Source organism: Ambystoma mexicanum, chromosome 7p (assembly GCF_040938575.1).
Source record: "Ambystoma mexicanum isolate Mex_15411 chromosome 7p, UKY_AmexF1_1, whole genome shotgun sequence".
NCBI classification, from domain to species: Eukaryota; Metazoa; Chordata; class Amphibia; order Caudata; family Ambystomatidae; genus Ambystoma; species Ambystoma mexicanum.
Window position 1 is genome coordinate 228020619 of NC_090939.1, and position 1153433 is coordinate 229174051.

The 1153433-nt window shown below is 46.5% G+C and overlaps 1 protein-coding gene across 1 annotated transcript; it reads right to left on the minus strand.

Moving 5' to 3' along the window:
* Window positions 1-426205: 426205 nt before the first annotated feature.
* CHAF1B (chromatin assembly factor 1 subunit B) lies at window positions 426206-967628 on the minus strand. Its single transcript, XM_069636112.1, has 15 exons — window positions 967397-967628; window positions 886369-886482; window positions 778516-778642; window positions 742581-742713; window positions 711331-711454; window positions 661512-661615; window positions 660028-660124; window positions 659510-659594; window positions 587336-587429; window positions 509578-509647; window positions 509405-509496; window positions 508580-508739; window positions 507920-508366; window positions 460313-460401; window positions 426206-427312 (listed from the first exon to the last, which is right to left on the minus strand). The coding sequence occupies exons 3-15, from the start codon at window positions 778639-778641 to the stop codon at window positions 427191-427193; spliced, it is 1743 nt and encodes a 580-aa protein (XP_069492213.1). The 5' UTR covers window position 778642; window positions 886369-886482; window positions 967397-967628; the 3' UTR covers window positions 426206-427190.
* Window positions 967629-1153433: the final 185805 nt, after the last annotated feature.

The following is a 1153433-nucleotide window of genomic DNA, read 5'->3' on the forward strand; positions in this document are numbered from 1 at the left end:
GTGCAGACTGAGCACCGTCCGATGAACCAAATTCAGATATGTTTTCCTTTGTATTAAAATAAAATAAACAAAAGGTAAACTAAAATAAAAGGTTTTCTTAAAACAAGAAGATTCAACTACAAAAATGAAGTTACGTTTTCCAACAACTAGATGGGGAATTTGAGTGCGGATTTCTCTGGAATGAAGCGCACAAGGCCCAGAGTTGTGTGTCTGTGCTTTTCCTGCAACACAATGGCTCCAGTCAGCAAATGATGTCCCTATTGCATCATATCCGTAGACACCGGTATCCCAGGTTTTTGAACCATTTTGAGCTTTAGAACTAAAGGGTTCAAATCATCTGAACCGATTCGAATGCCTATTGTTTAGAATCTGCTTATAGCCAGCGTTCCCATCCCCATTATCAACCAGTGCTGATCATGGCCGGTTTATTACTGTGGGGTTTGCTTCAGGCCACAAGAAAGGACAACCAACAGAAAATAAACTTGCTGTGAAAATGTGATTTGCAGGCCAGCAGAGGAGCACTTTCAATGACTACTGTAAAATGGGCATTGCCAGAGGGAGGCAAAACACACATTGGGAAGGAGGGAAAGACACCAATTGGGTAGGAGGACAATTTCCCACCCTTGCATCCCCCTCCCCCCAGGTTAACCTGGGACACCACCTGTTTTAGATTCCTCCACATTACTGCTTTACAAGTATGTGTACCTTTAGTGGTATTCCAACTGCAATACCGCTGGCAGTTAGTACCTCTTTACTACTTAGTATTTTTACCTTTACCTAAAAGGTGGAGGTAAACATTGTAAAATGTCACGTGAACTGTTTTTAAAGTTTTTTTTTTTTACTGTACTGAAGGGAAGTAGTGATTCCCTTCAAAACAGGAAATACACTGCTGTCATGGTGCCATTGGAAGGGGTATGTGAAAGTGGGTAACTTTAATGACCACTATCTCCCCACCTTTCACATGTAATGCATACAGTGATCAGAAGTGAACCATTTGTGCATTGAACACATGTGAAACTGCGTCATCCCATGAGCCGGCAGCCCACTTTTCCTGTCAGCTGGTCGGCTGCCGCGACGTGGAGAGCACGTGTCCTGCAGGGGTACAACAGCTTCTACACAACACAGGTATTCTCTTCTTATATTTTAACCGTTTCAACCGCATATATTATAAATAGTTTCTCCTTTTTTCTTGCTTTTTGTGCTTTTTTCACACTTATGTAGTACTTTGGACTGCCTCATCTTCAAGTGAACTTATATATCATATAACAAAAGGTATTTTCCATCTTTTTCTCTATTTTTTCTTCTTAAATTCACTTCAGTTTAATGGAATATCATTTAGAAAAAGCACATTATAAGCTCTGCAAAACATTTTTGAATGGAGTTTGTTGATTTCACTGGACTTGGTGATTTTTGAAGCTGAAAATTACATAATATTGCAAAACATTATTAATTATGCCCAGCTTTAAGGTTTTAAGCCACAATTTCAGAGACAGGTTTGGCTGAGACTGTCCTAGGTTGCCTAGAAAATGTGTTATAAGGATATAAAGGATAGGGAGAAGGAAAACTAAAGACTCAAGTTATTGAAGAGGAGAGATATATTTCTCCGTTTGAACTAATTTGTTCCTATATCCCCATATATATATATATATACATAAGATGGATACTAAAAAGGGACAAACTAAAGAGGCATGTGTGTCGTCTCCCACTACCCTAAAGAGACAGAAAAGTGAATCTCCGACACCTAAAGAAGATATAGCAGACCCAGTCATGCAGACCGGAAATTAACAGAAACAGAAATTAGAGCTTTAAAGCCCTTTATGCTAAGCTGCAACTACTAGACAACAAATGGTCTGCTTTTGACTCTTGCATGAATGAAGTAGAAAAACGTGTTAGCAATGCTGAAGATGTGTCCAACAAAGTTACTAACCTAGAAATGCAAGTCACCTCTCTACAACAATTAACTGAAAACCTTGAAAACCGGAATAGAATAAATAACCTACGTATTGCAGGCCTTCCGGAGGGAATTGAAAAAGATGATCCTACTGCATTTCTATATAACTTTTTTCCACAAATTCTTAGTTTACCGCCCTCTGTGCAGCTTAATATCCAAAGAGCACATCGAATTGGCCCCAATAACTCACCCTCCATTTCTCGTATCCCTTCCAGATTTAGCTCTTCTTGACTTTACTCACATTACCATCATCATGCAGAAGGTCAAACAACTTTAACAGCTAACGTGAGAAGGTCACAACGTTTTCATTACACAAGATGTGTCCAAGACTACAGCTGCAAGAAGAAGAGACCTTCTTTCTTTTCATCCTGCCCTGAGACAACTAAATGTCAGGTATGGCATTATCCACCCAGCTATTCTGAAAGTTACTTTAAATGGGCAAACCTCAGCCTTCCAAAATACTACAGAATTAAGACAATATATCCAATTTCACAAAATATCTGATAAGGATACTTCTAATCCCATCACATGAATACATTTTACAACTATGTGCATTCTTCATTTTTAAAACTTATCCTAAAACGTATCAACACCTTCATCAGAGCGGAGTATGGTTGGCCGTTTCTTTTCCTTGGCTCTCCTTCCGCCATCTTTTCATCTTTGGTGGACATGGGTTGGTGTGGCTGGTTCCTGTTTGCCACTGTTCTTTGGACCTTTTTTGACTACAATTATTTTTTTTACCAATTTCCATGTCATTTTTGTTTGTCTTCCACAGCCATCTTGTCTCACTCCTTTCATGTTGTCCCATGCTTTATTGGGTACTTATCTATTTATACATGCTAATAGACTGCTATGCATTAAAGTTACTGTTGTATCTGAATTATGGTCCATGTTATTATATACTTATTCCTTTTTGTAAATAATGCCGCTCAATATTGTATCATGGAATGTTAAGGGATTACATAATCCCATTAAAATACAAAAAGTGCTTTCACACCTCAATAGATTAAAGCCCTCCATAGCCTGTATACAAGAGTCACACCTTTCTGTTAATGAAGCAGCAAAACTCAAGCGACTTTGGGTGGGCCAGGTCTTTTCAAGTGCTGCTAATGGGAAAAAGAATGGTGTCATTGCACTCATTAACAAATCCCATAAATGTAAAATTATATCTACGGAATCTGATCCGTTGGGAAGATGGGTTATCCTTAATATATCAGTAGAATCTACGATCTATACAATTCTAAATGTTTATGGTCCTACATCTGCAGATCCCTGCTTCTGGAAACAACTTGGAAAACATATACTATGGAGCAACCCCCTCAATTTGATTGTATGTGGAGACTGTAATCAAGTTATAGATCCTTTTACAGATAGGAAATCTGATGTGCGGTATACTAACACGACATCCCATACACAATTTATTAATTTTATCTCTGAATCGGGTTTCAGTGATGCGTGGTGGATCCTACATCCCACAGATTTAGAATGTACCTTTTACTCTACACCCCACAACTCCCGGTCATGACTTGATTATATTTGTATCCCTAATTCTATGGTTAGTCTTCTTCTTGATGCCCAGATAGAATCCATCACAATATCTGATCACTCTCCAGTGCATATCAAAGTTGCTACCCCTATAAAATCTCACTACACTTGCAGATGGAGGTTTAACACAAGCCTATTAAATGATGCATCTTTTACTCAGTTTATCATAGAACAACATAATAATTTTTTCTCGGAGAATAAAGATCACATACATCTATCCCCAATAATTGGGACTGTTACAAAGCGGTCCTTAGAGGTCATGTTATCTCCTATGTAGCGAACAAAAAGAAAATCCTTAAAGCGGAATCTGAATCCATTCTCAAACGGCTTAAACCATTAGAAACTCAATTTGCCCGCACTAACTCTTCTGTTATCTTAGAGACATTATGAAACTTTGATTCCAAAATAATAAGCTTATCACACAATACTCGTGTTCCAATCTGCTTAAATATACACATTTTCCAATAAAACTAGTAAAACTTTGGCTTCTTACCTTAAACTTAAGAAGGAGAAATCTAGAATTGTTGTGATTAGAGATCATGTGGAAAATAGAAAAATGTGTGATAAAGAAATTGTGCAAGTCTTTAAAGAATTTTACTCTAATTTATACACTTCTGAAGCCCCCCTAATAATACTGCTATTCATGATTTCCTATATAATACACCTCGTGACTCCTATTCTCAAAATGACCTCTCCTCCCTTAATGATTCTATTACACCTCCTGAAATACACCTAGCTATTAAAAACCTAAAAAAAGGCAAAACCACAGGACCGGATGGCTTCCCTATCGATTTCTATGCCCACTTCTCTGGTCTATTAGTCCCTAAAATAAGTAATCTTTTTTCTCATTTCATTTTAAATAACACTGCCCAAGGTTCGTTCTTAGAAGCTATGCTAATAGTATTCCCTAAACCTGATAAAGATCTAGAACTCCCCCAAAGCTATCGTCCAATTTCCCTTATTAATACGGACTGTAAAATCTCTGCAAAAATTCTCGCCAATAGAATTCTCCCTTTCCTACCCAATCTCCTCAAACAAGACCAAGTAGGTTATGTAAAAGGTAGAGTTTCCTCATCCCATATAAGGCTAATCCTGGATGTTATTGACACCTTGAAAAAATCAAATGACCCCTTTGCTGCTATAGCTTTAGACGATGAAAAAGCTTTCAATAGAGTTGAATGGAACTTTATGTTCCAAGCGCTCAAGTGGCATGGTTTTGGCCCCCCGTTCCTTTCTATGATTAAAGTCCTATATTCCAACTCCAAGACTGCAATCTTTAAAAATGGACACACATCCTCATTTTTTTCCCCTATTCCAAGGAACACGCCAGGGTTGTCCTCTATCCCCTATCCTGTTTATCCTCGCATTAGAAGCTATAAGACAAAATTATTCTATTTGAGGAATTCCATTTGATAATTTACATATTAAAACTGCTGCTTATGCCGACAATGTACTTATATTCTTTAAAAAAAAACTATTGGGAGCCCAACACCTACTTACTATTATCTCCAGATTTTCAGGTGTGTCAGGATAGAAACTTAACACTGACGAATCTGAGATTATTCCACTTAACCTGCATTGCACCCCATGTCACACTAGCACTCTAGGCATGAAATGGTGTCCCTTGGGATCCACATATCTCCCTCCATCAATGGTATTCGTAAACATAACTCTGATAGCGCATTAGCCATTAATATCTTTTAATATTTAATTTAATAGCAATTCATATCTTCTTGGTCCCCCCTATATCTTTCCTGGTGGGGTAGACTAGAATCGATCAAGATGATTATCTCTCCTATAATTCTCTACCTCCTCTATATGCTGCCTATTCCCCTTTCTCCTTCCTTCTTTAAATCTATAGATTCCTGTCTTAGAAAATTCTTATGGGTATAAAGAAACATAGAATCTCGATGAGCAAGCTCAAAAAACCACGCTCTCAAGGAGGGGTTGGTTACCCCGATTTAAAAAAAATATCATCTAGCCTTTACTGTCAAGCAAACACAGTGGTGTTTTATGCAGGATATATAATTTCAGGTGCCTCACTGGCTTTGCCTGGAGAGAGCGATGGCTTCCCCAATGTCCCTTGCGGACCTTTACATAATTAAAGGGAAAAACAAATTTACCAAATACTCCTGTCTCCGTCAATCCATCCTGTCCCTTCATACATTTATGTTTCCATCTATAGCTAAGCAATCCTCCTTTATTTCCCCTTTCATTTGGCATAATCCCTTGATTACAAATAGAGGTAAATCCATTTTCTGGAAGCTGTGGCTCTCTAAAGGCATTACATTTTGTAACCAACTATTTAAAGGTGGTGTCCCCAACACTTTTGATGAATTTATTGTCAAATGTAATATGCCTCGCTCTGCCCTGATGCAATTTCTTTCAATTATTGCTGCAATAGTAGAACACCTACAAACACTGCTGTATAATTCTAATAATCCTGAGGCGCTAAGACTCCTTCATATGGTCAACTCTAATATGACAGCCTCTATCTACTACAACATTGTACTTAATTCTGCATCTATCCTGAGGATTGAATGTCTTCATAATAACTGGAGAGAAGATTGTATAATGTTGGATCATCAGTTTTGCTGGCCCCATCCCAACGGCAAAGAATTAAAAAAATTATCACCTCTGCAAGCCTTATCCAAACCCTGTTCTTTTTTCACCATAGAGCCTTCATCGCCCCTGCATCCCCTTTCAAATGTGGTCCATCACCCAATGACAACTGCTGGAGTTGCTTACATGTTCGAGGTTCTTTTAAATATATGTTTATAGACTGCCAATATGTTAAACCATTTTGGATCTCTGTGTGGAACACCATCAAATGTATTTTTCATTTTACTATAGATTTTCGTTTTGATTTCCTCATCTTAGGCAGCTCCATGCTTTGTAACTGCTCAATCAAAAAACAAGTATTTCTTTGATTTATATTTAATGGTGGCAATCCAGAATATCACACCTAAGCCAAATTCACTATAAATATTGGTGGAATTCTTTACGTAATATTCACAGATTGAATGAAGGTAATGCTTCCACCCCTGATTTACAAAACAAGTTTCAATTGAAATGGCAATTATTTGATGACTTTGTATCTGTGTAAATTTGCGCTAGTAACACATGTATCAACATCCTGTTAAGAATGCATGATATATTTGTACCCCACCCTTCACCCCCTTCCCTCCTTCCTCCTTGTTTATGTTCTGTCCAGTTTGCATCTTGTTTCGATGTTTGACATTGTTTATTTCCCCCCCAATATCTTAAAATCACTAGCATACGTTTGACAAAATTTGATAGAAGTATAATAGGCTTACTTTGTATTAATCCTCATTATATCTTGTTATATTTTTCCTTTTGCCTTGTATACATAATTTTATTCAATAAAATCTTTAAACTAAAAAAAATAAATACCCTTTGCACAGTTCCATGAATCAGGGTTTGTATCAGCAGTGCAAATTCACTTTGACCCGGGCAAATATTCCATGAATCAGGCCCAATGTAATTACAAGTGTCAGTATGTGTCCCCAAAAATTCACCGGGACTTATCTCTAAATCCAGAAAAAGGCTGAAGCTGTTTACATTCCCATACAGTTGAGCGAATTTCCCACAGAAGAGATGGAATCGAAGAGTACACTTTGTTGGTTAAATCCTTACAGCGTCTACGTACTGTGATAAGTGTTATTTTACCCAACTTAATGGTACCCAATATGGCCACGTCATGGTTCAAACTTGCAATGCATAGGCTTGTCCTATGCCAGAGACAAACACTTAACCTGTGAGTTATCCACCCAGGCATATAAAATGAAACATCTGAGGAAGGTGCAGGCATAATTAAATGCATAGAGGCATAAACTACCCATGTTGCAGGCTGGAAGCTTGCCCTGACAATGCTCTGTTGGCTCTGTTCTGTTTACCAGGCAAGTGTCTACTGCAACATATGAAATGGCTCTAATTGGGATGAAAGAGCAGAGGCGTTGCTAGGGGGAGGCTAGGGCCGGCCTGGACTGGCCAATAGGGAACTCTGGAGATATCCCAGTAGGCCTCTGCACCCTGGGCCTCTTTTGTGTGCTATTTCCACATTTACTCTAAGGGAAAGTGTTGCGCTTGCTCAAAATGTGTCTAATTTGGGGGCACTTTGAAAATTATTTCCAGGGCCTCTTTTGGTTCCCAGTCCAGCCCTGGGCGAGGGGCTATAGCCCCGGGTCTTTTGCTTGTATCCCCAGGTAGAAGTGCAGGGGCTACAACCAAAAGGCTAGCTAGCCCTGAGTCCTGACGGTCCTGACACTAGCCTAGCTCCGGATCTTTCCCAGATCTAGTAAAAAGAGTACATTGTTATAGGGAACAGCACATTGGAGGGATCCAAAGGACAGCTGGAAATATGCCAGAGATGGGAAAAGCCATAATCAAATAAGAAAGAAAGGAGAAAAGAGGAGCAAATGAAGAGGAAGCAAAGGGCATTGAAAATGAAGACGGGGCAGGCTGTAAGAAAGAGGAGAGCCCAGTGCAGATGGCAGAGGAAAGGAAATTGAAAGGGAGACAATAGGAGTAGAAGAAAAGATACAATGGCAACGGAAAGAAAGGACAAAATAAGAAGAAAGGCAGTGAAAAGGAGAAATAAAATGGAGGAAAAGAAAGCAAAAGAGAGAGCCAAGGAGAAAAGACTGACGATAAGAAAACATAAGAAATAGACAGAGAGATTGTGACAGTGACGTGTGTTGCCCATTCTACATTCCCAAATAGTGTTACCGGAGCAGGGAATAAGTTCAAAACTATGGAACCAAGTCTCCTTTTCACCTTTGCGCCATGAGTCTCACCAAGGCGCTCATGTATAACATCCTACACTTTGAAAAATAGAAGAGCAGCTTCACTTCAAAAAGTGCTGAACATGGAAGTATAATGTATAATTGAATTGTAGTGTTATGGTTATAATGTGTTACTGTGTATTTGAAAATCTCTATTAAATTAAAAGCTGGGGACTTTTATAGAGGGTTTTTACTCCAATGTTGCTGCTAAGTCTGTGCTTTAAATGAACTCTAACTGTTCTTGAAAGTTGATTTCTTAAAATAACTATTGAGCAGTGACCACAGGCACTGAAAGCTCTTTGCTCCAAGCCTCTATTCATCTGCCATCGATGGCTCCCAATTATCTCGCTCCCATTGCCCGAAGTGTGACACATTTCTCTTAATCTGTATTTTACGTTTCACGAATTTTGAAATACGATGTCATCAGAATAAGTAGCTATTTTGTTATTTCCTTTCCCAGGGCCAGCTCTGGGGCAGACTGTTTACCCAGCAGTTGAGAAAGGAGTCATGGCCGCACAGCGCATGCAGTTTGGAAACCAAACTTTTTTAATTTCGTACCATAAAGCAGCCTTCTAAAGTGTTTACGAGTGTTGCGGAATTTGCACAGGATATTATTCTTAAAACTGTAGCAGCACATAAATCTGTGGACGCTCCACACAGAGCCTGCCCATCGTGTATGTTGTGCTTAATGGCAACCTTCCTATGGTTCCCCCCCCCAGCAAGTTTCCTGGACCAATGGGCTTCATAGAACGTCAGGCGTGCTGCAGGTCACGTGGAGTTTTGACACCAGAAGCTTGTGCGTCATCATTTGGTACTTGCAGAGAACATTACGTCAGGGCTTTGGGTTAGAAGCTGCATGCCTTCTAGGATCATTGATGTGTTTATTTTTCAGACATGTTGGGCTTCTTAATTAACAAAGAGGTCTTTTTGTTAAATAACCCTCTGGCATTGTGTTTTTTCAGCCCCACATATAGCTTTACTTTTATCAGACGCTTTTTTATGGAAAAGATTCATTTATATAGCCTTATAGACTGAGCGAGAAATCATTATCGCAGGATAATGAGCCGCCCACAAGATATAGCCTGACGCGAAGCTGAGGTACATAAGCTGGGCAAGGGTCCATATCCCAAGTGTTAATGAACCCGCACAAGGTTGTTAAGGTTATTAGTAGTGATAATAGCAAAATTGGTTTTGGAGTTAGTTTAATAGTGAGTAAAGTAAATAGACAAAATGTGTAAGTATAATAAATGCAATTTCATTTTTTAGAAACAGGAGGGAAAATGTTGGAAGAGCTGCTTTATGACTTGCCTCCTTTGTGATCTTCTGAGGATTGATGCAGAAAAAGGTGGGAGGAGTTTTTAATTACGGTATATTGTGTGCTTCTGAACTCCAGCATTCTAATTGGCTGAAAGGCGGTCAGTGAGGATTTCCTTGTGCTAATAAGAGAGAAGCAGTGGTCTAATGGTTTAGCTGAGAACTCTGGAACCAGGCAACCTGAATTCCAATTCTTGCTTACTTGGTTGTACATGCTAGATGGGCAAGTTTGTGGGTGTTTTGTTGATGGGTTGGGAAGTGGCTAAACAAGGCTGTGGATGGGTTAATTCATTTTGTCATTTGTTATAGCACCTTTCACCATAATCATGGTCCCAACGCACCTTTGGTTGAACGCCTTTGGAGGGACAATAGTCCAAAAATGTAAAAGGTGATATTATGCATGTGTGTATTTCAGCCATTAACGTTACGAGAGGGTGGCCACAACCCTGCTAGTCACCCATGTCCAAATGGAGTGTTCATGGGCGCAGCAGAGGTATACTATGGACTAAAGGGGAGAGGGGGTGTTTATGGAGACCAAGAGTTATGTTGGGAATCTATAGTTCAATTTTTTGTTGTAAAAAGCAGCTTCATTCTTTTGGCAGAGGGGATGTGCAATAGTGTGTGTGTTATATGTAAGTGCCGGGTGTGTAGGTGGTGAGTCAGTGCCTTCCGCTGAGTTGTGAAGGTGCAGTGTGCAAGAGGAGGAAAGGGTTAGCTGTACAAACAACAATGTCTACTTCCTGGGTATCATCTATGTAGACGAAGCAGTGCTACATTTCACAGGCGATCTAAGTGCTAGATGAATGCATAATACCTTACACAATTAGGCTAAATGCGAGATATGGCTGACTAACACAAGTGGGCTAAAAGCAAGGTAAGGCTATCTCACACAATTAGTCTAAATGCGAGATATGACTACCTTAAACAAAAGGGCTAAAAGAAAGATAAGGTGACCTTGAGGAGATGAGAAGGAGAAAAATAAAAGTAAAGCAAGGAAAACAAGATGGGTGGAGGGGGCACTCACCTGCAACAGAGCAGCTACAGTAGGGCCCGTTTACAGGGGTCCTCTGGAGATCACAATGCCGCTTCTGGCAACGAGGCATCGGAACCTAAGGTTACCTAGAGCCAATAGCAGGCGAGGGGTGGGTGGCTGGAAGAGGGAGGGAAACAAAGCTTGGGGAGGGAAAGCAGGGATTAGAGCAAGTGGGTTTGAGGAGATGATAAAAAGAGAAAAGAAGAAGAAAAGCAAAAGCAAAGCAGGAAATCAAGATGGATGGAGGGCGAAGTGGGGGTACTCACCTGCCAAGGACCGGCTGCAGCAGGGCCAGTTTACACGGTTGGTGACAGTTATGCGGTTTTGTGCATTGGTTGTTGGGAAGACGGATAGATTATTGAGTTCTGAATGTGTGCACAGGTGGCTGGATGAGCCTGTGTGGGAGTGATTGGGTGAATGGGTGGTGTGTGTGTGTGTGTGTGTTTCTGTGGATGGGTTACCAGGTAGAGGGAAGGGCGACTTTTTGTTTGCAAGACAGTTTCAAATATGTGTAGCCATTTCTGAGACCTTCCTTGGCTCGAGTTGTCCAAATCAGATTTTAATCAATAAATCGTGATATGCCGCAGGTATGATCAGCAGCTCTTCTGTCTCTTGTCTGTGTTCTTCTGCGAATGCCGGATGACCAGTGACACTACAATCCACACTACCTTCCCACACCTTAACCACGTTCACACAACACTCATTCTAATACTATGAAGCAGTGCAGTGTCTCAACAGGGACTCCTAAAGACAAATGTATTTTCCAAAGAAAATAATCCAAGATGACTTAAAGATGGCTGCATGCTTACTTCAGAATGCCTCACGTTTCTCCGACAGTGCATTTGGCTACATTCATGTATTTAAAGGGGTTTACGGTGGACCAGGTGCATGTGGACCACATCATATGTCTTTGTCAGGAAGAAGTTTGTAGGGGAGGAGCCAAGTACCCCCACCTCAATCGACCCGCCCCTTTTACCTGTATGCTGGGAACCAAAGTATGTGACGTGTGCGGAACAGTTGAATCAACAAAGAGCAGAATGTGGACTCTGTGCAGTACCCATAAGGGTACCAGTACCTAAAATAATCTGTGAGCCAAAGTACCCATTTAGAAAACCATATCTGCCTACAAAGAAATATGATGACCATTTGAATGAAATCCCTGAAGATGCAGAGCCAATAAACAGCAAGGATGAATGGTAGTGTCAGTAACCATTGCCTTTATATGTTACATGGAGCTGAAGATGAAGTACATAAAAGAGATGCAGTGATCAGAGAGTGTGGATACACTATAAGGCATCAAGAAAGCAATAAGGATAAGTGACATCTTGGGCTCAAGGTGAAGAAGCTTATGCCACAGAAACAGATGAAGATATCAAGTCATTTTACACGTGTTACAGATGCAGAAGAAACGCAAGAAGCAAAGTAATCATGAAGATAGCTCTAAGCTTATAGTAAATAAACTGCAGCAAACGCCAACGTATACATACATAGGAATGAGAGAATTATGGATGTTTCCACTAAACCTATTATAGCAGGTTGGACATTAGCAAAAGGCCTCCGTTCAGTGTGTCGCAGTAAAAAGCAAATTGAATTACAAGCAGAATATCAGCAAAAGACAAGGATGAGTGAGCCAAGAAGACAAGGTCTTATCAAAACTGGAGTGAACTGACTTTGGATACAAAATCGTATGAAAGAACAAACCTCCTGTTCAAAAGGCATGAACATAACAAGGAAGATGTCAGAAGTCTAGTAGAAAATAATATTAAATACACGAAAAGGCTCGATTTCATGGTCTTTAGCCACGTGGAAGCATGAAGTTGGATGAACAAGGTGGTCACACCTACGCACAGAGCCAGACTGTGCTTCTCACTCCCTAATTTTCTCAGAGCTAAGAACACTCTCAAGGGTGAATTTCAAAGACCTAATTGACAGTAGGGTTCTAGTTCAAAGTTTCGAATGCAAAGGATCGAATAACCAAAGGGTCGAATCAAAAGGACCGAAAACCAAAGGGTCGAATGTTATTTCTTTTTTTGGGGGGTCCCTCTCAACCCCCTTTTTTGTGGTAAAAACCACATTTTTCCAAAACGGAAACCCCAAAAAAAATATAAAAAAATAAATAAATTGGACCTGTTTGTTTTAGGTAAAATTGACACTCACCTTTGGCATTCGATCCTTTTGAATTTGGTACTTTAACTGGACACCGACAGTAGACCACTGAGGTGATGATGGATTGATATGCTAATTGGTGGGAAGCTAAAGTTAAGGCACCCTCACCAGCATCTGGATGGTCAGCCTGCAGGCTGCTAACGTAGGTGGAAAAGTACTCAAGGTGGATAGAATCCCAACCAATTGAAGAGGACCTGTGTATTTAGGGGTCTTATAGTGTGTAAACCAATGGGACGTCATGTATTTAGTGACGTTCATAGTGGTCATTTTGAAGGGAGGGCTTAGTTGCCCCACCTGATATTGAGAAACCAATCACATAGTTACACTTTTTTAGACTAGTATGGATCATATACTTAGATGTTCACTCAGAACCAATAGTCCATGCTTATACGTTTTTGTAGTTCGCCACGTAGGACGTTAGTACACATGTGATTTAGACGTCATTGATGACAAATTTTGCTTATAAAAGTACAGTTTATTCTTAAAGGACTTTGAGTTTGAAGATCGAGCGATTGCGTTGATGTTCGTTATGCTCCCTGTTTCAGATAATTGACATTAAAACTGTTTGCATTTGGTCAACATCCTGAGTCGGCTCCATTATTGATGTATGAGTAAGATCTACATCCCCAACCATCTCAAGGGTAATTGCTGCTCATCAAAGGAGCTGGGCTATCCTGTTCAAGTTACATTTGGAAGTGACAACAGATTGCGCTTGAAGGTCTGGGAACAAGGTAGAGAAGGAAGGAGTGAAAATCAATAGTGGGGGTAGAGATAAGAAGCGGGAGCGCAACGTGTCTTTGTCAGCTGTGACTTGACTGGAAGGGTTTTCAGTTTGCTACAGTCCATAAGTTAGTCAAGATTCCTCACCAATTCTTCAGTAAATTTCACGGTGGCTTTAATATCGATTAAATGCTATAACCTCTAGTTCACACTGCTTACGGCTTTCTGGGGCTACTGCAAGATCACATTAGGAATGTTCTGAATGAATTTTCATTTCATGATGAATTCTGATGGATTCACATAAAAGGTATACTAGATACAATAACCTGGATCCAATGAGCACTCAGATTGCAGTATGGGTCTTCTCTTGGCCGACAGCACTTTGTCCATCATAACCTATGACAGACCATTATCCGCTAGCAACTGATGCACTCCATTATGCTTACAAAGTGCCTCATAGTATTGTTAACTAGGACCTAGAATAAAGCAGTATGCTCCTAGCAGACTTATTTACACACTTATTGCATGACTACAAAGACATACCAATGTGAGATGTGCACTAACCAATTGTCAGTAACATAACATAAACAAGGCAGAGCAGGCACGTATTTGCACCCCAGTTATGTTTTCCAACTGAGTTGGAACAGAAGATGGAAGAATAAACTTAAAAAATGAACACACTAAGTTTTCTTCCTGAGGGAACAGGAAGGGTTGACCATGAGCCTTTCCCCGTTGGCGTAGGACTCATCACAACTTATGTAGTGGAGAACCAGCACAGGCTTTGCAAAGGAGGAAACAGAAGCAGGAGAAGTTAAGTGGCATATATTTGGGTGGTGCAATGCAATAAATTAAAAACACAATAAAGATGCCAATAACATAAAGCAAAGGACCAACCTTTAAAGAACGTGCACTAGGCTCTGAGTTTAAACTCTCAGTTCTTTTTTTTACTATTTGTGCATTAGTTTAATAAAAATCTTATACAATTCATTAAATCATTCAACAAGATTCATATATCAACTCTGAAAACAGTAATTAAAAATCGTCAACCGTACAATTAATTGTAGAGGACATACATGGCGTCAAGTTTAGCCTATAAAGGAATTTTATAACAGCAATTGTCAGTGAGATGTTATTATCAGCAAATAACCTACCCCATAATTGATTACTATTAAGCCAATGTGCATTGGTATAGCACAACATGTGCCCCCACCCCTGCAAGCCATGGTGAGGGTCTTATATCTCCGCTCCTCCACGCTCGGCAACAAATCATTGGTTGCGCCACACTCTGGGCCGGCTAGACTACCACACTTACACAATACACACAATGATCATACTGCTGCAGGGGCACGCCACACATTGCACTAGGAGAAAGATATAAATATGTATTTTAATGCAATATAGAGCACACCTTATGAGAAAAAATGGCTAAAAAGCCAGAATGTTTGCAATTGTTTTGTAGGGTAACACCAATCCAAAAATCCATTACTTGCAAGTCACCAACAATGCACAGGAACATAAATGCTTTAATTGAATACTTTGCTGTTAAAAATGCCTTGCCGCAATGAAAACATGTCCAACTGGCTGCATAATGTAGACCAGTCTAAACACATAGTAAACATATTACAGTAAAGCTTGCCATGCCACATTAAGACATACCTAGACTGGTTGCACCAAAATGCCAGTCGAAGCAATAACAGTTACCATGGTTATTTTATATAACAGATGCCCAGAAACATATACAATGTGACAGTAAGAAACGTCTAGACTGGCTGCACCCAAATGCCAGTCTAGACAGGTAGCTACTCTTATCAGGACTGCTTTATCAGAGATGGCCAGTAAAAGAAAAGTCAAGCCAAAGTAAGAAATGACTACACTTGCTGCACCAAAATGCCAGTTACTGTTATGGAGTCTTATAATGTGCGTATGAATAATGACCATGCTACACCCAACGCTATGGGCCTCATTATAAGTGAGGCGGTAAGGGGTTAATGGTGCCGGTAAAGGTGCCGGCGCTGTTAACCCCGTACCACCTCATTACGAGGTCCCCACACGGGACCCGCTCTGGATGTCTGGTCCGAGTGGCCAGCATGCTAACAACGGGGCCATCATTAACGGGCCCATTGTTAGCATGTTCCCCAATCCCATTGAGCCCTATGGGGGCTTAAATGGGAATGGGGATGGTCCGGGTTCAGGTCCCCTGAATGGGAAAATAATGGACCCTCCAAAGTCGGAATGGCCCGGTATTTCCCCAATCAGGGACCACGGACCCGGACCCGAATTTGGAGGCAGCCATGCCCTTACTACGGGCATGGCTGCAACTCGTAATGAGGCCCTATCTCCCTAAATACCTCCCTTCTAGAGCCCTTTGTTCCTCACCCCTTCTTAAGTGAGAACCATCACAACTCATCTTCCTTCGTTTACCCAAAAAACCTCTTTGCACCACCGCAATCCTACTCTTGTTCCACACTTGTCCACCACTCACATGCACTGCACTCTTGAGGACAGCTATCACACGTACGGGTTCAGAATTTAGTAAGTTTCCCTTTCTCCTAACCATTCCTTTCTTTACTCTCACCCAATCAGCGCACTCCACTCTCAATTCCTTCTTTCCCCCTCTCATATTGTCTCAAATCACCCACTTCTCTCTCTTTTCCTTTAGACTTTTCCTCACTTCATCCACCACCCAATCCGATTATCTCTCTCTTCCCAACCAAGGCAGGCTTATCTTGTTATTGGCCTTGTGGCCTCTCATGAGTTCAAAACGACACACCCCTGTTGCAGAGTGAGGTGACATGCACAATGCATATAATCTCTCCTGGACAGCCACATTTTTGTCCATACCACATGCTCCTGCCATGCAAATGGCATCCATGACACATCTATTCATCTTTTCTACCATACTGTTCCCTTCTGGATGATACAATGCACATCTTTTATGATTCACCCCACACTCCTTCAATTATTCCACAAAACACCCTTGTGCGAATTGTGTAAGCATACTCCTTGGGATACCTTCCGTTGCATACATTTCCTGAATTAATTCCACTATACTCTCACCGCAAATGATTCTTACAATCTTGAATTCAGACCATTGCGAGAACAATTGCACAAGAACCAAAATATACTTTCCATGTCCATAACCCATTTCTACGGGCCTTAAAATATCCATGGCAACCTCGTCCCACACTTTTCTAGCAACATCAACTCTACAATGGGCTGACCCTTTGCTTCTACTCCTTTGCCCACTTTGTCACATTGCACACAATTGTCCAATCCTCGCTCAACATCTCTGTCAAAGCCGGCCACCAATATTCGCTCCCCAATATCCCTTTTGTCCTTGTGATACCTACATGCCAACTGTGAGCTAAGCCAACTATCCTATTCCTGATATCCTTGGGAACCACAGAGGATTCCCACTGAAATAAAACATCATCAAGCAAATTCAATTCTCCGTGCACATCCCAATACGCTTTCGCATTTTGTTGTAACTCCACCTTTTTGGCCCATGCAGACCCCACAAAGGCCTTCACCCGCATAAGCACCAAATCCCTATTCATCGCTTCTATCCACTCCTCTTTGCTTACTATTCCTTCATGACTGACAAAAACCATTTCTGTTATGACATCCTCTTCAACATCCTTTCCACATGTGCCCAACCTTGACAGGCAATCAGCTAGAACATTGTCTTTCCCTGGATGGTATAACCTGCATATCAAATCTGTGGCTTTGTAATCTCGTATCCCAACTAGCTACTCTGATACCTTGTCCAAACCTTTACTCTCAAATATAGCTTTAAGGGGTTTGTGATCTGCTCTAATAAAGTCAGTACTCCATAAAACATTTCTACATTTTTCAACGGCCCAATGACATGCCAGAGCTTCCTTCTCCAGAACAGAATAATTGTTTTTCTGCTCCCCTCAATCCTCTTGATGCATGTGCAATAATCTCCACCTCCTTGGTTTTACTCTCCTGGGAGAGTACGGCCCCAATACCATTGTCACTGGCATCTATAGTAACAATACTCTTCTGTGGGTATCAAAACACCCCAAGGGAATGGCCAAATCAATTTCCTATTTTATGGCATTGAACTCCTCCTCACATTTTCCATTCCAAATGAACTCCTCACCCTTCTTTAACAGTTTTCTCATTACAACAACTTTGTCAGCATAATTCTGCATGAACTTCTGATAAAATTCTATCATACCTAGAAATGAACGCATCTCTCCTTTCGATTTCGGGCTAACCAACTCCCTTATGGCATATACCATACTACTTTTAGGTTTCACACCTTTCACTGATACTTCATACCCAAGATACTCTACTTTGTCTACTTTGAACTCACATTTTTCCTCCCTCAGCGTTATCCCCTTCTCCTCAAGGATGCTAAGAACTTCATCCAAAATCCTATCATGCTCTGCTTCTGACTCCCCCGCACACCAACACATCATCCTGGAAACAAAACACTCCTTTCACCCCTTTGAACAACTTATCCATTACGTTCTGGAAAACGGAGGATGCCAAAACCAGTCCAAAAGGCATCCTTCGAAACTGGAATACTCCCTCATGAGTTATAAATCCAGTTAACTTTCTACATCCTTCCTCAAGTTCAACTTGATGATACACTGAAGCCATGTCGAATTTTGAGAATACACTCCCTCGACCCACCAGAGTCAGCATTTCTCCCATGTTGGGCAAAGGATGTTGATCTATCATGACACACCTAATCAACTCTTGTAAATCTACACATAGCCGCAGCTCACCCGAATATTTTTCTACCACCACCAAAGGGGATGTCCATTCAGCTCCACCTGCTCTTTAAATGATGCCCGTTCGTTGCAATTTGTTCAACTCCCTTTTTACACCATCTCATAGTGCTAGTAAGTGATCGTAATTTTGCTGTGACAGGCACACTACCTCTTTTTAACACAATTTGGTGTTGCATGCCATTCAATCTCCCGACTCCCTCCTTGAACACATTTCTGAATATATCGCTCACTGTGGACCCCACATGGAGAACTTGGTCATCTGTATTGGGATCCAATCTTATCATACGTTTTCTGTTGATCTCGCCACCCCAACAGCGTCAACCCTTGCTTGGTTACGTAAACTTTCCCTTGTCCACATCTCCCTTTAAATTCAAACTTTACTTCAAAGTAGCCAAGAAGCTCTATCTTATCCTGGTTATACCCACCAGGATCGGCATCAGGTTCCAACAAATTTCGAATGTCACCACCCATGTCTTGCTCAAAAACCAATCTTGACATTAGTGATATTTCTGAACCAGAAACAGCCATCATAGATATTTATCTTTCCTTCACTCTCACATTCACAATTGGGTGTTCACACTTCTCATCCACACCCTGGATCATATTCATAGTGTTAACTGTAAAATTCGCAACGTGGCACCCTTCTTCCTCCTCAGAAGATCTATGGCCTTCTTCATCATTCACATATATCACTGTTTTTTATTGAACTGGAAGTTCTTGCAACAGTTTGCATAATGTCCATGTCTTTTGCATTTTGCACACATGATCCTTCTTCCAGGACACACCATTGATCCGGAAGTGGGAGTTGCTGGCACACTGGAAGCATAAGCATTCTTCTCTTCTCTCTCCCATTGTTCTATTATTTCTGGCTTCACTGAGCCCTTTCCCTCCGGGTTTCTCCTTTATCTCCTTCTGCATCGCATCTCTTATACTTAGGACCTCTACTTTCATTTCAGGATTCTCCTTTTCCGACAATTTGACAACACACGCTAAAGAATGTTCAACCCTCTTTGCTATTTCTGACACTTCATCCAATGTGGGTTCATCTTTCAACCATAGCTCTTCTAGCGTTTTATTGAAATTGCAGTGGACAATAAACTGATTGCAAATGTGTTAATTGAATGAATCCTTGAACTTGCATGGCAGTGCTGGGTGGCGTAGGGCCATCACATACTCCTCAATGGTCTCAGCGTGTTCTTGAAGACGGATGCCAAAATTGTACCAATTCTAGAATGGTGCTTGTTCTGAGGTTAAAATGTAAGTCCAATTTCTCCTAGTTCGTTTGCACATTCACTACTTCCTTCACTGGGTAGGGGAGGTAACGTGTCTAAAATGCATTGCCCATCATACCCTAAGAAATGCATTAATCAGGATAATTTTCTATCATTTGAATATGAACTTGAACAGGCAGCTTTTATATAGTGCATGAATACTTTTTCCATTGTGCCCATTTTATTTTTGCAGGGCCTGGAGATGGCATAAACATAGGTGGATCAGCTACACCCAGCATTGCCATTTCTGTTTCTTGGCACAAGAGCTCTCTTGTTAGCACACCTTGCTTGGCTGGTTGGCTTCTTTGTCCTTTTTTTTATATATACACTTCCTTTATTTGCTCGTCTTTACAATGTCCCTTTGGCTCCTATATCTGTTGGATCGTTCCCTTATCCGACTATTTCCTTTTTCATGAGCTTTCCTCACAGAGACTTTCTTTGACCCACTGTTCCCACTTTCCAGTCCCCTTTCCACATAAACTCTTGATCATGTGGAGATGGAGATACTGCTGTGGGGCTCACTCTAGCCTTCCTGCTATGTGAGTGAGCATGCCGCGTGTCCTTGCTTCATTACAAACGTGGCCGGTCCCTCTGCGCATGCGCAAACCTGCCTGTCCTTGTGCTCATCGACAAAGGCAGAGTGCGCATGTGCGGAGCCCGCAATCTCTCCAATTGCTTGTGGGAAGCACAGCAGGGCACGCGAGGATGGTGCGGTGAATGAGGCCTTGAGGGATAGCGGTTCTTGCCAGTCCCTGGGGCGAGGGAATGTCAGTGGGTGTAAGCTGGAGCGGGGCCTTTCCGGTCGGGGTCACTTACTTGGGGAAACACACTCTTGCAACCGTTGGCCGCTTCAAGGTCCGGGTGGGTGGAGCAGTTTAGGAGGATCTGGGAACCCTGTCTCTTCTTTCTGTTGGACAATCGCAGCGCTGCTGCTCGCCGGGTGGGTATCAGTGCTTCAGCTGCCGAGTTTAGCTGCCTCTTCCATGACAGCGCCCCTCAGCGCGAAGACAGGGTGGATTGGTTGCTCTTCGCTGCAATGAAGGCAGTTCTGTGTCCGTGCCAGGCGTCTGAGCTTTTAAAACCCTCATTGCCAATGTTAGGATAAGAACCATGGACTCCGGATGGGTTTCTTAATAGTTTATTTCAAGAAAAGTAGTAACAGAAACCCCCAGCACAGCCTTCCCCTTAACCACACTCTACCAACTTCTGTGCTTAGAACCAACAACAACAAAAAACATTCTACGTCTAATATCTAGAGTGTTGGTAGCAGCTCACCCCTTCTTAAGTAAGAACCATAATAACACAGGGTAAGATAACAATTGGGCAAAGTAAGTTGAAAAAGACAGCAGAGGGGCGAAAGCAGAGGAGGAGAAGGCCCTGAACAATAAGGAGGAGCAGGTAAGGCAATAAGGTCACCAGGCGGGAAGACATGGAAAGAGAATGCTCACCTGGAGACTAACCCCAGAAGAAGACATGGAAAAAGAAGGGTCACCTTGGCAAAAACCCATGACAAAATTCTGAAAGTATTCCTGTACCGTGTTGGGATTAAAATTAAAGGCTCTTCTCCTTCATTTATGTTGGCAGTCCAAGATAGTTCACATTTGGTTTTCCTCTGCCTACTATTGATACATGGGAGAAAGCTAATTTTAAAAGCAACAAAATATGCTCTGAATTTGTTGTACAGAGCCCTGATAGACATGTTATGTTATAAACCGGTGAATATTTGTTTATGTATCATTTAAACTAATTTAAATGTAAGCTCTCAAAGGTGCTAGAAATGTGACTCCTAAGCTATTATGTCTTCCATTCACCATCGACGCTATATGGTCTGGATTAAATGAGAGATAGAAATGCAGGACATCCGGGGCATAAAAGTCATAAAGATATCTCTGCAGTTTATTTTGAGTTGTTGTCCTTCCAGCCTTCGTTTACCAAGGCAATATTCTGCATCCAGTAGGAAACTTGTTAATGATTCTTTTGAAATGCTTTTCAGAGCCGACATTGCTTCTAATTCAATCAGCTGGATTGCACGGTCCATTAAATCAGTGTATTGGGAAGACCTTTGGTCGAAGTCTCGCTTTAATAATTCCCTAATTGTGCCTGGAGCAGCATGCAAAATTGTAAATCTTAATTGCAAATTTGTTGCATTCCTACTATATGTGAGAATGCAAAGCCCCAATACCAGGCTTAAAGCTTGTATTGGATGTCCTTATTCCTAATAGGGTTTTCCAAATTTTATATTGGCATACAGCAAGAATTAGGGGATGGGTCTTGGGATTCAAAACCTTGTTTAATGAGCTTAGATTCCTAGGAGGCTACTTAAGAAATATGTCTTCAAGCCTCTGCTATTGGCAGTTGCTCATGTTGGAATCTCCTTTAGGTCGTTTTCCAAAGAATGTGATTATGGAATTTGGCCACCAACCTAGTCAAACTGCCTAACTATTTCCTAACATTTGGAATCCACTTTACAAAAATATGTTTACTTAGATATTCTTAAATTTGAGAACAATGGACCTGATGGGAGTTTGATCCATAATCGCTATGTCATTGCTGTAGACTAAGATTTGCAGTAGACTACTTACAAACACAGGAGAGAAGCAAAAAACTAATATTAGTGGTTTTGACAGCCTAACTAGTGTGAGAAACCTAGAGGTATCCTCCCATTAAGACACCAAGAGTCCTCGATTCAGGTGGTCAGAGGAGAGCCATCACTCTTAGATCCCAACCCTGGGGGTGGACGAGCGAAGGAGGATCACTTGGGTAGGGGAATCCTGGATCGCCTTTGTGGGAACGCCCCCGGGAGACGCAGTATTCCGACAGGGTGACAAAAGAGAAGGAGGAAGTCCCGGATATCTTTATGAGATATGTTGATTTCCGTCACCCTAATCCAAGTCTCATTTTCCCTAAATCCAATCCTGTCATTAATGACCCAAGTGGGAGGGGGAGGAAAAAGCCAATTGTCCAAGGTGGGGAAGGAAGAGAAACCAACTAAAATCAAGCCAGGAGTCTGATGTCCATATTCATTTATCCACTACCAATTTAAACCACAGGGCATCCCATCAAAACCCAAGCTTGTATAATCAACCATCAGGAATATGGAAGGGGCAACCATCCCCTTGAAGGAAAGTCAGGCTAAATGATTTCCCTATGTCCATTGTCGATTCCCTGATAAAAGAATGGGAAAAAGATCTATTCTCCAAAATCCTTTCATCAACCCCTCCCCATTTCAAACAAATAATTGGACGAGGAAGAGGCAACCAGGAGTAATGAAGATTTCCCTTACGAACAGCATGGGGAATGTAAGGGAAACCGGCTGTAGAAAGAACCTGTGTTGTGCCATTGATAGAGTCAGGCAGAGTCAGGCATTTACTAATTATCACTGACACCTGACTCCACTTGACTCTTTTTCCAACTATAAAAGGTGTGGTTCTACACAGGTGAAAGAGCGAGCTGGGGACGTGGTTTTGACCAGAGGAGCAGAGAGCAGCAGGATCAATGGCCCAGAGGAGAACGGCATGACGAGTTGCTGGCCCAGCATTTGTAAGGGGCTGCAGTGTGGCAGGGAGCTGTGTCTCCAGTGAGCAATAGTCTGCTATTGGCAGTCAGATAATTGATCGTTCCCTTGGGACCTGTGCCAGCCCCAAGGGTATCTGAGGGGCAGGTGGTGAGACCCTGACCTCAGGCACGCACAACCAGAAGGGACCACTTGTCACTGTGTTGCTGCCAGGGTGAGTCTTGTGAAAGTAAGAGACAGAGAGAGAGAGACTCGGGGGCATGCAGCTGACTAAAGCGGAGCGGGCGAAAGGAATGCATAAAGCGGCATGGAGCGGAAAAGAGGGAAGAAATGAAAGGAAACTAGTAAAGTAATAAAAATGTATAGAAGAAAGACAAGATCAAGAGAAAGTAAGAGAAAGCAAGAAAAGCAGAGCGTGCAAGGGGCGTGAAGTAAAAGAACTGTAATAAAGAGGGCGCAAGCGACCAGAAACGAGAGAGCAGGGTGCAAGCGACCCAGCAGAGTGGAAAGTATGGAAGTGAGCACGGAAAAGCTGAAAAAGGTGCCTGTGGGCACGAAAAGGTAAAGATGGTGCAAATGTGCATGGAGGATGTTAAAGAAGGGTCCAGTGGGCAGAAGAAGGAGAAGAAAGTGCAAGTGTGCAGGAGAAAGAAAGGTGCCAGTGAGCACGAGAAAGAAGTCAAGAAAACAGAGGGGAACAAGAAGGGGTGCCAGAAGCCCCTGAAGGAAAAAGATTAAGATAAGGAAGAGCAGGAAATAAAAGAGAGGGTTTAAAACTCAGAGTAGTCGTGCTTAGGAGGAGCTAAGAACCTGACATTCTCGAAACGTCTCTGATGTTACCCCTTGAAAGAACTGTATGTGAAAGAATGGTAGATTATGACAAAATGAACCAGTGTTTTGAATCTCAGGAGGAGCCTGAGCTTAGTTGAGCTTGTGTTTGAACTTGGAAGAGGCCTGAGCTTGGGAAAGGGAATCCTGAGAGACCCAAGAATTGGATTTGTGTCTGACTTAAAGAGAGGCCTAAGCACGGGGAAGGGAACCCTAAGAAGAATATCAAAGTAGAATTTTGATTGTTTTGTGTTACTGAAGATATTAAAGCTTGGTGAAGGGAATCCCAGAGATGCTTGAAAAAAGAACTGTGTTTTTTTTGGTTATGTTTTGAACATTAAGGGAAGAAAGCTTGGGGAAGGGAACCCCAAGGCATTACGAACATTGACATTGTTTAAACTACAAAGGTCCTAAGAACAGTCCCTTTTTCATGGAGCTCATTCTTTTGAAGCTGACCAACCTTCGCCTGGTGGGAAGACCACCTGAAACCAATCCTGGTTTCTTATTTTTGTTGCACCACCACTTTTGACTTTTGAAAGACTTCCTAACACATTTGTATCAAAGAGTGAGGACAAGCATAGGCTTAGACACAGACAGACTTTTATTTTGGACTTCCAGACTTCGACGGCCCTTAGAAACATCAGCTGTGGGCACCATCCCTTTAGTGTTAGGGCCAGTTAGGCATTACAACAACCCAGGAACTTTAGTAAATAAAGGTTTTGATACGATTATCTTTGAGTCTGTGTCTCTCTTGCTACCATGCCTGTCACATATTAAGTAAAGGGAGAACAAGAGTGGTGCAAGTATGCACCCATGTTTTGGACCGCTAAACATTCCAATTGTTTTAGTATTAAACCCAAAAGCAGTTAGCTGTACCTTAAGCCCCATGATTATCCTGTTTAGTAAGGAAGATGTAATTCCCTACTTGGAGCCAAAGCCATAACATGACTCTTTCAACACTATTATGGTTTCCTTTCCATGAGGAATCAAACTACAGAGAATGAAAACTTCATACACTGCAGTATAGAGGAATACACCATCATATGATTTGTATTAAAAAGGTTCAAATACTGTTGGAGCCTTTTTAGCAAGATGGTCAGTTTTTCCACTTAAGTGAGATGATATGATATGATATGATATGATGTTCTTCTGACCTTCACTCCTCAACAATTCAGAATGTGCAACTACCTCTCCCTCCCTTCCCACTAACTTCCCCCTTCTTCCAGAATCGTGTGCCAAGAGACCACTAAAATGGCAGAAGTCATGCTACATATGACTACTTTTAATGTACTTACTGTTTCTTTAAGAAACTAAGAATCTTCAAAAAATATTGAGTAATTTAACATTGAGCTTGATCAGCAGTATAATGGATAGTAGGATGTTCGTACTCCCACACCATTCATTTGTATGCTTTGCTCTATTATGTCCCTCACCATTTTGTCTACAGACGTTATAGTTTTGAATGGGATTTTGCCAAAATATTTGCAGAAATGGCTAGGATTACCACCATAAAAGTCTCAATGAAGTCTAATTTCACATATTGAATCTGGTCCACACTGGGTACTTGAATCATCTGTTTAAAAAATTCAAACAATTATTTAAACCCAGCTGCCGATATGACCTCAATAAACTGTATCTCTAGGAAAAATCCTCTTTTTAAAGGGGAAGTTCTCTGAGGAATTGTATTGGCCCAATGGATAGGGCATGTATTTTTTAGCATATTTTGATCTATCAGATTTCTTTTTTCAATGCATTTTACCTTCAATTTTCTGACATTTACACATGCGAAACTCACAGGTCCGAAACCGCCATCTTGTGATAATCATCCATTGATTCATCGACCTAAGTTCAAGTGCCATCGCGGAGATAATCAGATCACCGCCCCTTGGCACAATGCCAGTGCCCGTCCCATTCGAACGTCCTCTGTGAAAGATAGTGAGCTAAAGACTCTGGGTAAGTCTCTCGTAACCAGGACTAATGTCCGGCAGAAGGACTCCCAGGACCCCCTGTAACGCTCACCTGATTCCCACGGAGGCGCAGGTCGTGGCAGGAAGGTGTCTGTGACTCGAAAGGTGATGTGCAGGACTCGATGGGCTTCTGGGGTCGAACCTCTTCGCACTGTGTGACGAACTCGTAGGGTGAGGTTTCTGCAGGTGAAAGAATATAGGGGTTAATGGTCTGGGTTGTCTAATGTTTCTCTTCCTCTCTCTCCCAAGCTTCTCCGTAGAGCCCCCAGGTCAACGTGCTCACCTTAGATAGGTGAATGCTGGACTCTCCATCTGCGTCTGATGCAGGGCGCTGTTGCCAGTTCCTTCACTGGTGAAACATAGGCCTCTTGGACTCAGAGGACCTTTACCGTCGTTAATCGCACGAGCGGTGAGCTTCCAGACACCTTTTTAGTCTTTATAGTCTTTAGAGTCTTTAGGTGCAAGGCACGTTAACATTGAACAGGACTTCGTATGATGCTTTTCTCCCCTTTTGCTTGCAGGACTCTTGAGGAAGATGAAATAAAGCGCCTGGAAATGCGTGAGTAAATGCAAGCGCTCTAACTGTTTTTTCCCTTGCAGCGTGGTTCGTGCTGAAGAGGCACCGGAGTATTTGCAGGCGTTCTACTGTGAAGAGCGCGATGGGCGTAAGTAAATACCTGTCTAATGTCTCTTCTTTTGTCTTTCAGAAGCTTGTTTGCAGCGCCGGAGTCCGTGGAAGGCCCGTAAGTAAATACAATGCTCTTATCTCCGCAGTTGGCGATGCAGCGTGAAGAATTCCAGAGTTCACGGAGTGCCAGTAAGAAATGACAATGCTTTTGTCTTCACAGGCGAAAGTACAGCGTGCCGAAATGACCGCAGCCGATGGATCAGGTGAGTAAGCACTGCGAGTTAAGACTGCCTTGCTAACCTGCTGTTTCTTGTCTCTGCAGATGCTGCTGTCGACTGGATACAGGAATGGTGAGTATGATTCTTGCAGATTGAGGAAGAAAGGCTGGAACAGACTCGGTGAGCGTTCTGCTGCAGATGCAGAATAACGCTAAGCACGTTTCATCAATCGGGTGTGGTTTAAATAGCCTTGGAGTGATGAGGCGTCTTCTTCCACGGCCCCGCCTAGGTAAGAAAAGAGTTCCAGTTCCATAAGCTTTCCCCATGCTGAATCCAGGGAATGGAGCTGCCCCACCCAGGTAAGAAAGTAGTTCCTGTTTACAGAGGACTTCTAAGTGGCTGGTAAGTAAGCAGCATGGTCTGCTGCAGGTAAGTCCACCAAAACATCTGCACACATATTATGAGCCCGGCGCTTCCAGTGCCGGGACCGATGATTCTGATGAGCCTGGTGCCACCGGCGCCAGGACAAGGTCCAAAAGGTCCCCGTGGGGACCGGCTGGTGCCTAGGATTAGGGTTAGGGGCCTGCTTCCAAGGACGTTGGGCTGGTCCTGGCTCCTTGGAAGCAGTGATCATGACAGTACCCCCCCTCAAGGCCCCTCCTAAGCGTGTCTTCTCCAGGGGTTTTGGCTTGTCGGGGTGATTCAGATGGAATCTCTTGACCAGACGAGGTGCGTGGACATATTCTGAGGGTTCCCAAGACCTTTCCTGGGGACCGTATCCTTTCCAATCAACCAGATACTATAATTTAGATTTGGAGATTTTGGAGTCTAGGATGTTCTTTACTTCGAATTCGAGTTCTCCGTCTACCAAAACGGGTTCTGGGAGTTCAGTCAATCGAGTTTCTGGTTGTACTGGTTTTAATAGGGAGACATGGAATACTGGATGTATTTTCATATGCGTAGGTAATTCCAATTTGACCGCCACCGGATTAACTATGGTAGAGATGGTGTAGGGTCCAAGGTATCTCGGGTTGAAGGTGCGGGATCCTTTTAGAGGCAGGTGCTTAGTGGATAACCAGACCTGGTCTCCTACTGCGTAGTGAGGGGCCTCTTTACGGTGTCGATCTGCTCCCTTTTTGACTTGAGCTTTAGCTCTTTGCAGATGGGCAGTGGCTTCCTTAAAAGCACGGGTAATCTCAGAGTGTAAATGATCCACAGCTGGTGTTTCGAATTCTTGGGGAGGATCCAAATTAGAGGTTCTAGGATGATGTCCGTATAATAGGAAGAATGGAGTCTTCCCGGTTCCAGAATGAGTCGAATTGTTGTAAGCGTATTCAGCGATCCACAGAATATCCTTCCAAGGGTTTTCAGTTTGTTGGAGCATGCAACGCAGATATTGCTCTAGAGTCTGATTTGTCCTCTCGGTTCGTCCGTCAGTTTGGGGATGGTGACTGGTTGAAAGTCTTACATCAATTTGGGCTAGACGACAGCAACTTCGCCAAAAGTGGGAGATGAATTGACTTCCCCTATCGGAGATTAAAACCGAGGGAAAACCGTGTAACCGAATGATGTTTTCTAAGAATTCTCGGGCCAATACCGAAGCCGAAGGTAGGCCCTTCAGGGGAATAAAATGAGCCATCTTGGAGAATAGATCCACGACTACTAAAATGGTATTATACCCTGAGCATGGAGGTAAGTCCGTGATGAAATCCATGGACAGGGTATGCCATGGACAGGGAGGAATATCCAGAGGGTGTAAAAGGCCGGCTGGTTTCTCCTTCTGACTTTTATTCTGGGCACACACACCGCAGGAGATTACAAAGTCTCTAATATCCTTCCATGATGGCCACCAGAAATATCTCTTGATCTTTTCCATGGTTTTGGTAATGCCAGGGTGACCCTCCATCAGAGAGTCGTGATAACCGGAGATTATTTGTTTTTGTATTTTCTCACAGGGCAAGTACAATCGTCCTTGGAAATATGGTAGGTCTTGATCCACTGAGAATTCTTTTCCCTTTAATTGCCAGTCCTGCAAATCGGCCGAAGTTAGGAGTGACTTGACTGCAGTCTTGATGTCTTCAAAGGATTGAGTGCTGACTAACCCCAAAATCCTTTGTTCTGGGATTATGGGTATTGGTTCTGGATTGGTCAAATATTCATCTACTCCCATCCGAGAGAGGGCATCTGCTTTTCCGTTTTTACTGCCGGGTCGATAAGTAATTATAAAGTCAAACTCAGCCAGAAACAGAGCCCAGCGAAGCTGTCTGGAAGACTGAGCTTTGGCCGTCTTCAGATATTGTAGATTGCGGTGATCAGTCATTACGGTGACTGTGTGTCTGGCTCCCAAAAGATAATGTCGCCAGGCTTTAAAGGCCGATCTGATAGCTAAAAGTTCCTTGTCTGTAATGGAATAGTTGATCTCGGGAGCCGAGAATTTGCGGGACCAAAAGGCTACAGGATGTAATTGGTGTGTGACCGGATCTCTTTGTGATAAAACTGCCCCCATAGCAAGACTAGAAGCATCCGTTTCCACGATGTAGGGGAGTTCTGGGCGAGGATGTTTCAGAACAGGTGCAGAAATAATTTAGCTTTTAAGTCCTGAAAAGCTTGTTCTGCTTCAGTAGACCATTCAAAACGTTTGTTCTTTTTTAACAAAGCGGTGATGGGCTGGACTATCCGGGAAAATTCAGGAATGAATCTGCGGTAAAAGTTAGCGAATCCCAACATGCTTTGAACTCCCTTTACCGAGGTTGGTGATGGCCACTTGATGATTGCATCGACTTTCTTCGAATGCATATGAACCCCATTAGGTGACAATATGAATCCCAGGAACTCAACTTCAGTTACGTTGAAAACGCATTTTTCAAGCTTGGCAAAAAGGTTATGTTGACGCAGTCTCGCGAGAACCTTTTTAACGTGTCTCTGATGTTCCTCTTCAGATGATGAATAGACAAGGATGTCATCAATGTAGACAACAACACACACATCTATGAGTTCTCTAAGGACATCGTTCATAAAATACTGGAAAGCGGCAGGAGCGTTACAAAGTCCAAAGGGCATCACTTGATATTCAAATAGCCCATACTTGGTGCGGAAGGCCGTCTTCCATTCATCGCCTTCTTTTATTCGTACCAAGTGGTAGGCTCCTCTGAGATCCAATTTTGTATATATACATGCTTCTTTGATTCGGTCCAGGAGTTCAGGGATCAAAGGTAACGGGTATCTGTTTTTAACGGTGATTTGATTCAGGGCGCGGTAATCTATACAAGTCCTAAGGTCTCCTTCCTTTTTCGGAACGAAGAACAAAGCCGAGGAAGCTGGAGACTTAGAAGGACGGATAAACCCGTTAGCTAGGTATTGGTCCAGATATTGTCTGAGGTGAAGATTCTCTGGCTCGGTGAGGGCATAAATCCTACTGCAAGGAGGAGTTGTTCCGGGTATCAAGTCTATTTGACAGTCGTAAGACCTATGAGGAGGCAGGGTGTTAGCTTGATCCTTCCGAAAGACATATTGGAATTCCTGGTAGTCGGGAGGTAATGTAGGAACCTCAGAAGAAATTGCTGCCCCTGAAACTTCAGGCCGAGGATAACAAGTGGTAAAACATTCTGGAAACTGAACCGTCTTTGCTCGCCAGTCGGTCTGAGGATTGTGTTTCTCTAACCAAGGGATTCCCAGAATGATCTGGAACTGAGGGGCCTTGATCACATCGAACACAATTTTCTCCCGGTGTCCATCTTGGCTCACTAGCGTCACTTCTTGGGTGGCGTGCGTTACTGGTCCGGAGGCTATCTCCGTGCCATCCACTGTAGTAATGACATCCTTTACTGCCTTAGGGACAAGGGGTAGATTCATCCTTGATGCCATTTCACGGTCCACATAATTGCCGATTGCTCCGCTGTCGATGTAAGCTTCAATTGCATGCAAACGATCCGGACGTGCTGGACTAATGAGGACCATGGGCACCATGAAATGCGAGGTCACGGGACAGATCTTAACGCTCGGCAAGAGGACCTCTACACTTGCCGGGCTAGGTCGTTTCCCTGCTTTGAACTTGTGGCACTGGTGTCTGCGGCTCCTACAGCCTTCTTAGCTGGTTTCACTGGACAGTCTCGAAGAAAGTGCCCTGAGTTCCCGCAATAGAGGCATAATTGCAGCTGTCTTCTTCTTTCCCGCTCCTTTTGGCTTAAAGGACCTTTCATCCCCCCTATTTGCATAGGTTCCACAGTGTCAGCTCCCTTAGTAGAAGTTTGTGGTTTAGAAAACACTCGGGTATCAAATTTAGAACGATCAGCCTTCCTGTTCTGTAATCTGTGGTCCAATTGGACGACTAAGTCAATATAGTCTGAACATTCTTGTGGAGGGTTCACAACTTGAGCTAACACATCCTTGAGCTCTCCGCGCAGGCCTCTGTAGAAAAGCGTTATTCTCTTGTCCTCGGGCCATTGAGTTTCCACTATGAGTCTGTTGAATGAGGCTATATAGGTCAAGAGGTCTTGATTACCCTGTCGTAATGAAAGAAGTTCATGGTCCAAGGCCTGCCCTTGTTCATGTCTTGCAAACAGTTTCTCCATACTGGACTGGAAGGCCTGGAAATCATGCAGAACCGGATCATCCTGGGTGACTAAAGGAATCGACCAATCTGCGGTGCTGCCACTGAGATAAGAAAGCACGAAAGCCACTTTGGTCTGATCTGTTGGGAATGCAGCTGGTCGGCATAAGAAATGTAAGTGGCACTGGTTGATGAACACTGCATATTTCTTTGGGTCACCAGAAAAACGTTCGGGCGGAGCCAAGGGCACATTACCAGGTAGATTGATTTGCACTGGATTTACAGATGGTGCAGAAGGATAGCTTCCTCCTGGAGCGGGCAGAGGTGTCTGTCCGGCCTGCGTTTGTAGCAATTGCCTAGCGAGGTCCTCTGTTCGCTCCTTGGAAAGTATCAGTTCTCTTCTTAGAGAGCTTGTTTCCTGACGAGCTGCATGTACTTCTGCTCTTAATTCTCCGAGCAACTGGGCTAAGTGATCAGTGTCTGAGGTTTCCATTGCGCCTGGGTAGGAGTTTTGCGGTGGGCTTCGCGTTCTGTAACGCTCACCTGATTCCCACGGAGGCGCAGGTCGTGGCAGGAAGGTGTCTGTGACTCGAAAGGTGATGTGCAGGACTCGATGGGCTTCTGGGGTCGAACCTCTTCGCACTGTGTGACAAACTCGTAGGGTGAGGTTTCTGCAGGTGAAAGAATATAGGGGTTAATGGTCTGGGTTGTTTAATGTTTCTCTTCCTCTCTCTCCCAAGCTTCTCCGTAGAGCCCCCAGGTCAACGTGCTCACCTTAGATAGGTGAATGCTGGACTCTCCATCTGCGTCTGATGCAGGGCGCTGTTGCCAGTTCCTTCACTGGTGAAACATAGGCCTCTTGGACTCAGAGGACCTTTACCGTCGTTAATCGCACGAGCGGTGAGTTTCCAGACACCTTTTTAGTCTTTATAGTCTTTAGAGTCTTTAGGTGCAAGGCACGTTAACATTGAACAGGACTTCGTATGATGCTTTTCTCCCCTTTTGCTTGCAGGACTCTTGAGGAAGATGAAATAAAGCGCCTGGAAATGCGTGAGTAAATGCAAGCGCTCTAACTGTTTTTTCCCTTGCAGCGTGGTTCGTACTGAAGAGGCACCGGAGTATTTGCAGGCGTTCTACTGTGAAGAGCGCGATGGGCGTAAGTAAATACCTGTCTAATGTCTCTTCTTTTGTCTTTCAGAAGCTTGTTTGCAGCGCCGGAGTCCGTGGAAGGCCCGTAAGTAAATACAATGCTCTTATCTCCGCAGGTGGCGATGCAGCGTGAAGAATTCCAGAGTTCACGGAGTGCCGGTAAGTAATGACAATGCTTTTGTCTTCACAGGCGAAAGTACAGCGTGCCGAAATGACCGCAGCCAATGGATCAGGTGAGTAAGCACTGCGAGTTAAGACTGCCTTGCTAACCTGCTGTTTCTTGTCTCTGCAGATGCTGCTGTCGACTGGATACAGGAATGGTGAGTATGATTCTTGCAGATTGAGGAAGAAAGGCTGGAACAGACTCGGTGAGCGTTCTGCTGCAGATGCAGAATAACGCGAAGCACGTTTCATCAATCGGGTGTGGTTTAAATAGCCTTGGAGTGATGAGGCGTCTTCTTCCACGGCCCCGCCTAGGTAAGAAAAGAGTTCCAGTTCCAGAAGCTTTCCCCATGCTGAATCCAGGGAATGGAGCTGCCCCACCCAGGTAAGAAAGTAGTTCCTGTTTACAGAGGACTTCTAAGTGGCTGGTAAGTAAGCAGCATGGTCTGCTGCCAGTAAGTCCACCAAAACATCTGCACACATATTATGAGCCCGGCGCTTCCAGTGCCGGGACCGATGATTCTGATGAGCCTGGTGCCACCGGCGCCAGGACAAGGTCCAAAAGGTCCCCGTGGGGACCGGCTGGTGCCTAGGATTAGGGTTAGCGGCCTGCTTCCAAGGACGTTGGGCTGGTCCTGGCTCCTTGGAAGCAGTGATCATGACACCCCCCTTGTTAATTTGCATTTTTAAGTAACTTTGGGTCTCACCCTAAATTACTTGGGGAATCCAGACGTGCACCCCTTGCTGACTATTCTTAGGGAGGCACAGCTCCATCCTACTAATGAGGTCCAACCAGACTGAAGCGCGTGTCTGGGGTTGCTGTTAGTACTCTTGTTCAGAGGAGAATTGCCTAACATTTTGTTGCTGAACTGCCCCAGGGCAGGACAAAGACTGATATGTTTGGGATAGTTCTTCTCTGTGAAAGATAGTGAGCTAAAGACTCTGGGTAAGTCTCTTGTAACCAGAACTAATGTCTGGCAGAGGGACTCCCTGGACCCCCCCTTGTTATTTGCTTGTTATTTGCTAGCCACAAACAAACTTCATTTCTTTAAAAAATAAATGAAATCCCTGGCCCAAAGAAATTGTTTCCTTTGAGGTCAACAAATAATGATGCACCATACAACACAAATCACATTTAACATGAGTTAGTCTTCATTAGCACAAGCCCCAGCATCAACTGTATCACTAACCACAGGCAAAGGGACACTCCTAGATTCCTGGTGATCCATCAATCGCTATATCAAATCATATTTTACACCCGAGGATGACCATCCTCAGTCGAAAAACAATACTTTTTCACATTATCTACCTTGAGAGCAGCAAGAGTAGTCCTGGTGAAAGATTCCATTCTATTTCAAGAGTAGGCAACTGTTATACAGACCATAGCCTTACAATTACAGTGTTCTGTGTAAACAGAATTATAGCACTATACAAGTGAAGGAGATTGGGTACCCAAGACGTTATCCTCAGCGCTGAACACCAATTTGTTATGATGGCTTTCTAGAATCTGGCCTGGTGGACAGATTTTAGGAGGCCATCCTAGTTATAGTGAACAGAAAGCTCTAAGAGGTGAGCCAAAACCAAATCAAGATAGCAATGGAGAGCAGTCCAGGCTTATTCTAAGGAGATTGTGAGTGGGGTCAGAGGCCCTCAATGGGTCCACACATTATGGCACATAAAAACTCGATGTAGGCAGTCAAGTATAAAAATACAGTTATTTATTATAGGCCATCTGAACACATTGAAAAATTAATCTAGTAGGTAGTATTATCACACAACACTCTATGATACAAATATATACTGTCGCCATGGGTTCAAATATGCATCACATAAGTAAGCAGCTAAGTATTTTAGATGCAGTCAATGATGGAACCAGATCACAAGACAATGGGCCTCATTACAAGTTTGGCGGTAGCCTTGCAGGCTGCCGCCAAACTTGCAATATTTTCCGGAACTCGTGAATGGACCATTACCGGGTCATTACGACCCGGCTTGACCCGGTAATTGCCCATTCGCGGGCACCAGAAAAACTATGCTTCCCATTCCCATTCAGCCCTATAGTCCTATAGGGCTGAATGGGAATGGGGAGGTTGGATGCACTGGCACTGTTTATAACTGTGCCGGTGCATCCGACATGCTGTACTCGCAGGTTCCTTTCTGGGCAGAAAGGCACCCACGAGCACAACTCGTAGTTTGCCGGTCTGGGAACAACGGTACCGCCAAGTTTACCGGTACCGTAGTTCCCAGACCGGCAAACTTGTAACGAGGCCCAATAACCTAGCTTAAGAAGTCCAAGCCCTAAGATGAATGGGCCTTGTGCCCAAACGTCACAGGAGGCCCAATGTATCTCACCAGAATGAAGTCTCTGTTGGTAGGTTTCAATATGCTTGTGTTGGTTATAGTTTAAAAGTTCTACAACCATTTTAACAGAGGTAAATATGTGTTTTCCATTCTTCCAGACCCCAAGCTAACCCAGGGGCGGGATACTCGACCCAGGTTTGACAAACAAAAAGTGAGTGGAATGAAATAAGGCAACAAACGGACTTATTCCCAATGTTATCCTATGGGAGGACAGAAGGGCGGGGGGATAGATACACTGAGTTTACTTAGCCCCTGACTTGATTTTTCCCAAATGACATCATGACCGCCCGAGGGTCACTGGCATCTGCATCTTCCATGTTGGTTCCGGTGAAAGGTGCCCAGGAGTCGCAGGTTCAAGGATTCTTCCGTTCGGGTGCAGCTGCAAGATGCAACTTCTGTCGATGAAGAAATGCAAGAACCACCAATGCAGGCCTCTTCAGGACACTTCTCAGGTTGGAGGAAGAGGAGTACCAGCAACGGACTCTGCACACAGGTGACGACAGGCATCTTTATAGTCGCTGTCACAGGAGCTGCTCCAGGACAGGATCCCTGGACGCAAAGATGCTCAAATTCTGGGAGAAGGTGACTTGTGGCACAAGCTGACGACCGTTGAGTTCTGGACTCAAATTCAAAATGCTGATGCTTCTGGCAAGGTAGCCCTTGAGAGAGCTGGTCAGTCCACTGTGCCTCCAGGGACCCTTCTGGAGACTCAGACGGGCAGAATTCTCAAGAACTCATCAAGACTAGTTAGTCCCACTAGTCCACGGGCTGAAGAACAGCTCAGTGTCTTCAGAGATCAGGCAGAGGAGCAGGGCTTCTCCAGGCTGGCTACTGGAGGGGAGACCGGCCCACTTCAGGAGTCATCTTCAGATGTCAGCAGGCTGCTCTTCTTTGAGGGATTTTTCGTTCAAACGATGATCTCCAGAAAAGACTGCAGAGTTCCTCTTCTTATCCAAAAGCCAAGCTAGAAGCAAGTCCAAGCCCACCAATGGTAAGGATCTGCACCATTCAGACAACCAGTAGTTGTCCAATCAGGGACAACTACTGGTTTCGTGTTTGCCCCAAACCTGGACTTTCTGGCACAAGGGATGTGGACAGGGACTAGACAGGCCCACCCCCTTTCTGTGCCACACACACACACAAATGTATCACTACCCTTTGGAAGCAGCACCTTTCCCGGGCAAGCGCATGGGCATTATAAGGGATGTCCTTGCCTGGCAAGGCAGGAAGAAGGCTAAACAACAATAAGGGCAAAAAAGTAAGCAAAAATCTCATGGCCCTGCCATTTTAGGGCACTAGCCACGTTTAGTAGCCATATGCGGTAAACACGAAAGTGCATACCAAAAGTATTGCAAACATTGTAAAAATGTATCTGCTGCCACCAGCGTGTCTTTAGACACTTACAAAGGTAAATACAAATCCCAACTGTAAAACGCTAGGCTGATACAAAAGTATCCCCATTGCACTGCACTGCAAGGTGCTGAGTGCAATGTTAAACAGTACACAAATTCAAACGGGAAACATAGTTTCCCAGTGCTGATAGTCTGAAGGACTGATCAGTTTCTCCATAACAATGAGCAAAAGGCTTGGGAAGTGAAGCTGAGGCTTTACTTCCCTGCAAAAAGTCAGAACCAGTTTCAAAACACAGCAAAAAGAATGGGGGTCCATAGAAACTACAGAGGAAAGGTTGCATAAAGAGAAATCTTTCCTAACACTCATCATATACGCAAGTATTTTTTTTATTATATCGTTTTTTGCAGTTTCGACAAACAATGAGATCAGGTTCCCTCTAATGAAAAGGCTAAGTATGTGAGAAAATGCTCACGTTTCCACTCAAATGATGGTCAATTAAATTAATTGATTAGCCTGTCATTAAATGAATACACATTTTTGGTGTCCTGGTAATTTGATCATTAGCTGGATTTACAGTCAAATCGATCGGCCCCACAATACGCTCTTTCTGCCCCACAGTACGCTTTTTGCAAAAGCTTAAAAAGAAGTGAGCTGAAAGCAGAGCATCTCCGGAACAGAGCAGGGGTAACACACATATATTCTATTGTTGATGTTACATCACCCATATGCCAGATTGCCCTGTTGGAATGTCACTAGGGACATTACCATTACATATGAAAATCCCAAGTGTTTAAAGTGCAAGCTCACCGTTTACCCAAGGCAAGTATTTGGGTGCAATCAAAAGAGGAACAAAAGTTCTCTACCACACAAGGGCAAAGATCATCAATAGGGCATGTCAAATTAAAATCCCCTCCCAAATAACATCACAGTTATCCGAAATCGAAACCATTCCTCCAATACAATATCAAGATTTTTGACAAATGCAATGTGCCGGTTTCCATTAACATTGACTAGCTTTTGCCCGCAGCTTTGCTCGTGTGGATTTTGGGATTTGGTACAATAGGGGTTCTCCCATCAGTTTCTAGGATCACCAGGGAGTTAGGTGAGCTCACTCTGGAGCAGGTCACATAAAACTGCCCATGCGGGAAGCAGTCTTCCCTTGGATCGATCTTTGCTACCTTTAAAGTCTGGCCCTGAGATTTGTTGACGGTCAAGGCAAAACAAACCTTTAAGGGGAACTGAAGTCTTTTGAATTCAAACAGATATTCTGAAGGTATAAGAGGAATTTGTGATATAAACACGGACTCCCCCTGGCCAGAACCGGTTCAAAATAAATTCACCCCCCTTTTCCACCTCCGTTAACTGGAAATTCAGAAAATGATAAAACACGCGTTTCTCTATTTTTGAAGAAAAATCTACATACCAATGTTCACGTCTGTAACAGCTTCAGTTTTTGAAATATATGTATCCTCATAAAATAATTCACCCCCCTTTATTCGCCCCCTTAGGAATGGAATTTCCAAAGATCCTTCCTTAGTAGATGCCTACATCATGAAAACAATGCACCATCCAAATTTCACGTTCCTACGTGAGAGGGTTTGAGCTTGGCGTTGATGAGTCACTCAAAAATGCACCACCTCCTTTACACCCCTGTAGGGACTGAATTTCCAAAAATCCTTCCTTAGTGGATGCCTACATCATGAAAACAATGCACCTTCCAAATTTCACGTTCCTAGGTTAGAGGGTTTGAGCTTGGCATTGATGAGTCAGTCAATCAGGCAGGACTTCTTCTTATATATATTACAGGGCCTGCGGTAACAGCCGTGTAGTTATGGTTAAGTTGCTCAACTCACAGGAAGAGCACTTTTTGTGCGGCTCATAACTTTGCTCCCCGTGGACGAATCCTCATCAAACTTAAATAAGTATATGGCCCGCTCTGAATGTTTGGTGAGGTTTCATCAAGGGAGGGTCAAAGTTATAGAGAGGGTCCCAACATTTTATTTTTTTCCATAGACTGAATGGGAAAAAAACTTTGCTCATGCCTACAGCTCAAACCGCTGTAAGGATTTTCACCGAATTTGCGGAGTAGCGGCGGATTGGTCACAGAAGCGTGCTTATGTAAATTTGGTGAACATCCGTCCAGTAGTTATTTTTTAAACAAGCAAAACGTAGGTCCCAAAAATGTATGATATCTGGCTCTGCTCCGCTGACCCATTTCCCTGTTCAGTCCGTGGATCGGACTCCGATTGGCCTAACACGCCCGCTGATTGGCTTCTGAAAAGCGTGAAGTGCGTCAGATTTTTGGAAACGCCCGCCATGTTGGATTTGCTGACATTCACCGGTGTCCGCGGACACCACGGTAAAAACATATAAAATAACACAACATTGTACTTGGCAAACTTATCAAACAATCTCTGGGTAGGTAAGGGGAGTTGAGGATGGGATATGGCAATAAGAAGCCAAAAACCGGGTATTTTCTGCCCCAAAAAGTCTGTGAACACTGCAGATGTTCGGGGGCATCTGTGCCTATTTCTGCATTACAGGGTTGGTGAAAAGCAGTTCTTGGATGGCTTCTAACTTTGGCGCCACTCAATGAAACTGCATGACATTTTGGAATTCTATTCTAGACCTGATTCTGGAAGGTATTGCAAAGTTTGGTAGGATTCTGTGAAGAGGGGGTAAAATTACACGGGGGTCCCAAAATATTGTAAAGGCTTATAAATGTCGTGCCATTTGACAAATCGGCACAAATGTTTGCAAAATGATTTTAAATCTAGATATAAATGCTTTTGTTATGTTTGGTGGGACTTTCTCAAGAGGGGCTAATTTAGAGGGGGGTCTCAACATTTTTAGATGGCTTATAGCTTTGTTGCTGTTTGTTGAATGTGGACAAAGGTTTTCAGAAAGATTATAGACCAACCTTGAATGTTTGTGTAAAGTTTGAATAGATTTTGTGAAGTTGGGGGCTAAGTTATATAACTATTGTATGTAGATACATTTTGACACTTTGAAAAAATAAAACATGGGCGGATTTCAAGCAAACTGAAACCATGGTTTTGAAAATGTCCCTGTGTTTTATTTTTTGACAAGTGTCATAATGTAGATAATGTAGATACAAAAAATCGTGATATACCTTTGGTGACTGAGATATTGCGTGTGGCCATGGGCAGTGGCCAGATTGTCTGTGTCATGGTATAAGGTCATGACTCGGACAATCTGGCTACTGGCCATGACTGCGAGGGATGAAAAATTGGTTTAAAATGCCCATGTCCACCTGGGACCGGCTATGTGGTAGAGTTATTCGAAAGTGGGATAGGTTAGAAAGGGGTAAAAAAATGTGCTTGTGGTAATATGGTCATAGGGGTCTGTCTTCGCCTTCTGCAGGCTGCCATGGAAAGGGAAGAGGGAAATAAAATGTGCTTGTGGTAATATGGTCATAGGGTTCTGTCTTCGCCCTCTGCAGGCTTGCATGGAAAGGGAAGAGGGCCTCTGTATGCAGCCCTGCCTTCCCTTTCCATGGTGGCCATCTTGGAAAAGGATGTTCCTTCCTAGGAAGACGAATCTATTTTTTAGCACCCCTGGTTCCTGCTTTGGGAACAAGGGGTGCTAATGGCCTTTAACCCCCATTGCAGGGCTTGGAATGGAGGATGATGGTCCGGAGCCTTCGTTATTTATTTATTTATTTATTTATAATACACCCAAGGCATCAGGGCGCACACAGACACACTTTGCTTGGGCCGATAACGTTGGCTGCCGGGCTGTTATCCCCATTACAGTCCCTCGAACGGGGGATGAACGCCACATTATTCCCATTAGCATAACACAGAATGCTAAAGGAAATGTTGGAAAACATATTGAGTCTATGTACTTTACTGAGAAATGTAAAGTAGATGGAGTCTATAAGATTTTTTTCTTAGTTCTATGTTTTAACTGTGAAAGTTGGTTCCTAAAGGAACCTTCTATTTGTTGTTTTTGAAAAAAAAATGTTTGTAAGAGAGGTTTGAACGTAAGGAGGTGAGGGAAATGAGGGAAGAGGCACCAAGCACTAATATGGAGGGGCAGGCGGACAGGGGAAGATGTTGCGCGTGTGTTACTTTTAAGGTAGTGGGCAGTGTTTCTCATGCACCTTGATTATAGCTTCAAAAGCACTTTGAAATTGCTTCCCCCTGCAGAGTGGTGTTTGCAGTATATACAGAGTACCGTTGTCTTCAAAATATATGGATCAACAGCCTCTGTTATTGCTTGCAAGTTAGCTGGTGGGATTTTGTGTCCCAAAGAAGTAGGCTCTGTGGTTACAGTATTGATTGAGGAAGATGATGTGGAGGAAGACAGGCTACTACTTGCTAAGAAAGGAACAATCTTTGCTTAGCTTACCATAACTGCCGAATTGCTGAGGTTTTTCGGTTTTACTTGTAACCATAACATCCCTTTAGTAATTTTTTTTCATTGAGTTTCATATGTTTTTATTAGTGCAACTTAACCATAACATCCCCTTAACAAAGTTTTGTTCATTGAATTTCATAGATTTGTATTAGTGCAACTTAACCATAACGTCCCTTTAACAAAGTTTTTTCACTGAATATATATAGATTATTAATAATCATGAAAAACTATTTTGTTCAAAACAAAAACTTATTGCAAGAATGCCCAAAAAGGAATCAAATTGTCTAGTTTGTTTTACTCCCAAAGTGTTTTTCAAGGCAGTAATCAGACCACCTGAGGGTCTGTGCCAAGATTCAATGGTAGCAGACTCGAAAAAGATGTGAAAGCTATCAAATGTGGTGCAATCAATCAAGCAAATGTCTTGCAATAAGATTATAGAAAAATCACTTAAATCAGAGCATAACTATTGATTGTTTAGTAACTGGAGATGACCTAGAAAATTCCATGACACAACTTCTGTCAACTCATTCCTACTAAGGACGGTACAATTCCCTCATAGAGGTAGTAACAGTAGGTAGTAATGCTGCAGAGAGGCATGTCCAGGCTGTTGTGCCTGTTAATTGGGCATTTCTAGTATTCGTAAAACTGACTGATCGAGTATTGCCTAAACCGCCCTGACAGGATATAGTAATTTCCTCCATGCACTGATTTTTTTCATGTCATTGTTATAGGAAATAGTCTTTGGATTAGACTCATCATAGGGTAACAGAACATATCCGATTTGTCAAAAGGTATCAGTCACCCTCGCAAGCATTTTGTACACTATCTTGGACGGAATGTCCAGGTAACAAAGTTTGTCCTTGTTGGACCAATACATTTGACCAACTCAATGTCTCGGGAGGTGATTAATCATAATCAAGGAATTGAAAACAAAAGCATTAGGATGATAGATCCATTGAGAACAACCTTTATCTCACCATCAAATAGGTATTCCAACAAAGGTCTTGGGGGTCGATATGAGCAGTATCCTGTATGATTTGGCATTGTGGTATGGTGCATTCAATCATTGTTCCTATGTGATGATAGAGGGTGTCACTGTGCCAGATGAGGAAGGGCATTAAACGTTTGGGGACCTTTCAAGCGAGTACATTCCTTGTTGACAGCTGTACACAGAGTAGTAATTGGTTGAGGCACTACAAAGATCACATCATGTGGGGCAAAATATAGCCCCTGAATGCCAGAAATAAAGAGACCAGAGTGATTTGTGAAGTCCCATTGAAGTATAAGGTCAGCACAGAAATGATGATGTCAGACATGAAGCCTATTGAACCAAAAACAGGCTTAAATCTCAAAGGAAAGAAAGTGTGCTTAAATCTCAAAAGTGCGAAGATATGCACAATGCATTGCCGCAAGGAAAAGAAAGATCTATGGCTCACAATGCTGTTTTATTAAATCCATGGAAAGTTACACTTTTTACTTGAAGAGACAGATAGTAGTGTGAACATTATCTTCAATGTAATACCAGATTGTGATCCCGAAATCTCCATTGAAACCAACCTTCTTGCATTTATAAGAAATAAAAGAACACCCTTTTTCCTCATCCTAAATCACAGTACGCAGAGAGAAGTGCCTACTTGGGTTTAAGGTGAACATGGTTTTGTCATATAACTGTCCTATACATATGGACAATCCAGATGGGATACTCGTGTCTTTTGCAACTGTGAGATTAAAGAAGTACATTACACATGGCTATAAGGCCCAGGTGCCTTATAAAATGTCATGTAAAATGCATTGTGTGTGGGTTAAAAGCCATTTCTTGCAGTAATCTACATGCAGATCAGTTCTTCTGAAATGAAACTTCAACCTCAAAGACCTTTCCTCTGCTGGTCCTGGAGAGGGAGGTCTGATTGTCACCAATCAAACAGTTCCATTGCTTAAAAATATAAAGAAATACATAAAGTGGCAGCTCAGGCCATTACAAGGCCAGGAAGGGATAGGCTAAATAAACATGAGCCCGCATCTGGCTGGTCACATGCTTAAGTGGAAATGCTGAAAGAGAACAAAGGTGGGGGCCAGAGTGAGCGAGGCATGTGATGCTGGAGTTAGTTAATAGAAAAAAACATTCTTATTGCATGAAAAGGGAAGCGTATAGGCCATAATGCTCAGGACAGACTTTTATTAAAGGTGACAGTAACCCTCTTTGAATCATGACAAAACGAGTTTTGTGTGATAAATATAACAGACGTTATTAAGGAAAATTTGACTTGGGCCTTCCCTTAATTCCAAGAGATTTGAAAGTTGGTGTGAGGGTGAAAGACAAAATTAACATGAGAACTATGAAGTGGCACAATTTTCACTTATACGGCTCCTGAGCAAATGAAGAAAAACCGTATCTCTGCATAGCAAGGGCATGCCGACTGCAGATTAATATCATCTAATTGGCCTTAAAATGTAGTTCTTAAAAATGTATCCATACATATAAAGATTTGAAAAATTAGGGTACTTGCCATGTTGATAGATTTTCAGAGTTTGAACATGCCATACCCACATGTCAGTTTGGGATGACAGAGCTTTCTCCTCCCACAGCTTTCCTAACTCACACCAATCATCTCCTTGTCCTATTAGCACACATGTGTAAGGTGGGTAGAGAAAACCAACCAATCCGTTATGCGGTAATCATGATGTTTGTGATGTCATTTGCCCTTTACGTAAACCAGTTTGCATCAGAACTTGGCTTTTTCACTTATTCTGGGAGGTAACCTGCTGCTGAACTGTTGGAGACACGGATCAGTAGACATAGAAGATGACTTGGACCCCTTGGAGGAGCCAAAGGGGACTATCCTTGACTGACATCCTTGATGTCCCAGAGGTTCCCTGCTGTTTCCTTATGCCCATTACAAGGCCTCTCCTTTAAGTAAAACAATCCCAAAGCCATAGATTGTGTAGGCCCTGCATTTTTCTCAAGTATTGTTATAATATTTCCCCATAGTAAAATATCCTGTTTGTCTGTGTAGATCCTTAGCATATTTAATTAAATTAAATCAATTAATTCCCCTATAGAAATCACGGGGTGTGTTTTGTTAGCATTAGAATCTAACAAGCTCCTCCCAGTGTGTTTTGAGCCAGTATAGACATAAAGATTTGCCAAAAGAATGAATCCCAAAATCCTGTTTCCACGTGAGTGTGCAGGGTGCTAAACGAAATTCCCCATTGATCCCCTTCATTTTAAATCAGAAGTGTGAAGCCTTGCATTTCCTTTGTTCCCATTGTTCTCTGACCCAAACCACAAAGCCCTGCCTGTTTTTTAGGTGTAGCCAAACACATGTCCCCATTGCTTTTCTTTACCTCATATTGCATCTGTGGTAATAAGTGGAAAAAAAGATTTTTCCCATTGAATCCCTTTTCCAAAGAGTGCATTTCTATCAGAACCCAAAACGATTTTCCCATTGTGTTCCCACACTCTGCCACTGGCCTTCAATTCAGAGGGGTCAAGTCCAATTGATGTTTGGAGGGTGGGGTTGCTGGGAGAAAAAAGTAATATAACCAAATCATCAATTAATGTGTGTCTTGAATTGTTCTTGTTCTGTATTGGTGGGTGATTTCAAAAGAAAGCTGCAGGAAATTGTGACTGCATATCTCAGTATTATCTCTGTGTTGGTGCCATTACGGAAATCATTTTTGTTCTTGTGTTGCCAGAGCATAGGTGACTGATGTTAATCAGTTTGTCAAATTTGGTTTAAATAAATGTATAAATCTATATTCTTACCACACACCAGCCTGGTTCCTAGTCCATTGTGGCACCAGGTATTTGTTGAGGTTGGGTGCGAGACGGGTTGGAGGCCTTACCAAACTGAACCTGAATCAAAAGCATAGTGATTTGTTGTGCAACATCTTGACTGGGGGAAAAAGAACTCCCTGAGTTGAGTGTGACCGTGTAATAAACTGCAACAATCATTATTAGCAATTAGCAATTATCTGTCACAGTATATTCCAAAAATAATACAAGTCTCAGGGTGAGGGTTGTATGTCCTTGTATTCAAAATAAATCCAGCATTATTTCAAAGAGAAAACATGGAGAACATGATATCAGATTTACAACATTTACAGATCTATAAATTCAATAATCCTCTTCGAATATCTGAGCACCCAATTCTTCCAACAGTCGGGATGCAGAAAAAGGTATATAATAAGTGTTTAGTGAAATAATATGAGTTAGTGTACTCATGTAGCACAATTAGTGTCACATGATTATTGCTCTGCTATTATCATAATAGGGAGCAACCTCTTAACTCCTTAGAATCCTGTATGATAACTGGCTTTAATTGCTTACATTATTGATAATGGCCCCTTGCTAGCCTGCCTCTGCCTACTCTTACTCCCTCATGTTCCTAGCGACAGGTTGTCTGACTGGGACCTGAAGCCCTCGATCACAGCTCCTTCATTTTCTACAGCCCCTTTCACAACTGTACATTCGGTGGCAGCCATCACTGAATGGACAGGCTTCCTACCTTAGTAGCCTACATCATTTGCATTGGTAAGAATGACAGGCAGAAGGACAGGCAGCCTAGTAGCTCTGAGTGATTCCATCTAACCTCACATCTGAACATGCCATTTCCTGTATATCACTTCTCAATATCGGTACGCCAATTCTCAATTCGTTGATTAGTTGCTTAACTCTTAGTTTTAAGGCAATCTGTTCAATATCTGGCATTTTGCTTTCTATATGATTATGTTGGTCTTTGGCAGGTCACACCTGACTTTCTGTTTTCAAAGGGTTAATTGATGGTACTAGACCTGGCCACATATACACACATTTACTGTAATGACACTGCATTGTGGGATGTATTTACCCATGCATCCGAGCCATACCTCAAAACTGTGCAGTACTGACATGGAAAACATCATGATGGCCAGAGCTTCCCAGAAAATGCACAGGGAAATGCATGAAGAATAGGCTGCCATTCATTTTTGCCGATGTTATGGGCACAGAAGGAAACTGCCTAAAACCACCATTGGACTACCCGCACAGTAGTCTGAAAGCATTGGGAATGGCAATGCTGATTGCCAAATGCAGCCCATAACTGTTGGGAATTCATTTTCTTAAATCCCAAAAATGGGTGCAGTACCAGTACTCACCACTATCCAAAAGCCGGCAGTTTAAAACCACCCTGTGTTTCTCTAAAGGCAAGCCAAAGTGCCTATTTCAAACATTGCAATATGTGCAAAATATTCACTGAACACCAGCAGACATTTGGTAGAATGGAGTTTTGTGTGCCTACAAAATCTGGGAAATGAAGAGCCCAGAAAAATGCTTATAACAAGACTGGCTGCGCTGTGGATTTCAGCAGTTTAAGTTGCATTGGACTGAAAGACACTACAAATCTAAATGTTCAAATTGACTGAGTGACCTACTTTTGAGTGTCACATAGGTTGAAATTGTTTAAATGTCATAGTTTTAAACTTAGAATCAGCCTTCTAGATGCATATGTGAAAATGTTTAGTTTTATTTGAATGCAGAAACTGGGGAACAGAAATGACAGCTTAAAGAGATTCCAATTTGCCTGGCAACTACCCCCATCAGGAGTGAAACTTGAGTCACCACTGTGTTCCCAGGCCAACCTTCCTTTTGCTGCCCACACTAAGGATATGCCATCTATCTGATAATTGAATTACCTGTGCTCTGCAGGAGAGTGAACAAAGCCCTCTTCACTCAGGCCAAGGTTTTTATTACCGCAGTCGTAAAATGTAGCTTCCTCTTGGCAGGAGCTGGGAGGGGCACTGCCTGTGAGAGCAAGCTGGCTTGGCGGAACTGGAAAAAAACAGAAATTCAACCTTGTGCTGAGGGTAAACCACACCCCTTTGGAGCCAGAACATAACTTTAAAAAGATGAATAACTCATAGAGCGGACATGTGAAAATTTTATAAATGATACCATAATTCTTGTGATTTTTCTGCCCACATTTTAAGAGGTTTTTCGACCCGGTGGCGTGTTCAGGGGGGTTTCAGCGGAAAAGTGGATATTACTCTAACTGTATGCATGTTAAAAATCTGAAACTTCTTCAGTTAATGTCCATACTCCCTGCACACATCTATGTAAAGTTGGGTCAATGTCAGAAATTGAAAAATCAGTTAAAAAGTGAAATATGTGCCATTTCTGAATGCAAGCTCTTAGAAACAGCAGATTTGGACAGAGACATGGCTAAATTCAGCCACACCATGTATATGTAATTTCAAGCAACTGTGTAACTGTGAAATATGTCTTTTATTATCAAATATAGAATATGTGCAATCTGACAGAGGAGTGTCCTATCTGCAAGCCATAAAATGACATCCCTCTGACTCACAGTTCATTCCCCAATCAAATGATAAATGGAAGTTTGACCAATTAGAAGCTGAGAGAGAGGTAGGGTCAGTGATGCTAGAACACACCCACATTCTAAACACATAAAAGCAGACAGACAGGACAGATAGGGACCTTCAATTCCATTTGCTGCAACGCGCTCTGCCGGACCATACAACATCCAGAGATCCATACTTTACCTCCATCAAACCTCCAGAGAGCCAAACTAGAGACTTCAATCTATCCAGAACTAGAGACCAGACCAGAGGGAGAAAGCAGTGCTGTACCCAGAGAGAAAGCAGTGCTGTGCCCAGAGAGAGAGACCCGAGCCCAGTCCAAAACCCTGACCAGATCCATGGCGAGGCCCATTTCACTCAAGAATATAGTGTGAGTACCTAGAAAACTGTGCAGAACCGATCTCCTAGTTAAAATAATATAATTCAATCCATTTTTAACCTAAGTAGAACTGCAGCTTAGCAATTGTGTTATCCTGCCATCATTTTTAAAGCTGAAAAAGTGTGCGTTTAAAATTTCAAATCTGAAAAACGACCTTTATTCAATCGTTCATATCTCCGCAACCGTTTGTGCTAGAGACTTGCAGTAACTTTCATTTTGAAGCTGAGATCCTAGGCTTTCCTAGGACCCCAAAACGATAGAGATAGTCCTTGTGGTTCCTCTGTAATAGCGCTCGGCGCATCCGCGAATTTTGCCGCGATTTGCAAATTTCTTCACATGTAAAAACTGCTGCTGCTTGCCTTCCATTTGCCAGAAATTCGTTTAACCTGCTAACTATCCCTGCCCCATTGCTAGTGTGAGCCTGGACTAATATTAACTAGATACCACTCACCCTGAACCTCTGAAAGGGAATTAAAAAGCATTTCCGGCATATTTCTCATCCATTGCTAGCACATATCAAAGCATTTGGGCCTGTGTTTTCAAAACTCCTATCTGTGTTTTAAACTTCTGTTGTCTAAGCTTGCTGGGGTGAACTGAATTACAGTTGATTGCATTTCTGAGAACTGTGTGTTTCCTTCCATTTCCTTGCATTGTATCAAGGGGGGGAGGGGATTGCCAGAGAAAAGTGATTACATTGTTTGGTTGAAATCATATTGAGTATTTTCTGTACTGCATTCATTGAATATTGCATCCACCTGAGCTTACATAAAGCATCCTCTACCACATTATACTTTTGTTCCTATTTACCAGTGTGCTACCTTATCCATTTCATGTCAACTCATTAGTGATTATAAGAAGTGTGCTAGTGCCAGATTCTCCGTTGTTGATCTTTATCATATCAGATTAAGTGTGCTATTCAATTATTAATTTATTATAAAGTGTGATATATATATATTTTAAATTATCAAATAAACCTTTTAAACTTGCAAAACAGAACTACTTCTTGGCTCAGTGGGGTCAGGGGGATTCCAAGAGAGGGGTGTTATATAGGGGTAGTCATCCAGAACGCATGAACTGGACCTAAAGATATATCAATAAGGGTTTTCATTCAGTATTATAGACTAGGCGTTGACTTAGCTGTAGTGTTAAATTGAATCCTCTTACAAATTGGGGGCTCGAGCCGAGACGTTGGGTTAGATTTACCACTTGTGCAGCTTAATACAGTGTGCTAACTGACGGGATACATACATCCGGTCGGATCACCACGCTGCATTACGCTGTGAAGCATTCCTCAAAAGGGACACTCCAAGAAAAGTTCTGTTCTGCAAAAATAAAATACAAACTTCTGTAAGTCAGGACAGAGACCAATCTCTAGAATGACGACCTTAGTTGACATGAAAATAGCCAGAGAGCACCTCTTGCATAAGCTATTTGTGAGAGGTGAATGGACCGAACAGGGCCAGGATGCCTGGTTGCAGGCCATCACGCGACAGGTCACTGAAACAGGGTCAGATATATATAGAGATCAGGGTCCCTTACATGTGGCCCTGAGTGAACTATATATGGCTCCTAAAGCCAAAGAGGAACACAATAAGATTGCCAGGATAGCAGCATACCTGTACCTATATATGGGAGACATGCAGGATAGATGTGCTGAAAGCCAAAATCTGGCAAATAGGCAACAGATGGTGTTAGAGAAGGTCCAATCTGACCTGGTCTCTTCTGAGCAGAGGCTGCAGAGGAGCCAGGAGTCAGAAAATGACAGCAGACTGTACATCACTAAAATAAAGGAGGATATGGATGTGCTGCAAAAGGAAAAGTCAGAACAGGATACCAGATTTCTGGCCTTGCAGAAGGAATACCAAGAAGGTTTGGACTCCCTACTGCAAAACCAGAAAAAGCTGGAGCAACAACTGGACTTCAACAGGGTATGTGCTGAGCAGGTAGTCACCCTGCAAGGCCACCTAGATAGAGTGAAGGCGGAGAGCAACAAACTAATTCTGAAAGACCTGGATACCCAGGCAGAGTTTGATCAGGAGCGCCAGAATGCTGGTGCCTTCCAAAGGCAAAGGGAAGACCTGGCGGCACAGATGCAGGCTCTTAGTCAGGAAAGGGATACCTTAGGCCAGGAAGTCTGCCATTTAAAAAGAAAAATGGAAGAAAATCACCTGGCCCACCAGGGACTGGGTGACCTCCAAAAAGAACACCAGAACTTGCTAGAGCACACCAGGAGGGTGGAGGATGCTCTAGCAAGAAAGGAGCAGGCCAATAGGGACACAGCTCAGGAGGTAACCCTCCTGCAGCAAAGACTGGCCCAGTTCTCCAGGACCAACCAGGAAGCACAGAGGGAAAATGAGGCCCTCTGTCAACACAATGATAGGCTCCAACAACAGGTAGCGATGCAGGAGAGACTGATAGAGTCGAGTAAGGCCTTAACAGAGGAACTGAAAGCACAAATGCAGGCTCTTGCATTGCAACAGGGAGCAGGGGCGGATAGAGATGAGGTCCGCTGGGAAAGAGAGACTCCTGACCATAACCGCAGGAGCCCTAACACCAGGGGCCTTCATCTCCCCCAGTACCTGGACTCTACCACCCCCATGTCCCCTGGCGCACATGAGCACAGGGCCACAGGGATGGCAGATTACTATCCAGCTAAGAGTATGGGGCTCATAGGCCAGTACCACTCAGGAATGGAGGGGTGGGCATCCGGGTATGGGCACCCAAGTACAGTACAGTTCAATGGGGAACCCCAGGAGAGTAGGCCCATTAAGGGCATCCTGAAAACCTCTGCCCAGTTAGGTCAGTGGAGGGGGTACCCATCAAATCCTGGCAGCAAGGAGGAATCTGAAGACTCCTCTGAACTGCGCAGGACACAGGAGACCAGGTCCCCACATTCTGCCAGCCATTCCCAGGCTCGCAGAATCCGGGAAAACCTGGAAGAACAGACGGGAACCTCTGGGAGCAGTGCCTCTGAGTCCGAGGAAGAATGGACAAGGGTTACCCGAACCAAAAAGGCCAATAAGGCAAAAAGGGCCTTGCTTAAGGACCCCTTAAAGCAGATTAAGGCGATCAGGAGCGTCATCACGCCTTACCATAAGAACGCTAAGTATTCTGTTTGGGAGCACTTAGAGTTGTTTGAACAAATGATGGAGACTTTCCATTTGAAGGACAGCCAAAGCTGTATTCAATATGTAAAGTGGACCTTCTCCCCGGAATACTCCAGTTTCTTTGCGGGGCTGGAGGACCAAAATCATTTAAGATGGTCCACCTATAAGGCGGCCATCTTGAAACATTTTTCTGTTCACAGAAATCCTCAAGAGGCTCGCAAGGCAGCCTACAATTTGCAATGTGGGGAGGATCAGGCCCCACAAGAATTTGTGCAGGAGTTAAAGCGTGCTTTTGCACAGACCACAAGAAGGGTGCGCACGGATAGCAGGGAATTTATAAATACGTTTTTCCATGCCTTGCCCAAATATATCATGACCCAGCTCGTGAGGGATTTTCACGAGAAAAGATCTTTAGACTGGGTCATTGAACAGGCTACCCGGATCTATGAGGTGCAGAAACCGATAGATAGCAAAAGTAATGCCCAGAAAAACCCCAAAGCCAACAGCACCCCTGCTGCTGCCAAGGTGGCAGAGGTAAAGGTCACCCCCGTTTTGGATTTGGAGATGGGGGGGCCTAAAAACCTACCTGCACCTAATAATGCTAGGCCCAGAAGGTCCTCGGGCCAGTCACAGACCGGGAGCCAAGGAGGCAGCCCCACAAATGGGGTCCCTCGCTCTCCGGATTATGTAAGTCCCCGTTACAAGGGAAATCGACCCATCCTGGGTTATGTGTGGACTCCTCCAGCCCAAGGGGGGGGATCCAGCCAAGCACGTAACCCAGGGAACTTCCCTCCAAACTTCCTACAGGAGGGCAGAAATTTACCAAACCCTGGGCAGAACTTTTTCCCCAGATATCCACCCGACTTTCAGCCCCAAAACCATCCATCCTTCTTTCCCCAATTCCCTGAGCCCAGACCACTGAATCCGGGAGAGGGGAGGTCAAGGGTGGAGGGGTACCCAAATCTTCCCAACCCGGGGTATTACCAGAGGAGGGACAGCTACCCTTCCCGGGATCAGCCCAGGGGAGAAAACAGGGCCCCGTATCAGCCTGAGCGGGTTTCCCAGTTAGAGCGCCAGGTTCAAAACATGGCGCGGGACCTGGGTCACATACTGAGGGCTCAGCAGAACCCTCAGATGGGCGTGCCGGCGCAGAACGCACCCAACTCTGGACCTGGTGCTCCAGAACAATGACGGGGGCAGCACCCCGATAACTCACCGGTTCCCAGGGAGGAGGCACAAGGGGAAGGGGGGTGTAAAGCCTTGGAGGAAGCTTCCTTCCTCACTTGTAAACAGCCCCTGGAAACCCAGGAACCGGAAACAAAATCTCTTGCCCCTGAAGGTCTGCCCCCTAAGGAGCAGAGGGGGGGTAGGAGAAACAAAAGACCCAAACAGACTCAATTTGAGGAGGAGGTACAGATCTTCCAATTTGAGGGAGAGGGATCCTCAGAGGATCCTGGGAAAAGGATCTTCTCCTTCAGAGAGGGGGGAACTCCTCCCAAAGAAAAATGGGTCCCTAGGGATGCAAATCCAGACTGGGGAGATGTGGAGACTGAGCTACCGCCGCCCACCATCTCATCCCAGAACCAACAGCAAGAAAATCCCCTGGTTCAAACCCATCCTGGTGACTGCCTCCAAAAAGGGGGGGGGCGGCCCGGAACCGGAGCCAGGGGAACCCACAATGGCTCTGATCTCCAGTTGCCAACTTTTTCTTTCAGATTACCAAGGCTCTCCACAGAATTCTGCCCAAAATTCTTCTCTCGCGATGTCCAAAACCAGAAAGTTAGCCCACCAGTTGTCCAAAAATGTACATTATCTGTGCCCCCTTGAGGAGAAGGAGGGAAGATATTATGCCCCGGTACAAGTACAGGGGCAGGGTACAATCTCGGCACTGGTGGACACTGGATCTCAAGCTACCCTTCTGTCCAGAAGGGCCTTTGATGAACTGAATGCAGGAAGGGGAGAGGATTACCAAATTCCTCTCACCTCTCTTCCTGGACAACTGCAGAACTTTGACGGGAAGGAAATTCCCGTTGAGGGGCCTGCAGACTTGGACATTAAGATCGGGCGACACAAGTTGAAACACCCGGTCATAGTTGTGACCCCAGAGGGCACCCCTTGTTTACTAGGGAATGACCTCCTGAGAAGGTTGTCACCCCTAATAGATTGTGTAAACGAGGTCCTCTGGACCCAGACTAGCCGACCAATAAAATTAAAACAGAGTGTCAACCATGTTAGTTTAAACGGCACCTGCCACATGGTTGAACAAAAATCTGACCAAGTAGAATTTCACTTCCAGAATAGCCAAATTCCAGACGTGACAGTAATAGCAGTAGGACAACAGACTGGTGATGGGGGGTCCTCTCTATTTCTGAAAATCAACCTTCCTTCCAGTCTAAAGTGGTACTCCACGCTGGAAGGAAACACTCTGAGATTCTATACTAATCCACAATCAGAAACTCCCACTCCTATAGTCCAGAAAGATGTGAAATCAGCTCAGAGCCTGGCTGATATTCAGCAAATTGGAGAGCAGTTGTTCATCCCTGTTCAGTTAAATGATGGGAAGGACTCTGTTCTCGCTTGAGTGTGTGTGAACAACGGTAAGAGCTTCATCAGCGAAGCCATGTTTCGCCAACTCCCAAAAGATCCAGCCATTCCCCCCTTCAAACTGATAGACAAATGGGAAATGGACCTGGAAGCACCTAATTCCAAACATCTCCTGCCAAGCAGGTGTATGCTCAAAATCTCCATTGGCAACAAGAGCATAGTCCACAATTGTTGGGTCGTGCGAGACGTCCCTGCCGCCTTTTACTTAGGCAGTGACATTCTCAATCGCTTTGCCATTAGTTTGGACCTAATAAACTTCAAAGCTTGGTCCCGATTAGCGGATAATCCCATGGGCTTTGTTGATCCAGAAAAAGCATTTAGGTCAGCTCAATTGCTACCTTATGCAGTCGAAATTCAGGTTAAAGAGGAAGTCACCATCCCAGAAAGGACCCGACAATTCTCCCTGGAAGTGAAAGTTAAAAGGGGACAAGAGTTGAAAAACCCTGATGCTTACATACATCTAAATGCTTCTCTCCAACAGCAAGGGTTGGGGGTAAACCCAACTCCATTAGTCAACATAGAACATGACACCATTCTAATAGAGGTGGATAACAGCGACTTAAAGAGTATTACTCTAGCCGCAGGCACCATTATTGGAATGGCGGTTGATGACCGACATTTCTCCATTGATCTTGTAAATGAACTGTTAGGACCAATCCCCAAGGACTGTGTTGACAGTGACAGTGAGGACAATACAACACCAGACAGGATTTTTACCCGGCATGGGGGGAACTTCCTGGTGTACACTTCCTGCCCCTATGGTAAGGAAGATGTGACGTGTGACTTCAGGAGGGATGAGGTGATTTTCCAGGTACATGAGGGCTGCCTTTCCCACCTGAAGCCTCCGGTCCAAATCAGCACTCTGTCCAGGGACTTCTCCACCCAGCTGGAGGAGGCCGCGGAGATAGCCAAACCAGAAGTCTTTCCAGGCTTCAGGCAGATGGTGGAAGAGAGAGTCAACCTAGCTGATGCCTGTGTGACTCTGGAACAAAAGCAAAAGTTGAAACAAGTTTTCTTGGATTTCCAAGATCTCTTTGCGGTAGACTCATATGACTGTGGTCGCACTGACATCCACACAACAACAATCCCCACGGACCCTGGCATGACTCCAGTGTTTGTGAAGCAATATCGCTTGCCTCTCGCATCAATGGAGTCCCTTACTGAAATAATTAAGAACCTTGAGTCCCGGGGAATAATCCGTCCAGTCCACAGCACCTTCAATAATCCGGTGCTGGGAATATTGAAGCCGAACGGCCAGTGGAGACTCTGCGCCGACCTCAGGGAGCTCAACAAACGGGTCCATACTTCCCGATGGCCTCTGCCCTACATTGACCAAGGGCTGGCCCAGATCCAGGGGTCACAGGTATTCACTGCAATAGACCTGACCAATGGATACTGGACTGTGCCTGTCAGTAAGGAGGACCAATACAAGCTGGCTTTTACCTTTGGGGGCCAGCAGTACACATGGACCCGGACTCCCTTCGGATACCTCAACTCCGGCAATGAATTCAACATTTTTCTACACAAAGCCATGCCTGACTTGGGTGCAAGGGGTAACCTGGCTTATGTAGATGATGTCCTCATCAAAAGTTCATCTGTGGAGGAACACATAGCGGAGATCCGTTATGTTCTGACACAGTTGAGGGCCGCTGGAGCAAAACTTTCCTTTCAGAAAGCACAGTGGTGTAGAACCCGTGTTAATTTCTTGGGGCATGAGATTACTCCTCAGGGCCTCTGTCCCCAGGAAAAGAAAGTGGAAGCACTTCAGAAACTGAAAGACCCCACAACTCTGCGGGAACTAAGGAGCCTCCTTGGACTGACTAATTACAGCAGAAAGTTCATTGAGGGCTACGCAGAGATCACCAGACCCCTGATTCATCTCCTGAAGGGGGGGGTCAAGTGGGAATGGGGTCCAGAACAAGCCGAGGCGGTAAAACAACTCAAAAGAAGCCTCTCACAAGCGCCTTGCCTAGCTTACCCTGTCAGAAACAAGGAGTTCTTCCTGGAGACGGGGTTCTCTGATACGTGCTTGACGGCAGTATTATACCAAAAGCATGACAAGGTCAATAAAGTAATCTCCTATGCGAGCAAAACTTTATCCTCTGTGGAGGAAAAATTCAACGATTGTGAGAAGGCACTCCTGGCAACGGTGTGGGCATTGAAGAATTACCGCCCGTTTATCCAGGGGGAACACATCATAGTGGAGACTCCACACCAGCCTCTGCAATATCTCCAAAGTGACAGAATCCGGGCCGGAAATGTGAGTAATTCCCGAATTACTTCCTGGATTCTGTCAATGCAAGGTTTTCCTGTGGAGGTCCGATATGGCCAAAACAAGAAGAGTCCCCTCGCGCAAGGTCTGGCTGACTTGCATGATTGTGCCAGAGAAAACTGTCTCGAGGACGAAAGTCTAAAAATAAAGGACAACACGGAGGCATACCTTAATTCCCCACACAAAGTCTTTGAAGAGGACAAGTGTGAGGGAATGCCCACTGTCTATGTGGATGGATGCTCTTACCATGTTGACAACAACGGGGAGAAAGAACTGGTGGCCGGCGTAGGGAATGCATGGGTGAATGAGTCCCCAGAACCTTCCGCTGGATACAAAATTGGTCCCCGAAGTAGTCAGGTGGCAGAATTGATGGCTGTGCATCAGGCCATCCTCACTGCTGTCCAGCATCAACTCCACGAACTGGTCATAATCACAGATTTGGATTATGTACGGAACGGGTTCGTGGAGCACCTGGTTAATTGGAAAACCAGAGGCATGTTATGTGCTAACAACAAACCCGTGAAACATGGGAAGTTGATCCAAAAAATTGATGATCTGGTCACATCGAATGGGATGACCATCTACTGGAAAAAGATTAAGGGTCATTCCAAAGTAGAGGGACCAGACAAAACTGGAAATGACTTAGCCGATCAGCTGGCCAAAACCGGAGCCATCCAAGGGGATCTAATTGAGATTGAGTCCCTATTGGGGGAAATCCAGGTCACTGCCATCACTAGGTCCCAGACAAATGCTCACAACGACCTTTCAATTGCACAATGGAGTAAGGAGACCCCTGATGCTGATTTGATTACTGCTCAGAAGGGGGATCCAATTATTGGTAAATTTTACCAGCACCTTGAAGACCCTGAGATCTTTCCCCTGATGGATACCGATTACATTGGGAAAGAGGACCTAAGAGTGTTGATGAAATGTCCAAAAATGTTCCGGATCCAAGACGGTTTGTTGGTAAGGAAATCCAAAGCTGGCCACGATCAGTGGGTGGTTCCTACCTCATTCCGAAGCCTGATGTTAAGTCACGCCCATGATGCGGCCACTGCCGGTCACAGGGGGTTTCACACAACATTGGAAATCTTAAGAGAGGTTGCATACTGGCCACACATGGGGCAGGACCTCGACCAATACTTGAAGGGGTGTCTTGTGTGTGCACAATTTCAGCCATCATCCCTCACGCACCGGGCACCTTTACAAAAGAGGGGAATGACACTCCCATGGTCAGATTTACAAATCGACTTTGTAGGCCCTGTGATTCGCTCGGCTAGGGGGAATAAGTACATGTTGACTGTGACATGCTTGTTTACCAAGTGGGTGGAATGTCTCCCAGCCCCAAATTGCAAGGCAGAAACTGCAGCTGCCTTGATGATTAACCACATCTTTTCCCGTTTTGGTCTACCTCAAAGGATTGAGTCAGACAGAGGTAGCCACTTCACCAGTGAAGTAATGACAAAGATGTGGGAGATACTGGGGGTCAAGAGAAAGCTGCATATTGCTTATAGACCAGCTTCTTATGGGGCAGTAGAGAGATATAACCGGACAATTGTGAGCATATTAAAGAAGTTTGTGGCAGATTCTGGGCCAAGTTGGGATATCCGATTACCTCTGGTCCTAATGGCTATCAGATCTACCCCTTCATCTGCAACCAAAATGTCACCATTTGAGTTGATGACTGGGCGCAAGATGGTGCTTCCTCAGCATTTGCTCTATAGGACCCAAGAGCAGACACTGATAAATGCCTCCACTACTCATGAGTATGTAGAGAATTTAAGGAAACACCTCCAACATGCTTTTGCTTATGCTCAGCGGAATCTAGAAAGATCAGCTGATAGCATGAAGACCCATTATGACCTGAAAATTTCCAGGAAGGAATATCAGGTGGGAGACCGGGTCTATCTATACAACTTCCAAAGGAACCAGGCCAAGCAGCGCAAATTTTTGCCTACATGGAAAGGACCCTATGAGATCATCGACAAGATCTCCCCTGTGGCCTACAAAATCCACATCCCCAAAGGCGGTTCGGCAGAGGGGGAAGACAAGTGGGTCCACATAAACCAGTTGAAATGTTGCCATCCCAGGCACACTCTGCAACAACTGGAGGAATCCTCTGGAATCCTAGCGGGTACTGTCTCAGACTAATTCAGTTCCAACCATAAAACATACCACATCTAGTCTCTAAAATATTGTGATTTGCATGAAACTGTCTCTTAGTTATACTGTTTTTTTATCAAAATAAGAATGTAATGTTTCGTCATGATGAAATGCATATGCTGTCCCACCATCTCAACAGTGGTGGAAAAACGTCTATGAGTAGGTATTGCCGCTCTTCCTTTGTCGTCCTAGGAGAAAGAAGACCTTGAGACTGGCCAAGGAGGACGATCCAGAGACCGGGAACGAAGATCCAATGGGCCCAGTGGACCGCCCAATACTCCCATCAGGACTGGCGAGGAGAACCGATCGATCAGTACCGGATGGAGAAGAAGATGATGAACTGTGCCATCTATTGAAGAAGATGAGGAAACATCCCAGGTCTTGCGAGTCCCATTCGTGAAATAGAATGGCCATCGCAAGAGGGGGGCTTGTGGGATGTATTTACCCATGCATCCGAGCCATACCTCAAAACTGTGCAGTACTGACATGGAAAACATCATGATGGCCAGAGCTTCCCAGAAAATGCACAGGGAAATGCATGAAGAATAGGCTGCCATTCATTTTTGCCGATGTTATGGGCACAGAAGGAAACTGCCTAAAACCACCATTGGACTACCCGCACAGTAGTCTGAAAGCATTGGGAATGGCAATGCTGATTGCCAAATGCAACCCATAACTGTTGGGAATTCATTTTCTTAAATCCCAAAAATGGGTGCAGTACCAGTACTCACCACTATCCAAAAGCCGGCAGTTTAAAACCACCCTGTGTTTCTCTGAAGGCAAGCCAAAGTGCCTATTTCAAACATTGCAATATGTGCAAAATATTCACTGAACACCAGCAGACATTTGGTAGAATGGTGTTTTGTGTGCCTACAAAATCTGGGAAATGAAGAGCCCAGAAAAATGCTTATAACAAGACTGGCTGCGCTGTGGATTTCAGCAGTTTAAGTTGCATTGGACTGAAAGACACTACAAATCTAAATGTTCAAATTGACTGAGTGACCTACTTTTGAGTGTCACATAGGTTGAAATTGTTTAAATGTCATAGTTTTAAACTTAGAATCAGCCTTCTAGCTGCATATGTGAAAATGTTTAGTTTTATTTGAATGCAGAAACTGGGGAACAGAAATGACAGCTTAAAGAGATTCCAATTTGCCTGGCAACTACCCCCATCAGGAGTGAAACTTGAGTCACCACTGTGTTCCCAGGCCAACCTTCCTTTTGCTGCCCACACTAAGGATATGCCATCTATCTGATAATTGAATTACCTGTGCTCTGCAGGAGAGTGAACAAAGCCCTCTTCACTCAGGCCAAGGTTTTTATTACCGCAGTCGTAAAATGTAGCTTCCTCTTGGCAGGAGCTGGGAGGGGCACTGCCTGTGAGAGCAAGCTGGCTTGGCGGAACTGGAAAAAACCAGAAATTCAACCTTGTGCTGAGGGTAAACCACACCCCTTTGGAGCCAGAACATAACTTTAAAAAGATGAATAACTCATAGAGCGGACATGTGAAAATTTTATAAATGATACCATAATTCTTGTGATTTTTCTGCCCACATTTTAAGAGGTTTTTCGACCCGGTGGCGTGTTCAGGGGGGTTTCAGCGGAAAAGTGGATATTACTCTAACTGTATGCATGTTAAAAATCTGAAACTTCTTCAGTTAATGTCCATACTCCCTGCACACATGTATGTAAAGTTGGGTCAATGTCAGAAATTGAAAAATCAGTTAAAAAGTGAAATATGTGCCATTTCTGAATGCAAGCTCTTAGAAACAGCAGATTTGGACAGAGACATGGCTAAATTCAGCCACACCATGTATATGTAATTTCAAGCAACTGTGTAACTGTGAAATATGTCTTTTATTATCAAATATAGAATATGTGCAATCTGACAGAGGAGTGTCCTATCTGCAAGCCATAAAATGACATCCCTCTGACTCACAGTTCATTCCCCAATCAAATGATAAATGGAAGTTTGACCAATTAGAAGCTGAGAGAGAGGTAGGGTCAGTGATGCTAGAACACACCCACATTCTAAACACATAAAAGCAGACAGACAGGACAGATAGGGACCTTCAATTCCATTTGCTGCAACGCGCTCTGCCGGACCATACAACATCCAGAGATCCATACTTTACCTCCATCAAACCTCCAGAGAGCCAAACTAGAGACTTCAATCTATCCAGAATTAGAGACCAGACCAGAGGGAGAAAGCAGTGCTGTACCCAGAGAGAAAGCAGTGCTGTGCCCAGAGAGAGAGACCCGAGCCCAGTCCAAAACCCTGACCAGATCCATGGCGAGGCCCATTTCACTCAAGAATATAGTGTGAGTACCTAGAAAACTGTGCAGAACCGATCTCCTAGTTAAAATAATATAATTCAATCCATTTTTAACCTAAGTAGAACTGCAGCTTAGTGTTATCCTGCCATCATTTTTAAAGCTGAAAAAGTGTGCGTTTAAAATTTCAAATCTGAAAAACGACCTTTATTCAATCGTTCATATCTCCGCAACCGTTTGTACTAGAGACTTGCAGTAACTTTCATTTTGAAGCTGAGATCCTAGGCTTTCCTAGGACCCCAAAACGATAGAGATAGTCCTTGTGGTTCCTCTGTAATAGCGCTCGGCGCATCCGCGAATTTTGCCGCGATTTGCAAATTTCTTCACATGTAAAAACTGCTGCTGCTTGCCTTCCATTTGCCAGAAATTCGTTTAACCTGCTAACTATCCCTGCCCCATTGCTAGTGTGAGCCTGGACTAATATTAACTAGATACCACTCACCCTGAACCTCTGAAAGGGAATTAAAAAGCATTTCCGGCATATTTCTCATCCATTGCTAGCACATATCAAAGCATTTGGGCCTGTGTTTTCAAAACTCCTATCTGTGTTTTAAACTTCTGTTGTCTAAGCTTGCTGGGGTGAACTGAATTACAGTTGATTGCATTTCTGAGAACTGTGTGTTTCCTTCCATTTCCTTGCATTGTATCAAGGGGGGGAGGGGATTGCCAGAGAAAAGTGATTACATTGTTTGGTTGAAATCATATTGAGTATTTTCTGTACTGCATTCATTGAATATTGCATCCACCTGAGCTTACATAAAGCATCCTCTACCACATTATACTTTTGTTCCTATTTACCAGTGTGCTACCTTATCCATTTCATGTCAACTCATTAGTGATTATAAGAAGTGTGCTAGTGCCAGATTCTCCGTTGTTGATCTTTATCATATCAGATTAAGTGTGCTATTCAATTATTAATTTATTATAAAGTGTGATATATATATATTTTAAATTATCAAATAAACCTTTTAAACTTGCAAAACAGAACTACTTCTTGGCTCAGTGGGGTCAGGGGGATTCCAAGAGAGGGGTGTTATATAGGGGTAGTCATCCAGAACGCATGAACTGGACCTAAAGATATATCAATAAGGGTTTTCATTCAGTATTATAGACTAGGCGTTGACTTAGCTGTAGTGTTGAATTGAATCCTCTTACAGCATGCAGCAATACGTTCCTTGGCATGTTCTGGGCCATTCCACATGAGACCAAACAGTTCTGACATGGCAGACAGTCCTTTCACTCATGAACATTTCACACATGAGCTCTACCCTCAGCGGCAAACACCATCCTCTGTGCACATAGCCGCCTCATCAACACAATACACTACGAAACAGTCTATGACACGTAGCGCGCCATCACACATGGCATCAAACATCCTCTAAAATAGGGCACAACCCATCCTAGCACCCTTGCAGCCAAGCACCTCGACTAGGAAAGCGTGCATGTCAATGCCACTGAGACAAACTACGTCTTCCAGAGCACATGCACAAAAACATCCAGATTGGTGAATTAATCTATTTTTGGTGTGTACTGGTGATGCCAGGACACAAATAGAGGAACCTGGACACGTGAAGCTGTTCAAGGCATATGCTGACGATACATGCATGTGGCATTTGAAGGTGGTACCTGGGCATATGATGGCTGAACAAGGCCTTGGGAGTTAGTTAACAACTTGGTATGCACCATTGACAGTATAAAACAGCAAGGCATCCTATCCTAATTAAATGTATTATAAAAGACTGCAGCTTCCAGATACCCTTAAAACCGCTTACCAATCACTCTTTACAAATGATAAAATACCACACATAAAAACCTTAATTCATAGAATGTATGCTATAAAATATCACCCTAACCAATGTGGTAGATACATTATAGAAGAGCACAGGCTCAGAGTACTCTAAAACATCTGGTATTATAAATAAAATCCTCATCTGTGGAATGCATAATTAAAAGCATAGCATCAGCACAGCATCTGATATTATTCTTAAGAAAGTGTGGCATAAGCCATCCTATTCTCAGATCAATATAAACTTTACAAATAATAAAAAATGTAGCACGATTTTGTGCTTACCCATGCCGCAAGTGTGTTGCCTGTCTATGCCTTTCCTGGTGGTACAGTTCACACTGAGATAAGATTTAATATATCATAAGGACAGCTCTGCTGCACTCTTGAGATTTTATTTTGTCACAAAGTTTGGAGATACTACGTCGATGCAGACATCACTATAGAGTTTTAGGGAAGGCAACCTCATGATGCGCAGCTGAGTATTTTCAAACTCATCTTTTTCAGTGCATTTCTTCATTTTTTCTTTCGTCATGGCACTGAGGCGCTCTATCTCATTTAGCTTGCATTTTTCCATTAAAACGCTCCCCTTCAGGCCTTATGAGGATGTTGATGCCCATGCCAGGTAGCCTCTGCCCATGTGCTGGACTAGTTTATGGCATCTTTTTACATTGTGACACATAGCACCCTCAGTGCAGTGGCACAGGGAAGTCTTTCAGATTTCCCAAAGATTTAAATACCTTCCCTTGGAAAAACTATTGTTTCCAAGAGCAGTGAAGTGAAATTGACTTTACATACATTTGTAACTTTCTAGACCCAGCACACACCATCTTACAATATGGTGCTGGAGGGGTTACTTAGTATCCCCTTTGTCTAGTTTCTCATGAAACATTTTTATGTTACCCTTTCTCTGATTAATGGCTGGTGGCAGTGGTTTACTTTTTACTACTGTTGTGTGTTGTTACCGCAGGCTGAGTTCGCAGCCGCAGTGAAGCACCATTGGGTCCCATTTTTGTCAAAATGTCCCGGTCTTCTTTTTTCGCCATTTCTCTATCGAAAGGTCCTTCTTGAGATTTACTATGCACGCCAAACCAGGTTTGGTCCCATTGTTCATTTTATCTTTGGCGGAATTCAACAGTAAAGCTCGTCTCTGGCTCCAGAGTGTCTGGCAGGGGCAGGAAGTGAGGGAGGTGCCTGAAACTCCCTGTGCTTAATCCCCTTGGTTACAGGAATGCACCCAAAGGTGATTGGCCGGCTGGCAGTCAGGCAAGGACAGCCACCCTGCTGTTTGACTGACAGCTAGACTGGAATGAATGGGAGAAACCTGCATAAAAGGCAAGGCTTTTTGGCTTGGAAGGCATAGTCGACCACTGGACGAAGGAATCCGAAGAAGAACTTGGAAGAGACACCTGCTGCAACTCCTGGACCGTTGGTTTGCTGGTGAAGCCCTGCTGCTGTGCTGAAACTCCAAATTCACCTCCACTAGAGAAGCCCTGCAAAGACGACTTCTCCCCTTGAGTTGGTGGGACCAATCAACTCCAAAGTGAACTCGTCTGGACATGCTCTCAGAGCTGGCTGTAATTCTTTGCTGCTGCAGGAACCGAAGTACCAGGGAGAGGAACACCAGATTTAGAGTGCATAACTTTTAAGTTGGCCAAGAGCTCCGGGAAGATCCTCAGGACTCCCAGGAAGCAGGACCCACCGAGCCTGAGCCACCTCAACAGAGTGGTGGACCCCAGATGCAAGGAAAGCCCATCCCGACAGCCAGAAACCACGGTGGTGCTATTTGCGGTAGACGCAAGGAGCTGAAACACCGAAGTGCCACTTATTTGAAGATTGCCGGTTGGTGTCGGTGAATGTCCCATTGCAGTGCAGGAGTCCCCAGAAGTCCTCCCTCTTGTCCCCACGACTGAGACCCAGGAACACCAGGATCTGCAGAGCTGCACAGGAACAGAAGTCATCTGCCACACTTTTCTTCAAACCAAAGTTACTGTACCGTCTATGAGAACTTACCTCTTGTTGTGTAGCCTTGCTTGTTCTCAGTTGAGACTTGTCTTGGTTGCTCAGTAGAGTTGCTTGCATCTTCTACTACTCACAAGCCTAACAGCTTGTGGCCCTACGTTGATTCTTCTTTTTTTACAAAGACTTCTAAAACAGTGTGCAAGACTTTTACTTACCTGCAAGAAGTGCTTCAGTTCACCTAGACTTTTGCTAACTTGACATTGGCTGGCCTGGCTGCCGGAATGACTCTTCTCTCCTCTGACATTGAGTTGCACCTATCCTTCCAGGAAGGGTTAACTTACTTTGCATTGGGGGGGGGTTCAAAAAGTACTCACCTTCTTCAGAATATTTGTGTGATCTCTTGTTTATTCTAATAACCCTCTTCTTTGACCCTCATCTCAGTATTGCTCTAAATATCACAGTAATATATTAATGTCCACAGTGTTCTAGCTATTTAAGTCACCTGAGGGTGTAGGAAGTGTCTGCATACCCAATGGGTATTTGCTGATTTAGAGAAACTAAGAGTGTGCATTTTGAGTGTGCATTTGTGTGTTGCTATTATTTTGCTCTCTTCTGAGGAAGGCTTATTCAAACTGACTGATAAATAAATGTATAATTGTTTATTCAAGAAACCTTGTGTGTAAGAGTTTATTTGAATACTTGTTACTGTGAATCTCTGTGTAACTACCCTACTGCTCACGTTGACCCCTCCTGAGATAAGCCTGGCTGCTCAACACGCTACCAACCTGTGTAGTACAGACTTATACCAAAGGTTGGGTTCCTATTGCCATGAGGTGGGTGGTTGTAGTGCACCCTAAGGGTACTGCATACAATCTTGCCTAACATGGCCAAACCAGACAACCTGGCACATAGGCCCCGGTGCACCCGGCTGCATTGCCGTGCAGACACATCTGTCATGATATCAGTGTCCCCAGGTGATTTCAACTGCATGTAAAACCTATGGCTCGTGTTTTTAAGACAATTTAATACCAACCTTGTTTTGTAAAAATTCACCATTTGGGCCCATCCAGAAAAGTATTTTGGGGCGAGCCATTGTCCTGCCCCCAAAAGTCCCATTGGAGAGTCGAGCTCGCTCGCTGAGATTCAGAGCAGGTATTTACACCGTACCCTCGTGAAAAAGGTTATTAGCCACCACCGTTTTTCTGCAGTGGATCCCGCAACAACCCAAGATCAGAGTACACTGAACTGAACCCGCAGACCTAGCGAGTAGAAGCTGGAAAAGTACAGTGGCTGGTGTGTCCCTCGAGCATCATTCACCCTTGGCCCTCAGAGACTCGAACAGCCAAAATGGTTATTATATAAAGTAACAGAGCAATCAATGGCGAGTGGCTCGGAGTCAGTCTGAGCGAGCCCGCAAATCGCATAACGGGGCCATAGGCCAGATAAGTGCCACGTGGGCTGTGCTGATCAATACTAACAATCACCGCCCGTTAGATCCTATTGATCGCTCTCGGGTCACGTGCCAGGGATATCCGCCACGGGTGACCTTGCATGTGAAAACGGAAGCAAGGATTCCAGCAGGCGCGCAATGATAGCAGTAGGCATTCTTGGCTGACATTTTCAAGCCGTTTTGCAGTTACAACTCAGCAAAGACAGGCCTCCCAGAGGCGTCTACCTCGACGGTGAACAGCGTGCGTCGGCTTTTAGTGACACGTGACTTTAAGATAGCTTCCATGCTGGTAAAATGGCTCAACCAGTTAAGCTCCTCCCCTACAAGTTCTGTGCGCAGCCCGAGGAAAAAGGGTTGAAACCCTCCTGATTTGATTATTCTGTGGTCGATAAACTGCGTACAAATTGGATGACGAGAACACCTGCCACTACAGCACTAAGAGGCAAGAAGAACCCTGCACGAAGCACTACATAAACTAAACGTGGTGACTTTATTATGCTAAAGGACAAAAACATTAAGATTATAGTTCATGAATCTGAATGTTGTTCTCACTTAAAGCACAATAATATACGCTCATAATTGCGGTTAATTACAATGTAACATTTTTATTTTGCAGAACACAACGATAGCTTAATATTCAGGCGTGAGCTGCTTATGTGTTAGCTTTGTGTTGTGATGCATTGCTGCTCTTGTGCGCAGGTTCCAGCACGGACTTATGTTGTTATATCACGGACTGTCATGTTATGGGTTATCAGAGCTGGCCTGAGGTATGGGCAGTCTGTGCGGTGGCCGAGGGCCCTGCTGCCATACGCTGTCAGAGGGGGCCCCTCAAGACACCAGTGCCTGCCCCACTGTGCAGCTTCCATGTACAAAGCTCACGTGAGGCCACGATCAGGGTCGGACTTGGGCAATGAAAAAGTGGCCCACAGCTGCAAATGGCAATTCTTTCCTTTTGTGACAGAATGTTTGAGTAGTACCCAAGGGGGAGGGTTCTGATAAAGTGTGATGCAAATTGTGCATTTTAAAGAATATTTATTGAGTAACACTGGTCAAAACTACTAGTCGCATGGTGAAGTAACTTATCAGACTGGCCCACATGGGCCAAAAAGGGGACCACTTTGACCAAAAATAACTGGCCCATGCTAGCATGTTGGTGTTTTTGGTTTGGGCATTGCCCTATTGCCCTATAGGCCAGTCCAAGCCTGGCCACGATGTTGCCTCCCAACCTCCTGTGGCTCTCTAGAGAGAGACAGGCGTTCCCAGCAGCCCATCAGAGGCTGCAGGCCCTTTAATGACTGCTTATCACTGTCTTTCTTCGGACGATTTACAAATAATGGTCCATTTATGAAACCATGGTTTTGGAGCAGATGTTCAAAATGTTTCTGAGTTAAGAAATCCAAATAGGCGTTTTCATTCTGAAAGCACACACAAAGCACCAGTTAGCTGCTGAAATCTACGCTTTCCTCCAGGAAAATTACAATATATCAAGCCAAACTGTTTTAAATTAGCTACATTATTTTCAGATGTTCACATTTAACACATCAAAAAGAGTTTTGGTAGAATGTGATATTTTCATCAAATCATATAGGAACCCTGCATTTGTCAAACACTGAAACACAAACATGTAACCTTTTCACGCATTAAATGTTGTATGTCTTGATAATACAGTTTCAAAAGGTCGTTTTTTGCATTTTTGCTGAATTGCATTCTGGTACTTGTAGTCATCCAGTCAAGATGAGGGAATAATGCCACAATTGTAAACTTTTCTCTTAATATGTTTCTGTAATGATCTATATATTTGAGTGGGTAACTTACTATGCATGTGTACTTTTGAAGTCATCTTTATAAAGCAGAGTATTGTTGAAAGCTAAACATGGTGCTGAGGAGGGGAAATGATGAAAGGGTAAGTGAGTCCTGAATATTTGCCCACAATATGGCAAGAGAGGTTGCAATCCTGGAGACTGGTGCAGTTATATTTCCCTGATTGTAGCCATGTGCTACTTTTCAAGGCACAAGTAAAGGATGCATGTGGGTGGACAGTGTAACATTTTTCAGAGGGAGGACGCAACCCCCTTTGGGTGTTTTTGAGGTCGGCAAGCTTGCTCAAGCATTTGGCTGCCAGGATTTCACCCATGTTGACATGTTTCCAGTGCAGACACTTACCCACAAGACACATACAATGATCATCAAAGTACATGCTCGTATTGGGATTTTGTTTTCTAGGCAATATTGCACTACATATTGCTGGGTTCAAAAGGTGTGCACCCTTTATACTTGGCCAGTGTATTTAATTACACATTTCCCCTCACAGGTTATTCTTCTGTGTTGAGAACTTCTTTTGAAAGGCCAATGTTCTTTTGTCTAGTGCACTTTCCTCTAAGGGCAAAGGTCAAGTGAACTAAATTTGTATCTTTCACTTTAAGATATGTTCACTTACTCTGCGTATATTCTTGGGTGCCAGCTTTTGATTTTCGCTATGGGGGCAAACGTTCCCACACCGAGTGAAGTGGGGGAGCCGTGCTCCTTCCCATGTAAAAACACAACATTTTACAGCACATGTTGCCGCAAGAAATAGGAAAGACATATGATTTACAGGAAGGTCTAAACGTATAACATCTCAGCAACAGTCTCCCAACCTGCACAGTTGCCCTTGCAACTTTCTCTTATGGGATCCCCTGCGATTCTACACCAGGCAAAGAGTTTTGGCCTGCTCACCCCTTCTATTTAAGGCTCAGGGGTACATTAATGAGGCTACCTTCTCATGTTGTAGCGAGCAGCACTTATTTGCTATTTTTTTTTGTTGATAATAAAATAATCCTCATCTGTAGCTTCTGAAACAAAAGCATATTGCTAATTTCAACAATATGCCCAAATATACGCACAATAAAAATAAAAACAATTGTGAAACATCTGCAAAAATAGCAGTTAGTTCCAGTTATCAAGACACAATCATCATAAAGTGGCTGATTCATGGAATTATTTACGCCGAAAAACGGGGATTTGTGCGCCATTCTGCCCGCAAATCCTTGTTTAAGAGATGGGGATTTGCGGGCAGAACAGCGCACAAATCCCCGTTTTTCGGCACAAATAATTCCATGAATCAGCCCCTTAGTGTTTTTAAACCAAAGTTTCAAAAGATCTTTTGCAAATAGTATTTATATCAATTACATCTGGGAAGAGATCTGTTCAAGTTCCTGAATGGCAGACTGCTCTCAAATCCGACCTTCGCCACTTAACCAAAGTGTGTGCCTCTGGCCAAAGCCTTTTATCACACTATGTCATATCTGCCAATATTAGAAGTCTGTACAAGGTATTCAGCTGTCTGCTTCTTCCAAAAAATGCCTCACTCCTGATATTGCAGCGTAGGTAAATGTTAATATTGACAATCTGTTTATTACCTTAAGCATGGCAACATGTTTCCAATTTAACTTCCCATGATACCTTTGCGTACTTAAGACTCATTCTGTGATATCACTGATATCTCTATTTATGCAAATTAAGGAGGCCCGCACATCTTTTGCCATGCAGGGCTCCCCAAATCATAGAGCCGGCCCAGTTTGTTATACGGTCATGTTATATCATGAGTTACATGTGATTTTTACATATGTAAAAATAAATAATGCAACAAAAAACGTTTTTGGGGGGTTCCCCCAACCCTCTCAACACCATATTTAACCCCTTACCCAACCCCCACATATATTAATGGTTAAAAATCAGTATTTCTTTGTAGTTGTTTTGATTCGTTAAAATGTCATTCTTTTTTCTATTAGTTATAATCACTGGATACCATATTATGTTGGAGCAATTACATAAAGAATCGCTTCTCACTTATTGGCCGCTTCAGAATGCCTGGAATCCTGCATGAGACCATTCAGTTAAGTAACAAAACAATCTATCAGACCCAAGATATTCCTCTGAGCGGAAAGTATGCTCCACAAATACCCCAGTTATACAGAGTCCCAGAGAGGCCCTTCCGAATACGAAATATTGGGCCTCATTACAAGTTTAGTGGTACAGTAACAAAAGTTGTATGTAATAAATCTGCAGTGGCAATGTATGCCAGTATTACCACGTAAGAATAGCCTTATGTTTTCTTTGTGTACAATGCCAGAAATGCAATTGTAAGAACACATGTTCATGCTCGTCCCACCAATATATTTTGCCATTCCCATATAGAAACCCACTCATTGGCTTTGCCAATAATGACCCAATGCCAGTCTAAGAAAACACATTAATGCTTGCAGCATCAAAATATGCCAGTATTGACATGAAAGACGCATATGTTCTCTCTGCCCATGATGCTCCTAAATATATCAATGTAATAAAACATGTCCTAGGGGGCTGCAAAGCGTTATGCCAGAATACCCGCATAAGAACAAGCTCACGTTGACTGCCTATAATGCACTAATGCCAGTGTAAGAAAACACGTCCATGTTTGTTGTGCTGATATATGCCAGGATTCGCAAATAAGAACACTCTCATGTTGGCTTTGACCATAATTCACTAATGCCAGTGTAAGAGAATATGCCCAGGCCAGTTGCAACAATATATGCCAGTATTCCCATTTAAGGACACACTCATATTTCCTCTGTACATAATGCATTATTGCCACTGTAAGAAGACATGTCCATGTCATGAAGGCACGATTCCCCTAATGATATCACTGTAAGAAAACATATCCATGCTGACTGCAAAGCGTTATTGTTTATTATTTTATTTGTCAGCATAGCAACATAAGAACAAGCTCATGTTTCACTAATGCAAGTGTGAGAAAACGCATCCATGCTTGCTGTGCAAATATATGCCAGTATTCACAAAAAAGAACATGCTTTTGGACTTTGACTATAATTAACTAATGCCAGTGTAAGAGAATATGTCCAGGCCGATTGTAACAGTATATGCCTTTATTCCCATTCAAGGACACTCGCACTCATATTTCCTATGTCCATAATGCATTCATGTTATTGTAAGAAGACACGTCCATGTATGGCAAAGGTTGTCCCTGTATATTTGCAACTTCTGGAAACAAGAGAACTGGTATTATAACTGTAAGTGAGGAAATCTAACCTCAAATGATTTCCACTAAGTCTTTCCTCTGATCCATAGTGGCATTTTCTTGACCCATGTACATTTGGTACATGCAACTCCAAAACGTGTGTGGCACTTTCCAGCAAACACTATCTTGAATTTCCCACTTTGTAATTTTGACTTGAGTTCAAACACCTCGAAGCAGTCCATAGACAGTATATACTTAAATGCAAATTGAAGCAATTTAAGATACCCATGCCATATCCCAGGTTTTACTGACAGGCACTTTTATTCCATTAACCACCTCAATAAGTCCTCCTCTCATATCCCACACCAACATTCCACAGGCACACTTCGCTTACACTTGCTTGCACATAGCATTCATGCACATTTCGACACATTCACACTTGGGCACATTCAGACACAGACACTCACAGGCACAGCCAACCCTTCACATGCATGCATTCAAACATACATAGATTTAAATGCACCCAGAGTTATTCCACACTTGCAAGCTGGTACCTCATCTGCACATCTGCAACTGCAAGCTTGCCCTGCAACTCTGCTGGTATGCCGAGTCACCTGTCAATTAGGGCCCGCACACTGTTTGTGCACAGGCTGAGATACGGTGGGCCATCCTCCTTTGTGCCCTTGAGAAGTGTCCTACACGCGCTACACGCATAATTAAGGGTCTACGCAGATACAACCACATCACTCCGGCCCTCATCGACCTTCACTAGCTCACGCTGCATGCACACATCACCTTCAAGTGTTGCTGCATCATCTATAGGGCAGTCTCTCTCAAGTCACCCAGCTACCTCGCAGAGGATCTCACCATCTCCAGAGAACAGTGCATCACCAGAAGCCAAGACACGTGCAGACTTGAAATCTGCCCCTAAGCCGGGACTATGCAACTTCCTACCCGTCAGCATCAGACTTGCCCCCATGCTCCTACAATTCAGGAAGAAAACTCAAGATTCACTTCTTCAAGGAGTCTCTCCCCTCAACCCCTAGGTCATCACGCCCCCCCCTGTGGCACCTGACTCCTTAGACTCCCGTCACCCTGTACAGCTTTAACCCTCATCACCACCCCTCTGTATCCGACCCCCGCTGTATATCTGTTCTGTTATTACCTCTGAAAGGCGCTCTGTTATGTATCTGCACTGTAATAAAGTGCTTCATTGTGTATCTGTATTGTTGCATACCCCTGTAAAGCACCCAGTTGCTTCTCAAAGCTAGGTTTGCACTCAAATACCAGAATAATGTTTACCAAATCTTTGCGCAGACCTTTCAGCTTGGCAAAGAAAATGAAGACAATGTTCATGGCGCATGACACTCCATCATGCCCGGCGGACACAATCACACATTGGCACTCACTGTTACTTCCTTGATTACACCACCATTGCACGCTTGGTGAAGATGCACATTTTAAATTTGAATGAAAATGTACCTTTTTCATCTAGCGCAAAAATTAGGGGGCGGTGCAGAGACAGGAGAGGTGTGTGCTCTAGCACATTGAAGTGCCTCTTGTGCTAGATGGAATTACCAATAGAGATCTCAGACCAAATAACTGGAAAGACTCAAAGAATATGGCAAAGTACTACTTTATTCTTAAAAACAAGGTCAACTGGAGGACATCAGATGGATGCTTGCACACTCACACAACAACTTGATTACACAGAGGTCTTATACTCCCAAAATGTGTCATCTATGAATTCATCCTACACAGCAATCCATAAACCTTATTAGCAGGAGGGATTGGTTAGGGGAACATATCTACTTATAGAATGTATGCAGGTTAATACTTCATTGGCTGTCTCTTATCTGTAAGACACACCACTAACTACCTCTAAATCCATATAATACAGATTATAGTGAACAAAATAGCAGAGATCGGTCTATGCAACATTGTATAGCAGGTTGCCCCATAGGCCCACTGATTGGTTGGCATTGTCCCCCAACCTTGGACTTTCAGCTCGGCTAGCATCACGTAAGCGAAACAAAACCCAGGTGCTTGAATCACGTCAGATTACTCCCCACTTTCCCAATTAGTCCATCATCTCTCATCAGTCTGACAATGAGCCAAAGCTTCCCATCTGTAGTTGACTTTGTAGCCTGCTTTCTGTTCTGGGACATTCAAGGGAGTATAAGCACATCACTATCTTCATCCAAGACTTAATGAATAGCCCTTGTTTCCTACTTCTGAGTCACATGTGAAGAGACCATGAATTTGTCAATTTCAGCCTCTTATTTAATGCTATTTGATTTAATCATACTGACTGGCATTGCTCTTCTTGGCCTCTCGAGACTTACTCACTCTACCTTGTATACACTTTATTCACTTTTAATTGTCCAATACTTGGCTTTTGCAGATGTTTTCTTTTTCTTTAATCTAAGTGAAATATGTCTCACGTCCATGACTTATCCGTTTGCCTACCTTTCTGCTTTGCAGCTATTCTTTAAAAATAGCATCCTTGATCCCAAGCCAACATAGACTCCTATTTGTTTTGCACACACAGCTGTTCTTCCACTGTCTCCTGACTCTGCAACCCTGATCTGTTTTGGAGGTAGCTGAATTAAATCTTTGAACGAGCCGGCATCCATTTTACAATTATGGCAATCCTTGCCACTTTATATATTCCTCTATAGCAAGCTTCTATGTATCTCATCTACCTTGCGTTGTTGTGTATTTACACTCATTGGTCAGCAAGTTACTTTGCCTTCTTTTCCATTCATGATTACTTTATCATTTCGCATATGCTTCTCTTATCACTTCAGTTACATCATCACTCTTCAGTATTTTCATATCATTTCAGTATGTCCTAATATAGCTTCTTTATGGCATAATTCTGCCATTGTCAGGTTTCACTCAGCACTCCATGATGCTTTCAGTGCAAGGGTACATTCGATACAGTTGCCTGAGTATATATCATCTCTCATACACTCAATGCGGTATGGGCCTAACACATAGAGTCCCATATAGGGCCCTTCTCCTGCTGCTCCAGTATGATGGTGGTGAGGGGGCGGGAGTTAGGGAAAATGTGTCCAACTGCTCCTCTACATTCTCTAATCTGGTCGAGTCCTTGATCACATTATTCTCTTAATTCTCCTTTATTATCTCTTCCTACTGCAGTTTCTTTGGGACCCATATCTTTGTCACCCCCCTCAGGCGACGTGCATTCTTTATATGTTCATCTACACTCCAGGTCATGCGGCAGCAATCCCCTGATGGCGGACAGAATATCAATCATCCTACATATTTTTTATGATCCTTGGGGTGTAGAACGTCATTCCTGGAGGTGCAAGGATACTTTTCTTTATATTCTCGCAGGTACTTTCCTCATTTTGTATCTGCTCACCAGTTCGAGTGTCTATATCAATCATGATCTTCATCCCAATAGATTTCTTGGCTATCTTCTGGCATTGTCCCAAGATGATCCTTATGAGGCAAAATCGTAGCAATACCAACATTAGTACTGCTCCAAGTAATTTGAAGGCATTTGCCAACCAAGTTGGAATCCATGTAAAGAGAGATGAAAACCAGCCGTCCTCCTCGGTCTTAGCTACTTCATCCACCATTTATATGTGCAAGGTTGACAACATCGTTATTGCTTCTGTCAAAGTCCCATTCTCTTCATCATGGGCAGGTGTAAATGTAGTGCAAGAAGGCCCATGTTCTGGAAGGCCATACACCTGATTGCCCTAAACTCTTCTCTGATCACATTAAATCCTTTTATTGTATTAATCATTTGCAGCCACTCCCATCTGGTTATCTGTAACCATTTAGCATTCACTGCAGTTTGAATTCCTGGCAGGAATATAGCTGTAAATATCAGTGCTGTTCTGCTGAACGTGTGCTCATCTGGAATTTCATAATAGGCATATATTGATTTTGATGAGAAGTAATTATCTCTCCTGTGTCTGCTTCAATGACACAAGCTTTTCTTCCTCAGGTGCATGTCCATGTTTGGGAAGTCTGTAATCTGCAGGTCACTTTGTGGTACTACTAAGGATGGTATGCTTATCACAGGCCCAGTAATGGTCCATCAGCACTGCTGTTCCTTCCTGGTACATCAAGTACTCAGCCACACTTGCAGTTTTCTCCAATTGTCACTGTGCTATTATTTCTAAAGCATAAAGACGCATTCTTTGGGGTAGTATCTGCAATGGTCCTCCCTCAACGTCGACCCATGTCAACAATCTTGCAACCTTACGCCATTGGTTTTTGCATTCCGTTTCTGCATTTGCCACAACTACTTGTGTCCGGTTAATGCCGTTGCTTTACACACAACCTTTCATCAGCCCACCCTTCAGGAATAAGCACTGTTCCTTTAAATTGTAGTTTACCTCTTTCCCAGCATTCTCATATTTCCTTCCCATTCTTATCCTTGCATTGTAACATCTTATTTTCTTCAATCTTGATTCCTGATCCATTTATTCCAGGTTGTTCCTATTTTATTAATTGATGCATTGGTTCTGGCTTTTCTCTTGACTTTAAGTCTTGTACATAATTGTCTTGTCTTTGAGATGTCGCTTTATTCACCGGCACTATGGATGCTCCTCTGCCTTGGAACTGTCATCTGGTTAGGCAAAGTGCAAGGTGTGACAGGCAATGTGCCTTTTTCACTAATACATCTGTTGCTGTTAATATTTTAGAGGCTGCCAAAGCATAAGGCATAAGAGAACACACATAGTAGCTTTCATCTGACGTTCTTCTTCCCACCTTGTTCATGTGCTGATACCATAGGTTATTCTTTCAATGAGCGGAATTATCAAGATACATATTTATATCTTCATGATTTTTCCCAACATACCTTTTAAATCGAAATAAATGCCTATTAAGACTTTAAACATTTTGTTTGTGATTTCATCAGGGTGATAGTAAATATTTCAATGTCACCCACCATATCTGTATCGTTTCTTATAATATGTCTAAATGTCATAATAATCAGGAGAAAAACACAAATCTTAATGCAGAATGACACCACAATTATTATTCCATGGAAACGAATATATTTTCTTGATGGCAATGAGCCTCTTATATTCTGAAACCTCCTAATTTTTGCTCAGACTTTCAATATGTAACTCTGTAAGTCTCTATGAATCACACCTTTATATCAAGTACTGCAAGATGATTGCAATAATCATTCTAAAAATAATATGATTGTTATTAGGATTTCCAAGAAACGTTATGATGTTGATGTATTTTTTTTATTGTAATTCTTTTTTATTAATGCTTTTAGTTTATATTCAATCAAGAACAAACTTTTGCAATTCAATTCACAAAGTAAATAGTAAAAATCACATTTCCTAAATAAAAACAATTAAAATCACTTTTAAGGTGGTATGTGCATTATAGAGTCAAAGTTGCTGACCACATTTTTCAGATCATATCTACTTTGTAGCTTTTTTCCATATGTCGTAGGCTGCAGCATTATGAACTATAGATTCAGCCTCAATCAAGTGCGACCAGAACTGATCCCTGCTTATATACTCCATGTGCTTGACTCGCCCTCCATAGCCCTTGATGTAGCGGGGTTTCAGCACTGTACAAGCAGTCAGTAAGGGCCGAGTTGTTTCCACTTCTATTTTGCAATGCCTGCACATTTTGTCTTCGGCTTGGTGATCAGTCCTGTTCCACTTGTTCATACATTCTTTGATCCCCAACATATTGAGCCTTATTTGCAGTGTAAATCCCCTCAATGAGGGATTGGACCATTTTGTTAAATAGGTTCTAGGTTTGCTCCTATGAAAACCTTGGTGAGTGTACTCTCTGTATCTACTCAGCTTACACAAACTATCTATGTCTTTTATCTTATCCATCTCCCTGGATTTCTTTTTCATGACTGTCTCATAGTCTGGTTGTTGACATATTGTTTCTACTTTTAAACCCAAATAACGCAGATAGGAGTCCGCAATATGGCTCTGCTCTTTGCTGAAATAGTTGGAGAAATCGCCTTTTGTTGTTTTTCCCATTAACCGAAGGAGAGGATTTCCTGCTATCCCTTTTCTGATGTTTAAATGGAGAAGTGTTTTTTTAATGGGCCTGCTTGCGAGTAAGGTTTCTAATCCATACTCTAGTCTCAGGGCCTCCACTGGTACTCCCTTGGGCATGTTTATTATAGAACAAAGGATTGTACCTTCCATTTTCGGTAACCACCCGATTTCCTTTACTGGCAGTGTCTCAAGTGCATACAATATCGCCGGGCACACACTAGATTTGTATATTTGTAGAAAACATTCAATGTTCCTACCTCCTTTGTGCTCCACATAGCTTTTTATGGCCAACCAACTTTGCCATGTTTTGGGCACAATGTATTCTTTGTGATGCGTTACAGATGGTTTCGCCCAAATGGGAAAACCCAGATATAGCACTTCACTTGCCCTTTCCAATTTCGTACCTTCCAAGAACCATGATTTATTTTTTGACTTTCTATGAAAGTCTTTCAGACACATTATCCTTGTCTTATTCTTATTTATAATCATGGAATTCTCTTTGGAATATTTTTCCAGGGCGTTGATGGAGCACTGCAAGCCAATTTGTGTCTGATCAAAAATGATTATGTTGTCAGCATAAGCCATCATAACCACTTTTACACCATTTATGTTAGGAGGAAAGTTTCTTGTTCCGGTAAAGTTCGATCCGTATCCGCTGTATATAAATTATATATTTTATATGACTTTGACGTGTCTTCTTATCAGAGCTGCATAAGACTGTAATATGTAGGTAAAAACAGCATACAAGAATGTGTATAATGTTATTGCAATAGGTAACACAAAGATGAAGTGTGCGTTTCTTCTTTCAGTTCCGGTAATTTAACATATTGTATCTTGAGCCTATCTAAAAAACGTTCCAGGATAACTGCAAGTCTGTTTACTCCTTGTCAAATGTTAAAAGATATTGCCCTTTAGTCTAAGGTGCTGCTGCGTTCTTCATTGACCCTGTCTTTACTCTTGACCATAGAACGAGTCTGCACATGCAGAACTTCTTCTTTTGCTTCACTGTCGGTAGTTCCCATATGGCTTGATGATGTACAAATGAAGCCAGGCTCTTCATCCTGTTAACTTGGCTGCTGTGGGTGTGACCTCTTCCACCTACTATATGGACCGTCAAAGCGGGGAGTACTACAAGGGTGTACAAACGTTCATACCAGTACCTGGTCTCCTGCGTATAAAATTGGTTGTTTTAACAAATCCCCAGCTTCAATGGGTTGGCCGTCTTTGTCTCTTCTCTTTGAGCCCTCCCTTCGATTCTTGACATGTTGAGACATGAAAGGAACACTTGCAGTCACAGTCATTGTTAGGTGATCATGCATCTCATCACCTAAAGTCTTTGCTGGACTATGGCCATCAGTTTCTAACCTAGTTGGAGAAGCAAGGGGTGTTCTCATTCAGTGTGCAGTCACTAACTCATGAGGAGTTAAATGGTGATCTGAGCCATTCTGATTTCTTAGAGAATTTAAGGCTAAAAGTAGGCAATACAGCCATCATCTTGATCTCTGCAATCCTTTCCTTCAAAAATCCATTAAATTGTTCACAGACACCAATCGCCTTTGGGTGATAAACAGAGGAAAATGTATGCTTAATGCCTAATAGAATGCGGTTCATTGTCAGACCGCAAAACCTCACACAGACCCCATCTTGGAAAGACTTCACGCACAAGAAACCTGGCAGCACATGTGGTGTCGGGGTATGTGCATGGACCTGGCTCAATCCATTTAGAGAAAGAACATACCACGACCAGCATATATCTATAACCGCGGCATGTCTGCAGCATATACACATAGCCTATATGTAGATGCTGAAACGGGCCATTGGGTCTAGGAATTGCTCTTCTCTGTTTGTAAAATGTGCCCTGCAGTAAATGTCTGGCACAAGATGCAATTTACAATAAACTGTGCAACATGCTGTAACAGAATTGGTGAAAACCACTCTTCTGCTATTGTAGTAGCTAGACTCTCTCTCAAGTCACATGCACAGGGCTATGGAATTGCTGCCGCACTACCCTCAATAATGCTAGAGGCATAACTGGCTTTCCCGTGCTATCCTGTCTCCAAATTGCCTCAGTGGGGGATACAGAACACCCCTGTTTCTTTCATAATTCCTTCTCTTCTTGTAGTGCTTGCCCTTGTACCTCAATTAACTGGACAATAGACTGCATGTTAAAGCCCTCCTTTATCAACATGCATCATCCTGTCATTTGTTTAACACTTTCTATTTCAAAATGAGAAATGGTTGGGAAATATCTGCCTTTTTGGCTTCTAAATCTGCAGCTTCGTTTCCACGAGAAATGAAATCTGTCCTTTTAGAATGCACTGCACATTTTATGACTGCTAGAGCCAATGGAGTGCTAGTACTTCAATACATTTATCCAATAGGGCATGATGTTTAACTGGAGTGCCGTCTGACGGAGGAAGCCCCTCCTTTTCCAGCGTGACAGACCTGCGTTTACGGTTGAAGTCACATATGCGGAGTCAGAGTACACCAACACTTCCTCATCTTCGAATCTCTGAAGCGCTGCGATAAGCACCACTAATTCTGCAGCATTTGCTGAGCAATGCAAAGGCAATCTTGCGCTTGTCACTATTTCAAATTCACCCCCTCGGTTCAACTTTACTACCGCTGATTCAGTATGCCTTTTGCTGGTCGTTAGGTCAATTTTTAAAGAACCATCAATAAAAACAGCATCACCCTTCACAAGCACATTCCCTCTTGCTTGGGAAATTTCATTATAGTTTTCACTTTACGTTGTGAAATCATGTACATAATCATACTCCCCTACTGGTTCAGCTATGAACGTTGCTGGGTTCACTCCCTTACATCTGACAATTTTAATCACAGGATTTGATATAATTACCTCGTATCCTGATGCTCTTTGTGTGGTCAATGTAATGTTTGGGTTTTGCTAAAATTGCAAATAATGCATGCTTAACAAACAATGTTACTGAACACCACATTGTTATGCTTAAAGTTTTTTCAATCAGGAATGCAGCAGCAGCTAAAGAGGATAATGCCCTTTCGTAACTGGATCTAACATCCCACTATAATAGGCTAATGGTTTCTGTTCATGTCCTAATGTCATTTTCTATTTAAGGACTGCTGTCATGACTTCTCCATTTGAATGGGAAAATAAATAAACAGCTTCATGATAATCTGGAACTCCCAACAAAGGGGTTGTACTGATCGCCTTTTGAAATTCTTCAAATCCTTCAGTCATCTCATCTACCCATATTGTTTTGCTCCTGCCCACCTGTGCTCCTTTAAGCCCTTTTAAAAATGGTTGAATATATGTACTGTAATCGAAAACCCAGGCCCTGCAATAGTTACATAGTCCTACAAATTGTTGCATTTACCTCACTGTTTTAGGTGCAGAGGTCTTTATAATTGCTTCTGCTCTTTCAGGTGTCACTTTCCTCTCATCATGAGAAATCAACTGTCCTATATACAAGACCTCTTTCTGACAGTATTGTAGCTTCTCTTTGTCCATTATACCCTTCCTCTGAGAGGATAGTCATATGCTTAATTAAATCTTCTCTACATCTTTGCTCTGTCTCACTGCACACCAAGATGTCATCCACAGATTGAACTATTGCACATTTGAACTGGACATTACCTAAGTCCTGCTGGAGGACTCTATTAAAGATTGAAGGCGGCTCACAGTACTCCTGTGGTAATCAAGTATGTTTCAGGTAGATCATCCCATACGAATAGGAAGTCAAATTCTGTGAGTCTTCATGGAGGGAAATTGAAAATAATGCATTCTTTAAACCTATGACTGTAAAATATTTGGCCTTAGATGGGATCTTGCACAATATTGTCGTGGGACTTGGAACTAAAGGAAATGGAGTATTGACTGCATTGTTTAGAGGTTGAAGGTCCTGTATAAATTTCCACAACCACCCGTCGTTTTTCTCACTGGGTAAACAGCCGTGTTACATGAAGAATCGGATGGTACCAATATTCCTTGCTAACGCAGCCAGAAATCAGTCTGGGTGTCCACCCTCCAGGCTGAACACATCCTACTGATTTCCTCAGCACCACACCTAACACTAAGAAGCAGCTATCATACAACAACCACTCCAGCTGGACACATATCCGGTGCGTCCACGCCCCATAAAACACTCTCTCTCTACTGACGTGAACTACAGTTCCCGAGGGCGTTCAACCTACCAGAGCTCTAAGGTCATACCAATGATACATAAGGCGCTATATAAATGCCAAGTAACATAACATAACATCAAAATGGAAATGGTCTTGAATATACCTTCATCCACCTCTCTGGACATGGGGTATTGCTTTGCACGTGGCAAAAGTGCTCTTGGTTTAAGTTTTATTGTAACTGCTCTTATTCCTTTTAATAGGCCCACCTCATATGGACTTGTGGTCCACAAAATCTTTGCCACTTTCTCTAAATATTCCTGGAAAAGTAATGGTTTCTGTTTTACCAACACCATTCTCTGCAGTATTTCTCTATTCTCTACTTTTATCCAATAAGTAAGACTTATGAAAAATACGAAATCATCATCTGAATACTCACCCTTGAACAACTACTCATCTGTCAAATCTGTCAGCCTATGTCCTTCACTGTGGACTATCACTGCTCTCCATCCTCTTCCCTCATCATCTGTCCTATGAAGAACCACCCTTTCCTCTCTGACCATTGCTGCTTCTAACTCAAAGGGGATAATCTGCCCTTCTTCATCATCCATAGGGATTTCTGGTCTGAACAAAAATCCATCAGGTATTCTTAATAGTGTACCTATCAATCTGGGTAACCACGATAATAAAACAGTCACTCCATACAAAAATACTTCTGGGTCAAAAGGGACCCTTTCTAATACTTTCTAGCCTGTAAAGGTTAATATAAACTCTCTCACATCCATATAATGTATCCCTGGAGTGGAACACACTATTCCTTCATCAGTAAAAGATATTGTCATGTTAAGTTTCATCATGAAGTCACGCCCTAATATATTAACTTGTGTTTGCCTAGAATATAATAATGGCATAGACATGTCGTGTTCTCCTATAGAGATTGGGAATTTGTCTGTAAACTAAACTAAACTCATCACCCGAGAGAATCCCTGTGCATTCATTGCAATACCTGACATTGGATATTTCCCCTCACAGACACAGGAACGAGTTGCTCCAGTGTCCACAGGAAATGAAAATGTCGTGCCTCCTATTGTCACCTTGACCTTTAGTTCCTCTTTGGGGTCTGGTGTCACTGATAGTACTGAACACATCAGGTCGCTCTGTGGGCTGTCCTATTGTAGATATACATCCCTCCCTGTACCTGTGAAAGTATTTCCTCCTACCACAGTCACACTCCCTAATTTGGGTGTGGGTGCTTGCTGGACTCCTGTAGTCATATTCCATTGTGGCACAATAGCCTGCTGTGCCTGTGCTTGGTGAGTTTGTACCTGTTGTGCTTGCATGAGTACTTGCTGTGATTGCCCATGTGGCAATTGCATTTGTAATCGCTCTTATTGCATTTGCTGTCATTGCAGCGCATATGTCTGAACCTGTTTGTGATTTTAGGCATAACATTCCTGTGGTTCTGTATTATATTGTGGAGCATAGCCCATCCCCCCTCTTGGAGCTTGCCAATTTTGCAGCATGCCTCCTCTGCTTCTAGATGTTCTTGCTTTGTGTCCTATTCTTCCACAATTCCAGCATTGTAGCGGCTGTCCAGCATTTAATGCTCCTCTTCCCTGAATGTTTTGAAATCCACTTCGTCCTCCTCCTTTAGGCCCATTCCCTCTTCCTCTTGGCCAAAAAGTTTACCCACTCTGATATGTGGGATACACTACATTGTTTTGCTGCAGTGATTGCATCTCTTGCATCACCCCGCCTTCATTACTCATCAATACCGCTCCCTCTATGGCTATTTTTGACAACATTTTCTGGTCTGACTTCGCTTCCTCCTGCTTTCTACTCTTGGCTTTCTTCTTATTCTTCTCCTGCATCCATCGGCAGTGATGCACGAATGTCAATTGTATTTCTGGTCATGGCTTCGCTTCTATTGCCACCTGTTTCTTCAGTTGCTGTTGCAGTGGCTCGGGGAGTCCCTGACACAAAATGTGGTAAAATAATGCTACCGTTCTATCCTATGGTTCATGCTTCTCAAGGCACCAGCGTTCTTGAATATAAGCAACAGGGTCTTCATGCTCCCCTTATTTTCCCAGTCATAATCACACCCATACCTGATGTATCGCGGTATTGCACTCTGAGCGCCTGCCATCCATCTGCTCTGCAATTATTAAATGGCACGCCATTGTGTGTCCTGTTTTGTGCAGTAACACCCGCATATCATGCTCACTTCCAAAGGTTGTCAGCTCTCTAGCAAGCCTTTTATGTCACCTATAGCTAACGTCATTCCTGATGTGATTCTCTCTAACTCATAAATCCATTTTCCTGCACCAGAAGTTAAATTCACTAATGGTACCTGGTACGGTCTCGATCATCCAGGCAACCAATGAATACAAAAAAATAATTGATCAAGACCATAAGTGGTGGACAGAAAAAATTTGATTAAATTGCAACCATGTATCATAGAAAAATAGAAACTTATTATTATACACATTTCCTCAATAACAATTGGTAATCTCAAAGCTAAAAAAGCGACTTCATTTCACAACCACATATACATGTTGGTTACCCCAACTCCACTCAACCTATTTGATCAGGCGTACCTCTATTTATCCACGTTCACACTCCCAAACACATGTAACCATTCACTAATAACCTTTTTTATAATACAGGTTTCATACAGAGAAAACATTTTTTGGGTTAGTTCCTATGCACCCTGTTAATCTACTGGTGTAGCTCTTGATCAACAACAATAAAGTCATCTACGCATGTTTTTCAGCCGGACTGTGCAGGCCTTTTCGATGTGGCTCTCAGATGATTCCAGCCTTCTTCAGGACAATCGTGAGTGCCTAGCTATGCCCCACTGTTTTCGCCTTTGTGTGTTGGTTGATTATCTCCAACTAAATAAACATTAGTATTACCAAAAATCTGACCCCACTTATCAATTCTCCTTTAGAATAAATCTACTCATGCTAATATCACATCAATGTAAATTCAACCCCGGCCTACCACCAGGGGTAACTCTGGTTGCAGGCTCAGGGTACTGGCAAAATTCTTATTTCACTTCTGACGACTGTATCAGGTGAAGTGAGACCATCTATGCGCAACAAGGTGTAGAAAAGGCAGCCATCACTGTCTATGCTTATCAAATTTTGTATTCTTCTCTTTATGTTATCAAATATATCACACTAATCAATTTGAGCGGGCACTATCAATTGCTGCTTAATAATCCAAAAAAATCTAAATATTGTATCTGCTTTTTAAAACTCTACAAAACAATGTTCTGTTTGTTCCTTAGTTTACACTTTCTAGCCATTTTTAATATCTTGTTTTATTGTTAATATTTGAAGAATCATTTGTTTCATTTTATTTTTATCCTTCTGATTGGCATCATTCTCTTGATTAAAAAAATTCTAAAAATAACCTAATTTGTTGGCATTGTTTTATATGTACTAGTTTAAACACAACAAACGTTTTGCATTGACATATTTATAACCACACACATATCCACTTTGTTAAATGTTTTGCGTACACCTTCCTTTACTATATTTAGTAAATATATCTCATCTAATTTTTGCTCCATCTTAGAGCTTGATACGCACTCTTTTTGTTGGCTTTGCTTCAGGAATCCTGAAGACCCCTATTTGAAGTCGTTTCTACGCACTCCTCCCCTCTATGCATTCCTCCCCTCTATGTATTCCTCCTCTCTATGCGCTCCTCCCCTCTACGCACTCATCCGCTCCCCGCACTCATACGCTCTCCGCACTCATCCGCTCTCCGCACTCATCCGCTCCCCGCACTTTAAAGGCATGGTCTAGTAAAAATTGTTATTGTCCCTACGGGTCGGCCATGTTTTTTTAAGCCTAAGTGGCTCGATTTTAGAAAACTTTCCTATGGACCTTACCCGAGTTTTCGTCCATTAAACGCATGCGAAAACAAGCACCAGGGAGCCGCCATTTTCTGATAATCCTATCTTTTCCCCGATCGCCCTGGCTGACCTGCTTTTGCGGCACTAAATCAATTCCCCCGCCCCTGAGCCTGACATTATCAAAACATTCATATTCCCCGCCTCTCCCCGTGATGTTACTGTGCTGCGCAGGCAAACGCGCCCAGTCGTCTTCTGCGCGACTCCACACAGAACCCGGAAACCAACCCAGATCAACTCACAACACAGCGCGCCACAATTCGGAATATGGAACTGTTCTTTAAAATGAAACAGCAACACGGTACATTTGGTAAAGTACATTTATTTGACATTAAATGTTCAGAGAATATTCAGCAATTGCCATATGAACTCCGGAAGCCATTTATTTTCTTTTATCTGTATCCGCAATAACTGTTCCGTTTCATCTTGAGTCACGCCCTGTTCCTTTATGGTACACACGGTGTTCATTTTCGTAAAAAGAATCACTTTGGAAGCACGGTGAACCGCAAGGCTGTTCCATCAACTAGGCACTAGTCCAGCCTAAAGGTTGTTATGTTGCTTCTAACCACTAGTACAGCGTAAGGGCATGTGGGCCCTTGGCGATCGTTCCATAATATGGTGATCGTGCTCCAGTTGTTGACACGAAGCTGCACGTGTCTGCTGAAGAATCCATCCGCCGGTGTCTCAAACAGATGGCAGTGGCAGAATGGGATCAAATACCTGTTATGAAAACAAAAAAATGATAATTAGTCTCGCTAGCCGAACTTCATTAATATTACTCATTTTATTTATTACGGCCGATCAGCAACTATTTGCTTGCAAGGATAGTTCAATGGAGTATTTTCGTCTCTAAAATCAATGCGAAAAGTAACGAGATAAATCGAGTCCAACAGACAATGATAAACGACAGTTAGTCTACATGCGTGAGGAATGATATGATATGGCATTTGTAACGCGCCTATACTCAAGTGTTCCTAGGCGTGACGAGGCAGGTTGGGAACAAGGGCAGACAGACAACAATCCTACTAGGCCAGGTGTCTTTCTGATCGCGCATGGGGAAGGGCTGTACATGGTTAGTTGAATACAAATTAAATAATAGGGCCAGCTGGTGGCAAGTGCAAGGTAAATGCCGGGAGAAGGGGCTGAAGGATACAGAGACAGTGCAGGTAGGCAGTGCGGGAAAAGTGGCTGGGCCAAGGACCGAGATCGGTGAGACCAGTGGACCTGCATGCCCATGTGCCCACTACAAACAGTTTTACTTGCTTTTCCTAGCTCTTCATTCATTCATTTATTCATGCATCCATTCATTAAATCTTCATTCCGGTATAAAAGCGTGTAAAGATTTACTTACATTATATTTGAAATTTCCATTGTGTCTCTTCGTAATGCAGTCTGTAAAACGGACCGTGCTCTTGACAACGATTTTTCGTATACTGACCTAAAATGAAACTTGGTCTAGTTTCTGAATTTTCTGCCTTATCGTCTCTTACGTTATTGCGCACTCCCTTCAAATGTAGTTCTTTCGGCATGGTCCCTGTCTCAAGGTCAAAAAACAATAGACCCTTATACTTCCAGTGCGACTTGTGGGCCTCATCTGGGCGCTGTCCTTCGCATTCTTTATTTGCAACATCACGTAGTATAGGCATCTGTGAGAACTTGATGTTTAGAATCCGTCTATGTAGTGCGCCTCAATGTGCAAATGCGAACTGGCTTCTCTCCCAAATGCCACGGCCCGCTTGGCTGGTGCGTTCTAAGTGCCCCAATTTTGTCCCCGTTGTCTGCGAGCTTTGCAGCCCAAATTGAGACATTTAATTTTTTGCGGAAGGTCAGGGAAAGTATAAAGTACCACAGGAGTTGAGTTAAAAGTGAGATTTATTGTTTGTTTGTTTGTTTTATTATTTGCAATACGCAAGCCTCCCCTCCGTTAACAGTGCGCAGCATTTACATTTACATGAGATGAGACATGAGAAAAATATATACATACACATATGTGAGGTGAATAGAGAGAATTCAAAGATGACACCCAGCTTGTTCGCCACCCATTATGGTGAAGGTAGGGGTTAGGTTTACAGGTGCACTGTACAATAACATTTATTTACAAAAAGCCAATCGTATTGCAATTATTTAAACCGGGATTTGTACTTCACAATCAGCTGTGCTTCGGGTGGGCATGGCACAGTCGCAATGTTCGGTGGCAATGGATCACTGCTCTGCACAGAAACGTCCAAAATTCCATATCTGTGCTTCTCTAACACAGCAACAATAAGGCCTTTCACAAAGTCGAACTGCATTTCATCAGAGACTGGTTTGATCACCCATTGCTTTCTTCGTTTTGAAAACACCTTAGTGTAGCGAGGCATCCTTACTTTACCCGTAGTCCTAGATTGTTCACGTCCGACATTGCTGTTATGGGCCAAGACCGCTAGTAGAGTGCGGTTTCATGCCCCGAAAGCTAAAATGCAAGCGCTCTGGCCTGTACTTTAGGCACATATTGTGGAACACCTCCAAATCTCCTGTGTGACAGAATTCTGTCAGTCCTCTCAAATCTCTTGATAGAGTTTTGTCGAAAACAATCTTCTCAATGGCTTTGTGTGCCGGTGAAGATGGAATCAACCACTTCTTCTTCCGTGCCTCCTCTGGGGACAAAGGGCCATGTTCACATTGGTGGAAATGTTCATTTGCTGTCCAGCGGTGAACATTGGTACAGTGGTGCATCAGTGACCGCCATTTTTCAAGTAGTATTTCCACTGACCCCTCACAAGTTTTTGAGCTCCATCAAAGATGGTTGGTGATAGAATGTGACCACTGCAAAATACTTTCAAAACCTTTTTTTTCCCCTGCAGCCGAGATTTTCTTATTGATTGATTTAGCAAGATGCCATACGTCAAATTGATGTTTAATATGTGGGAACTGCTCTCTCATTGTCTTGGCAATTGAAACGTGTCTATCCGTGGCTATGAGGTCGATGTGCATTCCCCTCGATTGTAGATATTCCACTGATTTTATAAAACCTAGTTTCTCCATGGCCACTGAGGATGTACATTGTGTTACCTGCACGACCACCGAACTCACAATTTTCTTACTATCCATGTCCTGAAAGCGGTAGGTGCAGTACTTGGCAGAAAATCCAGGGATGTCGCACTGTCCATCGCCGGCTAGCCTGAATCGTTTGCCTTCGAATGTACTTGCTAGAGACAATTGTTCAATTTTCCAAGCATCACTAATGGCCGGAAACAGATAATCACGTTGGTATATGTAGTACAGCGCTTTAGAAATGAAATGGAGTCCCACAAACTGAAAGAAAGCCTCTAACTTTCTAAAACTGGAGCCACTAAAAAGTGATGCAGCTGCACACAGTAGATTGCCTGCTGGCAGTTTCCCCAGAATCAGTTGTGCAGACCATGAGAACCTATGATTTAATCTACAGGCGGCATTTATTTTGACGTTACTGCCATTTATTTGACGAGTCACATTAATCAATGGCTTCCCACATACTTTCCCTCTAATGGAATGCACACATTTCAGCATACTTATAATTTCCATCAAACAACTGTCGAATACAATGTATTTGCTCTCTTTCATTAGACTGTCATCCTGCGTCAACGTTGTTTCGGCCTTTGACGTTGTGGAGATTTCAACACATTGGAAAGTAATATCGCTGATATCAAGTTCTGATGCGTCTATGGATGCTGCGGCTGGTTAATTCTCTGTCATTTCAACATCTATTACTTCAACATTGATGGGAGAACACAACAATGTCGACAGGTTTTTTGGTGGCAATTTTTGGCGGTTGTAGATTGTGTAAATTGATCTGCATCCACTTCAGAGCTATCTTCAATACATTCAATAACATCTTCTTGTGGTGGTGCGGTCGCACTGTAGCTATGGTCCAATGCAACTTTGCTGTAGTCTCCAAACACAGTTAATTCATGTTCTGGCCATTGGACATGAGCATCTCGAGCCTGAACACGCCTCGCCTCAATTAATAGTTCCTCCATAGTGTACACGGTCTGGCAAGCCACATCTCTCATTCGCTTCACTGTCTGTGTGTGTATAGTTCTGACACCCACGGGTAACTGGAGGAGAGATTGGAAAAGGGATGTTCAGTTTAAACACAAGATGGAGTGTAGTAGAATTGACTGGAAAAAAACATAAAACAGTCCCCAGCACAAATTTTTTTTAAAGTTATGAACTGTTTGTAACTAACCTTTTTTTGTTTTTTTTTCTTTGCAACTTTTTTGACTCGACCTTCAACATCTGCACGCTGTAGCTCCGATTCGTTTCCGCATGTCCTCCCTTCCTCTTGCGCTGCAACGACTATATTTTCTGTATCCGCATAGACAGCACGGAATGAGGCTCCATCGTCTCCCTGAAACATAGTACTTGCATTACTATGTATCAAAATATTGTTAGCATAAAACAGACGTGAGGGCGAACACACAGGTACATCTCAATAGCCAAACACGATTTAAACATTGTGTGCAACAATCAAACGACAAGTATTCGACCAGTGATGATCTATTTCGATGGAACTGTCAGTATCCATACCTCTGGCTCTGCATGGACTGCCATGAATGGTTATATTGGAGAGGAGGCATCCGCATCTCCCTGAAACACAGTACCTGCATTAGTATGCTTTTCAATATTGGAAACACAACACACACTTGGGGTCGACGGCATAGGTACATATAAAGAGATAACCACAAATGATGCATTGTCCAAAAGAATCAAGGAAAATCCAAATATGATCACATTTCATCGACTTATTTCAACGATTCCTTTACATCTGCATCATCTAAATGAGATGTTGTGATTGTGGTGGAAGCTCCGTTGTCTCCCTGAAACACAGTACTTGGATTAGTATGGTTTTCAATATTGGAAACATAACACACACTTGGGGTCGAACGCACAGGTACATATAAAGAGATAACCGCAAATGATGCATTGTCCAAAAGAATCAAGGAAAATCTAAATATGATCACATTTCATCGACTTTTTTCAACGATTCCTTTACATCTGCATCATCTAAATGAGATGTTGTGATTGTGGTGGAAGCTTTGTCGTCTCCCTGAAACACAGCACTTGCGTTAATAGGGAAGAAAGTATAGCAAATGGAATCACGTTATATGATCACGCATGATGGAGCTGTCATTATCCATACCTCGTGCTGCTGAAGAATATCTATGGATGTTGCAAATGTAGTGCGCACTTCCGAAAGCTGTTGCGCCGATTCGTATACTTGAATGTCAGGCTCTGCATCAAGTGCAGGGGTTGACGCTCCATCAACTGCCTGAAACATAGTACTTGCATTAGTGAGGATTACAATTGTGAAAACATAACACACACCTGGGGTCGACAGCACAGGTACATATCAACGGCTAACCACGAATGAAACATTGTGTAGAACAATCAAACGACAAGAATTCCAGCTCTGATGATGACGCTCGATGGAGCTGTCAGTATCCATACCTCCTGCTGTTGAAGAACATCTAGAAATGTTGTAGATGTGGCGGACCCTTCAGCATCTCCCTGAAAGACAGTACTTGCATTAGTATGGATAACACTAATTAGAACTGAAAACAAACACCAGTGGACGATAACTAAGGTGTATATCAATTGGAAAGCAGTAACCAAACATTTGGTAAAGTAATTACACGATAGAATAAAACTATTACTTGACATGCATAAAACAAGTATGTAGCGGATTAGCCTAGTAAGATTACCTGATACGCGCTAGAAGTGGTTGATAACTGCGACCACGTCAAGGATGTAGAATGTTCTTGCTTCAGATTGAAGGGATAGTCAAGAAGTTGTAAAGGTCCATTAATGATTGATAATGAAATGCCAATATTAAAAATAGCCATGTAAGCCGACAGAATACTTTAAAAATGCTCAATACAGCACAGTTCCCTGTCCCCATATATATATACATTGCGTTTGTGGGTTATGAAATCGAAAAAGAATATATTGATAAATGTCATTATTCAAAAAACTATACACTCATATCAATATCGAAATTATTACAAGGGATAGAACACCTACAATATCAATTAATCCATTCGGCTACCTACACACTACCGCAAGGCCTAAAGCTAAATCCGGACACTTGACTCACCGGTGGCGGAATGTGGACGAATAGAGTGGGAATAACGTTTTCGCGCAATTTCCGTGTCGTTCGCCGTTTATTCTTCTTTGTTACCCAAGAAGTTGTGTACATGTCCAAGGAAAAGTGCCGGCTGCAGATGCGGTATCGATCACCCCTCTTGTCCTGTAAGACTTGTTGGACTCTACTTTCCAGCCCATCCAGTGGATATCCGCAATGTCTGACCCATTCTCTTATTCGATCAACAGTTTTCGGGAATACATGCATTGTAGTGCCTTCAGATTTAGCATGGGTCTTCGAAGGGCAACCGCTAATCGAACAGGCAGGCATTGTTGATAAATCTGAAAAGTACATATCGACATTATTATACAATCTTCAAGAATAAAGATTTGATACAAAAGTAAATGAATCATACAATGATCAATGCAAGGTTTGTTTTGGTCGCAGGAACTATACCAGTTCATTATGTGCGGCTTAGTATTTGCATAAGTTGCAGAAATGTATAAATGATGTGACTAAAAACTGAACATGTGACTCATCCCTTGGATGTTCTGTATTGCACGAGAAGGAAACATGCTTACATTATAGACTGGACCCCCGAAGGGTGCAATTCGATGACAATAGACACAGATGAAAATAAATAGATCTATTGATAGCATAGCAATGGAAACTCAAGTCAATAGCAATGAGACCAATGAACCTAGCACTATTGTGTACTCAACTCGTAAATAGATACAAATTTAAAAATCTGCGAAATATGACTAGGATACATGGCCTTACCTTGACCAACAAACAGTTGGATTCAGCAAACAGAGCAGTATGTTGCAGGAGAATAGGTGGGTGGCCACGGGTAGCACACTGATGGGTTTGCTCTAAGCGGTCACAGAAGTTCACGGATAGCACAACGACGAGCAGATTAGCGTAGATCTCAGTGGTTGCCAGGTAACACGTTCAGGAGTTGACTTGCAAAGCACAAAGATGTTCTCATGAGACATATCAAGTGGTTTATAAAGTATTAGAAACAGGGGTGTGTTTGTGAATGAATGATGTATGTATGTCGTGGTCTTAGGGGGGCGGCCTGCTTCAAGGGGAGGCCTGGCTGGAGACACGGGGTCTGAGGAGGCCATGTGACCGATGGCCCCTGGGCGTGGGACACCTTTTGAAGTGTACATGTAGTTTGGCACCTTGGCCTTTCCCGCCCCTGACAGCCCCCCATGCCAGCGGGCATCCACTGGCGCGAACCGCCTTTAATACAGGGGGGTGGGATGGATGGGCCTGGGGCGTGCAGAAAAGGCACAGGAAGACTGCTGAATGGAGACACACTTATGTGGATTGCAGGGGGGGCGGCCTGCCTCAGGGGAGGCCTGCCTGGAGACACAGGGTCTGAGGAGACCATGTGAACAATGGCCCTTTGGCGTGGGACACCTTTTGAATTGAACATGTAGTTAGGCACCTTGGCCGTTTGCGCCCGTCACAGCTCCCCATGCCAGCTCGCATCCACCGGCGTGAACCGCCTTTGATACAGGGGGGTGGGATGGATGGGCCTGGGGCGTGCAGATAAGGCACAGGAAGACTGCTGAATGGAGACACACTTATGTGGATAGCAGGGGGGCGGCCTGCTTCAAGGGGAGGCCTGGCTGGAGACACGGGGTCTGAGGAGACCATGTGAACAATGGCCCCTTGGCGTGGGACACATTTTGAAGTGTACATGTAGTTTGGCACCTTGGCCTTTCGCGCCCCTGACAGCCCCCCATGCCAGCAGGCATCCACCGGCGCGAACCGCCTTTGATACAGCGGGGTGGGATGGATGGGCCTGGGGCGTGCAGATAAGGCACAGGAAGACTGCTGAATGGAGACACACTTATGCGGATTGCAGGGGGGCGGCATGCCTCAGGGGAGGCCTGCCTGGAGACACGGGGTCTGAGTAGACCATGTGAACAATGGCCCCTGGGCGTGGGACACCTTTTGAAGTGTACATGTAGTTTGGCACCTTGGCCGTTTGCGCCCGTCACAGCCCCCATGCCAGCGCGCATCCACCGGCGCGAACCGCCTTTGATACAGGGGGGTGGGATGGATGGGCCTGGGGCGTGCAGATAAGGCACAGGAAGACTGCTGAATGGAGACACACTTATGTGGATTGCAGGGGGGCGGCCTGCCTCAGGGGAGGCCTGCCTGGAGACACGGGGTCTGAGGAGGCCATGTGAACAATGGCCCGTGGGCGTGGGACACCTTTTGAAGTGTACATGTAGTTTGGCACCTTGGCCGTTTGCGCCCGTCACAGCCCCCCATGCCAGCGCGCATCCACCGGCGCGAACCGCCTTTGATACAGGGGGGTGGGATGGATGGCCCTGGGGCGTGCAGATAAGGCACAGGAAGACTGCTGAATGGAGACACACTTATGTGGATAGCAGGGGGGCGGCCTGCTTCAAGGGGAGGTCTGGCTGGAGACACGGGGTCTGAGGAGGCCGTGTGACCGATGGCCCCTTGGCGTGGGACACCTTTTGAAGTGTACATGTAGTTTGGCAACTTGGCCTTTCGCGCCCCTGACAGCCCCCCATGCCAGCACGCATCCACCGGCGCGAACCGCCTTTATATCAATATACAGTATATCGCCTTTATATCAATGATAGTATATCGTTGCTTATCAATAACAAATGCCACACACCGGAGATTCTTGTGAGCACAGACCCACACTTCAACCGGTGTATTATAGTGGTCAAGACCCTAAGGCCCGTATAATCCAATGGTAATTGTTAGTATAGATATATGTGTGACTTTTATAGAGACATAACCTACTGAAAGACTTTGAACAAGTGTTATTTAGTGCATGCATTATCGAGAATATGTTATGTTATCTTAGATAGATAGTGACCACCCTGCTTCACAGCGACCAGATCTTCACCCATTCGGAGCACAGATGTCTGACGTCCATCCTTGAATGGAGACACACTTGATTCATTTAAAAAATCGAGACAACCGTTGTTAAAATATATGTGGTGTTTTATTTTGTATCTTATTTTCATGACACAAAAATACAAGACTTTAAAGATTATACAGGTCAGGTTGCAGCACAGCGAGAGAAAATCCCCTGTACTGACCGCTGTCACTCGGGAACGTTTCTCTAATGGCACGAACGGCACAGGCAGGTATCACTCTTCGAACGCGGTGTCCAAGCCTCCCGTGAAGCCACCATGTAAAGGAACGATAGGCCACCAGCCTGTACCACCTGTGAAAAGGAATGAAACAAACTGTTTTTAAATGACCAAGATAAGTTTAATAAACGTTTGTTGTCAATGACAATTCTTGTAACTAATGGCATTTTACACGGACAAATGCTATCTAGACAATGCACACTATTGAGCGACTTACATGTGTTACAATGATATGTAGATGTAATTTTGGATATAGTAGAAGAACATGAAATAGGAGTGGCATGACAAGCAGAGTATACTTACTCGTTACTCGGATTACGAGGACGAACAGTTGCTCGAAGTTCGTGCCTAAGCACCATCATTATTCTCAACACGGCCCATCTGAGGCAGGCTGCCCTGAAGCTCGGTGATGCATTGCGGGCGTGGCTCACCTTCCGAAATGTAGGCCAGGCATCCCGAGTTTTCTCGGCAGCAGCAGTTCTCGTCCTCAGTTGGCATTAGCTTGCACCGATTGCATGTGCACCAGGTGGAGACGCCGTCCATTCGACTAGGCCCAGGCTCTTCATCTGTTGATTCGTCCTGCCAACTGCCGTCCGAATCCCCATCGTTTTCGCGTGCTTCCCTTTCCAGTAGTTCCTCCTCGGTATACTCGGGCTCGTACATGTAGGGCATTATTGTAGCCATTGTGTGTTAAACAAACTAAAATAATTTAAAGCGGTGGTACTGGTATCTGTTCACACGGGCTACAAGCGGCGAAGGTAGCTGGCCAGAGCACTGAAACGAGTCACAGAATACTCAAAGTAACACAGAGAGAAGAATGGAATTGAAAATCTGCTGCTGTGTGTTGTGAAACGGTCTGTTTATACTTATTGAGGAAAGAGGCGTCCTGCCATTTCCATGGCGACACGTCATTAGCTGAAGCGCAGCGAATGTTGACACGAGACGTGCTTTGGCGTTGGAAAATGGGTGGTACGAGTCTGCTGATGACAGGCTCAGGGGCGGGGGAATTGATTTAGTGCCGCAAAAGCAGGTCAGCCAGGGCGATCGGGGAAAAGATAGGATTATCAGAAAATGGCGGCTCCCTGGTGCTTGTTTTCGCGTGCGTTTAATGGACGAAAACTCGGGTAAGGTCCAAAGGAAAGTTTTCTAAAATCGAGCCACTTAGGCTTAAAAAAACATGGCCCACCCGTAGGGACAATAAAATGTTTTACTAGACCATGCCTTTAACCGCTCCCCGCACTTATCTGCTCAATGCACTCATCCGCTCTATGCACTCATCCGCTCTATGCACTCATCCGCTCCATGTACACATCCACTCCATGTACACATCCACTTTTATGCACTCGTGCTTTCCACACATTCAACTGAACCGCTCCTCGCACTCGTCGGCTCGCCTCACTCATCCGCTCGCCTCACACATCCGCTCCCCGTACTCATCTGTTCCCCGCACTCATCTGTTCTATGTACTCACCCGTACTATGCACTCACGCATTCAACTTGTCATCTCTCTGCACTCATCTGCTCCCCGCACTCGTCCGCTCTATGCACTCATCCGCTCTATGCACTCGTCCGCTCTATACATTCGCCAGGTCTGCACATTCATCTGCTCCAGCGATCTACACACTCTCCTCATTTCCGTACTCATTTGCTATCCACACTCATTCCACACTCATCTGGTCTACATACTCGTCCGCTCTACACACGCAACCGCTCTACACACGCAATGGCTTAACATGTTTATCCATTCTATACACTCATCCGATCTACTCATACTCATTCAATCTATGTAGTCATCTGTTCTTCCACTCATTCATTCTTCCATTCAGCGCATTCATCTGTTCCACACGCTTCATCCATTCTATTTCATCCACGCCATTCACTTCATTCGCTCCTCATGCATTATGTTCATTTTCAGTAGTTTACATCTCTTTATTGTTTCCCTATGTTTTATTCTTATTATCCACTTCACTGTTTTGATCTATTTTACTAGTTAAATTCTGTTTGTCCTTCTAGTTTATATTCGGGGGTTATTAGCTGTCAATTTCTCGCATCAGGTAGTTTGTTGGATAGATGTCATTGAGATGCTGTTAGTCTGTTCGGGATGGTTTGCTACTGGTCGGTTTTAGGGGAAAAGCCAGGTTTTCAGCAGTTTGCGGAAGGAGGTTAAATCCTCAGTCAGGTGGATATGGGGTGGGAGCGAGTTCCACAGGGTGGGGGCCAAGGCTGAGAATGATGATCCGCCCAACCTGACTGAGTTTGTCTTAGGTATGATTAGCAGGCCGGCTGAGCTTGATCTTAGGGTGCGTGGGAGGTGATAGGGTTTTAGCTTGTCTTGAAGATATTGAGGTCCGGTTTTATGCAGTGCTCGATGGGAGATGCATAAGGTTTTGAAAGTCACCCTTTGATCTACTGGAAGCCAGTGAAGCGTCTTAAGGGCTGGGGAGATGTGGTCTCTTGGGCCGAGCGCAAGTAGCATTTTGGCTGTGGCGTTTTGTGCCCTTTGGAGTTTATTCAGTTGGTATGCGTGGACACCGAGATATAGGGGGTTTGCGTAGTCCAGTCTTGATATAACGATTGATTGGACCGCAGAGATTCTGTTGGGAAAGGAGAGATATGGAAAGATGCGCCTAAGGGTTTTAAGGTGGTAGTGGCAGGACTTTGAGACGTTGTTGACTTGGCACGAGAGTGTTAGGTCAGAGTCAAGGGTGCATCCAAGATTTTTCACTGAGTTGCAGGGGGTCGGTGAGGTTCCCATGGTGGGTGGCCAGGGTAGCGGGTGCGGAAGAAGTTTGGCGTTGCCACATAACATGATTTTGGTTTTGGAGGGGTTTAATAGGAGGTGGCTTTGGGTCATCCAGAGTTCTATGTCGAGGAGGCAAGAGGCTAGGTCAGGTCGGGAGTTGGGTTTTTAGTTCATTAGTTTTAGAATTAGTTGAGTGTCGTCAGCGTAGTTGTAACACAGGATGTTGTGTGAACAAATTATTGGTGGGAGGGTGATCAGGTAGAGATTGAACAGGAGGGCGGATAGGCATGCTCCTTTTGGGACTCCCCTGTTGACTGGTCGGGATTGGGAGGTATAGGTGGATGGAATCGTTATTTGGTACCTATCTTTGAGGAATGAAGCAATCCATTTAAGAGCGGTTCCACAAATTCCTAGGGAGTGGAGGCGGTCTAGGAGGATTGAGTGATTGATTGTGTCAAAGCCGGCAGATAGGTCAAGAAGGATTAGTGCGGCGCATCCCGCGGAGTCTGCCGTCATTTTAAGGTCATCCCAGATTGAGGTTAGGGTGGTTTTGGTTCCGTGACGTGCTCTGAAACCTGATTGTGTGGGGTCCAGGAGATTGTTGGCTTCGAAAAAGGCATTTATTTGGGAGTAGGCGGTTCGGTCAATGAGTTTGGCCAGGAATCTGGTGTTTGAGATGGGGCGGTAGTTTTTAGGCTCGAGAGGGTCGAGGGAAGGTTTTTTAATTAGCGGTTTGACATGAACCATTTTGAAGGCGTCAGGAAAGATACCAGAGGAAAGGGAGGTATTTATGATGGATTTTAGCGTGTTCTCCTGCACAGGTGGAAGCGAAGATCTCTTTGGGGATTCGATTGTGTTGGTTGCGTAGTGGGCGCAGCTGGTGGGCCTGCCGATATGGGGGGAGTATTGCCTGGTGGCTGTAAGAGAGCCAGTTTGGTGGCTAGAGTATTTGTTCTTTTGAGAGCCGTGGTGTAAAAGTGCAGGGAGAGTGAGTCGCACAGTGATTGTGAGGGGGTCGGGACGGTCGCAGTGCATGCCGGTTTAGTGAATTCAGAGATGATTTTGTGGAGTTCTTTGCTTGGGTTTTTGCAGTTTAGGATTCGGGAGTTGTAGTGGACTTTTTTTGCTTTCCGGATTTCGGCCTTGTACTGATAGAGGTGTCGGGCCAAGGTAGCCCTGCTCTCTTTGGTTTTGTTTTTCTGCCATTTGCGTTCTAGGTATTTATATAGTTGTTTAGTGGTCATCAACTCAGGAGTGAACAATCTGGGGAAGAGGCCACGCAGGTTGACGGTTTGCAAGGGGGTGCGAGCCGCATTAGAGATGCGTTGAGCCATGAGTCAAAGGCATCAGGGGTTAGTTGTTTATTGAGTTGGAAAGTAGGTGGTGGAGACTGGAGGAGTGCGTCGGCTAGGTCTGGGATAATTATTAGTTTTTTCCAGCATTTGCGTAGATTCGGTGGTTCAGATTTGAGTACGGGACGGGGGTCGGAAGTTCGAATGGCGAAAGAAAGAATGAAGTGATCGGACCAGATGATAGGGGTGGGGGGGTTTAGATGAATTTGGGTGTTGGAGCTAAAGATGGCATCAAGAGTGTGTCCTTTATAGTGATTCAGCCATTTATGTGGGGTTGGAGGTTAATTGCGTCTAAACCGTCAACCAGAGAGTGAGTCATAGGGTTGGTGGGGATGTCGAGCCATATGTTGAAGTCTCCAAGAAGGGTGAGGTTGGGATGGTTTAGTTGAAGGGTGGCAATTGAGTCACAGAGGTTGTTTGCGAATTGTCTATCATAGCAAGGGGGCCTGTAGATTATTAGGAAGCTGTGTGAGAGCGACGGGGATAGGGATAGTTTAACGAGGAGTGATTCGCAGGCAGGAATGGAAGGTTGGTTGTTGATGATTGAGGCGTGGAAGAGAGACTTGAAGATGAATGCTACTCCCCCTCCTCAAGTGGGACAGTTTAGTGGGATCAGGGAGTAGTCGGGGGGGGGGGGGCTTTGCTGGCGATTGGGGCGAAGTCGTCAGAGAACCAAGTTTCAGTGATGAAAACCAGATCTGGTTTGTCACAGGCGAGGAGGTCAAAGATGGAGGATCTGTTTTTTGCTACGGATCGGGCATTCAATAGGATGCAGTTCACATCGGCAGTCGAGGTCGGTCTCGGAGCAGGAGCGGAAGGGGGTGGTGGCGGAGAGAGAGGAAGCTGTAGAGGGAGAGGGGTAGGGCGGGAGCTGATCGATGGGAATAGTGGGCGAGCAGAAGAATTGGCGGGTTTTGGGTGGCATTGAGTGGCTGCGTGTGTTAGGATGATCGGGTTTGGCTCGGGGGATTTGAGGGTGGGGTGTGGGCAGTTAGGAGTTTCAGTTGCAGTTGATGAGAAGTCGAGGGAGAGGGGTTTCAGGAAGGGTGAAGCTACGTGGGAAGGAGGTGATTGGGGGAAGGAGGCGGTGGGTCGAGACAGGGAAGGCGAAGAGTGCTGAGAGATTGAGGGGGACCAGGTACGATTCCTCTTTAGTTTCTTTATTGCGATTGGAGTGTGGGAGAGGGTAGGGGGGTCAGAGGGGGAGAGGGATGCGGCTTCGGTTCTTGCTAAGGCTAGGAGTGCAGTTTTTGGGGAGGGGAAAGTGGTGGGGGTTTGTGGGCATGGCAGGCGGTGGATGCTTGCAGGTCGGGCGAAACATGACACTTTAAAGCAGAAATAGTACCGTTGAACAAGTGTAAGTCTAGTCATAGCCTGCAAACGCGGACAATCTACACTCTTCGTAAGTGAAAAAAATGAGAACTGCACAGTCAGATAGTACTTCAGTTAGATTATCAAAATTATTATTCTGCTAATAACAAATTTAAAGTCGGTCCAGTGTAGAGTCGTCAAAATTAAACTTGCATGATATTTACTGCCTCCATTGGTTTTAGATAAAGCCAGACAGCAATGGATTCCCACCAAAGATTCTGTGTGAACTGATATTTCATGTGCCTTACAAGCGTTTTTGAAACATAACCTTATCAAATAGTATTTTTTTGCAAACTCTCACTCCCTGCAATGTGGCTTATTTTTCCCTTTTGCTCAAGGTGAAAAAACAATTGACCCTTATGGGTTTAGTGGAATGCGTGGGCCTACCGAGCTCGCAATGAAAAAAGCACATCAAGTGACCTTCACTCAGAATGCAAATACATTCTCACTTCGCAACAACATGTGAGAATCCATTCATGATAACCGCGACTCCCATACACGTGCAGCACCCCTGTTTCCATCAAACAGTGCAGGTGCCTGGCTCAGATTTCAAACTGTAGGATGCCAGTAGGACTGCAATAGTATTCTAAATACATTTTAACACAGACGCAGTAAGTCTTGGCCGTATATTGTGCATGAACTTCCAATTTACCGTATGGCTTTGGTGACACTAAAACACCACTGTTTGACTTCCTGCTTCCGCATCCCGTCCCACCCTCATTGAAGCTGACCTTCCGAAACAGTATTTTATAAGTGAAAGAAGTGCAATACTCTATTGTTTTATATGTGTTACCGCCGATATCGACAAATAAAAAATGGCAGACGCAGCAAACAATCTGACGCACTTGACCCTGTTCCACAACCAATGAGTGAGCGCGTCACATGTCCGTGGACATGACGCTACAGAGTAGCCAATCCATTTCTTGTCCGCGGAGTGAACAGGGAAGTGTGACCGTGGAGCGGACATAAATATCACTAATTTTTTCAGACATACTTTTTGGTCGTTTTAAAGGAAACTACTGGACGGATTGTCACCAAATTTACAAAAGCACACTTTCGGGACCAAGCCCCTGCTGCAAATTTGGTAAAATCCGTCCAGCGATTTCGCCTGTAGCCGTGCGCAAAGTTTTTCCCCCATTCAGTCTATGGGGAAAAAAGACGTTTTGGGAACCCCCTATAACTTTTCCCCCCCTTGACCAAACCTCACCAAACTTTGCAAACAAATTCAGAGTGGCCCATATACCTTGTTTGCAGAGTTTGGTGAGGATTCGTCCAGGGAGAGCGGAGTTATAAGCCGCCCAAAAAGTGCTCTTCCTATGGAAACAGCAATTTAACCATAACTACACGGCCACTAGCGTGGCCACGTTATAAAATGATATGTAAAATTAAGTTAGACATTTTTTGCCATCAATCCTGTGAAGAAAAATCATATTTTCATCTCGTACAGGCAACACTGATCTATGTATTTCAGACATTCCTTCTCTGTCTGATTTAGCCAGTTTGGATGATGATTCTTTTGACCCAGATAATATTAATTCTGCTGATTTTGACATTGATTCTGATTGGGAGGTCTACACACAGCTCAAAAATAAGTCAAAGTTTAATCTGCCCATGCCAGTTGGTGGCTGTATTGAGGCCTTTCATGACCTGTGGATTGCTGATTTAAGGAAACTATTCAAAACAACTACATCTAGTTTTAAACAGAACCGTACTTTACAACAACATCGAGCGATGTTGGAACTGCAAAAACGATCTAATGTTGTCATCAAACCAGCGTATAAGTGCTCTAACATTGTTCTTCAGGACCTCTGTAACTATGTCATTGAAGCCAACAGACAACTTTGCGATCGCACATGAGATTTGGCATTCGCATCCAATCCCTTTTCGGACATTAGAATTTACAATTCTGTGCACCAAATGGTCTGAGAAGGGTTTACTTAATGTGGATTTGCTTAAATATTTGGTTCCTGCTTTTTACACCTTACCCACCATTTATTTTTTGCCTAAAATACATAAATCTTTGGTTCTGGCCGACCAATTGTCTCTTTATCTGGTTCTTTGTTGGAAAATGTCCACGTTTTGTGGATGAAACTTATGATTTTGTTTCTTTCAGTTTGCCATCTTATTTACAGGACAGCAAGGACATTTTGCCACACATTAATTAAGTATCATGGGAAGAAGGTCTTATTTTCACTACACTTGTTGTTGTTTCCCTACATACTTCTATTGATCATGATGTGGGAATGAATGCTTGCAAATATTTTTGGGACACACGTTTGCTTAATTATTTGGGATACAGTAAAATTTTGGAAATGTTGGATTTTTGTTTCATCAACAACGTATTTCTTTTTGAGGGAACCTTTTTTTCCAAGTTAGAGGTACTGCAGTACTTTTGCTCCATTGTACGCTAACTTGACTATGGGTTGGTGGGGAGCCACTTTCTTGTCTGATCATCTATCTGCACATTTCCCAACACAGATTGTATATTGGTGGTGGTATATTGATGATATTTTTATTATTTGGGAACGTACAGATGCAGTTGGCTAGCTTTTGTCAGGAGTATTAATACCAATGCAGTTAATCTCAGGTTCACGAAAAATCACAGGTGTTAAATTAATTGTTTACTTGGATGTCACCTTAGACACCTTTTGGTTTACATACTTCTGTATGCAAAAAATCCACTAATACTGGGCTTCCTCTACATTCTACCAGCAGCCATCCGTCCATCTTCAAAAGGAGTATTCTGTATGGCGACTTTGTTCGCTATCGATGGCATTGTACTAATATTACCCAATTTGATCACAGATGTGCCTTGTCTGCCTCGGATTTCTTGGCACAAGGTTATTCCAAAATCGTGATTGAAAATGCTTATATCAAGGTGAGTACACTTCAAAGGGATGTCCTTCTTAATATAACTAGACTTCCTAAATGATCCACTAGTGATGATCCTCACCTAATGGTTACCTTTGATACATGATCTCCAAGTGTCAGAAAAATCATCCACAAGCACTGGCACATTCTCACTATGGATAAGGATTTATCTTCTTTACTTTCCACTCGTCTGGTGTTAACCAACAAATGGGCTCCGTCCCTAAAAGACAGGTTGGTAATAATAATAATAATAATAATAATAATAATAATAATAATAATAATAATAATAATAATAATAATATATAGTATCTAGCTTTCTACCTCCGCTTGTTAAACATCCCACTGCCATTAATTGGCTTTCTGGGTCTCCTTCAGTTTTTACTAGTGTTATAAATGCAAAGTCTGTGTTCATGCGCTTGTTAAAAAAAATGTCATTCATCCCATTACTGCTACTGCATGTTCAATCAAACAATTGATCACTTGTGATACTTCATTTGTTGTTTATGTCCTGTGCTGCCCTTGTGAGAAGTGGTACGTGGGCAGCACCACCTGCAAACTAAAGTTAAGAATACTTCAGCACTTGAGGGCCATAAAAAAGTCTGATCCATCGTATCCCATGGCAAAACATTTTAAGGAACATCATGACAATCATTTCCAGCTGTTAACCTTTTTCGGAGTAGCACATGTCGCAAAACGTCCCAGAGGGGGTGATTGAGTGCTTAAATTGCATCAGCTTTAAACAAAATGTATTCTTGATTTTGACAGCAAAGAGTTCCCATGGGGCATAATGTCGATGAGGAACTGTACATCTTTCTGGGCATGTAATGTTCTTTGACTTTACTATCAGTTATCTTTGTTTGAGTTGCCTCACTTTACACAACTTGTTCCAATATGTTTGCCACCGTTTGCTGTTATGTAACATTTAAGAACGGCTGTAGTTGAAATTTGACATCTTTTTTATTGCTGTTTCTTCGTTGGCTAACATTTATTTTTTCTTGTTAGCCCCATGTCTGTGTATAAAAGGGTGTTAAGGGCCATTTGAATGTTTCTTTGCTGACAGTCTGGGTCTCTATGTCGGTTTTAACTGTTTCTAATTTGTGGAGGAAATACTGATGTATAGACGTCACTTCATATGATATCTCCTGGTGTACAGTTTGCTATGGTTCCATTAGCACTTTATCTTATTATACTTAATGTGCATTACTTTTTAAGTGCTTTTACCATTGCTGCTAGCATTTTCACTTTCTGTCATCGTGTATCATGAATGTTTTGTTATGCCTTGATACATTCAAATATGGCATTTGCACGAGCACTTTATAGGCTCTTACCGAAACCAATTACTGAGTAGCTGTTGCACTTTATGCTTGTTTGGACCATCCCTATGGGGGCGAGGGGGTCGATTTGTGTTATAATTGATGCACTTGCACTTTATTATGCTGCCGTGTTCCATTATTGAATATGACACTGGAGCTAGTATTTTAGGTTTAACATCTAGCCGACTTCCTTATCGGAGTGGTTTTCCATGCCGGCTGGCAAATAATGATGGCATTGCGCTGATTGTCCGTCCTGCCGACAGCGTACCAACAATCATCATCATCATCGTTTCCCATTTATAAGTGTACCCATTTTGGGTTTCATCTGGTCACTCCCACCATCCTTCACTTTTCCCTCCTCTCTCGTGCCTCCCCCTAACCCAACCCCGCCCCGCCGGACCCCCTCTCCATGGCATCTTTTATTCCGTTTTTTTTAAGGCATATCTCTATTTTACAGTAGATAGCCTTGGTTTGATGTCTTGATCTTCATGAGTTTTTTTTTCTCATTGTCTGATTAACTGACTCATAACACAGTGTGCATACTGGAATCTTGCATGGTACGCAGTTTTGTTACTGCATTTCAAGATGTCTGCATGTGTGTTACATTTTAAACCAGAGCGTTTTTCAGACTGCCAAAAAATAATTATAGGTCTATACTTATTATTTTAAGCCCACAATGCATTGGCCCTGTATATGAAAAAGCGGTATGTGAAGCGCGAAACGCATCAAACAGGACGTGTGTTATTGGTGTCCTGCCTCTGCTGTATGTTGTTTATTTTAATAAAATTGTTGTCAACTGACTTCAGGTTTTTCTGTCTGTTTTTACGTGCAGCTTGTTATATCCTTTTTTTTTTTTACTTGGAGTGCAGCCCACACCGCCTCATCGGCTCCTCCTTTCCTCGCATATATATATATTATTTACAACACATTCCCCCACCCCTATTTTTGCCACTTTCAATGTTCTACTTATGTACCTTCGGCATCGACTTTACCTCAACTGACCAGTTCACCTTCCATTCATGGGGCCACTGTGGGCTCCGCACAGGAATTTTGTCAAAGGGGGACCTGCCAATCGTATCTTTTTATATGTGTTTTGTTGCATCGGTTCTCCACAGGAACCTCAGCGGTCTTCTGGCTAATGAAAGGAGCAGCCAAAAGTCCCTGGAGCTGGACTTAGGTCGATTAGACCTGAACCATCCACCGCTACAAGCATATGCTCTAGCACCTTGAATTGTCTCTTGTGCTAGATGTAATTACCCATAAAGATCTCAGACCAAATAACTGGACAGACTCAAAGATTATGGTACAGTACTACTTTATTCTCAATCTAATAAAGCAGGGTCAACTGGCAGACATCGGACGGATGCTTGCACACTCATACACAAACTTGATTACACAGAGGTCATATACCCCAACATGCATCATCTATGACATCATCCTACGTGGCAAAACGTACCCTAAAATGTATTAGCAGGAGGGATTGGTTAGGGGAACATGTCTACTTATATAATGCATGTGGGATAGCACTTCATTTGCTGTCTCTTATCTGTAAGAAGCACCACAAACTACCTCTAAATATGTATAATTCTGATTATGGCAAACAAAATGGCAACCAATTGTTTTATGCAACATTGTATAGCAGGTTGCCCCACAGACACACTGATTGGTTGGCATTCTTACTCAACCTTGGACTTTCTGCTCGGCTAGCAGCACGTAAGCAAAATGAAACCCAGGTGCTTGAATCGCATCAGATTGCACTCCCACTTTCCCAATTAGTCCATCATCTCTAATCAGTCTGACCATGAGCCACAGTTTACTGTCTGTAGTGGACCTTGTAGCCTGCTCTCTGTTCTGGGACATTAAAAGGAGTATAAGCACATCACTATCTTCATCGGAGGCTTAATGAATAGCCCTTATTTTTGACTTCTGAGTCACATGTGAAGAGATCATGAATTTGTCCATTTTAGGCTCTTATTTACTGCTATTTGATTTAATTATATTGAGTGTCATTGCTCTTCTTGGCCTCTGGAGACTTGCTCACTTTACCTTGTATAGACTTTATTCACTTTTAATTGTCCAATACTTGGCTTTGTAGATGTTTTATTTTTCTTTAATCTAAGAGAAATATGTCTCACGTCCATGACTTATTCGTCTGTCTCCCTTCGCGCTTTGCAGCTATTCCTTAAAAATAGCATCCTTGATCCCAAGTCAAGATAGACTGGTCTTTGTTTTGAACACAAAGCTGTTCTTCCAGCATCTTCTGACTGCAACCCTTATCTGTTTCTGAGGTAGCTGAATTCAATCTTTGCACAAGCCGGCGTCCATTTTCCAATTATGGCTGTCCTTGCCACGTTATAAATTCCTCTATAGCAAGCTTTTATGTATCTCATCTACCTTGCGCTGCTGTGTATTTACACTTATTGTTCAACAAGTTACTTTATCTTCATTTGTATTCATGATTACTTTATCGTTTCATACATGTTTCTCTTATCACATCAGTTACATCGTCACTCTTCAGTATTTTCATATAATTTCAGTATGTCCTCCTCATATAGCTTCTTCGTGACATCACTCTGCCCTAATCAGAATTCAGTCAGCACTCCATGATGTCCAATGCTGACATCCTTCCACACGACATTCTTCCACACTTTCAGTGAGAGGGCACCTTCAATGCAGTTGTCTGAGTGTATATCATCTCTCGTACACTCCATGCGGTATGGGCATAATACATAAGTCCCATTTAGGGCCCTTATCCTGCTGTTCCACTATGACAGTGGTGAGGGTGCAGGAGTTAGAGAAAATGCATCCAACTGCTCCTCCAAAGGAGAGTTGCCTATGGCTTCATACTGTGTAATGTATTATTTTTAAATGTGCACATTTTCATCAGCTGCTTCAAGAATCCTCTTTGGAGAGATGAAAACTTCTGCTGTACAGACATGCTGATCTTTTACTCAGTAGAGGGTCTGTGGCCTGGGAAGAACCACTACATTGAACTACATATAGAAGGACATGGTAGTTTCAGGCCACAGTTGCTGCATGTCTGGACTGGAACTGGCAGACTCTTTCAGCCTGTTTGCAAATTGTTGTTTAATGTGTATGTGGCTTTGGCAGCCAGGAACTGCTCAGGCAGTGTCATCAATTGTTTCTTACCCTCTAAAGGTACATGCAGACTAAAAAGGATGGAATGGAAACTCGCTGAGGGAATTCCTAATCATTATGGTTAATTCCGTTGTTGGTCCTATTAGTTTTATCAGAGAATGTTTCACCATACCAAGAAATGCAAGGCTAAGGGCCTCGTTACGAGTCCGATAGTGTGGCAAAAAACAACAGTAACATGGCAGTAATTCCGTTATCAATAATACACTTGCAGGATTGCCCCTGCAAGAACCACGTTCTTTCACTTTGCCCATAAATGGGCTGAAAAGTATTTTAAATTCTTAGTATACACAGAAACACCTTATTCGATCATAACTCTGTTGCATTTGAAAAAACATATGAAGCCACTTAGGAAGCACAGTTCATTTTAATATATCATTGAGGCATTGTTGCAGAATGGGTTCAAAATTACCTATGCATTTCGGATTTAATCCGTTTTCAGGGCTGAACCCTTTCATTATAGTAGATTTCAATACACATGAATAAAATAACAATGTTTAAAACATGAAAAACAAATTGTAGAGAAAAAACAAGTTAATGCTGCCTTATTGGGCATGTCAGCATGTGCCTTATGGCTTATTAGGTATAAGCCGCAATGTGTATCTCTCAAAAAAGTAATATAGCCACAGATTACAGATGGCAGAATGAGGATGAAATGGTAAATCACTGGTTTATAATGTAATCAGTGATTGTACATACAGATTAGGGGTGATATAATGGAGATTCAGTTCAGAACACTACCATTGTTGTCATTTTTTGCATAGATGCTGATGATTTTTTACCAGATCCTGACTACCGTACAGGATCCACTGAAAAGACGCATTTTTAAGTAAGGAGTGTATATACTGAGGTATGATGGTGACTTCTGTGATGATATATTGTTGACTACTGTGACCATAGAAACGATATGGGCATTTACTAACAGTATTCTCTTTATTTTTTTATGTTCATTGTATGTTCGTATATGTTTTGTCTCTCCAATTTGTTTTTCATGTTTAAAATATTTTATTCATGTGTATTGTAATCTACTATAATTAAAGGGTTCAGCCCTGAAGACGGATTCAATCTGAAATGCATAGCCAATTTTGAACCCATTCTGCAACACTGCCTCAATGCTATATTAAAATGAACTGTGCTACATATGTAGCTTCATATGTTTTTTCAAATGCATGTGTTTCTGTGAATACTAAGAATTTTAAATATTTTTCAGCCCATTTTTGGGCATAGCAAGAGCATGTGGTTCTTGCAGGGGCAACCCTGGAAGTGTATTATTTGTATGATTATTGCCTTTTGCCAACGGCTTTTTTGTCCACTGAGCTCCGATGATCTCATGACTATAATCTATTGATATAGATAAGGAAAATCAAATTTAACAAGATTACTAGGAAATTAGCAGTGCCCACCTTCACTTGGTTTCTGTATATTTCACTAGAGGCACACTCTTGGGTGGAGGCACGCTGTAAGATATCATTTGAAGACATACAATCATTGGCCCTTATTACGACCCTGGCGCTAAGTGAAAAACGATGGCGGTAAATTGTTACCGCCATCGTTTTCCGCTAGGTCCGATCATGACCCGTGACCGTTAACTACGATGCCATTAGCAGCATCGTAGTTAACGCTGCCGTTAACTGCACCAAGGACGCGCGCACGCGCCCTCCCACACCGTAATTACCGGCATGGCGCAAAGTACGCGAATGCCGACCCAAGCGGACATGCACCTAACGCCATTACCCAGCCCGTTAAGTACCTTACCGCCATGGTGCTAATTACGCCATCGCGAACCAACCGTAAAGGGCCTTGTGCAGTGAATCCAGCTGCCACAGGTGCACAGAATCAGCACAGGTGGAGGCAATACAGACTCAGGAAGTAGAAAAAGAGCACAGCCAACCTCTTCCCAGACCCAGTCACACTCCACAATGATACCAATAGGACTAGCAATGTTGGGGCTGGAGGACCTGATAGCAATGCAAGTGCTACAACTTCAACTACAACAACAACAACAACAACAAAAACAACAACAACAACAACAAAAACAACAACAACAGGCTGCACAGAGGAGACGCAGGAGGAGAAGGAGGGCAAGGCAGGGCCAGCAAGCCCCACCAGCACAGCCAGTGGCACCACGCAGGCAGCCCCCAATCCCACGCATCAGAGCCAGTCCATTCAACCTCACCGCTGAGCAGATCCACACCCTGTACCGACTGGACCGGGACACCATCACCACCATTGTGGACATGATACACAACGACATCGTCAGCATGATTGAAACACCCACCGCCATCCCCCCCTACTGAAGGTAGTGTCTGTGCTCCACTTCCTGGCCACAGGCACCTACCAGCACACAGTGGGGCACTTGCATGGCATATCACAACCATTATTCTCACGTACACTGATCCAAGTGCTCGATGCCCTCCTCAAGCACACAGACGACCACATCTCATTGCCACGGTCTGCCCAGGAGATTGCTAACACCAAAGTGGGTTTCCATGCACTAGCTGGCATACCTGGTTGCATTGGTGCCATCGACTGCACCCATGTTGAATTGGTGGTCCCACATGCCATGGAGGTAGCGTACCGCAACCGTAAACAATTTCACTCAATCAACGTGCAAATGGTCTGTGACTCCAACAGGATCTTCACACAATGTTGTGCCTGATTCCCCGGATCAATCCATGATTCAATGGTCCTGAGGAACTCCACAATACCACGCTACATGGTGCGAAATGCCGGCCCAAGATCCTGGCTACTCGGTGAGTCTAATGTCATGAGCATGGAAATGTGAAGTGGGTAGGTGATCGACGTACCAATGCATACTTCACCTGGCAGAAAGGGGGGGGATGATGCATACTTCACCTGGCAGAAGGGGGGGGGGTGATGCATACTTCACCTGGCAGAAAGGGGGGGGTGATGCATACTTCACCTGGCAGAAAGGTGGGGGGGTGATGCATACTTCACCTGCCTGCGACTAGCAGTAGCCAGATCATACCCTGAGCAGCACTTACGTCATCTGACAACTGTATACATGAGGCCTGACCTAAGCAGCCCTAACATGGGAATGAAGGTGTCTCCCAACCATGACACAACCATCTGCAAGTGCATTGTACAAAATGTGACCACAGTGACTTCAACGAAAAGCACCTACATGCACGTCACCAAACACCATCAACTGAAAGGCCTGTCCCCCATAACTGCGCACAAAGGAGGCACATGACGGACAGGAACATCAATACACCACAAGACAGACACCAAGGCCCACAATCTGTCCCTATTGACATCAGTATTGTTCACTGGGGTCATAATGAGGCAGACAGCAATGTTGCAATCATGTGAGCGTTGACCTCACAGGACACGTGCCAGGTCACCTAAAGAAACGGCCTTAACGGACTCAGTGGATGGGCACTCACAAGGCACTTGTCCCCCCTGCATTGTGTCTTGGCATGCAAAACTGTACATGAGAGCCATGAACATATACCAGTTGCATAGTGTGAATCCATTAGCGCAACTAAAAGTGGTGCAAAGTAACAGTTGAATGCAAGGCATGATGGCACGTCATGTACAGAAATCAATCTCATCCCTGACACATACATTGTGCCCACTTACAGGTGATGCAGGCTATCCCCTGAAGAGGTGGCTCCTTACACCAGTCCGGAACCCACATAACCAGCATGAGGAGGACTTCAACCGTGCCCATGCACGTACCCGTGTGGTGATTGAGCAGGCATTCGGCCTACTGAAGGCACGTTTCAGCTGCCTCAGCAGGTCTGGTGGGGCACTCCTGTACCGCCATGAGAAGGTTGCGAAGATTGTCATGGCATGTGTCATGCTACACAATATATGTGTCAGACGAAATGTGTCCCTGCCCCCTGACGCAGAACTGCAACCACCTGACGATGAGGATGATGAGGGTGGGGATGGGGCAGCACCTCAAGGAGGCAGCAATGCACAGGAGGGGCGTGAAATGCGTCAGAATCTCATTGACCAATGCTTCTAGCACACACGGCGTGTGCGTGTAACATGGAGATGGCACTTGGGGCACTGTGTGTGTCTGGGACATGCACACTGTGGACTGTACAACAATAAAGCCCACATACGCAATGAGCAATGTCCACACATTTGATTTGTGCTAAACGAAAAAGTGTATTATGAATGTGAAAAGGTATGACACACCCACTCCCCCCCTCCTCCCCCCTGAACACCCCAACACACCCACTCCCCCCTCCCCCCTCCCCCATGAACACCCCAACACACCCACTCCCCTGTCCCCCCTCCCCCATGAACACCCCAACACACCCACTCCCCCCTCCCCCCTGGAATCCCTACGAAGGTGTGAGTGAGTCTGTGCAGCAGTGCGTGATGCAGTAATTCTCCACTGTCCAGCCACTAATTACAGTCCCCTCCCCTGGCCCCCGAGGCACCCCTGCCCGTGCTGCGCAGGTTCCTCCCTGATCGTCTGATGGGGCTGCTCTGTGCCAAGCTGGTTGACGAGGAGGTTCCTGCATGCACATTTGGACGCATGTCCCGAATGGTCTGCACCAGTTCTGAAATGACGTGCCGCACAGCGGCGAGTTCTGTGCAGATGTCCTTCGTGGAGGACTCAATGGCAGCCGTGACTCTGTCTGCACATCTCTCCATTGCATCCTTTGCCCCCCCACACTCTGCAACGTGCTCATTGAGGAGCGAGGATAGTTGCTGCTGCCGGGTGACTATCTCATCCAGGGTCTGTTCATTCCTCTGGCTCATGACTGATGGCATTGGCAAACCCATTGGGCTGCTCACCTCCGGCAGCGGGGATGGGGTGGCTGGCCAATCCTCGTCCCCTAATTGCACCTGTGTGGCATCTGCATGCAGGTTGCTTGGGGATATGTAGGGGGAATGTAGGTGGGCAGTGGGGCTTGCATCCTCCATCTCCTCAATGATCCCAGCTTCACTATCGGAGGAGGCTGCAATGGCTGCGATTTCGCCAAGAGTGCTGCTTGCAGCAGAGCCTGTCCCTTCGGTGGGCACGATTGGTGTAATGTGCGCTGATGCTGCTGATTCTGTGGTGACAGTTGTGGTGGCTGTCAGTGCCCTGTCCTCTTTCCCTGGCCGGGATTGTGGCTGCTGTGGTGTTTTCATTGGGACGGCAGAGTTGGAGGCTTGCGGTCTTGGCACAGTTGTCCTGGCCCTCTTGGTGGCTGTGGAGGCAGTGGTGTCCTCCTCCTGAGGGTCTGAATCTGAGCCTGTGGTGGAGCAAAGGAGGGATAGTGTTATTGATGGGTCAGTGGACATTGGGCCTGCATTGTGACGAATGGCATCTTATCAGTTAGTACATGCAGCACATTTGAGGCAGGGGCATACAGGTTGTCTGCCTCTTGTGTGGAAGTAGCATGGAGGTATGTGGGTGCCGGCAGTTAGGGTGTGCATGCTGCATGTGTACAGGGTGGAGATCGGATGTGTCTGTGGGCAGTCTCCTGCTGCTGTGTTGCATTTGCACTATGGGGCAACATTGTACTTCACATGATTGGACTTTGGTGAATTTTGCATGGCTTGATTTGAGCCACCTACCTGCATCTCCGGATGTCGGGGCTCCTCTCTCCATCCCTCCTACTCCTTCTATACTCTCCATTCCAATAGTGGAGGCACAGATTTCCTCCCATGCTTGCAATTTGATGGGTGAATCAGATCCTCACCCGGTTGCCGTGGCCAGGTTCCTATTCGCAGAGAGGATGCTCCTGATACAGAGCCTCAGGTTGTCCCACTGCTTTCTACACTGCTGTGCGTTGCGGGGTACGGTTCCCACCGCACTGACACGCTCTGCCACCAGGGCCCATATGGCCTTCTTCTTGGCAATTGCCGGCCTGGTCATTTGCGTGGAGAAGACCACCGCAGCATTGTCCTGGAGGGTCTCCGCAAGCATGGTGAGTTCCTCACGGGAGAAGCGGTCCTGGCGCTGCCGATCGTAGGCTTTTTTGACTGCTTTTGGCATTTTCAAGTTGGTAAATGGGTGGGTAAAGGGTTATGACGGGTGTCAGGGTCGGATGTGGAGTGGTTGGGGAGGATGGCAATGGATTGTGTTTTTAAAGATGGCCGCCGTGCTCTTTCCCGTTCCGGCGCAATGACGCTACTTCCGGTTCCGCTTATTTACGGTCACCGCTAATTACGGTCACCTTGCGCGGCGTACGATGCCGGTAGGGGCCGTTTTGGGGTCATTTACGGCATCGCGTACTTTACATTACCGCCATGGCGTAATGCTCGTGCGCGATGGGTCGGAATGTGTCACACTTTAGGACATGGGGCCAGGGCGTAAACGTAAATTACGCCATGGCGGTAATGTTCGATACTTACTGCCTGGGTCGTAATGAGGGCCATTGACTAACATTAGGGCAGAGACCTTGGGTTTCTCCACTGATGCGGCAGAAGATATTTTAAATGTGATTAGTGATAGAACATTAACCACATCAGCTACTGTCATATACACATCGAAACGTAATAAACAATTGGAATATTTAATGCGTAAAGAAATTAATAGAAAATGACACGCTATCACTTTGGGCAGATATTATAAGAACCAAGGCATACCAAGGGGTCTGAGGATTCAATTAAGACCAACATTATGCAAGGAAAGCAGGGATTTTGTGAAGCGATGGGAGGCAATATTGAATAAATGTTCACTGGATTTGATTTTGCTGACTATTCAAGAGTTATCAAAAAACCTAGGGGTAATTAAGACAGAGATCCAAGAAATTGATTATTAGGCCAGGAAGAGCTTGATACAATATTACATGACATCAACCAGCGATTGGAAAGTATAAAGGGGAACTGGAAGCAAAAAAAGTGACGACATTTAGATGTGACACATATGACTATCTGAACGAAGAAGTCTACACATGGATGGACAAATATAATCCAGTACAAAGACGCGCTAGACGAGGGGGCAAGACAAACCCCTCAAGTTTGGATTCAGAACCCACTAACGAGGTAGAGACACTAGATATGAGGAGGAGCAGCAATTGGGATAATAGGAGCAGCAGAAGGTTTGAGAGAGCTAGGGAAAATAAGCTATAAACAGCCCAAGCATAGTACTCTCAAAACCCCATGATCTAAGACTACTTAGGAATCTTTATAGTGACGAGATGATCACCATCAGACCGTCAAACAAAGGGGGAGCCCTTGTCATCATGAACACTGTGGACTACGAAAACGTGCACATTCAACAAAAAAAGGCCACACTGTTGTGGCTGTGGTTGTGCCCGTGGGCTAACGTACCAGTAAAAGGGCAAAGGGAACTAATGTTAACACAAGGTACTAGTACGTATGTAGGTTGGCCTATAGGAAGGTGTGAATGAGTTAAGGTCCTGCCCCTGGTCCAAACCCAAGTACCCCATTTGGGGTAATAGCATCTACATATAATTAGTATCCATCAAAATACAACACATCAAGGATAGTCATGCAAATTATTGTAAGTTAAAGACAAGACTTTATGTGCAAACATCCGTACAAATACAATCAATAAAACATTTACGAGGTTACATACATATAAGAAACATTCCTTCTTAACATAAATCAGAATGCAAAATTGCTAAACAGAAAGTTAGTGGTGTATTCTTTATCTTCTAAGAATAATCTGGGTTCGTTACGCACTATTAGTCCACTGGGTATGATATTCTTTTTCAAATATTCTCGAAGGAAATGCCCATGGAGTTCAGTGCGAAAAGCCTTTTTCCTTAATTTTAGTAGGTCCTCAGCTGTGCTGGATGAGGTAGCCAGCTGATTTGGATCTGGAGGGTCAAAGAAAGAGGGGCCCCGGATAAGTTCAATAGTTTCCTCCTCTGAGTAACTTAGTGTGGCATTCTCGGCCATCTCTGTACCACCCAACCCACGAGGTACAGGTGCCGCGTGGGTGCCAGTACCCCTGCGAGATGTACAATGATAAGGGAAAGAGGTGAAATGCCTAAGGCAGGCTAGAGCAAAGGACAGTAAATGAAGAAGCTTTGCAACAGAGCCTGAGTATGGCTATAATTATAAAATAAATCGAAACCCCATTACATGGGGTGCCCAACCACAATAACAACCTAGGTTGTCCAATAACACATTCAACAAAAAAAGGCCACACTGTTGTGGCTGTGGTTGTGCCCGTGGGCTAACGTACCAGTAAAAGGGCAAAGGGAACTAATGTTAACACAAGGTACTAGTACGTATGTAGGTTGGCCTATAGGAAGGTGTGAATGAGTTAAGGTCCTGCCCCTGGTCCAAACCCAAGTACCCCATTTGGGGTAATAGCATCTACATATAATTAGTATCCATCAAAATACAACACATCAAGGATAGTCATGCAAATTATTGTAAATTAAAGACAAGACTTTATGTGCAAACATCCGTACAAATACAATCAATAAAACATTTACGAGGTTACATACATATAAGAAACATTCCTTCTTAACATAAATCAGAATGCAAAATTGCTAAACAGAAATCATGAATATTAGGTAAAAGGGAAAGAAGAAAAAATGGAAGAATCAATGAGACATAAACAAAGTAAAGGAAATATTTCTCCCAATGTAGAGACATCAACACTGGAAAAAGGTAACAAATACTTTTTTCAACATTATATAGTCATGATAAGTATCAGTAACACCCCAGTGGGAATATTTGTTCATACACCAATGGGGTGGGGTCTGCCATCCCCTCTAGACAATATTGCGTTTCGGCGGTACCAGCTCCGCCTTCATCAGGGCAGTAATAGCAAGACCCTGTGGGAAACAACAGAGAAAAAAGGAGAGAAAGGAATATTTTGGTAAAAAGAAAAGAACTGAATGAATGAGGGAAACATGTTCAAAAGATAATAGAGAAAATGATTTATGTGGAACAAAATTATGTAGATGAATCGCTAAAGTCAAAAAATTGCAAAGTGCATGATCATAGTCATGTTTGCAACTCACATCATGCCAAAGTCTAAATTTCCTAACGTGTTGGGATCACCTGGTAGCTTGCTAGTGTGACCCCCCCCAAGGAAAATAAAAGGACCTGGCCAAAGATCCCCTTCTGTGAACAAAAACGCTGGGGACTTGGAAACCATCACTCGGAACCCGCCCCCCCGGGGGAGGGAGGGTGGCATAAAGGTGAAGGGGCAAAAAGGGAGTACAATTAAAATTGAAATTAAAACCCCATTTGGTGCATAAGTGGATAGTCTAAACACGAAAGTATTATTACCTTGAGCGTGATCCTATGTTACGATCAACGAGAAAGGTGAGCCCATTGTTGCTTGTTGGAAAGTGGCTAAATCCTGTATGGTGACAATCGAGTAGGCGGTTGCCTCCCAAAGGAGATTATATCACCATATATATAAGAGGTCTGTTGAAGAAGCCAACCTGGACCAAAAAGAAAGGAAACAAAACCCAATTGAAGGGCAGTAAGCCTTCAAATTTATGAAGCCAAAGCGAAAGAACTCGTGTGTAAAAAAGAAATTATTTTTTTATATTTTTAGTACAGGTAATTCAGTACCTGTGATAAGGTGTAGCTGAGTTCCATAGTGAAAAAGCTTAGGCAGAAAGGGAGTGGAGGGAAAGACAGCCTCCAGCTGGAGCCTTTATCGCGCTGCAAAATCTGCTGCGGCTGGCTCCTGGAATGTGTGCATGAGACAACTTGGCGATAATACTGCTTATGCCCAGATGGATGCAGATCCTACTGTCAACATCATGGTGAATCTGGCAGGAATTCCTGATAGAGATGAAGAAATGGAATGGATAAACAATAACACTAAGAAATTCCTTCGGGTTATCTACCCCATGGTACCCAACTTTTACACCCTTCCCAAAATTCATAAACACCCCACCCATAGTGACAGGGATGGACAGTGTGCTCCAACCGCTTGGTAAATATATTGATTTCTTTCTTCAGCCGCTTATTCAAAAGACCAGCAGATACATCCAATACACCACTCATTTCCTGAACCTGTTTAATCAAATAGCGTATGCCCCAGGATACATTATGTTCACCATAGACGTCAAAAGCCTTTACACCTCAGTCCCCCACCATTTGGTATGGAATTTGTTGAGTGGTTCCTCCGCCATGAGGAGCATATGAGGAGCATATGAAAGCTTCACAAGCTTCACAAGAGTTAATTTTGGTTCTTCTGCAATTAATCCCACAGAACACAATGGCACCCACATTTGCAAATTGTTTCATGCACAAGTTTGAAAACGTTCACGTGTTAGAACATCCGGTTTGGCATAACTACCTTAAGTTTTGAGTCAGGATAATTGATTATATCTTAAGAGTGTGGGTAGGTGTAAAGTCTGGAGGGGGTATCTGTACTCCTGCTCTCTATATGGCAGAGTAGAGGCACAGAGCACCCCAGCCAACTTTCTCTATTTGGTATTGTGGACGAGCAATCAAGGCTTAAGCTCTCAGGAGGTGATGCAGGGTGGTTCTTAAGTACAGTGTAGTCCACAAGCACCCACAAAGACATGTCCACACACTATGTTAGTGATAACACAGTTCTTTATATAAAAAGGCTCAAGTTATGTACACAATCACAATAACACACTTTGTGCTCAAGTTTATCTAAAAGTTGGCTCGTTGATGGATCCTTCTTGAGCAGCTCCCTTTAAGGCACGAGCCACGGATTGTCGAGATCCCACAAGGAAATGGTGAACGAAAGCGTTGAGGCAGCAGCTTCGGTCCTGGCGGTGCTCGTCTATGATCAGTCATGGGCATCCTGCAAAGATGAGGCATGCGGTGCACCTCGACGATGATAGCTCGCTGCCGCAAAGAGTTACTGAAGAACTTTGGCCCAGCAAGTGCGTCGGGTCATCAGCGTCTTTGTGGTCTTCGGGTGGCGGGAAACCCACCAGCGGATTCTCCTCAATCCGTCGGTAGCCTTGACTTTCTCCAGCGGGACAAAGCCGTCTTTGGTGATGAGCGAGGGACTCCTGCTGTCATGGCCACTGGACAAGGGGCCAGTCCTTCCTTATCCCCAGGGTCCAAATGGACCCAGTCGTGGCGCCTCTGGCGCCAGGCTCATGTAAAAGTGTGACTTGCACACTCAGTGCCAAGGGCATATGCAGTAGGGCGTAGCCATAGAACAACATTGGAAGACACCTGCCAAAGTCCCTGGGAAGGGCAAGGTGGAGTCAATAGGTGGGCTAAAGGGAGGGACCAGAGCCAGCCTATATAAAGCCAACCCATTGACGTGCCTTTCAGCAGCGTAACACTCTCCGCTGTGCTTACCTGGATTCCTGCAGCTCCATTCCCGAAGACCTCTCTGGAAGCGCTCCTTACCTGCTGCCAGCCACTACATCGCTGTGCTCGCTGCTTACCTGAACCCAGCTACTCCATTGCTGAGGACGCTTCTTACCTGCTGCCAGCCGCTACATCGCTGTGCGCGCCTCTTACCTAATCCAGCTACTCCATCGCTGTGAACACTTCTTACCTTCTGCCAGCCGCTACATCGCTGTGCGTGCCTCTTACCTTATCCAGCTACTCCATCGCTGTGAACGCTTCTTACCTGCTGCCAGCCGCTTCATCGTTGTGCGCACATCTTACCTGCATCCCCTCACTGCCGGTGTCTGAGCCTTCATCTTACCTGATCCGTGTGCCCAGCTATCCGGAGCTCCACTTCTCTCCATTTCCTTCGCGGTATCTTCATTCCGCAACCGCGGATCTTCATCAAGCATCTGGACGCCATTCTTCGCCGTCGGCCTGCACCTGCAAGGAAATAAAGACACAACAGGTTAGAAATCATACGAATAACAAACGCTTGGCCATGCCATACAAGGGACTGGGGTTTCTTTATAAAGACCAACTTACCGGCCATATTTAAAGCTTCATCAGTCTCAAGGGGTTCCCCAGATCCTCCTCGGCTCCGATTTACTTCTTCATACCTATGGGGACGGAATGAGACATTGCAAGAATTATTATTGGACTTTATACAGACAGTCTAATCGAACAATAGTCATAATAAAAAAAGACTTGCCCTCCAAGTGGATTGGTCACAGCTGATCTGGATCAACACTCCTACGGGCCAGTGAAGTAACTTGGTCTGTTCTACGTGCCCCTTTTGCAATTGGGAGGGGAACACAATTCTGAGGAGCCAGGTCAAGGGAAGGCTCCAACCGTGCCCGAACGCCCCCGCGGAGACCAGGTGAGCGTAACAGAATGCAAAGCCTCTCCAAATCTTTGCCTGGGCGTTATGGAAACTTCTGAAACTGACCAGTTAGCCCAACTATTGGGGGAGCTGCGGGCTGAGGTGCATGCCTCACGACAAGAGACTAATTCCCTGATGATAGTCCTTATTATAGCCTGAGAACGAACTGATGATCTGGCAAGGCAAATGCTTCAGGCACACACAGGACAAGTCCCATTACCCGGGGTTACACCAACTCCTTTACCGCAGCCCTCACCACCAGTGCAGGTGGTACTCTCAGGGGCGGTTCCACTTGCCCTACCTGAACCATTCTTTGGGGACCCGAACAAGTACGCTGGGTTCATGAACCAGTGCCGCCTCCACTTTTTGTGCTGACCAGGAGCCTTCCCTAACGACAGTGCAAGAGTGGCCTTTGTGCTTGCTTACTTGGGAGGCTGTGCAGCTGATTGGTCTATACCATTAGTTACCCAGGATGATCCAATACTGCAGAACTTTGCAGAATTCAAATGAGAATTGGAAAAACTGTTCACTAGACACACCTAAGGACAAGCGTTAGACAACGAACTACTATCCCTGAGGCAAGGGAACCATGACTTGTTGACTTATATTGCCACCTTCAACCGCCTCGTAGCACAGACCAACTGGCTGGAGGAGAAACAGACCACACTCTTTTACCGGGGACTTCGTGGTGAGCTAAAAAATGTATTAGCTCAAGTTGTCAATCCACCCGAATGCTGTGCAGACTATATCAATCTAACTGTGCAATTGGACCACCGATTACAAGACCGAAAAATTGACCGCGCAGGGGCGGAAGGGAGATCAGTTTACATAAGGCCTCGGGACACTCAAGCCAGGGGTCATGAAACCTCTGAACCTATGCAACTAGAGGGATTACAAGCTCCCATTTCTAAGGCTGAAAGAGAAAAAAGGAAGGAACAACGGCTTTGTCTATATTGTGGAAAGGCTGGACATTTGTTACGAGCCACGGACAATGACAACGAAGACAAGGAACAGAAGTCGGAAAACTCGGACGCCCGGCAAGTGGAGGGGTCCACTTGTCGAGCGGAAACAAGAACGTTTTAACAACCTCATACCTGGTCATTCCGGTATTAATAGCCCATCACCATCAACCATCAAGAGTACATGCTCTAGAAGCCTACATTGATAGTGGTGCAGTGGGGAATTACATCAATCAGGAATTGGCTGCACGAATTGGCCTACCACTTCAGCAAAAACCAGACTTGGAAAGCGTCACTGCCGTGGATGTCTCGCAGCTGTCTTCAGGGCCGATAACTCAACACACCGATGAGGTAATGCTGACATGTCCGGATGGTCATCGGGAAAGCATTTCGTTTGATCTCATAGGGGCTCCCCAGTTCCAAATGATCCTAGGAATGCCATGGCTTGAAACCCATAATCCAAGGATCGACTGGCACACAAGAAAGCTGACCTTCCCCGGAGAATGTGCCAAGAGCTGCTACGTTAAGGATGTGAGGAAACAACAACACAAGGAGAAACCCATCCTGGGAATGTCGGGTTCATTGCCTTCCGAATATCAAGATTTCACAGACGTGTTTCAAAAGGAACAAGCCAACACATTGGCACCACACAGAATTTACGATTGCCAAATCGATCTGGTCTCTGGAGCACAAGTACCCCTGCAGCAGAATCTTTGCTCTGACTGAGCAAGAAAATCAGCATCTAAGAACATATCTCGATCAGTACCTAGCTAATCAGTTCATCCGCCCATTCAAGTCTCCAGCCTCCTCAGCTCTTTTCTTTGTGCCAAAGAAGGAAGGAGACCTCAGGACATGTATAGATTATAGGGCGTTAAACCAGATTACTGTGAAGAATAGGAATCCTCTGCCACTCAATCCTGAACTACTCCACCAAGTAAAGAATGCTCAAATCTATGCAAAGTTAGATCTACGAGGAGCTTACCATCTGGTCAGAGTGAAAAAAGGCGATGAATGGAAGACAGCATTCCGAAATACATACAGGCTTTTCGAATACCAGGTCATGCCCTTTGGGCTATGCAACGCACCAGCCGCATTCCAGTTCTTTATGAACGACGTACTCCACGAACTGCTGGACGTCTGTGTCCTTGTTTATATTGACAATATCCTCATCTATTCTGCATCCAAGGAGGAGCATGTGGGCAATGTAAGAGCTGTCTTGGAAAAACTCTGTAAGAACCTGCTATTCGCCAAACTGGAGAAATGTTTTTTCCACGTCATGGAAGTCGTGTTCTTGGAATTTATGCTTACCCCACGAGGGGTACACATGGACACTCGTAAAGTGGAAGCTATTCTTCAATGGCCATCCCCGACATCAACCAAAGGAGTGCACAGTGTACTCAGGTTTGCCAACTTCTACCAGCGATTCATTCCAGGATTTTCTCATATTGTTCACCCTATCACCTCTTTACTTAGGAAGAACAAAATGTTTTCTTGGACTCCCGACGCTGAAAGGGCATTCCAGGAATTGAAATTGGCTTTCACTTCAGCCCCTGTTCTTTAGCATTCTCGACCCGACCTGCCTTACGTGGTTGAGACCGATGCCTCCAATGTGGCCATGGGGGCAGTGTTATCACAGAGAGACCCAGACACCGGACAATTACATCGTATAGTATTCTGATCCCGAAAGTTTACTGCACCAGAAAAGAACTATGCCATAACCGACAAAGAACTGTTGGCGATCAAAGGAGCCCTTAAAAACTCGAGACACTACCTCCTGGGGGCTAGGCAGGCTGTCACCGTTATCACGGATCATCATAATTTGCAGTATTTAAAAACAGCCAAGGCCCAATCTTCTTGTCAGCTTTGCTGGGCGCTCTTCGTTGCAAAGTATGATTTCATAATCTCGTACCGACCAGGGGTGCGTAATGGAAAAGCTGACGCTCTGTCACGAATGGGCGATAACCAAGATGCATTTATACCATCAGAACCAGTACCCATTATTCCGGAGGAACGGATTCAGAACCAGATCGCAATAACCGCCTGTTGGGAAGAATTGAAGGTCGACCTCCAATCTCAAATGGATCAAGCCGACCAACAAGAATGGTTGAACAAGGGGGAACAGTACTCCAACGCGAACAATTTACCCTATTTTCAGGGGAGACTATACGTTAAGGATAAAGAAACTCAAGACAAGATTATAGCCAACTACCATGAATCATTAGTGGAGGGACACCCCGGGATTACTAAAACACAAGCCAAGATCAGGAAGAATTATTGGTGGCCAACTTGGAGAAAGGATGTGGCCCAATTCGTTGCAACCTGCGGAGTTTGCGCACAGCAGAAATCTCAAAAGACCAGCCCCAAAGGATCATTGCGTCCTCTAAACATGCCACCCTTGGCATACATTATCCATGGACTTCATTACAGACCTGCCTCCCTGCGACGGCTTCAACAGAATTTTAGTGGTGTTGGATTTATTCTCCAAAATGGCACACTTTATTCCACTAAAAGGACTTCCTACTGCTGGAACTCTGGCCACCATATTCCTAGAGCAAGAAGTCAAATTACATGCTTCCCTTCGGTACTGATTTCTGATCGGGGGAAACAACTTATTGCATCGCTTAAGTTTCCATCAACCCGGTTTGATTAAGAATCTTCCTTTCTGTCCGATGTTGAGAGTAAGAATAATAGTCAGTGATGCAGAAGATTACGACAAACAGATTGAAAAAATGGGTGACAAATTTTGGGCTACAGGTTACAAACCCCAGGAAATCAATGCTTCAAAGGAACATGTAGCTAACATGTCACAGATTGATGAACTTACTAAAGAACGGAAAGAGAAAAAGCACCCCACTTTAGTATATGTATATAAATACTCTGTACAGAGTAAACAGAATAAATCTATTGTGAAGAAGAACTGTTGAACACTTACATGTGATTCACGGGTTGAGCACCTCTTCCATGTACCACCGACATTTGCCTACATACCAAGCCCTAATTTCAGAAATCGTCTGGTTAAAAGCGGTACGATAAAATAAGCAACTCAGACTAAAAGGACAGGCACGCTCCCATGCTTGCATTGCTTGAACTGTGGGTTTGTAACCAAGAGTAACATAAGACATCATCCCAGATCTGGTGAAAAGATTAAAATCAAGAGCTTTCCAACTTCTGACACAAGTAATGTGATCTAAACTATAAGATGCATGTGTTGTATTTATAATGTGGTACAATCGAAAACGTCAGTGTAAGCAACGTTGGAATGACCATCGGTCATACATACGAACCAAGAACAAGAATTCAGCAGTTGCAAGACACTGGATAGAAATGAAACCCGACATATCGCAAATTTGCTATCAAGTAGTAGAAGTGGTGGTGAGAAGGAGCCCACATAATCAACGAGAAACATGCTGGATTGAAAGACTTGATTATATGGTTCCACATGGGATCAACGAAGAGATTGACTTCCTTTGCTTCTTATGAATGGGACTCTCCAGTTTTTCCAGTTAAACTAACATTTATGTATTCTCCCATGCTTTAGGAGGAGCTTTAGATGGTTTTCCCATCATTCCATATTCTATTGTTCGATAGGTGACTTACATTATCCATTATAACCTTCTCTTAGCTATACTCCTTATGACAGATAAACACATGGACTCTGATGTACTGTACTGTATTTCCTTGTTTGATGGACTGCCAACTGTAATGTCACCCCAAGTTTGGGCATCAATGTTGGCCTCTTGGCACGTTGTGCCTTTAAAGATGGTGATATATTTTCTTTTAATGAACCCTTTACTTTTATTTTTTTATTTTTTACATTAAATTGATATCATGTGGATATACATATGAATATGATTCCTCACTGTACTCGCTGGATCCATCATTCAGTAGCATTTATGGACTTGTGATTGTACAAAAAGATTAGGGTGATAGAATAGAGATTCCGTTCAGAACATTACCATTGTTGTCATTTTTTGAATAGATGTTGATGATGATTTTTTACCAGATCCTGGCTACCGTACAGTATCCACTGAAAAGATGCAGTTTTGAGTTAGGAGTTTATACTGAGGTATGATGGTGAATTCTGTGAGGATATATTGTTGACTACTGTGATGATAGAAACGCTATGGGCATTTACTAAAAGTACTCTTTTTATGTTTCATTGTGTGTTCGTATATGTTTTGTCTCTCCGATTTGTTTTTCATGTGCATAGGCAATTTTGAACCCATTCCGCAACACTGTCTCAAAATGAATTGCGCTACATATTTGGCTTCATGTGTTTTTTGAAATGCAACAGAGTTATGACTGAATAAGGTGTTTCTGTGTATACTAAGAATTTGAAGTACTTTTCAGCCCATTTATGGGCAAAACGAGAGCACATGGTTCTTGCAGGGGAAAGCCTGGAATTGTATTAATTGTATAATTATTGCTTTCCGCCAATGGCTTTTTTGTCCAGTTAGCTCTGATGATCTCATGACTAGAATCAATTGATATAGATAAAGAAAATCAGCCATTTAAATGTATCTAGATTATTAGGAAATTAGCGGTGCCCACCTTCACTTGGTTTTCATTCGTTCCATTATCACCATTTTACAACACTGCCATACTGCAGGTTTAGCTGTGAGACAGAGGAATTTACTGCAGGAAAATGCAGGAGGAGAATTTTCCACCTTACTGCCAGAATTTGGCAAACTCAGAGAAATCGCTGCCGATGGTAAATTGTGCGGAATCCGCATGGAGTTCTACGGACTCCAAAAAATAGGGACTTACACTGCCTACCACCACTTGTTCTCCGGCAGTCAATCCGCCAGAACAAGTGGCGGTAATGGTAACTCCATTTGGCAGTATTCACCGCCAGAACGCCGCCAACCTTGTAATGAGGCCATAAGTGTTTTTTAACTTCAAGAATCGCAATCCTAATATTGACCACTTTTTTTGCATACACCACAAACACACATAGAACAATCCGTCTTTCGAGTTCGCCCGTTCTGATGAAGGCCCGTTCAAGAAAGGCTGATACTGTAGCCTGCTAGGGCTGAAACACTCCTGTGTAGAATTTCTTAATTCCAATTTCAGTGTTCATCATTAACACTGATCACATCTGCAATTTCTTAACAATGTGTTATGTCAAAGTATTATATGTTTTGACCCCTGTTGTGCTTCAACACAGCAGTAAGCAATGTACTCTGTAGAATGTTTTATTGAAATCCGAGTCTCAATTGTCTCATAGATTCATGTGCTAAAACATCGAGCATTTTTAGCATGTCTGTTTTTCAATGGAATGTTCTGTGTATTGTGTGTAACTAGAGCATTAGGGTCTCTACCTTTGATTATAAACATTTACGGAAACTATGAAGATGTGTCCTTTATATTATATGAAGTAAACTATTGGGTTCTTTGAATAGGTAGGATTGACCCAGTTCACTTGTGATTGTTTTTGATTATAGAGTCCTCCTGGACAGAACCAACCTCAACCAGGAGCCCAAGCTCAACCAGGAGCCCTTTTACATTAGTGAGTATTTTGTTGACATGGCTCTCTCTGTTAGTAGCGAAGATTGTGAGGATACCTAATGAATTTCTATTTAGATCACGAATACCTGTGAATGAGGAAGATGGACAAACTATTCCTATAGAATTGGAAGCAGCTATAGTACGAGGGGAGAAAGCAATGCTTGAAGGTGTAGATGATGAAGGAAGATTATGGAGAACGGTTGATAGCTCTCGAAGAGGGGTAGAGATTGACTGACATAACAGATGATGATATGTTCAGAGAAGAACATATTGATGACAAATTGGCGTTCTTTATGAGCATTACATATTGGATAAGGATCGAGAAAAGAGAAATCCCACAGCGAATGGCGATAATGCGGCAATGACCAGCATTTTTCCAGGAGGATCTAGAAAAGGTGCCAAGTGTCCTGTGGACCATGAGCCCCTATGACAAGGTCTATTGATGGAAATAGGGGAGGTTAAAATAAAGCTTAAACCAGGAGAAATTTTACCCCGAGCAAAACAGTACACTGTGTCTCAAGAAGCTGATGAAGGTATATTTCAAATTGTTTCAGCACTGGTGAATCAGGGTATCCTAGTGCCATTGAAATCATTGTGTAATACTGTGGTGTATCCAATTAAACAATCTAAAGGGGGGTCGTGGAGATTTATCCAGGACCCTAGGCCTCTTACTCAGATTGCAGAAGCAGAGTTTCCTTTAGTTCTAATCCTGCACCAATATTATGCAGCATCCCAGTCAAATCTCAGTATTTCACGGTGATAAATTTGAAAAATGTGTTTTTCTCGATCCCGTTGCATAAGGACTCACAAAACCTGACTGCCATTATGTTTAGACAAAAACAACTTAAACATACTTGTCTTCCTCACGGGTATTGTGAGTCCCCATCGATCTTTAACAGGGTCCTGCAAATGGATCTAGGCAATGTTGATCTTAAGAGTGCGGTGATACAGTACGTAGATGACATATTGATTTGCAGTGCAATAGAGGATGAGTGTAGGCAAGACTGTCCAACTAATGACTATTTTAGCCGACAAAGGATATAAGGTGGACGAAGAGAAATGACAGTATTGCCAGGAAGAGGTGTTATACATAGGTCAGTTAATTTCACATGAGGGGCAGAAGGTGACTCGTGAAAGGGCTGAGGCAATCATGAATACACCAAAACCGAACACAGTGAGACAAATACAGCAGTTTCTGGGCTTGTGCAATTACTGCAGAGCCTGGGTATTTGATTACAGTACGTATACCAAGCCACTTTTGCAAGCGTTAAAGAAGGCACAAGTTGGTAAGGAAAAGATAGAATGGACTGAAGAAATGGAGGAAGGATTTGAGGAATTGAAAAAAGCAATTTGTAGAGCTCCAGATTTAGGGATTCCCAACTACAGCGAAGAATTGTATTTATTTTCATACACAAATGGGGCAGTTATGACAGCAGTGCTCACACAAAGGACGACACTGGAGTAAAAACCTTTAGCCTACTATAGCAGAATTTTAGATCCAGTTATGAAAGGACATTTCCTGTGTGAACAATCTTTGGCTGCTGCCACATTTTCAATTGAGAAGTCTACAAGTATTGTCATGGGCTGGGCTGTTCTATGACTGTTTATGTGGAGCATGCCTTATTTGCCATTTTAGAGAAACCCAAGGGTACGTTAACATCCCAAAGAGCTTCAGCTTATGAAATAAGGATTTCCAATCCAGTGATTAAAATCATAAGATATAAAATAGTGAACCTAGCCACGTTTGTAGCTGAACCACTAGAAACTGTGCAAATTATGTCGAATTATATGATGACATACCCCGTGTGAAAGAGAATGCTTTGGCAGGGGGGAATTCTTTTTATTGATGGTTCTTTGAAAATGTACCAGACTAGTGGGGAGAGACATTCAGGCTACGCAGTGGTAAGACATAGACTAAATGGTGAATTTGAGGTAGTGGCAAGTGCAAGACTACCATCTCAGTGCAAGCAGCATAATTAGTAGTGCTTGTTGTCGCGCTCGAGAAACATGAAGGATAGGAAGTGACGGTGTGCAGTCACTCTGCCTATGTGACATCAACCGTACATGCAGAGCTATCACGTTGGAAAAGGAGGGGCTATCTTCACGCAGACGGGTCTCCAGTACAACACGCATCCTTGTTGGACAGGCTCATTAAGGCACTCAACTCCCAGTGGCCACAGCGGTCGTAAAATGTGCAGCCCATACTAAACGAACAGACTTTATCTCTCACGGAAATGTAGCCGCAGACATAGAAGCCAAACGGGTTGCATATTCCACAGATATTTCAAGTTTTGAGACTGAAGATGTTAAAGAAGATTTAATTATAAGCATGTTAGTACGAGAGAGGTTTAATATTCTGTCAATTACGCAACTATTAGAGATTCAGGGAAGAGGCCCACAAGAAGAGCAAGAGCTATGGAAATGAAGGGAGTGCTCTTTATCCCCCACGGAATCATTATGCCGACAGGAAAGCACTGGAAAGCCAGTGATGCCAACAGCATTATTAAAGGTCGCACTTGAGCAACTGCATTACCCCGCGCATATAACCAGAGAAAGTCTTGCAGCCACTATTGCAGAAGACTGGTTTGTTCCTAACGTACTGGAACATGTTGTACAGTTCATGCTGAATTGCATTGTGTGTCAAATGTTTACTGCTGGGCATACACTGAGAACATTCATAGGAGTAATACCTCAACTGAATGCTCTGTTTCAGCATTTATATATCGACTATGTCGATATGCTGCAGATATGTAATGGCTCTAGATATCTATTCATGGTGGTGTGTCTCTTCTCTCAGTGGATCAAAGCCGGTCCATGTGCACACCCTGATGCCACTTGCACAGCAAAGTTTGTAGTGCACAAAGTCTTATCAAGGTGGTGTGTGTGCGAAGTACTAGGATCCGATAATGGGCCCCATTTTGTTTGTTTTCTTCTCTGTATCACCCGCAAGCAAACAGGATGTGTGAGAGACTCAACTGCCCCCTCAAGGAGAGGATCACCAAGATTAAATTGACTTTAAAGAAGGTATGGCTGTATTGCCTACCCCGAGCCTGATATGCCCTTCGGAATCAGCCAGGTTCTTTTTTTTTTACATTTTTTATTGATAAAATTTTGTTTTTGATGCTTTCGCATCCTTCCAAAATTATAAAATAGTACGCTTCATTTACATTTAAAAGAAAAATATCTTTACCTACATTCACTATACATATTTGTAAAACAACAAACCAAATAATTACAGAATATCTACATTTAAGCATAGCATACAGAAAAGAATATCCAAAATTGATTAGTCAATAAAAATATGCATATCATTTTTCATAAGAGCATTTCATAATTCATAAAACAAATAGATTACTAGAGCCAAACATATGCATAAACCATGAAATTCTAGGTCACTTCATCGGTGGATAAGGCTGCCTCAATAACTTTCACTAGGCGTACAGTCGCTAGAATTATTGAGTTACAAGAGCCCCACATACATCGTGACCATACTAATTCCCTTCCAATAACTGAGGGAGTAGAAGTAAACGCATTAATATTTTTTAACCTTTCAGTTTCAAAAAAAGGACAAATGAGAAAAAGATGTTTTAAGGTTTCACTTGCTTCGTCCTTATTACAGAATCTGCAGGTGGTATCAAAAAGATTATTAGAGTTACAATTCCAATGTTTAGTTCTCACTTTCGTGTGAAGTAAATCTAAGCGGAATCGCATATATGATGTCCTGGTTTCAATACTTGGACAAAGAATGAGATATTGTAAACGTGGCGATTGCTTGTGTCTAAATATTGCATATTCCTTAAATGATCCATAGGAAGATATCTGAGAACAAGACTCAGCCCAGTCATTCCAAAACAAGCGTTTATTAGCTGTTTTTAGTTTGAATTGTAAATCGCTAGAAGAAATGGTAATTCCGGCTAAAATGGTAAGTATACGCTTATGGAAATTTGCAATCGAAGCCGAATTGGATTCTCTCAGCATGACAAAAAAATCTTCGTATATCGAGTTTTCGAGAGGAAAGCACATCTTTGCATAATTTTTCAGTATACGCCAATTGTGACGAGATGCCAAGGAGTTTAATCCTAGTTCGTGGCGTAAGATTGCATTCGGAAGATAGGCAGGTAAACCGAGAGTAGTTTTCCATAATTTAGCTTGCAATTTATTTAGGAAGGTGGAGAGATCTAGTAAACATAGATCTAATCCATATAGGAGAATTGCCTCCACCTTTTTAGAATAGAATTCGAAGAGTGGAACCAAAGAAAACTTACAATATTTGCGAAAGATTATTTTCATTTGGTTTTGCAATGGAAGAACTTTTTCATCCAAAGTTTTTTGCCAAAAGATAACAGAAATGTTATTTGCAAGAGTATAACCCAAGTAACTAAAGTTTGTGACAATTTGAATATAGCTGGAATCCAATTGCAAGCAAAATTTGCGTACCTTTCTCCTTGAAGATAGCACAAGGATGTTCGATTTTGTGGAATTTATCGTCAAGTTGTTTGCTCTGCAAAAGTGTTAAAAGGTTTCCAATTTGTTCTGAAGACCCGAATGGGTGCTATCAAACAAAAGCACATCATCAGCGTACGCTAACCACGAGAGTTGCAGCTCACCAAGACGGACAAAGGAGGATTTTGCCGAGTCCCATATTCCTTCGAGATCTGATAAATATAGGTTAAAGAGAACTGCCGCAAGATTACAACCTTGCTTGACACCAATTGCCGTTGGAATGGGATCGGTCAGGCGACCATTGCTTGATATGCGTACTCTGAAGGACGTGTTATGATGTACCAGCGCAATGAGTGCTACTGAAGAGAGCGGAAATTTGAGTTCAGTCATTTTAGCCCATAGTCTGCTACGAATAACGCAATCAAAAGCACCAGATAAATCTAAGAAGGCAATGAAAATCGGTCCATTCTGAGGACCGTGTGCTTTCGCATTTAAATGTGCCAGTAAAGTGGCATTTAATTGTGTCCCCATGTTTTTACGGAAACCAGTTTGTACTTTGTTTAGGATACGATTTTCCGTAATGTGGGTTTCGACATCCTTCAGTAAGAGGAGTGCAAACATTTTAGACGCCACATCCATCAGGGCAATGGGCCTAAAATTAAGAGGGTTGTTTAACAGGCCTTTTTTGTGCAACGGAATAATGATGGAACTAACCCACGAGGGCTGAAGAGATTTTAGGGTGAAGATTGATTGAAAAATCGTCAACAATACAGTGGCCCAGAATAACAGGTCATCCTTAATTACGCAAGGAGGCAGCCCATCTGGGCAGGCACATTTCAAGGTTTTTAGTTTAGTAATAGCACAGAGTATATCCTCAACAGACCATGGGCATAGTGCAGGGATGTGAATGACTAACTCAGATATATTAGTTGGAGAAAATCGCTCAGGTAAAAGATATTTCTGTTGAAAGAAGTCAAACCAAGAATTGCCATCGATGGCTGATTCTAGGTGTGGCTTGGAGTTTTTATTAGTTGCCCTAAGTAATTTCCATATGTCTCGAGTACTATGCTTACAAATCAGGCTTACCATGTTTTGGTTGCCTATTAAGTGAAACGAAGTATGGGCAGCTTTTATGCTATTTTTATGTTTACGTACAAGTCATTTTTTAGCTGCCAAATAGTCAATGTGATCGCTAGCGCGGACTTTTCGCCTAAGGGTTCTCAATTCACTATTTCTCACTGCTTTTAGTTTGGCAAGTATGTTTGCCAAATAAGAAGACGAGGAGTTAGTGTTCGTTTGTAACTGCGCCGCTTCTGCTATGGCAGCTAGATGTCCTTGAATCATCTGTAGATTCCACTCAAGAATAGCCTGAGAAGGGTTATCTTCAAAGGCGACATCAGGCCACCAATCCCGATTGACTAAAAATGTCAGTTGTCTGCAAGTCGAAATATTCCATCGAATTGACAATAACTGTCGCTCACTCTGTACTAAGGCAAGAGCCTGCATCTTATCAAACAATTTACTTTCAGCAATCATGGTGCACGAGAGTATGGCGTGATCGCCATAAGGAGGAAAGTGGCAATTAGTAAGTGAAATAATACCAGAAAGATATTGGGAGGCAACTATGTAATCAATAGAAGAACGTGAATTTCCTCAACGCCAAGTTGAGCAGGCCTGAGGATGCTGTGGTTGTATCACCACAAGATCCCAGCTAGAGAGGAAATTTATCCATTTTACACCATTTGCGTGGGCAATTTTAAAGTGGTATGAAGATTCATTTGACAGGGGAATATTTGAAGAGGCATACAGGTATGCAGTGAAATCATCACAGATCAAAACTTCAGAGGTGGGATAATTAAAAAAAGTTTCCATTAGTGTTTAATTTAGGATGGAAATGGCTTCTTCGATGCCAAGGGTGGAAGGATTCCAATAAATGGATATCAAGACTACTCTTTTTGGACCAAAAATGTTGATATCAATGTCAATCATTAAGAGCAATTGATTGGACACATTAGAATTGATTGCAAAGAAAAGGTCATTGTTGAGTAAAATGGAAATCCCCCCTACAGGACGCCCAGACCAAGGCTGAGTCGCAACATTGTGAACAACGGTAAAACCATCCAGAACAAATTCATTACAGCTCATGGTTTCTTGCAAAAAGAAAATTAATGGAAGGTCTTTCCTACTCCTATTTGCAAACCATGTTAAGCGATTATTGAATCCGCAACAGTTCCAAGACTGAATAATGAGCTTGATACATTATGAAGGGATCTTATCATTGGAGTTCGTGGATACTAATTGTGATGGTACTTTTGCTGCAGGCAAGATCCCCAAAATACCATTCAAAGCAGTAGTAAGAGAGGCCAATTGTGTTAAGATTTTATCGTTCTCAGATGGAGCAGAACCAGCGTTATTCGCAGTAGTACAATTCTTTGGGATTAGAGGAGGAGTAAACTCCAAAAATTGCACTGCCTTTTCAAAGGATGGGAATGCTTGTAATTCGAATCCCAGAAAAAGCAAGTCGGTTTTATGTTCCCAAATCAATTTCGCTATGATGGGCGATATTACTTTGCACAACATGCGATTATTGTTAATCAGATGTAGCTTTATCCACTCTATATCTTGCAAAATTAAGTTGTACAGGGAGGGAATTTTATAGAGAGTGTTCATCAAAAATGAGCGGTTAATAGGAACCGCCCCATTAATTTGCTGGTTACTGGACCATCCTATTAAAGTTTGCATTTCATCAGGGATATCATTAAATGATCTTAAATCGCGATTGATGATAATAAGGGGGGAAGAAGATTTAGATTCGTCACTGCATGATATAATAGGTGTTTGAACCGCCGCAACCTGGGGGAGGTTGTACATTGCGTCGGACGCTTGCTCTGCAGTTGCCGCACTTGGACACATAGATTCTTGAGACCTAGTCCCTAAAAGAGGCGCCTGAGATGATGTATGTGTGGATGCTTGAGGTTCTAGCAGGGGAGGCACAGACAGAGGTTGATGGATCAATGCATGAGCAACCGTTAGAATAGGTCCCTTCAAGTCAAGTGCACCCATGTTGGAGGTACTGCTAGTACTATAGCACGATGTTTTTTTATTATCCACAAGAGGAAAAAAAGTATTCAAATTTGTCTGTGTTAATGCAGTTGAGGGTATAGTGCCTGCGCAACCAGCAGTTGCGCCAACACTAATGTGATCTTCTAGTATATTCTCCTCAATAGGTTTAAGCACGGAGGCGCCCATGCCTTTCTTTGCTCTTTTTTGTGCTTCTTTAGACGATTTTAATTGAAGTGCCATTAAACTCTCTTCATTCAATTGACTAACATTAAGTTGAAATTCTTCGTTACTTTTTTGAGTGGAGTTCAACATCGCATCTACTTTGTCACTATTTTCGGCTGAGCATTGGGAGGAGGAAACTGCATTGCTAACCTTCGAAATGGAGGCATTGTTCATCTTAGATCTATTTCTCTGTTTCAGTGCTCTCTGGTATGATTTTTTCATTCTGCGCGACGGATGATACCAATTTTTAGATGTATCCATTGATACTGCTGAGGTGGACTCCTCAAGTAGATTCGTAATCGCTGAAGGACTATCAGGGGGGGGGGTTCCGCAGGAGCAGAGACCGGAGCAATTGTATCATTTTGAAGTAATTCTGCCGAAAACAACTGAGATTTAAATAAAATCTGTTCAATTTGTAGAATTCTCTCGTGTTGAAGTTTCGCAACTTCGACTACGTCAAACTCTGGGGGATTTAGTGTTAACGGCTCCTGTAAGGTAGGTTTGGCCACTGCCTTCGCGAATGACGTTGGCATGCCATTTAACAGGAAGGTAACTTCATCCGTTTGAGTACATTGCAATGACAAGGCCTGCATCGAAGGATTCGCGGGCAAGCTCCTCCTTACAAGCTCAGCCATCCGTTCTGGACAAGTTGTATGGAATTTGTGACACGCTTCCTGAGCTAACATAAAACCTTCGATTTTAGAGAGTTTAATGGAGTTTGTTAGAATTGAGTCCTTGATGTCTTTTAATAGTACATGAGTAAGTTCATGTCCCTTGTCAAGTAAGTTTAGGATACGAGTAAGGACAGGAAATGAGTGAAGTTCACGTTCTAACAGATGTGAAGAGTTTTCATTAGGTGGAATAGGTGACAGTGGAGAATGAGTCGAAGGCGGAGTAGTAATAGACGGCTGTGCCATGTATTTGTTAGAAGAGTCATGAAGTAAAGGATCATCTAACTGTAGCTTCATTTGAAACTGGAAATCCTGGGTAGGCGAGCTACCCGGTTTGCTTGGTGCAAAAGGATCTCTCGAATAGTTACTAGACGTTGTTAGAGAGTTGGATGGAGCTAAGGTGGCAAAAGGCATCGGATGAAAATGCACTTGTTCGCGCAGTCCACAGGACGCTGTCACCGGGGTAGAAGGACCTAATGAGAGGCTAATGCATCTCTCTAAGGCAGCAATTACAGCCGGTGCTAGCAAAGAGGTATCCTCAATAGGAATAAGAGTATTGTCAATCACCTCCAAGCAGGTATCTGCCTTAATATGTGTATCATTGGCAGTTTGTAATGTAAAGGGTGTGTTATCTATTGCCTCCAAATTGGAAGCAGCTAACTCGGTATCAGTGTGATGGTCAGTGGGTGTTTGATAAGGCAACTGCTCTACAGAGTTGAGCAAAGGATCTGCTTGTGTAGAGACAGATAAAAATGATTGCTGACCTGTTGCAATAGCATGCAGACCTTCCATTTTAATTTTTGGGAACGTGTTGATCCCAGAAGTTTTAACAGATTCTTTAAGCCGCTTACCATTCCTTAAAGTGAGTAAAGGGGAATCCATAGAGCAAACTGTAAACAAGTGCTTATATATAGCTCTAGGGGGTGCTTGCGGAGTTAAAGTCAGGCTAAACATCTACCAATCAGATCTTACCAGAAGCAACATGGTTTACCATAAAAATGCAAGACAGACACCATACACCACGAGCCGCGAACAGCAAACAGTCCTTTGCAGTACTTCATGGTGCGCAGCCCGGGTGCGCTGGCGAGGTGTATTTAAATGCACCCGGAAGGGCGTTACCCGAGGTGTAGGAGGCGTAGCCAGTCCCCAGCACCTTGAAAGCAATGCACAAAAATACAGATATTAAAGATTATGTCTATAACAGTCACGATCCATTGTTCAATATGTGTAGTTCAAAGTCCATGTGCTTCAAGCCTCAAGAGGAGAGGGCACGCTGAAATTCACCTGTTTCCTGTTCTGACGCAGGTCAGGCACAAAGCGGTGTTGCAGAAAAGGACTTCCTCCACGATCGACACGATCAGCACGGCAGCTCAAATGAAGGGAGTGCCAGATTCCAGCCACAGCGGACTGCTTGAGAAGTAGTCGGCAGCACAGCAAACAGTCCTTTGCGGTACTTCGCGGTGCGCAGCGCGGGTGCGCTGGCGAGGTGTATTTAAATGCACCCGGAAGGGCATTACCCGAGGTGTAGGAGGCGTAGCCAGTCCCCAGCACCTTTTTCCTGTTCTGACGCAGGTCAGGCACAAAGCAGTGTTGCAGAAAAGGACTTCCTCCATGATCGACACGATCAGCACAGCAGCTCAAATGAAGGGAGCGCCAGATTCCAGCCACAGCGGACTGCTTGAGAAGTAGTCGGCAGCACAGCAAACAGTCCTTTGCGGTACTTCGCGGTGCCAGGTTCTGACCACCACCTTACCCCCCATGAATTAGTGACAGGGCGTCGCATGAGGACGCCTCTTACGCCTCCATCTAGAGTAAGGAGTTATGCCCAGGGTGTCGCGAAGACTCTAGGTGATGAAATGCATGTATATTTGACATGAATGACTACCAGTATTTCTTTTATTTCATTTCAAGTCAAGCAGTGGGGAAATGTCTAGGAACACGGAAGAGGACGATCTAGTAATCAATCCAAGTGAACTATTGCCACCACCAAAATTATATGTTTGGAACCTAATCCTAATAAAGAATTTCACTAGAAGGTGGCACAAACCAAGATTCAATGGCCCCTTTGTTGTTGAGGAAATCTCCCCTTCTGCAGTTAAGATATCGGGAAGACGAGCTTGGGTGCATCTAGATGATGTGAAGGTTTATAAAGGCGAGACCCTCCCTCCAGCGGTTGCTGACCCAGAAGCAAGACAGGGAGAATTTCTGCGTGTGCAGACCCGATCAATGACCAAGAAGAAGGACGACAAAGCAGCTAGTGATTAGCACATATTTCTTTAGGACTGGAATTCAATGGATACTCCTTATATATTTTAGCAGGGAGTGCAAGGTCTTGCAGAGACATTCCAGAGGCTGAAATGAACGTTTTAGAAATTCTTTGAAGAAATCAATATTGCATCGGCATTATGCTTAAGGCCAGTTCCTGCTTAGAAATTGGAAGAGAGATCAATATTCAGATTTATTTAGTGGAGAACAACTGTTTTAATTTGATAAAATACATGGTACTTGTTGACAGCACCACGAACAGTCTTACGGTTGCAATTTCTGTGTTTATACTCCAATCCTATCCTACACTTGATAGGAGAGATGTTAAAATTCACACCTTTTTGCATGATCCAAAGAATGGTCCAGTGATAAGGAGACTCTTAACAGTGATCAATGAGCAAATTGTGCCATTACAGATGCTAAATTGAATGATTGAATTAAAAATGATTTAAGGAAAGGATAATGTGATTATAGAGAGAGCAGTAGCTCAGCAAGCCTTAGGATGGTATAACAAATGGTTCTCTAGACTTATATGTGTAATATATATATATATATATATATGCATGTGTATTCTCTTTATCTTTCTCTATCTTACATTTCTGAAAATCTATTTTCCTGCTAATCAAATTGAAAAAAGATTGTCTATGATTCTCCCAAGTGCGGGTACAAATGATGATAATTTCATTAATCTCTATAAGAATGTTAGACAACATAAGAGAAGTGCAGACAAAGATAACCAGGGGATAAATACCTACCTTGATAATGCAGCTCACCTATGGAATAACATGTGATATCAACACATGAAAAGGGTGCGGGGAGAGCATCTGATGATTATTGCTATGTCTGCTCTCTCATCCCCTATGCCATGAATATTGTCAAAACCTTAATTTCAAAAGCGATGCTGGCGCAAGATGCAAAATGCCTCACTCATCTGGCGGCATGTACTACCAGAGGACAAATCCAAGGGAGCTGGGCAACGTTGCGATGGAGATCAAGATAGTTGTTCCCATACCAGGATGATTATATCAAAATGACACCAATGGAGAAGGAACCTGGATGGACAGACAGGATGAGGTGATCATTGAAGAAATGAAGAGAATGAACTGCTCTGACATGACGGCAAAGAATGGAATCCCTGAATGGTGGGAACAGTCACTCTGTTGACCTATGGGCAAGTGCATACCAGTAAAGGATGGCAAGGTGGAAGGATTTCTTGTGCAGCACATCTACTAAGAAAGGAAGCAGTACAAGGAGTACAGAAGGGGAACGATGAGTGCTTGAAGTCATGGGCTAAGTAGCCTAAACTGCTGACATGGGTGGAAGATTAAGCTGAGCCGGTATCCGTAGACCCATTAATTAATGCAACGATGTGCTTTCAAAGTAAAGGAAAAAATAATGTAGGGCAGAATAAGGGGTGTAAAAACATCATGGACGTTCCAGGAATGAGAAGAGGGATGTCTGTCCTAATGGATCAATATTGGGCCTGCGGATCTAAAGCCTAAATGAAATTACCCAGGAATTGGGGTGGAGTGAGCTCTCTGGTATAAATCCATGTTCCAGCATTGGTGATCCCACAAAGTGACTTGAAGATTGAAGAATTTCCAAAAGTAGATGACCACCTCAGAAGAAGAAAGTCCATAGAACTCTGGCGAAAGAAGAGATCACATTATTTCTCAGCAAAATCAAAAGCAGCCTTTGATGATATTCCTGATGAACACAATTTATTAGGTAAAACTGCAGTGTTGTTCACATCTATGTTCATGCCTGGTATCCAGATTGCTGTAAATGCCAGATTGGTTCAAATTATCAGATGGGAGCTGCTACAAACAATCAATGGCACTATAAGGGGATTCAATGTGATAAAAGACGAATTGAGGGCCATAAGGTTGATGACCCTCCAGACCCTGACCTGGTGACCTCATCTACTTTCCCTATTCCTTCCGCTCTGGGTGGCTGCCTGCTCCGGGCACCATTAGACCTCAGGTGCTGTCTGTCCTGTTGCTCCTGGCTGCTCCGCCTGAGTTGCTCACTCCTGGCGGCTGGCCACAGGAGGCGGGTACCGGACTGTGCTGCCCGGGGAGCAGAGACCCCCACTCACATCAGCACCACAGAAACTAGCCAGATTCGATCCTTCTCAGCCACCTATGCCGCTGTTATGATAACTACCTAAGGCAGAGACACTACATATTTTCCTGACTAAGCCCCGACTGGAGATTTTGATTCAGGCCACTGCACCTGCCACATCTGCTGTTTTCCCCTGCCTCTCACTAATATCTACTCAATCACCTCACCTACTTACCTGTCACCGAGCACACAGCATAGCCATGACTAAAGGAGGGGGGTAACAAAGCTCTATTAAGATGTATACCAAGGCTGCCTCAAAGGAACCGTGTGAGGTGGAGGAAGCCAGAGCGAGTCCCTCCACATCTGCTGCGGTGGAACCCACTGAGATGCAGCGCATGATGGACTACATGCGGGCGGGGTTAACTACCCCCAATACAAAGCTCGATGATATGAGTGGCGCAATTACTGCTATAAAGGCCTGAATGGAGAAAACTGACACACTTATCGCTCAAGCTGAAACCAGAATCAGGCTGGCAGGGGATGATATCACCGCGCTCAGAGCTGATGTAACTTCACTCACCAGGCAGGTGCAGGCCATCAACAACAAACATGAAGACTTGGAATCCCGGTCCCGGCGCAATAACCTGCGCATAATTGATGTTACAGAGGATAACATGGCGGGCACATGGAAGACTTCGTTGAGCGCACAATTCTCTCCCTTCTAGATGGTCCCAAACTGTCACCCCAGTTTGCTATAGAACGCGCTCACCGCTCACTAACCACAAAGCCTAAACCAACAGCCCCTCCTCGCCCAATAGTTGCCAGAGTTCTCAATTACCGTGACAGGGACACACTACTGCGGGCTGCCAGAGCTAAAGGGGAACTACTGCTTGGTTCTAACAGAATCCATCTTTACCCTGATTTTTCCATCAATGTGCAGCAAGAATGGAGCTCCTTGTTGGCAGTAAAGAGGAGGCTCTGCAATTATGGGGTTAAGTACGCTATGCTGTTTAGAGCTAAACTCCGGGTTCAACATTCTGAGTTAAACGTTAAACTGAAAATGCTTCACAGGTGTGATGGGGTGTTTGGTTGGCTACCATGCTCTGACATTTTTCTTACAAGGAGCTCTTCGCTGGCCTGCAACGGCTACAAGACCTACTGTTTGTAATGGCCTGATGGCGGCTGACACTCTCTTGTGCATGAGCTTAAATGTTGGGGTACTGGGTAATCACATTAAGATGGGGAAGCTACAGCTTTATGCTGAACGACACAAGGCGTGCATCCTCTTCTTACAGGAAACTCATGCACTAGCTGCAAGTTGTGACAGATTTGCTAAAAGCTGGGGTATACACTGCTTTTGTAACGCTTACCTCTGGTGCCCTGCAGGAATGCCTGAACCGCATCACCAGAAGTATGGTCGTTGGTGGTATGCTGATTAACCCAAACCACTCCCTTCCCACTGCTCTGCTGAAAAGCTAATTGCCCACCATACAGTGTGGTTCGGAGTGGTTTGGAGGTTCTCTATATGATGGTTTTGGTGCTGGGGCCTCTGGGTGAACCTATAGGTAGACAAATAAGGAAAGGGTAAGCTACTGTGTCTTCTGCTCTCCACCCACCACCCAACTCTCCTCAGGGTATGCTGGCTGGCAGTGCAGTGAATCTGCTCACCTTTGTACTCAAAAGCGGTATTCAGGACGTCAAGCTGGCATCTGTCTCCCAGTTGCTTCACTGAGAATGGTGGCCCAGTCATGCCGCAGCGCACGTGATGCCTGTAGGTAAGTGTTCTTTCTTTGTGCACTATGATGTAGCGTTAGCGCGTGTTGTTTAATAATCTTCTGCACTAGCAATGTCCTCTCCTGTTACAACAATGTCCTTGAGCCTGAAGAGATGATGCTGAGCAAGGCGCAGTGTGAAATGTGTCCTCTTGTAGTTTAAAATGTCTGTCCCTCTCTTGTTTGTAAACGCTCCTTTGCCGAGCGCTATTGACATGTCTTTTCCATTATTTCTGCAGAGCGATGCTTCTGGTTGCTGCCTGCGCTGAAAGAACCCTACTGATGCATGGAACGCCTGGATTGATGGCGAATGCTGCCGGACTACAGTCAGCGGTAAGCCAATCACGTGAGGTAGCGTGCTGGAAAACACTCCGAACACTGCGAATGACGTATCGATTTGTACGGCTGAGTTGGTGGCGATTGCATTGGTAATTGATAGGGTGTGCGAGTTGGGGTTTGAGAAGATTGTGGTGTTTTCAGATTCATTGAGTGGGTTGCAGCAGATTGTGGCAGGGGATGGTGATAGGAAGGATGTGATTTTGGACATCAGGAGGAAGATTGATTGGTGTGCGCGTGGGAGGATGGATCTGGAGTTGGCGTGGGTTCCCAGTCACAGTGGCATTTTGGGTAATGAGTTGGTGGATTTGGCGGCGGGTGCGGGTATGAGGAAAGGAACGGTTGATGTGAGGATACTTTTGAGTGTGGATGAGGTGAAGGCTGTGGCAGTGAAGCGGGTTATGGATGAGTGGCAGGAGAGGTGGAAGAGTGGGGTGAAGGGCAGGTGGATGTTTGGTGTTCGTGAGAAAGTGTCTGTGAAGGTGGATGCAGGGAAACTGGAATGGAGGAGGAGGGAGGAAGTGATGCTGAATCGGTTGAGGATAGGGCACGTGGGGCTGAATGACAGTCTGTTTCGAGTGGAGAAGCGTGAGTCGAAGGACTGTGTGGTGTGTGGGGTGCCTGAGACTGTGGGACATTTTCTGCTTGCGTGTGAGAGGCATGTCGAGGAGAGAGAGTTGATGAAGGTTCAGATGTCTGCGCTGGGAGTGGCTGAACTGAGTGGGAAGGCTTTGCTGGGAGGAGTCGGGGTGAGAGGCAGAGAAAGGAGCAGTGTGCTGTTAGATTTTGTGGGGCAGACGGGGTGGTGGGAGGAGTTATGAGAAAGTGAGGGTTGTGTGTAAGATTGGTGGGGAGGTGCACATCATCCTTTTGGATGGGGAAGCGCCTGCGTGGGTCCGCCCACGCTGTCGATAAGTAGAAGAAGAAGAAGAAGAAGAACACTGCTGACTGCTTACTTTCTGTTGCTTTTGTCTCCTAGGAGCTGCGGATCCCTGCAGTGACACGGGGCCTTTCACAGAACAACCACAGGAACCTTTTGCACAGTCACCAGAACACTTTTTCTTTGCTTTCTGTTTCTGTCTGGGGCAATCAGGAAATTACTACAATCATGGGGCAACTCGTAAGGAGGAGTTGTGCACAGGTATGGTGTACTGGGAATCCCCCTGTCTCGTGTAAAAGTTGTTGAGCACATGAATAAACATTGGCAAAGAATATCCTTGCCACAAACAGGCACTTGTGCCTTGAAGCCCTGAGGGATGCTGCTCCACCCCCTCACAAGACTTAAAAATCATGCGGGACCGCAAAACGGCCGTAAAGTGGACGGAAAGCAGTCTGCAGTCCGTGGCCCGCCATCGCCCTTTCTAATTAACTGTGCCTGAATAAGGACTGAGGCTTTCAATTGCAAGACTGCGACTACCGTGAGTACAATTTTACGTGGTACTAAACTGGTACAAACTGGTACAACACTGTACTGTTAGAGCTGAAGCGTGCCTGTACGCTGCTCTATGACGGAAAATGAGGCGGAAATTCACTACTGATCCCCATTGAAACCCGAAAACGCTGTTTGGTCTTCTGAGGTGGATATTCACATCAGGGTTCACCAGCATGCTTGGCCTGGTTGGTCACGCTGGGGTACAGGAGACCTTCTATATCGACTCCACCGTGCTCTCAGCACAGTGGTGTTTAAGTCGCCAGGTCACAGAAATCACAAAAATAGAAACAGGGAGGAGATCCGTGCAGGTAACAACCCCGGATCAATCATAAGGAGATGCTGTGGAGATCATGACTCTCATCCAGGACCCGGATGGGGGAATGTTAAAGGACTCTGAAACAAGCCACTCTGGACCTCAGGGGACATCAGAGTTGTTCAACCAGAGAGCACGGCCGTTTCCGATTGACATCAGAGTCCAAATCGGTGCGACCACAATTTCCTCACTTAACATCCTGGAACAAGAGAGGCTTAGTATAGAAGCCTCGGCCCCGCCGATGCCCAATGATCCAGCCGCCACTCTTCAGGAAAAAGAGGTGGCTTCTAGCCTTGCCGTCATAGACAAAACTGCAACTGTCACGTCCTCCCCACTGAGAAACCATGAGGTGCCCAATGAGGTTCTCTTACTGCAGGCAGATGAATTAAATTAAACCCCCAAGTCCCAGGTGAGGTTTTCAGCTGCAACTATAACTACTGCTCCAAGGCCCGTAGCTCCAAACTGGAAAGGCGCCTATATGTTTGGGAAGCCCGACTCTGGAGCATAATTTAAAAAAAGGGCCCAGCAAAGCCAAAAGATTTTCTGGAAGCCAAGAAGTCTGGCACCGAAAGACCTCCTGCTTAGGCAACGGTTCTTTTACAGGAGGACTGAGGAGTCAGCTGCAGTGAGGGGGACCGAAGGATTGGGAGGGGATGACCTAAGCAGAACAGATCTAAACCCAAACTCCCTCAACAGAGAAGATATGCAAGCACTGTCTAGTGATCTACAGGACATGGGTAAGGCTGCTAGCATCAACTATATACGAGTGACAACTTCTAACCCCCCCTCAGGGAATTCAGTCTCCCATTCAATGTCGACTACAGAAAAGAAGATGGGAAGAGGTCCAAACCCCACAGGATTCAATACCGGCCCAGAATAAAAGGGTCACATTGACTACGGATAAGGCACAACAGTGTAGCCCCTTAGCTACCCCCTTAAATTTCAACATGCAGGCCCTTACAGGGGAGGACATACTAAAAGAAAGTGGGAAAACAGAGAAGAAACAAGAGCAGCCATTCTCAGGCGAAGATCTTTTGATGGACTTGGCTGCTGCACAAGTTGAGGACCGGCCGAAGGCTCAACAGGCGATTGATGTAGGCCTAATAGCATCCCCCACACTTACCCTTGCGCCATACATGAAGTTGCATGAAACCATGAGTGAGCAAATCTGGGATCACACAAAACTTTTATTTTTGGAAGGTTTCATAATAGCTATTCAGGGAAACCTGGACAAAAACAAGGAGGATATTAGCATCTTCCACCATAATCTCATTGAATCAGCTACGAGAGACAAAAACAAGAGGCGCCTGGATGTACAACAAGGCTCCAACAGATCAAAAACTAACGAAGATCTTACAGTGCTATTGACCAACATGCATGAGGAAGAGGAGGAGGATAACAACGTGGCAAAGTCAAAGAGAGGAGAGATAAGGCCCCAAGTAGCCTGTCTCGCTCATAAACCTTCTCATGTAGGTGACGCAAACCTGGACCAAAGGCATGCTGCCCAGCAGGGCGTACTTAAGCGCCTGCAATACGAAGGGTACCCTCCAACCTCGGGCATAACCTCCCTGTAGTCAGCCCATAAAGTAGCGGCTCAGTCTGTAGAAACAGGCTCCCTGCAGGGCCAGCTGCCTAAGAAGAAATATGAAATATTTGATAAACTGTTTTTAAACCGGAGGGGAAGAGGGCGAGTGCAAACAAGTCCCCTCAAAGCCAGAGAGATGCCCTAAAAAACAAATTGGCAAATGAGAAGGGAGTAGCTCTCCCAACGAAAGTTAGCAGAGACAGGTCCAATCAAGTTCCATTAAAACTCATGGACAAAGAGAAACCCGCCCTAAGGAATGTAATTTCACCGAAAGCCACAGATGTTACATCAGGAAAAAGGTTTCTATTAGGCCCCTTGCCATCAAATTGTCAGGCCACTGGAAGAAGGCGTGAGAGCCTCAACAATTCAATTCAAGAAATTGATGATCTAACAGGCAAATAAGTTCTATCAAGGTCCCCAGTAACAAAAGCCCTGGCTACCAGGACGAGGGACGAGAGCATTGATATTTTGTCATCCCAGACACCGGCAGCAACAGAGGAAGAGGACTTTATTGACCTGATAATCTTTCCACCTACTCCTCCCTGGGAGAGGAAGAACCTGTGACTGACATGGATAAAGAGGAGCCAGTAGATCCCGGGTGCATGTCACCCTACAAAATTCATATTGATGGCACTAACAAAAGCATCGAGGAGGAAGAGGACGATGTTGCATCTCTGGGCAGCCCAGACGTCAGATCGAACTTGTCTAGGAGGAAGGGCAGGAGAAGGGTTCTAACAAATCTGAAGTGATCGGTCTATCCCAGAGGATCGGGAAACTTCGACCCCCCCCACTGGTAAAAGTCAGGATGTTATGTTATGTTCTGTTAAGGCGCACGGTCAACCAAAGGTATCATGGCGCTGAAGTGAGGTGAACCTAGTAGAGCCAAGGAGACCTAAAAGAGAAGAGTTTTTAAGGACTTCCTGAAGGCTAGGTAGCTATGGATTTTCTTTATGGTCATGGGTAGACCATTCCACAGCACTGAAGCAGTCACAGAAAAGGCACATCCTTCGACCCTAGTCCGTTTATAGCCGGGTACCATTAGTAAATCAGCAGAGGCAGAACAGAGGGAAGAGAGAGGTACATATGGCGAGAATTTCTCCTAGAGATATTCAGCTGCTTGGCCATGTATGGCCTGGTGCACAATGCATAGTGACTTGAAAATAATGTGCTGATTTACCGGAAGCCAATGCAAGGCTCGGAGTAATGGAGATATATGGGCTCCATAAGGGGAGCCAGTGGCCACCTGGGCGGCCAGATTCTGGAGCCATTGAAGCCGGCAGATAACTCCCTTTGGTTGACCCAAATAGAGGGAGTTACAGTAGTCCAGCCGTGAAGTCACCAACACTGCCACTAAAGGCAGGCGCAGGGGGGACATGGATCACAAGGAGAACCTTTCTAAGTGTCTTGAGTTGAAAGTGGCCAGCTTGACAAATGGCTGTTACTTGCTTGTCCATAGACAAGAGGCTGATAGCATAGGATCTCATCTAAGGGCCAAGACAGTGGGCAAAATTGAATCCCATTAAAATCAATGGAACTTAAAAGGCAGGACAGTCTGAGAAAAGTTCACAGAGAAATGGAGCTGCGGCCCTGACCTCCCAAGGAAGGTCACATGGAGATCTAAGGTTGTTGAAAGGGATCAGCAACCTAGAACCACCATTGGAAATGGTCCAGTTTGGGATGAGCACTATAATAAATAATTACAAAAATGCCAATGAGACAGGATAACTTGATATTGAATAGGGCCAACATCTTGCGCCTCCTAGACAGTGTCCCAACCTTGGCTCGAATCAATTCTAGGGACATGCACTTGGTAGAATTTCCAGAGGAAGATCGGCTAGAAAAAATATTAATGTATCTGTCCTCTCCGAACATGAAATATCTATTATTAAGAGAGAGAGGAACGCTGATCTCCATGGGCTTCACCTTAGCCGATAATGACTCCCCTTAGCAAAGTGAGCCAAGGCAAGTCGAGGAAAATGTGGAAGCTGAGCAACTAAGATCTCGACAGGAGATTAGGTGACCACACTTGGATTTACATAAGCAGAATACCTGGAGGAACGAACGATCGCCAGGAAAGAGGGCCATTTCCCTTCTTAATAAATGAAAATTGACCATTGTAGTGGAGAACAATAGCATCCATAAAGATCAAAAAGATCTGAATGACGCCTGGAGACAAAGTTTGAGTAAGGAAGACTGCGGTTGGTTTGCTGGGGCCCTGGCTACCTGAAATTACCAGTCAGAGCGCACCAGGTGGAAGGGGGCCCCTGGGACTAATCAAGACCTTGGCAGGATCAAACTTAGCAGTTGGAATACGAGAGGTTTTGCCCACCTCTTAGGGGAGGGGGACTTAATATTTCAGGAGTGCGATATCGTTTGCCTACAGGAGACGTGGCTCCAGGTTGCCCTCTTTTTGGAAGGCTTTACCATCTACCTTGACAGGCAGACCAGCAGTGGGTCTGCTAATTGCACGGAACAACCATAGGAACATCAAAGTAATCTACGAAATACAACAATCACCACTGATCCAGGCCTTAATAATGACATCAAGATCAGAATTCGCACACTACCCTAAAACAGTCCTGTTGATTAACCTGTATTGGAACATGGCCGCTGCCAGTGGAAAGGCCTTTGTAAGCTCCGTACTGGCTCTTATAGATGAGGCACAAGGCATCTGGCCAAATCTGGAGATCTTATTATGCGGAGACCTTAATATCCACTGCTTTGATGTGAATTTTAAACTGATTAAGGACCGTCCTCCATCAGCAACACCGCAAGTTTTGTGGGGCCTCCAATGGAGAGAGTAGCTTGCTTTGAGAAACATCTTTTTGGTAAACTGTTTCGCTAACAGCGATTTTTCCACTGAATCCAACATGGAAAAGGGGAAAGGAAAAAAAGATCCTGGACTATGCACATATCAGGCTTATTGGTTCAACACACAAATCTCCCTGATCACAACATTATGACTATAACCATCAGTGAGTGGGCCACGGATAGGGCCCAGGTGTTCCCTTTAAGCTTGGAGGCGGAGCCGGGCAGACATCAGATGAGGCTGGAACAGGTCTCGCCGTCCGTAGCAGCCGCTAATGAAGGAGAGACCTCAGTTCGAGTACATCCACGCTTGAAAGTATAAGATATAGCTCAAATCTCTAGTAATAAAACAGGTTTTAAATCACGCCGCACCTTCGATGGGGCGGTGGCTGAGAGGAAAAAAGCCCTAAATAAATCATTTAGAGCCAACCAATTAACAAATACAGAGCTGTCAAGGGAAACTTCAAGGAAAAAAAAATCAGGGTTTCCAAAATTGGCTAAAGACTCATAAATACTGGATGCTCCCACAAGACGTGGAGAAAATGTTGTATTCCATCGCATCTAAGAACATGGCTGGAACATGGAGACTGATGAATGCTGTCGACGTGTCTCAGAATGCTTTGACCTTAAATCCAGTACCTGCTGCGTCCTGGGAAAGTGATTTTAGTCTACTGTATCCTCTTACTGTGAATAGTAAAATCTTTGAGGAGCAGAGGACCAAAAGCCCATGGAACTTTTTGACAGAAAAGAGTGAGATCGTAGACCAGATCCAGAAAGTAAGCAACTCTAGGGCCGCAGGTCTCGACAGAGTAACCAATCTAACTCTCAAGAAAGACCCTGAGAAATGGGCCAGGAAAATGTACGATTAGTTTACACAGATTAAGGGGGGAAAAGAATTCCAGAATCCCGGACGACCTCCATAATTGTGCCAATTTTCAAAAAGGGCGATTATAGGCCTATCGCCAGGGACGTCATTTCACCAAAATACCAGGAGTAGCGGAAGTGACATCACATGACCCTTGACCTTTGATGACATCACCGAAGTGGTCGTTTGACCACCACCCCAAAGTCACATCACGGGAAGCGATGGAACACAACCTTTCACCCCTTGACAAAACATCACAAAGCATTGTTTCTAAGTACACTATGAAAAATATGGTTACAATATCAATGTAAATTGATATACATTTCATACAACAATGGATCATCATATGTATCGTTAATATCAGCGCGTATAGGCCCATTTACCAAATGACTGTGAATGCAAGCAGATGTCCATGGCCAAACGACAACAAACACATATAGCATTTACCCGTAGGTGCTTCAAATAGACCAAATATACATACAATATCACCCAACCTGTGTTGGTACTCATTTATCAACGTCAGCAGGATGAAAGGCTCATTTGACCTTGCTGGGAGTAAAACCTGCAACCATGAACATTGCAGCAGCGAGCGCTCAACCCATGAGCTATCTTACCCGCCATAGCTATAAGAAAGCGAGCCACTCAAGAAACACAGAGCCACATGCTGCTGTCCAAAACCCAGGAGCCTCAATTTACAAAAAGAAAAAAATATTTTATTTTACTTTTATTTTTTTTAGGGGTAACAAGGGAGACCACAGGGGTCGCAAGTGCGACCCCTGGTGACCCGTAAATGATGTCCCTGCCTATCGCCCTTTTGGATGTGATGGGCACATTTTTTGTCTCTTTGCTTCTGAAGGCCCCTTGACTCCTGGACAAAAGCCTCATAGCATTATGACCCGTGGCAAGCAGGCTTTGTGAAAGGCACAGGAACGGCACTCAGTCTCTTTGTGATTATATACTAAAGTCCCGAGCAAAAAGGAAAAACGGGTCTGAACTGTACCTTGCCTCAATTGATTTAGCTCAGGCACTCGATACTATAAATAGACGAATGCTCTGGGATAAGTTGAAATCTTGTGAATATCCAGATGACAGAAGGGAGGCATTGAGGCTGCTACATGAAGACACTTCTTTACAAATAAGGCTGGACCGAAAGGGGAACTTGAGTGACCAAATCCAAACATTTAATGGCTTAAAACAAGGCTGTTCACTGGCACCCGCTATATTTAATCTATTCATTTCCGATGTAAAGTCAGCTCTGGAGTCAGTAAGGAGTTTTTCCCCCCATCTAGAAGGGGTGGCGATCTGTCGCCTGCTGTATGCAGACGATTTGATCCTTTTGGATCAAACCAAAGTGGGCCTCCAAAGACAACTGGAAGCATTGGAAATCTATGTCAATGCTAACTCCTTGAAAATCAACATCCAGAAATCAAGAATCCTTACATTCAGACGGAAAAAGGGCGTCACAGTGAACAAAGCCAAAGCAAGGTTTCTAAAAGGGAAATAAAATCTTTAACCTACCTGGGCATGTGCCTGAACGACAGCGCGGTGGATTCACAAAGGGAATTTATGCTTCGAAGTAAGGCCAAGAGCCTAGCTGCCCAAGCTAAAGTGATAATGGCTCGGTACTGTACATTTTCACTAACACCAGTCATCGAATTCTATCGCCTGAAAGTCTCCCCCATTTTGACCTGCGGGGCGGAAACATCCTTCACTCTATCCTACGGCATTTGGATAAAATTGGAAGGAATTTTTTGTAGAAGAGTTTTGTCACTGCCGACTTATGTTCCTGGTCAAGTCATAAGGGCAGAGTTGGGCCTGACCTCACTGTATGCATGCACAGTCTGGAAATCTCTATAGTTTTTCAGAAAATTCTGCGAAGAAAACACAGAAGGTGCTCTGACATGCATAGGAAAAGCCATGCTCGGTAACACTGATCAACTACTCGAGGACTGGAGGGCAGTATGTATAGCCATTCTTGAAGACCTAAATGAGACCAAACTGACACTCCTGAATAACCCAGTAAATGTCAAGGATAATAAAATGTAGGACTTAGATTAATTCCAGACCTTAGAGGCATAAGTTCCCTTGCAGACATTAGCGCAACCAGTTTATGCGTTTCAGGCTAAATCTGTTCCCTACCAAAGAACTTACCGAAGTCAGAAAAGTGAAACCTCAGAGGAACTTCCAATGCAGACTGTGCGATTGTAATAATGAGACTTTGTACCACCTGACTTTGATATGTCCCAGAACGAAATATCTGAGAAAAAAGTGGTTGGATGGTTTTTTAAATCAATCTACAACATTGACGGTTGAGGACTGGTGGTGAAAATTAATGTTGGGGGTACATGTCCCTACAACCTTGGCTCTGCTGGCCTTCTTGAAAGACCTTTTTTGACTCATTATAGGATGACGACGGATGGACGGACGGACGGACGGACTAGCCATTAAAGCGCGCAAGTTCGTTTGATTATGAAATTTAACTTTGGGGCCTTGAGAAACTCTGACCTAAGAGGCTTATCAGCTCCAGGCACAAATGATTTTTCTTCCTATTTTCCATGATAAAGCCACATTTATTTTAAAGAAAGACAACGAGATTTGGTCAATTGTGCAACCACTTATTTTATATTAATGTTGTTCAGGCTAAAAGGTTTGTTTTTTAAAAACCAAAATCCAAAAGAAAAACAAAACAAAAAAAAAACAACCACGGCTCTGGAATCCAGATCAGGTAGGCGGGAGGAGCTGCAGCAGTAGAGCCGTGTAGCACGTGGAGTCAGCACTGTAAGGCAAGTGTTACATGCTAAGCACTGGGTGTGGCCCAGGGCGGGGCTTGTATAGCCCTGGGCGGCACCCAGCACAGCTAGACCACCAAGAATACTTGTGACAGGGCCTGCCAGGGGTCATCTTGGTTCTTGTGTGGCATCCTGCTGTGTGGACCATCTTGGCGGTGGTTGCTACCAGTATTTGCAAACTTCAGCCTGTGCCACCAGCAACCCTTACTGTCCAGGCCTTGCCCACATTATGTGCATGTGTTCTGCTGGGGTCATTACAGCACTTCCCCCAAAAGCCCCCCCAAGGAGAGCTATACCCGGTCCTGGTCGGCCCGGGTGATTGTGGTGGTAGCGAGCTAGTAAGCATGAAGCATGTTTGTTTTCTGCTGGTTCCATTACAGCACTTCCCCCAAAAGCCCCCCCAAGGAGAGCTATACCCGGTCCTGGTCGGCCTGGGTGATTGTGGTGGTAGCGAGCTAGTAAGCATGAAGCATGTTTGTTTTCTGCTGGTTCCGAGGTTCGGTCTAATGCGCTGTACCCTTCCCAGTCAACAAGATAGTAGAGCTTTAGTCGTACTATTTTGGAATCTAGAATATCTCTGACCTTGTATTTGGCCTCTTCTCCCTGTATTTCTACTGGAGGGGGCTGTTGTAGGGAATTCCGAGTACCTGGGTGCATAGGTTTCAACAGTGATACTTGAAAGACTGGCTGTATGCGAAGTGTGGAAGGCAATTCTAGTCTTACTGCCGCAGGTTAGTTGATGGACTTTATGGGGTATGGACCTATATACCTTGGGTGAAATTTCTTGGGTCCTTTAAGGTGGATATGTCTTGTGGCAAGCCACACTTTATCTACCACTTGGTACCTGTGCTCTTCAGCTCTCTTTTTATCTGCAAAGCGCTTGTGAGATGCTTTTGACTCGTGGAGGGTCTTGGTTGCCTTTTTCAGGGTTTCCTTAATGCTCGTGTGTAGGGTGCTGATGGCAGTCATTTCTAAGGGTACCGGTGGGTCAAGGTCTGTAGTGTGTGGATCTCTCCCATGTAGGAAAAAAAAAAGCTGAAAAGCCTGTAGAGCTATGGATGGTATTGTTATGCGCATATTCTCCTGCCCATAGGAGATCTACCCAGCTTGGGTCTACCTGACTAAGCATACATCACAGGTATTGTTCGAGAGTTTGATTTGTCCTTTTGGTCTGGCTGTCTGTCTGTGGGTGATGACTGGTGGATAATTGGACCTCAATCTGGGCTTTGGCACAACAGCTTCTCCAAAATTTGGAAGGGAATTGACTTCCCCGGTCGGATAAAACCACTGATGGAAAGCCATGTAGCTTGATGACACCTCTTAAAAATTGTCTGTTCCAGGACTCCTGCGCTTGTTAGCCCCTTTTGGGTGATCAAATGCGCCATTTTAGTTAAAAGGTCAGCAACAACCAATATTGTATTGTAACCATTGCAGAGCGGCAGATCAGTAATGAAGTCCAAAGAGATTGTATGCCATGGGCCAGTGGAATAGATAACGGACGGCGTCACCCCTGTGGCTTGCTTCTAGGCGTCTTGTTTCTGGCACAGATATCACAGGTCATTACGAATTGGATAACGTCATTCCACCACGTAGGCCACCAAAAATTCTGCTGGATCTTTGCCATAGTCTTTGCGATACCCGGATGTCCCACTGTAAGTGTGTCATGGTAGGTTTTGAGGGTTTGGTTATGCATTGTGGGACTTGGTACATACAAGCGTTTCTGGTAATAAAGGAGATTGTTCTCTTCCATTCGCTGAGTTCCCTGGGAAACCTATACTCGTACTTGGTCTAATTTCATGGTTCCTCTGACTTTGTCCTGTAACACAGCGAAAGATGGTGAACTGATGCTAACGGCTCCCAATAACTTCTCTTCAGGTATTATTGGTGCAGGCGTAGGACTTGCATATACATCTTCTCCTTCGGTATCCCAGCCTATTCGAAAAAGCGCATCCGCTTTTCCATTTCTTACACCAGGGTGGTAAGTCACCATGAAACCATACTCTGTAAAGAACTGAGCCCACCGTACATGGCGAGGAGATTGCGCCTTGGCTGTCCGTAAGAACTACAAGTTGCAGTATTTACTGTGTGACGTGCTTCAAGGAGATGATGTCGCCACTCCTTGAAGGCGGCTGTTACGCTCACTTGGCTCCCACAGGGGCGTCGATCGGACCCAGACAGCTGCAACCTCCTCCAACGTGAAGCGTAGTGCAGAGATGACAGACTGGACTCGGCTGCCTAATCTCATCTGCTTAACCCGTAGAAGTATTCTCCTGCAAGTGGAGAAAGGGATTTAGCCACCCGTGGATTTTAGTAATGGCACCCCAATGTTCTCCCCACTAATCACCGCCAATATTCACTTTCAGTAAGCTCACCTTATGTTTGTAAATGATGAGCTCTCCATCCTGCGTGGAATGCAGGGGCGCTTAGATACCAGTTACTTCACTGGTTTGAAGGCGCTGGAAGAGTTCCGGGTGAATATTGACTCCGAGGTTCCAGTTGAGAACCCGTAAGTATAAAGTTCAAAGAGTTCAATATGTCTGATGTTCACTCTTGTACATTCCTTCTTGTGTTGCAGCTGGGTCCAAAAGAAGATTGTCTTTTGGCAGTTGATGGTGTTCAGGTAAGAGTCTGTATTACCAAACACTGTCCGGCAAAAGATGTGTGTGTTTAAATTGCTGGTTTCTCTCTCCTTACAGGTGCGGTGTAAGAAGTTGCGGTTTGTTACAGAATAATGCCTCCGGTTATTAATCAGGTAAGTCTATGGTGGAGAGATTGTATTTGTTGGCTCTCTCGGCTCACCTTATGTTTCTTTGTCCCCTAGATGGTGGAATTTGGTGGAGAAAATGAGGGAGGCTGTGCCGGATCGAAAAATGCTGTGAGGACTGGTGAGTATGGCGCGGCGCTGCAGCTGGCGATGCGACGCGTGTAGAATAATGTCCTCTTCAAGTTCGAAGACGTGATGGATCCGGAATTCAGGTAAGGATTGAGATAATATCTGTTTTCTAACCTTTCCTTCTTCTTTCTTCTATTGCTAGGAGCTCTGGATTCGAGACGGGCGTGGCTGAAGACTGAATGCTGACTGCAGGCACGGTGAGTGTTACACTGCTGGATGCAGAATAACGTGAAACATGTGCTGCTGTTCGGGCATGGTTTAAATAGCCTCCAAAGTAGTTCCAGGTAAGAAGTCCCTAGAACCACACCCGAGTAAAAAATAGTCCCTGTAGTAAGATAGTCCCATCCAGGTCTCACGTTGGCTTGGATTCCTTTTCAGCATGGTCTGCATGAGGTAAGTAAAGTCTATGAGCCTGGCGCCAGGACTGATTCCTATTATGAGCCTGGCACCTAAGGCACCAGGACTGAACCCAGACAGCCCCCAGCCGGGGCTGCTGGGGTTTTATTAAATATCTGGATGCCTGCTCCCGGGGCTGATGGGCTTGATCCAGATGCCCGGGGGTAGGCATCATGACAGCGGCCTTGATGGCGAGCAACTCTTTATCAGTCATGGCATAATTGAACTCATCTGGATTGCATTTCCTGTACTAGAATGCTACCGGATGTAATTGGTGGGTTTCAGGGTCTCGTTGAGAAAAAACCGCCCCCATAGCAACGCTAGTAACTGGATAGATGTTGATTCTCCTTTTCCGTAAGTGCATATATGCAGCTGCATGGTGCTTGGGCTTCCGGGATCAGGTCGATTTGGCAGTCATAGGGTCTGTGGGGTGGCATGGTGTTGGCTTGGTCCTTCTGAAAGATGTCCTTGTAGCCCTCGTACTCTGGAGGCAATTGTCCCATGATACCGATCACCACCTTGAGTTCCTTGTTTTGTGATACGTATTTTGACACCTGAGTATCAATGGATGTGGCCGGGTAACAAGTCCAAAGTGAAGAAAGACTCTACAACACCTTTAGTCTTTGTATCAAAATACTCTAGACAGAGTAGCCATATCAAAAGCATTATTAAGAAAAACTGGAACACAGTGACATGCGACCAGAGAGTTGAACACCTATTTGGAGAATTCCCAACTTTTGCATACCAGCTCAGCCAAAACCTCAAAGACAAATTGGTTAATACCAAACCTCCATGAAAAAAGAGAATAACGGAATGCATTGGGACATTCCCTTGCTTAAATTGTAGCAACTGTAACTATATCATGAAAGGAGATACAGTAAACCATCCATACTCTGGAGAAAAAATAAAACTTAAAAGTTATGCTACATGCGATACACACAGTATTATTTATGGAATCAAATGCCCATGCGGCCTGTTCTATGTAGGCCAGATACAACGCACAGCGAAGGTACGATGGAACGAACATAAATCTTGCATAAGGAACCACACTGCCAACTCAGCAGTAGCCAGGCATTGGCAGGAAAAACAACACAATTTGGCGCAGATAAAGTTTGTGATTCTAGAAGCGGTCCAGAGGAGAGCAAAACATGAAAACCTACAGAAAAGATTGGACCAAGGAGAAACATTCTGGATCGATCGACTGAGCTCTTTGACACTCAAAGGGATCAATGAAGAAATTAACTACATGTGTTTTTTGTAACTAAGAGACGATATAGTGTGGTTTACGGAAAGTATAGTTCAAATTGAAAGTAGTGATATTTTTTCGAATTAACTGATGCCTTAACCACAGTGACTATTGATTTATTACCTTTTTATTTTACTTTCTTTTTATTTTTGACATTGTCACGCCCTAGACTTTTGGTCTACAAAATCGTGCAATCCTTTCCTTCCGCCTCTTTAGGCATTCCATTAATCCAACCTGATTGCATATATTTTAGTATGAGCAATCATGATTGAATTTAAAGTAGGATAACAATTGATGCAGTATATACATTGTTAAGGGTTGTGATGATCCTACTCAACATTGTCCCCATAAATAATTTATACACAACCTCTATGTGCTTTGTTTATGTGTGAGCAACAAATAGTATATACCGTGGAGCACTTCTTAGTGGACACGCCGTTGGGGCTCAACTACATCGTGCTGGTACTTATTTTGAATGAAAAGCGTGGTCTGCAATACGAGCGGCGCACGATTTACAGTGATCTGCATTGCTTCTGCAGATGCCATGGAGACAGCCCCACCCATCAGTGTTTGCACGTAGGAGGTGGGGCCCAAGGCGTACGTGCTGCGGCCTCCCGTTGCAGCACGTCACCTCACCCCTCGTCTCTATGGCAACGCATAAATCTCCCGGAGCCATTTGCATTTGCGTTCACACGTAGCGTTTGACTCCGGGGCTTGAGCACGAAGGAGACAGGTAAGAGTTCAAACACAGCGGATAATTGAAAACTTATACAGATCGTACTATTTTCTTATACGCTCCACTTTCTTTGGCAGGAGCGGAGATCACAGGTGTACTGTACACGTTTGTAGAGGATTTACATGACATAAGAGGTACAAGTTCTTATACTTACGCGATCTAGCCTGCATACTTTTACTCAATATATTGGGACACATTTGAGGGACACAATTACCTCTGGTATGTACATTTTTGTTTATGAATTGTATTAACCTTAATTGTGTTGTTCATTTGAATGTATGTTCGGTAACGAAAGCATATGTTGGGCAAAGCAAAATCTACAATTGATACATAATGTACAGCCCTGAAGATGGTTTACAACCGAAATGCATTGGTACATGTACATGAAAAGCTAACCATTATGTTTGCCTGGCCTCATGAAATATAAAATAGAAGCTCTTATGGAATCATGTACAGAGAAGTGTTCCTTTTAAACGGCTCATTTGTAAACAAATTTGTGGATACCATATCAACAATCAATCATTAAACAGTGCAGCCCGGACAGTTTAAATAGGGTGGATTTACCTTATTTTTATGTTTTGCATATATTTTTGGGTCCTGATGCCATAGGACCTTTTTTTGACTGGTGGCTCCAGGTTAAAACTACCATATGAGTTTGCAATACATTACACTCAGTGTGTGATTATAACGATTATAAGCTAATCACATGGTGCCCACCTAGATCCTTCATTCCGAGTAACAAGTCTGAACACACTCGGCGAGGAAGGTCAATGTACGGGTCTGCCAGTCTATAGCCGGGTTATGACACTCAACCAGGGCACGCCCAATATGAGCTGGAACTGGGGTGTTTTAATTAGGTCAAAAATGATGTGTTCCTGATGAACATCATGGCCTAATAGTACAACCTGATGACAGCTGCATTCCATCTACTGAAACAATTTTGTCCGCCTTTTCCCTCTTCTGAATGGGAATGCCTATCCGTAGGGCCACAGTGATGTCCATGTAGTTTACTGCTCTACGGTCAATATATGCTTCCAAAGCATGCATCCGTGGAGGCTGTTCAGGGCAAAGTAGGATTACCAGTGTTTTAAGATGCAAGACCGTTGACGTCTTCTCCTTTCCCGACAAGCCGCTCTCTATTCTTGTCGAGCCATAGAGTTTTCCGATTGCGCCTTTGGTTCTATTGTGCCTATATCAATAGCTCCCAGTGGTTTCCAGAGTGTTTTACTCAGGCAAACCTTTAAGAAATGTCGTATCTTGCCGCAGTACAAACAGAGTTGTTGTCGCCTGCGTCGCTCTCTCCCCTCTTTGGTTAAGGGACCCCTTACACTGCCCAACTGCATGAGCTCAGGCGTATTCTCCATGGTCCAGGATAGGACCTCCTGAGGATATACGTACAAGTGACGGTCCTCAATACGAGACCTGTTGGACCATCTTTCCTATAGCCAGTGATCAAGCTGCACCACTAAATCTATGTATTCTGCACAGCATTCAGGTGGATTCAAAACCTCTGCCAAGCCATCTTTCAATTTTCTACGGAGACCGCAGTAAAATAGAGTGGTTCTCTTTTCTTCTGGCCAGTTGGTCTCGGCTACCAGCCGATTAAAAGTGATGATGTATACTAACAGGTCCTGGGATCCCTGTCAAAGGGCCAGCAACTCCCCATCTAAAGCATGCCCCTGGGTTTGGCGGCCGAAGAGCTTATCTAACTCTTGCTGTAAACCTGCAAAGTTGTACATAATGGGCTCATCCCGGTTAACCAGCGGCACTGACCAACTTGCTGCGTGCCCTCCCAGGTAGGACAGGAGAAAGGCCACCTTGGTTTGGTCAGTCGGGAATGCCCCTGGTCGACACATGAAGTGGAGCCGGCACTGGTTCATAAGCACGGCGTACTTTTGTGGGTCCCCCAGGAAGCTTTCAGAGGGAGCTAAGGGGACAGTGATGGGAGTGGTTACTCGTATCTGAGGTGGCGCTGCTGCAGCACCATCGGGTGGACCAGGTAAGGGAACCTGGCCTGTTTGGGTTATAGTCAGGCGTTTCACTAGTTCTTCTGTTCTCGCTCTATTGACTACTAATTCCTTCCTCGTAGCGTTAGTTTCAGAGCGGGCAGCATGTACCTCTGCCCGCAACTCGCCTAGTAATACTACTAACTGATCGACCTCCTGTACACCTTCATTTTCTTGCATTTTGGCACCTGTAGTTGAGTACTTCGTGTGGCATGAACACAAAGTGTGTGTGATGGAATGCAAATAAACACACAAGGCAGCATTAACTGCTTACGCCACACATGTTTGTTTGTTTGTTTGTTTGTGCATTTATATAGCGCTACGAACCCTCAGGCATCTGAGCGCTGCTTATTTCCCACGGTGTGTGGTGCTCATTTATCGACCTCGGAAGGATGAAAGGCTGAATTTGGCCCTGCCGGGATTCGAACCTGCGTCAGCAGGCTCGGCACGGAAGACAAAGCGAGCGCTCTACTCACTGTGCTATCTGACCGACATGTCATTTTCTATATGTGTAGGGTACCCCTATTTAGTTAGTTGCATTTGTTCCCCAAGATGAATGTGACATTTGTAAGTCACTGTTTCTTTTTTTTTTTTTCGTTTTTCGTTTGTCCTGCCCTGGTCTATCTTCCAAGCCTGTTGCCTTGCTCTATGTGCCTTGGGTAGCCATGATGCTTGCTTCTCATGATGAAGCTCCAATGTGGCCGAAAGAACATGCCTCTGGTATCTTTTGTTCACTTGCAGAAAGGATATGGCAAAGCATTTGGGGCTGGGCTGGAATGAAGACTAATATGCATAAGGCTAGACCCCTCAAGTAAGGGAAGAGTCGAGATAGACAATGAGAAATGAAAGCTGCCCAGAGGAACGTACAGTGGTTATGATTAATGTAACTCCTTCGTGCATCTCTTTCTGCCATTTGCAAGATGGTTTTCACTCAGAGAAGGGGAAAGTGCAACGCTGACATCTGTTATTCTTGTAATTGCTCAAGCCGGGTCCGTTTGGTACATTCTCAAATGTGCTTGAAGACCACAGACCAGACATTAACAGTCGGCCATTGTGTTTCCTCCTCCCAATGCCCATGTGGTGAGGAGGAGAAGCATGCACAACCTCATCCACATGTTCATGGGTGGGACCAAGAGCCAGGTGCCGCTGTCCAGCAACGACCCCATCTTCCTTATGCACCATGCCTTCATCGACAAGTGAGTCGGTCCATGCTGTTTAAACGCTCGCTCACTCAGTCTCTGCATGCTACTCACCGGGGACGGTGAGTTAAGAGGGTCCAGGTCATACTCATGAGTTCAAGCATTATTCCTGCCACTAAGGAACTGCTGGGGAATTCAGGCAGCAGCCCTTTGCACGGTCATCTTCCCATGAGTATTATGCAAAGCAACCTCCGGGGTGTCCGCAGCGCTATGCGTCCCCTAGCCCTAGGTGACAGAACTGCCAGGTGGGGGGAGGGCGTCTTAAGACCTTAATCTTGCTGCTTCATGAGCAGTTCGAGAGTGTCTGTGATGGCAGGGGGGCACGCCTAAATAACATACATGTACCACCAAGTGTGTTTGCGTGAGTCTTTGTGTGTGTGCAGACATGTTTATATACATGTCACAGGAGGTTAGGTTACAAATGCACAGCTATTCTATGGACTTGTTTTTTACCTCAGCAGGACTGGCTCTCAGAGCCTCCTACAAAGAGTCTCTCTCAGAACTTCAGTCTTCGGGCCAGGCATTGTGGTCCGATGTGCGATGGCGTGGCGTGACGACTGATGACAGTCTGCTGCTGTCCTGCAAGGTGTCAGTCGTGGGCTGGCTGCCATCCCATGGCCAAAATCATCATACCCAGCAGGGTCAGGGAGGCCCAACTAATATCCTCTCTCTCCAGCGAGAGAGGGTCACGTGATGGTAATCATCACAAATTGGCGGCACAGTGTCTGGCTCATCCCCAGCCCCCAGGAACAAGTTGCTTTCAACTTTGCGAACTGTAACACATTTGTTGTTGTTATTTCCTGCAAAGTTGAAAGCATCTTGTGATGAGAGTGAACTGGGGGGAGATGTGCCACGGCTGGGGCCCAGCCCTGCAGGCAGGAGGCAGCCAGGCCAGCCTCAGTAGGTGTTATAATATATTAGCACTTCACAGAGTGAGCTGGTGCAGGATCGAGGTGAGCACGGAGCACCAGTCGAGTCAAGTTGATGAATAATTATGCTGCACATACCAGGCCCCCGCCCCATCAGAGATAGAGTGTTTCCTTTCTGGCAGCCGGCGTGGCCCCGAGCCTCATGCGAGCTGCTGCTGGGGCCGCGCACAGACCGCCACGGCAGTGACGTCACACACACACTGTCATCTACAAAATTTCACATGAGTTGAGACATCAACAATTTAATTTAAAAAAAATAAATGCATGTCTGCCGTGCGGCCCGCAGCAGACATGAGTCGCTGCAAATATGTTTTTTACTAAACATTTTACTGGCAAAAAAACGGCCCTGGGGTGGCCTCATGAAAACTGGCCCCCCAGGTGCTCAAAGGTCATCGGCCAGTGGCCGATGGGCCGATGCCGCCAGTCCAACCCTGTGCATGGCCGCGGCGGCGGTGGCCCTCTTCTCTGATTGATGCATGCATTAATTCATAATTAATTATGATGCATGCATGCAAATCAATTCATCAAAGTAAGGTAACAATGTGTGTGTTGTTACCTTGCTTTGATGAATAATTATGCTTCACATCCCAGCCCCCCCCCTCAGAGAGAGAGTGTCAGTTTCCTTTCCGGCGCCCGGCGCGGCCCCGAGCCTCAGACGAGCTGCTGCTCAGGTCATGCACAGGCCACCACGGCAGTGACGGCGCACACATACTGTCATCAACATTTTTTTTTTTTTAAAATAAACGGCCCAGCTTGGGCCGCGCGGCCCGCAGCAGACATTAGTCGCTGTAAATATGTTTTTTACTAAATATTTTACCAGCAAAATAAATGGCCCTGGGGTGGCCTCATGAAAACTGGCCCCCCCAGGTGCTCAAAGGTCATCGGCCAGTGGCCGATGGGCCGATGCCGCCAGTCCAACCCTGGTTGGGAGTGGTTTGAAGGCTCTCAATATGATGGTTTTGGTGTTGGGGCCGCTGGGTGAACCTATAGGTAGACAAATAAGTAAAGGATAATATACCATGTTGTCTTCTCTGCCTCCCTATCCCCCGCCACTGAACTCTCCCCAGGGTATGCTGGCTGGCAGTGCAGTGAATCTGCTCACCTTTGTACTCAAAAGCGGTGTTCAGGACATCAAGTTGGCACCTGTCTCCCAGTTGTTCACTGAGAATGGTGGCCCAGTTCTGCTGCGGCGCACATGATGCCTGTAGGTAAGTGTTTTTTTCTTTGAGCACTACAATGTGGTGTTAGAGCGCATTGTTTTGTACTCCTCTGCACTAGCAATGTCCTCTCCTGCTGCAGCAATGTCCTTGAGCCTGAAGAGATGATGCTGCTCAAGGCACATTGTGAATTGGGTCCTCTTGTAGTTTAAAATGTCTGTCTCTCTCTTGTTTGTAAATGCTCCTTTGCCGAGCGCTGTTAACGTGTTTTTTCCCATGTTTCTGCAACGCAATGCTTCCTGGTTGCTGCTGCGCTGCTGCCCCGACTTTTACTCTCAGGTAATAGACCTACTGGCAAAGTATCCTCATGTCCATCCTGTGGGGCGGGGACTTTAATGCCATTATCGACCTCAACCTGGACAGATCTAGGAGCATAGCACGGCAGTAATCCAGGGCCACCCGGTCCATTCTTGCAGGACAAACTAGGCTAGGGGTCAAAGATGCCTCGAGGCTGCTGCACCCACAGACACAAGGATTCTCCTTCTATTCAACAGTGCATGACTCGCACTCCAGGATTGACAGATGGCTGATATCTGGGACACTAATTAACTGGACAGTGGGAGCAGATATATTGCCCCGGACATAATCGTATCACTCCCCGGTAACCCTGACTCTAGCTTGGGGTTTAAAATAAATGCGGCACTGTTGATTCCCATACTATTCTTTGGGATGCCTTTAAGGCCTATATCCATGGCATCGCCCTGGCAAAGGAATCGGGGATCATCAAGGCCATCCGTCGGAACATCTGAGACAGTGAAGCCTCCCTCAAGTCACTTAAAATGCAACGAACCAGGCTTCCACCACTCTAGGCTACATTAAAGATGCACTGGACAGTTTTAGAAGCCACGCTGACAGGGAACAGAAGTTCCTGGATAGCCCAGGAGCATTAAGGCAATATGTGGGAAGGAGAGTGCCCAGGCAGAGTGCTAGTCAGAGTCGTGCAGCAGGAGGAGGGTGACCGCCATATCCCATTCATTGAGGACACCGCTTGGGTCCTGGTCCACACTGTCCCTGCCATAAACAAAGTGTTCGGTCCTTTTATTTGACACTTTAAGCCAATAACAATGTGGCACCCGCCCTTGACATAGATGCGTTCCTAAATAGCCTTCCGCTCTCTTTACTCTCTGACAAGGCTAGAGATGCACTTGACAGCCCGATGAGTGGCAAGGAGATCTTGCTTGCCATCCATGCTCTGCCCACTGGTAAGGCTACGGGTCCAGACGGTATCACCATGGACTTTTATAAACGTTATAAGTCCCACCTCACGCCCACTTTTCTGCCCTGCGGGACGAATCCTCTGCGATAGGAACCACCACACTTAGAGAGGACGTGATAACGTGGTCCTCAAGTCTGGTAAACCTGCCATACACTGTGGCTCATACCGCCCCGTGTCACTTATCAATAGTGACGTTAAAATATTTGTGATGGTGTTGACCCTTCGACTCAGCCCCTAGATGCCTTATCATGTGCACCCGGACCAGTCTGGATTTGTGCCTGGCCACTCCACTGCCCTTAACCTGAGGTGTCTATTTAACATCCTATCCTGAGTGGATCCAGAAGTGGAGGTGGTGGCGGTGACGCTAGACGTTCAAAAGGCCTTTGACTCTGTATCCTGGCGGTTCCTCTGGGCTGTATTCAAGAAGTGCAATTTTGGCCCCCATTCGTCTCATGGATACAGCTACTTTACACACAGCCAGTGGCCAGGATTTGCACCAATGGCCAGGATTTGCACCGATGGCCTGCTCTCGTCCCCATTTGACATCTGCAGGGGGACTAGACAGGGCTGGCCGCTTTCCCTGCTAATCTTCGCGGTAGTCATGGAGCCTCTGGCCGACCTAATGCGTCAAAAACATGCGCATAGAGGTGTCAGGCTCTTAGGCTTTACAGAAATCATTTCATTGTACGCAGACGAAATCCTTATGAGAATCTCGCTCCCATCATGCATGATGTCCTCCGCTTCGGGCTCCTATCTGGACTCCGAGCCAATTGTGCCAAGTCTGAATGATTTCCTTTAACAGACGCCACTGCTGCCCCATGTGACCTCATGGGGTTTGCCTACTCTCCCAATGGGATTAAGTATCTCGGGTCACAGTCACAAGGCACCAAACATCGCTTTATGACCACAACTATGGGTCCTACCTGCAACAACTTTTAGTTAAACTGCATACCTGGACAAACCTGCCCATAACGCTTGCTGGCCGTGTGTCACTCCTTAAGGGGATTTTAATGCCGCAACTACTGTACTGGTTTCTAAGTGGCCCAATATGGCCCAGGGCAGAACTGTTTGAAGCAAACAAGGTCGCTGTAAACGGATTTCTGTGGCACACTGGGGTGGTAAGACTCAAATGGGCCACGCTCATGAGCAAATATAATCAAGGAGGGCTCGCCGCCCCAGACTTTGAGAAGTACTGGCTAGCGGCCCATGCCCAATATGCAGCCCACTAGTTTACCGAGTGCTCAGCACTCCCACATGTAAAGATCGAGCGACACGCCACCAAACCTCGTGACGTCCGCTCCCTGGTGCTACCCCCTCTATGGAAAGATCCTGGGGCGGCCAGTCTACCGGCCATCACTGCGCTTGCATGGGACAAAATACGGCGGCTCAAAGATAACCCAAGCCCATACCATGGGGGTTTGCCGCTCTGAAACCTAAACCCTGAGTTTCCTAAAATAAGCAAAACTGCTGTGCACATGTGGGCAGAAGATGGCTATTCCACCCTGGGTGATATGTTTGTCATGCTATCCTTTGTTGCGTGGCCCGACCTGCCCTGACATCCTGGTCGCCAAACCTCCCAATGGCTACAATATGCAGGGCTTTGCAGCGCATTCAAAAATGCATGGAGGGAGTTCCCCTCGCTTCCGCCAGATGAGCCTCTGCTGGCACTAATTATGGAAGGTGCCTCGATCACTGGGATAGTATCCAAATTGTATAGTCTGCTGCAGTATCAGGTTAGCAAACCGCTATCCAAACTTCGTGAGGATTGGGGTAGAGACCTGGGTTTAGACATCACTGAAAAGGGCTGGGAAGACATGTGCATGCAGAAACGCACGGTTTCCCTTAATGCTAGGTACCGGCCAATTCAATGTAAGGTATTGCACAGATTTCACTACACCCCCGCCAGGCTGCACCTTATGTCCCGACACCACCCCCCCTCCCATTTGTCCCAGATACCGCTCAGACGATGCACGCTTCTTACATATAGTCTGGTCCTGACCCAAAATCTCTGAGTATTGGGCTGGGGTCTGTGCCGCTATATCTGAGATGCTGGATCATGTCATTGAGCCTCGCCCAATTAACTGTTTTTATGAGTTCTTGTCGCTTCAGCATACCCACCGTTAACTTGCTAGTCTTTGTATTATTCTTGCTGTGCGCTGTATATTGCTGCTATGGCTTAGACCTGCCGTGCCATCCCCCCTCCCAGTAGAACAGTGGCTCTGAGCATCAAACCTTAAGGAACACTGGATCTCCTTGCAACCAGCCTGTGGCAGCCCCCTGGACATTTGGCTCCCCTTCCGGGCTTATTTACAAACCCTTGCTGACGCTGGACACGGAAACACAAACACCCCTGATCCCCCTGAACTTGATAATATGCTCCTCACAATCACGCAGGCTTTCACTCTGAGCCCTGAGCTGTGCACCTGTATTGAAATGTATCACTGGTTAGCAAAGTAGTGACTACTATGTAAACATCGCCTTGTTTTTGTACCGTTGTTATGCCTGCCCTTGTCACAATGTCAAGCACCTAATAAATAAAGTGTTAAAATAAAATACAAGCTAGCTATGAGTAGTGAATAGAATGCAGGCAAAAACACCATTGTAAAGAAACTGGACATTGGTATCATGAATTAGTAAGCCAGAACCCATGAAGCGGGAATGGAAAACTGTGTTGTGGCAAGAATAAGAGAAGAGGCCCAGGGAGCTGCATGGTGAGTCTGGCTGGCCTAGAGTCAAGATTCAAGAAGCAAGGTCAACCATCTATTCTGAAGGCCGAGTATGTGGAGGATGAACCTTCTCACCTTAAGGTGCAAGACAGAACACAAAAGATGACAAACTTTAATTCATTTAGAGCATTTACAGGATGCAAAATGGACCAAATTGTGGGTTCCTGTCACATGAGCCAAGAATAGAAATAGAGCTTGATCTTGGAGTTGCAGACAGGATAGTGAGTGCCCTCACTCCCGTGCATTCTCAAAGACTAGGTTGCTCTGCAAGGCCAAGTACAAAGACAATTTCATGGCAGAAGGCATGGGCGATGAGAGATGTTGGGCTAATTGGGTGGTGAGGTAGTTCCATGTCCTATCTCCCTGCATCTGGGTCTGGGTTTACGTGCTGCTAGATTAACCAAATGTTCCAGAATGGCACAAGCGTGCCAAACCAAATATATCAGTCCATATAACAAAGAACCTTATGGTTTAAACACAAAAGAAACTGTGTATCTAATGTTTCTGAAATTACATGTTTTTAGAGGTAGGCATAAGTTGTACACCTGACAACGGGCAATCAATAACAATACTCGCTCCTATAGAAATGTATACTTAGATGTATCCCCTAACCAATCCCGACCCTTGATAGGTTTTTCACTAGTGCCACGTAGTATGACATCACTCTGCTACATTATTTAGTATCAAGATCATATTTTGTGTGGAGATCATTCAGAGACTGAGCGTACGTCCGTTGATGTTCGTTGGATCCTCCCTGTTATAGATAATTGTTAATAAAACACTACTTTGCTATCTTCCTAAATTGGTTCCGTTATTTGGACTTAGAATTACTCTGGTGTAATCCCATGCATTCCATATGCACGTTCCTAAGGGCATAAGCTCTATAGGAAGGTGGTTGGATAAAGGAAAGAGGAGATCTCCGTAGGATGATTTTATTGGTAAAGGAATTCGCAAAATCAGAGGGAGTTAATGCAGAGGACAGAGTGATGTATTCAATTCACGGAAGCCATGTAAGTATAACTTGTGTTTATTAAGTTATAAACATGCAACCCGGCGGCCTGCCTGCAGCCCTCATTCATGCTACGCCGTTCACTCCATCAAACGCCTCTCCCTAGAATCTCTCCGTTCACTCATACTCAAACATTCCAACAAACACTCGTGCAGGCAGGGAACCCGGATACCTTGACGACATCATAATAACCAGAATCCATCTTTAGTACATACAACATCACCTATAGAAAATTAACAATGAAATAAAAACCAAAACATGGCAAATAACATTACTTATAATCCTAAACCAAAAAACAAAAAGTCAAATTAAACAACGAAATGACAAAATCCATGAAAGCTAAATAAAGGTCTTTTTAGTTTTCCGTGGCATAGTCTCTGGTCCAAATCGATAGTCTCTGACAAAATCCATGAAAGGGAAATAATGGTCCTTAGTTTCCCATAACATAGTCTCTGGACCAAAACGGTAGTCTCTTCTCTCTTGAACTACACACAGGCCTATTCTCAGCAATAACACCATAATTGTTCCCATGCTGGATGTCTACTCCTCCAGACTGCATGCTAATATCATCATTCACATTCTGATCACCATTTTGAATAGGAAAATCATCTGCAAACAAATCAACTGCTCTTCTGTTATATTTTATTTGTCCATCTCTAACACACACACCTTTCCAACACCATTTACTCACTCTATCCATATTCCACACAGAACCACCATGAACTCTAACCGCCCTTTTAAATACTTGAACAACTTTTACTGGACTGCTATATTTAGATTCACCTTTTCTCATACTTCGACCTAATTTTATTCTCACGAAATCTCCTGGAGAAATGCTAGACTTATCTTGGTACTTGTGAACTACATCTTCCTCAGACTCCACATTTCCCCTTTGATTAACCCATTCAGGATTAAGCAACGTATTAGGGGCTCTCCCTCTCATTAATTCAAAAGGAGAGACCTCCATCCCGCTTTTGACAGACATTCTCACACTCCACAGTTTCTCCTTAAGAGCCTCATCCACTGGCATGTTCTTTCTTAATGCCAATTCTACTGTCTCTACAACCACTCTATTGCACCTCTCAACTAACCCATTAGTTGAGGATGATATAATGCCAAAAATCTCCATTCAATTCCCGATCCTCTGGCAAACTCCTTAACTTCCCTACTTCTAAATTGAACACCATTATCACTAATGATCACTTTAGGAAACCCTTCTCTCCTGAAAATTTGCCTTAAAAATGTAATTATTTCCAAGGAATCAATTTTCCTAACCGCTTTTACCTCCAACCAACCTGAGAAATAGTCAACCAAAACTAATAAAAACCTCTTTTCACCCATCAAATTTGCATAAGGTCCAACAATATCAATGCCTAACTTCTCCCACGGTGCTTCCCCTTTAGTGATGTTAATGGGCTCTGACTTCACACTTTTGCAACTCTTGTCACTGTTCTGACACAACCAACAGTTTCTAATGAACCTCTCAATCATCAAATCCATTCCTGGCCACCAATACCTCGACCTTACATTACATTTAGTTCCAGTAATTCCCGGATGCCCTTGGTGTGCCTTTTCTATGAGCTCACCACATAACACTTGTGGAGGAATCAACTTGTCCCCCCTTAGCAGGAATCCATCTTCTATGGACAACTCATCCTTTACTTCCCAGAACCTCACACACCCCTCATTAACCAGTCTCTTTTCAGGCCACCCTGATTCAGTGTATTTTCTGATTTCCTGTAAAACCTCATCTTTACAGAATTCATCCAACCATGTTTCTTTGGAGGTCACCTCAAGAACAACTGCCACCATTTCTTCATTACCTTCTATATCTGTCTCAACATTCTTTAAAGGTAAACGCGACAAATAGTCAGCAATAACATTTCTCTTCCCAGGCATGTATTTCACTATAAAATGATAATCTTGCAGTTTGAGGCTCAATCTAGCCAACCTAGGTGAAGCTCTGCACATCCCGTTCACTGTAAGAACTTCAATAAGAGGCTTGTGATCAGTCTGTATAATGAACCTGCTTCCCCAGAGATACTTTTTTTTTTAATTATTTATTTTGCTATTATTATTATTTTTTTTTTATTTTTTTCATACCTATTTTATATTCAAATGTATATAAATCTGTTTTGTTTGTCTGTTTGCTTATGTTTTGTAAAGACTCATTGAGTCATAAAAAAATAAACAAAAATAAAAAGATACTTTCTAAAGTAACTCACTGCCCAGGAACATGCCACAATTCTTATTCAATGACTGAATATCTACTTTCAGTGTCTGAAATAGCTCTAGAGGCATGACTGATCACCTTCTCAATTCCATCTTCATTAACCTGAGATAACACTGCTCCCAACCCGTTCCCACTGGCATCCACCATGACCTTGATCAACCTTCCGAAAACCAATCCTCCCAATTCTGCAGAATTACAAATCTCCTCCTTTATGCAATTTACAGCTACATTACACTCATCACTCCACTCAAATTTAGCATCCTTTTTCAACAGTCTTCTCAGAGGCTCTGTCACAATGGCAAAATTCTCTACAAATCTGTCATAATACTCACATAACCCAAGGAAAGATTTAAGTTCATCTTTGCATTTGGGGTTAGGTGAATCCTTAATTGCTTTCATGGCATCCCACTTAGGTTTTTATCCTTTACCATTCACTGTGTGTCCCAAATACTCCACTTCCACTCCAAACTTACATTTACTGTGTTCAATCTTTAGCCCCACTTCCTTTAGTTTTCTCAACACTTCTCTCAACCTTTTATCATGTTCCCCAGAACCTTGGCCAAATACAATAATATCATCCTGATACACAAGTGTCGCATTCAAACCCTTAAGAACATGCATCATCACTCTTTGAAACACCGCTGCCGCGGATGCTAAACCAAACGGCATGCGTTTATATCTGTACAATCCATGCAGAGTAATAAATGCTGTGATGTCCCTACAATCCTCCGTGAGTGATATCTGATGATAAGCACTTGAAAGATCCAATGTGGAAAATACATTTGCGTTCCCAATGCGATTTAGCATTTCAGATATTATCGGAAGAGGAAAAGTATGTTCTTGTTGACATCTCTTAGGTCCACACAAATTCTAGGTTTGCCATTCTTCTTCAATGCAACAACGATGGGGCTCACCCACTCTGAGGATTCAATCCTTTCTATGACTCCTTCTGATTCTAACCTCGCCAATTCTTGTTCGACCTTGTCAGCAATGGCAAATGGGATGGGTCTGGATTTCAAGTGTTTGACCGACAATGATCCTTTCTTGAGCCGGATCCTGTGTGCAAAATGTTTTAACAAGCATAGATTAATTTGTACTTCACTTCCTTTTGTTGACATTTTGTCTCCTTGCCCTTGACTATTATTAACAATCAGAATTTGTTCTTCTTCACATGGATCCAATCTGATTCTTAATCCAGCTTGATCTCTCCAACCCACCTACAGACCATTTTCTGCCACGTAAACTTTCACTTGGGCACGCCTATCCTTGAATTGAATGATACATGAGAACCAACCAATTATCTTAATCTGCGGCCCTTTGAACCCACCAGGGTTTCTTATGTCCGATGCCTTCAACTTACTTTTGAGACCATATGCTATTAACTTTTGCCAAGTTTTCTTGGTGATGATCGTCCATGGTGAACAACTATCTACCTTCCCCTTGATCTTCCAATTGTCAAATATCACTTCACAACTTGGGCATTCGAATTCTCCCCCTGATGGTTCATGAATCATAAACACTCTCTCCTCATCTGATTCTTCTTCTTCATCTTGAATAGCGGAAATTCTCTTCTTCTGTCTACAAGTGACAGCAAAATGACCTCTTACTCCACAATTTCCACACTTCTGCCCTATCGCCGGGCACTGCTTCGCATATGCATAATGGCCAAACCTACCACTATTGTAGCATCTGCCCCGTCTTTGGTCTGCACGTTCTGAGATTTGGGTTCATTCTTCACCCAATTCCTTTCTTTAGAAAAGGATCCTTTATTCTCAAAACACTTCATTCTGTTACCTTTGACTGTATTGACCTCCCACCGTTCCTTGGTCCTTAGGGTACTGACCAAACTTTGCACCTCTGCTTCTAGCACTTTACAATTTTGCTGCTGCATGTTGTGAGCAGCCTCCTGTTTTTTGCACTTCATTTCTTTGGAACACAATTGACTGTGTTCAATTTGTTTGGCGATGGCAATAGTCTCTGTTAGGGACGGGTTACCCACCATCCATAACCTATCCTGGACTAAACTGTCTCTTGAATGGATAATGATCTGGTCTCTGATCAGTTCATCAAGAGTAATACCGTTTCCAAAGTGGCAGGTGTGTGACAAAATTCTCAATGCCGACACATATTCTTCAATAGTCTCATGCTCCTTTGGAATTCTTGTGTAAAAGTTGTATCTGTTTATAGCTACATTAGTCTCCGGAGCATAGTACTTGTCTAATTGCCTTATGGCCTTTTCATGCTCATCAGCATCACCAACTTCATCTCCCGGAAATTCTCTGAACTTCCTTTGCCCTTCCAACCCTAAGGCATGAAGCAATAGTAATGTCTTTTTGTGATAGGTGAGTCCCTCTTGCTCTACGGTCTGAATATAATTCAACCAGAACTACTTCCATTCAGACCAAGCAACCACAGGTTGACCCGGGGTCGGAAGGAAGCTTGCAGGTGGCTGAATGCTGATGCCTTGAATTTTTCTCTCTTATTATTTTGATCTTATAACAGTATCAACACCAATATAGTAAACAACTGCACTCCTCTCTTTTATGATCTTCTGTAGACTCCTCCTCAGATATACGTATCAAAATCCTCTGATACCTTTTCACTCTCCTAGTATGGATATGCCACAAGATGACAAAGTTTTTCTTTCTTGCTTCACTGAGACGAGGATCAGGAGATTTCCTTAATCCTCGCCTGACTTCCTGATAGCTGAATGAGGTCCATATCACGTGATCGTGACACATACGACGGGTCCTTTACTTTAATGCGTGCATCCAACGTACACCGGGCCCAATCCAAACGTGTAATTCATAACAAAATATATGGCTCCCAATCCAAGCGTATGAGTCTAAAAGAAATATATGGCTCCCACTGCAGAGCTAAACGTATACTCCCTGCCTCTTTTCCCAGGAGACCCAGCACAAACAAACACGATGCGTTCGTTCGGAGCAGCTGCTCTCTTTCCTTTGTCCTTTGTTTCCCGTGGATTAGTTGGACGCCGGGTAATCCTCGTCTCCAATTGATGTATTCAATTCATGGAAGCCATGCAAATATAACTTGTGTTTATTAAGTTATAAACATGCAACCCAGCACCCTGCCTGCAGCCCTCATTCATGCTACGCCGTTCACTCCGTCAACCGCCTCTCCCTAGAATCTCTCTGTTCACTCGTACTCAAACATTCCAACAAACACTTGTGCCTGCAGGGAACCCAGATACCTTGACGACATCATAATAACTAGAATCCATCTTTAGTAAATATAACACAGAGCAGGATCGGGCTGGAGGAGAGAGGATGCAATTGAGGATTTGAAACAGATGGTAAAATGAAGGGAATGATAAAGGAAGTGTTCAATGAAATAGTGTTTCCCTAGGGATAAGGGCTGGATCACCAGAAGTAGGAAGTCTGATAGGAGAAGATCAACAGAAAAGTTGCTCAGCTCGTCATAACAGTGAGTAATGGGAATGAAGGTCCGGAGTGAGCCAAGGCAGGAGAAGAAAGGATGGGAAGGAAGTAGATAGTCAAGGGTCGAGGTAATGTAGGAATCAAGGACAGAGAGAGCAGAATCAATGAGAAGGAGTGAGAATTCAGAGCGGGAAGGTTGAAAGATCTAAGGTTACGGCGTAGGAATGTAAGGGAAGAATCAGAAGGTGCTCTACTATTGGGGAAGAAAAAGGAATGACAGTGAGAGGGAACCCGAAGAAGTAAAATTAGTAGCTTTGACAGTAAAGGATGGGGGGGAGAGAGGAAACAGTGAGATTGAGAGAGGAGCCAGATTGATGTCAAGGGCGGGAAGGGTATTGCACAATGTGGTAGGAGTGACAGCGAGAGAAGAAAGAGGTTGGTGTGGAGATTGCAACCACTGAGAAGAAAGAACAGGAAGGGAGAAGGGAGAAAGAAAGTGAGAAGTGCACCAAGATCATGAAGGAATGAAGAGAGAGGACTGAGTCTACAGTAAATAAGGAGGAAAGATGTAGGGGGAGGTTTATGAACAGCGGCGTGGCTGAATTAAAAGAAATAGAAAGAGGGGAGAGGCAAGGGTGGAGGGCATAAAATGAAGGTAGAGAATGCCAGTCCACCCCCTCTGGCTGACAGGCGGGGCGGGGGGGCAGGAGAAGTTCAAAAGAGGGGTGGTGAGAAAAGCAGGGGGGAGAGTTAGAGGGGGATTCGGGCCTGAGTAAAGCAACGGAAGTGCAGTTTGCGTCGGAACAATGTAATATGAGATGTATTACAGAGTGGGCGTTCAGAAGCTCAACTGAAACTATAGGTGTCAGAGGAGTGGGGGTACCAGAGATTTTATGGGCAGGGTTTCGAGATGAAGGTGGTGGGGGGGGCATTTGGGATGGTGGATGGGCCTGTGATTGGGGCTGGAGGTGATGGTCATGGGGTAAGAAATAGGGAGAAGGAGTGAGAGGACAGCAGAGGACATGGCAAGGAATCGTTTAGCGTGGAGGGAATGTGCAGCAGGCCACGGTTCGGTGGACGAGATGCGCACAGCCTCGGATTGGGACGGCAGGTGGCAAGCAGGAGAAGTTGCAGCCTAGGGCAGAAGCAAGAAAGAAGAAGTGACCACATGATAAGGATTGAAGGGTCAACGAGGGTAGACAGGCGCGACCGTTAAACCCTCCCTAACAGGAACAAACAGTATAGGTGAGGGGGAGAGTAATAGACGATGAGATGACAGCATCTGGAAGAGACACCCCAGGCTAGGACATCCAAGAAGAAGGTGGCAGTGAGGGACCCCATGGGCCGGTGGGAGCGGCCTCACGAGCCCCGCAGCCTGATGTTATGGAGCTTGCCAGGATGGAGAAGACGGTAACCCGTAGCAAAGCCCGTAACGGCAGCAATGCCCCAGGCCCCGTGCGGCACAAAGTGCAGCACGATAGAGGGCCTAGGGGGTTAGGCGCGGGATGGGGGAACCAAACGGCGCGAATCGCAAGGGGAGGGGCAGCCAAGCGGCGCCCCCACCCGCGGCGTTGCCAAGGGAACCCAAACACACAGGGGGAAAGGTGTGGGGAAAAACAACAGGGGGGCAGGAGGAAGTCCTGCCCCCAGCAAGCACAACAATGGGCCAAAGGGGTATAAGTACCCCAACGAAAAGAAGGACAAGCACAACCAGGTAAGGAGCTCACCTCTTATGGGTAAGCTCCCAGGGCCTGGAAAAGGGGGAGAAGGAAACGTTTTGCCTCTGCAGGCTTTTCGTGTCTTTTGGTTCTCCCCCACTGCAGTTGCACTACAGCTGACCAGTTTAAGCGAACGTCTAGAAGCAGGAAGCGCCAACTGAAAAGGACTCACCATTTTCCGTTGGGGCCTTGAGCAAACAGCTGAGCGTCGCCAGAGCCGTGTGGAGAAGATTGCCAGGAGCGGACAGCGGAGAGTCACCGGAGCCGCATGGAGAAGATTGCCAGAAGCGGACAGCTGAGCGTCGCCGGAGCCGTGTGGAGATTGCCAGGAGCCACGGGCAGGAGCCGGAGGGCTGCGAGCGTTGGACGGAGCCACGTGAGCAGCTGTAGGTCGGCCGCGAGGGAACGCCAGCTGTAGAAGAAGCCGGCGGTGGCAGCCATAGAGGTGCGAGTCAAGGCAGCAAGTACGAGCTGCGTCGGAGGCGAAGGGGACGCAGATACAGGCGCCTTACGAAGCCTGCGAAAGCCAGGATACTAAACGAAGGAGCGGCAAGGAAGGGGCGTGGCTCATACGGGGCATACAGAATTGGAAGGAGCACTGGGTTATTAAAGAGACGGGCACGATTAATGAGTGGTGCCTACAATGGAGCGGACGTGCTGGGAATTTTTGGTAAAAATACAGACGCCCGGGCAGCTAAAGGAACGGCAACTAACTGGTTAGATATGCTGGGGGCCAGAGTTACAGGGCAAGTAGCATATTTAACAGCAGCCCAGGGACACAGACAGCATCTTGAATAGTAACCATATAGTGAAGAAGATCTCAGCACGCCTGAGTTGAGAAAAAAAACGAATTTTGGAAACAATGACTGAAGAAAGGGCAAGAAGAGTGCAAGAATTTAGTGCATGGGCTAAAAAAGCAGAAAAAGAATATGGAGCACAGTGGGTGCTAGAGCTGATGCTGAAGGAGGAGAAGGCAAGGGTAATATCGCCTTTGCTACTGGAGGAGTCCAGCGGCAGCAAAGAGGAGGTAGCAATACCGCAAGGCCAGAAGAGGGCGAAAGAGGTGGCAGGGGGGCCACAGGAGCAGCCGGAGGAGCCTAAGAAGCGGCAAAAGAAAACCAACAAAAAAGGTAAAGAAAAAATTGATAATAACATTGGGGAAAAAATTGTTAAAATGTTGAAAGAATGCATCACGGTTCAGGGTAAGTCGCCCAGAACTCAGGAGGAAAAAGAAAAGAGACACAAAAAGCACAGGGCCGAGCAAACGGCAGTAACATCCGATGAGGAGGAGAGTAGTGAGGATGAGGAAAGGGAGCACTTGAAGGCTTGGGTGAGATGGAAGGGGGTAATACGCAAAGATAAGCAGAAAAAGGCCAGGGCAGAGGGGGCAGGTGACGGTCAGGGGGCTGGTGGGCCAAGTCCAGCAGACAGCGGGGTACCCATCCCACAGGGGGAGGGATAAGGGGTTCCGCCAGGAGCTACTCCTCAGGGAGCGAACACCAGCATACCGGTGGCGCCGGCCGGGCTTACAAGCATAGCAGTACAAGAACCAGCCACAGTAATGACAAAATATGGCAGGGTCACGGTCGGGAAGGACGCCCAGGGGCGTTCTATGAAGGCCCAGGCATGGTACATTATCGAAAAAGTGAAGGAAAAAATATGGAGGAAAGAATTTATAGATATCTTTTCTTTGCTAGATGTACAAAAGAGAGGTCAGAATGTAGTATTAGAAGATATAAAGGAGGATGAGAAGGGTTTACTGAAAAGGGCACCAGTACCTAGGAATTTTGATAATTGGACAGCGGCTTTCCAAATTATGTCCACTATCATACTGCAAAAATACCCAGAAGAGGGGTTGTCACTGGTAACATACCAGCAGAGGGTGTTGAAGGTTTACAAAGCGTTTGGGGGAGATGCATGGAAAGAATATGACCACGAATTTAGAAAGGAAATGGATTGCTTCCCAGACATAGGTTGGGATGAGGAGAATTTCAACCTGTACATATTTAATGTGCTAAAAGAAAAATGGGACGCCAGGGAACAGAGTAGTATGGGAGGTTATCAAAGGAGGCAATATTGCCAAAACGATTTTAGAAACGATTATACCAGAAGATATGAGAGCAATTATGACAGAACAAGGGATCAGAGTTTTCGGAGCAGGCAATACAGCTCACAGAGAAGTTGGCAGAACAGTATATTGCCAACAGCACAAGCGGGTGATAGAAGTAACAATGGGCCAACTAGGACAGAGGCAGCGCAATGTAGAAACTTTGAGAATGGGGTACCATGTAGCTGGGGCAAGAAATGCAAATTCAGCCACAGATGCGAAAATTGTAGGGGCGAACATAGTACAGCAAAATGTATCAGAACAGCATCCAGCGCACACAGGGTACTGGAAAAACAGAGTTAAGAAAAACGATGAGAAAGGGGCCATGCCAGTTAGGGTTGAAAGAATGGAGAAGTGGCTACAGGTTTTCCCAGACAAAGAAGTCGCAGAGACGATCAGGAGATGCTTCCAGGAGGGCTTCAATATACCATTTAATGGGCATGGGTCCCAGAATACCCCAAAAAACCTGAAATCCGCTTTAGTGAACAGAGTGTTAGTGGGCCAGAAAATCAAGAAAGAAGTAGAACTGGGAAGGATAGGGGGCCCATACAGATCCCCCCCATTTGGCGAATACATATGCTCACCATTGGGGCTGGTCCCAAAGAAGGAGGCAGGCGATTTCAGGCTGATTCACCACTTATCATACCCTCCAGGTGAATCAGTGAACGATGGCATACCACAAGATGCAGTGTCAGTGACTTATGCAGATTTTCAGGAAGCAGTACAGGTGGTCAGGAAGGCAGGGAAAGGGGCATGGATGGCGAAGGCTGATATAAAGTCAGCGTTTCGCTTACTCACAGTCAATAGGGAATCACAGAGGTGGCTATGCATGCACTGGGAGGGCGAATATTTTGTCGATAAATGCCTACCAATGGGTTGCGCCATCTCCTGCGCATATTTTGAAAAAGTGAGTTAATTCTTACAATGGGCACTCACAAAGGAGATGGAGGAGGCACAAGTAGTTCACTACCTGGACGATTTTTTATTCGTGCGGCCACAGGGTTCCAAATTATGTAGGGCTACCTTGAATAAATTCATGGCATTAACAGAAGATTGGGGCTTTTCGCTGGCGGAAGAAAAAACAATGGGCCCAACACAGAGAATCCAATTTCTAGGGATAGAAATAGACTCACGAAAGGGAGTGTGCAGGATCCCGGAGGAAAAAGTGACAGACCTGTTGAGAACAATCAAAAGCCTAAAAGAGAAAAATAAGGCCACGGTTAAGGAATTGCAATCACTGGCAGGTAAACTAAACTTTGCTGGTAGGGTTATACCACAAGGCAGGATATTCCAAAGAAGGATTGAACAGAGAACAAGAGGGGCAAAAGAGGGGCACCACAGAGTCAGAATTGGCGGGGGAATCAAGAAAGATTTGGAAGTTTGGGGTGTATTCCTTAAATCATTCAACGGAGCAGTGATCTGGCGCTCACCATTAAATGAAGAGAGCAAGAGGGTGCTATTTACAGATGCAGCCGGGGGATTTGGTTTTGGCGTAATATTGGGGACCGACTGGTGCGCATAAAAGTGGCCAAAGGCATGGCAGGATGCAGCTTGGACGAGTAATATTACATTACTGGAGCTGTTTCCTATTTGGGTAGCACTGGGTGCATGGGAGGCAGAGCTAAATAGCAAAGAGCTAAATGTTTGGTCAGACAACATGGCAGTAGTGCATGTAATAAACAATGGAAGCGCATCATGCCCACTGGTATTGGAATTAATGAGGGCAATAACATTGGATTGTCTGAATAATAATGTGGTCTTAAAGGCAAGGCATATTGCCGGTGAAGCAAATGTGGTCGCTGACGCCTTGTCTCGTTTCCAGTGGGACAAGTTCCGAGAGCTGCGGCCGGATGCAAACAGGATAAAAACGCCCACGCCACAGAAGGCATGGGTCCCATTAAAAGCAATGGAGAAAAAACGGTCAGCTACAAGGTTGACTAAGAAGAGGAGGTGCAAGGTCAAGTGATAGAAAGATTGGCCAGGAACGCCATAACATACAAAACTGGTAAGCAATACAAGAAACATGTAAATAATGTGTTAAAGGAAACTGGTTTGCAAGAAGTGGGGGAGATTACAATCTCCAAAATGTGTGACTTCCTGGAAAAAGCATTTGCACAAGGGAAAAGAAAAAGCTGGGCGGCAGCACATTTGGCCACAGTCGCATATACCTCTAAGGTGGCCGGGGTGACAGACCCAACAGTTAGCCCACGGATAAAATATGCAAAGAAGGGCTGGGGAAAATTGGAGGGAAAGAAGCCAGATAGCAGGAGACCCCTTAATTTTGGTAAAATGGTAAAACTGTTACATTTGTTGCATGGTACGTGTAGCGACAATTATGAGACAAGGCTGTTCAGGGCGGCATTTGCACTAGCGTATTATGGGGCTTTTAGGATTGGGGAACTGGTAGCGCGCAACACAGTTGCAGGGGACGGGCTAGCAAGAGGCGACATCAGCATAGGATCCAAAGGCATGTCAATAGTACTGAGGAAATCGAAAAGAGACCAGATGGGGAAAGGTAGAACAATAGAGCTGAATTGCATTAAGGATAGGGAGCATTGCCCCAGGTGCATCACCCCAGGAATTTATTGAGGTACGGCCGGAAGTCGGGGGACAGCTACTAATACACAGGGACGGCAGGGCGCTCAGCAGATACCAGTTCCAAGCAGTGCTAAAGAAAACTATAGCCGAAGCAGGGTGGGATGCAGCAGAGTTTGGGACCCACTCTTTTAGAATAGGGGCAGCCACGTCGGCATGGGCAGGAGGCTTGGGAGAAAAAGGAGTAAAGAAAATCGGGGGGTGGAGGTCTCAATGCTTCAAAAGATATGTAAGAGAACACTTGATATGATTTCTCTCCTATCCACCCAATGCAGATACGAGCCCCTACAAGTCGGCATGGATAGTCAGCCATTCATTTGTAACACGGGCAGGCAGGTGGATCGAAGACTTCAAAGAGGGCCTGCATTTTAAAAAGACAATAACATCCTGGTGGGGCCTCCCAGGTATGCATTGGGAGGACATTCACGATCGATTATCGGACCTGATCGGGTTTAGGGACCCCCCCCCCCCGAGTATCTGGTAATCCACCAGGGCGGAAATGACCTGGTCAAAACAAATAAGGGCGAACTGTTGCGCAACATGTGCAAGTCCCTAAGGGCTATAGCACACTGCTGGTGGAAAACCGAAATTTTTATGTCTGAGATAGTTACCCGCAGAGTCTGGTACGGTGCGCACAGAAGGCATGCAATCGAAATTGCAAGGAAAAAGCTCAACAAGGCAGTAGAAAAGTACTGTAGGAGTATGGGGCTTCAGTTTATAAAGCATGGATTGTCGCAACCCAGAGATGTTCCACCGGGACGGGATACATCTATCCAACAAAGGGATGGGAATTTTTACAGATAACATTTTTAGAGCCTTAGCTGAGCGAGGTTGCAAGTAGGGACACTTTTTGGGGGGACCTGAGCGGCCGAGGCGACACCCACTCAGGTGTGGCGGCACGTGTCCAGGAACGGATGCCCCGGGTAACTAAGACTAGCCAAGGAGAGGGCTGGGCATCTACACCTCCTGGACACGAAGTGCCCAAAAGCGAGTTGGTGTCATTATTGGTTGTCATGATTATTGTTTGGGGTTATTTTCTGTAGAAAATAAACAAGCCTACGGCCATAATTTTTCCACTAACAAAAACCCTGTTTTATTATTGCTGTATCAGGGGTACCAGGGTTGTAGAATTAGAGCGAAGAGGAGCCCACACTACTCAGCCTATGCCCCAGGCCCCGTGCGGCACAAAGTGCGGCACGATAGAGGGCCTGGGGGGTTAGGCGCGGGGTGGGGGAACCAAACGGCGCGAATGGCAAGGGGAGGGGCAGCCAAGCGGCGCCCCCACCCGCGACGTTGCCAAGGGAACCCAAACACACAGGGGGAAAGGTGTGGGGAAAAACAACATGGGGGGCAGGAGGAAGTCCTGCCCCCAGCAAGTACAACAATGGGCCAAAGGGGTATAAGTACCCCAACGAAAAGAAGGACAAGCACAACCAGGTAAGGAGCTCACCTCTTACGGGAAAGCTCGCAGGGCCTGGAAAAGGGGGAGAAGGAAATGTTTTGCCACCCAACCCACCCAGCAAAAAGGCGAGGAGAAAGAACAAGGAACAGGAACGCCGAGTACTTCCTTCGGTACACGGTTGCAGAAAGTCGTAGGCGGCGGCACGTGTCCAGGAACGGATGCCCCGGGTAACTAAGACTAGCCAAGGAGAGGGCTGGGCATCTACACCTCCTGGACACGAAGTGCCCAAAAGCGAGTTGGTGTCATTATTGGTTGTTATGATTATTGTTTGGTGTTATTTTCTGTAGAAAATAAACAAGCCTAAGGCCATAATTTTTCCACTAACAAAAACCCTGTTTTATTATTGCTGTATCAGGGGTACCAGGGTTGTAGAATTAGAGTGAAGGGGAGCCCACACTACTCAGCCTATGCGGCACAGTCCTCTTGGCAGATGAAACCGCAGTTACTCGCCAGTAAATCCACGAGACGGAGTGGCAGTAACGGGAATCTGCAAATGTAATACCCATTTACTGCCAAACTCCTCATTTTTTATAATCAGGCCTTTAACGCGCTAAGCTAACTTGCCATTATGTGTTCAAATACCGCTGGTAACCCCCGCTCGTTTCGTGATCTTTGCATGTTAGTTTACACACGCTATTAAAACTAGGTAGAATGTGAAGTTCATGTTTAAAGCCTGTTTGTGTTGCCGTTATTGGTCTGGGTGATTAGGCATTAAAGACAAGAAGAACTTGAGCGTGAGACGGTTTCTTTTGCCATTGCGTCACCAGCTTCCGCTGACCGAGCGATGATTGATGGTCCTGGGCTTAATGAATGCAGCCTCACGCGCCTGACAAGTCATGATAGCTGCATTGCTAATCTTTAACTTGTTAGTAACAAGAATGAGCAGAGAGCTCTTTTTTTTAATTTAAGAGAAATCAGCATTCATTGAGTATCTCATGCTGGTAAGATAGCTCAGTGGGTTGCGCGCTCGCTGCTGCTATCTGAGCGCGATCTGCAGGTCGCAGGCAATCCCGGCAAAGCCAACTAAGCCTTTCATCCTTCCGAGGTCGATAAATGAGTACCAATTTCGGTTGGGTGATATTGTATGTAAATATGAGCTCTGTATAGCACTTTGGATTAAGGCGCTATATAATTGAGCACATCATCATCTACCTCTATGGCTGATACGTTTTCTATGCTGTGCTGTGCCGCACATCATCATCTACCTCTATGGCTGATACGTTTTCTATGCTGTGCTGTGCCAAGTGTAGTCTAAGCATGAAACATCCTTTACTTATATTATAGGATTTATTTAGTAACTTCTATATGTCTTCTTAACCTGCAAGTCTGTAGAGCCAGACATTCCATGACTATATGACCCCTAATACCCACACACATTTGAATGCTGGTCAGAGAGGGCATACGTTTACTTTTGCAAGACATGACAGTTTTTCGTCGGCCTTCATAAATAGGCCTTACCTTGCCTGACACAACGTGTGATCTGGATCTCATTGCACTGAAGTGCCCTGCTGGCATCCACCCGAGAAACATCACCTGCCATGGTGTTTCCTCTGTGCATAGAAGAAACCCTGAAACGCTTTTGCAGGGCTGTCACAGGGTGTGGTGAGGCCCAGGGCAAAACATTTGGTGAGGCCCCTTACAGTTTTTTTGCACTGTGCCACCAGTGCCGCAAACGCAAAACGTAAGAAAGCTCCCTGTGGGTTTATGCATGAAAGAACGAAGTAGGGTGTATTAGTATGACTGCAGATCAACCACAGCAAAGACATGTTTCTCTACTTAAGAAAGGTTTACATCCTATCCTGCATTATGGCATATCCTAAAAGTGCAGTGCTTCGTCAGTACTTACTGCTAAAATGTAACATCTGCGACACACTGGAGGCTAAGGGTAGCAGAATGGGTATTCCAACGGATAACCGCTGCTGCCGCCTATGCGGTAAGGACACGGTGGAAAGCCTAAAATATGTTCTGTTATTATGCGAAGGCTTACACACACTTAGAGTCAAGTACATGAACATGTATAACAATCAAATTGGCTGTTCGGATTTGTTGTACCTATGGTCAATCTTTATGGATGGGAATGATTTTAACCTAATTTATTATTTTGTCATATTTTATTGGAAATATATTGGCATTTTACAGATCCTATGATCTTAAACTACAATGTTAATTCACACATCCATCTTAACCAGCCAAACTCTGCACTCTAACTTGGAGATGTACACCAATTGAAAGAAGAAAGAGTGAATCTTGTATGTCTTTTTTTAATTATGTTTTAACTACCGTGTGCAAATGTATTAACTGGTTTATTATATTTTTTTGCTGTGTATTTTACCTATGTTTTGAATTGTAAACTGTCTTCGGTTGTATATACAAGGCTTTATTGCCACATGTATATTAACCTAATAAATAAATAAATAAATAAGGTTTATTACAGACTAAGTTTTGAGTCGTATGCATAAATATATATTTGCAAAACCAAAAAGGTGAAGGTTGGAAGGTTTTGAACAGATCTGAACCTCTGGCATTGCTCTGAGCAACCGCCCAGACCGTCGTTCTTCAGCCTGCCAAGCCATCACCAAAGGGGAAAGACCATATGTTAATGTTAAAGGATATTTGTACCTCGCACTATCACCACCGGAGTGGTCACCTGGCACTCTGGCGGCGCTGAAAGAGGGAGAGGGGGGGGTGAGTTAGTGGGAATAAGCTGGAAAAGTGCAAGAGAGCAGTGATGTGCTGGTGGCAACTTCAGCCCGGTGGGTCTGTTGGCTGAGCTTGGGGTGTTTTACGGTCGGTAGTCGTTGTGTGCTGTTGTGCAAGTCTATGTGCGGTTTGCTTTGTTGTTGCAATGTAGTGAGGTTTGTGCGGATTGCTGCGTTTTAGGCTTGTGGTTGTGTTTGGTTATAGTTGGAGAGGTGTATGCAGAGGGATGAAATTGTTAGTGGATTGGTTAGTTGGCCTTGCTGTCCTTGCAATTAAGTCTAGGTGTGATGCTTGCTATCATTCACTATTCCAATCGGAGTGTGGCGCTAGCTAATTTCAATATTCTATCTAGATGTGAGGAAGGCTAGTGATCTTGATTCCATTCAGGTGTTGCACTTATCATTCACAGTTTCATCTAAGTGTGGTACATGCTAACATTCACAAACCTGTCTTGATGCGACATATGCAAATCAGACTTGGTTCGGCCTGAACTGTTTGGTCACATCCCTTCTGCACGAGACCACAAGCAACCCCAGATATGTTTCGGCCTTATTGGGTAGTGTTCTGGAGGAGAGGAATTCACTGACGGGCCCATAGGTCAGCGCTCACCCTCTAGAACTTGTAAGACAAGATAGCTGCACCATGTGAGGGATGGGGGTGCAGGATTCACTTACTCCGACACGACTCAGAAACGAGGACTCACTCCCCTCCGTACATACATTTAATATCCAGTCTGCGGGTGGTTCTTCCACCTTCGTTTCTTCAAACATTTTCCACAATTCCAGAACAGCAAGACATTTCTCTAGCTTCTTGCCTGTATATGTGGCATGTAGGAAGGTAGTCATATGCTGTAAAACAGCCTTAGAGAGTGACACGTTCTGGGGCCACATCATAAACATTTTATTGGCGGTACCCTTAACCCACTCCTGGCTGTATTTTTTCAGCTTTGGTGCGTGCTTGGGCAGCTGCTTGCACAAATGTGCAAGGGGGTAACTTCCTCCATTCTTAATTTTGTCACCACCAGTTTTTAGGTACTTCTTTGACCTCTCAATAGTATGAGCGAGCACCAAATACGCAAGCTCCAATCCAATCTTTTCCCGCCAAAATTTGATACCAACAATTTATTCAAAACTCATCAATTCAATGGTGATTCCCTCTTAGTTACAGAATTGCGTAAAGCCAAAATGCATTTCAAACAATTAACAATACAATTATTTGACATAAACGGGACACATATGACAGACATTTGACAGACTAGACGGACACCAGCTGGTCATACGTAAACCTGCCTTCTAATCAATACCCCGTCATGGGATGTGAACGAACCCCTTTGATGCCGTCTTTAATCGTCACCGTAGCCTAGATTGTCCCCCCACTGTGGGCTTTGGGTTCACAATCCTTCTGACCACTCTTTAAAGCGCAGGAACAAGGCGAATCTTACGTTTTTGTCTCAGGTGTCCCCCTGGTAATCTTTACGTTTTGTCTCAGGTGCCCCCCCCGTATCCTTACGTTTTATCTTGGGTGTCCCCCCCGGTATCCACTCTTATTTCGTATGCTCGAGTCATTAACCTCCTATATATATGCAGTCTTTTCTACTTCTAACTATTTTATTTTTTCTCCACTGCCCACCCTTACCTTTCCCTTACTGGCTCTAATGCCTACACGACATTTGCCAAAGTAACGAGTTTTATTGCTTCACTCACCGATCGCACCGTTTCCTATGTGGAAATTTGGGATCACCGCCCCTTCCTCTTCCTGCTTTTAAGGTTTTCATCCGATCCGCTGTCCATGGGAATGAGAAGGGTTATGCTTGGAAAGACGGGTTCCTTCAGACCCAAAGCAGATTTTTGAAATTTTACACTATCATTGTCCACGGGGAGCTTCTCAATCTACTCAGCCGGAATGGCGAAAGGACTTGTGATTTTACCGAAGGCCTAGAGTTACTTCGTGCCTTCGGTCTAAAGGTGTCTTATAACTATATCAATGGATAATCTATAATCGATGGCCGAAACCATCCTCACGCTACCAAGTGTTCTGGAGGAGAGGATTTTACTGACGGGCCCATAGGTCAGCGCTCACCCTCTAGAACTTGTAAGACAAGATAGCTGCACCATGTGAGGGATGGGGGTGCAGGATTCACTTATTCCGACACGACTCAAAAATGAGGACTCAGTAATTTGGCAAAGGGAAGTCTGTTTATTGACAAAAACATCAAACAGGGAAACAAATGGGATTCAGCATCATTGCGATCACCTGTCTCGCTCCGACTTCCTCGAACTTCAGTTGAATAGCAACTCTTATAGGCAATATTCATCATCATTGACGTCTAACTCTACAAAAACTCGACATGCAATATAATTGGTTAGGAAAGGTAACTTAAGTATAGGTGCTATATCTGTATATGATAATGGGGCATGCAGATTGGATAACTCTTATCAGGTGGGGGTCTACGCCCATCCCACTACATCACACGTGATGGACGGCATCTCAAGTACAACGTCTCATTGGTTCTACTATCTATAGGACTCCAGATAACTTGGTCCATTGTGATTGGGCAGGTTACACCTCTAGACATAAATCCTCATTTTAATTAGCAGCATGCAGAATGGAAACCCAGGTGCCTAGTGTCCCAAGTTTCACCCTGCCTCCCTTCCATCAATCAGTATCTTAGGGCTATGTGTCAATTAGTTGGCTGGGTATGGCCTCGGATCTGTAGCCTCTTATCAGGAAAAGTTATGGCATCCTCGGGTTCTGGATGACATCAGGCGATGGTACCTCTTCGTGCCTGGCTGGTCACGTGTCTGTTCACCATGGATCTGCTTCAGTTTCCAGCTTTTATTGTATTTAATTCTGCTTTGGCCCAGCCACCTGCCTGGGCCTCTCTTATCTTGACCTTCACGGATGAGCTGGTATGCTACGAAGTTTGATTCTTGCGAGTTGACGCTCTCCTCCCATTCTCTGTGTGACCTCGATTTCCCCGGCATGAGCCGCTCTCTATTGAGTTTCGATTCTGCTCTTCCTCTCTGTTCTGGCTGAGTTGTGAAACTTGGCCTGCCAGGCCTCTGGCAGCCTGGGCCTGTTTCTGCTTTACAAAATGGAGTCGCATTCGTATAGCGTGCTTTTTTAGGTAGTTACTTAGTTGGCGCAGGCCGCTTCTAATATTCTATTAAGCATTGCAAGCAGAATTGTTTTCTTAGCTTCTTGTGTTCCAACCTTATTTACACACGTTTGACAGGTCGGTTGTTCTCATCATGTCTAGTAACACGTTTCCTTAGTTTTAGCATCATCTCCTTCCTGTGTTCGTTACATTGATTTGCATAACAGTTTGTTCTAACGTGTCATTTTTAATAGCTGACTTGCTTACTTGCGTGCTGGTTCGGGCCATTGTCATTTCCATTGGCCCTCCATTAAGGCTTTTGGGGTTTCTTTGTGGACTATATGTAGGTACTCCTCATTTCATATCATCGGCTGGTATGGCTGTCTGATAGGGTACCGTGCCGCCCAGAGTTGTCTGGTTATGGGCGCTTCAACAGGTACGGATCTTCTAATGTACACTGGGCAGAGTCCCAGTGCAACTCTCTGTTGGTTCATTTGCTCTTCATACATCACGTACCTTGGCGAGTACCTTCCTGGCACCTCGAAAGGAGGGGCAGGGGTGCAGGTCATGTCTGGGACCTCCTTTACACTCCCCACTCTGGTCGGTTCATCGACCACTTCTGCTTCATTTTTCATCTCTATTTCTTTTGATTCTTAAGTGTTTTGTTCATCGTCTTCAGGGTTGGCACATGCTGGTGTGTACATGTGCATCTTTGGAGTCCATACTTTTATCACGCCTTTCAAACTCCCTGCTGTTTTCACATGTTCATCCTTGTTCAAGGTCATTAGCTGGCATTGTCCATTTGGGCTGCAGTAGATCCATTTTCCTTCATACCTTCTTCGTTTCTTAGGGTATGTGAACTTTGTTCCTTCTGGCGCAAATTTGCTGGTCTTCACAAAGTCTCTTATTTCTTCATCAGTCAGGTCTCTGGGCTTCCAACCTGGTTCAACATTGACCATTATTTTCGTCCCTATGGCTTTCTTCGCAGTTTTCTGGCACTCTGTAATGATTATCTTGATTACACAGAATCTTAGCAATACCATTGCGAGTAGAGCTCCCAGACACTTGAATATATCTGCCATCCATTGTGGGACCCACGGGAATAGGTCTCCAAACCAGCTGTCATTGTCCACTTCAACACTTTCATCGAGCATCTGGTTTTTCAGGCTTGTCAACATGCTTATGGCCTCTGTTAGTGTTCCGTTTTCTTCATCATGTGATGGTACAAATGTGCAACATGATTCTCCGATTCATGCACAAACACCTCCATCCATTGCTGTGATCATGTCAAGCACATATCTGTTTTGGAGGGTCATCAGTCTGATTGCTCTCAGTTCTTCTTTGATCGCGTTAAATCCTTTTATAGTGGTATTGATGGTCTGCAATAATTCCCATCTGGTTATCTGTAACCATTTAGCATTCACTCCAACTTGGATGTGGGGCAGAAGCAATGTTGTGAATACTGTTGAGGTGAGGCTGAATAGCCTGTGTTCGTAGGGGATTGCATGAAATGCCTCTTCTGATTTGGCAGAAAAGTAATTTTCTCTTTTCATCCTGGATACTAGTTCCGCAGATCTCCTTCTCCTTAGATGACCATCTGCTTTCGGGAAACTGTCCAAATTCAGGTCATTCTTGGGGATCACTAGTGCAGGAACATGGACATTCACTATTGTGCATATGCCTCCCCAGTTTCTCGGCAGTCTTATGTATGCCTTGGATCCACACACCCAGTAGTGATCCCTAATCACTGCGGTTGCTTGTACCATTCCTGGGGCGTCGAAGACTCGTACACAGTTCTGATTCTCTCCCATCTTCCTCGTACCATTGTTTCTGAAGCATAGTTTTGGGTTCTCCAGTGGTACTATCTGCTGGGGTCCCCCTCTGTCTTCGACCCATGTGAGTAATTTTGCAAGTTTTGGCCATAATGGCTTGCATCCGTTCCGCACTATGTTGATGGTAGGTTCATAATGTCTGGCAACCATCCAGGCTCTGCAGATCACCACTCCTTTTTCCCATCCGTCTGGTGAAAGCACTGTTCCCCAAATCTGCATCTGACCTCTGTTCTTCCAACTTCAGGCCTCTTCTGGGGTTTTTCCTCTGACATTTAGCTTCTGATTCACTTCCCATCTAATTCCTGCCCCTTTTATGTCAGGGTTCTCATACCTGATCACATGGTTCTTGGTGTGAGCTGTTTCTTGTCTTTATGTCTTCAACATAATCATCCTCATCAGGAGCCGTTGCTTCAGTTGCCCATTTCAGGGAGGCATCACTGCCTATGAACTGGCCTCTGGTCTTGCACATTGCTACGTGTGACATACAGTGTGCTGTCTGGACATCAATTTCTACAGCCACAAAGATCTTAGATTTTCCCATACTGTATGGTAGGAGCGCACAGACGAAGCATTCTCCTTCTGACTTCCTTTGTCCTACTTCCTCCATGTGTTGGTACCATATGTTGTTTCCGAGATGGGCTGTGCTGTCCAGGTAGTCGTTAAGTTCATTGTTATCTTCATATGGGCTTCTCTTGATTCTCAGCGTTCTTCGGTAGTTTGCTATGACTATGTCTCTAAATGCGTCTGTGCTGTTCTTCCTCTTTGGGTATCTCGGTGGAGCAGGCTGCCTCGACTGCATCACTGTGGTAGGAGAGGGGGTTGTGTTTCCTTTCCTTCCCCTTTGTATGTTGTCATAGACTTCCTCTGACCGCCATTGGCTCCCCAGCTCCCCAACGCGTGGCTGTGTCGTAGGTCTGGTGCTTGTTCCTTGTGTTTGAGCTAATGTGCTTGCTGTTATAGTCTATATAGTCCTGTCTTTCAGTTCCTCGTGCAGATTCTTTGCTCTGACTATGAAGGGGAACAAATAATCTATTAGCATTTGTGCCTTCTCTGTGAATTCTTTCATGGCCACTTCTGTTCTTTTGAGGGATTTTGCTATTCTTTGGTATTTCACTTGGCTTTTCTTGGTCACTTCTAATATTCTCTGGAATTGAATGTTCAGCAAGCAGTCTCGTCTTCTCTGCTGCCTTCGTTGGAGGCCTTGCAGCCATTGACATTTGCCCTTGTTTGTGTGCATTCTGTGTGTGGGTACGTGCCGTGGTCAGTGCTACATTATCATTCATTCCGTGCTGACTCTGTCTCCAGCTTTTCTCTTCATTCGTCGCCTCATATGCATATGTGTCACTGCTCATTACATTCAAATTTGGTTCGTTAGCTTTGCCATCAGGTTTTCTTGGGACTGGGATAACTATATATGGCCCAGGTGCTTTCGTGGGACTCGTATGTACTTTATCTGGTGGGTGCACTGAAATTGGGACGCTTCATGCACCAATGAAGAAAGCAGTTCTAATAGTCAATGACAGAAAGACAATGAAAATTACCAAGCATATACACATGATAGATTTGTAGGACATCTGGAAGCATTTTCTTCCAGGGAAGTGGGAGCGCCCTTCTGTTGGAGGTAAAACTAAGTTACTGTTCTGGGCCCCAATGGTGACCAAGTCCATAGTCAATTATTTATTCTTTTCTTGCTCTGATCTCGTAGCTTCTAAAGTTATTATTACTAAAGTGTCGAGTGCTTTTCAAGTGTCCCTCCTCTTGCGGGAGATGACGGTAGTCTCCGAGTACTCAGTACAGTTCCTGTGCTAGACTATGGAAAAAGGTTAGACTAGCAACTTTGGTACATCACATTCATCTATGCATATCGATAATAGGCGAGGTCCCAATGCACGCCTCAAATTTGCTTTAGTCCTGATGACATGCTGGAACTTGTTCAATGCGAAAGAAAAAAGATGCAACTACTAAAAATCACACAAAAATAAAATGTTGTAAAAATACAAACAAAAATAAAAATAAAAGTGAACATACGAAAAAATATGAAAAAATGAGAAAAGTGAAGAAAAAGCAATATAAAATGGTGAAGTTCTTGTGTCCGCTCCTTTTGCTCGGTCTCTCGGCGGAAAGTTGAAGTACAATGTCTTCCTCCTTGATCTGCTCCACGGCGGAAAGATGACAAAAAGGATACAAAATGGGAGAAAAATAAAAATCACCTGGGGACAAGATGTAGTAATCCTCGGCGGAAAGTCTTATTGTGGATCTCCTCCTTCTAAGGCTCTCCTCAGCAGTGGATAACCATGATTACTTCTCAGTTGCGCTATGATGGCTCGCAGGAGCTTGTTTAATTGCGCGCTCTTTACTGGGTCTCTGAGGAATGTGGGTACGTCAACATTGTTTGGTCTACCCACTAGTTCTGGAAAGTTCTCAATGAGTTGAAAGAAGGCATGGTATGCATATCTGCTGTCTTCTGGTGACAACGACATTCGTTCTGATTTTCTGGTCTCTAGATAATAGGCCTTTTTTGTGACGTGAACAGTCTTTACACTTTCCTGCTGCGTGGAAGGCGACCACATAGTTCAGTTTGTACCACACTTGGTTCAGGAATTCGTTGTTTCTTGGGTCGCTGATAAAGGATAAGGTATCTGTGGTTCTCCAGACGAGTCCTGGGCATTCCTCTATGATGCAGAAAAACAAGGTATATGTCAGTTTGTCAATGATCACTCGTGGTGGAAGCATCTGTACCCTTATCACTGTACTCGGGCAGTACAATGAAGGCTTCCGTGATGATAGTCAGCAGTTGCCAGATTGTTTTCTTGTTTGCCGGATCTTGAATAAAGTCTGTAATACTGGTAACTCTCCTGGTAAGTGATGGATACTCTAATACTAGCTGGAAACAGGAAAGCACATCCTCTGTGATGTTTCTACTGGGGGATACCATAAGTTCTATGAACAGAGTCTTGGTACTGGTTGCTTTAGGATATCGTTTTTTGGTTCTCAGACATGTCTTATTTTCTGCTTAACAGAGCTTTAGGGCCTTTTCAATGATTTATGTGGCTTTAAATGTTCATATGAGTAGCGTTACTGCAGCTCTGGATGTGCAAATCTCTTTTTTACTCTGCAACCTTGACTGCACAGAATGTTCATATTATTGTCCTTTTATCACCCTTCACTTGGTTCGAAGAAATGTCTTGTTTTGAAAGCCCCAATTTACTGGATTCTTTTGTCGTTGTTTTGCTGCTCATGCGTCCTTCTTCCTCGCCATGGATCTTGTCTGCACGTGCTGGGGTTCTTCCCCGTTGTCTGTGGTTTCTTTGCAGTTGGATGCAGCAGTAGGGCTCTCTCCTATATAGGGTTTAATGTCATTTATGAAGATCCATGCCCTTCTGCCCTGGAACTTGACGGCAGAGGGGGTGCAGTCCTCTACGATGAAAGGGCCATTAAATCTTGGCTCGTCCCACCTTTTCCTGGTGAAGTTCTTCACAAGCACGCTGTCCCCAGGGAAGACGAGGGGTGCATATACACCTTGCTCGGTGTCTGCTTCAGCATTTCCTGCTGTGTTTCGTGCTGCGCCGTCCCCTTTTCGTCGTCGCTGTAATGTCATACAGTTAAGGTACTTTTGCATCTCTGTTCCCAGAACCTCTCTAGTCGGCTGGGCATCATGACTAGCTCTATCTCTGGGGGTAAGAGGGGTCCTCATCCTTCTGCCTGTAACTATCTCGTGCAGCGTGAGATGATGGTCGGAGCCTGGTTGGTCCCGAAGTGCATACAATGCCAATGGTAGAGAGAGCAGCCATCCCTTCTTTAATGTGAGCTTCAACTTGGCTATCCTCTCCTTAAGCAAGCCGTTGATCCGTTCACATATCCCATTCCCCTCAGGATGATACGCCGAGGAGAACTTGTGCTTTATACCAAGCAACAAACTAATCTGTTCGAAGACTGAATTTACAAAGTGGGCACCATTATCTGATCTCATTACCTCGCACACCCCCCATCTAGGGAACACTTCCCTTACCAGGAACTTGGCAGCACAGGTAGCTTCGGGGTGTGTACAGGGGCCTACTTCTATTCATCTAGAGAATGGACACACCACCACAATTAAATACCTGTACCTGTTGCACACTTGAATCATGTCGATGTAGTCGCTATGCAAGTGCTGGAATGGTCCATTTGGTCTGAGAATGATTCCTCTCACTACTCTTAATTTGTGACCAGCTGTGAATTGCTGGCAGATAATGCAGTTCACCACGAAAAATGCAGCATGCTCTGCTAAATTCGGTGAGAACCAGTCTTCTGCGAGCGTTGCAGCAAGATTTTCTTTTGTCATATGGATGGGGTAGTGTAGTTGTTCTAATGCTACCTTTAGGAGGGCGACAGGTATTACTGGTTTACCAGTGCTGTCTTGCCTCCATAATCCGTCAGAGGGGTTTAAAGAACACCCTTGACGCTTCCATACATGTTTCTCCTCCTGAGGGGCCTCCACCTGGAGCTCCATTAGCCGAGTCTGCCCCATATTGCTATAGGCTTCTGGTGTGGCTCTCGCTACCATCATCCTTTCATGGGTACGTGCCACCTCAATGTCCATGATTGTTTCAGTTTTGGATGCCATGCACTTGGCTTCCGTGTCCGCTTCATGGTTTCCACGTGACACGAAATCCGTCCCCTTGGTATGAGCGGCACATTTCACGACCGCTATTCCCACTGGGAGCTGTAGTGCTTTTATCAGCCTGTCCAATAAGGCTGCATGCTGCACTGGTGTGCCGTCTGCTCGGAGGTAGCCCCTCCTTTTTCAGCGCGCTAATCCTGCATGCACTGTGGACGTCAAATAGGCAGAGTCACTGTACAATGTTACTTCCTGGTCTGCATGATTCTCAATGGCGAGTATCAATACTGATAGTTCTGCAGCCTGTGCCGAATAGTGAGATGGTATTCGAGCACTAACGAGTACTCGAAACTCCCCATTTGCTAGGTGTTTTACCACAGCCACGCCTGTATACCTTTTCCGTCTTCTTGGTCTATTCTCGAAGACCCGTCAATGAAGATGATCTCTCCACTCGCCAGAGCATTTTCCTTTACCCTGGGGATCTCATCATAGAATTCCTCATAGTTCGCACAGTCGCGTATAGGTTCTCCCTCTGTGACTGGCTCAGTTATGAAGGTGGCAGGATTTACGGTTTTACATCGCACTATTTTGATCGATGGATTAGAGATGATCACCTCATAGGCGGATGCTCTCTGAGATGTCAGTGTGCCCTTTGGCTTCTCTAGTATGGCGAACAGTGAGTGCTCAACATACAATCTCATGGAGCACTCCATCACAATGGATGACGCCTTTTCGATAGCGAATGCGGCAGTAGCTAGGTTTTGTTCGCATGGGAAGTGGCCCTACATGACCGGGTCCAGACTCCCGCTGTAATATGCTAGGGGCTTGTACCCCAGCGAGGTTCGGTGTGTGAGCACTGCCGTCATAAAATTGCCATCGGAGTGTGAGAACAGGTAGAATTCCTCTGCATAATTAGGAATCCTGAGAACTGGGGCTTTACAAATTGCCCCTTTAAGTTCCGCAAACCCTTTTTCCATTGCCTCAGTCCATTCGACATCTTCCCTTGTCGCCTGGGCCTTTTTTAGGGCCTGAAGCAAGGGCTTGGTATACGAGCTGTAGTCAAAGACCCATGCCCTGACATAAATGCACAGGCGTAAGAAGCTTTGCATTTGTTTTATCGTGCGTGGCTTGGCCGTGTTCATGATAGCTTCAGCCCTCTCTGGGGTTACCTTTTTCCCCTCATGTGAGATCAGTTGCCCTATGTACAACACCTCCTTTTGACAGTATTGCAATTTATCCTTGTCAACTTTGTATCCCTTCTCAGCCAGTATAGTCAATAGCTGGACTGAATCGCGCCTGCATTTCTCTTCAGTAGTGCTACAGATCAGAATGTCATCCACATACTGCAACACAACACTGTCCACCGGAATATTGCTTATGTTCATTTGCAGGACTCTGTAGAAAATAGATGGGGACTCGCAGTACCCCTGTGGCAACCTTGTGCTTTTCAGGCGCAGTTGTCTGAAAGTGAATGACGTCAGGTTTTGTGAGTCATGGTGCAACGGAATCGAGAAAAACGCATTTTTCAAATCGATCACTGTGAAATAATTTGCCTCAGTGGGTATATTGCATAGAAATGTAGAGGGGTTCGGGACTAGAGGGAACTCGGCTTCAACAATAGCATTTAATTCTCTTAAGGCCCACCCTTTGATTTCTTGACAGGGTAAATCACTGCATTGCAAGGTGATTATGATGTCACTAGGATGCCCTGCTCCATCATGGCGGAAATTGTCTTCGCAATCCCTTCATCAGCCTCTCTGGACATGGAATATTGTTGAGCATGCGATAAAATTGCTCCAGGTTTCAGCTTGATTTTCACTTCACCTGCCCCTTTCAGGAGACCTACATCATAGGGCCTTGTAGTCCATACTGGGGCAGGCACTTGGGCCATGTCGTCCTCAAAGTATTCTGGACGTATTAGTGCCAACATCATTCTCTGTGGCACCTCTCGTTTGATAATTTTGACCCAAAATATGAGACTCACTTCCACCCTTGCCTCTTCTAGGTCAGGATGTTCTTCAAACAGATCGTCATCGGTGACGTCAGTCACTCGATACCCTTCTTCGATGGCGATAATCGCACACCATTGTCTGCCTTCATCGTCATATCCTTCAACCAATACCACTTTCCCTCGCACTGCGGCAGATTGTATCATTAAGGGAAATACTTGTCCCTCCTCTTCGTGCATGGGTATTCTTGGTCTGAATAGAAACTCATCAGGGGTTCTCATAGGTTTGTCTGCGAGGCCTGGCAATCCCGCCATTAGCACCCGCACGCCACATGCAAAGACTTCTGGTTACAACGGTACAGCTCTCATGGCTATGCGTCCTGAGTATGCTCTGATCATTTTGCACACGTTTGAATAATGCATTCCTGGGATGGAGCACACTATACCATTCTCTGTAAACAAGATGGTCATATTCAATTTAGTCATCAGGTCCCGACCCAGAATATTTACTGGAGTCTGATGTGAATATGATAGAGGTACATTCATTTAGTGCTCTCCCACTGAGACTGGGAGTGCATCTGTAAAGGGAACTCTACTATGAGCACCAGTGAAACTCTGGGTGTCTATAGCCTCGCCGGACAAGGAAACTTTGCCCTCTCGTATGCACGAGCGCGTTGCACCCGTGTCAACTAAGAAGGAATATTCTTTCCCCCCTATGGTGACATTGACCCTAGTTTCCCTATTAGGGTCTGGTGTCACCGATAGGATAGAGCACATCAGAGTTCTCCGTGAGCTGACCTATTTCATATACAGGTTCGGTCCACTGTACACTTCTGCGTTTCACCCATTTCCAGGGTTAATTCCCCCTCCGGGATTAGTGCCCTGAGCCATTTGTGGCCATGCCTGCTGGGGTTGTCCCTGTGGCGAATTCCCCATGTTCGGTGGTTGAACCACTTGCTGTGCACCTTGCTGCAAGCCTGCCGCCTGCTGCTGCATGCTATAATTTTGTGCACTGCCCTGTTGCGGGATGGCAGGTTGATTCATCGTGCCTGCCCCCATTCCTTGGCTATTTTTCCACATGCCTTGGCTTCTGCACATGCGCGCCACGTGTCCTGTCACTCCACACAGCCAACACACTGGTGGTGGTCGGGCTATCTGTCCTTCTGGAGTAGCTGGACTGCCCATCTGTGCGTCCTGGAAGCCCACTTGAACATTCTGAAAACCTCCTTGGTTACCTCAGAACCCTCCCTGATTACTCTGCCATCCTCTTCCTCCAAAACCCCTTCCCCTCGGGTAAAATCCCATGTTACCTTGATTATTCTGCGATGGGTTATTTGCCTGCTGTGTGCTTGGTTCAGCTGGGCTTGTCAGCATGGCTCCCTCGAGAACATAATTTGAGAGTTTCCTTTGCACCAGCTTCGCCTCCTCTCCCTTACAAGTTGCCTCCTTTTTCCGATTCTTTTCTTGCGGCAATCTACAATAGTGTGGAATTGTCAACTGTATTTCGGCCCATGGTTTAGCTTCTGTTCCTACCAATTTCTTAAGCTGTTTTTGCACCGGCTCTGGTAACCCTTGGTACAATATATGGTAGAATACAGAGATAGATTTCGTCCAAGACTCATGCGTTTCGAGCACCCACGCGTCTTGAAAATTCTGGATATAAATCAACGGATCTTCAGACTCTTTCATTTTTCGAGTCATTATAGCTCCCATATCAGAAGTGTCTGGATATAGCGTACGCAGCGCTTTCCACACTGCTGCTCTACAGTTATTAAATGGCGCTCCGTCATGGGAGGTATCGGTTAAGGTTACTCTAGGGTAGCCTGCCCGCTTCCATACATCATCCGCTCTTTCACCAAGTATGGCAATTAGGAGGCCCTTAATGTCCCCTATAGCTAAGGTGACACCCCCCGTCATTTTCTCTAACTCATGTATCCACTTTCTGGCTCCCGATGTCAGCATTGGAAGCTTATTTTTAAGGTTCTCTCGGTCCATGTGTGGCCATGGAATATATTGTGGTCTTGCTCCCCCCTTTTCTAGTAACGGGAATTGGAATGCACAGTCCTCCTTCTCTTTCCCCATAGCTCTCCGGTCTATCACCGGGGTGGCATTCCCGCCTTGCCGTCTACCTGGCAATGCCCTTAACCTGTCTGCATAGGCAGGTGCTGATGATCCCCTCTGACCGTGGGGTGTTTCTTTATGTTGGCTGGACTGTCCAGCGGACTTTGGTGCCCTACTTGTGGGACCCGCTAGCGTCTCACCATCGTACCTCTCGGTCCCCTGGGAGCCGTTTTTCACACTGTCTCCAATCTTCATGTGCCCCATCCTCCGTTTCCCCACCGGAGTCAGATCCTGAATACTCCCAGTTTACACAACTTCTTGCATCTTCTTCGTTCTGCCCAATCTCCAGCCTGTCTAGGGCAGTCCCCTGCTCCCACTACTTCGGGTGACATCCTCAGTGTCATATAGCTGAGTGCTTTCTAAGCGCTCATCTTCCCTTTCCCCTTGATAAATTAGTTCCAACCCCATCTCGTCCTAGATTTTATCAATCGTTTCCCCGATGCTTCTGGTGTCGAAGTCATCCTCAATATTTGTCCCGCTTGTAACTGGTACCGCATCGCTTGCAGGAAAGAATTCTTCTATGTCTTCCCATTCTACAACAGGATCAGGTTTTTTAACTTCCCGTTGCAAATATTCTAGATCTCGTGCCCTCTGTCTACGCTTACGTTCTGCTTCCTCATCTATTTCTTTTCGCTTCTTTGCTTCTTCTCTAGCTTTATCTACTTCCCTCATCCGTTCATTTCTACGTTCCCTTGCCCTTCTACTTTCCTCGTCCTCTCGCTTCTTTACTTTCCTTTCGTGCACTCTCCTTTCTTCCTCTAACTTTAGCATGTTCTGCCTGCACTTTTCATAGGCTGCGCACTGTGTGCGACTGAGTGGTATTCCTTGCTCTTCACAATATAATTGTTCTCGCCTTAACCTATCCTTCTTTCTTAACCTCTCGTCTCTCATTTCCTTTTCCTTCTCTTTTTCCTTTCTCTGCGCCTCATCAGCCCGTTCCCTCGGCCTCACATCATCACTTCCTTTTTCATCTAATTTCAATATTATCTGTCCTCCCATCCATTCGTCTTTTGCGAATGCTACCTCATCACCTCCTTTCCACTTCTTTCCCTCTCTCTCTTTCTCGAGAGATGCACTTCTCTGTGCCTGTTCCTTTCCTTCATAACTGCGTCTCTCCTTGTCCCTCGGGACTGCAGAGGCAAGATTACTTTCCTGCTCTTTTTCTTTAATTTCGTCACTACTGTATGTAGGTGACTCATATGCCGGGTTGCTGTACCCTTAAGTTCCCTTAGTGGGTAAATACCCTCTGACTTACTCCCTTCGATCACTGGCTCAGACGGGGCAGGTGGCGCGGTAGGTGTCTCACCCCCCTCAGTACATACATTTAATATCAGTATGCAGGTGGTTCTTCCACCTTTGTTTCTTCAAACATTTTCCACAATTCCAGAACAGCAAGACGTTTCTCTAGCTTCTTGCCTGTATATGTAGCATGTAGGAAGGTAGTCATATGCTGTAAAACAGCCTTAGAGAGTGACCCGTTCTGGGGCCACGGCATAAACATTTTATTGGCGGTACCCTTAACCCACTCCTGGCTGTATTTTTTCAGCTTTGGTGCGTGCTTGGGCAGCTGCTTGCACAAATGCGCAAGCGGGGTAACTTCCTCCATTCTTAATTTCGTCACCACCAGTTTTTATACAATTCTTTAACCTCTCAATAGTATGAGCGAGCACCAAATACGCAAGCTCCAATCCAATCTTTTCCCGCCAAAATTTTATACCAACAAGTTTTTCAAAACTCATCAATTCAATGGCGATTCCCTCTTAGTTACAGAATCGCGTAAAGCCAAAATGCATTTCAAACAATTAACAATACAATTATTTCACATTTGACATAAACAGGACACATATGACAGACATTTGACAGACTAGACGGACACCAGCTGGTCATACGTATACCTGCCTTCTAATCAAAACCCTGTCATGGGATGTGAACGAACCCCTTTGATGCCGTCTTTAATTGTCACTGTAGCCTACATTGTCCCCCCACTGTGGGCTATGGGTTCATGTTCCTTCTGACCACTCTTTAAAGCGCAGGAACAAGGCGAATCCTTACCTTTTTGTCTCAGGTGTCCCCCTGGTAATCTTTACGTTTTGTCTCAGGTGTCCGCCTGTATCCTTACGTTTTATCTCGGGTGTCCCCCCGGTATCCACTCTTATTTCTTATGCTCGAGTCATTAACCCCATATATATATATATATATATATATATATATATATATATAGTCTTTTCTACTTCTATTTTATTTTTTCTCCACTGCCCACCGTTACCTTTCCCTTACTGGCTCTAATGCCTACACGACATTTGCCAAAGTAACGAGTTTTATTGCTTCACTCACCGATCGCATTGTTTCCTCTCTGGAACTTTGGGATCATCCCCCATTCCTCTTGCTGCTTTTAAGCTTTTCATCCGATCCGCTGCCCGTGGGAATGAGAAGGGTTATGCTTGGAAAGTCGGGTTCCTTCAGACCCACTGCAGATTTTTGAAATGTTACTCTATCATTGTCCACGGGGAGCTTCTCAGTCTACTCAGCCGGAATGGCGAAAGGACTCGTGATCTTTCCGAAGGCCTAGAGTTACTTCATGCCTTCGGTCTAAAGGTGTCTTATAACTATATCAATTGATAATCTATAATCGATGGCCGAAACCATCCTCACGCTACCAAGTGTTCTGGAGGAGAGGAATTCACCGACGGGCCCATAGGTCAGTGCTCACCCTCTAGAACTTGTAAGACAAGATAGCTGCACCATGTGAGGGATAGGGGTGCAGGATTCACTTACTCCGACACGACTCAAAAACGAGGACTCAGTAGTTTGGCAAAGGGAAGTCTGTTTAATGACAAATACATCAAACAGGGAAACAAATGGGAATCAGCATCATTGCGACCACCTGTCTCGCTCCGACTTCCTCGAACTTCAGTTGAACAGCAACTCTTATAGGCAATATTCATCATCATTGACGTCTAACTCTACAAAAACTTGACATGCAATATAATTGGTTAGGAAAGGTAACTTAAGTATAGGTGCTATTTCTGTATATGATAATAGGGCATGCGGATTGGATAACTCTTATCGGGTGGGCGTCTACGCCCATCCCACTGCATCACACGTGATTGAGGTCATCTCAAGTACGACGTCTCATTGGTTCTACTATCTATAGGACTCCAGATAACTTGGTCCATTGTAATTGGGCTGGTTACACCCCTAGACATAAATCCTCATTTTAATTAGCAGTATGCAGAATGGACACCCAGGTGCCTAGTGTTCCAAGTTTCAACCTGCCTCCCTTCCATCAATCAATATTTTAGGGCTATGTGTCAATTAGTTGGCTGCGTATGGCCTTGGATCTGTAGCCTCTTATCAGGAAAAGTTATGGCATCCTCGGGTTCTGGATGACCTCATGCGATGGTACCTCTTTGTGCCTTGCTTGTCACGTGTCTGTTCACTATGGATCTGCTTCAGTTTCCAGCTTTTATTGTATTTAATTCTGCTTTGGCCCAGCCACCTGCCTGGGACTCTCTTATCTTGACCTTCACGGACGAGCTGGTATGCTATGAAGTTTGATTCATGCGAGTTGACGCTCTCCTCCCATTCTCTGGGTGACCTTGATTTCCCCGGCATGAGCCGCTCTCTGTTGAGTTTCGATTCCGCTCTTCCTCCCTGTTCTGGCTGAGTTGTGAAACTTGTCCTGCCAGGCCTCTGGCAGCCTGGGCCCATTTCTGCTTTACAAAATGGAGTCACACTCGTATAGCGTGCTTTTTGAGGTAGTTATATATTTGCTGCATGCCGCTTCTAATATTCTACTAAGTATTGCAAGCAGTATCGTTTTCTTAGCTTCTTGCGTTCCAAGCTTATTTACACACGTTTGACAGGTCGGTTGTTCTCATCATGTCTAGTAACACGTTTCCTTATTTTTAGCATTGTCTCCTTCCTGTGTTCGTTACATTGATTTGCATAACAGTTTGTTCTAATGTGTCATTTTTAATAGCTGACTTGCTTACTCGTGTGCTGGTTCGGGCCATTGTCATTTCCATTGGCCCTCCATTGGGGTTTCTTCGTGGACTGTATGTAGGTACTCCTCATTTCGTATCATCGGCTGGTATGGCTGTCTGATAGGGTACCGTGCCGCCCAGGGTTGTTTGGTTATGGGCGCTTCAACAGGTACGGATCTTCTAATGTACACTGGACAGAGTCCCAGTGCAACTCTCTGTTGGTTCATTTGCTCTTCATACGTCACTACCGTGGCGAGTACCTTCCTGGGAGGGGCAGGGGTGCAGGTCATGTCTGGGACCTCCTTTACACTCCCCACTCTGGTCGGTTCATCGACCACTTCTGCTTCATTTTTCGTCTCTATTTCTTTTGATTCTTCAGTGTTTTGTTCATCATCTTCAGGGTTGGAACATGCTGGTGTGAACATGTGCGTCTTTGGGGTCCATATTTTTATCACGCCTTTCAAACTCCCTGCTGTTTTCACATGTTCATCCTTGTTCCAGGTCATTAGCTGGCATTGTCCATTTGGGCTGCAGTAGATCCATTTTCCTTCATACCTTCTTTGTTTCTTAGGGTATGTGAACTTTGTTCCTTCTGGCGCAAATTTGCTGGTCTTCACAAAGTCTCTTATTTCTTCATCAGTCAGGTCTCAGGGCTTCCATCCTGGTTCAACATTGACCATTATTTTCATCCCCTCCCTTGGCGAGTACCTTCCTGGTACCTCGAAAGGAGGGGCAGGGGTGCAAGTCATGTCTGGGACCTCCTTTACAGTATCATCAGTGAGGAATAGCTTGAGTCGCTAAGCCTTGTAGGCTTAGGACCCACATCTGGGCATACCCGTCCCGCTCGGGGTGACTAAAGCAAAACAAAAGAGGTGATGGTTGAAAGGTTTTGAATTCTTAATAACCTCTGGCAATTTATCTGGGTTCTGGACAACCCCCAGACCATCGTTCTTTAGCCTGCCAACCATTACATTACATTGCTTTACCCTTTCTGTAATTTGCTTGGCAGGCTCAGAGATGGTCTGCAGCCTCCAAATCAAGGGAAGCTCGTCCTAGTGGCAGGGTACCTGTTCAATCAACCCTCAATGCAGACACTTAACTCTGCTAACAACTATTCATCTGGGTCATGTATATCAGTTCCTAACCTCTTTCTGCTGGACGATGTGCCAAGCAACTGGGCTTCAAACCCCTATGCCATCCTCAGAGCCCCAGCCGTCCTATACGAGGGACGGTGAACGGAGGACTGCACAGGGGCAACGCACTGGTCTTGGAAGCAAGACCTCGCAGAGCAACAGAGGTTTGAATCCTGGATCAGCGCTTAGAAACAAAACTCAGGTACAGTATTAGGCGCGTTATATAAAAACTATTAAATAAATAAATTAAATAGCCTCCTGCCCATCTCCAGGGAGGGAACCCACACAATTTAGGTGGAAAATTGCCACTTTTTGGTGAAAAGTGTGACACCTGTAACCCCTGTGTACTGTAGCCTGTTCAATCTTGTCATCGCTCCAATGGATGCCAATGGCCAGAAATACTGCATTCATCATTCTGCTGCACAATCACCCACTTTGGGGTTCACAGATGCTGCCACATAAATGGGGAGGGGGATGGGGCTGGGCGGGTGTGCTGGTGTGGGAATGGAGATGGATGGCTCCTCTGCAAAATGAATGGCCAACTAGAACAGTTTGAATTTACAGAGCAGCCGGTTATATCTGTCCACAAGCCTATTCTTGGGTAAAATCATTGTAAGGACTATGCCATAAAACCATGACATACACATATGTACATTTAACTCTATCACACTTAAAAATAATTTATATTAAAGAATTGTTTTAAAGTTTGTGAACAGGCTGGCAGGCTCGCAGTGAAACTGCGGTATAATTTCGGGCATCACGATCCATGTATTTTAATTGTAATGGTGTACAACGTGGAGCCCCAGCAGAGCTGCGAGAACAGTTATTGTAAATAGAGCCTGGTTAAAATGCAGCTGCTGCCGGGTGGAAAACAATTCCCTTAGAAAAGGAACTAAATAGAACATGTCCCCCCTTTGATCAGTGGCCACTGACCACCGACTAGGGTGACCAGAGGTGCCAGTATTAGGTGCTCTGTCCCCCTTTCTCAAGATTATTTTTCCATTGGAAAATGCAGTGGTCCCGGTTTTCAGTAGTAGGTCTTCATAGCTGGCAGGCAGGAATGGATAATCTCGCACAGAAGAAAAGCTGCATTGTATGAATTCAGATAGTGGTAGTTTGTGATAAATTGATTATAATATGTGTTTATTCCACCAGTAACACTTACACCTCCTTCTCCTCCAACCCTACTAAAGTGTAGTGCCTTGGCAGGCACTTTCAAGAGTTAGTCCTACTTTTATGTTAGTTGCCCTGTCCCGGTTTTTTATTATTTTAGATCTATCACCCTACTGCGACGCTTGCTGCATGTTTTCTGGGGCTCGTCTACACATTCAATTACAGATATGCAAGGACATGAAAGGCTGGGGCGTTGCTTTTAACTGCAAAATACAATGGGGCCTGCCAGCCGAAACTGGTATTTAAATATAAACGTTGCTCTGCACAAGAGCTGCACGTCATTCAATAGCAAGTCGGCTGGCTGGCTCTACCTCTAACACTTGTGACGCAAGCAAAATACGTGTGCTTACACAGAAATCAGGGCTCAAGACGAGGCCACTTTTTTCAGCGGGCACCTTGGCATGCTAATTTCGGGTGATGCCACATTCAATTGGTATGTTAATGAGTCCACCCACTTTTATTTGTAGGACTTGGCCCCTGTAGTCGTCACACTCAGATGCCACACTCAAGTTACCCGAGTACATGGAGTGGACTTGGCTATGCAGAGCGCTAAAAAGGCGAAAACGCGTAGGAGGGCAGTCACCCGGAAGTGGAGGGGGCTGAGATCATAAACCAAACTTCTCTCTGATCATGTGTACTGTTAGGAAAATAAACCTGCACAGCAAACGCAGATGCTGAACACAGAGAACCAACAAAGGCCCTGACAATGAGCAGTCCTTGAACCATTAGCAATCAAGGACACTCGTGTTGAACGAGACACCACTTGCTGCAACAGTTCACGTGCCATGCATTGCTGATGAAAGTGATAAAGTAACCAGAGTGAATCCTAATACTCGCGTCGCCAGGCTCGGGCTGGCTATAGGGCAATAGGGCAATGACCGAACCAAAAACGCAAAATGCCAGTATGGGCCGGTTGTTTGGCCAATGTGGGCCACTTTAATATGTTACTTCCTGTACCTATACCTATACCAATATCCTGTACTGCTGTGCCCTATTACCCCAGGTCTGGTGCGCATTATAAATAATAAAACAAGCAAACATAAAACAAACTTCACCATTCGGCTAGTTGTGCTGCTGAATAAATGCACAATTTGCCTCACATTTTATCAAAAATCATCCCCATTGGGTACTACTCAAACAGTCTGTCACAAAAGGAATGAATTGCTATTTGCAACTGTGGGACACTTTTTAATTGGTGCCCAAGACAATATGACAATATGATGCCCCCAGTCCCACCCTGAGGTTATGTCTTCGACGGATGTGTGCATGCGCGAGCCTCGTTCTGGCCACGCATGCGCATTTGAAATAAAGACGGTCCGTGTGGCAGATGCCGCCGGGACCCTGGAACGTACGGACGCGTGTGTATGATTCTTATTGCATGCATGCAGATGCCAGTACAGGGCGGCCCGAGGCACGGGAAGCCCCATCACACCTGTGGGCCGCCCTCGTTCTTGCCTTACACTCATGGGTGACAGCACGATTCCTAAAATGTCATGAATCCAAAACAGAACTACTGTTCTTGAAGGCTAAATGCATCACTGGCACCCCCCACCTACCACACCCCTCCACTAAGTGTAAGCCCGACAGTATCTCTGAACATTACAGTACTTGTTACCACTTGTGTTGCCTAATACACTAAATCCTTTTTTCATTCCCATCTGTCCAAAATGGGGGTTACTATCATCAATCCTGTCTTAACCAACCCACCGCACATGGTATTGGTTTCTAACATATGAATGAACTCTCCAATCTCGCAGGGGTCCATGGGGCCTTCATCTGAATGCTATCTGGAACTAAGTGCTGGAGCGCCACTTGTTCCGTATCAATACACGGGTAACATTCAGTGGGCTCTGCGTTACTCATACAGCATTCAATAGAGAGCTGTGGCTTGCCTCAATAACAAAGCACAACATAGCACGCCACTATTCCCAGACGTGCATGCACGCAACAGAGTCACTCTAATGTACATTCGGGGCACGGGGTAACGCGAAGGCACGAATGAGCCCTGAGATGACTAAATAGCACGGCAGGCCGGGTGGGCCGCTGGGCCCCTCGTTCTCCACACAACAGGAGCCAGCCAGGCCAGTGTCGAGGCCCCTCTTCCTCCAGTGGCATCCGAGTCAGCGATTCCTCCACCTCGGAGCAGTCACTGGTCAACTCCGACGAAGTTACCGTTACCTGCTGGCTGCCACCGAAGGACGGCACTGCACGGGACGCACGCAGAACAGCCCGAATGTTCACCGCCGGGGTGGGCACTAATCAGGGGTGGACTGGCCTATAGGGAGCTCTGGAGATTTCCTAGTAGGCCTCTGCGCCATGGGCCTCTTATGTGTGGCATTTCTAAATGTTCCCATAGGAAAATCGTTGGGCTTGCTGAAAATGTGTAATACAGGGCCATTTTGAAAATTATTTGAAGGGTCTCTTTTCGTTCCCAGTCAGGGCTTTAAGTGGACCAGGGCCTGCCCCAGCAGTCGCCAGAAAGGGTTCCCGAGTCGGGCCCTGCACGGCCCACCCCCAACTAGCTCCAGCTAGCCATGACCTCGGTTACACGAGCTGCCTGTAGGTGTCAGCACTTCGGTATATGCCTTTTCTTTTTTTCTAAACCGAAGTACTGACATAACCGTGCAGTGCAGGCTGCCTGATGTCTATGTACTCGAAACAGGTGGAGGGCAGAACTGCCCAGCTCTCATTTTGTTTCTGAGTAACTAGTAATCACCCAGCATGAAGCACTGGGTGATGACTAGTCACTCGGAAACAAAAGGAGAGACTGGGCCCTCCAGCCCTCCTCCTGTTTCAAGTACAGAGACACCAGCAGCAGGCAGCCCTTTCATTCAAGGAGCCCGTGGTTAAAGCAGCCTCCTTGAATGAAAGGGCTGCCTGCTGCCGGCGAGCTGGGGCACACTGGTATCACACCTTTTGGTGAGCCCAGCCCCTTCTTTTGTTTAAAAGGAGGGGCTGGGTGCATCAAAGGTAATAAAGCCAGTGTGCCCGAGCTCCTCTTATTTTACCAGCGGCCCCCCTAAATGACGGGGGGGCTCTCGTTAGGGGGGGTGTCCTTAGGCCACACCTCCTAACTAGAGCCCTCCCCCTTCGATTTCCAACCCCACTTAAAGCACTGTTCCAAATCCATCCCTGGCACTAATGACGTGACACAGTGATGTTGCCAGCCCGAGCTCAGCACAGTACCAAGTGGTGCATGAGTGCAGAGCCGTGTGGCGTGGCGCAGCACAGGCAAAACTGGTACATTTTTTAAATTTATGTTTTTATTTTTGCATTTAGTTTATATTCAGTAACAAACTTTTGCATATATAACAAAACAAAACATTGAAATACATTTTTTAAAAAGTAGTTTTCTATGCTACTTCAAATAAAGCAAACATAAAATGATCAAATGCCAATATTTTGACTGGTACATTTTGTTACAGTCGATGCCGCACACCAAACCATCATATATTGCACAGACATGGCAGCAATCATGCTAAACCCTCCCCATGAGGGCCGTACATAGGCAAGTCCCGGGGCAGTTTGCACCCTCCAGCTCCCCCTCGAAACGGCCCTGTTTCAGAGAGCTGTATGCTCACAATGTGGCAATTAAAGCTCATTTACACAGAGCTCAATTTGTTGAGAATCGAGAGATATATTATAAACGCATTAGCTCAACATGTGCTCAGCTCCATCTTTAATTCAACTCTTTTCTGTGTCAGGGAGAACAGACACCTTTCATTCGATATTGCCAGCCAATGCATTTCGGGCATAGGCCCATCACCAGGGCAACAACATTCCTGTACATAATGTTTCTCCCTAAATCTGAGCCACTCCATTCACTGCCAAATAAGATTAATAAGTATGCAACCCAAAAAGATTGCGCCTCTAGTGTCTTCACTACATCCAAGGAAGAGTGAAGAGTGCATGCCACTGTTGATCTCCCACTATATGCCATATATGCCATTGTTCATCTTATCTACATCAAATGAGGTTCTCTGGCTGCACCACGCAGGTGCAACTCCCAATCCCCCTCGCTCATCTAACAACATTTGCCTAGATGATTTGGCCCTCACATGAGGATACCTTTAGGTAGTGGACGAGCAGAAAATCACTCCCCGCCCCTGCAAAACGAGGCAAGCGGCTCTAATTTGACTGCTGGGGCTGCAGGAATATCCATAACAGCGCTGAATAAGGACTGTGACTGCAACCACACATAGTTATATGTGAAGAAAACCACTAAAATTAGATATGCCATTCTCTTTTTGACATTTCATGCTAACAAGAAAGCATTACACTTTGTCCAATGCAGCAGAATCCAGACCTGAAGGTAACAGCAGAATTTTATTTTGACAGTATGAAGATGTATTTTGCTGTTATATGTGGATGTATTCATAGGTGAATGAGCAAGTGTTTGATGTATGGGTGTGCATGGGAATGAACACGTGAATGCCGTGTGAATGAGCAAGTGAATGTTGTGTGAATGTCTGCTAGAATGAGAAAGTGCATGTGTGTGTGTGCTTGTGTTTAAGCCTCCCGGGTGCTGATTTGGACAGGGTGGGGAGATATTTTTAATGGGCATCTATGATAAAGAAAGCATGATGCATGTTATTATGTGGCTAGAATGGCATTTTGGTGCAGCCTGTCTAGCTAGTTTTCAGTATGGAATAACATTTTATACTGGGCAGCTATGATAAAGCAAACATGATATGTGTTATTATGTGTCTAGACTGGGCTACATTGGTTCAGCCAGTTTGAACATGTTTTCTTACTGTTGCATGGCATGTTCTTACGTGGGGTTACTAGCATATATTGGCAGTGCCAGTTTGGACATGTTTTCCTTACTGGCATTATGCACAAAGCAAACAAAGAATGTTTTTATATGGGAAAACTGACATATATTGGTGTGGCCATCATGGAAATGTATGAGCACAGCTAACATGGAAATATTTTTATGCTGGCATATATTGTGGGAAAGACATCGAGAAAATTTGCTAGGGTATGCTCCTGTGCACTGTGGCCGACTTGCATCTATTGAGTTTATTCATGAGTTGCTCTCCAAAACCAACTACAAACTACCCAATTTCTCACAGAATGTGTGCTGCATAATGTGCCGTTTTAACCCATTATTCAAAAAACATTCTCGGAGGGAAGAACCCCAATGAGCCCACCTTGGATGGTTCAGACTCCCTTGTATTCTTGTACCATGTAGACAACCACTTACCTTTAGAAAGTAAACACTGCATTCACTTGAGAGCCAGCAAAATATCTTGGCGATTAACACTGGCAAGCCTAAGAATTAGTCAAGTAAGAACAAGAAAATTTGTATTTGTATTTGTTTATTTATAACGCGCATACAATCAGGCCCAGGGGCATCAGGGCGCAATTTGTACAATGTTGCAAGAAGGAAACATACAGGCAGGAGAATACATTACAGAATTAAACAATACGAACATAATAATAATCATATTAATTACATAAATTACATAGGTTACAGTGCAACTGGGAATAACAGAGGATATAACCTGGGGTGAACAATAAAAAGGTTAGCATAGGTAGCAGACCGGAGATGGTGTGAGGGATAAGCGGGCAGAGTAAGTAGGACAGAAATGTCGGGCATGTCTTATTGCTGGTCGAAGAGCCAAGATTTGGTTTTAGTCTTGAAGGTGTCTTCGGCTCTGATGGTAGCAGGGAGGGTGTTCCATAGTTTAGAGGCTAGGACAGGGAAGCTAGTGCCGCCCGCTTTTTGAAGCTTAAACCTGGGGATTGTTAGGCAATGAGTCTGAGCAGTTCTTAGTGGTCGGCCAGTAGAGTGGCGCGAAAGCCGACTGCAGAGATAGATCGGGGCCTTGTAGGCTAGGCATTTATGCGTGATGGCAAGAGCTTTTAGGGAAATTCTCTGCTTCACAGGTAACCACTTTAGGCTAGTTCTGGCTTCTGAGATGTGGTGGTTGCGGGGGATGTTCAAGGCCGCTCTAATGGCATTATTCTGGGTAGTTTGGAGTTTGGACAGGTTCTCTTGGCTAGTGCCTAAGTAAAGAGCCCTGCAGTAATCAATTTTTGCCATGATCAGTGTTCTGGCTAGTGTGACACTGTTGGGGGTGGTGAGAAACGGTAGGCAGGCTGAAATAAGTTTGCACGTGTAGGCAGAGGCAGACCTGACTGCATTTGTTTGTCTCGTTAGGGATAGGGTGGAGTCCAAGTAGAAGCCTAATGTTTTAGTGTCTTTCGAGACTCGTATGGTATTGCCGTCTATGGTGAATGACTGATAAAACGGCTCAAGTTTGCTCAGGCGTTGTGAGGTACCCAAAATAAGGAGCTCCGTCTTATCGTCGTTCAGACATAGCTGGTGCTAGGCCATCCAAGCTTGGATGACCAGGTAGACGTCATTGAGGGCCTTAGTGTCAGCTAAATAATCACCTGAGATAGGAATGAGTATCTGGGTGTCGTCCGCATAGTTGGTGTAGGAGACACCCAGATAATCAAGCACATCAAAAAGTGGTTTCGTAAAGATATTGTAAAGTGTAAGTGACACGCAAGAACCCTGGGGTACGCCACAATGAATAGGAGAAGGATCCGCGGCTGCGGAGGGTGCAAAGACCCTCATGGATCTGTTGCTCAAAAAGGATTTGATCCAGGCCGCAGCGGACGGTGAGAAGTTGGCAGCAGAGTGGAGGTGCCTGCAAAGGATCTGGTGGTTAACCAGATCAAATGCGGCGGAGAGGTCGAGAAGTAGTAGCATTGCTAATTTGCCCTTGTCCTTCCGTACTTCGATCTGGGTTTTTAGGTCTAATAGAGCCGTTTCGGTCCCATGTCTGGGCCGAAATCCGAATTGTCGTAGACCTAACAGATTGTTTGATTCGAGGTAGTTTTGGATCTGCAGGTAAGCTGCGCGGTCCAATTTTTTAAGCAAAAATGGGACTGTAGTAATAGGTCGGAAGTTCGTGGGTATGCTTGGGTCAAGAGAAGGTTTTTTTAGTAGCGGGATCACCCACGCGTCCTTAAGGTTGTCCCGGACAATACCTGTTTTAAAGGAGGAGTTAATGAAGGCTGTAATGAATGGAGCTAAGTCATGGGCAGAATCCTTAATGATGGGAGCTGGGCATGGGTCACCTTGGCAGTTGGACGGTTTAATCCTCAGGATGATGTTTTCGACCTCAGTGACGGTGAGCGGTGAGAAGGTGAAGGGTTTGGTATTAGCCATTTTGGGAGGGGTGGGCCTGGTAGGGGAGAGGGAGCGGTTGTCACGCTTCAGGCTGTCCTTCTTTTCTTTAATTTTGGAGTGAAGCACAGCGATTTTGTTTAGTAGGGCTGCTTGGATGTTAGCACACCATTTGCTGTCTTTTGTGCATGTGTCTGGGGGGGAGACTGGGGTTTCAAGCTCTTTTAGGATTCTAAAGAGTTCCTTGGAATTTGAATCTGCTTGCATGATACGATTGTTGAGCGATTCTTTTTTAGCAGTGATGATGGCATCTTTATAAATAAGGGAGGCGAGGAGGAAACCATGTTTATGCTCATCAGACGGGTAGCTTTTCCAGCGATTTTCCGCACAGCGTTTAGCTTTACGGAGGATTCTTAGCTGTGGAGTGAACCATGAGTTAAGGTGTGCTCGCGGTTTAGCCTTCCTCGGTTTGATAGGTGCTATAGAGTCAATAGCCGTGAGCATCGTTTGGTTGTAGGTGTCTGCGAGGGAGGTGGGATCAGAGCATGAGTTGGTGGCTGCATTGAGGGAAGGGAGTAATAGTGGGAGGAGTTGTTCTTTTGTTATATTTTTTTTATTGCGGGTGGGGAGTGCTGGGGCCATTGGTGTTGGGGCTCGCGGGGTAGCTTCAATGTTAAACGTTATGATGTGATGGTCAGACCATAAGCATGGGGAGTTGTTGAGGATCTGGATGTTGCAGTTGGAGCCGGCTAACCAATCAATGGTCCTACCTTTGATATGTGTCGGTTCTTGGATGTACAAGGTGAGGCCAAGGTCTATGAGAGCATTCTCCAGATCAGTTGCTACAGGATCTTTGGGGTCGCCACGACCTAGATTAAGGTCGCTTAAGATGATTGATTGTGAGTTGTTTTTCGTTTTGTCTAGAAGGAGAGAGGAAATTTCACTGACAAAGGTGGGTGCCGGACCTGGGGGCCTGTAGATAAGGTGAAGGGTGGCCGTTTGGTTAGGTGTTAGTAATAATTTGATTGTCAGCAGTTCAGATGATTCAAGTTTGGAATCAGCTACCACTCTTAGGTCAAGGGAATTTTTGTGGATGAAGGCCACGCCGCCACCTCTAGTATGGGCAGAAGAGCGGTCACACAGCGTGATGCCATAGTCAGGCGGTAGGGCCAGGGCTAGAGAGGGGCCCGATGCGGCATGTAGCCAAGTTTCGGATATGGCAATGAAGTCAAGGTCTGCAGTGGTGATAAGGTCGGCTATGTCAAGCGCGTGTGCTGTGAGGGATTTAGCATTGATAAGGGCGCCCTTGAACACAGGAAATTTAACCCCTGTGGTCTTAGTTGTGCCAGTAGAAGTGGGCGAGGGTGGGCTGGGTGGTGTGTGTAGGGCTTTCTTGGTGGTGTTAGAGCGGGAAGGACGAATGCGGAATCTAGTGCCTAGTCTCTTATTCCTGAGAATGAGGGGGCAAGGTTGGTTAGGAGTAGGTTTCGTGGCAAAATGTTCAAGCCAGAGTGCTGGGTCATTAAGGTATTGGTTGATCTGGTTACTAGGGTGGTGAGCGCCTGCGGTAGTTGCTGAGGGGCTCGCTATATGGGTCATAGTCATGGTGGGTGAGGCTGGGTTGTATAGGTTTGGGCAGGCAAGATAATTAACCTCAAGGGCAGGGGTGGTTGCTTTAGGTAGTTGAATGATTAGGGCAGCGTGTGTGGCTAGGATGTAGTGCAGTAGAGGGCGCACACTGATGTGCATGATGGTGGTGCTAGCTGCCTGAGTAGGGTACCTATGATCTTGTTGACAGGGACTAGATTGGTCCTGAATGGGACAGGTATGACGGTGGCAGTAAAAGTAGGTGCTATAGTGTGACTAGAAGCCTGGGAGAGGCATTGTAAGATGCAGCACAGCTATGTTTGGGTGTCAGGCACATGAGATACAGCTCGGTTAGGCTACAGTACACCTAGTAATATCTAGGGGTGACACGTTACAGTGGGCTAGGGTGCACACAGCAAGGCAACACCTAGGTTTCACATATCACAGTGGCCAAGTAGCATGCACCTAGATAGGGGATCACAATAGCTAGATGCACAGTTTGAAATGGTCTGAAAGTGACCTTACGGCACAACACAATTTGAAATGGTCTGAAAGCGACCTTAAGGCACAGTACAATTTGAAATGGTCTGCAGACGACCTTAGGGCACAACACAATTTGAAATGTCTGAGAGCGACCTTAGGGCACAATACAATTTGAAATGGTCTGAAAGCGACCTTAAGGCACAACACAATTTGAAATGGTCTGAAAGCGACCTTAAGGCACAACACAATTTGAAATGGTCTGAGAGGGACCTTAGGGCACAACACAATTTGAAAAGGTCTGAAAGCGACCTTAGGGCACAACACAATTTGAAATGGTCTGAAGGCGACCTTAGGGCACAACACAATTTGAAATGGTCTGAGAGCGACCTTAGGGCACAATACAATTTGAAATGGTCTGAAAGTGTAACGCTCACCTGATTCCCGTAGAGGCGCCGGTCTTGACTGGGCGTATACCGTATCTTCAAAGGTGATGTGTAACACACGGCTGGCTCTTTGGGCTGGACCTCTGTGCACTGTATGTGTGACTCGAAGGGTAAGATGTCTGCAGATAGAAAATATGGGATTAAGGAACTGGGTTATTGAATGTCTCTCTCTTCTTCCCTTTCTCTTCTCATGTAGAACCCCAAAGGTTAACGCTCTCACCTTAGGTAAGTGAACGCCGTGCTCTCCATCTGCCTCGGGGCAGGGTGCTGTAACCAGTTTCTTCACTGGATAAGGGGAGCAGGCCTCTTGACTTCAGAGGACTGCTGTCTGTCGTTTACTGCACGAACGGTAAGTTTCGAGTAATTCTAATGTCTTTAAAGTCTTTAGTAATGATGTTTCTTGTTTTGCAGGGTTCCGGCGATGGCGGATGACGGGCTGAAGTGAGTTGAAGATGGAACCCGTGTGATGAATAGAAGCGCCTGGAAGCACGTAAGTAAGCGCTTGTTGCCTGCTTCACGATGCGCTCTAACTGTCTTTTTATTTTGCAGGTACAAGTTCGGAGCGGCTGCAGGGTGCCGGAATACCCACTGGGTTAGATGTGGAAAGGAGTAATGGCACGTGAGTATTAAAGTTCCCCAATGTCTTTAAACGCACCTTGTTTTGTCTTTCAGATGCGGGATGCAGCGCCGAAGGCCTCCGGAGCGTGCGAAGAGTTGGTAAGCTTTTGTCTTTCAGATGCCGGAATGCAGTGTGAAGACCTCCGGAGCGCACGAAGAGTAGGTAAGCCTTTGTCTTTCAGATGCCGGAATGCAGCGCGAGGCGTTGGTGACAGCCGATGGACCAGGTAAGTGAAGAGCTGTCACTTCAGACCGTAATGCTAACCTGTTCTTTCTTGTCTTTATAGGTGTTGCTGAAGACTGGATTCAGGATGGTAAGCCTTTTTCCTTAAGCCCAGGATCAGATGCAGAAGACACGATGAGCGTTCTGCTGCAGAGGATGCAGAATAACGCAAAGCAAGATTCATCCATCGGGTGTGGTTTAAATAGCCTCCTGTAGTGCTTAGTTGTCTCCTTCCACAGCCACGCCTAGGTAAGAAAAGAGTTCCTGCTTTCCAGAAGAGTTCCAGTCTTCTGAATCCAGGGAGTGGCTCCTGCCCCACCCAACAGGAAAAGTAGTTCCAAACAGAAGAGGATCAGAGGCTCAACTGGCAGGCAAGTAAGCAGCATGGTCTGCTGCAGGTACGTCCACCCAAGCATTATGAGCCCGGCGCTTCCAGCGCTGGGACTGGGCATATTTATGAGCCTGGTGCCACTGGCGCCAGGACTGGGTCCAAAAGGTCCCAATTGGGACTGGTTGGCACTCGGAACCTGGGTTATGGATCTGCTTCCAAGGGAGTTGGGAAAACCCTAAACTTTTGGAAGCAGAGATCATGACAGTACCCCCCCTCAAGGCCCCTCCCAAACGGGGCTTCTCCGGGGGTTTTGGCTTGTCAGGAAATGTTCGGTGAAATCTTTTGATTAGGCGAGGAGCGTGGACATATTCAGCAGGTTCCCAGGATCTCTCTTGGGGGCCGTAGCCTTTCCAGTCAATTAGGTAAAATAGTTTAGATTTGGAGATCTTGGAGTCCAGAATGCTTTTGACTTCAAACTCGAGTTCTCCATCAACTAGGATAGGTTTTGGAGATTTAGTTAGTCGGGTTTGAGGTTGCACGGGTTTTAATAGAGAGACGTGGAAGACCGGATGTATCTTCATGTGCGGGGGCAAGTCCAACTTGACCGCTACTGGGTTTACTATGGTAGTGATGGAATAGGGACCAAGGTATCTTGGGTTGAATGTGCGTGGCCCTTTTAGAGGTAGATATTTGGTGGATAACCAGACTTGATCCCCTACTTGATATTGAGGGGCTTCCTTCCAATGTTGATCTGCTCCTTTCTTGTATTGTTCTTTAGCCCTTTGAAGGTGAGAAACAGCTTCCTTAAAGGCTTGGGTGATTATAGAATGCAGGTAGTCTACTGCTGGTGTTTCAAGATCTTGGAGGGGATCCAACTCCGAGGTTCGAGGGTGACTGCCGTACAAAAGAAAAAACGGGGTTTTCCCAGTTCCCGAATGGACAGAGTTATTGTAGGCATATTCGGCTATCCAAAGGATGTCTTTCCAAGTTTTTTCAGTTTGTTGCAGCATGCAGCGTAAATACTGTTCCAGAGTTTGATTGGTCCTCTCGGTTTGTCCGTCGGTCTGAGGGTGGTGACTGGTCGATAGTCTCACATCAATTTGAGCCGACCGACAGCAACTTCGCCAAAAATGAGAAATAAATTGACTACCTCGATCCGAAATTAGAACCGAAGGAAAACCGTGCAGTCGGACGATGTTTTCGAGAAATTCTCAGGCCAGAGTTGCTGGTGTTGGCAAGCCTTTGAGCATAATGAAATGCGCCATCTTGGAGAATAAGTCCACGATTACTAGAATCGTATTGTATCCGGAGCATGGAGGTAGATCGGTGATGAAGTCCATAGAAAGCGTATGCCAAGGGCGAGGTGGGATGTCAATAGGGCGTAAGAGGCCTGCTGGTCTTTCCTTTTGACTCTTGTTTTGGGCGCATACTGCACAGGACATTATAAAGTCTCTTATATCTTTTTTCCAAGACGGCCACCAGAAGTAGCGCTTGATCTTTTCTGAGGTCTTGGCCATACCGGGATGTCCTTCCATTAAAGAATCGTGATAACAAGAGATTACTTTTTTCTGTAAATCTGTGCTGGGTAGGGATAATCGTTCTTGGAAATACAATAAGTTGTCCTTTACTGCAAAGTCCTTTCCCTGCAGATGCCAATTCTGTATGTCTGCTGGAGTTACAAGTTGCCTGGCTTTATCCTTAACTTCCTCTATGGATCCTGTGGCGATTACACCCAGAATTCTTTGTTCGGGAATGATTGGTACAGGTTTAGGGTTGATCAAGTGTTCTTCCACTCCCATCTGAGAAAGGGCATCAGCTTTACCGTTCTTTGTACCAGGTCGATAGCTAATTATGAAGTCAAACTCGGCAAAGAATAATGCCCAACGGAGTTGTCTAGAGGATTGGGCTTTTGCGGTTTTCAAATATTGCAGGTTTCGGTGATCCGTAATCACAGTAACGGTGTGTCGGGCCCCCAGCAGATAATGCCGCCAAGCCTTAAAGGCAGACTTGATAGCCAGAAGTTCCTTGTCAGTAATCGTGTAATTGATTTCAGGAGGCAAGAATTTGCGGGACCAAAATGCCACGGGATGCAACTGATTGGTTACCGGGTCCTTTTGTGATAGAACTGCCCCCATGGCAAGGCTTGAAGCATCAGTTTCCATGATGTAGGGGAGTTCGGGGCGAGGGTGTTTTAAGATTGGTGCAGAGATAAATTTAGTCTTCAAATCCTGGAAAGCTTGTTACGCCTCGGTAGACCATTCAAAACGTTTGTTTTTCTTTAACAAGGCAGTGATGGGCTGGACTATTCGAGAGAATTCGGGGATAAACCTGCGGTAAAAGTTAGCGAAGCCTAACATGCTTTGCACACCTTTTTACGGAGGATGGTGATGGCCATTTGAGAACTGCATCGACCTTCTTTGAATCCATATGCACTCCGCCAGGTGATAATATGAATCCCAAGAATTCAACTTCAGTCACGTTGAAAACACATTTTTCCAACTTAGCGAAAAGTTTGTGTTGACGCAATCTTTCGAGGACCATTTTCACGTGTTTCCGATGTTCAGATTCCGATGAAGAATAAACGAGGATGTCGTCAATGTAAACAACAACACACACATCTATGAGCTCTCTGAGGACATTGTTCATAAAATATTGAAAGGCGGCCGGGGCATTGCAAAGTCCGAAGGGCATGACCTGATATTCAAATAGCCCATACTTGGTGCGGAAGGCCGTCTTCCATTCATCGCCCTCTTTTACTCGTACCAAGTGGTAAGCTCCTCTAAGATCCAGCTTTGTATATATGCATGCTTTTCTGACTTGGTCCAGGAGTTCAGGGATCAAAGGTAACGGATATCTATTCTTAACGGTGATCTGGTTCAGGGAGCGATAATCTATACAAGTTCTAAGGTCTCCTTCCTTTTTTGGAACGAAGAACAAAGCTGAAGAAGCAGGGGACTTGGAAGGACGAATAAACCCATTTGCCAGGTATTGATCCAGGTATTGTTGAAGGTGAAGGTTCTCAGGCTCGGTGAGGGCATAAATTCTACTACAAGGAGGAGTAGATCCAGGTATCAGGTCTATCTGGCAGTCATAAGACCTATGAGGAGGTAGAGAGTTAGCCTGATCCTTCCGGAAAACATCTTGGTATTCTAGGTATTCGGGAGGTAACTGGGGAGTCTCTGAAGAAATTGCTGCCAGTGCAACACCAGGTGGAGGGTGACAAGTAGAGACACATTCTGGAAACTGGACCGTTCTTGCTCGCCAATCGATCCGAGGATTGTGTTTCTCTAACCAAGGTATTCCTAGAATAATCTGAAACTGAGGGGCCTTGATCACATCGAACACGATCTTCTCATGGTGTCCATCTTGACTTACTAGCGTCACCTCTTGAGTGGTATGCGTTACTGGCCCGGAGGCTATCTCTGTACCATCCACCGTAGTAATGACGTCCTTTACAGCCTTGGGACAAAGAGTTAGATTCATCCTCAAAACCATTTCATGATCCACATAATTGCCGATGGCACCGCTGTCGACGTAAGCTTCAATTGCATGTAATCGATCCGGATTATCAGGGCTAATGAGGACCATAGGTATCACGAAATGCGAGGTCACGGAACTGGTTTTCACGCTCGGCAAGAGGACCTCTATTCTTGTCGGGCGAGGTCTTTTCCCTGCTCAGAGTTTGTAACTTTGGTAACTGCAGCTCCTACTGCCTTCTTGGCAGGTTTCACCGGACAGTCTCGAAGAAAGTGCCCTGAGTTTCCGCAATAGAGGCATAATTGCAACTGTTTTCTCCTTTCCCGCTCCTTTTGTGTTAGAGGACCTTTCAGACCCCCTATTTGCATGGGTTCCCCCGGAGTCTACTCCTTTGGAAGGAGTTGGCGGTTTGGAAAATACTCGAGCATCAAACTTGGAACGATCGGCCTTCCTGTTCTGCAGTCTGTGATCTATTTGAACGACTAAGTCTATATAGTCCGAAAAATCTTGTGGGGGATTCACTACTTGGGCTAACACATCTTTGAGCTCTCCACGTAGACCTCTATAAAACAGCGTAATCCTTTTGTCCTCAGGCCATTGAGTTTCCACTATCAGTCTGTTGAAAGACGCAATATAAGCCAAAAGGTCTTGATTACCTTGTCGCAACGAAAGAAGCTCATTGTCCAAGGCCTGCCCCTGTGAATGTCTTGCGAACAGTTTTTCCATACTGAGCTGAAAAGCTTGAAAATCATGGAGGACCGGATCATCTTGATTTACTAGAGGGATCGACCAGTCTGCCGCATTGCCACTAAGGTACGAAAGCACGAAAGCTACTTTAGCTTGATCAGTTGGAAAGGCTGCTGGCCGGCATAAGAAATGCAACCGGCACTGATTGATAAATACTGCAAACCTCTTTGGGTTACCAGAAAATCATTCGGGCGGAGCCAGAGGTACATTCCCAGGTAGGTTGATCTGCACTGGATTCATAGAGGATGTAGAAGGAAGATTTCCCCCAGATGCGGGTAACGGGGTCTGTCCGGCTTGTGACTGTAGCAATTGTCTAGCGAGATCATCTGTTCGCTCCTTGGAAATAATCAGTTCCCTTCTTAGAGCGTTCGTTTCCTGACGGGCTGCATGCACTTCTGCCCTTAGTTCCCCAAGTAACTGGGCTAGCTGGTCGGTATCCGAGGTTTCCATAGCACCTGGACGGGAGTTTTGTGGTAGGTTTTGCGTTCTGTAACGTTCACCTGATTCCCGTAGAGGCGCCGGTCTTGACTGGGCGTATACCGTATCTTCAAAGGTGATGTGTAACACACGGCTGGCTCTTTGGGCTGGACCTCTGTGCACTGTATGTGTGACTCGAAGGGTAAGATGTCTGCAGATAGAAAATATGGGATTAAGGAACTGGGTTATTGAATGTCTCTCTCTTCTTCCCTTTCTCTTCTCCTGTAGAACCCCAAAGGTTAACGCTCTCACCTTAGGTAAGTGAACGCCGTGCTCTCCATCTGCCTCGGGGCAGGGTGCTGTAACCAGTTTCTTCACTGGATAAGGGGAGCAGGCCTCTTGACTTCAGAGGACTGCTGTCCGTCGTTTACTGCACGAACGGTAAGTTTCGAGTAATTCTAATGTCTTTAAAGTCTTTAGTAATGATGTTTCTTGTTTTGCAGGGTTCCGGCGATGGCGGATGACGGGCTGAAGTGAGTTGAAGATGGAACCCGTGTGATGAATAGAAGCGCCTGGAAGCACGTAAGTAAGCGCTTGTTGCCTGCTTCACGATGCGCTCTAACTGTCTTTTTATTTTGCAGGTACAAGTTCGGAGCGGCTGCAGGGTGCCGGAATACCCACTGGGTTAGATGTGGAAAGGAGTAATGGCACGTGAGTATTAAAGTTCCCCAATGTCTTTAAACACACCTTGTTTTGTCTTTCAGATGCGGGATGCAGCGCCGAAGGCCTCCGGAGCGTGCGAAGAGTTGGTAAGCTTTTGTCTTTCAGATGCCGGAATGCAGTGTGAAGACCTCCGGAGCGCACGAAGAGTAGGTAAGCCTTTGTCTTTCAGATGCCGGAATGCAGCGCGAGGCATTGGTGACAGCCGATGGACCAGGTAAGTGAAGAGCTGTCACTGAAGACCGTAATGCTAACCTGTTCTTTCTTGTCTTCATAGGTGTTGCTGAAGACTGGATTCAGGATGGTAAGCCTTTTTCCTTAGGCCCAGGATCAGATGCAGAAGACACGATGAGCGTTCTGCTGCAGAGGATGCAGAATAACGCAAAGCAAGATTCATCCATCAGGTGTGGTTTAAATAGCCTCCTGTAGTGCTTAGGTGTCTCCTTCCACAGCCACGCCTAGGTAAGAAAAGAGTTCCTGCTTTCCAGAAGAGTTCCAGTGTTCTGAATCTAGGGAGGGACTCCTGCCCCACCCAACAGGAAAAGTAGTTCCAAACAGAAGAGGATCAGAGGCTCAACTGGCAGGCAAGTAAGCAGCATGGTCTGCTGCAGGTAAGTCCACCCAAGCATTATGAGCCCGGCGCTTCCAGCGCTGGGACTGGGCATATTTATGAGCCTGGTGCCACTGGCGCCAGGACTGGGTCCAAAAGGTCCCAATTGGGACTGGTTGGCACTCGGAACCTGGGTTATGGATCTGCTTCCAAGGGAGTTGGGAAAACCCTGACCTTTTGGAAGCAGAGATCATGACAGAAAGCGACCTTAGGGCACAACACAATTATAAATGGTCTGAGAGCGACCTTAGGGCACAACACAATTTGAGTGTAGGACTACCAGCAGCCTGGACGTGTGCAGATTAGGGTCAAGGACACCTTCCTGACTGGTATGGTGACATATACTTTGCTAAGCATCATAAGAGAGCTGATGTGCAGCGTGCATGAGTTTGAATAGTCAGTAGGCTAAATAGTGTGCAGTTAGTGCAGTAACAGCCCAAGTAGGTAGAACTACAGTTAGGTATGGTGACCGTATTGAGAGCTGGGAGCAAACGAGACCATCAAAGTAGCGTGACTTGTACATAGACAGGAAGCGGCAAGCCCTGCAAGTAGTTTAGTAGGCAAAGCAGGTTAGAAAGCTACCGGCGAACGGACAAGACATGCAGGCGCAATACAAGTAAGGAAGGTAAATGTGAAATAACCTTAAAGGAGTCTAGATGGGACGGTACCCTGTAGGGAGCGACCTAGCGCGGCTCAGGAAGCATACATAACAGGCTAGCAACAACATAGCAAAGTCTATCAAAGTGGAGGACAGAGTCGAGATATTACTGATGCATCTTGCAGATCACAACAAGCAAGACAAATTCAGGAACGTTATGTTTAATAGCCAGAATGGTGGGCAGTGGAGTCATAGGAGCCTTACCCCAGGGGACAGAGTTCAGGACCCGGGCCTCGGACGCCTCCGGACAGGCTCCAGACAGGCAGGGATCCTTGGGTCGATGGTCCTTTGGGAGTGGGCCGGCGCTCGCCTGCCGGCGTGTTTTTGGCCTGGTAAAGGCAGGGCAAGCCAATCGCGGCGGGCGATGCAGTCATGTGGACGAAGATGAGTTCGAGAGGGTGCCGGCGGCCATCTTAGATAGGGGATTCCTCGTGGATTCCAATGGTGGCCAAGTGAGAATGGCTAGAAAGCGGCTTGAAACTCCAAGTCGGAGCCTGGGAGCATTTTTTACTTGCTCAACCAAAATTAAAGTGAAAGATAGGGCCGTTTCCGCCGTGGGTGGGGAAAACAGGCGGGGGTCTGTGGTGGTAGCCAATATGCCTACCTTAGGCAGAGGTAAGGTCAGCTAGGCTGCTGACCACTGCTCCTGCAGTGGAGGGTGCTCCTGCACCTCCGTGCTCCTGGACAGATTGAACATCTTCCTAACTTTCTTCTTCTTACTTAGATTAATCTGCTAACTCCCGATCAAGCAAACTGTCAATTAAAAGGTGTCAATCTCATCTTAAGGTAAACAAGAATTCTATAAATGTAGCTGTCTGGGTCTCAAATATCCCCGTCTGCCACAAACATTTTTATTTATTTATTTTGCATTTTTAAAGCACTCACACAACCGGGGGGCATCGAGGCGCTGTTACCGGGATATGTCTTAGTTGCGTATTTATAACACACTTAATACCCAGAGATTTCTAAGCACAGATCTGCGGATCGAACCTGTGTTTCTTCGTGTGGTCTTGCTTCCAAGGCGTACATGTTGCAGCGGAGCTATCCTCCCGGGACAACACGTTACTCTTACAACATCAAAATCACCCATTGCTGTTCTTGCTCCTCACTCCGACTCCTCTGATGAAAACACCCCCTCATCAAAAAACCGCTGAATAGTCGCATCCCCAGGTAAAAGAAAATAAACTGGCAAATTGGGGTCTCCCTCTAGGCGTGTTGGACATAATTTATTCAACTTTACACCAACTCCACCATAAAGGTGAGATTAGATGGCTCGGGGGCAACTCAGGGGTGTAACACAAGGGGGATGCCGCCAACAATTAGTTGATCATACTTCCAGTCTTGTATGATTTTATGTTTTTAAAGAGATGTTTGTCGTAGTTAAATCACCCTGCAGACCCATCCACAGTCTGAGATTGAGTAAACAGGGTTACAGGTAGAAATGAAGTAGACTGTAATACGAGCATCCAGGAGATAGCCTTATTAAATTGGCTGTGCTATTGGCTTTATTCCTTGTTTTTTTTCAGTGGTAATTGTAAAACATTTAAGGTAGCACAAACCAATTGCCAAAAACTTGAATCTTGTAAGTTCAGTGGACAACATATTAAACAAACAAAAAATGGCAACTCCACAGTTGAATACCTAGTTGTTCACACGGAGAATAGTGCATAGCATTATTTAACAGGATTGCAAACAAAAACAAATATATAGGTCACTTAGTAGCAATAATACAAACAGAAAAGAGACATTTTCAAGAAAAACGAAAATGTGTGTCCTCAGAGAAGCCCTAATTAGGGTCTAGCTGCAGTCAAATGGTGACCAATCCTAGGTCGGGGGTTACTCAGAACTCGCCTGACTGACAGAATTCCAACATTACACTGTGTGAGACAGGGCTGCGTGCTTGGTCCCTGTCTCTTCAACCTGTATATCTCTGACTTGAGTTCGGTATTTAAAACAATCAGAACGTTCCCACTAAGTTGGCTGATCAGCACATTCAACGGATAGCTTATGCTGATAATATTTTACTGTTTGATTAAACTGCAGTGGGTCTTCAGAGAGCACTGGATTCTCTCAATCCCTATTTAATGTTTTTATTTTATTTTTTTATTTAATTTAAATTTAATTGAATATTTATAACACACTTAATACCCAGAGGTTTCTAAGCGCGGACGTAGGCATCGAAGCTGTGTTGCTCACTGTCATCTTGCTTCCAAGGCGAACGCGTTGCCTCTGAGCTATCCTGCTGAGAATGAATTGGTGATCCATGCAGAGACAAAATCAAATAATCCATGAGTTTGAGAAAGCATTTGAGCTACAAATGGTCGCTCATAGAGAGGAGCATAGACACGGTGAACCAATTTCAATATCTGGGATCACATATGTTTTACAAACCTGGTGGTAAAGTATTATACCTTGTATTAAATTTATTTTTAATTATTTGCAGCTCAATTATGCAGAATACATTTTAGGCACTGTTGCTTCTCATTCCTTCCTTTGATCAAATATTATAAGGGGAAAATTGTGCCCAGTATTGCCTTCGGGCTGGAGCTTTGGCACCTAGCGGACTGGCCATATTTGGCAAAGTTAGAAGGTATTTTTGGTTTGGTAGAAAAACACTCTCATTACCCACATCGGTGCCAATTTCCATCATTAGGTATGCACTGGGTTCAAATTCGTTGACGTCTTGTGTTCAATGGCACATGTTAGGATTGTATCCTAAAATCATTTCTCCACAGAGGGGGTTCTATGTTTGAGATTGTATGTACATCACTGCAGACTCAAGATTCTAAAATGTTAATTTTACTATCTCACAAATGGGAACTAATTTGGGAATTTCTTAATACAAACAAAAATGTATTGGTTGACAATCCGGTCAAGGATAAGAAAAGAATGTGGCAATATGACTGGATTGAGAACTACCAGAGAATCCTGAAAAACAAACTATATAAAGATCGCGGGCCTGAACACAAAAAACTAGGGATCTTACCTCAATGTCTAATGAGATTTCCCTTGGTTCGATTTCGCAATGCATTTCTGAGGTTTAGATTGAATACATTACCAACTGGAGAAATGTTATCTTATCGAGCTATTGAGAAACCTTGTTTCAATATTTGTAGATTCTGTGGTAAGGAGGGGCACGTTGAATCGTGGAAGCAGCGGTTAGTTGATTGGACAGGCACTTTAAGTATGGAATCTTTGCACTTCAATTCCTTTGTGATATCCAGGGATATGCTAACTTCTACCTATTCTTGGAACCGTTTATCCGTGGGATACCAGACCTTGTTGACCATTGCAGTCGCAAGAGTAATCAATTGCATTTTGGTAGCTTTTTAGGATTGCACCATGCAATTGGATGTTGCAATGTTGTCTTGTGTTTAAATGATGATTTTATATTCATGATCTTATGTTTTGATGTTTTTTCAGATAGTACAATGCATTTTATGATGAAATGATGTATTGCTATGGACTTGATGAATGTATCTCTTTAATGCTATTAAATGATGGATTCTATCTTTTTACTATGAGATATTGTGAGAGGTTTTGCTACACCAATTCACAAATAAAAAATACAAAAAATAAAAATAAAAGTCTCAGTTGCGGTAGCCCTGGAGAAATTGTGGTTTCTTTAGAATTCTGATGGGAAATACTCCCATGAGCTGTTTCAACCTCACCCTTCTGTAGAGAAGATGGCCTGTTCTCTGTAAGATGTGTTTTAGCCAAACACCTCTATCTGAACTGGACCCTGAATAGATTCTTCATCCCGAATGCTAAGCACGCCTCCATGCAAAAGCCGGGGTCATGACATTGCAACTGCCGCCTGGGCCAAAACATGTTAGCTGTTGCTTGTGTGAAGAGGGGGAAATGCCCTGGCAGTGTGGCCAGCTCCCACCCCTTTTGGGTGGGCTCGGGACTGATTTATTTATGCTTGGTCCCCATCTCTAATGGCACAGATGGACTGAAAAAATGATGTTATAGAAATCTTCCAAGGTGAAATCCCCTTAATTCTATATGTTAATGTTGTTAATGTTAAAGGTATTTGTACCGCGCACCATCACCACCGGAGTGGTCCCCAGGCACTCTGGTGGATCTGAAAAGGAGGGTGTGGAAAACAATTGGCGTGTGGGGGGCTAGTAGGGTATAGTGGGAAAAGGAAAGTGAGAGTTGCTATTTCCTGTTGGCAGCTTCAGTTCAGTTTGCACCGTTCGCTGAGCTTTAGGGCAGTGTTCGGGTCGGTGCGACTTCCCATGTGCTGTTGTGAGGGATTATGTGCTGTTAGTCTGTTGTTGTAGTTTGGGGAAGTATGTGGGCATTGCTGTGCAGAGAAGTGGTTGTGTGAGTTTCTGTATGGGGAGCGTATGCAGAAAGTTAAGGTTTTAGAGTTGGGTTATCAGGGTTTCCATACCTCTTTGTCTTTGCGTTTCTGTGCTTAACATCTATGATTATCCTGTGTGCTTGGTATTGTAGTTTGTGCGCTTCGTTGGCGGGCGTATTGAGGAGTGGCTGTTTTCCTCTGTGTTACTCTAGTGGTATGTCTACCTGGCTGCTGATGTTGCCGTCTTCACTGCCCTGGGTTGGCGATGATTGGGTTCACGTTTCCATATAGCGCCTCATGCTAGACTCCACCCTCCATGCACAGCATGAAGAAGCTAAAAGATAATACATGGGAAACCTTGACTCCTTTATACAGTTGAGGAGAGATACCTTAAAAATCAGTATCACTTAAATAACTATAGAAAAGTAATGCAATGTAACAGAATTTGGTCTTGTAGAGTCCACATTTTATAATTTGGGTAGCATCTTCACACTGGGCCCTATAGGTTCTCAACCTCTATGTGATTTAGGTCTGGGCACGCGAGGCGTCTGTAGTAAGAATATGTTCGGTGCGAGAACGGCTAGAGTGATGCAATAGGTCCAGGCCAGTGTTTCATTAAAGCAATTCTAGGTGACTGTCTAGCGCTGCACACCCATGGGGTACCATGAGTGGCCCTCTTTAGGAAACATGTCCAGTTGTCCCTGAGCGCCGGTTGCATTTGTGGTAGTTCAGAACTCGCCTGCCTGATGCGTCCCTCCAAGAAAAGGGATCCAAGGAAAGCTGAATTGCGGGATGAGGAGGTGGACCCAAGCAGTGGCTTTTGCCCGTTTTGCCTCCAGTCTGCAACTTCTCCTCAATCCCAGCGTTTTTGTCCTCAGCAACCATGGCGAAGCTCAGCGAGCATCGAGTGAGCATAGAGGTTGGACTGGATTCCAGGCCACTGGACACGGAGGCAGTGATACCAAGTTCCAGGCCATGTCTACAGGTTTGGAAATAACAATGAAATGCTGGATAAGAATTTGGGGAGATGTCCCATCTTCTGATGTACTACATGCATGAGTGCCAAGAGAGGATAGTAAGACAGACCTGGAGTAGCAACATTCAGCACCCCGAGAACCCGTCCCGCTAACTCAGCTAGGTTTCTGTCCTGGATTTCTGGGTTGTGGATGGCTGTGCCTCTGGCCCTTGCCAGAATGCCCAGACCTACCAGATCTTGCCTAATGCCGGAAGTCTAAGGCTGCAGTGCAGGGCAGGCTTGTAGTCTTTCTGTTTCTAACCTCCCTGGTTGCCTCCCTAAGCATATGCCAATTGTACAGCTGGGGTTGCACAGGCCACAGTTTTGCTAAATTAGGCACCCCTGCCTCAAAGATGTAGGCAGCAATGCGTAGCTATCATTGAATTCTACGAAACATACTAAACCCTACAATGACATATCATTGGGCCTATCTCTGCCCGTGTACCCCAATGGGACTCACCCCCCTGGCCTCAAGCCCTAGTGCAGATCACCCATACACGCAGGTCCACGACCACACCCACCTCTTCTGATCCCCAGAATTCTCACCCATATGTTTGTTACCTGATCCCACTGCCCCCATTAAACTCTGTACTAATGACTCTGCCCATGAGTCTCCAGCACTCCCCTCCACTACTCCACACTAGCCCAGTACTGAACTCTATCCACGAGGACCCCCCACATCTAGGACCGTCCCCCAATGCCCCATAACAACACGTACTTTCATACCTCAGCCCTGTCTTCACAATGGATCTTAGCACTGACCCTCAGTACCTATCCTTGCACCTACCTTACTGTAGTGCTCATCCCTTACCTCATTTGCACCACTCCACTGAATCTTGCAGTATGGCCCTTTACTAGCTCTCACTGCTCAATGCACTGATGCTCTAGATGGACTGAACATCCAAGTGCAGTGAGCAACTGAAACAACATTGTCCTACCTGGTCAGCGACCACCAACACCAAACTCGAGCAAAGACACCACTACCATTGTCTCAGTATGTTTTCACATGTGTAACACCAGTGTGCTGGTGAACAGTGAGCGTGCGCATGTGATGCTACAGCACATCACTTCATGACTTCCGGTCACATTGTATAGTGTTATGTTACTCGGTACTTACAGAGGCATAAATGGAGTGCTATCAGGGGCAAAGCCCACCTTCATTACACCGGGGCCCAACCTGCCCTTCTGACCACATCCATCTCAGATGTGTTCAGAGCTGTGCCTATTAGCTGATGAGTGCAAATATTCAGTTCTTTGATTAACAGAAAATGTGTTCCATGGAACTGTAAATGCTATGCCACGTCAAGTGAGTTTTTTGCAATGCAAAACAAATTCATTGGAAACAAAAACATCATACAGACATTGTTTTACAAACACAATACGATAATGAAGAACAGAAGTTCAACAAACATCCGACCTTTCCTTATAAAAAAAAAAGATCATCTAAGCTTGGCAGGCTAATTTCCTTCAATGTAGGCATCCAAGCACCGTAGATGACCTGAGTTGCAGCAAACTGGACCCATGATGGGCCAGAAGCTGGGCACATCAACAAGACCCTCACCTTCCACAGCCCACCCCATTTCCCCATTATAATAACATGGGTACAGCCATTTAGCTGCTTAGCAAGTACATTAAAACAAATGCATAAACAAGGTCCATGGGAGGTAAATGTCTTCCAGGCAGGAGTACAAGTGGCAAAAAGAAGAATCCCCACCCGAGTATGAGCCAATAGGAGCAAGACCTGCAAGCGGGGATCGGTCAACTTCCAGCAGGATATGTTGAGAGCTAGTGAACCACCAGGAAGTCAAGCTTCATAACCAATAGAGTAACGTCTTTCCTCTACGTCCAATATTTGACCAAATGTATGCCTGGAACACTCTTCATCAGCCTTCAAGGGTTAGACCGGACCTCCCCCAAACCCATTGATTAGAAAACCTTCTTGATGTACTCCATCCATGTAACTGAAAGGTGTTGCTCCAATAACAGGATATCTTGAAGCGACCACATCCATATGACCACCAAGGGGCACAGGAGCAGGAACACCCAGCAAAGGAATGGTCCTAGTGCAGCCAGATGGCAGGAAGAGTGACTCCCAGGAATGCAACCACTTGGGATTCTCTCGCTGCATGGACCTGTGGTCCGTTTGGACCTTTAAGTGAGACCCACAAATGTTTGGCTTCAGTTTTTGCATGGTCCAAACCACCATAAATGCCTCCATCTCAATTGTTCCCAGTGGCGCTCTTACTTGGCCGAGTGCCTACTAAGGTATGCACAATGTTGCTCGACCCCCTCAAAGTTTAGATGCGCTACCACAGCATCAATTCCAAATTCCCAAGCATCTATCTGAATGATGAATTCCTGCCCATAATCCTGGATCTTTAGATCTAGGGCCTTGCACAAACCAGCCCTTCAAGTTCTGGAAGGATGTTTGACAGGCAGAGGTCCAGATGACCACCCATTTCTGACATGTTGCATAATTGTGGGGAAAGGCAAGTGTCCCATACCCTTCTTAAGAGAACATCCTGCCCTCAGCCCATGTTACCACAAAAGGCAAAGGGGGTATATCTCTTGACTGTGCCGGTTTCATCTTTATGATTTGGATCACTGTTGTTCTGTAGTAGTGTGAGGGCGGAGTAGGTGGATTAGCCACTACTCATCCTTGTACCCTTCCTGGCAGTAGTCATTTCATCACAGCCCCTAAGCTAAGGTCATGATTGATTTCTTAAGTCAGAGAGACCATGACACAGTTTGTGAAAATCCTAGACCTAGCTAATAAAAAGACTTAACACTCTCCAAGAGGAAGCCATTCATCGTGGGGGGGTCTCCACATTTAGAATACCTCTCCAAGAGCACCGCCTTAGATTGGGGGCCGTTGACATTAGATGCTTTCTTATGTAGGAGCTTAATTCCCCCATTGTCCTATCAAGTGCATCTTGGTCAGGGCTGGCAGGACTGTATCATCATCGTCAACATGGCAGGGAATCCCTCTCTGTGACTCATTGGCACATCCAAATACATCTGGAAGAGAGAAATAGCAGCAATCAAAGACACCTGTCCCAGGTACATCACGCCAATACCCACCCACGTGGATGAGGGAAATAATAAGGTTTTCGTTCTCCCATGACTGGTATCGATTGAGTCATAACTTTGTAAATATGGAGAGAAATGGGCTGATTATTCCCCAGGTCACACCTCTCTGCCTTTGTTTACATGGACATTATAAAGGAGGGCATCCAAGTGGGTGGGTTTTTGAAGATAGTAGCACGCCATTGAAAACTCATAGTAAAACATGACCACGTCTACGTAGAATAGATCAGATGGCATCAAGACTTGGCCAGGACCTTTTTTTTCTTTTGCTCAAATAGCAATGCTTCCATCTCCTTCCATCTCCTTCAGGCAGAATATGTCAATAAGCTCTCCTCCCCATGGGCTGGAAGCGGAGCAAGAAAAGGCAGAGAAGAGGTGCCCGATATGATGTTGGACGCCAGTTTCGGAACAAAAGTCAGAGGCTCCTAAGCCACCGGGCGTCAAACGCCTTTGGTTTCCTTACATTCCACAGCTTCCATCAATTCATGCCATGTCCAGGTGAGTGCAGCTTGTTCCTTCTGGGTAGTCGTGTAAAGGCCGTTCATTGGGTGGCTCAGGGAATCAGTGCCTCGGTTATATGGATTCGGCCAGAGATGACTTGCGTGTCCTGCACTCAGCATGAGACCATCCTACAAGGCCTTATTACCAGAGATCTGGTGTGCCTTTGCACTCGAAAAGAGATCCTCTGGGTAGAGCATTGAAGCCACTGTTCAGGTGGGGGTACAGCAGGAAATAAAATCCCTGTGCACAGAATTCATAGTTTGCCTCATTGCTGGCATGTTGGTTCAAAGAAAAGAAGACATTGAATAGCTTCAGCACTAATCGTACATCAAAGGTTGGTGGTCCTGTAGTGGACCCCCAGTGGTCAAAGCTGGGAATGGGGAAACAAGGATCGCTATTGCTCAGTCTTGATCGCCTTCCATCCACCGTGTAAGTGAAAAGTCATGCACCATATGGCAGTCTAAAGTGGATTAGAACTTAATCTAACAGACATACCCTGACGCTATGGGAAATAGTGCTCACAAATAGGTACCTTTTTGGCCATGGCATCCGTTGTTGGCACATGCAACTGTCATCAGTGGTTGCCCTGCTGCCTTTTTACCTCATTATATTTAAATTTTTGTTCAGTGCTGGCCTTGCTGAGAGGATCTCGGATTGCCTTACAAGGTTCAAAGGTTTAGTCTCTAGGCCAAAGTGGGACGACTGTGCCCAGACGTGGGTCCCGTGCCTGCTGGGCCTAGAGATCAAAGCTATTTTATTCTATTTATTTATTTGCATTTTTAAAGCGCTCACACAGCCTGGGGGTATCGAGGCACTGTTACAGAATGTTACAGAATTACGCACTTAAATACCCAGAGGTTTCTATTGTGGACCGGGGATCGAACCTGTGTTGCTTCGTGTTCTCTTGCTGCCAAGGCGAGCACGTTGCCACAGAGCTATCCTCCCGTTGCCAAGTTACTCATCACTGATGGCGCCCAATGAGGCCAAAATATCTCTGGGGATTCTTGTGGTCACGTGCAGAAGGGATGTGACCTAGCAGTTCGGGCTGGACTACCCCTTTTGCGGTGGGGCCCAGCCTGATTTGCATATGGTATTTCCCCTTCTGTAATGGCGTGGCAGGCAAACAACGATGGTCTGGAGGTTGCTCAGAGCAATTGCCAGAGGTTTAAGATTCGTTCTAAACCTTCCAGCCATCACCTCTTTGTTTTGCAATGCCGTAATGCACAGCATGTTTTGCCTTGGACTGCTTCCGGTTCTAAGTCATCATTTGCAGCATGAGTTTCACATAGCAGCATGATATTGGTTATCACTAATGTTTTAGGTCAGCACCAAAAAGTATGTACGCTGTCATTCCGATGCTAAACTGTGGCATACTTGTGAGTGTGCCTTTGTCGGTAGAAATGATGGGAAATGGTGTTCATGAAGCGTAACCCTTACCGTTGATGCGCAAGAAAGTCTGTAAAGTTGTGCAACCCACATTTCTCTTTCTTCGGCACAAAAACCATGCAGGATGCTTCCTACAGTTACATAGCCACAGCACTCACTTAGAAAAAATGGCTTTAGACCGAAAGCAATTTGCTGCCTGTGGCGCCACCAGCAGGGGGAGCCAAATTGCCATTTAGTTGCCTTACAAATAGCAAATGTGGCCCAAGTGGCAGGTAGGAGGATGGAAAAAATGTCACCTCCAATAGGGCATAAAATAAAAACGGCACCCGCCCTTAAGAAAATAGAATGGTTGATGGATATTTACTTAAACGTAATGGGCAGGGGTGTTGCTAGGTCTGGAAAAGATCCGGCGCTAGGCTAATGTCGGAACTGTCGCGACCCAGGGCTAGCTGGCCTTTTGGTTGTAGCCACTAAGCTTCTATCTGGGGCTGCAAGCAAAAGACCAGATGCAACAGCCCCTCATTACACCCACCCCCCACCCCATTAGCGCCTCGGGTGACGGGTGGCAACACAGATCAGGATATGGAGGCAAATGTGTTGCGCTACCGAGATACAGTAAACTACCTCATGCTCCCAGGTGATTGCTCCATCGAGGATCGCCGGGTGCCCTGTGTCCTGAAAGGATCGAAAAGCCATGATAACCAAAAAATACACAGCAAGCCAAATATCAGGGCACAGATGCCCCGGCAATCCCTCGAGGATGGGAGGTGAGATCTTAAAGCGTAGGCAGCTGGCGATGGTGGTGCCTTTCCAGCAAGAGAGGATCATGGAAAGGACGGCAAGCTTGGACCAGGGTGGCTCTACTGTGCACCGCAGCTATACTTCTAGTTCACCAGGCAGTGGGAGTTGCATAAATCCATCAACACAATGCAATACAGGTCGGGCATTTCTACAGGATATAAAAAATAAAGGAGCCAATCCATTCAGGGGTGAAACCTTATGGAGCACTAAATCACAAATGCATTGCCACCCCATTAGATATACAGTTACAGCCAATCTCAATCATTTAATGACAGCTTCTGGGCATTAAAGGCAATGCCCACTACAGCCAAGAGCGCCATGGCTGGCCTGTTGAACTTTTCACCGACCATCGTGACAAGTCCTACTGCTGTCAAAATACCTTTACTTATCAAAGGGCTAATTATATCTCCCATCTCCAACAGGGCTACTTGTGTTTCCAAATGTTTCCACTTAGCACTTCAAACCTCGTGGCAATGTTGATCATCAAAAACTATTCGAATGTGGCAATGAACATGATAACTTATGATATTTATGGTTATTTAAATATACAAATATGTGTTTGTGTGTACATATATATATATATATATATATTAAATGAAAAAACTTTGTTAAAGGGACGTTATGGTTAAGTTGCGCTACTAAAAAACCTATGAAATCCAGTGAAAAAACTTTGTTAAAGGGACGTTATGGTTCCAAGTAAAACCGAAAACCCTTGAAATTCGCCAGTTATGGTAAGCTAAGCAACCATAACTCGCGCCACCACCGTGCACTGCTAAGACTAACACCCACGACATCAAAGATGACATCACAAATGTCATTGATGACATCACTGATGACATCACATGTGTATTTACTTTTCATGAAATGTGTGTACAAGGGATTCTTATTATAATGTTGCAAAAAAAAAGTGTCAAGGATCATTGCAATAAATATCATACCTTAATTAGTGGATTGAACGAAGCATTGATATAAATAGCATTCTATTATGGGGTTCTGTCTAGTATACTAAGCTACTCATGCAGAAACATAGCATTGTGTGCAGCGTACAAAATGAAGGTATAATATTCGTAATGTTAATATGTTGAATAATGAAATGATAATTGTTTTCTTAATAGATTTTTGTGTACTGTGAAATATGTAATAAGTAGCTAATAAAACCCATGTATTACATAATTGCATTACTATAGACAAAACACAAAGAGACAAGAACACATACCAATATGGGTATACACAGGGAAAGTGAAGTTAGCAAAAAAGCACAAGTAGTAGCAGAAACAATTCATAACTTAACTGATTATTTTCATGCAAATAAATGATTGCTCTGTTTCAAAGCTGCTATTTACCCTATGTATATGTAAATGTATCACTTGATGTGATTGGACCCTAAAGAAAGTAGTGTGAGTACAATGTATACAAATATGACCATATACAGGGAATGTACAGCCATTAAAAAACAACAGAACTATTAGAAAGTGCTGATAAGTCTATTGTTTATCTTTATGTACAAAAAGCATTGCTGTCTTTCAAGCTTGTGTCTTCCCGTATGTATATGTTTCATATGATGTGACTGGACTCTAAGGGAATTACTGTAAGAACATACTTGAAGGATACGTCTACAAATAAAATAAAATGTTTAGTTTCTGACTGTTACTGAAGAAAACCATGTGGCCTAGATATGTCAGCAAAAGAAAAAAAGAGTGAGCCAGACATGTGATGTCATCAGTGATGTCATCAATGACATTTGTGATGTCATCTTTGATGTCGTGGGTGTTAGTCTTAGCAGTGCACAGTGGTGGCGCGAGTTATGGTTGCTTAGCTTACCATAACTGGTGAATTTCAAGGGTTTTTCGGTTTTACGTGGAACCATAACGTCCCTTTAACAAAGTTTTTTCACTGAATTTCATAGGTTTTTAGTAGCGCAACATAACCATAACGTCCCTTTAACAAAGTTTTTTCATTGAATTTCATAGGTTTTTATTAGTGTAACTTAACCATAACGTCCCTGTAACACATTTTTTTTTACTGAATTTCATAGGTTTTTATTAGTGCAACATCACCATAACATCCTTTTCAATAGATGAAGACCACTAGCATTTTAGGTCCTCAAAGTGGGAACCCCGGGTGGTTAAAAAAAAGATTTTTCATCCCAAATCTTTTACCAAGATGGCCACCATGGAAAGGGAAGGCGGGGTGTATAAAGAGAACACAACAGGGCATGAGCGGGGGTAGGGGGGAATAGGGGAGACACGGGGCATGAGTGGGGGATGGGGGAACAGGGAAAACACGGGGCATGAGCGGGGGGTGGGGGGAAACGGGAGGGAGACACGGGGCATGAGCGGGGGGTGGGGGGGAAAACGAGGGAGACACGGGGCATGCGCGGGGGTGGGGTGGAACAGGGAAGAGACACGGGGCATGAGCGGGGATGGGGGAACACGAGGGAACATGGGGCATGAGCAGAGGGTGGGGGGCAACAGGAGACACACGGAACATGAGCGGGGTGGGGGGGTACACGAGGAAGACACTGGGCATGAGCGGGGGGTGGGGGAACACGAGGGAGACACGGTGCATGAGCGGGGGATGGGGGAACACGAGGGAAACACAGGGCATGAGCGGGGGATGGGCGAACAGGGCAGACACGGGGCATGAGCGGGGGTGGGGGGCAACAGGACGTAGACACGGGGCATGAGCGGGGGGTGGGGCAACACGGGGGAGACACGGGGCATGAGCAGGGGTGGGGGGAACAGGGCAGACACGGGCGGGGCATGAGCGGGGGATGGGTGGCAACAGGAGGGAGACACAGGGCATGAGCAGGGGGCCTGGGGGGAACAGGGGAGACACGGGGCATGAGCGGGGGGTCGGGGGGACAGGAGGGAGACACGAGCATGAGCGGGGGGTGGGGGGAACAAGGGAGACACGGGTCATGAGCAGGGGGTGAGGGGGAACAGAGGAGACATGAGTGGGGGGTGGGGGGGAACAGGGCAGACACGGGCCATGAGCGGGGGGTGGGTGGAACGGGAGGGAGACACGGGGCATGAGCGGGGGGTGGGGGGAACAGGGCAGACACGGGGCATGAGCGGGGGTGGGGGGTACAGGAGGGAGACAGGGGACATGAGCGGGGGTGGGGGGAACAGGGGGGAGACATGGGGCATGAGCGGGGGTGAACAGGGGAGACACAGGGCACACAGGGCATGAGAGGGGGCTGGGGGGATCGTGAGGGAGACACAGGGCATGAGAGGGGGTGGGGGGACAGGAGGGAGACACGGGGCATGAGCGGGGGGTGGGGGGGAACAAGAGAGACACGTGTCATGAGCGGGGGGTGGGGGGGAACAGAGGAGACATGAGCGGGGGTGGGGGGAACAGGGCAGGCACGGTGCATGAGCGGGAGGTGGGGGGAACAAGGGAGGCACGGGTCATGAGCGGGGGTGGGGGGAACAGAGGAGACATGAGCGGGGGTGGGGGGAACAGGGCAGACAGAGGGCATGGGTGGGGGGGTGGGGGGTACAGGAGGGAGACATGGGACATGAGCGGGGGGTGGGGGGTACAGGAGGGAGACACGGGGCATGAGCGGGGGGTGGGGGTACTGGAGGGAGACACAGGGCATGAGCGGGGGTGGGGGGTAACACGGGGCATGAGCAGGGGGTGGGGAACAACACGAGGGAGACACGGGGCATGAGTGGGGGTGGGGGGCAACACGAGGGAGACACGGGGCATGAGCGGGGGGTGAGGGGGCCACACGAGGGAGACACGGGGCATGAGTGGGGGGTGGGGGCAACACGAGGGAGACACGGGGAATGAGCAGGGGGTGGGGGAACAGGGCAGACACGGGGCATGAGCGGGGGGTGGGGGGCAACAGGAGGGAGACACGGGGCATGAGCAGGGGGGCTGAGGGGAACAGGGGAGACACGGGGCATGAGCGGGGGGTGGGCGGGGAACAGGGGAGGCACGGGGCATGAATGGGGGGTGGGGGAACACGAGAGAAACACGGGGCATGAGCGGGGGGTGGGGGGAACAGGCAGACACGGGGCATGAGGCATGAGCGGGGGTGGGGGGAACAGGGGAGACACAGGGCATGAGCGGGGGGTGGGGCGGAACAGGGGAGACACGGGGCATGAGTGGGGGGATCGTGAGGGAGACACGGGCATGAGAGGGGGGTGGGAGGGACAGGAGGGAGACACGGGCATGAGAGGGGGGTGGGGGGGAACAAGGGAGACACGGGTCATGAGCGGGGGGTGGGGGGAACACGAGAGAAACGTGGGGTATGAGCGGGGGGTGGGGGAAACAGGGGAGTTACAGGGCATGAGCGGGGGGTGGGGCGGAACAGGGGAGACATGGGGCATGAGTGGGGGGATCGTGAGGGAGACACGGGGCATGAGCAGGGGGTGGGGAACAACACGAGGGAGACACGGGGCATGAGTGGGGGTGGGGGGCAACACGAGGGAGACACGGGGCATGAGCGGGGGGTGAGGGGGCCACACGAGGGAGACACGGGGCATGAGTGGGGGTGGGGGCAACACGAGGGAGACACAGGGAATGAGCAGGGGGTGGGGGAACAGGGCAGACACGGGGCATGAGCGGGGGGTGGGGGGCAACAGGAGGGAGACACGGGGCATGAGCAGGGGGGCTGAGGGGAACAGGGGAGACACGGGGCATGAGCGGGGGGTGGGGGGAACAGGGGAGGCACGGGGCATGAATGGGGGTGGGGGGGACAGGAGGGAGACACGGGGCATGAGCGGGGGGTGGGGGAACACGAGAGAAACACGGGGCATGAGCGGGGGGTGGGGGGAACAGGCAGACACGGGGCATGAGGCATGAGCGGGGGTGGGGGGAACAGGGGAGACACAGGGCATGAGCGGGGGGTGGGGCGGAACAGGGGAGACACGGGGCATGAGTGGGGGGATCGTGAGGGAGACACGGGCATGAGAGGGGGGTGGGAGGGACAGGAGGGAGACACGGGCATGAGAGGGGGGTGGGGGGGAACAAGGGAGACACGGGTCATGAGCGGGGGGTGGGGGGAACACGAGAGAAACACGGGGTATGAGCGGGGGTGGGGGAAACAGGGGAGTTACAGGGCATGAGCGGGGGGTGGGGCGGAACAGGGGAGACATGGGGCATGAGTGGGGGGATCGTGAGGGAGACACGGGGCATGGGAGGTGGGTGGGAGGGACAGGAAGGAGACATGGGGCATGAGCGGGGGGTGGGGGGGAACAAGGGAGACACGGGTCATGAGCGGGGGGTGGGGGGAACAGAGGAGACATGAGCGGGCGGTGGGGGGAACAGGGCAGACACGGGGCCTGAGTGGGGGGTGGGGGAGAACGGGAGGGAGACACGGGCAAGAGCGGGGGGTGAGGGGGAACAGAGGAGACATGAGCGGGGGTGAAGGGGAACAGGGCAGACACGGGGCATGAGCGGGGGGTGGGGGGGTCCAGGAGGGAGACATGGGGTATGAGCGGGGGTAGGGGTACTGGAGGGAGACACGGGGCATGAGCAGGGGTGGGGGGGCACACGAGGGAGACACGGGGCATGAGCTGGGGGTGGGGCGGAACAGGGGAGACACGGGGCATGAGTGGGGGGATTGTGAGGGAGATACGGGGCATGAGAGTGGGGTTGGGGGGACAGGAGGGAGACACGGGGCATGAGCGGGGGTGGGGGGAACAGAGGAGACATGAGCGGGTGGTGGGGGTAACAGGGCAGACACGGGGCCTGAGTGGGGGGTGGGGGAGAATGGAAGGGAGACACGGGGCATGAGCAGGGGGTGGGAGGCAACAGAGGAGACATGAGCGGGAGGTGGGGGAACAGGGCAGACACGGGGCATGAGCGGGGAGTGGGGGGTACAGGAGGGAGACATGGGGTATGAGCGGGGGGTGGGGGTACTGGAGGGATACATGGGGCATGAGCGGGGGTCGGGGGAACACGAGGGAGACACGCGGCATGAGCGGGGGTGGGGGGGACAACACGAGGGTGACACGGTTCATGAGCGGGGGGTGGGGGGCAACAGGGGAGACACGGGGCATGAGCGGGGGGTGGGGGATCGTGAGGGAGACACGGGGCATGAGCAGGGGGTGGGGGGAGAGGAGGGAGACACGGGGCATGAGCGGGGGGTGGGGGGAACAAGGGAGACACGGGTCATGAGCGGGGGGTGGGGGGGAACAGGGGAGACATGAGCGGGGGGTGGGGAGGGGACAAGGGAGACACAGGTCATGAGTGGGGGTGGGGGGGAACAGGGGAGACATGAGCGGGGGGTGGGGGGAACAGGGGAGACACAGGGGATTAGCAGGGGATGTGGGGGAATAGGGGAGACACTGGGGATGAGCGGGGGGTGGGGGGATCGTGTGGGAGAAACAGACATAACCTTAGTGTGCAGGCAGCAGATCCCGCTCCTCGGCCCTCCGCAGGCCACCGCGTGCCGATGGCGTGGAACAGGGGAGACACGGAGCATGAGCGGGGTTGGGGGGAACAGGAAGGAGACAAGGGGCATGAGCGGGGGGTGGGGGGAAAGGGAGGAAGACAAGGGCATGAGCGGGGGGTGCGGGGGAACAAGGGAGACACGGACATGACCTTACTAGCAGGCGGCAGATCCCTCTCCTCGGCTCTCAGGCAAACCATAAACAAAGATGGCGGGTGTCTTGCAAAATACGACGCACTGCACGCTGCACCACAGCCAATGGGAAAGCACGTAATATGTCCGCGGACACCACGCAAGCCGCTTGCCCAATCCCTGTCCTGTCTGCGGAGCGAACAGGGAAGTGTGTCCACGAAGCGGACACAGATATCACTCATTTTTTCGGACCCACTTTTTGGTCATTTTTTTAAAAACTACTGGATGGATTTTCACCAAATTTTCAAAAGCACGCTTTCGGGACCATGCCGTTGCTCCTGGTCCAAATTTGGTGAAAATCCGTCCAGCGGTTTGAACTTTAGGCGTGAGCAAAGTTTTTTTCCCTTTCAGTCTATGGGAAAAAAAAATGTTTTGGGACCCCCCCCCCTATAACTTTGCCCCCCATTGACCAAACCTCACCAAACTTTGCAAAAAACATTCAGAGTGGGCCATATACTTTTTTTTGCAAAGTTTGGTGTGGATTCGTCCAGGGGGAGCAAAGTTATAAGTCGCCCAAAAAGTGCTCTTCCTATGGAAACAGCAACTTAACCATAACTACATGGCCACTGACGTGGCCATGCAATATATATATTCAGTGAAAAAACTTGTAAAATGGACGTTATGGTTAAGTTGCACTAATAAAAAGCTATGAAATTCAATGAAAAAACGTTGTTAAAGGGACGTTATGGTTACAAGTAAAACCGAAAATCCCCAGAAATTCGCCAGTTATGGTAAACTGAGCAATCATAACTGGCTCCATCACCATGCACTGCTCAAACACCCAGTACATGAAAGATAACATCACCATTGTCATTTTTGACATCACTGGTAAAATCACATATTAAAATCATTTTCATGAACAGTCAATACAAGGGGTAGTGTTTATAATGTTGGTATCCAGATGTCAGGGGTAATCGGGAGACCTATCCTGAACTACTTCATGTATTAAAGAATGTTGTCATCTAAACAAAACATTATATTTGAGTGGTGTTGTTAATACAGGACCCTAATCATACATACACATAGGCAATGGCTGCAGCATGTACCAAACAAGAACAATACTTTTAATCTGGTAATTTCCGATAGTAAAATAATAAATGATACTGTATCAAAGTTTTGCGTAATGTTAAACATGGAATAAACAGCTAACAATTTCAAGCTTTCGACATACATCTGTTAGTACAACAAATACATATAAAAACCACTGAGAATGCATACAAATTAGAGCCACATAAAGGGAAACTAAAGTAAGGAAGAAAGAAACAATAGCACCAACAAATGACAATAACATTAGAGTTGATTATCACGTGCATAAATTATTTGTGTGTTAAGAGGACTGCTTATTGCCCCAAGTATGTGCACTATGATGTCAAATCAAATTCTCTGGAAAGTACTTTAAGAAGATATAAAGTTAATATATAGCACCTTTTCAATTTTTAAAATTCTCATTGTCAGTAAAAATAAAAAATAGCCTAGACATGTCAGTGAACAAAAACAAGTGGCCCAGATATGGGATGTTATCAGTGATGTCATCAATGACATTTCTGATGTCATCTTTCATGTACTGGGTGTTTGTCTTAGCAGTGCACGGTGCTGGCATGATTTATGGATGCTTAGCTTACCACAACTGGTGAATTTCTGGGGGTTTTCGGTTTTACTTGTAACCATAACTTCCCTTTAACATTGTTTTTTTATTGAATTTCATAGCTCATTATTAGTGCAACTTAACCATAACGTCCCTTTAACAACGTTTTTTTCAGTGAATTTCATGGGTTTTTACCCCTGCACCCTAATTTGCTACAACTTACTAATATTATAATGACCCCAATTTAGCAAAATCTTTCTCCAAGTTAGAACGTTTCACCTTAAAACTCTGCCATTCCCCACCTTCTAGCATTATATTTTTTAACCGTGAAAGGTGGTTCCTAAAGGAACCTTTATTCATGAATCTTTTTTGCAGGAGAGGCCATAAAGTAAGGTGGGGGGGGGACGAGGGAAGGGGCACCAACCACACATATGGAGGGGCAGGTGGACAGGGGAAGATGTTGTACGTGTGTTAAATCTAAGGTAGAGGTCAGTGTTTCTCTTGCTCCTTGATTACCGCTTCAAAAGCACTTCAAAATTGCTCCCCCCTGCAGAGTGGTGTATGTCAATTACAACAGGGAGAAGACTACCCTTACAGGAACATTGGGACACGTGCCATCAGATGGATAATAAGGAGGAAATTAAGTTTATTGGAGTAAAACCTATCCACTCAAACTACAGACTTTGGGACCGTGAAAAAAACCTCAGACAGCAATAATCCAGACTAATTTGCAGCACCATTATCGGATTGAATAAGGATACTGATGTGGAAATATTTTTGTAAGTTTGAAAAACATTTCAAGACTTTATGAGGAGAGTGTACAATGTAACAATAAAGGAGGACAATTGTATCTAGCGATCTGGTGTTGGCTGGACCCTGTGTCCAGTATCATTGTACGGTGTACAGACTGTCGGTGAGTTCACCCATTAATTTGTTGCAATCAACCATTCAACCAAGGTCCTAATGTCAAACTGATGAAAGTAAACAATAGCCCCAACTAGATAGGTGTTATAACTATGGCTCAGGTGCGATATTCTTTTTAGGTCACAATAATAACTTAGGATACCAATTTATGTGGTATGGGCCTACTCGAGAGTAGGCATCAATAAATGCTTCAGAAATGCAATATTATGCTTTAATTTAAGTGGGCTTCTTCAGATTATGTTTTGGACTCAGGTGTTGGGACAAATGTAGATTATGGATTGTGATTGCGATTTTTGCTCTGTAAAATACTTATGTGAGTCGTTATCAGAAGCACATACCCCAATAGGCAAATCAGAGAAGACATGTGTCCTTGCCGAAGTCCAGGTCCTCTGCACACAGCAGAAAAGTTATATCACTATTTTTTGTACCTATGTTTCGACAATTTCAAAAAAGTAAAACACAGGACAGATTTCCAAAAGCATCCTTTCAGGTCCTTGCTGATGCTTCTCGCACAACTTTGCTGCAATCACGCCTAGCACTCCGGGCTGCAGCCGCAAGCAGATTTCTTTTCCCATTTAAACCTTCATGCAGCATGCCTGCAACTTTGCTGCTAAAACCAACCAGCACTCCGAGCTGCAGTCACAAGCAGATTTCTTTTCCCATTTAAACCTACAACTTCGGCCATGCCGCATTCCGCAACCAGTAAATGAAAGCAGGCATTTGGCCTTACAGATGGCCAGGCCCATTGTCCATGCACCAAACCTATATCACTATTTTCTGTGCTTACAATTGGACAATTTGGAAAAATAAAACACAAAACAGATTTGCAAAACCATGCTTTCAGGTCCTTGCTGATGCTCCTAGTGCAGGTTTGTTGTCATTCAGTACAGCATTTCAGGCTGTAGCCGCAAGCAAAATATTTCTTCCCATTCGAACCTAGGGTTCGGCCATGCTGCATGCCCCAATAATCAAATCAGAGTGCACGATTATCAAGTAATTGTACGGCGGTAGAATGGGTAGATCACTTTGCTTCATCAAGTACTTTAAACAGATTACCCTGCTTCTGGTAATGGGGTTCTTTTGTGAAGGTGCCCTTCCTTCTTCAAGTGTAAGGTTTCGAATAGGAGAGTGAGCCCTGTTCACCTCAGTGCTGGGTTATCCAATAAGTAATTGTTGTCGTGATGAAGCAGTCTTCAAAACCATTGTTGATGCTACATTTATTGTTAGAACTCGGCCGACACATAATTCGACTCTGTAGAGTCTTTCTCAAGGCATATGGATTGTGGGCCATTCATTGCTGTGAGTTTGTGGAAATTAGTTCAGCATCCAATCCCAATACCTTGTCCCACGGTGGTCGCAAATAAGGGTGGGTAAGGATTTCAGGGGGTGGCTTGGTGATTATGTGGGCACCTGGTACTGTGTGCTTGGTAATAATCTGCTGGTTAGCATTGTCTCGGAGTCTATGCAGAGATAGTCACAGCGATCTGTTCATGCAATCCTGTGCAGCACTTTGGACTGTAGCCACAGACAGAATTTTAGCCATGTGCAGAATGTATTTTCACATTCAAACGATTTTAAAAACCTTCACCACATAGCCAGTCCCTGGTGGCCATGCCCCCTTTAACCTCATTGCCAGTCCCTCGTGGTCATGGACAGTAGCCAGATTATCCTAGTCAGGTCTCTGGCCATGACTAGGACAATCTGGCCACTGCCCATGGCCACCGGCTAAGGCTCAATCACCAATGGTATATCACTATTTTTTGTACCTACATCATGACACTTCTCAAAAAATAAAACACAGACACATTTTCAAAACCATCCTTTCGGTCCTTGCCGATGCTCCTTGCACAACCTTCCACCTTCCTGCAAATCCATCCACGTTTGATTTTTTGAAAAGTGTCAAAATGTACGTACATAAAATGGTCATATAGCTCCCAGTTGACAAAATCCATTCAGACTTTGCATATAAATTCAAGGTGGGGTCTATAATCGTTCTAAAATCCTTTGTGCGCTTTTGTCAAACGGCAACAAAGCTATAACCCATCTAAAAATGTTGAAACCCCCCTCTAATTTTGCCCCCTCTTCACAAAATCCCAACAAACTTTGAAAAAGCATTAAAATATGGGTCTTAAATCTTTTTGAAAACGTTTGTGCAGATTTGTGAAAAGGCACCAAATTTATAATCCTTTCAAATATTTTGGGACCCCCCTCTAATTTGGTTCCCTTTGGCAGAACAGCACCAAACTTTGTAGAACCATTCAACGACACTTCTAGAATAATATCACAAAATGTCATACAGTTCATTGAATGGTGCCAAAGTTATACACCATCCAAAAACTGTTATTCACCAACCCTGTAATGCAAAAAAATGTATAGATGCCCCTGAACATTGAGATGTTTGCGAACATCACAGGGCTGTCCCCAAACTGTTTGCTGACTTCGAAGGTGGAAACCCACCCGTTTTTTTTCTTTTTATGGCCATATCCCATCCCATCCTCATCGCCCGTCAACTCCCCAGAGATTGTTTCATTAGTTTGACAAGTACAATGTTGTGTTTTTTAAAATGTTTTTACCATAATGATCGCGGACCATGGATGTTGCCCACAAATCCAACATGGCGGGCGTTACCCAAATAAATGATGCACCTCACGCTTTTCACCATCCAAACAGCGGGCGTGTCCGATGTCACGGACATCACGTCGTCCTCCGGGCCAATGGGAGGCCTGTCTCTGGACCGAACAGGCACGTGAGTCAGTGGACCGAACCTGATATCACCATTTTTGTAACCTACTTTTTGCCGTTTTAAAAAAAACAACTGAACGGATTTACACCAAATTTACAAAAGCTCCTGGTGCAAAATTGGTGAAAATCCATAGCGGTTCGGGCTGTAGGCTTGAGCACATTTATTTTTCCATTGCATCTATGGGAAAAACCACACATTTTGGGACCCCTCATATAACTTTCCTCTCACCCCCCTGCACGCAACCTCACCAAACTTTGCAGAATCAATCTGACGGGGCCATATACTTTTTTTGAAAAGTTTCATGATGATTCATCCAGAGGGGTTGGGGGGTTATAAGCCACCCAAAAAGTGCTCTTCGTATGGGTTGAGCAACTTAAACTACAGGGCCGCTACCGCAGGCCCTGTAATATAGGAATTGCTATATAGGGTTATATAATATATTCTTTGCAGAAAATAATTGCTATCTAGGGTTATATAATATATACTATGCAGAGATGACTGTGTGTGCGCATTGGTAAATATTTATATAGCACATATATAAACATACTATATATATATATGTTTAATATATATTCAGTGAAAATACTTTAGTTAAGGCGAATAAGTCCAGTGCAATGAAATCTTTGAAATTCAGTGGTAAAAACTCTACTTTAAGTGGCTTTAAAGTACTGATTCGATCAACTCTGGTTCCATTTCAAATGCTTTATATGTTGATCTATATGTATTTGTTGATCGGATTCTATTGTGTTGGATGAATCGTTCCTCCGTTTATGCCAAGAAATGTGTGATAATCCTTTTACAGATGAATTAGGGGATTCTGGAGTGAGAAAGGAAGGTGCTACTCCTAGTAAAACCTCTCCAAGCAAACTATGCCATCGAGGATCTAACTCCCATGTGGAATTTGCCACACCTCCAAAGGTACTCCCAAGAAAGAGTATGGACTCCTTATCTAATGCTAATACATTAGATCCCCCTTAAGCTGCTGCTTTGCATTTAGTTCTTGAGTCAGTATTAAGACTCTATGATAATGTCACAGATTCTGTATCTCAAAATACTGATCTCTTAAAAGGGATCTGGGGCAAAATTGGTGGCGGGATAGAGCCTATCTATAAACATTAGAACCGGGAATCACCTATGAGGGTCTTGGTATTGGAAACCACTGAGGAAGAAGCTCGCAATTTGGCCCTGAATAATATCAGTGGCCATTCTCCATTGGGTTTGACCTGTTTAAGTGCTTCGCCAGATTTATTTCAAATGCAACCCAGCAAGCCACAACATGATAGATCTGCCTCCCTGGGTGGAATTCAAGCTAATGTGAAATAACCGATGTTCAACTGGTAATTCAAAGTAGGAAGGAAAGTCCTGATGGCATGCAGAAAGGTAAAACAAAAAATCTACCAAAACCTAAAGGAGCCAGGAATACATCTCAGAGGAAATTCCTCAGAACTCTGTCGACGATCCAAGAAGATATTGAGGAGGACACCTCGAGCCCAAGAACCATCATGGAGGATGAGACTCCTTTACCACCTAACATGCCAAAGAAAACTAAAAAGTCGAAACAGAAAAATGCAAAAAAAATCAGTACAGTCAAAAATTACTTACTTTATGCCAACAACCAAAGAGGTAGAATCACGTGCTTCAGGAAATCAAAAGGACAATAATTCTGATCTGTCTGTGGTCCAATTGGTGGCTAATTCTATTACAACTGCTACTGGTGCTGTCCCACTGGCTCCCGAGTGTAAAAAACTAAATTTGGAGAATCAGGTAACAATAGAGAGGGATAGGAAGTGCAACCATGATTGTTTTTCTAGTGAGGTTTCTCTGCCAACTAATACAAAAGCACCTGTGCACTGTGTTAATCTTGTTGTGATATCCACTTTCTCGACTTAGAGAACATAATTCCACAAAGTGGTTCTCTTCAATCGAATTGTTCTAATTTACGGTCAATTTATGCCGAAATCCAGTCACTTCATGCGCTTCTTTCTGGGATGTTAATCTTGTTGTGATTCGTGACTCTGGACTCAATATAGTACTAGCATATTTCCATTCACATCTGGTTGCAAAATTGGTCAGGGAACAGTCAGACATAATTAGTTATATGGGGGGGCGTGGCTAACTGCCATGCAGAGCGGACGTGTCTCCGGAGAACTCCGTTTTGATGTGCCATAATAAGCTGTTTTATGCAACTTTGACGTACTCCTGAACCCTGCAAGCTGCACCATCTGCTGCAGACTCCTTCTAGAAACCACACGAACCGTCTCCCGGGCATGGAAGAGTCGGCTAACACCTTCACTCGGCGAGCAAAAAGTGTCAGAGTGAATGCCAAAATGGCGGCTCCCACGCCCTGATCCCCTGAAGGACCGGAGCGCACAAACGTTGTCGAGGATATTGCCTGCCGTCTGGGGGAGTGGATCTTGGGCTGCCGACCTGGTGCTGGAGCCGTGAGGAGTGAGCGGACCAGCTGTGCTCACTAATTGTGCAGACCGACCCCGAAACCCCTGCCGAGCAGCGCCCTGCCTGCGGCGAACAGCTGGGCTGTGGAGAGCCCCGGAGAGCTGCGAAGAGCCCCAACGCGATCAGTGGCGAGCCAGCGCCGCGAAGGTAAGCAGGCGCGAGGGGAGACCAGCCCGGATACATACACTGGTGGCTGGGTGCGTGGGGCCCGTGGCCACGTATTGTTCTGCCCCCCTGCGCCTGACTTCGGCACCTGCAGCAACGCAAGGACACGGACCTGCCTCGCCGGGCTGCAGAGACTTTGGCTTCTTTCCCCTCGCCTGCACGAATCACCATAGAGGGGCAGTGTATGCGGGGATAGCTGGCACCAGCCTGCAGCGCTGACGCCCCAGTGGACTGTGAGGCCTTCCCTACGGGGAGTCCCCGTGCTCCCCCATCATCCAGGCCCGCCTCATGTACTACTGCCGACAACTGGGGAGTGCCGTCCGGCCCACAGTGCACCCGTTGGAACAGTTGAACCCTGTGCTTCTTGATATTGGCCTGCACCCCTGCATCGACACCCCACGCATGCTTGCTCCAGCAGACCGGGGTGTGGGATCTGCGCACCTCCCCAGCCCCGCTACCCTGGGCACAGTGGATGCACAGGGCCACAGCCATTGCCTATAGACTGCACTGAGGGGTCCTCACAACTTACCACGGTGGAGGGTACCCCATAACAGCACAGCGGGAGGCTGAGGCATGAACGCCTGCACCCACGGACAGCCTGCAATATAGGCGACTATACATTAACTCTCCTCACCGCCAGGGACTGGCGTAGCCTTCCATCGGACAGTGCCACAGCTTCCTGCCTCTCTCTACACCGGCCCCGTGAGGCACCTGGACGGCCTTATACCATCGCCTCAGCCCCGTGCGGTGCCACCTCGGGGGGTTTTACAGCGGCAACAAGTGGCACTGCTCCACGGCTGTGACTGGCGGCCTGCCGCCCACGCTTCCAGCGCCCTCAGCAGGGTGAGGTCTTGGACTAACCAAATGTCCGGGAAAAACGTTTGGCCTAGGCAACACCAGACTACGATGGACACCTTCGCGGCCAGCGAATCTCCAAACCACGAGAGCTCAAACAAGGCGGCGTTAGATGCTCAACCTGGCCTCACGGCAGCAGCAGCAATTGAGCCTAGCAACACCCAGATTCTCGAAGCCATCAAGCTGTTCCAGGCAACGATGGAGAACAAAATTGACGCCGTTGCCATGGACCTAGGCCTCCTACGTCAGGACGTCCGATCCCTGGCTGGCAGGACTGATGCGCTTGAAACACAAGTCCGGGAAAACACAGAATCCAAAACTCGCTTCCTTCGAGACGTCGATGAGCTTCAGCAAATGGTCAAAAACTTAGAGGACAGAGCCGAGGAGGCGAAAGGGAGGGCTCCCCGGAACAATATACGTCTCCTCGGGCTGCCAGTGGGCACCGAAGGCTCCGACCCTATTAACTACATAGAGAATCTCCTCTTACAGGAGGTGGGAGCAGAGAAACTCTCACAAGGCTTCACTATCGAAAGGGCCCACAGATCCCTGGCAAAGAAACCACCACCTGGGGCCCCACCCAGGCCAGTGATAGCGAAAGTACTCAACTACAGGGATCAAGAAGTTATTCTGGCCTTTTCTCGAGCAGGTGGTCAAATCCAACGGAATTCTGCAAAAATTACCATCTACCCTGATTACACTTTTCAGGTCCAAATGAACAGAACACAGTTCATATACACGAAGGCCAGACTGAAAGCTGCCGGACTGCGTTATATGCTCCTGTATCCTTCTAGACTAAAAGTGCTGCACTACAATAAGGGGGCACCTGTTTGACACTGCGGCACAAGCCAGAGACTGGATGGATGGCTACAAATCCCTGATATCGAGGAAAAGAAGCGGAGAGCGAGATAATGCTTCTCCAGCCATCTATGGCGGGATTTATACATTCTCGACTCCCTGCCAGCAGACGAATTGAGCCTCTACACAGCTGAGTAGATCCACCGCATGGAGACACTGGAGTCCAAGTTCCCTCCACCCCCTGGAAAGTTTCTTCCTTTTGGGTATATATATCCGCCCGTAGGGCACCCGGAGATGAATGTAAGGTCCAACAGAGCGGAAACGGGATTGTCATAACGAGGGAAACCTCGCTGGGCCTGTTCTATGTTTGGGGACTTTACAGTTAAAGGGGGGGTGGGAAACGGGGAGTTACTACAAAAGTTGGGAACATACATTGGGAAATACTGAGACCACGGGAACCACCCATACGCAATACATCACTAGCAGGACCTCGAGCACAACCTGCTGCATACAACGAACCACATGACACCTATGGCTGACACAATAAAGGTCGTAACATGGAACGTCAGAGGCCTGTACAGCTTCGTTAAACAGCGGCGTGTCCAAGCCTACTTAAAGAGATGCAAGGTCGGAATCGCCATGCTACAAGAGACACACTTAACTGCAAAGAAACTGGAAGCCCTGGCCAAAACTTGGCATGGAACCCTAATTGGTTCCTCTTACTCCTCTTATGCCAGAGGGGTTCTGATCTGGATTGCCCCGACTGTCCCATTCAGGCTAACTAGCACTAAGACGGACAACAAGGGTAGGATGGTGGGGGTGTGCGGCTCCATCGAGGGCAAGGAGTTATGCCTAGTTAGCACTTACGCACCCAACCATGACGCGACTACCTTCTTCCACACCCTTTACACGCGACTCAGCCCGTATATGGATAGAATCATGATATGGGGGGTGACCACAACTGTACTCTTGATCCGTTACTGGATAGATCAGACAACAAACACGATCGCCCCTCCCCTCCGGCCAAAATACTTTCCAAACTAGTCCAACAGTTGCAACTTAGAGATCTTTGGAGGGACCAGCACCTGGAGCAACACAAGTACTCCTTCTCCCCACCACACGCCGCACACACCAGGCTGGACTATATTTTTCTTAGCCAGACACAACAGTCTATATTTGTTGACGCACGCTATTTGCCTAGGGTGCTGTCTGACCACTCCCCCCTGCTGGTCACCTGGGAGGTGTTCCCGCCTAAATCCCCTGTACCCACATGGAGGCTGAGGGCAGAGGCCTTACTTGATACTGCATTCCAGGAACGCATAAGGGATAGTACTGAGGAATATTGGCAAAATAACTTGCATAGCGTTAAATACATGAGCACAACCTGGGAGGCATACAAGGTGGTCATGAGGGGCGAGATGATCGCAGCTGTTGGGGGTGCCCAGAGATCCATCACAACCTTGCTAGAGCGCGCAGAGAGGGACCCGAGTATGCTCGAAGGCAGGGCTGACCCATCCCCTGATCAATTACCAAAAATTACCAAACTTAGACAAACCTGCCTAACTCATTGGGAATCGGTAAACTGAGCTAAACTAAGCACACAGAGAGAACCCATGCCCTGGGAGACAAGCCTGGGAAACTCTTAGCTTGGCTCTATAAGAGGGAGACCCCCAGGCCACCCATTTACCACATACTCACACCAGACGGCACTACCGTGCATACCCAACAAGAAATCAATTCGTTTTTTTCTGACTTCTACCGCAACCTTTACTCCGAGGCCACGCCTCCCTCTGACATCGGGATCGAGGATGTCCTAGATGTCATTGATCTGCCTAAATTAGACTCAGAAATGGCTGAGGCCTTAGACTAGCCTGTCACTCCCGACGAGGTCAGGGTGGCAATCAGATCGCTACCAGCTGGGAAAACCCCGGGCTTGGATGGCCTCCAGGAGGAGTTTTATAAGACCTATGAAGAAACACTCGCCCCACTATTGGCCCAGGTCTTTAATGAAGCCTTTGAGCGCGGGATCCTCCCGGACTCCTTGAGTGAGGCTGTGATTATACCCTTACTCAAACCAGGGAAGGACAGGGCAGATAGTGGTTCATACAGGCCCCGCTCCATGCTAAACGTAGATTGCAAGATCCTCACTGCCCTGCTTGCAAATAGATTGCGCAGAGTAATCGCCCTGCTGATTCATCAAGACCAAACTGGATATGTCCCAGGGCGCTCCATCACCGAGAACCTGTGCAGGTTACATCACGTCATATACAGTACAGAGGGAAGGCCACAGAAACTTGCAGTGCATCATTAGATTCCATAAGGTGGGATTGGTTATATGCTACCATGGCCAAAATGGGGCTAGACCCAGTTTTTTTAAAGTGGCCCGAGCTGATTTATGCTAAACCCAGCGCGATAGTGCGCACCAACAAAACCTATTCCGCAAAATGGTCCCTTCACAGGGGCACCCGCCAAGGTTGCCCACTGTCCCCCATGTTATAAATTATTGAGGCGGAACCGGTGGCAGCTTACCTAAGACAGGAATACGGGAAATGGGGGCATTAAAATAGATGGGGTGACCCACCTCATCTCTATGTACGCAGATGACACCCTTTTGTACCTACAAGACCCTGAGCACCTCCTGCCCTACATCTTAGAAACCCTAGACTGTTTTCACAAACACACCGGGATTCAGATCAATAGGAGCAAATCTTCCCTCTACCCCCTAGCAGCACTACACAGTGATGAATATAGATCCCTCCCCCACAGATCTCGAATGGCAGGTGACATCTTTCAAATATCTGGGGATAACCGTACACCGTAACCCCTGCACAGAACATATCCTTAATACTGTAAGGGCCAAAGACTCTCTCATGAAATCCATGGAATTCTGGGGTCAGCTCCCGCTTTCAATGACCGGGAGGGCCAGTCTCCTTAAAATGGTTGCTCTCCCCCGCCTACTACATAACTTTACTAATGTTCCCTTCAACATCCCTCCCTCATTCTTTAAAGACATCAACAAACTCTGTAGGGGTTTCCTCTGACAGGGAGGTAGGCACAGGGTGGCATTAGAGACTCTCCAGAGATCATACGAGAGGGGCGGATTGAAGATCCCCAATTTCAAGCTCTACTTCCTCGCTAGCCAGCTGAGGCATGTCACGCGATGGATGGCCGATGAGAGCACGACGGACACTCGCCTCCTCCAACCGGCCCTGCCCCATCTGTTACTAAGAGACTTACTGTGGGCCAGGGAGGGTGCTCTGAGACACTGCCCTTACCTCGCCAAGCTCGGGATCTGGCTTTGGAAGAGGGCCTGTAAGCTGGTTGGGTCGGAAGAACCGTTTTCCCCGCAGATCCCCATTCCAGCACTTATGGCTAATCATTCTTGAGGGCAACTTGAAACACGCACCCAGTGGGAGCCCTTCGGGGTGGCCACACTAGGGGACTTGATCCAAGGACAAGAAATCTTAACTTTTTCGGAACTCTGTGAAGCCACAGGCCTTCCAGTAGGGCAGTTCTTGTTGCACAGGGTAGTTGTACAGGCCATGAGCAATAGATGGCCGGACGCTGCCGACCGGACCGCGGAGGATGAATGCATAGAAACGATACTGAACTCCGCTGGAGGGGGCCACGAAACCTCACGAATCTACGAGGCCCTGCTGTTGGGCACGATCAGGGACGACCTTAAATGTAGGAATAAGTGGGAAACTGAATTGGGCCTCGCTTTTGAAGACAAAGATTGGGGTGAAATAACCTACTACCATAAGAAAGTCTCCAGAAACGCCCGCTTGCAGCTTATCCAGCTCTATATCACCAACAGGGCGTACCTCACACCGAAAGTCATTTCAAGATTCACAGGTGCAGAAACCCAATTATGCCCTAAATGCAGTGAGCCCAGGGTTGGAATGACTCGCATGTTCTGGGGCTGCCAAGTGATTAGGGAGTTCTGGTCACAAGTTAAGGAAAGAGTGGCCTGCGCAGACATTGAAGTCGAGGTAGACGAGGCTACGGCCTGTTTCCTGGGCAGATATAGGCGAAACAGGAAAAACAAACCCCTAAATAAGCTCAGAGACCTTATATACATAACGGCTAAAAGACGCATAGCCACGGGTTGGAAAAGCCCCAGAGGTCTGCATGAGTCCCTATGGTGGGGAGATCTTACGAAGTGGATTACAGCTGAAACGGCAATTCAAGTGCAGAGACTAGATTCCAGCGAGGAACTGCACTGTTGGGTGGCGCTGACAGTGCCCTTGCTTCACCCCGAGTTGGCTGATAGTGTCCTGGACGGAGAGGGTAGCCTGGACCAGGGCATGGACTCGAGGTGAACAGTGAACTAACCATGGTCTTGGAGGGGGGAGGGGAGGGTGGGGTAGGGTTGGGGTTATATTTCTGATAAGCATACCAATTGTTGAATGATAATGGTTCTGTTATTTCATGTTATTAAACCAATAAAGAAATAAAAAATAAAAGAAATAGTTATATGGGCTTTAATGCTGTCCATTTTGAAAATTCAAACCAGAGTCATCGCACAAATAATCTGAAATTAATGAGACTCTTGTTCCTGGACATTTAGGTGGTTCTTTATTGCAAGACTCTACCAGCCACTTCTGCAAATAATTCCTTTGGAGGTATATCTCAGCTGAACAATGCTACGAATGACTGGTCACGGCTTCTAGAGGCCATTTATCATAATTGGTTATTTTGGAACACGCTTGATATCCAGAGGTTTCTAAGCACGGACCTGGCGATCGAACCTGTGTTGCTCTACGTAGTCTTGCTTCCAAGGCAAGCACCTTGCCCCTGAGCTATTTATAAGAACCTCAAACCAAAAGAATGCCAGCCGAATCTTTAACAACAAATAAATTAGATAATTATCCTGGAATTGCTGTGGTTTCAACAATGTCTCAGAGTTTTGGATTATGATGTGTATTTGCTTCAAGAAACTATGCTTGCCTCTATTCTAACGCTAAATGGTTTTCATGTATTTTCACAGCTAGCTGACAAAGGAATTTCAGGAAGACCATGTGGAGGGTTGGCAATTGCCATTGATGTTAGAGTCAAGGTGGATGTGTTTGTGTTTGATAACAGTTTTCCAGGAATCCTAGCATTAGGTCTTAAAGTTTGTGAAAATTAGGAAGAATTGCCATTAGTAAATCTATACTGGAATCCTGCTAAATGCCAATTGAATGCATTCCAAGTGGCACTTAGTAGCGTTTTAGAAGCCTGGTAGGGAGGGGGTCGTATGGGTAATATTGTAGACCGGGGTGGTTTTAATGCAGCTTGTGCAACAGATTCCTCCTGCTCAAATAAAACTACATATGCAAAATCGAACTCCATGCCCAGGCTATGGGGTAGAGCCTGGTGTGATATTTTCAAGAAGTGGAGTTTTTGTCTTTTATTGCCTAATGATTCTGAGAGTACCAACCCTGTTTATACTTGGTCTTGGCGGAATGCACACTCTTGGATAGATCACATCTTTTTTTCAACTTCCATGTATCCTTATTTTTATAAAAAGATTGTCTGTGAGTGACCACCTACCATTAACCTTTTCTGTCTCTTTTACAAACACTACATTAGAAACAAGCAAGTTGTTGACCCTTTTAGAACCATGTAATAAGGGATTGAGGGTTAAGTTGAATACTTACCTTCTATAAATGTGGTAAGAGAGGCATCAGCTTCACCTCACTGATGATCCCCAACAAGGGTGAAACACGTGTATGGGGTTGCTGGTAGTACTCTCGTTCAGGTTGGAATTGCCATTGCATTTCGGTGCTGGACTGCCCCTGGGCAGGACAAAGACTGATATGCAAATGGATATTTCCTATCTGTGAAAGGCACAGTGAGTAAAAGCAGTGGCTGCGAACTCTCAAGTGGTTAATAACCACTGAACAGGTTATCAAGTCTGTTCTTTCGAGAGAGGGGCGCCCGCTACCTTTGCAAAACTATTCTATAAATGTGTACCTACCAAACCTGGAGAGTGTTGTCTCACTCACGGAAGTTTCATCTGTGTGCATGTGGGAAGACCCATGAGACTATCAAGGATTGTTTAAACAAATCCATGCAAAGGGGTGTTTCCCTTGTGCCTGTTCACCACCGACAAAGGTACAATACCAGAGTGGCAAAATGAAAAATGTGCACCTCTGACAACTTATGTATTGAAAGTTAAATGAAGAAGCCTATGGTCTAGGCAAAAAGAAAATTATGCAGAAATATTGAACCTTTATAAAAAGTCTGACGTTTCAGCTCTTTAGTAGAGATCAATTGGCGGTTGAATAGTTGGTTATGCAGGATACCTCTCAATTTTGGAAATTGACCAACTGTTCCTTAGAAAAGGGTAAGATTGAAGACCTGTGCATCATTAGTGAAGAAACATGGGTCGCCCATTATGTAAATTCTTTTATAGAACCTGATGATAAAGAACCCTTTTATTTACCTACATATGTATCAGATGCCTTGACTTGTACGTCTATTCAATCAGAAGATGTCCGTCTCTTGATTAAGAAAAGTAAAGGGTCTAGCCCCCACAGCCCGGACAACTTGGGCCACATTACTCTGAAATATGACCCTGCTTTATGGGCGCACCTATTGATCCATCTTTCCAGAAACATTGGACACTGGTGTTTTGCCTTCTTCCCGGCGGCTATCTTTTATCATTCCTATTTTTAAAAAGGGTGACAGGTTTAATCCTGCAAATTATAGACCTGCTGTTGTTTTGAAAGAGCTGGAGGTTTGGTCAGGTCAACCCAATATTTTAGCTCATAACCAAGTTGGCTTCCATAACCAGGTTGGCACTGCATTGAATGCTACCTCTTGGCACATATTCATGCCTAATTTATATGGCATCCCTCAACCTTGCTAGTGCTTTTTCGATAAAATTAATAGACATAGATTGTGGTATAAACCTCTAGAGCTGGGTTTTCCATCCGCTCTTGTCTTCTCTACTATACCAAAATACTGTGGTTAAGATCAGGATCGCTAAAGACGGCTCTTTATCCAGAGAAATAGAAATTGCAGTGGGGCTAAGGCAGGGTTGTGTCTTGGCCCCACTGCTCTTTAACATCTACATCTCAGACTTCCAGGCTTTGTGGGATTCAATAAACACCTTTCCCATTAGGCTTGGCACAGTAAAATTAAACTGGCTGGTCTTTGCAGATGATTTTCTATTCTTTGATTTGACTCCTATTGGACTTCAACGTAAGCTTACAGCTTTTACTTTATATGCTGCAGAAGAAGCGGAAACCAAAAGTTATTAGATGGGAAGTTGGAAATTCCCGATTGGAACTTGGTCATTCCATTTGATACCTGGGTTTTAATTTACCCTATGGGGTGTCTCATGGAATTATGGAAGGGGACAGAAGAGCTAAGTCACGTCCCTTTATAGCACAACGAAAGAGACTACATTTGAAATTATGTGGATTCTCTCTACTTCCTTTTTGGAAGTACTATCTGGCTAAGACAGTGTGTAGTTTAAAATATGGCTTGGAGTCCTCTTTGTACAATCCTGGGCTTTTTCTGAATTCTATTGAGGGGGTCATTTGGAAACAAGGCCCATGTCAATCCCGAACACTGTCCTTAGGCATGAATTTGATTTGAATTCCTTGGCGGCTCGAGTTAAATGGGCTAAAACATGATTGTTTTCCAAGTTGCTAACTCCTCCTCCCAAATCTTTGTTCAAAACTCTTCATAAAAGGGAAAAGCATACCTTCGCTGAATCAATTTATGTTATGTATGCCAAATATGTTAAGAGCCCTAGACCTTGAGGACATTAATCTTACTGGCAACTTGTCTTTGGTAAGATTGAAGTTTAACCTACTTCTGACTTCAGATTCTGTGGGTCCCAGATTATCAACAGAGGTGAGCCAAAGGATATGTCGATTATGCAAAAGACCCAACTGTCAAGAGACAATTAAACATTTCATTATTTCATGTGAGTTTACAAGGCATTTTAGGTACATCCACTTAAGATGTTTTGGGAACCTACATTCTACTGAAAAGGACAACATCTTATGGTCAGATCTGATGTGGGGAAACAGTATATCAAAGCTGCCTAATTTATATTGGATGTTCTTAGATGTATTTAAGTTACTTGGAATTCAAATTAAATGCGATTAATTTTACATCACATATGTTTTAAATGTGTTATGTACTATATCTGATTTTGTACAAACAAGTATGTTTTAAACTATTGTAATAGATTGGAACTGTTTTATTGATGTGTATTACCTTGTATAGTGAAAAGTTTTAACTAATAAACTAGCTCACTAATAACGAAATAAATAAATACTGATTTAATGCCACAACCCCACAAAAAATGGCAGGTGTTGGTGGCTATGCCACCTTAACTATGAGGCCCCCGGTGCACAGTCCCTAAGCATACTGATGACAGCTAAAGGTTTTTCACTGAATTCTTATACCTGTAATTCTGTTTTTTATTCTGAAAATATAACAGATGTCATATCGTTTGTTATCATTATCTGTTCGTCAGCTATGCAACATTAAGTTTATCAAGTATTTCATATTTTTTTGTATCCAGATAACAATGGATTACTAATGGTTTACTGTGACGTATAAGAGTGAGGTGGGGCTAGTGGCGGACTATGATGAAAAAGAGTGAGCAGGTGGTAGTGGGGTATTGTATGAGGAAGAGTGAGTTGGTGGTAGTGGGGCGCTTTCACAAGGAAGAGTGAGTTGGTGGTAGTGGGGGACTGTGATGAGGAAGAGTGAGGTCTCGTAGTGGGGGACTGACAAGGAATAGTGAGTTGGTGGTAGTGGATTACTGTGATGAGGAAAAGAGACGTGGTGGTAGGATGTAAAGTGGAAGAGTGAGTTGGTGGTAATGGGGTACTGTGACAAGTAATAGTGAGATGGTGGTAGTGCACTACTGTGGTGAGTAAGAGTAACATGTTGCTAGAGTAGTACTCTGACGAGCTAGAGTGAGTTGGTGGTAGTGGGCTACTGTGATGAGGAAAAGTGAGAAAGTGGTATTGGGGCACTGTGATATGGAAGAGTTAAATGGTGGTAGTGAGGGTGTGTGGTGAGGAAGAGTAATGTGATGGTAGTGGGGACTGTGAAGAGGAGGAGTCAGTAGGTGGTAGTGGTGTACTGTGACAATGAAGAGTGTGTTGGTGGCAGTGGAGTAATGTGACAAGGAAGAGTGATGTAGTTGTAGTGGGGTATTGGGATGAGGACGAGTGACATAGTGGTAGACTGACAAGAAAGAGGGAGTTAATGGTAGTGGCTTACTGTGGTGAGGAATAGTGAGTTGGTGGTAGTGGTGTACCGTGATGAGGAAGAGTGACGTGGTGGTAGTGGGGGTAGTGGGGGATTGTGATGCGGAAAAGTGCAGAGGTTGTAGTGGGGTACTGTGATGAGGAAGAGTGGTTTGGTGGTAGTGGGGGACTGTGACAAGGAATAATGAGTGGATGGTCCTGGGGTCTATGATGAGGAAAAGTGATGTGGTGTTAGTGGAGTACTGTGATGAGGACGAGTGAGTTGGTGGTAGTGGGGGGCTGAGATGAGGAAGAGTGAGGTGGTGGTATTGGGGTACTGTGATGAGGAAGAGCGAGGTGGTGGTACTGGAAGACTGATGAGGAATAGTGAGTTGGTGGTAGCAAAGTACTGTGATGAGGAAGAGTGAGGTGGTGCTAGTGGGGGAATGTGCCAATGAAGAGTGAGCTGGTGGTAGTGGCCTACTGTGATGAGGAAGAGAGATGTGATGGTAGTGGGCGGATGTGTAGAGGAAGAGGGAGTTGGGGTACCGTGATGAGGAAGAGTGACGTGGTGGTAGTGGGGGATTGTGATGAGGAAGAGTACAGAGGTAGTAGTGGGGTACTGTGATGAGGAAGAGTAGCGTGGTGGTAGTGGGGGACTGTGACAAGGAATAATGAGTGGATGGTCCTGGGGTCTATGATGAGGAAAAGTGATATGGTGTTAGTGGAGTACTGGGATGAGGACGAGTGAGTTGGTGGTAGTGGGGTGTTGTGAAGAGAAAGAGTGAGTTGGTGGTAGTGGGGGACTGTGCTGGGGAAGAGTGAGCTGGTGGTAGTTGGCTACTGTGATGAGGAAGGTGTGATGGTAGTGGGGGGATGTGTAGAGGAAGAGAGAGTTGGGGTAGTGGGGTACTGTGATGAGTAAGAGCGAAGAGGTGGTACTGGGGGACTGCGACACGGAAGAGTGAGATGGTGGTAGTGGGGGTCTGTAATGAGGAAGAATGATGTGATGGTAGTGGGACTATGAAGAGGAAGAGCGAGGTGGAGCTAGTGGGGGCTGTGATGAGGAGCAATGTGGTGGTAGTGGGGGACTGTTACGGGGAAGAGTGAGGGAATTGTAATGGGGTACCATGATGAGGAAGAATTCAACTTCATCTAATCTTTTTTTAGACAAATTCATTACTAGATTCACCTCTTGTCCAACTTGCTGTATTATCTCTCTTTCCTGTAATTTGACCTGGTTCTCATTCCTGATCTCACTTCTGGCCTTTCTGTTGTTTCCCCCCTTACCTTTCTTTGGGTTACTATATCTGTTTGTATTGGTACTTGCAACCGTACTTGTTTCCCATTGCGTAATTTCCTTTGCAGAATAACCTGATTTGATCTAAAAAGAAAAACACCTTAATTGGTGTTGTGACATCCAAATTGACAGTCGGGTTAAGTATCTGTCTTTCATTGCTGCTATCCACGTCCAACCTTCCTGGAGATGTTCCCAGCGTGTACTCTCAATTAAATGCATAGAAAATACAATTCTGATTTAAACATTATTTTCATTGTCCACAGAACCTCGGGGACATGAACCCCATGTGCTTAACTTTTATACAGAGAACAAAGGGAGAGTAATCGATTATGAAGGCACGCCCCTCTACGCTCACACCAGAAAAAATACAACCCGCTAAGGAAAAAAGAACAAGAGATTTCTTGCAAGGACAACAAGGTTTAATAGCATGAAAATAAGGATGCAAGCAAAGAACTCTGCTGCTCGAGAATGTTGTGGTGAAAAATTTTACAATCTGAAGGTTATAAGGCAACACATCGTCATAACTATGTCATACATATAGTAAAAACCTGCATGGCTGGTTGGTGAGATCCTATACATAGGCCTGCTCCATACAGGATGCCAGGCTGCGATTGGCCCAAGCCGCGTCCGTCCATCTTCCATCACATGGAGTCAGCTGGGCTCATCTCTCCAGGGAATGAAGGTCATGTTCCTCATAAGTTACTATTGCAAGACAATGCTACTCTATCATTATGGAATGCACCTGGGAAACTTGGGGATTGGACCAGGGGGAGGATCATGATCATGCTGACCCACACATTCTTCGCTCAGTTCATAATGCACTCTTAGCAACCAAGGCTTCCACCCTCACTTTGGACTATAATGTATTCCTCCCTATACCACATATTACAAAGTGTGTCATTATGGAATAGGGTGAAATGGTTGTGTTCTTTCAGATTTATGACCACTGGTTTTATGGTGGTGGTCTGAGGTCACCAACTATCGCAGAATTCAGGGGTCTTGGACTAGGTCAGTGGTGGTTGTCATAACTCCTGGTGGGCTGGGCGGGTGATGGAGGTCTGCTGGTGGCCTGGCTGTGATGTCCCTAACACAAAAACAAAATATCGCAGCAACGTGCTGACACCGTTACCATCACCTGGAGATTCATTCCTGGGATGCAGCTGTTCTGCCCCACCAGTGTGCATTTACTTCATGGACTGGGGAAAATAAGAAGAAAAAAGTATACCCCATGTCCCATTCCGACTGAGCCAACTGTTTTTTTTTCCACGTTCACCAAGCATATGGTGACAACTGTCTCCCACCATCCAAATAGGGGACCAGTTTACAAGCTCTTACTGCAACAAAACCTTTTCACACGTGATCCATAGGACACTCCTTTTTCACCAACCTGACCGTCCTGATGAAAGCCAACCATATGCAAGCTCCACCAAGCAGCTTCACTGTATTTTTGGCCAAAACACTATAGTGTCGATGACCTTTCCACCATTCCAGTGTCCACCATCAACACTGATATTTGTTCACTTTAATTTACTGTTCTGTGATCACATGTTATTTGTCAATTCTATTCTGTCAATCTGAAAAGGAAAAGCATGTTCTATGTTCATCTATATCCAATCTAAGGGACTGGACTGTTTTCATGTATATTGTATATAAAATTGTGAAATGATAAGTGTCCTTGGATACCTTCTATTATGAGGAACAGATGTATATTAAAAATTGTGGAGTCAATAACCCTCCTGACCTTGACAAAATCTAGAAGTTTGTGTCATGGTCATCGGGCCAAGGGCGCAGACCTTACAAGGTCACACACACAGGGGGCAAGGATGGACACAGTCCTGGCACCTTTGGCGCCAGGCTCATAAAGAACAATAAATAATACAACTCATTTGGGTCAAAAAACACCTTTATTGTGGAAATAGCACCTAATTTCTGGTGCATCGTGTGTTTAACATTGGGACTTTCATCTTCACAGCAGCCCCACGTGCATTCTTGGGTGGGGCTGCTGCTATTAGGTTGTCTGGCACGTGTTGACTCACTAGGAGTGGCAGGGTGTGGCAGGCAAGCCAAGCCTAGTGGGCGTGCCCACGATCACAGCTATATAAGCTGCTCCAATCCCTGAGGCAGACGCTTCACTTTATTCTCCACTTCCATGCAGTGTAACGCTCACCGCCGCCTGGGATTCTCCTTACCTTGGGAAGTCCTCTCATCCGCCTCCATACTTACCACCTGGAGGATCCTGCTCTCACCTGTAAGCGTCTTCCTGGCACAGCGGCTCACCTGCAACCACCTCAGAGTGCGGACATCTTCTTCCTGGCATGCGGCTCACTTGCAAACATCTCGGAGCATGGACATCTTCTTCCTGGCACCACGGCTCACCTTCAAACATCTCGGGATGCAGACATCATCATCTTGGCACAGCGGCACGACGCGCTCCACCCGCAACCGCAGCACCTGCAAATAAAAGCAAAAGGCAAGGTAAGACACTTAACAGACATTAAGTTTAAGGTTGCACTACCATCAAACCTCACGCTTTCCCTTAAACCATCACTCACCTGTTGTCGGACATTGCGGTTTCATCCATCTTCCGCTCAGCAGTGTTCCGCCCCTCCACAGCAGCTGTTGGGCCGTATTTCCATCTATTTGGAAGAAAACAGAGAGGAACGTTATTCAGGAAAAACAACACAGAGCAATAACATCAAGTCAGAAACTAGAAAGGGGAAAAGACAAGAGACATTGGGGGTCATTACAAGGTTGGAGGTAGCCATGCTGCTATTTACGGCATGGCTACCCCCATACCGCATACCGGTTCCGGGTTACCTGAATAGGGAAATACCGAGCCATTCCAACCTTGGAGGACCCAGTATTTCCCCATTCAGGGAACACATCCCCATTTCCATTCGAGCCCCAACAGGGCTCGAATGGGAATGCGGACCATGCTAACAACAGGCCTGTTAGTAACGGGCTCGTTGTTAGCATGCTGGTCCTTTAGCGGGTCCCGCTAAAGGACCTCGTAATGCGGGGGTAAGGGGTTGATGGCTCCGGCACCTTTACCAGCACTGTTAACCACTTACCGCCAACCTTGTAATGACCCCCATTGAGAGAAAGCAGAAAGGGCAAAAGGCAAGAGACATTGAGAGACACTTACCACAAAACCCGAGGAGCATAGTCACAGCTGGACTGTACTACTACTCATCAGGGATCAGTGAAGGAACTGGATCCCATCAACAAGCGCCCCTGCCAGAAGTAGCAGGACGGAGAGCTCCTCATTCATACTTACCAGGTGAGCCTTATGGGCCGGCACGTGCCCACAGAAATCGCACCTTGGGTCGAAGGGTTTGGGAGGTACAACATTCACCAATCAGTGGACTCATGTTTTCTCATATCCACTCAGGAGCAGTGCCAACAATTGTCACTGCCAGCAGCATGTCCGCAGGGGGAGAAACCTGAAGGGGGTGATCTAACTCCTGGGAGGGTTGCAACCATGCCCCAACACCTCCGCAGAGACCAGGTGAGCGTAACAGTTTGTTTCATTGTGTAGGAATACATCACCTGATTATTGTGTTAGTTTAAAAATGTAATGAATGTGTGCAACAAGGAGCCTGGTAATGGAACAAATGTACAATAGAAAGTAAGTTTGCTCAACTTAGATAAAGCCTGTAGATAGCTGAAACATTGGTACTTGCACCAATTGGTAAATGTTGGCTAATAGGGGAACAATTATTTTTTGAATGAATGTAGGTTAATAGGTGAATATTTATTATTTGAATTAATGCATGAATAAATATGCTTTTCAGTACATTTTGTTTGTAGAGTATTAGATTAACTAATTCTTAAACTGTGTGCACTTAGGACAGAGAGATTGTGTATTGTGTGTCATTCTTCCTTAGCCTGCCCATTCGCCCCATAGCCTCAAACTACCCTACCCCTTATATAATTTCAGGGCAGTTTCCAAAAACAAACCCAGATTCAATTTGAGTTTTCCATTATGGCAGATTTTCAGAACTGAGAAACCTTGGCACCAGCAATGCATCATGGCAGATATGACTAACTTTCTGGGTGCAGGGCACATCACCATAATCATCATCTCATCGTGTATTCAGATAAAATCCATAAACCAATACAAAGAAATACAAATATACCCAATCAAATGTAATAAAATACACTATACAATGACACAGTGAATAATGGTTTGTTTTCTGATGTCATTATAATGTTCATGTTAAAGGTATTTTTATAGCGCACCATCACCAACGGAGTTGGTCTCCAGGCGCTCAGGCGGATCTGTATACAAAAGGTGGACGGGGCGGGTTAGTGGGTGAAGAGGGCAGAGGAAAGTGAGAGGTGGTGTACTGTTGGCAGCTTCGTTTTTCACCGTGCGCTGAGCTTGGGTGTGCAAGTAGGATCGAAGCGGGTCCTTGCGTGCTGTTGTTGCGATCTGTGTGTTGGATGTTTGTTGTTGCGGTGTGGTGAAGTCTGTGTGGTTTGCTGTGAGAGAGGTGGTTGTGTGGGTTTTGTGTGCATTAAGTAAGCAGAAATTAGAGGTTTTGGTTAGTGGGTTGTATGTCTCGTAATCCCTGTAGTTTATGTATCAGGTAGTCATATTGGGTTGGTATATTCTCTCTCTAGGTTTACTTGATTATCTAGTTTTTTATGGTGATACTGTGGCTGGATTAGCAGATTAATTGGCACAGTACCCCTGGTTCGGTGAGCATTGTCCCCAGATCGATAATGGTGCTTTATTGTCATCAACCAGCTACTTTCTATCTATTTACTGTCGGTAGTCCATTGGGTGGTATAACTTCTCTTCCCTTTCCTGACTGTCTAGCATCAGGGCTGGGGGATGAGGTTGGCCTCCAGCTAAATTATTGAGCATGGTACACCCAGGGGTGGGCATAATCCTGCTTAGGTAGTGGAGATATGTTATCTATCCCTGTTCTTTCCTATGTGTTACTGTTTATGGTATATGGTTTATAACGCGGGCAAAACAGAACAAAGTGTAAAAGTTCCGCTTTCCCAGCGCTGCAGCCGGGGCAAGCTGAAGTCTGCTCATAGCCCTGCCTTTTCCTTGTGTTATCTCTCAGCAAGAATGAGTTGAAGCGTGCCCTAGTCAACGCCCAATGATCTACAGCTTGTTGTTATATTTCATATAGGGCTGGAATGCGTCCAGTTTCGTGAGAAGCATGTGCTTCCTAGTTGACTCCAGAAAAAGCCCCGTTGACTCTTGTTTTGTGGTGATTAAGGAGTGAAAAGCCCTCTTATACAATACATTGTACTCCCACCTGCGGTTAAAAAAATATCAGGACACTGTGAATTTGGGGCATTCACCTGTCTTAAACAAAGAAAGATGGATCTCGGCCACAGTATTTTACGCCTAAGAGTGCCAGACAGCAGAGTTCTAATAATGTTGTGGGTCAAAAAAGCTCTTGGGTTTGATCAGATGCCAAGCCAATGCATGAGGGGCACTTCATACCAGTCATCTCCAATGTGGGTTATGCCTAATTCTGAATGCACCGCATAATTAGGGGCAGAGCTGGGAAGCCCGAATAACTTTTTTTTAAAGTTATTCTCAATGTCCTCATTGGCCAGTGTATTTTCGGTCCCCCACAGAGCCGTCCCATGATTAGTGGCTGCCTTTGCTTGTACACGATACACTTCCATAATTATGCTCAGTGGTTGGCCTTGGCACATCTTCATAAATCTCGAGACACCCCCCCCAATGCCTGTTTCATTTTAATACTTTGTCTATGAACATGAAGAAAAAAAACCTCCAGTTTTCAGAGAAGCAGATGCCTAAATAATCAAACTTGGTTACCCGAGGGATAATAGAACCATTGCTTACCATCCTGTGCATGTTGATTTTTCCATCTCCCAGGGCTACATGCCATCACTGCCGACTCGCCAGTGTTTATAGTTAATTTTTAAACAGTTATAACATTGGTATAATACTTTATGAGCTTCTGAAGTGCTTTCGGTGTCCGGGCAATAATAACTGTATCATTGGCATATGCTAACAATGGTAGTGCTTTAACACCCACCCGAAGATAATCTGCTTTTGAGTCCACAAGAGCTTTGTACAGGTCATTAATCTATAGAGTAAATAAAACAGGCGCGAGAACACAGCCCTGGTGAACTCCCTTTGTGACCTCAAAGTAACTTGTACACTGGCCCTGTTCCCCAAAACGGACACAAGCCCTGGTATTTTCATGAATCATTTGCAGGACCTTTAACAGCTCAACTGGACAGCCCATGGATCCAAGCACCCGCCACAGAGAGGCTCTATCAACCCTGTTGAATGCAGTGCCTAGGTCAATGAAGGCCCGTTAAATCGGTTCACCCTAGCCAAAAATTGAAGATGCCCCCACCAAATACAAATTGAGGGCTTGATTATGTGACCCCAATCCTGGCCTGAAGCTGTATTGGACTTCTGAGAGAACCTGACTAGTAAGAATCCAGTCCTCTACGGGGGGCGCTAATGCACGGCTGGAAGATGGCCGCTGGCTGAAAAGGCTCTGCTGATGGCAATCGCACTTGCTGTGGGTCCCTTTGCTTTGAAAATGCTGGCGAGCAGCGGCGGAATACGGTTGTGACCCTCTGGCCAAGTATGATCCCCTGGGCTGCGGCGGACAGTGGGACTGACGCTCTGGCCTGTGGGCCGCATTGAGCATAGGTGATCCTCCGTGGCAGTGCACGCCTATATCCACCCTGTACGGGTGCTGCCTGGGCACCTGCTGACTGTGCCTGACTGCGGCGCTGGATCCGTTGTGACTGGTTGGCGGCCCTGAGGCTTCTGTCCTTGGAGGCTGCAGAGCTGCTACAGGACCCCGGGAGCTGATACGGTGGGAGAGTTTGCCGTGCCTGCTTTCCCCCGCTCGCCTTCAGCGGACCAGAGTAGTGGCATTGCAGAAGGTGGGTGTAGGAAGCGGGGGATGCAGGGGCTACTGCCCCAGCTGCTGACATCTGGGCCTGTTGCTCCCTCCCCCCGGCCCACCATCATCATTGCGCGTTTGACCTCAGTGCCTTGATGGGTCCAGGCGGCATGGGCGGCCTGTGACCGTAAGGCAACCCAGCCCCCTGCTGCGCTCCGCGGTGGGCCAGCTGCAGCACCACCATACAGAGGGCATCCCCCAAGAGGATGAGGAATGGGGCCTTGCCCCACAACTCTACTATAAAGGGGGCACCCACTTCCTCCTCCCTCTTGAGGAATAACGCTGTGGCTCTGCCCCCTCTGGCATGAACATCATTGGCTAACCTTGAGCACACTGCCTTTGGCTGTGCGGCCCCAACACAGTCAGGCCCTCAACCCTGACACTGCAGCCGGCGAGACCACGAGTGGCCCCCTCATGCCCTTCCTTTCTTGAGAGGAACTGCAACGGGGCATCACCCCATAAATTCATTGTATAGGGGGTGCCACTCTGCCCCCTCACAAGGAACAACAACGCGGCCTTGCCCCTTTGATATGAACCACCTCCATCTGGCCTGGTCACACCGTGGCAAGCCACGGAGCCCAAACATGGAAGGGCCATCAGCCCCGACATCGCACCTAGTGAGGCCACCCATGGACTCCCACTGAGGCGCTCCCGACTATGCTTGGTAGCGATAAGGCTCCGCACCCTATACCCTGCTGGCTGGCTAGATCTGCAGATACTTGACTTCACCATCATGGGCAATCTGAAAGAACAGGCCAAGATGGACCAGTTTGCAAACACCCTCAGCACCCATTGTGATGCAGGACCCAGCCTAGTTGGACATTTCCGCCTTGAACCAGACCCTATTGGCCTTCAAATCCAGTACGGACAGCCTCTGGGCAAAAATAGACCCAAGCACCATATGTGATAACATGCCCTCAGCTATACGTAGAACCCAGCTGCCGACAGCCCCACGCGCCAAGTGGCTGAGAAGGCTCTCCTTGCTGTTAACATTGGGTGAATTGTAGGGTGGGGGGAGGGATATGGGGCTGGTGAGTGATAGTTTCTGGCATAGGAAGAAGGTGGTATGGTGTCGAACTGTTGGGGTTAAGAAGATGTTTGATATTGTAAGGGTTAATGGGGTTTTGTTACGTCAAGAAGTGAAATGTCTAGACATCATGAACCTTCACGGTGTTCGGAGGCCCCTTCGCCTTTGTGAGGTAAAACACAAACGATTGTCAAGGTGCACGCCCTAGTTAGACAGGTTAATCACTAGACTATATGGGCACGGCGGGAGGGACTAATGGCTTGGAGGGTGGTATAGCACTGCTGACCTGGAATATACTGGGATTAACTAATAGTAAAAAGGCACGACTAATCTCGCATTACGCCAAGAACCATAATGTTAACGTTTTATACCTACAGGAAACACTTGCCCAAGGGCGCCAAGCTCCCCAATCTTACCGGGTGAGGGGTTCATAGGTATTGTTCATCCTTATCTACACACTCCCGGTGGGAGGCCACGTACATACACTGCTCCTTGGAATTCAAGCTCCATAAGCAGGTTGAGGACGATTATGGGCGCTATCTCTTCGTGGCAGGGGAGATAGCGGGCTGGCAGTTTCTTTTTGTGAATGTATACGCCCCGAACGCTGACTGTCCCGATTTTTTCCAACACTGCACTGATCACTTGCACACCTTCCTGAAATATGAGGTGGTGTGGGCAGGGGATTTTAACGTAGCCCTCTCGCTGGATTTAGACCAGATCCTCCACGTCCCAACTCGCCCTTCCGCAAGCAGCTTCGAAGTGGGTGGCTATAGCCGACTACTATGATCTCATTGACTCCTGGTGCTTCATGCATCCCACATCCAAGGAATATACATTCTACTCCCGGGGACATGGTAGTTCCTCCAGAATAGACAAAGTTATGCTGTCACCAGAGATGATCCGCACCACAAAAAAAGCCCAGATCCTCCCTTGGAACCCTGTCGGACCACTTCCCATTACTGGTATACTTTGAGTCTCCAAACCGAGTGACTAGACAACTGCGCTGGCATTTTAGGGCTCATGTCCTGGAGGATGCTGTTTTCCAGGAAGAGATCCGGCAAGATAGCCTAACGTTTTTTCAAATCAACACAGGCTCGGTTCCCAACTCCAGGGTGGTATGGGAAACCTTTAAAGTCTATATACAGGGCTGTTCTATGGCCAAAGAGGGCAGAGTCCTGAAATGCATACGCAGGTCCATCTCCTCTTTAGAACAGGAAATTAAAATGCTGGGTCTTCAGGATTCCCCAGATGTTCGGGCATTATTGAGGAAGAAAAAGGAAGACATGTCCCTCCAGAGAAGACCGCTACCCGGGGGACCCTATACGACAGTGGTGTACGGGGAGGGTGACCACCCAAGTCAGATGTTGGCCTGGGCCATTAAGCGGGAATGACAACTAGACCCCATAGTTGAGTTCAAGAACATGGGCAGGGACCCCGCCAAGGACAATGAACAGATCAACTTGATCTTTTGCAAATTTTACGATTAGCTGTACACCACCCAGACATCTGCAGGTCATGACTCGATAACACGCTATTTGGACAGAGTCGCCCTGGGGTGGCTAGAACTGGCTATCGGGGCAATGCTGAATGACCCTCTCTCCAACGAGGAATTCCGTAAGGCGATCCTTTCACTCCCCAACGGCAAAGCCCCGGGCACTGACATGATCATGGCCAAACTTTACAAAGCTTTTCCCGACCTACTGATTCCCCATCTGCAAGACATGTACGAGGCAGCTAGAACCTCTGGTGTTCTTCCGGAATCCACCAGAACAGCCCTGGTCACAGTACTGTTGAAATCCGACAAGGACTCGCGAAAATGTTCATCCTATAGACCCCTCTCCTTAATTAATACAGACACTAAGATCCTTCTTCCTTATATGCCCAGCCTGGTCCTACCCGACCAGGCCAGCTTTATCCCTGGCCGCTCCACCCAAAATAATTTACGTACACTGTTCATGTTAATGCACAATGTGAACCTGGAAATCCCAATCGTGGTCGCCGCCCTAGATGCCCTAGATGCCGAAAAGACCTTTGAGTCGAATGGCCGTTTCTCTTTGAGGTCCTTCGGAGTGTGGGTTTGGGCACCTCCTATCTCCACTGGATATGCCTCTTATGTACAGCCCACAAAGATATAATATACATTAACAGCAGGCAATAAGAAGCAATATTCCCATCACGGGCCACCCGACAAGGTTGCCTCTGTTGTGTAGTAACTGGGGATTGCATCACCATGTAGAACCCCTTGCAGCTCGGGTTCCAGATGACGTTGTCTGTGTGGGCTCGTGATCCGAGCTACATCGAGAGAACGACATCGGAGCCGCCGTGGCTGCAAGGGAACTCTCCGTTATGAATTAAACCTAAGAAATACCTTAACCAAATCAAGTGTGGTATGTGTTGTTAATACGTGGAACCTAAACATAACAAGTGGCGACGAGGATGGGATGCTCGTTCCATGTCGAGGAGAGTTCCTATTTAAAGAAGACAATGGAACGACAGAGGGAAGCATCGTGGAGAAAGTGAAATGAGGTACGCTAGCCACATGTATAAATGCCGTACAAACGCTTGCGAGGAATGTAGATCATAAGGAACTTTAAACTGAAAAGGAAAAACGGATGCTGACTTGCCATATGTTTTGAAGTGGGCGCGTGGTATTGACAAAGACTGCTGCATTATTTAAACACGGCGCGCGGTGCCACAACAGAGAGAGGAACAGCTACTAAGAGCAACGTGATGATGTAGGTCACGCTCTTAGAGTAAAGCACCCGAAATAACGTGCTTTGCGTGCCACCATTTTTGTTTTGGAAAAAAAAAAAAAACACGATGTTTACAGTACGTGTGCCGTGTATTACGAACAGTGATTTTGAACATTATTAAAGGAACGCTGTTGAGGCATCCGACCCTGGGAATTGGCAACATTGTTATAATAGCAGTATAGTGTTATGCACATGAAGTTATAAGCCCAAAATGTAATCAACTTCAATGGACATTAAGTGAAAATTGCAGAAGCATAACACAAGTCAGCTGAGTGAACTAAATCAACAGTGGCAATAGGGTTGAAGGAAAGAAAGAGACAAGAGGTTTAAAAAAAAAAAAAAAAAAAACGAGAAATATACAAATACACGCAAGTGACAATGCAGAGTATACCGGCTCCAGAAAAGTTTTTAGCTCATCCAGGAAATCCCGTATTGTCCTGGGAACAATGGTTGGACAATTTTCAAGTCTATATGAGAGCTATAGGTGGTGCAAAGTTCAGTGATGACTTGAAGGAAGCTACGCTATTGAATTGCATAGGTACAGAAGCATTGAGGATTTTCAGGACATTACCTGGAGATGCTGACTTTGGTGGTAGTTCAAGTGATGCCACGACAAGTTCTAGGAAGTATGAGGTGGCATTATCTAAATTAGGCAGACATTTTGGAAATAAAACTAATGTTGTTCTGGAAAGATATCGATTTTTTACCAGGAAACAACTTAAAAATGAGCCGATTGACGTGTATGTGGCGGCTTTGAGAGGCCTCATTGCGACATGTGATTTTTCAGGTATAGCCAATGAATATTTACGAGATCAGATAGTTCTGCATGTGGCTGATCCAAAGATACAACAGAGACTTTGGCAGGCGAAAAATCCGACACTGGAGCAAACATTGGAGATAGCAAGATCCATTGAACTTGGGGATAAATGCATGCGTGAAGTGCAAAATAAACAAGAGACATTTGACAAGTGTACGGTTCAAACTGTGCAGTCTGAGAGCTCAGAAGAAAATGAAGAGTCATTGATTGCTATGGTAAAGAAAATGGTGCGATTGGATAAGGGTACGGGCTCATGGCAAAACAGAGGTAACTTTTCAAGATATCAAACGAATTGTGATAAGTGTGGATGGTTTAAGCATGTGAATCCAGGAAAAGACTGTCCAGCTGTGGGTGCAGAATGTTTTAAGTGTGGTCAAATGGGACACTATGGAAAGATGTGCAGAAACATCAAAGCAAGAGGAAGGTATTTCATGCGTGGAGGTAATTATAGAGGTCAAAGATTCAATGGTAGGAAAAGTACATCTGGAGTGAGAACAGTGGAAGAGAATCAGCAACAAGATGGAGTAGTTGCAATTTCTGAGGAATTTAGCGAAGTGATGCAAATTTTGGCTCTTTCATCCAGTGGAAGGGTTGCAGGCCCGTGGGTGCCAATGAATGTGGATGGAGTGACCATACAAATTATGGTCGATACAGGATCACCGTACACCATAATTGACAAAGACACGTTTGAGGGAATTTTAAAAAAGAAAATGGGTGATCTACGTATGACGAGAGTCAAGGCGACAGGGTATGGCAAATCCCCTATTGACATTGTTGGCTATGTTTGGGTACAATTATCCTTTGAAGGGAGACATACTTATTGCAAGTTATATGTGGCACTAAAAGGCTTTGCGATAGTTGGTTGGTGGGAACAGGCGGCACTAAAGATTAGGATTCACCCTGGAGAAATTAAGCCTATATTGAGTGTTGTGGATAAGTGCTGTGATTCCCCCGATGGTTTAGTTCAGAGATTTCCGGAAGTATTCAATGAGAAGATTGGGATTCTCAAAGGATTTAAACATCGCATTGTTTTGAAAAGAGGAGCAAAACCGGTAGTACATAAGGTGAGGAATATACCGGTTGGAACACGGGATTCCTTGAAGAGAGAATTAGAAAAATTGTGTTCCCAAGATATCATTGAACCGATAGAAAGCTCAGAGTGGTTGTCGCCCATTGTGATTGTAAGAAAACAAGGGGGGGACATTAGGATGTGCGTGGATTTAAGAGATTTGAACAACAATATATGGGTAGATAGACATCCCCTGCCAAATATTGGAGAAATGCTTACCACCATGGAGCCAGCCAAATATTTTTCAACACTTGATTTATCATCTGCATATCATCAGGTTGAATTGGATGAGAACTCCAGACATCTCACGTCCTTTATAACACCTTTAGGGGCGTTCCGTTTTAAAAGGATGCCATTTGGCCTAGCGTCGGCGGCTGCTGTATTTCAGAGATTAATGCATCATCTATTTGAAGGGTTACCTGGAGTGTACTATTTTCAAGATGACATTTTAATTTCAGCCATGACTGAAGAGGATCATGATGCTAAACTTCTTGGAGTTCTGCAAGTACTACAACAGAGAGGTCTTACATTGAAGATTGAGAAATGCAAAGTAAAAAAAAATGGAGTGACTTATTTGGGCCATAATATTGATGTGGATGGAATTAAACCTAAAGAAGCTTTGGTGGATACCATATTGAAAATTCCTGAGCCGTCCAACAAAGATCAATTGAGGAGTTTGTTGGGCCTTACGGAGTATTATGCGAAGTTTATTGATCATTATACAGACAAAACGATACATATGAGAAACCTGATGAAGAAGAATGTGAAGTTTGGATGGTCTGTGGAGTGTGCGAGGGAATTAGAAGAAATCAAAGAACTAATTAACAGAGCACCTGCCCTCAAGATGTTTGATTTTAGTGCCAAAACTGTTATATCTGTAGACGCGAGTAATTCAGGCCTGGGAGGTGTACTTGAACAAGTTCAAAATGAAGAAATGGTTCCTATTGCCTTTGCTTCTAGGACACTTAAAGATGCTGAGAAAAATTATTCTACTATAGAAAAAGAAGCTCTGGCTGTAATGTGGATTTTAGAACATTTTAAGGGGCTGATATGGGGTATCCCCATTGAAGTTAGGACTGACCATAAGCCGTTGATTCATATCCTGAATCCGAGAAATCCGCATTTAACATCTCCCCGTATAAGAAGGTGGATTCTCATCATAATGCAGTACAATCTTTCTATTAAATATACTCCAGGCAGGAGTAATGTGGTTGCAGATTGCTTGTCCCGTTTGCCATGCTCATCAAGTGGTGAAGGTGATGATAAAAATGAAGTAGAAATGGACAGTGTCATTGCTCAAATACATCCTGGTTTCACTAAGGAGGATTGGATGGAAGCTGTCAAGGCGGATGAGGAACAGGAACAGTTGAGGCTAGCAATAGCGAGTGGCTGGAAGGAGGTGCCTGAGCGGTTAGTTCCATGGGAAGATAAGAAGGAGGAGATGTCATGCAATGAAGCTTGCATATATCGGGGAGATCGCATTGTGCCGCCTACGAGTGTGAGAGAGAGGATCATGCAAATAGCACATGAAGGACATATAGGGAGGAATCTCACTAAAAGAAGAGTAAGAGAGGTGTATTGGTGGCCCAGGATGTGGAATGAGTTAGAAAACATGGTGAAGGAATGCTCCGCATGTGCGGTGAGTGATAAAGGAAAAGTTGTCAGAGCCACACCTTTGCAACCCATAGAAATACCAGTGTCGGTATGGACAAAGTTAGCCATCGATATTTCAGGACCATTTGAGATATTGGAGCCACATAAGATCTACATCATAGTGTTGGTTGACTACACCTCCAAGTGGGTTGAATGTGGCATTGTAGAAGAGTCTATGTCGGCAATAAAAGTCAAGAGATTTCTGGAAGAAATATTTGACAGGGAAGGAGAGCCTCAGGAGTTGGTGTCAGATAATGGGGCACAATTCATGGCAAATGATGTACAAGATTTTCTCAAGGAAAGAGCAATTAGACATAGAACTACTTCTTTATATCACCCTATTGCTAATGGTTTGGTTGAGAGAATGAATAGATTTATCAAGGACACGATTCAGTTAGCTGTTGCAAACAACATTCCCTGGAGAGAGACTCTTAAAGAAGCATTGCTCACATATAAAGTCACGCCACATTCCACAACAGAAGTTGAACCATTCACTATGATGAGGGGAAGAGTGGCTACCAACAGACTGAGACCAGCTTGGTTAACAGGAAAAAACAATAGAGTTGTGGACATGGAAGCTGTGGTGGAGAGAGTAAAAGTCAAACAAGCAAAGTATAAGAAGTATTATGACAGACAGAAGAGTGTGAAGGAGAATTCAGTAAAGGAAGGCGATTGGGTGAGAGTGAAAGAACCTAGGAAAGTGGTGAAAGGAGAATCAAAGTATCGTGATCCACAGATGGTAGTGAGTTGTTCTGGGAAGTCTGTAATATTGGAAGATGGAAATCGATGGTCATGCGATGATGTGGTTAAAACCGATGGAGAGACGAAGGGAGCTCTAGACAATGTTAAAAGAGTGAGGTGGTGTGATGTCAACAGAGGTGAAGAAGAATTGACAAACAAAGATGCCGAGGTTACAGAAGTGGAAAGGAACAATACATGCTTGGCAAAAACCAGGAGCAGAACACCATATTTTAAAAAAGATTTCATGTATTATTAATAAACTGTACTAGAGGACAGCGGGTACCCGGAAAGCAGAGAAGATGTGTATCCTTTTTACTTGATGTGCAGTCTAATGTTTGGGTTTCTAAATCATAGTTTAGTTGTTTTTTTTCTCTTTCTTTTCTTTCTTTCTTTCTTTCTTTCTTTCTTTCTTTCTTTCTTTCTTTCTTTCTTTCTTTCTTTCTTTCTTTCTTTCTCTTTTTATTCCATCATCCAGGAATGGTTATTTACTTGTGTTAATTATAAGGGGGAAAGATGTTGTGTAGTAACTGGGGATTGCATCACCATGTAGAACCCCTTGCAGCTCGGGTTCCAGATGACGTTGTCTGTGTGGGCTCGTGATCCGAGCTACATCGAGAGAACGACATCGGAGCCGCCGTGGCTGCAAGGGAACTCTCCGTTATGAATTAAACCTAAGAAATACCTTAACCAAATCAAGTGTGGTATGTGTTGTTAATACGTGGAACCTAAACATAACAGCCTCTTCTCTCCTATATTGTTTGCCCTAGCAGTGGAACCGCTGGCGTGTGCACTGCGTGAATACCATGATCACAGAGGCGTGAAGATTCATTCTCACAGCTCGATCATTTCTCTCTACGCGGACGACATGCTGCTGTATGTTAAACACCCGAGGCAGAACCTGCAACCTATGATGGAGGAATTCTCCGGTTTTGGAAAACTCTCAGGCTTGAAAATTAAATGGACTAAATCAGAGGTTCTGCCCCTGACACCTTGTGTTGATTGCACCGACATCAGAGAAGTCTTCGGGTGGTGCCCACAGAGACTTCAATTGCTAGGTATTCAAGTATCCACATCCCCACAGTCATCATATAAAGAAAATGATGTGGCCACTTTGGAGAGGCTGGAGCACAGGGTAGACGTGTGGATTCACCTACCTATATCCCAAGCGGCCAGAGTGTTGCTTGCCAAGATGGTGATCCTACCAAAACCCTTATACATTTTTAATAATGTCCCGATTTGGCCTCAGAAGCATGATGATTCGCTTAATCTGGGCAGGCCCGAATATCTTAGGATACTGTGACTCGGCCGTATGAGCAAGAGGATTGGACTTTCCGGACCTGTATCGTTACTCCTTAGCTGTGCAAATGCAGTATTCAATATGGTAGTGGTCCCCATCGCCCAACCTCCCACACATCCACCTCAAAAAGGTGATCTCGCACCCTAGCAATGAGAGAGGTCTACCAGAGAAGCAACAGAGCAGCGAAGTTCAGCCCCTTGTTGTAACATGTAGCGCCTGGGATCAAGTACGGCAATGGGTGGGGACGGTGACGTGGTTCTCCCTGTCATTTGCCATATAATAGGTGAGTGGAATTCTGCTCACCTGCAAACGCGTATTCTGACAACACTTTGGGAAATTAGGAGTGCATACAATGGGGGACGTAGTCATGAATGGGGAATTCATTGCATGGGAATCACTCAAAGAAAGAGGGGAGTGGACAACAACCACAATGTTTTTATACTTTCGGCTCCGTGAAGTACTCCGTGCTAAATGGCCCAGTTACACACTAGCGCCCGCCGCCTCAACACTACTGGAGTATGCCACCTCTCCTCCATCCACAAATAAACTGGTATCCTCCTTATACAGAATTATTCAATCAAGTGCCCCAACCTCACCGTCGGACACGTGGCCAAGTGAGAGGCATCCCTGGGGAAGACATGGACTACAGAACAGTGGAAACTCATCTGTACACAAACCCGCTCTGTGTCAATGAATAACCGGTTTCGCCTGATACACTTTAAATTCCTACACCAGGTGTATTATTCTCCCGCCCGCTTACATAGTTATTACCCGGATAGGTCCCCCAGTTGTCAAAGTTGCAGCAGAAATCCAGCGGACTTTTACCATATGATGTGGTGCTGCTCTCGCATACAGGCACTCTGGAACAATATTGGAAAGGCGTCCTCTCAGATGCTGAATACTCATACTCCTGAACTATGGTTGCTGGCGCTGGTGGAACCAGGGACCCATGCTGAGAAAACACTGGTGGGAGTGGCCTCGGTGGTGGGCAGAGCACTTATTACCGGGATGTGGGGGACGGGTAGGGCTCCGAGTTTTTCAGAGTGGCTCAACTTTATCTCTAGGTGTGAAAGAATGGAAACCCAGTATGCACAAACCCTCCCAGCTCACAGTACATCACTAAACATCTGGGCACCCTTTAGGGCATTCATGCTCGCGAGAGTAGAGTACTCCCCCTGCATTGCCTCCCCTCCGGGTCCATCCAAGCTTTAAACCCTTGATACGCAGGGATGGCACCAGGGACAGGGGTTGACTACTCTGGTGTATGATCTGACTAGATAATACCCCAACGGGCTGCAACTGGTTGTACTTAACGTATTGCAAGGGGTATCAACAACTGTTCGCCTGTACTCAATGACACTATGTAGACATCATCTTTCTGAAAAGGTGCCCTCGCCTCAGAGTATCAGAGTATGGAATTGTCTCCTTTGCTGATGTCTTCAACCGTTGCTTGTTTGAATAGTACTGTTCTAGCTGTCTTGACGTGGGAAGGGGGAGGGGCAGGATGGGAACGTTCAGTTGTACCTGTACCACTTAAAGTTTTATTTCCTTTGTAAAAGACCAATGAAGACAGTTTTAAAAAAAATCCAGTCCTCTACATGTAATATGATGCGGCCAACAATCTGGAAGGCGGTGTCGAGCAGTGAAATTGGCCTGTAAGATAAAGGGCTTCCAGGATCCCCCTTTTTAAAAATGGGGTGAATAATTCCACATTTCCAAGATTGCGGATAAACACCTATTTCCCAAATGGAATTAAAGCAAATTGTCAGAAGAGGAACCCACAAATCCATTTCACCCTTATATAAATTTGCAAGGACCGCACCTGGTCCTGGAGCACGATTGTGTGACTGTTGGCTTACTGCCATCTCCACCTCCTTCAGTGCCAGCCGTATCGAAGAACAATGGTCTCCACCAGCATACCTACTCGTGTGGCCCTGCTATATATAGGGACAAAATGTGGTCAAACCAAGGTTTAGCTTCTACATGGTTTTCCCTGTGTGTCTAAACTCTTTTATATGGGGGGCCTCCTGCGACAAACTCCCAAAACTAGAAACAGCTAGCAAAAGATCTTCCCATACTTTATTCTCCAAGGATTCCTTCCTGGATTCCACAGCCCTTTTATAATCAGCCCTAGCTTTGATGACCTCTCCCCTAGCACTATCCATTATTTTCAAAATCCTCGTTCGATTATTTTGCGCATTCCTGCACGATTCATCAAACCAGCAAATCATCCTGCTATTCCTTTGCTTGAAATCATACTGAAAAGAGTCTGTCAAGGACCTCCACAAGTCCTTTAACCAGATAATAATCTGGTGGGGATCAGCATCCTGATCAAGGAGTGACAAAATATGCTTTAAATCAACAGATACCGCTTTGTGTTGAGATAATGTGGTATCCCATTTTGCCCATTTAACTCTGCGTTTGCAATGCAGATTTACTTCACATAAATCCAAATGCGGCAGAGCAACCATAGGCAGTTGGGAACAATCCTGTTTGGAAAATGATCACTGGAGATTTCCTGTACGATCCTAAAATCCAATATTAAATTCCAGTGTTGGAAATGCATACAAAAATAGTCAATAGTGGATGAACCATGGGGATTTCTAAAGGTCGTCTTACCAGGTACATCAGGTTGCATGCTTCCATTAAGGGAGCGCATTCCCCATCCCATTAACCACATGCACAGTTGTAGATCCCTAGGACATACCTAGCCGTCAATCATCTGCTGACACACAATCCCATAGGCATTGTCCTCACCAGAATCAACAAGGTCTGTTGGAATCCCATTGCCCATCTTCATATTGAAGTCCCCTCCCAGAACCAATACCGTTTGATGATCCAAGCGGTCGAGAATAGAGCACTCCAACAAAACCCTGAGCCGATTGGCTTCTGAGGCATGGGGGCTATTATAGAAGTTAACCAACAATTATTTGTCTCCCTGCTCTGACATCATAATAACATGTGTGCAAATGGTATTGGTTTGCCTTGCCCTAATATGATAGTTCAAGAACGATTTAATGAGAGTCATCAAACCCCCATAGCAACGTCCTATTTTGTTCTAGCATGCTGGGATGGAGAAAGTAACAAATCCCTCCAGCAACACAGGTTCCCGGGCCCAGGTCTCCTGTAAAAGGATAATATCATGGCGTTTCATATGTGCCACTACATCCAATCCCTCAAATTTAAATGCAGCCCCTAATATGTTCCAGCTGAGGATTGTGACCACATACCCTATGACTCGTTCAGCCAAATCTACAACTGGATGGGGAACCACATCAGTCCCCAAAGAGTGTGAAAGTCGTTTGCTAGCGGCCCTAGCCAGTCGAGTTCTTCAATTCCTGCCAGGGAATCAAAACGGTTTGATGTAAGAATTGTCGAACTCACATTCCGAACACCCCGCCCCCTTGCACCTGCACTAGACATGCAACCAGTCTTTGCCTGCCTTTTAACCACTTGCCAATGTTCCCTCTGGGGGCTAGGGCAACAGAAGCCCACATTTCCAGAAACATTGTGCGGAGGGTAAAATGCAGCTAGGGGGAATGAATGTGCTTGCCCTGCTCGAGCCATTCATGTTGTACCCACTAGAATCCAGGGCGGAGACCAGATAGTTCAACATGGCTGGTGTTGCTACTGTCCCAATCACGCAATCACCCTCACCAAATTTATCTTTGTCACCGACCCACAAGGCTCTTCTAGCCATAAAAATATTTCTTGGGTTAATCTTCATACCATTTAGGTGAGTATTAATCCAATGAGTTGTTTTATTTATCAGTGAAATAGTTGTCACCTCCACCCCTTTTAGTAAGGCGGGAATGCCAGTGATGACCCCCACCAACGGTGCCGCTTCAGGTGGAAGATCAATGACTGCCTGGTTCGCACACAACATAGCCAGGCCTAAATGTGATTCTGGTTTATTAGGGTAAGTTGCACTATATCCTTAAACATAGTAGCCCTATTGGCAGGCTGTCCATCACTCCAGTTGGGAGTTGGCACAATATCCACTGACATAGAGGATTTTGAGGACATACCACTTAGCTGGGGTTTAACCTGTGTCTCAATAACGGGTCCAGAAACTAAACCCATGGCAGCACCAATGAACGGGGTGCTACCTGAGACCACCAGCTTAACTTCCAAAAGGTTATTCTTAATCCATCTAAGATCAAGCAGATGAAGTAACTGCTGGCCCGTAGAAGTAGCTCTACTTCACAAAGGGCGACAAATAAAATGATGGATAAAGGCACCGGACCACTTACTACAAGGTTCCTGGTGGAATTGCCGGCACCATCGTCCCACCAGCTTCTAGGAATATGTAAACCCTGCGCAGCAACCTTACAGCCAAGCTCCAGACAGCAGGAGACAGCAGCGCACTTAGAAGCAGCGTACTTACGCCGCAAGAGTGAGCAATCTCAGGATTTGTAGCGGCTTCCTTGCTTCTGTCCCACAGGGGGTGGGACCAGTTCCCAAAGCACTCTCCAGAGCCGGGAAAGCCTGTAGTGGGAGATAGAGGAAGAAAGCAGCGCCCTTTGTGGCAGCGGGCTTATGCCACAAGGGTGAGCCACCCCAGGTTTTGTAGCGGCTTCCCTTCCATCCCAGAGGGGGCAGGACAAGCTACCAAAGCACTCTTCAGAGCCGGGGGGGCCTGCAGGGGGAGGCAGTAGCGCCCTTCTGGGTGAAGGGCACATTGTCCAGTAACTTTTAAAAAATGTGGTGTAGATCAGATTTAACCCAAACCAACAAAGGATTTCCTTTGAGCGCTTTATGCCCGACTGGTTTCTTTTTGGGCACAATGCCATGCAGCTGTTTGAGCTGGGCCTTTGAGCAACACTTGGGCATTTTCCTTTTGGGAAAATGGAAGAAAAAGTGAAAACCACTTTATATCGTTTGATCTGCAACATGAATTTACACACAATTGTCCAGTTCTGAGGGGCCTGAGCCCCAAATCTCGTTTGCAAAATGTCGTGCTGATCCGTCCTACTAATCAAAAATGATTAGCCATAGAATCTTTGCATTTCCTATGAATGATAGGTTTCACCTTAATTTATATATATATATATATATATATATATATATATATATATATATATTTTACCCGACCTGTAGTAGAGGCTGTGTAGTTATGGTTAAGTTGCTCAACTCACAGAAAGAACACTTTCTGGGTGGCTTATAACTTTGGCTTATACTCACCAAACTTTGCACAAAAAAAAAGTATATGGCCAGCTCGGAACGATCCTGTGACGTTTGGTGCAGTTTCCTCTAGAGGGAACAAAGTTATGGGGGTCCTCAAACATTTAGAAATCTTAAGAGATATAATGGAAAATAAATGTTGCTTGCGCCTACAGTGTAAACCGCTGTATGGATTTTTAGCAAACTTGTGAGAGGTGTAATGCATTCGTTTTGAAAGCGTGCATTTGCAAATATTAATTATAGAAACTATAGGGGGAGTATATACTATTTGTAATATGGTGCAATGATATCATTGAAGTGCATATGGTATTTATGATTGTAGTACAAATGAGGATAGTGCTTCATGAATCTGTGGTTGTTTTTTAATGCTGGTATAACGGTATAATACTGCATTATTAGTTGTGTATGGTAATGAAGCTGGAATCTCTGGTTCTTTTTCTGGGGAAAAACAACAGTATAATTGGTTAAATAAGCTCATTTAAAACCTTTAATTGCATACGATTGTACATGTAGATTTACTTTTTTACCTTCATAAATAGCACATCTTATGTACTACGTTTGCCACAACATTAGTGTGTGGTACACCGCTGTTGTATCAACATGATATAATGATTGGGAAAAAAATCTATAGTGGATTAAAACATGACTGTATTTACATACAGTTTTTGGAATTTGCATAGTTTTAAAGAATATTTATGTTATAGAATATATGTGTGTGTGGTAGCATGGATATATGATGTGAGTGTACGTGTGATAGGACATATGTTTGAAGTGTGTTACCCTTAAGGGTATGCTTAAAGTAGTTAGATGCTCATTGGGGTATTCTAACTATATTGGGTGTTACAAGAAGTAATGCAGTAACAATAACTGTGATGTATAAAATAACTATATTTCTGATGTGTTTGGGTGGGTGCCCCGGTATGCCAGAGCGAGGCTGGGGGTCTGCTGACTTCGAGGGCCCAACAGCCTCTCCAGAATAAACGGAGGACTCAGTCAATGGCAAGTACAAACTGCAGTTTATTGTAATCAAAACCAGCAGTGATCAATACAAGAAAACCAGAATTCTCTGTTACCTCTCATTGTTCCCCGGTGTACGGCCTGGTTTTGTGTGACTCTGGCATCATCACTTGGGCCCTTCCCCAAAAAAGCCAGAGGGATGGGTATTGAGAGTTCTATAACCTATTCAGTCTCCTATAGATGTTATCCTACTGGCTATTGCATGTCAGTTGGCTGGCATGTTGTTACGCTCACATGGTTTCCACGGGGGCGTCGATCGGAACTGGCCAGCTGTTGTTTCCACCAGTGAGATGCGTAGTGCGGAGATGATGGACTGGACTGGCCCACCCAGCTTTGTTTGTTTGACTCGTAGGAATATCCTTCTGTAATGGAGAAAGGGAATTAACTACCTGTAGAGTTCGAGCGCTAACCCCACCTTCCCCTCTCCCGTAGTTCTTCCCAAAGGTCACTTTTGGATTCCCTCTATGCTCTCACCTGATGGTTTGGAAAGATGAGCTCTCCATCCTGCTTCGAGCACAGGGGTGCGTAGATGACCAGTTTCTTCACTGGCGTGGAGGAGTTGGGGAGCTCCAGAACGGTATTGACTCAAAGAATGCCGGCAAGACGCCGTAAGTCTGTAGTTCGTAAGAGTTCAAAACACGTCTGACCTTCACTCTGTCCAATTCCTTTTAGGTTGCTGTATTGCCCTTATGAAGAGTTCCACGTGGCAACCGGTAAGACGCAGGTAAGAGTTTTTATTATCCGGCTCAGTTCGATACAATGGTGTCAATATATAACATGTGGCTTTTCCCCCATTCAGGCGCTGATGTGGTATGAGGTCTTGGGGATTGATGCCTCCAGCGGTAAAACCAGGTAAGTCTATTGGGAAAAAATCGGTTTCCCCTTATTGCGCCTTGCTGTTCTGTTGTTTTCCCCTTAGGGGCCGGGGCACGGCGGAGAAGCAGCGGAGGCTGCGCCGACCCGAAATGAGGTAAGTACCCCCTGTGGTAAATCAGGTAACTCTTGGGGGGTAGCTTGTACAGTCTTAGAGTATCCCCTTGGCTCACCTTGCTGTTTTTGTCTCCTTAGGTGTCGGAGAGCGGCCACGAGATGGAGAAGAGCGTGATGGAATGCTGAAGTGCTGCAAGGTAGGTGAGTTCAGCGCGGCGCTGCAGGATGCGAAGTAAGGCGTTTTTAAAGACTTCTTCTCCAGCTCCGTGGCGTGATGGATCAGGATTCAGGTAAGGATTAAAGGTAAAACTCCTGATCTGACCTTTCCTCCTTCTTTCTTCTTGTTTCCAGGAGCTCCGGAGTCGAGGCGGGCGTGGCTGAAGACTGGAAGCTGCTGCAGGCACGGTGAGCGTTACGCTGCTGGATGCAGAATAACGCGAAGCGTGTGCTGCTGTCCGGGCGTGGTTTAAATAGCTTTGGAAGTAGTCCCAGGTAAGTATTCTTCCACCGCCCCACCCGAGTAAAAAGTAGTCCCTTAGGTAAAATAGTCCCTCCTAAGCCTCATTTGGCTTGTGGCTTCTTGCAGCATGGTCTGCATCAGGTAAGTTTGCAGCATGGTCTGCATCAGGTAGGTTTTCTACTATGAGCCTGGCGCCCATGGCGCCAGGACTGACTATTCTTATGAGCCTGGCGCCATAGGCACCAGGACTGCACCCAAACAGCCCCTAGCTGGGGTTTTTGGGCTTGCTCCAAATGGCATGATGCCTGCTTCTGGGGTTGCTGGGCCTGGTCTGGTTTCCTAGGGGCAGGCATCATGACACCTGTCCTGTCCCCAAGAAACTACCTATTACATTGTTGGGAGTAGTGGGTTTACCATTGGTTCGTGCACCTTGCCCTAAACTGTGATTGGTAAGAGCTGATCTCCCCAGACCTGGGACTCGATCGAGTTCTCAGCTCGCTGTGCACCTCTTTAAGGTGATGTGAACGACTATGGGCCTCATTTCACGGACGGCGTTAAGGGTTTACCGGTACCGGTAAGGGCACCGGTACCGGTAAACCCTTACCGCCTTACTACGAGGTCCCTTTGCGGGTTGGTACTTTAAAGCCTGCTGTTTAGCAGGCGTTAAAAACCAACCCGCAAAGGGACCAGGCTGCTAATTACGGTACCGCAATTTGCGGCACCGTAATTAGCGCCTTCCCCATTCCCATAGAGCCTTATGGGGCAAAAATGGGAATGGGGAAAGGCAATGGGGGAAGGGGGAATTACCGCCCCGCCAACCTTGGAATAGGGCGGTAATTCCCCTTTCCTCCAAGGCGATGCCGGTATTTTACCAGCATGGACCAAGGTGCTAATAACACCTTGGTCCTCCGCCTACCGTGTAATGAGGCCCTATGTGTTTGTATTGTAACTTCTGTGTACCACCTTTGCATATGAGACTTTGCTTCAGACCTTGCAACACTTGTTGCGGTTTGTGTCTGGTTTTCTAGGATCGGATCTGCTTTCCCACCACGGACGATTGCCCATCGTCTCGTTTGGCTGTACCACGTGTTTAGAGACTACACACTTGAGCTCTTCAGCTCACATTTAGAAGGATTTATTTTGTTTTTCTGCAGCTGGTTCTCTTGCCATCTGGAGATTGGAATGTGTTCTCATATCTCCAACCTTGGCTGTGAGCCTGTCTTCGCACATCTTGCTACCTGTGCGGCCTGAATTAGCTTGGCTCATCTCATACTGAGAGGCTTGAGGCGTGCTGTAATGTTTCAAACATATATAATGCGGTTTCTACATTGTCCATGTTATACAAGGTTCTCTATAGGTTAATGACACGTGGCTCCATCAGACTCCCTATATGCTTATGTATGTCCACTCGATCATTGATAAAAGCATCTGCAAGCTTGCTCAGGAGCTCTTATGCCTTGCAGTTCTGTGTTATTGCATTTGGCTATTGCAAAAATAATAAAAGCATCGAGAGTCTCCATGCGTATCTGTCCTCTAGCTATAGAACTGGGTAAACATGTCCTTCATGTATACGAATATGTGTTTGTGTAATTCTTTGCAGGACTGGGAGTGTGATTAATGTATAACACTGCTACGTCGTGATGTCACTAATGATGTCAACACCATGGCTTCTTGGTGCTTAGCCGAGGCTGTCCATATAGGTTTTTTTGTACACGATCGCCGTTCTTCTGCTACACACATAAACACCTACATTCACACATAAACACCTGCATTGTTTTCGGCTGGCTGAGAGGATACATTTCAGTGTACTTGTCCATCATCAGTGCACTCAGGATTCGTCCAACGTAGGATGAATGGCAGCAAGCGTTTCTGGCTCTTTGTCCCGACATGAACCTGGGGGTGAGGAAGGGCATCTTTGGGACCCTGTCTTCAATGGGGAAAGGGTACTACAGTATTGATAGTAGAATGTGTTGAACACTAATGGTGTTAGTGAGTAAGGGAGTGGTGGTGTGATGGAATAAGTAGGAACATTAGGTTGTTTTGAGGAAAACAGTGGCTGTTGGAATGGTGTGATTTAGTGCATCGGTATGAGGGTTGTGTGAGTGTAATTGGAATGGGGTGAGGAAGTATATGTGTGTGTGCTAATCTGTGCTAGTGATAGGAGTATGGAAGAGTAAGGAAATTAAATTATGGAATGGAAATTGCTAAGATATGGATGTGTTGTTAGGCAGTAAGGAATTGGTGGCGTATTGAATAAAGAGCAATGTTTAGATAGGAATAGAAAGCGTGTGAATGCTGTATTTGTAATGTGTTGCAGTGTTATTAAATAAAAGGGAAACTGGCATATTGTAATGGAATGGTAGTTTGTAGTTGGAGCCATCTATGGTGTGGTATAGTAGTTGTCGGAAAATAACAGTACTTTTTATTTGAGGAGAAGTGCTGTATGTAGATTCTTTGGCAGTATACGCACGTGTCAGCAGGTGTAGAATGGTGACTCTATAAGGGATGCAATGAGAAAAGTTGGAAGGTATGACATGTATATTGAAGGAAAAAATGAAAATGCTGTGCGTTTAAAAATGTGTCTTTTTTAGAGCATTTTGTTGAAAGTTAAAAAATGCAAATGTGCATGTATTGCAGCACTGTGTACAAGTAAGGAAAATGCAGATGCAAAAGATTTGTAGAACGTTGTTAGGTGGCAGTAAGTGTGTGGAAGTTGAATATGTTAACATGATTACATTTAGAGTTTTTGGGTGTCATTGGTGGATGGATGTGTGACTGTTTAAAAACAGGCAATGAGGGAGTGTTACAAACAAAAAAGTAAAAAGGGTAGAAGGGCTGTCCTGTGCGATGGTGTGCACATGCCATCTAGTTCTTTTAGCGATGCCTGGCATGGAAAGTGGACTGCAGAGACCATGGATAGTTGTGAAGATCCATGGATTATGGTCCTTATTGTATGCTAGAGAAAAGTATTTGTGACCGAAAATTGTTTATGTCCTTCTTTCTTTGTCTCTAGTATAAAATTGTCTAATATTCCCATTAGCATAGTACAAAATGCTAATGGAAACGTTGGAGAATCGTATTGAGTGTAACTACTTTATAGAATAATGTAAAGTAGATGGCATCTATAAGTTCTATTTTTTAACTGTGAAAGGTGACTCCAAAAGGAACCTTTTTGGGGTGTTTTTTGATTTAGTATTTATTTTTTGTTTTTGTTTTTTTGCAGGAGAGGCAAGGAAGTAAGGTGGGGCAGGAAAATGTGTTAAGGGACACCAACCACACATACAGTAGGGCAGGTGGATAAGGGAAGATGTTGGGCATGCCTTAAATCTAAGGTAGGGAGCAGTGTTTCTCATGCTACTTGATTGCAGCCTCGTAAGCCCTTTGAAACTGCTCTCTCCTCTAGAGTGGTGTGTCGCTGTATATACAGAGTACTGTTATCTTGGAAAGATATGGATTAAAAGCCTCTTTGTTTGGCTTGCAATGCAGCTGGTGGGATATTCTGCCCCACAGGAGTAGCCTGTGTGGTGGCAGGAGTGGCTGAGGAAGGTGAGGAAGACAACCTACTAGTTCCTGAGAAAGCAACAGCCTTTCTCAGAGCACCCGGGTGGTTTGAGCGGGTGTGGCGGCGCATGGAAGTGGTACCAAAAGAGTACTGCCTGTGTTGTCAGTGACTGAGTATGATTCCACACTCAATGCATTCAACGTGGGCAGCCCAAGCCTTTGTACCCCTTGTACGGTCTTAAAGTACCGCCACACCCATGTTTCTTTATGGATGCTAGAGGTAGGCCTTTCCTCTATTTCATCTTCCTGGTCCTCTTGATACTCCTCTGCATCATTGTGCTTGTTCCCTTGTCCAGGCCCTCAAGCTGGTGGTGGTGGCCCGTGGGGAGGAGGGATGGCCATGGCTGGTGCAATTTTGGAAGTAAAATAGCAGATGTGCCAATACTCTTCCAAGTAGGTGCTCTCTCCTGGATTGCAGAAGGAGAATAATTAAAAATAGGTCTTGGAGCTGTCGAAGCGTAAACCTTCAACTTGAAACTTCCTAGATTGGTCGAAAATGCACTTTCAAAATGTCCATGAAGCACAGAAGAGTTTGCAGACATATCATCATGTCACGTGGGCGTGCATGGTCAAATGACGCCACTTTAAAAGTATGCGATGTCGTCAGACGTTCGCAAACATCGGCGAACAAAATACGGTGTACAAAGTTGTAGAAAGTTGATAGAAGTGTTAAGAATGTTACTAGGAGGTGGGGAATGGCACAGTTCTCACTTGAAACTTCCTAGATCGGCCAAAATGCAGTTTAAAATGTTCACAATGCACAGACTCTGATCGTGGAATCGTCATCACACCACAAAGGTGCGGCCACGTGTTGACATCTATGATGGAGTGCTGACGTCCACAGACCTCAGTGACAGGAGACACCGGGCGCATGCGCAGGGGCGTCCACGATCGGAAATACTGTCTGTAGACTTTAATGTGAGTCACCCGACACTGCATGATGTTTACAAACATCACCCATTATGAAACCAGACATTCCTATAGCCTGCAGACAACCAATTGGGGTTTTCTTTGCAATAATTAATTATGGCAGAATAATATACCAGATATTTATAGTATAAAGAAAATGTATTTATGAAAGGGACGGGGTATTGGAATGGGAAACATAAATGGGAGAATTAAAGGAGCGTTATGGTTACAAGTAAAATCGAAAACACACAGAAATTCACCAGTCAATGACCGTGAAGTGGGACGCTGTCTTTGGAATATTGCATAGTATTGTCGCCGGGTTCGGGACTAAAGGGAACTCCTTCTGAATCACATCATTGAGTGGGCGTAAATCTTGTATCATCCTCCAGGAACCTCCCTTCGCCTTTTTAATCGGGTAAATGCATGTGTTACATGGGGAGTTTGAGGGCACTATTATTCCTTGCGCTAACAGTGCATCTATTGTCTCTCTGATCCCTTCTTCTGCTTCGCGTGACAATGGATATTGTTTTACCCGGGGTAGAATTGCTCCCTGTTTCAGTTTTATTACCACAGGCTGAACCCCATGTAATAACCCCACATCATGGGGGCCATTTGTCCATATGTTAGTGGGTACTAACCTCATGTCGTCATCAAAAAATGCATGTGGTGCTCCTACTACTGCCATTAAATCAACTTGAGTTTTTCTGGCTGTAACTACAATGTCGCACGGCATTGCTAGTTCCATCACTATTTCGCCATCTCTCTCAGTGTCGGAAAATAGCTCCTCGTCCGATAGCTCCCGCAGTGGGATATTTGCATTTGTACACAGTACTGTCCGCCACTCGCATCCTTCCATGTCAATGCCAATCACACATATTCTGTTTGCTGACACGTGTACTGCGTGTAAATCCAACGATAGCACTGACCCGGGAGCTGTGTCGGGGCTCACTATGGGGCGGAAAAGGAATTCGGCTGGGATCCTCCAATCCATCCTTTTTAGTTCTGGTACTATAAGAGCCAATGTTCTCATGCCCTCAATAAACATCTCCTCGTTTCTTGGTAACCCTCTGATCTCCTGCATGATTGTGTGGCCATGTATTACTGCCATTATGCGGAGGGGACATATGCCAGGTGTTGAACATACGATACCACTTTCTGTGAATGATATGGTCATATTTAGTTTGCTTAAGAGATCCCTCCCCAGCAAATTAATGGGAGAGCGTTCATAATACAGTAAGGGTGCTTTCACTGTTTTACCCCCCACTGTCACATCCAATGCCTCTGTGTAAGGAACTTCAATTACAGCCCCAGAGAACCCCTGCGTCTCTAAAGTTTTATTAGATAACGGGAACCGGCCCTCTTTAATACATGATTTTTCCGCTCCCGAATCCACCATGAATATGAATTGCTTGTCTCCTATCTGCGCTCCTATCAATGGTTCCTCTGATGCATTGTGGGTCGTAGATAGTACTGGACACGCAAGTGCTCTCTGTGGGCTGTCCTATGCGGGGTGTCTCATTGCCCCCCCTTGATCAAAAATGTTCCCCGAAACTACTGACACGCCGCTATAAGGTGCGGGGGCAGGCGCTCCATTAGCTACTGTGGCGAAAGTGTTACCTGGCGTGTATTGTATATTGTCATTACTCTGTGGGTGGTTTTGTGTTCTGTACTGATGTCCGTGTAGTTGTGCGTTACTTCTTTGTCCTGCATTTTCTGGTTGCTGGTATTGTCCCATGGGGAGGCCGTATGGGCTTCCTGGGTGGGGGTGACCGTACTGCTCTGTCTCCTGAAACCCGTTGTTTTGTCTGCTTCTGCACTCCCTTGAGTAATGTCCCCATCTCCCACAATTCCAGCAGCTCCCCTGTGGACCTCTAGGACCCTGCCACCCATTTCCTCCCATTCCTCCATACCCTTGTCCTCCTCTTCGGCCCCTGTACCCACCTCTTCCCCCTCGTGGGGCCCACTCTTGCCACGCTAGACCTCCGTTCTGCTCTTGCTCGTTCCACTGTCGCTGGCCTTGTCCGGCCCAATTAGCTGCAATTCTCCCTTGTATTGCTATCTGCCCCTCCTCCCCTTCGTCTCCCTCCCTCATGAGTGGGAGCCCTGCTACCGCTGCTGCAACCTTCACCAGTTTTGATTGTACCAACTTTGCCTCGTCTGCCAACCTTTTCTGTGCTACTTCCCTCTCTCTCTCTTTTATCCTTTTGCAATGGTGCACTATTATACTTTGGATCTCTGGCCACCCCTTTGCTTCAACGCCCGCTATTTTATCGAGTGCCTTCTGCACCTCTTTTGGGAGCCCTCTCTTAATGATAAAATAAAATAGAGATGTGGATTGGTGCCAGGGTGTGCCCGTTTCCGCTCTCCACATCTCCTGCACCCGGAGAATGTAATCCATAGCATCCTCCCCGTCATTCATTGTACACTGCATTACTGACTGTAAATCTGGAGTATCTGGGAACGTCTCCCGCAGCGCATCCCAAACCCGTGCCCGCACCGTATTAAAAGACGCTCCATCATGACGGTCACAATCTAATGTCACTGCCGGGAAACCAGCCTTAACCCATACCCTGTCTGCCTGATCTCCTACTGCTGATACTAGTAGGCTTTTCACATCGCCTACTGCCAGCGGTATGCCGGCAGTATGTTTCTCGAATGCATATATCCACTTGCTCGCCCCTCCGGACAACGGGGGCAATAACTTCATCAAAATAGCTTTATCCATCTGGGCCCAGGGTATATAGTTTGGTCTTCCTCCCCCTCTGTGTATTAGTGGAAGTTGTAATTTTCCTTTTAACGTTGCGTCCTCACCCACTTTAGTCGTCGCTGACCCCAATGACGCCATCCTCCCCACTCTATTCCTTAGTCGTCCCATCCACTCATCATCTATTGTTCCTAGCGAGCATGCACCGTCCAGCTCCTCGCTTTCCCCTCCTACTGCCATACTCAACCTATCACTCTCATCTATTTCGCCTCGGACATCACATAACAGGTCCTCTCTGATCCCTGTCTGCCGTGATACATCACCGATGCTCCCCTCTGGTGTTTCCACCTGTATTATTCTTGTCGGTTCTTCCTCAATTCTAAACAATATTTCACCCTTTTTCCATCCTTCCTCAATTTGTCTACTTTCACTTGATGTTCTGGATACACGTCCTGATCGAGTGGGAGTGCCTGCTGTACGCTCACATATGTCTTTTATTCTTGAGAGTTCATCCTTTGCTATCGAGAGCCTCGATTCTAAATCGCTCGTTAGCTTTTCTATGTCCCCTCTCCGCGTGCTTGTCTGGGCACGCTCTCTAGTGCTTTCGTATGGTGGGGGGGCTGTTGGTCTTAGGGGTGTAGTAGTTGTAGGGGGAGGCACATAAGTAGGATCACTATACCCTGCTGCGGGTGCCGGTTTATGTAATATCGGGTACAAACTAATCACCTCTACAGGTTGTTCTGTATTTAGTTGTTCCTTCTCCTCTCTTGGAATCATCAATGGGTTATCTGTGGTGGAAGGTAGATCGATATTTGGCGCCGGAGCTTTGGGTGGGGGTATTTCCTCAAATAGTCTCCAGAGATCTAATATCTCCTTCCTGTTTTGCCACTGTTTGCCCTTGTACTTGAGGTGAATGCACGTTCGTACCATATCTAGGACGCTTTTTTCAAAAGACCCCCCCTCAGGCCAAATCTGGGGCAATCCTTCCCCTTTTAATTCTGTTACCCATTGATCGTGGTATTTCTTGATTCGTTCAGCGTATCCCGGTAAGCTCGTACAAATATGTGACAAGGGAGTTTCTGCCCCCATATTCTAAATCAATAGCACTGACCGTGTTCACCTACTTTACTTTTGATTACGTATAGATATGTCTACGTATATTTTTATGGCCCAGGCAAGAGCAGACTTCTCAATGATATCACGCAAGTTAAATTCACTACTAACATTCTTTCTTACTCGCCATTCCTCATTCTCTTCGCATCCCTGTTCAAACCCGCGCAATTTTCATTCACAATCAACCACCTGCTAGTTATGGTCCACACTCTCTGGCACCCCCTCGCGGTCAGTCGTTCTTCTTCACTATTCACACGGTGCGCGCACCCCTCACAATGCTTTCCCACTCACACCTCACTTTTCTCCTCCCTTTCCTCCCTGGCCAGCTGTCCCTGTTTTTCTGCTATGGTTACTGTGTTCACGTCTGTACGTGCTACTACTTAATCCCCACTCCTACAAATGTGCTCCCTACTTTATAGTTCTTCTACAAGTATATTTATCTTATACCCTTTTCACTTTCACCCCTTACCCCGTGGAACGGAAACAAAAGAAATAGAAAGAGTAGCAATTACTAAACCTAAGTGTCTCCCTTTGCCAGACACCAATAACTTATTTTTTACTTCTTCATATATTCCCAGTACTAGTTTAGATAGCACTATGCGGCGCCGCCTTCCACCCCCTTTCGGAGCTAGGTTCCCGTCACTTCTACTTCTTCATTCACTTCTTACTCCTAATGGCCATATGCAAAGAAAAAGATAAAGAAATTTTCAAGACCCGTCTTTAGTAGACCCCCATTATTCTTCTCCTCTACCTGTCCCCGTTCCTCTGTTCACAATTTCCCCTCCCTTCCCCTTTACGATCGCTCGCACTCGGTACTCACGTGCCCGTCTTGAGCCGATAGTCTCCGAAACTGGGTCCGTCCAGGCAGTGTCACCGGTAACTCAACGGTCAGCCCCTGGCTCCGGCGAGCGGCACTCAAAGGGGATTTTTTTCCAATCGGGATCCCGTACCCTTTCTCATTGAGTGCGCACTTCTTATTGTGCCGGTCGCCGTTGGCGGGCAGCCTCCCGGAGCCGGCTCACCGTGCGTATCCCTTCTCGACCGGAGATTCTCGTGCCACAAGGGGGTCGTTAAAAAGGAGTTAGGAAAAATAATTTGGAGATATCACGCTATCGGGGTCACCACTGAAAGGAAGCGCCCCCAAGTTAGCACGATCCTCCCCGCAATGGGAGACAATAATGGACACTCCCGTAATGGGAATAAGGCCAAGACAGAGTGCGGGTGAGCGTAAGTGGGAGTTTATCAAAAGAATATGGCATGCAAAGAACTCTGCAACCTCCGAGAGCGCTCTGTCTGACAATAGCAAAGACAGGCGTATTTCTAGTACAAAAAACGTCATCAGAACCTACACACTATAGGGGGCACAAGTTAATTGGGATTGGGTGGCGTCGACTAACTATAGGTGTTGCTGCAGCTTGGTTGGTCCGGGTGGGAGGACGTCACTGGTCAGCCTCGTGGGTAGGGTTGGGCCTGGCAGGCCAGCTTGAGGTCATCCGGGCGGTGTTGGTTCGCTGGGGCAGCCTGTGACAAAGATGAATACCTTCCCTGACTTGGGTGCCCTAGATCATGCACATTGCAGTTGCTTAAAACCCCATATCTAACTTCTACAGTAAATCTTTCAGTCAATGAAATACAACACAGGAGGAATGCACCTTGTGAGGGGTCTGGTGGTCATCTATTGGATTTACCGGTATTCTGACGTCTGGTATTTCAGGTCGAGGGGCTGGGCTCTGGGGCCTGGGCCGAATGATACATGTCTGTCTGCTGCGTTAGAAGTTATTATATAAATGGGTCTCTGTGTCTTGTCCCAGCGTTGGGGGTCGTCTTTGCACGGGGTCATGATTCTTGGGGTGGTCTAGGGGGGTTATGGGATTTACGAGAGGGTGCTGGTAGATCTGTGGATTCAGACGTGGGTTTATTACCGTGCTGTAAATAACACAGGTGGCGGGCTGTGGCCTTGGGTGCGGTACTGGGGCCTCTGACTCTCTGAAGCGGCTCCAGCTTGGTTGGGGGAGGTGAGGGAGCGCGGCACATGCCTTAGCTTCTTTATCTGGCAGGCTTCGTAGGGTGGGAGGGAGAATGGCCTTGCATATATTCACAAAGGTTTTTTCCTCGTGCGTTGCTGACTTTTGAATGCAGAACTTTTATAATGTTTTGCCTTATTTTGATCTTATTTAAACACACATCTATATTTCGACTTCGTTACACATTTCTTTAATACAGTCGATTCGAGTACCTTTTCATTACATGGTATTATATCTACTACAGTGTTTAAGTATTTATATACATTCGACAGTACATGAGGTAGAACTATGTTATGGACCACAGAGATTGAGGGTCGCTACTATGGGTGACTTAAGACGATATATAGGGGTTCATGTGTCTACATATGACTTAAAGACACTCTCTCTGTGATCTAGCAGCATTAGTACAGTCACAATGTGAAGTCATATAAACATTTCACTTTTATGGCTAATTCATAGTTGGCAGATTCTGTTTAAGAAGAGCAGTTCACTAATATCACTACTTGAATTCATTTCTGCGTCGCCCTGGCCTCGCGGACCAGGTCACACGGGATGCAGTATTACATTGTGAACGACAAAATGTTACAGTGTTAGCATCTCGGGTTAGCTCATACCCGGCCTTCTCATGGGAACGTGCTCGCAGCGGATCTACCATGGTCCTGCGGCGGCAGGGATGCTTGGAAAGCCCTCCAAAGGTGGGGGCCGCGCTACAGTGTGCTGAACTCACGCCATCTTTGCTAAACAGGATGGCTTCTAGGCCTAACTGAAGTTTTGTATATGCAGGAAACGGATACGTGTGGGCAATGTCGTCGGCGGGTGAACCCTCCTCCACCTGGGCCCGGGTGGCATGAGGGGACGCCCACCGAGTCATGGTCCTCACCTGGGGAGAAGGCTGCAGGTGAGGAGGGCCTCGCGGCCAGTCCTCCCCTACAGTGGTTATGGCATTTTGGACATTCTGGTGGTTACAGACCTACAGAATTACAACACTCTTAGGGGCTGATTCATGGAATGATTTGTGCGCCATTCTGCCCGCAAATCCCCATTTGTTAAAAAGGGATTTGCGGGCAGAATGGCGCACAAATCCCCATTTTACAGCGCACAAATTCCATGAATCAGCCCCTTAGTGGTTACATCTTGAAGGCCGTTCTGGTGGTTACAGGCTGGCAGCATTACATCGATCTTAGTGGCTACAACCTCTGAGGCCATCTGGGGTTACACACTTACAGCAGTTTTAGTGTCTGGGGCACCTGAGCCATTCTGGTGATTATGAGCTTGAAGCAATCTTAGTGGTTATGGCATCTGAGCCATTCTTATGGTTACAGACCTAGGGCACTAAAGCATTTTTAGTGGTTACGGCACTTTAGCCATTCTGGTGATTACAGATATACAACGTTATAGCAATTTTACCGGTTACATCTTAAAGGTCATTCTGGTGCTTACAGGCCTGCAGCATTATATTCATCTTTGAAGGTAGGAAGGTACAACCTTTGAGCCATTCTGGGGGTTACAGACTTACAGCATTGCCAATATCCTAGTGGTGACATCATGAGGGTCATCTAGGTGGGTTCAGTACTAAAGCAATCTTAGTGGTTATGTTTTTCAGTCAGTCATGTAGTTACAGACTTAGAGCAAAACATATGTTTTACTGGATACTGTACTTTGGGTGTTCTGGTGGTTACAGACATACAAAAACAAGGGGGGGTGGTGGGGGTCCCTCTGCCAGCCAATAAATCCTGGTTTGGAAAGTCTTACCCAGATACTTTAGCTCACTATCTCTTTCACAGAAGAGAAATATCCATAACATGTCAGTCTTTGTCCAGCCCTGGGACAGTCCAACAGCGAAATGCCAGGCAATTCTCCTCTGAACAAGAGTACCCACATCAACCCCAGACATGTGTTTCGGCCTCGTTACAGTAGTACAACATTACAGCAATCTTAGTGGTTACATCTTTGTAACGCTCACCTGATTCCCACGGAGGCGCTGACCCAAACTGGACTGCTACAGTTGCTTCTATGACTATGATGAGGCGTAGAACTCGGAAGACGCTCTGGGCAGGACCTCCGAATATTGACTGTCTGGCTTGGAAGGTGAGTTTTCTGCAGGTGGAAGAAAAAGGGGTAATTACACGCTGGTTGGATAAGTTCTCCCACCAATCTTCTGCTTTTCCCACTTCTTGGTTCTCGACTGGTCTCCACGAACTCTCACCTTTGGTTTAGTAAAGCCGAGCTCTCCATCCTGCTTCTGGTGCAGGGGCGCGTGGAATCCAGTTACGTCACTGGATGATTTCAGTGTTTAGGCTCAGTGTCCTTTTGTGGCTTGTAATAGTCCTTCAGGTGCCGAGGCGCTGTTGGCGACACCACCACTGCTGTGCAAGAAGAGGCTCATGAGAATAGAAGATCTGAGGCCGCTTCTGAAGGAGCACCCTTTTATAATGTCCTTTTCTGTCTTTCGGGTGCCGAGATGCTGTGGGCGATGCCGCCGCTGTTGCACGTGCGGTGGCACGTAAGTATAACTGAATTGTGGCCGTTTCCAAATGGGCGCCTCTGATAATGTCTTTTCCTTCCTTTCAGGTGCCGAAATGCTGAGGGCGATGCTGCCGCTGCTGCGCGTGAAGAAGCGCGTAAGTATTACTGAATTGTGGCCACTTCAAAATGGGCACCTATAATAATGTCTTTTGTCTTCCAGGTGCTGGGATGCTGCCGAAGCGAAGGCCGCGGTGAACTCCGGTGTGATCACGGATGGATAAGGTAAGCGAGCGCAGCTGCGAGCGTGTTGCCCATTTTCTAACCTTATGTCTTTATTTGCAGGTTGTCGGAGACTGGACTCTTGTGGCTGAATTCTGGTGAGTAGATGTTCCTGTGCCTTTTCTTCATCCACAGGTTGCTGCTCGAGAGGCTGAGGGTGTGTCTGGACCTGGAATGCAGGAGCCGACTCGGTGAGCGTCCTGCTGCTGTTGCAGAATAACGCGAAGCACGTGAATTCTATCGGGCGTGGTTTAAATAGTGGAGAAGTGCTTTGGTGCGTATTCTTCCTCCAGCCTCACCCAGGTAAGAAAAGAGTTCCAGTGTCAGAGGATTAGCATCAGCCCCACCCAGGTAAGAAAAGAGTTCCTGTAACAGAGGATTGGTCCCTCCCAGCCAGTGGCTGGGACTTCACCCAGCTTGGATTGTTCTAGGTGAGTATGCAGCATGGTCTGCCACAGGTAAGTCCACCCAATCACTACTGCACACTTTAAGAATATGAGCCCGGCGCCCATGGCGCCGGGACTGTGGTTCCTTATGAGCCTGCGCCAGAGGCGCCAGGACATGGTCCAAAGGGCCCCTGTAGGGGTCTGCGGGAACCGGGGGTGTGGATGATGAGCCTGCTTCCGGGGACGCTGGGCCATTCTTGGCTCCTCGGGAGTAGCGCTCATGACAATCTTGAAGGGCATTCTGGGGGTCACAGGCTTACAGGTGTACAGCATTGCCACTATCTTAGACGCTAACTTTATATAAATTCGTAATTTGACGGCAGGGACCTGGTACCTTTGCACTCATGTGCAGCCCTGCACATTTGCATGTGAACATTGCCTTTTGCGCTGAACTTTGTACTCTGCCCTACAAAGTGAGTAAATGCTGCCTGGCATGTTTGCATGGCAGGCAGCATTTACGTTTATTTGTGAACGCTGGTTACTGTGCGCACCTGGTAAACTGTGTTTACAATTAAAATTAAAAGCTGCATGTTGGACAGCGTTTAATGTTACTTGTGAATGCTGCTTGCAATGCACGCACGACAGGCAGTATTCACAGTTACAATTAAACACTGCCCAATATGCAAGCATGTCAAGTAGCATTTAATGGTCATTGTAAACACTGCCTGCCCTGCAAGCATGATCGGCAGCATTTACAACAGATCCCTATGGTGTCCACTGGCTTTATGCTGATGCATAAAGCTGACAGACCTATAGGGATCTCCACCATTTTCACCGGCATGAAAATCCATGCTTGTGCAAATGCTGTAGCATTTGTATGACGGAGAGGAAGGCAGGTGGCAGAAATGCAAGTTGCGTTTCGACCCTCCTCTCCATCATACAAACTATTGAAAATGTGCAATGAATTAAAGGTGTAAACGTCAAACTTAAGGCTTGTACACCTTTCATTCACGTTACGCCACAATTGAAAAGGCACTCCTTAGTGGCTATATCATAAGCGCCATCCTGGTGGTTACAGGCTTGGAGAATTACAGCAACCTTAGTGGTTACATTGTGAAGGGCATTCTGGCGGTTACAGGCTTTCAGCACTACAGCAACCTAAGGTGCTTATGGAACTGTGGCAGATCTTGTGGTTTGAAACTTAGGGTTAAGCATTCTTAGTGGCTGCAGGATTTTGGGTGTTCTAATGGTTACAGATATACAACATTACAGCAATTGTTATTATTATTATTATTATCATTATTATTATTAGGGCATTTATTGAGCGTAGACCTAGCTACGGGAAGCAACACAGCGCTTTGCAAGTCATAGTGGGAGTACAGATTGAGGTAAGCAGATCACAAGGGAGGGGGAGCTAACACCGGGGACGGGGAGGTCAAGGTGCAGACCGCACGGCCTGAGGTTAGGTGGGACATGAAGGCATGTGGACCTAGGTGTTAAGGAAGTGCCATTCCTTGAAGAGGAGGGTACTGAGCCTCTTCCTGAAATGTAGAAGCAAGGGGGTCTTTTATCTCACTGGTTACCTATTGCATAGCATGCGTCATCATATTGATCTTTACAGGTGTCACCACTGACGCATTCTGACGCATTCTGGTGGGTACAGGCTTGCGTCATCATATTGATCTTTACAGATAGACTTAGATCAGTCTTGATTCTTATAGCGTCTGGGGCATTCTAGTGGTTCCAGGCTTAAAGCATTGATGCAATCGCAGTGGTCACATCATGGGTCATTCTGGTAGTTACAAGTGTTCAGCTTGGGAGGATAGCTCAGGGGCAACGTGCTCGCCTGGGAAGCAAGACGACACGGAGCACCACAGCTTCGATCCCTGGCTCTTCGCTCAGAAGCCTATTGGGTATTAAGCGCATTATAAATAACCTATCATATCATCATACAGACATATGAGTGGTAAGTAACATCATGCAGAGTATTCTAATGACAGCAGCAGCATTAGAAAACGCAGAATGGGTGAATGGATTAGCATTGCTTCAGGGTTCTGCCATTTGAGTAATCTTAGTGATAACTCATTGGGGGTTTGGTGGAGTATTACCATGGACAGAGACTGTGGTTAATGGTTCTATGTTGGAGCAGGGAATCTGGGGTGCATTAAGTACTGCATAAGAGGTAGACTTGTAACAGAGCGAGATAGCTCTTTCAAACAGAAGGCGATGCTTTAGCAAGGGCAGTAGCATGTTTTAGCGATTGCAACAAACAACCTCACAATAGGAAAAAGTTCCTACAGGCTAGCAGTGATCATGGAACGTAAGGGTAAAGCTGGAGACCATGAACAGTCTTTAGTTGTGGGGTAGGCAAATAATCTGCATTATAATGATAGTCTGAAAGGCCTTCCCCAGTGTTATGTCAATATTGTTCGGGTTTATGCTTTCTTTTCAGACATTGAGAACATTCTATATCGTGCATAACACGCATTAAAAAATTATTAAAATGAGCACACACTGTACACCTCCACTGACAGGCATATGTTCTCTGAAGCTAATATGGTGGTAATTTGGAGCATTACACATGTACAGTAACAGACAACAACAAAGTGACATGTGAACTGCAACGCCATATGACTTAACCATGTTACAAAACGAAAGGACGTGGTTATAGATGGTTTCATTATTAGTGCAATAGTGACATGTTTCATTATTAGTGCAATAGTGACATCAAGTGGCCGGCCAGTGAATGCAGAAAAAGAGCCATTATAACCATTTCGATTTTATTTACGTTGTTAGGCCGATTGATAGCTAGGCTTCTATGAAGCACGATTGGTTCCTCGTAAATCACCCCTGGCCCTTATCTATTTGCCCAAAGATCATCGGCGACATTGTGTCATTTTCTTTTTGGTGGAGCACGGTAAAAGGTCATAACAATTGAACTAAATGTTTGAGTAAAACAAGAACATTGTGTTTCGATCCCTTAAGGGTGTGATTAAAAAGTGTCAAGTGAAGGGCATCGAGAACGGTGGTAGCCAGTGACATTTCTAAAGGAATGGATGGACATGTTTCCCCCGAATATGCAGGAATAACGGAGCCTAGCGAGAAAGCCTTAACCAAAAAAAGGGAAGCTCGGGGAGACATTTTTTGTGTTAGGTTAAACTCATGCATTTTTAACACACTTTCTGTGAAAAAGTGGGTGAAAAGTAACAGTTTGCAATGTGTTTGTAGGGTACCACATCCAATACATACAAGTCATCAACATTGCACAGGAGCACTTTCCAACTCATTTTCATGATGTCTTTGACGATGCATGTCCATGGAGGCTGCACCAATATGTGCCAGTATTACCATATAAGCACAAACTCCTGTTGGCTTTACCGAGACCAAATGCAATAACACAGTAAGAAAATATGTCCAACCTGAACTCACCAATATTATATAAATACACTCGTACTGCACACATGATGCCCAGCAAAAAATGCCATGGCACAATAAAGAAACGTGTACAGACGGCACCCACCAATGTGGGCCAGTACCACTTGGGAACACTCATGATGAGGACTTTACCCTGATGCCCAGTAAAAAAAATGTCCTAGCCTAGTAAATAAATATGTTCAGACTGGACCCACCAATGTGCGCCAGTACCACATAGGGACTCTCATTAAGCTGCCTTCACCCAGTAAAAGATGCTATGCCATGCTAAAGCAACATGTCTAGATTGGACCCATCAATGTGGGACAGTAGCAGTGGGAGATGCCCACGGGCTGTTGTGCGCTTTATAAATATGAATAAATAAACAAATAAATAAATAAATATGCTGCATTCCCCTTTGTTGTCCAGTAGAAAACTGCCATGCAACAGTAAATATTTGTCCAAACTGGACACACCAATTTACAAAAAAATGTTTCCTGGCTGCCGGCGCCCCGTTCCCCCGTTAAGAGGCCTGCTGCCCAGCTGGCACACACACATTCATCAATGATCATTCATACAGCATTCATTCATCATTCACTCTCCCATTCACACAAGCATCTGCATTCATTCTTCATTCCTGCTCCCATTCACGCATTCAGATCATCAGTAATACGGCATTCATTCTTCATACATTCACTCATAAATGTTTGCACCCAAACATACACACTCATTCACGCACCCACTTACAAAAACAAACCCTTGTATATGCACACAAATAATCTTTAACCGATGTTAATATATATTAACATGATGTCTCCCATCCATAAACCGAGGGTGATCCTACTTAGCTTCAAGGGGCAGGATATCAAATGATTAGTAGCATTCAGGGTGCTAGAATGAAGCACTGATTGTATTTGGCTTGATCAGCCTGAATGGGCTCAACCCTGCCACCCAGTGAAACTAAGCAGGATCAGCCTTGGTTGGTTTGTGGATGGGAGACATGAGACGTGCACTGGTATTGTGACAAGGGGCATAAGATACTTATGATGTCAGCTTTACTGGCTCCTTCCCCCACATTATCAACATGGGAGCGAACTCTCCCAGAAAGACAGATAGCATGGGAGCAGAAGTAATCACACGTAGGAAGGTCATGCATTTGACTGAACCTGGCCAAGCCCTACAAGCTCTTAGAAAGTATTTGCCTTTTTGTCATTTGCTCAGATCCACCAAACCTCATAACCATGTTCACTTAACCTCCAGCTCGCCACACTAGAGGATGCAAGCCCCTATGGATGTTTCCATATCTCTTACCTTTTAATCCCTCCATCCCTCCATTCCACAACACCAGCAGATGGAGTACTCTCCATCGCTCTTTGCCGACTCTCAGACATTTTCTATTGGGGCAGACTGGACTGCAAAGTAATTAGAGGGAGTTCCCAATAAGAAAGTTCTCCCAAGAAACTAATATGGGTTGGGAAATGTAAGCTGCATCTAGCACTGCCTAGCGTATAACTAACACTTCCCCAGCCCTTACTGAAGTAGAGTACGTAGCACACATGCTGCTCTTCAACTGTCACATCTCTGTCACCCCTTATTCAGCATACTCTCTCTCTCTCTCGCCAACTGCCCCATAGGGGATCTGGAGGTATTTCCCAAATTAATGTTTCTCAGAAGCTTCTTATCTTGGGGCACGTCACACTGCCTGACCTATAACTGACTGCCTCAGTCCTACTACCTTCCACTTCAATTCAAGTTTCTCCATCTGCGTTTCCCAAAGGAATACACCACACTCACTTCTCACTCGTCCTCATCACTCCTTCGCACTGAAACACAAACATATGCACCTTAGTCTTATATTTAATCAGAAATGCTTTGAGAAAACATTGGCTGGAGTAGAATAGCAGGAAATTATTGCTGAATAACTATTTTTCAGCCAGAATTCAGACAGATATTTACTGGAAGCCAATGTTCGGTCCACACCTATCCAAAACTGTGAAGAGGGCTGAGGGGCTCTTCATCAGTGGAGAATTAGTACCAGAAGTGCTGCTGTAGAGCCTACATGACCTTGCATGGCCAGTTTAGTGACTGGCCAGTTGGGCACCTTTTATTATTCTTATTATGGTAATTATTGAGCGCGGACCTAGCTTCCAGAACCAACAGAGCGCTTTACAGCAAGCACTTTACAGCAGTGCAAGTCTGCTTAACCAGGTTTTGTCACTGCTGGGAGTATTGTTAACTCACAAGGAGAAAGGGAGGGTCATAAGCTACCCCTATTTCACCGTGTTAACTGCGGTAGGTTTTCAAAAGGCAGGAAGCTAATTTGTAAATGCTAGTTATCGAATGTCACAAAAAAAGAATATATATATAGTAATGAAAAGAAAATTTGGTTTATTCAGACATACATATAGAAAATAGAGTTCATAGTAAAGAAAACACAGTTTGAAATGAAAGATCACATGCAAGCTTTGGCTTGTTTGGCTTGTAACAAAAACACACAAAATGGAAATAGTTATAAAAACAAAACTGTTGTTACATCACAGTTTGGTAGGTGAGGGTTAGTAACATATAATGTGGATTTCAAATACTACAATCAGATTGGTAGTATGTCATCGTGGTCGACACATTATTTCTGGTTCGGGGGTTATTCAACCTTCACTGAATAGATAATGTTCACAGATGAAGGGTCCGAACTTTTATACCAATCTGATTGTAGTATTTGAATTCCACATTATATGTTACTAACCCTCACCTACCAAACTGTGATGTTTCTCCTTGTGTGTTTTCTCCTTGTAATTAACGCCTTTTTGAGTCAAGCCCCTCTTTAACAAAAAGGAAGGCACCTAGCCCCCTCTCTTTCTATAGTATTGTTAACTCATACAAGATCAGAGAAGACATTCTTGTCAGATTCCATGCGGAGCCACAACTATGTTAGCACCGGGCGTGGTGGCGGTGTTGCACGCCGCTGCCTGACAACGCGATCTGTTGTTTACTGTCAGTATTTACATTAACATCCTCTAGACAGTATGGGAAGAAGGTACTACACACGGTTCTTACTGTGTTGTAATGGTTCTCCCTCACAAGAGCCTGTGTATATTGCAAGTGCTATATACATTACAGGGCTAGCATAGGTTTGCTGATGCTGCCAAAAGCAAGTTCCTGATTGGTTGCGATAAACTGTTTCCGGTTCCATTCCAATTAATGATAGTAACTGCTATGGAACAAAGAACAGATGCATAGAAAATAAATCACCTGTTTTCTTCCTCCTTTATGTCTTTATCACCTAGAAGGTCCAGATGTCCCCACCATGAACATAGGAGACATTCTAAATCCCTGCTTCGGGCTGCGAAAGGAATCAATGGCAGAAGCATCGAAGAACAACCAGATCCCACACCTGCGATATCTCCATCTGGTGAACCTGCACCGCCATCTTAATGAAAGGGGACATAGAGGTTGCCTACCTGGAGAGAGGAAAATGAAGACTGCACAGTGTTTTCAGGAAATCAGATTAAAAGAGAATATCTGAAAATACCTTTGGAACATGAGCCCTAAAAACCCCCATAACACATGTGTAACATAGCCCCCAAAGGAACCAAATAAATATTAATCAGGATCAGCACACACTTCATTGAATGGGATAGAACACCTGAATTAGACCGACAAACACAAGCTGGTTAAGCAGACTTACACTGCTGTTTGGACAGAAGATCTGCATTCTGCTTCTATTAACAGGATAAAGTACCAGCAGCCCAGTTCGAGAAGGATAGACAAAGCTGCATATTAGCTCCCAGCCCAAGAGAAGTCCAGCCTCATATATCACTGTATATATATATATATATATATATATATATATATATATATATATATATATATATATATCTCCAGAAAGGTCATAGCAGGCCCCAACAGCTTCCAGGAGGCCTATTCAGGGCTTTGCTCCTGGAGGAGTTACACCAAACAATAGCAGTTTGGACACTGTTGAGCCACTGTTCAATACCCACCGTCATTTAACCCCTTAACTGCGGAGTGCTTTTGCCGCCCAGTGCTGAGTACTTTTGGGGAGAGTTCGGTATGTTGCATTCAATCCCTTGTAACTTTTTTGTTGCAAGAGATATCTCGGCCAAATTTGGCCCATTTTCTTCCCACATATCAGCGGTCATAACAGAATCCTAGTTTTCTGTAGGGGGTGCGAGAAAATAAAAAAGATAGCACATTGTGTTTTTTTCAGAAAATGACAATAAAATGATGTACAAAGAAGTCTGTAGTTTTTTTCCTTGTAAGAGCTAGGAACAAATGGTTTACTGTCTGTTCTGAATTTGCCATTTTCTAGGCTTTCAAGAAAAGGTTGAGTGGAAACAAAAAAACATTTTTATAAGGTAACCATCAGTTTTGTGAGTGGTAGGCGATGTGTCTTTTTTTCCAAGAGGACGAATGGAAGAGGAGGATAGAAAAGCTGAATGGGAAGACAGAAAGGCATACATTTCTGAAAAGTAGACAACATTCCAAGTTTAGAAAGGGGTCGTTTGCGCCATTGGGGTAAAATTCCAATCGTTTGGGAAAGAATTGGAAAAATGACAGGTAAAAGGTATGTGCTGGGCATGTTTGGACCTGTACGGTAGTGGCTTCTGTGAATTTTGACAAAAGCAATGCACCGCTACATTCCCCCGACCCTTCTAGTTAGGAAATCACACATTTTCCGCAATGTTTCACAAAACAACCATTATCAAAAGCCAAAAACTGTGCCACGGTACACCGGATTTTTAAGCTGATGGCCTAAACAGACATACTTAGCATGTGAAAATAAGGAAAACAAATGTGGTGAGGAGTGGCAAGCATACATTTTGTGAAAGAGCACAGCAAGACCTTTTGAAGGATAGGTGATTTGTGCAGGTTACAAAAGTGTACAGTGCCTAAAGCAGTGACTAAATGTAAGTTACATTTGGGAAATGAAAGGTCTGTGTACCAAAGTGCAGTAGCAAATGTATGAAAACGTTATCAAAACCAAAAGAAAACAAATGTCCTACTTTCCCACAGGTGTCCCGATGAAAACGGTACCTCACGTGTGTGGGTGCACCTACCTGGGCGCAAAGGAAGAAGGCTAAACCACAGGTCCATCAAATGCCCTGGGGAAGACTGGATTTGGCTTAGGGTGTCACAGCCACCAAGGAAAACAGGGAACCCCATGCATTTCCGAAAAGAAGACACATGTGTGAATCCACAGAGGTCTGACTAGCACAAATCGCCCTAGAATTTATTACCCACAGGCCCGGCAAACTCCAGCATTTAGGGGAAAAAACACAATTATCAGACATTTGCCACAAGGAAACCACAGGAACACAGTGCCAACACCACATGTCCTACCTTTACCACATTCCCACAGGTACCATTTTCATCGGGACACCTCATATGTGTGTGTAGAGGAGGAGCCAAGTACACCCTTCAAAAGCTCTGCCCCAATGTTGCCTATATGCTGGGAACCGGAGATGGCAATACGAGCAGTACCAGTGAGAATGCCTGTACTGCAAAGAATCCCTGAGACAAGGTGCCCATTGAGAAAACCCTACATGTATACACAAAGAAATAGTGCTCTCCTGGTTGGGGTTCCAGAAGAAGTGTGCATATGAACGAGAAAGGAGATTGGTGACCTCATGTGAAGTAGAACTGATGCACCCAGAAAAGACACACAATGCAAGAAGACACAGACATTCTATAGAAACTGAAGATGAAGTATCGAAGTTAAGCAACATTTCGGAATCAAAATGAAGATGCATGTGCAAAGAAGCACCGAAGACAATGCAGTCATTTTACACTTATACAGATGCAGTAACGCAAGCAGGACAAAGTGATCATAAGGCTGGCTACATAGCGAATAGATTGCGGCGATGCGCCAATGTATACATATAGGAATGTATAGAACCTGGATATTCCACGATGCACTTTAGCAAGGCTTGAAACCCCATGATTGGAAAGGATTTCAGTGTGGCGAAGTTGGAAATAAACTGATGGTGAAGGAGAAATTCAAGAAAGGCTTGGCTGGCCCAGCACCAAGAGTCAAGGCCACAGTAAGTTGGGCACCTGTCAAAAAGGCTACAACTAACGTGAGAAATAAACAAACTTCTGTTTGAAGCGGAATGAAAGGCATCAAGAGTTCATCATTTAATAGTATTATATGCAGCAAAAGGCTTGAAAGAGTGGTCTCCAGTCACATGGTCGAGATCAAAATAGCTTTGGGACAAGCTACACCAAAACCAGAAGACAAGACGATGCCACACCCCCGTTATTTCTCAGTCACAGAAAGCTTCTGCAAGGCCAAGTTCAAACCTTTAATTGACTGGCAGACTGTAGTAGTGATGATAGATGTTGGGCCAATTGGGTGGGGAGGCAAGACCATGCTAACCCTCCATGCACCTGGGATGCTAGCCTGCATGCTGCTAGCATGTGGAATATTCCAGAAGGTTAGAAGCGTGCCAGCCAATTGTAGAGGCCCACGTATGGGAGAGCCCTATAGTTTGTGTAAGCAATTAATCATTGCGTATTTTGTGATGATGAAGATGACTTTTCATTTGGGATGGGCTTAGGTGCCAACCTGACTTAGAAACCCAATCACTACCCTAGTCAGAATGGAACGTATACCTAGGTGTTCCTTGTAAACCAACCACAATTCCCGTAGGTTTTTGTAGTTTGCCACGTAGTATGATGTCAATGATGACGAATTTTGACTATAAAAGTTTTTTTAAAAAAAGGTTTTTATTACATTTTTACGTAACATAACAATTACACCACACAGAGCAACAGGTTCAACTGAAATACCCACTCATCCCATCCTGATTACCACCTCCCTTCCTGTGAGGATACACCCCCGGAGTCACCTAATTTGAACAGTGGCGGGACATCTAGCCCACTCACCAACATAAAGTTAACAGAACACCCCGTACCTGCAGTCATGGACGGTGAAAACATGCCGCACATAATGAAAAAACCCACTCTGCCAGGAGATTCCAAAATAAAATCTACAGAGACTACATGTCAGAAAACTACTTCTCCCACAATGCACTATGCTGAATCACGAAGAAAAGCTGCCAAATCACTTAGTTCCAAAATGCATAGTGACCTTCACCTACCTTATTACCTCAGCAGAAGAAAGGCATTCACAACGGACAGAATATCAGGAGGGCGGGTGGAATCCAATAATAACCAGGGAGGTCAGGTGGGAGAGCCCAGAGAGAAAAGCGAGGAAAGGGTGGGGTTGATTCATGAGAGCACGGAAAGATTGAACACACCTGGACTTGGGAGGGGAGGGGAGGACAGCATTTTTAACGCATGCGTGGATTCAGAGAGGCTGTCTGTTCTTTCTTTATCCAGGGAGAAGGCGAGTGCAAGGAGGAATGGAAGGAGGAGGCAGCAGGTTTTAACTGGGCATACTGATTGCCAGAGCCACAGGCATGCAAGAAGTCCGTATGCGCGAACTCTCGCCGCAGAAAAACGCAGAGTCCCTCTGACAGGGGCTTACTTGAAAAGCACCATTTGGCCGGGATAAATGCTGGCTGTTAGACGACACGGGCATTGATTTATGGACTGTTTACTTTAACCCACGGAACCAAGGAAAGAAAAGGTTACCGGAATGGACATCTCTTTTTTTTTTATTGAACTTCAGATAGGAAGTCTGAAGCAACGCTTAGTGAGTGCCTTAGGAGGAAAAAGAAGCCCACAATAAAAGGCAAGGACATTTAAAAGACTTCTGGTTTTTTTTCTTTCTTCACATTAATTTGGCCTTAACCCATGTCACAGCACCAACCCTGATTTAAGGCCTTGTTCAGGAAAGTGAAAGAAGTGCTTCCTTGAAAAAACGAAAATCGTGCTTGTGTTGAAAACTGCATTTAAAGTTTTTTTTTTTTTTTGTTTGTTCTGAATAAAAGGATTTGGTGCATCCTCAAATACGCCTCCCGCCTGCTGATTAACACTTCCTACCCCACCCCCCACCACAGCCTGCACTTAGTCTGTTAACCAGTCCCGATTATTGCATCCCCCTCCATCCGTTGTTGCATGCTCTCCTGAGCTTCCGTGTTCGCGAACAACGTTTCTGTCAGCGCTATCCATCTCTGTAAATCTATCCTGGACTCCTCCGTTTTGTTCTAAGTGCTTTCTCCCACACCCCTGTCTCCGCCAAGCACCACTTCTCCAGTTCCATCCACCATCTGCCTACACTCGGTGCTCTCATGTCTTTCCATCCCATGGCTATGCTACGCTTGGTTGTAATGAATATCAAGTCTCATAATTTATTCAGCGGCTTGTCTTTCTTATTCTTTTTAAATCGTCCAAACATGCAGGCTTCCGGTGTTTTGATATCTAGTTCTATGCCGCCCTGGGCTACCTTTAGTGTCACTTTCTCCCAAAAACCTTGTACTATTGGGCATCTCCAGAACATGTGTGTGAGCCCCAGCTCCTCCTCCTTACATTTGGGCCACAATTGTTTCTTAGCCCCTTTGAATGTGGAAACCACAGCAGGTGTGAGAGATGCCCTATGCACAATATACATTGTATCAATTGCAGCCTGGCATTTCTGGAGACTTTCTTATTGGTATCGCTTAATCCCCCACACTCCTTCTCCTCCAATGCCCTCCCCAGTTCCCTCTCCCATTTGCTCCTACAATTCAGTTCACCTTGTGCAGTACAGCCCAACAAGACATCGTAAATTCTAGACACCTCATGTCCCCTTTCTGCCGCTGTAAGTAGCGTCTTAACATCCTCATTTTCAATATCCCCCTCTATAACGTTAGGCCATCTTCTGCGTAACAATCCCAGGACCGTCATATGTAACAACTGACCCACCAGCATCCCAGACCCCTCCCGCAATTCCTCAAAGGTTTTCCACCTCCCCTATCCCCTCAAATCGCCAACCGTAGCCACTCCACATGTCTCCTATCTTGCTTCTATCATACCCCAGTCTACGTATCTGTTCGCCACAACCGCCACCAACAGTATCTGCGGGGAGAGCGGGTCAGCTATCGCTGCGACCCTACAGGCCCTGTGTCAGATTCGAATACCCACTTCCACCTGGTAACAGTTTGCCATCTGTCTCCCTCTAGGGGCCCAGAGGAGGTCTCTCAGGTGACATCCCTTTAGCGTGGGCTGCAGTAGTGTTGTCTCTATTGTGGATTCATCAGCCATCCATTTCACCACGTGCTGCAGCTGGCACGCCAGGAAATACAACTTGAAACTCAGCACCCTCAGCCCACCCTGGTCATTCGGCATCTGCAAGGTGTCCAGAGCCACCCTGTGCCGTCCTTTCTGCCACAGGAACCCTCTGCATAACTTCTCCAGTTCCCTGAAAAAGCACCCCGGTATGTCATATGGGACGTTCCAAAGCAGTGCATGAGTCACGGCAGAGCCACCGTTTCTAAAAGTGCCATCCTCCCCATCACCGACAAGGGCATCTTACTCTAGAAACCCAAAGAAGCGACTAGACCTGCCTTGGCACGCGATGTATTATATTCATGTTCTTGGGAGGTGTCCCGGTGGATGTCGATACCCAAATATCTGAATGTAGACCTGCACCAGGGTAGGGGGAGAACTGGCAGCTCTTCTTCTTCCAAGAAAGCTGTGGCTGCTAATGGATATAGACACAATTTCTTCTCGTTTACTTTAATATATGTGAGCTTGCTAGAGTTATCCAGCACCTCCAGCATATATGGCAAGTTCACTGCAGGGTCATGCATGTATAATAGCACATCATCTGCATACATCGATACCACGTGTCTGCTCCCATCTATATCTATGCCCACGTCCCCATATTCCTTTCTCAGATATGCTGCCATGGGTTCCGCTGCCAGTACATATAGCATAGGGGACAGCGGGCACCCCTGCCTAGTGCCTTTGGACAGTTGTCAGGCCACTAAGTAACTCCTCCCTGTCTTGACCCTGACCATTGGTTCTGTGTATATCAGGCTCACCCATCTAATGTATTATGGGCCAATCCCCATTTTTTCCATCGTGGCGTACAACCAGTCCCAGTGCAGTGAATTGAATGCCTTAGCAGCATCCAGGGAGGCCACCGTGCCATGAATGGGCCTATCGGCCGTGCTGTAAATAACGCAGTGGAGCCGCCTCAGGTTTTCGGAGATACTCCTTCCAGGCACATACCTCGTCTGAGCCGGGTGGATCAGCCTGTGTATCACTTTCCGGAGTCTGCTCGCCAGGACTGCTGTTAGGATTTTGCTGTCCTGATTTAGTAGGGACAGTGGCCTATAGGATCCGCAGTCCGGGTCATCTTTGTTTGGTTTGAGCAGTGCCACTATATCAGGGCCTTGCTTGCGGGCAGTACCCTGGCCTCAAACGATTAATTGTACACCTTTGCCAGCAGCGGCTCCAGAATTTCTGCGTATGCCTTGTAGAACTCACCCGGAAGGCCATCCGTCCCCGGTTCCTTCCCTACCGGCAGGGATCTGATAGTGACCGCCACCTCCTCTGGTGTTATGGGAGTCTCTAGTAACTCCGCCTGGTAGTCCTCTAACCTGGGCAGATCAATCTTGTCAAGTACATCTTGTATCTCTTCGTCTGTGCTGCACTGGGGTGCTGCATATAATGCATTGTAGTATCCAGAAAACACCTCGTTCATCCCCTCCTGCGTCCCTACTTCCTCCATCTTCTCATTTCTAACTGAACAAATAGGTGCACAGCCATGCCAGCATCTTCCCCGGCTTGTCTCCTAGCGCATGGTCCCTCTCCAAGTATTTAACATAATTGAACTTCCCAAGCCTTTCCCATTGTGAGAGGCTGGTTTGTCGTAGCAGTATCATCTCCTCCAGCTGCTGCTGTCCAAGGCTTCCCCCTCCCGCTCCCTCAATTCCCTCTCCGTCCTCTCCGATTCCCTCACCAGTACCTTTTGCACGCCCACTGATTCGCTATCATCACTCGCCTGATTACCACTTTATATGCTTCCCAGACTGTGCTCGCTTTATTTACGCTTCCCTCATTAACTTCCATATATTCAACATTTTTTTTCCTGACGTGTTCAGCAAAAGCAGTATCCTGCAGTGCTTCGCTCCTCAGTCTCCACGTGGGGATCGGTGGTCTAGGGGCTGACACCCTCCATCTCACCACAAATGGCGAGTGGTCAGACAGTATTCTATCTAGGTACTCCGTCTCCGAGAATTCAGGCCCACTCTCCCCCTCTGTGAACATATAATCTATTCTAGTGTACACCTTATGTGGCGCTGAGTAGTGGGAATACCCTCTTGTTTTTCCATGCTCTGCCCTCCACAGTTCAGGCAGTTCAAAGGGTTCTATTAGCGAGTTCAATACCTTAGCTGGAGGGGGATGGCCTCTTGTGCTTGGAATCCGACCTGTCCAGAACTGGGTCCATTGTGCAATTAAAGTACCCTCCCCAAATCAGAGTGCCATTTCTGTATAACCCCAATCTCGCATGCAGTGATCTAAAGAACAAAGTGACGTCATGATTAGGGGCGTGTGTGGTCACCACACAAACCTCATGGTTCTCTAATAACCCAGTCACCATCACCATCCTTCGCTCATTACCAGATTTCACAGCTAGTACATTGAATGGTATGTCCGGGGCTATCCAAATAAGGACCCCTCTTGCATACTTCGAATATGTAGAGCCCACCAGCACCCCCCCCCCCCTACACCCTCTCCAGGTTCTTTTGCTTCTGTCTGTGTCTCCTGCAATAACGCAATTCCCACTTTGTGGTGCCGGATATACATGCTCACTCTCTTGCGATTCACGTAGTTATTCAGCCCCCTCACATTCCAGGTCATAATTTTTATTGTATTAGCCATCATTGCTTATACTGGAAAGTTTGTGAGGCCACCAGTCTGTGGCTAGACTAAAGGAGGAGTATGATGCAACTTGCTATAATTCGTGACAGGCCCCCCATTACCCTCCCACTCCCATCCCACTCTCCACCTCCATACCCAACTACCTCAACAACAACAATTACAAACATAACTAGTCCCCCTATACCATGCGTGGTGGGATAATCCTGTTTCCGCTCCATTCCACTTTGCCGTGAGACAAGTTTCCTGGTGCCCTACGGGCGGACCCTGACAACTCAGTCCTCAACTACTCTAAAAGGGGGGGGTATTGGGTTTGCATTGGCGTTCCTGCTACCAGACTTCCATGATACCTGTGACACTACTGCACTGTTGATGTATCATATTTAGTTATTGCATTTTATAGGCACATTTAGCGGCAACTCAAAGGTCCACATCACTACTCGGGCACTTAGTCATTTTCATCACCGTTCTGACATGCGTCTCTGCTTCAGCGTTATCCAGGTCCTTGGCCGGTATCAGGCTCCTCTGGCAACTGTGTCCTGTCCATCCATTTGTACGCTTCCTCTGGCGTTTCAAAAAAATAGGGATTTGCCATTGTAGATCACTTTCAGTCTTGCAGGGTACATAAGCATATACTTGAGACCCGCTTTCCGTAGTCTAGCCTTTGCGACGATGAACTCAGCCCTCCTCTTCTGGGCTTGAAATGTATAGTCAGGGTACACCACTACTTTAGCTGAATCTCTTTGTAGCCTTCCTCCTGCTCTGGAAAAGGCTAGTATCTTTTCACGGTCTCTGTAGTTAAGTACCTTGGCTATCACTGGCCTGGGTGGTGCGTCCAGGGGCGGTCTCCTATTAAGGGAGTGGTGTGCCCTTTCAATTGTAAACCCCTGAGAGAGAGTTCTCCCACAACAATTTCCTGCAGCAATAGATTTTTGATGAAATTAGTGGGGTCCGCACCCTCAGCACCTTCCGGCAGGCCCACAATGCGTATGTTATTTCTACGGGCTCAGCCTTCTGCTTCTTCTGCCCTTTCTTCCAGCAGCTTCACTCTTTGCATCAAAACATCCACATCTTTTGTCATCTGTGCCCGTACTTCAGTGTTTTCCTTCACCTGCTCTTCCAACTTGCTTGTGCTTTCTGTGATTGTACGGACATCCTGGTGCAGCAGTGCCAAATCAATTGCCACCACGTCGATCTTAGCCTCCAATTTGGTTTGCAGATAATTTTGACTATAAAAGTTATGTTTTTTATTAAATGTATTGAGATCGTGCTGTGCGATGTCGGATGATGTCCGTTGTAACTCCCTGTTTCAGATAATTGATATTAAAACAGAACAAAGTTTTGCCAACTTCCTGAGTCGTTTTGATTATTGATGTTTGAGTAACTTCTGCATCCCCATCCACCTCCAAGTATTGCTGCCTCGTCTTAAAGAACCCAGGTCTATGCGTTCATCTGGCAGCAGAGGATGATTTTGATCCATCGACCCAGTAAGCTTTTAAGGGTCTCGGACTATCTAGCTGGAGGACCACGAGGCTTGCTGTGGATAGCGGCCAGTAGTAAAAATGTGCAAGTCACTAAAAGATAGGTGGGACAGATCCCTCTTTCACGGAATCCTCCTCCCGGTTTCTACAGGCAGCTGACTGGACCAAAGGCTACGGTGGTCGGTTGAGGAGACAATCCCGAGGGTCAGGGGCTGATAAATGAATGGTGAGTAGATTGAGAAATGTGGCAAAAGAATATTGCACGGGGAAAGTGATAACGTGGAAAAGTAACGGGGGGGTGGTTGGGTATTAGGTTAATGACAAAGAGGGTCAAGTAATGTATATGGACGAGGAGGGATCCATATGAAAGCCCTGAGTCCTACGTTCAGGAACGTTAGAGGAGGTTGTGTCAAAATCCAAGTGGATATTTTAGGCAATGAACAAATTAGATTTTGCTAAAGGAATCAACTCAAACTCCCTATCAGGAGTCACTTTAGGGGCACGAGTAGCCACGAGGAGCGTTGGCAGACATATATGTTGGGCCGGCTAGTTCGTCTGTACGTATTGTATGTTATTTATTTTATGTGCAATGGAAAAGTGAGATGTTGAAGCGTGACAAGTAGCGGATAATGTTTAAAAGTCGAGAGTAAACATTATTTATTTAGTCATTGAGAGTATTGACTGAGTAGGTACATTGAAGTGAGACATAGAGGTTTGGAGCGGTGACGATTGGTGCACGCTCATATTATATTGTTTTTCTGAAAAGTATTTTCTGTGTAAAAGAATGGTGCGTATCGACAGTTGATTGAGACTTGTCGTAATGGAGGATGTTACTCCTCTCATACACTTGTGCAAACAGTTGCCAAAACACGCTCCTAAGCTTAAGCAATAAAGTGCAGAATGGGTTAAGGGCGAAGCAGATAAAATGTTCATACCATAGCCACAAGGGGGATCTCTGTCAAAGGCAGTTTTGCAACACATGACCACATACTTGCACGCTGTGTACACAGGAAAGAAATTGGAAAAGAGTTTAGCCAGCTTAGAGCTTTGGAAAATGTACCAGGAGGAAAGGGAAGACCCTCCTCCTGAAGACCGGATGCATAAGCAGTGTAAAGAGGGGGGTGTTGAGCCTTCTGCTCCCACTACTGCGCCTGAAGTAAATGGTGATAGAGCAAAAGATGAAGGAGTGTATCCACTGAGAGAGCTTAAAGCAGCGGCAGGATATAGCAATCCGATGTATGAACCACCTGCTTATAGCAGTGACGAGAGCCCAAAGAGACCCCGAGAAAAAGATGTGACAGGACAAAGAGAAAAGTGAACGACTAAGTGTGACCCTAGATATAGAAAGAGAAATTGAGAGATGGAAAAGAGAAAAAGACAAAACTGACAAGATAGCGCTCATACAGAATGAGTGGATGGGCAGTCAGATATTGCTCAAACTTGATGGAAAGAGCATCGAGGAAGTGCGGCAAAGAGAAGATCAGGACGAGCAACATAAAAAAGACAGAGAACGAAACAATTGAAAGAAGATGAGTCTAAACGAAAGAGTACACAAAGACGAGAGCAAATGTATCAGGAAGAGCATTTAAGAAAGGAAGAAAGGGCAGAGGAAAAAAGAAAATGAGACAACAGGCAAAGAGCAATCGAAGAACGAGATAGGTTAGAAAAGAAGAGAGAAGAAGAGGAAGAGCAGAAATTAAGAGAAAAAATGCAAAGACGCAAAGACAAAGAGGTGTGTAGGGCAAATGAAAGGAGAGAATTGAAGATACAGGAGGAAGAGAGGGTTAGAGAGGAAGCAAAGAACTGAAGGGCATTTGATGAGGAAATGGAACTAAAGAAAAGATGGAGAGCATACGACTTTAATCGCATTGAGAAAGAGCTAATGGAACCAAATCCAGTAGTAGCTTGGGAGGACATAGAGGAGTTCCTCCCATCACAAGAACCATTGCCAGGGCCCTCTAGGATAAACCTAGAGGAGGATTTTGAGGTAGGAGATATCGGAGATAGAATCGAGAAAGCCTATCAAGAGATGAGGACAAAAAGTGAATTGAAAAATAAAGGGAAAGATGATCGATTCGTAATTTCCCAGTCACGGGGCAAGGAGGGAAGTCCGTTTAGTGTAGAGCACCAAGCTTTGTCTTTGGACAAGCTGAATCTAAACAGGGACGAGAAAGAGGACAGCCATACGAGTTGGGGACAAGATATGTCAGACGAAGACAGGGAAACCTTAAGTGGGGAGGAGGGAGCTGGTGAATGTGGTCTCGAAGAATGTTTTCAGATGGAGAAGGAAGCTAGATGGTCGAATCTGGACCTACCTAAAGAAAGAGCGCCAGAGCCTATGGCGTGCTGAGAGCGATCTAAAGGGCGATCCCATAGTGATAGGGGGAATCGCTGCTGTATGTAAGTAGACTAAGGTCATTGCCAGGAAGAAGGCGATCGGGAACCATTGTACCTACTATGGACAGGCAGACGATGGGAGCCGATTGCGAATTTGGGATTTCACAATTTCCTTTATTAGAGAAAGGAGGGGCCAGACCGCAGAATATACAGTGGCCCCAATTGGATGTGTCTTAGTTAGTTTATAAAGACAATTTAAGATGTAGATTGCCCAGCTTAACATTGGGTGCGGGAAAACTGATATATGAGCTAGAGAAGATGACTGGAGGGAATACTCTAGCCATAGGGGACATTATGGGTCTCCTAGCAGCTATCCTTGGGGAAAGGGCTGATGATATTTGGATGAGTGCGGGATACTCGAGTGTCACTGCAGAGAACAAAGCACACAATAGCGCGCCATTTAATAATTGTAGAGCGGCAGTCTGGAAAGCCCTTATTTGTATTTGTTTATTTGTATTAGAGTACAAAATCCTTATACGTCAGATATGGAAGCAATTATGGCACGCAAAATGCAGGACAGCGAAGATCTGCTTGCCTACATTCAAAATGTTTAAGAGCAGTGGTCCTTGGAAACTCGAGAGCCGTGGGAAAAATCGATACCAGTATTCTATCATATTCTATGTCAGGGATTGCCAGAACAGGTACAAAGACAGTTTAAGAAGCTGGTGGGTATAGAAGCGAAGCCATGGCCAGAGATACAACTGTATTAAGAAAATAAGGGTGCCTGTTAAGTTAAAGGTCCTCCAGGCAGAAATACAGGAAAGGAAACACAACGACCTTAACTGTGAGGTTGGCAAGGTACTACTAATACAATTTGTCTTCAAAAAAAGAATGAATTTTATTTACAAAGAAACATCCTCCTCCCAAAAATATATTGACTGATAAAAACCCAGAGACACTCCAAAACATTTCTTTTACATCACATAATTCATTCCACCATACATATTAATTCTCACTCTATCATAACATAATTAAATAATACAATCAGGTGGGTTGTCAATGTCTTAAAACCCTCTCAACACATTTACTAGTCAGTTGATCCTAGACACCCCTTTCCAGATGCAGGTGTGTCACTATGGTTAAACAGCACAAGAACTTGCCCAACACTATCTACACGTGTTTTGGTCAGTTGTGGGCTTCTAATGGTGCCCGATGTTCACCCGACCTTCTTCCGGACAAACAGTGGGGCATTAGTGTCGCCACACCAACATGCAAAATCCAGTGGAAGATGTTGTCAACAATGCTCCAACATGATATCATGGGGGTAATGCAAACAGTGGAATCAATCCCAAATACTCCAAAGCCTAGTCCAAATCACAAAAGAGCTTTTAATATTCTGCAAAATATGTGCCAGATTTCTCAATGACCTTGTATCGCCTCAATGTAGCAACATGATATCCAATGCATGGTAGCTGGTAACACGGAGGTGACTCAGGCAGAGAAGAAGGAGATTGCGGTTTTCGCATGGGTATGCTGTGAAGCGTGAAGGAATGAGACTTCACTACATGATTTTCACGATTCTTCACAAAGTCGTGTTTGGAGTTTGTTGCATTCGACAGGCCACAGCTGAGGATAAAGATCTCCCTCCAAATCTCTGCTTGGAGAACCGGCTCACTCGCAGAAGGTTGGAGGTAGATGAACGGAGGGCTTGGGAGGGATAGTATTTAGGTAGGCAGTGTTGCAGATAGGTAGGTCCCAGGCCCCAGAAAGCCTTGTGGACAATGCAGAGGGTCTTGAACTTGATCCTTGCAGCCACGGGGAGCCAGTGGAGGGATTTCAGCACTGGAGAGATGCAGACCCTGGGCTTGAGGCCAAGAATAAGTCTTGCAGTTCTGTTCTGGATGAGTTGTAGAGGGTGCAAAGCAGAGAGGTTGAGTAAGAGGCTGTTGCAATAGTCCAGCCTTGAGAGAACCAGGGCTCTAGAGACAGTGAGCCGCTATGGAAGGTGAGAAAAGGAAGAGTACCACTGAGGAGGTGCAGCTGGTAGTTGGACTTTTTAGAGATGTCAGAAATATGAGTGGAGGAGAGAGTGGAGTCGAAGATGACCCCAAGGTTTTTTGCCTTGCAGGTGGGTGCCAGAGTGAGAGTGGAAAAGCGGGTGCAGGAGTGTAAACAATATTGAATTGCCCAATGGTGGCCCCCATAGTCAGCATATATATTAGCGTATTTAGGAGACAGAAATATATGGATTTAATGTTTTAATATTAATAAAGTGCATGTAGAAATATATAGAAATGTACACTACACTTAGATAAGTAGTTTCCACATCAGAGAGGTCTGAATTCTCCTCGTAGGCTCGTGGACAATGCTAGTGTAACATACAAACAAACATTGTGCAAATACATAGGTGTTTTATGCCTCATGGACACCATATTAATTATTATATCTTCTTCAAATAATGAAAGGAGACAGCCTGCATGTCTGAACTCCTTTATTCCTATATTCTAACTGCCTCCTCTCCATTCCATTCCTTCCCAAGTTCTACTCTCCAACATTCCACATTCTATTCAGCTATAACACCTCCCCCTTGCTTATCATAGAAGTTCACTCTCTCCATCAGTCCGACAGGATCACCTCTACATTTGTTCAATGAGGCATACAGTCTTGCTTATTGTCCTTTGAGAGTGTCCACTGCTGATCAAACAAGGTGGCGAATGTCCAGAGTCTTTAAGTCACAGGAGACTGACAGGTTCCTCACTCCTCCTTTCCCCATACATTTCTTCATTTGAGTCTTCCTGTGACATAAGCCCAACAGGTTCCTCATCCTGTGACATGAGCCCAACAGGCTCCTCATTTCTCCCTGTTTCTTCTTCCGACTCCTCCTGGTACATTACATGAAAGAACGAAGCGTCCTCCATCTTCCCTGTTACTGCACCATCCTCTTTCACAACAGACGCTATGGGCCTTTTGACAGCCATGACTGTTAATGACTCTGGGTCATGGCTGGATCCCACCTTCCTCCGCTGTTTGTGCCTGCTTAGTACAAATTCACTTTCACTCACTGACTTCTGATTTTCTTCCATTCTCCTCTTGCAGGTTATCCAATCCACAATGGCCTGCAGCCTTCTTTCTTCCATGACCATTTCTATGTCCATGCCCCCCGCCCATTTTTCAAAATGCTTCATAGCGAGATCTTTTCTTTGGTTCTACTGCTTTGGCACGTCTCAGTTGGGACTGATGCATTTTCACATAGTTACTAGCACTAGGCTGTATGTTCTCCTTCTCCCAGTACAATCTCGCATCAGGAAATCTCACCATGCTACACTTCCTTCTTGGTAGCAATTGTGCGCTGGATCTCCATGTTACCAATATTGGGGTCTCTTCTTTGCACATGATCCAGAAATGATTTCTCTGTCCACATCTAATACACATCCGACCAAAAGCTGGACATCTTCCTCTGTGTGGGAAATCCAATCCACATCTATAGCACATCTTCTCCAGTCGACTCATACCTGTACCATACCATGTACTTTGCTGGGTGAACAGGTTTGAAAATCAGGGTTGCCTTTGTCTATAAGCTCTGATACCATTAATGGTATTCAACTCACTTCTGTTTTCCTTCCTGGCCACCTGCCTTTCAGTTCTTTCACACACTCGTGCCAACTCCAGGACTTCCTTTAATGTGAGAGGCACTCTTAGAAAGATGTCTTCGAAGTTGTGATGATGTACACCCTTCAATGATTCTCAGTCTAATCGCCTCATCATCACTAAAGCTTGTGAATTCACAATATTCTGCCTTTCTCTTTAATCGTAATGCAAATTGGTTAATTGTTTCATGTGAACTCCAATTGGGAGGGACTACCAAACGTTCACCAATCACAGAGACCAATTGTTGATATGTTGTTCTTTCTTGAGCCGGAATGCTCATCACCACATTTTTCACCTCCTTTCCTACCAAATTAACGAATATGTCCATTTTGTTTGCGGCATCCTGGTTTTCTGCTGCTTTCAAGAAGTCCTCGAACTGTTCCATCCATTCCTGCCATCGTTGCCCCTGATCTTCCTGTGGCTGAAGTACAAATGCGTCAGGGCAATGTAGATAGTCCACCAGAATCCCACTTGTGATATTCAGGAACATGGTTATTCACTTCTGGCAGTTGATTTGCTCTTTCTTTTATCAGCAACTACCACCTAACCATGCACACTGTAGTTGCCCTTGTTGCTTGACTGCACAATGTTATTTCCTTTATTAGTCAATATTATTTCATCTGTGCAACTTTTATTTGTCCATTCCTATTTTGTTGCTCTTGCCATCTTTGTTTTGTCTACCCAGAGGTACCCAGTTCACAGTATCTGTGCAGTATGTTAAGACGTTGTTGCAGTGTTGCAGTCTCTGTTCTGTCCAGGACGGGAGGACCACGAATTTCCTAGCAGTAATCTTCTTTTAACACTCTATTCTTTGGATTACAGTCCCTTGCTGGTTCACCTGTGATGTGTATTGTTCAAGGCACTGCACCAGCAAAATTGTGATTGTACAGAGGGAAAGATCAAAACCTTGTGCCACTAGCTCATAAGTGTAGCATTCCACTTGTTCATCTGCCGTGGTGTGGGCTATTCACTGCTCATGTTTTTTTTTAAGTTGCTGCAGTCTGTTAGTATCTTTGTTTGCCACTTTAACTTTGTGTTATATCTTTTCGTTCTGCAGCCGGCATGAAAACAATTTCTCAGCCTGGGCACTTCTCGTGTTGCAGTCTCTGCCCTGTTTGATAAAATGACCTACACTGCCGTGCATCAGCTGGCAGTTTTAATTGGTGGGTAGACTTTTATCACTCCCGCTTTACACAGTTTGTCTATTGCAATGCGTTGAAATATTGCAGAGTTATTGGCCTTGCTGTGCAGGTATAATAACTCCACTACTTCCATTAGAGACCTTTGTGTGACCTGTGTGACTGTGTGATAAGATGATTCCTTGCACTTATTGAATATAATCTTGGATGCATTAACAGTGAAGATCCATGGTGGGGAAAAAAGAAAATTAATTTGAGGCTGCACAAGTTGTTGGCATTGAAAAAAAATGTCAGGAAGACTGTGGCAGCTGCGCTTCTATTAAATGCTGACAGCAGTTTCCTGGTGCAGAAATCGATGCTGCGCTTCTATTAGGCCGGTAACTCCTATGTGTGAATGCACTCCGGTTGGATGAGCAATACGAATGCTGGATTTCGGAGTGCACCTCTATTATATGGATACAATAAATTTCCTCTGCTGCGTTTCCATTGTGTGCCGTCTTATCTGCATTCGCTGCGCTGCTATATTAACCTTTCCTTATTCATTTACTTGTTGTTTTATCTCCATTTCCACTTGCATGTTTGAATCATGTGACCTTTATTTATTTAAACCCTTTCTTTTGACCTCTTCCTTTTAATTGTTTTGCCTTACATCCGTTTCAGATCACTGCATTAATGTATTCGACACGTTGACATTCCTATCAGTTATGCATACCTTGCATTTCGTCTGTCTTCCATCCTTAAATTTGCCATGTATGCTCATTCTTTATAGTACTGTGTCTATCAGTGTCTACAACATTTCACTATTTGTGCTGTATCCTAATATTACAGCAATGGTATAGACTGAATCCGTAGCCTTGTTTCCTGTTTTTCAAAATGTTTGTAATACAGCGCTCAAACTTGCTGCCTTTGCCACGTTGCTATGACAACTCTTGCCCTTTCTTTTGAGCCAGCAATATGGTGGCACGTTACCCCACGCTCTAAGGTCCTTTCCGCTGAGCTTTTCACCCTCAACCTCCACTGATCCTGGAATCCTGTATTGTTCTGCGCCTCGTGAGTTATATTAGCTCTGAATCTATTTAAAAAAATGCTCCATCTGTTTAGCGACCCTTTCCATAAACTAATGTCCATATTTCCATCACTTATGCCATCTACTGGTTTTGCTTTGTCCATATACTACGGCCGCACCGGGTGTCTTACCGTCTTTTGTTTCCTTTCTTCCTGTTGACAGCAGGCTTTCTCACGTTATCCTTGGAACATAGTTTTCAGCTTCCTCTCCTTTCAACTTATCAGGCTACTTCTCCATCCTTAATTTTCCTTTTTTCTTGTCAGCCACCTCCTGAGGCTGTTAGTCTCACTGGACCTCTTTATTCACCATCTGTGGGTCATTTCCCCTTGTCGCCAAATGGTGTATGCCTCATGGACACCATATTAATTATTATATCTTCATCAAATAATGACAGGAGACAGCCTGCATGTCTGAACTCCTTTATTCCTATATTCTAACTGCCTCCTCTCCATTCTATTCCTTCCCAAGTTCTACTCACCAACATTCCGCATTCTATTTAGCTACAACAATAGGTTCAATGCATAAAAACACACAGATGCTTAACCGCAACATCCTCACTGCACTCAGTATGCTGATCATAAATCCTACAATTCTGCTATCTCGTTTCTAGCAGTGTGATGTCAGATAGCCTAGCATGCAGGTGCATCGGTGCATTGGTGCATTAAGCCAAAGTGCTGCCCAGTTCTCCATCCTGTGGGAGTAGGTGAACATGCAACAGCAAGTACTGGGCCTGGTACTGGAATCCCACTGGTCCCTAAAAGTGCTGAGTGATATTAACCGCTGTACTTATCTGGCTCTATAAGAACCTTTGACTTTTGGTTCATTGATCCCGAATCATCAGGTTCACGCTAACCAAAAAAGGGAACAACCAAGAATGCATATGAGAATGGGTCTGAACTGATTCTCTGCAGCACTGAGCATTGGGGAAGTACCTTCATTGTGGTACTGCACACTCTGGCATTCTGTGATCCCTTCAGAACCATTACCCATGCGACAATTTCCTCGTCCTTCCTCGGAATTGAAAGTTACCCACCAGCCAGCCCCTCTACCTTTTCAAAACCTCTCCATTCCTAGCTTTACCACACAGAGGTAAGGGAGACTGGGGTTCATTACAAGTATGGCGTTGCAGGAAAAAAGTGGTGGTAACAGAATTACTGCTACTTTTCCCACTCCGCCATACTACGAGTATGGCCCTGGAGTGGGGGATTTAACTCCAGCATCATGCTGGAGGTAAATCCTCCAACTTTCTGCCGAACAATCAGCAAAATGGACAGAATCACAGTGGCGGTAATTCCGCCGAAATCCCCAATAGTGTCCTATGGACTCCATATTAATGGGTACTAACACTGTAACTACCACTTGTAATCCGGTGGTAAATCCGCCAGACCAAGTGGCGGTAACGATAATTCCATTGGGTGGTATTCCGGCAGATTTACCACCGGAATACCACCCAACTCGTAACGAGGGCCACTATCTTGCCTTACAAGTGGAGAGGTGATTGATGGTTTAATGTGATTGATGGTTGAATGTGACTGCAAGTGGAGAAGGTGATTGATGGTTGAAGGTGACTGCAAGTGGAGAAAGTGATTGATTGATGGTTGAATGTGACTGCAAGTGGAGAGGGTGATTGATGGTTGAATGTGGTTGATGGTTGAATGTGACTACAAGTGGAGAAGCTGATTGATGGTTGAATGTGACTGCATGTGATTGATGGTTGAATTTGACTGCAAGTTGAGAAGGTGATTGATGGTTGAAAGTGACTGCGAGTGGAGAAGGTGGTTGATGATTGAATGTGACTGCAAGTGGAGAAGGTGATTGATGGTTGAATGTGACTGCATGTGATTGATGGTTGAATTTGACTGCAAGTTGAGAAGGTGATTGATGGTTGAAAGTGACTGCAAGTGGAGAAGGTGATTGATGGTTGAATGTGACTGCAAGTGGAGAAGGCGATTGATGGTTGAATGTGACTACAAGTGGAGAAGGTGGTTGATGGTTGATTGTGACTGCAAGTAGAGAAGGTGATCAATGGTTGAATGTGACTGCAAGTGGAGAAGGTGATCGATGGTTGAAGGTGGCTGCAAGTGGAGAAGGTGATCGATGGTTGAATGTGACTGCAAGTGGAGAAGGTGATTGATGGTTGAATGTGACTGCAAGTGGAGAAATTGCTTGATGGCTAAATGTGACTACAAGTGGAGAAGGTGATTGGTGCCGAAGGTGGCTGCAAGTGGAGAAGGTGATCGATGGTTGAATGTGACTGCAAGTGGAGAAGGTGATTGATGGTTGAATGTGACTGCAAGTGGAGAAGGTGATTGATTATTGAAGGTGAACGCAAGTGGAGAAGGTAATTGATTGATGGTTGAATGTGACTGCAAGTGGAGAAGGTGATTGATGGTTGAAGGTGACTGCTAGTGGAGAAGGTGATTGATGGTTGAAGGTGACCACAAGTGGAGAAGGTGATCAATGGTTGAATGTGACTGCAAGTGGAGAAGGTGATCGATGGCTAAATGTGACTACAAGTGGAGAAGGTGATTGATTGATGGTTGAAGGTGGCTGCAAGTGGAGAAGATGATTGATGGTTGACTGTGACTGCAAGTGGAGAAGGTGATTGATGGTTGACTGTGACTGCAAGTGGAGAAGGTGATTGATGGTTGAATGTGACTACAAGTGGAGAAGGTGATTGATGATTGAAGGTGACTGCAAGTGGAGAAGGTGATTGATGGTTGAAGGGGACCGCAAGTCGAGAAGGTGATTGATTGATGGTTGAATATGACTGCAAGTGGAGGTGATTGATGGTTGAAAGTGACTGCAAGTGGAGAAGGTGATTGATGGTTGAATGTGACTGCAAGTGGAGAAGGTGATCAATGGTTGAATGTGACTGCAAGTGGAGAAGGTGATCGATGGTTGAATGTGACTGCAAGTGGAGAAGGTGATCGATGGCTAAATGTGACTATAAGTGGAGAAGGTAATCAATGGTTGAAGGTGGCTGCAAGTGGAGGTGGTCGATGGTTGAATGTGACTGTAAGTGGAGAAGTTGATTGATGGTTGAAGATGGCTGCAAGTGGAGAAGGTGATCGATGGTTGAATGTGACTGCAAGTGGAGAAGGTGATAGATGGTTGAATGTGACTGCAAGTGGAGAAGGTGATTGATGGTTGAAGGTGGCTGCAATGAAGTCTAAGAGCCGTCATGTGGCACTGCAAACACTCAGCCTAGGCCATTAGTATTCAAACGCTTTTCCGAGCACCCCGTGAGTAAAGATGGTGTTGATGAGCACCGCTGAATAAAAGTGTTGCTGCTGGGCTCCCCCCAGATGCCATATCTGCTTATATGTTCTATTGACGGTAGTCACAGTACTGCCTTTTCAAAGAGCCTCGTGCCCCGCTCGGAGTACCTTCGCCCCTCCCCCACCCCCAAAGGGGCAGCCCCACAGTTTGAAGACCACTAGCCTTGCCCCATGCCAATTTGAAGTCTTGGCTAGATCAGCTCCTTTAGTGATGACAAGAGACTGTGCGGCGCAGCCGTGTTAAGTGGCCAGCCGTGAAGCAAGAGTTTGCTGGAAAGGCTGGGTGATGTAGATGTCAGCAGCAGAGAGAACCCCAGGAATGATTGCGAGCCTTGGCCTTCTGGCCAGCCAAGAGGATTTCTCGGCTCTTGCAGGATGGAAAGCACGCCGCAGCTGCGGGCATTCCATAGGCTAAGCAGCTGGGGGCGATCGAAATAAAAACCCCAGTGGGTCTCCACTGCACGGATGCTTCTGTCACAGTTTCCTACAACTGCCTCTGCCAATCTGGCCCCCGTGCGCCCCTCTCCAATAGCCAATAGGAAACAAGAGAAATGAGGCACGGAAACCAGGAAGTGTCACAACAAGGCAGCGCACGCAGTAAATGCAACTGCACATGCGCACACGTTATACTTAGTAATAGCTCTCTCTCGCGGTCGATGAATATAGACACATATAAGCATGTCGAACTAATCCAGTCACAATCACATGACAAGCATGAATGTTTCAAAGAATCCATCAATATCCAGTTCAACAACAAGTTTAAGTAGTACATTTTGGAAAATATGAGGACAAACCGTGATTCTAAAAGGGCCACTGACAGGCCATAACTGCTTATATTTTCAATTAAAAGCAGTCCCCATAATCCCTTTTTAAAGAGCTTCCAGCCGCCTCCGAAATCCTTCAAGCCCCCGGGGCAGGGGGAGGGGTGTTTAGGGGGGGGGCAGCCCCACAGTCTGAAGACCACTGCAACCATTTCACAATAAAGCAGCATGTTTAAAAGCTCTAATGCAAAAAAATCGTTTAACCCCAAAATAGATGCTTCATAATATGTATGGAAATAAATAGTTTAAAATCCTGACGGAAATGTGATTTTGTGAGAGAAGAGGAACAGATTCCTCCAGGCAGTGGTGTCATTTAGGGGCTAGAGTGAGTGTGGCAGGGGCATTAACAATTGGAAGCGGTCTATTGCTGCTTGCAGGCCTGGAACTGCTTAACAAACTAAAATGGAAGTAGGGCTCTAGCTATTGCTAATCTTAGTAGCTGGTGGTGTGAATTGCATGTCATTCCTGTGCTCTGGGATTGGGGTTTAAAGATGTGCAAAGATAATTCAAATGACGCAAAACGGTCAACAATTTGTGTCAAAAGTTCTACGACGTCACCGTGGTGAAGGCCACGCGATGCCACTTCCGCTACCCCCAAGATGTAGGTGAAAGTATGCTACTGGTATTTATTGATGGCGGATGAACAGCCATCAATTAAGCGCTGACATGCGTTAAAGCTGCTATTGTTTTAACCTAGTGCTCGTTTCCACGCAGAGCTGCAGACACAGGTCCTCTTCCAGATAACCAATGCAGCTCGGGGGGAGATGGGTTATGAGGAAGGACATTAAGTTTGGAGGTGTTGTTTGGTTAATTATCCACCCATTGATTGCTCATGGCCATGATAACCCCTACAGTCATTTCCAACCAACTCCCACCCCTCACCACCCAAAACACATGCTCCTGAGATCTCTGTCAGCTAAATTTATCAAGCAGTAACATTCAACGTTTTGCTGGAAGTGACTGCCAGTGTAATTCAAAAGAGTTTTCTCGGTTAATGGCTTAATTGGAGCTATACATGTACTACTGGTCCAATACAAGATGTCTTAAGCAAGTTTGCCTTAAGCCACTTGATATATAAGAAATAAGTGTGTCCCTCACTGAAGTCCTGTGAAAAACGCGCATTGGCAAAGCCAACAGTTTTGGCTTGCATATTAGTTACTAGATGGGCATTTGCCAGGACCTGCTATTATATTCCCAGGTGCATCACTCTGCAGCTGCTACCATTCATGGTCCATTAGTATTATTACTGCAGTGCCTGGCAAATGCCTATCCCATGCCTACGTGGAAGCCACAACTCCTTGCTTTGTGCAAACGGCCACTCATTGGCAGAGTACAAAACACGCAATATGAACAGAAGCCTGCATTGAAAAGCCATCACATGGGGGGGGGTATTACATTACTATTTAATAGTACTGAGATCGACAATGAGTGAGCTAGCTCTTCAGTGAGGTAAAGAATTTGGAACAATTAATCACTGATTTCTTCCCTTGGCAAAACCACTACAAGACAGAGCTGGAAGGGCCTGGTTGTGTGCTTGGTATGAAGAGTTCCCAATCCTTTCTCCCCTCTCCAGAAACGGTTGCCTCCTGACTGCTCTCAATTCCTACAGATTGACAATGTTCTTTCTTGCTCGTCAGCCATTCAGGGGCATCATTTAGAGGTCTCCCTTGCTTCCCCTGTGGTCTCCCCTGTTACCCTTAAAAAAATAAATGTAAAAAAAAAAACATTTGTTTTAAATTAAATTGAGGCTTCTGGGCTTTGGCCAGCAGCATGTGGCTCCTTGTTGGAGTGGCTGGTTGTCTGATACCTATAGCCATTAAGATAGCTCAGTGGTGGAGCATTTTCTGTTGCAATATTTGTGTGATCCGGAGGTTGCAGGTTCGACTCCCAGCAAGGTCAATTCAGCCTTTCATCCTGCTGAGGTTTATAAATGAGTACCAACACAGGTTGAGTAATATTTTATGTATATTTGTTCTATATGAAGCACTTAAGCCTAAGTGCTATATAATAACACATCATTGCATGTGTTTTGGTTTGGGGGAGTCTCGGGCGGGGGCTGAGGCTGAAATCCTGCGGGTGAGGGTGAGGGTCAGGGGGACAGGGGAACAATAGGGGGGATCGAGGGCTAAAACTCCCCGAACAGTTTTTTTTAGAGAAAACGACCTTAACAATGCTGTTTTTACAATTAAAAGAAAATTGGCAATTGTAAATCAGTCTTTTTCTCTTGAGACCTTTAAAATTAGGTCTTTTGATATAGAACCAAATACAATTCAGACTCTTTCTTGGGTCTGACTAATGTGGGATTACCCATGCTCAGTGTGTACTAGACAAATGCTGGCTCGTAGATTTGTGTTCCTGCCTGTCACTCTGGTTGGGTTTTTCGCTTTCTTTGTGTCTTGACTAGCCAGCAAACGGCATACGGATGTCTCATCAACTTTAATTCGTCTGTAGTAGGAAACAATATTCCATGTTTCCGGTGGCTAGTTGGCAGCTCTGCATTGATCCATAACCAAACATTATCTACTACAAGCAAATGAGCAACGTGAATATGCAGCTTTTGTGCTACAAGCAGATTTGCAATTCAAGTGAATGGAAAGAGCCATTGCCTCAGGACATACAAAATGGCTCTCTTTGTGCCTAATCATTTGCTAATAAATGATGTGACCACAATCCTTTTCCCACCATTATGTAGATGAGATAGCATAGGTAGGCGTTTCTAGCACTATGACATCCTGGAACGCATTACAAAATAAATACTGTGGAAAACACAGTGCTCTCATTTAACTCTCAAAGCATATTGTTTTCATGAACACATCCTAGTGGCTTTATGATGTATAAACAGCAGCCAAAATAAACTTTGGGCTAAACTCCACAAAAACACTGTGTGGAAAAGGTTGCTTTCTATAATGTTTTTCACAAAGGTGTAACCAACACTTTACCTCATTGGTCGTGATTTCCAAATAACTTATGTTAGACACTCTGGACTGCAGAGCGTGCATTAACTCCAAGAGGGTAAACCATAACATCCATCACTGTGACACAGTAGTTCAGCTACTTGATTCCTTTATCGGTTGGCACTTAAACTTACTGGCCATCAATGGTTTTTGCTCCTAGTGACAACAGTAGCAGCTGGAATACACTACAAGAAACCAAAAGTATATCATTTATGGAAGAGTGGGGAAACAGATGCAAGGTCAGTAAATTGCAATATAAATACACAGCTCCTTTGTTTGGAACCATAGAGAATGTACTCTTTTTTACTTGTTTTTATCTTCAAAGTATTCTTAGAAAAAATAATTTGTTGTACACATATGTTCATACTGTTTTTCAGGGTCAAAATATTTAGAGGTCCTGAGGAAGGCAGTTAGATCGCAATACTGCTGAAACTTCCAGCTAGAAGAGAGGGACAAGCAGTACTCACTGCAGACAGTAAACACAGGAGAAAATACATCAATATAGTTTTCAAGACGTAGACACTATATCAGGAAATAACAGTAATACGTGTGCACTCAGGTGATTAGTGGGATCACATGTTGCTATCCCAGCACGTGGTGATAGCAGAGGAACAGTTACTCTGCTAGTGTTAAGTTTGTTGATTAATGTTTCCATGATATTTTGTGCTGAACTAGTAAATGTTCAATTTGTTTACAGCCAAAAGAAATCAATTCTGTTTACTATTACATGTATAATGCATGTAAAAACATGTTGGTTGCTAAAAGGAAGCCAGGAAGCAGCAATGTTAAATTACAAGCATAGAAATATGAAACAAGTGAAGAACTACCAATAAATAAGGTTACTCAGGAAAAAGACAGAGTTACAGAAACTTTTATTTTTCATTTATTGAAATAAAAGTTATTTGTGAAAAATGTTCTATTGAACATGTTGTACCCAACATATTGGGTTCTCCCTTATGTAAAGGGGCTTTCTTTTATGTGACAGGCCACAACTTGCAAACATCACTAACCTGGCACCTTGGCGTTACAGACTAACCAAACCATTTAAAGCATATAATAGTAACCCCTCCATCCCTATTCCATTCCCTCCTTTCAATATTCCCTCCCCCTTCAACTCCCCACTATCTTTCTCAACTTTATCCATGTCCTTTCCCTGAGCAACATTCGCCCTTCACTCCTTCTCCTTTCTTGCAAACCCCGGCTGACCTGTCCTTTTGAACCATGCTAACCACCCTCTTTACTGCGATAATCCGTTCGGCTTCCAGCAACCATCCTTTAACTCACTGCGCACCCGGCAAACTGAAACACGCTTGCCAGAGGTGGTGTTTCTGCCCTCGCCCACTTCCCAATGTCCCATCACGTTGTGCTGAGCCCCCTTCTAGAGTGGTGTACCCTTGTCTTCCTTGCCAAGTAAATTTCGTCACACCTGCCATTAAACTATCATCTTCCCTGTACCCCGACACTCTACCGACCATAACCATTTGTACCTTTAACCCCTTCAGAGCCTTTTCACCGCTACCCTCCTTTGCCCATCCCCCTACGCCCCTTGCGGCAGCCCCTCAATCTAACATAGCCAAACCCCTGGCCAAATGACTCTTAAGATCACAAAAGCCTACTTTAATGGGTGCAATGCCAGATCCCTTACCTGGGTCATTCTGCCCTATCTGTATTACTTTTGCAGCCTCCACGCATTTTGTAACTGTTTATTGAGATGCCACCCTCAACACAAGGATTTCCTTCCTTCCCCACTTAAGGTGTGATGCAACAAACTGTTTACCTGATTATTTTATTCAGCCCTACTTCAGACACATATCATGCCCCTTGGATTCCCTCCCCTTGAGCTAACAATGAGCCAAGAACCCAGCCAGTGTACGGGAAATATATTGGTATTTATTTAAATAGAAGTAATAGAAATTAGCACAAAAATGTCAAACACCACTTTATCCGTGGCACAACACAATCAACTTCTCTTAGCATAAATTAATCACAAAAGTGAGTTGAAAAGAACACATCACAATTCTGCACTTTCTGCAAATTTCACTTCAAGAAATAAGTACACTTATCAATAACGAAAACAATCATGTAGTGTTGTGCTATTTTGATTTTGCTGAAGGCTAGCAGTAGGATTTCAAGACAAATAACTATGGCAATCATGATTTCGCCCACGCTTTTGGTTTCAAATAAACACAAGGTGGTTTAGCGGTATGTTTTTCAGACCTCCCCCCCTACTTTGGCCTGTGTTGGGGAATTCGGACCGACAATTGGAATGATTTGGGAAGTTTTGGATTTCAGATTCCCCTCCACTGAAAGGCCTGTGTTTGGGAAGCTGGATACAAATGTTGGACTGATTTAAGAACAAAGACACCCCTCTTCCTTAAATAAGTCTGGGTCAGCAGAACAAAAAGGATTACCCAATCAAATTCTAAGCTATAGTTATCAGTGCACACTGGAAAGTGAGCTTTGTTAATTTCAAATTTTAACAAAATTCACCCCGTCGTGTTCTGCCAAATGGGGAATTAATTACATTAATATTTTTTACTTAAATAGGCTAAGGATCTACACAGTTTTGCACCCCTGTCCACTATTAAGCAAAACTATTCAAGGCAAACAGACTCCCCCACCTTTTGGTTTCCCACGGCTCAGTTCTACTTACATAGAAAGCCTCTGTTTAAGGTTCAGGAAAGCCAGCTGCATCTCAGGACACTCTGGAAAGATAGGGCAGAGGTATGGTCACTCCAATCTGAAAGATGACCTCCCGCTCTCCTCCATAGGACCCAGTCCGGTTTGAGGCCTTGCTAGAAATAGACTGCTCCACCCAGATTCTCCCTCCGCAATCTCCTCTGGTGTTTCTTTACAGCTGTCAGATGGTAAGTTTCAGAAGCCCTCTCTGTCTCTATGTCTGTCTCTGTCTGCAGTCCTCCTTATATAGCAGTGATGACACCACCAATTTTACAATTTTGTGGAAATACCCTGGAATAATTCCCGCAACTAGGATTGGACCGTTACCCATCTCTCCTTCCTCCCAAACCCAGCCTCCAAATCAGGATTGGTTTAGGGATCTGGAGCAACATATGACAATTCCCATTTGTAATCGCCATTTGTTCTCCTTTCAAATGTTTGGCAAAAACTAGTTATGTATCACAACTTCATCATTTTACTAGCAACTGCCCTAATATACATAAATGAAATAAGCTGACCACCAAATCTGTACCATGTAGCATGGCTATGTCGCACCTTTCTGCCATTTCCATAAAAAGCATAACAGTTATGAATATGTAAGCCATTACCTGTATACCCAATTTTATTTTCCAACTCTCACATTTGGAACCTGTTCAGATCAGCCAGAAACCTAGTTTAACTGGCCATTACAGTTCCTTGAGTCGCAGGTGGCGGAATTTTATATAACTTCAATCGCCTGGAAATTACATTAAAAATTGTACAAAAATGAAGAAAATCTGCCATATTGTTGCTGAGAAATAGGCCTAAATGATAATAGTCCTTTTACATTAATTGTGAATCTTCATGGGGGACAAATGGCCATTCTCTTGCTTTCCGGCCATTTGTTTTCACTGGGTCAGTCTGTACCCAGAATTTTTTTTATCAGTGTCTTTGTGTTAGAAGTTTGCTCTTTGAAGTTGTTGCCCCCATTTTCATACATATTGGTCATGCTCCAGCCAAGGGAAACTTCTACAGTCAATGCCTTCCGGCCCAGCAGGTTTGAAGAACACTGAATTTCGACACCTTTAGCAGGACACTTTATTGCAGGTGGTAATTAGCTGGGGGATGTAAAATTCAAACTGGGAGTAGGAGATTTCCTTGTGAAGTTTTCCATAGCCAGCAAATGGGTTTGTCTTGAGCTGACTTTCTCCCATGAAAACAAAGTGGCTTTTCAAGCGTCACTGGTGTTTTGTATGTGAAACATAATATACATCGCTTTTTGTAAACCCGCACATCGGGTCTTTTCCCTGACATTTTTCGGTGAGCAGTGATACATTTTCACATTTAAACTGCTTTTACTTGTGCACACCTTTGGAAGCCGTTTTTGTGTCACTGTTTAAAAATCCTGTTTTTCATGTGAAAGGGATCTTTGACTCCTCCTTTTAGGCCCCTTTTCCGCATGGCTCTCCAATTTTACTTTTTAAAAAAACACAGGGCAAGCCGTTTTTTGGTTCACCGTTGAAAATCCTGCTGTTCATGTGAAAGGGAATTCTGTTGGGGGCCATTGCATGCACCCGACAAATTCACTATTCCATTCACCTTCCTCATCGGTAACCACTGACCCACCCAGAAAACCCCCTCAGTCACCTCACCACAATTTATTTCCTTCCTTCCTTCCTTCCTTCCTTCCTTCCTTCCTTCCTTCCTTCCTTCCTTCCTTCCTTCCTTCCTTCCTTCCTTCCTTCCTTCCTTCCTTCCTTCCTTCCTTCCTTCCTTCCTTCCTTCCTTCCTTCCTTTCTTTCTTTCTTTCTTCCTTTCTTCCCAGACTAACCCCTCCTCCACACTTTACTGCCATGGCCTATTCACAGCAATTATCAGTTATGCCGCTCTTCAACTGTACCACATTTGTTGAAAGAAAACGTGAGAAACATATTACAACCCTTCCTATCTAATTAAAATCACTCCTCTTCAACTCCCCTCGGCTACTAATATTCCCTGCACCACCTTTCCTACTTCCCTCACCCCAAACTATCATTCTTCTGCTCCCTAATACCTAAACTCCTTCCCTCAGGTACCTCTCCTATCCCCCAAGAGTGTGGCCACACAACTGTCCTTTCTTCCCCATAACCAACTTTTGCGTAATACCACCCAAACTTATATCCCGGTCAACCTCTCCCCCACTCTCATGCCCAAAAAACAGTCCCACCAAATGGCCTCCTTTCCTACCCTCCTTAACCGTTCCTAACTCAGCCTCCCATATCCCCCTTTCCCAACAGTCCCCCTCTTTCCTTTGCAAATCTAATTTGACCCTCATACCCAAAAGTTCTAGCCCCTCCATTGACAAACTTACAACTTAATTTTGACAGCCCCCACCTTTGTCACCTTTTCTTGGTCCCCACTCATCCAGCACCCTTCTTGTTGTCTCTCACCCTTGGTTCAGCAGATCGTAACCCCTTTACCGTAGCCGCAAATTGCCCTCAATCGTCTATCATCATTACCCTGGACATCTTGCCAGATCCATCTAAGCATACAATCAACAACATTGCGCCACCCCACCCTTTTATCCATGCATAATTCTGCTGACCCCTCTTATTCCCAATACTCCTATTACCATTTGCCACCTTGGTACTAAACACAGCTACCAGCACTCATCTGCATCTTTGCTGCAAAAACTCCGACCCATCACTCTCCCCAAACGTCCCCCATTCGTATGGCCCACGCTTTCTACGCTGAGTTGTATATCCTCATCGCCCCATACCTGTGTATGTACCCCCCTAGCACAGCAGCACCCAGAGCCCCTATATCACACAACTGCCACCTCCAACTACCTTAACTTGGCTGCCCCCACAATGACCGTTATCCCCCCCCGTTTTCCTCCCAGGCAGATCAGAACCCAGTACACCTTGCCAGACACCTTGAACTACAGAAAATTCCTTACGCCCTCATTTTATGCATCAGCCACCCTTGCTCGTGACCCAGAGTGCTCGCTCCACTACCCCGATGCAAACCCCTCCCCCCGCCCGCACTGCTGCAGACCACTAATCTGGATCATGATCCTGCATTCCTCGAGCCATCCCCAATGCAAATTATGCCATTGACACCCCCATGATCAGGATGCCGTCCCGAGCACCTGCCGACCCTGCCACAAGTTGCTCCCCTGTCAACCACTCTCCCTTGTGCCACCCTTTAATGCCCTTTTTCTACATAGTATCTTTACCCATCATTTATCCTCCATTGGCCACTCCCTTTAATATGTTTGCTCCATCCAATTATTACCAAAAACAGAGTACCCCTCTCTACCAGGACTTTTCACCCCTCACCATGATTTCTTTTCATGATATCATGCTGTGCCACCTACCCTTTCCGTTATCCCACTGGACTCTCCATTGGATGCCCGCATTAGTTGTTTGACCCTTCCACTTATTACCAATGCCGGAGCTCCCCTCCATAACATGTTCTTTCAGCCGCACCTGCACCCTCATACCTTACCCTTGATTCTCTTCATAGACTAATTCCTTTTGGGCTAATGTACCCTATGCGCGCGTTCACAGCTTCATCAGCTTCTTGTGACAATTCGTAACTGAGCCACCACTCTAACTCGAGGCCCAAGTGCCATCTTGTGCACCTTCTGCGTGCACGCCCAACCACCTCATCCTGCCAACGATCCCCCATTCCTCAAATGCTGCCGCTCCCCCTCATATTAGGTCCATGCCACGCACCTACCACAAATTGCCACCCTTCTCCATCACTCCTCCTCATGGCACCATATTGTCTCTATGCCACCATGTTCCATTAGCCATCCTTATCCTCCATTAGGTCCTTCAGTACGAAAATCATTTCTAACTGTACCACCACTCTGACCCACTGTCCTATGTTCCACATACCTTCTTCCATATGTCGGTCCACTGCCATCCATATTACGTTCCTGCTACTATTTAAATGCTGTGTGGATGCTGCACAAATACTTCATAATCTTATCCCATCCCCACTTGGGACAAACTACAACTTCTGCGTGATCTCATCTTTAATCCGACGCAAAAAACAAACCCACCACAGATCAACACCAAATGCACCATGTCCAACTGAGGACTCAGTGACGGAGAACTTTTCTGCTTGAAGAACATTAAGTCTTTCGAGTAGATTTGCAACATCTGCAGCAGCAAGCTTAAAGCCCCACTCCACAGGCACCAACCAGACCCCCACAAAATTATTGCAGCAGCACCCATCCCACAAATTCAGAATTGTGGGCTTACTGTACTGCCAAAAGAGCGAGGAACAACAATGCTGTTTGTTCCTTGTGCCAAACGGAGGTTAGCAGGGGCATGGCAGGCTCACAACATGCCTGATGGCCCATGTGAAAAACCACCACAAGTTGTTATGGCGCAAAGCAGGCAGTAAGAGGAGCAGCACCAGTGGGCCATTAGCTCAGGAGGAAACCATACAGGGCCCAAGGGTCACAACAAGAATGCACCCTACAGGCAACATATACCAGCTGACACTTACTGAGGCTTTGGCCAAGCAAACTCCTTACGAAAGCAAGCACCCTATTGCACAACCATTCGAGGATCTGACAGAAAAGATGATTACTGTTGATTTGCTGCCCGTCTTTGTTGCGAACCAGGGATTCAAAGAACTGATGCCATGTACCGTACCAAGGTGGAGGATTCCAAGTTACCATTATTTCTCAAGGGTTGCAGTCGAAGCATTGTATATAAAAAAAAAAAAAAGAAATGGTGGAAAAGCTGCCTGAGACAGAAAAAAAAAGTGCACCTCACCATGGACTAGTACGCAGAAAAGGCATCACTAACTACATACTGGGTGTTCATTTCTAAGCCACAGTTTGGGCTGACAACAAATTACAATGATGGGTGCCCAAGCATATCCCACACTTCCCCAAATACCCAGTGCCAGCATGCAATCCTCTGCTTTCAGAGATTTGATCAAATGTCAAACAAGGGAGACATTTGCGCAAAACTTGAATCCGTTATTGCAGAATGGCTTTGGCCCGCTTACAGGACACACCATTTGCTATATCAAGCTGGAGGTTGTCAGTCGCCTGAATTCCACCCTCTATATGTTAGAACTCCTTTCCATAATAGACTATTGCATTGCACCGAAGCAAGCCAAGGCATTCAGCAGCACTGCAGGCAGGCCAGTGGCACTTGATTCACTTTGTCTGCAAGGTACTTTGGCCATTTGAGGAGGCAACTGTGCAAGTCAAACAAGAAGAGGCAAGCATGCATGAAATTCTTGTAAGGAGTCTGGAGTGCATGCAGCATGGGGGAACAATGAAAATCACACTGCACTCTCAACACCGGCCTCTTGCCTACAGGTCCCATTTCACTAGCTCACACTGCCCTGGTCAATCTCGCTCTCACATTGATACATTCTATACCATGTGCAACAACAAGCATCTGCGAGTTGGCAGAGGTGGGGGTAGGGGAAGTCTGTAAACCCCAGTCAATTATAAGCTACAGCTGAGGGTTATGGTAGGTAAGAAACCTTTGGTTCATAGAAAGGGCTACTTGAAATGTGGGCCCACAGTCACCCATTGTGCCTTCCTTTGCATTCTGGTTGCCAGGCTGAGATGCCAAAAAAGCTCTCTACTATGCTCATGTGCCGTGTTCAGTGGCCTGCTGGGAATTCTGCCAGTCAGGGTAGGGCCCATCTTGGGAAGAGCAAGAAGGCGTTGGCCAGACTTTAATCAGACATTAGTCGGAGCAGGGGCTAGAATTGCTGCTCATTTCGCCAGAGGTCTACCCTGCTGTCTCCCTCTGGCCCAAAGGTCTTCTCACACAGTCCAAAATGAAAATCCCCCTCCGCCACCAACAGACAAAGACTCACCAGGCTTCCACATGGAACCAGGCCTTTGTTATCAGAGTAATGTTGAAACCCTGCAGGGGATTCTTCCTGATGAAAAGCAGAGCCTAAAAGATGGAGGGTGGGGTGTAGACATGGCATGTTACTCTCCGTAGTGACTATAATACTCCTAGTCCGAAGTCCACTTTCATCCATACTTGATGGGCATCCCGGGACAGTACTGGACCGGACCTTTCAGTGATTAACAGTTTCCCCTTTTAATTTGATGCCAGGCAGGCCCTATAGCCCCGCCACCTCACCTCAGTCCCTTTGCATACCAGACGCTCTTAACAAGGACTTGGCCATTATTTATGATGTCCAGGGGGATGGAGGTGGGTCATATGGAGGAACAGGGATTTAGAACTAGGAGTATTCTAATCACTACGATGAGTAACATGCCATTGGTTATTTATTGTTTGTTTTTTTATAACACGCCTAATACCGTACCTGAGTTCGGTTTCTAAGCGTGGATCCGGTATTCGAACCTCTGTTGCTCCTCATGGTCTTGCTTTCAATACCAGCATCTTGCCCCTGTGCTATCCTCCTATACTCATTAGACACGCCCGCTTTCCTTCATCCTTGATGGGCAATTACAACATACCCCTGCTATTGGGAGGAGGACATGAACCACCTAAGATGAGGCAAACAGATTCCAAAGAACTGTCTATCCGAACTCCACATCTGCTCTCGAGTCTAGTGAGTAATGTTTGCAAAAAGCTGACTGCGTGGACCAAGTCGTCGCCTTGCTGATGAACTCACACGAGGCATGCCTCTGAAACACCACCACATTGGCTTTTGCTCTCACCATGCATGTGTGTGAATTCCAGCTGGTGCCAGTTTATATCACAGATACAATCTACCTCCCGATGGACGCCTTCAAGGACTGCACGCCTGGGGAGGAGCCCCCAAATGTAACCAGGAACACGTCCGTCTTCCTGATGCCCTTTGTTGTGCAGGAGAGATAAAACGTATGCATTCTGCTAACAGGTGCAAAGTCTTTTCCCCTCTGACTGTGAATTTGGAAAAAACACAGAGGCAAATTTCCTGGTTCAGGTGAAAGGTTGAAACCACCTTTGGGAGAAACTTGGGGCTGTGTCCTTAAGACCGCTTTGGCCTTGTTGAAGATTGTAAACTGCTCGCAATCAGACAGAACCAGAATCTCGCTCACACACCTGGCCGACGTGAGTCCCACAAGGATGACCGTCTTGAACATGACCCACTTTAGGTCCGTGGACCATATAGGCTTGAACAGTTTCCATGTGAGGGCTGATAGCACAACATTGAGGTCCCAAACTGGGTGTGGCCTATGCACTGGAGGACAAAGACTCTCCATCCCCTTTGGGTGACTACAAGAACTCACCTGATCAGACAAACCAGTAGCGAAAGCTCTGATAGCTACCAGGTATGTCCGGCAGGTTTCGACTTGCACCACCAAATGTGCCAGGTCATTTAGTGGACAAGCAATCGGATCTATTTGATTATCTCGTGCCCAAATGCAGAACCTGGTCCACATGCTCTTGTACTGTGTCCTGGTGGACCCTTTACAGGAAGTCTGAATAATGCGCAAGGTTTCTTCCAACAGCTGGTACTTCTTGAGTCTCAGTTGAGCAGGAGCAAACCCACCACAGCCAGCCCCTCTGGATCCGGGTGCACCCCCCTGCCTCCCTCCACACCCTCCTGCCCCTTGCCCGCGCTGAGAGAGGAACAACAGGCATTCGATCAGGAGGGTTGCTGGTTCCATCAATGCTAGATGGAGTAGGTCCGAGAACCATACTCTCGCCGGCCATCTCGGGGCAATAAGGATCAGCGAGCAGTCCACTGATGTCCTGAACTTCTGCTCTACCTTCTGCAGGAGTGGGGCCTGGTGGGGGGTGGTGGGATTGGTTCCGGGAGGGGGTCAACAGACACACATTACCTGAGGTGAGTCCCAGGCAATCTGGAAGACATCCACGAGTAAGTTGGGACCTGCCCCAGCCAGGAGGCATAGATGGGGCACATGTGGTTGTCCTCCGACGCAAACAAGTCTACCTGCGGTGTGCCCTACTGCTTGGGGAGTTTTGAGTGACCTAGTTCCCACTCATGCGTGTTCCTGCCCGTGTCCACTTCCGTATTGCTGTTCCTGGGGGTGTGCACCGCACTGATATACATACTGTGCTGTAGGGCCCATTCCCAGATGTCCACTGCGAGGACAGGTGATTCAGTGCTCCCCTATTTGTTCGGGTAAAACATTGTGGTGGAGCTGCCAGTTCTCACCAGTACTGACTTACCCTCCACTAGATTCACAATTTCTCCCCCACAGTGGCTCCCCAGCCCTTACGGGATGAATCTGTCATAATGACGACTGAATAGAGTTGTGGCCACAGGTGCGCACCCCTTATCACAATGTCTGCAACCACCATCGGAGATCCTGATGCATTACAGCCGTTATGGGCACCTTGGTTGACTGCAATTCCTATTCCGGGTCCCAGCTTGTCACCAGCTGCAGCTGGATAAGTCTCATCTTTAGACTGGCATTGGGTACTGTTAGCACACATGAAGCTAGTAGCCCTAAAACGTGCTGCAATGACCATGCTTGTTGTCTTGCTCGTTTCCATGTAGTGGTGTGTGGCCCTCTGAGTAGCCCACAGCCGGTCCTGTGTGGGGAACACCCAATGAGCCACCATCTCCCATTGGGCTCCCAGGAAGACTAGCGCTTGCGTAGGGGTCGGTTGAGACTTCTTCTGATTGACCGAGAAGCCAAGTTGAAAGAGAAGAGAAGCCAGACTCTGACATGACTCCTGCACCCTGGCTGGTGAGCTGGCTCTCGCCAGCCAGTCGTCCAGATAAGGATAGTAGTGGTGCCCCTCCTGTCTGAGTAGAGGCGCCACCGTATTCATAAACTTCGTAAAGACTCGGGGTGTGGGTGGGGGCAAGTTTAGACCATACAGCAGCACTCTGTACTGGAAATGATGCCCGCATTACAGGAAAGCGGAGGAATTTCCTGTGCAGCTGGAAGATGGGCATGTGTAGGCAGGCATCCTTGGGATCCAGGAAGTAAATCCAGTCACCCACGCAGAGAGCCTCTGAGATGTGGCACAGCATCACCATCTTCAAATGCTCCAAGTGTGGAAAGAGGTTAAGGGAGGCTCGGTCCAGCACCACTCAGGTCTGCCTGGTTGTTCTTGGGGAATGCAAACACTCTGGAAAAGAAGCCTAGGCCCCTCTCTGCTGTCAGAACTGGTTCCCTGGTGTGATCCCCGAGCAGCTATGCAATTTCCCCTAGGAGTGCTGGCGAGCCCACATGGAGATGCAGGGGGAGGGAGAATGGTTTCTCAAGCCAGTGTGGACAAGGGACAGAATCCACGGGCTTGAAACTAGATGGCGCTAGCTGTCCCTGAAGAGGGCATGCTTGCCCTCTACCGGGGAATGGTGGACCTGAATGCAGCAGTTGCTTTTTGCTTTACTCAGAGACGGGGGGGTTGAGGGGTGGAAGAACCCCTTAGTAGAATGTCGTGACTGCTTCCATCTATGCTGGCTGGGAGACCAGTCAAGTAGACATGCTCTCCTGTCACTTAACCCCCTGAAGCCACAAAATGATCTAGGCCGTTGGTCAGACCCAGCATGAGACTGGTTGAAGGGCTTTGTCGCCGAGTTAGCTAGCACCACAAGGGACTTGGCAGTCTGTGTGTGTCTCTTCTTTTTATTTAGTTCGTCTTCAGTAGACTGGAAGAGCTCGACTCCTTCAAATGGCAGATCGACAATGCGTTCTTGGATGTCCGTGGAGAACTTGGTTGCATGCATCCAAGCAGTCTGCCTCTCATCCATCCCCAGGCACATGCAGCTGCTTGCGCTGTCGATATGGGTGACCGAGGCCTGATATGGGTGACGCAACATGTTCTGCGCCATGAGTCTAGCATCTTGTAACCTGGACTTGAATGCCACTTGCCTCTCCAGGGGGGATACTGGGTGAAGTCAGCCATTTCGCACATGATTAGCTGCGGCGAGTATAGCATCTGTGTTAGCTTGCTTGAGGTGCAGGCCTGCGCTGTATACTTTGTCCAAAACCCTCCATCAATTTGTCTTCAACAGACACGCACTGGCTGACGAGGTAGACGCTGCCTTGGAGTACAGCGAGGTCGCTGCTACTACTGACATCTCCTAAGCGTGTCTCCAGCCGCTTGTTTCCCTGTGCACTGGAATGCGGTTTTACCCACAGCTTCATGGCCACTGCCATCGCCTCTTTCTGTAGGGGGATGCACGATCTGCTGCTCTATTTGAGGGATAAGACTTCTGCGAGCACCCCTGGCTCCTGCTGTGCCTGTTCTGGTACTGGGATGCCCATAGTCTGCCAGGCCCTGCATCCTGTCATGGAACACCCTGGCGGGGGAGGATACCTCGTTGGCCTCATCGATTTTGGTTGCTCCCCTCCCCCCACCAACCCTGGTCTTTCAGCGAGGCTGCAGCATTCAATGGGTCCCCATTCGTTATATCCTGCTGCCCCACAGGGGCATCGGAGGAGGCGGCCGTGGAACCGGCACTGCCAGAGCGGCCACGAGGCTGCTGGGGTTCACATCCCTGATGAGCCTTCTGAGAGTTCCAGACATCTGCTGCGGCCTCACTCATTAGCAAAAGGAAGCAATTAAAAAAAGCTTTCCTCACATGCCGGCTGTTGGCTCTGCCTTGGGTTGGCTGACACCTGGTATGCCCTGTACCTTTGAGGTGTGGGTGGTCGTAGGGGCAACGGGCAGTGTGTACCCTTCACAGGGGTATGTAGGGTGAGGGGCTCAGGGATCCTGTGAAGTGCTGTTCACATGAGCTGCCCACTCTGAAGGAGAGGATGGGAGAATTGAGTGTGCCCCCTGAGGTTCGCTTGGTGGGGGGGTGCCTCACCGCCATATTGAGCATCTCAGACCCTGTGATTCTAGTTGCGTGGCTGACAGCCATCTTATTGGATATCGGTTGCGTCTCTGGAATGCGTGGGAAACTCTGGTTCTGTGCAGTGTCCCTTGTCCCCACCCTTGCAGGCTCCTGTCCAGAATGGCCCACGCACAAAGTTGGCCGGTAGCCTTACTCATATCACATGTAGGCGCACCCTCGGAACGTGATCTGCTAGCAGTCGATCAACCCCTCGCACGGTAGAAGGATTTGCCCCTCCCAGTCGCCAGGGCTCCCGGGAAGGAGTCCTCATGCTGGGGTGGTTTATTAAATAAGGATCTTACCTTGTCCCAATGCTTCGACTTGCTAACGAAATCCTTGATGTGTTGTGGTGGCGATGTGCTGAAGATCTCTCGCCACCGTGCTAGTCTGTTCTTGAGGGTCCCGGAGTAAGCGCGCTGCAGGCGTCCCAGCGGTGTTCTTACCTCAAGCACTCAAAGCAGAGTGCCTGTGGATCTTAGGCCGTGATGGTATGCATGCACGAGGCACAACGTGTGAAACCTCCCACAAACTGACATGCTCCGGCGAGGTGATGAACCGGAGGCCGGTACAGAAGAAAAAGCGGAATTAGGAAAAAAGGGGAGCTCTCGCGAAGATGAAATAAAAACAGCTCCACTCAGCCAAGATCCGTCACCATCCACCCAGAAAAAGAGACTGAGGTGAGGTGGCGGTGGACAGGGCTATATGGCATGTGCATGCCTGGGCCACGCCCCCCACACCTCAAAGGGAAAGCTCTGCTATTCACTGAAAGGTCTGGTACTGCTCCTGTCCCAGGAACGCCCATCAAGGATGGAGGAAAGGGGACGAGACTAAGGAGCATCCTTAAAAAATGACCTGTGATTTTTAATTGATAAGATCAGTCCAAAGCCTAAATACAGATGATCCTATTTTTATACATGTTGCCCAACTTTTGTTATTACGAGTCCTTTGAGTGTGCTTAAGTGAATCCAGAGAGGGGAAATCTACTGGTGTGGCCTCATCACAAACTCTTGCCTGCCATCACCACCGATCCCTCACAATGGACTCGCCCCTAAGGGCAAGAAAACACACCAGTGTGTATTTGTGAAACAGAGACAAGAGGGGCTGGGGGATACGGGTGAGGTACTTAACCTGCCACTGTTAAGGTGGATTTTTAGAATCTGGGTTGGTGGACAGATTTTAGGGCGCCACCCTAGTTATAGTGAAGCAGGAACTCTGAGGTTAGCCAAAACCTAATCTTGGTAAACGTGGAGAGCAGTCAAGGGTAGTCCGAGGAGTGTGAGATTGGGGTTCACAATGAGTCCACACAATAGAATACACATTCTATTTAGACAGGAATGGACAAAAATACTAATATTTATTCTAGGCCTTTACACATAGATAAAATGAAAACAGCAAGTGATAGTAACGCACAATACTCAGTAAACCTATATACAGTCACCATAGGTTCTTAAAAGGCATTAAAAAACAGGCGGTAAGTAAATTAATGCAATAAAGATGGAAACAAGTCACAAGTGAATTCTCCTAATGTCAGCAGTCCAGTCCCCAAGAAGAATGGGGCCACGTGCCTAAAAATCACTGGAGCCACAATGCTTCTCCCCAGAATGTAAGTTCTAGTTTGGGTGATTGTTCAAATAAGATATTAAACAAGGTTATTATCAGGCAAGTAAATTGGGTTTTTATCTTTCAGAAAATACTATCCCTGTATGACGACCAAAAAGCAGTGGAATGAAAGGTTAGGATACAAAGGGACTGGTTCCCAATGTTCTCCTATGCAGGACATTTGGGGAAACGGCAAGGATGACTTGATGGGTCACTGGAGGTTGGATTTCCTACCGTTGATTCCAGAGAGAGGTGCCCAGGAGCTGCGGCTGCAAGGATTCTTCTGGTCAGGTCCAGATACAATATGCAACCCCCGACGATGAAGAAACTATTGGTTTCACTCATGTCTCACACCAACACTCTTTGGTTCCACAGATGTGGAATGTGACTAGACAGTCCCATCCAATTCCTGGGGGATGGGGACAGACACACACAGAACCCCCCCCCACTCCCCAGCATTCCCAGACAAATTAATGACCTTATATGGGATTTCCTGACCTGGCATAGCAGGATGAAGGCAAAACTAATATATGGCCAAAGAACAAGCATTTAGTAGCCATATGCAGTAAACACAAATGTGCACACTAGAAATAAAACAAAAATGTGAAGTTATATGCTGTTATCATTTTGTCTTTAGGCATTTCGTCCCCCTACAGGGGACGGAGCAGCCTGCCATTGCTGCCCTATTCTGAGGCAAGCTGGAAGATGTACTGATCACACTAATAATTCATACGTCCTGAAAAAGATGGTCTAACCAAAGTGTACCATCGAAACCGGTTAACCCATCTGGTTATGGCTTCCCAATAACCTTTTAGATACTCCCATAACTTACAGGGGGTACTTTTTCAGTCATTTTCACTCACTTAACGTGAGACTTTTAAGATTGTCCCATGCATATGGGCATGACTCTTTCTAAAAAATACAAAAATTCTTTTATATGTTTTCCATGCAACCACTAACATGTGGTAATTAGCGGACCATAGGGTGAATAAAAATACTGCTGAAATTCCCATGGTACCACTAACCACTTGTTAGCTTCCAAGTAATTTCTCTACGAGATTAAATTCCAATACTCGCAGATAAGATTTCAAAAGGTGGTTGCTGCCAGGTTGTCATTATTTTTGTCAAGTTATAGACAGCTATCATCTCCTCACACAAAAATTGTTTAAAGCTTAGGGACAATTTCTCCTACCTATCCCTCTTAGATAGGCTTTGCACCATTCGCCATCTAGGGTCAGGCACCCAGTCAGGGCTAGGGTATTCTTCCTGAGGGCCAGATAGCTCATTGTTCTTTTCCCCATGTGCTCTCCTTAATGTCCTGATAGTTAATTGGTTTGACCTGTGTTACTCTGTTTTCTCCCAAAGAATCGATCCACTCTAAGCCGGAGATGGAAGGCAAGACATTCAGCTTGAACGCAGAAAGGGTAGATTCCTTGGACAGTACACAAAACAGTGACACATTTCCACTTGCTCTTGTAGCAAGAAATGATGGAGGAAGCTCAGGCCTTGGCGAGGATATCACCACAGTCTGGATTCATAGGGACCTGTTCAAATTCGAAGAATACAGGAGCAAAGTCGTCTAGTTGAGGGGGGTGGCAGGAAGTGGTGCAGAACTGCTACCTTTCCCCTGGACATAATGCTAAAAAATGGAGGTAACTTGATTTGAGGTGCCGACAAGAGACGGACAGGCCGGGCCCACTGAGATCAGTCCACATTGATGCTGCCTGAAAGCATTGAGCACTCTCGCAAGAGCAGAAGGAGGTGGGGAGGGCCATAAAGAAGCTTCAAGTTCTACACTTAACATTTCCTGTTGGCCTCTGTAACTTTGCTTTGCAGAAGCTCCCACTGGTGGTAGGATTGCAGTCCCCAAGTTTGTTTGCTACTGTGTTTTGTATACCCGACGGATGGAGCAGAAAAGGAATATCTCGTGGGATTGGGCCCATTTCCACAGAGCCTAGGCTTCAGAGGAGTCTATGGTGGAAAACTTTGTGGTTGTGTTGTCAATGAACAACCAAATCAACTGGCCCTGAGGTTTTAAGCTAAAGACGTTTATAGCCCAGAACACTGCTCGGAACTCCAGGATGTGATGTGCGTCACCTTCTCTTACTATGACCAGAGGCCTTGGGCATGGAATTATCCTGTGTGGGATCCCCAGCATTTCAGGGACATGTCCTTTGACTATAATCTGATGGTCTGGTAGCATCAAGGATGTCGCTCAGGTGATATTGCAACGCATCGCCCACTAACACAGTGTGTCATGGAAGGACAGCAAGATGAATTTCGTCTTCCCAATCGTCAGAGACATGCTTCCAGCGGGCACCTAGAAGAGACATTCTTGGAAATGTCTTCTCTGTGAAAAGAACAGTGAGCTAAAGACTTATTTGAGACTCTCCCAGGGGCCATCCACCTAAGAACAAGTCAATGGGCTGTGTTCGTGCTGGTAGAGAGTTTCCCAGACCCCCATTTTTTTGCATAAATTAACTTTGGGTCTAACCCTAAGTTACCAGGGCGATCTAGGGCGATCCAGACGTGGACCCCTTGCTCACTGTTCTTAGAGAGGCGCAGCTTCACCTTACTGATGATGCCCAACAAGGCTGAAACACGTGTATGGGGTTGCTGTGGTACTCTTGTTCAGAGGAGAATTGCCTAGCATTTCGGTGCTGGACTGCCCCTGGCAGGACAAAGACTGATATGCGGGGACATTTCTTCTCTGTGAAAAGAATAGTGAGCTAAAGACTTGGTCCATTTTTCTGACATTCTTGGAGGGGCCTCATCTGAAGCATACAGTGAAGGATCAGGAGAATGCAGGAAGACATCATTCCCAACATGGATTTCAGGTTGCGGAATGAGAGCATTTACTGAGAATTCAGGTGCGCTTTCGCAAGGATGGATTTCAGTCGGTCATCTGTGTTCAGGCATGATACCAAGAACAGAGCATTCTGAGAAGGAGCAAAGCAGGACTTTGAGAATCCCAGTGAAGACAAAGAATCATGGCTTCTGTATGTTGAAGAACTAGAGGGAGAGATGCGGTCCTCACAGCCAGTCATCAAGGTACCGATACACGCGTATGCTTAAACAGGTCAGCCACTGCTGGGAATAGGCATTTTGTGAATACCCAAGGTGTGAATTTGAGGCCGAAGGGCAAGGCCTTGAACTGGTAATGACATCCTGCGACAATAAACCTCAAGACGTCTGTGGCGTTGTTGAATAGGAACATGAAAATACACGTCTCTCAGGTCCTGCAATTGGCTTAGAATGTGCTGAAGCGTGATCATCTGGAACGGTTGAGATCAAATGCATTTGTTGAAGAAGCGCAGGTCTAATATGGGCCTCCAGCCGGTGGATTTCTTTATAAGATAGTCTCTCAAATAAACACCCTGGCCTCGCTGGTTAACCAACAGATGTTTGGTTGATCCTTTGGAAATGAGGGACTGGACCTTGCGTTGTAGTAATGACAGGTGCCTCTTCACTCTTTTGCAGGAAGAGATGGAGAATGAATTCCTATTTGTGTCCATGCCGAATCAAAGATAACACCTATCTGTCTGTGATGATTTTGAGCCACTGGTCGACAAAGTTGGAGAGGCACCCACTCACTGGGGTGTGAAAAGAGAGTAACAAAGCCAAATACAGCCACAGAGGAATAATCCATAAGATTCTGCTTGACACCTGTCAAATAAAGATTTCTTTTTATATATAAGGAACAGAACAGTATTGGAAGTCAAACTGACAATACTAACACCAAGGCATCAAACGGTGCCCAACACCTAAACACCATAACCCTGTCCCATTAGAAGAGGACAACCAGATCTAGACCGCAAACCACTTTCCCAATGGCGTCAGGTGGGAGGATGATGAGGAATCTGCAGGATAATAATACAGTCATTTCTCCTTCAATGCGTTTCATTCTCATGCAGATTCTAAATCCGTAAGACTATCAAAACTGTAAAGATTAAAGAGGCAGGATGAAATCCTGCAGACAAGGAAGCTCTGAAACACTACTCTGCCGAATTGCGCATCCGAACGACATGCCACATTCAAGCAGTAGTGCTTGGTGAACACCTGGAGCGACGACTATGTTGCTGCTCGACGTCTCCTCTTTACTTGCACACCACTCTGCAATGCGGATGATGCCACCACACCTCTTGTGGACTGTGCCTTGATGCCTGGTGGCAAATCTTTACCTGGTCTCTGATAACACTGCGATGCAGAATTATCCACTGAGAGATTATTTGGATACAGCCATGACCTTTCTGGACACAGAGAAAGCCACAAAGTTGTTAGTCGCTCCTAGATTCTGCTGTCCTCGGCACATAAAAGCAGAGTGCCATCTTAGAGTCCAGCCTGTGCAGCCATTCCTCATCCTTAGAGGGGTGCAAAGGAGGATAAAACACTGGAAAATCAATTCTCTGCGACATGTGGAATTCAGAAACTACTTTAGGCAGAAATTTAGGACGCACCTTGAGTGAAGCTTTCTCCTTGAAGAATCGCAGGAAAGGTATCATGCAGGATATGGCCTGCAGCTCACTTACACGTCTTGTTGATGTGACTGCCACCAGGAAAGCTGTTTTCAGGGTAAGTAACCCGACAGCACATGAATGCATGGGTTCAAATGGAGCCACCATCAAGAATGTCGAATCCAAGTTTAGGTCCCAGTCCAGAACCAAAGCGGAAACCCATCTACAAGGTATTTCAGGATTTGGATGATTACCGGGTTCATGAAGAAGGATCCAGAGACCTCTTGAACACTGACAAAGTCACCAAATAGCCCTTGGCTGTGACTATCTGAAGGCCTGCAGAGGGCAGTGGCAGAAGGAACTCCCATCACTGTAGTGGTGGAACACACGATAGGGTCTATCCTGCGTTCCCTGCACCATGCCTCAAATATTCTCCATCTGCACATGTACAAAGATCTCGTAGAAGGTCTGAATGCAGCCACTAGCACCTCAAGTACCTCGCCTGAGCGGTCCCAGTCATATTTCATCCAATCGAGATCCACGCATGTAGGCTGAAAGACTCTGGGTTCAGGTGGAGCACCCCTTCCAACTGGGATAGGATGTCCAGTCATCGAGGCAACTGGAGAGGTGGGCAGATGTCCAAGCCCAGGAGCTCAGAGTACCATGTTCTCCTCACCCAATCCAGGGTGATCAAGATCATGGTGGCTCAAAATGTCAACCTCTTGAAAACCAACGGCAGGATAGGTATCTGAGGTGACGCATAGTGGATGTTGTAGGCCCACTCCACTAGGAACGCATCCCCCAGTGCACCCTTCACCGAGAATTCCCTCAAACAAAATTGTCTGCACTTAATGTTGGACCTTGTGGCAAACCGATCTACTTTCGGAATACCCCAATGATCAGAGATCGAGAAATTCCTAGCACACTTCCCACTCGTGTGAGAATGTGCCCTGCCTGCTAAGCGTATCCATCAGCTCATTCTCCGTCCCTGCTGGATGGACAGCTGAAGCGGAGATACAGTTCTTCAGCAAACAGAACATAGTTGCAGCACCTCCCTGCATAGGCGCAGAGACTGAACACCCATCAATCAGAATGAGGACCCAAGAGGTCGGATGCAGGAAGCCGCTGATAGACTCTTGTGGCTCCGGAAGAGCTCTACCATTTGCCAGACACTGGTAACTTTCTTCGGGGGAAAAGCCTTCCACAGGTGTATCCAGGACTGCTCCGATAAATTGGGGCTTCTGCATTGGTGGGACATGGGACTTTGGGAAATACATGTAGAAACCCAAACTATGAAGCAGAGAGCAGGTTTCCTTGCTCTGTGTCGATACTTGGTCTGGAGACTGACCTCGGATCAGTCAATCGTTCAAGTATAGAAATACGTGAACATTGGAACTCCTGAAGTGTGCCACTATAACTTATCAGCTCGGTGAAAACCCTGGCCACTGAGGTTTAGCCAAAGGGGAGCACCTTGAATTGATGAGTGTCCCTCGATGAATTTCAGGAATCATCTGTACCTTTGAGCAACACCAACCAGTCCTAAAGTTAAGGAGCCTGAACTTGTCTTTCCACAGGAACTCGTTGAAGGCCCTGAGGTCCAGGACGGGACTGAGTCCTCCCCCTTTCTTGGGTACCAGAAAATAACACGAGAACCAGCCAGATCCACTCTGCTCGGGTGGTACCTCTTCCATGACACCCTTCAAAAACAGGGCTCTGAGTTCCTCCTGGAGCTCCTATTCTGGTTGTTGAGAGGGAGGAGGCGGTCTGTCTGGAGGTTCTCTTACAAATGGTAGAGTGTACCCCATTCGACAAACCACAATCCCCAGGCATCAGAGGTCATCTCATTCCATCTGACCAGTGCTCGGAAATTCTCCCTCCAACCAGGCAAACGTGGGGACAACTGAAAGTGGCTTAGTAGGCACTGCCGCCGTCTTGTTTGCCTCTAGAGGCCCCAGTGCCCTGTCTGGGATGCGAAAAGCACCTCTGACATTGCCTGGCTTCAGGAGATGTGCCCTCTTTCCAGATTGAATGATCAGTCTGTAGCCTCTACTCCTAGAGGAGAAGAGGAACGATTGCTTTGTAGGTTGCTGCGCAGCTAAGCCCAGCGACTTGGCAGCCAATTTAGAGTCTTTGAGTTTCTCAAAGGATTCATCAGCGTTTGTACTGAAAAGATGCTCAATGTTAAGAAGTTTTGCTTGGCCATTTGGTGAGAATTTTGAACTGTGAAGGTAGGCTGACCTCCTTAACAGTGGATGTCCCCATTGCACAGCCTACACAATCTTCAGTGTACAGGTCCAACTGCAGTGCTTGGCATGCCACCTCCTTTCCATCGTCAATGTGTTGCATGAAACCATCCCTTATGTCACCAGCCAGGATGTGCGCTGCATCCCATGAGAGTACTTCGCAAATGCGCATGATGCATTCACTGCCTTCGGGGCCATGCTACCTGAAGCGAAGATCTTTTTGTCCAAGGCATTCGACTTCTTGGATTCCCTGTCTGTAGGCAGGTTAGAGGAAATTAGCACAGCGGCTTGCACCACTAGGCTTTCTGGTGTGGGGAGGGAAGAGAGAAAAAGGAAAACCCCCTGCTTGTATTTCTTTGCGAGTACTGTACCTACAGCTGGCGTGGAGCAGGGCTCCAGCCACAATGTTGTAATGGGGACCGAAATGGCCACATTAAAAAGCAATACCCTGTCTGTTTGCGGTCCCTTATCCAAATTGTCTGTTAGATCATAGGCAGACAGAGGTTTTGCTTGTGTACCTAGAACAAATGCTTCTACCTCCCTCTCCACAGTGCATTAGGGTGACCTTAAGGGGCGGCCTGTTGCAGATCCAGATCATGAGATGTGTTCAACCCACTTGCGTCAGGTAGCCCTTTGGCTAGAGCAAGCAAATCCACATGGTCGGAGAAACAAATAGTCTCCTCCAGTCACCCCACCCGTAGGCTTAAAGCTAAAAGACACTTGGGCCCCTTCATTGTAAATTGGCCACACTGAGTCCAAACACGAGGATTCAGAGATAAAGGAACGTTTGACTGTGTCGACTGCATCGTTCCCACCAGGCCTATCAGCGCCGGTACCTTGGGATCCTTTGGCGCTAGGTATGGTTTTCCAGTTGCTGTAGTAGAGCAGCAAGATGGCGTAGGACCAGACTTTGCTACCTTGGCACCAGGAACGTCTTTTGCAACTGGTGTAGTGGCCTCCATCCTCGAAACCGGAGTTGTACCTGTTGCAGCAGTTTTAAATAAACATTACGAGCATTTACTCTTTGAATGCCTCTCCCTCTTCCTTCGATGTGCCACAGGTCAGGCAAGACCTTACCACAATCCTCAGATGAATCAGCGTTGTGCCTGCACCAATGGCGTCTTTCTTATGGGAGGGGGGGTTGAGGAGGATGAATGGCTTCTGGAGTGCGAACTGTTCTGCGTTCTGTTATGTCGCCTGTCCTTTTTGGGCGTGGAGCCTGCAGTCCCTTGTCGCGATGGTCGAACGAGCCAGGGACTTCGACAGAAGCTACCTGAGTGCTAATTTAGCCAATTGTTCCCCAAGTGATTTTGGATTAATTTGCTGACACGATCCGCACTTTTCCTAGATCTCACACACAGAAGGGTGACTGACAGAGTTGCAGTCCTGGCAACACTTGAATCCTGATGTTTTTGGGGCCGCCGTATCAAAAGACGATAGAAATTTTGACGAACTGAAATTCTCTCATGAGAAAATTGCAAATAGTGGCGGAATATATGTGTGGCCTACATCACGTCCAGAGCAGACTAGTGGCACAATCGAGTCAAGAGTCGTTGACGGTCAATATCAGGTTGCACTATGCCCCCATCAAAACAGTTTGAGCAACAATGCTGGAAAAGATACCTGATGAGGAATCTGCGGGAGAATGCAATCGATTGGAAAGTGCACTTTGCAGGAATGAAAGGACTATCTACTGCGAATGCAGACCCAGCGAGCCAGATGTATCAGTGTCTGCCTTGTTTAGTTGTAGTGTCATCAACTTTCTTACCGAAGAGGTCCTCCCCATGAAAGGGCAAATCCAACATCCTTGGATTGAACATCTGGATGGAAATGAGTTGCCTTGAGCCATCCCCGACAGCATAGGAGTGCTCTATTTCCCATTTGCATGCAACCAGTGTCTGCAATGTCGATGGCCACAGATCTAGCATGATACAATGCTGCCTCACCTTCGCGAAGAAGTGGGTGCAAGCTTCCACCTTGTCATAAGGCAAGAAATCAAGAATGGGGCTCAACTTGCCCTGTCATAGTGACATAGGATAGCTGTGGAATTGGCCACCTCTGCAGCAGTGGAAATTATGCATTTCCTAAATGAGTCAATTTATTTCCTTCCTGGTCTAGTGGTTCTGTATGGAGAGGATGGGTTAGTGGCATGTTTAGGGGCCACTGAATATATCAGTGAATACGTGCTTGGCTGCATACGCAGACATTTTAGGGCAGAATCAGGCACCATCTACTTCTCAAAACTGTCCTTCCTGGGGGGAGCCGTGAATGGAGCCTACCAAATGTCATCTAGGAAAGGTATCAAGACCACAGACTTTGTAGTGTTTCCCCTCCATTGATTATAGGAAGCTGTCCTTTTTCTGTTCTTCGAACAGTAAGTCAAACTATTTTGCAGCCCTAGTCATGAGGGTGGGGAAGGAACCAATTTAGTCAGTGGGGAATACCTGATAAGAGGATCACCATCCCCTGGAACCAGATCAAATTAATTGCTGGCATCCGTGTGGTTAGACACACCACCCTGCAAGATGTAATCCACAGATTGTGTCAGTAAGATTGGTAGGTGGCGGCAGGGCAGATGTAGGGATGTGAACGAGGCATCAAGTCTGAAGCGAAAGTGCAGGCAATGGGCCTGTAGGAAGATCCTAACATGGATGAAGAGACGTAGTAAGCAGTCTACATTGTAGTTCAGACGAAGTAGACAATATGTTCATTGACAAGTAATGAGGCTCTCAGTGACCAGAAGCTGGCTTCGGGTGTGGCCCGGAGCATGCAGGAAGTACACAGGGGTGCGACAAGACAGCAGGAGGAGGAAATGCTGAAAGTGATGACGGAAACTCCTCATACTAGTCATCCAAGAATGCACCCTCAAAGTCTGTCAGTGACATACACCAGAATTATTCAGAGGAGTCATGGCAACGTAGGACAGCAGAAGAAACATTGTGCCAGCATAAAAAAGGCTGTGCAAGAGTAGGCACTATCAGAATTGAAGTTGTAGCTGGGCCGTCGACAGAAGTGGCGTTGATGGGGTAGAAGTCGTTGATGGGCCAGCAGAAGTCATGGACAACACAGACCTGGTTGTCAAGGCCACCAATGCTGATGCCACTGACTAGGTTATCGATGCAGTGGCTGCCTGAGCACGTGCGACATGTCCCTTTGGCACCCTCTTTGCACAGGAAGATTTCTCATGGGACCTCGACCTCTTGGAAGAGGGAGCGTGCTCCAAGGGTCTGCTCTGAGGGGGAGAGACACAACTAAAGACAGAGGCTGAATCAGAGGCCACAGCACCTTCATTCAACCAAGTCACTAACCTTCTATGACAGCCCTTGAGCGTCTTGGTAACAAATGAGTGACACATTGAGCAGTTGTTGTCGTGGTCCGGAGACAAAGGCAGCTGCCTTAATGGCCTTCAATATAGACATTTATGAGAGGATAGGTGGCACGTGAAGAGGATTTTCTCCTTAGAGTTTCACCAGTATCAACTGAGATACCAATGGAAGCTGAAATAATCACCAGAAGAGAAGTCAGAACCCGATCACAGACACGTGTTTAGAAGCTCAGAACTTCTCAAGGAGTAGAATAATAGTCAAAAACACAAATAATTAATAGACTCATCAAAAATAGAGGCTTTTTGAGGAATTCGAACACTGAACGTGCAGTAACAAACCTGAAGATGGCCTCTGTGGTGGCGCTAAGGAGGGACCCATCCATTGGCTGTGGGGCAATATGAGCCAAAATGACTCAAAAAGAGCACTAGAGTGACAGCGTTTTAAAATTTAAATGTAAACTTTTTTTAATATTACTGAGGATTCCCAGCCTGACAACAGGGAATATTAAACAGCATGTGGCTCTATGAAAGATTTCTCCTTTCTGCAACCCAGAGGTGCAGACTGAGTGGAATGTGTCCCTGGCCTATAGTGCCAATTCCCCTTGCTTATGAGAACCCAACTGGTGAGAATGCAGGTTTACTGTCAAGGAAGAACAAAGATGAGCCCAAAAATCTTCTGTTTGTTCCCAGGCATCCGACAGAAGCCATCTCAATATCTTTGTTGGGAACACAGATCAGGATCCCAGTTCACACTGGTGTGGGGCCCAAAGGGGTCAGGTGGAGAAGACCATATTCTTTCTGAATCTTGTACCTGCTTAGAATCACATGCTTTAAGTAGTCTGCCTTAAGGCTCACCCCACATGCACCACAGGGGCTAATCCCTGTATAGCCAATGTACCACTGGAGGAAATTTGTAAAGCAGCAACATGGAGTTAAGTTCACACTTTCACACAACACTACTGTGAGGACACACAAGCGAGGTCAGACTCACATATGGAACAAGCAGTAATCAAACATCTTTTTTAAACAATCCCAAATCACCCGCCTCCTGCTTCAGGTACTTCTTGCCAATCTATGCAAAGCATGTGAATCTAGGCAGATTCACAGGCTCCAGAGGGCAATTACTACCTACCAGTAATCATCTTTCTGGACAGCAAGAAAATAAATTGTTTTTGGCTTGAGGAACTTTTTGGCGATATCTTGTGGTTGTACTCTCACGACCTGATTCCTTTTCCAAAAGAATTAGATTAAAATTTTTAGCCTTATGTTTGTCGCACAGGTGTATGCCTCTACGGAGATTTTGAGTTCCCCTACTCCATTCGTGCAGAAACTGAATGTTTGGGTGTGCTTACACCTTTCTCTGTGCCAATTATTTCCTTTTCATTTTTCAATGATTGAAGATTCCAATTCAATTTTTAGATGGGATGACACAGGTTTCGGCATCAAAACTTTGCCTTTCTCAAATCCGGGCTAGTCATTGTTACTTGGTTCCAGGTAGATAGTTATGTTGTATTGTTCTCTAGTTCCTGGGCTTGAATCCCTCCTGAAAAGTCTACATCTCTCGCTTCAAGCGTCAGCTTTGTGGCTTCAACTAGAGAACAGTACAACATAATTATCTACCTGGAACCAAGTAACAATAACAATGAGTAGACCGGATTTGAGAAAGGCAAAGTTTTGATGCCGAAACACGTGTCATCCACAATGGGTGAAATCATAAATAAATATTTTTCATGTAAAAATTGAATTGGAATCTTCAATCATTGAAAAATGAAAAGGAAATAATTGGCACAGAGAAAGGTGTAAGCACACCCAAACATTCAAGAAAATAAATTGGATCCGCGCTGCACATCTGAAATAAGTACCTTTGCCTCTGCCCTATGACAACTGGGTAAAGGAGGGGGTTGGGGACAGAGAAATGCATACCCCGATGTGCCTTTTAGTGAGAAGAAAAAAATACTGACCCTGGTTTTGAGCAATCTGAGGGTCCGTTGAGATCTGAATATACCTAAATTGTTCATAGATCACTCTGTGCCCAGGGTGAAAGGATAGAATCTGTAGCAAGGAAAGAATAGTGAAAAACTTTGGCAGTAGGAAAGTGTTGCAACAATTTGTGTGGCACCCACAAGAAACCAACGTGTTCCCTCCAAACCCACCCAGAGACGCCTGGAGGTAGAGGGGGGCAGGGAACTGAAGACTTGAATTAAGGAAGGACATGGGGTCAGGTCCCACCCATGGATGCACCTATAGAGCCTATATCACTGAGGGTTCTTAATGGACACTGATAAACTATGCCCACTTTTGGGTTGTGCAGAAGTGAGGATATGGACACTTTTGCCACAGAAATGATCAGGACCAGGAGACCATGGTCAGCGAGAAAAAAATATGTAATATTTGGTCTAACAATAACTAGTAATGATAATAATAACGGGCTTTTGGGTACTAGAGAATGCACACCACCTCAGAAAACGGTTGCCCACATCCATCCCACCTGATATGCTGTGCTATGCTTTCTTTTCAAGTACACACACGCTTGATCAAATACACACACAATCCTCTTCATCTTGAGAACCAGGTTGATAAATATATCCTGCTTTTGTCCATAGCTTGCTTCGCATAGTGTTTTCAGGTAAATAGAATGATAGCACCAACATTTTTGTCACCATTGCAGTGCTTGCAGGAGTCATCCTAGGATGCTGCCTTGTATACAGTGCTTCCCTGTTTTAGTTTCCATGCTATGTACATGTTCCAGAGATCCGGCACACTTAAAGGCCATCACGGTAAATTGCCAAAGGTTTACATTTTCTCACTCGGACACTACTAATAGGGTTTCACTATGCTTTTTCCATCGTGTTACTGTCCCAGTATCACTATTCCCCTGTCAATGTACGACACAAGTGTCTAACTACAGTTCCTTCTTATATGACTGTTTTGACTGACCTCTCCGCGTTGTAACTTGCCTGATGTCAATGCACCGTCTCCTCCACACTACTGCCCAGCATTACTGTTCTAGCATTGATTAGCTCATGCTAAAGGGAGAGTTTGTGAATCTGCATTTTTCTTGGTTAGCATAAAGCTAATCATTTCATTCATTAATGTAAACTCTATTTAGCAATGTGGTTTATTCTGAGCTATCATGGATCAAGATTTGCTGCGAGCAATGCAGAAAGATATAATGTATTACACTTGTTATTTTGTATAGCTCAAATTCTAGTTTCTAAGCGCTGAATTGGTTGTGTGCCAATCTGAAACTGCTATAACACAGCTGAACACAGTGTACAGATGTTATTGTAAGAGTGTCTTTTGGCAAACACTGTTGGCAGACTGTCAGCTATTCTCAGCACAGAAAACAGCCTTGGAAAGAGATAGCATGACAAATGTTTTTGTTTTCGGCAACATTGGAATGTCTTGTTACCAGAGACAAAATGCTCGTACAATATGTCTTGCTTTCACAGAATATACATGTGACTTACGTTCCCAGCACAGTAGATGCTATAAAAAAAGTATGTACGTAAGCAAAAGCGACTATGTTACTCTGAAATGCTTCTATGCATGTAATGTATGTGTCAGCCACTATAAAGAGTGGATTTCTTTACCGTTGAAGGGGGCGTGGCTTTTTAGTGATCATCTGGCTTAGTTCGATAGATCACTTCACTACTTCTCTTTGGGACATGTTGAACATGAGCCAACACATGCAAAATAAAACTGTTTTTCGTTTACTATCTCTGTGTCTCTCGTGGATCTTATTTTATATTCATAGTATATATTTTGGGGCTTACAAAGCTATCTGTTTAAAATCACATGTCCCCATCCTGCCTCCCTGCAGGAGTTTGGGATAGGTAAACAATGTTTTTAAAAATAAACCCATTAACATGCACAACATTCACAAGCATCAGGCAGAAAAAGAAACAAGCTGAGGAGTCAACATGTGAGAGATTTTGGTTACCTGTGCACATAGGAAAGGGATAGTGCGACAGGAACACACCTGCCGATGCCCCTTTACGCGACTTAAAAAAAAAAACATACTCTGAGCCAACCACTAGATGGCAGCTATGCAAAGCATGTGAATTTAAGCAGATTCACAAGCTCCAGAAACTGTTCTTCTCTTCACTATACCACACTAAGCATTCATGAGACGCTCCAACCAAAGGTGGTGGTGGTCTTGTCACTCTCATCAGCAGTGTTCAGTCTGAAAAATGAACTTTGTTAGTTGGCACATTAGCAGTAGTCCATAGGCCCCATATGTCAGCAAAACAAGTCGAGATTGTATGGGCAGGGGGGATTCTGTGCTATGGATCTCATTCTAAAAGGACCAGAAATATTTGTACATAGCCTCTGAAGTGAAATATGTAGAGGTCAAATAGAAAATCCTCAGTATCCCGCTGCAGCACCTGAAATGGTGCAGATCTTGAGAAGGGACCACCTCAAGGCTGTGGAGTTTGCATTAAAACCACAGTTTGAAGGCATGTGGGTGGAAACAGCTTTTATCAATAAGCCAACAGTATTCAAATCACAAAGGAGAGGCTCCTGATGAAAGAGCGAGTCCATGTGAGCAAGGGGCCAAAGAGAAAAATACCTGCTTTGAATGGATTATGGCTGGGAGCCCCTGGATATTGCCCTCAGGGCCAAGCAGAGAAATAGGCTAACCCCCTGTGAGTTGGACTGATTTTACCAGATCTCATTTTGGTTCAATGGGGTCTGCAGATCGGAGCACAAGGCCTGGACCTAGTGGAATGATCCAGATATGATATGTTATTTATAACGCGATTAATACCCAGAGGTTTCTAAGCGTGGACCCGGGGATCGAACCTGTGTTGCTCCATGTCGTCTTGCTTCCAAGGCGAGCACGTTGCTGCTGAGCTATCCTCCCGAGACGATCTGAGAACCCTTTGCATGATTGCATCTTGTGAACACAGATGTGCAGGTGTGGAATGGAGAGTGGGGGTAGAGTGAGGGGATTGCTGGAGCACCAATTCATTTTGTGGCAAGTTCAACCTTAAACCCGTTCTGCACACATCCTCCATTGGGAACTACATCCCCCATAGTGCCACCAGTCGCACTTTCCTTAGGTAAGCCACCACGACCTGTTTTGGCCTATTCAGGCCGTTCAACATTTGGCACATCATGCTGCTCGATTCAGCGAAGGCAATGCACAGAGGATTTGTGATGGTTGCACCACCTTTTAGCTATGTAAGTGTTTTGAGGTTCCTTACCTGATTTTTGCTTCCATCTGAAAATAATATATGTTCTATTGCCAGACATTCAGGAGGCATTTTTCTTCGTTTTTAGTGTGTTATGGCTACGAGGATCCATCAATTTTCCAAGGACCAACTGCTCTCCCGGAATAATAATTTAGGCTTCATTACACTCCGAGCTTGAAATAAAAAATAGGATTAACCATATGCTCAACCACAATCAGCAACAGGGTTCTGCATACCGCACATTGCTCAACACTGGATCTGCAGTCAGCAAGGCTACTGCTATTGCTGACTTCATCAATGAATACAGCTACGAAATAGTATCACAGAAACCTGGTTATCAAATAAATGTCCCAAATCTGTTCAATTACACTTAAAGTTTCCACACTCATATCATAAGGGCCGTTCCTGTTTACAAGCCCAGCTAACAGCTTTTTGGCCAGGCTGGAGGACCTTTTCCTCAGTAATTTCACTACACCCATTCCATATTCTAGGTGAGCAATATTTGGCATGACCGTCAGCTTGATGGAGCTTCTGTAAAACTTTCAGAACTATTATGTTGCCATGTTCTAAAATCTCACACTTTCTTGCTGCCACAGTGGTGACCAAGGTCTCAATTTGATCCTTTCCAGGAACTTCTATGTATCCCTTACAGCAACCTCAGCAGTATCTTGGGGGTGATCAATATATTGGGTACTTTGTCATGAAGATTCCCCACTCTTACATTACTAGGTGTAGCCCCACATCCGTGACTCCACAGTCAAAAGAGGCCCTTTTACAAATGAAGGCACATTGGAATCTTGAGCCCCCGTCTCCCTTTGTTGATAAGTTCTTTGGCCAATGTCACTCTTCCTTTCGGGCACTGGTCGATCGGGCTGCTCCACCTCTCCCACCCAGGCAAAACCTTAACCCATTAGTAAATGCTGACATTATAATCACTAAAAAATATGTCGTAGGAAGGAACAAACCTGAAGATTCAGAGAGGGATCCCATTCAGTAGAAGCATGCAAAGCCCTTTATACTTCTAAAACAGAAATTAGGGAAGCTAAATCTACTTTTCTCAATGACCAGATGCATTTGGCTGTAAATAAGCCTACCAAACCTTTTTCAATTGTAAAACAAATTCCAGTCCTATTTGTTCATTTCAAAACGCTGTTCCCTTAGCTCACCAAGCCAATGAGTTTAAAGCTTTTTATTAGTACGATTCACTGGCATTCAGACCAGGGCTGCATTTCAAACTCAAAGGAGTATTTGAGGAAGATGCTCTTACTTTATTAACCAGGCTACTAGATCCAGCTTGGAAGCATTAACCACCTTAGTAACCTAACTTCATTCTACAACGTTGACAAAATGTATTACTTGCTCAGTAAACTTCTCTCTTCAACAGGGGATTGTTCGCCAGGGCCCAAAACATCCCTCATTCCTCTCGTCAACAAAACCCTTAATTGCCCATTTCTTCAGAGTCTAATGATCAATGCATTACTGGACAACCTTGGATTGTGAGGATCGTGGAAAAGGTGTTAACACAACTAAGGACCTTGATCACGAACAATCACCTCTAGTACCCCATCAAGGTTCTGTCCAGGGCCTTAGACTAAATCTGTCCTGGTCTTTGTACGGGATGATCAATTACTTCATTCAGACCAGATAAACTTGTCTTTGCTGGTGATGCTAGATTTATCGACCGCCTCAGTGGACCTTCATAAGACCTCCAATATTCTTTTGTCCAGACTTCCTGGACTATTTATTTGTAAATTTGATACCAATTTCTACTCTTATGCAGATGACCTGCAACTGTTCCGCAAAGGCTTTGACCTGCAGGAGAATTTCTCTCATCTCCAGTCCTGTCTCTCCAAGATCAAACTCTGGCTTGCTAACAACAAACTTCAACTTAATCCATCTAAGACTGAGACAATGCTTTGTTTTTTCTTTGAAAAGACCTATTGAGATGCCGTTCATAACCTGCCTTGTTTGGCTTTCCAATAGTTTCACAAAGACAATTAAGAATGTGTTAGTTATCTACCTGAAATTAATTTAGTCAATCAAGTTAATGATTTAGTCAGAGCCTCCTACTGCTGACGTATGTTAAGACACACCCTTTTCACTTCCTCTGGCATCAACACCCATGCAGTGGTGGTCGGTACCTTGGTGGACTCATCTTGATTATGCTAATGCCCTTCATACCGGACTCCCTAGCCATCATTTGAGCGGTCTACAAACGACCCAGAATGCAGCGGTTATTGCTTAGTTATACATTACCCAAAACACCCGGAGTCTCTCTTGCATGGCGGTCTTTGCAGCGATTACCCACCACTCAATGGATTACTTTTCAATTTTTGAGCATCTTTTTTAAATGCATCCATGGACTGGCAACTCAAGTATCAGTTTGAAAAATCAAGCCACCTTGCACCAAACAGCAGCTCTGTTCCACTAAGGAACTTCTGCTACATATTCCCTCTTGCTGCTGTTCAATTAGAGGAGACAGGTGGTTCTCTGTTTTGGAACCTCATTGTCGGTGTTAAGAAGGATTTCTAAACTCTGAGCTGTTGGGCAGAGGTTCAGAAGGCCAGCCTAGTTTCTTGGAACAGGGTAACAAGCCAGACCAATCAAGGTAGCATTGGCGGTGGTCAAGACTAGGTCTCAGGAGGGGTGAGGGTGTTTGAAAGTCCACAATGAGCGCACACATCAAACAACACCACAAATCCCTCAGTCAGGTGTATATATCAAAAATACATACAGATTTATTAAAGGCCTTTTAAGTCAAACACAAGATGAAACCACAGCAATATTAACAATTATAACACAACCGTATGTTAGGGAACATGTATACATTAACTGTTGGCCTAAAGCAAAATTTAAAAAGTATGGATCCACAACCTGTAACCGAAAAGGGTCAAACAGTGCAAATATGCTTTAGGCAATTCTTCAGGAGTCTCAACCCTAACTAATAGGCAGTCCAATCTCTATGAAGTGTGGAGCCTTGTGCTCAAAAGTACATTCAGCGCAACAGCGCCGATCATGCGTTAAAGTACAAAACGGGTCTCTACAATGGGCTGTAGTGTCTCAGGAAGGGGGGCGGGGGGGTGAGGTGCTGAAGAATAGAGTTCCACTAATCGAGGAGGGCCTCCGAAGGGGGCAGAGCTGTTTCCAGGAATCAGGAATAGGATGGTAGTTCAGAGTATCCCAACAAAGGAGAGTGTCCCTTGGGGGACAATCATGTGTAAAGGTCTATGGATGCGCCAGGGGCTACCGGTAAGTGTTGCAAGTACTCACCAACCCTCGACGCAATCCTGACCAAACTTTGCCTGTCTGGTCCAGTTGGCTCACAGGTTCGAGTCCCGCAGTTGCGTGCCACTCCGACTCTCCTAATTCCAGGCCTTGGAATGCTAGGTGTACGAGTCAAAACTCAAGACGGCGGTAGTTCCAGGGCAAAGGTTCCATACAAGCTGGTCAGTTCACTGGGCGGTCCAGGAACACTTCAGAAGGGGCTCATTTGCAGGTTAAACAGGAGGTGCCAAGAGTAGTTAGTCCCACTATTCCAATGGGTCCTTGCAGGCCTTCTATGATCAATGAGAAACAGGGGCTCTGACGGGACAACAGCAGGGTCAGGGTGTCAAAACCTCCAGCGGGTCACCAGCGGTTCCTTGGTTCTGTTTCTTTGGTTCAGGATACTTGCCTCCTTTACAGAGTTCGGTGTGAACTCAGATTATCGACCTGGAATAGGTTTAGAGTGCCTTCTCTTATCCAAACTCTCCTTTGAGCCAAAACAAAGAGGAACCGATGGGAGACCTGCTCACATTCAACCATCCCAGACATGGACCAATCATGGACCACAGTGGTCCCAGACATCCTGGCACCCAGGATGTGCATTAGAACTAGACAGCTCCAGCCCACAACCTGGGCACACACACAAAGCATGCAGAAGCCACTGAAAGCTTCGGTGTGCGTGGGGTCCTGCATGACTTAAGGAATTCCCAGGCCTGCTCGAGCTCGACCTGGGGAAGGCAAAGGGACCAAATAGCCAAAGGGCAGAACAAAGGAATTTTTTGGCATGGCCATTTGAGGTGCTGGCCACAGTCCTGGTCCAACCGTGGTTTGGCCCATAGAAAAGAGTCAAAAATGCTTTAAATGTAACTGCTGCCACCAGCTCCATCCTGGGTATACTTGTACATTCACCAATAATCCTTTGAGGGTGTGTAGGGCCTTAAAAATGAAAGAGACCCCAGCGCACTGTACTGTAAGGTACATTGTGCACTGATAAAAATTTTACCAACAAATGGCCACAAAGTGAAAGACTAAGTGCAACAATGTCTCCAAGCACTGACAGTCTGAAGGGCACGTCAGTTTCCCTTTAACAAGATGAGCAAAAGCCCAGAAGAGTAGAGCAGAAGTCTGGGCTCCACTGGTAAAACGTCAGGCTAGGATGGACAGACAAAAGAAAAAAGTCAGGATGTTGACAACTGGAGGGAAAATTACATATAAATGGAAATCTTTCCCAACACTGGGAACAATCTGCATTTAGAGCTTCGCTCCAACTTTTCTCGCAACATTAAATAAGAAAATGGAAACTCATCTCTTTCTATGAATTGCTCAAATTGTTGATTATCATTTTCCTTTCCCTCTGGGAGTGTTTCTTTTCAGTCTCAAACTCCATGAATATGGTCATCACGTTCCTGATCAGTATCTATTTGGGGCATTTATAAGCTGTAAACACTGACATGTTTGTCCACTCAGGCCAATTCCCCAGTCCACCCATGAAGATCAGGCTTTTGTTTACATATGACGTCACCGCGTACCCACAAGGTGACTTCACACACATGATATACCGCTCGCTCACTAGTGAACAGACTAATCCCGTATGGAAGAGACGCTGTCTTCCCACAACATTCGTTGGAACCGCAAGGTAAGGCTGCCCTTATGACTAAAGGTCGAACCCTTTGACATATACGGGATACCTCTAAATATCTTTGAATCTCATGCTACGAGCTGTTGGACTTGTGTACTTCTCCTAACACTAGCAATCTTAATGGTATATTTGTACACATTTGACCGTTACACAATGTGAACAATTACTTTCCTAAATATGCACTGGCCTATCACCATGTCAAATCTTAACAGATGGTTCACTTGACCCCGCAGGGGGATCCATCAGACACCTAATGTTACATCGCAGCATCTGTTGCCGAGTTGACTCTCGTAGAATGACTCACTGATCACAGGGAAGATACTGTTTTCTTTGATTATGAATCTCATCTGGCCGACTTTATAAGATATGTACTCTAACAGGCTATAAAATTGACATGATCCCGGAGAGGATGCTCCACCCAACCACAATCCGAAACATTGTATTTTCTATTTTTAATCTCTAGACGGAACTACTTTGACGCAAGCATTCCGTGCTGGCTCCCTTGCAAGACCGAGATCATTACTTTTTTCACGTACAATGTATGGCATCTTTTGGGTGAAAACATTTTTTTTTTTTAATTATATTTATTTTGTCATTTGAAAACTTATAAAGTACGAACTTTACACCAATTATTAATTGTGTGGATTATTGAACAATCTATATTACTTCTTTACATAACCAAACCTATGAGTTAAAAACTCTGACTGATATCAGTATATTGGTGTGCTGGGCCGCAAGGGTTTCTTTACTTAGGACCTCATTCTTCTCTCCTTTTACGTCTGGGCCCAGCCATTGTCAATGACTGTATGGTACGAGTTATGCACAATACAAATAAACATACACACCTGTGCATAGGGAACACATTCAAGAGCTAGGCATGAGGAGCAGCCTGCACCCTTGGCTAACTCGGGTGGGTGTCAATGTCCTCGCCATAACCGCTATAATTGTTCATGCCACACTCCACCATATTTTTCAGCTGTGGATAAACCATTAAAGAATTTACGACAGGAACAATACAGGTCTCAGACCGTATAGTAGTAAACATCCGAAGAACTAGAGCAATGCCCAGAAACTGGGCTTCAAACATTGCTGAAAGGCTGTGAGAACTGAACCATAGAGAAGCCCCATGTTGTAATGTATTGTAGTGGCGCGTGTGGAGTGTTGATGGGCTTTCAGGCATCAACATTCCACACGGGACAGTTGGTCTTGGGCTCTCCGGCGGCGGCGGCTTGTCTCCGGGGTCCACACAATAAAGTATTAAACTTACATACTGGTGTACGAGCTTTCATCACTGGCGACAAGGGCGTGTGTGGACCCTCGTTTTGTTCCCACAGGTGTGGCCGCGGCAGTGTTGCTGTGATCCGGAATCGACTATAACAAGTTGCCGAGTGGTTCGATTCACATTGGCCAACTCTGTCCTGCCACCAGTCGGGGAGGCGGCTGGTGAAGTTGCCGCCGGACTCTGGGCGCTGGAAGGACCGCGGCAGCCCGCCAGGTCCGTGTGAGGTGCTTCGAGTGGAGCGACTCCCTTGGACGTTTTGGGTGCGCTGTCCGTGCAGCAGGGATGACGGCATTCCCTGGGCTGCGCTAGGTGCTCCGACAGCGGTGGTGTTGGACAGCGACCGTCGTGGTCTGCCGGCCCCTGCAGCAGCAAATACCCCAGTGCATTTGCGGCGGCTGCTGTTCCTGGGTGGTGTGCGGGCGGCAGCTGTTGGATTTGTTGGCGTTTCCTTTCCTTCTACGGTGGTGCCCTTCGAGGAGGCTCTGGCCGTTTGGAGCTACCAGGATTCACATTCTGCGTGCGCAGTGATTTGTGGATCAAAGGAACTGAAAGTGAGCTGGTGTGTGCGGAAGTTTGGGGGCGGTGCCATTCCCCGATTTCCTGCCTGCCCATTGGTTGGTCCTGTGCTAGGCAGCGGGATATCAAATCGAGCTGGTGTACGACTGTAAAGGGCGGTGCCATTCCCGTTTCCAGTTTGCTCATTGCTTGGTCTGCTGTGGAGTAGTGGAACTACCTTCACCTTGCAGCCCGTGATACGCTGCTGCCAGCAAGTCACTGAGGCATTTTTACATCATTCCTTTGTGTGAAGGGGGGCCTACCAGCTCCAGCGGGTGCTTGAGAACGCGTCTCTTTCATTCATTACGAGGCGTAAGAGGGAAATACAGGCTCAAAGAATTAAAGAGTTTAGTTTTTCCACGTTGCATTTCTGGAAGAAATTGGGTGTGCTCACAACGAAGGTATTTCTGCATTTGAGCGTGAAAGTAAAAAAATTAATCTGTGTTGAAACTGCACCGTGAAGAGTGTGCCTAGACAGTGTTGGCTGTGACGTGCAGTACTTAGTTCAGACATGTTGCATACATCCGCCAGACATCCACCTGCCTTCCTGCCATCTCCGGGGGAGCCTACTGCTCCATGGGACCAGTGGGTAGACGCATTTAAGGTGTATTTAGGGGCGGCTGGGGGTGCCAAGTTCAATGATGATGAAAGAGAGGCTGCACTGTTGAACTGCATTGGCACTGAGGGATTGAGAGTCTTCCGTCATCTACCTGGCGAGGATGTGACAATTCCTGGGGATGGTGAAGGGGAGAGTTGTAAGTGCATATGAGACTGCCTTAAAAAAACTGGAGGTTCGTTTTGGCAAAAGAATTAATTTTGTACTGGAACGTTATAAGTTTTTTTCCAGGGCACAGGGGTCGGGGGAATGTATTGATGCATATGTTACGGCATTACGTGCACTGATGTCCACATGTAGATTTTCTGGTAACTTGGATGAATACATTAGGGATCAAATAATGATGAAGACATGTAACCAGAAAATCAGGGAAAGATTGTGGATTGAAAACGATCCGCCCTTGGACAAGGTTCTTGAGAATGCGAGAGCGATAGAAGCCTCCAGAACAAATGTGCAGATAGTTACAGAAAGAGAGACATCCAGGGATGGTGTTCATATTGTGTTGCCACAGAACAGAAAAGGGGTTGACAAGGCTACCAACCAAGGGGGTAGATGGGCTAAGGCCAAAGAATTGTGCAAAAATTGTGGTTGGTCCAGCCATACTTCTGACTCTAAAACGTGCCCTGCTGGTAATGTTGAGTGTAGAAAGTGCAAGCGCACTGGCCATTATGCTCGCATGTGCAAATCGCAGGGTGTGGCCAGTGTGACATCGGAAGAGTGTGCCTTGGTACAAGAAGGTGCCTTGGATGGTAAGCCTGAGCAAGGCATAATTTTGCATGTGGATGGAAGGGTTTGCAAGGGTCCATGGGTGTTGGTGTTGGTTGATGACTATCCCTTGGAAATGTTAGTCAATTCAGGGTCACCATATACTTTGGTGGCTCCAGAGGTGTATGAGGGGAAAGTTGGGGAGGGAGATATCGGTGTTGAATGCATCCGATATCAACCCCAGTGCATATGGGCAGAGCACTATTGCTGTGCTAGGATACGGTTGGTCCAAGTTCTCGTTCAAGGGCAGGCAGGCTACAGGAAAGTTGTATGTAGCATCCAAGGGTATAAGTATCGTGGGTTGGGATGAGCAAGCAGCTTTGGGGATGGAGATACATCCGGGGAAGGAGGTTCCTGTGCTCAGTGTTTTGGAAGGGCATGAGAGTGGTGCTATGGTGACTCCGTCTTCACTCATGGCTGAGTTTCCTGAGGTATTCTCCAATACGCTGGGTAAACTCAAGGGGTTTGGCCATCACATTATATTGAAGAAGGGTACGGTACCCAAGGTGCACAAAGTGAGAAGGGTTCCGGTGTCGGCAAGGAAAGGTTTGGAGGCGGAGTTGAACAAATTGCAAGGGGCAGGAATAATTGATCCCATTGAGGCATCAGAGTGGTTGTTTCCGGTTGTCCTAGTCAAGAAGGGTGATGGTAACATCAGAATGTGTGTGGACCTCCGGGAACTGAATTCTAGTATTTGGGTGATTCGTCACCCCTTGCCGAACATCAATGAATTATTGTTGACAATGGGTAAGGCATATCGTTTCTGTCGCATGCCCTTTGGGCTTGCATCGGCATCAGCTGTATTTCAGCCTTTGATGCAAGAAATGTTTGGTGGTTTGCCCGGGGTATGTTATTTTCAAGATGACATCTTGGTTTGGGGTGGTAGTAGGGATGAACATGATGTCAGGGTTCGGAATGTGATGAAAATCTTGAAGGAAAGAGGTCTTACTGTGAAACTGTCTAAATGTCAAGTAGGAAAGTAGGAGTGGATAAAGTAATGTACTTGGGACATACCCTTAGTGCAGAGGGTGTCAGTCCAAAGATTGAACTGTTCCAAGTAATGAAAAACACTCCTGTTCCCATTAACAAGGACCAGTTGAGAGCGTTTTTAGGTCTTGCAGAGTATTATGTTAAATTCATACCCAACTATGCTGAGAAGACTGTGGCTATGAGGGCCCTGGTGAAGAAGTCAGCCAGATTTGAATGGTCCGGTGAATGTGATGTGGAATTTAAGCCTGTCATTTGATCCTAAACACAAAACAATCCTGACTGTGGATGCCAGCGAGGTAGGGTTGGGGCGGTATTGGAACAATGGTGTGAAGGGGAGCGTAAGCCTGTAGCTTTTGCATCCAGGACTCTAAGGGAGGTTGAAAGTAGATATTCGGTAATTGAAAAGCAGGCATTGGCTGTGCTGTGGGCATCAAAGCACTTCAGGACATTCCTATGGGGTGTCCCGTACATAGTTCGAACTGATCACAAACCTTTGGTTCAGGTATTCTCTACTAGAGGTGTAGAAGCAGTATCTCCAAGGATAGCAAGGTGGTCTGTTGAGCTGCAGGATTACAATTTCACCATGCAGTATGTTCCGGGAAAACAGAATGTGGTGGCGGACTGTTTGTCGCGCTTGCCCACGGTGGAGGGCTGTGATGGCGTTGAGGGTGAGCTAGAGAAGGGGGAGGATTTGCAAGAGTGTCAAGTTGCTTATATCACGTCTGCTGTGGATAAGTCTGTGTGGGGCATTGAAAGTGAAGCCGATATTGAATTAAAATGGATCAGGGAAAGTCTCCTCAATGGTTGGGAGGCGGTTAAAGATGGACCGGAAGGTAAGGGTTATTCACAAGTGTTGCATGAGTTAGCCGAGGGTCCCTGGGGTGTGTCTAGAGGAGAGAAATTGGTGCCCTCCCGTCAGTCTCAGGAATTTGCCCATGCTGGACATTTGGGTCGTTCATTGACTAAGAGGAGACTAAGGGAAGACTTCTGGTGGCCTTCCATGGATAAGGATGTTGAGGCAGCAGTGAAGGAATGTCAAGCATGTGCTATCAGCGACAAGAGCAAGGTGGTGCATCCCCAAGAGGTACATCCTGTAGAAATTCCTAAGCAGATTTGGTCTAAGTTGGCTCTAGATATTATGGGTCCCTTCGAATGTCTGCAGCCCAAATATAGGTTTCTACTGGTTCTTGTTGATTATACATCTAGGTGGATTGAGGTGGCAGCATTTGGAAACGTTACCACTGATTCGGTTATTGCTTTCCTGAAGAAGGTATTTGACAGGGAGGGGGTACCTGCTAGCTTAGTCGCCGACAATGGTGTACAGTTCACGTCCAAGGCCATGAAGGAGTTTTTGGGTCAATGTGCAATAGTACATCATCGCACGGCCTTGTATAATCCCAGCGCTAATGGCCTTGTGGAGAGGGCTAATGGTACCATTAAAGCTGCCACACAAAGCTGGCTTTGATGAATGGGCTAGATTGGCAGGAGATTCTGACACAGTATTTGGCAACGTATCGCAGAACCCCGTTGGCTATCACCGGTAGGTCACAGTTTGAACTCATGAGAGGAAGAAAGGCGGGTACCACTCTTAGGTCTATGGCCTTCGAAGGCGGTGGTCCATGTGAGTTAAACTTGGAGAGTATTCATCACAATATTCTAGCACGCCAAGAAGCCATGGGCTCTTACCAGAAGCAGAGGAAGGAGTTGCAAGTTGTGGTGGGTGATACAGTATGTATTAAGAATCCTAGATTTGTTCAGAAAGGTACCAGTACATTTTTGTCTCCTAAGAGTGTGTTAAGGACTGGCAAGGGTCATGTGCAATTGGAGGATAGCTCCATTTGGCGTAAGAGACGGGTGGTGGTAGGGGGAGCTAGGAATCCAAGTACCACTGAAGGGGAAGAGGATGTTGCATTGGACTTCGACCCTGTGAGATCTCAGGTGAAGGTGTGCAGAGATTAAGGTGGTGCTGTATATGGTTCAAGGGCAGACCTAACTGTAGAAACTCAGAGTGTTCGGAGACAGGAACAAGTGGAAGCTGATGTGGGGCATGAAGTTGGCGTGGGGGGCCCAATTAGGTGTTGTGTGCCGTCTATGAAACTTAGGGACTATGGGCCTCATTCCGGGTTTGGAGCTAACCATGGAGTAATTAGCTCCATGGTTGCCTCCGAAACCGTCACAAATCCGGCATGGTGAATGGAGTAATTACCGGTCCATTCCAGGGTTGGAGGGACCGGTAATTTCCCATTCACCTTTTGCCCTTCCCCATTCCCATTTCTGCCCCATAGGGCTCAATGGGGAAGGAGGTAATTACGGCACCGTAAATTACGGTACCGTAAATTACGGTACCGTAATTACCTCTGAAGTACCTTTGCGGGTCCCATACTTTCCTCCTGCTAAAAGCAGGAGGTAAGGAAGGACCGGCAAAGGGACCTCGGAATACGGAGGTAAGGGATTACCGGCATCGGCACCCTTACCGGTGCCGGTAATTCCTTACCTCCAACCTCGGAATGACCCCCTATGTGTATTAGCAGTTTCTTTAAATTCATTATTTTTACCACCATTTGATAGATATTGGTTCAGCCTAAACATTTAAGTGTTATGTAAAGTTCTAGTTCTTTCAATGTATGTATTAGGCCTTCTTTGTATGAGATCTTCATCTCAGTTTATTTTATGGTTTCTTTGGGGATTCAAATAATATGTTATTAATGGGTTATGTAAGGGAAGAGGATATGTTGTAATGTATTGTAGTGGCGCGTGTGGAGTGTTGATGGGCTTTCAGGCATCAACATTCTACACAGGCCAGTTGGTCTTGGGCTCTCCGGCGGCGGCGCCTTGTCTCCGGGGTCCACACAATAAAGTATTATACTTAGCTACTGGTGTACAAGCTTTCATCACCCCACTGCAGCCTCCCGTCACAGATCCCTGTAGAAACGTTTTCCTCATCAGCACTTCCTCCTTCCTGCAATGCTGGAGGTTTCCCTGGCAATGTTGGGGGCACACCTGTAGGAGAAGGCGCTGGGCGTTAATGCTTACTGTTGCCATGTGTGCCAGACATGAGCATGGTCATGTGACCGGTAGTGATGAGTCATGCTCCGCCTCCTGCTCGCCGTAAAACTCTGCAGGACACAAACGCTATTGCTTCTGAATGAAGTTCGGATTCCATTGCCTTGTTCCCATTTCCATGCTCCCGTTCGTTCCGTTACCTGGTAACCCTTTGTCACAGACTCCCTCTCCACGCAGTCCCGACTGATCTGCTTACCCATTTGCAGACTTTGCCTTGACTACAGACTTTGCTTGCCTCACGTTTTTGTGCCTCGGCAGCCTGATCAACGCTGACCTCTCGCTCCGCCTACTGGACTCCACTACCCTACTGTTTTGTACTTCTGATGCCCGCTTGTCGCCGACCTACCTTTGTTTTTACAGACTGCATCGCTTTGATTCCACAAGGAGATAGTGCACCGTACTAGAGACGTTCTGCTGTGTTAACGTGCACCTTACCAGTCGCTACAACGCCCTCGTGCCGTTCGGGTATCAAGTCCTACGAGCAACTCTAACGTCCCTTCCTGTTCTGCTACGTTGTTTCCTCCTGTAATCCCTGGATTGCACTGAATTCTTGTCCCCTGGATACTTTCTGCTCTCACACTAGCTGGGTAAGGCCTTTCTCGTTATCAACTTACTGGTCCTCATGTAGTTCCTTACCATTTCCCATTGTTTACATAGAAACTCCTGCCAAGAAGAATCGGGCACGCTGATACACAGTTACCACAACTCCTTGCCAGCATTCTGTTCCTAGTACTGGTGTCCGGACAGGAGGTTAGTGAATTACTCTCTGGTTCTTGGTCGTGTCAGTTCTGACGCTTTGTTAGGGCACATTCTGGGATGAGCGGAGCTGTACCAAGGGTCAGCGGACCTCCAGCTCTCGGAAGGCCCTAACTCCTTCCAGTGTCCCAAAGAAGCAGAGATCCACACAAGGAGCAAAGGTCCTGCTGTTTTATTATAGCAAACAAGCAGAGATCACATGCATGGAGCAAAATCCAGTCCAGGCACATCTCGCAGATTTTGGGCTCGCAGGCCACTTTTGTGCTCTCGTGATGTCATAATCAGCGCCACTTACCAAGATCCTTCCCCGAACCTAATGCCACTACGGGTTGGCTCCCTGAGTGGTAGGTCCAGCATAGGAACATTTAGTGCGCATTGTTATTGGTGGCTACTGTGTCATGTGGTATACTTGGATCGTCCCTAAAAATGGTTACCTGAAAAGTGTTACATTGGAGAGCCCGATGATTGGCTGGGGATTCCCGCCGCCAGCCCCTAGCCCCCAGTGTCCTCATTGGTCAGGCCCCGAAGCCTGGGACTACCATTGGTCCCAGCCTGCAAGACACCTGCTCACGTACAGTGTGTATCGACAAGGTGTGACTATGGGACAGTGTGTAAAAATGGGGTGCTTCTGCTAATGCCATGAGAGCGGCCCATTCCCAGCTCATGCTGTAGGTGGATTGTTATAATTGTTGCAAGCTCGGTCCCAGTCATGAGACAGCCACGCCTTCTCAGCTTCCAGGCCTTAGCATCGTGTCAGTTCGGCCAAGTCACGTGTGAGGAGACCGTAAGTGAGGCTGAATAACTTCGATTTGATTTGTATTTTGGCTTGGAATATTCTCTCCTGGGGCCGGTCTCACCTTAGCGCGGTGGGTGAGGAATGTCACTTGCAACATCGTGGCCTTGGTGTTTGCAGTCCCTGCCAGGGCTATTCTGCTTGCACGGCCTCTTGCGGCTTGAGAGTTCTGCAAGATGATTCTGGCTTGCTGGATTTTTACTAAGGCCTACCGTAGGTCTGACTATGTGCTCAGCGGAATTGTCTTTAGGTTAGGGTGTGTTGTGGTTGGTCAGGTCCCGCGAGTGCTCCTGTCCGTCCATAGGATAAATAGCGTATAGCATCGGCAAGCATGTACACAAGCTCTTCTGGCATCTTGCGTTTCTGCGGTGTTGTAGAGAGCCTAAGTGGCAAAATAATAAACATGCAGACAGTATGTATATGTCACTGTCCTCTAGCTCATAGAACTGTACGCGTGGGTTCTTCGTGTGGCTTGGTGTGCGACTGAACCGAATGTGCAGAATGCACGTGTGCTTCCTGTCTAACGCAGCTATGTCGTCATGGCGTCTCAAACGACCTGCAGCATAGCTTGTGGAGATGTCCTGTCCTCAACACATTTTGGGTGCAATAAATTCTTGCAGTAATAATTCAAAACCTTCAATAAATACCCAACAAGACAATTAACAAGTTTGTCTCACTAGGCAAAGAACCATCCAACCACTGAAAGTTAACCACACCTGACTTTTTTATTTGGCTAAGAGTAGAATTCATGTGCTTTAGGGAAAACAAAAAAGTTATTTTGGTGGTGTGCTCAGACAGTCAACGAGACCACAATGTTAATGGTGCATACATTTGACAACAAGAACAATCATTTCTAGGTTCAATGTATAATCTAGTACCCACACAAATATGACCTGGCTGATATTACTTCATATTAGTCAGAACAACATGATTGCAAATTCATTGGATGTTATTAACAAAGCATAACCATTCTGACTTAAGTTTAGAGTGCAACCTATTATATAAAATCAATAAAACATTCTTGGCGGAGAGATGTGCACATAACACAAGTTGATACATTTAAGACACCTGATACATTTTCCATGGGAGTACCCCAGTAATCATTGTATCCAAGGGAACTGGATACAGATTTGCTTTAAATGTTATGGTTGGGTATCGAGTGCCAAAAAGTCCAAATATTTTGGTCCACTGATTGTGGAGCAGAGACCTAAGGATGGGGTCTATCAAGGCCTGGCGTTTGGAGGGATAACCAGTTCCCCCAGTTTACAGTATCTCTTTAGCCCATTTAGTCCTGCCCGATCCTGGGCTGTTCCTCAAGTTACTATAGCTTGTGGAGATGCCAGTCAATTTGGTCCATATAGCAATCTCCAGTTCAGTCTTGGGCATCCTGGCTTGCTCTGGGTAGAGTCCACACTATTGCAGGGTTGTATGGTCGGGTGGCCGGGTACCGCTCGTGGTGCGTGCCTGTGGTGGGAGCAGTGGGGATTGGTGCAACCTTATACTGTCAGTGGTTATTCTGTCAGGGGTGCTTCTTCCTGTCAGGAAGGAAGGGACATTCGAATTTTCCCTCTTTAGTCCCCCCCCTCTGGTCGACTTGTTGGCCACAAAATTATTGCTCGGTTTGTCATCGTCAGGCGCCACACCTTCGTTATCCCAGCCAGATGTCTGTAGTGATTTACATGATCTTCAAATGATCAATACATATACACACATCCTCCACCATGCTTGCAGTAAACCCATTTTCCAACATTAACGTTCGGGTTCCTTGGATTTTCTAACTTCATTCATGGTGGATACAGGTCTGATTCCATTAGCTGTTGCTGTAGTCTCTCTCATTCCATACGTATGACATCTGCCTGCTGGTCGCCCTTTGCAGGCAGGAGTAAGTTCATTCCAATCTCCTCTGCTGTTTTGTATTTCGCCATGCACTCTTTTACCCCAAGAAGCGAGCCATCCCCAGGATCAGGCCTCCAGCAAGTATTTTTAGACCATCAGATAGCCAGGAAGGCATCCAGTACCAAAGGTATGAAAACCAGCTTCCATCCTTCTTTGTGCCTTTGGATTCTTCTTCCATTTTAGTGTGCATTATGTCCCGTTGTTTTCATCGTTTGCCGGTGTGAACGTGCAACAAGAACTTCCAATCTTGGCGCAGACTCCTCCCTCCATTGCTGTGAGGAGGTCCAAGACATACCAGTTTTTTAAGGCGACCAATCGTATTGCTCGGAGGACTTCTTTTATTGCGTTGAATCCATTTACTGTTGAATTTATTGTCATCATTAGTACCCTGGTGAGTTGAAGCCATTTGGCATTGGCGTATGTTTGAAATCCTGGATGTATCGGTGCTGAGAAAAACATGGCAGTCCTGCTGAAGAGCCTGTGCAACGGTGGTACTTTGTCGAGGGCCGTCTCAGACTTTCCCCAGAAGTAATTTCTTTGTCTTTTTACTCTCCTCAGTCTACCATTCTTGGCAGTGATGTTACTTGTAAGGCGTTCTATTGGTTAGATCGATCTTTTCTTTCTGCTGTTGCCTTCATCCATTTTCAGAAAGTCGTCTATTTTAACATGTTTCTTTGGTAGCACCAGTGAAGGTACATTGACTAGGGAGCATATCCCTCCCCAGTTTGGTGGTAGCTTGTCGTACGCATTTGAACCACAGGCACAATAGTGGTCAATGAGCACTGCTGTACCAGTCCCCATCCCAGCAAGTTTCTCAGTTCTTTTGCACCCCTCATTGATCCCCACTTCAATTGCCGCATCGTGTAGGTAGCAAAATGCAGGTTTTAGGGGTATTCTTGTCAGTGGTCCATCTTCTTTATCCAACCACATCAGCAGGCTTGCGCTCCTAGCCCATTCCTTAAGACACTTGTCATTTTCTTTCTGAACTTTATTCACAGCAGCTTTTATCAAAGTCAATGGTTTGCTCCCCACCACTCCATCCACCCATCCATCCTTAGTGTACACCTTTCCAAAGATCAACATCTGTGGTCGCTTCCAACAGCCAGGTTCTCTGTCTGTCTCCTTGGCGTTCCATTTGCATGGCAGGGAGTCCAACGTTACTTCCTTTGTTTCTCCCTTTTCTGTTCTGTCTGTTATATATCTTAGCACTTCAGTATGTTGCCAGTAATGATCGAACATGGGTAGTGTTTTGATGAAACTGTGTTCATAAGGGTATGTTGCCTTGGATCTCCATCTGAGTGTGTCTCTTTACCCTTGGAACCTTCCTCGTGCCTGGAACAGTGCGAGATACAGGAGGAACTACGCTGTTGTTGCTGGTACTTCTATGGCTACGAAAATCCTGGAGGCGCTCATGGCATATGGGATCAGCGAGCAGACATAGCAGCTGTCCCTTGTTGTGTCCTTCCCAATTTTAGACATGTGTTTATACCTGTCATGGTCATGAAGTCAGGGGCACAGGCATGGAGGGGTTGCGTGCACAGGAGACCTGGGTGGACACTGACCTGGCGCCTTTGGCACCAGGCTCATGAACAAAAGTAAATAAGAACATCCATTTAACACCAAAAAGCTTTTATGGACATAGCACTTCAGATGCATTAACCTTGAACATTTCATCCATTAAGCAAGATGCATTAACCTTGAACATTCCATCCATTAAGCAGCCCAAAGTGTATTCATGGGTGTGGCTGCTAATGGATTGCCTTCGCACGTGCTCACTCTCTAGGAGTGGCAGGGTGTGGCTGGTAAGCCGGCCCTAATGGGCGTGCCCACGATCTCAGCTATATAAGCTGCCCCGATCCTCAAGACAGACACTTCGCGTTATTCTGCACTTGCAAGCAGCGTAACCCTGAGGTCAGACTTACCTTTGAAGATCCTGCTTCCTGGACATCCTGCTTCTTGCCAGCATACTTACCAACTCGGGGAAGCTGTCCTTACCTGTACATCTCTTCGGCGAACCAAGTCTTCATCTTTACACTTTCCAGAACACCGAAATCTTCATCTTGGCACCACAGCACAACACGCTCCATCGTCGAAAGCAGCGCCGCCAAGGAAAAACAGAAGACAAGGTTAGACATTGAAAAAACAGTCAGTTTAAGCTTGCGCTTCACCATACTTCGCGCTTTCCTTAATCACTTACCTGCCGTTGAACATTGCGGTAGCATCCATCTTCCATCCGGCCGCGTCTCGCGTCTCACAGCTGGATTGAGGCTGCATATCCAACTAAGGGAAGAAAACAGAAGAGAGACATTATTGCAGGCATAAATAAGAGCAACATATAAAGACATTAAACAGAACGAACAGCATCACAAGAGCTCAAGAAAGACTTACCAATCATAAGGAGAAGCATAGTCGCAGCTGGACTGGACTAATCCTCATCAGGGATCAGTGAAGGAACTAGAGCCCATTCGACGCACCCCTGCCAAAAGTAGCAGGAAGGAGAGCTTATCTTCCATTATTCACAGGTGAGCTTTAAGGGCCAGGGTATGCTCACAGAAACCATACTTTGGGGTGAAGGTTTCGAGAGGTACAACAATCACAGATTGGCGCACTCACACACTCTTATCTTCACGCAGGAGCAGTATTACCACCTACTACCGCTCACAGCTTTTCTACTGAGACAGATGCCTGAAAGGGGTGATTCAAGTTCAGGGAGGGATGCAACCGTTCCCCATGCCTCAGAAGAGACAAGGTGAGCATAACAATACCACATGTTTGTTATGTGTGCAGTGCCAGTGAGATAGGTCTCAACTGCATTAACATCAGACCCAACACTGCGCTTACCTCTCCTTACCTTTTCAGCAGCTTTGCCCGTACCACCTGACACAGTACTCCTTGCAGCTTGGGTGGGGGAGATGTTAGTAGTGGGAGTTGCAGAGACATGCAAAGCTGTGTACAACTGCCAAAAGGCAGTAGCTAGTAATCCAGTAGACAGTGTTAACCATACAATGGTAAGAACAACTTTTATTATTCCAGCCATTACTTATTACTTACACAGCCCTCCAGCCGTTGATGAGGTGATAAAGTTGCCCGCCTAAAAATCGTGATAAGAAGCGTTATTGTTTTAGTATTTGTAAGTACTTTAAGCCAGGTGCACTAGATATTCGTTCAACACACATGCAAATAATTCTTCCCAAATTTTACGTATGGCTCAGTTTCTAATTGTGGGTAGGACGTGGTGGAGTTGTGGGTACGATTGGGCTATGTATTCTATGAACGCGTTAGAATATACACATGGTGGCCTTGGTCTGGAATGTGTGGGCCTTCGTAGAACATGAATATATTGGTGAGACAATGCTTCAGGGTGTTCAATGGGGGGGGTAACATCTAAATCAAATTCCAAACCTCTCTCTAACATTCATTCACCCAAATTTATCAAACGCAGAACCCTGCATGTGCGGATAAAAAGAGAGAAAATGCTGAGACAGTGTTAACACAGTGTATTCTTAAAGGAATGGTTCGGTAAAAAATGTGTATTGCCCCTACGGGTCGGCCATGTGTTTTTAAGCCTAAGTCGCTCGATTTTAGAAAAATTTCCTATGGACCTTACCCGAGTTTTCGTCCATTAAACGCACGCGAAAACAGGCATCAGGGAGCTGCCATTTTGTGATAATCCTATCATTTCCCCCATCGCCCTGGCTGACCTGCTTTTGCGGCACAAAATAATATCCCCGCCCCTGAGCCTGTCATCAGCAGACCCGTACCGCCCATTTCACAACGCCAAAGCACGTCTCGTGTCAACATTCGCTGCGCTTCAGCTAATGACGTGTCGCCATGGAAATGGCAGGACGCCTCTTTCCTCAATGTATAAACAGACCGTTTCACAACACACAGCAGCAGATTTTCGATTCCATTCCTCTCTGTTACTTTGAGTATTCTGTGACTCGTTTCTGTACTCCGGTCAGCTACCTTTGTTGCTTGTAGTCCATGTGAACAGATACCAGTACCACTGCTATAAATTATTTTAGTTTTTCTAACACACAATGGCTACAATAATGCCCTACATGTACGAGCCCGAGAATACCGAGGAGGAACTACTGGAAAGGGAAACACAAGAAAACGATGGGTCTTCGGACGGCAATTGGGAGGACGATTCAACAGCTGAAGAGCCAGGACCTAGTCGCATCGACGGTATTTCCACCTGGTGCACATGCAATCAGTGCGAGCTAATGCCAACCGAGGACGAGAACTGCTGCTGCTGTGAAAACTCGGGAGGCGTGGCCTACATTTCGGAAGGCAAGCCATGACTGCAATGCATCACCGAGCTGCCAGACTTCAGGGCAGCCAGCCTCACACGTTCCGTGTTGAGGATAATGATGGTGCTTATGCATGAACCTCGCGCAACTGTTCGCCCTCGTAATCCGAGTAAGTATACTCTGCTTGTCATGCCACTCCTATTTCATGGTCTTCTACTATATCCAAAATTACATATACATATCATTGTAACGCATGAAAGTTGTTCAATAGTGTGCAGTGTCTAGATAGCATTTGTCCGAGCAGAATGCCATTAGTTACAAGAATTGACATCGACAACAAACGTTTATTAAACTTATCTTGGTCATTTAAAAACAGTTTGTTTCATTCCTTTTCACAGGTGGTACAGGCTGGTGGCCTATCGTTCCTTTACATGGTGGCTTCACGGGAGGCTTGGACACCACGTTCGAAGAGTAATACCCGCCTGTGCCGTTCGTGCCATTAGAGAAACGTTCCCGAGTGACAGCGGTCAGTACAGGGGATTTTCTCTCACTGTGCTGCAACATGACCTGTACAATGTGTAAAGTCTTGTATTTTTGTGTCATCAAAATAAGATACAAAACAAAACACCACATATATTTTAACAACGGTTGTTTCGATTTTTTTAAATGAATCAAGTGCATCTCCATTCAAGGATGGACGTCAGACATCTGTGCTCCGAATGGGTGAAGGTCAGGTCGCTGTGAAGCAGGGTGGTCACTATCTAAGCTAACATAATATATTCTCGATAATGCATGCAGGTATTGAGGACACGTTTGTGGAGATGAATGAGCTATGTGCTTAGTTCAGGCTGGTTCACATGCAGGACAGTGATTTCAGAGGAAGAGTGATGTGTTACATTTATTAGCTGTTGCAAATACCTCTGGAGTTTTCCAGTCAGAGTGGGAACGAGGGTGTGGGCCATGTGCTCTGCGCAGTGAGGCCTGGTCACCAAGATGGATTGGAAAGGGGGTACAAAAATGGATGCCCCGTGTCCTGCTCAGTGGTCCCATCTACGCGAATGTCAACCAAAGTTAACATTGCATAAGGGCAAGGGGCGAATCCACTACTGGAGGCACTTGGTCCGAGTTTCTACTGAGAAGTAAAGGATGAGAGGGGCCTGATGGCTCCTCGCTCCCACACGCTTGCCTGCATGCCCACCGGCCCATCCATCCCACCCCCCCTCTATCAAAGGCGGTTCGAACCCGGGGATGAGCGCTGGCATGGGGGGCTGTCACAGGCCCAAACGGCCAAGGTGCCAAACAGCATGTACACTTCAAAAGGTACCCCACGCCCAGGGGCCATCGCTCACATGGCCTCCTCAGACCCCGTATCTCCAGGCAGGCCTCCCCTGAGGCAGGCCGCCCCCCTGCAATCCACATAAGTGTGTCTCCATTCAGCAGTCTTCCTGTGCCTTATCTGCACGCCCACCGGCCCATCCATCCCACCGCCCTCTATCAAAGGCGGTTCGCACCCGGGGATGAGCGCTGGCATGGGGGGCGGTCACGGGCGCAAACGGCCAAGGTGCCAAACAGCATGCACACTTCAAAAGGTACCCCACGCCCAGGGGCCATCGCTCACATGGCCTCCTCAAACCCCGTGTCTCCAGGCAGGCCGTCCCCCTGCAAACCACATAATACCACAACATACACACGTCATTCATTCACAAACACACTCCTGTTTCTAATACTTTATAAACCACTTGATATGTCTCATGAGAACATCTTTGTGCTTTGCAAGTCAACTCCTGAACCTTCTACCTGAGAAGCACTGAGATCTATGCTAATCTGCTCGTCGTCGTGCTATCTGTGACCGCTTCGAGCAAACTCGTCAGTGTGCTACCTGTGGCCATCTACCTGTTCTCCTGCAACATACTGCTCGGCCTGCTGAATCCAACTGTTTGTTGGTCAAGGTAAGGCCATGTATCATAGTCATATTTCGGTCATTTTTACATTTCTATTTGCGATTACAGTACCCAATAGAGCTATGGTCATTGTTCTCATTGCTATTGACTTGAGTTTCAATTGTTATGCTATCAATAGATCTATTTATTTCATCTGTGTCAATTGTCATCGAATTGCATCCTTCGGGGGTCCAGTCTATAATGTAAGCATGTTTCCTTTTCGTGCAAGACAGAACATCCAAGGGACGAGTCACATGTTCAGAGTTTAGTCACATCATTTAAAAAATTTCTGTAGCTTATGCAAATACTAAGCTGCACATGATGAACTGGTATAGTTCCGGCGACCAAAACAAACCTTGCATTGAGCATGGTATGGTTCATTTACTTTTTTATGACATTTTTATTCATCAATGTTTTATAATAATCTTGATATTTACTTTTCAGAATTTTCAACAATGCCTGCATGTTCGATTAGCGGTTCCCCTTCGAAGACCCATGCTAAATCCGAAGGCACTACAATGCATGTATTCCCGAAAAATGTTGATCGAATAAGAGAATGGGTCAGACATTGCGGATATCCACTGGATGAGCTGGAAAGTAGAGTCCAACAAGTCTTAGTGGACAAGAGGGGTGATCGATACTGCATCTGCTGCTGGCACTTTTCCTCTAACATGTACGCCACATCTTGGGTAACAAAGAATAATAAACGGCGAACGACACGAAAATTGCTCGCAAACGCTATTCCAACTCTACTCGCCCACATTCCGCCACTGGTGAGTCAAGGGTCCGGATTTAGCTTTAGGCCTTGCGGTAGTGTGTAGGTAGCCGAATGGATTAATTGATATTTTAGGTGTTGTGTCCCTTGTAATACTCCCTTGTAGTACTTTCGATATTGATATGAGTGTATAGCTTTTTGAATAATGACATTTATCAATAAATTAATTTTCGATTTTATAACCCCCAAAGGAAATCTATTTATGGACACAGGGACTGTACTATATTGCGCATTTTCAATAGCATTATTCTCAAGTATTCTGTCGGTTTACATGGCAATTACTTAATATTTGCATTTCATTATCAAACAATAATTTACCTTTACAATTGCTTGACTATCCACTGAATCTGAAGCAAGAACATTCTACATCCGTGACATACCCGCAGTTATCAACCACTTCTAGCGCGTATCAGGTAATCATACTTGGCTATTCCGCTACAGACTTGTTTTATGCATGTCAAGTAATAGTTTTTATGTATCGTGTGAATATTTTACCAATTGTTTGGTTAGTGCTTTCCAATTGATATACACCTTAGTTGTCATCCCCTGGTGTTTGTTTTCAGTTAGAATTGGTGTTATCCATACTAATGCAAGTACTGTCTTTCAGGGAGATGCTGAAGCGTCCACCACATTGACAACAGCCCTAGATGTTCTTCAGCAGCACGAGGTATGGATACTGACAGCTCCATCGACCGTGTTCATCAGGACTGGAACACTTGTCGTTTGATTGTTCTACACCATGTTTCATTTCTGGTTAGCCATTGATATGTACCTGTGCGGTCGACCCCAAGTGCGTGTTGTATTTTCAATATTGTAATCCTTACTAATGCAAATACTATGTTTCAGGCAGTTGTTGAAGCGTCAACCCACGCACTTGATGCAGAGCCTGACATTCAAGTAATTCCAGGTGAAGCTGGACCATGTGGATACGAATCGGCACAACAGCTTTAGGAAGTGCGCACCACATTTACAACATCCATAGATATTCTTCAGCAGCACGAGGTATGGATACTGACAGCTCCATCGAGCGTGATCATATAACGTGATTCCATTTGCTATACTTTCTTCCCTATTAACGCAAGTACTGTGTTTCAGGGAGACGATGGAGCTTCCACTACAATCACAAGATCCCATTTAGATGATGCAGATGTAAAGAAATTGGAGAAATACGTCGATTAAATTTGATCATATTTAAATATTCCTTGATTCTTTTAGACAATGCAACATTTGTGGTTATCTCTTTATATGTACCTGTGCCGTCGACCCCAAGTGTGTGTTATGTTTACAATATTGAAAACCATACTAACGCAAGTACTGTGTTTCAGGGAGTTGCTGATGCCTCCTCTTCAATACAATCATTCGTGGCACTCCATGCAGAGCCAGAGGTATGGATACTGACAGCTCCATCGAACTAGGTCATCAGAGCTCGAATACTTGTCGTTGGATTGTTCCACACAATGTTTAAATCGCGTTTGGCTATTGAGATGTACCTGTGTGTTCGTCCTCACGTGTGTTTTATGCTAACAATATTTTGATACACAGTAATGAAAATACTATGTTTCAGGGAGTCGATGGAGCCTCATTTCGTGCTGTCTATGCGGATACAGAAAATATAGTCATTGCAGCGCAAGAGGAAGGGGAGACATGCGGATACAAATCGGAGCAACAGCGTGCAGATGTTGGCGGTCGAGTCAAAAAAGTTGCAAAGAAAAGAAACAAAAATAAGGTTAGTTACAAACAGTTCATAACTTTAGACATTTTTTTGTGCTGGGGACTATTTTATGTTTTTTTTTCCAGTCAATTGTACTATACTTTATCTTGTGTTTAAACTGAACATTCCTTTTCCAATCTATCCTCTAGTTACCCGTGAGTGTCCGAACTATACATACACAGATAGTGAAGTGAATGAGAGATGTTGCTTGCCAGACCATTTAGACTATGGAGGAACTATTAATTCAGACACGGCGTGTTGAGACTCGAGATGCCCATGTCCAATGGCCAGAACATGAAATGAATGTGTCTGGAGAATCCAGCAAAGTTGTATTGGACCATTGATACAGTGCGACCGCACCACCACAACAACAGGATACTGGATGTATTGACGATGGCTCTGAAGTAGTCGCAGACCAATTCACACAATCTATACCCGCCAAAAAATTGCCACCAAAAAAGCTGTCGACATTGTTGTGTTCTCCCATCAATGTTGAAGTAGCAGATGTTGAAATGACAGAGAATGAACCAGCAGCAGCATTCACCGACACATCAGAACTTGATAGCAGCGATATTTCTTTCAAATATGGTGATATGTCCTCAACGTCACAGGCCGAAACAACTTTGACGCCGGATGACAGTCTAATGAAAGAGGGCAAATACATAGTATTCGACAGTTGTTTGATGAATATTATAAATATGCTGAAATGTGGGCATTCCGCTAGAGGGAAAGTATGTGGGAAGCCATTGATTCATGTCACTCGTAAAAAAAAGGCAGTAACGTCAAAATAAATGCCGCCTGTAGATTAAATCATACGTTCTTGTGGTCTGCACAACCGATGCTGGGGAAACTGCCAGCAGGCAATCTACTGTGTGCAGCTGCATCACTTTTTAGTGGGTCCAGTTTTAGAAAGAGTCTTTCAGTTGGTGGGACTCCATTTAATTTAAAAAACGCAGTACTACAAATACCAACATGATTATCTGTTTCCGGCCATTAGTGATGCTTGGAAAATTGAACACTTGTCTGTAGCAAGTAGATTCGAAGGCAAACAATTCAGGCTAGCCGGCGATGGACAGTGCGAAAGCCCTGGATTTTCTGCCAAGTACTGCACCTACCACTTTCCGGACATGGAGAGTAAGAAAATTGTGAGTTTGGTGGTCGTGCAGGTAACACAATGTACATCCTCAGTGGCCATGGAGAAACTAGGATTTATAAAATCAGTAGAATATCTACATTCGAGGGGAATGCACATCGACCTCATAGCCACGGACAGACATGTTTCAATTGCCAAGACAATGAGAGAGCAGTTCCCACATATTAAGCATCAATTTGACGTATGGCATCTTGCTAAATCAATAGGAAAATCTCGGCTGCAGGGGAAAAAAAAGGTTTGGAAAGTATTTCAGAGTGGTCCCAGTCTATCAGCATGAACACTTTTGGGGTGGTCCACCTTATTTCAGTGTGGAAGCTGATTCTTGCTCTAGTGCCGATTAGTGGGTGACCTTAAAGAGCAATATTCACAGAAGGTTCCTCATATTATATGGGGGCTTCTGTCCTTAGGCATGGGGTGTATGGGGCATCTGCCCATTTCTGGGGTGACTGTTTTGTTTCAGAGGAACTTGGGGCCACATTCCAGAGAGGAACTGTTTCATCTTATTTTATTGACCTTCATAGGAAGTGTGTGGTCCCCGAATTACAAATCACTCGTTGATGGTTCAGGAAACAAACAAATTGTTCGTAAAAGGTGGTTAAAAACAAGGAACTTCATCCATAGTACAGTGTTTTTATGGTCTAGTTCACGGGGTATCCCTGGTTAATTTCGAAGATATCCTTGGTTAAAAGGTGGTCGACCGGTTTCGATGATGGCTATTTATCATCTTCTTCAGGACCATCATTTTCTTATGTCAAGGAGATCAAGGGCAGGTGAGGGGCACGTGGTCCGATGGCCCATTCACCTAGGAAAAACAAAAACCAGAGTGGGTTTTGGGTCTTGAGGTCATTATAATTTCTTTTTCATCATCTAAATAAAAGAGTGCTTAAGTTATTTAGAACAAATTAATAGACATTAGGCTTTTCTGAACAGTCTGATCATTCTGGCTATTTTTTGACACTTTATTTTTACATTAATTGTTGGTGGTTACCTTCCAAAAGCTCTGGCGTGTGCAAGCTGTTGGCCAAGTTTTTTGGCCTTGGTGGTACGTCTCTCGAGTCCTGCAAGGTAACACAGGGCATATGTCAGAGATCCCTTACTGTCCTGTTTTAAAAAAATACCAATACCACAGGGGTAGGTTCATTGGGCTCTAGTTTTGGCATAAATCGTATTTGTGCTCGTGCAGGGAGCTGCACCGATTTCAAACATGGCAGCCCATTGCTTACATTCATGCGCGGGCGGTATGCATTTGGAGCGTCTCTTTCGAGTTAATGGGCGCCCTGTGTAGATCCCGATCGTGTGCGCAGCCGTCAAAATGGCAGACCGAAGCACACGTTTGAGGGTACTTATTGTCACTTAGGGAGCTACATGCCCTGTTAGGGTGGCATAAATCATCTTAGTGCTTGCGCTCGCTTGGGGAGCTGCCCCAATTTCAAACATGGGAGCCATGGCAACCCATTGCTTGCATTCGTGCGCGGGCCGTATGCATTGGGAGAGTCCCTTTTAGTTGACGCGTGAGAAATCGCATAGGCGCCACTCACCGTGTGTTTTCTCGAGCGGCCGCTTGTATCTGGCCTCGGGACCCGCAGTTCTGTTTAGACAACAGTTGCCTGGCAACGGGGACACATAAGCAGTCCGTTGTTGATGTTGTTGGACATCATTGCCGTCGGCCATTTTGAAGTGGCCTGGGGCTAGGGGTTTTCTCATGAGATAGTGTTAAGTACCGTAGGATTTACCAAGGATGCAGCATCACTCTGTCCCTAGATTTTACAGTACAGATGCAGGTTGGTATTCCAAAACAGAGTCAATCATCGTATCTCATACACATGTATCCGCCCACTTTTTTTGTCAATGGTGCTGTGTTAAAGGGCGAACTACATGTTTTGGTGTTTCTAATTGAGATATAATTTCAGGACGGTGAGTCTAGATATGATTCTGGTACATGATCTGATTGTTTTATATTTATGGGGGCACTAACACCAGTTGACTGCGGAAAGTTGGTTCCACATGTGCAGGAGCTACATTGTTGTCAGGCTGTGGTACAAGCAGTGCTTCTTGGCAAACACATTATATTCATCTCGTTAAGGCCAAATTGTTCCACTGGATTTCTTCATTCAATCCAGTTTTTACTGTGTCAAGTCTAAAAATCCAAAGTTTTTCTCGTCTGAGAAGCATTTGGTCAAAATCCCCACCTCTTCTTGGTGGAGTTGGTTTTTCAAGAATGGGCCACGTGAAATCATCCTGTGTGTGTCCTTTTTCAACTAAGTGGTTCACAAGAGGAGCTGTTAGTTTTTTGGTACGAATGCAGGATTTGTGTTCAGTCTTTTTTTCACTTCCCTTGTGGTCATGCCCACATATCGGAGGTTACATGGGCATGCTTGTACCACAGCCTGACAACAATGTATCTCCTGCACATGTGGAACCAACTTTCCGCAGTCAACTGGTGTTAGTGCCCCCATAAATATAAAACAATCAGATCATGTACCAGAATCATATCTAGACTCACGGTCCTGAAATTATATCTCAATTAGAAACACCAAAACATGTAGTGCACCCTTTAACACAGCACCATTGACAAAAAAAGTGGGCGGATACATGTGTATGAGATACGATGATTGACTCCATTTTGGAATACCAACCTGCATCTGTACTGTAAAATCTAGAGACAGAGTGATGCTGCATCCTTGGTAAATCCTACGGTACTTAACACTATCTCATGCGAAAACCCCTAGCCCCAGGCCACTTCAAAATGGCCGACGGCAATGATGTCCAACAACATCAACAACGGACTGCTTATATGTGTCCCCGTTGCCGGGCAACTGTTGTCTAAACAGAACTGCGGCGTCCCGAGGACAGATACAAGCGGCCGCTCGAGAAAACACACGGTGAGTGGCGCCTATGCGATTTCTCACGCGTCAACTAAAAGACTCTCCCAATGCATACAGCCCACGCATGAATGCAAGCAATGGGTTGCATGGCTACCATGTTTGAAATTGGTGCAGCTCCCCAAGCGAGCGCAAGCACAGATGATTTATGCCACCCTAAAAGGGCACGTAGCTCCCTAAGTGACAATAAGTACCCTCGAACGTGTGCTTCGGTCTGCCATTTTGACGGCTGCGCAGGGATCTACACAGGGCGCCCATTAACTCGAAAGAGACGCTCCAAATGCATACGGCCCACGCACAAATGCAAACAATGGGCTGCCACGGCTCCCATGTTTGAAATCGGTGCAGCTCCCCAAGCGAGCACGAGCACAAATACGATTTATGCCAAAACTAGAGCCCAATGAACCTACCCCTGTGGTATTGGTATTTTTTGAAAACAGGACAGTAAGGGATCTCTGACATATGCCCCATGTTACCTTGCAGGACTCGGGAGACGTACCACCACAGCCAAAAAACCTGGCCAACAGCTTGCACACGCCAGAGCTTTTGGAAGGTAACCACCAACAATTAATGTAAAAATAAAGTGTCAAAAAAGGGTCCAAAATAGCCAGAATGATCAGACTGTTCAGAAAATCCTAATGTCTATTAATTTGTTCTAAATAACATAATCACTCTTATTTAGATGATGAAAAAGAAATTATAATGACCTCAAGACCCAAAACCCACTCTGGTTTTTGTTTCTCCTAGGTGAATGGGCCATCGGACCACGTGCCCCTCACCTGCCCTTGATCTCCTTGAGACATAAGAAAATGATGGTCCTGAAGAAGATGATAAATAGCCATCATCGAAACCGGTCGACCACCTTTTAACCAAGGATATCTTCGAAATTAACCAGGGATACTCCGTGAACTAGACCATAAAAACACTGTACTATGGATGAAGTTCCTTGTTTTTAACCACCTTTTACGAACAATTTGTTTGTTTCCTGAACCATCAACGAGTGATTTGTAACTCGGGGACCACACACTTCCTATGAAGGTCAATAAAATAGATGAAACAGTTCCTCTCTGAAATGTGGCCCCAAGTTCCTCTGAAACAAAACAGTCACCCCAGAAATGGGCAGATGCCCCATACACCCCATGCCTAAGGACAGAAGCCCCCATATAATATGAGGAACCTTCTGTGAATATTGCTCTTTGAGGTCATCCACTAATCGGCACTAGAGCAAGAATCAGCTTCCACACTGAAATAAGGTGGACCACCCCAAAAGTGTTCATGTGTGTTAAAACATTGTTTCAATTAACACTTCGGAAAAACTTTGAACCATTACTCATCGCTTCCCTGAATGTGATCCACCCAGTCTATCAGCAACCATCTTTGGTGGAGCTCCAAAACTTGTGAAGGGTCAGTGGAAATACTACTTCAAAAATGGCGGTCACTGATGCACCACTGTACCAACGTGCAACGCTGGTGAGAAAACCTACATTTCCACCAATGTGAACATGGCCCTTTGTCCCTAGTGGAGGCACGGAAGAAGAAGAAGTGCTTGATTCCATCTTCACCGACACACAAAGCCATTGAGAAGATTGTTTTCGATAAAACTATCAAGAGATTTGAGGGGACTGACAGAATTCTGTCACACAGGAGGTTTGGAGGTGTTCCACAATATGTGCCTAAAGTACAGGCCAAAGCGCTTGCATTTCAGCATACAGGGTATGAGACATAGGACTCTACTTGCCGTCTTGGCCCATAACGAGAATCTCGGCCGTGAACAATCTAGGACTACGGGTAATGTAAGGATGCCTCGCTACGCTAAGGCCTTTTCAAAAAGAAGTAAGCAATGGGTGATCAAACCAGTCTATGAGGAAATGGAGTTTGTCAAAAGCCTTATTGTTGCTGTATTAGAGAAGCACAGATATGGATTTTTGAACGTTTCTGTGCAGAGCACTGATCCATTGCCACCAAACATTGCCACTGTGCCATGTCCACCCAAAGGGGAGCTGGTTGTGAAGTACAAATCCCGGTTTAAATAATTGTAATACGATTGTCTTTTTGTAAATAAATGTTATTGTACAGTGTACATACAAAGTATGCTAACCCTAACCCCTACCTTCACCATCCTGGGTGGCGAACAACCTCGGTGTCATCTTTGAATTCTCTCTCTATTCACCTCATATTGCTGACCTTGTCTATATGTGTATGTATATATTTTTGTTGATTTAACTAATTTTCGCAGTCTCACGTAAATGCTGCGCACTGTTAACCGAGGGGAGGCTTGCATATTGCAAATAATAAAACAAACAATAAATCTCACTTTCAACTCAACTCCTCGGGTACTTTATACTTTCCCTGACCTTCCCCAAAAAATTGAAAGTCTCAATAGTTATGGTTCTTTGGGGCTGCAAACGTCGCAGACGAGGACAAAATTGGGGGCCTTAGAACACGCCAAGCTAGTCGTTGCAGATGGGAGAGAAGCCAGTTCGCATTTGCACATTGAGGCGCAGTACATAGATGGATTTGAAACATCCAGTTCTCACAGATGGCTTTATTACGGGATGTTGCAAAGAAAGAATGTATGCTCATTTCTAGTGAAGGTCGGCGGCTTTGATTTTCAGATCGCGGCCTGAAGAGGCCCACAACTCGCACTTACAATATAAGGTTCTATTGTTTTTTGATCTTGAGAGACAGGGACCATGCCGAAAGAACTTCTTTTGAAGGGTGCAATAACGTAAGAGACGATAAGGCAGAAAATTCTGAAACTAGACCGAGTTTCATGTTAGTTCAGTATACGAAAAATCATTGTCAAGAGCACAGTGGGATTTACGGACTGCATTACGCAGAGACACAATGGAAATTGCAAATATAATGTAAGTAACTCTTTAGACGCTTTTACACCGGAATGAAAAATTAATGAATGGATGCATGAATAAATGAATGAATGAAGAGCTAGGAAAACGTTTGTGGGATCATCCTTGTAGCGGGCACATGGGCATGCAGGTCCACATTCCACACACATGTAGACAAACAGTCGTTTCTCATTGTGTGCTAACCTCGATTTATTTCGTTACTTTTCGCATTGATTTTAGAGCCGAACATACTCCATTGCACTATCCTTGAAAGCAAATAGTTTCAGTTCGGCCGTAATAAATAAAATGAATAATATTAATAAAGATCGGCTGGCGAGGCTAATTCTAATTTTTATGTTTTCAAAACAGGTATATCCTTCCCTACTGCGACTGCCACCAGTTTCAGACCCCGGCAGACGGCTTCTTCAACCGCCAGCTGCAGCTTCTTCAACCGCCAGCTGCAGCTTCTTGTCAACAACTGTACCACTTTGACGATCTTATGGGACGATCGCCAAGGGCCCATATGCCCTTACGCGGTACTAGCGTAGCGGCTAGAAGCAACATATCAACCTTTACGCTGGCCTGGTGCCTACTTGATGGAACAGCCTTGCGGTTCACCATGCAACCAAAGTGCTTCTGTTAACAAAAACCAACACCCTGTGTACCATAAAGGAACAGCGCCTGACTTACGATAAAACGGAACAGTTTTTGCGGATAGAGATAAAAGAAAATAAATGGCATTCTTAGTTAATATGGCAATTGCTGAATATTCTATAAACATTTAATGTCAAATAAATGTACTTTACCAAATGTACTCTGTTGCTGTTTGATTTTAAAGTACAGTTTCATATTCCGAATTGTGTCGCGCTGTTTTGTGAGTTCATCTGTGTTTCCGGGTTCTGTGTGAAGTCGCGTAGAAGACGACTGGGCACATTTGCTTACGCAGCACAGAAACGTCACGGAGAGAGGCGGGGAATATGAATGTTTTAATAATGTCAGGCTCGGGGGCGGGGGATATGATTTAGGGCCGCAAAAGCAGGTCAGCCAGGGCGATGCGGCAAGTGATAGGATTATCACAAAGTGGCAGCTCCCTGATGCCTGTTTTCGCCTGCGTTTAATGGACGAAAACTCGGGTAAGGTCCATAGGAAATATTTCTAAAATCGAGCGACTTAGACAACATAAATGTTTTACCAAACCATTCCTTTAATGAGATTGTGCGTGCTGTATGGGCATATCTACATCATGGCATTCTCTATCAGTTCCATGAACATTTCCTGTACAATTCTATAACTTTTAAGAGCAATGTTCAGTTTATTTATTTAGTTATGTCAATGTAGCTGTGGGGTCAACAGGTGCTTGTGAGCGCCTGACCATTCGGTACTGATGCACTCTCACTCGTGTTTATGGAGGTAACTACGCTTGAAGTTGTTGCTATTGGACTATTACTACATTCTGGTGTGTCAATCGTCGCTGTAGCGTTGGCCCTGTCGATGGCACGTTGGGGCAAGGCCGATGCTTTGTAGGGCTTGACATCATGTAGGTGGCGCCAAACTGTTCTATTTTCAAGCTTAACTGCCTGTTATGCTCACCTGGCTCCCACAGAGGTTGTCGATCTGGACTGGACTGCTGCGGTCTCCACCAATGTGACGCGTAGGGCCGAGATGACGGACTGGACTGGCCCACCTAGCTTCGTTTGCTTGGCCTGTAGGAATATTCTTTGCAAATGGAGAAAGGGAATTAACCACCCATGGAGTTGCGCGTAAATCTCCCCACCCCGCTGTTCTCCCCACTGATCACCTTGGATGTCCCCTCTTATAGTCTCACCTGAGGATTTGAAAAGATGAGCTCTCCATCCTGCACTGAGGGCTGGGGCGCGTAGATAACCAGTTGCTTCACTGGCTCAAAGGAATTGGTGAGTTCCAGGACAATATTGACTCCGATATTCCCGGCAAGACGCCGTATGTAGTTCGTAAGAGTTCAAATGCCGGACTTTCACTCTTGTCCGATTCCTTGCAGGTTGCAGCTTGACCCTACTGAAGAGTTCTTCGTGGCAACCGGTAATGTTCTGGTAAGGAATTGTATTATCCAACACAGTTCGATAAAATAATTTCCATATGTAACCTGTTGCTTTCTCCCTTATTCAGGTGCTGAGAGAAAGTATGAAGTCTCGGGGAATAATGCCTCCGGTGGTAAAATCAGGTAAGTCTTTTGTGGTGAAGAGGGTTCCCCTCGTTAGTTCCTTGTTTCACCTTGCTGTCCTTTTGTTTCCCCTTAGGGGCCGGGGTTCGGCTAGGATGCAGTGGAAGCTGTGCCGACCCGTGAAGAAGAATAGTACCCCCGGTGGTAAAATCAGGTAAGTCTATGGGGGGTATTCCTCTGTGTATTCCCTTGGCTCACCTTGCTGTTCTTGTCTTATCCTTAGGTGCCGGAGTGCGGCGGGAACATGCAGGAGGATGCAGTGAAATGTGAAGATGCTGCGAAGGCCGGTGAGTTCAGCGCGGCGCTGCAGCAGGCGAGGCGACGCGCATAAAATAACTTCTTTCTTCCAGCTCGAAGGCGCAATGTATTGGGAATTCAGGTAAGGATCAAAGGTATTGCTCTTGTTCTAACCTTTTCTCCTTCTTTCTCCCTTTTTCTAGGAGCTCCAAACTCGAGGCGGGCGTGGCAGAAGACTGGATGCAGACTTGCAGGCACGATGAGCGTTACGCTGTTGGATGCAGAATAACGCAAAGTGTGTGCTGCTCTTCGGGCGTGGTTTAAATAGCCTCCAAAGTAGTCCCAGGTAAGTATTCCTACCCAGCCCCACCCGAGAATAAAAAAATAGTCCCTAGGTAAAATAGTCCCTTCCAAGCCTCGTTTGGCTTGGAGCTCTTGCAGCATGGTCTGCATCAGGTAAGTTTTAACCTATGAGCCTGGCGCCTGTGGCGCCAGGACTGACTCTCCATATGAGCCTGGCGCCATAGGCGCCAGGACTGCACCCAAATAGGCCCTAACGGGGGTTGTTGGGCTTGCTTGGGGTAACTTGATGCCTGCTTCCGGGGTTGCTGGACTTGGTCTGGGTTCCCGGGGGTAGGCATAATGACACTGCCCTATCCGGGACCGCCTCTACTGTATGCAGACTGGTAAATCAGGGCGAATTCCACTTCCTCAAATAATTCTTAAGAAAGACCCTGGGTCCCTTTTCCCTTTTCAGATATGTTGTGGGTTCCTGGGTCTCCGTTTCTTGGCTGTTGTTCTCCAACCTCCCCTGTGCCTGTGAATCTGTTGAGCGATAAAAGAAGCGCTAGAAACAAGTGAAGGGACATTCATGCATTTCTGTGTCAAATATTAAAGCCGCCCCTTCACAATCCCTGAGAGCCCTTGTGGGTGGAGCTAACAGAGTTGCATTTGGTGTCCGGTCACCACCTTGTGGGGTGTGAGGTGGTGATATGACCCTGGCTTGTTCCGTAGCTCAAATAGAGCCAGGGGTAGACCAAGCCAGTTTTTCTACATGCTTTGTGGTGTTTTAGCGATGTTTCTTTCAGAAACCCATTGAGGCATTTGCAAACGCCATTTGCTTGCGGATGATTTGCACAGGAGAACTTGTGTTTTATCCCCAGCAATGTGGTGATGTGTTGGAACAATTTGTTTGCAAAGTGAGGGCCGTTGTCAGACCGCAGGAACTCGTAGACACCCCACCGTGGGACTACCTCTCTGGTCAGAAATATTGCTGCCCTCAACGCATCAGCATGAGAGCACGGCCCTGCCTCTATCCACCTTGAGAATGGGAAGACCACCCCAATCCTGTAGCGGTAGCCTTGACACACGTTGATCATATCAACATAGTTGATGTGGAGGTGCAAGAATGGACCTTCGGGCCGGGGTATTATTCCTTTGATCATCCTTAGTGTGTGGCCGGCAGTAAATTGCTGATTAAGTTGGATACATGGGCGTTTAACTAAGGGCAGAAACATGATTCTCCAATACGTGCCGCGATCACCTCTTTTCCTGTATGTGTAGGATGGCGTAGTTGTGTTATTGCTATTTTCAATAGTGCAAGGGGCACGATTATGTGTTGTTCTGCCTCCATAGGGCATCTGTGGGGGACATTGAGCACCACCTTTTAACCCAGAGTTCCTTTCCCGTCATTGGTGCTGCTGCCTGCAATTCCATTACTTGAGTTTCCGATAGGTGGTTATAACCTTCCTTCATTAGCATCTATCTCACCCAACCCCTCTGTTTTTCTTGGAGGTCCCACACTTCCCCAAAATAGGAGGCGCGTTTTGCGTAAAAGTCTGCTGCTTCATTCCCTTTTGATATTGAGTCTTCCCCATTAGTATGTGCTTGGCACTTCACTAATGAGAGTTCTGCCGGGTATGTTATAACCTCTATTAGTTTCCCTAGCAGGAGAGCGTGTTGTACTGGTGTGCCATCTGCTCTTCTGAACCCCCTCCTTAACCATCTTGCTAAGCAAGAATGTACTGTTGAGGTTACGTAGGCATTATCCAAATAGATAGAGACCCTTTTCCCTTTGCTTTCTCCGAGGGCTAATATCAAGGCCACTGTTACGCTCACCTGGTATCCACGGGGACGCCACCCAGCCCTGGTTGGATGATTTGCACTCTCAAACCCTCTCCCGGTCCCTTGGTAAGGCCTCTGGTTAAAGATGGGTTTGCAATATAGGAGAGCTGGATTCAATACCAGATTGTCTATGTTTTCCCACATCCCTTGGCCTCAACTCCTTCCTCCCCCTTGGGCCTTCACCTCTCGTTAATATTGTAAAAGGTGGATTCTCTGTCCTGCTCCTCATAGCAGGGGGGCATCAATGTGGGGGGCGAGCAGCGACCAAGTTACTTCACTGGTGCAAGCTCCCCTGTGGGAATACAGGCCTGCTGCAACTCCGTAGGTTTGCTGCTTTACAGTCTTTATATGCAGTTCTTATGTTCCTCTTAGTTCGAATAATAATGTCTTGTTGCTTTCCTTTTGGGTATGGAAAGGTATTTTGTTGTTGTCATGCAGTTTGAAGATGAGCATGGGCCGGTAGGCGAAAGCGCGGTGTGCGCGATGCTGTCCGGTGAGTAACGCGCGATGCGCGGCGCTGTTTCGACTTTTATATTGCTAACCTGTCTTTTCTCTCCTTGCAGGTTGCGATGTTCTTGGCCGAGCACCGTAATGTTCCAGCAATGATACTGACCAGGAGATGACTACCCAGGTAAGAATTGTGTGGCTTTCTTCATTCGTGAGTAAACGCTTACTAATGCAGTCTTTCTTTCTCCTCTTTCCAGGTTATGGTATTCCAGGAAGCATGCATTGCCGGATGATGGAGTTTGTACCTTCAGGTGAGTGGAACTGAAGTCAGTGATGGATTGAAGACCGGATACTGTTCCAGGTAAGTTTCGTAGTGTTCTTTCCCTCTCTGCAGGTCCTTGGTTTCAGGTAAGCTGGCATCAAACAACTGGACACAGTGAGCGTTACGCTGCCCACAGCAGAATAACGCAAAACATGTTCTGGTGTTTGGGTGTGGTTTAAATAGTGTCAGGTAAAGTAGTCCAGGTAAAATAGTCCCAAGCCTGCCACACCCAAAGTAGTCCAGGTAAAGTAGTCCCAGGCCTGCCACACCCAAAAGACTAGACCGCATTGCTCAGTTCCTTGTAACTGAGCTATGTGTGTGCCTCCATGTTGGCTGAACCCCCCACCAGCCCCCCCCCCCCCCCAAGTTAAATAGTCCAAAGTAAATAGTCCCATTCTAATGTTGGTCTTCAAGATGGTTATGAGCCAGGACTGACTCCAAGAGAGTCTTGGATGAGGTTTTAAGGCCTTTGACCTGGCCCTAACTGGAAGGGTGACTTGCCAGTGAGGGCCAGGGGCAAGGGTCATGACAGCCACTAGTTCTCCTGCTTGCGCCGAATATTGGGGAGTGGGGGGGGTAATTTAACACGTTACTGCCTCGCTTGTCCAATCCTCTCTTAATCTTACCACTGCATCCCCTGTTCTTCTCACCCCATCACCTTGATCAATTGTTGAAGACCCGTCAATATAGAGCGCCTCTCCCCCTCAAGCACATCGTCCTCTACTTTGCATGTATCTGTGTAGTATTCAATAGCTTTTGTACAATCAGACATATTCTCCTTCAAATTCTTCTGCCATGAAGTGTGCTGGGCTGACATTCTTACACCTCACTATCTTTATTTCGGGTCATGAGAGTATACTTTCATATCCTGTTGCTCTCTGTGTTGTCAGTGTGCTTTTTGTCTTGTGCAGAATCGTGAAGAGGGCATGCTCCACAAAGTGTTGTGGAACATCCCATAGTTATTGATGATGCTTTTTGAACAGCGAAAGCTGCAGCAGCCAAGTGTTGTTCGCAAGGGAAGTGCCCTGTCATTACTGGGTCTAGTTGCCCGCTATAGTATGCTATTGGTTTGTGGCCCAGGCTTGTCTTTTGTGCGAGTACTGTCTTCATTACCACTCCATCAGAGTGTGAGAATATAAATAATAATTTTTTTGTAATCAGGGGTACCCAGGACTGGTGCGGTTGATATTGCTTCCTGTAACTCATTGAACGCGTCCGTCATTTCCCACGTCCACCCAATCTTCTTCCCTCCCCTTTGTGCTTCCTGGAGGGCTGTAAGGGGAGGACCTGGGTATGTGCTGTAGTCGAATACCCATGCTCTACAATAATTGCATAGACCGAGGAACTGCTGTAATTCTCGTACTGTTTTTGGTTGGAGGGGGTCAAGTATTGCCTGTGCCCTCTTTGGTGCTATGTGCCTGCCCTTTTGAGATATTAGTTGGCATATGTACACTACCTCCTCGTGGCAGTATTGTAGCTTGGTCTTGTCTAGTTGGTATCCTTTCTCTGCTAATACAGTGAGTATTTTAACCGAGTCCTTGCGGCACTCTGCTTCTGTGGTGCTGCAGATGAGGCGATCATCCACATATTGCAAAATCGTACTCGGTCTCATTATTGCCTAGGTCCATCTGGATCACCCGGTTAAAAAAAATGGATGGTTATTTGCAGTACCCTTGGGGCAGTCTGGCGTGTTTCTACTTTCTGTTGCGGTAACTGAAGCTCGTTAGATCTTGTGAGTCTGGGTGCAGTGGTATCGAGAAAAAGGTGTCAATTGTCACCCTTCTGACAGTGCCATTACTGCCCTCCATGCCTTTCCTTCGTCGTCTAGAGCGTGTACTGCAATCCAATCCTCCCTTGCCACTATTCCTTTATGTCTATTGATATAAATGTTCCTTCCTTCTCGTCTGCTGGCGTCTCTGGCCTAAAGAGGTACTCACCTGGCCTTCTCCACACTTTCCCTGTGATCCCGGATAGCCATGTCAATTCCATGTCTGTCCCGTACTGAAATACTTCGGGGTCTACTGGCTCCCCCCTCTGTACGCTTTTAGCACAGTAAGCCTGAAGTATTTGCCTGGCTGTGAGCATGTGTATGCCTGGTGTGGAACACACTATACCTTTGTCTGTGAAGGAGATAGTCCTGTTAAGTCTACTCATTACGTCACGTCCCAAGATGTTTACAGGCGAGTTCTTGGAGTAAAGTAAGGGTAGTGATAAGTTGTGATCTCCTATGGATAAGGCGATGTTATCAGTAAATGGAACCACTTCTCAAGCACCAGAAAATCCTTGGGTGTTAATGGCATCGCCTTACATGTATTTCCCCCTCCCGTACGCATGACCTAGTGGCCCTGTGTCGACCAGAAAGGAAAAAGGTGTGTCACCTATCCCCACCTTTATGCGAGGTTCCTCCACAGGGTTAGGTATTACTGATAGGATGGGACACAGCAAGTTAGTCTGTGGGGGGTCCTATTGTGGGTATAGGGAGTGCCTGTTACCAGTGCAAGGGCTGTGTCCCATTATTGTAACCCATCCCATTTTCGTCACTGGCACCACCGCTGTGTCCATTGGTTGCAGCAAGTAATCCTGTAATTGCGTCAGTGGCTGTGCTGTTTGTATGTGTTGTGGTTGTTGTGTTTGTGATGTCCCTGGCACCATTTGGTGTTGCATCTGTGGCATGCTTTGCTGCTGTATCATTGGCTGCTGCACTGCCTGTTGGCGGACTCGTGGGTAGTACCCGTTCTGGCCTCCTTGGTAGTTTTGTTGCCCTTGCTCACCCCACCCTTGTTGTATGGCTCGGTATCTGCACATGTGAGAAATCTGACACAACTGCCTGCATGTCCAGCATTGGGGTGGTTCTCACGCCTGCCATGGGAATCCTCCTCCCCCTCCCCTCGGCCTTGCAATCCCTGCTGTGGGTAGCCCCAGAACCCACCCCCGGGATGGGGGGCTTGTGGCCCAAAGCCCCATCCCATAGTAAACCCTCCCCTTCCTCTAAAATTCATTTGGTATCCACCCATATCCAGGTATTCCCCCCCCCAACCCCACCAATGGGTGGTTGGTATTGCTGAGCTGCGTTATATTGTGGCAGCTGCTGCTGGAGTGGATGTTGGGGTTGGGAGACTGCTGACAGAGTTTGAGATGCCAGGCTGGAGATTACTGCCCCCCTCTAGAGAATATTTTGATATTTTATTCTGCACTAATTTAGCTTAATCTGCTTTTCTATCCTCCGCCTTTTGTTTCATCTTCTCCTGCCATAGTCTACAATGGTGCACTATTGGGAGTTGTATTTCTGACCATGCCTTTGCTTCCATCCCCACCAATTTCTTCAGTTGTCTTTGCACCAGCTCTGGTATCCCTTGTATTAAGATGTGATAAACGATAGCTATTGTTTTGTCCCAAGGCTCTCGAGTCTCAAGGCGCCAAAGCTCTTGAATGTAGCTAAAGGGATCCTCACCGTCATGCATCTTGCGTGACGTAATTGCCCGTGTCAGGGTATTGTGTCCTTAGTGCCTGCCATACCGCATGCCTGCAAATTGCAAATGGTGATCCATCATGTGTTGTGTTTTGTTTTGTGTAGTCACCCCAGGGAACCCCGCCCTCCTCCAGATGTCATCTGCTGCATCAACCGATATGGATACTAGCAATCCTTGGAGGTCCCCCACTGCTAGTCTGTGCCCCGCCGTCAATTTTTCCATTTCGTATATATACATTTTCCTGCTCCGCCACTTAAAGATGGTAACCTGTATCTAATGTTTTCCTTGTCTGTGTATTTCGAGGGTACATATTGTGGCCTCACCCCTCTCCCCTCTCTAATAGTGGCATCTGCAAATATTCAGCCCTTTCTTCAGGTGACCGTCTATACTGTTGAATCTGGATAGGTCCTCTCTCATCTTCCATGTCTGCCCCAATGTCTATATTGTGTGACCTGCTCAGGGCGTCCAGAGTTCCTGTATGCACGCCCCACTGACAGGTGTCCCCTATTTTGTGTTACAGCTGCTCTGTCGCTTCTGCACCCAGGGAGGTATCGTAGCCGGTTTGTGTAGGGTGTATGCGTGGCTACTGTTGCTGCCATGTCCTCCGTTGTTTTGCCAGTGTGCTGTCCTCCGCTCTTTTCATCTCATGTCCTGCATTCCCATGACATTCCCGTGCCTGTTTGTGTAATGTATAGTTGGTTAAGCCCTTCCTTTTCTACATCATTACTGTCTTCCTCTTCCACACTACAGAATCCATATGAGAATGTTAGTTTGTGTGGGAGTGGCTAACGCACCGTTACACTTTCAAGATCAATGTTTGTAAAGTTAATTGTGTTCTCTTCTTCCCCCCCCCTCCGTGCTCGGTGCTCCGGCCCCCTTCGGGTGCACCTCTGCCGTTCTCATGCTATTCCCTGTGTATCCCTTCGATACCCATCAGCTCTGTTGCTCTTCCCGTTTCGTCTTGTCCCCCCTGGTCCTATCCAGTTCTTCCATTATTTCTTCACTTACCTGTCATAGCGCTCTCTCATCTTCATCTAGTTGATTCCGTGCTCCCCGGCCCTTGCTAGCCTTAGCTCCTTCAATTTTTCTTCCTCATACTTGCGTGTTTTCTAAAAATATCGTCTGCCTCCAAAATAGCATCTCTTGTTCAGCTTCATGTCTTTCCTCTTATTGTATTCTACTTGCCCTCGCCTCCGTACTCACCTGGCTTCCTCCTTCCTTTCTAGCTTCAACTGCTCTTTCCTTTCCCGTTCCTTTTGCTCTAGTTTTTTCACTAACACGTACGTTTGTTTCATTTGTATAGCTCACCGAACCCGAGGGTAACTGGCCGCAAGCAATACATGAAAACTTTAAGCTTATGTTACAGAATGTAGAATAAAGGACAGAATAGGCAGAGGGAAGGTAGCCATGCCAAAGTGCAAGTTACATACAGAAGTAGAGAGTACAAAGTTCCAGTCAACAGACAACAGAGTTACCAACAGGTAGTCTATCTATTGCAGGATACTAAGTACCGTATTAGGATACAATAACTTTAGATATCATAAGCTCAAAGCCAGATCACAGTGTTGCATCTGAAACTGAAGTAGGCTTGATCCACTCTAAGTACCAGTGGGAGAGCGTTCCATGTTTGAGCAGCCTTTGCAGGGAAACTACTACCTCCTGATTTAATTGAGTTAAATCTGGGTATGTTGGGGAGGAAGGAGTTAATAGTCCTGTAGGGGCGGGTTGAAGTTTTCCTAACTATTCTCACCACAAGGTAGGGAGGAGCGACTTTGTTGAGGCATTTAAATGTTAATGAGACTGTTTTAAGCATGATGCTGTCCTTAACAGACAACCAATGGTTTGGTCTCTTTAGCTCTGATATGTGCTCTCTAGTTGGAATATTTAGCGCCGTTCTGAGGGCGTTATTCTGTAGAAGGAACAAGTTACTTACCTGTAACTGTTCTCTGGCATGGATCTGGCATGGATTCACATGCTCATGAATATTCCCCGTCGTCAGGCTGGGAATCCTCGGTAAAGAAAAAATCAGTTTTGTTTCTGATCGGTCTTTCTTAGTAGTAATCAATCACTGATCTCTGGGTCATACTGCCCCCAGCCAATGACTGCCCTCTCCCTAAGCCCCGCCTCCGGCAGCCATCCTCAGATTTGGTAGCACACCAAGTGGCAGTATGACCAAGTGAAGAGCCGCAGAGGGGTTAGGTGGGAGGGTTCACATGTGAATCCATGCGAGACCCATGCCGGAGAACAACAGTTACAGGTAAGTAACTTGTTCCTTCTCCAGCATGGGGTCTGGCATGGATTCACATGCTCATGAATAAAAGAATACATAGCAGTATACACATGCACAACCACGGGAGGTGGCAACAGGCTCAACATTAAGCAACACACAACTCAACATTAAGCATCTCTTACCTCCTCACCAGGCTCACCTTAAGCGAACAAGTTGCGCAGCACTGCTTGGCCGACCCTGGACTCCTCCCTGGAGTCCCGATCGACGCAGTAGAATCTTGTGAAGGTGTGCGTCGACCTCCACGTAGCAGCCCTGCAGATGTCTAGCAGGGGTACACCAGACCGGAACGCCGTGGTAGCAGCGATCGCTCTGGTCGAATGGGCTCTCGGACGGCTGGGCAGCGGTCGGTTTGGCAACCCGTGACAATGCATGATGCAGCCGGAGAGCCATCTGGAAATGAAGTCTTCGAGAGAGCCTTCCCTTGATTCACAGACCCAAAGTTCACGAATAGCTGTCTTCCGCAAACTCTTCGTGCGGTCCACGTAGAACTTCAGCGCTGTGGCTACATCCAGCGAGTGCAAAGTCCTCTCGGCCGGCGTCGAAGGCGACGGCAAGAAAACTGGTAACACCAGGGGCTCGTTGAGGTGGAAGTCCGACAGCACCTTGGGTATGAAGGAGGGGTGCGTCCTAAGCACTACTCTTGTGTCATGAAAAGTCAAGTATGGAGGCTTGCAAGATAGGGCCTGAATCTCTCCCACTCGTCGTGCAGAGGTGATGGCCATGAGGAACGCTGTCTTCCATGACAGGAACTTCAAGGGCGCCGAGTGCATAGGCTCAAATGGGGCTCCCATGAGCCTGGTCAGCACCGCATTAAGTTCCCACGCCGGGGCAGGAGCCTTCACCGGCGGGAATGAATGGAATAGTCCCTTCATAAATTCCTTTACCAGGCGATGAGACCACAAGGACGCCCGTCCCATAGTCCTGGTATATCGGGAGATGGCAGCCAGATGTATTTTTATGGAGGCGTGAGCCAGTCCGGCTTTGGCCAGCGACAGTAAGTACGGCAGCACTTGAGGGGCCGTAATCCACAGAGGGTTAATCAGTGCACGGCACCAGACAGAGAACCTCTTCCATTTATGACCGTAACACGAGAGTTGAGGATGCCCTGGCCTTTGCAAGAACACCTCTGCAATCAGCCGGGATATCGTACCCTCCAAACTCTAGCGCTGCAGGAGCCAGGCCTGCAAGTTCAGCGACTGTGGGTCGTGGTGTAGAATGGCGCCTCCTCCTCTGGAGAGAAGATCCGCGTCCGCCGGCAGCCTGACTGGCGGGGACGTTGACAAGTCCAGAAGGTCCGGGAACCAGACCTGCCTCGGCCACGCCGGTGCGACGAGGATCATCCAGCGCTGGACATCTTGAGCTGGCTGATGAGGCGAAGCAGCAACGGCAACGGAGGGAACGCGTATAGAAACAGGCCGTCCCAAGGGAACGAGAAAGCATCGCCCATGCTCCTCGGCTGTGGGAACCTGCTGGCGAAACTCTGGCACTTGGAGTTCGTTGCCGTCGCAAACAGGTCGATCTGGGGTTTGCCCCATCGTTGGAAGAGTCGATCCACTTGATCCTGGCGCAGTTCCCACTCGTGGCACGAGCGCAGCTCCCTACTGAGTGAGTCGGCAATGGTGTTTTTTTATTCCTGCCAGGTGGAAGGGAACCAGAAACATCCCCTGGGCGACGGCCCAGTGCCACAGATCCTGGGCCTCCTTGGATAGGGCCGGGGATCTGGTGCCTCCCTGCTTCCGTATGTAGAACATCTTGGTGGTGTTGTCGGTGAAGATCCTCACCACCTTGTCCTTGAGGGATGGGAGGAACCACTTGAGCGCCCAGAACACTGCACGGAGCTCCAAGATGTTGATGTGAAGAGACCTCTCCTCCGGGAGCCAAAGGCCTCTTGCATGGAGATCTCCGGTGTGGGCCCCCCAACCCTCCAGAGAGGCGTCCGTAGTCAGTCTCCTGAAACGCCGGGGTTTGAAAGTCCGTGCCCCACCATAGGATCGAACGACGGAACTCCTCGTCGAGGGGGATCCTGTCCTCGAAGCAGCCCCCTGCCTGAACCCAGCGGGCTTCGAGGAACTCCTGTAGCAGACGCATCCGAAGTCTGCAAAGGGGTACAAGGTAGATGCATGAGGACATCATCCCGAGAAGGGACTTGATGGACCTCACCCTGGCCACGTCCGTGGCTAACAATCGCCGTACCTTGCCCAGGATGGTTTTGGTCCTCTCCTCTGAAGGGGAGGCCAATTTCTCCACTGTATCGAGCTTCGCCCCCAAAAACAGTGCTACTTGTGACGCAACCAGGTGGGATTTGGGGTAGTTGATGGAGAACCCCCAGCTCCGTGAGCAACCGGACGGTCCTCGCCGTATGATCGACGGCGAGTTCCCTTGAGCTTGCCCGGATTAGCCAGTCGTCCAGGTAGGGGTAGAAGTGGATCCCCTGCAGGCGCACCCGCGCCGCCATTGGTGCCAGGCACTTGGTGAAAACCCTGGGTGCCGACTTTAATCTGAACGGTAGGGCTCTGAATTGATAGTGGCGTCCTTGAACCACGAACCTGAGGAACTTCCTGTGCCTTTCCAGAATGGGGATGTGGAAGTAGGCATCCTCCAGGTCCAGCGACGATAGGAAGTCGCCTTCTTCCAGCTGTCCCAGTACGTGCTGGAGGGTGACCATTCTGAATTTCTGCGCCTTGATGTATTTGTTTAACCGACGCAGGTCTAGGATGGGGCGCCAACCGCCTGTTTTCTTCCTGACGAGGAAGTACCTTGAGTACACTCCGGAGCCCCGGAGCCTCCTGGGGACGAGCTCGATGGCACCTTTCGTGAGCATCGCCTTTACCTTCAACAGCAGTTGAGGGACGTGATTCTCCTTCCTGGCCACGGGAGGAATGCGAGGGCACTTTAGGAATTCTAGTGAGTGCCCGTTGGCCAGGGTGTCCAACACCCAACGATCGGTGGAGATGGACTCCCACATCCTGACGAACTTCGTCAGTCGGCCTCCCACTGGGGTGCTTCGGTGGGGGCCCGACCAACCGGCCGGGTCAGTCTTGCTTGGACGCGGCCTTGCCGCCTTGGCCTCCTTGGCGACGACGGCGGGAACCCCCTTGCTTGCCGCAACCTCTTTGGGCCTCCTGGGAAGAGGAGCGGGCCACCTGGCGGTAGGAGGAGCTGCTGCTGGATCCTTTGGAGGCACCCTGTCTGACTCCAGCGCTCCGAAAGGGCCTTCACTGCTGAAGCACTCCAAGGGCCCGGGTCGTCTCCGAGTCGGTCTTGATGGCCTGTAGAGACTCATCCACCACCTTACCAAAGAGGTTGTTGCCGTCGAACGGCATGTCCAACACTCTGTTCTGGACGTCCTGGCGAAAGTCTGTTGCCTTGAGCCATCCTCGTCGTCAGAGGCAAACTCCGTTGCCCAGTTGGCGAAATCCGGTATCGGCAATGTCCATCGCCACCGTAATGGCATGATCCGATGCCACCTCACCCTCCTGCAGAATTTCTAGGGCCTCTGCCCTTTTGTCATCAGGCAGGAAATCTAGCAGGGGAGCTATCTTGAACCAGAGCTCCCTGTCGTAGCGGCCCACGATCGCTAAGCCATTGGCCGCCTTAATTGTCGTCGCCGCCGCCGACGAGATGACCTGTCATTCCATGGAGTCCAACTTCTTGCCCTCGCTGTCTGGAGGGGAAGTTGAAGACGCCGCACCGCTGCCTTCTTCTTAGCCGCTGCCGAGACGACCGAGTCCGGCGTGGGCTGGACTCTGAGGCACAAGGGGGCGGCATCGAGGACTCAGTACTTATTCTCATACCTTTCCCTCTTGGCGGGTGTCGTGGCAGGGTTCTTGAGGACGGCAAGCCCCTCGTCCCAGATGTCGGCGAGTAAAGGCACCGCGAGGACCGTCTTCCTCTTAGCCTCTCGTCGTTGGTACAGAAACCCCTCCTTTTTCTGTTCTTCATGGCAGAGCTGGAAAAGCTCGGATGCCCTGGTTATCATGGCGTGGAAAGAGCCAACCTTGTCGTTTGGGGACGCCCGCGGAGGGGGGGCGTGGGCGGCATCAGGATGTCTGCTGTGTCATCGCCGCCGTCATCGTCCGTCCCCGTATCCGTCGCCGTATCCTCTCCCGGCGAGGGGGATGAGGGGGTCCACCGGCCTCGCGGGCACGAAGGGCGGACTCTCGTCCGCTTGTTCGGAGGGTTTCCTGACGGGCCTGGATCCTCCATCGGGGTCCGTGGTAATCTCGTCCTTATCTCGGTACATAAGGATTGGATTGCCAACAAAATGGCCGCCGAGCTATCCTGGGGCTCGGGCAATGGCTGCGACGGACGGGAAGGCTGTTCCACTGGGCCCTGTTCGCCCTCCTCCTCGCTATCTTCAATCACGTCAGCAGGGACCGTCCCCTGGGATCGAACCTTCTCGAACCTCTCGTTGAGGCTTATGAACCTCTCGTTGAGGCCTATGGACCTTCCGTTGAGGCCCCTCTCGGTCTCCACCAGTTCCTCCTCAGAGGCTGATTCAGAGTCTGTAGCGGCCACCGGCCCCCTCTCTTTTTCAGCCGGGGGCTTCACAGGGGTCTTAGCGGTGGGCTGGAAAGAGGATTCCCTCCGCAGCGGCAGGGATACTCTGGGCCCAGAGGCCGTTTCCACTGGCGTAGTCTCAGCCGGCTCCGCCAGGGTCGCAGAGACCACTCCGGTAGATGCCTTAGCCGGGTGGATCAAGGCCCTCACCACCTTAGATGCCTCCTGGGCCTTCACCTTGAGGGGAGGGTCAACGCCTGGCTCCCCCTTCGAGATCGACCGTGTCCGCTTCAGCGGCCTACCCAGGTTCTCGGACTTCCACTTCCCCGAACCAGAGCGCTTGCTCGTGGTCGAACGTGCCGGGGAAGTAGCGCCCTGCTTGGCAACCGAAGAGCCCGACCTTTCGGCGCTCCCAGACCCCCGGACTCGCGGTGCTTGCCATTCTGTTGGGCCCTCGTCGCCGGGGCGCCCTCAAAGGACTTAGAAGCCCGCTCAACCTTCTTCTTTGCCTTCTCACTTGCTGTGCCCTTCTCCAGCCAGGAGGCGAGGCGGGAACGACGATCTTGTTTGGCCCGTTCCAAAAGGTTCTTGCAGAACGCACAGTCCTTCTCCACGTGCGTCTTGTCCTCATGGAGGCAGTAGATACATCGCGAATGCTCGTCCTCCTTGAAAACGTTATATAATCCGCATCCAGGGCAGTTCCTGAACAGCTTGGATCTGGGCGTCGAGCTTCCTTTGTCCTGGGCCATGTCCGTTGAGGTAGGCCGCAGATCTTCCGGAATCCTCCAAGAAGTGTAAACTCAACGAAAACTTCACCCTTGAGGGGCGTAGAAGAATTCCGAAACGGGTCCCCGTTATCGGAAGTAGAAACGGTGGAGCTTGAGGCTCGATTAAAACTAAAAAATGAGAAAATCTCCTGAAAAAGCAGTAGAAAACTCGAGAGCTAAACACGAGGACTCAACACTTGAGCGTGCGGTAAAAATCTGAGGATGGCTGCCGGCGGCGGGGCTTAGGGAGAGTGCAGTCATTGGCTGGGGGCAGTATGACCCAAAGATCAGTGATTGGTTACTACTAAGTAAGAAAGATCAGAAACAAAACTGATACTGATTTTTTCTTTACAGAGGATTCCCAGCCTGACGACGGGGAATATTCATGAGCATGTGAATCCATGCCAGACCCCATGCTGGCGAATTTGAATTTTATTCAGAATGTACTTGCTTGCACCCATGTAGAGGGCATTGCAGTAGTTCAATTTCAAGAGCATAAAGGCATTGGCTAGTGTAGAGGAGGTCCCAAATATAGCCTGCACTCCAGCCGCCCATTTTGAAGTACCGAGAACGTTCACACCGAGATATGTGACGTATGATGAGCAAATAAACCAGCAGAGACTGTTTTAAGCATGATTCTGTCCGAAGTTAGGCCTCTACCCAGTGCCCATCAGAAAAGCAATTCCTATTGAAGTGCCAATAACCAGACAACCATGGACAGTAAGGTATCCATTGAGACAATCCTACCAGCAAATGACACAAAATGAAGATTGCGTAAACACTGTCCCAGAAGAAACCCAACTGGCCTTAATTGAAGACAAATGGTGATGTCACGTGGGCCCGGACAGACTAACAGATGAAAGAAACGACAACCATAAAATGAGACAGACGAAAAGCCATGAATAAGTAGAAGAGACTATGTTGAAATATAAAGAACCTTAAACTGTAAAGCAGGACGAAGATATGCAACCAGCTAACGCCTGTACATATGCTTGAAACCGCAAGAAGCTAAGAAAACAGAGCGGCTTGCCATGCTTAGTAGAAGAATAGAACGGCAAGCGGCAACTATATATCTGTCATGACCGCAGCCTCCAAGTAGTCAGGTTTAGCCCAACTGCCTCGGAAGCTGGGTCACAACTTTATTTTCAGGCACCCATCGGCTCCCATAGGGGCCTTATGGACCTTGTCCTGGCGCCAGTGGCGCCAGGCTCATAAGGGGACCCAGTCCCGGCACAGGACGTGCCGGGCTCATGATGTAAGGAATGGTGCTTGGGTGGACCTACCGGCTGCAGACCATGCTGCTCACTCCCCTGCAGGATGAAATCCTCATCCATCCATGGCTGGAACTACTTTACCTTCTGGGTGTGGCCAGCACCACTCCCTGGGACTGGATACTGGAACTATTCTGGAAGCTGGGACTTCTTACTTGGGCGAGGCTGCTGTGGAAGGAGACACCTAAGCACTCCAGTAGGACTATTTAAACCACGCCCGATCAGAGCAACGTGCTTCGCGTTATTCTGCATTAGCAGCAAGACGCTCACCGTGTCAGCTCCAGAGAATCTTCAACTTCTGCATCTAGGGAAGAGAAATCCGTAATCTTACCTTCTGAAATACCATCTTCATCTTCTGCAGCATCGGAGAAGGGAAAAGAACACCAGGTTTGCACGAGATAACCAGCGCAGCACTTACCCAATCCATCGGTGCATCTCAAGCCACGGGCTGCAGCTCTCCATTTTTCGGCACCCTGTGGAAGCAATGACATTGGTTAGTAACCATTGTGAAACTTTTCCTACCTGCGCTGCATTCTTCTCGCCTCCGCCGACGCTGCTACTCGCATCTGCAAAACAAAAGGACATCATTAAGAAATACAAAACTCCATCCATACGCACGTGTTTTGGGCAGCTCTCATCTTTCTCACTCCTCGGCGCATTCCTCGACATCTATTTTTCTACCCAGCTGCTTCTGCAACCTGAAAAAGGAAAAGAGACATTAAGAAGTGCTTTAAACTTCGAATTGACATTTTTTACTTACTTGCCTGCAATACCTTCGCCTTTCCATCGCTCTCCATTCAAGCAACCGCCGTTCGTGCTGCTAACGACGGCCTAGCTCCAAATCTTCATCCTCTGCAACCAAGAGGCTGGACAATTAACCAGTGAAGTAACTGGCTTCGGCGCCCCTGCACAGACGCAGGATGGAGAGCTCCGCTTTCACCTATATAAGGTGAGCACATTTAGCCTACGAACTACGTGGGGAGTACCAGGAAGGGGAGTCAGCTTGCCCAGTCAGGCTTATATATCCTATTAACCCCTTGCTCTCACAATTGCAGACACCTCACCCTTCAGATCAAGATCTCAGTGAGGAGAGGGCCTTTCCAGGGTGGCATTCGAGGCCTGCGCGTGACCCTAGAAGACTCCGAGAACCCCCAGCCCAGACCTGCGCCTCCGAGGGATTCAGGTGAGCGTTACAGAACGCGAAGCCTACCGCAATATTCCCACCCAGGCGCAATGGAAACCTCAGACACAGATCAACTGGCTCAATTGCTTGGGGAACTAAGGGCAGAAGTACACGCATCTCGCCAAGAAACAAACGCTTTACGAAGGGAGTTGATCTTGGCCAAGGAACGGACTGATGATCTGGCCAGACAGTTGCTACAGGCTCAAGCGGGACAGACGCCACTGCCTCTCTATGGAAGGGGCGGCACGCCTACAACCTCAAGTAATCCGGTGCAAATTAATCTGCCAGGGAATGTGCCTTTGGCCCCGCCCGAACGTTTTTCCGGTGATCCAAAGCGATATGCAGTATTCATCAATCAATGCCGCTTGCACTTTCTGTGTAGACCCGCCGCATTCCCAACGGACCAAGCCAAGGTAGCGTTTGTACTTTCCTATCTTAGCGGTAGTGCTGCAGACTGGTCCATTCCTCTCGTGACACAGGATGACCCGCTCCTCTATAACTTTCAAGACTTTCAGACCAGTATGGAAAAGTTGTTCGTAAGACATTCGCAGGGGCAGGCCTTGGACAGTGAACTCCTGTCACTCAGACAAGGTAATCAGGATCTCCTGGCTTACATAGCGTCCTTTAATAGACTGGTGGTTGAGACCAGATGGCCTGAAGATAAGAGAATCACGCTCTTCTACAGAGGTCTACGTGGGGAACTTAAAGACGTTTTAGCTCAGGTGGTGAATCCGCCGCAAGACTGTTCAGATTATATCGACCTAGTGGTCCAATTAGATCATCGGCTACAGAACAGGAAGACCGATCGATCCAGATTTGAAACCCGGGTACTTTCAAGACCTCAGAGCTCCGCTAAAGGGAATGACTCCGTGGAACCAATGCAAATAGGAGTAGTAAAAGGACCATTAACCCAGAAAGAACGGGAAAGAAGAAGGCAATTACAGCTGTGCCTATACTGTGGGAATTCTGGACATTTCCTTCGTGATTGCTCAGTGAAACCGGTCAAGAAGACCGTAGGAGCTTCTGATAAAACTGCTGAGAAACTGGAATCGGGAAACGACCTCGCCCGACAAGCGTAGAGGTCCGCTTGCCGAGCGTTAGAACCAGTTCCTTGACCTCGCATTTGGTAATGCCTATGGTCCTCATATGTCCCAATAGACCAGATCGCATGCATGCTATCAAAGTATACATCGATAGCGGAGCAATCGGTAATTATGTGGACCACGACTTGGCTACCAGGATGGATCTTCCCCTACGTCCCAAGATGGTAAAGGACGTAATCACTACAGTGGATGGTACTGAAATAGCTTCCGGACCAGTTTCTCATACCACCGTGGAGGTAACGTTGTTATGTCAAGGCGGACATCGGGAGAAGATTGTGTTTGATGTAATCAAGGCCCCGCAGTTTCAGGTGATTCTGGGAATGCCTTGGTTGGAAAAGCACAATCCTCAGATAAACTGGCGAGCCAAGGTGATTCGGTTTCCAGAATGCGCTTCAACCTGTTATCCTCAGCCCGAAATCAAGCTAGCAGCCATCACTTCCGAGGACCCCCGATTACCTCTGGAATACCAAGAGTTCAGCGACGTCTTTCAGAAAGATCAAGCCAACACCCTGCCTCCACATCGGTCATACGACTGCCAGATAGACCTGATACCTGGGTCCACCCCTCCGTGCAGTAGAATATATGCCCTCACTGAACCAGAAAACCTCCATCTCAGGCAATACTTGGACCAGTACTTGGCTAATGGATTCATCCGCCCCTCGAAATCCCCGGCTTCCTCAGCTTTGTTCTTCGTCCCGAAAAAGGAAGGTGACCTAAGAACGTGTATCGATTATCGCGCCCTGAACCAGATTACAGTAAAAAACCGATACCCGTTGCCCTTGATTCCTGAATTATTGGACCAGGTAAAAGGCGCCTGCATATACACAAAGTTAGACCTCAGAGGAGCTTACCATTTGGCACGCATTAAGGAGGGCGACAAATGGAAGACGGCCTTTCGCACTAAATATGGATTATTTGAGTATCAAGTAATGCCCTTCGGACTATGTAACGCACCGGCCGCTTTCCAGTTTTTCATGAATGATGTCCTCAGAGAACTTATTGATGCGTGCGTAGTCGTTTATATTGACGACATCCTGGTATACTCAGCCTCAGAAACTGATCATCGTAGACACATCACAGCGGTTTTACAGAGACTTCGCCAACACCGCTTGTTTGCTAAACTGGAGAAGTGCACCTTTCACGCAAAGGAAGTGGAATTTTTAGGGTTCATCTTATCACCCAACGGAGTTCACATGGACTCAAGAAAAGTGGATGCTATCACCAAATGGCCTTCCCCAACTTCCGTGAAAGGTGTACAGAGCATGCTGGGCTTCGCTAATTTTTACCGAAGGTTCATTCCTGAATTCTCTCGGGTAGTCCAACCTATCACGGCTCTTCTGAAAAAGAAGAAAAAATTCGAGTGGACTCCAGAAGCCGAACAAGCCTTCCAAGAATTAAAAAACAAATTTATCTCTGCTCCAGTCTTAAGGCATCCCCGTCCAGAACTTCCCTACATCGTCGAGACAGACGCTTCCAGTCTTGCAATGGGGGCGGTGCTGTCACAAAGAGACCCAGACACGCACCAGTTACACCCTGTAGCCTTTTGGTCTCGCAAATTTTCGGCTCCTGAAATCAACTACACAATCACGGACAAAGAACTCTTGGCAATTAAGTCCGCCTTTAAGGCCTGGCAGCATTATCTTTTGGGAGCCCGGCACACAGTAACTGTAATCACGGATCACCGTAACCTCCAGTACCTGAAGTCAGCTAAAGCTCAATCCTCGAGGCAACTACGCTGGGCTTTATTCTTCGCAGAATTCGATTTTGTAATCACATTTCGACCAGGCGTTAGGAACGGAAAAGCAGACGCCCTTTCCCGGATAGGGGTAGACGAACTTACAGCTAATCCGGAGCCGGTGCCAATAATTCCTGAACAAAAGATACTAGGAGTAATCAACACCTCATCCCTCGAAGAGATTAAAGCAAGGGTCAATCAACTCATAACTCCCGAAGATTCATCGAATTGGCAATTGAAAGGGAAGGATTTTACAATAGATCAGAACCTATTGTATTTCCAAGGAAGACTATTCTTACCCTGCGCTGACTTACAAAAACAGGTCATCACCTGCTACCATGATTCTCTAATGGAAGGACATCCGGGAGTTGCCAAAACCTCAGAGAAAATTAAAAGGCATTTTTGGTGGCCATCTTGGAGGAAAGATATTAAGGAGTTTGTGGCTTCTTGTGGTATCTGCGCACAAAACAAGAGTCAGAAGGAAAAACCAGCAGGATTATTACGTCCAATAGACATTCCACCAGGCCCTTGGCACACGCTCTCGATGGATTTTATCACGGATTTACCCCCTTGCTCCGGATACAACACAATTCTAGTGATCGTGGACCTTTTTTCAAAAATGGCTCATTTTATCCCACTGAAGGGTTTACCTACAGCTTCCATTCTAGCCCGAGAATTCCTTGAAAACATTGTCCGGTTGCACGGTTTCCCTTCAGTACTAATCTCTGACCGAGGGAGCCAATTCATTTCCCATTTTTGGCGGAGTTGTTGTCGTTTAGCACAGATTGATGTACGACTTTCCACCAGCCATCATCCTCAAACCGATGGGCAGACTGAGAGAACTAACCAAACTCTAGAACAATATCTGCGCTGCATGTTGCATCAATCCGAGGGTACTTGGAAGGATGTCCTTTGGATTGCTGAATACGCTTACAATAATTCAATCCATTCTGGGACAGGAAAAACCCCTTTTTTCCTGCTGTATGGAAGTCATCCTCGAACCTCAAATCTGGACCCACCTCAAGCTCTCGGAACACCTGCTGTTGACCATCTGCATTCGGCGATAGCTCAAGCATTTAAAGAAGCCACAGCTCATCTTCAACGAGCTAAAGAATCATACAAAAAAGGAGCGGACCAACATCGAAAAGAGGCTCCTCAATATCAAAAAGGAGATCAAGTCTGGCTGTCCACTAAACATTTATCTTTAAAAGGGCCACGCACCTTCAACCCAAGATATTTAGGACCCTACTCGATCACGGCCGTGATTAACCCAGTGGCTGTCAAACTAGAATTACCTACTCGAATGAAGATACATCCTGTCTTCCATGTTTCTCTCCTGAAACCTGTGCAACCCGGAACCCGTTTGACTAAACCTCCTGAGCCAATCCAAGTTGACGGAGAATCCGAATTTGAAATTCGAGACATCTTGGACTCCAAACTTTCCAAATCAAAACTATACTACCTGATTGATTGGAAGGGATATGGACCCCAGGAGAGATCTTGGGAACCCTCAGAATACGTACATGCACCTCGTTTAGTCCGAAAATTTCATCGGGCTTTTCCCAACAAGCCAAAACCTCCGGAAAAGACAAACTTGGGAGGGGCCTTGAGGGAGGGGGGGGGGGTACTGTCATGACCGCAGCCTCCAAGGAGTCAGGTTTAGCCCAACTGCCTCGGAAGCTGGGTCACAACTTTATTTTCAGGCACCCATCGGCTCCCATAGGGGCCTTATGGACCTTGTCCTGGCGCCAGTGGCGCCAGGCTCATAAGGGGACCCAGTCCCGGCACAGGACGTGCCGGGCTCATGATGTAAGGAATGGTGCTTGGGTGGACCTACCGGCTGGAGACCATGCTGCTCACTCCCCTGCAGGATGAAATCCTCATCCATCCATGGCTGGAACTACTTTACCTTCTGGGTGTGGCCAGCACCACTCCCTGGGACTGGATACTGGAACTATTCTGGAAGCTGGGATTTCTTACTTGGGCGAGGCTGCTGTGGAAGGAGACACCTAAGCACTCCAGTAGGACTATTTAAACCACGCCCGATCAGAGCAACGTGCTTCGCGTTATTCTGCATTAGCAGCAAGACGCTCACCGTGTCAGCTCCAGAGAATCTTCAACTTCTGCATCTAGGGAAGAGAAATCCGTAATCTTACCTTCTGAAATACCATCTTCATCTTCTGCAGCATCGGAGAAGGGAAAAGAACACCAGGTTTGCACGAGATAACAACCAGCGCAGCACTTACCCAATCCATCGGTGCATCTCAAGCCACGGGCTGCAGCTCTCCATTTTTCGGCACCCTGTGGAAGCAACGACATTGGTTAGTAACCATCGTGAAATTTTTCCTACCTGCGCTGCATTCTTCTCGCCTCCGCCGACGCTGCTACTCGCATCTGCAAAACAAAAGGACATCATTAAGAAATACAAAACTCCATCCATACGCACGTGTTTTGGGCAGCTCTCATCTTTCTCACTCCTCGGCGCATTCCTCGACATCTATTTTTCTACCCAGCTGCTTCTGCAACCTGAAAAAGGAAAAGAGACATTAAGAAGTGCTTTAAACTTCGAATTGACATTTTTTACTTACTTGCCTGCAATACCTTCGCCTTTCCATCGCTCTCCATTCAAGCAACCGCCGTTCGTGCTGCTAACGACGGCCTAGCTCCAAATCTTCATCCTCTGCAACCAAGAGGCTGGACAATTAACCAGTGAAGTAACTGGCTTCGGCGCCCCTGCACAGACGCAGGATGGAGAGCTCCGCTTTCACCTATATAAGGTGAGCACATTTAGCCTACGAACTACGTGGGGAGTACCAGGAAGGGGAGTCAGCTTGCCCAGTCTAGCACGTGACAGCCAAGCCAGAAGAGGCACCTACACCTGGCCGTCTCCCAAACAGAAGATACCATAACTTTTCCTGACAAGAAGCTACCGTTTCAAGGCAGACCACAGCCAACTAATGGACACATAGCACTAAAGTACTGATTGATGGAAGGGAGGCTGGGTGAATCTTGGGGCATCCTGCATTTGGGGGACTATTCTGCGTGCTGCTAATTAAAGTGGAGAGTTATGCATGGGGTTGAAGCAACCCAATCACAATGGGCCAAATAATCTAGGGTCCTATAGATAGTAGAACCAATGAGACGTCGTACTTTTAGTGACGTCTACATGAGTAATGTTAGAGGGAAGGGCGTAGACGCCCACCTGATAATGTTTATCCAATCCTCACACTGCGTTACCATATACAGATATAGTACCTATAGTAAAGTTACCTTTTCCAACCAATAGAATTGCATGACAAACTTTTGAGTGTTACACGTCAATGTTTGAATGAAGTCGTTGGGAGTTGAAGCGAGACGGGCTATCGCATCACGGTTGATTTCCATGTTTCACCGTTTTTTGCACTTGTCATTAAACAGACTCCCCTTTGCCAAACCATTGATTTGTCCTTATTGTTTGGTGTTCGAGTAATTTACCTGCACCCCATCCACCTCAGGGTGCAGCCATCTCATCTTAAAAGTACTTGAGCAAGCTCTGACTCTATGGGCCAGTCAAGGGTCACTCTCTCTCCTGTACACTAGGGTAAAGCAGCTTTATTTTTTTTATTTTTCTTAGAGAGGAATGGCCTACAAGCTCTAATTAGCTTACCCGTGTAAGCTGTTGAAGATGCCACAGTGTTTACTTGTTTGCTCAAGGTCAGTGTGGAGTCCAGGTAAAAACCTAAGGTTTTTACTTCCTTTACGACCTTGATGGTATTACCGTCAATGTTAAAGGCAGAGTAGTTGGTATTGCGTTTTTTCAGGTTGGCAGCAGTTCCCTAAAATCAGCAGCTGTTTTGTCGTCATTCAGGCAGAGGCCATGGGTTGCCATCCATGCCTGAATGAGGTAGATTTTATTCACAAGAGCCATATCTTTGAGGTAATCGCTCGTGAGGGGTATGAGGATCTGGGTGCCATCTGCATAGTTGGTGGAGGTGACACCCAGCCTGTCCAATTTGTCAAATAGCAGCTTTGTAAATATGCTGTACATTGTTTGCGAGACACAGGAGCCCTGTGGTAGGCTGCATGTTTGGACAGGATCAGCTGATGCCGATGGAGAGAAGACTCTCATAGTCCTGTTATTTAGGAAGGATTGGACACAGGCTATTGCGTCCTTTGAGAAGTGAGCCGCCGAGGCGAGGTGTTTTCACAGAACTTCATGGTCCACCAAGTCAGAGGCGACTGACAAGTCAAGGAGTAGAGTAAGGCCATTTTCCCTTTGTCCTTGAGCTCATCATTTGTGTTTTTAAATCAATTAGTGCTGTTTCAGTGCCATGGTGTGGCATGAAACCAGATTGACGGGCGCCTAGGAGAAGGTTAGTTTCAAGGTACTTCTGTATTTGAAGATATGCTACTTTGTCAAGTATTTTGAGCAGAAAGGGCACCATTGTAAAAGACCTATAGTTAGTCGGAATGGAGGGGTCCAAGGTTTGATTTTTTAGCAAGGGTAAAACCCACAACTCTTTTAGATTGCTTGCGACAGTATTTGTGGCAAAGGAAGCGTTAATTAGTTTAGATATGAAAGGTGCAAGGTCTCTGGCTGCATCTTTTATTATATGGGCAGGGCAGTTGTCTACCTGGAATCTTGAAGGTTTCAAGGAGATCATTTTTTCAACTTCAAGAGTGGAGAACCTTAATTGATCAGTTATGTTAATCACTTCGTTGGAACTTGTGAGTCGAGGCTAGACAGAGTAGATTTCTTATTAGCAATCTTGTTTTGAAGAAGTAGTATTTTGTTAGCGAAGGCATTCTGTATGTTTGTACACCAAAGTTTGTCCTTGGTAACGTTACCTGTAGGAGGAATAGGAGCTTCCATTCCACGCAGGATTGTAAATAGTTCCTTAGTGTTGGAGCTTGCTTTAGTGATCCTATCATTATACAATTCTTTTTTAGTATGGATGATTTATTTTTCATGTTTGGCAGCAAAGTTGGTCAAGTTAGTCTGGTTTATTTCCGATGGGGTTTGTCGCCATATGGCTCCCAGTTTGCTTTTTTCTAGTCTGAGGACTTTTAGTTGTAGTGTAAACCAGGCCTTTAAGTGCGCCCTTTGTTTACCTTTACATAGTTTGATAGGTGCGATGATGTCTAACGTTTTGGAGATAGTACTATTGTAAGTCTCAACTAGAAGATTAGGGTCAGAGGTGCTCTGGAGTGAGTTCAAGATGGGGAGCATATGTGGTAGTATCCTGTCCGCCGTGATATTTTTTTTATTCCTTGAAGCGGGAAGAGGTGATATGGCTTTGTCTGTGGACGTTTACATGTTAATTGTTAGAATAAAGGCAATCAGAAGATGGTCTGTCCAAGGTTGGGGTGTGACAGAAGTCATGGCTGTCACAGTTCATGTCAGCCACCCAATCTAGCGTTCTGGCTTTGACGTGGGTTGGCTGAGTCACTCTGAGTGAGGGCCTGTTCTGAGAGAATGTTCGATATTGCCGGAGCATTTTTGTGAGCAGGGTCATTGAAACTAAGATTAAAGTCTCCCAGTAATAGTATTTGCGACAAGTCTTTCGTATTGTAGGAGAGACTGCTAGAGATGTCCGCATCGAAGGAGCCCATGGGTCCTGGAGGTCTATATACTAGGAGGATTGTTCATGTACTGGAATTGGAGATGTGTACTTTGGCTGTGAAAATTTCACAAGATTTAGTTGAAAGGGAGGGAACTAATCTTATTGCTAAATTGGATGAGGGCGATGACGCCACCTCTGTTGTCTATTCCGTCTACTCTATAAATGTGGTAGGTATCAGGAACTAAGGCGAACGCTGGACCAGCTGCTGCATGTAACCAGGATTCAGTTACTGCTAAGATGTCCAGAGAGATCAGCTCAGCTATTTCAGTGGCATGTGCCACTAGGGACCTGGCATTTATTAAGGCACTAGACATTTTGGTGCCATTTTTGGGTTCCTGAATGTTTGTAGGAGTATGTCGATTTGTTTTGGTCAGGTGGTTTTAAGGTTTAGGTTTCTGTAAATTAGAAGAGTCCACTATGTTTAGTTTGTGGGGCAATATAATCTTGGAGTTTTGTTTATTGAAGTGGAGACAAGGATTGGGTAAAATGCTGGATCGCGGTTCATAGAGGCAGGATAGTCTGGTTCGTAGTCTAAGATTTTTTGCATAGAGAGGGCAGGGTAGTAGTGCTAGGTTGGACATTATTTAGAGTTTCAGGCCTGTGGTGTGAATGTCTAAAGTTATGGATTGTCGAATGACCGTTAGTATGGTAAACAATAATACGGTCAAATGGACAACGTTGGGAGTCATATTTCAGTTCACAGATAAACAAGGGTAGTCTCTATTAGGGTGAAGTTGTACTCCTGTGACAGAAACACAATCATTAGTGGTGGTATATGCAGCTATTACAATTGTACAGCATTTAGTTAACAGTATATGTAACTAGGCATAGATTAAGAAGAGTTGTCTCTGCAGCATTCACTTATTCACAGCAGTTAACAGCGGATCGGAATATACAGTAATCACTTGTTCGTGGCAGTTAACAGGGAGCAGTGTATACAGCAATCACTTAACAGCGGATCAGAATATACGTAGTCATTCTTGGCAGTTAACAGAGGAGCAGTGTAAACAATCCCAGCGTGGCATAGCGTGGGGTAAACACTGTGCCAAGAAGGTGGGGGTAGTTATGAAGTCATAGTGTTCGGCAAGTAGAACTGGATTAGTTCCGCGGGGAATGACGTGGAGTAGTGTTCAGGGGTGCCAGGAAGTAATATACGTGTAGGATGTTTGTAGACCTACCCGGAGGGATGCGACAGGAACAAAGGTTTGGGGGCACGATCCAGCATGCAAACAGGACCTTTACCCAGCGGGCCTTCGACTCAGTGGGCCGGCTTCCGCCTGCCAGCAGATGCTGGTAGATTCAAATATGCATGCCGTTGCTTGGCAACACATTTGCAGCTGGCCTCGAAAAGCAGGCGGCCACCTTAAGAGGTAGGCAGCCTCAGTACGATCAAACGAGGATTAGAAGTAGAATGCTCCGCAATGCAGTGGGATAGCAGGTAGGCTGGGATAGCCTATTGTGCAGTGCACCTCACCTTCTCTCTAAAAGTAAGATGCTGCCAGCACAGCGAGCATTCAGCTCGATCGGTGGCTGAGCTAGCTGCTCCTGCAGCGCCAGTCTCGCAGCCCGTCTTAATGGTCAGGTAGATGGGGGCTTCTGCCCAGGGATTGAATTTCAATTCCACTATTTTCACTTCTAACTTAGCTTCCTTCTCTTCCCGCACTTGACCTACCCTCACATTGTGCGCCGAATTTCCTCAGCATCCCTATACCAGCTCCAATTCCTCTATGGCTTTAGTTGCCCCTTCTGCCTCCCCTGTAGTGGTCCCTTCTAACTTCAAGAGCACCTGTGCCACTACCCATTCATCCAGGCCAATTACAGCAAACTCTTTCTTCGCCTGCCGCAGCCTGTCTCCATCAATGCCTGTGTTGTCTGCCTCTGCCCGTCTCCCATCTTGCGGGGTGTGTGCGTTCGGGACATACAGGGTTGGCTTGGATGTGGGGTTTGAGTAGCCCTCTGCCGCAGTTAATTCTCGGGGCTCCGTAGCCTCTCAGTTCTCTAATCGGGTATAATCCCTACTCCTCCACCCCCCCTCCACGTCATCTGAGAAAACTGAGGCACAGGAGGCGGAACACAGGAATCCCATCCCCCTTCCTTTACCTCCTGTACACTCATCCCCGGGTAGTACCCCTGAAACATGCGCCACAGCTCAAATATTTACATATTGTTAGCTAGCTTCTTCCCCTTGTACGTGTTGTGTAGGCGAGTAGTGACTACAGCACGTCCTCGGAGAAACTACCAATAGGCGGCCATGGTACTGTTGTCTTTCCATCCGGACCCTTAGTCCATTCTACGCTGTATATCAAAATTCTATCCTTCTAAATAGGCAGCATTTTACAAATGTGCAGAATTGGGGTTGTTAGGGTCCTGTGGCCACTATAGGATGTCCCTCCCCCTCCCCTGTGGCACATCATTGTTTGTAATTTTACCTGACCTCGAGTTGATGATTGAAATTCTGTCAGTACAAGGGTAAACATTTATTTTGTTACACAGTTCAATGTTCAGTTAGCAACACCCAAGGCCTCTTTCGGCCTTCCACATTGCGGCTGATTCTTGTGCCGCTCCACCTTCACTAGGGCTGCTGCTGCTCGGCATACCCCTTCACTGTCCAAGGCCCCCTGCGGCCTTACACCTTGTGCAGCCTACTCTGGTACCACCCCACCTTCACTGGGGCGGCCTGCCACCCGGCACACCCCTCCAATCACACGCCGGCACGCACGGCCGCCTGTCCACATGGCCTATGATTTGAGCACCAAGCCACAGACCCCGCATCAGTCACTAACACCGTCCTATGCAATGGCCTATAGGTGACGTCACCAAGATAATACTTCAGACAATTTGCGCGCCTGTTACACACAACAATCCCACTATTTCAATACTACATCTATAATCCACAATCCCCACAGCGGTCTTCCCACCTCCCTCGGAAGTGGAGAATACATTATCAATTCTTCTCGTGATTAAGCTGCACCCGTCAAGTGGCCTGGCGTGCGATACGTTCCTCACCATGGGAACTTAACCAGTCAATCACCTTCCGCATTCTAAGATAGCTCCAGGTAACTCTTATGGGAATCAGACATCTATTCACCGAACTAGAACATTCGATTCATAGGAAAACCACATCTATTCATCGAGCTACAAAGTTCAGCTCATAGGAAAATCACATCCCTAAACATGTGTTCCATGTCCAGACCTATAGGCATAATACTGATGTCACCCGGGAACCCACTGCCCCAGACACGTCCAATATCACAAAAGGAGACTATCTGCGCTCCGTTCCCTGCAATCATACAAGTGCCAGACACGATCATGGACTCCTTTGCTGCCGCCAAGCCAAGAGAACAGGCACAAATTAGTAGCCCGGCACAACCTGATCAGGAGGCCCTAAATGAGAATAACAAGGATAAACAGGTGCTGGAAGCAATAGCCACGCTGCGTTCCTTTATAGACATGAAAATAGGGGAGGTTAAAACAGACATGCAACTAATGACACGGAACATGCGCAACCTAACAGAGCGAGTGGCAGCCACTCGGCAGAAGGAAGCATCAGAAATACTGAAGGATCTACAAACCAGAGTGCAAGTGCTGGCGAAGAGAAACAGCCCTGGAGGAGAGGGCGGAGGATGCTAAACGGTGGGCCAGACGCAATAATGTATGCCTGATAGGAATACCCAAAGAAATGGAGGTCTCTAACCCCCACCTCCTCCACACTCTCACTGTAGCGTTGCCACCCTCCCTCCACAGGCAATCTGCGTGTCGGTTCTGTGTTCCCAATATGCAGCAGCCGATCACCACCGGGTCCCTTGTCAGCTGGAGCGTCTTGCCTGAATTCAGTTGTAACTGCCCATACAGCATGGAGGAAAGGGGAGTTCTTTTCTTGGCTTGGCGGCAGCAAAGGAGTCTATGATAGTTGACATTTTTTTCACGTTTGGAGGGGACATGCCCTTCTTTAATTGCACAGAGTAGTGACTATCGTTTGCTTAGTGCTGTAACTGTCCTGGCGTCGCTTGGGTGTGTGGGTGTGTGTGTGACCCAGCCGTGACCGGGTCCCAGTCCTTTCTAGCAGCATACACCAGCAACTTTGGTTAGTGCCAGACACCGCCTCAGTACCAAACGTTATGACAATGTTACATTACACTCCACCTTATTTGCACACCCCCCCACACAATAGTTTGTTGCTGGTTGTGTGCACCACACTTACTTTAGTTGCACTCTGCTGGCGCCACTCGGCTGCTGGCTCCCCCTTCGCCTCTTCTTGACTGCGTCTGGACACTCACCAACCGCGGGCACGATGATTTTAAAGTCTGCTCCCAACGGCCAATCTCTGGTTGCGCTGTCCTGTTCTTCTCGCAATTCCTGAGGTCCTGCAGTCCTCCGAGGTCCAACGGCAGAGGGGGTAGCACCTTGCCGAGCTGACATCACAAACAATCTTGCTGGGGCCTCCAACTTGTTAGGGCACATTCTGGGGTTGGCATAGCCATACCAAGGGTCTGCAGACCTCCAGCTCTCGGAAGGCCCCCAACTCCTTCCAGTGTCCCAAAGAAGCAGGGATCACACGCATGGAGCAAATTCCAGTCCAGGTACATCTCACCGATTTTGGGCTCGCAGGCCACTTTTGTGCACTTGTGACATCACAATCAGTGTCACTTACCAAGACCCTTCCCCGAACCGAACGCCACTCCAGGTTGGGTCCCTGAGTGGTAGGTCAGTATAGGACCATATAGTGCGCATTGTTATTGGTGGCCACTGTGTCAGGTGGAATATTTGGATCATCCCTAAAAAATTGTTAATTGAAAAGTGTTACATTAGAGCGCCCGAGGATTGGCTGGGGATTCCCACCCCCAGTGTCCTCAATGGTCATGCCACGGGCCCCCAAGCCTGGGACTATCATTGTTCCCAGTCCACAAGACACCTGCTCACATACAATGTGTATCGACAAGGTGTGACTAAGTGACAGTGTGTAACAATGGGGTGCTTCTGCTAGTGCCATGAGAGCGGTCCATTCCCAAAGCATGCTGTAGGTGGATTGTTACAATTTGTTGCAAAACTCAGTCCCCATCATGAGACAGCCGCGCCTTCCCAGCTTCCAGGCCTTAGCACTGTGTCAGTTCGGCCAAGTCACGTGTGAGGAGACAGTCGGTGAGGCCGAATTACTTCAATTTGATTTGTATTTTGGCTTGGCATATTCTCTCCTGGGGCCGGTCTTACCGTAGTGCGGTGGGTGAGGAATGTCACTTGCAACATCATGGCCTACCGTAGCTCTATGGGCTCCGCGCAATTGTCCATGGTTGGTCAGGTCCTGCGAGTGCTCCTGTCCTTCCTTAGGGTAAATAGCCTATAGCATCGGCAAGCATGTACATAAGCTCTTCTGGCATCTTACGTTTTTGCTGTGTTGTAGCGAGCCTAAGTGGCAAAATAATAAACATGCAGACAGTATGTATGTCACTGTCCTCTAGCTCATAGAACTGTTCATGTGGGTTCTTCGTGTGGATTGGCGTGGGAGTGTCCCGAATGCACATGTGCTTCCTGTCTAATGCAGCCATGTCGTCATGGCATCTCCAACGACCTGCAGCATAGCTTGTGAAGATGTCAGTCAATTTGGTCCATATAGTCGTCCCCAGCTCGGTCTTGGTCATCCTGGCTTGCTCTGGGTAGAGTGTGAACCATCACAGGGTTGTATGGTCAGGTGGCCGGGTACCACTCGTGATGCGTACCTATGGTGGGAGCAGTGGGGATTGGTGCAACCTCATACGGTGGGTGGTTATTCTGTCGGGGGTGCTTCTTCCGGTTGGGAGGCCCATCAGGAGGGAAGGGACATTCGGATTTTCCCTCTTCAGTTTATTCTTCTGACATCAGTCCTTTAATTACAGCTGGTGTCCCTGGATGTTACCGGTTCTTTGACCCACTCTTCATTAATTACCCTCCGTTAGTGAAATAGAGGGGTACATTAATAGGAAGATCTCCCTCTTGTGAGGAAGCCTAGACCTAACAGGTCTAGGTTACTGTTCCCGGTGGTTGGTCGTTGGAAGAACTATCTGGAGCTGTCAAGAGGCAGATTTCCAGTGAATCATAACAGTGAGAATCACTGGGATGACGAAGAGTCCAGCAAACCCACTGAGGAGTGATACTTATACTGGGACAAAGATGATGTGCTCAGCCATGAGGAGCACCCCGTGGAACCACAGTATGCATTGAGCGACATACTCTAAGTTCGCACGCGGGGTGGATAAGTGATGCCAAACCCTTCCGCCTGTCAAAGGTGGAGGTGAATGCAGAAGGAAGGTACCTAAAACTCAGGGGTAGCATTGAGCAGCTAGAATGTGCATAGTTAATTAACTCCTACCTTCCTAATCATGGAATCCCAGCGCACCTCAACATGCTGTGCACTAAAATAACTCCCTACCGAGACTGCTTTTTTATTCGGGAGGGCGATTTTAATTGTGCTCGTGACAGACAGGTCTAGCCCACCAGTGAAGCGGGCTACAGCGGCTCCAGTGGCGTTGAACGAAGCAGTAGGGAACTTGGACCTAGCGGAGGTATGGAGAGAAATACACCCAGAGAGCAAGGAATTCTCCCATTTCTCATCACCCCCACGGGCTGTACACTAGAATTGATTATTTGTTAATAGATAGAAACCACCTACCACAAGTAGAGTCGGCACAATACCTGGGCAGGTCAATCCCCATTCACCATTACTTAAGGAATGGAAAATGTGCAGACCAAGGAACCCCCCCCCCCCATACCAATGTGGCGCATGCCAACAGATGCACTGACTGCGCCTTTAAAAAGGGGCTTTGGGAAAAACGGGAGGAATACATAATAAATGTGGGGAGTGTTGAGGGCTGGAGCACAGTGTGGGAGGTGCTGAAAGTGGTGGTGAGAGGGGGAAGTCATTGCTAGTGCAGGGGGTATAAGAAAGACACGAAGGAGAGAATTGGAGATATGCAAAGATTAGGCAAATGGAGGCTAGCGGCCAGAGATCTAGGGAGGCAGAAAACAAACTTGCTGCAGCCAGGGACAGTTGCCACAACGCCTGGGGCAGATTAACGAAATTTGACTACATTGCGAAAACCACCAGAGCACACTCGGAAGGGGATAAGCCTGGTAGGCTGCGGTCGTGGCTGTACAAAAGGGAAAACCCGAGACACCTGACCACAGAAATCAGGGATGAATCAGGCTTGATACCTAGGTCGCAACAGTCAATCAATGACCCCTTTAAAAGTGTTTATGCCCGATTGTTTGGCCATGACAAGCCAGCATCCCTGGAAGACATACTGGGTACGCTAGAGGAAACGGGCTTTCCCAAATTAGACAGCACGCATAGCGAAACATAACAGCTGAGAGATATTGGCAAAGCGATCCAGTCGCTAGCCACTGGCAAGACTCCAGGGAGCAATGGGCACCCCTCTGAGTTCTATAAGACATACGGATCAGAACTGAACCCGGTCCTATATGACATTTTTCAGGAAGCATATGGGAAAGGGGTGCTACCTGGGAGCATGAGAGGGGGGGGTCTAGTAATCCCGATACCCACGCCGGGAAAACCCACAGACTAGTGCAACTCGTATAGACCACTGGTGATGCTAAACTATGATGTCAAAATACTGACCATTATATTGGCTAATCGGCTATCGAAGGTCATTGGAACTATAAAGCATAAAGATCAAAATGGGTTCATACCAGGTCGAAGTACGGCTGTAAATCTGCGACGTCTGTAGCACATCATGGCGCACACACCAAAATCACAAGACCAATATGCGATAGTCTCGCTAGATGCTATAAAAGCGTTTGACTCTATATACTGGGAGTGGTTAATCTGTATTGAGGGAATTTGGGTTTGGCGAGCACTTCATTAAGTGGATCAAAATATTGTATGCAGCACCTGTAGCAAGGGTGAAAACTTGAAGGGTAGTGTCATCGAACTGGGATATTCAAAGTGGCACCAGACAGGGATGCCCACTGTCACCAATGCTGTACGTGCTGGGACTTGAGCCAATAGCAATATACCTTGGGAAGCAATTCTTTGATGTGGGAATTAGAGTGGGGGGTTTGAACCACGTGGTATCTTTTACACAGAAAATGTCCTACTGTACTTAAAGGATCCTTGTCTCAATGTTAGATGTGTTAAATAACTTTGCAAAAGTATCAGGAATCTCTTTTAGCAAAGGGAAGTCATGTATATTCCCACTGGCGGGGCTGAAAGGGAAAGAAGAAAGGGACCTCCCGAAAGTGGTGATCCGCTGGCAGTTGGAATCGTTCAAGTACTTAGGAGTGAATGTCAGGCACACGCCCGAACTGATGTATGGGAACAATACAGAAATGGTGGTGAAAGGCCTAAGGAAACCCATTAAGTTTTGGTCCAAATTGCCGTTATCAATGATGGGCAGGGTGGCCATTGTTAAAATGATTGTTCTGCCGAGACTTGTATATTATTTTCACAACGTGCACCGTTACATCAAAGCCTCATTCTACCACCTACTAGAAATATTGGTGCGGGAATTCTTGTGGGGTCCCACCAGACACAAACTGACCCTAGTCACACTGACCCTGCCGTACAAGGAGGGAGGGGTACAATAACCAGATCTGGAGATGTACTATGTGGTGGGGCAACTCAGCTTTGTGGCTAAGTGGCTTACAGATGCAGCCACGTCGGAAACGGAGGCGATAAAGCAGCGTGTGGCACCAGCACGCATAAAGGGAATACTGTGGGTCCCACCATGCCGAGTTCACTGGACTGCTGAGAAAACGCCTTGTGGCCTTCCCGATTGCTATGATATTGTCTGCCGAAGGGAAGATCTTCTCCACCTTCGTATCCCAAATTAGTCCCAGGAATGTTAAGGACTGAGTGGGGAGTAACTTCAACGTCTTGAGGTTGATGCAGAACCCCAGATTGTATAGCATGTGCACAAGTGCTGAAGCTGTGCGCTGTACATCTTCGGGAGACTCCGCTCAAACTAATCAGTCATCGAGGTATTGGCTAAATGGGGTGGCCCTCCGCACTGAGCAGGGTTGCTACCGCGTTCATTAACCTTGTAAAAACCCTTGGGGCTGAATCGAGGCCAAAAGGGAGGACCTTGTATTGAAAATGAAACCCAATGATGCTGAACCTCAGGAAGGAACGATGGGGTTCCCAAATCAGGAACGGCAGGTAAGCAACTTTCAGATCCATGGAGTACATCCATGGTTATGTGAAATAAGCGCCCCAACCCCGTCAAATGGCAGGCCGAGAATGCACTCCTGCACATCAGGGTTAGACTTGGTTGCCTTAGGCCAAGATGTCTTTCATATCAGTGGAGACAGATAGCTCTACCTGCTTCAGTTGATGTGAGCCACTGTAGACTCCATGATCTCTTGGGCCACAATTTTGGCCTCTGCCAACCCAACCCTTAAGTGCGCCCGACTATGCGCAGGGGGCTATGGGAGGAAGCCTGCAATCTTCCTCCACAGCTTATGATTTGCTGCTGCCAACATCATGTCAGCGTTGGCCTAGCACAGATGGAGCGTGGCATTAGAATAGATATTTTTGCTGTAGGACTTTAGCAGCTTTTCCTCCTTCCCTAGGAGTGCTGAGGTGGGTACAGATGAAGATGGCAGTTTGGAATAAAGTGAGGCCGCAGTGATAACTGATAATGCGGTTGAGGATGCACAGACAGAATGAGGGAGTCCCTTTCTGCCTGCCTATACTTGGCATCCAGATGTTTATTGGTAGGCTGTGTGGAGTGTGGCTTAACCCATCCCTTCTTTGCCAGTGGTCCTACATCCTTTTGTAGAGGGATGCCAGTTCTTGTGGCAAGGCGTATGGTCAAGACCTCAGCGAGAATCCCCACCACAGGTTGTTCAACTTGTGGCTGCGGAATCCCCCGGTATTCTGCAACACCGCAAGTCTCTCGTGGAAAGCCTTAGCTAACGAGGAAGTATCCGATCCTCGTCCGTGCCACCCACTGTGTCATGCAGGTCGGGCGCTGTCAGACGTGCTGGGTGCGGGCAGCTGTGGCGTGCTGGTTGGCAGTGCCCGGGACTGCTGAGGAGGCTGCGCTGGAGGCAGAGCCACAATGGCTGGTGTGAGCGTGAGAAACAAGAGAACATGTTTGAACTGGGAGGCGGAGTGCCCTCCCCCAGTAGCAGAGCGTTGCGGCCCCTCAGTGGTGGGACCAGGAGGATCTTGCAACCCCTCTGCCTCCTTGCTTGTCTTAGGCCCGGGAAGGCTGCTTTCACTTGGGTGCTTCCCTTGGAAGGAGTCGCCCTTGCAGGGTGCAGACGAGAATAGGGCACATACCTTGGGCCTGGTCTTCCTCATCACGTATGTCTTGATGCCCTCTCGAGGTGATCTTTCGAACACCTCCCTCAACCTGGCAAAGCGATTCTTCAGAGCTTGCTGGATCAACACGTCACACACAGAAATGCCTTCCAAGCAGTGGTCTGGGCCAAGGTACCAGAGGCAGAGCGCGTGGGGACCCGACATGGGGAAGGAACCCTCGCAGGCCAGATACCTGCTGAAACCCACCGTTGTCATGTGCCGGGGAGGAGCATGGCACTAGAGGACAGAGTATTAACTGACAATTGCTATGCGAGAAAAAAAGATAAAGTCTTCTGGGGAAGAGCGTGTGGAATTACTAGGTCGGAAGCCTAACACAGGAGCGCTGGTGAAAGCGGTCCGTTCCCATCGACACAGAAAAGAGGACTGAGGAGTGGCACCGCTGGGTGGAGTCAGGGGAGCGCATACTCCCAGTGCCACGCCCCATGCGCACCTAGACTTAAGAGGAAAGAGAGTTTCTGGTGAAAAAGGTTCCGTTTAGCGTCCCTCGTGAGGGGTGCCCATACAGTATGGTGGAAAGGGGACGGGACATAAGCGTAAGCATTGAGAAACCTGAGGAAGGTTAGGGGGGGGTGTCAACCCCCCACACCCATCCAACATTGTGAAGAAACAAGACTTTCATATGTTGGTGGAGTGCTAAGCCAAGAAAGCTTTTGAGACTTTTGGTTTTGGCCTTTTCATCACCCGAAAGTAAACCTTGTTTTATCATCCAGAATGGAACCATTATTATGGTCCAAGAAGATCACCACTCTATTTAGTTTGCTTTAGAGTGTAAGGGAAGGAAAGAGGTTTTTGATAAGATGGTGGACTTTTTTGGAACATCCTGATGGAATCCTTAGTATTTGGTTGAGGCAGGGAACCCCCTGTTAGTAATAGGGTCAGCTAGTGTTTTCTCATTTTACCTAATAAAAGTCTATAGCAAAAAGAATGCCACCTGTGTGTCAGTCTTCTACTTCTACACCCTTACAGATCCAAGTAGCAGGCGTAGCGGAGGCCGAAGAGCCAATGTCCCTCCCAGAGCAGTTGGGACTGAAGGTCAAGTCCTTGGCAGAGCCAGTAGCCTGAGGCAATTTGCAGAACAAAATAAAGACTTGCATCTCCTATTTCCTTAACCATGATGAAAGCAGCACAACACTTGGTTCTCAAGTGAGGCAGTGGGAAGAATTCACAGACAAAGTGCCTAAAAAGAAAGTGCACCCACCAGCAGTGACCATGGCCCAAGTACATTAGACAAGAATGTGGGTTTACACTGCAAAAAGCCTGAACCAAGAAAACACAAAAGGCATAGACAGGAAACGGACATGCACACAGGAAACGGACATGCACACAGGGAACACATTAACCACAATAACGCAGAGCATTTACTACATGCCAGCCCTTGCCTGCTTTTATAGGGCTTGACAAGAAGCCAGCAGCAGGCAAGGGGGCTGGAATGGATGAGCATATGCTGCTTGGCTTTGCATGATTTTTAGCCCATTCTACATGGGCCTGGATTCCCAGAACCCATGAAAGAAAGGGGGTGGGACAGACGCACAGCAAACGCTGGCAGATGAAAATGGAGCATACGTAAAAGGTCTACAGCACCAGTCTTTATAATCAAATCATACTTTAAAGCACTCTTTTCCCAGTATACAATTTAACTTCTCTCCAGCTGGCTGTTTAACGAAAGCTTGTATTAAAAATAACACAATAAAACAAACCCAATAATTAGAAAAGCTTTACTAAATTTGGAAAGTCTCTGTACAATGGCGAACCGCACCTTGTGCCAAGAGTGTTGCAAAACAATGCTCTGGCATTTTAAATATTTACATTAACATATGAACAAAGGTATAAACATTGTGTGTTTTCATGTGACTGTTTTTAAACTGTGGATCCACAACAGAAACCAACGGAAGCATTGAGTGTTCAACTACTGTAGGATGCAACACAATTATTAAATAATTTATCAGACTGGTTAGTCCTCCATATGCAAACACTTATTGTGGATTCAGAAAAGAAATAAGAACTTTACAATACATTATAGGCAACAAACACAAGGAACCAAATGGGAATAGGGATGCTGTAGAGAAAATGCACAACATATTAAACCCAACAGACATATTACACTATTTTTTATATATATTTGTATCTATTAAATGATCAACACCACAGCTTTTTCTCCTCACTGCCTCAGATTTTTGTCGCTATCTTGCATTGGTCATACAGACTTTATTGCACTGCATACATGGTTCTAAGTCCAGGGCTCTACTGTGAATTTAAATAGACCATGAAAACCAAAGGCACTCAATGTCTGAAGTGGTAACTGGCAAAACATTACAAACTTCCCTTTTTCCTTTCCATCCAAGTGGTAAGGTGGCTTAACTAAACCTTCGAGAGATTATTGATGCCAAATTCTCAATGGCATTGTCGAATCACTGTCAGAAGCTAGTTTCACCCTCAACTGTGCTTGCTCTTGGAGCTACATGGAAAGTGTGATCTTTTTGGTTGAAAAAGAGCCAGAAGAGTCTTGTTACAACCTGTTTAAATAGTTGGACATTGGAATAAAAATGCGGCCAGCACTTGGAAAAGACCAACACCCTATAGAACAATGGGCTTTTGCAACTGGGCTCTCGTGCCTCCACAGTGCTCAGATTACAATGCAACAGTTTCAGAAAGTTGCGTAGGGTTCCAACATGCAGAGTTTCACATCTATTTCTTTGAACTGTTGGTGCGGATGCTGACATGTTTCTCGGATGTAGAGGGAGACCCATCAGTTCGGAGACGTTTGGATTCTGGGGTCTTGCACAATTGGTCTTCTGATGATGACTTTTCTAGAAAAGGAAAATGTATGTTATTAGGACTTCATTTGATTAGACAACCTCTCTTTGAGTCTCATTCTGTCGCCATAAATGTAATCCTGGATGGCAGAACAAAGGTTTACAAGGCAAAACAACAAATTAATATGGCAATTGTGTTTACACAATATCAATGTCTTTAGGGTGGCAAGAGGGACAAGAAACTCATAGAAAGTTTATATTAGTTCAAAGGTAGCGAAACACTATTTCCAGTTTGGATTCAGTAGGTTTAGTTGTGTTTCTTCAGGGGAAAAGGCCTACATCATGTATTGGTGCAATGTGTTTCAGGGAAGACTAACTGGTCTTGGAAACAATGCATGCCTCGCTCTTTTAGGTTGCCAATTTTAACTTGCAACTGCTAGGGAGCTAGGTCTCCAGAGAAGACAGCAGCAAGCAAGACAAGTTAGAGTCAATGGTTTTTTTGTTTTTTAGCAACCCCCCTCCCCACCCAAAAAAGGCTATTTGTGTGGCCTCTTAGCGTTTGGCCCTGTAATAGGGGAGGGAAGAGGTTAGTGGGGAAAGTGGGCGACGCAAGATGTGAAATTAGACTTGTTGGTGCATACAGAACGGAAGGCCGCGTTCTCAATGCACCGAGTGGATTGAATTGGGACATACAGGTGGTGCAACAAGAGTCAAGTGCCAGATGAAGCCATCTGCTTGGATAATTGCCACCTATTCATCCTTGCAAGCTCAGGTGAGCATGCACATTTGGCTGTTTTTTTGATGGGGGCAGAGGGGTTGATTGGTGAGGATTAAAGCTTCCCACTTTATAATGTTATTGAGACAGTACTGAGAATTTTGAAGTGGCATGCTGCTGCACTGTGCGTCAGGCTGGCTGGCTTGCTTGCTTTAGTGTAAGCTGGTTAGGCGATCATGGAGTGGGTAAAAAGTCTACGTATTGGTTAGTCTATGTATTGGTTACTTGGCAGGCCCATGCTGCCATGTGTTGGTCCAGCACAGTGACTTGCTGCTGAGCTGTGACAATTGAGGGGCGTTTTCCTGGAACCATTGTGATAACCTTATTGTCGCTCATTCAATCATTATTGGTAGGGATCACACTTTGTGACATCATTCATGCCTCAAATGTGGAGCCTAGTGAGGTCAGCCAGAAATTTCCAGAAAGAAATGTAATCCTCCAAGTGCAAAATCATCTGGGCATGGCGTTTCAGCATATATAAAGGACATTTTTTTTTAATCTCCACTAAGCCAAGATTCAAGTCCCAGCAATTCAAATTATCCTGAATCTTAAGCATCAAACCCCTTTTCCAAGATTTAGACTCATTTGTCACAAAAGGAGGCTTAAGAGTCGCTCCGTAGTTCTGCACCATATAACATCATGGGAACAATTTTAGCTTATAGGCATTCACTAATGGGGCCCAACCTCAAAGCACCAATTATCTTATTATTTTATTTTGTTATTTTAGATCATGCCCAACTGCAATAAAAGCATTGCTCCACGGCACAGGGAAGAGCCACTAAGGGTGCCCTTGGTACGCTATCAGCATCTACACCGGTGAGAAGGATGTAGGAAGGAATAGAAGGGGTACCTAAAAGAGGGGAACAGATCAGAGGTCTGCAGTAGCAAGGGCTCGAATCACAGATCTAGAAACTGATAAGGAGAAAAGTTGAGGGTTGTGAAGGCATCATGAGTTAATTTTAAAGGAGATTTATAATTTCTATGCTCCCCTCAGCCCCCACCCCCCTCTCTCCTAGTGAGACCCACAGCACGTTTTGCCGGACTACTGGACCTTTATCTCTCATGCTGAATGAGTGGAGCCCTTTTCCACTCATTCATTCTTATGGGCTCTGTCTTTTGGAGCTCTATTCTTTGTATTGCATCTGTCCTATGGAGTCTTTTCCTCCATAACTCTTAAAGGCATCTGTATTTTACTATTACAGCACACAGCTTCTTATGGGAAGTGTTGCTGGGGACCCTTAAGGTCATCCTTAGAGATTCTTTTCTTTATCCTAGAGTAACTACAGTTCTTAAGGATCTCATAAAACTGTCAGAGATTGGCACACGCCACCTTATGTGGAATGCCAAATGGATACCTAGTATCCCCTTTCTCTCTGCTCGTGTGCCTTTTTAGTCACAATCTGCTAGTTATGGCTGGTGGCAGGGTACATGTTCTACCAACTATTGTGTGATTTTTCTACTGCAGGCCGTGTCCATAGCCTCGGTAGTGCACAACAGGGGCACCCAAGTACTAACTTGGCACCTTCCTTTTCTCGCCATTACTAGCGTGGTTGTTCTTTGTCGGCCCTTCTACCATTCTGGGAGGGGCAGGCCTTTGTATGTTTTGATTTTGGTGGGAACCCTTGGGTGTCACCTACTAGGCTCTAGAGTGTCTGGGCAGGCAGGAAGTGCGGGAGGAGTTTTCCACCCCACCTGTCCTTTTGTCTGCCAGAGTGCCGAATGAGACCAGTTCCCGCTGGGGGTTTGGTTGTCCTCATTGGACAGCCAAACGCCCCCCTTCTGTAATCTGCTGAGGAAGATTGCATAGGAGTGCTGGAACTGGAAAAAAGGCAAGGCTCCGGGAGTGAAAAGCAAGTCGACCACTGGAAGTTGGAGTAGCTCAAGAAGACAACCAGAGATGCCTGCAGACCCTTTGTAACACAGTGGAGCAACCACTGCTGTCTTGACCCCGTTTTCCAAAGAGGACTTGTTCCCTTTAGCGGGTCCGAACAACCAGTCCGAAGATTAACTTTGATTTGAGCCATCTCTCGAGGAACCCCAATACCAGGAGACCTGTTGCCCATTTCAAGTTCATTGGCATGGCAAGGTCGAATTCGTCTAAGTCTTCGCTGAGCCCTTAAGGTCACTCCAGAGATGCTACCCAACTCACACCGAAGCCCCTCAGAGTGTGTGACTACAGGAACCAAAGAAGATTGACCGGGCGAATTGCACCCTTTGTTGGTGCTGCAGAAAAGGTGCCAAAACAGCAAGGTGACCAGAGAAGTTGATGAAAGCTGTGCCAGAGGTCCTCCCTCAAAACTGCTGAGAGATCCCATCCATTGTCCTGCCTTTCATCATCAGACCAAGGAATCCAGGGGTCAGGCTCAGAACTGCAACATTGCAGAGCATCCAGCACAAACTTTCTTCAAACCTAATGTACTGTGGGGAAAAAGGTAGTGCTTACCCCATTTCAGAAAATTGCTCCAGAGCATTGAGTGCATGTAGAGGTGCCCAAGGCAACCCCCTTACCTCCAACTCAAGCCGCTGCTTGTGTCCTTTTAGCAAGAGCTTTAACAGGGTCTACAATGTGGGTTAACGCCTTCTTGTATCTTCCCTCCTAGAGACTGGGAAGTATCCACAGGAACTTTTGACTTCTGCTGCTTTTCAAGACTTAAAGCCTCTCTCTACTGCCTTTTAGCTATGGTTGCATTCTGGACTTTAAAAGACTTGCTGTGCATAGAAACTGCCTTTAGAACCCAAAGCTCTGCTAGGATAACGCTAACCAACTGTTTTCCTTCATACAAATCACCATCATGTGTATGCATGCATTACCTTATTACTTTACGGGTGCGCGTTATTACCGATAATACGGTAGACCTGTCAAACTTCTCTAACAATTCAGCATGTTCAGCAACAAGATACCAAGAAGTGGCCTATTGAAAGGTATACCTATGTGTGTTGGTTTATTGTTACAAGTATTTAACAGTGACTTGTATAAATAAATGTATATTAACCCCTTAGTGCCAAGGACGAGATATCTCGTCATTGGAATTGCATACGCAGTGCCAAGGACGAGATAGCTTGTCCTTTTTGGCACCTTGTTTTGTGTGATCCCTGCAAAGCAGGGATCACACAAAACAGTAATCCAACCACCGGGCTATGTGAGGGGGAGGTCCCCCTCACTTCCAGGAGGCTGGATTACCTTCACTTTCACATCGGCGTGCGTAATGCAGGTCGGCACGAAACAAAGTAATTTTCACCGCAGCAGCCATTTCGGGCTGCTGCGGTGAAAATAGAAAGGCGAGTGTTAACCTTTCTCCCTCTCAATCTCCGGCTGTATTTCAAGCCGGAGATCGGGGGAGGCGTCGTTGGAAAGGGGAGATCCTCCCCTTTCCAATGACACCCTGTGTTACAGTATTGCTGCCCGCAAATCGGGCGCAGGGTGCTCGATGCGCGGGCCGCAATGCCCACTAGACACCAGGGAAACGTTTGTGACGTGGGGGGAAGGGGGGCTGCTTACAGTAAGCAGCCCTCACCCCCCTGGCCCCCAAAGTATGGAGGCACATATATAATGACCCCTGGGGGCAGACAGGTGACCATCTGCCCCCAGGGGTGGGGGCATAACAAAACAAAAAAAAGCAAAATAAAAACGTGATGGGGAGGGGTTTGGGGGCCCCAGCCACCACGGATCTTGTCGGGGAGACTCCCCCCTTTCCAATGACACCCAATGACAGCATTGCTGCCCGTGGATTGGGCACAGGGCGCTCGATGCGCGGGCAGCAATGCCCACTAGACCCAGGGAAGGGGGCAAAAAAATAAAAATAAAGCCAATTTCAAAGACATTTCCCTGTGTCCACTCAACAAACACGTCGCCAACAACAGATGTCATACCTTCTCGCGTTCCCACAGGTGTCCCGACGAAAAAGGTACCTCACATGCGTGGGTGCACCTACCAGGGGCGCAAAAGAAAAAGGGCAACCCGCTGGTAACCGCAAGCCTTTCACCACAGCCCATTTTGATCATGTGGGCAACCTACAGATTCGGGCCTAGGGTGTCGAAGCAAGCAAGGAAAACCGGGAACCCCATGCATTTCCCAAAAGAGGACACCCGTGGGAATCCACAGAGGTCTACCTTGTGCAAATCGGCCCAGAATCTACTATCCAGAACCTCTGGCAAATTCCAAATTTGGGGGTAAAAAAAACACAATTTCCAGACATTTCACTCTGCTTAACCACCGAAACACGCCGCCAAAAACAGATGTCATACCTTCCCGCGTTCCCACAGGTGTCCCAACGAAAATGGTACCTCACATGTGTGGGTTCACCAATCTAGCCGCAAAGGAAAACGGCTAACCCACTGGTAACCACAAAAGGGTTTGGGGAGATAACCTACAGATTTGGGCATAGTGTGTCCAATCCACCAAGGAAAACTGGAAACCCCATGCATTTCTGAAAAGAGGGCACCAGTAGGAATCCACAGAGGTCCAACTTGCGCGAAGCGGACCAGAATGTTTTACCCAGAACCCCTGACAAAAAGAAAAATGTGGGTTTTTTCAGCACATTTTGGACTTTGCCGGGGCTTCTGGGTAATACATTGTGGGCCGATTTCCACAAATCGTACCTCTGCGGTTTCCCACAGGTGTCCTCTTTTCGGAAATGCATGGGGTTCCCTGTTTTCTATGATGGCTTGGACTCCCGTGGACCATATCTGTATGTTGCGCTTGTCTGGAGAAAGTGTGAAATTCAGGTGTGAAAACAGACTTGGGGTTACTTGTGTTTTAGGCTTTCCCCTTGGCGCCCAGGTAGGTGCACCCACACGTGAGGTACCATTTCACCGGGACACCTGTGGGAACGCAGGAAGGTATAACATTTGTTGGGTTTGTGTGGTTTTCATAACGTTTTGACCCATTTGCTGGTACCCTTTGTCACACAACCCTTTCATTTCCCAAATGTGCCCTACATTTAATCGTTGCTTTAGGCACCATACACTTTTGTAACCTGCGCAAGTCACCTACCCTTGAAAAGGTCTGCCTGTACTCTTTCAGAAAATGGATGCTTGCCGTTCCCTCACCACATTGGTTTTCCCCGATTTACACATGTTAAGTGCGTCTGTTCAGGCCGTGAGCATAAAACACCTTTGTACCATGGCTCAGTGTTTGGCTTGTGGTATTGCTTGTTTTGTAAAACACTACAAAAAATGTGTTCTTTCCTAACTGCAAGAGTGGGGGGAATGTAGCGGAGCATTGCTTTTCTCAAAATTCATAGAAGCCTTTACCGCACCAAGACAACCATGTCCAACACATACCTTTTTTTTCCGGTCATTTTCCTGCTTTTCCCCCCAATCTATGGCATTTTCCCCTACCTAGTTGCCAGACCTACACAAATCACCCCTTCCTAAACTTGGAATTGTGTCTACTTTTCAAAAATATATGCCTTTCTTCTGTCCTCCAATTCTGCTTTCCTACCCTTTTCTTCCATTCCGTCCATGCATGTCCAATTGGCAAAAATGGCCAAAATCGACTACCTCTCACAAAACAGTTGATAACACATCAAAATATTTTTTTTTCGTTTCCACTCAACCTGTTCTTGAAAGCCAATAAATTGGGGATCTCAGCACAGCTAACCATTTGTTCCTAGCTCTTACAAGGAAAAAACCACAGGCTTCTTTGTACATCATTTTATTGGCATTTTTTGAAAAAACCCAAAATGTTCGCCCTTTTTGCTTATTTTCTCTCACCCCCCTACAGCAACCTAGGATTCCTGGGTGGCGTTACGACCGCCTACATGTGGGGGGGGGGGGGTTGAAAGGAGCCAAATTTGGCAGAAACACATGTAACAAAAAAGTTACAAGGCATAGAATGGCCAAATACCGAAATCACCAAAAAAGGCCCTGGCACTGGGGGGACATACCCATGGCACTTAAAGGGTTAAAATATAGATGTGTAAGTGTTTCTTTGATGTGCAGTACTAACTAGGTTCAGTGTACTTACTGCCAGCTCATATCGTCCTCTTAAGATAAGCCTGACTGCTCTGCCACTCCACCAAGGTCTCGGAGTATTACAGATTGTTACCAAGAGTCTGGGGGTCTGGGGGGGATGGGGAGGGGTCTGGGTCTACAAACCACTGTGATAGCTTACTAAAGTTTTACCTCCAAGTGGGACTTTAGAACAACTCCCCTAACTGTTAGGCAGAAACATGTGCAGTTCCCTTTGGAACACTGCAAAAGATTTAGGACTACAGGTGTTAGCAGTAAACCCACTTGGTAGCAGTCTGTACCACCCAGATTTACCTGGTAGCTGTGGCTGAGCAGTCAGACTTCCCTCAAGAAGAGTTAGGCAGTATGCAAAGTATACACAATAGGCACTCAGATACAATAATACAAGCAAACACTGACCAGAGCTTTGGTATCAAAGTATATAATTATTTATTTAAAAACACTGTTTAAAACACTCCAGCACCCTTATTGTAAAACACTCTAAACACAGTTACTATTATAATATATACAACCCTTATTCCTTATCAGATAAGTCTTAGTTAACACCACTTATTTCCAGACAGAGGTGAGCGCTTAACTATGATGGCACTCCAATAAGTTCACGAAGGAGGGAGGGAAAAAGACAGAATATGGAAAGATACACCACACCAAGATTTAGGAACACTATTAGCAAGGCAGAAGAGCAAAAGGCATTTGTGAGCCAAAGTCCATAGGCTGGGCCCACTCTTCGAGAGAGCAGAGCACAAATGCACCCAAGATCACAGTTACACTAGGCTTAGAAAGTCTTGCAGAGAGTTTGAAAAAGAGTTGAGAGGCTCGGAAAAGTTTAGCCAGGGTGTCCCAGGCTAACCGAGGTTCGAAAGCCGGGGGCTAAATATACCCCGTACAGTCAGTAGCAAGGGAAGCCAGGCGGAACACGGTACCTTAAGTGGGAAGGTTCCTCCAGCGGTGGCAGTTGTTCCTGGCAGCGGGTGCAAGTCTCGGCGTCGTCCAGGGGAAGAGAAGATCTCGACTTGGAGGAAAGCTGAAGGTCGTTGAACTGCCAGGGAAGAAACCAGCCGCAGAGTTTTCCGGTTAAAGTTATTACCCTTTATTTCGCGGTCGTGGTAAAATGTGGTATTCCGGTTGCTGGGGTGCTTGGCACAGGCAAGGCGGCCACGAGATGCGTCGGGAAAGCGAAAAGACGGTGAAACTGGTTATCCCCACCAGTCAAAGGAAGAAGACTCTCCGGCGGGAGATCTCCTCGGTCGTTGGGAAAAGTGGTGAGACGGTCCAGCAGGGCTCCACCGGTGGTGTCGTCGTGGCAGGTCGGCTCAGCTTCTCCCTCGTCAGATTCTTAGGTCCTGTGGCGACTTCTGAAGTTACAGTCCCCAAAGCCCTTCTTTTATGCAGAAAACCCCCATTCACTCAGCCTAGCTGTCACTCAAACATGCTAAGTGGTGAGCCGGCCGGCTCACCACTTGGGCCAATCAGGATGGAGTGCGACTTGAGTTGCCTATGCAACTCAGTCCAGGGTGCCTAAATCCCCCTCCACCCCTCCTAAGTACCCCAGACAGAGTTGCACCACTTTGGAGGGCTTCTGTGGAGAAGCCCGCCAAAAAGTGGAACAAAGGGCTCGACTTGGGTTGGAGTCACAGAAGAGAACACAAACGCCATTTTAGAACCGAGTTTTGGCAAAAAATACCAAACGGAGAATTAATAATAATTAAATAAACCGGCGGTATGTTCGAGGCTATCGTAATTAAATAAATAAAGATAGTAGCCTCGAACAATGGGAAAATCCCATAGAGAAATATTCGCGGTTGAATATAAAAAGTAGTATCCACTGCCACCAGCCAAAACTCGATCAGGGGGGACGGAGACGTGCCCCCTCGACTAACAGACCCCGGGGCAATTGAATTGCCCCAGCCAGTACGTCCACAATATGATGGTTTGTACTGGGTCTGTTCAGAATTTAAGACTAGTAAAGTCAATGGCGACTTTACATGCCCTGGGAGACAGTAGTCAGTCCCAGGATATGGAGTCTATACTGGGGGGTCACTATGACACCCCTGTGTTACTGCACTGAGGGTGCAGTGTAACATCACAAAACCACATGAAACCCTATGGAGTAAAAGACCCCATAGCCCATTAAACACATCAAGAGTCAAAGGAACACACTCAAATCATGTCCAAGAGTGAGGGTAAAAGCGTCTCACTCTTGGCAGGAGAAAAAAAATAAACCCCAAAAATCCAGCAAAGCTGCTGGGGGACTCACTAGGTTAGGAAATTCAGCCTAAACAGAGAATTCTCCCTAACACTAATACACAGACAACAGGTTCAAGCTTGTTTCGTGAAGTTTTATGAACTGAAGACCGGCTGGAGTAATGACCAACTTGCCCTTTTCTAAGGTGGGGGCTTCCCTACCTAAAGAAAACTAAGGATAGTCTATCGGGAAGTCCAAAGTAAATATCGGTGTTTGCCCAAAACCTATACTTGCCCTCAGAACTAACTGCTTACTGTGTGTAGGAATGTCAGCGTCAACAGATACAGTGGAGTCAGTGTGAGAAACGTAGTTCCCTCTTGGGTCCTAACACATTAGGCACCCAAATAATTAACAGCGGTTCGTAATGGGGGGCTACTAACGTGTTAAAGTGCCAAGGCAAAAGGAAGACGTTAAAAAGTTAAGGACCCACAATGAAGTCCGAGATTGGAGTGAAAATTTCACAAATGTTCTGTGTTCAGGGGCCTTGGCAACCATGCGAGAGTGAGCGAGTCACCGAGAGCTCCCGGGTGATCCGCTACATGATCCTTACTAACGGCTGAAAAACAGCAGGAGAACCTGAACAAATCGAAGGGACGGCACCCGGAGGATCCAGGGCACGCAAGGGCAAAAGCCCGAACAAAATCAGAGGTCGGGAAGACCTGAAACGAGGCAAGGAAGAGGCGCAAAACCGCCACACAAAAAAATGGCGGCCCCAGGCCCCTGAGGATCCGCCTGTGCTCCGAGGGGCAGTGGAAGCTGAGCACGTGAGACAGCCCAGCAGACACCCACACATTACCCGGAAGAGGACCGAGAGAGGTGCCAAATCCGACCGCCCACCCCAACAAGGGCGAGGAACGAGGCACGCCACGTGAAGACGGGCAGAGGAGGAGCAGGCAATCGAGGACAGTGGCTGAGACACAGGAAGGTGACGGCCAACAGGGTGTTCCCCAGCACACAAGTTCTGCCAGAGCACGGCCACGCAGTGGCAGGAGAGCCCCGCGGAGCCCGGTGGGGGAGACTGTCCCGGCCCCCAAAAGCGAGAGGCAAGCGGGTGGCCACCGGCCCGAGACCGCGTCGGTGCAGCAAGCAGCGGCAAATGGCAGAGACGCAACCGGAGCATCCGGCAAGGCATCCCACGAGGCTGGGGTGGAACAGCAGGAAAGCCAGGCCCCGGTGATTAGCCCTCGACTCACAAGATGTACGTGGGAGGACACGGCCCACCCGAAACAGCACTTGGGAGGTGCACGGAGACCCCAACCCACACGATACGGCCATCATATGAGGCGGCAGACCGCCCCCCCCCCCCCCCAAATATGCCGGGGCTGATCAAATAGCTGGGCGGAGTGACCACAAAGACTTCAGCCGACATGTGCCGGTAAACCCGTACCTTCTAAGACGTATAGACCCCACAGAACAGGGCCCAAGGAGGTGCCGGGGAGCGGCAGAGCCGATGAGGGCCTGGGCCCAGTCTGGGATTACCTGTAGGGAAGGGAGAACACCGACCACAGAGTGGAGGCCGCCCAGGGGCGCACTGCCTCTACCCAAGCACAGAGTCACAAGGCTACAAACATCGACATGCCCGACAAACAGAAAGGTAGCAGAGGGAGGCAAAGAAGCAAAGAGACATTGGCCCGCAAGAGTGAGGACCCACAACCTGGGACAACGGCGGCGGACACAGCTACATCATATACCACGCACGGGGAACTCAAACAAGTGTAAGGCAGCATCCTAGAGGCCATAGAGGCGCTAAAGGCCTCAATAGAGGGCAGTTGGACGCAGTGATTGTGGATGTGGGGCTCCTCAGGCAGGACACGAGGAACCTGGCAGAGAGTGACAACGGTGGAACAGCAAGTGCAGAGCAACACAGCAAACGTGACCACCTCTCAGTCACAAATGTCAGAAGCGCTGGAACGGATCAGAACACTAGAACGCAGGGCCGAAGATGCGGAAGGCCAGGCCAGACCCAACAACATGCGTGTCGTAGGGCTGGCGGAGGGGGAGGAAGGCAGAGTCCCCACAGAATACATAGAGAACTTATTGCTCCAGGAAGTAAGTGCAGGGACCCTTTCCCAGGGCTTCGTGGTGGAAAGGGCACACAGAGCACTAATCAAGAAACCCTGCCCGTGCGCGCCACCGAGACCCATGATTGCAAAAATCTTGAACTTTAAAGACAGGGAGAAAATCCTGACATTCTTAAGAGAAGGCGGGGAGATAATACGCAGCAGAGCCAGGATAACCATCGACCCTGACTATACAGCACTTATGCAAAGACAGCGAGCCCAGTTTTGGCCGACAAAAGAGCGCCTTCAGGCAGCGGGGGTGAAATTCATGTTACTCTACCCGTCCAAGCTCAAAATCCTGCACAGCGGGAGGACACAGATCTTTGAGACCACGGCAGACGCCCAGGAGTGGATGGACCAGCAGGGGATCCCACAACTAAGAGAGGGGGTCGAGAGCAACCGACAGGCTCCCCGGCGAAGCAGGGAAGGAGGGTGAGGACAACACACACATCCCAATGACATAAATTAATGGTTGGGCGAAGAGGGGCCCAAAAGACACCCCAGTGGGCCACCGGACACCATAACACCTCGCTAGACTAAGACACTAAGGACACCCAGCTGAATCGAGATAAAGCAGGACAATCAGCAGAATGAGAACCGAAAGCTTAAATTAGCGGTTTAACCGGGGAGCTTGAGGCCTCCGGAACTGGACCACCAAGACCCACAGAGGGGACCCCAAGCAGCGATAAGTTAGCAGTGTCAGTTTTAAGGCACTACGCCGCTACAAGTGCGCCCGCGGAACGAGGGCAGCACCTGGAATGCGGCAGAGCACGAGCAGGGGGGAGGGAGGCTAGGCGTTGGTTTACAATAGTTGTTAAGTTGTGTGGTTAAGTTTGTTAAGAGAAGGCACGAGAGGAGACAAACATAATGAGCGAGGAGGACACGGACACGGCGAAGGGAAAGGGCGCAAGTGAGGCTGCTCTCAAACGCGGGAACCCGGCGAGGAACACCAAAGAGAAGAAACAGTGAGAAATGGACACTGGCAGCAGAGTGGTCCGCCAGGTCAGGGGGTGACAAGGGAGAAAGAGGATCCGCAAACTACCAGGAGAATAACAAGGGAAAGACGATGGACGGACCTCCCAAGCCAGCACATCAGGGAGGGGAAAACCAAACAGGCCGATGGGAACGAGTGGGCCGCTGGAATCTGCAAGACACAGGAACCGAGATGAACTAAACGTGGTGACATGGAATGTCAGATGACTAAACGCCTACATTAAGAGGGTCTACACTTGGCTAAACAAAGTGAAAGTCCACATCGCAATGCTGCAGGAGACCCACCTGACGGCTGAAAAGCAAGCCAAAGTGGCCAAGAAGTGGGGTGGCCAGATATACAGCTCCACATACTCTAATTATGCAAGAGGGGTAGCAACCTGGATTGCCCCGGGCATCCCATTCCAACTCATTAAACAGGAGAGAGACGCCGAAGGCAGGGTCCTGATCGTTCACGGAATGCTGGAGAACCGGGAAGTTTGTCTGGTGAATACCTAAGCGCCAAACCACGATGCAACAGATTTCTTTAAATCACTCACACCCCGGCTGGCCCCGTACAGGAACGCCACGACCATCTGGGCCGGAGATCTTAATTGCACATTGGATCCCAGGCTGGACCGGTCGGACGACAAACACAAAAGACCCGCGCCACCAGTGCGGGTGCTGCAGAAGATACTGGACCAGCTCGAGCTAGAAGACGTCTGGAGAAAGGTACATGGGGGCGAAAGCAGATACACGCACTATAGCAGCCCACATGGGACATTCACCCGAATTTACTATTTATTTACAGGCAAAGACACACTAGGTGAATTCACTGAGGCACACAGTCACGCACAAACCCTGACTGACCACGCCCCACTGGGGGCAACATGAGCGCATACATACAGGAAAGCCCCCATACCCACGTGGAGACTTAGGGCGGAAGCACTCCTAGAAGGAGATTTCCAAGATCATATCCAAACTACAATAGACTACTATTTCGAGCACAACATAGGTAGCGTGGACAGCACGGGAACGACTTGGGAGGTTTTTAATGTGGTGATCAGAGGGGCGGCGATTGGGAAAACGGGGGGCCTTAGAAGAGAAACCCTGGCTGAATTGGATGTGATAGAAAAGAAGATGGAGGGCAAAAGCACGGGCGGGTCTGGAAGGGGGCGAAACGGGCGACCTCACCTCTCAGACAACAGTGTACGGCGGCCTGGGAGAGACTAGGGCAGTTAAATTATGGGAAGTACATGCAGAGGTTGCATGCAGAAGGGGATAAGCCTAGTAGACTTCTCGCCTGGCTGATCAAACAGTAGACCAAGCGAGAAAAGATAAACGAAATTCGAAACAGTCAGGGGGTGGTTGAAAGGTCCCAGGAGGGTATAAATACGGTGTTCTCGCAATTCTATGAGAAACTATACACCAAAGTACAGGAAGCAGAAGAGGGAGACCTTGAGCACGCATTTGCAGAAATCAAACTCCCACGACTGTTGGAGGAGCAGACCCAAATGTTGGACGCCCTCCTCACTGTGGAGGAACTGATGGAGGTCATCACCCAGTTACCGACAGGATGTCCCCGGGGCCTGACGGGTTACCAGGGGAATTCTATAAAAAGATAGCTTGGCCCCGAGACTACTAGAGACGCTAGAGGGGGCATATGAGAGTGGGCGTCTTCTGGCCAGTATGTCAGAATCTGTAATAGTCCTGATACTTAAAGCAGAGAAACCGCCCTTCGAGTGTGGATCTTACAGACCAATCTCTCTGATAAATCAAGATTCCAAGATACTGACAGCGGCATTGGCCACCCGGCTAAAAAGGGTGATATGCACACTGCTACACCCAGACCAGAACACAGCATGGAATCTCTGGAGACTCAATCACGTCATTGACAAGACGAACCAAGAAGAGGGGGAATATGCAGTTGCGTCATTAGCATTCGATTCAGTGAACTGGGACTGGCTTCTGGGGGACGCTCGCCCACTTCGGGATAGGAAGGGGGTTCCTACGTTGTATAAAGCTGCTGTATAGGGACCCGAGGGCCAGAGTTAAGACGGGCAGGCATGTCTCAGGGGAGTGGAGCAGAGGGCGGGGTACGAAGCAAGGGTGCCTGATGTCCCGATGCTATATATATTGGCTTTGGAACCGTTCGCAGCCTTCCTGAGGGCGGAGTATGGGGACACCAGCATAGTGATAGACGTGAAAATACACCAGATTTCGATATACGCAGACGTCATACTGCTCTACGTCCAAGACCCACGTACTCACCTGCCGGACCTACTAGAGGCACTGGGAGCGTTTGCCAGATTATCGGGAATCACCATCAACAAGGGAAAATCCTCACTGTTCCCCCTGGCGCACCTGAGGGAAACAACATCAGACCAGCTGCCACAACTGGGCCTGACATGGACCTCAATCACCTTCAGATACCTGGGGGTGGACATATACCATGACACTACAGAAACACATGGCAAACGCACAGGCAGCCTTGGACAAAATAGAGAATGCCATGCAGTTCTGGAAAACACTACCGCTGGGGATGATAGGCCGGACAGCCCTAATGAAGATTATAGTTTTACCCCGACTCCTATATTTCACCAACATCCCCTACAACATCCCTGTGTCCTTTTTCAGACGACTGCCCTCCATGACAAGGAGCTTCCTGTAGGGAGGATGGAGAAACAGGGTAGCATTAAGCACATTACAAAGGGGCTATGAATGGGGAGGGATTAAGCGCCCGGACTTTGAGCGATACTATTTGGCTGCACAACTTCAATTCGTGGTCCGGTGGCTGGGGGAGGACACCTCCATAGACGCAATACTGTTTCGACCATTGCTCCAGCGATACTATCTAAAAACTCCTGTGGATAAACGAGACCCAGGCAAAAACCCTTCCCAGAATAGCATAACCAGGCCGAACACTGTGGAAAAGAGCGTGGAAAGTGCAGGACATGAGATCGCTGTTCAAAGCACATCCCCCTGGCGGGACTGGTAGACACCCATATAGCAAGCCTGGCAACGTTCAGGGCACAGTGGGAAGACAAAGGAGTTGCCCAAATAGGTGATCTGTGGCAAGGACGACACTGGGTAGACTTTCAGACCCTGGCTGAGGAGCAAGACATACAGTGTGGACAATTTATACTGTATAATAGCATGGTGCAAGGAATAAGAAAGAGGTGGGAGACCCTGCCGGAAGAGGACGACATGGGAGGGCCGCTGGACGCCTGGTACGATGCATCCGAGGGGGGACATACTGTGTCCAGACTCTTTGAACAACTGTTGGGCACCATCAACTCTAGGGCACTGACTAGGCGAACAAAATGGGAGGAGGAACTCCCGCGACCCCTCAAGGACGAAGAATGGAACAGAGCCCTCCAATACGTGAATAAAGTCTCCAGAAACGCAAGGTTCAGGCAGCTGCAGCTCTACATAGTGCACAGGGCATACTTAACGCCTAAAAGAATGTCGAACATGGGGGACAGACAAATACGGAGCTGCCCACGCTGCCAGGAAGAACAGGCAGATATGGTGCACATGTTTTGGACCTGCCCGGGAGTGAGCCTTCTGGAATACAATAAAGGAAAGAGCGTCGAAGGCATGAATCCATATGCGAGCCTAGTCGCCGGCGTCCTACATACTGGGCCTGTTCCCGAGGGGCGATAAACAGGGGGCCCACGTGGCAAAGATGAAAGACTGGATGACAATACTGGCGAAACGCTGCATCGCAATGGCATGGAAAGCAATCGCTGGACCCTCGATAGAAGGCTGGAGTACAGACCTACAAAAAGGGGCAGAAGCAGAAACAACGGTCTGGACCAGGGCCTCGCAAAGGGGAGAAAATAACAGTGGGGCCAGAATACTAGCGTGGAACACTCTGCTCCAGGACCTATTTGGAAACCACAATGAAAACAGCACAACTGATTCAAGAGAGCCGGGAGGGGAGAACTGTCCCATCATCACCCGTGTGCAGCACACAGACCGGAATGAGGACACTATGATGGAGGAGGAGGGAGCCTAGCCGTGACCTGAACGGATAATGCACAATATGAACTCAAACCCGAAAGTGCCAGAGCAAATGTTGTGAGTTGTTGTTTATTTGTTTGCGTTTGCTGTTAAATGAAAATAAAGAAACTTTTTTTTTTTAAATAAATGTGTGTTCAGATGGTGTATCTTATTAGATTGGTTCAGTGTACATGAGGGGAAAGCAGCAGGTTGGGACGGGGAGAAATCCTTGAATAAATAATGTGTTTGAGAAACTATGTTACTCACCGTAGTGACCAACGTACTCTTAGTCCACTTTCCTCCATACTGCATGGGCGTCTCTTCTAAGGGACTGGAGGCAGAACCTTTTGCACCAGAAAAAACCTTCCCCTTTAAATTTAGAGGCGTGCGGCCCTGGGAGCATGCACTGCCCCGACTCCGCCCTGTGGCGCCACACCTCAGTCCCCTTTTCCGTTCCGCCATGTAAATCCACACGCGGATACTTCTCTTTGGTATCATTCAGATACTCGGTCCTCAGGTGTCACGCTCCTCGCCAGCGCATGTCGACTTCCACAGGGTCGCCCATCCTGCGACGGGCTCTTCCCAACTTCAGACCCCCCCCCCACAACCTCTGCCTGCGTTGCCTTGGTCCAGACCACAGTTGGCAAGCTTGTACAGCGTGCGATACTGTCATCGAGGTTGCTGAAGAGCAGACTAGCGAGGTGGAGGGAGCTATTCCAGAAGTCTTCTCCAGAGGACCTCAAGAACTTTGTGAAACATCGATCCAGGCCCAAGGTAGGGCCTCTAATTTCCATCACGCTTTCCATCGCGCTCCGCAAGGGAGACTCCATCCCAAGGACTCGCCCGCGTGGGAGAGACCGCTCAGGTCCTCGTACCAGCACGTGCACTGAGGCTGCTCCAGCTACAGGCCGAGCGATCCCCGGATTCTCCCGGTGACAGTGTTGAGGGACCGGAAGGTTCTTTTACCGGGTCTTCACCCGAGGGGGCTCCAGCATTATGTCCGAGGGCCCATGCCCTAGTACCGGCAATACGTCCAAGGGGGTGCCTAACCACAGCTCTACCGGCCCCCGGGCCGAGGATGTCACACCTACCCGATCTAGGCGTGAGGAGCAGGGTAGGCCTCACAATCCACCCTCAAGAGTCTTGGAGTAGGCTGGGCCCAGCGAGCTGAACAAGATGCAGGCATGTGGCAGGCAGCTCGACAAAATGGCCGCTGCGCCAGGCATCAGCACCCAACCGGCATTCCAGGAGTTCGGTGAGGAACGAGTGTCAAGGTGGGACTGGCCTCAACCAGGTACGTAGCCTACAGCCTATCCCTCATTTGCGGAGGGCAGGCTCCTGCTGAGTCCATACAGGCAGGGTATGCAGCGGCTCCAGCAGCCTCCTGCTACCCAGTCTGTATCCCCTGCCACGCCTCCAGCCTGTGAAAACTGGTTCTTTGAGAGGTTCCTCTGACTCATGAAGTCCCCTCGGATGGGTTTTATCCTCAGTGATGGCATCAGGGATGTACTCCCTCCAATGCTTCCGGCACCAGAGGTTCCTCTGCCGGCGCGCCCCCAGCCCATCCTCTGCCTCCGCCCCCCCCAGCCGATTCCTCAGGCGGTTCCGCACCAGCCTCTGGCTCCAGTCCCCGTACCCCAGCGTCCGGCTCCCGCTACTCCCCCACATATGCAGGATCCTCCTGACATACAGAATACGGATGAGGAGGACCCCGACACGCCCTTGTCAGCCAAGGCCTTACACAAACGAAGAGAGATAGATGAGGCACCAATCGTATAAGGCATAGAAGTGGGGGACAGCTTTTTTGTCCTGATTAAGGTTGGAGACATCTGAGGGCCAGATTACAAAGGCCCACACATTCCAACTGAAATACGGGTCAACATCTGTTGTGTAATAGAAGGACACATCTGTAGACTTCTGCAGAGGCGTAGCCAGGATTCTCTAACAAGTGGGGCCTGAAGCTAATGTAGTTGGGCCCACCGCAGTGACAAACATCTGTAAAAGCCCCAAAAGTGCTGCTGAGTGGGTATTTACAAATGTTGGGTGATCCTTGCCCGCTCAGGCCTACCCTGTCTACGCCTCAACACAGAGTTCAAATCACATTAAAAATACATGGGAGAGTGGGAAAATGGGTCTCACTCGCTCCAGGTTAAGTTAAAGTCCTAAAATCCAGCAAAGTTGCTGAGGGAAGAATTAGCACATTTCTGAGAATGCCCCCAACAACATTTCTACAAGAAAGGAAATGAAGACATCCGGCTCTTAACAGGTTCATAAGTGGTTTTTAAGATGTTAAACATGTGGGAGGGGAGAATGTGAAGAATTGGGTGACAAATATTAATCACAGAAGCGCACAGTAAATATCGCCCCAAACTCCACTAGCTTTTTCAAAACAGTCAATTGGGCAAAAAAGCAGCAAAGCTGATCCAACAGGATGAACCTCACGGTTATCTGAGTCTACCACAAGGACATTGGTCAGTACGTGGATCAAGCAGATCAAAGGCTAGAGACGACAAGTAATGTGGTGATAAGGGCACAAAATGCAGGTCCCAAGAGAGGATTCCTTCAGCAATGTCCGAGCATGTTAGGACAGTTTTCCTGAAGTCCAACTTGGGGCTTACTAAAACCATACAACTGAGACAGTACAAAACTCCACTCTTAGTAAAAGGCTGTACCATCTGAGTATACGGTAGCGTAGGCAGACCAGCCAGGCTAATCTTGGGAGGGAGAGAGGGCTGTAAGAAGGTACAAATAACTTAGTATACCAAGGGTTCAACAGAAACACTTCCAACTCTAAGTATAAAAAAATAAAAGGTTTATTATAAATACAATTAGGCCAAGTTAAATCTTGGGTTAAGTACTTTAGAGTCAAATTATAAAAACACAACACAGACCAAAGCATAGACCCTGTTCAGAAAAAAGAAGTTTTTCTAGGGAAGTCAGACCGTATCAAAAATTTAGAATAGGACACCTATTCATGGGGAATAAAATACTTTACAGTAAGCCAAGGGCAGTAGACCCGTTCAGTCATGCAGTGAGTTAGTTTAAGGAATCACTTACTAACCAACCCTGTTAGGATACTTTTCTGAATAGTGGAACACAGATTCAAGGAAGAATAGAAACCCATAACTACATTTAGGATAACGGGTATATCAGGTGAGTAAGACCACCTTGTTTAATATTCAAGTACAGTTGCTTTTCAGATCAGTGGAACACAGACTACGGTAAACAATACATTTCTGCACTAATTTAGGATTGCACAAGACCAAGGTCAGCTACACCTAACAGGACGCTAGGGGTTTTTCACTCCCCTGCCCTTTGTCTACCTGAGTGCCTGAGAGTTTGAAAGGAAACAGCTCCCACTGGGGGTCTGGCTGTTCTGATTGGACAGCCACCCGCCCCTTTCTGTAAGCTGCTGAGAGATTGCAGGGGAGTGTGCTGAAACTGAATAAAAAGGTGAGGTTCCCGAGGTGAAAGGCAAGTCAACCAATGGAACTTGAAGTAACCAATGAAGACGACCAGACACGCCTGAAGACCCTTTACAACACAGTGAATCGAACACTGCTGTCCTGACCTCATTTTCTATGCGAAAGAAGAACTCCTAAGACAACTCCTTCCCTTTGGCTGGTGGGACCAACCGGCCCGGAGATAACAATCTGAACCATCTCCCGAGAAGCTCTGCAGACCACGAATACCAAGAAACCTCCGACCCCAATCGTAGTGCATTGTCTTGACATGGCCAAATATGTCCAAGTCTTAGCTGCGCTCCAGGGGAACCTTCAGAGACACAATCCAACTCATCCAAGTCCCCTCACCAGAGTGCAGGACTCCAGGAATAAAATAAGATTGATCAGGCAAATCGTGTCCTTTGTTGGTGCTGCAGACCGGGCACCAAAACCGCAGACTGACTAGAGAAGCTGAAGAAATCTGTGCCAGAGGTCCCTCTCTCGAGACTCATTTTCCTGCCTTTTCATCACAAGACCAACAAATCCAGAGACTGGGTCTGTCGCTTCTGCACAGGGAAGAATCCAGCCACAAACATTTCTTCTACCCTAAGGTACTGTGGGGTGAAAAGGTATTGCTTACCTTTAACTAAGAAGTAGCTCCAGAGTGCATATAGGTGTCCAGGGTGTCCACTCTTATGACGCAAGATGCCGCCTTGTGTCCCTTTTTCCGAGTCCTTTAACAGGGTCTCCGACGTTGTTTTAATTCTTCTAGCATCCTTAACTAGACTGAAAGCATCCACTGGAACATTTGCTGTTCTGCTGCTTAGTAAGACTTTGAGACCTCTCCAAACTGACTTCTTTTTTACATAGTTAGGGATTGTACTGCTGTAGTTTGTAGATATAACATCTCTAAAACCATAAACTCCTCTATTGTTTGACTAACCAACCCTTTTCCTTCTGAAAAAGCTTAATCTTAAGTCGTTTTTCTAACTAAATACAATTACCCTATAGCTTTGTCTGTGCTCGAGTGCGCAGTCATACAGATAATACAGTAATAGTTACCTGTAACTGTTATTCTCCAGCATGGGTCTGGCATGGATTCACATGCTCGTGAATATTCCCAGTCAGGCCGGGTATCCTCAGTAAAAGAAAAAAACTGTTTGACATTCATTTACAAACGGACTTTCACCTATAAACTAAACTGAGCTCTGGGTTATATTGCCCCCAGCCAATGACTGCCCTCTCCCTAAGCCCCTACTCTGGCAGCCATCTTCAAATTTAGTACCGCGTAAAGTGTCAGTATGACCAAGGAGAGCCGCAGAGGGGCAGGAGGGAGGGTTTGCATTGAATCCATGCTGGAGAACAATAGTTACAGGTAACTTGTTCCTTCTCCAGCATGGGATCTGGCATGGATTCACAAGCTCATGAATAAAGAATACATAGCAGTACATACATACACAACCACAGGAGGTGGCAAGGCGCAACAGAAGCAATTACTCTTACCTCATCACCAGGCTCACCTTCAAGTGAACATGTTGCGTAAAACTGCTTGGCCGACCTTGGACTCCTCTCTGGAATCCCTGTTGACGCAGTAGAATTTCATGAAGGTGTGCATAGACCTCCAAGTAGCAGCCCTTCAGATGTCCGGCAGGGTATCACTAGACAGGAATGCCGTGGCAGCGATCCTTCTAGTAGAATGGGCTCTCGAACAGCCAGGCAGCGGCTGGTTCGCCAACGCGAGACAATGAGTGATGCAGCTAGAGAGCCACCTGGAGATGGAAGCCTTGGACAAGGCTTTCCCCATGGTTCACAGGACAAGTTCACAAAAAGGCGAGAAGTCTTCCAGAAAATCTGTGTGCGGGCCACATAAAACTTCAGCGCTCAAGCCACATCCAGCGAGTGCCAAGTCCTTTCAGCCGATGATGGAGTCGGAAAAAAAACACAGGCAACGCCAAGGGTTCGTTGAGATGAAATGCCAAAGGAACCTTGGGCATGAAGGAGGGGTGCGTCCGCAGCAGCACCCTTGTCTTGTGGAAAGTCAAATAGGGCCACTTACAGGACAGGGTCTGTATCTCACCCACTCTCCTGGCGGAGGTGATGGTCACGAGGAAAGCGATCTTCCAAGAAAAGAACTTCAGAGGTGCTTGATGAATGGGCTCAAAAGGGGGGCATGAGCCTAGACAGCACCACGTTGAGTTCCCATGCCAGGGCAAGCGCCTTCACTGGCAGGAATAATCGGAACAGTCCTTCAATGAACTCCCTTCACTAGACGGTGTGACCAAAGAGAAAACCATCCCAGAGTCCTGGTGTAGCGGGAGAACTGCCAGATGCACTTTAATGGAGGCATGTGCCAGCCCAGACTTGGCCAATGACAAGTACGGAAGGACTCTCAGAGGTTTAATCTTCTGTGACCGGTACCAAGTCGGGAAACGCTTTAATTTGTGCACGTAGCACTGAAGAGTCGACAACGCCCTGGCAAGGACCTTCCTGCAGTCCGCTGGCAGCTCGTACCCACCGAACTCTAACGCTGCAGGAGCCAGGCCTTCAGGTTCAGCGATACTGGGGGTGTTGCTGACATGCTGAGCAGGTCTGGGTACCAGATCTGCCTCGGCCACGCTGGTGCAATGAGGATCATCCTGCACAGACACTGTCTGAGTTGATTGATGACTCCTCTGGCACTTCGTCGCAAAAAGATCAATCAGGGGTCTGCCCCACCCGAGGAAGAGGCTGTCCACTTAGTCCTGCCTAAGCTCCCACTGGTGGCAAGAGTGCAGCTCCCTGCTGAGCAAGTCAGCGATGGTGTTTGTTACTCCTGCGAGGTGAAAAGGAACAAGAAACATCCACTGGGCAACGGCTCAGTTTCACAGCTCCTGCGCCTCTCTGGAGAGTGCTGGGGACCTGGTGCCCCCTGCTTCCTGATGTAAAACATTGTGGTGGTATTGTCCGTGAAATGACTTCAGGGCCCTAAACACTGCCTGCAGCTCCAGGATTTTGATGTGGAGCTCCTTATCCTCTGGCACTGGAAGTCTATGCCTCTGGTGATGTTGGAGCGCACACCCCATCACCTTGCCGCTCGCCGGAACTCCTCGTCGAGAACCATCCTGTCTTTGAAGCTTCCGGACACCTGGATCCAACGGGCGTCCAGGAATTCCTGGCGTGGTTGCATCTGCAACCTGCAGAGCCTGATCGTCCTCATCGTGGCGATCTTCAGTGCCAACAGCCGTTGCACCTTGCCCAAAATGTCCGCTATCCTTTCTTCCGAGGGGGCCGCCAGGCAGGACATTGTGTTGAGCTTGCCCCCCCCCTCCTCGGAATAGCGCGTCCTGCGATGGAGTCAAGCAGGATTTTACATAGTTCCCCCGAGAACCTCAGATCTGTCAACAGATGGACGGTTCTCTCCATGTGATCGAAGGCAATGTCCCCTGACTTGGCCCGGATGAGCCAGTCGAGGTATGGGTACACGAATTCCCTGTAGGCGCAGATGGGCCGCCACCAGAGCCAGGCACTTCGTAAAGACTGTGGGCGCCGACTTCAGTCCAAAGTGAAGAGCCTTGAACTGGTAGTGTTTCCCCAGTACAACGAAGCGCAGGAACTTGCAATGTTTTTCGTGAATGGGGACGTGGAAGTAAGCGTCCTCTATATCCAACAACGAAAGGAAGTCTCCCTCCCCCAGTTGGCCGAGCACGTGCTGCAACGTGACCATCCTGAATTTTTGGGACTTGATGAACTAGAGTCGTAGATTGAGACTGGGCCTCCAGCCCCCGGTCTTCTTGCTTACTAAGAATTATCTGGAGTAAACTCTAGAGCCCCAGAGTTGCTTTGGAACCAGCTCTATCGCCCTTTTTTTAACATGGGCCAAACCTCCAGCAGCAGCTGAGGGATGTGTTGTTCCTGCCGGGCCACCGGTGGTATTCGCGGACACTTTTGTTGAAACTCCAAAGTGTGTCCATGGGCTAGAGCATCTAGTACCCATCGATCGATGGAGATGCTGCCAGCCGGACTCACACCGGGGTGCAGGAGTGGGGGCGCAAAGTCTACCCCGGTTCAGTCCTACTTTGAGGCCGGAGTGCCGCCTTGGAAGCCTTGACAACGGCAGCCACTTCCGAAGGCCTTGGAGCTACCCCTGTAGGCTTCCTGGGTCGCGGAACGGGAGGGCTGGAGGTAAGAGGAAGATCTGCCACCGGAGCCCTTTGAAGATCTGCCCGACTTCCCTCCTGAGGGATGAAAGGACTGACAGTGCTGTTACAGCGTGCCCAGGGCACGGGGAGTCTATCGATCTTGAGGGCCTGAAGAGATTTATCATCTGCCTTTCCAAAGAGATTGCCTCCGTCGAATGGCACGTCCAGGACCCTCGTCTGAACCTCTTGCCTAAAGTTTGCAGCATTCAGCCAGCCACAACGACAGAGGAAAACGCTGTTTCCCATATGGTGGAACCCAGTGTCTGCAATGTCCAGGGCCACTGTAATGGCGTGGTCCGACGCCACCTCGTCCTCCGGAAGGATCTCCATTGCCTCGGCCAGTTTGTCCTCGGGGAGGACAGCCAGGATCAGGGCCATCTTGTACCATAACTCCCGGGCGTGCCTGGCCAGGTTAGCCAAAGCGTTCACCGTCTTGAATGTTGTAGATTACCTTCCTACCCATGGTATCCAACTTCTCCTCGCTGTCCAGGGGGAACGCAGGCTGAGGACTGGTTCGATGACTTCTTCCACGCACCCGTCGAGACCATGGAGTCCGGTGATGGTTGTGACCACAGACACTTGGGTGCACACTCCGGAAGCCGGCATTTCTTTTCTTGCTGGTCTATTTTCGCTGGGGCTGAGGCAGGGTTTTGTAGCGGCAATGATGAAGGAAGCCTGTCTCTTCCGGAGTGAGCTGGAAGAGTTCCAATGCGTGGACCATCATGGAGTGGAAGAAGGAACAAGTTACTTACCTGTAACTGTTGTTCTCCAGCATGGGTCTGGCATGGATTCACATGCTCATGAATATTCCCCGTCGTCAGGCTGGGAATCCTCGGTAAAGAAAAATCAGTATCAGTTTCGTTTCTGATCTGTCTTTCGTAGTAGTAACCAATCACTGATCTCTGCGTCATTATCTGACCACAGCCAATGACTGCCATCTCCCTAAGCCCCGCCTCTGGCAGCTATCTTCAGATTTGGTAGCACGTGAAGTGGCAGTATGACCAAGTGAAGAGCCGCAGAGGGGTAGGCGGGAGGGTTCGCATGTGAATCCATGCCAGACCCATGCTGGAGAACAACAGTTACAGGTAAGCATGGGGTCTGGCATGGATTCACATGCTCATGAATAAAAGAATACATAGCAGTACACACATGCACAACCACGGGAGGTGGCAACAGGCTCAACATTAAGCATCTCTTACCTTCTCACCAGGCTCACCTTAGGCGAACAGGTTGCGCAGCACTGCTTGGCCGACCCTGGACTCCTCCCTGGAATCCCGGTCGACTCAGTAGAATTTCGTGAAGGTGTGCGTCGATCTCCACGTAGCAGCCCTGCAGATGTCCAGCAGGGGCACACCAGATAGGAACGCCGTGGTAGCTGCGATTGCTCTGGTGGAATGGGCTCTCGGACGGCCGGGCAACGGTCGGTTTGCCAACCAATGACAGTACATGATACAGCCGGAGAGCCACCTGGAAATGGAAGCCTTTGAGAGAGCCTTCCCCGGATTGACAGGTCCAAAGTTCACAAAAAGCTGTGACGTCTTCCGAAAACTCTTCGTGCGGTCCACGTAGAACTTCAGCGCTCTAGCCACATCCAGCGAGTGCAAAGTGCTTCCAGCCGGCGACAAAGGCGACGGGAAGAAAACAGGCAACACCAAGGGTTCATTGAGGTGGAAGTCCGACGGCACCTTGGGCATGAAGGAGGGATGCGTCCTGAACACTACCCGTGTGTCGTGAAAAGTCAAGTACGGGGGCTTGCAGGAAAGGGCCTGGATCTCTCCCACCCGTCGTGCGGAGGTGATGGCCACAAGAAACGCGGTTTTCCACGACAAGAACTTCAACGGAGCTGAGTGCAGGGGCTCGAACGGAGGTCCCATGAGCTTGGTCAGCACCACGTTGAGCTCCCACGCCGGGGCCGGAGCCTTCACCGGCGGGAACGATCTGAACAGTCCCTTCATGAATTCTTTCACCAGACGATGAGACCACAAAGACGTCCGTCCCGTGGTTCTGGTGTATCAGGAGATCGCAGCAAGATGAATCTTGATGGAAGCGTGCGCCAGTCCAGCCTTGGCCAGCGTCAGTAGGTACGGCAGTACTTGAGGAGCCGTAATACGTAGGGGGTTAATCTTCTGTGCGTGGCACCAGGCAGAGAACCTCTTCCATTTGTGTCTGTAGCATTTAAGAGTTGAGGACGCCCTGGCCTTTGCAAGAACCTCTCTGCAGTCGGCCGGTATGTCGTAACCTCCGAACTAACGCTGCAGGAGCCAGGCCTGCAAGTTCAGCGACTTCGGGTCGTGATGGAGGATGGCGCCTCCTTCCCTGGAGAAAAGATCCGCGTCCACTGGCAGCTTGATTGATGGGGACGCTGACAAGTCCAGAAGGTCCGGGAACCATATCTGCCTCGGCCACGCAGGTGCGACGAGGATCATCATGCACCGTGACCTCTTGAGCTGGTTGATGAGCCGAATCAGCCACGGCAATGGAGGGAACGCGTATAGAAACAGGCCCTCCCAGGGGAACGAGAAAGCATCGCCCATGATCCTCGGCTGGGGAAACCTGCTGGCGAACCTCCGGCACTTGGAGTTCGTCGCCGTCACAAACAGATCGATCTGGGGTGTGCCCCACCGTTGGATGAGGCGGCACGAGCGCAGCTCTCTGCTGAGCGAGTCGGCGATGGTGTTTTTTTATTCCTGCCAGATGAAACGGCACCAGAAACATCCCTTGGGCGACGGCCCAATGCCACAGATCCTGCGCCTCCTTGGACAGGGCTGGGGATCTGGTACCGTCCTGCTTCCAGATGTAGAACATGGTGGTGGTGTTGTAGGTGAAGATCCTCACCACCTTGCCCTTGAGGGACGGAAGAAAGGACCTGAGGGCCCAAAACACTGCCCGGAGCTCCAGGACGTTGATATGGAGTGACTTCTCTGTCGGAAGCCAAAGGCCTCTCGCGTGCAGATTGTCGGTGTGCGCTCCCCACCCTTCCAGGGAGGCATCCGTGGTCACTGTCTCCTGGTGGCCCGGGGTCTGGAAGTCCATGCCCGCCGTCAGATGTGTGCGGGTGCCCTACCACCGGATCGCTCGTCGGAAGCTCTCGTCGAGTGTGATCCTGTCCTCGAAGCTGCCCGTCGTCTGAATCCAGCGAGCGTCCAGGAACTCCTGTAACGGGCGCATCCGAAGCCTGCACATGCGGATGAGATAAATGCAAGAAGACATCATTCCGAGGAGGGATTTGATGGACCTCACCCTGGCCGCGTCCGCAACCAGCATCCGCTGCACCTTGCCCAAGATGGCCCTCGTCCTTTCCTCCGACGGAGGCCAGAAGCGCCACTGTGTCGAGTTTCGCTCCCAGAAACAGTGCGTCTTGCGCAAGCACCAGGTGGGACTTGGCATAGTTTATGGAAAATCCCAGGTCCGTGAGTAGTTGGACGGTCCTCGCCGTGTGCTCCGCGGCGAGTTCCCTTGTCTTTGCTCGGATGAGCCACTCGTCCAGGTAGGGGTAGACGTGGATCCCCTCCAGGCGCAGCCGCGCCGCCACCTGTGCAAGGCACTTGGTGAACACCCTGGGTGCTGACCTCAATCCGAAGGGAAGGGCTCTGAACTGGTAGTGACGTCCTTGGACCACGAATCTGAGAAACTTTGTGTCCCTTTAGGATGGGGATATGGAAGTAAGCATCCTCCAAATCCAACAACGACAGGAAATTGCCCTCCTCCAGCTGACCCAGGACGTGCTGGAGGGTGACCATCCGGAACTTCTGTGCCTTGATGAATTTGTTCAGTCGTCGTAGGTCCAGGATGGGACACCATCCTCCTATCTTCTTCACGAGGAAGTATCTTGAGTAAACTCCGGAGCCCCGAAGCCTCTTTGGGACGAGCTTGATGGCGCCTTTCTTGAGCATCGCCTTTACCTCCAAGAGAAGTTGAGGGACGTGATGTTCCTTCCTGGCCAGGGGGGGGGGGACGCGCGGGCACTTCTTTAGAAACTCGAGCGCGTGACCCTGGGCCAGGGCGTCCAGAACCCAACGGTCGGTGGAGATGGACTCCCACACGCTGACCGAAGTTCGCCAGCCGGCCTCCCACCGGGATGCTTCGGTGGGTGCCCGACCCCACAGCCGGTTCAGTCTTGCTTCGACAAGGCTTTGCCGCCTTGTCCTCTCTGGCAATGACGGCGGGGTCCGCCCGACTTGCCTCGTCCCCTGTAGGCTTCCTGTGACGCCGAACGGGCCGCTTGACGATAGGTGGAATATCCGCCGCCGGAACCTTTGGAGGCACCCTGCTTGCCTCCGGTGCTCCGAAAGGGCGGCCGTCGTTGCTGGAGAACACCAAGAGCCCGGGCCGTCTCCGTGTCCGTCTTGATAGCTTGTAGGGAATCGTTCACTGTTTTCTCAAACAGGTTGCTCCCGTCGAACGGCATGTCCAAAACTCTGGTCTGCACGTCCTGCCGGAAGTCCGTTGCCTTGAGCCATCCACGCCGCCTAAGGCACACGCCGTTGCCCAACTGGCGAAACCCAGTGTCAGCGATGTCCGTCGCTATCGTAATGGCGTGGTCCGACGCCACTTCTCCTTCCTGCAAGATCTCTAGGGCCTCCGCCCTCTTGTCGTCCGGTAGGAAGTGCAGCAGGGGGCCAATTTTGTACCACAACTCCCTGTCGTAGCAGGCTACGATAGCCACCGGGGGGGGGAGGTTGACGTAGAGGCCGAAGCCCCCCCGCTTTCTTCCTGGCCGCCGCGGAGACGACCGAGTCCGGGGTCAGCTGTGCCCGAAGGCACAAGGGGGCCGCGTCCGGGACCCGGTACTTCTCCTCGGACCGATCCCTTCTCGCAGGCGTTGTGGATGGGTTCTTGAGGAGGGCAAGACCCTCATCCCAGATATCGTCCAATAGAGGTACAGCGAGGACCGTCTTCCTCTTGGTCTCGCGCCGTTGATAAAGGAAACCTTCCTCCTTTTCTTCCGGGCAGAGCTGGAAAAGCTCGGATGCCCTGGCGATCATGGCATGAAACGATCCGATCTCGTCGGGCGGGGAAGCCCGGGGAGGAGGTGACAAAAGATCCTCGTCGTAAACCTTGTCATCTGTACCCGTTGCGGCAGTGTCCGTCCCCGTATCATCCCCACGGGTCGTGGAGGAGGGCTGAGCAGGGCGCGATGGTTGAAAAGGAGGTGGAGGATGAATCCTTCTCTTAGGAGGAGGGCTCCTAGAAGGGCCTGGCTCCGGGTCCCCCGTCGGGAGCGGTTCCTCGGTTGGTGGTAACGGCAATCTCGTCCTTATCTCCGAGCATAAGGACTGTATAGCCAACAAAATGGCCGCCGAGTTGTCTTGCGGCACTGGTTGAGGGGATTCCGACGGGCGGTCAGGAGCCTCGTCGGCACCTTCGACGTTATCGTCGTCTCCGACGTCGGGGTCCCTCCCGACGGGCTGGTCTTCTTCCACGCCAATGCCGTGGCTTAAGACTTCGATCAGCTCCTCTTCAGAGGTTGAGGCCGAATCCACGACGACCTCCTGCCCCCCCCCCTTTTTCTTCTCCGTCGGAGGTTTCACGGGGGTCCTGTCGATGGGCATGAAAGAGGACTCCCTGCGCGGTGGCAGGGAGACTCTGGGCCCCCGAGGTCGCCTCCACTGGTGTAGCCTCCACAGGCTGAGCCAGGGCCGCCGCAACTGTCTCGATAGAGGCCTTGGCAGGGTGGATCAAGGCTTTCACCACCTTAGGTGCGCTCACCGCCTTCTCCTGGGGGAGGGGGGGTCAGCGCCTCGCTCCCCCTCCGATGGGGCCTTCGAGCTCGACCGGGGTCTCTCCAGGAGCTTCGCCGGGTGCTCGGCCTTCCTCTTACCCGAGCCAGAGCGTTGGCTCGTGGTTGATGGCGCCGGGGAGGATGCGCCCTGCATGGCAACCGTAGAGCCCGACCGTTCGGCGCTCCCGGTGCCAGCGGACTCGCGGTGCTTGGCCTTCTGTTGGGCCCTCGTTGCCGGGGCGCCCTCAAAGGTCTTAGACGACCACTCAGACTTCTTTTTCTCGCCTGACGGGCTCTTCCCTTCCAGCAGATGGCGGTCCTTCATGGTCCGCTCCGACATATTGCCGCAAAACGCACAGTCCTTCTCCACGTGCGTCTTGTCCTCATGCAGGCAGTAGAGGCAAAGGGAGTGTTCGTCCTGCTTAAAGACATTCTGAAGCTGGCATCCAGGGCAGACCCTGAACAGCTTTCCGGGCGTCGAGCTTCCCTTCTCCTGGGCCATGTCCGAGATGGGCCTGAGAAACTTCTGGAGTCCTCCAAAAGCGTGGCTCGACGAAATCTTCAGCCTTGAGGGGCGTAGAAGAATCCGACACGGGTCCCTGTTAATTGGATAAAGAAACGGTGGAGCTTGAGGCTCTTTTGACCGAAAAAGAGAGAAAATGTTCCTATGAAAAGCGCGAAAAACGCACTAAAGCTCGAGAGCAATAGCACGAGGATCCCAACACTTGAACATGCGGTAAAAATCTGAAGGTGGCTGCCAGAGGCGGGGCTTAGGGAGATGGCAGTCATTGGCTGTGGTCAGTATGACGCAGAGATCAGTGATTGGTTACTTCTACGATAGACAGATCAGAAACAAAACTGATACTGATTTTTCTTTACCGAGGATTCCCAGCCTGACAATGGGGAATATTCATGAGCATGTGAATCCATGCCAGACCCCATGCTGGAGAAACCCACTTCGTCCGGGGGAGAAGCCCTTGGCGGCGGTGAGATGCTGCCTTTGTCAGTGCGCGTCGTCGCTGTGTCTGTCCCCATATCCCTAGGGACGTAGGGCACTGGCAGCTGGAGTGGAGGAGTAGAGTGCCTCTTCTTTTTATTCAGCTATGGTGGCCCATCCTTCCCCCAACGTCTTCTGGGATAGTGTGGACGGAACCCTCGTCCTCCACATCAGAAGAAATATCCGTGCCCTGGAGTTCTTTCACACCCCTGCTCCTTTTTTGGGTCCTGAGGTGTCGGGCTAAGGGACAGCATCCTCTTTTCCGGGGTCCTTTCAGCTGGTCTGGCTGAAGCTTCCCGGCTGAGAGAAAGAGCCACTCTGGCTGCCGCAGGGGTACCCTTGACCGGGACAGCCCCTTTCGCCTTCGAAAGGGTGACCACCACCAGCTCGATAGAGGAGGATGGTTTAGCCTTTATCACCTGGTCCTTCACGGGCAGGGCAGGACAGACCCCTTGTTCTGCTGTTTGGCCTTCTCCTGTTTCTCCCGCAGCTTCTCTGGGGTAGCCGACTCTCTTCGACGAAGAACTGGGGTGATGGCTGGGGATTGAGGCCGCCGGATATGAGCGTGCCCAGTCCATCGCGGCTCCCGCTTGTGCAGCAACCACTCCGGAAACAGACTCTGCTTAGCCATGGGCCCCCACGGATAGAGCACCCCTCAAATGACTTAGAAGCCTGCTCTGACTGGGTCCGATAAGGCATGCCCCTGTGAACCACACGGGGCAGGGCCTTGGCTTTGAGCCACGCTGCCAGCCCGATGCGCCAATCCTTCATAGTGTGCTTGGTAAAGCCACGACAGATCTCGCAATCCTTCTCCTTGTGTGTCGGGTGTAGACAAAGGCACTGGTAATGCTTGTCCTCCATGAAAACATTTCGCAAACTGCAGCTGGTGCATAGCTTGAAGAGGGGGATCCCATTCTCTTCCTCCAACATGGTCCGGCGTGCAGTGTAGGCACGATGGTCTTCTGGAAACTTCAAAGAAGAAACACTCTAAGATTCCGGCCTTGAGGGGTGATGAAAGATGCCGAAAAACGGATCCCGGTTAGTCGGATGAAGAAACTATGGAGCACACTGGCTCGATGGAGAAAAAAAAAATAGGGTTTTCCTAGCAAAAAGTGTGAAAAAAACACAGCAAGCTCTAGGAGCGAAACACAAGGACTCCCAACACTTAGACGTGCAGTAAAAATCTGACGATGGCTGCCAGAGGAGGGGCTTAGGAAGAGGGCAGTCGTTGGCTGGGGCAGTACGACCCAGAGCTCAGTCATTGGTTTATAGGAGAAAGACAATAGGAGAAAGAGTAAACTTAAGTGAAACTTTTTTCTTTTACCGAAGAGTCTCAGCCTGACAACAGGGAATATTCATGAACTTGTGAATCCATGCCAGACCCAATGCTGGAGAACTGTCAGTGTCAAATAACAATTGCACCACAAGCAACTACAAACTAAGCAGTGGCCTTTGATAAGTATTTATATGCAATCATGTATGTGTTGGTTAAGTGGTCCAAGCACTTTAAGACATTCCTTGTGTAAATAATAAATATAGTTTATTGGTTTAAGTGTTTCTTTAGACTATTGTACTAACTGGATTCAGAGTATTTGCCCACAACTCACATATTGCTCTTCTGATAAGCCTGACTGTTCTGCCACTTTACCAAGGTCCCTTGAGTAGTACAGACTGAAATGAAGAGTTGGGGATCTGCATGTCATTGGTATATTTGTATTTCGTTCATTTATATAGCGCAACTGGGCGCATATCTTGAGGAGGCAAAGGTTACGATTACATACATGGAAAAATGATAGAGTACTAGCTTACAGTAACATACAGGTAGGACTAAGGTGATACAAAAATATATATACAATATAAAGCAAAAGAGCATGTTACAGGCAGGAGGGATATACCAACAGTTCCTCAAGCACAAAGAGTATAAAGAAGATTGGAGCATCAATCTGGAATCGGTTACAATTTGATCTTGCCAACTGAGTATCATATGAATAGAGGAAACTGACAATTCGTCTAGAGAATCATTTCTCAGTTGTACCACATTTATTCTAGAAAGAGCATAGAGGCTTTCGCCTTTGGGATGCAAGCTACGTAAAAGCAACTTAAGTGCCCTTGACAATGATGGTAGTAAGGGAGAAGGCACTGTGCCCAATGCTCCAAGTATTCCTTGGGGACTGGTAGCTTAAAAGGGAGAGAAACAAGTGCCAAACAAAGCACCCCCTTTCTATCTCAAATCGCACAAACCCACGGAACACAACAAATATGGGTACAGACATTCCCTTGCCTCTCCCCTACAGTACCCGAAATGCTAATTGCATTGCCTTGCTGCTGCATTTTAAGGTGAGCAGTGATGCAGCCAAGTCAAATGGGCGAATGGGGTCAGAAGTGAATATCAGCAGAGACTAGTGCCTAAGAACATGGGCAGGGATAAATATGCTACAAGGTGAGGTGTGGAAGAACTTGCGGTACAAGTATCACCAATCGCCTGCAAGTTGCCATCACCTGCACCAGAAAAGGCTTTGTAAACAAAAAGTGACATTTAATAATTAGAAACCATCTATAGCATGTTCAGAGAAAAGCTGTCTCCCATGTTCAGTTCTAAGTGTTTACAACTTGAAGGCAAACCATACTATTGTGATTGAAGGCTTAACATGTGGTTAAATGGACAGTACTTGCATGAAAAATCTTACCAGGGGTGTTGGTTTCCGAGGAGGGTGGAGTAAGAAGGGACTCCGGACCATTTGGAGTGACCGTTTTTACTGGTACCAAGCTGATGCGCCTAGCAAAAAAAAAAATATGACGAAAATAAGTACAATCTGCAATTTGGTATCCACAGCTTTGAAGAATTCTTGATTAACATGAGATGTCGGATTTATAAACACCCCCTGCACAGGCCACAACTCGACTAAACAAATTGAAAAATACAAATGTTTCATTTAATGAATACTTTACTGTGTTTTTTCTTTTGTAGAAAGCTTGTTGGCTGGGGATGGCTTTGTGTTGCATGGTACTGGGAGTGAACAGCTAACCTTACCTTCTTTCAACCAAGATGTGCATTTCAACAGCAGCTTGTAAAAGCAAAAAAATAATGCTAGAAGTCTGATTTTCTGAATGGTTTTGAGCTGTCTTCCGTTGTAACTTGGGAATAAATTGAAAACCTCACTGTTAGAGAGTTTTCCTAAAGTCCACCAGGGGATAAGTGTAAAGATTGGGGGGGGGGGGGGGAGGACGGTTATCTGTACTCCTCCTGCCCTCTACATGGCAGAGTAGACGCACAGAGCAGCCCAGCCAAGATTCTCTATATGGTAATGTTGGGCGCGCAATCAAGGCTTAATCTCTCAGGGGGTGATTCAGGCTGATTATTAAGTACAGTGTAGTCCCTACGACCTCACAAAGCAATGTACACAATTTTCGTGATAAAACAGTTCTTTATACAAGTAAGGTTCAAGTTATATACACACACAACCTTGTGCTCAGGCAATACTAAAATGATAAATATGTACAATATCTATGTGGTACCACAGTTAACTCTTGATTCCATAAAAATGCACCAATTGCTGACAGTCTCAATGGCATACAAATCAAATAGTAAAGTGAATCGATGTAAGAGGGAAGACGAGTTGGGTTAAACAACTGGCAGAATACTGCGTGCCTACCACTCCTGGGCAACCTGTAAATAAAGTGCATCAACAAGCCCAGTCCATATGTTGTTTAATATAGTCTTGGTTCCTTCTAATAAAGGTTTGACTACCTCAATGTACCTGGTTTAGCAGAGTTCTTGAGTGACTTCCCTTTAAGGCAGGAGCCACAGATTGTCGAGCTCCCTCGAAGGAAAGGGTGAACGATGAGGTTGAGGTGGCAGCTTTGGTCCTTGCGGTGCTAGTTGACAATTGGTCGTGGACGTCCTGCGAAGATGAGGCGTCTGGTGCACCTCGACGACAGTTCGTTGCCGCAAAGAGTCAATGAAGAATGTAGGCCCAGCAAGGGCATCAGGTCTTCGATCAGCACTCAACCACGGCTGGCTTTCGGATCTGCATCTTTATGGACTTATGGACTTCGGGTGGCAGGAAACCCAACGGTGGATTCTTCTCGGTTCGTTGGTGACCTTGACTTTCTCCGGTGTGACAAAGCTGTCAACGGTGATAAGGGAGTCCTTGATGTCAAAGTGTCTCTAGCAATGGAGCATTGCGGCTCCGGTCGACAAGGTTACAGCGGTCCTCTGAATCTCGGTCAACGGTCATCGATGGCCTCAACGTCCTGGTGCCTTTTCAGATTCCTCGACTGTCCCAGTCTCTGGTCAGCAACCTTTCGATGACTGACTTCCATGGAGCTTTGGTGAAGGTTAGCTGATGCACGATGTTCCCTCATCGCTCAGAAAGAGGTCTCCTAGCCAGGTCCTCTCTTGGATCAGTCCTTGAATGCACGACAGCTTTCAGATTGCGTTGCAGGTTTCAGCAGCAATTCTTCTTCCGGCTCGGCTTCGAGTGTAAGCATCAGTTTCAATTTCAGCTTCTGAACAATTCCAGTAAGTGAGGTCCCCAGATATACTGCTCTCTCCTTCAGACTGTCGAGCCAGGCTCAGGCAGCCAATCATTCAGAAGGGCATTCTGCAGGCAGCCAGCCAATCTAGCTCACAGTGCATTCAGGCCATTCTTCTCCATGCAGACACTCGCAAGCAATGTGGATTGGGACAAGCACCCAGCAATTCAGCACTCCACACTGCATTCATACCAGTTTCAAGCAGGGCTGTCTCAGTCATTGTGTCACACACTAGAAACCAGACACCCATAACATGAAATGTATATTGGTCACACACTCAATTCACCCAGGTCCCACCCCAAGGGCATACCCACAACAAGCAGTCACTGGAAAGGCTCCAGCCAGTCTGGCCTGGAACTCCCCACAATACCATATGAAACTTCCACCCAACAGCCAGACAGGGGAAAGGACAGAGTCAGGGCTTCCCACGACTTTAGGAAAACAAGGTAACCGGTAATAGAAAGCAAGCGGCCACAGGGGCCATCTGGTCTTCTATCAGGAATCAACTGATTCCAATGACGGGGCCTGGGAATCCCAAAATGGAGGATGCTCTGAGCACCTGTAAAATTCAGCATGGAGCTGCCACCAGCCCATACCCTGCTCTGTGGGCCACACACATGTGCCCGATAACATACACTAGGTGTACAGGGTTGTACCCTCACCCGTGGGTGCCATAAGGGTATCCCAAGGGTCTGTGCACCAAACCAAAAGGAGGAAGAGCTGCACTGCCAGAAGTCCCACATGGACTCCAGTGCACAAAAATAACATGATAAAAAGAGTACAGGACAAGGACACAGAGGCCCTGTCCCTCCAATGCATTTCCAGCATCACAATAAGACACTAGAAAACTGGTTCCCTTGATGTACAGGTCCCAAATCTTAGTTAAGCCCTGAACTACCCAAAAGGTTTGGTAGCTATGGCTGAGCAGCCAGGCTTAACAAGAGAGAATGGCTGTAGTGGAGCACAAAGACCTTTGAACACACCTTTGGTCAACAAGACACCTACACACAAAGTTATATAAACATAGGATACTCTATATACTAAGCAAAAAGATAACTTCAAAACTACACAGGGAAGTAAGATAGTTTGCACACAAACAGTACTTTTGCAGTTGTAACTCAATTCAACAGTGGACCTTAAGATGAATTTCAGGTAAGGGAAAGAGGTTCTTCTGGTTAGCAAAAACATCAACTGACAATTATGCAATTTAATACTGGTAAGTGAAAGCACTTTGTAATCACTTGTAGACAAGTTGTAAGTAACTAAAAGTTATGTAGAGCATTCACATACAATACTGTGAATTACTGTTTCAGGAAAATGAATTAACAAATCAGATTGAACAGAAAGCAGGTAAGGCTTGCATTTAGATTCACAGGTGCCTAAGGCTTTAGTAGCCCTTGCCTATCTAGGTTTGAGTGTCTCAAAGTCAGATGGAAGACCAGAAGAGGCCGGGCACAGGCTGAAGAATGTCGAGAGTTTGTGAAGACTTTATACAAGCAGGTAAGCTTTCAGTTTTGGAAAAGGGGTTCAGGGAGCCGGCAGGCTAAACGTTGGTACTGGGCGACCAGGTATAGATGAACACTCAACCACCCGAATCAGCACCCCAGCAACGAAAGATCAACAAAACGACCCAAGCAAAGTTATAACTTAAGTCTCACAGTACCTTGTGAGTGAAGACAAAATTGCAGCAGTACAACTTGGTGATGCAGAGGCAGCAGACATGGACATCAGAGTCTGTCAGGCAGATAGAAGAAGCAACACTGGAGGGATCTTTGCAGCAACAGTCGGTTGAAGAGGACCCCAGCAAAGGATTCTACACAGTTCTTTGATTTTGGCGCCCTTTTCAAGGTATTGTAACGCTCACCTGATTCCCGTAGAGGCGCCGGTCTTGACTGGGCGTATACCGTATCTTCAGAGGTGATGTGTAACACACGGCTGGCTCTTTGGGCTGGACCTCTGTGCACTTTATGTCTGGCTCGAAGGGTAAGATGTCTGCAGATAGAAAATGTGGGATTAATGAACTGGGTTATTGAATGTCTATCTTCTTCCCTTTCTCTTCTCCTGTAGAACCCCAAAGGTTAACGCTCTGACCTTAGGTAAGTGAACGCCGTGCTCTCCATCTGCCTCGAGGCAGGGTGCTGTAACCAGTTTCTTCACTGGATAAGGGGAGCAGGCCTCTTGACTTCAGAGGACTGCTGTCCGTCGTTTACTGCACGAACGGTAAGTTTCGAGTAATTCTAATGTCTTTAAAGTCTTTAGTAATGATGTCTCTTGTTTTGCAGGGTTCCGGCGATGGCGGATGGCGGGCTGAAGTGAGTTGAAGATGGAGCCCGTGTGATGAATAGAAGCGCCTGGAAGCACGTAAGTAAGCGCTTGTTGCCTGCTTCACGATGCGCTCTAACTGTCTTTTTATTTTGCAGGTACAAGTTCGGGGCGGCTGCAGGGTGCCGGAATACTCACTGGGTTAGATGTGGAAAGGAGTAATGGCACGTGAGTATTAAAGTTCCCCAATGTCTTTAAACACACCTTGTTTTGTCTTTCAGATGCGGGATGCAGCGCCGAAGGCCTCCGGAGCATGCGAAGAGTTGGTAAGCTTTTGTCTTTCAGATGCCGGAATGCAGTGTGAAGACCTCCGGAGCGCACGAAGAGTAGGTAAGCCTTTGTCTTTCAGATGCCGGAATGCAGCGCGAGGCGTTGGTGACAGCCGATGGACCAGGTAAGTGAAGAGCTGTCACTGAAGACCGTAATGCTAACCTGTTCTTTCTTGTCTTTATAGGTGTTGCTGAAGACTGAATTCAGAATGGTAAGCCTTTTTCCTTAGGCCCAGGATCAGATGCAGAAGACACGATGAGCGTTCTGCTGCTGAGGATGCAGAATAACGCAAAGCAAGATTCATCCATCGGGTGTGGTTTAAATAGCCTCCTGTAGTGCTTAGATGTCTCCTTCCACAGCCACGCCTAGGTAAGAAAAGAGTTCCTGCTTTCCAGAAGAGTTCCAGTGTTCTGAATCTAGGGAGTGGCTCCTGCCCCGCCCAACAGGAAAAGTAGTTCCAAACTGAAGAGGATCAGAGGCTCAACTGGCAGGCAAGTAAGCAGCATGGTCTGCTGCAGGTAAGTCCACCCAAGCATTATGAGCCCGGCGCTTCCAGCGCTGGGACTGGGCATATTTATGAGCCTGGTGCCACTGGCGCCAGGACTGGGTCCAAAATGTCCCAATTGGGACTGGTTGGCACTCGGAACGTGGTTTATGGATCTGCTTCCAAGGGAGTTGGGAAAACCCTGACCTTTTGGAAGCAGAGATCATGACAGGTATCTAGGATGAACGATTACCGCCGGTTGGATTCTTCTCATTCTCAGTCAGGCCATTTGTAGCGAAGATTTTAACGCGCAGAATCGTGTCTCTGGAGGTCCAGTAAGACGTCAGCAAAGTTTCAGCACTATTTGTTTGCAGGAAGATGACCCGCATAATGGCCAGAGGCCTGTGTATTGGCGTTTTGCAAGCCAGGAAGGTCGCAGCTTCTTCAAAGATGGCTTAAAATGGAGTTCGTCTTCAGAGGGAGGAGGTCATCTGGGTCGGAGCTTGCCTGATGCATGGAAAAGAGGGTCGGATTAGGTAGCGGAAAGTCTGGCGGCTCAATCGGTACCTGAAGGTTGCAGCAGACGTCCTTCCTCTTTTCAGATTTTTTCTTCCAGTGGTCGACTGGCTTCAGGTGCAGGACCCTAGCCTTTTTTAAAGAAAGTTCCTATGTACAATTGAGAAAATTAAGCTCAAAGTGTTTACTTTGGGGCATCCATTTTGTGATTTGAAGCAGCCTCCTCTGTGCTTGTTGAGCTCTGCTCTGGCAGCACTAATCAAGCAGCAAAAGCCCCCTACTGGGAGCTTTTGCTTACTGCAGCCAGAGCAGAGCTTAACTTGGAGAGGAGGCTGCCTTCACTTTCATTTTATGTGTTCTGTGCTCCCCAAGCTCAGGGAAGCACAGAACACGTAAAATGAAAGGTAGAGCAATTCTAAACACTTGGCCAGCTGCCAGCAGAGTTTTCATAATTGCTGCGACTTTCTTTTCGAGATTAACTAGAAAATGTCACAGCAATTTTGAATACTCTGACGAATGCCGGCGAAGTATTCATAATTGCCTGGGCATGCCTACATTAAAATCATAAATACAAGGTTGTATTTATGATTGCAGTGGCTTTCGCTTTGAGTCTCCCCGGGCTCGTCCAGCCCAGGGGAGCCCGTCAGACTCAAAGCAAAAGCCAACGTAATCATAAATACAACGCGGTTGTGTTTATAATTGCTGTGGGTTTCTTTCCAAGTTTCCCGGGCTCACCCAGGCCAGAGGAGCCCAGGAAACTTAGAATGAAAACCACAGCAATTATAAATACAACAACGTATTCATAAATGCTGTGTTTTTCTTTGTTATTCAAAGAAAAAGAAATTCACTTACCGGCAGCAGCCTTCCTGCCTGCATTCTCTGCCATTGCAGCAATAATGAAGCAAAAGCCGCCGTAGTAAAAGCTACCAGTAGGTGGATTTTGCTTTATTAGTGCTGCAAGGGCAGAGATTAACACAAGCACAGGAGGCTCCTCCATTTCAGAAAATGGATGCCTCCTAGTTCTTAATTTTTGGGTTCCAGCATTATTTGCTCAAAATTTTACATCAGAACCTTCTTTAAAAAGATGTTTAATATAGGTTTTTGATTATTGCCCATCATTTAAAATAACATTTTTGAGCGCACTATTCCTTTAAGCTACATTCAATCTTTGGGTGCTCGCTTTTCCCAAGGGACAACCAGGCACCCAGTTTCAACTGGATCCCGCAGTCACACTGGAGGACAAAGAACCGAGGAGTTTGGAGTCCTCCCAGACTCACCAGTGTTTTCGGGCAAAGACTAAAGAAGAATCAGGACCTTCCTCCACCAGAATGTTAGTAGGACCAAGAAAGATCAAACCAGTGAGTTGGTGAAAAAAAGACTGGGGCCATTTTGGAAAAAACGTCAACCTTGTGCCCCTTACCGCAGCTGTAAATACAGCCTGCGATGAAATTTACACAAAACATGGCAGAAAACATCCACTGGCACCAGCCACTCATGCGAGTTTGTTACTGTAACTAAAGCGTCACAGGAGAAGAGAGGACATTTACAGATGCCACTGAAAAAGATGAAAGGTACACTTCATTACAAAGACCCAATGGAGGTGCCCAGAGTACACAGATAAAGTGTAGTGTGTGAGGAAAAGGGCTCCCACTCACCCATAAGAGTCATAAAAAGTCCAATTGTCTGCAAAAGGAGCTGGAGGTCTCACTAGGGGAGGAGAATACCACACAAAATGGAAATTCTACCCAACACTCAACCATAAAGGCAAATTTCATTTTTAAAAAGGAGGTTCATATGGGAGTGGAGCATGATTGGTTTCGAGTAGAGCAAGGCTTTAAGTCTAGCATTATTTGGGTAGAGGGCTTCCAAGATCACCTTTCAAAATAGTAATACATTATTCTATCTCTTGAACTCTTAACAGGCAGCTACAATTTCTCAGTAAAAGCAGAAAACTGTTCTGGCAACAATGTTAGTTTGCCTTAGTAATTATTTTGTTACTGGTAAACAAAGGTTTAGCGTGGCTCCAAAAAAGGAACACCCAAAATATTGATCAAATGAATATTTGCCCATCCCACAATTTAGGTTGAGGTGGAGGTGAAGGTGGGACGAGTAAATCGGAGGGAGAGAGTATCTATCAAAGAACTTTGCTGAAGGAAATCCCGCTGGCGGAGAAGGCATTTCAGTACATTCCTTCCTCCGAGAGAATTGATACACCTTTCCGTCAGACAGGTACATGAGCCGCGTTAGCTGTGGCCAGAATAGCTGTACATTTCAGCCAGGATGACAAATTGGTGTCTCTAGGCTGGATTGTAGATTTATACACAGCCACCATACCATGTTCCAGAAGAACAAGTTACTTCTTACCTTGTAAAGTTCTTTCGACGGGATGTTCCTCCGACGTATTCCTCATCTTAGATATATCCTTCCAGCTCTGCTGGCCTCGGAAATTTTTTTCTCCAGAGGGCGCTGCGCGTCGACGTCCCTCGAGTCGATGTCCTTCGACAGCCGCCGTATCGACGCTAGACGTCATCCTGCCTATAAAGGTCGCGCGCAGCGTCCGTTGCTCAGTTCCGTTTTGTAGCCCACAGTATTACTGTCTGGACTAGACTAATCACCCTGAAGGAGCGTAAGCTGCAACAACAAGGGAAGTAGAACTGCGGGGATGGATGGGAGGGTCGATGAGGAATACGTCGGAGGAACATCCCGTCGAAAGAACGTTACAAGGTAAGAAGTAACTTGTTCTTCGAAGGGATTGTGTCCTCCGACGTATTCCTCATCTTAGATAGGCTCCCATAGCAGTATTCTATATTCGGAGGAGGGAGTACTGACTTCACGCTGTCTTCTATTGATGAATAGAATGCAGTACAGCCCTTCCAAACCTAGTCTCTTGACTAGAGGAGGAATCCAGATTGTAAAAACGTGTAAAGGTATGGACAGACGACCATGTAGCGGCTGCACATATGTCTTTAATCGGCACGCCTCTTTTGAGGGCCTATGAAGCTGCAATACCTCTGGTCGAATGAGCCCTAAGGTTTTGAGGGGGCTCTTTCCCTGCCAGTTTATAACATTCCAGAATGGCTAGAATGATCCATCTGGAAATGGTCTGCTTAGTTATTGGTAACCCCAGCTTGTGACCTGCGTAACCTACAAACAGCTGGTCTGCCTGTCTTATCCTGGCTAGTCTACTAATGTAAAAACTTAAAACCCTCCTAGGGTCTAGTCTGTGTAACCTCTCTTCCTCTTTCCCCGGGTGAGGAGGAGGATAGAAAGATGGTAGGGTAATCTTCTGAGAGATATGGAATTCAGAAACTACCTTTGGGAAGAAATTAGGCTTCACTTGCAGGACAACTTTGTCTTTGTGAAAGATTGTATGAGGGGGTTTACAAGAAAGAGCTTGTAATTCGCTCACCCTTCTAGCAGATGTAAGTGCTATTAATAAAACAGGCTTAAGGGTAAGGAATCTTAACGAACAAGAATGGAGAGGTTCGAAAGGTGTACCCATCAGGAAAGTTAGTACCAAGTTTAAATCCCATAGGGGAACTTGGAATGGTCTTGGGGGATAAACATTGGTTAACCCCTTTAGAAACTGTATTACCAAGGGTAATTTGAAATAGGATGGTTCCTCCGCAGTACGCTTAAAGATAGATAGCGCTGCGAGATAGCCCTTAATGGTGCCAACTTGAAGGCCTGAATTTGCCAAATATAGTAGGAAGGACAAAACCATTGGTGTACCACATGAAAATGGGTCGATATTCTGTTCTCTACACCAGCTGCAAAATCTGTTCCAACGGCAGCGGTATAAAGACTTTGTTGCTGGCCTCCTTGCCGAAAGCAACACCTCCATAACATCATCAGGGAGGTCCCAATCCTTGTACCTCAGCCGTTCAGAAGCCAAGCGTGAAGGTTGAGGGTTTTGATGTCTGGATGGAGAACCTGACCTCCCCTTCTGTGAGAGTAGGTTCTCTCTGAGCGGAAGTCGAATTGGAGGGCAGATGGACAAGTCTAGAAGGTCCGGGTACCACGTTCTCCTGGCCCAATCCGGGGCAATTAGGATCATGGTTCGCCGGAATCTTCTCAACCTCCTGATCATTTGAGGAATGACAGGGACCGGTGGGAACGCGTACAGAAGCGGAAACTCCCAGTCCACTATGAACGCTTCTCCCAGAGCTCCTCTCGGAGCAAATTCCCTTGAGCAGAACAGGTCGCATTTCCTGTTTAGGCTGGTGGCGAACAGATCTACTTGAGGGGTTCCCCAAAGGGCGAAGATCTCTTGAAGGACTTCCTGAGCTAGCTCCCACTCGTGGGAGACTGTTCTGCCTGCTCAGAGCGTCCGCTGTCAAGTTCTTCTCTCCGGCTAGGTGAACTGCCGATAGAGAGATTCCTTCTTGGATTGCCCAAAACCAGAGCTGCATCGCCTCTCTGCACAGGGGTAGTGATCCTACGCCTCCTCTTTTGTTTTTTGTTGAGGTAATGCATGGCCACCGTGTTGTCCGTCATTATCGGGACGTTCTTCCCTTGTACAGCTGGCAGGAAAGCCTTCAACGCAAGTCTGATGGCTCTCAGCTCTAACAGGTTGATGTGTAGTCTGGACTCCGATGGAGACCAACGACCGCTGATGGTCAAGTCGTTGGCGTGGGCTCCCCACCCCGTGAGTGAGGCATCCGTGACTACTGTTATCTCCGGACAGGGTTGCCAAAACTGTTCTCCTTTCAGAATGTTCTCCTGACAGGCCCACCACTGAAGGTCTCGAGCCACCCTGCCGGGAACCTGAAGAAGATCTGTCATTCTCCCTGAGAATTGTGACCACTGAGTCCTCAGTGCCCACTGGAGGGATCTCATTCTCAGGCGAGCCTCTGGCACAAGGAAAATGCAGGATGCCATGAGGCCTAGCAACCTCAAAAAGTCGAAGGCTGGGAGACGTTGGGCATGTTGGAACTTGGTAACCATCTGTAGAATATCTTGAGCCCTCACCTCTGGTGGCGAGGCTTTTCCCAGGGAAGTATCCAGGATCGCTCCTATGAACTGGAGTCTCTGCGATGGTATCATTTGAGACTTCTTTAAATTGAGGGAGAAGCCCAGTTTGTGAAGGGAGCAGCACACGTGATTTAGCTGGATCTGAGCTTGCTTTGGAGAAACAGCCCTGATCAGCCAATCGTCCAGGTAGGGGTAGACGTGAATCCCTTCCCTCCTTAGACTTGCAGCCACTACCGACATTAACTTGGTGAAGACCCTCGGGGCGGAGGTCAGCCCAAATGGCAGTACTCGAAATTGATAGTGAGAGTTGCCAATTGCGAACCTCAGGTATTTCCTGTGTTTGAGATGGATAGGCACATGGAAATAAGCGTTCTGAAGGTCCAGAGATACCAACCAGTCCTGAAACTGAAGGGCCTGGAGGATCTGAGAAAGAGTGACCATCTTGAATTTGTCTTTCCTGAGGAATTTGTTCAATTCTCGCAAGTCCAAGATGGGTCTCAGTCCTCAGTCTTTCTTCGGAATGAGAAAGTAAGGGGAGTACCAGCCCTTGTTCCTCTCCGCTACAGGTACCGGTTCTATGGCACCTTTCTCTAGCAGGTCCAAAATTTCCTGCAAGAGGAGCGGATCTGGAGCTTTCTGAGAGCTGATCCCCGGTGGATGACTCTGAGGTATACGTAGGAAAGGCAGGCAGTAACCTTGGGCGACTGTTTCCAATGCCCAAGCATCTGACGTGATAGCCTGCCATACCGTCAGATGTTGAGTCAACCTGCCTCCTACAGGTGTCCTGTGAGGGGAGTCCTCAGAGTGGTTTTGGGGCGGCTGATGCAGATGCCGATGGTAAAGAGGCACCCGCTGTTGCTGCGGCTTTAGAATATCTACCCCGTCCACCTCGGGTAGTTCTTCTTTGACCCCTTTGAGCCGGTCGTCCTCTACCTCTTCCGAATGCGGAGTAGAAGCGAAAGGACTTGCCCCTCGCAGAGGTTCCTGTGGGACGAAAAGGAGTCTGACGGATTGCAGCTCCTAGGGATTTTGCTGCTGCTTTTGAAGTTTGCAGTTTCTCTAAACTGTCATCCGCCTTTTTCCCGAACAAAGAAGAGCCATCAAATGGCATGTTCAAGAGCCTGGCTTGCACATCTGGGGCAAAACCCGACTTTCTCAACCAAGCGAACCTCCTGGTTGATGTACTTGCCGCCATTGCTCTGCTGATACTGTCAGCCGAATCAATGCCCGTCTGGAGGGATTCGCACATAGCGTCTTTACCGTCCTGTATAATATTCAGGAACGCATCCCTTTCTTCTCCCTCCGGGATGCAGTCAGCCGCTGTAGAAACACACTCCCAAAGTGTATGGCTGAACCTAGCAAGGGTGCAAGTAGCATTAACAGACGTTAACGCCATGCTACATGCTGAAAAGACTTTCTTTGCCATAGCATCATATTTTTTATCGTCCCTGTCCTGTGGGACTGTAGGATAAGCCGTCTTGACATCGGTAGAGGATGCTGCTTGTACCACCAGACTTTCTGGGGATGGATGTTTAGACAAGAACTCTGGGTCTGTGGAAGATACCCTGTACTTTGCAGACAGTTTTTTATTTACTGCTGGTATTACATCTGGGGTTTCCCAGTTTGTCATGATCTTTCTCTGAAGAGCTTTATGAAAGGGCACCACCGGATCCTCTTGTGGGCCTTTGTCAAGAATATCCGTGAGTCATCTTGCTGGAAAGATTGTGAAGGTGTAGACCACCCCATGAACTCTGTAATCCTGGCCATTAAGGCTCTGTAGGGGGTTTCAGCATGCTCCCCCGGGTCTGGCTTAGCAAAATCCACCTCAGGGGAAGTGTCTAATCCACTTGCCTCGTGTAAAGAATCATGAAGATCCTTTAATCTGCGCTCTTCAGAGGAAAATTCCTCTCTAACTGGGGTTACAGGTCCCTGTAACTCAAATGTGTCTTGTTCAGACAAATCACCCTCTTCTAAAATTGAGGATATAGTTCTTAATTGTTCTGAACTCATAAAGGGAGTAAATCCCATTTCCAAGGCAGAGGGTGCCGAACTTGTCATTATTGGCCTCGAAAACGTCGATGTCGCCGACGTCGAAGGCTTCGAGCGCGGCGTCGAAAACAGAGGTGGAGGCCTCGAGGACCTCGACAGAATTGGAATTCTACTCGACAATATCGACGTCGAGGGCCTGGGGATCGTCACTGGATGTGTGGTCACCGTGACTTTTCTCGGCGTCGACGCCGGTGTCGAGGCCGGCGTCGAGTCGACAGACCCGTGTGTCGAAGGTCCCTTCGACAACGGCGTCGAAGACCTCGACCTAACCTTCGTCGACGGCGTCGACGGAACCTTCGAGGAAGGTTTGGAGGTCATAGTCCTACTCGAGGGTTCTAGACGCGCTCGAGAGGTTTCTTTCGCCGGGTACTGCGACTCGCGGCGTTTTTGACCTTCGGGTCTTTCGACCAGAGCATCGCTCTCGGCAGTCTTCGAGGGGGTCGAGGCCGCTTTCTCGAAGACGATCATATTTTTTCTGAATTCCTCCCATTCAGCCCGGGAACTATGTTTCGTGGGGCAAGGGATTCTTTTTGGCGAAACAGAGGAAGAGGGAGAAGGGGATCTTCGACGTCTCCTCTTCGAGTGCTTCGATCTCGAGGAGTGATGAGACCCACTCCGAGACCTGGAGCGCGAATGGTGACGAGGAGACGAATGTCTCGACTTCGTCGACGAAGAAGAAGCTTTAAAAGTCTTACCTTTCTCCAGCTTCCCCCTACGCTCCTTCAGGGCCTTAGCTGTCATGGACATACAGTCCTCGCACTCCGAACAATGGTGTTCGGCTCCCAAGCACCACAGACAATTTCTGTGAGGATCGGTCAACGACATCTTTTTCCCACAATCTCGACATTTTTTGAAGCCGGATCGAGGAGTTGTCGGTTCCGACGAGGAAGCCATCGAGTACGGATCGAATAACTCGAGGTAAATGGGTATTATCTGACTAAGAAACTGAGCAACGGTATTCCGAGGCACCGAGTAGCGCGGAAAAACGGAACTGAGCAACGGACGCTGCGCGCGACCTTTATAGGCAGGATGACGTCGAGCGTCGATACGGCGGCTGTCGAAGGACATCGACTCGAGGGACGTCGATGCGCAGCGCCCTCTGGAGAAAAAATTTTCCGAGGCCAGCAGAGCTGGAAGGATATATCTAAGATGAGGAATACGTCGGAGGACACAATCCCTTCGAAACCCCATATCCTTTATCCTCACATATTCTGCCAAACCATCCCATTAAATGGTAAACTGTTCCTGTTTATTCTACCTTAAAATGTTTTAAGCTGCCTTCGTATTTACTCTGCTCTTCTCATTGATGACCCTCAATCTTCAGATTGTTAATTTAATGCATATTAACATTTAGCAGAAATAATCTTACGTACCATTGTAAAGCTTGTCGATAAACCAGCATGGTTTCCAATTCTGGCATTACATCGAAGAGGTTATTTATAAGGGACAAGCTAAGATTTGTTTCAATGTGTCCACTGTTGGGAAAGTCCAACTAAGGGCTTCATAAAACCATGCATCTGAGACAGTACATCAGCTCCACTCTTCGTACAAGGCTTTCCCATCTGAGAATGTTGGTAGCATGGACAGAGCAGCCAGGCGTATCTTAGGAGAGAGAGCGTGATGTAGCTTGGTACAAAGTAACTATTGCCTACATATGGTTCAAAGCAGTGGTTGAAGTGGGCGTGAACGGTTTGCCTCTACTTTAAAAAAATGTTGTATTGTTCCTATACTTTTATTTGTAATAGAAACCGTTCCGGAATGGATACTTTTCAAATAAAAGTTTAGGAAGAAGTGTAAACTTGCACTGCACTTCAATGCACGGAGCATTCCCTTAAACAGGTGCGTTTGGGGGTTTGGGTTGCGTGTTGGTGAGGGTGTGGCAAGGATGTTTGTGGGGAGCTGGGGCAGGCCAGCAGGGTACATAGTTTCACTAGTTATTTTTGTACACTTCGACCATTGGCCCAAAGAAACACTATGCATTGAAAATATAAATGGTTTATTTCAATACAGGTAGGCACAGATTCATCTTGGAGAAATATTACCATAAAATCATATAAATTCAATTATAAAAACCAACTCCATCCCTATGGGTTACAACCCAAAGTAACACCTTAGGAATAGCAATCAGAAGTTGAAGGAAAGTCAAACCTATAACACATATAAAATGGCCTTCAGCTATTCTTGGGGAGTAAAATCAGTTAATTTTAGATTACCTTCATTAAATCAGGGGTAGTAGACCCTGTCAGTCATGCAGTAACTCAAGTTACCGAAATCACTTATTAAACCAACCCAGATACACGTATACACTAACAGATATTAGTTTGTAGAACACAGTTCAGAACTAGTACAGCAACTCCTACTTTATTGTGGGGCCTTAAGCTACTCAATGTGTAGTATGAATACACAGCTATTTTAGAATGCACTAAGGAATTCAGGGAAAGCAAAACCCAATTATACTTTAATACAGTGTATTTCAAGGTAAGTAAATGACCTATTGGTACAAAATTATCCCCTACCCAATAGCTAGTTATACCCAGTATAATTTTAAGAAGTGCATCATACAATTTCTAAGGTAAGAAAGAACTTTATGAAACTATTTTAGAATAGCACCAAAGCAATTCAGGGAAGCACAAACCTGTGTTACAAGTTTCAAAGAGCAGCAGCTATTCAAGGTGAGTAATACCTATATACCTTTAGGAGGGGTTTACAGCAACTCAAAGTAGTACTAACCCAGACTGTTTTAGATCTGTATAAAGCATATCAGGGAAAGCAAAACCCACTGGTACACTTGAAGAAAGACGCAATATATTTTAAGGTAGGTAAACCGCCATTGGTAAGCTTGTACACTCATTTAGTTCAGAATGATATAACAGTACCAATACTTATTACTTTTGTTATATTATGTTATTTCAGCTTATAAAGCGCACGGTCGCCCAAAGGCATCATGGCGCTAGAGAGAAACTGCTCAATAAAGGAAGAACTGGTGAGAAAGCCAGGGACTAGAATAGATTAGTTTTCAAAGCTCTTCTAAAGCACAAGTGGTTAGAAGTGGCCTTAAGTAGCGGAGGGAGATTGTTCCAAAGATTGGCCGCGGCAATAGAAAAAGCTCTATCCCCGAGCCTTTTCCGGTTGAATCTAGGAACAATGAGTAGATTAGAGGTAGCGGAACGGAGATCCGGAGAGAATAGGGAAAATTTAGACTGCAGGAATTCAGCTCCATGACCGTGGATTGCCCGATGGACGATAGTGATTTAAAATGAATTCGCTGAGACACCGGAAGCCAGTGAAGTTGGCCAGTGGCTAACCTAGCTGCAAGTTTCTGCATACGCTGAAGTTGATGAAGACGACCGATGGGTTGCAACAGATATACAGCGAATTACAATAGCCTAGCTGTGTAAAGACTAGCGCAGCCACCACGGGGGGAGAAGGGCTTCCAGGATCATAGGCATGACCCTCTTAAGGACGCAGATCTGATGGTGGGCGGACTGGCAGACGGCCGTAACCTGGTTGGACATGGACAAGGAGGCAGAGAGAATAACCCCTAGGTTCTTCACTTTGCTGACTGGAACAGGTAAAGGGCCCCGGGAGAAGGGCCAAAAGGCAGGGGTCCACAGTAAGGAGTTGGGGGGACCTCCCACCAACAGTACCTCCGTCTTATCTCCATTTAGCTTTAGCCAATTCTGATCCATCCAGATCCCGACTGCCAGAAGGCAGTCATGGAGGCAGGCTGAGACCTCAGATTGCTCCTGATCCAAACAGATCAGGATTTGTGTCTCATCGCATAAGAGTAACACTTAAGCCCATAGGAGTGGATAAGACAGACCAAGGCCCAGATGTATATGTTAAACAAAATCAGCGAGAGAGAGGATCCCTGAGGGACACCACAAGTGAGGGAACAAGAAGAGGAGAGAAAGGGTGGCAAGACGAGGGTCTGTGTGCGATCTGAAAGAAAAGTAGTAAACCAGGCAAGAACAGAGCCAGATATTCCAGTCTGAGACAGGCGAGCGAGGAGGATGGGGTGGTCAACCGTGTCGAATGCGGCGAATAGATCTAACAGGATCAAAGACCCAACTCCGCCCGCATCGACTAATCTGGTCATATCGTCCTGTACAGAGACAAGCACACTTTCCGTACCTCTCCCTGGCCTGAAACCAGCCTGGGCATGATTAAAGATTTTTGAGGATTCCAGAAAAGAAGACAAAAGAGGTGTAACCAAAGATTCCAAGAGTTTAGAGAGAAAGGGGAGCAAAGAAATGGGACGAAAATTAGCAGGAATAGTGGGATCCAGGGAAGGTTTCTTAAGGAGGGGAATGACCCTTGCAGATTTCAACTCCGGGGGAACCAGTCCAGACTGGCAGGAATTGTTTATAGTTATTGTGATATCGGTCAAGATGTCCGGGGCAATCATCTTCATAATAGCGGCAGAAATGGCATCCTCGGGGAGGAAGATTTAATCTTTAGAATGGCTGCCAAGACTTCTGCTTCGGTAAATAGTGGAAAGGTGGACCAACTAACAAGAGAGTCAGTAGAAAGGGCGGGCACAAAGCCAGGGTTATCAGGGGACAGTATCGCAGGCGATTTAGCAATGTTAGCTCGAATGTTTAAAGAGCTCATCTTCATATTCTAAAAAGTAATCCATAGTGGTATTCTATCAATACCAAACGTTAGAGATAACACTGACCTCTAGTTAGTCCACAATCAAAATACCCTTTGTTATGACACAAAGTGGGACAATTTCGCGTAATGTGTAGCATTGCTACTCTAATTAGCAGAAGAGGTCGATCTATTCCAGACACAGACCATCTGTAGTGCTCTAATCGTTTCCACCTTCTCCAACACACTCTTTCCATTACAGCTTTCAACATTTCTTTGTTATCATCTACAGTCTTTTGAATATCACCAATTTAGTGTGCTTGAGAGGCCGTATTAACAAGAGAAACAACAGTCTACACACAAGTCAACTCTTTTCTGCTATATCATCTGCAGACCGAGAACAGTGTTAGGCAAAGTTTGTATGCAGTACCCTCTGTGACCACTACACAGGTAACTACAGGTGTAGGCAACCCAACCTTTTGTATAAGCTTGTACTACACAGTTTCGGTAGCGTGTTGAGCAGCCAGCCTTATACCAAGAGGGGAAATGTGAGCTTTAGTGGAGTTAACCAAAGATTCATAGTTACAGGTATTCAAATAAACTCTTACACTCAAAGTTTCTTGCATAAACAATTATTAATTTATCAGTCACTTATAAAGCCTTCTTCAGAAGGGAGCAATATAATAGCAACACACAAATGCACTTCAATACTGTACACTGAGTTTCTGAATCAGAAAAGACCCTTTTGGGATGGCCCACAGAAACAACCTACACCCACAAGTGACTTCAATAACAAGGGTGCTGGGGACATTAATATCTTACTGTTGGCATTCAGAATACTCTTAAAAGTTGGTAAAAGGCAAAGGTTATTAGAACACAAGAGATCACAAATATTCTTAAGCAGGGCAAATACTTTTAGATCCTCTTAGAAGAGTTATACAATGCAATAGGCTAAGCCAAAGTCAATAGGCAAAGGTCTTGTATAGGATGTGGCTGTTTTGCGTTTCAGCTCCTCGCGTCTACCGCAAATAGCAACATCGCAGTTTCTGGCTGTTGAGGTGGACTTTCCTTGCTTCTGGGGTCCCGCACTCTGTTGAGGGGGCTCAGGCTTGGTCAGTACCGCTTCTTGGGAGTCCGGAGGATCTTCCAAAAGCTCTAGGCCAGCTTAAAAGCAACGCACACAATCTGGTGTTCCTCTCCCTGGCTATATGGTTTCCAGCAGCAACTCTGGAAATTCAACCAGCTCCGAGATGGATGTCCATGTGGCTTACTTTGGAGTTGTATTCGTCCCACCAACTGAAAGGGAGAATTCATCCTTGCAGGGGCTTCTCTGTCGATGCGAACTTGGCATTTCGGCACTGCAGCAGGGCTTCACCGGGCAAACCAACGGTCCAGGAGTTGCAGCAGGTGTCCTCGAAGCTCTACTTCGGTTCCCTTGTCCAGTGGTCGACTCAGCCTTCCAAGCCATGAGACTCGCCTTTTATTCAGTTATCTCCCATTCATTCCAGCCTAGCTGTGTCACACCCAGCAGGGAGGCTCTCCTTGCCAGACAGTCAGCCAGCCAACTGCCACAGTGCATTTGGGTCTCCTAGAAGTCCAAGCACAGGGAGTTTCGGGCACCTCCCTCACTTCCTGCCTACCCCAGACACTCTGAAGCCAGAGGCAGGCTTCACTCCTGAATCCCGCCAAAGGCAAAATGAACAAAGAGACCAAAGCTGGTTTGGCGCGCATCGAAAATCTCTAGAAGGACCTTTCCACAAAAATGGTGAAAAAAAGATGACCAGGGCCATTTTGAAAAAGATGGCTCCCGCGGTTGCTTTACCGGAGATGCAAACACAGCCTGCGGTAAATACAAACCATGGTAGTTCAAATTAAACCACTGCCACCAGCCATTCAGTGAGCAAAGGGTAACAAAAAATGTTACACGAGGATCTAGACAAATGGGATACAAAGTAACCCATCCAGCACTCTATTGTAAAATAGCGAGTGCTGGGTCTAGAAAGTTACCATGGTAAGTAAAGTCAATTTCACTTTACTGCTCTGGGAAACATTAGTTTAACCCAGAGAAGGTATTTAAACCTTTGGGAAATCTGAGAGACATCCCTGTGCCACTGCACTGAAGGTGCTGTGTGACAATGTAAAAGATGATGCCTATGGAGTTTGACTCCATAACCAAAAGAAACAGAGGTAAAAATCACATTAAAATACGAGAGAGTGGGAAAAAGGTCACACACTCCAGGTTAAAAAATAAAATCCTCAAAATCCAGCAAAGTTGCTGTGGGTCTCTAAGGTGGAGGGAATTGCCACATTTCTGAGAATTCTCCCTAACAAACAGCCTGCTTCCTGTTGACCTTTCACAAAAATAGATTTTACTGCTTCCAATACACAATCTTACACCCAGATTTGATTTTTGTTTTTTCTTTCTACATTTTTTCAATTGGACAACACCAGAATTCCTTATTTCGCTACTCTGTTGTCCAGACTCACCAACAGGGTCAATAGGAGATTTACGAAATATCATTCACTGGTACCATTTCCTTAGCTTGACTTGTATCAGCTAAAAATCGCATTATGATGTACCTCAATTTCACCATATCAGGATTTTTTAACATAGAACCTTTATTTACTGGATTAATGGCCACCATCTTTTTATCCAAGTCATCACTCACTGCTACCAATTCAATGTTAACCAAAGTATTATCTTGGCGTTTAATGCACCCATTACTAACCATTGTCACTTTTGGGACCATACATGGCAGCTTGGGAAATTCTTTTTCCTGTTTTTAGTTTTCAAATCCTTTTTGCAGTTTATGCTTAGTGCGGGCAGTATTCATTTCTACAACATGTCGTTCACTAGCAATTGCCTCATCAGGCATCATGGGTATGGATACTTTAATACGGTTACTGCTCTTAACTGACACCCTTCGTACCTTCCATATCTTGCTCCCCCCTCTTTGTCCACATTTTTGGGACTGTTCCTCCTCTTAGTTCCTGTGTTTGAGCCACAATCTCTAAAAGATCTCCTTCCTCTACTGATGCTCTTTTGTAATAAAAACAGATTGCACTGAGTTTCTTTACCATACTTTCAAATGTTTCTACCAGAGTGGTCAGCAGGTTTTCCAAAACCTCAAACATTGCAGTAGACCATATACTCCTAATACTCAAGTTAGAATTATGGGTAATAGCCAAGTTCACATGTCTCGTGCACTGCTCTTCTAGAGTCATAAGCCCTCCAATACGAGTATTCATCACGGTAAATGCCACAAGGCTCAGACAGCCAACATGTACCCTTGCCCCTGAGGTCTTGTTAGCTCCAAATTCCTGATGGTGTCCCCAATTCATGTTCATTATATTCATACATTGGGGTTGATGAGGCATTTAAACACAAACCTCCATCAGGTACAAAGCTCTCCATGTCTATTGGCATATTTTCAGCACCTACCACTAACATTTTTCCTTTTGGCAAAAATTAATTGCGATTTTCTACCCACACTAGAAAAATGTATATCACAAAAACTCACCATTTGGTACAGTTTACGCCATCAACTTGAGTTCACAAAGGGACTAAGCACCCTTACCAGATCACAGCTTTCATTTTATACTCCCAACCTATCTTCTAATAGAACACAAGCCGTGTTTAATGGGCAGCCGACTCTTGATCAGTTTTGCCCCGAGACACAGCAATGATCCACACACCGATCAGACAATTTCTTGTATTGCTAACTCCTCCTCAATAGCATTCAATCCAATAAAGTTGGACACATCTCTTTTAGGATAGCAATTTTTGATACTCTTCACACTGCCAGGCCTATTTTTTTGCGTGCAGGCTCTACTCACCCTCCGTGGGTATAAGCGCCCCAGTTGATACTTCACACTCTAGGTCAATTCGGGGGAGAGCACATCTTCAACCTGCAGCCGTGCAGGTCCAATGGCCATGTTCACAGCCACATTGGTTACCTCTGCCTTGCCTATCCCATCTACTATTTCCATTACAAGGCCTGTGACCGCTGCTTCTCAGAGTAGAACCAACTCATTGTAGCTAATGCTGGTACACCGTTAAACAATGAAGAGCCACCAACAGCCTCTCTGCGCCCTCAAACAGCACTTCCGGAGCACTTAAAGGATGTGCGCGCGAGTACGTGCGCAATACGCTCCGGATATAGCTGCTTTCCCAAGTGGGAGGGGCCAAGAACCTAAAGAGAACTAAATAAACAGAAAATATGAGCCTGTCGCATATATTTCAACTGTGCAAAAAGTCCAGATCCCGAATCTCTATGTACAACTGGTGACAATTAAAAAAGCCAAAGAGAACAAGTCGGGGAACATGATCATCATCTGTAACGGTTATGAGTGTGGATAAGTGCAATAACGATCTATTCACCAGTTAAATAATGTAATCTGGATGCCAGTCGGCAAGCCTACAATGACCCCCACATTCTAGTGTGTGGTGACCTAAATATGCAACGCATAGATGACCAGGGCTCGATCATCAATAAAGAGCATGGCTGGCGTGGTTAGCTGCCATGGAGTGAGGCAGCAGGAAAAGTGAGCTCCCGCTGGATCCTTAGATACTCTAAGACGTCCGATTCTGCACCAAAAAGAAAACGCATCGAAGGGTCTGGCGGTGATCACAGAACACCCCTAGGAAGTCTCAGCGGAGGAAGCATGAGAAAAGTAGAGTCACAACACTCCAAACACTGGGGGCAGTGAGAAGACTACCCGGTGAGCCCCCAGAGAGATCGCATAGAGGGGGATCACCGTAGCAGAGACTGACCTGTCGGCGACTAGCTGTACGTGGCAAAGACAGTGAGGGAGTGCAGGGAGCAAATCATCCTGCAACAATACACGCCTGACTCTCACGAATAAGGTGCACAATTGCTGCAGGCCGGACACACATAACACCCATACCATAAAGACAATGATGGACGCATACGCCTGGAAAGAAGACAATGAGGTGGACTCATCAGCCGCTAGCAGTGACAGCACAGGGAACCCACAGGTCAGCCGCAGGAGGAAGGCCAGATCCTGGCGGCAATAGCGGCACTGAAAACAACAATGCAACACAAGATGGACGCTGTAATTGTGGAACTGTTGTGCCAGGATGTTTGCGAGTTAGTTGACCGAATGGACACGGCAGAGGAAAGAGTACAGGAGAACGCCACTAACAGCACACACGCACACGCACACACACACACACACACACACACACACACACACACCCAGATGACATATGTATTGGACAGAGTGCAGACGCTAGAACATCGTGTGGAGGACGCCGAGGGGAGAAACATTAGAATATTAGGCCTCCTAGAGGAGGAGGATGGTAAAGATCTGACAAGCTACGTGGAGACCCTCTTGTTGCAGGAGATAGGGTCACACTTGCCGACTCAAGGTTTCATGGTCAAAAGGGCACACAGATCCCTGGCCAGGAGACCGCCGTCCGGAACGCATCCGAGGCCTGTGAGAGCAAATATAATGAACTTCAAGGACCATGGCTTTCTCGAGGGAGGCAAGATCCCACAAAACTCCTCCAAACTGGCAATTTACCCTGACTACATGTCCCATGTAAAAAAGCAAAGAGCAATGTTTGGAGGGACGGAGTGCCAATCTAAGATGACAATGCATTACTTACCGTAAAAGCATTTCTGATGGTTGTATCTGCTTAGATTCACATGCTGTACATAGGTCCGACATCCAGTGGTCACTGCGGAGTATTGCATTTTGTTTTTCGTAGTCGAAAAGGGACGTTGACAAGGCGTGTCTGAAATACTATCCCTATAGTGACGTGCGTTGTACCCACAATCCCTCACGCGTCAAGGTCCCTCTTTGTATTTTTCTGCCCTGAGGGAGCCTTCTAGACGTGAGTGAGTACAGAAAAGAGATATAAAAGGAAGTCTATGTTCCTTCTATCCGAGCGGGGAGGAAGGGTGGGCGCATGTGAATCTAAGCAGATACAACCATCAGAAATGCTTTTACGGTAAGTAATGCATTGTCTTCTGATGTTTGTTAATCTGCTTAGAATCACATGCTGTGCATAGACTAGCGAGCAGTACCCGGAGTTGGCGGTGGGTTATGAGAAGGAACAGTAGAGAAAAGATGTCTTAATACTGCCTGTCCCACCTGGGAGTCAGATCTCGAGTGTGCATCTAGAAAGTAGTGTTTTGTAAAGGTGTGCACAGAACTCCAGGTAGCCGCTTTGCAGATGGACTCAAGGGGAACATTTGCAATGAATGCTATGGACGCCCCCGTGCCTCGAGTAGTGTGTGCTCTTGGCTTAAAGGGCAGTTCTCTCTTAGCAAGAGTATAGCAGAGAGTGATGCATTGAACAATCCATCTAGAAATAGTGGACTTTGAAACTGCATCCCCTTCTCTTCCTGCTGCCACCGAGACGAAGAACTGATTAGTCTTCCTCAGTGGTCTGGTTCTTTCCATGTAGAACATGACCGCTCTGCGCACATCTAGTGTGTGCAGAGTTTTTTCTCCCAAGTTGGAAGGATTTTGAAAGAACGTTGGCAGTTCTATAGACTGGTTTACGTGGAATTTCAAGATGAATTTCGGAGCAAACCTTGGGTGCGTGCGTAGAACCACCTTATCTCTGTGAACTGTAACGAAGGGGTCTAGAACAGAAAGAGCCTGTAGTTCACTTACTCTCCTGATGGAGGTGATCGCTATTAGAAAAGCAGTCTTAAGAGTGAGGTGTTTAAGAGATGCTTTGTGCATGGGTTCGAATGGTGAGCCCATGAGTCTGGTAAGTACCACGTTAAGGTCCCATCCGGGAGCTGGGTCAGCTATCGGGGGGTGTATTCTCTTTACTCCCTCCATGAAGGCCTTTATAACAGGGATCTTCCACCACGACACTTTGAGTTGGGAAGTGGTGTATGCAGAAAGTGCCGCTAGGTGGACTTTAATGGAATTGAACACTAGACCTGAATCCAATAAGTGGGTCAGGTATAGAACAATATGTGTGGGAGAGCAGTCAATCGGGTTGATGCTTTTTCCTCTGCACCAGATGACAAATCTCTTCCACTTGCTAGAATAGCAGTGGCGAGTGTTAGGTTTTCTGCCTTCCCTGAGGATGTCCATGCATCTCTGCGGGAGCTGTAGATGTCCGAATTCGATGATCTCAGGAGCCAAGCTGCTAAGTTCATGTTCTGGGGGCATGGATGCCGAGTCCTGCCCTTGTCTTGTGACAGCATGTTGTAAGGGCAGGGGAGTTTCACTGGGGGAGATAGAGACATCTCCATCAAGTGAGCGAACCATGGCTGTCGGGCCCACATTGGGGCCACCAGTATCATGGTCACTTGTTCCTGGTGCATCTTGTGCACCACCTTGTTGAGAAGGGGAGTCGGGGGGAAAAGTGTAAACAAATTTCCCTGACCATAGCATCGACAGACCGTTCCCCTTGGATTGGTTCTGGGGGTACCTGGAGGCGTAATTTTGGCATTGTGAGTTCTCCAGGGTTGCGAACAGGTCTATTTCTGGGAATCCCCATTGTGTGAAGACGTCGAAGACGATGTCTTCGTGCAGTCGCCATTTGTACTCTTCGGGCAGGGGGAAATCTCTGCTGAGTTTGTCTGCCAGCAGATTGAGTTCCCCTGGTACATGTTGTGACAGTAGGAACATGTTTTGTTTGAGAGCCCACTTCCATATATTTTGGGCCAGTTTGGACAGTCCTGGAGAGTGGGTGCCGCCCCCCTGCTTGTTGATGTAGTACATGGCTGTGGTGCTGTCTGTAAGGACCAACACAGTCTTGCCTTGCAGGTGTTCCTGGAAGGCTTTTAGCGCCTTGAACACAACTAGTAGCTCCAGTAGATTTATGTGTTTGGATGCTACGTTCGGAGTCCACACTCCGTGAGCAGTCTGATGGGATAGGTGAGCCCCCCCATCCAGTGAGGGATGCGTCTGTGGTTAGAGTGGCTTCCGCCGCGGGTGTGGCAAAGGGTTTCCCTCTTTCCAGGTTTTCCTTTGTCCACCACCGTAGCGAGAGAACCAAGGCCTGCGAGACCACCACTAGATCGTCCCATAGTCCGCTGGACTGACACCACTGGCTGTTGAGCCACTCTTGCATAGGGCGCATGCGCAGGCGCGCGTGAGGTACCAAATAAATACACAACGCCATCATGCCTAGCAAGCGCATTGCTTTGCGTACCGTCACCTCTCGACCGGTCACATATTGAGGGATCTGAAACAGCATGTTTTGGACCCTCTCGGAGGGGAAGACGAGGCCGTCCTTTGTTTGAATTAGAACCCCTAGGAATTGTTTGATTTGGCTGGGGTCTAGGCTGGACTTCTTTTCGTTGATGGAGAAGCCCAACTGGAACAAAAGCTCTACAGTCTTTTGGGTATTGGAGAAGCATGTTTCGTAAGAAACCCCTGTTATGAGCCAGTCGTCGAGGTAAGGGTAAACTGGGATGGACAACCTGCGCAGGTGGGCTGGACAACCTGCGCAGGTGGGCCGCTGCCACTGCCAGTACCTTTGTGAATACCCTTGGTGCCGATGCTATGCCGAAGGGTAGCACTCTGAACTGGTAGTGTTTGCCCTCTATCATGAACCTGAGGTATCTTCTGTGCGCTGGCAACATTAAAATATGAAAGTATGCATCTTTCATGTCCAATGTTGTCATGTAATCTCCCTGTGATAGCAGTGGGATCACTTCCTGTAAGGTCACCATACGAAACTTCTGGGGTTTGATAAACTTGTTCGCTGGGCGCAGATCTAATACAGGGCGCATGGTTAGATCCTTTTTGGGTACAAGGAAGTACACTGAATAAATACCTTCCGTTACCTGAGATAGAGGCACAACCTCTATGGCTCCTTTTTCCAGCAGTTGTACTTCTTGGAGAAGGATGGCAAGGTGTTCTGGTGTCATGCGTCGTCCCCTCGAGGGTCTGTATGTTGGGGAACCGTTGAATTCGATGCAGTATCCGTGGGCTACGGTGGAAAGTACCCAGCGGTCTGACGTTATTCCCTCCCATGCTGGAAGAAAGGATGTTATCCGGCCCCCGACCGGTGTTGCATGGGAGGGGACGCGAATCTTCGCGTCACTTGGTGTTATTGGGGGCTTGGGAGCCTCTGCAGGTGGACCCCCGACCTCTCCATTTGCCACGGCGCTGGCCTCTTTGGCTGTACTGCCCACTATTGGTCTGGTAATTGGTGGCAGGGTACTGTTGCTGCTGATTTTGCTGTTGGCGTTGGCCACGAAAAAAGCGTTTGTTGCCATAGCCGCGTCTGGTAGTGGGCTTAGAGATCTGGTCAAGAGTTTTGATAGTATCGAACTCTTTTTTAGCCATCTCCAAAGCCTCATCCACCGCTTTCCCGAAGAGGTTTGAGTCTTCAACAGGTTTATTTAAAGACGCCTGTGTCTCCGGTTTGAACCCTGAGTTGCGCAGCCATACATGGCGTTTTAGGAGTATTCCCTGAACCAGGGAACGTCCCGCTGTCTCTGCAGCATCCAGAGAGTTCTTTACAATACTCTGGTTGACCTGGGTTCCTTCGCCAATAGTTGATAGCAGGCGTGTACGTAGTGGTTCCGGCGCTTCTTCAGCGTCTTTGCGCAGTTTGGCCCACTGCGCGTCCGCGTAGCTAGCTAGCAAAGAATTGTTGTTTGCAATTCTTGCCAAAAAGGCAGCCGAGGATGTGACTCTTTGCAAGGGCATATAACCTCTTGCCCTCCTTGTCAGGTGGTGCCTCCCTGGTGGACAGCGGCACCCCTGCCCTCTTCCTTGTATTAGTTACTACAAGGGAATCCAGAATGGAATGTCCCCTAATGTACAGCGGGTCTGAGGGTGAAGGAGTGAAAAGTTTTTCAATTCTTGGATTAACTCCTCTGATTAGTGCGGGTGTGGATAGCAAAGGGATGATTCTTCTCTTCACTGAAGCGAGGAGGGGAATGGTCTGGCTGACCGGGGGTTTCTCCTGAATTACTCTTTCCACAAAGTCTATTTCAGGAGAGATCTCCCCAGTTTCCAGTTCGAAATGTGCTGCTGCTCTGCGCAACAGGGCATTGAATGTGGGCTGATCGTCAATGGGAGACGTGTTTCTAACAGGTGAATTGTCAGGAGGATTTAGGTTCAGGACATCAGTGTCCGAATATACTGATGGGGATTGCCAGGGATGAGAAGGTCCTTCCTTCTGGATTTTCTCCGAAGCCTTCTCCTACCATGTCTGGGCTGTCTTCCAGACCTTCCTCCTGGTTCTGTCCCTCTTCATCGTCCACAAATTCATCCTCCTCCTCCAAGTATTGTTCCTCACCAGTGAGGTCATACACATTATGGCAATCTGAGGCTGTGTCCTGCTGGGGATTGAATAGTCTCGGATATTTGGCCCTGGGGTCCTCCTGAGGCCCTTCTCTTGGGAGTAGGAAGTTTCTGGGTCTTCATAAACCTCTCCATTCTCTCCATGCAGTGATGGAGCCTTTCCATGGTTTCATGGGGTACCCCTGAGCGGTCTAGCGGGGGAAAATTACTGTCATCTAGCTGAAAACGGCTCGATCTCTCCCATAACGTCGAGGAAAGTGTCCCGTCGCCTTCCGAAAAGCCTTCCGGTGTGCTGGGGGTCCCCCCCCGACTGAAGGGGGTAGTCCCTGTCTTTCTTCGGGCTTTTTCAGCATGTCTTTCGACCTTTGCGTAGCGCTCGACGTGTCTTTCGGCATACGCTTCTGGGCGTCGGCTACAACGATCCTCGCCAAGCTCTCTGCGACTCGTTTGTCAGCGGAGGGCTGTGGTTTCGACGTTACGGGTGTCGATCGTTCTACGGCGGCGTGCGCTCTCTGCTGGTGCGCTCCGGCCGATGGTTTGGGGGCGGCGCCCTTATTTGCCGAAAGCCCAGTCGCTGGTCGCGGCTGCGAGAGGGGCTTCGAACCTGAACGGTCCGAGGAGGCCACCGGTGGAACCTGCGTCTCCTTGGGCGCTGATGCTTTCTTAGTCTTCGACGAAGAGCCATGGGTTTTGTGCTTATGTGTGGTATTGTGTGCGTCAGTGTCGCCGGGGTGTTCATCCCCATAAGCAGGGCGTGAGCCGAGCCTGTCGGGGCCGGGGACAGACGACGAAGAGCGCGAGCGCTCTTTAGAGGGGTCTACGACTTCCGTAGCGGAGGTCGTGTTGTCACGTTCCTCGTCACTGTCGGTGGTAGCAGCGGCGGGTGAAGAATCGGCCTTCGACATAGCGTAGGCCGCCCACCTCTTGACCCTACGGTCTTTTAGAGTCTTTGGCTTAAGAAGCCGACAAGCCGTGCAACCCTCCTCTTTGTGATCGAGGGGCAAGCAGCGGTTACACCGTGAATGCTTGTCCTTCCAAGTAAACTTGCCCTTGCAAAGAACGCAAAACCTAAAGGGTGTCCTCTCCATAGCCGAGGCAATAAATCGTGATAACGACCCCAAGGGAAAGGAAGGGGAAAAGGAAAGGCATTCTCAGAAAAGAACCAGAGATGTCCCACGACCCCACTCTCCCTACTGTATTTGGCCTGCGAGGCCAGGCCACGTGTTCGGCAACGCCGAAGGATCTCCTCCGCTCGTCCCCTCTGTCGAAGATCTTGCTCGGCGGAGACCGCTTCACAACTGCGTCGAGGGAGGGATCGATGTGTTATATATTAAATAGGAAAACGACCAAAGGTCGAGGAGATGAAATCTGCAATGTCTCTCGAGGAGCTCCGCGTAAAGTCGACCAGTAGCTGGGCGGAAAAAAACAATCTGAGGGACCTCGCAGCGTGAGGGATTGTGGGTACAACGCACGTCACTATAGGGATAGTATTTCAGACACGCCTTGTCGACGTCCCTTTTCGACTAAGAAAAACAAAATGCAATACTCCGCAGTGACCACTGGATGTCGGACCTATGCACAGCATGTGATTCTAAGCAGATTAACAAACATCAGAAATATTGATACATCCGGCAAAGCTAAAAGTCCTTCATAATGGCAGATCACACTTCAAAAACACGCAGGAGACACACACTTGGATGAACAGGTACTTCCACAATTGCCAGGCAGGAACAATGACAGACCCTGAAGTGTAACCGCCATGGCATAACAAACAAGATCCAGGCGTGCCTACGAGACCAATGGACAAAACGAAAACTGATACACTGAAGGCGGGAGCTCTATGTTAGGAACACCGGATTGAGACAACAGCGTCCAGAAGACTGCCTATATGGGTAGCTACAGGTCCCCCCCCACCTAAGGACCCGGTGCCTGTTGGAAGGCATTGAGCTGCTGCACGCCATCCAAGGGGTGGGAAGGGAAGCAGGGGCGGGAGAAGCGACTGCACCAGAGCATGCAGTATGTGGATAGGCAAGTTATCCAAAGTTTATTTTAGGTTATTGTTGGTTGCAGTTCTTTTGAGTTGGGGGGATGCAGTCAACCTGGACAAATGGTTGGTCGGAGGGAACAGTAAGGTTTACTAGTGGACTAAACTGATGTGTAATGTTAAAGAATGCGAAGAACGTCTGGCTAGAGAGGGGACGCCTGGTTGCTGAAGGGAGGGTGGGGGGAGAGACCAGGTAGAAGGGATGACAGGATGGTGGGAGGGGTATAAACTTGGGAGATCACTCAAGATGGGGGTTAATGGCCGGGGAATAGTCACCTGGAATGTCAGGGGACTGAACAACTACATCAAGATGCTAAGTGTATGCATATCTGAAAAGGATGAGAATACAAATCACGTTACTAAAAGAAACGCACCTCACTGTGGATAAGGAGGCCAAGATAGCCAGAAAATGGGGAGGGAAGCTGTATGGTTCAACGTTTTCGGCATACGCTAGAGGGGATCTGGTGTGGATCGCCCCCACAGTCACCTTCCAGTTGCTGGTATTCAAGAAGGATGAGGATTGAAGGATGGTGGTGGTGCATGGCTTGCTAGAAAACAGGGAAGTACGCATCATAAATACATATGCACCAAACCATGATGCAACAGTGTTCTTCAGATCACTATACCCGAAGCTGGCCACATATAGAGGGGCAAGGTGGGTTTCGGGAGGCAACTAACTACACACTAAAGCCCAAATTAGACAGGTCAGATGAGAAGCATGGGAAACCTGCACAACCGGGCTAAGACACTGGGGGCCCTACAACTAGCAGATGTCTGGAGAGAGAAGCACAGAGGCGCGAGGATACTCATTTCTCAACTCCCCACGGAACACACACTAACAGACTATATCTTCACAGGGGTTGACAAGCTGGGAGAGTTCAAAAACACAGCATACAAGGTTAGGGAGCCATCGGACCAAGACCCACTAATGGCGAGCTGGCCGGTGACTAAACCTAGAGTGCCGATACCCACTTGGAGATTAAGTGCCAAGGCCTTACTCGAATTACACTTTCCAGCACCACATTGGAGACAGAAGAGTACTTTGAGACCAACACGGGTAGTGTGGCAAAAACAGGACACTATGGGAAGCCTTCAAGGTCATTATAAGAGGTGTAGCGATAGGAGAAATGGGAGGGGGGGGGGTCTGAGGGCAGACATACAGAGAACCCTGCAATATATGGAAAATGAGGTAGCACGGGAGCAAAATACAATTGCAGGAGGGAACCCGTGGGAGGAAAGATTGCTGGAATTGTGCCAAAAATGCATAGGTGAATGGGAAAGGCTGGGAAAATTAGACTACATGAAGTATACCCAGAAGATACATGCGGAAGAGGACAAACCAAGGAGATTGCTAGCCTGGCTATGCAGAGGAAATGAACCTAGGGATATGATCAATAATATACACGAAGAAGGGAGGGAAGTCAGGACACAGGCAGAGATGAATAGATTCTCTGAATCCCTATACTCAAGTGCTAAAGGGAATGACGCAGAGATCAAGGAAGCCCTAGTCCAAACAGATCTGCCACAGATGAATGGGGAGTAGGTGGGCATGCTGGACGCACCTCTCACACTGGAGGAAATCAGCTGTAATAGCTTTACTCTAGACCGCTAAAATACTGGGACCGGATGGTCTCCCCAGGGAATTTTATAAGGCATACACAGATGTAGCGGTGCTTAAGCTTCTGGGAGTTTTCACAGACGCATACGAGGCAGGAATATTGCCCAGCAGCCTTAGGGAAACTATAATTGTGCCCATACTTAAACCGGGGAAGACCCCACAGGACTATGGATCTTATAGACCACTCTCTATGATGAACCAAGATCATAAAATCCTAGCGGCAATAATAGCGAACAGACTCCAGAGAGTGAAGGAAGTTTGATTCCTACAGTGCACAAGGCACTGCACCTCATGGAATTTACATAGACTCCACCACGTAATAGACAACGCAAACCACCCAGATGGAGACTACACAGTAGCCTCCTTAGATGCATTTAAGGCCTTCGACCCGGGCAGGTGGGACAGGCTCCTAGGGACACTGGAGCGGTGTGGGTTCTGAACGTCTTCATGAGGTGGGTGAAATTGATGAACAAGGCACCTAGAGAAGGAGTGAAGAAGTTACTTTCTTACCTGGTAACGTTCTTTCGATAGGATGTTCCTCCGACGTATTCCACATCTATAACAGTAATCACCACAGCTGTGCTGCCTCGGAATTTCTTTGCGGCGTAGGTGTCCTGCGTCAATGATGTCGATACGCTCTCCTCGAGGGTCGACGTCACTGGATGTTCTATCTAGGACGCACGGCGCCCGTAGCCTCAGTTGTAGTTTTTTCCCCCAGAGCGTGTGGCACCAATCTCCTGACAGCATGACTGCAGAAAGCCTTGCGGAAACGTAAGCTGCAATCGCATAAGAAATTCTGTAGAGGAGCAGGCTGGGAGGGTGCGATGTGGAATACGGAGGAACATCCCATCGAAAGAACGTTACCAGGCAAGAAAAAAACTTGTTCTTCCAGGGGATGGTGTCCTCTGACGTATTCCACATCTAAGACAGACTCCCAAAGCAGTACCAATGTCTGTCTGGTGGGAAAAAATTTAGAATTTTAGAATGCCCAATCAAATTGCAGAATAGAGTACTGCCTTACCAAAGGCCCAATCTTGCCCATGGATAGAGTCCAGGGAATAGTGTTTTACAAAAGTATGGACAGAGGCCCATGTGGCTGCTTCACAAATATTACGAATGGGAACACCCCTCTGCAGAGCAGTAAAGGCAGCCACACCCCTAGTAGAATGAGCCCGTAAGCCTACTGGAGGGTCCTTACCCACCAAACGGTAACATTCAGAGATCGTCAAAATGATCCATCTGGACAAGGTCTGCTTGGAAACAGCTTGACCTAAACACCTTCCAGTGTATCCTACAAATAGCTGATCGTCCACTCTGACCCAGGACATCCGTGAGAGATGGAAGCTCAAAGCTCTCCTCAGATCCAACCTATGGAGCCTCTCCTCTTCCTTACCAGGATTAGAACGCCGAAGAATTACCTTCTGGCTCAAATGAAAATCCGACACAACCTTCGGAAGAAAAGAAGGACGAACCCCAAGGACAACCCTGTCCTTATTAACACCATGAAAGGTGGCTTGGCGGAAAGTGCCTGCAACTCACTCTGCGAGTGGAAGTAATCACAACTAAAAATACAGTCTTAAAGGTCAACAGTCTCAATGGACAAGAATGTAAGGGCTCAAACAGAGCTCCCATAAGTTCAAATCCCACCCCGGCACCTGGAAAGGAGACGGTGGAAACACATTAGGTAGCCCTTTTAGAAACTGAGAAATCAAAGGAATCTTAAAATAAGAAAACTCCTCAGACGAGCGCTTAAATATTGACAGCGCCGCCAGGTAACCCTTAATGGTACCCACTTGCAGGCCCTTGTGAGCCAATGAAAGCAAAAAAGACAGAACCATAGGAATTGAACACTGAAAAGGATCAACATTCTGAACCCTGCACCAGTCACAGAACTTTCTCCAACGGCAATGGTACATGGATTTTGTTGCTGGCCTTCTGCCCGAAAGCAACACCTCCATCACGTCTTCAGGGAGGTCCTAATCCTTATACCTCAACCTTTCAGATATCAAGCATGAAGGCTGAGACACTTGGCCTCTGGATGGAGAAGCCGACCCCCCCTCCCGTGAGAGCAGATCGTCTCGATAGCGAAGACGGCGTGGAGGGCAGATGGACATGTCGAGAAGGTCCGGGTACCAAACTCTCCTGGCCCATGACAGAGCAATGAGGATCATTTGGGAACCGAACCTCTGTAAAACTTGTGGAATGACGGGGACTGGAGGAAACGTGTACAGCAGTGGGAAGGACCACTCCACTACAAACGCCTCCCCTAAGGCGCCTCTTAGAGGAAACTCCCGCAAGCAGAATCTTTTGCACTTCCGGTTGACACTGGTGGCAAAGAGATTCACTTGTGGGGTCCCCCAAAGGGAAAAGATCTCCAAAAGAACTTCCTGAGCCAGCTGACACTCGTGAGAGATTTTGCTCTGCCTGCTCAGAGCGTCTGCCGCCACGTTTGTCACCGGCCAGATGAACTGCCGCGATCGAAATTTCCTGCTGGACGGCCCAGAACCAGAGCTGCGTCGCCTCTGCACAGTGGTAGTGACCCTGCCCCCCTTTTTTTGTTTAGGTAGTGCATGGCCACTGTATTGTCCATCATAATCAGGACATTCTTCCCCCGCACAGACGGCAGAAAAGCCTTCAGGGCTAGACTGACGGCCCTCAGCTCTACAAGATTGATGTGGAGTCTGGACTCCGACGGAGACCAACGACCGCCGACTGTCAACTCGTTGGCATGAGCTCCCCATCCCATGAGGGATGCGTCCGTCACGATCATCACCTCCAGCCAGGGTAGCCAAAATGGTGCTCCCTTCATCAGATTGCCTTAGTCGGCCCACCACAGAAGATCCTGGGCAACCGAGGGCGGCACCTGAACGGGATCAGACATCCTGCCCGAGGACTGCAACCACTGCATCTTGAGAGCCCACTGCAGAGATCTCATCCACAGCCTGGCCTCCGGCACCAATAGAATGCAGGATGCCATGAGGCCGAGCAACCTCAACAACTCGAACGTCGGGAGACTCTGGGCATGTTGAAACTTGTCCACCATCTGCAGAATGTGACGAGCCCTCACCTGGGGAGGCGAACACTGCCCCAGGGATGTGTCGAGCATTGCTCCAATGTAATGGAGCCGCTGGGTAGGTGTCAATTGAGACTTATTTAAGTTGAGGGAGAAGCCCAGCTTGTGAAGGGAGTGGTAGGTGACGGACAGATCCAGGACTTGCTCAGGATGAGCGTGCCCTGATCCACCAATCGCCCAGGTAGGGGTAGACGCGAATCTCCCTTTCCGGAGAAACGCTGCCACCACCACCATTAGCTTGATGAAAACCCTCAGGTCTGCGAGTCGCCAACCGCGAACCTCAGGTACTTCCTGTGCTTGGGATGAATCGGCACATGAAAGTAAGCATCCTTGAGGTCGAGAGACACCAACCAGTCCTGAAGTTGAAGGGCCTGGAGGACTTGAGAAAGAGTAACCATCTTGAACTTGTCCTCTTTGAGGAGCTTGTTCAAACCACGCAAGTCCATGATGGGTCTCAATCCCCCGTCTTTTTTCGGGATCAAAAAATATGGGGAATACCATCCCTTGTTCCTCTTCGCTACAGGCACCAGTTCTATGACGCATTTCTCCAGCAGGGATAAGATTTCCTGCGCAAGGAGCTGATCCAGACTCTTCAAAGAGAGCTTCCCCAGTGGATTGTCGTGAGGCCTCTGCCGGAAAGGAAGACCATAGCCCTGGGCTATGATCTCCAGAACCCACACATCTGAAGTAATGGCACGCCATTTTACAAGATGCTGCGCCAGCCTTCCCCCAACCGGCGAACCATGGGTCATGGCCTCATGACTGAGCGGAAGGGGCTGCGCCTGAAGGCAAGGAGGCAACTGCCCGAGCGGCTTTGGCACCTCGAGTACTCCTACGTTGGCCCCTTTGACTGGCAGCTCCCCTCGATCTACCAAAGGAAGAGCAATATCGAAAGGAACCTACCATCCATTGCTGTCCTCTAGGACGAAAAGGTGGAGGTTGACGTACTGCAGCGCTCAACGACTTCGCTCCAGCTTTGGAGGTCTGCAACCTCTCAGGGCTCTCGTCAGCCTTGCTGCCAAAAAGATGGACACCATCAAAGGGCATGTTGACAAGCCGGGACTGCACATCAGGAGCAAACCCCGACTTCCGCAACCATGCAAACCTGCGCATCACGGTGCTCGCCGCCATGGATCGGCTGGCACAGTCTGCCACATCCAGACTCGACTGAACGGATTCACACATGGCATCCTTGCCATCCTGCACAAGGGCTAGGAAGCCATCCCGTTCCTCCCCTTCCGGAATATGTTCAGCCGCCAAAGAGACAATTCCACATAGTGTGAGTGAATCTTGCTAATGCACAAACGGAGTTGGCTGCCTTTAAAGCCATACCCCCAGATGAAAATACTTTCTTCGCCAAGCCATCAAAGCGCTTGTCGTCCCTATCAGGAGGGATGGTAGGGTACGCAGCCTGCTTCGCTGGGGCCGTAGCCGCCTGCACCACCAAACTCTCCGGAGTGGGGTGCGTAGACAAGTAGCAGGGGTCACCACTGGCTGGATTTTTTCAGAAGCGACTTACCCACTGCTGGGAGACTCTCCAGAGCAGTCCAAGCCGCCGCCACCCTTCTTTGTAAGGCCATATGAAATGGCAGCACCGGGTCAGTGGGCGGACCTTGGTCCAATATGCCTGTCAGGTCATCCTGCAGAAAATCAACAGGTGGCGCAGACCACCCCAAGTACTCAGTCACCCTTGACATGAGACATCTGTATGAGGACTCTGCATGTGTGCCAGGCTCAGGCCTACCAAACTCAACCTCTAGAGAGGTGACCAGACCACTGGCGTCATGTAAAGACTGACGTAGGTCTTCCATTTGGCTGTGACCAGACAAAAGGTTATCAGGAACCTGAGGAGGCACAACCCCCCTTCTCAATCGACCCATCTTCCACCTCTGAAATGTAGTCCAAAGGCTGAAATAAATCAAGCCTGGGGGGGGGGGTGTGTGTGACCAGAGAAGGGCTCAAAGAAAGGCCTCACTGACTTGCAGAGGGCCTTCCTCGGAATTTCCACTGCCCTCCGGGGCACCTCCGGTAAATTCTCAAAAGGCGTCGAGGGCGCCAATGGAATTGGCATCGACCGAGGCGTCGACGACTTCGACAACGGCTTCGAGTCCAGAGCCCCTCCGACAGCATCGGTGCCGATGGCGTCGACGACTTCCTCGGAGCCGGAGCCTTGAGAGAGTCCCTCGACGGACATGGCACCGACTGTGTTGATGCCTTCTCCGACAGTCTCGAGGGCGTCGAGGACCGGGACCTGGCACGGCTATGGCGATCAACCTTGTCCGATCAGGACCGCAACGGCTCCCGATCGCGCCGACCGCACGAGCCCGAAGGCGTGCAAGCGGTGGCCCTAGCTCGTTCCTTGCCGGCTTCTCTCGAAGGCACGTACGGAACGGTGCCCTGCGATTCGAAAATCGCCATCATCTCCTTGCGGAATGCGTCCCATTCCGCAGGTGATGAATGCTTTTTGGGACAAGCCACCCGCCGTCTGGCGGAGTCCTCGGACGAGGAAGGCAACCGGTGACAGCGCTTCTGTCATGATCTCTGCTTCCAAAAGGTCAGGGTTTTCCCAACTCCCTTGGAAGCAGATCCATAACCCAGGTTCCGAGTGCCAACCAGTCCCAATTGGGACCTTTTGGACCCAGTCCTGGCGCCAGTGGCACCAGGCTCATAAATATGCCCAGTCCCAGCGCTGGAAGCGCCGGGCTCATAATGCTTGGGTGGACTTACCTGCAGCAGACCATGCTGCTTACTTGCCTGCCAGTTGAGTCTCTGATCCTCTTCTGTTTGGAACTACTTTTCCTGTTGGGTGGGGCAGGAGCCACTCCCTAGATTCAGAACACAAACTCTTCTGGAAAGCAGGAAATCTTTTCTTACCTAGGCGTGGCTGTGGAAGGAGACACCTAAGCACTACAGGAGGCTATTTAAACCACACCCGATGGATGAATCTTGCTTTGCGTTATTCTGCATCCTCAGCAGTAGAACGCTCATCGTGTCTTCTGCATCTGATCCTGGGCCTAAGGAAAAAGGCTTACCATTCTGAATCCAGTCTTCAGCAACACCTATAAAGACAAGAAAGAACAGGTTAGCATTACGGTCTTCAGTGACAGCTCTTCACTTACCTGGTCCATCGGCTGTCACCAACGCCTCGCGCTGCATTCCGGCATCTGAAAGACAAAGGCTTACCTACTCTTCGTGCGCTCCGGAGGTCTTCACACTGCATTCCGGCATCTGAAAGACAAAAGCTTACCAACTCTTCGCACGCTCCGGAGGCCTTCGGCGCTGCATCCCGCATCTGAAAGACAAAACAAGGTGCGTTTAAAGACATTGGGGAACCTTAATACTCACGTGCCATTACTCCTTTCCACATCTAACCCAGTGGGTATTCCGGCACCACTCAGCCGCCCCGAACTTGTACCTGCAAAATAAAAAGACAGTTAGAGCGCATCGTGAAGCAGGCAACAAGCGCTTACTTACGTGCTTCCAGGCGCTTCTATTCATCACACGGGCTCCATCTTCAACTCACTTCAGCCCGCCATCCGCCATCGCCGGAACCCTGCAAAACAAGAGACATTACTAAAGACTTTAAATACATTAGAATTACTCGAAACTTACCGTTCGTGCAGTAAACGACGGACAGCAGTCCTCTGAAGTCAAGAGGCCTGCTCCCCTTATCCAGTGAAGAAACTGGTTACAGCACCCTGCCTCGAGGCAGATGGAGAGCACGGCGTTCACTTACCTAAGGTGAGAGCGTTAACCTTTGGGGTTCTACAGGAGAAGAGAAAGGGAAGAAGAGAGACACATTCAATAACCCAGTTCATTAATCCCACATTTTCTATCTGCAGACATCTTACCCTTCGAGCCAGACATACAGTGCACAGAGGTCCAGCCCAAAGAGCCAGCCGTGTGTTACACATCACCTTTGAAGATACGGTATACGCCCAGTCAAGACCGGCGCCTCTACGGGAATCAGGTGAGCGTTACAGCTTCCTAGAGTGCCTAGAAGAGGCAGAGGAATGGCGGGACCTACTCCGCGACCGAGACCCCCTGGACTTAAGCTGACACAGAGTCGCCCTTCGAATCGTCGGTCGAAAGCCCAGCAGATTTAGAAACCCTACCTACAATTAATTTCTTCCGCTCCCGCAAGGCCTTCAAAGTCAGGGACTGGCAGTCATCGGTGGCGTGGCTTTCGCCCAGGCACCAGAGGCAGACGTTGTGCGGGTCCGTGATGGACATTTTGGCACCACAGTCCCGACACTTTCTGAAGCCCGACTTCGAGGTAGAAAAAGACAGACATTCTCAAACTTTCTCAATCGAAATAGAAGAATCGAGCGTGCCGAGATTCCGAGGCGAACACATTCGCAGAAAAAACGGAACTGAGGCTACGGGCGCCGTGCGTCCTAGATATAACATCCGGTGACGTCGACCCTCTACGGAGGCCCTCGAGGACAGCATATCGATGTCATCGACGTCTACGCCGAAAAGAAATTCCGAGGCAGCACAGCTGTGGTGATTACTGTCATAGATGTGGAATACGTCTGAGGACACAATCCCCTCGAAATGGGAAAAGATTTCTGGAGCATGGAAAGTACATAAAGGCACCAAACAGGGTTGCCCGCTGTCACCGATGTGATACATATCATTGGAGCCGCTGGCGGCCTTCCTTAGATGGTATGGTGTCCCTGTATGCGGATTGGTTACTAAACGTCAACCAACCAGAGTATAAAACTTACCGCACATACTGGACCAGTTTGCTAGGCACTCAGATATTGGTATAAATGGGGAAAAATCTAGCCTGTTCCCGTTGGGAGGACTGAGGGGCCTGGGCAGAGAACATTGACCAAACTTGGGGCTGAGGTGGACAGAGGAAACCTTCAGATACCTGGGGGTAAACGTTTGGCACGACCCAGCCTCCGCACACAAACAAGCAGAAGGCCTCCTTAGAGGGTGTGGAGATGTCCATGAGATTCTGGGAGAACATGCCCCTCGGGGTACCGGGTAGGGCAGCATTGTTGAAGATGGTGGTGGTACTCTTGCACCTCCTGTACCATTTCACTAATGTACCTTATGACATACCTAGGTAATTCTTTCGGCAGTTGGATGGGCTAACAGACATTTCTGTGGGGGAAAGCGAGGAATAGAATTGCCCTAAGCACACTACAGAGGGACTATAACAATGGCAGGATGAGAGTACCCAACTTCAAATTATACTACCTGGCTCGACAGCTGAAGTTTGCAGCGCATTGGCTTGGAGACGAAGTTGCCCTGGACACCCAGCTACTTCAGCCAATGCTGAAACTCCACTTCTTGAAAGAGGTGCTATGGATTGGAGATTTGTGACTGAGACCCTCTAGTCCAGGGGTCTACAACCTTTACGTTAGCTAGAGCTACTTGTAGCAGAGGCCAAAAGTCGGGACCTACTAGCGGGTGATATCGGGGTGGGGATATTTATAAACCTCAGAATTTTTACCAATATTTTTTTGGCTCTATTATTTCCCCTCTATAAACAGATGGATTAACATATGCCTTCACGAATATATTAAGAACTTCAAAAACGTCTTTGTTGCATTATTTATTAGTAGCTATCTCAAAAAGACAGATATTTGTTGGACTACCACACAAATATCTTGTAATTTTTGTGCCCCTTCCTTGGCATTTTATGCAGGCTTTCTACGATATGATATGACATGACATTTGTAACGCGCCTATACACAAGTGTTTCAAGGCGCGACGAGCCAGGGAGGGGGGAACAAGGGGAGACAGACAACGATCCTACTAGGCCAGGTGTCATTCAGATCGCGCAAGTGCATGGGTAGGGGGGACGGGAAAAGTGCAAGGGGGAAAGGGAGAGGGGAAAGTGCAGTACAGGGTTAGTAATGAACAAGATAAATAATAAAGGGCCAGCTGGTGGCAAGTGCAAGATAAGTGCAGACAAGTGCTGGGAAGGGGAGCTGTAGGGATACAGAAACAGTCCCGCAGTGCAGGGGTTGCCAGAAGGCAGTGCAGGGGAGAGTGGCTGGGCCAAGGACCGAGATCGGTGAGTGGCCCAGTAGCTGATTCAGTACAGTTTGTGATTTAACAGGGGAGAGGGAGAGAGAAAGCAGAAGCAAAAAGGAAGGTTTTGAGGTGCTTCCGGAACCGGAGATGGTTCTCCTCAAGTTTCAGGGAGGCAGGAAGGCTGTTCCAGAGGGAGGCCCCTGCTGCGGAGAGAGATCTCCCCCCAACTCGTTGCTTGAAGAAGCGTCTGACCCTGAGGGAGTTGGAGGCGGAAGAGCGAAGTGCTCGAGAAGGAAGATATTTAGGAAGGGAGAGTTTAAGGTAATTTGGCCCCAGGCCCCAGAAGGCCTTGTGGACAATGCAGAGGGTTTTGAACTTAATCCTCGCAGCCACAGGGAGCCAGTGAAGCGATTTCAGTCCTGGAGAGATATGGTCCCGGGGCTTGAGGCCAAGGCCAAGTCTCGCAATCCTGTTCTGGATGAGTTGCAGAGGGCGGAGAGTAGAGGCAGGCAGATTTAGATGGAGGCTGTTACAGTAGTCCAGCTTCGAGAGAACCAGGGCTCTGGAGACAGTGAGCTTCTGGGGGAACGAGAGGAAAGGAAGGATACCTCTGAGGAGGTGCAGCTGGTAGTGTGACTTTAGAAACGTCAGAAATGTGAGGAGAGAAGGAGAGTGTGGAGTCGAAGATGACCCCAAGGTTTTTTGCCTTGCAGGTAGGAGCAGAAAGAGCGCCAAGAGAGGCCGGCCAGAGAGCTGTAGGGAAGGAGGGAGAAGGTGTGCCGATGAGTAGAATCTCTGTCTTACAGGCATTAAGGCAGAGGTCGTTGGCGGCACACCATTCCTGGATAGCAGAAAGACAGTCAGAGATGAGGGAAGGAGAAGAGGAGGCCGAGGGTAGCCTGAAAATGAGCTGGGTATCATCCGCATAGCACTGAAAGTTGGGGCCGAGAGCAGCGATGCAGTGGGCGAGAAGTGCCAGATACTGGTTGAACAGCCAGGGAGAAAGGTTAGAACCCTGGGGGACACCACAGGTAGAGAAAAAGATGGCAGACAGGAAAGACCCCAGTTGGACCTGGGAGGGTCGATTTGAGAGGAAAGAGGTCAGCCAAGCCAGAGCCGGACCAGTGATACCCAGGTTATCACGGAGACGGTTAAGCAGGATGGTATGGTCAGCCTCTAGGCACACTATTGTTTTCCAAATGTGCATTTTACACTTCCAAAAAAATTTAAATTAAAATAAAAAGTAATTTCCTAATTGAAAAATGCTGCTTGCGTTCACAAGTTTTCTTTGGCATTTTATTTTTGTCAGACACTACATATACTCCGCTATTTGCCGGCAAGATAGCTCAGCGGGTTGAGCACTCGCTGCTGTGATCTGGAGGTTGGAATCCCGGTAAGGCCAACTCAGCCTTTCATCCTTCTGAGGTCGATAAATGAGTACCAATTTCAGTTGGGCGATATTGCATGTAAATATGTGCTCTGTAAAGCGCTTTGGATTAAGGCGCTATATAAATAACACATCATTATCATTATTTGTGTGCCCCTCTGTGTTTTAGCACAAGTCATATTTATAAAGATTTTAAATGCTTGTCAAACTGGTTAATCACAAATAAATGCTTCTGTTATGCTGACAGCAGTTTTTAGGAAATTAAACTGTGGGTTCATGGGTGCCAACTTTTGATTTTCACTACAGGGGCAGAAATATCCCCACCTCAGCCCTGAATATAAGCAAGAAACCAGCTCAATCCAAAAACCGGCCAAAAACATTGTATAGAACTTTTTTTTTTATAAGGCATTGCAAAACGTCATACGATTAACAACCTGTAGTTTTGAATATATAACATCTCAGCATCTGTCTGTCAACCTGCTGAGCTACCCTGGTAGGCTTCTACTGTACAGCGTGTCTATGGATCGCTTAATGTACTAAAAGTGGGTGTACCTGTGTCATGGAAGTGATTTAAATTGGAAATGTACAGTGTGGAATTTGGAAAGAAGCCACATGAAGGAAATTGCACCATTTTATAAATATTATTTTGAACATTTCCAGGCGAGCGGCAGTGCTACTGTGATATTTTCATTACGAGGTCCCAATGATCCTGCCCCAGCCCCTCCAACATCTCTGGCAAACAAGAGCAGCTTGCTTAAGCAAGACAGTGTCGTGGGGGCGCACAAGGCCAACTGTGGTACTACAGGCGGCCTGCAGAAGCAGGACGTGATACTGACATGTCAGTGGATTTACAAGCAGCTCCAAGTGGCACAGCAGCAAAGCTCTCTGCCCGCAATTGGGAGGACCAGGGTTCGGATCCTGAACACAGGAACATAACTGCAAAGCGCACCATTAAATAATGTAACTTAGGAAAATGTTTGCGATCGACTGGCGACCTCTGCTCTAGACTATTGAAGCTAGGCAGGGACCTGTGGAATAGTGTGCCTGGAGTCTTTTGTGGATCCCAGACCCGTACCCCAGGTACATTCCCATAGCAGGGATCAGAGGACCACAACAATGCATAGGGAGACAGCTAAGGAAGAATTGAGAGAGCAAAGGGATCGCCACGGTAGGTGACCTCCGAGGGAGACAAGAGGTTGGAATGTTCAGCCCCGGCGAGCGAATGTGGAATCCACAAGGGGCAGTTTTTGACGCAACAGGGTATGGTAGGCAGGATGGGAAGATGGGTATACCAACGCAGTCTTGGACACGCTGTATGACGTGTCAGAAGGGGGACATGGCGTCTACAGGACTTATGACCCACTACTACTTTACAGACACCGAATGGCAGAGTGCTGCTGTACACTAAGAAAGTCTCCAGGAATGCCAGATTTTAACTCACCCAAACGTATGTGACACAGGACATACCCAACTCTGCACAGGATGTCATGCATATAGAAGAACACAGACCAGACCTGCCCGAGAGACACAAAGGAGATCGCAGAGATGATGCACATGTTCTGGAAATGTCAGACGATGGTAACATTCTGGAAGAATGTCACAGAAAAGGTGGAGGGTGGGGGATCCAGATGCATGCATGGGCCCCAGAGTTGTGCCTGTTGGGCCGGTTCCCGAGTGGAGAGAGCCAGGCTGCTCAGCTCTCCAAAATGAAGGACTTCATCTGTATCCTGGCTAAATGTAGGATAGCAATGGCCTGGAAAATGACTGAGGGGCCCAGGATAGAGACTTGGTGGGCAGACCAGAGACGCAGGTCACTGGCTGAGACGGTAGTATGGAATAGGGTGCTGCAGAAAGGAATGCTTGGGGGACGTGAGGGAATGGAATGAATTGATACAAAGAATGTTTCAACAGAGCAGACATTGAGAACCCTTAAACGGGACCTAGAGGCGTTATATAGCAACAGTGCATTGGAACCGGAGATCATGAGGTGCTAGATGACTAATAGGAGTACGCAAACATACTATGTCGGGGATATGTTAAAAAGTATGGAGTAAGAAATGTGAAGATAAGTAAAGTCCATGTGAAAACATTTGAAAATGCATTGCCACAGTGAACACAGTTGGAGTTGATCTGTCAATTAAAATAATGGTTTAAAAAGGAAGAGCCTGGCTTGCAATGCGCACAGATGGCTAGACGAAAATGCAAACCGTGAGTGCCATATGCTGAATGCTCAGACTGTAGGAGACATCCCTGGAAAGAGTACCTGGGACAAAGGACGAGTCTAGGCTTGCATAGACTATGCATGTTTCTTTAAACCTCGTCCACAATGCACCAACTAATCAGAGACTGAGACAGCGAAACACATGACTTCTTGAAGTGAAGTGAAAAACCTGTGCAACAGGCTGCAAGTGCAGAGCAAATGTTCTGACACCAGGTCCAAGGTGTCGGCTCAGATGATGCAGCCAGATGTACATTGTAATATTGTATCCCAAAAGACTCAATTACAAAATCACGTAGCCAATTAGCCTGCATTTTTTTATTTGGTCTTTTGGGATTTTGGCTGTTTGTCCCCCGCACTGCATAGAATGTATTTGGGGGACCCCCGCACACCATAATACTGAAGTGGAGGTGCAGGGGACACCCCTGCAACCCTGTTCGGTATTATGGGCCTCGCTCTTATCTACTATGCCGAATGAGCTCTGAGCGGGCATTCAGCATTTTAGATGAAATCTTTTTGTGCAATCCCGAGGCAGCCAGGGTAGAGGGAAGACCTGCATTCTTTCCCTCATGAAGGGAGCCACCAGCATCACCACCAGTTTAAGACTCTGGGTGCTGAACAGAACCTTGCACTGGTAGTGGTAGGTCCCAACTACAACTCACAGGCACTTCCTCTGCTAAGGATGGATCGGCTCATGGAAGTAGGTTTCCTGGAAACCCAGCGACACTAGGCATTCCTATAGTTTGAGGATCAGAAGGATCTGAGCCAAGGTGAGCATCTTACACTTGCCCTTAAGTGGATGGAAGTTCCAACAAGGTAATTATTCCACCCACTTGGGTGGAGAGATTGAATGCCTTCAGAAGCGTTGCAGCTCTGGTGATTCATGAGGCAGTGATACCACCTCTCGCAGATTCTCAAACTCTGACTTAGCAGGGGAGGTACAGTGTACAGGCTAGTGGTACAGATGGAACCAGACTCCTACAACGGTGGGTGAAGGAAGAGAGTTCAAAACCTCAAACCCCTCAGGACTGTTTGGCAGGGCCCTGAACAGCCAGGCCAAAGGACGTGGCTGTGGCTCCTCTCCCCACCCCCCCCCCATCTGTAATTTCTCGAGGGACTCTGCTTTAGCTCCAAAGAGGTTGTGCTCAAAGGAGAAACTGGAGGTTCTCATCACAGTGTCTCCTCCGAATAGATCCAGGTCATGGCCATATTACAAACTTTAGAGTGCTGCCTCTTTGCCGTTCTTCACCAAGACATTCAAGCCCTCCATCTCCTGGGCAGGGAGGCTTACCATGAAGAGAACATTCCAGAGACCAAAATGCATTTATGTCGTTCAAATTGAGGCTGCCCAGAACAAATACCTTGCGTCCCCAGGTCTCCAGCTTCTTACTTTGCCTGTCTCGGAAAAGCAAGGAGAAAGAGTTGGTCTTATGATTTGCCATACCATCAAAGTCTCAGTGGACTCTTATGTGGAGAGAAAAGCCAGATCCATCAGTGCTTCTTTGGAAGGTTTCAGTCTACTGCAGGGACAAACACCGGCTTCTTCTAGGTCATCAAAACCAGTGCCTCCATGTTGAAAGAAATCGGGGTCCCTATTGGCACTGTAATCCAAGATGTTAATTGGTTAAAATTTAAACTTTAATCTGGATTTCGCAGACATGCCCATTGGCTTCACCACTTTCGCCATCACCTTCTAAATAGATGTTCAGTGCCTAACTCAGTGTGGCGGAAGAATGTGGAGCTCCAACAGGGTGTGTGTTGCTGGCCTCCTGCAGATCTGCAGCCACTTCCAACAGGTCTTCATCCGAACTGTATAACTCTTCTAGGAAACCCATGGCTAGAGTCAACAGTAAATCTTAAGTAATGTGGCTGTTGCGCAAATGGGATGATACCACTCTTCAGAGTTGTATGACCTCTTTGTAAGGAACCTGCCCATTGGAAGTGTAGCATACTAAGGAGAGATACAAGCGTAAACTAAATCAGGCACGGGGTGGGAGGAAGCGGGGCTGGTGCCGAAAGCTAGACTGCCGAGGGTGGAGCAGCATGGTGCCGAGTAAGAGCCATGTCTGGTGCAAACCAGGCCAAGACCAAAGGCGTGCAGTCCTGGTCCAAACAGGAGCCTCCACTGGCTTCACCAATCTAGCGGGTCATAGGTCAGCGCCAAAGCTGCCGGCACTGTGCTTTGGAGAACATTTCCAGCTGGAAAGTTGCCCACTCCTCCGAAGACGACTGGGAAATGGTATCCACAGTGTTTGGAGTGGAAGCCTACAAAGAAGAGGTCAACTGCATTGCTAAGAAGAGTGAGCGTCGCTTTGGGAACCAGACCTCTTCCAGTGTTTCCTTTGCTCCTTGTCCTTATGACAGGGGATTGCTCCTCCATCTGTTCTTCGAAAACTGACTTATTTGGTTCCTTGCCCAGAAAAGGGGCATCGTTGCCTATTTTGTGGCAATAAATGAATAATTCTGTGGCACACTCAATAAGAGCCTTTGGATTTGTGGACTGGCATGACCCACAGTCCTGCGGATCATGTTCTTCCCCCAGGCAATAGAGGCAAGTCCTGTGCAGGTCAAAGACAGGCCTTTGTCTTCTGCAATCCGAATAGAGTTTGAAGCCACAGGCCTTACTAGGGTTCAGCTTGATTCAGCGCAAGATTAGCTGAAGCTCGGTGGCACTCCCGAAACTTACTCTGTGGGAGGTAAAAGGTTATAGAGTGCAGTGGCTACTTGTATATTGGCCCTAACGTCGCATCCAGCACTGCGCTCTGTGGTGGCAAAAACGTTTCAGAAGTCAGTGGCAAGAGATAGAATATCAAAAACTAGGAATCGGTGGAAGGGAAGAATTCAAAAGCATTAATATTCGAATGCTCGTCTCTGGTGAATTTTCAATGCATGCCTGGGCAATTAAGCCAACAAATCGTCTAGGATTACTGGTGGAGTTCCACATGCATCCAAACATTACATGGAGTACTAATTTCCTAATCTCAAAAATCTGGCTCGGAACCCCCGTCCATTTGTAACATTTAAGACACCATCCATTCAGCATTTTTGAAACATGGCCCATGCCAACACAACATTCTTCACATGCTGCCTCCACCTGCCGTTTATTCGTGGCATCCATGTCCCCCTGTCCAATTCACTTACCTTGCCCCTGCTAAGAGCATCTCCTTTCTGCAGACTAAGGTCACTGGTGGGGACACTCTGCATCCCTATAGCAAGGCGCTCTGACACTACAATGGACATTGGGCACCGTGTAAAAAGCTAAATCGTTGCCTAACACTGTGGGTGCACGTGTTAGAATTGTAACAATCATGGACTGGTCACTGACGGTACATATTCAAATGATGTTCAAGCCCATATAAATTACTCGGCCACCACAAAAATAAACTTCAGATTGGTTGCCATAAATATATATTTTTTTTAAATGAACACCTATTCAGGGACCTTACAAAAACGGAGGCATTTAATGCTTAGCGTTTGCTTTAAGTCTGCAAGTCTGTTTAGACATTATACTGTAAAATAGAACGCTCAAAAGTTATGCAACTGCACGTTGGCCTTCCACCATGTTGGCATCACCCAGAATAGTAACACCCCATACATAAGAACATTTAAAATGATCCACAATCCTAATCTCTCAATACATCAGCGTTTTCAATAACGCATGTTACAGATTCAAGCACAAATCGCAAACGTTCCGGAATGTACGTTTCCAAAACGACAGGGCAGGATATCAAATGGGCAGGATATCAAATGGGCTTGCCCCTTAAACGCAGATGGGATTCTTGCTGAAACGCTGAAACAATTAAACGGGGTGTAACAAAGACACCAAATTCTAACATGCATCTATACACACAGATTTGTATGGTTAATTCAAAAAGGTGTCTAGAAAATGTGCAGGTAAAATGATGGCGTAACAAAAGGCATACCCTATCGCTGGTGATGAAACTAAATTGAACACTTGCCTGGGCGATGGTGAACTCGGCTTGCTCCATGCTGAAAGGGTATTAAGGGTTATCCTCCTGGGTTGACCTGCTTTATTTGATGCAGGTGAGTGTGCAGGCTTTCTTTCATCCGAGGTGGGAGTGGGTGGTACTACTTTGATGCTTACAGGTGTTGAAGGAGTGTCTTTGTTGGCTGGAATGATGTTGGGTATTCTGGTCTGCAGTGGTGTCTGAGGTGTACTTGGATCCACAGTTTTACACGTGGAGGCGCCATCAACTGGGCGAGGGATAGGCGAAGCAGTCCTGCTGGTTTGAACTTTCCTTATTTTCCGCTCCATTACAGAAGGAGTCTTCACGTCCAAAATTGGCTTCTCTTTCAGAGGGGTTCCAAGTTCCCCTTGTTCAAATGTCACAAATGAGCAATAACCATCAGTTGAGGAAATGGCTAAGAAGGTTCCATCCCTAGACCTGTTCAAAAATAAAAATAGAAAATTAGTTTCAAGTGATAAAAATTGATGTTCAAGAATACAACTCTTAACTGAAAACATTGAGAATCTGAACTATGGATGAAATGTCAATGGTTGCCACCATTTAAAATCCTCATGCAAACTAGTTCTATACCTACAACAAATCAGCCGAAAGAAAAACAAATCCCCTAACCGCACTTTAAAAATTACTCACCAGGAAATATCACTAAGGGTATGATAATGTACATTTGCTAAATAAGCAAAGGGAAACAACTGCTGGGTGTCATAGAATAGCACAGCATCTTCTGAAGCGACTGCAAACACCATACGATAGGGCTGGATTATGAGGCCTTGAGGCTTCTGTGACGTTTCATCTAAGGTGAACAGAAATGTGTCAAAAATGAACATATGCTGATTAAAAGAGATCTCAACAACAAGTGCACAATATTTTAACTTAATACTTAATTTAGCAAAACACGTGTTCAGTTCCACAAACATGCAGCTAGGGACCCTTGTACAGAGCATCCCGTGAAATGTGTAATATAACATTGCTTCATTGCAGCCATGGGCGAGTTGGTCGTTCATGGGTTAATGCAAAAAACATGTTTAGAGTCATACCATCTAGCAAGGGAAAAACCTTTGCATAGAACAGCGTGTAGTTCTTACACATGCTGTATTATGTGTATGCTTCCAATACTTTTCTCTTGGAGCTTGGAGTTTGCCTTCTTTAAAGACAGTGCTGTGTGCTCAACAGACAGGGAAGGTACATTTATATATATTTTTTAACCTAGAATTCAATTTTGAAACCCTGCGTGCACCCTTCCTATTTTATCACTTGGATCCCTCTGCATTCATTTACAAATGCCCAACCCCAACAAATTAAGATTGCTGTGCCCCAAACACATTGCTAGGCCAAAATAGTCTCCCAAATTTTATGTCTAGAACGTGAAATAACCTAATTTCTCAGCCCGGCAGGTTATAAATATGGCCTTTGTGTTTATCCAAGTATAGAGAACACGGTGTCAGTTATAATATATACCTGGATTAGGTGTTGGTCTTAGCTCAAAGTACACTGGGCAGCAACGAACTGCAAGTGTTGCTTTTCCAGGACAGGGTAGATGAGCTATTGGCCTGGGGAAAAGAAGAGGTTTTAATGTATATGCATAAAGGTACACCATCGTCTCAAAGTGCGTATGCAGAATTTAACTGTACCTTCTGAGATTTTTTCTTGAAAAGACATAAGTCGTGTTTGTCACATTCTCTCCAGCTTCGACACATCCAGCTGAAAAAGTTTTATGAATCCATTAGCTTTCAGACATTAAACCACAGAGAAAGAATTCCTCTCTCGAATGTAAATGACCCAAGAGCGACAGTCGCTGCTCATGTACTACTACTTCATTAAGTAATGTTTATTAAAATAAATTCCTGAACCATAAGACTCGACAGCAGAAAGTCATAAGGGAGGTTCCCTCCTTGCTATGTGATGCTTGGACCAGCATTATTTAACTGAAGTCGAATTCCAGTGTGTGACCTGAACGCTGTAGACTATGATGGCAAACCTTGTCCCTAATTTAAAGGAGTGATGATTTAACACGTGCAGGTAGCAAAGTGTTGGTAAAAAACAAACTGTAAAAGCTGTTTTCGGCACGAGTGAGCAGATAATCAAATAGGCCAGATAACAGAAAGTTGGTATAATAGATGGCAGGGAGCTGTAAATCACAGCAAAGTGGTTGGATAACTGAGCTTCCGGACTATCTGGTCAGTTTAGTGGTAGTCGGCTTTCCATCACGTAGGTTATTTCATTAACCGGAGAGCTACCATAATAAAGCAATCTGATTCCAGTTCATGCAGAATAGGACAAAGAAAAAAGTTATATACTAGCATGAATTCATAAAAGGCTCCACCTAGGGACATGACCTGGGCACACTATAAAATATAGGTTATACATTACTCACCGTAATCGTATTTCTGATTGTATCTGCTTCGATTCACATGCTGTGCATATAGTCCGACATCTAGTGTTAATTGCATAGTATTGCATCTTTCTTTGGAAGATCGAAAAGGGACGTGACATGTAGTGTACCCAAAATCCTTCACACGTCGAGGTCCCACCGGTTTTTGTTCTGCTGTGATGGAGCCTTACAGGACGCTTGAGTGAGTACAGAAGAAAAGATGCAAGATGTCCATGTTCCTTCTATTCCAACAGGGTAGGAAGAGTGGGCGCATGTGAATCTAAGCAGATGCAATCATCAGAGCTAACATTAAAGTGAATAATGTATGCCTTCTGATGCATGTGAATCTGCTTAAAATCAAATGCTGTGCATAGACTAGCTAGGAGATGGTAGTGGGATGTGTAAAGGAACAGTAGCCTTTCCCACCTGAGAATCAGACTTTAGCGTATGTCTAAGCAGTAATGTTGAATGAAAGTGTGAACAGAACTCCAGGTAGCTGCTCTGCAAATAGAATCAAGAGGAACATTTGCAATAAAGGCTATAGTAGCTCCTGTGCCTCTAGTAGTGAGCTCTAGGCGTAAAGGCTAAATCTCTTGGCAAGAGACACTGGGCCTCATCACGAGTTGGGCAGTAACGCCGGTGCCATTACCGCGGGCGCTATTAGCCCTACCTCCAAACCCCCCGGCGCTATTAGCGCCGGATCACGGGTTTGGCGGAACGGTCAGTGCCCATTCCCCATTGGCCCAAATGGGGAAAATTTGCGCTATTACCGCAGGCGGATTTCCCGCCAGCGGTAATAGCGCCGAAAAGCTGCACATTTCCCACGGATTTCCCCCCAGCGCTGAGCTGGGGGGAAATCCGCCAAGGCCATGATCTGGCAGACCCCTTAAATGCGGCGGTAATAGCCCTACCGCCGCATTTAAGGGTTACCGCCAGACTCGTGATGAGGCCCACAGTGTCATGCATTTAACAATCCATTTAGAAATAGCAGATTTAGAGACAGGGTCCCCTTCTCTACCAGCGGCAACAGACACAAACAATTGCCTCGTCTAAGTGGTTTCATTTTTTTCAAGGTAATATACCACTGCTCTCCTAGCATCTAGTGTATGGAGGCTCCCTTCAGCTGAGTTGGTGGGATTCTGACAGACATTTTAAGTTTGATGGATTGATTCACATGGAACTTAGAAATGAATTTAGGTGCAAAGCGTGGGTGTGTGCACAGTAACACCATGTCTTTATGAATGGTTAAACATGGGTCTTGAACTGAGAGAGCCTGCAGATCAATAACTCCCTTATAGAGGTAATGGCCACTAGGAAGGTAGTCTTGTAGGCGAGGGCCTTAAGACAAGCCTTATGAATTGCTTAAAAGGAGATCCCATTCATCTTGTGAGAAAAACACTCAAGTCCCATCCGGTCGTTGGGTTGGAAATAGGAGGGTGAAGTCTCTTTACCATGTCCATGAATGCCTTAATTACAGGAATTCTCCACCATGACAGCGTCCTCTGCGATGTGGTATATGTAGCACGGTGGACCTTTAGAGAGTAGAAAACAAGTCCTGAATCTAAGAGGTGCATTAGATAAAGGACTATATTTAAGTGAACAATCAAGAGGGTTGATGTTTTTAGTGTTTCACCAAATGACAAAATGTTTCCACTTATCGGGGTAACAATGCCTGGTGTTAGTTTACTGTGCCTCCAAGTATGTCCAAACATCTGAGGTAGTTGGGAGGTGCCCAACCTAGGACTTCAGGAGCCAAGCTGCTAAGTTGAGTGTTTGGGGGCACGGGCGCAGTGTTCTCCCTAGGTCTTGTGACAGCATGTTGTATGGTCAGGGCAGTTTCCTGGGAGGGGGAGACTGACATGCTTATGAGATGAGAACCATGGCTGTCGAGCCCGCTGGGTGGAATCAGGATCAGTGGGACTTGTTCCTGAGAAATCTTGCGCACTATCCTGTTGAGAAGGGGAATCGGGGGAGGGGCGTAGGCAAATCTCCTGGACCATGTTCTCCAGAGACTGTTCCCTTTGGACTGCTTGAGGGTACCGAGGCATAATCTGGGCATTCTCCATTGTCACAAACAAATCAATGTCCGGATGAGCCCATTCTGCAAAGACGTCGAGTGGAACACGTTATTGTAAGCACCACTCGTGTTCTACAGGTAGGTGCAAATGTGCTGAGCATATTTGCCAGAATATTGTGTTCTCGAGGAACATGTTGCGATAGTAGGAACAAGCGTTATAGTGCCCACTTCCAAATGCTCTGTGACAGTTTTGATAGCCCTGGAGAGGGAGTGCCCCAGTTTGTTCAGATAGTACATGGCTGTGGTGCTGTGAGGATAAGAATAGTCTTCCCCTGTAAGAGTGTTTGGAAGGCTTTCAGCACTTTGAACATCACCAGTAGTTCCAACAGATTGATCCGTTTGGATGCTACTGATGGAGACCACATGCCATGCGCCATATGTTGTTGGAGGTGTTTGACCCCCCACACCCCCTGACAGATAAGTCTGTGGTGAGTGACTTCGACTACAGGGGTGTTCAAGGATTTCCCCTTTAGAAAGTTTTCCTTTGACAACTGCAGAGACTGAACAAGACCTGTTGTGACAACGATCGTCCCACCTTGACACACCTGGCTCGAGAGAGCTCCTGCATAGGGCGCATGCGCAGACGGGCATGTGGAACCAGGAAGATGTAGGATGCCATTATCCCCAGTACCCGCATGGCTTTCCGTATGGTTATCCGTTGACTGGCTACATACTGAGGGATCTGGAACAACAGGTTTTGAACCCTCTCGTTGGAGGGGGAAGACGAGGCCGTCTTCTGTCCAAATTACTGCCCTTAGAAACTGCTTGACTTGGCTGGTGGCCAGACTTTACTTTCTCGTTCATTGAGATCCCAGATTGAAAAGGAGATCTACTGTCTTGAGTGTTCTCCAGACACGTTCCGTAAAAGCCTGGAGTCATGAGCCAGTCGTCGAGATAAAGGTCCACTGGAATGGACTTCCTGCGCAGGTGAGCTGCCTTACTGCTAGTACCTTTGTAAATACCCTTGGAGCTGAGGCAATGCTGAAGGGAAGCATCTCAAACAGATTGGGGAGGAGAGATAGCTCAGGGGCAACGAGTTTGTCTGGGAAGCAAGACAATGCAGCGCAACACAGGTTCGAAACCCGATCCCGTGCTTAGAAACCACTCGCTGCCATTAAGCATGTTATAAAAAAATAGTTTGTAGAGTGTTCTCTATCTTAAACCGGAGGTACTCTGTGCGTTGGTAGCATTGAAATATGCACCTTTCATATCCAACGTGGCCATGTAATCCCGCTGTTGCAGTTGGATTACTTCCTGTAGAGTGGTCATCAACTTTCGAAGTTTGACATACTTGTTTGCAGAATGCAGATCTAAAACAGGGCATGTGATTAGATCCTTTTTGGATACAAGGAAGTATATTGAATCAATACCCTTGTTTACCTGAAGATGAGGGATGACCTCAATCGCTCCCTTTTGCTGTAGGATCTAGACCTCTTCTAGCAGGATCTGTAGATATTCTGTCGATAGTCTGCTTTTAGGTGGGTGGTAGCAGGAATTCTATGCAGTAACCATGCCCACTGATCCAAGTGGTGCCCTCCCATGCGTGGGTAAAAGATGTAATCGCCCCCCTACCGGGGACACATGGGAGGGGAACTGCGGAGTGATTTGTTGGCCAGTTTAGGGATGCCTCTGGCTGCAGAGTTTCTCCCTCTACACTTTCTGTGCCAAACTCCCTGCTGGGACGGACATACAGGAATCACCAGGCCTTGCAACGCTGCTTGTCGTGGTCACAAGAGAGGCACAGATTGCACTCTTTAGGAGTGTCCTTCCAGTGGAATTTGCCGTAACAAAATGGTACAATTTAAGTGCCGTTTGCTCCTTAACAGAGAGAAGGCAGCCAGGCGGAAGGAAGAGGAGAGGCAAAGAAGAGGCATTCTCAAGAGAAAGTCAGTAAAATGGGTCCCCACTCTGCATGTGACGCCGGGCTGTAGAGCTAAGGGCGAAAAGAAATCGGCTGTAGGGTCGGCAAGGCAAGATCAGTCGTCGATCAGTCGTCAGACCGCCATTGAGGATGCTTGGCGATAAGGCGCCAAGCAAAGATAAAGCAATATAAACTCTGAGGTCTGTATTGAGCAACTAACTACATAGGCGTAAAAAAAAACAATCTAGTGGGACCTCGACATGTGAAGGATTTTGGGCACAGTGCATGGCACGTTAGGGCTAGTGTTAGAGTCACATCCATGTCGAAGTTGCTTTTCATTCTTCGAAAGAAAGATGCAATACTCCGTGATTACCACTAGATGTCAGACTATATGCACAGCTTGTGATTCTAAGCAGATTCACAAGCATCATATATAGGATACATTACTCACCGTGATCGTATTTCTGATGCTTGTATCTGCTTAGATTCACATGCTGTGCATAGGCCGACATCTAGTGGAAGCAGCAGAATATTAGTTTTCGATACTCGAAAAGGGACAACAGGGTGTGCCAGTAATAACATCACTAGTGTGACGTCCACTGTACCCATGGTCCTTCAAGCGTTGAGGTCCTTCAGATTGTTAGATTATTTTTCTGACATGAGGTAGCATGAAGTGTAGCGCGAGTACAGTTGTATCCAAGCAGATACATATCAGAACAAGCTCATAAGCAACCATGCGCCTTCCGTCAGCACGGAGGAAGGGTGAGCACATGTGAATCTAAGCAAATACAAGCATCACAAATATGGTTACAGTGAGTAATGTATCCCTTCAGAGGCTTGTGGAATCTGTTTAGATCCCATGCAGTACATAGATTAGCGAGCAGTCCTAGGAGAAGGTGGAGGGATGAGAGAAGGTTCATGGGCGTACAGATGTTTTAGAACCGCTTGTCCCACCTGTGTATCTGTCTTGGAATGAGCGTTAGGCAAAGTTTGAATGCAGTACCCTCTGGGAACACTACAAGCAACTATGACTACAGGTGTAAGCAAACCAACCTTTGGTAGAAGTCTATACTACACAGTTTTGGTAGCGTGTTGAAAAGCCAGGCTTATCTCAAGAGGTGAAATGTGAGCAGTAATGTTACACAGTTGTCTACAATCACAGGTGTTCAAATAAACTCTTACATTCAAGTTTTCTTGCTTAAATACTTATTAATTTATTAACCAGCAAGTTCTAAAACAATGAGAAGGAGGCAATTATATAATCATACACAAATATACTTCAATACTATACACTCAGAAGAGGAGTAAAAGGCAAAGGTTTTAGAACTTAAAAGGAAAGAATTATTCTTCGACAGTGCAAATACTTGAGTTCACCAGAACAGTCAATTAAATTCAATAGGCTGGGCCAAAGTCAATGGGATAAAGTCTTGGATAGGACAAAGCAGTTCTAGTAGTAAAACGATAAAGTCTCTGCACAAGTTCTTAGAAGTAGTTTGTAGCAAGAAGAATCACATGTTGTGTCACAAGCTGATTAGGCATGTGAGTTGCAAATGTTTCAAGCACTTTCACTGCGAGAGGTAAGCACTCAGTCTGATTTTACAGTACCTTACAAATGAAGAAAAAGAGGCAGCCGATTACTTCTGGGCCTCAGTCAGGGGGACAAGAGGGAGGACATCGGGGGAATCCTGCACTGCACTGGGACAATCAAAAACTCGCAACTGGCAAACTTCAATTTCGGTGGCTGTAAGTCAAGCACACAAACTGGTGTCCCTCTCCCTGGTCCTACGGTTTCCTGCAGCAACTCAAAGGAAATTCAACCAGCTGTGAGATGGGTGTCCAGGTGGCCTACTGTTGAGTGGATTGGTCCCACCAACTCAAAAGGGAGAAGTCATCCTTGCAGGGCTTCTCCGTCGATGCGAACATGGCGATTCGGACGTGCAGCAGGGCTTCACCGGGCCAACCAACGGTCCAGGAGTTGCAGCAGCCGTTCTCTACAAGCTCTTCTTCGGTTCCTTTGTTCCAGTGGTCGACTCTGCCTTCCAAACCAAGAGACTCGCCTTTTATTCAGTTCACTCCCATTCATTCCAGCCTAGCTGTCACTCACCAGCAGGGTGACTGTCCTTGCCGGACAGTCAGCCAGCCAATCACCACAGAGTGCATTTGGGTCTCCTAGGAGACTAAGCAGAGTTTCGGGCACCTCCCTCACTTCCTGGCCACCCCAATCACTCGGGCGCCAGAGGCGGTCTTCACTCCTGAAGCCCACCAAAGGCGAATGAACAAAGACCAAACATGGTTTGGCGCACAGAGAAACTAGGACCTTTCCACAAAGAAATGGCGAAAAGAGAAGACCGGGCCGTGTTTTAACAAAGGGTGCTCACATGCCATCTTGAAAAACATGGCTCCCGCAATTTAACGTTACCAAGCTACGAATAGTTGGGGTTCGGGAAAAATCATGGTAGTTTGTTGTAAAACCACTGCCACCAGCCATTCTGAGAGGAAAGGGTAGCATCTGACTGCTGCATGAGTATCTGGACACAGGGGACACTAAGTATCCCCTCCAGCACTATTATAAGATGGGGTGTGCTGGGTCTAAGAATTTAAAAGTCTAGTAAAGTCAATTTTACTTTACTTTCTCTGGGAAACAGTAGTTTATCCCAGAGAAGGTTTTTAAACCTTGGGAAAGCCTAAAAAGGTTTCCCTGTGCCACTGCACTGAGGGTGCTGTGTGACAAATGAAAAGATGATGCCCATGGAGTTGGTTAGACTCCATAACCAAAGAAAACACCAGAGTAAAACATCTAAAAATACATGAGTGGGGAAAAAGGCTCACAATCTCTCCAGGTAAAAAAATCAAGTCCTCAAAATCCAGCAAAGTTGCTGGGGGTCTCTAAGGTGAAGGGAATTAGCAAATCTTTGAGAATTCTCCCTAACAAGGAGTGTCAATGCAGTAATGTTGAGTCAAAGTTTGCATTGAGCTCCATGTAGCTGCTTTGCAAATGCGGTCTAGAGGGACATTTGCAATGAAAGCCAGAGTGGCTCCTGCGCTCTTGTGGAGTGAGCTGTAGACGTGAAAGGCAATGTTTTGTTTGATAATGAATAGTATAATTGTATCCATCTGACTATCCATCTGGAGATGGCATTTCCAAAAATGCCATCTCCTCCTCTGCCTGGAGCTATGGAGACAAACAGCTGGTCTGTTTTCCTTAGCGGTCTGGTCTTGTTTACATAGTAAAGAAAAACCCTCCTTACATCTAGTGTATGGAGATTTTTCTCACCAGAGCTTGATGGATTTAGGAAGAAAGCTGGTAGTTCGATGGCCTGATTGACATGGGACTTTGAAATGAATTTAGGTGAAAACCTAGGGTGCGTTCTTAATACCAATTTGTCTTTGTGGATAACAAAGAAAGGGTTTTGCACTGAGAAAGCTTGCAGTTCACTGACTCTTTATGGAGGTGATGGCTACCAAAAAGGCCGTCTTAAAAGTGAGGTGCTTAAGGCTTGATTTATGCATAGGCCCAAAGAGGGGTGGGGGGGGGGGCATGAGCTTTGCAAGTACTACATTTAGATCCCACCCTGACGGCGGGTTTGAAAATGGGAGGGTGGAGTCTTTTTACTCCCTCCATGAACACCTTAATAACTGGGATTCTCCATCAGGACACTTTATTCTGAGAAGTGGTGTACGCGGATAGAGCCGCTAGGTGAACTTTGATTTAAATACTAGCCCTGGGTCTAGTAAGTGAAGCATGTAATGGAGACTGAGATGGAGTACATTCTATTGGGTTTATTTGCTTTGACTTGCCCCATAATAAAAATATTTTCCACAAGCTGCCAAGTTCATAGACAGGTTGTAAGTGTAATGTCGCCCCCTCCCCCCCCCGTGCTGTGTGAGCATGTTGAAGGGGCACAGGAGTTTGAGTCGCACATCTGGGACGGGTGGGGGGCGGGTGCACTGTAGGCACATTTCCCTGACCAGTTCATCCACAGAGAGCCCCCATTGTGTGAAAATATATTTGTTGAGTTGCCACTCGTGCTCTTCCGGTAGAGTATCTCTTAGTGAGTCTGCTGGAGAACCCTCCCCTGGAACATGTTGTGAGGTTAGGAAAATTCCCCGCTTAAGTACCACTTCCAGATTTTTTGTGCTAGCCTGGACAGACTTGGAGAGTGTCTGCCCACCTGCTTGTTGATGTAAAACATGGCAGTGGTGCTGACTGAGTATTTGTACTGCCTGATGTGACAGGTGTGCCTGGAAGGCTTGTAGAGCCTTGACCACTGCTAGAAGTTCCAGTAGGTTAATGTGATTTTGGGCTGTGATACGAGTCCACAGACCATGCACTGGGTGATTAAGGGAACGGGCTCTCCACCCGGTGAGTGAAGAGTCTGTTGTGTCAACCGCTTGCACCGAGGGGTTGTGAAAGGATTGCCCCATTAACAGGTTCTCTTTTGTCCACGAGCACAGAGCATGTACCAGGGTTGCCAAAACGACCACTAGATCGTCCCACTGACCACTTGCCTGAGAACACTGTTTCACCAACCACTCGTGCATTGGGCACATGCGCAAATTGTGCGTGTGGGACCGAGTAAATGCATGATGCCATCATCCCGAGCAAGAGCAATGCTTTGGCGTACGGTTATCTGGCGAACGGCAAGATACTGAGATATTTGCAGCAGTATGTTTCGCACTCTTTCGTTTGACGGAAAGACTACAACCTCTGTTTTTATCACAGCCAGTCGTCCAGGTATGGGTATACTGGGATGGACTCCCTGCATAGATGCGGTGCCACTACCGCCAGTACCTTGATGAATGATAGATACCCTCCTTCCCTGCCAAACTAGTTTTAAATTTCACACTGTTTGTGTTTTTAGGTTCCATTGCTTTTAACCTGTGCATCTCGCCCCGCTCATATTAGTGTCTTTATTGCAGCTTTTTTTTTATATTTTAGCAGTTGTGTGATGTTTTACCTGTGATTCATTGTGTCTCAGTTCAATCCACCCTCCGAGAACAATTTGAACCAGAGGCTGTTCAGCTCTCTGATCGCACCCGTGGGAACTTAATTTCCCATCACCACCGGTAGTCCTTCCCGCTGTATTTATTTTTTAAACTCGATGCAAATGTGTCAAGGCAGTCTGTGGCAGCCTGTGACAGACGTGACCAAGGATCCTCTCCGCTCTGCTGACATGGGGATTCAGGAAGTCTTATCGGCCATCGCTGGAGCCCGTACTCTCTTTTCAGGTCGGGCAACCTCACCCGGGGATAAGATACTAGCAGATTGCTCTCCAACCTTGACGGCTTTGACAGGTACTCCCTTACAATCCTCTGTGCCGCCCGCGATGCTTGCCAGAGACTCTAGCTTTGTTTTCCCGCCAGCTACACGGACGCTTCCTTCTTTAGTGCCCGTGAGGCTCGCTGACTACAGGGCGGATGATATGGTAACGCACCAGCAAATTCCAGATCCCGCCACTAGCCTGCCCCCTTCGCAGTCTCAACTAGTTTCCCCACCTGAAAATCCTCCTGCCAAGCAACTACTACCCATAACCAAGCTTTGTAGCCTCTTACTGAATACCCGATCCCTGATCAAACACGCACTTTAAGTTAATCATTACATTGAGGATAACGACTTGGATCTTTGCGCACTGACGGAAACCTGGGCTTCCAGTTCCGTCGGCCATAGCAGCTGGCTACACCTTGTCCCACCACGGCCGCTTTGCTGGGAGAGGTGGCGGGGTCGCTTTCATCCTTAAAGACTCTCTTGGTCTGGGTGGTACAAAGACAATGCATTCAAAGTACATGTCCATGCATATAAGAATTGGTATGAGTTCTGAATCTACCGTGAATCTCCTCCTGATCTATCGTCCGCCCTTCCTTACAGCTAACTTTACCTCTGCCCTGTCCAATTATCTCTTACCTCCATTAAAACCCAATACCAGATTTATTCTCCTGGTAGATTTCAATTACTGGCTTGGACACATTGAAGATCCTTTAGCCGCAGAATTGGTATCAACAAATTCACGTTCCTACACATCAGCTGGGCCATACCCTTGACTGGGTTTCAGCTGCCAACGTATCCCGTCACGAGATTCAGGTTAACCCATGTCCCTGGTCGGACAACGCATTTGTCCATTGTTCTATCTTGGTACCCTTCCCGATCAAAATTAAAAACAAAAGCCGGAATGTATTAAAATTCGTAATTTTAAACATATTACCCGGGACAAAAATCAAACCTCTCCTGGACCCAGCGATTAATTTCACTGAGCATATTTCTATACATAGTATGTCCTCCATTCTCACTAACAATTTCGGTAGCATCTCCTGCCTTGCTCCTGCCAAATCTAAATACATTGTTGGGCCCTAATAGAAGCAATCCGTGGTTCTCAAAAGAATTACAAAAATCCAAATTCTTAACCATGAAGTTATTTCACTCCTGGAAAGCCAACCCTAACACTATGTCCCTCTATGCTTATAAATCTGCAGCAAAGTCCTTTAAAATGGAGCTAGTGGATGCTAAAAAGAACCACAACCTCCAAATTCTTAACGCTAAGTCGGATACGAAGGAAATCTTCAGGATATTAAAGGAATCCGAATCCACCCCCCCAACCGCTTGGATCGTCCCCTCCTTCGGATGCCAATTGGTGTCAACAAGTCCAAAATGGAATGCACAATAAACGTATGCATTAGAGCCGACATTGTCCAAAAACAGTCCACCATTCCCAACACTTCCCACAATAAACCTTTTGTCAGAAATCCATCGGTCACTGAATTTAATTTCCACCCTATTTCCGAACAAGACCCGAGGATCATTGTTGAACTAAAGGCAATGAAACGTAAGGGTGATCCTTGCTCTTCATTGATTATTAAGTCCTGTCCTCCACTCCTCATAAAAGCAATCTGAAAATGTATGAATGCCTCATTACTAGAGGGTTGCATTCCCGATAACCTAAAACAAGCCTCGGTGACCCCCATTCTGAAGAAGACAGGGCTTGCCACTGATAACCCACTTAACTACAGACCAATTACTAATACCCCCTTTTTACTGAAGATCCTTGACCATGTTGCGTATATGCAAATTGCTCTTCATTTGAACCAGCATCCCACCCTTAACGCCTATCCATCCGGGTTCAGACAGGGTTTCAGCTCTGAGACCTCCCTGCTGGACCTAAAGTCAAGACTCTTAGGAAGCATGGGCAAAGGTCTAGCCTCCCTTTTAGTTTCTTTGGACCCGTCTGCAGCATTCGACTTGGTTGACCACACCATCATGGTGTCCATAATGGAGGAGATAGCCATTTTCTCCCCTTCTGCAGCATCCTTGATTAAGTCCTTCCTGGCAAATAGAGTAGAGTGTGCCTCTGGGAAGCCGAAGCCTCCCCAATCTCTGTGTTCTTTGGTGATCCTCAGGGAGCCAGCACGTCTCCCTGTCTCTATAACATCTATACAGCCCCCTTCTTCAAGGTAGAGGAGGAAGGCATCATCTTTTCGAATTATACTGACACACAGTGTCTGGTCCCACTCACAGGAGTTCACTCCCAGGATAAACAAGAGCTCAACATAATCTTCACTTTAATTGAAAACTGGATGTATATAATTTGGCTCTGAACAAAAGCAAAACAGAGTTGATGATAGTGCGAAACTAAGTATTTTGCTAAACTGGACCCCACTTACAAATCATTCAGGTTAGGTTCAGTCGAAATCTTTCCTCAATCAAAACAAAAAAAAATTCTAGGTGTTGTATTAGACCAGTCGCCAGTAATGACGTTTCAGCTTCCATCTATTACGTGAAACTATTAGCCATAGTTGGGGCAAAGATTGATTATTGCAGGAGTCTACTAGTGGGTCTCTGCAAAGCTGATTCCAACAGACTCTAGGTAGTCCAGAATGGAGCCGTTAGAGAAATCGCTGGCATAGCCCGACGGGATCATGTTTCTGATGCAAGGCGTGCCATACACTGGCTCCCTGTCGAGGATCGAGCTAAATTCAGACTATTGACGATTGTCTTTAAATGTAGATTGGGTATAATGCCCACATATCTGCAAGACCATATCCTAGAGAAAGCTAGCTGCAGCCCATCAAGATCATGCAACCAGAGCCTGTTGCTACTTCCACGATGCAAACTTAAGGTTGAGAACGGGGCCTTATTTATCGCTGCACCTAAACTTTGGAACTCTTTACCGAAGAGCCATAGACAACACACCTCCCTCACTGTCTTCAAGAAAGCCCTCAAGACTTGGCTTTTTTACTGACCATTGACATGACATTCACCAAAGGCTCATTTAACCCGCTGGGACGTTGTCCTTTTGTTCTTTGTACTGGTTTGTCTGTGTCCTCAAGCCTCAGGGTTCATGGCTGCGCGATATAAATTGATATAAAAAAAAAAGGAATACCCTTGGCGCGGAGGCTATGCTGAAGTGTAGCACTTTGAATTGGTAGTGCTGGGTCGCCATTTTGAAACCCAAGAACCTTTTGTGCGCTGGGAACATTGAAATATAAAAGTATGCATCTTTCATATCCAAGGTGGCCATGTACTCCCCCCTGCTTCAGCAGTGGGATTACTTCCTGTAGCGTTGTCATGCAGAATTTTTGTGGCTTGACATAGGTGTTTGCAAGGCGCAGGTCTAAGACAGGGTGCATCGCAAGGTCTTTTTGGCACAAGATAGTACATTGAATAAATCCACTTACCAGGTTTTCCGGGACGTTTTCTACGGCGTCCTTTATGAGTAGCGCCTTCACCTCTCAACAGGATACGTTCTTCCTGGGAGGTGTTGCTTTGTCTTGGTGGGTGGTTGGCTGGTTGTTGCATCAGTTCTATGCAATAACCGCCCGCCACGGAGGGAAGTACCCACTTGTCCGAGGGGATTCCCTCCCATGCGTGGGTAAAGTATGAAATGCGACCTCCTCCTGGAGTGGCATGGGAGGGAACCTGTAGCGGGTGGTCATTGCTTGGGGGGTGTTGAGCCACCTCTGGAAGAGGAAGATCTGCCCCTACTTCGAGACCTTCTTTAGCCTCTTTGAAACCCCTGTTGAGGACAGTCCCTGTGACGAACCCCAGGACGAGCTTTGGCCTCAAACTGCAAGAATTATAGCCCCTTCTTTGCCCGGAGGGTTTATTGGTGAGCGGTACCAATGATTTGAATGTTTGCTTCCTCTTTTGCTCTTTAGATCTTCTTCCACCACTTTGCCAAACAAAGCAGTGTGTTTGATGGGCATGTTTGAGGGTCGCCTGGGTTTCAAGCTTGAAGCTTGACTGTCGTAGCCACGCGTGTCGTTTAATCAACGTGTCCTCTACTATGATTCTTCTTGCATTGTCCGCTGCGTACAAGTTGTTCTTGAGGGTGCCATTTGCTTACTCTCTGCAATGGAGAGCGACAGTTGTCTTTTGAGGGGCTCTGGGACCAATGCTATTTGTTCGGCAATTTCATCCCACTTATGATAGTTGTAACTAGCTAATAGAGTTGTGTTAATAGCAATTCTAGTCTGGTAAACTGCCGGAGAGGCTCCCTTTCTCCCAAAAGTGTAAATCTTTTTACTCTCCTTATCAGGAGGGGCTTCGGAAGATGCTAGAGGGGTTCCCACTCGCTTTCTAGTAGTTACCACTAAAGAGTCAGGTTTTAACTGTCCCCTGATGTATAGGTGGTGTGAGGGGGCTGGCCTGAATACTTTTTCGATGCGGGATTGACAACCTGTGTTCAATTAGGAGTAAACAGAGAGGGGTGGATGCGTCTCGGTACTGATTGTAGCAGGGAGATAAAATGATTGCTGAATTCTTATCCCCTAGTAGGTCTTCAAAGAAGTCCTTATCAACTTGTGTGTCGATCTGCAACTGCACTGCCGTTTTTAGGATCAGGGTGCGTTAGGGAGAATTCTCTGTAAAGGCCAATTTCCCAAACCTAGTGAGTCCCCCAGCAGCTTTGCTGGATTTTTGGGGTTTATTTTTTCTCCTGCTAAGAGTGAGACTCTTTTACTCCCACTCTTCGACGTGATTTGAGGTGTTCCTTTATCTTAAGTGTGTTTCTGATGTGGGTTACACAGCACCCTCCGTGCCGTAACCCAGGGGTGTCGTAGCGACCACCCAATATAGACTCCATACCCTGGGACTGACTACTGTCTCCCAGGGTATGTAAAGTCACCATTGGCTTTACTAGTCCCAAATTATGAACAGAAACCAGTACAAAGCATATTGTGGACGTACTGGTCGGGGCAATTAGATTGCCCCGGGGTCTGTTGTTCGAGGGGGCACGTCTCCGCCCCCCCTGATCGAGTTTTGGCTGGTGGCAGTGGATACTACTTTTTATATTCGACCACGAATATATCTCCATGGGATTTTCCCATTGTTCGAGGCTACCAACTTTAATTATTTAATTCTTATAGCCTCGAACATACCGCCGGTTTATTTATTGAATATTAATTCCCCGGTTGGTATTTTTTGCCAGAATTCTAAAATGGCGTTTGTGTTCTCTTCTGTGACTCCAACAAAAGTCGAGCCCTTTGTTCCACTTTTTGGCGGGCTTCTCCACAGAAGCCTCCAAAAGTGGTGCCACTCTGTCTGGGTACCACAGGGAGTGTGGGAGGGGGTTTAGGCACCCTGGACTGAGTTACCTTGGTAACTCAAGTCGCACTCTTGTGTGATTGGCCCAAGTGGTGAGCCGGCCGGCTCACCACTTAGCATGTTTGATTGACAGCTATACTGAGTGAATGGGGGTGTGCTGCATAAAAGCAGGGCTTTGGGGACTGGAACTTCAGAGGTCGCCACAGGACCTAAGAATCCGAGGAGGGAGAAGCTGAGCCGACCTGCAACGAGGACACCAACGGTGGAGCCCTGCTGAACCGTCTCACCACTTTTCCCGACGACAGAGGAGATCTCCAGTCCGGAGAGTCTTCTTCCTTTGACTGGTGGGGATAACCAGTTTTGCCTTCTTTTCACCTTCCTGGAGCATCTTATGGCCGCCTTGCCGTGCCAAGCACACCAGCAACCGGAATACCACGGTTTACCACTACCGCGAAGAGAAGGGTAGTACCTTTTAACCGAAGAACTCTGCGGCTGGTTTCTTCCCTGGCAGTGCAACGACCTTCATCTTTCCTCCAAGGCGAGACCTCCTCTTCCTCTGGACGAAACACCGACTTGCACCGGCTGCCAGGAACAACTGCCCCCGCTGGAGCTTCCTTCACACTTAAGGTACTGTGTCCCGCCTGGCTTCCCTTGCGACAGATCGTTCGGGGTGACAGTAAAGCCTCGACTTTCTAACCTGGGCTAGCCGCCTGGGACAACCTAGCTAATGTTTCCTGACTTTAATTTCATCCTTTTTGTGCGAACTATCTACAAGACTCTTTGGGCATAACCCTACTGTGTGAATCTGGACCCCTTCTGCTTGCTCTCTCCAAGAGTGGGCCTTGCAATTGACTTCCTTGCTCTCCAGTAGAACTCTGCCTTTCCTGCCTGACTGTGGTTCTTTTAAAAGTATTGAAACTTGCTTCCTTAACTTTGCCTTTTTCCCTCCCTTTCTTTAGAGTAAGCGATCACCTCTGTCTCAAAATAAGTGGTGTTTCTCACTAAGACTAGTCTAATAAGTGAATAGGGCTGTATATATATGATAGTGACAGTGTGCTGAATTTACTTACCTCTTTTTGCTAGTGTAATTTACAAGTGTCTTTAAATAATTATATACTTTTACACCAAAGCTCTGGTCAGTGTTTGCTTGTGCTACTGTATCTCTGTACCTATTGTGTATACTCTTCATACTGCCTAACTCTTCTTCAGGGAAGTCTGACTGCTCAGCCACAGCTACCAAGTGAATCTGTGTGGTACAGACTGCTACCAAGTGGGTTTACTGCCAAACACCTGTAGTCTTAAATCTTTTGCAGTGGTCCCTAAGGGAACTGCACAGGTTTCTGCCTAACAGGGTGTTATTGTATTTGGTTATCCACTGGTGTGTCTGCCACTGGTGGATCTGAATGATCTGGTGACTGGATGACGTAGACATCCTCATAGTTGGCATAATATTGGTCGACATCACCCATGTCTCCTTGGTCGTCTGGGTAAGTTCCAGGGTCCTGCATGGTGTAACAATAAGCATGCTGCCTTAAGTCCTGCTGCAAGGTGAAAGCTTGTGTCAAGTTTGTGCGGGCCCTTTTGGCGGAAGACTGGGTAACTACTGCCATGCTTTGAGTAGTTCCTTGGCCGCTGTGTGGAGCACCATGAAGGTTTTGCAAGACCTCGGGTTGGTCAAAGAAATTAGTGAGAGAGAACATTCACCTCATGACCGTGTCGATTTGTTCAGCTGTCCATTGGGATTAACTTGGAATTACAGGGGGGAACAAAAGCGTTGGGGTGGGAGGGGGGGGCGGTGTTGGCTCTGGTGCTTTCTTTTATGGTGCATAGACCACAAAATAGTGCCCTCTCCCTGGGTCATAGTCCCTGAAATAGTGCCCTATCCCAGGGTCCACGAAGACTTAAGGTTTTTTGGTACCCTGATTTTTAACAATGTAGCTGGGGTGTGTTTTTGGATCAGAGCGCTGATCTTCGAGCTTGGTGCAGTCTTCAAGGAGGCCTTTTGACACGTCTTTCGGCATGTATGGGGGGCCACAGATGCGTCTTTCGATGTCCGGTCGTTGGCATTTGAGGATTTTGCGGCTTTAGACCCAGTGTCACAAACACTGTTTTCGGGGGTGTGGTGATCGCAACAGCCATGGCCCAGAGGACAGGGAAATCTTGGACCGCCTCCTTGCCGCTGTGTGGGGCTTTCCGGTCGGCGGCATGGTCGACTTTCGGCCGTGGGAGGTTGTCCCCATAGCAGAACCGCCGGCCTGCCTGTTGGGGTCTTGCACGTGGGTATACGTTGGATCCCGATTGCCTTCACTGTAGACGTTGATGCTGCAGTGACTGTAGGCTCCCTCGACGTCCATGGTGGCCTCAGCCTGCATGGCATGGTAGGCCCGGCATTTGATTTTGCAGTCCTTGAGTGTTTTGGGCCTAACCGTTTGTACGACTTGCACTGTCCTTCGGCGTGATCCCTGGGGAGACAGATTGCACACCGAGTCTTTCCATGGGAATTTCTTTTTACAAGTGGGGCAAAACTTGGTGGGTTCTCCATGTATGGGATGCCATCCTGGACAAATAAGTTGTTGGAAAGGGGAATATGCATTCCCTTAGAGACTAAAGAAGGAACCTCCCCCACTCTCCCTACTGTGAGGGCCGAGGCCCGTTGAGGCCTTGTGGGGCTGTGACAAAGGATCGTTGAGACGAGTTGTAGTCGACGATAGCAATTTGTCCTTGATGCCTTCGCAGAACAGCAATGCATTGGTTTGTGTGCGTTTGTTCGTTCTCTCTCTCTCTCCTTCTCGCGCGTTCGCCTTCTCCTTCTCGCGCCTTCGCCTTCTCCTCCTTCTCGCGCCTTTGCCTTCTCCTCCCTCTCCCCCTCGTTCGTTCTCCCCCTCGTTCTCTCTCTCTCGTGTTCTCTCCCTCTCTCGTTCTCCCTCTCTCGTTCTCTCTCCCTCTCTCGTTCTCCCTCTCTCCCTCTCTCGTTCTCCCTCTCTCTCGTTCTCTCTCTCGTGTTCTCTCTCTCTCTCTCTCTCTCGTTCTCTCTCTCTCTCTCTCTCTCGTTCTCTCTCGTTCTCTCTCTCGTTCTCTCTCTCTCTCTCGTTCTCTCTCTCTCTCTCTCGTTCTCTCTCCCTCCCTCTCGTTCTCTCTCTCTCGTTCTCTCTCTCGTTCTCTCTCTCTCTCTCTCTCTCGTTCTCTCTCTCTCTCTCTCTCTCGTTCTCTCTCTCTCTCTCTCTCTCGTTCTCTCTCTCTCTCTCTCTCTCGTTCTCTCTCTCTCTCTCTCTCTCGTTCTCTCTCTCGTTCTCTCTCTCTCTCTCGTTCTCTCTCTCTCTCTCGTTCTCTCTCTCTCTCTCGTTCTCTCTCTCTCTCTCGTTCTCTCTCTCTCTCTCGTTCTCTCTCTCTCTCGTTCTCTCTCTCTCTCGTTCTCTCTCTCTCTCGTTCTCTCTCTCTCGTTCTCTCTCTCTCGTTCTCTCTCTCTCGTTCTCTCTCTCTCGTTCTCTCTCTCTCGTTCTCTCTCTCTCGTTCTCTCTCTCTCGTTCTCTCTCTCTCTCTCGTTCTCTCTCTCTCTCTCGTTCTCTCTCTCTCTCTCGTTCTCTCTCTCTCTCTCGTTCTCTCTCTCTCTCGTTCTCTCTCTCTCGTTCTCTCTCTCTCGTTCTCTCTCTCTCGTTCTCTCTCTCTCGTTCTCCCTCTCTCGTTCTCCCTCTCTCGTTCTCCCTCTCTCGTTCTCCCTCTCTCGTTCTCCCTCTCTCGTTCTCCCTCTCTCGTTCTCTCTCTCTCGTTCTCTCTCTCTCGTTCTCTCTCTCTCGTTCTCTCTCTCTCGTTCTCTCTCTCTCTCTCTCGTTCTCTCTCTCTCTCTCTCGTTCTCTCTCTCTCTCTCTCTCGTTCTCTCTCTCGTTCTCTCTCTCTCTCTCTCGTTCTCTCTCTCTCTCTCTCGTTCTCTCTCTCTCTCTCTCGTTCTCTCTCTCTCTCTCGTTCTCTCTCTCTCTCTCGTTCTCTCTCTCTCTCTCGTTCTCTCTCTCTCTCTCGTTCTCTCTCTCTCTCTCGTTCTCTCTCTCTCTCTCGTTCTCTCTCTCTCTCGTTCTCTCTCTCTCTCGTTCTCTCTCTCCTGTTTAGATCACATGCAATGCAAAGATTAGCGAACATGGACTGGAGAAGGTGGTGGGTTGTGAGAAGGTACCACAGCAAATAAGTTTTCGCATTGCTTGTCCTACCTGTTATCGGCTTTAGAATGTGTATCAATGCAGTAGTGCTGAGTAAATGTATGTTTGGCGCTCCATATCTGCAAATGGCGTCCAGCAGGACTTTGCAATAAATGCCAGAGTAGCTCCTGTACCCCTGGTAGAGTGAGCACTTGTGTGAAAAGCAGAGTCATGTTTGTTAGAGTAGCAGAGTTGTATGCATTTCACTATCCATCTGGAGATGGTGTTTTTTAAAACGTGATCACCTTCCCCGCCAGGTGCCATGGAGACAAACAGTTGGTCTGTTTTCTCAGAGGTTTTGTTCACATAGAAAAGCTGTTTTATATGTAAGGTGTTTAAGGCTGGATTTGTGCATAGGCTCAAAGGAGGGTCCTATGAGCTTTGCAAGTACCACATTTAGGTCCCACCCAGGCGGCGGGTTTGAAATGTGACTGTAAAATCTTTTTACTCCTTCAATGAATGCCTTATTGACAGGGAGTTTCCACCAGAACACCTTGCTTTGAGAAGTGGTGCACATGGATAGAGCCGCTCGGTGAAGGTTGATCGAGTTAAATACTAGCCCATGGTCTAGTAAGTGGAGCATGTAATGAAGAATGCGTCCCCCCCGACCCCCCCCACCCCCTTGGGTCCGTGTTGGGGGAAACCTGGATGCGAAGTCTGGGTATTTTGTTTTTTTTGGGGAAAAAGTAATGGTGGGTAACCCCATAGGGAGAAGATAGCGTTTAAGATTTCTGTCTCCACTCATGCTCTTCAGGTAGAGGATCACTGCTTAATGCATCTGGCAGAGAATTGAGTTCCCCTGGAACAATGCGTCTGCCAGAGAATGGCGTTCCACTGGAACATGGCTTGAGTGCCCACTTCCAACTATTTTGTGCTAGCCTGGACAGATTTGGAGAAAGTGCGCCCCCATGCTTATGTAAAACATGGCAGTGGTTACAGGTGCACTTGGAAAGCTTGCAGGGCTTTGAGCACTGCTAGCAGTTCCAACAGGTTTATGTGATTTTGGACTGTGATCTGAGTCCACAGGCCATGTGCTGTGTGGTGACGGTAATGGGCTCCCCACACAGTGAGTGATGCATCTGTTGTGACAATTGCTTGCACTGCAGAGTTGTGAAAAGGGTTTACCTTTACCAGGTTTTCCTTACGGAAAGACTAAACCCTCTTTGTTTTTAAAACGGCTCCTAAGAACTGTTTTGTCTTGCTTGGAACAACTTAATTTTTTCCCCTTGAACAGGAGATTCATGGTTCTCTGGGTATTTTGCTTGCCCATTTGGGGGGATGCCCCCGTTACCAGCCAGTCGAGGTAAAGGTACACTGGGATTGATTCTCTGCGTATATGTGCTGCCACTACTGCTAGTACCTTGGTGAATACCCTTGGAGCGGAGGCTATGCCGAAGGGTAGCACCTGAACTGGTAGTGTTGGTTCGCTATTTTGAAGCGCAAGAATCTTCAGTGCGCAGCGAAAATTGAAATATTAAAGTATGCATCTTTCATATCCAAGGTTGCCATGTAGTCCCCGTTTTAGCAGTGGGAGTACTTCCTGTAGCGTTGTCATGCAGAATTTCTGTGGCTTGACATAGGCCTGCGCCCTGCAATCACCTAAGACAGGGCGCATTGTTAGGTCTTTATTCGGCACAAGGAAGTACATTGAATAAATAGCCTTGTTTACCTGTTTTGCCGGGTCCATTTCTATGGCATCCTTTAGTAGCAGTGCTTTGACCTCTTCCAACAGGATGTGTTCTTCCTGTGAAGTCTGTCTTTGTCTTGGCGGGTGGTTGGCTGGTGTTTGAATTAGCTCTATGCAATCCCCCCCCCCCCGCCTCGATGGAAAGTACTCACTTGTCCAACGTGATCCCTTCCCATGTGTGGGTAAAGTGTGAAATATGACCCAGTGGCATGGGAGGGAACCTGTACCAGGTGGTCACGGCTTGGGAGGGGTTGAGCCCCCTCTTGAGGATTTTCCCCCTACTTCTAGACCTTATTTGGCCTATTTGAAAACCCTGATGGGAGGACTGCCCTTGTGAAGAACCCCAGGATGAACTTTGCCGACCCTGGTTGTAGTAAGAGGACCGCTGGGAGCTCTGTCCTCTAAACCAGCGTGTGTTTGAGCCTCCTCTCAGCACAAAGGTTTTGTTAGTGAGCTGTCCCAGGGATCTGAGGGCATCATATTCCTCCTTTGTGCTTTTAAGTGCATCCTAGACTGCTTTGTCGAATAAAGCGTTGGGCTCAAAGGACATGTTTAAGAAGGTAGCCTGGGTCTCCAATTTGAAACTGGATTGACTGAGCCATGTGTGACGTTTGATTAGTGTGCCTTCTGCCACAATTTTCCCTGCATGGTCAGCTGCGTCTAGGTTATTTATTAAGGATGCAGCTTGCTCCCTGTCTTCCCCTCAGCGATGGTGTGTGAGATCAGTGTTTTAATGGCTCTGGAACTGAGCTTCTTTGTTGTGCGATCACGTCCTACTTGTGGCAATTATAGCTGGCTAATAGAGTATTATTAGCTATACTGGTTTGATTATCGTCCTCGGCTGCCTCTTTCCTGCCCATGGTGTAGATAGTTTTGTTTCTCTTGTCAGGAAAGTCTGTGGCAGAGGCCAGAGGGGTTCCCGCTCTCTTGTGATGGTGACTACTAGAGAGTCGGGTTTTAGCTACCCCCTAATGTATAAGCGGTCTGAGGGGGATGGTCTAAACATCTTTTCGATGCATGGTTTGACTGCCCATGTCAGATTGGGGGTAAGCAGAGGGCTGAAAACACTTCTGGACCGATTGAAGCAAGGGGATAAACTTTGCTGTACATTTTTTATCCCCAAGGATGTCCGCCACAAAGGCTTTATCGACCTGGGTATCTATCTTAAAGTGCTCTGCAGCCTTTAAGAGCAGGTCATTGTATTGCAGTTTGTCTATCGGGGTGTCAGCTACCAGTGAGTCTGTGGGGTCTGGAGATTGGATGAAGTATACGTTGTCGTCATAGTATTGGTCTGGGTCCTCTGGTCTGAATATGAGCCAGGGTCATGTGAGCCTTGAATGTCATAATGCATCTTGACCTGCATCTTGGTATGACGAGGTAGTGGCCTGTGTGGAGTCCATGCAGGCTTTTTTGGCTGTGTGCTTGCTGCCTCACCCTGTTGGGGTGCCCTGAAGGTTATTGAGCTGTTCGGGGTGTTCAAAGAAGTTTATAAAACTGGACATTCTTCGCATGGTCCTATCAAATTCTTCTGGGGTCCACTGGGAGGAGCTTGGCAATACAGAGGGAGCCGGTGTAGGTGGCGGTTTTGGTGTGCGGGGGTCTTCTTATGATGCATTGCCCCTGAAAAGGTGTCATCAGTGGTAGAGTAATCCCCAACTTTTATACCTTGTGGCTTTGTGAATTGGGGCATCAAAGATTTAGAGTTTTTCCACATCCTGGCCTTTAATAGGGTGTCAGGGACATGTTTCTTTATTAAGTCGCTCATTTTAGAGCTTTTTGCCGGGGCCGTCAACATGTCTTTCAAAGCCCGGTCGCCGGAACCAGAGGACTTCCCTGTGATGGAAACTGAGTTGGGCATCTGTTTTGGGAGCCTGTCATGTGGTGATCACGACTGCCCAGAGCACCATAAATCTTCGGACCTTCCCTTCGACATTGCATGTTGCTTATCCGTCGACGCGGTAGTCTACTTTCAGCCATGGGGGTTGGGGGGAAGGGGTGTGCTTAATGTGGTGCGAACTGGGGGCACTTGAGCTGCCGGGAGTCGTCCCCGTAGCAGTACTGCCGGCCAGCCTGTTGGAGTCGGGGGAATCACACGCAGGAATCCGCTGGTTCCTGATGGCCCTCGCCGTCACTAGGGATGCCGATGCTGCAGGCTCCCTCGACTTCCATGGCGGCCTCGGCCTGCGTGGCGGGCCCAGAGTGCTTGCCTTGTAAACAAGACACGGAGCAACACAGGTTCGGTCCCCGGGTCCGAGCTTAGAAACCTCTGGGTATTAAGTGCGTTATAAATACGCAACTAAGACATATTCCTGTAACAGCGCCTCGATGCTCCCGGACTGTGTGAGCGCTTTAAAAATTCAACAAAATTCTTTTTTATAAATAAACTGTTTGCAAGACTTGCACTGTTTTTCGGCTTGGTCCCTAGGAAGGCAAAGGTTACACACCCGGTGTGAATCCTTCCAGGGAAACTTCCTGTTACAGGAAGGACAGAATTTAAAAGGAGTGTTTTCCATCGTGTATAAAGATGGCGGGCTGGCGAAATAAATTGGAGTATAGGGGAATATGCATTCTCTGAGACTGCAGTATGAACCTCCCCCGCTCACCCTACACTGCAGAGCTGAGGCCTGTTGGGGATTTGAAAGGACGCAGGCAAAAGTTAGCCGGGACCGGAGTAGCTATCGTCGACGGATGGTCTTGTCCTCAAAGCCGTTGCAGAGATCTTGCAGTTAACGGTTGTTGAAAGGACAGAAAGACATGCATTACTTACCGTAAAAGCATTTCTGATGATTGTATCTGCTTAGATTCACATGCTGTGCATATAGTCCGACATCCAGTGGTCACAGCAGAGTATTGCATCTTGTCTTTCGAGAATCGAAAGGGGACGTTGACATGGGCATGCCTGTAACACTATCCCTACGTGACGTGCAGTGTACTCAAAATCCCTCACGCGTCGAGGTCCCTCCGATTGTAGTATTTTTTTCTGCTGTCAGGGTGCCTATGACTAACGTGAGTGAGTACAGAAAAGAGAAAAGCAGTAGACATCTATGTCCCTTCCATCCGAGCGGTGAGGAAGGGTGGGCGCATGTGAATCTAAGCAGATACAATCATCAGAAATGTTTCCTCAGTGGTTTAGTTCGGTCCAGGTAAAACTTGACTGCTCCATGCACATCTAGTGTGTGTAAGCTTTCTGCCATGTTAGTAGGGTTCTGAAGAAAGTAGGCAGTTAAATTGATGGTTCACATGGAACTTGGAGATAAATTTGTTCGCAAATCTAGGATGAGTGCGCAGAACCACCTCGTCTCTAAATAGTAATGAAAGGGTCTAGTACTGAAAGGGCCTGCAGTTCACTCGCCCTTCTTATAGTATTGATTGCCACTACGAAGGCTGTTTCATGGGCAAGGTCTTTTAGACTAGTCTTGTGCATAGGCTCAAAGGGGGAATCCCATAAGTCTAGTTAGAACCACATTTAAGTTCCATCCGGGAACTGGGTTAGAAATGGGGGATGAATCCTTTTAACCCCTTCCATGAAAGCCTTAATAACTGGTATTTTCCACTATGACACCTTCTGCTGTGACGTAGTGTAGGCTGAGAGGGCAGCTAAGTGAACCTTCAGTGAATTAAAAACCAGTCCTGAATCCAGTAGGTGGGTCAGGTACAATACAATGTGAATAGGAGAGCATTCAATGGGATTGACTCCCTTGGCATTACACCAGATAAAGCTTTTCCATTTACTGGAATAGCAGTATCTGGTGTTGGGTTTTCTTGCTTCTCTGCAAATGTCTATACATCTTTGAGGGAGTTGAAGGTGTCCAAACTCTATGACCTCAGGAACCTGGCCGCTAAGTTTAGGGTTTGTGGATCTGGGTGCAGTGTCTTTCCTTTGTCCTGAGACAACATGTTGTATGGGCAAGGGAGTTTCACTGGGCCGTATAGAGACCTCTCCATCACATGAGCGAACCAAGGTTAGCGGGTCCGCAATATCATGGTGACTGGTTCCTGGTGCATCTTGTGCACCATTTTGTTGAGTAGGGTGAGTGGGGGGGGGGGGGTTTGGGGAGTCTAAACAAATATCCCTGACCATGTGATCCAGAGTCTGTTCCCCTTGGAACGGTTCTGGGGGTACCTGGAGGCGTAATCTTGGCATTGAGCGTTCTCAAGAGTCGCGAATAGGTCAATCTCTGGGAAGCTCCAATCTGCGAAAACGTTGGAGACTATGTATTCATATAATCGACATTCGCACTCCATGGATAATGGGAAATCTCTGCCAAGTATGTCTGCAAGAAGATAGAGTTGGAACATGTTGTGACAACAGGAACAGGTTGTGTTTCAGAGCCCATTTCCAAATGTTCTGGGACAGTTTGGACAGCCGTGGAGCGCGAGTTGCCCCCTGCTTGTTCAGATAGTACATGGCCGTGGTGCTGACTGAGGATCAGGACAGTTTCCCCTTGCAGTTGTGTCTGAAAGGCTTTCAGTGCTTTGAACACTGCTAACAGTTCCAACAGATTTATGTGGTTGGACGCTATGTCTGACGACCAAACTCTTTGCGCTGTTTGTTGAAGCAGGTGAGCCCCCCCCATCCTGTGAGAGATGTGTCTCTAATGAGAGTGGCTTCCACTCCGGGAGTGGTGAAGGATTTTCCTTTTAAGAGGCTCTCTGTCAACCACCACCGCAGTGAGAGAATGAGGGCTGGCGAGAAACTATCATATCGTCCCATTGTCTGCTGGCCCGCCACCACTGGCTGTTGAGCCACTCCTGCATTGTATGCATGCTCAAGCGCGCGCGAGGAACCAAATAAATGCATGACGCCATCATTCCTATCAGACTCATAGTTTTGCGTACCGTCACCTCTCAACTGGCTGCATATTGAGGGATTTGAAACAGGTTTTGGACCCTCTCGTTGAAGGGGAACACGGGACCGTCCTTTGTTCGAATTAGAGCCCCTAGGAACTGCTCGTCTTGACTGGGGTCTAAGCTGGATTTCTTCTTGCTGATGGAGAATCCCAGGCTGAATAAAAGGTCTGTCTTTTGGGTATTTGAGAGATGTCTCGAAGGAGTCCCCCGTTATGAGACAGTCGTCGGGGTAAGGATAAACCGGGATGGATAGCCTGCGCAGGCGTGCTGCTGCCAGTACCTTTGTAAATATCCTTGGTGCCGAGGCTGTACCGAAGGGTAGTTGAACTGATAGTGTTGGTCTTGTATCATGAATCTGAAGTATTTTCTGTGCGCCTGCAACATTGAAATATGACTGTATGCATCTTTCATTTCCAATGTTGCCATGTAATCCCTGTGTGTGAGCAGGGGAATTTCTTCCTGCAGAGTGACCATAAAAAACTTGTGGTTTGACAAATTTGTTCGCTGGGCGCAAATCTAGTACAGGGCGCATGGTGAGATCCTTTTTGGGTTCAAGGAACTACACCGAATAAATACCCTTGTTTACCTGTAGAAGAGGAATGACTTCTATGGAATCCTTTTCCTGCAGCGTCTCGACTTCTTGCAGCAGGATGCGCAGCTGTTGGGGCGTCTTGATCGTGGCGGTCTGAATTGGGGTGTCTGGCAGGATTCTATACAGTACCCGTGGGCACGGGTCTTGAGTACCCACTGGTCTGTTATTCCCTCCCCTGCTAGAAATGATGTTAGCCGGCCCCCGACTGGGCATGCATGGGAGGGAACCCAGATCTGCGGCTCATTTTTTGGCCCGAGATCAGGAAGCCTCGAGGGGTAGAATTCCGGCCCCTTCCTCTATCACGTCATTGACCCCGTGTGGGATATGGGGTGGTGTAGCTGTTGGTTCCTTGGGGAGAGGACCAATTATTTCCCAAACCGTATTGATTTTGAGGGAAACGTCGGTCACAAAAGGAACTTCTATTCCAGCTCTCCCTCCTTTGTGAAGGTCTCTGGGCGATTTGATCCGGAGTCTTAAGGGTCTCATGCTCCTTTCTTTGCAGTTCCGAGGGCTTTATCAACTGCCTTTCCAAATAAATGAGCGTCTTCCACCAGCTTATTTATAAGTGAAGCGTGGGTCTCCGGTCTGAAACCAGAGTTCCTTAACCATGCGTGCCTCTTCAGGAGGCTACCCTGAGCCAGGGACCTGCCGGCTGTCTCGGCTGCATACAAAGTATTTTTTTTAGGATACTCTGGTTAACTTGTCTGCCTTCTGCTACTGTGGAGAGCAGACGGGCTTGCAGCGGTTCAGGGACTTCTTGAAGGTCCTCCTGTAGCATGGCCCATTGTGCATCAGCATAGATGGCCAACAAGGTTGTATTATTTGCGATGCGAGTGTAATAAGCCGCAGCAACTTTTTCCCAGAGCGTAAAGCCTCTTAAACTCGTCAGGGCGTGCCTCCCCAGTTGATAGGGGAACCCCTGCTATCTTCCTGGATGTCGTTACTACCAGTGAAACCGGAGTAGCATGACCCCTGATGTAAAGAGGGTCAGAGGGGGAGGGTCGAAAAGGTTTTCTACCCTAGGATATACTGCTCTAGTAAGGGCAGGCATCAATAAAGAGGTCAACCGCTTCTTGATCGAATTTACTAGGAATAGCTTGGCTGGTCGGTGGTTTCTCTTTCAAAATGTCCTCCACAAAATCAGCTTCTCGAACAGCCTCCTGGGTAGCAATATGGAAATGTGCTGCTGCTTTCCTCAATATGGCGTTGAATGCGATTTGGTAGTCTATCAGGGAGGCTTGCCGAGTGGGTGCAGGAGTCCACGCACAAGGCATCAGGTTCCAGTGTTGGAGTAGGTGACTGCCAAGGGCGAGGATCAATGGGGTCGGGGTAGTCTAGTAAACCCTCTGTAGGGTCCAAATGAACATCCTCATTGTCAGCAAAGGGATCTTCATCTTGAACCTCCTCAGTGAGGTCATAAATATATTATTTTCCTTCATCTTGAGTAGGGTCAAGGACCTTCTGAAGATTTGCCACAAGGAGAGGGGGATTTCCCTCCAAGTCTCTTGGGTGGTGAATTCTTAGTTCTACAAACCTCTAGCCTGCCCATACATCCTTCAAATGTTTCTCTGTTCCAAACAGATGAACCAGAGTGGTCCAGGGGTGGAAAGGGCGCTTGTAATGGATCTTCTGTCGCTAAACATCGAGATTTCTCCTTTAACGTCGAAGAAATCCCTCCAGTGCCTTCCGAAAAGTCTATTCGGGGTTCTGACAGTTGACGCGTGTCTTTGTTTGTCTGTGGGCCTTTCCGTGGGTTCTGATGAATCCTTCGGCCTATCCCTAGATTTCTACGGATCCTTGCGTTTGGCCTTGGGTTTCGATGAATCCTTGACAGTTGCTTCTGACAATCCGCTGAAATGATCCTAGCGATGCCCTCCGTAATCGGGAAGTTGTAAAGTTCGGCCTGTGGTTGCACGGTTACTTTTGGCGGAACCGGGGCCTTCTCGGCCATGGACGCTTTCTTCTGATGCGTCTCGTCAGACTCCTGCATATTGTGGGCAGCGCCCTTCGATTTAGAGGGCCCAGTCGCAAGACACCTTCATTTGCGGGGAGGGCTGCCGATCCTGACGATCAGCAGGCAAGGCCAAAGTTATTGGTGTGCCTGTTGGCGCTATGGACCGTCGACTGTTCTGTCGAAGCCGTCCCTGGGGTTGCGTTTTTAGTGTGTGAAACGTGTGCGTCTGTCGCCAGGATGTACAGTCCCCATAGCAGGACCAGAGTCTTGCCTAGCGGGGTCAGGGACAGACGACGCGGAGCGAGAATGCTCCGCTGAGTAGTCAATCGCCTCCGAATCAGAGGCTTGTTCGTCACTCAGCCCCTTGTCACAATCGGCGGTTGAGGCAGCGGGAGAACTAGACTCTGCCTGCGACATTCTGTAGGCCAACCACCGCTAAAGACGGCGCTCCTTCAGAGTTTTTGGAGGCAGGAGTTTGCAAACCGCACAAACCGTCTCGGCGTGATTAAGGGCCAAACACTGATTACACTTACGGTGTTTAGCCTTTCAAGGGAATTTGGCCTTACAAGAAGGACAAAACCTAAACTGAGTCCTCTCCATAGCTTAGGAAATAAATAGTGACGAAAAGACCCAGGGAACAAAGAGGGGAAAGGGAAACGCATTCTCAGAAAAGGAAATGTCCGCCTGACCCCACTCTCCCTACTGTGTAGGCCGGCCAGAAGGCCCGACCACGTGGTCAGCAGCGCCGACCGGAACACTGTCCATTGAAGGTCTGTGGAACCGTCTTCAGCGGAGACCTGGAAAGAGCTATCAATGAAAGTGATGGTAGGATAATATTAAATAACTTTAATACTATACGATCAAAGGTCGAGGATAACAATACCAATGTCTCTGGACGAGCTCCACATAAGGCGACCAGTATGCTGGGTGGAAAAAAACAATCTGAGGGACCTAGACGCGTGAGGGATTTTGGGTACACTACACGGATAATATTACAGGCACGCCCATGTCGACGTCACCTTTCGATTCGCGAAAGCCAAGATGCAATACTCTGCAGTGACTACTGGATGTCGGACTATATGCACAGCATGTGATTCTAAGCAGATTAACATGCATCAGAATTAAGTTTACACTTTCACTAAGTAATGGCGTCAGCCAAGAAGGAACTCTGCGATATGCGTCCGACTAAGATAACAGAAAAAAAAAAATCTGAGTGACAATGCGTGAAGGACCATGGGTACAGTGGAAGTCACTAGGGATAGTATTACTGGCACGCCCTCGCGACATCCCTTGAGTTTAGAAAACAAGTAATCAAGTTCAGTGTTGAGGATGTGGAATGTGGAAGGAGGGTTGTTCCCTGTTTGGATAACGTGTATTAAGGGCTCTGTAGTTTCACAGGTGGACAAAGTGACATTCTGAGCAGGTGTGAGAAGCTCCTTTGACATGCCCACATTTGAGCGATTAGGATCCCTGTGAGACGTTCCTGGTGCATCTTGTGGATTATCTAATTCAGTAGAGGTGTTGGAGGAGGTTTTGATGGGGGGGCTGTAAGGAGGGGGGTATGCAAATATGCCCGAGCAACTGATCCACGGTGGGTTCACTTTGAACCCTATCTGGCATTTTGCGTTTTGTAGCGTTGCAGAGATCTAGGTCTGGTTGCGCAAGGGTTTTTGTAAACGCTGTCTAAAATGTCTGCACATAGCTCATATTCGTGTTCTGTGGGAAGCTGCCCTTTTCCGCTTAACACGTCCACCAGACAGCTGTGTTCCCCTGCAACATGTGGTAGAAGTAAGATGTTGGTGGGGGCTAGAGGTGAGCCAGCTAAGACCGACCCTCCCGACAAGTCTGGAAAAGTGGGACCTCACTGGGAGCGACACCCCTCTCGGGGACAAGGACTTCCATTCCGGTAAGGAAACCCCTGTCCAGGGTACATGGTCTGCCTACATGGGAATCAAAGACTTACTTCTATTTTGGATTCTCCTGGTAGTGATATTTCTTCAATCTCTTTAGTTTCAGGTAATGCTGGACCCCGCCTGAACTACAAAGTCAAAGAGGAACACCCCCCCTTTTGTTTGTGATGACGTATATAAAACTGTAAGGCACTTGGGAGAGAGAGAATCCTACGCAGAAGCGAGCCTCTGACAGGAAGACGTCCTAGACGGGCAGAGCCACGCTAGAACACAGCGCCAGCAGTAGCGTGGAGAGCAACCATAGCGCCATCAAGATGCCGGAAGGCTGGCATCCTGACCGGCAAAGAAACCCTGGTCAAGCTAGAGACCGAGACAGCAAAGCGACCGTCTCAGCTGGTGGCGGGACCACACGGAAGCCATGGTCGGACTTGGTCCTGTTACCTCATGCCGAAATCAGACTGCAGTGAAGAGACCGGAACACTGAGCTCCGCATGAGAAGTGTATTAGCTGCCAAGACGGGCAGCAGAAGCGAAATGAACGCTTTCCGAAGAGGTAACGCCACTAGGTGGGGCGAATAGTGGTAGGGGCTGGAAAAGCCACTAGGTTTACAGGAGCCAAGAAAACCTGAAAGGGCAGACACCCTACAAAGGCCTGCTTTGGAGAACCTTGAAAAACCAAGAGCCATTAATATTAGAGGCTCGGAAAGCCACAAGGGTTACTGGATCCCAGAAAACCTGAACAGGCAAACACCCCACAGAGGCCCCACTAAAAAAAGTCTTGTCTGCCAGAGGGCTATAGGCCTTTGGGGAGCAAAGGAAACAAAATATAATGAGAAGAACTGGAGAGAGAACCTGGAGGGTCCCCAGTACTCAACCACAAAACACATTGTGAAGTGCCAAGTCAGAAATGGTGGAACTGTAGTAAGAAAACCTTTTGTTCCTGGAAACTGAACCGTATGGCATTATGATTTGGCAAACAGAACTTTCAGATTGGTTGAGGACTGTTCTGGGAGAAATGGACAAACTTTTTAAATAAAATCTTCCTCAGAAAGGGATCAATGAGATTGGGACAGACAAGGACAGAGGCTATTGCTCCAGCCCCGTTTTTTGTTATTTTTTAGTAGGGCCAGATAGTCCTTAGCCCAAACCCTATTAGCCATTTCTTTTGGAAAAGCACCCCTCCTTTTAGTTTGTTACGGTGGGAAATCCCCTCAGTGATAGGGCAAGATATGCATTTTCTTATTTAAATAAACACCCTTGAACAGGTCGCGCCTTAGCCTCGACACAGAACCTATGACGGTATACATGTTTATTGTCGAGTGTTGTACAATATCACCCGCTCGTGTCATGTTTTAGTGTTTGCTTGAGGCCTAGAATAAATACTGTTTTTTATAAATCCCTGTCAAAATGCACTTGCGTGCTTCACTGCGTGGACTCCTGGTGGACCCCTGACTCCCACCCCCACAGCCTCGACTGCTGCCCATTGCTACCTTGAATGGTTTCGGCTAACCTCTCAGTTCCCCCGTTTACTAGAACTAGGGTGGCTTCCTAAAATCTGTCCAAGCCAGATCATAGAAATCCATCTCAGCACGGTTAGGACAGTTTTTCTTAAATCCTACGAGACTTCATCAAAACCATACAACTTAGACAGTACAAGACTCAACTGTTAGTATAAGGATGCCCGAGTATATGGTAGGGTAGACCGAGCTGCCAGGCTTATCCTAGGAGGTGAGAGGGCTGTAGGAAAGTACACAGAACCTGAAGTATACCAAGGATTCTATAGAAACACTTACAAACATGAGTATTATAAAATAATTGAGGTTTATTGTGACACATTTATAAAAACACCACAATGCATGAAGCTACACAGACCAAAGCAGAAACCTTGTTCAGAATACTAACAACAATTCTAGGGAAGTCAGACCTTATCAAAACACATTTAGTATAGAACACACCTATTCATGGGGAGTAAAACCGTAAGTTACTTTCTGATTACATGTAGTAATACAACAGTAGTCAACCCTAGCAGTTGTGCAGTGACACTTAGTTAAGAAATCACGTAATCAACCAACCTGCAAGTATACCTTTCGGAATAGTGGAACACTCATTCAAGGAACAGTATATACCTTTAACTACATTTATGATAAAGACCTTTTAGTGTAATATTCAATTACAGTTGCTTTTCAGCTCAGTGGAACAGTCCAAGATGAGCAAGAACTCTTCACACTAATTGAGGATTGCACCAGCCAGACCAAGTCCAGCTATACCTAAAGAACACTTTTCAAGAATGGCACACAGCTATTCTAGGCAGGTAAAACCTAATGTTGTAATATACTATTATACTTGCATTTCAGATCAATGAAACACAGACTAACTTATTTGAGGATGGCCCAAGGCAAGTAACACCCATATACTTTTTAAAGGAGCGACCAGCAACTTAAAGGTAGATATAAACCCAAGACCGTTTTAGAATCGGCTTAAAACATGCCAAGGAAAGCAAAATCTGCCAACAGCATTAATTTTGGGAAGAGGCACTGTCGAAAGAGAAAGTATATCGTGCCTTCTATTGTTATAAATATATTAATATTGGCCTACGCCAAGCTGCTCGAAAGTCGCTTGCAAAAGAAATCCGTGTTGCAAGGTCCTGACCTTAAATCCATGTACGCCGCCATTTTAGTAGGTCAAACCGCCATTTTAGGATTCATTGTGTAAAGGTCACCCTGTGAGCTAAAATGGTGGACGATGTCATTCCAGAATACGACATGGCCGTCTTGACCTCTGTACATAGCTAATGTGCAATTTGCCTGCAGGCCACTCGTTGAGGTCGTGAACTGAGATCTTGTCCTTCATTGACCTATGTGTAGAAGGATTACTCGTACAATGAAACTAATCCACGAGCATATGTTGAGACAATGTATTCAAATACTGACCGAAGAACATCTGTTTAACTTCATTGTATTTAATGCTTAAGAAGGCCTGCATGGAAAACCTTAGAAGACAGTTATTGCATAGGCTTGTTGATACATGTATTAAAGGCAAACCAGTTATATGCGGTTGTTTGAGATTTGGCACGAACCCTAGATCGGCGATGTATTAAAAGGAATATTAACCCGAAGTGGGGCTGGACATCGCACCCACCAAATGTATAAAAGGCGAATGCATTCTAATGTACAAGGTCTCTCACTGAACACACTGAACCACGCTGGAGTTCGTTGTGTTGTACTGACGGCCAATAGCTATCTGATTTTGCTCTGTTTTTGTAACTGGATTCAGTATAAAATAAAGTACTTTGTATGTTCCTTTGTAACCCGTGTTCAGTGCATTTCCTTTTGGGGTACTCAGCCTCGATATTTTATTTCTGTTTTCACAGTACAACTAATTCACAGGTGAGTAAAACAACCTTCGATATACTTTTCAGAATGACAACACACATTCAAGGTAAGTAAGAACATTTGTAACGGCTACCAACCAACTCATATATAAGTAACATTTTAAACACTTGTTACACTTTAAGGCAGAATCCTTTTCTTATCCAGTCCTTCCCTAGTCTATGGCATGAGTTCACTCAGAGGTAGAAGAGGGACCCTAGTGGTCTAGAAGCCAGCTGTAGGCAGGGTGAGATAGCGTTCAGTTGCAGGGAAAGAGTTCCTGAGGAAGTCTCTTCAAACAAGTATTACACTTTAGAGAGGTTGAAAAGGTCAAGGGTCCTCTGAGAGGGCACCCTAGAAGGAATCAAGCAGTGGGCCTGCGTGAACTGGATGTGTGGCTTCCCAATCACAGGAAACACCCCAAAGCTATACAGGAATTGCACAGGCTTAAGGTAAGTAAATACCCCAGCCAACAGTATTTTAGCACAAAAGAGTTTGCGCGAAGACGACTTCAGGATCTGCAGCCAAAAACCTGGTCATTTAATTCCTTTGTCATTAAGACAGAAGACAAAACCCTGGAAGGGCTTTTGCAGCAGGGATCAACGGCGAAGGCTCCAGACAAGAGTTTTTTCACGGCTGGATGTGGCTCTGTTTTGGCGCCCTTTTCAGGAGCCAGAAGGCGGCTAAATATTGCAGATTGGATTTGCGTCACTAATCTGGTCCAGTACTCTGGTGAGGGCTCTTCAAGGACTGGAATCACGTCTCTGGAGTGCCAGGTCGTCACCAATGTTTCAGCTCTATTTGGAATTCGGAAAACCATGCACTGCACAATGGCTCGAGGTTCCAGGGTATTGCAGCGCTGCAAGGTCGCAGCACGATGTGGGATGGCTCAAAATGCAGGTCGTCGAGTGGATCTCTGTGTCCGCTGGTCGATTGGAAGGAAGGGTAACAGCAGGCTCTGGTTACACAGCAGGCTCTCTGGAAGTCATTTCAGCCGCATTTTCTTCATCTTCCTCTTCGGATTTGGTTCCAGTGGTCGACTACCTCTTCAGCTTCCAGGATCAGACTTTTATGCAGGAACCCAGACAATCACACAGGCATGCAACTTTCAGACTGGGGGGTTGGCAGTCCTTTCAGGACAGCCAGCCTCCCAGTTTGAACACTATTCTTGCAGGCAGGCTGGAAGACAAAGGGGTGTGAAGTTCTGGACTCCTCCCTCGATTCCTGCCTTCAGACACTGGAGCCTGGGCGGGCTTGACCTAGGTCTCCCGCCGAAGATAAAATTAAACACAACTGATTTTCCCACACTGGAGGCCAGAGGAAGGAACAATAAAGGACAAGGACACAAAAATGGCGAAAAAAAATACCACCAGGGATATTTTGATAAAAAAGGGCACCCTTGCGTGCCTTTACCGCAGCAGTGAAAACAGTCTGAGGTAAAGGTGCATTAAATTTTAAGAAGATTCACTGCCACCAGCCATTAAAAAGTAAGCTTGTCCCTGAAACAATTGTTACAGTGTTAGTGACAAAGGGGATACATTGAATCTCCCCAGCACTCTACATAAGGTGGGTGCTGTATTAAGTACTTCTTGTAGACAGCTGAGGTTAGGCAGTACTTGGTACTTTATTAAGTTACATGCAATAGGTGCATAAGATGACAGGAGCAGGGAGGAAGCCCTCTGGCTCCCACCACCCAGGCTACATGGTTTCCAACTGCCTTTGGGTGGAAGACTCACACTAGCCAACATTCCACCTCACTCAACATTCCACACATGACATCATTCACTCTGCACACACTACGGTGCAGTCATAACAATTACAGCACTGGACAGCTCCATGTAATGTTTCAAAGTAAAAAAAAAAGTATTTAAATGCCAATATGCACAAAAACTTTGAAACGTTACATGGAGCTGTCCAGTGCTGAAAGTACAGCACTGGACAGCTCCATCTAACATTTCAACGTTACCAACAAAAAAAAAGCAGTGAAATGCTACTTTTAACATGTAAAAGTGCATTTCAATTGAAACCAATCCATGACTATTGTCGACGGATTGGTTTAGAAAGAAATGCACTTTGCATGTTAAACATAGCATGTCAAACATAGCATGTCGCAGCTTTTGTCTTCGAAACTTTTGTTTCTAAACTTTTGTTTTTCGAATCTTTTCATACCATGAAAGCCACACGAAAAAGCAAAAGTAACAAACAGCCTGTTAGGTCGATTTTCCTTCTTAAGTGAAATTCTCCACACTTTGCGAGTCCCCCAGCATTCTTTCGGTACTATTGGATTTTTGGACTGATTCTCCTGAGTGAATTGGAACCTTTTTGCACACTCACTCATTCTTTTACTCTGACATCGTGAACCCTTTTTATCTCTTTTTAATACGTTTTAATAGAGTTATGCTTTTATCCATGTTTTATGGCATCTACAATTATTGAAGCACACAACACTTTCTGTGCAGTTTTGCTGCAAAGCTCCTTGAGCTTCCTTTTTATCTTACCTGTGTTAACACATGTTACCAGGGCAGAGGGACACTTTGTCCCACTTGTATTTTATTTTGTGAGATAAGCACACCCCGTCGTAAGTGGAGTGCTGAGGGGAAACATTGTATCCCCCTTCTCTTTTCCAGTAACTTAATTACTGATCCAAGTTCATCTAACAGGCTGGTGGCAGTGTACCTTTTTTGCATGGCACTGTGGACTTTTGTCACAGGATGCCATCACAGCTGCATTAAGGGACACTAGGGTCACCATTTGTCTAAAATGGAGGCTGTACTTTTCTAAGCCTGGTTCTTGACGACTTGGTCTTTGAGCCTTCTTCGGTCTTTCTCCTTACCTTGGAAAGCCCTGCCAAAGCTCGGAGTTCCTGGAAGGACAGGAAGTGGGGGAGGTGACCGAAACTCCCCTGGTCTTAGAATACAGGGTGCCTGCCTGGAAACAGTTTTTGCTGGGAGGATAGCTATCCCCATTGCTCAGCCACCCCCCACTACATACCCAGAGCTTGAATTAAATGTCTGACGATTGTTGGGCTCAGACAGTTTTCCTGAATAAAATACGAGGGTCCTGGAGCAAAGATCTGAAGAAAAAATGACGTCCGCAGTCACTTCCAGCGACAACCAGAGCCGCCCGAGTAACCACTGCAGTCCAGACCTTAACTTCTTTGTGACAATAAAGCCCCGAAGCAGACTACACCCTTCCTTGGACTGGTGGCCCTAACCAGTCCCAAGTTTAGCTGTATTTTGCGCCCTCCCTGGAAGAGCTGCGACCTCCACGGTCCACAATTCACCAACACTACCATTTTGAGATGCAACATCAACCAAAGCACGGTTTCGTCTGAACTTTGCAGTCATCCTCCTGAAACTTCAGAAACCGGATACCCGCTCCTGAAAGTCCCCTCCGGTGATGACCAAGAAGCGGAGCAAAGTCTACTGCATGATAACAGTCCTTCAACCAAAGCTTGAAAAGGCTCCAACGAGCCAGTGCTGCAGAGATCTTCTGCTGGGCATCCAATTACTCGAGAGCAACCGCCAGCTACATTGCAACCTTTTTTCTTCAGTCACCAAGCCCAAGAATCCTGAACTCTGGTCTGCTGTTCCCTCTCCTTGGGGACTGCCCTGCTGCACAAGGTTCACTTATACAGTACTGTTCAGCCCCCCAATACTTACCCGGGGCCTACTTTGTTGTACCTGTTCTTCGGAGGGTCGCAGTTAAGTCGTTACTTTCATCCCCCTCTGATGCCTACATTGTTACATTGGGGTGGACAAACCTTTGTGCTCTATACCAGAGAAATCTCCTGCTACTTGCATGTAAACCCTTCATAGACTCAGCCTAACTTGCTGCTTAGCTGCTTTTGTTTCCTCTGCCTTTGGTCACTGGACCCTGAGTGACTATAAGACTCCTAGAATAGGGTTGGACTTTAAGCAGGGGTTAACTAAAGTTATACAAGTTGGTCTGAAGTTTACATCCTGGTTTCAGATGTTTCTACTACTTTGATTAACTTTATATTTCTATCCTTTGGATATTGCAACCATTCTGTGATAGTACATAACTTACTTAAATGTATCAGCTTTAGTGTATATAAAATAAATGCTTATTTATAAAACTGCTAGTGTGTGTAAAGCATATGCTCAGAGTACTGTGTGCCTCACTACAGCCCTCATTCCTCCTAGACTATGTCTGGCTGCTCAGGCACTGCTACCAAACCTTTGGGTAGTTCAGGCTACACCTAAGGGATGTCCCCTGCACATCCAAGGTAGCAGCCCTCTAGATAAGGTGCGTATTGTGGCTTTTTACGCATGTCCTTATAGCCAATACAGATATTGTCATGATGCCTACCTCCAAGGAGCCAGGTCCGACCCAGCAACCCCAGAGGCAGGCATCATTTCCCCCAGGGGAGTGCCAGCGGGCCCAAGCTAGGGCCCTTTGGACGCAGTCCTGGCGCCTTAGGCGCCAGGCTCATGTTGGACCCCTGTCCTGGCGCCTTAGGCGCCAGGCTCATAAAGCTAGACATGTGTTCAAGTGTTTTAATGTGCACTTACCTGATGCAGACCATGCTGCCACATCCAGGCCCTCTTGAGGCCTGAATGGAACTACTTTACCTGTGGGATTACTTTCCACCCGGGTGTGGTCGGGGAAGGATACATACCTGATCGGAGGAAGGATACACACTTGGAACTTCTTCCAAAGCTATTTAAACCACACCCGATCAGCAACTCACGCTTCGCGTTGTTCTGCTCCTCGCAGCTGGACGCTCACCGTGTCAGCTCCTGCATCTGGACCTCAGCCACGCCTGTCAGTATCCTGGGTCACCTGCAAAGGGAGACAAAAGACCTTACCTGCTAAATCAGCACCACAGAGGCATCACACCAACGATCCTGAAAAGGAAGACATCATTCTAAAAGCATTTCGCTACGATCGATGCAGCGCTGCATTTCACTCACCTTTCCTGGACGCCACCATCTTCAGCAGCGATCATCCGGGTCCACAGCCACTTCCCAGAACCTAGAGAGAAAGACAAGAACAAGGTGAGAGAAGGAAGGGAATAGGAAAAGCTCAGTTTCCTTCTAAGTCTTACCTGTTGGGTCATTCCCATTTCATTTCGGGTCTTGCCGCTTCCAGGCATCCGGACCCCGGCCCCTATGGGGAAAAAAGACAAAGACATTGAATGAGCGAATGCAAAGACATTACCCGAGCGCTCATCCAGAACTTACCTGTCATTTACTGGAACTGCACATATCACTTCGGGTCGGCGCCATATCTCCGGCATTCCGAACCCCGGCCCCTAAGGGGAAAAAGATAATGAACATTATTATTAAGCTTGGACTTTTGAACTTGCAACAAAACTTTTACAGAGCCTTACCTGAATAGTCAAGCTTACCTGAACTCCCATAATCCTCAATCCAGTGAAGTAACTGGGTTTCAACGCGCCCCTGCATCAGAAGCAGGATGGAGAGCTCATCCTTCCTGACCCTAAGGTGAGACTTCACGGGGAATCGTGGAAGGGTATCGTGGAGGGTTGGAAGAGAGTGGGAGGCTTGAGCATAACTCAGTCAGTAGGTAATACTCCCTTTTCACGCACAGGGGAATATTCCTGCGAGCCGGAGAAGCCAGAGTAGAGGGGCCCTTCCTGTCCATCTTCAGAGTCCTGCGCTTCACCATTGAAGAAGCATCAGAACTCGAAGCCAGACCTGCGCCTCCGTGGGAATCAGGTGAGCGTTACAGATATTTCCATGTTCTACTGCGTACCATGTACGCTGCATTTATGAATTTAAAAAAACATCCTTTCTACCACTAGATGGCACTGTAGCATTTCGTTTGTCATCAGCAGCATAACCTTTCTTATGCATGATGGGGAATTTCCAACTGAAAGACCACGAGTCCTCTTGCAAATCTGTAACTGTTAAAGCGAGCAACACAAAGCATGCACCCTTTTAAAATGGGTTCTTACCCATTATGTCTAATAGCTTGATATGCTAAAAAGTAAAGGTTGCTTTGATGTCCTTAGTTGAATGTTCTTTAACCACACAACAATAGCACAACTTATATTTTTGTGTGTTTTTAAAGGGCTGAACATAAAGTGGAAGCCTTTTGCATCTTATAGTTATCCATTCAGGATGTGGAAAATAAAAGGTACAGTGATATTATTTTGGCCCAACATGCTGCTATAAGGATTTACATGTTGTCATGATGCTTTACTATGCAATTTGTTTATTTTGCAAGTAAACTCTATAGGACAGTATTATTGTATGTCTTTACACCCAAAACGTACATTTTTATTTTTCAAGTAAAGCACGGGAGAAGGTGGCAGTGCCCAAATTGAAAGTGGGTTAAAATCCCTGTTTTGCCGTAACTGTGAGATCCTGGGCAAATAATGTAATCTCACCCTGACTTCAATTGCAAAAATTGGAGTGCTTATAAATGATTAAGTTTACACCCTTACAATAGGACAGTTTTAAGAAGTGTAGGGACACAGAGTACCATGGCGCTCCTCTGCTAGTGGCTCCAATACTGGTGCATAGAATTGCATTATTGCTGCACTGGCCTCCACCCAGTCTTTTAACACTGGATTTGACAGGCAGACAGTCTTCAGTGCACCAGAGATTCTAGTATAGCAGACTGTGGTAGAACCAACATAACATTTTCTCCCCTGTTGCTCCCAGCCACTGAAGTTGCTTGGGCTGTCCAGAGTACTGCCCCACACACTATGTCCTGTTATGCTATGATATTGAATCTTTCATTGCACAAAATTTGCCATTTTCACACTTTCTAGGACCTTCAGGATGTGCAAGAAGTGGGTGTTTCAGACTCAAAGGAGAGAGCAGTTAACTGATTGTAACATTGAAGCTGCACTAGAATAGTCTTATTACAATGAGTAATAAAGTTAGTAATGAAGTTAGATGACGCTACACAAGTAGGTTTGCCACTCCTCCACAGTCTCTGAAGTTAGTGCCTCTCCCAACATTTGAAGGGTTAGCCCCTGCCTAAATATTAGCCATTAGGTGCACCCCTGGATGTGCACACTTGCATTTTGTTAGGCAGAGAGGAGGGGAGGTGGGTAGAACAGTGGGGGCAGAGTCTCCAAGTTCGCCCTGCCTATTTTCTGAAGTGGCCCCTCCCATCACAAATTAATTTCTCTCCCCCCCCCCCCCCACAAAATGTAGGTTTTGTTGTGCCCCTGCATGGGAGGGAGGTCAGGTAGGTCGGCTCACTCTCACCAGCCACCTCCCCCTCACAATGCTGAAATAAAGGGGCAGGAGCCAACACATCTGCAATTATTCCTTTACTTGCTGCACCTTGGCCCGTTGCAAACCTGCTCTGTATTGTAGAATGTGTAAGGTTATGCTGGCTGCACTTGCTGTAGGGCTATACCACGAGGGAAGGGCCGTTACCCCATGCAGGGATGAACGGTTCCATTAGCCTGAGATGCTCCGTTAGCATGTGCAGAGAGGAAATGTGCTGCTGCATGTGTACGGAGACTATGCCAATAACATGTGGAAAGACAATAAGTGTTCTTACATAGCGCTTTTAGCCAAATTCCTTCAGCTTTTAAGCACTGTGGTAACAGTTATCCCATTTCGAATGGTACTTGATTTATTACAGCAAAACCGAGCAGAATGCCAGGGGAGCACTGTTGGGCATTGTGGTGGGGGCTGGCAAGGACGTGTTCGAGTCAGGCTGAATAAGGAAAAGGGAGGGAGGGTGGATAAAAATAGAAATCGGGTACATTTGGCTCAGTACATTTTGTCCATTTCCAGCACTGATAGTAACTTCTGTGAACGGTCATTCTTCATGATTGCTCTTCTTGTAAGAAAGAAGCGGCGACTCTGCGGTCTTCCCTCTACGCCACACCCATCAAGGCTACGTCAGCCCTCCACGTAATTGGAACTTGGGAAGTGCAGGCCGCCCTCCTACCCGGTAGCTTTCCACCCTTTCTTTGGATGCACCGTTAGCATGTGCTTTGCCAACATTAGCCTGTGCAGAAGGGAGCCCTGCTGTTAAGACTGGCAGAGAGGAGGTGTGCCATTATAGCATGGGCAGAGGAAATGCTACGTTAGCACTTGCAGAGAAGAAATATCCCCACAGTACGTACTTAATAAAGATGTGTCATTTGCACGTGCCAAAAAGAGATGTGCCATTAGTATGGAGTGCAATAAGCATGCAGAGCCGAGATGTGCCGTTAGCATGTGCAGAGACAGGATGTGGAGTTTGCACATGCAGGGATGGGATGTGCAGTAGGCATGTGCAGAGAGGTCATGTCCCATTAAAACGTTGAGAAGGCGTGTCGTTAACATGCACATCACCTCTGTGCACATGCATGCGGTTAGCACGCATGTACAGAGAGCTGTCCCACTAGTATGTGCGCAGATAAGATGCGCCATTAGCAGACGAGGAGAGATGTGCCAATAGCATTCGCAGAGAAAAGATTTGAGGTCACTTTGTCCTGCCAACGTGTGCAAATATCAGGCTTGCTAAATAGAACGTGTTCCATCAATACATGAAAACAATGTCTCCCATTAGCATAGAGATGTGCTGTTAGCATGCGCACAGTGTAAAGGTGCAATTTACACATGCAAATGACACATTTGCTCTTCAATGCTAACAGCACATCTCTGAAAATGCTGAAAGGAGATGTGCCTTTAACATGTGCACAGAGTATGTGTCGTACTCGTTAGTATGTGTCAAGAGTAGATGTGTAGCTAGCATGTTCAGGGAGGATATGACACTGCATTACTTACCGTAAAAGCATTTCTGATGGTTGTATCTGCTTAGATTCACATGCTGTGCATAGGTCCGACATCCAGTGGTCACTGCGGAGTATTGCATTTTGTTTTTCGTAGTCGAAAAGGGGACGTCGACAAGGCGTGTCTAACACTATACCTATAGTGACGTGCGTTGTACCCACAATCCCTCACGCGTCGAGGTCCCTCTGTATTTTTTCTGCCCTGAGGGAGCCTTTTATACATGAGTGAGTACAGAAAAGAGAGATGTAAAAAGATGTCTATGTTCCTTCCATCCGAGCGGGGAGGAAGGGTGGGCGCATGTGAATCTAAGCAGATACAACCATCAGAAATGCTTTTACAGTAAGTAATGCATTGTCTTCTGATGTTTGTTAATCTGCTTAGAATCACATGCTGTGCATAGACTAGCGAGCAGTACCCGGAGTTGGCGGTGGGTTATGAGAAGGCACAGTAGAGAAAATATGTCTTACTACTGCCTGTCCCACCTGGGAGTCAGATCTAGAGTGTGCATCTAGACAGTAGTGTTTTGTAAAGGTGTGCACAGAACTCCAGGTAGCCGCTTTGCAGATGGACTCAAGGGGAACATTTGCAATGAATGCTATGGATGCCCCAGTGCCTCGAGTAGCATGTGCTCTTGGCTTGAAGGGTAGTTCTCTCTTAGCAAGAGTGCAACAGAGAGGGATGCACTGAATAATCCATCTAGATATAGTGGACTTTGAGACTGCATCTCCTTCTCTTCCTGCTGCCACCGAGACAAAGAACTGATTAGTCTTTCTCAGTGGCCTGGTTCTTTCCATGTAGAACATGACAGCTCTGCGTACATCCAGTGTATGCAGACTTTTTTCTCCCAAGTTGGAAGGGTTTTGAAAGAACGTTGGTAGTTCTTTTGACTGGTTTACATGGAATTTCGAGATGAATTTCGGTGCAAACCTTTGGTGTGTGCGTAGAACCACCTTATCTTTGTGAACTGTTACGAAGGGGTCTAGAACAGAAAGAGCCTGTAGTTCACTTACTCTCCTAATGGAGGTGATAGCTATTAGGAAAGCAGTCTTAAGAGTGAGGTCCTTAAGAGTTGCCTTCTGCATGGGTTCAAATGGCGAGCCCATGAGTCTGGAAAGTACCACATTTAAGTCCCATCTGGGAGCTGGGTTAGCTATCGGAGGGGGTAGTCCCTTTACTCCCTCCATGAAGGCGTTGATAACTGCGATCTTCCTCCACCACACTAAGTTGTGAAGTGGTGTATGCAGAAAGTGCCGCCAGGTGGACTTTAATGGAATTGAACACTAGACCTGAATCCAATAAATGGGTCAAGTACAGAACAATATGTGTGGGAGAGCAGTCAACCGGGTTGATGCTCTTTCCTCTACACCAGATGACAAATCTTCTCCACTTGCTAGAATAGCAGTGGCGAGTATTAGGTTTTCTGGCTTCCCTGAGGATGTCCATACATCTCTGCGGGAGTTGTAGATGTCCAAATTCTAAGATCTCAGGAGCCAGGCTGCTAAGTTCATGGTCTGAGGGCATGGATGCAGTGTCCTGCCCTTGTCCTGTGACAGCATGTTGTACGGGCAGGGAAGTTTCACTGGGGGAGATAGGGACATCTCCATCAAGTGAGCGAACCATGGCTGCCGGGCCCACATCGGAGCCACTAGTATCATGGTAACTTGTTCCTGGTGCATCTTGTGCACAACTTTGTTAAGGGGAGTCGGGGGAAAGGCGTAAACAAATTTCCCTGACCATTGAATCGACAGACCGTTACCCTTGGACTGGTTCTGGGGGTACCTGGAGGCGTACCTTTGGCATTGTGAGTTCTCCAGCGTTGCGAACAGGTCTATTTCGGGGAATCCCCATTGCGTGAAGACGTCTAAGACGATGTCTTTGTGCAATCGCCATTCGTACTCTTCGGGCAGGGGGAAGTCTCTGCTGAGTTCGTCTGCTAGCAGACTGAGTTCCCCTGGTACGTGTTGCGACAGTAGGAACATGTGTCTGAGAGCCCACTTCCATATGTTCTGGGACAGCTTGGACAGTCCTGGAGAGTGGGTGCCCCCCTGCTTGTTGATGTAGTACATGGCTGTGGTGCTGTCTGTCCATCCCTGTCTTCCCTTGAAGGTGTTCTTGGAAGGCTTTTAGTGCTTTGAACACCGCCAGTAGCTCCAGTAGGTTTATGTGCTTGGATGCTACGCTCGGAGTCCACACTCCGTGAGCAGTCTGATGGGATAGGTGAGCCCCCCATCCTGTGAGGGATGTGTCCGTGGTTAGAGTGGCCTCCACCGCGGGTGTGGCAAAGGGTTTCCCTATTATCATGTTTTCCTTTGTCCACCACCGTAGCGAGAGAACCAAGGCCTGCGAGACCACCACTAGATCCTCCCATTGTCCGCTGGCCTGACACCACTGGCTGTTGAGCCACTCTTGCATTGGGCGCATGCGCAGGCACGCGTGAAGTACCAAATAAATACACAATGCCATCATTCCTAGCAAGTGCATCGCTTTGCGCACCGTCACCTCTCGACCTGCCACATATTGGGGGATCTGAAACAGCATGTTTTGGACCCTCTCGTTGGAGGGGAAGACAAGGCCGTCCTTTGTTCGAATTAGAGCCCCTAGGAATTGTTTGACTTGGCTGGGGTCTAAGCTGGACTTCTTCTCGTTGATAGAGAAGCCAAGTTGGAACTAAAGGTCTACAGTCTTTTGGGCGTTTGAGAAGCATGTCTCGTAAGAATCCCCTGTTATGAGCCAGTCATCGAGGTAAGGGTATACTGGGAAGGAAAATCTGCGCAGATGGGCCGTTGCCACTGCCAGTACTTTCGTGAATACCCTTGGTGCAGATGCTATGCCGAAGGGTCGCACTCAACTGGTAGTGTTTGCCCTCTACCATAAACCTGAGGTATTTTCTGTGCGCTGGCAACATTAAAATATGAAAGTATGCATCTTTCATGTCCAGTGTTGTCATGTAATCTCCCTGTGATAGCAGTGGGATCACTTCCTGTAAGGTCACCATACAAAACTTTTGGGGTTTGACAAACTTGTTCGCTGGGCGCAGATCTAATACAGGGCGCATGGTTAGATCCTTTTTGGGTACAAGGAAGTACACTGAATAAATACCTTCTGTTACCTGAGATAGAGGCACGACCTCTATGGCTCCTTATTCCAGCAGTTGGTCCACTTCTTGGAGAAGGATGGCGAGGTGTTCTGGTGTCATGCGGCGTCCCCTCAGGGGTCTGTATGTTGGGGAACTGTTGAACTCTATAGAGTAGCCGCGGGCTACAGTGGAAAGTACCCAGCGGTCTGATGTTATTCCCTACCATGCTGGAAGAAAGGATGTTAACCGGCCCCCGACCGGCGTTGCATGGGAGGGGACGCGACTCTTCGCGTCACTTGGTGGTGTTGGTGGCTTGGGAGCCTCTGGGGGTGGAACCCCGGCCTCTCCCTTTGGCACGGCGTTGACCCCACTGATTGTACTGGCCACTATTACCTTGATAGTTGCTGGCCGAATACTGTTGGTTTTGTTGCTGGCGTTGTCCACGAAAAAAGTGCTTATTACCAAATCCCCGCCTGTTAGGGGGTTTTGAAATTTGGTCTAAGGTCTTTATTGTGTCAAATTCTTTCTTCGCGTTCTCCAGCGCGTCATCCACTGCTCTCCCAAAGAGGTTGGACTCCTCCATGGGCTTATTAATAAGGGACGCTTGTGTTTCCGCCTTAAATCCGGAATTGCGAAGCCAGACGTGACGCTTCAGCAAAATTCCTTGTACCAAAGTGCAGCCAGCTGTCTCTGCTGCATCGAGGGTATTAACGATGCTTTGGTTGACCAGAGAACCCTCGTTAACTGCAGCCAGCAAACGAGTCCTTAGGGCTTCGGGAACTTCTTCGATGTCCTGTTTAAGCTTTGCCCATTGAGCATCAGCGTAGCTTGCCAATAGTGTATTATTATTGGCAATTCTGGTAGAGAATGCTGCAGAGGTGGTGATTCTCTTGGCTAGGGCATACAGCTTCTTCCCCTCTTTATCTGGGGGTGCCTCGCTGGTAGATAGTGGGACTCCTGCCCTTTTCCTGGTGTTGGTCACGACCTGGGAGTCCGGGATTGAGTGACCCTTAATATATAATGGGTCTGATTGAGAGGGAGAGAGCAGTTTCTCAATCCTCGGATTGACCCCTCTCACCAATGCAGAGGTGGAAAGAGAAGGGGTAATATGTCTCTTAACTGAGGCGAGGATGGGGATAATTTGGCTAGTGGGGTTTTTTTCCTTGATAATCCTCTCCACAAAATCGGTGTCTGGGGTGACCTCCCCAGTTTCAATTTCAAAATGTGCTGCTGCCTTCTTCAGCAGTGCATTGAAGGTGGGTTCATCGAGAGGCGAAGGGTTTCTGACTGGTGTAGTTTCAGTAGACCTGATGACTATACTGCTACTGCCTGTGTCTGTCGAACTAGCTGGTGACTGCCAGGGATTTGGGTCGCCCTCGCCCGTGTCCTCCTGGAATCCCTCTTCACCTAGGTTAGTGTCCTCGTGAAAACCTTCCTCTTCTTGTTGGTCTTCAACATAGGTGAACTCATCTTCCTCCTGGAAGAAGGGGTCTTCCTCAGTGAGATTGTAAGTGTATATGTCCTCCTGTATGGGGTTATAAAACTTCTGGTATTTAGCCCTTGGACTCTCCAGGGGTGCCTCCCTTGGTCTCTTGGGTGCCCTGTCTTCTGGGATGGACATGAACCTGTCTAGTTTATCCATACAGGTCTGGAACCTTTCAAAGGTCCACTGAGGTCGGCCAGGACGGTCTGGGAATGAAAAAGGAGTTTCTTCCTCCTGCAGTTGTCTGGTTCTGTCCCATAACGTCGAAGAAGGTGAGCCTTCGCCTTCTGAGTAGCCTTCTCGCTGGCTAGGGCCTTCCGTCGGCGTCGGGAACTGGCCTAATCTGTTTTCCGGCGCTTTCAGCGTATCTTTGGCCTTGTGCGCGGTTTTTGGCGTCTCACTCGCCGTACGTCTCTGGCCGTCCTTAGATGCTATGCGCGCGAGGCTTTCGGCGATCATTCTCTCTTCCGAGGGATTGGTCGCCGTCGGGCTATGTAACATCGAGCCTTAGCTCGTCGAGTCCTTCCTGGCAACATGAGCGCTCTTACGATGCGCGTCGCTGAGGGTTTTGGTGTTAGCGCCCTTATTCTTAGAATGCCCAGTCGCCTGTCGCGGAGGCGGTGGCGGGGAGGGCTGACGACCCTTTCGGTCGGCGGAAGACGCCGGTGGGCCCGGCGTCCCCGTTGGCGCTATGGCTGCCTTCGTCTTCGACGAATGCGTGCCGGGGGTATGTGCTTTGGTGCATGAACGCTCCTTTGAGAGGTCTACAGCCTCCGTTACAGGGGCCGTGTAGTCACTGTCCTCGTCACACTCGGCGGCAGCGGACGAGGAGTCAGGCCTAGACATGGCGTAGGCTGCTCACCTTTTGACCCTGCGGTCTTTTAGAGTTTTGGGCTTTAGTAATTCACAGGCCGCACAGCCATCCTCCTGGTGATCGAGGGGTAAGCAACGGTTGCACCGTTTGTGCTTATCCTTCCAGGTATATTTACCCTTGCAAAGCGGGCAAAACCTAAATGGCGTCCTCTCCATAGCTGAGGGCAAGAAGTGTGACTACGACCTCGAAAGAGAGAGGGGAAAGAGAAAGGCATTCTTAAAGAGAAGAAAGAAAGAACACAAAACCCCACTCTCCCTACTGTGTATGGCCGGCGAGGCCAGGCCACGTGTTCGGCAGCGCCGAAGGATCCCCTCCGCTCGTCCTTCCGTCGAAGATCTTGCTCGGTGGAGAGACAGCTCTGCGTCGAGGGAGGGATCTACGTTATTGATATTAATGACAAACGACCAAAGGTCGAAAAAACTATTTTGCAATGTCTCTCTAGGAGCTCCGCATAAAGGCGAACAGTAGCTGGGCGGAAAAAAACAATCTGAGGGACCTCGACGCGTGAGGGATTGTGGGTACAACGCACGTCACTATAGGGATAGTGTTACAGACACGCCTTGTCGACGTCCCCTTTTCGACTACGAAAAACAAAATGCAATACTCCGCAGTGACCACTGGATGTCGGACCTATGCACAGCATGTGATTCTAAGCAGATTAACAAACATCAGAAAAGTCATTATCAAGTGGAGTGATGCGTTACTATGTGAGCTCAGACAGGATATTGCCGTTTGCATGCGGAGTGAAGGGCTCTGCGCAAGCCAGACAGCTTTGATCTACGGGTCTGATTTTACGTATACATTGGGTGTATGTGTTAGATACGTTTTACTCTCTTGCAGAAGAGAAAACTCATTTTTACTCTTGAAATTGCATTTACGCTCCAATTTGAAAAATCATGCGTAAAATACTCCCACCTCCCACCTGCAAGGTAGAGTTTCTAAAGTCTTGTCTCCGATAGGACTTTACCAAAACCGCCTAACACAGGGTGAATATGGGGTTGTGTCAACACTATTGTGCGGATGGATCTTCAATATAATTGTAGGTAGACAAAATGAAAGAATGCCCCCTATAGAGGACCATGACAGTTTATTTTCGTATATTGCAAGTCCTCACCTATGCTCAGACCTTTTCTTAAAAGGAAATATACAAGGTATGTGCTCCCTATGACCAGGCATACCATGTATAAGATTAAAGGGCCTGGGATCCAACAAAGCAGATCTACTAGTCCACACACCCCACCCCCCAAGCAAGGAGTTCTTGTAATCCTAACCAGTGAAACAAGTCTGAAGCAAGAATATTCTTCAGGGATACCATCATTAGTGACAGACGTATGCTTCAATTTTCAGGGTATTCAATGCCATTAGTTTACTTCTGGATACAATTCAACAGCTATGGCACAACAAAGAATCGTACTCACCGTAGTGAGTAGAATACTCTTAGTCCTAAAAGTCCCCTCCCCCATCCTGTATGGGCATCCCTGGGGCGGGGACGGTATGGAACCTTTCAGTGAAAAATGTTGCGCTTCCCCTTTAGATTTGTGCAAGGCATAGTCCCGTCCTCTGCCACCTCACCTCCGTCCCTTAGCACACCAGACATTCTTAACAAGATCCTTGGCCCCATATTAACTTAGTCCAGGAGAATGGAGATGGGCCGTATGGGGGAAAGGGGACTTGGGACTGAGTGTTCGTCACTACGGTGAGTAACATTCTATTACTCCTACTTCCCGTACCCTTTTCTACATCCTGTATGGGCGAACAGTTTCTTGAGCAGTGTCTGCCCAAACTCTGCATCAGCTCTCGAGCTGGTGTCCAGCAAGTAGTGCTTGCAAAAATCTGAAGGCGTAGCCCAGGTTGCAGCTTTGCTGAGGACATCCCAAGACGCATATTGTTGAAAAGCAACTTCAGTGGCTTTTGCCATTACCACTTGTGCATGAATTCCACTAGGCACTGCCTTGCCTTGCGCCTTGTAAGACTCCTGAATCGTGGCCACCATCCACCCATCGATGGATACCTTTGAAGCCCGAGAACCTGGAGAGGCTCTCCCCACCCCCGTTGAATGCGACCAGCAGGGCCTTGGTTTACCTGAAATCATGTGTGCGCCAGTTAGAAAGTAGGCACACTACTGAGGTCCAGCAAATGCAACTATTCTTTCCCTTACGGCCGAGAAGGGAGAAATAAAGACATACCACCTGATTAAAGTGAAATGTTGACAGCACCTTGGGAAGGAACTTTGGGTGCATTCTTAGTAAAACCTTAAGACTGAACAGCTTGCCCACCTAAAACGCTTGGATCTCACTGACCAGTCTAGCAAAGATCAGAACCAGCAAAAGTACTGTCTTGATTGTCACACATTTGATGTCCAGCGATGACATTGGCTCAAAGGGTTTACATAACTAGAGCTGCAAGCACAATTTTGGGGTCTCAAACCGGGCGAGGACTACAAACCAGTGGGAATAGCCTGGCCAGCCCTTTCAAGTGGTTCCACACCACAGGGTTTGCTGCAGTTAACGTATGGTTTGAAGAATTCTTGTATACCCAATGGCTGCCAGGTAGGTGCAACACGTCTCAACCTGCACCCAGCAACGTGTCAGATGTGTGATGAATGACAAGACATTGTTTAGCAAGTAGGTGACAGGATTTATTTGCTTATTTCTCGCCTAGAAGCAGAATATGGTCCACTTACTGCGATATTGTGCTCTGTTGTCGCCTGAATAAGTTGTCCTCGGACAGCTTGTAACATTGCAGCTTAAGTTGAACAGGAACCAGACAGCTAGAGCTGGACTCTATGGATCTAGATCCACCACTGCTCCCTCTGGTGGGAGAGAAACATTTGCAACTCAAGAGGAAGGCTTAGTGGCCCCAGAACCACCAGCTATAGCATGTCCGAGAACCACACACTCCAGCCACCTCGGCGGAATGGGAATCAGCAAGCAGTCAATGGAGCTTCTGAAATTCCACACCACATTTTGTACGAGAGGGGTCAGACGAAAGGCATGCGGTCAGATATCATCACAGCTGATCTGGAAGGTATCTCACAGGGAGTGGAGGCCCTGTCCCTGCCAAGACACATACTGGAGAAACTTGCAGTTGACTTGAGATGCAATGAGGTCCACCAGCAGCAGCCCACACTGCCGGAAGAGAGGACTAAGGGTCCTATTTGACAGCTCACACTCGTAGGTGTTCCTTCCCAAACTGCTCAGCATATCCTCTTCCTTCCCGGGCAGGTGTACCGCCATCCGGTGTTATGTAGTGTTCCAGTGCCCATTCCCACATTTCCACTGCCAGAAGACAAAGGGGGACGTGGTGCCACCCCGATTGTTCAGGTAAAACATTGACGTGGAGCTGTCGGTCCTCACTAGCACCACCTTGCCCTGCACCAGCATCAAAAAAGCTTTGAGGGCTAAACCTATTGCTTTGAGCGCTAGAACATTTATGTGCAACTGCGTCTCCGGTGCACTCCAGACTACATAAATAAAACTATTGCCTAAAGTTGCTGCCCCCCCTCCCCCAAACCCAGGAGGGAGGAGTCTGTGGTAATGGTCAGTGAGGGATTCCGCAGCCACAGGGGAGCGCCCCTCAATACATTGTCCTGTTGGAGTAACTACCGGAGATCCTGATGCATGAATCGCGATATGGCAACGCTGGACGACTGGATTCTTCTCCTGATCCCAGCTTGCCGCCAGCTGAAGCTGGGTCCGGCTCATTTTAAGCCTGCTGTTGGGCACCGTTGGAATGCAGGAGGCCAGCAGCCCCAGGAACTGCTGAAACCACCACACAGATGCCCCAGGCCTGGAGAGGAAGTGAAGCACCACCCTCCAAATGTATCGAATTCTCTCGACTGGGAAATACCTGATGCACCACTGTGTCCCACTGGGCCCCCAGGAAAACAAGCACCTGCATAGGCATCAGCTGTATCCGCAAGCCTCTGACACGATTCCCAGGCTCTCTCCAGAGTTGGGCCTCTCACCAGGCAGTTGTCCAGATAGGGTTAAAAGTGGTGCCCCTACAGCCAGAGTAGAGCCGCCATTGCATTCATAAACTTTGTCACTCCCCCCGACCCCCAGACACATAGGGGAGGGGGGCTTCAAGAAATATTTTGTAGCCTGTCCTCAAGTGCTGGCTTGGGGACCTGTCTGGCTGATGGGCTCTCCTGTCACTGAAACCCCTGAAGTCGCCAAAAGACATAGCCTGCAGGTCTGTCCTTTGATGAGACTGCGCAAAGGTCTTATAGACCGGTTTGGTAAGAACCGTGGTTTCGCCGTCTACGTACTGTTTTTTTCTTATTGAACTCGTCTGTAGTAGAGTGGAAAAGCTTGCCCCCCCCCCCCCCTCGAACGGCAGGTGAATGATGTGCTCATGTAGATCCGTGGCAAACCTCGTGGCATGCATCCATGACGTCCAGCACAAGCCCCTGCCGCTCGTGTCAATATGCGCTACCAAGGCCTCCAGCATATCCTGTGCTAGGAGCTTTGCCTCCTGCAAGCTAGATTAAAACACAACCTGCCTTTCCACTGGGAGGTCCTGAGCAAAGTCGGCTATCTCTCACCAGAGCTATTAGTTGGCGGCGAAAACCGCATCAGCGTTAGTCTGAAGTGCAAGTCGGCATTGCTGTACACTTTTCAACCAAAGCCTTCCATCAATCTGTCCTCCTTCGACAGGCAAGTGTTGGGTAGGACCTAGCGCTTTGGCTCATGCAGTGTTGCATCACTGAGGCCAAGGCATGTAGAGAGCACAAGGTAACTCGGCAGCTGTTCCTGTCAATCACAAGCCAATGGACATTAAAAAGGTTTCAGCACGGCATAAAGAGTACTAGGAAAACAAGGGTTTTTTGTAGGAATTACTGGACCACATCAAATAAAATTATGTTGAGTTAAGTGTTGAGATAATGGCGGAAGATGCGTTTATGTATGAAAGTTTATAACATCGTAAATTATTCTAAACAAGAGCGACAAGTATTCCTGCATATGCAGCATTATGATATGTAGCTTGGCCCAAACGGAACCTGACCATGCAACACTGGAGACTCTGCAGCATCCCTTGTATGGCAAGAAGAACAGTTTTGAAGGAGCTCTGCTTGTATCCAGTGACCAAGTCGAGGGTATTTAAGCCCCAGGCCCAGCACCAGTCTTCAGGACCTGGGAGCCAGCCACAGACAACAATGCTGGTCGGAAATGGCAGCGTCCACTGCCATTTCCCCCAATCCTCATGATCTGTAAAGATTAAAGTTTCATCATCGTTTGCAAGATACTCGTCACTTTCAATTCCCTAGAGGGGTGCATTTACTCTGGTTTTAGCGTGATTTTGGGTCCCCTGTATTTAAGGGGTGTCCCTGTAAGTTGGGGTTCGCTTTCAGTGGTGACGACCCGACGTGTTGCTTAGTGTCTTGCCCCTGTACTTTGAGAAGCCACAGGCAGGTCAGCCATGCCCAACTGTAGTGATCAGACTCCTAAATCAAAAAAAGAACAAGTTACTTTACCTGTAATTGTTCTCCAGCATGGGTCTGGCATGGATTCACATGCTCATGAATATTCCCTGTCGTCAGGCTGGGAATCCTCGGTAAAGAAAAAAAAAATCAGCATCAGTTTCGTTTCTGATCCGTCTTTCTTAGCAGTAACCAATCACTGGTCTCTGGGTCATACTGCCCCCGGCCAATGACTGCCCTCTCCCTAAGCCCCGCCCCTGGCAGCCATCCTCAGATTTGGTAGCACGTAAAGTGGCAGTATGACCAAGTGAAGAGCCGCAGAGGGGTAGGAGGGAGGGTTCGCATGTGAATCCATGCCAGACCCATGCTGGAGAAGGAACAAGTTACTTACCTGTAAGTAACTTGTTCCTTCTACAGGATGGGGTCTGGCATGGATTCACATGCTCGTGAATATAAGAATACATAGCAGTACACACATGCACAACCACGGGAGGTGGCAAGGCTCAACATTAAGCATTTATTAAGCATCTCTTACCTCCTCACCAGGCTCACCTTAAGCGAACAGGTTGCGCAGCACTGCCTGGCCGACTCTGGACTTCTCCCTGGAATCCCGGTCGATGCAGTAGAATCTCGTGAAAGTGTGCGTCGACCTCCACGTAGCAGCCCTGCAGATGTCCAGCAGGGGCACACCAGACAAGAACACCGTGGCAGCAGCGATAGCTCTGGTCGAATGGACTCTCGGACAGCCGGGCAACGGTCGGTTTGCCAACCGTTGACAGTGCATGATGCAGCCGGAGAGCCATCTGGAAATGGAAGCCTTCGAGAGAGCCTTCCCTTGGTTAACAGGTCCAAAGTTCACAAACAGCTGTGATGTCTTCCAAAAACTCTTCGTTCGGTCCACGTAGAACTTCAGCACTCTAGCTACATCCAGCGAGTGCAAAGTCCTCTCGGCCGGCAACGAAGGCGACGGGAAAAAGACTGGTAACACCAAGGGCTCGTTGAGATAGAAGTCCGACGGCACCTGGGCATGAAGGAGGGGTGCGTCCTCAGTCTCGTGGAAAGTCAAGTATGGAGGCTTGCAGGAAACGGCCGGAATCTCTCCCACGCGTCGTGCAGAGGTGATGGCCACAAGGAACGCTGTCTTCCATGACAAACTTCAACAGAGCCGAATGCAAGGGCTCGAATGGCAGGCCCATGAGCCTTGTCAACACCATGTTGAAAGGAACGATCAGAACAGTCCTTTCATAAACTCCTTCACCAGGCGATGAGACCACAGGGACGACCGTCCTGCAGTTCTGGTGTATCGGGAAATCGCTGCCAGATGTATCTTGCTGGAAGCGTGAGCTAGTCCAGCCTTGGCCAGCGACAGAAAATACGGTAGCACCTGAGGGGCTGTAATCCGTAGAGGGTTAATCTTCTGTGCACGGCACCAGAAAGAGAAGCTCTTCCACTTGTGTCCGTAGCACTTGAGAGTTGGACGCCCTGGTCTTTGCAAAAACCTCTCTGCAGTCAGCCGGGATATCGTACCCTCCAAACTCTAGAGCTGCAGGAGCCAGGTCTGCAAGTTCAGCGACTCCTGGTCGTGACGAAGAATGGCACCTCCTTCTCTGGAGAGAAGATCTGCGTCCGTTGACAGTTTGACTGGTGGGGACGCTGACAAGTCCAGAAGATCCGGGAACCATATCTGTCTCGGCAACCTCGGTGCGACGAGGATCATCCTGCACCGGGACCTCTTGAGTTGGTTGATGAGCCTGAGCGGCAACGACGGAAACGCATACAGGAACAGGCCGTCCCAGGGGAACGAGAAAGCATCGCCCATGCTCCTCGGCTGGAGGAACCTGCTGGCGAACCTCTGGCACTCAGAGTTCGTCGCCGTCGCGAACAGGTCGATTTGGGGTTTGCCCACATCGCCGGAAGAGTTGATCCACTTGAACCTGGTGTAGTTCCCACTCGTGGCAAGAGCGCAGCTCCCTGCTGAGCGAGTCAGCGATGGTGTTTTTTTTTTATCCCTGCTAGATGAAAAGGCACCAGAAACATCCCCTGGGCAACGGCCCAGTGCCACAGATCCTGGGCTTCCATGGATAGGGCCGGGGATCTGGTTCTTCCCTTTTTCCGGATATAGAACACCGTGGTGGTGTTGTCGGTGAAGATCCTCACCACCTTGCCCTTGAGGGACGGAAGGAATGACTTGAGGGCCCAGAACACTGCCCGGAGCTCCAGTATGTTGATGTGGAGTGGCCTTTCCTCCGGGAGCCACAGGCCTCTCGCGTGAAGATCTCTGGTGTGCGCTCCCCACCCCGCCAGGGAGGCATCCATTATCGTCGCCAGGTATGCTGAGGTCTGAAAGTCCGTGCCCGCGGCGAGATGCGCGCGGGTGTCCCACCATCGAATTGCCTGGCGGAATACTTCATTGAGCGAGATCTTGTCCTCGAAGCTTTCCGTCGCTTGTGTCCAACAGGCGTCAAGGAACTCCTGCAGGGGATGCATCCGAAGCCTGCACAGGCACACCAGGTAGATGCAAGAGGACATCCCGAGAAGGGACTTGATGGACCTCACTCTGGCCACGTCCATGGCCAGCAGACGCTGTACCTTGCCCAGGATGGCCTGCGTTCTTTCCTCCGACAGCGAGGCCAACTGCGCTACTGTATCGAGCTTGGCTCCCAGAAACAGCGCGAACTGCGACGGAACCATGTTGGATTTGGGGAAGTTAATGGACAATCCCAGGTCCGTGAGCAGCCGGACGATCTTTGCTGTGTGTTCGACGGCGAGTTCCCCGGTCCCTGCTCAGATGAGCCATTCGTCCAGGTAGGGGTAGACGTGGATCCCCTGCAGGCGCAGCTGCGCCGCCACTGGTGCCAGGCACTTGAACACCCTGGGCGCCAACTTCAATCCGAATGGGAGGGCCTTGACCTGGTAGTGCCGCCCTTGGACTACGAACCTGAGAAACATTCAGTGTCCTTTTAAGATGGGGATGTGAAAGTACGCATCCTCCAGATCCGACGACACTAGGAAGTCGCCTTCCTCCAGCTGTCCCAGCACGTGCTGGAGGGTGACCATCCGGAACTTCTGTGCCTTGAGGAAGTATCTTGAGTATACTCCTGAGCCCCAGAGCCTCTTTGGGACAAGCTCGATGGCTCCTTTGAGCATCGCCCTCACCTCTAACAGCAGTTGAGGGACGTGGTTTTCCTTCCTGGCCACTGGAGGAATTCGGGGGCACTTCTTTAGGAATTCCAGAGTGTGCCCTTGGGCCAGGGCATCCAGCACCCAACGGTCGGTGGAGATGGACTCCCACACGCTGACTAACTTCGCCAGCCGGCCTCCCAACAGGGTGCTTCGGTGGGGGCATGACGCCACGGCCAGTTCAGTCTTGATTGGAAGCAGCCTTGCCTCCTTGGCCTCCCTGGCGACGACGGCGAGATCCACCGGACTTACCTCGTCCACGGTAGGCTTGCGACGAGGAACGGGCCGCTTGATGGTAGGACGAGGAGTCACCGCCAAATCCTTTGGAGGCACCTTGCTTGCCTCTGGAGTTCCGAAAGGGCGGCCGCCGTTGCTGCAGAACTCCCAAGGCCCGAGCCGTCTCCGTGTCAGTCTTGATGGCCAGCAGCGAATCATCCACAGTCTTCAAAACAGATTGTTCCTGTCGAAGGGCATGTCCAAAACCTTGGCTTGCACGTCCTGGCGGAAATCTGTCGCCTTGAGCCACCCCCGCCATCTAAGGCAAACGCTGTTGCCCAACTGGCGGAAACCGGTGTCGGCAATGTCCGTGGCCACAGTTCTGGCATGGTCCGACGTCACCTCACCCTACTGTAGGATCGCCAAGGCCTCTGCCCTCTTGTCGTCCGGGAGGAAGTCCAACAGGGGGGCGATCTTGTACCACAATTCCCTGTCGTAGCGGGCCACAATCGCTAGGGTGTTGGCTGCCTTAATCGTCGTCGCCGCCGCAATGACTCGTCGTCCCACGGTACCCAGCTTCTTTCCCTCGCCGTCCGGTGGGGAAGTTGAGGATGAAACCGATGCCCCCCCCCCCGCTTTCTTCTTGGCCGCCGCAGACTACCGAATCCAGAGTCTGCTGCACCCTAAGGCACAACGGGGCGGTGTAGGGGACCTGGTACTTCTTCTCGTACCAGTCCCTCTTGGCAGGTGTCGTGGACGGGTTCTTGAGGAGGGCAAGTCCCTCGTCCCAGATGTCATTGAGCAACGGCACTGCGAGGACCGTCTTCCTTTTGGCGCCTCGCGCCGTTGGTAGAGAAAGCCTTCCTTCTCAGGGCAGAGCTGAAAAAGCTTGGATGCCCTGGCAATCATGGCGTGGAATGAGCCAATCTCGTCGGGCGGGGACGCCCGAAGAATCGGAGACGGGAGGCCAGTGCCGTCGTCATCCGTCCCGGTCGTGGCCCTGTCCGTTGCCATGTCGTCCCTCGGGATCAGGGAAGGCGACAAAGGCTGAGAAGGCCGTGAGGGCTGAAGGGGCACTGGATGAATTCTCCTCCTCTTGTTCGGAGGGCTTCCCGACAGACCCAGTACAGATGGGTCGCCCGTCGGGGGTAGGAGCAGTCTCGTCCTCATCTCCGTGCATAAGGCTTGGATTGCCGTCAAAATGGCAGCTGCGTTGTCCTGAGGCTCGGGTTGTGACAGGCATGCTGGGAGCAACGGTTGTTCATCCACGGGAACCTCGTCGTCGTTGCCACCCTCGCTCTCGTCGTCCCCCTCCTTGGGATTCCTCCCGTGGGGCTGAGCCTCTTCCAAATTCTCGGTCAGTTCCTCCTCAGAGGTTGTGTCCGTAACGGCCACCGCCCCCCCTCTTTTTCCACCGGGGTCTTCATGGGGGTCTTCTCGATGGGCTTAAAAGAAGATTCCCACCGCGGAGGCAAGGAAACTCTGGGCCCCAAGGTCGCCTCCACAGGCTTCACCAGGGCCGCAGCAACTCCCTCAATAGAGGCCTTAGCCGGGTGAATCAAGGCCTTCACCACCTTGGGCGCGCTTGAGGCCTTTACCTTAGGGGGAGGGTCACCGCCTCTCTCCCTCTCGGCCTGTTCCTCCGAGATCGACCGGGCCTCTCCAGAAGCTTAGCCGGGTTCTCGGATTTTCTCTTCCCCGAACCAGAGCATTGGCTCGCGGTTGATGGTGTTGGTGAAGGTGCGCCCTGCCTGGCAGCCGAGGAGTCCAACTATTTGGCACTGCCGGTGCCCGCAGACTCGTGGTGCTTTACCTTCTGTTGGGCCCCCGTCGCCGGGGCGCCCTCACAGGACTTAGAAGACCGCTCGGACTACTTCTCACCTGCTGGGCTCTTGCCTTCCAGCCAGTTGGAGAGACGGGACGAGCGATCCCTCATCGTCCGATCCGTCATGTTAAAGCAAAATGCACAGTCCTTCTCCACGCGCGTTTTGTCCTCGTGGAGTCCGTAAAGGCATTTCGCATGCTTGTCCTTCAACACATTTTGAAGGTTGCATCCAGGGCAGATCCTGAACAGTTTTCCGGGAGTCGAGCTTCCCTTCTCCGGGGCCATGTTCCTCTCGTCCACGAGGTAGGCCTCAGAAACTTCTGGAATCCTCCAAGAAGCGTAACTCGACGAAAATGTCACCCTTGAGGGGCGTAGATAAATCCGAAACGGGTCCCCGTTGATCAGAAGTAGAAACGGTGGAGCTTGAGGCTCGATTAACCGAAAAATGAGAAATCTCTTTGAAAAAGCGCAAAACGCAGTAAAAGCTCAAGAGCTATAGCACGAGGACTCCCAACACTTGAGCGTGCGGTAAAAATCTGAGGATGGCTGCCAGGGGCGGGGCTTAGGGAGTGGGCAGTCATTGGCTGGGGGCAGTATGACCCAGAGACCAGTGATTGGTTACTACTAAGAAAGACAGATCAGAAACGAAACTGATACTGGTTTTTTCTTTACCGAGGATTCCCAGCCTGACGACGGGGAATATTCATGAGCATGTGAATCCATGCCAGACCCCATGCTGGAGAACCCACGTATCCCGAGCGACTTTAGTAGAAGCCATTTTAAAAGAAATCCTTTCTGCTCACTGGAGCAGGGCGCGGCTCCAGAACAGGCACAGGGACTTCGTAACAGAGGGAAACTCAAGTGAACAAAGCCTATGTGAGTATACTCTTGCAGGTGATAAAATGGGAACATCTATGTGATATGGTGATGTGGTGATATGAATGACCTTGTGATGTCAACAAAATATTTGGTGATGTGAAAGCTATAATGGGATGTACGAGGTCAATGGAATAAGGACTTTGTGATGTATTATGGCAAAGGACTTTTGGTGATAAAGCATAAGATTGGATAGGATAGATTGGATTTCTGGTGATGTGTTGAGGAGTACATTGGATAAAAAGTGGGTCATGTAATGAAATTGTCACGCATTTCTGTTTTTCTACTTTTTATGATGGAAGGAAAGTACAGGCATCCCCAGTTTATAAGGATTGGAAGGTAAGGGATCCTCAGCCGCTATAAACAGGTTCAGAAGGTAGTACCACACATTCTTCTTATGATGATAAAAGCAATAAGTGGTATTACGTAGTGGCTCGCTATAAGGGGCCTGGATGGTAGTCTATTTTTTGTATATTTTATGTTGCTGTCTTTTGTGGTACAAAAGCAAGGAAGGTGGATGAGTCGCGGTGTATGGGTGAAATCAAAGTGAAGAAAGTGTAAAAGGGGGTGGGGGAAAAAGTGGGTTGATCTGTATTTTTGAAGCACGTGCAGCATAGCAGTAGGGTTTAAGTGAAGCATTAGGGATGCGCGCAATATTATGGAGGAAGAAACTCCAATAAAACACATGCATAGGGTTCTGCCACTGTATTCTGAGAGAATAAATAAACAATTGATAGAAGAAAGGAAGGGGGCGTCCTACCCCTGGCCAGAGCAGGGCTCCCATAACACAAATATGCTAGAAAAAATGCTTATCCTTGTGGCAGCATAATATGAAGGGAACAAGTTCCCAAAAAAGAGAAGAGATTCTAGATCTCTGTAAATTAGTTGAGGATATGGGAGATCAGGAAGGTGGAAAAGAGATCCAATGTAAGGGGATATAAACCGCAACCCATAAACCTGCAGTAGGGTATAAAAATCCAGTCTATAAACCGCCAGAGGTAGAGAGTGTCAACAGGATTATCAGGATTAGCAGCTAGGAGTGGGGGGGGGGGGGGGGGACTCCAGAGCTTTTGCACCTCCATATAAACCCATCCAGAAGCTCGAATATGCCCATAGTATTGGTGTACCCAGAGGGTCCACAAGTAGACATTGACAATGAGCATTGCAGGAAAGGTTGGTCAGGCTACAAGAACCTGAAGTAGTATCACCAGAAATAAGAGTACTGGTGCAGAAAATAGGGGATTGGAAGATTTTTTGTTCAGGTTAAACCCTGGGCCAATAAGAAATGTTTGCATTGAAAAAGATGACGGGCAGAGGGTACGGACAGTCCTCGGACAAGAAGTAGAACAAGGAAGGTATAATGGAGGGTAAGATCAAGGTGGTAGAAATAATGAAGAGGTAGGGCAAGAAGGAGATCAAGGAGAGGAGGTAGTGAGAAACCCATCCCTGCCACAAGAGGCAGTGGGGAGGGACAGACCAAGAAATAGACCAGATTTAATCATGCTAGTTCAAAATCACAAGAAAACAAAAAAGATATCCAAATGCCTCGAATACATAAAGGAGTAGGGAGACCGCAATAGACAAAAATAATTTGACTAAAGCTCTCCCCCCAGCTTATAGAAGGAGCTAGTAAATGAATCTATGAATTTTAAAAACAAACAGCAGGGGTAGCCTTAGCAGTAGGAGACTTAAGAGTTTACTGGTCACCATAGTTGGGGACCAGGCTGGGGACATATGGGCAAGGGCTGGGGTAAGTCTTGCAGATGATGGACATGATGGAGCAGCCTTTGATGAGGTAAGGGTATGGGCTGCCCTACGAAGGATATACACAGAAACCCCGGACTTACATTTTTAATGCAGTGCACAATGGGCGATGAGGACCCAGTTAGGTTTATTCTTAAGTTACAAGAAATTTGGAGAGTTGAGACTACCATATTTCTAATATATTGTAAAGAGGGGACTACCAAAAGAGGTCCAGAAGGCACTAGATAAAATTGTGGGAATTGAAGCCTAAGGGTGGGCAGAGATACTAAGTATAATAGTCCACAATTGTAAGAGAATCAAGAAGCGGGACATGGAGACAGCCCAGAAGCGGCAAATTGAGGAGGCAAAACTAGTGGAAAAAACGATACAAGCTCGTCGTTCAAGCACCAGTGAAGTCACCGGCTCAGGGGGAAGGAAAGGAGATACTCAACAAATTGGGAATGCCACAACTGCGGCACTATGGGGTGAAGGAGGACAGGGAGAATAGGTGGGGGTGGTGGAGGAACAGTACCCCAACCCACAGTGGCAGTATGAAGGAGCACCAAGGGGAAAAGGAGGATTTCTAGGAGCAAGAGCAGGAGGCTTTGGGAGGATAGAGCCTCGGGGAGGAGGTGTTACTGTTAACAGTTATGATCAAGACAACCTTGTTTTCGGAAATGATTCAGCCTTTATATATTGCAACAAAATGGAACGTAGAATCCCCTACCTGAACCTGGATGAATGGTTGGATCCTTTCCAATCGGGTTTAGGAGGTTTTAAGAATGAAGTGTGGAATATCAATCGGTTTCCCAGCAGATTATAGAAATCCCCCTGGAAACCCCTCCGGATTCCGGTTTAAACACTTGGCCACCGGAGGGATAACAGGGAAACCCTCACGGGGGAAAAAAACCCTGGGAAGAGCTTCTGGGGAGCGTTGTTTAACCGAGACGGACAGGAAGGGACTCGAGATCCGTCTCGAATTTCTGATGTTTCCTTACTTGCTGTTTTGATGCTGAAGAGGTATTGAAAATAGAGACACAGGAATCAGCTTCAGGGTGGAAAGAGTAAAAGAACACAGCCAGGAGTACTAGTGTACTGAAAAGATCGCAATTACCATTAGAATGTCTAGACCGAAACGTCTAGTATCAGAGAATGAAGAGTCCGTATGTTCTCAATACTGTAGAGGTAAACACAAGATTAGAAGGGATACAGGTTGAAGGAGGATAAGACAGAAAAATAGGATATGTCCCTTACGTGAAGGCATTCAACTGTCTGAGGCAAAGAACCAGCTTTTCGAATGTAGAGGACTGAGCTGAAATAACTACGATACTTAAACCGTGCATGATATAATGGATGCTGGCAAGAGAATGGAACGAGATGAAATGTCTACCTGCCAAGGGAACGTAAGACGAGACCGTGATAAGTCGCGCACAAGGAGGGCGTGTCTTGGAGATTTCGGTTTCAGATGCCTCGATCTGATTATTTGCTGAAGGCTGTAGGTAGACAGATGGAAGAACAAAAGAAACAGAGGTAAGGATGGATAAATGAATAAAAAGGAATGGAAAACAAGGATAGATCGTAAGGCAGGATTGCTAAACTCACTAAGCGTTTGGGTACTCCTATGAGAGTAGCAACGCACTGATCCTCAGGATCTCCCGGCTGATATACCGAAGAGGAAGTGACTTCCGGATCCTGCGTTGCTCGAAGAGGAGGACCAACTAGACCGTTGCTGGGTCTTCTGTCACACCCCGGTGCGGCCATCTTGAAGTAAGTAAAAACGGGATGATTCGTCTTCACGATCATAACAGGAGGATTGGGACCATCACAGTGGCGATACGGCAGAAAATGGGGGCATTTCGCGAGGGAGTGCGGGAACAGTCCTGGGATAAGATTTAATTATGGGCCATCATTTTCAGGGCAGGGATTCAAAGGGCCTCAAGAAAGGAGACAACAGCAATTTGGGCGAGGGGGTCAAAATTAGTCCCCTTATGGAGCTGACAGCCAAGGGCAACATTGGCAACAACTACAGACGGGTGAGGGAATACAGTTAAACAGAATGGGAGGGGTGGGGGGGGCGGCAGGGTAGGGAATAATTTCTTACTATTAACTCCATTTCTCCAGCATTGGTATCTTTCATGGATTCACATGCTTAGAATATTCCCCGTCGTCAGACTGGGACCCTCGGTACACATATATAGCCTTTTCCTATAGGAAAACTTCCAACACTTTTGTGTCCTATCTATGTCCTTTTAGGACCCGCCTACGCACACTCCGTAGGCCGTCCCAGTATAAGAGGCCCACCCCCGCGGCTCCCCTTCAGATTTCGGCCCCTCCAAAGTAGGAAGGGTTAAACATATCAAGCAAATACATTGCATTCCGGGGAGGCTGGCGGGCGCATGTGAATCCATGAAAGATACCAATGCTAGAGAACAAAAAGTTACAGGTAAGAAACTATTCCCTTCTCCAGCATTGGATCTTTCATGGATTCACATGCTTAGAATAGATTGTATAGCAGTAACACCTGACACAGCGGTGAGGATGTAATATACCCTCACCATAATACACAATGCATATGTAAAGCAGGAATAAGTTTACTCATATAATCTTACCCACATAAAGTATACTGTCATCAAAAGGTAGAACAGACTCTCCACAGCGTGGAGCTTACCTTACTGAAACAGATGGCGCAGGACAGCTCTTCCCATCTGCACTTCGTCCGCATGCTGCCTGGCAAGGCAGTAGTGGCGGGTAAACGTGTGGGGCACTGACCATGCCGCAGCCTGGCATATGTCCGTTAGCGGAATTCCTGCCCATAAGGCTGCAGAGGAGGACGTTGATCTAGTAGAATGGGCTCTAGGATGCCCTTGCAGCGGCCTTCCGGCCTTGGAGTGGCAAAACGCAATCGTCGATGAGACCCATTGAGCCAATCCTTGTTTAGAGATTGCTTTTCCCCTCGTCGACGGACCATATGCGATGAACAGTTGTCGAGTAGACCTGAGTTCCTGTGTACGATGCAAGTAAAATTTCAGGGCCCTTTTAACGTCCAAGGTATGAAGAGCTTTTTCTGCTGCCAACGATGGGGTCGCGAAGAAAGTAGGGAGAACAATGGACGAGTGTTTGTGATACACTGTGGGAACTTTTGGGATGAACGTATGATTGGTTGCCAGGACCACCTTGTCTTTAAAGAATCTTAAGTATGGCGGGTCTACGACCAGCGCTTGCAGTTCCGAGATTCTTCTAGCTGATGTGATAGCAATTAAGAATGCCAACTTCCACGATATGAATTTCATGTCCGACGTGGCCAGAGGTTCAAATGGCGGTTTCATTAACCCTGCCAACACTGTGTTTAGACTCCAAGTTGGAGGGAAACGTTTCACCGGGTGAAAAGTTCGAAATAAACCCCTCATGAAGTGTTTCACAAGTCTGTCGCTGAATAGAGGAGAGGACTGCCTCTTCCTCGTGAACCTCGAGATGGCTGCCAGGTGCACCTTTATCGATGTGAAGGATAAACCCTTCTCCGCCAAGAGAAGCAGGTAAGGTAGAACTTGTTCCGGGGTCACCGTCAACGGTTGTAGGCCTTGCTGTCCTCGACACCATTCGCAGAACCTCCGCCACTTATAGGTGTAAGATTTGTTGGTAGAAGGGGCTCGAGCCGCCTGCAGAATTTTTTGGCAATCCTCCGAAACGTCTAACTCACCGAACTCCGAAAAGTCAGGAGCCAGGCTGCAAGGTTGAGACTGTCCGGGTCGTGATGCCACACCGTGCCTTTGTCCCGGGATAGTAGGTTCGGGACTCTCGGGAACGCTATTGGATGTTCCAGTGACAGGTGAAGCAGGTCGGAGAACCACGGTTGCCGCGGCCAGTACGGTGCTACTAGAATTCCCCTGCAACTGTATCTGCGTATCCACTGTACTGTCCTCCGTATGAGTGGGAACGGAGGAAAAGCATAAAGGAACATGTCCGTCCATGAGAAGGAGAATGCTTCCCCCATGGAACCCTCCTGGGGCCATCTGCTTGCGAATTGCTCGCATTTCTTGTTGTCCTTGGTTGAGAAAGCGTCCAGAGGGGGGTGACCCCATTTCTCGAACACTTTTCTCAGCTGAACTGTGTCCATTTCCCATTCGTGTATCTGGGCCATTCTTCTGCTGAGGGAATCTGCTTGTGAATTCCTCACTCCCGGGAGATGGTGAGCCACGATGGAAATCTCGTGCTTTAATGCCCAATGCCATGTTTTCTGGGCCTCTATGGAAAGAGTTCTTGATCGCGTCCCTCCTTGTTTTCTCAGATAAAACATGGCCGTCGTATTGTCGGTCAGTACTCGTACTCGCGATCCCTTGATGTGCGGTACAAATGCCTTTTCAAGGCCCATCGTACTGCTCTGAGCTCTAACACGTTTATGTGTAGGAGTGACTCCGTTGGAGACCAGCGACCTTGAGTTTGAAGAGTACCCATGTGAGCTCCCCATCCGGTTAGGGACGCATCTGTGACTATGGTTCGCTGAAACTCCAGTTCCTGTAGGGGGACAACTTTGTTCAGATTGTGGAAACTCTGCCACCACCGAAGGGTCCGAAGCAGCTTGTCGTCGTCGATGGTTATCTTGTCTGACCACGATCCTTGGGCCTGCGTCCATTGGTCCGCGAGGAATTCCTGGACTGGCCTCATGAATAGGCGACAGTTTTCCACCAGATGGATGCAGGATGCCATGGCCCCTAGGACCGAAACGTATTTCCTCACTGAGAGCCTGGTGGTTTGTCGTAGTCGGCTCGCCAGCTGATTGAGTTTTGAGGTTCTGTCGAGAGAAGGCTTCACTAGCCCTAACTGGGTCTCAAACTGTGCCCCGAGGAACACCAACGTTCTCGATGGCCGCAGAGAGGATTTTTCGAAGTTTATGGCAAATCCCAGCTGTTGTAGAAGCTGCATGGTGGCTTGCAAACTTGTGTTGGTCGACGCTGAGGAGGATCCCCTTACCAGCCAGTCGTCGAGGCATGGGTAAACGTGGTGGCCTTGCTTCCTTAGCCAGGCGCTACTGGGGCCAGGCATTTTGTGAACGTTCTGGGGGAGGTCTTGAGCCCAAAGGGGAGAACCGTGAATTGGTAGTGAGTCCGCCCTATTACAAATCTCAGGAATTTCCTGTGTTTGACACATTGGAATATGGAAGTATGCGTCCTGTAAATCCAGGGATGCTAGAAAATCCCCTTCTTGAACGGCGCGGATCACTTCCTGCAGCGTGAGCATTTTGAATTTCAGGCTCCTTAAAGACTTGTTGAGATCGCGTAAGTCTAAAATGGGACGCCATTTGCCGTTCTGCTTTTTTACGACCAAGTATCTTGAGTAGACACCTTGACCTCTCTGTGATGTTGGAACTAATTCTATCACGCCCTTTGCTAACATGAGAGTTACCTCTTGTTGCAGTATCTTCAGATGGGAATGAGCGATGAAAGCAGGTGGAATGTGCGGAGGGCTGTGCTTGAATTGCAGAGAGTGCCCGTTCCTTATAGTGTCCAGTACCCATTGATCCGTCGTTATTCGTTCCCATTTGTCGACATATGCTGACACTCTTCCCCCCAGAACGGTGTGTTGACTGTCACTGCTGATCTTTATTTTGTTTGTCTCTCGACGCCGACGACGATGGATAGGATGGTCTCTTCCTGGACGTCTGGAAGTTCCGTCGTCGGTTTGCCGTTTGGGAAGCACGCCTGTATCCCTGGGAGGGGTAAGCCGACCTGCCAAAGGATCTATCTCCAGACGCAGAGAATCTGGAATTACCTGAAGCCCCTCTAAAGGGACGAAAAGACTTGTAGCTTCGGCCACTCTGGAGGGCACCCAATGAACGTGCCGTGTCAGAGTCCTCTTTCATTCCCTTTAGGGCCTCGTCTACCTTCTCTCCGAATAGAAGGTCCCCCTCAAAAGGCATATCTAGTACTTTGTATTGTACCTCTGGTCTGAAGTAGGTACACTTAAGCCATGATTGTCGTAATACGACCCCATTATTGACTTGCTTGAAGCCTGACTCAGCGAGGTCAACCGCGATGTTTATTGCGTGATTGGAGGCTTCCTCACCCTCTCGAACAAGTAACATCGCTGCCTTCCTATGCTCTTCCGGAAGATGATCCAGCAACGGCGCTAGCCTGTGCCACATCTCTCCGTCGTATCTGGCTACGATAGCCAGAGAGTTTGCGGCCTTTACAGTGGTTGCTCCCAAGGATAGCATTTTTTGCCAAAGGCATCCTGGCGTCTTGCCTCGTTTTCAGGCGGAGTTGTGCACTTGTGCTGGGCCTTCGCCTTCCTCGCCGCTGCCGCCGACACCACCGATTCTGGCGTTGGTTGGGAGGATAAACACTTGGGGGTAGACTCTGGAGCCTTAAACTTTTTCTCGAGGCGTCATTTCACTGCCGGCTCTGAAAAGGGGTGACGCATTGTCTGCAATCCCTCTTTCCATACGTGGTCTAGTATTGGTATTGAGAACACAGACCTCTTCTTACCCATGTGGTCGAACAAAAAAAACAGTCCTTTTTCTGTTCTTCCTGGGATAAACCAAATTCTTTACACGCCTTCTCCATCATAGAATGGAATGATGCAATGTCGTCCGGAGGGGACGGGTGAGCTGGGCTTCTTGGGGTTTCTAACTCCACCTCTGACTCCCAGGTTGGATCCCTGGAGGGGGATGAGGAGATATCCGACATGGCTCCCCTGTCAGACTCCGAATCTGGCAGCTCACCTTCCTCTTGTGGCGCCAGTGCTGAGATTGGCGTGCGTAAGTGCGTCGGTGGACGGGACGGGCCCGGCTCGTCGACGGGTGACTGTGGCAGGTTTGCCTGAGGTAGTCGCTGATCCAACGACTGCACCAGAGATTGAAGCGTGGACAGAATTTCCAACGACAAAACAGAGTGAGGATTGAGAAGAGGGGCAGATACCCTCGTCGACGACTTGTCAACCACTCGTAGCCCTAGGTCTGCCGGGCCAGCTATTCTCCCGCTCTCGTCCTCCCCTGAGGACAGCGACACAGCCTCTTCTTGCAGCAAAGTATCCGGGGGGATCGGATCAAAAACTTCGGGCCTCCAGGCTTCCTGTACAACCCCCGTTGACGAGGCCACCGTCGCAGTCGTTGTCGATGGGACGGTGGATATCACCTGCGTCAGTGGCAGGGTGGAGGCCGATGACTGGACCGCCGTCGACGACGGTGACTTAGCAGGTGGTTTAGGCGGTCCCGCCTTTTCCACACTTGGCCTGCCTTTACTCGACTCTCGACTCGAAGTCGATCTATGGTGATCGCCCGAGGAGGATTTCGGCCTTTCCTTGTCATACTTTTTTTAATGAAGATGACGATTTTTTCGACGAGGACTCTCTAGCTGAATGGCTCCAAGATGACTCTTTTTCCGTCGTTCGAGATTTCTTCGCCGGTGGTTCCGAGGAGGCAGCTCGGTGTGAGGTTTTCGCCGATTGTGTGGAGCCTACCTCCGAAGGGGGGTATGCCCCCGCTCCATCGTTCAGCCATGCCACCAGCCGACGGTTTCGGTCTTTGAGGGTCTTTTGAGAAAACCCTTTGCATATTTCGCAGTTATCAGCCGAATGATGAGGGTGGAGACAGTATATACAAGCCATATGTCCAACTCCAGGTACAGAACCTTGTACAAAATAGTAAGACGACGCGAGGAGATCCCACTACTTTGGAGACGGTTGAAATCTGAAGGGGAGCCGCGGGGGCGGGCCTCTTATACTGGGACGGCCTACGGAGCGTGCGTAGGCGGGTCCTAAAAGGACATAGATACGACACAAAAGTGTTGGAAGTTTTCCTATAGGAAAAGGCTATATATGTGTACCGAGGGTCCCATTCTGACGACGGGGAATATTCTAAGCATGTGAATCCATGAAAGATCCAATGCTGGAGAAGGGGGAGTACAGGCGCCCCATTCCAAGGAGTTACAATGACGGGCGGCCCTTTTTCATTCCCCAAGACAAATCCATATTCTGATTAGGATAGCCCACAGAAAGCACTTGCATGTCCAATTCTATTGATAACCGCACACCCTGAAGAGGAGCCCTTGGTGGAAGAGGAAATAGGAAACAGGCAATTTATATTTATGGTAGATTCAGGTGCAACCAAATCATGCATCATGGAGGGGAACTTTCCATTATCAGTTAAAACTTTACATGCAGGGATTCTCTGGGGCTATTTCTACAGTTCCATACACTGAGGAGCTGGATATAAAAGTGGGAGGGGAGGTAGTACAATCCCCTTGGTGTATTCCGAGAGTTCCCATGTGTATTTGTTGGGTAGGGATCGGCTCAGTAAACTAAATAGACATGTATCAGTCGCAGATCAAAGTGTAGTGTGTTCCACTTCAGGGATGTGTGTAACTCGAGCAATGGTAATAATCAATGCACTAGCAAGGGAGTCAGTAGTATATAGGGTTCCTGTGGTCCTAAATATATGTTTTGTTATGGTATTAAGGTATTAGTAAATGCAGTGCCTCAAATTGTGACAAAGTGTTGGCAAGTATCTACAGATTTTATTTCCTACCCATGGTGCCACCCGAGATGGTGGCAGGGACAATATTGTCATTAGATTTACAAGGACTAGTAGTATCAGACAAAATGGTAGTCCAGATTGGAACAGACCAGGACGGGTGCGAGTGGTGCAAAATATTATGTATAGACCATACAGTACAATTACAAGGAAATGACAGAAGGAGTTAGTTGAAGACAGTCAGCAAAATGGGGAGATTATTTTGGGAATCTGCATCCCTGTGATATCATGGTGCAGTATAGGGAGGTATAGTGCCCCCTGAGGCAGTGGTAACTCTGATGTTTTTATTTTTTGAGAAGGACATGCAATATGTGCCAGCACAATTATGGACTGTTAATCCACACAATGTTGGGTTACTGAGATCTGTGACCCCTGTAAAGATTGCATTGAAGACAGGTGCTTAGCACAATCATCCAGTATGTGGATTATCGGTTGGTATGTAGTGAAAAACTAACAGTGCAGGAGGGAATTGTGTTGCATTATTGTAATTGCTGGCTCACAAAGGGTACAAGGCAGATAAAAAGAAGGTACAATACTGCCAACAGGAGGGACTATACTTGGGACAACCTTTTTGTAATTGGGAAAATTATCAGATAGGGCGGTGGCAGTACGCACCGCCCCTAGGCCCAGTACTGTGAAGGAAATGTAGCAGTTTTTAGGGCTTATGTAATTATTGTAGGGCATGGATCCTAGACTATGCACATACACAAGGTCACTGTTACAAATTCTCAAGGAAGGACAGAGGACTTAAAAGTACATTTTAATGGACTGACAAAATGACTAGACAAATTGAGGACTTAAGCTATTTGCACGGCCCCTGTTTTAGCAACTCCAGATTTACAGTTTTATTTATTTTCCACTCTGATGAACGGCTCATGCATTGACGGAAGGAGACATATGTTGATGGGTCATAAATAATTGACATGGGGACAGGAGCACAGAATAGCGTTCGGTAAAGGGGGGGGGGAGAGAGAATAGTGACCACCCCTGTAGAAAGCAGCAAGACCATAGTTCCATAGACAGCATTGCCCATATTACAACTGGACCATTATTATCTGGGGAACTAATCAGCCCCAGGTTTATATGAGGTGGAGGTCTGTACTCCTCTCGCCATCAGTATGAAGAAGTTAGATATTGGGTGCATCTCTTGGGTGTCTTAAGAGCACCTAAGACAAGGCAAAGTTTAGTAAGTGCATAGCCAAAGAAGAGACATTTTTGAGGATCCAGGCAAGGGTGGTGTGCAGTGACACGCCTGCTTTTTTATTTGTTTTCTTCATTTTTTCTTGTCAATTTTTATTTGATTTTTTTTTGGGAAGGTCTGGAACCTGGTCGACCCTGGTGGAAAAGGGTCTCCTTCTCCTCTCTCCACCTTCTCTCTCCCTCTTTTTCTCTTTCTGCCATTGATCACCTTTTTTCTCCTCTCCAGGAATAAGCAAAGATGGCTGACCGACCTCTTGTGTAGGGATAATGATAAAGAGGTTATTTATTCTAGAAATGTAGTAGTACTATGTTGTTTTGTATGACACTGGTTGTTGGAGTGAATGAAGGGAAGTTTGTTATATGGGGTGGCCATATAAATGGGGCGGGGTCGAAAGTTGGGAAAAAAATGCTAATAGGTCTATAAAAAAAAGGAAATACAAAAATGTCTCACTTTTTGCCGGCCACCCCTACAAGTTTTCTTAGACGAATGAAATGCGAAGTATGAATGACATGCAATTTACATAAGGTGTTGGGTTTTGACACCATTTCTGACGTCCAGAATGTAGAAACATTGAATAGCTGATACTCTGATTATGTGCACTGCGGGAAGGAATATAATCAAAGAAAGCTGTTACATGTATGCACTTATCCCGCACGCATCAGGGGCTCCTAAGGTTTTTAGGTCAACATCCAGTCCCAATTACAGAGGCACAATGCTTGGTACATCTTGCACTATAAGGAATAAAGGGCACATTCCAGGCACATAGTGTGCAGTTGAGAAGCATTGATCTATACCCAGCATTATGCAATGGCAACACAAAATACTGCCAGTGTCTACAAGGACCATAGTTCTCCTTGGGAGGTTACACAAATGGCAGGGCAACACAGTGTTATGCCTGGCAGATGGGCTGATCGAGTATAGCGGAGAAGCAATATCCCAAATAGAGACTATGTGTGCGCAGTATGGTCCCAATACATCACAAGGCTGACCCGGATTGCAACAATGAAGAAGCCAGTGCGAATAGAGAGGCTAAAATCTTAGTAATGAAGGAACAGTTCCTGGTGGCACAAACACAGTGCAACAACATTCTTGTGATCTCTGGTATGACGAAAGGTACAGCGGCAGTGATGGATTACTACTGGGTTTGTGGCCGACAAGCCTACTTGCAACTCGTACCATCTTGGAGGGGCAAGTGTTCACTGGCCACCCTGCACTCAGTGCTACTAGTAATCCTGTATGAACACCTGAAGGGAGAAGAAATGCCTGTCGAGGTGCGAACAGCCACTCTAGCAACTAAAGAAGCAGAAAGAAGCTTGAACACACAAGAATTTGTTATGCTGCCAGAAAAAGGCCGATTTCAACGGCGTGGAGGAAAGAAAAGCTCAAACTGTCAAAAGACTGTTCCGCACTGCTAAGAGGAATACCTGACAAGTATTAACTTTTTAGCTCAGCAGAGACTTTCTTTTTCATCTTTTTTGGCTCCTGGTTTTCAAGCAGCTGCTGCACTTTTCTACCCACGGAGGATGCTGACAATGGGTCACGATCCCACGTCATCAAGGCGGTGCACAATCTAGGTGTTCAAATGAAGGAAGAAGGTGGAGTTCAGAACACAGATTGGCCATTGCTTGCCTTTGATTGGGTCCTGTCATGGCTGGGGGCAGCAGTAAAAATACTGGTTCCTGTGATCATGTTCTTCTTGGTTCTCTTCTGCACGTGCCAAATGGGGTCTCCGATGTATTCCTATAATCCCTAATAGTGCAAAGATGATGGTATCAATTGGGGGATCTAAAACACCTTGCCATACAATAAACGGCGAAACTCAAACAAATGTTTCTGGTGTTGTAGATACGTCGGTGGGGATGAGTTTGTTACTGTAGAAGTAACGAAAGGGGGGGGGTGTTGGGGAGGAGCTAGCACTTTGGCTAGCGCCTCCCTGCCCCCCCTCAAGCGCTTTACAACTAGGAAAGATTTCTAAGCACTATAGCACTGAGAAAGCACGAGGTAATTCAGCAGCTGTTCCCATCAATCACAAGCCAATGGAGACTAAAAAAGATTCAGCACAGCATTAAGAGTACTAGGAAAACAAGGGTTTTTTGTAGGAATTACTGGACCATATCAAATATAATTATGTTGGGTTAAGTGTTGAGATAATGGCGGGAAGATGTGTTCATGTATGAAAGTTATAACATTAAATTATGCTAAACTAGAGCGACAAGTATTCCTGCATATGCAGCATAAAAGCTTGTCCCAAACGGAACCTGCAACACTGGAGACTCTGCAGCATCCCTTGTATGGCAAGAAGAACAGTTTTCGAAGGAGCTCTGCTGGTTTCCAGTGTCAAGAGTATTGAAGCCCCAGGCCCAGCACCAGTCTTCAGGACCTGGGAGCCAGCCACAGACGACAGAATGCTGGTCAGAAATGAAGAGCCCTCTGCCCTTTCCCCCAATCCTCATGATCTGTAAAGAGAAAAGTTTTGTCATCACTTGCAAGATAGACTCAAGGCTTTTAATTCCCTAGAAGGGTGCATTTACTCTGGTTTTAGCGTGATTATGGGTCCCCTGTATTTAAGGGGCACCCCTGTAAGTTGGGGTTCGCTTTCACAAGCACTGGACTTCGCAGTGGAAGAGAAAGCTCCTGGCTTGGAGTATAGTGACGCTGCTGCCACGACCAAGGACTGTGACTGTGGAAGGGCAGCTAGCAACAAGTTGTCTTTCATCTGCCGGAAGCGGGTGTCTCGCCACTTGTTGGCCATTGGAATGTGGCTTCTGCCACAGATTTCTCACGAGGGCCACAACATCCTTCTGGAGGAGCACACCGGATTTGCTGGCTGACTTGAGGGATAGATCTTCTGCCAGTACTCTCGGCTCCTGCTGGGTCTGTTCGGGTATTGGGACTCCCAGAAACTACGCTAGCCCCTGCATCATATCATGGAATGGCCAGTCTAAGGACTCGTCCATTTCATCCTCAATATCGGTTCTCCCGCCCGGGTCCTTTTGAATAGTCAAGTCACCCTGCCGATCCAGACGCTTGGCCTTGCAGCCCTGGAGGAGCCACCGGAAGCACAAGAGGAGGCAGTGTTGCTGGGGGGGGGGTGGTGGATTGGAGAAGGTAAGGGAGGCGCAGCACCACCACTCCGAGCAGTCACCCCCGACTTGGGGGGAGAGGGATGTGTGGAATGGGCTGGCGCACACCCTTGTGGATGTTGTTGAGGGGTCATCATCTGAGGCAAAACCACTCCTATTAGACCATTGAGGATCCCAGACATCTGCTCTGACTTCATGAGCAATAGAAATCTATTAAAGAAGCTCTCCACACATGCCAGTTGGGAGAGCTGCTGACCGGAGGCTTATCACAAGGTACAGGGAATCCTGGTGAGCGCCCTGTCCAATTGTGGTGTGGGTTGCTCTGCCTGCCGCTGAGGAGTGAATGTGATATCCTGAGAAGGGTACGAGAGATGCATAGTCCAGCGGTCTTTGTGTGAGGGCCCTAGCATCCTGAGCGCGGAGGAAGGCAGCGAACTGTCCATCTGTGCCACCCAGTCCGACGGTGAGGACGCCTGTGGGGTGGGGGGTGTACCAGTGTCTCACTGGTCAGGGTACGCTCCGGTGCCATCTTGGGGGTCTGGCCTCCATTTTTCTGACTTGCTTGGGTGTCCCAGGAATGCCCAGAGAAATTATTTACGGCACAGTGTCCCTTGAGCATGTCCTCAGAGAGGATGCACTGCTTGATCGGCCCTCAAAGCTTTCCGGGAGGACGTGGTCCCTCAGCTTGGTTGCTGGGAGCCTTGCTTGCAGTGCATGAAGGCGCCCCCCCCCCCGGATCAAAGTCCGGCACCAGGCCCAGAAGATTTCCGGGAGGGCGTGGTTCCTCAGCTTGGTTGCTGGGAGCCTTTCTTGCAGTGCGTGAAGGCGCCCCCCCGGGATGAAAGTCCGGCACCAGGCCCAGGAGATGCCCCCCCCCACACCGAGGTTTGGTAACACAGCTTGTGCCCCTCCTTGATGGGCCAGGTAATGCCCTTGGGTCCCTCGGTGCAGACGCCGGTAGCCGTTTAAGCCTCTGGCCTAGACCGGTAGAAGAGACTGTTCAGCACCTCCCATCCCGGGAAGGAATCTCCCCTGCTGGGGTGGTTTATGGAATAATGGACTTAACTTGTCCTGATGTTTGGTTCTCACGACAAAATCCTTCAAGTGTTGAGGCAGTGACCTACCGAAGATTTCACGCAATCGCTAAAGCCAGCTCTTCAGGGACCTCAGCGTTGGAACACTGTAGGCTGCACATGTGTCTCACTGACGCTCGAATCCTAGGCACTCCAGACAGAGCACGTGCGGATCAGAGGCCTGGAAGGCATGTTCGCACAAGGTACAACAAGTGACACCTGCCGCAACAGATATGCCCTGGGAAGGTAAGGAAACAGGGCGGTAAAAATTGTAGAATGAAAACAGAAAGCAAGAGAGCTACTGCAAAGCGAGAAAAGACTGCCAAAGCAGTTTGGTTCATTCCCATGTACGCAGAAAAGGGGACTGAGGTGAGGCAGAGGGCGTACAATCGCAAAGTTGCTACAAGTCTCAAGGGGGCCCCCTTGAGACTTGTAGCAACTTTGCGATTGTACGCGCTTAATCTGAACAGCAGGGATTTATCCCAATGACATATGGAAGCTCATCTTTCACATTATGTGACAGGGGCCTCTTACATGACCATAAGACTAATCAATAGCCCTGATTTGAAAAAGGTCCTTGGAGGACCGAAACACGTGTCATCAACGTTAAGGGCAATTTTTTCTGAAAAATAAAAAATAAAAAAATAAGTCTTGTGTGCAAGAATCAGGCGCAGTCTCCTTCCAGGTCACCTATACTTCATACTATTCAGCAAGGGGTCTTGTACTTGGCTAAACCCCCGACCTGGTGAGACGCGACTCTAAGGACCTATTGGACTACTTACATTTACGACATTCAGTTTTTTACCACTATCGGATGTCGCCAGTTTAGACCAAACCTTCTAAGCCAAGGGTTTTTTATGAATACATCTCCCAAAATCCCCATTTCCCTGTTGACCACCCAAGTACTCCCCTTTCACAACAACACACCTATTACATTTTCTGACAGCAAGTTATATAACTTTCCTAAAAATACAGGAAAGAAACTACCACCCCCACAATCCTTACAATCCCATTGTTACGGTAAGGAAAGGAAGGACAGACCATGGGAGCTTTACCTTTTGTGACTTGCCATGGCTCTTCCCCACTAACCAGAGTCAGGCAAGTCAGGCTAACCAAGCCCAGAACCCACACCTGCAGATTGTTAACTCTCCCCACCTGGATAAAAGGCAGAGCTCAGAGGCATACTTGGAGCAAGGTGAACAGAGCGACAGGAGGAGAATTCCCCTTGGAGCAGTGGCGACCCTGGAGGCAAAGCAGGACGGGCCAGCTGGTAAAAGAAGGCTGTGGCCCTATCCACTTCAAAGGCTGCGGCAGAAATTAAATTAAACTCCTATGTAATACACAGGGCTAAATCGGTGCCTCTTTCGGGTGGAAATGAGCGAGTTGAAGGAGAACAAGCAGGGCTGTGTTGAAAGCCCAGACTTCAAAAGGGAACGAAGTTGATAAACTGTATCCTACACTACCGGTGAGTGAATTGTGATGCGAGTGGCTGGCTAGCGCTAGAAGATTCAGTAACGTTTGAAGGCTGCGCGTGTGCCATTGGAAACCGCGAGAAAAAACCCGAGCCATTGTTACTAATTGTGAACCCGACTGAGGGGTTGTGAAACAAAGAAAATAGCGTAGTGGTCCGGTAACCGATTGATACCTTTTCGGAAGACTCCAAAAGGTTGAACTGTGCAAGTGTGAACCCGAATGAAGGATTAGAAACTGTGTACCAAGAGGCCTTCGGAGAAGCCAGCGTAAGATGTCAGTGGTCCTATGAGGGTAAAACCAAACCCCTCGTACAGTTGTAAGAGTCTGACAAGTTGTGTACGGCAGAACTGTGAACCCAGCTGAGGGAAATTGTGAGCGATTGTGAAAGTAAGGGGGAAGGGAACCCCGTTTGAACCAGACTGAGTGAAGCTTAAAGTACATCGAAATTGGTCAGAGCCTGGCTGACAGACTAATTGAAGCGATCGGAGCCCGGCTGAGGGGGATCCAGGGTGAACCGCGAGTCACCAGAGAAAGAATTCTCTGATCCTGCTTTGAAAGGGATCAGAGTCCAGAAGAGGAAGATGCAGCGTGAACACCCTACATGGAAAGGAACTGTGCTATTGAGAAGGCAAGCGTGAACCTGACCGAGGGATGCCATTGTGATATAACCTGCTACTGATTCACAAGGTTTGAGTCTGGCTGAGGGGAACACATCAAACTGTTTGTTGATGGAACTTTGAGATACAAGCCAAAGCTAAGGAAGCTGGGTCGAAGTGTTTGCCTGCCTAAGTGTGCCCCACTGCCAACTTGGGGAAGGGAGTTACTATCACCACGTCCAATTATCTTGACACTTCTTTTGAGACACTATTTCTTTTGCATTTCCCATTGGAAAACCTGAACACCATTTTCTTTGAGAATACTACCCTGTTGTGGTGAAAACGTACATATCCCTTGTCACTTTTGTATTAGATTGAGGGCATGAAATAGGTTGATTTAGTTTAGGCACTTTTGATTTGACTAGACTGACCAGGACTGCCTTTTCATTTTGTTTGATGGTCGAGGATACTCACATCTTAGCAGTAGGTCAAGATAGGAGTCCTCCAACCCTTCTGAAACTATTAAACACTCTTGAACTTGAACCACTTGTTTTGTATTCTTACTTCTGATAACCATGCCATTCTAACACAAGCAAGATTTTATTTGCATACCTGGAGTGAGAAGCAAGGATCCATCTGGAGTAAAACTGAGCCTCCGAAAAAAGGACTTCATGCTGTCATCATGAAACATTCTGTAACTTTTCACCTGAAAGAGACATTTCAGATTTGCTTTGTACATCGACTTTGAGCAAAAAAGGGCATGGGCTTAGGAGAGAGAAACCAGTAGAATACATCAATACATCAAATCAATAAACATGAATCACAGTTTATAAACCGACACAAAACTGCAGGGCTGGAATGGGTCCCCAGTATGGGAGTCTCCTCCATGGCACAACAACCTGTCAAGGCGCGTCAAAGGATCCTAAACACCATCTGAGGGCCTGCCTCCAAAACAAAGCTCCCTGACCTCCAGCTGTCAGGAAGCAGTGGAAGCCATTTTGAGCACTCAGACTAGATATGAGAAGATTATACAGTGCCTTTATTGTTATTGAATCTCCCTCAAACTTCCAGTCGGGGCATCAGCAGCCAAAAGCAGCAAAGGGTAGCCTTCCTACCAGGGCTGCACAAGCCAGAATGTTGGCAAGCGTGCCTTTCCACAGACTCCCGCGTCCAACCACAGGAATCCTTCAACCTGAGGGGTGCTCTATTCTCAGCAGAGTGGTTATCTTCAGGAAATATGGAGCATCGCTGTTTTGGGCCAGTCTCGTGGACACCCATTTCTTTTACCCTCCATCATGCACCTTGACTTCACTCCATTCCTTTTTGTACCCTTCTCTCCTAGGTCTTCAGCAAACTAGGTTTAACTTCTACCGACCTCTCCCACATGTCCATCCTCTCCACTAGCACCCCTCAGACCTTCCGTTCCCATTCTACCAGGATCGATAACCTCACGTATCCCCCTCACCTACTGCGATACACCTGCTCCTCCCCGCCAACTTAATATGACTCACTTGCCCTCTGGAATGCTCAATTCCTTTGTAAAAAGTCTACTTTGACAGTCATCGCTCAAGTTTCACTTCTATCAATCACAGAAACCTGTATTTAATAGTGGAAGTCAGGTTGGGGATATGAACAATTTATTTCATTTATTTTATTAATCATTTAGAACACGCTTCATACCAGCGAGTGGTTTCTGAACGCGGGATCCGAACCTGTGTTGCGCTGCGTCATCTTGCTTCCAAGACAAACGCGTTGCCCCTAAGCTATCCTTTCTCCAATCTGGGACATACATCAGGGATCAAACAAAACGATAGCTGAATTAAGATAACATTAATGGAGGGCAGCAGGGGTTCTATGTGATTTTACCGAGATAAATTACAAGTCTACTTTTCAGAAAAACATTTACATCGAAAATATATTGTTTTTAATGTGAGTGTTTCCACCCCGTTTCCCTATGCTTATAACCCCACCACAACCCACCCATTTTAACACATTTTTTCAATGCAATTGTTTCTCTAAAAAAAAAAAAATACGTTTTTGTAATTTGTGTTCTTTAAAATCACTAGATACTGGCAGCAGGTGCTTCAAACAGTACTGTAGAAATATACAAAATTACACTTGCAACACTGGAGGCTGAGTCAGGTAGGGAGGATTGGGGAGAGCTGAAGGAGGTCTCTTTAGAAAGAGCTTTAAGCAGAGTGAAGAGATTGAGATGGGCAGGCTTGGATTATAATGAGTAGCAGGTTCCAATAGATTGGGGGGAGTTGGTTTAAAGAGCGGAAGCAGGGAGAAGGCACAGTGAGGTGGGTGAGGTGTCGGAGGCATAGGACACCGAGCTTGAGTGCAGAAGGATGTTGAGTAGACCAGCTCAATCAGATACTGAAGAGCAAGTCCACATATCTTTGTACACTAGATAAAAAGTGAAAATTAAATATTTGCGCATTGAAGCCATAGCAAAACAAGATGTTAGCTGTGAGCTTTAGAAATAATCTTAAACTTAGGCATTGCTCTGGGCAACCCTCCAGAAAGGGTAGTCCAGCCTGAACTGCTTAGTCAAATAAAGAATGCCCAGACAGGTTTCGGCCTTGTTGGGCCTCATCGGTGAGCAGTAGTTGGGTCTCTGGGCCCAGTATGCACAGGACCCATGTCTGGGCATACCCATCCCACTCGGGCCGACCAAAACAGAAGAGGTGATGGCTGGCAGACGAAGAACGACGGTCTGGAGGGTTGCCCAGAGCAATTGCCAGTGGTTTAAGATTAATTCTAAATCTACCAGCCTCTGTTTTTCTTGCGCATAGAAGCCAACTAGCATGGTGTTGGTAAGTAGAAGTGGGGGAGAAATTGGGTAGGTTATAGAGTGCAGGTAGCAAATTTGAGGAGTTTGACTAGAGGGTAGGTGTAGAGGGGAAGGCCAAGGAGTAAGCATGAGCAGTAGTCATATTTGCTGAGCACGAGGCTGGAGATCAGAAATGGAAGAATTTTCCAAATGTTGAGAAGGTTAATATGAACAACAGAGGCAGTGTTAGCAAAACATTTTGCAGTCAAGTTCGAGATCGGAGTACTGCAAGACTGGGAGAGTTGATGGGAAGGAGGTGGGGGCAGCAGGGTGTTGTAAGCCAGGAGAAATACAACACCAGTTTTTGAAGGGTTCAGCATGAGGCAGCAGCAAGCCATAAAGTGACATTGTAGCAAGGCAGCTGGTATTTGCTCTGAGATGGCTGGGGTAAAGGAGAAAGATTTTAATGTAGTCAGCAAAGAGGCGATGGTGAAAGCCAAAGCACAATAAGTCCTCCTAGCGCAGACCTATATAATGTGTAGAGCAGAGGTCCAAAGACTGATCCTTGGGAACGTTGACATTTTTTCCAGTAGACCACTTATCAAGTATACAGTCTCCAATATCTAGCACCCAGGACGTTTGTTTGCTTCAGTCTCCAGAGCAGTGGCAGCTATTGTCCCAATGGGCTGACTTGCCGAGGGCTGTTAGAGCTTATGTGGGGGCTGCATGCCTATTTTGGGTATCTGAGTTCCCCCCACAGAGCAGGGACTGGGCTGGTGGCAGCTACATGCAGCTTTTGCAGGAGCTCTCGGTCGCCCCCATTTTGCGACACTCAGGCCCCGTCATAGGAATCAATGTATTCCTGAACAAAGGCAAATTGGCCCCTTTAAGCCTCATGGCTTTCGCCCTTCCCCCACTCCAGTTTTAGTCCTGAGAAACCCTGGCTCTATAGCCCTTCCCCCAACTGGATGATGGGTGGAAGGACCATATATGGCTATGGCGCTGCCACTATTAAACTGGTAAGAGTCCTTGCCAGAGATCGCTTGTTATGGGTACACACCCTGGGGTGTGCCCGTAGTGAATGGAGAGAGGTGTCAAATCACATTCTGTGTGATGGTGTCTGATTTTGACTGTCACAATGCCTGTGCAATCAGAAAGAAGTTAAGCCTGTATGGGCTTTTCCCACTGAGCTGGAAAAAATGATTAATGGAAAATATTTCGCCGGAGCGCACATCACGCTTATTATTTCTGCAAAAAAGCACCATTCTCCAACATCGCAAAGCACGTCTGTTTGGGTGCAACTATGAAGGTGTAAAACCTTGCCTATGGGCATCTGGCATTCTTAACACCGACCTTTCCTAGGACCAAGTAGCCAACCACTACAAGGCAGCTGCCCCCTGCATGATTGGCTGATTAAGAGGCAGCCTATCAGAGGAACCGGAAGTGGGCCCATCCATCAAAGGCCCACATCTAAGGCCCAGTCAGTGCCTCTGTGGGCCGTGTAGGGCTCCACCTTCATTAACCCTGAAAACAATGAAGCAGCCACACAATGTAGCTGGCCACAACACACAAACTTGGCAACCCCCCCCCACCCCTTCACCTTGACCTGCAAGTGATATCTGACCTTATCAACTGCCTCCTCCACTCACAATCTGAACCATAACTGCCTTCAACCTACATTCCTTGGCTCACATATTCTACTTCTTCACTGCATTCTGGGCCCTGTTTATTTTCAAATCTGCGTGTGTGTTTCTAACATCTTGCACCCCACTGCTGCATTTGCATTGTGTCTTCCTGTAACTACCAGGCCACTTGGTGGGCTTGGGCTAGGACTGTGCAGTCTAACCAGCCCTCCATTCTTCATCGACCCTCTGCCACCCTGATCTCTCCTATACGCTCTAACTGCTACACTATCACCTACCCCCCCTCTCTTACAATGTCTGGAAGGAAATGACAAAAAAAAAAAAGACATTCTGACCGCCAACACTGGCCTACCCATAGCAGATACCTATGTCAGTGCCACTTCCAGACAGGTCTTCACAGATATCCTCTTATCTATAGCCTCCCCATATCTATGGACTCACCTCATCTGTACTCTCCTATCACATCCTCTCCCATTAATGGGGGCACCAAGTGGGAAGTCCTCTAGGCTGGCTTATCTCAGTGCATCAGTAATGTCTACCACACTGGAACTATCTTGGTTCAGGGTACTCAACCCAACCTTCTCCTCCTCCTCTTTGACCGGTGCCTGCTGGCCCTCAACTTCCTTCCCATATCTGCTTCTCCGCTGCAAACTCTCGGTCCCTCCCCATCCAACTGGTTTACCACGTCCATGTACCCCTCTCCTCGGAAAACCTTCAAAGGCAGAGACCTCCTTCATCTAGCCACACTAAACGCTTGCTCAGCAAACAAACACTCTGCCAACATCTGCCTCCATCTTGAAGACTTGGACCTCTACTTCCTCGCTACCTCACTCTTACCAAGATGTGGTTCAATGCCAGCTCAGTCACTGCTTTGGACTCCCTTCTCCCCAATGGCAACAAGATCATTTCCAAGCCCTGCTCTATCCGTGCTGGCGGTGGGGTTGCCTAGATTTTTCCTGAGTGGGTACCTTCCTCCCTCATACCCAGCCAGCCCCACTCTATGAGAGCCTGGTCTGCAAATTTAAGATCTCCTCCAAACAGGTTTCACCCTGCTCCTCCAGAACCATTAAGGACAACATTGACTCTTGCCCCTGCATGACTTGTGCACCACTCCGTTGCCACTGGATATATCCCCCCCTCCCTCAAGCACTTCCTTGTGCACCCTCTCCTTAACAAACCTTCAGCAGACCCCCCCCCCCCTGCCCAGTCAACTGCAGCCCCATCTCCATCAACCCCTTCCTTGGGAAACTCTTGGAGAAACTGGCCTTCCCCCAACTTACCTCTTATACTCAACTTGTTGACGTTCTCCACGACCATCAATCTGGATTCCAAGCTTCCAGAGGCAGAAACTGCTCCTCTGAACACCCGTTAAGAACTGCTCTGGTCTCTGGACTCTAACCCTCCAGCTGTCCTCATTCTACTTTAACTCTCTTCTGCCTTTGACACAGTCAACCATTCCATCCTCAAACAGCTCCATGATACCCTGGGCATCTTGGAGTGGGCACTATACTGGCTGACTACCTACCTAACTGACCGTCCACCCAGGGTTATTCTGAGCACCTTCTCTCCTATCTTTCTCCAACTGTGGTGTCCCCCCAGGACTCCAACCTCTCCCTGCGGCTCTTTAACACGTACCTTGGTCCACTGGCACTCATTTCCACCTTCTCTCAACTTCCACTGCTACGCAGATGACTCAAGTTTTCTTCAAACTCCCTACTGACCCCCTTACTTCTTCCATCATCCCGGACTGCATATGTGCCATCCAGTCCTGGTGCACTTCCAGCGATCTCTGCCTCAATGCCAGCAAGACCGAGATCCTTCCTATTGCGACCCCCTGCTCCCTCTTTCTGCCACATTCTGGCCATCCTCTATGGGCTTTCACACTTCTCCGTCTGAAGCCAAAAACCTTGAAGTAATCTTCGACTCCTCTCTCCTTCCTCCCGGACATTGCCAAGTAGTCCCACTTTTTTTTATTATTAGTTTTTAGTTTGATAAACAAACTTTTACAACACTTAGATTACAAAAGGATGCGTTGGAAATGATATACAAAATACATCAAATGCATTCTTATATCAATTGTATCCAAAGTCCAGTTTCACATCAGCTGTTGCTATATGTGTCCAGCAGCGCCATTATATGACCGGCATACAATCGTCGCTATTTTCGTTTAAAATAGTTTTACTAAATTTTAAAAGGGCAGCAAACCACAACTCTACCATCTTTTCAAGTTAATTGCTTATCCAACAATTACAATTTGCGATTTCTATTCACCAATCATGGTCATGCATTTTTTATCCAATTCCTCATTGATTATCACAAGTAGTTTTGACAGCATCAAAATAGTCCTTATACAGTTACCCCACATACATGCAATCCAGAACCCTTCCCTGGCTGACTCAGTCATGCCCAGTTGATCCTAAAATTGCAATATGCATCTTTTCAAAATAATTACAATAGATTACCAGATGTTTGTCTCTTTCTGTTCGCCGCATTTACTAAATCTGCAGTTATTTGTACCATCTACTCTGGCTTTAGGATACCAGTTCTTAATTCTTTTGTATGTAGGAGTTTGATTTAATTTAAATCGCAGGTATATATCCCGCACTTTATTACAAGGAAACTGCTAAATATACAACCCACGGGGCAACCTCTTTATTATAAACTTTGCGGATTCCCTATAAGACTTCATTGCCGAGATGGACTCCATAGTATTACACCTATTCAAAAAGACGTTCATGTAGTGATCGAAATTCTAAATCGTCCAATTTCTGCTAGTAAGTCTACCATGCAATCATAATACTTTGCCATTGAAAGCGGATTCTGCTCTATGATCATTCTTCCCAGGTTTTCGTATAGTGAGTTGGCAGGTGGAAACAACATTTTTGCTAAATTGGCCAATAAGCGCCAGTGAAATCTTGTTGACAAGGATGTAAGGCCTAGTTCTTGTCTAAGAATTGCATTGTGCAGAAGCTTGGCCAATCGCAATGTATTTTTCCACAGACCCCCCCTGCAACTGGTCAAGGATGTTATCAATAGTTATTAGGCACATATCTAGACCGTGCAGGGTTATCGCCTCAACTTTAAGGTTGTAAAATTCAAGTAAGGGGTAAGTGAAAATGTACAGTATTTTAAATAGACAATATGCATTTGTGTAGATAATGATTTCACCTTTTTTTAAAAACCTTCCTTCCACATTTTAGCCAAATTGGCATCAACCAGTTTGTACCCCGGATATTTAATCGATATTGCACATGGGATAGGAATGCTATCAATACTCCACCTCTGTGCTGGAGGTTTCCTTTTAAGATTTTGAAAAATAAAGACTCGATTTTTTAGCATTACACTGCAGGTTGTGCGCCTGTAGATATGAGGCAAAGAGACTAAACTTTGTTTGCAACCCCAAGGGTGTGAGATCGAAGATCATGTCATCTGCAAAGGCGAGCCAATGCAGCTTTAAGTGGCCCAGCCTTGCAGGATAGCGGATTTCATTTGCCCAAATCTCGTCAATATCACAGAGGTATAGGTTGAACAGGGTTGCTGCTAAATTGCAACCCTGTTTAACCCCCACCTCCATAGAGATTGGATGTGTGGTTGCACCTGTGTTGTTAATTCTTACCAAATAAGCAGTGTTCTGGTGTAGTTTTGAAATAAGTGCGATTAGGTGGTCTGGAAAACCCGGTGCCCCCTCTTTTCCCACAAAAGACTGCAAACGACACAATCAAAGGCTGCAGCAAGGTCAATCGCAGCCATGTAATAAGGGGCCAGTATTGCCGACTTTCGCAAGGAGATGAGCCAAAATTGATGCATTTAAAGTTGTGCCCATTTGGGCTCGAAAGCCAATTTGAAATAGTGATAGATATCCATAAAATCCTATCTGGGCCTCAAGATCTTGTAATAGTAGGATTGAAAACACTTTTGCAGCAGCATCTATCAAGGCTATAGGCCGAAAATTGTTTGTGTCAGTTCCATTTCCCTTTTTGTATATCGGGACCACTATGGAATTTGAACAAGGTACAGGTATCCTAGATGTTGATAGAATGTTGTCGAATTGTACCTTTAAGGTCAATGCCCAGAAAGGAGGATTGTTTGATGACACATGGTGGGATGCCGTCAGGGCCAGCTCCTTTAGAATAGTTCAGTGCACCAATCACTACCAGCCCTTGGCAATCCCTGGAAACAGAACAGGGAGGTTGTCCTTGTTGCAAAACCTACTTGGTAGCTTAAATTTGCATCTAAACAATTGTGTCCATACCTCTGCCGTAATGCGAGATGTTTGATCAGTGATGGTGATTGGAGTGTCTGACCTGAGCATCGCCCAAGTGGTTCTATCATTGTGACAAAAATTGGCAATCATATTCTGTTTCGATAAATTGTGTAGGTAACGTCTACAATTTAGACATTTATTCCACTAGGCATTGCATAGACTTTTCCTTTTGAGGTACTCGCTAAGCGATAGTGATTTCATTTTTCATAAATCAGCTTTTTTTTTATAGATTTGGCCAAGTGGATCTCCCTGCTATATGGCTGGGAGAGCTTTGGTTTTATACCATTGTAATTTTGCACCAGCTTCTCTATTGCCATGCCAATTATGTATGAATATCTTGTTGCACTATGTTGCAATGTCATACAAGGTACCCCAGCTGTTTTGTCGGTAATCAGGTGGTTGTCAATCATAGTGTTTACTTTGTCGCAAAGATAAGTGTTCCATCGTAGCGAAATACCCAGGCGATCACCCTCCAATAAGCCTTGAGTCGAGTCACTCCTTAAGTTTAGGACATTTGCTTGAACTGTCAAACCCATCATTAAGTGATCACCAACACCTGGCTCAGTTATGACTATCTCACTACATTGTTCCCGCATGTTAGCAGATACTGCATAAAAATCTATACATGAGCTTTTTGAACCTCTCATCAAGGTAACCTGAGGTGATAATAAATCAATATTAATAAATGGGATCTCGCATAGTTGGATTAGTAGTGTCATGTGGGCGTGACAATGTATTAACCGCATTTGCGCAATGTGCATTGAAATCGCCCCCTATGAGTATTTTACAATCCGGCCTCTGAACTATCACCTCATCAAGGATCCTTGCAATATTAGCAAATATTCTGTATCTTAATCTGCGCCGATTGTGATAGATAGAAATGATTAAGTAGGTGTCATGGGGTTTATCCCTAAAAGAAACCAATACCGCTAATAGACCTGGTGAGTTGTGAACTTGCTGTAAGGTGATCATATTCGTATTCAGAAATATAGCTAGGTCACCATAAGGCCTCCCAAAGGGGCCTCGAAGGGCTTCTGCCTGAAATGCAGTGAACCCTTGCAGTGACAATCTATAGCCACACAGTTTCTTGATATAATATAAGGTCAATAGATTTGTAAGGAATGGCAGTTTTTACCCATGTGAAAAAATTAAGCCCACATGAGTTCCAAGAAACAATCTTTAAAGATGATTTGCTACTATGTGAGAGTATTATACCCAAGTAGAATTAAGGTGCCCGCCAATGAGGTCAACCGGGACCAGTCTTTACTGACGGTAGAGAGGGCAACAAGATGAGCCATCACAGCCGCTTCGGGAGCCCCATTCGGAGGTGGACTAGTATCATTTATGGCTAACGGCCTTTGTATTTCTTCTGGTGTTTCGTGAAAAGAAATAGCTTCCTCAATGGAGTCAAAACGAAACAGAGTTAGACCGATTAAATTGAGTTCCCTCCCACACTGACATACCAAGTCCCCCATCATTGCAGACTAAGGTGGAAAACCATCCAATGATTATTAATCGCCGGAAGTGTGATCCATTCAATTTCCGTCGAATTTAGGGTTCTCAGGGCAGGGATTTTGTGGAAGGCCTGTAAAATAAAGGAGCGATTAAGTCGCTTATCTCCGTTAATTTCCACCTTGCTCAAACACTCCATGATAGTCGAGGCGGTCGTCATGATGGGATCGTTCTTAACAGGGCAAGATATCAATTTTTTCGACAATAGGGAAGCTTTACCAGAAAGCTAATTTTCCAGCATAATATGAATTTGGTCAGTTTCCTGATTACACATTTGTTTAATTCTTTGGTGCCTTTACGGCGTGCCCCCCAAGCTTATCAGTCATCTCAATATTGGGAGATTTTTGAAGTGTAGCTGAGGCCTTCATTGGCACTTCCCCCCGTAATATCTGATGTAGACTTCCCCAGATTCGATTTTGTTTGCAATTGGTTTATAGAACATGGATAGCTGCGTTTGTTGAGGCAGTGTTAGACTGGGGGTAAATTCCCTTTGTTTTGCGGAAATTGTTTTAGCCACTTGATCCTCCCCCATGATTTTCCGGGGAGGATTAGATTCACTCTGTGGCAACACAAACTATTTTGCGCTAAACCTTTACTTCTAGCATCTTCAGCCTTCCCACTAGTGAGTTGTAGAGCCCTTTTACTTTCCTCAGAGAGTTCATCCAAGTTAATGCCATGTTCTGTGCTGAGGGAAGTAGTTTACTTGTTCACCCATTCCCACCTCAATTTGTTTTGGCATTAGCGTTGTTGGTTTTTATTTATTTATTGCCTATTACTAGCTGCGCAGCTGGGCGATCTGCTTTTCTTTTCAGTGCTTGAAAGTAAAGATATTTTTCTTTCCTAGGTGCGAAGTGGAGACCAGTGCCATTTGCCCTGGATTTCTCATGCGCATCAGCACCCTCCACTTGTTTCTCAGCATTTTGTACATCAGCTTCTATCAAAATAGTGAGGGCAGATGGACTGTCAGGGTGAAAGATTTCATCTGGCTGAGGGCTAAGTTGTTCAACTTTCAGTACCCTAGCCTGTTTGGCCTCCTCAACCTGAAGAAAGAAGTGTATTTGATCTATTTTACTATTCTGAATCACCTTTTGACATAATTGAGTAGGTTAGTGTCTGAACAGTAGCAGGATCACTAGTTGTAGCTACAGTCTGTGTAAATGTTTGCGGGAAGCAAAAAGTTGGTAACCCAGCCTCCTGTGTGCATCTGTTGGTTGTTCATTCCTGTTGGAGCGGTTTGTGTTGCTACAGATACTAAGGTGGGAATGTCCATCTTGCGGGGTGTTACAGAGCCACCTTTGAGTTTATAATTCTCTGCAAAGATATATCCCTCTAATTTGTTTAATTTTGATACAACCTAAAACTGGGCGGCTTTCAGATCCCGTAATTCATAGTGGGTATAAATCATGCCCCCTGTTAGGGAGACTTCTCTTATAAGGCTAATTTCCCAAACCTAGTGAGTCCCCCAGCAACTTTGCTGGATTTTTGGGGTTTGTTTTTTACTCCATAGGGTATCATCTGTTTTTCTGTATGTGTGGTACACAGCACCCTCAGTGCAGTACCACAGGGGTGTCACAGTGACCCCCTAACAGACTCCATACCCTGGGACTGACTACTGTCTCCCAGGGCATGTAAAGTCACCATTGGCTTTACTAGTCCAAAATTGTGAACAGAACCAGTGCAAACCATCATATTGTGGAAGTACTGTAAGGGGTAATTCGATTGCGGTTTCCGAGGGGCACTGTCCCATCCCCCCTCGTCGAGTTTCTGGCTGGTGGCAGTGGTTACCACGCGAAATATTCCACCGGACTATTCTCCATGGGATTTCCAGAACTCTATTCTAAAATGGCGTTTGTGTCCGTCTCTAACTCTGACCAAGGTCGAGCCCTTTGTTCCACTATTTTGGCAGGCTTCTCCACAGAAGCCCTGCAAATGGTGCCACTGTCTGGGTTCCACAGGAAGGGTGGAGGGGGGAATTGGCACCCTGGACTGCGACCCAAGTCGACTCTACTCTGATTGGCCCAGTGGTGAGCCGCCCCTTAGCATGTGTGATTGACAGCTAGGCTGATGAATGGGGGTTTTTCTGCATAAAAGCAGGGCCTTTGGGACTGGAACTTCAGAAGTCGCCACAGGACCTAAGAATCTGAATAGGGAAGAAGCTGAGCCACCTGCAACCAACACCACCGGTGAAGCCCTGCTGCAACAAACTCACCACTTTTCCAACAACAAGAGATCTTCTGCTGGTAGGACCAACCAGCTAGCCCTTTTGCGCTTCCAAAGACGTCACTTTGTCGAATCGCCCGTTCCAAGCACCCCGGCAGCCGGATAGCCAAGCTCACCACTTTTGACCGCAAATAAATGGACTGCACCTTTTAATCGAGAACTCCGTGGCTGGTTCCATCCCTGTGCAGTGCAACGACTCCACATCCCCTCCTCGACGAGATCTTCTCTTCCCCTGGTCGGAACCACGAACTTCAACCACTGCCAGGAACAACTGCCCCTGCTGGAGCTTCATTTCTCATTAAGGTACTGTGCCCTGCCGGGCCTCCCTTTCTACAGATTGCTAAAGGTAGCCCCTAAATCCTTGGCTTCTAAACTGGGTTGGCTCCAGGTCTTCCAACTATATCTTTTGAATCACCACAACCTCTTTTGAACACTCTGCAAAGACTTTGAGTGCACTTTAAACCGTGTGATCCTGGGCACATTTCGCTTTGCTCCATTTAAAGTGGGCCTGGCCTATGAACTTTGGCTCTACACAGTATAACCTGCCTTTCTCCCCTTGCTCTGAGCTCAAAATTGTTGGGAACTGTTTTATTCTTCTGCTCAGCCTTTTTCTCTCCCTTTAACTACATTATCAGAGTGCCATCTTGGTTAAGCGCTCACATCTGTTCTAACAAATAGTAGCGTTTTAACCCTGACTTGTCTGATAACTATTAAGGGAGGTGTGTATACTTTACCTGACTGTTTTAACTTGCTTTTGATTGAGAGTGCTAGTATATGCCATAAAGTGTGTTTAAATTAATAATTATATACTTTTTATACAAAGCTCTGGTCAGTGTTTGTTTGCTCTACTGTGTTTTGGCCCTATTGTGTATACTCTGCATACTGCCCTACTCTTCTTGAGAGAGGTCTGACTGCTCAGCCACAGCTACCAGGTAAATCTGGGTGATGCAGACTGCTACCAATTGGGTTTACTGCTTACTCCTTAAGTCTTAATCTTTTGCAGTGTTCCCCAAGGCGACTGCACAGGATTCTGCCTAACACCCCCTGTCTAGCGGATTAAGCACTCTTGATAGAACGGGGTATGAAGTCTACAAATTCTGCATGTCCTCAGATGGATTTAATAGGTCAACCCCCAAAGGGGGAGGATACCATCCTTTTTTAAAGGACTAAACTGGTATTGGTTGTTTGTAATCAAGGGAGCTTTTTCAGTATTCAAAGAAGTGCTGATGGATGGGCCATTTTCTGGGTCAGTTATAGGCCATACGTTCGAAGGCAAGTTATCATTTGAGTCACTTATGCTGATGGGGGCAATTGGGGAGACGGCCTCACTATAATGTAGGTGCACATTTGCCATCTTCCCGGTCACCGCAATAACTGGGGTGGAGGACCATACCGACAAGCGACAGCTTATCAAGTTCCACCAACACTGCGGACACAAGAATAGAGATATCCGACGGAGCATGGCTTTGTTCCTCTCCAATGTCATCTAACATAGCAGGCACCCCATCTTCACGCATACTCAAAGCTTTTTCTCGATCTCTGAGTGCCATCATTCTGTGTGAGCGTGACCTGGAAATATGGTTGTGTGCTTGGGTCAACAGTGTTCATTTTTTGCCCGCGCAAATGCAAAGGATACTTCGTGGCATATAGTATCCTCATTTTGAGAAATGTATGGGGCATTTGGTATAGCAGTGACTTCACCATTATGTAGAGTAACTCCAGTGTTACATAAAGAGTTAGTCGTTGGAATTAAATCCTGGGAAAAGAAAGAAATCGGGTATGATTGCACAAGAGCGCCTCAGCGCAAGTCCCAGCGAGAGCCCCATCGCTCGCACAGCAGCTAAAGAGTTTGTAAATAATTACTTGGGAAAAGATGTAACTCCCTGCGAGCTACAGCGCAGTAGAAAGGTTGCCTTCTCTTGCAGACGCCGCCTTTTCAGAGCCGTAGCAGATGAGTAGCAACAATGCCTTCAGAGCGTGCCCAGCCAAACAGCACTTGCTGGCACTTCCGCTGTGCGTGCCGGAAGTCCCAATTTCAACTTTTACTTCTCAAATGAATTCTCCCTTTCTCACTTGTCCCAGAAGCTTTCTTTTTATATATTTTCCTTTGCCCCCGTTTTGACTCTAGCTAGCGGTGCACTGTACAATAGTTTAACCCATTTGAGGTACCCCGGGCCCTATCCCATATTTAGTCAGGGCTGCAGTCAACCAGGGCCATTTGACAGAATCAAAGGCTTTTATTGCATTCAGCGATACTATTGCCATCTCCCCCTGCTATATCACTCTGTGTAGTCTTCTGAGGTTGTCTGATATGTTCCTGCCTGGGACATATCCTGTTTGATCATGGTGTATCAACTTGTTAACGATCATTTTCATTCTGTTTGCCAATACTGCCGTTAGTATTTTGCCATCTTGGTTCAGCATTGATAGCGGTTTAAGCGATCCACAATCCTTACCCGGCTTATTGGGTTTGGGGAGTGGGAGAATGATTGCTTCGCTCAGGGATTCTGGTAGCCCCCCTGTTTCAAATGCTTCGTTTAGTGTTGCTAGCAGCGGGGGAAGCACCTCAGTTATATACACTTTGTAAAACTCACTAGGGAGTCCATCCGCCCCTGGGGTCTTGCTAGTGGGTAGTTTTACCACCTCTTCTAGTTCTTGAGGGTGATTGGGGCATCTAGGTCCTCTCGCTCCTCCGCGCTTATTCGTGGTATGCCTATGTCCTCCAGTATGCCCATTATCTCCTTGCTGTCGCTCCCTCCTTCATCCCCATACAATTTCTGGTAGTATTCAAGGAACTCTTGGTTCACGCCCTTTTGGGTGTCTTCTATTTGCCCATCCTCCCTCATTATTGCTCTAATCACAGGTCTAGGGGTCTCGCTTTTATACAACTATGCCAACATCCTCCCTGGCTTGTCACCACCCGCATGTTGCCTCTACATATTTTTTATAATTCAAATTACACAGTCTTTCCCAATGTCCTGCGCACTCCTGTTGCAGTTTACTTATCGTTTCAGCAGCCTCCTTGGTGCTACCTCCCCTGGCCAGGACTGTTTCTAGTTTGGTATCTACAGCCTGCAATTGCTTTAATATGCCTCCTTGTAGCCCTTTGGACTTGGCTATAGCTATTCCTCTCACCACCACTTTGAAGGCTTCCCATAGTGCCCCGGCCGACTTGACACTCCCAGTATTGACCTCAAAGTAGTTTATAATTTCTTCTCTCAGGTCCTCCCTAAACACTGCATCCTTCAGTGCTTCAGCTCTTAGTCGCCACGTTGGAATCCTAGCCCTTAGAGGTCGGTATTGCCATGTTAAAACCAAAGGCGAGTGGTCCGACAGGACCCTCACCTTGTATTGCGTGTACAATTTCTGCCATCACCTCCTGCGTGGCAAACATGTAGTCTAGTCTGGTGTACAGAGTAATGAGAATATTATCTGTCTTGTGGGTGGTGCATCCTCCATGTATCCTCTATCCTACAATCTGTCACCAGGGTCTGCAGGGCCTTAGCGGCAGGAGAGGGTCTATGTTGCTTATCATCTGACCTATCTACTTTCGGATTTAATGTACAGTTAAAATCACTGCGCCAAATAACCACCCCTCTCAGATATAAGCTCAGTTTGTTGTATAGGGACTTGAAGTATGTCACTGTGTCCTGATTTGGGGCATATGTATTAATAATGCATATCTCCTTATTTTCCACCAACCCTCGCATTACCACCATCCTCCCATCTTCTGCAACCATGGACTGTGTTAACTGGAATGGGACGTGTGGCGCTATACCCAAGTGATCACCCCTCTGGCATACGCCGAATATGTTGCGCCGATGACCGCCCCCTTCCACTTCTTCTGGATCACCTCTAATTTTTCTTTTGTGCGGTGAGTCTCTTGTATCAGGGTAATATCTTTTTTTTGCCTTTTTAGATACATCATGACCTTGTTCCTTTTTAGGTAGCTATTGAGCCCCCTGACGTTCCAGGTACTTTAAGGTCCCCCATATTCTGGCCGCGTTCCTCTCCCCCTTTGCATATCTACAACCTCTTCCTGAAGCGCTGTCATTCGTGTGTGTAAGCTCGGTCTCCTACTTAAATCCCAACTCCCCTCCCACTCTCCCCCTTCCTAACATTAACTCCCTTTTTAACCTTCCGACAAACTCCCCAACAGTCCCACCTCGCCCCTCACTCCCAGTCCCCAACTGTAGCCCAGCTCCATCCCTGGATCTCAGGCCTCCCTGCATCTAGTCCTGCCCCGATTTACTCAGTGCCAAAACCCTGCAGGTGGTTGTCTCACTACTTGCAATCTAACTAGTCTATCTAATGGGGCGCGAGTCAGTACTTGCAACCTAACTAGTCTATTTAATGGGGTGCGGTTTGGGTCCCTGTGTCCTCCCGCTTCAAGTTTACCATGTTATTTGCCCGCTTCGTGCTTCTACTTTCTAGCCCTCCTTAACAGCACCATATTTAAGCCCCAATGTCATCTTATATACAGCACCTCAAAGTTGGAGACCGATGCTTCACCTTCCGTCTCTGCCCCCTCATCGTTCCTCTGTTTCTTGTGGGCCATTCTGTGTGTTCAGCCAGTCCATTGCTTCTTCTGGGGTTTCAAAGAACAGTGCTTTGTTTTTGTGAAAAACATTCAGCTTCGCTGGGTACATCAGGATGTATTTTAAGTTTGCTTCCCGTAACCACCTCTTTACGGCTCCAAAGTTTAGTCAGCGACTTTGTACTTGAAGCGTGTAATCCGGGTATGCTGTTATTGCTGCAGTTGCTCTTTTTATCGTGCCCCCTTGCGAAAATATTCTAGGATTCTCTCCCTGTCCCGGGAGTTTAGTATTTTGGCGATGATGGGCCTTGGCGGGGCACCTGGCGTCGGTCTACGTGTCAGTGCTAGGTGGGCTCTTCTCCACCACGAATCCTTGGGTAGGCACCCCTCAGATTTCTTGCAGCAGCATAGTTTCTATGTAGTCTGTAGGGTTTGTTCCTTCTTTGCCTTACGGAAGTCCAATAATGCGTACATTATTTCTTCGGGCTCATCCTTTGGCCTCTTCTGCCCCATTTTCCAAGTTGCTTACTTGTTGGCAGAGTGTATGGATCTCGGCGGTGTTTGGACCTCTTTCTCCAGCACTTCCCCCAGAAGCTTAATGTTACCCAAGCACTGCTTCTCTCTAGGCTTGACTACTGTAATAGCCTTCTCTTGAATCTACCCTCTTCCTCTCTACGACCCCTCCAGCTAATCCAGAATAGGAAAGCAATATTCATCTTTAGCCTCAGCCCAGGAACCGCATCTCCTGCCCTAAAAACGTTTCATTGGCTCCCGGTTGCTGCACGGTTCTAATTCAAATCCCTCTGCATCATCCACAAGGCTGTATGGGGCAGGGGACCATGCTATCTGAAATTTGCTCTTACTAAACGCTCTCCCTCTAGACCCATACGCTCATCTTGTACCAACTCTGAGTGTGTAAAGTGTTTCGCTAAACAGAGGGCCGCAGGCCGATCTCTTGCTTCAGCTGGCTCCCTCTTATGGAACAGCTTTCCCCTTCCTCTTGAGCTGGACCTCCTCAAATTCTGGAAGCTCCTCAAGACTTTCCTTTTCACTTCCTCCTTCCTGCCTCTGCTAATCTCAGTTGCTGTGATTGGTGACCAGGGCCCTTATGTGTCCTTTGGGCCCTGACCTCCCACACCCAATCACCTCAGCTTCTGCCTACACAAAGCACCTGCCTCTGCACCCACTATAGGTCTGTACTTGCCTACTTAGTGCAGCTCAACGTTCCCTAGAACTTACTATACTTGGCACTTACATCTGCTGCTCACCCATGAGCATGAACACTCCAGCACTTACCCCCCACTCCCTCTTCCACTCCTCTCTCTGCACTTGCACGTTCTGAATACTCACACGGCCTAGTAGGGTTGTCTATTCTCCAGTGTATATATTGTGCTCAATCCCATTTTCCCTCCCTGTTGACACTTTGAAACACAATTTACGTGTTGTATAAGCACCGAACGAATGCACAATAAAGGCTAGGAGGTGTCTCCAATACACATCCACCGTTTTGGTTTTCTGGTTTTGGTAGAATAGACTAAATGCCTGTGATCCTGATTGCTGGATGCATGAATGCCTTAGTGTGTGATTGGCTGACTGAGCCTAGCTCAGCCTGAGTGAATGGGGGAATTGGTGTACATCAGAGGACACCTCACTTACATCTGTGTCAGAAGCTTGGAGTTTTCATTGAGGATTTTTCTGGTGCTGCAATTCTTCACCAAAGCCAAAGGTTGCTCTGCTGATGCTGATTCAAGGACTGATCAAGAGAGTACCTAGACAGGCAACCGCTTTCCGTAGCAGCAATGAGGACATTGTGCTCATTCTGTTCTTCACCCGTGTCCTAGAAGCCAGTCCCGAGTGCCTGCCATCCAGCAGATGTACCTTTGTGGGTCCTGAAGAAGAACGACAATACATCTTGTGCCCAAGAAGTCCACCAGCGTCATCCAGAGGATGTCTGACCACTGGAAATCCAGACTGCGGTGTATCACCCAGATGAGGGGCTACCATAGCTTGGTGCTACTAGACGCCCAGAGCCTGCCAAGTTCTATCCAACGGAAGACATTTTCAAGTGGCACTGCAGACCAGAAATCCATCTACCTTTCCAAGGCTGAGGAAGTCCAGTGTCACCGCCTGCAGAGATGTGCCTGCTGGTGGGTTTCCCGCCACTCTGCATCAAGGAACAAGTCCTGAGGGGTCAAACATGGTGGACGCCTGCAGACAAGTCCAGTGCCCAGAGTCCAAGTCCCTGAAGCCATCCGGTCATTGTATTGCAGCTGCAGCACCAAAGAAACAAACAGCGGCCAACCGTGAATTACTGAAACCAGACTTCTGTCACTGCAGCAGTCGCCACCAAAGCTAATCGACAGACACCAAAGTCTCATCCTCACCTTGTGAGCCTTGTCGAGGTCCACAGTGAGCTTTTGTCTTTGTGGGACATCCACAGCCAGCATAGTAAACAGACCAAGGAGACCACTGCGACAGACCATCATTGCTGCCTTTCCAACACTGCTTGGTTCCTTTCTACTCGACAGCAAAGACCCAGCGACAACTTCTTTTAGAGCGAGTCAATCCTTGAAGGGGGTCATTGAGTAAAGTAGTGAGACTCCACCACTTCACCTTCCAAAGCACCGAAGGTACTGTGACAAAGAAGCATGGGTCTACCATTCTCCGGGTCCATCCAGGGGTCACCGATTCCTCTGGAGCCCAGCTCCCCTGTTGCTTCCCAGGTACTTTGGGGTGGTGAGACCTGCAAAGATAAAAACAGACAATTAATGAACACAATGATTGGGCATTATAAAAGCCAAGTATAACTTACCTTTCCTTACAGGTTGCACAGGTGGGGGACAGGATCTCTTATGCTGGTAATGCTTTTGGAGGGACAGGGCCTCCCGTCCTTGTCCTACCACATCTCAGTTGTTTTTCTGCACAGGAGTCCACAGTCTGGACCCTTGGCAGTGCAGCGCTTTATTCTCATCTCATGGTGAACAGTACCCATGGGATACACTTCGGGTAGACCATTGTAGCCCTAGCGTAAGTTCTTTGGCAAACAGAGTAAGGTATAGGCTGGTGGCAGCTACATGCAGATTTAACAGTGGCTCTGGGTATCCTCCATTTTTGGTATACCCAGGCCCTGACATAGAAATCAACTGATTCCTACACAAAGGCAAGAGAGCCACTGATGGTCTCTTGGATTCCTTTGCCTCCCTCCCCTCCCCGTGTTTCTCAAAGTCCTGGCTGTGTTGCCTTACCCTAAATAGCTGTTGGGTGGAAGGACCATACACATCTCTCGAGATGCCTCCTGCCAGACTGGCTGGAGCTTTCCCAGGGACTGCTTGTTGTGCGTACACCCTTGCAGTGGAGCCTGTATGAACGAAGTGAGTATTAAAACATGCATTGCTCACCGCAATAGCATTTGATGATTGTACCTGCTTAGATTCACATGCTGTGCATATGGTCCAACATCCAGTGGTAACCGCAGAGTATTGCATCTGGTCTTTTGAGGATCAAAAGGGGACGTTGGCATAGGCGTGTCTAACACTATCATTACCGTGATGTGTAGTGTACCCAAAATTCCTCACGCGCCGAGGTCCCTCACATTGTATTTTTTCTGCCATGAGGGAGCCCAAGGCTTATCGCGAGTACATAAAAGAGAAAAGTAGTAAGACGTCCATGTTCCTTCCACCCGAGCAGGGAGGAAGGGTGGGCGCATGTGAATCTAAGCAGATACAATTATCAGAAATACTATTGCGGTGAGTAATGCAGGTCCTCTGATGCTTGTTAATCTGCTTAGAATCGCATGCTGTGCATAGACTAGCGAGCAGTACCCAGAGTTGGAGGTGGGTTGTGAGAAGCAACAGTAGTGAAAGGATGTCTTAATACTGCTTGTCCCACCTGAGAATCAGATCTAGAATGCGTGTCTAGGCAATAATTTGTGTAAAGGTGTGCGCAGAACTCCAGGTTGCTGCTTTGCAAATAGACTCAAAGGGGAACACTTGCAATGAATAGTATGGAAGCCCCAGTGCCTCGAGTAGTGTGCTCTAGGCTTGAAGGGCAGTTTTTTTAGAGACAGGATCCCCTTCTCTACCGGCTGCCACTGAAACAAAAAATTGGTTTGTCTTCCTCAGTGGTTTAGTTCTTTCCAGGTAAAACATGACTGCCCTGCGCACATCTAGTGTGGGCAGGCTTCTTTCAGCCATGTTAGTAGGGTTCTAGAAGAAAGTGGGTAGTTCACATGGAACGTTGAAATGATTTTAGGTGCAAATCAAGGATGAGTGCACAGAACCACCTTATCCCTGTGGACTGTAACGAAAGGGTCTAGAACTGAAAGGGCATGAAGTTCACTAACCCTTCTAATGGAAGTGATAGCCACTAGAAAGGCAGTCTTATGAGTAAGGTCTTTGAGACTTGCTTTATGCATAGGTTCAAAGGGAGACCCCATAAGCCTGGTCAATACCACATTTAGGTCCCATCCGGGAGCTGGGTTAGGAATTGGGGGATTCATTCTTTTAACCCCTTCCATGAAAGCCTTAACAAGATATTTTCCACCATAACACCTTCTGTTGTGACCTAGTATAAGGCTGAGAGAGCAGCTAGGTGAACCGTTCGGGAATTAAAAACCAATCCCGAGTCTAACAAGTGAGTCAGGTACAACACAATGTGCGCAGGAGAGCAGTCAATTGGGTTAACGCTCTTGGCATTGCACCAGATTACAAAGCGCTTCCATTTACTGGAATAGCAATATCAAGTGTTAGGTTTCTTAGCTTCCCTACGTATGTCCATGCATCTCTGAGGGAGATGAAGGTATCCGAACTCTATGACCTCAGGAGCCAGGCCGCTACTTTCAGAGTTGGTGGGCATGGGTGCAGTGTTTCTCCTCTGTCCTGAGAGAACATATACGGGCAGGGCAGTTTCATAGGAAGGGAGAGGGACATCTCCATCAGATAAGAGAACCAGGGTTGGCGGGCCCACAATATCATGGTGACTGGTTCCTGGTGCATCTTGTGCACAATCTTTGAGTAGGGGACAGAGGGGATATGGGTAGCGTAAACAAATTTCCCTGACCATGCTATCCAGAGTCTGTTCCCCTTGGAGCTGTTCTGGAGATACCTGGAGGCGTAGTCTTGGCATTGGGCGTTCTCCTGAGTTGCGAACAAGTCGATCTCTGGGAAGCCCGATTCTGCAAAAACGTTGGAGACAATGTCTTTGTGTAGACGCCATTCAGACTCTATGGGCAGTGGGAAATCTCTGCTGAGCACGTCTGCTAGAAGATAGAGTTACTCTGGAACGTGTTGGGTCAGCAGCAACTTCCTGTGTTTGAGAGCCCACATCCAAATGTTTTGGGACAGCTTGGATAGCCCTGGAGAGTGTGTGCTCCCCTGTTTTTTCAGGTAGTACATGGCAGTGGTGCTGTGTTAAGACCAGAATTGTTTCCCCTGTAGCTGCGTTTGAAAGGCCTTCAGTGCTTTGAATACTGCTAATAGCTCTAACAGATTTGTGTGGTTGGATGCCACTTTCAGGGACCACACTCCATGCTCTATCTGCTGTAGCAGGTGACTCTCCCCCCCCACCCACCCCGTGAGAGATGAGTGTTGAAAGTGGCTTCTACTGCGGGGGTGGTGAAGGTCTTCCGCTTCAAGAGGTTTTCCCTCGACCAACACTGCAGAGAGAACGAGGGCTGGCGAGACGACTACCAGATCTTCTCATTGTCCGCTGGCCTAACACTTGCTGTTGAGCCACATGCGCAGCCGCACGCGAGGAACTAAGTAAATGCATGAGGCCATCATTCCTAGCAGCCGCATGGCTTCGTGTACTGTCACTTCCCAACTGGCTTCATATTGAGGGATCTGAAAAAGCATGTTCTGAACCCTCTCGGAGGGGAAGACGAGGCCGTCTTTCGTCCGAATTAGAGCCCTGGGAAACTGCTTGATTTGACTGGGGTCTATGCTGGATGACTTCTCGTTCATGGAGAATCCCAGACTGAACAAGAGGTCTATTGTCTTAGGAGTGTTCAATAGGCATGTTTCGTAAGAGTCCCCTGTTATGAGCCAGTCGTCGAGGTAAGGGTAAACCGGGACGGATAGTATGCACATATGTGCTGCCGCTACTGCCAGTACCTTTGTAAACACCCTTGGCGCTGAGGCAATGCCAAAGGAGAGTACCTTGAATTGATAGTACCTGTTCTCTATCCTGAATCTTCAGTATTTTCTGTGGGCTGGTAACATTGAAATATGAAAATATGCATCTTTCATGTCCAGAGTCACCATGTAATCCCGGTTTCAACAGCGGGATTAATTCCTGCAGAGTAACCACACGAAATGTGAGGTTTGACAAATTTGTTTGCTGAGCGCAAATCTAGTACAGGACGCATGGTGAGATCCTTTTTGGGTTCAGGGAAGTACACTGAATAAATACCCTTGTTTACCTGAATAGGGACCATTTCTATGGCGTCCTTTTTTCAGAAGCGTTTCCACCTCTTGTACCAGGATTCACAGATGGTCTGGCATCAGGCTTTGTGCTTTTGGCGGTCTGAATTGTGGCGGTTGGGCAAATTCGATGCTGTACCCGCGGGAGACCGTCTTGAGAACCCACTGGTCTGACTTTATCCCCTTCCATGCCGAAAGTAAAGATGTTGAAAGCCCCACGACCGGGGTGACATGGGAGGGGAGCTGGATCCGCAGGTCATTTCTGACCAGAAGCTTTGGCAGTTGGGACCTCTGCCTCTACCTTTTCCACGCCTCTGTCCTCGGGGTGGATAGTTGGCGGGGGTGTTGGATGCCTGTCCCAGAGTTGCAGGCATTTCCCGTATTACACTGATTCTGTGAGGAACGGGATTGGCCTCGAAAGGACTGGCCGGAGCTGCCCCCATTTTGGGGGGAGGGTTTTTGGGTGATTTGCTGAAGGGAGTCTCATGGTCTTTTTGCATTTTCGAGGGCATCGTCTACTGCTTTATTAAAAGGTTGATCTCCTTGACAGGCTTATTTATAAGAGCTGCTTGGGTCTCCGGCTTGAAGCTGGAATTTCTCAGCCAAGCATGATATTTGAGCAGAGTGAATTGTGCTAAGGATCTTCCTGCTGTGTCTGCAACATCCAGGGTGTTTCCCAGCACATTCTGGTTGATTGTCTGCCTTCGGACGCGATGGCGAGTAACTTGGGTCCTTAAAGGCTTTGGCACCTCGTGAAGACCTTCATGCAATAGGTTCCATTGTACATCAGCATAACTGGCCAACAGCGTGGTGTTATTTGCTATGCGTGTAGAAAAGGAAGCTGCTGTGGTGATCCTTTTTCCCCAGGTCATAAAGTCTTTGACTCCTTATCGGGTGGTGCTTCTCCGGTAGACAGGGCCACCCCGCCTGTTTTCTGGTGGTGGTGACCACCAAGGAATCGGGAGTAGCATGGCCCTTGATGTAAGCAGGGTCAGTAGCAGAGGGGCGAAACATCTTCCACTCTGGGATTTACCGCCCTGGTTTGGGCGGGTGTGTCCAAGGAAGGTGCCAAACCCCGTTTAATTGAATTCAAAAGAGGAATGGCCTGGCTGGATGGGGGCTTTTCCTTAAGGATATCCTCCACAAAATCCTGTTCTGGTAAGGCCTCCTGGGTGGCGATTTGAAAATGGTCAGCCGCCTTTCTCAAGATGGCGTTGAACGCCATCTGATCGTCCACTGGGGAAGCTTGACGAGCCAGAGTGGAGGGAGAGGAATCCAAACATAGGACATCATGGTCCTGGGTGGGATTAGGGAGCGTCCAAGGTTCTGCATCAACATGGCGGATATCTTCCCAGTTGCCCATAGGATCCGCCTGGTCATCCACATTGTAGCCTTCTAGAAAGGTAGTATATTCCTCTAGGTATGTTCTGATATGTGTCCATGGGGATCTCGTCATCTGAGAGGACGCAAGTGAAATCTTCCTGAGAAGTTTCCAAAGTCCTCTGGAACTTAGATACAGACACACAGGGAGGGTCTTCCCAAGGTCTTTTAGGGGTAAGATTCTCTGAAAACGAGAAACCTGTCCATACACCCTGCACATTTTTCTCTAGTCCATGTAGTTGATCTAGAGGGGTCTAAAGACAGAAAATCTTAATTTTCCTCCCTATGGCGTCGAAATTTGTCTCCAATAGAGCTTGACAAAGGCACTGGACTCTACGTATTCCTTGCGAGTATCGGGACGCTGTGGCGCATCTTTTGGCACGTCCCTAGGCCGCTCTTTGTGCTTTGTTGGCTCTTTCGATTTCTCCCTTAGCCCCACTGCCGAAGCAATCCTAACGATGCTCTCGGTAATGTTCAGCGAGACAGGGCGATGTACCGGCTGACTTGTAGTCCTAGCAGTAGATTTCTCCCCTACCGGGGCCTTAGGCGACGCCGGAGTGGCCACTAGGGTTGCTTTGATGGTCGTATGAGTTTTGGAGTTAGCGCCCTTTGTCTTAGGAGGCCCAGTTGCAAGACGCTGCTGCAGATGCGGGGAAGGCAACCAATCGTGAAGATCGGCGGATCCCGTTGAAATTTGACGAGACCGTTGGCGCTTTCGCCCAATTCAACGGTACCGGCGAAACCAGGCTTGGGGTTGTGTGCTTAGTGTTGCGATCCTGTACGCCCCTGTCGCTGGGCGTTTTCCCCATATCATGACTCGCGTCAGGCCTTTCGGGGACGGGCGTGGCGGATTAGTAGCATCCGCCGTGAGGTCAATGGCATCCGACACAGATGCCTGGTCATCACTGGTACCCCCCGTCACTTTCGGCGGTGGGGGGTCAGAGGAGCATCCTGACTGCTACATGCCATAGGCCACCCACCGCGGCGCTCCTTAAGCGGCTTGGGGCGCAGGAGTTTACAGCCCGCACACCGAGCTTCGTCGTGGTCAAGGGACAGAATTATTGCACTGAGAGTGCTAGTCCTTCCAAGGGTATCTGGCCCTGTAATAGGGGCAAAACCTAAATGGTGTCCTTCCCATAGCAAAAGGCAATAAAAGCGATGACAAGACCTATGGGACGAAGAGGGGGAAAGAGGAAAGGCATACTTGAAAGAATATAGCCACCCGACCCCACTCTCCCTACTGTGTAGGCCGGCCAGAGGGCCCGGCCACGTGGACGGCTTCGCCGCCAGATTGCAAGCGGCGAAAGTCCTCTGCAGTCTTCGGCGTACTACAGGAAGCACTTAAGTGACTTTAAGGGGATAATCGACAAAGACGATAAGTAAGGTAATCACCATCTCTTATGGAGAGCCCCGCAATAGGGCGGCCAGTTATCTGGGCGGGAAAAAACAATCTGGGGACCTCCGCGCTTGAGGGATTTTGGGTACACTACAGATCACGATCGGGATAGTGTTACAGTCACGCCTATGCCGACGTCCCCTTTTGATCCTTGAAAGACGAGATGCAATACTCTGCGGTTACCACTGGATGTCGGACCATATGCACAGCATGCGATTCTTAGCAGATTAACAAGCATCAGATAGAAATGGGATACATTACTCACCGTAATCGTATTTCTGATGCTTGTATCTGCTTAGATTCACATGCTGTGCGTAGGCCGACATCGAGTGGATTCTGCGGAGTATTACAGTTTGTTTTTCGAAACTCGAAAAGGGGCGAACTAGGGCGTGCCAGTAATACTATCCCTAGTGTGACGTCCTCTGTACCCATGATCCCTCACGCGCGTAGGACCCTCAGATTGTATTTTTTCTGTCGGACATGAGGTAGCATGAGGAGTAGCGCGAGTACAGAGTATCCAAGCAGATAGATAAGACTATAAGCATCCATGCGCCTTCTCTCAGAGGGGAGGAAGGGCGGGCGCGTGTGAATCGAAGAAGATACAAGCATCAGAAATAAGATTACGGTGAGTAATGTATCCTTTCTGAGGCTTGTGGAATCCGTTTAGATCACATGCTGTGCATAGATTAGCGAGCAGTGTTAGAATAAGGAGGTGGGATGTGAGAAGGGTCATGAGCGAACAAATGTCTTAGAACCGCTTGTCCCACTTGAGGATCTGTCTTGGAATGCGTGTCAGTGCAGTAGTGCAGAGTAAAAGTGTGAATAGAGTTCCATGTAGCATCTTTGCAAATGGTGTCAAGGGGTACATTTGCAATGAAAGCCAGAGTGGCCCCCGTGCCTCTTGTAGAGGGGGCCCTAGGCGTAAAAGTGAGAGTTATCAGAAAGGTAGTAACACAGCTGGATACATTTGACTATCCATTTCGAGATGGCACCTTTACAGACGCAATCTCCTTCTCTGCCTGTAGCTATGGAGAAGAACAGTTGATCTGTCTTTCTTAGCGGTCTGGTCTTGTCTACGTAGTAGAGGACCGCCCTTTGCACATATAGTGTGTGTAGTTTCACCCCAGCAGAGCTTTTGGGTTCTTGGAAGAAGGCTGGTAGCTCAATGGACTGGTTAACATGGAATTTTGAAATGAAGTTAGGTGAGAACCTAGGGTGAGTTCGTAGAACCAGTTTATCCTTATGAACAGTAAAGAAAGAATCCTGCACTGAAAGATCCTGAATTTCACCGACCCTTCTTATGGATGTAATGGCTACTAAGAAGGCAGTCTTATAAGTCAGGTGTTTGAGACTAGCTTCATGCATGGGTTCAAAGGGGAGTCCTATGAGTTTTCTAAGCACCACATTAAGGTCCCACCCTGGTGGTGGGTTAGAAATTGGAGGGTGGAGTCTCTTCACCCCTTCCATAAAGGCTTTGACAACTGGCACCTTCCACCATGGCACCTTGTTATGGGAGGTGGTGTAGGCTGACAGCACCGCCAGGTGTACCTTGAGTGAATTAAATACCAACCCTGCATCCAGTAAGTGGACCATGTAGGTGACAATATTGGAAGGAGTGCAATCAACTTGGTTGATGTGTTTATTCTGGCACCAAATAACAAATCATTTCCACTTATCAAAGTTACAGCGTCTTGTGTTTGGTTTCCTTGATTCTTTTAAGATATCCATGCATCTCTGTGGTAAATTGAAATGGCCAAACTCTATGACTTCAGGAGCCATGCTGCTAAGTTCGAGTTGGGTTGAGGATGTACTGTGTGTCCTCCGTGCTGGGAGAATAGGTTGTACCCACACGGGAGTCTGATGGGTTCACACACCGCCAGTTTGCGCAGGTGCGGGACCCACCGTTGTCTCGCCCACATGGGAGCAACTAGGATGAGCGTCATCGATTCCCTGTGTATCTTGTTGACCACCTTCCTCATCTGAGGGGTTGGTGGAAAAGCGTAGGCAAACATCCCTGACCAGCTCATCCATAGGGCGTTCCCCTTTGAGCCTGGCTGGGGGAACCTGGATGCGAATCCGGGGCATTGTCTGTTTTCGCTTGTGGCGAATAGGTCTATAGTGGGGAAACCCCCCTCTGAGAAGAGGTCTCCTACGACTTCTTCGCGTAGACACCATTTGTCTTCTCCTGGGAGGGGGTCTCTGCTCAAAGCGTCCGCTAGTGAATTGAGATCCCCTGGAACATGTTGAGACGACAGGTAAATGTTCCGTCTGAGTGCCCATATCCAAATTTTCTGGGCAAGCCTGGACAGATTTGGCGAACGAGTGCCCCCCCGTTTGTTTATGCAATACATTGCGGTCATGCTGTCCGTTAGGATCGGCACTGACAGGTTCGAAAGGTGGGGTTCAAACTCTCCAAGCGCTCTGAAGACTGCCAGAAGCTCTAGCAGGTTGATGTGATTCTTGGCCACTGTGTGAGACCAGAGGCCCTGAGCTGTGTGGTGAAGGAGGTGTGATCACCACCCTGACAGGGACGCGTCTGTGTTGACTACGGCCTGTATCTCTGGATCGTAAAAGGGTTTCCCCTTTGAAAGGTTCTCTTGTCCACCAGCAAAGACTCTGTTCTAGTGTTGGCGAAACGACCACTAGATCGCCTCACTGACCACTTGCCCGAGACCACTGTTTCGCCAACCATTCCAACATGGGTCGCATGTGCGCGTGGGGAACCAGGTAAATGCATGAAGCCATCATGCCTAGCAAACATCGCTTTGCGAACCATTATCTGGCGACCGGCCTGATATTGAGGAATTTGCAGTAATAGATTCCGAATTCTTTCCTCTGATGGAAAGGCCAACCCCTCTTGAGTGTCTAGGACAGCTCCTAGGAACTGTTTTGAGGTGCTTGGCAAAAGGCTTAATTTTTTCTCGTTGATTGAGAAACCCAAATGGAAGAGGAGGTTGATAATTCTTTGAATGTTGGATCTGCAAATTACGGGGGTTTCCCCTGTGATGAGCCAGTCGTCCAGGTAAGGGTACACTGGGATTGCCTCCCTGCATAGGTGCGCCTCCACCACCGCAAGTACCTTGGTGAATACCCTTGGAGCCGAAGCTATACCAAAGGGCAGCACCTTGAACCAGTAGTGCTGACTGTCCACCTTGAAGCGCAAGAATCTTCTGTGCGCTGGGAACATGGAAATATGAAAATAGGCATCTTTCATGTCCAATGTTGCCAGGTAATCTCTTTTTAGTAGGGGGATTACCTCTTGGAGTGTAGTCATTCGAAATTTTTGAGGCTTGCCATACTTGTTTGCAGGGCGTAAGTCTAATACGGGGCACAGTGTTAGATCTTTTTTGGCACAAGGAAGTAAGTTGAATAAATACCCTGGTTTACCTGGTTGCCCGGGACGAGTTCTATCGCATACTTTGCAAGAAGAATGACTATCTCCTCGAGGAGGATTCTTTGGTGCTCCAAGCAGTGTATTTTCTGTCTTAGATGGTCGCGGGGGCGTTCCAACAGTTCGATACAGTATCCCGCGGACACTGTGGACAGCACCCATCTGTCCAAAGTGATCCCTTCCCATGCGTGGGTGAAGGTGGAAATGCGGCCCCCTACTGGGGATGCATGGGAAGGGACACAGAGCGGGATGTCACTGTTTGTTGGGGGGGGTGTAGCGCCTCTACCTGGGCTGCCTCTCCCCCTACCACGGCCCCTCTTCTGACCTCTGGCGAAACCCTGTGAAGCCTGTTGGTTGCCTCCCCACGATGCTCCTTGCCCTTGAAAGTAATTAGACCCTCTCTGGGACTTTTGCCCGCAAGAGCGACAAATATTATTATTCCCTCGTTGGTTTGTGGGTTTATTAGTTAATTGTCCAAGGGACTGTAGGGTATCATTCGTCCTTGGCTGTTCGAGTGTCTCCTCCACCGCTTTCCCAAACAAGACATTTGGTTCCACCGGCATGTCGATGTGTGGCTTGCGTCTTGGGTTTAAACCCCGCCTGCCTCAGCCAAGCGTGTCCCTTGATGGGTGCTCTCTGCGATGAGTCGGCCTGCATTGTCTGCTGCGTCAAAAGTCGTCTTGAGAATGCATCCGGACATCAATCTCCCTTCCAACGCAATCTGGGCCAACTGGCCCTTTAGAGGTTCAGGTGAGGAGGCAATGAGGGCAGCTACCTGTTCCCATTGGTGACAGTTGTAACATGCCAACAGAGTGGTGGTATTAGCAATTCTTGCCTGGTAAGCAGAAGTGGAAGCTACTTTCCTTCCTAGCCCATATATCTTTTTGCTCTCCTTGTCTGGGGGAGCTTCAAAGGATGCTAGAGGTGTCCCCGCCCTCTTCCTAGTGGTTGTAACCACCAATGAGTCGAGTTTAAGCTGACCCCTTATATAAAGTGGGTCGGAGGGGGCGGCCCTGAATAATTTCTCTATTCTTGGGTTAACTGCCCGGGTAAGATTAGGGGCGAGCAGAGGGGTCAATTCTGCGTTGAATAGACTTCAGAATTGGTATGGCTTGGGCAATGGATTTTCTATCCCCCATAATTTGCTCTGCAAAGTCCCTCTCTTCTTGAGCCCCTTGAGTGTATCTGAAAGTGGTCTGCAACTCTAGCTAACACCTCGTTCAGTAATGGCCGATTGTCCACAGGTGAGTCATTCACCGGTGGGGCCTTGGGAATAGGGGAGTCGAGACTATAGGCCTCTGCCTCGTCTGCCTCGTCTTCCTCATCATCATCATCATCATCATCATCATCATCATCATCATCATCATCGTCGTCGTCGTCGTCTCCATAATATTCCACCCCTGCCTGGTCATCCAGTGTTTGCATGTCTGGATCTTCACCATACTGATGAGGTTCAATAGTGAGTGGGTCTGAAATCAGGCCCTGAACTGGAGTCTCAGTACGGGGTCTCTTACTAGCAGGTTGAGGGTCTTTGGATCCGGAAGGAGTAGAGTTAGCATGGGTATTCTGATAGCTCAGAAAGTAATCCGGAATTTTCTTGTATAAATTTGCCATTAAAGACATTATCCTCATCACTCTGTTGATGTCTTCAGAGCTCCATTCTTTGGAACTGGGAATGACCACTTCCTGCTGTGGTTCCTCTTCTATTCCCATATCCTGGGGAGTGGGAGGGACAACTTTAGGCCTAGTGACAGGGCCAGGGGTCTTGGACTTCTAAGAAGATGTTTCTCCTTCTGGACCTGGTGTTCAGAAGCTTTTTTTCCGTTTGTCCCCTTTCCCAAGTGTAGAGGCATGTTTCCCTGAATCTTTCGACGCCTGGCGTTGAGATTCGGAGATGAGTACAAGAGGTTCTGGAGTTTTAGAGGGGGGATGTCGAGACTCGGAGGCAGACGTAGAACCAACTGCTGGAGTCGACTTTGAACGGGCTGTTTGGGGGTAGAGGGCAGATTTGTCTTCCGACAACTATACCTCTGTGACCTTAGGTAGCGTGGCACTCTTAGCAATCAAAGATGGCTGCTGCGTGTCATGGGGCGACCGTGACCTAGAGCGCCCAGAGGGGACAGATTCTGCGGACCGCGCTCTGCCTTTTTCTGCCGATCACTCCACACGCATGTCGAGTCTCGGGTGGGGTTGGTGAGCTTAGATGAAGGTGTGTGGGTAGCGCTCTTGCCGCCAGGTGTGGTCCCCATAACTGCCCTGCCGGACAGTCCTCCGAGGTCGGGGGCTTGCGCTTGGGTGTCTAACGACACCCTTGTGCCCTCGCCGTCCGATACGGTGGCGTTGCTGCCATCACTGAAGGAACCCACAGCGTCCATGGCCTCGAGCTGCCTGACGTAATGGGCCCAACGTTTGGTGGAGCGGCCCTATGTGTTTTAGCTTTAAAGAGCTTACACGGTCTGCAATTTGCTTCGGGGTGGCCCCTAGGCAGACACAGATTACAGGTGTTATGCTCATCTACCCAAGGGAATTTACGGTTGCACTTGGGGCAGAATTTAAATGGAGTACTCTCCATATGTTAATGTATGGCAGCGGGCGAGTATGTAGGAAAATAAAGTAGTGTGAGTATGTCCAACCCCCCACTCTCCCTACTTGCAGGGCAGAGGCCTTACGAGGCCCAAAGTCTGTCGTGCAGTCTCGACAGCTGTTAGTTCTCCAGTACCGGCGTCGATCTTCGCAGTCTCGACGTGGGATTTGAGGAATGGGAACTTTAGGTTAATTTATGATAAATGGCTGAAAGCCAGGGAACTCTGCAGCTATGCTTCCGACAAGTACGGCAGAAAAAAACAATCTGAGGGTCCTACACGCGTGGGGGATCATGGGTACAGTGGACGTCACACTAGGGATAGTATTACTAGCACGCCCTAGTTCGACGCCCCTTTTCGAGTTTCGAAAAACAAACTAATACTCCGCAGCTTCCATTAGATGTCGGCCTATGCACAGCATGCGATTTAAGCAGATTCCACAAGCCTCAGAAATATATATATATCTCTTAAGATAACTTACCTGTTTAGATTTCTAGTACAAAGCAAGTCTTATTTATGTGTATATACCTACCTGACTTTGTATCCTTTATGGTAGTGATAATAGGACTTATCACCCAACAATGTGTGGACTTTCTTTGTGGGGAGCTTGGGGATTCACTGTACCCAAGAACCAGCCTGCATCACCTCCTTTGAGTCTCAGCCTGGCTGCTTGCCACATGTAACCAAGTGAGAGACTTGGCTGGGGTGCTCTGTGACTCTACCCCAACTATGATACCCCCTCCAATGTTTACAATCTCTGCGGTGTTGCATCTTGACTCTAAAGAAAGCATTCTGTCAGTGTTCTAAAGTGGTGCTTACATTTGTTTGTGGGGGTTAAACGGTACTTAGTAATTTTAGTATATTTATTGACTATTACCAGTTGGTGCACTATTGCTGCAACTAAGAATAACTGTTGTACCACATGTCATTGTCTATATTTTGTCAACTATTGGAGTAGTTACCCAAGTGCAAAGTGAGTCTTATCTATATGTATAGATCACCGAAACCCATCTTATTTAATAAAAGAACTGTTAGCACATAACTGTGTAGACAATCCTTTGAGTCTCAGCCTTAGTTGGTCATATATTGCTACCCCGCTTTGAGAGTCTTCGCAAGGGTGCCTCTACCCCAGCAATACTGGGCAGTATCACAGATACACCCCCTCCCATCTTTACAATTACCAACAAGGCCATGTCTAGAATTCAGGTGGACTAGTATACTTTATTCCATTTGCATGTACACTGTTTCAGATGCAGAAGGAATGCTTTTCATCTTTCCATTTTTAGGAAAAATCTCCTCTGTTGGACTAAAACGTGGTCTTGTGAGTACTGGCTCAAACTATTTGAACCTATGGCTTCGGATATGCGAAGTCCCATGAGCACTGTCTTTGTAGAAACCTTTCACCATCTTCTGTATAGACCAAGTGTCGCTTACTAAACATCCTGCTTTAATTTCTAAGGTTTTATCTGTTTACATAAACTAGGAAGTGCGCTTACCGAATTTATTAAATACAACAGCAGAGGCAGAGCTCTACAAAATTAGAATGTGCATACGTTCATTAGCCTCTGCTTGCGCAGGACAAAAAAAAACGATCCTCAGTCTTCATCACATATGGAAGTACATCTCCTGGCAAGTAGACAGCGAAAGCACCCATCACAAAATGTAGCATACCTTGCGCGTGCTAGACTAGACCAATCAAGGGCTCTGTGGCCCCAACATCTTCCATGCTCAAGGCCAGATTCTCACTGGTATTGTAAAGGATTGTACCACCAGATGCTATCTGCCAAGTGTTAGGAAGGCATGGTATCAACAAAGGCAGGTACGTGACCACAGTTCAAGGGTGTTTACTGAACACCAAAAAGGGTTTGAAAAACGCATATGTAATCCTAAATCTACAGATGGGAGCAAGCTACAACCATCAAATAATAATAATGCAGTCCTAGTTGTGTCTTGTCAAAATAAAAGGGCCTATTCTAATAAACATATTGCCAATCCTTACCTCTAAATACAAAGTGTGTGGAAAATAGTGTTACGAAAAAGAAAGTGTTCACAAAATGATATGTCAGGATATTCAGGCCGTTGCAGTGAAATCTGCCACTAAATCTAACTGTGGTAGAACTGGACCTACATGCATTTCCCCATACATGCAGATTGCCCATTGATTTCTAAGGGAACTTTCTGTTCACTTGTAACTCTGATTTAGGAGGTATCTACATGTCCATGGACATTGTTCTGTCATCCTGTTTGTGCCCTGTGTGTTTTAGGATAAAGACTAGAATTTTAGCATTTACTTGTGATGTATAAAGTAGTATTAATGTTATTCTCTCCCTTCTGCACATGTGAATGCATATTTACACCAACTATTTTTGGTGACACTATTTTTCCATATACATATATATACATACATATATACACATCCGGAGAAAGGAGGAGAAGGCGAACCACGCTCCCGCGGGCCAATTGCAAGTAGCAAACTACAAAAGTGGAAGAAAAAACAAGGAAACACTAGTAGATACGGATTTGTTTTAATGTTAAAGAAAGGAAGGTTGTACAAAAAATATTGAGTACAGCAGGCAGCAACATAGAGACAGACCGAGGCAGGACGCTGTGGTGCACAACCTGCAACACAACGCGTTTCGTGCTACACTGAGCGCTTGATCACGTGAGGGGAGAGAGGAGGTGGCTGGTATAGATATAAACAGTGCAAATGGTCCTACTACTCTGTCAGTTATCTCTGTGAGGGCCAGGCAGTTAATGAAAAACCTGGCGGCCATGATGGAATGGAGTAAAGTGCATAGGTGCCCAAAGAAGGCTGAAATAAACCCCCAATGAGGGTAAAACACAAGACGAAACCACGGACTTTGACGCATAGTGCACAAATACTGCTACATGTATATGACAATCCGGCAAAAAAAAGGGGGAACACAAAGCCGTATAGTGTTGAAGGCAACAAAACATGTCAGAGTACTATACATATTTTTATTTCTTTTATTGTGCATTTGGTTAAAACAAAAACATAAACACAGTTAACACAAGCTTAATACATCATCAAAGATCATAAAATTATCATTAAAAGATGCCAAAATAAGTACAATACATCATTAAAACAATCAAAAGCAATACAACTAAATTTCCTATTCAATTCCACACAATAAAGGTATTCAAAGGCCAGCACCAAATATAATTGAACCCATTTCCCACCAGGCATAGTTAAGCAGATCCCCAGAACTCAAATGCTCTAAATAACTGCTTTATGTTACCCAATGAATTAGCACAAGTGCATCCCTCCATACATAACAGGCAGATGCAGTAATTATCAAGGATTCTGCGCCGTAGATAGTACCCCAGAACTGTTCCGTAATAATGGATTCCAGACTATTAACAGACCCCTCATAGCCCTTTAAATAATGTAACTTCAGAATAGGGCAAGAAGTTAAGATGGTGGCTGGTTTCTACAGGGCACCTGCACAAACGTCAGTGTCTTTTCGTAAAGTAATTTTAGTCCAGCCGGCAACATATTCATAATTGGAAAGTAGGTTAAAACGCAAAACAAACAATAAACCTTACATTGCCAGTGCACAATCTAGTCAAATAAGTACAGCGGGTATGCAGATGGAACCCTTGTGAGCTGTATTTTCGATGCCTTCGCCCCCCCCCCCTCATACAGCTTCCCTACATTAGATGCTCTATCCCAATTTTTTTTTTTTTTTTTTTTTTTTTTTTTTTTTAATAGGGCACATGCATTCAGCGGTATCCAGTACCAAATCCAGTGAAAATGGCTTACAGTGCTTTGTCAACCATGTTGAGCGATTGGAGCAGTATTTGCGTAAATGCTGGGCAATCAAACCCAGTACAGTACTGGAATCGCCATGGAGGTGGTGCAAATGAAGATAGCGCTTGCATTTTAGGCCGCACCAAAAGGATCGAAGAGTGGGTAGGCCCAATTCAGTTCTTAACGCCTCCACAGGTACTGTTTTGGTAACGTCCAACAAAGAGCGAAGGAGCTTCCAGTCCAGTCTCTCCAACCACGTCACATGGCAGTTGGGCAATGCCTTAAGGTCATAAAGAGCCCCTATAATAATACTGGTGCGATAGATGGCCATAAGACCCTATACATTAGCGCCACCATTCGTAGTCACAAACCTTTTTACAGCGAACCACGTTTTCAAGATTTGAGAGACAATCTCACCATAAAAAGTGAGTAGGTCGAGGTTTAATTGGAACACCCAGATCATTATAACTATTGACCACCTCCAGGGGGGGGGGGAATGGTCCAAGTGCAGTTAAAAGTCCATTACTCTGCCGCCAAACACCAATATCTTGGTTTTGGTGGTATTTATGTGGTTATCAACTGAAAATGTGTGAAGGGTGTCTATTGAATACTGCAGACCAATTGTCGTGTAATCCAACACGGTATCGCCCGCATAAGCTAACAGACACCCGCTCCCCAGCAATGGAGTGGGGGAAATTACGTGCTGTGGAAATTGCCTCGTCATATTGGAAACTTACAGATTAAATAACAGGGGTGTAAAGAGACACCCCTGTTTAAGGCCCCAGTTGGTCTCCATAGGTCTGCTTATCACCCCCTCCTGACTTAAAGGGATGGTCTAGTAAAAATGTTTATTTAAAAAATAGATAGGCAACATAAAAAAAAATACTAGAATTCTCCGTTTTAAAACTTCCTATGTAAAATTTTGAGCTATTCAAGCTCAAAATTCGCAAAAGCAAGCACAGGGGCGCAGCCATTTTGTGAAATGGAGGCCCTCCTGTGCTGGCTTTTGCGGCACTAATGAAGTAAAAGCCAGCCAGCTGTAGTAAACAAAGGCTACCGCTGGGTGGCTTTCCCTTCATTAGTGCTGTAGGCAGAGGACGGAGACCAGAGCAGGAAAGCTGCAGCTGAATCTCGGTAAGTGCTATTTATTTTTTTTACAAAAAATAAGCACTAGCTGCGTTTATTTTCTAAGTTTTCCGAGCTGGAGGAGCCCGGAAAACTTAGAAATAAAACCGCAGCTTTAAAAACGTTGTAAATACAACGTTATTGTGTTGGAAAACGCTGCAGTTTTTCTTTCCAAGTTTCTCAGGTTCCTCCGGCTCGGAGGAGCCTGAGAAACTTGGAAAGAAAAACCGCAGCGTTTTCCAACACAACTGCGTGTGTTTCTGCCTGCTGTGGCTATCACTTTGGGTCTCCGGTGCTCCAGGGGAGCACCGGAGACCCAAAGTGAAAGCCACAGCAGGCAGAAACACATGCGGTTATGTTTACATGCCGCGTAGTGTTTCTACCTGCAGCTGATTTCCCATTTGGGGCTCTCGGGCTCCCCATGGGGAGCCCGAGAGCCCCAAATGGTAAAGCAGATTCAGGTAGAAACAACGCGGTTGTTTTCCGCAATGCCGCGTTGTTTCTGCCTGAATCTGTTTTACCATTTGGGGGCTCTCGGGCTCCCTGGGTTGTGTTGGAAAACGCTGCGGTTTTTCTTTCCAAGTTTCTCAGGCTCCTCCGGAGCCTGAGAAACTTGGAAAGAAAAACCGCAGCGTTTTCCAACACAATAACGTTGTATTTATGTTTGCGGTCGCTTCAAAAGCGACCGCAAACATAAATACGTTTTTAAAGCTGCGGTTTTATTTCTAAGTTTTCCGGGCTCCTCCAGCCCGGAAAACGTAGAAAAAAAAACGCAGCTAGTGCTTATTTTTTGTAAAAAAAAATAAATAACACTTACCGAGATTCAGCTTTCCTGCTCTGGTCTCCGGTCCCCGTCCTCCGCCTACAGCACTAATGAAGGGAAAGCCACCCAGCGGTAGCCTTTGTTTACTACAGCTGGCTGGCTTTTCCTTCATTAGTGCCGCAAAAGCAAAAGCCAGCACAGGAGGGCCTCCATTTCACAAAATGGCTGCGCCCATGTGCTTGTTTTTGTGAATTTTGAGCTTGAATAGCTCAAAATTTGACATAGGAAGTTTTAAAACGGAGAATGCTCTTTTTTTTTATGTTGCCTATCTATTTTTTAAATAACATTTTTTACTAGACCATCCCTTTAAGCATATAACCACTGAGGGGCCTGAATACATGGCTTTTAGAAGATAGGAGGCATTTCAGTAGAAAGCCTCGGCAATTCTTGCTAAAATAATCTCATCTTTTGGTGACCTCTGGCTATTTGCTTATAATTGTTTTCACAATATGAAACCTTACCTGTGATGTTAGTAGTTGCATTTTTAAAATATGTCCTAAAGTTACTGAAATACTTTGACTTTGCTCGTACTGGCACTAGGACTCCAGAATTACTTAAATGTTAATGTCAGGTGGCGGCCGTGCCACCAGATTCGCTAGATGCTGTCTGCCCATCTCCTTCCTGCCGCATATCTGTTCTGTTAACTCTGGAAAGCGCTCTGTTATGTATCTGTATCGTTGTATACCTCTAAAGCATTGCGTTGCTTCTCGAAGCTAGGTCTGTGCACAATAAATACAATAATGTGTGGTTCCCTTTTCTTACGACATCTCATTTATATATGTTGTATGCCTAGCACCAGATAGTGGACTTATAATATATTAAGCTGTGTGTCGTCCCTTACGACATGGTCTAGTTTTGTACAGCAGCTATGTGCTTTAAGGGTATATTTTAATCCCTGGTTCCCTCACACCCACTGTCACTATGTTGTGTGCCTATCCTAAAACAGTGGACTAACATGTTAGCATAGGGATGTGTAATTAATGAATTGACATTTACTGTTTTTAATACACTGCCTATTTTTATACTTTTGGGGAACATTTATTTAGCTAAAGAGAGGTCTATATAAATGGGGCATCTATAGAAGATATCCGACACTGATTGTTAGGCCAGTTATTCTGAAGTCCAGCTAAGGGCTTAGTACAACCATTCAACTGAGGCAGTACAGGACTCCACACTTATTATAAGGCTGTACCACCAGAGTTCAGAGTAGCGTAGACAGAGCAGCCAGGCTTATCTTAGGAAGGAGTGGGGGCTGTAGAATCAGTACAATGACATTTTAATATACATATGGTCCAAATAAACACAAACACTGTAAAAATGGTTTATTTAAATACATGTATGCCCAGATAAATCTTGGGGGGAATAAGTACCACACAAATCATATAAACACATTATAGAAAAACACTATGCTTGAAGGCCAAAGCAGATAACCTAATTTGGAACATCTAACAGGGAACACCTAACAGGAGTTCTAGGGAAGTCAAACCAATAGTTACTTTTTAGATTACTTTCAGTAATAAGGGTATTCGACCCTAGCAGTTGTACCGTGACGCTCAGCAAGAAATTGCTTAGTAAACCAACTGAACAATATACTTTTTGACACCATGGAACACTTATTCTAGGTACAGTAAAAACCTATAACTTCTTTTGTGATGACCCACAGTTCTACTAGGTGAGTAAAATCTAAGGATGGCATTCTATTACAGGTGTTTGAGATCAGTAAAACACAGATTGAGATCAGCAATAACTCGTAACTCATTTTAGGATGGCAAACAGCTACCTCAAGATTAATAAAACCTATACACTTTTTAAAGGAGCTATCGGCAACCTGAAGGCAGGTATAAAAATCACTGTTTTTGTTACTGCCTAAAACCGACCAGGGAAAGCAAAACCCAGTGCTCTACTTTATGAATGACTGGAGGTTATTCTAGGTAGGTAAAACCTAATGCAGACTTATTCTGGACAGGCCAACAGCAAGTCACGGGAAGTAAGATCCACCTGGGAAACATACGCCTATTCTCTGAAATAAATAGTTTGTGAAGCTAACAGCATTATTTTTGGGAAAGAGCCACGGCCAATTTACAGGAGAGCAACACAACCTTATGTAACTTTTAAACACTTACTCTTTTCTAGGCAAAAGGTCCAATCCTTACAAGTCTTTACCTTACTCTTGGAGCATGAGTGTTCTCAGTGGCAGAAGAGAGGTTGGAGGGGGATCACTAGGATCTAGTGTCCAACAGGCAGGCCAGAATAGGTTCTTAAGTAGCAAAAGTGAGAGTTCCTAAGGAAGACTGTCAGAACAAGAACGTACGTTACTTTTAGAGTTAGTTGAAGGTCCAGAGGCTTCAGAAAAGACACCCTAGGAGGATTCCAGCAGCAGGAGAACTTTAGGATCTGTAGCTAAAAACCCAGTCGTTGAATTCCTTCATCAAGAAGACAGACATGTCACTGGATGGACTTTTGCAGCAAGGATCACGGGGGAGGCTCTACGCAAGGTTTTCCTCGCGGCCGGATGCAGCTCTGGATTTGACACCTTTTTCAGGAGCACAGAAGACAGAAAATAGCAAGGTCCAGTACTCTCGTGAGGGGACGTTTCGTACTGGAACCGTGCCTCTGGAGATTCAGCAGGATGCCCACAATCAGCGAAATGCAGAATTCAGAAGAATGTGCACTGCACAATGGCTAGAGGTTCAAGGGTAATGGGGGTAGTGCAGCCCGCAAGGTAGCAGCACGGCATAGGATGGCTCAAAATACAGTTCTTGTGTCTAGTGGCTCTCGCCATGCTCTGGGTCCTTGTTTTCAGAGTCCCCGGGTCGATTGGAAGGAAGGGTAACAGCAGGCTTAGGTTACACAGCAGGCTCTCCGGACGCTGGAAATTGTTTCTGCCGCAAATTCTTCATCTTCCTCTTCGGTTTTGGTACCAGTGGTCAACTACCTCTTCAGCTTCCAGGATAGGATTTATATGCATGAACCCAGCCAATCAAACCGCCTTTCAACATTCAAACTTGGGGGATTGGTAGTCCTTTCAGGACAGCCAGCCTTCCAGTTTGAACTGGATTCTCAGTCAGGCCGGAAGACAAAGGGCTGCAGAGATTTGGACTCCTCCCTCGCTTTCTGCCTTCATAGACTCTGGAGCCTGGCCAGGAAGTCCACAGGACTCCCGCCTTAGAGACCCAAAAAAAAAAAAAATAAAATCAAAGGAATTTCCCACCCCGGAGGTCAGGGGAAGGAAGAAAGGACAAGAAACACTGACATGACAAAAAATAAGACTGGGGCCATTTTGGTAAAATGAGCACCCATGGGTGCCTTTACTGGGGCAGTGGAAACAGCCTGCAGCATAAGTGCACCGAATTAATAAAAAGGTTCACTGCTACCAGCAATTTGAAGTTTGTGCTTGTAACAAATGTTACATTTAAAATGAGACAGGATAATCGGTATCTCCCCAGCACTCCACATAAAGTGGGTGGTGCTGGTCTCACCTAGTAAAATGGAAAAGGATCTAAAGATCCCTTCTACCCTTGGGAACTGTATTTCTCACAAGGTTAGCCAGAGAAATTTTAAAAGAGGAGCCCATAGGGCAACCCAGCAATAGGCACGTATTGCCAAATAGTAGTCAGAGGATAATTTCTAAAAGACACTATGGAGTCTCTTAAAAATGAAAGATAAAGAGTAAAAGATTGTGTGTGTGTGTGGAAAAACGTTCGCACTCAGAGGTATAAGGAAAGATAATCCACCAATAAAAGCAAAATGTTCTGGGTTGACACAGGTCAGGAAGATTCATCACTGCTATGAAAATCTTACTTAACACTGATCCACTGAAAGTACATATTTATTGCAAGTGTGTGGACTAATGATACCTTTGTCAGCCTACATCCTCTTCCTGGAGCTAAGCCGAACCAGTTTGTCATGTTACTATTTTAAAAGGGGTTTGGGCTTACCTTTTTTGGAAGGGTGTGTTGCACCACCAGAGGACTGTGCAAATCCACCTTAACAAAGATCAACACTTTGTAACTGTTTAACAGTACGGGAAAAATGCTCATGGCCAGATAATTTAATTTCCAGCACGTTGATGTGTTCCATTTGGACCCAAGATGACCAAAGGTCATGAACCGTCAGGTCAGAGTTATCCCTCCTTACCTTCAAGAGTCGTCGTCATAACAGGCAGTTTGTTCCAGGTCAAAGAAGGCATAACCGATTGAGGCTATGAGGACAGACTGCAGCTGTATGCCAAGTGCAGTCTCCTCATTCGGAGCCTCACCACAGGAACTGGCATATGTTGGTGCCTAAGAAGCGCTACAGCAGGAACTGCAATGTCATTTCCTGAATATAATACTGGCCACCGAGATATTAAAAAGGTATAGCTGGGATTGGCCACCAGGGGGCGCAGAGGCAACCATGCCTGGCCACCAGGGAGCGCAGAGGCAACCATGCCCTTTGTGTGAGCTCCGTTCCTTCTGCCCTGAAAGATGGACTGAGACCCCACTTTCAGGAACACCCCCCCCCGTGGATTCAGAGTGAGATTTCGTTGTGGGAATACCCCCCCTCTACACACAAAACATTTTGGAGAAAATCGGAGTCCATAAACTCCCGAAAACAGAGAAAGAAGCAACGGCACCCAGGACTTGGCAAAACGAAAGTGAAATCTTCCTCGCACACGTGTGCAAAATGCAAAAAAAACAAAGACACTTTGGCCCTGAAAGCAGGCCTCGCCACATAGCACCCGTCCATCCGGAGAGCGGATCACCCCCCTCGACACTGGGAAATGGGGGACACGGAGGACTTGGGACTATCGGCCTCGAGAGGTGGGGGCCCCCAACGGAGCAGCGCGAAAGCGGTCCCAGGCAAGGACCTCCTCCCTGAACGGAGTTGCCGGCCCACCATTCTCTGACTCCCTGGAGGGCGCACCACGCATCAAGGAGCAGCCGGCGATATCGCCGAGACCCTCATGCAGCAGGGAACCAGCGCCCTGAACACAGCAGGCTGCCCGCCCATCTAAGCACCCCTTACCTCCAGCAGGCCCGGCGCCAGCAATTCGGAGGACTTCCTCCCACCACAACGCGAGGAGGACCCCGCCGGACCAGACGCACTGCACCAGTGAACCCGAGCGACATCCAGACGACCCCTGGCCCCCATCCCACCCTTGCCCCCCCCCCCCGACCACAAAGGAACTAACAGCGAAAGCTCGCAACCCCCCCTAGATCAACATACGAAGTTAAACCAAAGGAGGATTAGAACCCACGTTGCACGCAAACGTTGCTCCCTCGCAAGGTAGTACGGTGCCATTGCAAAGTAAAACGAACCAGAGGCTAACAAAAAAGTCCCACGGCACAACAGAGGGTCTGGGCCACAGGGGACACTTGTACTATTCACAAAGGACCCTCACTCTAGTAACATAAGGAGGTAAGGACACCCACAGGGAGCAACTAAGTGAGACCATTGTCATTATTACGCTGCATAGCTGCTTGCATCCCCGGGCATTCCCCACCCTCCACAATAACAGCGTATGTGACTCTGCGACCCCCGTTCCTTACTGAAACGTGAGACGCCCCTCACCAATCCAGAGGTTGTTACCCCAACAGGCACCAGGAGAAACACAGACGCTCCCCCACAATTACAAGGAGGCGACAACCCTGCACACGAAGACCCTTACAGCAGCCACTATCGGCCCTAACCGCAACGGGGGGCTGGTGGTGGCCCCATGCTGCTTGTGTGACACCAAGGTCCGGCGCTCTAGACTCCTTTGATAGTACGCATACGCGTGTACTGTAGCACGCAGTGACTCCCCATCAACGTGAACCGCCGCCCAAGATCTTGGACAAATCTTTTCACACCAATCTGGAAGATACGACCCACTGTGGGTGCCCAGTGCGAGATAAGAAACTTTGCTGAACGGCCCTAACAGAGCCCCATTGCTGGACCCAGGCCCTGGAACCATCACCAATGACCCTGTGAACGAGGACTTCACCTGATCCCCATAAGTCACATACTCCCTGACTGATATCGTCGCCAGAGAACTACATGAACGTCAGACACAAATTGGCGCTCTTTGCTTACACCCGCACTCCTCTCATACTCTCCGGAACCACAATGGCAAACAGCATCACTGCAGGAAATGAGCTCTCCGCAGCTACAAAAGGAGACCTTGCAGCCCTGTTGGGGGAAATTAAAAATCTGGGCATCAACATAGGAGGGAAGATCGATAAAACACCCAAAGACTAGACAGCATGATGATAGACTTCAAGGGGTCAAGAACAACCAGGCCTCCATTGACACCATAGAGGCGCAACTTGACCAAAGAATGACTGATCTGGAACACCGAGAAGACGAGTCCAAACTCAAACTCGATTTGGAAAACGGAGAAAGACAGAACTTACATTTTCGGAATCCTCGAAAGAGAAGGAGAAACAGAAGCTGATCTGAAGGAAACACTTCACAATATTATCAAACTCTTGATAGCAGATGACGCTGTGGATGAACCAATAACAGAATCCACAGAGCCGGTGGCCCCTCGGGAGGACCACGATCGGTCCTTGCCCGATTCCATCGATTCCGAGACAAAGCCTGCATTCTCGAAAAAGCTCGAAGGAGTGATACGATTACGCTAGGAGGAGCCCAAATTTCAATATATCAAGATCTTTCCTCATTGACAATAGCCCTCAGGAAGATGTGCAGCCCCCTCACAAAGAAACTGAAGGAGAAGAACATCCAATATAGGTGGGGTTACCCATTTTTCGCTCACATTCGAATATGAAGGAACCAGATTCAGGCTGAGATCTGAAAAAGAAATCAAGACTTGCATGTCCGACCTCCTCGGCCCCCAGTAAGAACACGACTATCGAGGGGAGACGCAACGAGAAGAATGAGAATGGCGTGTCCAAGGCCCCAGGAGAAAGAAGGTGAAGGGGTCGCGAAAATTCTGGAGAGGTAATCTTTCCCCAGAGGGAGACAACTGAACTTAGACGACTCCGGTAAGACAACTCTAAATAATTTTGCAGGATGTGCTCAGAGAAAACATTAGCATGTACACAATCCCATGATGGTAATAAGGAAATCCAGGAGGGAACCATGGAGGGGCTCAATTGAAACAGAGATGTCACATTTGGACAAGGGCCGTGATTTAACGGCCCCCACAGGTGGTTCGATGTCAACTCGGTGCAGTCAACCGGGTCTGATCGGACGCCATCAGCGGGGAATGGGAGGAGGGAGAGGGAGGACAAGAGAGGGGTTGGGGAAAGTGAAAGGGTCAGGGCAACATTTGCAGTAATCCAAAGCGGCCAACGCAGTGCACAACTTAGAGCAGATAAGCAACACCGATCACGCAATAAAAAGGCATCTTTCTGTGAAAATGACTAATGGCTTCAAATACTGACACAGGAAGAACTGCTCCTTTACGAGTAGGGACACTCAACGTAAAAGGGCTCAGTTCACCAACAAAACGATCTCTCGTCGCCAGAGAATTTCGGAGGACCAAAATTGACATTCTCCTCTTGCAGGAAACGAAATACATGAAGGGTGAGAACGACTGATCCTAGGGAAACGTGTTGGGATAGAATTTTGGGGCTCTGGTCCACTGAGAAAAGGAGGTATAGGGATTCTCATCAGAGGAGGCATAGAATTTGCACTGACCAAGACATGGTCCGATGTAGACGGTCGAGCTCTACTAGTGACCGGACACATGGGTAAGGTCAACGTTACAATTGCAACCCTGAACTCCCCAAATACAGGTCAATCCAGATTCCTCACTAGAGTAATTCCTAAGATACTATTGGAAGCATCGGGACATATTATCCTAGGTGGTCACTTTAACCAGTGGGCTGACCCGGTCAAAGATCGAAAACCCGGCAACCCTAATGCGAAACACCAGAACAGGGCAGACCAAACCGAACTGGCAAAGATGATGGGAATGTATAATGTGAGAGACGTGTGGAGAGACCACCACCCCGACGAACACGGCTATACTTTCTTCTCAACTCCTCATAATACAAACACCCGAATTGACTATATATATCTATCCAGGGAGCTCGCTGACGTAGCATCACACTCAGATAACCCCGATCACATGGTCGGATCATGATATGGTTCTCACGGAAATGCAATGGGTGAATTTACCAATCAAGGGCGGGAAATGGCGCTGTAACGAAAGCCTCTGGAAAGACACAGCCTTCAAAGATGAATTGGAAACTGAAATCAGCCAATTCTTTGAAACAAACAATAATGACGAAGTATCCAAACAAACTGTGAGGCGGGAAAGGCCACCGGGAGGGGGATTCTAGTAAGGGAAGGGGCGTCAAAGAAAAGGGAGCAATTATTGAACATAGATTATGAACTGAAATCCGTCAGCTAGAAGATATTGGGAGGGGCACAGGAATTGACTATACGAAAATGAATAAGGCAAAAGAGAAAAGGGACGAACTCAAATTACTAGAACATGAACAGATAGTAAGCAAACTAAGATTTTTGAAACAAAAATTCTACAAAAAAGGAGACAAGGTGGACGCACTTCTCGCCGCCAGGCTCCGAGAGCAAAGGGCTGAGCAAAGAGTTTTAGAAATCACTGAAGATATCCCTCCCACATCACATTCACCCTACTATTCCGAAAAGCTTTGCCAATTTCTACGAAACACTATACTCCTCGGAAACGAACCCCGAGCAACCAGAAAGAGACCTACCTGTCCTCAATAAACCTACCTCAAATACCAAGCTTAGATGCCGAGTTGTTGGAATCCCCTATAACTGAACAGGAAGTCCAGACTGCTATAAAAAGACTAACCATAGGCAATTCGCCGGGCGAAGATGGCTACACAGCTGGATTCTATAAAACTTAACACATCACTAACGCCTTTCCTAATGGTACTCTTCAATGAAATAATAGAATCTGGGAAACCCCCAGACTTTTACCCGGGCATTGATCACAGTTATCCCCAAAGGAGGAAGGGACCCTGCGAAATGCGGAACGTACCGCTATATATCCCTACTCAACCTTGATGCGAAAATTTACAAGAGTCCTCGCCACAAGTTTGGAAACATTAATGCCACAACTCGTACACCCTGATCAGGTTGGGTTTATACTGGGGAGACAGGGGGCTGATACAATGCGTAAGACACTACACCTTATCCATGCGTCCCAAACCATGTCCAATGACCCAGTCCTTCTCTCCATCGATGCAGAAAAGGCTTTCGGCAGGGTAGAATGGAGATTTCTGAAGGCAGTATTATGCAAAGTGGGGATGGGGCCGAGGTTTAGAAAGGCAATACACGCAGAATACATGGATCCCAAGGCATCAATATTTGTAAACGGTGAATACTCTAGATGGTTTAACCTAGAACGTGGAACTCGCCAGGGATGCCCTCTCTCGGCAATCCTCTTCGCACTTTCCCTAGAGCCTTTAGCAATAACAATGAGAGCAGACCCCATATTAGAAGGTATCCAATTGGGGACAACAAGAGTACAAAGTAGCCCTCTACGCAGATGACATCTTTCTCCATGTTACTAATCCCAAAACTTCTGTTCCCCGAGCTTTCCTCCTGTTAGAGGAATATGGCAAACTCTCTGGCTTCAAGGTAAACAAAACTAAGTCCACACTTCCCCCTACAAGGACAGGAGGAAGCAAATGCCAACAAATTATCCACCCTAGGTCTCAAAATTGAGCACTTAAAACTACAATACTTGGGGATACAAATCACTAGAAACTTGAAGGACCTTTACAAGGTGTACTTTCACCCCCTGCTACAACAGTTCCGAGCTGATCTGACAAGATGGGATAAGCTCACGAGGATGTGGTTGGGGCGACTCAACGCGATCAAGATGGTCTCTCTCACCCGGTTCCTATATCCCTCCCAAATGTTGCCCATCAGAATTCCGAACAGTTTCTTTGCTGAGACCAAAAGAGCCATTGTCAAATTCCTTTGGCGAGGAAAGAAACTGAGAATTCCATATAAGACTCTAATACTCCCCAAAGAATAGGGTGGGGCTCCCTAATCTACAAAAATAATATGAAGCCTCCCAACTTAGAGTATTAATCCCTCGTCTCCTCAACCATACAAACATCCAATGGGTCAATATGGACAACCACTACTTCTCGCCAGCCACAATATCCGAGTGGCTCTGGTCCCCCAAGAGGAAAATTCGTAGAAAACTTAAAGACCACCCAATTTTGAGCACTATATCGGCTATTTGGACACAGGGCCAAAATATGCAGGACATTACCACATAGCCTGCTCCCCTTAGCCATCTATGGTCCCCTGGAATCAATGATCATATTCCAAATGTGGGAAGGTTTCAAGCGTGGTATGAAGCCGGCCTAGAGAGGGTTGGACAACTACAAAAAAAGGACTCCTTCTCACTCCCAGAACTATCGGAAGCCCTGGGAATAGGCCCACTATCTACCTTCCAATATATACAAATAATGGGTGTTCTGACGCGACCGATGTGGAAGTCCAAACTGATGAGATCTCACGCCCTTTGAGAAGAGACTAGACTCAAGAACAGAAATGAAAGGCCTGATATCAGCTATGTATAAAGAACTAATAGGAGGAGGAGGGGGGACTACAGGATCATTGAAAGACAGGTGGGAAAAAGATTTCGGTGAACAGATCACCCCGGACCTATGGTGAACGATATGCCAAGTTGCTACACAAACATCCACTTTGAACCAATATAAACTTCATGCAATCAAACTATTACACAGATGGCAATACGATCCTGTCAGATTATCCAAAATGTTCCAAACAGCCAGCCCGAAATGTTGGCGAGGATGTGGGGAAAATGCTAATTACTGGCATATGTGGTGGGGGTGTACCCGAATAAAAGTTTTCTGGAACGAAGTCCTGGGCTGGATCAAAGAAATGACGGCATTATCAGAGTAGCTGACCCTCCCCTCATACTGTTTGGCCTCGAGAAAGATTAGGACGAATGGATCAGAGTAAGAGACCTGGCCCCACAACTATTACTAGCAGCTCGAGCAACACTCGTCATGAAATGGAAATCTGCATCAGTCCCCACCAAAAGTCTCAGATCATCACAGGCTGAGGCCCTATGGATGGACTTTAAGAACAAATACCTCTCCAGTGGACTCTTTCGTGGCATAACCAACACTCACCTAGACTAGCAGGAATCGACTTGAACAATGTTCCTTGGTATTACCCTCATGTACGCAGACTGATCTTCAGTTGATATACGCTGCAAGGACTAAGCTAAGAACTGCATGACCCACAGGGGACAGGGGGGGGGGGGAATGAGGGGTGGGAAAGTCATGTTCCCACACATGACCCAACTCAGAACATTGCATCTTGAAATATATGTATCGAACATACTGAATCGTTGGGGCTTGTCTTTGTAACATTAAGTGTTGAAATATTTTTTGTAGAATGACTCACATTTGTAAACTTAATAAAAACAAAATTTACAACAAAAAAAAAAAAAGGTATAGCCAATGAAAGTGAAGGATTGACAAGTTATCAGCGGGGATTACTTCTCTCAGATAGTTATAAGTCTATACAGGACGAGTTGTTGAAGTCAGAAGAAATTTGGCAGAATTAGAGAGTTGTGAGCCATTGTTGGACGAGTTGTTTAGCAGTGGGAGCGATGAGGACAAATTTGGGTTTGGAGGGGTTACATTTGGAGTTAGACAGTGGACACCCAGGTCTAAATGGTGGCCAGGTAATCTGAGCTTTTTACTCTTGTGTAGAACATCACAGAGCAAAAAGTAGGCCTAAAATAAAATTCAATATGTAAGGCCTTTTTGCGGGAGAGCAAGAGAAGCGCCATTTACACAGTGTCCTTTATTGGTGATTTCTTCCTCTTGCTTGCTCTCACATTTACAAGAACTATCAGACTGCACACTTTGCTCTCTGCCATGCTCAAACAGAATCCCATTACATATTTTCTTTCAGCCACTGAGATTCCCAAAATATGAACCATACTACATTTGAAAGATCGGCACAAAACTAAGTATTTATTTTGCAAGGAATAAAACATGCCGTGGAATAAAAGCCTCAAAAGAACTGGATTCCTTAATATGGGTTTATAGTCATAAAATCGAATGCAAAAATGTCCAGAGTAAAAAAATAAAAAAAGCACATTTCTTTAATACGTTTTTTATTCGAAATGGGGGCTCCCCCAACCCCCTTTTTTATTTTGACGTTTTTTTACGTGTGGAACCCCCAAAAAATATATAAATAAAAATAAAGAATTCGATTTTTTTTCCCGACATTAAGTTTTCGATTTTATTGTTAATTCAACATTTTTTTTTCTCGATATTATGACTGACCGCCCTTAATATGTCCTCATAATTGCAAATGTACCCTTGAGGAAAAACAGGATCCCCATTTCACATGCAATATGAATTTTAGTATTGTCCTTATTATGCCTTTTGTGCACAAACCGAAATGATAAAAATGTGTAATCACTATTGCACCATTATGAGAACCCTTTTTGCTCAATTTTACTGAATAGATGCTGGTTTCATATGAAACATAAGGAGATCAAATGGCAGTTAAATCAAATCATTTAAAGGTTATTCCTCATTCGTTTTGTATGCTGAACAGAGAACTTACAAGCTTAAGGGGAGAGTTGGAAACATTTCCTAGAGTAGCCTGTAATCCAGCAGCTACCTTTCACTTTTTAATTCCCCTTTTAGGAGAGCTTTTTTGCATCTCATCCTTCCACTGGATGTTTTTGTTGTGGCTCTTCTCCCCCATGGATTTAGTGAAATATCTGTAACAGCATATTTTACAACCGATACAAAGTAACTCATTAAAGTAAAAGATGGCATCTTTGGAGCAAGTGTTACAGTTAATAAACTGTCAGCATGGGGTCTTGCGTGGATTCACATGCTCATAAATAAAGATAACAGCAATCCAAATACACAACCACAAAAGGTGGCAAGGCTCAACAGAGGTAGCACTTAACCCTGGAACACTCACCTTGCGTAGCACCACTAGAATGCCTGTTGACCCAGTAATACCTTGTAAAGGTGTGTATGGACCTCCACGTAGCAGCCCTGCAGATGTCGAGCAGGGGCACACCAGAGAGAAACACCATTGTTGCAGCGATGGCTTGGATAGAGTGGGTTCTCCGCCGGCCAGGATGAGGTCTGTAAGCCGGACGATAACGGTGCATGATGCAGCAGGAGAGCCACCTGGAGATGGAAACCTTAGACATGGCCTTTCCGGGATTCACAGGTCCAAAGTTAAACAACATCTGAGAAGTCATCCAAAAACTCTTTCGCGAGTGCCACGAAAAACTACAAAGCCCGTGCAACGTACAGCAAATGCAAGGTCCTTTCCGCTGATGACAGATTAAGCGGAGAAGACTGGCAACACCAAAGGCTTATTAAGGTGGAACTCCAATGGCACCTTCGGCATGAAGGTGGCGTGTGAACGCAGTACCACCTTAGTGTCATGGAAAGGACAAGTATGGCTGCTTGCAGGACAACGCCTGGATCTCCCCGACCCACCTGGCCGAAGCGATCGCCACAAGGAACACAAGTCTTCCACGAGAGAACCTTGAGCGGGGACTGATGCCCAAGTTCAAAGGGAACGTCTATAAACTTAGTCAAGACCACATAAGTTCCCAAGCTGGGGCAGGAGCCTTCACCGGCGGAAGAGGCCCTTGAGGAACTCCTTGACGAGCCTGTGAGACCACAGGGAAGGCCGACCAGGTGTCCTGGTATAACAGGAAATGGCGACCAAGTGTACCTTGATAGATGCGTGAGCCAGATCAGCCTTGTCCAAGGAAAGCAGGTATGGTAAGAGCTGCAAGGCTGTAACACGCAGAGGAATAATCTTCTGAGCCTGGCACAAACGCTTCCACTTATTGCTGTAGCAAGTCAACGTTGACGAGGGTCTGGCCTTGGCCCAGATGACCTTACATTCTGCAGGTAAATAATTATGTCCAAATTCTCAGGCTGCAGGAGCCAGGCCCCGAGGTTCAGCTACGCCAGATCATGATGCAGAATCGCTCCTCCCTCTCTGGCGAGAACATTGTGAAGAACGCAGACGGTCTGGATAACAGATTTGTCACAGCCACACCAGAGCAATGAGTATCATCTTGCAGGGACACAGTCTGAGTGTATTGAGCAGTCGTAGCAGAAGTGTAAAGTGAGGGAAAGTGTACAGGAAAAGAACCTCTGATGGGAACTAGAAAGCATCCCCCAATGCACCTCGGCTGCGGGAACCTGCAGGCGAACATCCGACACTTTGAATCCATCGTTGCCGATCTGGTATAGAGGATTGACCTGGTCCTGGCAAAGCTCCCACTCATGGCAAGACCGGTGCTCTCTGCTGAGCGAGTACGATGGTGTTCTTGGTACCAGGTGAAAAAGGACGAGAAACATGTCCTGACGAATGGCCCAGTGCAACAGATCCTGGGCCTCCTTGGAGAGAGCCAGAGAGCGCATCCTGCCCTGCTTCCGGATGTAAAGCATTGTGGTGGTTTTGCCCGTGAAGATTCTCACCACCTTGCCCCTCAGTGACGGCAGGAAGCACCAGAGGGTGCAGAAGACAGCCTGAAGCTTCAGGACGTTGATGTTAAGAATCTTTTCTTCCTGAATGCACAGGCCGCTGGCGTGCAGCTGGGGTCCCCAACCTTCCAGTGATCCCTCCGTGGTGGCAGTCTCCTGGTAAGGAGGGACTTGGAACAGAGCCCCTCGGGTGAGATGGTGAGGGCAATCTTGTCCATCCATGAACCCGAGACTTGCAACCATCTTGCATCCAGATACTCCTGGAGAGGCCTCATCTGTAGTCTGCAAAGGAGGCAAGGTTGATGCAAAAGGATATCGTGCCCAACAGCGACTTGACGGCTCACAGTAGCCTACCCCATTGACAGGCGCTGCACACATTCCCTAGGGTGGCTACAACCCTCTTCTGATGGAGACGCCAAGCAAGACACTGTTGAGCCGGGCTCCCAGAAAGAGCATTCTGCGATGACTCCAAGCCGGACTTTGGATAATTTATGGAGAATCCCAGATCTGTCAGCAGAGACACGGTCCTCGCCGTGTGCTGGCTCACCAGAGCATGGAAGCAGGATTGAACTAGCCAATCATCCAGATAAGGGTAGACGTGAATGCCCTCCAGACGAAGTTGCACCGCAACCAGTACCAAGCACTTTGGGAAGACTCAGGGGGGCCGATTTCCGGCCGAAGGGAAGTGCCTTGAACTGATGGTGTTGCCCCTGGACCAAAAACTGCAGGAACCTGTGGTGCTTCCGATGGCTGGTGACATGGCATTAGGTGCCCTCCAGGTCCAGAGACGCCAGGAAGTCGCCTTCCTCTAGTTGGCCAAGCACATGCTGTAACGTAACCATTCTGAATTTCTGGGACTTCAAGTACTTGTTTAGGTGTCGGAGGTCCAGGATCGGCCTCCCCCTCCCTTTTTCCTTCAGACCAGAAGGTATCTGGAGTACACCCCAGAGCCGCTGGGGGACAAGCTCTATTCCCCGCCCCTTTTTTAAAAATCAAGGCGTGGACGTCCTGCAGCAGCTGCCTCACATGCTGTTCTTGACAAGCCACAGGAGGAATACAAGGACACCTGCGTTGGATTTCCGTGTGCCCCTGTCCGAGAGCATCCAACACCCACCTGTCTGCACTACTCACCTGTCCGTGCACTACTCACCTGTCCGTGCACTACTCACCTGTCCGTGCACTACTCACCTGTCCGTCAGTGGTGATGGTCTTCCACAAGCTGATGAACCTCGCCAGCGGACCTCCAAATGGGGTGCACAAGTGGCCTTTTCCCATCTGACTGAATGTGGTGTCTGCGATGTCCACCCCCCACTGTAATGGCATGGTCGGAGGCCACTTCTGCCTCCTGGAACAGCCCAATAGCTTCTGCCTTCTTGTAGTCGGGAAGTCCGTCCAGAATAAGGCTGCTAATACCATAGTTATCAGTCATAGCGGGACAAAATGGCCAGGGCATTAGTGGCCTTAATGGTGCTGACAACCGTATAGATCATTTCTCCCCCATAGCTTCCAGCTTCTTCCCCTCTTGGTTTCAGGCAAGCATCCTAGAAGACAAAGGAGTGAAGTTTAAGACTCCTCCCTCACTTCCTGCCTTCACACACACTCTGGAACCTTGGCAGGCTCCTCGAACTGCCACCGAAGACAAAAGTCGAACCAGGACCTCCCTCCAATCAGGACAGCAGAAGGACCAACAAAGGACAAGCACACAAGAAATGACAAAAAAATATAGCCGCCATTGTAGATGAATGGTGACTGTGCATTAATGCGGCTGTGAACCTGCCATAAAACTATGCTTGTAACTAACAGAAATGTGGGCTCTGCAGCAACACTGCAGAGAAAATGCTGTGTAATGCAATAGTAAAATGTAGATGCCCAAAACGTTATTGTAAAGTAGGATTCCAAAAATAAAGTATGAAGAGTCACAAAAATGACTCCCATAAAGAGTTAAAGGGTGAGGGGGGAGGTCCCCACTCACTCAGGAACATCGATAAATAATCCACAAGTCCAGCAAAAAGTGCTGGGGGTCTCATGTGAATGTTATTTGGCATGAATATGAAAATCTAACCCAACAGCCAGATACATGGAGCTTAGCAACCAAGTGCGCTGGTCCGTGATGGCTTTGTAGATGATGCAGTCTTAAACAGAATCCTGGATTGGAGAGGAAGCAAGTGTAGTTTGCGCAGGACAGGGGTGATTTGGTCAAAAATCCACACCCCCGTAATAAGGTGTGCTGCAGTGTTGTGGACTTCAAGGGGAGCGAAGTGAGCCGCTGGGAGCCCCGTTTCTCTCCAATCAATGTGCGGGACCACAAGGGGATGCACTAGGGTCCAGAAGTCTTGCTGCGGGATGAAGGGATTTTTTGAAGGGTGGAATTTGAAGCCAAGCTGTTTGGGCCTTCTTGGATGTGTTTCTGGAGTGACAAGCTGCATAATTGTTGCCTGATGTGAAAAGGAGACTGCTGTTGACTTCTCACTTGAGAAAACAAGTTGTAAACAATTTAACCACAAGTAATTTGTATGCTTTGTATTGAGGTGAGAAGTTGAAGCATCCATGGGAGCGCTGTTGATCAGGATTGCAGATGTGTATGGCTCACTAGGGTCAGTGAATGTCCAAAGTCAAGCGAACTCTGGTTTCTGAAATGAGTGCTCAGTATCATGGGGGTACCTTGAGATCCGATACTGCTCAAAATGTTCTGTCCCTCACAGAGATGCATAAGGGCGATAAGTGGAGATGGAGATGATGCAGAACCAGAGGAAAGGTTAACTGTGGTAGCTAGAGTACAGTGGAGCGGTGCTTTCCATAGTTTGTTTGGAACTGGGCAGATTTAGTTGGTGTTCAGCGCTCAAAGGTTGAGTAAAGGAAAATAACTCTTTGGAGCTCCCAATGAGACTTGTAGATGTTTTTGAAACTCTAGTTCTACAGAAATTGGCCTTGGGCTCCATCCATTACAGGCTTTGATGTCTCTTCAGTGCCCCTTTGGGATTGATCTGCAAAGGGATGATTAGCAAGTCTACTCAAGAAGTCTGTTGAGGCTTTGTTAACATAAAAAGAAAACAAGTACTATGAGCTTCTCAAAAAAGGCAAGCTTTGAAATAGACAAGAGCTCTGCTTTTCCTGGTAGGTTACCCAAATGTGCAATGATGTGCAGACTGTCTAGCAGACATTGGTGATGGGAAAAATTAACAATTGTTAACCACAAGGAATAGCCTATCCTGGGTTTTTACAAGAAACCTTTAGCAGGAAAACCTATAGTCCCCAGCCGGGACTAGTCTGTGTCCACACAGACACTGGCAGTCTACCGAACACATTGGGAGGGAAAGGGAGTGGCCCAGATCAGGCACTTGGGGCAAGACGGACAATGGGTGGAATTCCAGACCCTGATGGAAGAGCAGGACATACACAGAGCCCAATTTAAACAGTACAACAGCATGGTCTGGACGATTAGGAAACGGTGGGCGACTTTACCCAAGGGGGCAGACACAGAGGGAGCGCTGGACGCGTTGTACGATGTGTCGGAAGGGGGACACGTGGGCTCCAGACCGTATGAACAGCTCCTGGCAAGCAACAACGCGAGAGAGTTGCAAGCGCAAGCAAGATGGGAGGAGAAACGCAAGAAAGCGTTCACAGACGAGGAATGGTGCAGAAAGTCTCCAGGAATGCGAGATTTAGACAGGTGCAGCTTTCTCCCTCACATACAGAGCATACCTCACGCCCAAAAGAATGTCCACCATGGGAAGCAAGCAAACCCGAAGCTGCCCGCGTCGCACGGCAGAGAAAGCAGACATGCAGCATGTTAGGGAGAATTCTCAGAAATTTGCCAATTCCCTCTAACTTAGAGACCCCCGGCAACTTTGCTGGATTTTGAGGACTTTATTTTTTTAAACTGGAGAGAGCCTGACCCTTTTCTCCACTCTCTCATGTATTTTTACTGTGGTTTCTGAACTCTGTTTATTTTGGTTAAGGAGTCCGACAAACTCCATAGGAATCTTTTACATTGTAGCACACAGCACCTTTAGTGCAGTGACAGGTAAGTCTTAGATTTCCCCAAGGATTAAATGCCTTCTCTGGGATAAACTACTGCTTCCCAGAGCAGTAAAGTGAAATTGACTTTACTTACATTTGTAACTTTCTAGACCTAGCACACACTATTTTACAATAGGATGCTGTAGGCAGCCCTCCAGATAAATGCGTAAAAAGGCCTGATACGCCCCTTAATTCTTGCCAGTACACCACATTTCACTTTGAAATGCGTACCATTTACGCAGGATTGTCACTATTTATTTGAAAAAGTATTCTTTCTGCCAGTAGAGGGCACTGCAGTATGAACCATTAGTTTATGCACACGCGAGCTTCGTGAGAACACTCTGCAGTGCCACTCGTGAAATTCCTTTCGACTTGGTGGGCTGGGCAGAAACGAGCAGCATTTTCTAAAGGTAGGTTACTAGCCCTAATGTAGGTTACTCTGCCCTGGTAGTACTCAACCACCTTTTATTTTGGACTTATCCGCATTTGTCAAGGAACACATGGTGATCTGAAGTTGAAGCGCTACCGTCATTATCTATAATCAGCTCACTAACTTTTTTGTGTTAACCAGTAGTGGCAAGATAATCTACCGGGTCCCTGGCCCATTCACTCCCAATTGAAATAGCACATTTTTTAAATTTAATTTTTATGCAGGCAAACTGAAAGGATGTCGGAGCCGAAGCACTTAGATCTGCTACTCTCCTGTACAGGACACTGTGCAGGGCAGACAGTCATCTGTGTGCTGATCCCCTGCTGTTTGACATTTTTAAACCGGTTTGTCAGAGCGATTTCAAAACGTCAATTTGTACTAGTCAGCAGTTGTCTGAAAACAGGTGTGTGGATGCAAGCGTATGTAAGAAAAGCATAGGTAATAAAAAGCAAGTGTGCGAGCGTGCCCGGGTGTGCAGAGGTGAGGCTACGCGAGACCTAGAACAAGTGTGATAATGAGCAAGGGTGTGTGAGTGCCCAGGCGTGTAAGTGAAAGGATGGTGTAAGTGAGCAAAGGATGTGAAAGTGCAAGGATACTTGCAAGTGAAGATGCAACAAGTAGCAGGGAGGAGCGCTGGTGTGGAGGAGAGCGGGTGAAAGAGGGCGATGGCTGCAAGGATGGAACTGAAGATTGAATCAAATTGTTGTGCAGAATAGGCAGTAGCCTGGCCCTAGGACAGGAGATTATGGGAGGTGACACCACCATGTCAGCAAATGTCTGAGTGGGGCCTGAAGAGGGGATTATGGAAGGGGGCAGCATGCATGTTCTTACTGAGGCAAATAATGTTTTCTTATAGTAAGCAGAATGTGCACCCCATATGCAGCACATCCAGCAGACGTGTTCACACAGTGGGATGGGCGTGGTACATACAATGTACTTTCACTAGGGAGTCCTTTATAGTGTCATAAATGGCGTAATTGGGCTCGGGCAGCACTGGTGTTCCTGCATTGGGAAACACTGGCCTTACTTGGCTGGCAATGGCATCTTCAGTGTTCTTACAGTGCATAATGCACTGTGCATATATTTATACCCAGTTCGAACACTGGCCAAAATGTGCTCCAGAAGAAGTCTGAGATCAGTGGACAGCCAGACACCCGGGGCCATGGAGGTAACAGGAGATGCCTGGACTCCCTGTATCCCCTTAGGGAGGCTCCCTCACTGGAGGAGTGCGTTCCCCAGGCTCTGTACAAGAGGTAATTTAGTATGTTCTACAAACATTACTCTATCATTTGTTTGCCCTTGTATTTCCATTGTATTGTATTGCTCTTAGATTTCACTGTGTATCTGCTGATCATTCACACAACCTGATGAAAGGTATAAGCGGGGGAGGTGCGACTGGATTTTGCTTCAAGGTTCCAATACCATGAGGGAGCTCATATTCTCTAGTGCTTTTGCCAGTAGTTGCTGGACACAAGACACTGCATCTTTTCAGGATTCAAGCAGAATTGCACAGCATTGCTCTCGAAAGCGAAGGTACTTTGAGACTCCAGCACCTGTTTGCAATGCAATAAGACAGCTATATGGGTTTAGAGCCACCTGCATGTATCCTGCAGGGGGCAGGGTCTAGGTCCTCAATGCTGGCTCAGCCTTTCATCTTTCTAATCTTTGATTATTCCTATACTGCGTGTTATCAGGTGAGACATTATGTACGGAAGTGCAATGGGATTCTCTACTAAGTGAAGCCAGCAGATCGCACGGCTTGGTTATAAAGTTCAATTTCAGGCAGTTAGTAGGACTTGGAGACCAGACAAATATGTACACTGGCAAGTGCATGTAAATGTGGGTATGTGTGCGTCTGTCTAGAATGGTATTGCATGCACCCTGAATACTGAAGAAGGGTACACGTTAAACCAACTGGGATAATGCACCTGCTGCAGAGATCATTTTATCGGAGGTTCGTGAGTTTGAAACTTAGCAAGGATGAATTTGCTTTTTATTTGCCATCATTAAAAGCACTAGCTTCCTCTCTGTATTGGGAAACTCGCCCTGGTAACATTTACACAATTCAAAATGAGAATCCCCTCTGGTTAGGTTGTTTCCCTTCCTCATTGGAGCATTGCACCACACTAGAAATTGACCACAAACTGTAGCTTAAGTCTGTGTGCACAGCTGGTAGGTACAAGGAGCCCAAGCTGCACACACTGCATTTCCATGAATTCGGGCATACTGCTGGCGCAGGAACCATTCCACTGTGTAGCTTACCACTGTCGAGTCCAGGTGCTGTGGACCGAGAGATCGTCCAGGGTGGCTCCCCAGCGCTCGAGCGAGGAGTCTGGTGATGGTGGCCTGTGGAGAAGGCGGCCGGAAGGGCTTGCCCGTCCGGAGGTCGCAGTCCCTGGACCACCAAGTTAGGTCTGGGTGGAAAGATGGAGGAACGATCATCTCGGATTGAGAGCCCCGTTCCTGATTCCATGAGGCCGCAAAGTGCAGCTGAATCCTTCGCATCCTTAGTCTCGTATGCGGAATGGCTAGTAGCACTGGCGCTAGAAGACCCAGGAGAGGTTGATACCACCAAGCCGAGGTCACACCTCTGCTGAGGAAGTGGATGGACGGTGGCCCTCTTGATGGCCGAGATCTTGTCTTCTGACGGGAAGACCGTCTCTGAGCATGTGTCCCAAATGAGTCCAAGGAAAGTCAGTCTGTGTAGGGAGCAGCTGTGACTTGAGGTTGAACGAGAAGCCCAGGTTGTGCAGTGTGTTCATAAGGGCATGGGAGCAGCGGTGGACCGTCTCCGGAGATGTAGCCCTGACGAGCCAGTCGTCCATGTATGGGTAGATGTGGAGGCCCTGCTCCCTGAGGAGGGCCGCTACAGCGTTCATGAGTCTGGCAAAGAGCCTGGGGGCCGAGTTGAGGACAAACGGGAGGACCTTGTATTGGAAATGGTAGCCCATGATCCTGAACCATAGGCAAGAATGATGGAGCTGCCAAATCGGGACGTGTAGGTACGCGTCCAAGTCTAGGGAGCACATCCCTTGTCCAATGTCTCAGCTATAAAAGCTGGCGTAACCATCTTGAACTTTTGCAGGGGTAAGGAGAGGTTGAGGGTGGAAAGTTCCAGCACAACTCTCGGGCCCGCCTGCTGCTGCTTTGAATGGCAAAAATCCTGGAGTAGAAGCCAAAGCCTCGCTGGGAGGCTGGTACTTCCTCCACTGCCTAGCGCTCTACGAGCGACCGTATCTCCGCCAAAAGAGTTGTTGTCCCAACCTGTGGGAGTGGAGGGGAGGCTGGGATGGGATGGCATGGGTAGGCGGTACCCCGTGGATACTACAGAGAGGATCCAGGGGTCCACGAAATTCTGGCGCCAGAAATTTGCATGGAGAGCAAGCCTGCCCCCACCTGAGACACGTGGACCCAAAGGGGCGTGTCATGCCGTCTTTCCCACAGATGCTGAGGCGGGGGACTGAAAAAAGCCCTTATTCCGCCCCCCCCCCCACCGCTTTTTGTTGCTTGTCCCTGCTCTGAGATGGCAAGCGGTCCGGCTGCCTGGATCTATGTTCCTGAAAGCTGCGTAACCCTTCATATGTACCACCCTTCTCTGAGCGCTGCTAATATTGGGTGTAAGATTTGGGTGTGGTCTTTGCAAGAATGGACAAAGATTTAGCCGTTTGTGAGATGTTTTGTCTAGCTCTTCATCCGTAGGAGGGGGAGAGCCCCCACCAACCCCCCCCCCCCTCCGAACGGCAGATCTAGAATGCGCTACTGGACGTCCGGGTTGAATTTCGTCACCCGGAGCCAGGCTGTGCACCTCATGTCAGTGGCAATGCAGATGGCTCGGCCCGAGGTATCGATATACGCCACAGTGGATTCCACTACATTTCCCATCTTGGCAACAGGTGAGCGTGTGTATTGCGACCCCCTGCCCCCCCCCCCTGGAACCATCATGGCAGTGCACTGAGTTTCGTGAGCCTCGCAGGCTCCCCAGCAGTTCGAGCTTCCCCTGCCTTTGTCCCAGCCCCCTACCCCTACTCCAGTCCTGATTGGGCAATTCCTTTGTTATCCTGGGCAGCCCTCTGCCTGGCAGCCCCTGCGGCAAAGGACCCCGAGGCAAAGGGCGGCTCCTGCATTGGCGGCTCCAAGACGTGTCTGCAGAGGAAGCCAGCAGCCAACAGACACCAACAAAACTAAGTGTGGCATGGGTGGGATGTAGAGCAATTACTCTACTCCAGAAAGCCATAACCATTCTACCTTACCTCTCCATAAAGTAGACTGCCATAGATTTACATCATGCATACTTAGAGAGATTTGTGACCACCAGCATAAATCCATTCTTGGCTGGACTGTAAATGTTGCATTGTATTACACACTAGCCAATGCTAACTAGTGCTACACCTATAGAGAACGGTCAAGATTAGCCTGCATCACCTCTAGACGGGTATAATAATGTTATCATGTGCCACACTTCGAGGGAATTCTCAACTTTAGCCTGCGTCGCATCTAGACAGGATTATGAATGTTAGCATGTACCACACTTAGATGGAATCCTTGACTCTAGCTTGCGTTACATCTAGATAGAAATGTGAATGTTAACATGCGCCACATTTAAACGAAACGGTGTATGATGACTAGTGCAACACCTGAATGGAATCATGATCACTAGCCTTCCTCACATATACGGAATATTGAAATTGGCAAGCGCCACACTCCGATGGAATGCTGAATAATGGCAAGCATCACACCTAGACATAATTCCAGGGACAGCAAGGCCAACTAATCAATCCACTAACAATTCCATCCCTCTGCATACACCTCTCAAACTCTAACCAAACAACCACAAGCCTAAAACGCAGCAATACGCACAAACTTCACTACACTGCAACAACAAAACAAACCGCACCTGAACAGCACACGACAACTACCGACCGTAAAACACCCCAAACCCAGCCAACGGACCCACTGGGCTGAGGCTGCCAACAGCACATCACTGCTCTCTTGCACTTTTCCAGCTTATTCCCACTAACTCACCCCCCCACCCCCTCTCCCTTTTTCAGAGCCGCCAAAGCGCCAGAGGACCACTCCGGTGGTGATAGTGCGCAGTACAAATATCCTTTAACATTAACATGAGGTTGTGCGCCACAAGCTTTGCCTCCGCTAGCCCCGCTTTGAAGTGTGATTGACATTGGGAGGGGAGTTCAGGGAGGAAGTCCGTAATTTCCTGCCATAACCGTTGGTTGGCAGCAGCCAGCATGGCATCTGCGTTGGCTTGACGCAGGAAGGCGGAGTAGATTTTCTTGCCGTAAGCCTCCAAGATCTTCTCCTAGCCTAGCAGCGCCGCAGAGGAGGAGGCTGATGACGACAGGCTTGGAGTAAAGTGATGCTGCAGCGATCACCAAGGAGTGTGGCTGAGGATGGGTCGAGAGCAAGTGTGTCCCCCTCATTCTGCCAGTAGTTAGTGTCCAGGCGTCTGTTGACCAGCTGGGCCGTGGGGCTTGAGCCAACCCCTTTTTGGCCAGGGAGACTACATCGGTTTGCAGTGGAATCCCTGTGTTGGCAGAGGGGCGCCTTGTGAGGACTTCAGCCAGAACACCCTCTGCCGGCTGTTCGACCTCGGGCTGAGAGAGGCCTAGGTACTCTGCCAGGCTAGCAAGACGTTCCTGGAAGGCCCTGGCTGAAGATGGCGTGTCCGGATCCTCCTCCTCGTCCTGCGGATCCGGAGGAGGTAGATGGTGCCGGAGGCTGGGGTATGGAGACCGGAGGCGGAGTAGGCGGCGGAGGTTGCGGAGTTGGCTGTGGAGCCGGAGGAGGCGTCTGTGGTGCTGCTAGCATGGCGGGAAGGACTTCCCTGACTGTGTCCTTGATGCTAACCCCCATCCGAGGAGACCTTATGAGGCCGAGGAATTTATTGAAGAGCCTCTCCTCGCTGGCTGAAGAGGTGGCAGGGGGTACCGACAGGTTATCGGGGGACTGCTGGAGCCACTGCGTACCCAGTCCGTATGGACGCATGAGAAAGTTGCCCTGCGCATATGAAGGGTACACTGTAGGCCACGTACCTGGTTGCGACCAGTCCCACCTTGACATTTGTTCTTCGCCGAATTCATGGAATGGCGGACGGGTGTTCTGGTCTGACAGCAGCCATTTTGTCGATCTGCCTACAACGTGCCTGCGACGTGTTGTCCAGCCCACTCGGTCCGGCCTCAACCAAGATTCTCGCGTGTGGATCACAAGATGCTCCTTGGGTCTCAGCCCAGTAGGTGTGACACCCTCGACCCGGGGTTCGGTAGAGCTGCGTATAGGCGCCCCCTCGGAGTTATTGCCGGTATTAGGACGTAGCCCCTCAGACGTCTTGACAGTGTCAGGGCATAGCCCCTCGGCCATTGTGCCAGTAGACTGGCGTAGCCCCTCGGGTGTAGACCCGGTACAAGAATTTTCCGGTCCCTCGTCTGGGAGGATCCGAGGACCACTCGACCCGAAGGCCGATAGCTGAAGCAGCCTCGGTGCACGTGCCGGTGGAAGGACCTGGCCGGTCCCTCCCCGCGCGGGAGAGTCCATGGGAAGGAGACTCCCTTGCGGGGTGCGCTGGAAAATATCGGCCCTACCTTGGACCTGGGACGAGGTTTCACGAAGTTCTTGAGATTCTCTGGAGGCGACTTCTGGAAGAGCTCCCTCCACCTGGCTAGGCTGTTCTTCAGCGCCTTCGAGTCACACGCTGAACATGATTGCCAACCGTGGTCTGGCCCAAGGCAACGTAGGCAGAGGGAGTAAGGGTCTGAAGTTGGGAAGAGCATGTTGCAGGATGGACACCCACTGAACCCTGTAGAAGTCGGCATGCGCCAGGGAGGAGCGTGACGCCTGAGGACAGAGTACCTGAATGACAAAAAAAGAGAAGTATCCGCGCGTGGAATTACATGGCCGAAGCCAAACCCAGGAGTGCTGGTGAATTCGACCCGTTGGCGCGTAAAAGGGGACTGAGGTGTGGCGCTGGAGGGCAGAGTCAGGGCAGCGCATGCTCCCTGACCCGCACCCCCACGTGCCTTTAAATTTAAAGGGGAAGAAGGTTTTTCTGGTGAAAAAGGTTCTGTCTCTCGCCCCTTGGAAGGGACACCCATACAGTATGGACGAAAGGGGACGGGACGTAAGAGTATGTATAATTTTGAAGTATATTTGTGTTGTGTTTTACAGTGCTCCCTTCTGAAGAAGGCTTATATTAACTGACTGGTAAATAAATTAATAATTGTTTTATCAAGAAACCCTGTGTGTAAGTGTTTGCTTGAATACTTGTCACTGTGAACCTCTGTGTAACTCCCCTACAGCTCACATTGACCCCTCTTGACATAAGCCTGGCTACTCGTTCACACTACCAACCTGTGTAGTACAGACTTCTACCAAAGGTTGGGTTGCTATTGCCAGGTGATCAGGGTTGTTGTAGTGTACCCCAAGGGTACTGCATACAATCTTGCCTAACACTGCACATGTTCTGGTCCTGTTCGTTGGTAACAAAATTTTGGGACATTGCAATAAGGGCGGCGGGAGGAATCCAAATGCAAGCGTGGTCACCAGAGTCCTATTTACTGCGCTTGTTCCCAAAGGGCGACAAACAAAGGACACGCATAGAAAAAATGAAAGACAAATGTGCATACTGGCGAAGCACCGCATAGCAATGGTATGGAATGCAAGCACAGGGCCGAAAACAGAAACATGGCAGGCTTATCTGAAGAAATGGACAATAACCGAAACATCAGTGTGGACTAAAGTGCTGCAAAGGGGAAAGAGCGAAAGCAGAGCCAAGATACTCGCATGGAACTCGTTAATACAAGAACTGTTTGTATGCGAAGAAAGAAATGGCAAGAGCGACAATAGTGGGCAGGAGGAAGGCTGATAAGCCGGCAGTAATGTCGGGGGAGGGCCCTCATTGTGAAAGGAAGTAGGCAGTGGAGTCGCAATACAGACAATGTAAGACCCTGGGGAGACAAACAGGCAGAGATATAGAACACTGAAGACAGGGATGGGAAACGCCACGTAAGCCCGCCAACAAGGTGGATATCGTAGTACGGAATCCCAACATGAAGTGCCAGTTTTTGTGTGATGTTTGTTGTGCTATAAAACAAAGATATATATATAACAATGCATTACTTACTGTAAAAGCATTTCTGATGGTTGTATCTGCTTAGATTCACATGCTGTGCATAGGTCCGACATCCAGTGGTCACTGCGGAGTATTGCATTTTGTTTTTCGTACTCGAAAAGGGGACGTCGACAAGGCGTGTCTGTAACACTATCCCTATAGTGACGTGCGTTGTACCCATAAACCCTCACGCGTCGAGGTCCCTCTGTTTGTATTTTTCTGCCCTGAGGGAGCCTTCTAGACGTGAGTGAGTACAGAAAAGAGAGAAATATAGAAAAGGATGTCTATGTTCCTTCCATCCGAGCGGGGAGGAAGGGTGGGCGCATGTGAATCTAAGCAGATACAACCATCAGAAATGCTTTTACGGTAAGTAATGCATTGTCTTCTGATGTTTGTCAATCTGCTTAGAATCACATGCTGTGCATAGACTAGCGAGCAGTACCCGGAGTTGGCGGTGGGTTATGAGAAGGAACAGTAGAGAAAAGATGTCTTACTACTGCCTGTCCCACCTGGGAGTCAGATTTAGAGTGTGCATCTAGACAGTAGTGTTTTGTAAAGGTGTGCACAAAACTCCAGGTAGCCACTTTGCAGATGGACTCAAGGGGAACATTTGCAATGAATGATATGGAAGCCCCAGTGCCTCGAGTGGAATGTGCTCTTGGCTTGAAGGGTAGTTCTCTCTTAGCAAGAGTGTAACAGAGAGTGATGCATTGAACAATCCATCTAGATATAGTGGACTTTGAAACTGCATCTCCTTCTCTTCCTGCTGCCACCGAGACAAAGAACTGATTAGTCTTTCTTAGTGGTCTGGTTCTTTCCATGTAGAACATGACAGCTCTGCGTACATCGACTTTTTTCTCCCAAGCTGGAAGGGTTTTGAAAGAACGTTGGTAGTTCTATTGACTGGTTTACATGAAATTTCGATATGAATTTTGGTGCAAACTTTGGGTGTGTGCGTAGAAACACCTTATCCTTGTGAACTGTTACGAAGGGGTCTAGTACAGAAAGAGCCTGTAGTTCACTTACTCTTCTAATGGAGGTGATAGCTATTAGGAAAGCAGTCTTAAGCGTGAGGTCTTTAAGAGTTGCCTTGTGCATGGGTTCGAAAGGCGGGCCCTTGAGTCTAGAAAGTACCACATTTAAGTCCCATCCGGGAGCTGGGTTAGCTATCGGAGGGTGTATTCTCTTTACCCCCTCCATGAAGGCCTTGATAACTGGTATCTTCCACCACGACACTTTAAGTTGGGAAGTGGTGTATGCAGAAAGTGCCGCTAGGTGGACTTTAATGGAATTGAAGACTAGACCTGAATCCAGTAAATGGGTCAAGTACAGAACAAGTGGGAGAGCAGTCAACTGGGTTGATGCTCTTAATTCTACACCAGATGACAAATCTTTTCCACTTGCTAGAATAGCAGTGGCGAGTATTAGGTTTTCTGGCTTCCCTGAGGATGTCCATACATCTCTGCTAGAGTTGTAAATGTCCAAATTCTACGATCTCAGGAGCCAGGCTGCTAAATTCATGGTCTGAGGGCATGGATGCAGTGTCCTGCCCTTGTCCTGTGACAGCATGTTGTACGGGCAGGGAAATTTCACTGGGGGAGATAGGGACATCTCCATCAAGTGAGCGAACCATGGCTGCCGGGCCCACATTGGGGCCACTAGTATCATGGTAACCTGCTCCTGGTGCATCTTGTGCACCACTTTGTTGAGAAGGGGAGTTGGGGGAAAGGCGTAAACAAATTTCCCTGACCATTGAATCGACAGACCGTTCCCCCTTGGACTGGTTCTGGGGGTACCTGGAGGCGTAACCTTGGCATTGTGAGTTTTCCATAGTTGCGAACAGGTCTATTTCCGGGAATCCCCATTGCGTGAAGACGTCTAAGACGATGTCTTCGTGCAATTGCCATTCGTACTCTTCGGGCAGGGGGAAGTCTCTGCTGAGTTTGTCTGCTAGCAGATTGAGTTCCCCTGGTACATGTTGTGATAGTAGGAACATGTTGTGTTTGAGAGCCCACTTCCATATATTCTGGGACAGCTTGGACAGTCCTGGTGAGTGAGTGCCCCCTTGCTTGTTGAGGTAGTACATGGCTGTGGTGCTGTCTGTGAGGACCATCACTGTCTTTCCTTGTAGGTGTTCCTGAAAGGCTTTCAGTGCTTTGAACACCGCTAGAAGTTCCAGCAGGTTTATATGCTTGGATGCTAAGCTCGGAGTCCACGCTCCGTGAGCAGTCTGATGGGATAGGTGAGCCCCCCATCCTGTGAGGGATGCGTCTGTGGTTAGAGTGGCTTCAACTGCGGGTGTGGCAAAAGTTTTCCCTAATAACAGGTTCTCTTTTTCCACCACCGTAGCGAGAGAACTAAGGCCTGCGAGACCACCACTAAATCGTCCCATTGTCCGCTGGCCTGACACCACTTGCTGTTGAGCCACTCTTGCATTGGGCGCAGGCGCGCGTGAGGTACCAAATAAATACATGACGCCATCAACCCTAGCAAGCGCATTGCTTTGCGTACCGTCACCTCTCGACCTGCCACATAATGGGGGATCTGAATCAGTATGTTTTGGACCCTCTCGTTGGAGGGGAAGACGAGGCCGTCCTTTGTTCGAATTAGAGCCCCTAAAAATTGTTTGACTTGGCTGGGGTCTAAGCTGGACTTCTTTTCGTTGATGGAGAAGCCCAGTTGGTACAAAAGGTCTACGGTCTTTAGGGTATTGGAGAAGCATGTTTCCTAAGAATCCCGTTATGAGCCAGCCGTCGAGGTAAGGGTATACCGGGATGGATAACCTGCGCAGGTGGGCCGCTGCTACTGCCAGTACTTTTGTAAATACCCTTGGTGCAGAAGCTATCCCGAAGGGTAGTACTCTGAACTGGTAGTGTTTGTTCTCTATCTTGAACCTGAGGTATTTTCGGTGTGCCGGCAACATTAAAATATGAAAGTATGCATCTTTCATGTCTAGCGTTGTCATGTAATCCCCTTGTGATGACAGTGGGATTACTTCCTGCAAGGTCACCATACGAAACTTTTGGGGTTTGACAAAGTTGTTCGCTGGGCGCAGATCTAATACAGGGCGCATGGTTAACTTCGGGGAACCGTTGAATTCGATGCAGTATCCGTGGGCTATGGTGGATAATACCCAGCGGTCTGACAATATTCCCTCCCATTCGGATAGGAACGATGTTAGCCGGCCCCCGACCGGAGATGCATGGGAGGGGACCCGAATCTTCGGGTCATTTGTTGGTATTGGGCGTGGAACCTTTGGGGCTGGAGCCGCGACCTCTTCCTTTGCCACGCCGTTGGCCTCTTTGACTGAACTGGGTGTTACCCTGGTTAGAGGGCCAGTTGGTAGCAGAGTAAAATTGCTGTTGGTTTTGCTGCTGGCATAGGCCACGAAAGGAGCGTCTATTGCCATAGCCGCGTCTGTTAGGGGGCCTAGAAATTTGGTCAAGAGTCTTGATGGTATAAAACTCTTTCTTCGCATGTTCTAGGGCCTCATCAACTGCTTTCCCAAACAGATGTGTTTGTTCTATGGGCTTATCAGGGACGCTTGGGTTTCCGGCTTAAATCCTGAATTGTGTAGCCAGACATGGCGTTTGAGAAGTATTCCCTGAACCAGGGAACGGCCAGCCGTCTCTGCGGCATCTAAGGAGTTCTTTACGATACCCTGGTTTACAAGAGTTCCCTCTGATATTATAGCTAACAGGCGTGAACGCAGGGGTTCTGGTGCGTCCTCTGCTTCGCTGCGCAGCTTGCTCCACTGTGCATCCGCGTAGCTAGCTAGTAGGGAATTGTTATTTGCAATCCTAGTTGAGAAGGCGGCGGAGGTCGTGATTCTCTTTCCAAGTGCATAGAGCTTCTTGCCCTCTTTGTCAGGTGGTGCCTCAGATCCAATGCTGGAGAAGGAGATATTCTTATTTTTATAGAAGCCAGGAGCGGAATAGACTGGCTAACAGGGGCTTTTTCTTTAATAACTTTCTCTACAAAGTCTATGTCAGGAAGAGTTTCCCCTGTGTCTATCTCAAAATGCGCTGCTGCCTTGCGCAATAGTGCATTGAGTGAAGGTTGGTCATCTATGGGAGAGGAGTTCCCAATATGTGAATCCTTGAGAGGAGAAGGGTGAAAGACATCAGGGTCTGAGTGCACTGATGGGGATTGCCAAGGCTGCACTGATGGGGATTGCCAGGGCTGCGAGGTAGCTGTATCTTCTTCAAAAGCTCCTGCAGTAGTGTAAGGATCTTCTTCGAACCCCTCTTCCTCATGTTCTTCCTCTCCACCCAAACACTCCTCATCTTCCTGGGGGTATTGCTCCTCTTCAGTGAGGTCATATACGTCTGTGGAAGGGGGAAACAGCCTAGGAATCTTGACCCTAGGGTCATCCTGGGGCCATTCTCTTTGTCTTTTGTGTGTGGGTGGGTCTTGGCTTCCCAAAAACCTTTCCATTTTCTCCATACAAGAATGGAGTCTTTCAAGGATCGCATGGGGTACCCCTGAATAGTCTAGAGGGGGGGAAATCAGTGTTTTCAGCTTCAAAACGCTTAGAACGCTTCCACAACGTCGAGGAGAGGTTTCCGTCTCCCTCTGAAAAGCCCTCCGGTAGTTCAGAAGTGCCCTTAGATGAAGGGGGCTGTTCCTGGCTACTTTTGTGCTTTTTCGGCACGGTATTCGACGTTTGTTTCGTCGTCCGCGTACGTTTGTCTTCAGAAACAATTCTCGCCAGGCTCTCGACAACGAGTTTGAAAGTCGAGGGCTCTGGGGTCGACGTTGCCTGCGTTGCGCGTTGTTCCTCGACGGCCGCTCTATGGAGCGTTACGTCGGATGATTTTGAGGTAGCGCCCGTGTTTGATGAAAGCCCAATCGCTGGTCGCGGCTGCGTTTGCGGGTGGGGCTTGAGACCTTTACGGTCTGAAGTAGACGCCGGAGTGCCCTGCGTCCCCTTCGGCGCTGATGGATCCTTCGTCCTCGACGAAGAAGAGCCGTGGGTTGTGTGTTTAGTCTTATGGGGTCTATGTGCGTCCTTGTCGCCGGGGTGTTCATCCCCATAAGCAGGGCGTGAGCCGAGCCCGTCGGGGCCGGGGACGGACGTCGAGGAGCGCGAGCGCTCCTTCTGGAGGTTAATGACTTCCGTGACGGACGTCGAGTTATCACCCTCCTCGTCACTTTCTGTAACAGCGGCGGCGGTTGAGGAAACTGACTTCGACATAACGTAGTCCGCCCACCTCTTAACTTTTCGTTCTTTAAGAGTTCTTGGTTTCAAGAGCTTACAGGCCGCGCAGCTGTCCTCTTTATGATCGAGGGGCAAGCAACGATTACAGAGCTTGTGTTTATCCTTCCAAGTGTATTTGCCCCTACAGCGTGGGCAAAACTTATAAGGTGTCCTCTCCATAGCTGAGGCAATAATAACTGGTGATAACAACCCCAAGGGAAAGATAGGGGAGAAAGAAAGACATTCTCAAAGAGAAGATAAAAGTTCGAACCCCCACTCTCCCTACTGTATGTTGGCCGGCGAGGCCAGGCCACGTGTTGGGCAGCGCCGAAGGATCTCCTCCGCCTCTTCCCCTCCGTCAAAAACTTGCTCGGCGGAGAAACAGCTTCACAGCTAATGTCGAGGGGAGGGATCTTTAACAATATAATAAGTATAATTAAGGACCGAGGTCCGTAGTAAGTATTAGCAATGTCTCTCTAGGAGCTCCGCGTAAGGCGACCAGAAGCTGGGCTGAAAAAAACAATCTGAGGGACCTCGACGCGTGAGGGATTGTGGGTACAACGCACGTCACTATAGGGATAGTGTTACACACACGCCTTGTCGACGTCCCCTTTTCGACTACGAAAAACAAAATGCAATACTCCGCAGTGACCACTGGATGTCGGACCTATGCACAGCATGTGATTCTAAGCAGATTAACAAACATCAGAAATATATATATATATATATATAATTTCTAAAATTTGGATTAATACTAAGACCTGCTCTGTCACCGATTTCACACAAGTCCACAAATAGGAGATGCTGTTTACATAGCTCGTGCCCTCCTTTTGTGATGTAAACACTGCAGCATTTATGATGCTCCATGTTCAGTGGTGGGTCAGAAGAACTCCACACTGATCTTGCATCTCACTGCAGATGTTTATTAAATGAAAAGTGAAAACTCCTAACCTTCACTATTCTGAGGGTGTTCCCTACCCAACAAAACTAAGGTGCTCGTTCGTCATTAGTGAGTCCAAATCAAGATCAGTCCACTGTCCAAACTAATTTACTCCAACCCACCAAAAGTAGAATAACAAAAAGCACAAGCAAATGACTCCCTTCTCCTGTGAGCTGGTTCTTCCAAGTTTCAAGCATCTGTTTCCCTTGATTTCTCGTTCTCTCCTTTTTATACTATATTTGTCCTTTATTTGCAAGGGACCATTCATTCAGGCATAAGGTTTTCACATTGTTCAATGTCCCCCCCTTAACTTGAAAGGGACGAGTAGGAGCATTCCAGTTATCGCCTGTCCCCCACCCGGGTCTACCGCTTTCGCAGTTACCTGAACTGTTCAGATGTGTCACTGGGCCTCGCAATCGGTTAGGACATTTTCTTTCACTTGTCAGGTTGGTTCTTCTGTGGTTTCCCATGCCAGGTCTCCTTTCTTACTTCTCTTGGTTCGCTTTGCGCTTCCTCAATGGAAGTGGTGTCGCTGTTTATGGACCAAGTGTTCCACCATGGCTTGTTTGTGGTCATGCCACCACTTCTGCCTCGCTCAGAATTGGGACACCTTCTGTCTGCCTTGGTTCTTCATGTTTTCTCCTTTTAAACATTGCACGTCTGAAGCTACATTTGGGCTTCCCTTTTGCATCGGACGACGCACGTCAAAGTTTCCTTCAGTGTACCTCTGTGAGCCTGCAAGGTGTCTCAATCATTGTCCCCCGCCTCCCATTCTTATTAGGCTGCAAAATATTAGCAGTGCTTTTGTCCATGCCACCATAAGCAGACTGGTGTGCTGCCGCCACCCATACAGTGAAAACTTTGACGTTTACTGCAAACATTTTGCATGTAGTAAATGTCAAATTAAATGTTCAAACCTCTCAACACTTCATGGTACTTGACAGCAAGGTAGAGTATCAGACAAATGTTACTGAACCTTAATAAAAACTACTCTACTATGGCAAGTGGGTGAGTAGAGTTTGCAGGCTTGTCTTAAGCTGCAGCAGTGGCTTCCTCACGATCTTCAGTTTGATGCTCTGTGTGCACTTTGTGACTTGTTGCGGGGTTAGATGAAGTAATGGAGCAAGCTCTGGGGTTAGATGGGAATATTGGGAGTAAAACTGCTTCCAAAAATCAGGAGGAAGTTTACACCCAAACACATTTGTCCACTAATCACTAGTGGTCACCTTTTTCAAACTTTCGCTGGCTACATCATATGCAAACCCTTGAAAGGTGAGCTATGCACTGTAATTGCAGATTCTAATCAATTATCTGCTGAGATATGGCCATAGTGCCCCCCCTCCAACCTCATCCCCCACCCCATCACCCTTCACAGGGAGAAGCCATGTACTGACTGACAAAGGGATGAAGGTTAGTGTGACACTTCACAATGAATTTCTAATAGCAGAGCGCTGTTTAAATCCTCAAGAATGTCTGGTTTCAAATAAAATAAGTCTGAAATGTGAACTCGGCGACTCCCACAGGGAGAGGGTTTCTTTGGGACACTGTACCCCAGAGAGCCCTTGTGTCTCCAAGGGTCACCGTTGTATATCATGAGAGGCCATTCATATGGGCACATCTTGTGAAAATGTTGGTTAAATCAGACAGGGAATGAACACCATATATGGGCTTCTCTCAATGGAGGACAAACCTGCCTTTTGCCCTCACACCACATAGTAAAGTCAAGAACGTTACATTCAATGTTGAAATGTACAGAGTATGTGTCAACCTCTTACCTCCCCTTCAGCTGCTGTTCCAGAAGACATCTTACTAACATTAAACGCAACCCGCTTGGTCTGTGTGCTGTAAACCCGCATAATTCTACATTGAGAAAAAAAAAATAGTTATCCAAGATAAACTAAATGTCAGAAAATATTTCTCACGGCGCCTCTTGGTAGCCTGGAACCATTCCTAGAGCAGTTCATCAGATCTCAGAATAAGGTTTTAACTTTGATCCTACCGAAAAGGAGTTATATTACGGAATACTTTCCATGTACACAAAACCACGGGTTAGTGAGCTCCCATACCAATAAAAATTCTAAGTGTGAATTTTTACGAAAAAGAACATCTTTCAGCGATGGAATCTGCAGTTAAAATTGGATAGTTAAAGTGGACTACAAGAGCATTTGTTTTAATGTGCAACAAGTGAATTATCAGCAATAGCTTTGTCACAGGCATGGAGAAAAGAAAAAAGACTCAACAAAAGCAATGCAGAGCTGGAGAAACGTTAATATACCAGTGACCACACACTTACCTATCACAGCTAAGAGTAGCAATGTATTGGCCCAAGGGATCCCAGGTAACCCCTTGCACATAACTCTTGTGTTCATTAAATATTGAAACTTTTTGCCCTAAAAACAAAGAAACATTAGAAGTATTTTCGTGCATAATGCATTGCACAACCACATACCTTTTTATAAAGAGTGCCTTCCCAAATAAACATGGTATACAAAGCTGGCAATACAAGAAATATTCGGAAGAAAGGTTTTGTGCAACCAAATGCATGACATGTGAATTGTTCTTAGACAGGACACGCAGATTGTTTACCACCATAACTAGAAGTAACATTTTTGGGCATCAGAGAACATTACTACCTTTATTTACATCACACATGATGGCAGTGTGCCATGTAGTTCCAATCCAATGTCCTTTATATCGAGAAAAAGGTGTTAAGCAGGGATGTGCGCCAGCACCCATGTGGTTTAAACTCTACCATGCGGATTTGGATGGGGCACTGAAAATGATGAAAAACTGCTGCCTAAAAGTGGGGATGGTGTACATTCCCTGGTTGGCATACATAGACGAATTGGTCATTGTGGACCAAACTTGAGTCCAGTTAAAAAGTATGGGAATAGTACTTCCGGAGGCAAGAGATCATGATGTGGTCGTCAACATGACTAAGTTGATATGCTTCACGAGAAATAAATGTACCAGAAGAGGGATGTCCACTAGTGGGGGGAAGATTGAGAGAGTACTTGGCTATTTTATCTGGATGTGGACAAAGCAGAGGTATTGAACTTAAAGAGCTGAGAAGGTCCAAGGCAGGTGCCCTTATGGCATTGGCTATGATTAAAGCATTCACCACTCAATCAGCAGGGTTTAGTCTGCTCGGCATTAGACCGACCGGCTTACAAGCAGAAACTTGCAACTAGGACAGTGTAAAAGCTGGGAATGAATCACACAATGCTTGGTTGAACCAATTACAAGGATCCCTTTAGCATAGGATCTTGGGTATTTCCAAGGCTACGCTGGTGGGGGCAATACAGATGGAATTAGGCCTCATGTCATTGTCTTCTATCATCAATTTAAATGGAGGAAAATATATTTGAAGATGACAGCGGCAGGCAATTCTAACTATTCTCAGGAATGCCATTGAGGATGAACACTGCCAGGCGTTCAGACATTTTAAGCGCATTAATGAGCGTTTTGCTATGATCGTTTGGAAACCTTTAAGGGAGTACAGTACTGTTCTCCCATAAGCTGTAAATCTATGGGTCTGGGCCAATAATCATGCTGACGTGCACAGATTGAAGAGTACAAGTACTTTTATAAAGTTGCCTACCGTTTTTCAAAAGCCTCACAGATACTTGTGCCAGTTCCCATGTCCTAAATATTCTTAGGGAAAGGTTTGTGAAACCAAATGCTTGACCTGTGAATTGTTTTTGGACAGGACACACTGGGATTGTTTACAACCATAACTAGGAGTAACATTTTAGGATGTCAGAACATAACTGCTACCTTTATTTACATCCCACATGATGGCAGTGTTGTCAACGGAGGCTGATGCCATGTAGTTGCCATCCAATGTCCAACATATATCGTACACATCTTCCAAGTGGCCTCTGTAAAAGAAATTTCATGAAGCAGTCAGCATTTGTGTAAAACAATAAGAAAAAAGAAGAGCATTCAAAGAGCTAACTCAAACGGAAAAAAAAAAAACTGTTCAGTTTAATGTTTCACTTAAATCATACATAGGAACAAGCCAAGCAATGAAAATGTGTTGAAACCCCATTTTTAAACTTTACATTCCTTAAAGAGGTCATGTGTCATTTGGCACAATGATTACTAGAACAAAATATTTGTTACATAGGCCTCAAATTTGTGGGATTAGAGTAGAAGTAGGTTCATGTCAGAAAGGTAATGTAAGCTTGTTGGGGAAGCAGTTCAGAATCATGTATGCCAATCTTCACCTGTTTAGTACTTGAGAATGTCTCAGTAGATAGAAAGTAAAAAGATCAGATTATATATGCAGATTGATCACGGTCAGCCCTCATCTTCCACATCTAAATTGCCTACGGTATACAAGTTATTTTTCTACAGAAACATGAAGGGTCTATTTATGTAGGGGTGGAGCAGAGTTTATGTTAGGTGAATCAGTCACTTAACTGAAAAGACGAATGGAGGTTACCCACCTCTTGGTTCTCCTGGTGTTAACCTTTGGGTCCCGTTATTAAGCTCTGTGAATTCACTACCCAATAGTGGCAATAAGAGCAGTTTCTCAGTTTCATCTAGAGCTCTCTTCCGTCCACCGCCTGTCTTGACGGAAGATCAAGGCACATGATTCGGAAGAGAAGTGCACCGACCTTGGTGCTTGGAATGTATCACTTTCTGGATGTAACCGCTGAAGCAGTATGTGCTCTCTCCTTGACCCAGACTCCCTTAACTTTAGCCCACACCTTTAGGCCGGTCAGCCTAGCTACAAGTCTTTGTTGTGCAGTCGGTGTGGCTGCCAACAGCTGCTCCAGATTGGTGGAAGATCAGGGCACGTAACGCTAGTGCAGACATCGATCCTCCCAATGGCGTCCTTGCCCGAGCAGCCAACGAAGGGCAGAGGCAAAGGGTTCCTTCCTGTATACCTGGTGCCCCAGCCCTGCAACATTTCCTGGTTGAGACTTCTGAAACAACCATGCAAGGGACGAAGACACCCTTCTTCCACAGGCTTCGCAGCTACACCATCCCCCCCTCGCACCCATGTTAACCTGATCTACATAGAGTTTTATACTGTCCCTCATTTAGCCCTACAGGAGAATGTATTGCTGTGCTCTATTCTCTTGCCTCCCATCCAAGTGTTGAACTAAAAGCATGCTGCACTTGTTCCTATCATGGCACCCTATAATTCCTCTCAGCTAGATATCTCCTCAGGAAATACATTGCATTATCTCGATAAGGCACCCTAATTTGGTAGTGCATCTCAGTACCCTTTGTAAGTGCATTACACTGTTCTAAACTGTGCCCTAGAGTATCCAAGGTATCTCAACCCAGGAACCCATGATGGCGCTTTGATTTAGTCCCTATTGTATTCTACTATATTTTCATACCTAGGTGCATCTTTGTAAAAGCATTGCTCTATACGGTGTATGTGTGATGTTCTCATCTAGATACCCCTAACACAAGGCCTTGCATTATTGAATGTATGCATTTATGCATGCCTTTTCACCTCTAAATCTGCCCAATATTTCTACTAGTTATGCACTGTTGTGTTTGCATGTAGAAGTCCCAGCAAAGGCCAATAGTATTGTTTTACTGTGCTCTGTTTCACTTCACAAATGGGTATCTCAACAAACCCATTAACATTTCAACCACACTCGTTCACCACATGCTGATCAACCACACACATGACTAGAGAAAACCTCTCCCGAAAAACACTCCAAAACCGCATCTCGAATCATTGTGCAAACTTCACAACCTGAATCCCGGACGTGTCTTGATGTCCTATTTTAGTTTGGTTTATTATTTATAGAGCATGCCTAACCCGGAGGTATCTGGGTGCTTGAGCATGGAAAAATTGTTAGTTACAGACACAGTATATTAAATAGTACTTAGGACCAGGTTACAGGTGGTTAGCATGTTGATGGCAACAATCAGCAAGGCAAGGGATGAGACAGACAAGTTACAGTTTTAAATAAATAGTGATCAGTATGACTACAGCCTGGAATGGTGAGGGCAGGTCGGGAATATACATTGGGCAAAATATACATTGGGCAGATGCTAAGAGAGATAATAGTGACTAACGTAGTAGATGACAAGACAAAAACACAGATGTCATTATGCAGAGGTTGGCCAGGATAGACTTGGTTCAGTTGAGGCTGCTTGGGTAGTTAGGCGAAGAGCCATTCCTTTACTTTAGATCTGAGAGACCAGAAGGAGGGTTCGGCTCAAATAGCTGATGGGAGGGAGTTCCAGCATTTGGCTACAAGCACTGGGAAGTTCGACCCCCCTGCCGTTTTCAATTTATACTTGGGTATATTGAGGCAGTGCAGGTAAGTAGATCTGGTGGGTCTGGTAGATTGGTGCCTTCAGAATTTATCTGACAAATATTGGGGGGCTATTTTGGCCAGACTTTTGTGCGTAATGATGAGCGTGCGAAGTTTAATTCTGTCGCATACTGGTAGCCAGTGAGAGTCACGTCTGGTGGACAAGATATGGCTGGAGTGTGGTATGTTCAAGGCACAGCAAATGGCGTTGCTCTGGAGAACTTGTAATCCCATTCAGGTTATCCTCAGAGGAACCTAGAAAAAGGGTGTTACAATAGTCCATTTTAGACAATATCAAGGCCCTGGCTAGCATGAGGCAGCTGATTGTGGATAGAAAAGGTTTGTAGGAGTTAATTCTATTATTAGTACATGCAGTGGTGGTTGCTGTGGAGTTTACTTGTTTTTTTAATTGAGAGGGTAGAATCTAAGTAAACGCCAAGGGTTTTAACCTCTTTGGCAACTTTGATGATATTGCCATCAATGTTAAAATGATTTGTACATGTGGTCGTTTAAGACGGGATTAGAAACGGACGTTCAAGAGCTCCGTCTTGTCATTTAAGCAGAATCTCTCTCATAGCAACCCGTGAGGGTGATGAGGACCTGAGTGTCATCTGCATAGTTTGTGTAGGTGACACCCAAGTGGTCAAGAAGATCAAATAAGATCTTAGTAAATATATTATAAAGCGTAGGTGAAACACAAGAGCCTTGCGGGACTCCCCAGTGGATGGGTACTGGCTCGACGGCCGCAGTTGGTGCAAAGACTCTGGTTATTCTATTTGTAAGGAAGGATTGAATCCAACTGGCAGCATTTGGTGAGAATGCTGCTGCAGAGGAGAGATGTTCAGTCAAGATTTGGTGGTCCACAAGGTCAAACTCTGCTTATAGGTCCAGCAGGAGCACAATGGTCAGATTGCCCTCGTCTTTGGCTTCGTCCATTTGGATCTTTAGATCCAAGAGGGCTGTTTCTGTTCCGTGTCTGGGTCTGAAGCCAGACTGACGCAGGCCGAGAAGGTGATCTTCCAAATGTTTTTGAAATTAGAGATATGCTACTCTATTATCTCTAGCAGGAATGGGACCGTTGTTATGGGTCTCAATTTTGGCAGTATGTTTGGATCTAGGTTGGGTTTTTTGAGGAGAGGCATGCCCCATGCCTCTGAGGTTCTTGGGGACCACACAGTTTTTAAAGAACAAGTTAATCAAAGCTGTGATGAAAGGTGCCAATTATTTTGCGCCTTCCTTAATTACTGAAGCAGGGCAAGTGTCTCCCTGGCAGTTCGAACGTTTGAGGCCTGAAATTATATTTGCCACTTCTTCACTGGATACTGGGTAGAAGTGGAAGGGAGGGCAGGGGAGCTGTTGTTGAATAGGCATATTGGGTATGTGGGTGTTGGAGGTGAGACTATTCTTCTTTATCTCCATTTTGTTTTGTAGTAAGACTAGTTTGTCTGATCAAGCTTTCTGTTGTTCTCACACCAGGCTTTATCTTTAGTGCAATCCTCTGTGGGAGGTGCTGGAGACTCTAGTTCTCTTAGGATAGAGAAGATCTTTGTGTACCAGATTTAGCATTCTGAAACCTGCTGTTATAGATCTTAGTGTTGGTGATGGCAGCTTTGTAAGAAGCTGCTGCAGAAGCGAAACTTTCCTTGTTCAGGGCTGACAGGGATTTTCTCCCATTGGCTTCAGATAGTCCTTTTGACGTTGCGTAAAGCTTTTAGTTCGTCAGTAAACCATTTGTTTAAATGGGCAGCCGGTTTTGCCTCTCTCAGTTTCAAAGGCATGTTCAATGGTACTGTTGTACAGGTCGACCAAAGAAAGGGGATCCAAGTTTGAGGTGTGAGGAAGACCAGGAGAGAAAAAATGCAAAGAGTCCCAACCCCCAGACATGGGGCTGTGATTGATCGCTCCTGATCAACATCCTTTGTTCACAACTAAAAACAAACCCATGCACCTTTGCATGTCTGTACATGCAATAATGTGCCTCTAGCATGATTCAACACCAATGTCAGGAAATGATAGTGAACTTGAGCCCCCCCTGGTTTAAGACAAGTTCTGAATTGTTGCATAATGACACTTGATAAGAGAATATGCAATGCAGTTGGATAGAATTATCTTCTCAAAGCATGTGCATGCATCATGCAAGCTGCTTAAGGTACCGGGAGATGACAAGCCGTCAGTCTGGAAAGATTACATAAAATAGTCATTTTGGGAGAAATCAACGAAAAGTCGGTTAAATGCATACATTTTAAAAGCGCACATTTCCTGCTCTCAGCCTTTTACATCGCGCCCAGTCTAAATACAGCAAAGCAAGCATCATTGTTACTTAGTATTGCATGAAAATAAAAAACGAATGGTTCAATGATCGGATTTCCGCTGTATAAATACAGCCGAAAGTGCCAAACATTTCAACCATCCGGTTTTCATTATAGCGGACAAGGGAAGCAGGGATGTCACCCTTGTTCGCTATAATGGAATCCGCATCCCTCCAAAAAATTTTGGGGGAAAAAATACGAAGAAAAAAACGCAACAAATAAATATGAAGGGAACTGGCGCTGCAGGGAAGTGTGCCACCAAAAGGTAAGTAAGAGGGTGGAGGGAGCAAGGTATACAAAGGCAATTTAGCTGTGGGGTTATTTAGAATTTGACATTTTCGTCTACAAAATGTTCGTATTCGAGATACATGCATCCTGTTACTCTCGTTGGAAAGAAAACCTGCTCAAGGATAACAAATTCCCTTCTATCAGCATAGGCCTTTCCTTATCAACCTTCCCCAGGACCCAGCACACCAGCAAGGCCAACACCACCTGAATACAACTGCTCGGACCTCTCTAAATGTGGTCTATACATTTAATTCTTGTTGACAAAATGGCGGCTGTAAGATGGAAAAATCGAATCTTGGTTTTGAGGTCTATTGAGCACATATGACCTCTGTGCAGAGCTAGTCATTTTTTTAACCTTGGATTTGTGTACCTTCATCTTTTCAACCCTTCACTCGTGTGGACTGAGAAAGTCCATTAAACGGTAGTCAGGTTTTCTGTGCTAGGCTCTTCGAAAGCGTACTTCCTCCATTTGTCTAACGGCAAGGCTAATAATTAATCTCCATTCTGAAGTCTGTCTTCATCCCATTTTTTAAAAATTTTACAGATCTTTGACTAAACAAACGCCGCTTTTCTGCTAAATCCCTTTCCGTCTGGCGAGTAAAATGAACGGCAAGGTAACCATAAATCATGTTGCTAAGGTCTGTGCAGTTTGCATTCCTATTTGCCACGTGTAGATATACACTGCATTTTCTTTACAGAACTCTGGCGAATACGTGGAACAAGTGCTTTACAAGGTGCAAAATTCAAGCAGCAAGCTTCTTGCCAGCCATAAAAAGGTCACTCACCACCTCAATTCTATGCATACACATGGCACAATATTTTTTTTTTACAAACTATTTCTCAGGAGCACAAATTACAAGCTTATACATGGGTGCGACTAACAGTTTTCAACTCGTTTCCCCCCTTTGTCCATTCCCATCGCCAAATCTCCATGTTCCATAGGCTGCTGAGTTTAACCATTATAACGGCCCCTTCCTACCCCGCCAGCCCCCCTACTGCCAATGTAACTTTCAACCTTTGAGTGTAACCCGACTATTCAGCACTTATGGATATCTTGCAGGCCAGACTGAGCTCCCGGGGTCTGCCTAGCTACAGTACAGAGACCATGCGGCGTAACCTGCGTTTAAAGTACATTTGTTCTCGGTCTTCCATGAACTCACGGAACGGCATCCAAGTGTTCAAGAATTTCGCGTAGGAGCCAGAGGCCATTGCAGTCACCTTGTCCATGGACATCACTCCCCACAGTCTCACCCACCACATAGCCAAAATCAGCCCTGGTTTGTTCTTCCACACCTGTGCCAGGGTGAATCTGTCCGCCCTCAGCATGTGAGGGATAAGGCTAGCTTTAGTTCCTGTGTTCGCATAGCTACCATCAACTGCATCGCCCAGTAAAACCACCACCGGGTCCATAGGAAGTTGGGTCCACCACATATGGATTAGGTCCACAGGCTGCCCACAACGCCTCCAACATGACAGGGGCAGTCGCTGTGGTGTCATGTACCACCTCAGGCAGAGTTTATATGCCGCCTCTTTAATTGAAACACACTCAGAACTTTTGGCGGCCTGATGCCATATACGACTCCATGACTGCCTCGGGATTGGTTTTCCTACATCTCTACATCCAATTCCCATTTCAGCACGTATGATGGGGCTTCTTCTGGGTCTGCTCCCCCCCCCCACCCCCCATATCAGCCGGTACAGTCTGGATACACCCTTCTCCACGGCTCCTTCACATCGAGTTTCAGCCCGACTGGGTCCCGAGATGCTCCCTCCCGGACCGTAGTGTTTGTGATCCAAGGTCTAAATTGGATGTAATGGAAGCGTTCCCTTTTGGGGATGTGAAATGTATCTTTACATCCTTCGAATGTTAAGGGTGACACCCCCCCCCCCGTGTACAGATCCCCTAATGCTGGGGCCTGCTCTCTCCCTCCCCAGTGAGTCCAAAAGTCAGGTTGCATTCCCGGTGTAAAGTCAGGGTTATGGGCCGCTGGTCTAAGAGGGCCTCCCCCAGCTTTTATCAGTTTTCCCCTTAGTGCTTTATCCCGGTACAACAAGGTGGCCTTAGTGGTCTCCAATAGTGTGCCTCCTTTACCTCTATGCCGCGCCGCGAGGAATCCCAAACTCCAAGGGTGTCCTAGTTGCCTCCCGTTCAAGAGAGGCCCAATGATTTTGGTTTACCCTGGGAGCCCATTGCAACATGGTTGCTACTTGTGCAGCCCAAAGATACCTACGGAGTTCCGGAACCCCTAAAGCCCCCTCAGCACTTGTGGTCGAAATAGCATTTTCCTAGGGACCCTAGGTTTTTTTCTTTTTCCAGATGAAGGACAACTTCTTTCTGTATGTTTTTAATTGCTGGGCCTGGAATGTATTTTGGGAGGGCTCTGGTTACATAAAAACCTGAAACGGAGGGTCATTTTAACTGTCGTTATGCGTGCAAGCCATGATAGTTCCTGCATATCCCAACAGTTAAGGTCTTCTGCCAGTGCTTTCAGCAAGCCCGGGATGTTCGCCCCATACAGTCTCTCACACGTGGGTGGTTAGGTGTATTCCCAGATATTTTATAGATTTCTGTTCCCATTTCAGGTGGTAGCATTCCTTCCCATTCCAACACCGTTCTGGGGCCTCATTGATGGTAAGTGCCTTGGAATGGGAATAGTTTATGTGAAACCCGGAGACCCTTGCAAACCCGTCGAGCAGCTCTATTGCTTTCAGAATGGAGGTTGTGTCCCGCAGAAACATGAGGACATCGTCCGCATAGAGTGCCACCTTCTGGGACCCCCTGGTTCCCACCTCCACACCCCGAATTCCCAGTTCACCCCAGACCTTTTGCACCAGAGGCTCCATGGCCATAGCGAAAATCAATGGCGACAGTGGACACCCCTGCCTCGTGCCCTTACGGATGGGCATATTCTCTGTAAGCTGTCCATCAATTAGTCGTGTAGTCGGGTTCCCATAGTTAGTCAAAACTATGCGGTGTGAACATTGGCCCACACCCACATTTCTCAAGGGTCAATCGTAGGAATCCCCAATTTAGACTATCAAAGGCTCTAGAGGCGTCCAGTGCCACCGCCGTCCTGTCCTTCGTCCCCATTCAATGGTGTCTATAAAACTCCGAATATTGTCATAAGTGTGCCTACCCTTCACAAATCCTGCCTGGTGCGGGTGGATTTTCTTCAGGAGAACAATTGCCAACATCTGGGCCAGGATTGTAGAGTACATTTTGGCATCCCCATTCAGTAACGAAATAGGGCAATAACTTGCACATTCCAATGGGTCCCTGTCCGATTTTAACAGTAACACTGTGGTGGCTGGGCCCATATCCTCGGACATGTACCCCATATATGATTAAATAGCGTTGTTAAGGGGCCCACCAGGATGGTCTTAAATGTTTTATAATACACGTTGCTTAGTCTGTCCGGGCCCAGCGATTTATGACCCTTCAACGCACTTATGACATCCCCCACTTCTTCCTCCCTTATGGGTGCTTCTAGCATATGTCTGTCCGCATCAGATCTGTGGCAGGGTCACTTGGCCCAGGAACGTGCTTGTGCTTCCCTCTCCAGGTCCTCCCCCTTCAGTTATCAGTATAATACGAGTACAACACCTCTGCTACTTCCTTTCCCCTCTCACTATAGCCCCTCCCCAATGTCCAAGTTGGGCAATGTGGTTCTGTGTTTTCTGCTGTCTTAATTTGGCCGCCAGGAACCGGTTGGCCTTATCCCCATTTATATAGTAAGATTGTTTGGTTCGTAAAAAGAAGTTGGGCAGCTTTGTCTGCCAAGTGTGCCTCTAGGGCCACCCTGGCCCTTTTAAGTTCCCACCACGTTTTCTGAGCCTTTGTCTTTATACTCCACCTCAGCCATTGCTATTTTGGCCTCCAGCTCCCACCTCACCCCCTCTTTTCTTTTAACATAATTTGCTGTGTGTGCTATAAACCCGTACCACCGCTTTACTAGTGTCCAAGATAGTGGCCCAGTCCACCCTGTGTGACATTTTCTTTAAAATAGTTCCTTGGGCCTGTTCTATATCTGCTCTGAGAGCTAGGTCTTTTAAGATTACCTCAGTTAGACGCCATGGCTTACAGGTCTGCTGCTGCAGGGACCGCAGCTCCATCTTTAGGGAGACCGGTGCGTGGTCCGTTAAGCACTGCACCCCGATTTCAAATCCTGTCATTTGTGGGATCAGGGTATCTGAGACGAGCACCATATCGATCCGAGAGTAGCCTCTATGCACTGCTGAGTAATGTGTGTATGCCCTTTCCTGCGGGTGAAAGAAACACCACGTTTCGATTAGTCGCAGCTCCCAAAGAAATTTGGCTAGGGCCTGCCTATACATGTCACCTGGAGTAGCCGGGAGAGTCTGGTCCATTGTAGAGTCCATTACGCCATTGAAGTCTCCCCCTAACAGGAATTGCCCCACTCCCCAGTTTGGGCAGCAGCCCAGCAAAAAACGGTCTCGTCTCTCGTTGGGGCATCAATCGCCACCATGGTGACCTGTTGGCCCATTAGAACCTCTCCCAATACCAGGTAGCGGCCTTCCGGGTCCCTTTTGATAAATTGCTTCTCAAAGCTAATTCCCCTAGCCACCAGAAGGCCCACCCCCTTTTCTTTGTCCCACTGGAGGCGAAAAACTGCATAGGGAAGGCCCTGTGTCTTAATTTGTATGTGTTTCCTACACCCATACCACCGAAGAGCCTACTCCTGATCGATTTCCTTTTTATTGGAGAGTTAAGCCCCTGGACATTAGTGTTACAAAGGTTAAGTCAGTCATTATCTGTTTGCGGTAGCTTGCCTACCCTAGTGCAGTTCAGCTCGTCCACCCCTTTGAGCGTTCCATGCATGTCGTGTGTGGTGTCCACCCAAGTATTGTGTTCCTTTCGTATCCCCCCACCCCAACTTCTCCAATTATAACAAATCTTTGAACGATAATAAAAACTCATGTGGTATTGCCAGAGAGACTCACCAGGCTCATTATCCATCTGGGAAATTTGGTATCTGGTCCCCCCCCCTCCCTTTTTTAACCCATTGAAACTATTGCATGCTTGCCCACCGCTGCGGCAGATTGCACATTAAAGCTAACCACAGCCTCGTCGGTTCCTGGCCCTCCAGCAGTTCCCATTTGTACTTTCCAGACCGCTATTCATGTGGGACCCGTGACATTGGGTTCTTTGTTGCGCCCCCAGAAGCGCCGGTTTCCATTTTTCCTTTCAGGTCTCCCTTTTCTCCCCCTGTTTCCAGGAGAGGTTTTTCTTTGTTGTTTTCGCCACCTTCTTCCTCCCTCATGAGCTCCTCCAAATCCTCTTCCTTTGTAACTGTGTACTTCTGGCCCTTCCATTCAAAGCGGAGACCCGTCGGGAATGGGCAACGGTATCGCACACCTCTATATCTCAGCCAGTCCGACGACCCCCAGCTGTTTTCTCCTGATGAGAGTAACAAGGACCACATCTTGGAATAGCTGGACAGGTGTGGTTCGAAAGCTTATATAGGCTTTTTTCCGGGCGGCCCGCATAATGTCCTCCTTTAATTGAAATAAGTGTATCCGGGTCAGCCCATCGAGTCAGGTTTTTGTTAAGTTGAAACGTGCAGTAGACCCTATGCGCCCAGTCTAGTATCTCTCCATCCTCCGCACCCAGGATTTGTCGGCACACCTCCGTCACATATTGTTGCAAGTCTGAGTCCATCACAGACTTCGGGATCCCTCGGATCCGTATGTTTCAACTGGATCCGTTCTCGGCATCCTCCTGTTTGTTCTGGACCCACTCCATTTGTTGCTCGAGTTCATGCGCTCTTTTGAATAGTTCATCTTGCTCATGTCCTTGTTCAGCCACAGTGGTCTCCGCCTAGTCGACCCTTCTCTCTACCGCCATGAGCCCTTTGTTAAGGTCCGCAATGCACTTGGCCAAGTCAGATACGCTGTCTTTGAGGTCCTTTTTGATCTCCTGCAGCATTGCTAGCAGATCAGATTCTGCGGATTGGTGGATCCTCGGGCTCTCCTGAAGCCTACGGGGGAGGAGAAAGTCGCTTGCAGTTGGCTGCGTTTCTGGATCTCTGCGGATTGCATCAGGGCTTTGATATTGTCACACGCCGTGGGGGTTGGCGGGTGTGGCATCGATGGCGTTTGGGTCGCCATTAGCCTGGGCCATCACGCTCCCACGCATCGAGTATTGACGGTATAGGCTTCTGAGGCTAACGTCGTCTGAAGCCTTTTCCGTAGTCTCAACCCAGAAGTCTACGCGTTGCAACCTTTGCGCGCTAGGCTTTCGGGTTGATGCGCTGTTTTCCTCCGCTCCGGCAATGCTGCCTCTGTCGTCCTCCCGTCTCCTGCGTCCTTTTGCTTTCTCTGTGCTTGCCTCCCGCGCCAGCCCTGCTTCCCCCTCCTATTATTTTTGTCTCTACTCACCTTGTCTTCCACTCAGCTCCCTAGTCGTTACTTCCTCTGGTCCCTTGCTTCGTCGTGGGATTCGTCAGAGCTAAGACCTTGCATCGATTATAGGGGCCTGAATAAGGTCACCGTTCGGGATCATTACCCGATGCCCCTCATCTCCGACATTCTGGAGGCTGTCCAAGGCGCAACCAGCTTTTCAAAATTAGATCTGCAGAGTGCTTACCATCTCCTCCGCATTCGAAAAGGAGACGAATGGAAGACTGCGTTCAGAACTCCCTTTGGTCTATATGAATACAGGGTAATGCCGTTTGGCTTAGTCAACTCCCCGGCTATTTTCCAGCGTTTTATAGACCGTTTATTTTCCGACTTATTATACATCAATACTATTGTCTACCTCGACGACAGTTTGGCGTTCTCACCCTCCCCACAGGAACATACTCAGCATCTCAGGAATGTGCTTCTCTGCCTCCAATCTCAACGCCTTCTGGTAAAACCAGAGAAATGTATATTCAATACTTCCTCAGTCCCCTATTTGGGATGCATCCTTTCTCAGGAAGGCATCACGATGGACCCGAGAAAGGTGTCCGCCATCTTAGAGTGGCCGACACCCACCTCGCTAAAGGAAGTTCTAAGGTTTTTGGGTTTGGCCAAATTTTACAGAAAATTCATCAGACAGTTTTCTGAAATAGTGTTGCCCATCACGGCTTTACTGAAGAAAGAGGCTAGATCTTTTTTCTGGACTGACCAAGCCAATCAAGCCTTCCAGTGTTTAAAGAGGAAGTTCTGCACTGCTCCAATCTTGTGCCAGCCGGATTAGACCCAGCCCTTCATCATTGAAGCATATGCCTCTGCAGGCACCTTGGGAGCCGTTCTCCTCCAGGTCAAGAACGGGAAAGAACACCCAGTGGGCTACCTCTCCAAAACCCTCACTGTAAGCCAAAGAAATTATTCTGTAATCGAAAAGGAACTGTTGGCGCTTAAGACCGCATGCGAAAAGTGGAGACACCTTTACAAGGGAGTTCTCATCAGTTCATACTACGCGCAGATCACAAGAACTTGCAGATCCTCAGAAGCATGGAATGTGTACATTCGAGCCAGGCTCGTTGGGCTCATTTCTTTAGCCAATATGACTTTACCATCACATACATACCAGGCACCCAAAACAGTCTAACTGATGCTCTGTCCAGACGAGACACCCCAGATACACAGTCGGTTCCCTCCCCAGAGTACATGTTTCCCCGGAATAGAATCGTGGGTGTGATAACCTCCTTTCTCCAGGAGGTCAGGTCTGTCACCACACCAGATCTGGAAACAAAGATGCCCTGTAATCAGCGATTAGTCAGATGGTCAGACGGTCTGCTGTTGGTTGGCCAGGTTATATGTTCCTTTTAAGACCTTACAGCTGAAGATCCTGAGATGGGGTCATGCCATGTTACTGCAGGTCATAGAGGATCACAGGGCACACAAACTGATTTTCTCGTTCTTTCTTCTGGCCTTCTCTCTCACGAGATGTAAAGAAATACTGCAGAACCTGCCAAACCGGCGCTAAGAGCAAGAATTCCACCCATAAGCCTTATGGCTTGCTAGAACAACCAGAGTTACCTATTCGACCATGGTCCCAGATTTCAACAGATTTTATCATTGATTTACCTCTGTCTCAAGGTTTCTCTTGCCTTATGGTCACAGTGGATTCTTTTTCGAAACTTGCACACTTCTCCCCGCTCCCAGGCGTGCCGTCCGCTACAGAAACGGCAAAGGTGTTTCTCAAGGACATCTTCAGGTTACATGGACTACCAGATACGATCATTTCTGATCGTGGCAGTCAATATACTTCTCAATTCTGGGGAGCATTGAGCGGGCACTCTCCTCTGGCTTCCATTCCCAGACTAATGGCCAGACTGAACGACTAAACGCTTCCCTGGAACAATACCTCAGGTGTTACACCAACAGTTTACAAGACAATTGGGTAGCCCTACTGCCGACTGCAGAATTCGCCACAAACCTTAGTCCTTTCTTCTGTACATAAGGTATACACCCACGTGGTATACTCCCGGTGTTTAAGCCTCTCACCAACGTCCCCACCATTGAATCTACTCTGATGGAGATAGCCTCAGCTCACGGCTCGAAAGAGGTATAAAGAGCAAGCTGATCAGATCACTCTGCCCCAACTGGAAAGAGGGAGATCTGGTTTGGTTGTCAACTAAGTTTTTACCTCGGTGGCTCCACCCAACCAAGTTGACTCCTAGGTATTTGGGGCCTTTCAAGATCGTAAAGAAGGTAAACCCAGTCGCCTTTAGATTACTTCTCCCAAACAGCATGAACCGCATCCATCCAGTGTTTCACTCTTCGCTCATTCGCCCAGTAGATCCCGACACCCCCGCTGTAAGGAGCAAAGGGTTGCTCAGCGGTATCAAGCCTATCCCTGAGGAATATGAAGTAGCTGGCATTCTGGATTCCAGATATAGAAGGGGGCGACTAGAGTATCTAGTGGCTTGCAAGGGGTATCCCCGATCGGAGGACTCTTGGGAACCAGAGGCATACATCCACGCACCTGTTTTGACCCGACAGCTCCATCGGCTCCATGTGGGCAAACCGGGTGGCGTGGGAAGGGGAGGGGGGCATACTGTCACACGCCATGGGGGCTGGAGGGTGTGGCTTCGATGGCGTTTGGGTTGCCATTAGCCTGGGCCGTCACGCTCCCACGCATCGTGTATTGCCGGTCTAGGCTTCCGAGGCCAACGCCGTCGGAAGCCTTTTCCATAGTCTCAACCCAGAAGTCTACGCGTTGCAACCTTCGCATGTTAGGCTTTCAGGTGGATACGCTGTTTTCCTCCGCTCCGGCAATACTGCCTCTGTCCTCCTGTCTCCTGCGTCCTTTTGCTTTCTCTGTGCTTGCCTCCCACGCCAGCCCTGCTTCCCACTCCTATTATTATTTTTGTCTCTACACACCTTGTCTTTCACTCAGCTCCCTAGTCGTTACTTCCTCTGGTCCCTTGCTAGCTTCAACCTACCTGCCTTCTTACCTTTTCCTTGGTTAACTTAGCAGTGGTCCACTCGGGCATCTCTCTCTGGTACATTTCATACCTTGGCAAGTTCCACTCATCAGCCAACTCGGTGGAAAGACCAGTGAGAGACAGCCTGGATAGGGGTTTTTTATGCCTTACAGCTTTTTCCCCTGAATTGGTTTGCTACGGAAGAGGGCCCCCCCCCCCTAGACCTCTTACCCAAGGGTCAGGGTGGCTTCCTTCCGAGGTAGACCCTACCTGCACTCCAAAAAAAAGGTGCTGTGGAAGAAGAGGCTTGGGGAAAGGCTGGATCAAGACACTACAGGTGAGGAGGAAGGGGAGTGGTGTGACCAGGAGACCGGGTTGGAGGGGACAGATTGTGAAAGATATCTCCCAATATCGGACCTTTCGATTTTGTTGCTTGCTTGGACATTTTGCCAGAATAGAGGAGTATTCTCACCTATTGCCCGAGGTTGGGCACCGCTGCACAGTCCCCTTTATTGCCTGCCCCAGGCCGATGGTGCTCTGATCTCCACGAGGTCTCCGCTTCTGTGCCCCAGTCAAGGTGCTCCTTTTCGGTCTATTTTATAGTGTCCCTCCGGCGTGTATGCCTAAAGGAGGACCGGCAGTCCAAAGGTCGCTGCATTTATCACCCAAAGCAGTTTCTTCTACGGTGTTGAATCACAGGGCTATGCTCTCCTGTTGTAGGTCGCCACCCAGGCTACCACGACGGTGGAGGCGCCTACTATACCGGTTCCATGAGGTCTCAGGGGGTGTCCAAACTCCTTGCACCTTCTCAAAGTGTGGTGTAACTCTCAGGGGCCTCTCCGGTTGTCTTTTACTCCCCCTGAACGTTCAGGGTCCCACTTCCAATGTCAGGCCCCTGGACTGCTTGTCACAATGTGGTTCGTGGGACACCTACCTCCCATTGGCGCTGACGAACTGGCAGGTGACCACAGCTTGTGGGGGCCTCTGTTTAACCTGCTCCCACAGGGCTGTTGCTCGTTTTGTCCCTGGGGTACCCTCACTGATCCTTGCTCCACCAGAGGGGGGTCCACAGACACTGGGGCACCGCTCAGTACCTCCTCGCCTTTCTGCCTAACAAGTCATGGGGTTGTGAATCGGTGTTTCCTGCTCCCTGTTCCATTCACGGGTGTGTTGCCTGCTGAGGAGCTCTGGAAGATTCAGAGCAGCGCCCTCCAGATATCTTGTGATGGCTCCTGCGGAGCACTCCCACTGGGATCACAGGCGACTCCTGCAGCCCATCTCAAGTCGCATGCCTATTCCATTGTCTTTGTATATGCCGGGTGCTTCCCCACAACTCCACGGGACTTTCCCCCGGAGTTCATCGTTAAAGGACTGCAGCCCGCCGCGGGGCTGAGCGGCTGCTCGCAGACTATTACATCTCCTACGGGCAGCAATTGAAGCTTTTGAATCCCCGCTGGAGTTCTAGGAAAGCTTGATATCTTCACCCACTTGCCTTGTGCTGTGCGGCCGACTGCGCACCCAGATGCCCACCCAGCGGCTTACAGTGCATTTAGAGTCTGCGCTGGGGGCGCGGGCAGCCCTCAGAAGAGTACCGAGCAGCATGGCTTATTGCTCCTCCTGAGCCCGCCCCTGCCGCCCCCCCGCCGCCTCCTTATCTGCTTCTTAGTTGTGTTCTCTTCCCAGGATCTGTCTACAGTTGAGGGGGATGGAGGTGGGTGGGGGTTTGGGGAGGTCAGAGGGGCCTCCCCACGCGGCGCCTCAGCACCGGACTCCAAGCCGGGGCCACCTGCTCACAATGGTTTTCCTGCCTGGCCATGGGTGGAATGTGAGGACACTTTCGTTGGAATTCCAGGGTGTGTCCATGGGCCAGAGCAAAGTCCGAAAGGACAGCCATCGCTGTTGAAGCATGCCCAAGGCACGAGCCGTCTCGGTGTCCACCTCGATGGCCTGAAGGGACTCGTCCACGGTCTTTCCAAATTATCCCCTAAGGGCATGTCAACACCCTCGACTGCACCTCCTGGCGAAAGTTAGTGGCCCTTAACTATCCTCGCCAGCGAAGGCAAACGCTGTTGACCATTTGGCAGAATCCCGTGTCGGCAAAGTCCGTGGCCACTGTAATGGCATGGTCCGATGCCACCTCGCCCTCCTGCAGGATCTCCAACACTTCCCCTCTCTCGTCATCGAGAAGGAAGTCTAAGAGGGGAGCGATCTTCAAACAGAGCTCCCTGTCGTAGTGTGGCACGATGGTGAGGGCGTTGGCCGCCTTGATGGTCGTCGCTGCTCACGTGATGGCCCGTCGTCCCATGGCGTCCAACTTCTTCCCCTCTCTGTCCATGGGGTGGGAGGTCGTTGATGCTGTGGGATGCATTGACCCACTTCTGCTCTGCCCTGCCCTGCGACATCCCTTTGTCCTGGTGGTGCAAGAATTATCAAAATGGCAACGAAACCCCTGGGTGCCCCAAAACCTATGGAAATTGCACTTTGAAACACGAAAAGATGGCTGCCAAATCTAACATGCATGTTGTCAGTGGTGAAATGGAGACCTCACTGCTGAAACATGTCATTGGGCTGCCCAACCAGTAAAGATGGAGCGCCGATGAAAGGCAGTGCTTTACTGAAAGAAACCCAGAAATTGTTCTTAAATCCCTTTTTACTTGGTTGCTGAAACTACAGAATGCCGGTCCAAAATACTATAAAACATCCAATATCCTTGCTGGGTGTTAACTACCACTTCATTTAAGAAATCAGTTGAACAGAAAATGTCATGAAAAGCGGAATCTGTCATCAAAATATCCACAGCAAAAAGGTGCCTGCCTGTGAAATCAGTCAAAATATGGGCGCAGTACCAAGGGCCACCTTTATGACCGCTGTCAGTAGTTGCATCAGAAGTTTAAACTTGTGCAATTGAAATCACATGTCTGAAAACTAAGCGACCTGTTATTAAGAGGAACCTAGGTTGTAACTATTTAATTTCCATGGTTTAGGAGCTGGAATAAGAGTTCTAGCTGCGAGTTTGAACATTGCAAGTTTGGTTTTAAACCAAGAAAAATGTAATAAAATATTGAATTTAAGCTGAACTCAAAGCCACCCAAACCAGTTCCTCAGCTTCCCCAACAAAAGGCATCTCCCTTCTGCTTCCCACCAAGGCCAGGAAATCACACCTTTGTGAGAATTAGATCAGGGGAGGAGATCTTGGGCTACAGCAGGAAGGGGGCAATGGACTGTCTCTGGCTGAAAGGTTATGCAGATTGTGAAGTGTCAAAAATGGCCTCTCCCAGAGTAAGGGGGAGGAGATTGCTTCTGGGCTGCAAGCAGGAGAAGGAGGCAGGGAAAGACATTTGTTGATTCACAAAGGACCAAAAAGAATATTTCTAAAAAGACTGAATTTACTGTGGACAATTGTAAAAAATGTAAACCCCGGACTTCTAAACCTAAATTTTGGCTGTGCATTTTAAGAGGAGCCAGAACTCTGTGCTATGTTCTGGCAAGTAACTGTAGAAATTGTGGTTTTATACCAAATGTAATTATGTGAAAAGTATGAAACTTCACACGCTTATGCCCAGATACAATGCACACAGTTGATAAACTAGATATTGTGTTCCGGCCCAAAAGGGCAGAATTCTGTCAAAAACCGACAAGATCCTACAATGACGGGGTTTAGAAGAGCATTTGCTCCACAAAATATGTGATCTAGATAGGTTATTTTTGTAAAGATAGCAAAATTGTAAATATGTATTATACGAAAAGTAGATTTCATGTTCAAAAGCCAAGGGGAGGATTCCCTGAATCATAAAACCACATCATGGTGACACCCTGTTTTCTCCTCCAATCCAGGGAGAGGGGAGACTTTAGCCTATAGCCAACCAAGGGGGCGCACTTAGGATAATCCAGCATACACACCCCTTTACCAAATGCATAAATAGAGACAGCTGAGGACTTAGAGACAGATCCACCCACCAACCGATTGCTGGCAGAGCACCTTGCAAGATAACTTGACATCTTCCCTGCGCCAGACTCCAGAAACTTGGCAAGCAGAAAGGCCCATCTCTATAGATGAACAATTCTCGGCTAGGCCTCAAAATTCCAGAAACCAGAATTTACTTCAGACATCTAAGGGGAACCAAACAGCCAGGCTGTGCTGTAACTGCTTTCCGGCTAAGAATTATTATCAGAATCCAAAGACCCAACCCAGTAGAGTCATGATGTGACCAGATAGCTGTGAACGAGAGTCATTGCCGACCCTGTCCAGTCCGGACTGGGACAGGCTGCTGGGCACACCGGTGTGCCCAGCAGAATTTCTGACCAGAATCCCTGATTTTGACAGACCAGAATTCCTGACTGTTCTGTTCAAACCTATATAGTGAGTATCCTTAGTATATGACTGTCACTAGCCTATCTACTGTACATAGCAATCCCTATCCAAATCCATCCTCTATTATATCCAGAACTGCATTGTTAGAATTATTCTTGAACTGCCTGAACACTATCTCATCCCTATTATCTCTTTCTTTACTAGTAGTGTTAAACCGATCTTTGCGCAGATATATTTCATCTGAAGAAGGCAAGCGTCTCGGGAGGCAAGAACCTGATCCAGAGGCGTCCTGGTCTGGTGGCTGTGCTGTTGTGTAGTATTTGCTTCTTCATAGTCCATCCCTAGTGTAAAGAAATCCTGTTTGTCTTTTAAAAGCGCATCCTTGTTTTACAATTTGCCTCTATCTGAAAAAAACAGCCCCCATGAACACGTCCGTAACTTCTTCAAATTTCATGCTAGAAACGAAATTTAAGCGTCTTGTAGCTAACATCCTAAGCTTTCCAGAGAACCCAAAACCGCATCTCAAATCCTTATAGTTCTCCCGCGAGCGTGAATACCGCGTGCAGAAAAGTTTGCCGCAAATTTTCGTTTTGGCAACATCTATTACGTCTAAAATAGCTTTTCATTGCACCCGTCCTCAAATTTCAGTTTTCCCATTGCTTATTACTCTCAAATTATTGCTAGTGTTTGTCTGCAACCAGATAAAGCGGCTCCCATTAGAATATCAACAATTTCAGTAATTTAAACCATTTTTTGTGTTTTACCCATTCCATCCAAAGCCAACTTTAAACCATTTTGACCATTTGCCAATCAGTTCTGTTTCTCTCTTGTGTTTGCTGGGGGGAAATTGGGATTGATATATTTGCTTGAATTCTGCATTCCTGAAACCTGTTCTCTCCTCCTATCCCTCTACATGGCATATTGGGGGATTGAGGGGTGTGCAGTGGGGAAAGAGTAACCATATTGCCATTTGATTGAACACACCCACAAAAGTATTATTGCTGTGCTGCATTGTTATTGCTCATTGTTACTCCTTATGATTAAAGAGATTTGCTTAGTGTGACATCACCCCATTGGTGATCATTGTATACTCTTTAAATATAGTGTGATTATATTGTGAAATCTATCAAATATTTTTACTTTGCAAACCAGCCTGATTCCTGGTTCAGTGTGACCAGGGGGGTTCCAAGAGAGGGGCGTGATATAAGTGGTACATCGTTCAGAATAAAATAACTTTTAGACACAAATAAATAAATAAGGATTTCAGTTGTGCATTGCACGCTAGGCATTGACTTAGGTGAAGTGCCGGATTGAAATGACTTACAATACGGACGGAAGAACCAGAAGATTTCTTCCTCGCCGCCCCCGATACCACCGAATCCGGGTAAGGCTGGGACCTCAAACAGTTGGGTGCAGAGTCCGGCACCGTGTACTTTTTCTCGTAAAGGTCCCTCTTTGCCGGGTTCTTCATAGGGACAGTCCCTCGTCCCAAATGTCAACCAATAGCGGGATCGAAAGTACTGTCTTCCTCTTTGTCTCGTGGCGTTGGTACAGGAAACCCTCTCTTCCTCGGGGGTCAGCTGAAACATCTCCGAGGACCTAGAAATCATGGCATGGAATGAGCCAATCTCGTCGGGCGGTGAGGCTCTGGGCGGCGGAGACAGGAGGTCTCCTAACCCTTCGTCGTCCATACCCGTGTCCAGATCCATCTCTTCCCTCGGTGGAGGGGATGGAGACGAAGGGTGACAAGGAGGTGGAGGGTGAACTCTCCTCTTCTTGGCAGGGGGCTCGCCTGATGGCCCAGGTGCTGCGTGGTCCCCCGCCAGCAGAAGGGGTCTCCTCATCCAGATCTCCAAGCACAAGGTGTGCACCGAAATGTCAGCTGGGGGTTGAGGTGGGAGCGACGGTGGCAGTGGTGTAGGGTCCCCCAAATCCTCTGCACCCTGCTCTTCCTCGTCGGTCTTGTCGCCACTTGTCTCCCTCATCGGGGTCCCTCCCGTAGGACTTGGCCTTGACTAACTTCTTTTCGAAAGTGGTCTGGAGAGTAGAAAGCTCCTCCTCAGAGGAGATGTCCGTGCCCTGCAGGACTACCGTGCTCCCCTCCCCCTTTCTCTGCGACCAGGGGAGACGTTTTCAGGGAGATGATGGGCATCACCATCTCCGCTTTCTTCTCTATGGGCTGAAGACAATTTCCTCCTGGCAGGCAGGGAAACTCTTGCCTTGGGTGCCGCACCCTGCAAATTCATATCCACAGCCTTCGCTAGGGACGCCACCGCTCCTTCAATGGAAGGCTTTGCTGGGTGAATCTGGGCCTTCACGACCTTGGTCGAGCTTGAGGCCTTCACCTTGGGGTGAGGGTCAGCGCCCAGCTCCCCCTTGGCCTTCTCCGTCTGGTCCGTCCGGGGTTTCTCCAGAAGCTTACCCGGTTGGTCTGACTTCCTCTTCGCCGAACCAGAGCGTTCGCTCGTGGTTGAAGGTGCTGGAGACACTGCGTTTGCCCTGGCTGCCGGGGAGCCCGTCTCAACGGCGCTCCCGGTGCTTCACCTTATGTTGGGCCCCCGTCGCCGGAGCACCCTCAAAGGTCTCAGAAGGCCGCTCAGTTTTCTTCTTGTGGCTGGGAAGGCATGCTTCCGGGAATCACCTGTAACGGGCCTTGGCCAGGAGCCACTTGGTGAGGTACCTGCACCGATCCATCATGGTGTGGGGAACCATCTCCTTGCAGAACGCAGTCATCCTCGTGTGCGTTTGGTCCGAATACAGGCAATAGAGGCACAGGGAATGCCCATCGTCCAAGTAGATGTTCCGTAGCCGCATCATGGGCAAACCCTGAAAAGAGGCGTTGAGTCTTCCTTCTCCTCCGTCATGTCCACGGGAGTAGGCCACGAATAATCTTCTGGAATCTTCACTCGATGAAATTCCACCCTGGAAGGGCACTGGAGAATCCGAAAACGGGTCCCTGTTAATTGGATGATGGATCGATGGAGCTTGAGGCTCGATTGACCGAAAAAAAATGGAGGAAACTCTGGAAAAAAGCGCAAAACACAGTAAAAAGCCAAAGAGCTAATCATGAGGACTCACCACTCGAACGTGTGGTAAAAATCTGAAGATAGCTGCCAGAGGAGGGGCTTCGGTAGAGGGCAGTCATTGGCTGGGGGCAGTATGACCCAGAGACCAGTGATTGGTTGTTAAAAGAAAGACAGTTCAGAAGTGAAACTGAAACAGACTGGGAACAATCATGAGCATGTGAATCCATGCCAGACCCCATGCTGGAGAACTTCTAAAAGACAATGGAGAGTCTTCAACACCCACAAAAAGAGTAAAAGATTTTCAGAGTGTGGAAAAAGGTTCCCACACAGAGGTATAAGGAAAAGGAATACACCAGTAAAAGCAAAACGTTCTGTGGTTGACACAGGTCAGGAGGATTTATCCTCGCTATGAAAATCTTACCCAACAACAGGTAACTAGTTGATGACTTAATTGTATGCAAGGTCATAAAAGCAGTCATCATATCAGACATCTACCATCTGCAAACAATACGGCTCTGGTGCACACAGCAGAAACCGCCCAGAAAACACCTTCCCCAGTTGCTCATGGTTCTACACACACCCCAACAGCTAAGCATAACGCCTGGTCTCCCCACCCCACGCCCCCCCAACATCCCACCCCACCTTTTCAGACCAACAAGAGTGCCTAAATGGCAGCAGTGTGTGGTATAAAACCTAATATATTAGATGTATCCAGCATAGGGTTGAGCATGCACCCACTTCAAATTCAAGATCACAAGCACCCTTCCCAATCAAACACCAATGTCCCTGTGCCTGCCATACACATGCAACTCTGCCAATCCTGGAAAAATGGGGCAGTGACAGAACAAAACAGTCTGCCTCCTCGCATGCCCAACAACTATCAACAAATGACATCAGACCTCTTGAGAAATGCTCAAAGTCAATGAACATGAGAAAGTTCTATCCCTCAAGAGCAGCGTATCAAGCAGCAAACCCTGGTATCCAAGGCTACGTACACCACCAGTAAAGCCTCAAATACCAGCAAAGGCCCTTTCATAGCACTCCACACTGCTAAAACCCCACAAACGACGCAGCAGTACCAGAATCCCAGGAGAAGTGTAATGCTATCCATATGTTCTTTATTAACAAGAAATATACCATAAGGCTCCACATCGAGCGCTCCAAATCCCTTGACCCCCCCACCACATTACCCCCCATGGACTATTGAACCCAGGACGGACTACGCTAACCTCTTGTACACACTTGCATCCTTAAAATAGGCCTCTTGCACAGCCAAGCATCCCTTGCCAGCCGGCCACCATCCTGCATAACAACTTTACAGTACTGCCCCCCGATAGTCAACGCCTTGCTCGATGAGGGTACATTCCCAGAATTCATAAATGCAGGGCTTATACGCCTACTCCCGGAAAAAAATTCCTTTTACCTGGAAGACTCAAAGCGCCTGCCGATTACTAGACTCATGTTTACAGATTAAGTCATTAAGAAGGTAGTTGCACGCCAACAATAAAAGAGCAACCGTCTGCCCTGCGGTTGCCAATCCAGGTTCCGCCGCAAACGCTGCACTGAAGCAGCCACCATGCAGGTGATTTAGGACGCCCTTCAGACTATCAAAAACCGAGACTCCTGCCTGCTAGCCCTCATGGACCTCTCGGCTGCGTTTGACGTGGTTGACCATTGCACACTACGCACACTCCTTGTACTTAAGATGCGTCTCTGACATAGCCCTGAAATTGTTCACACCCTGCATATCTGGCAGCCACCAGGCTGTCAAGATGGGCTCCCTCAGGTCTGAACGCAGCTCTGTCTCCTTTGAAGTCCCTCAGGGTTTCATTCTCTCCCAAGCAATCTTTAACATATACATGGATCTGCTAGGGTCACACTTCGATGACCCCAAAATCTTGATACACAAGTATGCAGATGATATACGGCTGTACCTAAAGGCCAAGGGGCAGCCAAATATTACTGGATCACATTTATGTCTTGCAAACTTTCAAACATGGACAAAAAGTGCCTATGTAAAGTTCAACCACTCAAAGACAGAAAGTGTACCCTGGACCACCCATTCGAAACAAGAACGCATTAAAAGCCGACTAAATGAAATGTGCTTCAGCAAGTCTAACCCTCACCTCACGCACTTACCGAAATCCCTAGGCTTCATTATGGATAGAAAACTATCCTGCAAACTACTTGGAAAAAGGATTGTTAGGGCAGTTTATTTTTACCACACTGTTGAGGATGCTACAACTTACTCTGTGGGAAGGTGAAAACACCCGACAAGAAATGGAGGCCAAACATCAAGTAGGACAAAAATGTACAATTAATCCACAAACAAACCTAGAAAATACACTACACGGACATACTGAAAACTAAATCCACCCCAGAATATAAAATTATAATTGACGTATAACGTTTTTATGTAATGATTTTTTAGAACACTTGAAATTGAGATCATTCAATGTCGTACAGACATGGTTCTGGTGTCATTCCGTTCCACATTTAGCCCACTTTAATGGTATGTTGTGTTGGAATAGAAATTAGCATATCCCACCCCCCCTGAGCGCTTTCAGGTGTGGTGAATCCCCTGTGGAGGTAGTTTGGTGTATAAGGGGGGGGAGAGAACCGCACTATGAAACAAAGTGTGAAAATAATGTAGCGCGAGCCATCGATGCATGGCATTAAGTAACACATAGAAAGAAATGCCATTTTGTAATTGTGGCAAAAGCACAGGCTTGCATGACCGCGCTGTGCAAGCCGAGCTTCATGGAAAGATTTCACTAGGCCAAACATTGTTAGGGCACAATGAATGCACACTACCAATTCCCACGGAAGATCACATTCCCCGTGTCCCTTCACTGTTGCAAACGTTTAGTATGCTTCAGAGGAATGCGCCCTGCAAGAGCGTGAGGCACCAGGCTCCGCACAGCACCCATTCATCACCACTAAGCTGCCAGCAGCCCATAATCCTCACCCAGTCAGCCCAAAGCCAACCCCACACCACAGACTCCCACACCACTAGCACAAATCAAGTGTCCATAAAAGATCTAAGCATGTTAAACTGTTTCGCCCCCAGCATAAAATACATCCTTTGTAACACAAGGTACAGGGAGGGATAAATTAAAGATCAAACCCAGGATGGAGACCTTGAGTACGAGAGGTGCAGTATCAACGAAGCCCAGAATGTGTGGGTCAGTGTGACTGTATTTCATCCTCTCTTCCCCCTGGCACCACTCCCTGCGCCGCCAAGGTGCATGCCAGTGTGATATAGTAAGTAGGCTTAGTGTGCTAGAAGAAACCCTGTATTTTTATGGGTGACCCGACCTTCACCAGACTCTAAAATGAGCCCAGCTGACCTACATGGAGCCTGACCGACGGTAGAAGAACCAACCAATTGTAGCTCGACATCCCATATGGATCAGGATGTCTACAGCCAAATGAAAATTGAAAACTTAGACCCTATACGTGATGTCATCAGTGATGAATAGGGCTCTTATAATGCATTGTCATGTCTTGTGAAACCAGAACGTTCTCATGCAGCAGAGTCCTTTGCAGATATGTGTATTCTGTAATATTAAACCTGGTCATCTGTGCAAAGCCATCTCCTGGCTTATTTCCATAGAGGGTTGTATTCACTCTGGAGTTTGCATAAAAAGCGACTTGCCTTCAGCTGTTAAAATATGCGATTCCTAAGGCGTTTGAAGTTGATTTACTGATGAATGAACCCAACACTTTGAATTGAGGGCATTTTATGCCCTAAAGACATGGGTCTGCTGTCATTCAGAGGGGGCGTGGCCTGCGCGCATGCTGTGATGACAGGCTCCTGCAGAGCTCCGTCCGTGATCCTTCAATATGACAAGAATATCGCGGTAACGGGTCGGTAATCCAGGACCGGACAGGACAGAACGGAAGGGGGACCAATTCCCGACACACTCCCTGACTCCCGGCCCGAATCGGAGAAGCAAAGCCAGAAAACGGGAAGCCCAAACTCGAGCCCCTGGGGCCCGCAAGATGGCGTCGCCCGTTGCGCGCCAAGACTAGAGCTGTGACCAAGTGCGACATACTGCAGGGCGAGACGTACGCTGGTACCGAGGCCACCGGGGCTAACTGATCGTGATCCGGCTCCGCCTCTGCCCTGGTGACTGCGTGTAAGAGCGGACAAGTCTGGGATTCTACCCTCCAGGCCTACGGAGCGATCGAGGTGGAAGCAGAGAAATTCGCCCCGAGCTGGGAAGAGCGCAGCAGGTGAGGAGGAGGGAGCGGACCCTGCCTGATAGACCCGGGGTTCCTCCATCGAAGCTCCTCAAAAAGGTGCTGACAATAAGCCCCTGGCAACGGAGGGCCGGGAAACACCGAGCCCCGCAGGCAATCCAGCGACGACAGATGGTGGACCCCTCCCGCCCCTCCAAATCCCAAATAAGCTTCTGAGAGAACGCCATCTTGGATTAGAAACTCACGAGCCGAGAGTCTGCAGACCGGCCCTAGGGAAGCTCCTTGCTAGACACAGTGGCAAAGGCGGGCCGAGACCCTGAAACCGGCGGGCTGCCGGGGCCTACGCCCGGCCGTATCGACGGTCCGAACAGTGACAGCCACCCACCCAATTGCCCTGGAATCGAGAGAGGGGTGTTCGTGAAACCGCAACTGGGTCGCCAGATACGGAGCTGCCAAGGGCTACTCAATATCTTTAACACATCAGCCGAAAAGAAGGGGCTACTAGGACGATCTACACAGTGCGTGGAAACGAACCCGCAGCCCCCCCAAAAATGTCTCCCCCAATAGCAAGCTGAAACTGGTCACCATGGATTCCTTCACAACAGTTAGACCCCAGAGACAGTCACAAAAAGACCCAGAACCTGTCGAGGAACTGCCCCAACAAGGAGAGGATCTCAAACATGCGCAAGTCCTCCAAGCAATAGCGGCCCTCCGCACATCACTCGAAGGAAGACTGGAAGAGGTGAAATCGGACATTCAGCTTATGCATCAGGACGCCCGCAACCTAACGGAAAAGGTCACAGTAGCAGAGACCACCCTCCAGGAAAACGTAGAGGACACTCGAGTCCTGAAGAGGACGGTCCAGGATCTGGAACAGAAAGTGATCAGGCTAGAAGCCCGCTCCGAGGTGGCCGAAGGACGGGCCCGCCGAAACAATATCCGCATACTAGGGGTCCCTGAGGACTCGGAGGGCCCAGACCCGACAGACTTCATCGAAACACTGTTGCTACAGGAAATTGGACCGGGTAACCTCTCCCAAGGGTTCTCCGTGGAAAGGGCCCACAGATCCCTCCAGAAACATCCTCCACCCGGATCCCATCCACGCCCAATTATAGCTAAGATCTTAAATTTCCGAGATCGAGAAACCATATTGAGATACTCCAGAGAAGGAGGGGAGATAAAGAGGAAAGATGCAACAATAGTTATATACCCCGACTATACCCCTGCAGTACAACGAGCAAGGAACTCCTTTATCTCGATAAAAGCCCGCCTAAGGAATCTTAATTTAAAGTACATGCTGCTCTACCCATCACGCCTCAAGGTTCTCTATAATGGAAAAGCGATATTCCTAGAGACTCCGGCCGCGGCCAACATGTGGCTAGAGCATAACTACCTGGCAGATGATGGAACAGGACCTTCAAAGTCGGACCGGGGCTGATTGGGAACTTGCCAGAAAGAGAAGGAAACGGGTACTCCCCGCATAACGACCGACCCCAACCAAGCACCATCCAATGCAAGCCTTCAGTAAAGTAAGCTATACAAGTAAGCTATATCGGACGAGAGCTCAAAGGACCAAACGAGTGAAGCTAGGCAACACACCCCACTGAAAACTGTGTGAGCAGCCTGCCCCCACACAACCTGATCCGGAAGGCCAGGAGTGGCCTGGAAGGCTCGGGACCCCCTGAGCGTTGCAAGTTGGGAGCAACTGCCAGGGACTGTTCATCTTGTTTTGTTTGTTTTTCCCCATTCAAGGCAATGGGAGTTACTCAAGTTACGGAATCTCCTACGAGTGAAATGAGCGATGCTGGAGAAGGTGGACGGGAGGGGAGACGGCATGGACCAGGGGACGCCGCGGAAGTCACTGGTGGGTGCCGGACTGATTCACTGACAACTCTATTGATTCGAAATAGCATCTAATACTAAAATAAAGATAATGACTTGGAATGTGAGGGGCCTGGGAACCTACATACGCCGGAATAGAATCAAGTCTTACTTGAACAGGAAAAGAGTGCAGATAGCGCTGCTGCAGGAGACGCACTGCACGGCGGACTCCCTGGCTAGACTGGGAGAACATTGGGGGTCAGGGCGTGAGCACTACCTACTCAAAATTCGCAAGAGGTGTGTACACTTGGATCCATCCCCAACTCCCTTTCCACCTAACCAGCTCTGAGACAGACCCTGAGGGCAGGTTTGTAATTCTCTGGGGCCGCTTGGAATAGGATGAAATATGCATAGTGAACTCTTACCTCCCCAATACTAACATTCCAGCACACTTGAACTCCATGTATGCTAAAATCGCACCTTACAGACATGGTATTTTCTTATGGCGGGGGACTTTAATTGTGTCCATGATGCAAGCCTTGACAGGTCCCAGACCCACCCGAAAGGGCCTCAGCGGCAACCACAGCTTTGTCCTTATTGTCAGATAGGTTGAACTGGCTGACGTCTGGAGAGAGCGCCAACCTGATTCTCGGGGGTACTCATACTTCTCCTCCCCTCATGATCTTCACACGAGGTTAGACTACATCTTCGTAGGCGAAGAACACCTGTCACGAATAGAAGCGCAATATTTGGGAAGGACCATTTCAGACCACTCACCGCTCCTAATAGATTGGAATCAAACTGGCCCCAGACCCCCTATCCCTATGTGGAGAATTCCGATAGACTCCTTAAGTGATCCGGTGTTCAGAGTAGAACTGCATGAATTTATAGATGGTTTTGTGGCGAGGAATACGGGAAGCGTTGCCCGCCTGAGCACGATGTGGGACGCTCTCAAAATAGTGGCGCGGGGGGAAATCATCGCGAAAGCAGGGGGCATCAGGAAACAATTGAGGGGTGAATTAGATCAGTCGGAACGACCGATTGAGCAGCTCGAATCTACCCCGGTGAATACTCACCAAAGGGAAGATAATCTTAAGGAATTTAGAGTTAAATGTGCCCAGGCTTGGGAAAGACTAGCCAAGTTTGATTATGCCACCAAAACAAACAGAATGCACAGAGAAGCCGATAGACCTAGCAGAATGCTGGCCTGGTTGTGTAGGGAAGAACACCCCAAGCACACGATTACCATGATACAGACTGAAGAAGGTAAGGTAGTACAGACACAACAAGATATAAACGAAACCTTCAAGGGCTTCTACGAACACCTTTACTCTCACAAGGATCAGGTTCCCCGAGACCAAATCATAGACACCCTGGAGGAAATAGGGCTCCCCAAATTGACCCCTGAACAGGCTGAAGCACTTGACGCAGATATACACCCAAGGGGGAATCCAACTCCCGAACTTCGAAAAGTACTACCTTGCAGTACAGCTTAGTTTTGTCACTAAATGGCTAGCAGATGAAGCCACATCCGAGACCCCCCTCTTGCAGACCCTAGTATCCCCGGTGCATATGAAAGAACTCATCTGGGCCCCCTCCCACCTAATGCGAAATGCCCCTTCCATGGCTATCCTGGGGCAAAAAGTATGGCGCAGGACAGTAACCCTCGCCTGCTCTAAGCCCCACTACTCCCCAGACATACCACTACTCTCGGACCTATATGGCTCCGTAGCAGATTTACACCAAATCAGGCGCTGGGAAAGGAACAGGATATACTCATGGGGGGACCTGTTTGCGGATGCGCCCTTTAAAGACTTTGAAACACTTCAGGAAGTAGATGGAGTCCATACGGGCCAGTTCCTGTGGTATCAGAAGATGAGAACCACAGCAAGAACCAAATGGTCGTCATGGCCGGAAGAACCGGAACCAAACCCCCTGATCACACTACTTTATGCTCTAGGCGAGGGCTGGAAGCCGGTGTCCCAGATCTATGCCCACCTGAGCGACGCCCCCAACCCACGAGGTCCCGCTTTGAGAGGCAAATGGGAAGCAGACATGGGCCGGGAACTGTCAGATGGAGAATGGGAAAGAGTCTTGACATTCCCCAAGTCTGTCTCCAGGAACCACAGGTTCAGACAAATACAACTCAACCTGCTACGCCGAACATACCTAACTCCATCCAGGCTGGCAAAAATCAAAAACACTTTGCCCTCTAACTGCACATGGTGTGGACAGAGCAATCCGGACTTGATCCACGTGTTCTGGAAGTGCATTAAGACACAATCCCTGTGGTCCGCTATACAGCAGACAAGAAACAATCTGGGGGTGACTAGATACAAATGGACCCCGGAGGAATGCCTGCTCGGCACATACACCAGACCGGCCAAACTCAAGCACCTCACCAGATTAATGGACATTATGTGTATACTGGCAAAGAGGACCATGGCAATGTCTTGGAAGAAAACGACTGGGCCCCAACAGAAAAGCTGGCACTCTGAACTGAAACGCTGGGTACGAGCAGAAACAACGGCTTGGGAGGACAGTGTGGCCAGATCCACAGATGATTCTAGTATGACCCTTGAGGCCTGGAAAGAACTCGCAGACTCCCTGTTCTACCCCTCAGATGACAAGCCCCCATGAATTGGTATGAACCCACTGAAACAAAACCATGAACTGAATTGACAAGACCTGTGACCACCACGCCGTCACCCCACTGGGCTTTCACAGGCATGGGCCCCCTCCTTTTTCCCTCCCTCTAGACCATCAGGATCCCCCCCCCGCTCCACCAAGCAACTTCACCTTAACAGCAAACACTGGGAGATAGTTAATGTAATGTTAATTTGTTAAATGTTAAATGTTTTATTCTGAAATGCTCATTGTCCTAGAAATGCGGACACGCCTGGTGTCCTGTAAATGTACTACATAACGATTGCCAATAAACAAATTTGAAAATAAATGGGTCTGCTGTCATTCCATCCCACATTTCTGCAACCTTTTTGGTACACTGTCCAACTTTGCAATTCCTGGGGGGGGGGCTCTGGGGACATGAAGCAAGCCCTTGGTGGAGTATCCCTACAAGTAACCAAGCCACCGAGTTCAACGTGCAGAAGTCTTAAGGGGGGGTTGGGTGCTAAAGGCAACAGGGACAGCTGAACCCCACCCCATAGTACTTTAATAAAGTCACACGTGTAACCACTAACAGATCAAATCAGTACTTGAAAAATAATAAACAGTATTAAAAAGAAACTAGCATGTTATGAAAACAGTATACCTATACAAGGACTCTTCTAAACCCAATTCTATATGTGCTGTCAAAGTCAGCCAAATCCCTGGGCTTCATTGTTGACAGTAGCCTTTCCTTTCAAAAGCACATAGCCAAAAAGGCACAAACTGCATGGCTACATAGCCACACTCCACAAAATCAAACCCTTCATTCGCCCAAACGAATTCTGTATGGTGATCCAAGCACTTGTTATCCGACACATTGATGGGGGAAAATGCCTGCCTTACTGGGCTTCCAGCCACACACCTGGTGCCCCTCAAAGCAGCACACCACGCTACAGGCCGCCTCATTACAGGTGCCCGCAAATTCGACTCTCTCCAACTCTGGGGCATGCTTGACTGCCTCCCTTCCTCGCCAGGATCATATTTAAAACTGCATGTACCAGCTACAAAGTGGTCTCAAACAGATCAACATTTTTGGCGGCTAAACATACCTCTGGAGGCTCCCGCATCTCACGTAGCAAAACTAAAAGGTTGTAGTCAAAGGTAGCCCCCCAAAGAGAAGATTTGCACACAGTCCCTGTCCTGACGATGGAACTCAATCTCAGATGCTCGAAATGCCCCTGCCAATATCTTGAGCTATGTTTGTGCTATACGCGAAACAATAAAAAGTGGGTCATTTGTCAAGGGCCACCCAAAATAAAATAAGCAGGGAGAACCAGGATATCATACAACTCACAAGCAGGTTAAGTACCTAGCATCCTGCACAACTAAGTGCAGTGTCTAAAGAGACAGGTCCTAGAGCCGGTAGTCCGCATATAGCACACATGATATATGATCAGTTATTTATAACGGCAAGGTATGGGATTACAAACGGGAAATTACAATCCCCAGGACTAAAACACATTTACCATAGATTTAGACCTCCTTGGGCCTCATAACCGTATTAATGTCCACGTTCCCACCACTAATGCATATAAGCCACAAAAAGGACATCACAGTGAACCTTAGCATAAAACCTCCCAAGAACCAACCATTTCTGTACAGATATACCTTCCTGATAAATTACATAGAAAAATATACACAGTTACCAGTTGGTGTTTCAAATACATTTACCATTGCAGAAATGAAGCATGACTAACAAGCATTGGCAATGCCAAGAGTTTGGGCTTTTGTGCAGGCATGGGAAGGGCACTTGCCATGGACTGCCATAGTGTTATTAACTGGCTGTTGATGGTAGCAGATGCAAAATGGTAAGAGTACATGTGCATCTAATAGCTGTGTCTGGACCATGAATACTTGTACACAAGCCAAAATTGTTAGCTTTGCCTGTGCCTACTTTTAACAGGGACTTCAATGAAGGATACGCATAATTCTTAGAGTGGCTCAAGCTAGGCCTGGTTAAGACTTATTACACCAGTAGCACCTTTGCAACTCCAATTAAATAATTAACTCAGCAGAATGCTTTAAAAAAACTGAACGTAATTGGAGTGCAAGGTTTATGATTCATTTTAGTTGTATCGCGCTCATACACAAGTGTTTCAGAGTGCGACCAGGCAAGAGAGGGGAACAAGGGAGAACAAAAACAATTATCTTACTAGGCCCAGTGACATTGAGAACAGGCAAGGGCATGGGAGAGGGAAAGGGGAAAAGTGTATGGGAGGGGGAGAAGTGGAAAGTCTGGAGCGAAGAAAAACAGAAATATAAATAATAAAGGCAACAAAAACAGTGGTAGTGCAGCAAGTGGCAAGTGCGGGCTTGAGGCAGCAGACACGGTATGTGAGATAAGTGCATGAAAATGGAGGGGTGGGCGGGTTGTATGGTTACAGATACAGACCCCAGTGCAGTGATTACCAGGAGGCAGTGAGGGTGGGTGGCAGGGTGAGCAGGTACCTGGGCCCAGAAGACAGAGGGTGGCCAGGTGCACAGTGCCGAGAGAGAAAAAGATCAGCAGGGGAGAGGAGGGGCGAAGGCAGAAGCAAAAAGGAATGTCTTTAGGTGCTTCCGGAACCGGAGATGGGTCTCCTCAAGTTTCAGAGTGGCAGGGAGGCTGTTCCGGAGGGAGGGCCCAGCCAAAGACAGATCTACCCCCCCACTCGCTTCTTTCAACAACAAAAAAACAGACCCTGAGGGAGTTCGAGGAAGAGGAGCGAAGAGATCGAGAGGGGAGGTATTTACAGAGGGATAGCAGAAGGTATTTTGGACCCAGGCCATAGAAAGTCTTGTGGACAATGCAACCGGTTTTGAATTTAATCCTTGCGTCAACTGGGCGCCAGCGGAGAGATTTCTGGGCTGAGAGATCTGATTCCAGGGCTTGAGGTCAAGGACAAGTCGCGCAGTCCTGTTATGGATGAGTTGTAAAGGGCAGAGAGTAGAGGCAGGAAGATGGTAAGGATTGTTAAAGTGTTGAAAGTGCCAATGAGGAGGTGTTTTGGGAGGAGTGGGAAAGGCCATAGGAATTAGCATGGCCATGAGCAGTCAATGGGTGGGCAAATAACCAAACGCCTACAGGTTGTGTCCCTCATATGCCATTTCTCTATCTGTATTCTAATTCAATCGTTTTAGATTAATAGGTGGTGCTAATAGCCCAAACTAAAAATGGATAGAAAAATCCCAGGCAATTACAGAACTGGTGAATCTTAGTGCAGAACTCACCTAACTCCTATGGAATTCAGTAAAAATTTCCAGGGGCAGGTAAGTATCCCAGAGACACTATAAGGAGAGTTCCAGTGCTAGTTCACAGTTCCATAGAATCACACTGGAAAAGTTAGTCACATCCACACTTCTGGAGGCATGTCTGTTCTACAAACAGGTACAGATGCTAGAACGATCAATTACAGGAAAGCCACTAGAGACCCTAAAGAAGAGCTCCAGAGGTCGGAAAATTGACCCCATAAAATTAATTTGCAGCAGAATAGGACCGCCCCTCAATGCATATCTATGGGGAATCACGGTTCCACATGGCTCCAGGAATCACCACCAGACCAGAGACACCCAGGAGTGAATATCGTGCATGTTCACCCCTTCCTAGGAGCCACAGATAGGTTCGGCAACAGTAGGTTTGGCATAAATGGTATGGTAGAAGGGGCTCAGCCCCTTTTTTCAAGACTATTCTACAGATGTGGACTATTCCAACAGGGAAACAGCGTATATGTATATGCCATTAAATGATGGATGGCTTTGCACTCTCCGTTAAACTCTGCTTAAACAGAGGTGTTCTTCCATTTCAAAATCTCTCATCTCTTCCTCTGCCTATCCAGTTCCCACATGACATTTTCCCCTACTCCTCTTTAGTTAGAAACCTCAGTGTCATCTATAAACCGTCTCATACTACTTTCATCTCCAAAACTGGAACACCAGTTTGCCTTAACCTCCTAAAAATTTGGAAATTCAGGGACCTCCTTCCTTTCAACACAGCCAAGCATCTTTTAACCACTCGTCTTCCCTAAACTGTACTACTGTGGCAGCATCCTCTTTGGTCTCCAACTATGCTTTCTGTCCTCTCGACAAGTTTAACTTCACTACCGGGACTCTGAACTCCCTCACTTGACACCACCTTCCCCGTACTGTCTCCAGCCTGACAATAAAAAAGACATTTAAAGGTCTTCTCCTGCTTCACAAATCGATCCACGGTAAGGCACCACTGTATATAACCTCTATCCAACTCTACAGACTTCTCGCAATCTCCTATCTGACTCAACTACTCTTGTGGAACCCCTCAGCCTCGCTGCACTTCCTCTTGCTTCGCTCTTGCATGGAATTCTCTTCCCCCAGACATCCAAGTAAATCCACCAAACGAAACTCCTACCTCCCCACCTCAGAGTTACTCACTTAACCCATCTCATCGGCTGGCATTTTTTCCCCTTGCCTCTAACCTGTCTCTGCCCCTCACTTCCTCTGCCTCCACTCTAGCACTTCACCCATCATGGTCACATCCCGAGCACAGTTAGCCGTACCACCTACACCTGGTACTTTAATGTCCAATATTCATTGCACTTAATCTATGTATGTCCACTTATGCATTGTCCCCGGTGACACTTCCATTTACTCCCCTCCACAACCTGGTAAAAATATCCTTCAAACTCACCCCATTGTAAGAAGCTCACTGCTGCCCGTCAAATCTGACTCATCTATTGTGCATTGTTTTATGATCAAAAAGGAGGGAGCATCATTTCTCCTGTATTTATAAATAAATATCCAAAGAGCACCCACCAGAGCAAGACCATTGAATATATAGGCTCGACTTATACAAGACTCGGAGCAAAATATGACGATTGGGGACCTCAGCGCAGACAGAAATGGACTAGCATCCGCACCGTGGCTTCGGTGAAACACTGGATGCAAGTAATCGTTCTGAAAATGATTAATATGCGGGCTTTAAACTCCCTGCGATAGGCATAAAAATCCATACACTTAAAAAAAAAATACATTGAAAACTAAAGTTGCCTCCTCATTGTGGTACCTTTAGATGTGAAAAGAAGGGGTTTGTGTGCAAGTGAATAGCAATGTTGAAACCGCATACAATCCACCTTGCAATGTGGATTTAATGATTAGACATCGGCATGTCCTGTTGCAAAAGAAAAAATATTTGTCTGGATTGGCGGAGCGATTGTTTTGCACAAATAGAATGACTGCCCTGCGCACCTCACATCTATAGACCGCTCTTTCTTCTCAAACCTAAGGGTCTGGAAAGAAAGCTGGTAAGTAAATTAACATGAAATTTTGAATTTAAGTGAAATATGGGAATAAGTTCCGAGTACAACCTTATTTTTGCATATTGCAACTAAAGGTTATCCTATTGAGAATGCTTGGAATTCACTTAATATACGCAATTGCTATGAGGAAAGCCATCTTGTGACAGCCCTTAGAGATGATTAAGTTTCGACTCAAAAGTCTACACAGGACTGTGTTTAGATGACAGCCTGCTTTCTAGGGATTTCGAGCAGTCCTAAGGAGCCGATCTAGGTGGGACAAGGCTCTTAACAAGGACTATGAAACGCTCCGCTTGACTAAATCCAACAATGCATCCATCAGCCTTTCGGCCAGACCCTCATACACTGCATCTTAGGTAATACAGCAGTGCGGCCCACCCAGGGTTCGGTCCTCAGTCACAAGCAAATGCAATTCACACTGTTTTCTACACCTACCCTAACATACATCACCAACAGAATACAGCAGAGTCTGAGGCGAAATGTATCTAGCCACACCCTACATTCTCCATTTATGACTAAAGAGGATGAGCATTTAACTCCTCCTTTTATCACTTCTTAATCCTCAGACTATGGTCTACAGAATGGATGCGCCCATGTGCTTGCTTTTGCAAATGTTGAGCATGAATAGTTCAAAATTTTTCATAGGATTTAAAAAAAAAATAAATGCAAGTATATTTTTTTTAATATTGCCTATCTATTTTTTAAATAAAATTTTTAGATGAACCACTCCTTTAAATAGATGGGTCTTGTGCTGGCTTTTCTGGCCCAGGTAGGTCCAAGGAATAGCAAAACCAGTTCATGCAAATAAAATAAGAATACGATTGCAGTAGCCAGTTCATAGCTTGTGAATTGGGGTGCTTTATCTGTTGGGTTAACCGGTTGCGTACTGCGTGCAATTTGATTGGTGGGGGGAGCGGCATGCGTGCGAGGGGAGATCGCACACTTCTCACCATCCAATTGGAGCAATGAGGATTAATGTGAGACTCGCCTGAAGCAATTAGTGAATCACGTTATGTAGGAGGGAGCCGGGGGAAAATGCATAAGCACATAATCGCTGGCCATACACCCCATAGTGTTCACTAGGGACCCTAGTAGCGGGTTGAGACAGGGCATTTTCTGTTTGTATTTGTTGTAAATAATTCTATGTTTAGATGACCCCATTGACTGAAGATTTGAATGTATTTGTATTTGAGCTCCGACACGAGTTCTTGAGCCAGTAACCTGCTTAGACCGTCTGCCAGAGAACTGTGCACCCCTGGAACGTGTTGGGCTTTAATGAACAGGTGTCTTTATGACCAATCCCACATTTTCAGGTAGAGTATCGACAATATCGGGGGAGTGTGTTCTACCCATTTGTTTATATAAAACATAGCTTTTGTGGTGCCTGTTTATCAGAACACTTTTGTAGTGAAGAACTTAGAAACTGCAGAGCTTAATTAATGACAACTTGTTTTAGAATGTTTATGCTGAAGATTGTTTGAGGTGTGCAACTGCCCATCACCTGCGAGTTTGTCAGCGAGTCAACCCATCCCAACATCTATGCATCTATTCACAAGTCAATGTTAATAAGTGTCACACCTGGAGGAAATTGTGGACGCTAGCCTGCGTCGCATCTAGATAGGTTTGTGAACATCGGCATCTGCCTCACTTAGATAGAATTAGGAAAGTTAGCATGTACCACACTTGATAGAACCCTGATAGAAATGCGAATGTTAACATGCGCCACACCTAGATGAAACTGTGAATGTTAATAAGTGCCACACACAGATGGAATCGTGTTTACTAGCCTGCCTCACATCCAGATAGGATATTGAAGATAAACAAGTGCCACACTAAGATGGAATAGAGAATGATAGCAAACATTACAGCTAGACATAGTTGCAAGGACAGCAATGCCAATTAACCAGTCCACTAACAATTTCACCCCTCTGCATACACCTCCCAAACTTAGCCTGCACCGTATCTAGATAGGATTGTGGATGTTAGCATCTGCCACACCCTAGATGGGACTTGAATGTTAGCATGTGCCACATTTAGAATTGAAAACATTTAGAATTGAAAACATTAGCCTGCGCCATATCTAGATAGGATTGTGAATGTTAGAAGGCGCTACACTTAGATGGAAGTACGAAGGCTAGCCAGTGACACATTTAAATGGAATTCTCAATGTTGGCATGTGCCACACTTCGATGGAATTGTGAACATTGGCCAGCGCCATCTACATAAGATTGTGAATGTAAGCATCTGCCACACTTAGATTTGAGAAAATTAGCCTGTATCGCATCTACATAGGATTGTGAATGTTGGCATCTGCCACACTTCGATGGAACTTGAATGTTAGCATATGCCACAATTAGAATTGAGACCATTAGCCTGTGCCGTATCTAGATAATACTGTGAAGGTTAGTGAGTGCCACACAGACAGAACTGTGAATGTTAGCATGTTAAATGTCATAACCCACTAACCAATTTAAGCTCAAACTTTCTGCATACTTTCTCACTCAAAAAACTCACAACCATCTGTCGCACAACAAGCTGCATGCACTTCACCACACCGCAACACAACCCACACTAACAGCACACACGGGCTGACACCGATCCAATACTCGCACTAAAGCTAACCACCCGGTGTCTACAGAGTTGAAGCTGCCAACAGTATACCACGCCTCTCACTATCCTACTCCCTCTTCACCTTACTAACCCATGCAACCCCAACAAGAAGGACCTTCACCTGAAACTGTCATTTGTGCACTTTTAACCTCAGATAAAGACTAGGACATGGTAACGTGGAAATATGAAAGTAAGCATCTTTCATGTCCTGGGTTGCCATTTAATTGCCTTGCTTTAGCACGTGGGTTACTCTAAACACAGGCCTCATTGTTCTGTCTTTTTTGCCACCAGAAAATGCATTGAGTAAATACATGAGCTTTCTTCGTGATAAGGTCGTTCCTCGAAGGCCCCTTTTAGTAATGGGTGTCCACTTCTGCTCTGAGTTGAAGGTTATTTGCTGGTAATTTTCAACTGTGCTGTGGTAGATTGTGAACTCATTTGACGCAGAAACCTACTTTGACTCGGCTTAACACAAATTTTACTCCATAAGAAGCTATGGTTGGCAATGCCAGTAAGACGGATTGCCCTCATCAGGACCCCTGCTCCCGCCTACCCTCTTCCTCTCTGGACGTCCTACCTTGGCTCTGCACCTCCACCTTCCAACGAGCCAAAGAATCTATGGGTCATATTCGACTCAACTCTCTCCTACTCGTCTCACATCGCGGACATCTCTAAAAACTCACTACCAACTGCAACTTCTCAGAGGTATTCTACCTTTTCTCACTTTCCCCCAGAGACTCACTGTCTCCAGAGCCCTGGTCCTCTCTAGGCTGGACTACTGCAACAGCCTGTTTCTCAACCTTAACTCTTATACCTCTTCTAACCTCGTCCACAACAGAACCGCAAAACTTAACCTTGGCCTCAAGCCCAGGAACTGCATCTCCCCGGCACTGAAATCGCTTCACTGGCTCCCTGTGACTGCAAGGATTACGTTAAAGACCCTTTGGATAGTCCACAAGGCTTTCTGAGGCCTGGGCCCACTATCTGCACTCTCTTCCTAAATACTCTCCTTCCTGAGCCCTCCCGCTCATCTTCCTCTAACTCTCTGCGGGTGAGCCACTTCTCCGAACAGACTTGGGGGGCGGGAGGGGACTTTCCTCCTCCTTCTCTCACCCCCTCCCCTGCTAACCACCTCTTTCTGCCCTCTGGCGCTCAACTACTTCTGCTCAGTTTCGCTGACTGGCTGCCTGGTGTTATCTTCAGAACCTCACAGGTCCCAAGTTTCATCGCCAGTCTCCTGAACTTGTCCCCAGACCTTGCACTTGCTGCAGCACTACTGCACTTAAGTTAATACCCATGAGAGTGGCATCTCTCTGCACTTAACCCATGTTCTGACGGGACTGGGCGCACTTGGTTCCTATTGCCCCTCCCCCAGGCACTTCGTGTTGTGTACTGCGTGATCTGAATGTACCATGGCTAGTAAGATAGTTTGTCTAGTCTTCCCCTCCCATGCATGGTTGCGCATTGAAACACTTTTGTAGAAGCGCATAATAAATCATCAATATTACATCCTGAAGCATATGTTCTTCCTTTCTCTTGGGAGGCCAGGAAAGTGTTGAAGACATGTGGAACAGTGCCCAGATTTCTGGCTGTTCAAACTACCAGTGAATGTGGTGTTGGCTGTACCTTTTCACCCAATGTTCATTTTCATCATTGTTCAGGCTGGTTTTAGAAAGGAATTTGCAGGGTGCTTCTTAACCGAACTGAGCAATTTAATAGTGAGGTTTATGCTCTTCCAAGTGTTCTATATGAAGACACTCTTCCTCTGCCTCCAGATTTTTTATAGATAACCTAGCATCAGTACTTTTTAGGAGGGCAGTGTACCACACTAGTCTTCCAAGGATAAATTTGTTATAGGAGGCTTCAAATATTCAGGTGATAAATTAGGTAATCGAGGAGTCAAGAATATCTTCTTTGAGAGGGGAGTCACCCTAATTTTCATCCTATTCCACTTCTGGGTCATCGGATGGCTATAAGCCATCTCTGTGTGAGCCCTTGAACACCCAATTGAAGGTCACCAGAGGAAGTTGATACTTTCTAATCTATCCTGTCTGGATTGCAGTAAGAGTTCATTCACCCATTGAAGGAGTGTCCATTGGAGACTGGCTTCTATTTCGTCTCGTAAATCACTCGTGTTTGCTTTCTTGCTCTTCTTCAAAGTAAGTTAAATCCAGTAAGCCCTGTTCTTGTAAAGCTGAAGATCAGGTTTGGCTTAAATACACACAAGATTCTTCTCCAGGCAGTGATTTTGTTGTCAGCCACTGAGGTGGTAAGGGCAGGCATCTGAAGTGGAGGATTCTCTTTTGCGCTCCCTGGGAATGAGCACATTTTTATGTGCTAAGATCAGTGCTCGAGTCTTTGGATGTGTTTGGGGCCCCTGAAATGTGTGCAGGTTGGAAGAGCACTCTGTAATATTATGGGGTCTGAAGGCATTTCAGAGCGATACATAGATGGTGTCTTCAGCCTTTCGACAGACATGTTCCGATGTGGATGCCGAGATTTCAGTGCTTGCTTTGCAGGTCGGCATCTTGGATTTTGAGGAAAGTGTTCTAATTATTTTACACTTGTGCAGCAGTCTTGTGGACACCAAAAGGGGTGTATGTAGGCTAGCTATGAGTGGGCCCACTGGAGCGCAGGCTGAATGCAAGGGTGCACCAGTGATAGCACCTCTTGTAGAAGCTGCTCGGGGTAGGAATAGTCCCAGTTTCTCGTTTGTTCAAGTTTGTTGACCACTCAGAAGATTTAATGTGTTCCAAGGCCTTGGCCTACATCTCATATGCCGTCTTGCATTTTAACCCACTATCTTAAAGGGTCTTGGGCTTCAAACTCTTGAACGTTGAACACTTATCCTCTGCATGGATGGGCAATGATTGCACACCATGTGAGCATATTTCCAAGCAAACTTGTAATTACATCCAGGAAAAAAGTAAACTATGTATCCTCCATTTGGAGTGAGCCAACCAAGGTAGCCAAACCAGTTTGAGGACGTGAAGTCATTCTCAATAGACACAATGTCATGGACTTCGGGATTGATTTTCGAAGATGCTGTGGAGTCATCAATCTGTGCCGAATGTCAGTGACCGTCGGTGCCAAAGAGTGCAAAGTAAAATTGTGTTTTATCCACCGTGTCTCACACGACCAACCAAGGGTGGAAAAAGTTAATACAAGGATACATACATGATGTTTCAGGAGTCTGACCTGAACACCGTTCTTGACATCCTTTTACTTGGGAAGTCAACAACTTGTTATACTGTGGACCAACCACTAGCTGGCAGACTATGTAAAGCATTCAATTATAAACAGGTTAACAAGCCATAAAAATCTATTAAAAAAATTAAAGCCATTGTAAATGTTTACAAACTATAAAAAGGGAAGCCTACAAATGCTGGAAAAGCCAAAATTATTCCTAACAGTCAAAATGAAAGATTTCTCAAACACAAACCAGGTATACTCAGACAATTTTGAAAAATGTGTCCAGAAAGTCGGCAATGGATTCTCTCCCAGTACAGACTGCTACAAGTTGTATCATAATACTAATAACGTTTAAATACAAAAAGAAAGAAACCAGAGGAGACCACATATTAACATGAAGCATTATTCAATATTAAAGGGTCTTCACTGGCCAATTTGTGGCAGGGATTAGTGAGGTTGTCACTAAACACTTTCACCTTTGGAATAGAGATTTTCTAACATCGAAAGAGCTTCACTGAATACAGTCATAGCTTCTTCATCCTTTCCTGGTGTGCCACAGAGTTTGGTGGGTAAGTTGCTGCTCATGCCATTTTTAAATTCAGCACCACCTGCACGTCCCTACCAGGCCCTGCAGACCCTGGTTGCCTTCCGCCAACCTCACGCTATTCCCTGCTCCCGCCTCGCTGATTGGCATGCATACCTGGAAAGGCATCTCTTTCCAAAAGCACATGCAATCATTATTTCCATTTCATCCTGCCCCACTGAGTTTGGTGGGCAAGTTGCCTCATACCTTTTTTAAATTCGGCACCACCTGTGTGTACATTACCAGGCCCCCCTGACGCCCGTTGCCTTACTCCCCCCGCCTCCAACATCTCCCCGCCTACCCAGTGGCTTGCAGTCCCACGAAACTCCTAATCCAGGAGTCACAGGGCAGCCTCTGCATGGGCAGCCATCAGCTAAGGGTAGCTCTCATTTAAGCAACTCAACTCTGATTGCCAGAAGTTCACCTGGGACACTTCCTCAGTCAACTTTCAGTGTCAGATAAAGGTGTGGGCGGGGAGTACCGCCATTAAGATCCTCCAGTAAAACCATACCATTCGTATTACCCATTATCTATCCTGATAGTGTACAGTAGCCATTTTGGCAGTCTTGGTGTGTAACAACTATCTAGATGGAGCCTAAATTACATACAGTAGCCATACTCCACATCTGAACTGTTGGTATAACCTTGTTATATTCCCCTGCTGCGCTCTGGGATATGACTGTGCTGGGCCCTATCGTTAGCCAATGTGTTCTGCACCATAGCTAGTTTGTGTTGAACGTTGCCACACCCCATGACTAGCCATCGTAAGGAGACACGGGCAGGAAGCACCACTATTACGGAGCTCCAGAAACCCAGCCTCTTTTACACTATGTAAACAATGCCAACATAGTTGAGCCTCTGTTGACTTGTGCTGCCCTCCATAGCCAGCCATTGTACTGAATTGTGCAAGGAACTGTGTTGCACCTACATGTGTACTAGGGGGCAGACGTCATGCAGAATTTGGATTTTGCAGGAAACTACGCCCAGATGTATTTTGAGGCAGGTCATTTGTTACACTAGACCTATTGGGCCAAGTGTCACATTTAGATTGATTTATGAAAAAAGTCCATGCGTCTCATTTAGATAGATTTGCCAAAATTAGCCTCTCACTTTGACAATCGTGAAGATTGGCCACCTAGTAGAACTTTGAGAGGACCCAATCTACTAACCATCCCACTCCTACTTCCCTACGACACACCACCCTTGTACTATACACGGCCATGGGCTAGCCAAATTACACACACGCAACATAACGAACACGGACCAACAACAATCCCAGGCATTGGATCTTACCCCTACAGACAACAAGTCAGTGCGCAAAACCATAACCTTAAAAACCTTTCAATTTTACATATAAAAGACACACTGAAGGAACAAGTTACTTATCTATAACTGTTCTCCAGCATGGGTCTAGCATGGATTCACATGCTCATGAATATTCCCCGTTGTCAGGCTGGGAATCCTTGGTAAAGAAAAAAATGAGTATCAGTTTCGTTTCTGATCTGTCTTTCTTAGTAGTAACCAATCACTGGTCTCTGGGTCATACTGTCCCCAGCCAATGACTGCCCTCTCCCTAAGCCCCGCCCCTGGCAGCCATCCTCAGATTTGATAGCACGTGAAGTGACAGTATGACCAAGTGAAGAGCCGCAGAGGGGAAGGAGGGAGGGTTCGCATGTGAATCCATGCCAGGCAAGTAACTTGTTCCTTCTCCAGCATGGATTCACATGCTCATGAAAATAAGAATACATAGTAGTACACACATGCACAACCACGGGAGGTGGCAAGGCTCAACATTAAGCATTACATAAAACTCAACATTAAGCATCTCTTACCTCCTCACCAGGCTCACCTTAAGCGAACAGGTTGCGCAGCACTGCCCGGCCGACTCTGGACTCCTCCCTGGAATCCCAGTCGATGCAGTAGAATCTTGTGAAGGTGTGCGTCGACCTCCACGTAGCAGCCCTGCAGATGTCCAGCAGGGGCACACCAGACAAGAACGCTGTGGTAGCAGCGATCGCTCTGGTCGAATGGGCTCTCGGACAGGTGGGCAACGGTCGGTTTACCAACCGATGACAGTGCATGATGCAGCCGGAGAGCCATCTGGAATTGGAATCCTTCAAGAGAGCCTTGCCTTGGTTCAAAGGTCCAACTTTCACAAACAGCTGTGATGTCTTCCGAAAACTCTTCGTTCGATCCACGTAGAACTTCAGCGCTCTAGCTACATCCAGTGAGTGCAAAGTCCTCTCGGCCAGCGACAAAGGCGACAGGAAAAAGACTGGTAACACCAAGGGCTCGTTGAGATGGAAGTCCGACGGCACCTTTGGCATGAAGGAGGGGGGCGTCCTCGGCACTACCCTCGTCGTGGAAAGTCAAGTATGGAGGCTTGCAGGATAGGGCCTGAATCTCTACCACACGTCGTGCAGAGGTGATGGCCACAAGGAACGCTGTCTTCCACGACAGGAACTTCAACAGAGCCGAATGCAAGGGCTCGAATGGCGGGCCAATGAGCCTGGTCAGCTCCACGTTGAGCTCCCACGCCGGGGCTGGAGCCTTCACCAGCGGGAACGATCGAAACAGTCTTTTCATAAACTCCTTCACCAGGCGATGAGACCACAGGGACGACTGTCCTGCAGTTCTGGTGTATCGGGAAATCGCTGCCACGCTGCCAGATGCATCTTGATGGAAGCATGAGCTAGTCCAGCTTTTGCCAGCGACAGTAAGTATGGTAGCACTTGAGGGGCTGTAATCCGTAGAGGGTTGATCTTCTGTGCACGGCACCAGACAGAGAACCTCTTCCACTTGTGTCCGTAGCACTTGAGAGTTGAGGACGCCCTGGCCTTTGCTACAACCTCTCTGCAGTCAGCCGGATATCGTACCCTCCAAACTCTAGTGCTGCAGGAGCCAGGCCTGCAAGTTCAGCGACTCTGGGTCGTGATGAAGAAATGGTGCCTCCTTCTCTGGAGAGAAGATCTGCGTCCGTCGATAGTTCGACTGGTGGGGACGCTGACAAGTCCAGAAGGTCCAGGAACCATATCTGTCTCTGCCACGCCGGTGCGACGAGCATCATCCTGCACCGGGACCTCTTGAGTTGGTTTATGAGCCCGTGTAGCAACAGCAACGGAGGGAAACGCATACAGGACAGGCCGTCCCAGGGGAACGAGAAAGCATCGCCCATGCTCCTTGGCTGGGGGAACCTGCTGGCGAACCCCTGGCACTTGGAGTTCTTCGCTGTTGCGAACCGGTCGATTTGGGGTTTGCCCCATCGCCGGAAGAGTTGATCCACTTGATCCTGGCGTAGTTCCCACTCGTGGCAAGAGCGCAGCTCCCTGCTGAGTGAGTCGGCGATGGTTTTTATCCCTGCTAGATGAAAAGGTACCAGAAACATCCTCTGGGCAACGGCCCAGTGCCACAGATCCTGGGCTACCTTGGACAGCGCTGGGGATCTGGTTACTCCCTGCTTCCGGATGTAGAACATCGTGGTGGTGTTGTCGGTGTAGATCCTCACCACCACGCCCTTGAGGGACGGGAGGAATGACTCGAGGGCCCTGAACACTGCTCAGAGCTCCAGTATGTTGATGTGGAGAAGCCTCTCCTACGGGAGCCACAGGCCTCTCGCGTGAAGATCTCCGGTGTGCGCTCCCCACCCCTCCAGGTAGGCATCCGTCGTCACTGTCACCTAGCAAGCTGGGGTCTGAAAGTCTGTGCCCGCGGCGAGATGCGCGCGGGTGCCCCACCATCGAATTGCTTGGCGGAATACTTCATTGAGCGAGGTCTTGTCCTCGAAGCTGCCAGTCGCTTGCATCCAAGGGCCTCGAGGAACTCCTGCAGAGGACGCATCCGAAGCCTGCACAGGCGCACCAGATTGATGCAAGAGGACATCATCCCGAGAAGGGACTTGATGGACCTCACGCTGGCCACGTCCATGGCCAGCAGACGCTGCACCTTGCCCAGACTGGCCTTCGTCCTTTCCTCCGACGGCGAGGCCAGTAGCGCCACTGTGTGGCGTTTGGCTCCCAGAAACAGTGCAACCTGCGACTGAACCAGGTGGGATTTGGGGAAGTTTATGGAGAATCCCAGGTCCATGAGCAGCCGGACGGTCTTCGTTGTGTGTTCGACCGCTAGCTCCCTTGTTCCTGCACGGATGAGCCAATGGAGAATCCCAGGTCCATGAGCAGCCGGACGGTCTTCGTTGTGTGTTCGACCGCTAGCTCCCTTGTTCCTGCACGGATGAGCCAATCGTCCAGGTAGGGGTAGATGTGGATCCCTGCAGGCGCAGCCGCGCTGCCACTGGAGCTAGGCACTTGGAGAATACCCTGGGCGCCGACTTCAATCCAAATGGGAGGGCCTTGAACTGGTACTGCCGCCCTTGGACTACAAACCTGAGAAACATTCAGTTTCCTTCTAGGAAGGGGATGTGAAAGTACGCATCCTCCAAATCCAACGACGATAGGAAGTCGCCTTCCTCCAGCTGGCCCAGCACGTGCTGGAGGGTGACCATCCGGAACTTCTGTGCCTTGATGCATTTGTTTAGCCGACGCAAGTCCAGGATGGGACGCCAACCTCATGTCTTCTTTCTGACTAGGAAGTATCTTGAGTATACTCCGGAGCTCCGGAGCCTCTTTGGAACGAGCGCGATGGCTCCTTTCTTGAGCATCGCCCTTACCTCTAACAGCAGTTGAGGGACGTGGTTTTCCTTCCTGGCCACGGGAGGAATTCGGGGCACTTTAGAAATTCCAGAGTGTGCCCGTGGGACAAGGCATCCAGCACCCAACTGTTGGTGGAGATGGACTCCCACACGCTGACAAACCTCGTCAGCCGGCCTCCCACCGGGGTGCTTCGGTGGGGGACCAACGCGACGGCTGGTTGTCTTGCTTGGAGGCGGCCTTACCGCCTTGGCCTCCCTGGCGACGACGGCGAGATCCACCTGACTTGCCTCGTCCCCTGTAAGCTTCTTGTGACGAAGAGAGGGCCGCCTGACGGTACGTCGAGGAGCCGCCGCCGAATCCTTTGGAGGCACCTTGCTTGCCTCTGGAGTTCCGAAAGGGCAGCCGCCGTTGCTGCAGAACTCCCAAGGCCCGAGCCGTCTCCCTGTCGGTCTTGATGGCCTGCAGTGACTCATCCACTGTCTTTCCGAACAGATTGTTCCCTTCGAAGGGCATGTCCAAAACCTTGGCTTGCACTTCTTGGCGGAAATCCATCGCCTTGAGCCACCCCCGCCGTCGAAGGAAAACACTGTTGCCCAACTGGCGGAAACTGGTGTCTGCAATGTCCGTGGCCACAGTTATGGCGTGGTCCGACGCCACCTCACCCTTCGGTAGGATCGCCAGGGCCTCTGCCCTCTTGTCTGGGAGGAAGTCCAACAGGGGGGCGATCTTGTACCACAACTCCCTGTCGTAGCGGGCCACAATCGCTAGGGCGTTGGCCGCCTTAATAGTCGTCGCCGCCGAGATGACTCGTCCCATGGCATCTAGTTTCTTTCCCTCGCCATCCGGTGGGGAAGTTGAAGCCGAAGCCCCCCCCCCCGCTTTCTTCTTGGCCGCTGCCGAGACGACCGAGTCCGGGGTCGGTTGTGCTCCAAGGCACAAAGGGGCGCCGTCGGGGCCCGGTACTTATTCTCGTACCGGTCCGTTTTGGCAGGCATCATGGACGGGTTCTTTGGGAGAGCAAGTCCCTTGTCCCAGATGTCATCCAGCAACGGCACCGCGAGGACCGTCTTCCTCTTGGCCTCGCGCCTTTGGTAGAGGAAGCCTTCCTTCTTTTCTTCGGGGCAGAGCTGAAAAAGCTTGGACGCCCTGACAATCATGGCATGGAAGGATCCAATTTTGTCGGAGACGCCGAGGAATCGGAGACGGGAGGTCAGTCCCGTCATCGCCGCAGTTATCATCCATCCCCGTCGTGGCCGTGTCTGTTCCCGTGTCATCCCTCGGGGAGCCGGATGAATTCTCCTCTTGTTTGGAGGCGATGAAGGCTGAGAAGGCCGTGAGGGCTGAGGGGGGAGCCGGATGAATTCTCTTGTTTGGAGGGCTTCCCGACGGGCCCCGGTTCAGCAGGGTCATCCGTCGGGGGTAGGGACAGTCTCGTCCTTATCTCTGCGCATAAGGTTTGGATTGCTGACAAAATGGCCGCAGAGTCATCTTGTGGCTCGGGCTGTGACGGGCGTGCCGGGTGCGACGGTTCCTCCTCCACGGGAACCGCATCGCCGCCACCCTCGCTCTCGTCGGGATCCCTCCCGTGGGACCGGCCCTCTTCCAAATTTTCGCTCAGTTCCTCCTCTGAGGTTGTGTCCGTAATGGCCACCTGCCCCTCCCCCCCCTCTTTCCACTGTGGTCTTCACGGGAGTCTTCTCGATGGGCTTAAAAGAGGATTCCCTCCGCGGAGGCAGGGAAACTCTGGGCCCCGAGGTTGTCTCCACTGGGAAAGCCTCCACAGGCTTCGCCAGGGCCGCAGCAACTCCTTCAAATCGAGGCCTTGGCCGGGATCAAGGCCTTCACCACCTTGGGTGTGCTGGAGGCCTTCACCTTAGGGGGAGGGTCACCGCCTCGCTCCCCTTCGGCCTGTTCCTTCGAGATCAACCGGGGCCTCTCCAGAAGCTTAGCTGGGTTCGCGGGTTTTCTCTTCCCCGAGCCAGAGCGTTGGCTCGCGGTTGATGGCGCTCGGTGCTCCCGGTGCCCGCTGACTCGCAGTGCTTTGCCTTCTGTTGGGCCCCAGTCGCCGGGGCGCCCTCACAGGACTAAAGACCGCTCTGACTTCTGCATCCAGGGCAGATCCTGAACAGTTTGCCGGGAGTCGAGCTTCCCTTCTCCTGGGCCATGTTCTTCTCGTCCGCGAGGTAGGCCTCAGAAACTTCTGGAATCCTCCAAGAAGCGTAACTCAACGAAAACTTCACCCTTGAGGGGCGTAGATAAATCCGAAACGGTACCCCGTTGATCGCAAGTAGAAACTGTGGAGCTTGAAGCTCGATTAAACCGAAAAATGAGATAAATCTCTTTGAAAAAGCGAAAAAAAACGCAGTAAAAGCTTGAGAGCTAAGCACGAGGACTCCCAACACTTGAACCTGCGGTAAAAATCTGAGGATGGCTGCCAGGGGTGGTGCTTAGTGAGAGGGCGTCATTGGCTGGGGACAGTATGACCCAGAGACCAGTGATTGGTTACTAAGAGACAGATCAGAAACGAAACGGATACTGATTCTTTTCTTTACTGAGGATTCCCAGCCTGACAACGGGGAATATTCATGAGCATGTGAATCCATGCCAGACCCCATGCTGCAGAACATAACAGACATTCACATACGACAAAACCCAGGCATTGGACCACACCCTTACGGATACACAAGCCAGTGAGCTCAACCACAACCTTAAATACCAGCCAATTTACAGACAAAACACACAACCCTAACAAACATTCACATACAACGAACAACCCATGCATTGGGCCTCACCCTTATGGATACAAGCCACAGACACCAGTTTCTTCTGGTTCTGGACCTATCCTATCCCTCTACCCTCACTAACCAACCCAGTCCTCTTTCTTGCATAGCCATGAGAGTGACTGGAGACTGCCACTGGGTGGTAGCGGTGCGTGGTATAAGTCAACATAATATAACAACTAATTGGATGAAATCTGAATCTAGCATGGCCACAATTACCTCAAAGTTTTAAAAACTGTCCAGTTCTCCTTGCAAAGCAGAGCTTCGTCATCTTCTGTAGCTTGAAATGATGCAATCTCAGGTTCTTTGCTGTCATTCAACTTCCACAAAAGTATAGCAGCATCTGAGAAAGTAACAATAGAAGGTTCTTAAATTATGTGGCAAATATATGGGCCAATTACTACTACATGCTTAAAGGTCTGCATCTGCAATGAAGGCCACATTATGGTAAAACGTATGTATATTTCAAAAACAGGGACATTTACAATATTCCCCATAAAGGTGCCTTTTACAGTAGCACAAAGAGAACAGAAGTGGTGAACAGGTGCAAACATGTGGGACATAACAGGCGACTTACAAAGATAACATTAATCTGGGGGGGTTGGACAATTGCTTCAAACTAAAGAGTACCACGGACCAAAATACAAAATTACATCAAGCTGCACTGGAAAGTACGGGGTGGTCCGACAGGGAAAATGGGGAAGAGGTCCCTCTTTAGTAAATAAATGGCATTTAAGCGGACCTTTAAAAACATCCACAGTTGGGTTGGCTTTAATTGTGATGGCCAGTGGATTCCATGAGGCTGCATATGACAGTAACTAGGAGTGCATAGGAGGAGCGGTGGGAATGAGGCGGTGAGTAAAGTGATCTACCGGTGGAGTAAGTGAAGGCAGGAGTAAGCATAAGCATTAGTCGTATTTTCTGAACACAACAGATTCGTAGAGTGGTGATTAAGCAATGAACAAAGTTTCTGACTATTGAGATGTTAATACGAGCAGCAGGGTGTATTAAAAGTTACTATCAAAGTGAACCCCAAAGTTGAAAGACTTGGGCAAGGGAGCAAGAACAGGGGGCATAAATTCAGGTCACAAGCTACAAGTCAGCCATAATAAAAGTCGCTCACCACTTCAATTCTATACATACACACAGCACAGCATTACTTAGTCGACACAAGTCAAATATCAGAAAATGGCTAGTGGCGAGTGCACATTTTGCCACCCTGAGCAAGAAAATCAAGCAGGAAGGATATGGGGAGGGGAGGAATAGCGTTGGAAGGCACGAGAAAGAAGTTTGCACGAGAGTCATCAAGCGATCGATTACTGTTGTACAACTGGACATCTCTTCAGATATGGCTAGTGTGAAGGAGTGAAAGTAGACTATTTGGGTGGCGTCAGCAAAGTGGTGACAGTGAAAGCCAAAGAAATAAATGTCTTCCTAGAGTATAAGTATAGATGGTGAAGGACTGACACTTGGGGGACACGAACGGGGCTATGGAGGGGGGAGGGGGGAGAAGAGAGGAGTCAAAGGTTTGCATGTTTCTGGAGTTTCTAAAATGAGTGACTTTCCAAGTAGGAGGTAATCGAGACGAGAGCAGGTTTGTGAAACACAAGGTCATGGAGTGTGAGGATGATAAAGGAGAGGTAGACAGTGTATAAAGCAGCAGAGACAAGGAAGGAGTATAAAAGGTGACTATGGAGTGGAGAGCTTTGGGAAATCTTATAGACCTGTATGAGTGCAGTCTCGATGGAGCCAGACGGAATTGGATATCTAAGGCAGTTTTCCCTCAAAGAATGTAGTGACGGGTTATCAATTTCAAAGCGCTCAATTCTTTTGTGGTCTATCGCCATTTCAAGATGGAGGGTATTCATTTGCTGAGAGAGCATCTCCTTCAGTGAAATAAGATGGGAAAGATAAATCTGAAAGACGCATACCTGGCGGTCCCCGTTTAACCTGCCCAACAGGAATATTCAGTGTGCAGGTTCGTTGGCAGTTCACCTCTCCCCCGTTCAACCCAGCCTCAGCCCTGTGGAGTTGCACAAAGCTTCAGATCCCGTAATGTCTTTCCTAAGAGCGAGGGGTGCGAGAATAGTAAACGTGGATGGCATGCTCACTTTAGCACAGGAGTTACTATTTTTTATTTACATTTTTTGAAGCGCTCACAAAGCCCGTGGGCATCGAGGTGCTGTTACAGGAATTTGTTTTTAGTTGCGTAGTTTGTCTTAGTATTTATAACGTGCTTAAATACCCAGAGGTTTCGAAGCGCGGACCCGGGGATCGAACCTGTGTTGCTTCGTGTCATCTTGCTTCCAAGGCGAGCATGTTGCCGCTGAGCTATCCTCCCGGGATACTGCTGTCCATTCTCAGGTTGAGGATTGCTCTCCTTCAGGATCTGGGGTTCGTTATCAATCTCAAAAAGTCTATTCTTGTTCTTACATGATGCATCCAATTTCTGGGCTTCATTATAGACTCTCAGCCGTGTCGGCTGTTACTACCTCAGAAGACGAGGAAAGGTATTGGGCTCCAGATCAGGTCAATGTTACCTAAGAGGTCTCTATCCAAGTTCTAGCTCGGGTCATAAGAATGTTATCCGACTTGATTCAGGAGATTCTTCCGGCTCTGTTGCACTACAGGGCTCTTAAGATATTGAAGACACGACATTTTCAAGGTGAGAATTCATTTGCAAGTTGTGCGACTGTCCCCGGATGCGACATACTATTTACAATGATGGCTTCAACACAGAGTCCTGGAACAGGAGAGCCATCTTCAGGTTTGCTCCCGATATAAGAGTCAGATGTCAGTATGTCAGGTTGGGGAGCAAGAAAACTGGAGGTTTCTACTGGTGGAAAATGGTGCACTCAAGAACAGTCTTCATATACACAGTCTCAAACTCCTTGCACGTCCTTTTGATGCAAAACATTTACCAAGGACAAGCTGAATTGTTGGGTTCTGCTAAGAATGGACAATGTCTCAGCACTGAGATACATGAACCAGCTGGGGGAAACTTGGTACAAGGTCCTACCAGACATAGCACAGGATTTCTGCCATTTTTGCCTCAGCCACAAAATAATTCTTCAGGCATATTACCATCCAGTGTTAGTCAACAGTAGCAGATTGCAACTCAAGCTTCCATCAAGATTGAAGAGACTGAAAGCTGAAGTGTAAAATGTCCCTTCTATCGGATACTTGAATCCCGTTCCACACAGATCCCTTTGCCTCTCGCCTCAATTTCCAAGTGCCTCGATGTTTCAGTTGGCGCCCGGATCCAAAGGCAGTGGCTACCGGGAGAAAAGTCTCAAGGATTGGACTCTACCGAGGGTTTCCCGTCTTCACCAATTGGGGGGAAAAGGTATTCCACAAGTTAGTTTTGCAAGATCAACTCCCTGTGTTGGCATGGAGGATTTCTGCAAGTGCTGGGCATTCCTGGGCCATTCAGGAGACGCTTGTCAAGCTATCCGAGACTTATGGTATAGTTCCACACAGATTTCCTACTCAGCAGTAGTTTGGTGGGCTGGTGTGTGGAAGGATAGCAATCCCCATTCCTACTTCTCCTCTGGAGGTAGTTCACTATACAACTATTGACTTCTGCTCTGCCATCTGTGCTGGCCCTATTTTGGTTAAAAGAAGAGCCGATGGGTAGACCCTTTCGAGTAAGGGAAAGCATTGCGGTCCAGTCGGATTAAAGTTCCTCCTAAGGCCAAGTACTGTTTTTTGGGATGTTAATATGGTTTTCCATTTGTTTCAGTCATGGCCATCAAATGAGAATGTCTCACTTCAACAGTCTGCAAAGGTCACCATGCAGTTATGCCTCATTTCCATTAAAAAGAGTTTTTGATGTTAAAGCATTGGATGTGGATAACAAGGTTTACTCAGGATAGGTAACTTGTTATCAATCGCAGAACGAAGTGAGACTACCTCGGTTTCGTATCCTTTCCCAAAGGATCAGAAATGATGTATGGTCCATTGTTTGTAGTGTGTGTGGCTAGCATATTGCCATCTCCGCTCACCCGTCAATTGCCGAAATCAGTCAGAAAACGGTTGAGGCGTTTCCACATTGGCTTGCTGGGTACAATGGATTATGAAGGAGGCGGTGGATGGTTTCATCTTTGGAGCCATTCAGCTAGGGCGGCTGTGGCTTCTAAATCAGCGTTGTTTTGGGGGGAAGGTTGCAGGATTTTCTCTGTGCAGACGATTGGTCTAAAGATTCCACTTTTAAAGCCTTTTATCATAAAAAGGTTCAACGGTGCTTTGAAGTTGAATAGGAAGCCGCAGTCTCTACATAGAATGGCCAACCGCCCGCACTACCTTGAGTGGCGGCGGGGGTTGAGATTCTATTAAGAGACATAGTTGAGTATCAACCCTCCCACACACCCTCATTGGTCCCTCTTCCTTCCAGTGCTCATCTGCGAAGAAGTTCAGCTAGATGCATTAGCGGAGGTTGCGGAAGGGCCTAAGCTTCGCTTGGTGTTCAATTTCTGGATGGATGGCATTTCAGGAGTGTGGTTTCTGTGTTTCTCACGCAGATACAGAAGAGTACGAGGGACTTGTAATGGACTTCACAGTTGTGGGATGGCACCCGATTGGCTAATAGATGCCTTCAGCTGCCATTTTGGACATGGGTCTTCAAAGGTTGCGTTCATGTTCTTCTGCAGTGAAAACGTGTTTAAATCTTTGATGCTGGTTGTAAAGTAAAGGTGTTTAATAAGCAATACTCCCCTCTGTCTCTTAATCGAATCTAACCCCCCCCCCCACTCATGGGGGTGGGGAGGTTGGCAATCGTGGCAAGTAAGAAATAATTGGCGGATGGAAAGCTTGCTCTGCATTCACTTTATGTACAGACTGCCTGGCCTACACTTACTGAAAAGGCTGTGAAGGGATACGTGATACGCAGATCATTCCATGGGGGGCAGCTACATGCTGAAGTGTCTGGTGATAGTGAAATGATAGTGCAAGCCCCAGCCAATGTCAACATTCCAGGTCAAACTCCAATGGCTGAGGAGGCCATGGAGGAAGGCTTCTGGGTGTGGTTGTAGCCAGGGTCGTCTTTAGGCCAGGCGATCTGGGCAGTCGCCTGGTACGCCACATTAGACCCCTGCCACGCCAACTCTGGGAAGTCTTTCAAGGGATCCCCACGAGCTGATGTGGTGGGTAAAGGCAACCTATTAAAAAAAGGGAAATGCGCCCCACTTTTGTCAGCATGAGAGCAGGGTGCATTTCCTTTCAATAGGAAATGCTAATGCTAAACCAGTATCGGTGACCTATTGAAGTGATTAACTCCCCGCTTCAGCACGTGAGCGATGAGTTATGCACTTAAATAGAACGCTGGGTGTCCGGCCTACCACCTTGACCGCGTTGGGTGGGGAGAGGGGCAAGATTTTTTTGTATGCCCCGGTGCTGCAGGAACTAAGGCCAGCCATGGCTGTAGATAGTCATCCACTTGAGGCAGGAGCCGCTGCTGCCTGAGAGGTCTGAAGGCAGAGAAGCGCTAGAGGCCATTTATTTTGATGAGGGCAATGCCCTTTGAACTTACCATTGCTGTTGGCTAGATGACACCCGACCCGTCACTGCTATCCACCTGCCTCAGGCAATGCCCGCCTTTCCCACAGTACACCAAAATGTTTATCTGCTTAGCAATGGCGTCGCTCATTTGCTATTTGGGCCAAAAACTTGTTTTTCACCCACTGAAAAGGCTCCTGCCTCCGAGCACAGCTTCCATGACGCACTGCGACAACCCTTCAAGGCATCTGCGTGTCATGATCCCACCCCATGTCCAGAGTGTCGCACTTCCCTTCGAACGCCCACTCCTCTTTCAGGCTGACCCAAAATGTGCATTCTTCCGACTGCCCTTCTTAAACCCCAATAAATGGCTGCCTCCAGATCCTCGAGTGGCAAAGAGGTGTGTGGGCCCCGCGGGATAATTTGTTCCCCTATCTCCATGCTGTTATAGCCGAGGACAGTGCTCCCACTTCATGCACCTTCCACAGCGTGATGGCGTCAGAGCTACATCTGAAGAAAGTGTGCAGCCAAGAGACACCAATTTCCATAGAAATGGTCACTGTTAAAATCCTGGATGATTCAGGGGATTGGGTGTGTAGCAGTGCAGGTTGAGCTCCTGCTGCTGAAATACGCGTGTGTAACCCGTAGCTCAGATATGAAGATTAGAACAGGTTTAACTCCTCAGAAGGAAAGGAGAACAGGGTTCGTTTTTCCACCAGCCTTGGTGGTGCAACCATTTTACATTGCTTGTATAAATAAAATCTCATGCTAAGGAAAAGGTCCTCTTAGGAAGGCGAATAACCAATCTCTACCTGCGCCAATTCACGTGTACGACTCACTTCTGTAATGGGGCGTTGCGCTATTAACACCACCCTTCATGGTCTTTTGCTTCTGTTAGGGAAAATTCTCAAATGTGCCAATTCCCTTCACCTTAGAGTCCCCCAGCAACTTTGCTGGATTTTAAGGACTTGATTTTTTTACCTGGAAAGAGTGAGCCTTTTTTCCCCCCACTCATGTATTTTAATGTGCGTTTTACCCTTGTGTTCTTTGATTATGGAGTTTTAGATAACTCCCTAGGCATCATCTTTGCATGGTGTCACACAGAACCTTCAGTGCAGTGACACAGGGATGTCCAAAAGTTTAAATAACTTCTCTGGGATCAACTACTGTTTCCACGAGAATGTAAAGTTAAATTGACTTTACTAGTCTTTCTAAATACCTAAACGCAGCACACACCATCTTCCTATAGAGTGCTGAGGGGTTACCTATCCCCTGTATATAGAAACTCATGTAGCAGTCAAATGCTACGCTTTTCTATCAAAAAGGCTGGTGGCAGTGGTTTTACAACAAACTACCATGGTTTTTCCCAACCGCGAACATCGCTGCTAGAAATCGCAGGAGCCATGTTTTTCAAACTCTGGCATGATTGGCTGGCTGACTGGCAAGGACAGCCACCCTGCTGGGTGATCGGCGGCTAGGCTGGAATGAAAGGGAGAAAAGTGATTAAAAGTAGAGTCTCGTGGACTGGAAAGCAGAGTCGACCACTGGAACGAAAGAACTGAAGACGAGCTGGAAGAGGACGGCTGCTACAACTCCTGGACCATTGGTTTGCCCGATGAAGCATTGCTGCAGGTCCGAATTGCCAAGTTCATCTCGACAGAGAAGCCCCTTCAAGGACGACTTCTTCCTTCAAGTTGGTGGAACCAATCAACTCGTAAGCCACCTGGATACCATTCTCGGAGCTGGTTAGGATTAACCAGGGGGAAGGACACCAGCTTGTGTGCTTGAATTACAGCTACTGGAACTTAAGTAACGCCTTTTTGCCAGCGTTTTCCAACAATCCCGTGCAGTGCAGGAGTCCCGACGTCCTCCCTCTTGTCCCCACTACTGAGGCTCAGGAACAGTGAGATCTGCAGGAACTGCCAGGAACCAACGTCTTCTGCTGCATCTTGTTCTTCATATTATAGGTACTGTGCCAACCCGATTGAGAGAAAGTTCACGTAACTTTCCACACTTGCAGGCCTAATCAGCTTGTGACGCATCATAGGATTCTTTTTCGTACAAAGTACTTGAGCACTTTGGCAAAGACTTTAACATTTACTTCAAGACCTGCTCTTTACTATCCAAGACACTAGTCCATTGAATTTGGCCTAGGCCTATTCAACCAAATCCAGTCCTTTAGTGAACAAAAAATATTTGCACTGCCCAAGAAAGTATTTGTGATCTATTCTGCTAACTTGTGCCTTTTTACTCCCATTGAAAGTAACTGAAAGGCCATTTTGCTCCTATTTCAGTGGAGCCTAATTTGACCCTCCTCCTTTTGTTCACATTTCCAACTGTTTATAAGGATGCGCAAAAAATGCCTTTTCAGAAATACATGGATTGAGCAGTGGAACAGGTGCCCTCAACAGCCTGTTCATACCATATACTGCAGTCAAGCAGTGGCGTCACTTGAAATCAGCATTAGAGGGCAAACCAGGGGGCACAAATACAAGGGGAGCGGGGTGCTGGCACATCAAATAAGAGTCAAGTCAAACTGGTTTACGTATATCTATATTTTACCAAGATGGTTTAAAAAAAAAGTGGCATTAAGCATGTTCAAAGTAGGTTTAAGACCATGAACGTTTTGCATGAAGTCAATATACAACCTGTGTTCAACAGTTGCAAAAAAAAGGCCTATTCACTCAGCAAGAGGCTGCATTATTTTAATTCCAGCAGCCATCACTCCCAGGGCAGTTTCAAATGATGTGTAGTTAGAGGTGGCATTTAGCAAACAAGACACTTCCAGCTCTGCTATAAATAGCCAGTCAAAAAAGAGTCCGCTTCACAGTCACTCATACCTGAGTTTTAAATGATCGTCAAAGAACATCTGTTTAACAAATGAAATATCACCTACAGGTGCAGAGTACAGGGGGGGAAAAGTCAGGCAAGGGGGGGGGGGATCTACAAACCACAGGGATACGTTTCAGGAGGTCTTCCTTACAGTGGACTTTAGGAAAACTCCATAACACCCTCCCCCCCTCCCGCTTGGGTGGAGGGGGGACACTGCTGTGGGTTAAACCAATCTTCCCCATTATCTTTCCAATCCATGAGCACATTTTGCTAGTGAAGTCTTCTGTATGGTCTGTACTCTCGCCGGTCCAAACCTCCCTCTCTAGATCCAGTCTGGGTTGTGTTTAAGATGGGAATTATGGGACATGTCGTTTTTTCTGGGTTCTTTATCTCTAAAGGGGATGCTCCATGACCGGATATATACTTTAACTGCCAACAGCTGTTGCTGTGGGCCTGGGCATACAATAGCAGGGCAATCTCGTGAAGACAATGTGGTCATTTTTCTGCATCCAGCCAAGCCTGCAATATGATTTTCCAACACCATGCAATCAGTTACTGGAATCGTGCACCCAGTCTCCAACATAGACTTGGTAGCCATGATGCTGCCAGGTGCACAATAGTTGGAAGAGTATGTCCCAAAAGCCTTTACATACTTTACCTACTGTGTACTTCCCCACTGGACAATAGGTTTATGAAATCCTCTTGTCCCCAACAAAACTTGTTTGATAGTGGGACTAAAGGAATTCACACCCCTGTAACCATATAACAGAACTAACGTAATAGGACTACCTGATTTGTGCAAATGCTCATATCTCATGAATGTATTTTCTTCCATCTCAGCTAAAATACATGATGATTTTACAAAAAAGCTTCAAGTCAGGGTCCACCTTTTTTTCTTTAACCCACCTATATGCCACAATAATATACTGATTTCCCCAAAATTCTGGGTAAAATCAGCTTGAGAATTATATTGTACATCGTAATTGGTTAAAACACTATTATGCTCAGCACAAACACTGGAATCCATCATACTACGTGACCCAACTTGCAATGCATTAATGAGACTTGCATCCTTTATTAGAATCCCATGAAAGATAGGCGGGTCCATGGGTTGTCAACTCATGATAAGTAGGTCCTCATCAATAACCTGTACAGTATCAGTTTTCCCAATTCATAGTTGCGGTGTAACAAATTGCTCCTACCTAAGTTGGATTTAAGAATCTTTTGGAGGTAAACAAATAGTGATTTTTAAAAATCATTCTTATGTAATCACAGCTAATTTTAGCTGGACCAGAAAAATCGCTCAACCTCCATGATACCCGATCTTATTATAGAAGAACAACCTCTAACATCCCAATTTAAGGTATGACCTTATTGCATAGGGAAGTTGAATAATCGTATGGTATTGGGCCGCAAGGCAAGCAGGAAGATCCAGAACAATTCAAGACCAAGAACAGGCGAAAAAGATGCTCCAATTTATTACACAAAAAGATAGCAGACACATTTGGGAAATCATAAATCTGGGTTCTTTAAAGCATACATACTCAATGTCAAATGGGGTACATGGGGCAAAATGGGTCGAGCATTTCACAACAGTGTTTGACTATCAGAAATGCTCAATCGTACCTTCAACAATTGTAACTTCGGCAAGCTGGAACGTTGCCGAATCACAAGACGATATCAAATGGGCCATTCATAAACTAAAGAACTCAAGGGCAGCTGGCCCAGATAGGATTTCTACTGTAATGCTTAAATCCAACTGTCCCTCATGGGCATGCTTCATGGTGGCACTCTTTGAAATAATTGCAATGGATGTTAGGTATAATTCTCTCTTTAGGCTGAATTTCCTAACCTAGTGAGTCCCCCAGCAGCTTTGCTGGATTTCTGGAGTTTGTTTTTTTCTCCTGCCAAGAGTGAGACTCTTTTCTCCCACTCTTGGACATGATTTATGGTGTTCCTTCGACTGTTAAAGTGTATTATGGGCCATGGGGTCCTTTACTCCATAGGGTCTCATGTGTTTTTACTATGTGTGTTACACAGCACCCTCCGTGCAGTGACACAGGGTTGTCAGTGACACCCCACCATACCCTGGGACTGACTACTGTCTCCCAGGGCATGTAAAGTCACCATTGGCTTTACTAGTCCCAAATTATTAACAGAAACCAGTACAAACCATCATATTGGGGACGTACTGGTCGGGGCAATTCGATTGCCCCGGGGTCTGTTAGTCGAGGGGGCACGTCTCTGTCCCCCCTGATCGAGTTTTGGCTGGTGGCAGTGGATACTACTTTTTATATTCGACCGCGAATATATCCCTATGGGATTTTCCCATTGTTCGAGGCTACCAACTTTATTTAATTCTCATAGCCTCGAACATACCGCCGGTTTATTTATTTAATATTAATTCGCTGGTTGGTATTTTTTGCCAGGACTCGATTCTAAAATGGCGTTTGTGTTCTCTTCTGTGACATCAACCCAAGTCGAGCCCTTTGTTCCACTTTTTGGCGGGCTTCTCCACAGAAGCCTCCAAAAGTGGTGCCACTCTGTCTGGGTACCACAGGGGGTGTGGGGGGAGGTTTAGGCACCCCGGACTGAGTTACCTTGGTAACTCAAGTCGCACTCTTGTGTGATTGGCCCAAGTGGTGAGCCGGCCTTAGCATGTTTGATTGACAGCTAGGCTGAGTGAATGGGGGTGTGCTGCATAAAAAGCAGGGCTTTGGGGACTGGAACTTCAGAAGTCGCCACAGGACCTGAGAATCCGACGAGGGAGAAGTTGAGCCGACCTACCACAACGACACCACCGCTGGAGCCCTGCGGAACCGACTCACCACTTCCCGACGACGGAGAAGATCTCCCGGCTGGAGAGGCTTCTTCCCCTGACTGGTGGGGACAACCAGTTTACCTTCTTTTCCTCGCATCCCAGGACGTCTTGTGGTCGAATTGCCCGTGCCAAGCACCCCGGCAACCGGAAAGCCACTTACCACTGGACCGCGAATAAAAGGACCGCTCCTTTTACCTGAGAAACTCCGCGGCTGGTTTCTTCCCTGGCAGTGCAACGGACTCCTGTCTTCCTCCCCGACGAGATCCTCTCTTCCCCCGGATGAAGCACCGACTTGCATCCGCTGCCAGGAACAATTGCCCCCGCTGGAGTATTCTCACCACTTACGGTACCGTGTCCGCCAGGCCTCCCTTTCTAAAGATTGCTACAAGGTAATAATAATCCCTTAACTTTCTGGACTGGGCTGGCCGCCTTGACCATCTAACTGGTCCCTTTCTTTGGTCCAACTCTTTTCGAACCTTTTCAAGACTTTTGTGCACTGCAACTGTGTGACCTGGGACACATTTCGTTCTGATCCTCTTAAAGTGGATCCGGCCTTCTGAACTCTAACTTCACGGTTTTACTTTGCCTTCCTCTCTTGTGGTGTTCTTGTGAAAGTGTTGGGATCCGTTTCAATTTATGTCTGCTTTTCTCTCCCTTTTTAAAAACGAATTATTAGAGTGCCATCTACGTTAAGCGCTCACCGCTGTCTGAAAATAAGTGGGGCTTTACTTAAGAATTGTCTAATATTCTTTTAAGGGAGTGTATATCTTTTAGTGATCGTGATTTTGAACTGCTTAACATTAGTGCCTGTGTGTTTTACTAGATGTGATTTTAAATAAATAATATCTCTTTTACACCACGCTCTGGTCAGTGTTTACTTGTTCTATGTTCTTTTGACCCATTGTGAATACTCGGTCTACTGCCTAACTCTTCTTGAGGGAAGTCTGACTGCTCAGCCACAGCTACCAAGTGAATCTGTGTGGTACAGACTGCTACCAAGTGGGTTTACTGCCAAACACCTGTAGTCTTAAATCTTTTGCAGTGGTCCCAGAAGGAACTGCACAGGTTTCTGCCTAACAATGGAGACGGCTCTACCTGAGTCTTGGATGAAGGCGTTGGTGGTGCCAATATTCAAGAGGGGCGATCGGGACGATCCTTCCAACTATCGCCCGATTGCCCTTCTGGACACTATTGGAAAGGTCTTTGCTTCGTTCCTACAGAGACGCCTCACGAGCTGGGCTGAAGTAGTGGCGGCAGTAGACGCAAGTCAAGCTGGGTTTACTAAAGGCGTCGGAGTAGAGCTAAATTTGCTCCTCCTAAATGTAATAAAGCTTGAAGCCCTGAGGCAGAGCAGAAAGGTCTTCATCGCCTTTATAGACCAGAGTCAGGCCTTTGACAGCATAAATCAGAACAGACTGTGGGCCAAATTGCAAGCCTTGAGTTGTCCTAGCGAATTACTGCAACCTCGAATAGCTCTACACACTAATACTTCAATTCGTGTGCGCTTGAATGCTCAGGGTGATCTATCAGAAGAAATCCAGACCAAGAGAGGGGTGAAGCTGGGCTGCCCCCTCGCAGCATTACTGTTTAAACTATTCATCTCTGATTTGCCTATTGCTTTAAATGAGCCAAGGTCCTTCCCGCCAACAATAAATGGTCAGCAATTAAGCTGGGTCATCTACGCAGACAATATTGTGCTTTTGGACACTACTCAAATTGGGCTCCAGCGACAGCTCATCGCCCTACAAGGCTATTGGGAGACAAATTTACAAATCAATATGAAGAAATCAAAGATAATATTGTTGGGATCAAAAAGCCTAAAGCGAAAAATTCGTCTGGCGATTAAATAATGAACCACTTGAACTGACAAATAGCATACGCTATTTAGGCGTACTGTTTACCACCTCACTTAACACGCGAATGGGAATGGATGCAAGATCTATCTGCTCGTATGCAGACGTTTGCCACGCAAGGAGCCAAACTCCATGACGCTTTTGGGAAATTCACTTAGGCCAGTGTTGACATTCTACCTTCAAAAAGTAGTACCTGCAATTTCGTTTGGGAGTGAAGCAGGCTGTAACATCTCTCACGACATCTGGTCTAAGTTAGAAGGGAAATTCTGGCGTAAGGTATTGAAATTACCACAAAATATCTCAATAATAACAGCAATTTATGAATTGTGTATCGATTCACTCTATGGTACTGTTTTGTGTAAAGCTATAACTGCTCTTCGTAAAAGTTCAACTCAGTCCTGCTGCCAGATCCTACGAAATATTGAAGACAAATTCTAAGCATCCATCGGACTACCTTTTCAACTGGGTAGAAAAATTGCTTCTCATAATAGAAGAGGCTGATGTGTCCTTGGACTCGGTACTGGCAAGTCCACAAATTGCAACAAAAAAAACTGCGCCAACGTAATTGCATTCATAACGACGAGAAACGAAAAAAATTAGTATCAACGCTTGATTTTGGAACTGCAATGAACAAACTTGATGCAATCCTGAAATACTTAAGACAAATTTCCCTCACGTTACCATCGTGACAAGTTTTTGAGACTACGTCTTAACCTTTAGAAGACAAAAGAAATGCAAATGTTGAAGCGCAATCCGCTGGTCACTGATAAGTGTCGCTTTTGTAACAGCTCAGTGGAAACTGTTAAACACCTATTGATTGAATGTGCAGCGACTTCTCAGCGTTCGATGCATCTCTCACATTTGCCCCCGACGAATGACAATATCGCCGAGTGGTGGACATATTTGATTGCAGGCACCAAAACTATGTTGACTTGTGCCGCAATCAACTTTATGGATGCTTTGACAATAATAATTAATTTGGATTGAAACAGGATGTTAATTTAGTGGTTTGTAACGTTAAGTTTGACTTTCTTTTGTACTAAACTAATGTTAAATAAAAAAAATAAAAAAGATCCGGATACTTCATCTTTACTAGTTAGTTTTCAAGATATTGGAGTTTCTTGCATGCATTTGTTTTACGTTTATGAAGATTTTATTAGAAATATAGGCATGCCTGCGGTGTTCTTTTCAAAATATGATATAGCTGTCAGGACAGGAGGGAAAAGGGATCCTTGACTATTCTTTGGGCCGCACTGTTGTCCATAGCCTTCGCATTCTCACCATTAAAAATAATTTGACTAACAAATATAAGAGCAGGCAATCCCCTTTGATACAGGAATGATATTTGAGTTTTTATTTTAAAAATAATTCAGTTCAAGGCTAAAATGATCTTGAGAATCAAACAAATCAATATCAAGAACAATATCCTTAATATATCGAAGTTCAATTTGCAGATTAGTAATTATATCCATTAGGACTAATACATGCCATACAAATGGATTCAACTGAATGAAGGGAATTTTCATGCAGCGCATTTGTTACCTCCATGGGTTGCATCCTTCAGAGGCTAGTTTTTAGTAGTGACTAATATGGGCGCAGACATTTGCTTTCAGTATTCCACTGCATTCTAAAAACAGATCCAGTTTGCAATTTAGGTTGGCATTACTGCCAACAATCTCACCACAAGATAGGCAAATACCACCTTTGTCTAAACAATTTATTTTGGCAAACAATGATAATCTACTAGACAAGCTGATCGTTTTGGATATTTCATTAGGTGCTACATTCATAGATCTTCTGATGAGCTTGTTAAAATGTAACTGGGTTCTATGAACCTTAGCTACATTTGTATGGACTTTTTTGTGGTAAAATGCAGCTGTGGGATTCCCCCAGCAACCCCACTTCCACCACCATGTATACCCCAACAACTTCCCATCTGCATTTTTATGCTAGAGAAAAGTGCAACAACCCGCCGTAAATGCATTCAGCGAAAGTGGGCTACCTGTAAAAGGCAGTTCATCTAGGGCAGAACAAGAGACTGATATTACAATTGACAAGATAGCCCCAGAAAAACCATTCACCCCATAAAAAAAAAATGGCAAAATGGTTCACCCCACCATTAAGCACCATGAAAAAGGAAAACAAAAAGATGGAACTGGAATGGAGGAAAGAATACAACCCAGACAAAAACTGTTCCAGAAACAAATCTGCACCTACAAGAAGTAAAATCAAAAGGCTAAGAGAAGGCATGATGTCAGAATCACCAATGCCACCAACACACAAAAAGAAATATTTATCATTAAAGAGCTGAGAAACCCACCAGGCTGCGATAAAACCAACCCCCTCAGAAAAACTATGCAACGACCTGGCAGACCACTTCATGAAAAAAATCAATGACATCCGACAAACCATACAAATGAGACCAACCAACCACAACATACAACCAAACGAACCTAACAGAACCACAGCACAAACTCAAACACGTTCAGCTATCAGCAGAGGCATTCGCAATGCTGGTAAAACACAGCAAGAAAGCTGGATCACCCATGGATCCCTGTCCCCAGACGTCTATAATTAAATCCAGGCACAAGGAACGCCAGCAGAATATTACAGAAACCTTCTAAATCTATCACTAGCAACAGGAACTGTACAGAGGACCTTCAAATCAGCATACATCAAACCAGTTCTGAAAAACACAAGTGGCGACGTAGAAGACCTCTCCAACTACAGGCCAATCGCAAACATTCCCTACCCGGCAAAACTCCTGGAAACCTAGGTATATAAACTAACCCAAGAACACACAGAAAAACACCACCTGCTAGATCAACCTCAAGTCGGTTTCAGACCCACAAGAGGAACGGAAACAGCACTATCCATCCATCTGGGACGACCTAAAAACAAACGCAGACTCGAATACAACCTCAGCCCTTATTCTGCTCGACCTCTCCAGAGCCTTCAACACAGTTAGCCACGACACCCTAACCAAAAGACTAGAAGACACAGGCATAACAGACAGCACTACTCTGGACTAAATCATTCTTAGCAGACAGAACAGAAACCGAATGGATTAAACCCTTCAAATCCACTCCACGAGTCAACGACTGGAGCACCAACAGGATCTTCACTATCACCACTGTACTTCAACATCTATCAGACTCCAGTTATCAGAATCTTCAGAAAATACATTACATGCTACAACTACGCAGATGATACTCAAATCATCTACAAAATCAAAGACACTGAAGCCGATCATTCAACCCTAATCAACTGTTTAAAAGAAGTCTTCAACTGGATGAATGCCAACAACCTGAAAATCAACCCAGGAAAGACAGAAATCATGATCATACCCAAAGACCAAGAGAACGAAAACACCATCCTGTGGCCAATGGAATTGGGAACTGCACCAACACCATCTAAGGTAATAAAAAGACAACACCCTAACCTTAGAACCACAAATAAATATAACAGTCAAGAAATGTTTTTTCGTCCTCCACACGGCAAGAAGAATCCTACCTTTCCTCTCCTTCACGCACAAAACACCCACTATCGTCGCCCTCATCATGTCAAGAATTGACTATGCAAACAGCCTCTACCTCGGAATACTAGAAAACCTCCTGAAGAAACTACAACTGATCCAAAATGCAGCTGCCAGACTACTCCTCAAACTATCCAGAAGAAACCACATCACTCCTGCCCTAAAACTGGCTCCCAGTAAAACATTGCATCATCTTCAAAACAATGTGCATAACGCACAGGGCAATCAGTGGACAAGGAGCAGAATTTCTACAAAAGAAAATAATCTACAAGCCAACGAGACTCCTCAGGTGAAGCAACGAAATCCGCCTGGAACTAAAACCATACCTTAAGAATAAACTTGGAGGCACCTCCTTCTAGCACTTAGCCACAAAAACCTGGAACATCCCAAAAGAAATAAACACCAAAGACCACCTAAAATTCAGGAAATTACTAAAAACCTTGCTCTTCAACACCACAGACTCAAACTGAAAACCGAAACAGAAAGGAAAAAGGATGACTAAAATGGAGTGGACACTGACAGCTCCCAGAACCAACAGGGAAGCTCCCACGGCACCTGGACAGGTGACGCCAGGTAGAGTGAAACACAGGCGACACCCATGGAGACGGAGTCAACAACCCCAGCCAACCCCACCCAACCTCTTCACTCGCCCCTTAGTTGCTACCAGGTACCACAGTGTTGCGGAATTGTCAGGATATTGGCAATCACCGCACTAGCTGAGCTGCGGACATCGGCAGGTGCACTGGCCATATGAGTAGGAAGGGAGGACAGATGGGGTTGTGAGGGAGGCTGGTGGAGGTGGGGCCCAGATGTGAAAGGGACCTTAAGTGCCCGACAGGCCCAGATCAGGACAGAGGCGCAGGGGTGCTCCCGCATCCCATCTGGGGAGATTACGCAAGCCCAGCGCCTCAATTCAGGATAGAGATGCCAACTAACCAATTCCACCAACAATTTCCCCCTCTGCATACACCTCTCAAACTCCAAACCAAACAACCACAAACCTACAGCACAGCAAACCGCACAAACTTCACTACATTGCAACAACAAAAACACACAGACTCGCACAACAGTACACAACGACTACCGGCTGCAAACACCACAGGCCCAGCCAACGGACCCACCGGGCTGAGACTGCCAACAGCACATCACTGCTCTCTTGCACTTTTCCAGCTTCCTCCCACTAACTCACCCTCCCTTCCTCTTTCAGAGCCTCCAGGGGACCACCCCACTGGTGATAGTGCGCAGTACAAATGTCCTTTAACATTAACATTCAACCGGAACACAGAAAACGTGACCACCTGATTTTTCAGGCCCCAGTCATCTCATAAGGAAGACGTTAATCTACCCCTTTATGTGGCAGCTGTTTGAAAGTATTCAGGTACCGAAGAGGCTCTCCTCATCAGGATTTGCAGCAAAGGGCAACATCGGTCAAGAAATTTATATCATCCACACAAACCGCATCATGACGAGAATCGATATTAAGAACAGATAAGCGGGAGCTAAAATAAGCTCCTAGGTATCAGTAAGCAGGCGCAAACACTGGGGAACTAGGAGTTAGTAGACAGCGTTCTGAAAATCTAACATCCACATAAGAGGCAAACCTCACAGTTTGTCCTTTATTTATGACCCCTTATACTGCACATGTTGTATAGGTGTGTCCCAATGCTTATTTATACATTGTGTTAAACACACAGTTAATGACACATAGGTATGTTTGTTCTGCATCAGTTGGTTTGGGGAACCAAAAGTAGCTCCTGGTACCTGTTGGTCTCAAGCGAACCAGACTCTTCTAGGCTACAAGCAGGAGCTAAATAGCTCCCAGCTCCCCTCAATTTCAAACCCTGTTACAGGTTTTAAAAAGGCAAAAAAGACTTTCATAGTTAAAGCATGTTTAACTTTACCTTGTATGAAACTGTCAGAAGGAATAGACTTGTCCACATTATATTGTGTTTGTGCTTTCAGACTAGGTAATAGATTTGCTATTTCACCAATCAAAACATTAGCCTCAGGAATATGTTTAGATTTCAGATTACGTTTTGTGCATACATCTGTGACAAGGAACAAGTTACTTACCTGTAACTGTTGTTCTCCAGCATGGGTCTGGCATGGATTCACATGCTCATGAATATTCCCTGTCGTCAGGCTGGGAATCCTCGGTAAAGAAAAAACCAGTATCAGTTTCCTTTCTGATCTGTCTTTCGTAGTAATAACCAATCTCTGGTCTCTGCGTCATACTGACCACAGCCAATGACTGCCCTCTACCTAAGCACCGCCTCTGGCAGCCATCTTCAGATTTGGAAGCACGTGAAGTGGCAGTATGACCAAGTGAAGAGCCGCAGAGGGGTAGGCGGGAGGGTTCGCATGTGAATCCATGCCAGACCCATGCTGGAGAACAACAGTTACAGGTAAGTAACTTGTTCCTTCTCCAGCATGGGGTCTGGCATGGATTCACATGCTCATGAATAAAGAATACATAGCAGTACACACATGCACAACCACGGGAGGTGGCAAAGGCTCAACATTAAGCATTGCATCAAACTCAACATTAAGAATCTTACCTCCTCACCAGGCTCACCTCAGGCGAACAGGTTGCGCAGCACTGCTTGGCCGACCCTGGACTCCTCCCTGGAATCCCGATCGACGCAGTAGAACTTCGTGAAGGTGTGCGTCGACCTCCAAGTAGCAGCCCTGCATATGTCCAGCAGGGGCACACCAGAAAGGAACGCCGTGGTAGCTGCGATCGCTCTGGTGGAATGGGCTCTCGGACGGCCAGGCAGCGGTCGGTTTGCCAACCGATGACAGTACATGATACAGCCGGAGAGCCATCTGGAAATGGAAGCCTTCGAGAGAGCCTTCCCCTGATTGACAGGTCCAAAGTTCACAAAGAGTTGTGACGTTTTCCGAAAACACTTTGTGCGGTCCACGTAGAACTTCAGCGCTCTAGCCACATCCAGCGAGTGCAAAGTCCTCTCAGCCGGCGACGAAGGCGACGGGAAGAATACAGGCAACACCAAGGGTTCGTTGAGGTGGAAGTCCGACGGTACCTTGGGCATGAAGGAGGGGTGCGTCCTGAGCACTACCCTCGTGTCGTGAAAAGTCAAGTACGGGGCCTTGCAGGAAAGGGCCTGGATCTCTCCCACCCGTCGTGCGGAGGTGATGGCCACAAGAAACGCTGTTTTCCACGACAGAAACTTCAACGGGGCCGAGTGCAGAGGCTCGAACGGAGGTCCCATGAGCTTGGTCAGCACCACGTTGAGCTCCCACGCCGGGGCCGGAGCCTTCACCGGCGGGAACGATCTGAACAGTCCCTTCATGAACTCTTTCACCAGACGATGAGACCACAAGGACGTCCGCCCCGTGGTTCTGGTGTATCGGGAGATCGCAGCAAGATGAATCTTGATGGACGCGTGTGCCAGTCCAGCTTTGGCCAGCGTCAGCAGGTACGGCAGTACTTGGGGAGCCGTAATCCGTAGAGGGTTAATCTTCTGTGCGTGGCACCAGACAGAGAACCTCTTCCATTTGTGTCCGTAGCATTTAAGAGTCGAGGACGCCCTGGCCTTTGCAAGAACCTCTCTGCAGTCGGCCGGTATGTCGTATCCTCCAAACTCTAGCGCTGCAGGAGCCAGGCCTGCAAGTTCAGCGATTTCGGGTCGTGGTGGAGGATGGCGCCTCCTTCCCTGGAGAGCAGATCCGCGTCCACCGGCAGCTTGATTGGCGGGGACGCTGACAAGTCCAGAAGGTCCGGGAACCATATCTGTCTCGGCCACGCAGGTGCGACGAGGATCATCCTGCACCGTGACCTCTTGAGCTGGTTGACGAGCCGGATTAGCAGTGGCAAAGGAGGGAACGCGTAGAGGAACAGGCCCTCCCAGGGGAACGAGAAAGCATCGCCCATGCTCCTCGCCTGGGGAAACCTGCTGGCGAACCTCCGGCACTTGGAGTTTGTCGCCGTCGCGAACAGGTCGATCTGGGGTGTGCCCCACCGTCGGAAGAGGCTAGATCCTGCCGTAGTTCCCACTCGTGGCACGAGCGCAGCTCCCTGCTGAGTGAGTCGGCGATCTAGATGAAACGGCACCAGAAACATCCCTTGGGCGACTGCCCAATGCCACAGGTCCTGCGCCTCCTTGGACAGTGCTGGGGACCTGGTTCCGCCCTGTTTCCTGATGTAAAACATGGTGGTGGTGTTGTCGGTGAAGATCCTCACCACCTTGCCCTTGAGGGACGGAAGGAAGGACCGGAGGGCCCAAAACACTGCACAGAGCTCCAGGACGTTGATATGCAGGGATTTCTCCGTCGGGAGCCAAAGGCCTCTTGCGTGCAGATTTTCGGTGTGCGCTCCCCACCCTTCCAGGGAGGCATCCATGGTCACTGTCTCCTGGTGGGCTGGGGTCTGGAAGTCCATGCCCGCCGTCAGATGCGCGCGGGTGCCCCACCACCGGATCGCTCGTCGGAAACTCTCGTCGAGTATGATCCTTTCCTCGAAGCTGCCCGTCGTTTGGATCCAGCGCGCGTCCAGGAACTCCTGCAACGGGCGCATCCGGAGCCTGCACATGGGAATGAGGTAGATGCAGGAAGACATAATTCCGAGGAGGGACTTGATGGACCTCACCTTGGCCGCGTCGGCCACCAACATCCGCTGCACCTTGCCCAGGATGGTCCTGGTCCTCTCCTCCGACGGGGAGGCCAGAAGGGACACTGTGTTGAGCCTCGCTCCCAGAAACAGAGCGTCTTGCGCGGGCACCAGGTGGGATTTGGCGTAGTTCACGGAGAATCCCAAGTCCGTGAGATGTTGGATGGTCCTTGCCGTGTGAACCACGGCGAGCTCCCTTGTCTTGGCTCGGATGAGCCAGTCGTCCAGGTAGGGGTAGACGTGGATCCCTTCGCGGCGCAGCTGCGCCACCGGTGCGAGGCACTTGGTGAACACCCTGGTTGCCGACCGTAGTCCGAAGGGGAGGGCTTGAAATGGTAATGACGCCCTTGGACCACAAACCTGAGGAATTTTCGGTGCCCCTTTAGGATGGGAATATGGAAGTAGGCATCCTCCAAATCCAACGACGACAGGAAGTCTCCTTCCTCCAGCTGACCCAGGACGTGCTGGAGTGTGACCATCCGGAACTTTTGCGCCTTGATGAACTTGTTCAGACGTCGCAGGTCCAGGATGGGGCGCCATCCCCCCCGTCTTCTTCTTCACGAGGAAGTATCTCGAGTAAACTCCGGAGCCCCGAAGCCTCTTTGGGACGAGTTCGATGGCGCCCTTCCTGAGCAGCGCCTTTACCTCCAGGAGAAGTTGAAGGATGTGAAGTTCTTTCCTGGCCACGGGGGGGACGCGCGGACACTTTCTTTGAAACTCGAGCGCGTGGCCCCGGGCCAAGGCGTCCAGCACCCAACGGTCGGTGGAGATGGACTCCCACACGCTGACGAAGCTCGCCAGCCGGCCTCCCACCGGGGTGCTTCGGTGGGGGCCCGACCCCACGGCCGGTTCAATCCTGCTTCGACGAGGCTTTGCCGCCTTGACCTCCTTGGCGACGACGGCGGGGTCCGCCAGACTTGCCTCGTCCTCTGTAGGCCTCCTGAGACGACGAGCGGGCCGCTTGACGGTAGGAGGAGAAACCGCCGCCGGAACCTTTGGAGGCGCCCTTGCCTCCGCTGCTCCGAAAGGGCGTCCGTCGTTGCAGAACTCCAAGGGCCCGGGCCGTCTCGGTGTCCGCTTTAATGGCCTGAAGGGAATCGTCCACTGTTTTCCCAAACGGGTTGTTCCCATCGAAGGGCATGTCCAGGACTCTGGTCTGAACGTCTTGACGGAAGTCCGTAGCCTTGAGCCATCCACGCCGCCTAAGGCAAACGCCGTTGCCCAACTGGTGGAACCCAGTGTCAGCGATGTCCGTCGCAACGGTAATGGCGTGGTCCGAAGCCACCTCACCTTCCTGCAGGATCTCCAGGGCCTCTGCCCTCTTGTCGTCCGGCAAGAAGTCCAGCAGGGGAGCCAGTTTGTACCAGAGCTCCCTGTCGTATCGGGCCACGATAGCCAAGGCGTTGGCAGCTTTAATCGTCGTCGCTGCAGACGAGATGACTCTGCGTCCCATAGCGTCCAATTTCTTTCCCTCGCCGTCCGGTGGGGAAGTGGATGTGGAGGCCGCACCCCCCCCCCCCGCTTTTTTCCTGGCCGCCGCCGAGACGACGGAGTCCGGGGTAGGCTGCGCCCGGAGGCACAGGGGGGCCGTGTCCGGGACCCGGTACTTTTTCTCGTACCGGTCTCTTCTAGCTGGCGTCGTGGAAGGGTTCTTGAGGAGGGTGAGGCCCTCATCCCAAATGTCGTCCAATAGAGGCACTGCGAGGACCGTCTTCCTCTTTGCCTCGCGCCGCTGATAAAGGAAACCTTCCTTCTTCTCCTCAGGACAGAGTTGGAAAAGCTCGGATGCCCTGGCGATCATGGAGTGGAACGATTCAATCTCGTCGGGCGGAGAAGCCCTGGTGGGAGGCTACGACGGTACATCCTCGTCGTATACCTCATCGTCCGTACCCGTCGCTGCCGTGTCAGTCCCCGTATCATCCCCTCGGGTGGACGGGGAGGAGGGCTGGAAGGGGCGCGACGGCTGAAAAGGAGGAGGGTGGATCCTTCTTTTCTTGGTAGGGTGGACCCCAGAAGGTCCCGGTTCTGGGTCCCCCGACGGGAGAGGTTCCGTCGGCAACGGTAGTCCCGTCCTTATTTCTGAGCATAAGGACTGTATAGCCAACAAAATGGCCGCCGAGCTGTCTCGCGGCGCTGGCAGAGGGGAATCCGACGGGCGATCAGGGGCCCCGTCAGTACCCTCGACGATGTCGTTGTCACCTGCGTCGGGATCCATCCCGACGGGCCGGTCTTCTTCCACGCCGAGGCCGTGGCTTAAGACCTCGACCAGCTCCTCCTCCGAGGTTGAGGCCGAATCTACAACGACGCCCTGCCCCCCCTTTTTCTTCCCCACGGGGGATTTCACGGGGGTCCTATCGATGGGCACAAAAGAGGACTCCCTCCGAGATGGCAGGGAGACTGAGCCCCGAGGTCGCCACCACTGGCGTAGCCTCCACAGGCTGGGCCAGGGCCGCCGCGACAGTTTCGATAGAGGGCTTGGCCGGATGGATTAAGGCCTTCACCACCTTAGGTGCGCTCACCGCCTTATCCTTGAGGGGGGTGGGGGGACAGTGCCTCGCTCCCCCTCCGCCTTCGAGCTCAACCAGGGCCTCTCCAGGAGCCTCGCCGGGTGCTCGGCCTTCCTCTTACCCGACCCAGAGCGTTGGCTCGTGGTTGATGGTGCCGGGGAGGGTGCGCCCAGCCTGGCGCCCGTAGAGCCCGACCGTTCGGCGCTCCCGGTGCCAGCGGACTCGCGGTGCTTGGCCTTATGTTGGACCCCCGTCGCCGGGGCGTCCTCAAAGGTCTTAGAAGCCCGCTCGGATTTCTTCCTCTTCTCGCCGGACGGGCTCTTCCCTTCCAGCCAGTTGGCGAGACGTTGATGGCGGTCCTTCATGGTCCGCTCCGACATGTTGCCGCACAGTCCTTCTCCACGTGAGTCTTGTCCTCATGTAGGCAGTAAAGGCAAAAAGAGTGTTCGTCCTCCTTGAAGACGTTCTGCAGCTGGCATCCAGGGCAGACCCTGAACAGCTTTCCGGGCGTCGAGCTTCCCTTCTCCTGGGCCATGACCGGGCCTGAGAAACTTCTGGAGTCCTCCAAAAGCGTAGCTCGACGAGATCTTCACCCTTGAGGGGCGCAGACGAATCCGACACGGGCCCCCGTTGATCGGATGGAGAGTCGGTGGAGCTTGAGGCTCTTTTGACCGAAAAAAACAAAGTTTTGAGAAAAAACGTGAAAAAATAGCACTAACGCTCGAGAGCAATAGCACGAGGATCCCAACACATGAACGTGCGGTAAAAATCTGAAGATGGCTGCCAGAGGCGGTGCTTAGGTAGAGGGCAGTCATTGGCTGTGGTCAGTATGACGCAGAGACCAGTGATTGGTTATTACTACGAAAGACGATCAGAAACGAAACTGATACTGGTTTTTTCTTTACCGAGGATTCCCAGCCTGACGACGGGGAATATTCATGAGCATGTGAATCCATGCCAGACCCCATGCTGGAGAAAAGAAGTTTTCATTTTCCTCTTAACCAGGTTTAGAAGAGGTTTTAAAACTTTATATAAAACAAACTCCACAGAGCACTCCTAAATAGACCAAAACCACAAAATGCAAGTAAAAATACATTATACATTTATAATAATCATGACACTGATCATGACTAAGCCAATTCTTTAGTAAAATAATGTATTTTATTTGTCACTTGTTAGACGCTTATACAATTAGAAAAACTGTTTCAAAGCGCCCACAGGGCAGCAAGATGGAGACAGGGGAGGTAGACCATGATTACAGCAAAGATAACAATTGAAATAATAGTACACCAAATCATGAGAATATAGGGAGGGGGACGAACCTACTTTGCCTTGTGAGTGTTGGGAACGTTCAAGTGCAGAGGGGAGGGAGTTAAAAGATAGGTGCTATTGTGCTCATAGAAAGCGCTTGGAGTGGGCTAAGAAGAGAAACTGAAGTGCAAACTCCCATGGGGAGTGTGAGCCTAATAAGTGCATTAAATACAGCAGCTGGGACGGAAGATGGGGGGGGGGGGGGGGGAGGCAGCGCCCCGAGGATACATAAGGGCCCCGCACATCAGTTACACTGTGCGATTAGCAGAGAAGAGCTGGGGAGAAGAAAGAGGTAAAGAGAAAGGTCTTAAGGCTTGTTTGAAACGAGGAGGTCTGTCAGGGAGGCTATTCCACAGAAAGGAGCCCACTGGGGAAAGTGATCAACCACCAGCCCTCTGTTTACCAAACGCAGGGAGTTGGTGCCAGAGGAGCGCAGGAGTCTAGGAGTATATTTGGTCAGGAAGCATTGAAGATGGAGTGGTCCCTGGCCGCAGAAAGCCTTGAGGATGATACAGAGGGATTAGAACTGTATCCGTGCTGAGACCGTGACCCAGTGATGGCTTAGTAGGACAGGAGAGATGCAGTCCCTGGACTTGAGGCCAAGGATACGTCTTGCAGCCCTATTGTGGGTTAGCTGGAGGGGTTGCAGGGTGGACGAAGGAAGATTGAGGAGGAGGCTGTTGCAATAGTCTAGCCTGGAGAGACAGTCTCTGGGGGAAGGTGAGGAAGGGTAGAGTTCCTTTGAGGAGGAAGAGCTAAAGTGGGACTTCTTTACAATGTCCTGAATGTGAGGGATGAAGGAAAGGGAGGAGTCGAAGATGACTCAGATTCCTGGCTTCAGAGGAGGGGGCAGAGGGAGAGCCCATGGAGGAAGGCCACAGTGAAGACAAGAAGTAGGGTGCTGGGGGCCAAATAGGGAGAATCTCTGTTTTGCTGGCATTGAGGCAGAGGTCATTGGCGGTGCACCAGGCATGGATGGCAGAGAAGCAATCAGGGATGAAGGAAGGTGCAAAGGCATCAGTGGGCAGTTTGAAGAAGTGGAGTGTCGTCAGCATAGCACTAGGTTTGGGGAGAAGGAAGAAATGAGGCATGCCAGCAGAGAAAGGTATATGTTAAAGAGCCAGGGTGAGAGAATGGAGCCCTGGGGGACGCCACAGGTGGGGGAGGAGAAAGGGCCCAGAATGTCTTTGGCGGAATGGCCAGTTAGGAAGGAGGTAAGCCAGTTCAGTGCCCGCTCCAAGATAACAAGAGAATAGCAGTTTCCGTGCCTCTGGATCCTCGGAATCCAGATTGGTGGTCATGTAGGCTGCAAACAAATTCGGTATGAGAGATTAGTTGGGGAGGGCTAACTTCTCAAGCAGGTTTCCCACAAAAGGGGTGATGGAGATGTGCGCTGGGGAACGTCCAACGGGGCTGCCAAAGAAGCACAAGCATGTGACAGTATCCAAAAGTCCAAAACCAAAATTGATATATTATGTCAAGTACAGTGTCACTTCATACATGAAAAAACATACCTAGCTTGGTTGATAATTGATAGTTAAAAATGGCTGGACTGGATCCCACTTTCCGAGAGATCCCAAGTGCAGTAGTGCATTCACTCTAAAGTGCAGAGGTATAAAGTGCAGATGCAAAAGATTAGATTAAAAAAAGGCTCCAGGTGCCATGGGAACGTCCAATTGACTTAGCAGGTTTTCTCAAGTCAGTATCCCGCCCGCCAGGGGCACCGAAGAAGTGCAAATATGAAAAGATATACACAAATGCAAGACCAGAATTGGTATATTAAGGACAATCCGCCTTGACCCTCAATAACAGATTGCTTGATAATTGGTAGCTGTTAATTGCTACATTACATCAGACTTCAAAGTGCAGAGGTATAAAGTGCTGAAGCAGAAATGCAAAAAGATAGGCAGTACTATATGCCATATATTCAATCCAAATGAGTCCAATCCAAATAAGGGGGCGCATGCTCCCTTCTACGCAGCTCAACTCTGCTCCCTAGACACTGCTTTGCAACTTGCCTAAATGCCCAACAACCTTTCTCTGCCCTACAACCCTTAACACCACCTACAAATTCCAGTGTTGCAGAGGTTTACTAAAATAGCAAAAAGATAGTGACCCAGTACCTCCAACAGTAAGACCCGGAACCAGTTTACTAGGTGTTCTGAGGTTTGTTAGACAGGATCCGTCAGCTCAGGTGTGAGTCCGGGTGGTGTGAGTCCGGGTGTAAACGAGCATGGATCCACCGATACTAGCAGGAGCCAGCATAGCCAAATAATGTATAGCTCCAAAAGCTCCAAGACTCCAGGCACTGAGGACCACAGAACACCAGTTTGCGCAAGTGCCCACTTTTCCTTAGACCCTCCAATAGTCATGGAGTCACAAGGCAACCCAACCACAAGAGCAGGACAGATGAGTGCAGTGTGCTAGCGTGAACAGCCCACATTGAGCCCCACTCGGCTCTGGCACAACAGTCAATGCGAAGGTGAAATGAGTGCGGGATGGTAGTAATTTAATGCCCCGCCTCACCCTTGCACCCCAGAACAGCCCGTTCTGGGAGGGAGTAGTTGAACAAAAGCAAATAACTAAGAGGTGAAGCAGGGTTTGGGGACTAATTGACGAGGGTCCCACGCTACATTCTTCTCAACAGTTAAGGGAGAGTGGAAGAAGAGAGTTAGTGTATTGGGCCGCTAGTGCATCAAAGTTATGAAGATAAATCCAGGTTTCTGTGATAGCAAGAAGTGAAAGTTGGGGATAAGAGTCAGTGGTTGATGATGCAGAAGACTGTTTGCAGAGGTCTTGTGCTTTTTAGAGGTCAAGTGAAAGAGGGATGTGATGTGGGGGAGAGGAGAAGGTGTTGTGCGATAGGCAAGGGGGATCGAGTTTGGAATTGCTGGCCTAACAAGCAGTTGACCCTTAGCAGCATTAAGGTAGTTGGACAGGGAGGCTTAACAAGGGAGGCAGTGTCACATGACCCTCTGAACCGATCAGTACTCAAGATTCCATTCAGACGTGCAGTCAGATGGCATCCAGACATGCTGGGTGTTGTGGGTCTATGGAGCTTCGTTCGAGGCAGATCTCTCAGATGGTGCACAGTTCTGTCAAAATGTAGGGTGTTGTATTTTAAATGCCAATTTCAAAATACCACCAAATCTCGGGTTTGGATAGCACAGGGTATTTCTTGCATGGGGTACACTACAGCATTGTATGGGGTACGTACATTCCATTGACCTCAAGCAATAGCCCCCCGCACCCACACCCCAGTCAAATGCAACTAGCTTAGAGGATGAAAGTCCTAAACTGTATATCAGGCGAGAGACTGTGGGCTTTTAACACATATCCTGAATGATTTACTTATATTTCCCCCAGATATGCCCACATCCATGGCATGACTGGTGTGCACCCTAGGCAATGCTAAGTTTCTCCGCATTAGGTTGCCCCAAAGGCACCCTTGTTAGATGTGCTAGGAACCTCGCATGGTTAGGTGGGGCTGCTCTACTAGTTGATTGGAGGGAGTTTACATATTCAGAATTCTAGTGGAATTAACTATCTATTCAGAGATGTTGGAGGGCATCCCCATAATAAACTACAGTTGAGTCAAAGCTAAACTTTCTTCATGCAAGTGAATGCCACCAACATTGCCATATATGGAAGGCAGTAGCCATGGGTTGGGCGAGGGCGGCAGTTCAAATACCGGATCTGAAGTATAATGATCATGCTTTGTCCTATCTAGAGCCTTCGCCAAAGCTCTGAACATATTACCTACAAGTATCACCCAACAGAAGTTTGTACTCATTTATTGATCTCAGAAGGATAAGATATGTAATTGGCCTTGCCGGGATTCCAACCTGTGACCTGCAACAGCACCCTCCCCCATAAATAACAGATATGCAAGTAGTACAAAGATGGACTCGCCAAACCTGGCTCAATGAAAAACAATGCTACAATGATAAAAATGTCAGGCTGTGCATGGGCAGCCATGATCACCTCTCCCTTCCTATTTCGCGCTCGCTGTCCCTTTCCATTGCCGAACCACAAGACTAACTGAGTTGGTTTTACATATATGCACTCTGTTGTCAGACTGTTTTGTTACGGTTTCAATTGACTGTCAGTAAATAAATTCAGACCACAAAGTGCACTCACTATTGGCTAATGACAATGGGCTGTTGCAGAGTAAGAAATAGTGTGCTGTGCATACGTGGATGAAGGGGGAGACATAGGGGAGAGTGCCTGGCTACTAGATTACAAAATATTTTTACTCCCGTTATAGAACTGAAAGTAACAGTTTGTGTTTTCACTTCATACAGAAATGCTGTAGTTGCCAGCATGTACCCAACCTAGCACAGATATGACAAAATAGATATGATTAGTGACTCAATTGCCCCTATAGGGTGTGATTTCTGCCCCCCTCCCTCCACCACAAATGGGGCTGTGTGAAGTGGACAGGGAATCAAAAGTCATGTTCTATGGTAAGAGATGCCCCTAGGAGTTCGGTCTAGCGCTAGGACTGTTTCCTTGAGTGTTCGCACCCCTTAATATACTTGACAAAATACAGCCAGGAAAATGTTTGTGTAGTTCGTTTGGACTCAGACATTCATCTTTATGACGCATTACTCAGAAATATGAAGCAGACACTTCAAGGTAGCAAGTTAATCTATTTATTATCACTTCTGTTTTCTACCAGCTCTAATTCTCATAACACCTGCTATGGAAGCCGCAATTATAACATAGCATAGTGCCATACATATGCAGAGCGTTGTTGCCTAAACTAAGGGCAGGATTTACATTTAACAAACAAGTACAATTAATCATTTTAAGATACCAGCGAGTTTATGATATGTTGGTCAACACTAAGCTATGGTATGATTGCGAGTGGTGTAACATAATAAAGCACGCCTTTAGTCTAAGAAAATGCATACAGTTCAACTTCCACATTTAAACTCACGCTTTCAGGGCTCACTGGGCTGCAGCCGAATTGACAGCGACTTCCTGTCAATCTGGCTTGCTCGTGCCTCTGCTCGGGGACCGGCAATGGATGCATCTTCCCAGCCACCTACGATTTCTTCTGCTGTGATTTGTGTGTGGTTACCCAGTCAGCCTGTGCTTTTTATATTAAAGCGGGACTTGGTCTGCCTAGAATGGGTGTCATTTCCGGACACCTTGGCCGTTAAAAGGTAGCGCTTAACAATGCTCCTGTGCTTTGCTTCGTGTTGGACACATGATGTGCCTACGTGCAAAATAAAGTTGTTCTCTGACTCCTGGCTGTTTCCCTTAGAGTTACTGGGTCTTCTGCTCAGGGAAAGAGCAACGTGTGTCATTTGCTCACAGACCACAACCCCATCAAAGTAACAGCGTTTCTGAAGAGGTGAAGAGCTACACTTTGCTTTTGGACACTAACTGTACATGTGCCGCTAGTCTCTGGAGGATAGCTCATGGGCAACATGTTCGCCTTGGAAGCAAAACGACACGGAGCACCGCAGGTTTGATTCCCCGGGTCTGCGCTTAGAAACCTCTGGGTATTAAGCGGGTTATAAATAAACTGGTATCGTGCTTCCTGTCCTTGGCTTGTGATCTGACTGGTATGAAAAAGCCCCTCTTGAATGTATCTGTTTAAGACAGGGCACTGCTATTCTGTAGTTAGAAAGAGGAATTTACCATGTCCTGTTCATCGCCTTCTGCTAAAGTCAACCAACAGGCTATGCGTGTTTTGCTAAACCCACGTGCGTTATTCATTATCAATATATTGTCTACAGCAAATGTCTACATTTGTCTTAACACGAACCGTTGCTTTATGTGGAACCGTGTGCATTATATTCAACACACAATAGTGGTCTCTCGCTGTTGCCATTACTGACATCGCCGAATCTGTGACTCACTGTCTTAGCTAGTTCGCTCATCATCCATAATTCGTAACAGATGAATTATTGGTGCCAAAACCTACTGCTTGACCAAAGACTGAACGATGTCTCACACAAAACATGAAAGAACATTGCTGCACTTGCTAGGTCAACACTACTCAACACACTTTTCATGTAAGACTTTGTATACCAGTAGCACCACTCATCTGAGAGATGCAACAATCTGGGTAGCCTTGTACTGGTTTACATCAACTTAGTGTAGATTTTGGCTGGCGCCGATCACCATGACTAGTAGTAATCCTGCATTAGACATGCAATGGCCATTCATTGAATCACCATGTTCAGCGCACAGAGCTTTGCAAGCCCTCTTGCAATCCAAGTGAACCTGGCTACACCAACTAGAAAAACTAGCTCTTTATTTTCTCAAAAACCAAATGGGGGATATAAGGAATACAAAAAAAAAACTTGATAGTTATCCAACGCCAAACAAGTAAGCAGCCTTAAATGTTTAATGAAAATAAAATTGACCAAAGTCAATCACCCTTTTAGTACATTAAGACAGGAGTTTTCTATGCCACCAGAAACAGGACTGGCTGTCATGATTGTTAAGCACAAAGTAGCAATCTGCTTACCATCCCCTCCAGAGGCTAGAATATCACCAGTGGGAGAGAAACGCACAACATTTACAGCTTTGGTATGGCGAGCCAGATTGGACAAAAATTCGACGGTTGCTTTTCCATCTGGTCCTTGGTCGGTTTTCCAGATCTAATAAAAAAAATAAAAATAAACAAACATGAGAAATTCACAGCAACACAACCACGTTGCAAATCTCTAAAAGCAGGGAACATAGAAACTTTAACAATGACTCTTCTGCCGACTCATTCTTTGTAATAATGAGAAATTACTCGAGTGCGAACGTGGACTCAGCACCTTTGCACACCATGCACAATGTCACTAAGACACAGCCACCACTAGTAGCTCACTTAACCCAACAGCAGCTTGCCAAGCTTTTGGTGAAACTTCATTAATCAACTTCATTTGAGATCATGGACCATTCCCATCCTTCATTAGAAGTTGAAAAATCTCTCTCAATACCATTTAAGCAATATGTGTCAGGTTTAGCGCCATTGAAGTATCCATTGGCCAACGTTGTCAAAATGAAAGATGTGGGGGCTACTACAATGTTCACAACTATCCAACATGCTTTTCCATGAATATCCTGAAGCCATTCAATGGTTTCTGTACTATGGGTGGTTGTGATTTTTTCAATCTACACTGAAAAGTCATTCAGCAAAAGGGATTATTATTGTTTAAACCTGTGAAAATGCTGAGCTCTTCCTTGTAGGACCAAAACGCATAATTTCTGAAGACATTCACTATGAATCAGACTGGCCCAATCCTACACAGGCGAGTGTATCCAACCCTTTTCATGGACAGATTAACGTGATTTGCATGAACAGCACTTGCTCCCTTTCCCAGAGGAGAAAGGACAGTTTTGGCATGATCAATTGTGTGATTAGGGCTGAATATTTTACAGCTCCAACTAGGGTGACACCAAATGCTGTTCAATCGAATATTGAACTGTACGTATCACGTTTTACCCTACTTATTTTTTAAAGTCGCACTTTGGTCATGCCCTTTTTGCACAACCAGAATTTGACCCATTTTCGAAAAAAAGCGTATGTATTTTGTTGGCGAGAAGTAGTGAGGGTAGAAGGAGGGGGGTCATGCGGTAACTTCTCCCACCCCCTACAAAATAGTTTAGCTCTGGTCGAACAAACGTGCACGACCAAAAGTACCACTTGAAGGAGAATGCCAGGTCATTCTGCATTAACGATTTCATCGACACCAATAGATTTTTGGCACAGGTTTATTTGCTCTGAAGTGTTAGAGCGTCTTCTCTATGGGACATGGGGAATGATACACCACAAGACCACTTGCAGCAAGATTTTAGAATCGTTTTAACCCATTTCATCAGTTTATTCAAGATGGTACTTCAAGCTTTTAGATATGCCCGAGATGATCAGTATTTCATTAATAGGTTCATCATATGTCACAGCCTCACAGCAAACGGAGACACCCCAACACTTGTTCCCCACATTTCGAGGAAGGGATCTTACTAGATCACCAGACATTGTTCCTTATGCTGACTGCAATAGCACACAATCACCAGTAGCCGAACGACGACATGCCGCAATCATCTACTGTTTGTACGTAAACCACGACTTTGTTTATTTATTGAAGTTTGGGTGGACGCGAATAACAGGCAAGTAAAAGGGGTTTATTGGGGAAAGTATTGTAACAGTTTGTAATAACTATTACACTGTTTTTATGCATATAAACGTAACGGGGACATAAGCGCCGTCCGCTACCTCGGTTCCCTCCCTCTCTTCTCTCAACCGTAGCCTTACACTCCACTGTTCCATCGTTCGAGCTCTCTCCCTGTTCGGCTGCTGATCGAGTGAGCACTTAACACTACACATCCCCTTTCTTTCATAAGGAACATCTGAATTAGGAATTGACAATCCATTAAATGTCCGGGCCTCCTGTAACTCCTGCCAACTAGGTCTCTCGTGGCATATCAGTATTCTCTGCCAAAGAAGACAGCTTTGCAGAACTAGAACTGGAACTAGCACTAGAACTATAACCAGAACTAGAACTAGAATTACTTCCTGCAGATCCACCACTGCCAGTCACTCCGCACCAAACTTTTTCCATTGACCCAACCAGCACCTGCACTTTCCTCTTCCGTCAACACCATTACCCTCTCATTGTTCCACACTCTCCCATCACTGGTTTTCACTGCATGCCGGTAAAAACTTCCACAACTTCAACCGATTTAGACCACGGACAACCATTCTCTCTCAACATCGCCAGAACCTTAATTCTGACCCAAAACCCCACACATAGCACTCTTCCTCTCCTAAACCTCTTATGTTGCATCTTGTTGGTCAGCTGCTTCTGCCTAATGTTGTTCTCCACCTCATCCAAATCCACTTCTTTGCCAGCCACCGCGCTCATCCACCCCAGAAATAATCTAGTGTTTGCTTTCCTCCCTATGCTTAGCTCAAAGGGAGAGACTCCTGTGGTAGTGTGTGGTGTGAACCTATGAGCTAATACAGTCTTCCTCACCACTGTTTTCCACTTTTTTCCATTCGACCAAGCCCATCTGATAGCGTCCTTAATCACCCTGTTGTATCTCTATACAACACCACTGGATTGTGGGTGATAAATGGCACCAACCCTATGAATGAGAGATTTCTCTTGCAGATATTTCTCCATTGCTCTAGATTTGAACTGCGGCCCATTGTCGGCACTTCTTCCGGATACCCTTCACACTCACAAAACTCTTTCACAAATTCAATAACTTTGAGTCGCAACTCTGGTATATCTCTCAACACCATTGGATACTTCATCCCTACAAGCAAAGGATACAGCTCCCGATTCTTCTTTCCACCTGCAGGTCACACCCAGGCCACCAATACGTGTTCCTTATCCTGCGTTTCGTTTTCACCATGCCTTGATGGCCCTCATGACCAAGATGGATGATTTTCTCTGAGCCCTTCTGGAGGTATCAACTTGTCGCTTCACATTAGGCATCCACTTAGGATATATAGTTCATTTATGACATTCCAGAAAGCAATAGCTCCAGCCTCTAGCATTTTAGTTTTGTTCCATCTCGCTTCCTCTACAATTTTCATGACTCCTAATAATATAGTGTACTTCATTTCCTCATCCCATTCTGGTCTTCATATTGCTGCATCTGATAATTCACAGATCATTTCATGTTCGAGTTCCCGGTTCATGTCACTGCAATTGGTCAATCTTGACAGTCCGCCTTCTGGTTCTTTGTACCAGCAATATAAACCATGATGAAACTGAATTCTTGTAACCTGGACAACCATCTCCAAATTCTGCTTGAAACTTTATCCAGACCTTTCGTGGCAAACACCTCCACCAGGGGCTTGTGGTCTGAATTTCAAGCTCAACACCCCAAACGAAACTCCTGAATTTCTCAGTGGCCCACCTGATGGCTAGGGCCTCTTGCTGTATAGTCGCATAGGCCTTTTCCGCTCCTTTGAGTAGCTGTGAGGCAAAGGCTATCACAAACTCTTCCTTCATGAAATTGTACCAACGTCGCTCCCAGCCCTACGTTGCTGGCATCCGTGGTAATAACTGTCCACCTTCCTCTCACGTAATTCTTGAGTGCTGAGCCCCAGCCAATGCTTCCTTTATAAACTTTATTTCACTCACACTCTCCATCCCACATGAATTTCTTGTTGACCTTCAATAGGCTTCTCAGGTTCACTGTGTGATCTGAAAATCCCTTAATGAATTTAGCATTGTACTCAGCCATACCTAAGAAGGTCCCGAGTTGCTTCTTATTATTGAGTGTTATCATGAGTGTTATTGACTAATACTCAATGTGTCTTCTATTGATTTTTGATTTCTCCTTACCACCATTCCTGCCTCATGCAGTTTCCTAACACTCTTTCCAACCTTTTGTTGTGTTCCTCATCGTTGTCTGCGTATACCAGGATGTCATCTTGAAAGATAACTCCACTTCCTCTATCCAGGATCCGGTACATGATCTTCTGGAAGACCGAGGCTGCGGAAATAAGTCCAAACGGCATCCTTCGATACTGGTAAAGTCCATCTGGGGTAATGAAAGCTCTTAAATGCTTGGATTCATTATGTAATTTCACCTGATAAGCCGCAGTCAGATCAGACGTCGAAAATATTCTCGCTGAAACCATCGTCGCCTCGACAGCTCGGCATCAAACAGTCTGGCCTGTCCACCACCTACTCCCATTCAAGCCCGACCACAATAAGGCAGTCGTACCCCCCTTTGAAGTGAACAGCACTTTCTAATTTTGGAAGATGCATATTAACATTTCACTAAGCCAAAGGCAGCAGGAATGGAGGCCAGCCTGAGCGATTCAGAATAGCATGCCAATCAATCTGGATTCTTTATGGTTGCAAAATGAGACTCCTGCACCCGTTTTTCAAAGAGAAAAGACGGGGGTTGGGGGTGACAAGTGCCCCTCTGCCTGAAGGCATTGCCTTCTTAATGTTCTTTGAAACGAGGTAGTACATATTTGTCTGCACATTGTGCTTCAAGCAACATTTACAAGGTCATATGCCTGCAGGCACACCTGCCTAAGTTTGAAAATAAAAAGCCCCGATTTATGCAGCCCAGCTTCTATAATTACTATAAACTCAGTCCTCGCCTTTCCCTATATTGAAAAAGGGGACAACCACTTAAAAATAAGCCACAGAATTGGGCGATGTTAGGCAGATCTGCCTGCAGGTTGTATTATCAAGTGCCTGGAAATAATATTTCTCCTGCCCGATGATTGGTAGAAGATATATTCTTCCCAGACATTTGCTAATGGTCATCCTGGCACTGAAAACACAACCTAAAGTCAAGAGGGCTTCTAAATGTCTTAAAGCGCCAGACTGCAGCAGGGCCAGCTGAAGATATGCCATGGCTCGTAAGGCCCATTTCAATCTGTTGTTTGGAGGCCCCTTAGCCTGGAGCAGAGAAAGTCTGAGGCAGTTTACAAGAAACGTTTACACTTAAGTAAATTAGAACAAATATATAAAAATGAAATAATCAACCAAATATACATTCTAATGAAGACAAAGAAATACACCTTGGGGGGCAGGATTATCACAAGACTGCCAAACAGCAGGGAACTGAAACACTAAACATCTACTGAAAAGCTATTAATCCATCTTAAGCAGCAAGGATCTATTCTGAAGCAACCCGGGTTACAAGGCAACAATGTGATCACCCTTCTAGATAGGAGGAAGCCCAAGGAAGGCGACGGCCTGAAGGACTCCAGCAAGTGCAGCTTGTTATGTGTGTAATGTGTGCACTGCAAAGTATGCATTTAAAGTATGGAATATAAGAAGTATTTTGCAATGTCAGAAGATTCCAGACTGCCAACATGGGTACAGTTGCTGGAGGACCGTCAGAGGCTTGGACCCCTTTCAACTGAAAAGGATGAAAAGCCCTGATAGCTCCTGTGGACTGCAGTGATTTGCTGCCATCCCACGCTTCAAGGAGCATTTAGAAGACCTATACCTGCAGGCTGTATTCTCAATGCAGGGTTGTGTGCAATGTGGTGTCTGGGAATAATGTTTCCCTGCCCGATGATTGGCTGAAGATACATTATTCCCAGCCATTTGCTAGACGTCCCGCACAGATAACCTGCAGGCATGAGGCCTTCTAAACGTTGTTTGAATATCCATGTGATTCATGAATTGTGCCTGCGCTGCACGGTTAAAATGGCCCACAGAGAACCTCTGTAAAACATTGTTAGTTGCAACTGCGCCTTATTTAGGCAATTGCCATGTTGCAATTAACTGCTCATCCCTTTAACCCTTTAACTGCCATGGGTATTTTCACCCCAGTGCCAAGGCCTTTTTTGGTGATTTCGGTATGTGGCCATTCAATGCCTTGTAACTTTGTTACATGAGATGTCTCATCCAAATTTGGCTCCTTTTTTCCCTCACATGTAGGCGGTCGTAACTCCACCCAGGAATCCTAGGTTGCTGCAGGGGGGTGAGAGAAAATAAGCAAAAAGGGGGGAAATTGTGTTTTTTCAAAAAAATGCTAACAAAATGATGTACAAAGAAGCCTGTGGTTTTTCCCTTGTAAGAGCTAGGAACAAATGGTTTGCTGTGGTGAATTCCCCAATTTCCTGGCTTTCAATAACAGGTTGAGTGGAAACGGAAAACAATTATTTTGATGTGTTTATCAACCGTTTTGTGAGAGGTAGGCGATTTTGGCCATTTTTAACAATTGGACATGCATGGACAGAATGGAGGAAAAGGGTAAGAAAGCCAAATTGGGGGACAGAAAGGCATATATTTCTGAAAGGTAGACAAAATTGCAAGTTTAGGAAGGAGCAATTTGCGTAGGTCAGGCAACAACTAGGTAGGGGAAAATGACAGCGATTTGGGGAAAAGCAGGAAAATGACCAAAAAAAAAATGGTATGTGGTGGACATGGTTGGCTTGATACGGCAATGGCTTCTATGAATTTTGAGCAAAGCAATGCTCCGCTACATTCCCCCGACTTTTGCACACATTTATTGTAGTGTTTTACAAAACAAGCAATACCACAAGCCAAACACTGAGCCATGGTACGCAGGAGTTTTATGCTTATGGCCTGAACAGACGCGCTTAGCATGTGTAAATCAGGAAAACCAATGTGGTGAGCAACGGCAAGCATACATTTTTTTGGAAGAGCGCAGGCAGACCTTTTCAAGGGTAGGTGACTTATGCAGGTTACAAAAGTGTATGGTGCCTAAAGCAGCAACTAAATGTAGGGTACATTTGGGAAATGAATGGGTTGTGTGACAAAGGGCACCAGCAAATGGGTCAAAACGTTATGTAAACCACACAAACGCAACACATTTAAACCTTCCAGCGTTCCCACAGGTGTCCCGATGAAAACTGTACCTCACATGTGAGGGTGCACCTACCTGGGCGCCAAGGGGAAAGCCTAAAACACAAGTAACCCCAAGTCTGTTTTGACACATGAATTTCACACTTTGTGCAGACTGACACCATACAGATATGGGCCTCGGGTGTCCAAGCCACCAAGGAAAACAGGGAGCCCCAGGCATTTCCAAACAGAGGACACCCGTGGGAATCCGCAGAGGTAGGATTTGTGCAAATCAGCCCAGAATGCATTACCCAGACACACCTGCAAAGTCCGAAATGTGGGAAAAAAAATTTCACTCGGCTCACCCATCGAAACACGCCGCCAACACCACATGGCCTACTGTCCCGCGTTCCGACAGGTGTCCCGATGAAAACGGTACCTCACATGTGGGGGTGCACCAAAAGTGTATGGTGCCTAAAGCAGCAACTAAATGTAGGGCACATTTGGGAAATGAATGGGTTGTGTGACAAAGGGCACCAGCAAATAGGTCAAAACGTTATGTAAACCACACAAACGCAACAAATTTATACCTTCCAGCGTTCCCACAGGTGTCCCGATGAAAACAGTACCTCACATGTGTGGGTGCACCTACCTGCGCGCCAAGGGGAAAGCCTAAAACAAAGGTAACCCCAAGTCTGTTTTGACACCTGAATTTCACACTTTCTGCAGACGGGCACACCATACAGATATGGGCCAAAAAGAGGACACCCGTGGGAATCCGCAGAGGTATGATTTGCGCAAACTGGCCCAGAATGTATTACCGAGAAGCCCCGGCAAAGTCGGAAATGTGCCATTCAATTTGTCAGGGGGTTCTCGGTAAAACATTCTGGTCCGCTTTGCGCAAGTTGGACCTCTATGGATTCCCACTGGTGCCCCCTTTTCAGAAATGCATAGGGTTCCCAGTTTTCCTTGGTGGCTTGGACAACCTAGGCCCAAATCTGTAGGTTATCTCCCCAAACCCTTTTGTGAACCCACACATGTGAGGTACCGTTTTCGTTGGGACACGTGTGGGAATGCGGGAAGGTACGACATCTGTTGTGGCATGTTTCGGTGGGTGAGCAGAGTGAAATGTCTGGAAACTGGGCCTCCTACAAACTGCTGTGTGAGGTCCACACCCCACTCCATTTGGGGTGGGGGGGAGAGGGCCCCCAAGAATCATGGGACAGGCCCCCCCAGTGGGTGGGGCAGTAAGGTTTGTGCGCCTCGGTCTGCCCAAACCTTACTGCCCCAGGCACTGGGGGGCCTGTCCCACAATGTTTGGTGGCCCTCTCCCCCATCACCTCAAATGGGTGGCGGGGGAAGCTCATGCAGGCCTCCCTGGGCCTCCGACAAACAGCTGCGTGAGGTACACCCCCTTCGATTTGGGGTGGGCGGGGAGAGGGCCAACAAATTGTGGGACAGGCCCCCCAGTGGGTGGGGAAGTAAGGTTTGGGCACCTCAGGGCCAGATTGGCACACCAATGTTCCCCTCTGCGCCAAGGCAAGTTTTGTAAACAAAGAAAAAAATGGAAAATGGTACATTACACTTTAGGGCGGGCTGAGGGGCTCCCTCAACAGCCAGGTCATTTTCTAATGTAATGTGGGTGACGCTCTACCCCCTCACACCAAATGCAGGGGGGCATCTCATTCAGTCCTCCCTGGGGGCAGATGCCCCTTCCAGGGAGGGCTAAAAGGGGTGCCCCCATTTCCCCTTGGGGTGCGAGGGAGAGGGCCACTCCCCCTTTTCTGTAAAATAAATCCCTGGTGGCTAGTGCCCCCCCACCCAAAATTCCTCTTGTAATTATTTTTATTTCATTTTGTTTTCGTTTTGTCCCTTCCCTGGGGGCAGATAAGCCATCTGCCCCCAGGGGGGCCCTAACCTGCAGGCCCCATCCTTTGGGGGGCCTGCACACTTATTCCTGGTGGCCCTCCCCCCACCCCCCAATTGGCTGGGGGGCCACCTCATGTACTCCAGCCTGGGGGCATAAATCTCAGGCCCACCCCCCCCCCCATGATTTTTTATTTTTATTTTGCCCCCTTCCCTGGGGGCAGATGATCAGCCATCTGACCCCAGGGTTTATCAGATATGTGCCCCCATTCTTTGGGGCGGGAGGGGGGCTGCTTACTGTAAGCAGCCCCCCTCCTCCCCAGCCCCATCACAGACGTTTCCCTGGTGATCCAGTGGGTTGACGGTCACTGATCGAGCGCTCTGCGTGACCAGCAATGCATCATCTCCCCTTTCCAACACCATTTTTTCAAAAATCCATGGTGGCCTAGTGGGCCCCAGGGCCCCAAACCTCCAAACCCCCTTCCACCTCCTCCCTTCCTTCAATTTTTTTGTTCATCACCCCTGGGGTCAGATGCTCACTGCCCCCAGGGGTCTCATGCGCTGTGTCGCCATGCTTTGGGGCTTGGGGGAGAGGGGGCCGCTTACCTAGTAAGCAGCCCCCTCACCCCGCTCCCAAATCAGATCCCTGGTGGTCTAGTGGCCACTGATGGCCATGGATCGAGCTCTGAGCTCAATCCGTGACCAGCAATGCTATCACACAAGGTATCGCTGGAAAGGGGAGAATCTCCCCTTTCCAACGATACCTGCCTCGATCTCCGGCTTGAAATACAGCCGAAGATCGAGGCAGAGTAAGGTGAACACTCACCTTCAGTTTTCACTGCGGCAGCTGAAACTGGCTGCCGCTGTGAATTTACTTTCAATTTCATGACGGCGTGCGTGACGCACGCCGTCGTGAAATTGAAGGTAATCCAACCCCAGGGCAGTGAAGGGGGACCTCCCCCTCACATACCCCTGGGGTGGGATTACAGTTTTGTGCGATTCCCTGCTTTGCAGGGAATCGCACAAAACAAAGTGCCTGAAAGGACGAGCTATATCGTCCTTGGCAACAGGGAGGGAATCCCAAAGACGAGATAGCTCGCCCTCGGCACTAATGTTAAAAATAAAGATAAACATTTCTCATCATTTAAGTTGGATTGCTAATCAATTATGTTTTACTTAGCAATTTCAGCTAATCAATTTTGCAAAACTAATTTATGCCTTCCTATTAAAAATACTTTCACAGTAGCCTTGAGGCAATCTTATGTGCTTGAAGCTCCTTTGACCATGCGTAATGTGAACGAGGGTGGAGTGGGATTGAGAAGAAAGCATTTTTCAGATCCACCACTTTGAAGAAGGTTGCTGTCTTGGGAAAGCAACATAGGATCGTCACAGGATTCAGAACTACCGGAAACTCCTTCTGCACTACGCCATTAAGAGGACATAGATATTTGATCATCCTCCAATTACCACCTGTTGCTTTATTGTCTGGTATATGGCCATATTACACGGGCACGTGGATGGCACGACGATCCCTTGCTCCAATAGAGCCTGAATTGTGCCTTTTATCCCTTCCTCTGCTTCCCTTAACAAGTACTGCTGCACCCTCAGGAGTACTGCTCCTGACTTCAACGTAATCTGTACTGGGGTAACATCTCTCAGTAACCCAACATCATGTGGATTAACAGTCCATAATTGTACTGGCACATATCGCATGTCCTCAAAAAATAAAAACAGGTCACTCTACTGCCAACAGGGGGCACTGTACCTTCCTATACTGCACCATGATATCACAGGGGATGCAGCTTTCCAAAATGATCTCTCCATTCTGCTCACTGTCCTCAAATAACTCAGTCACTTCCTTCAATTGTACTGGCGGATTTACACATGGTGCGCCATTCGCTCCCGTCCTGATATGTTCCAATCAGGACTAGTCTTGTCTGACACTACTAGTCCTTGCAAATGTAATGACAATATTGTCCCCGCCACCACCTCGAGTGTCACCATGGGTCGGAAAATAAAATCTGTGGGCACTCGTCAACATTTTGTCACAATAAGGCATTACCTTGATGCCATAGACAAATCTGTCCGGGACCAGAGTAACTCCTCAGACTACTGACCCTTGCTCGAGCTACACACATCACTGGAGTGAATACATTACCCCTTGATCTGTCAATGATATTGTTACATTTAGTTTACTAAGCAAATCCCTACCCAACAAGTTAACAGGGGAACTCTCCGAACATAACAAGGGGGCTCGTACCATCTTTCTCCCACTTTTATATCCAGCTGCTCAGCGTATGGAACCGTAGCAATAGCCCCAGAGAATCCCAGTGTCAAGAGTTTTATCTGACAATGGAATGTTCTCCTCCATAATGCATGATTTAGTTACACCTGAATCTACCATAAATATAAATTGCTGGTTTCCAATTTCCGCCTCCACTGAGGGCTCCTCTTCAGGGTGTGCGGTTGTCAATTGCATTGGACATGCGAGTGCTCTCTGTGGGCTGTCCTAATCAGAATATGTATGTGTCCCGGGGAAGGGAAATGGGGTGCCCCCCGCCATCGTCACTCCCTGGAATGGGGCACCCGTTCCACCTACCATCCTGTTAAACTGTGTTCCCTCACCCTGCTGCAGATGTTGCCCATGTTGCCCTTGCCCGTCAGCCCCATAAGGGAACTGATTTTGACCACCTCCCCCCCTTGCCGGAATTGTGGGTGTCCCATTCCAAGAGGCACTTAGAATCCCTGCCCTGGAAGCGATGGTCCATAATTAAATGCTGTCCCAGGCCTGTTCCTTCATTCCCTTGTGGAATGCCCCACCTCCTGCAATACCAGCACTGTGATGTTACCAATCCTCCTCCCTGGGGCCCTATCGCCCTCAATGCCTCCTGCCCTTGCTCCTCGACATCCCCCTCTTCCCCTTGGAGCTCCTCCTTACTGCCACTGTGGGTTGGGGGGTATTGCCCCTGCACCCCTGTCCTTTGGCCCATAGTGCTGCAATATCTGTTCAGTATCTCCTGTCCTCTCCCACTGAGCCGTTGTAGTCAACGGTGCTTGGGCAACCTTATTTAGTTTCTTTTCCACTAGTTTTGCCTCATCCGTTTGCCGCGTCTGGGCGGTCTCCCAACTATGGCGACCAGTAAACTCTTAAGGTCTCCTAGTGCTAAGGCTACCCCTGCTGTTTGTTTCTCAAATTCATAGATCCATTTACTGGCTCTGGCTGCAAGCTGGGGGAGAGCTTTAATTAAATTATTGTTGTCCGTTTGAGGCCATGGCACATACTGCGTTATCCCTACTCCTTTATGTACTATAGGCATATTTTGTTTTCAACCCTTTAGTATTTTCTGATCTTGTACTACCACCATTAAATGGGGTCTATTTCTCAGTCTATCCCTTCCCCATGCCTCTTGTGGCGGGGATGGGATTCTCGCCACCTTCTCTCCTCGATTTTCTTGCCCTGCCTCATTTTCGCCACCTTTGATCTTCCCATTCATTTTCTCTCACTGGTTTGACTTCTTGTTCCAGAACCGTCCATACCCTCTCCCCATCTTTTGCAACACAAACCTTTCTTATTGCCCAAAGTTTGAATCCAACCAATAAAAAAAATCTTCTGCCCTAGTACTCTGACCAAACGTTCCCACAACGCTCTTAACCTCGTTTATATCTGCTTGTGAACCCCCTGGGTAAACTGATGCTACGGGTATGTCCGCGCTTGAGGATGGGTTGTATGGAGGTGAAGGTGCAGAAAGCTAGAGTCCCCCTTTGCCCCCAGTTGCCGATCCAGACAAAACTGTTGTCGACAATTTCTCGACCACTGGATGCTTATACGCTGGATTTGTATATCCTGCTGCAGGTTTAGTTGTTACGGGGTATATCCCCTTAGATTGGATCTCTTATCTTCCTGATCTTCAATATCCTCGAATAACGGCGAGAGATCTAAAATCCCTTTTCTTTTTTGTAACTTGTTTCACATATATTTTTCTGCAACAACAAAAGAATTCACATTCTTGCTAGCGTGTTTCTGTTATGGGAGCCCTGCTATGGCCAGGAGCAGGACATCTCCCCCCTTCCTTTGTTTCCAACACCTGTCTATATTTTTCTATCCTGTCACAGTACAGTGGAGGGCCCTATGGCATGCGTCTTATTGGTGTTTCTTCACCCATACTAATATTGCACACGTCTCTTATGCCTCAATGCTTGTTACACAGAAATACAGATCAACCCACTTCTTTCCCCACCCCTTTTTTCCCCACTTTGTTTTCACACACACTGCAACTCATCCACCTTTCCTTTTTTACCACAAAAGACAGCAAGAGAAAATACTTAAATAATTGACTAAAATCCAGGCTCATTCATTATACCAAGCCACAAATTGTTTCCTTATATCCTCGTATTACCACCTTCTCAGCTTTTTTTTCTTTTTTTAACTTGCTGAGGATCCCATTGCTTTTATCGTCATAAAAGAATTCCGCAAGGCACTACCTTCTCAACCTATTATGGCTGAGGATCCCTTACCTCACAGTCTTTAAATGCGGAAGCTCCTTTTTGTCCCAGTCTTTACACGCTGAGGCTCCCCTTTCCATTATGAAAAAGAAATAGGTGACAATTTCAATACATAACCCAACTCCTATCCAATCTATACTTTATAACACATCACCAAATGTCCTATCCACCGTCATTGACCTCATACTCCACATATTGTCATACACACTTGTCCCCTTCTTGTTATCCCTTACAAAAGTCCACTTAAGTGTGCGTTGACCAGAGTTCCCACGTTACGTGGTCCAAAACCGGTGTGCAGTCCTCTCTGGAGCTCTGCCCGCTGCAGAGAGGATATCTATTATAATGGCTCGTAAAACCACTCAGTAAATGTGTTTTATTTGGGGGACCGGTCACTGTAGGTGGGCATTGCTCTTTTCTGGAGAAGCAGCCTGGAGCATCCGCAACGTACGGGGAAAGCTTGGATCCCATTGAGATAGTCACCACTTGACAGGGTGTCCCTAATAACGCTCACACACAATCAATACACCCGCTAGTGAAAAATAAGGCCAAAGGTGATCTTTTAAGGATAACAAGTTTAACCTTACAAATGAGGATGGTATCAAAGTACTCTGCTGCCTGAACGTTCTTCTCGGTCCCTCAACCCATTCCTTCCTGCCAAAGTGGTCTCAAGCAGGGGTTTATATAGGTCCAGCTTGCCATAGTGATGTCACTGGAGCTGGATCATGACTTCATCCCAATCCGTCCTTTCCATAATCGGAATGCCCAAAGCCACCTTTCTTCGTTGTCAGCGGTTATGTCAGAGCATGCTGTTCTACATTTTGCCAACTATGCAAAAACACACTGCAGCTCTGCAAACTTGTACAAACCCTTAGGCCTAGCCCAATGAAAACTAAACATTATGCATGTATAAACATTTTTCATTCATTCGATCCATATCCCACTTATCCTGCTTACATTATTTGGGTCCTGTAGTTACCTCCACAATTTAGACTTCTAATTAATCGCAAAATACACTTTGTTGTACAAAACATACAAGTCCTATTTTTAACCTACATGGACCCTTGACGGACAATGTAAACCTGGTGAGTCAGTCTGTACTTCGGCCATAGTGAAGAACACTGCACTCTTAAGCGTCTGTGGTCTATTTAGATTTCACAGGCTGTGTTCCTTCTGGGGAGGAGGGGGGGGGGGGGTTAGACTCCTCTATAGCACTAAGCTTTTACATCCGACATTACAAATCTTTCAAATAGTAAATTGCACCTATATTGGACAATAACCACCTTCCCCAGTGCTTGACTGTATGTGATTATGCTTACATGAGAGCCTTCCAAGTGCCCCTCCACCCCCCAGTATATTATAGCGTCTTGAAGATGCCTTGCCCAACTCAAAAGCACTTGCAGAGGACACTGGTTCCTTGCCAACAAAAGCTTGCAATTTCAGGCAACAGAATGCATGCGTTTCGGACCGCAATTCAGATGCAGCCATTTGTCCAATAGTTACGTGAGATCTTTTTACTATGCAAATATGACGTTGAATATAAAAGCAACACAGAGCTACCCAGCTATGCTTGCACTGAATAGATATTGTCCCCCTTTTGCATCATTTCTAGCAAGCGAGACCACCTTGTTTGCTTTCACAGCCAGCCCCGGAAATGGGGACACACTCCCAACAGCGGATGAAGCAGAGTCCAGTGAAAACGTGCGAGCTGGCTGTGTTGCCAGACTGTCAAGACCACCCTGCACCGGAAGACTAGAATCAGCCTGCTTATTATGGGCACCCCATCTATTCTGATCCACGGAAGACAGTCACTCCCCCAAACCCAGAGAAACGCCATGTGAAACTGAAACCCAAATAACAGTAGGCCAGCAAGTGTTACCCAGATCTCAGGTCAGGAGGGCCGCTTTAGGGACCAGAATTAACATCCCGATACTGCTCTACCTCTCCTATCTGTTGGTCTTCTATCCTGTGTTGTAATTTTAAAATCATGCACAATTTGTTTCTTCCATCGAAGTCTGGGGCCCCCAGGTTCATGCGAGAACTCACGAAACTATAGGAATAACGGTTAAACTAATTTTTAAAAGTTAGTACAAGGATACACCAGCTTTTGCACTGGTTGAAAAATATGAAACATCTAAACTATTTCATACTGAAGTAGCATTCAACTCCACACCTCCCCAATGGCAGATAAATTCCCCACTATTGGAACTTGGGACAATGAATGCATGAACTTTGGCTGTGTACTCCATGATAAAGCTTCTCCTAATGACTGAAAGCCTGAGCCTGTTCAAAAACCTTCCACACGCAAATTAACACTTAAGAGAAAAGTGTGAAAAGAACAAAGAAAGAAACTAGTGCTAAACTGTGCCACCTCATCCTCAGAAGAGAACCTTTGGCTCCAAGCACACAAGCTATCATTGATGTGTTCCTGCCCCCTATATTTTCCGTCAGACACAACAACTAGTATAAGTGGGGAGCCCTCTACTCGGCATTCCCGTGGGGTGTTGAAAAGCAGGCCCTCACAGGAAAAGACTCCTCATGGGTACAACAACTGCCATTCCATGATGGAACTCCCTAACGCTCTGGCCTTTGAGACCCTGAAATCCATACAGTCTGTAGAGAATCCATCTGAAAGCACTACTGTATGTAATTGTACTACTCCCTCCTTTATTCATGTAAGACTTAATACCACTAAGACCAACATACAAGCTGATCATAAACCATCCTCCAGAAGTACTGAGAAGACTGAAGGAGTGATACAAAACTACTCCTTTAACAAGTAAAAAAAAAGAAAAAAAGAAAGTACTAGAGGTGACATGGCGGAGGAATAAGAATTCACAGTGGACACAACAGACTATGGCACTCCACTGGGAAGGACCGGGCTACACAATATAACAATCGACAAAAGACTGAATAAAGAGAGAAGCCGACATGAAGCCTGGCAAGCCCAGGAAGGTCAAACCGATAAGCACGTAGATCAAGCCAGTCTTCAGTCTGGAGGACACCAAGAGCAGGTTGAAGACGTCCTCTACAGGCCGATGGAGAACAGACCTCAATAGAGGCTGGGAGGCAGATGTGGCGCAACCTCGAGGAGGTGGACCGGGTGGTCACTCAACTGCACCAATACCAGCTGGCCGGAGATCCCACAGAACCAACGCAGTGGGGAATGAACAGGAAGTCCAGAGGAGCATTTGTTGTGCAGAGACAACACCCCAGGAAGAACTAGTGATGTACCCCCACCAAAGACAAGGTAACGGGAGACCAGTGTGGTGATTGTGGGAGGCCACCAGGAATAATCTCCCTTGTGTCTCAGTAGTTTCAAAAATGTTGCATGTGAAAAGGGCATCAGGTGTTATCCCGTGTCTCAGTAGTTGTACCTACAAAGTCGAGAGTAGAAAAAACCTTAGGAGTAATCTCTCTCCTCAGTAGTTGTGATAAAAGTATCCAGTGTAAAGATGACCTTGTGAGTGATCTCAGTTTGTGACAAAGATATTAAAAGAGAAGATATCGGGAGCAATCTCGATCCAAGTCGAACCACAAGAGATACATTGAAACTAAAGAGTGTCCAGGGGAAAATCTCCCTTCGCAGGGAGTATCCTCCCTTATTATAAAGAGGAAGGGAGAACAAACCAATGAAGAATTGAGTATTGGGGAAATTACATTTAATTCAGCTCCAGAAGAAGCCTGGGAAGAATTGCAAGGGCGTATAAGAACTGTTACAAGAGATTACCAAAAGTAGAGGCTGAACCGAGTGAACAAGGAGAAGGGAGTCAAGGAGTCATTCTCCTGCCGGTGTTTCTGGACTTTTGTATAGTGGTAGGGCTAGAGTATGATAGTTTGGACAGAGGACTGACCTTTTCAGTATGACAACCACCCTGACAATGAGCACTCAAATTATTCTTTACTTAGGAAGAGACAGTCCCTTAGCGATAGAGATAGGGGTTTTCATAATATTTCAAAAAAGGTCTACAGTTAAAATGTCACCCTTTTGTCCCACCGCGTCCTACAGCACGCCACATCTCGACCTCTACCAATCCCCCTCCTGTCCCACTCCATCCCACTTCCTTGTGTGCCTCCTGTTCCTGAACCATTACATCCACCGCCCCTGCAGAACATGTGCCAGAGCATACACTGCACCTCGCCCATGAGACTAAGCAGGCTTTGTGCAATCTTAAGCCACCGTCCCCCAGCAACTCCAAGTCTACCCCACAAGAGACAGTTATTTGCCCGGTCCCCCTACCTGCCCTGATTGGCTAGTGGTTGAGGACTATCTGGGGCACAAGATGGACCTTAAAATTAGCAAGGGTCTATTTGACTGATAAAATGGGGGAGAGAATGAGCAGAGTTAAGTAACCTTGAAATGTTACTTAACTCTGCTGGCCCAAGTTCACCAGTCCGAGACCCCAACTGAATCCATCTCTCTCTAACAGTAGTTCCTGGGCAGTAACAAGCCAATTAACTCAAAGTAACTCAGTTTATCCAGGGGCTACACCCCCAAAGAAGCCAAGAACATCAGGCACTACTGTGTAGGGTGGGATGGATTACATTAGGATGCCATCCTATTCCTAGCCGACACTACTGTGCCTTTTATGAGCCAAAAAAGGAGGCTATACAAGAAAAACTAAATGTGGCTACAAGTACAACACAATGAAAATGAAGGGACTGAATTATTGGCACTTCGACAGGCAAAGTCATCCTCTGTACTGTCATTCCAGTGCCCTTTGCATTATATGCAGCCCCAGCCTACCCCAACCACCTTTCCACGTGCTACTCCTGCAGGTCCCGAATACACTCTGGACTTCCTCCACCAACTACCAATAAACATACAGACTACACATTTAACATTTTAACTTCCAGTGCAACTACAGCAAACAATGGGGGCGCTGAAAGAATGAGTGCCCCAAACATGTATATCCACCACTGAGATTACAACAGCCCATCAAACCCCCTTCACACGTGCCAGAATTAGCTCCTAACCACCCATAGAGACACCCAGTGCTCAAGGTGGTGGGGTGCACCTTTCAGTTCATTATGCAGGGACGTACGGCAGGCTCTTACAAAGGGTTTTGGCTCCATCCATCCCTTTCAAAAATAAATAAACAGGCCTTTATATGGCTGCCACAGTGGACAGCCAGGATACCACCTTTCTGGTTGATACTGGTGCAACTAGGAGTACCCTTAAATCTGTAGATTTTCCCATACTTATCCCTTTCAACATTAGTTTCAATGGTAGGAATGGAGGGTAGAACCCAACCGCATACAGCTTTTTGTTTCCCAAATCCTACACGAGGACCTACTTCCTCTCGGCCTTCCAAACTACTGTCTCATTCAGCATGTGGATGACCTGCTCTACATCCTTTGAGGCCTGCCAGGGGATCACCATTCACTACCAAACTAATTTAGCTAATGTAGGCTACAAAGCATCAAAAGACAAATGCAGTATCGCCAACCAGAAGGAAAGTAATCAGGGCAATATTCCCAAACCTGGATGCAAGGCCCTAGTTCCTGCTTGAAAACAGGCCATCCTTCAGTTGTTCCCACTCAGACAACAGAAAAGGCTTTAAGGGGCACCTTGGCATCAACAGTTGCTGCCACTAATGGACTACACAGATTTTTCTCTCCAAAGAGCAACATGGGTAGACACCGCACCCACATTATATGAACCCCAAATATGATGGAAGCTTTTCCAAACGTCAAGCAGGTGCTGTGCTATGGCCCCATACATGGCCTCAAACTATTCTCCCTTGTGTGTACCAAAAGAGATGCTATTGTCTTAGAGGTCTTGCTGAAAAAGCATAGGTTCCCTTCCCAGGGCCATTGCCTACTATCCTGTGGCCCTATCGGCACCCTCAGAGCGTTCGCTGCTTCAGGTGCCCTTGTGCTGAAAGGTCAGAATGTGATTTTGGAGCGTTTTGTTCCCTCATCTGTGCATACTTTAGGGTCAGCGCAAGAGAGTTAGGCCAAAACAAGCCAGTTGTCTAACCAAGTTTTAAAAATATTAATTTCAATTCAACATTTTGGTCCGCTTCGGTCACTCACTGGCCCGAGAACTGTATGGAATGTGCAGTTTCTGCCAGATGCCCAAGGCCTGGCAACCCATCTGTATATCCTCATTAGCAAATGCAGTCCCCAAGTAAGTATCCAAGGTCTGGGGATCTCCCAAAATAACTGTATCCAATAGGACTGTTCCTTACAGACAAAGCCTCCCTGCATAAACCCTTGGCCTGCTCTGGTATTACCAGCTCTCCTTTATCAACCCATTCAGCAACTCTCCGCCCGGTCATCCCATGCACCATAGCCTGCACATTGTCCTTCAGGGACTGGATGGAGGTAAGAAGGGGCAAAGGGCAGCATCAAGCATGTCCTCTCACTTGTCCCCACTGATAGCTCCCTCCTCCCCCCCGTCAACAAGTATATGCTCCGCTTGCGACGATGTCCGTAGGAGATCTGTAAATGAAATGTCAGGGACTTGGTGAAGAACCCGTTGGTATTGATTGACAACTGTTCTCATTTCCAGCGCATCACAAATAGTGTTGCCTACCATGATTTAGGTTGTGCCTTTAAATCACAAAAGGGGGTTTGTGGGGTCGGATGACCGATACAGGACTCTACTACCCTCCTGCATTACCGACCCCTCCTTTCTTCGCATACTGTGTACTGCTGTTCTCATCTGCTGGCATAGCTTGTTATTTCAGGCAACCAACTGTTTGTTTCTGATCAACTCACATGCAAGCCATTTGTTTAACGGTTAAGTAAAAAACAGGATGTTTTGGGTGACCTCTATACTGTTTACATGTGATCTTTCCATGTGTAGATTTGAAGTCGAATACAAAAAGGAGCAAAGCCAAGCTACCCAGCTATGCTTGCACTGAACAGATGTGTTCCCTGTGCATCATTTCTAGCAAGCCAGACCACCTAGTTTGCTTCGAGAACCGAGAGGTGGGGAGACAAAGGAACCCAATCCCTGCACCCCAATAGACAAAGAAGAGTTCTGGGCTAAAATGAAGGACGTGGCCCATTTAAGTTCGTCCTGGGAGATGTATACAAAAGGGATACACGCAATAACAGGAAAAACACCAAATTAGTTAAACACCTATTCAACACAGCAAGTTTGACTGGCTCAGATTTGTCAAATTCCATATTGTGGAATCTTTGCATACTGGTGGGTTTAAATCTGCAGCACATTATCTACAACATAAGTTGGTTAATAGAGTCACAGACATAAGTATGGTCCCCATTTATTGACTATTGCAGGAACAATGAACATTTTGTATTGATCCAGTTATGAAATGGCCAATAAGGGATACCTACCACTTAATTGTGTACCTATTGGACATAACATAGCAGTTGGTAAATGCTTAATATGCTATTCGTCTCCCTAGTATGTTAGTCTGTTTTGTTCATTCCCTCCCTTTCTGCACCCCTCTCCCTCACCTTTTGTTAATCTTCAGCTGTACCAGAAATGTTGTCAGGGTTAGTATGGTAGTTGCCTGTCTGTTTCCATTTCCTTATCAAGGTCTTAGCTCTTGTACTATCTGAAATATCGCCAGGCCGAGTACGATAGTTAATTTCACATTCTTACTGTTCATCGCATGTAAGAATGTCATTGTATTTTCTCTTGTTCCCTCCCTTGTAGCACTTTGAAACATTGTGTATAGGCGCTATATAATAAACCATCATATCACTCCTTGAAACCAGTCTACGCAATCACACTGTTATTTGTCATTTTATATCCGTCAACCAATTGAATCTTGAAAGATGGAGCTTCTAAAAACGTCAAGACAAACATTCTAATGGCAACCACCCTTGCAGAATCAAGGCTAACCTTTTCTAAAGTCACATTACAGTGCTCCTCAAGGACAACAGTTCAGTATGCTTTATTCGACAAAGATGTCCTTAGCATGCACACATATTACAACAAATACATAGGTAAAAAGTAAACATTTAAAATTTAGTTAAAATGTTATTTGGCAGAAGCTATTGTAAAATGATTAATGGCAGAAAGGATAACCATTACCAAAGGAGATTAAAATATAGCTAATAAAAAAATGAATAAAAAGCAATCTATTCTGTTAATCAACCTTTGTTCAATCGCTCAATCAAGTAATTCATGCAAACCCATGCTCGATATATAAACCTAGCCACAGTCTGTTTAGCAGGTTGGACAGCCTCAACTGTGTAAGCTGTAAATGGATTTCTGCATTCTTTGCAGTGGGAGACAAATGATACAGATAATGAACTTTAGAGAATGTATTCTATGTATTTTTATAATATTTTGATAAATACTTACAATTCTGTTTTATCTTGTTGAAGAACAAGTTACTTTCTTACCTTGTAACGTTCTTTCGATGGGATGTTCCAACGACGTATTGCACATCTATGACCGGTAATCACGACAGCTGTGCTGCTTCGAAAAATTTTCGGCGTCTGCGTCCTGCGTCAATGCCGATACGCTATCCTCGAGGGCCTCCGTTGAGCCGACATCACCAGATTATAAGTAGGACGCACATAGCCTCAGTTGTAGTTTCTTCCCCCCAGAATGTGTGGAACCAATCTTCTGCCAGTACGACTACAGAAAGCCTTGCGGAAACGTAAGCTGCAATCACATAAGAAATTCTGTAGAGGGGCAGGCTGGGAGGGTCAGATGTGGAATAAGTCGTCGGACCATCCCATCGAAAAACATTACCAGGTAAGAAAGTAACTTGTTTTTCGAGGGGATTGGTTCCTCCGACATATATTACATCTATGACAGACGCCTAAAGCAGTACCAACGTATGGAGTGGGAAAAGAATTTAAATTTTTAGAATGCCCAATTAAATTGTAGAATAGAGGACCGCCTGGCCAAAGGCCAAATCTTGCCCATGGATAGAATCCAGGGAGTAGTGTTTTACAAAACTATGGACAGAGGCCCATCTGGCTGCTTCACAAATATTACGAATGGGAACACCCCTCTGCAGAGCAGTAGAGGCAGCCATGCCCCTAGTAGAATGGGCTCGTAAGCCTACTGGAGGGTCCTTAGCAGCCAAGCGGTAACATTCAGAAATTGTCAAGATAATTCATCTAGACAGTCTGTTTAGTAACAGCTTGTCCCAAACGCCTTCCAGCGTATCCTACAAAGAGCTGGCTGTCCACCAGGACATGCGTGAGATGTAGAAACTTAAAGCTCTCCTAGATCCAACCTATGGAGCCTCCCCTCTTCCTTACCAGGACGCGGAGGAGGATTGAACGCCGGAAGAATAACCTTCTGGCTTAAATGAAATTCCGACAACTTTCGGAAGAAAAGAAGGACGAAGCCTAAGGACAACCCTGTCCTTATGGAACACTGGAAAGGTGGCTTAGCGGATAGTGCCTGCAACTCACTCACTCTGCGAGAGGAAGTAACTGCAACTAAAAATACAGTTTTAAAGGTCAACAGTCTCAAAGGACAAGAATGTAAAGGCTCAAACGGAGCTCCATTAGGAATTTTAGAACCAGGTTCAAATCCCAACCGGGCACCTGAAAAGGGGACGGTGGGAACACATTAGTGAGCCCTTTCAGTAACTGAGAAATCAAAGGAATCTTAAAAGAACAACACTCGACGAGCGCTTAAATATGGACAGCACCAGCAGGTAACCTTTAATGGCACCCACTTGCAGGCCCTTGTGGGCTAACAAAAGCAAAAAAGACAGAACCACAGGAATGGCACATGAAAAAGGATCCACATTCTTAACCCTGCACCAGTCGCAGAACTTTCTCCAACGGCAACGGTACAGTGACTTTGTTGCAGGCCTTCTGGCCCAAAGCAACACCACCATCACATCTTCAGGGAGGTCCCAATCCTTCTACCTCAACCTTTCAGAAGGCAAGAGAAGGTTGAGAGACTTGACCCCTGGATGGAGAACCTGACCCCCCCCTCCCGTGAGAGCTGATCGTCTCGGTAGGGAAGACGGCGTGGAGGGCAGATGGACATGTCGAGAAGGTCCGGGTACCACGGTATCCTGGCCCATGCCGGAGCAATGAGGATCATTCGGACAACGAACCTCCGGAGCACTTGAGGAAGGACTGGAGGAAACTCGTACAGCAGTGGAAAGGACCATTCCACTACGAACGTGTTCCCCAAGGCTCCTCTTAGAGGAAATTCCCACGAACAGAATCTTTCCCACTTCGGGTTGACACTGGTGGTGAAGAGATCCACTTGTGGATCCCCCAAAGGGAAAAGATCTCCAAGAGAATCTCCTGAGCCAGCTCCTACTCGTGAGAGACCGTGCTCTGCCTGCTCAGAGCGTCCGCCGCCTCGTTTTCGTCTCCGGCCAGATGAACTGCCGAGATCGAAATTTCCTGCTGGATGGCCCAGAACCAGAGCTGCATCACCTCTCTGCACGGAGGGAGACCCCGCCCCCCCCCTTTTTGTTGAGGTAGTGCATTGCCACTGTGTTCGTCAGAATCAGGACATGCTTCCACCGCACAGATGGCAGAAAAGCCTTCAGGGCTAGCCTGACGGCCCTCAGCTCCAACAAATTGATATGTAGTCTGGACTCCGACGGAGACAAACTACCGTCGACTCAATTTGTTGGCATGAGCTCCCCATCCCGTGAGGGATGCGTCCATCAAGATCCAAGGGTAGCCAAAATGGAGCCCCCATCAGATTGCCTTCGACGGCCCACCACAGAAGATCCTGGGCGACCGAAGGCAGCACCTGAACGGGATCCGACATCCTGCCGGAGGACTGTGACCACTGCATCTTGAGAGCCCACTGCAGAGATCTCATCTGCAGTCTGGCCTCTGGCACCAGGAGAATGCAGGATGTCATGAGGCCGAGCAACCTCAAGAAATCGAACGCCGGGAGACTCTGGGCATGTTGAAACTTGTTCACCATCTGCAGAATGTGAGAAGCCCTCAAATGGGGAGGCAAACATAGCCCTAGGGATGTGTCGAGCACTGCTCCGATGTACTGGAGCCGCTGGGTAGGTGTCAAGTGGGACTTCAAGTTGAGGGAGAAGCCCAGCCTGTGAAGGGAGTGGCAGGTGACTGACAGATGATCCAGGACTTGCTCGGGAGAGTGCGCCCATCAACCAATGGTCCAGGTAGGGGTAGATGTGAATCCCCCTTTCCTGAGATACACTGCCACCACCACCATGAGCTTGGTGAAGACCCTCGGGGCGGAGGTCAATCCAAATGGCAGGACCCCAAACTGAAAGTGCGAGTCGCCAACCGCGAACCTCGGGTACTTCTTGTGCTTGGGATGAATCGGCACATGAAAGTAAGCGTCCTTGAGGTCGAGACACCAACCAGTCCCGAAGTTGAAGGGCCTGGAGGACGAGAGAGTAACCACCTTGAACTTGTCCTTCCTGAGGAGCTTGTTCAAACCACTCAAGTCCATGATGGGTCTCAATCCCCTGTCTTTTTCCGGGATAAAAAAATATGGGGAATACCATCCCTTGTTCCTCTCCGCTACAGGCACCAGTTCTTTGGTGCCTTTCTCCAGCAGGGATTTGATTTCCTGCGCAAGGAGCGGATCCGGACTCTTCAAAGATTCCCTGGTGGATTGTCGTGAGGCCTCTGCTGGAGAGGAAGACAGTAGCCGTGGGCTATGATATCAAGAACCCACACATCTGAAGTAATAGCATGCCATTCTACAAGATGCTGCGCCAGCCTTCCCCCAACCGGCAAATCATGGGACATGGCCTCATGACTGAGCTGAAGCGGCTGTGGCAGTGCCGGAGGGCAAAGAGGCATTTGTTTGAGTGGTTTTGGCTCCTCGAGTACCCTGTTTTCCACCTCTGGTACTCCTACGTTGGCCCCTTTGACTTGGAGCTCCCCTCGAGCTACCAAAGGTCGAGTAGTATCGAAAGGCACCTCCCCTCCATTGCTGTCCCCTAGGACGAAAAGGCGGAGGATGGCGAACTGCAGCGCTCAACGACTTTGCTGCAGCTTTGAAGGTCTGCAACCTCTCAAGGCTCTCGTCAGCCTTGCTGCCAAAAAGATGTTCACCATCAAAGGGCATGTTGAGAAGCCGGGCTTGTACATCAGTAGCAAACACCGACTTCCGCAACCACGCAAATCTGCACATCACAGTGCTCGGCGCCATGGACCGGCTGACAGTCTGCCACGTCCAGACCCGATTGAACGGATTCACACATGGCATCCTTGCCCTCCTCTACAAGGGTAAGAAAGCCATACCGTTCCTCCTCTTCGGGAATATGTTCAGCCGCCAAAGAAACACAATTCCACGGAGTGTGAGTGAAACGGGCTAAGGCACACACGAATTGGCAGCTTTCAAAGAAGCCATACCCCCTGAAGAAAATACTTTCTTCGCCCAACTGTCAAAACGTTTGCCGTCCCTATCAGGAGGGATGGTAGCGTACGACGCCTGCTTTGCTGGGGCCGTAGCCACCTGCACCACCAAACTCTCCGGAGTAGGATGCATGGACAAGTAGCCGGGGTCGCCACTGGCTGGATGGTATTTTTCAGCAACGAATTACCCACTGCCGGGAGACTCTCCAGAAAAGTCCAAGCCGCCACCACCCTTCTTTGCAAGGCCATATGGAATGGCAGTACCGGGTCAGTTGGTGGACCTTGGTCCAAGATATCTGTCAGGTCATCCTGCAGAAAATCCACTGGTGGCGCAGACCACCCCAAGTACTCCGTTACCCTCAACATGGGACGCCGGTATGAAGACTCGGCGTGCGTGCCAGGCTCAGGCCTACCAAACTCAATCTCCGGAGAGGTGTCCAGACCACTGGGGTCGTCGTTAGGGTGAATTCTCTCTTTAGGCTGAATTTCCTAACCTAGTGAGTCCCCCAGCAGCTTTGCTGGATTTCTGGAGTTTGTTTTTTTCTCCTGCCAAGAGTGAGACTCTCTTTCTCCCACTCTTGGCCATGATTTATGGTGTTCCTTTGACTGTTAATGTGTTTTATGGGCTATGGGGTCCTTTACTCCATAGGGTCTCATGTGTTTTTACTATGTGTGTTACACAGCACCCTCCGTGCAGTAACACAGGGGTGTCATAGTGACACCCCACCATAGACTCCATACCCTGGGACTGACTACTGTCTCCCAGGGAATGTAAAGTCACCATTGTCTTTACTAGTCCCAAATTATTAACCGAAAACGGTACAAACCATCATATTGTGGAAGTACTGGTCGGGGCAATTCGATTGCCCCGGGGTCTGTTAGTCGAGGGGGCACGTCTCTGTCCCCCCCTGATCGAGTTTTGGCTGGTGGCAGTGGAAACTACTTTTTATATTCAAAAGCAAATATATCCCTATGGGATTTTCCCATTGTTCGAGGCTACCAACTTTATTTAATTCTCATAGCCTTGAACATACCACTGGTTTATTTAATATTAATTCGCTGGTTGGTATTTTTTGCCAGGACTCGATTCAAAAATAGCGTTTGTGTTCTCTTCTGTGACTCCAACCCAAGTCGAGCCCTTTGTTCCACTTTTTGGCGGGCTTCTCCACAGAAGCCTCCAAAAGTGGTGCCACTTTGTCTGGGTACCACAGGGAGTGTGGGAGGGGTTTAGGCACCCTGGACTGAGTTACCTTGGTAACTCAAGTCGCACTCTTGTGTGATTGGCCCAAGTGGTGAGCCGGCCGGCTCACCACTTAGCATGTTTGATTGACAGCTAGGCTGAGTGAATGGGGGTGTGCGGCATAAAAGCAGGGCTTTGGGGACTGGAACTTCAGAAGTCACCACAGCACCTGAGAATCCGACGAGGGAGAAGCTGAGCCGACCTACCACGACGACACCACCGGTGGAGCCCTGCGGAACCGACTCACCACTTCCCGACGACAGAGAAGATCTCCCGGCTGGAGAGACTTCTTCCCCTGACTGGTGGGCACAGCCAGTTTACCTTCTTCTCTTCGCACCCCAGACCGTCTTGTGGTCGAATTGCCAGTGCCAAGCACCCCGGCAACCGGATAGCCACTTACCACTGGACCGCGAATAAAAGGACCGCTCCTTTTACCTGAGAACTCCGCGGCTGGTTTCTTCCCTGGCAGTGCAACGGACTCCTGTCTTCCTCCCCGACGAGATCCTCTCTTCCCCCAGATGAAGCACCGACTTGCATCCGCTGCCAGGAACAATTGCCCCCGCTGGAGTATTCTCACCACTTAAGGTACCGTGTCCGCCAGACCTCCCTTTCTAAAGATTACTACAAGGTAATAACCCCTTAACCTTCTGGACTGGGCTGGCCGCCTTGACCCTCTAACTGGTCCCTTTCTTTTGGTCCAACTCTTTGAACCTTTGCAAGACTCTTGTGCACTTCAACCATGTGACCTTGGACACATTTCGTTCTGATCCTCTTAAAGTGGATCCGGCCTACTGAACTCTAACTTCACAGTTTTATTTGCCTTCCTCTCTTGCTTTGATCTTACGAAAGTGTTGGGATCTGTTTCATATTATTCTCTGCTTTTCTCTCCCTTTTTAAAACAAATTATTAGAGTGCCATCTGCGTTAAGCGCTCACCGCTGACTGAAAATAAGTGGGGCTTTACGTAAGACTCGTCTAATATTCTTCTAAGGGAGTGTATATCTTTTAGTGAATTGCTTAATATTAGTGCCTGTGTGTTTTTCTAGATGTGGTTTTAAATAATTATATCTCTTTTACACCAAGCTCTGGTCAGTGTTTACTTGTTCTATTTTCTTTTGACCTACTGTGAATACTCTGTATACTGCCTAACTCTTCTTGAGGGAAGTCTGACTGCTCAGCCACAGCTACCAAGTGAATCTGTGTGGTACAGACTGCTACCAAGTGGGTTTACTGCCAAACACCTGTAGTCCTAAATCTTTTGCAGTGGTCCCAGAGGGAACTGCACAGGTTTCTGCCTAACAGTCGTGCAAAGACTGACGCAGGTCTTCCATCTGGCTATGACCAGACAATAGTTTGTCAGGAACCTCATCAGGAACGAAACCTTAATCAGACCCTTCATCCACCTCAGATGTAATCCAGAGGCTGGAATAAATTCCTGGATGAGGGCACAGAAAAAGGCTCAAATACAGGCCTCACTGACTTCTTCAGGGCCTTCCTCCGAGTTTCCACCGATGCACGTGGTACCTGCGGGAAAGCCTCCACAAAAGGCATCGACGGAATCGGCGTCAAGCGTGGCGCCGACACAGGCCTCGAGGGCGGTACCCCGAGGGGGTCCTTAGACGGCCTTGGCGCCGACGACTTCGGAGGCGGAGCCTCGAGAGAGTCCCTCGACGGACATGGCACCGATGGCGTCGGTCTTCTTAGAAGACCCCACAGGCTCCGACGGTCTCGAGGGCGTCGAGGACCGGGTCCTGGAGCGGGAATTGCTAGAGCGATCCACCTTCTCCGATTGGGACCTCGAAGGCTCCCGATTATCGCGCCGACCGCCCGAGCCCGAAGGCGTGCGAGCGGTGGCCCTAGCGCATTCCCTGCCGGCTTCTCTCGATGCCGTGGATGGAACGGCGTCCTGCGATTCAAAAATAGCCATCATTTCCTTACAAAATGCATCCCATTCCGCAAGAGAGGAATGCTCGTTGGGACAAGCAACCCGCCATCTGGCGAAGTCCTTGGACGAGGACAGGGGAAGGAGACCGGTGACGGCGCTTCCGCGAGCGCCTCGAAGAGGCAGTGGAATTGCGGGAACCATCCCGGGACCGAGACCCCCTGGATTTACGCTGACGCAGAGATTCGCCCATCGAATCGTCGGTCGAAAGCCTAGCGGATTTCGGGGTTTGGAAACCCTACCTACAGATAGCTTCTTTTGCTCCCGCAAGGCCTTCGACGTTAAAGATTGGCAATCGTCATAGTCATCGGTGGCGTGGTCCTCGCCGAGGCACCAGAGGCAGATGTTGTGCGGGTCCGTAAGCAACATCTTGGAACTGCAGTCCCGACACTTCTTGAATCCCAACCGCGGGGTAGAAGACGACGAAGACATGATATCTTCACAAACAACCAAGCTTGAAGAACCGATAGAAATCAGAAGAACCGAGGCGCGCAGAGATCTCCGAAGCGAACACGTTCGCGGAAAAAATGGAACTGAGGCTACGGGAGTCGTGCGTCCTACTTATAACATCTGGCGACGTCAGCTCGACAGAGGCCCTTGAGGACAGCATATCAACGTCATTGACGCAGGACGCAGAATATTTTCCGAAGCAGCACAGCTGTGGCGATTACCTGTCATAAATGCGTAATACGTCGGAGGAACCAATCCCCTCGAAATGTGGATATTGTATAGGTTTAATAGTTTTTTGGAAAATGTAACGTTGTTTCTTTAGTGTTAGAGGTCATTGTATAACCATATAACAAACAAAACTAGCCACAAAGTATGCATCATTATTATTTCCAGTTAATTGACAAAGCAACGAGGCTTCCGCTACTTGATTCACACAACCGTTCTTAAATAATGGCAGCAGATAGAGTCTACTCAGATCTTTCAGTGAGTCACAGAATAACAAAAAGTGCACATTCATTTTTGAAACAGAATCAAGTCGGCATATTTCATTATGATCATTCCAGCCACCATGTTCACTTGGTAAACTTAGGACAAGTAGTTCAGCCCTGACTTTGAACGTAAATAAGCATTTACAAGCAATTCATGCATAATCCACCAGGCTGCCAACTTCTCATTTTTTTGCTGCTTTTAGTGAAGCTCAATGGGTTCAACCAAAGGCGGCTTAGGTCCGAAACACACCGTTTAACATGTTTGACCCCTGGGAGGGAACACCCTCCTGCAATACCAAGCATGTAGACAAAAGTCTCAATACTTTTCCACCTCAAGAGTCCCAAATCCAATACAATACTGGCTTCAACGCTATCTGGCACACGATTGGCTCCAATCCACACTCCAGCAACAACAGGCCTGGTGGGAACCTTCTTGGGTGACTAAATCTGTGTCAGGAACGTATTTTCCATAGATGCCAATTTTTGGCAATTGCAGGGCCCCCATAGCTCTTCTCCATAATGCAAGCACTAGATATGACACTACTCACTGTAATCATTTCTGGTGATTTATCTGCTTAGATTCACATGCTGTGCATTTAGTCAGACATCTAGTTGCAATAGCAGAGTATTGCAGATTTCTTTCGAAGCTCGAAAAGAAAAGTCGACATGCGTGTGAGCAAGACCATCCCTAACTGACATGTAGTACACACAAAATCCTTCACAAGTCTAGGTCCCACCAGTTTGTTTCTGCCGTAAGGGAGCCTTATAGCAGGCTTGAGTGTCGAAGAAAAGAAGGTGTAAGATCTCCATGTTCCTTCTACTCCAACAGATGAGGAAGGGTGGGCGCATGTTAATCTAAGCAGATACACGCACCAGAAATACGATTGCGGTGAGTAATTTAGGTGTTCTAATGCTTGCGAATCTTCTTAGAAACACATGCTGTGCATAAACTAGCGAGCAGTGCCAAGAGACACTGATTGATGGTATGTGTGAAGGAACAGTAGCAAATATGTCTTGGCACCGCCTGGCTCACCTGAGAATCAGACTTGGAGCGTTTAGCAGTAATGTTGAGTGAAAGGGTGAGCAGAACTCCAGGTAGCCACTTTGCAAGAGAATCAAGAGTAACATTTGCAATGAAGGCTATAGTAGCTCCTGTGCCTAGAGTAGAATGTGCTCTAGGCTTAAAGGGGTAAGTCTCTTGGCAAGAGAAAGTGCGATGCATATAACAATGCATTTAGATCTGGTCGACTTGGAGAAACCGTGTCCTTCTCTAGGTTTTATCAAGGTAATACACCAATGATCTCCTAACATCTAGTATATTGAGGCTTCATTCACCCAAGTTATTGGATTGGTTCACATGGTACTTAGAAATGAATTTAGACACAAAGCATGGGTGTGTACACAGTAACACTTTCTTTATGAATGGTGACAAATTGTCTTGACCTGAGAGCCTGCAATTCACCAACTCTTCTGATAGAGGTACTGGCCACCATAAAAACAGTCTTATAGGTGAGAACCTTAATACTAGCCTTATAAGCATTGGCTTAAAAGGAGATCCCATTAGTTGTGTAAGAACATTCAAGTCCCAGAGTTAGAAGTAGGAGGGTGAAGTCTTGTTACCCCTTCCATGAATGTTTTAATTACTGACATTTTCCACCAGGAAACTTCGAGATGTGGTGTACGCAGAGAGGGATGCAAGGTGGACCTTAAGTGAGTGGAAAACAAGTCCTAAATCTATGAGGTGCGTTAGATAAAAGGACTATACCTTCAAGTGAACAGTCAATGGGGTTGATGATCTTAGTATTGCACCAGATGTCAAAACGTTTCCATTTATTGGCAAATCTGCCTGACCAGGTTATCCATTCCATTCCATTCCTTTTGGACTGTGAGGGTACCCAGAGGCTTAACCTAGGCATTTAACGTCCTCCAGAGTTGCTTACAAGTCGATTTCTTGACATTGTGTAAAATGTGTTCGTGCAAGCAAGTGCAAGCAAGTGCAAGCAAGTCTCTGCTAAATAAGTCTGCCTGAAGATGGTGTCCATGGAACCTGTTTCGATAGATGAAACACGTGTTTGAGTGACCATTTCCAAATGTTCTGTGAAAGTCTGGACAGCCCTGGGGAGTGAGTGCCGCTTTGTTTGTTCAGGTAATACACATGGCTGTGTTGCCATCTGTAAGGCCAAGAATGGTCTTCCCCTATACGTGCCCGAAATGCTTTCAGGGCTTTGAGCACTGCAAGTAGTTACAACAGATTGGTAGGTTTGGTTGCTACTGATGGAGACCACATGCCGTCTGTTCTAGGAGGTGTGCTACCCATCCTGACAAGGATGCGTCCCTGGTGAGAGTTGGTTGTACTGCAGGAGTGGTGAAGGGTTTCCCTTTCAGAAGGTTCTCCTTGGACCACCACTCCAGAGACTGAACAAGGGCTGTCAAGACAACCACTAGATTGTCCCACTGACTGCTTGCCTGACACCATTGGCTCCAGAGCCACTCCTGCATAAGATGCATGCACAGACGGGACGTGTGGAATGAGGAAGATGAAGGATGCCCTCATCCCCAGTAGGCGCATGGCTTTCCGTACAGTTACTCGACTGGCCACATACTGGGGGATCAGGAACAGGTTTTGAATCCTCTTGTCAGAGGGGAAGACAAATCAGTCTTCTGTTTGAATTAGTGCTCCTAGAAACTGTTTAACCTGTCTGGAGACCAGACAGGACTAGACTTGACTTTCTCGTTGACTGAACCCCAGGTTGAAAATCTACACTCGTGTTCTCCAGGCACGCCTGGTGCGAGTTTCCAGTTATGAGCCTTTCGTCGAGGTAACGGTAGACTCGGATGGATGGTCTGCGCAGGTGAGCTGCCGCCACTGCCAGTACCTTTGTAAACACACTCTCGGAGCTGAGGCAATGTCAAATGGGAGTACCCTGAACTGATAGAGTGTTCTCTACCTTGAACCCGAGGTAGTTTCTGTGCACTGGCAACATTGAAATATGAAATTATGCACTCTTTCATGTCCAATGTGGCCATGTAATCACCCTGTTGCAACCGTGGGATTACGTCCTGTATAGCTGTCATCCTGAACTTTTGAGGTTTGATCAACTTATTTGCAGGGCACAGCTAAAACAAGGTGCATGGTTAGAGCCTTTTTGGGTACAAGGAAGGATATTTAATAAATACCCTTGTTTACCTGAAAATCTGGGACAACTAGATTGCTTCCCTTTTGCAGCATGATCTGAACTTCTAGCAGGATGTGTAGATGTTCTGGTGACAGCGGTCTGCTTTTCGGCAGGTGGCATCAGGGTGGCTGTAAGGAATTCTATGCAATAACCACCTCTGACAAATTTGCGGACCCACTAATCCGAGGTGATACCCTCCCATGCATTGGTGAAAGATGTTAATCATCCCTCTACCGGGAAAACATGGTAGGGTGCATGCACCACCGAGTCATTCATTGGCTGAAGCAGGGGGCCCTCTGGATGCAGAGTTTCTCCCTCTACCCTTGCCACGCTGAAATCCCTGCTGTTGAGGGGTTTGAAAGCTGCTGAAATGCCCAGCCCGGAATAACAAGGAGACTTCCGTCCCATAGGCGCTTTGAGAGGAGTGGGAAAAGTAATGCCAGCAAAAGGATTGGCGGGTGTTAAAGACTCCCCCTTGAACAAACTGCTTTGCCGAGATTTGGTTTAAGGACTTCAGTGTTTCGTATTCTCTCTTTGTGGTCAAGGGCCTGGTCTACTGCTTGTCCAAAAGGGCAGCGTCTTCCACAGACTTAATAAGCAGCCTGTGCCTCGGGCTTAAAGCCAGGGTTCTTAGCCAGGCATGGCGCTTCAATAGGGTGCCTTGCGCCAGTACCCTTCCTGCTGTCTCTGCCGAATCAAAGGTTTTTAAAATATATAGTGCATCACCCGACGCCATTCATTCACCAGTGCCAGAAGCAGATCAAGTAGGTTCTGGAACATTTTGCAGACCTTCATGCACCAGCCCCCACTGAACATTGTTATAGCTAGCCAGGACCGTGGTGTTATTAGCTATATGGGTGCTGAAAGAAGCTGAGGTGGTAATACATTTTCCAAGAGCATAACATTTCTTGCAGTCCTTGTCTGGAAGTGACCAAGACAGAAAAACCCCTTCACGTATCCTGGTTGTCACAACCAGCTAGTCAGGAACTGCATGTCCTCGGATGTATAAAGTATCCAAGGGCACAGGGTGAGTTTTTTGACTCAGTTTAACGGCCAGAGTAAGTGAGGGTGTAAGTAAGGAGGAAGCCAGCCGTTTCAGTTTAGAAGAGGGATGGCCTGTGGCTGGGATTTTTTTCTTTGAGGACGTCCTCAATGAAATCCAAGTCAGACTGCTTCTTGTGTCACGATCTTAAACTGGTCAGCAGCCTTCTTGAGAAGGGTGTTGAACATTTGATCGTCCACTGATGAAGCCTCCCAGGGCTGAGAGGAGGGAGGATCATCCAGAAAAATCTTCCAGTTCAAGCTCATGGTAAGGGGATTTTGGCCAAGTACACTGGCCATCAGCAGTATTTGGATCTTGAGAAACCAGGTCCTGTAAGACTTAATCTGGATCGGGCCTCAAAGATGACCTCATAGGTCATCCTGATCATCTTTGAAGATGTTCTCGGGAGTGTCAGGGAGACTGTCTAGATTATAATTATATGAATTGGTAATTTATAACGTGTTTAAAACTCCGAAGTTTCTAAGCGCATACCCGGGGATCGAACCTGTGCTGCTTCCGTCTTGCTTCCAAGGCGAGCGCCTCTCCCCAAATCTCCCCCCTCCCCCCCCCCGAGCTATCCTCCCAAGACAAGATAGAGAGGAAAAGTTAGCCCCAAGAGTGGTGTTTTGGGGACTTTGAAGGCCTAGGAAAGTAATCCATAGGCTGAGCCCTTTTAAGAATATCAAATTTATCTGAAAATTTGATGAATTCTGACATGTTTTTCCATGCAGGCCTCAAATGTCTCCCTCCCTTGTCCGTACAGGAGGAGGAGAATTCATCAAGGGTAGGAAAAGATGGAACAGCTGGAGCAGGGTCCTGCTGTAGTGCATGTGATAGGGGAGAAGAAGCTTCAGGTAAAACAAGAGGGCTTCTTGAGGCCAGAGCCATGGAAAGCTTTTCCTGAATGTTTGGGAAGAATTTTAGCAAGAGCGGGCCGTTTCAGCGCATCTTTCACGGTGACCGCAATGTGTGCAGATGTTTTAGGGGCAGTGGCACGTGAGGCCGAAGTCTTCGGGCCTTGCACCTGCTGCGATGGCGGGTGCACAGCAAGCCCTGAACCATGAAGTTCAGTAGACCCTGCCGAACCCTTTGACGGGCTTACAGGCTTCCATGGCTTATTCGACTAATCCATTAAGGGAGGCCGAGGGGTTGTGTACTTGACCTGATGTACAGAGTGTGTGCCTTTGTCGCCAGGGTGTGAAGTCCCCATCTCACATCCGGTGGTAAACTCATACGGGACATACATGCAGGAATCTGTAGATTCCCCAGTTACGTATAAGGGATCCAAATCAGACCCACGGCTGCTTACAGACTGTCAGATGCCGACAGGAGTGCGACTCAGCCTGCATGGCTTATGCCACCCACCGCTTGTTTCACCTGTCCCTAAGGGTTTTGGCCCAAAAGTCTACAGGCCTTGCAATGCTGTTTGTCATGGTGAGGAGGGAGGCACTGATTGCACTTTATGAGTGTCTTTCCAAGGAAATTTCCCGTTACACTATGGGCAAAATTTAAAAAGGTGTTTGCTCCATAGTGGAGGTAAAAAGCAACCAACCGAAGGGAGAAAACAGAAGATGCAAGGGAAAGGCATTCAAGAGAATAGTCAGTGGAAACGTGTCCCCAATCTCTGCACTGCCTGAAGGCCAAGGCAGTCGTAGAGAGCACCAGAGGTGCAGAATTGGCAAACTTGATCAGTCATCGAGAGGGTCGTGGAATAATCAAACCGCTGTCAGAGGTCTGGCAATAAACTTGCCAAGATGCAGCAAGTAGCACTATAAAGCAATAGACTAGCTCCACATTAAGCGACCGTCCGGAAAAAGACATTCTGGATTGGACCTCGACTCGAAGGATTTTGGGTACACTACACGTCATGTTAGGCATAGTGTTACAGTCTCGCCCATGTCGACATCCCGTTTCGATCTTCGAATGAAAAATGCATTACTCTGCAATTTACCACTGGGTGTCAGACTATATGCACAGTATGTGATTCTAAGCAGATTCACAAGCACCAAAAACTGTCCATTTAGGATCATAGAGAGCCTATGCAAAATTTTACAGTATTGCAAACCTTGCCCTCTAGACATTACAAATAGTCTGTACACATTTCTTTCATTGTGCGTATGAAACATTTATTTGGTAACACTTATGGATCAAGACACATTTAGATTCAAACCAACATTACACAAAATGACATACTCGAACCGTGGTATCCACCCCGGCTGAAGCCAGTCTGTTAATTTTGCTATCCGTTCCATGCTGGAAGTCAACACTGTAAACTGGTTCTTTGTTGTGCCAGGCTATTTCACAAGTGATAAACTTCATCCTGTCAGAGGAAACCAAGAAGAAAGCAATTGAAAAAGATACCGCAAGTTTAAACAATTTTGCCTAGGGACGCTTTATGCTTACAGAAATGTTAAAATTAAAAGGTCAAATCATGAATAGTTAACATTTGTTTTAGGGTACAACTTAGGTCAGCAGTTATGCAAATCTATTTTCTCTCATCATTAATTACACATTTAATGTTAAGTAAGATCTGTTCACCAAAACCCAAAATGCAGTGGACGGATCTTTACCCTAGTAATGAAGCCTAATCACAACTCAAACTACTTGGCAAACTGTGAAACCTCCACACAACTCCCATTCACTGGGAAGGGCATTTCAGTAGATTATTAACCTGCAGAGCTAGGCCTCAAAATCTGAACTCGTCCTAGCCACTGGCTAGTGATAATTGGCCCAGAGTAAAAAAAGGTGCGCTAATGTGGAGAATTGAGGAGTCTTTAGCCCTGGCTAGTATCTTGCAACTTTAATGTTTTATCCTCTTGCAGAGCTATCAATACAGTTTTTGGATAAGGTATAGCACCAAACTGCCACCATCCAGGTATTTGTGATTGGCCCTAATCATCTCACTCCCCAACTCTGTCTGCTCAATCACTCCACCGCCTTAGATCACACATCTTTTCAACATACTTATCACAACATAGATGGGGTGAGAAGAATTTGCTCTACTTTGGCTCTGGCTCCATTGCACGATACCAGCTTATTCCGATGCGCTCCGACAGATCACATCTTATCCCAGTAATCTTCAAACTCTATGGAAAGGTTCATTTCATCACAAGGTTTAAATTAGCAGATTTTGCCAATTAGATTTTCCCCGATTACCAAGTAAAATAAAACGTACTAACAATTTTGTTATTTTTGCCCCAGATAATATTAATGTGAAGCAATAGCTGGCATCCAAGTAGCATGTGTGTTGCAGCATTGTAGGACAATTTCTAAATGGGAGGAAGGAATGTCCTTACCTAGCAAGCAAGTTTTTCCAGTGTTCTATTTTACTTCCATTCGCAATGCGAGAAGATTCTCAGCTCATGTTTTCCGTTCTATTTTAAGACTGATATGCATTTCAACTGAAAAAGGCAGAACTGCATGTACAGGAAGGAAAATAAAACCAGGACTGCATTAGCACCACAAACGAAGGAGCCAAACGGAAAAGTCTGATTGATCCGTTCAGCTATAAACAAGATAGTCATGATGTAAGAAAGACACAAATACCAAGTAGAGTTGGTGTTGCAGCTACAAGGAACCAGGCAGAGTTGGAGAGAAGGCATATTTGTGGTTATTTGCACAAGTCCAGGTAGAAGATCTAATGCCAAGGCAAAACAATCTGTCAAGAGATTACTTTGTGGGTTAATTGGGTGTGGTAGATATCTTCATATAGCGAAACAGAAGAGTGACGGCTTGAAGCATTTGTAATAATCATAACCTCTGACATCATTTGGGGCAAACACCAGGCCATTTTTCAGCCAGTCATTACAGAAGGTGAAAGACCAAATGCAAATCAAGCTTTGTCCCATCCCTAAAGGCGCAGTCCAGCCTATACGGCTAGAGTCACAGCCCTTCTGCACTAGACAATCAACCCCAGACACATTTCAGCATTAGTCGTGGCCTTGGCGGTTGCTCATAGCAATGTCAGCGGTTATCAATTCAAAGTTTTCCAGCCATCAACCTTCAGTTTTGCCAGACATGCAACTTGGGCAAGTGTCTTTGCCAAGTGTCCTGCTATTTTGGGTGTGAGGCAGGTTTTTTTTGGCGATTGTCAGCGTTTAGCCGTCTCATTTTTAAGTCGAAGGGAATCAGCAAAGAAGGTAACACTGAACTAAAGTGCTCGTTGTCAGACCAAAGTCCTGCAGTGAGTTGATACTACTTTGAGCTGTAAATTGCGGGGAGGATTAAAGCATTGAGACCATATCGATTGAGCTCCCACTTTTTGTGCTGTGCAAACGGTCTTGGACGTTAACGGAGGGGGAGCTACTTATGCCAAGTTCTGAACCAAGTTCTAAACCATTGTAATGGGTTCCATGTGTTAATATCCACGCAGAAATATCGCCATACAAGAATATCACCATATATTTGCAACGCTATTAAGCTATGGAACCTGCAGGGGACATCCCTGCAACACCTGGCCCCAATAACCCTATAAATTATCCCCACTAACATCGCCTATGGCCTTACCCACGAGCATATATATGGCAATATTATTGGTGGATACCTTGTAATGCTGGGAAGCAGCAAGGTATACTACCTGCAAGCAGTGCTTTGCGTGCTCCTGAGTTGGGCAATGGGTCCTGGCAGGATGCCAGTACCTTTAAAAAAAAGTCAAAACATCCAAGACACCAGGGCAATCAAATCAGGTGCCTTTTATTAATCACGAAAATAGAAGTCACCTCAGGACCCCGGAGCTCTTGCAACCAAACAAAGATTTTGAAGACTTTTTCACTGAGTGCATCTCAGCAGGTGCAAGCGCTTTGGGCGAGGTGTGGAGTTTACTTTGACAGTGAAAAATATCAAAAAATAAATAAAATGAATGCTTTAAGTCTAGGAAACGGTGGAGCACAGGTGATGGAGACTTATGGGCAGCGCTTTCCATCAGCTCAAAGGGAATTAAAAAGAATGCGTACACTGGACAAATGCGTACACTGATTAACATGTCAACAGATAAGAGCTAAGGGCCTCATTACAAGGCCGGCGGTAAGGGGTTAACAGCACCGGTAAGGATGCTGGTATCGTTAACCCCTTACTGCCGCATTCCAATGTCCCTTAGCGGGTCCCACAAAGGCAGGCTGGTTTTACCAGCCGCCCTTAGCGGGAGCCAATAAGGGACCAGGAAGCTACTAACGGGCCAGCTATTTGCGGGCCCGTTATTAGCTCCTTCCCGATTCCCATTGAGCCCTATGGGGGCACGAATGGGAATGGGGAATGGTTTTCAGAATGGGGACTTACCGGGTCCTCCCAGGTTGGAATGACCCGGTAAGTCCCCATTCTGAGAACCCGGACACGACTTTGGAGGCAGCCATGTTGAGAATGGTGCTAATCGCACCATGGCTACCTCCAAAGTCGTAATGACCCCTAAGTCCCATAATACCCCCTCCTGTGCAGAACCGATGTTATTGGGAACTTCAATCTTTACCCGATGTTGCAGGCTCACTCCTCCCAGAACGTAGAGTACTACCACCTGGAATCAAGTGGGAAATCTAAATCTGTCTGATGAGACTATCAGCGCTAAATTTTGTTTTGACTTCTTAAAAAAGGAAGTCTAGACAAATTCAGGAATTTTACTGGAATTGGCTAATAACATGGGAGATTGTGAATTCAACTTGTAGTGGGTCAAAGATTGTCAATAAACACAGACTTAAGGAATTGAAGGAGGACTTAAGGAAGCTAGCCATGAATTTGATAGAATTGCATAAAATAACGGTAGACTCACTGGGGTGGATAGAATGCTTTTTTTAATGAGAAGCAGGCCCAAGGGGCTTTCAATCAACAAATTGAAAAACAGGAAGAGGCTGATTCTCAATAGAGTGAGTGAATATTTCGATAACACTTATCTGAATCGGTTCGAGGAATTAAGATTGGCGCAGATAGTCGATTTTGAAGAACCGGATGTACAAACTGTTCAACCGACTAAATCCTGTGATGTACAAATTACGGAGGAGAGCCCACTAGTGCAGTTGGGCTTCGAAAAATGGAAAAAACATGCAAAAGGAAAAATAAGGATACATTTGAGGATAAAGCCCAAGTAGCTCACAATATGGAGCTGAAATCTAAAAACAAAAAGAAAAGAACTCTGGCAAAATAAGTTTTGTACGTGAGCCAAGTCTCCCAAGCAACAAGGCCGTTAAACATTTAAAATTGGATGATGGAAAAATGAAAGTGGTTTCGAACGCTATGACTCAACTAACAAATGCTCCGGATTCTGTGGGGTCTGACAAAAAAGCCAAGTGTTCCGACTGTTCTATGACTCCACAACTACCCCGAAAGTTATCTACAGGCTTGCAAACCGATCACCCACATGGTTCTAAGGCTTTACAGACCAGTTTCTATAGATGCAAGAAATGTGCAGATACAACTACCTCAACAATCCAGCTTATACAGTGGAGCTTCAAAAAAAATTAATCTGCTTTAGCTGGTACAGTAACCGCTGGAGTTCAAACTGAGAACACGAAAACAGCAGTAAAATGGGAGCCAATCTTTTATCGTGGAAGGATATTGGTCCCCATTCAGCTGCCGACTGGAAACTCGATGCTGTAAAGGAGAATGGGACTAGAGTAAATATTTCGATATGTGAGAACGTTACAGCATTGGGAACAATCCCTTGTGTAAGTCACTTGAGTTATTCAAGTCAATCTGCGTTGGAACCAAACTCTGACCGCCAGGAGTCAAACTGAAATCCAGTCAGTTAAAACTACTGGCCCACTCATTACAACCTTTCGCAAGTCCGAGGGTCTGGCTACATCGGTTTAAGAGAGAGAAGGACTTAAAGGCCATTAACAGAAGTTATTTTAACAGCTTTGAAGAAAATTCCTAAATTATATATCTTTTTCAACCAATGATCTTGAGTTTGTTCGTTTTCCGCACCATAACTGTACGTATATTGTTGAGTTGGGACTGAATCAAGACTGGCCGCTGAGGCACTATTAGCAGCTGAGAGTGAATTGCATAATATATGCTTGAAAAGTTCCATGCAAGAAATTGCAACTTATGATCAGATGATAGCTAATAGAGGGGAAGAGTGAAAATCTATTGGGTCCCTAAATTCTACAGCATCTGTAATTGCACAGTTGGATAAAACGAATGTGCCTATTTTGGAGAGGGCACCCTCCAGATGTAAAATCCAATATGTTGGAGATGTTACCAGAGATAATTACCCAAGCCGTTGAGAAGATGATGGGAACCGATGTATCTCTATAGCGAAGTCTGACTTGAAAGTGCTGGGTTGTAAAACAAGGGGCTCAGGTTCCTTCACAGTCAAGACACTGAAGGACATTTTTGGGTAAATTTGATCTAATTTTGATTCAGGAGACCTGGCTTTTAAATCATTTGAGGCTTGGTTTCATAACAATTGAAGAATTGGCCACGAGGTGGAATTGCGGTCAGCCTGCAGTCTGCTCGTGCCTCAATGGGCATTTCATTAGAGAGAAAATACCGACCTCTAGACAAGGTTTGCTGGCTGCCCTGCTCAGATTGAAAGGTACTGATCCCCCTTTGGAGGTGGTTATAATAATATCTATTGGAACCCAGCGTGTACCAACGTAACTCATTTCAAAGAGTCATTGTCAGAATTATTGTCCAGGGTTAAGAACATGCACGGATCGGCTGGTATATTGCTATCAGGTGATTTGAAATTGCAGTGTATATTAGTAAACCAGGAGGGTGATCGCAATCTCTGCAAAAAACTGATGGGAAATGGGTTGAAATTGATAGCTTTCTTTGAAAGTTGGAATGAAAAAATGGTCAATTAGTGTGTAAATGGGGAGGATACTCCTGCTTTTACATGGCCTTGTAGTGCTTCAAGGTGAGCTTTGGACTATTTGATTCTGAGAATTTGTTTGCTCGAGGCCTACTGGTGGAGGTTCTGGATAAGGGTCGAAGCGATCCCAATATGTTGTCAGCTATGCTCAATCTTGAATATAGTATTAGAAGGCCTAGTAATAATCTGGAGCAGATTGGAAACAGTAGAAATCGAGTGGTAAAGTTCAAGCAGAAGAGTAACATCTTGAATAATATTGTGGATATTGGTGAATTAAACAAATCAGAAGAGGAACTGGTTAGACCACGCTTCCCCGGGTTGTGTGATCTTCCTATGGGAATTGAATCAACCTACCCCACTAACTTTCTACTTCTAAATATGACCCACATGGTTTTGATTAAGAAAGTTAAGGAAAACCATTAGAAATCTTAACTATAAGCCAATCTCTCAATGTGAATTATGGCAAAACAGAAAAAACTAATTACAGGAATTGGTCACAAGCACAAACATCTGCACCATCAAAAGGGATGGGGAGACTATGTTAAAGGTTGTGATGATTAAACTCTCGTAACTTGGGAGTTTGGTTGACAACCTGAACCTCCCTCAGACTGCATTACAAAGAAATGGGATTGCTGATGTCACATGGTGTAGCTCCTTTGGGTTTATTTATAAGCGAGTATTATTTAATGGTAAGACTTGGAATTATGGGCCATTATTTTCGATCATTTCTCAGTCTACTGGCACGGATAATGGTTGCTTATTTTAAGGGGCATGGTTTGATCTTTCAAATGCCTTTGATTAAAATTAACAGGGAGAGATTGTGGGCTAAGCTTGATTTCTGGGGAATCAAGAAAAATATTTTGGCTATTCTGAAAAGTTTGCATGAAGGCACGACCATGCGAGTTAAAAATAAATGTGCAGGGCAACCTATCAAGGGAGATACCCAGTGAAAGAGGTGTTGGGCAGGCGTGCATTCTTTCACTCTTCCTTTTTAACCTTTATTTGGCAGATTTGTCAAACTCTTGCTCAGCAATCTCTAGCTACCGCTAAGATCAGTACACAGTCCTTTTCTTGGATTGCTTAAGCAGGCGATATTGCCCTACTGGAATATTCACCTAGAGGTTAGCAGCGCCTTGTTACTGCATTTAGTAGTTATCCCGAGGCAAACAATTTACAAGGTAATCCGGCCAAAACACAAATTATGCTATTTAAAAAAAGGTCTCTATAAAATTGCACCAAAATATAAGTGCGGGTTTCTTGACCAGTGGTAAATGAACTCACTCACTTGGGGATTAAACTGTGCCCCAGGCAGTCCTGCTCCCTTGCGAAAGCACATTTAGAAATAAAGCCGATTCCTCTGGTGTGCAGTCATAATGTCAAAACAATAAGGTCGAATTACAAAAATGTCTAAAACAATGTCGAATAAAAAAGTCGAATTTTTTATTTTTTTATTTATGTTTTTTTTGGGGTTCCTGGGGTAAAAAAGGGGTAAAACAAAAGAAATTACAAAAAAAGGGGGCTTGGGGGGAACCCGCCCATTTGAAACAAAAAGCAACCAAAAAGAAATTCGCCATTTCCCCCCCTCCCTCCCCCCCCCCCCCGACTATTTTTTTTAGACATTTTGACTTTCGACATTATGACATTCGACTTTATGACTATAAACCGATTCCCCTGGTTGCGCTAATGAAGAACAGCACATTCGGTAAATTTTCGATATGCCCACTAATTAAATACTATAATGCAGAAGTAGTCCCTTTGTTGTTGTATGGTCTTGACACAATACTTTATGCTAAGACCCTTAATTGGTCAAGTATTGACGGTAAGATCTGGGAGGAAGTGTTACGACTTCCCTCGGATTTACCAATGGCGAGTCCAAGATTAGAATTGGGCCTTCAATCCTCAAAAATTTCAACGGATTGGAAAGTTCTGACACTTTATTGATTTATACAGACACTAACTAACGACTCCCTATTTAAAGAAATACTTCTAGAGCTGGATCGGGGTTCCAATACGGAACTAGTCCAATTGAATAGTTGTTGGAACAATTTTGCAACAATGCGATCGCTCGGTGAGGGAGCTAATTGAAAATCCAGTTTGTGCTAAGCTTGCATTGCTACAAATGGATTGGATTCAAACGATAACGCAGATGAGAGGGTTACGTACATCTGGTTCACCATCGATATTTGCTATACCAAAAGTCTTTTTGCCAAATTATCTGAAATGTTTTCCCAGTTCTAAGTTAAGATCTCGTAAAAACTGGAAATTCAATTGATTTAAGATCAGTGTCGCGATTATCTAAATGTACCTTTTGCAGAGAGAATGTAGTGCAAAATGTGCATCATTGGCCTATTGTAGGGGAACAAGTTCTCTTCGTAAAGCATCTGGGAATGTTAGTTGACAGTTTGGATTGGTTGCGAATAAACTCCTTTTGGGAAAAACGTATAGCAGAACTGGAGTCCTTTCTATTCAAGTCTTAACGATTCTTTGAATTTCGGGTTTTATCATTTTTTGAAGAAAGGTGCTATTTGTATCTTCTTAGATTCATTTTCTCTATCTTATTTGATGACTTCATTGGATATTGGTTGTATTGTTAGTTTTTTTTGTGCTCTTTCCTTTTGGTGAAAAGCCATTGAATTGACTAAATCACAGTAACTTGTACGGCACATGTTCCTCAATCTAGTTGTCCATCTCTCTTGGTTGAAAAATGGTGGAAAAATCAAAGTTATGAGCAGCTACTGCAGAGATCAGATCTGTCTGGGCACTACTTTCCAAACTGAAGCACAGCCACATTTATAGTCAGAAGAATGCTTAAACATTTATTTGTGCTATGTAAAAAAATATATATATATATCACTGTTTTGCTTGGGAGACGAGCAGGCCAGTGTTTTCTTTGTGCTCATAGAAATGTTTGCCCTTGTAGAAATATGCCAAGTGGGAAAGCATTGATTCAACTCACTAATCTGGAAAGGCTCCGTTTAAGATGCATGCCATTTTAGGAATGCAAGCCCTGCTCAAGAAAAGGTACATGTTTTGTTCATGCTACAAGATTCTCTGAGGAGAGAGCGCAGCACACCCTGCCCTCTTGCACCTTGGGGCAATCGCCCTCAGATTTTCTGATGTATCTGCTTTTATTTCAGCAATAGCACATATCTTTGCTTTTAGCTAAACAATTGTTACACTTTCTTCCCAATTTGAATTCCCTTTCCCTACAGACCAGAAATCAATCATTGAGAAATGGAGAAACTAACAGACGGGATCTATTAGTATCTTCTGTTTTCAGACTGCAAATATATACGCCTTTCTTCTGAAGTCACTGCAGATTTGTATTTGTTCACTGGACATAAGGGATATTATTTCAGACAGAAATGGCGGAGCACATAGGAAGCAATAAAGGAGACTGGAAATTCATTTGAATTTTTAGGTGACCAGGGAAGTGGACAAATATAGTAAATAATTCTTAGTTGTAATGCGAAGTGTACAATTTACATAAGGGGGAGGTCAGTTGGACGGTTCAGTGAAGGGACAGGTGCAAGGAATTAAGGCCATCCCCGCAGTGGGTGTGCGCTCGCCTGGGCTTTTGAAATTTTAAATGAGATTGAAGGATGGTAGATCAACCTCTGGAAATTGTGGGACTAATCCACACATTTTCCTATGCACACCGCACGACATCTGCATAGACGATTGTACTCTGGGCAGACACAGCCTACAAGCGTAGACGCCCCTGTCATATTTAGTTGGGCCCCCCCCCCCCCCCCAACACCCTTTCATATGCACCGCGTCACCCTGAAGCCAGCTGTGTCCCTCAGTATAGATTGACAGCGAAATGCCATGTCTGGGTCTGCATTTTTACATTGGACATTCATCCCTGCAGGGGAACCCCATCCTAAAGGTACGAGTATGTGGTTTGACACAGTCAGAAAATGTGGTCTGGCCGCAGCTTCAAGGAAGACCTGCTGCTTTAATCAGGAACCACAGAGAGCTCCATAAACCAGAGAGACCCTTTGATCCAAAACATGACAGGAAGATGGGTAGACTTATTACATGGTTTCACCCCTTTACCTTTTCTGTTGCAAAGCACTCGGATTATGCCCTCACATACAGGAGATCGTTGGTGGAGATCCAGGATTGGTTAATTAAGATAAGCTTAGTCTACACCAATCCCTGCAATCCATTTGGCTTTAAAAGAGGGGCGAGCCCCTCTTGGCAGATCTGAAGATTTTGCAATGAATAACAAGAACTCTGAATTGTACCCTGGCTGAATATACAGTCTGCCTTGCATCTTCCACCAGTGAAGGAAGACCAGGACCTCCAAGAGGGAAGATCCCCTCCCCTAAACATCTTCCAGGGAACAGAGGAAGATACTGAATCTAAAGGATTCTCCAGCAGCTGCCAGCCAGCACACAGCGTGCCCTGCTAGGCTCTGCAGCAGGTTTCCTAGGTGGGAAGTGCCAGAGTCTCTGAACCAAACCAAGGACAAAGTGGCTGCCTGCAACCCTCTCCTCAGCTTTGGGCCGTCCGGCTTAAAGGACGACAAGCCCAGTGAAGAAGCTGGGAGTAGTGCATCGACAAGCATCTACAGAGACCCACCTTATCCTCGTAAGTGCCAAGGACGATATACCTCGTCCTTTTTGGCACTGCACTTTGTGCGATCCCTGCAAAGCAGGGATCACACAAGTGTAAGCCAACCCCCGGGCTATGTGAGGAGGTTCCTCCTCACGGCTCGGGGGTTGAATTTCCTTCAGTTTCAAGTCAGCGTGCCAGGCAAATACAATTTGAAAATGGGTGTGGCCCTCCCACCCCCACGTGGATGGGGCACCTAATGTAGCCCTCTGTGGGAGCAGATTTCTGCCCCCATCTACCGCCAGGGAGGGCTACATGAGATGCCTCACATCCATTTGGGGTGGGGGGGGCGGGGAGAACAGAAATCTTAGCACAGAGCCCCAACCCCCAAAGCATGGGCCAGTACGTTTTTAAGTGGGGAGACAATGAAATGGGGGTGGCCCTCTCCTCCCCACCCCAAATGGATGGGGGCCCCTGGGTGCAGATTGCCAGTGCAATCTGCCAATCTGCCCCTAGGAAGCGGCAAATGTGTTTTTACTGGGGGGTGAGGGTCAGCAGACCACCAGGGACGACTTGAAAGGGGGGCCGTGATTGGAGTGTAGTAATGATTTGATTTTGCTGGGTTGACCATAGGTAACATTTTTGTTTCGTTTATAGCTTTTTCTACACAAGCAGCTGCAACATTATTCGAGTACTGTTTATTATTCTACGGTTAGGGCCCATGGTCACTGGGGTGGGTGGGACTGGGGCTGGAAGGTTGGTGTGGGCCGTCTGGGGAGGAATATTGGTGGGCTGGGACAATTGTAGGGTCAGGCCACAAAATCGCCCCACCTCCCCCACGCCAGCATAACATTGGTCTTTCCCTGTGAGCGGCTGTCTCCCATGTGGGTTGACCGTCCGCAAGCCCAGGCTGCACTGCTGCACCTGAAGCTTTTTCCTCTGGGAAAGGACAGGGACCCTCTCGCGGCTCCCTGGAAAGGCCGCTGGGCTTGGGGACGGTCAACCCACATGTGAGACATGTCCCAAGGCCAGGGACATCAACCCCCCCTCCCCCCCACCTTCCTGGAGTTGCGGCTGGCCTGCATTACAGCGTCTCCCTCTAGGAAAGGACAGGGATCCTGTAGGGGCACCCTGGGACTGCTGCTGTGCTTGGGGGTGGTTGACCCACATGGGAGACTGATGCCCAAGGCCAGGGACATCACCCCTAACCATTCTGGAGCTCTGGGCTGGCCTGCGTTACAGCTTCTCCCTCTGGGATAGGATAGGGACCCTGCTGAGGCTCCCTGGGAATGCCGCAGCACTTGGGGATGGTCAAACCGCATGAGACAGCCACTCAATGCTAGGGACAACACCCATGCACATCCTGGAGCGCTGGCTGGGCTGCGTTACAGAATTTCCCCCCTGTGGAGGGAAGGGGTCCCAGTCAGGGGCTCCCTGGTGCTGCCGCTATGCTTGGGGACGGTACACCCACATGGGAAACGGATGCCCATGGCCGGGGACATCACCTCCAACCGTCCTTGAGTTCTTGCAGGCATGTGTTCCATCTTTACAAATCTGTAGGTGTCCACCAGAGCAAAATCCCACAAAATCTGCTCTGCCGAAAGACTTGGGTTTACCAGTGGATTAGCCTTTTCTCTTTGCGCCCTGGTAAGTACCATTTTTTCATGGGAAACTTGTGGGAACACATGAGTGAAGGTAGGACATTTGTTGTGTTCTCTTGGTTTTCATAATATTTCCATACTTTTGCTGCTGCACCTTTGTCACACAACCCTTTAAATTTCCCAAATGTGACCTACATTTAGTCGCTGCTTGTAACCTGCACAAATCACCTACCCTTCAAAAGGTCTGCCTGTGCCCTTTCAAAAAAAGTATACTTGCCATTCCTCACCACATTTGTTTTCCTTATTTACACATTTCTAAGTGCGTCTGTTTAGGCCGTAAGCATACAAATCCTGTATACCATGGCTGCATTTTTGGCTTGTGGTACTGCTCGTTTTGTGAAACATTACAATAAAACTGATTTCCTAACTGGAAGAGTCAGGAGAATGTAGCGGGGCATTCCTTTTCTCAGAATTCACAGAAGGCATTGCCTAACCTGGCCAACCATATCCACCACGTCCACCACATACCTTTTTTTATCTGTAATTTTTCCAATTTTTTCCTGCATAGTTGTTGCCTGACCTGTGCAAATCACCCCCTCCTAAACTTGGAATTTTGTCTACTTTTCAGAAATGTATGCCTTTCTGTCTTCCCATTTAGCTTTCCTAGCCTCTTCCATTCCATCCACGCTTGTCCCATTGGAAAAAGTACAAAATCGCCTACCTCTCAAACAGATAAAAATATGTTTTTTTTGGTTTCCACTCAACCTGTTCTTGAAAGCCTGGAAAATGGCGAATTCAGCACAGCAAACCATTTGGTCCTAGCCCTTATAAGGAAAAAAAAAACCACAGGCTTCTTTGTGCATCATTTTATTGGTATTTTCTGAAGAAAAAAAAACACAACATTTGCTCCCTTTTTGGTTATTTTCTCTCACCCCCATACAGCAAACTAGGATTCCTCATGTTACAAAAAGGTTACAAGGGATTGAATGGCGACATACCGAAATCACCAAAAAAGGCCTTGGCAATGGGGGTGGGGGAGGAGCGTTGGCAGTTTGGGTTAAAGGACATTTTTCAGCTGCAACCGACTGCACCGCTCACCATCATGGCCCAGTCGCTAAAGCCGTCTGAGACGCCTCAACCAGTGCTTCAGAACTGCAGACCAACACAGACTATTCCTGACCATGAGTTGCTGTTTAGGCAAGTCTGTAGCCGTCCATCCAGCTTTGCTCACCAAACTGCCTGCCGCCTGATACCCACAGCTGTCTCCCATCTTGAACTCTGTTGCAGAAGCTGCAAAGCCCCCTGAAACCGACTCAACCATGTCGAGCACCAAGAACACATACAAGCACAAGGTACATTGTGTCTCTGTTCACCCCCCCTCTCCAAAGGCCCATAGTGACATTTAACGATCAATTTCCCCTTTGTGCTGAAACCAAGTATCCTTGAACTATTGCAATTATTTACTATACAGACTACCCTTGTCAGTATCCAGAGGATATCCCTTTTCCTTTTTTGAAACTGACTGTCCTCTGCATCCCTTTACAGAGTGGATTGTATTTCGTAGTGCGCTAGAACTGTCTGTTTTGATAATAAAATAGACGTACTAGTTACTTTACCGGGTTACGCTCTTTCAATGGGATGTTCCGACGACTTATTCCACATCTATGACGGTAATCACCACAGCTGTGCTGCTTCTGAAAATGTTCGGCATCTACGTCCTGCGTCAATGACGTCTATACGCTGTCCTCGAGGGCCTCCGTCGAGCCGACGTCACCGGATGTATTAAGTAGGACACACGACGCCCGTAGCCTCAGTTGTAGTTTTTTCCCCAGAACGTGTGGCACCAATCTTCTGCCAGTATGACTACAGAAAGCCTTGTGGAAACGTAAGATGCAATCACATAAGAAATTCTGTAGAGGGGCAGGTTGGGAGGGTACGATCTGGAATACGTCGTCGGAACATCCCATCGAAACAACGTTATCAGGTAAGAGTAACTAGTTCAAGGGGATTGGTTCCTCTGACGTATTCCACATCTATGACAGACTCCCAAAGCAGTACCAACGTATGGAGGTGGGAAAAGAATTTAGAATTTTAGAATGCCCAATCTAATTGCAGAATAGAGGACTTTGGTAAGGCCAAATCTTGCGCATGGATAGAATCCAGGGAGTAGTGTTTGACAAAAGTATGGACAGAGGCCCATGTGGCTGCTTCACAAATGTTACGAATGGGAACACCCTTCTGCAGAGCAGTAGAGGCAGCCATACCCCTAGTAGAATGGGCCCGTAAGCCTACCGGAGGATCCATACCCGTCAAACGGTAACATTCAAAGATTGTCAAGATAATCCATCTTGACAGTCTGCTTAGTGACAGCTTGTCCCAAACACCTTCCAGTGTATCCTACAAAGAGCTGATCGTCCACTCTGACCCGGGACATGCGTGAGATGTAGAAACTTAAAGCTCTCCTAGGATCCAACCTGTGGAGCCTCTCCTCTTTCCTACCAGGATGTGGAGGAGGATAGAACGCCGGAAGAATGACCTGACTCAAATGAAATTCTGACACAATCTTCGGAAGAAAAGTAGGACGAACCCCAAGGCAACCCTGTCCTTATGGAACACCATGAAAGGTGGCTCATCGGATAGTGCCTGCAACTCATTCACTCTGCGAGCGGAAGTAACCGCAAGAAAAAATACAGTTTTAAAGGTCAACAGTCTCAAAGGCTCAAACGGAGCTCCCATGAGAAATTTTAGAACCAGGTTCAAATCCCAACCGGGCACATGGAAAGGCGACAGTGGGAACACAGTGGGCCCTTTCAGAAACGGAGAAATCGAAGGAATCTTAAAATATGAACACTCAGACAAGCGCTTAAATATGGACAGCGCCGCCCGGTAACCTTCAATGGCACCCACTTGCATGCCCTTATGGGCTAACGAAAGCAAAAAAGACCGAACAGGAATGACACATGAAAAAGGATCCACATTCTTAACCCTGCACCAGTCGCAGAACTTTCTCCAACGGCAACGGTACAGGGACTTTGTTGCAGGCCTTCTGACCGAAAGCAACAACTCCATCACATCTTCAGGAGGTCCCAATCCTTATACCTCCACCTTTCAGAAGCCAAGCATGAAGGTTGAGAGACTTGAACTCTGGATGGAGAACCTGACCCCCCCCCCCCCTCCCGTGAGAGCAGTTTGTCTCAGTAGGGAAGACGGCGTGGAGTGCAGATTGACATGTCGAGAAGGTCCGGGTAACACATTCTCCTGGCCCATGCCAGAGCAATGAGGATCATTCGGGAACCGAACCTCCGTAACCTCAGCACTTGCGGAATGACGGGGACTGGAGGAAACGCGTAAAGCAGTGAAAAGGACCACTCCACTACGAACGCGTCCCCGAAGGCTCCTCTTGGAGGAAATTCCTGCGAGCAGAATCTTTTCGCACTTCCAGTTGACACTGGTGGCGAAGAGATCCACTTGTGGGGTCCCCCAAAGGGCGAAGATCTCCAGGAGAATCGCCTGAGACAGCTCCCACTCGTGAGAGACCGTGCTCTGCCTGCTCAGAGCTTCGGCTGCCTCGTTTTCATCTCCGGCCAGATGAACTGCCGAGATCAAAATTTCCTGCTGGATGGCCCAGAACCAGAGCTGTATCGCCTCTCTGCACAGCGGGAGACCCTGCCTCCCCCTTTTGTTGAGGTAGTGCATGGCCACTGTATTGTCCGTCAGAATCAGCACATTCATCCCTGCACAGACGTCAGAAAAGCCTTCAGGGCTAGCCGGACGGCCCTCAGCTCCAACAGATTGATATGGAGTCTGGACTCCGACGGAGACCAACGACTGTCGACTGTCAACTCGTTGGCATGAGCTCTCCATCCCGTGAGGGATGCGTCAGCCACGATCGTTACCAACGGCCAGGGTAGCCAAAATGGAGCCCCCGGCCCCCCATCAGATTGCCTTCGACGCCCCCCCCCCCACAGAAGATCCTGGGGGACCGAGGACAGCACCTGAACGGGATCCGACATCCTGCCAGAGGACTGTGACCACTGCACCTTGAGAGCCCATTGCAGAGATCTCATCGGCAGCCTGGCCTCTGGCACCAGGAGAATGCAGGATGCCATGAGGCCGAGCAAACTCAAACACGAACGCCAGGAGACTCTGGGCATGTTGAAACTTGTTCACCATCTGCAGAATGTGAGAAGCCCTCACCTGGGGTGGCAAACATAGCCCCAGGGATGTGTCGAGCACTGCTCCGATGTACTGGAGCCGCTGGGTAGGTGTCAAGTGGGACTTCAGTTGAGGGAGAAGCCCAGCCTGTGAAGGGAGTGGCAGGTGACCGACAGATGATCCAGTACTTGCTCGGGAGAGCGCGCCCTGATCAACCAATCGTCCAGGTAGGGGTAGACGTAAATCCCCTCTTTCCAGAGATATGCTGCCACCACCACCATGAGCTTGGTGAAGACCCTCAGGGCAGAGGTCAATCCGAACGGCAGGCCCCGAAACTGAAAGTGCGAGTCGCCATCCGCAAACCTCAGGTACTTCTTGTGCTTGGGATGAATCGGCACATGAAAGTAAGCGTCCTTGAGGTCGCGAGACACCAACCCGTCCTGAAGTTGAAGGGCCTGGAGGACTTGAGAGAGCTAACCATCTTGAACTTGTCCTTCCTGAGGAGCTTGTTCAAACCATGTAAGTCCATGATGGGTCTCAATACCCCCACCCCCCGTCTTTTTTCGGGATCAAAAAATATGGGGAATACCATCCCTTGTTCCTCTCCTCTACAGGCACCAGTTCTATGGCGCCTTTCTCCAGCAGGGATTCGATTTCCCGCGCAAGGAGCGGATCCAGACTCTCCAAAGAGGGGTTCCCTGGTGGATTGTCGTGAGGCCTCTGCCGGAAAAGAAGAAAGGAGCCGTGGGCAATGATGTCCAGAACCCACACATCTGAAGTAATGGCACGCCATTCTACAAGATGCTGCGCCAGCCTTCCCCCAACAGGCGAACCATGGGACATGGCCTCATGACTGAGCTGAAGCGGCTGCGGCAGTGCCTGAGGGCAAAGAGGCAACTGCCCGAGCGGCCTTGGCACCTCAAGTACCCTGTTTTCCACCCCTGGTACTCCTACGTTGGCCTCTGACTTGCAGCTCCCCTTGATCTACCAAAGATAGAGTAGTATCGAAAGGAACCTCCCCCTCCATTTCTGTCCCCCAGGACGAAAAGGCAGAGGTTGGCGAACTGCAGCGCTCAATGACTTCGCTACAGCTTTGGAGGTCTGCAACCTCTCAAGGCTCTCGTCAGCCTTGCTGCCAAAAAGATGGACACCATCAAAGGGCATGTTGAGAAGCTGGGCTTGTACATCAGGAGCTAACCCCGACTTCCGCAACCACGCAAATCTGCGCATCACAGTGCTCGCCGCCATGGACCGGCTGACACAGTCTGCCATGTCCAGACCCGACTGAACGGATTCACACATGGCATCCTTGCCATCCTGTACAAGGGCAAGAAAGCCATCCTGTTCTTCCCCTTCAGGAATATGTTCAGCCGCCAAAGAAACAATTCCACAGAGTGTAAGTGAAACGTGCTAAAGCACACACAGAGTTGGCTGCTTTCAAAGCCATACCCCCTGAAGAAAATACTTTCTTCGCCCAACCGTCAAAATGTTTGTCGTCCCTATCAGGAGGGATGGTAGGGTACGACGCCTACTTTGCTGGGGCCGTAGCCGCCTGCACCACCAAACTCTCCGGAGTCGGGTGCTCTGACAAGTAGCAGGGGTCGCCACTGGCTGGACGGTACTTTCTCGGCAACGACTTACCCACTGCCAGGAGACTCTCCGGAGCAGTCCAAGCCGCCGCCCTTCTTTGCAAGGCCATATGAAATGGCAGTACAGGGTCAGTTGGTGGACCTAGGTCCAAGATATCCGTCAGGTCATCCTGCAGAAAATCCACTGGTGGTGCAGACCACCCCAAGTACTCCGTCACCCTCGACATGAGACAACGGTATGAAAAGACTGCGCGTGTGCCAGGCTCAGGTCTACCAAACTCAACCTCCGGAGAGGTGTCCAGACCACTGGCGTCGTGCAAAGACTGACGGAGGTCTTCCATCTGGCTATGACCAGACAATAGTTTGTCAGGAACCAAACCTTCATCAGAACCTTCATCCACCTCAGAGATGTAATCCAGAGGCTGGAACAAATCCCTGGAGGAGAGCACAGAAAAAGTTCAAATACAGGCCTCACTGACTTCTTCAGGGCCTTCCTCTGAGTTTCCACCGATGCACGGGGTACCTCTGGTAAAGCCTCCACAAAAGGCGTTGAGGGCGTCGACAAAATCGGCATTTATGTCGAGCGTGGCACCAATGGCTTCGACGCAGGAGCAAAAAAAAATTCTAAGCAGCACAGCCGTGGTGATTACCCGTCATAGATGTGGAATACGTCGGAAGCAATCCCCTCGAAATTTGTATACAACTTGACTGGACAGTCCCTTTTATCATTGGGAAATTGTATTTTCACTGTGTTGCAACTAACCTAAGATACAATGCGGAGATGAGCCTGCTGTTTCGTCCACGTTACCAAAATTGGACAAGGAGGTTTATAAATTTGCTTGCGTTTCCAATCGGTTTGTATCCCTTCTGTGACCTAGAGGCGTGGGGCTGAATGATGGTTTAGAAACCAATAATTCATCCCTGGACCACTCGTGCCCCGGAAGTTGATTCGTCACAATGGGAGCTGCCCCTTCCTCTGCTAATAGGTGAAGTTTACATCTGGTCTTAAATAAATCCAATGAGGAGTTTGCTTTAATGGCCAGGAGGAGGGTGCTTCATTGGAAGGGGTGGTACAAGAAAGCAAAAGTACAGATAAGGAAACGATTGCAGGGTTTTTGAGGGAGAGTAGATTTGCAGTCAGCAAAGTAGCAGAGGCAAGATCAGGATAGACTTGTGGACAGTACAAACTGCAAAGATCGATTTTTCAAGGAGAGACATCCATCATGTAGTTATGTAGAGGCGGGAAGGTGGGGTCTTGGTATGGTGTAATGGGTGCAATTAGTGAAGATAAGAATTCATTTAGGGGATGAGGGAGTAGACTCTAAGAGTGATAGTTTGTTGAGCACAGCACAAGGGTGGAGATTATAGGGTGGCGGGGTCAGCAGCCATGCTGTAAGGACGTTTAGCTCAGGCTCCAACTAGATCAGTTAATTGATTTGCCCTAAAACGTTAATAATGTACAGTGTAAGGCACTTATGGTGGCAACAGTAAAGAGACGGTGTCCAGTCATAATGTCGAAAATATTTAGTCGAAAATAAAAATGTCGAATTACAAAAATGTCGAATTTTTTTCGATTTTTTTCGAATTAATGTTTAAATAAATAATTAATTATATTTTATAAAACAATTTTTTTAAATGGTTAAAGGTATATCCATGGTGAGTGGGGGGATGGGGAGGAGGGGTTGGGGTAGGGGTTTGGGATGGGGTTTTTTAATAATTAATTAATGTTTTATTAAATACTTTTAAAAAAAAATTAAAGGTATATCCATGGGGGTGTTGGGGGGGATGGGGAGGAGTGGAGGGTTGGGGTAGGGGTTTGGGATGGGGGGGTTTGGGGGGGGGCCCCCCCAATAAAAAACGTTAGTATGTGTGACATTTTACATAGTATTGTAACATTGGTTTTTCGATTTTTTTTCGACATTTTATTTTCGAATTAATGACTTTTTCTATTATATGTATGTGTTTGACATTTTTGAATTCGACATTTTTTTTTCGATATTATGACTATAAACCTAAAGAGACATGTGATCCCAGTTGAAGGGTGTGCATTAAACAGTATAGGTAGGTTGAGAAAAAAAGCCCCATCTAAACCTAAATCTAAGATGGGAGCAAGCTACGATCATGAAATAAAAAGGCAGTCCTAGTGGCGTTTTGTCAAATAAAAGGGCCCATTATACAAAAAAAAATATACTAAAAAAAAAAAAAAAAAAAAACAACACATACCACGATCGCCAATCCTTACAGCCAAATACAAAAAGTGTGGGATAGTGTTCACGAGAAAGAAAGAAGCGTTCACAAATGGTAAATCAGGATGCTTTAGCTAGGGGTCTCCATTCCCCACGTTCTGAGCACGGGACAAGGTGGGACTCCTGAGCCGAGCACTCTCGAGCTTCCCCAGCAGTAGACTACAGTTCAGTTATCAGGTGGTTAAGTCTTTTTTCTACAAAAAAAGACTCTTGCCACCGAGGATCTGATGGGTTCAAATAAAAACAAAAATGTCCTTTCTGTATGTACGGTGGGTGATGGCTTTTCACCCCTGGATCCTCTCTTCCGGGCTCAGATCCGACTGGTTCCCTACGGCTTTTATTCACAAGATTTCTCCTTTTGCATTCACAAATCCGAATGTCGTTTTAAACAATCCACTGTGGACATCCTTCTGTCTGGTTCATTTGGGCATCATGCTTCGCCTAGTTCTGCCGACATCCCTCCGTCGGGTTCGCTCTTGCCGAAAACACAGTTCCTTCTTTTCTCACTATGTGGGATTAGTCTCCCTTAGCTTTCCAATTACGTGCCGGTCAAAGACTTTCGACTGTACAGGGGTTTTTTCTAGACCCCTGTATGATCACCTTGACCTTTTCCTTGCGGCTCTCCTAGGGCCTTCCGATATCTATGGTTTCAACAATAGATGAATCAACCAGAATCTATCGAGTGAGCCCCCACGTGGTGTCGGACCCCTCTGCAGCTGGTTTTGCCCTTAATTGCAGCTGGTTTTGCCCTTAATTTGCCATGCGCATCAACACAGTTCGGTTTCTCAACGGTCCTCCCTTCGACTCGCAAGCGGTGTTGAACCGATTGGCCTTTCTCGTCTCTGGAGTCAAGGACAGTACAACTGTAGCAAGCGTCTCTCCCTGACCAGATTATCAGTGTAGGAGGGCTCAATGTACCGTTGACATCTGTTTCTGCTTGACGGGCTGGTTATTGTTCGCGACTCCTTTCACAGAGGCTTTGAGGGTCTAGGTCAAATAGGGCAAGGTCGCTTCTCTCCTTGATGCCCCTTTGCTTCTTGCCGCTTTTCTCCTCTTGAACTGCCGCCCTGGGACAGCTGTCTCGTTGTGCAGTCTGCCTTGCTCTAAAGTGTGCTCTTGTGCTTCATCTTTTATCCCTGTGGGGAAGGGAAAGGGCCGTCAGGTGTGTGTGGTTCTGGTCAATTGCCTAACTTTGCCAGACCCTTGTGTTGGGACATGTTGGGTAAACTGCAGTAGTATTACTCCGTTGTCTTTGGTGGTGTAAGAAAGCGTTTGTGTCAGAAAAGGATTTTATGTGGTAGGATGGGGGAAAGGTGTTATAAGAAGGAGGATACCACATCCCACCTGTTGGTGTCCCACCTCCACTCCCCGAGGACTTCTCATCCAGGTGATCCTCCTGCACTGGTCCACCCCCAGAAACTGGATCCAATAGAGACGGCCGTTTCCTGGCCCCCTAGATGACAGATCCCTGGGAACCAGTCAAAGACTGCTTTAGCTTTCTCAACAGAGTGCATAAACGCACTACTGCCTGTGTCTGAATGGCGGGGTTGAACTGGAGTGAGGCACCAGCGCCAGCGGGGATGAGATTGCAAGAGCGGGGCGACTTCCCTCTGGGATGCACCCGAAGGGAAAATGGCGCCTGCTGCCCAGTAATATAGCGGTTGCCCACCCCGACACTGGAGCTGTGGCTACGTCTGGGGGAGAACTGGAAGCAGAAGGGGACCATGCGAGGCCAGAGTACTGGTGGCGTGAGGAGAAGGTCCTCAGCCATGAATTGCAGGCACCATGTAGCAGGACCAGAGTGTGGAGGAGCGTTGCTGGGCAGCTCAGAGGAGGCCCACCTGGTAAGCCCTTGTGGATTGCTGGCAGAGGTGGCATTGCACCGTGTTGTGAAACACGGACTAGAGCCATCTTGATACACTGCCCAGCATCTGGCTGTGCCTGGGCATTTTTCTCTTTTTTTTTTAAAAGATTGCAGTCATTGTTGCAGCGCCCGTGGTCATACACAGGAACTGAAGGAAGCAGCGCCCCCCGTGGACTGGGGCAGTGTTGGCATCATCAGAGAAGCAACAGAGCCTGGTACTGCAGGTTTTGCCAACTGAATTGGGGCATTTGGTCCAGGAAGAGAGGGCCTTGGCAACTGCATTGGGTGCATGCAATTGCAGACAGTATAGGAAGTACCAGCAGAGGCAGCAACATACACTCCACGGTACCCCACTGGGAAGTGCCCCCGATTGGGGTGGGGGGGTTGTGACATTTTATGCCGCTGGCCGGTTCCATGGATGGGAACTGGCCAGGACCACACAGCAGGGGCAGAACAAAGTGATCAGCTGTTAGAGGGCCATTACAGGAGCCCTCTCGGATCACCTGTGCAAAGCCACAGGCAGCTGGATGGAAGCGCTGGGCAACGTGGCAGAGAGCAGCACTTCTGAAGCAAAGTGAATCTACCCCACTGGATGCTCAGAAGCAGGGAGGCTGTAGCTATACAGAAAGAGGCAGGGGAGTACCCAGCCCCCTAGAACACAAAACATGGCCAGGATGCCAACGTGCGGCCAGGGACGTGGGACAGTGCACCACCACAGAGGCAATCTGAGGGACCCAGGTGAGCACGAGACTGAGGTGCACCTGAGCCCCGGGAAGAGCTCCGCACAGGAAGAAAGGCACCAGGGCAGCAACGCAGTTAGGAGGAGGCACAACAGACTGATAATTGAGCATCGCCAGGGGCCCACCCTCAGTAAACCAAGGACAGATCCAGCAGGGCAGACTGGCAGCAGAGGGGGACGCATCCAGGCACAGAAGTCACCAGGGTATGCTCACAAGCCAGATATACAACAAAGCGAAGACCAGGATGGAGGCCTGTGCGTGCAAAGGAGAAGGTGGTGGCGAAGCATCACTAGAAAATGGTAACGCACAGATGAAGACCAAATCTGATTAGAACCAAATCTTGAAGGCCATAGCAACGCTCCAGACAACTTTGGAGAGGAAGATAGACTAGGTCATAATGGATGTGAGGCTGCCGAGGAAGGACGTTGGGATACTGGGCGAAAGAGTGCGGACAGTGGAAACCCAAGCAGACGAGAACAGGGAACATAGCAGGAACTGGAGCTAAAACTGAAGGTGGCAGCGTTGGAAAGCAGGGCTGAAGATGGCAAAGGAAGGGCAAGACTGAACAACAAGGATCCTGGGCCTGCTGGAGGCAGCCAAAGGAAAGGACCCCACGATGTTCAATGAAAATATGCTATTGCAGGAATTGCGGACAGGTGCCCAGTCACAGGGCTTCACAGTTGAAAGAGCTCACAGATACCTTGTTGTCAGGAGGCCCCCACACCAAGGCACCCCCGGGACCCCCGATTGTGAACATTCTAAACTACGGGGACAAGGAAACAATCCTGGCTTACTCCAGGCAAGGGGCAAGCATTGAGAGGGGGGTTGGCTAAGAAAGCAGTGTACCTAGACTATACGCTAAAGCTACAGAAGCAGAGGGCAGTGTTTGGCTCCACCAAAGAGGCTGCAGCGTGCCAGCTTTAAATACATATTCATCTACCCAGCCAAGCTCAAGGTCCAGCACAACGGCACCACTCATTTTTTCGACAGCATGGAGGAAGCACATGCTTTAATGGACACACATGAGGTGGCCCCCCCTACGAGGGAGGCCAGACGCAGACTTGAGGGACGAAGGAGGGGCAGGAGTACTAGGCACCACAAAAACACATTAGGGTATAACGAGCTAGGAATGTATTGGATGGGAGAAGATACAGGGATGGTGATAGTTGACACTGCAGCTGCCGGGCAAGAAACCTCGCTCTTATCACCACACTTTCCAACTTAAGCTTTCTAGAATTATTTGGGGTGCCAGTTGGAAACACGCAGCTGCTGCATGAGGGAGTGAGGAGAACCAGTGGAGCGTGAGAAGTGGCAGAGCCCAAACCAGCTAAGAGCCGTTGGGCAATAGTTGGGATGTTGGGGGTTAAGGGAAAGTTTGAAGTTCAGCTCAAAGTTGGGGTAAGAAGTATGCTTAGGCCCGCAAGCCCGGCACAAATGTACTGCTGCACAAAGCACACGGGCTGGGTAGATACTCGGGAGGGGCCAGTGGATGGTGCTAGTCTTAGGGGGGTGGGTCGCCCTGAAGCTGGACAGGAGTGGTTATCAGCCAGGCTCACAAACAGGGGTGCCAAGGTGGAATGGGGAGGAGCAAGTGGGACACCAGAGGGGAGAGGGTACACATGACTGGGATGAGCAACTTTAAAAAGTCATCGTCTGGAACATCAGGGGACTCAATAGCTTTATAAATGGAACAGAGTGCACACATTTCTGAGGGGGAAAGGGGCACAGCCCTCCTGCAGGTGACATTTCACAGCGGTCAGGCAAGCCACGACCATTAAGTAGTGGAGGGCAGCCATATGGTTTGCCTTACTGTGTATGCTCGGGGCACACATGGGTGGCTCCATCAGTGCCCTTAAAGCTGCTGGCATAAGTGTAATAATGAGGGAAGGGGTATCCAGTCAATATGTTGAATTTATTTTTCGAAATACCAAAATGTCGAACCAAAAGTGCCAAAATTTTATTTTTCGAATTTATTTTTGAATTTATAGGGTTTAGTTTTGTTTAGTTAGCAAGGTTTAAAAAAAAAAAAAAATTAAATGTTTTAAGAAAAAGCATTTGACTTTTTTTTTCCCGCCACTTTTGGTTCGACATTTTGGCATTTCGAAATAGTGACGGTCGGAAAAGTCACTATAAACCGAAGGAAGGATGGTGGTCCTGCACCGATTCCTAGAGCAGCGGGAGGTCTATTAATATGTACACCCGCCTTCAGAGCATTGGGCCCAAGACTGGCACTGTATAGAGGAGCCATGTGGATAAGGGGGTGGGGGCTCTCACTACACACTCAACCCTGTACTAGATACCAGACGATGGGCAAAAGAAACAGGCACCACCAGCAAAAGCATTGCGTTACCATGCAGGAGCTGGGACAGATTGATATTTGGAGGCAGCTGCACAGGATGAAGAGGGGATGCTCCTACTATTCAAGCCTGCACAGGGTGCACACACAAAATAGTTTGCATGCTTACAGGCGCTGAAACATTGGGCGATTTTGGCACAGCTGAATATAAGGCGAGAGTCCTGTGACCATGCACCGCTTGCCGTGACGTGGCAGAGGGCTTTAAATAGGCCACTGGTCACGACGTGGAGACCGAGCAGAAGCACTACTGGATGAGCAGGATAGAGTAGAGGTTTTTTTTTGCTCAAGATTCAGGGAGCGTGAACAGCAAGCAAACCCTGTGGGAAATCTTTACGGTAGTGATGCGAAGCGATTGGCAAAATGGGGGCCATACAGGGAGAACTGTAAATGGTCTATGTATAGGAGGTACTTCATCCTCCGTCTACTCCAAGGTTATGATGGGTCCAATTTCTGACCAGCATGCATTCTTGCAGAGTCCCTGTCCTCATGTGAATTTGTTTGGATTAGATTTATGGTGCAAGTCAAGTTCCTCCATTTACTGTTCCCCCTGATAGTGCATACCTTGATATTCCTGCATAGAGAGCAGGAGGTACTGGCAGTATTACAGGAAATTAACACTTCGAACCCTGGAAACCAGGCCGGCACTCCCTGCTCGTGACAGGGCGGTGACAGAGTCCCAGACAAATTATGGTCAACTCATGAAAAGGACACTGGTAATATGATTAATTCTGAGCCAGTCAAAATTACTCTAAATCCTACCAAGCTCCTACCATGTGTACCTCAGTACCATCCTATTTCCCCCCGACAGCGCTTGCTGAAAAAGGGTTGCAAGGCATCTGAAAACAAATTACAGTTGTATCTGCCCCACGTGCGATACCTAGGCCATGAGATTTCTGCTGGGGAAAGACTTTTGTCCGAGGATCGGATTGCACCATTTCAGAAAGTCCCTAAGCTCAGACCAGGAAGTAGATGACAGGGTTCCTCAGGATGGTAAGTTTCTGTAGACAATGGGTTCTGTGATATGTATCCATAGTTAAGCCCCTTCCGAACCTCATGCATGATTCAACCCCAGAGTACCTGCCATGGTCTCAGGAAGCAGAAGATGCCTTTGTCACCATTAAGCAAGAACTTGAAATGGCTCCGGCTTTAAGCTTGCTGGGTAAAAGTGAGTCCTTTGTGTTTTTCTACAATGAGCGCAATGGGTTCAATCAAGATGTGTTGACTGTTGCAGTGATAAGCACCTGTCTGCATCTTACCGTAGCTTTTGGTCCAGTAGCCGCAGGCTACCAGCTTGTCTGCAAGCCATCGCCGCTGCTGCCCTGTCGATCGAAAACACTGACCCCCTAGTGTGTATGGGAAAAGCAGGTTTAGTGTTCTAGGAGAAGCAGTTGAGAGTGGGAGCCTGAGATGCGAGGATGTGCTGGGGGTCTGTTAAAGAAATACTTAATAAAACATCAGCAAAAACGTACCTTAAGTGTCCTGGTTTCTGCATATCAGAAACGTTTCTCATTTCTTCCACCTATGTAACTTTTAATCAATGTCCAGTTCTGAATCCTGCTTCTTTGCTAGCAACACCCAGAGGATGAGGAGCCGCATGACCGTCAGGTTGTCATGGAGCTACTCTTGTCACCCCGTATAGATTTATCCGATGTACCTTGGATAAATCCTGACCGGATTCATTTGTCAATGGGTCTTGTATCCGTGTCTCAGAAATTGGAGAATTGGTCTCTGGTTATTCTCCATGTACACTACCCTCCTCCTGTCCCCCATCGAACCCCTCGGCCAATGCGATCCTAGAAGCATATCGATTACCTATGGGAAAAACAGCGCACCAGTGTCTCAGCCGTGCTTGTGCTCTGGCCCGAGAAAGGCTACGATCTAGACCACCTCCAGGTAGGCCCAATTAGTGGTTCATTTCAGAGTGCTATGGAAGCAGCATGTATACTTGACATCCACAGGCACCCCAATATTAAATGGAAAATATTTATCAGCTTTATTGAATGCAGTTTCACTTCCTGCAGCCATTGTAAAATGCATGGGACAATGAAATACATTAGCAGATGGTGCAGCTTGCTCAGCTGCCTTAAAAATGGGCCCCGTTTAATTTTGCACTTATGTTGCAGCTTGTCACCAATCACTTCCCTTTCCAATCTGGCAATCCTTCAAGATCAAGCCCCAGAAGCCAAAGGTGTGACCTGGACTTAACTGTATTCTAGGCTAAGAGTAGATTCCCTATGGTGCTCTCCAGATGGTCAAACGGTAGCACCTAAAATACTTCTCCCTTACCTGGTCCGTGAAGCTCATGGCGAACACCATTCAGGTAAAAATACTATGATCGCTTTACTGCATCGAGATTGCATGGCTCATGGTTTAGCCTCCATGGCTCAGGGTTATCCTGAAAATGGTGTCATGTGTCTCAAATATATCGGGCGAGTGGACACACGAGAATGTCTGCACGTCGCACCTGCAGACTGGTTTTATACAGCTCCCTGCCTGCATGAACATTGTTTCATGACCTTGGTTCTGGACGTATTTTCTAGGTGGGTGGAGGCACCCAGGTAGAAAAGCAGACTCCATCACAGTGGCTAAAAAGTTAAGCGTTAATACCTCAGTTTGGATTGCCCTTCAGTATAGACAGCGGCCAAGGTACCCATTTTATTGGCCAAGTTGTAGTATTTAAAGCTTCAGGAATAACTTGCACTCATCACCCCGAGGCCTAGCGCACATGCACAATACTGCAATGGAGAGTTAGAGTTAAGATTGTCTGAAGCGGGTAAAGAAACAGGTTTGAAATGGCCCCAAGCCTTGCCCTGGTTCCGTTTGCCATGCGCAATAATCCACAGCGTAAATGTTAGGGAGTTTTACTAAAATCCACCTATGGTATGACTAGAGAAGGCTCACTCTTGGATGCACAGGCCTCCAACTCTTAGGTTTGGTCTGAACTAACCAAAAGGTTTGGTGGCAATGGACGAGCAGCCAGGCTTACTCTAGGAGGGGGAAGGGCTGTAAGTTAAGTACACAGAGCTCAGGGCGCACCCATAGTCAACAATACACAGTTCAATAAAAATATTGTTATTTAATAACACTAAGGCAGCCAACAGTATTAAAATTAATTACAGGTAAGCATACTAAATTATATACAGTTAGACTTTTGTTAAGCATTACTCAGTTCAACAGTAAACTTAGATGATATACAGGTATGTAGTTAAGAGTAGCGTTCAGGTATAGCAAATCATTTCTTGCAACCAACATTTAAAGTAAGCAACACAAATACTGGTAAGTAGCTTGAGCCAATTTAAAGTATAGATTGGCTAAATCTCTCCAGCTCTGAAATCTCTTCATTGGCTCAAGTGGCGGCAGGGATCAAGTTCAAGACCCTCTGCATTGTCCACAAGGTTTTCGGGGGCCTGGGACCGCACTACCTCCAACTCTCTTCCCAAGTACCCCGCATTTCGAGCTCTACGTTCATCCAACTCCAACTCGGAGGGTCAGTCGCTTTTCCAAGCGTAGAGTTGGGGGGCAGATCTTTCTTCGGCTGGGGCCTCCCTCTGGAACAGCCTCCCTGCCACTCAAACTTTAGCAGAACCATCTCAGGTTCTGGAAGCAACTGAAGACCTTCCTCTTCACGTCCGCTTTCCCTCCTCTCCCCTGCTGACGACCTGTCTGTTCCACGCACTGGTCACCTGGCCACCCTCTGAACTTCGGCCCAGGTCTCTGCCTGTCCAGTTGCATCTCGCACTGCCTCTTGGCTCCCCAGCACTTGTGGTCTGTATCTGTAACCCTACAGTCCCCTCTCTGCACTTATAAGCCACCCGCTGGCTGTAGCTTTGATTACCTGAACTTCTCCATCTCCCCCTTTGCCCTTCTCCCCGTCCCTGCGCGATCTGAATGACAAGGCCTAGTAAGATAGTTGTTTCGTCCTCCCTCAGTTTCCCCCTCCTTGTCGCGCCTAGAAACACTTGTGTACAGGGACGTTATGAATGCCATATCAAGTCAAAGTCCGGCCCTATCTAGGAATGAGTCTCAAAGTCAGTGGGGACACTGGGTGAACAGGGCCCCCTCTGTGGAAGAACAAAGAAAGGTAGACGTCAAAATAGCCGGTTTCTTCTATGTTGCAGAAAGGTAAAATGTTTAGTTAAAAAGCAGTTCAGGGAGGTCAGGCAGCCACCCCCTGAAGTATTTTAGACCAAAGGACCAGTGTCCTTGGGCCTAGAACAACACAGTTGGGTTGTCCACCCCAGTGTGCCTTAGAAAGTGCAAGAGGAGTCCGATTTAACACAGTAAGCACCCAGGTGAGTACCTAGGAGAGGGACACTAACTTTTCATGAACTAAAGACCGTCACATAGGGTCCCCAATGGAGGCAACTGCAGCTCCTGTTTGAATTCCTGGCCTGGAGGTTGAAGGAGGAACTTTTGGCGGAAGCAGACTGTCCGCTTCTTGCAATGGGACACCCAGCAGACCATCTTCCTGATACTAGCTCGTTGGGACTAGACAAAGGCTTTGGTTCAGCAGTGGTTGTCACTCAGACTCCTCTCGGTTTCTCGATGCCAGACTTTGTAAGGGAGACATCTCAGAGCAGAAAGTCACTGTAGGTCCAGCAGGATGCTCACGTAGTTCCAGCTGAAACCGCGCTTCAGATTGGCTCAGGTGCCAGGACGGTGGCAGCTCTAAGGGACGGCTCAAAATGCAAGTTTTCTCAAGATTGGTTAGGCCCACGAGTCCAGGGGAGGAAGTCATCCAGTCTGGTTCTTTCCTGTTCATCAGAAGGAGGTTGGAGCAGCAGCGGTCACTCAGCAAGCACTAGTGGTCGCTGGAGGTGGCTGCAGACGTCCTACCTCAGATTCTCTGTTCCATGGGTCGCCTCTCGCCTTTAAGCAGGAAACCAGCCAATCAGCAGTCATGCCACATTCAAACTTTGGACCGCCAGCATCCCAATCAAAACTGGATTCAAGCAGACACTGTAGGACAAATACCTTTGGAGTTTTGGTGCACTCTCCACTTCCTGTCCTCCCAGACACTCCGGCACCCTCGGGTGGGCTTTCCAATGGGAGCCCAGCTAAGACAAAAGTGAGAGAGACCTCCCCCACCCAGCACGGCAGAAAAAGGCTCAAAAAAGTTAGAGTTGGCAAAAAATAAAGGACAGGCACCATTTTTTGTAGTATGGTGGCCCATGTGTCCCTTAACACAGCTGCGACCGCAGCCTGCGTGTACATTTCACACACAAAAAAAAGTTACAAGAGTACTGGCAAAAGGGGTACATTGTGTCCCCCTCAACTACACATAAGGTGGGGTGTGCAGACGCCACAAAATAAAGGTTAGGTGGGTACGATAGAAGGTATTTCCCTATACTTTAAAGTGCTGAATGCTGAATGCTACAATAAATTGCAGATGCCTTAAAAAGGTGGAGGAAAGCCTTACTCCAAAAAGATGCACCCAAAGGGGTTGAAAAAGGCTCAGAGTAAAAGACTGAGAACAAGGTTCCCACTTAGGAGACATTATCTAAAACGTGCTGGGACTCAGAAGTGGGGTGACTATTGCACAAACATGAAATTCTACCCAATACTAAACACAAACTGCCTTGCCTGCCCATGAAATGCTCACTCGTTGCCCCATGAGAATGGGAACTGTACCCCTGCCCCCAGCAGTTCGCCACATTCAAAGTCTGCTGTTAGAGGACAATACACTGCTCCAATATTGTCACATGTTGATTTAAAAAGTCCAATCGCTCCATTCTCAAGTCCGTGGAGCCCTGCCTGAAACCGCTACTGAAACCTGCCACCCTCCATTGCTATGACATTGGGCCTTGGTAAAGGTCCTCCAGCAGAAATCTGCGCTCCACCTTAGCTGGTGTAATCTGTTCCAGGTCCACTTGACCACGCACTCTAGTTAAGGACTCTGGAATCCTAGTTTGTATCTATATGGTGCACTGCCACCAAGTCAACACCCCAGTTGACAGTCATGTAACTTTAGTTGTAGCCATGTGTAAATGCAGGATATTTGCGCTATTGTCCCAAGCCATCGATGCAAGTACAGATTTAGTAAGCTTGAGCACGGCCATAGAAATGCCCTTTGAATTACATACATTCGGACAAGGCTGAGCGAAAGAGTTCATAATTGTACATTGACCAGAATACTGTGTTAGTTTGGGAGTCTGGGACGGGCGCCAAGTGACCTTGTTAGAACACTGGCCACATTGTTTATATTAAAAAAAAAAAAATAACTAACCATCTGAATTCACGCCAGACTATCTGGGAAGAGTGCCAACTGTCCCCGTAATAGTAAACAAGATCTACATGTTCAAAGTTAATAGAAACAATCCTTGAAAGGCCTACAATTGAAGGCAAATATATGTAGGCTGGAGGTTATGTAGTGAATAACCACGTCAACAAGGAAATGCTGTACCTCATAATTGGGTGAGAGGTTACAGTAGTTCACGGTTGGCCTTGACTCAAGGCACAACCAACGCCGACAGTAAAGGATGACTTAATAGACGTCCTGCTGCTGGCTCCGACTGGTAGAAATGGGACTATGACCACAGCAGCTTTTTGCCCCTAATGCGAATTGGTACAAGAGACATCACCAGCGTTTTAATCCTTCTGCCGATTGCTAGGTGGTGTGCTGAGCAGTGGGCCAGTACTATACAAGTGTTGGGTTTCAGAGGGTGGAGGCAGGTAATGTACAGACCAGAGCTAGAAAAGAGACAGAGGGCTGGAAGACTGAAGCAGAGGCAGACTGGAGACTCCCTTCATGCAAACACAGTGGAGAGCTAAACCCTGTATTCTCCTGCCTGGCTTTTTAAAGCCTCAAATTAGATTTCTTGGCAAGAGGATTTTCCCTTTTGCTTTTGAGATGAACTATTTTTCAACTGAGCTTCATGGGTAGTATTTCTACATGTTTCCCCCATGGCAAAGCAGCCCATCACCTATGAATAAATATTACTCCTGATTGGCTAATGCTGGCACCATGGTTGATTCCAATAGACTTTCTGAAACGAGGTTTCCTATTTTTGCTGCTTTTTGTTAAAGACCATGGTGATTTTTAAAAAGAAATAAATTGATTGCACAGCCTACTAGCTTCCGAGCATCTATCTCCCTACCTTGCAACGGGTAGCGAGTATGAATGTTTTAACCATCCTTTATATTACATTGAGAAAGAGGAGAGGTATAGAGGGCAGATAATTCTGAGATGCCTAGTGAGATCTGATGAAGCAGTTACTTTTGAAGTGGCTAGTATGCCCCCAAGTGGACCGATTGATCTTGAGTAGATCGAGGCAGTGACGATGATAGCCACGTACTCAATGACTTTTTTACATATTAAGTGCGTTATTTTAGTGACTATACCGTAGCAATATTGATTACTTCTTTCTCACAATTAAAAGACTTACTTTATACATTAGAATCTAAGAAGCATTCATTACTAAGAAGTTTGCCAGAAGTATCTGAACAAGATAAAGCGTGGGGCATCTACTGAAGTACTGTGCATTGATGTTATAAATGGTGCATTTCTCTTTAATACGCACACACAAAGGGTTACTGGAAGGTTTGAGCAGTGGACCATCATATGTGATATTAGTAAGTCACTCCTGTGCAGACGATTGATAACAGCCACCCACTGCAGGGGGTGCATTGCCTGCTCTTTACTGTTCCACAGCGACAGGTGTATGCTTTTTTCCTACCTCTATTCCTACCACTGCCCCGGCTAGGGGGTGTCTTGGCCACTCCCCTAGGGGTAGAGTGAAGGCTCTGTGGGTAGGGGTGAGGAGAATTGCATCAACACCTCTGCATCGACCGATCCTCCTCAGCTTGGCTCCATTTCCACCAAGACCACCACTCGCGACTCCGCCAATCGTGCAGATGTCAGACTCTTCCAGTGTTGCTGGAACAGTAAGTACCAAAAGTCAAGAATGCAGCCCTCGATCAGCCAATATTCTCATGTACTTAACCAGGATCTGCAGCTTCAGTACCTCTTCCACAGAGTGAGGTAAGGCTCCTTAGTCAGGCTGTCTAAGTTCTGGAAGAAACCTCTCTGGTGGCATACCATCTTCAAGGTCTGACACCTCTGGACATCACAACCTCCAAAAGGTAGGCTTTGCGATCCTGTGGAAGAGCTCCAGAGAGTCAATCACTCTGAACAAAGTGGCAACTGGCCAAGTCACTCGCCCCTGGATTTGACCCATGGATGACTAATCCCACCAACACCAAAGTTCTGGCCCCTGCTGGCATTACCTGTGGGCATTCTTTTTGTGATAACCCGTATATGCACGTGGCTCTGGTACCTGGGATACTTGTAGTTTGGATTTGTAGCTGGGACTTTCAAACTGTGGATTACAGAACTCTTCCGGGTCGAACTTTTGAATGTTGATATGTACTTTGCTGCAACTTCAGAGCCTTTAAACTGGAAGTTTTGGTCTGGCAAACTTCTTTTACTTGTGTCTCGCACCTTATATGCTTTGATGAACTTAAATCGAAATTTATCTTCAAGCCTCAAACTTTTGTGCTGATCTCATAACCAGATTTCTGAACTTGGACATTCGAGGATGGGCTTAGTGTACACTATGTCTGGGTATATTTCTGTTATTGTGATTGTCAGAATATGGATATGCTATTGCTTCACTGCAAATTATGCTTTTTGCGCATACCCGCCCCACTCGGGGTGACTTCGGCAAATCAAAAAGGTTAAAGAGGTTAAGATTAATTCTAAACTTTCAAGCCATCATCCCTTTTCTTGCTATACTCCCTGCAAGTGGGACAGATCTGCCCAAACGTGGGTCCCATCCCTGCTGCACCTAGAGACCCAAGCTACTTCTCATTGATGAGGCCCAAGAAGGCCAAAACATGTTTGGGGATGCTTGTGGTCACGTACAGAAGAGATGCGACTAAGCAGTTTGGGCTACACTGCCCCTTTTGGGATGACCAAGCCTGATTTGCATATCGTCTTTCCTCTTTCGTAATGGCTTGACAGGCGAAGAACGATGTACTAGAGGGTTGCCCATAGCAATGCCAGAGGTTAATATTAATTCTAAAACTACGAGCCATCACCCCTTTTGTTTTGCCCAAGTACGCACTAATCCAGCAGCCCTCCACGACAATTGGCCTTGTATGCTACACCAACCCAGGTCCACTGTTCATGGAACTAGTAAAGTTATTATCTGTCCACCCATTCTAGTGTACTGATCAATGGTGTTACATTTGCCTTGGACTGTAAATGTTAGATTTTCTCAGTCTGGTTACGGCAAGTATTCTGGAACCTATTCTGCCTGTGGGGGACAAAGCATATCCCCGGTTACCCATTAATTGGGGAGGGAGTTGTTACATGGGGTATATCCTGCCAGTAGTGCGTCATACTCCCACCTTTCCAGCCAAGTCCCATCTCAGAAGTAGTACTGGCTGGGAATACTAGGTAGAAATGGTGGGATACCTTATACCCGTCCTTGGGATTAAGATAAACAGAGACGGTCTGACCCAATAGTGGAGGAGATTGCATGCATCACTGCGTCCTCCCTATACAGAGAAAAATACCCATCCAGACCATGGTGCTTCAGAACCATACAGCCCTACACAATGTTCTGGCCTCACAAGGCAGAATCTGGGCAATCGTGAAGAGTGGGTGCTATACTTTCATACCTAGTTACTCAAGCAATATTACTATAGTCACTCACATTCATCATACTTTAAGCCTGTTCTGAAGTCTCTAAAACTGCTTAAGTGCTTTACTATCATGCTACGGAAGTAATCTGCTATGACATGCCAGGATGTGAGGTTTGTTCCCCTAGAAATGTATGTAATGAGACTGGTGTGAAAGCCTCAGAGGAGGGTACTGTGGGGAAAGTTTGTAATTGAAGATTTGATGTACTACCCTTGCATCTTACTGCATTACCATAGAGGAGATCCTGCAAACTGTCACGTTTAAACAACCATTTCTTGCTTGTGTGAGGTGAGACTTAAGGCTGTACTGTGCATGACTTTGCAATGAAGGCTCTTCGCCTAGTGTGTAGCTATGCTCGCCTTCAATCACTCGCTTCCAACGAGTTTCCCTTTTGGCATATGCAAACGTGTTTTTAGGAAAAACGGCGTTGGCAGAAAGTCATACTGTAAGCGTTCTTAACTTAACTAAATGTATCATGTTATGCTGCCCCCCCCAGATAACACTGTCCAACATGTAAGAACGCAGCTGTCAGCAAAGACTTGCATAGTGGGGCTTAATACCCTGCTCACAACCAAGTGTCAGTAGGATTTATTGCCCTGCCTGGACCACCTCTTCTATTGAAATGCATGTGTTCCTTGGGATAGAAGAATGAACATGGCGTGAGGGGGGTTCTCAATTGTGTCAAAGTCTGATACCGTCATTGATTTCTTTTGTCCTGTTAAGCTTTGACTTCTAAATTGTTCACCAATCCACTGGAATAGTCAGTGGGAATTTTTCCACAATATATTGTGAAAGATGGTTGGGAATTACCCTTCCCAAAAGGTTTCCGCACATGACTACAGTGATTAGTGCGTTCATAAATCACTCCCGATTACGGCATCAGTTTTCTTCAGTAAATGGCTTTGCATGACAAACACTGACGCATTTCACCCCTTTGGGCTTCCTCCGAGTGTTACAGCATTCTGTTTCTTCCCATTATTTATTTGCACGACACATACACCCTTTTTTCCATCATCACTGTACAGGGTCTCTTGATGATCAGTTGCATGGTATCCGTCATGTTGGACTGGAGTCATTAAAGCTTCATAATACACCGTCTTCTGATTTCAGATAGTAGGGCTCTAAGAAGATCTCTATGCATTCCTTCAACATCTCAAGAGATAAATATCTACCGTTGTCCAGATTATCAAATATACATTGCAACGTGTAAATACACATTTTTAACCATCTGTTGCAGCCCAACGTTTGTAAGGGAAAACAGTTCAGGCTCATGATTTGCAGTGCTTAATGCACACTATTCTCAATTGTGAGAATATTGTAAAGTTACCAGATAGGGTGCATTGTATACATACTAACCATGAATGTAAAGTGCACTGTGCTTTGATAATTCCATCCGAGACAAATATCCACACATTTTATTTGCATGCCTGTATAAAGTGCTTAGTGCTTGTAATCTATAGTATATAAAGTGCATGCTACTTCTGCTCTTCATATTTTATAAACTGATGACTGCATCTTTTATCCCACAATAGAGTCAAAGATATAAAGTGCAATGCGGGACAGTTGTCATCCACGTACTATGAATACATATAAATATAACGTACTTAATGCGTATTCTAACCCTTAAGTGCAAATTGCTCCTGCTCTTCATACCATCTAGCACCCCATACGAGACTCAAAGTTCACTTAAAATACTTACTGATATTGCACATGTGTCCAATAATGTAAAGAAATCATACACTGTATAATCTTTTCCTCTAACCACTGCTCAGGACCTTTCCTGGTCTATCCGTCTACTTCAAGCTGAAATTCTCCCAATACATATCTTATGAGACTATTACAATATCTCCACATAATCCATGAGCCACTATTGTACAAGCCATCTAAGTAATCAAATTCTTAAGGCTAGAGAACCTGTAAACAAAAACCACTTGTGCCACAAAATACTGTTCATATTAAAAACTGATGAAAGTAGCTTAAAAACAGTGATTTTTTTTTAAACCTTCAGAAAGCAAAATGACCGAAATGTTAATGGTTAGTGATTTACACCGATCTTCCTCATGTTCTTGATGAGCGGTTAAATGTGTTTATAAGATTATGGCCTTTTGCATGTTTCGTGTCCATCTCTAAAATATACTTTGACTCTGTCGCAACATCTTTTCTCGATCTCCCCTTCGTAGACGTACATCGACAGCGCCATTGGCAAAATATCCAAATGATGAGAAGTCCACTCTACAGACTGCCTCAAAGTGTTTAGCTCGAACATACGTGAAGTCTTTGTTCTTAGTAGCTCACAAATATTGGAGAAACATCTTCACTGCGTGTATGTGCTTCTCATTTCAACATTTATTGCAAATGCATTGAATTACATATATGGCATAGGTACTTGCACATGTCAGCTGCTTTTTTATTTTCACCACTCTGCTTTTGCGGGGATTAGTGTACCAATTTGTGTTCTCCAAATTTGCATGCCTTGAATTGCACACATTTTCTAAAACATCCACTGTTAATTTTCAACAAGACAGAACCGGACATGTTTTTACTGCAGACTGGCTTGGTATAAGCATGGATGTAATCTATGGTGATTTTCTGTACGTGATCTGCACTGCTTTTCCCGTTTGTGCCTGGATATCTGCATCTATGGATAAACTTTTCCAATGTTCATCATGATCTGTTTTAGCAGATGTCATTGTTGCAAGTGGTGCTAAATCTCACTGATGCTTGTCCAGCGACTCTTGTTTTAAGAACCAAAGGATCCGCTTACATTTGAGATTTTCCAAAGGCTGCTTTCACCACATCCTTAGGATACCTTCTCTTTGAATCTTTACGTGGCGTACCAGGATTGTTGATTCAGATGTGCACTGTTAGCATGTAGTACCGAATTTGTACTTGTCTTTTTTCCATGTACGATACTATGAATTTAACATTTTTCAATGTCCACATCCAGATAAACTATTAAGAGTTTCACTATGGTGTTGTGAACTTCAGACCATTAAGAGTCAACTTTTTTACAAATTACCACGTTTGTACTTGGCCTTCTCATACAGTAAGGTCATCAATATACCCATTATCTTTACTGTATGGTCCTTCAATTCCTCAGTTTAAAAGGTCCGTCTCCCACAGGCCTATTATACGGTTGGCATACAAAAGGGCAAACGCTGCCCATCGTAGTTCCACATATTTGGGGAAAGTATTATCGAACAAAGTTGTGTTCCAAGCAATATTCCAGCATTTCTAATATGTTGGAACGATCTCTATGGCTTACAGACATCGTCGATACGTAATGTTTCACTGCCTTTATTCCCACATCATGATCTATACTGGTGTATATTGATACAACATCTAGGGTTGTATATATGTGGTCTACCATCAGGATTGATTTTTTTTTTTTTTTAAAACATTGTGTCTCTAATATAGGACGGGAGGGTTTTCCACAAAGGGGGTAAGAAGGTTGGGGAAATCCACCTATGAAGGTTGAGGTTTTTTTCCAAGAGCGAACGTATAGACTCAATAGGTCTCCCTGGTGGTTTACTGACTTTTGATGTAAAATAGATGGTCCGAGTTAAGGCTGTTAATCTGAGGGTTATATAATTATAGTCTCATCAGCACTCGGCGTCATTGTTCCCTTGTCATATTTTGTTGTTAACATTTGGATCTGGCAGCACTCATCTAAGTCTTTTATAATGGGATTCTCAAATATGTCCAAGTGAGCACATTTGGACATCATAGGATTAAATTTGGACTTCAGTTTATGGCCACTTATCTGGAAGATCAGTGGTGATACCAACTCTCTGTAAATACTCATCTTCCCAACCTGTATTAGTGGGTGTCTATGTTGGTGATGATATCCAAGTTTACCATATTGGTCAATGCCCATATATCTTGTATAGTCAGTTTACTAGGTTTCTCTTCCACTTGGCATGTCCTCTTTCTGATTTGCATGGCATTTTATCAGTGTAATCTCTCATATTGGTGTAAATCAATTCCGGTCTGTACACACTCCAAATCAGTTTCAGGGCAAAAGTTAATACCCCTCGAGTACATTCTTCTCCATTTCAGTCATCATGCAACTTGATTGATTATTTGCAAATTTGTTCATCTTGTATTTGTTTCCCAGATCATGTTAAATCAACCCAGAGGTGTCTGACATCTCTGATCTTCCAGCCTCTTTGTTCTCTCCAAGACAGTTGCGCTCTCTTCCTTCTACAGATTGGTCTCGTCTGTTCCAGTTTTTCCACAGACTTCTTCCCATCTTTGTGAAGTAATCATCGCTTCTAAAAAATAATGCAGCCATATGGGGACATCATCTTCCGTCTCTGCAGTTGTCACTGATGAGGATTTAGTGCCATCTGTAACAGATTCTGGGATTAGCAAATGTATAACTTCTGCCCATTTCATAAGTCTTATTATCTCTCAAAAATATTCCGTTTCCTCTCCTTTATTTCAGTGCCATATGTATAAAGTGCAGGTGTAAGCATAATATGAACACTTGCAGCTTATACACTGTCAGACTTTTGCTACTGTGTGAATCAGATAAACACAGCAAATATGCAGCATTCAGGATACATTTTCCCAAACAAGCCATTGGGCCATTACTTTCCATTGCCATTTTAGAGCTACATTTCCAGGGATTTACAGACATGGCAACACTACATTCGGTCCTTGCGTTGAATTGCAAAGGATACTTCAAGCAAGGATAGCTTTTGAACAAAACACTTACTGCGAGACAGACATCGCTCAGCGAAAAGTTAATGCAGGAATAAAAAAAATAAAAAAAAAAAATAACAAAAATCAACAATCATCAACTCATCGCAATGAGAGCCAATGGTCTTTCCTGGTAAGTGAATTAAACTCGTCAAGAAAAAACATTCCCTGAACTGCTCTCAGCTTGACTGTTAGGAAAGATTTCTCAAAGTACAATTTTTCTTCCATGTTATGGACCACCCCACACTTTGCTTTGGACTAGCCTTACCGGACTTTCCAGTGGAGCCCAGCCTTCTGCTGTACTCACCTGGGCGTTTGCTCATTTGTTATGGGGAAAATGACACATCCTTCACCCTGTCAGTACTAGGAAACCATACGTTGCCATTTCTTTACTTTATCTGTGCGCCAAAAACCTTACTGTACTGCGCACAGGGGTCTTCTCATTTTCATGGCCCTAGACACCCTCTCAGGATTTTTGGTGGTTATACAAGTATGCCTAGGACGTACTGGTGGCAGCAGTTTACTTTATTATACCGTGTTTATCGTATTGTCCCAGACGGTGGCCAGTGCCGAAAATGGCAGTCTTTTGTTCTGTCCTTTGGCAATCTTGTCCTTAGCCTTCACCCAGGTCGAGCTGACATGGTACTTCCTTATTTGGGCATGCAGCGTCCCATGAAAAACGGCATCTTTTGTGGGCTCCTACATGTCACGTGTGCTTGTGCCCAGGAAGAGAACTTGCACGGTCTGGTCCCAGCCCACACGATTGGTGCCAGGATGTCTGGTGTGCCTGAATTGAACATGGTGGGCCATGAGTGGCCCACGCCTGGCGTGCATGCAAGAAAGCAGATCTTCCATTGATTATCCCAGATTTGAGCGCAAAACAAATCTTGGATAAGAGAAGGGGCTCTGCATCCATGCCAGGTTGATCTACTGAAGATCACTCCGAACTACATAAGGAGCCAAGTATCCTGAAACGCTGAAGCAGACCCGTGGAATTGTCGGAGACGCACTTGAAAGTTTGGCACTTGAGCCTGATGTCCCGTTGGACCCCTACTTTTGTCATGTATCGTAGAAGGCCTGCAAGGGCGCTTCAGCCGCAGTGGGAACTACTCTCGGCACCACCCGATTACCGCCAAAAGAGCCTTCTTGGAAGTGTTCCTGGGCCATCCAGTGAACTGGCTAGCTCTACCCCGGGGTATTGCAAAGGAGCGCAGCCGTCCCGAGTGGACACAAGACTTGGGAAAAAGCTAGCTTTTAATCCTCGACCGTCTCCCACCAAATATAGTCCTAGCTCCTCTGGGTCGCGATCCAGGCGCATTCACCATGCCGTGTCCCTGCATCACTATGCTGTGGTGACAGTCGCTGTAGGTGCTTTGCCCATCTGCCCTCCTGTGCCTTTAAGCCTGCTGCACCGGAATTTTCTTTTCTGTGAGCTGAGAATAGGCTACTGTCCCGTCACAGATGATCGTCCGGCCCCACAGCTGCAGAAAGCCAGAGCGTAGAGCAATTGCATAGCTCGAACCTACAAGCATCCTCAACTAAACTGGCAAAGTTTAATCCGAGGGCTGGTGAGTTCTTCTTTCCAGTGGCACCTGGCACAACAGATGTACTTTTACGCACGGGAATCCCTTAAAGATCCTCCCTTTGCCTGGGTTAGCCTGCGCTCCCTAGCTAGTCCCGAATGCCGAAAGTCACTCGGCCTGCAATGGTAGACCCTCCTCGAATAGTGGAACTTTATTCTTCATCACCCCAAGCCCCTTCCTGAACTGCTACAGCCCCCTGAAGAGGTACCGTTCCTCTTGACCACGACTGCGCGTTGTAAATGCACTGCTGTACTTTTGAGCACAAGACTCCACTTTGTTGGGTTGGACTTAAGTTATGGTTTGGATTCTGAAGGTCAGCTGTTAACCCCCTGCCATTGCAGGTTGTGGATGGGTTCCCCCCCGCCAACCCCATCTGGCATTAGGCTAAAAGCAATTGTATATGTGTAGCATAGTAATATGCTTGTGTGGCAATTGTTTCTCATTACTGTGGTTATTCGTGTTGGATTATAAGGCCTATAATGATGGATATGTATTTTTGATGTACACCTGTCTACGAGTAATCTGTGTGCTCATTGTGGGCTTCCAATCCCCCTCACCCCTCCTGAGACTTCGTCTTGACCACTGCCAAACTACCTCAATTGGTCTAACTTGTCCAAAAGGTTCCCCTGTTCCACTAAACTAGGATGGCCTCCTAAACACCCGCCCACCAGCTCAGAGTTTAGAAATCATTTTAACATCGGCATACTGCCTCTAAATAGGGAAATAAGAACAAGACAACCCAAGTGTTGGGCCCAGAACTAATGGTCATTTGGAGAAAAAGAGTCAGATTTATTACTAAATATGTGTGTGTTTAATAAAGAAAGTAAAGAAATTAAAGTAAAGAAATGCTAAGGCATTTGAGCACAATGAGGTACTCCAATGCAATCCCACAGCTCCCACTGCAGATTTCTTTCTCCCATGAACAACTACTGAGGCAGCTTGACAAAGTCTTTGTGTGGATTTCAACTTCAACAAAGATGGCGCTCATACTAGGCAGTGCAGTGGTAGTTCTGACAGCACACGTTAATCCCTACTCTTTCCAGCGGGCCAAGATATATATCAGTTCTCAGAGTAGACAGTCACGCATCCTCCTGCTGTTAACAAAAGCCCGGTCTAGTGGGAAATCTTCTCATCTTTGGACCTGAACAGTCAATTTCTAACAGATTCAGCACTTGACCTATTGGGAATTTCTGGGTGCCGCATTAATTATTAATTGTGTAGGAGAGCAATGTGATATTAGTCTAGTGTTGTTCCGAATTCACCATGATATACTGATGACTGTCGTTCAGGCCCAACTGAATCCCACACAATACTGTGGTATACTGCTACTTGAACTAGGTTTGCACTACTTAAAATCCCACGAACAGATGCTCAAAAACCTAAAAAAAAAAAAAAAGTGCAGGCTGGAATTATCTATTCTATTTTAACAGGTCATTTCACAAATATGAAATAGTCCGATTTGCTGTGCATACACATGCAAACTGATTGTGAATGTACACATGAAAGCAATAGTTTAATGCTCAGCTAGTAATACTACAGATTTTGGATATCGCATGAAAGCTGCTTCGCCAATAAAGCCATCCAGATTTGTGCAGCTTTTTTCAACTTTATCGGAGGGGTATCTGAAACACCAAACTTGTGGCCCTTTGCTTTCTCTCTCCTAAACTATTCCCTAGGGTTGTTCAACCCTTCAGCCGATGATTAGTATGTTTATAGATTTACCTTTCCCAGATCGACCTAACAGAAAAATGAATTTTTCAAACACATTTTCACATGTTAACAAATGTTAACCTTCTCAGAGCGCAACCAGGAGAGATGCTGGGGGTTTATAAAAATGAACATTTGAAAAAAAGGGTGAAAGAGGTTGGAAGGGGACTATGCGTAAATCAACACATACCTGAAGAATATCAACACATAGTATCTTCCTCAAGGGACTGCAGATCAGTGAGATTCTCCCGGTGCTGTCAAAGCCTACAATGGACTCTGGACACCTGGCCATCTACATCTTTACACACCTACCATGTATTAGTAAGGTCATGGAGAATACAGCCACCCTTGAGGTACAAAGAAAGGAACCCGGAAAACAACATTCCTCAAGAATACTGATCAGGCTTTCGGCCTAGATGCAGCACTGTGACCACCACCCAAGTCATACAATATTCTTTGAAGCCATCTGCATGGTCAAAGATTTGCTTACCATCCTGGCCTCTTTCATGGGTTTCGATTAAGCAGTCCTGCGATGGTGCAGTTCCTACCCAACAGATAAAAACTCATCAAGACGGGAAGCAACAGATCCCTCCAGTGTCCAGTCACGTAGTGAACCATACAAGGGTGTACACCGTCAAGTTCAATCGTAGGCAGGCAGTTCCGGGAGACTCCCGACAATCGCAACATGAATATGCAAAACGCATTTGCCTGATCAACTGATTAGGACATCCAGCATTTGAAAACATGCATGTCTCGTACAGCCTCTATGCCAAGTGATTATGAAGCCGAACCCAGCATAGCGAAAATTCTTCATGCACAAGAATTCATTTGAGTGCTCACAAGTCCAAAGCTAGTGGAGAGAAAATAAGTTTGATGGATTCAAGTGCCAGCGCCAAATGTATGCATTTCATTGAGCTAGATTACCAAAATCTAGTTCAGCCAGTTACTTAAAATTAAGCAGATGGCTGCAAACAACTTCAAGGTTGAGAGTGCCAAAATGTGAGTTTGGAAAAAGGTAACATTTCATCATGTTTGTCTTTTGCCCAATACAACTGATTAAGTGTGGGGAAAAAAACGATCTTCCTATCAAAAAGAAGGTTTCTTAAAAAGGTTGTAAAGTTCCAAATGTATACCTAATGAGTTAAATTAATGACTTCATTAACAGAGCTGTTAGGTTAATTGTATATCCTGCTTTAAAATGGTACAGCTAGAATATAGGTAATTGACTTTTTGGTTTGAGGAGAACATGAGACTTCCCAGTACTTTGCATTGGATTAAGAGACACATTATATATGCAACTTGGATAGGGCAGACATAAAGGGTCATTTCAATTTACAAACTACTAGCTGCATAAAGTCTCCCACTCAACTCCCCAGATGCACACAGAAAAGTCATTTATCAGTAGCCAACGGCAGTGCAAATCTTGAAGCCTGGCTGAAATGTGCAACAGAAAATAAATTGATACACCATTTCCAGATTACACCAAAAAACGCATTTCCAGATTACAGCAAAAACGCAAACTCCAGTAACAATGCAGTGAATATGCGAAAAGGCTGAAATTTCGAACATCGAATTAGCTACGTTTTTCAACTCCCAGGATGTAGATGTTCATGTTTGCTTCGACAAATATATTCCATTTAGTAATGGCTGAGACAAAACCAATAAATCAGTTAATAAATCACTTCTGGGTTAGACCCCATTAAGTAACTTCCGGTTGTAGCGCACCAAATACAAAAACGAAGCGACACACGTCAAAGGCAACATCCTGGACTGGGTTGCAGCAAAAAAATATGCAGATGGATTCAATTCATACCACCCCTTGTGTCTGGTCTGACGACTTTTCTGTGCTTTTGAAAATAACTCTTCCCGGGAAGCCTATTTCCCAAGGCAAACTACTTAAAAAGGTTACTTGTAGGAATACTAATAAAATTAGACCACCGATCTGAATCAATGTCTGCTCGGTATCATGGCACACACATCAGCTCTCAATCCACCAGAGTTACTGTTTTCCAGATACGAGTCTGCCATGTCTGACATGCTTAGCAGCATAGCCCCTGTTAAAACTAGATTCATTTGAGACAGACAAAAAAAACACTGTAGTTGGTTCTCTCCGCAACTTACAAAATTGAAACAAGAAAATAGATTTGCAGAACGAAAACTGAATAAAATCCAGACAGACGAAAATAAAATTAACGGGAAAAATATAGAAAAGTAGTATAGGGAAAAAAATCTCTGCACAAGAAAACCTTTTGAAACTTTAAAAACCCTGGTTGGGGAATGGGGTCGGAAATCTCATCAGATTTGGCGTCCCCTACCCTTGAAGACTGCTTTGAAGTCCAACAAGTTTTCCTAGAAAAAAATCATGACATCCCACACTACAATTATGGCTGATCCAGCATCAGTGTCCGGACCTGAATGGACCGAGATCCCCTGCGCATGGATGCCATGCTTTTACATTTTTCTGCCATCTCTGTTCAGACTATGGAGGAAATACTTGGGAAGATGCGGCTCGCCTTCTGTAATGGTGATACTGGTGGACAAACTTCTTAACGCCAACATCTTCTCACCCTTCATGGCTCGTTTTACTAACGCCACCTTCTGTCAGGTTACCATTCACTTAGAGATCAAGAAAATAGCTTCACCTCTTTGGAAAAGGCAGGTCTAGATCCAAGACACTTTGCTAATCCAAGACCAATAACTAACAAACCTTTCCTCTTGAAAATTGTGGATAGCGTAGCAACCTGCAGTTGCAAAAATATTTAGAAGAGGCCAATATTCTTCACCCATTACAATCTGGGTTCAGAGACCATGCCCCGCTTGATCTCCAGAGCCAGATCATGGATTGTATGGACAGGAGCAAGGCAGGCCTACTGATACTTTTAGACTTACCTGCGGCCTTTGATCTCTTGGACCACACCAATCTCCTAGCTACCCCATATATTGTAGGCCATTGTTCTCCATTAGCAGTGAAATGGCTGAACTCCTCCCCGTCAGGCAGAATGTCGAGAGTATGTTGGGGCCAACCATGCTCTAAATCCATACTGTCTACTTGTGGAGTGCCCCAGGGAGCTCGACTGTCCCCTGCACTTTTTAATGTTAACCTACGTCCTGTGTGTGATATCTTGGAAAAAGCAGGGTCAAATTTACGAACTACGCTGATGACACGGCTACTGGTGGAGCCGAGTGGCACTACATTGAGGACGAAAAAACTGTACATAACATAACTTCGGCTAGAAGGGAACTCCATTGGGTCCAGGATCACTTAAGATCCTGACTTTGGCACACCAGTGCCTACATGGACACGCTCCCATCTACTTAAAAAATTGTCTTACCACCCCCCCCTCCCTCCCAACCGCAAGTGAGATCAACCAGATCCAATAATACCCATCGTCTTATCTGCCCCAGGATTAAAAGCAGTCGAGGTAGAGGTTGCTCATTTCCGATTATAGGTACTTTAACATGGAATGACATTTTGGTGTAAATGCGCTCAGCGAAGAACCTACATTTTTCAAAAGAGGCACAAGACACCTCTTTCAATAGTTGGCCTTCACATATAAAATGATGAACTCTTGCCTGGATGTATCACTGTCCCCCCAGTCTCCTCCTCCGCCATTTATGTTTTGCTTTTAATATTGTTTGTTGCTTACCCTTCCGTTATATGTGTGCCCCGATGCCTGCGGGCTTTGACGCGTTTCGTTTAAGCATAAATAAAATAAATATGCATGAAAAACATATTTATTTAGACCACAGAGGAACGGATAGACTTTTTTGCGAAGGGAGAATCCAGAAGGCAATTAAATACTTTACATAATGTTTAACTAGATTTCGGTCTTAATTCTCTGACATTTATGTAATGACTAGCCCCCCCCCCCTAGCATCTTTGGGACTCAAATCCGGCGCCCCAACCCCCACCGAGGGGCTTGCTTCACTTGCCTCCCCACCATCCCCCACCTTGCAACTTCTGCGCGTTGAACTCTGCGGCTTGTTTGCTTGTAGGGGTACTTCACCGAAAGCCCTCTTCATTCGCAACCCCCTAACCCCCTTTTGAGGAATTGGAAAAGTTGGACAGTTTACAAGCAAAGTTGGAGAAATGTGTGACTGAATGACAGCAAACCAATATCTTAAGGGCAGGCCTCCAGATAAGGTGTGTATAGGGCCTTTTTACGCATGAAAATCCTGTAAATACGACAGCTTTATTATTTTCCTGTGTACATTTACCCACATGTTTAGAGCAGAGGGCAGTGCAAAGGTCAGGTTACTTGACAGAAACCAGAATGCTTCTTTTGATTTGTATCTACCTCCATGTAATTGCAAGCAATGGATAAAAGCCTCTGAAATGGAATGCATTTCTCTGAAGACTTTCATAAAGAAATTGCACTGTGATAAAAGAAATGATTTCATTCCATTCAGCTTCTGCTATGCTGATGCTCATGGAGCAAACAGAAGCACTGTGCATATTCATTTTCCCAGCATTTTAGCATTGTATAACTAATAAGATGGAAAACTAAGTTGCAATTGAAAATTCATCTTTTGTACCAAATTATGCTTTGTTCCAGTGAAAGCAAACCAGTATTGCACAATTGTATTTTTCGGAGTTCCTGTGCGGTGTCCATAATCATGCAGTCAGATAATTTTTATGCAAAACAGGGTGGGCCTGGGAAACTACCAGCACAAACAAAGCCCATTGACTTGTTCTTGGGTGGATGGCCCCTGGGAGAGTCTCAACCAAGTCTTTAGCTCACTGTTCTTTTCACAGAAGAAATATCCCCACATATATCAGTCTTTGTCCTGCCCAGGGGCAGTCCAGCACCGAAATGCAAGGCAATTCTCAACCCATACACGGGTTTCAGCCTAGTTGGGCATCATCAGTGAGGTGAAGCTGTGGCTCTTTAAGAGCAGTGAGCAAGGGGTCAACGTCTGGAGTACCCTGGTAATTTAGGGTGAGACCCAAAGTTACTTGCTATGCGAAACCTATCACTGTGATAGTCCAGATAGGTATTTAACTTTTGTTGCTCTTCATACATGGTTCGTCCAACTTCTAGGCACTGAGAACATCAGTCGATACGAAGCTTACCGACCTCTGAAGGATGTTAGTCAATAAGATTGCTCAGCCGGTTGAGAGCTCGTTGGGATCTGTAGGTTGCAGGTTCAAATCCCGGCAAGAACTCAGCCTTTTATCCTTGTCGAGGTTGATAAAGGAGTACTGACTTGGTTTGGTGATAATTGTGATAAATATGTTCAATGTACAGCGCTTTGCAAATAGCGTTACAGAAATAACTATTTGACCAGGAGATTAGAAATATAATTTAGCATAGAGTCATTGCCTCTTTGCACAGTTGTATCAAACATTGGCATACCATTAAGTAGTAATAGCTCCAGGAAATGAGGACTTCCATTAAACAAGGACAATTCTGGTATTGAACCTAAAAACACAATACAATACAATTCATGTTTGCTTTACTATGTAATTGCCTAGGTTGTTTTTAAATATATACACGGGAGCTCAAATGGGCAGACCTTAGAGAAATAATGAAAGGTGTATTCTGTCGCAATGCAGAAAGGTGCTGCACAGTAATGATTTCCATACAGTTTTTGCACTCGTCAGCTGGATGTCAAACATTTTACTCTTGCAAAGGAGAAGTCATTTTTACTCTTGAAATCAGATTCAAAGTTCATAAATGGAGATTACAATACTCCCACCTCAAAATAAATCTCATCTGGGGCACAGCTTAAGGGCATACAATGACCGCAATTCAAAGCGTTACAGTACCATCGCTTATCACTTATACAGGTTCATCAGGCAACACTCAGTTAATAAACTTCAAATACCTCAGGAATTGTAGATTTGGACAGTATACCATCAGAGTTGGATGCGTGTGGAACAGAATGCCTCCAGACTAATGAAACGTTACACAAAATCATCACTTATGATTTTATATTATAGGGTGATATATATATGGGATACATTACTCACCGTAATCGTATTTATGATGCTTGTATCTGCTTAGATTCACATGCTGTGCATAGGCCGACATCTAGTGGAAGCTGCGGAGTATTACAGTTTGTTTTTTCGAAACTCGAAAATGGGCGTCGACACAGGCGTGCCAGTAATACTATCCCTAGTGTGACGTCCACTGTACCCAAGATCCCTCACGCGTCTAGGATCCTCAGATTGTATTTTTTCTGACATGAGGAAGCATGAGGAGTAGCGTGAGTACAGATAATCCAAGCAGATAGACAGAAAGGTAAGACTACAAGCAATCATGTGCCTTCTCTCGGGGGGGAGGAAGGGTGGGTCGCATGTGAATCTAAGCAGATACAAGCATCAGAAATACGGTTACGGTGAGTAATGTATCCCTTCTGAGGCTTGTGGAATCTGCTTAGATCACATGCTGTGCATAGATTAGCGAGCAGTACCAGAAGAAGGAGGTGGGATGTGAGAAGGGTCATGAGCAAACAGGTGTCTTAGAACCGCTTGTCCCACTTGTGTATCTGTCTTGGAATGAGTGTCAATGCAGTAATGCTGAGTAAAAGTGTGAATAGAGCTCCAAGTAGCTGCTTTGCAAATGGTGTCGAGGGGAACATTTGCAATGAAAGCCAGAGTGGCCCCAATGCCTCTAGTAGAGTGGGCCCTTGGCGTAAAAGGCAGAGTTTTTTCAGAAAGAGTAACACAGCTGTATACAGTTGATAATCCACTTTGAGATAGCGCCTTTAGAGATGCGATCTCCCTCTCTGCCTGTAGCTACGGAGACAAACAGTTGATCTGTTTTCCTTAGCGGCCTGGTTTTATTTACATAGTAGAGGACCGCCCTACGCACATCTAGGGTGTGTAGTTTCACCTCAGCCGAGCTTTGCGGGTTCTGGAAGAAAGCCGGAAGCTCGATGGACTGGTTTACATGGAACTTTGATATAAATTTAGGTGAGAACCTAGGGTGTGTGCGTAAAACCAGTTCGTCTTTGTGAATAGTAAAGAAAGGATCCTGCACTGACAGAGCCTGAATTTCACTGACCCTTCTTATGGAGGTAATGGCTACTAAGAAGGAGGCCGTTTTATAAGTCAGGTGTTTGAGACTACTTTTATGCATGGGTTCGAAAGGGGGGCCCCCATGAGCTTAGCTAGCACCACATTAAGGTCCCATCCTGGCGGTGGGTTTGAAATAGGAGGGTGAAGTCTCTTTACTCCTTCCATGAAGGCTTTAACTACTGGTACTTTCCACCACGACACCTTGTTATGGGATGTGGTGTAAGCCGAGAGGGCTGCCAGGTGTACTTTCAGAGAGTTAAAAACCAATCCTGCATCGAGCAGGTGGAGCATGTATGTCACGACGTTGGAAGGAGTGCAATCAACAGGGTTGATTTGTTTGTCCTGACACCAAATAACGAATCTCTTCCACTTGTCAAAGTAACATTGCCTTGTGTTTGGTTTCCTGAATTCTTTTAGGATGTCCATACACCTCTGTGGTAAATTGAGATGTCCAAACTCTATGACCTCAGGAGCCATGCTGCCAGGTTCATTGAGTTGGGTTGCTGGTGCACTGTTTGACCTTGGTGCTGGGACAGTAGGTTGTACCAGGCTGGAAGTTTGATGGGCTTGCACACCGCCATCCTGCGTAGGTGTGGAAACCATGGTTGTCTCGCCCACATGGGAGCAACTAGGATGAGCGTCATCGATTCCTTGTTCATCTTGTACACCACCTTCCTGATGAGAGGAGTTGGTGGAAAAACGTACGCAAACATCCCTGACCAGTTCATCCACAGGGCGTTCCCTTGTGAGTCTGGCTGGGGGAACCTGGATGCAAATCCGGGGCATTGTTTGTTTTCGCTTGTGGCAAATAAGTCTATAGTGGGGAAACCCCACTGAGAGAAGAGATCTTCTACGATCTCTCTGTGAAGGACCCATTCGTTTTCTTCTGGGAGGGAGTCTCTGCTTAGAGCATCCGCTAGGGAATTGAGCGCTCCTGGAACATGTTGCGATGACAGGAAGATGTTCCGTCTGAGTGCCCATATCCAGATTGGACAGATTTGGCAAACGAGTCCCTCCTTGCTTGTTCAGATAGAACATGGCTGTCGTGCTGTCCGTCCGGATCTGCACCGACAGGTTTAGTAGATGGGGCTCGAACGCCCGAAGCGCTCGGAATACTGCCAGAAGCTCTAGGAGGTTGATGTGGTTCTTGGCTACTGAGTGAGACCAGAGACCCTGAGCTGTGTGGTGGAGATGGTGAGCTCCCCACCCCGTCAGGCATGCATCTGTAGTCACCACTGCCTGTATTTCGGGATCGTAAAAGGGTTTTCCCCTTGCGAGATTCTCTCTTGTCCACCAGTGTAGGCTCTGTACAAGCGTTGGCGAAACAACCACTAGATCGTCCCACTGACCACTTGCCTGAGACCACTGTTTCGCCAACCATTCCTGCATGGGACGCATGCGCAGTCGCGCGTGGGGGACCAGGTAAATGCATGACGCCATCATGCCCAGTAAACGCATTGCTTTGCGTACCGTTATTTGTTGACCGGACTGATAATGTGGAATTTGCAGTAGTATATTCCGAATTCTCTCTTCCGAAGGAAAGGTCAACCCTTCCTGAGTATCTAGAATTGCTCCTAGGAACTGTTTTGAGGTGCTTGGCACCAGGCTTGACTTCTTCTCGTTGATTGAGAAGCCTAATTCGTGGAGGAGGTCGATAGTCCTTTGAATGTTTGTCCTGCAAATTCCTGGGGTTTCCCCCGTTATGAGCCAGTCGTCCAGATAAGGGTACACTGGGATTGCCTCCCTGCGTAGGTGTGCCGCTGCCACCGCCAGTACCTTGGTAAATACCCTTGGTGGTGAAGCTATCCCGAAGGGCAGTACCTTGAATTGGTAGTGGCGACTGTCCACCTTGAAGCGCAAGTACCTTCTGTGCGCCGGGAGCATGGAAATATGAAAATAAGCATCTTTCATATCCAAGGTTGCCATGTAATCCCCTTTTTTAGGAGGGGGATTACCTCTTGTAGCGTGGTCATACGGAATTTTTGGGGCTTGACATACTTGTTGGCAGGCCGAAGGTCCAATACTGGGCGCATTGTCAAATCTTTCTTTGGCACAAGGAAGTAAGTTGAATAGATACCCTTGTTTACCTGGTGTCCTGGGACGAGTTCTATCGCGTCCTTTTCTAGCAGAATGGCGATCTCCTCGAGAAGGATTTTCTGATGTTCTAGGGAGTGTACTTTGTCGTGGAGGATGGTTCCGGGGACGCTGCAGTAATTCTATACAATATCCTGTGGACACTGTTGACAGCACCCATCTGTCTGAGGTGATCCCTTCCCAAGCCTGGGTGAAGTTGGAAATGCGTCCCCCTACTGGGGTTGCGTGAGAAGGGACCCTGAACTGAGCGCCACTGCTTTGGTGGAGGCGTGCCACCTCCCTTGTTGGGGCTGCCTCTGCCTCTCCCACGACCTCTTTTGTTACCCCTGCCGTAACTTTGGGTAGACTGCTGGCTGTTGCTCCACTGTGTACCCTGTCCCTGGGCATAGTTGCCTCTTTGTGAATTTTGGCCGCGTGGGCGGCGAAAATTACTGTTCCCCCTCTGGTTAGGGGGGTTTGTTGGTTAGTTGGCCAAGGGATTTAAGTGTTTCATATTCATCCTTGGCGTTTTTCAGTGCGTCTTCGACCGCTTTCCCAAACAATAGATCGGGTTCCACCGGCTTGTCTATTAATGAAGCCTGAGTTTCTGTTTTGAACCCCGACTGCCGTAACCACGCATGTCTCTTGATAACAATACCTTCTGCTATCAATCTCCCTGCGTTGTCCGCGGCGTCGAAAGTTGCTTTCAATATGCAACCAGACACGGCTCTCCCTTCTGCCGAGATCCGGGCCAATTGGCCCTTTAATTGTTCAGGAGCAGAGGCTATGAGTGCCGCGACCTCTTCCCATTGATGGCAGTTGTAGCTGGCCAACAGGGTGGTGGAGTTAGCAATCCTTGCTTGGTAGGCGGACGTTGAGGCTACCTTCCTGCCAAACCCGTAAAGTTTCTTGCTCTCTTTGTCGGGAGGAGCTTCTGACGAAGATAAGGGTGTTCCAGCCCTCTTCCGAGTGTTGGTAACAACTAGGGAGTCTGGTTTAAGATGTCCTCTTATATAGAGAGGGTCAGACTGGGCTGCCCGGAAAAGTTTTTCGACCCTGGGGTTGACTGCTCTGGTGAGGTTTGGGTTCACCAGGGACGGATCTATTCTTCGTTGGATGGATTTAAGGATAGGGATGGTCTGAGCGACCGGCCTCCTCTCTCCCACCAACTCTTCTGCGAAGTCCCTTTCCTCCTGTACACCGTGGGTGTCGATGTGAAAATGTTCTGCCGCGCGAGCGAGAACCTCATTAAGGAGGGGCTGATTATCGACTGGCGAGTCGGTAACTGGGGCTTCGTTCTCTACCGGGGAATCTACTCTGTAAATTTCCTGCTCATCTTCTCCCTCCTCCTGGTCCTCATCATCCGCATAATATTCCGTCCCGGTTTGTTCCTCCATAATTCCAAACTCCTGGTCCCCCCCAGGGAAAGGCTCTCCTTGGTACCTGGGGTGTGGAGTAGAGTATGGAGTAGAGTAAGACTGTACCTCGAAGGGTTCAGGTCTTTCGACTCGGGTCATTTTACTTAGGGGGATGGCATCAGTGGAACCTGAGGGTGTGGCCCCCTGAGGGTTATACGAGAGGAAATGCTCTGGATTCTTGTCGTAAAAATCAGCCAAGGAAGACATCCATGACATGACCCTGTCTATGTCTTCGCTGGACCATTCTTTGGAACAGGGGATGACTTTAGTAGGCAATTTAGGAGACTTATCAAGGGTACCCTTGCTGGAAGTTGATCTCTCAGTAGACATATAGGTTTGTCTGCTTAGGGGGGAAAGATGGTCTTACAGGAGTGGAAGAATGTGCTTTCCGCTGTTTCCCCCCCCTCCCTGTGCGTGGAAAAATGTTTTCCCTGTCCCTTGGAGGCCCCGGGGACTTTCGACGCCTGGCGTCGAGGAACGGGAGGGGTATCTGTGTCTTTCGAGCGTGGGGCCTCACTGGTGTTAACTGCGGGCTCCGTCTCTTGGAGCGCGGCCTGGGGGTGGAAGTCGTCTTCGTCCTCCGACGATCGAACTTCCATTAGTCTAGGGAGCGAGGCACTCTTGGCAAGAGTGGATGATTGCCTTGCGTCATGAGGCGATCTCGATCGAGAGCGCCCAGAGGACACCGAGTCGGACCGTTCTATCCGTGCCTCTTTCCGAGAAGTCGACGTCGTCGAGGTTCGGTTGGACTTAGTGTGCTTAGTGTGTGTAGGGTGTGTAGCGCTTGCGTCGCCGGGGGTCTTCCCCATAGCCGCCCTGCCGGACGACCTTCCGAGGTCGGGGACCTGCGCTCGGCTGTCTTTCGACGCCGTAATGCCCTCGCCGTCCGAAAGTATGGCGTCGCTGCCATCGCTGAAGGCGCCCTCCGCTGCCATGGCCGCCTGCCTGGCGTGGTGGGCCCAACGCTTTGTTGAACGGTCCTTAAGTGTCTTAGGTTTAAACCTACTACACGCTCTGCAGTTCGCTTCGGGGTGGTCCCTCAGCAAGCAGAGGTTGCACGTGGCGTGCCCGTCGACCCAAGGGTATTTGCGGTTGCACTTGGGGCAGAATTGGAAAGGGGTACCCTCCATACGCACCTTGAGGCAGCGGGCTGATAAGTGTAGGAAATCTATAAGTGTATGTATATACCAAGAGTGAAGAGTATGTACCACCCACCACTCTCCCTACTTGCAGGGCCGAGGCCAGCGGCCTACTAGGCCCGGGCCGAGGCCAGCGGCCTTCCGAGGTCCAGATCCGTCGTGCAGCAGCCGACGGTCGATGTCTTCTCCAGCCGTCGTCGAGTGTCGACGTTGGTGTGGGGAAGGATGTCAATAAAGAATAATAAATTTCAATTATTAGCAAAAGTATGGCTAAGGCCAGGGGACTCCGCAAGATGCTTCCGACCAGTATGGCGGAAAAAAACAATCTGAGGATCCTAGACGCGTAAGGGATCTTGGGTACAGTGGACGTCACACTAGGGATAGTATTACTGGCACGCCTGTGTCGACGCCCATTTTCGAGTTTCGAAAAAAACTAATACTCCGCAGCTTCCACTAGATGTCGGCCTATGCACAGCATGTGATCTAAGCAGATTCCACAAGCCTCAGAAATATATATATATAAATAAAACATTACTCACCCTAATTGCATTTCTGATGCTTGTATCTGCTTAGATTCACATGCTGTGCATAGGCCGACATCTAGTGGAAGCTGCTGAGTATTACAGTTTGTATTTCGAAACTTGAAAATGGGTGTCGACACAGGGCATGCCAGTAATACTATCCCTAGTGTGACGTCCACTGTACCCATGATCCCTCACGCGTCTAGGACCCTCAGATTGTATTTTGTCTGGCATGAGGTAGCATGAGGAGTAGCGCAAGTACAGATGATCCAAGCAGATAGAAGATAGATAAGGTAAGACTACAAGCATCCATGCGCCTTCTCTCAGAGGGGAGGAAGGGTGGGTCGCATGTGAATCTAAACAGATACAAGCATCAGAAATAAGATTACGGTGAGTAATGTATCCCTTCTGAGGCTTGTGGAATCTGCTTAGATCACATGCTGTGCATAGATTAGCGAGCAGTGTTAGGAGGTGGGATGTGAGAAGGGTAATGAGCAAATAAATGTCTTAGAACCGCTGCCAGGTGTACCTTCAGGTGAGTTAAAAACCAGTCCTGCATCCAGCAGATGGAGTATGTATGTGACAATTGTGGAAGGAGTGCAATCAACCGGGTTCATTTGTTTATTCTGGCACCAGATAACAAATCTTTTCCATTTGTCAAAGTAGCAGTGCCTCGTGTTTGGCTTCCTAGATTCTTTTAAGATGTCCATACATCTCTGTGGTAATTTGAGATGTCCAAACTATGACCTCAGGAGCCATACTGCCAGTTTCAATGAGTTGGGTTGAGGATGCACCTTGAGACCTTGGTGTTGGGACAGTAGGTTGTACCAGCCCGGGAGTTAGATGGGTTCGCACACCGCTAGTCTGCGTAAGTGTGGGAACCACGGTTGTCTCGCCCACATGGGAGCAACTAGGACGAGCATCATCGATTCTCTGTTCATCTTGTTGACCACCTTCCTGATGAGGTGTTGGTGGAAAAGCGTACGCAAACATCCCTGACAAGTTCATCCACAGGGCATTCCCCTGGGAGTCTGGCTGGGGGAACCTGGATGCAAATCCTGGCCACTGTCTGTTTTCGCTTGTGGCGAATAGGTCTATAGTGGGGAAACCCCACTGAGAGAAGATATCTTCTACGATTTGTCTGTGTAGACACCATTCGTGTTCATCGGGGGAGGGGATCTCTGCTCTAAGCATCCGCCAGGTAATTAAGATCCCCTGGAACATGGAGATGACAGGAAGATGTTCCGTCTGAGTGCCCATATCCACATTATTTGTGCAAGCTTGGACAGATTTGGCGAACTAGTCCCTCCTTGTTTATTCAGGTAAAGCATGGCTGTAGTGCTGTCCGTCCGAATCTGCACCAACAGGTTCAGCAGGTAGGGCTCGAACGCTTGCAGCGCTCTGAATACTGCCAGAAGCTCTAGCAGGTTGATGTTATTCTTGGCCACTGAGTGAGACCAGAGACGGAGCTGTGTAATGGAGGTGGTGAGCTCCCCATCCTGTCAGGCATGCATCGGTTGTGACTACCGCCTGTATCTCGGGATCGTAAAAGGGTTTCCCCCCTTGGATAGATTGTCTCTTGTCCACCAGTGAAGGCTTTGTACAAGTGTTGGCGAAACGACCACTAGATCGTCCCACTGACCACTTGCCTGAGACCACTGTTTCGCCAACCATTCCTGCATGGGACGCAGGCGCGCGTGGGGGACCAGGTAAATACATGACGCCATAATGCCCAGCAAACTCATTGCTTTGCGTACCATTATCTGGCGACCGGCCTGATATTGCAGAATTTGCAGCAGTGTATTCCGAATTCTTTCCTCTGATGGAAAGGTCAACCCCTCTTGCGTGTCTAAGATAGCTCCTGGAAACTGTTTGGAGGTGCTTGGTACCAGACTTTACTTTTTCTCGTTTATTGAGAAACCTAATTCGAAGAGGTTGATCGTCCTTTGAATGTTTGTTCTGCAAATTACTGGGGTCTCCCCCGTGATGAGCCAGTCATCCAGGTAAGGGTACACCGGGATTGCCTCCCTGCGTAGGTGTGCTACCACCAGTACCTTGGTGAATACCCTTGGAGCCGAAGCTATCCCGAAGGGCAGTACCTTGAACTGGTAGTGCCGACTGTCCACCTTGAAGCGCAAGTACTTTCTGTACGCTGGGAACATGGAAATATGAAAATAGGCATCTTTCATGTCCAATGTTGCCATGTAATCCTTTTTTTAGGAGGGGGGGATTACGGCTTGGAGAGTAGTCATGCGAACTTTTTGGGGCTTGACATACTTGTTTGCAGGCCGCAAGTCCAATACTGGGCACATTGTCAAATCTTTTTTTGGCACAAGGAAGTAAGTTGAATAAATACCCTTGTTTACCTGGTGTCCCAGGACAAGTTCTATCGCGTCCTTTGCTAGAAGATTGACGATCTCCTCGAGGAGGATATTCTGGTGGTCCAAAGAATGTATTTTTTGTCGTGGAGGGTGGTTTATGCAGTATCCTGCGGACACACTGGACAGCACCCATCTGTCTGATGTGATCCCTTCCCAAGCTTGGGTGAAGTTGGAAATGCGCCCCCCTACTGGGGATGCGCGAGAAGGGACCCTGAACGGAGCGTCACTGTTTTGGTGGAGGCGTGCCACCGCCTCTACTTGGGCTGCCTCTACCTTTACCACGTCCTCTTTTATTACTCCTGCCATAACCCTGGGTAGACTGCTGGCTGTTCCATTGTGTACCCTGCCCCTGGGAATAATAAGACCCTCTCTGGGAATTTTGTCTGCGTGGGCGATGAAAATTGCCATTCCCTCTTTGGTTTGGGGGTTTATTGGTTAGTTGGCCTAGGGATTTGAGTGTCTCATACTCGTCCTTGGCGTTTTTCAGAGCGTCCTCGACCACCTTTCCAAACAATAGATCCAGCTCCACCGGTTTATCTATCAATGATGCTTGGGTTTCGGCTTTGAACCCAGACACTCGCAACCAAGCATGCCTTTTGATAACAGTACCTTCTGCTATCAATCTGCCGGCGTTATCTGCGGCATCAAAGGTTGCTTTTAATATGCAACCGGACACGGCTCTCCCTTCCGCCGAAACTCGTGCCAACTGGATTTTTAAGGGTTCTGGGGCGGAATCTATGAGTGCCGCGACTTCTTCCCACTGGTGGCAGTTGTAACTCGCCAGCAGGGTGGTGGAGTCGGCAATCATTGCCTGGTAGGCAGAAGTGGAGGCTACTTTCCTGCCCAAGCCATAAATAATCTTGCTCTCCTTGTCGGGAGGAGCTTCAGATGATAACAAGGGTGTTTCCCGCCCTCTTACGGGTGTTTGTAACTACCAGGGAGTCCGGTTTTAGATGCCCTCTTATGTACAGTGGGTTTGTTTGGGCTGCCCTGAAAAGCTTCTCAACTCTGGGGTTTACCGCCGTAGTGAGATTGGGAATAACAAGGGAAGGGTCTATCCCTTGTATTGATTTAAGTCTCCTTTCTCCCACTAACTCCTCGGCAAAGTCCCTCTCTTCCTGAGCACCCTGGGTGTCAATGTGGAAGTGTTCTGCTGCTCTGGACAGAACTTCATTTAAGAGAGGGTGGTTGTCGAGAGTCGGTAACCGGGGGTTCTTTATCTACCGGGGAATCTACCCTGTAGGTTTCTGGGTCGTCGTCGTCGTCCTCCTCCTCATCCTCTTGGTCCTCATCATCCCCATAGTAGTCCATCCCAGTTTGTTCTTCCAACATGCCCAATTCTGCATCCTCACAAAAGGATGCATCTCCCTGATATTGAGAATAGGGTTGCATATAGAAGGGGTCTGAAGTAGGAGCTTCAACCCGGGACTTTTTACTTGGGGGTATTGGATCCTTAGAGCCGGAGGATGTTGACCCGTCCGGGGTAGAAGAGTGTGCAGGGTTTTTGGCGTAGAAATCTGCCAATGATGACATCCTTGACATGACTGTCTGTGTCATCACTTGACCATTCTCTTGAACTGAGAATGACTCTTCCCTGGGGGACTTTCCCAGTTTTATCTTGACTAGACCTACTGGTTTGAGCAGGGGTCTTTGGGGTAACAGAAGACTGAGACTTGTCTGTGTTTATTTGGAGTAGAATGTTTCTGAGGTGTGGAAGGAGGCTGAGACTGCTTCCTGAGTTGTTTTTCCCCCTTCCCGTGGGTGGAAGAGTGTTTTCCCTGCTTTTTGGCCCCTTCGGAGCCTTTCGATGCCTGGTGCTGAGGTTTGGGGGTAGTGTCCCTATCTCTAGAGTGTGGAGGTTGGGACTCAGACGCAGCAGCTACGCGGTCTGCTGGCGCAGACTCCTGGAGTGCGGCCTGGGGATAGAGGTCGGCTTCGTCTTCTGACGATCGAATCTGTTACCTTAGGGAGCGAGGCACTTTTGGCAACAGTGGATGGATGCCTGGAGTCATGCGGCGATCTTGATCGCGAACGCCCAGAGGACACCGATTTGGTGGACCGTTCTCTGTGTGCCTCTTTCCGAGAACTCGACGTGCGTGTCGAGTCTCGGTTGGACTTATGTTTGGTGGAAGTGGTGTGGGTAGCGCTTGTGTCGCAGGGCGTCTTCCCCATAGCCGCCCTGCCGGACGACCTTCCGAGGTCGGGGACTTGGCGCTTGGCTGTCTCTCGACGCCACGTTGCCCTCACCGTCCGAAATCACAGCGTCGTTGCCATCGCTGAAGGTGCCCTCCGCTGCCATGGCCTCTTGACGCCTAGCATGGTGGGCCCAACGCTTGATCGAACGGTCCTTTAGTGTTTTCAGTTTGAACCTACTACACGCTCTGCAGTTCGCCTCTGGGTGGTCCCTCGGCAAGCAGAGCTTGCACGTGGCGTGTCTGTCACCCAAGGGTATTTGCGGTTGCACTTGGGGAAAAATTGGAAAGGGGTACCCTCCATACACCCCTTGTGGCAGCAGGCTAATAAGTGTAGGAATATATATAATGTACTTATATAACAGAGTGTAGAGTATGTCCACCCCCCACTCTCCCCACTTGCGGGGCCGAGGCCAGAGGCCTTCCGAGGCCCAGACCCGTCGTGCAGCTGTCGACGGTCGATTCCTTCTCCGGGCCGGCGTCGAGTGTGGAAGTTTGGTGACTCGACGTTGGGGTGGAGAAATGGGGAAATAACAATATTTTACAAAAGTATGGCTACGGCCAGGGAACTGCGCGAAATGCTTCCGACCAGTATGGTGGGAAAAAAACAATCTGAGGGTCCTAGACGCGTGAGGGATCATGGGTACAGTGGACGTCACACTAGGGATAGTATTACTGGCACGCCCTGTGTCGACACCCATTTTCGAGTTTCGAAAAACAAACTGTAATACTCCGCAGCTTCCACTAGATGTCGGCCTATGCAGAGCATGTGATCTAAGCAGATTCCACAAGCCTCAGAAATATATATACACACACACACACACAATTTCAATTCAAGGATTTTCTGTACATTTCTTGCAGATTAAGAAAATTATATCTTAACAAAAATGCTTGATATTTTCAGGAAGACAAGTGATATCTCCGCTGAAGAAGAGTAAGCTGAAGAAGAGTAACCATCAGATTCGAAAGTAGTGAGTTTTCGAATACATCATGAAAGCCGTTAACATGGATCCAAACTTAAAGGTATGGCACTTTCATTATACTAGTCCGTTAGAATTTATTGTTTACATTGTGTGGCTAAATTTAATATTGTTAGGAAGGTTTTTCCAAAGTCCAACTAAGGGCTTCATAAAACTATCCGAGGCAAGACAAAACTCCACTTTTAGTATAAGGCTGTACCACCTGAGAACATTTGGTAGCGTAGACAGAGCAGCCAGGCTTATCTTAGGGAGGGAGAGAGGGCTGTTGCTTGGTACAAATAAATTGAATTGTATCTAGTCAACACCTTCAGACATTAAAATGGGCAGTCTGAAACAAGGCTGGCTGGGTTATGCGGACGACCTCCTGTTCGAATATACCCCCAAAGGCCGCCAGATCAAATTACATGCTTTAGAAAAGTTTGCAGTCACAAATGGTCTAAAAATGAATATTTGAAAAACGAAAGTCATTACATTCCTAGGTAAAACTAAACGCTCCTACTCAAAAAATTCCAAGTGGTCCATTAATAACCAACAGATTGAAGTCGTTGAGTGTTACAAGTACCTAGGGGTGTTAATAGATCATCTATGTTGGAAACAGCACTGGAATGAAACCAAAATGAAATTCATGAAGACTGCTATGGCACAGAGCCATTTTATTAGTCATCAAGAGGGCTTCTCTGTTAGCACAATCTTACTGTTTTACTCTGCTAAAGTGATACCATATTTACTATATGCTGCTGACATTTGGGGTAATCGTTTTAAAACTGAAATTAGGAAGCTTGAAGCTAACATTTTGAGGATTTTATTCATAATGCCGAAATCTTTCCCTTGTAAATACATTTTATTGGAGTGTAATTTGATGTGCAGTAGCAATATTTTAGAATATAAAACCGCAATGCTATTTGTCAAATTGAACATATTAGATAATTATACTTTTGTCGACTTGATTAAATGTTTTAACAAAATGGAAAATTATGATTTATGTGTAATAGATTTAATGCGCAGTGTGCATTTAAAATTGGCAAAAGAAAATGCCTATGTATGATTGGAATACTCGCATGCCAAGGTTAAGCGATTATTGAAAATGTCTGTACTTGATTATGGGAAAGATCAAGACATGATTAATCTAGCCACAAAAGCTAATAGCAGTTTATGAGTACTGGCCAAATGTTTCCAGAAAACCTAAATATCAAGACGCATTCCCAGATAGTAAAACCATTAGATGCTACTTACTGTTTAAATTCAATATGTGCGATACACTAGAAATAATGGGGGCAAAATGTGGTATCGTAAGGGATCAAAGATTTTGTAGATTGAGTGGTACATCTGAAAAATAAACTGCGGCACAACTTATTTGTCAACGTGAGAGTAATTTCCCTAAGAACTAAATATCTGAAAGCATACAACACTTGCAATATTAAGAAAATTAATGAAAATGGGAATCTCTTGCATGGAAACAATTTGAATCTTATTTTGCACCTGAATTTTTAGGAGTTCATTTTATTTTAAGGGAATTGTCCGTCGGCACCATTTTATCGAAATCCGTTTTTGATCATAATTAATGTAAATGTTATAGTATTTTAATTTGTATGTGATTAATTTGGATTGTGTGTATTGTCTAATATATGTAAAGCTTTTGTTGGCTTTGAACCTATTCAAATAAAATATCAAATATCAAAATTGAAGCATGCATCTGGTCCACAGAAATATTGACACTATGTATTGTAAAAATAAAGGATTCATTTAAATACAAGCAGGCCAAGATAGCTACTTAAGTAACTCATACTGGGGCCTTAAGCTACTCAATGGTAAGTATGAACACTCAAAACTATCTTAGAATGCACTAAGCAATTCAGAGAAAGCAAAACCCAATGTTAACAGTACATCAACCCAGCAAGTACATCAAGTACTGTTTGCTGTTAGAAGGACTTCGTGGGACTTGCGCTGCGGTTTCTTGACCGGAGTAAATTGGAACGTGGAGCAGGGTGTTATTACTGCCGCGCTGCTGTCTGTTCACAAGGAGGACGTCTGATACAGCAACACGGATTTGCCTGGTTCACAGAAATAGAAAAAAGGTGACTATTTAATTTGCCAATACGAGCGGCTAATATCGGTCGCTCACACGAGCTACTAATGAGTTGTGTAATTCTGTTGGGCACATTGACAACAGCGTGGTGTGATGGGGAGTGACAAGCAACTTATTGGACAGAACGTAACATGTCCCTTTTTTTCTTATTGTTTGAAGGTATTCATGGTCTAGCCCCGCCCCCTGGCGTGCGCGCTACCAAACAAAAGCACCGGCATCAGCGCACCCGCGCGCGCGCCCACCAAGTACATCAAGTACTGTTTGCTGTTCGCAGGGAGCGGAGTGCGGGGTCTGGGTAAATCGGGGTGACATCAAAAGAGTCACTTATTTGATGCCTGTATTGATGGAGGTAGAAATTGCAAACTGCAAGGTGTTTAAAGCAGGGTTGACTCGATTTATAAGCAGGAATTTACATAAGGAGACTGGGGGGACCCTAACACAAGATACTTAGAGCAGTATTGGAAAGCATTGTGTTCGTTTGACCGTGTGGGTACCTTGTAATATCTGTAACCGATAGAAATTTGTGCTTTGAGGCTACATAGCATGGTTAAAAAGTTAAGAAACGGGAAAAGGTGTCTTAACGGGTCTCCTTCTATGCTAAGCGAAGGAAACATGTCAGAGGATGAGTTAGCTCAAGACACTATAAATCAAACAAAAAAAAAGGGAGAAGTATGAGTAAGACTTCAAGTGACAAGCAACTAGCTTCAATGCCAACAAACACACCCACTTTAAACTTACCACCTGTTGAGATGGTAAATTCAAATGAGGCACCGAAAAAAATAGAGACACTAGCTCAAATACTCATGGAGAACACTGATGGACTGATATATCCACCAAATCCTATATGTAATATACCCATTACTGATAGCTCGTTGCTGGGTGCGGTAAGCGAGGGACATAGTGTGATTACTGATGATACTTCATTAGTCGCACCAGTAGTTCTGGCAGAATTACACAGCAGAACCCGTTTATCAAATGGTCCCTCGACCCCCGCAGCGAACTCACAGGGTTTGAGAGAACAGGTTCATTTTCATGCAGCAATAGCGGCCAATCTCAATCAATTAAAAGAAACTAGAAAAAATTAGATGGCCTGGGGTGAAAAAGAAAAAAACAAAAGGCAAGTTCACCTGCCCACGATTTGGTGAGCAATCCACCTGATATAACATATCCACACTCACCTGTTCTAGGGTTTGACCCACTCCCAGTGAAAAGATTGACTCAGCACGCCAACCAAATTCTTCATTACCACTTTTCCCACTTGAAGATACGTTGGATGATCTTAACCAACAAGAGTTACAAAATGTTCCTGTGTTGGCGAGGATCTTAAATCTGCTCGACAAGGGACACAATATACCCATGGAGCAATTGGTGCACTTAGTACAGCAACTACTGATATTGCCTCTAGATTGAGCAGAATTGAAGGCTACATGATGGCACAGGAAAAATGCCATACATTTTGGGCTGAACAAATTCTTAGAGGCAATACAAGAAATTATACAAATGTATTGGAACCGATAGGAGCGGAAAACAACTGTACCGCACCTGTCTTAAAATCACAATTTACCCAAACGAATTTGGGGTATACAGATAATATCTTGGAAGTAAATATAGAGCCTTGCTCATCTGTAAAAAACAAACCAGATTCCCCCGTATGCAAAAATTCCAAAACTCCAACATGAGAGAATCTTGGTATTGGAACAAATAATTTTGGCTGCAAACTTAGTGCCTGCTGCAGTTCCATGTGGAGAACAGGCTGTATATGGTGATAACGTTGTCTCTTTATCGCACAGTGGTCCGGATAGCCCGTCGGTTCTCACTGATCTTATTGACTTACATGAAGGAGCTAATATGAAAGCACATGAGCCTATCAAAATTGTAACCCAAGAGCCCAATGAACTTCAAACACTATATTTTATGTCTCGCAAAGCAAAAAAACTTCATGCGAAAGCAAAACAGAGACAAGCTCTCATAGGAGTACAAAAGGGCTTACCACAAGTGGGGTGTACCATAACTGAAAAAAATGGGTACAAAAAACAAAAAAAAATGTTGATGCTAGGAGAGACCTTCAAAAAAAAATGTAAACAAAATAAAGGATGAAACAGTCATTGACTTAACCCAATTAAATATGGAAAGCCAGGCACTTCTGGAGGTCAATGATGGTATGGTAAAGGAGAGGTCTGCAGCCGTATCTGAAAAGGGGTCTAATAAAACACCAGAACAGAGATGCAGTGAAGACACCTTGGTAGTTGCTAAAGATGCTAATATATCTACACCCCTACTTATACAAACACAGCTTCAACGCTTTTTTGAAAAGATGGATAAAAAAATAACTTCTCTAACTCATCCATCTTATGGTACTGTCCTTAATACTGATGACATGATTCAGACCTCAGACACAGCGAATAGTAAAGATACTAGTCACGCACAAAATGAGAAAAAAGATATGGAGCCATCTAAGGTATCTGGGTCTGGTAATTCACAGAGATATGATACAACTAGATGCACAAGCTAAAGAGAAACCCAATATAGAGATCAAGATACAGGATGGACAAGATCAAAATGGTATGAAAAACCATAAACAAGGGTCCCCAGAGATGAAATTGGTGATGGGGTGGACGGTAGATCCGTCAAAGGTTGAAAAACCAAATTTAAAATCGGGCTTCTCTGATGAAAGTATTTCATCAAATTCCAAACTTGCGTAATCTGGTATCAAATGATATTGATTGGATTAGGCTCCCATATGTTCCTAATTGTAGGATGTTGTGTAAATATCAAAACATAATTGCTTCTTTAATATGGCAACATGTAAAGGATTTTGAAATGCTGGGTTATGAACTATCAATGTATTACTCAATGGAAGATGCAAGTAGTTTTGTTGAATATCAGGTTCCATTATGCCAAAATGAATCTAATGCTGACGTAAGGGAGAATGAATTTGTAAGCATGCATGAAAAAATGAGAACAATCAGAGGCAGTGGCTCAAATTGTCACAAGCCTTGCATGGCTTGAACCATTAATGAAGACTCTAATTGGTGAGCAGCCATGTAAAGTAAATCTATAAAATGATGCATTGACTATAAGTTCATGGAATTGCTGTGGCCGGAAGAACTTGAATGCATGGTTCCAGAAACTACAACATTGTAAATTGCCTGCTATAATGGTAGTACAGGAAACCATGGCTCTCGAGGATATTTATTTAGAAGGCTACACAGCATTTTGTGCACATGCAGTGAGGGGCGTAAGTGGGCGACTTGCAATTTTTGTAAAATATACATATGCGGTCAAGGCACGGCAAGTTTTTACATCTGCTGACATACTTTCAATAGAACTCATACCAAGAAATGTAATGTATCCACATATATTACTGATTTCGTTATATTGGAATCCAATGGTAATCTAGATTCTATAATCGAAAAATTAAATAATGTAATGTCGGCAGCTGTAGAAGACTCTCCTAATGTTATGATCATTATAGGTGGTGATTTTAATTGTAATCTTTCTGAAAGTAGTGTGGTCGAAGTAACAGCTAATTATTGTTATGCTGCAGCTTCCTTTGAAAGGTGACAAATATAGTCAAAGTATTTTGAGCAATGGCACATGCAAACAATACCATATCTTGTTAGGGATCCATTATTCACTTGGTCTCGTGGTGACAAAAAAATCTACAATTGACTATATTGTGATGTCTGGATCCCTAGCTAATACTGCATCTAGGTGTAACATTATAAACTCACACCTAAGTGATCACTGCATATTGGAGTGTTCATTTGCATGTACTCTTACCACATATAACGTGTTACCTGCTCTGTCGTTACTGGAAATTGATCGACAACCCCTATCCATACGATGGAACACGAGATTGTATAGGGAATTGAATTTCTTGGTGAGCAGGGACAGTGTTAAAATTAATCCGCATATGACTATACCCGAGGTTAAGACCATCGAATTACAAAATGCTAACATGATACGTAGGCATATTGAAGGGTTGGCAGCAAAAAAAGGGAATGATATAAAGAAAAATCAAAAGGGGTTGCATAACGCCAAACTTGCTACTAGGAAAAAGAAGAAGAACCTAGCACTGCGTAACCTCATGAAATTCTGGAATGGTAATGCATCTTACAGCATACAAAAAAGGCTATCATGTCAAGTTACAAATATGATAACAAATAAAATTGGCTAAATATCAAAAAGTTAATCAGAACATGATATATAACCTTATTCAAAAAAATACAAGAGAAATTTGGGCAATGTTAAGAGATCCCTTAATGAAGGAAATATCACCTTTGAACTCGGCTGTGAGTGGGGAGGTTTGGACAGAGGTATATCGCAACAAATATGCACTGCCATTTAAATTTAGACATCTGCAGACTGAGGTTAATATGTCAGATCTGCCACTAAAATGCCCATGGGGGCTGGATGACATAGAAATGATAATAAGGAACTTGAAACCATCAAAAGCGGCTGGCCCGGATGGTATCCCTCCCTGTGTCTGAAAAGATGATCCCAAGTTGTGGGCGTGCATTATATTGAGGAGCATAGATTGTGTCTTGCAAACCAAGAGAGTACCGGTATCCTGGTTATCGGCCATTGTGATCCCTATACATAAAAAAGGGCCACTCAATGATCCAGCAAACTTTAGACCGGTAGCTCTTATAGATGCAACAGCAAAAGTATTTGCTGCCCTAATTTTAAAAGATTTAAACATAGTTATTGTAAAACACGAGATCCTCTCTCGATTCCAAACCGGTTTCAGGAAAGGGATGGGCACGCAATTAAACGCTACCATACTGGCTCATCTATTAAAGTTATCTAGGATGAAAGGTCATGGGCCGATATATATGGCTCTGCTCGATATATCTGGAGCATTTGACTCGGTAATAAGAAAAATCCTCTGGAGAAGAATGCAAGAGGTTAATATACCATCTCAAATTATAGCAATGATTGTATTACTTCATACTAGTACGAACTACAGGATAAAAATAGATCAAAATGTTTCCCTTACTTCCCCAATTGACACACATATAGGAGTAAAGCAGGGTTGTAACCTTGCAGCTCCCCTATTTAACTTGTATTTAACAGAGATTGGCGCAATATGGTCAGGATGTAATTCTTTTGCGGTTAAACTAGGAGCATTGCGTCTGGATTGGATGGCCTTTACGGACGATTTAATACTATTTGATCTTACCCCATTCGGACTCCAAAACAAACTGACATGTCTGGTTGAATTTTGTGACAATCACAATTTGAACCTAAATACAAGGAAATCAAATATTATGGTTCTTACTAAGAAGAAAAAGATAATTCACTACAAATGGAACATCAAAGGGCTGTGCATCCCAAGGGCACTGGGGTTGATATATCTAGGGTACAATTTAACAAATGCTGATTCACTTGCGAAATGGCAGTTGGAAATTATCACCAAAGCATCGCCATTAATTTCTCAAATGAAATTAATACACAAGAACCTTTGTCAATTTTCACTAGATCCACTAATTGATTTTTATACCCTTAAAGTGGAACCAATAATCATCTATGGGCTAGACCTATGTACTCTTGAAATTGGCATAATTCTTAATAAGGTGCAAGGCAAAATATGGAAGCAAGTCTTGCATTTACCTATGTCTGCCAAATATGAAAATTACTCATGAATTGGGGCTCACCACGTTGGCTACGAAATATTTGTGGCGCAAAATGGCCAGTTACGAAAAAATGCTAGACCCAGTGTCAAATTCATTGTATGAAGATCTTGGAGACATGTTAAAACAGGGAACTCCAAAATCTGTATATGATACTGGTCAACAATGCAGAATAACATTAGAAAAAATTGCCATGAACACAGACGACTTAATCAAACGGCCACAAATCGTGAAGGTAAAATTATGTCACTATGATTGGGCAGTTACAGCTGACACAATTGGATCCTATACATCGTAAAGGGAATATGCAAAATTTCGGCATAGTCAAAAACCAATACTGGAATATATCAAGCATGCGCCCGATCAAAAGATCCGTGTTATATATATGCGTTTTAGATTCAATCTTTTCAGAACAGCAGATCGGATCAAAAACTGGCAGCATAGCCTATTAATAGGTGTAGTAGGTTGCAAATTTTGTAAATCAACAACAAAAGAGTCTGAAACACCTAGTAATATACGGTCCTTTCTTTGCAAATGATAGGAAAATCCATCTTGGGAATTATGTGAATGAAACTGAAATTTATGATTTTGAATCTCTGTGGTTACAATGTATGTGGGGATACAGGAAATCATTGATTATTGACCTGTACTATTTTTTAAACTGCTATTGAAAGCAATCTGGAAAAAGAATCAATAAGAAGTATGAATTACCAGTGAGGTTGAGATAAAGTGATCAGTAAAAGCTAAATAGTAACTGAATGTAATGTTCCAAAAATTTCCTCTTGATATATGGGTTAAGGTATGAGGAGGTTGTCGATAGTTATGTCATAAGTATGATTTAAATCTGTTCGATATTTCTTTTTACTTGCCTTGTAATTATGCTTAGTATCATGACATTTTTGTAAACTAATAATGAAAATTAATAAGAATATTGGTTTTATGCTGTTTTTATATTAATTTTATAAAAGTATGTTTGTTGTAAAGATATATCGTAAAACAATAAAAATAAATAAAAAATAAAAATAAAAAAATGTTAACAGTTTAGAAGAGCAGCAGCTGTTCAATACCCATATACTTTTAAGAGGGGCTACAAGCAACTCAAAGACCAGTATTAACATCTGTATAAAGCAGATCAAGGAAAGCAAAAACCAATAGTATCCTTTAAGAAAGAATGTATTTCAAGGTAGGTAAACCCTATTGGTAAGCATTTACACTTATTCAGTTAAGAATAATAAAACAGTACCAATGCTTGGAGGACACCATTCAAAGGTAAGTAAAAACAAAATCATTTTTAGAGGGACAGGATGCAACTCAAAGGCAAGTATAAACTTAAGGACACTTTGTAACGTATTCTATTACAGAGATACAGTTACCTGTGAGAAGCCTGAGGGTATTCTCACTCCTACGCCCCGTGGATGATCTTCTCAAGTGGGCAGGGAAAGGCCATCGCTTTTGGATCCCGACCCTGGGGATGGAGAAGCGAGGATCACCTAGGTGGAGGGTCCTTTGGGATTGGGAGCCCACAGCTGACACATGGCATCCCCTTACCCTATTGACAACCAACCTATCCCAGCCTTATAGGCTACTGCAAAATGTGTCTCATTTCCCCACCTTTAACCTCTGAAAGTACCTTCATTTTACCCCTCTGGTACTGGGACCAAGAAAATGCCTGCCGAGTATGGCAAGAGTCAGGCATGTCCCCTTAATCATAGTCAGGCAAGCCAAATTGAAGATCTACACCTGTAACATGTTAAGTGGTTGCAGGTGTATAAAGAGGGGACCAGAGAACAGCACAGGGAGCAACAGGAAGCCTGTTGGAGAGACCAACAGGAGACCCTTTCCCCGAAGGAGGCAGCTGTGGTGGGACCTGTGGAGGAGCCAGGACGCCGGCCAACAGCCCAGAGAACCTGTACAGCCCAAGGCGAGTCGGCCATTGTGCTGTGTCAGGTGTGGGAGCCTCTGTGTCAAGGATCCAGCAGCAGGAGCTGCGAGCGAGCAGGAGCAAGAAGGACACCCTCCGTGTCAGTGCAGAGGCAGTGGAGCTACCGGTGTGTGCAAGCCACTGAACCGAATGAAACCTGGCAATTAAGCTTATTGAATTCAGAAGTAAAACTTGTTATGGGCAAAGCAAATAGAGGGCAGTAGAAGCGAAAGTGCCCATATGAAAGCAATCTATGGAAAAAGAGCACAAGTGTGAAAGCGTGCCATAGAAAGGTGGGACAGAAACAAGACCACCACAAAGTGAAATTTATGAATAAATGCAGTGCGGCAAGGCCAAAGACTGGCAAGAAGAGTGCAACACATTATGGCAGAACCACAGAGCTAACCAGGAGAAGCGAGAGTGTAAACATTGAACATAAAGCCAAGAGGCCAACAAAGAGAAACTAAGGACATGTACAGAAGACCGTGTGTGGGCTGAAGAGCATAGGAATCCTGGTTGCGCGACTGGTTGTGGGTCGACCGTGTGGTCCAACAACTGCGCCTAGACCAGTGAGCCCTGAATTGTGAGAACCAAAGACATTAGTTTATTTCACAAGGAGAAGCAATGCAAATAAACTGGTGATGCAACCCAGAAAGATGGTCAAGTTGGCCTTGAGTTGCATTAAACAAAGACTAAAACAAGTACCTGTGGCCAAGTTGTCTTGGGGAAGGGAACCCTGAGACTTGAGGAGCTGCAAGTATTGTCTTGAGAACAAAGACTCAAGGCCCTTTTCTTTTGAACTGTTGCTTGGAACTCGGGGAATGGAACCCTGAGGAGTGTGTGCAACTGTATTATCTTAACGTGAGAAACGTACTTTTGAGACTTGTGGAACTTTCTTGAAACTTAGGGGAGCTGAAAGGATGCCAAGAGCTGGAAGAAGCTCAGAACCTTTGTGTCAATCATTATTTCTTCCATTATTGACATCCCTACACATTGGTTATCTTAAGTTGTGAGGGCAAGGATAGATTTTGGACACAGACTTCTGGTGAACTCTGGCTCAGACTTTGTTTGCTAACCGCTCCGCTTCTGATATCTCATACACGTTGGCAGAGAACCACATGGTAGACAACCATATTTGACTGAATAAATTCCATCTCTACCTACCAGGGTAATTTTTTATACACCCTGGTAACTCCTAGTCCACAGTAACTATTTGGTTCCTAGGAGGATACTTTCGTTGAATTGGGTTTATGGAAAACTACCCAGAATGCTCCGATTAGTACACCCTTTTGGGTGCATGTATGTCCACATGATTAATGTTTTGTTTTATAACTTTTTTTTTGTTTTAATCTTTGTGCTTCAAGTTTTGTAAGAATATCATTGGAATAATATGTGTTTTTGAATAAGGAACAAGTTACTTACCTGTAACTGTTGTTCTCCAGCATGGGTCTGGCATGGCCGTCGTCAGGCTGGGAATCCTCGGTAAAGAAAAAATCAGTATCAGTTTCGTTTCTGATCTGTCTTTCTTAGTAGTAAGCAATCACTGATCTCTGGGTCATACTGACCCCAGCCAATGACTGCCCTCTCCCTAAGCCCCGCCCCTGGCAGCCATCCTCAGATTTGGTAGCACGCCAAGAGGCAGTATGACCAAGTGAAGAGCCGCAGAGGGGTAGGTGGGAGGGTTCGCATGTGAATCCATGACAGACCCATGCTGGAGAACAACAGTTACAGGTAAGTAACTTGTTCCTTCTCCAGCATGGGCTCTGGCATGGATTCACATGCTCATGAATAAAAGAATACATAGCAGTATACACATGCACAACCACGGGAGGTGGCAACAGGCTCAACATTAAGCAATACAACAACTCAACATTAAGCATCTCTTACCTCCTCACCGGGTTCACCTTAGGCGAACAGGTTGCGCAGCAATACTTGGCCGACCCTGGACTCCTCCCTGGAGTCCCGATCGACGCAGTAGAATCTTGTGAAGGTGTACGTCCTCCCTGGAGTCCCGATCGACGCAGTAGAATCTCGTGAAGGTGTGTAGCAGCCCTGCAGATGTCCAGCAGGGGCACACCAGACAGGAACGCCGTGGTAGCAGCGATCGCTCTGGTCGAATGGGCTCTCGGACGGCCGGGCAGCGGTCGGTTTGCCAACCGGTGACAATGCATAATGCAGCCGGAGAGCCATCTGGAAATGGAAGTCTTCGAGAGCGCCTTCCCTTGATTCACAGACCCAAAGTTCACAAACAGTTGTGACATCTTCCGAAAACTCTTCGTGCGGTCCACGTAGAACTACAGCGCTCTAGCTACATCCAGAGAGTGCAAAGTAGTCTTGGCCGGCGTCGAAGGCGACGGAAAGAAATCTGGTAACACCAAGGGCTTGTTGAGGTGCAAGTCCGACGGCACCTTGGGCATGAAGGAGGAGTGCGTCCTCAGCACCACCCTCGTGTCATGAAAAGTCAAGTATGAAGGCTTGCAAGATAGGGCCTGAACCTCTCCCACTCGTCGTGCAGAGGTGATAGCCAAGAGGAACGCTGTCTTCCATGACAGGAACTTCAAAGGCGCTAAATGCATAGGCTCGAATGGGCCCCCCCCCCCATGTGCCTGGTCAGCACCACATTAAGTTCCCACGCCGGGGCAGGGGCCTTCACCGGCGGGAATGAACGGAATAGTCCCTTCATAAATTCCTTTAGCAGGGGATGAGACCACAAGGATGCCCGTCCCGTAGTCCCGGTATATTGGGAGATGGCAGCCAGATGCATTTTTATGGAGGCGTGAGCCAGTCCAGCTTTGGCCAGCGACAGCAGGTACAGCAGCACTTGAGGGGCCGTAATCCGCAGGGGGTTAATCTTCTGTGCACGGCACCAGACAGAGAACCTCTTCCATTTATGACCGTAACACTTGAGAGTTGAGGACGCCCTGGCCTTTGCAAGAACCTCTCTGCAATCAGCCGGGATATTGTACCCTCCAAACTCTAGTGCTGCAGGAGCCAGGCCTGCAAGTTCAGTGACTGTGGGTCGTGGTGTAGAATGGCGCCTCCTTCTCTGGAGAGAAGATCTGCGTCCGCCGGCAGCCTCACTGGCGGGGACGTTGTTAGGCAGAAACCTGTGCAGTTCCCTTTGGGAACACTGCAAAAGATTTAGGACTACAGGTGTTAGCAGTAAACCCACTTGGTAGCAGTCTGTACCACCCAGATTTACCTGGTAGCTGTGGCTGAGCAGTCAGACTTCCCTCAAGAAGAGTTAGTCAGTATGCAAAGTATACACAATAGGCACTCAGATACAATAATACAAGCAAACACTGACCAGAGCTTTGGTATCAAAGTATATAATTATTTATTTAAAAACACACTGTTTGAAAGACTCCAGCACTCTTATTGTAACACACTCTAAAACAGTTACTATTATGATATATACAACCCTTATTCCTTATCAGACAAGTCTTCGGTAACACCACTTATTTCCAGACAGAGGTGAGCGCTTAACTGTAGATGGCACTCCAATAAGTTCATGAAAAAGGGAGGGAAAAAGACAGAATATGTGAAGATACACCATTTAGGAACACTTTTAGCAAGGCAGAAGAGCAAAAGTCACTGGTGAGCCAAAGTCCATAGGCTGGGCCCAATCTTGGAGAGCAGAGCACAAATGCGCCCAAGATCCCACAGTTACACTAGGCTATGAAAGTCTTGCAGAGAGTTCGAAAAGAATTTAGAGAGGCTCAGAAAAGTTTAGCTAGGGTGTCCGAGGCTAACCCAGGTTCGAAAACCGGGGGCTAAATCCACCCCGTACAGTCGGTGGCAAGGGAAGCCAGGCGGAACACGGTACCTTAAGTGGGAAGGATCCTCCAGCGGTGGCAGTTGTTCCTGGCAGCGGGTGCAAGTCTCGCCGTCGTCCAGAGGAAGAGAAGCTCTCGACTTGGAGGAAAGATGAAGGTCGTTGCACTGCCAGGGAAGAAACCAGCCGCGGAGTTTTTCGGTTAAAGGTATTACCCTTTATTTTGCGGTCGTGGTAAAATGTGGTATTCCGGTTACCGGGGTGCTTGGCACAGGCAAGGCGGCCATGAGATGCGTCGGGAAGGCGAAAAGACGGTGAAACTGGTTATCCCCACCAGTCAAAGCAAGAAGACTCTCTGGCGGGAGATCTCCTCTGTCGTTGGGAAAAGTGGTGAGACGGATCAGCAGGGCTCCACCGGTGGTGTCGTTGTGGCAGGTCGGCTCAGCTTCTCCCTCGTCGGATTCTTAGGTCCTGTGGCGACTTCTGAAGTTCCAGTCCCCAAAGCCCTGCTTTTATGCAGAAAACCCCCACTCAGCCTAGCTGTCACTCAAACATGCTAAGTGGTGAGCCGGCAGGCTCACCACTTGGGCCAATCAGGACAGAGTGTGACTTGAGTTGCCTAGGCTACTCAGTCCAAGATGCCTAAACCCCCCTCCACCCCTCCTAAGTACCCCAGACAGAGTGGCACCACTTTGGAGGGCTTCTGTGGAGAAGCTCACCAAAAAGTGGAACAAAGGGCTCGACTTGGGTTGGAGTCACAGAAGAGAACACAAACGCCATTTTAGAACTGACGTTTGGCAAAAAATACCCACCGGAGAATTAATAATTAAATAAACCGGCGGTATGTTCGAGGCCATCATAATTAAATAAATAAAGATAGTAGCCTCGAACAATGGGAAAATCCCATAGAGATATATTTGCGGTTGAATATAAAAAAGTAGTATCCACTGCCAAAAGCCAAAACTCGATCAGGGGGGACGGAGACGTGCCACCTCGACTAACAGACACCGGGGCAATCGAATTGCCCCGACCAGTACGTCCACAATATGATGGTTTGTACTGGTTCTGTGCAGAATTCAAGACTAGTAAAGTCAATTGTAACTTTACATGCCATGGGAGACAGTCAGTCCCAGGGTATGGAGTCTATACTGGGGGGTCACTATGACACCCCTGTGTTACTGCACTGAGGGTGCTGTGTAACACATCACAAAAACACATGAAGCCCTATGGAGTAAAAGACCCCATAGCCCATTAAACACATCTAGAGTCAAAGGAACACACTCAAATCATGTCCAAGAGTGAGGGAAAAAGAGTCTCACTCTTGGCAGGAGAAAAAAATAAACCCCAAAAAATCCAGCAAAGCTGCTGGGGGACTCACTAGGTTAGGAAATTCAGCCTAAACAGAGAATTCTCCCTAACAGACGTTGACAAGTCCAGAAGGTCCAGGAACCAGATCTGCCTCGGCCACGCCGGTGCGACGAGGATCATCCTGCACCTGGACTTCTTGAGCTGGTTGATGAGGCGGAGCAGCAACGGCAATGGAGGGAACGTGTATAGAAACAGGCCGTCCCAAGGGAACGATGAAGCATCGCCCATGCTCCTCGGCTGGAGGAACCTACTGGCAAACCTCTGGCACTTGGAGTTCGTCGCCGTCGCGAACAAGTCGATCTGGGGTTTGCCCCATCGTCGGAAGAGTCAATCCACTTGATCCTGGCGCAGTTCCCACTCGTGGCACGAGCGTAGCTCCCTGCTGAGTGAGTCGGCAATGGTGTTTTTTATTCCTGCCAGGTGGAAGGGAACCAGAAACATCCCCTGGGCGACGGCCCAGTGCCACAGATCCTGGGCCTCCTTGGATAGGGCAGGGGATCTGGTGCCCCCCTGCTTCCGTATGTAGAACATTGTGGTGGCGTTGTCGGTGAAGATCCTCACCACATTGTCCTTGAGCGACGGGAGGAACGACTTGAGCGCCCAGAACACTGCACGGAGCTCCAAGATTTTGATGTGAAGAGACCTCTCCTCCGGGAGCCAAAGGCCTCTCTCATGGAGATCTCCGGTGTGGGCCCCCAACCCTCCAGAGAGGCGTCCGTAGTCACCGTCTCCTGAAACGCCGGGGTTTGAAAGTCCGTGCCCTTCGTGAGGTGAGCCCGGGTGCCCCACCATAGGATCGCCCGACGGAACTCCTCCTTGAGGGGGGATCCTGTCCTCGAAGCAGCCCCCCGCCTGAAACCAGCGGGCGTCGAGGAACTCCTGCAGCGGACGCATCCGAAGTCTGCAAAGGGGTACAAGGCAGATGCATGAGGACATCATCCCGAGAAGGGACTTGATGGACCTCACCCTGGCCACGTCCGTGGCTAACAGTCGCCGTACCTTGCCCAGGATGGTATTGGTCCTCTCCTCTGAAGGGGAGGCCAATTGCTCCACTGTATCAAGCTTCGCCCCAAAAACAGTGCTACTTGCGACGGAACCAGGTGGGATTTGGGGTAGTTGATAGAGAACCCCAGCTCCGTGAGCAACCGGACGGTCCTCGCCATATGATCGATGGCGAGTTCCCTTGCCCGGATTAGCCAGTCATCCAGGTAGCGGTAGATGTGGATCCCCTGCAGGCGCAGCCGCGCCGCCACTGGTGCCAGGCACTTGGTGAAAACCCCGAGTGCCGACTTTAATCCGAACGGTAGGGCCCTGAATTGGTAGTGGCGTCCTTGAACCACGAACCTGAAGAACTTCCTGTGCCTGCTTAGAATGGGGATGTGGAAGTAAGCATCCTCCAGGTCCAGCGATGATGGGAAGTCGCCTTCCTCCAGCTGTCCCAGCACGTGCTGGAGGGTGACCATCCTGAATTTCTGTGCCTTGATGTACTTGTTTAAGCGGCGCAGGTCCAGGATGGGGCGCCAACCGCCAGTCTTCTTCCTGACGAGGAAGTACCTTGAGTACACTCCAGAGCCCCGGAGCCTTCTGGGGACGAGCTCGATGGCACCTTTCTTAAGCATCGCCCTTACCTCCAACAGCAGTTGAGGGACGTGATTTTCCTTCCTGGCCACGGGAGGAATGCGAGGGCACTTCGTTTGGAATTCCAGCGAGTGACCGTTGGCCAGGGTGTCCAACACCCAACGGTCTGTGGAGATGGACTCCCACACGCCGACGAACTTCGTCAGCCGGCCTCCCACCGGGGTGCTTCGGTGGGGGCCCGACAACACAGCCGGGTCATTCTTGCTTGGAGGCGGCCTTGCCGACGACGGCCAGAACCCCCTTGTTTGCCGCGACCTCTGTAGGCCTCCTGGGAAGAGGAGCGGGCCGCCTGGCGGTAGGTGGAGGAGCCACCGCTGGATCCTTTGGAGGCACCCTGTCTGCCTCCAGAGCTCCGAAAGGGCCGTCGCTGATGAAGCACCCCAAGGGCCCGGGCCGTCTCAGAGTCGGTCTTGATGGCCTGTAGAGACTCATCCACTGCCTTACCAAAGAGGCTGTTGCCGTCGAACTGCATGTCCAACACTCTGGTCTGGACATCCTGGCGAAAGTCTGTCGCCTTGAGCCATCCTCGTCGTCGGAGGCAAACTCTGTTGCCCAGTTGGCGAAATCCGGTATCGGCAATGTCCGTTGCCACCGTAATGGCGTGATCCGAAGCCACCTCGCCCTCCTGCAGAATCTCTAGGGACTCTGCCCTTTTGTCATCAGGCAGGAAATCTAGCAGGGGAGCCATCTTGAACCAGAGCTCCCTGTCGTAGCGGGCCACGATCGCTAAGGCATTGGCCGCCTTAATCGTCGCCGCCAACGAGATGACTCGTCCCAGATGTCGAGTAAAGGCACCGCAAGGACCGTCTTCCTCTTAGCCTCTCGTCGCTGGTACAGAAACCCCTCCTTTTTCGGACTGGTTATCATGGCGTGGAAAGAGCCAACCTCTTCGGCTGGGGACGCCCGCGGGGGAGGCAACGACGGGATGTCCGCTGTGTCATCATTACCGTCGTCATCCGTCGCCGTATCCGTCGTCGTGTCCTCTCCCGGCGAGGGGGATGAGGGTTCCGCCGGTCTCGCAGGCACGAAGGGAGGAGCAGGGTGGACTCTCCTCCGCTTATTCGGAGGGCTTCCCGACGGGCCTGGTTCTGGCTCCTCCGTCGGGGTGCGTGGTAATCTCGTCCTTATCTCGGTACATAAGGATTGGAATGCCAACAAAATGGCCGCCGAGCTATCCTGGGGCTCGAGCAATGGCTGCGACGGAGGGATGGCCGCTCCCGTGGGCCCTGTTCGTCGTCCTCGTCACTATCATCGATCACGTCAGTAGGGACCGTCCCCTGGGATCGAACCTCTCGTTGAGGTTTATGAACCTCTCATTGAGGCCTATGGACCTTTCGTTGAGGCCCCTCTCGGTCTCCACCAGTTCCTCCTCAGAGGCTGATTCAGAGTCTGTAACGGCCACCGCCCCCCCTTCTTTTTCAGCCGGGGGCTTCACGGGGTCTTAGTGATGGGCTGGAAAGAGGATTCCCTCCGTGGCAGCAGGGATACTCTGGGCCAAGAGGCCGTTTTCATTGGCGTAGTCTCGGACGGCTCTGCCTGGATGGCAGAGACCACTTCGGTAGAGGCCTTAGCCGGGTGGATCAAGGCCCTCACCACCTTAGGTTGCGTCCTGGGCCTTCCCCTTGGGGGGAGGGTCAACGCCTCGCTCCCCATTCGAGATCGACAGGGTCCGCTCCAGCGGCCTACCCGGGTTCTCGGACTTCCTCTTCCCTGACCCAGAGCGCTGGCTTGTGGTCGAAAGTGCCAGGGAAGTAGCGCCCTGCTTGGCAACCGAAGAGCCCAACCTTTCGGCGCTCCCGGAGCCCGCGGACTCGCGGTGCTTGGCCTTCTGTCGGGCCCCCATCGCCGGGGCGCACTCAAAGGACTTAGAAGCCCGCTCAGACTTCTTCGCCTTCTCACTTGCTGTGCCCTTCTCCAGCCAGGTGGCAAGGCGGGAACGGCGATCTTGTTTGGTCCGTTCCGAAAGGTTCTTGCAGAACGCAGTCCTTTTCCACGTGTGTCTTGTCCCCATGGAGGCAGTAGACATCGCAAATGCTCGTCCTCCTTGAAAACGTTATATAATCCGCATCCAGGGCAGTTCCTGAACAGCTTGCATCCGGGCGTCGAGCTCCCTTTGTCCTGGGCCATGTCTTGTGGTAGGCCGCAGATCTTCCTGAATCCTCCAAGAAGTGTAAACTTGATGAAAACTTCACCCTTGAGGGGCGTAGAAGAATTCCGAAACGGGTCCCCGTTATCAGAAGTAGAACCGGTGGAGCTCGAGGATCGATTAAACTGAAAAAATGAGAAATTCTCCTGAAAAAACGTGAAAACACAGTAAAAAAAAAAACTCGAGAGCTAAACACAAGGACTCCCAACACTTGAGCGTGCGGTAAAAATCTGAGGATGGCTGCCAGGGGTGGGGCTTAGGGAGAGGGCAGTCATTGGCTGGGGGCAGTATGACCCAGAGATCAGTGATTGGTTACTACTAAGAAAGACAGATCAGAAACGAAACTGACTGATTTTTTTCTTTACCGAGGATTCCCAGCCTGACAGGGAATGAGCATGTGAATCCACGCCAGACCCCATGCTGGAGAATAAATGTTATGTTCTAAACTCTTAGGTCTTATTATTATTTGGTTATTCTTGTGACTTTCTTTTGAGAGCATATACCATGTACTAATATGGGGATTCAACTGAAATAACCGACAGTGAGTAGGACTGTCATTAGCGTGGGTACCCTTTTCGGGTTTTGTGTAAAAAAAAAAAAAAAGCAGTCCTCAGAGGAGGACTCTAGCAAAGGACTTCACGCTTTCTTGCATTCCTGTGGATTTGGCGCCTTTTTACAGGAGGCAGATTAACAACAAATATCGCTGGTCAGATTCGCTTCACTCTCAGTCTTGCACTCTGGTGAGGCGACTTCAGGGATTCGAACCGTGTCTCTGTAGAGCCAGCACGAGTCCAAAACTTCACTGATGTTCGGACTTCGGAAGACCATGCACTGCACACAGACTCGAGGTCCCAGGGTATTGGCAGTTTGCAGCCCAGCAAGTTCACAGCACATTGTGAGATACTCAGAATGCAGGTATTCTTGAGACTAGTGGATCTCACCAGGCTCTGGGTGGAAGCAGACACATACGGGAGCCCCGCCTCCCCCAGTTGCTTGGAAGGAAGTGTTACATCAGGATTGGGTTACACAGCAGGCTCTCCAGTCCCTGGAAACTGGTCACAGCTGTAGTTTCTTCCTCTTTGGATTTGGTTCCAGTGGTGGACTTGTCAGTCTCTTCCAGGATCAGAGTATTTAACAGATTTACAGCACAACTTCTGCAGACTCTCCCTGCAGTTTACAGAAAGGGGCAGTCTTGCTGTCATATCAGGACAGCCAACCCCACCCCCCCCCAATTGGGAACGGGTCCTTTCAGGCAAGGTGAAAGACAAAGGACTGCAGAGTTTGACTCCTCCCTCGCGTCCTGCCTTCCGAGACACTCCTGTGCAGTTCCCTTAGGGACCACTGCAAAACGTTTAAGACTACAGGTGTTAGCAGTAAACCCAATTGGTAGCAGTCTGTACCACCCAGATTTACCTGGTAGCTGTGGCTGACCAGTCAGCCTTCTCTCAAGAAGAGTTAGGCAGTATACAGAGTATACACAATAGGGCTAGAAATATAGAACAAGCAAACACTGGCCAGAGCTTTGGTATAAAAGTATATAATTATTTATTTAAAAACACACTTGTAAAAATACACTGAGACTAATGTCAAGCAAGTTCAAACACCGTCACTAGAAATATATACACCTCCCTAATTAATTATTTGACAAGTCTAGGTTAATACACCACTTATTTAGCAAAGCAGAGGTGAGCGTGTAACCATAGATGGCACTCCAACAATTGTTAAAAACGGGAGAGAAAAGGCAGAATAGGAAAATCACACAGTACCAACACTTTTAAAGAACCACAGCAAGTCAAGAAAGGCAGGGTCTACTGTAGAGCAAAAAGTTCATAGGCCAGGCCCACTCTTGGAGTGCAAGGCGGAATGTGCCCAAGATCACACAGTTGAAATGCACTAAATGTCTTTGCAGGAAAGTCAAAAAGAGGTTGGATCAAGTTCGAAAGGTAATGTTAACGGGTCCGAGGTCACCCCAGGATAGAGAGTCAAGGATTTGCGGTACACCTTGGACAGTCTGTTGCAAGGGATACAAGGCGGGACACAGTACCTGAAATGGTGAGAAAGCTCCAGCGGGGGCAGTTCCTGGCAGCGGGTGCAAGTCGGTGCTTCGTCCAGGGGAAGAAGATCTCGAGGTGGAGGAAAGCTGGAGGTCGTTGCACTGCCAGGGAAGAAACCAGCCGCAGAGTTTCCCGGTTAAAAGGTACTACCCTTTTATTCACGGTAGTGGTGAGGCGTGGCTATCCGGCTGCTGGGGTGCTCTAATCTATGCAACAACAACCCTTTTATATGTATGAAAAGACGCAGTGCGCAACATGCACCTGAGTGATCTAGAGATCAAATAGATGAAACTGCACAAATGCAGTTTAGACATTTTCGGTAGTTGGGTCCTTTTGTGAAAAATATGTAAAGAGCAGAATGTATATGGCTACGTCTTTATATTCACAGCCATATTAAATATAACTAACAGAAAGATGCAATGTCAGCAAAAAACAGTTTTTTGCAGTCTCAATATTCATACAATAACCAACAGGTCACACTCCAAGATGGCGGTGGGCAAATACATTGAAATAATGGGCGCATGCAGTACGTGATCAGGAATCATGTCTAACACTGCGAGAGGAATGCTGCGGTCATTGGGCAATGTGAACACAAAGAGAAGGAAACACTTGCACCCCCAGCATCCGATAACCATACATCGGTAAGCGATAACTCAAGTGTGAGTACTGATTTCAGGGCATATGAGCTGTGGGGGGTGGGGGTGGAAAGCAGGTAGCGCTCACATGGATACCGGCACGTACAGGACTTTGCATGTAATATTATAGAAAATAGACAATGAGCGGTTAGACCCGCTTAATATCCAACACGGCACATGGTAAAACGAGAGGAAGTAGAAGACCAGTGTCTTTGCAGCAGTACTGCGCACTAAGAGAAATACTATTTCTGTAATGTAAGCCCATGTTGGCGCTTGTTATAATCAAGTAATACACCACAAGTAAAATGGAGGCAACTCTATTGTGATAAAATGGTTGTCATATGATGGGATATTTTTGGGCTGTACATCGATTGTGGATATTGTGGCTACAGGAAATAAAAAAAAGAAAAACTAGACAGAAAACAAACAGAAAAGTCTGATTGACCAACATTTCCGAGTGGCTAAACAGTCCACAGGTAAGGTAAACTAATAAAAAAGGAGAGTGTAATAATGTATATATTGGACAAAATCATGGTGTACCCTTTGATGAAGCCCAAGTATATCTTCATTCATTTGTGGTTCTCATTACAGGGATAATCAGGCAGAACAAATTACAAGCCTCTTGGAATACAACCAGAATTCTTATGGTGGGTAAGAAAATTAGGAAAACTCCCTAATGAGAATTCAGTAGGGGATAGATCTAGTGATGTCCAATAGGTCTTGTCTCCCACTGCAAGTTTGAAACAGAAGAGACGACTTCTGACCCACATACAGAAGATTTACTAACCTGTTTTTAGAGAAAAGACTGCTTCAGGCTGTTTTTTGGTCCTGAAGAATGCAGCTATATTATAGCATTACCCGCAGAAACCAGCTAGCCCAACCATAAGCCCCTGGGACACTCATTCATTGAGAGCCAGGGAAAGAAAAATCACTTACACGTAATTCAATTTTAAATACACTAAAGACGGAGGAATACAGTTACAGAACACCCCCAAGTATGGAGGTTTTTAGCAAACAGCAGGAGTAAAGTAGTGCGCTAGATTAGCGTCAGCCTCATCTATTCCCTTTCCTAGATAAACAGCACATCAGCGCCAGCCAGGAATAGAACCACTACCTGGGATAGGGATACTTTCCGACAGGGTGATTTAGGGCCCAATTCACAGAACATTTTGCAATGGGGCTTTGCCATCATAAAGCGCTTCTGTGAATTAGGCCCTTAGCGAGATGTAGGCAGCTTAACTAATCGAAGTTATGAATAGAATCTCAAGAATAACTTCAGTCTGTTGTGTTAAACTACATGCAGCATCAGGTGAAGGTTGCAGCTATTTAGCTCCCCTCACCCCCATTGTGTTTTGTCATCACCAGCTGACACCACACAATCTGCTGGATGTCTCCACGACAACCAGTCTGGCTTCAGAGCAGCCAGAGATACAGATACTGCGCAGACCTGCTCTCCAATCTTGATTCCAACTCTGCTCTGTTCGGATCCTTCCTTTGTCACATTAAATGACACCATCCTCATAAATCGGCTCTGTGATACCCTAAGCATCATGGGCCAGGCACTGGCATGGGTGAGCCCTTTCCTTTCTAACCAGCCTTCCAAGTACAACTTAGCCCCATCCTCTCCACCTCATGCTCTACCGGCGGCGTTCCTCAGGGCTCTATCCTAACCCCATGGCTTTTCAATATTTACCTTGCTCCTCTGGCCCACTTGATCCCCCACCTTCTCTCCTCACTTCCAGTGTTATGCTGATGACACTCGGCTATCCTTTAAGCTTCACTCCTACCTCCTCGTCCTCTCGTACCGACTGCCTGACTGCTATCCAGGCTTGGTGCTCTGCAAATGATCTCTGCCTTAACGCCAGTAAGACTAGGATCCTTACAGGGACGCCAGCTCCCCGTTTGCCTCCCCACTCTCTGGCCACCCCCTCCTTGGGCCCCTTTCCCTCTCTCTTATGAGGCAAAAAATCTGGGATCATCTTCAACTCCTCCCTCTCCTTCTCCCCTCACATCTCAGACCTTCCCAAAAAGTCCAACTTTCTGCTCCACCTCCTGAGCGACATCCTTTTCGTCGCCCTCCTCTTCCTCCCCCAGAAGCTTAATGTCTGCAGAGCTCTGGCTCGCTCTAGGCTGGACTACTGTAACAGCCTCTTCCTCAATCTGCCTTTTGCCACCCTTCACCCTCTTCAACTAATCCAGAATAGGGCTGCAAGACTTATCCTTGGCCTCAAGCCCAGGGACTGCATCTCTCCAGCTCCAAAATCTCTCCACTAGCTCCCGGTGGTTACAAGAATCAAATTCAAGACCCTATGCATCATCCACAAGGCTTTCTGGGGCCTGGGACCCCGCTATATCCAACTTTCTCCCACTAAATACCTTAATGCTAGAGTCCTTATGTCCTCCAAGAGTGGGCGGCGGTAGATCTTTCTACAGTAGGAGCCTCCCTCAGAAATGGCCTTCCTGCCCCTCTCAGACTGGAGTCAGATCTCCAAGTTCTGGAAACTCCTCAAGACGTTACTTTTCGCCTCCTCCGTCTCCTTCCCCCCTCTCTTGCTATTGTCCCCCTGCGACTGGTGCCTGGCCTCTTATGTGCCTTCGGGTGCCAGGCCCTCCTTGTCCAGTCTATTCCAGCACCCCTTAACAAGCACTTGCCCTTGGGCTCCTAGCCGCGACTAGCCCGAATGGGCCACCCCCTCCCTCCAACTAGTTGACCCTTATCCCAGTTCCCCCCCCCCTTGCACTTGCCCTTATTGGCTTCCCTCGGCACTTGCCAACCCCCTGGGCCTCTGCACTTCTCCCACCAACCCCCCCCCTTTATTCCCTCTCCACCTTCCTGCCCTTAACAGCCCTCCTCCCCCGCATTTAAAGTCACTGCACTTGCTTGATCCGAATGTCACAAGGCCTAGAAGAGCCAGTTTACTCTTTTGTCCTCTGTTAGCACCACTCCCATTGTCTTGTAGCACTTTGTAACACTTGTGTATAGACTCCATACAAATGTCCAATAAATAAAATGGATATGACAGGTCAGGAAGATCATAAAGAAAGTCTTACCTAACAATTGTATTTTCTGTTGAATTGCAATTGTGTAAATAACTACTATAATACAATATGCTAAGTTAATGTTTCTTAAAATGGTATGTAAACATACCTTTACGAAGATTTGCTATAGGCATAATGTATTCACAGTGCACAAACAAAAGAGGTTATGAATTTGAGGTGGGGGGCGCGCTGGGGAGGGGGGAATCTCCCTGATTGAGGAGTACACTGGTTTGTCTGTGGTGTATGACATTTTTCAAAGATGGAAATTGACAGGACAAAGAGTGCCCTGTATTTACTTTCCGTTAAACTAGTTCTATATTGTGATAAAGAGTTACATGGATATCATGGGCAAAGACTGCTCCCGTTAAACATTTGGCCAAAAGGTGGTACTAAACACTCATCATGGACATAGTATTTTGAAACTTCTTCTCTAATCTATGGTAATGTAAAGTGGTCTTATATAGCACCATTCTGCCAATCATGTTGGCCTCGCTGCACCTGGCTTTGTAAGAAAGGAGGACAGGGTGTGTTAGTCTATGGCGGGAAACCTTTGGTATTGATGGATGCATGTCGGAAGTACCCATTAACTTTGTGCCAATATGAAAATCTCGATGTTGTGGTTGCTACCAGCCAGGCAGGTTAGCCATATGGCCAGCACCCAGACTGGAGTGGAAAATTTGGCAGCATGGTTGTTGATGGAAGATGGCTAGAGTTTGAATATGCTTAATACACTAGACCGGGAGGTTTTCAGGATGGTGGAAGGTGTAAAGATTCAAGATTTTACGAATGAGGAGTTAGTTGAGGGGTAGAGGTGTGAGGGTGTGGTTGCTTCCTGGCTCTTGGTAGTAGATTTCACCGAGATTAAGGTGCGGACCAGTTTCATGGAGCAGAGGGGCCATGGGTAAAATTGGTTTCCCACAGATAGTAGCACCCAGAGTTTCAAAAATTGCTCATCTAAATGTTTATCAAAGTTTCTGGTGCAGGGGAAACACCAGGGGCGCCAAGATGCACTGACGCGCCTCAGCCTTGCTCTTCCCAGGGTCTAAGAAAGTGCGACCTGAGACCCCCCCCCATGCCTCCCCAGTGTGGCGGCTGGCCCCCAGGATCGGTGTTCCTGACCCCCGTGGGCCTGAGGGGCGAAAACCCGTCGTCCCGAGGTGGAGCTGAGAGGGAGAACGATGCGGGGAACTGTGAGCGGAGGGGCTGGCAGTGCGGCTCCCGACAGACGTTCCGCGGCGCATTGTCCTTCCCCTCGGTGGAGGAGGGGCGTGAGGCTGCGCGGTTGGGAACGCGCTGTGGCTGGTGGAGTGCCCTGCTCCCCACCGAGGAAGCCTAGAGCGGAGGCTCATAACTGGCGGAGCGCGAGGCTGGGCAACCAGGACCGGGTGGAAGCCTGAGGAGTGCTGTGCTCCTAGGAGAGGTCCGGCGGCTAAGTGGCTGCGGGGAGCATCTGGAGAGCTCCTTCCTTCCAGGCCCGGGGTGACTCAGCTGGAGCGGCGCTGCTGAGGTGGGCCCGCGCCTTTGACCCCACAGGGGGGCCTTGGAACCTGTGGGCCCTAGCTGTGCTCCCTGGATACCTTTGGCTGGACAGTGCTCTGCGAAGAAGAGGAGAGGCCGGGGTGCGGCCCAGGGAGTGGTGGCGCAGTGTTGTGCCGGCTGTGGCTGGGGCGGTCTGGAGATTGTCCTGGGGCGGGTGGGGGTCTCCCTCCCACTATTGGCCCCTGGCCCATCCACCTAAGGAGTAGCTTGCCACAGAGGGACTTGATTCCAAAGCTGAGGTGGCAGCTGGAATCACTACGCGCTGAATGTTACCTGCTGGTGGCTTAGGGGATGGCCCCCCTCGTTTTTGCACCTTCTTCCTGGCTTCAGAGGAGCCTCGGCTGGTGGACAGGGGGACTGGGGGAAGTGTGAGCTGGGACCGCCTGTGGGGGTGAAATTGTGTCCTGGTGGTTGTCTTCATCTATGCCCCGCGTCTACGGGGCGCCCCCTGCCGGGCGGGCCCCCCCGATTGCTGGAAAGGTGCTGGGAGCCCCAGCTGGAGGTCTGTAGGGCTGCATAGGCCCATGAGCTGGTCTGAGTCCCTGCAGCGGTTTCGCCGGATTGCCCCAGATCCTCGCCCTGCAATGGTAGCCTCTGCTCTTCCGGGGGAGGCAGATTCGGCCTCTGTTGCCAAGGGTATGGCGGCCCCTCTGGAGGAGATTCGAGGTTTCAGGGCGGATATCGCCATACGGCTGGACACAATGGATAAGAAAATCGAATCTATAGGTGATAGGGTCCAAGCTTTGGAGGCCAATACTTATTCTGTGGATATCCTGGAAACACAATTGGGCATGCGCCTGGCTGAGCTGGAGAGGAGGCAAAGTGTGCTCTGAAAATTGACGATTTGGAGAATAGGGAGCGTCGATGTAACCTGGGATTTCTTGGGCCTTCCGAATCGAGATGGGGAAACGCAGTCAGATATTGTCAAAGCTGTCAGAGCCGTGGTGAGGCTGCTTTTTGATGACACCGGGCGCACAGGGCTGGGGCACCCACCAAAGGCCCCAGGTCTGTCCTTGTCCGTTTCCATTACTTTTCTGAAAAAAGTAGACTCCTATAGTTGGCGCTCAGAAAAGCTCCAGTGGGGTGGGAGAGGGCAAGGATCTCTGTATATCAAGACCTCTCAGCCTTCACCTTGGCAAGACGACGTCTCTGTTCCCCGTTCACAAAAATGTTGCAGGCCAAGGAAGTGAGATATCGATGGGGATATCCCTTCTCGCTCTTTTGAAATAGAAGGCTACAAATATGCGCTGGTTACGGAGAAAGATATCCGGAGGGTGTCCCGGGAGCTCCTGGGCGATCCAGCTGGGGGAACAGTGGACCAAAATCAGGAGCGTGTCCCGGCTGGTCCAGTGGGGTCTGGGCCGTCCATGGAAAGGAGGGGGGGTCAGGGGACATAGGAAGTTAAGGAGAGCGGCTCCGGCCTTGCCAAATGTCTCGAACACCTGACTTTCTTTCTTGTTTCTGGCATCGGGGTTGGTATTGATCCTGTGGGGGTGGGGGGGTCTCATAATTAACTCTTCTGGCTTGGTTTAGCCGGGGGAACTTGTGGGTGTCTATGGGAGGCCCTGGATGAGGTTGATAGCAATGCTGCTGAAGCCATCGAGACTTGCTTTGGGGGTTGGGTGGGGGGGGCTCTTGTCCATGTTGCGGTCGTCTTTGAGGTTTAATGGAACCGGGGGATGGGGGAGGGGCACTGGTGGCCGGACCTAGCGGCAGGATGAAGTCACTTGGGTTGCAGGCGTTCTGGGGGGAGGTGGGTGTGGGGTCGGGTTGGGTGTTGGGGGTGTTCGAGAGTTTTGTTCTTGTTATTCCAAGTAATCCGGAAATCTGTGAATGGTTGGGGTGGGCTCCGTATTTCTGGGAAGCCCCGATACTGGGTGGTGAGGGCGGTACTAAGGGATCCCCAACGGGGAATGTGAGCAGTAACGTCCCCTTCAATGGATGATAGGCTTCAGCGGTTGACAGTGGGGTCCCTGAATGTGCGGGGTTTGAACTCACCAACAAAACGGTCATTGACTAGGCTACAGCTTCACTTCTTGTTTTTACTGGAAACTCACTGGGTCAAAGGTAAATAACCAAAAATGAGTGGCAAGGCTACTCAATATGTATGTACCTCCTCCTATGCTGCTAAAAAACGGGGTGTTGCCCTCTTGGTCTCTCCCAAGGCGCAGTTCGCGCTTAAAGCCCAAAAAACAGACGCAGAGGGCCGGTATATTATGGTCAAGGGTGAGGTGAGGGGCTCAATGTTAACACTGGTAGGTATATATGCTCCCAATGAGGCACAGGATGACTTTTGGAGAGGGATGAGCGGTAGAATTGTAGAGTTTACGGAGGATAATGTGTTAGTGGGAGGGGACTTTAACATGACTCTGTCCTGACCGATAGTAGGTCGCCCGGAACTTGTCCGGATTGGCGAACTCAGAAAAAGCTGGCAACCGCCTTCTAGGAGGTTAATGGGGAGTTGGGGCTGTAGGATACAGGGACACCGGAGGAGGGTCGGGATCCGTACTTTACCTACTATTCTAAGACGCATGGAACGTTCTCTCGGATTGACCACATCCTGGTAGATTTGTCAGTGAAGGAGGAGATTACAGAACATGGGGTAGAAGTCATTCCTTGGTCCGACCATGACCTGGTTAAGGTTAAACTGGGATTCCCCTCTCCACCGACTGGTTCCCAGTGGCGGTGCATGATTTTCTGCTGCAGGATAAGGAGGTGCGATAATTGGTCTTAGCCACTATCACAGACTATTTCGCTAATAACGACAATGGGGAGATGGGTGTCATCAGAGTTTGGGACGCGTTTAAGGCGACCATTAGGGGTGTCCTCATTGAGGTGGGCTCGAGAAAAAAGAAGCGGGACTGGGAAGAAAAGCAGTTGAGAGAGAAGATCGCAGCTATCCAGCCTGGAGGGAAATTGAAGACACAGATGTTTCTGGGTAAATGGGAAGAATTACAGCAGCTGCGCTCAAGGCTTGCGGCTTTGCTTGTGGGGCGGACAGAAAAAAAAGCTGTCTTTCTTGAAGCAGAAATACATGGAGAAGGGGGAAAAAATCAGATCGGATTCTGGCGTGGAAGCTCCAGGGACTTAGAAATAGTAGGAGAGTCAACTCTATTCGCATCCCCGAGGGGGGTAGGGCTCTAAGGGATGGTGAGATAGCGGAGCAATTTAGGGCATACTACGAGCATCTGTATACTGCTGAGTACTTTCGGGAGGGTGCTGATATCGATAGTTTCCTGGAGTCCCTCCCCATCCCCCATCTGCCCCCTGAGAAAGCTGACCCTCTCGAGCAACTTATTACCCCCCCAAGAAATAGTCGACACCATTGCTTCCCTGAAAAGTGGCACCTCCCCAGGCGATGATGGTTTTACTGTTAGTTTTTTCAAAGTGTATCGCTTCACCTTGGCCCCCTTCATGGCTAGAATATTTAATGCAGCCCTGGAGCTGGGTACCCTTCCACACTCCATGATGTCTGCCCTTATTGTGGTCCTCCCCAAAGAAGGGAAAGATCCATCCCTATGTCAATCGTATCGCCCCATTTCCCTCCTTAATACGGATGTCAAAATTTTAGCGAACAGACTCTCGAAACTCCTCCCGTCGTTGGCCCATGTGGGATCAGGTGGGCTTCATCCCTGGTCGTCAGGGATCTGACAACGTTCGGAAGACCCTGGATCTTATGTACAAAGTTTTGAGGCCGGATGAGGAGGGTTACCTTCTTTCGCTCGATTCAGAAAAGGCATTCGACCGTGTCGGGTGGCCTTATATGGGAAAAGTGCTCTGGAAAATGGGAGTGGGAGACAAGTTTTGCGGGTGGGTCTCAGCCCTGTACAACGGCCCCATGGCGCGGGTTCTAGTTAATGGGTGTGCTTCATCTCCTCTGGCTCTTTCCAGGGGTACTCGTCAGGGGTGTCCTTTGTCCCCGCTCCTATATGCCCTGGCAATGGAGCCTCTGGCCATTGCTGTTAGAGCCGATCGTGAGATCACTGAAGTTAGGTGAGGGGGCTGTGACTTCAAACTTTCATTGTTTGCGGATGACATCTTAGCCTACCTTACGAATCTCCAGTCCACTCTACCTCGGTTGTTGGATCTTATAGCGCTTTTTGGATCTTTCTCAGGGCTCAAGGTGAATGCCTCAAAACCCTGCATAATGCCGATGAGCAATAGAGATGGGGATACACGGAAGAGATCTGAAATTTTGGGTGTGAGAATAGAACGGAATGTTACCCCGTATCTGGGCGTCACCATCACTAGATTGTTGACGCAACTTTTCCAAGCTAACTTCCCCCCGATTTTGGTAAAGATTGGTAGAGATCTTAATCGATGGGCCTCTCTTACCCTCTCCTGGTTTGGGCGTATGGTTTCGATAAAAATGAACATCTTGCCCATTCTTCTCTATCGGTTCTCTGCTCTCCCTGTGGTGATTCCAGAGGCCTTTTTTGAGGCGTTGTACTCTAGTATTCACAGATTTATCTGGAATGGCAAAAGTGCTAGAAGTATGCGACTTTAACCCTTCCCAAGCTGTATGGAGGCTTTGGCCTTCAGGATTTTAGGCTGTACCATAAGGCAGCTCAACTTCATGTGATGCTGGAGCATATGAGACGAGATGAGGACGTACTGGACTGTCACGCCCATCCGAAGAAGGTGCGGCATCTACTGTGGGCCCCACCAAGGTCTCTTCGTCCCTTCCGTAGAGGTCATCCTACCCTTGCTGTTTTGTGGGACTCCTTGAAATCTGATAGGTTTAATAAACTGCTTTCCTCCTGGCCTTCCCCTTTGTCGTCACTGTGGGGTCCCCCTTTCTCTTTAGGGTCCAGGGGATTCACGGACACCGAGGTGTGGTCAGATGCAGGTCTGGAGATGGCAGCTCAGCTTTTGGGTCAAGGGGGTTTCATTGAATATGATCAACTGTCTGAAGCATTGGGTGAGAGGTCGGTCTCTGTTTTTGAATATCTTTGCCTGAAGGGAATATTCATGCACCCAAAGTGGGTCACCGATTTGAAGTGGCCTTTTTCCCCCTTTGAACAATTCTTGGCTTACTCCCGACCAGAAAGGGCTCTAAGATTTATAAATGATTGGTTACAGCGGACCTGGAGGGTAGGCAGCCATTTAAGCAAGTTTGGGAGGGGAGATTTGGTATAGCAGTGGAAGACTCTACATGGAGGGCTATTTTTCAATCCATTTTCTCGGGGGAGCTGTATACTGCAGCAACGGAGCATGGCTATAAGGCTCTCCATTCATGGCATCGTCCCCCAGGTTGTTTTGTCTAAAATGTTTAAAAATGTGTCCCTGATGTGTCCCAGAACATGTTCACAGCGAGGTACTTGGTACCACATGTGGTGGGAATGCCCTGCGATCCAGGTGTATTGGGCAGAAGTACTTAGCTGGATTAAGGAAATAGCGGGGGTCTCTCCATCCCTACTCCCCCTGGAGGTCCTCTTGGGCACGCCTATGCTGAGATGAGTGGTTTACCGAAAGTGGTAGGGGCGATGTTGAGAGCAGGATGGTCGGCACTTGCTCAAAAATGGAAGAGTCTGGTGGCCCCTTCGAAAGCGTAATGGCTCAATAAGCTTAAGGCGATCCTTATCTACGAGAAGATAGCGACTATAGCTAATGGTACTATGTCTTCTTTTGTGCAGGAATGGATGGCAGTCCTCTTGAATGATGAATGGGACTATGAGACTAAATTCTGGAGGCCTGTGGACTTTTCAAAAATCTTTGTGCTTTCCTTTGAGTTCACCATTACCTGAAAGTTAAATATGTAGGGGGTTGTCCCCACTATGTCAACCTATTTGAATGGTTTTTGTTGGCCCTTACTCTTCGTTGTTTGTCCATACCACAGTTGTTGTACCACGCCTCTTCCCGGATTTTTGAATGCTTTTGGGCAGGGGGTGGTACATGGGGGGGTTCTCTTTAAGGCATTTAATGTAAAGATAATGTCTTTTTTATTGTGGGTGTTCTGGTGACAGGGATTTCCAGTGTACCCGTTTGTATGCTCAAGACGTTAATAAAAAACAAAGTTAAAAAAACAAAAATAACGTTTCTCGTGCACAGTTTTTTAGTCAGTTGCTCTTATTTCTTTCAAAGTGGTTGGTTGAAAAGCCAAGTCTTGAACGGTGTCCCCCGACAGAGAGGTGGTTCATTTCCAAGCGAGACGGTGTCTGGAACTCTGAAACAAGTCATTCTGTGTTCGGCTTCAATCTGGCTTTTTAAACTGGCCATCTATTTCCCCAATTCTCTGTATTGGTGCTGCGAGAGTAATTGGGACATAATCTTCGTTTTTCGTCTGGTGGGTGGTTTGTCGTTCCCAGACACATTCCCAGGATGGGCATCAGTGGCTGGACGGATGTCTATAAAGTCACAGTAGAACACTCTGAAGAAATCTCTGTTCAAACAGAAAGGTGTGTGGAATCCAGTCGGACTAATCAAGGAACAACTGTGTTGTGTTACTCTGACCGCCAAGTTCCTGCCGAGCACTCACTCCTTGGAACACCACACATCTGGCAATGGCTTGGACTGCTGATTGGTTACTAGACAGGGGGTGGGGGGAGAATTTGGGGATCTTGTCTGGAGAGGGGTCTGGAGAGTGTAGATGAGGCACAAGCATAATAAGAGCTCAAATGGTATCTTCCCTCTGCATAACGACTAGTGTGGTAAAGTATTTAAATTACTAGCGGCACATGGTCCAATCAGTTACCCCCCCCCCATTGAAAGGATGCATTTTGTCATGCACAACTTTATGGAGCGATTTGCTCCATTAACACCATTGGTCTCTGGGCAGAACAGATTAGAAAACTGCAGCTTTGATTCCCCAAGCCTCTAACGCCTTTCTCAGAGCCTGCACTGTGAAAGCTTGACCATTATGAACATGGAATGTCAGAGTTGTCATGGCTACTACACCCAGGAGTGCATGGATGACTGATGCAGTCTGCTCTCTCTTTAAAGGTATCATCCAGGTGAACCTTGTGCATGAGTCCACTATTACTAGACTGGTGTCAAAGTTGGCTATGTATACCTTAACCTGTTGCCTCAATCCTGGCTACCAATACCCATCAAGAAACAGCTGTGCAGTTGCAGTAATCCCAAAATGGGTGAATGCAAGTCCAGCATGAGTGGTAGCTATTGGCTTTTTGAATAGGATCTCTCAGTTTCATACGAATAGTCACTACTGTTATTCTTTATATCAAATATAATTGCATAGAAACCCTTTTGGCCAGGGTAGGATACCCAAGAATGCTTTGACTCATCCATTGCCGTCGCTGAGTGAGTTGAACAAGTTACTTTCTTACCTGGTAACGTTCTTTCGATGGGATGCTCCGACGACGTATTCCACATCTATGACAGGTAATCACCACAGCTGTGCTGCTTCGGAAAATTTTCAGCGTCTCCGTCCTGAGTCGATGACGTCAATACGCTGCCCTCGAGGGCCTCCGTCGAGCCGGATGTTATAAGTAGGACGCACGACACCCGTAGCCTCAGTTGTAGTTCTTGCTCAGAACGTGTGGCACCAATCTTCTGCCAGTATAACCACAGAAAGCCTTGCGGAAACGTAAGCTGCAATCGCATAAGAAATTCTGTAGCGGGGCAGGCTGGGAGGGAATGATGCGGAATACGTCGTCGGAACATCCCATCAAAAGAACGTTACCAGGTAAGAAAGTAACTTGTTCTTCGAAGGGATTGGTTCCTCCGACGTATTCCACATCTATGACAGACTCCAAAAGCAGTACCAATGTATGGAGGTGGGAAAAGAATTTAGAATTTAAGAATGCCCAATTAAAGTGCAGAATAAAGGACCGCCTTGCCAAAAGCCAAATCTTGCCCATGGATAGAATCCAGGGAATGTTTTACAAAAGTACGAGACCCATGTGGCTGCTTTACAAATGTTACGAATGGGAACACCCCGCTGCAGAGCAGTAGAGGCAGCCGCACCCCTGGTAGAATGGGCCCGTAAGCCTACCGGAGGGTCCCTACCCGCCAAGCGGTAACTTTCAGAAATTGTTAAGATAATCCATCTAGACAAAGTCTTAGTAACAGCTTGTCCCAAACGCCTTCCAGCGTATCCTATAAAGAGCTGATCGTCCACTCTGACCCGAAGACATGCGAGAGATGTAGAAATTTAAAGCTCTCCTAGGATCCAACGTATGGAGCGTCTCCTCTTCCTTACCAGGATGCGGAGGAGGAAAGAATGCCAGAAGAATAACTTTCTGGCTTAAATTAAATTCCAACACCACTCGGAAGAAAAGAAGGACGAACCCCAAGGACAACCCTGTCCTTATGGAACACTGAAGGGTGACTTAACAGAAAGCACCTGCAACTCACTCTGCGAGCGGAAGTGACCACAACTAAAAATACAGTTTTCAAAGTCAACAGTCATAAAAGGACAAGAATGTAAAGGCTCAAACAAGGCTCCGATTAGGAATTTTAGAACTAGGTTCAAATCTCAACCGGGCACCTGGAAAGGTGATGGTGGGAACACATTAGTGAGCCCTTTCAGAAACTGAGAAATCAAAAAGGAATCTTAAAATAAGAACACTCCTCAGACAAGCGCTTAAATATGGACAGCGCCGCCAGGCTACCTTTAATGGTACCCACTTGCTGGTCCTTGTTGGCTAACGAAAGCAAAAAAGACAGAACCACAGGAATGGCACATGAAAGAGGATCCACATTCTTAACCCTGTACCAGTCGCAGAACTTTCTCCAACGGCAACGGGACAGTGACTTTGTTGCAGGCCTTCTGGCCGAAGGCAACGCCTCCATCACGTCTTCAGGGAGGTCCCAATCCTTATACCTCAACCTTTCAGAAGCCAAGCATTAATGTTGAGGGACTTGACCTCTGGATGGAGAACCTGACCCCCCCCCCCCCCCCTCCTGTGAGAGCAGATTGTATCGATAGGGAAGACGGCGTGGAGGGCAGATGGACATGTCGAGAAGGTCCGGGTACCACGTTCTCCGGGCCCATGCCGGAGCAATGAGGATCATTCGGGAACCGAACCTCCGTAGCACTTGCGGAATGATGGGGACTGGAGAAAACTCATACAGCAGTGGGAAGGACCACTCCACTACGAACGCGTCCCCCCCAAGGCTCCTCTTGGAGGAAATTCCAGCAAGCAGAAACTTTCGCACTTCTGGTTGACACTGGTGGCGAAGAGATCCACTTGAAGGGTCCCCCAAAGGGCGAAGATCTCCAGGAGAATCTCCTGAGCCAGCTCCCACTCATGAGAGACCGTGCTCTGCCTGCTCAGAGCGTCCACCGCCTCGTTTACGTCTCTGACCAGATGAACTGCAGAGATTGACATTTCCTGCTGGATGGCCCAGAACCAGAGCTGCATCGCCTCTCTGCACAGAGGAAGTGACCCTGCGCCCTCTTTTTGTTGACTTAGTGCATGGCCACTGTGTTGTCCGTCAGAATCAGGACATTCTTCCCTCGCATAGTCGGCAGAAAAGCCTTGAGAGCTAGCCTGATGGCCCTCAGCTCCAACAGATTGGTACGCAGACCAACGACCGCTGACTGTCCACTCGCTGGCATGAGCTCCCCATCCCGTGAGGGATGCGTCCGTCACGATCGTCACCTCCGGACAGGGTAGCCAAAATGGAGCCCCCTTCATCAGATTGCCTTTGACGGCCCACCACAGAAGATCCTGGGCGACCGAGGGCGAAATCTGAACGGGATCCGACATCCTGCCGAGGACTGCGACCACTGCATCTTGAGAGCCCACTGCAGAGATCTCATCCGCAGCCTGGCCTCTGGCACCAGGAGAATGCAGGATGCCATGAGGCCTAGCAACCTCAAGAACTCGAATGCCGGGAGACTCTGGGCATGTTGAAACCTGTGCACCATCTGCAGAATGTGATGAGCCATCACCTGGGGACGGAAATACTCCCCCAGGGACGTGTCGAGCACTGCTCCGATGTACTAGAGCCGCTGGGCTGGCGTCAAGTGGGACTTCTTTAAGTTGAGGGAGAAGCTCAGCCTGTGAAGGGAGTGGCAGGTGACTGACAGATGATCCAGGACTTGCTCGGGAGAGCACGCCCAGATCAACCAATCATTCAGGTAGGGGTAGACATGAATCCCCCCCCCTTTCTTGAGTCTTGAGATACGCTGCCACCATCACCACCATGAGCTTGGTGAAAACCGTCCGGGCGGAGGTCAATCCGAACAGCAGGACCCGAAACTGAAAGTGCGAGTCGCCAACCGCGAACCTCAGGTACTTCTTGTGCTTGGGATGAATCGGCACATGAAAGTAAGCGTCCTTGAGGTCGAGATACACCAACCAATCCTGAAGTTGAAGGGCCTGGAGGACGAGAGAGTAACCATCTTGTACTGGTCCTTCCTGAGGAGCTTGTTCAAACCACGCAAGTCCATGATGGGTCTCATTCCCCCGTGTTTTTTCGAAATAAAAAAATAGGGGGAATACCATCCCTTGTTCCTCTCTGCTACAGGCACCAGTTCGATGGCACCTTTCTCCAGCAGGGATTTGATGTCCTGCGCAAGGAGCGGATCCAGACTCTTCAACGAGATTCCCAAGGTGGATTGTTGCAAGGCCTCTGCTGGAAGACAGTAGCCGTGGGCTATGATCTCCAGAACCCACACATCTGAAGTAACGGCACGCCATTCTACAAGATGCTGCGCCAGCCTTCTCCCCCCCCCCCCCACCAACCGGCGAACCATGGGACATGGCCTCATGACTGAGCTGAAGCAGCAGTGCCTGAGGGCAAAGAGGCAACTGCCCGAGCGGCCTTGGCAGCTAGAGTACCTTGTTTTCCACCTCTGGTACTCCTACGTTGGCCCCTTTGACTTGCAGCACCCCTCTATCTACCAAAGGTAGATTAGTATCGAAAGGAACCTCCCCCCTCCATTGCTGTCCCCTAGGACGAAAAAGCGCAGGTTGGCGAACTGCAGCGCTCAATGACTTTGCTGCTGCTTTGGAGGTCTGCTGCCTTGGAGGTCTGCAACCTCTCAAGGCTCTCGTCAGCCTTGCTGCCAAAAAGATGGTCACCATCAAAGGGCATGTTGAGAAGACGGGCTTGTAAATCAGGAGCAAACCCCGACTTCCACAACCACGCAAGTCTGCGCATCACGGTGCTCGCCGCCATGGACCGGCTGACACAGTCTGCCACATCCAGACCCGACTGAACGGATTCAAACAAGGCATCCTTGCCATCTTGTACAAGGGCAAGAAAGCCATCCCGTTCCTCCCCTTCGGGAATATGTTCAGCCACCAATGAAACAATTCCACAGATTGTGAGTGAAACGTGCTAAGGCACACACAGAGTTGGCTGCTTTCAAAGCCATACCCCCTGAAGAAAAGACTTTCTTCGCCCAACCATCAAAATGTTTGTCATCCCCATCAGGAGGGATGGTAGGGTATGACGCCTGTTTTGATGGGGCCGTAGCCGCCTGCACCACCAAACTCTCCGGAGTAGGGTGCATGGACAAGTAGGCAGGTTCGCCACTGGCTGGGCGGTACTTTTTCGGCAGCGACTTACCCACTGCCGGGAGACTCTCCGGAGCAGTCCAAGCCGCCGCCGCCCTTCTTTGCAAGGCCATATGGAATGGCAGTACCGGGTCAGTTGGTGGACATGGTACAAGATATCTGTCAAGTCATCCTGCAGAAAATCTACTGGTGGCGCAGACCACCCCAAGTACTGCGTCACCCTCTACATCAGCCGCCGGTACGAAGAGTCAGCATACGCATCAGGCTCAGGCCTGCCAAACTCAACCACCGGGGAGGTATCAAGACCACTGCGTCGTGCATAGACTGACGCAGGTCTTCATCTGGCTATGACCAGACAATATTTCGTCAGGAATCTCATCCGGAACCAAACCTTCCTCAGACCCTTCCTCCAACTCAGAAATATAATCCAGAGGCTGGAATAAATCCCTGGAGCAGGGCACAGAAAAAGGCTCAAAGACAGGTCTCACCGACTTCTTCAGGGCCTTTCTCTGGGTTTTCTACCGATGCACAGGGTACCACCGACAAAGCATCCTCGAAAGGAGTCAACAGAATCGGTGTTGAGCGCGGCGCTTATGGCCTCGACACAGGCCTCGAGGGCGAAGGCACGGACATGTCCTTCGACAGCATCGGCGCCGATCACTTCCTCGGAGGCGGAGCCTTGAGTCCTTCGACAGACATGGTGCCGATGGCGTTGACGTCTTCTTCGAAGACCTCACAGGCTCAGACGGTCTTAAGGGCATTGAGGACCAGGACCTGGAGCGGGCATGGCTAGAGCGATCCACCTTGTCCGATCAGGACCTCGAAGGCACCTGATGATCGCGCTGACCACCAGAGCCTGAAGGCATGCGAGCGGTGGCCCTAGCCAAAAATCGAGATCTCTGTACGAAATGCATCCCATTCTGCAAGAGAAGAGTGCTTGTTGGGACAAGCAAACCATCGACGGGCGTAGTCCTCGGACGAGGAAGGCGACCGGTGACTGCGCTTCCGTGAGTGCCTCGAAGAGGCAGAGGAATGGCGGGAACCACTTCCGGGACCGAGAACCCCTGGATTTACGCAGACACAGAGTCGCCTCTCGAATCGTCGGTCGAAAGCCCCGCAAATTTCGACTTTCGGGGTTCGGAAACCCTAACGACAGAAAGCAGCTTCTTCCGCTCCTGCAAGGCCTTCGATGTCAACGACTGGCAATCGTCGCAATCATCCGTGGCGTGGTCCTCAGAGAGGCACCAGAGGCAGGCGTTGTGCGGGTCCGTAAGCAAGATCTTGGAACCGCAGTCCTGACACTTCTTGAAACCCGGCCGCAGGGTAGAAGACGAAGACATGATATCTTCACAAACGAACAAGGTTGACAAACCGATAGAATATAACTCAGAAGAACCGAGGCGTATCGAGATCTCCGAAGCGAACACGTTCGTGGAAAAAACTGAACTGAGGCTACGGGTGTCGTGCATCCTACTTATAACATCCGGTGAGGTCGGCTCGACGGAGACCCTCGAGGACAGCGTATCGACGCAGGATGTAGACAATTTTCCGAAGCAGCACAGCTGTGGTGATTACCTGTCATAGATGTGGAATACATCGGAGGAACCAATTCCCTTCGAAATGGCTGCTAGCACTTGTCACTGTGTGCTCTTTGGCAAATTCGTCTGCCAATGCAATGAATGTGCCTCCATTTGCTGTAGTGTGCATCACCCATAATAAAGTGGGAGTCTGTTTAAGGTCCCAAACTTGTTTCCAGAGCTGTCTGGAAGACATGCACCTGTTGGGTCTCAATTCATTCTGAACCCACCAATGCAAATCCATGTTCTAAGCCCCAACCGTGTAATCTGAATCTGAGACTAACGTGGGCTTCTGAGAGTCTGCTTGACATGGCGCAAGCACCAACCCATGCAATTAAGCAATCTGAGACGAAATATCTCCTAGGTACTGTGTTGTAATGTCAATGACTTAAAAATGTGCAATGTTGGCTGTGCATAATGTATGTAGGTCCACTGATGTACTGTCCCCAGCGACTGTTCAATTTACTACTGTCAACAACCCGGTCAGAATGTCCCTCAAACTTACTGCATTTTAAGCAGCTCACTACTAAAAGAGCATTGTTCCTCCTGTAAATAAATAGTGTATACATTATCGCGTGTGAAGTACCATGTAATGCCTGCACATGCAGCGGCATTTTTTAAATTGCAGCTCCAATCCAATTAATTACTTGGTAATAGACAAACAATGGGATTTCAGGTAATGTTAAATCACACATTTGCAATTCTGCTTTAAGATATTTTACATCTGGGGCCTGGTGAGACGCTCCACAGTGAACCCATCTAGTGTGCAATGCTTTCGCATTGGTCAAATGCTCAATGGGGCAGCCTCATGTTGAGCTAAAGGTGTGTTTATCCGCATGGGTCTATTGCCTGCTAGTAGGTGCTTTTTATGAATAATAATCAGGACTGCCAGGAGGTTTTCCTCCGTTGCGAATCCCAATTCAGGAATGGAACGTACATGTGCTCTATAAGCAACTGGTTTAATCTGAAGACTGTGCTACTTAATGAGTTCCTCCATTTAGAACAAGTGATGGTTACGTGGTGCAGCTGTCAACCAGCGGAAGACCTTGCCCTCCCACAGCCATTGTTATGTGCGCCTTTGCTTGAAGTTTAACGTTACCCTCTACAAGCAGCATACATCCTTGAGAAGTAAATGCCCGATACAAGATGTCTTTTCCAGCACCTCCCTAGAGCTTAAGTTGAAGTTGGCTGAGGGTGCTTGGAAGGAAAGCGAACAATTCAGTTCAGAACTGGCTTGAAAAGGGCATTCTTCTGAATTGAATGGCAACTAGTTGTATGGCATGGATCAAAAATTCCAATGTGTCAAACAAAATACACTTCAGGCTCCGATCTTGCTGCCTCGCCTTAAATGGGTTGCCTTACACTGGCCCAAGTTTTTGAAAAATGGAAATGTACACACATCTACTTTAGTCACTTCTGGTGTTCCATCTGCTGCACAATCTTTTATCTTTATATTGAACAGCTGGGGGACCTGCTTGCAAGACCAAATGAATCACGATTCACAAATACCCGCAACATTCACTTAAAGCATAGTCAAAGACTGAGTGAAATCCTCTTCCAAAGCTTGACAGTAACCATCTACTGGACCCTGGCAAGATGGCCCCACCCAAACTAAACTGCACAAGATTCTGGATCCCAGTTGTAAGTCTTGGCTGCTTCTCCCTCTCCTTCACCTACGGTATCAACTCTCTCATGGTTGTATGTGGGTTAGATGTAATTGCATTTGAATAAAACACATGAAATTTCCAAGATACCAACTCTCTCATTCGCCACCTATCGAAACTTAAAGCTATAGTCCAAGCCCCGATTCACTCATATTGAATGAGAAAACACCCAAAGACCTTACCCTAGCACCTCAGAAAGCAGTCTTCCATGTAGCAATCAACTGGATAACAGTACATAAGAAACTGGACTACATTACCCCCATGCCAAGTAAATGGCACTTGCTTCTCCTTTAAGCATGCATACATAGTATTTGAAGATCCATTGCCCCTTCAAACCATCATACATAAAGTTAATATTGGTTTGTGGCAGGATTTGTGGCAAAGAGTTTATTATACAATTCCACACTGTTTCACCAATCTGCAACAAACTCTGCATAGTTGCCCGTTAGGACCCTCCAGACATCACTGGCTGTTAGGAAAGATTTCCATTTACGGGTAATTTTCCCTCCAGTTGTGAACACCGACCACCCCCCCCCAACCGCCTCCCCCCACCCCCCAGCCCTCCAACTTTTGCTTTTGTCTGACCATCCTAGCCTGATTTACCAGTGGAGCCCAGCCTTCTGCTGAACTCCGCTGGGCTTTTGCTCATCTTGTTAAGAGGAAACTGACATACCCTTCAGACTGGCAGACTTGGTTTCCCTTACTATTTCACTTTGTTGCCATTTTTTGGTAACATTTCTATCGGTGCACAATGTAACTTACAGTAGTACAGTGCGATGGGATCTCGTTTTCATTTCGGCCCTACACACCCTTGAAGGATTTTTGGTGAATGTACAAGCGTGTCCAGGACAGAACCGATAGCAACAGTTACTTTTAAAGCATTTTTGACTCTTTTCAATGGTCCAAAGAGTGTTTACCGTCTTTGTCCCATGACAGTGGCCAGTGCCTAAAAATGGCCATGCCACAAGGTCCTTTGTTCTGTCCTTTGGCCATTTTGTTCCTTTGCCATCCCCAGGTGAACTTTAAAATGTTTACCTCTGGTTTAGGCATTTAGAAAACCAAACCATACCTCAGTGAGCAGCCCATGACTTCTGCATCGGGAGGGATTGTACCAAAGCATAATGGCCATTTACAAAAAGGTTGGGTCACACAATTCCAAAGGAGCCACAAGCATGTACATTTTCAATTACTTTGCACATGGCCAAGATGATTATGTTCACCGGTCTCTTCGGATGGTCAAGTTTAGATGCATTGATGTAGTAATGGTCTGAACTTTGTTGGTTTTTTTCTCCAAAAACGTCTGGATAGAGGGAAGACTTGCTAGAATCCGTAGACCTATTCAGAGTTTTGACAGGTGTCACTTCTGGATTTCCAATATGGCTTGATCTTGGCTTTATTTTTGTCTTGTTTGGGAAATGGGTATTCTGGCTTATTTAGCAGAAGTACCCGTTCTATGAACGGGTTCTGTAGACAGACATGACACTGATCCTGTAGGTCGCTGTTCCGATTCGCTTATTGCTTGATATGCTTTGCACCCCGAAGTAAACTGCACTGAGAATGGGTGCATGTGTCTGGCTGACATAACCCGGGGCAGACTTTGGGGAGTGGAAGGCAGGCAAGAGTTGGTGTGCTGTTGCATACTGGGACCTTCTGTGCTCTCTCCCCACTGGTCGCCTCACCCTGGCGTGGTGCAGTTCGCTGCAGTGCATTTTGGTGCAGATATCTTGGAAACCATGCAATCTAGGGCCTGGACCTCAAGTTTTGTTCCTCGTGTCGGGACCAGTCCTACAACCACATTGATGTTTCACCAATTTCAGGCAACAGTCTCATGTGTGAAGGTGCTAAAATCTGGGCAAAGGGATGGGTTGTCCAAATGTCTTGTAGCTAGTAATGTCTGCAGGGTCCTAAAGGGTAACTATGCAAAAATTGGTGCAGATTGGTGAAACGGTGTGGAATTGTAAAAGGAACAACGCTTGCCAAGCCACAAACCCACAAACACATTTTGACTTTTGCTGAAATCTGGGGAAAGGGGTGGGGTGTCCAAATGTCATGTAGCCAGTGTGACGATGGATTTCTGAACTCCGACATGGTGGGCAGAGGTTCAGAAGGCCAGCCTATTTTCTTGGAACAGGGTAACCTTCTGCGTATCAATCTCATTGAACAATTTCCTTTTAAGAGCAGTGAAGACATTTTGGTTACCTTGGATATTGTCTCTCTGTATACCAAGATTCCACAATCATCCACTTTAGATATGATTGAAGAGCTACGGTTAGCTAAATGTACTCCTGTATGACGCCCAACTCGTTCATTCTTTGGTGCGCTTCTTTAGCCCTTACGGAGTATTATTTCAAATTCAACAATGCTTTTTTCCAACAGATGCATGGAACAGCCATGGGCTCAGCAGTGGCACCTATTCTGGCTAACCTTTATGTCAATTCAGTTGAACTACAGAATATTTATAGCGAAACGAACATCTTTCGCCAACACCAGACCCTATGGAAAAGGTATATTGATGACGTGCTCATGATTTGGCACAGAGACAAACTACTATTGGTATTCTTTGACTGGCTCAATAGCATTAATCCCTTTTTACAATTTACGATTCGTTATGAGACACAGAATCGATTTTCTAGACCTTACCATCCTAGTTAACAATGATAACCACACGCTACAAGTAAAACCGTTTCATGAACCTACGGACAGGAACTTTCTATTGAGAAATGACAGTTTCCATCCCAAAACACTCCGTGACAATCTTCCCTTCGGCCAATTTGTTAGGTTGAAGCGAAATAGCACCAACACTGACAACTTCCACGAGGAAGCTGGTATTTTGAGCAATAATCTCATGCAAAGATGTTATCCCCGTCAAATTGTAAAACGGTCCTCCAAAAGGGCTTCTAATAATCATCGACAAGCACTTCTTGAGTACAAGCGTAGATCTCTACATCTGATCCGGACGGTTTGGTTTTTGTCAGTACTTACAATCCGCTGTCACATAAAATTGTCAGCATAATTAAAAGAAACTGCCACTTGTTATCCAAAAGTAGCAATCCGGTTCCGGTACCTAGATGTGCATTCAAACGTGGACGCAATCTCAAAGAACTCATTACTAGGAATGATATTAGCGACTATTCTACTTCTCAGCTCACCATTACTGAACAATCGGGTTTAGCAAGACCGAGTGGCCATGCCCCTTGTGGTAGTTGCAAATGTTGCTCCTCTACCAAACGTACCACAGCGGTTGATATTGGTTTGACTGAACCCTGGCAACAACGTACCTTTACAAACTGCAACACGAGTGGAATTATATATGCCATCTGCTGTCCTTGCCCTAAATTGTACATTGGACAAACGGAACACAAAATAAAGATCTGCGTTTCCGAACATAAGAGCCGCATTAGGAATAAAAACATGACAGCTCATGTGGTCGGCCATTTCTTGACGAATGACCATGACTGTGAAGATCTCAAATGGACAGTTTTGAAAAAAGTACGCACTGCTAATGGCGATAATATAAGTAGAAGCATTTTGATTAAGGAGGAGATGAAGTTAATATTTCTCACCAAAAGCCATTTAATTGGCTTGAATGAACAATCAGACCTCACTTTCTAACTCTTTCTTTTTCGGATGTAACTGTGAATTTAGATTCAATCATCTTTTTATATTCCATCTTTAGTCTTTTTTTACATTCATTCTCTCCTCTTTTTTTCGCGTTACATGGTTCGTTTGGTTTGTCATGCACATTTCAGTGTGGTTTATCACAATGTTATGTGAATGGCTACTCCTTTTCAACATGACTGCACTTATTTCCTCCGTACATGCTTCTATATGCGACTAGTACCATGATGCTCTATAGTATATATGGAGCTGTTACTTTCATTTTGCAGTCCTTTCCATTTTCGAGAGACTGCGCCCATTTTTGCAATGGAGGTTTTTGCTCCCGGTAAGCATAAAACACTACATTCTCTGGGCTATAGCACACTAGCTGTATATGAGTGCACTTGTATTTTAATCTCGGTGTCTCCCTCCGGTCCTTAATTTGTTTCACTGTCACTGCAATTACCCGATATACCCGCAGATACAGATGACGCCGGTGTGTCAGTTACCGCTTGTTTGACTCTGATCCACACGCGTTTATGAAACGCACCTGCTTTAGGTTCGAATGTACGTTGTGGCACAGAACTATTATTTATCACTATTGTCTTCCGGATACATGCTGCTCGCTTTTCGAACACGTGCCGTTTATAATGTATTTCTTCACTATAGGATACAGTGTTACACCCGCGGTCGAGACAACGTGCATTTAAATAATGTGTGCACAGTAAGGTTGTCTATTTTTGCTAATAGTGCTTGTATTTATTCTTTTACTTGCCAGACTTTTGGAATGGCTGCTATTGAGATATATCTGCTACATTTCTACATCCACGGATGTTGCTCTAGCAACCCGACAGTGTACGGCATAATCTAACTACCAATTACGCTCCAGCTGACACCGCTCCATTTAAGTACGTTTTTTTGGTGTCCGCTTTCTGTTTTAGCCTATCCATGTTAGATTGATTGACTTGACATTTTAAGAGCTCTTATATTCTTTTCTCTCGACCTAGTATTTGTCATTTTTGACTGTATGCTCCATTTCCATAGGGAGGATTTTCCCAGGCGTGCCGCACGGTTATACTGCGTGTGGTTTCACTAGTCTGACTCAAGCATTGGGGCTACGCCGTGACTTGGTTATCAGCACAGTAAGTGTTACTCTAATCTCAGCTCCTTACACTGAATTATATAATTAAGACAAGAGTCTATATTACTTATGATAATGTATTACTAACCTTGAGCGTCTTGTATACTAAACCATCTACTCTCATACTTTTTCTAAATAGATTTGGTAGATGCCATTTTTTTCTGAATGAATCGGTATATGCTAGTTATCTCGATTATTGTGCCTATACTATATCTACAGCATTTTTCGAGTTTGTGCATTTGCCCTCAGACGATTCTCTGCTCTCAGAGCCCCCACTTGACAGTTTTTCTCTTTTTTGTTCACTCTCTTGCACTGCACACTGGGTTGGAACCTAATGCATATAGTTTCTAAACCCTGTTGGTCCATCCATTTGCTGTTTGTGACCTCCTACAGGTGCTTTGTAATAGGTCTTGTGACCTTGCATTCACGCCCATTGATAGAGCGTGTCACAGATTTTTACTGAGCACTAGAATGTATGTATTGAGAGATCAGTAATTCCTGTCCTTGTTGGTTTGTTTAGATGATAGGACAAGACAGGCTCATGGAGCCCTGCAACACACCGGCACCATCAATTTGTGATGACTTCAGTATCTAAGTCACCCTGATGAATTTCCACAGAATTAATCTAATCATGAAGATGGAAAGAAACATGTCGGTTCTTTAAGTGGTCCACTTTTGTTGCGGTCCATATTGTCAATTAACATGACGTTTGAAGGTCTCTAATGTCAGGACATTCTAATGATGTTCTAGTGCTTGTCACGTACTGGAATTTGAACATGGTGCTATAATATTTTGTGCAATTAGTTTATTTGTGTCAATGTATAGTATGTGTTTTTCACTTTTGTATTTGATGTATGATTTTTAGATATGTATGAGTTTAGTATGAATGGAGTGATTGGTGAATTGTATGGTTCTGGTTGTGTTGCACATTGTTTTGAGCACGTTTTTTGACAATCATGTACTCATTTTTTCTATGGATTGTATTTTATCACTTCTATGTCTCATGACACATTAGGAGTTTTTATAATTCTTATGATATACTCTATTAAATCTATGATAATTTACTAAATTTAGGATGTGAATTGAATTTTTTCATCTCCAGTCTTGCGATGTGGTTTGCACTTACCTATTTGTATTTTTGACTAGCGGTTCCATCAATGGCCTAGTCTTGTCTGTTCACCTAAACAATTTTAATACCTCGGTCTCTTAGTTGCTTTATATATTCACTTGTTTCCAAGCACGACCGTGTGTATTTTTTTGCTTGCAGTCCCTCATTGTTTGTTAACCTTCTGGACAAGCCAGACCAATCAAGGTAGCATTGGCAGCAGTCAAGACTAGGTCTCAGGAGGGGTGAGGGTGATCGAAAGTCCACAATTAGCACACACCGTAAACAACACCACAAATTACTCTGTCAGGTGGAAATATCAAAAATACATATACATTTATTAAAGGCCTTTTAAATCAAACACAAGGTGAAACCACAGCAGTATTAACAATGCTAACACAACACTATACCATGGAACATATATTCAGTAACTATTTGCCCAAAGGAATATTCAACAAGTAAGGATCCACAACCTGTAACAGAAGAGAGAGACAGACAGTGCAAATATACTTTAGGCAATTCTTTAGGAGTCTCAACCCAAACTAATAGGCAGTCCAATCCCTACGAAGTGTGGAGCCTTGTGCTCAAAAGTACATTCAGCGCAGCAGCACTCGCTACTGCGTTAAATGAGAAACCGGGTCTCTTCAATGGGCTGTACTGTCTCAGGAAGGAGGTGGGGGGGGGGGCATTTAAGGCGATGAAGAATAGAGTTCCACCAGCAGTTGCATGGATCTGTTTCTTCAGTTCAGGATACTTTGCTCCTTTTCTTAGTTCGGTGTGAACTCAGAAGATAGACTTGGAATAGGTCTAGAGCGCCTTCTAAAATCTCCTTTGTGCTGAAACTTAGAGAAACCAATAGGAGATCTGCTCACATTCAATCATTCCAGACGTGCACCACGGTGGTTCCAGCACACCAGACATCCTGGCACCCATGATGTGCATTGGAATTAGACCACGCCAGCCCACATCCTGTGTGCACACAAAAGGCATGCAGAAGCCAGCGAAAGCTTCGGTTTGCTCGGGGGTCTGCATGCCCAAATAAGGAATTTCCCGAGTGAAAGGGCATAACAGTAACTTGCCCCTCCCACCCCTGTTCTCCAGATACAAACAGTATAAACTTTTTGATGATCAATCACTAATCAATAGTGAAGAGTAACCATTTTGAGGACAGAAATAGAAAAGAAGTAAAGAAAGCAGCTACCACACAGGAAGAGAAATTACGATGTCAAGGGCAGCATATACTTTCCCCTACCTCTGCCATTATTTTACTTCTGGTCTCCTGTGGGTAACCTCCATTTTTTGAGGAGCCCTTACTGGCAACAGGCAATGCAAATAAATGTGAACACAACTAAACAGTAACTTGCTAACAGACAAGGAAATAATGCAGAGGGGTTACATCCAATTTAAACATACCTGCCTCTCCGGAAATTAAAGATGAATTGCAGGGTTTACAAATCTGCGACAGCCGTAGTTGCACGCCCTCCTCCGCCCCAAAACTCTTGCTGGCTAGTTCTTATCGCAGAAACACTGAAAAAAACAGTTAAACACATTAAGTGAATTACACCTTTACAAACAAAAAGAAATTGATGGGACAAATCGAAACGAGCTTTGGAATATAAATATAAATAAGTGTGGCTTTTTTTATTGGCAGTTCCAAGACATTCCCAATTTTCCAGATATTGCAACCATAGGCCTATGTACTGCCATCATTTACTCGGATACCTCATATGACAAGTAAAACTAATAAATACCAGCTATGGTATCAAAATCCAAGGCACTTGTACCATTGGCAGGTTTTTCAACAAAAGCTCAGGTACTAAAGGGAGGACACGCATAAGACTGGCTACCTCTGTCCTGGTGGGTTGCTCGTCCTTTTTAAAAGGCTGAACACAAAATGCAAAAAATGGGTCCATCGAAGTGAAATCTTCTCACCACAGGACAACTCATGAAGTGTGTGTGCCACAGGGATCTGTAGGGCATGCTTTTAAAACACTGCTGTTGGTGAACGTGATTGCATGGTTGCTTTCAATACAGCAGTGCTCCATGAATGCTGGTATTAGGAAGTTGCTGTTAATTGAATATACGTGTTAACCTATGCATAGCCATAACTGGTTGGCTACAGTGTAGAGAATGCAGTGAGCAGGCACAGCCTTAAATTATTGTTTCTGCTGAGCAATACAAAATGTTCAAGATTTAATAGTGCATGAAACTGCTACCATGAGGCCCCAGGTGGTGAAATACATGTATTGAATGCTGGAGTAAATGTATCTCTAGTCCAGGGTGCACTCAAGAATAATCCCAATTTTTCTTAGACATTTAAATGAAAACGCCAAAATTATTTTGTTGCAAGTTTATTGGTAGTTTCTTCTTTCTGTATGCAAAACATTATTTCACTTGGGTAGCAACAATAACAACTGGTTTACGGATCATAGAGCACTCTTCGGGGGATAGTCCTTTGTAAATTTAAGATAGCTTCCTTTGTAAATTTAAGATAACTTTGTTGTAGCTTCAGAAACAGAACTGCAGTTAAAATCTACAACCAGACATTTTGGTGCACTAAAACAGAAAACTACATCCAATAAACAGTTACTGTGGTAGTGGGGAAAAGATTAATCTAAGGTGGAGGAATATTTGACCAGATAAGAGGAAGAAGCACCAGCCAAGAATGGGCAATGGGTAAGGGATGAGAGTTGGGGATAAGGTAGCCTGTGGGGCTTGCTGGGGAAAAAAGCAATTAAAGAAGCAGCACATAGTTGCATAGACGTGGTAGAAGTCCATCCAAGTAGCGTTATGTTACCCTCGGGGTCATTCTTAGAAAATAATTTGCGCCACATTTTAGCATTCAGCCTAGACTATTTACAATATATGGGGATTATTATTTTAGCACAAGCCCCCCAACCTCCTGCATAAGATTTTGCTACAATGCCCATCAACTGCTTTGCTAACTTAGTTGACAGTAACCTTTCCAGATGCAGCGGTTAACACGGTCCTGCCAACTCTGCACAACAAATCTCCTGTTTTAGGAATGACATACGACTGGTGGAATCTGTCCCATGGTAGGAGCCCATCTTCACTAACAGGTTGATCAATTTCATAAAACCGTGGAATTTTCCAAGGAGGCAGATATTGGAGGGCTCAAACCAACGATGGTGGTTTCTAGAAAAATGTTGCGGGCTCCCCCAAACATTCATATTACATGTTACCAAACTAGCCCTTCCGCTTCACTGAAAGTCAGTGAACACCAGAGAGTAAGTCCGCAAAACAAACCCCATTATCATAAATTTATTTTTTTGACCACTTTTTCCACATTTAATCAAACTGTTTGACAGTTACCATGCGTTTGGAAACGTCGGCCAACCTACCCTCGAGAATATTAACAGCGCATGGGGCATTTCTTCACAAATTGCCATTTGAAGTGTTTTTGGAATCCCCCCACAACACAACTTTGATCAACCCCTCTGACAATGAAAGGACAAACTACCAAAAATAATTCTGTCCAGTCTATTTAAGGAACTTTATGTACAGATTTGTAACAGTGCCAAAGTCATAAACCACCCAGAATGGCCTTTTCCTGTGGGAGAGCAACTTGGCTATCTCCATCCTGGTTGCCAGGTAAGCTTCGTGGGTATGATTTAATTAAAACAAACGAAATTAGGTAATTTAACATTTGGTCGACTCGTTTTGACAGCGTGTATGTATACGTATAGATCATAATTATATTGTTCAGGGTTTGTACCATGTTAGCAAAAGACACTACAAAAAGAGCTGACCCAAAAACAAACAAAAAAATACAACAGATTGATACCATAATGGCGAACAGTCACTGAATTGCAAGCTTTACATAATCTTCCGATCAGGCATAGGACGAATGAAGCTCTAGGACTTGCAGGACAGGTTAAGAATTCACCTCTTCCCGTATCCGTTTGTGTATATACACATGCGTGCTAGGGCTGTGGGTACACTCCTCCTTTCTTTAACGGGCAAAAAAAAGGTTGCACAAAATGAGTCAAACTTTAAAAAACTCCCAAATAAGTTTTTTTAATTTTGTAGAACTAGCCGTTTTATTTTGTAGTTGTCATTTTATTTGCTTCCGTTTTCTTGTCCTTTTTCATTTGATTTCCTAGTATGTCCCTTATATGTAGAGATCATCGATTATAATGCCTTGGTTGGTGTAGTCTATTAAAATGGGGAGAGTGAAGGAAAGGTATAGGAGAAGGATGGGGGCCCGGAGTATAAAAGGGAATATATGCTCAGTGTTGAAGGGGATTGTCGAAAGGAGCAGCTTATCTGACCCTAGAAATCTAATTCATCTGAGATTATGGCAGTAAATATAACATGAGTTGGAATGTCAAGGGTGTCTATAATCCTATTAAGCGGCGGGAAGTATTGTCAATGATAAGTAGACACAAACCGGATATTGTATCTCTGCAAGAGACTCATTTAAGAGGAGATCAAGTGGAGTATATTTTAAATGGTTTGTATGTAAAGGAGTTTAAGCAATTTTGCAAGTAACTCGTGGTGTGTCCATTCTCTTCAAGAAGCGTATAAGATATAGCACTGATACTGTATGTATTGATCAGGAAGGGAGTTATGTGGCTCTGAAACTACACATTGAGAATAGATGCATGGTAATATTGAATATTTATGCGCCCAATGTGAATCAGGATATATTCTTTGAGAAATTGGATTGAGTTTTAGCTAGATGGATGGAATTCTTAGATGGAATTCTTAACTTTAGCTTATGTCGCATCTAGATAGAAATGTGAATGTTAGCTTGCGCCACACTTGGATGAAACTGTGAATGATGGTTAAGTGCAACACTTGATTGGAATCGTGATCACTAGCCTGCCTCACATCTAAACAGAATATTGAAAATTAGCAACGATGGAATAGTGAATGATAGCAAACATCAGACAGACATACCTGCAAGGACAGCAATGCCAACTAACCAATCCACTAACAATTTCATCCCTCTGCATACACTTCTCAAACTCTAACCAAACACAACCACAAGCCTAAAACGCAGCAATCTGCACTAACTTCACTGCAACAACAAAACAAACCCCACAAACTCGCGCAACAGCACACAATGACTACCGACCATAAAAAACACCCCAAGCCCAGCTGACGGACCCACCGGGCTGAGGCTGCCATCAGCACATCACTGCTCTCTTGCACTTTTCCAGCTTATTCCCACTAACTCACCCACCCCTCCCTCTTTCAGAGCCGCCAGAGCGCCAGGGGACCACTCCGGTGGCGATAGTGCACGGTACAAATATCTTTAACATTAACTTAGATTGTACGGATATTGTAGTTGGAGGGGACTTCAATACCACAATTGATATGGTTAAAGATAAGACTACTCAGGCTAACTCCTATGCTGAGTCAAAAGCAAGGAAATGGCTTATAAGTTTGCTTGACAAGTGGGATTTGCATGATATTTGGCGGGATTATAATGAAAAAAGTAGGAAATATACTTTTCATTCATTGGCTCATGGTACGTCTTCACATATTGATTTTTTCCTTGTTAGTAGGAGTGTGTGTGGGGACATTTGTAATACTTCGATTGGGGAGGTTGTAATTTCGGATCATGCGCCAGTAACAATGACATTGGAAGAGGAGGATTGTGGTTTGAGGCCTAAAATGCAATGGCGTTTGAATACACAGTTGCTTATGGACCGAGTTTGTGAAACAACTAGAAACAGAAATCTCTCTGTTTTTTCAGGATAATTTGCGGTCAGTGGACTCTTTAACAATGGTCTGGGATGCATTGAATGGTAGAATTATAAGCTTTGCGTTTTATCGTAAAAGTCAACGGGAACGGTTTAAGGTTGAACTAGAGGATGATTACAAAGTGTGTGAGGTGCGTTATTGTTGCTGTCCCAATGATGAGAACATGTTGGCCATGACTCGAGCAAAACGTGCCTTAGAGTGTGAGCTTCATCATAAGGCAGAAACGCACATTTTCTATTCTAGGCAAGCTTTCTGGGAGAGGGGTGAAAAATCTGGGGCTTTGTTAGCAAGCCGCATACGGCAGAGAGAATAATAAGCAGGTGCTTTTTATTATGGATGAAAGGAATGAAGAGGAGAAACAATGTGGAAATTTGTGAGGTATTTAAGCAATATTATGCCTCGTTCTATACGGATGATATAAGTCTCTGAAACGGAAATTAATGATTTGAGTACAGTAGATATGCCGGGGCATACCGAGCAAGAAAGATTAGGCCTGGATGCACCTTTAACAATAGAGGAAGTTCAAGATTCCATCAATGCTTTGGTAAATGTCCTGGCCTAGATGGTTTTCCCATAGAATTTTATAAGACCTTTAGTCGTATTTTATCGCCTTTTCTTGTAAAGTTATATAAAGAAATGCTAGAAAATGAAGCAATTGCTGATTCAATGCAGACGGCATTAATAATGGTCATACCAAAACCAGGGAAAAATCCATCATTATGTGGGAACTATCGGCCTATATCACTCTTGAATGTGGATGTTAAAATTTTAGCAAAAACGTTTGCAAGAAGATTGAATGGTTTACTATCAAAGCTTGTTCATAGAAACCAAACAGGTTGTGTGTGTGGAAGGAATAGTAGTGATAACTTGCGCAAGCTCCTTGATGTTATTTATCTCAAGAGACATTCAGCCGATGCATATGAGGCAATTAGTATAGATGCAGAGAAAGCGATTGATAGGGTGAGTTGGTTTTTTTTACGCCAGGTTCAGCTCAAAATTAATTGTGGACCACTTTTCATTAGGATGTTCAGAACCCTATATGGAGGTGCTAAAGCGTTTGTAACTATTAATGGTAGTCTATCTGATTGTTTCCAAATTCAGAAAGGTACTAGGCAGGGATGCCCTTTGTCCCCAATATTTTTTTTATTTGTTTATTGAGCCCCTCGCCATTATGCTTAGAAATAACCCTAATATAGTGGGTAGTCCTTTTGGAGAATATGTATCGAAAGTCCTTTCATATGCAGATGATCTCCTAGTTCTGGTCTCAAACCCTGAACGGTCCTACCCTGAGCTCCTACTGACATTGCAGGAATTTGGTAGATTTTATAATTACAAAGTTAATGTTGCCAAAACTTTGATTTATCCAATTTCTGCGGCATGCCATAGGGGGTTGTGTGATATTGTTCGGGAGATGTGGGCTGATTCGGGTCTTAAATATTTGGGAATTCATGTAAATAGGAATATTGAGACTTTACTTGCGTGCAATATTCGCTTGAAGATTACAGAAATAGATAAGCTTTGTTGCAAATTAGAGAAGTTGAAACTGACTCTATGGGATAAAGTTAGTGTAGTTAAAATGTCACTTCTTCCGAATTTATTGTATGTTTTTAGCATGCTTCCCCTGCCACTTTCAAATAGTGTGTTAATGGGTATTAATAAGTCTATGAGCAAGTTTCTATGGGTTGAAGGAAATGGGGCGCGAATTCCGAAAGATATTTTACATAAACCAGTACATCTGGGTGGGTTTGGTTTTCCTAATATAAGGCGTTATCATTCGGCTTTTACTTTGCGTGCACTGCATCATTGGTTGGCGGATGCAGAGATTAATGGCATGGGTTGGATTAAAATTGAAAAGGAATCTATCTCTCCCCCGCCACTAGACATGCTTTTGTTCATGGATAAAAGTTTACCGATTGATACTGATACCACTCCACCTTTGATAAAACATGTTGTGAAGGAATGGCATAAAGGTAATGAGATCTGGGGTGAAAAGGTTTTACTGTGTGAAGATTCGTGTCTATGGAAAAATCAGGCTGTTAAGCAGAATAATAAGGTTATATCATGGGTCAGGTGGCAAAATGCAGGTATTTGGAGAATTGGGCAGGTCTTTAATGGTCAGAATATGGTTGACTGAGTTTCTACGCTTTAAATATAAGCTCAAAGCAACTGAGATTTGTCGCTATAATGCTTTGAAGGAGCTTTTTGGTTTGTTTTCGCTGTTGAATGCTGCTATACATGTACCGCCGGCAATTTTCCTTCTTTCTAAGTCTGTACCTTTATCTGCGTCTACCTTGTATAAGCTTATTACACCTTCTGCATCCCAGGTGGTTCCACAATGTGGTAGGGCAAATTGGGACTGATTTGAATAATTCATTATCAGATTTTGAATGGAATCGTGTGTGTGTGCGGGTCCTGTTAAGTATAAGGTGGATTTGGATTTGAGGTATACACAACAAAGAATTAATCACTACCTATACTGGTCACCGTTGACAATGAAATCTTGCAAGTTGAGTGCTGTAAACACCTGTTTGAACTGTAATAGAGGTGGGTAGCACGCTCCATATGTTGTGGTAATGTCGAAAAAAACAGATATTTTGGGATAGTGTTTTCCAGAGGATGGAATTAGTCTTGGGCTTACCTATACCTAGAGAGCCTCTCCTTGGTGTGCTAGGTTTGATTCCATGTTTGAACTGTAATAGAGGTGGGTAGCACGCTCCATATGTTGTGGTAATGTCGAAAAAAACAGATATTTTGGGATAGTGTTTTCCAGAGGATGGAATTAGTCTTGGGCTTACCTATACCTAGAGAGCCTCTCCTTGGTGTGCTAGGTTTGATTCCATTGGCTAAAAAGCAAATTTAAAAATTTTGGAAAAGTGATGCTTCTCTGATACTGAGGATTGGTTGCAAGGTTTGTGCCTGCTATCCAGGAGGGAGAGGGTGTCCTTTAAAGTAAAGGACCAACTTGACAAATGGAGGATTTGGGGAGCATTTAATGGTCTCTATGCTTAGTTATCTATTGTAGTCTAGGAGAGGTTTAACAATTATTTTTTATTTTTTTTTTATTTAATTTTTCTTCTTTTCTTCCTTTCTCTCATTTTAATTTCAATTCTTGATTGTTCTTTATGGATAAAGTTAATATGATGGAATTGCATAAGTATTCTTTGAACATTGTGTTATTGTATTACATTTTGTTGTCAATGTGTAATATTAAATGAATACATTTTTTTTTTTTAAAAACTAGCTGGTTGCGCTAGCACTACTGCCATGTTCGTAATAAAGTTCAACTTTTGTGAAAAGGGTACCAAAGACGTGGGATCAAAGCATGGTGTTGTATGCTAACATTTTCGTATGCGTGTAATCATGTGAGCAGCATAGTGGGAGTACAACATTTAAATATGCCAAGAAAGAAGCGGAAAGATGGTAAAATGGCACTGCCTCCATCATGCTGCTCTAGTACTGATGATGTTGGTACAGCAGTGTAGAACTCTGCAAGAAAAGGATCTTTTTAAGAGCAGATAACTGAAGAAAAAAAAAAGGATGTAGAGAGATGGCAATGTGACCTATAAAATGTAATGTTCGAACCAGAAAGGTTGCTGAAGGCACCAGAGCATGAGCGACGCCAAGGAAACAGCCAATCATGAATAGGTAACCAACATGAAGACTCCTGAAAAGCCTGAGCAATCTTTTAGTGGGGTTACATTTCAGAGTGTATGTAGACCTCTGGTCCTCGACAGCGCAAAGACTGCCCGTCAGGCGACAGATTTTCAGAAACTAGGATTGTTTGCTTTTGGGTTGTGGGCTATAATACCTGCTTTGGCATGCTGTTGGTAAACCTTGGTATGCAAGATTCCCTATTGCCATCCACCACACCTACCAGTACTGGGAAGAAAGGAGAAGTGGCTGGCTGGATGGGAGAGCAAAGGGAAAAGAAGGGTTCACTGGCTGTGTAAAATCTATACCTGTTTAGCCGACCCTAGTCACAAGATTCCCACACATCAAAGGCAAAAATAAAGAAATCAAACACTGGACTATAGGGTTTGAGTTTTTTTCTGGAGCAGATTTACACTTACTTCAGATCTCCATTAAAGTGGCCAAATTCTAGGACAAAAGAAACCCCTCTCCTTGGCGAGTGATGTCAGATTGATTCTATAAATACAGAGCTTACCCCATTAAACCACTACAAACCATCTACCAATACTAGTAAGACATGTGGAGCATTATGCTTTCACAAATATTTCAAATTTAGTCTTAATAGCTGTAATGTGTAGCGAGTATTACAAGATTTAAAATTCCCTAAATACAGATTCGAAGAAACCTTAAATGAATACACATGGGAAAAACAGTTAGGCTCAGGGCCTCAGAATTCCTAAAATAAAATTGATCTGCAAAAGAGAAACCTTTTCACAAATTACTCTCCACGTTCCAAAATGAAAGAAGGGGCCTTGCACCCAACACACATGTAATGCTGCAATTCACTGCTCACTTCATGATTGATGGGGGTGCCCCCTAATTTTGGGGATGTAATCAAACCCATGCATGCAGCAGAGGGCAATCACTGAATGCCTATTGAACTATAGGGACCGGAAGTGTGTTGAAAACAGTAATCAGATCCTTCTGAGAATTTAACCCTGCAGTACAACACAAACATGTCATTAATGTGAGAAGATGCCAAGGAACCTATAGGTACCATACACAACTTACCTGCCAAAACTGGGGGGTGGGGAGGGGAAGTGGTGGGAGTTGAGGCTCATGCTAAAACCACTAGCACCAGCTTAAGTCTTTTAGATGGTGGGTAGTAGATGCTTGTCACCTTGCATGTTACATTTGGGGCATTCAACCTTTGTAGCAGTGGTAAATGCTCAAGTTGCAAGTTACTAGCCTGGCATAAAAAGTCACTCGCCCCCTCAACGTTCTGCTTGCACACTTCTTACTCGCCAAGAATTCATGATCACTCGCCAATGGCTGGTGCACATTTTCAGGCATGTTTGTACCAATGGCTGGTGCACATTTTCAGGCATGTTTGTACCAATGGCTGGTGCACATTTTCAGGCATATTTGTAGTGCAGTTGCGATAGGTCTGGAATGCTTGGACATGTTTTGACTGGATGAACGAATTAAGTGGATAGAGCGTAAAGGGATTGGAGGGCAAGAGACAGAAGATAAGAGGGAGGCGATGGCATGCGTACCTTTTGGCAAAGGACAATAGATGCCTCGAGTTACTTATCAGACCGAAGGTCACTGAAATTAGGGGAGGGAAGGTGGTGTTCAAAATATGCCCCATCCAGGGAACCAGGTTCATGGGAAATGTTCACACATTATGGGAAGTATTACAGGATTGTCAACCGCTGCATTACCTGGTTACAATGAATAGAAGCCTGGAGAGGAGAATCCCACTTCACATGAGCGAGTTTAATGAAATCACCAAACAGCAGGCAGCCAAGTGTGTGCTAGTTTTAATTACTGGGTGTTACGGTGGTGGCTACTCTTGCTTTTGGTCATTAATGGATGAGAACGACAGGCTCTCTCTAACAAATGTAAACAGAGAGGGTACTGGTACCAATTAATGTGTACTATCGGTATTTGATTTTTATATCAGAAAATCAAAACTTTTGGTATGTAAGTACGGGGGCTAATTTGCTCAAGATCAAACAACTTGGTCAAGAGAAGCTCAGACTTGTATCAAGATCTTCTGGTTCCAGCAATTTACTCTTTCTTCTTTATTTCATAGAGAACTTCAAACCGGTGTCAAATGCATTCCTAAGAAGGCCCACATTCATATGAGAAGACAACTAAAGCATATGATGAAAGATGTGTGCCCTCAATCACACCACTGTGGACAAGAAGGGATTCAGAGCTAAATATCTGGTATCAAACCTTAAAATGTGAACTCGCCGATAGAGATACTTGACTCTTGGTGAATAAGAAATGGTGTGCTGTGTGCATATGGTGAAATGAGAGGGGAAGTGACTGGACAACAGCCATGCAACTTTACATTTTGACCTACTGCTATCATTTCACAATCTGCATCGCAAAATTGACATTACAACAACCATAGCCACTCAATTACATTACAGGAAGGGGATTGGAAATATCTGTAAACGAATACACATTTATTAAACCAGATTCTACAGCAACTTAATAAACAGTCATTGAAAAATGGTACTCATAAGTTCTTAAATAAAGAAAATCTAAATGCATCTGCCCTGTTCCTCTAGTCTAAAATGAATGTAGCAGATGGGATTTGTTTTCCATTTGCAGGGATAGATGCAATCATGTTGTGGAGATCTGTTTCCCAGTGACTTTTGCTGAGGTCGAGTTCTTCCGTATACCAGGGTGCTGATGGTTTGGTTTGCAGGTGCGTAGTTTCAGAGGCACATGTCGGTTGATGGAGGTTGAAAGGGAGGTTTTGAGTGCTTCCAGTAAAGAGTCGCAGTTCAGTTGGGGGATATCGGTCCATGTAAACTGGAGGTTGCCAAAGTCTTCCGTGAGCGCTTCCACCGGGAAGTTCTTGAAGAACCTGAAGGTTTGTCTGATGGATTTCTGTTGGGAGTGCTTGACTGTGGATGGTGTGCAGGATGTTGAAAGGCACGGCTTGATGGTCAGACCAGTCAAGCGGGAGGGAAATTAGGTGATTCGGTCGAGGATATTAACTTTGTGTTGGGTCTTTCATCTGCTGGCTGAGGGTGTCGAGCATACTGAGGAGATCTTCCTTCATTGGTTTGGTGGCCTTGTTGCCGGGGAGGTTGGATTCGCCTATGAAGACATTATTGGCATGCGTGAGGGACATGGTAGTGACCAGGTCGGTGAAATCTCCTATAAAGGCAGTGATGGGTTTGGGTGGACTGGAGATGATACTTCTAATGCACCATGCGCCTGTGCACTAGTGTTTCTAGGTGCCAAAAAACAAGGGAGGGGAGACAGAGGGAAGACAAGAAAAACTATCCTACTAGGCCTTGGATCATGCAAGTGCGACGAGACGTTCAAGGGGAAGGGCGAGGGGGGGGGTGCAGAAGAGAGGGTGGGGGTAAGTGCAAGGAGGCAGGGGTAGTAGGGGTTCCAATAATGGCCCCTAAATGCACAGTAGGCCAGGAGGCAGTGCAAGCGAGACTGGTCATGGATAAGCCTGGTACCCAGTGAGACTCTGAGGGTACAAAGCAACCAGTCGGCACAGCAGACCGGTAAGCTAGCAAGGAAGCGAGCGAGAAGGTGAAAAGGAAGGTCTTGAGCCACTTGCAGAACTTCAGGTGGTCCGGCTAAAGTCAGAGGGGCAGAGAAGCGGTTCCAGAGGAAGGCACCTGCAGAGGAGCAAGATCTACCACACACACACACAGCTTGGAGAAGCCTCTGACCCTCAGAGTTAGAGGTAGGTGAGCAAGGGCTCTAGAAGGAAGGCATTTAGGCAGAGAGAGTTGGTATAGTGGGGACCCCAGCCCCAAAACACTTTGTGGATAATGCAGAGGGTCTTTGTTAAGCAAGATTTAGAGCAGTACCCTTTTTGTGCACTACAACAACCTTGACCTCCTGGTAATAGGAACCCAACCGTTGGTATAAGTCTGTACTACACAGGTTGGTAGTTGAGCAGCCAGGCTCATCTCAAGAGGGGTCAATGTGAGCTTGGGCTGAAGCTGTCAACAGCACAATGCTCTCTTGCACTTTTCCAGCTCATTCCCACTAACCCACCCCCCTCTCCTCCTCTTTTTCAGAGCCGCCAGAGCACAAGGGGACCACTTCGGTGGTGATAATGTTAAAGGACATTTGTATCGCGCACTAACAGCATAGGGTGGTTACACAGATTCACAGTGACAAGTATCCAAATAAACACTTACACTCAAGGTTTCTTGATTAAACCATTAATGTATTTAACAGTCAGTTTGAATACGCCTTCTTCCAAAGGGGCAATATAATAGTAACACAAATACACTTCAAAATACATACTCTTAGTTTCTCTAAATCAGCAAATACCCATTTGGGATGGCACACAGACACTTCCTACACCCTCAGGTGACAAATATCTAGGACACTGGACATTATATCACTTGTATATTTAAAGCAATACTGAGAGGAGTATTAAAGTAAAGAGGTTTCAGAATAAAACAAGAGATCACAAAAATATTCTGAAGCAGGCCAGTACTTTTGAACCACCCAATGTAAAGTAAATGAACCCTTTCTTGGAGGGAAGGTAAAACACAGAGGAGAGAAGAGTCATCCAGGGACCCAGGCCAGCTAATGTCAATCGGGCAAATGTCTAGGTGAGCCGAAGCCCTTCTTGCAGGTAAGTAAAAGTCTTGCACAATGCTTTAGAGGTCTTTGTAGAAAAAAGTAGAATCAAAGTACGGTCACAAGCTGCAAGGCTTGTGAGAGGTAGAAGATGCAAGCAACTCTACAGAAGCAACCAAGACAAGCCGTAACTGAGATCAAGTAAGGTTACAACAAGAGGTAAGTTCTTCGACTGTACAATACCTTTGGTTAGAAGAAATGAACAGCTGGCTTCTGTTCCTGTGGGGCTCTGCAGATCCTTTTGGTCCTGTGCCTCAGTCGTGGGGACAAGAGGGAGGACTTCTGAGGACTCCTGCAACACAACGGGACAGTCAGCAACAGAAAAGGACCAACTTCTATTCCGCTGCAATTCGCGGTTTCAGCTCCTCACATCTCAGCAAATAGCACCACTGCAGACTCTCAGATACCACTCTGGACTTTCCTCGCATCTGGGGTCCAGCACTCTGTTGAGGTAGCTCAGGCTTGGGCGGTCCTGCTTACTGGGAGTCGGGGGGGGGGGGGGGGGGATCTTCCATAAGCTCGGATCCGACTTAAAAGTGATGCACTCCGTTTGGTGTTAATTCTCGCAAGCACTTCAGTTCCAGCAGCAGTGGAAGTACAGCCAGCTCAGAGAGGATGTCCAAACGAGTTCACTTTGGAGTTGATTGGTCCTACCAACTCAAGGGAAGAAGTCGTCCTTGCAGGGCTTCTCTAGTCGAGGTGAATTCGGAGCTTCAGCACAGCAGCAGGGCTTCACCGGGCAAACCAACAGTCCAGGAGTTGCAGCAGGCATCTCTTCCAAGATCATCTTCGGATTCCTTTGTACAGTGGTCGACTCTGCCTTCTAACCAAAAAGCCTCACCTTGGTATGCAGATTTCTCCCATTCATTCCAGCATAGCTGTCAATCACACAGCAGGGTGGCTGTCCTTGCCGGACAGCCAGCCGTCCAATCACCTTTGGGTACATTCCTGTAACCAAGGAGATTAAGCACAGGGATTTTTGGGCACCTCCCTCACTTCCTGCCCCCGCCAGACATACTGAAGCCAGAGGCGTGCTTCACTCGTGAATCCCGCCAAAGACAAAACGAAAAAAGGGAACAGACCAGGTTTGGCGCGCAGAGTAAATCTCAAAAAGGACCTTTCCAGCAAGAAATGGTGAAAAAAGAAGGCGGGCCATTTTTACCAAATGGGCACCAAAGGGTGCCTTACTGCAGCTGCAAATGCAGCCTGCAGTTAAAACACACAATGGTAGTAAAAGGTAAACCACTGCCATCAGCCATTTATTGTAGAAAGGCTAACAAAACTGTTACATGAGAAAAAAGGGGATACTAAGTAACCCCTCCAGCACCCTATGGTAAGAGTGTGCTGGGTCGAGAAAGTAAATTGCAAGTAAAGTCAATTTCCACTTTACTGCTCTTGGAAACAGTAGTTATCCAAGAGAAAGGTATATAAACCTTTGCGAAATTTGAAAGACTTCCCTGTGCCACTGCACTGAAGGTTCAGTGTGTCACAATGCAAAGATGATGCCTATGAGTTGGTCAGACTCCAAAACCAAAGAAACTTAAATCGCAGAAAAATTACATGAGCGAGTGGGAAAAGGCATCTCTCTCCAGGGTAAAAAATAAAGTCCTAGAGTCCAGCAGAAATGCTGGGGGGGTCTCCAAGGTAGAGCGGAATTAGCATATTTCTGAGAATTCTCCCTAACAGTCTTGAACTGGATACTTGCAGTCACTGGGAGACAGTGGAGAGAACAGGGATGAGAGATGCGGTTCCTGGGCTTGAGGCCAAGGACAAGTCTTGCAGTCCTGTTCTGGATTAGTTGCAGGAGCCAAAGTTAGGGAGAATGAGAAGCACAAGTTACTTTCTTACCTGGTAACATTCTTTAGATAGGATGTTCCTCCGATGTTTTCCACATCTATGACAGTAATCACCACAGCTGTGCTGCTTCAGAATTTATTTTTGGCGTAGGCGTCCTGCGACGATGTCGACACGCTGTCCTCTTGGGCCTCCGTCGAGGGTCGATGTCACCGGATGTTATATCTAGGACGCACGGCAACCATAGCCTCAGTTGTAGCTTTTTTTCCCCCAGAAAATGTGGCACCACTCCCCTGCCAGTATGACTGCAGAAAGCCTTGCGGAAACGTAAGCTACAATCACATAATAAATTCTGTAGAGGGGCAGGCTGGGAGGGTGCGATGTGGAATATGTAGGAGGAACATCCCATTGAAAGAACGTTAGCAGGTAAGAAAGCAAGTTATTCTTCGAGGGGATTGTGTCCTCCAACGTATTCCACATATATGACAGACTCCCAAAGCAGTACCAACGTATGGAGGTGGGAAAAAATTTAGAATTTTAGAATGCCCAATTAAATTGCAGAATAGAGGACCGCCTTACTAAAGGCCAAATCTTGCCCATGGATAGAATCCAGGGAGTAGTGTTTGACAAAAGTATGGAGAGAAGCCCATGTGGCTGCTTCACAAATATTACAAATGGGAACACCCCTCGGCAGAGCAGTAAAGGCAGCCACACCCCTAGTAGAATGGGGCCGTAAACCTACCGGAGGGTCCTTACCCGCCAAATGGTAACATTCAGGGATTGTCAAAATGATCCATCTGGACAAGGTCTGCTTGGTAACGGCTGGCCCTAAACACCTTCCAGCGTATCCTACAAATAGCTGATCGTCCATTCTGACCGGGGACATCCGTGAGAGATAAATGCTCAAACCTCTCCTAGGATCCAACCTATGGAGCCTCTCCTCTTCCTTGCCAGGAAGCGGGAGAGGATAGAACGCTGGAAGAATTATCTTCTGGCTCAAATGAAAGTCTGACACAACCTTCGGAAGAAAAGAAGGACAAACCCCAAGGACAACCCTGTCCTTATGGAACACCGTGAAAGGTGGCTTGGCTGATAGTGCCTGCAACTCACTCTGCGAGCGGAAGTAACCGCAACCAAAAATACAGTCTTAAAGGTCAACAGTCTCAAAGGACAAGAATGTAAGGGCTCAAACGGAGCTCCCATGTGGAATTTTAGAACCAAATTCAAATCCCATCCCAGCACCGGGGACGATGGAAACACATTAGTGAGCCCTTTTAAAAACTGAGAAATCAAAGGAATCTTAAAATAAGAACACTCCTCAGACGAGCGCTTAAAATATGGACAGCGCCGCCATGTAACCCTTAATGGTACCCCCACTTGCAGGCCCTTGAGGGCTAATGAAAGCAAAAAAGACTGAAACAGAGGAATTGAAGGATCCACATTCTGAACTCTGCACCAGTCGCATAACTTTCTCCAACGGCAACGGTACAGGGATTTTGTTGCTGGCCTTCTGGCCGAAAGCAACACCTCCATCACGTCTTCAGGGAGGTCCCAATCCATGTACCTCAACCTTTCAGATACCAAGCATGAAGGTTGAGAGACTCAACCTCTGGATGGAGAACCTGATATCCCCCCCCCTCCCATGAGAGCAGATCGTCTCGGTAGGAAAGACGGCATGGAGGGCAGAAGGACATGTCGAGAAGATCCGGGTACCACGCTCTCCTGGCCCATGCCGGAGCAATGAGGATCATTCGGGAACCGAACCTTCGTCACCTCCGCAACACTTGCGGACTGGAGGAAACGCGTACCGCATTGGGAAGGACCACTCCACTACGAACGCGTCCCCTAAGGATCCTCTTGGAGGAAATTCCCGCAAGCAGAATCTTTTGCACTTCCGGTTGACACTGGTGGCGAAGAGATCCACTTGCGGGGTCCCCCAAAGGGCAAAGATCTCCAAAAGAACTTCCTGCGCTATCTCCCACTCGTGAGAGACCGTGCTCTGCCTGCTCAGAGCGTCCGCCACTGCATTTTCGTCTCCGGCCAGATGAACTGCCGAGATCGAAATTTCCTGCTGGATGGCCCAGAACCAGAGCTGCATCGCCTCTCTGCACAGTGGGAGTGACCCTGCCCCCCCTTTTTGTTGAGGTAGTGCATCGTCAACGTATTGTCCGTCATAATCAGGACATTCTACCCCTGCACAGGCAGCAGAAAAGCCTTCAGGGCAAACCTGACAGCCCCCAGCTCTAACAGATTGATGTGGAGTCTGGACTCTGACGGAGACCAACTACCGCCAACTGTCCACTCGTTGGCATGAGCTCCCCATCCCATGAGGGATGCGTCCGTCACGATCGTCACCTCCGGCCAGGGTAGCCAAAATGGCGCTCCCTTCATCAGATTGCCTGCGTCGGCCCACCACAGAAGATCCTGGGCGACCGAGGGCGGCACCTGAACAGGACCCGACATCCTGGCGGAGGACTGCGACCACTGCATCTTGAGAGCCCACTGCAGAGATCTCATCCGCAGCCTGGCCTCCGCCACCAATAGAATGCAGGATGCCATGAGGCCGCGCAACCTCAAGAACTCGAACGCCGCGAGACTCTGGGCACATTGAAACTTGTCCACCATCTGCACAATGTGGTGAGCCCTCACCTGGGGAAGCGAACACTGCCCCAGGGACGTGTCGAGCAGTGCTCCGATGTACTGGAGCCGCTGGTTAGGTGTCAAATGAGACTTAAAGTTGAGGGAGAAGCGCAGCTTGTGAAGGGAGTGGCAGGTGACAGACAGATGATCCAGAACTTGCTCTGGAGGGCGCGCCCTGATCAACCAATCATCCAGGTAGGGGTAGATGTGAAACCCCCTTTCCTGAGATACGCTGCCACCACCACCATGAGCTTGGTGAAAACCCTCGGGGCGGAGGTCAATCCTAACGGCAGGACCCGTATCTGAAAATGTGAGTCGCTAACCGCGAACCTCAGGTACTTCATGTGCTTGGGATGAATCGGCACATGACAGAAAGCATCCTTGAGGTCGAGAGACACCAACCAGTCCTGAAATTGAAGTGCCTGGAGGACTTGAGAGAGAGAGTAACCATCTTGAACTTGTCCTTCCTGAAGAGTTTGTTCAAACCACGCAAGTCCATGATGGGTCTCAATCCTCCGTCTTTTTTCGGGATCAAAAAATATGGTGAATACCATCCCTTGTTCCTCTCCGCTACAGGCACCAGTTCTATGGCGCCTTTCTCCAGCAGGGATTTGATTTCCTGCGCAAGGAGCGGATCCGGGCTCTTCAAAGAGCTTCCCCGCTGGATTGTCACAAGGCCTCTGCCGGAAAGGAAGACAGTAGCCGTGGGCTATGATCTCCAGAACCCACACATCTGAAGTAATGGCACGCCATTCTACATGACGCTGCGCCAGCCTTCCACCAACCTGGCGAACCATGGGACATGGCCTCATGACTGAGCAGAGGCGGCTGCGGCAGTGCCTGAGGGCTAAGAGGCAAATGCCCGCGCGGCTTTGGCACCTCGAGTACCTTGTTTTCCACCTCTGGTACTCCTACGTTGGCCCCTTTGACTGGCAGCTCCCCTCAATCTACCAAAGGAAGAGTAGTTGCGAAACGAACCTCCCCTCCATTGCTGTCCCCTAGGATGGAAAGGCAGAGGTTGACGTACTGCAGCGTTCAACGTCGCTGCAGCTTTGGAGGTCTGCAACCTCTCAAGGCTCTCGTCAGCCTTGCTGCCAAAAAGATGGACACCATCAAAGGGCATGTTGAGAAGCCGGGACTGTACATCAAGAGCAAACCCAGACTTCCGAAACCACGCAAATCTCTGCATCACGGTGCTCACTGCCATGGACCAGCTGACACATTCTGCCACGTCCAGACCCGACTGAACCGTTTCACACATGGCATCCTTGCCATCCTGCAGGAGGGCCAGAAAACCATCCCGTTCCTCCCCTTCGGGAATATGTGCAGCTGCCAAAGACACACAATTCCACAGAGTGTGAGTGAATCTTGCCAAGGCACAAACTGAGTTGGCTGCTTTTAAAGCCATACCCCCAGATGAAAATACTTCCTTCGCCCAACAGTCAAAGCGCTTGTCGTCCCTATCCGGAGGGGATGGTAGGGTACACAGTCTGCTTTGCTGGGGACGTAGCCACCTGCACCGCCAAACTCTCTGGAATGGGGTGCGTAGACAAGTAGCAGGGGTCGCCACCGACTGGACAGTATTTTTTTGGTAGAGACTTATTCACTGCTGGGAGACTCTCCGGAGCAGTCCAAGCCGCCACCACCCTTCTTTGTGAGGCCATATGAAATGGCAGCACCGGATCAGTGGGTGGACCGTGGTCCAATATATCTGTCGGGTCATCCTGCAGAAAATCCCCAGGTGGAGCAGACCACCCCAAGTACTTAGTCACACTCGACATGAAACGCCTGTATGAGGACTCCGCATGTGTACCAGTCTCAGGACTGCCAAACTCAACCGCCGGAGAGGTGTCCAGATCACTGGCGTCATGCAAGGATTGAAGCAGGTCTTCCATCTGGCTGTGACCAGAGAACAGGTCGTCTGGAACCTCAGGAGGTACAACCCCCTCCTCATCTGACCCTTCTTCCACCTCTGAGATGTAATCCAAAGGCTGGAATAAATCCCTGGATGAGGGTACAGAGAAAGGCTCAAACACAGGCCTCACTGATTTACTGAAGGCCTTCCTCTGAGGTTCCATCACTCTCCGGGGTACCTCCGGCAAATTCTCCTCGAAGGGCGTCTAAGGCGCCGATGGAATCGGCGTCGATGTCGACCGAGGCGTCGACAACGGCCTCGAGGCCGGAGCTCCGAGCATGTCCTTCGACGGCCTTGGCGCAGATATCGTCGACGACTTCCTCGGAGCAGGTGCCTCGACAGAGTCCCGACGGACATGGCGCCGATGGCGTTGATGCCTTCTTAGAAGGCCTCACAGGCTCAGACTGTCTCGAGGGCGTCGAGGACCAGGACCTGGAACGGCTATGGTGATCAACCTTGTGTGATTGGGTCCTCGACGGCTACCGATGATCGCGACGACCACCAGAGCCCGAAGGTGTGCGAGCGGCGGCCCTAGCTCGTTCCTTGCCGGCTTCTTTCGAAGGAGCGGAAGGAACGGTGCCCTGCGATTCAAAAATCGCCATCATCTCCTTACAAAATGCATCCCATTCCGCCTGTGATGAATGCTTGTTGGGACAAGCTACCCGCCGTCTGGCGGAGTCCTCAGACGAGGACGGGAAGGCGACCAGTGACTGCGCTTCTGTCCCCGGAAGAGGCAGAGGAATGGGGGGGACCCACTCCAAGAACAACACCCCCTGGACTTAGCCCGATGCGGAGAGCCGCCCCTCGAATAGTCGGTCGAAAGCCCTGCAGATTTAGACTTACGGGGTTTGGAAACCCTACCTACAGACAACTTCATCCGCTCCTGCAAGGCCTTCGACATCAAAGACTGGCATTCATCACAGTCGTCAGTGGTGTGGCTCTCGACTAGGCACCAAAGGCAGACGTTGTGCGGGTCCGTAAGCGACAACTTGGAACCATAGTCCCGGCACTTCTTGAAGCCTGACCGGAGGGTAGAAGAAGACTAAGACATTCTCAATATCCAAGTAGAAGAACCGATTCACCAGGAGAAGAATCGAGCGCACCGAGTATTCCGAGGCGAACATGTTCACAGAAAAAACGGAACTACAACTGAGGCTACGACCCTCGACGGAGGCCCATGAGGACAGCGTGTCGACGTCAGACGCAGGAGGGCTACGCCGAAAAGAAATTGAGGCAGCACAGCTGTGGTGATTACTGTCAGATGTGGAATACGTCGGAGGACACAATCCCTTCGAAAGAGGCTGTTGCAGTAGTCCAGCCTGGAGAGACCCAGGGCTCTAGAGACAGTGGGCTTCTGGGGTACAAGGTGAGAAAAGGTAGAAAACTGCAGCTGGAAGAGGGCCTTCTTGGTAAGTTCCATGATGTGAGGAGAGAAGGAGAGTAGAGTAGAGTTGAAGATGACAACAAGGCTTGCCTTGCAAGAACTTAAGCGTAGGAGGGCCCAATGAGGGAAGCCAGAGAGGGAAAGCGGGAGCAGTGGTCCCAATGAAAAGGGGCCAGATAGACATTGAAGAGCCAGTGTGAGAAGATAGAGCCCTGGGGGACACCACATGTGGTGGAGAGAAAGGACCCAAATTGGACATGGGAGGGTTGGCCCAGTAGGAAGGTCAGCCATGCCAGGGCCTGATCCACGATGCCCAGGTTACCACAAAGTCGATAGATGAGGGTGGCGTGAACCGTGAACGACTATCAAAAGCAGAGGAAAGGTCATGGAGGATGAGGACCGAGGGAGAACTGGAATCAAAATTGGAGAGCAAATCTTCAAGGGTGTTCAGGAGAGCAATTTCCGTGCCTCTGGCTGCTCTGAAGCCAGAAAGATGGTCAGTGTGGAGAATAAGCTGGGAGATGGCCAGCTTTTCCAGGAGTTGCCCAGGAAAGGAGTGATACAATTTAGGCAATAGTTTGCCGGACAGGTAGGATCAGCTGAGGGATGTTTTAGGAGGGGGTGCACAAGGGAATGTTTGAGTAGAGAGGGGAAGATCCATTGGCGAGAGAGAAAGATCCAGTTGGGGGGGGGGGGTCAAAGAGCGAGAGAACTAGAGCGATCCTACCTTTTAGTGATGAAATGAGCACCCAGAGCCGCACAGAGGGCCTGGGAGGGAACAGGAGACATTGAGACTGCAGTAGGAATGGCCAGCTCCTTGGAGATTTTTAAAGAGTGCAGCTGTGTTGTTAAGAGGCTGCAGAGATGCAGGCTTGAATATGGGCCTCTTCTTGCAGATGAGTCTGTATTGCCTTTGGAGCATGCCTCAGGCCAGTTTGTCAGAGGATGCGACCGAAGCCCTCCACTCCCTCTCAGCCACCCTGCACTTTTCAGGGCAGCGAGGTCGGAGTCATACCAAGAGTTGCCCTTGGAGATGGGCTTCAGACGTCCAAGGTGTTGAAGATTGAAAGATGCAGGTTAGAGAGGGCTGTGTCAGAGTGGGAGCCAGCAGCATGAGTAGGAGGAGCCACTGACTCGCTTCATGGGCAGAAAAACTGAGGAGGGTGGCCATGCTGGGGAGGGCTTTGCCTGGGGGCCAAGAGATTTGAGGTGGGAGGAGAGCAGAAAGTGGTCTGTCCAAGAGAGGAGTGATGCAACGGTTAGAGGGGGGGGGGGGGGGTGTCCGAAGAGGGGAGAACATCCAAGGTGTGTCTGGCAGAGTATCGGACCAGAGGGTAGAATGGACATGGAGAGAGTCACAAAGGTTGCAGAAGGGCCCAGAGGAGGGATTAGAAGCATCCAGGTGGATGTTGAGGTCTCTGAGGAGGTGAGGTTAAGAGGTAGAGGCAAGGAGGGAAGGAGAGGTCAGCCCATTCTGAGAGGAAGAGGGTGACCTGGCTGTAGATGGTGGCCACAGTCAGAGGCCATGTGAGACCATGCATTCACAAGAGGAATAGGCCTGCGTAGGAATGAGAAGCAGGGACCCACTCAAGAAAGGTCAGGGCCACGCCGCTGACTGGGTCGGTTAGTTCTGGGCTCGGACAGGATCTTGTAACCCTCAGGGAGGAGTGTCAAAACTCGTAGAGCTGGCTGTAAACCATGTCTCAGTTGAGCAACGACATCCAGGTCATGGTCTTAGAGGAGGGGGCAGATGTCAGAGTAGCGTTTGACAGCAGAGCAGGCGCAAGCGTGGAGAAGGTTGCCACCTTTGAAAGACTTACGGGGTGGGTTACAGGAGTGCGGTACACCCAGCAGAAGTGGCATAAGGGCCAGAGAGGAAGATGCGGGGGTGCCAGAGGAGGAGAATGGAGGTGGCAGAGGAGCCAGAGAGGTGGTAGAAGGAATAGCAGGAAAAGGGAGGAAGTTCATAACCCATGGGAGACACCCATCAAGGAGGAGGAGATTGGGCTGAGAGCCCTGGGCCATGATGGTACCATTCGAATAGACATTGATGGATATGGGGCAAGAAAGGAGGCCAAGAGGACCTCCCATCGGGTGCCAGCATTAATGGGAGCGGAGGAGAAAGTAGAGGGGCCAGAGACCATAGGAGTGGTCCATAGGTCTGGAGAAGGAACAAAGGTCAGTGAGAGTCTGCCTGGAAGTGGAAGGTGACGGTATCTCGGGGAGAGCGGCAGGAAAAGACTTCAAAGGAGCCAATGTTGTCAACGGCAAGTCTGGTGCAGGGCCACGAGGTCTTGTGGACCACTGAGGCCTCTGCCTGGCTTGTTCGCTCTGTCTGTTGGATGCTGTGGTCCTTGAGGAGAAGGACATCTAGCATGTGGGTGGAGGTGGGCCTCAACCAGGACTCTGATTGGTGTCAAGGTAGTGTGTGGTGATAAAGTTGGCAGTGTCTGTTGCATGGGTGATAGCTGAGCAGATGTTGGCAAGCACCAACCTTCGTGTTGTGGACGATGTGTGTGCTAATGATGATCCTGGGGCTGATGTGGGCGAGGTTGCTGCATTACGGAGTCCATGCCTTAGAGTGGTGATGTTGGCATTGCCAGATGGCGGGAGAAAACAAATGCCGGCGCGTGCTTCACTGCTGTCTGAGCAGGGGGGTTGGGCCCTGCGTCCAAACAGGATTTGCCCTTTTCTTCATCTACCCTTCACTCCGGACACGAGACACGCCCTTGATCTAAGAGTTAAGAACAGGAAGTCTTTACTTTTTGCTGGCTTCCTTAGTTTTTACTTTATTTTCCTGTCAGAGCGTTCTACTGAAGTCCTTCTGCAGATGAAACTCCAGATGTGCTGCCCTCTGTAGCATACATGGCAACCACGGCAAGGGTGCACCATGAGCGCTAATAGTTTCCTCTGCAAGTTCTCTCATCCTGAGTGTGCTAAAGAGTAGGTAGCTGCCAGCTATAGGTTCTGATTTTTGATTCACCATGTTGTGGCTTTTTTGCAGCGTCGGTGGCAATTGGAGTACTAATAAAGTCCTACACCCCGTGCCCATTCTATTTTGTGGCTTTTATTGGTTTGAACTGACTGCGAAGAACAGTCAATATGGCTGCACTGCCGACCTAGGCCCTGCACAACCCAGATAACCTTTGTGCGACTCTTGTTCTAGATATAGGGTCCTCTGTGGGTGCACCAGAATGTATAGCGGATGGATGGCTACCAAGAATTTGTTGCAGCCAAACACTTGGAAAGGTGCATAGTGGATTAGTGAGTCGGGTTGCCACGGCCCCGTTTAGGTGCACAGGTGCAATTCTAGAGAGCAGCGGAAAGTGAAGTGGAAATTACCTGTGGGACCGCTGGGCTGCACCAGACACTATCCTGTTGTCCTGATTGAGCTTTGTCCTTTTTATGGGGACTTTCTGCCTCTTCTGCTTAAAGAATCCTTTCTGCAAGGTTATCTACTTCCTTCTGGAGTTGCCTGTAGAATCCCCATGCCTTCAGCCGCTCATCTCCTAGAAGCCTACCTGCCTTTGTAGCATTAAAATGGACCCGAGACGGGAGTATCTCTGCTACCTTTGCTTGGCCCAGAGTGGTTTGCTGCTGCCCCATGTCATTTCCACCACTCTGAAACATTGCAGATTGCCTTCCTGCAGCTGTTCCATCATGGGACCATTCCTGCTGCCCTGCCTGATCCTTTGCCTGAACCTACTTGCTTATTCGCCATCAATGCTACATTGCTGCTGTGGTGCCGTCCTTCGTGAGAGGTCTGAAGTGGATCCTTCTTTGTTGGAATCCTCTTTTCTCCATATTCAGCTGGGCTTCTTCACACTTCCTGTGGTCTCCCAAAAGACAACCAGACAATCCAGACTCAAATTCACCCATTATTCTGGGGCCATTTCTAGCACACCCACTGCCCTTGATCACTGCTCCCAGATTCTGTGACCCCAATTAGTCCTAGCTCTCGGTGCACAGTGTCTCATGGGCCCACCCAACCTCAACAATTTTACATTCTTTGAGCGGAGTCCAACTGTCGGCCATCTTTCTCAGGGTCCCTGTCGGAGCATGGGTCCAGAGCTCTTCTGCCAGGGTCCCTTCGATAAGTCAGTAAAATGGTTGCTTTCATCTCCCTACCTATAGACCCATTTCCAGCACAACAGTGAGGCACATTGCATTTGGCCTATTAAATCTTACAAAGTGTTAGCACGGTTACATCTTAAAGTGGGGTGCGGGTGTGTAAGACCGCAACACTTGAAACGTGCGAGTACTGTTGGATGCAAAGACTATTGTTGTAGGTTGCGGAAAAAGTAAACTTCCTATGTTTATCATCCGAGAGTTTGGCTAATGGGTCAGTTAAATCTAACTTGAAAGTTATGGCTGAAAATCTTCTGTTGGCATAACGTATTTAATTGGAGGTTTTTGTTTTATAAGTCTGCTAGGATTCTTTTATTTTTTATGTAAGGGACGTAGTGCCATGGTGGAGTTCATGAACTAGCGTTTCTGGTTATGTTTTTAATGTTTTAATTTATTGGCCCTTACACACCATTTTCTTGCCCAAAATGTGTGAGTTTTATATCGTACATGGTGTTTGGTTTTGGCGTCATTTGTTGGCTTGTTTGTTTGTAATAGCGCCCGTTTGCCTAAGGTGCTTTATAAATAGTTAAATACAGACAACCTTTCTGCAACTCTAGAAACTCAAAGTGACAACCTTTAATTGTTAACTGAATTTATCCCTTTTGTCGTCCTCTTGGTATTGGGATTTATAGAGCAACTGTTGGATTTTTAAAGTAAAGTAGCCCTTTCGTAGGCAAAAGGGGCCTTTTAAGAGCCTTCACTCCATTGACAATTTCCATCCGTGATTCTCAAGGGCCCATTGTGTGCTGAATCGCCATTACTCCCTCGTAGTGACCCTTGCAAAGTTACTAGTATCTTAAATGTACTTTTTTCTATAATTTTAGGAGGGAGTTGAGTATTGTTAGACTAATATTTTGTATACATCCATTTTCTGCTTTTGAAGTACTTATTTGAACTGAGGTTACTTAATGCAAAATAAATTTTCAAGAACATGCATAGGTTTAGTATCTACACTCACCACTAGCCATTAGCTGGTGAACATGGTCTTTGCGAGAGAAAAAAATGGTGTGCTTTGTGAAGGTTGTACCCTCCGTTTCAGCAGATTTTATGCTGTGTGTTTTAGTCTACACTTGGGGCAATAATTGTACCTTCAGAGCAGAGTGTCCCCTTCCCAAGAGGGAAGCCAGACGGATACTCCATGCACAAGGAATTGCAATTGCTACCACTTCAAGCTTACATCCTGTACAAGACTGCCTGCATCACCCACAAAGCAGTCAACCAAAATACCACAACTTGTATGAAAAACGCCATCTCCATAGGTCATCACACCATCAGAAACCACAGTACTAGGCTGGAAATAAATAACTGCAAGAGGGTTTTAAGAAAAAGGTGCCTTTTCCCCCTAGGCATACCATCCTTGAACAAGTTACTTATGCAGGCAAAACTGGCCTTCATCCTACCCTTCAGGAAGTACCTGAAGGCCGTACTCTTCAAAGAACATCGTGCCAATCATCCGAGAGCTCAAATCAACCCATTCCACCACTCTGAAGTACCTGCACTCCCTTACCCTCCCTGCTCCCTCTACCCATCTCCGCTTCTCTACAACTGTTGCATTCTACTTTTAACAAGCGGTGTATCCAACTCTGACCCAAATTCCGTCCCTTTCTGGCTAGGTTTGCACTTCATAAATCCAATACAAGATCAAAGCCAATGAGAGTGTTTTGGAACCAACATGGAGACCCTGACCACATGCTACTGGGTAAGCCTTATGAACCCCTCTCAAAAGGAATTTGAAAAGCCGCTCTACCAGCCTGGCAAGCATGTATATGGTATAGTAGAGATGTGCTGATAGGGGTGTGAATAGGTAGTGCTTGCGTGGAGATTGGCATGGAGAGAGTGAGGAACTGCCTCAGAGTGGGAATGTGTCTGTAAGAGATGTTGAGTAGATAGAGTGAGGTATTGTGGACCTGGGGAAGTTTTTGGAGTGTGAGAATGTTTGCAAAGGGATGAGGACTATGAGGTTACAGCATGGGTGAGTGTTAAAATCTGATGATGTACAGGTGGGGCTGGGTTGCAGAAATCTATGTGGCTTTGGGGGTTGTGATGGTAGGGATGTGCTGGATACATGAGCAATACAATATCCAACATGTCCAATTTGTAATTATATCTAATCCTCAAAGATAGTGCTGCCTAATCCATATAGTATTTATTTATTATACAGTATAAGATCAATAGTTAATCTTGGTTGTATGTGATGTTATTAGTATAAAAAATTGTGTTGTAGAAATGTGATTAAAAAATGAGCGCTTAAATATTGTGCACCAATACATTTTATGGCACATCAACATTGCTCCTAAAACAACATCAGCAATCATTGATGTGCTGGAGATGGGGAAATCAAATATTGGTTATTTTTTTAAACCCTTAAGTGAAAAGAACTGAGAAAATGTCCGTGATTAACAAAGCAGTGCAGCTGAAACCCCATGTGGATATGTGTAGCTGCTTACACAAACTAGATGAGAATCGCGCCACTTCAGCCTGAGGCAAGTCTGCTTTAGGAAGAGATTTAAGAACACAGAACCCCACTGCTTTACAGCCCAATACCAAAGGGTAAGAAGTGGTTAGCTTACATGAAATGTAGTTTCAGGCCAGTGAAATAAAGCATGCAGCATCCTGCGTTAAAATTGAATTAATTCTTTAACATTGTATATATTCCATTCCGTTTCCGTTTCTTCTTTCATTACATTTTTAAACGCCCACAAAAAGGAAGGAAGCAGTTGGTCTACTTACCCTTTCAGGGTGACACGGAGTTCCTGGCCTTCCTCTCCTTTGCCACAATTTTTCAACAGAATGCAGAATAATATTATGTGCCACTATTAAAATCCTGCATTGTATCAGAGGCTACCGTTAATCTTCTGCCAATTGATAGCAACCCCCCCACCATGCGCATCCAACCCCGTCTGATTATTATTGGCGAGCTCTCCAGGGACACTGTTGCTAATCCCTTGCCTGCTGTAATGGCAATTGCTTTTTGCTGATGGTTCCGTTTTAGGGTTGGCCAATATGGAACAGAAGTCATATCTCGATATTTTTGGCCTGAAATATATCTCAATATTGTTTATGTGGGTTAAATGCTCAGTTGTAAGCCAACTACATGTGAGATGCCAACATACTAATACTGAACAGTAAATGCAAAGCACAACTCTAACATTGTCAATTAACCACATCCTAAATTTGCAATCGATTCAAAAGGATATCTCAATAATAGCAATACTACAAAAAATCAAAGTAGGATATACATCCTTATATGCACTGAAGTGATTTGTTATCTTAATTTAATGGGTGATGGAGATCATACAATATAATAAAAGGCCAGGTGAAAGTTTGTCCGATGAAGTCATGCGCAGTAAAGACTGCCCGCTTTGCCTGTTGTCACCGCTAGAGGGAGTTGTTGCCTTAGAAATATAAGGCCAGATGTAATATTAACACACTGAAAGCCTGTGTACAGGGACAAAGTGTGTGAGGGGAGATATATATATATATATAAAAACACGGCCCGCAATAGCGGGTGTGTAGTGTTATGGTTAAGTTGCTCATCTCATAGGAAGACCACTTTTTGTCTGGCTTCTAACTTCGCTCCCCCTGAACGAATTTGCATCAATCCTTGCAAAAAAAAAAATATAAAGTATATTGGCCTCTGAATGTAAGGTATCTGGGGCGGGGGGTCCCAAACATCCCCCCCCCACCCCACAGACTGAATGGAGAAAAACTTTGCGCAGGCCCACAGGACAAGCTGGGTGGATTTTCACTTGCGGCAGGAGCAGCGGCTTGGTCCGGAAAGCGTGCTTTTGTAAATTTGGTGAAACTCCGTCTAGTACTTTCTTTAAAAACAGCTAAAATGTATGCCTCTAAAAATATTTTTTAAAAATAGTGATATCTGGCTCCGCTCTGCGGTCCCATTTCCCTGTTCACTCTGCGGGACAAAGTCTCATTGGCTTGGAGAATGCTGTGATGTTGGACGCGCCCGCTGGTTGGCTGGAGGGAAGCGTGCGGTGCGTCACAATTTTGTGTTACGCCGCCATGTACTATCCGTGGACAATGTGGTGCCAAAGGGGCCAGGCAAACATACGTTATGCCATGTGGTGGTAGAACGTATGGAAAGGGTGGGGGAGTGAGAAGTGGTTCATCTTGATATATCTCATTAGGTGGAAGAAGACTGGGGTGCCTGCAGTATCTGTGCGTACTGTGCCAATTCGCGGGTACCTCCAGAGGAAAGTACCTTGCGCAGAGAACGCAGGCAGCCTTCGTTACGGCACGATTGCTCGTGCACCAACTTTCTGTGGTGACTGGTGGCAGGTCAATTGCCGAAGGGGAGTGCATTGCACATGACATTAATATTTTACCATAGCGATTACTGCGTTGCGTGTGGTAAAACGGTAGCCCCTTATATGCATGGCTGGAGACCTTGCACCGACATCTTTGTGCCCTGGTTGCAAGAAGGTTTGAAATTGTGGGTGTGGTCTGTCAACATTGCATACATTGTTGCTTCCATGGGTGTGGTGATTGTTAGCACATCCTATAGCGTTTACTCCATGGCTGGAGCTCATGGAGTGAACACTCCTGCAGTGTGTCAACTGAGTGCAATGTTCAAATGCTGTGTGCATAGAAGTGGATAGGGTTCAACTGCATACTTTATCGGCTTGAGTAGTGTCCATTGCGCAGAGTGCTAACTACTGTACTGCACTATGAAGTATTGGTTTTGTGCACTTAGAGTGCTGGGAGCAGGGCCACTGTTGTGAAGATTGTGTGGTTCGGTTGGCAACACCATAGTATGGGAATGAACGTGGGTAGGGGTCCCGGAGGCTGTTTCATCTTTGTAAATTCTGCAAACTGTTGCAGGTTTCCATGCATAGCTGTATTATGGTGCAGAGGTTTGGGTAGGAGAGCCGGTGGCTGTGGTACGTTTGTGGATTGTAATACTTGGTCACATGTTCGCATGCATGGCTGCATTACGTTGCAGTGGGAGTGGCCAACGCTTAGAAGGACATAGGCCATGCACCCAAGAGCCTAGGCCTGGACCACACCCATCGCAGCCATGCAGTTTTTCCCTCTGCATCTCTCAGAGGGTGGTGACCTTCAATGAATGGTTGTGGAGCACATTTTAGAATTGGTAGCGCACCAGAAGTGAGCCGACATGCGTATATTGTTGGTTCCATGGGTGAGTCGATTGTTACAACATCCTCCAATTTTCGGTCTACAGCTGTAGATGCTACAGTGATAAGTCCTGCAGTTTGCCCACTGGGTGCAGTGTTGGAATACTGTCAGTATAGAAGAGGGTAGGGTTGAACTGGATCTTCTATGTGCTTGGGTACTCTCCTTTGTGCAGATTGCTGGGAGAAGGACCAATGTTGTGAGGATTTTGTGGTTTGGTTGGCAGTGACAAAACTTTGTGAATGGAAGTGGGTGGGGTTCCAGAGGCTATGGTATGTTTGTTGATTCTGATAACTGTTACATGTTTCCATACATCGCAGTGTTAGGGTGCAGGGGTTGAGAGGAATCGCCACTGGCTAGGTTACGTTTGTGGATTGTGGTACCTGGCCACATGTTCGCATGCATGGCTCCATTATGGTGCTGGGTGTGGGCAAGGCCTATACTCTTGGGTGCATGGCCAAAGTCATGATGGGTGCCGCTCTGGATGCTGAAATCGTGGATTCTTTTGCAGAACTTTCTAATGGAGGCGTTTTGGAAGCACACGTGACGTGTACTCCGAGCGTTTAACGGCACATACGGAGTGCTGTACAGAAATTATACTGTTGGATGCAGAGGCCTTGGATGCGATTGGTGCATGCGTGTGAATATTTCACAGTACCCAATGAGGGAGTGCTGCAAAAAAAAAAAAAAGTGGAAAGGGAAGGACTGTCCCTGCTTTACAGGGGCGCAGCCCTCGCTGTAGCTGGGAAAGCACACGTGCCACATCCTGCCTTTCAGCATGGGGGGTATGGAAATTGAACTGTGGGGATTATCCAATCAGGTGTTCAGAGTGTGGTTCACAGGAAGGGGCAGTACGATTTGTTCCCTCTACTCTGTGTAGTGAGGCTGGCAGAGATGGAGACGCACAGTGCTGATCGTGGGGGATACCTTTGTGCAAGATCTGCACAGGTATGCCGTGCAAAGAGGCATTGCTGTTAATTTCGGGTTGGAAGGGGTGGAGGCTTGGTGGGGCAGTCTCTTACGAGTGCAGTTTTGCCTGTATGGTTCACTTTTGCAGATTTTTGGGCTCTGTCCCTACGGTTGATGTTGTCATGGTGCATTACCGAGGTATACATTTGGGTTACATGTGGTGTTTGCTCCGTCACCTGAAGAAGTTGATGCAGATTTTTCCCACTGCCAAGGTGATTTTCTCATGCATACCACCAAGAGGAGTATGGGACCATGCTGGTGTCATTGGTCCACAGCCAGAGCTCGGAAGGTGTCTTATAAACATAAGCATGTGTGAATTTATGTGCAGTGATGGGACCACCCACTATAAGATCATGAATTCAAAAAATATGCAGTTTCCATGCAAATGGCATTTCTTTGACAGCAATTGGCAATGCTATTTTCTTTTACACTGTGCAAGAAGCGTTGACCAGAATTCAGTAATAATGTAAGGTGGAGAAGAAAAACAGCCACTCAAAGAGAAAAAACAAAAAAAGGTTCTTTGCAAGCACGTTAAAATAAGAAATGTAAATAAAAAATAAAAACTTTTCAGAGCCACCACTTAAGTCCAAACCCCCTACCCAGTTTCAAATTTCTTCCCTCCTCCCGTTCCTAGCACGATAACTCTGCGGTAGTTTCAGGGTTACATGTGTCACAACCGGGCCTTCTCAGGATGGCAGCCATGGCAATGGGACTGTGGAGGCTAGGGCATTACTCAATAAGGTTTTGGGTTGTGATGTGTATGCAAAAACTGTCGCAGAAGGTCCATTTGTACAGAGAAATGCCGAAGCCTACAGTTGAAGTGTGCAAGGTAAGGGGCAGGCATCCTGTTTGTATGCATGCATTGCATGTACTTGTTTTACGTTGCTAAAATACAATCAGTGCTGCTTTTGTGCGATATTTTTACGATTTATGTAGGAGATGGGTTAGTGCGGTAAAGAATTTGTAGCATTGTCGGAAGGAAAGAAGAGTTCCTGTTTGGATACTACAATGGCTGATATGGGTAAATGAAAACATTGAAAGCATATACCATTGGAGTGGCACTTGATGGTAGGTGATGGGAGAAAAAGAACAGTATGTTTTTTAAGTACGTTATGGACGTTCAGTGGTAGATACCGTGCTCAGAGGCACTTCTAACAGAGTTGTAAACATACTGTACAAAAAGTATTCATACCGCTGTGTGGCGATTGGTGCCCATGTGGATAAACGTGGATGCAGAAATCTTGGGATAGTTTTGATGAACTTTCTACTGGAGGTGCTTTCGATTCACACGACACTTGCAGTCTGAATGTGTAACGGTACATATGAGGTGTTGTACATAACAGTCAGTGTTAGATGCTGACATCTTGGCTGTGATTGGTGGATGTGTGTGCGACTATTTAACAGTACCCAATGAGGTAGTGCTGGACAAAAAATAGTGGAAAGGGAAGAAGGATTGCTCCTGCTTTACTGGTGTGCCGCTCTCACAGTACTTGGGGAAGCGCACGTGCCACATTCTGCACTTCTCAGCATGCTGGCCAATGACACTGTGGGTATTATCCAATCAGGTACTGTGGCTATTATCCAATCAGGTACTGTGGCTATTATCCAATCAGGTACTGAGGGTATTATCCAATCAGGTACTGAGGGTGTGGTTCACAGGAAGGGACGCTAATACCGTTTTCCATTACTCTGCGTAGTGAAGCGGGCTGACATGAAGAGATGCACTGTGTTCATTTTGGGTAAAGCCTTTATGGTAGATCTGCACAGGTATGGCCAGGAAAGAGACTTTGATGGTGATTTCGGTTTGGAAGGAGTGGAAGCATTGTGGTGCGCTGTGTATGTCCGCAGTTTCTGCGTTATGCTTGCACTTTGCAGAGAAGTAGCCAGTTTTGCAACTGTTCATGTTGTCATCGTACAGTACGACGGCATGCATTTGGGTTACGCGACTTGTTCATGGTTGTTCCATCAAGACGATGAATGCAGTAAAGAGGCTTTTTCCCCCCACTTCCCAGGTGGTTTTCTCAGCTATACCACCAAGAGTATGGGACTATCCTAAAGTATCTTGTTCCCAGCCAGAGGTTGGAAGGTGTCGTCAACAGAAGCAGGAGTGATTTTTGTTAGTTCGTGGGATGTTCTTCTAAAACAATGACATGAATTCTCGAAATCCAGAGTTTTTCCATGCAAATGGCATTTCTTTGTCCAGCATTGGTGATGCTTTTTGTTTGCCCATGTACAGGATGCGTTGAAGAGTTTACTGTAAGAATGTGAGGAAAAGCAGAACACACAAAACACTATAAAAACCGAAAAAGGTGCATCGCTCGAAGCACCAAAAAAAAAAAAAAAAAAAAGTTTCAGAGCCACCACTAAAGACTAAATCCCCTACCCTGGTTGCAATTTATTCCCCCGTGCCCGCACACAGCACAAAAGCCACATCCGGGGCTTTTTAGGATGGCGGGCATGGAAATGGGAGGTTGGAGGCCAAGGGATTGCGCACTAATGTTTCTGGATGTGGCATCTACATAGAGGACTCTTGTACAGAACTGATAGTGTTACATGAGTGCTCTTTAATGTGATTGGTGGATGCATGTGGGACTATTTAACAGTACCCAATGAGGGTGTGCTGGAAAGAAGATTGTGGAAAGAGAAGGGCTGTTCCTGCTTTACTGGACGGCGGCCCTCGCAGTACTTGGCGCAGTTGTGCGCACGTGCCACATACTACCATTTTCAGTATGCTGCGCATGGGAATGGGAATGTGGGGATTATTGGTACTGAGGGTGTGGTTCATAGGAAGGGGCGTTACTTTTCTCCATTACTGTGCCGGGCTGACATGGTTGCCATTACTTACAAAGGTAATGTAGCAAAGCAGAATTGCTCCAAAATCAATTACAGCTCAAAGCTTTGTGGCCCGCTACTCTGTTCTGAAAAGCTACAAACAGAACGCAGAGCAGCTCTGGGGTGTGGCCTTTTGTAGGTCTGCTGTGAAGACATTGCACCCGGAAAAGAGGCCTACATCATTCAAACATATACATACACGTGCAGTGGCACATTGTGGGGTGTTTGTAAGCGTGTACTTTCCCCAATAACACTTAGTTGATTGCAGAACACTACTTTCCCGCTGTCCGAGGGTCCAGATCGTATCTGCAAAATAAGGGCCCACGCGCAGCATTGGTGAGGTTGCATGGTGTTGTTGCAAATGTTCTCGATTGGGATGGCATGCCCGCAGTAAGCTTTTTGGGCAGAATACTTTGGGCGCATATGCATAGGTGTCCTATGCACTCAGTTGGAATCTCTGGACGGATTAATAGTGCGCCAACCATTTTGGGACAAGCTGGGTGTTTGTAGGGTATACCTGTACAGCGTAGTTGGGCGCCTTGAACTACTTCATTTTCGTCACAAGTTTCTTCGCATATGCTGCACCGGGGCGGTGTTACCAGGAGATGCATGCGCGTTCTTGAGCAACAGACCAACGTCCACTCCCACAATTATAGGCGATTCAGAAGATGCAGACATGCGGTTCATACTGGTCCCCTACAGATGCCTCCATTGTGACTGCGTATAGGCTGGGCAGGTGCGGTGTCCGTGGGACACCTCCATTTTGCTCAATTGCGGTCATTCCCCAGTACTATGCGCCGCTGAGTCATAACAAGATTTTTAAAAGAAAGGAAAAGCCACATATACACTCAGCAACAATTTACATATCAACCTTTATTACCACACATTCATACATACTATTAGGAAAGGGAAAGGGGTAGCAGAAGTGGATACATATTGTGGGAATGGAGGATATGTACAAGTTCGTCATGAGGGGAGCTAAGGATTGAGCCAGCATCGTAACATCTCTGATCAAACGGAATTTGAGGGGATGGCAGGCTGTGAAATGGGGGAAGGAGTACACATGCAGGTCGGGCATTTCATTTTGTTCATAATATGTCCTTGTACGTAATCTTTTTAAGGCGGCAAAATTGTTCACCAATTCCTCCATTTTGGCATCCAAGCTGTTCAGTTTGCTATTTACACAGTACTTCCTTTCCTGCGCCCGTATGCTGTTGTGGAAGGGGTGATGCATTGCTTTCCTTTCCAATATATTCTCTTAAAGAAAGAAAAAAAAAAATGTTGGGTGTACATGAAGCAATAGGTATTAAATATTTTAAGTTTCAGACTGCGGTCCGCACTAAGGGGGTTACTATCGCAAGTCATTTTGTAATGAGGGAAATTCTCTTCCAACCACTCTAAGGTGCTTGCCATTGCTGCGTAAATAAAAAAAAAATCGTTTTGGTCATCTACTATTGTATACTGCACCACCTGAGCAATTATCAGACAAACTTTAGTGTGCTTACTACGTTGTAGTGACGTTCTGGTCTTAGTACTTTCCAGTCCTTACTCTGGCTGCTCGTCCTTTGTTCCTATGTAACTCAGCAGTGCAGTAAGATTGTTGAAGGCAGACGTCACTTCTCTTGTTGCTGCATTCGGTTATGGTGCACTCCCTATGCCTTTGTTCCGTTTGCTTCATAAGTACACAGTTTGCAGACCTACTCTTATTTTCTCCTTGCAATTCACGTAGATGGTGCAGTTTGTATATGTTCCTTGTGTTTGCTGAATGGTACCACTATGTAAGATAACCCCTTTCTGAGCAGGTTGGATGCCGCCCGATGTCTGCGATTGTCCAACTTCATTGCTGCAAGTGCGAACAGTTCGCATTGTGCAATCCTTTCTCTCATTGTGTTCCATCCTGCCACAATCTCGCCCTTTTCTACTCTTATATTCACATCCATCAGGACTTGCATTCCTATTGCATCCTCCGCTGCACCTGGCCAATCAGATTGTAGTCCCGTACATTGATGTTGCCCCAGCACAAGTGCTCTCATTATCACTTTTAGTCGATCTGACAGCCATGATTGCATCCTTGACCATATGTACGCTATCCAGCTCTGGTCCTTTCCTGTCCCCCTTGCTTCGTCCATTTTGGCATGCATCCACAACAGCTGCGCCACTGCATCCAATAGTGTTCCGTTATCTTTATCGTTGGCAGATGTGAATGTGCAATATGAACTCCCTATATTTGCGCAAACGCTTTGTTCCATAGATGTTGAGGAAGTCCAGAACACATCTATTCTGGAGTGCCACCAACCTTATTGCTCGGAGCTCTTCCTTTATTGCCTTGAACCCATTCACTGTGGAATAAATAGTCACCATCAGCTCCCAGCGGTTGATTTGTAACCACTTCGCGTTAGTGTACGTCTGTATCGATGGTATTATTGATGCAAAGAACACTTGTGTCCTGCTGGAATTTCATCTAGTGTGGCTTCTGATGTTTCTGAGAAGTAGTTTCCTTCTCTCTTTATCCTGCTTAATCGAGCAGGCTTCTCTGCCTTGGCTGTTGGTACAACTTTGATCGACCTCTTCTTCGTTTTGTTATTGGCCATCTTCAGGAAGTCATCGAGCTTCACATCCTTCTTTAACATGACCAACAAGCAAGCTCCTCCCCAGTGGGTTGGCAGCTTCTCCTAAGCGTTCAATCCGAAAACCCAGTAGTGGCCCATCAGTACTGCTGTTCCTGCCTTCATAGCTGCGTGTTCTATTATTCTGCATCTACCATTTTACCCACCTTCACCATTGTTTTGATAACAGTGCTGGGGTCTTCAGAGGTAGTATCAACATCGGACCAGCCTCCCTTTCTACCCATGGCAGTAGCTTTGCCCTCACCTCCCATTCCTTCAGTCACTTGTTTTCTTCTTGTACCTTGTTCACTGGTGATTGTGCGAGCGTCAGTGCCTTGCTTCCCACCACTCTGTCCTTCCACCCATCTTGTGTACACTTGGCCATACACTAGTATCTGTGGTCTTTCCCAGCAACCAGGCTCTCCTCCAGTCTCCTTCACACTTGTCCATGGACATGGTAGTTCCTTTGTGGTGATGGTCTTCGTTTCTCCTTTGGTCAGGCCCATCAGTTATGCACTGTTAAAGCTTCATAGCTGCCAATAATTGTTCATCATGTCTAAAGTCTTTGTTATCTTCATAAGGGAACGTTGCTTTAGATTTCCATCTCAGCGTTGCCGTCTTCCCTTGAATTCTTCGAGTTGTCAATATTGAGAGATATATTAGGCACTGTGCTCTTGCTGCTGGTATTTCAGTTGCTAGGAACATTCTGGAGACACTCATTTCATAGGGGATTAAGGAGCAGACCTAAGAGCTCTCCCCGGTGGTTTCCTTCCTTTCTAATCTGTGCCAAGATGCTAAAGGTTTAGGGCGCCTCCACCCACAATTAGACAACAGGCTCAACATGCCCCCAACGCAGGCTCCCCATAATCCGTCCCTACCGTCTGTCTCAGGCGCTGAAGTATCTATGACAACCGCGTGACCAGTAGCTCCACGCATGCGCGGTTTTGATTGTACTACTCTTTCGCACATGCGCTGTTCATCCATATACACAGCCCTCTCTTCCACGTAGAGAGAGAGCTGCAACATTTCTACAGCCGCCGCATCTGTACGCCCATTATGCGCACCCAGCACTCAACCTTAGGTAAGCGCGACCCCCTCCCTTTACTTTACAATGGTCCCACGGGTCTCCTATCACGGCCACTTTCGTGCTAACAGACGGCGGCCCCTTTCATTGCTCCCTCTGCTTTCTTAATCTGCAGATCTGAGAGCCACAACCTACCGACTATTTCCAAAACCTACTGGGCACCACGCACCGCCTCTTGTAGGGTTCCTGCATTAGCTACCAACCAGGCTTCTGCACCCCGGTTCCTGCCAAGCTTAGACCTTCCACTCCAAGTTCTTCTAGCGGAGCAGGTACTCACCACCCTCCCACGACTCTGCATTTTTAAGCTTGTCGGTTGTCCGTCTTTCAAGGGCTGTGTACATCTCAACCAACTAACAGGGGCCCATTTACTCTCCGTCTCTACCACCCTCCAGCCCCCTACAAGCCATGTGTGTGAACTAAAAACTACGCCTTCCAGCAACACACCGGCAGGCCAGTGCGCCTCCCCACTTTCGGAAGAGGCACCATACCACATTCTGTACAGGTCAGTGCCTGGCCCTCACAAGCTACCAGACAGTGTATATTTTCTACACACTTTATCCCTTCGGGTATTTTTGAATTGTTTTTATTACATGTTAGTACCACAGCCATTGGCTATTTACGCCCAGCCGAGCGTCACACTAATAGAGTCCTTACTTTGTTTCTCCATTCAGGGAGACCCGGTCAAGGCCCATGAAGAAGGCTTTTTTGCCAAAACGTCACAGGATTTCTAACTCTTGGACACACCACCCTTGTCCCGTACCATCACTTGATCTACATCTAGACGTAGACCGGAGAGTAGATTACCTCCCAACACGCAGTACACCCTAGAAGCATCAACAAGGATGTACTCCGTTATGAGATTACGTGGTGGTTGCCCTATAAAACATTTAAAGCATTTGAATGTGATGTGTATAGAGGTCAACCCCAGAAGCATTTATTGCTAAATAATTGTATTGCATTTATGTATGTATTTTGTAATGTGATTGTTCCCTCACGAGTGATTGGAACTTACTTGTGTTTTGGTTCTTTGCTTTTGCTTTTTCTTGTTTGGTTTAACATGTCTGAAATAATATGTAGGCTGTGCCCAAAAAAACTACAAAATACTACGGAACCAAATACGCCCATGATTGGTTTTGGCTAAATAAATAAGCTAAATCTCACTGGTTTTTTTTTTCCGCTCCACTCTCAACTGACGCCAGAGAGCAAAATTATACAGCTCTTCGGATACTAAACATGTCGAATGTTGTAATCTTTGCAGTAAATGTGATTGTAAAGTAACAATTGTGTGGTAGGACGCCACCCTCTTGTTTCAATGATGTATGAGGTTAGCTGCTTTAGTGAGATGTCTTGGTTTACTCGAGGACCTGTCTAATGTGGTATCAAGGATAGCATTGAGGTCCCCTCCCCACAAGACCCAAGTGTCCGCTGTCGGGCCAATTTCGTCAAGGAGATGGATATAGAATTCTGGGTCATTCAGGTTTGGACCACATGTGTTGATCAATACAAGTTTTTCGCCTGCCACAGTACCCCAGACCACGACATATCTACCCTGTTAGTCAATTTTACTTTTTCGGTGGAGAACCCCAATGGGGGGTGCATTAACGTGAGGACACCTCTGTTCTGGGAAGAATATTCGGTGTAGTGTCTATTGTTGCCCCACTGCCACAAAACACTCTCGCTGGTTCCCTTCAATGCATGAGTTTCTTGGAGCATGGCGATGTGTGGGCGGTGTCTATTAATGTATGCCCCTACTTTGCTGGCTTTCGCCCTATTGTTCAGCCCACAAATGTTCCAGGTAAGCATTTCGATTTTTAGCCCCACAGATGGTCTTGTTTTCTGCGCCATTTCAGTGAATTGCAATCAAACTTGGAGGGGAGGGTTTTCTCTTGGAGGGGGGCAGTGAGGGATACAGTGAATGCATTTTTAACGGTAAACAAACCAATTAACCTCTTCGCCTGGTGCCCAACTGGGGCCTTCTGAGGCAGTAACATTGTTCTTGAACAGCAGAACAGGCCTGTGTTACCTGTGCCCACCCCCACCATCAAACCCAACTTGATGATGATACCTTGTTACTAACTTGTGGATACTCCCGAAGAGGGGGTTGGGTGCTTCGTTGGCGAGCACGTCTCATCTAGCTGCATTCAGGGTTAGGAAGCGACGATGCTCCCTTCTACTACTTTACTTCCATCGGTTCAAGTAAGAGATAGGAGATAGGTAGAGCTGTAGTCGAGCAGTGGGACTTTTATTTTTAGGCCTATACAGGCTGCTGCAGATCGTTCAGATCTAATTCATGTCTTCCAGGAGGGAGGGGTATTGATGCTTCCACGTAGGCCAGTGCTGCTGTAGGAGTTTTGAAGAAGTGCGCGCGTCCGCCGTGCTGTATGCGCAGCTTTGCAGAGAAAAGTAGAGCGTAGGGAACCTGTCTCAGTCGCAGCTGACGTTTAATGGATTTGTAGGATCGTCTTTGGGTTTGGACTCCTGCAGCGAAGTCAGGGTATATGTTAATGTTATCATTGTTAAAAACTCAGGGGTCCCCTCTCTCTAGCCAACTTTAGGACGGTGTCCCTGTAATTCAGCAGTTTGACGATGATCGCGTGGGAAGGAGCCCCTGGCTTGGGCGGCGGAGCAAGGGTGCGATGTGCTCGCTCGACTAGAAATTGTGGTGAGAATGCATGTTCGCCCAGGAGGGACTTCAAAAGGGTTTCGATTTGGGATTCCATCAGGCCTTTGCAAAAGGATTTTGAATGGCCGACTATAAAGATGTTCCGTCTCGATTCCACGTCGTCACACTTGTCTCAAAGTTTATTCATTTCCCCCTTTAGGAGTGCTATATCATGAGTATTTTGGCGAGTTGAGTCTTCGTTCGCGCCAATTCTGTTTTCGGTCTCCGTGATTCTGGCACTCTCTTTGTCCACTCGGGCTTTGAGGGAGCCTATTGTTGAAACAATGTCATCAAGCTTGACATTAATCGCCAGGGGCGCAAATGTAGATGGCTCGGACCAGGGTTTGGGGGGGTGGGCTCTTTGCCACCCCTCAGCGACAGAATCGGGTGCAGCGCATCACATGCCAGTGCCACTTTCCCCGGTGCCGGCCCCCGCAGCCCGTTGGCACGCGTCGGGTCAGGATCACTGTCTATTGCCGTGTATGGGCCCCTGCCTCCTTCGTAACTTTCAACTCACCGGCTCAGGATTGCTGCCAGTTACACCCAGCACGGGCTGCTGGACCGACGTTAGGGGTGTATTTCAGAATGCGGCAGGGTCCTGGGCCACGTGTCGGTGCCTCGTTTTTTATCCAGCCTGCCTCCGGCTCGATTAGGCAGGCAGGGTTTGCCATGTCCCGGCCGCCGCCAGTCAGTGCAGTCGCCCTAGTTGTCCCCCTCCATGTGTTGTGAAACGGTGATGCTATCTTATACTCCGGCAGCGCGTAGTACGCAGAACACACTGAGGAAATGCTTTGGAGGATAGATGGCAGGTATCGGCATCGGGGCTTTGGGGGAGGGGGAGCCGAGGGGGGGTGGGGTTAAGCACCGCTCACCATGCAGGGGTATGCCTTCAACAGGCCGCCAAAAGTGTGTCGGCGCTCAGGGTAGCCTGGGATGTAGGCGCTGTATCACTCTGCACTCGCCGCCTGTCAGGACTGCTCCGCCCACGAAAGGGCCCGGATGTGTTTAGGAGCCGTGGCACTCACGTTGGCTCTTACGGAGCCGAGGAGCAGCTCGGGGATTTTACCTCCAGGCCCCTTCCTGTATTTAAGTATAGGGTGTCCGTTTTCGGTCATTCTTTCGGATGCAGCTCCAGGATGTTCTCTGTGGGACAGTGCTGGTAATTTCACTCTGGAAGTGGAGTATTATTTAACAAGGATTCATGCCGGAGAGGAGCTCCACGCTTAAGCGGCCATCTTGTTGCACAACAGCGCCCCCTCATATCTAGGGGATTTTAATATATGGGCTGAGGACATGACAACGGGAGATAAGGGAGACCCGCCTTGAAGCCAACCAATGATACGCTCTTTGCCATTCCAACATCAGTAGCTAAACGAATAGCCCCAGATATTACCCCATTTATTACAAAATGTATCACTTACAGCGGGGGTAGTACCGACAATTTTGAAAAAGAAATACCAGTGGTTAGACCGTTGCTGGAAAAAGCCAATTTAGACCAAGAATTTCCAGAATTATAGGCCAGTGGCAGGATTGCCATGGCCATCCAAGATCCTGGAGAAAATTGTGACCACTCAACTGCAGAACCATGCGGACCAGGAGAATCTGCTAGACCCACTACAATCTGGTTTTCGCCCAGGTTTTGGGACAGAGACGGTATTGTTGACGGTCTGGGATGATTTGTTAGAAACAGCGGATCAGGGTGGCAAGTCCTTGTTGGTTATTCGGACCCTCGACTTTCGGTCAATTCGGTAGTTCGAACAAATGTGTTCGAACAATTTGGGTAATACCTTTTAAAACAAGCCTACATGTACCAGATAAAGACACCGGTGTGTTAAGACCTTAACTAATGAGTCCAAAATCTCAGTTTCGGTTATGTGACGAATCAAGGTATAGAATCCATATCTTCCGACAGTTGATCAAGTCAGCGATAAAGTGTTGGAGAAACAATTTTTCTCCCACTATCCAGTACTCAAATATCCCGAGACAGGGGTTTGTATATATTTGCAATCGTCCTTGAATAGATTGTGATGGCCGAAAGAGGGAGGGGAGGGGGGTGGGGGGGATCATTGTGGATCCCCAAATATGGTTTTGACCCCCAAATAGGTTTGACCCATTTAATCACATCCAACTGATGTTCTGGTTGCAATCTTGGAAACTTATCCACTAGGCCTCTTTCCTGCCATAAATGGCATCCTCTACGCAAATTCTCTCCGGGCCCCATTAACCAACACTCCTTCATGCCAGTGATTCCAAAAACAGGTGGATATGTGCCCATGACGGTACCAATTGAAGATGGGTCATTTGTAACAATTATGTAGATGGGCAGAAGACAGTGAGGGTAGGGGATTAACACTATCTCAATTGAGTCATAAGTGACTATTTGTGCGCTTATAACCTGACTTTTCGAAGGTAGACATCTCCTCGGCAGTGGATTTGCAATACCTGGTGGCTTTTTCCTTTTTGTATCCAAAATAAAACTCTTTCTTGAAAAAGGGTGCACTTTGTCTTTTTCCCTAGCGGGTTGTTTTTTCTCAGTCTGATCCCTGGAAGTTGTCCTGCATTAAGGCGGTTGCTTAGACAGTCGACAAATGAGTTTGTAGGCATGGAAGCTGGAACTGTATGGAATGTGTTACAGGCAGTCCCCCCTCCTAGTCCCGTATAGCATAAGCGGGAGCCGGACAAACAGTGGAGGAGCAGAGAGGATCCCTGTGAAGCCCACCGTTAGATCACTTTGGGTACCAATTGAGGTTCATGCTCTTGACTAGGTTTTGTTTTTGTTTTATTTTTTCGCCAATGGACAAAGGTGAAATATTTCCTAAAAGCGGCTCATCGTTCATTTTTTCAAAAGAAATCATTAATTTTAGAACCAGTTAGTAACACCGGAGCAACACAGTGAATTGGAAGGGAGGAAAAGACAGCCACTCAGCCCAATGTTGTTTTATCTATTAAAGTATACAAACTTGCAATTCTAGTTACAGGAACTACATTCAAACTGCTATTCTGATTGGCCATTTTACTGCGCAGGTTATACATATACACAGCAGTGAGGCACCAGCCAATAGGGCAGAATGTAAAAGAAAGAAAATACCAAGTATAGAACCTACTTGCCTTCAACTGCCAACAACTGCGCTCTGTGCACTCCAAAGTCTCAAAGGGAGTGTGCTGTGCCAAACAAGGCATATCCCCGCAACCAGCAACATGTTTCTCTACGCCTCCTCCTTCCCCACGGCTGACCACTGCACTCTGCGCGCAATCCATTTGTGAACTGCAAATGAACTGGTTATTTGCTTGAAGGGGTGGGTGCTTGCATTTGTGTAGTAGAGTGGGCATGCGCCCTCTGCAATTTGGCTAGACAGTGGGAGTGCCTGCCTGGGGATTGGATGTAAATTGGGAACTGTATGAAGGCATTTTGCAAGGTGTCTAACCGTTATTGGTTAGCGAGTGAAGAAATGTGGAGAGTGGAGATTAGGTAGAATGGGGGTTGGAGCCACGTATTTTAGGTTATGGGGTGGGCAGAGTATTGAAATGGGTCTCTAGAGACGTGTGGCTGGATAGAGGATGGGCGTAGTTGGCTTTTATTTTTGGGGAAATGTGCGGACACGTGAATTAAAACAGTTTTAATTATTGGAAATTCCACATGAGATTGTTAAGGGTAATGAGGTCTGAAAGTCTTTAAATTACTGCACACAAGGATTGCTAAATCACTGTCAACTAATCATTATAGCAAACTCCCTACATGACCACTCTTACCAACGCGGTCTGGCGTCATCATTGCTCTGTTAGGAACAGTGATGTGGGTCACATTAGCCAATTCATTTTTTCTCCAGTCGGGCTCTGTGCCATCAGAATCGCAGCACAGATGAGCCATCCAGAGCAGCAAGGCCAAACATCAGCTCAATGCCCACAATGTGTGCCCAGAGAGTGACTAAGCGCAGCTGGGCTATATTTGAATTGCATTCAGCACCATTCTAACATGGATGCTACATCGCTTACTGCAGTAACCCAGACGTGTGCCTACCCGATTCCCCGCCCATGTCTGATAGGATGTTCGCTCTTCATCAACACACTGCTCCAGGGAGCTGATAGAAGTCTGCCTTTGAAGGTGGCGGGCGTCGCCTAAGGCCAGGTGCTATTTCTCCTGTCGAGCCTGGTCATGCCACGGAAGGCTACCCTAAAATATTCAGTAAAAAAGGTACGTAATGATACGCCCTACCGCTGTCATAATGACCTTCTCAATGGTAATGTGTTCGACTTCCCTCGCTCCACAGTGATCCCTCTTACCTTCCCCCCCTGTTCCATGCACAACCCACTATGCCCCTGTGTCTCTGAAAGGAATAATACCTGGCCCTTAAAAGACCACGCAGAGACTATCAGTACCCTGGCTCAGCAAAAAGTAGGCAGGCACGCACATACCAGCCCCATGTTCCTGTGTGCAGACCAATGAGGCCTCTTCACAGAAACGAGCGTTTGAGAGCGCGTACGCACATATCCACCCTGTACCTGGCCATCCATCCCGACTCCCCACTAGGCTGGCCAGCCGTCAAGAGGCTACTCCAAGACTAAGCCTGCACCCTGTGCCCCAACCATGACTGCAAAAACTATAGCTCCAGTCGCGCCAGTCACCACCAACAATCTTACCCTACCATGTAGGGCCTCAAACTCATAGCAATAGTGCAACATCCAGCACCTGGCCAATTCCTGGCCCAACAGCTAACCAATCAGCGCAAATCTAAGCGTAGCCACGGGCTGTGCCACCAAACACAGCCATCTACACTCTAACTGCTCCATTATTAAACCACACAGGGACACAACAAACGTGCCCTAGCACCAAACCCTTCCCTGTGTGATCAGGAGTGCCACCTTACCAACACGCTCTAAACACAACAAACTCTCCATTAACCCTATGGTCACAACCATAAAGGGAAAATGAGTTAATGCTAGGTCCAAACCAGCCCATGCACTGCACTGCACATCTCAGACCTCATCACATCAAACAATCTGGACCTACTTGCTATCAAGGAAACGTGGCTGCATGCAGCATCTGGCCTGGCCCTATCCTTAGCTGTACCCCCTAAATATACCATCTACAGGAAAGCAGGGTTCTAAATTCACGGGGCTAAGAAGTAAATAGCTCCTGAACTGAGCGAGTTAGCACCTGGTAAGACCTCCAAGTAAGGCTGCCAAGAACTGTAAAAGGCGCCCACGTCAAAAAACTATTCTATAGTTATTGCGTGCTACCACCACTAGATGGAAGCAGAGTCTAACAGGAGCTGAAATTTGTCAGGAAACTGGAAGTAAATTGACAAGATACATTTGTTTCCTTGTTTGCAGTGGCTCCACCGAAGACAGCCCAATTTAAACTTCAAAAGATACATTAGATTATGTCAGTTTCACAGGGACATCGGAGTTATCCATTGAAGTTTCAATGAAGTCCTGACATGTAAAGAAATGATGTACTGCAGTATTCTCATCGTTCTAGGTAGCCAGAACCATTGCATTTAGAAGCAGTCACTACGCCAAAGTGCCTCGGCGTGTGCTGCAAATCCTTTTTCTCTTTTAAAGCAGTGTGTGTAATTGTACTTCGTCATTGGTAACTACAGCAGAAAAATTCATTATATCCAATACATAGTCACCAGTTTAAAGTGCGTAGTGCATAGGCCTGGGATTAAACCATTCATAGAAGTATCGAAAAAGGGAGAGAGCGTCAAAGTACGGCCAATTCAGGTTATCCTGTACATACATAGTCGATAGCATAAAGCGCATAATTCATTATCCTCGGATTTAAACAATACTTTCAAATTAGGTGAGCCAAAATCCCCCTTCTTGGTAAATGGTATAAAAGAGCCCACGCTGTCAACACGAAGTCCGCAGCCAGGAGAAACACCACTGCCGGCCTGTAAGAACAAATATTAGCTGACCCAAGGACCGGCAGTGGCGTAGACCGTCTGACAGAATGTTATGCTCTGAAGAATAGGAGGGGATTCAGGTCCTCCCATCTGAACCGCACACTGGGCATCCTGAAATATCAGAATACCCACTCTATTTAGATCTGGTTCCCCTCAACTGTAGGCAATCAAATCTAGCTTCCGTGATCAACCAACTGTCTCCCATTTTTTTGCCCCAGACTAGATAGGGCTGGATCTCCATCACCCTACTGATCACCACGTGTGCTCTATCCGAGTTGGAAGCAGTCTTTTTTCCTTTATGGCTCCAACCCAGAATGAGTTTGTAGCTCTCAATTGGCCGTGAACAGATCAGGAGGGGAACAAACACAGATGTTACATCGGTACAGTGCCTCATCTATGAAGACCAGCCAAGGGATTTTCCCTTGACATTAATGTCCTAATAATGATAGCATGTTTGTTCGCCCAAAGACAAAACCAGAAAGTGATGGGACCAAAGCCCATTAGTCCTGCCGGAAATCCATTCCAAGTTCCCTATGAATTGATATACAGGGAGCGGATCTCAGGAGTCCCAATAGCCTTCTAAAAAACGCGTTCTCCTTAACCTGGATCTCAGGAACTTTTGAGATGCCCCGTAATGGTTCTCCGTACAAAGTCACGGCCGTAGTCTGTGCTTCATAGACTTAGCACTGCCTGGAGGGGTTGAACCAGACAGCGGGACAGAAAACGCAAAATCCCTCCTACTTGTTGGCTTAACTTCATTGATTGTTTTTTTATAATATGGGCATTTCCTGTAACTGAGAATCTCACCCCCAAATAAAATTCCTTAACTCTCGGGATTATCGATCATACCGCGCACCTTCGCCACCCTCCTTCTCCTCACACATACCATTACTGCCGATTTCGTAGTATTTATTTTGAACCCCAAGTTTTGCATAAAGGCCGCATAGGCAGAAATCAGAATCTGGAGGGCCCTCAGAGTCATGGCTATTAACCGTGTCCTGTGTAGGCCAGGACGAGACCTGCCCCCCTCCACCCCCCCCCCCCCCCAAGATAATTGGCCCTGTATCCACCAATGCCCTTAAAAGCCCATTAATGTACAGGGTAAAAAGGATTGGTCCAAAACACAGCCTTGACACACCCCACATCCCACCTTGAAGCAACTAGTGCACTGTTCCCCTGAGCACATAGGCCTGGTTCTCACTGTGATGTTCTTGTAATACGGCTAAGACTGGTCGGGCAACCCATGGACCCGAGCACAGCCCACAACTTTGCTCTATCTACTTTATCAAAAGCCGTACTCGGGTCCATAAAAGCAAGGTATACACCCTACCCAAAAAAAAAAAAAAAAAAAAAAACAGTATTGTAGAAAACTAAAACCAGATTTAAACTCTGCTCCATAGTTCCCAACCCGGGGCGCAAGCCAAAATGGACACCAGCGAGAACCACCTTCTCCGATAGCCAGGACTCAATGTGCCCCAGCAGTACCCTCCCAAAGATTTTTGTATCAGGCAGGGAAATCAGTCTAAGAGGTGGTACTGGCAGGGTCCCCCTTAAAAATAGGACAGATGACGGCCGATTTCCACGAAGATTGAAATTAACCCATTTCCATACAGGCATTAAATGCTAAGCTCAGCAAAGGTGCCCAAAGGTCCAACTGATCCTGAAACAAATCCGAAGGGATTGCGTCAGGACCCGGCATCAGTTCCGGTCCTGTTGACAATGGCCCGAGAAACTTCCTCCAGCCTGAAATGCAATTGGGTACACCATCTCCCAAGCCTGGTCACTGGTACACCTCCAAAACTAATTATCTAAATACCACACCCAAGCTCTTCCACGTGTGTACCTCTAGGTCTCTGCAATACATTTTGAATAGGGCCCCATTTCACAAATTCCCAAAAAGATTTGATTGTTACGCTTTGATGCTTCTAAGAAACCTTCCCAAGCTTCTTCAAGTTTGGCTTTCCTTCTCTTCTGCGCCAGGCGATAAGATGGTCAATGCAAGCAATTTATCGCGTCAAACTAACTGGGTATTTCCGAACACTCAAAAGCGCTTTCTTGGCTGAGGTACAGGTCTCAAACCACCCACTTTTACGGGTGTTCGGATTGCCGCTCTACGGAACCGTGAAGCACTTAGTCAGTGCCCCCAGTAACTTTGAGAACTGTTCACTATCTGCCCCAAATTCGCATTGGAATCTAAGATATCATGGATACGGAATAAGTTATCTGCCAAAGTGACTGTGTGGATTAGAATCCCGGATTCTCTCCCACGCAATTCTCCTACTGGAGACATCCTTCGTTTTTACCATAAACGCAAAAAACTGTCCCGAATGCCAATCCCCCTGCCCCTAAAACACTATTCAGTTTCAGGCTAATAGGGAAATGGTCACTACTGGGATCCAACACCACTTACAAATACTCTATCCTATCTCAGAGTTCTAACAAGAGACAATAATTATAGTGGAGGATCCCCGATTGATAAAGGTAGCCTTCCCCGGTATATCAGGGACTATGCGCGTTACCCCATTCTGTAAACCAGAGACATATGCAGGACCTTTGAACATACCTGCCCATCCTTCATAATTAGGAAATTACAAAACAGGTAATCTTTCAATATTTTCCTTTAAACACTAGGGGTCTAACGGTATACCGTTAGATACCGTGAACAACTTAATTGAACTATAATACCCGTTACGTTGTTTATACCGGTATACCGTTTTAGGGCACGCAGCTATTATGTGAGCTTTTCAATCTGATTTGGAAAGGCTGCAGTAATCAAGTGCTGCGCAGTCTGGATCTTGCACTGTGGGATGTGGCATCTGCCAAGGGGGCCTTGTTTGGCAGACAAGAGCATAGGGAAAGTGATGCCACATTAGTAAACGCAGCTTTGATGCTGTAACCGCTCTTTCTCTGATCAGTAGAGTCGGGTTAAAGATCAGCCAAGTAGTTTTCCCACCAATTTGAAAGACGGGGGAACACCACATCCCAGAATTCAAAGGGGGGAATGAACTGGATGCCCTTCTGATGTGTGTCCACAAAAAAACGTTAGCTCTGTAGACTGTATGTAGACTGTATGAACACTGGGCCCATCAGTGCTTTGCGCTAGTATATAAACTGCCTGCCCCCCACCCCACTGTCCTCCGTGTAGATTTGCACATTGGCATTAGAGTTGTTGCTTCGCTCGATCACCTGCCTTCTGCATAGGGCACTGGACTCAAGCGGACAGGACAGATTCTACATTCAATTTGAAGTATCCAGAGCAATGGGGGTGGGATATTTATCGTCTATCCTCGATTTGTGACACCACCCGTGAAAGCATTCCTCCGTCTCAACTCACATGACAAGGGTCCTAATGCGCTCAGACGTGGAGAAGATTGTAATGATGGGGCTGTGGTGAGGTGGTGATCCAGGCCATATTTGTGACGATATGTATTTTAATTGTCATTTTCAAAATGTTTTTGTGCCACTCTTTAAGAAGGTAAATGAACATGTATTGCAAGAATCAAGAAAGAAATCAACAGCGCCCACTGAACGCTGTCCTGTTAGGATTACATGGTCAGTGGTGACTCCAACATCAGACCTTTAAAATACACCAGGCAGATGGTAAACCAGCTATAGTGATTTGATCAATGTGCAACATTTCAGTGAGTGTGTGTTGGCTATGACATTTGACAAAAGAAACACAATGACATGGACTTTCAGACCCCACGAGTGACTTTTCTCCCTTTAATGGGATAAAGCGTTATCAAAACAAACTTTTAAGACTGATCGCAGCGAGGGATCACGATGTCAATGCCACGTGGTTCCAAAATAATGCAGGACGAGGCTGATTTTTAATGCAATGACCTGTGACTGAGCAGCAAGCTCATTGCTCTAAATTTGCATTTTAACACTTCCAATAGTCGCTCTTTCATTCAAGGCGATCAACGAGTGAGCGCCATGAAAGACCAAATCTGCAGCCGCCTTAGATTCCTGGAGGATCAGCTAAAACATGCAGAGACAAGTTTCAAAATGCTGATAATTCATGACCTTTAAGAAAATATTTGTTAAGATTAGTTAACTCCACCTGCTATACCGCAATAACCATGATATACCGTCATTTGGCAAGGTTATCATACCGCCATAAAACCAATACCGTGACACCCCTATAAACCTAAAAGTCTCCATTGTGCTCTACTTTCCAAAGAGCATAAGCCCAATTCCTAGCGAATTACTGTAAATGGAGTAGATTTCTGGATGTTGAGGACTCTCCTCCATATTAATCCCTCAAAACACTTTATAGAATGCAAATAAAAATGCTCAATACCATATAAAAGCCTTGGGAAATTTCAATCATTGGTGACAGAAATTTTCCAAATTTGACATCCACACATTTCATTTGACATAGCAAGTGATCGCATTTTCACCCCCAATCCCAGTGTCTGTGGTTTATTAAAAAAAGGAAATATAAAAGAAAGTATCAACCTTTTGAAGTGGCTCACCTCCAATTCACCACAAAAACATTCCTTTTTCTTTGCACTACACTAATAATCTTAAAACAAACCTACACGCTTCCCTACATATTCAATCATCTAAAGACAACAGCCGTGTGCAGATATACATGTTGCGCATACTACACACAAAGTGTGTAGTAACATCTCTAACGCACACGAGCTGTGTGGTTACGATCCAGGGACACATTCAGCACCTGTTTAGTTTGGCTTTAATGCCACACAGACCCATGAGTGCAGAATAATACACACTTCACTTTGCAGTTATGCCACTCGTACGCCATCCATTAAGACCTTACGCTGTAATACTCAGAAAACAGAGCCCCGGTGTAATTGCAACCATTTTTTAGAGGTAATGTACGTTAACATTGTGCAACCTTGAATCACTACACAGCTGGTTTTCGGGCTTCTGTCCTGACAAATGCATAGATAACACCTCAAACATGACTTGCTCTGCTTCAAAGGGCCTGTATCAGGCAAAGGTCCCAGCAGGCCACTGGGCACAGCACCAGAGCATGTGAAAGTGAGGTTTGAGGCATATTTCAGCCTGCCAACTAACATTCTAAGGAAAGTGAAACGGGTGACACAGGCCTTCAAATTTCAAGCTGCCCTCCCTGTGAACCAAAGGTTCTTGCCTTCCATAACCCTTAGCAGGTTGCTTGGGGTAATGTCTGGAGTTTCCAGACTGTTCTTTTCCCTCATCTGACAACTCACAGATGCTGGTTTTCTTCCCCATGGGAAACAAAATATCAATTTGAGACGAGAGCAAGGACTAAGGTGGCATTGTGAGCTAGAGAAGTGAAACCTGTCTGCGACAGCCAAGGGTAGGGTTGAAGGTGTTCCCTTTCAAGGCTACTACCCGCTTCCCTTGACTAATCAACTCTACAACATACCAGCTTTCATTACACACAAACCCTACCACAGGCATGACCATTGGCAAATCACCTCTAACCTAGCAGCGGCTAACCAGACACAAAAAACGTTGTAAACTATCAGATCTTGGGCTCTTCCCTATTAATAACAAACATAGATCTATTATAGCGCGCTCAATACCGGAGACATGCAGGACTGGGATTTGAACCTGTGCTGTTCTGCGTTGTCTTGCTTCCAAGACAAACATGATGCCCCTGACCTATCCTCACAAGTTTCTCGGCCAAAACTATTGAAAGCAAATTGAAACTGGGTATGTCTGACCTGCACACACCACCACCACCACTGGTTTTGCACCTGCCTCCTCCCATTGTACCAATAATGACTGCACTATATAGAGGCAGAAGGGTGCTATACAAGACCACTTAAATTACATTACATCAGCATAATTTAACTCTGCGACAAACACGCAGCACCAGTTGGGAGCGCACACTTAGTTACAACACATAGACATTGCATCTCGAAGGCATCACTGATCTCGTCGCAAAGCTATGGTATAACAGATACCTGAGCTGTACAATTGAAATTTCAAACAAGGATAATATGCTACAAGGTCACACCAATGACAGCTGTACAGTAGATGAAACATGGACACCACCAGGTGCCATTTAAATATTGGTCCTATACCACCCAATAAAAGAGGCAACCATACGCCTACTTACTCCACTGCCCTGCAAAGCAATGAGGCACTACTGGGCTACAAGACCATTCCAGTTGGGGGTTTACAAGTGCCAGTAACACACCCAATATGTGTGCATCTAATTATTTGCAGTGTTCCGTGTTAGGAGTATGGTCAGACCTAATATATCCTCCCACAGATTGTCAGTTGAGAAGGAACGGGCGGGTGGGGGGCTCTCACTAATCACAGAAGGGTGTGCCGCTGATGGTACCAACAGTCTGGAATCTAGCTCAATTCAAGTGTCGCCTTACAATCTGCAGCTAAAATAAAAACAAAATTGAAAAGCAATATAGAATTAATGGAACAAACTGCAAGTTGCAAACATTGCAGAGGTGCCTCAATAAGACAAAGCTGAAGTAAAAAGCCACGGCAATGTTCCGAGCATTTAAAAAAAAAGTTATAATTAAAACAAAATCGTACTTGTTCAGGGCGAACAGGAACTTTTCCATAAACCATTAAAGGCAGATGAGGTTTGCTGGCATGTGTTACTGTATGCCTGAGAAAGGCCTCTGAAAAAGGAACACCTTCTCACAGAGGTGGAAATAGTCAACACCACAAAATTCTAAGCCGAACCAGCCAAATCCTACTTTCCTTCGGACGCCTGTGGTCACTCATAATCAACTTATAAATCTTTGAGCATTTGTTAGGCGCCTATACAAAAGAATGGTGTTTCAATGCACCACAAAACAAAGTGGGGAGGGAACAAGGGGACAATATCAGTGGCAAACCAGTAACTATACAATCGTGGTACTACTAGGCCTTGTGACATTTAGACGTGCAAGTGCAATGAAGAGAAGTGCGGGAGATGGGGGAGGGAGCAAGATATGGACAAGTACTGGTGGGAGCCAAGATGTGAGGCAACTGGCTGAGTGCTAGGGTGGAGGAATGCACACCACCATTCAGGGGGCCCGCAAGGGCAGTGCTGAGGGGGAGGAGGGGGGGGGGGGGGATTTGCTGGTGTAGATAGAGGGCCTGGTAACCCGCGATTCTTGATGGACAAGATCGCCAGTCTCAGCCGCAGTGGGGCGATTAGCAGGGAAAGGAAAGAGGTAGAGGAAAGCAGAGTTTTGTCAAGTTTCTGGCACGTTAGAAGGTCCGGTTCATGTCTGAGAGGGACAGGAAGGCTGTCGGAGCCGGAGAGAGCTGCCCCCCACTCTGCTTGGAGAAGCGTTTGACAAGCAGATGGTTAGGAGCAGAGGGCTCTAGCAGGGAAGTAAGTAGGGAGGGAAAGTTGGAGGTCACGAGATCCCAGGCCCCAGAAGCACAGCCACGTGGTCCCAGGCCCTAGAAATGTGAATCTTTTTTTCTCCTTTCTTATACAAACTTTTTGAAGAACGTAAGAGAAAGGAGAAAGATTCACCAAACCAACCAGCAACCTAACACAAGAACAAGTGGCTTTGAACAAACTAAAAGCAGACAACACCATAGTCATAAAAGAAGCCGATAGTGGCAAAAAAATCATTATGGACAGACAATATTATACTGATGGCTTAGAACCATCTTAGAACACCTTCATGTTACGAAGACTCCACTCTAACCCCACAATTGAATTTAAAAACAGACCTAGAACAAATCAATATATGGGAACGAAAAGGCCTGATCACTGCTGAGGAAAAAGCCTATCTATCGGTACAACACCACGTAGTACCGACCATCTATTTTTTTTTCCAAAAGTGCACAAGCCTTTCGATAAGATATCAGAAGGAAGACCCATTGTTAGTGGGATTGGTTGGGCAACACAGAAAATATGTGAATTCATTGATATGTATTATGCCCAAGAGTGCCCAAAATCAAAGCATACATCAAGGGCTCAACGAATGAAATCCAGATTTTACAAAATATACACTGAAGTCCACCTACAAACTTGCAACCTGGGACGTTCAAGCGCTCTTTGTCTTTCAGACACGACCATACAAACAGACTACACATTTCAAGATGAGTCAGCTTCTCACTACCATTTAAAAGACATGTTTGCGACATTGGAATACAATATTTTCCTATTCAATAATACCTATTACCAACAAAAACGGGGAGCAACAATGGGTGTGAAATACGCTCCCGCTAACCTCTTCATGGATATGTTTGAAGAGACAAAAGTTTACAAGGACCACTCTTATTTTAATAATGTGGTTCTATAGGCCAGATTTATTGATGACGTGCTGCTTATCTGGAACGGGAATGTACAAGATCTGAATGAACATGAATGACCAAGGCACACACTTTACAGGTACAGTCAACAGCAGCACCATCGATTTCCTGGACCACAATATATATTGAGGGAGATCACCCAGTGACTAAAACGTATCGAAAACCAACAGAAGCAAACTCGACACTGTATGCACCAGTTGTCACTACAAATCAGTAAAGAACAACATATCCAAGGGAGAATTCATAAGGGCCAGAAGAAACTGCGCAAACGCAGATGAATTCCGTCAAGAATGCCATTTGCTTTAGAGAAGGTTTAAAGAGGTTATAATCTGAAATGCATTAAAGGAACCTATGATAAGGCCAATCTAACGACAAGGGAGCAAACTATCACCACCAATCAAAAACAAACACTAGACAAGTTAATGGTGAGATGCATACTACATTTTGCGACAACTATGAGATCAAGAAAATCCCAAAATCATCTTCAGGAAATCAAAAACTTTGAAAATTACTCTCAGCCCATCATTGCTCCCCCACATACCAACAGACCACTGGATCCTGGCTACCAGCAATACCGATAGGTTTCAGGAAGTGTGGAATATGTGGACTATGCAAATTTGCACACCCCAGCACCCAAACATTTAGTGACTCACAGGGGATCTCAATGAAAATTACAAGCAAAATCAATTGCAGAACAAAATAGGTTGTTTATGCAATCATTTGTACATGCCAACGCATCTATATTGGAAGCACAGAGAATTTAGGATGGGAATTTGAGAAAGATTTTTGGGAATTGGAAGCCAGCACGCATCTGCCCAACATTGGCAACTGGATCAATTAGAAGAGAAACAGAACCTGGAATGTATTGGTTTGAAGAAAATCGTATTGGGAAAAAAAGGAGGGGGGGATAAGGAAATCTTGCTACGTCAAGATTAGGCATGCCTAATATGCAAATTCCACAAGATTGACTTTGGGTTAAAAGACAATGAAATGATGCATTTTCTCTAATGGGAATACCACCATGTATATGCCTGATATTGGCTGTACACGGACCCTTTGAAATTCGCTTTGTGTATAAGGTGTTCTGTTTATGAAACTACACAGGACTTTTGACTTATTTACCTCAGTCACATGCGGACCGAACGAAATCTGCTCTAACATATATTCCACCGTGTATATGGAACTACATAGCGTTTGCCTCACTTTTTCTAACTGAGTCACATGGTGCCACCAAATGTACACAACACACACAATATGGGTATACACCCATGAAACAATGCGATTACTGATATGTATGCATTTTGAGATTTTAATATTGTTTGTCTTGCACATATAGGGGCAAACTACTATTTGCCCCATGTTTAATGTGTCCGTCGATGGAATTTGTTTCTTTACTTGATATTGTTCCATCACATGGCTCAATATACACAAGATCCACATAACGAAACATTAAGCCGAGTGTTTAAAACTACTTTAATATATGACCCCCCTAGGTGCTATTCTTACACTCACAAAACCCATATTTACTAACAATACAATATCAACACGTTATGATGTATAGAGTAGCTGACCCGTCTACTATGGTTTAACATCTCTTGCGCCACAACATTTTTTGTTTACACTATACCGTTTTTGTTCCTAGAGAATTAATTTTACTAATCCACATTGGGCATTCATGCCTGCATTTACATTCATCGTACGACCTGGGAGCCCAAAATATGGCGCTCACACACCTCAGCACGATTCTGGGTAATGGCAATAGTAGAAGGACGATTCGTTACTATAGTAACGTCTTGAAAACATAGCCTCGCAAAACTGCCTTCTAGCCGACGCGAGGACACAGTTTACTATTTTCAGGTAAACCCTAAGAACAATAAAATGCAATGAATGAGGACAATAGGGATGAATCTAGGGATGAAATACCCAGACCAACGGCCTCCGAACTGAGGTCCGTGTTGGGGAAAAGAAAAACTTAACAAGCTCGATGCATGAAATGCTTAGTCACAAAAATAAGCGGGGAAACCGAAACCTGCGTATGTGTATTGGGAGGTGCATATAGCCTACTTTTTTACAACGCGTGTTGCTATCTCTTTGGACTTTTGCCAATTTAGATTACAAAGCATACAGAATTTCTTTGTACAACTAAATACATGTTATAAAGCTAATTCATATAAATTGGTTACAGTAGGATTAGACTTTCGGGTAGCTTTAAGTCAAAGTATCTACCTAATTGATTAACATTTTTTTACAGGAGGGATTGATCCCATAGACCAAAATTTTCCGAACAACTTTCTGAACTTGATCCTAGACGAAATCAGTTTTAGGTAAGGCATATACATACCAACCCAACATTACCCCGTACAGTGTCTGACAATATATCTATGTTTATGATTGTATGCTGTGGAAACAATATCTTTATGACCCACAAAAATAATATCACTAGTGATAAATGGAATGCGTCACTCCACACTTTTTTTTGTGAACAAACCTTTCCAATGTGGGAACAACAACATTTGCACTTACTTATAGTCGAATCTTGATTATAGAAATATGCATTCTTTATAAACATCCATAGACATCTCAACTGATTTTATGTTTATTCTCTGTTTCTACAAACCCTTGCCTCCTCCACCCAACCCCCAGCCCCCAGTCTTTTTCTGTCACTTTATTTTATTTTCTTCTACCGGATTTTGAATATATAGTGGATCCATGAATGACAAATGGAATATGTATACAACATGGGTTATACTTAGTTTTGATACAACATGGGTTATACTCAGTTTTGATTTTACTGTTTGATTCTAAAGTAAAAATTGGCCCTGATTTGACAAAGACACCTGTAGTGTTGAAACACAGATTATCCAATAGGGCAAAAACTTTTTGTTCATAATACCATGGAAATGTGGACACCGGCTAAAAATGTGAAAATTGTACAACAATACTTGTGTGGCGCAGTTCTTGTGTGCGGGAAACTATTTTGTTTGTTTCAGCAAGAGGTAGGGGTCTGTGCCTCTTTCCCTTTCCTTACACCTGCGACACCTGAGAAATCAATACACCATATTTGTAGGGCGCAGGCCCAAATACAGTTGGCACACCAAAAACCCCAAACTTTTTCGACACCTATTGGTATAGGTCTGTACTACATAAGTTGATAGAGTGACTGAGCAGCCAAACTTCCCAAGGTTTTCTAGTAAAAATGTATTTAACGGTCCGTTTTAAATAAGCATTCTTTAAAAAGGGCAATGTGCAACAATAAAAATACACTTCATAACACTCAGAATCAAGATAAATAGATACTCATTAGAGATGCTTCATGCACACTTCCTACACCATGGGGTGACTTCAATTACTAGGACAGTATTGGCATTTATATATCGCTTTTTGCACTGGTAAAATCTGTGGTTGTGGAAAAAGAAAAGGTTAGGAAGGAAAAGGGTTAACAGGTTCTCGGCGCATGTGAGCACTTTTCAATCTCCCAGTGATGTCTAGATAAAACCTTTCCCAGGAATACTAGTTAAACCAGTGTACCACATATGAGCGACAGTCAGAAAGGGTCAGAAGAGTCTGCAGGGAGCCAGGACAGCCAAAGTCAATTTGAACAATGTTATGGAGTTGAGGCACTTCTTAGATAGCACAAACATCTTGCACAAAGTTAGAGAGTTTGTAGAAAAATCACTGTTGGGCCACAAGCTGGTTTGTGAAAGGGAGGCGAGATCAACTATTCCAAAAAGCAGCTACTGCAAGAAGTGAGATAATGCAAGCTACAGACAACAGATAACTACCCCTTAGTCAGCACAGTACCTTGGGTTAGTGGAAGAGGATCCAGCTGGATTCTGTTCTGGTTACAGTGTTGCAAATCCTAGGTTCCTGGGCCTCGTGGGGACAAGGGTGAGGACATATGGAAGACTCCTGCACTGCAGTTCGAAGGTCAGCGACTATGGGCTATTTTCAGTTCTGCAGCACTTGGCGGTTTCAGCTACCGGCAATATAACACCACCGCGGATCTTGGGAAACTTGATGGGCTGCCTTCACTCCTTGAGTACAGCACTCTGGTGAGGTGACAAGCTTGGTTTGTCCTGCTTCGGGAGGGGCCTCAGGATCTTACTGGGGCTTCGGTCCGGCTTAAAAACGTTGCACTCAACTACAGACCTCGACCCCTGGCACTCGGCTCCAGCAGCAGCAAAGAAGTACAGCCAGTTGGGGAAGGTCTACCAGCAAAGTTAGTCTTGGGGTTAATGTATTCGGAAAAGCAGTTTCAGCACAGCAGCAGGGCTTCACTGGACAGGTCAACGGTCAAGGAGGATGCAGCAAGCTTCTCTTCACAATTCCTTAGTCAAAGGTTTTGTCCAGTGGTCGACTATCTTCTGTTCAAGAAGCCTCGCCTTTTATGCAGGTTTCTCCCAATTCATACAGACTAGCTGTCACTCACAGCAGGGTGGCTGTCCTGCAAGGACAGCCAGCCAATCAGCACTGGGTGCATTCAGGTAACCAAGGAGACTAAGGACAAGGAGTTTTGGGCACCTCCCTCGCTTCCTGCCCTGCCAGGCACACTGGAGCCAGAGGCAGGTATCAGCGGTGAAGCCCGCCAAAATAAAAAACAAGCAAAAAGGGTTAAACCTGGTTTGGTGCGCATAATAAAACCCAAGAAAGACCTCACTAGCAAGAAATAGCGAAAAAAGACGACCAGGGCCATTGACACTGGTCCCCCATGGGTGCTATACTGCAGCTGAGGATTCACCCTGTGGTAGAAAAGCACAAGAATATTAAACCACTTCCACAGCAATTAAAAGTAGTGAGGGCAACATAAAACGTGTTACATGAGCAAGTAGAAAAAGGGGCTACTAAGTAACCCCCCCAGCACTCCACATAAGATGGGGTGTGCTGGATCTACAGCAACAAAAGGGCAAGTAAAGTCAATTTCACTTTACTACTCTTGGGAACAGTAGTTTTCCCAAGACAAGGTATTTAAACCACTGAAGGTGCTGGGTGTCAATACAAAAAGATGACGCTGTCCACCCTCTCCACCCACACCCCTCCTCTTCCCTCTCCATCTGTGCTTGCTGACCCACCTTTAGCCACCCGCCCACCATCCTTCTCGTCCTTTCCTCTTTTCACCGACGAGGTTGCTAGACATGAAAGTCTATGAAAGCCTCGTCAAAACAGGCTCATCCCTGTTCCTCTAAAACCATCAAGGACCACATTGACACCCTCGCTCCGGCCCTTGCTGATTTTTGCAACCACTCCTTTGCCTCTGGATCCTTCCCCTCCCCTCTGAAGCACTCCTTTGTGCATCCTCTTCTCAAGAAACCCACAGCTGATCCTTCTTGCCAGCTAACTATCGCCCAATTTCCATTACTCCCTTTTCTTGGCAAACTCCTGGAAAAGTTGGCCATCTCTCAGCTTAACCTTCATTCCAATTCTGTTGGCTGTCTCCATGACCACCAGTCTGGCTTCAGAGCTTCCAGAAGCACAGAAACTACTCTCCTGAACATCCGTGAAGATCTGCTCTCCAACCTTGACTCTAACATTCCCTCTGTCCTCATCCTCCTTGATCGCTCTTCTGCCTTCGACACGGTCAACCATACATCCTGCTCAACCGTCTCCGTGAAAACCTGGGTATCACTGATCAGGCTCTGGCCTGGCCGACCTCTTTCCTCTCAGATCGACCCTCCCAGGTCAAACTTGGGTCCTTCCTTTCCTCTCTACCTGTGGTGTTCCCCAGGGGTCTAACCTCTCGCCCTGGCTTTTCAAACAATAACTGGCAACTCTCACCCACTGCATTGCCATTTTCTGCTAAAATTTCCAGTGCTACGCTGACGACACAACTCATTTTCAGGCTGCCCTCTGCCACCTGTTCTCCCTCTCTCATCTCTGATTGCCTAACTGCCATTCAAGATTGGTGTGCCGCCAATGATCTTTGTCTGAATGCCAGCAAGACGGAGATCCTCCTCATCGGCACACCACCATCCTTTCCCCTCACTCTCTGGCCGGCCTCCCTTGGCCTTCCTCCTACCCCCACCTGCGAGGCTAAGAACCTCAGGGTCATCTTTGACTCCACCCTTTCCTTCTCCGCCCACATCTCTGAGGTCTCTAAAAAGTCAAATTTCCGACTGCACCTTCTCAGGAGGTACTCTGCCTTTCCTCTCCTTCCCCCAGAAGCTCATGGTATCCCAAGCTCTGGTTCCCTCTAGCTTAGACTATTGTAACAGCCTCTTTCTAAATCTAACTGCCTCTACTCTCCACCCTCTGCAACTAATCCAGAACAGGACTGCAAGACTTGTCCTTGGCCTCAAGCCCTGGGATCATATCTCTCCAGCTCTGAAATCTCTCCACTGGCTCCTAGTGGAAGCAAGGATTAAATTCAAAACCCTCTGCATTGTCCACAAGGCTTTCTGGGGCCTGGGTCCAAAATACCTTCAGCTATCCCTCCGCAAATACCTCCCATCTCGAGCTCTTCGCTCCAACTCCCTCAGGGTCAGTCGTTTTTCTAAGAAACGAGCTGGGGGTAGATCTCCGTCTTCGGCTGGGGCCTCCCTCCGGAACAGCCTCCCTGCCACTCTAAAACTTGAGGAGAACCATCTCCGGTTCCGGAAGCACCTCAAGACCTTCCTCTTTTCTTCTGCCTTCGCTCCCCCTCTCCCCTGCTGATCTGTTCTCTCTTGGCACTGTGCACCTGACCACCCTCGGTCCTTCGGGCCCAGGTACCTGCTCATCCTGCCACCCTCCAGCACTGCCTCCGGGCCACCCCTTGCACTGGGGTCTGTATCTGTACCCATACAGGCCCTCCTCTTTTTCTTCCTGCACTTATCAGACCTACCCTGTCTGCTGCCTTAAACCTAGCACTTGCAAATTGCTGGCTGCATTACCACTGTTATCCTTATTTATTGTTATTTATCTGTTTCTCCTCTGCTTCGCACTTTCCACTTCTCCCCCCTTCCATGCACTTTTCCCCTCCCCCATGCACTTGCGTGTTCTCAATGTCACTGGGCCTAGTAAGATCGCCGTTTTGTTCTTCCCTGTTCCCCTCCCTTGCCTTGTCGCGCTCTGAAACACTTGTGAACGAGCGCGATAGAAATAAAATATCAATCAATCAATGCCTATGTAGTTTGTCAGACTCCAAAAACAAAGGAAATACAGAATCCAAAAATACATGAGAGAGTGGAGGAAAAAAGGTCTCACTCACTCCAGGATAAAACTCAAAAAGTCCTAAAGTCCAGCAAAAGAGCTGGGGGTCTCTAAAGTTAAAGGGAATTAGCACAGAAATGAGAATTCTCCCCAACAGGTGTCCCAATGAGATGGATCTCAGTCTTACTGGGATGAAGACTGATCATGCACCATGCCTGGCTAGCAGTCAAAATAAGGGATGAGAGGAGGAGGTAGTAGAGGGAAGTTTGAAGGAGAGCTTTGTGTCAGCATAAAACTGGAAATGAGGAGATTAGGTGAGCACGAGGGGCATTATAGATAATGAAAAGCCACAGCGATGGGATAGAGCCCTGGGGGGCACCGCAGGTAGAGATTGAGGTGGTGCAGGATAAAGGGCTCAGCTGCAGCTGGGATGGGTGGTTAGTGAGAAAATAAGTCAGCCTATCTAGTGGCCAGTCCGTGATGCCGAGGGTACCACAGAGTTGTTTTAGGAGGATAGAATGGTTAACCAAGTCAAGGGCAGAGAAGGTCGAGGAGAATGACAACAGCATAAGAGTTAAGACTCGAGATTATCGAGCATGTCTTCACTGGTGTTCAGGAGAGCAGTTTCCGTGCCTCTGGATGCCCGGAATCCAGATTGGTGGTCATGGAGGCACCAAATAAGTTCAGTATGAAGGATCAGTTGGGGGAGATAGTAAGCTGGGCAGGTGGTGTCAGCAGATAGTATTTTAGGAGAGGATGCATGGGGGGAAAAGAGCCAGTCGCGAAGGATTGGTTACATAAGTCGACAAGAGGCGTTGGCAGGGAGGAGAGGCTGTCCTTAATGGTTCTAGAGTAGCAGGGGAGCACCCGTTTGGATCAGACCTTCATTGAGAAGCTAACTTTAGAGACCTTATCAGGTGCTATGGGCAGGAGAGGGGGACGGTGAGTGGTGGAGTAAGAGGAGCAGGGGAGGGAGGGGAGATGGTGGAGAGTGACTGGCGCGCACACCGTTGATGAAATTTGGGGTCTCAATTTTTGCGTGGATTCTGGTACGTTAGAATGGTCTGAGGTGCGAAAAAAAAACAAAAAACAAAAACGCAGTTATGGATGCTACGGTGTGCCGAGAAAACAAAAATAAAAAAGAAGTGTCCTACGTTGGAGGACCCTCCCCTCCACACTCTTTACACAGAGAAGACTATCAATATTTGTGGTTTGATACAAAAATGTTCATATAATTAAATACAGTTCAATTAATTTATATAGTGCCGACCATTGTCACTCTAATTTAATACAAGATTAGTAGGCAAAATGTTAAGACAATGATGAGCTCTACGCATTTCAGGACTAAGTTCCCTTCGTCAGGAGCGGAAAATCGGTTTACAATGGTTTTCTCAAATACATCTTCAAAGCTTCATGTGTCTACAAGGCAAGTAGAAAAGAAATCCCATCAGTAAAGAAGATTGTGTGCATATACTCATAAAATAATCTCAACATTTCTCAAATAGAAATGTGTAAAGGGTTCGGAATTCACCTTAGTGGATGCTTGAAGACACTTGTCTAAGGCGGTCTTCTTATGGTAATTCTCTCAGGTAGCTGACCCAGAGTGTTATATTTTATGGTAAGTACATATCTAATGTCCTACTCGAGGATTCAGTTAAGATAAAAATCGCATTGTGCTGAAGGAAGACACTGGGGTCCAGCAAATGGATCTCCATTTCAGAGTCCAGTGTTAAACAGCTTGTGTTGCTCTACAGGTCTGTATATGCAACTGCAATATAATGTGCAGAAGAATATTTCAGTGTCTTTCGTTATCTATAAAGGCTATCTAGTGAGGGCTGAATATCACTTACCTACTTATGAAATTGGAGTTGGGGAGCCTTAACAGCTTATCTGTTACACTAAGCCAGAGTTGTGGGTGGGTCTATCCTTACATCCGAGGATGTGCTGTTAGTGTTGGTATATAGCAGATGGATTCTGCAAAAATGTATAAAATGATGTTTAAGAATAAATGCATCTCGGGGTGGCGACAATGTTAACAGGAAGTACCGTCCTGTTTTACTTACACTTGTGCAGCACAGCCTCTTGGAAGCAGGTAAAAACCACAACCCAAAATGGGCGTCAATTATATGCATATATATGCGTCATGGTAAAACACGATGTCATCACATTGATGTGATCGCAATGACTTGCACCTATCGTAGATGTGTCTGTTTACCCGAAATGTCAATGTTATAAAACATCAGAATTAAAATCAAATCCTGTGTGTCAATGTGTATGAGTTGTTATATATTAAAATGTTTAAAATGCAGTCGCAATATCTTTATTCAGTGTTTCATGCCACAAAATGCAGAACTATAGATGTGTTCAAAGTATCAAAACATATTCATTGTAATGTGGTGGATAGGGCCACATTTTAGGATGGGACGGATCATGTCACCTATCCGGATCTTTACGTATGCTGAATTAAGAGGGCTTAATGAGCCAGTGCATTGCCTACGTGTGAGGCTCAGTCACACAAGTCCTACTCTAATGTACAGTGTATACAAAAAATATGTATAGTATACATTGTATGGGTAAATAGAGACAGAAAAGGTTTAGCCCCTGTTCACATGGATTACCAGACATTTGAAGATACGGCATTGATGGTGCGTGTCCTAAATGTGGTCTACCTTTGTGTTGGACTGTCACATTTTCAATGATGTTACACCAAACTGGGATGTAATTCTGAACAGTATATAAACACATACCAAAATATTTATATGGGCGATCTGCAGTCAGTGTTCATTCAGACTATAATGGTCTCAGCATTGCTCCTATCCAAGAGTACCAAGAGTTTACAATTCACCAATTAGCATTTTTAGTGATGTCCACGTTTGTAATGGACTAAATAATTTCCAATACTGTGGTGCCAATATACATTTTGGGTTGTATCAATCCTTAACAGTAGTGCAGCACATCTCTTTGAATATCTAAACATTCATTTAATTTGTACGTGACATATTTTGTTACATTGAGCATTTTACAATTTTTCTTCTACATTGACAAACATTGTTTTGATATATATTTAAAGCATTCAAAGTACATAATTTACATTAGTTGAACATGGTCACACATGTCGCCATACATATGTTAGGCAAGTACAATCCATGAATCATAAATGCTGACAGTGAAAACTCTCGTTCATTCCTGTTGGTTCCAAGGAGTCCAATTTATGTATCCAAAACATTTCCCGGCGCATAAGTAGGTTGATCACGTTTCCTCCTCTTGATGGCGTTTTCACTATTTTCAAAAAGACATTTGAGTAGAGCAACAGTGTGTCGGTTTTCTTCAAAGTGCTTTGCTACGAGTGATTTCTGTTTTTTAGTCCAGATATTGGCCTTATGTTCAGTTAGTCTGTGTAAGGAAACCATGGTATCAACAGTAAGTCGACAGACACAAGTGATCACAGTTCAAGGGTGTTTATTGAACTTCAAATGGGTTTGAAAAACGCCCATCTAATCCTAAAGATCGGAGCAAGCTACCACCATCAAATAATGAAGTCCTAGTAGAAGGGCCTATACTAATAACCCTATTGCCAATCCTTACCTCCAAATACAAATAGTGTGGGAAACAATGTTATGCAAATGAAGTGTTCAGGAAATGATCTGTCAGGATATTTGAGCGGTTGGCTTCCCTTCCCAAAGTTTCAGCACGGGACAAGGCAGCACGCTCAAGCTTAGCACACGCACCGGCTTCTCTAGCACGAGATTGCAGTTCAAAACCTCTGCATCAGGGCCAATTGTATCAAAGTCTCTTTGCCATTCAAAGTCTCTTATTTCAGAGGGGCTGAAGCAACACTCAGGATTTCACATGTACAACTTCTCGGGTGATTTACTGTTCACCAGGCTCACACCCACATTAACTATGTGAATACACCTTAAACTGCCGACTCGGTCTTCCAGAGCGCTCTTGTCCTTTAGGCATTCAGCTTCACCCTTCCCCCAAGTTCAGATCAACCTTCCTGGGCTTTACACAGTTTACACACAAAAGTTCCTTAACCAATGTTCCTTCTTCAATTCAAGTTTCCCCTCGATCGGGCTCAAACCTTCCTCGGTTCACTTCCAGGGTTTCCAGCCCCTAGCTTTCTTTACCTTTTACTGGACTTCCCTTCGTCGGGTTCAAGTCCCCCTCTATGTATCAAATAAATCAAAGACTTTCGACTGCACAGGATTTTGTTTGACCATTTGTAGGACCACTTTCATGCCCAATTTATTAACTGCAATATCTTTTGGTACTTTTAGTTTTCATAAAGCAAAGTTACCTTCAATTTCACAACCATTCTTAGAGACTTTCCATGAGGCACATTCCCTTTTGCCAGACCACTCCGATACTTAGTTATTTAGTATTCTTGACTTCTGGCTTTCAACAACGGACTCCCCCTTTCTCGCATCTTAGCCACTTGCAGGTAATCTTCATTCTTTGATTCAATGTTGCAAGCACTCCAAACTAGAGAGCGCCGCTTCAATTAACTCACCGGCTGGGTTTAGGAGTCTTTTATTGTGTGTGTCTGATGTCGGCGTCAAACCCCGTTACTCTTTCAGCCTCAGCGTCTCCCCAACTCTGCCGTTCACCCAAGAGGGTCCGCTGGGAACCTTGTATCACTGTATGCAGTCTCTCTCCTTCTCTGCTGGGCTGCCCTGCATAGCCCCCTTGGCATCTAGGCAGCAGCGGTCTCTCTGCAAAGGGGCTTTCACTCCCCAGCCTCCTGGATTCAGCCGCCTGGTCTTTCGCTCTCCTTCACTCGGGAAGTACAGCTTTCTCTCGTGCACCGCTGCGCTCTCAACTCCTCAGGGGTCTCAGGTTCTCAAAATAAATGTTTATGACTTCAAATCCTAGAGTGCATCAGTGTTCAAATGGGTTCTCCTGAGGGCAGGGTCTCAACGCCTGCTACTCAAGAGCCTGGGTCTAAACCCAGGGGAGGAGTTCTGGGTGGGGCATGGTCACGCAGCCTGAACTGCCCCTGGGTTAGCCTTCTGGATGTATAGGTTCCCCACCACACTGCAGCGTCTCTGCTGCTACAGGCTCAGTGTCCTGGAAGTCCTTCCTGCTGCAAGCTTTCCAAGTCCTTCCTGCTGCAAGCTTTCCAGGGTTGCTTATGCTCTGGCTCCTTCCTCTTTGCTTCCTTCAGCATCCCCAGCTCGGCAAGTAGAAAATAATTCCCATCAGCACACCAACACAGGGAAAATCTAGTGCAACAAATACACATCCTTTTTTTGAAGGCGAAAGACAAGGAGAGGAAAGAAGAGGCAAGAAACACAAAACAGTGACCTAGTCATTAACATCTCCAGCCAAACTTTCTCTAAACAAATGGACTTACTAAGGTTAGGACTCCTTGGTTCCTACGAATAACACCAATCTATTTGATGAACAAATCAACATAGCAAAACTAACGAGGAAAACTATATTAAAACTATTTTTTGACTGGAGTCCCCTCATGGAAGAAAGATCTCAGACATTCGACTAGCTAGAAATGAAGCCCAAGAGTGCCTTCAACCACAGGAAACTCAACCTTTGACTTATTTGAAACCAAAATGGTAAAAGATCTTAAAACCATGAAATATATTGATATAAGGGAACAGAATATGCGGAAACATCAACTCAAACAAATCTCTAAATACTGTACTATAGAAATTAAACAGCCAGTTAAAGGCGCAGCCATCACCATAATGGACTCAGACTTTTACACCACCAGTTGCCTTGCACTACTAGGGGACACCAATACTTAACTATTACTTGATAATGACCCTACTCACTCCCTTAAGACCATCACAGAAGGTTTTGTCAAATGCTCGGACGGAAGAATGGGTCACACACAGAAAACCAAAGATTTTCTGACCAATAAACACCCGATAATGCCTGTATTTTATGGACTGCCCAAAATTCAAAAGAACATACAGCATCCCCTTTCAGACCCATCGTGGCAGCCACAGACAGCATCTTTGACCAGATGTCTAGCCAGAAATGTGGCTAGACTTCAACCATTAGTTCAGAAAACCACACTATCTTAGAGACACTACCCACTTCCCGACCACCCTAGAAGACCCTAGTACCTTTGATCCAGATTGGACACTCTTCACGTTAGACAAACAAAGCCTTTATACCTCCCATCCTGCATAGTGAGGGACTGGACACACTCGAATGGATACTCTTACAAGAATACTTCCAATCAAACTAGAACTTAGTCGACACTGTATAACAACTATTTCAGGTTCAACAAAATACTACCTGCAAATATCCAGCACTTCAATGGACTCAGCCATGGCCCCAGCCTTCACGTTCATATTTAAGGTCACTTTTGGAACACATGTTATCGAGCATCGAATTTGGGCTAATAAGTTTGACATTTGGACGGACCCCCAGGATGAACGAGTCCTCCCTGCACTATCTCAAGTGTCACACTTATTTGACGTTAAAGTCACTCCAACAGGAAAGAGTATGTCCACTTACTGTAAACCTACGGATGTCAATAATACCACTCCACTATGCTAGCTACCTTAATCTCAGGCTAGGACTTTAAACATTGCAAACTTTTTTGTTTATGGAACTACTCCTTACACACCAAATGATGTGATAAGCATACAAAATACAGGACACTGCCCTATGCAACACTGGCTGCACAGAGCCTTGCGCTCAAAACTGTTTTCAGAGCATTTTATCATATTTGTGCCCACATTTTACAGACACTCCCCTCAATGTCTTAAGTGGTACACAAAAAAAGGTGTATTGATGCTCATTTTATGTCTAGGATACACAACTTATGGTGACATTTCAAATATTGTACAATATTGCTACTCAAAAATTCTTCATTGCTTAACAAGACTATTTTAATTAGTTTTCAGAAATTGATTAGCAGTTTGCTAATGTATGCCTTGTTCTCCCCTGAAGCCAATATCTGAGAGTGAGAACAACCATCTCTGATGAAAATGAATTTACACAAGCAGCAGATACACTAACAGATGATCCTGGGGTTACCCAGAAACAATTCTGACAGAAACTAAGAACAGAGGGTATTACAAACCAGGAAAACCTTGTTGAAAAATAATAAGGGATCATCCACTTATACATTTGACGACATTTTCAAAACAATGTGCCCGAATAAATCCCCCATTAAAGAAAAATGGATAGAGAACTTACAAAATTGTTCCCTAGACCATGCATGGTAGCGTATACAAGAGGGCGTCACCTACGAGACAACCTAGTGAAAGCAGAAAGAGCAGACGCCCCACAAAACAACTCTACCTGATGGAACTTTCCCATCTACATTGCTGCCATTGCAGCAATGTACAGAAAGGGGATGTCAGACACCCCCGCACAAGACAGACAATCACTTTAACACATTACGCTACTGATTGATCAGCCCATGCAGGCAATGGTATGTAGGACAAACAACTCGAAAAATGAAGTACAGACTAACCGAACAGAAGTCAAATATTAGGACTAAAAACCAGAAAATCACCCGTAGCAAGGCACTTTGAAGAAAACAGACCGTTTCCCAACTCAAAATAAGTAATTTTGGAAAAAGTGAAAACACCATCAATTTTTACTGTTAGCGTTTTTATAATTCATGGATTGTACTTGGCCAACATATGTATGACATTTGTGACAATGTTCAACTAATGTAAAATATGTACTTTGAATGCTTTCAATCTAAATCAAAACAATGTTTAAGTCAATGTAGAAGAAACAAATTGGAAACGTTCAATGTAACTATATATTAGCACATAAAAATGAAATTAATGTATAGATGGTCAAAGAGAAGATGTGCTGCACAACGATTGATGCAACCCAAAAATGTATATTGGTACCAAAGCATTAAATTAGTCCATTACAAAGGTGGACATCACTAAAAATACTAATTAGTGAATTGTGAACTCCTGATACGAGCAACATTGAGACAATTATAGTCTAATGAGTGAACACAGATACATACACATAACTGTTGATAGACTGTTCAGAAAAACATCCCAGTTTGGTCCATCATTAAAAGCGTGACAGTCCAACACAAAGGTATCTTCAAGTGTCTATCATCAATGTGAAGCTAATCCGTTAGTCTCAGTTTACTCATACAATGCATACTGTGCATTTTTTTGTAGAAACTGTACATTATAGTAGGGCTTGTGTGACTGACCCTCACACAGAATGCACAGATTCATTAAGCCCTCATAATTCAGCATACATAGAGATCAGGATACCTGACATGAGCCATCCCATCCTAAAACGCGGTAGCTATCAACCACAATACTTGCACACATCTGTAGTTCTGCATTTTGTACCATGAAACAAGTATATAACAACTCATACATATTGACAATTTGATTTAATTCTGATGTTTTATAACTGACGATGTCAGGTAAGCAGACAACATCTACAATATGTGCACATAATTGTGATGGCATCATTGCGTTTACTGAGACACACATAATTAGCGGCCATCCTTAATTGTGGAAGTGTTTTCACCCGCTTGCAAGAGTCCCTGCTGCAAATGAGGGTGAGTAAATGCCTTCCTGTTAACATTGGCACCACCTCGAGATGCAGCTATTCTTAAATATTTTATACATTTTTGCAGAATCCATCTGCTGTGTACCAACATTAACGGCACATCCTTAGATGCAAGGACAGACCACCCACAAGTCTGGCCTAGTGTAACTGACAAGCTGATTTAAAGCTCATCAAGTCCAATCTCATGAGTAGGTGAGTAATATTCAGTGCTCACTAGATAACAAAAGGCATTGAAATGTTCTTCAGCACATTATATTGCAGGTGCATATACAGACCTGCAGATCAACACAAGACGATGAACACTTGAACCCAAGATAGAGATCCTTTTACTGGACCCCAGTGTACCTTCAGTAAGGCAGGTTCACCCACGAGCACAATGTGATTTTTATCTTAAGTGAGAGTAGGACATTAGATTTGTACGAACCATAAAATACAACGCACTAGGTCATCTCCCCGAGAGAATTACCATAAGAAGACCGCCTTAGACAATTGTCCTCAAGCATCCACTGAGGTGAATTTCAAACTCTTTACACGCTTCTATTTAAGCAAGGTTGAGATTATTTTGACTATATGTACACCATCCTCCTTACTGATGGGAATTGTTTTCTACATACCTAGTAGACACATGACGTTTTGAAGATGTACTTTGTAAAAAGATTTTCTGCTCCTGACGGAACTTATCCTGAAACGCTTAGAGCTCAGTTGTTTTTTTGTTAAAATGTTGCATTAATTTAGACCGACAGTGGTCAGCACTATATAAAAAAAAAAATCAGTTGAACTGTACTTCGATATCAAAATTCTATCAAACTTCAAATATTGATTGAGCCTTCTCAGTGTAGAGCGTGCAGGGGAACAGGAGAGTCCTCCAACTTAGGACTACTTTTTTCTTGGTGGTGGAGAGCGAGGACAGGATGTCCCGAGTTTTAGATGTGAAATGGGAGGCCAAATCAGTGCAGAGAGCCTGAGAAGGAAGGAGAAGGGTGGAGACTGCAGTTGGATTGGCAAGATCCTTGCAGATTTTTAAAAGTTCTGCTGTGTTAGTGGCTTCAGAGAAGCAGGCTTGGATTTGGACCCTCTTCTTGGAGCAGATAGAGAAGCTATATTGCCTTTGGAGCAGGCGACAGGCCAGCTTGTCGGGGGGATGAACCAGAGGTCTGCCACTTCCGTCCAGCAAATCTGCACTTACATTTCAGAGAAGCAAGATCAGTCACACCATCCCTTGCACTTGGAGGAAGGCTTCAGGTGGATCCTCGTGAAAGGGGCAAGAATGTCAAGATCAAGGGTGCTAGAGATGGTAAGGTGAAGGTTAGGGAGGACAGAGTCAGAAGCAAGGGTGGGGTGATGAAAGTGGAGGCAAAAGCAGCGACTGGCACTCGCTTCATCGGTTGAATGATGGGGAAGGAGGCTGGCAGTGTGGGAGGGGGCACAGACAGAGGACCGAAGGGCCTCAAGTGGTAGGAGAGTAGAGAGCAGTTGGACCAGAAGAGGGAGGTGGTGACCGGGTTAGAGATGGGGATGTCAACAGAGATCAAAGCATCCAGTGTCTGCCTGGATGAGTGGGTCAGCCCGGAGGGAAGAATAGTAAGAGGGAGTTACAGAGGTGACAGAAGTGTGAAGTGGCAGGGACCCACTCATGGAAAATCAGGGCCGCTCAACCTCTGGTCCGGTTGGGCCTGGGTTTGGAGAGGAGTTTGCAGCCCTCAGGAAGGCGTGTCGAGAGTAGTGACAGAGCTCGCATTAAACCACATCTCGGTTAGGGCGAGGACATCATGGTCTTCAAGAAAGAGATATCAGAGGGGTGTTTGACAGCAGAACGAGCATTCAAAGTAGCCAAGTGAAGCCAATTACCACCTTTAAAATTTTACAAGATGGGGTAAAGGGACGTAGTACTACCGTTGATGGTGCTGGAGAGGTTAGAGAGGAGGAAGGAGTAGTAACAGGAGAAAGGAGGAAGTTAATGAGAGAGGACAGACATAGGTCAAGAAGGAGAAGAGTAGATTGAGAGCCTTGGGCCATGATAGTGCCATTGTGATGGACATTAATGACACACCGAGAGGATGAGAAGTAGACCAAGAGTACTTCCCATATAGAGTCACCATTTATGGGTAAGGAGGAGAGTGGAGACCAAGTGGGGAGTCCAAAGTTATGGGGAGGGGGACAGAAAAGGGGAGGTTGGTAAAAGTCTGACTGGAAGTAGCATTGACAGAGGTATCGGCAACAGGTATGCCTGGTTTAGAAGCCAGGAGAGACTAAGCTTTTTTTCTTCCAGACTGTGAGAGATGGGTGATAGAAGAGCATTTAGAATTGATAGGGGGGATAGAGCGCCATGCGAGTGGTGGGAGAAGACAGAGGAGCTGCACAGTGCACAAATAGACTCATCGGGTAGCCTAACAGCCAAGCAAAAACAGATGGAGGGGCGATTTGTGCAGGAGATGCTCATACAAGCAGAGCCTTGAACACCTAGATATGGTTGTGCATGAACCAGTTAAAAAGGCAATAGTTACAATACAGCAGCTGTGCTTGAGAACACCAAGATACGATTATTTTCTCTTTCCTCTGGTTTTTTGCACAAAACCAGTATCTGTAGTTTAAAAACATCACTAGAGTTCAGAGAATGAAAGTCACCTAAGTAGCCATATGAGGAGGTGAAGCAGAGTGGAGTCATGGTACCAGAACTGTAAGGATAAAGACAGATGGGGAGACACTGTAGCAGCAAACATGTTCGGGGGAGAATTTATATGAAGAGCCGCAGGATGAAGTAGAGAAAGAGGAACAGCAAAGGGATGGGACCGCTATTATAGCGTGTGGCAGCAGGGGAAAAAAAGAGGGATTGAAAGCTGTGGAAGGCAAGGCAGTGTATAGGTGAGCAATTCGCCACCCAGGGGTGGGCCCAATGCATCCCATCACGATGTCAGCAATGGTGGTAGCACTTACCGGGCAATAGACAGCCAAGTCACGGGGAGATGGTCGTCGACATAGGAGAGGGGGGCTCCCGCAGCTCCCTCCTGTTCCAGCCAGGGGTCGTTAAAACCCTTTGAGGGGGCTGGCATTGGCATGCCGGCTCCCGAGTCTGCCACTGATGAAAACAGAAGCCCAGCTTATCATGTGGTCCCCGCAGTCAGGATATGGGGATGGAGGAAATCAGCTGCTGGAGAGGCCAATCACGGCAGCCATGTTCGAGGTGGCCGTCTCATTCCAGGTAAGGCTGCACAAGATGAGGTCAAGGGCATACCTGCCTAACCACCGGGGTTATCCCAGAGACTCAGGGTTTTTACGCTCTTCTCCAGGGAAGAGAATGGAGCCTCCAGGTTTTCGCTTCAGGCCCAGGGTTGTTGCAGCCCAAAGGGCTGCAACAGCCAACCTTGAAGTGGCTATGGCAGCACTTGCTGCACCTGCATCCCTGAAAACTCAGAAAAGGGATTTTTATTGTAAATCAAGTCAGTTTGTGATTTTATAATTAAGGGTTACTTTTATTTGTTCCTGCCATGGAAGCGCTGATCAAGGGCTTGATAAAATGTTAAAACCATGTCTCGGTGGCCATGGCCGGTTTTACTTCTGTTTAAAAGAACCTTTGGAACTGACTTGCTCCTGGTGTGCTTTTAGCTAACTTGTGGTGGCACCTGCACTTGAAAGGAAGCTCTTTGGCCCCTTCACAGCACTGCGAGCAGTCGGCTCTTGCTGGTAGGGAGGCAGAGCTACACTCGCTCATGTGACTATCATGTGACTTTACTGGATCATTCAAATTGCCTCCATCACCACCCTCGCGTCGTAAGCCCTGGTGGCAGAAGAGCTGGTGCTGTTTGCTGTGCCCTGTGCGAGGAGTAGGTCACTCGGCTTTGCAAGAGTACTGCAGTGGGAGACTGTTGAGGCAAGTCCTCTTTGATGCCATTGTCATTTCTATCGTAACTTGGTGTTTTAAACAGCACACATATTAGGGAAATAAGCAAAGTGTTGTTTGTGCCTAGCAATTATAACTTTGTCTGAGGCTGTCTATTGTTTTTTCATTTGGACACATTTTCAGAATCGGGGACTGCGGAGTGAGGCTGCTGTCTTTACCCTTTGACCCGAATTCTGTTTAGTAACTTCCTTGCCGATTGATCCCAATGAGATCAGGACTACGAAGTGGAGTTGGCTTGCGTACACCTTCACAAGAGCACATGATGTTACCCTGTGGAGTTAGTGGTATCCAGCTGGGGGATGTTTTAATACCTGCAAATAACAGGCAAAGCATACATACGATGGCAAATATCCCACTACCACCAGAAACAGGGATAACATTTACTACTGAAGATGAGGTACAAGCATGTGAAGTCCAGAAACCAGCTGCAAAAATGGTCCATATGCCTAGTAAACCAGCTTGGGTACTTGAACCAATCGGGCCAAGATCCATAAAGGGATCGGCAGAACAAAGGCCATAGAGACAATGTTGGAAAGACTCCCTATTTCGACTATCACACCCCAGGGGTATCAGAAGGGGTGTAAGGCAGTAATTTCAAATGCATCAGCCCCTCAGGCATTTAATTCAATGCAGTTCTTAAAGCCCATCTCAGGCCAAAGAGTTATGGACCACTATTTTGTTAAAACAGTTACCACTAGCACCAAGATTAAATCCTTACCAGTCCTAAAAGGGAACAGCTATGCTGGATCATTCAGTGATGGCTATGCAGCCCAATTTTGGGGGTTTTAGAGACCTGACAGACATTAGCATCATTGAATTGGCTGATCAAGCAGAAGGCGAACTGGAGGCCCTGAATATGGAGCAGTCTAATCCAGTCTCAAAACTTGAGGAATTAGAGTTTGAGATTCGGTTTGCTAATGTGCCCATGAGAGATGAGGATCAAATTAGATAAATTCTGATAATGCCTTGGGGACTCATTGAAATCTCTGGCGATCTGGGTTCAAACGAACAGCCAACCCGCCTGGAAGTGAGGTCATCTTCTAGTGGAATGGACCCTTTAATCTGCCAGGACGGGGAACTACTGGGATGGTGGCGGACATAATTGATATTACTAATGATAAATCCCCAGTGTAGGTTGTGGCTAATATGCCCATGGAGGGTGAAGGGACCCTAGCCAAAGGGCAAGAGAACCCCCCCCCGCCCCCCAATTTCTAAAAAAAAAAAAAAAAAAAAAAAAAAAACTTACTGTGGTGATAGGTAAATCTCAAAAGCGGAGGGCGGGGGCCAAAAAAAAAAAGAAAGGCTCACCGGACTCTGTTTAAGGCTAGACTATCCCCTGTTCCGGAACAGGTAATTTCAATACATGAACCAGTGTTGGAAGCTCAGAACACACCTGAGAATATCTCAACTATACCAGATAGGGTGGTCGGTGTTCCAGCCCCCCGGAATCCTATCAGAATCAATAGTAAAGCCATACGGACATTACTAGGGTAGTGAGAGCTCCCAACATGAATCAGGGCGTGAGACTGAATGATTCTCCCATGACCCCATTCCCATATTTAACTGGATCTTGGGGTGAGCAAGGAGGTGGTCCTGGTAGATCCATTCTGTAGTCAATTTCCGTCTATCTGGGGCCCATCAGAGGGGGCAACTACCTCTATTATGTTGGGGAACAAAGTGGATGGGAAAACGGTACATGCAAGCTCGACAATAAGGCCCCCTGGAGTCCCAAATGAGGTGCCGGTGGTGAGTCGGGTGTTACAAACTACATTGCCAGACCCATGTTGGATACAGGGGATATTCCTATCACACAATTGCCCCTCTCATGTCCTAATCCTACTTTTCCTATAGACAGGATGGTGGCTGGATCTGGTATGGGAAAAATCAATATTCCTCAAAGAGGTGGCTGACCTCCCCCAGAATCTAACTACCCTAGAGTGTCAGCCAGCATGAAGAATTTGTTGCAGCGCTTTCATTACACCTCAAGTGCTACTGTTCGAGGGCTCACTGGTGCTCCTGTAGGGAATGCAGAGCCGTGTTAATGTTCATCGGGCGCCCCTCCAATAAAACCTTATTCTGATGTACTCAAAGGGAAAATAGTCACAACAGAGGGTGAAGGGTGGGCGCCACACAACACATCAAGTCAAGATCCATTGCACTCTAGGTTCGGACTATCAGATTTATTTGAATCGGCCAAATATTTTAACCATTTTTGCATCTATCCCAAGCCTGGCTTTGGTGTCATCGGCGGATATTCGGAGTTTCCTTCCCAGTCAGAGAGGATATGAGTACAAGAATTAGGTCTCTGTCCTCTCCGCTAGTAAGAGAACTAATTTTTACCCAAAAAGAAGAACTAGCAGAGATGGGTTTTGAAATCTCTCTGATTCAGGAATTAAAGAAGGGAATTGTTAAGAATGGGATGAGCCAATCTACTGCTAGTTTTCCCAAGGCTGCTGCCATTACCGATAGGTTGGCCCAGGGTTGAGTGTTGGGCATCCATTATCTCCTCTCTATGGCAAAAATTGGTCCCATGAACAGATTCCACCTGTGGGAGATGGAAGTGCAGAACGCTATGTTTGAAATCTTGGAATACTCGAGGCAATATCCATTTATTTACAAATCCTGTATGTATGAAAACCCTGAGAAATGTTAACTGTATTTGACTGCAAGACACATGGCTACCCTCAGCACCCATTCTGGACGGCTAGTGTTTTTATCCAATCGGCTAGAGATGGGACGTGGGGGGGGGGGGTAGACCATCGGGGGGGGCTTTTGATTGCTGTAGATATCTCCCTCAGACTCAGTGGGGCGGCAAGTGCGAACTTGCCCTTTGGTGTATTGGGGGTTGACTGTAGGTCAATAGATGGTTTGCTTAATTTACCATTACTCAATATCTGTTGGCATAAAGGTATTGAACTGGTTGGCCCATTCATAGATGGCCTTTGTCGGGTGCTGGACGAGTGGATGGAAATCCACCCAGATGGCAGGGTCATAGTTATGGGAGATCTAAATGCAAATTGTGTATATTCTCACAGATTGGGGGAATTGGAAGAGACTGGTAGGGGTAATTCAGTGAAGGAAGCAGCTGGTCAGAAATGGATAATAAATTTGGGAGGGAGGGGTCTCTTTACATTGGTTGGGAATAGTACTGAATCAGGGAATTCTAGTAAATGGCATACTTGGCACAGAGGGGATAGTTACTCTCTGGCTATATTTTTATAGACTCCTCCCTTATGAACTCATGCCTGTCATTTGAAATACTTAAAAATGATTGTAGCGACCATTGCGTTCTCACAGCACAATTTAGGGGGTAATTCATGGAATATTTGCGCGGAAAAAAACTGGATTTGTGCGCCATTCTGCCCGCAAATCCCCATTTGTTAAACAGGGATTTGCGGGCAGAATGGCACACAAATCCCGTTTTTTTCGGCGCAAATAATCCATGAATTACCCCCATAATTGGGTTCTTAATATTAGAAAACTTGGGCAAAAATTTAAATTTAGTGGCCAAGGTAGGGCAGAATGCTGTTAAGTGGACTGACCCAAAAACCTGTGCCTTGAACTCTGAAATACATCACGCATTGAGCCGTTCAACTTATGATTGGAAGCTCCAAAATTTGAATGCAGTCGAGGTCCAGTCGTTTGTGGGTCAAATGACTGACAATGGCTTCGGGAATTAGAACAAATGGTTTTTGCCAAGTTAGGCATGCCCATTGTTATGATTCCGATATAGCATCTGCAAAAAAGAAGTTAAGAAGAACAGTAAAGCAGATTCAGAGTACTAATCAGGACGAGGCAGTGTGCAGAAAGCTTATAGGGAAGGTTAGGCAATCATACAAGAATTATTGTAAGTTTATTAAATCTGTAATGCTTCAGAAAAGATGCTTGGAACCCTAATCTCTGCAAATGCAAGTGCATTTTGGTATCCGGTCAATGGGCAGGACCCAAACTATACAACTTGCCAGTCAAACTCAATTTCTGAAAAAGATTGGGTCAAATTTTTGGAGAGTGGATTTGGGAAATCATCGATGGACCCACCATTGGTGTTTGGACTTGACTAGAGAGGATAGGTGGGACCCAAAAGTTGAGTTAGAAACCATCTCAAAACTAATCACCAGATGTAAGCGCTCTAGGGCTCCAGGCCCAAATGGTCTAACAAATAACACATTTAAGGATGATCCTAATTTGTGGGCCCACTTGTGCCTGGAGTTCAGCGACATTTTGTCCTCCCTGGGACCACCCCTGTATCTTGGAACACAGCACACATTGTACCACTCTTCAAGTGCAGCAGCAGGACTGATTAATTGATGCGGATTTTAAGATCTTCTCCTCTTTCCTGTTGTCACACTTGGAGGAGTGGGCTCTTAGGAGCCACCCGCTGGACCAATTCCAGACTGGTTTCAGAAGGGGTCATTTGACCAATGTCAACGGCCTGGCCCTGAAGAGCGTACAAGAGACGGCATGGTCAATAGCAGGTGGTTGCACGTATATGGCTTCAATTGACCCGACTGCTGCGTTTGACTGGGTCGACCGGGGTAGGTTGTGGTTAAAACTGGCTGGTTGGGGCCTACCTGTAGGGCTTTTGAGATGAATTAGTGAGGTCTATGAGAACTGCGGAGTCTGAGTCTGTTTGAACCAAGAAGGGGAATTATCAAGGAGAATTAGATCCTATCAGGGGGTCAGACAGGGTTGCACTCTGGCACCCTGGCTGTTCAATATTTTTCAGACAGCCATCTCACTTGCCAAAGAAGGACTGCTGGCCCCTAAAATCGGCAAGGAGAAAATTATCTAGTTAGCATGTGCTGATGATCCGTTGATATTTGATACCAAGGTGGGGTTTCAACGGTCTTTAAGAAATGTTGAAGCATATGCTAAAACCAATGGCTTATTAATTAATCCCCTCCCAAACTCGAATTCTGTCCTTTAGAAAAGCAAGGGGCAAGACATCAGGCTTTATTGGTAAATTGGGGGAGTCTTTGAAATTGGGGGAGTCTGTGCGATATTTGGGTTTTAACATCTCAGCCTACCCTGGCTCCAAGCATTTATTCAAATCCATTTTAGATAAGGCAAAATTGTTAGAAGCACAGGTGGTCAGGATTGACCGAAAGTTTGGTAAATTTTCTCTAAAGCCTGCTCTGATATTTTATGAGAGGGAAATTATACCTAAACTGATCTATGGCCTGGAATTGGCTCCAGAGAGAGTGAGCGAGTCACTGAACCGCACTCAGGGCCGTATTTGGAGAAGACTGCTAGGTATGCCAAATGCAATCCCAATCTCTGCAATTAGGGTGTTGTATCAATGTGGCCTCGGGTACAGTGGGCTTGTATATCTCGGTACTCAAAAATTAAAACTGAAGTGCCAAACACATTGTACCACCTACTAGATAAAAACCTAGATCACTCGAGTACATTGACTTCCTTAAGGGATCGATCAGAGGCCATCTTAGAAAAGATTGGAATGACAACTGAGTCTTTGATCTGCAATCCTATGTATGTAAAACGTGCATTATTCAATTTTGATGGTGTGAAACTGTATATACATTCCATTCTTATCCTTCATTGGTGCATTTGAACCACGAACATAGAGCCTGTGGATCTGCCACGAAGGTTATTCTACAATTTCCAGATAGATTATATCTAGGTATTGTCCTTAGAGCTAGATGGAATGTCCTTCCCACTAGACACATCTTGGTCAGAAGAGGGTGGCTAGATGCAAGTTCTGCCTGGCCAAGGAGGAGTCTTTAAAACATTTGGTTATGGAATTTCTGATCCTTCACCCACTTAGGGTAAAACATCTGGAACCTCAAACTCAACTACATTATGTTTGAGGATGAGTGGGCATGGAAAAGATGTTTAAATATCCAAACCACTCATGAGGGCTTGGCCCTATCTGGATTTGTCAAAAGCTTACATTTATAACACCATTACCTAAATTTGCTATGTCAGGATTATGGAATTGTTTATGCAATGTCTGAGCACAACGAATATTACTTTTTACGTCTTGTCTTTTTTTGTCGGTAGAGTTGTCTGTGTATAATGGGAAAACATTATTTTTCGCTGTCTTCTTTTAAATGATTGTTTTTTGATGTTTTTGTAAAGGTTTGAATAAACCATATACAAATAAATAAAAACCATGTCTCGGCAGGACTTCAGAGGCTGTAGGCCTTTTTCCCCTCATTCTCTTTGTTGCTTTTAAGTAACCCATTTGGCACGTCTTATTGCAGGCATTAGAAGACAAGTGTGTTTGCGTGTGCAGGCTTGGATTATGAAGGGGAAAATAAACACTTCCAGGGGGTGCATTACAAAAATGAGTGCCAACATGGGCGTTTAGTGGCACCACTGGCTTGAAACCAGAGAAACCAACTCTCCTGTACTGGCATCACAGAGCTCAGGGTAGTTGTCACTCGCACTTTTTGTTAAGTGCTGTAGTTTTCCCTTCCCTGTTATGGTCTTGCACACACAACAACCAGTTGGTTCAGGATTTAACTTGGCATACTGGGACTCGTAGCTATCACGGGAAACCAGGGGTCTATTCCCAGAATCGACTTAGAGAGGCTGGAAGGCCATCTCAGAATGGAATGGTGTGTGGGTGCCCATTTCAGAATGATGTTTGGAGGCCCCCTTGCCTTCAGCTAAGAAGACCTGCCTGCACACGTTAGCAAAATGCCTTTATCTGGAGTAGTGCAAGGTTTACAAATGCAAAAGGAAAAATGTAAATATGGTAAATGCGCAGAAGGCACAGTTTCATTTAAGGCAGTTTTGTCGTGCACATAACCGATCACTCAATCAACAGTTTACCTTTTTGACATGTGGGCATGGCAGGTGGGCGGAGCCTTGTGCAACTGGGGAGTCTTGTGTGGCTATGGGCGGGGCAAATATTTTAAGGTTGATTTTCAAATGCAGGCGAGTATGGGCAAGTGGCAAGATATAATGCCCGCACGGTGAGAAGGGGAAAAGAGCAGTTGTATGGCCTCCCGCCTCACCTTGAACGTGGAGCCCCTGGTTGGTAACGCTCCGTTCTTAAAAGGAGGCTCTTCGCGGGTATAACGGCACACCGGCGGGGCACTGCCTTTCTGCCCGTGGCTGCAACTCCCTTTCACCAGTATCGCCGGGGATGGCCCCTTGTGGCTGCTCCTTGCTGTGGCCGCCTCCGGCTGTCCCACCCCCTGCCTTCCCTGGGCTGGAACCCGCCTTGCGCCCGCCGATGATGTGAACTCTTGAGGCACCGTCTCGGGCTCCGTCCCCTTCACCCTTCAGTCCTGGATCCGCGCTGTTGTCAGCGCAGAAGGCACACCTATGGAAGTCGTCCCGTTCACGTACTCAAATGCCTCCTCGCTATACCAGCGCCGAGGCTCCAGCTCTAATCAGCGCCAGCGGCTGCTCCTACCTCAGCGTTTGACACAGTCCTGCCCCCTCAGGCACTGATGGAGCCGAGGTCCACGTACAGGGCACAACACACGCAGCTGCAGGAACTCTAACCGCACCCTCGCTTCACGTGAAACTACCGCTTTCTAGCCGTCCCCAAAAATATCTAACAATAACCCAGAGCTCTTACCTGCTGGAGGAAGAGGCGAGCCGGTCCCTACCAACAAGATGCTGCAGTCTGGAGGGGAAGCGACCAGACACTCCTCTGCTTGACTAGTTGCGCTTTTCCCGCGCGCGCTCCCTGTCCCCGGACAGCACCCGCACCATAGAGAGAGCCCGCTGATAGAGCAGGAGCGGCCGGCCGGGTAGCGTTACAGCGCCCCTGTGGCCCAGCAGCTGATGTGCAGGTCGGAAGGGAAAAATAAGCTGAATGTCCTTCCGAAACAAGCGGACTCCCATCCAAATGAGCAGAAAAAAAACAAGCGCACACTTAAAACGATGTGGATAGGTCTCGAAAGAAACATAACACAATAGTTAATGTTAATGTTATGTTAAAGGACATTTGTACCGCGCACTATCACCATCAAAGTGGTCCCCTGGTGCTCTGGCGGCTCTGAAAAAGGGGAGGAGATGGGGTGGGTTAGTGGGAGTAAGCTGGAAAAGTGCAAGAGAGCAATAGCAAAAACATACATGGAGTACACTGACATAGTGTGTTAGAACAAAAAGATTTTATTTTGATTGCATTTTCCTGACATTTGTATCTGTTGTTTTCATTTTTTGTATATGTGGTATATCCTTGGCATCTTTGGTCCGTCGCCCAACTCGTCCTTGGCGAGTCACTCTCCTTTGGTCCTGGACTTCTTCACCCCTCTGGTCCTTGGCACCCTTGTATGGTTGGCAGGTAACCCCACCTCATTTGTGACAATGCATAGCTCTCAACTCACACGCTTTTGGCGGGTGTCACCCGCCTTGTAAACAGCGGACTCACCCGCCAAGCCTCCAGCACGCCCATTCATTTCAATGGGCCTCTCACCCGCCAAAAACAAAATCGGGTGTTTTCACCCGCCTTTGTGATACAAATGGTTGAGAGCTATGACAATGTCATAGCACAGTCAACTGGACTTGCTGCTGGAAATGGGCATGCTTGCATGTATGCAGTGCTACAATTGGTGTGTTTGAGGAGTCAGTGGGCAGTCAAAAGGAGGTCCTGGGAAACAGACTAGAAACTGTGAGCACTGAATTATTTTTACCATTATACGCTGATTAGGGTGGCCAACTTTACAGAATAGTTTCACAGGACACTTTAGGCGTGGTAGCGCATCAGAAGCGGCCTGCAGTGCGCACAGTTACATATGGTGTAATGTGTGCCTCTTGTTCCCCATTAAATTTTTTAGTAACATTAGTGGTAGATGACATTTAAACATATACACAGCACAAAAAAACAGTAGGACCATTGTACATGCAGGACACTCATCTGTTAGAGCTCTGTCCAGGCCCTGTGGGACAAAACATATGCAAACATCCAAATTTGCATACGCGTTGACAAGATAAGTGACTTCACAGAAAGAGCACTGCAAAAAGCATCACCAGTCTTTGCTACTTTGAGTCACCAAGGGAAGTGACATTACAATAATTTGCCATGAGTTAATTGAGTGTTAAATAACATAGTGGTGTGACATGCAAATGGCACTATTATTATTATATGGGTAGCAGCTCCATAGCTATTAAAGCCATGTGTGAGGATTTATTTTTTATTAAAAAAAAGCTTATAACATAATGGTATAATAATATAAGCTCTGAACTGAATCACTTCAGATAAGACACTGTGAGATTACATTATTTTCCCCAGATCACACACTTTGGTTAGAGAGTGAAATAAAACAATTTGAGATTAAATGATTTGCCCAGGATCACACACTTTGGTTAAGGAGTGAAAATGGGATGTGGTCAATTTAAGCAGTTCATCACATATCGTTCAAGGTTTACTTGATAGACATACTTAGTAAGGCTTTGTTTACAGAAATGCCTTGGAAAAACACATACAACATAAAAAAATGAGCATCGCACAATAAACTGACCGTACACTATATAACTTGTCAAGGAAATATGTTGAGCAAAATCGAGTATGACTTTAGCTTTATTTTCCCCATCCTGCATGAATGGTCACAGCAGTACCAGCCACACTAATGTGGGACAAAACATTCTCACTTGACTTTCAAAATCATAGTCTTATTTCAAACACAGCATGCTGCAATGCCACTTCTAATTACTCCCAATTCACATTTCTTAAGGGACAGAAGTCCCTGCTTATATTCCCCCCTGGCTCCTATTGCTGTCTAATTACTGCCATTGTAATGCTCTGTTGATACAGAGCAACGTGTTAAGATGATGCACACCCTGGGAGAGCTGCTCTTCTGCCCTGAGCTTCAACTTGACCGAATATAAGGTCAGACTTTAGCCGGGCACAGGAGACATAGATTCAACCGTCTCCCCATCTCACATTCTCACAGTGTGTTCTCCATTCTCAATGACATAGGACATTTTGATTTTCAAGTTGTTGGTCATATGCAAAAATGATGAACCTACATCTCATGTCACTGAGTACAGTTTCCTTTATATAGTGAATTTTCAACTATGTATGTTTTTTCATGAATGGACATCATGGACTGTTATGAAGAGAAACAACTGGAATTTTTTGCAATATAAAGTTTATTTAAAAAAAGCTCATAATAGAAAGTTAAATGATAAATTAAAATTCATTTTACATATATTTTTGAGTCATGTGTTTAGCATCAGCAAGCATGTTGCTTTTCTTAATGGTTGCCCAGAATGATATGTGTTCCCATTAGGGTCTAAATAACCAGTGTACACTGAATTCTCCCTGTACGCCTCCTAGATTTATAGAGGGGAGGACAACCCCCTTGTTACAGCTGAGCTTCAACTATCACACGGAAGTGTGAGCTCAGGACAGAAAGGCTTTGATCAGGCCGGGAGTCAAGACAAAGTTGGGCCTTTTGGCGGCCCTCAGAGGGTGCCTGCAAATCGCGGGACAAAACCCATCAATGCGGGTAAATCCTGCAAAATACGGGATGGTTGGCCACCCTACACCTGATTTGCAGGTGTTAGCCTAAAATTGCATATGGCATAACAAGACATTGATGCGAGCAAAAACAGGTGACCAACTGTGATGTTGCCAAAGTGAAAAGGGTTGCCCACTGTTACTAGGTGGTTTGTTGTGTAAGATATGGTAAAAGTACGCACTGAAAGTCATTCTGTATCCCACCCTAACCAACAACACATCTCTAAACACAACACCCCAAAGAAACAACACAGGTTGCACTGTGGAATGCACACCACCAGAAGACATATGTCCACATTCCTCAGACATCACCCAACAGAAATCACACACAATTTATGTTACTAACCTGGAGCGCATATTATCTACTGCTCCAGACAACTCACAATAAATACAACTTACACAACACTAAGAGGCCTATCTGCCCATGTCTACACACATCAACATTGCTACAAATCAACCTTGTTCCTGCTCCTAAGGTAGCCCATACCCCACCTCCTGCAGAGCCTGCACCGTGGGAAGTACAGAGGAAGTACTGTTTACTGGCGTGCCGTGCTCTGTGGAAATTGCCTGGGACTAACATCAAGCATTTGTTTTGCCTGCACGGACGTTCGTGAATTGCCTCGCACCACAGCAGGAGGAAGTCTTTCTGCCGAACACCTTGGACTGCCTGATCTAGTGGCACTGGAAGAAGGTGACTGTTCAATCTCCAGTACGCACAACGGGCATGCCTAGTACTTTAGCGGGCACGCGAGTACACTGTGCACTGAGTGTTCATGGGGTGTTCTTGGGGTGTTTAGCCTAATATTCATCTCGTGATATCATTGTGCACGCGAGAAGTGCACTAACGTTGTATGTGGGTGGATGAATAAGCTAGTATATTGAGTGGCTGTTTTTTTCTGTCCCTTTCTTTGGAAGGACTGCTTTGGCTGGGCTCCGCCCTTGTGACGCCCACACCGCTTGGAAGCCTCCTATATTTACCCAGCAGGCAGCGCACTCGCGCGCGCACCGTGGGAAGTACAGAGGAAGTACTGTTTACTGTTCGCTGTGCAGTGTGCGGTGCGCTGGCTGCTGGGGGGGTAAGGTAGGTTGACTGCAATAATTGTAAAACCAAGGCGCTCTTTGGATTATTTGAGCACTGGGTAATCAGCTCCTTCTACTCGAGTTAATATGGTGAATGGTCTCCGTAGTGGGCGAAAAATCCACAGCAAGATGAGCAATGATATGGTTGATACTATGTTAATACATGCAGATAATGAGGCAATGGTAGACTCTGAGAGTGAGGAGAACAACTCATCTAACAAGGTGGGAACGTCGGCATGTGTAGAGACCCTTGGAGATTTGACTGGTAAAATAACACAGCCTGAGATCTTAGTGGAAACCATGCCCGAGAATAAGTCTGATACCGCACTAGTGACCTTTAACCTCAAAGCAATGAATCATGACTCCGATAATGGGGTTCTGAGTGAAACCTCAGGAGATTATCCGAAAGGTGATTTATTAGCAAAGATGGGTATTTCCACCACTAAACCTCGATTCTCCGATGTTTCAATTATTGCACCTGCAATTGAGGCATTGTTGGACAGAAGGATGCGGTTCTCTAGAGGGCCCTCCACCCCAATTAAGGCCAATAAGTACTGTATGGAGGATGTACATGTGCATATTGATGCTGATCTAGAACCGAGCTTGAAGGACCAGGTGCATACCTTTTTTGACGACCAAATTGGTAACAATGAGGGGAATAAGGAACTTAAAAAGTTAGGGACCAGTTCTCCTTCAGAAATAAAAATCCCCTCTGAAGGGACTCCTAGGATGTCGGAATTTCTTCCGGCTTTGGTACCCTCCCCTGTTGAACCACAAATTACCTTGTCGGCCCTAGAAGACGAGGCAGAACGTAACTTAATTGAGTCCTCTGATATTGGAGCTGAGTTTCCGGTATTGGCTAGAATCCTGAATCTTCTAGATAAAGGACATGATCAGACGCATGTCCAACTTGGATATTCGCACAGTTTGTTAACTGACCTTCTTACAAAGGTCAACAGAATAGAGGGGTTATTATTCACGTGTGATATGGTAGCGGCTCTCTCTAAAGGGAAACAAAGAGTGAGCTCCTCACTGAACAATAAAGCCTCCCAAACACCCGCTGACCCACGATTGGGATTCATGGCGACAACTACTTTTGCTGCGGTTACGGCTGGTGATACTACCAAAAAAGATTTGCCTGTAGCAGCAGAAATAAAACATCTAACTGAGCTGGTATCGGCCAATGCAGAGGCCATACAACAAATAATAGCCAGTATAACAAGGGGCGATCGTAGTGAGCAACTTTTAGATGTTCAGATGATTAGTGATGATGTGATTGCTGTTCCGATTCCTTCGACACCTAACTTACAAAAAGAGGAACCTTTAGATAGTCCCTCAACTCTAACCAATTTGATTGATTTAGAAGATGAGGCTCAGTTAGGTCAGCAGGAATTGAGAACGCTGATGATTGAGGAACAGGTATATGAACCTGTCCTGTCAAGGAAACAGAAAAAAATGCTCCTGAGAGCTACAAAACGTAAAATAAATCAAGCAAAAAACCTAAAAGCAAAGAACCAGCAAATGCCTCTTAAAGTCACTCTAGAATCATTGAAGGTCGATCCAAAGAACTTGTCGCATGATGAAGAGAGGATTGATTTATCGCAACTGAATAAAGAATCAAGGGCAGTATTGAGCATTGACATAACACATAGTCCTGGCGATCCACAGCAATTGCCGAATAAACACAACACAGGAAGAGATTTAGGGGAGACGGCTGCGGGAGAGCAGGGTTGTTCGCCCAAACAAAAACAAACGGACTTGATAAAGTTCTTTCCTGCCTTATATATAAAGAAGGCCTCCAATAAAATCAAGGTTGCAGCTGCAAATAAAAGCACGAAAATAACAGTTGCGAATAAACTTACTATAAATAAATCTAAGATAAATAGTAAAGGACAGGCAGACTTGGATCGGCCAGTGATGAATCAACCCCCCCCTACAGCGGGACCTTCGTATAGTGCTAACAAATCTCCTGTATTTAGGGCAGCAACTGATGAGGGGGACGAACTTGAAGAGTTGGGTGCTTTGCAAGGAAAGCACAGTATAAACAGGGACCTCAATAGGTCAAAATTAGATCCATTGATTCAGAGTGATGAGGTCTACACTGAATCCTACTCTAACGATCAAGTGGCAATAAAAGACGGAATGTTTCTAACCCCTGAGATGCCTTCTATTATGGGATGGGAAAGCAAACAACTAATCTCTTCCAAAACGAGCTTAAATCGCTCGGCGTTGCTTAAAGCCTTTCAAGAAATCCCAGCACTACGTACAATTAGAAGTAATGATATAGATTGGGTTCGTTTGGCTCACAATAATCCCACGCGGATGATATGCGGCTATCAGTCACACATCATCATAAAACTGATTTGGGCTCAGCGTGAAGACCTGGAATTACTGGGATTACATCCTTGTCTCTTTAATACCAGTGAACTTGCTGAAATTTTCATTACGACTGTTCCGGATTCCCCGCAAATAGCTAATGCAGTGGGTTCCCTACCACTGATCAATGAGGAGGTGCTGAAACAATTTATGAACCTAGCAGCATCCCTAACGGGTATGATGAGTATGGGGGCTTTGACTGCACCTGCCCCGCATCCTAAATTAGGAAGTAAATAGGAGGAAAATTTGGGGATTGGGATTTTCTCGTGGAACTCATGCGGAAGTGCTAATTTAAGGTCATGGAATGAGACATTAGATAGGGACAGTCGCCCTAGGATTTGTTTGATACAGGAGACTATGTGCATGGATAACTTGGTCCTAGAAGGATTCGATGCTTATCTACAGCCTGCTAGAAGAGGTGATCAAGGCCGTCCTGCTGGAGGCTTTGCTATATTGATTGATAAGCAGTTAAAACTAGAATCCTCTATTGTGTGGGCTGATGAAGCTTTACTGGTGGTGGGAATTGTATACAAAGATATCGTGGGTCAAGAGATTCTGATTGTTGACTTATATTGGAATGAGGTCGCAGTTTCTTTTGAAACAATCACTAATCGACTGAACCATATTTTCGAACAGGCTGTGATTCAGAACCTAACCCTGAATGTAATCATTGGAGGTGACTTCAATTCCACCTGTGTAGTCATAGATAAGAATGGGAAAGAGGCTATCCATGATGTAAAAAAAAAATCCCAGGTAAATGGTTTAAGGTGGTTGGAATTCTTTCTCCAATGGGACATTCAATGTGTCCCGTTCCTACCGGGGAGCGCCCATTTTACCTGGGCAAGAGGTACCTGTGCGTCACTTATTGATTATATTTTTGTGTCTACTAGGCTCTTAGAATTAATGGACCCCATAGCGATTTGTAATCCTGGGAAGAGAGCTCATCTATCCTTGAACTCTAACCTTAGATTAAATGTGACACTTTTTGATAATATTCCCATGCTTACTGCAATTGAATTTGATCACGCAGGAGCCACTATTAAGTGGACTTCTAGCACGTGTAATGAAGTTACCGCCAAAATCGAAAATGATATCTTGATCAACAGGTGTTGTGTCTCTTGTGGTATCTCGGGGGTCATTGTTGAGATCCAGAATTCCATTAGAGTTGCATTTCATATAGCTTGTTTGATGAAATATAAGGCTACTAAGCCTATAATTACGCACCATCATCACTATATTTTAAAAGTAGTCGCTCTAAGGAAAGAGAAACGTACACTGCTTAGACAGCTTACTAAATCTAATGTTCCAAACGATGTTTTTAATGAAAGCAAAGCCCAAATTAACACGACCTACAAAAGACACCTAAAACTAATGAGGTATGAACTGAGAAATAAGGATAATCAACATCTAATTACTTTATTATTAAAGAACAATACTAGACAGGTGTGGGCTACCATGCGATCCCTGTTTGACAATACTGAGTCAATTGGAGAAGCGGCAATATCGGCAGTTGTCTGGATGGCGTATATTAAGGCTAAATTTACTAAACCTTCGGCTTTCTGCGGCTATAGGGATATTTTAATCTTTAGGCCTACCCGGTGTGGCTGCCCATGGACGATAGAAGACATAACTATAATCATTAAGAAATGAAAAGGATCTAGAGCCCCAGGTCCGGATGGGATTCCTCCGTGTCTTATTAAACTTAACCCGGACTTGTGGGCAAGAATGCTCAAAATAAAATTTGATGCGATTTACTGTTTGGGCTACATTCCTAAGTCGTGGTGTATGGCTAATATCATACCAATCTACAAAAAGGGCCAATTGAATGATCCGGCCAATTATAGGCCGATAGCTTTAATGGACGCTGCAGCAAAGATCTTTACTAGTCTGCTACTCCAACAGATTAATCAGCACATCATAAAGTTCAATCTTCTCTCGAAATATCAGACTGGCTTCCGACGCCAAATGGGTTGTCAACTTAATGCGACACTCATTGCTCATGTATACCAACAAACTAGATCTTATAAGGCAGGACTGGTATACATGGCGTCACTGGATCTCACTGCTGCATTTGATTCTGTAATTAGACACACTTTATGGACAAAATTGACCAAATTTGGATTTCCTGAGCAGCTTGTGTCTATCATTGCTGCCCTTCATAAACAAACCACTTATCGAATTCGGTTGACTAGCAATGGGGCATTCACCGATATAATTCCCACTGAGATCGGACTGAAACAGGGATGTAACCTTGCTGCAGTCCTCTTTAATTTATATCTATTAGACTTGGACGAGCAATGGATGGATGCCATAATTTTTCCAGTGAAACTGGGGGCAACTGCGCTAAATTGGTTGAGTTTTGCAGATGATTTGTTATTTTTTTATAGGACCCCCTTTGGGTTACAGACAAAATTGGCCCTGTTTCATTCCTTTGCTAGCAAACATAATCTTGAGATCAATCTTAAAAAATCCTTCATAATAACGTTTATTGAAGGTCGGAAAAAAATTGTTAAATTTGAATGGGGCCTAAATGGGATTGCTATTCCTAAATCCACTGCCATCCGTTATTTAGGCTACCAACTTGCTAGCTCGTACTCTTTGGAGGGATGGAAGATATTTCTGGCCGATAAGGCAAAAATGTTAACTATACAGATGAAAATGATTCATCATCGTCTGGGGAAATACTCTATGATCCCTATAATGAAATTTTATAATCAAAAGATTGAACCAATACTATTGTATGCTCTAGATATATGTTTGCTTGATGTGGAACCAATTCTTGATGTGATCCAAGGTAAAATGTGGAAAACTGTTTTGGGTCTGGCTCACTCGATCCCAAATGTTATTGTGTGTCATGAGATGGGCTTACTACCATCATCAGTGAAATGGCACTGGCGACTTCTCAGGCACTATGGTAAAATGCTAGTGCCCCCCAAAGATTCACTCTATGAAGATCTAGAATCTATGATAAAGAAAGGATACCCTCCATCATTTCTAAAATATAAGAATAAGATGGAGGAGTTGCTATTTAGTGCCATGATCTCTCGGGATGAGTTGGTACTGTGCTTGCCTTCATGCAAACTTAAATACTTCAGATATCATTGGTGTTTATTGATTGATAAAATTAATGAATATCATACTTTTGGTCAATACGCAAAATTTACATGGCAGTGGGGACATCGGCCTATGTATCAGGCTATTTTTCCTTGCGAACGGGCCAGGAAGACGTATTTGAGATTTCGCTTGAACCAGTTACTTACGAATGAGCGACTGATGTCATGGAAATCCTATAATAATTCACCTAATAATGGTCAATGTAGATTCTGCAATGATAATACCATGTTGGAAACATTGAAACATCTGACAGTTTACTGTGTGTATTTTGAATCTATTAGAACCCACATACTTGGTAAATATCTTTACACAGTATCTACCCTAAGCAGAGAGGCCCTCTGGCAAAGATGCATGGTAGGGATGAATCAAAGCCTCATTATTGGTTTAACACATTTCTTAACAATTATTGGAAAAAAATTGTCAGAAAAGCTACCAACTGAAAGTGATGAATCATGAACTACTTATCAAGATGGCTTCACTAGAGGAATATTGTGTTTGTACTAATTTCTGTACCAGCTTGGGTAGTGCTTTTTAAAGTTGTAGCCCTATGTAAATGTTTTTGTGTGCAATTGGGATATGAAATGAAATGAATTGAGTGTTTTATACCTCTGTCAAGATTCAAGTAGTGAACCCTGGATTTTTAGTATGTGATGTTGATGCCTAAAAACAGTCTAGTGATACTAGCTGTGGTCTGCTATGTTGATGTATAATCAATAGTTTTTAGATTCTTAGGAAATAATCTATGTAGATATGTTGTCTGGGTTTGGATGTAAAGGAGGTTGCTTGTTATGATGTATGTGAATTATATGAGATATTATTGTCTTGTTTGTTATGTTTTAAAAGAATTTTGTAAAGGTTTGTAAAACAAACCATAAACAATAAAAAATAAATAAAAAAAAACAGTGAAATTGTAGACTGTTATAGAAGACATAGCATAACAGGGCATAACAAAGAGGTTCACTCATTCTCCTCTTGGGCAGTACTCTGGACAGCTCATGTACTTTGGTGACTGACAGAAAAAGGGGGGCGGGGATTAATGTTGGCTCTGCTGAAGCCAGTGCTCTTTACTAGAAGAGATTCAATCATTTGCCCAAGATCACACAATTTGGTTAAACAGTGAAGCTAGAATGCTGACCCATTGTACAGTTTAGCCACTTGAACACATATCTTTCATGCTGCACTTAGCACAAATATTTAAATGTATTTCAAGGCCCACGTTAATACTGCCTTACAGAGAGAGTTCTAAAGTTTCCCATGGCCATGTGCGAGAAAGCCACCCAGTCCTGTTTTTGCTTGGAATTCTAGGAATTGTAGTTTTCCCAAATTCCAAGTAGGGAAAAAACTTGAAATCCCAGAATCCATATGGCAAAAAAACAGGAGCAGATAGTCTTCTCCCACATGGCATGGTAACTTGAGCGCGCTGATAATTCTATTTGCAAAACATATAACCTGATCCTCATGCCTAAGACCAAAAAGGCCAGTGCAGGGGGATCAAGCTTTCCCACAATAGCCGCCACACAATGGAATGCCCTTCCACCCCATCTAAGAATGATTGAGTCTCACCAAGCCTTCCGCAAAGCAATCAAAACCAAACTCTTCATATGAATACCAACTGAATGTTATCTGATGTCCGCTTGAATCCGTGTATGTATAATTTACTTATGTACTAGCATCTAAGAGGCCTCACGGTCACATGTAACCATCCTAATGCAAAATGTTTGCTACACTTTAATGTAACAGCGCCACAATACCTCTGGGCTGCATGTGTGCTATACAAATGCAAATAAATAGAATAAATAAATATATACTAAAGCAACCTTGCAATATGTCAATTCTTAAAGAAACAAAGAAACATGCTCAGCCAAAAGATTATTGGTTTAGCTTTATTTTCCACTTAAGGAATGTGAACTAGAAGTGCCAGAATGCAAAATAATACTGGCCATAAATATATTTTCTTTTTACACTACTGTACACTTCTGTATTTTATTCACTTTGGGAATGGCTAATAAACGTTGTGTAGCAACATAACTTAGCTAAAGAATGGTTATCATAAACGTCTGGCTGGCTATGTTCAAAACAGTACAATCCATTTTGGGAGGAGAGCAAGCAGTGTTTGAGTATACAGCAATCGCTGTCTCCCGGTTGTGTCTGGAAAGAATCCATGGCGACAAGAACCCATGGCAAAGAGCTGTTTGATACATTGGTAATCCTGGCTGCTGATCTCAAAGTATACCTATGTTGAAATTGGTCACCACGAACAGCTAAATGGGGCACAGAAAGTCTTAAACTTGGTTTTAATTAGTTGCCCACAGGATTGACTTGGCTGTTGTAAGGAACTAATGGTGGCAACAGTAAAGTCAGACACAAGTGATCACAGTTCAACAGTGTTTATTAAACTGCAAATGCAGGGTGGAAAAACACCTATTCTCTATCTAAGATGGGAGCAAGCAGCAACCATCAAATGAAAAATAAGGCAGTCCTTGTGGCGTTGTGTCAAAATAAAAGGGCCCATACTAAGAAAAACCTATTGCCAATTGCTTACAACAAATTTCAAAAAGAGTGTGGAATAAGGGTTCAATAAAGAAAGAAGTGTTCACAAATAATAAGTCAGGATGTGATTGCCAGGGGTCTCTCTTTCCCACATTTTCAGCACGGGACAAAGTGGGACCTTGGAGCACAGCACACGCTCAAGCTTTCTTAGCACGAGCCGACAGTTCCGTTCCAGCTATGAGGTTCTTCGATGGTTAAGTCTCTTTTCAAATAAAAGTCTCTTGCCATCGAGGGCCTGATGTATTCAACAACAAATAAACAAACAAACAAACACAGTTCCTTTCCCAAAGGACTGTCAACCGCCGTCACGGCCATAGCCGTAATTGGCGGTTGTTTCCGCGTTGGAGCTGGAGACACAGAGGTAAGATGCTTTAGTCCTTTCTCTGTGTTCTTGCTACCAGCCCAGTTACGTAACGCAGCGCCGCCAGAAGTATTTAAACTCCCCGCCTACTGATAGACGCTGCGTTGCAACCCGCTTTGGACTCTTCCTGTTTCCGGGTTTCCTCGCTCTGATCCTCTGCCGTCCGCCTTCGGATCAGCCAGAGGGTTTTTCCTGTTCACCTGTGTTCCTGTTTTCTTTCCTCGGAACGCTACTATTTACTTCCGCTGCTCCGGGCGGTACTCCGGTGTGCTTATTTCCGTTTCTCTATCCCTTCTGATTTCGGGAACCCTTCCCGTATTCTCTTCTGCCTCGCTCCATCGCTCTCAATAGCGACCATCCTGTCATCGGATTGCAGAGTCTACACTGCTCCGCAGGTTTTTTTTCCCTTTTGGGTTTTTCCCTGTTTCCGGCTTGGTTCCGGAAAGGGAGTCACGGGACAGCTGTCTATCCAGCGGTCACTGTGGCTTCCCTCCGTGACAAGCACATTCATCGTAAAAAGGGAAGAGATTACCTTGCACAACGACGTCTACAAGATACCGCCAACTCAGACAGCTCAGGTGAGGAGAGTGTGCTTGTGGGGGAGGAAGAGTTAGAATTGCACCACTCATCACAGATTGCAACGCCAAAAGCTTTAAAGATGTCTGCTGAAGATCAGGTTAAAAAATTGTGGAAGGCTTTTCAAGCTATGTCTCAGGAGTTACAAGGAGTAAAGACCGAGAATGCTGTGCTTAAACAGATGGTATCGGCTAGAGAACCTGCCCCCCAGAATTACCACCCATGGCGCTGTCCTCTGGAAAGTTTGATGGATCTCCCAAAAAGGTGAAGGAGTTTCTGGAAGCATGCATGGTTTATTTCACCTTTAGGCCTCGTACTTTCGCTACAGATCAAGCCAGGGTGGGGTTCCTAATTTCAAATATGACAGGAAACGCACTGTCCTGGGCTACACCATTGGTGACTAGTGGAAACGCCATTTTGCAGGATTTTCCAGGATTTCAGAATTTACTGAAGCAGACTTTTGAACGACCAGAGCTATCCTTTACCGCCTGCGAAGATTTACTGGATGTCAAACAAGGTTCACTAGATGTATTGTCTTACATCTCCTCATTCAAAACCATGGCAGCTGGAGCGGGGTGGCCTGAGACAGCTCAATATGCCATATTCAGGAGAGGATTGAAGGAAGAAATCAAAGATGAACTGGCCAGGTCTCCTCGTTCGTCCACTTTTTCAGACCTACAAGCAGCTGCTCTTCACATAGAATATCGCCTACAGGAAAGAAGGGCGGAGCGTTGCAAACAAAGAGGCCCTGGTTATCTTTCAGAACCCTCTGCACACTCTCTCTCTGGGTGCTCTACTATTACTTCTTCTGAAGAACCAATGCAGATCAGCGCTACGAGGGCTCTGTTATCAGCCGCTGAAAGACGTCGCCGAAGAGAAAAAGGTTTATGTGCCTACTGTGGTTCAGACCAACATCTTCTCAAAGACTGCACAGAATTACCAAACAAGAGATCGGGAAAAGAATACCCTCTGCGTCAATAGGGGGAAACGACCGGGGGTCTTCCAACATTTCTCACCGTCCCTATGTCTCTCTCTCAGTTGCATCTTCCGAGTCTAAGGAGGATTCCAGACTTATGGTGATTCCTGTACATCTTGACCTAGAGAACAGACAAGTTAAGACCCTAGCCCTACTGGATTGTGGAGCGGCGGGTAACTTTGTTGACACCCTGTGGGCAGACAAGGTGGGTCTCCGCCGGATACCACGGAAGGAAGGTCAGAAGGTTGAAGGAGTGGATGGGACAGCATTGTCGTCTGGTCCTATTACACATACCACGGAAGAGCTTTCTTTGACGATAGACCAACACAAGGAAGTCTTATGTTTTGACATCATCAGGGCCGCTCATTTTCCCATTATATTGGGCATCAAATGGCTCCGTAGACATAATCCATTGATAAACTGGTCTGAGAATCAGCTAAGCTTCAATTCCCCGTATTGCACTACCAACTGTTTTCGGTTAGAGTGTAGGGGAGCTCTACAGCCGGTCAAGATTTTTTACAACAATCATGTGGGAGTCCATGCATTACCCAGTTTTTGCTCTGGGTTTTCTGAAGTGTTTCAAGAGTGCCTTCATGCCAAATTGCCGCCTCATCGGCCAGAAGACTGTACCATCGACTTGGAACCCAATGCCCTGGTTTCGTTTGGTCGGATGTTCTCTCTCACACAAACGGAGAAACAAGTCCTTCGGAGATACTTCGATACCAATCTGGAGAATGGCCTTATATAACCATCTAAATCCCCTGCAGGAGCCCCTTTATTTTTCATTAAGAAGAGAGACTCCACCGATCTTAGACCCTGTATAGACTACCGGGGTCTAAATAAGGTTACCGTTCGAGATAGGTATCCGATGCCCCTTATCACTGACATCATTGAGGCTGTACAAGGGGCTAGAGTATTTACCAAGCTTGATCTTCGAAACGCGTACCATCTGTTATGGATTGCCCAAGGAGACGAATGGAAGACAGCATTCCGTACCCCTCTGGGTTTGTTCGAATATAAAGTGATGCCGTTTGGTTTGGTGAATGCACCAGCGGTTTTTCAGAGATTTATGGACCGGATGTTTTCCGACATGCTTTCAATATCAGTCATCATTTATCTGGATGATATCTTGATTTTTTCATCAAACATGGAGGACCACATCGAACAAGTCAAGCTAGTTCTGAATCGCCTGCAAAAGAACAATTTACTGGTCAAGGCAGAAAAATGCAAATTCGCTGTACCTTCGCTGCAATATTTGGGATATGTACTGTCTGAGGAAGGGATCGCCATGGACCCAGATAAGGTACACGCCATTCTCGACTGGTCAGCCCCTACTTCTGTTCGGGAGATGCAACGGTTCCTGGGGCTCTCGAATTATTATAGGAGATTTATTCCGAACTTTTCAGAAGTGGTGTGTCCCATTACCCGATTGCTTAAGAAGGACGCCTACCCGTTTTTCTGGTCTACCGAGGCATAGGAAAGTTTCTGTCATCTAAAAGGCCTTTTTTGCTCAGCCCTGATTCTACAACATCCTGATCAGACTCTACCATTTATTCTCGAGACGGATGCTTCTGCCATTGCTGTTGGAGCTGTGTTGCTTCAGATTTTTCAGGATGTAGAACACCCAGTCGCCTACCTATCTAAGACTCTCTCTCCCAGTCAACTAAATTACTCTGTTCTTGAAAAGGAGTTACTGGTGATGAAATTGGGTGTGCAGAATGGCGACACCTCCACATGGGTGCCCGCCACCAGTTCCTCATCCGCACAGATCACAAGAATCTGAAGGTCTTACAAGAGATGGAATGTTCAAACTCCAGACAGGCAAGATGGGCTTATCTGTTTTCACAGTATGACTTCCAGATCACATACATTCCGGGGTCACTTAATCGACTAGCTGGCGCTTTGTCTCGTAAGGACTCCCATACTGAAACAGTGTCCGTCAAGACCGAGTCCATGTTCCACCGAAACCAGATCCTAGCAGTGGTGGGGTCTTTTCTTCAAGAGGTGAAAGCTGCGGTCACGCAAGAATTGCCTCAAATCTCCTTCTTTTCCGATTCCCGCTTTCAAGTAAAGGATGTATGGGTGTTTTACAAGAAGAAGTGGTATATTCCAGAAGGACCGCTACGCAGGAAGATCCTGAGGTGGTGTCATGACTCACGTATAGTGGGACACAGAAGTGTAGACGGCACCTTAGAACTCATCTCAAGGTCGTTTCTCTGGCCCAACATACGAAAGGAGGTGTTTGAATACGTGAAATCTTGTCCAATCTGCGTCAAGGCCAAGTATACCTCGGGAAACCTTAAGGACTCCTCACTCAGGTGGAGAAGCCGACTCGCCCATGGGGACTAATTTCCACAGACTTTATAGTGGATCTTCCAGAGTCCGAATCATGTACTTGTATTATGGTGACGGTGGATGCTTTTTCCAAATTGGCGCATTTCTCGCCCCTTCCAAAATTACCTACCGCAACCGAGATGGTGGAGACCTTTGCCCGAGACATCTTCAAATTACATGGTCTCCCTGACAAGATAATTTCTGATCGGGAAAGTCAGTACATTTCAAAATTTTGGACAGCCTTGTGTAACCGATAAGGGGTAGAAAGAGCCCTTTCTTCTAGTTTCCATCTGCAATCAAATGGCCAATCCGAGCGTCTCAACCCAACTCTAGAACAATATCTGAGATGTTTCATTTCTCAACATCAAGACAATTGGGTCTCTCTACTTCCCACGGCAGAGTTCTCCTACAATAATTCCAAACACTCCGCCACAGGCCTTTCTCCATTCTTTTGTACTTATGGAGTACACCCAAGATTTATAATTCCAGAGGTACCCCATTTCTCCAATTCACCAGCCGCTGAGGAGGTTTTGAGAAATATTCAAGAGGCTCAGAACAACGCATTGCAAGGATTGGAAGATAGCAGACGAAGGAATAAGGTTGGAGCTGACAAGCACCGTAGAGAATGCCCTTCATGGAGACCTGGAGACAAGGTGTGGTTGTCTACAAAGTACCTTCCATGATGGACAAGACCTTCCAAATTGTCTGCACGCTTCTTGGGGCCTTTTTCCATTCTCTCCAAGATCAATCCTGTCACTTATCGTCTCCAACTCACCCCTTCTCTTAAACGCATTCACCCTGTTTTTCATTCCTCACTCCTCAAAACTTACTATCCAGATCCACACCACAGGTCTCTCTCCCGACATATTCCTGTGCCTACATCCACCCAAGATGAGTATGAGGTTTCTGCGGTTAGAGATTCCAGGTTTTACCGGGGTAAGTTGGAATACCTCTTGTCATGGAAGGGTTACCCGGAGTCGGAAGACTCTTGGGAACCGGCTTCTCAGGTACATGCCCCCCGGTTGCTTGCCAAATTCCACCGCTTACACCCGGGGAAGCCGGGGTGCTTGCGGTCTAAGGAGGGGCATACTGTCATCCGCCGTCACGGCCATAGCCGTAATTGGCGGTTGTTTCCGCGTTGGAGCTGGAGACACAGAGGTAAGATGTTTTAGTCCTTTCTCTGTGTTCTTGCTACCAGCCCAGTTACGTAACGCAGCGCCGCTAGAAGTATTTAAACTCCCCGCCTCCTGATAGACGCTGCGTTGCAACCCGCTTTGGACTCTTCCTGTTTCTGGGTTTCTTCGCTCCGATCCTCTGCCGTCCACCTTCGGATCAGCCAGAGGGTTTTCCTGTTCACCTGTGTTCCTGTTTTCTTTCCTCTGAACGCTACTATTTACTTCCGCTGCTCCGGGCGGTACTCCGGTGTGCTTATTTCAGTTTCTCTACCCCTTCTGATTTCAGGAACCCTTCCCGTATTCTCTTCCTGTTTTTGCTCCTCTGAGCTGGCCTGCTGTATACATACCTCCTCTTCCTGGAACCACAGCCTTATCTGCTTACTGCTTCTCTGCTTCTAGGAGCCTTCGTCTTACCTGACTCCACTACTCCATTGGTTTAGTCGGCTGGACTTCTACTACTCTACATTCCGCCTCGCTCCATCGCTCTCAATAGCGACCATCCTGTCATCGGATTGAAGAGTCTACACTGGTCCGAAGGTTTTTTTTGCCTTTTGGGTTTTTCCCTGTTTCCGGCTTGGTTCCGCAAAGGGAGTCACGGGACAGCTGTCTATCCAGCGGTCACTGTGGCTTCCCTCCGTGACAAGCACATTCATCGTAAAAAGGGAAGAGACTACCTTGCACGACGACGTCAACAAGATACCGCCAAGTCAGACAGCTAAGGTGAGGAGAGTGTGCTTGTGGGGGAGGAAGAGTTAGAATTGCACCACTCATCACATGGACTTTGGGTGAGGACTTTTTACCCCTGGATCTCACTCAGCTGGGCTCGGACCCACTTAACAAGGGGGACCATTCACTTCCCCATGTCTTCTAATGCTTTTTACTTTCACAAGTCTTAATGTCTTTTTATATAGTTCTTCAGGCTTTGCCCCTGATTGTCAGCCTCCCCTGCCGGGTTCACTCTCGCCAACTTCTAAAGACAGTTCACTTTGGGGCTTTAGACTTCGCCCGTCTCGATAGCATCCCTCTGCCCAGTTTACTCTTGCCAACTTTACACGGTACTGTTCAGGTACTACTTTTCACCGTGAGGGATTAATTCCCCTTAGCTTTCACAATCAGGTCGGTCAAAGACTTTCGATGGTACAGAGGATTTTACAAGACCCCTGTATGCCCACTTTGACCTATCTATGCCTCTTCCCAAGGCCTTCTGGTTACAGTAGTCTCTTTTCGTTGGGTAATCGCCCAGAGTTTCCTGCGTGAGCACCCACGTGGCACCGGGCGCCTCTGTTACGGGTTATCCCCCTGTTTCTCAATAGTTCATTTCACTCTTTCAAAGTTCAAATTTTGCTGCTTGCTACTTTTCGTTCAACACAGTTCGGTTTCTTATCAACTCTCCCCTTGACTCACCGACTGTGATTAACTGCTTTGCCTTCTTCTCCTTTGAGTCAAGGTTGGTACCACAGAGACCAGCATCTCTTCACTGCTTGGTTATCAGCGGAGGTGGGTCTCATGTACCATAGACATCTGTTGCAATACACACTGACTATTGTTCTCAGTCTTAGGTTTCCATCTGCAGAGGTTTCACAGGCCTTCGTCGGAAAGGGCAAGGTCGCTTATCTCCTTGTCACCCCCTCTGTATGTGCCGGCTTTGGCCTCCTTTTGAACTGCCGTGCTGAGTTATCTCTCACTGTGTGCAGTCTGCCTTGCTTGTCCTGTGCTCTCGTACTCTACCTTTTATCCCCGTGGGGAAGGGAAAGGGCCATCAGGTGTGGGTGATTCTGGTCAATTGCCTGACTTTGCCTGACCCTTGTATTGGGACATGTCAGGTAAATAGCTCTGGTGTTAGTCCATTGTCTTTTGTGTTGTGCGAAAGTGTTTGTGTCGTAAAAGGAGGGGGGAGGGGCAGTGTTTTGGAATATCCTACGTGGTAGGATGGGGAAAAAGATGTTGAAAGAAGGGGGATACCGCGTCTCACCCATCAGTGTCCCACTCCTACTCCCCAAAGACCCCTCATCCAGGTGATCCTCCCTCATTGGTCCACCAACCAGAAACTGGATCCCATAGCAATGGCCGTGTCCTGGACACCTGGATGACAGATCCCCGGGGACCAACTAGGGAGACACCGATAGGTTTCTCACAGTGTCCACTACCACTTGTTAAGGAACAATCTATTGGCTGTACAGATGTGTTTTATTGATTCAGCTCAACATGGCTTTGGTAATCCGTTTGCAAAATCTGCCAATTGTGGCAGGGACCACGCACAATGCCACTTCTTCTCTAGATTCCAGATGACGTGGGCATATTGTGGGGGGTGAACAGGGTAACCAACATGAACCGAATTAGAAGAATTTTTAATCCATTGTAACAAGCTGAAAAGAAACAATGCCGACCTGAATGAATCTCTCAAACTTTCCGTGACGCTTGCTGCATCCTCCTGGACCTTTGAATTGCCCGGTGAAGCCCTCCTGCTGTGCTGAAACTCCTTTTTCAATTCGACAGAGAAGCTCCGGAAGGGACCACTTCTTCTCTTGGATTAGTGGGACCAACTTATCCTGAGACGAACTCCACTGGACCATCTTCCCTGACTGGCTGCACTTATTCGCTGCTGCAAGAACCGAGTGCCAGGGGTCGAGAAATCCGTAGTCGAGTGCAATGTCTGAAATCTGGCCGGAAGCTCCAGGAGTCTCCTAAGGCCCCTCCAGAAGCAGGACGACCAGAGCTTGAGTCCCCTCACCAGAGTGCAGGACCCAAGGAGTGAAGGAAGCTCAACCGGTATCCGAGATGCGCGACAGTGCTGTTTACTAAGCGCTGAACCTGCAAAGTGCCACTGAACCGAAAAGAGTCTGTAGCTGCCGACGACCTCCAGCTACGGCCACAGGAGCCCTCCAGACATCCTGACTCTTGCCCCCATGACTGAGGCTCAGGAACACGGGGTCTGCACCGATGTAACAGGACAGAATCCAGCTGGACCACTCTTCTTCAAACCAGAGGTACTGTTTAGACTTGGGTACTTACCTCATTGTCTTTTAGCTGTGCTTTTCTCAGTTGGGAATTGCAGTGGCTTACCTTTAGAGTTGATTCCAACTCTCCTTTTCACAGGCTTAACAGCTTGTGACCCTACAAGTGATTTTCTAGCAAACTCTCTAACTTTGTGCAAGACTTTGATTCTAAGAAGTGCCTCAGCTCCATAGACTGTTTCAAATTGACTTTGGCTGTCCTGGCTACCTGCAGACTCTTCTAGCCCATTGACTTTGATCGTGTTTGTCCCTCATAGGTGGAAACTTGTTTTAGACTGTTATTGCTGGGGAAGGCTTGTCTAGATTTCATTGGAAGATTGAAGTGTCCTCACATATACTGAGAACCCGTTTAACCCTTTTTCTTCCCTAAACCTTCCCTTTCTGCAACATGAGAATCTGCAAAGTATAACTAGTGTGATATATAAATGCCATTACTGTCCTTGTGATTGAAGTCACCTCCCGGTGTAGGAATTGTGTAAATCACATATCCAAAGATTATCAACTAACTTGTTTGATTCTGAAAAGTATGTTTACAGTATATTTACATTGTTCCATGAATTGCCTTTTTAAAGAACGCGTATTTAAAAATTGATGTTAATTAAATAAGTAACTATTTATAACAGAAACCTTGAGTGTAAGTGTTACTTGGTTACTTGCATTTACGATTTACATTGCTACTGCTCAGTCACACTACCAACTTGTCTAGTACAGACCTATACCAAAAGGTGGGTTGCCTAATACCAAGCAGATAAGTGTTGTGTAGTCTCACACAGTGTGACTGCACCAATTCTTACCTAACACTGGTGGAAGGCTGTGGGAATGGCACAGAGTGATTACATTGACTCTTTGTTGTACTTGTGCCCAAATAAACCAAACACAAGGCTAAGCTCCACCAAAAAGTTAAGCAATTGTAACATGCCAAATATGGATAACTTTAACGAGTCAGCCCTGACCTGCCTGACAGTAGAACAACTGAAAGATATGTGTAAAACCAGGCATCTGACTCTGAATGGAAAAAAATGTGAATTGATTGTAAGGTCATTAAATCACCAAAGCTTGGATAGTAGGCCAGTAACACCTACTAACCCAAGTAATGTGCAAGATAATGATGAGGATGCTAGTTTAGAGTCAAACTCCAATCTGCAAGAGGAGTCAGAGGAGGGAGAGGAGTCACTTCCCATTGTGACCTCACAAGGTCCACATCTAAACCCAGAGTATATTTGCTTGAGAGGCTAAGATTAGAGTTGGAGTTCAAGAAACTAGATGTCCAAGCTGAAACCAAACATCAAGAGGTGAAACTAAGAGAAAGGGAAATGCAGAATGAAATGGAAATGAGAAAGATGTCCCTTGATTCTACTTCCCTTTCAGGGTCTTCTAGGTCTACTAGTCCCAAGAGGCCTTGTCTGCCTAAAGAAGCAGTGAGTATGTATAAACCTAAACCTGATGTGTTTGATTGGTTGGGTACGTTTGAATACACCTATGGTCTTCAAGGAATAAGTGGGAATGATTTGATTCCATGGCTCATGTCTAGTCTCCCCCTGAATGGCTGTGATGCTGCTATTGAGTTGGGTGCCAGTGATAGAAAAGATTACGAGTCAGTTAAGCTCGCATTAATAGCCAGATTTGGGAAAACTCCTTCCCAGTACCTTAAGAGGTTTAGGACCCTCAAAAAGACTGATGGTACACCTTGGGCTACCTGGGTATGTGAATGTTTGAAAAACCTAGATGGTTGGATTAAGGGGTACAGAACACACACCTTTGAAGGAATGAGAAATCGGTTTTTGCTTGAATCTATTTTTGATGCCTGCTCTCCTTAGCTGAGACATCACTTAGCTGACTCAAAGGAAATTGATCCTAAAAAGCTAGCTCAAGCTGCTGACCTATGGTTAGCCAATAGGGCCACTCATAAAGACTTTAGGGCAATTCACAAGAAGGAAGAGAGGAAGCTTCACAAGAAAGAGGGTAAAGAGAATTCTAATTCCCACCATCCAAAACAGGGTCACAAATATAGCAAGGGTAAATTTCATGGGAGACCTGGTAGGTCTAGTGAACCCTCTGGTGCCAAACCAGAGGGAGGTCAACAGAAACCCCCATTTCAGAGGACATTTGGGAAATGTTTTGCATGTGGGTCTGTAGATCACGTGAAAGTAGATCTCAGATGTAAGGGTAACCCTTCTGTGGTCCACACAGCCTCCTTAGCCTTCATCCCTGAGTGAGAAGCATAAATGGCAAGTGCACGCTTTCAATTACTGGCTGAAGACCCCATTGGAGTTCAATCCAGTGTATCTTTAGTGTTGCTGGGTCTGTGGGAACAACAGAATGGGGATGTTTATAACTCCACTCCAGATAACACCAAATAATATTATAAGGACAGTGTTCTTGCAAATGGTCAGGAAACCCCTGCCATCAGAGACACTGGGGCAAGCATTAAAGTGGTTGATGAATGTTTTTTCAAACCCGAGGATGTAGCTAAGGCACCCAAAGGTCCCACTAAACTTGCAGGAGGCCCTATACAAATGGTTCCTATTCTGCTAGCTCTCATCCAGAGCAATAATATGACTGTTAGAATTCCTGTTAGTGTACATAATGAAGTGCCAGGGAGTGTCCTGTTGGGAAATTAATTCACAACTCTGTGAGTAGTGTCTAGTACCCCTAGGCCTCCCAGCAAAAAGAAGCAGGAGCAAACAAGATTGGCCAGAGAAGAGGCAACCTTAAGAGACTCTCATTTTGAGTTTGAGGAGATTTTCAATACCTTCAGTCCACAGGAAGTCCACCCGTCTACTTCCAAGACAAGGAAAGAGACAAAGGAGAAATCCAGGATCTCTGAGAGAAAGAAAGGTTTGAAACCTAAACCTGTTCATAGGACAAGGACATCCCAGAGAGGAAGGACTGTTGCAGGTCACTCCAGTGACCCCTTCCCCAGCTGATGCTGAGTGGGAGGACCAACCAAATTCTATGGAATCAGCTACTGGTGACACAGAGCTGGAAGAAAACCTTTCCTGCATTGGAGATCTGGATCCTAGAGACCACCCAGAGCTGCAGACCTTACTTGCAGAAGGTGGACCCTCTATAACAGACTTCAGCAGAGGACAAAGAGAGTAACTGAAGGTCTGCGCCAGAGCAAGGGAGGCATAGGCTTTACTGGGAGGGTGGCCTCCTGTACAGTGAACCTACTGAGTCTACCCCAGGGGACTACAGGAGACTGTTAGTGCCTCAAGATGTGAGACAAATGTTCCTACAGTTATCAGATGAGATCCCTTTGGCTGGTCACTTTACTTTCAAGAGGACCAAAGAGAGGTTATCTCTATACTCCTACTGGCACAAGATGGGGGCTGATGTAGATAAATTCTGATTCTGTAGGAGCTGCCACACATATCAGACTTCTGGTAAGAGTGGATCCAAGAATGAGTCACCTTTAATACCCCTCCCTGTTGTGGGAGTCCCTTTTGAGAGGGTGGGGAATTTACATTGTCCGTCGCCTAGACCATCCAACTTCCTCAGACAAACAATTTATATTGGTTGTGGTAGACCATGCTATCAGGTATCCTGAGGCCATACCTATGAGAGCGGTTACTGCTCAGGCAGTGGCTAAGGCCCTCCTTGGTATTTTTACCAGGGTAGGTTTTCCCAAGGTAGTCATCTCTGACAGGGGACCCAATTATATGTCCCACTACATGCAAACTATGTGGAAAAACTGTGCAGTGACGTACAAGTTCTCAACAGCCTACCATCCCCAAACCAATGGGTTGGTAGAGAGGTTTAAACATACTTTGAAGAGCATGATAGGTGGATTAGAGGAACCCCTTAGAAGAAAGTGGGACCTTCTACTGCCATGCCTTCTCTTTGCTTATAGAGAAGTCCCCCAAGCAGGGGTTGGGTTTAGCCCCTTTGAACTTCTTTATGGTCATCCAGTCAGAGGCCATTTGGCCCTTATCAAGGAAGGGCTGGAGAGTGTTCCTTCCCTACAGCCAGTGAGAGTCACTGACTATGTGCTAGGCCTCAGGCAGAGAATGGCACTGATGATGACAGAAGCTTGAGAAAACCTGAATGCAGGTCAGGCTCTGTTCAAGCATTGGAATGACCAGAAGGCCAACATGGTGGAGTTTACTCAAGACCAGCTTGTATTGGTTATGGTACCTACAAGGCAGAGGGCCTTACAAGACAAGTGGATTGGACCCTTCAAGATTGTAGGCAAGCTTGGAGAGGTCAACTATTTAGTGGACTTGGGCAACCCCGGGGAGGCCTCTGGGGTCTATCACACTAACCGTCTGAAGGCTTATGTTTCCAGACAAGAACTAGGAGCTTCTAGCATCTGATCAAGTGGAGGAGGAGAATGAGCCTCTCCCTGATCTCCACAGGGGACAACCTTCAGATGAGACAATTGAAGGAGTGACACTCTCTTCAGATTTGACTCTGCAACAACATGAGGAGTGCAAGGCTCTGTTGAATCAGTTTGCCTCCCTGTTTTCACTGACACCAGGCTTTACCCCTTGGGGCCAGCATGATATTCTCACTGGTGACAGTCTCCCTGTCGTCAAAAGCAGGGGTTACAGAATGTCAGATCATGTCAGAACTCACATAAAGGAAGAGGTCAAGAAGATGCTTGATCTTGGGGTTATTGAGCCATCTTCAAGTCCTTGGGCTAGTCCAGTTGTACTAGTGCCAAATGCAGGAACCAAATAATTGAGATTCTGTGTGGACTATGGAGCTCTTAATGTAGTCACCACGACTGATGCCCATCCTTTACCCAGGACACATTCAGCTGGTGGACAAACTTGGTTCAGCCAAGTTCCTCAGCACATTTGACCTGACCTCAGGCTATTGGCAAATAGCTCTGACAGACCATGCCAAGGGGAAAACTGCATTCCCCACCCCAGGAGGCTTATACTACTTCAAGGTTATGCCTTTTGGATTTAAGAATGCACCTGCTACATTTCAGAGGATGGTGAATAACGTTCTGAATGGGTTATAGGACCTCTGCATGACATACTTGGATGACATTGCAGTGTTCAGCCCCACTTGGGAAGAGCATCCTCACCACCTAGGATATGTTTGGCAGCCTCTGGTACAGGCCTATCCGACCATAAAGGCTAGTAAATGTCAAATTGGTCAGAGTAAAGTGGTCTACCTTGGACATGAGGTGGGAGGAGGTGTAATTAGGCCATTGCCTAGCAAAGTACAATCTGTACAAGACTGGGCCACCCCTACTACTCAGATTCAAGTAAGAGCCTTTCTAGGCCTCACTGGGTATTACAGGAACTTCATAGAGAACTATGGGACCATAGCTTCCCGATTAAATGTGATCTCTGCACCAAAATTCCCCATGAATGTCAGGTGGAATGAGGAGTGCCGTAAAGGTGTTTGAAGGACTAAAGAAAGCCCTTTGTCAAGCTCCAGTCTTGAGAGCTCCTGACTACAACCAATCCTTAATTGTACAAACAGATGCTTCTAATACAGGGATAGGTGCAGTTTTGAGCCAACTGGATGAGAAAGGCAGGGAAAACTCTATCTGCTTCATCAGTAGGAAACCGAAGGACTGTGAGACAAGGTGGGCAACTATAGAACATGAATGTTTTGCCATTGTGTGGTCTCTGAAGAAATGTAGGCCATACTTGCATGGTTCTACTTTCATTATTCAGACAGACCATCAACCCTTGAGATGGTTAATGCAGATGGAGGGGAAACATCCCAAATTGTTGCGATGGTCAAGCAGACTCCAAGGGTTTGATTTTACCATAGAACACAGATCAGCATGTAATCACCAAAATGCTGATGGTCTCTCCAGAAAGTAGGACCGATTGGAATAGGAAATTCATCCAGAAGTGTAATAAATCCTCCTGTGTCTTAGCTTGGGGGGGACAGGTTTTAGGGGGAATTCTCATTTCTGTGCTAATTCCCTTCAACCTTAGAGACCTCCAGCTCTTTTGCTGGACTTTAGGACTTTTGAATTTTATCCCTGGAGTGAGTGAGACCTTTTTCTCACTCTCTCATGTGTTTTGACCTAATTTGGATTATGTGTTTTCACTGTTTTTAGAGTCTGACAAACTCCATAGGCATCTACCTTTTGTATGGTGACACACAGCACCTTCAGTGCAGTGTCACAGAGGGATCCTTTAGATTTCTCATACGGTTTAAATACCTTTTCTTGTGTGAACTACTATTCCCAAGAATAGTAAAGTGAAATTGACTTTACTTACCTTTTCTCTTTGTAGGTCCAGCACACCCCATCTTACGTCCCAGGAGGATAGCTCAGTGGCAACGTGCCCGCCTTGGAAGCAAGACGACACGAAGCAACACAGGTTCGAACCCCGGGTCCATGCTTAGAAACCTCTGGGTATTTAAGCGCGTTATAAATATGCAACTAAGAAAACAACAAATTCTGTAACAGCGCCTCGATGCTCCCGGGCTGTGTGAGCGCTTTAAAAATGCAAGTAAATAAATAAATAAATGTAGAGTGCTGGGGGGTTACCTAGTAGCCCCTTATCCTACATTCTCATGTAAAAAATGTTATGTTACCCTCACTACTTTAAATGGCTGGTGGCAGTGGTTTTATTTTCCTACCGCAGGCTGAATCCTCAGTTGCAGTACAGCATCCATGGGTGACCATTTTCTCAAAATGGCCCCGGTCGTCTTTTTTCACCATTTTCTGTTTGTGAGATCTTTTTTGGGTTTTACTCTATGCGTAGAGCCAGGTTTGAGCCCTTTGATCACTTTGCCTTTGGTGGGCCTCAGCCCTGAAGCCCACCTCTGGCTCCGGTGTGTCTGGAAAGGCAGGATGCGAGGGAGGTTCCCGAAACTCCCCAATCCTTTGTCGCTAGGAGTGCCTGAATGCAACCAGTCCTGATTGGCTGGCTGTCTGTCCTTTTAGGACAGCCACCCTGCTGAGTGATTGACAGCATAGGCTGTGCATGAATGGGAGAAACCTGCTTAATAGGCACAGGTTTTGGGACTAGAGGCAGAGTCAACCACTGGGAGAAATGCCCAATGAAGAAACTGTGAACAAAGCTTGCTGCATCCTCCTGGACCTTTGAATTGCCCGGTGAAGTCCTGCTGCTGTGCTGAAACTCCTTTTTCAATTCGACAGAGAAGCTCCGGAAGGGACCACTTCTTTCCTTGGGTTAGTGGGACCAACTAACCCCTGAGACGAACCCCACTGGACCATCTTCCCTGACTGGCTGTACTTCTTCGCTGCTGCAAGAACCGAGTGCTAGGGGTCGAGAAATCCGTAGTCGAGTGCAATGTCTGAAATCTGGCCAGAAGCTCTAGGAGTCTCCTAAGGACCCTCCAGAAGCAGGATGACCAGAGCTTGAGTCCCCTCACCAGAGTTCAGGACCCAAGGAGTGAAGGAAGCCCAACCGGTATGTGAGATCCTGACAGTGCTGTTTACTAAGCGCTGAAACCGTGAAGTGCCGCTGAAATGAAAAGAGCCCATAGCTGCTGACGACCTCCCAACTATCGCCGCAAGAGCCCTACAGACGTTGTCCCTCTTGTCCCCATGACTGAGGCTCAGGGACACGGGTCTGCACTGCTGTAACAGGACAGAATCCAGCTGGACCACTCTTCTTCAAACCAGAGGTACTGTTTAGACTTGGGTACTTACCTCATTGTCTTTTAGCTGTGCTTTTCTCAGTTGGGAATTGCTGTGGCTTATCTTTAGAGTTGATTCCAACTCTCCTTTTCACAGGCTTAACAGCTTGTGACCCTACAAGTGATTTTCTAACAAAGTTTCTAACTGTGTGCAAGACTTTGATTCTAAGAAGTGCCTCAGCTCTATAGACTGTTTCAAATTGGCTTTGGCTGTCCTGGGTCCCTGCAGACTCTTTTAGCCCATTGACTTTGATATTGTTTGTCCCTCATAGGTGGTAACTTGTTTTAGACTGTTATTGCTCGGAAAGGCTTGTCTAGATTTCATTGGAAGATTGAAGTGTCCTCACATATACTGACAACCTCTTTAACCTTTTTCCTTCCCTAAACCTTCCCTTTCTACAACCTGAGAATCTGCAAAGTATAACTAGTGTAATATATAAATGCCATTACTGTCCTTGTGATGCAAGTCACCTCCGGGTGTAGGAATTGTGTAAGAAGCATATCCAAAGGTTATCAACTTGTTTGATTCTGAAAAGTATTTTTAAAGTATAGTTACATTGTTATATCAATTGCCTTTTTAAAGAACGCTTATTTAAAAATTGATGTTAATTAAATAAATGCCTATTTATAACAGAAACCTTGAGTGTAAGTATTACTTGGTTACCTGTATTTATGAATTTCATGGCTACAGCTCAACAGCTCACATTTCCCCCTTTTGAGATAGGCCTGGCTGCTCAGTCACTCTACCAACTTGTGTGGTACAGACCTATACCAAAAGGTAGGTTGCCTAATACCAAGCAGATAAGTGTAGTGTAGCCTCACACAGTGTGACTGCACCAATTCATACCTAACACGGTTACACCTATTCAGCCAGTGCAACTGAGTATACAGTCCCATGGTGACAGGTCCAGTTGTCTCCCCAATACGTCGGACAAGGTGGATTTAACAGCGTGCCAGTATTCACAGAGTTTCGGGCAGGACCATAGCATGTGTAGCAAGTGAGCATTTTCATCACTACATCTGGGGCATACATTGGCCCTATTGGTCCGAAACAGGTTCAGTCTTGACAGGGGGTAATATAGTCTATTCAAAACCTTGAAGTGTATGAGTCTGAACTTTGAGTTCAATGACACCCCTTTCCACAGTGAGCTATGCACCCTCTATTGAAAGTCTGCAAATTCTATCTGGGGGTCCCTACACCACCTTGAGTGTATAGTTCTTGCAGTACCTGTGTTCATAGACTGTGCCAGTTTGTATAATACAGAGAAACTTTTCTTAACCATAGACCTTTGTAAAATATATGACAAGCACGGATGCATTGGAGGTTCATCCGGATATGTGGGCAATGCGCCTGAACGGCGGTGAGCATTCGCAAATAGTACTATGTCTGCAATGGGCCCCCCCAGCCGCAGCTGTTTTCAGTAACTCCCAGTAAACAAAACGGCCCTGTATTCACAAAGTACCGGCTGTGTGGATTCCCACTGCACCCCAGGCTTTAACTATACCTTGTAAGGAACTCATGGTGGCAACAGTAAAGACAGACACAACACAAGTGATCACAGTTCAAGGGTCTTTACTAAACTGTATAACTAGGTTTGAAAAATGCCTAATCTAAACCTAAATCTGGTTTACCTACTGTATTTCGAAGTACATTTTTTCGAATGCCATAATGTCGAAAACATTTGGGCGAAAAAAAAAATTCAAATGTCTTTTTTTTTCTGTTTGAAATGGGGGGGGTTCCCCCCCAATCCCTGCTTTTTTTGTTTTTTTTACCCTTTTCTTTTTCTCACAAAACCAAAAAAAAACCATGTAAATTAAAAAATAACACATTCAAATTTATTTTTTTCGCCCAAATGTTTTCGACATTATTGTCATTCGAAAAAATGCATTCGACATATTAACTGGATACCCCTAAATCTAAGATGGCAGCAAGCTACAACCATCAAATAATACTAAGGCAGTCTTAGTGGCGTCTTGTCAAAATTAACGGGCCTATACTAAAAAAAATATTGCCAATCCTTACAACTAAATACAAAAAGAGTGTGGGATAATGTTAACAAGAAAGAAAGAAGTGTTCACCAAATTGTAAGTCAGGATGCGGGGGGGGGGTCCCTTCCCCATGTTTTGAGCATGGAAAAAGCGGGACTCCTGAGCACAGCACACACTCGAGCTTTCCCAGCACCAGACTACAGTTCCGCTCTCAGATATCAGAACCGTCGGTGGTTAAGTCTCTTTTCTAAAAAAAAGTCTCTTGCCTCCGAGGACCTGATGTCTTCAAAATAATAAACAAAAGTTACTTTCTGCTTGTACGTTGGGTGAGGACCTTTCACCCCTTGATCCCCTTCTTCCAGGCTCAGATCCACAAAAAGTTCTTAGCAAAATCAGGACCTTCCGTGGTTAGATCCCTTGCTTCAGAGGGCTGGGTATGTTCAAAGTCATAAACAAAAGTTCCTTTCTGATTGTACTTGGGTGTTGATTCTTTACCTCTGGGTTCCCCTCTTCCAGCCTCAGACCCCTCTCAAATATCAGCCTCCCTCTGTTGGGTTCACTCTGGCTTGTATTCAAAAGATTCTTCTGTTGCATTCATGTGTCAGTGAGGTGATGGTTTTTCACCCCTGGATCTCCCTCTTCCGGGCTCACACCCTTCCCGATTGTGTGCCTCCCTCCGTCGGGTTCACTATGGTCTGTTTGGGTGATGGCTTTTCACCCCTGATTCCCCCTCTTCCGGGCTCAGACCAGTCTCGATTGTTTGCCTCCCTCCGTCGGGTTAACTACGACTTTTGCCAAATCAACTTCACTGATGGCATTCACAAATCTTAATGTCTTTTTAAACAGTTCACTGTGGACATCCCTCTACCGGGTTCACCTTTGTCAGCACACTCTTCATTGGGACTTTAGGCTTTGCTCCTTTCCATCGGTATCCCTCTGTCGGGTTCACTCTTGCCAATTGTTCAATTCCTTCTACTTTCTTATGATTCAGGATTCACTTCCCTTGCGTTCTCAAGGATTTGTCGGTCAAAGACTTTCGACTGTAGGGGGGATTTTGCCAGACCGTTATATGACCACTTTGACCTTTTCCTTGCGGCTCTCCTACGGCTGTCTGGTATCAGTAGTTTCAACAAACGTGGGATCAACCAGAGTCTCTTGAATGAGCACCCACGTGGTGCCGGGTGTTACGCTCACCTGGTATCCACAGGGATGCCACCCAGCCGCGTTACTCGCTGGTATGCTTCTCAGCTTTGCCCTGATGTGGTCTGTGGGAAGGTTCTGCCTGAAAATACAGGAGGACTGTGTTCAAGACTGATCGACTGGGGTAAGTATCCTCCCTCCACCCCCGTATGATTTTAGTCCATCTGGCGCCCTCTCCTCACCTTCTGGTAGAATTAGGCATGCTCTCTGTCCTGCCTTCTTTGCAGGGGCGCGTTGTCTTTCATGGGCGAGTGCGGTCCAGTTACTTCACTGACGCCGGCCCGTTTGATATTGTTCAGGTATGTCTTATTGCTGTTCTTTAGTTTTGTTGCTATCCTGCATGCCTTTCTTTGTTTAAAATGTCTCTTTTTTCTCCCTTAGGTATGCGGAGCTTCAGCGCGGCGAACTGGCTTGGTTGAGCCCTGCTGGTAAATGATGGCGCATTAAGAGCCCTATGATGCGGTAAGTAAGCGCTATGCGCAGCACTGCAAAGTCTTGCGTTTGCTAACCTGTGTTTTCCTTCCTTGTAGGTCGCGGTGTTCTTCAGCGCGAGTGGAATGTCCGGAGTGGTGCCAGCCGAGAGGCGACCAGCCAGGTAAGCCTTTTGAGCAGTTCGTAATTTGTAAATGTCTCTACTGCTTTCTTTAATGTTGCCTCTATCTTCCTCTTTCAGGTCGTTCTGTCCGGGAGGCATGCAGATTCGAGGAAGCTGTTCTCAGTAGCTGCCAGTGTTTAAGGATGAAGACTGCAGGTAAGATGCTGCTGCTAATGATGTTCCTTTTGTCTCCTTGCAGGTTCTGCTTCTCCGAGGTTCGAGGGAATAGCTGGACACGGTGAGTGTCACGTTGCAAGCTGCAAAGTAATGCGAAGCGTGTTGCCTTGCTCTGGTGTGATTTAAATAGCCCCAACAAAATAGTCCAGGTAAAGTAGTCCCTAGGCTACCACACCCAAAACACTAGACCGCATAGCTTGGTTCTTAGGAACCAAGCTATGTGGATGCCTCCATGTTGGCTGACAATACAATAAAGTAGTTCCCAAGCACATTGTTTTTCATGGTGTATGAGCCAGGCGCCATAGGCGCCAGGACTGGCCCCATGAGGGCTTTTGAAGAGGATGCCATGCTCTAGAGGCCCGAGTCCTGACTCCACCTGGCCAATGGGTTTGCCAGAGGGGGTTTGGGCGAGGGTCGTGACACCGGGACCCTCTGCAGCTGGTTTTCCCTTAATTTGAACAATTCTTTGAACTTCCCTTATTCTGCCATTTGCAACTTTCGATCAACACAGTTCGGTTTCTTATCGGTTCTCCCCTCGACTCACCGGCTGTGATGAACCGCTTGGCTTTTCTTGTCTCTGGAGTCAAGGACGATACCACCTGCTCTGGTTACCTGGCCACCCCTCTGACCCTGGGGCCAGGTCCCACCCCCTGCACTCCTGCCCTGCCTCCCTGGAAACCCCCTGCACTTAGGGGCTGTTTCTGTATCCCCTCAGTCCCCCCCCCACCAGCACTTCTCCATCCCTTGTACTGCACTTCCCCTCCCCCTTTCCCCCAGGCACTTTCCCTTCTCCCTACCCCTGCACTTGCACAATCTGAATGTCACTTAGCCTAGTAGGATCGTTCGTCTGTCTTTCAACTGTTTTTCCCCTCCCTGCCTCGTCGCGCCTTGAAACACTTGTGTATAGGCGCCTTATAAATACCATATCATATTATATCATATCATATCATATCAGAAGCAAGCGTCTCTCCCTGGCGTGGTCATCAGCAGAGGGGGCTCCGTTTAACATTGACATCTGCTGCAACACATGTTGGCTATTGTTTGCGGTTTTACGATTCCTTCCACAGAGGTTTTGTGGGTTGGGTGAGAAAGGGCAAGGTCGCTTCTCTCCTTGTCACCCTTTCGGTGCTTGCTGCCTTTCTCCTCCTCTTGAACTGCCGTACTTGGATAGCTGTCTCGTCGTGCGGTCTGCCTTGATCGTAGTGTGCTCTCATGCTCCACCTTTTATCCCTGTGGGGAAGGGAAAGGCCCATCAGGTACGTGTGATTCTGGTCAATTACCTGACTTTGCCTGACCCTTGGGTTGGGACATGTCAGGTAAACAGTTTTCGTATTAGTCCGTTGTCTTTCATGGTGTAAGAAAGTGTTCATGTCAGAAAGGGGGAGGGGGGCTAACGTTTGGTAGGGTATATGAAATAGACAGGGGGGATTGTGGGAACATTAGTGTTTTGTCAATGCCGATCTGGAGTTTGGGAAATAACCAGATGGACGTGAAAAAGAATGACCAGGAGTATTTGGGTAGGCAACAGAAAAAACGGGATTATGGGAGAGGTTGTTTCCTACTTTAACAGGGTTTGGGCTCTTAATAGGTTTACCAGAGGTGTAGGGGTGGTTGGATTTATGTAAGGGAGACTCATTGTTCCTTCCCAGTATAATACTGCGTCTCGCCTGGGAGATTCCCCCGAGCTTAACCCTGGGCTCCCCTACCCAGGTGATCCTCCCTCACTCGTCCACCCCTAGGGTTGGGTTCTGAGAGCGCCAGACCTTCCTTGGCCACCTGAATAAGGGATTCTCGAGGTCTACTCCGGAGAATACCTTCAGGTTTCTCACAACCTCCTTCACGGTGGGGGGAAGGATCAGGAGGCCCACAAGGGGAGAAGCCTATCATATATTGCCGCCTGTCCCCTCTAGCAATCAACTTCTTCCATGCTTTTCAGTTCACCCCCACAGGGTCCAGCTGGTGATTTGCTGGTATGTACCACCCACCAGTAAAGAAGTTAAGGAAGCAGGGCATGTATGTACCTTCTCCAAGCAGGAGGGTGAGATCGGACTCAGTCCAATAGGTTGTATAATGTACCTGTGCCACTATATAGTATAGTTCAAAGTCAGGCGCATTGACACCCCCTCCTCATAGGGTCTGGTCAGATGCAATCATTTGAAGTGTGCGATACCTCCCGCCCATATGAAATAAGTACATAATGCAATAATGTCATGAAACAGTGGGCAGCCAGGCCGAAGTGGAATGTTGTTGAACATATAGATTAGTTTGGGCAGTGTCACCATTTTAATTGGGGACAACCTCCCTGCCAACGACATCGGTATCTTTCCCCACTTTTGTAGCTTAGCCCTTAGGTCCCCCATGTAGGATCCATAGTTCAGTTCTCGGGTGAAGCCAGGTGTCCGTGCAATCTCTATCCCCAGGTAGCGAACAGATTGTGCAGCCCATTTCAACCCCATAGTGTGAGTAGGTTCCCTTGTCCCGGTCGTCAAGGGGAACATTTCGGATTTACTCCTGTTCAGATGCAGACCTGAGTGCGCTCCAAAGCCCACCACTGTGTCATGTCCTCTAGGCAAGTTAATATCGGGATCCTTTATATACAATAATATATCATCAGCATACAATGATATAACTTCCGGTTCCCCCCTATCCTTATGCCTGCACGACTATGGTCAGCCTGTATCTCATCTGCCAGTGGTTCATTTACTAGCGCAGATAACAGTGGGGATAATGGGCACCCCTGTCTAGTACCCCCACGCAGCTGCAGGAGCGCGGAATCGCAACCATTCATACGTACACAGGCGTACGGGCGGGCATAAAGCAGTGTCACCCAAGATATAAATCTAGGCCCAAATCCGTAATTAGACAGCACCTGGAATAGAAACAGCCACAATACAGTATCAAAGGCCTTTTGCATGTCTAATGAAACCGCCACTGCCTTGTAGTGTTAGAGGTTCCTCAAGCGCATCACGTGTCGGACTGGAGAGTAGAGTGGTGGGTATCCCATTCAACTATTGCTCAGTGTCGCTCAGAAAAAGCACTCCCCTTAGGTTGGTATAGGGCCCATTAGAAGTCATAGAAAACCTTGTTTATGTTTGTGTCGGTATAAGCTATCGAGCCATCAGGAGTATGGATACAGGGAATATATTCATTCCCAGACACCGACACCACTAAGCGAGCCAGGGTCCGGCCCGTCTGTCCGCTTCCCCGTACCTCCTGTCCATCTGCGGTTTATCCATGAACCTCACCTCCCTCTGAGCCAAGTTCCTGTACGCCACTAATGCCAATTTAATCTAAAGGTGAAGGTCCGTATTTGGGGATAGCCCGTCTTTCTGTTGCAGAGCCCCAAGCTCTGCCTCTTTCCTAGCCAGATCTCTCCTAATACACTTAAGGACTCTGAATTCAGTCGACATGGCTACGCCCCGAACAATATAATGGGCAAGTTGTGCTCTGGCTCGCATAGGTACAGGAGGACATCGTCTGCATATAGGGAGATAAGATGAGTAGACCCTCCCACCACTACTCCAGCTTCAGAGAATTCTTGGTGTAGGTATACAGCCAGGGGTTCCAACACCAGTATATAAAGCTTGGGTGGCAGCAGCACCCCTGCCAAATTCCTCGTTGTATGTCCCATGCCCCTGACACCCATCTCCCCGTTTAAACCCTGGTCACCGGCTGTGTGTATAATAGCTTAACCCATCGTATGAAGCCATCCCCAATTCCAAAACCCCTCAACGCTGCCCACATCTGTTTCCAATACATAGAATCAAACGCCTTAACAGCTTCAAGAGATGCCACTGCATATGGAGCATCCCGGAAATTAGTCTGGTCCACTATATGTTGCAGGCAGCAGAGGTTCATGGAGGTGGTCCGACCGGGAACAAATCCCGTCTGATCCTCATGGATTATGGCGTCGATTACTTTCCAGAGTCTCCCGGCAAGCAACACAGTCAATATTTTAATGTCCTGATTTAACATAGCCAGGGGTCGGTATGAATCACACAGCTCTGCAAGCTTCCCAGGTTTAGGTATAGGGACTATGGACGTTTCTCGCATACTAAAGGGCAGCAGGCCCTGATCATATGCTTTTAGCATGACAAGGATTAGGGCGGAACAAAATGCTTTGTAAAACTCAGTAGGAAATCCATTTCCTCCCGGTGCCTTCTCAGTGGGCTGGGACGAAATCACTCCTCCTCAGTAAGAGGAAGTTCTAGAGAACCTGCCTGCTCAGTGGTCAGTTGTGGTAACTGAAACTGGGAAAAGGCCAAGCATAATTCTGCAGAGCCAACCAGTGTCTCATGCTCATATAGCTTCCTATTGAACGCACTTAAAAAAGTGTTGTTTATCTCCCATGTGACCACCAGGGGACACCGCATTCATCGTGTATTAGTGTGATTGCTTGTCGGGGCTGTTCTGCCTTGCACAGCCACACCAACATCCTCCCCGATTTGTACACCTCTTCATACATATGTGCCTGCATATGTGCCGTGTGTACGGTGTAATCAAACTTGCAAAGCCTCTCCCATCCTTCCACAAATTGGGTGTGTGATAAGTGGAGCTCAGTTTCAGTGGTGGGGTCAGCGCTAACCTTTGACACAGTATTTTAGATCCGGTCTTCCAAAGCCCCCAGGGTTTCCTGCAATTATTTCCTGATCACCCCCCGCACTCCAACCATGGCTATAACCTCTCCCCTGATCACCACCTTTAGAGCCTCCCATACTATTCCCAAACTGTCTACACTGCCCACATTAGTCTCAAGGAAGGTATTGAGAACATCCTCTAGTTGACCCATGAAGGTGTGGTCTTGCAGTAACTCAGACGACATGTGCCAAGTCAGGACAGGTAGTCTTGGTCCTTGAATATCCCAGTATACCAATAGCGGAGAATGGTCAGAAATAGTGCGCTCCATATATTCCGCTTTCAAGAATTCAGCCAAGTGTTCAGCCCCCAAAAACAGTTAATTAGTTCTGGTATAAAATCTGTGAGGGTCCGAATATTATAAGTATTCCTGTCTGCTAGCATTTTCTACCCTCCAAATGTCTACCAGCGATAACTCTGTCAGTATAGCATTAAGGGTCTCAGAGGCCGGCAATGACCCTGTCAGCATGGAATCAGATCTATCCAGGGTGGCGTCCCTATCACAGTTGAATTGCTTTGTATTTACTTATTGATCAAATTTAAGGCGTGTATACATCAAAAAGTGTTTCCAGGTGCCACAAGCCAAGGGGGAGGGTGGAACAGAGTGGGATACACAACAATAAACTGTCCCACTAGGCCTTGTGACATTCAGATTGTGCAAGTGCAGCAAAAGGAAGTACAGAGGGTAGGGGTGGGTCAGGGCGAGGTGGAAGGAATGGGGAGGGGGATCTACAGGGGAGGGAGCCCCAGGGGCTGGGTAAGTGCATGGGGATAAGTGCAGGGGGGAACCTGGAGGGCAAGTGCGCGGGCAAAAGGATAAGGGTAACTAGTGTGAGAAGGGGTGGGGGTGGACCAGACTCAGTAGTCTAGTCAGGGGAAGGTGCCAGGAAGCAATTGCTGGAAGGGGTAACGGAGGCAGACTAGTCGAGGGAGGGCCTGGATGAACAGACGATAGCACAAGGGCAACATGCTGGTCTTGGAAGCAAGACCACGCAGAGCAACAGAGGTTTGAATCCCGGATCGGCGCTTAGAAAACAAACTCAGGTATTAAGCGTGTTATAAAAAAAAAAAAAAAAAACAATATATGACTCAGAAGGAACCAGGCAGCCAGTTGCATCAGCAGCGGGGGCATTGGCAAGGAAGGGGCAGAGGGAAGAAAGAGGAGAAAAGGAAGGTCTTGAGAAGCTTCCAGAACTTAAGGAGATCCGGCTCACATCTGAGAGGGGCGGAGAGGCCATTCCAGAGGGTGGCTCCTGGCAAAGAAAGAGATCTACCCTCCACTCTCTGCTTGGGGAAGTGTCCAACTTGCAGAGAGTTGGAGCTAGAGGCCGGAAGGACTCTAGCAGGGAGGTATTTAGGGAGAGAAAGTTGGATGTAGCACGGCCACAGGCCCCAGAAAGCCTTGTGGATGATGCAGAGGGTCTTGAATTTGATCCTTGCAGGCACTGGGAGCCAGTGCAGAGATTTTAGGGCTGGAGAGATGCAGTCCCTGGGCTTGAGGCCAAAGATAATTCTTGCAGTCCTATTCTGGTTAAGCTGAAGAGGGCAGAATGAGGAGAGAGGCAGATTGAGGAAGAGGCTGTTGAAGTAGTCCAGCCTGGAGAGAACCAGAGCTCTAGAGTTTCTGGGGGAAGGTGAGGAAATGAAGAATGTCTCTGAGGAGGGTAAGCTGAAGGTGAGCCTTCTTGGCAAGGTCAGCGAAATGTGGTCAGAAGAAGAGAGAGGAATCCAAGATGACACCCAGGTTTTTGCCTCACAAGAGGGTGAGGGGGGCCCAAGGAGGGAGAACAGGGGGGGATGAAGTGGTGGGGGGTTCTAATGAGCAGTATCTCGGTCTTACTGGCATTAAGACAGAAATCATTAGCAGCGCAGCATGCCTGAATAGCAGTTAGACAATCGGGAATGAGAGAGGAAGGGTAGGAGTAACACTGGAAGTGAGGCGAGAAGGTGGAAATCAAGTGGACAAGACGGGCAAGCCTCTAATGCATGCCAGCTTGCTGCGCAGCAGGTGAAAGAATGTTGATATAGCATGATTAGGGCAATAGTTCACTATACATACCGCCTGATGTTCCACATACCTATGTACAATCACATATCTGCCCTCCTTTCCACCTCGACATCAAGAAGCATCTATCCACACCATGAACCCTCAGGCGAACTGTGAGTAGGTGGATCCATATACCCCAGCCCCCATCTAGCAACCACCTTCTCTTGTTCAGCAGGGAGCAAGTGTGTTTCTGGCAATAAAGCGATCGATATTCTCTTCCTGCACAAAAAGGTCTCACACAGTTTCTGCGCAAGTAGGAGCCCAACCCCCTGACATTCCAGGTCACTATCTTAATCTGAGCCATCTCGATAATACAGGAGCCCCCCCCGCCAGTCGCCCAAGGCTACCTCCATCCCGGCATGCAACACCCTCTCACAAGACAATCATCCCCCCGTTCAAAGACCTCTACTGCTCATATAAAGGCTTTGTATTTTGCCCCCCTCCACGCATCGCCACCCGTCCATCCACCCACCACTCGCCAGTACCCAGGATGCCAAAATTCACACCAAAGCACAACAACCACAAGCAACAAAATGTAAGCGCCCCTGCCAACGGGGCCAAAACAACGCTCAACAGCATCAAGCCGTTCGGGCATACCCATCCCCATTGGACAAAGCTTCATCATTAAGGAATCAGGTGAGAGGTGCCAGTGGTCTCCCAGCACCACCCGCATCCAATGCTAAGAGGGTGAAAGAAACACCATGCCCTGGGCAGCAGCGCTGTGCTCCCCCAATTAAGCTCCTCCTGAGAGAAACCTAAAGACACTCTCATAACTACTCCTCAGGGATCTTCTGTTCAGGTGGCTAGGGTAGGGCCATCGCTTTTGGATCCCGACCCTGGGGGTGGACTAGCGAGGGAGGATCAGCCAGGTGGAGGGTCTATGGGGATTGGGGAGAGGGTGCCAGAGGGCGAGGCACGGTATCCACCCCTTTCCTGATAGTGACTTAGCTTACCCTCCATCAGCCTTTGTAGGATATTGCTGTCCATATCCTACTTTTCCCCCTGAAGTCAGACCAAGTACTGAGAAGAAGAAAATAACCCCAAGAGTAATGCAGATTAGCTATAGGAAACACCACTATAATACTGGGACGGAGAAGGGGGAGACCGAAGGCTACAGAGCTGAAGGTGAGGCATGTCCGAGCAATTGGCTTAATTGGAGTCAGGCAAACCAGGCAAGTGGAGCACACCTGAAACCCCTTGAGGGGACACAGGTATATAAATGGTGGAGCACAGAACAGGGGTTGGGAGAGGAGCAGGAAGACCAGCACAGAAGCTGGAGGAGAACGGGACGCCAAGATGCTGAAGGACGACACAGTGTAGCAGAGTGTCATTGTGTGGCGAGGGAGCCGGAGAAGACAGGAGAAGGGAGCCTGGGAATGTGGCGGTCCCTTCGCTGTGGTCGAGAGGTGCTCATTCCCCTGAATGGACAAGCCATCCAGGGGTGTCTGGGGAGCAGGCGGTGAGATCCTAACCTCAAATCCCAGAAAGTAGCTGAATGAAGAAACTGAAGAAAGTAATGCAGCAACCAGTGAGTTTCGGAGGAATGCAAGAAAACCTGATGTGCATATGAAAGTGAAGGTCTTACATTGTATCAGAGTGGTCGCGTGCAGTCGTCACGTTCTCAAAAGCCTACGATTGAAATAGAATAATGAACTGAAATAATTCAGACCATAGTATTTGTTTCACAGACTGCCTATTGTCAACTCCTTCTGGTTACGGTGACCTGTCCTGATTGTTTACCTGAACTGCTTCCACCTCGGCTCTCATAATGGACTGCCTCTTTCACTTTGTTTGGCAACGGCGCCTCCCATTTGCTTACCCAGTATTTGACCACAGACTTTGCTTTTGGACTTCTCTTGGATTTTCCCACCTAGAACCACGTTGGGTTCTTAACATCCGGTGAGGACTCCCCCTTGTTCAACCTTGGATTACAGTGGCAACCCAGTAAGTCCCTGCTATTACTGTGGACCGCCTATACTGGCCCCTTACTGCTGCTGCTCTGCACCTTACTGAGGGAACACTCTGCACCTTACTGGGGGGATAAGCATGGATCCTGTTTCATCTCCACCCTTCTACCACTCCACAGACTTCCAACTGGTAGGTGTCCTCTTGCACATACATTGTCATTTCTGCCTAGAGGTGTGTTGACAGCAGTTTATTGTTTAATTTACCTGTTTCCATGACAGCTACCTGGGGACCCGGTGCTCCTGTTCCTGCCACCTGTGGCCCCAATAACTGGTCAGCGAGTTCCTCCTATCTCTCTGACTGGTACTTGGGGACGGAGGTATACCTAATCTACGCGGACCTCGAGTCCTGACATCAGCTTTGCTGGGTCTTCCTCTCCACAGCGGCCTGGTGTCCCCACCAGTCTGGGCTGCTCGATACAGGGGGCGCTTCTGTCCCCAGACGAAGCCCTCCTCCAGTGCTCCACCAGCCTCGAGTGCAGCTGCAGCTGTCTCAGCAGATCCCCGTCTCCTGCTACGTTAGTGTTAATGCAGCACTGATGTAACCGCCATCTTGGGGACAGCAAGCTCTACCGGCTGCACTGGATTCTGCCTTCAGACGGCGTTCACAGCTGTCGGCGGACCCCTTGAAAGGCAGCACCAGTGCCCACAGCTGCTCTGCACACGGGAACATGCAGCAGCAATTTAGATATCGCTGGTAAAACGTATCTATTCAAGGATTGATGCGGGTGCTTGTGAGAATGTTATGTTATTGTTACTATGGTGACATCTTCGTGTATGATTCCAGAATGTTGATGGCATCATACACGAAGATGTGGCTTTGGTGAAATGGCCCGCTCGGGGGCTCTCCTGAATAAATCTACTTAATTTATATACAATGTCATACCTCTTAATTGTATAAAAAGAAAACACTACAATTGGCGACGAGGATCTAGCTGATTGAGGGAGCCCCCAGACATGATTACGATGAATGAGATGTACGGCCGTCACCCGATGCGTGTGACGAAGTGTGTGAGCCCGCGGCTATGAGTGGTTGAGTAAAATACATATGGACGAAGGGCAGGTGAGCGGCATGATATTGTGGAAAATCATAAACGCTGAACTCATCTGGCAAGAGCTGCATTGGGATGTGCGCGAGTGTGGATCAACCGTCCTTGGACATTAGAGTAAAGGACCTTCGAGCGTGTGATGCGTGCCGCCATTTTAGAAGAAACAAGGCCGGAATCCTGCATTTCATGAATGCGACGAACAGCTGTTTGGGCCTATGTAAACAAAGTATGTGAAAAATAAACAAACGCTCGAACGCGTTTGCACGGAGGCACTGAAATCGGTTCTCTTGACAGTTGTGATGTTGATGGATGCTCGAGGAGTTTTTAAATGACATTGTGAAATATTACGTGCAAACTGTTGGTGAAGAGGAAATAAAATATCAATATAAAGGAAGGAACAAGCGATCTGGTGGAGCATACTACTTATGAGGGGGACATTGCATACGAATCAACATCAAACTATAGTCATGCAAAACACGGCTGCTCCAATAAAATTCTTATCGGCACCTGGGAATCCAACATGCCCTTGGGAGCAGTGGCAAGACAATTTCCAAGTGTATTTGAGAGCAATAGGAGGGGCAAAATTTAATGATGATCAGAAGGAAGCAACCCTGTTGCACTGCATTGGTACAGAAGCATTGAGAATATTCAGGTCATTGCCCGAACTAGAACATGATGAGGAAACATGGGGTGAAGCATCAAGTGGTTCTAGAAAGTATGATATAGGGTGTCCAGTCAACTGGTCGACTGCAATTTGGTCGACTGCAATTTGGTCGACACCATTTGGTCGAATGCCAAATGGTCCTTTTTTTTTTTTTTTATATATATATATGTGTTTTGTGGGTTTTCGTGTGGGGAAAAAAAAGAAAAAAGAAAAAAAAGTGGGTTGGGGGGGGGACCCCCCCAAAAAAAACCAAAAAATGGGTAAAAAAAAAAAAAAAAATTCAACCATTTGGCATTCGACCAAATGGTGTCGACCAAATTGTCTGTCGACCAAATGTTTTCGACCATTTGACTGGTAACCATGATATAGCAGTTGCTAAATTGAATAAACATTTTGGAAATAAATCCAACATTGTATTGGAAAGATACAGGTTTTTCACAAGAAAACAGGGCAAAGAGGAAAGTATTGATTCATATTTGGCTGCATTGAGAGGATTAATGGCCACATGTGCATTCACTGGGGTTACTGATGAATATTTGCGAGATCAGATAGTGTTGCATGTGGCCGATCCGCGCATTCAGCAACGCCTATGGCAGGCGAAGAATCCTACATTAGATAAAACTGTTGAGATAGCCAGGTCAATTGAAATGGGTGAAAAATGTATGAGAGAAGTTCAAAATAAACTGGAAGACACTGGAATTAAGTCAGTCCAAGAGATAAATGATGAACAGCATAACAACCAAGAAGAAAAATTGATTGCCATGGTTAAGAGAATGGTCAGGTCAGATGCATCTAGTGGATACAGACAAGACGGAGGAGGTGCATTCAAGCAAAGTAATAGATGTACATATTGTGGATGGTACAAACATGAAAATACGGAAAAGGAGTGTCCGGCAGTCTCGGCAGAGTGTTTTAGGTGTGGACATACGGGACATTTTGGAAAGATGTGTCGCAGCAACAGAGGGAGAGGCAGATATAATGGCAGATTTGGTAGAAATACTGGTCGATTTTATAGAAGCAGAGGTGCAACTACGATGGGTGTGAGAGCTGTGGAGGAAATTGCTGGTCCCAGTAACCTGATAGCAATAACAGATCAGACTGAAGATAGAGTTCAGATACTTACAGTCACACCAAGAGATGATGGTGTAGGATCTTGGTTTCCTATGGATATTGATGGGATAACTTTACAAGTGATGGTGGACACAGGTTCTCCATATACTATGGTCGATGTACAGACATATGTCAATGTTTTAAAGAAGAAGATGGAAGACCTACAGAGGACAAACACCAGAGCAACAGGTTATGGAAAGACACCTATCAATATTGTAGGGTGTGTTTGGGTGAAATTGAAATTTGAAGGGCGAAAAACCTACTGCAGACTGTATGTGGCAGAGAATGGTTTTTCAATAGTAGGATGGTGGGAGCAAGCTTCTTTGAATATCAAGATTCATCCAGGAGAGAGTGTACCCATCCTTTGTATTTCTGAGAATGTTTGTGACAATGCAGAGAGTTTGGCAAGAGCTTTTCCAAAAGTTTTCAATGACAAGATTGGTTTGCTCAAAGGCTTTGAACATCGCATCATTCTCAAAAGAGGTGTGACACCTGTTGTACATAAAGTGAGAAGTATACCCATCGGCACCAGAGATACGTTAAAGGTTGAACTAGAAAGACTATGCAGGCAAGATGTCATTGAGCCAATTGAGAATTCGCAGTGGTTATCGCCTATTGTGTTAGTTAAAAAAACAGATGGATCTATCAAGATGTGTGTCGATCTAAGAGATTTAAATGCCAACATATGGGTGGATCGTCATCCTTTGCCGAATATTGGAGAGATGTTGTCCACCATGAGTCCTGCAAAGTATTTTACGACTCTGGATTTGTCGTCGGCCTACCATCAGGTGGTACTTGAGGAAGGATCTAGACATTTGACATCTTTTGTAACGCCGTTGGGAGCCTTTAGGTACAAGAGAATGCCTTTTGGGTTAGCTTCGGCTGCTGCTGTCTTCCAGAGGTTAATGCATCATCTGTTTGAAGGTTTACAAGGAGTATATTACTTCCAGGACGATATATTGGTGTCAGGAATGTCTCAAGAGGAGCATGATGCAAAGTTGTTAGCTGTTCTGCAAGTGTTACAGCAGAAAGGAATGACACTCAAAATTGAAAAGTGCAAAATAAAGAAAAATGAGGTGACATATTTGGGACATCGCATAAATACCAAGGGCATCATGCCTAAAGAATCATTGGTAGACACTATTCTCAAAATTCCAGAACCAAGTAATAAAGACCAGCTGAGGAGTTTTTTGGGACTCACAGAATATTATGCCAAATTCATTGATCACTACTCTGATAACACCGAAAGTATGAGGAATCTAATGAGTAAAGGAATGAAGTTTAAATGGTCTGAAGAATGCAAAAAGGAATTTGAACAGATAAAGACTATGATTAATAAAGCACCGGCTTTGAAAATGTTTGACTCGAGTGCCAGAACAAGGATAGCAGTTGATGCGAGCAATGTAGGCTTAGGTGGTGTCTTAGAACAAGTTCAAGATGGCGAAGTTATTCCCATTGCATTTGCATCAAGGACATTAAGAGGTGCTGAGAGAAGTTATTCGACAATAGAGAAGGAGGCTCTTGGAGTCAAGTGGATATTAGAACATTTTAAAAGTCTCATTTGGGGCATTCCTGTGGATGTTAGAACAGACCATAAGCCTCTTGTTCATGTTTTCAACTCGAAAAATTCTCACATGATGTCTCCGCGCATAAGAAGATGGACTTTGATTATTATGCAATTTAATGTGACCATAAAGTACATTCCGGGAAGGAACAATGTGGTTGCGGATTGTTTTTCCAGGTTACCATGTGAAGGTGTGGTAGATGACTGTGAGGATGGACAAGTGTTAATGGAGGAACAGAACATGGATTGTATTATAGCTCAAGTCCATTTTAGCTTCTCGAAAAAAGAATGGATAGAAGCAAGGGACAGTGACATTGAACAAGAAATGCTGAGAAAAGCTATTGAAGCTGGTTGGAGAGATACTGATGACAAGTTAAGGTCCTGGGAAAGATTTAAGGATGAGTTGTCCAGTGATGAAATATATGTTTATAGAGGAGATCGTATAATACCCCCGACAGCTTTAAGGAAGAGGATCATGGACATTGCCCACGAGGGCCACGTGGGTAGAATGTTGACTAAAAGAAGAGTAAGAGAGGCTTACTGGTGGCCCAACATGTGGGGTGATATGGAAAGCCTGGTTAGGAATTGTACCGCTTGTGCTGTAAGCGATAAGAGCAAATCCATACGGTCGACTCCATTACAACCAGTGAACATTCCTGTTACTGTTTGGACAAAATTGGCAATTGATATAGCTGGTCCATATGAATCTTTAGAGTCTCAAAAGATCTATCTTATAGTGTTGGTTGACTATACATCCAAATGGGTGGAGTGTGGCATCGTAGAGGAGTCGGTGTCAGCTGTTAAAGTTGTGAAGTTCTTGGATGAAATTTTTAGTAGAGAAGGAGACCCGCAAGAAATTGTGTCAGACAATGAAGCCCAGTTCATGTCGTCGGAAATTCAAGGATTTCTAAAGGACAGATCTATTAAACACAGTACTACAGCGTTGTACCACCCAATGGGTAACGGTCTTGTAGAAAGAATGAACCGTTTCATTAAAGGAATTATACAGTTAGCTAGTGTGAACGGTTTACCATGGAAGGAGACACTTAAGGAAGCTCTCACTACATATAAGGTCACGCCGCATTCAATAACTGAGGAAGTACCATTCACGTTGATGAGAGGAAGACTTTTCACAAATAGGTTGAGGCCTGCTTGGATGATGAGCAATGAAAGTAGAAAAATTAACATGGATGACATTGTTGACACAGTGAAAAGAAAACAAGAGAAGTATAAAAGTTATTATGACAAACAGAGGAATGTCCGAGAGAGTAAAATAAGAGAAGGTGATTTGGTGAGAGTGAGAGAACCAAAACGTGTGATGAAAGGAGAGTCAAGGTTTCGCGCTCCTCAGAGAGTGATGGATTGCTCAAGAAAGTCTGTGATACTAGAGGATGGCAAGAAATGGTCATGTGATGATGTTGTTTTAGCAAAGGAGAAGGAAGTGATGAGATATGGAGGAGATGATTCAGTTGAGGTTGAGAATTTCAAGTATGGTTTTGATGAACCCAACGTACTGGTCAAAGGAAAGTCACAAGGGAAGGATGTACAGGAGAATTCAATTGAAGGAAGAAATGACAGTGCTCAGTCAGGATCAAGATGTAGGAAAAGAATATGGAATTACAAACAAGACTATGTATATTATTGAGAAGTTCATATTCGTGACATGATCCAAGACTGGCTGTCTATCTAAAATCTGGAAGATTTTGTATCCTTTATTGGTATAGATGTTATGATAAAATGTTATGTTTTTTTTTCATTATAAGGTGTTTTTAGTTAAATTTCAAATATAATATTATATAATTTTATTTGTGTTTAGGTAGGGAGATGTGAGAATGTTATGTTATTGTTACTATGGTGACATCTTCGTGTATGATTCCAGAATGTTGATGGCATCATACACGAATATGTGGCTTTGGTGAAATGGCCCGCTCGGGGGCTCTCCTGAATAAATCTACTTAATTTATATACAATGTCATACCTCTTAATTGTATAAAAAGAAAACACTACAGTGCTCACGCCAGGCATGTCCTCAAGGCATGGACCCTGGTTACGCCCCCACTCCCGGCATTTACTTTCATGTGCTGCACTTTGCTCTTTCCTTTCTCCTTCGTTGTGGCTCATGACAGGCATGGGTCTCCCTTCTCTCTCCTTCAACGGTTCCTCCTTCTCTAGTCACTACAGCTTCCATTAATCCCACCATGTCTACTACTCCTGCTGCTGCTGCTGCTGCTTCAGCTATTACTGCAACTGCTTCTTCTTCAAAACCTTTAGTTTGCTCTGCGTTGTTTTTTATTGGACAGGCATTCTCTGTGATCACACAACAACTAGAACGTTGCTGATGTTCATCTAGTTCCCCCGTTTAGGGCTTTATCATAGCAGTACTTACAGCACTTGTAACTAGTGGTTTCACTTTAGAACATTTAACTTGGTATGGTGTATAAGTGTCCAGTTGTAGTTTTTGTGACTGGGGCACTGTTTACAGATAAGGACGCAACCTCTGGGTTCATCCCATACCATTCCCCTGATTTCAGTGGCTTCCCATTCTAAAGAATATGACAAAGCTTTTGGGGACCTCATGTAGGATGAACTCTCTACCGGGGGTTCACATAGCCCATGACTTCTTCGTACAGGTTCTATTTGTGCTCTCCGGGAGACCCAACTTGAAAACTGGGGTACTTCACTTCCAATGATCAATGTAACTGGTAGTTGGATAACCAAGCTGTGCTTGTTAACCAAGTCTCTTTTCCCAAAATTGTAACAGTGAACTTAGTTGTAGGGTATTTCCAGGTGTCTCCATGCACACATCCGACTTCCCTCTTTCCGGATTCCCTCTAGCCTTTAGATAACAACTCTGGTCGAATTGCAGACATTTTACACCAATTGTCTAATTGGGCCCACACAGGTCTACCTTTTATACTTTCAGGTACTTTATATGTGGTTTTGTTTCCTGACCACAGATATTGGTCTGTACTGGCATATAGCATGTCAAGGCCTGTGAGCGGACGATTTCGGAAGGAAACATTGTTTTCTTTATAATGAACTGTTTGGAAAGAACCATCGGAATATTCATCTTCACAGGAACCTAGGGATTCAGATTCCTTTATCTGTTCCCTCTTAGATATCAGTTTATCCGGTGAAGGTAAATATGTATCATCTTCTATCAGACAATATCGCGGGGGAAACACAAACACTTCCCATGAGAAATCTGGTTCATGGAAGGGAACGAGAGAGCAGCTCGGCGGTATCTTCCTCACATCATACATGAGCTTTGGTTTTCTGTTATTCAGTGGTTCCTCCTGGTTAGCTATGGGAAGGGAAAAAGACACTTGGGTTTTAAATGTTATTGGAGGGACCTCTGGTTTCTGAGAGTGCTGGGGAGGTTTTATTATGTCCAATGGGTTTTCCTGGTGTACCATGAAACTAGGAAGGTTATCTTCTTCCTCTACGGATCCTCTCCTGGTTATGTTACAGTCAGCCCTGAAATATAGGTTCTCTTCCTGGATGGTACTGGGTGAGAATTCTGCTAGGCTTTCTTAGATCAAGTGTCCCATACCTTTACCTCGTTTAATGTTAATTGGGGTTGCCAAAAATGTCAGTAGGACAAACACAATTTTGTCCCCATTGGAAAAAAGGGTTAATAACTTGCTCGCTCTCTTGCGCTCATTTCACCACGCTGCACGATATACATGGCAAAGTTGGCAGGGAGACTTACCCGCAGCTCTAAAGAGATGAGAACTTTATCTTAGCCAGGGATCCAATAATCTCTAGGGCAAAAAAGACTATAACTGTTCCCTTCTACAGTTTTTCTTACTGTGAGATGGGCATGGGAAGTTAGTGGTTGGAAGACCAACGTTCTAATGTTTAGGTGGTTGCAGGATTTGGGGGCTTTTAACAGACCCTGCTATTGTGGTCTTAAACCATTACTATGGACTGGTCGTCTAGGGAATAGGACCTACTGGTGGAAAAGATGACATTGGTCCATTCTTTCCCATTGGTTGTCTTATCTGTTTGGTGGGTTCCCCAGTTTGTGTCAACTAGGCTGCATCCCACTTCTGACACTATATGTTATGTTATATAAATGTATAGAGCGCATGTCCACCCAAAGGCATCTTGGCACTATGCAGAGTCCACTCAACAGCTCATACCCTCGTTTGCCCGGGGTGTGGCCTGGAGCTCATGGTGGAAGGAAGCTAAGGCGCCGAGCTCCGGCCGAGACGCCGCGTTACGATCCTCGTCGGACCGCTTGCAGCCTGCCCCCGAGCCACAAACTCGGACAAAATACGGCGGAATCTGCCGCCGAGCAGCGACAGCAACCCCGAGTAAAATCGGAGCCGGGAAACCTTAACTCTGCCCTCCACGCACCTTCCCCCTCTCCGCCCCAGCCTGCACCCAAGATGGCGGCCCCTGCGCTGCCTTAACACCACCGAGCGGACCGCGGCCGAGAACTCCAGCACACGGAGGTGCGATTCGTCTGCAGCCGAGACCTGGGGAACAAACTCCCATACAGCCCCGACTCGCGCTCAGCACCCGCGGCCCCTCCGACACGCAGGACGCTGTGAGCCGCGGACGAGAGCTCCTGGACCTGCTCCTGCTGTCCGGGCGGGAACATCCTGATTGCCGCCGAGACCGCCGTCGACACGCCGGCAGCGGAGACTGCTGCCCAGGAGGTGAGGAGACAGGGGGGGCCCCACTTGACATTGCCGCGGCTCCAGCGCCCGCCGCCGCTCTGAGACCTGAGCCCGGAGCCCAGAGGCGCCCAACCCCCCCTCATCCTCCCACCGCTAATACCATCAACTCACCCCACACTGCCTGCCTGGCGGACTGAAACACCCCCGCAAGACTCGAGAGCAACGCACCATCGAGGCATCGTAGCCCGGCCCTCAGGCCCGCCATGTCTGCCAGAGGCAAACCAAAACCTCCTACGATGGACAGCTACGTCTCCACAAAGGCCAGAATCTCGGTCGACCCACGCCCCCCCAGCCCCGAACCTCCAAAACCGAAAAATGCGGATCCCACCGAGAACCAAGCACAAGTGCTGGAGGCCATAGCATCCCTGCGCACCTTCATTGATACCAAAATCGATGAATTCAGGTCAGACATTCAGCTTGTGAGACAGGATGCCAGGAACTTAACGGATAGGGTCGCCACCTCTGAGACGACCATTAAAGAGACCACTGAAACCACTGTGGAGCTGAGGTCCAAGGTGACGGACCTCGAAAGGAAGGTGGCTTTTCTCGAGGCGAGGGCTGAGGAGGCCGAGGGACGTGCCAGAAGGGGCAACATCAGGATACTTGGAATCCCTGAAGGCGACGAGGGCCCGAACCCGACTGCATACATAGAGACCCTACTACAACAAGAGGTGGGCGCAGGCAAACTCACGCAAGGCTTTGCTGTTGAGAGGGCACACAGGTCCCTCCAAAAGAAACCCCCTCCGGGCTCCCACCCTCGCCCAATAATAGCAAAAATACTTAATTTTCAAGACAGAGAAGTCATCCTCAGACACTCCAGGGAGATCGGCCCACTCGTACGCGGCAACACCAAAATATCCGTCTACCCAGATTACACCCCAAAAGTGCAAAGGGAGAGAAACTCGTTTGTGCCAATCAAAGCCAGGTTGCGACACCTAAACTTAAAATATATGCTGCTCTATCCCTCTAGACTAAAAGTCATCTACAAGGGCCGCTCGATTTTCCTGGAAACCCCGGAGGCAGCCAACATGTGGATGGAGGACAACAACTTAGCCCAAGGCGCTGACACTCACCCCAAAGACTAACGACTGAAACTAAGCACCGGACCGCATACTCAACCGCCGACGCAAGACCCCGCAAATAACACATGCACTCTGCAGTGCGGAAGCAATCAACACTACAGTTCGCCAAATTGACGCGGCTCTCGCTTGGCCCCACACCGGACTCAGGACTTCGCCCCCGCGAACAGACCAGGACAGGCCAGTTGCCTGACCGACCCCACTCGAACCCGACGCCCGGATGGGTCCCGACGGTGCGAGAGCGCCTGAGCGCAGCGAAATGAACGCAGTCGCTAGGCGCACAAGTTACAGTTACGTTATCTGTTATGTTATAAGCACAGTCACTACATCTTCACGCCCGAGTGGACAACAGGACACGCCGACACACCACTCCAACTTAGGCGAGTACGAGGGACGAATGCTAAATCGCCCTATCAGGAACCCAAACCCCCTGGGCAGACCCTCTGAGGAGGAGGAAATAAAGATCACCCACACACCCAAATGACATCACAACTAAAGATACTAACGTGGAATGTGCGCGGGATGAACTCCTACCTGAGAAGAAATCGCATTCACTCCTATCTCCGCAGGCAGAAGGTCTCTATAGCTATGCTCCAGGAAACCCACCTGACGGCGGAATCCTCCTCCAAACTAGCAGAGAGATGGGGTGGCACTGGAAAGGGAGCAGCGTACTCCAAGTACGCACGGGGAGTCTTCACATGGGTGAACCCAAGCGTCCCGTTTCGCCTACAGGGGTCGGAAGCAGACAAAGAGGGCAGATACCTGATACTTTGGGGGACCATTGAAAACACCGCAATCTGCCTGGTCAACTCCTACTTCCCGCAGCACGGGATACCATCGCACATCGCAATGCTGTGCCCCAAAATAGCCCACAACAGGGAGGGCACCCTTATTTGGGGAGGTGACTTCAACTGCACCAGCAATGGCGAGATGGACAGGTCGGTGCCTCTACTACAATCACGCAATGCCGCCACCACGGCCCTTAACAACGCTCTGGAACACCTAGACCTGGTGGACATATGGAGAGCGCGACACCCAAACGAAAGGAGCTACTCATACTATTCTGCCCCCCATAAGGTTCACACAAGGATCGACTACCTTTTCACCGACAGGGAACAAGTTGCCCTGGTAGAGGACGTCACATACCTAGGCAGATCGATATCTGACCATTCCCCGCTGGTCATGCAGTGGAGACTGACTGGCCCCAGGCCTCCGATTCCGACATGGAGACTGTCCCCTATGGCACTCACTGATCAAGAGTTCAAGGAAGACCTTGGCATGAAACTCGAAGATTACATAGACAATAACAAAGGCTCTGTATCGAGCTGGAGCACGCTATGGGAGGCGATGAAAGTGGTAACACGGGGCGAAGCCATCTCTGGAGCGGGAGGTATCCGGAGACGCCTGAAAGAGACACTAGAAGAACATGAAGCGGAAATAACACGCCTCGAGTCCCAACTGGACACCACTACTGAAGGGGAAGAGACCCTGCGGGGACTTCGAGACGACTGCCGAATGGCATGGGACAGACTGGCGAAATTCGACTTTGCAACCAACACTACCAAGATACACAAAGAGGCCGATAAACCAGGCAGACTACTCGCATGGTTGTGCAATCGAGAACACCCGAGGCATTACATCACCGAGATCCAGGATGAACGGGGAGTCACACACAAATCACAACCTGACATCAACACCACTTTTGCAGAATTCTACTCCGAGCTCTACTCCCACGACAAGCAAATACCCAGAGAAGACATCAGAGCCACCCTGGAAGAGATCGAACTCCCTAAACTAGCCGAGGACCAGCGTGCAGCACTCGATACTGAGATCACTGCCGACGACATCAAGGATGCGATCAGATCTCTAGCCACCAGCAAATCTCCGGGGAGCGATGGACTCCCCCCAGAGTTCTACAAAAACTACGAAGACATCATCACTCCAATACTACTGGGAGTCTACACGGAAGCATACGAAGAAGGAATTCTTCCCAGCACCATGAGGGAAACCATCATAATCCCCATGCTTAAACCAAACAAGCCACCCGAACGCTGCGACTCCTACCGCCCGCTAGCGATGCTGAATTACGACGCCAAGATCTTAACCACCATTCTGGCTAAGAGGCTAGCGAGGGTGATTGGGTCTATTGTACACGAGGACCAGAATGGGTTCATCCCGGGACGCAACACCTCGGCCAATCTGAGGAGGCTGCAACACGTCATAGCCGAAACCCACGAAAGCCCTGAGGATCTGGCGGTGCTCTCACTCGATGCGGTCAAAGCCTTCGACTCCATCTTCTGGGAGTGGTTAATCGAGGTGCTGATTGAGTTTGGGTTTGGAGAAGGCTTTGTGAGATGGGTCAGGGTCCTTTATAGTTCACCCAGTGCCAGAGTGAAGACCGGGCGAATAATATCGGAAGCCTGGGCGATACAAAGAGGCACTAGGCAGGGCTGTCCGCTATCACCCATGTTGTACGTTTTGGGACTGGAGCCGATCGCCATCTACTGCAGAAGACAGTTCTTTGATGCAGGCATAAAACTAGGCGACAGACACTTCATAATTTCATTATATGCGGACGATGTTCTCTTATACCTACAAGACCCACAAGTGAATGCACAAGTCCTACTCGATGTCCTGGACAACTACGCCCACTATTCAGGAATCAAATTTAGCAGATCTAAATCTTGCGCATTCCCACTAGCCGGACTCAACAAGATAGGCATGGAAGAATTGCCGGAGGTGGGGATAAAATGGCAACCAAAGATGTTCCGCTACCTAGGAATCAACATAACACATACCCCAGAACTTACCCACGAACACTACACTGAAAGAGCAAAAAAAGCACTCCGTAACTCCATGAAGTTCTGGTCTAAGCTGCCACTTGCCATGATGGGCAGGGCAGCGATTGTGAAAATGATCATCCTACCCAGATTCCTCTACTACTTCACGAATGTCTGCCACTACATCCCTATGCCCTTCTTTAAAAAACTGGATTCGCTCATTAGAGACTTCCTATGGGGCCCAGCTAGGCACAAGCTACCTCTGAAGATCCTCACGCTGCGACACAAGGAGGGGGGGATACAACTCCCAGACCTACACATGTATTACTTAGCAGCCCAACTCAGCCACGTCACAAGGTGGCTCCATGATGACCCAAATGCTGAATCAGGTCTCCTAAGACTAACATCTTCCAACCTGTTTCCCAAGGAATCACTCTGGAACCCACTTAAACAAAAACTAGGGGTCCCTATGATTGTGCAGCTGGGCAGACAAATCTGGACTAGAACCTGCTCTATCCATCAAATCACTCACCCGTACTCTCCTGACACCCCCATCCTTGTGGACGCATGCCAATCCATATCAGACCTCAAAGTGGCAAGAAAATGGGAGAGCGCTGGGATTTACACCTGGGGCGACATATACGAGGACGCCAAATTCAGAGAATTCGAAACGATCCTAGAATCAGAGGAACTAAGCAGAGGCCAATTCCTGTGGTACCATCGTCTCAGACAGATTGCAAAGACGAAATGGCCTGAATGGCCAGAAGAACCCAACCCCAACCCCCTCCTTAACGAGATGCATGAACTCTCAGACGGCTGGAAACCAATAACCCGCCTTTACGGCCGACTAATAGACAGACCCAACCCTAAAAGCGCAGCACTAAAAGAAAGATGGGAAATTGACCTCCGGGTCACGCTCACGGACACTGAGTGGGAGAGAGTGCTACTTTACCCCAGTGAGGTCTCCAGGAACATCAGATTCCGACAAATCCAACTCAACGTCCTCTACAGAACATACATGACCCCGAAGAGAGTCTCCAGCTTTAACAATAAGACAACATCAAACTGCCCTTGGTGCGGCACCATCCCAGCAGACCTACTGCACATGTTCTGGTCTTGTAACAGGGTGTCGCAATTCTGGTCCAAAACAAAGCAAACCTGCACGGAAGAGCGGCATCACCAGATACAACTGGGACCCCCAGGAATGCCTCCTCGGAACTTACCCCAGACTGAGCAAGATCAAACATGTGGTCAAGCTGATGGACATCTCCTGCATCCTAGCCAAAAGAACCATAGCTATGGCTTGGAAATCTAAGCCAGGCCCGAGATACCAACACTGGCTTAGAGAACTAGAGCGCTGGACCACAGCCGAGACCAGGGCCTGGCAAGATGGAGCCACCACTGGAACAACCGACGTAAACAACACCCTGGAAGCGTGGAAAGCTCTCCTCCGCGACATACCCTTCGCTGCTGATCACAAGCCCCCCTGAGGTGCCTGTCCACCCTAACACTAAACAACTACGGATCCACCTAGTATCTGAACCCCGAACATTCGCAAGCCCCGGAACCCTGCCTTCACACTCCTTTCCTCCAGAATACCTGTTGAACGAAGACATCCTCACAAAAAGACTGTGCATGTTTGTTGTTAATTTTTGTTGTTACCTGTTACTATTACACCTCACTTGGCTAACGGATACCTTTACTAAACGCAGCCTTGAAATGTAACCTTACCAAAAATGGCAATAAAAAGTGTTTAAAAAAAAAAAAAAAAATACCCTCGTTTGCCCCTTATACGAACAAAAACGTCTTTAAAGATTGGAAGACTGAGTGATCCGCCGTCGCCCGAAGGCAGAGTGGGAGGGAATTCCTACACCTAGCTGCAGTGACAGAGAATGCAACCCCCCCCCCCAATTCGAGAGAGACGTACAGGTGGAATGGTGTATGACTTGAGGGAACGGAGCAGCGGGTTGGGGACGTAAGGGCGAAACTTACTCTGCAGAGATTCTGCAACTTGGCCATAAAAGGCTCCGTTCACAATGCACATGGATTTTAATTGAACTCTCTGAGCCACAGGGAGCCAGTGAAGCTGCCGTAGAACTGGAGAGATGGACATACGATAGGGGCGGTGGATCAGATATGATGGCTGAGCTAAATATAGCGAGTTACAGTAGTACAATACACTCAGCACCAATGCAGCTACCACTGGCGCATGAAACTGTAAGGGGAGGAATCCCAACACCCTACGCAGAACTCTCAACTTATAATGACTCGATTGTAAAACAGCAGCCACCTGAGCCTCCAAAGAAAACGAGGCAGAGATTTTCACCCCCAAATCTTTTACCACGGAGACTGGAGTAGGATAGGGATGCAGAGAGGAAGGCCAAAAAGCAGAAGGGTCTAGACATGGGGCCCACCATCAGGATCTCAATCTTGTCCCTGTCCAACTTAAGCAAATTGCGGGTCATCCACCTCCCCAACGTCCTCCAAGTAAATCTGTAGCTGAGACGCCAGATCAGGATGGGAACGATCAAGCTGCAGAATAATCTGGGTGTCATCGGCATAGGAGTGGCACTGGAGGCCGTGGGAGTGGATGAGCCTAACCAATTACTGGATGTAGACATTGAATAACGTAGGGACAGAGCTGAGCCCTGGGGGACCCCACAAGTCTAAGGTACAAACACTGAGTGAAAAGGTAGAAGAGAAAGAGTTTGTGTACGATCAGCAAGGAAAGCAGAGAACCAGGAAAGTACTTGTCCAGTTATCCCTACCCCAGCCCGGCGAGCAAGCAGGATGGGGTGGTCAACAGAATCAAACGCTGCTGATAGGTCTAATAAGGCCAACACGCCCACCCTCTCCTGATCGAGAGACGTAAATGGTCATCCACTACTGGAACCAGTACACTCTTTGTGCCCCGGCCGGGACGGAAACTGGACTCAGAGGGATCAAAGAAGGCAGAAGTTTCCAAGAAGGAACTAAGAAGAGGAGCAGTTAAAGACTCCAGAAGCTTCATAAATAAGGGGAGCAGAGAAATAGGGTGGACATTATATGTGAGGGGTCAGAGTTAAGACACTGACACAGGTGGTTTTGATCAACAATGCTTTTATTTTAACAATAAATGATGTTGGAAAAATGCCTCACTAGCCTTAACTCTACGAGGGGATTCCCTGCCTCAACAAAACTAACTAATGAGACAGTCATCAGAATATCAAAAATTATCTTCACTGTCCTGTGTCAAAAACCTAATCTGACCCTCACACTCTAAATGCTACAAAAGTCTAGTCTCAGGGAAAAATAAAGAGTCTCTCTGCTGCTCCTCTGTAGCCTTCTACAGTATTGTTGCACCGAGTTCCAAGGTAGAAAGGAAAATGCAAAAGTGTTCCCAAAATGATAACAAACAGTACACCAACTCAGTTGGGTGGTGTTGAGATTGGTTACCGTTGGGGAAGTGATATCCTTCCCCTGGTGATTAGTGCTCAAGTGCCAAGTGACACAATCCACTTCCCCTGGTCTTTCCTGTCGATGACAATAATGTACAGTTGCCTAAACAATGTTTCCTCTCTGTGTGGTGTATGTCTTGGTCTACTAGGTCGTTGCCCTCTTTTTATTAAAGTACTAATTTTCTCTTAGTACTAGGACATGGAAGTGTAGGGATAATCTAGGCACACACGTGTTTCTTTCTTTTGTTGGTTACTCTTGGGGATCGAGCTAATGCATATCACAGAGGCGGCTTGCCTCTGTGAACAGACCTGTCCGTGAGCGTTCTCAACAATTTCCCCAAAACACTGTGAGGATGTCTTCCGCTCCAGCTGCAAACGCCATCTCCACTCATGTCCCTGTGTTCCGCTTCCCGAAAATGCATCGGGTTTGTCCACAAGTCTTCGTCCCAATCTGCTTTTCCCTTTTGGGTCACTGAACATACCTTTCTGTCTCTTGTTGGCGTCTGCACCAGGCCAACAAAGTCCTATATAAATACAGCATAGGTATCACTTAACAAAGCCCTGGTTTCTGCCATCTCTGGAGCTTGTAAAATGGTTCCCCCGCTGTTTCAGCAACGTGGTACAGGCTTTAACTTTCATGTGCTGCACTTTGCTCTTTCCTTTCTCCTTGGTCGTGTCTTGTGACGGGCATGGGTCTCCCGTCTCTCTCCTTCTATGGTTCCTTCTTCTCCAGTCAATACGGCTACTCCCACCATGACTACTCCTCCTGATTCCGCTTCTGGTATTACTACAACTGCTTCTTCTTCTAAACTTTTCAGTTTTTCCTCTTTTGCTTTTTATTGGACGGCCATTCTCTGTGATCAGACAACAACTAGAACGTTGCTGATGTTCTTCTAGTCCCTCAGTATAGTGCTTCCTCGTTACAGTACTTACAGCACTTGTAACTAATGGTTTCACTTTAGAACATTTACCTTGGTATGGTGTATAAGTGTCCAGTTGGATTTTCGGGCCTGGGGCAGTGTCTGGGTTTGTCACACCTATTCTTTTCCTTTTCGATATTTACGGTGAAACCATAGGGCTGTAAATCAAGCAACCAGCGCATTACTCGTGCATTAGTGTCCTTACGAAGGCTCAACCATTTAAATGGTGCATGGTCTGTAATAAGTCAAAACCTTCTACAAGTTAGATATTTAGCTATCAGTAGAAATAAGCACATTTAAAAAAACAAATGGGATATTTGTTCGAATTTTGGCTGAATTAAAATTTAAAACAGGCAAAAATGTCGAACAAATATCCCATTCGTTGCCATTATAGTGAACAAGGGCTGCAGAGGTTGCAGGGGTGTCCCTGGCAACCTTGTTCACTACAATGGCATCAGGGATGCGGGGGGGGGGCCGGCTCCAGAGAAAATAAAGTTAGGAAAATAAAAGAGGACCCTGCAGCGCCGGTTCCCTTGCACTTAAGTGATGGGAACCTGTGTTGCAGAGGGATGCAGGAGTCAGCGGCATACAACGAGGTGTGCCGCCAACAGGTAAATTGGGGAGTGGGTGGGGGGGGTCATTATTTGACAGAGGCACAGATTTTGAATTCAGCATTGCCGCATTCAGCAATTTCCAAATGACAGGCCTCGGTCAAATCACGGATATCCAATATTTAAGGTAGGTTATGGCCCACTTAATGGCCAGGCCTTCAAGTTCAAGAGTCCCATCATTTTTCTTCTGGGCAAATAACTTCCTACTTATATAGAGAATATGATGTTCTATACCATCGTGCCTTTGGGAAAGAACTGCACCTAGACCTGTATGGGAAGCATCCGTTTCTAAAATGAATTCCCTATTAAAGTTAAAATGAAAGTTCACTACACAAGATATGTTTCAGTTTATCAAAACATAACTGATCTTTAGGATACCATTTGATCTTTTGAGGTTGAACATCTTTGAGTTTGTCTGTAAGAGAGGAAGTTATAGATGGTAAATTAGGAATAAATCGTCTATAATATCCAATCAATCCCCAAAAAGCTCTTAGTTCCTTCATGGTTTTAGGAGATGGGGTTTCCTTAACTGCTTTAACCTTTTCAGTCTGAGGTTGAAATAGTCCATTTCCTACAAAGAAGTCAAGGTGTTTTACTGCTGACCTAGCAAGATGACATTTTTGGGGATTTGCAATAAGTCCTGCTTTTTTCAGGCAAACAGGGAGCTACAAAAACCTTAATGAGGACTGCCCTTGTCGAAAGACGACCAGGCAATGGAGGCCCTAGAAAATGGGGTTAAAAGGCATGAAAGGTCATGTGAACACAACTTTTTGAGAGGTGGGGCCAAACGCCAAGAACTGCACCACATCAGGGAGGCTTTACCAGGCACTGGATCAACCACCAGGAGTCAAGCAAGATAGTACGTTGCTCCAACAGGAGCCGCTGACGGATGTAAAGTCGGTGCCCCAGCCCACAGGTCACTGACCACAATGCTGCGAGGATGCGGGGCCAAATGCCGGCAACAGCACCACACTGTCAAGGCTTCCATAGATGCCGTAACTACCACCAGGAGTCAAGCAAGATGATAAGGTGCTCCAACAGGAGCTGCTGACAGATGTAGAGTCCATGAACCAAGCTGACAGGTCACGTGAATGTAATGCTGTGAGGAAGTGGAGCCAAATCCCAGCAACGATACCACACAAGGGAAGGCTTCCTCAGGTGATGGATCCACCACCAGGAGTGAAGAAAGATGGTTGGTACATTTACACAGGACTTTTAAATATGCTTAACAAACAAAAAATGCATTCTATTTAGTGATGCATCCACCTCATTTTGGGCCTTTAACCCGCTGGCCAATGAGGTTGGTAGCTCAAAGCGCTGCCCTTGTAGTCCATTTTGAAATTCTGGTAGAACAACAGAGTGCATACAAGCAATGAGCCTGATATGGGTACGAGGGTGGTTCACATATGAATCCATGAAATATACCTATGCTGGAGAACTGAAGTTACTGGCAAGTTTCATTCAGCATTGGCTGTTTCATAGATTCATATGCTTCTAAATAGATATCAGTTAGGACGCAATAAGGCTAAACAATGCAAGGAAGGAGGCGATCCATGAGGCTACCTTAACAAAGCAAGCTTTGCAGGACCTCTTGCCCAACCCTCAACTCCTCTGACCTTTGTGTCCACATGGTAGCACTTGTTAAACATATGAGTCACCTTTCATTTTGCTGCTCTGCAGGTGTTTTCCAAGGCAATGCCACAGAGAATGCTGTTGTGGCTGCCATAGGCCTGGTAAAGTGAGCTCTTACTCTTCCTAGAAGAGGACATGTAGCCTTCATGTGGCACTATCTAATGCATGCGGATATCTATCAGCTTTAGAGATTGCTTAAGAGACATTAGCAACAAAGACCTATCGGAATGGCACATCCATGTGGTGCAATCAAAGTGGTGCAAATTTAAAGCCCAAACAAAAAAAACCTTTCGATTGACGAAGATCTCGGTTTGTCAAAGAAGCTTGACAGAACCACCATTTGGCTGAGATGGAAAGGCATATGAACTTCAGCAGAAATGTAGGGTTGTTGGGCAACAGGCAACTCTGTCTTTACAAAATCTCATTAAAGGGTTGTTGACTGCGCAGGTCTGGATCTCGCCCACTCTTCGCAGAAGTGGCCAAAAGGAAGGTGATTTTCCTGGAGGCAAACCTGGGATTCTCCTTATGCATAGGCTTGAGTGGGTGACACATTGAGTTCAATGGGATTGCCATACGTGTGCAAACTTCCTAATTGCAGGTAATTACCTGAAAAGGCATTGCATGAACTCCCATTATTCTTTCAGAGTAAAGAGAAAGTACACCCGGGCGTCTACTATAGCACGAAACTGCTACTAAAGGCACCTTGATGGTGTCGGGTCCACAGGGGAAGATAACCTGGTAGGGGCATCACCTAGTTCTGTTTCCCAGAGGTCACGGGCAATGGGCTAGTATGATGGCCTTGTGTAGGGTGTGAAAGGACACATTTGCACTGAAAGACCTAGCAAACGACTGTGTACACATGCAAACACACACATATGCTGTGAATTAGTAAACCATCCGCAAATGGCAGGTGGCTGATTTTGATCGATAAGTACTTTCACCGGGTGCCCCAGGACATACACATGAAAATGCTTGCACCCCCAGATAATGGCCAGCGCCTCTTTCTCAACATGAGCATAATTTTTCTCAGCCGGCGTGAGCGCTCTGCTTGCGAATGCGATGGTGTAGACTGTTCCATTCTTGTCTCTCTGCGTCAGCACCGCTCCTAGCCCAACTGGGCTGGTGTTGATGAGTACTTCTGTGGTGCGGTGAATGTCAAAGCACTCCATGATGACGTCACCGGAGAGGGAGTCTTTTATCTTTTGGAACGCTTGTTCTTGACTGGTGCCCCACTGCCATGGGGCCTTGGCTTTCGTGAGCTCACGTAGCGGGGCAGCGGTCATGGCAAGGTCAAGGATGAAGCGACCGCAGTACATGGTCATTCCTAAGAAGCTCCTCACTTCCGACGCTGTGGACGGTGCTTTCTCATTTTTGATGTCGCTAACCTTGCCGGGGTCCGGGGAGACACCCTGTTCGTTGAATACGTAGCAGAAAAGCTAAGTGACCTCTTCGCAAACTCACATTTTTCTTCATGGAGTGTGAGTCCGGACTCTTCTAGCCGTTGCAGTGTCACCGTTAGCTGGGCCGTGTGTTCAGCCTCTATTCTTCCGTAGACCAGAATGTCGTCGCTGACATTGGTGACACCTGGTAGATCCTGCAGCACTCTGAAAATCTCGTTCTGGAAGACCTCCGCCGCTGAGGAAATTCCGAAGTTGAGGCGATGGTATCGCCGGAGCCCTAAGTGTGACGAAAAGGTGGTGATGTAGCGGGATTCCTTGGCCAGGCGGATCATCTGATAGCCAGATCGGAGATCGTGCTTGCTGAAGACAGTTGCGCCTGTGAGGTCTACGATCAGCTTGTCAATCGTAAGCGTGATGTGCTTCTCTCGGCCAATGGCTGCATTGGGAAGGCGCATGTCAATGCAGATGCACACATCATAGGATTTTTTAGGTTTTGCCGTGACTACCAATGGGGTGGCTCCCGACGTCTTTTCAATGATTTTCAAGTCTTTCAATTTCTTGAGTTCAGCTTCTACGGTGGCCCTCATATGGAAAGGAACCCTCCTGTGTCTCACTGCCCTGGGTTCAATGGTCGGGAAGATGTGGAGCTTCACTGATCGACCTTTGAGACACCCGATGCCGGTGAAGAGTTTCTTGTGCTTTTTGAGAAGGAGCTCGATGTTCTCGGGTTGGATGGTGAGGTTAAACTGTATGACTTGTAGGCGTTCGGCCGTGGTGCCGCTAAGCAGAGGTTCGATTCTGGCATCCACAACATGGATCTGGGTCTTGCAGCTGATGCCGCGATGTGAGAGCGTCGTTTTGAAATACCCCGCCACTGGGAGGGGCTCCTTGCACCCATAGGCGTAGAGCAGAACTGAGCGCCGTCGGAGTGTCGGTTTGGGCTCAAGTTTGTCAAAACCTGGAGACTGGCATGACGTTCACGGTGGCCCCTGTGTCTATCATCATGGTGACTGGGATGTCGCCTACCAGCACCGTGCATCGGCGGGATCTGGCACCACTGCGGTCGTCGCTGTCTCCTGGTTTCACTGCTGAAATCATGTGCGCCTTCTCCTTCCTCCGATTGTAGGTCCTTTTGTTGTGGCTGGGGGATGGCTCCCTGCTAGTCTGGTCTCCCTCGCTGCTGCTGGGGCTGTCTGACCCCTCACCGCCGATGCTGCGGGCGCGCCAGCTTCTGCTGTACCGGGGCCTCTCTATTGGTTTTCTTTGGTGGTGCGGTTGTCTCTCTAGGTGCCTGGTGGATCCTCGGGCTCCTGTGTCATCTCTGTGTCATGGCGTGTTTTCCCTGTGAGTAGTGTCCCTGGGCGGCCTAGAGCTTAGGCACACCGATGCGTAATGATTTTCTTTCCCGCATTTGTGGCACGTGGTGCCATACGCTGGGCATGGTTCGTTCCTGCCGTGTTGTCCCCTGAACCATATGCAGTCTTTCGGTCTCATGCTGGGTGGCCCCCCTCAAGGCCTCTGTTGCTTCAGGGCGTTGATCGTGGGGTGTTGTTCTTTGACATGTCAGTGTCTAAGGGCAGGCGACTTATAATCTGCTCCATCTCTGCGCATACTCATCCGTCCTTTTGCGTAGGCGTCCCATGGCCAGGATGGTGTAGATCAGGAGATCTTCTTCAGCTAGGACAGCGCACCTTAGCTTCTCTGAGGACAGCCCGTGTATGACTTGTTGTCTGACTGCGAACTCCTCGTTCGGGAAGTCACACGACAGTGCCATTTCTCTCAGCCGGCTGTGGAAGTCGTCTATACTCTCCTGCGGGCATTGTCTGGCCTGGCTCATCTTAAATCATTCGAAGTCGTGGCTGGCCTTTAGCTTGAATTTCTTCGTGAAGACGCCCTTGGCGGTCGCATAGTCATCATCCGTACCTCAGTTTAGCAGGACGTTGAAAATGTGAAGGGCCATCGTGCCTAGGTTGAGCATGAGAAATGCCCTCTTCATCACTTCATCCTCGATCTTGCGGGTGTGGAGGGAGAGTTTGAACTGCTGTAGCCACAGTTCCCACCGGAGGCCGGTGCGGGCACCAAATGGTTGAAATGGTTGCATGAACGTGCCCTGCGTGGTATCCAGCCATGTGCTGGTGTCTGGGTTCCGGCTCTGGCGCTGCAATCTTTGTGGTGTTGTGATGTCATCTGCCATGTTTTCACTTATCTTGCACCGCCACCTCCAGATGGGTGCAGCCTGGCTGTAGAGGAGTCTGTTGATTCAGCTCGTGAGTGAGAGTTTCAGCGTGCTCCCTAGGTGAGCGGGGAGTATTCCGGATGCTATGTTGGTGCTTCAATTCAATGATGCCACGGGATTCATGTGGAGCACGTGCGGAGGCGCATGTGGGGGCACACTGGGTACCAGGGGATGGAGTGTGCTGTGCTGTGTTCCTCAGTCCTTAGCTGGGGCAGCAGTTCTGGGCCTCTGACACTGCTGTCAATGAAGAGGTGAATGTCCTTGGGCCCTTCCCCATCGGTGCATGCATTGGAGACGAGGAAAAGGAAATGTTCGCATTCAACCACCATGTGCTGTCTTTATTGGTGGTGCGCATCGGCTTCCCGCGCTTTCATTAGAGTGGGTGCAACTTGGGTGGGGGAAGGGCCTTGCAGTCCTTGTTGTGCTTTTCCCCCAAACGGTGCTTTCTTTTCTTTTTTTCTTTTCCGTGTGCCCAGTGTTGTGTGGGCGTGCGAGGGCACAGCTGAGGCTCCCCTCTTATCTCTGGCCATTGGGGTAGGGGAAGCGGCCGTTGGCGGTGGCACGGAAAGCGCGGCACTTACTGCAAAGCCCACGGTGGCAGGCTTTGGTTTTTTTTCTTGCGCTCCCCGGCTTCACTGCCCGGCGCGAGTAGCTCAGTGGGCTTGGGCTGCCGGGGGAGTGCGAACACCTGCTGCCTTTTCCACAGGCTGGTCCGCGAGGGATCCCCGCCTCGTCGCCAGTGTGGTGCGCTGGAGGTTGGGCCTGGCGACGTGGCGCGAGCAGCACAAAAAGAGACGCAGACACTGTGTAGTTAGCCACTGGAGCAGGAACTGCCTTTTGACGGGCTCCCACTCTCTTTTATTTACTCGCCCACGTGACCGCAGTCACGTGGACATCACAGCACCCAGCAGCACAAAGCTGAATTGCCCTTTGTTACTACTTTCCTCCTGTTTAGAGTGAGATTGCACGAGAGGTGGTGCGGTCAAGAGATCACGGTGGCCATTTTGAATGCCATGGTATTTAAACCATGCTTGTAGATGGCCCTGTGCCATTCAACAAGAAACCTAGTTGATTGCTGCATGTACATAAAATTGGTACAAAGAGGAATTTTGGACATAAATGACTAAGGGTATTGGGACGATTGGAAAAGTGTATGCAGCCTTGTTTGGAGAACGCTTGACTTGGCAATTTTGACATTTGATACTAAACGCAGCATTCGAACCTTGAGTAATCACTTTGGAGACAACTCACACTTAGGATGTGCCCTTAGTGAAACTAACGTGCATATTCCAAGAACTTTTATAGCAGTAGTAATAGGGGCAGACTCGTAGAAAAGGGCAGCAGAACAAAGCTTGACAGTAGTAGGGACTGCTTAGCAAATAAGGATAGTCCAGTCAGTTAGTAATTACTAGGAAACCTTGTCAAAAATGTCGCCCACTAGGAGCAATGCCCAAAAATATCGGCCATTCACCACAAAACTGCAGCACATCATTTGAAAGGCTCACCATGGCAACCAGCAGCAGCAGATCCAAATGAGTTAACAGGTTGTTGGATCAATCTGATACAGTAATAAGGTGACAGAACTAAAATAAAGCTATTGTGTCTTCGATCCTCTCAGGCCCCTATGCAGTCCGACGGCAGATGTTTTTTTTTATCCCCTTTCTTCTTTTTCTCCGGGGCTCTAGGATCTTTCCTGTGTTTCACAATTAGTAGGGACTTCAGGGTTCAGCAGTTACTGTGTGTAATGTATCACCCCCCCTGGGAGCTTGGTATCTCCCAAGGGCTCGTGCTCATGTCTAGTGTCAGTAACCACATGACAGCATTCAATAAAAGTCCTGCCAAGGAGCAGACTCCTGCCTGCCATGTCATTCTTTGCAGCGCGCAGTGCTGCGTAGCAAGCAGATGGCCTACCATGTCAGGCCATATCACAAGACGGTGTCCCTGCTGGTCAACGCCGTCCCTCATGATGAGCTGCAGTAGCAGAGCCCCTGCTGGGCATCTCTGCTGGATGGTGCTGGTGCCCCTGCTGGGCAAATCCGTCTGTGTCACGTGCTGACCTGGGTGCCCTCAGGCCATGAGGATGCCCATGTGAACATGGGCTCACAGGGTGTCCCCTGTCCTATGGTGTTTGTGTTGTAGTGTAGTCTTGTCTTGCCACTGGCCTGGGTGCTTGCTGTAAGAATGTTGGTACATGAATGCAGCTCAGGAGAAGGTTGGGTGGATCTGTGTGTGAATGTTCTGAGAGTGTCAGTTGGGGGCCTGAGCTGAGGCTGGTTGGATGGCCGGTGGGTCCACTTCTTTGTTAGTTATGTTTATACCCATCCATGTTCCTGTCAGTGTTTATATGTGTAACGCTCACCTGGTTCCCACGGAGGCACGGCGTCGAAGGCGCAGAACTCTGAAGATGGACAGGAAGGGCCCCTCTATTCTGGCTTCCCTGGCTCGTTGGATACCCTCCTGTGCGTGAAAATGGAGTATTACCAACTGTGGAACAATGCTCAAGCCTCCCACTCCCTTCCAACCCTCCACGATACCTCCTCCACGATTCCCCGTGAAGCCTCACCTTAGGGTTTGGAAGGATGAGCTCTCCATCCTGCTTCTGATGCAGGGGCGCGTTGAAACCCAGTTACTTCACTGGATTGAGGATTGATGGGAGTTCAGGTAAGCTTGACTGTTCAGGTAAGGCGCTGTAAAAGTTCTGTTCAAAAGTTCAAGCTTAATAATAATGTTCGTTGTCTAATTGCAGCAAGCGCTAATGCTTATGTCTTTTTCCCCTTAGGGGCCGGGGTTCGGAGTGCCGGAGATATGGCGCCGACCCGAAGTGAAACAGTTCTGGATGAGCGTTCAGGTAATGTCTTTACATTCGCTCATTCAATGTCTTTGTCATTTTTCCCCATAGGGGCCGGGGTCCGGAGATGCCAGGAAGCGGCAGGACCCGAAGTGCAGTGGGAATAATCCAACAGGTAAGACTTAAAAGGAAACTGAGCTTTCCTTATTCCTTTTCTCCCTCTCACCTTTGTTCTTGTCTTTTTTCCTCTAGGCGCCGGGGCGTAGCTGAATCCGGAAGATCGCTGCTGAAGATGGAAGTGCCTTGCAAAGGTGAGTAAAATGCAGCGCTGCAGCGATCGAAACAAAATGCCTTTAAAATGATGTCTTCCTTTTCAGGGCCGTTGGAGAAATGACTCTGGGATGCAGATTTAGCAGGTAAGGGCTTTTCTTCTCCTATTCTCTTCCTTTCTTCCCTTGCAGGTGTTCCAGGGTGCTGGCAGGCGTGGCTGAAGTCAGGATGCAGGAGCTGACACGGTGAGCGTCCAGCTGCTAGGTGCAGAACAACGCGAAGCACGTGTGGCTGTTCGGGTGGGGTTTAAATAGCCTTGGAAGAAGTTCCTGGTATGTATCCTTCCACCAATCAGGTATGTATCCTTCCCCGACCACACCCGGGTGGTGAAGTAGTCCTACAGGTAAAGTAGTCCCATTCAGGCCTCAAGAGGGCCTGGATGAAGCAGCAAGGTCTGCATCAGGTAAGTGTGCACCCAAGCACTTAAACACATATCCTCTTCTATGAGCCTGGCGCCTAAGGCGCCAGGACTGAGTCCAAAGGGCCCCGACTTGGGCCTGCTGAGACTTCCCTGGGGAAAATGATGTCTGCCTCTGGGGTTGCTGGGCCCGGCCTGGCTCCTTGGAGGTAGGCATCATGACAGTACCCCCCTCAAGGCCCCTCCCAAGGTCTTTTCCTCCGGGGGTTTTGGTTTGTGCGGGAATCTTCGATGGAATCGTTGAATTAATCGTGGTGCGTGAACATAGTTACTGGGTTCCCAAGATCTTTCCTGAGGTCCATATCCTTTCCAATCAACAAGATAGAAGAGTTTCGACTTAACTATCTTGGAATCTAAAATGTCTTTCACTTCGAATTCTAATTCTCCATCAATTTGGACAGGGCTTGGGGGCTCAGACAGTCTGGTTCCAGGTTGTACTGGTTTTAGAAGAGATGCGTGAAAAACGGGATGAATCCGCATGTTGGATGGTAAATCGAGTTTAAAGGCCACTGGGTTGATAATAGCTTTGATGGGGTAAGGCCCAATGAATCTGGGGTTAAAAGTTCGCAGACCCTTGAGGGGTAGATGTTTAGTTGCTAGCCATACCTGATCTCCTACTTGGTAAGGAGGAGTTTTACTTCGGTGCAAATCAGCGTTTTCTTTGGTTTTTCTTGGCTTGCTGTAAGTGGGTTGTAGCTTCTTTGAAGGCTTGGGTTATTGTGGAATGTAGGTGATTTACTGCAGGCATCTCCAGGGTCAGAGGTGGATCTAGGTCAGAGGTCCGAGGATGGTGACCATACAGGGTATAAAAAGGAGTCTGTCCGGTTCCAGAATGCACTGAATTGTTGTATGCATATTCTGCAATCCAAAGGATGTCTTTCCAATTTAACTCGGATTGGTGTAACATGCACCGCAGATATTGCTCGAGAGTCTGATTGGTTCTCTCGGTTTGTCCGTCGGTCTGGGGGTGGTGGCTGGTGGATAACCGCACGTCTATTTGTGCTAGTTGGCAACATTTCTTCCAAAAGTGGGAGATAAATTGACTTCCACGGTCTGAGACTAATATGGAAGGGAAACCATGTAACCGCACTATATTTTCCATAAATTCCTTGGCCAAGGTGGAAGCTGACGGCAATCCTTTTAAAGGGATAAAATGGGCCATTTTGGAGAATAGATCCACTATTACGAGAATCGTGTTGTAACCACCACAAGGAGGCAGGTCAGTTATAAAGTCCATTGACAAGGTGTGCCAAGGTGCTGGTGGAATGTCCAAAGGTTGAAGTAGGCCGGCTGGCCTTTTCTTTTGACTCTTATTTTGGGCACAGATTCCGCAAGACAACACAAATGACTTTATGTCTTTTCTCCAAGAAGGCCACCAGAAGTGGCGTTTGATCTTTTCTTCTGTTTTCGCGATACCGGGGTGTCCTTCCATTAATGATTCATGATGACGGGTAATGACAAGTTCCTGCAATTCTTTACTTGGCAGAAATAACCGCTCTTGGAAGTAGGGTAAATCATCCTTAACGGTGTAGTGAGGACCCTTTTGACTCCATTCCAGTAAGGCAGAAGAGTCAAAAAGCTGTTTTACTTGAGCTTGGATGTCCTCAATGGTTTGCAATGAAGTCAAGCCCAGAATTCTTTGTTCCGGTATGATTGGCACAGGTTCTAAACTCGAATTGGGTTCTTCCATGCCTATCCGGGATAAGGCATCTGCCTTACCATTCTTGCAGCCAGGGCGATAGGTAATTACAAAATCAAATCCCGCAAAGAATAAAGCCCATCGGAGTTGTCGCGAAGATTGAGCTTTGGCCGTCTTTAAATACTGCAAATTTCTGTGGTCCGTAATTATGGTGATGGTGTGTCTTGCACCGAGAAGATAGTGACGCCAAGCCTTGAAAGCTGATTTAATAGCCAGTAGTTCTTTGTCGGTAATTGCGTAATCGAGTTCAGGTGGAGAGAATTTTCTGGACCAAAAGGCTACAGGGTGTAGTTGGTTAGTTTCTGGGTCTCTTTGCGACAGGACAGCTCCCATGGCCGAACTGGATGCATCGGTTTCCACGATGTAAGGGAGAACTGGGCGCGGGTGCTTCAATACAGGTGCAGAGGTGAATTTGGTTTTCAGGTCCTGAAAGGCTTGTTCAGCCTCAAGAGTCCATTTAAAGCGTTTATTTTTCTTTAGGAGAGCTGTGATGGGTTGAACAGTTCGAGAAAATTCCGGGATGAACCTTCGATAGAAATTGGCAAAGCCAAGCATGCTTTGCACTCCCTTCACAGAGCTAGGAGATGGCCATTTGAGAATGGCGTCCACTTTCCGCGAGTCCATTCGGATTCCTTGAGGTGTCAGGATGAATCCGAGAAACTCCACTTCTGTGGTATGAAAAACGCATTTTTCAAGCTTGGCAAATAATTTGTGCTGGCGCAATTTCTCAAGAACTGCCCTAACATGGTTTCTGTGATCAGATTCTGAGGAGGAATACACCAGGATGTCGTCAATATAAACGATGACAGAAACATCGATAAGTTCCCGAAGAACATCATTCATGAAGTACTGAAAGGCGGCAGGTGCGTTGCACAAACCGAAGGGCATTACTTGATATTCGAAGAGCCCAAATTTGGTGCGGAATGCAGTCTTCCACTCGTCGCCCTCTTTTATACGTACCAGGTGGTAAGCTCCTCGGAGATCTAGCTTGGTGTACACACAAGCATCTTTTACTTGGTCGATAAGCTCAGGTATCAGGGGCAAAGGGTAACGATTCTTAATCGTTATCTGATTTAGGGCGCGGTAGTCAATACACGCCCTAAGGTCTCCTTCCTTTTTAGGTACGAAGAACAAAGCGGAAGAGACTGGTGACTTTGATGGGCGAATGAAGCCATTGGCCAGGTATTGATCCAAATACTGGCGCAAATGCAGGTTCTCAGGTTCAGTAAGAGCATAAATCCTACTACAAGGTAGTTGTGCATTGGGTACCAAGTCGATTTGGCAATCGTAAGATTGATGGGGAGGTAAGGTGTTAGCCTGCTCTTTCTGAAAAACGTCTTGGAATTCTTGGTATTCAGATGGTAGCTGTACAGGGGTGGAAGTTACAGAGGCTAGACCCATAGCTGGATTCCTTGGGTAACAGGTTGGTTCACAATCAGGAAAAGTTATCTTCTTTGCTCGCCAGTCTATTCTCGGATTATGTGTTTCTAACCAAGGGATACCAAGAAGTACTTGAAATTGTGGGGCCTTGATCACATCAAACACGATTGCTTCCCGATGTCCGTCCTGACCCACCAGAGTGATTTCAACTGTGGAATGCGTTACAGGCCCTGAGGCTATTTCGGTTCCATCAACTGTAGTAATTACATCTTGGGTTACTTTCGGGCGGAGAGGAAGCTTAATCCTGGAAGCCAATTCACGGTCTATGTAATTTCCAATAGCTCCACTGTCTATGTATGCTTTTATAGCATGCAACTGCTGAGGCTGTTTTGGGTTCACAAGCACCATTGGCATGACAAAATGCGAGGTCAAAGAGTTTGTTTTCAAGCTCGGCAAGCGGACCCCTACGCTTGTCGGGCTAGGTCGTTTCCCGAACCAGGTGTCAATAACTCGTTATCAGTGGCTCCAACCACCTTCTTGGGTGGTTTAACTGGACAACTTTGAAGAAAGTGACCGGAAGTTCCACAATACAGACAAAGTTGCATTTGTCGCCTTCTCTCTCGTTCCTTCTGCGTTAATGGTCCTTTAACACTGCCAATTTGCATAGGTTCGGAAACGTCAGTACTCTTGGAGTTAACGTGGGTCTTGATAGGTACTCTGGATTCATACTTGAGCCGATCTGCTTTTCTATTTTGAAGTCTGTGATCAAGTTGAACCACTAAGTCTATGTAGTCTGCGCAGGCCTGGGGTGGATCTACTATCTGAGCTATAACATCTTTAAGCTCTCCGCGCAGGCCTCGATGAAACAATGTGATCCTTTTATTTTCAGGCCATCCGGTTTCCACAACTAGTCTATTAAAGGTGGCGATATAGGACAAAAGATCCTGATTACCTTGTCGTAAGGATAGCAGTTCGTTGTCAAGGGCCTGTCCCTGCGAGTGTCGAGCGAACAATCTTTCCATGCTGGCCTGGAAGCCCTGGAAATCCCAGAGAATGGGATCATCCTGATTTACCAATGGAATAGACCAATCGGCAGCACAGCCACTGAGGTAAGATAGTACAAAGGCTACTTTGGTCTGGTCGTTGGGGAAGGCCCCGGGCCTGCATAAAAAGTGTAAACGGCATTGGTTCATAAAAACGGCATATTTCTTGGGATCCCCCGCAAAACGTTCCGGCGGGGCCAAAGGCATGTGTCCAGGTAGATTGATTTGTACCGGGTTATTCGAACCCATTGTTGTAGAAATATCTCCGGAAACAGGTAAAGGAGTGTGCTCTGCCTGGCCCTGCAATAACCTTTTGGCCAGATCATCAGTTCTCTCCTTGGATAGGATTAGTTCCCTTCTGAGAGCATTAGTCTCCTGGCGGGCTGAGTGCACTTCTGCCCGTAATTCCCCTAAAAGATGGGCCAGCTGATCTGTCTCGGAAGTCTCCATAGCGCCCAGGTGGGAAATTGTGGTAAGGCTTCGCGTTCTGTAACGCTCACCTGGTTCCCACGGAGGCGCGGCGTCGAAGGCGCAGAACTCTGAAGATGGACAGGAAGGGCCCCTCTATTCTGGCTTCCCTGGCTCGTTGGATACCCTCCTGTGCGTGAAAAGGGAGTATTACCAACTGTGGAACAATGCTCAAGCCTCCCACTCCCTTCCAACCCTCCACGATACCTCCTCCACGATTCCCCGTGAAGCCTCACCTTAGGGTTTGGAAGGATGAGCTCTCCATCCTGCTTCTGATGCAGGGGCGCGTTGAAACCCAGTTACTTCACTGGATTGAGGATTGATGGGAGTTCAGGTAAGCTTGACTGTTCAGGTAAGGCGCTGTAAAAGTTCTGTTCAAAAGTTCAAGCTTAATAATAATGTTCGTTGTCTAATTGCAGCAAGCGCTAATGCTTATGTCTTTTTCCCCTTAGGGGCCGGGGTTCGGAGTGCCGGAGATATGGCGCCGACCCGAAGTGAAACAGTTCTGGATGAGCGCTCAGGTAATGTCTTTGCATTCGCTCATTCAATGTCTATGTCTTTTTTCCCCATAGGGGCCGGGGACTTAAAAGGAAACTGAGCTTTCCTTATTCCTTTTCTCCCTCTCACCTTTGTTCTTGTCTTTTTTCCTCTAGGCGCCGGGGCGTAGCTGAATCCGGAAGATCGCTGCTGAAGATGGAAGCGCCTTGCAAAGGTGAGTAAAATGCAGCGCTGCAGCGATCGAAACAAAATGCCTTTAAAATGATGTCTTCCTTTTCAGGGCTGTTGGAGAAATGACTCTGGGATGCAGATTTAGCAGGTAAGGGCTTTTCTTCTCCTATTCTCTTCCTTTCTCCCCTTGCAGGTGTTCCAGGGTGCTGGCAGGCGTGGCTGAAGTCAGGATGCAGGAGCTGACACGGTGAGCGTCCAGCTGCTAGGTGCAGAACAACGCGAAGCACGTGTGGCTGTTCGGGTGGGGTTTAAATAGCCTTGGAAGAAGTTCCTGGTATGTATCCTTCCACCAATCAGGTATGTATCCTTCCCCGACCACACCCGGGTGGTGAAGTAGTCCTACAGGTAAAGTAGTCCCATTCAGGCCTCAAGAGGGCCTGGATGAAGCAGCAAGGTCTGCAGCAGGTAAGTGTGCACCCAAGCACTTAAACACATATCCTCTTCTATGAGCCTGGCGCCTAAGGCGCCAGGACTGGGGTCCGCTATGAGCCTGGCGCCTAAGGCGCCAGGACTGAGTCCAAAGGGCCCCGACTTGGGCCCGCTGAGACTTCCCTGGGGAAAATGATGTCTGCCTCTGGGGTTGCTGGGCCCGGCCTGGCTCCTTGGAGGTAGGCATCATGACAATACGTGACTGTACATATATACAAGAGAAACTGGAGTAATGTACAAAATGTGATGGGATGTAGTGTATGTGGGTGAAGGCACAAAATGTAATGGTAGTGCGTTAAATACAAGTCCAAATTGAAGAGTTTTAGTAAATGGGTAAATGCAATGGTGGCAGTGGGCTAATGGGTTTGTTTCAATTAGCGCAATTGAACTAGTGGCAGTGGAAAACGTGTCCACTTGTGAAAGATGCACACGTTGTGACTCCCTAATGATAACCATGCATCTAAGAGGTAGTTGTAAATGACCAAACTCTATGACTTCAGGAGCCAGGCTGTTCACAGTTTTTGGATTTATGCATGATACCTGCTGTTGCTGTGTGAGCAGATTGTGAGCTGGCCGAAGTTTGATCCGAGTTTCCACCACAATGTGTAGTAGATTAATGCACCACAACTATCATGGTCATGTTGGTGGGGTCGGGATTAGAGTGGTTGTTCCTGTAACAGTTTACATACCACCAAGTGCAATAGCAGTGTCAGGGCAGCAGGAGAAGTGTGTGCAAATATCCCTAAACACGTTATCTACGGTGCACTGCCCAGTGAACCTTGTTCTTGGTACCTGGATGAGAAGCTTGGGCATTTTCCATAAATCAGATCTTGAGTGCCCCCTTTCTTGAAAATATCTTTACTTGCCACCAAAATCAGTTCCCACTGTTGATCCTGCAGAACAAGTCTGATGAGGTTGTCTGCCAGACAATGGTCCACTCTAGGAATGCGTTGGCTCTGACGGTAACCCCCTCGGGATAGTTTTAGGGAGTGTGTTCCCCCTGCTTGTTTAGATAAAAGATTGATGCGGTTTTCTCTGTTTTGATTAAGACAATCTTGTCCTTGATTAATGTTTGGAAACAGAGTGCATAGTGTGAAAAACCTGAAGTGTCTCGCTTGCTATTCCCTGGGGATCTGTCATCCAGGTGGCCAGGACATGGCCATCTTTATTTATTTATTTATTTATTTCATTTGTTACATGCCCAGACCCGTAGGTATCACAGCGAGGTTACAGACAGCTTATCAAATATCTTGTACAGTGTTTCAATACAAACAGTTAGAATAACAGTCAGACGGATGAACATGTGATTGCAAAATTATCAATGTAATTACAAATTTAACAAGCAGTGTGATTCCAACTAGGGTTCTGAATGGTTCAAGGCTAGTCATTTAATTAGTAGGGTGAATCCGTTTTAGGTAGGTGAAGGTGGGAGGTGCTAGTCAGTCAGTATTGGTTAAACAACCATGTTTTCAGTGATTTTTTGAAACTGGCAATGGTTTCCTACATTTTGATTCTAAATGGTAGGGAATTCCAAAGGGTAGGGGCCTTTCGCTTTCAAAGGGTAGGGGCCATCGCTTTCGGATCCAATTCCTGGGGGGGACCAGTGCGGGAGGATTACCTGGATGAGGGGTCCTCGGGGAGTGGAAGTGGGACACCGGAAGGTGAGACGCGTTATCCCCTTCCTTGTAACACCTTTTCCCCATCCTACCAGGATACCTAGGAACTCAACCCACCACCCCCGCCATTGCAGAGTACTGATGACTTCCTTTGTTACTACCACTAGATCCCTCTAGCTCCCCATGGCTTGTGTCCACCGGCCACTGTCATAGTAGTACATATGCAGTCATGTATGTATCATCACATAGATGCATGAAGACATCATAGGCAGCAATTTCATCACTTTTCTAACTGTACATTTGACTCATGACTGAAAAGGGGGGCTCTTGTCTTCAAATAGTGAACCCTTTAATTGGATGAAAACACCATTGCAGCATTTGCATGGATATCCACTCCCAGAAAGGTATGAACTTATGGCAAAATATATATCATGAATCCCAATTGATTAGGTAATGATATAGTTTGCTGTTTGTGCAGGTAGAACTTTATGGCAGTGTTGTCTGACTTGAGCAGGTCATCCATGTAGGTGTATATATATATTGCACTCCGGGTGCAAATGGGCAGCTACTATGGCTAGTATCTTTGTGAATACCCATAGTGCTGATATTATCCCAAAAGGTAGAACCTTAAACTAGCAATGGCCATCCACGACCATGAATCCTAGATATTTGCAGTGTTTGTTGAACATGGAAATATGAAATGTTGCATCTTGCTCTTCAATTATTTGTACCTTTACCCTTATGCTTTTGGTATGTGTTGGAGGAGTTCTTGCATGGCACCCACCGGGAACCGTCATACCTGGCCTTAAGTGCAGTGGTATTTGAGATGTCAACATTATAGGTGGCTGAAGTCACCATCCTTTTAGCTATATGAAATATTCCTTTAGTTTCCTTGTTTTGGAGAGTCCCCGTAGTCTAACTAGGAGCTCCACAACACTTGAGCCGTGGTCATGACAAGTGAGTCAATGATAAGCTAGGCTTTAACTAGAAGTCGATTGTCGATATTTCTTCTCTATATTTCTACGTACGGGCTTGTACCTGGCTGATGCCTCTATGTAAGACTTGAACAGGTGCTTAACTGACTGCATAAGAGATATGTACTGGTCAAGTGGGTGTCTCCCCTCTGTGTCCCCAGAATCTCTTTTCTCAGGATCATGCTGGATATTCACATTAAATTGTAAAACTGCCCTTTTGACGAGTGCTCTATTATCTACATTGACCCTCGGTGGAAGAATCAGAAGCAAGTGGTGTTTTTTTCATGCAATTCCCCTGTGAAATCAGGAGGGTCATCCTAATTTTCCCTGGGCTCTGTTATGGACACATTTGCCCTTGGATTTTTGAGGGTAGCCTTCCCCAGCCCTGAGGGGGCATGGATTCCTTTCTCTTTGTTCTCTTTCCATCATACGCAGGTTGTCAAAGGCAATAGTCTTGTGGAATCCTCAAGAGAAATCCCTCTTCCCAATAGGTTGTAGATTCCTCTGCTCACTGTATTTGAGGTACTCATCTAAAGTGGATGTTGGTAGTACTACCATCTAACATTCCAGAAACTGTATTTTCTGGAATAACATGGCCTTGTGTTTTTGAAAGTGAGGCTTCTGAGCCCAAGTATTAGTGTGTTCTGGATTTTACAGCATCCATTTATATGATGTGTTACTTTCTTGGCACCGATTTCCCTGGCATTGGCTTGTCAGCGCCATGTTTAACCGAGTGGTTGCCCAATGTTGACCTTGATGCCTTATTTGGGAGTTTTTTTGGTGTCCGACTTGGCAGAGGTAAAAGTTGTGAGTGTTTCTGGCGGCTGTTGCCTATACTTCCATCCCCTTTAGTGGGTGATCCACCTTTTAGAATATTAGTGGAGGTAGCCTTAGAACTAGGAATGGGTTCAGCTTGTGATCTAGTTCCCTTTCTTTTGGCACTGTTGTGGTGAGGTTTGCCCTCTCCTCCCAGCCTTTTGGATGCTCCCGAGTAGGCCGTGTGATGCCCTCTTCGGAGATAGGGGACAGCTGGTCTGCAGCTCTTGGGGTTCCCTGTTGCTTTTGGGACTGGGGCCCCTTTATCTCCTTTGGGTTGCATTTGACCTTTTCCTCTGGCAAGTCCATCTTCACAACATCTTCCTGTGCCTCTGATGTGCTTATTTGATCAGTTTCCATAGCATGTACTGCCCAGCGCTATTGGTTTCTGCTTTTCAGTGCTTTTGGCTTACATTTTTTGCATGCAGTACACCAATCATTTAGGGTGGCCTGTAGGTAAGCTTTTACACACCCTATTTGCGTCGGTCAAGAGAATCTGGAGTTCTGCTCTCAGCAGAATTTAAAAGCAGCCTTCTTCAAAGGTGGCACTGGGGGTGTGAGACCAATGTCAAATTTAGCAATGTCAAATATCCTCGATAAGACCTGTCCCTATGCGTACCATGGCAGGGAGTGGGATAGAACTCATAGGAGCGTCAGTGCCATGGATCAATGATGAAGTGGTGCGACTGAAACTCTAGATCTACATTCAGCACTGCAGGCCATCATGGCCATTCAGTTTTCAGATCGCACACTCGTGACCCCACCAAAGGTGGGGCAAAAAAAATATATATGTTGAAGGCATCATGAAGTAGACACAGACAATTTAGCTCAAGTTTGCTATTTATACTTTTATTAAATCAAAAAGAGGGTTGAAAAAAGGCCTAACTTGCCTTATGCTAAGGCAGAATTTCCCTAACTAACAAAACTAAGCATAGTCCATGTCAGGATGTCTAAAGGTAAATGTCTGTCTGTGTCCAAAACCTATACTTGCCCTCACATATATTTGTATACAATGTGTAGGGATGTCAGCTTTAAAATCATAAATGTTCAAATAACAGTTCCAAGCTTCTTCCAGCTCTTGAGTGGAAAGGGTTTCCCTTCCCCACAATTCAAGATAGTACACAAAGTCCTGAGGGGTTTCCCTTCCCTAAGGCTTCAAGTCTTTCAAAAAACACCAAGGGGTTTCCCTTCCCCAAAGCTTTAAGTCTTTCAACAATTTCACAAAGTTAAATTCTTCAATTCCAGTTCACACTAGGTTACCTTCAGATTCACCCGCAAGGTCAGTTGCAGTCAATTTCAAGTGGCTTTTCCAAGGGTGGGTGTTCTCGTTCTAGGTGCAGTTGTTGGACCTCATGGTCCACCCATGACAGGTCACGCATACCGACACACCTAACTTGCTTCTCCTTCACCTGCACATGCCACTGTTTCAGCTTTACAATGGGTTTTGGTTCAAGCACATTTCACACCCTGTGGATGCTTTACCAATATTACCATGTTGCGCTTTCCCATACTCCTGTGGCTCTTGCCAATGCTTGTTCTCTCAAAACAGACAGTTATTTTATATTCATATAGCTCTGGCCAATGCGTGTTCTTTCAAACACACAGTTCCTTTATGTTCATAGGTTTCCACAAAACTGCTTTCATGCAAATCAATATTCAAAATGCTTACTTTCATTCGGATTGGTATTCGAAAAGAATGCTTGTTTCTACTTGAAATGTGAAGTATACAGGAGACAGGTAGGTTTCACAAACTTTAGTTTATTCTTCAAGTATCATCTGAAGTCCCACCAGCAGCACAGCGTCCCTCCTTTTAGTAGGCTCTCTATCTATCAGTCATCCTTCCAATCTAGATCCCTCACTACTCAACATTCCCTACATTACATCATCGGCACTGTGCTGGCTGGGATCAAGATACTACACACCTCCCTCCTATTAACACAACATCAATACAACACCAAGTGTTTAAATCTCTCAGGCCTATCAGTGCCACATCTCAGACCATTGTCACTTGTGAAATCCTTTTTCTCGTCTACTTGCTCATCCACAGTTACCATCCTCTTTTTTGTTCCAAAATCTACCATCATCTGTTCTCATTGAATTATGCAAAACTTTCACTACCTAACGTGGCAATGACCACTTCATAGCACATTGCCTCAATGGACCAGGCATTTTAATCCTGACATAATCTCAGTTTTTATCTCATTTTCTTTTACTGACTTCCTCTCATCGTACCTCCATTTGTTCTTCATTTGCTTTTCTCTCATTTTCTCCCTCACCTGCTGCACACTCTTCCACATCCATTTTGCTCGCCCCATCCACGGAGGACTCAATTTGGAGTTGGGTTTTCTACCTCTACACAACTCAAATGGCGATACTCCAGTCGTGGTGTAGGGATAGAATATGTGCGCCACCATCCTGCTCATCACAACAACCTCCCAATCGTCACCATTCACCCATGCCCACCTAAAGCAGTCTTTGATCACTTTATTGAAGTGTTTGGCCACCCCATTAGTTTGGGGATGATACATTATGGTCACCTTATGTTGCATACCATTTCTCATTAAATAATCACTAATTTCTTTAGATTTTAATTGAATACCATTGTCAGTCAATAGTTCCATCGGGTACCCTTCTCTCCTAAACAGATCTTCCATGAAAGTGATAATATCTCTAGTCATAATAGACTTTGTGAACTTCGCCTCTACCCATTTGGCTATTATGTCAATCAACACAATGCAATATTTGTCCACACATTTGCCATTAATGGGTCCAACAATATCCATGCCTACTCTTTGCCACAGCATGCAGGGAACTCTAAGAAGTGACATAGGACTTCCTCTTGGCACGAGATTCTTACACTTAAACAGCATGGTGCACAGTCCCTAGCTGTCCTTTCTACTTCTAAATCACAACCCAACCACCAGAATTCAGCTATCAACGCTTGTTTGGGTTTCGTGAAAACCTGGTGTCCCTCATGAGCTGTTTCAATTATCCTTTTCCTCATGTCAGTGAGTGGAATTACTCTATCTCCCCTCATGACATAACCTGTTTCCACATGCAGTTCCTCACTCACATTACAAAGTCTTTCTAAGTTAGTTCCACCAACTATCTCTTTCTTCACCTCTCTCCAAAATGCCTTCCATTTTCTTAAGAATGCTGTCTCCTTCCAAACTCCTTTCTCACTCGTTACTCGTTATCATCTTGGGCTCAACATACAGCACACATTCATCCTCTTCAATGCACTCATTTTCATCTTCTCCATCCACCCCAATGCGAGGCAAACAGTCTGATGGTATATTCTTCTTTCCTGGTACATATTCTACATCAAATCAATATTCTTGTAGTGCAATAACCCATTTCCTTATACGTGAGGATTCAACATCCAGACCCTTCTTCCGTAATGTCTTTCTCAAAGGCTTGTGATCAGTATGTATGACGAATTCAGTTCCCCATAGAAATCTTCTAAATTTCTCAATTGCCCACTTTACAGCGAGAAGTTCTTTTTCAATGGTAGAGTAATTTAATCCTGCTGCTCTTAACAAACGCGATAAAAAAGCAATGACAAACTCCTTGTTGTCTTCGATCTGCGGGAACACTGCACCTAGTCCCGTGTTGCTGGTATCCATTGTAAGGAATGATTTTCTAGTTAGTTTGAAGTCGTTAAGAGAAGGCGTGAAGTCTCTTGTTTTAAAAACATATATTTTTATTAACATTTTCAATTATAACAACAATACCCAGCCTCCTTCCCCAGACCCACGTTTACCCCCCACCGCCTCCCACCAGGCAGAGTTGCAATATAACTCATCTTTTACAAAATGTAAAGGCATTTGTTCTAATTTACAAAATATTCAAAATTCTCAGGTTGTGCAGACACCATTGCTGAACAAAGTCTCCTTTTAGAAAGTCCAAGGGCAATGCTGATTCCTGTTGAAATGTTACATATTGTCCTTGCACGGTATAAGTCATCCATTCCATTGCCACAAACCCCAATAATTTAAACAGCCAATTTCTGACTGCTGGTGGTTTCTTCTGTTTCCGCGCTCTCGCTATAACCAGCAATGCTGCTAACAACATTAACATAAAGGCTTTGCTATGTATCTTAATAAACAAATGTTTGACCGGGTCAAACAGGCCACACAACCTTTCCCTAGGTGTCAGATTCACATTTGGGGGAATCACAGGGCCTCATTACGACCCTGGCGTTATGGGGTTAACAGCGCCGCTAGAGCTGCCGGAGCCGTTAACCCCATAACGCCTCATTACGAGGTCCGCTCGCAGGACCCGAGAGTGGCCCCGCATGCTAACAACGGGCCCGTCATTAACAGGCCCGTTGTTAGCATGCTCCCCATTCCCATTGAACCCTCTGGGGGCTCAAATGGGAATGGGGATGTACCGGGTACGGGTTCCCTGAATGGGGAAATACCGGGCCCTCCAAGGTCAGAATGGCCCGGTATTTCCCCATTCCGGGAACCCAGACACGAGTTTGGAGGCAGCCATGCCCTTATTTAGGGCATGGCTGCCTCCAAACTCGTAATGAGGCCCACAGTCTTTATATGCTTCGTAACATCTTCCCAGAAATTCCTCACATTTTGACAATCCCACCATATATGTCTCCAATCCCCTTTTTACCACAACCTTGCCAGCACTGTTCCGTTACTGTTGGGAACATTGTATGTAGCTTTTCCGGGATATAGTGCCATTGAACCATGATCTTATACCACATTTCTCTGATCTGAATCGACTTTGTCTATTTGGGAATCTGTGTTCATAAATGTATCCAATGATCTCTAGGTAATTCCACTTCCAAAGTCTTCTTCCATTTTTGCATATATCCCCAGGTCTGTTCCCTTTCTCCTTCCATCAGAATCTCATATAACTTAGACACCATGTGTCTGTCTCCCGTATGTGCGGTTATACATTTTTCAAACCCTGTGAGTTATCTCTCTGCTGCTATTTTACCCCGTGACCCCCCATCCAATGTCTTAGCTGATTGTATTCTAGCCTGTCCTTTTCCAATAGACCAATCGACTGTTTGCTATACTCAAATTAACAAATATCTCGTCCCTGCATCATGTCTTGCATTTTCACACATCGAACTGTCTGCCATTGTGTAAACACTCTTTGTACCATCCCTGGACCAAATTGCTGATTCCCAAATAAGGGAGTGAAGGGGGATGGGCGTGTGGAAAAGCATCTTTTTTGTAACAGTTGGTCTCACATATCACACGCTTGTGGGAATGTCAGATATTAGCTTAGTTTGTGAAGAAATACTCTGAGCCAATAAGTAGGTATATGGATTTCAAGCAGAATCCATTTCTTTTATTAATAACTTTTTCTTTTCTTTTCAGGCTTAACGTAAAGGATACGGGTAGCTGACGAGTCCCTCAGATCCTATGCAAGACCTTCTGCAGCTTAGGGTAAGTGGTCTCTGGTGTCTTGTATTTTCCTTTGAAATCTGTTGCTCCCTTTCTTCTTCGAGTTATAGAAAGTTCATCTCTTCCTATATATATATATTCTTCTTTATTTGTAATTTCTTTTCACGTATCTTATTTAATGTCTCTTGAAGAATTCCCTTCTGCCGCTTTGGTAGCTTCAAACTTCAGTATTGTCCCATATTTAACAGTCACTAGTAACTGTTCCCTCAAGAATATTCTCGTTCATATCCTTATGCCTAAATAGCACACATTTCTCTCATAGTCTTCAAATTTACTAATCCTCGTTTCTGACTTACAGTCTCAGCCCAATTGAGGCCCGTGTGGGGTTGTAGTCTGTAATATAACAATTGTATGCTCAATTAACAACGTTTATTCCTTGGTTGTTAAAACCGCTTGCAGCCGTCTCTTTAATATTGTTATGTGAATAAGAGCTGTACCTCAGCTGACTAGACGCTTTGTTTTGGGCGTGTCACACAGACGGTTGGTCTAAATGTAACCGCTCCTCTCTCTTCTGCCAGTGGGCTTTCTTCTTCAATTACTGGGCGTCACTCAATGCTTTGTTTTTGGCGTGTCATACGGACGGTTGATTTACATGTAACCGCCCCTCTGTTCCGCCAGTGGGCTTTCTATTTCATTACGGGGCGTTACTCACTGTTTTGTTTTTTTGCATGCTTCGATAAGCTGATTCGCCAGCTGCGATCCGCTGCCTCCCTCGACGTTGGGGTTGAGCCACACCCACTAACTCAACTCTGACTTCTCCGGTATTGCGGCAAGTCCGCACTCCGATGAAACAACGCCCGCTTCGGCCTGATCTCCAGTCGAGCGTTGTCAAAGAAAGATTAACGTTATCCAACTCGTGAACAGTTTTTTTAACTTGTAACCAATTTTTTCAGTGCGCAACGGCGCAATAATATATAACGAAACTTTTTCTACACTCGTCCGTCTTCAGCTAATAATTCCACTCGTAACGGACGTCGTTTTTTCCTCCTTCCACGACACCTGTTTCCTAGGTAACCAAAAACAGAGAGTTACCATTAGAGGAAAGGCCCTACATCAACACTTCCCTATGTTTACTTCCTGTATTTGGGATCAAGATCTTGCAGATTAGGTAACAGCTAGTGAAGAGATAGTCTCCACATGATCACACTGTCACAGGGATGTTCTGACCCACTAAGCTCTGCCCTGCAACCACGCTGTGTGCTGCTTTCATCAGAAACAACAGAATGGCTGCCAAAAAGTCCTACGTGCGCTAAAAGAAATCTCAGAGAAGTGCGCAGGGAAACCGGAAAAATAGGCCGCCAATCTATTTTGCCTGTGTCAGTGGTAGCACAGGAGACCACACTGCCAAAACCTGTTATTAGGCTGCCCACAGAGTGAAATGGAACTACCTGAAAAGGCAGTGCTGCATTGCCAGGAAAACCCAGAAGTGCTCTAAAATCTGTTTTTCCTTGGCTGTTGAAATAGCAAAATCATGGTTCCCAAACATCGGAAAAGATCCAACATCCTTGTTGGGTGTTAACCATCACCTTATTTAAGGAATCCCCATAAGCACAATGTCAGGAGAAGCACATTTCATCACAAAAATATTGACATTGAAAAAGGTGCTTGCCTGGAAAAATATGCCAGAATATGGGCGCAGTACCGCCGCTCGCCTGTGTCAAAGTTGTCATTACTTATACTGCTAGTGTAAACTTGTACATTAAGATCAAACTGTGGAAAAGAAGGGACTTGCCATCAAAAGCAATATAGGTTGCTACTATTCAATTTCTATGCTTTAAAAAGACTGGCGTATTGCAACAATGGATCTAAGTTCTGGGCTGACCTAAAGCTATCTCCATCCTCATCTAGCCTCCAGTCAACTGCGATCGGGCAACTATTTTTTTCCTTCCATTCCTGTTTTAACACTCTTTTTATCTTCCTACTCTTCTGGGTCTTAACCATTGGCGTAGTTATTTCTTCCTTATGGAAAGGGGCCGTTTCCAACCAGCTCTTCTCTATTTCGTGAACTAATTTAGAAAATTTTGGTATATCCGTTCCAATTAATAAAGGTTTGGGTAAAACAGGTAACACCGCAGCTCTCACACTCATAGTTTCCCCGGCCATCTTTATCTGAACCTTCTTTGAAGGATAGGCCTTTATGTCCCCGTGGACACATCGAATAGGTATCTCCCCAGATGAACAATAATTTTCACCTACCAGATCTGTCGTTATAGCGGTCTGTAGACTTCCTGAATCGACCAAAGCTGTGGTGTGTTTCCCTTCCACCTCCGCATCACAAGTATACAGATATTGTGACTGCTTTCCCGGTGTTTGTTCATAGGTGTCCGCCTCCTTAATAGACTCAAGAACACCTACATCCATTGGTTCCGTCTTTGGTTTCTTCGGACAGAACCTGGCAAGGTGGCCCCACTCCCCACAATCGAAACACTGTGGACCTCGGATAGCTGTTGGTGACTGACGATAGTTGCTAGGACCCTCACTGCTGGGTCTGCAGCGTATAATTTCTCCTTCGGGTTTCCTCAGCATCGAATTTGGCCACTTTGATTGGGTCATAACTTTATTCGTAACCGTCTGAGGTCTAGTATTTGTTGTATAGGACCAAGCTTTACCCTGTCCAGCTTTCTGATAAGCGGAGGCGACCTCCACAGCTTCAGATAGTGTTAGACGATGGTGTTGTCTAACCCACCTTTGTACTGGACCAGGAAGGGCTTCAATAAACTGTTCCAAAATCACTTTTTCAGTTATTTCCTTCGGGGAAAACATTGTAGGTTGTAACCACTTTTCGGCTAATTCTTTTACTCTGTAAAACATTTGTCTCGGCGTTTCTTCTCCAAGTAATTTAACGTCTCGGAATTTTATTCGATATGTCTCCTCATCATGACCCATTCGTTCCAACACGACTTTCTTCATGTCTCCATAACCAGTGTCACCCGTGGGATTCGCTGCTTGGTAGGCACACTGCATTTCGCCGGTCATTAATGGTGCGATGTAATGGCACCATCTCTCGGCGGGCCACTGTGCATTACGAGCTACCCTTTCAAAATTTACAAAAAAATGAGCCGGGTCTTCACCAGTTGAGTATTTTTGTAACACTGAGGTGGGAACTTGATTGTTATTTCTGGCATTAGTCACTTCCAAAAGTTGGGCCTGTTGCATCTGTAACGCTTGTTGGAATGCGAGTCTGTCAGCTTGAGCTTGTTGTGTTTGCATTTGTAGGGCCTGTTGTAATAGTTGTTGACCCTCAGTTAGGGTTTTAATAAGGTCCTCCATGGCGCTCTCTCAATCCCACCGCTGCCACCAAATGTCAGATATTAGCTTAGTTTGTGAAGAAATACTCTGAGCCAATAAGTAGGTATATGGATTTCAAGCAGAATCCATTTCTTTTATTAATAACTTTTTCTTTTCTTTTCAGGCTTAACGTAAAGGATACGGGTAGCTGACGAGTCCCTCAGATCCTATGCAAGACCTTCTGCAGCTTAGGGTAAGTGGTCTCTGGTGTCTTGTATTTTCCTTTGAAATCTGTTGCTCCCTTTCTTCTTCGAGTTATAGAAAGTTCATCTCTTCCTATATATATATATTCTTCTTTATTTGTAATTTCTTTTCACGTATCTTATTTAATGTCTCTTGAAGAATTCCCTTCTGCCGCTTTGGTAGCTTCAAACTTCAGTATTGTCCCATATTTAACAGTCACTAGTAACTGTTCCCTCAAGAATAGTCTCGTTCATATCCTTATGCCTAAATAGCACACATTTCTCTCATAGTCTTCAAATTTACTAATCCTCGTTTCTGACTTACAGTCTCAGCCCAATTGAGGCCCGTGTGGGGTTGTAGTCTGTAATATAACAATTGTATGCTCAATTAACAACGTTTATTCCTTGGTTGTTAAAACCGCTTGCAGCCGTCTCTTTAATATTGTTATGTGAATAAGAGCTGTACCTCAGCTGACTAGACGCTTTGTTTTGGGCGTGTCACACAGACGGTTGGTCTAAATGTAACCGCTCCTCTCTCTTCTGCCAGTGGGCTTTCTTCTTCAATTACTGGGCGTCACTCAATGCTTTGTTTTTGGCGTGTCATACGGACGGTTGATTTACATGTAACCGCCCCTCTGTTCCGCCAGTGGGCTTTCTATTTCATTACGGGGCGTTACTCACTGTTTTGTTTTTTTGCATGCTTCGATAAGCTGATTCGCCAGCTGCGATCCGCTGCCTCCCTCGACGTTGGGGTTGAGCCACACCCACTAACTCAACTCTGACTTCTCCGGTATTGCGGCAAGTCCGCACTCCGATGAAACAACGCCCGCTTCGGCCTGATCTCCAGTCGAGCGTTGTCAAAGAAAGATTAACGTTATCCAACTCGTGAACAGTTTTTTTAACTTGTAACCAATTTTTTCAGTGCGCAACGGCGCAATAATATATAACGAAACTTTTTCTACACTCGTCCGTCTTCAGCTAATAATTCCACTCGTAACGGACGTCGTTTTTTCCTCCTTCCACGACACCTGTTTCCTAGGTAACCAAAAACAGAGAGTTACCATTAGAGGAAAGGCCCTACATCAACACTTCCCTATGTTTACTTCCTGTATTTGGGATCAAGATCTTGCAGATTAGGTAACAGCTAGTGAAGAGATAGTCTCCACATGATCACACTGTCACAGGGATGTTCTGACCCACTAAGCTCTGCCCTGCAACCACGCTGTGTGCTGCTTTCATCAGAAACAACAGAATGGCTGCCAAAAAGTCCTACGTGCGCTAAAAGAAATCTCAGAGAAGTGCGCAGGGAAACCGGAAAAATAGGCCGCCAATCTATTTTGCCTGTGTCAGTGGTAGCACAGGAGACCACACTGCTAAAACCTGTTATTAGGCTGCCCACAGAGTGAAATGGAACTACCTGAAAAGGCAGTGCTGCATTGCCAGGAAAACCCAGAAGTGCTCTAAAATCTGTTTTTCCTTGGCTGTTGAAATAGCAAAATCATGGTTCCCAAACATCGGAAAAGATCCAACATCCTTGTTGGGTGTTAACCATCACCTTATTTAAGGAATCCCCATAAGCACAATGTCAGGAGAAGCACATTTCATCACAAAAATATCGACATTGAAAAAGGTGCTTGCCTGGAAAAATATGCCAGAATATGGGCGCAGTACCGCCGCTCGCCTGTGTCAAAGTTGTCATTACTTATACTGCTAGTGTAAACTTGTACATTTAGATCAAACTGTGGAAAAGAAGGGACTTGCCATCAAAAGCAATATAGGTTGCTACTATTCAATTTCTATGCTTTAAAAAGACTGGAATTAAGAGATATGTGTATATATTTGTGGAAAATGTAAAGTTTATTTAGAAAAGACAATTTTAAACAAAGTGTTTTAATGCTAAACTGATGCCAGCCACACTGGACTTTAAAAGCACATTCCACAGTTTGCCCCAAACAAAGGTGCCTTCCCTTTTGCTCTCTGCACAGGAACTCTCAGTTGGATGCTAATGAAAGGAGGAGGGTATTTTGCTCTGCTTCTCTGAGGAGAAACAATAGGCTTCCTGGACTGAAAGGGAATGCAAATTCAGGTGTCAACAGAAACAACTGCCAGCAGGAAGAGAGCCTCGGACTGCTCTGGGCCCAGCAAACCATGGGGGCGGGACCAGACAGATTTGTGTATCTTAAACTACAAGGAAATATCTTTTTTAAAAAGACTCATAGAGAACTGTGAAAAATTGGTAAAAATCTGTAATTTATAGGTTGATAACAGGAAAATTCTGCTCACCGTTTGAAACTACTCTGAACTCTGTGCGATGTTCAGAGACAGGACTATCGAAAATTTGATGTTGTAGCAATTGTGATAATGCTAGAAATATGAAAATTCACAGGATTATGCCCGGATGTCATGCGCATATATGTATAAAATGTGTACAGATCTGACACTGGGTACCCAACCAAAAGGGCAAAAAACTGTCAATTTTGAACCGACGCTCTCACTGAGCTGGGACTCGGACGGATACGTGCTCTATTAAATCAGTGATGTAAATATGTATTGCTAGCAATTTGGTTGTATTGTAAGTATGATTTATGTGAAAAATAGATATACTGTACCGAAACAAAGGGGAGGTACTCCCTGGATTGTAAAATACTGCATCATCATGAAACTATGTGTTCCTTCTCAAATCAGAAGAGAGGACAGACCCTAACCAATAGGATTCCTAGAGGGTGTGCCTAGTATAATTTAGCCTACCCACCCCTTAGGGAAATACATAAATAGAGACTGCTTAGGACCTAGAGACACAGACAGATTCATCCATCAACTGATTACTGGCGAAGCGCTCTGCAGGAGAAAACCAGATCCAAGACTCCAGAACCCTGAAAGCAGAAGGCCCAATTCCAAAGCTGAACCTTTCTCAGCTTGCCTTTAAAATCTTGAAACCTGATTTACCCCAGGCTTCCAAAGGGGAACAACACCAAATAGAACAGCCAGGCTGTGCTGATTCTGAATTCTTGCCAAGAACTCTTGCTAGAACCCAGAGATCCAAACCAGTAGAGCAGAGCTGTAACCTGACAGCTGCAACCCAGAACCAACCCGTCAGATCCAGCCCAGAGGCCGTGCAGTGTCCAGAGTGCCGTGCTGAGTGCAGAATCGAGTGCCTTAATCCTGTCCGGGGGGCTAGCAGAATTCCAGTCCAAAACCATTGACCAGATCTTTGACAGGCCTATTCCAAACCATAGTTGTGAGTATGCATAGCATAGAATTTTCCATAGCCAGTATCTTATCCTTAAGTAATCCTATCCGACCCATTCTATCACATCCAGAACTGTATTGTAGAATCTCTTTTGTTTTTCTGAATCGTTTCCTCATCCATATAGTCCTTTGATAATTGTAGTGATAATATCATCTTTGCGCTATATATGTGCTGAAGAAAGACAAGTGTCTTGGTGGGCAAAAGTCAGACAGAGGCGCCGCTGTTCTGGTGGCTGTCCCGTTGGGTATCTTGTATCTTCATAGCCTCCTTAGTGTAAAGAAAATCCTTGTTTGTAATTTCAAAAGCGCATCTTTCATTTGAAAATCTGGACTCTTTCTGAGAAAAATCGACCTCTACTAAAACCTTCAGCCCTTCAGTAAATGTTTGCCGCAAATTTTTCATTTGGCACAGTTTCATCATGTGTAAACCAGCTATTCTTTGCATCTGACCTCGGAATTCAGTTTTCAATCTGCTAGTTATTCAATCATCATTACTAGTGTTTACCTGAAACTGTACAAAGCGGCTCCCACTAGTTTTGAATCCAATTTAGTAAATTCAATCCATTTTCAGTTTTTTTCCCATTCATTCAAGCCATATTCAAAAGCAATTGACCTGTTTTGAAATCATTCCTGTTTCTCTCTATGCTTGCTGGGGGGAATTGGGAGTGAAACTGGATTTGTTGAGTGTTTATTCCTGAAACCTGTGTTCTCTTCTTCCATCTCTTTATACTGCATATTGGGGGGAATTGAGTAGTGTGCAGGGGGAAAAAGTGACATTGCATTTGATTGAACCCATACCAAGTAGTATTCTATGCTGCATTATTTTTCTTATCCATACTCCTTCTGATTAAAGAGATTGCTGATTGTTGTGACATCACCCCAATGGTGATCATGGTATGAATATTAATAGTGTGATATATGTATTGTTCAAATTCATTAAATAAATCTTTTAACTTTGCAAAACAGCCTGCTTCCAGGTTCAGTGAGACCGGAGGGATTCAAAGAGAGGGGCATGATAAAAGGGTACATCATTCAGAAATAAAAGAACTTATAGACAAAAATATATAATTAAGGGTTCCAGCTGTGCATCACACGCTAGGCATTGACTTAGGTGGAGTGCCGGGTTGAAATCATTTACAAGATTGGGGGCTCGTTGCGGGATTTCTGAATTAGATATACAGTCTGTTTTGCAAAAATAAAATAAACTTCTGTAAATCAGGAAGGAAATTAATATTTCCAGAATGGCGACTGTGGTAGAGATGAATATGGCTAAAGAACACCTGTTGCATACATTATTTGTAAGAGGTGAATGTAAGAGGTGAATGGACAGAGCAGGATCAGAATGTGTGGTTGCAGGCAATCACAGAAAAGATCACTGCAACAGGGTTAGATACATGACAAGACCAGGGTCCATTAAATATGGCCCTGAGTGAACTATATATGGCCCCTAAGGCAAAGGAAGAGCAAAACAAGATTGCCAGAATAGCAGCATATCTATACTTGCATATTGGAGCAATACAGGACAAATATGTTGAGGGCCAAGATCTGGCAAACAAGCAACTGCAGGCATGAGAAAAGGCCCAAACTGATCTGGACTCTGCTGAGCAGAGGCTACAGAGGAGCCAGGAGTCAGAAAATGAAAGTAAGCAGTACCTAATCAAAATAAAAGAGGACATGGGCATCTTGCAGCAGGAAAAGGCAGACCAGGATACCTAGAATTCTGGCCTTGCAGAAGGAGTACCAAAAAAGTTTGGACTCTCTACTGCAGAGCCAAAAAAAGCTGGAGCAACAAATATATTTCAACAGGGCATACGCAGAGCAGGTAGTGACCCTGCAAAGCCACCTAGACAGAGAGAAAGAAGAGAGCAATAAATTAATCCTGAAAGACCTGCACACCCAGGCAGAATTTGATGAAGAGTGCCAGAAAGCTGGTGCGCTCCAAAGACAGAGGGACAACCTGGCTGCACAGGGGCATGCTCTGGCTCAGGAAAGGGACCCCTTAGGCCAGGAAGTCTGTCATTTAAAAGAGAAAATACATGAAAATCACCTGACCCTTCAGGGACTGGGTGACCTCCAAAAAGCATGAAAAATTGTTAGAGCACACCAGAAGGGTGGAGGAGGCTCTAGCAAGGAAGGACCAGGCCAGTATAGACGGGACTCAGGAGGTAACCCTCCTGCAGCAAAGAATGGCCCAGTACTCTAAAACAACACAGGAAGCACAGAGAGAAAATTAGGCTCTCTGTGAGAACAATGACAAGCTCCACAGACAGGTAGCCATGAAAGAGAGACTGGTAGAAACTAGCAAGGCCTTGATAGAGGAACAGAAAGCTCAGATTCTTGCATGGCAACAGGGAGCAGGGGCTGACAGAGATGAGGTTCGCTGAGAAAGGGAAACACCTGAGCATAACTTCAGGAACCCCAGTACCAGAAGCCTTCATCTCTTCCATTCCCTGGACTCTGCCCCCCCCCTCATGTCCACTGGCGCACATGAGCTAAGGGCCACGGGGACGGCAGATTTCAATCCAATCAGAAATATGGGGCTCATAGACCAGCACCTCCCAGGAATGGATGGGCGGGCATCTGGGTATGGGTTCACAAGTACTGTCAAATTTAGTGGGGAACTCCATGAGAGTAGGCCCACTAAGGGCATCCTGAAAACCTTTGCCAAGCTAGGACAGTGGAGGGGGTACTTATCAAATCCTGGGAGTAAGGAGGAATCAGAAGACTCCTCTGAGCGCCCCAGGACACAAGGGACTAGGTCCCCACATTCTGCCAGCCATTCCCAGGCTTGCAGAATCCGGGAGAGCCTAGAAGACCAGACGGGCACCTCTGGAAGCAGTGCCTCTGAGTCAGAGGAGGAGTGAACCAGGGTTATCCGAACCAGAAAGGCCAATAAGGCAAAAAGGGCCTTGCTCAAGGATCCCCTAAAGCAAATTAAAGCGATAAGGAGCGTCATCACGCCCTATCATAAGAACGCTAAGTATTCTGTTTGGGAGCACTTAGAGCTCTTTGAGCAGATGATGGAAACTTTCCATTTGAAGGACAGCCAAAGCTGTGTTCAGTATGTGAAATGGACCTTCTCACCAGAATACTCTAGCTTCTTTGCGGGGCTGGAGAACCAAAATCATTCTAGATGATCCACCTTTAGGGCGGCCATCTTGAAGCATTTGTCTGTGCGCAGAAATGCTCAGGAGGCTCGCAAGGCAGCCTACAACTTGCAATGTGGGGAGGATCAGGCCCCAAAAGAATTTGTGCAGGAATTAAAGCGTGCCTTTGTGCAGACCACCAGAAGGGTGCGCACGGACAGCAAAGGATTTGTGAATACTTTTTTCCACGCTCTCCCCAAGTACATCATGACCCAGCTAGTGAGAGATTTTCATGAGAAAAGGTCACTAGACTGGGTCATTGAACAGGCCATACGAATTTATGAGGTGCAAAAGCCCATAGAAAACTAAAATAACCCAAAAAGCCCCAAACCAATCAACACCCCTGCTGCTGCTAAGGTGGCAGAGGTGAAGGTTGCCCCCATTTTAGATTTGGAGATGGGGGGGCCTAAAAACTTGCTTGCACAAAATCAAAATAATCCCAAGCCCAGAAGGTCCTCGGGCCAGTCACAAACAGGGAGCCAAGGAGGTAGTCCCACAAATGGGATCCCTCACTCCCCTGACTACATAAGTCCCCACTACAAGGGGAACCGACCCATCCTGGGTTATGTGTGGACTCCTCCAGCCCAAGGGGGGGATCCAACCAAACAAACTTCCCTCCTCACTTCCCCGAGGAGGGCAGAAATTCCCCAAATCTCAGACAGAACTTCCTCCCAAGGTACCCGCAAAACTTTCAACCCCAAAACCATCCATCCATCCTTCTTTCCCCAATTTCCTGAGCCCAGACAACCTAATCCAGGAGAGGGGAGACCAAGGGTGGAGGGGTACCCAAATTTTCCAAGCCCGGGGTATTTTCAGAGAAGGGATAGCTACCCTCCCCGGGATCAGCCCAGGGGAGACAACAGAACCCCGTATCAGCCTGAGCGGGTGTCACAACTAGAACGCCAGGTCCAAAACATGGCACAGGATCTGGGTCGCATGCTGAGGGATCAACAGAACCCTCAGATGAGCATGCCGGCGCAGAATGACTCAATCTCCGGACCTGGTGCTCCAGAGCAATGACGGGGGCAGAACCCCGACAACCCACCGGTTCCCAGAGAGGAGGCACAAGGGGAAGGGGGCTATCAAGCCTTGGAGGAAGCTTCCTTCCCCACTTCTATAAAGCCCCTGGAAACCCAGGAACTGGAACCAAAATCTCCTGCCCCTGAAAGTCTGCCACCCAAGGAGCAGAGAGGGGGTAGGAGAAACAAAAAACCCAAACAGACCCATTTTGAGGAGGAGGCACAAATCTTCCAATTTGAAGGAGAGGGATCCTCAGAGGATCCTGAGAAAAGGATCTTCTCCTTCAGAGATGGGGGAACTCCTCCCAAAGAAAAATGGGTCCCCAAGGATTCAAATCCAGACTGGGTAGATGTGGGGACTGAGCTAGCGCCGCCCATCATCCAACCCCAGAAACAACAACATGAAAATCCCCTGGTTCAAACCCTTCCGGGTGACTGCCTTCAAAAAGGGGGGGCCGTCCAGAACCGGAACCAGGGGAACCCAAAACTTCTCCCATATCTAGTTGTCACCTTTTCTTTCCAGATTCCCTAGACTCCAAACAGAATTCTGCCCAAATTTCTTCTCTATCAGTGTCCAAAGCTAGAAAACTAACCCACCAGTTGTCCACAAATGTACATTATCTGTGCCCCCTTGAGGAGAAGGAGGGAAGATTCTATGCCCCGGTCCTAATTTAGGGGCAGTGTATAATTTTGGCACTGGTGGACACTGGATCCCGAGCTACCCTTCTGTCAAAAAGGGCCTTTGATGAACTGAATTCGGGAAGGGGGGAGAATTACCAAATTCCTCTCACCCCTCTTCCTGGACAACTTCAGAACTTCGACGGGAAGGAAATTCCCGTTGAGGGGACTGCGGATTTGGATATTAAAATTGGGCACACAAGGTGAAGCACCCGGTCATAGTTGTAACTCCAGAGGGCACCCCTTGTTTAATAGGGAATGACCTCCTGTGAAGGTTGTCAGCCCTAATAGATTGTGTAAACAAGGTCCTCTGGACCCAGACTAGCCGACCAATAAAATAGAAACAGAGTGTCAACCATGTTAGTTTAAACGGCACCTGCCACATGGTTGAACAAAAATCTGACCAAGTAAAATTTCACTTCCAGAACAACCAAATACCAGACGTGACAGTAATAGCAGTAGGACAACAGACTGGTGATGGGGGGGAGGGGTCCTCTCTATTTCTGAAAATCAACCTTCCCTCCAGTCTAAGGTGGCATTCCACACTGGAAGGAAATACTATGACATTCTTTAACAATTCACAATCAGGCATTCCCACTCCTATAGTCCAGTAAGATGAGAAATCAGCTCAAGGTCTGGCTGATATTCAGCAAATTGGAGAGCAGTTGTTCATCCCTGTTCAGTTAAATGAAGGGAAGGACTCTGTTCTCGCCCGAGTCTGTGTGAACAACGGTAAGAGCTTCATCAGCGAAGCCATGTTCCACAAACTCCCAAAAGATCCAGCCATTCCCACATTTAAACTGATAGACAAATGGGAAATGGATCTGGAAACACCAAATTCCAAACATCTCCTGCCAAGCAGGTTTATTCTCAAAATCTCCATAGGCAACGAGAGCATAGTCCATAATTGTTGGGTCGTGCGAGACGTCACTGCCGCCTTTTACTTAGGCAGTGACATTCTCAATAGTTTTGCCATTAGTTTGGACCTAATAAACTACAAAGCTTGGTCCCGATTAGCGGATAATCCTATGGGCTTTGATGACCCAGAGAAAGCATTTAGGTCAGCTCAATTGCTGCCTTATGCAGTTGAAATTCAGATTGGAGAGGAAGTCACCATCCCAGAAAGGACCCGACAATTCTCCCTGGAAGTGAAAGTTAAAAGAGGACAGAAATTGAAAAACTCTGATGCCTATATTCATCTAAATGCTTCTCTCCAACAGCAAGGGTTGGGGGTAAACCCAACACCACTAGTCAATATAGAACATGATACCATTCCAATTGAGGTGGATAACAGCGACTTAAAGAGTATCACTCTAGCCGCAGGCACCATTATTGGAATGGCGGTTGATGACCGACATTTTTCCATAGATTTAGGAAATCAACTGTTAGGACCAATCCCCAAGGACTGTTTTGACAGTGATAGTGATGACAACACAACACCAGACAGGATCTTTACCCGGCATGGGGGGAACTTCTTGGTGTACACTTCCTGCCCTTATGGTAGGGAGGATGTGACCTGTGACTTCAGGAGGGATGAGGTGATTTTCCAAGTCTGCGAGGACTGCCTTCCCCACCTGAAGCCACCAGTCCAAATCAGTACTCTGACCAGGGACTTCTCCACCCAGCTGGAGGAGGCCGCTGATATAGCAAAACCGGAAGTCTTTCCAGGCTTCATGCAGATGGTTGAAGAGAGAGTCAACCTAGCTGATGCCTGTGAGACTCTGGAGCAGAAGCAAAAATTGAAACAAGTTTTCTTGGACTTTCAAGATCTCTTTGCGGTGGACTCATATGACTGTGGTCGTACCGACATCCACACAACAACAATTCCCACGGACCATGGCATGACTCTAGTGTTTGTGAAGCAATATCGCTTGCGTCTCGCATCAATGGAGTCCATTACAGAAATAATTAAGAACCTTGAGTCCCGTGGGATAATCCGTCCAGTCCACAGCACCTTCAATAATCCAGTGATGGGGATTTTGAAGCCAAACGGCCAGTGGAGACTCTGCGCCGACCTTAGGGAGCTCAACAAACGGGTCCATACTTCCCGATGGCCTCTTCCCTACATTGACCAAGGGCTGGCCCAGATCCAGGGGTCACAGGTATTCACTGCAATAGACCTGACCAATGGATACTGGACTGTACCTGTCAGTAGGGAGGACCATTACAAGCTGGCCTTCACCTTCGGGGGGCCGCAGTACACATGGACCCGGACTCCCTTCGGATACATCAACTCCGGCAATGAATTCAACATTTTTCTACATAAGGCCATGCCCGACCTGGGTGAAAGGGGTAAACTGGCCTATGTAGATGATGTTCTCATCAAAAGCTCAACTGTGGAGGAACACATAGCGGAGATCCGTTATGTTCTGACACAGTTGAGGGCTGCCGGAGCAAAACTCTCCTTTCAAAAGGCACAGTTGTATAGAACCCGTGTCAATTTCTTGGGGCATGAGATTACTCCTCAGGGTCTCTGTCCCCAGGAAAAGAAAGTGGAAGCACTCCAGAATTTAAAAGACCCCACAACTCTGCAGGAACTAAGGAGCCTCCTTGGACTGACTAATTACAGTAGAAAGTTCATTGAGGACTACGCAGAGATCACAAGACCCCTGATCCACCTTTTGAAGGGGGGGGGCAAGTGGGATTGTGGGGTCCAGAACAAGCCGAGGCAGTAAGACAACTCAAAAGAAGCCACTCACAAGCGCCTTGCCTAGCTTACCCTGTCAAAAACAAGGAGTTCTTCTTGGAGACGGGGTTCTCAAATACATGCTTGACTGCAGTATTATACCAAAAGCACGACAAGGTCAAGAAAGTAATCTCCTATGCGAGTAAAACGTTATCATCTGTGGAGGAAAATTCAACGATTGTGAGAAGGCACTCCTGGCAACGGTGTGGGCATTGAAGAATTACTGCCCGTTTATCCAGGGGGAACACATCATAGTGGAGACTCCACACCAGCCTCTGCAATATCTTCAAAGTGACAGAATCCGGGCCGGAAATGTAAGTAATTCCCGAATTACTTCCTGGATTCTGTCAATGCAAGGCTTTCCTGTGGAGGTCAGATATGGCCAAAACAAGAAGAGTCCCCTCGCGCAAGGTCTGGCTGACTTGCATGATTGTGCCAGAGAAAACTGTCTCGAGGACGAAAGTCTTAAAATCAAGGACAACATGGAGGCATACCTCAATTCCCCACACAAAGTCTTTGAAGAAGACAAGTGTGAGGGAATGCCCACTGTCTATGTGGATGGATGTTCCTACCATGTTGACAACAACGGGGAAAAAGAACTTGTGGCCGGCGTAAGGAATGCATGGGTGAATGACGCCCCAGAACCTTCAGCTGGGTACAAGATGGGTCCCCGAAGTAGTCAAGTGGCAGAGTTGATGGCTGCGCATCAAGCCATCCTCACTGCCGTCCAACACCAACTCCACAAACTGGTCATAATCACAGATTCGGATTATGTACGGAACGGGTTCGTGGAGCACCTGGTTAACTGGAAAACCTGAGGCATGTTATGTGCTAATAATAAACCCTTGAAACATGGGAAATTAATTCAAAACATTGATGATCTGGTCACCTCGAATGGGATGACCATCTACTGGAAAAAGATCAAGGGTCATTCTAAAGTAGAGGGACCAGACAAAATTGGAAATGACCTAGCTGATCAGCTGGCCAAAACCAGAGCCATCCAAGGGGATCTAATTGAGATCGAGTCCCTGTTGGGGGAAATCCAGGTTGCTACTATCACTAGGTCTCAGACAAATGCTCACAATGAACTCTCAAGTGCACAATGGAGTAAGGAGACCCCAGATGCTGATTTGATTACGGCTCAAAAAGGGGATCCAATAATTGGTAAGTTTTATCAACACATTTAGGACCCTGAGAACTTTCCCCTGACAGATACCGATTACATTGGAAAAGAGGACCTCAGAGTGTTGGTGAAATGTCCAAAAATGTTCCGAATCCAAGACGGTTTGTTGGTAAGGAGATCCGTAGCTGGCCATGATCAGTGGGTGGTCCCTACCTCTTTCCGAAGCCTGATGTTAAGTCACGCCCATGATGCGGCCACAGCCAGTCATAGGGGGATTCATACAACACTTGAAATCTTAAGAGAGGTTGCATACTGGCCAAACATGGGGCAGGACCTCGACCAATACTTGAAGGGGTGTCTTGTGTGTGCACAATTTCAGCCAATATCCCTCACACATCGTGCGCCTCTCCAAAAGAGGGGGATGACACTGCCATGGTCAGATTTACAAGTCGATTATATCGGGCCCGTGATTCGCTCCTCAAGGGGAAATAAGTACATGTTGACCGTGACATGCTTGCTTACTAAGTGGGTGGAATGTCTCCCGGCCCCAAACTGCAAGGCAGAAATAGCAGCTGCCCTGATGATCAGCCACATCTTCTCGCGTTTTGGACTACCCCAAAGGATCGAGTCAGACCGAGGTAGCCACTTCACGAGCGAAGTAATGACAAAGATGTCGGAGATACTTGGAGTCAAAAGGAAATTACACATTGCCTACCGGTTAGCCTCTAGTGGTGCAGTAGAGAGATACAACAAGACAATTGTGAGCATATTAAAAAAGTTTGTGGCAGATTCTGGGCCAAGTTGGGATATTCGATTACCTCTTGTCCTAATGGCCATCAGATCTACCCCTTCCTATGCAACTAAAATGTCACCATTTGAGCTGATGACTGGACGGAGGATGGTGCTTCCCCAGCATCTGCTCTACAGAACCCAAGAGCAGACATTGATCAATGCCTCCACAACTCATGAGTATGTTGAAAATCCGAGAAAACACCTTCAGCATGCTTTTGCCTATGCCCAGCAAAATCTAGAAAGATCTGCAGACAGCATGAAGACCCACTATGACTTAAAGACTACTAGAAAAGAATACCATGTAGGAGACCGGGTCTACTTATACAATTTCCAAAGGAACCAGGCCAAACAGCGCACATTTTTGCCTAGCTGGAGGGCTCCTTTTGAAATTGTAGACAAAATCTCACCAGTCGCCTACAAAATCCACATGCCCAAAGGCAGTTTGGCAGAGGGGGAAGATAAGTCGGTCTATATCAACCAACTGAAGTGTTGCCATCCTAGGCGCACTCTGCAGCAACTGGAGGAGTCTTCTGGAACCCCAGAGGGGGTCATTCCAGCTCCCTAGAATTCCCACTATAAAATATTCCATTTATATAGTCAATAAATTACAAATAGAAAAATATGTCCTGATTTGTCAAAATGTATGTGTCCGCCCCACTACATCAATAGTGGTGGGGAAATGTCTACAAATATGTTTTTGCTTTGTCATCCTAGTTCATTGGAAACAATGGAGACTCGAAACCAAGGAGGACCAGAAGGAAAGATCCAAGGGGCCCGGGGTATCGCTCCATACTCACATCAGGACGGGGCAAGGAGAACTGGTCAATCCACCCCTGATGGAAGAAAAGATGATGAATTTTGCCATTTTTGGAACCAAAAGAAAAGAAACTGATCATCCCAGTCTCGCGACTTCCCATTGATGGACGATCAACGCCAAATCGTGAGGGGGTGTAACGCTAACCTGGTAACCACGGGGACGTCACTCAGCCTGTTCTGACCTCTTATGACCTAAAACCCTTCCCTGGAGTCTACTCGACTGGAGACTCGGCCTGAAACACAGGATTGGTAGAGTTTAACTCCCTATTGTCTCTATGTGCTTGAACCCCTTCTTCCCGGGGTCCAACCCTTCCCTTTGATCCACAGCTCACCTTGTTTTCTTGGAAAGTGTGCTCTCCGTCCTGCTTTCAGCGCAGGGGCGCGTTGATTGATGCGGGCTCGTTGCTGTCTAGTTACTTCACTGGCAAAAGTCCGACAGGTAAGTATAATGAGTCCTTTGAACAGTTCTCTAACTTCGTTCCTTTCCTTCCTTAGATGATGGCCGGCGTCCGGGGATGGCGACGTGCTGCTGAGATGAGTAGCGATGAAGGTGAGTGAGAGCGCGATGCGCGATGCGACCCTTTCGTATTTGTATTGAACTGAGTTCTTTTACTGTGTCTTTTAGGTGCCGTGACGTTTTCAGCATGGATGCCGGTTATGAAGAAGAAATGCAGTGAGTAAGCGCGGTATGCGGCGCCACTAGATGTTTCCCTGCTAAGCCAGAGTGTCTTTTCCCTCTTGCAGGTGGATGAGAAGTTCCGGAAACAGAGTTCCCCCAGAGCGGCTGGGATTCAGGTAAGCGTTTGAAGCTCGTACAGTCTTTAAAAATAAGCGAAGATTTGCTGGATGCTTAGTAATGCCTTTTTTCTGTTCTTTTCCTTTTTCCTTAGGAAGCAGCATGCCGGGATGGGAATGACACCGCTGAAGATGCCCGCAGAACAGAAGGAGCAATGAATGACGGGCAGAAGCGCCGCAAGGTAAGGCTGTTCCTAACAGTGTTCTTGTTCTTGCAGGAGCTGAGCGCAGAAGAAAGATGCAGGCCTACTGGAGACTGATCCGAACACGGTGAGTGTCACGCTGCAGGTGCAGAAAACCCAAAGCATGTTTCTCAGCCTGGGCATGGCTTAAATAGTCTCTGAGTATCCCAGGTGTCTCTGGGCTGAACCACACCCAAAAGACTAGACTGCACATGCAGTTCTGGGAACCGAAATATGTGGGGGCATCCATCTTGTCCCCATCAATGCACTACAAGTCCAATCCCCAATGTTATCCTATGGGAGTGAGTGAGTCTGGTGCCACAAGCACCAAGTCTGACTCCAAGTGGGTCTTTGGAGGGATGGAGAGGCCCTTGAGGGCCATGTAGGTGATCATGGCCTGGCTCCAGCCTGACATCTTGGAGGGCTGGGGACATGAGGGGCAGGAATAATGACAGGGGGGGCTTGTGGGATGTTCTGACCCACTAGACTCTGCCCTGCAACCTCGCTGTGTGCTGCTTTCATCAGAAACAACAGAATGGCTGCCAAGAAGCTCTACGTCTGCTAAAAAAATCTCTGAGAAGTGCGCAAGGAAACTGGCAAAATATGCCGCCAATCTATTTTGCCCGTGTCAGTGGTAGCACAGGAGACCACACTGCCAAAACCTGTTATTGGGCTGCCCACAGAGTGAAATGGAACTACCTGAAAAGGCAGTGCTGCATTGCCAGGAAAACCCAGAAGTGCTCTAAAATCCGTTTTTCCTTGGCTGTTGAAATAGCAAAATCATGGTTCCCAAACATCGGAAAAGATCCAACATCCTTGTTGGGTGTTAACCATCACCTTATTTAAGGAATCCCCATAAGCACAATGTCAGGAGAAGCACATTTCATCACAAAAATATCCACATTCAAAAAGGTGCTTGCCTGGAAAAATATGTCAGAATATGGGCGCAGTACCGCCGCTCGCCTGTGTCAAAGCTGCCATTACTTATACTGCTAGTTTAAACTTGTCCATTAAGATCAAATTGTGGAAAAGAAGAGACTTGTCATCAAAAGCAATATAGGTAGCTACTAGTCAATTTCTATGCTTTAAAAAGACTGGAATTAAGAGATCTGTGTGTATATTTGTTGAAAATGTAAAGTTTATTTAGAAAAGACAATTTTAAACAAAGTGTTTTAATGCTAAACTGATGCCAGCCACACTGGACTTCAAAAGCACATTCCACAGTTTGCCCCAAAGAAAGGTGCCTTCCCTTTTGCTCTCTGCCCAGGAACTCTCAGTTGGATGCTAATGAAAGGAGGAGGGTATGTTGCTCTGCTTCTCTGAGGAGAGATAAAAGGCTTCGTGGACTGAAAGGGAATGCAAATTCAGGTGCCAACAGAAACAACTGCCAGCAGGAAAAGAGTCTGGGACTGTTCTGGGCCCAGCAAACCATGGTGGCAGGACCAGACAGATTTGTGTATCTTAAACTACAAGGAAATATCTTTTTGAAAAAGACTCATAGAGAACTGTGAACAATTGGTAAAAATCTGTAATTTATAGGTTGTTAACAGGAAAATTCTGCTCACCGTTTGAAACTACTCTGAACTCTGTGCGATGTTCAGAGACAGGACTACCGAAAATGTGATGTTGTAGCAATTGTGATAATGTTAGAAATATGAAACTTCACAGGATTATGCCTGGATGTCATGCGCATATATGTAGAAAAATGTGTACAGATCTGACACTGGGTACCCAACCAAAAGCGCGAAAAACTGTCAATTTGGAACTGAAGCTCTCACTGAGCTGGGACTCAGACGGATACGTGCTCTATTAAATCTGTGATGTAAATATGTATTGCTAGCAATTTGGTTGTATTGTAAGTATGATTTATGTGAAAAATAGATATACTGTACCGAAACAAAGGGGAGGTACTCCCTGGATTGTAAAATACTGCATCATCATGAAACCATGTGTTTCTTCTCAAATCAGAAGAGAGGACAGACCCTAACCAATAGGATTCCTAGAGGGTGTGCCTCGTATAATTTTGCCTACCCTCCCCTTAGGGAAATACATAAATAGAGACTGTTTAGGACCTAGAGATTCATCCATCAACTGATTACTGGCAAAGCGCTCTGCAGGAGAAACCCAGATCCAAGACTCCAGAACCCTGAAAGCAGAAGGCCCAATTCCAAAGCTGAACCTTTCTCAGCTAGCCTTTTAAATCTTGAAACCTGATTTACCCCAGACTTCCAAAGGGGAACAACACCAAATAGAACAGCCGGGCTGTGCTGATTGGGAGTTCTTGCCAAAAACTCTTGCTAGAACGCAGAGATCCAAACCAGTAGAGCAGAGCTGTAACCTGATAGCTGCAACCCAGAACCAACCCGTCAGATCCAGCCCAGAGGCCGTGCAGTGTCCAGAGTGCCGTGCTGAGTGCAGAACCGAGTGCCTGAATCCTGTCCGGTGGGCTAGCAGAATTCCAGTCCAAAACCTTTGACCAGATCTTTGACGGGCCTATTCCAAACCATAGTTGTGAGTATCCATAGCATAGAATTGTCCATAGCCAGTATCTTATCCTTAAGTAATCCTATCCAAAACCATTCTATCACATCCAGAACTGCATTGTAGAATCTCTTTTGTTTTTCCTGAATCTTTTCCTCATCCATATAGTCCTTTGATAATTGTAGTGATAATATCATCTTTGCGCTATATATGTGCTGAAGAAAGACAAGTGTCTTGGCGGACAAAAGTCAGACAGAGGCGCTGCTGTTCTGGTGGCTGTCCCGTTGGGTATCTTGTATCTTCATAGCCTCCCTAGTATAAAGAAAATCCTTGTTTGTAATTTCAAAAGCGCATCTTTCATTCGAAAATCTGGACTCTTTCTGAGAAAAATCGACCTCCTTATAGTTCCCGCAATCGTGTTTCTCGTACGCGGAAAAGTTTGCCGCACATTTTTCGTTTGGCACAATTTCATCATGTGTAAACCAGCTATTCTTTGCATCTGACCTCGGAATTCAGTTTTCAATCTGCTAGTTACTCAATCATCATTACCAGTGTTTACCTGAAACTGTACAAAGTGGCTCCGACTAGTTTTGAATCCAATTTAGGAAATTAAATCAATTTTCAGTGTTTTTCCCATTCATTCAAGCTACATTCAAAAGCAATTGACCTGTTTTGAAATCATTCCTGTTTCTCTCTGTGCTTGCTGGGGGGAATTGGGATTGAAACTGTATTTGTTGAGTACTTGGTGGGGAGGCAAACCTTTGTTAGGCGTGGGCGCTGGCTGGGTTCGATGGTCCGATTGCAAGAAGGGTCAAATAGTAATTGTCCAGTCCTTGAGTCATTTGAGTTGTCAGCGTCGATCCCGGCCTGAGAACAGGCTAACCAGCCCCAACTGGAACCCCTACTTGAGCCACCAGCCGCAAGCACCAAACAGCAATTTCTGCTGCCACTGGACAACTGCCTTGATAAAGACCCAGGTTGAAACGCGCGTCGGCTGTTTTTTGTAAACACCAAATTGGCACAAGAAGAACTATACATAGTATCTATGCTGTTTTTACACCAATAAAATCACAACTCAAATGACTCAAGAACTGGACAATTACTATTTGACCCTTCTTGCAATCGGACCATCGTACTCAGCCAGAGCCCACTGCTAACAAAGGTTTGACTCCCCCCCAAGTTCCTAACCAATTGGGAACCTAGAAGTGGCTCCCAAGCCAAACCATGTGCCAGACGGCAGGCTAATAAACAACTAACAACAAGAGAGGGTGCGCAGAGGACCGTCGGTCCTGACACCAAAACTCCTGAACCCCCCGAAAATCTGTATTTGTTGAGTGTTTATTCCTAAAACCTGTTTTCTCTCCTTCCATCTCTTTATACTGCATATTGGGGGGATTTGAGTAGTGTGCAGGGGGAAAAAGTGACATTGCATTTGATTGAACCCATACAAGTAGTATTCTATGCTGCATTATTTTTCTTATCCATACTCCTTCTGATTAAAGAGATTGTTGATTGTTGTGACATCACCCCAATGGGGATCATGGTCTGAATGTTAATAGTGTGATACATATATTGTTCAAATTCATAAAATAAATCTTTTAACTTTGCAAAACAGCCTGCTTCCTGGTTCAGTGAGACCGGGGGGATTCAAAGAGAGGGGCGTGATATAAGGGTACATCATTCAGAAATAAAAGAATGTATAGACAAAAATATATAATTAAGGGTTCCAGCTGTGCCCCACACGCTAGGCATTGACTTAGGTGGAGTGCCGGGTTGAAATCACTTTCAAGATTGGGGGCTCGTCGCGGGATTTCTGAATTAGATATACAGTCTGTTTTGCAAAAATAGAATAAACTTCTGTAAATCAGGAAGGAAAGGTGGAGTGCCGGGTTGAAATCACTTACAACACCACAGCTAATACCTGGCTCACCTGCATGTTTGGGGGCATATCACGTCTGTATAGCCAGAGAACGCCCTTTCAGCAAGCACCCCACCACCGCCCTATCCATCATTACCCAGGGTTTAGTAGCATTTGTTGTAAACCATTCCCGGGCTACCCGTAGCTTTGAAGCTTCAAAATATTTCACAAAGTTTGTTAAGCCCACTCCCCCCGTTCTCTAGGTGCCATTAGCGTGCGTAGCACAATTATAAGGGTTTTGTTGCACCACAGGAATATCAAAACCATTCTGTTTAGAGCTTTAAAAAAAAGAGTGTGGATCATTATTGAAAGAGCCAGAAATGTATATAGCAATCTCGAAAGGATCACCATCTTAATGGACGTTACTCTTCCTAACCATGAAATACAAAGTGGGGACCATTACCCCAAATCCTCTTTTACTTTCTGTAATAGTTGAGGGTAATTATTGTCATATAGCTGTGAGATCCCCTTAGTGATATTAACACCCAGATATTTAATGCATGTATCTGCCTCTGCGAACGGAGATTAGGAGGGCACACCCTTCTTCTGTATAGTAGTGAGACCTAATTGTAAAATCTCTGACTTCCCAATGTTGATCTTTAGGCCTGCAACCCTCTCTATATCCTGCAATTCCTCCAGTAATGCCAATATTGACTGTTCAGGATTACACAATATAAGCAGCATATCATCCGCAAATGCAATAACTTTGTGATCCAGGGGCGTGGCTACGAGGGACATGTAGGAGGACGCGATCTGGAGGAGCTCCCGAGATCCTGAAATGATCCTGGCGAAATAGTGCATAACAACGTGCCTATGATTACTGAAAACACACATGTCGGTGTGTGAACGGACTGACTGCGCTTGGTGAACTTTTGGAATGCGTGGGAGGAATGGCGGTGGAGTTTTGTGTGAAAAAGATAAGGAGCGCCGGAGACGGAAGACGAAACAAAATGGCCGATCAACAACTGGAACAAAGGAAGGAGCAGGCCGCACGGTGGTCGGGCGACAGGAGCGGACTGTGTGCATATTTGTAACTGGCGCGGAACGCAGGTCCCCTATGTTGGGATACTAACGCGAATCGGCCTGTATCTCTAGAGTGTTCTACTACTGGCGTAGGCCTTTGGGCATGTGATAGAGGGCTGAGGGCGCACTACGACACATCAAAGTAGTGAGACACTATGCCGTGGAGCTGCCGGAGTGGGGCTTATGCGGCTACATGGGAAAGCACGACCCATGGTAGCAGACAGGTCTCGCCTGGGGGTGGCTCGAGAGTGGCCCCCTGGAACGTGCCCAGCGGCTGCAGAATCATGTCTAATAGAACCGTGAGACCGAAAGCGAAGCAGCCCACGTTGGATGACTTCGCCAAGACGTCCCCTGGTCCGGAAAGTTCCAAAAGCAAGGATAAGTCGCCTGCAGGCGGCATGCCTGTGACGGGCACTAACCAGGAGGTCCTGGCTGCGATTGCGGACCTGAAGGCGGCCTGGGAGGCTAAACTTGAACTGGCCGTTACTGAGCTGAAAACGGCATTGGACCTTAAGGTCGGTGAGGTGCAGGAAGAGGTGAATTTACTTCGACAGGACGTCAGGTCTCTGGCGGAGCGCACTGAGACCCTCGACAAAGAGGTTAGCCCGAACACCGCGGATTGTGCCTCCCATAAGGCCGAATTGCATGCCCTGGTGCAGAGAGTGGGCAACTTGGAGAACAGGGCGGAGGAGGCGGAAGGACGCGCCCGACGGAATAACATTCGCATCGTGGGCCTGCCAGAAGGATCAGAGGGCCACGATCCCACGGAGTTCATCGAATCTATGCTGTTGCAGGAGATACCCGGAGGAGCTTTATCTCAGGGATTTGCGGTGGAACGTGCGCATAGAGCTCTGACAAGGAAGCCGCCGCCGGGAAACCCACCTAGGCCAGTAATTGCCAAAATCCTTCATTACCGGGATCGGGAGAGGATACTAGAACACTTCCGCAAGGGTGGAACGATTAAACGAGGGGCGGCAAACATAACGGCCTACCCGGACTATAACCTGATTGTGCAGCGTAGCCGTATGAACTTTGGAACGGTAAAGTGGAGATTGAGAGAGGCGGGCCATAAATACATGTTGCTGTATCCAGTGAAATTGAAAGTTTTTCATAAACACAGGACTTCGTTTTTTGACACTCCGGAGGACGCCATGGGATGGCTCGACGCGCAGGGATGCCCCCAGGAGCCTGACGTTCGGACGGGGAGAGGAGATGGAGGAGATAAGTAGTGCACGAGGAGGGCGCTACAAGATGGCGCGGAATAGGACTCTGGGACTTGATTATAGTCATGTGAGCGGCCTTAGGCAGAGAAGGCCAGACCGCTAAACAACATGTTATGAGCACTGTGACTATTGCTGTGTTTAGGGGAGCCTTGCAGAGCGGATCTCTTTACCCCACTTAGTAACCTTAGTTAAGTGGCCACTAGGGCGACTTCACCCTACTGAGCTCTGGGCATTGGTGGTGCCTGCAGGGCTAGATGTGGGGGTGCCTGAGTTCCATGGATGGAGCTGGGCAGCAGTTGGGGAGTGTGGTGTTGGGGAAGGGATGGGTGGAGGGTGGCGATGGAAGTGGGGAGTTTGGGGTGTACATAGTTATGGGGAGTTCGAGTTTGTACATGAGGCTACAAGAAAGAGCTAGAGGGTTGTATCTGTATCGCATGGGCAGGTGGGATTGGCTGCACGGAAGGGGGGAAGATACTTATGAGCTATGGGGGATCTTAAGATCATAACGTGGAATGTCAGGGGACTCAATAGTTACCTAAAGAGGAACAAGGTCATGATGTATTTGAAAAGACAGAAGATTGATATTGCACTGTTGCAGGAGACGCATCTGACGCGGGAAAAGTTGGAGCTTGTGGGGAAGAAGTGGAGAGGTATCGTAGTGGGTTCTCCGTATTCTGCCTACGCTAGGGGAGTGTTGGTCTGGGTGGCACCGCACGTTCCGCTCCAACTTACACAGGAGGTGGTGGATACAGAGGGGAGGATGGTTATATTGAAGGCGCTGGTGGAGAATAAAGAGGTGTGCATTGTAAATACGTATGCCCCCAATCAAAACACGGCGGCATATTTTAGGACTCTGTGTACCAACCTGGGTACGTGCGTGGGTGGGGAGGTTATTTGGGGGGATTTTAATTGTGTGCTGAACCCCAGGGTAGACAGATCTGATGATAAGATTGATAGGCCCACCCCAGTAGCCAGAGCGTTGCAGACGCTGCTCGACGATTTCGGGCTGGCAGATGTTTGGAGACTGAAACATCCTAATGGGGAACAGCATTCGCATTACTCAGCCCCGCAACAACTGCATACGAGACTTGATTATTTTTTTGCCACGCCAGATGTGGTGGTAGAGACCACCCAAATAGAATACAAAGCGAGGGTCCTGTCGGACCACTCGCCTCTGGTCCTGGGGTGGCAGTACTGCCGCCCCAGGGCGCGGATACCGACGTGGCGCCTCCGGGCTGAGGCACTCAAGGATCCGGTCTTCAGAGAGGATATCAGAGACGAGATTATATACTATTTCAAGGAGAACACCGGCAGTGTGGACTCGGCGGGCACGCTCTGGGAAGCCTTCAAGGTGGTGTTGCGGGGTGCTGCCATCACTAAATCAAAAGGCCTGCAGGGTGGGGTCCTGACGGAGTTAGGGGGAGCTGAGGATGAACTTGAAAGGGAACTCAATAGTGGAGGGGGGATGCAGAGCTAGTACTTAAACTACAGCAGCGGTGTGCGGAGCTTTGGGAAAGGCTCTGCAACCTTAACTATAAGAAGTATGTTGATAGGCAACATGCAGGTGGGGATAAAACGGGCCGCCTCTTAGCGTGGCTATACAAGAGTGAAACCCCTAGGCCCCCGATTAGGACGATAACCAGAGAGGATGGAGAGGTAGCGGACACCCAAGAAGGAGTCAATGAGGCATTCTTGGATTATTACAGGGCACTATATGAGGACAAAGGGGGGGGCAGCCGAGAGAAGATAAGGGAAACTTTAAGAGATATTGGATTACCTAAGATTAGTGCCAAAGAAAGAGAAGAGCTGGATGCACCGATTACTTTGGAGGAATTGGATGAGGTGGTGAGGCAGCTGTCCACCAGTAAGACCCCGGGAGCGGATGGACTTACTAGCGAATTTTATAAAGCATATAGAGAGGAGGTACTCCCCCCCATGCTAGAAATACTTAATGAATCGTTTGAGGTGGGCCGGTTGCCGGAATCGCTTAGAGAAGCGATCATAATACCGCTCCCTAAGCCCAACAAACCAGGGCATAGCTGTGGCTCCTACAGGCCCTTGTCAATGCTGAATCAGGACGGCAAGATATTGACGGCGGTCCTGGCTAATAGATTGCGGAGAGTTATTAGTAAATTGATACATCCGGACCAAACAGGTTATGTCCCCAGCAGGAATATAACCCACAACCATAGGTGACTCCACCGGGTGGTCGAATGGGGGAGCAAGAGCGAGGGTGAAATGGCGGTTGTGTCCTTAGATGCAGTCAAAGATTTCGATTCAGTCAGGTGGTCGTGGTTGCTGGAGGCCCTGAGGGAATACGGGATGGGGCCGGGCTACATTAAGTGGGCGAAGTTGCTGTACAGTGAGAGGCTAGCTAGGGTTCGTACAGGAGCGGTGATATCCGAGAGGTGGCAACTTAGCAGAGGCACCAGACAAGGGTGCCCCCGGTCCCCGATGTTATATATTCTGGCCCTGGAGCCCCTGGCAGTGTACCTTCAGCAACAATATGACATGATAGGCATCGAGGTAGGGGGTGAGAAACACCTAATATCCCTGTATGCTGACGATTTGCTATTATATTTGAAATATCCGGAGGAAAATCTTCAATATATTCTGGAGGTAATGGAATGGTATGCGGAACTGTCTGGCATAGCGGTGAACCCCCAAAAATCGAGCATATTCCCACTGGGTAGCTACAGAGGAACCCTTCCGGAGCGGTTGCCAGTGTTGCCGATACCATGGGCGGTTTGTGGGATGTTTTTACCCATGCATCCAAGCCCTACCATAAAACTGTGCGTTACTGGCATTGAAAACATCATGATGGCCAGAACTCCCCAGAGAGTGCACAGGGAAAACATGAAGAATAGGCTGCCACCCATTTTTGCCTATGTTGTGTGCACAGGAGGGCACTGCCTAAAACCACCATTGGGCTACACACACACAGTAGCCTGAAACCATTGGGAATGGCAATGCTGATTGCCAAAAGCAACCCAGACCTGTGGGGAATTCATTTTCTTAATGTCAAAAATGGATGCAATACCGGTGCTCACCACTATCAGAAAGCCGGCGTTTTAAAACCACCAGACTTTTGTGTAGAACTGAACAGATGAACCCAAACCAGGCCAAGGAAAGACTTGCTAAGAGGTGGATACAATGTAAAACTATATTCTGAAATGACTTGAAGGAAGTAATTATTTAATGTATATATAAAAAATAGCTGCATGTAAATTGGATTTGAATGTAGAAAACTGGGAACTAAAGTGACATTTAGCTGAATTCTGCCTGACAACTACCCCCGACAGGAGAAACCTGCTCAGCCACTCTTCCCAGGCCTAGCTGCATCCTGCTGCCCCTGCCAAAAGGAGATGACACCTCTCTGGTTGGGTTAGGGGAGGAGCACCTGGGGACTGCAGGAAGTTGAACAAAGCCTGGTCCTGGACTCAGGCAAATGTTATATTGGGGGGCCGTAAAGTGGCTTCCTCTTGGGAGAAACTGGGAGGGGCAGTGCCTGTGAGAGCCAGCTGAGCTTCGGGGAAGTGGATAAACCAGTTATTCCACCATGTGATGTGGGAAGCCACACCCCTTTTTGACCAGGGCATAATTAAAAAAAAGATGGATAATTCATAGTACGGACTTGTCAGAATTATATAAGTAATATCATTTTATTCTTGTGATTTTTCTGTGCACGTTTTAAGAGGTGTTAGGACCCTGTGGTGTATTCTGGGGGGTTGCTAGCGGAAAATAGGGTCTTACTCCAAATGTCTGCATGTTAAAAATCTGACACTTCATCAATGAATGTCCATACTCCTTGCGCACATTTGTGTAATTTTTGGTAAATGTCCGATATTGGTAAACCGACCAAAAAGCGCAAAATGTTGTCATTTCTGAATCCCAGCTCGCAGGAACATGGGGCTTGAACAGAGACCTGTCTTAATTCATCTGTAATATGTACATGTAATGTCAACCACTTGTGTATCTGGGAAATATGTATTTGAATCAAATATAGATTTGTGTGCAAATTGACCAGGGGAGGATCCTCTGACCCATAAACAGACCTCATCATGATGACAATCCATTTCCTTCCCCCAATCATGGGAGAGGGGAGAATTGGGCCAATGACAAGTAGAGAGGGGCAGGCTCAGTTATGCCACGCACACACCCACTTTCTAAACACATAAAAGCAGACAGTGCAGGACAGGTGGAAACATTCACTTTCCACTTTCTTGCGGGACGCTTTGCCGGGAGACTTCAGACTTCACATCCAGAGATCCAGACTTCAAATCCATCAATCTCCAGAGACCAGAAATTAACTCCAGAATCTGTAGCAGAGAGGCCTGAATCCACAAGCTGAATCCTCTTCAGCAGGCCTCAAAACCAACCAAACTATTCAACAGCCGGGCGAGCTGTTTGAATTCTTTGCCAAGCACTTTTGCAAGAACCTGTAGCAGTATCCAGAAAGCAGTGCTGTATCCGGAACCAGAGAGAACCACAAACCAGACCATTGTGAGCAGAACCGGTGCTTGACAGACCCAGAGAGCAGAGCTGACCCAGATAGCCGGGACTTCAGAACCACCCGCCGGAAGTCCCGTCCAACCTGACCAGACCTTGACGGCTTATTTCAAAAATATAGTGTGAGTACTCACTGTGCCAAAACCAATCTCTTAGTTTAAAATAATCTAATCCAAACTATTTTAGCCTAGTAGAACTGCCTCCTAGAATTGTGTCATTCTGTCTTCTTTAAAACTGAAAACTGTCATCTGTCATTCTGAGCTTTAAAATTTCAAATCCGAAAAACTACCTTGACTAAATCGGCCGTATCTCCGGAACCGTTTGTACTAGGAGCGAAACTTCTATCTTAAAGCTAAGATTCTAGGCTTTCCAGCGAACCTAGAACCGACCTGCTACTCCTTATAGGGCCTCTGTAATTACGCTCGACACACGCGATTAAATTTGCCGTGATTTGACCTTTTGCACAATTTCAGCCACGTGTAAAAATCAGCAGCTCCTTGCTTTCCTTTGCTAAAATTCGTTTTAACCTGCTAGTTACTCATAGAGCATTGCTAAAGTGAGCCTGAACTAATACCAACTAGCTATCACTCACCCTGAACCTCTACAGGGAATTAAAATCAATTTTAGCATCATTTCACTTCATTGCCACCACATTCAAGGCATTTTGGGCCTGTGTTTTAAAATCATACCTGTTTTTCTCTAAGCTTGCCTGGGGGGAACTGCGTTTCATATTGCATTTTGTTGGGATTCTTGACGACTGTGTGCTCTCCTTTTCATCTCCTTACATTGCATAGGGGGGAGTGAATTGCCAGAGAAAAAGTGATTATATTATCTTTTGCTAAAATCATATCAAGTTATTTCTGTACTGCATTTCATTCCTCATTGCTTTTCCCTTGAAACCATAAAAGTATTTTCGCTGCCTTATCCATCCTATACCAACTCCTCATTGATTGTAAAGAAGCGTGCTAGGGTCAGATTACCCATTGTTGATCAACATTATATTCATAAGTGTGATATCAATTATTAATTTATTATAAAAGTGTGATGTATATATACTGTTTAATTTTCCAAATAAACCTTTTAAATTTGCAAAACAAACCTACTTCTTGGCTCAGCGGGGTCGGGGGGATTCTGAGAGAAGGGGTGTTATACAAGGGTTCATCATCCAGATTATAACTTGCCATGAAAATATATAAATAAGGGCTTCCCTTGGGCATCCCAGACAAGGCACTGACTTAGTGGGATTGCTTGATTGGAGTTACTTACAAAGTGGGGGCTCGTAGCCGGGATATTCTGGATTAGATTTACCACTTGTGCAGCTTAATACAGTGTGTCAACTGACCGGATACACATATCCGGTTAGATCACCACGCTGTTTTACACTGTGAAAGCACTCCTCAAAGGAACGCTCTAAGGAAACGGTCTGTTTTGCAAAATAAAATACAAACTTCTGTAAGTCAGGAAGGAACTCAAATTCCAGAATGACGACCTTGGTAGATATGAAGATAGCTAGGGAGCACCTCTTAAATAAACTGTTTGTGAGAGGTGAATGGTCTGAACAGGACCAAAATGTATGGTTGCAGGCGATCACACAACAGGTCACTACAACTGGGTCAGAGATGTGGAGAGATCAGGGTCCATTATATGTGGCCCTGAGTGAACTATATATGGCCCCTAAGGCCAAGGATGAGCACAACAAGATTGCCAGGGTAGCAGCATATTTATATTTATATATGGGAGCCATGCAGGACAAATGTGCTGAAGGCCAAGATCTGGCAAATAGGCAACAGATCGTGTTAGAGAAGGCCCAATCTGACCTGGTCTCTTCTGAGCAGAGGCTGCACAGAAGCCAGGAGTCAGAAAACGAGAGTAGACAGTATCTCATTAAAATCAAAGAGGATATGGATATCCTGCAACAGGAAAAGGCTGACCAGGATACCAGAATTCTGGCTTTGCAGAAGGAGCACTAAGACAGTTTGGACTCCTTACTGCAGAGCCAGAAAAGGCTGGAGCAACAGATAGATTTCAACAGGGCATGCACGAAGCAGGTAGCCACCCTGCAAAGCCAATTGGATAGAGAAAAAGAGGAGAGAAATAAACTGATTCTGAAAGACCTGGACACCCAGACAGAATTTCAGGAAGAGCGCCAGAAAGCGGGTGCCTTTCAAAGGCAGAGGGACGACCTGGCGGCACAGATGCAGGCTCTTAGTCAGGAAAGGGACACCTTAGGCCAGGAAGTCTGCCAATTAAAAGAAAAAAATGAAGAAAATCACCTGGCCCTCCAGGGGCTGGGTGACCTCCAAAAAGAGCATCACGACTTGCTAGAGCACACCAGGAGGGTGGAGGAGGCTCTGGCAAGAAAGGAGCAGAGACTGGCCCAGTACTCCAGGACCAATCAGGAGGCACAGAGAGAAAATGAGACTCTCTGTCAGCACAATGATAGGCTCCAGCAACAGGTAGCCATGCAGGAGAGACTGATAGAGTCTAGTAAGGCCTTAACTGAGGAACTGAAAGCGCAGGCTCTTGCATTGCAACAGGGAGCAGGGGCTGACAGAGATGAAGTTCGCTGGGAAAGGGAAACACCTGAGCATAACCTCAGAAGCCCTACTACCAGAGGCCTTCATCTCTCTCAGTCCCTGGACTCTGCCACCCCCATGTCCCCTGGCGCACATGAGCACAGGGCCACAGGGATGGCAGATTACTATCCAGCCAAAAGTATGGGGCTCATAGGCCAGTACCTCCCAGGAATGGAGGGGCGGGCATCCGGGTATGGGCACCCAAGCACAGTGCAATTTAGTGGGGAACCCCAGGAGAGTAGGCCCATTAAGGGCATCCTGAAAACCTCTGCCCAGTTAGGTCACTGGGGGGGGGGTACCCATCAAATCCTGGCAGCAAGGAGGGATCTGAAGACTCCTCTGAGCGTTACAGGACACAGGAGACCAGGTTCCCACATTCTGCCAGCCATTCCCAGGCTCGCAGAATCCGGGAAAACCTGGAAGATCAGACGCGCACCTCTGGGAGCAGTGCTTCGGAGTCAGAGGATGAATGGACCAGGGTTACCCGAACCAAAAAGGCCAATAAGGCAAAAAGGGCCTTGCTTAAGGACCCATTGAAACAAATAAAGGCAATAAGAAGTGCCATCACGCCTTATCATAAGAACGCCAAGTATTCTGTTTGGGAACACTTGGAGCTCTATGAGCAAATGATGGAGACTTTCCATTTGAAGGACAGCAGTAGCTGCATCCAGTACGTCAAATGGACATTCTCCCCAGAATACTCCAGTTTCTTTGCAGGGCTGGAGGACCAAAACCATTCCAGATGGTCCGCATATAGGGCGGCCATCTTGAAACATTTTTCTGTTCATAGAAATCCTCAAGAGGCTCGCAAGGCAGCCTACAATTTGCAATGTGGGGAGGATCAGGCCCCACAAGAATTCATGCAAGAATTGAAGCGTGCCTTTGCGCAGACCACCAGAAGGGTGCGCACGGACAGCAGAGAATTTGTCAATACATTTTTCCATGCCTTGCCAAAATACATCATGACCCAGCTAGTGAGAGATTTTCACGAGAAGAGGTCACTAGACTGGGTCATTGAACAGGCTACCCGGATCTATGAGGTGCAGAAGCCCATAGAAAATAAAAGTAATGCGCAGAAAAACCCCAAAACCAACAGCACCCCTGCTGCTGCCAAGGTGGCAGAGGTAAAGGTTGCCCCCGTTTTAGATTTGGAGATGGGGGGCCTAAAAACCTGCCTGCGCCAAATAATTCACAGCCCAGAAGGCCCTCGGGCCAGTCACAGACAGGGAGTCGAGGAGGTAGTCCCACAAATGGGGTCCCCCACTCCCCTGACTATGTAAGTCCCCGCTACAAGGGAAACAGACCAATCCTGGGTTATGTGTGGACTCCCCCAGCCCAAGAGGGGGGGATCCAGCCAAGCACCTGACCCAGGGAACTTCCCTCCTAACTTCCCACAGGAGGGCAGAAATTCCCCAAACACTGGGCAGAACTTTTTTCCCAGGTATCCACCCAATTTCCAACCCCAAAACCATCCATCCTTCTTTCCCCAATTCCCTGAGCCCAGACCACCTAATCCGGGAGAGGGGAGGCCAAGGGTGGAGGGGTACCCAAATCTTCCCAATCCGGGGTATTACCAGAGAAGGGATAGCTACCCTTCCCGGGATCAGCCCAGGGGAGAAAATAGAGCCCCGTATCAGCCTGAGCGGGTTTCACAACTTGAGCGCCAGGTGCAAAATATGGCACGGAATTTGGGTCACATACTGAGGGCTCAACAGAACCCTCAGATGAGCATGCCACCGCAGAATGCCCCAAACTCTGGACCTGGTGCTCCAGAACAATGACGGGGGCAGCACCCCGATAACCCACCGGTTCCCAGGGAGGAGGCACAAGGGGAAGGGGGCTATCAAGCCTTGGAGGAAGCTTCCTTCCCAACTTGTAAACAGCCCTTGCAAAACCAGGAACCGGAAACAAAATCTCCTACCCCTGAAAGTCTGCCACCCAAGGAGCAGAGAGGAGGTAGGAGAAAAAAAGGACCCAAACAGACCCCCTTTGTGGAGGAGGTACAGGTCTTCCAATTTGAGGGAGAGGGATCCTCAGAGGGTCCTGGGAAAAGGATCTTCTCCTTCAGAGATGGGGGAAATCCTCCCAAGGAAAAATGGGTCCCAAGAGATTCCAATCCAGACTGGGTAGATGTGGGTATTGAGCTGTCGCCACCCATCATTCTATCCCAGAACCAACAATACCAAAATCCCATGGGTCAAACCCATCCTGATGACTGCCTCCAAAAAGGGGGGGGCGGCCCAGAACCCGAAACCATTTCCAGTTGCCAACTTTTTCTTTCAGATTCCCCAGGCTCTTCACAGAATTCTGCCCAAATCTCTTCTCTCGCCATGTCCGAAACCAGAAAATTAGCCCACCAGTTGTCCAAAAATGTGCATTATCTGTGCCCCCTTGAGGAGAAGGAGGGAAGATACTATGCCCCGGTACAAGTACAGGGGCAGGGTACAATTTTGGCACTGGTGGACACTGGATCCCAAGCTACCCTTCTGTCCAAAAGGGCCTTTGATGAACTAAATGCAGGAAGGGGGGAGAATTACCGTATTCCTCTCACCTCTCTTCCTGGACAACTCCAGAACTTTGACGGGAAGGAAATTCCCGTCGAGGGGACTGCAGATTTGGACATCAAAATTGGGCGACACAAGGTGAAACACCCGGTCATAGTAGTGACTCCAGAGGGCACCCCTTGTTTACTAGGGAATGACCTCCTGAGAAGGTTGTCACCCCTAATAGATTGCGTGAACAAGGTCCCCTGGACCCAGACTAGCCGACCAATAAAATTAAAACAGAGTGTCAACCTTGTTAGTTTTTTTTTTTTGAAAACTCTTTTTATTGAACTTTTCAGATTTTAACATCAATGTAACAATAAAGAAAGAAAAATTGCCCCCCCCTACTCCCCCTACCCAGGACGACGAGCATTCAAAATCCCTCATAGTCCCTCTCCCAGACAGTTCACTTGCCCTATTGTAGCTCAAGGAGTCTCAGTCGCTGAGGACACCATATCACTCTGTAGTCATCCTTGAGAAAAGACATAATCTCTCCCCATTCGGCAGCAAAACTTTGCGCTCTATTTTCCATGGCATATGTTGCCCACTCCAAGGCTACTATGTCCCAAACATTCCGCAGCCAGTCTTGTTCCTTTGGAATCTCTGGGCTCCTCCATCTTTGGGCTATCAGCAAAAGGGCTGCCAGCGTCAAATTTACTCTTGCTTTCTCCCTACCCATCCTCCCGTCATCAGAATTCCCTCGGACGCCCAGGAGGATCTGCATCGGGGTCCGCGTGTCTCCTGGGCCAAAAAGTCTCTCCTGCGCCCTTTGTTTCTCGGCCCAAAAAGAAGCAATCTTGGGACATTGCCACCAAACGTGTTCTGCCGTGCCTACCTGCCCACACCCCCTCCAGCATCCATCCAGTCTCGTGGGAAACATTTTATGCAGTTTGGCTGGGGTGTAGTGCCTTCGGAATAGAAGCTTGTACCATGCTTCTTGGAGCTGGGAGGCTCTGGCTAATTTGGGTATCTTCTTCCAAAGACTTTCCCACTCCCCTCAACTGATTTCCCTCCCTAGAGCCTTTTCCCATTTCTGCATATATGGCCACTGAAGATCGGAATCGGAACTATTCAGGATCTTATAGATATTGGAGATAAGGCCTTTCGCACCGTCATTGGTCAGCAAAAACCTTTCAAATTTTGTCGGATCCCTAGTTGCCGCTTTCCTAACTCCCGGATGTAGTACCCAATGTCTTATTTGAGCATAGCGCAATCTTTCCTTCTCCTGTATTGCAAAAAGCCTCTTGCAGTCCTCGAATGATAACAATGCCCCCTCCCGGAACATGTCACATAACTTCCCACATCCCCCTTCCTGCCAACACACAAAAGCCCCCCTCTCCAAGCCCGGGGAGAAGTCGCCATTTCCGAATAGCGGCGTAAATGGAGACGGGAAAGAAGTAATTCCCTTGGCCCGCACCATGGCATCCCAAATGTACACCAGTAGTTTGGTGATCGTGCTTTCATATAGGTGCCGCGGCCTATGCTCCTTCGGGAGCCATAGGACCTCCGAGAGACAACGGTGGGCTACCGCTCTATCCATTCTCACCCAGATTTTGTCTCGCTGGCTCTCCTCTCCCTGCAGCCATTCCCTGACAATCCGTAACTGAGTGGCCTCATAATACCGCCGAAAATTCGGCAAAGCCAGGCCCCCCTCCTGTCTAGATGCCATTAACAGGCCGCCCCGCACTCTCGGTCTTTTCCCTTCCCACACGAAATCCCCCGTCAGAGTCCCCAGCTCCCTAAAGAAGCCCGGTGGGACAGGTTGTGGGATAGCCTGGAAGAAATACAGCAGCCGCGGGAGCACAACCATTTTCACTGCTGCGATCCGCCCTAGCCATGACACTCTAAGGCTCCGCCATCTACAAAAGTCACTGCGAAAAGCTCTAATGAGCGGGGGGAAATTCGCTGAGTACCACCCTGAGATTGTTGCTGTAATCTTTACCCCCAAGTATTTAATCCCACCCGGACTCCACAATAGGGGAGTACTTTCCCTCATCTCCTCAAGTTCTAGTCCCCTAAGCGTTAGATTGAGGATTTCTGACTTGGTAGCGTTAACCTTGAGACCCGAGGCCTCCCCAAATTTTTCTAATAGGGATAAGCTAACCTGAAGCGACTGTTTGGGCACCGTCAACATCAGCAGCATGTCGTCAGCAAAAGCTGCGACCTTCTGCTGTTCCCCCCCAAACGGGATGCCTCGTATATCCGGTGTTTCCCTGATCGCTTGCAGAAGAAGTTCCAGGTAGAGCGCATAGAGAATAGGGGATAGGGGCCAGCCTTGCTTAGTCCCTCTCTGTAAGTTGATCTTTCTAGTAGCTGACCCGTTAACCATTATTCTAACGGATGGTGCTTGATAATTGGCCTGGACCATCTTGAGAAATTGTCCCCTAATGCCCATCCTTTCCATTACGCGAAACAGAAAAGGCCACTCCACACGGTAAAAGGCCTTTTCCGCGTCAAGCGCCACCAAAACCGCTGGGGTAGATGTCCTTTGGACTTTTTCAACAAAGTGAGCCACCCGACTGATATTATCTGCTGTCTGCCGGCCTTTGACAAAACCCATCTGGTCGGGATGTACGAGCGAGGGCAGAATAGTGTTCAACCTATTTGCCAAGATTTTAGTATAAATCTTGCCATCTATATTAATCAAAGCAATGGGGCGATAAGCCGTTCTCTCCTCTGGATCCTTATTCGGCTTGAGGACGAGAGTCACCTTTGCTTCTTCCATCGACGGGGAAATCTTACGAGTCCGTCGAAACGTGTTGAATAGGGAAGTCAACTGCGGTGCTAATTGTGTAATAAACATTTTATAAAAGGCAGCGGTATAACCGTCGGGGCCGGGGGTTTTATTTACTGGGAGAGCCCTGACCACCCCCCTTACTTCCTCCTCCGTGATTACTCTGTTTAAGGCTTCCCTCGAGTCGCCCTCTATTTCCCGCAGCTGGACGGATTGTAGAAACCTGTCTTGCGCCTCACTAAGGGGGTTCTGGGACGTGTAAAGGGAGTCATAAAACTCTGCAATGGCCTCCTTCAATTCTTCCTTCTCAGTTATCCTCACCCCATTGCCCAGTTTCAAGGCCGTGATGGCATTTTTGGCCCTTGCTCCTCTAAGTAGCCGTGCTAGAAGTGTACTCGCTTTATTTGCCTTTGCATAATACTTTTGTCTCACGGCTAGGAGTGCCCCTTCCGCCTTTTTGGTACGTAGCAATTCTAACTGGCCCAGCGCCTTCCTATATTCCCGCATAGCTTTCCGGGATGGAGTTGCCCCTGCTATCTGCCTAGCTGCCTCAACCTCTGCCTCCAATTGCACCTCCAAAGCTCTTAGCTGCTTCACTCGAAAAGCGGATGCAGCAATTAGATCCCCTCTGATAGTCGCTTTAAAAGCGTCCCACCGTATCCCTTCCCCCGTGTCCTACAGCCTATTTATAGCAAAGAAGATCTTAATCTTCTCCTCAATTTCTCCCCGAACTACCGGGTCTCTCAAAAGCGCACTAGGAAACTTCCAGCTCCATACACCCCTCCCCCTTCTACCCAAATCCATCACCACTGATACTACCTTATGGTGAGCTATTCCAATCGGTCCTACCTGCACATCCCGAATATAACCCACTAACCCAGCTGAGACCCATATATAATCTATTCTAGATTGAGATCCATGGACCCCCGATAGAAAGGTATATCCCTCCGCGTTTCCCTTTATCTCCCGCCACACATCCCGCATCCTCAGGTTCCTTATCTTATCCTTTAATTCTGCCGACAGGACTGCTCCTCCACCTCTGGATCCGTAACCACTTCTATCCTGTACCCCATCCCATGCAATATTCAGGTCTCCCAATAGGACAATTTGCCCCCAGGACTGTTCTTCCAACACTTTCAACACCGACAGTAAAAATTGCTCCTGACCAGAGTTGGAACTGTATACCACCGCTATTGTGTAAGGGGTATCCTGGCATTCCCCTCTAACCACCAAGTATCTCCCCTCCTTATCTCTCGTGACCTCTCTCACTCTGAAATTAACTGTGTTCCGGATAGCCAGTGCCACCCCCTTTGCTTTACTATGACCTGAGGCATGCAATATCTGATCAAAGCCTCTCAGCTTCAACCGACCCTGGTCTTTGGATAGCAAGTGCGTTTCTTGGAGTCCCATAATATCGGGCCTCTCCTTTCTCGCAAAGAGTTCCAATTTTTTCCTTCTCAGGGGAGAGTTTAATCCACGCACATTATGCGTTATCCACTTAAGAGGTTAATAGTTACGACTGAGATCTTCCTCTGGACAACTGTCTTCCCTCCCTTCTTCTCCTTGAATGTCGCGCCCCATCCCCACCCCTTCCCACCCCCCCTTCCACCTTCCCTCACCAAACCTCCCCTCCCCCTCCCTGGAGGACCCCCCCTTCCCGCCTACTCATCACTCCCAACTCGGGCATCTCCGCCCTTACCGTACCCAAAATGGTTGCTCCTCCTCCGACCCAAGTCCTCCCTCATTTCTCCTTCTTGAGGCCCACCGCCCCTCCTTTCGAGTTAGATTTATAAGACATTGGGAGAGCTACTCCGCTCTTCATTAGGACTTCCGTTTTGCCTCCTCATACCATCTTTGCCACTTTTCCTCTTCCTCTCTCCCACAGTTGACCAGCTCCATGGTTTCGGCCTATTGCGTCCTATTGCTCCCCTAGCTCCTGACTCGTCGGAGTTTCCTCTAGTTCAATGTGAAGTACGTCGGCCCCTTCCTGCAGGGTTGTCACTCGCTTCTGGGCTCCCTCCCATTCAAAAAGTAGCCCAAACGGAAAAGTCCACTTATATCGAATGCCCTTCTCGTTCAACACTTTCACTAGCGGACCCATTTGCCTCCTCTTCACAAGAGTGCTAGCTGCCAAGTCTTGAAACAATGCAATCTGCTGGCCTTCAAACATGAGGGGTTCGCTCCTTCTTGCCGCATGTAGGATTGCCTCCTTTTGGGCATATCTACCAAACGCCCCCAGGACGTCTCTGGGTCTCGCTGTCTGGCTTTTGACAAACCGCCCGGTTCTGTGAACCCGGTCCAACTCGATCTTCTCATGGTTCCCTTCGCCCAAGATGCCCGCGAAGATGCCCTGGAGAACCTCCTTTAGATCCTTATCCGAGACAGATTCTGGTAACGATTTCACTCTGATGTTAACCCTACGTGATCTGTTTTCTAAGTCCTCGAGTTGGATCTCCAGATTCCTCGTAGCCATGTCCAAACGCTCTATGGCTTCACTGTTGGCCGTGGTTTCCTCCTCTATCTCTTGGAGGCCCTTTTCAAGGGTATCTGTCCTTTCCCCCAATTGGCGCGTTTCCTGCCTTATCTCTCCCAGGGCCTCATTCAGATCTGATCTCATTAGTTGAAATTGATCTTGAAAGGTCTTGGCTAAATTCAGTTGTAAGGCATGGAGCTCTCCCAAGAATGCCTGTCTAGTCATCATCGTGCGCCCCTCTGCCATATCCTGATCTGCATCGTCGCCCGACTTCTTCCAGGCTGCTCCAGGGCCCTCTCTTGGGGTATGCGCCGGCCAAATTGCAGGTAGTGTTCCAAATAAATCACCTCCGGCTGGCGCCCCCTTCCCACCTTTGTTTTTGGATTTGGTGGCCATGTTGTAGCAGTCCCCGCTGTCACCTCCTGAGTTGCCAGACCCAAACAGGGCTCGTGGATGAGCCGGAGTCCACGGATCCCACCTCTTAACCCACCGGGGACCCGGAGCAGCGTCGTGAAGGAAGAAAAAAAAAAAAAAATAGGCAAGAGGACCTTCAAATCTTTAAATCCTTACGGTTGCCAGAGGTGCCCCCCCCCGCTCACCCTCCAGCCGGACGGCAGATCCACTCGGGGCACCACCGATTGCACTGACCCCCGTGGCAGTCTCCTAAAAGCGCCTCCCTGAAGTCCTCACAGTTCCCTCTGGGGGAGAGCCGCTCTCCCGCCCGTCCCTTGCAGCAGGAGCGCCTGTATCTGCAGGGAGGCAAGGGTATCACCAGGAGGTCCGTCCCCCGGGTCCCACGTGGGTCTCGCGGCACCGCAGACCGCGATCCAGGTTCCCTGTGAGGCGACCCCTGTCCATCTACCTGCCGCTTCTGGTGCCAGGGGGGTGATTCCACCAGGGGGCAATGCTCCGAACCCCCCTCTGCAAATGGGTCCTCTGCAGTGACTGGGTGGCAGGCACTTCCCCAGCCTGCTCCCCCTACACAGTGTCCACGACGTGGAGAAAGAAGAAGAAAAAAAAATAAAATAAATACAAAATAAAAAAAAAAAAGGTCCCTGCAGCTGCCGCCTTATCTTCACGCCGTCTCACCGTTGGAAATCCTCTTCTGCACGGCACCCCGATCCGACTCGGAGCCGCTCCACCGCCTCTCCGCCTGCTCCTCACACGTGGGGGGGGGCGCTCACACACTCCCCCGCAGCTCCTCTCTCGTCCCCCACGGAGCACTCAGAGCGAGATCCAGATCGCGGGTCCCGCTCTATTCAGCCCTCGGACTCGCTCCTCGTCACCTTGCTGCTCCTCCCCGCGAGCCCCAGCCAACAGCTGCACCCGCGGCCTCCAACCTCCTCCACGGCTGGACCCGTATGACGCTGCAGCCTCACATCCAAAGCCTCCAGGGGATGCCGCCCAGGGTTTATGCCGGCTCCAAATTGCTCTCCGCACTCCCCTCCCTCTCCGGTAAGGCGTCTCATTCACCAAGAACACCTGTGACAGGGGCGGTGGGCTCCCCTATGCTGCTGGATCCGGAGAGCGCCGTCGGCACGTCTACACAGTGCCGGCGGCCATCTTGAGTAACCTTGTTAGTTTAAACGGCACCTGCCACATGGTTGAACAAAAATCTGACCAAGTAGAAATTCACTTCCAGAACAACCAAATTCCAGATGTGACAGTAATAGCAGTAGGGCAACAGACTGGTGATGGGGGGTCCTCTCTATTTCTGAAAATCAACCTTCCTTCCAGTTTAAGGTGGTATTCCACACTGGAAGGAAACACTCTGAAATTCTTTACCAATCCACAATCAGACACTCCCACTCCTATAGTCCAGAAGGATGTGAAATCAGCTCAGAGCCTGGCTGATATTCAGCAAATTGGAGAGCAGTTGTTCATCCCTGTTCAGTTAAATGATGGGAAGGACTCTGTTCTCGCTCGAGTGTGTGTGAACAACGGTAAGAGCTTCATCAGCGAAGCCATGTTCCGCCAACTCCCAAAAGATCCAGCCATTCCCACATTCAAACTGATAGACAAATGGGAAATGGATCTGGAAACACCCAGTTCCAAACATCTCCTGCCAAGCAGGTGTATGCTCAAAATCTCCATTGGCAACAAGAGCATAGTCCATAATTGTTGGGTCGTGCGAGACGTCACTGCCGCCTTTTTGTTAGGCAGTGACATTCTCAATCGCTTTGCCATGAGTTTGGACCTAATAAACTTCAAAGCTTGGTCCCGATTAGCGGATGATCCCATGGGCTTTGATGATTCAGAAAAAGCATTTAGGTCAGCTCAATTGCTACATTATGCAGTTGAAATTCAGATTAAAGAGGAAGTCACCATCCCAGAAAGGACCCGACAATACTCCCTGGAAGTGAAAGTTAAAAGAGGACAAAAATTGAAAAACCTTGATGCTTATATTCATCTAAATGCTTCTCTCCAACAGCAAGGGTTGGGGGTAAACCCAACACCATTAGTCAACATAGAACATGACACCATTCCAATAGAGGTGGATAACAGCAACTTAAAGAGTATTACTCTAGCCGCAGGCACCATTATTGGAATGGCGGTTGATGACCGACATTTCTCCATTGATTTAGGAAATGAACTGTTAGGACCAATCCCCAAGGACTGTTTTGACAGTGACAGTGAGGACAATACAACACCAGACAGGATTTTCACCCGGCATGGGGGGAACTTCCTGGTGTACACTTCTTGCCCTTATGGTAAGGAAGATGTGACTTGTGACTTCAGGAGGGATGAGGTGATTTTCCAGGTCCATGAGGGCTGCCTTTCCCACCTGAAGCCTCCAGTCCAAATCAGCACTCTGACCAGGGACTTCTCCACCCAGCTGGAGGAGGCCGCTGAGATAGCCAAACCAGAAGTCTTTCCAGGCTTCAGGCAGATGGTAGAGAGAGTCAACCTGGCTGATGCCTGCATGACTCCGGAGCAGAAGCAAAAGTTGAAACAAGTTTTCTTGGATTTCCAAGATCTCTTTGCGGTAGACTCATATGACTGTGGTCGCACCGACATCCACACAACAACAATTCCCACGGACCCTGGCATGACTCCAGTGTTTGTGAACCAATATCGCTTGCCTCTCGCATCCATGGAGTCCCTTACTGAAATAATTAAGAACCTTGAGTCCCGGGGGATTATCCGTCCAGTCCACAGCACTTTCAATAATCCGGTGATGGGAATATTGAAGCCAAACGGTCAGTGGAGACTCTGCGCCGACCTTAGGGAGCTCAACAAACGGGTCCATACTTCCCGATGGCCTCTGCCCTACATTGACCAAGGGCTGGCCCAGATTCAGGGGTCGCAGGTATTCACTGCAATAGACCTGACCAATGGATACTGGACCGTGCCTGTCAGTAGGGAGGACCAATACAAACTGGCTTTTACATTTGGGGGCCAGCAGTACACATGGACCCGGACTCCCTTCGGATACCTCAACTCCGGCAATGAATTCAACATTTTCCTACATAAGGCCATGCCCGACCTGGGTGCGAGGGGTAACCTGGCTTATGTAGATGATGTCCTCATCAAAAGTTTATCTGTGGAGGAACACATAGCTGAGATCCGTTATGTTCTGACACAGTTGAGGGCCGCCGGAGCAAAACTTTCCTTTCAGAAAGCACAGTGGTGTAGAACCCGTGTTAATTTCTTAGGGCATGAGATTACTCCTCAGGGTCTCTTTCCCCAGGAAAAGAAAGTGGAAGCACTTCAGAAACTGAAAGACCCAACCACTATGCGGGAACTAAGGAGCCTCCTTGGACTGACTAATTACAGCAGGAAGTTCATTGAGGGCTACGCAGAGATCACCAGACCCCTGATTCATCTCTTGAAGAGGGGGGTCAAGTGGGAATGGGGTCCAGAACAATCCGAGGCAGTAAAACAACTCAAGAGAAGCCTCTCACAAGCGCCTTGCCTAGCTTACCCTGTCAGAAACAAGGAGTTCTTCCTGGAAACAGGGTTCTCTAATAAGTGCTTGACGGCAGTATTATACCAAAAGCATGACAAGGTCAATAAAGTAATCTCCTATGCGAGCAAAACTTTTTCCTCTGTGGAGGAAAAATTCAACAATTGTGAAAAGGCACTCCTGGCAACGGTGTGGGCATTGAAGAATTACCGCCCGTTTATCCAGGGAACACATCATAGTGGAGACTCCACACCAGCCTCTGCAATATCTCCAAAGTGACAGAATCCGGGCCGGAAATGTGAGTAATTCCCGAATTACTTCCTGGATTCTGTCAATGCAAGGCTTTCCTGTGGAGGTCAGATATGGCCAAAACAAGAAGAGTCCCCTCGCGCAAGGTCTGGCTGACTTGCATGATTGTGCCAGAGAAAACTGTCTCGAGGACGAAAGTCTAAAAATCAAGGACAACATGGAAGCATACCTTAATTCCCCACACAAAGTCTTTGAAGAAGACAAGTGTGAGGGAATGCCCACTGTCTATGTGGATGGATGCCTGTACCATGTTGACAACAACGGGGAGAAAGAACTGGTGGCCGGCGTAGGGAATGCATGGGTGAAGGAGTTTCCAGAACCCTCCGCTGGATACAAAATTGGTCCCCGAAGTAGTCAGTTGGCAGAATTGATGCCTGTGCATCAACCCATCCTCACTGCTGTCCAACATCAACTCCACAAACTGGTCATAATCACAGATTTGCATTATGTACGGAACGGGTTCGTGGAGCACCTGGTTAACTGGAAAACCAGAGGCATGTTATGTGCTAATAACAAACCCCTGAAACATGGGAAGTTAATCCAAAATATTGATGATCTGGTCACATCGAATGGGATGACCATCTACTGGAAAAAGATCAAGGGTCATTCCAAAGTAGAGGGACCAGACAAAACTGGAAATGACTTAGCTGATCAGCTGGCCAAAACCGGTGCCATCCAAGGGGATCTAATAGAAATAGAGTCCCTGTTGGGGAAAATCCAGGTCACTGCTATCACTAGGTCCCAGACAAATGCTCACAATGATCTTTCAACTGCACAATGGAGTAAGGAGATCCCTGATGCTGATTTGATTACAGCTCAGAAGGGGGATCCAATAATTGGTAAGTTTTACCAACACATTGAGGACCCTGAGAACTTTCCCCTGACGGATACCGATTACATTGGGAAGGAGGACCTAAGAGTGTTGATGAAATGTCCAAATAGGTTCTGAATCCAAGACGGTTTGTTGGTAAGGAAATCCCAAGCTGGCCATGATCAGTGGGTGGTCCCTACCTCATTCCGAAGCCTGATGTTAAGTCACGCCCATGATGCGGCCACCGCCGGTCATAGGGGGTTTCACACAACACTGGAAATCTTAAGAGAGGTTGCATACTGGCCACACATGGGGCAGGACCTCGACCAATACTTGAAGGGGTGTCTTGTGTGTGCACAATTTCAGCCATCATCCCTCACACACCATGTGCCTCTCCAAAAGAGGGGGATGACACTGCCATGGTCAGATTTGCAAATCGACTTCGTAGGCCCTGTAATTCGCTCGTCTAGAGGAAACAAGTACATGTTGACCGTTACATGCTTGTTTACTAAGTGGGTGGAATGTCTCCCGGCCCCAAACTGCAAGGCAGAAACAGCAGCTGCCCTGATGATTAACCACATCTTTTCCCGTTTTGGTCTACCTCAAAGGATTGAGTCAGACAGGGGTAGCCACTTCACCAGTGAAGTAATGACAAAGATGTCGGAGATACTGGGGGTCAAAAGGAAGCTACATATTGCTTACAGGCCAGCTTCTTCGGGGGCAGTAGAACGCTACAACCGGACAATTGTGAGCATATTAAAAAAGTTTGTGGCAGATTCTGGGCCAAGTTGGGATATCCGATTACCTCTGGTCCTAATGGCCTCAGATCTACCCCTTCATCTGCAACTAAAATGTCACCCTTTGAGTTGATGCCTGGATGCAAGATGGTGCTTCCCCAGCATTTGCTCTACAGGACCCAAGAGCAGGCATTGATAAATGCCTCCACAACTCATGAATATGTGGAATATTTAAGGAAACACCTTCAACATGTTTTTGCCTATGCTCAGCGGAATCTAGAAAGATCAGCTGATAGCATGAAAACCCACTACGACCTGAAAACCACCAGGAAAGTATATGATGTGGAAGACCGGGTCTATCTATACAATTTCCAAAGGAACCAGGCCAAACAGCGAAAATGTTTGCCTACATGGAAGGGACCCTATGAAATTATAGATAAGATCTCCCCTGTTGCCTACAAAATCCGCATCCCCAAAGGTAATTTGGCGGAAAGGGAAGATAAGTGGGTCCATATTAATTAGCTGAAGTGTTGCCATCCCAGGCACACTCTGCAACAACTGGAGGAATCCACTGGAATCCCAGAGGGGGCCGCTCCAGAGTAATTCAGTTCCAACCCTAAAATATCCCACATATAGTCTCGCAAATATTATGATTTGGAAAAAAAAATGTTTCATATTATATCTTGTTTTTCAAAAGTAGAATGCTATGTCTCTTGAGTTATAAAATGTACATGCCGCCCCACTAGATCAATAGTGGTGGAAAAATGTCTATGAATAGGTATTGCCGCTTTTGCTTTCTCATCCTAGGAGAGAGGAAACCATGGAGACTGACCAAGGAGGACGACCGGGGACCGGGAGCGAAGATCCGAGGGGCCCGGGGAACCGCCCAATCCTCCCATCAGGACCAGCAAGGAGAACTGATTGATCGACTGGAGGGAGGAAAAGATGCTGAACTGTGCCATCTACGGAATTGGAAGAAGATGAGGCGAACATCCCAGATCTTGCGAGTTCCATCAGTGAAAGATCAGAATGGCCATCGCAAGAGGGGGGGCTTGTAGGATGTTTTTACCCATGCATCCAAGCCCTACCATAAAACTGTGCGTTACTGGCATTGAAAACATCATGATGGCCAGAACTCCCCAGAGAGTGCACAGGGAAAACATGAAGAATAGGCTGCCACCCATTTTTGCCTATGTTGTGTGCACAGGAGGGCACTGCCTAAACCACCATTGGGCTACACACACACAGTAGCCTGAAACCATTGGGAATGGCAATGCTGATTGCCAAAAGCAACCCAGACCTGTGGGGAATTCATTTTCTTAATGTCAAAAATGGATGCAATACCGGTGCTCACCACTATCAGAAAGCCGGCGTTTTAAAACCACCAGACTTTTGTGTAAAACTGAACAGATGAACCCAAACCAGGCCAAGGAAAGACTTGCTAAGAGGTGGATACAATGTAAAACTATATTCTGAAATGACTTGAAGGAAGTAATCATTTTATGTATATATAGAAAATAGCTGCATGTAAGTTGGATTTGAATGTAGAAAACTGGGAACTAAAGTGACATTTAGCTGAATTCTGCCTGACAACTACCCCCGACAGGAGAAACCTGCTCAGCCACTCTTCCCAGGCCTAGCTGCATCCTGCTGCCCCTACCAAAAGGAGATGACACCTCTCTGATTGGGTTAGGGGAGTAGCACCTGGGGACTGCAGGAAGTTGAACAAAGCCCGGTCCTGGACTCAGGCAAATGTTATATTGGGGGGGCCGTAAAGTGGCTTCCTCTTGGGAGGAACTGGGAGGGGCAGTGCCTGTGAGAGCCAGCTGAGCTTGGGGGAAGTGGATAAACCAGTTTTTCCACCATGTGATGTGGGAAGCCACACCCCTTTTTGACCAGGGCATAATTAAAAAAAGATGATTAATTCATAGTACGGACTTGTCAGAATTATATAAGTAATATCATTATTCTTGTGATTTTTCTGTGCACGTTTTAAGAGGTATTAGGACCCTGTGGTGTATTCTGGGGGGTTGCTAGCGGAAAATAGGGTCTTACTCCAAATGTCTGCATGTTAAAAATCTGACACTTCATCAATTAATGTCCATACTCCTTGCGCATATTTGTGTAATTTTTGGTAAATGTCCGATATTGGTAAACCGACCAAAAAGCGCAAAATGTTGTCATTTCTGAATCCCAGCTCGCAGGAACATGGGGCTTGAACAGAGACCTGTCTTAATTCATCTGTAATATGTACATGTAATGTCAACCACTTGTGTATCTGGGAAATATGTATTTGAATCAAATATAGATTTGTGTGCAAATTGACCAGGGGAGGATCCTCTGACCCATAAACAGACCTCATCATGATGACAATCCATTTCCTTCTCCCAATCATGGGAGAGGGGAGGATTGGGCCAATGACAAGTAGAGAGGGGCAGGCTCAGTTATGCCACGCACACACCCACTTTCTAAACACATAAAAGCAGACAGTGCAGGACAGGTGGAAACATTCACTTTCCACTTTCTTGTGGTACGCTTTGCCGGGAGACTTCAGACTTCATATCCAGAGATCCAGACTTCAAATCCATCAATCTCCAGAGACCAGAAATTAACTCCAGAATCTGTAGCAGAGAGGCCTGAATCCACAAGCTGAATCCTCTTCAGCAGGCCTCAAAACCAACCAAACAATTCAACAGCCGGGCGAGCTGTTTGAATTCTTTGCCAAGCACTTTTGCAAGAACCTGTAGCAGTATCCAGAAAGCAGTGCTGTGTCCGGAACCAGAGAGAACCACAAACCAGACCGTTGTGAGCAGAACCGGTGCTTGACAGACCCAGAGAGCAGAGCTGACCCAGATAGCCGGGACTTCAGAACCACCCGCCGGAAGTCCCGTCCAACCTGACCAGACCTTGACGGCTTATTTCAAAAATATAGAGTGAGTACTCACTGTGCCAAAACCAATCTCTTAGTTTAAAATAATCTAATCCAAACTATTTTAGCCTAGTAGAACCTCCTCCTAGAATCGTGTCATTCTGTCATCTTTAAAACTGAAAACTGTCATCTGTCATTCTGAGCTTTAAAATTTCAAATCCGAAAAACTACCGTGACTAAATTGGCCGTATCTCCGGAACCGTTTGTGCTAGGAGCAAAATTTATTTATTACTTCTATCTTAAAGCTAAGATTCTAGGCTTTCCAACGAACCTAGAACCGACCTGCTCCTCTTTATAGGGCCTCTGTAATTACGCTCGACGCACGCGATTAAATTTGCCGCGATTTGACCTTTTGCACAATTTCAGCCACGTGTAAAAATCAGCAGCTCCTTGCTTTCCTTTGCTAAAATTCGTTTTAACCTGCTAGTTACTCATAGAGCATTGCTAAAGTGAGCCTGAACTAATACCAACTAGCTATCACTCACCCTGAACCTCTACAGGGAATTAAAATCAATTTTAGCATCATTTCACTTCATTGCCACCACATTCAAAGTATTTTGGGCCTGTGTTTTAAAATCATACCTGTTTTTCTCTAAGCTTGCTAGGGGGGAACTGCGTTTCATATTGCATTTTGTTGGGATTCTTGACGACTGTGTGCTCTCCTTTTCATCTCCTTACATTGCATAGGGGGGAGTGAATTGCCAGAGAAAAAGTGATTATATTATCTTTTGCTAAAATCATATCAAGGTATTTCTGTACTGCATTTCATTCCTCATTGCTTTTCCCTTGAAACCATAAAAGTATTTTCGCTGCCTTATCCATCCTATACCAACTCCTCATTGATTGTAAAGAAGCGTTCTAGGGTCAGATTACCCATTGTTGATCAACATTATATTCATAAGTGTGATATCAATTATTCATTTATTATAAAAGTGTGATATATATATATACTGTTTAATTTTTCAAATAAACCTTTTAAATTTGCAAAACAAACCTACTTCTTGGCTCAGCGGGATCGGGGGGATTCTGAGAGAGGGGTGTTATACAAGGGTTCATCATCCAGATTATAACTTGCCATGAAAATATATAAATAAGGGCTTCCCTTGGGCATCCCAGACAAGGCACTGACTTAGTGGGATTGCTTGATTGGAGTTACTTACAGGTTGGTTCCTTCCGCTACCTCGGAATAGATGTGTATCATACGGTAGAGGAGGAACATTTGCACAACACTGAGGTGGCTGTGGGAAAAATCCGTATAAGCATGAAGTTTTGGGAGAAGTTACCGTTGGCAATGATGGGACGGGGGGCGATGCTTAAAATGGTGGTCGTGCCTAGGCTCTTACATTTTTTCAGCAGTATTCCGTATATGATACCTAAGAAGTTTTTTGCCAAGCTGAATAGTATGTACAGAGACCTCCTATGGCATGGCACCCGGAATAGAGTGGCGCTATGGAAGCTGCAGAATTTCCATGAGAGGGGGGGTATTAAGCTGCCTAATTTTGAGGCCTATTATGTAGCTGGTCAGTTGCAATATGTGGTCAAATGGCTCTCTGATGAGGCAACTCCCGAATTTAGGCTGTTTGGACAGGACTGCACTCCGTTTTACCTGAAGGAAATTATTTGGTTGCCTAGTTCAGAAATGAAGGAGCGCCCGGGAATGATGTTGCTGGGGTGGAAGATGTGGCGTAGAGTGTGTCAAATGATGGAGGACCCGTACCCGTGTTCCCCGCAGGTGCCGTTGGTTGCTTTGGCAGGGGAAGACAGGCAGCTAAGGATGATAATCAGGACCTACTGGGAGTCGGTCGGGCTGGTTACATTGGGGGATGTTTGGCATGAGGGGACCATTAGGGATTTTAAAGGACTAGGGGAAAAGACGGGCTTGCATAGGGGCCAGTATGTCACGTACCTAAGGCTGGTGCAGAATATTCGTAAAATCTGGCCTGAGGCGGAGGACCCATGACATATCTGAAGGGGGGCATGAGATCTCTAGATTGTATGAGATGGTGATGACCCGGGTTGGAAAGGAGTTGACGCATTTGAGGTTGGACTGGGAAACAGAGGTGGGAGCACAGATGGAGGATGGGATGTGGGAGCGTGCTATGGGATACCACAAGAAGGTGTCAAGAAATGCTAGATTACAACAAATACAGTTGTTTATAACGCACAGAGCTTATATGACCACGATGAGAATATCTAAGTTCGGAAATGCGGGACGACAAGCGTGCCCAAAATGTGACAAGGAAAATGCTGATATGACACACATGTTTTGGGCTTGCCCAGTGATTGAGAGTTTCTGGGGAGAAGTGGCGCAAAAACTAGCGGACAAAGGGGTCACGCTCATTATAGATATGGCCTGGGCCTGCCTGTTGGGAGGGTTTCCCAGACCACGGAAACTTAAACATGTTGGGAAATTGAAGGACTTGGCATATGTGCTCGCAAAAACGGAGGATTGCCATGGGATGGAAGCAGTGTCATAAGCCACGGGTGGAGGTATGGTGGCAGGAATTGCAGAAATGGGCAAGGGCTGAAACGGTGGTATGGCAGGAGGCATGTAGCATGAGTGGGGAAGAAGAAGTGGGTACCCTGATGGCATGGAGAGTATTAATAGCAGGACTGTTTGGAACAATAACGAATTTTGCAGACTCAGAAGGAGGTGATACCCTGCCACACGTAACAGATACGGAAAGTGAAGGACAAACAAGCTCTTGAGGGGGGAGGGAATGGGGGAGCAGTAGTCTTGACTAATTGATGTACATGTGATTGTTGCAAAAAGCACTGCCAGTTTGGTTTTTATTGTTTGTTTGAAAAAATTAATAAAATTTAAAAAAAAATAAAAAAAACATGTGATCCTCACCCCCAAGAGGAATGCCCTCCATCGTCAACCTCTTTCTAATTTTATGCAAAAATGGCTCCAGATATATTGCATAGAGGAGTGGCGACAACGGACATCCCTGTCCAGTACCTCTACCTATTCCTATAATACGGGAAACATGTTTATTAATCGCCAAGCGTATCGTAAGAGTCTGATAATTCGCTTGTACCATTTTTATAAATTTAGTCCCCATTCTCATCTTTTCCATAGCATTAAACAAAAAAGGCCACTGAACACAATCAAACGCCTTCACAGCATCCAATGCTATCAACACTGAGGGAATTCATTTAATATTGACCTTTTCTATCAAATGAATCACGCTCCTAATATTATCTGAGGTATGGCGACCTATGATAATTCCTGATTGATCGGCATTGATTAAGCCCGGAAGGAGCGGTGCCAGTCTTGCCGCTGAGACACCCATGTATAGTTTTGCGCCCATATTCATTAATGCAATGGGTCTATATGACCCACATTTAGTCAGATCTTTGCCTGGTTTCCCGAACACTACAACTTTCACTTCTGCCATAGTCGGTCTGACCCTCCCATTTGCCACTATCGTATATTTTTTTTTTTATTCTGACGTGAACCCATCCTGTCTCAGCATTTTAATCAATGGCAATGCTCTTATTGCCGTCCCTACTTACTCCTCTGTAATTTCCCCCTCCAATGCCTTCCACTCCCTTGGCGTTTTCATAGGCAAAGATACATCCAAAGAATAGCGCATTTCCCACAGATCTGGGTGATTTGACGTGTATAATGTTTTGTAATATTGGTTGATGGGTTCTACAATAGCCACAGATTCAATTGTCAACTTCCCATCGGGCTGCTGTAGCCTCTGAGCCATTTTAGCTGCCTCTGATCCCTTCAACTGTTGGGCTAGTAATTTATCTGCCTTATTGGCCCGTATATAATACCTCTATTTGGTCCTCAACAAGGATATCTCAGCCCTTTGAGTCCATACTAGCTCTAACTGACTGCGTAATTCCTTCAGCCTTTTACCCAGAGCCCCCGTCCTATACTGCACTAAAGCTTGTTGAGTCCCTTGCAGTTGCTCTTCAAGGTACCCCTCCAATTTCACCCTCTGTTTGTCCCATTGGGCTCGTAAAGCTATAAGTTCCCCCGCATTACAGCCTTACAGGCGTCCCAAGTCACTTCATAGATGACCATTTGATTGCTATTTTCAGAGAAATATTCTTCTATCTTATCCCTTATCCTGTCAACCATAACTACATCATTCATTAGTTCAAGAGGGAACGTCCACAGCCCAGTGTGCGGCCCCACATCCCTAAAAGTCACTATGAGAGGGGCATGAACCGACAGTGATATAGAACCTACATCCATCTCCCTAACCTCCCCATTAACCTAGGTGTAACCCAGACATAATCGATTCTAGACCGAGATTGGTATATGTGCGAGAAGCACATGTATCCACTTTCATCTCCTCTCTTAATTCACCATACATCATGCAGCACCAATCTTCCCATATTTTCCTTTAACACCTGTGAAGGGAGCACCGTTCCTTTCCCTGCACCCCCACTTCTATCTACCACTGGGTTCCACGCTAAATAAAATCCTCTGCCAGTATTATCTCACCCTTTGCAAAGTCCTCCAACTTGGCTAGCACCTCACCTAAGAACCCCACCTGTCCTGTATTGGGTGCACATACTGTAGCAAGAGTAAATCGCTTATGTTCCAACTATACAAGTAAAAAAGATATCTCCCCTCTTTATCCACTAAGTACTCCTCCACCGTAAATCTAGGTGTGTCTCTAAACCCTATCATAACCCCTAAAGTCTTCCCTGTTGCATTGGTTTGATAGATTCTCGAGAATGACCGCATCTTGAACCCTGCTTTCCCAACCTTCTCAATATGTGTCTCCATCAACATAACATCCACCTTTTGCTGCTTTACAGAGGGATTCAACCCGCTAACATTATAAGATAATACTTTGAAGGCTAGACATTAAATAGACATCCAAAGACCCACTTATTTGGTTCCTTATCCTTTGTAATAGTAGCAATCTCCTCACATTCTCTGTCCCCCCTCATAACCCTCCCAACTTCCCCAACCATAACCCCCCCACACAGTCCTCTCAAGACTAGACCAAAGATCCTATAATACCCATGAGGGCCATCCCCAAGGCTATAGTCGTGTACATTTCCTGAGGTCCCTCCCGTGCCGGAAAAACCGGCAGGCTGCTGCCGGACCCGAAATGAATTACCGCCTCCGGACTTGCTGGACTTACTGGGGCATTACAGCCCCAGTGGTCCGGTAATTCCAGAGGTGGAATAACGTTACTCCCCATTCCCATGGAGTCCAATAGGACTCCATGGAGATGGGGACCATGGAAACACTGGCACCGTAATTAACGGTGCCAGTGTTTCCATTTCCGTCTGCAGGCGGGTGGCGTCACTCCCACCAGGTCAGACATGGCGGGAGTAACGCCACCCGCCTGCAGAACTCGTAGTTTGCCGATCCAGAAATAACAGTGGCGGCGGGTTTACCGCCACCGTTGATTCCGGAATGGCAGACTCTAAATGAGGCTCATTGTCTGCCAATAGCCCCTCCTGGCTGCCCAGATATCCCGCACTTTTTTGACATGCCATTACCCTTTTTGTGCAAACATTTCTTTTTACACCTACGATACCTCTTCACCTCCTCTTTCCGCACCACCCCCTTTGCCCTCTCCCTGTCGGCCCTTTCAGCTTTGCTCCTCTTCCTCCTCTTTTCCCTTGCACCATAGACCAGTCCCATTGTCTCGTTCCCTGCTGAGAGGAAAGCCTCGATCGTCTCTCTCCCTGTCCCTCTTCTTCCTCCAGGTTCAACAGCGTTAGCCCTTCAGCACATGATGTTATCCGTTGCTGTACTCCTTTCAAGGTGAAGAGCAATCCAAATGGAAACGTCCATTTATATGAGCTCTGTCTAGAAATCAAAGTGCACGTAACCTGACCCTTTCCTTTTCGCTTCTGCAGGGTTGCCAGAGCCACATCTTGATGCAGCTGAACTTGTGCCCCATTCACTGTAATATTCCCCCCCCTCCTTGCTGCATGCAAAATGTTCTCTTTCATTCCATATAAAGTTAAGGCAAAAAGAACGTCTCTAGGCCTTGTCTCTGGGTTCTCTCTTCCTATGGCCCACTCTATGGATACAATCAATTCCAATGTCCTCCAGGGGCACCTCCGTCAGCAAGTTTCCAAAGCATTGCTGCACCATGCCCTTTAAGCCTGCATGCAGAACTGACTCACTTAATCCTTTCATCCTAATATTTGACCTCCTTGAGCGATTCTCTAAGTCCTCCACTTGTGTCCCTAAGTTATGTGAGGCTCTGGTGAATTGTTCTAACAGTTCACTGTTCTGGCACACTTCATCCAATATCTTCGTTAGACCTTGCCCAACTACTTCCACTCTTTGACCTAATTCTTTAATTTCCCCATTGCTTCCGTCATCAAATTTCTCAGGTCTTCTCTTAATTAGATAAACTGTTGTTGAAAGTTATTTGTGATCCTTCTTTCCATTTCACTAAGGCATTCCTTTAAGTCCTCCTTGCTGAAAGCCATTTCCCCAATCTGCTGAGTTTCCCCTTTCTGTTCTTCTACCTCTTTTCTCTCAGCCCTTGCCTTTGGCTCCCCACTCTGTTTCCAGCAGCGCTCTATTTGGCCTTCTTGCTCCACTGGGGATGGTCTTTCTTTGGCCAATATACCCTTTGCTTTGGGTGTTGGCATCAGGGAGGCTTTACCAGCTCTTTGCGATAGGTTTTCCTCCACCCTTTGCAGCCTAAAGTCAACTTCGCTTCCAGGGTGTGTGCAACTTCTTTGCTTCTCAACTTCTAAAAAGCTTCTAGTGTCACCAATATGTGTCATAAATTTCAATTGCAGATTTAATCAATAGCGCAATTGTCTCTGTACACCAAGTTTTCGCCACCTATCACATTCGGCCCCAGCTATTCTGACTTTTAAGCTTTTTGGTTACTGTTTCCGGATTGCACTCTCACCAACGTGGGGGAGTTGGGGAGTTTTCCCCACTATTTAGGCCAATTTCACAGTGTATCAACTGTCTATCAGATAACCCTGTGGCCATCCACCCAGTAATCCTAGTCTCCCCCATCCACCACTTTCCACCATTCACCAATTAGCTGCAGGCTGGAAGATACCATGAAACTGTTATAAACATCAGTCTCAGTTGTTGCTCTGACTAGGACCTCGCCAATGCTGGGCTTACCGGGATACTTCTAGCGGCGATCCATCCAATGCTGATGTATTCGAATCATCCCTGCTGCTAACTCACGGCCAGGACCCGGAGCGCTGTCTTGCTCCATCCTCGCACTGTCCCTCAGAACTGGGGTGCACCTCCTTGTCCAGCACTTCTCACGGGCCACGGCCCGTTCTTATCCCTCACCCTGGCTTTCACAGCGACACTTTTCTGCATCTGACATTTTCTTTCTTGTGACCCGAGGAGGAGGGATCAACAATGGTCACGGCCGTCGCCTGCTTCTTCCAGCTATGCAAGAGACCTCCAGCTTCTGCCTTTCCTCAGCCGACCCGAATGGGCAACGGGCCATCCTCCCCGTCAGCAGTAGCTTTCCCCTCTCGCTATGGGGAAAAGGCAGGCATCACTCCCAGCAATTCCTTCACATGTTTTTCCCCCTTCTAAGGGGCTCTCGCGCTGTCGCCCAGCCCGCCTCGTTCACCTTGCAGGCAGGCTTGCTTCTTTCTTGCAGGAGCGTAGCTAAGGACTACACGTCCTTACCCATTGGCGCCCATCTTGGAAGTCAGAAGGCGTGAATTCTAATGTAGCTTTGATAGCAACTAATTATTGGGCACACTCTGAGCTCCATATGAATTGAGAGTTATTTTTAAGAAGCATACTCATATTTACCGTCATGCTAGCAAAGTTGGGAATAAATCTCGAATAATACTCTGCCATGCCTAAGAATGGGATGTATGTGATTTATTCAAAAATGTTTCACCTAATGGAGATTTCACTGAATCAATTTCACTGAAAAACGAAATCTACATTTTCTACTTTTTTTGTATGTGGGGGAGAGCCCCTGCAGCCCGCCCTCACCCCTCCCCACCTTAACTTACACCCTTACTCCACACCCCACCTATTGTGCATTACACATATACCATTTCCCCTACCATTTGAGGTGAAATAAATTAGTTGAAATCTCATTAGGTGAAATGATATTCGAAGAAATCTACGGTAACGTAAGAATGTACACACTGAATCTTTATTATTCGGTTCAACAGCATTCTTTATGTTGTTGGCAAGTTTCTTCTTTACTTTAACTCCATCGGCCGACATAGTGTGTACTAAATACTCAATCTTTGCTTGATTCATTTTGCATTTTGTGTTAACCCTCTTTTGATCAGCATTTTTAACACCTTGCCAAGCCTCTGATTGTGCGTTTGTTGGTCTCATCAAATATAAAGATGTCACCTTGCAAACACCACCTCTAAATCCTTAAAGATATACTACATGAACCTTTGAAACACAGAGGATGTTGAGACAAGGCCAAAGGGCATTGTCACAAATTGAAATAATCTTTCTGGTGTCACAAATGCCATAAGTTGTTTTGATTCATGGTGTAACTTGACTTGATGGTAAGAACACAGTTATGGCAGAAAAAGTCACGAGTCCACAGCGCTTATACAGTGATTAAGAAAATAAACATCAAAGCTGTGGGTATCTGGGCGGTGTGGGTGTACTGCTAATACACATCCACAGGAATAGTTGAAGAAAAACAAAGATGTTCCCAGTCTCACTGCGCCAAGAAATTATAATTAGTTGTTTGTGCAAAGAGAAGCCTTTATTGTTTGTGCGAAGAGAAGCCTGACACGTGTTTCAGCTGTGTACAGCTTTTCATCAGAGGCTTAAATTGCATAGTACATCATTTCCATACAAATTGGGAAAAGTTAAATATGAAACATACACATGATTGTTTTGTGCAAAGAATTGTTACATAAAGAACATAGGCACAAGTTGTGAGCAAGCACATGTACATCACATGTAGGAAGAGTAAAAAAGTAGAAATTAAGTTACCACAAATTAACCAATTTCATTCGTAGTAGTCCGTTGACAGACAAACAAAAAGAGAAAAAGAAACATAATTTTTAGAAACAAACGTTGGCCATAGCAGCGCAATCAAGTTCCACTTAGTAAACTAAGTCTTAAATCAAAGACTGTAATGTATTCCAAAAATAAGTACCTTAGGTTGCAGCAATAAGAGCTCCACATTTAGAGTAGGACAATGCCAGACACAGTTCTGTAGGCAGATAGATTAAGTAATTACTGGAAAGCCAATTGCAGAAAAATATTACGTAAGTTACCAAAACAAACCGTAATGCTGTCAATAAAATCAATAAAAACATACCTCGAAATGCCTCGCAGTTGCGGAAAGCTAATTTAGCCAAAGAAACCAGAAAGAGAAAATAAATCTCAAATTAGTATTCAAAAAACCACCAAAGTATCCATTAGATTAACTCCAATTAACTCGTGATTCAAAAGGACTATGGACAATTCCTGACTGGTTAACCAAAAAAGCCAATTAAAAGTTAAAACTACAATATGGGGAGAGCAAAATAAACAGACCTACCTCAATGACCGTTTGTTTCAGTCTACTCGTGTTACCATTGCACAATGCACGAAAGAAAGGTAGGACTAAATATACTGGAATGCAGTATAGCACAATGCATGGCCTTCCGAGTAAGACAAACAGAAAGGGGCAAAAAGGATCGCCATGTTGGGTGAACTAAACACACCTTTAGAAAAGCCTAACTTAGTGAAACCGGTCCATAAGCCCAAATTAGCCAAAAAATAAAAAGGAGAATTTAGCAAACAATTATTACTCATGTTTTGCTGAGGAAATTTATTTTTTGTTTTTTGTTAAAATTTATTTATTTATTTAAATATATATATATATATATTTTAAATTGATTTTAGAGGCAAAATTAATTTAAAAGTAACACGCCTCAGCTAGTCATTAATAATTGAAGTGGTATTTAAATAAACCAACAATTCCAATGCACTAAAAAAAGTGTGGGGCCTGAGTGCGCTGCTACTGAACAACATTACAAATAAAGGCACATTGCACAGTAATAATACACGTGGAACAAGAATATAATTACAGGAGGGGATCCCCCCAAGAAGATAATTAAAGGCACTTGTCAACCCCAACAGAGGAAATATGAATTATAAAAATATGGCTAACTCATGATCCGAATTAAGTCCTTCAGAAACAGTGCGATATTTACAAATTAATTTGGCCTCCAATTGTCGTAATTTTAGTGTAAGGTTACCACCCCATGGGGGCAATGACACTTTGCACAGCCCCACAAAACGAATGTCATTTTTGCAGTCCATTTGATGAGATTTTTGCCAATGATAGGCAAGGGGGTATTTGGCATCTTGGCTCCCAATGGAAGCCAGATGTTCACGAATTCTCTTTTAAGTGGGCGAATAGTGCTCCCTATATATTTCAGGCCACAGGTGCATATAATGCAATACACTACAAACTTAGAATTGCAATTGTTGAAAGACTTGATTTCATGATTACCTCGTAGCCCAAAAGAGACTGCGGATGTTTAAAATGTAAAGTTGCACATATTACAAACACCACATTTATGAAAACCAAGGACTCTGGCGGAATTGAGCCAAGTCTTGGGTATAGATAAGGGGCTCATAAATGATGGACTCAATACATTTTTAAGGGATGTACCTTTGCTGTAAGTCACACTGACATTAGTGTCCAACCAATTTGAGATGTCTTTGTCGAGATGTAACAAGTGCCAATGTTTACTTAAAATAGCATGTATTTTGTGACTATCGGAGTTATATCTTGTGATAAACCTGATATTTTCAGAGTTTAATGATTTAGACCGAGTTTTCGGCACCAATAGATCCGCTCTCTTAACCTGACGTGCTGTGGCTGATGCTTGTTCGACACACTTCTTATGGTAACCTCTATTCAAAAACCGGGATTTGATAAGAGCACATTCTTGATCATAATCCACTGATTGGGAGCAATTTCTCTTAGCACGAATGAATTCCCCTTTGGGAATATTGGCAATGACATGTTTTTTATGGCATGATTCTGCATGTAACGTGGCATTCACTGAGGTCGATTTGCGAAAGGTTTTGGTAATTAGGCCGTTAGGGGTTAGTTCTATGAAAGGTCCAAAAAGTCAATGTGAGATTGACTAAAGGTTGAGGTAAATTGTAATCCCCAATCATTATCATTTAAACAGGATACAAATTCAACAACAAGATCTTTTGTACCAGTCCACACTAAAATAACATCATCGATGTAACGTTTCCACAAATAAATAAAAGGTGAATACATGGATTTAGAAAACACACATGTTTGCTCGAAACAATGCATAAAAGCATTCGCCAGTGCAGATGCAAAGCTTGCACCCATGGCTATACCAATCAATTGCTTAAAGTACATCTGATTGAAAACAAAAACATTGTTTTGCAAAGTAAATAATAATAATTCCTTGACCATTTCTAGATGCTCAAAATAAGAAGCAGAAAATTCTCAAAACAAAAAATCAACACTTTGTAATGCTTTGTGGTGAGCTATTGACATGTACAGAGCTTTGACGTCTAAGGTAACCAACCAACAGTCTTGGTTAAATTTGAGGTGATCTAACATTTCCAAAATGTGCATGGTATCTCTAATAAATGTTGGGGTCCATAATACCTCTGGTAGTAAAAATTCATTAATGTAGATGGATATTGGCTCAAGTACCCCACCGCCTCCACTAACTATCGGTCTCCCCTCAGGTATATCTGAGAAAGCCTTATGGATTTTCAGAAGAAAATATACAGTGGGCATGATGGGCCCGTCAACTGTGAGGAAATTCCTTTCAACATCAGTTAAACAACCTAATTTATGCCATTTCAAAATAAGTGCATTAGCCATTTCATGAATAGAATGTAGAGGATTGTGCGGAATGATTAAGTAACATCCTGCCGAATCTAAGTGATGCATACCCATGGCAATGTAGTCACACCTATTCATTATGACCACATTGCCACCTTTGTCATCCTCTTTAATAATCAAATCTTCGTTACGAGACAAATGATAGATTGCAACTTTTTCAAGTTTATTCAAATTACAATTCACTTTAAATGTGCGTCCAGAAATAGAGTCTTCCAAATGATGAATATCCTTTAACACCGCCTGATAAAATGTATCAATAATATTATCAGGTGGAAGTGTTGATGAAAATTTATATTTCCTGGACAGTTCCTTAATACACTGTCCAGGAAATCTAAATTTTCACCAACATTTGTCTCGTAACAAAGATTTGATTATTAAAGAGGCTGACAAAGGTGGCAATGTGGTCATAATGAATAGGTGTGACTACATTGCCATGGGTATGCATCACTTAGATTTGGCAGGTTGTTACTTAATCATTCCGCACAATCCTCTACATTCTATTCATGAAATGGCTAATGCACTTATTTTGAAATGGCATAAATTAGGTTGTTTAACTGATGTTGAAAGGAATTTCCTCACAGTTGACGGGCCCGTCATGCCCACTGTATATTTTCTTCCGAAAATCCATAAGGCTTTCTCAGATATACCTGAGGGGAGACCGATAGTTAGTGGAGGCGGTGGGGTACTTGAGCCAATATCCATCTACATTAATGAATTTTTACTACCAGAGGTATTGCGGACCCCAACATTTATTAGAGATACCATGCACATTTTGGAAATGTTAGATCATCTCAAATTTAACCAAGACTGTTGGTTGGTTACCTTAGATGTCAAAGCTCTGTACACGTCAATAGCTCACCACAAAGCATTACAAAGTGTTGATTTTTTGTTTCGAGAATTTTCTGCTTCTTATTTTGAGCATCTAGAAATGGTCAAGGAATTATTATTATTTACTTTGCAAAACAATGTTTTTGTTTTCAATCAGATGTACTTTAAGCAATTGATTGGTATAGCCATGGGTGCAAGCTTTGCACCCGCACTGGCGAATGCTTTTATGCATTGTTTCGAGCAAACATGTGTGTTTTCTAAATCCATGTATTCACCTTTTATTTATTTGTGGAAACGTTACATCGATGATGTTATTTTAGTGTGGACTGGTACAAAAGATCTTCTTGTTGAATTTGTATCCTGTTTAAATGATAATGATTGGGGATTACAATTTACCTCAACCTTTAGTCAATCTCACATTGACTTTTTGGACCTTTCCATAGAACTAACCCCTGACGGCCTAGTTACCAAAACCTTTCGCAAATCGACCTCAGTGAATGCCACGTTACATGCAGAATCATGCCATAAAAAACATGTCATTGCCAATATTCCCAAAGGGGAATTCATTCGTGCTAAGAGAAATTGCTCCCAATCAGTGGATTATGATCAAGAATGTGCTCTTATCAAATCCCGGTTTTTGAATAGAGGTTACCATAAGAAGTGTGTCGAACAAGCATCAGCCACAGTACGTCAGGTTAAGAGAGCGGATCTATTGGTGCCGAAACTCGGTCTAAATCATTAAACTCTGAAAATATCAGGTTTATCACAAGATATAACTCTGATAGTCACAAAATACATGCTATTTTATGTAAACATTGGCACTTGTTACATCTCGACAAAGACATCTCAAATTGGTTGGACACTAATGTCAGTGTGACTTACAGCAAAGGTACATCCCTTAAAAATGTATTGAGTCCATCATTTATGAGCCCCTTATCTATACCCAAGACTTGGCTCAATTCCGCCAGAGTCCTTGGTTTTCATAAATGTGGTGTTTGTAATATGTGCAACTTTACATTTGAAACATCCGCAGTCTCTTTTGGGCTACGAGGTAATCATGAAATCAAGTCTTTCATCAATTGCAATTCTAAGTTTGTAGTGTATTGCATTATATGCACCTGTGGCCTGAAATATATAGGGAGCACTATTCGCCCACTTAAAATTAGAATTCGTGAACATCTGGCTTCCATTGGGAGCCAAGATGCCAAATACCCCCTTGCCTATCATTGGCAAAAATCTCATCAAATGGACTGCAAAAATGACATTCGTTTTGTGGGGCTGTGCAAAGTGTCATTGCCCCCACGGGGTGGTAACCTTACACTAAAATTACGACAATTGGAGGCCAAATTAATTTGTAAATATCACACTGTTTCTGAAGGACTTAATTCGGATCATGAGTTTGCCATATTTTTATAATTCATATTTCCTCTGTTGGGGTTGACAAGTGCCTTTAATTATCTTCTTGGGGGGATCCCCTCCTGTAATTATATTCTTGTTCCACGTGTATTATTACTGTGCAATGTGCCTTTATTTGTAATGTTGTTCAGTAGCAGCGCACTCAGGCCCCACACTTTTTTTAGTGCATTGGAATTGTTGGTTTATTTAAATACCACTTCAATTATTAATGACTAGCTGAGGCTTGTTACTTTTAAATTAATTTTGTCTCTAAAATAAATTAAAAAAAAATATATATATATATTTAAATAAATAAATAAATTTAAACAAAAAACTAAAAATAAATTTCCTCGGCAAAACATGAGTAATAATTGTTTGCTAAATTCTCCTTTTTATTTTTTGGCTAATTTGGGCTTATGGACCGGTTTCACTAAGTTAGGCTTTTCTAAAGGTGTGTTTAGTTCACCCAACATGGCGATCCTTTTTGCCCCTTTCTGTTTGTCTTACTTGGAAGGCCATGCATTGTGCTATACTGCATTCCAGTATATTTAGTCCTACCTTTCTTTCGTGCATTGTGCAATGGTAACACGAGTAGACTGAAACAAACGGTCATTGAGGTAGGTCTGTTTATTTTGCTCTCCCCATGTTGTAGTTTTAACTTTTAATTGGCTTTTTTGGTTAACCAGTCAGGAATTGTCCACAGTCCTTTTGAATTACGAGTTAATTGGAGTTAATCTAATGGGTACTTTGGTGGTTTTTTGAATACTAATTTGAGATTTATTTTCTCTTTTTGGTTTCTTTGGCTAAATTAGCTTTCCGCAACTGCGAGGCATTTCGAGGTAGGTTTTTATTGATTTTATTAACAGCATTACGGTTTGTTTTGGTAACTTACGTAATATTTTTCTGCAATTGGCTTTCCAGTAATTACTTAATCTATCTGCGTACAGAACTGTATCTGGCATTGTCCTACTCTAAATGTGGAGTTCTTATTGCGGCAACCTAAGGTACTTATTTTTGGAATACATTACAGTCTTTGATTTAAGACTTAGCTTACTAAGTGGAACTTGATTGCGCTGCTATGGCCAACTTTTGTTTCTAAAAATTATGTTTCTTTTTCTCTTTTTGTTTGTCTGTCAACGGACTGCTACGAATGAAATTGGTTAATTTGTGGTAACTTAATTTCTACTTTTTTACTCTTCCTACATGTGATGTACATGTGTTATATTTTTTGTGGTTGCATCGCGCCCTGGACTGCTTGCTCACAACTTGTGCCTATGTTCTTTATGTAACAATTCTTTGCACAAAACAATCATGTGTATGTTTTATTTTTAACTTTACCCAATTTGTATGGAAATGATGTACTATGCAATTTAAGCCTCTGATGAAAAGCTGTACACAGCTTGAAACACGTGTCAGGCTTCTCTTCGCACAAACAATAAAGGCTTCTCTTTGCACAAACAACCAATTATAATTTCTTGGCGCAGTGAGACTGGGAACATCTTTGTTTTTCTTTGACTTGATGATAGGCCGCCGTTAGATCCAATGATGAAAATATTTTTGCGCCATTCATGGATGATAAGGTTTCCAAGATGTTGGGAAGAGGGTGGCAGTTCGGTTTTAAGCACTTATTGAGTGCACGGAGGTCTACACATAACCTCAATTTTCCATTGGGTTTGGTAACAACCACAAGAGGTGAAACCCATCTTGATGACACAATTCTTTCTATAATGCCATTTTCTTTCAACTTCTTTAATTCATTTTTTTACTTCTTCTTGCAGAGCCAATGGGATTGTCCTTACTTTTTGAACAATTTGTTCAGCATTTGGCACAAGACTCATCTTGTTAACAAATCCATTCAGGCAACCCGGTTTATCATTGAATATTTGATTCTGTAATTGGTCTTTGTCAACTTGTAGCATGCACTCTTCCTCATTAGGGTTACGTTTGGTTTTTAATGTTTTACTGTAACCAGCTAAGAAAAGGCATTGGCCCCCTTTCTGTGTCATAAACTTTCCCTGCGCCCATTCTTCCTTAAAATTCTAACAAGGCCTCGAACCATCCTGTATAGAAGTGGTTATAGCCCTCCACCCCTCAAACTGATGTAGTGGAGATAGACCCCCTCTACCTCAAATCAAATGACGATAAACTATTAGGGTGATTAGTGATTCTAAATATTGTAGAAAGCAGAACTGTAGTGCCTTACAGAGAAGCGCTTTAAAGGACGATCCATGTTTATGAGGTCAGAATGTCTTCAATGATAGAAGGGTTGTTAAGTAGTACATGCTAAGTATATTTTACTAAAAAACTAGACTATAATCATACCAGGTATCAAAATATGATCAGAAATACAGTGATCTACCATTTTGTGATAGGTCAGCCATTGTCAGGCGATTCCTAAAATGGTGGATTTCCGTGTGTCATGATGACACCAGTGGAGATCTTTTTTATAAAAAGTTCATCCAGGGGACCATGGTGGGGGAATGAGTGAGTAAAAACATGTTTAAACTTGTTCTGAGTGGCAGATAGGCCAACGAATCACAAGTAGGAAGAGGGATTGTACATTGATCATGCCATATCATGCTATATAAGTCAACAAATCACAGACAGGAAAGGGGCTGTACTTATTATCAGGCCATTACCTCACCTTCCTAAAGTGTATAAAAGGGAGGGCGAGCCTAGTGATTTTAGCAGAGTTCCTGAGATGTCCTTGCGGTATGATGTGTCCTACCTGGAAGAAAATAAAAGAACTTGTATTTTGGAAAAAACTGCTTCAGTTTTATGATGTGCCTCAGAGTTTCTTTCTACATCCAAGAGTACTGGGGCCCAGAGAAAGATGGGGGGACCATCTTTACATTTGGCAAGCCAGGAGACTTAGGATATTTCATGCTATGAGGGTCCGGGAGAGGGGATGGTGAGGGCAAACTGCAGATGCTCACACCTCATTAAAGGAAGGTATCTCCCAGACCTAGTAGCATGAGTGGGCACCTTGGCGCTTGGGGAGTAAAGGGAAATACTTTTGCCAGTTCTCCAAGAAAAATGATTTCAAAGTCCCTTTTTGGAAATCTTCCCAAAAAAATTCAAATGGGGGTCTTCAAGAAAAATGTATTCATTCATTATTTTTCCATTTTCAGGAGACACATTTTAGAAAAAAAATTGAAAGTTTTTAGTCGAAAAAAAACCTTTAAAGTAATTCTTTTAGGTTACTTTTTTGAAAAATATTTTTGAGTTAATGTTTGAACAGCTTTTAGAAACAATTTTGATCACTTGTGGGGGACGCCCCTTAGGATCTTTTTTGGGGAAAAATCAATGTTTTTTAGTATCGTAAGATGTAACAGGAAGGTGGGGTAAACGTAGCTTGAGAATAGGAGTATTGTATATATTGAGCAATTGACTTGAGAGAGGCCAAGCAATTGAATTATTGAGAACTTGACTTGAGTGTGGCCAAGCAAGTAAGAGGTATCGTGAGGGAGGCCACGATAATAGAATACACCCTGGCCTGCATTTTCAAGAATGTACCAGAAGAAATCTTAAACCTAAAGTCCCATAGTGGTAGCACACCGACGGTCTGGTTAAAGACAGACTTAAAGAGGTTGATTTGAACTCCCTATGGGTTATTTTAGAGGGCAAGACAGGTCTCAGAGAAGACTGTAGAGAACAATATATGTGGCTGCCGAGTGTGTTTGTCTGTTTTGTTTTATGTAATTGTGTGTTGTGCACTGTATTTATGTATATACATTGAAGAAATGTGAGAATACATTTTTATTAAGTTTAAGATGAGGATGCATTTTTGAGTTTAAAGGAAAATTGGCACCAAGCCAGAAAACTTAAATGTTCAATTATGGAGAAAAAAATTATATAAATATGTGCTATGGATCAAAGTTCACAGAGGTGCGTTTTTTGAAAATATAGCAAATGAAATATTTAATGAGAGAAAGTAGAAAAAGTTGGAGAAAAAAATTGTTAACTTTCAACCTTCATAAAAACCAAAATCCATTAACTACTGAGTTAATTCTTGTATTTGCCAAAACTAGACAGGTCAATTTACCTAATGAACCCCATACGGCAAAAAACCGCATCGATCTTGATAGAAACTAGCAGACGATAAGAACCGACAAAATGTGAGAAATTGTCATGTCCCCTGTCATGAAGCCCCGTTCTTACAAACTCGGGTCCCCCTCAGGTACCCACCGATTCCCCTCTAGATCCCAATTACATTCACATACCCGACGGCAGCAGTTGGGTGACCAGACCCGGCACACCCGGAAGAGGAGAGGCTTGAATGGCAACCCGGGATCCTTGAGACCCTTCCTCCACTGGCAATTACCATTGTACCGTGGACATCGGCATTACTTGGGTGTGCGTAGGTCCCCGCGTCACGTGGTCAGGAAGTAGCAGCACAGAACACGTGACACGGAGCACGCGCCACGTGACTCAAGGCATGTGACTAATCCTTGCAGTCAAAAGGATCGGGTAAACGCGCAAACAACGCTTCACAGCTGCTTCTTGCGAGTACTATTTGGCGTTTCGTTATTTTTGGATTTCTACAGCTACTTTCATCACGGACAGTTTGTACGGACTTCTTTGCCTCTCCTTGGAATTGCTGCACTGTTTTGTCTTTTCTGGAACTTCCGACCCTTGGCTCCGTTACCTGGTTATTGATTTGGATTCCCCTGAAACTGACGTTACCTACTGGCTCCTGACCTCGGATTGCTTATCAGACTGCTTACGGATCTACCTGTTTTTGCACTCTGACCATTGTTCCTCTCTGCTGGCTCAGGTGTTTACACTCCATCCAGAGTGCTACTCAAGTTCTTACCTGTCTTCTGCTGCCACCGGTTATCTGCAGACCCCTGCCCCATATATCCCACCCAGGGCATCCATCCACCTTCATTAGGTAGCCTTCTTGTGTTCCTTCTCTGCTGCTCTGATTGGTACTGCCTTGCCATTGTCTGATATAATCATCGCTTGCCTTGTAGTGGTCGGGGGGTCCTTCTGGCGTTCCCGGTTCCAGTCTGACGGCACTCTATACCTGTGGCCTCAAGGACTGCACGGGCAGTTATCTTGCTATCTTCCCGTGTAGTACTTGGGGACGGAGGTTCTATAATCTGCACGACCATCAAGTCAGAACAGAAATGGGGGTTTAATTTAGGTTGTGTAACTCACAGTAGAGCAATTGTGCTAGTGCATTCCTTTCATTAAAGAATAGGAGTTGAGATATGCACAGGGCTTAAGAAGGAGCTCCTGAGCAGGAAAAATATTTATTTAGGAACTGCGTAGCTTGACAGTTGACTAAGATAAGACCCGCATTAAACGACCTGCGCAGTTAAGATAAGCTATGTTCACAGTGAACAGTCCTTTGAATGGAATGTAGTCTAGATTGTGTTTGTGGCAAACATGACAGTAGATAAATGATGCAGAAACAGGAAGGTTTTCATTTAGAGATGAAGCAAGTTAACTCGTCAAGTGATTGAAAAAACAGATGTTTTCAAATTGAAGAACTGGAGAGTTTAGTTTGCTTTGTATTGTTGGAGTACTTTTTTTTAGAAAGTATGTGGGCTGTGTCCCAAACATGAGAAGAGTTTTTTGATTATGCTGAAAGCGAGCTGACAATGGATACTTTTTGATAAATGCATTATGAGCAATATTTATAGGCTATTTGGTGTTATGCATTGCAGGTGATCAGAGAAGGAGGCATGTTATTCTTTTAAATGACATGGGTTTTTTATGTGCGCCATAACTACGGGGTTGAGAATAGAGATGGCAGCATGCATGCAAGTTTAAAAAATGCACCAAATAAATTTGCACCATAGACAGATGTCAAGAAAGGAAGAGACGTTCCCTTCCCAGTGATATATAAATATATATTATGTCTGAGAATTTCGAAGACATTTGGAAAAAGAAAATCTGAGAAAAGATGCCCAGGAGCACACAATTGGAGAGAGGTGTAGCTGAGATTCAAAATTGTGTTTCTATGTGCAAAATACAGCAAAAAGCAGGCCAATGTGCTAATAGGTGGTACTTGGACCAAGCACAGTACATAAGTTATGGAAATTACAGTAATATATGGGAAGAAACATTATTTGACAAACGTTTTTGAGCTAAACATGACAAAGTTGGAAAACAATTGAAATACAGTTAAAAAGAAGCATGAAGGCAGCTAGCAAGCTGTACCAACATATACAGGCATCCATGAAGATGCACTGACATGAGAAAGGACACACAAACACACATACGCACACATGCAGACACATATACAAAGGTATGGAAGTATAATTGATCTGTGCACCATAGACAAATGCATTCAAGGATGCGCATGCGCATTTACAAGCACACACTAACGAGTCCAAAGAATGGTTTTATTTTTCAGTTAAATTGGTAGTTGACATAGACAACAGGTGGTCCCTTTTTGAAAACCTAGGAAGGGCAGAGATTTGCGTATTTATATTTCGAAATATTGAGATTCTTGCAGTATGCACACAAGAATGAAGAACAGTAATTATATTTTACTGCGGATATAACCAAAAAGGTTGTTTTGAAATAGATGAGACAGCAGGTTGGGAAAACGGGGAGTAGTGGTGGACTCACAGGACAGGAATGTAGCACTGGGCGTCCTTGAGGAAAGGTTTGCCAAAGTTAAAATTGGCTCATGATAAAGAGAGTTAGGAATGCGGTGTTCGAACATTGCGGGCAAAATAATTAAGCAGACTTTTGTACACAACAGCCTACGAAGGTCAAAGCTGATTGAACAGAGAAAATATTTAGGAGTAAAGGGGAAAGTTACAAATCATAAACAAGTGAGTACATCGCTGGCAGGCTTTGGAATCAACAGCTTGCACCCATGCAGAGACGACAGAGCGCACAGTGCATACAGGCATAGACCCTTGCCTGTGGACGGTTTGATTTTAAAATAAAGACTACAATGATAAGAGCAACATTAGTTGGCGACAGGATATGTCAGACTAGGACAGAGCAACCTTCCGTGGAGAAGAAGAAGGTGACAATATGGCCTTCAAGGGTATTATTCGATGGATAAGGAAGTAAGATGGTGTGGTCTAAGCCTACCCATATCTCGGACGTCAGAATCAATGACGTGGTTAGACCAACCTGAAGGACAACCTCATGGCGGGAGTGGGGAGTTGCCACCTTATGTGAGCAAATTAAGGTCACTGCCAGGTAAAAGTCAGGGCAGAACTATTGTTCCTACCTTGAAAAAACAGACGATGGGAGAAAAGAATGAGTTTGGGGTTTCACAGTTTCCCTTGCTAAAGAAAAGAGGGGGGGCAGACCATGGTACCTTGACCCCAGATGGGCAAATATCATAGTACCATAGTACCTTGACCCCAGATGGCCAAGGATAATTTAAGGTGCAAACTCCCGAGTTTTGACTTCTGGTGCTGGGAAATGGATACATGAATTAGAAAAGATGACAGGAGGAAATACATTGCCTATAGATGACATTTAGGAACTCCTGATTATCATCCTTGGAGAGAGAGCTGATGAAATTTGGTTAAAGACAGGATATTTGAGTATTACTGCATTAAGTACTGCTCATAACGGAGCACTGTTTAAACAATTGCAGGGTGGCAGACTGGAAAGCGCTTAGAGTGCTGTATCAGGACATGTCAGATGGGAGAGCTATCAAAATACAAAAAGCTGTCAGAAACCATGCAGAAACGGCTTAAGAAAGTAGTAGGCCTAGAAGCAGAGTCATGATCAGAGATACAGCTGGCCATCACATATTATTGCAGACTACTGCAAGAGAGAAATTGAGAGAAAAATGATGCTAGGAAAGTGAAGAAGTGAGATTAAAAGCAGAAAGAATTGTCAAAATACGCCATAGAGGAGGCGAGGTTGACTAGGGGGGAAGGGTCATGCTCCCAGCAAATTACAAGTAAATAGCCAAAGGCAGTATTGATCAAGGCAATAATGGATTTGCTCCATGAGGAAGGGGAGGATTTCGAGGAAGAGGCTTTCAGAAAAATCAAGGGAATTGGCAAAATAATTGGGGAAATTCTCAGAGTAACCCAGGTGGGTTTCAAAGCATGCAGAAGAATAGTCAAAGCATACAGGAGGGGCAAGTTAGGAGACCTCCTGTATATTGGACATGAGGTATGTCAGAACACTTTGCATGCATGTGTAGAAGCCTAAGATTTGTGCACAAATGGGCAATTTTCAAGAAGGGGGAGAGCACTCCCCATAGAATGTAGCTCACAAGTAAAGGAAGGGTTTCGCCCAGGATCAGACATTGTATTAGGCATTAGAGCTGGGAGTACATCATGTACAGCAGCTTAGGAAAGGTGCAAAACAGATTTACTGCAGAGGGCAAGTAAGTGAGCCCACATGCAGGCTCACCAATGTGCAAACACGAAATAAACAATGACACGTAGGAGTGAAAGTGATGGGTTTAACAGGGAGAAATCATTTTAAAAAACAGAGGAATGCATGCATTCACAGTGGGACTGCCTCACAAAAGTGGCCTGATGCGTTCAGAATTGTTCGTGTCACTAGGTTTTAAATGTGCCGAGAATTAATATGGCAAAGGGAGAACAACGTTTGTTCTAGTGGTAGATATTGGTACTATGTCCATGCAGCAAAGACAGAAAGGTGGTGAATGAATACTAGAAGGTTGAGGATGTTTTTTGAAGGCTATAAATGTAGTTTTTGTTTAGTGAGAAATTAGTGGTCTCTGGAGGAGAGTGTGTTATGACAAATTGTTGGTATATTTGTAATAGGCACCTGCCAGTGTTTGAGGAAAGAAGTGGACAATACAAGCCTAAGCATGATGATGTTGTTTAGGTGATCAAAGAAAAGTATTTTATGTTTTGTTCAGAGAAATGCACCATTTGAATATCGGTATATCCATAAGGGCATGTACAAGGCAAAGGCCAATGAGACAGTTCTGGTAGGAAACAAAAGTTTTTATTGTTGTGGCAAAAGCGCGATATTATAGAAAATTGTGTGACCTAGTGGAAAAGTGGCGAGAGTATATGATGAATTTAGTCTCAGACCACAGATATTTATGAACAAAGAGAGGGGACAGATGACCTCCATGAAATTAGAGACAGCCATAGAGTAAGGAAACATGGCAAATGATCAAGGAGTGAATAATCAAAATGGAGGACAGTAATAGTTCTCATAAAAAGGTTTAGGTTGAGTAATGTCACGAATGGTGATACATCTAAATAGGGCTTAATGAAGTATGAAGTGGTGTTTTCTTCAGGGACATCACACATTAAAAAGAAAGGAAAGGAAACATTTCAGTATATATGGTGATACTGTAGCAACATCCAGTTTAAATAAACGAAAATTGGAGAGAGTGTCAAAAATTTTAGGTAGATTTTGGGCCTTTTTTTGCACAAGTCCAGAAAAATGAATTAGGGGAAGATGAAAAGAAATAACTTATCCTAAATAGTATAGATGTTAGGAGCTCAGTTTAAAAAAATTGACATCACTTGGATGAAACAAAAATAAATAAATATATGCATTTAAAAAAATGAATGAGAGAAAAACGAATGAAAAAATGATTGGATGAATGAATGAATTGATAGGGAACTGAACCCAGCATAAAATAAGCAAAAATCCTAAATTAAAAAAAAAACAGCATCAATGAGGGTTACAGGCCAACACTGAAAAAATTGCACAGCGCAATAAAAAAAACATTAGGGAGTAATGGAGAACTAGAAAAGGGGTATGGTTGACCAAAATTGTGTTAGCCAGACAAGGAATATTGTATACAGAGCCAATTCAAGAAGAAAATACAAGGGTAAGTAAATTAAAACATTTTGAGTGTCTCTAACGATGTTGGTTTATGTTACAGATGAAAATAATGGACCTTGCATGAACATAGGAGGAATGTCTGCATGGCCTTAAGTAGGGAGAAAAGAAAAAAGAGGTAAGTACTGGTTCACACCACAGGGTGTGGACACACAGTTGATCATTACTAAAAGTAAGAGGACCCAGGTGAGTAACAGAAAAAGAGGCAGATAAGAGACACTGGGTCTCATTACGAGTGAGGCGGAACGGGTTAACAGGCTCCGCTAAAGGAGGCGGATCTGTTAAACCCGTTCCGCCTCATTAAAAGCTCCCCTCGCAGGACCCGGTAAGTAACGCCTGGTCAAACCAGGCGTCCTTACCGGGTCCCGCGAGGGGAAGAGGGAGCAAACAATGGGCCGCTAGTAATCAGCCCGTTGTTTGCACCCTCTCCCATTCCCATTGAGCCCTCCTTAAAAAAAATAAATAGCACTTACCGAGATTCAGCTGCTTCTTTCCTGCTCTGGTCTCCGGTCCCCGTCCTCTGCGTACAGCACTAATGAAGGGAAAGCCACCCAGCGGTAGCTTTTGTTTACTACAGCTGGCTGGCTTTTCCTTCATTAGTGCCGCAAAAGCAAAAGCCAGCACAGGAGGGCATCCATTTCACAAAATGGATGCGCCCATGTGCTTGCTTTTGCGAATTTTGAGCTTGAATAGCTCAAAATTTAACATAGGAAGTTTTAAAAAAGAGAATGCTAGTATTATTTTTTTATGTTGCCTATCTATTTTTAAATAAAATGTTTTACTAGACCATGCCTTTAAGGACACCGTGAGTGTTCTTAGCTCAATTTTTGCTTGTTTGCGAACAAAACGGACACATACTCCGTCCTCAGAACACCCCACCATTTAGTTTATTTACAAAATTTCAGAACAGCCGTGTTGTCCGCAGACAAATCGAACACAACAAAAGCGTCTAGCACATAAAAAAAACAGAACATTGAACCTATCCCATACTCCCCCACCCTCCAAAAACACTCTTACACACCAACACACTCCACTAAATACAATTTTTAATCCAAGTTTCACCGCGCAGTCCGCAGTCGTCCGTGAATGCAAGATGGTGGGCGCCACAGAAAATCTGACGCGCTTCACGCACCACGCGTCCAACCAGCGAACACGTCGCATGTCCGCGGACATCACGCAAGCCGCTCGGCCAATCAGCGCACTGTCTGCGGAGCGAACCGGGAAGTCCGTCAGCGGAGCGAACGGAGATATCACTAATTTTTTTGCCTTACATTTTGGTCATTTTAAAAAAAACTGGACGGATTTACACCAAATGTGCAAAAGCACACTTTCGGGACCAAGCCCCTGCTCCTGCCGCAAATTTGGTGTAAATACGTCCTGCGGTTTGGGCTGTAGGCGTGCGCAAAGTTTTTTCCCATTATGTCTATGGGAAAAAACAAAAGTTTTGGGACCCCCCTATAACTTTGCCCCCCCCTGGACCAAACCTCTCCAAACTTTGCAAAAAATTCAGAGTGGGCCATATACTTTTTTCGCAAAGTTTGGTGAGGATTCGTCCAGAGGGAGCGAAGTTATAAGCCACCCAAAAAGTGCTCTTCCTATGGAAACACCAACTTAACCATAACTACATGGACGCTAACGCGTCCATGTAATATATATATAGAAACATGTTTAGAGTAGGCAAACAATGTAGTTTTATGATATAATATGAAGGCACATAGTAAGAATTGGTGCCATAGTCTATAAAAACAGGGGTAGTGGGGTAAAGAGGAGATAATGTGCAGCAAAACATTTTTGTTTGTCTCAACAGGATAAAGACAAAGCACAGAAGAAAAAGACCATGGTCCGATGCGATTGAGAGAAAGATGGCGAAGCAAAGTCATATGAAGCATTTACAGCATTAGCAGGAAGTACATAAGGCTAAGCGGCAAGCATTTACAGCTGAGCGGGAAGTATTTACAGCAAAGCCGAGAAAAAAAAATAATATATCAGCCCTAGCATCATACCGGGTTAATGAGAAATATGATAATTCTGTGCACCAACGAGTTAGGGAAAGGCTGTGAGTTAAATGGGTTGCAAAAAGATAGAAGTAAATCTAGACAACATTTTTTATTAGCAGCAAGGAGACAGAATCTAGGTTAGAAAGTAACTTGACCTCCTTGCCAGTACCCAAATGACTTTTGTCTCTTTTTCGATTCTCAACAGAGAACAGGGATCCCTGATAAAAGATGTCCTCGTCTGCTACGGGTGTGCCTAGGAGATGGAGAAGACGACAACAGACCTTTTTAATTATTGTAACAAGGTATTGTTTTAATGTTTTGAGTACCTCTACATTTGAGAATGTCGATCTAGAGGGAAGGTGAAAAAGTCCCCTGAAGGGACAAATAATATGTATCTGAATATGTTTATTGTAAACAAATCAGGTTCCAGCAGGCTGACCATACAGAATAATTGTAAATATAGAATAATTGTGAAGACGCAAGAGAATTAGTAGCTTTGATACACAAAGAACAAACATGTCTGACGTAGCTTTGTCTAGGATGCAGGGACGTCCAAAAATCTTTTAAATAAAGTTTGTCTAGGAGGAAGGGATATCCAAAAATTATTAAATTAAGTTTTTCTAGGAGGCAGGGATATACAAAAGATAAATAAAGTTTGTTTAGAAGGCAGGTGAAGTTTGACAGAACATACAAAAAGGGTTTTAAGGGGTTGGGTTGAGAAAAAATGTCTTGATAATAGAGACATATATATTTGTCAAAGGAAACTCTGTCAGATTTGTATTACAGATGGACAACAAGTGACCTGTATGCCTCAGGAAATTAAAAGCGTTGAATCATGTGAGGAGAGAGAAGTCACTGAGGAACCTAAATTAGATGCCCAATTTCAAATCACATGCATTCAAAGTTGTTTTCTGCAAACGACTCCCCCATCCTCGTGTTCCCTTGCTAAAATGCCCCCTCTTGTGGACTATTCAACAAAAATTTGAACTATGAATATGAGTGCTCTATGGAAAAAAGAGACTCTGAAAAGCGAAAGGATTGGCCTTTGGATTAAAGGACTTGCTGCGAGGCAGCCAAAAAAAAAAAGGAGGACAAAATCAACAGGACATAGACGGTCCGTGGATGTTAAACCGAGATGAGTCGGGTGGAAGATGTACCAGTGAAAAGAAAAGGAAAAAAAAGGAACTTTAAAAAAATCGAAACATTTAAATTTGAAGATCGGCATGGGGCAGAGAATGGGAGCAAGGAAAAGAAAATGTCGTGGGGTGGGAGTTGCGGAAAGGATGTGGAACATGAGCCACGATATGGACTAAATGTGTGCAGACAATGGGCTAATGGGTTACCTCAAAGCTTGACTAAACTTTTGAGTCTCATAGTGGCTGTAAAATGATCTGAGGCATATAGCTAGTTTAAAGTAAACTGGGGAATGGAGGTAGGGTGCAAATAAAAGTAGTTTTTAGGGACACATACATATTTAGACTAGGAGAGTATAATGTGTTACTACTGACGTTGTAGAAATGTGTTAGGATACCTCTCAGATTGAAGTAAATTGCCTATAGAAAAGGGTGATTAGGTCAGAAATGTGTAGGTACATTGAAAATTGAGGAGGGTGGATATGGGTGTAGTTGTATGTATTGAGTAGATGACTAAATACTATACATTGGGGAGAGTGTATAGAAGTGGTTATAGCCCCCTTTAAACTGAATATAGTGGAGATAGACCCCCTCTACCTCAAACCAAATGATGATAAACTATTAGGGTGATTAGTGATTCTAAAAATTGTAGAAATCAGAAGTGTAGTGCCTTACAGAGAAGCACTTTAAAGGACGATCCATGTTTATGAGGTCAGAATGTCTTGAATGATAGAAGGGTTGCTAAGTAGTACATGCTAAGTATATTTGACCAAAAAACTAGACTCTAATAGGACCAGGTATCAAAATATGACCGGAAATAGGGTGATCAACCATTTTGTGATAGGTCATGCATGGTCAGGTGATTCCTAAAATGGTGGATTGCCGTGAGCCATGATGAACACCAGTGGAGATCTTTTTTTATAAAAATCTTATCCAGGGGACAATGGTGAGGGAATGAGTGAGTAAAAACCTGTTTATACTTGTTCTGAGTGGCACATAGGCCGACAAATCACAAGTAGGAAGAGGGATTGTACATTGATCATGCCATATCATGCCATATATGTCAACGACTCACAGGAAGGAAAGGGGCTGTACTTATGATCAGGCCATTACCTCACCTTCCTAAAGTGTATAAAAGGGAGGGTGAGCCTCGTGATTTTAGCAGAGATGCTGAGATGTCCTTGCTGTATGATATGTCCTGCCTGGAATAAAATAGAAGAACTTGTATTTTTGAAAAACCTGCTTCCACTTTATGATGTGCCTCAGAGTTCCTTTCTACATCCTGGAGTGCCGGGGCCCAGAGAAAGATGGTGTGGGGACCATCTTTACAATCCATTTAAATTTGTTCTTGCACCACCATAGGCTCGCAGATTGATGTCAACCTTCTGCAACTTCTTGCTTGGGAATGTTTTTTCAAATATTCTTCTTGGTAGTAGAGTGTATTTTGTCCCAGAGTCTATCATCATCTCTATCTTCTAACCGTCGATGATTACCCAATCTCTCAGACCACCCAAGACCTCCTCTTCATCACCAATGCCTAATACTGCTTCTTCAGAACCAGGGTCCAGTCATCAACTGTATTGTCACCAGAACTGCAGCATTTGCATTTTTTGAGGTGCCCTTTCCTTTTGCCTTTCTGGCATCTCACACCGAGAGCTGGGCATGTGGTACTATTGGCAAAATGACCGGTAGCTCTGCATCTGAAATAATATTTCTAGAAATTCTAGAATTTCGGATTTATCTTTGTATTGAAATTACTTTTGTTCATATGACTGGGCTTGGGTTTAGTTGAAGGTGTTACCCTACTTCCAGAGATCTTAGCCGTTGTCTCAGCACTATTACTATGGTTCTTTCCTTCAGGTAATTTCATCTGGTGAACCTCAGCTTCAAGCGTCTTTACACATTTATTTGTGTGCTCCACTTCTTTCGCTGTACGTAAAACCAAGTGGTGGGTCACTCTTTGAACATAGCTCTTCTCTTATTTTGCCGTCATTATACTATAACATAAACTGGTCTTGCAAACGTTCTTCCGTCCTCAGTCCGCAAATTGCATGTTCTCGCCAACCCTTTCAGCACTGTGATGAATGCTTCCACTGTTTCCCCTTCTATTTGAGATCTCTTACCAAATTTATACCGTTCTAGTATAGCGCTCATTTTACACTCATAATGCTTGTCAAGTTTCGCTATGTACCTTTCATATTTGTTGAGATTGTATGCTTCATCAGATGGCAGGTCAGGTAGATCATCAAATGTTTCTTGTCCCGGGGTGCCTAAGCAATGCATAAGTAAGGATTTCTTTCGTTCAGCGCCATAGCTGTTCCCACACACTGCCGATGCGTAACGTTTGAAGGATTTTTTCCAGCTTTTCCACAATACTGGTGTAGGTAGAACAGTTATTGGGGGTGCAATGTTCTGCATGTCTAGAATTGGGGAGTGCCCGTCACCTGAAGTAATTTTCTTCTCACTTGGGTAGTACAATTTTAAAGTGGAAAAGTTACTTTGTTTCTATATCGAGTTCAATCCAGTTTAACTTTTCTCTGCTTTAGCTGATATTCATACATATTTGAATATGTGCGTCCACTGTATGAAGGTATTAGCAGCTCTCTTACTAATTCCTTATGTTTTCTCATTAAACACACAGCAAACAATGGATTCCCTTTCTCTGTGTAAAGGATGGAATACTGAGTGCTCCGTTTCCTTTATTGCATGTCACAATTGCTGGGTGGAATGTAGAGAGGCCTGAGCATAATCAGTTGCTGGGAAGAATAGGCCTGAATGTGGGGCACAGGTTGTTGTTTTATGATCCCTAGAGAGACTCTTAGTGCTAACAGCTTCACTAGCGCACACAGACATAGATTAGTGCTGTAAGGATTTCTCTTTTGTAATTGAGCTGTAGTTTTGTAGCATTTTAAAGCGCTTCGGCCCTGCAGCTGTAACATGCATTATTTATAGGAAGGGAACGCTGCGTTCTTACTTTATTTCATTTTTGGATGAATCACGCGTGGGTGGCTAGTGGGCGCCTCATTGCCAAAATTGAAGTATACAGGAGCCAGGCAGGTTTCACAAATTAAATGTATTCTTCAAGTATCATTTGAAGTCCCACCTGCAGCACAGCTTCCCTCCTTTCAATAGGCTCTCTATCCATCAGTCATCCTTCCAATCTAGATCCCTCACTACTCAACATTCCCTACATTACATCATAGGCACTGTGCTGACTGGGATCAAGATACTACAAAATGTCATTTGCATTTACTTTGCTTCAGATTATCTGGATAGGACTCTCCCAAGTTAATCTCTTTTCTCTCCCTGCCAGGCTAAGGATTTTCTGCTTTCTGCTATTTCTTTACACAGGCTGCCTCCAATATGCCCTGGCTTTCCTTCCCCACTTCACAGAACTCACTGGTCTCTTCTGGCGCCTTTCGTTTCTCTCGTGGTGGACCATACCATTGCTTTTGCTTCCTTCTGCTTCCTCTGGCTTTCGCGGTCTCTACTTCTTACAGCATGTCGGGTAAGAGCGCCGGAAAGCCCCGATCAACTTTCTCACACCTGCAAAGGCCCCAGAGCTTCTCCTCTGCTCTTGGCATCCTCGCAGCCTGCTGCTTTCTTGCCACGGCTCTTGTCGGCAAGCCCCCTCACTCCACTACACCGGCACTCGCTCTTCCCTCTGCATGGCTTCCCAAGGAGGTTTGGCCCTTTCGCACACACAGGTATAACCGACATCATCCTCCTTCTTCCTGCATCGGGGGTATTTAAACATCCCGCCAAGCTGATTGGCTCTCTGACTGCATAGGGGTCCGACCACAAAAGTCTGGGAATCTAGGGGACATTTGAAGAGGGAAAAGGGGGACACCATGTCTCATCTAAGGGTACCTCATCTCCTCTCCCCAAGTCTCCTCCACCCAGGTAGTCCTCGCTCACATATCCACCCCAGGGTCAGGATCCGGTAGCAATGGACTTTCCCTGGCCACCTCGGGGGGGGGACCTATTGGGGAAAGAAGTGAGAACACCCTCAGATGCCCCACATACCCTTACCCTATGCGGGTTGGATCTTGGTGCTTTTGGAGATTCAAGAACCATTGCGTAACTCTTGCATTTGTCTCCTTCCGTTGACTAATCCACACTAAAGGGGAATGATCTGTGATGAGTCTAAACTCCTGCACCAACAGATAATATTTTTGGTGAACAATGACCCATTTAATAGCAAGGGCTTCCAATTCTATGATGGAGTAGTTTTGCTCTCTAGGGCAAAGATTTCTACTTATGTAGAGTATTGGGTGTTCTAGGCCGTCGTGGTTTTGCGAAAGGACAGCTCCTAATCCCGCTAGGGATGCATCCGTGTGAAGGGTAAACTCCTTAAAAAAATCAGCGACTTGGATTTCAAGATGGCCGCCAAGTTGGGGACATCGCAGCTCCCGAACCCGCTCTCGCCCTGAACGGGCTAAGGCACGTCTGCCGCCGATCTGTGCTCTCCCCGGCACCCCCATACACAGTGGGCATCCCCCGGTGCCCCGCTCCCCGGGAGACGATGAGTGGGGGCTTCGCGGGGGCTCAGTGACACACTGGGCCCGAGAGGAGAGACGCGCCGCACCAGAACTTCGGCGCACCTGCAAGAGTCAAAGCAGGGCCGAGCCGGCTGCTGAGTAAGCCCAGGTGGGGCTCGGCCAGAGACCCCCTAAAGGAGATCGCATCAGGGAGACCAGGGGTGAGTGGCGATACGCGGTACAGCGCGGCCTGACTGCCCCCTGCTGACGTGGATCTGCTGGGTCTCCGGAGCATGCGGGTGCTGGCAGGCTCTGCGGAGGCGGACCCAGAGGCCCGGCTTAGCTACGGACACACTGGAATGCAGCACCCGGAGCAGAGACAGTAAGTGGGGAGCAGCGGAGGCATTTGTAAAACCACAGGCTTGGCACCCTTCCTGGAGAGCGTCCCAAAGAGCAGCTGGCGGGCAGACAATCAGGGCCGGAGCTTGGGGCTAGAGCCCTGCTGAGGGGAGAGGGGGGCCCCCCAACCTCCAGAGATATGGCAAGTCATTGAGGGGGGGCCGCGCTGTGGGAGCCTGACCCAGATCTTCTACCTTGGCGGGACTGCCCCCAGGATCATCAAGGCCCTGAATCCAACCGGCCCACAGGTGAGACCCTGCCGGGGCGAGGAAAAGACACTTGGTCAGGGCAGAGTCCTGCGGCCCTTTGCAAGAGACTGTGGGGGAGAGAGGGGTTTGCGGCCCCTATACGTGGAATCTAGCTGCATCCCAGAGCGAAAACCCCCGCTCTCCCCACATCGCCCCGACCACTCTACCCAAGAACACGCAGGATTACGCAGACCAGCAGGCTTTGGACCCAGAGTCCACTATGTCTAGAAACAGATCTAGGGAAGCCCCCTCGGCCATTAAGGGTACCAAGAAGTCCTAGGAGGGCCCCCTAGCCAAATTTTGGGCCAAAGATCTGGAGCAGGACGCCGACACCCAGAGCGAACACCAGGCGGGTGACGGGGCGGGAGGCCGGGGTGCGGATACCTGCGCTGAGCGCCACGATGGCCCGGTCACTCACACGGCGCTTAGACAAGTCCTTGGCGAAGTGGTTGATAAAATCACATCGGCGAGCCAGAAGCAGATTGACGCCTTGAGAGAAGATCTGGCAGAGGGACTAAAGGACATCAAGCGCGATATCCAAAACATCGAGGAGAGAGTGGATACAAATGAGCGGGCCATCCAAGAGTTGACCGAGGATGCAAGGAAGGCGGAAAATCTACTAGAGACTCTGGCGCAGGCCACCCAGAACCTGGAACTACAGGCCGAAGATCTAGAGAACCGTTCTAGAAGAAGCAACATCCGAGTTAAGGCGCTGCCGGAGTCCATTCAGCCCCAGGATCTCACACAAACCCTCAAGGCGGTCTTCAGAGATCTTCTAGACGCAGACACCGTAACTGATCTGCAATTCGACAGAATCCACAGAGTGGGTCCTCCCCGCCCGGAGCATGGGGCCAGGCCTAGAGATGTGCTTGTGGCCTTTAACAGCTACGCTACAAAAGAGAAGATCATGGGAAAGGCGAGAAGGGCCGGCAATATATCCTGTAATGGCGCTGAGATATTTTTATATCAGGATTTATCCCTAATAACATTAAACAAAAGGAGACGTATGCTCCCAGAGTTGAAACACCTGCGCGAAAAACAAATAAAATACAGATGGTCCCACCCATTTGGCCTCACCTTCCTGTGGCAGGGCATGCAGCATAAGATCACGACCTCTGAGCAAGGCTTGAACTTGATGGACATTGAGGAGCAGCCGCCGGCGGACCCCGAGGGCCCTTCTGGCTGGCGAGGTACGGGCAGGGCGTGGGAGTGGACCACTGTGGGACTCAGATGAGCTAGGAGGGGGACCCCTCAGAAGGCGAACAGAGGCTCACCGGCAGGGAGCCGTATTAACTCTCAACATGCCTCGCCTGGTACCTCAGCAGCCACCAATTCCCTAACAGCTTAGGAGGGCTAGCTTGGTGAGTCCGGGGAGGGCGCTCACTACAGAAGCCTGCGGCACCAGAACAGGGTGACGAAAGCAGCTGTGAAGGTTTAATGCGGGGAAGGGAGGGGGAGAGCCACCTGGAATGGGATTGGGAGATCCTGCGTTGGGAAGACCTGGGGTAAGGATGGGGCTCAACTCTCGTCATGTGGTTACGAGGGGGGCGAGAAGCCAGTTGAGCCTACCCAGGAGGGGGTCAGGGGGGCAGGGGGGAGGGGTGGTGTTGCCTCAGGGGCAGTTGAGAGGATGAGATTGTTGGGTATGATTGAATTTGACCATAACGTCGGAGGTCCTAAGCAATCGGGGGTTCAAGCAGGCCAGTCTGTACCAATTTAACTATTCACCCTGATACCATGGCTCATCTGAAGATATTGTCATTGAATGTTAATGGGCTAAACTCGCCAGTTAAAAGGAAGAAGGTGGAACTGTTCATACGCAAAGAGAAGCCACATATAGTAGCACTGCAGGAGACTGACATTCAAACGCAGGACACCTGGAGATTCAAGGTCTGGGGGTATGCTCGGCTTTACCAGGCCACTCAGACTAGCAAGAAGGGAGGGGTGGCTGTCGCACTGAGGGATGGGCTGGATCTCTCGATTAGAAAAACACAGAAAGATGATCAGGGAAAGTTCCTGGAGCTGATATTAGAGGGCAGAGGGGAGATATACACGATCGCTACTCTATAAGCTCCCAACACTGGGCAAGATGCCTTCCTCCAGAGGTCCCTCGCCCGTCTGAGCGGTTTGGCTAGTGGTCACATCATCCTTACGGGGGACTTTAGCATGGCCTGGGACCCCTCTAGAGACAGAAGCAGGGCCCTGTGGGGTTCACCGGGGGGACCTTCTGAGGAGCTCAAAAAGAAATTACAAGATTTGGCCCTGGTAGATGCTTGGAGGGAGCTTCAGGGAAACGATAAAGGGTACACATTCTACTCGTATGCTTATAAATCCCACTCCCGCATTGACTACATCTCGGTGTCTGCCTCCCTGTTGGGGTCGGTTTCTAGGATCTCACTTTGGCCCCTCGCGATTTCGGACCAAACCCATATTGCGTTAACGCTTAGCTGGCCGGGGGGCCCTCCAGGGTTATGGAAGTGGAGATACCTGACTCAGTTATTTAAGGACCCGGTTCTGATTCAGGAGGTGGAAAGGGAGCTGGAGGAATATGTGGAGAAGAATGGCTGGGATGACACTAGACCACAAATATGGTGGGATGCACTTAAAGCCATGATAAGGGGGAAAATCATGGCAATGAAAGCCAGAAGGGACAGAGAAATAAGACTAGAGGAAGAGGACCTGGGCAGAAAGCTTGGGGAGGCAATGAAGCAATTGGCAATAAAGCATATGCCGGCCATAGCAAGGGAGGTTCGGACGTTAAGGGGTCAGCTGACCCTCATTCAGACCAGAGCGGCAGAGCGCAATCTGCTGCGCCTGCGCCAATTGCACTACATCAAAGCGAACAGATCCGACAGATTGTTAGCTTTGATGTTGAGGAAGGAGGAGAAGGACAAAACTATCCTTAGAATCAGGGGGGAGGGTGGTCAGATGCACACTAATAATGGGGAGATAGAGAGAGAATTTCATCGGTTTTATACCACCCTTTACTCGTCAAACAACCCTGACCCCACCGCCCAAAAGGCATACCTAGACAGGCTAGTCCTGCAGACTCTTTCCAAGGAGAAGCAGGAGCAGCTTGAGGGAGACATAACAACCGATGAGGTCAGGTGGGCAATCCTCGCTCTCTCCCCGAACAAGGCCCCGGGCCCAGATGGATATGCAGCCGAGTTCTATAAGCTACACAAAGAATCATTAATTCCCCTGCTTACCAGACTTTTCAACCACATAGGCTCTCCCGGAGCCCTCCCCGGATCCATGGACGAGGCCAAAGTAATTCTTATACATAAGCATGGCAAAGACCCGGAGGAATGTGGGTCTTATCGCCCGATTGCGCTCACAAATATCGACGCGAAGATCCGTACGAAGATCTTGGCGGCCAGGCTTGTCATGCCTGCGCCATGGGCACATACATTGGCGATCAATATGGACTAATTGTTATTCATTTATCTGCGGAAAACTCTTGGATCAACCGCTATTCACTTCTTGGACCTTATTTCCCATTTGCGAGACTTTGGTGCTTTTCTATTTTTCCCAACAAACTACACTTACCACAATGCACTTGGCTGGAACTATCTATTCCTGGCTATTCCTATTTTTCATCATTGGAACTACAATCCCCAGAAGCCCTAGAGATCAGCTTTGCTTCCACCAGCTCAGGAACAGAGAGGGAGGAGGCAGATTGTATGCAGGTGTGCTGATCCAGGTGCGACCAATTAGCCTGCCTCTGTGCTGGGCAGGGCGGTATAAAAGCTGCTGCCTGCAGGGGCTCAGTCTCTTGCATTAAGAGTCCTTCCAGCACCTTTTTGCTTTGAGCTACGAATCTTTGTATACTGTTCCTCCTTACTCCTGCTTTTGATTCCAGTGCCCTGCCGGGCTCCTGCCTTGCAGCCGATCACGCTCCGCTGCTACCTTCCGCCCTTGTCTTCCAGGCTCCTGCCTTGCAGCCGATTACGCTCCACTGCTACCTTCCGCCCTTGTCTTCCAGGCTCCTGCCTTGCAGCCGATCACGCTCCGCTGCTACCTACCTCCAGCCTTCGTCCGCTGGGCTTCCAGCCTTGGAGCTTACTTCAGTCCTCTGCAGCCTTCTACAGTTAGCGGCCCAGGTCCTCTGGGCTCACTCCTTGCTGCCCGGTCCTTCTGGCTCCTTGCCGCGCAACCTGCTTCACTCCGCTGTCAACAGCCCTTGTCCTTGGAACTTCCTGCCTTGCAGCCGATCACGCTCCGCAGCTTTCTACCTGCAGCCTTTGTCCGCTGGGCTTCCAACCTAGCAGCCCTCTACAGTCCTCTGCAGCCTTCTACAGTCAGCTGCCCTGCTCCTCTGGGCTCACTCCTTGCTGCCCGGCCCTTCTGGGTTCCTTGCGGTGCAGCCTGCTTCACTCCGTTGCCCTAAGCCCTTTCCCTCTGGGCTCCCTTCCTTACTGCCCTGCTCCCTTGGGCTTGCTCATTGCTTTCCTGCTCCTCTGAGCTCTCAACCTTGTACTCTACTGTCCTCTGCTATCCACAACAGTTCGCCTACATTATTTACTTTCAGTTATTGCAGTCCCCCTGTTTCCTGACTGCTGCTCCCTTGCTTTCTTCCTTGTTTTTCAACCCTCTGTTCTTTATCCCTATCCAATCCTGTTATATGGCTTTCCCTTCATTTCCTTCTGCTAGTTTGCTTATCGACTTCCTTTTTCCTGGATTTGTCTGTTAGTGTCTTCTCTTGTACTGTTTGTAGACCCCTTTGTACAGAGCTTGTCTGTTGGTTTCCGTCAGGCAACCTCTGCCCCTTCCCTTGTCTCGTTTCTGCGTTACAGACACCCATAGCTGTTGTTCCAAGCCATGAGCAAACAGCGTGGGCCTCTGTTATAGCAAACTGTGCAGAAGGCTAGAGTTTTTCCTAAGGTCCGTGGAATACTCTTTTCCTATATCTGCATACACCCCAAGAGGGAATTCATTCTGTTGTACCTTATTTCCTTGCTACACTTGCCTACTCTTCGTTCTCTTTACTTTCAGCTGTGCGTGTACTTATCTGTCTACCTTACTTCGGCACAACCACCCAAACCCTTCCTGGGTGTCCTGTGCCACTCTTAACAGAGTGCCATCCGTGACAAGGCTGGACCCTATCATGCCTAAATTGGTGCAGCATGATCAGGCCGTTTTCATTAGAGGGTGCCAGACAGCTGATAATGTGCACAGGGTGGCCCACCTGATCGAGAAGACTCGGATAAAGGGGATCCCCGCTCTCCTACTGGCGATCGACGCCGAAAAGGCATTTGATCGCGTAGAGTGGGGATTCCTCTTCGCCACAATGGCCAAAATGGGCTTTGGACCCAAATACATTGATCAAATGAGCGCCAGCTACCAAACCCTGTCCCTCTGCCTGGCTATTAATGGGCGGATCTCAGAGGCAGTGAGAGTGGAGAGGGGCACAAGGCAGGGCTGCCCACTCTCCCCGCTGCTTTATGCTCTCCATTTGGAGCCTTTCCTGGAGACGTTAAGAATAGCTGAGGACATTAGGGACATCACGTTCGGGGTCAGGTCCATAAAGTGGTGGCCTTTGCGGACAATATGCTCCTCACATTGACCGACCCGGAGGCATCGTTGGTTAGCTGTATGTGAGGAGCTCGATAAATTTGGGAGGCCTGACAGTTAATACCAATAAGTCTGAGATTCTTAACCTTAATTTAGGGGCAGAATTGGTCCAACATATCCAACGACAATATACATCAAGGCGGGCAAGCAGGGGAATTAAGTACTGTAGGGTATTTTGTGGAGATTTGGGGCCTGACGGTATTTTCTTACCGCCGAAAAATAACTTAGCAACAATCACTCCTTGTATTCAGATTGGGCCATGTACAACAATAATACAGTGGACATGCATTATTTCAGCACACAGACATGCGTATTTGGTATGCGTGGTTGGTATGCGTGGTTGGTGGTATTTTGGTGAGCTTAATTCCCTTGTTTTATTTGTGGCCCCAATATCCAGAACCCCTTATTTTTGTTTAGATTTTTCGTGTAATCACTAGAGAGATCTCAGGCTTGCATTTCAGGAACACCACATTTTCATTTTTAGTGTGCCACCATGGGCAATTTCTCTCTGTCTTATCTACGGCAGCGAGCTATCATGTAGTATTTTCACTATCTTATATACGGTAGTGAACTATGTCCCGGGCCTCCCTTTTTGCCGACTCATAGACCTCCGACAAACTACAACACACACAGTTAGTTATAATTGCTCATACTGAATTACATTGTGCACACAGCTGCAGCAAATTTGACGTTTAGCTACCTTGAAAATGACAATTGGACTGTCTAAACATCTCCCCACATCATCAGCACTGTATTGGTAAATATAAAACACACCACCCGTCTGCTTTCAAATATTTTTGTGTATTATAAAAGTTGCATTTAAACACAATCTCACTCTTTACAGAAATAAATAAAATAGCACAGTAACAGCATTGTCTGTGATACACTGAAAAGAGAGTGGCGGAGACAAGAACTCAATTTGCAACATTAAACATGTGAGTAAAGCACAGGAATCTCCTTTCCTACACTGACTGAATATTCTCGTACACACTCAGCCCCCACACTTCTGTAATTACCTTATCTGTTCAGCATGAGTTTTCTTCAGCTGTTCTCTTTCTGAATTTGGCTCCCTTGAAGATTAACCCCAGTGAAAACAAGCGTCTTTCGTTCTCAAACCGGGGTTATTGCCTGGAATTCTCAGCTTTTGCAGCAGGAATGCTTCAGCCAGGAAACAGGTCCTTCTCCCAGCTCTGCCAAATCTCGACTGTCCTCCCCCTCTCCTCAAGCTCCCCCAGCAAAACTCTAATCACTGCCTCTAGCATGATACTTGCTATGACGCTGCTCCAATCAGAAATCAATCATGCCATCTCCTCCCTCACTACACAATGGCTCATTTCTACAGTAACTATTTGTAACCAACTGATTTCCTGTTCCTTCGAGTCCTTTGCTTCCTGTAGTTATGTGGACAGAGCAGCAGAGAAAAAGAAAAAAATGAATGTGCGTTTAAAAGTTCACTTTCAGAGTAGGCCTAATTCTGCAGTGGAGACACATTTTTATTAGTGGGTTATGTTAAATGCAGTTTTATTAGTCAGGTTAGTTATTAATAAGGTTAGTTATTAATTTTCAAATGTGTCCCTTTCACTATAGGCATTTCAGGTGAAAAATAGTGTGCATTTTTGAATGTGCACGTGTGCTTTTAACTGTAAAAATAGATTTGCATCTTATATGTTAAAATCGTTTTTGACTGAATAGCCTGTCTTTACTTATATGTCCATGTTAATCTGGCAACACATATAGCAATGCACCACACCCATGTGGTGGTGCTGCATCAAAAAAAAAATTGCTACCTGTGCAGTAGTGCTGTACTCTGTGCTGTAACACGCCAAATATCCTTACATACCCTCCTTTTGTTTTTAGAACTTGGCTACGATCCAAGCCAATTCCTAAAAACAACTTGTTCTTTTTTTTCTTTTAAAATGCATGTGTATTGGGATATCTTTCTCTTCCTGACGTAGCTAGTAAAATCAGTAACATTTTCATTTTTACTGATAGCACAATCAACCATCCACCCATGATTAGCACCAGGACAGCCAAACCCACTATTGAGCGTTCCCCCCAGGTTCCCCAATTAAATCTTTCCACTTCTATTATCCCCAGATTACTAATTGTAATATTGTTTTTTCTCAAATTCATTTTTATAACATGTCTTTCTTTGTGGTTCAATAAATATTCCACATCCGGATCTATTGGAAAAGTATGCCTTTGGAAAAAATCGATATTTTCCACTTGGCTTTCCCAAACATCATTTGTTACATGAAACAATGTTAACCCCCCAATTGACACAATTGTATCCTTTGGAACCTGTAAATAAAAAACATTATATTTCATCTGTTTAACCACGTATGTTCCATGGTTTAAATGTACTACCGTCATGTTCTTTAAACAGGTGCTGACCAACCATTTACCTCTGACCATCTTAGCCTGTGCCATTTCTTCACTCCCCATATTGCTAATAATCACTTCACATCCCTCTGATATACTTGGGTCAGATTTCAAACCACAAATAGCATCTGTGGCATCAGGAACAAACGGTTTACCTGGACACATATAATTTTGTTCTTTAAATTTTACACATGTTTCCAGGTTTGGTATTAAATAAACTTCAGGTTCCCATGACTGAAATGCCACCACTTCTGGAGTCTTAATCTTAATAAATTTGTCCTCTTGCCAAAATCCCACGTTGTGTACTCGCTTCGTTTGATAAATAAGTTCAGGGGCTACATATGGGATGCATAGCAAAAATCCAATCTCTAGTCTTTCCAAGTCCACATATAACGGCATTGCATTACCCATTTCGAATGCAATTTTTACCTGTATTATATCAATTTCCCTCCTGGTCAATCTTTCTATCATTTGACGAATAATATCCTGCGAAACAAAATACAAGGGGATATGTCCTTGAATCAATTGTGAAACTGCAGTTTGAACTTCTCTCATATAATTCGTTAATAGTTTATCAACAGGACTCATTATGTTCAATATTTCATTTAAAGTTCTGTCATGCTTAAGTATTATTTTAGTCGCCTGTTGCATTACATCCGCTTGTTCATTTAGAATGATTGCAGTTTCATTTATGAATCTTACTCGTTCATCCAGTCCCCCTCTAATTCCATCTAATGTTTTTTGTATTATTTCTAGGTCAATACTCAGTTGTTGCGCTTTAGTACTCAGTGTTCCTACCGAAATAGAATTGGCTGTTGATATTGTGGTACCTATTATGGCTCCAACTATAGACATTACCAATGATATCGCGAGCATCACCGCACCTCTCTTTCCTCTCTTCTTCTTAATGTCTGCTGAATTCACGAATGTTTTTTCCAATTGCATTAATATATCTCTTATTGACTGCTTAGTGTCCTCTTTTCTTATTTCCAGCCACTCTTTAGTCTGTTCAATCTTAATTCTGGTATTGTTCACGTGTTTTTCAATCAAAATCTCAGGATTCAATGGTATGTATATATATGATTGTATATGTATATGATTGGAAAATCATCCTTCTATCACTCATGATGAATCCTGGTGCCTCTTCCACCGCGATACCAGATGCTGGTCCAGGTTCAATGACAACCTGTGCTTCTGAATTCTTGAAGATCCCTCCAAATATCATCATCATTAACCATATCATCGGTATCATCTTCAATGCTGATCGCTTTGCAGCCTTGGTCTTCACCCCTCCGACCAAATAATGTTAATTTTCTAAATCAAATAGAAAATAAACAAATTAAGTACATAGCACAATACTAACTTCACCCTTTTGCCAAAAATAAAACATGCTTGGTAAAAATATTTCGTTTTTTTTTCTTTTTTTTTTCTGAAATTAAACACGAGTTAAAAAGAAAACAAACACATATAAAACAGCATTCAATATTTAATAAATTTTCTCTCTGCACACCAACCATGAGCTTCCATTATATATTTTTATTTATTTATTTTATATTATATATTTTTATATATATTACAGTGTTTATGTGCCATTATAACAATCAACTTTTTAACTTCTTTGTCACTGCCTCCTGATTGTACCCATTTATTTTCTCTTTTTGTGTTCAAGGGACTTTATCTGTTTCTACATGCTCAAGCTGCCTGATCTCATGTCTGGGATGGCATGGTTTGATTTGATTTACATGGACAAACTGCTCTATTGCCGTTTCACCTTCATTTTTCAAAATTTTATAAACTACAGGAGAGACCTTATCTATAATTCGAAATGGCCCCTGCCAGGCTGCTAGAAATTTAGAATTTTTCTGTTTACTTTTTCCAAAACGAAACTTGTACACCTGATCCCCTACACTGTATTCCTTTACTGATGTCTTTTTGTCATAATAAGACTTTGCACTGTCAGCAGCTCTTTCCAGATTTCTCTGCACAAAAGCAAATGCATGTTGCAAATGCCTCCTCAGTTCATCAATATATTCATGAACTGTGGATGCACTCACAAGTGTCTGCTCATGTGTTCTGTATAGTAGGTGTTGTGGTAACACCATTTTCCTACCTGTCAAGACCTCATGGGGGCTAACACCTGTTGCTTTGGCAGGAGTTGATCTGATTGCCATCAAAACCAACGGTAAACGTAAATCCCAGCTGGAACCTGCTTCTGCCACAAATTTCTTTAAAATATCCACAACAGACCTATTGCTTCTTTCAACTGTACCTGAAGACGCTGCCCGATAAGCGATATGTAGTTTCCTTTTCACACCTAGTATTTGCCATACCTTACTCATTAGAGTACTTGTGAAATGACTTCCTCTGTCTGACTCAATTCTTTGTGGCAACCCAAACCTTGAGAACACATGGTTCACCAGCAATGTGGCTGCTGTTTGCGCACTACAATCTGGTGCAGGAATGCATTCAATCCACTTCGATATCAAACATACCACACTCAAAATATAACGGTTTCCCCTGCTCGACCTTTTTAAAGGACCTACATAGTCTATTTGCAAATCTGACCATGGGAGAGTTAGGCCTCTTTTCATCAATGGTGCTCTATGCATTGGTGAAGCAGGTTTAAATTGGGCGCATACTAGACATCCTCTAGTATATAATTCCACATCTTGGGACATATGTGGCCAGTAAGCATAATCTTTTAGTATTTCTAATGTTTTTTGTGAACCTCTATGGCCTGCAGTTATGGCATCATGTGCATGGTGTAGCATTAGCCCTCTGAATGAAAGGGGTACTACCCACTGTATTTGTCCTGTTATGGACTCTCTAATCATGAGTCCATCCTGTAATCTAATTTGTGTTTTGTTCTTTAATAGCACCCTCAACTCTTCTTTTCCCATACAATCATTTTCTGTTAAAGAATTGTGTTCGGGATCTATCAAATGATTATAATAGATTCCCAAAATTCGATCATTCTTTTGTGCCTCAATCAAATCTTGGTCTGGCGTGTCATGACTCCACTGCACCACCGGTTGATCTACCTCCTTTGGTGCTTTAGAACGTGTCACTGCATCAATTTGTATTCACCCATTAAATAATCAATAGGTAGCAATTCTCTCATCACAGCCCCAATCTTAGCCAGGTGGTCTGCCTTATCATTTCCCACCTTATCCTCTACTGGTGTTTTTAAATGCCCACGAATTTTTCTCCAGTATATTGTTAAATTATTCTCTGACACCAATTTGTCTATGGCTTGTATCATTTTTCCATGTTTAAGTGGCTTTTTGTTGTATGTAACCATGCCTCTTGCTTTCCAACCAGGCAAATACTCCACAAAGCTATTCCGTGCATAGTCAGAATCAGTCACCAGGACAATTTCACTGAACTTTTTATCAACTGCAGTAGCAATTGCTTTATAAATGGCTGCCAATTCCGCCACCTGACTGCTCCTATCTCCAATCCTCATCCCTATACTGGGGACGCCTTCACATTTCAACCAGACATTTCCTATTCCTGCCACTAATTGTTTATTACTGTCATTTTCAATGTGAAAAGCACAACTATCCACATATACAGTTGGCAAATCCTTGCATGTTTTTTCATTAAAAGCTTTGTGTGGTGATTGTTCAAATTCCTGCAAACTAGTTTCCACTTCCATTTCATTTGGTATTTGTTCAGCTGCATAGTCATGTAAGTCAGCTAACCCTTGAGCAATTGGGTTCTTTTTATTTTGTCCATATCTCACTTCTATGGGAAAACCTTGTAATGCCAGCGTCCATGAAGTGATTCTGGATTGCGCTAGATTACCTGATCTAATTCTTTTACTCTCTAAAAATTGCAAAGGTTGATGATTTGTTTCAATAATCACCTTTTCTCCCTGAACAATGGGGCGGAAATGTTGTAGCGCCCACACAGTGGTTAATAGGGCCTTTTCACATTCATTAAATTTCATTTCAACTTGGGAAAATGCAATGGTTTTGTGATTCAAATCGTGTTTTTGTGATAACACTGCTGACATACAACGTTCAGAAAAACCTATTTCTATAAAGAAATCCCTGTCCTTTATGGGGTATGCTAAACATGGTGCCTTTACAAGACATTCCTTTAATTTAGCCACTGCATTAGACTGCTCTTTTTTCCATTTCCAGGGAGTATTCAGTTTAAGCAGTTTAGTCAATGGTTGAGTGATTTCTGCATAATTTTCAATGAACTTTCTGTTATAGCCTGTCATCCCTAATAAACATTTTACTCCTTTCACATTTTTAGGATCTTTTAATCTTTGTATGGCCTCTATTTTCTTCTTTTGTGGATTTAGTCCATGTTCAGTCACTTCATGCCCTAGAAAGTTCACTTTTTTCTTGCACCATTGTGCTTTTTGCAAAGATACTTTGGCGCCTGCTTTCTGCAATTGGCCAAGTACATGTCTTATTTCATCAAAATGGCTTTTCAGGCTTTCATTTTTTATCAGGACATCGTCCACATAAACTATTGTTCCTCTTTCCGCTGCATCCGGCATGACCTTTCTCAAAAATATGCCAAATTCACTCCCACTATTGATGTACCCGAACGGAGCTCTAAGCCAGGCATATTGAGTCCTGTCAAATGTAAAGGAAAATAAATGTTGTATCTCCTCTGCCAATGGCACGCACCAATATCCAGAGGTGAGATCTAATGTGGTAAATACATTTGAACCATGTACCTGAGCTAGGCCCTGATCAATGAATGGCAGTGGCCATCTAGATACCGGTACTCTTTTATTTAACTCTCTCAAGTCTGCACATAGCCGCCATTGACCATTTGGCTTTAACACACCTAAAATAGGTGTATTGGATGTGCTATGAATGGGCCTGATGATTCCCCGCGATTCCAAATTTTTAATAATCTCTGCCAATGATTCTAAACATGCCAGCGGTAGTCTATACTGGCGTACAAACACTGGATTTCTGCTACACCCTTCTGGTAGTGTGGCCACATGTAAATCAGTTAAACCACAATCATAAGCATCTTTTGCAAATACATCCTTAAACTCCATAAATATCTCCCTCAGATTGTCCCTATCCTCATTGCTTTCACACGCATCCGCTAAGGAGATCTGCTCTTCTACCATTTTGGAAAATTCTGGAAAATCTTCTGGTAAGGGAATCTCGGCGCTTTCCTCTAACTGTGTGGCTGTGTCTTTTTGTAAAGCTGCCACTTTTAAATATTTTGGCATATCAGCTTCCACTTCAATGGGCTGATTTTCTGTTTCATTTTCATTTAAATTAAATATTATGCAATCCTCTTGATGGCAGCACACTGTCTCATTTGAATCATAAGGATACACAGAATGAATTTTAAATATTCCTTTGGGCTGAGAGTCCAGGTGTTCTGGCAACTCACCCTTGGCATCTACATACTTTTCAGGAATATTTCCAATCACCATGTTATTTAAATCTGCCGTATAATGTGATTTTTGTATGACCATTCCTAATGGGGAGTTTTCCTCTAAATGAATATCCTGACAACCTTTATTATTTACCATCATTTTTACAGATCCTTCACCAATGTCTACCAATGGAATGTATTCATAATACAGGCCTTGCTGTTTTATAGATTCATTCAGGCATACAAATGCATCAGAGCCTTTCATCTGCTGTCCATTTTTACATTTCAGTGTTATTGCAAACTGTTTTGTAAATGCAGGAATAATAGTATCTTTCCTCATTTGTAATTCGATTGCATAAGGAACCAGTTGTGCACAATGATAAGCCCTTCTTTTGTCTTCAAATTCAGGTGCCGGACCACCTAGGCGTGACCATATTTTTTGATTAAGGAAATCTAACACCATACACATTCTGTGCATGATGTCATTGCCCATGTAAAATTCATTTTGTGCTCCACTCACTATCCATACATTATGGTAAATTGTTTTCTGCCCAATGCTAATTTTAAGCATGCATCTGCCTGCAATTCGGTTTTCAAAGTCTGGACTGTCCAACCCAGAAACATATTGGTTTTTAATCCTAAATCTCGGGATTTCTTCCCTCTCCATTATTTTTTGCAACAATTTCTCATTAATGAAACTCCTTCCATGTCCAAGCGCTAAAGTGGCTTTTATTGTTTTAAAATAGTCATTTATACCAACATGAACCCATGGTTGCTCATCTTCCATGTGTATTTCTGCCAGAGTGGTAATGTGTTTTTCTGAATCTGTTTTAGGAGCAATATTCTGTTTGCATGTTTTCTCTTTTAAATAAAAACGTAATGTGTGCTCATCTATGGCAGTCTGCCAATTTTTCCTTGGGTCCAAGTATATTTGTACAGGTAGTTTTTCATTGTTGCTCTGCATTTTGTCTTGACACATTAATATAACAGTGACACTAGGTATGCAGCTATTCTGGAGATATACCTCCACAGCATCATTTGTTTTGGCAACGGTGTGACATTCATTTATATTGCTGTTTTGTGATTTTAGTTTCTTAGGCCTCAATGGTTTTTTGGTTAAGGACCACAGCACTCCATTCACCCCATCTATGAGAGGAGACAATCTTTTCAGGCAATCTGTCCCCATCAGAAATGGAATTTCACAAATAGATGTGATCAATACCTCTTGTTTCATTCTGTGCTTTCCTATTTTTATGTCAACCTCAGTTACACCTATGATGGGCACCTCCTCCCCATTAAAGTTATGCACTGGGCCTTGATTTTCCTTCACTGTGATCTGACTCTGTGGGGGTCTCCCTTCATTGATACTCTTTACCAGCTCCTTGTACATAATTGTGGCCTGTGCGCCAGTGTCAATCATAGCAAAGGTGTGGCATTTTTCTTCTACAGTGATGGGTGCATAATATCTGTCCTCAACTTCCTCTAATACACATAAGAAATGTGAATTCTTACTGATTTCAGGGCTCACCTTTCTCAGGTCTTTTTCACTTTTGGCTAAACACATTAGTAAATGGAAAGACATTTTTCCCTACTTTTTACCCATTTCTGCGCGAGAGACTTTATTCATTTCTCCATGATCAGAGGTTTTTTGGAGTGTGGCCACTGTTCGCCCATCTATCTGGGTAACATCATAGACCACATTACAACCTTCCAACTGAACATGTGTAACAACATCATTCAGCAATTTGTCATTTTTTAATTCTGTGTATTTGTGATCATTTAGTGTGATACCAGCCCTTTCAGCCTCTTCAAAAATATGTGGCTCAAAGAATTCTTCAGGTGATTGACTTGTACCCTCCTTGTGAGTATTTCCTTTTTCTGTCTGTGTTTGGTCATTGTTTTGCTTGCCCAGGGAAGGAGCTATAGCATCCCCACTTACTCCCTGTCCACTGGTATTCCACATGCATGACTCATTTTTCTTAAATCTGTCCCTTTGTTCTTTTGGAATTTCTAATGTTTCTTTTTCATTTGTACAAATCTTTACTGTTATATTTAGCTCTAGGTTAAACCGTACCTCTTTTTTTAGAAGTATTTGCACTTTCTGTCACAAGTTCATTTACTGGCACTTTCACATTTAATCCATTAGTCGTTATGCAAAATTATATCAGAGCAATCTGTCATTTTGGCACTGCAGTTATCATAAGTACTTAGTCACTTTTCGGAAGCCCCCCGGTCATTGCTATGGCCATCAGCCCCCTCTTTGGAAGGTTGTTTTTGCACTGTACAGAGCTTTCCTATTTGCTCAGCTAACATTTTCACTTGGGCCTCAAGGCACTGGAACCTTTCCATCTCTCTAGGATCCTCTTTCTGTGGCCTAGGTCGATATTGGTTGTTTTCCCCCTGATTGGATCTATTCTGATACCTCTCAGGTGATTGATGTCGGTTGGGATGGTTTCTGAACTCTTGATTCATTTGTGGAGGGGAGCGGGTTGCACCCATCCTTTGATTATAGTCCCCTGGTGGGGAATCATTGTACTGACGTGGATTGTAGTTCACGTTTTGCCTCATGTCCTGTCTCTCAGATTGTGGGTACTGGCCCCTAGGTTGATTTCCATTATCAGTAAATTGATCCACATATCGGGGCCTATCCTGATTACCATATATCATGGTGTTGGGATCAAATCTGCTCTGTGTCCCCAATGACTGGTAGGGACCATCATTTCTTTGATCTTGATTTTGTCTCTGGTTATTGTTCATACCTGCCATATCAGGCCGATATCCTACCCGGGGTCTGTCCCCTAAATACCTAGGGCTGATGTAGCTCTCTCTATTACTAGGATCATGTGATTGGAACATTGGTACAGGAAATGGCGATCTTTGTTGATTACCCCTTTGTTCAGGTGTCACAATATTTTTACCTTGGCTTTGAGCAGACTCAAGGGACATTTTGGCTGACCTGATTTCCATTACTGTGGCTGAGGGTTCTTTAGATTTAGGTCTAGTATCTTTCATTTTATCACTTTCTCTACCCTGACAATAGAGTACCTCATATAGTTTTGTGCTTTGATGTACAATCCATTCAAGGGACTTGTCACGGTCAAATTCACGGACCAATTGGGATATGATGTCTTTCTGTAGCCCATAGAAGTATGCAGTTTCAAACTCATTGGAATTTGAGTCAAAAGATACATCAAAGCGAGAAAATGCTCTTTTTAAGTCTTGTAAAAATTGGCGAGGGGATGTATTAGGTCCAGCAGTAATTGTGTAAGCGACTTTCTTTGCCTCCTGCAATGACTGAAAAGGAGAAAAATGACGCCTTATTTCTTTTTCAAACTCCAACCAGGTCATATTCTGCTGTTCATTTAATCCCCTTATGATGCTGGCCGTCGGGGCATCTAAAGTTAAATGAAAATATTGTCTGTACTGTTCCTTAGGTATCTGGAGTGCTTTAAAAATGTCATGCACCGCTTCTAAGTGATTCTCAATGCAGCATTCACCTCCCTTTTTAAATGGTTTGATCAGGGCTTTAATGGATTTCCTTATTTTTATGGGGCTACTTGTTGCAATGCATGGAATTGCACTATTTTGTGATTAAATCCTGTTTTCAGGTGTATGAGATTGGTGGCTGCCCCCAATGGGAGTATCAAATCCCCCAAGGGCGCTGCAACCAAGTTCAGTCACCGGCCCAGTCACTGGAGCACTAGCTCTTTGGGCAGAGCTAGAATTCACCTCCACTCCATTGAATGTGGTACCCTGCCGCCTCTCCTGGGACCTGGGCATGCACATTTGCTGTTCTAAGTCCTTACACTTTTTAAGGAGTCTGTTTGCTTCATTTTGCAAATAGTTGTTTTCATCACTCATCTTATTAATCACCTCCTGCATGTCGCACATTTGCATTTGGCATTCATTGAACTCTTTATTTCTCTTGTCTCTTTCTTGAATCATTTTAATCATTTCTTGTTCTGCACTCTGGAGATCACATTCTTTTTCACAATGTTCTTTTTGTAAAATCTGCATTTCTGAAACAACCTCATCTTTATCCTGTCTAATGTGGTCCACTAAGGCTTTTAAGTGTACCAATTCTTGCTCACTATCCTCAAATTGTTTCTTGCTTTTGGATAACTGAGCATCAAAGTCTCTGCATTTTAATTGCATGTCTTTTTGGCATACATCCAATTCTGCTCTTAACATTTCCTGATTTTTACTTGCCCCATCTAATTCAGTCTTTAACCTGTTAATTAGCTAAGTATCATTCTCCTGCATTCGCAGGGACCTATTCAAAATAAACCCTATTTTGCTGCATAGCCGTATTAAACAGTCTTTCTCTGCACTTTTATCGGCTGCATTCAATAATCTTGTAAGGCAGACCTGAATTATGCTGCCTTCTGCAAAAATATTGTCTAGTTTTTCTTTCTGCACCTTACCCTGAATGCGTTCACGCCATTCTAACGGGCTATTCGACGACCAAGTCCCATGTGCAAACAACTTTGCCTCTAAATATTGCACTAGGTCTGAGAATGTGGTTTCCCTTTGTGACATTCTGAAATTCGTTTTTAGTGGCACACTGCTATTATAAAATGGGTTCCCTTTAATGTGCAAATGGCAGTGTGAGACACGCTTGCCACGCCCAGTAGGTACTCTATGATCACTTTCCGGGCCTGCAACGCACCATAAATATTTAGGGTATTTTGTGGAGATTTGGGGCCTGACGGTATTTTCTTACCGCCGAAAAATAACTTAGCAACAATCACTCCTTGTATTCAGATTGGGCCATGTACAACAATAATACAGTGGACATGCATTATTTCAGCACACAGACATGCGTATTTGGTATGCGTGGTTGGTATACGTGGTTGGTGGTATTTTGGTGAGCTTAATTCCCTTGTTTTATTTGTGGCCCCAATATCCAGAACCCCTTATTTTTGTTTAGATTTTTCGTGTAATCACTAGAGAGACCTCAGGCTTGCATTTCAGGAACACCACATTTTCATTTTTAGTGTGCCACCATGGGCAATTTCTCTCTGTCTTATCTACGGCAGCGAGCTATCATGTGGTATTTTCACTATCTTATATACGGTAGTGAACTATGTCCCGGGCCTCCCTTTTTGCCGACTCATAGACCTCCGACAAACTACAACACACACAGTTAGTTATAATTGCTCATACTGAATTACATTGTGCACACGGCTGCAGCAAATTTGACGTTTAGCTACCTTGAAAATGACAATTGCACTGTCTAAACATCTCCCCACATCATCAGCACTGTATTGGTAAATATAAAACACACCACCTGTCTGCTTTCAAATATTTTTGTGTATTATAAAAGTTGCATTTAAACACGATCTCAATCTTTACAGAAATAAATAAAATAGCACAGTAACAGCATTGTCTGTGATACACTGAAAAGAGAGTGGCGGAGACAAGAACTCAATCTTATATGTTAAAATCGTTTTTGACTGAATAGCCTGTCTTTACTTATATGTCCATGTTAATCTGGCAACACATATAGCAATGCACCACACCCATGTGGTGGTGCTGCATCAAAAAGAAAATTGCTACCTGTGCAGCAGTGCTGTACTCTGTGCTGTAACACGCCAAATATCCTTACAGTACTTGGGGGTCCATCCCACCAGCACAGTGGGAGAATTGTATAGGGCGAATTACATTCCTTTACTGGAGAGAATAAAATCCAAACTAGTCGACTGGGGTCCCCTATGTATCTTGTGGATGGGGCGCATCAATGTCCTCAAGATGGTGGTGCTCCCACTGCTCTTATACCACTTTGCTGCTCTCCCGGTGGAGGTTCCGTGCTCCTTCTTCAGAGCTCTGCAGAGAGCTACAAATCCCTTCATTTGGAACCGTAGGCGGCCCAGACTAGCCTCGACCTTAATGAGGACTCCAATACACCGAGGGGGCATGGGAGAGCCAGATTTTAGGATTTATTACTTGGCGGCCCAGATCAGGGTGCTTAGGGATTGGCAGGGAAATGACCAAGATAAACCGTGGAGGGCGATGGACAGGGCGGTGGTGGCCGGTCCGCTGGAGGCTACATTTTGGCTCCCGAAGGCGGATAGACCATCCCAGATGTATATCAGCAGTATCACCTCGACCACTGGGGAAGCCTGGGACACGGCAGTCAAACAAGCCCGCATCACCACCTTCCCGTCCCCCTATACACCCCTATTTGAGAACCCACAATTTTCCCCAGGATGTAAAAATCAGGCCTTCAGGGACTGGTGGGAGGGGGGGATGCAGGATGTTGCGAGAAATGTATGTGGATGGCAGGGTGAAGGATTTCGAGCAGTGTAAGATAGAGTTCGGGTTGAAGGAGACTCATAGATATGGATATATGCAACTGCGTCATTGGTTATCCCACCCTGCACAGTGGCGGGCTGGTACACGTCCTTTAACCCCGTTTGAAAAATACCTGGATACACACGAGGGCGACAAGGGGCTCATGGCTTCCATATACAAACAAATACATTAAGGAAGGGGAGAACCCCCCGACTAGAAGGTACATGAGGAAATGGGAGGAGGGTACGGGCACAGAAATACCGGAGAGTGAGTGGCAGGACTTGTGGGCGCGGATTCCGAAACTCACTAGATCCCTCCAGACCCGGGAGATTTGGCTTAAACTGATGTATCAATGGCACCTAACACCGGTTAGGCTAAACAGGATGTTTGCATAAACCTCTCAACTTTGCTGGAGGGACTGTGGGGGGAGGGACTCCTGGGCTCACATCTGGTGGGAATGCCCGAAACTGGACGCCTTCTGGAACTACATTCGGCAGGCCATGGAGCAAGTCCTGGGACTCAAGGGGGGTGGGAACAGGGGGATTAGGATGTTAGGCATAAACCGGGAGGTAGCGGACCTACCTACGAAATCGGCCCGCAGAGTCTATGTTATCATGATGATGTCTGCTGCAATGATGCTGGCGCGCAAGTGGAAGTCGAAGGAACCCCCCCCTTGACTGCGAGTGGGTAACAAAAATCTGGTCAGTCATTGCCATGGAATGGCTTACATACTCTATTCAGGGTCAACACATGAAGTTTGAAGCGGACTGGGCTGCCCTGATATCATTTCTGAAGGGAGGGGGGCGCAGAGCCTGGTGCCCCAAAAGCATGTCACTGTTAGGTATTATATTCCCCCCAAGAGGATTCCGATCCTGGAATGTGAGCAAAGCTGAACTGACTAAGGGACCTTTAGAAAGAATGTGGGTGGGTTTGAACATTGTACGCTGCAAATATAGCACCCCGGTGAGGGGGCAAACCCTCGATATACTGCTCCGAGGCAGGAGGGGAGGAAGGGGGGGGTAGGGAGGTGTTGGGTCTCGGGGCTTGTTTAATTTTGTTCCTTTATGTTACGTGGTTATTGTTTAAGGCAAAATATTAATAAAATGCAAGTTGGAAAAAAAAACAGCGACTTTGAAGATGGGGTTCTAACAGAGGGCTTTTTTTTAAAAACTTTTTTTTATTAGTGGTCACAGAAAGGCACACGGCAACACTGCACAGTTCATTTCACAGATACAACAGGAGAACATTGTTCAAAACCTTCGTACAAGACAATATTATGGTGACAATTCATCATCAGTAATCATATTGCACAGGTAGACTCTGAACGGGCCCCAAATGTCTTTAGGTCTGCACGTCGCAGGTTGGGTCAAAACAAACTGTTCCTCTGATTTATTGTCATGTGTCAATTCTTGTAGGAATTGGTTCATGCTGGGTGGCGCAGCGCTTTTCCATTTCTGTAGAATGCATTTTTTGGCAACAGCGCAAGAAATGTTGAACAGTCTTCTAATTTTTTCCAAATGCTTGCCTATGTCACCAAACAGGTATTTCTGGGGGTTCAAATTGGGGGGAACCTGAGTAATTTCTTCCAACAATTCTGCCACAGCCCTCCAGAAACCCTCCACCACCGGACAATCCCAGTACATATGAAAAGAACCGACCTGAGGAGCATTGCATTTAGGACAGGCATCTGAGGTATCTGGTGCGAATTTTGCGATCCTGCCCAGCATGTAGTGTAACCTATTTAGTATTTTGAATTGGATCAACCTCAGACCGGAGTTAAGCGAGACCCTCTTAGTTAGTGAACAATATCTAGCCCATCTCTCTTCTTCGATGGGAAACTGTAAATCTGCTTCCCATTGCTCCTTAATCTGATTCAATTTGGGAGTGTGGGCTTGAACTGCAGCATGTAGCCTAGAAATTCCCAGGCCATTCTTGGCTGTCACTAGCTGTATACATTGATGTGCTGCGGGTTCATCCGGGAAGAGAGGCCACCTTTTCTGAAATGCAGATCTCATACGATAATATCGAAATGTTTTCAGTGGTCCGTCTGAAGGGGCCCCTGAGGGACCCTCGGATGTGGAAACAAGGCACAGTCACCACACTAGAATAGATACGCCAGACACGAGGTTCCGTTCCCAAAATCTAGAGTTTATTGCAATACAAAGAAGTCCCAGTTGGCCAAATGGTCCCACGCCCCGCAACGTGTGTCTAACAGCCATCGGGGGACGCAAGAGAGAATGGAACGTACATCAGTTACATATATACCGACCAAGCACCTTACAATCAGCAATGACACATTATGACACATTTGATGCCGCCCCCAATTCATTTCCCTTTGAATTAGAGGCGATGATTGACCAGTGTGACGAATATGACACCTTAGACCACCATATTTAGTAACGGTTTGCAATCTTCAATTTTACAGACACCATTCTTTATTTGCGAGAACACACCGTTTCTGTTTTCATGGGCAAGCTGCGCGTAGGAGACTGGCACATACCAGACCTCACTATCTCTTAGTTTCGATTCTCGCTCTAGAGGTCAGCCCACTCTCTGGGGCCTCACTGGGCTCAGAAAGGGGGGCCATAAAGAAGAGCATAATTCAACTCTTTAAATGCTAGTTTCGTACATTGCTATTCTTTCAGGAGACTCGCTGGCATTCGTGTACTGATTAAATGCCTTGCTCCCTGTCTTGAAGGATATGTGAGGGAGGGAATCGGGCATTTCTGTCTGGCTCTCCAGTGTAATGTTTCAACATGTTTCTTAGTCTTGGACCATTGAAGCGAAATAATATCTACAGCAAAGCAGTTTTACATGAGGCAAAGTGGCAACGTTAGAGAGAGCAGAGAGAGAAAACAAAATGGTGATTCTGGTCATCTTAAAATGGCCTCACTCTAGTTGAACTAATAGCTACGTAATAACTAATGAATATATATTCTTAACACTGTAAATGAGGCGGTTGGTCTTCGGCCAACCAATAATCATTCATTTTCGGACCCTCAAGGGGTGTTTGGTTTTTCTGGACTGACACGTCGCCCAGTGCCCTCAGCAGCAGACCCAGGTCTAAAAAAAGTCCCATTAACAAACATGTCGCCAAGTTTCATTTCACGGTTAGTGTCCCAGGATTCCTGTATGCTCATGACATGTGTGGGAGGTATACCCGGAAAGTTCCACAGAGGTATCTCGGGGTTATAAGGGGTCTCTAGTCTCAGTCTTTTGTATATAGCTTCCCATGCCCTGACTGTGCAGCTAACAGGATTGTATTCACAGGTGTCTTTGTAGTGTGGATCAGAAATTACTGATTGTATGCTTGTGGGATGTGTAGTGTATTCCTCTGTCCATGCATGGGGTGTACTGTCCGCATCATTGTACCAGTATTTCGCAAATTGTGCTTGGGCCACATAGTAGTAAAGCTCAAAATCAGGGGCCGATATACCTTCCGAAGAATAGGGTTCTGTCATTTTTTCCCAACCTATCCTCGCTGTCTTACCGTTCCACAAGAATGTTACCACCATGGATCTGAGTTTGGCGAAGAAGGCTCTGCCGGGCCATATGGGGATGTTGACAAACAGGTCAGCATTTTAGGCAGGATTACCATTTTAAGAATAGCAACTCGACCAGCTAAAGAAATTGGGAGCTGCCCCCACATCTGGAGTTTGGTAGTTAAGGTTTGCAGGGCACTTTCGTGGTTATCTGTTTATAGTGTGAACTTATTCCTGGAGACCAGAATTCCCAGGTATCTAATATGGTCTTCAGACCATTTGAGCCCATCTGTCACTGCGGGGCATCTAGTGGCCGGTGAAAACGGAAATATTTCCGATTTAGCCTTATTTATTGTGTACCCAGAGTAATTTTCAAATTCCTGTACCTCTGCCATAATGGGTGCTATGTTTATTTCAGGTTCCCTGACATATAATAAGGTGTCATCCGCATAGAGCGAGATTAGCTGGGTGGATCCCTTCATTTGAATCCCTCTATCCGCGTGTCTAAGATGGACCGCAGCGGCCATTGGCTCAATGGTTAATGCGAACAGCAGGGGCAAAACGGGCAACCCTGTCTAGTTCCCCTCCCCAGTAGGAACATCTCGGAAATAACTTTATTTGTGAGGACACAAGCTCCAGGCTCTGCGTATAGCAGCCTCACATATCTTATGAAGTTGGGCCCCACCCCAAACGCCTCCAGCACTGCGAGATCCACGAGACCGAATCAAATGCTTTTTCAGCGTCCAGGGATATGGCCACTGCGCTCCTCGCGAGGTCTATTTGCGCCATTATGCCAAAAAG

Excerpts from the sequence above, each read along its gene's own strand:
- CHAF1B (XM_069636112.1), bottom strand. The coding sequence starts at position 778,641 with ATGAAGTTTATCACTTGTGAAATAGCCTGGCACAACAAAGAACCAGTT. Across the intron at positions 587,430-659,509 it reads GAACAGCAGCTGAAGGGGAG|GTGAAAAGTTACAGAATGTT; the intron begins GTAAGAGGTTGA and ends TGTCTCTTTCAG. Across the intron at positions 508,367-508,579 it reads ACCCTTAGTGATATTTCCTG|GTCTAGGGATGGAACCTTCT; the intron begins GTGAGTAATTTT and ends ATTTTTGAACAG.